The 1,089,212-nt window shown below is 43.4% G+C and overlaps 3 protein-coding genes, 1 non-coding gene and 4 pseudogenes across 6 annotated transcripts; 6 read left to right on the forward strand and 2 right to left on the reverse strand.

Annotated features, from left to right (window-relative positions):
* Positions 1–1,637: 1,637 nt before the first annotated feature.
* LOC126213107 (serine/threonine-protein phosphatase 6 regulatory ankyrin repeat subunit A-like) lies at positions 1,638–50,327 on the forward strand. 3 transcript variants are annotated; one of them, XM_049940709.1, is made up of 9 exons: positions 1,639–1,737; positions 6,283–6,454; positions 6,569–6,616; positions 14,557–15,133; positions 17,224–17,376; positions 18,784–18,861; positions 23,216–23,356; positions 34,345–34,494; positions 49,554–50,327. In XM_049940709.1, the coding sequence occupies exons 2-9, from the start codon at positions 6,367–6,369 to the stop codon at positions 50,230–50,232; spliced, it is 1,914 nt and encodes a 637-aa protein (XP_049796666.1). In that variant the 5' UTR covers positions 1,639–1,737; positions 6,283–6,366; the 3' UTR covers positions 50,233–50,327. The 3 variants fall into 3 exon arrangements, with proteins under 3 accessions (XP_049796668.1, XP_049796666.1, XP_049796667.1); XM_049940710.1 differs by having other exon boundaries at positions 14,560–15,133; XM_049940711.1 differs by lacking the exons at positions 17,224–17,376; positions 18,784–18,861; positions 23,216–23,356 and having other exon boundaries at positions 1,638–1,737.
* Positions 50,328–102,051: 51,724 nt separating this feature from the next.
* Positions 102,052–819,517, forward strand: LOC126213052 (probable cationic amino acid transporter). The gene is made up of 16 exons (XM_049940623.1): positions 102,052–102,144; positions 346,200–346,402; positions 443,202–443,355; positions 610,339–610,569; positions 644,202–644,410; positions 662,912–663,083; positions 682,347–682,530; positions 716,195–716,319; positions 729,075–729,223; positions 744,239–744,358; positions 744,392–744,453; positions 749,431–749,436; positions 781,530–781,758; positions 798,776–799,014; positions 808,799–808,926; positions 818,410–819,517. Exons 2-16 carry the CDS (start codon positions 346,205–346,207, stop codon positions 818,697–818,699), a joined length of 2,496 nt encoding a protein of 831 aa, XP_049796580.1. The 5' UTR covers positions 102,052–102,144; positions 346,200–346,204; the 3' UTR covers positions 818,700–819,517.
* LOC126214081 (5S ribosomal RNA) lies at positions 110,130–110,246 on the forward strand (annotated as a pseudogene).
* Positions 134,050–134,167, forward strand: LOC126213981 (5S ribosomal RNA; annotated as a pseudogene).
* LOC126214038 (5S ribosomal RNA) lies at positions 190,683–190,800 on the forward strand (annotated as a pseudogene).
* Positions 702,883–703,000, reverse strand: LOC126214037 (5S ribosomal RNA; annotated as a pseudogene).
* Positions 819,518–852,112: 32,595 nt separating the features above from the next.
* LOC126212751 (vitellogenin receptor-like) lies at positions 852,113–1,027,331 on the reverse strand. The gene is made up of 36 exons (XM_049940159.1): positions 1,027,249–1,027,331; positions 1,017,438–1,017,554; positions 993,118–993,248; positions 989,949–990,086; positions 987,511–987,616; positions 981,465–981,614; positions 981,275–981,388; positions 979,173–979,298; positions 973,527–973,742; positions 969,633–969,804; positions 965,470–965,668; positions 961,281–961,475; positions 957,226–957,346; positions 956,048–956,194; positions 949,424–949,540; positions 949,206–949,350; positions 944,000–944,193; positions 935,604–935,756; positions 928,858–929,037; positions 919,058–919,166; positions 912,563–912,744; positions 912,274–912,378; positions 910,319–910,432; positions 908,625–908,835; positions 907,264–907,442; positions 905,678–905,800; positions 901,784–902,026; positions 901,300–901,455; positions 897,089–897,240; positions 896,682–896,773; positions 894,667–894,904; positions 892,879–893,056; positions 885,980–886,098; positions 885,384–885,601; positions 882,815–882,945; positions 852,113–852,417 (listed from the first exon to the last, which is right to left on the reverse strand). Exons 1-36 carry the CDS (start codon positions 1,027,319–1,027,321, stop codon positions 852,113–852,115), a joined length of 5,649 nt encoding a protein of 1,882 aa, XP_049796116.1. The 5' UTR covers positions 1,027,322–1,027,331.
* A 20,077-nt stretch (positions 1,027,332–1,047,408) lies between these two features.
* Trnaf-aaa (transfer RNA phenylalanine (anticodon AAA)) lies at positions 1,047,409–1,047,483 on the forward strand. Its single transcript has one exon. It is a non-coding gene; the product is annotated as a tRNA-Phe (tRNA).
* Positions 1,047,484–1,089,212: the final 41,729 nt, after the last annotated feature.

A 1,089,212-nucleotide genomic window follows, 5' to 3' on the forward strand; every position in this document is an offset into this window, starting at 1 on the left:
AAAATGTCCTCCGTTAGCAGGGATACATGCATCCACCTTCCGTCGCATGTAATCCCTGATGCGCTGATGCAGCCCTGGAGAATGGAGTATTGTATCACAGCCGTCCACAATACGAGCACGAAGAGTCTCTACATTTGGTACCGGGGTTGCGTAGACAAGAGCTTTCAAATGCCCCCATAAATGAAAGTCAAGAGGGTTGAGGTCAGGAGAGCGTGGAGGCCACGGAATTGGTCCCCCTCTACCAATCCGTCGGTCACCGAATCTGTTGTTGAGAAGCGTACGAACACTTGGACTGAAATGTGCAGGAGCTCCATCGTGCACGAACCACATGTTGTGTCGTACTTGTAAAGGCACATGTTCTAGCAGCACAGGTAGAGTATCCCGTATGAAATCATGGCGGTGAATCGAGGAAGTACAGTACATACTGACGAAACTAAAATGAGCTCTAACATGGAAATTAAGCGTTTCCGGGCATATGTCCACATAACATCTTTTCTTTATTTGTGTCTGAGGAATGTTTCCTGAAAGTTTGGCCGTACCTTTTTGTAACACCCTGTATATAAACTTTCATAATGTCACATATGACAACTTCGCGAGAGGTCCAACTTAAAATGAACGCGATTCATAAGAAAAAGGTTTTTTAACACATGAAGATGACAGCAAAGTCTGTCGAAACCCGTTGTTTTAAATAGAGAAATATTTGTGCGATCTTTGTTTTTAGCAAGTATAACAGATCCCTCCCTCTGTCTTCTCAAAACGAGAAAATTCGATCAGACCCCAATTTCTGGAATCCATGCTCATTTTTATACAGGAGATTATTTGCTCTCAAGAACAGACCTAATAGGTGAGCATAGAACACGTGCCATAATTCCACAACAGACAGACGTCGGCAATGTGGGGATGTAATTTTGTGCATCTGTCCTATGGCACTTCGTGGAAATGGAAATGATTCAAACGGCTCGGAGCACTATGGGTCTTAACATCTGAGGTCATCAGACTGAAGCGCCTAGAACCGCTCGACCACACCGGCCGGCGGAAATGGGAATGACCTACGCTTTTTTCTTTTCACTACGCACTGTTCGTTTCTGTAGCGACCAATGATAAACTGCTGTAGTAGGGGAGCAAGTTCTTTTGCGTAATGTCTGATTTCGTCCGCACGCCCTCCTACTACTAAGCGTTTGTACCTATTCGGTTTATCGATCGCTTATCCCAGTAGCTAGCATTTCAGCGTTCGTACGATGCTAGAAAAGAGGGACCATGTCACTATCTTCCGCCGTGAAACTCTTGCGAAAAACGAATTCAATATTTCGGCCTGTTCTGTCATTTCCCACTATAGACGTGGTGTGGTCACTGAGTGGTTTCATACAAAATTTCGATACACTTACTTATTATATGTAAGAACAAAATATTCTTAGGACTTTTGGTCAGATCGTTTGGACAAACTTTACCTTGAAAGTTAGTGAACGCCACAGAAGTCACGTGTCTTTGGCGTTTGTTACTGTCAGACATCGCGTAGCAAGACTTCGGACGTCAGACGCGCTCACGCGTTATCACTGCAGGAAAGGGGCAGGGGAATGTGGAGTGGGGTATGGAGTAGAGGGAAATCGGAGAACAGAGTGGGTGGGAGGTGGCAGCCCTGCCCAGCCGTGCACAGCCCAAGTATAAAAGGAGCGACTCGCGGCCGCCGACCGCCATAGAGCAGGCTGCTACGGCGCGGAACGGAGTAACACGTGTCTGGTAAGTCTCTACGTGTTTTCTCCATCACCGTGCCGTGTGCTGAACGTAACTCTTTCTGGAATTTGACACTATCCAGTTCTCTGTCCTTTTTTTTCTGACTTTCTGACTGGTTGGATGCGACCCGCCACCAATTCCCCACCTGTGCCAATCTCTTCATCTCAGAACAGCACATGCAACCTACGCCTTCCATTATTTTCTGGGTGTACTCCAATCTCTTTTCTCTACAGTTTTTGCCCTCTACAGCTCCCTCTAGTGCTATGGAAGACATTGAATTCATTCCCTGATGTTTTAACGGATATCCTATCATCTGGTACCTTCTCCTTGTCAGTGTTTTCCACATATTCCTTTCCTGTCCGACTGTGCGCACAAAGTCCTAATTCCCTGCCTTATCAGCCCATCTAATTTTCAACATTTGTCTGGCGCACCACCTCTCAAATGCTTCAATTCCCTTCTGTTCTGGTTTTCCCACAGTCCACGTTTCACTACCACACAATGCTGCGCTCCAAACGTACACTCTCACCGGTGCTAGTCTGCTTTTGATGTCCTCTTTGCTCCATCTGCCATTGGTTATTTTGCCGCCTAGCTAGTAGAACCCCTTAACTACATCTACTTCGTGAGCATCAATCCTGATGTTAGGCCCCTCACTATTCTCATTTCTATTACTTCTCATTAATTTCCTCTTTCTTCTATTTACTCGCAATCCATATTCTGCACTCATTAGACTGTTCATCCGATTCAGCAAATTATGTAATTCTTCTACACTTTCAATCAGGATAGCAATGTCATCAGCAAATCGTATCATTGATATCGTTTCACCTTGAATTTTAATTCCACTCCTGACCTTTCCTTTTCTTTTCTTCTTCAATGTGCAGATTGAACAGTAGGAGCGAAAGACTACAGTCCTGTCTTACACTCTTTTTAATCCAAGCACTTCGTTCTTGGTCGTACTCTCTTAACCTATCCTCCCTCATAACTTTCTTGGCTCTTGTACATATTGTATATTACCCGCCTCTCCCTATAGCTTACCACTATTTCTTTCATGATTTCGAACATCTTGTACCATTTCATATTGTCGAACGCTTTTTCCATGTCGACATATCTTATGAACGTTTCTTGCTTTTTCTTTAGTCTTGCTTCCATTATCAACCGGACCGTCAGAATTGCCTCCCTGGTGCCCTTACGTTTCCTTAAAGCCAAACTGATCGTCACCTAACACATCCTCGATTTTCTTTTCCATTCCTGTCAGCAACGAAGATGCATGAACTATTAAGGTGATTACGCGATAGTTCTCGCAGTTGTCGGCTCTTGCAGTCTTCGAAACTGTGTGGATGATATTTTTCTGAAAGTTGGATGGTATGTCGCCAGACTCATACATTTTACACACCAACGTGAATAGATATTTTGCTTTCACTTCCCGCTATTATTTTAGAAATTATGATAGAATTTGGTCCATCCCTTGTGCCTTATTTGATTTTAAGTCCTCGAAAGCTCTCTTAAATTGTGATTCTAATACTCGATCCCCTATCTCTTCTAAATCGACTACTGTTTCTTCTTCTATCACATCAGTTAAATGTTCCCCCTCATAAAGGCCTTTTGTGTACTCTTTCTACACATTCGCTCTCTCCTCTGAATTTAACAGGGAATTCACGTTGCACTGTTAATGTTACCACCATTGCCTTTAATTTCACCAAACATTGGTTTGACTTCCTATATGCTGAATCAGTCCTTCCAACAATAATTTCTTTTTCGATTTCTACACATTTTTCATGCTGCCATTTCGTCTTAGCTTCCTTGCACTTCCTATATATCTCATTCCTCAGCGACTTGTATTTCTGTATTGCCGAAATTCCCTCAACGTTTTTGGACTTCCTACTTTCATCGATGAATTCAAGTATTTCTTATGTTACCCATGGTGTAACCGCGGGTGTAAACTTCTCAGTGTTACTCATTCTTAAAAGAGTTGGTTATGAAAACGAGGAAAACTAAAGAAAGCACCAAGTCATTTTCTTTTTTACTCAACTGTTTTCACGACTTGTAGCGCGACAGCTCTTCTGTGTCTTCCTGTATCGGTTCGCGTCAGTTACGTGCATTAGCAGACGACTCCTAACCAACTAAAGGCGCTACTAGCAGTTCCTATTACTCTTACATGGTGCATGACCATGCATCAAGTTCCTCTATGAATGTTACTTTTGTTGGCAGTTTGTTGGATCTAATGAAATCTGTGTGACGTCTGGTGTACTTGGCGAAGTGTCCAAGACGTTTGTACGTCGGTATTACGTGTGTAATGAATCCAGTAGTTGCCATTTTGCACATCATCTCGACGATATTATTGAGTGCACTGTTTCTTATACACTGAAGCGCCAAAGTAACTGGTATATCTATGCGTGATCCAATACAGAGATACATAAAAAGGCAGAAAACTGCGCTGCAGTCGGCAACGCCAACGTAAGACAACAAGTGTCTGGTGCATTTGTAGATCGGTTACTGCTGCTATAATGGCAGGTTATCAAGATTTAAGTGGGTCTGAACGTGGTGTTATAGTCGGCGTACGAGCGATGGGACACAGCAACTCCGATGTGGCGATGAAGTTGGGATTTTCTTGTGCGACCATTTCAAGACTGTACCGCGAGTAGCAGGAATCTGGTAAAACAAGAATCTACGACATCGCTGCTGCCGGAAGAAGATCCTGCAAGAACGGGACCAACGACGACTGAAGAGAATCGTTCAGTGTGACAGAAGTGCAACCCTTCCGCAAACTGCTGCAGATTTCTATGCTGGGCCATCAACAAGTGTGATCATGCGAACCATTCAACGAAACATCATCGTTAGGGACTTTCAGAGCCGAAGACCCACTCGTGTACCCTTGATGACTGCACGACACAAAGCTTTATACCTTGCCTGGGCCCGTCAACACCGATATTGGACTGTTGATGGCTGGAAACATGTTGCCTGGTCGGACGAGTCTCGTTTCATATTATATCGAGAGGATGGACGTATGCGGGTATGGAGACAACCTCATGAATCCATGGACCCTGCATCTCAGCAGGGGACTGTCCAAGCTGGTGGAGGCTCTGTAATGGTGTGGGGCGTGTGCAGTTGGAGTGATGTGGGACCCCTGATACGTCCAGATACGACTCTGACAGGTGACACATACGTAAGCATCCTGTCTGATCACCTGCATCCATTGATGTCCATTGCGGATCCCGACGAACTTGGGCAGTTCCAGCAGGACAATGTCACACCCCAAACGTCCAAAATAGCTACAGAACGGCTCCAGGAACACTCTTCTCAGTTTGAACAGTTTCGCTAGCCAACAAACTCCCCGACATAAACATTATTCAGCATATCTGGGATGGCTTGAAACGTGCTGTTCAGACGAGATTTCCATCCCCTCACACTCTTACGGATTTATGGACAGCCCTGCTGGATTCATGGTGTCAGTTCCCTTCAGCACAACTTCAGACATTAGTCGAGTTCTTGCCACGTCGTGTTGCGGCACATCTGCGTGCTCGCTGGGGAACTACACGATTTTAGGCAGGTGTAACAGTTTCTTTGGCTCTTCGGTGTATATGACGTTGAAGAAAGTCACAATGTTGACCACATAATTTTTATTCGGAAATATTATGAATGCGCATTTACATAATGAATACACCGATGATTAAATATCATCAAACTTCAAATATTCATGATGTATTATTAGGAACAGAAGCGCGTAATTCGTGCTATTTTAACATTACGTGTAACCTTGACAGATTCAGAGTAATGGCACATTTACACCGTCATACTGTTCTAAAATCTGCTGCAGTATTTAGAACACGTAAAATGACTGAGATGTGACTTCTGTAGTATTTACTGACTTCCTTAGCATTCATTTAATATCTGGTTTTCCACAATAGCTCAAAGCAGTTCTTAGTCATTACTTTCTACTACCTATCATAATTTTCACAATCATAAAAATTCGTAGCTTTTACAATAACTATCGCAAAATCGTGGCCTATGTTCCTTTGAACTCGTCTCACCGAGGTCAGCTTCTAAGAGTCTTAGGTTCATCACAGCGGGTGACTAGGAGCTTGCAACAGCCATATTCGACATAGCGCTCTGTAGCCGACGTTATATTACCAATACAATAGTTCTCCCCACGACCTCGCTGGGAAGCTCCCCCTGGCCTGTCCTTACACGCCTGAGGCTCATTTAGCCACCTGATGCCTCTGCTGCAGGCAACACACACCCCCACCCCTCTCTCCACCTGTGTGAAACATTGGCACACCATGTACTATACTGCAGCTTCATTAAAGAAACTGAAGTTGATACCGATACCTGTGCAACTGATATAGGTGTGACAAAAGACTATAAATCATTTACAGAGCGCTTTCCGACAGTTAATCAGATGTAAACAGAAATATAATGCGCTGACCGAAGTGACATCTGTCTCTTACAATGACGTAATCCAAGTTACATTAAAACATTAATTTACAGTAATTAATATTCTATACAGCTTGCAAAGGAAAATCAATTTTGTAACTCTATTTGTTCATAAAATTACAGGTTGTGCAACAGTGTGCAAATCTGTTGTAAATATTTCGTGGGAAAAGTTCTGCACTCTTGGTCCGACATCTTAGTCCTTGCGTCATGTTCTGCGGCAGCATTAGTTGGTTCATCTGCATTTTTGTGGCCGTAGTCATAACTGTAAATTGCAGTGACTCAGATTCCATTGCAGGTAAATTTTCTTTTTCTGTTGGTGTAAGTCTAGATAACGAATAACAATTTCATAGTCAGTAATAAAATATATTTTCGGTTTTTCCATTGAGATTTGTATGAATTTCTTTTACAGGACCCGATCTGGAAGTCAATGTTTTACGCTTAAGATCTGAAAACCCAGGTAAATATTCTTTTGCATAATTTCTAAGGACATTTCAAGGTATAATAGCTTCATTTGGTGCTGACCTATCTCGTTGTGGTTCTCTACTTCCGTGATTTAATAACTGCCTCGAAAAATCTGTTACCTGCTGTAATGTCAGTTGTAATCAACACGTGTACTTTATACGATTTTATTACTTGTATCATCTTCATCCCAAATTTCAGCGTATATCAACGTGAAGCAACGTAAATTTTGGAGATTTTTCGCTATTTACGAGTGCTAAATCTAAAAAATTTTTTTAGTAAATGGACTTTGGTTGATCGCTTAGTGAAGCACATGTTATCGCAAATTATAGCTGTTTTTGAGTCTGTTAGCTACTGTAACTTCAAAAGACGTTTAACAAAAATTAATATATTTTTATCCCTGATTTTTCTGCTGTGTTAATAGATACTAGTTCTCAACTGTAATTAGTTATACCTTTAGCTTAACTGGTCCAAAAATTAAAAGACAATCCGCTAGCTCATTTTAGTGACATTTGTTCGCTATTCTATAAAAAGTTGCAGCGACCACAACGCAGCTCCACAGTGAATGCTGATGAGTTAGCTGACATTCGTTCATAGCTGGAATTCACCCTGACTGTGGTCAAACAATTAGAAACTGTCCAAATAGGTGTGTTTGGAGGGCTCTCCACAGTCGTGTACCAGAGACAGCAAGCATACGCCTCGTGTGTATTCTGTCTCCTCTACAGGATGTACAGTTTTCATCATTACTGATACACTTGACACTGAGTAAGTAGACGCCATTAAAAGGAGAGAGAGTGTTCAGAGAGAGCTCATGGTGTTTTACCCATACCTCTAACCAAGTGACTCACTTCACATGTTTGGAAACATGCTGCGTCCCCTGTGAGGACTAGCCAAACGCAAAAATGCTAGAGGTCTATAAATCGTCGGCAATTCCAATGAATGGCGAATGATGGTAGCCCTTAGAGAAATTGCAACAAGGGTTGGGGAGCAACACGAGTTTCACTCATTTTGCACACCAGATGTCCTCATTTGACATGTTGTAGAGGCTATTCCGGCAGCTACTGAGGGAACAGGATGCACCTGCTGCAGATTGTGGCACACATTGGAACAAAGATGCCTGTCGTTGCTGCTCCGAGATCGTGCTTGGATCATTCCAGCATCTGGCAGAGTAGATAGAGAACACAAGCCTTGTTCATGGAGTTCTGACGAAGCTCACAATCTGCAGCAGTGCCTGAAGAACTGATAGTGCCTCCTGGTTCTGACTCTAGAGGAAGCCAGTTCTATGAAACGCTTGGCTGCAGTTTCCAGGACTTGCACTATTGGCTTGAGAACTGTAAGGTCCCCTAAAATGGCCAGGTGTACATTAGAAGCTGCTACCCAGGTAGCTGACTATGTGTGGAGTGGAGTACCTGTATGATGTTAAGTCTTTCTGATTTTCTCGATAAGAAACCCCACCGTAACTGCTCGTACTGTCTTTTCTACTACCTCATGCTCCAGGGGAAAGATTCACTTGGCGCTGACATTACAGATTGTACACGGTTTGCGGGGTTACGGCAACACGTTCCCATTTCCACTGAGTGGTCAAAACGCACTCCCGACGCATTAACTCTGCTCGTACTGTTTCTCCGCGAGATGCAGAAGGTCTCAGACTTCCGTTCAGGTTCGACTTAGACTGGGACCATAACATAGACGAATCTGCAGGGATGGCAGGGCAGAGATTGAGGAGCAGCTACAAGATTCAAAGGGACTGTTTAAAAACAGTGCTGGAGTTTTTGCTGTATGGGATCCTTAGCAGATAGATTCGAAAAAGGTGACTCGTTTCGAGATATGAGTAGCTCGTCACATAGATACTCTGGAACACTAGTTTTTCGTGCTTTATCAAAAAGCCTTCACCTAAGATTTTGGCCCTTATATACTTTAATATTATAGTATCTCCCTGTAACTTTACCAGTTTTATTTATCATGGGTTCGAGATGTTGTTCACTTTCACTACACCTATATCTAGCTGTTCTCTCACATGTTTAGGTGTCTTCTCTTTGTATGGAGTAAAAGTAGCTGCTGACACGCCACTTTCTTCTTCGATTCCTTTGCGAATATAAGTTTTTACCTGTGTACAATGCCGACCAGTAAGTGCTATCTCGTTTTTATAATGCTTTCAAAGCTATCAAGTTTATTCCTACTTTCATATTATCACACACCTACTATATATCTGCAAATGCTATGTACATTCTTAAATTTCTTTCGTACAGCTCTCTAAAGTGATTTTAAATTTTATTTTGGAACCAAATTGATTTTCTGAGAATGTGGCGCCAACTGTTCGAGGACGAAGGAGTTGGATGGTGAAGTTTTTCGGTAATTTTCGCTTTTTAAGACATTCTTAATTTTACGGATGGGCATTATAAGGCTTCTCTCAAAATCAGCTGGCAGTTTTCCGTGTTCATGTACGCTACAGTTAAGAGCATATAACAGGACTTTGATATCCATTCCAGCCACATAGAGAAGTTAGGACAGAATATTGTCGATTCCTAGGGTACCTAGTTGCTCATGTTTTTTTGGAGCTACTACAAATTCTGATTTTAAAATGAATATAACGAAGTCTTGGGCTGGTAGACAGAAGGACATTGCATATATGTAGAACGTAATTTAACCTCTCATTTGAAGTATCCCCTTATCATCTAAACAGGATTTTCTAGACACAGGTTATGAACAGGAACTGGTAACTTTTTGAACGAAAATTAGATCTTGCAATTTTCAAATTATTAATGTCATCTGAAACGCTGTTTTGGCGTACATCAGCTCAAAATAAATTCAGGAAGTAAAGGTACACTATGTGATCAAAAGTATCCCGACACCTGGCTGAAAATGACTTACAAGTTCGTACCGCCCTCCACCGGTAATGTTGGAATTCAATGTTGTGGCGTTGGCCCACCCTTTGCCGTGATGACAGCTTCTTCTCTCGCAGGCATACGTTCAATCAGGTGCTGTAAGATTTCTTGAGGAATGGCAGCCCATTCTTCACGAAGTTCTGCACTGTGCAGAGGTATCTACAATGTGCGGTAAGACCTTGCACAAAGACGGCGTTCCAAAACATTCCGAAAGTGTTCTACGAGGTGTGGCTAGAAAAAAACCGGACTAGTACTGGTGAAACAATAAAACGAATGCAATAAGGCTGAAATTCGCGTGGCCTGTCACGTGACTCTCGCTCCGCCTACTGCTCGAGTTTCATCTGCCTCCTGCACTCAGTCTGCCCGTGGCGTCTGTTTTAAGTAGTTGACGTTTTGTCTGTGCGTCGGAAAATGTTGAGTGTACCGAAAGAACAGCGTGTTAACATCAAATTTTGTTTCAAACTAGGAAAATCTGCAAGTGAAACGTTTGTAATGTTACAACAAGTGTACGGCGATGATTGTTTATCGCGAACACAAGTGTTTGAGTGGTTTGAAACGATTTAAAGATGGCCGCGAAGACACCAGTGATGACACTCGCACTGGCAGACCATTGTCAGCAAAAACTGATGCAAACATTGAAAAATCGGTAAACTTGTTCGACAAGATCGCCGTTTAACAATCAGAGCAGTGTCTGAGTTAACAGGAGTTGACAAGGAAAGTGTTAGGCAGATTGTTCATGAAAGTTTCAACATGAACAAGATTTGAGACTGTTGAAGCAGTAAAAGAAAAAGCGACGGAAGTAATGTATGGACTTACCGAAAATGATCTGCAGCATTGCTATGAACAGTGGAAAATTCGTATGGAGCGGTGTAGACACCGAGGAGGAGAGTACATTGAAGGAGATAACATGAAATTGTAAATAATTGTAAATAAATGTTTTTTTCTAGCATCAGTCCGGTTTTTTTCTAGCCGCACCTCGTATAGGGTTCAGGACAGGACTCTGTGCAAGCCAGTCCATTACAGGGATGTTATTGTCGTGTAACCTTTTGCCATAGGCCGTGCATTATGAACAGGTGCTTGATCGTGTTGAAAGATGCAATTGCAATCCCCGAATTGCTCTTCAACAGTGGGAAGCAAGAAGTTGCTTAAAACATCTGTGTAGACCTGTGGTGTGATAGTGACACGCAAAACAACAATGGGTGTAAGTCCCTTCCATGAAAAACACGACCACACCATAACACCAACGCCTCCTAATTTTACTGTTGACACTACACACGCTGGCAGATGATGTCCACTGGGGATTCGCCATACACACACCCCGCCATCGGATCGCCTCATTGTGTACCGTGATTCGTCACTCCACACAACGTTCTTCCACTGTTCAATCGTCCAATGTTTACGCTCCTCACACCAAGCGAGGCGTCGTTTGGCATTTACCGGCGTAATGTGTGGCTTATGAGCAGCTGCTCGACCACGAAATCCAAGTTTTCTCACCTCTTGCCGAACTGTCATAGTACTTGCAGTGGATCCTGATGCAGTTTGGAATTCCTGTGTTATTGGCTGGATAGATGTCTGCCTATTACACATTATGAGCCTTTTCAACTGTCGGCGATCTCTGTCAGTCAACAGACGAGATCAGCCTGTACGCAATCAAAAAAAAATGGTTCAAATGGCTCTGAGCACTATGGGACTCAACATCTTAGGTCATAAGTCCCCTGGAACTTAGAACTACTTAAACCTAACTAACCTAAGGACATCACACACACCCATGCCCGAGGCAGGATTCGAACCTGCGACCGTAGCAGTCCCGCGGTTCCGGACTGCAGCGCCAGAACCACACGGCCACCGCGGCCGGCTGTACGCAATCGTTCTGTACGTGTCCTTTCACGTTTCCGCTTCACTATCACATCAGAAACAGTGGACCTAGGGATGTTTAAGAGTGTGGAAATCTCACGTACAGACGTAAGACACAAGTGACACCCAATATATTCAATAACCTTACCACGTTCAAAGTCCGTGAGTTCTGCGGAGCGCCCCATTCTGTTCTCTCACGATGTCTAATGACTATTGAGGTCGCTGATATGGAGTGCCTGGCAGTAGGTGGTGGCACAATGCACATAATATGAAAAACGTATGTGTATGCGGGTGTCCGTATACTTTTGATCACATTTTGTAGTATTGGCATGTGTAAGAAGTGCTGAAAACTGGTTGCAGTCTGATTATGCTGCTACCCCAAGTTAATGGTTCCTAGAAACGCACCCGACACACTATTAGCCCGTCGTTGATCCTGTGTAACTGGCAACAAAGAGGAGTATCAGTCAGGAGCAGAGCAATACAGTTTCCTGCAGTACAATATTGTTGTTTCTTTGAATAAATGGAAATATCAGGATGATAACTCGTTGAATAAAGAACTGCCACTTTGTGAATGATCTCCTAGGCAAATAACTGTAGAAGGAAATTACGGATATGAGATTTGCACCCCATCTGTGGCTTGTTTTGCAGACGAAATGTGCTGAAACCAATAGAAAATTGTTTAAGTGGTTTAATTAAAGACTAGATTACCACTCGTTGCTTCTCTCAGGCAGACTGGATGGTATGCACAGATATTTCTTTCTTTAATCGAATTTTTATATTGTTCACAAATTTCTACACGTTCTAAACATTTCACGCAAATTAAGGCCACTGAAGCGTGGTCTTTTCTGAACATACTTCTGCCAAAAAGATTATTCTGGTAGCTGAAGTCCAAGTTTTTTTTGTTAATCATGCGTTTTACGTTCTTGTGGTGATATTGACATATAAACTTTCATTGTGTAATACATATTTATTTATATCTAATAGAGAATTGAAATACCATTTTCATAGACTTAACTCCACAGTTTTTAATGAAATATTTTCTTGAAATTTTCCATCCGCCATTTCACCCCCTGAGGGGTTCAGTTTCCAAACAAAGTTAAACACGTAATGTATATATTTCTGACATAGAAGGCAAATACAAATTTCCGTATATTTAGCTTTTAATGTGTTTTCGTAATGAAATAATTCCATTAAACTTTTCATCATGTGTCTCACTCCCCTAGACGTTGAACTTCCAGAAACACTGAAACACTTTTTTTTTTAAGTCAAATACCAATTTCCACAGATGTATTTTTTTTATGTTTCATTAGTTCTTCAACATAATTTATTTTCAAATAAACTTTCACCCACTGTTTTAGCCCCTTAGTGGCTCAATTTCCAAAAATTCTCAAAGTATTATTTATTTCTGACTGAAAAACCACATACCAATTTTCGTAGTTCTAGCTTCAAAATTGCCACAACCCTTTAATGCCAAGTATCGCGAATTCGCGTCATATCAGTGCTCTACTAATAAACGGAAGGTTAACTGTTATTTAATATCACTGCCGCTAGACGCTGATTCTTCATGAACCTGAGTGTTTCGGGTACATCTAAACCACCACAGTTTTTGTTTATTACATTTCATTCAGAAATTTATTCAGGCATTAAGCAGTTGCCAGTGACCTATTTTCAAAAAACGCTTTATCCCCCATTTCACCGCCTCAGGGGTGAAATTTCGAAAAATGCCTTCTTAAACGACACCTACAATTTAAGATCAACATGCTCTCCAAATTTCAACTTTCTATCCTTAGCGGATTGGGCTGGGCGATGATGGGTCAGTGAGTGATTCAGTCATTTTCCTTCATACACTGAAGAGCCAAAGAAAGCCTACCACCGTGTAGGGCCCGAGCAAGCACGCAGAAGTGTCGCAGCATGAAGTGTCATGGACTCGACTAATGGTTGAAGTAGTGCTGGAGCGAACTGACACCATGAATCCTGAAGGGCTGTCCATAAATCCCTAAGAGTACGAGCGAGTGCGATCTCTTATGAACAGCACGTTACAGGGCATCCCAGATACGCTCAATAATGTTCATGTATGGGAAGTTTGGTGGCCAGCAGAAGTGTTTAAACTCAGAAGAGTGTTTGCAGAGCCACTCTGTAGCAATTGTGGACATGTGAGGTGTCGCATTGTCCTGCTGGAATTTCGCTAGTCCGTCGGAATGCACAATGGACATTAATGGATGCAGGTGATGTGACAGTATGTTTACATACATGTCACCTGTCAGAGTCGTACCTAGACATATCAGGGGTCAGATATCACTCCAACTGCACACACCCCACACGACTAGAGAGCCTCCACCAGCTTGAACAGTCCGCTGCTAACATGCAGGGTCCATAGATTCATGAGGTTGTCTCCATACCGGCACACGTCCATCTGCTTGATACAGTTTGAAACGAGACTCGACCGACCAGGCAACATGTTTCCAGTCATCAACAGTAGAATGTTAAGGTTGGCGGGCCCAGGCGAGGTATAAAGCTTTGTTTCGAGCAGTCATCGAGGGTACACGTGTGGGCTTTCGGCTCCTAAAGCCCACATCGATGATGTTTCGTTGAATGGTTCATACGCAGACACTTCTTCATGGCCCAGCATCGAAATCTGTAGCAATTTACTGAAGGGTTGGACTTCCGTTACGTTGAATGATCTCATGAGTTGTCGTTGGTTCTGTTATTGCAGGATCTTCTTCCAGCCGCAGTGTTGTCAGAGATTTGGTGTTTATACCGGATTTCTGATACTCATGGCACACTCCCGAAATAGCCGTACCGGAAAATCCCCACTTCATCGCTACCTCGGATATGCTGTGTCCCATGGCTCGTGAGCCGACTATAGCACCACTTTCAAACGCACTTGGTAAACGGTCTAACAACTGTGGCGGACACTTGTTGTCTTAGGCGGGCGTTGCCGACCGCACTGTTGTATTCTGCCTGTTTACGTATCTCTGCATTTGAATATACGTGCCTATACCTGCTTCTTTCGCTCTTGAATGTACATTGAGATTTGCAGCTGTTTACCTATTTCATTATTTCGAAAGCATATTGTTGCGACCCACATGAAATGTAAAATATTCGCAATAGTTACTTGATGCAAATCTGCATAGGGCTCAAGTAAGTAAGCAGAGTGTTCTATGGGGCACAAGGTTCTTAGTGACACTGTGTGTTTCAGGAGAGTCCACAGTGGAACCAGAAACGGAGGCTAAGGAGACCCCAGCTGTCGATCTGAGCGCCCTGTTGGACGCCGGGGAGGGCGCCGTCGTGACCCTGGTGGCCGGCGACACACGTCTTGCAGCGCACAGGGCCGTCCTGGCTTCCAGGAGCCCTGTCTTCGAAGCCATGTTCCGGCAGGATCCGCTGGAGGCCAGCAGCGGTCAGGTCGCAGTACAGGACGTGGAGGGCCCAGTGCTGCGCCAGCTGCTGGCCTACCTGTATACACTCCAGGCCCCCCGGCTGCCCGGCATGTCTGCACAGCTGCTGGCCGCCGCTGATAAGTACGGCGTGTCGGCCCTGAAGGCGGAGTGCGAGCTGCAGCTGGCCGCACAGCTGTCCGTCGAGACAGCGGCTGCCACGGCTGCTCTCGCGGTCAGGCACTCTTCTGACAGCCTCAAGCAGGCGGCCATTAAATTCATAAGGGCTCACTTGGTGCAGGTGATTTTCACACGGGGCTGGGCTGATGCAGTGCGCTCCCAGCCTCAAGACATGGCTGATGTGTATCGCCTGCTCTTGGAGACGCCAATGGAAACCAGGTAAGCATAGGCCACTCTTCTGTGCTGTCCACTTCCATATGTGTGTGTGTGTGTGTGTGTGTGTGTGTGTGTGTGTGTGTGTGTGTGTAAATTTACCGGCATTGTTTGCCACTGTTTCCTTAGACGTGTCTGTCGTGTATCATCAATGGCCATCTATTGTGTGTCCCATTAGGCTAGTGTTCACTAGTTCATGCAAGTAGCCTTGTTGTCTCTGCTGCTGCTGACAGTGAGGTACCTATAAATGGCGACATGCTATAAATTGGGAACATAAAGATGAGAAGCATGTGTGTCACGTATTATTTGTAACGGGAACTCTTTACGACGCTGCACTAAGGTTCAAGAAGGCCAGAAACGTATTATAATTTCCCGACTATCGCGTTACTGTGCTGTGAATACTCACTTGTAGAAAAGTTAGTTGTAACAAAGCAGACAGTTGAAGTAATCGCTATTCCCACATCAGTACTACAGTTTCTTTTTCACTTTCTAGATACATGTGTGCAATATGTCTGCAAATTACATAGCATCGTTAGTTTATTCCTCCAAGCAATACGTGGACATTAGGAATAACTTTTCAGAAGTAAATTAGGCTCCAAGAAGATGTGTGTTGTTCTCAGTTGGAGCATGTGTGGAATACATCTATTATAGCAGGTGACGTGAGCACATATACACCAGGTTGCAGCTGCTTGCTCCTCGCAGATCCTGTGAACACCCCACAAGGCAAAAAAGAACTAGCCCTCACAACAACAAGGCAGCCTCAGTCAGCTGCACATGACGCAGGGCCTTTCATCCCCAAAATGTGCACTGTACTTTGGAACACTCCAGTCTATAGCATGCACAGGAGAGAACATTACCCGTCAAGATGCTGTACTTGCTTCTTGGAGGAGCAGGTCAAATCTCTGCCCACCCATCTTGCTTGAAAATCTCTACAGCGTTACTCATTTCTGTCCAGTCTACTCTGCAGTGGTTCCATCTACTGAGACCTTCGCTATCCCACCTATTGCTGTTACTAATGCATCTCTAACAACGACAATACTGATGGGACGGGGACCTATCGATACAACTGTCCTTTGTTGCATACTGTATCACAATACAAGTATTCCCTACAAGTGTAGTGCCTAATAATTCCCACATATCTCCTTTGTCTTTCTTATATGCTTAAATATTTATGCAGTAATGGATACACTGGAATTCCTGCCTGATCTACTTCTCATTTATTTCTATCTCTCTCTCTCTCTCTCTTTCTATATACATATATAAAGATTAAAAAAAAAGTTGTAATTCCAGTTTGTTTGTTCAGTGGAAGAAATCCAACGATACCACACAAAACCTGTCACCCTACCCTATGTGTGTATGGTGGAAAGCAACTTAGAAAGCTTCAGTGGGAACCCTCGCTTTTTATTTTTACGATTCAACAGCTAAATCTACAAACATTTTGTCTGAAGCATTTTTTTTCCTTCTGCCAAAGATGGAACTGTGATCCCCACCTCCATGCTGTGAGATTACAGGAGGCAATATTTCATAACTTCTAATTGGGAACCCAATTCGCATCATTGTATTCCTTCAACATATAGAAAAGGGGGTTACTCGACATGACACTGTGGTCATGTAGCGAACTATGACATATCACAACAGGCAGTATACTGTGACCAGATCTTAAATATCATTTGGACATCGAACAGATATTGGCTCTAAGCATTACAACACTTACACAGTGTTTATTGCCCTCACACCTACCTATCATTTGGTGCACGCTAGTGCAAGTGGACGATGAATGTTCGATGATTTATGGAGCATGTAGGAGTCTGCTGTTGCCTTGTATGCCCGTTTAGATGCCTCTCACATGTGCCTCTTTCTGTAAAAACTGTTGCTCGGTATGGTAATATACCAGTATGGGGAGCTCGGCAGAGGTGGTGGATACGGTGAGTAGATCGGTGGTAAGTTATGCATCTTACTGGAGCTACTACCATTGTTGGCAATGTGTTGACCACTGTTATTTGTGTGCTGTCAATTTCCCGTCAGTACTGTCTGCAGGAAACTGCCCTCTGGCCCCCATGTGAAGACACTCTCCTGAGTAGTATCTCTTTGTGCAGCGCGCCAGCTGTTGGAGACAGTGACAGCGGGGCCACTCCCACCCCCGCCACTCAGCCACACAGCGACCACGGCGGGACCCCTGCCACAGCCGCACCACCCACCACTCAACGCCCAGCTGCTCCACCTGATGGCAATACTCTCTCTCTTCTGCGGTGAGTTCTGTCACTACAGATGCACATCTTCTACGTCCACAGTGTTGCTTATGGTGCCACTAACCAAACGCTGTGGAAAAAAAATTGAATTTGGCAGTATTGCATTTTTATGTTTTAAATGAAGCAGAGCTTTTGACTGTTAACAGCAAACTTATTGTTTCAGTTGATTTCTACAACCCTCATAGCATACATGTACTGAATTGCACTAAGTTTCAAGAGTGGATGTCATTCCATTGATGCTCCACATACTTTTCTCGATTCACCGTGTATGCAGGCTGCCCCTAAACATTTTACAATTGAGTGAATGTTTTCTGTGTTTAATTTTAAAAGAATATTATCTCCTTATTTGTTTTATATTATGCAAGATTTGTAAAACAATTGGGCTTTCAAAAGACATTGATAATCTGCTACCTACACACCTCACCGTTGGGTACTAAAGTACCAATGGAAGGTACGGTATAACTTGCCAGTAGCCAAAGAGGTCTTGATCCAGAACATATTGAGGAACAATGTGTTGACATATGTGGAAGCTCATTAAAATTAATTGTGAGGATTTAAATCTCTTAGTGCACAGTGGTACAGCTTTGTATAATGTGATACATAACTTGAGTATATAGTTTTTTGAAAGGCAAGTAACACATGGCGAGGCAGAAATGACGCCTTGTCTGGTGCCAGTCAGCTGTGTGCAAGTCAAGTGACACTCTTTCAGTAGCGCCTGTGGTGCAAGGACATAGATGTTCCTTTACTTTTGTGTCACGTCATCCACTTCTCCTAGCAGTGTCAACCACACAGACATACTTGTCTTCGTGATGCGATGCACAGTACATGCAACTTTTAACACAGTTAGCATCCTTGTCCCAGAGCAGATCTGGCCCCAGCGCCCATGATTTCTCACGCTACATGGCCTATGCTGACCATTTTCTAGGCCATCATTATTATCAGAAAGTGAAACGACTCATGCTGACGACTTGTCACAACATAATATCTCTGGTTTAATTCAACATTTCCTGTTCTATTTTCCCATATCTTCTTATTCTGGATTCATTTTGGTGTCTCTAGTAGACAACAGCTTCGAATAACACAGAGAGCTATCTAGCATCCATATTTACCACTGTGCCTCCTACAGCATGGTCCCTAACGCCTGAACTACATTTAATGGCTATTGCCATTAGCTTGGCCGTAGCCCCCTATTAGGAGCTAACATACATCCACAAGCGACAACATAAGCAAGCCCCTACAAATTAGGAACACTGACTGGATATGCCAGCTGCTATTAAAGCAGGCTAGAGCAGGGAAACCGACAAGCTCACACACTGATGCGCAAACAAATCGCCAACTCTACCCTATACTCTGAATACGATATGTGACATATTGGACACCAAACGATGATGAACCTAACTGTTACAGATATGCTGACGCTCACCGAGAAGCCAACACTGGCACCCCACTGCAGACGCCGAGTAACACCACTGCACAACGTCAAAGGTATGCACCTGTATGATACCCACTACTAACAAAGTCTACCCTTGCGTGAGCTATACAGGCAGCAAAAAAACGGCTACTGCTCTTACAACCCGCCCCAACTATCGCAGAAGTGTTTCGCCTTGGCTCTTGCCTAGGGACCTTTTTCCCACTGCCCTTCAAACCGCTACTCTCCTGTCAACTTTAGACCCAATCCCTCTCCTCGTGGTCTCGCGGTAGTGTTCTCCTTTCCCTACCATGGGGTCCCGGGTTCAATTCCCGGAGGGGTCAGGGATTTTCACCTGCCTCGAGATGACTGGGTGTTATTGTGTTGTCTTCATCATCATCATCATCATTCATCCCCATTACAGTCAGAGGAAGGCAATGGCAAACTACCTCCGCTAGGACCTTGCCTAGTACAGTGGTGTGGGTCTCCTGCATCGTCCCCCACGCTCTGTGAAGGAGAATGGGACTACTTCATCATCATCATCATCATCATCATCATCATCACCATCTCTCTAGACGAGCGCATTAATCATAACAGACATACACAAGCATCGCAGTACCCACATCCTGCGAGGCCTTACTTAGTGAAAAGTGACCAATATGCAGAGATGGCTGTAGACCATTTGTGCTGGCTATCATGCCAGTGTGACTGTGGAGGGGCTTCACCCTATTTCCGATTTTAATTTCTGTAACGTGGTTGTCGATATGTATTCAGAGTGATGTCCAATATTTGCCACATAACTTCAGCATAACTGTTCACTCCTGTATGTACTTCGGAGTCTTTCGTTTTCTATACGAAGTGTTGATTGATGTACTAAGCTCCTAGTATTGGGTTCTCATGAAGACTGAATACTGATTAGGTCAATGGTAATTAATTCATCTTAGTGGACCCACTACTCTCGTTGTTACTGTGTATTATATGATTTGTGTATGGACAATCCATCAGAAGTAATAATCTGCGCTCTGACCTCCACGTGAAAACACTTTGCCAGTCAGTCTCTCTGCATGGCAGTCAAGCCACTAGAGACAGTGGGGACACCCTGACCACTCCACTGTTTCTGGGCTCCTGCCTCAGCTGCGCCGTCCACGGCTCTCCACCCCCATGCCACACCTTGTAAGTTCTTTGTGCACATTTTCCACATTCACATTATTACTTATTGGGGCATCCAGCAAGTCTTATGGACCAAAAATGGAATATCACTTTAATGGATTTTTCAATAAAGCTGAGGTTAAGACTGTTAACAGCAAACTTGCTTGCAAATTGAATCTTTCACTTTCAGATGGAGTGTACACTCATATAAATCGTCCCAGCAGGTGTAAATGGTGTCTGGAACAGGACTCAAACCAAGGACCTTATCCTTTTGGAGGCAACCGCTCTACCAACTGATGATCCCCAGCATAATTTTCGATGGGCATCATTGTTTTACTTCCACTAGTACATCTGATAACTTCCAAACTACACAGAAGTTTTCCTGCGACAGTTGGTAGAATCGTTCTCCTGGTAGATAGGTTATTGTGGAGAAGTGGCTTAGCCACAGCCCATGAGAGTGTTTCCTTTCTTCCGGCAACGCTGGTCCTGCAAATTTCGCAGCAGAACTTTTGAGATGTTTGGAAAGTAGGGTAGTGAAGGATGTAAAGCTATGAGGGCGGATCCTAAGTCGCGCTCAGGTAGAGCACATGTGCTGTTGGTAGAGCACATGAATAGGAAAGGCTATAGTCCCAGTTTACAGTTCCGATTGTAATCTTACCCTCCCTCATTAAATTTTCCACTCTCTTCATTAGTTTCAAAAGCTTCGAGAGGCGTAAGATATACATAAAAAAAATCTTTTTTACTTATTTCATTTCCTCATTGTTGGCTGCAGTCACGTCTAGGAGTTGATTCTTGAGGCTGTAAGTTTTTTAACTTAGTGGGTTCCAGTTGATAACTGATGAAGTAATTTCTCTTTCTATGACCTTTTCTTTGCTTTTCCCATTGTTCTATGTCACACTGTCTTTACAATTTCCACTTCCATAAAAACAATAATTACATTGCTAGTGCAAAAATTAAAACATGTCTGATTCCATCAGAGGCATGCCCACTATTCCTTACATTCTGCGGTACTAACTATAATCCAAAGAGTTTACAAAACAAAAGAGTATACAAACTTTCTTGACAAAAGAAGAAGCTTCATCAAGTTATATCATCTTTCATAAGTGAGTCAGAGATAAATTTAATAATTAGCATTATATTGTGCAATTAATAATATGAATTTTACATATGCGAGATATTTCGTAATTTCAAATATTTCTAAAAGAAGAGTAATTTTAACTGTACATATATATCGTTTGTAATAAATTAATTTCTTTTTTATACATTTTAGCCTGAAATATAATGCATCATAGACAAAAAAATTAAATTCATTTAGTAGAACAGCTGAAATAATGTTCATGTATACAAGAATCGAAAGTACACTTGGTATCAACAATTTCTATTAAAAAAGGGCAACGTTAGAGGAGGATGTCCCATTACACAATCCCGAACAGTTTTGATCCACCCCAGCAAACTTGTTGTTTCAGTCGATCTCTACCTCCTTCACATTAATAGGTTGATTTACGTTCATTTTGGCGGCTGAATGTCATACCTTCAATTCTCCATATATCTTTCTCGATTCACCACATGTCCATACTACCTTTAAAGATTTCATAGCTGGATAATTTCTTTTATGTTTACGTTTCGAAGAATAATATCACCTCAGTTCTTTTAGATTATGAAAAATTTCGAAACCGATCTTGCTTTCAAGAGACAGTGACCATCTGCTGCCTACACACTTTTCCTTGGGGTACTAAGACAGCAATATAAAAAAAAATTTTACAGCAGGCACCTCTTTTACTTGACAATGGCGGTGGAAGTATTGTGGAGAACTCATTGAAATTAAAAATTTGACACCTCCAGTACCCGATTAAAATTAATTGTTGGTTGTTATGTACCTAATTATTTTGTATTGAAGGATACATAAAGTGGTTCTCAGTTGTGTTGTAAGTCAAGTAATGAGCAGCGGAATGGCGTCACTCGGTTTGGTACAAGAACTGAGACGTACTTTCAAGAAGATCCCACAGCACACGGATATAGATGCCCTTCCTTTCTGTGTCACGTCATCTGCTTCTCCTACTGGCAAAAACCACACAACAGCCACTCTGTTTGTCCCGTGTCGAAAGCGCAGCAGCATATCCAGGGTGCGTGATGTTTGAAACTGTCGCCATGCTGGTCCCAGAACAGTACAGGCAGTTGGCACTTGTGTATTCTAACGGTACGTATGTTTCAATTGGCGCGAGTCCCTGTGGATGTCATGGCACACTCCTGTCGGTTACGGTTTTTAGTGTCACAAATAGCCCCAGGAGCCAATGGCCTTGCCGCAGTGGCAACACCAGTTCTCAACAGATCACCGAAATTAAGCGCTGTCGGGCTGGGCTAGCACTTGTATGGGTGACCATCCAGTCTGCCGAGTGCTATTGGCAAGTGGGGTACACTCAGCCCTTGTGAGGCAAACTGAGGAGCTACTTGATTGAGTAGCGGCTCCGGTCTTGGAAACCGTCATACGATCAGCAGAGTGGTGTGCTGACCACATGCCACTCCATATCCCCATCCAGTGACCCCAATGGGCTGAGGATGACACGGCGGCCGGTCCGAACCGTTGGGTCTTCATGGCCTGTTTGGGAGGGGTTTAGTTTAGTTTTTGATAGCCCCAGGAAGTAACATCACACATGTTAACGTCATCTCACATCATATCACTGGTTTCATTTATCGTTTTTAATTGTATTTTCCATATTTTTGTATGTTCGATTTATTTTCATGCCTTCTTTCTGCAGACAGTTGGAATGGAATAACTCAAAGAGCTCTTTAGCCTCCCCATTTACTGTTCTCTATATCCTACAGACCAGTGGCTGATGCCCAGGCACAGTAATTGAACTATATGTAGTACATAAAGTGTTGTTGCCTTTGAAATTTATGAGTGATTGTTGTTATGTATTCTAAATCTGGCAAGCAGTCATTGTCATATCAGTCCAGCATAACTGTCGACTCTTGTATGTACCTTTCATCTCTGCTTTATTTCGGTGCACGCGGTTGATTCAGATGCCAGGCTATTGCTGTAGGGAACTCTGGAGAAGCATAGTGTAAACTGATTAGAGCAATGGTAAGTCATCTATCTTAGCTGAACCACTGTTTTTGTCGGCAATGTGTATCCCATTATTTGTGTGTGTGTGTGTGTGTGTGTGTGTGTGTGTGTGTGTGCGCACGCGCATACACACACAATTCCTCAGCACTACTGTCTGTGGTAAGCTGTCCTCCAGCCTCCAGGTGAAATATTTTCCTAACCATTGCCTCTCTGTGCAGACCGCCAGCAACTGCAGACAGCAGGACCACCCCGGCTACTGAGCTGCACAGCAACCGCGGCTGGACTTCGGTCACAGCTGCACCACCCACGACTCTGCACTCCACACTCTGGCCTGATGGCAGCACCGCCTCTACTCTGCAGTGAGTTCCATCACTACATGTGCTCTTTTTCCACATCCATAGTACAGCGCCCTAAATTAGAAAAGCAAATATAGTTTTATTGTACACACATCAAAAAAAGTTTTGCATCAGCTCGGTTCCGAGACTTCCAGAATATGTGCAGTCAATTAGAATATAGATCAACATAGGCACCATTTCCGCCCTTTTTATTGCTCATGAAAACCACACATTGCATGTTGTACCACCATACAGCGAGACCTTCAGAGATGGTGGTCCAGACTGCTGTCCACACCAATACCTCTAATACCCAGTAGCACGTCCTCTTGCATTGATGCATGCCTGTACTTGTCGTGGCATACTATCCAAAAGTTCATCAACACACTGATCATCAACATTGTCCGTCTCCTCACCAGCGATTCGGCGTAGATCCATCAGAGTGGTTAGTGGGTCACGTCGTCCATAAATAGCCCTTTTCAGTATATCCCAGGTATGCTCGATAGGGTTCACATCTCGAGAACATGCTGGTCCCTCTAGTTGAGTGATGTCATTGTCCTGAAGGAAGCCATTCACAGGATGTGCAAGATGGCGGCGCGAGTTGTCGTCCACAAAGACGAATGCCTCGCCAATACACTGTCAATGTGGTTGCACTATTGGTCGAAGGATGGCATTCACGTATCGTACAGCCACTACGGGGCCATCCATGAGCACCGGCGGCATAAGTCGGCCCCACATAATGCCACCCCAAAACAGAAGGGAACCTCCGCCTTGCTGCACTCGCTGGACAGTGCGTCTAACACGTTCAGCATGACCGGGTTGCCTCCAAACACTTCTCCATTGGTTGTTTGGTTGAAGGCATATGCAGCACTCATCGATGAAGAGAACGTAATGCCAATCCTGAGCAGTCCATTCGGCACGTTGTTGGGCCCATCTGTACCTCGCTGCATTGTGTCATGGTTGCAAGGATGGACCTCGCCATGGAGCTTATGTGCACAGTTTGAGTCGTAACAAGATGTTCTGTAGCTGCACGAAAAGCATTATTCAACATGGTGGCGCTATTGTCAGGGTTCTTCCGAGCCATAAGCCGTAAGTAGCGGTCATCCACTGCAGTAGTAGCCCTTGGCCACCCTGAGTGAGGCATATCATCGACACTTCATGTCTCTCTGTATCTCCTCCATGTCCGAACAACATCGTTTCGGTTCTCTCTGAGATACCTGGACACTTCCATTCTTGAGAGCCCTTCCTGGCACAAAGTAATAATAGAGACGCGATCGAACCGCGCTATTGTTTTTCTAGGTGTGGTTGAACTACAGACAACACAAGCCGTGTACCTCCTACCTGGTGGAATGACTGGAACTGATGGGCTGCCGGCCGAAGTGGCCGTGCGGTTAAAGGCGCTGCAGTCTGGAACCGCAAGACCACTACGGTCGCAGGTTCGAATCCTGCCTCGGGCATGGATGTTTGTGATGTCCTTAGGTTAGTTAGGTTTAACTAGTTCTAAGTTCTAGGGGACTAATGACCTCAGCAGTTGAGTCCCATAGTGCTCAGAGCCATTTTGAACTGATGGGCTGTCGGATCCCCTCCATCTAATAGGCGCTGCTCATGCATTGTTGTTTACATCTTTGGGCGGGTTCAGTGACATCTCTGAACAGTCAAAGGGACTGTGCCTGTGATACAATATCCACAGTCAACGTCTATCTTCAGGAGTTCTGGGCACTGGGGTGGTGCAACACTTTTTTTTGTGTGTGTATTTGGTAATATCCTCATAACATACCTTGTTATTCACCAGCAGAGCTCCCCTTGTCTGCATCTGAAGTCTCGCACTTATTCGTACACCCACTAGCTTGCTCCTGCCTAACCATAAGCTTGTAGCTGCAGTTAGAGCTTCAGCCTCATGTACTTATCTCTACGCTGCACTGCAAGACAATAATGGCAGTGGTTGCAACAGGAAATGTCGAGATGTACTACTCAAGAAGACGAGAACAATGAGAGCATACACCACACTTCGAAGATGCCTGCAGAGTGTGACTACAGTGTTGTGTGCAGCCATTATCCTCTGTAGATCTGACAAATGCTTCCACGTTCTGTGGAGCCGAATATCTTGAACATCAGTCAATGTCAGTTGTTAATGTTAGAACTCTAACCAAAGATGTACTGTCTTTGACAAAGTACGAAAGGAGAACACTGAAGTTACACCTTTGAGGTAAAATATTTAACTAACACATCTCACTCGCTCCACCAAAATCGTCCAAAGTTCCATTTAAGTACCATGCCACTTAATTGTGTGTTTTAAGTGAATCTAAGTTCACGAATCTCTTGTCGAGCCTTGCTCAATAGTCTGGGTTTTCTAACATTGGCCTCTCAATATACAAACACTTTGCTGTCGATTCTTGTTGACAATATCACCTTATTCCCAAGAATTAGCAGTTTTCACTCAGTTAATACAAGGCAGAAATCCGATCTCCATTTGGGTCGCAATTCCTTAACTCTTTTGCAGAAAGATGTATAGTATACTGCTGCATCCATTTTCAATGAGCTACCCCAAGAATTCGAAAATCTTAGAAATAATCCACAAGCTTTCAAATCCAAACTGAAGTTTTTTCTCATGCGTCACTCCTTCTATTCTGTCGATAAGTCCTTGAAAAATTAAGCTGATCCCTGTGTTATATTGTTGATTGCATTTACATGAACTTATGAGTTGTCTTTTTTTGGGTTCATAAACACTTTATTTTGTCTGCTATCACTTTTATGTTGTACTTTCATGTACTGACATGTTCCTTGACCTTTGAGACTGGCTCCTTAACTTGGTTCTACGAAACTAGATGTGTAAAATAAAAAAATTAAAGAAGTTTCTCCTGGTCACAGTGTTAAACAGAATACACTCACTCCTTTGGATTAAACACTGAACTAAGACACTTTCCTGCATTTATTTTAATTGTGAAACTTGAGGGATTAGCTCAGTCAAAGTTCGATCAAATCACTGCACTATTTGGAACCAGTCCAAACAGAAATTAGTTCTCACTTCACTATTCAGTTCAAAACACACAACTGGAGGACACTTTTCAATGAATTACTTTAGTTTAAAATTTAAGTTGTGAGCACAACACATACTGAAAACTCTTTATCTTTTTGAAGTTGGTAGAAATTCCATTATACACACTGCATCAATTCAGAGTAAACACTACTTGATAATTAACACTATCTTAAGGGTTTTTCCCATTCAGTTGTCGCCAGTTTGAGATCGTCAGGAGAGTGAACCCTTTGTCTGATTTTATGTATTCAATAGCAAGTGAAAGTTTATCTATAGTCACAGTCTACGTTCAGAACTGTCAGAGCTTGGATTTATCATTGTCATATTTCTGTGAACTACACGATTTTGAAATTTTTAGGGTGTGTCGAGACGAAGTTCGATTTGTGTACCAGACTTCTTTGACACTGACTGTGATTTCATTAGCAAGAGAAAAATTACCAGCAGTCACTACTGTACAACTTCAGAAACATGTCAGCTTCCATTTCATACTGTGTTGCCAATTAACACGAATCAAAAATATCTAATTTCTGTTGAAAGAATGGTCGATCTGATTACATCACATATTCAGTGTTTCGAGATACGATTTAATCACTACTGAAACTTCTGGGCACCTCACTGCCACTCAAAAATATACTGTAAAACTTAGTAAACTATGGCGAATGCCCGGTGAACATCATCTGCCAGCGTGTGTAGTGCCAACAGTAAAATTCGGAGGCGGTGGTGTTATGGTGTGGTCGTGTTTTTCATCGAGGGGGCTTGCAACCTTTGTTGTTTTGCGTGGCACTATCCCACCACAGACCTACATTGATGTTTTAAGCAAATTTTTGCTTCCCTCTGTTGAAGAGCAATTCGGTGATGGCAACTGCATCTATCAACACGATCGAGCACATGTGAATAACGCACGGCCTGTGGCGGGGTGGTTACACGACAATAACATCCCTATAGTGGAATGGCCTGCACAGAGTCCTGACCTGAATCCTATAAAACACCTTTGGGATGTTTTGGAACCTCTTCTCAGTGCAGCACTCCGTGAAGAATTGGCTGTCATTCCCCAAGAAACCTTCCAGCACTGGATTGAACGTATGCCTGCGAGAGTGGAAGCTGCCATCAAGGTTAAGGGTGGACCATCACTGTATTGAATTCCAGCATTACCGATGGAGGGTTCCTCGAGCTTGTAAATCATTTTCAGCCTGTTGTCCGAATGATATTGATCACATAGTGTACATGACGAATAAGGCGCGACGTGGAGGACTTCAGAACACGAGGAAGAACTAAATGCAGTTCGTAGAAACTCTACATCCCACAGCTTTTTGATATTACAGTATGTTTATGCGCATTAAACAACTCTATGCAAATGCACAGCTACATCTGCCGCCATATTCTAGTGCGACTTTTACTTTTAAAAGTATACTATCTATTAATTTCTTATACGTTAAGCACCACTTGTAATCCAAGTCAAGATTTGGAGAGATCATGTTTATCCACTACATGTCCAGTTTCTCGTGGAGAAAAATACTTGCCGCACGTAGCGGCCGCGCGGTTTGAGGCGCTAAGTCACAGAATGCATGGCCTCTCCCTCCAGAGGTTCGAGTCCTTCCCCGGGCATGGATGTGTGTATTGTTCTTAGCATAAGTTAGCTTAAGTTGTGTATAAGTCTAGGGACAGATGATATCAGCAGTTTGGTCCGTTAGGAATTCAGAAACATTTGAATATTTGAAAAATACTTACAGCGGGCACCTATTTCTTGACAACAGCCGAATAGCACTTACTCAGGAACACGTGGAAGCTGAACTACTTCAGACTGATAACAATGGCTCTGAGCACTATGCGACTTAACTTCTGAGGTCATCAGTCGCCTAGAACTTAGAACTAATTAAACCTAACTAACCTAAGGACATCACACACATCCATGCCCGAGGCAGGATTCGAACCTGTGACTGTAGCGGTCGCTCGGCTCCAGACTGTAGCCCCTAGAACCGCACGGCCACTCCGGCCAGCTCAGACAGATAACAGCTCATTAAAATTAAGCATTAGATGTTACATATCTACTTCAATTACACAAAAATCATTTCTAATATTGTAGGATATACACTATGTGATCGAAAGTATCCAGACACATGGCTGAACATGACTTACAATTTCGTGGCGTCCTCCATCGGTAATGCTGGAATTCTGTATGGTGTTGGCCCACCCTTAGCCTTGATGACAGCTTCCACTCTCGCATGCATACCTTCAATCAGGTGCTGGATTGTTTCTTGGGGAATGGCAGCCCATTCTTCACGGAGTGCTGCACTGAGGAGAGGTATCAACATCGGTCGGTGAGGCCTGGCATGAAGTCGGCGTTCCAAAACATCCCAAAGGTGTGCTATAGGATTCAGGTCAGGACCATGTGCAGGCCAGTCCATTACAATGATGTTATTGTCGAGTAACCACTCCGCCACAGGCTGTGCACTATGAACAGTTGCTCGATCATGTTGAAAGATGCTATCGCCAACCCCAAATTGCTCTTCAAGAGTGGGAAGCAATAAGGTGCTTAAAGCATCAATGTAGGCCTGTGCTGTGATAGTGCCATGCAAAACAACAATGGGTGAAAGTCCCCCTCGATGAAAAACACGACCACACCAACACAACCACCTCCGAATTTTACTGTTGGCACTACACACGCTTGCAGATGACGTTCACCCGGCATTAGCCATACCCACATTCTTCCATCGGATCACCACATTGTGTACCATGATTATTCACTCCACACAACGTTTTTCCACTGTTCTATCGCCCAGTGTTTACGCTCCTTACACCAAGCGAGGCGTCGTTTGGCATTTACTGGCGTGATGTGATGAGCAGCCGCTCGACCATGAAATCCAAGTTTCCTCACCACCTACCTAACTGTCATAGTACTTGCAGTGGACCCTGATGCAGTTTGGAATATCTGTGTGATGGTCTGGATAGATGTCTGCCTACTACACATTAAGACCATCTTCAAGAGTCAGCAGTCGATCAGTCAGCAGACGAGGTCGGCCTCTACGTTTTTGAGGTGTATGTATCTCTTCACGTTTCCACTTCACTACCACATGGGAAACAGTGGACCTAGGGATGCTTAGGAGTGTGGATGTATGATACAAGTACAGATGTATGATACAAGTGACACCCAATCACCTGACCATGTACGAAGTCCGTGAGTTCCGCAGAGCACCGTATTCTGCTCTCTCACGATGTCTAATGACAGCTGAGGTCGCTGATATGCAGTACCTGGCACTAGGTGGCAGCACAATACAGCTAATATGAAAAAAAGTATGATTTGGCGGGTGTCCGGATACTTTTGATCACATAGTGTATATACTGGGTCTCAGTTTGAAAACCGAGTAGCTAGCGGTGAGATGGAAATGACGTCTTGGCTGACATCAGTCTGGTCGACATAGGAGTGATGGCGCGTTTTCAAGCAGCTTCTGTTGCACACAGACGAAGAGGTCACTTCTTTTTTCTGTTGTGGGATCCGTCCCACCCAGCAGCACCACTTACATAAGCGCCAGCCTCTTTGTTGTACAGCCACTGTAGCACGTTATTCCTGGCACATGTGCCGTTTCATGTTTTCCCCATCCAGTTGGAAGACAGAACTGGCACCATTACACATGTTTTCTCACTGAATACAGATGTCAATGAACATTTTTTGGGCCATCAGTAGCGGTAGAAGGTGAGGTCACACATTCTGGCAACCTCTCAAAACATCGAATCAGTGGTACCACGCTGAGGTGACGAAAGTCTTGGGATATTTCCTAATACCACGTCAGAGCTCTTTTTGCCCAGCGTAGTGTACCAACTCGACGTGGCACCGAGTCAACAAGTCGTTAGAAGTCCCCTGCTGAAACATTGAGTCATGCTGCCTGTAGCTATCCATAACTGCGAAAGTGTTGAGGATTCAGGATATTGTGCACAAAGCGACATCTCGATTATGTGCAGTAAATTTTCGATAGGATTCATGTCAGCTGATTGGGTTCACCAAATAAAATGCTCGAACTGTCCAGAATGGTCTTCAAACCAATTGTGAACTGGTGACATGACGTTGTTTGGGAACATGAAATGCTTGAATGGTTACAAATGGTCGCAAGTAGCTGAACATAACTACTGCCAGTCAATTGTAGGTTCAGGTTGGACCAGACGACCCAGTCCATTCCATGTAGGCACATCCCAAAGCATTTTGGAGCCACCACCAGCTTGCACAGTGTCTTGCAGACAATCTGGGTCCATAGTTTCGTGGGGACCGCGCCACACTCGAACCCTACCATCACAACTCACTAACTGAAATCTGGACTCATCTGAACAGACCACAGTTTTCCATGTTTCTAGAGCCCAACCGATACGGTCACAAGCCCACGAGAGATACTGTAGGCAATGTCGTGTTGTTATTAAAGGCACTCGAGTTGGACATCTGCTGCCACAGCCCATTACCGCAAAATTTCATCACTCTACAAACGAATACATTCCTCGTGTGTACCCCATTATATGACACAGTATTTCTTGTCCATTAGCACTGACAACTCTACGCAAACACTATCGCTCTCATTCGTCAAGTGAAACACGTCGACCACTGCATTGTCTGCGATGAGCGGTAATGTCCGAATTGTGGTATTCTTGGCACACTCTTGACGCTGTCGATCTCACAATATTAAATTCCCCAACAGTATCCATAACGGAGTGTCCCATGCAACTAGCTCAAACTACCTCTCCATGTTCGAAGTCTGTTATTTCCAGTCGCGCACTCATAATCACATCAGAAACCTTTCCACATGTCCTACCCGAGTACAAGCGACAGCTCTGCCAGTGAACTACCCATCTGTACGTTGTGTGCGTGATACTGCCGCCGTCCGTACCTACACATGGCGCTATGCCAAGACTTATCTCAGTGTACATTATTCTTTCCTATGTTTACTTCCTATTCCTTTCTAGGTGAAATTTATTTTGCGCTAGGCACCAGATGCAGTGTTGTTTGATTTCAGTAAGGCATTTGACCCCGTCCCACATTGCCATTTAATGAAAAAAATACAGGCTAATGGAGTATCGGAGCAGACCTGTGATTGGATTCAAGACTTTCTTGCAGATAGAACTCAACACGTCGCTCCTAACGGAACTGAATCAACAAATGTAAAGCTGATATCTGGAGTGTCACAGGGAAATGTGATAGGACCGATGCTGTTTACAGTATATGTAAATGATCTAGTAGAAAGTGTCCGATGCTCTTTAAGGCTATTCACAGATGAAACAGTTGTTTATATCAAAGTAGCAACGCCAGACGATACTAAGAAGTTGCAGAACGACCTGTAGAGAATTGATGAAAGGTGCAGGTTCTGGCAGTTGACCCTGAACGTAAATATATGTAACATATTGCTCATACATAGGAAGAGAAATCCACTACTGTACAGCTACACTATTGATTACAAACAGCTGGAGACAGTGTCTGCCGTAAAACATCTACGTGTAACTATCCAGAGCGACCTTAAGTTGAATGATCATATAGAGAAGATAGTGGAAAAATCAGACACCAGACTCAGATTCATCGGAAGAATCTTAGGGAAATGAAACTCGTCCGCGAAAGAAATGGCTTACAAGGCGCTTGTTAGCCTGATTCTTGAGTATTGTTCATCTATATGGGATCCCTATCTGATAGGACTAATAGTAGAGACAGAAGATCCAACGAAGAGCGGCGCATTTCGTCACGGGGTAGTTTAGCTGACTACAGAGTGTTACAGAGATGCTAAACAATCTCCACTGGCAGACGTTACAAGAGAGGCGTCGTGCATCATGGAGAGATTTACTATTGAAATTTAGGGACAGCACATTTCAGGAGGAGTCTGACAACATATTACTTCCTCCCACATACATCTCGCGTATTGACCATGAGGAGAAAATTCGATAAATTATAGCCAATACAGAGGCTTACAGATAATCATTCTTCCCACGCACTATTCGCAAGTGGAACAGGGTTGGAGGGATCAGAGAGTGGTACCGAAAGTACCCTCCGCCACGCACCATTAGGTGGCTTGCTGAGTATGATGTAGATGTATACACAGAGTAACACAAAGAGATTTTTAGCACCTCTGTGTCCCATCTGTTCCTCTTTCAAACTGACTCCAGAAATGTGAGCTACAAACACTGATAATTGCAGCCGCACGCCATATGCGACAATAAAGCAATGAGGCTGATGTGAAGAAAAAAAAAAAAGTTGCTTACCATTTTAGTCAAGTTTAGTGTTGTCTCCTTCAAAGCAGTTCCTATCTGTTTGCACACACTTTTTCCAACATTTCTGCCACTGATGGTAACATTTCTTGAACTCATCTTCTGTAATATCCTCCAAAAACCTCGCCACACCTTTTTGGACATCTTGTGCTGTTCGAAAATGGTGTCCCTTGACTGCTGTTTTGACTCTTGGAAATAGAGAAAAGTCGCATGGAGCGATATCTGGTGAATAAGGTGGCTGTGGTAGGACTGAAATTTGTTTTGAGGCTAAAAATTTCTGTACTGACAGAGCAGTCTCGGATGGCACATTATTGTGATGCAGAAACCAATTATCTGCAATATTGGCACTGACACGAAGAACTCTTTTACAAAGTCTTTCTAAAATTTCTTTGTAGTAATATCGTTTAACTGTTTGTCCAGGAGGCACCCACTCTTTATGATCAATTCCCTTCCAATCAAAGAAGCACACAAGCATGCATTTTGCTTTTGACTTTGACATGCGAGCTTTTCTAGGTCTGTGTGATCCCTTTGAGCACCATTGCGAACTTTGGCGTTTTGTCACTGTATCGTACCGAAAAAACCCAAGTTTCATCACGATAACAAATCTGGACTGATTTCCGTTTCCTCTAACAGATCGACTGCCACATTTTTCCGTGTTTCTTGCTGTTGTGATGTGAAATTGGGTCACATGGCTCTGAGCACTATGGGACTTAACTTCTGAGGCCATCAGTCCCCTAGAACTTAGAACTACTTAAACCTAACTAACCTAAGGACATCACACACATCCATGCCCGAGGCAGGATTCGAACCTGCGACCGGAGCGGTCGCGCGGTTCCAAACTGTAGCGCCTAGAACCGCTCGGTCACTTAGGCCGGCCGGCGTTGTGAGATTTTTGGGACCATTTTTGCACAAATCTTTCTCATACCAAGATCTTCAGTTATTATTCGACGAACCGTTTCTCGATTGATATTCAGTCCTTCTGCAATATTTTCATTTTCATGGATAATCTTCGATCACATCGTACGAGTTCACGCACCCTGGCCAAGTTGACATCCGTCCGTGAGGTTGATGGTCGTCCACTGCGGTCTTCATCTTCAACATTCGTTCTGCTTCATCAAACATTTTATACCAACGAACAACTTGAGCTCTTGACATAACCTCCTCTCCAAAAGCCTTCTGAAGCCTACCGTAAGTTGTCGTCGCGTTTTCACCCAGTTTAACACAAAAAGAAGTGGCATACCGTTGCGTAATATTATGCGGTTCCATTTCCGTGACGAGAAACTCAAACACGTGTAAAATTTTTACAACAAATCACGACTGAGCAGCTGCATCGATGTGCCACTTGGAATAGAAGCAGCTTATAGACCAAGGTCAAAGATATTGGGCCTACGCAAGACTGCAGAGTTGCCACATCTTGCAAGTAAAATCAATCTCATTACTTTATTGTCGCACCTCGTATGTTAAAAGGGTATTGCCGTTTCAATTTCTGTGTGATTTTCGTTGTTATGTATTCAAACTAAACTGTCCAATCCCTCCAGCATAACTATTGAAACTTGTATGTACCTTCCAGCTGTGCTTTATTATGTACAAACTGTTGTTTGGTCTGCTAAGCTACTTGTATGAGGGGCTCAGGAGACCGAAATTGTTAAATGTGGTCAACAGTAAGTCATTTGTCTAAGCATGCACATTACTGTTGTTGACTATGTGTGTTCATGTGAATGCACTTTTTCACGTAGCTTCTCCCACACAGCACACCAGCCACTACAGACAGCTCAGTCGCCCCCACCACTCAGCTGCAGAGCAACCATGGTGACCACAGGCGGACTTCCGCCTCAGCTACCACGCCCACAGCTGCCAGCCCGACTCCCTCAACCGATAGCGCCGCCATCACTCTGCTGAGGTGAGTTTTGTCACGACATGTGCCCTTTCTTCACATTCATAGTACAACTCATGTGGGTTTTGAACCAAGTGTTATGCCCAGGAAGACAGATGTCTTATTGTATTTTTTTAATGATATATACGCTGAAGAAACAAAGAAACTGGTACACCTGCCCAATATTATGTGGAGTACCCGCGAGCACGCATAAGTGCCACAACACGATGTGGCCTGGACTTGACTATGTCTGAAGTAGTGCTGGAAGGAACTGACATCATGAATCGCGCAGGGCTGTCCATAAATCCGTAAGAGTATGAGGGGGTGGAGATCTCTTCTGAACAGCATGTTGCCAGGCATCCCAAATATGCTCAATTATATTCATGCCTGGGGATTTTGGTGGCCAGTGGAAGTGTTTAAATTATACTGAGTGTTCCTGGAGCCACTCTGTCGCAAGTCTGGACATGTCGGGTGTCACATTGTCCTCCTGTAATTTCCCAAGTCCATCGGATGCACAGTGGGTGTGAATGGATGCAGATGATCAGAAGTACATGTCACCTGTCGGAGCTGTATCTAGATGTATCAGCGGTCCCACGTCAATCCAACAGGACATGCCCCACACCATTACAGAGCCTCCACCAGCTTGAACAATCCCCTGCTGACATGCAGGGTCCATGGAGTCATAAGGTTGTCTCCATACCCTCACAAGTCCATCCACCTGATACAATTTTAAACAAGACTCATCTGATGAGGTAACACATTTACAGACATCATAAGTCCAATGTCAGTGTTGACGGGCCCAGGCGATGCGTAAAGCTTTGTCTTGCAGTCATCAAGGTTACAGGAGTGGGTCTTAGGCTCCAAAAGCCCATATCAATGATGTTTCATTGAATGGTTCGCACATTGACATTTGTTGATGGCCCACCATTTAAATCTGCAGAAATATGCGGAACGGTTGCACATCTGTCAAGTTGAACGATTCTCTTCAGTCGTTGTTGGTCCCATTCTTGCAGGATCTTTATCTAGCCCCAGAGATGTCGGAGATTTGACGTTTTACCAGTTTCCTGATATTCACATTACACTCGTGAAATGGTCGTACAGGAAAATCCCCACTTCATCGCTACCTCAGAGATGCTATGTCCCATCGCTTGTGCGCCGACTATAACACCACCTTCAAACCCTCTTAAATCTTGATAACCTGCCATTGCAGTAGCAGTAACAGATGTAACAAGTGCGCCAGACACTTGTTGCCCTACATAGGCATTGGCGACCGCAGCGCCATATTCTGCCTGCTTACATAATTCTGTATGTGAATACAAATACCCACACCAGTTTCTTTGGCGCTTCAGTGAAGTTACCAGGAAAATTTATTCCCTTCACAAAATTTGACATTCAAATAGGTGTGTGAATTACATTCAGATCAGAATGGGTATGATTTAATAAACGCTGATACATAGGAAATATGCTATAATCCGTACTCATGTGGGTCCGCTGCATCGTATATCCCATATAAGGACGTTGAATGTTATGCTATGAGACCAAGATGTTGCTGTGTTCGATTATATAGTTTAGTAAAATAGGCCAGTTTTGATGTGGCTGCCATCTTCAAGTCATGTGTGGAAAGTAAATAATTTGGTAGCATATTTCAAATTTTTCAGTATACAATACATCTTATTATTGAATTTTGATTTGCTATGTACTTCAGGTGGCCTTGATATCTGCATGACATCAATTTATCACTCGCTGTTCCACAACTATGGAAGTTTGCTCCTTCGATATTGATGGAGCTGTAGTGTGCGTTTAACTTTTCCTGGAGCAGTATATAACTGTTCCAGCAAAAGTTTAACAGCTACAGTAGCTCCATCAACATCAAACAAGCAAGCTTATACAGTAGCATGACAGAAACTGCGACATCAACCTCTTATAGTTATCAAGACCACCTGATGTACATATCCAATCATAATTCTATAATATGTTGTATTATCCATTCCAAAATTTGAAATTTTTAATCAAACTCCAAATGACATACTTGCCACAGATAACCTGAAGATGGCACTCACACCAAAAGAAGTCCATTGAAGACCATATTAATAAACAATATAATCGAACACAGCAACGTCTTGATCTCACAGCATTCTGTATGTGTGTGTGTGTGTGCGCGCGGGTGTATTGGTTTGTTGGACACCATTTCTGGTTTGAGTAATAACAGATAACTGGAAGTAGAGGGACAGAACGATTGATTCATGTTAGGAACGTTTACTTTTCTTATAAATGCATTTAAAAATCGAAGACACTCCAAAAATTAATATAATTCAACACACAATAGACTCTGAAATCATTTGTTAACAAAAGTTACCCATAAATTTAGAAAAAACTACATTAAATACATCTATATTAAACAATAGAATTGCAGCCGTCACATTCCTCAATACATGCAAATGTTAAGTAAGAAAATATTGTGACTATTAAGTATGAACTGGTTTTTCATGAAAAGCTGCTAGCTGACAGAAAGAAAATTCACACGAAGTCCTCCCTGAAATGACTTGTCGACTTCTGTGTAATCACATGTCAGAGGAACAGTTTTCCTGTACTAGTGTCACCCACTCTGTATGTCCATTCAATGAGACCATTAGCAACACTACATAAAAAGAAGAGAATTTAATTAGGGTGCATTAAAATCAGTTCTTCTAGAAAACAGCATTGAACAAAAGAAATCTTCCAAATAGGCATATACAGGGTGTACATAAAGTCCAGGAACACTTTCAATTATTTATTGCATAAGAACCAAACATCGTACAGAAATCACATACATGTCGTTTTGAAGAGAAACCGTGAAAGTTTTTTTTCATGTCTACCGCCACAGCGTTGTTTGGTAATTTGCCGATAGTCAGCGCTACTCACAACCATGGCGAGCGCAGGTGCAGAGCGAGCTTTCTGTGTGTCGGAGTTTAACAAAACCAAGTGTGCTACAGCTGTTAAATGGATGTTTAGAACCAAGTACGGTAAGATAGCCACCAACAAGGAAGGCCATTACCACTGGCACAACAACTTCATTACCATGGGTTGCTTGTGCCCAGCAAAGAGAAGCGGACATCACAGTGTGGGTGAAGTGAATGTGGAGCACGTAAGAGAGACATTCATAAGGGGTCCAGAGAAATCAGTGCGTCGTGCATTGCATGAACTCGAAATGGCACCAGTGACAGTGTGGGAAGTCCTACGACAGAAGCTGTCTATGAAACTGTTCAAATTGTAACTAGTGCAGAAGCTCAATGACGACGACAAAGACAAGCAGTTTGAGTTTTGTTAGCAGTTGCTACAATTGAATGAGGATGGGGATGGCATTGTTGATCGCTTAATCTTTAGTTACGAAGCCACTTTACACACTAATGGGAAACTGAACAGGCATAATTGTCGAATCGGGGGGTACAAAGCATCCACGCAATGCATTGGATTTGAGCCTGATTCCCCAAAGGTAAATGTTTTTTATGCCTTGCCATGTCAAAAATTGTACAGGCCATTCTTCTTCGCCAAGAGCGCTATCACTGGATATTCCTACTTGGACCTGTTGCAGCAATGGCTGATGCCTCAAATGCAATCGTACTCTCCGTTCATGTTTCAGTAGGATGGGGCTCCACCCCATTTTTATCATGAGTTTGGGGGTACCTGAACACACAGCAGCTGCATCAATGGATCGGCGTGCCACAGAAGGTGACTGCTGTTTCATGAAATCGCCTCCCTGATCACCAGATCTCACTCCCTGTGACTTTTTTCTGTGGGGACACATTAAAGATCTGGTGTATGTACCGCCTCTACTACGTGATGTAGCAGAGCTACAGGAGGAATACAGGAAGTGATTTCCATGCTGGGACAGGTATGGCAAGAATTCGATTACCGTATTGACATCTGCCAGGTCACTCATGGTTCACATATCGAATGTTTGTGCAAAATTTTGAGAGTTTGTCTTCAAAATACAATATGTATGACATGTGTACAATGTTTAGTTAATGTGCAATAAATAATTGAAATAAAGCATCATCTTTTCCCTAGTATCGGTGTGTTTCCACTGAGTCAAATTCTTCCATACAACATCAGTCTTTCTTCTTGGTTCTTGCTTCTCCTGCCAATAATAACACTCTGATACATATTTGCTTTAGTGCTTGCAGACCAACACAGTGCCATAAAATGCCACTTGTAACAAACTCACGTTAATGGCTTGCAGGGACAATGTTAAAAGGTAGACAGTTCCACAGTAATCCACAAGGGTACTTCGTTGGAATCACTGTAAGTGGTTTACTATGACACAATGACTAATACCAGTCTCCAACATCAGAAACACTTAGCACGCTCTGTGGTATTGAAAATCCCCTTGGACATATTCACAGCTTAGGTACATAACCTGCAGTGCATGTTACAACCCAGTGCTGTCAAACGTGGACAGTCTAAGTTCATCCATGGCCCCATGGTAACTGACCTTGAACGCACCATCTCACAACCCTTGTTGCCTCAATGAACACCTCACGTGCCACCTCACGTGCGCCAATGAGACTCCTGCCAGCAAAATGCCATGTCCTCTGTCAGTGTGGGACACTACCCGATGCCCACCATAGATGAAGTGGTGAACCATGAGTGGCACGAGTGCCGACGTGTCACAGACTCCCCCTCCCCCCCAGTAAAATTCAGCTGGGTCTGAAAATTCTCCTTCCTTAACTCTTGGTATCTGTCTTAATCGGAGAGAGATGGACCCTTAGCTCCTGACCAGTGTGCAGTTCTTGTAGCAGCACTGTTATAACTTCGTCCAAACAGGCGTTGGAAGGCCCAATGGTACCGACCAGCCGCCGTGTCATCCTCAGCCCACAAGCGTCACTGGATATGGATGGGCATGTGGTCAGCACACTGCTCTCCTGGCTGTATGTCAGTTTATGAGACCGGAGCCGATACTTCTCAATCGAGTAGCTCCTCAGTTTGCCTCACAAGGACTGAGTGCACCTCGCTTGCTAACAGTGCTTGACAGACCAGATGGTTACCCATCCAAGTGCTAGCCCAGCCTGACAGTGCTTAACTTTGGTGATCTGGCTGGAACTGGTGGTACCACTCCAGCAAGACCGTTGGCAGCAATGTTATAAGGGTAAGATAATCCTAGAGTAAGAATGGTCCCCTATATCAGGCCAACAAATTGTTAGTAATACTATCAGCTGACTTATATTCCCTTGAAAATTCTTAACGTGGACCTCGTCTCCAACTTGTTAAGAATTGCGTTCCTTATTTAAGTGTATTGCCTGGATGTTCTTCCTGGTTGTTCTCTACTGATTCACAACTTGCTGTGGAGTCTTTCCTTTAGGCAACAGGTCCTCTAATGCCCACAAATTGCACAGTGGAGTTGCCACCTCATACCCAACAGGCACCTAGGCCAGTGTTGACTTATGTGTTTCACAGAATTCTGTATTGAGTGCCATAGCCCCAATTATCACAGTGAACGATCCCAGTTGCTCTGGCCCTTGTGATGACACACAATCAATGTAGATCTAACATTATGATTGAGGCATTCAGCAAAAGAAGGGTTTGGGGTAATGTGAAATTGTGGAAATATGTTTTTACCCCATCCCTAAAGAGAACTACACAAACGCCTCAACCGATAGACTGGCCAGGATGGGGGCAATGACTTCATTTACTGGATTGGAACCGGTCCTGACAATCATTGATGATATGGTCAAACTAGAACTATGTAACTGGCTTAGGAAGCAGCACGTAGAATATTGGACCAAGATCCATAAACAAAAATATGGTAAGGTAATGACGCCCAAGCCATGTTTTAAAAGAAGCTCTGTAGTCCTGGGATTGAACAGGAAAGAGATCAAACTCATGACAGGACTTACGACCGCCCATGTGAATTTCAAAAAACACCTACACACAATGGGTATAATGGAAGAAGATCCTAAGTGTAGGATTTTCGATGAGGGTGAAGAAATTGCATCACATCGAATTTTCGAATACATGGCATTGGAGAGTAAAAGATACAAAATCTTCGGGAAAACTAGACCTGAAGAAATTATGTCTAACAAAAAACGTAAAGGGACTCCTTGCACTATTTAAGGGCAATAGTTGGCTTTACTAGTGTACAGAGAGCGATACCACACAAGAAACTAGGTTTTGATGCAGGTAGTGACGGGTTAGACCAAAGTTATTTTGGCCTCCCTGTCAAAATCAAATCAAAATGCCTCAGCCTTGCATTATCGGTGACCATTGACTGTGGCGGCCCGAAAGTCCTAAAAATACTGGACTAAATTCTGGGTAACTGCTCAGGTCGTCGCACCTCTGATTGACATCAATCACATAAATCTAGTACACGCATCAGTACACACGAAAGTGTATCTATTCCCCTTCTTAGACCTTGGTAACGGGCCAGCAAAATCGATATACGTTTGGTGGGAAGCTTTCTTTGTGGGTTTAGATGCGAATTTACCAACCCTGGTATCCTGAGCTGGCTTGGTCATAGCACATACCTGGCAGCTGGCTACCCTCCCATCCACTTTCGGTCACAAGGACTGTCAGATGTTTTCCTGCTTCTTGTAGACACCTAAATGCCCTCCTACCGGGAATTCGTGAAAATATTTGAACAAAGACACCTAAATCTTTCGCTCTTGTCCCCATCATGGATGGCTAAATTACTTTCCAAATTCACACCCACGTCTTCATCATTTTTCTTATACCATTCTTTAATCGCCACAATATAATCCTGTATTTCCTTCACCTGTTGTGCGTCAACACTGACCAAGACGTTCAGGCTATCAATATAATGATCCAAGTGGACCTATACTGACACTCTGCTACTATCCTGAATCATTTCTATGATTTCTACCAATGTGTCACAAATGGCAGCAGGGGCAAATTTATCTCATTAGGTGTGATAACTTTATGTACCACCTGCCTATGGCTGTGCTGACATACTTGTTGAATCAACTCCTGGACCATACCCCATGACTCCAGCCCATGTCTCTCCAATTTGTTAACAAGCTCACCTCGCCTCTGACAAGCCGGACCCTTGACAACACCAGACATTGTGGAAAATACAAATTAATTAAAATCCACAACTAAACTTTAAGAATGCACTACTTACCAAAAATGTAATAGGAGGCTGGAAGTCAAGAGCAGGACAACTCATTTAGTGTTAGCGGATCTTTACCTTTCACATACATGTAGTTAAGAAAAACAGAGACAATCCAAAAATTAGTAAAAATTCAACTCACAATAGTCTCTGAAATCATTCATTAACAAAAGTTACCCATAATTTTAGAAGAAACACCAGTAAACTCATCTGCACTAAACAACAGACTTGCAGACATCAGGCTCTAAAACAATACGCAAATGTAAATTAATAAAATATTCCAATTATTAAGTATAAACTGGAATTTCATGAAAAATCGCCAGCTGGCAATAAGAAAATTTACTCAAAGCCCTCCCTGGTGACTTCTGAATAACGAAACTTGCTAACAATACAAAATGTGACAGAAGAAAAACTCCTCTATACTAGTGTCACCCACTTTGTATGTCTGTTCAATCAGACCATTAACAGCAATACATAAAAGACAGAATAGCATTTAATTATGGTGCATTAAAATCAGTTCTTCTAGAGAAACAGTATGAACAAAAGAAATCTTGCAATTAGGCATGTAGAACGAAAAACAGTATACAACCAACATTAATGAAGTAAAGCAATCTGTCTTCCCTTCCATCAGTGTTTTGTTGCCGAGTCAAATACTTCCTTATGACTTCAGGCTTTCCTCTTGGTTCTTGCTTGTCCCGCCAATAATAACACTGTTACACATCAGCTTTTGTGCTTGCGGAACAACACAGTGCAATAAAATGCCACCTGTAACAATTTTGAGTTAAGAACTTGCAGGGAGAATGTTGAAAGGTAGTCAATTCCACAAAAATCCACAAGGCCAGTTCCTTGGAAGCACGATAAGCCAATCTCCGATATCAGGAACACTTAGCATTCTCAGTGGAATTCTCTATCACCTTGGACATAATCACAACTTCAGCACATAATCCACAATATGTGTTCCAACATAGTTACTGTCAGACATGACCCTGGTTCGAATGTACATATAAAACCCTCATATGGTATAGGCTGACAAAAAAGTTTACTCACTGTGACAGATAATCATGGAAGACACAACACTTATTCTGAAATTATGTCAAGAATAGGAGCCTGAGAGGTATTTGCCACATTTGATGCATAAAAGTAATGTGAATCATGTGACGCATGAAGATGTGCATATTAACAACGAGCCACAAGACGGTGCCACTGAAGAATAAGCAGACAGATCAAAGTGGAGATCACTTTCTAAAAAAGATGGCAACCTGTCAATGTTAGATGACACAGCAACATGTATATCCATAAATGCAGTGAGTAACGTTCAATGGAGTGTGACCAGGAAATGGCTTAAATTGTGTAGCACATACTAAAATATAAAGTGGTAGAACCTCTACAGAGAAAGGAACATTACATAAAATAAAAACCAGTAGAGGAATAGAATCAGAAATATGACATGGGAAGGAAAGAACTTTTTAAGGTACATCAATATAGAGTGCAAAAAAATGTTGCCGCAGACAACCACAGCAGTTTATCAACAACTGAAAAACGTGATAAATGTACAAGCAGAGGAAGAAGTAAAAGTGTTAGAGCAGAAAATAAAACAAAGTAGGACAATATGTGACATACAAAGCTACAAATTTGTCAGTAAAGACAACAAGACAACTGTTTAGAAATAGCACATAGGTATATAAATACGAAAAACGACGTACAATGTAAAGAAAATGAAGATTTCCTTCTTTGATATGCAGTTGCCTGATGTGGGGACGTATAAAAGAACTTACATAAAAAAAAATCAGTGCCTAACTAAGGCTAAGTACAATTAATGGTGTTGGAAAAAGAACTCCCTAGTTTTAAATATAAATTTAATGGGGTAATCAATGAAAAATTACATCAATAAGTAGATATCATGCAAGAGAATTCCATAAAGTTTTATTTAATGTTAGCAGGCTTCAACGTGGGATACATTTGTTGCTCTACCCGCGTCAAGATGATATTCCACTTCTCGCCACGTATTGACCAACATTTCAGGTGTAACTCCCATCCGCCTTGACGATTCTTTCCAGTAAGTGATTGATGTCCCTGATCTTTTCACTGTACACAACATTTGTTATGTTGCTCCAAAAGAAAAGGTCCAGTGGGGTTAAGTCCGGGCTTCGTGGTACCGAAGGCTTTGGGCCAGCCCTACCTATGCTATCCACCTTCCTGGATAGCGAGCACCAAGAGCCGCACACACACGGTTACTGTAATGAGGTGGGGCGCCATCTTCTTGGAAAAACACAAGCCCCTTTTCCGCCTCAGTATAGTCCATTTGGGAAAGACGTGCTCTGTCAACATGTCACAGTGAACGCCTGGACTGAACTGAGGGAACAGAGGGGAAAATAGCAGTGGTGCCATCTTAAGATTAAACAGACCTGCCAACTGCAGGGGAGCCAAACTTGGAGAGTTGATGAATCAAACAGCACAAACTGGTGTATGTCTTTGTACAGATTCTAGGACACATTTAAACTAGGAAATTCTTTTTCAAACACACTGTACTTTAAACATAAACTGTACACGGTCATAAGTAAAATTACAAACTCTGAAAAACTGTCTTTTAGAACGTAGAATAATATACAATTTTTTTACAGGAAGTAGAAACCAACAAAAACTAAATACTTGGTGATGACACAGTACATAATGTAAGCGACAAGAATGGGAAAACAATTCCATTTGGTGATGGAGTAAACTGCAAAACATCAGCATTACTTAAAAATAGAAAAGATGCAGTGGCATGGCCAAAGGACCTGTTGTTAGTGCATATTTTTTTGCGCCTGCGCTCTCATTAGGGGAACATTTTAACTGTGTGTTCATAAAGTTGTGTAGAAGCCAAATTTTAATTTTATGAAAGAGGTAAATGCTTCAGACAGCCACAATACTGCACCTCATTATACTTACACAACAGTCCATGACAAGAATAAATTCTGATGAGACCTTAATATGAAATGCAACATGTTGCAGTTATGGACCCGCGACCCGCTAAAGACAGTATGTAAGCAGAAAAGAGACGAGTGGGAAGATCTAGAAACGGTATGGGCCTCAAATGAGGAAATCTAATGATCTAACAGACTCTGACTAAGGGCAAATTGTGACGGCCTGGCGTCGGGGAAAAGGGCTCAACAGTTGATGTGCAACTGTTGTAAGCAGGCAATGAATGTCGTTGCCAGACGGTGAAAACAAGAGTAGGGGACGAGAATTTGTACCTATATTTCATGTCAGAGAACATGGATATCGGAGCCTTATCCATTCTGTAAATCAGCATAGGCGGCAGTTTGTGGCACATCTGACGATGGAGCTCAGTGCTGGTGTAGGCACAGCGATTTGAAGCACATTTTCGAGTACTCATTGATCGAACACAGGACTCTGTAACACACCACCCCTGAGAGTTCCCCATTGACCCAATGACGTCGTCAGCTACAACTTGAGTGAGCACAAGATCGAGATATTTATTTATTTATTTCATTAACAGTACAGATCAACCCACTGCCTTGAAATGTAAGGTAGGTCGGATGTTTATAAATGGAACAGCAAACACTTCTCATTATTACAATGTTATTGGTATACAGTTGTTAATGCTTTTTTAAATAATACAAAGAACATAATATATAAAAATCTCTCTAAGGCTACAGCGAATTGAGTGCTTAACAATTGTTAAAATGGTTCTATATAATTTGTCTCTGCCTAGTTGATGAGAATATAATTCGTACAATGCAAATGTAAAAAAAAAAGTTATACAATGAGTGTTGGGAAAATAATTTGCAATATGTAGAGGGAAGTGATGTACTCTATCTGGATGTGTAATAAAGCCTATGTAGCATGTTGGTTGGTAATGCCCCGTTTCTACCTATTTCTGGTGAAAAGGTCTCGGGAGAACCTCGAGCTATTCTCATCTGAAATGGTTTGTGCTTATGTATGTTTACTGTGTTTGTGTGTGTGGTTATATTACTGGAAGTGTTCCAAGTCAGGACACTACATAACAATGAGCAGCTGTTTGTTTACAAAATTGTTAAGGCTTTCGTGGCCACTTGTTGACAAACTGCCTATTGGCTTCTGTCTCGGGTTCTTCGGCCGACGTTCATCTAATGATTTTTCTGACGTTTCGCCAGCACGAGTGGCTGGCATTGTCAAAGCTTCACCCTCCATTGTCGGTGGTGAACTGGAGCCGAGCTCGCGGCCGCAGACTATATGTCCCTGGCGCGCCAACGTCCGAGGGCTTCTCCGCGGTCATTTCCGGTGCGGTTCTCCTCTTGCTACCTGCGACGGTCGTTCGCTGCAGTACGGGAAGCCAGGATCCGTTGACCTTAAGGCTTTCCTCTTTCTTGTTGAAACTGTTCGCGTGTTTTTGTATTTCTACAGCTCCTCTGAACAAGCGCGTGTGATAGTGCTTCTCTACAGCCAGAACTTCCGTGTCGGCGAATTTTATTACGTGGTCGGTCTCATTCAGTGCGTGCTCTGCCACGGCCGATTTCTCCACCTGCCCCAACCTGCAATGACGCTTATGCTCTTTGATCCTGGTGTTAATGGATCGTCCAGTCATTCCGACATAAACTTTTCCGCATGTGCAAGGTATACGGTATATTGTTTGCCCCATTGTTGGAAGTTACGGTATATTCTATGTGATACCTTAGATACATACACCTGGTATTATATACATTAAATACTGTCTAGGGATTTGATACGTGGAACACATGAATTTTAGCTTTACATGATAAATACACTTATGTTTGTAAATTTGTTAATAGAAATAGAATGTAGCTCATAGCTACTTCATTGCATTATTCCTTAAATAACTTAAAACATTACATTTTTTATCTGTGCTTTACACAGAAAATCGAGATAGGACTGTGTTTCTATCATCGAGATAGAAACACAGATATGTATCAATGTGAAGGTACTGCCTTCATAGATGAATGACGTTTCTTGTTGCTTCGTGTCCATGGCCATGTCTGGATACACCATCATCCAGGTGAGTGGCTGCACACTTGTGCCACAGATGCAGGACTCTGGGAGAAGTATTATACTGTGAGTGGCATTCTTGTGGGTTTGCTTGGGTCCTGTAAACCCTAATCAGAGGTATCAAGGCAGCTGTGAACTATGTGAACATTACCGCACACCAGCTGCATGCTTGAATTCTTTTTGTGTCTCTTGATAGTGATCGCATCTTCCAGGAGGATAATTGTCCCTGTCACTACGACTGATGCATGCTGCAGTGATTTCAGGAAAATGGGAGTGATATTCTGTCCACCAGTTTCGGATAACTGTTAGTTTCACATGGGCATAATCATGGTATACAGATTTGTTGAGCACGATACTGAACTCACATTGATTAATTGTCCACTGAATTCCGGTAACTGCCAGTCATAGGGCCAGAATCATGGTATACAGATTTGATGAGCATGATAAGAAACTTATGTCGATGACTTGGCCACGAAATTCGGCTGATCTGAGCACAATATAACACTCCCAGGACATTACCAGGTGGCATCTCCACTCCTCTAGACCATCATCCCGTAATTTATGGGAATTGCGTAACGTGTGCATGGACATAAATGTGATTATCAAATTAGGAACTACCCACTGCTACAAAAAAGAAATCAAGGCAGAAGTGTGTTTCACCCCTCCTACACAAGTGTTTTGAGGGTGATATGGTGACACACATGTGACACAACAAACAAAGGGTAGATTAAGAAAACCACAGAATGTCATTACATGGGTCTTCATGGCATGTGCCTAAAGTGATGTAACACAAAAAGCAACTTTGAGATGATTAACTGGAAAGAGTTTGTAATAATAAATTTAACACATCTAATATTTACAAGTTAGTGTGAGTGGGATAGAATTACACAAATATAACACTTCTAATGTTTACAAGTTATTGTGTCTGGCATAGAATTATATAAATATAGCACATCTAATATTTACAAGTTAGTGTGTGTTGGATAGAATTACACTCAATATAAACCATAGGGTACGCATATTACACAGAGAATAAAAAGGAAATCGGGATCCACAAAAGAACAGTTAATGAGCAAGGACAGAATGCAACGCAAGACCAAGGATGAAATTAGTGAACATGCTTTAGGCGATCTACCACCCTATATGTGAATACTTATACCAAACAAGAAATTGGCGAGATAAATCGTCTTCAAAGACACAGCGGCCAGCATTGATAGTATACCTTTGCATTTATTGAATAGCTATTGATGGCAGTTAGCACAGAGTTTACCTGCACACATAATTAACTTTTGGCCAAACTAGTATTTCCTAGAGATCTTATTGACAATCTTGCAGTGTTCATGACAAAATACTAAACCAGATCATCACTGTACGACTGTAGATTGATAATATTTGCTGATTACAACTTCTGGCATGACTAGTGAATGTGAGATTAAAACTGCTTCTGAAAACGAATTAGTACCATAAAAACTCAGTATCACCATAGTTAGCAGCAAGACAGATTTATTGGCAGAATATACAGACATATTTCATATCTCGCCTCAATTCTTAAATCACAGTCTACAACATTACAATAGATAAGGCATCCAGAATTAGTTGTACAGCTATATTACAACACCATTATCGATAACATGCATGATTCCCCAGGGATGTGTGTTGTCAGTAAGATTAAACGCAGTTGAACAATACATTAAAAGGAATCCAGGTTTCCAAAGTGGGGAACACTCTCTAGACACCGGCAAAGACCCACTGTCTCCACCAAGGCCACTCCCAGGAAAGAACTGTGGGGGTGGAAACCACTTCCAGACTGTTAACCACTGTACAGTAGTGCAGTAATCATGTTTAATGTCTCACCATTAGATAGGAAAGATCAAGACACATTTGACACAGTTTTCAGAAAACTAAGATTCATTTTTGTATATGCACTGTACAATTTTCAGTTGAAACAGCCACATTAGTACCTCCATATCCACATAACGTTTACAGAAGAAGATAGTAAGTACCTGATCGATGGATGGATATTGGAATTATCAGCTGTAATATGCCACTTGGCAGACAAACAGAATGAATTTGTTCTTAATTATAATTACTCCACAAAGAATTCGTTATTTCTAGCTGCTGGGCATTTGCAACATGAATCGTCTTCTATCAGTATCGAGGTACTATCCATTAAGCTCTTTGTAGGGAGTCTGTCACTTGCAAATAACGTGGTGTGTTGACTACAGGATATTCAGGGAACCAAGATTTAGTTGGAGCAGTATTTCCTATGGCAATCGAGACAGTTGCATGACACATTAATTTACTCTCATATGTGTGAGTGTGTATTGGTTATACATGCAAGGATGTTTATCGCTGCCAGTGTGCATGTAGTAATCATCATATTTGTGTGTGTAGCCCAGGAAATCTAGTTACCATCATTGCTGCTTCTGAAATGTTTCCAGCAAATGGTTTCCTGTTAGACATACTAATTCTCTGTTTGATTAGGCTGTCAGTAAAGTTGCAAGTATGTGGACTGATGTTCTTATGCCATGACAGTAAAGTTACTTTAAATATCTGGAGATGTGATTTGTTCTGTGTGTCCTATGTATAAGTGTGGGAAGGGATTGCTGCATTCGAAAGATCAGTATCAGCTGCATGAAGCAACTCTTTCATTGCAGAGCAATTAAGGCTTAACAAAAACATCCTGAGGTCAAAGCGGCTCACTGTCAGGATTCAGTGTGACAGTGTAACAAGTGAACATCCTGAAAGATAGAATGTAGCAATTCAAATTGGACAGTGGACGAACACATTGAGAGGATGGTACCATTGCAAATTTATACCTTCTCATACAGAGACTTTCGCATTGTTTTTCATTGGAGAGAACTGTGGATTATAGACTGATCAGTTGTCAATACATAGATGTGTGTTTAGAAGTGCCCTTAGTGTTGCTTCTGTGATAGTGTTCTTCATCAAGTTGTGTGTTTCCTGAAGAGTTTAAGAATTTCTTTCTTTTGTGCAGGAGTATTTCTGGAGAGGAGAAGGGCCGGAGGCTGATACACGCAGCTAAGGAAGGGGCAGTGGAGGAGCTGCAGGCCCTGCTTAAGGCTGGAGCAGACGTGGAGGCGATGGATGGGAACATGGAGACCGCCTTGCACTGGGCAGCGAAGCAGGGCCACGTGGAGGTAGCGAGGCGTCTGTTGGAGGCCGGGGCAGAAGTGGAAGCCAGGAACGATAGGAAGAGCACGCCGCTGCAAATGGCTGCAGAGAGAGGCCACGCAGCTATGGTGCAGTTACTCATAGCGTCTAATGCCTACGTCAATGCCAAGAATCAGTTTGAGAGTACAGCAATGCACTACGCGGCAGAGCATGGCCATGCAGAAATTGTGAATACATTGCTGGAGGCAAGGGCAGAAGTGGATGCCAGGAATGAGAAGCAGAGCACAGCTCTGCACATTTCTGCATGGAAAGGCCACACAGCTGTGGTGCGGCTGCTGTTGGCGTCTAAAGCCGACCCCAATGCCGTGAATAAATTTGGGATGACGCCGCTGCACTATGCGGCCCAGCAGGGCCACAGTGAGGTGGCGACATTGCTGCTCAAGGCAGGGGCTAACAGGGAGGCCAGAGATAATGATGGGAACACATCACTAGACCTCGCAAGGCTGAAGAAACTCCAGAAGTTGATAGATATGCTAAGATGAAGCTAGAAGTCCGTCAGATATGTCTAGACCAAAACCAGATGAGTTTCATCAAGTGAATTTTGGTTCTTTTTAAAACAAAGAATACAAAAAGATAATCTGACAGTTGTTCTTTGTACACAAATTAATATAGTGCTTACATCTAATCTACTAGCACCACAACAAAAACAATAATGAGAGATACCTACTAGCTAATGTAAACACCAGGAAGCACGCTTCCTTTCGTGAAAATTCGGAAAAATCGAAACATGCCCCAGCTACTGATAAAGACCAGTTCTCTATATCTGAGTACTGAAAGATACTTGATAGGAACATGTCTGGTGCATTGAGAAACTACTGTGAATTTGCAAGAAATGTGTTCTCAATTGCAAATATGACGAGACTACAGCTGTGACCTCCATTTCTCACCCCGTATTCATCTCCTGCATTCACACAGTCGCTGTGATTGCTGCACAGAAGAAGACTCATTATTATAGTCATGACCTTTGACTAGACATGAAAACAGTATTTACAGTGCCAGTATTTAATGATCTACTATGCAGTGTTATCTGATTTAGCCTGTTCCAGGGCAACGATAGTGTGGGCCACCAAAGAGGATGCCATATTTTGATTACATGGGGATCTGAGACTAAGGGCTAGCCCTTTATTTAGAAAACACATTTGCTCGTGATTAAAAATGATTCTAGTTTGGTTCCAAACCGTATGGTAAAAGTTAAAATTACATTCAGGAGCTACTTCTGAAGCAGAGTCAAACCTGACACCTAATCTCTCCAGCTTCCTGACATTAGAACTAATAATATTATCCTTCAGACAATCAATGAGATACATAATATGTGCATATGCATCGCCGAAAGTAAAATGGGTCAGTTCATTAGAAAATTTAAGGTGCATTACATAGGCTTTCCTATTTAGGACATTTTTTAAATATAAATGTCTAATTTCTTTAATTATAGCAGTTTTCATGAGCTGCTGAATGTAACATAGTGAGCTACCAGTAATTCTATGGAACAGTCTTCTGATAGAATTGGGGATCACGTTATATGCTAGACACATTTTATTAAAATTAATGGTGGCTGATGTCAGACAGAGTCTCTTGCGTTAATTCAGAAATCAGTAATACGTTCCAATTGCCCTATGTGGCATTTTACTACAAACAATCCTGCTGGAAGAACATTCGCAACTAAGAATTATATGTTGAAAATACCACTTCAGTTGTAAATTTCTTTCAGACTGTTATAAGCCCATATTCTGGTGTTGTACTGGAAATATCACAAGATGGGAGACAATTTTCACACGCTGCAACACGCATGGAAAAAAAAAATTCTAAAAACTTCTAAAAAACATTTAGAAACTGTCAGTCACTGCTGTGAAACCTATGTCAATGCGAAAGTGATATCAGACAGAACTATGGACGACTGTCTAGGTAGGCAAATATACAAATAATATCATGACACTTACGCTGTGCTGTGGCCCCAAGTGCCGAGGTGGACATGTACTATGCACGGTGTGCTACCTGTGAGCGCAGAACAGGGAGTAGTGGATGTGAACGAGGAGGCAAATTGGTACATCAGAGTGGCAAAAGTGCTGCCATCTATTGACAGAGAGACAAACGTGGGGCCACTAGCCTGGGCGTTCACAATTTGAATTTAGTGGTTTACATTTATAATGAAGAAAAAACAAAAAATACATAAAAAGTACACAAAATAAGTTATCCTTCTCTTAATATTGAATGAAGTTAGATTATAGCTTTTTGATATGCAGCACATGAACCCTTCCTCTGAAACACTAACCTGTACACAGCAAAGACACAATTTCCAGGTAATGTAGACAGTTTTTATTCACTTACTTCACAGAATTTAAAGCTAAATGTGAATCATTTATGCATTCCATGAAGGAATCTGTAATTGTTGTCAGTTTGATGCCCCAGTGTATTATAAATAGTTCAAGCTGAATCTAGAGTGACAGGGTGTAATAGTCTTAATAACAATATGAGAGGATAGACTGCTACTCACTGAACAGAGGAGGCACTGAGTTGCTGAACAGAACACTTCACAGTACATTTCAAAGTAAGCACAGCTCACAGACAAAATCCTTCACAAGATTTATAAAAACACACACATTTCTGTAAATATCTATCAATGGACCGAAGCCTGAGCCCCATTTTATCTACAACAGAGCATACGTGATCACTTCATTTCATATTTCTAAAAACTGTTATAACCAGGTACTTATACTAGTAACTAATTCCTATTGTGTCTCATTGTATGGAAGTCACAGCATACTACATCACCACAGAAACTCTGGAATTTGCCATGTTGAAATGGCTTGAGTGCCTTAAAGATGTAGATAGCCATATGGTAGTTGCACCCACAATGGAGGGGTATCTGTGGAAAGGCCAAAATAACATGTTGTTCATGAAAATGGGAGGCAGTATTTTCAGCAGCTGCAGGGGAAACAGTATGGGTGATTGACTGAGCTTTGTAACATTAGCCAGTATGGCTCCAGTGAGCTATTCTGTATGAATAAATGATGATGCATCCTCTTGGGTAAAATATTCCAGAGGTAAAATAGTCCCTCATTTGGATCGTCACGATGGGACAACTCATAATATTTAGTTTACGAATCATGAAGATTGTATATGTGGAAGAGATCTGGGGTCACTGAAAGATTTCAGAGAGATTATACAATGGTAATGTAGATCACAAAACCATATTCAAATTCTAACATATTTCTGGGGGCACATGTGAGCGACGAGGTCATTACAGACAGAGCACATCCTCACATATGCAAAATGACAGTGAAGGACATCAGCCACGTTGTTTTCAAATGAACGAACATGTCATTTGCCTTCAGCAAATTAGTAAAGCATTTATATTTGATGGTGAACTAAAGTTGCAAATATTGAAATTTACTCCAGGAATTGCACTTAACTTTAGTAGCTATAGCTGTACTACCTCACACACCATATTAAAATTTGTTGCCAAACCGGGACTCTAACACGGATTACCCACGTATCATGAGCAGTTAAATTTCAACTTAGGCTATCTGAGCACATTCCCCAGACAGATCCAAATGTCAGTTTTCAGAATCAAGACAACAGACAACGTGAAGTCATAGACTATCGTCGTCATTTTTGACACACAGCAACCTCAGCCTGATATATAAATAGTGAACTACAGTTTCCCATGCTGAAATTTATACTTGTAAATCAACTTAGACGTAATAGATATAAACGTACTAAGACTACACATGAAAATTTGTGCCAGACAGACAATAAGTGGAAAATCCATGCTAAAGTCGTGATCTGGCACAAATTTTCATATGTCGCTTTAGGTAGCATCTGTGTCTATTACACTTTAATTTCAGCAATAAATTTGGTAAAAGCATGGAACTCCTAAACCTGTGCTGCTGCATGGGAACTTAAAAATCACCATAATCCCTAATGTAAGCATAGTGAACTAACCAATGAAGCATCTCACTCAGTGGGTGATATCCACTATGAATAGGCCTACATTCTTACGATGTATCAGTAGCTGCTTGTGCACGACAGATAAAAATGTGATCACGAGCAGCTGTGAATGTAGCTGAATACCCAGTGTTTTTTCTTCTCCAATTCAGTGGCATTCTTGTAAGTGTTGTTATATTACATTTACCTTGAATAGGTTCAAATAGCTTATAACACACTATTGTTGGCGCAAAGACTGGTTTGAAGTAGCTCTCCACAACAGTCTATACTGTGAAAGACCCATCATCATCGCTTAACTACTGCAACTTACATCCATTTTGAACCTTGGTCTTCCTCTACAATTTGCATCTTCCCTCAGTTACCAAATTGACAATTCCTTGATGCCTCAGAACATGTACTGTCATCTGATCCCCTCTTTTAGTCAAGTCATGCTATAGATTTCTTTTCTGCTCAATTTAATTCAGTCTCATCTGACGTATGAACTTAATCTTCGGCATTCTCTTATAGCACAACTCTTCAAAAACTCCTGTTCCTTTCATGTCTGAACTGCTTATCATCCATATTTCTTTTCTGCGCGAGGTTTCACTACAGACAAATCCCTGATGAAAAAAATTCCTAAAATTTATATTTACATTTATTATTTCTCTTTTTCAGAAAACTATCCTTGCTATTAGCAGTCTAGATTTTACACCCTCTCCATTTCAACCATTGACAGTTACTGCTCAAATAGCAAAACCAGATACTAATTTTAGTATCTTAGTTCTTAATGTCATTCCCTCAGCACCTTCTTATTTAATTCCAACCACCTACGATCCATTACCCTCCTCTTTCTTTTGCTAGTGTTCATCTTCTAGCCTCTTTTCAAGACACTATCCATGGCATTCAACTGTTCATCCAAGCCTATTGCTGTCTCTGACAGAATTACTACATCCTCGACAGACTTTACAGTTTTTATTTATTCTCCATGAACTTCATCTCCTGTTACAGATTTCTCTTTGGTTTCCTCTACACACTGAATAACATTGGGGATAGGCTACAATCTGTTCCACTCCCTTTTCAATTACTGCTTTTCTTGCATATCCTTCAACTCTTACAACTGCAACTTGGATACTGTACAATATGTGAATAATTTTAGCTCTCTGCATCTCATTCCTGCTTTCTTCAGAATTTCAGAGAGTGTACTCTAGTCTAAACTGTCAAAACCTTTTTCTAAATCTACAAAGATTATAAACATAGGTTTGCTCTTAAGGTGTGTTTAAGATATGCAGTAGGGTTAGTATTGCCTTATGTATTCCAACAATTCTCCAGAGTGCAAACACAGATCTTCTCCAAGGTCACTCAGTACCACTTTTTCCATTCTTCCACAAACAGAGTCAATATTTTGCAACCATGAAGGTATTTTTGCTTGTCTCCTATTTCTTGCAAACCAGGTGGCCTAGTTTTGTCAAAGCTGGCTCCACCGAGGCTCTCAATAATTCTGAAGGAATGTAGTCCACTGTAGGGGACTCATTTTAACTTTGATCTCTCTGTGCTCTGTCAAATTCATCAGGTAGTGTAAAACAGTTAAAAATCTGAATGGAATAACAATAGTATGAACTGGATATTATTGTGCTATTAAAGTCCTTCATGAGTCATGAAGGAAAGTGAGTGAGGACATGCGCGCGTGCCCAAACACACACACACACACAAAACTGTGATGAGTAGCACTCACATCTATAGTGAGTAGTTGGGGGTACAGAAGGGCTGCCTATGATCTCTTAATAACCTCTGGTTCTTTCAAATGTTGTAGGTACCCTCTCCTTAATTTCCCACCTTTCAGTATTTTTTCCTTCAGTTTAATCTGAAGTTTATAACCAATAAATAATGGTCAGAGACCACATCAGCAACTGGAAATTTCTTACAGTTTAAATTCTGGTTTGTAAATATCTCTCTAACTATTTTATAAGCAATCTGGGACATACCAGTGTCTCCTGGTGTCCACCACACACACAACTCTCTCTCATGAATCTTAAACCAAGTACCTGAAATGATGGAATTACGCTATATGCATAATTCTACCAGGTGGTTTCTCTTTCTTTCTTTTCCCCCAGTCCATATTCATCATATTCTCTTCCTTCTCCTACTATTGAAATGCAATCCCTTGCCCTACACAATCAGATTTTCATTTGCCTCAACTCTCTTAAGAATTTCTTTTGTATCATTATAGATTGCTTCAACCTCTTCATTGTAATAATGCATTCACTATCTTGTTCATAATAGCTTATACACATTCTAATTTTGTTATTTATTATTAGACCCCTCCTGCACTACCACTACTTCATTATATATTTACAATCATAAACCTACGTGTCCAGAAGTCTTTTTTTCTGCCATTGCACTTCACTAATTCTCAATATGTAATTTTAGTCCGTGTTTCCCTTTGCACAATCCCTAACCTACCTAAGGGATCTAACATTTCACACTTGGAACCATAGAACACCAGATTTGCTTTTCCTGATGATGACCTCCTCCCGAGTTAACTCCCACCCAGGGATCCGAATGGGGGATTCTCTTACCTCTGGAATACTTTACCTGAAAGGATGCCATTATCATTAAGACAACAGTAGAGCTACATGCGATGTTTCCAGTACCAAGATAGAAAGGCCACATTGACTAATGCAACAAAATTACTGATACTAATAACCATAGTAACTTAATCTTCCTGGCCAGTGGCCTCCTGGCATTTTCCTGTAGAAACCCATCTAACTTGCTGATTATCCTCCAATTCAGGCAAAGGTGATGGTTAGTGTATCCCCATGTTGTCTTATTACATGTTTTGCAATATTATGAGAGAAGAGTCAACTTTCTTTATGTAGTTTAAATTTAACTGACTTCTTAACATAGCCAACTGCAATTTTTATTTATGCTAGTACTTAGCAAAGAAAGGAAGGTTAAAGGTGGGAGGAACACATGGAACAGTCGTATAAAGGAAACAAACTTAAAATATTATAATGGAAAATAAAGGGGTAGATGAGATGGATAAAATGAAACAGAGGAAGCAATACTGCATGAAAACTTGATGGAACACTCAAAGATGTAAGCTGAAATACGTTCTTTAGAATTATTAAGCTCTTTGTGAAAAACGGTCAGGACAAAATTGTTCCATCTGGTGCTCAAGATATGTGATGCTGTTGAAATACCACCAGCCTTCAAGAACAACAAAATAAAAGTACCAAAGAAGGCAGTAGTGACATGAGAATACAACACAATCATTATTTTAACAAGTCAGGGTTGTAAAATACTAATCCAAATTGTCTAGAAAGTGTCACTAACCCACTAAAAGCCAATCTGGGAGAAGGCTACTTTGGGATTTAGATAACTACAGGGACCCAGCAAGCAATACTGACTACAATTTAGTTTAAAACATAGTTTGAAGAATGACAAAACCACATTCATAGCACTTTTAGATTTAGAAAAAGCTTTTGACAATGTTGACTAGAACACACTCTTAGAAATTCTGAAGGTAGCAGAGATTAAAGAAAGGGAGCAAAAGGCTATTTACAACAGACTGTAGTTATAAGAGTCAAAGGACGTCAAGGGGAAGCAGTTGTTGAGAAGGGAATGAGACAAGGCTGCAGACCATCCCCCATGTTGTTCAATGTGGACATTCATCAAACAGTGAAAGAGGCAAAGGAAAATTTTGAACAGGACATATGATACAAAAATTCAAACTAAACACCATCAATACACCAGTCCCCATTAGCAGAAGAAATCAAATGTGTTTCTCACCTTTTCTCAGTAACATATCGATTCACAAAGTTGTATGAACAATACAATATCAAAATAAGCTTTCAGTCAAACATTAAAATTCAAAAAACAATAGTTTCACAACAACTTTTTGCTGCTCTGGAATATATAAACTAACATGTGACAACTTCTCCTGCTAGTACACAGAACAAACAGCATGAAAATTTAAGATTTGATACAAAAGAGCACACTGACTCACTACATTTAAAACATGTAAATAAATTCAGTTTTGCCACCCATATAGTGTAAACTAGCTATCCCACTGGACATATAAAAAAAAGCAACCTCCGTTACCTTACACAGTGTAGAGGAGGGGATGAAGATGGACCCTCTGCAACAGTTAGAGCCTTCTTAAATAAATTTTATTTCAGAATTTTAAAGAACCTGTGACCTTGAAAAACTAAGCAGTTACTCTGAAACTAAATACCTAGCTGCACTCTCCCTCTCTCTCTCTCTCTCTCTCTCTCTCTCTCTCTCTGAGTTGTTTGTGTGGGCACACATGCCACGTACACATGCATACATGCGTGAAGGGGCAGGGGGCAAAAAACTGTGTAGGTAGACAGAGACGTAAGTTCATGTGGATGTCGGTTGCGGTAGTTACACAGATTAAGAGGCTATCACAGGATAAACTAGTATGAACTGCATCAAAACAGTCTTTGGAAAGCAGCACTGAAACAAACAAACTGGAATGCTGTACCAACAAAAACATTATCTTGCATGATTTGCTCAAAATTCATGAACAGTTATAGGTGTCCTTTCCTTTCATTTTCTATGGTTATGAAAAGATTGTCAGAATTCAAATATGACTATTCTTGAAGATAATCCAGATGAATAATGTCAAGTAACAGCAACCACAAACAGTGTGCCATGTGGTATTGGATGATCCGCAATTAAATGCCTGATGGGATAGGAATATCATAATACAGATGAGTATGTTATACATCAATAATTAGTTTTTAGAAAGCATTCTTCTATCAGGTGTCACAGTTGGTCAATGCTGAGCAAAACCAAGTGATAAAAAAGTTATCAAACAGTGTTTACCAAGATGCAAAATGGGTTACATAATAATTTATTACATCATGATCACCTGAAACTACAGTGTATACATTTTTAGTTTTAGCAGCTTATTGCCATATTCACATGTTATCAATACATTAATGGCTTCATCATGATAAACAACAATTCCAGTTATGCACTTTGAACATGAAGTTTTATAAAATTCCAGTAAATTTAATTATGTTGGTGCTGTGTGACTTCCATTTGGCAATATGTAAATTCCTAGCAAACTGGATTCTGGTTATTAATTACCTTACATGGGATAAAACAATAACTGGAAAACATCACACATGTGTTCTCCATGAATTCATTGAAACAAAGGTTACTACACAGCAGATGGATTGTGAAAGAAAATACTTTATTTTCCATGCAAGCAATGCATTTACCCATTAAGGTGCCGTTGCAGTAGGAAAAGTGAAGGGTCTGAATTGCAGACTATACAAACATCCAGCAATTAACTTGAATTGGCATCCTGTTATTTTCATTTTTTCCAACATCAGAAGACATTTGTTGCCAGAAAATGTGTACTGTACATGGTAGCCAAATATTAGTATTTTACAGACCTTCCTGAATCTCACTTCAAGGATGGATCAATGTCACTGGAAGTATGCTGACCAAAGTGAAATCATTTAATACAAGACTATATCAAATATAGCTGCCTTTTAAAAGAAATAATTCACCTTGAGGCAAAGACACTTACACATTGTCATCAAATATTTCATACCACATGTATAAAAGATGTGAGAAAGAAAACTGCCTAATTAGGCAGAACAGCTGTCACAGACATTTCACCACTCTAAAGCACATTTTCAAAAAATGATCAAAAGTCATGCATTAAAATCAAATGTACTTGTGGCAGAAATGCATCAGAATATTGTCTATGATTGCGTGAAGTTTGTGGCAAGAATGCATTACCATACAGGATGGCTACACGATGGGTCAAGGAATTTCATGTGGGTCAGAATGAGACTGCAGATTTTCGCCTCACAGTCTGGCTTCTCAAGATGAGACTGACATCACAAACAGTCTTGTTTCCATACAGTTTTGATGGACTGTTAGAGAATATTTCCAACAAGGTTGATTTCAGTCGCCAGTACGTCTGGCACCTATTGAAGAAATGTATTAAAATGAGGAATATTGCATGCCATTGGGTTAACATTGACTCACCAGTGTACAGAAGTTGCACCAGTATGAACTGGCTGGCAACCATCTGGACAGATATTGCATTTCTACAGTGTACTTTCACCATTGATCTGATGTGAACAAGAGCCTACAAGCCTGAATTAAAGCATCAATCGAGCAAAGGGATCACCCTGATTCGCTATGTCCACAGAAATTTTGACAGACGCGAAGTTGGGAGAAGTTTATCCAGATTTTAGCATACAACTATGAAGGTATTATTCTTATGGGTGTTGTGACTGTTACGGCCAATTACTAGAGCATTTTCTGTATCCAGCTATGTGGTGCAAACATCCATTTTTACTGTCAGATCATTACACTGTTGCATGCCATGATAACCCATGTTTCCACATTGCAAACAATAGCGAGATCTTATTGCAACAGTGGCATTGGGATGTCTTTGAGCACCTTTTGTACTTATCAGATATGTGTCATTGCTATTTCAACCTGTTTCCAAAGTTGAAGGAACCCCTTCAAGATCACCAATTTCCTGGTGTGGCACCTGTACTCTAGAGAGTAGAGTCCTCTGTTGCTATCACCAACAGAGAACTCATTGCCAGTGGTCCCCAACAGCTTCCCGGCAGTGGCAAAAGGTAATAGACTTTGTGGGTGACTACACTGACGAAACATAATGCAATTGTACTTGTTACTTCATTAAATATTGTATTCTATCAATGTTGCCAATACTTTATTTACAGCCATTGTATGTACACAAACACTTGTGCACTTAGAAATCACATGAAGAGAATACTCTCACTTAGTATTAAAAAGTTTGGGAGAATGGAAATTCCTGGATAGAATAATATGTGAAATGAAGGACAGACAAACACACACAGATCTGAAGCTGACTGGTGTGTGGTGCATAGAGACACTCCACAGAAAAAAGTATTTACAGTAGCATTTGAGCTCTTGCTCTTTCTCTAGCACACACTGCCACACACAACCATGCAGACATCAGTGGCCATTATAAGACTCATTCTTCTGTGCGTCTCTATGCACCACATATGAGTGGGTGCCTTTTCTTCATTTGACATAACAATTTGAAAGAAACATATGGCCCAAATGTGAAAAATTGTCAAGAGGAGCCCCAAATAACAAACCAAAAAATTAAAATACAAGTTCTCTCTCCATTAGATCTACACTTCGAAATAATGGCATGAATAAACAGAACCAGTCATTGCATAGTTGAGACATTGCATGACATAATGAAAAATGCAAAATGGTACCTCCGAATAAGAACTTTTTCAGAGTACACAGATATAAACATAGCTACATTGTACTGGCAATGTGGCACAACCCTGATGATTAGGTGACTTGGTTGGAGCAGGAAAGATAAACAAAAGAAGGTCAAAGGAAGCACCAAGGAGTGGATGAGGAAAGTTCAGTATAAGTCAGAGGTAAGAACATGGCACCAGAGGAAGCAGGTACAGTTAGAAATTACTGACACAAAGTGATGATAGTGACAAACAATCAAGTAGCAGAGTAGAACAGAGAGACTGCAAAGTGTACACTGTGGATTAAAATTCACAGACTCAAAGGGTCACAAAGCAACCTAAACCAAAGGAGGGAGAGAGCAGCAATACAGATCATAATGTTGACATCTTTTTCTTCAGTTGTTTGTTACTCTCCTAACCCTCACTCCACTCTTTATCTAACCATTCCCTTAAGCACCTCCCTTGTTCATCTCACTCACCTCACTTAATAGTGCCCCTTTCATCTTACTGTCAAGAGAAAACAGCTGCCAGCATGTGTGTCTGCTCTGAAGAACAAGGCAAGTTTTTAAGCTGAGTTTCCACTTCCCAATTCTTATTAACATTTGTGTGTACCACTCAACTTACTCTCCCCCTCTCAATTATAAATTTAGCGACATCTTTACTCATTCCAGTTTCTATTCTATCCATGACTTCCCAGATTTGTGTGTCCAATGAAGGTAATGAAAAATTCATAGTAAAAGAGAAAAGGGTGCGTGCACATTTAATGAAGGCAGACTAAACCAATCTGCAATGGAATCAGATATCTTTATAACGTGATTAATGAAATACTCTGAAGTATATGATATTATAAGGCAAGGATGAAAATATGGAATGGGAAGCAAAGAACAAAGGCCTGTAAAGTTACTGGCAGATAATACCTGCATGGAAATTATTAGAATATCATACATCTGGATATTGTTTAACATCTCAGTGATTAAGATGGTAATATGAATGGGAAGCATGTATTTTACTGAAAGGCAGACTTTTCGAATCACTTATGTGACAGACACTGAAGTGTTTCACAAAAGAAAACATAAGAATAAATTTATATTAGATCCATGATGGATGAGTGGTCATGAGCATATTACATTTGGAAGTTACAATGTAGGGTCAAGTATTAAGGATGCAAAAGCACTATTTTTCAATGAGTGCTTTCGCACTGAGAATGGTTTAGTCGACACTTCAACTTTCAAAAGTAAGAATGAATGTTTGACACAGTGTACATCTCAGTACATTTGTATCATCTATGTTGCCATAGTTGTGAGCAAGTTTCAGTTCAGTTTTTCTAATACAAAATGCAAATTTTGGTAATTTTTGGTTGTGGAAAGCAAATAAATTGAAATAAGTATTTAGCACATCACTGCACTCATTTTTCAATCATATTTCCCTTGTCTCTAAAAAAAACCTTATTTGCTATGTATTCGAACTTTTGATTTGGGAATCATCATCATAAATATCAATAACCAGAAATGGATCAATATTTCAATTAAGAAAAAACCTTACATTTTGTGTGTTATGAGTCAGCTTTGGATCAAAGATTTCATAAATGTGCTATCAGTTTAAAGTTTCTGCTATGCAGGAATTTCCTCTAACTTTATTTTTGTTGTTTTCTCTGCAAGTCACTCATATGGCTCTTTTGCCATAGATTAAAGCTAAGAGAATTGAAACAGAGTGAGTCAATCTTGCTGCAGACCACATGACAAATAATAGGCAATACTCACCACTCTAGAGAGGACAGCTACTCCTTTTACTGTGTGCGTGCTGTTGATTAGTGGGAAATGAAAAAGCAACACAGATACAGTTACTTGTGTCGTGATTCGAAAACAAATAGTTGTTTCGTTCCTAGAACTCACATTATTTCGGCATCATATTTTTTTTCATAGAGTACAACAAATACAAAGGACTACATCCCTTGAAACTTTTCTAAAAGAAATTGATTCAAATGTGATTTTAACAGCTCAGTAAATAGTCTGAGGCTGATCAGTTTGAAGTAACAAAGATTCGGGTTAAACATCCCATCAACATTGAGATCATTAGAGAAGGAACACAAGCTCGGATTGCTTTGAGGATGGGAAAGGAAATTGGCATATCCTTTTAAGGGCAGCATCCCAGCACTTGCCTGGAGTGATTTAGGAGAATTTGTCGAGATCCAATGACTGTTAGCAGAATATGGAATTGGTGGGTTCAGGAGGGTAATACGGAACGCCGTGCTGAATCCCAACGGTCACGTATCACTAGCAGTCGAGATGACAGGCATCTTATCCGCACGGCTGTAACGGATCGTGCAGCCACGTCTGGATCCCTGAGTCAACAGATTGGGACGTTTGCAAGACAACAACCATATGCACGAACAGTTCGACGACGTTTGCAGCAGCACGGACTATCAGCTCGGAGACGATGGGTGCGGTTACCCTTGACGCTGCATCACAGACAGGAGCACCTACGATTGTGTCCTCAACGACGAACCTGGGTACACGAATGGCGAAACGTCATTTGTTTCGGATGAATCCAGGTTCTGTTTACAGCATTATGATGGTCACATCCGTGTTTGGCGTCATCGCGGTGAACGGACATTGGAAGCGTGTATTCGTCGTCACCAGACTGGCGTATCACCCGGCGTGATGGTATGGGGTGCCATTGGTTACACGTCTCGGTCACCTCTTGTTCGCATTGACGGCACGTTGAACAGTGGACGTTACATTTCAGATGCGTTACGACCCGTGGCTCTACCCTTCATTCGATCCCTGCGAAACCCTATATTTCTGCAGGATAATCCACGACCGCATGTTGGGAGGTCCTGTGCGGGCCTTTCTGGATACAGAAAATGTTCGACTGCTGCCCTGGCCAGCACATTCTCCAGATCTCTCACCAACTGAAAACGTCTGGTTATTGGTGGCCGAGCAACTGGCTCGTCACAATGCGCCAGTCACTACTCTTGATGAACTGTGGTATCGTGTTGAAGCTGCATGGGCAGCTGTACCTGTACTCGCCATCCAAACTCTGTTTGACTCAATGCCCAGGCGTATCAAGGCCGTTATTACAGCCAGAGGTGGTTGTTCTGGGTACTGATTTCTCAGGATCTATGCACCCAAACTGAGTGAAAATGTAATCACATGTCAGTTCTAGTATAATATATTTGTCCAATGAATAGCCGTTTATCATCTGCATTTCTTCTTGGTGTAGCAATTTTAATGGCCAGTAGTGTACTTGTGTGTGACAGTGTTATCGGCACCTAACAGAGTCAGAAATGGGTCTCGTTGTGTCTCCATTGCAGATTTGTGGTGCATTTGGATGTTACAGTGGCCAAATGTTAGAGCACATGGGAACGGGAGGGCAGGAATACTCATCGTGAAGGTTCTGGTCGAACACGTCTGATCACCACAAAGGAGGATCGCTGTTATGCGCAGCGAACACATTTTATAACCGCTTAAAATCTGCGCTTGCCATCGGGGAACAAGTAGTGGAATCGCTGTAACATTCTACATCATCCAACACCACTGGTCGAAGGCTAGCAGCAGCTGGTGTAAGGAATTACACCACAACACAAATGGGCGCCTTTGGAGTGGTGCTCAGAACATGGAGCTCGGGATTGCTGATGACTGTCATCACATTAAGTCGAGTAATGAGTTGTGGTTCTCCGTTGTCCTAGATTAACATCATCTATATCTATGACAGCAACCTGGGAGGAGGTTCCATTGTGCCTATGTTTTGGAAAGGCACAGCGGTGTTACTGCTGGTATCATGGTATGCAGAGCCGTCAGGCGTTGCTTCATGTCACAGCAGGTAGTGACTGAAAGAACTCTGATGGCTCAGTAGTAGACTATACGATCAAAAGTATCCGAACACCTCCCAAAACATATGTTTTTCATATTAGGTGCATTGTGCTGCCACCTACTGCCAGGTACTCCATATCGACGATCTCAGTAGTCATTAGACATCGTGAGAGAGCAGAATGGGACGCTCCATGGAACTCACAGACTTCGAACGTGGTCAGGTGTTTGGGTGTCACGTGTGTCATACGTCTGTACGCCAGATTTCCACACCTAAACATCCCTAGGTCCACCGTTTCCAATGTGATAGTGAAGTGGAAGAGTGAAAGGACATGTACAACACAAAAGCGTATAGGCGGACCTCGTCTGGTGACTGACAGAGACTGCCGACAGTTGAAGAGGATCGAAATGTGTAACAGGCAGACATCTATCCTGACCATCACACAGGAATTCCAAACTTCATCAGGATCCACGTTTTCGAGTGGCTGCTCATAAGCCACATATCACGTGGGTAAATACCAAATGACATCTCGTTTGGTGTAAGGAGCATAATCATTGGACGATTGAACACTGGAAAAACATTATGTGGAGTGTCGAATCACGATACACAATAGGGGGATCTGATGGGGGGTGTCCGTATGGTGAATGTCCAGTGAACATCATCTGCCAGCGTGTGTAGTGCTGACAATAAAATTGGGAGGGGGTGATGTTATGGTGTGGTCGTGTTTTTCAGGGAGGGGGCTACCACCCCTTGTTGTTTTGCGTGGCACTATCACAGCACCTTCTTGCTTCCCACAGTTGAAGAGCAATTCGGGGATGGCAATTGCATCTTTCAACACGATCGAGCACCTGCTCATAATGCACGGCCTGTGGCAGATTGGTTACACGAGAGTAACATCCCTGTAATGGACCCTGAATCCTACAGAACACCTTTGGGATGTTTTGGAACGCCGACTTCGTGCCAGGCCTCAGCGACTGACATCAGTACCTTTCCTCTGTGCAGCACTCAGTGAAGAATGGGCTGCCATTCCCTAAGAAACCTTCCAGCACCTGAATGAACGTATGCCTGCGAGAATGGAAGCTGTCATCAAGGCTAAGGGTGTGCCAACACCATACTGAATTCCAGCATTACCGATGCAGCGCGCCAGGAACTTGTAAGTCATTTTCAGCCAGGTGTCTGGATACTTTTAACCGCGTGGTGTATGTCATCTAACACCACTGGTCGGAGACTAGCAGCAGGTGGAGTAAGGAATTACCGTTCTTTGTATAGGGTGCCCTTAGCACCACAACACAAGTAGGTGCCTTTGGAATGAAGTTGTGAACATGAACCATAGACTGCTGATCAATGTGGTCACATTATGTCGAGTAATGAATTGTGGTTCTCCACTGACCCAGATTACAGTCATCCACGTCTACGACAGCGCCCTGGGAGGAGGTTTCATGGTACATATGTTCTGGAGAGACATGGCTGTGTTACTGCTGGTATCATGGTGTGTAGAGCCATCAGGCATTACTTCATGTAACAGCAGGTAGTGACTGATGGCTCAATGGTATATCACAGACATTCAGCACCTTTATGTGTTACCTTTCATGTGACGGTATCATGGTGCCATTTCTTAACAGAACAATGCTCGTACAGCCACAGCATGTGTCTCTGTGATCTGTGTACGTGATGTTGAGATACTGTCATGGGCAGCAATATCTCCAGATCTGTCCTGAGTGGGACATGTGTGGGACTAGCCCAGACATCAACTGTGTCTTAGGCCCCTGAAATCCAGAATGTGAAGGGCCAATCACAAAACTTGTGGGCCACCTTGTCTAGGGACAGAAAACAATAGCCTGCTGAGATACTTCCCGACGAATCAACAGACGGATCTGGCCAGATGGAGTACAATCTCAAACTGTTAAGTGGGCTCATACTGCAAAATTCGTCGCAAATTTGATTAGAATTTGTATTCAGTGAAAAAGCTTCACATACTCTCTCAACGTGTTACGTTTCAATTCGTTTTCTCGTTCTCTTCTGGTTGGTTCCATTTTTTTCATAACAGGAAGTGTGTATTGGAAGACTGTGCTACGAAGATCTCGAACGTAGTGCTCCGCTAGTGGCTCAACGCTTTAGGAATGTAACGAATGCTGTTCAAGTCACTGGTTTTGTTAAACAAAAGTGATTTTCTTGTGAACTCATTTCCACCATACACCATCACACTAAGTGCTTATGCCATATAAAAGTGATGGAGGTATTACGCTTAACATTTCTCCTCCTCACAGCATCCATACATGAATACAAGGTGCGACGATAAAGTAATGAGACTGATGTGAAAGAAAAATGTTGCTTACCGTTTTAGTCTAGTTTAGCGTTGTCTCCTTCTGATTGTGCACACTTTTTCCAGCGCTTCTGCCATTGATGGTAGCATTTCTGGAAGTCATCTTCTGTAATATCCTCCAAGACTCTCGTCACAGCTTTTTGGACATCTTGTGTTGTTTGAAAATGGCATCCCTTGACCACCGTTTTGACTCTTGGAAATATAAAAAAGTCGCACAGAGCGATATCTGGTGAATAAGGTGGCTGTGGTAGTACTGAAATTTGTTTTGAGGATAAAAACTGCTGTATGGCAGAACTGTATGGGATGGCGCATTATCGTGATGCAGAATCCAATTATCAGCAATGTTGGCACGGGGATGAAGAACTCTTTTACGAGGTCTTTCTAAAATTTCTTTGTAGTAATATTGGTTAACTGTTTGTCCAGGAGGCACCCACTCTTTATGAACAATTCCCTTGGAATCAAGAACCACACAAGCATTCATTTCACTTTTGACTTTGACATGCGAGCTTTTTTTTGGTCTGGGTGATCCCTTTGGGCACCATTGCGTACTTTGGCGTTTTGTCTCTGGATCGTACTGAAGAAACCAACTTTCATCACCAGTACTAAAACACGGCTCAACAATTCTGGATTGATTGCCGTTTGCTCTAACAGATCGGCTGCCACATTTTTCCCTGTTTCTCGCTGTTGTGGTGTGAGATTTTTGGGGACCATTTTTGCACAAATCTTTCTCATACCAAGGTGTTCAGATATTACTAGACAAACCGTTTCTCGATTGATGTTCAGTTCTTCTGCAATAATTTTCGTCCGTCAGGTTGATGGTCGTCCACTGCGGTCTTCATCTTCAACATTCGTTCCGCCTTCACTAAACATTTTATGCCAACGAAAAACTTGAGCTCTTGACATAACCTCCTCTCCAAAAGCCTTCTGAAGCTTACCATAATGCAAGAAGAAATGCCATACCATTGCGCTATATTATGCGGTTCCATTTGCGTGACGAGAGAGACAAACACGTGTTAACTTATTACAGCACAGCTCACGACTGAGCAGTTGCAGCCGCGCGGGATTAGCCGAGCGGTCTTCGGCGCTACAGTCATGGGCTGTGCGGCTGGTCCCAACGGAGTTCCGAGTCCTCCCTCGGGCATGTGTGTGTGTTTGTCCTTAGGATAATTTAGGTGAAGTAGTGTGTAAGCTTACGGACTGATGACCTTAGCAGTTAAGTCCCATAAGATTTCACACACATTTGAACATATTTTTGAGCAGTTGCATCGATGTGCCACTTGGACTGGAAGCAGCTTATAGACCAAGGTCAAAGATATTGTACCTACGCAAGCCTGCAGGGTTGCCACATCTTGCAAAGAAAATCAGTCTCATTACTTTGTCACACCTCGTATGTCCATTGTGACATATACACAGAACAGAGAAAGTAAGCACTGAAATGTCGACATGGTGCAATCCTTGTATCCAGTTTTTCGACGCTCCTCTCTCTGCCACTTTCTCATGTGAAGCTACAACAACGGTCGCTGTGCTGACAGAATGGTGTCGTCTGAAGAGTGGGGTGCGAAAGCAAGGTTGCCACCCCACACCGAAACGACAGAGGAGTATAGTCGCTGCATGCCACACCAAAAAATGAGAGAAGCTGGTGTAGCCAAGATCCTAGAGTTTCTCCACGCCACCACTGTTGAATCCTGTCCAGTTGTCGAATATGGAGCGTCTAGGAAACCTGCTTCCTCGGATTGCTAGACAACATTTTAAACAAATCGTATGAGTTTTGTTATTAAAGGAAGAAATACAATGCAGAACTTTGTGTTAAACAGATGTGTCGTAAGGAAAGGGCGACATACAAAATAAGAAATATCATCAGTATAACAGTTCCAAGTCTGAACGACATAGAATGCACAAGCAAAGTATTGAGCTTTGACACTGTTACACCACTGGCCATTAAAACTGCTACACCAAGATGAAATGCAGATGATAAACGGGTATTCATTGGACAAATATATTATACTAGAACTGACATGTGATTACATTTTCACGTAGTTTGGGTGCGTAGATCCTGAGAAATCAGTGCCCAGAACAACCACCTCTGGCCGTAATGACGGCCGCGATACGCCTGGGCATTGAGTCAAACAGAGCTCGGATGGCGTGTACAGGTACAGCTGCCCGCGCAGCTTCAACACGATACCACAGATCATCAAGAATAGTGACTGTCGTATTGTGATGAGCCAGTTGCTCCGCCACCATTGACCAGACGTTTTCAGATGGTGACAGATCTGGAGAATGTGCTGGTCAGGGCAGCAGTCGAACATTTTCTGTATGCAGAAAGGCCCGTACAGGACCTGAAACATGCGGTCGTGCATTATCCTGCTGAAATGTAGGGTTACGCAGGGTTCGAATGAAGGGTAGAGCCACAGGTTGTAACACATCTGAAATGTAACGTCCACTGTTCAAAGTGCCGTCAATGCGAACAAGAGGTGACCGAGAAGTGTAACCAATGGCAGCCCACGCCATCACGCCAGGTGATACGCCAGTATGGCGATGACGAATACACGCTTCGAATGTGCGTTCACCGCGATGTCGCCAAACACGGGTGCGAACATCACGATGCTGTAAACAGAACCAGGGTTCATCCGAAAAAATGACGTTTTGCCATTCTTGCACCCAGGTTCGTCGTCGAGTACACCATCGCAGGCGCTCCTATCTGCGATGCAGCGTCGAGGGTAACCGCAGCCACGGTCTCCGAGCTGATAGTCCGTGCTGCTGCAGACGTCGTCGAACTGTTCGTGCAGATGGTTGTTGTCTCACAAACGTCCCCATCTGTTGACTCAGGGATCGAGACCTGGCTGCACGATCCGTTACAGCCGTGCGGATAAGATGCCTGTCATCTCGACTGCTAGTGATACGAGGCCGTTGGGATCCAGCACGGCGTTCCGTATTACCCTCCTGAACCCACCGATTCCATATTCTGCTAACAGTCATTGGATCTCGACCAACGCTAGCAGCAATGTCGCGATACGATAAACCGCAATCGCGATTGGCTACAATCCGACCTTTATGAAAGTCGGAAACGTGATGGTACGCATTCCTCCTCCTTACACGAGGCATCACAACAACGTTTCACCAGGCAACGCCGGTCAACTGCTGTTTGTGTATGAGAAATCGGTTGGATACTTTCCTCATGTCAGCACGTTGTAGGTGTCGCCACCGGCGCCAACCTTGTGTGGATGCTCTGAAAAGCTAATCATTTGCTTATCACAGCATCTTCTTCCTGTTGGTATTTTTCGCGTCTGTAGCACATCATGTTCGTGGTGTAGCAATTTTAATGGCCAGTAGTGTATTTAGATCGCTGGTCTTGAGGCGTCTTGTAGAACTGGGTCCTTCCCGACTGGCACACTGGTGCTTGACTTTACGCTGTAAAAACCACTGGGGCCCATCTGCTTACATCTAAGTAGAGGTATGCTCGGCTCAATTTAACCACTTATCAAGATGACAGCACTGTCTTAGAGAGGCTATAATATCAGGGAGAACATTAATGTGAATATTATGTAAGGTACAAAATTGCTAAGGATTTTGTTGGCCACTTGTTGACAAATTGCATGCTGGCTTCTGTCTCAGATTCTATGGCCGACGTTCGTTGGATGATTTTTCTGACGTTTCATCAGCACGTGTGGCTGGCACTGTCAAAGCTTCACCTCTACTGTTGGTGGTGGGCTGAAGTCGAGCTAGCGGCTGAAGTGATACCTGCACAAATGGTCAAATCACCACCCGAGCTGGAAAAGAAGCCTGATTAATACACTCACAATGCGAGCAAGTTGAGTATGTGAGCCGCGCTGGCCGGTGTGGCCGAGCAGTTCTAGGCGCTTCAGTCTGGAACCGCGCGACTGCTACGGTCGCAGGTTCCAATCCTGCCTCGGGCACGGATGTGTGTGACGTCCTTAGGTTAGTTAGGTTTAGGTAGTTCTAAGTTCTAGGGGAGTGATGACCTCAGCTGTTAAGTCTCATAGTGCTCAGAGCCATTTGAACAATTTTTTATGTGAGCCGCAGCACCTCAGATGCAACACCTGTAAAGGGTTCTGAGGAGCAATGGTGTAATGTTGATGCATTAATTTGTTCTGAAAGCGGTGCTGATCTTCAAGATAATAAAAGCGGGTTAAAAGCTGTGAGCTATCTGGGGAAGTTATCCTTGCATTACTGAGCAACTGTTTCACCAGGTATCCAGTGTAGCTTACCACATTGCCAACCAGACTAACATTAATTATAAACTTTTAATATTCATCTTAAGACAACCGGTGATATATATACATAAAAAGAGAATTTAAATAAAAATAAATAAATCAGTTTATATTTGGACATTTATTTTAACTTTGATCATTGTTCCATTAAAATTTCTGCATATTAAACTTGATTTATAACTAAACTGGTGCCTTATTTACGATTGTGAAAATGTGAGTTGGTAAACTTATGGAACACATCAAATATACAGCCAAGATTGGGAGACTCCATACAACACTGCATTCATAAAATAACACACGAAGAACGTTGAAACATATGCAAGAGGAAATTAACCACAACCAACCGATTCAATTCTCACCCAAAGAAGTTACGTTCGCAGCGTAATCCTGTTCGTCGTGCAATTACCACACACTGGTATACTAAATTCATACTAACTCTCTGTGAAATCTTCCCGAAAAGAATAGCTGAGGGCTACTTTGATGATTACACCACATGCTTCACGTGGTCAACTTGGTTTACACAAAGAGTGTAACTCCACAATAATTTTGATAATTAAAATAAATTAGATCGAAAAGCAATTTACAAAAGAAAAACCTCGAACGGGTTACTAACGTCTTACTATTAACCTGATGGGTCAAACAATTGTATAAGCACGTGGTACTGGTCTCACAAAGTACACCCCACGTGGGTTGAACATAAAGAAAAGTTGCTGTATTGAAAAATATTGTCAAGACGAGACGTTATAATCTCACGCACATTCGCATTTAAGATAGATGATCTTAGTTAGAGTTACGGATCCTCAACACGTGGTTCCACTTTACTCACAAAGTAGTGACAAAGCAACTACTGGAAGATATTCTGAACTTCACACTCGAATTACACTGCGTTGCAATTTATGATACATTAGATATTTTAGATCTAAACCTGAAATAAAGGTGATTAAATTTTCAGTTAGGCTGAACTTAAGAAATCCATTGTCCTACGGACTTAGTAGAGACGCCCTTAGCCGGAGATCTTACCACTTCAGACGCTCGCTGCGGACAGACTGACCTGGGCTCCTACCGAGCGTGCTTAACAGATATAAACGGAAGTGGCCAGAGAGGAAGCTTCCTATACCAACATGACAAGGGATGGACAGGACCATACTAAGAATAGAAACCTCTCTGCTTTTAGAAAGCGTAGCTACCTGTTCCGACGTTGGTCCTACTGTTCTCTAGCAGACAGGTTTGTCTGCTACCATCAAGCATGCGACTAGGAATACATTTGCTCATTCATCCTTTCACACAGAAGGGAAGGGGGATGACAGTATCTTATCATATACAGTATATAAAAGAAAGCGGATGTAGGTTCCGTATGAGACTGTGTGACATGAATTACATATAAACTGTGTTTTAAATTGTAGTAGTGTGACAGATTGTTCTTGTTTAAGTGTAAAAGTAACATGTTCCACTGCTGAGTCTCCTCCGAGATGGAGTCAGAAACACCACAGTAAATTCAGAAATGGAATGTATGCCGTAAATGACAACAGATTTAAGAAATTAACATGAAATGAATCAAACAGAGACCTTTCAATGGGTACACCGCCAATTGTATAAGAAGTATAACAGAGTCGAACATTTGGCGATGTGACATGGTGGAAAAAGAAATGTTGGGTATGGTCCTTCTGCCACACATTCCCAGAGTGACGGACAGAATCGACCATGTGTTGAGGAAACACGGAGTAAAGACTCTTTATAAACTGCGAAGGACACCAAACAGAGTCTGAGCTCAGAGAACGAGAAGAGGGACCCACTCGTAGTGGCGGGAATATGCCGCATACCATGCGTATGCGGAAAAGCTTATGTTGGAATGACTGGACGATTAGTCAACGCCAGGATAACAACATGGTTGTTTGCAGGTTGGGGCAGGTTGAGAAATCGGCCGTGGCAAAGCACGTGCCTGACATATACCTTGTGGTTGTAGAGAAGAGCTATCATACCCGCTTGTTCAGAGAAGCTGTAGAAATACACAAATATGAAAACAGCTTCAACGAGAAAGAACAACGCCTCAAGGTGAATGGATCCTGAATTCCTATTGCTGCAGCAAACGACTGTTGCACGTAGCAAGTGACGCTGGAAAAGCACTTGGACGTTGGCGCGCCAGATGATTTAATCTGTGACCGGGAGCTCGATTCCACCACCAGCAATGGACGGTGAAGCTTTGACATTGCCAGCCACTAGTGCTACCAAAATGTCAGAAAAATCGTCGACCAAGGAGCCCGACGCAGAAGCCAACAGGCAGTTTGTCATTTTGTCAGCCATCCGTCAAGTGAAGGGTCTTGTAAATTTGTCTGTATCATGTGATACTTTAATACTCTAAGACCATCGTAAATATTCACAACATTGAAACTTCCTGGCGGATTAAAACTGTGTACCGGGCCGAGACTCGAACTCGGTAAAGGTCCCGAGTTCGAGTCTCGCCCCGGCACACAGTTTTAATCTGCCAGGAAGTTTCATATCAGCGCACACTCCGCTGCAGAGTGAAAAATCTCATTCTGGATTCACAACATTCCTTAGATTATACAAAGTCAAGTAAATCTTCATATCCATATTCTAATAAAGTGAACTAATATCTTATGTCTTACACACACACACATCAAAAAATGTTTTGCATCACCTCGGTTCAGAGAGTTCCGGAACTTGCACAGAAAATTGGAATACAGATCAACATAAACATCATTCCACCCTTTTTTATTCCTCATGAAAACCACACATTGCATATTGTACCACCATGCAGTGACGCCTTCACAGGTGGTAGCCTAGGTTGCTGTACACACCGGTACCTCTAATATCCAGTAGCACGTCATCTTGCATTGATGCATGCCTGTCTTCGTCGTGGCATACTATCCACAAGTTCATCAAGGCACTGTTGGTCCAGATTGTCCCACGCCTCAACGGCGATTCAGCGTAGATCCCTCACAGTGGTTGGAGGGTCACGTCGTAAATAATAAACCCATTTTCAACCTATCCCAGGCATTTTCGGTAGGGTTTGTAATACTAAAATGTAGACTTTCACGGCTGGAAATATCGTGTCCATTATAATTATCCGGGCTGTTATGCCGTGGACGGTTGATGAATTCTGTGTCAATTCCCAACGTTTCGTCTCCGACTACGGGAGACATCTTCAAGGGGGTCCGTAGCTCGACGGAAGGTCCAACACATCCAGTAGCGAGAGCCAGTGGGTGTGTTGGACCTTCCGTCGAGCTACGGACCCCCTTGAAGATGTCTCCCGCAGTCGGAGACGAAACGTTGGGAATTGACACAGAATTCATCAACCGACCACGGCATAACAGCCCGGATAATTATAATGGACAGGGTTTGTAATATTATTGGGATTTCCGTAGTATGAAAGCTGTGAGTACCCTTGGAAATACATTCACCTAGCTGTGTATTAAATGGGCAACTTATGAGATGAGACCTATTCTTTGAAAGACATTTGTTTTATATAATTTACGCAACTGTAAAGATGCGCACCTAGCGCGGACGCTAATACATCGATTGCACAGTCAAAGAAACATTTTCACAGAAACTGAACTGAGCGTACTGCTTCGATCTAAATAAAAGATGACAGTAAAAACCTTCGTAGATCTTCAGATTTCATCGTACTTCTGCTTGTAATGTGAAAGCGTAAAGAAGGTCGTCTTTAAGCCATATAAGTGAGCGGCCTTGCCAGCGTGCAGACAAAATTATTAATTAATAAAATTCGATTAATTTATGTTCGATACTGTAAACCGGCAAGTTATTGTTATGAAGGTGTTGAACGGTGCAAGAATTGTCTCGAAGGAAGGAGAAACGTAGTGATTGTAATTTGTGACAAAAACGTGAACCAAGAAGCTAGCACAGGACAGGCTGAAATCTGATCGCACCATACAGTCAGAAAATTACTTATGTAAGTTATACTGTTTATAAATAAGCCCTAATTGCTTATGAGAATTATTTGAATATATTTAGTGTTTACCAGATTTCTTATTCTATTCTTTTCCTTTATTTTTTTTCCCTCCGTGTCATATTATTTTTATAAATGTCAAACTGCCTTTACTACAGCAGAGAATACTGCGGCATCCTGGTCGTAGAGAGAAGGCCGTTCCCTGTTTTTCTATACAATTCACAGTGGCCCCATTTATTAACGGCAACGGCCTTGCCGCAGTGGCTACACAGGTTCCCGTGAGATCACCGAAGTTAAGCGCTGTCGGGCGTGGCCAGCACTTGGATGGGTGACCATCCAGCCGCCATGCGCTGTTGCTATTTTTCGGGGTGCACTCAGCCTCGCGATGCCAATTGAGGAGCTACTCGACCGAATAGTAGCGGCTTCGGTCACGAATGCCACCATAACAACCGGGAGAGCGGTGTGCTGACCACACGCCCCTCCTAACCGCATCCTCCACTGAGGATGACACGGCGGTCGGATGGTCCCGGTAGGCCGCTCGTGGCCTGAAGACGGAATGCTCTCTCTCCATTTGTTAATGATTTCATTTGCAAATGCAATTTTTTTATTGTTCATTGTTACAAGTCCCTTAGGTAATTACAAAATTCATACTGATTTCGTAAAGAAATCCGGGTTGTTCTTTTACGAATAACAGAAGCCTTTGCGTAATCAAAGACTAGCCTCCTTCTGACAACGATCAGGAGCCGACCAGACGGCGCAACTCTTCGGCCTCTTTCATGTTTCCCGTGGCAAAGCCATGCCAAACTGGGAACACGACATTCTAGTATGAAACACAACTACATAATTACTAAAATGTAAACTTTCACGGCCGGAAATATCATGTCCATTATAATTATCCGGGCTGTTATGCCGTGGTCGGTTGATGAATTCTGAGGTGATTGCCAACGTTTCGTCTCCGACTGCGGGAGACATCTTCAAGGGGGTCCGTAGCTTGATGGGAGGTCCAACACACACACTGGCTCGCCTGTATTAACGTGCCACAGCAATGCCTTTGCGACGTGGTTACCGTCGTCGCTGGAGCCGCAGCGTTCCTGTTTATCGTTCTTTGAAGGCGGTAGACATTGATCTTGCTGGTCAGTTCAATAAACAACAACTAATTGGAGGTCCAAATGTATTTCGTGGACTGAAATTGAACTTCACATGTGATGTACAAGCCGTGTTTGGAGGGAGTAAATGGCTCACACTTGCAGTTGTGTGGGGCAATCATTGTGACTATGGTGGCCTTGAAGCATTTCCAGATGCAAATATTCTTACGTGGAAGACATGGAGTATAGCAGAGACAACAGGACTTCTGGCTAAACAGCCATATGGTACACTGGTTCCTAGTATGCCATTTGTCTTGAGTACTAGAAGGAAGAAGAAACTGAATGCAGATGAATACCTGTTTATATGGGCTAAAGTTGGTAATGGAAACTGTAAAATAAAGATTAACGGTGAGCCAGTAGTGAGCCAGTAGCGAGCCAGTGTGTGTGTTGGACCTTCCATCAAGCTACGGACCCCCTTGAAGATGTCTCCCGCAGTCGGAGACGAAACGTTGGGAATCACCTCAGAATTCATCAACCGACCACGGCATAACAGCCCGGATAATTATAATGGACATAACTACATAATTATCAGATTACAACTGAAAAACAATTCAAATACATTTAATGTATTTTTTGATTTTGTTTTATCGTACTAGAGCAGGGGCGGGCAAACGTTGCACGCGGCTCATGAGCGCACAGCGCTGCACGTGTGCTGCTCGCGTGCAGTCGTCGAATGGGGCAGCGGCGACAGCCGACAGCCGGCAGGTTGCGGCAGTGTAGTGCCAGGCTAAGCTGCGGACGTTGATGCGAAGCGACCACTATGTAGTGAACGTTGTATTTCGAGAAACGGAGAAGTGGAGATTTGCTATCTTTTAAAAAGTAATGGGAGAATCATTTTTTCTTTGTGCAAAAACGTGAAAATTCGAAATGTTTAATATGTGGCAGTATTCTCACTGCTCAATGGAAGTTTAGTATTGAAGGCCATTATAATAAATTTCACAAGGACGAGTACAATTTATTGTCGGATTCTGAGCAGATGGGGAATTGACCGAGCTTAAGAAGAGCGATCTGACGATACCAGATGAATCTGTCGTAGTTGGCCGGCCGGTGTGGCCGAGCGGTTCTAGGCACTACAGTCTGGAACCGCGCGACCGCTACGGTCGCAGGTTCGAATCCTGCCTCGGGCACGGATGTGTGTGATGTCCTTAGGTTAGTTAGGTTTAAGTAGTTCTAAGTTCTAGGGGACTGATGGCCACAGCAATTAAGTCCATAGTGCTCAGAGCCATTTGAATTTGTCGTAGTTGTTGTTGTCACGAGAGATCTGCGACTTTCTCTCGTCATGTCTCTCATCTAACTGATTGAAAATTTTATGGAGCACTGTTTTCAAGTTTTCAGGACGACAACAATAATAGCCCAGCGGTATGTGCAAGTTATAAGACTGCGCTTAATATAGCGAGAGCTGGAAAACCATTTGCTGAATTAATAAGTCTCGGTTAAGAGCAAACATCAGTGATGAAAATATACGTAACTGTTTGCGCTTGTCTGTACGCAGAAATTTTGTTCCAGATATTAAACGTATTGTAAATTCCACCTGTGATAATTAAATAAAACGTATCGTAGGTACTCTTTCAAACCATGATTTCTTTCAAGCACTCCTACTAACCTTATTCATTCACTCAATAAAGCAAGCTAGGAAACAAAGCGCATTACAGAGGAAGGAGCGGACAGAAGGTATGGTGGGGATGGGAGATAAGCGAGTGGCCAGCTTGCCCCTGTGTGCACGCAGAACACCTGTTAACTGCACGCGTGCAAGTGCACCGCACACGTGCAGGATTCCTGCCCGCCCCTGTACTAGAGGTTCATGTCTGGAGAACATGCTGCCCACTCTAGTCGAGCGATGTCGTTATCCCGAAGGAAATCATTCACAAGATGTGCACGATGGGGCCGCGAATTGTCGTCCACGGAGACGAATGTGTCGCCAATATGCTGCAGATATGGTTGCACTATCGATCGGAGGATGGTATTCACGTACATTTCAGCCACTACGGCGCCTTCCATGACCACCAGCGGCGTACGTCGGTCGCACATAATGCCACCCAAAACAGCAGGGAACCTCCACCTTGCTGCACTCGGTGGACAGTGTGTCTAAGGCGTTCAGCCTGACTGCGTTGCCTCCAAACACGTCTCCATCGATTGTCTGGTTGAAGGCATACACGACACTCATCGGTGAAGAGAACGTTATGCCAATTCTGAGCGGTCCATTCTGCATGTTGTTGGGCCCATCTGTACCGCGCTGCATGGTGTCGTGGTTGCAAAGATGGACGTCGGGAGTGAAGTTTGAGTCGTGACACGACGTCCTGTGGCTGGACGAAAAGCGTTATTCAAGATGGTGGCGTTGCTGTCTGGGTTCCTCCGAGCCATAATCCGTAGGCAGCAGTCATCCACTGCAGTAGTAGCCCTCGGGCAGCCTGAGCGAGGCATGTCATCGACAGTTCCTGTCTCTCTGTATCTCCTCCATGTCCGAACAACATCGCTTTGGTTCACTCCGACACATCTCGACACTTCCCTTGTTGAGAGCCCTTTCTGGCACGAAGTAACAGTGCGGACGCGATCGAACGAACCGCGGTATTGAGGTTGAATGACAGACAACACGGGCTGTGTACCTCCTTCCTGGTGGAATGACTGGAACTGTGGGCTGTCGGACCCCCTCCGTCTAACAGGCGCTGCTCATGTATGTTTGTTTACACCTTTGGGCGGGTTGAGTGACATCTCTGAGCACTCTGTGTCTGTGATACAACATCCACAGTCAACGTCTATCTTCAGCATTTCTGGGAACTGGGGTGATGCAAAGCTTTTCTGGATGCGTGTACTTCCAGTAGGGGATGAATATGTCTGTCCCTTCAGGTACTGGTCACGTGGGGCTGCTGAGATTCTGCATGGGGTTGAGCACAGCCTTGATTCCATTTTTGCATTACAGTCGTTGGATTTTGACCAATGGTAGCAGCAGATATTGTTGAACGAAAAAAAGCACATTTTCTACAGACCACGATCTTACTGCTATGCAGTTCTGACATGTGATGGCAGTCATTTCTCGTTTGAGGAATAACAAGTTCTTCTCACAAACGAACAACATTTAGTGCCGATTTCTGAATGAGGAAGCGCCCAATAACGTTTCACTGCGTGCAGAAACTAGATGACATTGCTCCTACCTACAATGTTTTGTTGCTCCGGATCGCTAATCATTGGCAATTCGAATCATGTTGTAGACTTCAGGCTGATTTCACGTTCTATGCCCGTCATCTTCATGGTATTGCAATTACAGTGGGCAGCATTGCACATGCAGGTAAAGAACTTGAGCGGGTTGAGAAATAACCCTCAAGGGACTCCAATGACCAAAGTTTTAAGAAAGTGAGCTAGTTAGCACAACAGACTCAGAGATGGAAGTACAGAAATAGCTGTAATCATTCTAAATTTAACTCTTTGGAGATATTCTAAAGCACTGAATGATAACCTGCAGTCACCGTCTGGATTACAGACTAAAATATCAGTTATCTCACAGCAACGTAGCTGTTGGTAAGGTCAGCTACAGAGATGCGTTTCGAGGCAACCAACCGGCCGGTGTGGCCGTGCGGTTCTAGGCGCTTCAGTCTGGAACCGCGTGACCACTACAGTCGCAGGTTCAAATCCTGCCTCGGGCATGGATGTGTGTGATGTCCTTAGGTTAGTTAGTTTTAAGTAGTTCTAAGTCCTAGGGGACTGATGACCATAGATGTTAAGTCCCATAGTTCTCAGAGCCATTTGAACCATTTTTGAGGCAACCAGGCATCATGACATCATATGAAAAGCATCTTACTCATGCACTGACAGAGCCTTCAATGCAATTTTCGAAGCAATTGCTTCTCATTTTTGATTGTTTTTACCTCATAACTGAGAATTTCATTCTCATTTGTCGTTTTCCTGATCTACACCCCTACTCTTTCCTGGTTAGTAAAGGAATTTATGAGTATGTCAGCTCTGGTAACTCAGTCAGAAAACACTCTACTACTATTCGGAGCATCTACGGTTCAGTCCCATATGGGTGACACAATTTTTATCTTTTCATTTGCTGTTCCATACACCTCTGGCAATGATTTAGTAACACAGAAAATATCAAGATGTACTGGTGCATGGCGTCCAATGGATCACTCAGTTCTAAGCTTAGGTTACTACGAGGTGCATTCCAGTTCTAAGGCCTCCGATTTTTTTCTAATTAACTACTCACCCGAAATCGATGAAACTGGCGTTACTTCTCGACGTAATCGCCCTGCAGACGTACACATTTTTCACAACGCTGACGCTGTGATTCCATGGCAGCGGCGAAGGCTTCTTTAGGAGTCTGTTTTGACCAATGGAAAATCGCTGAGGCAATAGCAGCACGGCTGGTGAATGTGCGGCCACGGAGAGTGTCTTTCATTGTTGGAAAAAGCCAAAAGTCACTAGGAGCCAGGTCAGGTGAGTAGGGAGCATGAGGAATCACTTCAAAGTTGTTATCACGAAGAAACTGTTGCGTAACGTTAGCTCGATGTGCGGGTGCATTGTCTCGGTGAAACAGCACACGCGCAGCCCTTCCCGGATGTTTTTGTTGCAGTGCAGGAAGGAATTTGTTCTTCAAAACATCTTCGTAGGATGCACCTGTTACTGTAGTGCCCTTTGGAACGCAATGGGTAAGGATTACGCCCTCGCTGTCCCAGAACATGGACACCATCATTTTTTCAGCACTGGCAGTTACCCGAAATTTTTTTGGTGGTGGTGAATCTGTGTGCTTCCATTGAGCTGACTGGCGCTTTGTTTCTGGATTGAAAAATGGCATCCACATCTCATCCATTGTCACAACCGACGAAATGGAAGTCCCATTCGTGCTGTCGTTGCGCGTCAACATTGCTCGGCAACGTGCCACACGGGCAACCATGTGGTCATCCGTCAGCATTCGTGGCACCCACCTGGATGACACTTTTCGCATTTTCAGGTCGTCGTGCAGGATTGTGTGCACAGAACCCACAGAAATGCCAACTCTGGAGGCGATCTGTTCAACAGTCATTCGGCGATCCCCCAAAACAATTCTCTCCTTTTTCTCGATCGTGTTGTCAGATCGGCTTGTGCGAGCCCGAGGTTGTTTCGGTTTGTTGTCACACGAAGTTCTGCCTTCATTAAACTGTCGCACCCACGAACACACTTTCGACACATCCATAACTCCATCACCAAATGTCTCCTTCAACTGTCGATGAATTTCAATTGGTTTCACACCACGCAAATTCAGAAAACGAATGATTGCACGCTGTTCAAGTAAGGAAAACGTCGCCATTTTAAGTATTTAAAACAGTTCTCATTCTCGCCGCTGGCGGTAAAATTCCATCCGCCGTGCGGTGCTGCCATCTCTGGGATGTATTGACAATGAACGCGGCCTCATTTTAAAACAATGCGCATGTTTCTATCTCTTTCCAGTCCGGAGAAAAAAAATCGGAGGCCTTAGAACTTGAATGCACCTCATACTTCTTGTTAGTCCTATTTGGTATGGAGCCAACATGCTTGGCAAATATTCGATGCTGAGATGTATGAGTGTTCTGTAAGCAGTCTCTTCTTCAGACTCTCTTTAATTGCTCTTGGCACATACCACTTTATAAAGCTGAAATACTTTCTTTTTCAGTTGTAATCTTCCTTTTTTTTCAAGGTTGCACTGCCTGGTCCCAATACCTAGGTCTGCACAGTAATCCCACGTCACTGGCACTGTTATGGAGTGTTTATCAAATCCAATTTGCACCCATAAACTGGGTCACCAGTTATTTCATAGTCATAAATATTCCAGAATTCGAATCGAGAATAGCTGCAACATGAGTAACGTAGAAGTAAATATCCTCGCAGTAATGAAGCAACTCAAATCACATAATAAAAGCAAGTCTTCTGGTCCAGACTGTATACCAATTAGGTTCCTTTCGGAGTATGCTGATGCATTAGCCACATACTTAACAATCATATACAACCGTTCGCTCCAAGAAAGATCCGTACCCAAACACTGGAAAGTGGTGCAGGTCACACCAATATTCAAGAAAGGTAGTAGGAGTAATCCACTAAATTACAGGCCCATATCGTTAACGTCGATATGCAGCAAGATTTTAGAACATATATTGTGTTAGAACATTATGAATTACCTCGAAGAAAACGGTCTATTAAAACACAGTCAGCATGGGTTTAGAAAACATCGTTCCTGTGAAACACAACTAGCTCTTTATTGACATGAAGTGTTGAGTGTTATTGACAAGGGATTTCACATCGATTCCCTGTTTCTTGACTTCCGCAAGGCTTTTGACACTGTACCACACAAGCGGCTCGTAGTGAAACTGCGTGCTTATGGAATATCGTGTCAGTTATGTGACTGGATTTGTGATATCCTGTCAGTGAGGTCACAGTTCATAGTAATAGACGGAAAGTCGTCGAGTAAAACAAAAGAGATTTCTGGCGTTCCCCAACGTAGTGTTATAGGCGCTTTGCTGTTCCTTATCTATATAAACGATTTTGGAGACAATCTGAGCAGCCGTCTTCGGTTGTTTGCAGATGATGCTGTCGTTTATCGACTAATAAAGTCATCAGAAGATCAAAACAAACAGCGAAACGATTTAGAAAAGATGTCTGAATGGTGCGAAAAGTGTGAGGTCAGCCACATGAGTGCTAAAAGGAACTCGTTAAACTTCGGTTACACGATAAATCGGTCTAATGTAAAAGCCGTAAATTCAACTAAATACCTAGGTATTACAATTACGAACAACTTATACTGGGAAGGACACATAGAAAATGTTGGGGGGAAGGCTAACCAAAGTCTGCGTTTTATTGGCAGGACACTTAGAAAATGTAACAGACCTACTAAGGAGACTGCCTACACTACGCTTGTCCGTCCTCTTTTAGAATACTGCTGCGCGGTGTGGGATCCTTACCAGATAAGACTGGCGGAGTACATCGAAAAAGTTCAAAGAAATGGAGCACGTTTTGTATTATCGCAAATATGGGAGAGAGTGTCACAGAAATGATACAGGATTTGGGCTAGACGTCATTAAAAGAAAGGCGTTTTTAGTTGCGACGGAATCTTCTCACGAAATTCCCATCACCAACTTTCTGCTCCGAATGCGAAAATATTTTGTTGACACCGACGTACAAAGGGTGGAACGATCACCAAGATAAAATAAGGGAAATCAGAGCTCGTACGGAAAGATATAGGTGTTCATTCTTTCCGCGCGCTGTACGAGATTGGAATAACAGAGAATTGTGAAGGTGGGTCGATGAACCCTCTGCCAGGCACTTGAACGTGATCTGCAGAGTATCCATGTAAATGTAGATGTAGATTCTCATTATCATTCACTGAGAGAAACATGTCGCTTCAAATAAAATGCATCGTGGATGTATGTCAAATGACGCTCTTATGGTTTCGAAAAGTTCCATGAATCCATTTAATTTATGTGAAACAGACGTTCAGTATTTGCGAAACTCCGCTACAAAACATATAGGGCTATTCTAAATGATGAACCCATTCTCAACACTTCGTATTTATTCAAGTACAAGTCCAAAATGAACAAGCTTTATAGCAATGAAAAGAGGAAGTTTCAAAGTGTTTTTTTCATAATGTTTGATGTGAATTTCATAAATTTAATAATTTGTAATTAATTAGTTTTTAATAATTATTTAATAATCAGAAATGTGATAAAGTGTTATAAACGCTAAATGTGGCCACCTTTGGCTGGACAGGAAATATAGACGCGGCAGCCAAACTCGTCCCACACATGTGAAAACGTATGTGCCGTTACTGACCGCACGGCAGCAATGAGCCGGCTCCAGAGATCGTTCAGAGTGGTTGGTAGAGGCGGCACGTAAACAGCTTCCTCCACATAACCCCATAAGAAACAGTCGCAAGGTGTGAGGTCAGGAGATCTCGGTGGCCAGAAGTGCAGAGCCAGGTCCTCAAATCCCCCGCAATCAATCCAGCACTGAGGAAGCCTCATACAACACGGTGCCAATGGGGTAGAGCTCCATCCTGTTGGAAAATCTGGGAATGTTCCATAACTGGAGGGAACAGCCATTGTTCCAACATGCCCAGGTACGTGATTCCCGTTACAGTTCTTTCCGCTAAGAAAAATTGTCCGTAAAAATTCTGCACGGGATACAGCACAGAAATGCTGATCTTTGGTGAGTCTCTCTCGTGTTGCAATGTTGAATGTGGATTTTTCCAAACCCCATATGGCACCTTTGTGTCTGTTGACACTCTTCCACTAAGGTGAAACGCCACTTCGTCGCTAAAAATCACACACTGTAGAAATGCGTCATCCTCCATCTTTGCTAGCACATAATCATGAAATTTGAGACTCTTTGTCATTGGGGTTGTCAGTCTGCACAAGTTGTAATCGGTAGGGCTTGTACAGCAAACGCAGTCCCAGAACTTTCCATACAGTTGGTTGGGATATTCCAAGTTCTCGACTGGCTCCATTGATATACTTACAAGGCCCATTTGACAAGTCCATGCAAAAATAAAAACTACTTACGTGTTTGAGGTAAACCTTTTTTATTTTTCGACATAGTCTCCTTTTAGATTTACACAGTTCGTCCAACGCTGTTCTAATTTGTTGTTCCCTTCCGAATAATAGTAATTGTCCAAGTCTGCAAAATAGCTACTAGTTGCTGCAATTACCTCCTCATTTGAATAAAATCTTTGTCCCACCAGCCATTTCTTCAAATTGGGGAACAAATAGTAGCCCGAGGGAGCCAAGTCTGGAGAATAGGGGGGGGGGGGGGGGATTGAAACGAGTTGGAATCCTATTCCCATTAATTTTGCCACCACAACTGCTGAGGTGTGTACTGGTGCATTGTTGTGATGGAAAAGGACATTTTTGCGGTCCAATCATTGGCGTTTTACTTGCAGCTCGGTTTTCAAACGGTCCAATAACGATGAATAATATGCACCTGTAATAGTTTCTCCCCCTTTTCCAGATAGTCGATGAGGATTATCCCTTGCGTATCCCAAAAGACAGTCGCCATAACCTTTCTGACCGAATGAATGGTCTTCGCCTTTTTGGTGCAGATTCTCCCTTGGTAACCCATTACTTAGATTGTTGTTTGGTCTCAGGAGTATAGTAATGTATCCGTGTTTCATCCACAGTGATGAAACGACAGCCGGCCAGGGTGGCCGAGCGCTTCTAGGCGCTGCAGTCTGGAACCGCGTGACCGCTACGGTCGCAGGTTCGAATCCTGCCTCGGGCATGGATGTGTGTGATGTCCTTAGGTTAGTTAGGTTTAAGTAGTTCTAAGTTCTAGGAGACTGATGACCTTAGAAGTTAAGTCCCATAGTGCTCAGAGCCATTTGAACCATTTTGAAACGACACTTAAAGTCCTGCGGATTCTTCCTGAACAGCTGCAAACCATCCTTGCAACACTTCACACGATTCCGTTTTCGGTCAAGCGTGACAAACGCGGAACCCATCTTGCGGATAGCTTTCTCATGTTTATGAAGAATGTTATGTACCCGTTCAATAAATAGTTTCGACAAGAAGAGAATAGAAGCTTTCGAAATGTGGTGCTACGGAAGAATTCTGAAGATTAGATGGGTAGATCACATAACTAATGAGGTATTGAATAGGATTGGAGAGAAGAGAAGTTTGTGGCACATCTTCACAAGAAGAAGGGACCGGTTGGTAGGACATGTTCTGAGGCATCAAGGGATCACAAATTTAGCATTTGAGGGCAGCGTGGAGGGTAAAAATCGTAGAGGGAGACCAAGAGATGAATACACCAAGCAGATTCAGAAGGATGTAGGCTGCAGTAGGTACTGGGAGATGAAGAAGCTTGCACAGGATAGAACAGCATGGAGAGCTGCATCAAACCAGTCTCAGGACTGAAAACAACAACAACAACATGTACCCATTCATTCGAGATGCCCACAGCAGTAGCAATCTCACGCACCTTAACTCTTCTGTCATCCATCACCATATCACAGATTTTATCAATGATTTCTGGAGTCGTAACCTCCACGAGGCATCCAGAACATTCAGCATCATTTGTGCCCATATGGCCACTCTGAAAATTTTGAAACCACTTATAATCCGTTCTCATCGATGGCGCAGAGTCACCGTAATGTTTGTCAAGCTTCTCTTTAGTCTCCTGAGGCGTATTGCCTTTCACAAAGTAATGTTTAATCACCACACAAAATTCTTTTTCCTTCATTTTTTGACAATCGCTCGACTTCCTTGATTCACACGAATGCCAAACACAAAGAAATAGACCAATATGGCTGAAACTTGGTGTCGTTCTTTCCAAAGGTGCTACTAACTAAACATGACCTCGATACCCTCCGGTGGTGCCATCTCTCGGACTTTGCATGGACTTTTCAAACGCCCCTCGTACAGTGACTGCGCACAAAACTTTCTTAAATCCATCGGACATTATCCTCTGAGACATGTGGTCGGCCTTTGCTTTTTCCTTTGCACACGCTCCCAGTCTGTTTAAACTGCTTAAACCAATGGTCAATGTTTTTGCGAGTCGGTGGTTGGATGCCGAATTTTGCACGAAATGCCCACTGCACTGCGTTTTGCGACTCACCTTTCGCGAACTCAAGAACGCAGAGAACCTAGTGTTGCACAGTCGCCGTCTCGTTCACAACTGTCAGTGGAACAGAATGACGGCCCTTTTGCCGCGTGAACTCTACCGGTCGCATCTGAAACAGTCACCGCCGGCCCGCCGAAGGCCAACAAAGACTTTGGAACCTCCTCTTTCCATTGGTCCGCAGCTCGTGGACTTCTCGCTTCCCACGCACGGGGTCCCGGGTTCGATCCCGGTGGGGTCAGGAATTTTTCCTGCCTCGTGATGACTATGTGTTTTTGTGTCGTCTTCATCATCATCATTCATCCCCATTACGGTCGGAGGAAGGCAATGGCAAACCACCTCCATTAGGACCTTGCCTAGTACAGTGGTGCGGGTCTCCCGCACAGTCCCCTACACTCGTCGGAGTATGGGACCTCATTATTATCATCATCTTTCCATTGGTATAAAGCTCTGGAGTACAGAATTGTATGGTAGTGAAACATGGACTGTGGGAAAACCGGAACAGAAGAGAATCGAAGCATTTGAGATGTGGTGCTATAGACGAATGTTGAAAATTAGGTGGACTGATAAGGTAAGGAATGAGGAGGTTCTACGCAGAATCGGAGAGGAAAGGAATATGTGGAAAACACTGATAAGGAGAAGGGACAGGATGATAGGACATCTGCTAAGACATGAGGGAATGACTTCCATGGTACTAGAGGGAGCTGTAGAGGGCAAAAACTGTAGAGGAATACAGAGATTGGAATACGTCAAGCAAATAATTGAGGACGTAGGTTGCAAGTGCTACTCTCAGATGAAGAGGTTAGCACAGGAAAGGAATTCGTGGCGGGCCACATCAAACCAGTCAGTAGACTGATGAACAAAAAAAATAAAGCTCGTTCATTTTGGTAGTGTGCTTGAATACATACGAATTTTTGAAATGGGTCCATCATTTAGAATAACTGAATATTTTGAAAATTATTGCTACTGACTACGAGGGGGTACAGTTCCATGAGCAAACTACATGTCCAGTCACAAGAATGTGTCTTGAAAAAAGCCTGAATAACCACATTTTGCAGTGCAGACGTGCAGGAAGAGTGCGGTTCTGGAAGTTAGTGACTGGGATGAGGAGTCATGCTGACTCAAGTGTCATGTCCAGCTGCAATAGCTTTCATGGCTGAGTGTGGTGTGCGTACTGTAGGACCTTCGCTACACACACCATCAGATTATTTGACTTGTCGCTCTAACGAAGTAGGCGAGTGTCAGCAATATGTCTCGTGGTCTTATCGTGGTGTGTTTATCTTCTGCCGTTAGGTCAGACGATAGAAATGCCACTTGCACACTTAGAGTAGCAGATTGACGGTGACCAACTTTAAACAGAACTTGATTAATTTTCACACACATTTATTAAAATAATAACAAGCATAAAATTACTCAACTTGATTCTGGATGCTATTTACAACTGACAATCTGAAGTTCCTTTGGTCTTGGTACATTAATCTTATTCTCACATATCTCTGATCCTTGAAAAGTGTCTATACATTTATCTTCATGGCTATGTACAGGAATATGATAATCTTCTTAGGCGCAGACTGAAACTTGACTATAGACTGGTACAGACTAATGTAGACTGGTACAGACAGGTGCAGATAAATGCAGACTAATGCAGACTGGCTAATCGGAGGTCTGTACACTCGTTATAATACCTCATGCATTCAGGTATCACTGTGCGAGTGTGATCCACGTGGAGAATAGGTTCTACGTTAGCAGCAATCTCATTGGCTGAGTTATAAATTAATACGCAGATCGGCGGAAGCAGAATTTGGTCCGTCTCTAAGGCAGCGCCATCTCGTAGTGCAGAGACGGACGAGCGCTGCACCTGCGCTGTTGTGCTTAGCGGGGCGCGCTCTAGTGGGAAAGTTGTGTACGCGCTGACAACTATGTACACAACACTGAGGATTGATGGTGTGAACAGTCTGATCGAGACATCACACAGATTCTCAGGGGAGTATGGTACATTCACCCTGCTGTCCTTTGAACCCCACATGTACACTGTGAGAGGTGTGACACATTGCATTGTCCTGCTGGAAGATGCAATTGTAGGATGCCATCATGCTGAGGAAAAAAAACTGCATGTGGGAAGAGGTACGGTCCTGAGGATACATGCACTCTTGTGTTAATCCACTGTGCCAGAGTGACAGGATCATCCAAGTAATGTCCCAGACGTTAATGCTCCCTCCTCAGGCCTGGATGCATCCAACGATAGGTGCAGAGCTTCACATATCAATGGCCATCCATCCGATGGAGCATAAAACGTGAGAATCTGGAAAAGTCACCTGTCACCACCCAATGGACATCCTGTTGCAGTATTAATATGCAAATTCCACCCATCATACCCGATGAACAGTAGTCAGCACGGGTAAATGGAACAGGTGTCTATTGCACAAGTCCAAATACGACATGGGTTTGCTGAATGGTCTTTGAGGAGACATTGTTGGTGGCCACTTAGTTCATTTTGGTGCCCAGTTTCTCAACAGCTGTATGTCTGTTCGTCTGTACACATTTCTGCAGCGTCATTCACCTCTGTCATCTATCTACTTATATGGATCGGGTATCCACATAAGTATATAGTTCTGGCAATACCGCCCATGCCCTTCTTCTTCTGTGCGGATGCACACATATTCCCCGAACTCTTACGGGACTTAGAAAGCATGTCTTCCACGAGTAATGAGTGTGTTGGGTAGGGACACTACGAATGTAGTGTGTGGACATATAAGGTGAGAATGTGGGTCTCGCGGAAGGTGTGTGGGAGATAATCCCTGCAGTTGCACTATCCTCTGTGTCCTCGGTGGCTCAGACGGATAGTGCGTAAGCCATGTAAGCAGACGATCCCCGGTTTCGAGTATCGGTCGAGGCACACATTTTCACCTGTCCCCGTTGATATATATCACTGCCCATCAGCAGCTGAAGGTATTAATATATAATTCTAATTTCTGTCATCTATGGCTGGTAGTGCCACTTTTCCATGTAAGGTATACTTTAGCCATAGTGGCATGTGAACAGTTAACTAACTTAGCCATTTTGGAAATGCTTCCACCCTTGGCCCGAACCCCAAAGATCATGGCCATTCAGAGATCAGACCGCACTGTTTCCGCATTATGGCAACTGCGCTGTTTCCTGCATCTGCTTGACATGTTTTGTACACCCTTCACTGGCATCTGCGAGTGGTTATCGCATGCTGACGTTGAACATAGGCAGTGGTCACGTTCATGTGACTGGACTTTCTACAAAAACTGCACAGACATGTATCTGGTTGTCCTGATCTACGAAGCTGTGTTTCTCACCCTACACAGAATGTAAGGCACTCACAGCACCCCATACTTTGGCTGCTGCAAGCCATAGTTGAGTCAGCATAAGCAGATCCCTGACACCTCGCAGCAATGTTGCCACATTTCAACTGTGAAGAACATATGGCTAGAAGCAAAAACAATACTCGTCTATGGAGCAGCGACTACACTACTGGCCATTAAAATTGCTACATCACGAGGATGAGGTGCTACAGACGCGAAATTTAACCGAGAGGAAGATGATCCAATGACTGTTAGCAGAATATGGAATCGGTGGTTTCAGGAGGGTAATACGGAACGCTGTGCTGGATCCCAACGGCCTCGTATCACTAGCAGTCGAGATGACAGGCATCTTATCCGCACGGCTGTAACGGATCGTGCAGCCACGTCTCGATCCCTAACAGATAGGGACGTTTGCAAGACAACAGCCATCTCCACGAACAGTTCGACGATGTTTGCAGCAGCACGGACTAACAACTTGGAGACCGTGGCTGTGGTTACCCTTGAAGCTGCATCACAGACAGGAGCACCTGCGATGGTGTACTCGACGACGAACCTGGGTGCACGAATGGCAAAACGTAATTTTTTCAGATGAATCCAGGTTCTGTTTACAGCATCACGATGGTCGCATCCGTGTTTGGCGACATCGCGGTGAATGCACATTGGAAGCATGTATTCGTCATCGCCATACTGGCGTATCTCCCAAAGTGATGATATGGGGTGCCATTGCTTACATGTCTCGGTCACCTCTTGTTCGCATTGACGGCACTTTGAACAGTGGACGTTACATTTCACATGTGTTACGACCTGTGGCTCTACCCTTCATTCGATCCCTCTGAAACCCTACATGTTGTTGTTGTTGTTGTTGTTGTAGTCTTCAGTCCTGAGACTGGTTTGATGCAGCTCCCCATACTACTCTATCCTGTGGAAGCTTCTTCATCTCCCAGTACCTACTGCAGCCTACATCCTTCTGAATCTGCTTAGTGTATTCACCTCTTGGTCTCCCTATACGATCACCCCCCCCCCCCCCCGCGCTACCATCCAATACTAAATTGGTGATCCCTCGATGTCTCAGAACATGTCCTACCAACCGATCCTTTCTTCTAGTCAAGTTGTGCCACAAACTCCTCTTCTCCCCAATTCTATTCAATAACTCCTCATTAATTATGTAATCTACCCATCTAATCTTCAGCATTCTTCAGTAGCACCACATTTCGAAAGCTTCTATTCTCTTCTCGGCTAAACTATTTATCGTTCACGTTTCACTTCCATACATGGCTACACTCCATACAAATACTTTCAGAAACGTCTTCCTGACATTTAAATCTATACTCGATGTTAACATATTTTTCTTCTTCAGAAATGCTTTCCTTGGCATTGCCAGTCTACATTTTATATCCTCTCTACTTCGACCATCGTCAGTTATTTTGCTCCCCAAGTAGCAAAACTCCTTTACTACTTTAAGTGTCTCATTTCCTAATCTAATTCCCTCAGCATCAACTGATTTAATTCGGCTACTTTCCATTATCCTCGTTTTGCTTTTGTTGATGTTCAGCTTATACCCCCTTTCAAGACACTGTCCATTCCGTTCAACTGTTCTACCAAGTCCTTTGCTGTCTCTGATAGAATTACAATGTCATCGGCGAACCTCAATGTTTTTATTTCTTCTCCATGAATTTTAATACCTATTCCAAACTTTTCTTTTGTTTCCTTTATTGCTTGCTCAAAATACAGATTGAATAACATCGGGTATAGGCTCCAACCATGTCTCACTCCCTTCCCAATCACTGCTTCCCTTTCATACCCCTCGACTCTTATAACTGCCGTTTCTGTACAAATTGTAAATAGGCTTTCGCTCCCTATATTTTAACCCTGCCACCTTCAGAATTTGAAAGAGAGTATTCCAATCAACATTGTCAAAAGCTTTCTCTAAGTCTACAAATGCTAGAAACTTAGGTTTGCCTTTCCTTAACCTTTCTTCTAAGATACGTCAAAGGGTCAGTATTGCCTCATGTGTTCCAACATTTCTACGGAATCCAAACTGATCCTCCCTGAGGTCGGCTTCCATCAGTTTTTCCATTCTTCTGTAAAGAATTCGCGTTAGTATTTTGCCTACATATCAGCAGGATAAGGCACAACCGCATGTTGCAGGTCAATTACAGGCCTTTCTGGATATAGAAAATGTTCGACTGCTGCCCTGGCCAGCACATTCTCCAGATCTCTCACCAACTGAAAACGTCTGTTCTGTGGTGGCCGAGCAACTGGCTCGTCACAATACGCCAGTCACTACTCTTGATGAACTGTGGTATCGTGTTGAAGCTGCATGGGCAGCTGTACCTGAACACGCCATCGGAGGTCTGTTTGACTCAATGCCCAGGCGTATCGATGCCGTTATTACGGCCAGAGGTGGTTGTTCTGGGTACTGATTTCTCAGGATCTATGCACCCAAATTGCGTAAAAATGTGCTCACGTGTCAGTTGTAGTGAAATATATTTGTCAAATGAATACCATTTATCATCTGCATTTCTTCTTGGTGTAGCAAATTTAATGGCCAGTAGAGTAGAATGAGGCATTCCCTTTGAGACATATATGAAGTGTGACAATGGAGTAATGAGACTGATTTTCTTTTTAAAGTGTGGAAACCCTGCAGGCTTGCGTAGGCACAATATTTTTGACCTTGGTCTATAGGCTGATTCTAGCCCAAGCAGCACATTGATGCAACTGCTCAGTTGTGAGCTGTGCTGTAATAACTTAACACGTGTTTGTGTCTCTTGTCATGGAAATGGAACCACATAATATTGCGCAATGGTCTGCCATTTATTTTTGCGTCAAATTGGGTAAAAAAGCGACGACAACATATGGTAAGCAAACAGAAGGCTTTTGGAGAGGAGGTTATGTCAAGAGCTTAAGTTTTTCGTTCGTATAAAATGTTTAGTGAAGGCAGAACGAATGTTAAAGATGAAGACCGCACTGGACGACCATCAACCTGACGGACGAAAATTATTGCAGAAGAACTGAACATCAATCGAGAAACGGTTTGTCTAATAATATCTGAACACCTTGGTATGAGAAAGATTTGTGCTAAAATGGTCCCCAAAAATCTCACACCACAACAGCGAGAAACACGGAAAAATGTCGCAGCCGATCTGTTAGAGCAAACGGAAATCAATCCAGAATTGTTGAGCTGTGCTATCACTGGTGATGAAAGTTGGTCTTTTCAGTACGATCCAGAGACACAACGCCAAAGTTTGCAATGGTGCTCAAAGGGATCACCCAGACCAAAAAAAGCTCACATGTCAAAGTCAAAAGTGAAATGCATGCTTGTGTGCTTCTTCAATTCCAAGGGAATTGTTCATACAGGGTGTTTCAAAAATGACCGGTATATTGGAAACAGCAATAAAAACTAAACGAGCAGCGATAGAAATACACCGTTTGTTGCAATATGCTTGGGACAACAGTACATTTTCAGGCGGACAAACTTTCGAAATTACAGTAGTTACAATTTTCAACAACAGATGGCGCTGCAAGTGATGTGAAAGATATAGAAGACAACGCAGTCTGTGGGTGCGCCATTCTGTACGTCGTCTTTCTGCTGTAAGCGTGTGCTGTTCACAACGTGCAAGTGTGCTGTAGACAACATGGTTTATTCCTTAGAACAGAGGATTTTTCTTGTGTTGGAATTCCACCGCCTAGAACACAGTGTTGTTGCAACAAGACGAAGTTTTCAACGGAGGTTTGATGTAACCAAAGGACCGAAAAGCGATACAATAAAGGATCTGTTTGAAAAATTTCAACGGACTCGGAACGTGACGGATGAACGTGCTGGAAAGGTAGGGCGACCGTGTACGGCAACCACAGAGGGCAACGCGCAGCTAGTGCAGCAGGTGATCCGACAGCGGCCTCGGGTTTCCGTTCGCCGTGTTGCAGCTGCGGTCCAAATGACGCCAACGTCCACGTATCGTCTCATGCGCCAGAGTTTACACCTCTATCCATACAAAATTCAAACGTGGCAACCCCTCAGCGCCGCTACCATTGCTGCACGAGAGACATTCGCTAACGATATAGTGCACAGGATTGATGACGGCGATATGCATGTGGGCAGCATTTGGTTTACTGACGAAGCTTATTTTTACCTGGACGGCTTCGTCAATAAACAGAACTGGCGCATATGGGGAACCGAAAAGCCCCATGTTGCAGTCCCATCGGCCCTGCATCCTCAAAAAGTACTGGTCTGGGCCGCCATTTCGTCCAAAGGAATCATTGGCCCATTTTTCAGATCCGAAACGATTACTGCATCACGCTATCTGGACATTCTTCGTGAATTTGTGGCGGTACAAACTGCCTTAGACGACACTGCGAACACCTCGTGGTTTATGCAAGATGGCGCCCGGCCACATCGCACGGCCGACGTCTTTAATTTCCTGAATGAATATTTCGATGATCGTGTGATTGCTTTGGGCTATCCGAAACATACAGGAGGCGGCGTGGATTGGCCTCCCTATTCGCCAGACATGAACCCCTGTGACTTCTTTCTGTGGGGACACTTGAAAGACCAGGTGTACCGCCAGAATCCAGAAACAATTGAACAGCTGAAGCAGTACATCTCATCTGCATGTGAAGCCATTCCGCCAGACACGTTGTCAAAGGTTTCGGGTAATTTCATTCAGAGACTACGCCATATTATTGCTACGCATGGTGGATATGTGGAAAATATCGTACTATAGAGTTTCCCAGACCGCAGCGCCATCTGTTGTTGAAAATTGTAACTACTGTAATTTCGAAAGTTTGTCTGCCTGAAAATGTACTGTTGTCCCAAGCATATTGCAACAAACGGTGTATTTCTATCGCTGCTCGTTTAGTTTTTATTGGCGTTTCAAATATACCGGTCATTTTTGAAACACCCTGTAAATAGTGGGTGCCTCCTGAACAAAGAGTTAAACGATATTACTACAAAGAAATTTTAGAAAGACTTTGTAAAAGAGTTCTTCTTGTCCATGCGAACATTGCCGGTAATTGGATTCTGCATCACAATAATGCGCCAGCCCATACTGCTCTGTTAGTACAGCAATTTTTAACCTCAAAACAAATTTCAGTACTACCGCATCCACCTTATTTACCAGATATCACTCCGTACGACCTTTTTCTATTTGAAAGAGTCGAAACGGGGGTCAAGGGACACTATTTTCAAGCAACACAAGATGCTCAAAAAACTGTGACGAGTGTCTTGGAGGGTATTACAGAAGATGAGTTCCAGAAATGTTACCATCAATACCAGAATCGCTGGAAAAAGTGTGTGCAATCAGAAGGGAACTACTTTCAAGGAGACAACACTAAACTTGACTAAAATGGCAAGCAACATTTTTTTCACATCAGTTTCATTACTTTATAGTCGCACCTCGTACAAAATCGCGTTACGTGGTTGGTTGAGGCAAATGCGCAAAGTAGCTGCGCCAAGCCCCCTGCAACTATCAGGAACCTGTTTTGCAGACTGTGCTATATTTATAATGGCACCAAAATAGCTGTAATTCTTATAATTTTGACATGATACAGATATTGAAGCACTTTCAACTATGCGCTTTGGTTACTACAGACTGACATGCCATGCCAGAGCGAAATTGCTGTCTGACACGGCCGTCTCAGAAATCTTGGGACAGAAATGGCTGTTATCCTTCTGAATTTAATATTGTGCTGATATCCATAGACTTCGAATAAAAACTTCCAGTCACCGTCCGTCACGTGGGCGAAAATGTCAGCTACGCCACAGTAACATCACAGTCTAACATAACAGTCCCGACACTTCGCTTCGATTTTGTTGCCTACAGCGCCAGCAGCGCCCCAAGCGGCCGGTAGGTTGAACTGTGAGTTCGGCGCGATCGTGAAAGCGAGTAGTGATTGTTTATTTTGATTTATACAATGGTTTTTACCATCGGGAGCGTTTGTAGCGCAATAAATTGCAGCAACAACAGGAAGAAGATACCACAGCTGTCTTTTTTTTAGGTTTCCTAAGGATCCTGGGAGATACATACCATCATGTTACTAAACTGTATCGTCGGGATTCACTTGCAAACTATATGTGTATAAATGATGAATGTTTTGTTTTAGGAGCAGAAAATGGCTAGTTAATAGCAGACGAGAAGAGCTTATGAACAAAGACCCAGTTTACCTGTATAATAATATTAGGTTTTGTTCGCTACATTTCGAACAAAACCAGTTCATGAACGCAGACAATAACGAACTCGTTTGGAATGCAGTACCCAGATTGTTTGACATTCCAAATAAGACCCCTCAACTGACAATGAAGAAGAAACTGCCACAAAGATTCGACACTCAATCTAAAGCTGTAAAACAGTCCTATGACACAGAAGCAGCCAGTTCAACTCTCCATGTATTAGTGCCAGATTCGTGTGAATCGTCAACACAGACCTGCTTTGACGATGAAGTGGTTAGATTAAGTGCAGCTGTTCGTGTCTTACAAAAGCGTGTGAAGTGTCAGAATGTGCAGAAGCGCAACTATTACGGGACAAGGAAAGTGCCTACAGACAGATTGTTTGAAAATTATTCAAATATGTGGTTTTTCGTGAAATGTAACGTAATCAGCTCATTATAATGTTTTCAGCATATGTCTCCCACTACTTGTGGCAACAGGCAGCAATGGCAAACACAGTAGGCCTACAGAACGATAAACGAGCTGTCGATCGCTTTTGCATCTAGAGGTACGTTTCTGTGCTTCTTACGTGTGAATCTGTGTGTTTATATTCTTTTGATATCAACGTGGTAAGCTGCAATTCTGTCCAATGTCACAAGTGTTTCTTCACGAATTTGTTGCGTAGCTTGCCACTCTATTCATGGTTTTTGTCCATACTTGCGCATATTTTAGAATCATTTTTGGAAACGTAGATGCCTTCTGATACTACACAAACTCTTGGGGGCAAGAAAATAACTCGAATAATTCGGAAATTACGTAGGAAATGGATGCAAACAAGGGCATACCCAGGATCTGAACTTGGGGGGGGGGGGGGGGGCAGGTCATACTAGTCTCAGGCAACAAGGACTCGAGACAACATACAGCACTTCTTATTAAATAAAACAGTAAACCAGTGAAAAACTACTTTTAATAAACATTTTAAATACAAGAATGCACTTGCATAATCCGAGAAAACATGCAGCATTTCTTATTAAATAAAACAGTAAACTAGTGAAAAACTGCGAATATCTTCTAGGGGGTGAGGGGAGGCACCTGCCCCCCCCCCCCTGCCCCTCGCTGGGTACGCCCATGGATGCAAACAAACATTATGCTTACGACGCATCCGACGTTCACCTTACCTGCCACTTGGAGCGCTAGTGTCGCTCCATCTGTCAAACGGCAACAACTTTTACGGCCATGGAGGTAAGAATAAGGGGAGATGGCGCTACGTATCCCAGCCGTACTACGTTTTGAAGCCATGGGGGCGTGGCTCGCTGCCATGACACTCTGACCAAAACATTGCCAGTGTGCTATAACGCTGCGTGTATTACGGTCGCTAATTGCACCATATACGCATGTAACGTCATCAGATTGGTTGTTTCAAAGTTTTTGTTTAAAATAAAATCTCGTAAAGGCGAAATTCCGCGTTTCTTCTGATTAAAAATAGTTTTTAATGTAATATTACGAATAGCTAGCCTTCAATGTAAACGATACAATTTTGTTAATTCAGTAATAAACGTGTATCACAAACTAAATAATAGAAACTGAAAACTAAGTTAGCTATACCCTCCCTCCAAAGCCCCATAAATACATCTTGTTTGTAATACGTACTGGGACATTTCAGTTACGTTACGCTACTGGGAAACACTGTTCATTACCACCAATATTTACTTAAATACGGTACACAGAATGGCAAATCTACACAGTGTCCTGTTTAGGCCTATACTTTACGCCAGTTAATGTAGTGTTAGCTTTTAATTTGGTACATGATGAAGACAAAGTGAGTTACTCAACACTTCGATTATCGACGATACGTACGTATTATACTGAAACGTGAACTTGAAAACTCAGAATTTAATTCTTTGAATTAACATACCTTTTGAAAATGTTTTGGGTGTGTAGGGAAAACTGATGGTACAGCATTTTCTCGGAGCCTTACTGTTGAAAGGGAAGTTCGGTCTATGTCCTCTTCTCGGAAATGCTGAGAACATATAGTACTCCATTTAGACGCACGCCAATTCTTCCTCCTCACGGCATTCTCCCACAGAGCTTTCCGAGTTTTATGTTTAGGAAATCTAAAATCATACAGGAGAAAAACACGCTATAGTACAAGTACCGATGTAGCACACGTTCATTCACAATGAAGTTGTAAAATCACACTTAACGAGACAACTTACACATGAAATGTTACTCCTTTCGATTTCGCATCACAATCAGAACGATTCGTACACCCGAACACCACACAAGTCACCATAATAGCGCAAAATCCTTCAAAAAGCGAGCGACAAGCGTATGCACACAAGCTTACAGCAGCAATGTTTTGGTCGGATTGAGATGGCTACCCTCGGCTTCACATAGCTTCACAGCTGTGACGTCACGGCGTCTCCCTCTATTCTTACCTCCATGTTTACGGCAGTGAGTGCATAGAGTAAATATCTCTGGAGTGAGCATTCACATGCGCAGAACAGATTTTGTGTTGTCAACATACATTGCCGGCCTGGTCACGTGTTCTCGGGACGTCGTGTGTTTGTCCGTATAGCGCCCTGTATATTTCGAATGTCACTACATCCCCAGTACAGACGGATTCTTTTCGTACGTGTCGTGGATTATTTATATATGTTGCGCGGACATTTTAACAGTATCCATTTAATACCGGGAATAAACCAGCTATGTAACTTTTAAGGGCAAGTGATATTGCATTCTGCTTCTTTGCGATAGGTGTCACGGTTCAGATGCACTCGATTTTTGGTAGTTTTCGGTATGATACGGCACTTTATAGTATTACAGAGCCTGACGTACATTTTTGCAGTGATAGTCTTGCAAAACGACTTGACAATACGCTAGTACTTTTGCAAGTGTCCGAAAAACACCGAATTTGCCACACATTAGAGATTATATCACTGCTAATTCGTCCTTTTTTCTGCTGTTTCTGCGTATTTATTTTCTTGTTTTTGCGACCTAAAGCACAATTTTTCTTACTGTTGACACTTTGAAGTGTTTATTTAACGCTTTTTACGTACTAAATAAATTTATTAAATAAATAGTAGACTGAGTAAGAATGGGGAAAAAAGGCGATCGGTGAATAAATGTACTGTAAAGCAAATACAGTTGGTCATGTAACAGTCATCCCATATAACACCATTAAGGGAAGTGGAAAGTGACACAAATGAAAGAGTTTGGGGACATGTTTACTAATATTTTACGCTTCTTAATCAAATGGTGAAGAAAATAAATTGATGGCAAAATACACCAAAGAAGATGAATGTGTGCTTTGATTAGCTACACTATTGTGTTTTTTATTTGATTTGTGCAGAAAATGTATTTACGCTGAATGCAGAAATTGGTAGTAGGTGCTGTGGAAAATTCAAAACAGTTGGTATAGCATCTACCTTCAGCCGCACACGTCCAAATTTTTCTCTTTCTAAACATTCCCCTTCAAAGTGTTTTGAACATACTTTGGAATATTTTGTGGGGACAAAATTACTCCTCCTTATTTTCTGGAGCCACATCTTTACTCGTTGTTCATCCTTCGGAAAACTAAAACATAAATCACACATAATCATTCTCTGTGTCCTAGACACACTTAACATGGTCTCCTACTGTAACTTTACAGTAAACAAAAAGGTTTGGCCACACATATTATACGAAGAATTTATCTGTCTCCTGCCTTTCAAATCTATATACATAATCGACAGGTCACTGATAAATGGATGGAGGATAGTATTTGCTGAAACAACTAACCATTCCCTTTCCTGTTCCACTAGCAAATTTAAGAGAGGAAGCGATTGTTTGTAAGCTTTTGTACGAGCCGTAATATCTATTATATAGTCATAAAATCGTAGAAAAATAGCTCTACAGAATCAAGTCTTAATTATAAGGCGTCTAGAAATTTTTAAACATAGTACCTATGAAAAGTTACTGTCCCTCCTTTCACATATTTTCTTTGCATCTGTAGCAACAACAGTAATTCACCATCGCTATTACACTATCAACAAACGATGGAAACACAACAAAAACTCTTGATATTACAAACTTCAAACTCTGCGAGAAGCACACACGCACAGCGAAGTCCCGAAAACATGTGACAATCCTGGTTTAATGTTGACAACATGCGCAGAACGCAATGCTCACTCCAGAGATATTTACTCTATGAGGGAGTGTCGCGACTGTTGTGTTAGACTGTGGCTTCGATTTATGGTCGAAGGACTGTGGTAACATTACAGTTTGGCACGGCCATCCAGTGGAGGATGCTAAGTTCACCGGACTTGGATACGATGTGACGTCATTATGACGTATACACGCTACATCGAAAACGATAGAAACCGTATATCGACTATTCGACTTTTGTGAACTTTCGAGAGGTTGTGACAGGGTAGCGCTGTGCTCTGCGCCATTCGTTTGTGAACAGTAGACTCCAAAGCTGAACTGAGTATATGATGACCAAACACATTGGTTCTCCGAGTAAGAGACCTTTACTGGTGCCATCTTCTGCAAGCTGCATCCAGCAAAAGTAACGAGACTTCTGCATAGTTTAAGGTATCCGCTCATGTTGTGATGCAATTCGTATTTTGCATAATCTTGTCTTAGCAAATTATACTGCTGACATAAACCAAATTGACATGGCCAGGTACATGCTAAAACTATTGTGGTTGTATACATGACATAATATACAGTACGTCTGATTTATCATACCACCATGGAATGCTTTGACACTGCATTCAATCATTTCATACGTCAATCAGTACTAGACACTAACCTTCGGTTAAGATTACATTGAGAAATCCACTTCCCCTCGTATTTCATCTCCGGTCGACGATTTTTCTTCAACAATGCCTCATATTTTTTTCTTTTTAAGTTCGAAATTCAATCATTCTACACACCAGTCATTACTGGACACTAAGGTACCTTTCTCTGCGGTCCGAGTGTAAAATTACTTGGAATTATGGTTGATAAAAGACTACTATCTTGGGATGGACATATAAATTACTTAGCTAACGAACTTGCACGAGTTCTCTATCAGCAATATAAATTAAGACAAAAAAGTCAGCAAGAGTATGCTGCTACAATCTAATATGTACTGACAAGACCAATTGTATGAAACCACACTAAAATGTTGATAATAAATAAATATTATTTTCGGCGTAAGCATTCAATACAACAATCACACAGTCTAATCTGGTCGGGACATAAGAAGACTTCACTTTTTTTACGAAACGTGTTGTCCGTGGTGTTTTCAAGGCCACGGTCAGGAATATTTCTATTAATATCCAGCTCTTTTACTTTTATTTTGGAGAAACACATATACGCCGCCACACTCAGCTGTTTTCAGAATCGCACGTGTCAAAACAAACAACTAGCTGGTTTAGAATCTCGAACGTTCGTAAAAGTCGATAGGGGTATTAATCGACTAAAGCGTATATACGTCATAATGTCGTCACATCAAATCCAGATTGGGTGAACTTAGCATCCTCCCCATCTAGTTCATGCAGCGGGCGCGGAGATGGCGGCAGCGGCGCAGTGAGGTTCCGCTGGCGGCCGGCAGGCGGCAGTGGCGTCGGCGTTGCGGCAAACTGCAGCGGCGCCGCCGACGAGTTCGGCGCTCGGCGCTCAGTGCTTGCCCGAACGTGCCCGAGTGCGGATGGGCAGAGCGGTCGCCGCGAACCAGACTCGCGGCATCGCACTATTCCCGCAATAGTACCGGCGCTCGCCTCCCACCAGGTAAGGCACGGCTCGACGCAAGCTGACCACGCACTTTTCCTCTTCGGTCAGACAGACGTCGCTATGAAAAATAAAGGCGAGGGAAAGAAAATTATTTGTTCATTTTCAGATTCTCGCACTTATCTGAGTGTAATCCGCCTAGACACACTGCGGTGTGTGGCGGTGGGTACATGCGAGTACGAGTCTGCGCAAGCCCGAATTTCTCTATTTTTTTCGCCAAGACCGTTGCGCGAGATATCATCATCATCTTTTTAAAGTTCACTGGTGAAGAAAGGCTACCTCTACGCCACTCTTACACGTACCAACACACCACCAATCGGGTTGTCTCCGTCTCTTCTCATCAATTCCTCGCTTCTCCTATCTACTCGTCGCGGCCATCTCTATTGCTACATCTACATGTACATTGGACTCTGAGGTGCGTGGCAGAGGATACTTTCCATTATACTAGTTATTTGGGCTTCCTGGAGTTCCATCCACAAAAATAATTACTAAACGCCTCTTTGTAGGCTGTTGTTCCCCTTAATTTTCTTCGCGATCCGTACTCGTACAATAGCAATAGGTAGGTGACCGATATTCCCAGATTGCTATATTCATCACTGAAAAAACTGAGGCTTGAAACTTTCTAAGAACGCTTTCGCCGTTTAGTTTGCGTTTATCTCGAAGCATTCCTGAGTTTAGTTCTTTCGACATCTCTCACACGGGTCAAAAAAAAACCTTTTTAATATTCGTGCTGCCGTTCTCTGTACACGTTCAGTATCCCTAGTCCTATTCGGTGTAGGTCGCACAATGCATCTTCTAAGCAATTTCCTTTGCACTCTCTTCATTTCCCCAGTATTTTACCAAAGGGCTGATGTCTGCTATGAGCCTTACCTGCCACTGAGCCTATGTGATACATGCAAATTCTTACATACAGGTATTTGTATGAATTGACCGGTTGCAAATTTAAAGCGAGCTGCGAGTCTTTGCTCTATTTTGAGATCTTCTCAATATTCGGCTGAATATCAGATCAAGCTTTTTGCGTGCATTACTTAATTTATACATAACCGCAGCATCTGCGAAAAGTTTGAGGCTGCCATTAATATTGTCTAGTAGGTCATTAATATACAACACCAAGAGCGAAGCACTTCCTTGGGGAAAACCAGAAGTTACTGTCCTTCCAGGGTAATTTGCTGCGTCGTCCCTACCAAAAAATTCTCAATCCAGTCACAAATTTCACCTGATACCGCAAACGACCGTATGCTACTGATTTCAACGCTATTCAGGTCTAGAAATACTGGGTATACCTGGCTGCCTTGAGCCAAAGCTTCCAGCATATCCTGTGAGCGCGAGTTGGATATCCGCATGATAGATGTTTTCGGGATCGATACTGGGTGGCAATGAGGAGGTCATTCTACTCGAGATACCTTCTTAAGATCATAGGACCTCTGATGCAGTCTTCTTCCCTGATACCATTCTCTGTTCTCTTGTCTCCCCTACAGCGTCCTAACACGCATCTTTCAAATTCCCACACTCAGTAACCCTTACTTCGGTGCCGGATTACACTGCAGGGCATATTAACTGCAGCCTATGGTCCACCACTAAAAAAACATTTAAAATTTAAAACCAAGTCTGTTTTAGTACCGTTGTACGGGCCTCCCTACAATCGTGAAAGGCATGAGTGTAATTATTTTATACGGTGCTATTTGGATGAATGTTTCAGTAGACATGTGATATGAAGTTGAGTCAACATTCCCTCGCGTACTTGCAGCAAATATCGGGTGGCACTTCATTTGGAAAAATCACAAAGACTTTTCCACAGCTGCACCCTCATGACTGCTCAGCAATTAAATGCTTGGCACAGGTTTCATAGAACCAGTTTCAGACTATTTCCCGACCGTTCAACTGCAGAATACCATGTAGGAATGAAGATGGTATCAGTTCTTTTGGACGGGAGGCGTACCAGAGATAAGTCCTTGCAGCAGCACTATCCTCTGTGTCCTCGGTGGCTCAGATGGATTCTATAGTAAAAAAACTGAGTAAAGGAATCAACGATCAACTTGAACGGGTGTCATGTGACGTTCTCCCAGACCAAACGAAACGACCAACACCGAAAAAAGAAAATAATAAATAAAAAAGAAAGATGGATAGAGCGTCTGCCATGCAAGCAGGAGATCCCGGGTTCGAGTCCCGGTCGGGGCACACATTTTTAACTGTCCCCTTTGACTTATATCAACGCCTGTATGCAACTAGGAGTATTCATCTCATTGTAATAACACGTAAGTCTTTCCGTGCGAGCTTTGATTTCTGATCATTATTACGATGGTAGTTTCCCCGCACGCAGATGAGAGTCAATAAAATATTTTTCGCACTCGGCTTACAAACATGGTCATTGAAATTTCGTGAAAGTATCTCGCAGCAAAGAAAATCGTCTTCATTCTACTGACTGCCACCCAAACTCTCTTCTCATATCCACCACACTCTCTCTCGTATTTCGCGGTGTTACAGAACGATCTGTCGTTCTTTGAACGTTTTCAATGCCCTCCGTCAATCCAATCTGGTAAAGATACCACAAAACACAGCAGTACTCCAGGATAGGACGGACAAGCGTAGTACAGGCAATTCAGTAGATTTACTACACATTTTGCCAATAAAAAGCGGGCTCTGGTTCGCCTTACCGAAACGTTTTTCCTTGTGATGGTTACGAAATGGTTGAAATGGCTCTGAGCACTATGGGACTTAACATCTGAGGTCATCAGTCCCCTAGAACTTAGAACTACTTAAACCTGATTAACCTAAGGACATCACACACATCCATGCTCGAGGCAAGATTAGAACCTGCGACCGTAGCGGTCGCGCGGTTCCAGACTGAAGCGCCTAGAACCGCTCGACCACAACGGCCGGCGTGATGGTTACAATTTAAATTGTTTGCAACTGTACTCGCTAGGTTTATAATTTACCTTCAAGCTTAAAATTTGTTTAGTTTATCATGCAACCGAAATTTAACGCATTTTGCAATTGATTCTGATCTTCAGACGAGTTTACTAGATATTATTTGCAAACATTCTAAAAGTACTGGTCACATTGTCTCCTAAATCGTTTTATAGATTAGGAAGAGCAGACGGCCTATAACACTTCCTTGGGGAACGTCAGATATCGCTTCTGTTTTGCTCGATGACTTCCCGTCAGTTACTACGAACTGTGACCTCTCTGACAGGAAATCACGAATCCAATCGTACAACTGAGGCGATACTTCGTCAGCACGCAACTTTATTAGAAGTCGTTTGTGAGGAGCCAGTGTCAAAAGGCTTCTGGAAATCTAAAAATAAGGAATCAATTTGTCGATAGCACTCATTTAGCTCCAGTCCTCCAGTGAACAAGGAGCACGTGAGTTCCACAAGAATTATATCCCGTGAATCCACGTTGGCTGTGTAGGTCGTTTTCTTCAAGGTATTTCATAATGTTCCAACACAGTATATGTTTCAAATCCTGTTGCAAGTCACCTTCATTGAACTGGGCTACTTACATTTCTTTTAACAGAATTTTTAATATAATTTTTGCAACTTGAAGTGAACTCAGTTTTGATGATGAATGAACTACCGTTATGAGAGATGAGGCATCTCCATATTTTAGAAGTATTTATTGCAACAATCTCAGTTGCAGCTTGTTCCAAATGATAACTGGTTCCTATCAATTATCATCTTCAGATCTGATTAATCACGAGTTGTGAAAAGCCAATTTTTTTTATGAAGGATCACACTCATAAATCATCAAATAAGAGGACTAGCATTATAACACTATAGCTGCAAATCTGCCGTAGTGATTTTACTGCTTATGACTGTGTTCTTTTCAGATAATAAAAATTAGTTTTCGCAATTATTGCCTTATCAGATTCGAAGATTGTCATTAAGTGAACGAAACCATCTCTCATTTGTGATAATTTGGAACTGAGACAGTTGCAATAAACATTTTTAAATTCACATTTTCTGAAAGCTGATTTCTTCCATGAATGACATGACTCACAAACGTTTTTATTTCTTGTCGCCAAACGTGGGCTCTTCAACTCTAGGACGCTTGCAAAAACCAATTTCAGATTATTCGTTAATGAGATATGGTCGGAAAGTAACTTAGATTGAATGTAGTTAAAATTAGCCTTTTTTGCTGCATTCCTATTGTTACTTTACATGTGTACAACAAACATGTTTGCTTATAGTTGCAGTATATAATTTTAAAATTGAAATATTTTTGCATTGACATGAAACTCAACTTTGACACTGCATTGGTAAAAGTATCCGCAACTCTATCAATTCTATTTTTTATTGTTCCGTCTCACTTGCACAGCTATTTCGGGTCAAAGGTGACTAGATTCCAACTTTTCCGGTTCTTATCGAACCACTACCTAAGTTAAAAATATCATGTTAAAAGTCAAAATGTAAAATTCACATATTAAAATATACATGCAAAAAAGTACATCAATAGTCGAAACGTACAGAAACATACGCTTATTAAACTAGATAAATAGTTTTCTGGCACTCTGTATGTTCAACATAGCAATAGTTCATTATAATGGTTATAAGACACCTGGCCTCTTGTGTAATGATTAATAATAACATTCGTACATCTGTTCATACCTGTAAAGCTTTGAACATTCTGTACCTTAATGTTTGAAGCTGAGCGGTTATAAATAGATGAACAAATGTTATTATTAATCATTTCAGAAAAGGCCAGGCGTCTTATAAGCATTCTAATGAACTACTGTGATTTTGAATATAGAGAGTGCCAGAAAACTATTTTACATTTCAACTATTGCTGTACTTTTAACGGTGATAGAAAACTGTTCATTTTAACACAGATAATGGTTCGATAATGAATGGAAGATTTCGAAACTAGTCTCCATTAAGCCACATTAGTCAGTGCAACTGCGACAGAAAAATAGGGATATAATCATATTTATACTATTTTTTAAAAAAATAATCTGTCGATCCTGAGTAGGCTTCTGCTTCAGTTTCTGGATAGTTTTCGAGATGAAAAAATCCTTCCTCAGTGCTCGTAATTAATATACGCCGATAGCAAACTTTCGTTTACAGGTATGTCACAAGCATCGTTTTGTATGTCGGCTTTAGCGTACCAGAAGCATTCCGCGCCATCAATAACACTTCTGTTTATACGTAGATAAGTGGTTGAAGCCGAAAGTCACTTCATGACCAAATAAATACAATTTTGGAGAACATTAAAAAGTGTTTCCTCTTTGATATCATCAAGCTGAGCCAGACACCGACGGAAAATTCGGTTAATTATTAACTATTGCATTACTTTCTCTCATTGTAAGCGACTTTTAGCGTTATCTTAAATTTCAATTAAGACTTATCCTCTGTTCCGTTTCTCATTATAGGGATGTGAAAAGTTAATGTCGAACTTCTAAAAATAGCTTCGGTAAATTAGAATCTCCTCGCCGGCCACTTGTATCATTTCTCAATTTTCCGTTGCCCTGATCAAGTACCGCGGAAATTTTGGATGCTCGAGCACTAATGAACTCCAACAAAACCGAATATCGTTTACTAAAGATGTCCATAAGTCTAAAGCTCGTCGTGTTTTAAATAAAAAGCCTTAGGTTGTGGCTGGTAAAGCATTTTCGCCAACATTACCGTATAACGGAAGGTGTAGCACAGATGCGTTTATTCCACGGAATACTAACGTCGGTAGTACCAAAGTCTTGCTTCTCCAGGGCTGCTGGAACACATTCGCTTGAAAGCGAGTAAATAGTTTTAGTAAAACATATTGATCGTAGACGAGCTGCTAAAACCGCATTGCTTCTCTGAATGAAATCCGTTAATCATTAGGAAACGTCACATTCTGCTACATGCACTTCTACATCCAGCTTATTTATTTAATTGATTAACATCGAATTACTTCTTTACTTACCCTGAGGTGCCCAAAATGGGACAGCCATATGTACATACACAGACGGCGGTAGTATGCGAAGACAAGTTACATTACTGGCCATTAAAATTGCTACACCAAGAAGAAATGCAGATGACAGACAGGTGGGTATTCATTGGACAAATACACTGTACTAGAACTGACATGTGATTACATTTTCACGCAATTTGGGTGCATAGATCCTGAGAAATTAGTATCCAGAACAACCACCTCTGGCCTTAATAACGGCCTCGATACGACTGGAGATTGAGTCAAAATGAGCTTGGATGGCGTGTACAGGTACAGCTGCCCATGCAGCTTCAACAGGATACCACAGTTCATCAAGAGTAGTGACTGGCGTATTGTGACGAGCCAGTTGCTCGGCCACCATTGACCAGAGGTTTTCAGTTTGTGAGAGATCTGGAGAATGTACTGGCCAGGGGAACAGTCGAACATTTTCTGTATCCAGAAAGGCCCGTACAGGACCTGCAACATGCGGTCGTGCAGTATCCTGCTGAAATGTAGGGTTTCGCAGGGATCGAATGAAGGGTAGACCCACGGGTCGTAACACATCTGAAATGCAACGTCCACTGTACAAAGTGCCGTCAATGCGAGCAAGAGGTGACCGAGACGTGTAACAAATGACATCCCATACCATCACGCCAGTATGCCGATGACGAATACACGCTTGCAATGTGCGTTCACCGCGATGACGCCAAACAGGGATGCGACCATCATGATGCTGTAAACAGAACCTGTATTCATCTGAAAAAATGACGTTTTGCCATTCGTGCACCCAGGTTCGTCGTCGAGTACACCATCACAGGCGCTCCTGTCTGTGATGCAGCGTGATGGGTAACCGCAGCCACGGTCTCCGAGCTGATAGTCCGCGCTGTTGGAAACGTCGTCGAACTGTTCGGGCAGATGGTTGCTGTCTTTCAAACGTCCCCATCTCAGGGTTCGAGACGTGGCTGCACGATCAGTTACAGCCATGCGGATAAGATGCCTGTCATCTAGACTGCTAGTGATACGAGGCCCTTGGGATCCAGCACGGCGTTCCGTATTACCCTCCTGAACCCACCGATTCCATATTCTGCTAACAGTCATTGGATCTCGACCAACGCGAGCAGCAATGTCGCGATACCATAAACCGCAATCGCCATAGGCTACAATCCGACCTTTATCAAAATCGGAAACGTGATGGTACGCATTTCTCCTCCTTACACGAGGCACCACAACAACGTTTCACCAGGCAATGCCGGTCAACTGCTGTTTGTGTATGAGAAATCGGTTGGAAACTTTCCTCACGTCAGCACGTTGTAGGTGTCGCCACCGGCGCCAACCTCGTGTGAATGCTCTGAGAAGCTGATCGTTTGCATATCACAGCATCTTCTTCCTGTCGGTTAAATCTCGCGTCTGTAGCACGCCATCTTCGTGGTGTAGCAGTTTTAATGGCCAGTAGTGTAGCCGGCCGCGGTGGTCTCGCGGTTCTAGGCGCGCAGTCCGGAACTGTGGGACTGCTACGGTCGCAGGTTCGAATCCTGCCTCGGGCATGGATGTGTGTGATGTCCTTAGGTTAGTTAGGTTTAAGTAGTTCTAAGTTCTAGGGGACTGATAACCACAGCAGTTGAGTCCCATAGTGCTCAGAGCCATTTGAACCAGCCAGTAGTGTAAAAAAGGGCAGTGCATGGTGGAGCTGTCATTTGTAGGAGAAGGTTTCCGATTTGACTAACGCACTTTGAACGCGGAATGGTAAATGGAGCTAGGGGAATGTGATATTACATTTCGGGAGTCGTCAGGGATTTCAGTATTCATGGATTCACAGTCTCAGGAGTGTGCCGGGAATACCAAACTTCAGGCATTACCTCTCACCATGGACAACGCAGTGGCCGATAGCGTTCACTTAACGACCGAGAGCAGTCTAACTGCACAAATCAATGTGGGACGTGCGACGCACGTTCGGACAGTGATGCCAAATCTGGCGTTACTAGGCTGTGGCAGCAGACGACAAACGCGCGTGCCTCTGCTAACAGCACAACATCGACTCTCCTGGGCTCGTGACCATATCGATTGGATCCTGAAGACTGGCAGGCAACAGCCTTGCCGCAGTGGATACACCGGTTCCCGTGAGATCACCGAAGTTAAGCGCTGTCGGGCGTGGCCGGCACTTGGATGGGTGACCATACAGCCGCCATGCGCTGTTGCCATTTTTCGGGGTGCACTCAGCCTCGTGATGCCAATTGAGGAGCTACTCGACCGAATAGCAGCGGCTCCGGTCAATAATACCATCATTACGACCGGGAGAGCTGTGTGCTGACCACACGCCCCTCCTATCCGCATCCTCCTCGGAGGATGACACGGCGGTCGGATGGTCCTGGTAGGCCACTCGTGGCCTGAATACGGAGTGCTGAGTGCTGAAGACTGGCAAACCTTGATCTGGCCTTATGAGTCCCGATCTCAGTTGGTAAGAGCTGAAGGTAGGGTTCGAGTATGGCGCAAAATATAATAATTCCAATCCCAAAGAAAGCAGGTGCTGACAGATGTGAAAATTACCGAACTATCAGATTAATAAGTCACAGCTGCAAAATACTAACGCGAATTCTTTACAGACGAATGGAAAATCTGGTAGAATTGGACCTCGGGGAAGATCAGTTTGGATTCCGTAGAAATGTTGGAACACGTGAGGCAATACTGACCCTACGACTTATCTTAGAAGCTAGATTAAGGAAAGGCAAACCCACATATCTAGCATTTGTAGACTTAGAGAAAGCTTTTTACAATGTTGACTGGAATACTTTCTTTCAAATTCTAAAGGTGGCAGGGGTAAAATACAGGGAGCGAAAGGCTATTTACAATTTGTATAGAAACCAGATGGCAGTTATAAGAGTCGAGGGACATGAAAGGGAAGCAGTTGTTGGGAAGGGAGTGAGACAGGGTTGTAGCCTCTCCCCAATGTTATTCAATCTGTATATTGAGCAGGCAGTAAAGGAAACAAAAGAAAAGTTCGGAGTAGGTACTAAAATCCGTGGAGAAGAAATAAAAACTTTGAGGTTCGCCGATGACATTGTAATTCTGCCAGAGACAGCAAAATACTTGGAAGAGCAGTTGAACGGAATGGACAGTGTCTTGAAAGGAGGGTATATAATAAACATCAACAAAAGCAAAACGAGGATAATGGAATGTAGTCGAATTAAGTCGGGTGATGCTGAGGGAATTAGATTACGAAATGAGACACTTAAAGTAGTAAATGAGTTTTGCTATTTGGGGAGCAAAATAACTGATGATGGTCGAAGCAGAGAGGATATAAAATGAAGACTGGCAATGGCGAGTAAAACGTTTCTGAAGAAGAGGAATTTGTTAACATCGAGTATAGATTTAAGTGTCAGGAAGTCGTTTATGAAAGTATTTGTATGGAGTTTAGCCATGTATGGATGTGAAACATGGGCGATAAATAGTTTGGACAGGAAGAGAATAGAAGATTTCGAAATGTGGTGCTACAGAAGAATGCTGAAGATTAGATGGGCAGATCACGTACCTAATGAGGAGGTATTGAATAGAATAGAGGAGAAGAGGAGTTTGTGGCACAATTTGACAAGAAGAAGGGACCGGTTGGTACAGCATGTTCTGAGGCATCAAGGGATGACAAATTTAGCATTGGAGGGCAGCGTGGAGGGTAAAAATCGTATAGGGAGACCAAGAGATGAATACATTAAGCAGATTCGGAAGGATGTAGGCTGCAGTAGGTACTGGGAGATGAAGAAGCTTGCACAGGATAGAGTAGCATGGAGAGCTGCATCAAATCAGTCTCAGGATTGAAGACCACAACAGCGACAAGATGGCGCAGGTCCCACAAAGCCACCAACCCACATTGTCTACAAGGCACTGTGCAAGCTGGTGGTGTCGCCATGATAATGCGGGCTGTGTTTACATGGAATGGTGAAGGTCCTTTCGTGCATGCGAACCGATCACTGATTGGGAATAGTTAAGTTCGCCTACTTGGATACCATCTACAGTCCTTCATGGAGTTAATGTTCCCAGATACACTACTGGCCATTGAATTTTCTATACCACGAATATGGCGTGCTACAGACGCGAAATTTAACCGACGGGAAGAAGATGCAGTGATATGCAAATGATTAGCTTTTCAGAGCATTCACACAAGGCTGGCGCCGGTGGCGACACCTACAACGTGCTGACATGAGGAAAGTTTCCAACCGATTTCTCACACACAAACAGCAGTTGACAGGCATTGCCTGGTGAAACGTTGTTCTGATGCCGCGTGTAAGGAGGAGAAATGCGTACCATCACGTTTGCGACTTTGATAAAGGTCGGATTGTAGCCTATCGGGATTGTTATCGTATCACGACATTGCTGCTCGCGTTGGTCGAGATCCAATGACTGTTAGCAGAATATCGAATCGGTGGGTTCAGGAGGGTAACACGTAACGCCGTGCTGGATCCCAAGGGCCTCGTATCACTAGCAGTCGAGATGACAGGCATCTTATCCGCATGGCTGTAATGGATCGTGCAGCAATGTCTCGATCCCTGAGTCAACAGATGGTGGCGTTTGCAAGGCAACAACCATCTGCACGAACAGTTGGATGACGTTTGCAGCAGCACGGACTATCAGCTCGGGGACCATGGCTGCGGTTACCCTTGACGGTGCATCACAGACAGGAGCGCCTGAGATGGTGTACTCGACGACGAACCTGGGTGAACGAATGGCAAAACGTCATTTTTTCAGATGAATCCAGGTTCTGTTTACAGCATCATGATGGTCGCATCCCTGTTTGGCGTCATCGCGGTGAACGCACATTGGATGCGTGTATTGGTCATCGCCATACTGGCGTGATGGTATGGGGTGCCATTGGTTACACGTCTCGGTCACCTCTTGTTCGCATTGACGGCACTTTGAACAGTGGACGTTACATTTCAGATGTGTTACGACCAGTGGCTCTACCCTTCATTCGATCCCTCCGAAACCCTACATTTCAGCAGGATAATGCACGACGGCATGTTGCAGGTCCTGTACGGGCCTTTCTGGATATAGAAAATGTTCGACTGCTGCCCTGGCCAGTACATTCTCCAGATCTCTCAGCAACTGAAAACGTCTGGTCGATGGTGGCCGAGCAACTGGCTCGTCACAATACTCTTGATGAACTGTGGTATCGTGTTGAAGCTGCACGGGCAGCTGTAGCTGTACACGCCATCCAAGCTCTGTTTGACTCAATGTCCAGGCGTATCGAGGCCGTTATTACGGCCAGAGGTGGTTGTTCTGTGTACTGATTTCTCAGGATCTATGCACCCAAATTGCGTGAAAATGTAATCACATGTCAGTTCTAGTATAATATATTTGTCCAATGAATACACGTTTATCATCTGCATTTCTTCTTGGTGTAGCAATTTTAATGGCCAGTAGTGTATATCACCGGACCTCAATTGTTCGTGACTGGTTTGAAGAATGTACTGGACAATTCGAGCGAATGAGATGTGCACCCCGATCACGCGATATGGAACCAATCGGGCGTCTATGGGACGTAATAGAGAGGTCAGTTCGCGCACAAAATCCTGCACCGGCAACACTACCGCGATTGTGGACGGCTATAGACCCAACATAGCTCAATATTTCTGCGCTGGACTCCAGCAGCCTGCTGAGTCCATGCCACGCCGAGTTGTTGCACTATGCTGGGCAAAAGTAGTCCCAACACGATATTAGGACGTATCCCATGACTTTTGTCACCTCAGTCTATTTCTCTTCTAACGTACTTGGTGATTGTTTTATTTCATGTCTTGCACATTACCTAAAGTAACGTTACTTATATTTAGTTTTGAGTACCTTGTCTCTCTCCTTTCTCGTGAAACATGATTCTTACGGCACTGTTCCTGTTTTGCGAACACGTCCCTTGCCGGAGACAGACTGCAAATAATTTTACAAGCACCTGTCGTGTTACTCTATTTCGAGCTTTAACTAATACGAGGGGCGTTTGAAAAGTCCGTGCAAAAAACTTCGGGTTGTGCCCTCCGCCACACACCGTTGGGTGGCTTGCGGAGTATAAATGTAGATGTAGAATTAAGGTAAATGATGACATTTTCAGCAACGTCTCTAAAACCATATTCATCATGCGGCAGTTTGGACAACATCTCCGAACAAGACTAGCTTCAAAAGTTTCAAGGACCCCTAGTGGAGACACGGTACACATGTGGCATTTTTTTTCGTAAAGAAGTGTACCTGATAATTTCTTTTAAACAGTTTGAAACATTGTGTATGAAGTTTTTTTGTTTTGTACGCGTATTTGACAACGCAGTGAGGAATGGCTACTGCCGTTATTTTAGGTGGTATTCAAACCTACCAGAAAAATAGAAGAAGTACTTCGTTCTGTTAAAGGCCACCATTATCATCTAGCTGTGTGTAAAAAATTCCGTGTACTTGTGGCAAGTTGTATATTGGTACTACGAAAAGAAGTGTGAATACTAGGGTAAAGGAGCATAAAAGTCTTTGCCGACTGGGAAAAATAGATAAATCGGCCGTTGCGGAACATGCACTTCAGTCAGGTCACCATGTAGTTAAGTTTTTTGAAACTACAGTTTTAAGTGCAACCACGAACTATTATCCACGACTGTATTGGGAGGCTATTGAAATTTATAAACATGAAGATAATTTTAATAGAAAAGAAGAGGCCTTGAAATTAAGCGAGATATGGGCAGTGGCGTTACAGAATCGATAAGTGATTTTTATCTATGACGGACTATTATCGATGGTTACATTTTATCTTTGACTAGTTTTCTCTCTGCTACTATGTGCAAGCTAGACCACGCCCACTTTCCTCGGTATTTAGGCCGCTTTCCGACGCCCGACTCGGCAGGACTCAGCAGGACCAGCCATACCTCTGAGGATGTCCAACGTAGTATTGGACGAAACATTACGAACAGAAGAATTCCATGGACCACGGCCATATAACCCGGAAGAATTATCAACAACAGTACCATCCGGTCGTGAAAGCCTTCATTGTATGATTGGTGTCAAACAAAGCCAAAAAACTTTAGTAAAACTTGTTGCTATTTTGGAGAAATGGATCTCTAGCGTTCTCGAAACGCGCAAGTGAATTACCAGATAGCTAATCATCCTGTTGTATACAAAGAAGGTGGCCGAGTGTTAGAAAATATAGTTAGTTTAGCGAATGACATCTCTCTTGAAATCTGGAGCTACCCTACATACACATAACAAGGAGAAAGAAACCGCTAGTGTCTGATTACGAGAATAACGACGAACATCTTGGGCATGTGATATTTTATAAGTATTTAGCTGTAATCCTAAGACCTGAAATCAGTATTAGGGTCGATCAGTGGAAGGCTTACAAGGGGACTTTACAGAGTTACACTCTCTGATTTTCTTCATACTGACTTGGCTTTAAGGTCACCTACTTGACACGAATTTTCTGAAGGAGTACGATACGATTACCAAAATAACTCGAAAAAATCGCGTTTGAAAATTAGAGCAATTCCAAGCGCTACCAAGAAGTCAACATACGTAATGTCTTAAGGAATTCGTCGGTAGCTCACCGTGTTTCTAACTCGGAAGAAGTACAAACAAAATTAAGTTTTTGATAGACTTGTTAGAAAATAAGCACTTTAGCAAAGCTACAAAGATGTGTCAAAGATCGGAAAGTATAATCCACATTAATTTTAGAAATTTATTTATACTTTTCGTGGTGCTGTTGTGTCATACTGTGAGTGATACCAGTTTTTATTTCTACTTCCGTTCTTCCTTGTTACTGAATGTATCCTCAGTCACTCCATAATTTAAGTGATGTATATAACGTGAATAATCTTACCAAAAGTTTGTCTGAGTTTTTGTGTTTTCTCTGAAAATTGAGTTTTTAATATACCTTACCGCTCTTATAATTATATGAAAAAATATTAAAACGTAAATAAATACCAAAAAATTATTATAAAAAAGGCGTGTAGCTTAATGCAATTGAAATCGTAAAATTGATTATTTGAATCTCTCTGCTGGGAATTATTTTTTTTTTTACTCTTTTTGAATTCCATTATTATTAACAAGTCGGGTTGGGGTTGGGTTGTTTGGGGAAGGAGACGAGACAGCGAGGTCATCGGTCTCATCGGATTAGGGAAGGATGGGGAAGGAAGTCGGCCGTGCCCTTTCAGAGGAACCATCCTGGCATTTGCCTGGAGTGATTTAGGGAAATCACGGAAAACCTAAATCAGGATGGCCGGACGCGGGATTGAACCGTCGTCCTCCCGAATGCGAGTCCAGTGTCGAACCACTGCGCCATCTCGCTCGGTTATTAACAAGTGAAAATGTTAATTAACAAATACTGAATCATAATTTTAATAAAAAGTAGTATTTTTATGTTTGATTACATGTAGTATAAAATAAATTAAAATTTCCTACATTAATGTGAAATTCTTTTTTTAATGTAAAAAATTAAGTTACATGAATAATATTGTTTAAGCATTAGAAATGACATAGTATTTGATTTTGTGGTTGATATTTTGCACCACTGTGAGTACTCATGCTAAAAATGAAAAAGGAGTGATTTTTTATTTACTTATTCATTTATTTCCCACATCCAGCATTTAAAATAACAACAATGGTGCTATAGCATTAATACACATACACAGTGGTTAATTACATACAAGGGATCAGTTAGAGGGGAAGTTCAGTAAGATGCATAAAGAAAATAATAACAATAAAATTATAGGCATTAACTTGTACAACAATAATTTATGCACATTAATTAATGTATTAAAATTTTTGGTTCCATATTTCTTGATTAACATTTCCATTTCATAATAAATGCGGAATTTAAATAAAGTGGGAAAATATGTTAGTAGTGAGATTTTGTGATTTCAATCGTATTATGCTACACGCTGAGCTACAGACGAATTCGCTCAGTACATCACAAACTTATACAACTTAACAGCGTTCGGGAAAGTTATAATTCTCAAATGCGGTTTATTCGAGGTATTTTGATAATTGCCTCGTACTGCTTTAGGAAACTAATGTGAAATCCTCTAAGTAGTGACAAAATTCGGAAGATTGGCTTGTTAGATTTGTTGGGAAAGTGTGTTGCATGTGTAGAGAAAACCGCACGAAAGACAATGGTGCGACCAATTCTACAGTACTGCTCCCGTGGTCGGAGTCCTTAGTATCGAGTAGGCCGATAGAGTAGACATGGGAAGAATCCAGAGACGTACTGCCAGAATCATATACCAAAGTGCACCAGAGATGCTTGCGGAACTTCGGTGACTTGGAAGAGAGACTACGTAGTTCTTTCGAAATACGAGGTGTGGCTAGAAAAAAACCGGACTAGTACTGGTGAAACAATAAAACGAATGCAATAAGGCTGAAAGTCGCGTGGCCTGTCACGTGACTCTCGCTCCGCCTACTGCTCGAGTTTCATCTGCCTCCTGCACTCAGTCTGCCCGTGGCGTCTGTTTTAAGTAGTTGACGTTTTGTCTGTGCGTCGGAAAATGTTGAGTGTACAGAAAGAACAGCGTGTTAACATCAAATTTTGTTTCAAACTAGGAAAATCTGCAAGTGAAACGTTTGTAATGTTACAACAAGTTCAAAATGGTTCAAATGGCTCTGAGCACTATGGGACTCAACTGCTGTGGTCATAAGTCCCCTAGAACTGAGAACTACTTAAACCTAACTAACCTAAGGACAGCACACAACACCCAGCCATCACCAGGCAGAGAAAATCCCTGACCCCGCCGGGAATCGAACCCGGGAACCCGGGCGTGGGAAGCGAGAACGCTACCGCACGACCACGAGATGCGGGCTGTTACAACAAGTGTACGGCGATGATTGTTTATCGCGAACACAAGTGTTTGAGTGGTTTAAACGATTTAAAGATGGCCGCGAAGACACCAGTGATGGCACTCGCACTGGCAGACCATTGTCAGCAAAAACTGATGCAAACATTGAAAAAATCTGTAAACTTGTTCGACAAGATCGCCGTTTAACAATCAGAGCAGTGTCTGAGTTAACAGGAGTTGACAAGGAACAAGTTTACCGATTTTTTCAATGTTTGCATCAGTTTTTGCTGACAATAGTCTGCCAGTGCGAGTGTCATCACTGGTGTCTTCGCGGCCATCTTTAAATCGTTTAAACCACTCAAACACTTGTGTTCGCGATAAACAATCATCGCCGTACACTTGTTGTAACATTACAAACGTTTCACTTGCAGATTTTCCTAGTTTGAAACAAAATTTGATGTTAACACGCTGTTCTTTCTGTACACTCGACATTTTCCGACGCACAGACAAAACGTCAACTACTTAAAACAAACGCCACGGGCAGACTGAGTGCAGGAGGCAGATGAAACTCGAGCAGTAGGCGGAGCGAGAGTCACGTGACAGGCCACGCGACTTTCAGCCTTATTGCATTCGTTTTATTGTTTCACCAGTACTAGTCCGGTTTTTTTCTAGCCACACCTCGTACTGTTGGTTAGATTTAGAGAACCGTCATTTGAAGAAAGATTCGCAATACCTGTGCTGCGATCGTGGCGTAACCCTGCGCAGGGGTAATAGGAATAAGGGAAATAGAGGTTACGATATGTACAGAAGCATGTAGACATTCATTATAGCTTCACTCAGTTCGCTGACTGAATAAGATATAAAGGCTGTCATGTTGTGTAGTTGATAATGATGGCAGCTGAATAAATGAATTAAAATTTGTGCTACGACCGGGACTCGAACCCAGGTCTTCGTGTTTACTATGCAGGAAAGCTGACCGCTGTATCAACGCAGCACTATGGTCAACAGTGCTGCACGGATTACTCAAGTCCAATGCCCTCTCCAACGCAAACTCCAAATCCATTTTTCCCCCTAAATCGTCACTACTGCTGGGGCTCTCCAGCACTGGAATAGCACCCCAGAGTTGGACGTAATGGGGAAGTCCTGTAACTCAGGTGACCTTATAGATCTTATAATTAAATTTTGCTCGAGACACTTAAATCTCGTCTTTATCTACGATAATGCTGGAAGCTGAATAATAGTACAGGTGGTTGCAGAGTACGTAATCTACACTCCTGCTCATAAATTAAGGATAATTGCAGAATGTGGTGCCACACAACGTGGCACTACACAAAACTGGCGCTAATAGCATAGGCACATAGGGAACACACACATCTGCAAGTCCGCCGTATTGTTGATAAATTGAGAAAACCGTCCCGAAACGCATGTGCAAAAAAACGCCACTGTTCCCTGCGCATGTACCCCGACATCAATATGGGATATGGTCACCAAACACACAGGCCGCACAACAGGTTGGCATACTCTGGATCAGGCGGTCGGGCAGCTGCTGGGGTTTCAGAAAATATCGTTCCTGTGAACAACAACTAGCTCTTTATACACACGAAGTAATAAGTGCTATCAACAGGGGATGTCAAATTGATTCCATATTTTTAGATTTCCAGAAGGCGTTCGACACCGTTCCTCACAAGCGTCTTCTAACCAAACTGCGTGCCTGCGGAGTATCGCCTCGGTTGTGCGATTCATTGACAGAACACATAGAAGGTGCAACAGGTCTACTAAAGAGACTGCTTACACAACGCTTGTCCGCCCTGTTCTGGAGTATTGGTGTGCGGTGTGGCATCCGCATCAGGTGGGACTGACGGATGACATCGAAGAAGTACAAACAAGGGCAGCTCGTTTTGTATTATCGCGAAATAGGGGAGATAGTGTCATAGACATGATATCTGAATTGGAGTGGCAATCATTAAAAAACGAAGGCGTTTTTCGTTGCGACGGGATCTTCTCATGAAATTTCAATCACCAGTTTTCTCCTGCGATTGCGAAAACATTCTGTTGGCGCACACCTACGTAAGGAGAAATGATCATCACGATAAAATAAGAGAAATTAGGGCCCGCACAGAAAAAATTAAGTGCTCGTTTCTCCCGCGTGCCGTTCGAGAGTGGAACGGTAGAGAGACAGCCTGAAGGTGGTTCATTGAACCCTCTGCCAGGCACTGTATTGTGAACAGCAGAGTAATCACGTAGATGTACCTTATTTGATCGTAAGTTCTCCAAAGCTCTCTTAATTCCTCCCTATGTAAAACTTTCATTTACTCCGTTACCCTTGTGTCCTGTAGGCGTGTATAACACGGAGGAGGAGGAGGAGATTAGTGTTTAACGTCCCGTCGACAACGAGGTCATTAGAGACGGAGCGCTAGCTCGGGTGAGGGAAGGTTGTTGTTGTTGTGGTCTTCAGTCCTGAGACTGGTTTGATGCAGCTCTCTATGCTACTCTATCCTGTGCAAGCTTCTTCATCTCCCAGTACCTACTGCAACCTACATCCTCCTGAATCTGCTTAGTGTATTCATCTCTTGGTCTCTTCTCTACGATTTTTACCCTCCACGCTGCCCTCCAATGCTAAATTTGTGATCCCTTGATGCCTCAAAACATGTCCTACCAACCGATCCCTTCTTCTAGTCAAGTTGTGCCACAAACTTCTCTTCTCCCCAATCCTATTCAATACCTCCTCATTAGTTACGTGATCTACCCATCTAATCTTCAGCATTCTTCTGTAGCACCACATTTCTAAAGCTTCTATTCTCTTCTTGTCCAAACTGGTTATCGTCCATGTTTCACTTCCATACATGGCTACACTCCATACAAATACTTTCAGAAACGACTTCCTGACACTTAAATCTATACTCGATGTTAACAAATTTCTCTTCTTCAGAAACGATTTCCTTGCCATTGCCAGTCTACATTTTATATCCTCTCTACCTCGACCATCATCAGTTATTTTACTCCCTAAATAGCAAAACTCCTTTACTACTTTAAGTGTCTCATTTCCTAATCTAATCCCCTCAGCATCACCCGATTTAATTTGACTACATTCCATTATCCTCGTTTTGCTTTTGTTGATGTTCATCTTATATCCTCCTTTCAAGACACTGTCCATTCCATTCAACTGCTCTTCCAAGTCCTTTGCTGTCTCTGACAGAATTACAATGTCATCGGCGAACCTCAAAATTTTTACTTCTTCTCCATGAATTTTAATACCTACTCCGAATTTTTCTTTTGTTTCCTTTACTGCTTGCTCAATATACAGATTGAATAACATCGGGGAGAGAAGGATGGGGAAGGAAATCGGCCGTGCCCTTTCAAAGGAACCATCCCGGCATTTGCCTGAAGCGATTTAGGGAAATCACGGAAAACCTAAATCAGGATGGCCGGAGACGGGATTGAACCGTCGTCCTCCCGAATGCGAGTCCAGTGTGCTAACCACTGCGCCACCTCGCTCGGTTGTATAACACGAGTTTGCCGGACGGCCTGTATCGGCGAACATCCTGCGACAGCGGCGAACGCCAGATACCAAGTTTGGTTCCATCCTCTCCCTCCCACGCCACCTTGAGACGGGGGCGATATCGACCGCGTCTGGTCATCCGCGAGGTCGGACAGAGGGCAGAGGTCAACAACCCCTCTGCACTCTGCACCTAAGCGGATCGTCCACCAGTCTACAGGTATTTCGCTCCTACTAGGTCAGTGGTTCCCAACTTGCGGGTAATTACCCCCTGAGGGGTAAAATGAAATTTTCTTAGGGGTAAAAACCAAACGACTCTGTTTCAGTCACGAAACTAAATTATTTTCAAAAGATCATTACTATAACGTGTACAACTTTACTTCAGCCGTTTTTTCCCCAACATTTGAGGCTTTAATGAAACAAACTGGTTACACATGTATCGTTGAAAGTATTCTCCACCGCCGGCCACTACTTTCTCCCATCTTTCGGGCAGTGTACCAGTCCCGCGTGGAAAAAGTTGTTCATCTTCTGAAGCGATCCACGAATCGATCAAATTTGTGGCTTCTTCATGAGATCGGAAGTGTTGGTCAGCCAGGCAATGCGGCATTGCTCGCGTATCATGTCATTTCTGGAAACCCAGAATCTACTCTGTAGGAATCAACATGGATTCCGGAAACAGCGGTCGTGAGAGACCCAACTCGCTTTATTTGTTCACGAGGCCCAGAAAATATTAGATACAGGCTCCCAGGTAGATGCTATTTTCCTTGACTTCCGGGAGGCGTTCGATACAGTTCCGCACTGTCGCCTGATAAACAGAGTAAGAGCCTACGGAATATCAGACCAGCTGTGTGGTTGGATTGAAGAGTTTTTAGCAAACAGAACACAGCATGCTGTTCTCAATAGAGAGACGTCTATAGGCGTCAAAGTAACCTCTGGCGTGCTACAGGGGAGTGTTATGGGACCATTGCTTTTCACAATATATATATATATATATATAAATGACCTAGTAGATAGTGTCGGAAGTTCCCTGCGGCTTTTCGCGGATGATGCTGTAGTATACAGAGAAGTTGCAGCATTAGAAAATTGTAGCGAAATGCAGGAAGATCTGCAGCGGATAGGCACTTGGTGCAGGGAGTGGCAACTGTCCCTTAACATAGACAAATGTAATGTGTTGCGAATACATAGAAAGAAGGATCCTTTATTGTATGCTTATATGATAGCGGAACAAACACTGGTAGCAGTTACTTCTGTAAAATATCTGGGAGTATGCGTGCGGAACGATTTGAAGTGGAATGATCGTATAAAATTAATTGTTGGTAAGGCGGGTACCAGGTTGAGTTTCATTGGGAGAGTGCTTAGAAAATGTAGTCCATCAACAAAGGAGGTGGCTTACAAAACACTCGTTCGACCTATACTTGGGTATTGCTCATCAGTGTGGGATCCGTACCAGATCGAGTTGACGGAGGAGATAGAGAAGATCCAAAGAAGAGCGGCGCGTTTCGTCACAGGGTTATTTGGTAACCGTGATAGCGTTACGGAGATGTTTAGCAAACTCGAGTGGCAGACTCTGCAAGAGAGGCTCTCTGCATCGCGGTGTAGCTTGCTGTCCAGGTTTCGAGAGGGTGCATTTCCGGATGAGGTATCGAATATATTGCTTCCCCCTACTTATACCTCCCGAGGAGATCAGGAATGTAAAATTAGAGAGATTTGAGCGCGACGGAGGCTTTCCGGCAGTCGTTCTTCCCGCGAACCATACGCGAGTGCAACAGGAAAGGGAGGTAATGACTGTGGCACGTAAAGTGCCCTCCGCCACACACCGTTGGGTGGCTTGCGGAGTATAAATGTAGATGTAGAACAGGTGATAGTCAGAGAGAGTAAAGTATGGAGAATACGGCGGGTGGGGTAGGACTTCCCGTTTTAACGTTTCCAAGTACGTTTTGACCTCTTTTACAACGTGGGGTCGAGCGTTGTCGTGCTGGAAAATCACTTTATCGTGCTCCTCGCTGTATTGTGGCCGTTTGTCTTTTAATGCTCAGCTCAAACGCATTAACTGCGTTCGATAACGAGCACCTGTGATTGGTTCACTCGGTTTTAACACCTCATAGTGCGCGATGCCGAGCTGGTCCCACCAAATGCAGAGCGTGATCTCGGAGCCGTGAATATTCGGTTTGGCCGTCGACGCGGAAGCATGGCCATAATTTTTTACATTTAGGGTTATCGTAATGAACCCATTTTTCGTCCCCGGTCACCATGCGATGCAGAAATCCCTCCCGTTTTTGCCTCTGAAGCAACTGTTCACAAACACACAAACGCCGTTCAACGTCTCTCGGTTTCAGCTCGCACGGGGCCCAAGTTCCTTCTTTCTGAATCGTGCCCATAGCCTTGAGACGTTTTGAAATGGCTTGCTGTGTCACTCCCACTAATCGTGCCAATTCATCTTGAGTTTGACGCGAGTCTTCACTCAGCAATGTCTCCAATTCTGCATCTTCGAAAACATTCTCTCTTCCACCACTGTGCCGGTCTAAGACATTAAAATCACCGTTCTTGAAGCGTTGAAACCATTCACGACACGTTCCTTCAGTAACAGCGTCCTTACCGTACGTACTTGAGAGCATTCGATGAGACTCAGCCGCTGTTTTCTTCATACTGAAACAAAACCGTAACACCTCCTGCTAATTAGGCTCGTAAACTGACATTTTCGATCGAGAACAACTTTATGATGCAGTCAGAAATCGACTAATGTTTGAATGAGGTTATGTTGAGCGAGGTCCAAGCTAACTGCCTGACGTCTGCGATCTGTTTCTTTCGACCTCTGCTTACCGTTGTCGCCACCTATCGGCAAACGGTGGAAGCAAAGTTGTACACCTTATATTCTCACAATTTTGTACGACTCTAATATTGTTTACGTAAGTTGTCAGTAATTACTTTTTCTCAGTTTGTAGCATTACCACTACAATCATATTCTTTGTCTCGTATATCGCCGATGATAAAAGTGAGACATATACGCAGCAAATGATAAGTATCTCAAGAAAATGTCTTCTGAAAGTTGTAGGTAGTACCTGCATCAGTCAAGAAATTGCTTCATTACTCGCTTCGAAACTGATAAATGAATTAAATGACAGCATGACACAGCAGTAACTACATCAGGGCTACTATAGTGCTGTGTACAGTTTTATTATTATTATTGTTAGGGTGGTTAGACACAAAACATTGACAGCCTGAAGTCGTCCATTTTCTGCCCGTTGAGAAGTATGAAGTTCAGTGATCAAGTGATTTACGAACGGTAAGTACAGAGTACATATCTCAACTTTTAAATGGGGTTGCAGCGTGCAGGTCAAGTAAGTGCCGCAATGGAGAGGAGTAATGCACGGGAAGCATGGTTTGAATGTCCGAACCCTCACTGTGGGTAGTTAGCTTTCTTAATGTAATAATTCCGCTTCCAAACAAAGCGGGTACTGGCAGGTGCGAGTATGCGAGTATCAACAAACTATCAGTTTATTAAGTCACGATTGCAAAGTACTGTTACGAATTATTTAGCAAAAAATGGAAAAACTGGTAAAAGCCGATCTCGTGGGCGATCATATTGGATTCAGCAGAAATGTAGGAACACGCGAGCCAATAGTGGCTCTATTACTTATCTTACAAGGGAACCTCCCCATCGCACCCCCTCAGATTTAGTTACAAGTTGGCACAGTGGATAGGCCTTGAAAAACTGAACACAGATCAATCGAGAAAACAGGAAGAAGTTGTGTGGAACTATGAAAAAAAATAAGCAAAGTATACAAACTGAGTACTCCATGAGAAAGATAGGCAACATCAAGGAGAATGTGTGCTGAGAAGCGCCGTGGTCCCGTGGTTAGCGGGGGCAGCTGCGGAACGAGAGGTCCTTGGTTCAAGTCTTCCCTCGAGCGGAAAGTTTACTTTCTTTATTTTTGCAAAGTTATGATCTGTCCGTTCGTTCATTGACGTCTCTGTTCACTGTAATAACTTTAGTGTCTGTGTTTTGCGACCGCACCGCAAAACCGTGCGATTAGTAGACGAAAGGACGTGCCTCTCCAACGGGAACCGAAAACATTTGATCGCAAGGTCATAGGTCAACCGATTCCTCCACAGGAAAACACGTCTGATATATTCTATACGACACTGGTGACGGCAAGTGAGTCACATGACAGGAATATGTTGTCGACCTACCTAACTTGCACACTTGGCGAATGGGTAAAAAGATTCTTCTACCTTGCCCGACTTAGGTTTTCTTGTGGATGTGATAATCACTCCCAAAAAAGTGATGAAAACATAAGAGTTTGCCCCATAAACTGCAACAAATGAATGCAACAGTTTCACAGTCGCACAGTTTTCCCTGTGCTCTGTCAAAACATATGTTTTTAACGTTCTCAATTTTTTCCGTGTGTAGACCGTCAAATCCCGCATATGTCCAAGCAAATCTGAACATTTCCTGGAATTTTGGAGAGCGAAGTTGATTATATAAAAAATTAAACTTTTCACTCGAGGGAAGACTTGAACCAAGGACCTCTCGTTCCACAACTGCTTACGCTAACCACGGGACCAAGGCTCTCGTGAACTGACGCAGTCCTAGATGTTGCATATCTTACACACGGACTGCTCAGTTTGTATATTTTGCTTATTTTTTTTCACAGTTCCACACAACTTCTTCCTGTTTTCTCGATTGATCTGTGTTCAGTTTTTCAAGCCCTATCCACTGTGCCAACTTATAACTAAATCTGACGGGGATGCGATGGGGAGGTTCCCTTGTGAGCACTATGGGACTTAATGTCTAAGGTCATCAGTCCCCTAGAACTTAAAACTACTTAAACCTAAATAATCTAAGAACATCACACACATCCATGCCCGAGGCAGGATTCGAACCTGCGACCGTAGCGGCCGCGCGGTTCCAGACTGAAGCGCCTAGAACCGCTCGGCCACAGAGGCCGGTTTAGCTTTCTTATGTGAGAAGGAGTTGTGGGTAGCAGTTGCGAGGCACCACGAATTTCTTAGTCATTCATTCTAACACACACACACACACACACAAACACAAAATAAATATCATTCATCTTTCATCATTTTAAAAATAACAGTGCTCCGAAAAAAGTCTTTCATATACGGTTTAGCTAGGTGACAAAGTTGGTATGGCAGGTGACCGGGGGGGGGGGGGGGGGGGGGGATGCGAGGGTACTAGTTGACTTCTGATTGCACTGAGGGGTAATGGTCTACGTAAAGGTGGTATCGATCGATCTAGAAAAAAAGTGGTTTAGTGAATACAATACTTATTTGTTTAGACAAAAAATGGCTCTGAGCACTATGCGACTTTACTTCTAAGGTCATCAGTCGCCTAGAACTTAGAACTAATTAAACCTAACTAACCTAAGGACATCACACACATCCATGCCCGAGGCAGGATTTGAACCTGCGACCGCAGCGGTCGCTCGGTTCCAGACTGCAGCGCCCAGAAACGCACGGCCACTTCGGCCGGCATTTGTTTAGACATTCAAAGATCATTTTACCATATGACTAACTATACCCGGCGAACTTCGTTCCGCCTCTGAAAATCTTTATATGTTATAGCTGACGCGGCAAACGTTGTTTTGCCGTATAAGAATAATGTATACGTGTAACACAATAGCCGTTGTTCGCGGGAGGTCATGGTACGAACAATAATAATGGCCGAGGGAGAAAAGGCTTAGGGGGAAGTCCGGCAGTATAGGCCACTATTAGTTCTAGCGTTTCTACGGTAGATCGAGCGGATTTAACAATTGCAGCCGATACACGGCTCGCCCATGAGCACACAAACATAGCGGCAATTTCGTGTCAAAATGTGTTCGCCAGCGTTAAAGCCAAGCGCACACGCATCGATTTTTATCGTACGTAAAAATATTGTACGATTAAATTCTTTTAGAAGAACAAAGGAGAGCATAGGAACTTCTTTGTTCCACTAAAAGAATTTGATCGTACGATGTATTTCCGTACGATAAAAATCGGTGCTTGTGCGCTAGGCCCAAATGTCGTTTTGGCGAATGACGCGTGCTACCTAGTTAAACTTCTCGGTCTAGTTACGTCTATTCAAAGAGGGATATTCGAATCGTTGCTTATGGTACGTTCTCTTCAATTACCCAACTGTATCGAAATAGTGAAAGACTATCACCGGTAGACACCTGGCGGGGATAACTGATCAAGTGATAATTGATCAGTTATCGACTGGGGTTGAAAATTATTAAATTACTAAAATCGATATTAAAAAATAGGGGTTGGTGGTAGAAGGGTGAAAATTTAGGATTGCGTGTATTTTGTAATGCCATAAAAAAATGAGAATAAAAAGTTCTGTCCAAAAAATAAGAAAACAATTTTTGGGTTGACCACCCTTATCACTTAGGGGTATTAAAAATAGATTACGACCGATTCTCAGACGTACCGAATATACATGTAAAATTTCATCAGAAACGATCGAGCCGTTTCGGAGGAGTATGGCAACTAACACCGTGACACGAGAATTTTATATACAGGGTGTTTCAAAAATGACCGGTATATTTGAAACGGCAATAAAAACTAAACGAGCAGCGATAGAAATACACCGTTTGTTGCAATATGCTTGGGACAACAGTACATTTTCAGGCAGACAAACTTTCGAAATTACAGTAGTTACAATTTTCAACAACAGATGGCGCTGCGGTCTGGGAAACTCTATAGTACGATATTTTCCACATATCCACCATGCGTAGCAATAATATGGCGTAGTCTCTGAATGAAATTACCCGAAACCTTTGACAACGTGTCTGGCGGAATGGCTTCACATGCAGATGAGATGTACTGCTTCAGCTGTTCAATTGTTTCTGGATTCTGGCGGTACACCTGGACTTTCAAGTGTCCCCACAGAAAGAAGTCACAGGGGTTCATGTCTGGCGAATAGGGAGGCCAATCCACGCCGCCTCCTGTATGTTTCGGATAGCCCAAAGCAATCACACGATCATCGAAATATTCATTCAGGAAATTAAAGACGTCGGCCGTGCGATGTGGCCGGGCACCATCTTGCATAAACCACGAGGTGTTCGCAGTGTCGTCTAAGGCGGTTTGTACCGCCACAAATTCACGAAGAATGTCCAGATAGCGTGATGCAGTAATCGTTTCGGATTTGAAAAATGGGCCAATGATTCCTTTGGAAGAAATGGCGGCCCAGACCAGTACCTTTTGAGGATGCAGGGACGATGGGACTGCAACATGGGGCTTTTCGGTTCCCCATATGCGCCAGTTCTGTTTATTGACGAAGCCGTCCAGGTAAAAATAAGCTTCGTCAGTAAACCAAATGCTGCCCACATGCATATCGCCGTCATCAATCCTGTGCACTATATCGTTAGCGAATGTCTCTCGTGCAGCAACGGTAGCGGCGCTGAGGGGTTGCCGCGTTTGAATTTTGTACGGATAGAGGTGTAAACTCTGGCGCATGAGACGATACGTGGACGTTGGCGTCATTTGGACCGCAGCTGCAACACGGCGAACGGAAACCCGAGGCCGCTGTCGGATCACCTGCTGCACTAGCTGCGCGTTGCCCTCTGTGGTTGCCGTACGCGGTCGCCCTACCTTTCCGGCACGTTCATCCGTCACGTTCCCAGTCCGTTGAAATTTTTCAAACAGATCCTTTATTGTATCGCTTTTCGGTCCTTCGGTTACATTAAACCTCCGTTGAAAACTTCGTCTTGTTGCAACAACACTGTGTTCTAGGCGGTGGAATTCCAACACCAGAAAAATCCTCTGTTCTAAGGAATAAACCGTGTTGTCTACAGCACACTTGCACGTTGTGAACAGCACACGCTTACAGCAGAAAGACGACGTACAGAATGGCGCACCCACAGACTGCGTTGTCTTCTATATCTTTCACATCACTTGCAGCGCCATCTGTTGTTGAAAATTGTAACTACTGTAATTTCGAAAGTTTGTCCGCCTGAAAATGTACTGTTGTCCCAAGCATATTGCAACAAACGGTGTATTTCTATCGCTGCTCGTTTAGTTTTTATTGCCGTTTCAAATATACCGGTCATTTTTGAAACACCCTGTATAAGGACGTGTCTGGAAACCAATAACTGTCGAAAATCCGTAGTTCACAGCGAACATTTCATTTACAGGCGAGACACAATTGACATAAGGTGGCACAGTAAATTACCACAACACGAACGCCTGGAGTTACGAAAATGTTCGCGCTATCTTGGAGGTGAGTTAGGGCCATACTCTTTATCATGAGTGTTTATCATACAGATTACCAGGTGGTGCGTGCCACCGATGAATTACCAGCATAATTAAAGATGTGTTACATGATGCTCAGTTTGGCTTTAGAAAAGGTAAAGGCACCAAAGAGGCATTTCTCATGTTGTGGTTGATAATGGAAGTAAAACTAAAGAAATATAAAGACGCACTCATAGGCTTTGTCGACCTCGAAACAGCGTTCGACAATGTAAAATAGTGCAAGGTGTTCGAAATTGTGGGAAAAATAGGTGAAAGCTATAGGGAGAGATGGGTAACAAGAGTAAAGAGGGTATAATAAGAGTGGACGATCAAGAATGAAGTGCTCCGATTAAAAAGGGTGTAAGACAGGGATATAGTTTTCCGCTCCTACTGCTCAATTTCTACATCGAAGAAGCAACGTGCGAAATAAAAGTAAGGTTCAAGAGTGAAATCAAAACTCAAGGTGTTCGGATATCAGTGACACGATTCGCAGATGAGATTGATATCCTGAGTGAAAGTGGAGAAGAACTACATGATCAGCTGAATAGAATGAACGGTCTAATGAGTACAGAATATGGATTGAGAGTAAATCGAAGAAAGACGACAGTAATGAGAAGTAGCAGAAATGAGAACAACGAGAAACTTAATATCAGGTTTGATGGTCACAAAGTAGATGAAGTTAAGCAATTCTACTACACTCCTGGAAATTGAAATAAGAACACCGTGAATTCATTGTCCCAGGAAGGGGAAACTTTATTGACGCATTCCTGGGGTCAGATACATCACATGATCACACTGACAGAACCACAGGCACATAGACACAGGCAACAGAGCATGCACAATGTCGGCACTAGTACAGTGTATATCCACCTTTCGCAGCTATGGAGGCTGCTATTCTCCCACGGAGACGATCGTAGAGTTGCTGGATGTAGTCCTGTGGAACGGCTTGCCATGCCATTTCCACCTGGCGCCTCAGTTGGACCAGCGTTCGTGCTGGACGTGCAGACCGCGTGAGACGACGCTTCATCCAGTCCCAAACATGCTCAATGGGGGACAGATCCGGAGATCTTGCTGGCCAGGGTAGTTGACTTACACCTTCTAGAGCACGTTGGGTGGCACGGGATACATGCGGACGTGCATTGTCCTGTTGGAACAGCAAGTTCCCTTGCCGGTCTAGGAATGGTAGAACGATGGGTTCGATGACGGTTTGGATGTACCGTGCACTATTCAGTGTCCCCTCGACGATCACCAGTGGTGTACGGCCAGTGTAGGAGATCGCTCCCCACACCATGATGCCGGGTGTTGGCCCTGTGTGCCTCGGTCGTATGCAGTCCTGATTGTGGCGCTCACCTGCACGGCGCCAAACACGCATACGACCATCATTGGCACCAAGGCAGAAGCGACTCTCATCGCTGAAGACGACACGTCTCCATTCGTCCCTCCATTCACGCCTGTCGCGACACCACTGGAGGCGGGCTGCACGATGTTGGGGCGTGAGCGGAAGACGGCCTAACGGTGTGCGGGACCGTAGCCCAGCTTCACGGAGACGGTTGCGAATGGTCCTCGCCGATACCCCAGGAGCAACAGTGTCCCTAATTTGCTGGGAAGTGGCGGTGCGGTCCCCTACGGCACTGCGTAGGATCCTACGGTCTTGGCGTGCATCCGTGCGTCGCTGCGGTCCGGTCCCAGGTCGACGGGCACGTGCACCTTCCGCCGACCACTGGCGACAACATCGATGTACTGTGGAGACCTCACGCCCCACGTGTTGAGCAATTCGGCGGTACGTCGACCCGGCCTCCCGCATGCCCACTATACGCCCTCGCTCAAAGTCCGTCAACTGCACATACGGTTCACGTCCACGCTGTCGCGGCATGCTACCAGTGTTAAAGACTGCGATGGAGCTCCGTATGCCACGGCAAACTGGCTGACACTGACGGCGGCGGTGCACAAATGCTGCGCAGCTAGCGCCATTCGACGGCCAACACCGCGGTTCCTGGTGTGTCCGCTGTGCCGTGCGTGTGATCATTGCTTGTACAGCCCTCTCGCAGTGTCCGGAGCAAGTATGGTGGGTCTGACACACCGGTGTCAATGTGTTCTTTTTTCCATTTCCAGGAGTGTAGCTAGGCAGCAAAATAACCAATGGTAGACGGAGCAAAACGACATCAAAAGCAGACTAGCACTGGCAAAAAGGGCATTCCTGGCCAGGAGAAGTCTACTAGTATCAAACATAGGCCTCGATTTGAGGAAGAAACTTCTGAGAATGTTCGTTTGGAGCACAGCATTGTATGGGAGTTGTAATTGTACTTGAATTACGTAACCATTACGGCACCTCAACTCAACCTCTCGATACGAGCAATATTCTACTGTGTTTCTGTAAAGTAATTAAAATATTTCAGATTTGATTTCATTAATGTAGAGATACTTTGATACATCGATATGTTTATGTTGCAATGATATTATTCTTATGTGTATTCTTTCTTTTGTCACTATGATCTTTGTCGTACTTGTAACTCTGATTTTTGGGCGCGCAAGCGATTATTAGTTAGTTAGAGAGTCGGACCTTGAAAAAGTCAAGTCTTGGACGTCATGTTGGAAAGACGCATAACATAGTCAGCTTATAAAATGTGAACTTTAACAGTGAGGAAGATGTTTTCAAGTATGTTCTGTATTGTGAGGTGATGTTTTGTGTGTTACGCGATATTGCAACAAAAGTAATAAAAAAGAAGTGTAATTTAAATTCGGAGTGCTGATTACTTTTTTACATCACCATTGTCCTGCAAAAGTGTAATCTTCAAGAATGGTTTGTGAAGTGCATCTACAAAACTTTTGAATATCGCAGAATAAAACCTAGGCCTCTTTGCATCCGAGCTTGGAATCATCACCACCTAAGGGATTGTCGTAGATTGAGCCATGATTTTACAACGAGACCAGCGTGGGAAACACGAAAAGATGAGTGCCTAGTTTATTCATTATTACATGAAATGACTTTATTAACTGTGCTCTAATGACACCTGCCACTTAATAACTTTGTTGTTGCCCGAAAATGCAGTATTTAGCAGCGTGAGCAACACCATAATCATTATTAAATTTTGACCTTTTTGTGGTAGGGTTGTTAGAGAGTGCAACATGAACTGTGGGAAAACCGCAAAAAAAGAGATTCGAAGCATTTGAGATGTGGTGCTACAGATGAATGCTGAAAATTATGTGGGCTGATAAGGTAGGGAATGAGGAGGTTCTGCACAGAATCGGAAAAAAATGGTTCAAATGGCTCTGACAAGGGAACCTCCCCATCGCACCCCCTTCACATTTAGTTATGAGTTGGCACAGTGGATAGGCCTTGTAAAACTGAACACAGATCAATTGAGAAAACAGGAAGAAGTTGTGTGGAACTGTGAAAAAATAAGCAAAATATACAAACTGAGTAGTCCATGGGCCACATAGGCAACATCATGGACAATGTGAACTCAGGAGCGCCGTGGTCTCGTGGTAGCGTGAGCAGCTGCAGAAGGAGAGGTCCTTGGTTCAAGTCTTCACTCTAGTGAGAATTTTACTTTCTTTATTTTTGCATAGTTATTATCTGTTCACTGTAATAAGTTTAGAGTCTGTGTTTTGCGACCGCATCGCAAAAACCGTGCGATTAGTAGACGAAAGGACGTGCCTCTCCAATGGGAACCGAAAACATTTGATCGCAAGGTCATAGGTCAACCGATTCCTCCACAGGAAAACAGTCTGATATATTCTATACGACACTGGTAACGGCATGTGCGTCACATGACAGGAATATGTTGTCGACCCACCTAACTTGTACACTTGGCGAATGAGTAAAAAGATTCTTCTACCTTGCCCGACTTAGGTTTTCTTGTGGATGTGATAATCACTCCCAAAAAAGTGATGAAAACATAAGAGTTTGTCACATAAACTGAAAATGAAAAAATTAAATTTTTCACTCAATGGAAGATTTGAACCAAGGACCTCTCGTTCCGCAGCTGCTCACGTTACCACGAGACCACGGCGCCCCTGTGTTCCTAGTGTCCTTGATGTTGCCTATCTTCCCATGAACTACTCAGTTTGTATATTTTGCTTATTTTTTCACAGTTCCACACAACTTCTTCCTGTTTTCTCAATTGATCTGTGTTCAGTTTTTCGAGGCCTATCCACTGTGCCAACTTATAACTAAATCTGAGGGGGGTGCGATGGGGAGGTACCCTTGTGAGCACTATGGGACTAAACATACGAGGTCATCAGTCCCCTAGACTTAGAACTACTTAAACCTAACTAACCTAATGACATCACACACATCCATGCCCGAGGCAGGATTCGAACCTGTGACCGTAGCTGCAGCTCGGTTCCGGACTGAAGCGCCTAGAACCGCTAGACCACCGCGGCCGGCCAGAATCGGAAAAGAAAGGAGTATGCGGAAAACTCTGACAAGGAGAACGGACAGAATGATAGGACATCTGTTAAGCCATCAGGGAATGACTTTCCTGGTACTAGAAGTAGCTGTAGGCCAACAGCCTTGCCGCAGTGGTAACACCGGTTCCCGTCAGATCACCGAAGTTAAGCGCTGTCGGGCTGGGCTAGCACTTGGGTGGGTGACCATCTGGTCTGTCCAGCGCTGTTGGCAAGTAGGGTGCACTCAGCCCCTGTGAAGCAAACTGAGGAGCTACTTGACTGAGAAGTAGCGGCTCCGGTCTAGGAAACTGACACACGGCCGGGAGAGCGGTGTGCTGACCACATGCCCCTCCATATCGGTATTCAGTGACGCCTGTGGGCTCAGAATAACACGGCGGCCGGTCTGTACCATTGGCCTTCATGGCCTGTTCGGGAGGAGTTTAGAGTTTAGTTTTAGAGGGAGCTGTAGAGGGCAGAATCAGTAGCGGAAGACAGAGATTGGAATGTTGTTGTTGTTGTTGTGGTCTTCAGTCCTGAGACTGGTTTGATGCAGCTCTCCATGCTACTCTATCCTGTGCAAGCTTCTTCATCTCCCAGTACCCACTGCAACCTACATCCTTCTGAATCTGCTTGGTGTATTCATCTCTTGGTCTCCCTCTACGATTTTTACCCTCCATGCTGCCCTCCAATACTAAATTGGTGATCCCTTGATGCCTCAGAACATGTCCTACCAACCGATCCCTTCTTCTGGTCAAGTTGTGCCACAAACTTCTCTTCTCCCCAATCCTATTCAATACTTCCTCATTAGTTATGTGATCTACCCATCTAATCTTCAGCATTCTTCTGTAGCACCACATTTCGAAAGCTTCTATTCTCTTCTTGTCCAAACTAGTTATCGTCCATGTTTCACTTCCATACATGGCTACACCCCATACAAATACTTTCAGAAACGACTTCCTGACACTTAAATCTATACTCGATGTTAACAAATTTCTCTTCTTCAGAAACGCTTTCCTTGCCATTGCCAGTCTACATTTTATATCCTCTCTACTTCGACCATCATCAGTTACTTTGCTCCCCAAATAGCAAAACTCCTTTACTACTTTAAGTGTCTCATTTCCTAATCTAATTCCTTCAGCATCACCCGACTTAATTCGACTACATTCCATTATCCTCGTTTTGCTTTTGTTGATGTCCATCTTATATCGTCCTTTCAAGACGCTATCCATTCCATTCAACTGCTCTTCCAAGTCCTTCGCTGTCTCTGACAGAATTACAATGTCATCGGCGAACCTCAAAGTTTTTACTTCTTCTCCATGGACTTTAATACCTACTCCGAATTTTTCTTTTGTTTCCTTTACTGCTTGCTCAATATACAGATTGAATAGCATCGGGGAGAGGCTACAACCCTGTCTTACTCCCTTCCCAACAACTGCTTCCCCTTCGTGTCCCTCGACTCTTGTAACTGCCATCTGGTTTCTGTACAAATTGTAAATAGCCTTTCGCTCCCTGTATTTTACCCCTGCCACCTTTAGAATTTGAAAGAGAGTATTCCAGTCAACAAGATTGGAATACATCCGTCAAATAATGGGGGATGTAGATTGCAGGTGATACTTTTGGATGAAAAGGTCGGCATGGGAGAGGGATTCGTGGTGGGTCACGTCAAAACAGTCAGAAGACTGATGACTCAACAAGACAATGACTGTGGTTTTCCCACCATGGGAAACCACCTTATTTTCTACTGGTTGATCAGCAGTCCATCACTGTAACGTTACGTGGCTGTAGGATAGGTCGAGGAGCGCCACGTTCACTGGATCCCTTGGAATTCTGGCTCTGGAGGCATTTAGGAGACATTAAAAAGACTGTTGTTTGCCGAACCCATGGATAATGCGCAGGTCTTACCGGATCGTGTGACCAAAGCATGTGACATAATCTGAACGGATATAGGTATATCTGAAGGTGTGCATAATTCGTTGAGAAAGGCAGAAGGATGTGTGGCAACCACACGCGGCGCTGCCTACTGTGTCTACTACTTCATGACACATAGATGGGAATCGGAGGATGGATTAGTCCACATCTCGACAGGCGTTGGTTTCAGGACATGTAGGTATAGGAACATTCTTTTTCTCTAGTTTTGATCAATCCTGTTTTCTGTGACTCTTTTTTTTAATGTTCTCGAACAAAAGTGGAATGAAATGCTACCAGTATTATCTTCTGAACCATCTCCACAGCCTCGTGGTCCAGTGGCCAGCATTGCTGCCCGTGGATCACCAGGTCCCAGGTTCGAATCCTGGCCGTGTTGGGGATTTTCTCCGCCTGGTGTCTGGCCATTTGTGTTGTCCTCATCATTCCTTCATTATCATCATCATCGTCAATATCGTTCGTGACAGTGGCTAGACTGGGTTGAGTAAAAATTGGACTGCGTAAAAACTGGGACGTTTTTACGGGCGCTGATGACCCCACAGTTGAGCGCCCCACAAACCAAACATCATCATCTTCTGTACTATTACATAAAGACAAGTCGTTGCTTAATGTTATTACAAAAAAGATCTCGAAACGGTTTTGACCGATTTACTTCAAATTATTACCCAATACTCTAGTGAACTATCGTATAGCCTATGTAACATTTAAAGGAGAAACTTTGTTTCCAAAAATCTCGAAAAGTTCCTCGGATTAATTAAGATTTTTAGAAAACATCCTAACGAACATCTGGACTTTTTCCAGAGCTTCTACCATTGATGGTAACATTTCTGGAACTCGTCTTCTGTAATATCCTCCAAGACCCTCGTCACAGCTTCTTGTACATCTTGTGTTGTTTGAAAACGGCATCCCTTGACCGCCGTTTTGACTCTTGGAAATAGGAAAATGTCGCACAGAGCGATATCTGGTGAATAAGGTGGCTGTGGAAGTACTGAAATTTGTTTGGATTGTTAAAAATGGCTGTACTGACGGGTCAGTATCGGATGGCGCATTATCATGATGCAGAATCCAATTATCAGCAATGTTGGCGCTGACACGAAGAACTCTTTTACGAAGTATTTCTAAAATCTCTTTCTAGTAATATTGGTTAACTGTTTGTCCAGGAGGCACCCACTATTTATGAACAATTCCCTTGGAATCAAAGAAGCACACAAGCATGCATTTCACTTTTGACTTTGACATGTGAGCTTTTTTTGGTCTGGGTGATCCCTTTGAGCAACATTGCGAACTTTGGCGTTTTGTCTCTGTATCGTGCTGAAAAAACCAACTTTCATCACCAGTGGTAACACAGGTCAATAATTCTGGTTTGATTTCCCCTTTGCTCTAACAGATCGGCTGCCACATTTTTCCGTGTTTCTCGCTGTTGTGGAGTGAGATTTTTGGGGATCATTTTTACACAAATCTTTCTCATACCAAGATCTTCAGTTATTATTAGACGAACCGTTTCTCGATTCATGTTCAGTTCTTCTGCAATCATTTTCACGGATAATCTTCTATCAGACCATACGAGTTCACATATCCTGGCCAAGTTGACATCCGTCCATGAGGTTCATGGTCGTCCACTGCGGTCTTCATCTTCAACATTCTTTCTGCCTTCACTAAACATTTTATGCCAACAAAAAGCTTGAGCTCTGGACAAAACCTCCTCTCCATAAGCCTTCTCAAGCTTACCTTAAGTTGTCATCATGTTTGCACCCAATTTAACACAAAAAGAAATGGCTTACCGTTGTGCAATATTATGCAGTTCCATTTCCATGACGAGAGAGACACAAACACGTGTCAACTTATTACAGCACAACTCACAAATGAGCAGTTGCATCGATGTGCTGCTTGGACTAGAAGCAGCTCATAGACCAAGGTCAAAGATATTGTGCCTACACAAGTCTGCAGGGTTGCCACATCTCGCAAAGAAAATGTGTTTCTTTCTTTCTTTCTTTCTTTTGCTACAGCCTTTATCCCGCATTGTGTGCAGGGTCGGCAGGGTTAAGGACGCATTTGGCACGGTGAATTTTAAGGGGTGGCCGGATGCCCTTCCTGCCACCACCCCATACCTATCGGGATGGAATTAGTGTAAATCGTGAAATAGTGTGAATGTGTTGCAAATGTCTGCGAGTCGTGTAACTGAGGTGCGTAAAAGCCACATCCAGGCTGGCCAGAACACCGGAAGTCGTTGTTAATCCGCCGGGCGGATTTGATCCGGGGCCGGCGCATCTACCCGAGCCCGGGAAGCAGCGCGTTAGCACTCTCGGCTACCCTGGCAGGTTTCGCAAAGAAAATCAGTCTCATTATTTTATTGTCACACCTCGTATATTTCTAATATACACTCCTGGAAATTGAAATAAGAACACCGTGAATTCATTGTCCCAGGAAGGGGAAACTTTATTGGCACATTCCTGGGGTCAGATACATCACATGATTACACTGACAGAACCACAGGCACATAGACACAGGCAACAGAGCATGCACAATGTCGGCACTAGTACAGTGTATATCCACCTTTCGCAGCAATGCAGGCTGCTATTCTCCCATGGAGACGATTGTAGAGATGCTGGATGTAGTCCTGTGGAACGGCTTGCCATGCCATTTCCACCTGGCGCCTCAGTTGGACCAGCGTTCGTGCTGGACGTGCAGACTGCGTGAGACGACGCTTCATCCAGTCCCAAACATGCTCAATGGGGGACAGATCCGGAGATCTTGCTGGCCAGGGTAGTTGACTTACACCTTCTAGAGCACGTTGGGTGGCACGGGATACATGCGGACGTGCATTGTCCTGTTGGAACAGCAAGTTCCCTTGCCGGTCTAGGAATGGTAGAACGATGGGTTCGATGACGGTTTGGATGTACCGTGCACTATTCAGTGTCCCCTCGACGATCACCAGTGGTGTACGGCCAGTGTAGGAGATCGCTCCCCACACCATGATGCCGGGTGTTGGCCCTGTGTGCCTCGGTCGTATGCAGTCCTGATTGTGGCGCTCACCTGCACGGCGCCAAACACGCATACGACCATCATTGGCACCAAGGCAGAAGCGACTCTCATCGCTGAAGACGACACGTCTCCATTCGTCCCTCCATTCACGCCTGTCGCGACACCACTGGAGGCGGGCTGCACGATGTTGGGGCGTGAGCGGAAGACGGCCTAACGGTGTGCGGGACCGTACCCCAGCTTCATGGAGACGGTTGCGAATGGTCCTCGCCGATACCCCAGGAGCAACCGTGTCCCTAATTTGCTGGGAAGTGGCGGTGCGGTCCCCTACGGCACTGCATAGGATCCTACGGTCTTGGCGTGCATCCCGTGCGTCGCTGCGGTCCGGTCCCAGGTCGACGGGCACGTGCACCTTCCGCCGACCACTGGCGACAACATCGATGTACTGTGGAGACCTCACGCCCCACGTGTTGAGCAATTCGGCGGTACGTCCACCCGGCCTCCCGCATGCCCACTATACGCCCTCGCTCAAAGTCCGTCAACTGCACATACGGTTCACGTCCACGCTGTCGCGGCATGCTACCAGTGTTAGACTGCGATGGAGCTCCGTATGCCACGGCAAACTGGCTGACACTGACGGCGGCGGTGCACAAATGCTGCGCAGCTAGCGCCATTCGACGGCCAACACCGCGGTTCCTGGTGTGTCCGCTGTGCCGTGCGTGTGATCATTGCTTGTACAGCCCTCTCGCAGTGTCCGGAGCAAGTATGGTGGGTCTGACACACCGGTGTCAATGTGTTCTGTTTTCCATTTCCAGGAGTGTATATTATAAACAAATATATATGTGATATACCTAAAATTTCGAAAAGTTATTGACAGATTTACTTTAAATTTTCGTACCATACTGGAATGAACAATTTTAGGACCATAAGCGATAATGTTTCTCAAACAACAATGCACAGATTTTCTGTTAAAACCGCATGTGAGAAACAAAATGCTGGGGTGTGCTGTGATAATGTGTGGTTTCAGTGTCCTTGTAGTCATAGTCACTCCCATGAACAAGCAGAAACGCTGCAACACGACGTGGCATGGACTCGACTAATGCCTGTAGTTGGGCTGGAGGGAATTGACACCTTGAATCCTGCAGGGCTGTCCATAAATCTGTAAGAGTACAAGGGGATGGAGATCTCTTCTGAAGCACCTTGCAAGACATTCCAGATATCCTCAAGTGGAAGTGTTTGAACTCAGAAGAGTGTTCCTGGAGTCACTCTGTAGCAATTCTGGACATGTGGGGTGTCACATTGACCTGCTGGAATTGACAAAGTCTGTCGGAATGCACAATGAACGTGAATGGATGCAGGTGATCAGGCAGGAGGCTTAGGTATATGTCACCCATCAGAGTCATATCTAGATATATGTTATATCAGATGATATATGATATATGTCATATCAGGGGTCCCATATCACTCCGACCTCACAAGGCCCACACCATTACAGAGCCTCCACAAGCTTGAACAGTCTCCTGCTCACATACAGTGTCCATGGATTCATGAGGTTATCTCCAGACCTGTACACATCCACCTGCTCGATACAATATGAAACAAGACTCGTATGACCAGGCAACATGTTCCCAGTCATGAACAGTCCATTGTCGGGGTTGACGTTCCAAGGTGAGGGGAAAAGCTTTGTGTTGTGTAGCCATCAAGGGCACAAGAGTGGGCCTTCGGCTCCAAAAGCCATATCAATGATCTATTGTTGAATGGTTCACACACTGTCCCTTGTTGATGGTCCAGCATTGAAATCTGCAGCCGTCTGTGGAAGGGTAGCACTTCTGTCACTTTGAACAATTCTCTTCAGTCATCGTTGATTCCATTCTTGCAGCATCTTTTTCCGGCCCCAGCGATGTCGGAGATATGATGTTTTACTGGATTGCTGATATTCACGTTACAAAAAGCAATGGCTCTGAGCACTATGGGACTTAACATATGAGGTCATCAGTCCCCTAGAACTTAAAACTACTTAAACCTAACTAACCTAAGGACGTCACACACATCCATGCCCGACGCAGGATTCGAACCTGCGACCGTAGCGGTCGCGCGGTTCCAGACTGAAGCGCCTAGAACCGCTCGGCCACCAATTCGCGGTACTCTCGTGTAATGATCATACAGGAAAATTCCTTCATCACTACATCACAGATCCTGTATCCATCAGTCGTGCACTGATTGTAATACCACGTTCAAACTCACTTCAATTTTGATAACTTGCCATTGCAGTAGCAGTAACCGGTCTAACAACTGCGCCAGACACTTCTTGTCTTATACAGGGTGTTACAAAAAGGTACGGCCAAACTTTCAGGAAACATTCCTCACACACAAATAAAGAAAAGATGTTACGTGGACATGTGTCCGGAAACGCTTAATTTCCATGTTAGAGCTCATTTTAGTTTCGTCAGTATGTACTGTACTTCCTAGATTCACCGTTGGCCCAATTGAAGGAAGGTAATGTTGACTTCGGTGCTTGTGTTGACACGCGACTCATTGCTCTACAGTACTAGCATCAAGCACATCAGTACGTAGCATCAACAGGTTAGTTTTCATCACGAACGTGGTTTTGCAGTCAGTGCAATGTTTACAAATGCGGAGTTGGCAGATGCCCATTTTATGTATGGATTAGCACGGGGCAATAGCCGTGGCGCGGTACGTTTGTATCGAGACAGATTTCCAGAACGAAGGTGTCCCGACAGGAAGACGTTCGAAGCAATTGATCGGCCTCTTAGGGAGCACGGAACATTCCAGCCTACGACTCGCGACTGGGGAAGACCTAGAACGACGAGGACACCTGCAATGGACGAGGCAATTCTTCGTGCAGTTGACGATAACCCTAATGTCAGCGTCAGAGAAGTTGCTGCTGTACAAGGTAACGTTGACCACGTCACTGTATGGAGAGTGCTACGGGAGAACCAGTTGTTTCCGTACCGTGTACAGCGTGTGCAGGCGCTATCAGCAGCTGATTGGCCTCCACGGGTACACTTCTGCGAATGGTTCATCCAACAATGTGTCAATCCTCATTTCAGTGTAAATATTCTCTTTACAGATGAGGGTTCATTCCAACGTGATCCAATTGTAAATTTTCACAATTAACATGTGTGGGCTGACGAGAATCCTCACGCAATTGTGCAATCACGTCATCAACTCAGATTTTCTGTGAACGTTTGGGCAGGCATTGTTGTCTCGATTGGGCCCCATGTTCTTCCACCTACGCTCAATGGAGCACGTTATCATGATTTCATACGGGATACTCTACCTGTGCTGTTAGAACATGTGCCTTACAAGTACGACACAACATGCACATGCACGATGGAGCTCCTGCACATTTCAGTCGAAGTGTTCGTACGCATCTCAACAACAGATTCGGTGACCGACGGATTGGTAGAGGCGGACCAATTCCGTGGCCTCCACCCTCTCCTGACCTCAACCCTCTTGACTTTCATTTATGGGGGCATTTGAAAGCTCTTGTCTACGCAACCCCGGTACCAAATGTAGAGACTCTTCGTGCTCGTATTGTGGACGGCTGTGATACAATACGCCATTCTGCAGGGCTGCATCAGCGCATCAGGGATTCCGTGCAACGGAGGGTGGATGCATGTATCCTCGCTACCGGAGGACATTTTGAACATTTCCTGTAACAAAGTGTTTGAGGTCACGCTGGTACGTTCTGTTGCTGTGTGTTTCCATTCCATGATTAATGTGATTTGAAGAGAAGTAATAAAATGAGCCCTAACATGGAAAGTAAGCGTTTCCGGGCACATGTCCACATAACATATTTTATTTCTTTGTGTGTGAGGAATGTTTCCTGAAAGTTTGGTCGTACCTTTTTGTAACACCCTATATAGACAATTGCCCACCACAGCATCATATTTTGCCTGTTTACATATCTCTCTATTTAAATACGCATGCCTATACCAGTTTCTTTGGTGGTTCAGTGTATTATAAGATCTGTCCTTACGAGCATGAGATATTATGACATACAAATCAAGCGCCTCAGGAAAGGCGATTAAATGTGGAACAGTTCACATAAAAAAATAATTTGGACTGGAGGAAGATTGAACACATTTTAAATGGAATTATTACCACTCTAAAATAATGACAGCAATTTTTATATACATTTTAATCGTTCTCAAAAATACACACAACTTTTGAGTATGTGACACCAAATTATTAATATTTTTCAGCTTCAGATCTTCTCAGAATTAATTTAATCTCTCTTACTGAATTAAAGTAGATCAATTTACTTGTGCTGTTCGGTAAAGAGGCGACTGTAGATCATTTGCCGCCCTTCTCTCCTGGCGGACTTGAGATATATAAATAAACACACTTCATCTTTGTCTGTGCAAGAGAAAACCTTAGAAGGTAGGTAGAGATGTACGTTTGACCTTTACCTGGACATTACATAATCTATGACAGAGGTTCTTGTTGAATTACTACTTAATAATTTATTGAAAACTTATGAAAACATTCCTCACAAGTTTTTAATAAAATATTAAGTAGCAGATCAATGAGAACTCACGATATAATTTCTATAAAAGTAATCTACTTCTCATCTACATCTACATCCATACTCCGCAAGCCACATGACGGTGTGTGGCGGAGGGTACCTTGAGTACCTTTATCGGTTCTCCCTTCTATTCCAGTCTCGTATTGTTCGTGGAAAGAAGGATTGTCGGTATGCCTCTGTGTGGGATCTAATCTCTCTGATTTTATCCTCATGGTCTCTTCGCGAGATGTACGTAGGAGGGAGCAATATACTGCTGGACTCTTCGGTGAAGGTATGTTCTCGAAACTTTAACAAAAGCCCGTACCGAGCTACTGAGCGTCTCTCTTACAGAGTCTTCCACTGGAGTTTATCTATCATCTCCGTAACGCTTTGGCGATTACTAAATGATCCTGTAACGAAGCGCGCTGCTCTCCGTTGGATCTTCTCTATCTCTTCTATCAACCCTATCTGGTACGGATCCCACACTCCTGAGCAGTATTCAAGCAGTGGGCGAACAAGCGTACTGTAACCTACTTCCTTTGTTTTCGGATTGCATTTCCTTAGGATTCTTCCAATGAATCTCAGTCTGGCATCTGCTTTACCAACGATCAACTTTATATGATCATTCCATTTTAAATCACTCCTAATGCGTACTCCCAGATAATTTATGGAATTAACTGCTTCCAGTTGCTGACCTGCTATTTTGGAGCTAAATTATAAGGGATCTATCTGTCTATGTATTCGCAGCACATTATACTTGTCTACATTGCCATTCCTTGCACCATGTGTCAATTCGCTGCAGATCCTCCTGCATTTCAGTACAATTTTCCATTTTACAACCTCTCGATATACCACAGCATCATCTGCAAAAAGCCTCAGTGAACTTCCGATGTCATCCACAAGGTCATTTATGTATAATGTGAATAACAACGGTCCTACGACACTTCTACGGCACACCTGAAATCACTCTTACTTCGGAAGACTTCTCTCCATTGAGAATGACATGCTGCGTTCTGTTATCTAGGAACTCTTCAATCCAATCACACAATTTGTCATAGTCCATATGCTCTTACTTTGTTCATTAAACGACTGTGGGGAACTGTATCGAACGCCTTGCGGAAGTCAAGAAACACGGCATCTACCTGTGAACCCGTGTCTATGGCCCTCTGAGTCTCGTGGACGAATAGCGCGAGCTGGGTTTCACACGACCGTCTTTTTCGAAACCCATGCTGATTCCTACAGAGTAGATTTCTAGTCACCAGGAAAGTCATTATACTCGAACATAATACCGGATTATTACAAATGATTGAAGCGATTTCACAGTTCTACAATAACTTTATTATTTGAGATATTTTCACAATGCTTTGCACACACATACAAAAACTCAAAAAGTTTTTTTAGGCATTCACAAATTTTCGATATGTGCCCCTTTAGTGATTCGGCAGACATCAAGCCGATAATCAAGTTCCTCCCACACTCGGCGCAGCATGTCCCCATCAATGAGTTCGAAAGCATCGTTGATGTGAGCTCGCAGTTCTGGTACGTTTCTTGGTAGAGGAGGTTTAAACACTGAATCTTTCACATAACCCCACAGAAAGAAATCGCATGGGGTTAAGTCGGGAGAGCGTGGAGGCCATGACACGAATTGCTGATCATGATCTCCACCACGACCGATCCATCGGTTTTCCAATCTCCTGTTTAAGAAATGCCGAACATCGCGATGGAAGTGCGGTGGAGCACCATCCTGTTGAAAGATGAAGTCGGCGCTATCGGTCTCCAGTTGTGGCGTGAGCCAATTTTCCAGCATGTCCAGATGCACGTGTCCTGTAACGTTTCTTTCGCAGAAGAAAAAGGGGCCGTAAACTTTAAACCGTGAGATTGCACAAAACACGTTAACTTTTGATGAATTGCGAATTTGCTGCACGAATGCGTGAGGATTCTCTACCGCCCAGATTCGCACATTGTGTCTGTTCACTTCACCATTAAGAAAAAATGTTGCTTCATCACTGAAAACAAGTTTCGCACTGAACGCATCCTCTTCCATGAGCTGTTGCAACCGCGCCGAAAATTCAAAGCGTTTGACTTTGTCATCGGGTGTCAGGGCTTGTAGCAATTGTAAACGGTAAGGCTTCTGCTTTAGCCTTTTCCGTAAGATTTTCCAAACTGTCGGCTGTGGTACGTTTAGCTCCCTGCTTGCTTTATTCGTCGACTTCCGCGGGCTACGCGTGAAACTTCCCCTCACGCGTTCAACCGTTTATTCGCTCACTGCAGGCCGACCCGTTGATTTCCCCTTACAGAGGCATCCAGAAGCTTTAAACTGCGCATACCATCGCCGAATGGAGTTAGCAGTTGGTGGATCTTTGTTGAACTTCGTCCTGAAGTGTCGTTGCACTGTTATGACTGACTGATGTGAGTGCATTTCAAGCACGACATACGCTTTCTCGGCCCCTGTCGCCATTTTGTCTCACTGCGCTCTCGAGCGCTCTGGCAGCAGAAACCTGAAGTGTGGCTTCAGCCGAACAAAACTTTATGAGTTTTTCTACGTATCTGTAGTGTGTCGTGACCATATGTCAATGAATGGAGCTACAGTGAATTTATGAAATCGCTTCAATCATTTGTAATAGCCCTGTACGTGTTCCAAAATTCTACAACTGATCGACGTTAGAGATATAGGTCTATAGTTCTGCACATCTGTTCGACGACCCTTTTTGAAAACGGGGATGACCTGTGCCCTTTTCCAATCCTTTGGAACGCTACGCTCTTCTAGAGACCTACGGTACACCGCTGCAAGAAGGGGGGCAAGTTCCTTCGCGTACTCTGTGTAAAATCGAACTGGTATCCCATCAGGTCCAGCGGCATTTCCTCTTTTGAGCTATTTTAATTGTTTCTCTATCCCTCTCCCTCTGTCGTCTATTTCGATATCTACCATTTTGTCATCTGTGCGACAATCTAGAGAAGGAATTACAGTGCAGTCTTCCTCTGTGAAACAGTTTTGGAAAAAGACATTTAGTATTTCGGCCTTTAGTCTGTCATCCTCTGTTTCAGTACCATTTTGGTCACAGAGTGTCTGGACATTTTGTTTTGATCCACCTACCGCTTTGACATAAGACCAAAATTTCTTAGGATATTCTGCCAAGTCAGTACATAGAACTTTACATTCGAATTCATTGAACGCCTCTCGCATAGCCCTCCTCACACTACATTTCGCTTCGCGTAATTTTTGTTTGTATGCAAGGCGTTGGCTATGTTTATGTTTGCTGTGAAGTTCCCTTTGCTTCTGCAGCAGTTTTCTAACTCGGTTGATGTACCACGGTGGCTCTTTTCTATCTGTTACGATCTTGCTTGGCACATACTCATCTAACGCATATTGTACGATGGTTTTGAACTTTGTCCACTGATCCTCAACACTGTCTGTACTTGAGACAAAACTTTTCTGTTGAGCCGTGAGGTACTCTGTAATCTGCTTTTTGTCACTTTTGCTAAACAGAAAAATCTTCCTACCTTTTTTAATATTTCTATTTACGGCTGAACTCATCGATGCCGTAACCGCTTTATGATCGCTGATTCCCTGTTCTGCGTTAACTGTTTCAAATACACTCCTGGAAATCGAAAAAAGAACACATTGACACCGGTGTGTCAGACCCATCATACTTGCTCCGGACACTGCGAGAGGGCTGTACAAGCAATGATCACACGCACGGCACAGCGGACACACCAGGAACCGCGGTGTTGGCCGTCGAATGGCGCTAGCTGCGCAGCATTTGTGCACCGCCGCCGTCAGTGTCAGCCAGTTTGCCGTGGCATACGGAGCTCCATCGCAGTCTTTAACACTGGTAGCATGCCGCGACAGCGTGGACGTGAACCGTATGTGCAGTTGACGGACTTTGAGCGAGGGCGTATAGTGGGCATGCGGGAGGCCGGGTCGACGTACCGCCGAATTGCTCAACACGTGGGGCGTGAGGTCTCCACAGTACATCGATGTTGTCGCCAGTGGTCGGCGGAAGGTGCACGTGCCCGTCGACCTGGGACCGGACCGCAGCGACGCACGGATGCACGCCAAGACCGTAGGATCCTACGCAGTGCCGTAGGGGACCGCACCGCCACTTCCCAGCAAATTAGGGACACTGTTGCTCCTGGGGTATCGGCGAGGACCATTCGCAACCGTCTCCATGAAGCTGGGCTACGGTCCCGCACACCGTTAGGCCGTCTTCCGCTCACGCCCCAACATCGTGCAGCCCGCCTCCAGTGGTGTCGCGACAGGCGTGAATGGAGGGACGAATGGAGACGTGTCGTCTTCAGCGATGAGAGTCGCTTCTGCCTTGGTGCCAATGATGGTCGTATGCGTGTTTGGCGCCGTGCAGGTGAGCGCCACAATCAGGACTGCATACGACCGAGGCACACAGGGCCAACACCCGGCATCATGGTGTGGGGAGCGATCTCCTACACTGGCCGTACACCACTGGTGATCGTCGAGGGGACACTGAATAGTGCACGGTACATCCAAACCGTCATCGAACCCATCGTTCTACCATTCCTAGACCGGCAAGGGAACTTGCTGTTCCAACAGGACAATGCACGTCCGCATGTATCCCGTGCCACCCAACGTGCTCTAGAAGGTGTAAGTCAACTACCCTGGCCAGCAAGATCTCCGGATCTCTCCCCCATTGAGCATGTTTGGGACTGGATGAAGCGTCGTCTCACGGGATCTGCACGTCCAGCACGAACGCTGGTCCAACTGAGGCGCCAGGTGGAAATGGCATGGCAAGCCGTTCCACAGGACTACATCCAGCATCTCTACGATCGTCTCCATGGGAGAATAGCAGCCTGCATTGCTGCGAAAGGTGGATATACACTGTACTAGTGCCGACATTGTGCATGCTCTGTTGCCTGTGTCTATGTGCCTTTGGTTCTGTCAGTGTGATCATGTGATGTATCTGACCCCAGGAATGTGTCAATAAAGTTTCCCCTTCCTGAGACAATGAATTCACGGTGTTCTTATTTCAATTTCCAGGAGTGTAGTTCGGGTCTGTTTGTCACCAGAAGGTCTAATATGTTATCGCCACGAGTCGGTTCTCTGTTTAACTGCTCAAGGTAGTTTTCAGATAAAGCACTCAAAAAAGTTTCACTGGATTCTCTGTCCCTGCCACCCGTTATGAAAGTTTGAGTATCCCAGTCTATATCCGGCAAATTAAAATCTCCACCCAGAACTATAACATGGTGGGGAAATCTACTCGAAATATTTTCCAAATTATCCTTCAGGTGCTCAGCCACAACAGCTGCTGAGCCAGGAGGCCTATAGAGACATCCAATTACCATGTCTGAGCCTGCTTTAACCATGACCTTCACCCAAATTATTTCACATTTCGAATCTCCGTCAATTTCCTTCGATACTATTGCACTTCCTATCGCTATAAACACGCCTCCCCCTTCACTGTCCAGCCTGTCTCTGCGGTATACATTCCAATCTGAGTTTAGGATTTCATTATGGCAGTATAAAAAAATATTGAAAAAAATAAGACCAATGACATTAGAACTGATCAGATGAAATAAATTTGTTGTATCAGTAGACCAATAGATGCTTATGGGAGTTGAGAGAATCATTGAATTGGCAAAACAGGCATTTGTGATGAAGAAAAGCATATTAACATGTAAAAATACGAATGTAGATATTTGAAAAGCCTTTGGAAAATCATTTGTGTGAACTACACTGTTCTATCGAAGTAAAAGTTGGACTGTGGATAAATTGGAAAGGAATATATTTGTAGCTACTGAAATACTGATATTCACGAAAATTACAAGAACGATCTCGACGAAAGTAAAAACTAACCTCGGAAATAAAGGAAGAAGATTATTGGGAAAATACAGTTATACCTAATCAGATACAACACTTTCATCGTTAATACACTACTGGCCATTAAAATTGCTACAGACGCGAAATTTAACCGACAGGAAGAAGATGCTGTGATATGCAAATGATTAGCTTTTGAGAACATTCACACAAGGTTGGCGCCGGTGGCGTCACCTACAACGTACTGACATGAGGAAAGTTTCCAATAGATTTCTCATACACAAAGAGCAGTTGACCGGCATTGCCTGCTGAAACGTTGTTGTGGTGCCTCGTGTAAGGAGGACAAATGCGTACCATCACGTATCCGACTTCGATAAAGGTCGGATTGTAGCCTATCGCGATTGCGGTTTATCGTATCGGTACATTGCTGCTCGCGTTGGTCGAGATCCAATGACTGTTAGCAGAATATGGAATCGGTGGGTTCAGGAGGGTAATACGGAACGCCGTGCTGGATCCCAACGGTCTCGTATCACTAGCAGTCGAGATGACAGGCATCTTATCCGCATGGCTGTAACGGATCGTGCAGCCACGTCTCGATCCCTGAGATGGGGACGTTTGCAAGACAACAACCATCTGCACGAACAGTTCGACGACGTTTGCAGCAGTACGGACTATCAGCTCAGAGACCGTGGCTGCGGTTACCCTCGACGCTGCATCACAGACAGGAGCACCTGCGATGGTGTACTCGACGACGAACCTGGGTGTACGAATGGCAAAACGTCATTTTATCGGATGAATCCAGGTTCTGTTTACAGCATCATGATGGTCGCATCTGTGATTGGCGACATCGCGGTGAACGCACATTGGAAGCGTGTATTCGTCATTGCCATACTGGCGTACCACCTGGCGTGATGGTATGGGGTGCCATTGGTTACACTCAGTCACCTCTTGTTCACATTGACGGCACTTTGAACAGTGGACGATACATTTCAGATGTGTTACGACCCGTGGTTCCACCCTTCATTCGATCCCTGCGAAACCCTACATTTCAGCAGGATAATGCACAACCGCATGTTGCAGGTCCTGTACGGGCCATTCTGGATACAGAAAATGTTCGACTGCTACCCTGGCCAGCACATTCTCCAGATCTCTCACCAATTGAAAACGTCTGGTCAATGGTGGCCGAGCAACTGGCTCAACACAATACGCCAGTCACTACTCTTGATGAACTGTGGTATCTTGTTGAAGCTGCATGGGCAGCTGTACCAATACACGCCATCCAAGCTCTATTTGACTCAATGCCCAGGTGTATCAAGGCCGATATTACGGCCAGAGGTAGTTTTTCTGGGTTGAGTTCTCAGGATCTATGCACCCAAATTGCGTGAAAGTGTAATCACATGTCAGTCGTAGTGTAATATATTTGTCCAATGAATACCCGTTTATCATCTGCATTTCTTCTTGGTGTAGCAATTTTAGTGGCCAGTAGTGTATTATTGAAAGGAAAATGCTAGGAAGGAGAGAAGATTGATGACCTAGGAAATATTTGGAGGACAACAATAAGAGATAGGATGTGGCAGCTAGATGGAAATGGAACGAACTTCCAGTTACAGAAGGGAGTGGTTGAACTGAGAAAGCATTAGCCTATAGATTATATATAACTTCTGTCCACTACAAATGGATACGCAACATATTATGGTATTAGGATGCAGTTGTAGGGTCTGTACCAGCAGACGCTGAATTACAGTTGCAGTGGATCGGTTGTGTTTGGGTACTCCTGTTTACACGCGGAACAAGAAACCTCAAACGCAGCACACCAGAAGTCACAACAGGGCCGGTCGCACTTCGTTTGTGTGGAAAACTCATTGTACCGGAATCGCCTTTGTCCGTCTGCTTTCTGTGCGCCTCACAATGGCCACCGTCGGGGTCCGGGGAGTCTACCAGGAGAAGAGAGAGACAGAGAAAGAGGGAGAGAGAGAAAGGTTGGCGGGGAAGGTAAGGGAGGACGACTGAGAGAAGGAGAGGAAAAAATAAATAAAAAGGATTGAAAAGCGAAAGATTTCCCTTTGTCGCGATTCGCAACTGTTGCGTGTGCGAGCATCGATCCAGTGCCGGCGGCAGAAAGCAAAACAAATGACAGACTGGCGACGCGCTAAAGGAACAACGGCGCATCGCGCGCGCAACGAACAAATGAAATGCGCATCGGCCGCTCTGTATCTCCCTGGCAGCTAGGCGCCGCAGATGTTTTTTTCTTTTTTATGTGTCTTTTTTTTTTGGAAGCAGGAAGCTGTTTTTTATTTTCGCCTACAATTCTGCTCAGCAGTTGAGGCAAATTTGATTTTAAGGGGAGAATTGGCGCGTTTATTAGCCCACTGATCAATCTGGCACACGTTTTATTAATGAAAGTCTATTAATTCTCTGTTTCCTTTTTTTCATTTCTGTTGCTGACCAAATATACCGAGGACTGAACTGCATTTTGGATGTACTGCTTCTCCATAGTACCACACAGCCTCAAACGTTTTTGTTTCATTGCTATTTGCCTGTCCACTTCCTTCATATTATACTCTATTTTCTGAATCACAGTGCGTCAGCACTTTTTACTCAGCTTAGCTGCTAGTTCAATTAATTTCCAGAGATGCTTCTTTTCGGCAGGTTTCCCAAAAGTATCAATTATTATAGGTCCTCTTCTCTTTCTTTGTTTGTTTTCTACCTCATCACTCAAATATTTCGAGGTGTGACGTACATTTTGAATACATAGGTCAACAAAATCGGTGTTCTGAGTCAAATGAAACCTCTGACAGGTTTCTGTTTTGTTAGATTATATTTACCCTGAACTTGTTTGATAATCTTTTCTATTTTTTAAATCAAATTACATTAATTTTTTATCCCTACCCAACGACTACCTTAATGTGCACAGGAGCTAAATTTCTATAGATTTTCTACAAGAATGCATCATATGTCCCTTACCCTTCTTTTATTTCCTTGAGAGGTATGAGCTACATTCTGAACAGATAGTTTCTCGATAGCAGGAATCTGCTTGAACTAAAAGGTTGAGAACTTTTTGTTTCATCACCGTTTGCCTATCAACTTCTTCAATTTTTTTATATATTTTTAACCATATTGTGTCAATATTTTCATCCTTGTACTATTTCTACTTCAATTAATCTTCAGAAGAACAAACCTAGTGTAAATACTACCACTGAAATCGATCTTAGGTTTTCACATCTTCTTATATTTCTTTTCTTCCTTGCCAATAAAATGATGTGAGGTTGAGCTACATTTTGAACACAGTGCCTCTCAATAACTATGGTCTGTATCGAACAAAACTTCTAAAATTTTTTCTTATTTCATTGCTTTTTTAGCTCAACCTCTTCAGTATCGTTAAGTATTTTTTAACCATAGTGCAGTAATATTTTCAACTCTATACTTGTTAAATTAATTTGCAGAGGACCTACATTTCAATAGGAGTTCCAAAATGATCGATCATAAGTCTTCTCCTCTTCTTGTATTCGTTTCTTTCTTCTACATCAGCTATCAAATACTGCAGTAAATTACTTTCAACATAATCATACAAATATTTTTTCCAAAAATCTACATTTATCTCTATTAGGAGCATATAGAAGGAATATCAACAGCATTTCTTCAAATTTTTTAAATAAGAAGACTCAGTTAATATCTACTTTACTTGCCGTTTCATTACAAATTATCGAAAAGCGAAACAAAAAATTATCAAATTATGGAAATAAATTATTACTAATTTAAAATGGACCAAATTAATATAAACAGAAAAAATTGCAAAGTAGTTATGAAATTATTTCGAACATTTTGGACAGACGAAGAGATCAGTATCTTCCTTGGGAAATCCCACAGTCTCAAAATTTCCACTTTGAGTTCACAGCGAATAGCACAGTAATAGCTTTCAGTGTTTATTGACGAAGTTTTCATGAAAGCCGCCTTATTTTTGACTTGGTTACTGCCCTCAAGTTTCTTTATGATATGAACAAAAATTCGTTCAATATGTCACTGCCTGTGACTGTTGATGGTAGGTTTCACAATCACAGCAGCTCCCCTTTACTTTTTCGATGTTTGGAGCACTTCTGTGAAGGAAGTGTTATTGGACGAATTTTCTCTCCGCTACCAGTGAATCTAGATCATCAGAATTATCTGGCAATCCAAAAATCTAAAGTATTGTTTCTCAAAAAGTTGTTAAAATATCCAGTTCAAGGTACTACATCCAGGTGTGGCCATATTAACAATGTATTCGATTTCTTTAGAAAGCCTTAAAAGCAGAAGTATTGCTTGGAATAAATTAAAACCTCACAATTAGGCTCAGCGTGTAAAACTGTATGGGCAGCAACTAGGCAACCAAAATAATTGGTTTATGTAGCATTACATTAGAACTTACTAGAGATAAATAACAAGTGAGTTTCACGAACGAGTTAAGGATTACAAAATAGTTATTGGGTGGTCTTACTCGGAATGGAAATGTTGAAAATGTCTAGATGTTAGTCATGAGGGCCACATCAGTGTCACCTATAATTTTCCAAGCAAATTATGTCCCACGGAACCACTTGTCCATATCACAACCCTGGTCACATTTTCAAGGATCTCTGCACAATTAATTTGCAGATGGGCTACATTTCACTAGATGCTCCGGAAGTCTAGATCACAGTTCCTCGTCTCTTGTTATATTTGTTTCCATTCTTCCTCGACAACAAAGAAATGCGAGCTCTGGGCTAAATTTTGAAGAAACTGGTTCTCGATAAGAGCATTATGTCTCAACTGCCACCTCTGAAAACTGTATTTTTTGTTTGGTTTCTACACTCCTGGAAATTGAAATAAGAACACCGTGAATTCATTGTCCCAGGAAGGGGAAACTTTATTGACACATTCCTGGGGTCAGATACATCACATGATCACACTGACAGAACCACAGGCACATAGACACAGGCAACAGAGCATGCACAATGTCGGCACTAGTACAGTGTATATCCACCTTTCGCAGCAATGCAGGCTGCTATTCTCCCATGGAGACGATCGTAGAGATGCTGGATGTAGTCCTGTGGAACGGCTTGCCATGCCATTTCCACCTGGCGCCTCAGTTGGACCAGCGTTCGTGCTGGACGTGCAGACCGCGTGGGACGACGCTTCATCCAGTCCCAAACATGCTCAATGGGGGACAGATCCGGAGATCTTGCTGGCCAGGGTAGTTGACTTACACCTTCTAGAGCACGTTGGGTGGCACGGGATACATGCGGACGTGCATTGTCCTGTTGGAACAGCAAGTTCCCTTGCCGGTCTAGGAATGGTAGAACGATGGGTTCGATGACGGTTTGGATGTACCGTGCACTATTCAGTGTCCCCTCGACGATCACCAGTGGTGTACGGCCAGTGTAGGAGATCGCTCCCCACACCATGATGTCGGGTGTTGGCCCTGTGTGCCTCGGTCGTATACAGTCCTGATTGTGGCGCTCACCTGCACGGCGTCAAACACGCATACGACCATCATTGGCACCAAGGCAGAAGCGACTCTCATCGCTGAAGACGACACGTCTCCATTCGTCCCTCCATTCACGCCTGTCGCGACGCCACTGGAGGCGGGCTGCACGATGTTGGGGCGTGAGCGGAAGACGGCCTAACGGTGTGCGGGACCGTAGCCCAGCTTCATGGAGACGGTTGCGAATGGTCCTCGCCGATACCCCAGGAGCAACAGTGTCCCTAATTTGCTGGGAAGTGGCGGTGCGGTCCCCTACGGCACTGCGTAGGATCCTACAGTCTTGGCGTGCATCCGTGCGTCGCTGCGGTCCGGCCCAGGTCGACGGGCACGTGCACCTTCCGCCGACCACTGGCGACAACATCGATGTACTGTGGAGACCTCACGCCCCACGTGTTGAGCAATTCGGCGGTACGTCCACCCGGCCTCCCGCATGCCCACTATACGCCCTCGCTCAAAGTCCGTCAACTGCACATACGGTTCACGTCCACGCTGTCGCGGCATGCTACCAGTGTTAAAGACTGCGATGGAGCTCCGTATGCCACGGCAAACTGGCTGACACTGACGGCGGCGGTGCACAAATGCTGCGCAGCTAGCGCCATTCGACGGCCAACACCGCGGTTCCTGGTGTGTCCGCTGTGCCGTGCGTGTGATCATTGCTTGTACAGCCCTCTCGCAGTGTCCGGAGCAAGTATGGTGGGTCTGACACACCGGTGTCAATGTGTTCTTTTTTCCATTTCCAGGAGTGTATTTGCCTCTCAGCTTCTACGATATTATTTCTATTTTTGATTTTTGTAATAATATTGTCCTAATATTTGCATTTCCATACATCTCGTTTGTTCAGCAGCTGTTGCACTGTTATTTATAACAACATTTTCTCTCATAACGCATTTGTTTCCTTTTTGTTTCATTAGTTCAATACTGTTAGGTCAAGGATGCTTTTCAAAAGTATTCTCGCTAACAGCGCCGAACCAAGGACATTTGGAAAGGAAATTAAAGTTCAAGGAGAAGAAATAATAACGTTGACCTTTGGCAATTACCTTACAATTCTGCATCCGACAAAAATATTTAGAAATACCGTTGAATGTAGTGGATAGCGTTTGAAACCAAGTTATGAGATGAATATTAAAAAAAAGTGAAACAAAGGTAACGTCCGCTGTTCAAAGTGCCGTCAATGCGATCAAGAGGTGACCGAGACGTGTAACCAGTGGCACCCCATACCATCACACTGGGTGATACGCCAGTATGGCGATGATGAATACACGCTTTCAGTGTGCGTTGACTGCGATGTCGCCAAACACGGATGCGACCATCATGATGCTCTAAACAGAACCTGGATTCATCCGAAAAAATGACGTTTTGCCATTCGTGCACCCAGGTTCGTCGTCGAGTACACCATCGCAGGCGCTCCTGTCTGTGATGCAGCGTCAAGGGTAACCGCAGCCATGGTCTCCGAGCTGATAGACCGTGCTGCTGGAAACGCCGTCGAACTGTTCGTGCAGATGGTTGTTGTCTTGCAAACGTCCCCATCTGTTGACTCACTGATCGAGACATGGCTGCACGATCCTTTACAGCCATGAGGATAAGATGCCTGTCATCTCGACTGCTAGTGATACAAGGCCGTTGGGATCCAGCACGGCGTTCTGTATTACCCTCCTGAACCCACCGATTCCATATTCTGCTAACAGTCGTTGGATCTCGACCAACGCGAGCAGCAATGTCGCCATACGATAAACTGCAATCGCGCTCGGCTACAATCCGACCTTTACAAAGTCGGAAACGTGATGGTACGCATTTCTCCTCCTTACAGAGGCATCACAGCAACATTTCACTAGGCAACGCCGGTCAACTGCAGTTTGTCTATGAGAAATCGGTTGGAAACTTTCCTCATGTCAGCACGTTGTACGTGTCACCACCGGCGCCAACCTTGTGTGAATGCTCTGAAAAGCTAATCATTTGCATATCTCCTGTTGGTTAAAGTTCGCGTCATCTGCGTGGTGTAGCAATTCTAATGGCCAGTAGTGTATAATTGAAAGTGTTCGCAGACTTTATGTACACTAGATAACGGACTCGTCAGCCTGGACAGGCGCAAGTAATGAGTGAATGGGCAAATATCCATTAGGAACACTACGAATGTAAGTTGTGGACAGTTGGGAATGTGGGTCTCACGGGAAGCGTGCAAGGGATGTCCCTGCAGTTGCACTATCCTCTGTGCCCTCCGTGGCTCAGATGGATACAGCGCCTGCCATGTAAGCAGGAGATCCCCGGTTCGAGTCCCGCTCGGGGCACACATTTTCAGCTGTTCACATTGGTGTATATCAACAACACCTGTCGGCATCTAAGAGTTTCGAATTAATTATCATTTCATATGGAAAATCTTTGGACGACAACAGCAGTGTCATCCACAAATAGCATTAACCGCTCCTGTATTGACCGACCAAGTGCAGCAGGCATGGAATTCTATCCCCCAAACTGACATCCGACACCTGTACAATACAGTGCATGCACGTCTGTTTGCTTGCATTGTAGTGTAACGACGTAAGTTTTTTTATAAACGATTTTCTTTTGACATATGGCCATGTGTAGACTTCGTCACCTACGTCAGTTACAACCCACTTCAAAATTATTTATATTCTTTTTAAATTGTCTCAGAATGGTTCTTGAACGAAACTTTTAAAACATCATTTGAGTCGTATGCGCAGAATTACGTCACTCGGGACAATTGGTTTGCGTAAACTTTTTCAATTTTAGATGTCGTTTGTTTCTCCTCAGAAATTACACTCCTGGAAATTGAAATAAGAACACCGTGAATTCATTGTCCCAGGAAGGGGAAACTTTATTGACACATTCCTGGGGTCAGATACATCACATGATCACACTGACAGAACCACAGGCACATAGACACAGGCAACAGAGCATGCACAATGTCGGCACTAGTACAGTGTATATCCACCTTTCGCAGCAATTCAGGCTGCTATTCTCCCATGGAGACGATCGTAGAGATGCTGGATGTAGTCCTGTGGAACGGCTTGCCATGCCATTTCCACCTGGCGCCTCACTTGGACCAGCGTTCGTGCTGGACGTGCAGACCGCGTGAGACGACGCTTCATCCAGTCCCAAACATGCTCAATGGGGGACAGATCCGGAGATCTTGCTGGCCAGGGTAGTTGACTTACACCTTCTAGAGCACGTTGGGTGGCACGGGATACATGCGGACGTGCATTGTCCTGTTGGAACAGCAAGTTCCCTTGCCGGTCTAGGAATGGTAGAACGATGGGTTCGATGACGGTTTGGATGTACCGTGCACTATTCAGTGTCCCCTCGACGATCACCAGTGGTGTACGGCCAGTGTAGGAGATCGCTCCCCACACCATGATGCCGGGTGTTGGCCCTGTGTGCCTCGGTCGTATGCAGTCCTGATTGTGGCGCTCACCTGCACGGCGCCAAACACGCATACGACCATCATTGGCACCAAGGCAGAAGCGACTCTCATCGCTGAAGACGACACGTCTCCATTCGTCCCTCCATTCACGCCTGTCGCGACACCACTGGAGGCGGGCTGCACGATGTTGGGGCGTGAGCGGAAGACGGCCTAACGGTGTGCGGGACCGTAGCCCAGCTTCATGGAGACGGTTGCGAATGGTCCTCGCCGATACCCCAGGAGCAACAGTGTCCCTAATTTGCTGGGAAGTGGCGGTGCGGTCCCCTACGGCACTGCGTAGGATCCTACGGTCTTGGCGTGCATCCGTGCGTCGCTGCGGTCCGGTCCCAGGTCGACGGGCACGTGCACCTTCCGCCGACCACTGGCGACAACATCGATGTACTGTGGAGACCTCCCGCCCCACGTGTTGAGCAATTCGGCGGTACGTCCACCCGGCCTCCCGCATGCCCACTATACGCCCTCGCTCAAAGTCCGTCAACTGCACATACGGTTCACGTCCACGCTGTCGCGGCATGCTACCAGTGTTAAAGACTGCGATGGAGCTCCGTATGCCCCGGCAAACTGGCTGACACTGACGGCGGCGGTGCACAAATGCTGCGCAGCTAGCGCCATTCGACGGCCAACACCGCGGTTCCTGGTGTGTCCGCTGTGCCGTGCGTGTGATCATTGCTTGTATAGCCCTCTCGCAGTGTCCGGAGCAAGTATGGTGGGTCTGACACACCGGTGTCAATGTGTTCTTTTTTCCATTTCCAGGAGTGTATATTGATACACGTTATCTGATTTAATCGATATTAGAACCACATTGAATAAACTTTTGAGATTCAAAGTCGCGATGAACGCTGTCAAAATTCAATAAAATGTATTATTAATTCATTCACATAATTCTTCATAAATAAATCCTCGGAACACGTATTTCAACTTTTGTAGCATCCACTAGTTTATTATCTTCCTACATACAGACGTGAACCTGAGCCTTGACAAGATAGGACTAACATTTTCAATAAGATTAAACTCTCTATGCCGTCATTGTTGTACAAAACATTACAAATTATTCATTTTCAATTTTTAGAAGCACGACGCAACAAATCGGTTTCAGATTGTTCTGCTGCTCTTTGGCTGTCGGCCCGCGACGTATAGTCGCCAGCGATTTTCTCTCTGGTCCCGGCAGCGAAGATGCTGTCTCCGTTCGTTGCGCCGCCCTCTCCGTACATGAAACATAAAAAATAAATACAAAAACTTTAGACAATTCACAACCATTACATATATTACAAAAAATGCATAAACAAAACTAAATTAAACTTATATTCACCTGCAAACTGGGCTGACACTGGTGGATGGGTGACGCTTCAATTTCGCGTCCCACTACAGCATTCAACATTCTGGTGGTTACACCTGTTATTAATGTACCAGCATTTCGCACTTGCAGTGGCTTATCTAGCTCTTACATTAACCTATAATCTTGCAGTGTTAATCACTTACTCATGTTACTTAGAGGAATGTATTCTCAAAATTTCAATACTCTCCAATAATTATTTTTTCGTAATGCCATTTTTCCCCTATAAGTGTATGTTATTAACAAATGGCTCTGAGCGCTATGCGACTTAATTTCCGAGGTCATCAGTCCCCTAGAACTTAGAACTACTTGAACATAACTAACCTAAGGACATCACACACATCCATGCCCGAGGCAGGATTCGAACCTGCGACCGTAGCGGTCGCGCGGTTCCGGACTGAAGCGCCTAGACCCGCTCGGCCACCGCGGCCGGCTATGTTGTTAACAGCAGTCGACCTAAAACACTTCTCCAGGGTAAACATGACCTTACTATCTATTTCTTCCCATTGAGAATGACAAGTTGTATTCTGTTTGCTAGGAAATCAGAGAGCTGACCTCATATTCCTCGCTCCTTTCCCTTGTTTCTAAGAGGATATTCTAGACAGTTCTTTTCTCAGTGTATCTATACGGTTCTGCCCTCATTTAAAGTAAACAAGTTGTGCTCTAGAATGAGATTGAGCGCCATCTTCTGTCCTTCTTCATCAGAAACCGTGGACGTCGCCAAACTACGACACTTTCTTCCACCAGAGCCTTCCCTCCTGCTTTTTGTTCAGCTTTCCCTCGCCCTAATTGAATCTCGGAGACAATAACTTCTCTTTGTGCGCCGCAGCAAGCTGAGTTTGCGTAAAAACGAACTCGAAGCCGTTGTTCGTAACTTTCCGCCGCCACAAGCAAATAGACTCAAGTTCTCCGTAATTTGCTATCTCTGCCTTTAGTTATTTCAGCCCCGCGGCTTTCTTCCATTTGCATGCGGGGGGCGAATACTTTCTCACAGGAGTCTATCTAGGCTTAGGGGTGGCGGTTGTCGTTGAAACAACCCGTTTACGAATATACGAGGTGTGGCTAGAAAAAAACCGGACTAGTACTGGTGAAACAATAACACGAATGCAATAAGGCTGAAAGTCGCGTGGCCTGTCACGTGACTCTCGCTCCGCCTACTGCTCGAGTTTCATCTGCCTCCTGCACCCAGTCTGCCCGTGGCGTCTGTTTTAAGTAGTTGACGTTTTGTCTGTGCGTCGGAAAATGTCGAGTGTACAGAAAGAACAGCGTGTTAACATCAAATTTTGTTTCAAACTAGGAAAATCTGCAAGTGAAACGTTTGTAATGTTACAACAAGTGTACGGCGATGATTGTTTATCGCGAACACAAGTCTTTGAGTGGTTTAAACGATTTAAAGATGGCCGCGAAGAAACCAGTGATGACACTCGCACTGGCAGACCATTGTCAGCAAAAACTGATGCAAACATTGAACAAATCGGTAAACTTGTTCGACACTTTCCTTGTCAACTCCTGTTAACTCAGACACTGCTCTGATTGTTAAACGGCGATCTTGTCGAACAAGTTTACCGATTTTTTCAATGTTTGCATCAGTTTTTGCTGACAATGGTCTGCCAGTGCGAGTGTCATCACTGGTTTCTTCGCGGCCATCTTTAAATCGTTTAAACCACTCAAACACTTGTGTTCGCGATAAACAATCATCGCCGTACACTTGTTGTAACATTACAAACGTTTCACTTGCAGATTTTCCTAGTTTGAAACAAAATTTGATGTTAACACGCTGTTCTTTCTGTACACTCGACATTTTCCGACGCACAGACAAAACGTCAACTACTTAAAACAGACGCCACGGGCAGACTGAGTGCAGGAGGCAGATGAAACTCGAGCAGTAGGCGGAGCGAGAGTCACGTGACAGGCCACGCGACTTTCAGCCTTATTGCATTCGTTTTATTGTTTCACCAGTACTAGTCCGGTTTTTTTCTAGCCACACCTCGTACAACCATACATATAAGGCTCACCGGCCATTTGACCATCTTTTTCCGTACGGATGGACAAACAGTGCCCGAAGTATTACGGGAACCGGCAAAAAGCAGCGAGTAATCAGTATAATAGGCGGGGGCATTATAAATATGGTGCGGGACAATACGTTGGGAATGTGGGTCCCACGGTAATTTTCACACCTGTCAACACCTGCATTCTTTGGGATTGCAATTATTATATTCTTCTTGAAGTCTGAGGGAATTTGACCTGTCTCATACATCTTGCTCACCAGATGGTAGAGTTTTGTCAGGACTGGCTCTCCCAAGGCTGTCAGTAGTTCTAATCGAATGTTGTCTACTACCGTGGACCTTGTTTCGAATTAGGTCTTTCAGTGCTCTGTCGCACTCTCCACGCAGGTGTTTTTATTTGTCACGATAGCACTAGAAAAAGTCGCAGTTTGGGGGCGGCCTTCATCTTGCTGAAACGTAAGCGCAGGATGGTTTGCCACGAACGGCAATATAACGGGGCCTAGAATATCGTCGACGTACTGCTGTGCTGTAAGGGTGTCGTGGATGACAACCAAAGGGGTCCTGCTATCAAAACAATTGGAGCCCAATGTCACCACACCTGAATGTCAGGCCGATGGTGGGCGACAATCACGTTTGTTCCCCACCGCTGTCCGGGCCGTCTCAACACGCGTCACCGCTGGCGCTCAGATCTCATCCCCGAAGACAATTCGACTCCAGCCGATGAGACTCTAGGGCGCATGTGACCGACACTACTGCAATCGGATTGGTGTACAGAGGTCAATGGTAACTGGCGAAAGGGACGCCGTGAGCACAGCCCCAATTCTGTGGCCCCTGACTGTACAGTTCAGTAATGTGTCAGTTTTGCTATACAGGGTGTTACAGAAAGGTACTGCCAAACCTTCAGGAAACATTCCTCACACACAAAGAAAGAAAATATGTTATGTGGACATGTGTCCGGAAACGCTTACTTTCCATGTTAGAGCTCATTTTATTACTTCTCTTTGAAGCACATTAATCATGGAATGGAAACACACAGCAACAGAACGTACCAGCGTGACTTCAAACACTTTGTTACAGGAAATGTTCAAAATGTTCTCCGTTAGCGAGGATACGTGCATCCACCCTGCGTCGCAAGAAATCCCTGATGCGCTGATGCAGCCCTGGAGAATGGCGTATTGTATCACAGCCGTCCACAATACGAGCACGAAGAGTCTCTACATTTGGTGCCGGGGTTGCGTAGACGAGAGCTTTCAAATGCCCCCATAAATGGAAGTCAAGAGGGTTGAGGTCAGGAGAGCGTGGAGGCCACGGAATTGGTCCGCCTCTACCAATCCATCGGTCACCGAATCTGTTGTCGAGAAGCGTACGAACACTTCGACTGAAATGTGCAGGAGCTCCATCGTGCACGAACCACATGTTGTGTCGTACTTGTAAAGGCACACGTTCTAGCAGCACAGGTAGAGTATCCCGTATGAAATCGTGATAACGTGCTCCATTGAGCGTAGGTGGAAGAACGTGAGGCCCAATCGAGACATCACCAACAATGCCGGCCCAAACGTTCACAGAAAATCTGAGTTGATGACGTGATTGCACAATTGCGTGCGGATACTCGTCAGCCCACACATGTTGATTGTGAAAATTTACAATTTTATCACGTTGGAATGAAGCCTCATCCGTAAAGAGAACATTTGCACTGAAATGAGGATTGACACATTGTCGGATGAACCATTCGCAGTAATGTACCCGTGGAGGCCAATCAGCTGCTGATAGTGCCTGCACACGCTGTGCACGGTACGGAAACAACTGGTTCTCCCGTAGCACTCTCCATACAGTGACGTGGTCAACGTTACCTTGTACAGCAGCAACTTCTCTGACGCTGACATTAGGGTTATCGTCAACTGCACGAAGAATTGCCTCGTCCATTGCAGGTGTCCTCGTCGTTCTAGGTCTTCCCCAGTCTCGAGTCATAGGCTGGAATGTACTGTGGTCCCTAAGACGCCGATCAATTGCATCGAACGTCTTCCTGTCGGGACACCTTCGTTCTGGAAATCTGTCTCGATACAAACGTACCGTGCCACGGCTATTGCCCCGTGCTAATCCGTACATCAAATGGGCATCTGCCATCTCCGCATTTGTAAACATTGCACTGACTGCAAAACCACGTTCGTGATGAACACTAACCTGTTGATGCTACGTACTGATGTGCTTGATGCCTAGTACTGTAGAGCAATGAGTCGCATGTCAACACAAGCACCGAAGTCAACATTACCTTCCTTCAATTGGGCCAACTGGCGGTGAATCGAGGAAGTACAGTACATACTGACGAAACTAAAACGAGCTCTAACATGGAAATTAAGCGTTTCCGGACACATGTTCCCATAACATCTTGTCTTTATTTGTGTGTGAGGAATGTTTCCTGAAAGTTTGGCCGTACCTTTTTGTAACACCCTGTATAAGACTAGAAGTGTCTGGCGCAATTGTTAGACCGGTTACTTTTTGTAACACCCTGTACACACTGAAGAGCCAAAGAAACTGGTATACACACCTAATGTCATGTAGGGTCCCGGCGGGCACGCGATACGACGTGTGCTGGACTCGACTAATGTCTGAGGTAGCGCTGGAGGGGACTGACACCATGAATCCTGCAGGGCTGTCCTTAATTCCATAAGAGTACGAGGGGTGGAGATCTCTTGAGAACAGCACGTTCCAAGGCATCCCAGATATGCTCCATAATGTTCACGTCTGGGCAGTTTGGTGGCGAGTGGAAGTATTTAAACTCAGAGCAGCGCCGCAAAACCTTGTACATGGCTGCACGTTCAGAGACCGTGAATAGTTACAAATGAAAGAGAAACAGCCCTCGGTGAGTATTTTTAACGAATTAACCGGGTATCGACACTGCTAGGAGTGTCTTCCTCAGAATTTAAATCAAAGAATGCTTTATATTCTATAACATGGTCACAGAATTATGACTAAATTTTTTTTTCTTTATTGTTATTTTTAAACCTGTTTACAGGCAGGCCTGCAGCAGCATACTACGCCGCTCTTTGGCCGCAGAGAAACACAAAAGATACAAATGGAGACAATTAGAGAAAAAAATATGGTGGACATATAAACGGAGACAAACACTTTTTAAAATACATGGAGCCGTTCACGGGCGTAGGGTCCAAGATAAAATTTGTTCAGACATTTGGACACAGACATAGACGAAAATTGTCACACGTGAACGTAGGTGCACAAAACGAATAACACTGAATCACTTAAGCACAAAACGACGGCACACACAGAACACGAGGCGTTGATCTCCGGCGCGCGAATGTTCACTAACCGTGTACGAGTCCGGGGACCTAAGAGAGGAGGGGGGGGGGGGGTGGGAGAGAGAGGGGAGAGCAGATGCCATGGGCAGGGGAGATAGGGGGAAGGGAGGAATAGGGAGGGGAAGCCCGGGGGAAGAGGGGTGGAGGGAGGGGACGGGGGAAAAAGAAAGAGAAGGGAGGGAGGGTGCCTAAAGGAAAGGACACAGAAAGTGGGGGAGGAGGATCAAAGTTGATAGGAGGGGTAGATGGAGGGGATGAGGACATCATCAGGGAGGGGGAGCTGGCGGAAGCCACCTTGGGAGAAGGTAAGGAGGGTGGAGAGATGGAGACTGGATGGGACGTGGGAATACAGGCGCGGCAGCGGGCGGGGGTGGGAGAGGACGGGTGAGAAAAGCGGGTGAGGAGGATCGAGTTTACGGGAGGTGTACAGGATCCGTATCCTTTCGAGGAAAAGGAGGAGGTGGGGGAAGGGGATGAGATCGTACAGGATCCGCGTGGGGGAGGGGAGACGGATGCGATAGGCGAGGCGGAGAGCACGGCGTTCGAGGATTTGGATGGATTTGTAAAAAGTAGGGGGGGCGGAGATCCAGGCTGGATGGGCGTAACAAAGGATAGGGCGGATGAGGGATTTATAGGTGTGGAGCATGGTGGAGGGGTCCAGACCCCACGTACGGACGGAAAGGAGCTCGAGGAGACGGAGTCGGGAGTGTGCCTCGGCTCGGATTGTCTGGAGATGGGGAGTCCAGGAGAGGCGACGGTCGAGGGTGACGCCAAGGTACTTAAGGGTGGGAGTGAGGGCGATAGGGCGGCCGTAGATGGTGAGATAGAAATCAAGGAGGCGGAAGGAAGGGGTTGTTTTGCCTACAATGATCGCCTGGGTTTTGGAGGGATTGACCTTGAGCAAACACTGGTTGCACCATGACTAAAAACGTATGATAGAGTATAAGTACGGAATTATCGTGAAAGACTGGCAGTACTTATATGTCATTTATAAAATAATAAATATGCCAAAAAAGCATTAGTCACTGTGATGGCGAGCCACTAAGGGCTGCTCGTTACTTGCGTGGTGCAGGTTGTAAACGGACTGAGGTGCCCGCGTTAACAAATGCGGCCAGGTGAACACGGCACAGCAACGAGTGCGCCATCTGGTAGCTGTAGACACAATTAGGCTACTCCACATTGAAATACAGGCAGAAATGATTATAAATAAACGGTATTTGGTACATAATGGAGAGCAATGTTTGTCTGATAGTAGCATACGACTTAACATTTTGTCTACATCAAAGCTTATAACAGTAAGGTAAAACATGTAAACATCATTATGAAACTGTAGATAGGACTGAATGACAACTTGTAGAAAGCAATATTGACGTGAAATGCGGGCAAGAAACATTTGACAACTGAAAAACATAGGACTACCTTAGGAGGAAAAGAACATTTCGGCAATCTGCACAAGGAGACACGAAGTCAGATATCGAGTAACGGCTATATAGCGTTGAAAATTTTTTGTTACGTAGCTGTTGCTGTTCGTTATGGATGAGGCTATCCTTTCGAGCAAGATGTTTGAAAATCTCTAATTCTTCTAGAATATCTAGTCTACGCCCTTTCTTTTCTGTGTGCAAAATGTTGCTATCGAATGACCTGTAATTAGAAGATGGTCGGCAAAACACGAATTTTGGGGGCTTGTGCCATTTTTTCTTAGCAATTGTTCTTTATATCTGGTAGTGAAGGCACATCCAGTTTGTCCTATGTAGTACGAGGAGCAAGTATCGGAAACAATTTTGTAGACACCAGTATTTTCTAAAGGGGGGCACATAGAATGTAAATTATGAGTGAAGTTTTTTTTTTCAAATTGTTATTAGTAGAAAAAGCAATGTTGCAGTCGTATTTCTTTCGAATAATGCGTTGGATCTGATAAGAGGGCCTATCTCTTATTACATGCAACGTCTGCAGTCATCAACGGTCCAATGTCGGTGTTGACGGGCCCGGGCGACGCGTAAAGCTTTGTGTCGTGCAGTCATCAAGGCTATACGAGTGGGCCTTCAGCTCCGAAAACCCAAATCGATGGTGTTTCGTTGAATGGTTGGCACGCTGACACTTGCTGATAGCCCAGCACTGAAATCTGCAGCAATCTGCCGAAGGGTTGCACTTCTGTCACGTTGAACGATTCTCTTCAGTCGTCCTTGGTCCCGTTCTTGCTGTATCTTTTTCCGGTCGCAGCGATGTCGGAGATTTGATGTTTTACCGGATTCCTGGTATTCAAGGTATACTCGTGAAATGGTCGTACGCGAAAATTCCCACTTCAACGCTACCTCGGAGGTGCTGTCTCCCATCCCTCGTGCCTTGACCATGTTCAGACTTACTTAAATTTTGATAACCTGTCATTTTAGCAGCAGTAACCGACGTAAGAACTGCGCCAGACGCTTGTTGTCCGAAAACTGGTTTGATGCATCTCTCCACGCTCGTCTCTCCAGTGCAAGCCAGTTCATCTCTACCTAGCCACAGCAACCCACATCCGTTTCAACCTGTTTTCATCCAATCAAGCCAAGGTCTCCCCCACAATTTTTACCCCCTCCCCCCCCCCACACTTCCCTACATTACCAAACCGATATGTGCTTCACGTATCACGATGTGTCTTACTAACCTATCCCTTCTTTTAGTCGAGTTGTGCCATAATTTCCTTTTCCTGCCAATTCGATTGAGTATGTCCTCATTCGTTATTCGATCTAGGTATCAGATCTTCAGCATTCTTCTGTAACATCCCATTTCAAAATCATCTATTCTCTTCTTGTCTGAAATGGTTATCGTCCACGTTTAACTCCCGGACAAGGCTACTCTCGAGAGAAATATCCTCAGAAAAAAATTTCCAAACATTTAAATTTATATCCCCCTTCTTGCAACGGTGTACCCTAGGTCTCTAGAAGAGCGTAGCGTTCCAAAAGATTGGAAAAGGGCACAGGTCATCCCCGTTTTCAAGAAGAGATGTGCAGAACTATAGACCTATATCTCTAACGTCGATCAGTTGTAGAATTTTGGAACACGTATTATGTTCGAGTATAATGACTTTTCTGGAGACTAGAAATCTACTCTGTAGGAATCAGCATGGGTTTCGAAAAAGACGGTCGTGTGAAACCCAGCTCCCGCTATTCGCCCACGAGACTCAGAGGGCCATAGACACGGGTTCCCAGGTAGATGCTGTGTTTCATGACTTCCGCAAGGAGTTCGATACAGTTCCCCACAGTCGTTTAATGAACAAAGTAAGAGCATATGGACTATGAGACCAATTGTGTGATTGGATTGAAGAGTTCCTAGATAACAGAACGCAGCATGTCTTCTCAATGGAGAGAACTCTTCTGAAGTAAGAGTGATTTCAGGTGTGCCGCAGGGGAGTGTCGTAGGACCGTTGCCATTCACAATATATATAAATGACCTTGTGGATAACATCGGAAGTTCACTGAGGCTTTTTGAGAATGATGCTGTAGTATATCGACAGGTTGTAACAATGAAAAATTGTGCTGAAATGCAGGAGGATCTGCAGCGAATTGACGCATGGTGCAGGGAATGGCAATTGAATCTCAATGTAGACAAGTATAATGTGCTGCGAATAGATAGAAAGAAAGATCCTTTGTCATTTAGCTACAATATAGCAGGTCAGCAACTGGAAGCAGTTCATTCCATAAATTATCTGGGAGTAGGCATTAGGAGTGATTTAAAATGGAATGATCATATAATGTTTATCGTCGGTAAAGCAGATGCGAGAGTGAGATTCAGTGGAAGAATCGTAAGTAAATGCAGTCCGAAAACAAAGGAAGTAGGTTGCAGTACACTTGTTAGCCCACTGCTCGAATACTGCTCAGCAGTGTGGGATCCGTACCAGATAGGGTTGATAGAAGAGATAGAGAAGATTCAACGGAGAGCAGCGCGCTTCTTTACAGGATCATTTAGTAATCGCGAAAGCGTTACGTAGATGAGAGATAAACTCCGGTGGAAGACTCTGCAGGAGAGACGCTCAGTAGCTCGGTACGGGCTTTTGTTAAAGTTTGGAGAAGATAGCTTCATCGAGGAGCCAAGCAGTATATTGCTCCCTCCTACGTATATCTCGCGAAGAGAACATGAGGATAGAATCAGAGAGATTAGAGCCCACACAGAGGCATACCGACAATCCTCCTTTCCACGAACAATACGAGACTGGAATAGAAGGGAGAACCGATAGAGGTACTCAAGTTACCCTCCGCCACACACCGTCAGGTGGCTTGCGGAGTATAGATGTCGATGTAGATGTAACTTAATAAAATTTCTCTTGCTTATAGCTGTTTTTCTCTGTGTTGTCGGTCTGAATCCGATATCCTCTCTGTTTCAACTATCATCACTTATTTTTCTGCCAAAATATGAAAATCCACCTACTACTATTAATATCTCATTTGCAACTCTATCCTGAGGTAGCAAAAGTCATGGGACACCTCCTAACATAGCGTCGGACCCCCTTTTGCCGGCACAGTGCAACAACTTGACGTGGCATGTATGAAAGAAGTCGTTGGACGTGCCCTGCAGAAATACTGAGCCATTGTGCTTCTATAGTCGTCAGTAACTGCGAAAGTGTCTCCAGTGCAGGATTTTCTGCACGAACTGGTCTCTGGGTTACGAGGGGCGTTTGAAAAGTCGGTGCAAAAATGAAAACTACTTATGTGTTGGGGGTAAACCTTTTCTATTTTTCGACATAGTCTCCTTTTAGACTTATACATTTCGTCCAACACCCTTCTAATTTGTTGATCCCTTTCGAATAGAAGGAGTTGTCCAAGTGTGCAAAATAGCTATTAGTTGCTGCAATCGCCTCCTCGTTTGAATAAAATCTTTGTCCCGTCAGCCATTTCTTCAAATTGAGGAACAAGTAGTCGTCCGAGGGAGCCACGTCTGGAGAATAGGGGGGGATGTGAAACGAGTTGGAATCCTATTTCCATTAATTTTGCGACCACAACTGCTGAGGTGTGCGCTGGTGCATTGTCATGATGGAAAAGAGCTTTTTTGCCGTCCAATCGCCGGCGTTTTCTTGCAGCTCGGTCCAATAATATATGCGCCTGTAATAGTTTTACCCTTTTACAGATAGTCGATGAGGATTATCCCTTGCGAATCCCAAAAGCCGCCATAAACTTTCCGGTCGAAGGAATGCTCTTCGCCTTTTTTGGTGCAGATTCTCCCTTGGTAACCCATTGTTTAGATTGTTGTTTGGTGTCAGGAGTATAGTAATGTATCCATGTTTCATCCATGGTTACGAAACGACGCTTAAAGTCCTGCCAATTCTTCCTCGACAGCTGCAAACCATCCTTGCAACACTTCACACGATTCCGTTTTTGGTCAAGCGTGAGCAATCCCTGAAGCCATCTTGCGGATAGCTCTCTCGTGTCCAAATGTTTATGCAATATATTATGTACGCGTTCATTCGAGATGCCTGCAGCACTAGCAATCTCACGCACCTTAACTCTTCTGTCATCCATCACCAAATCATGGAATTTATCAATGATTTCCGGAGTCGTAACCTCCACAGGGCGTCCAGAACGTTCAGCATCACTTGTGCCCATATGGCCACTCCGAAAATTTGAAACAACATATAAACTGTTCTAATCGAAGGTGCAGAGTCACCATAATGTATCTCGAGCTTCTCTTTAGTCTCCTGAGGCGTTTTGCCTTCCATAACGTTTAATCACCCCACGAAATTCTTCTTCCTCCATTTTTTGATAATCACTCGACTTCCTTGAATCACACGAATGCCAAACACAAATAAATAGACCAATATGGCTGAAACTTGGATTGCGTTCTTTCCAAAGATGCTACTGACTAAAGAGGACCTCGATACGCGCCGGTGGTGCCATCTTCCGGACTTTGCACGGACTTTTCAAACGCTCCTCGTGTGTGCCACAAATGTTCGACGGAATTCATGTCGAGCGACCTGGATGGCCAAATCGTTCGCTCGAACTGTCCAGAATGTTCTTCAAATGACTCGTGAACAGTTGTGTCCCCGTGACGGGGCGCACTGTCATCCACAAAAGAAAAAAAGAATGACGCTGCAGGCGATGTCGTGCTGTTAGAGACGGCACTCACGTCGGCCGCCTGCTACCATAGTCCAGTAATGCAAAATTTTCCTTCACCGTCCTAACAGATGTGTCCGTCCCACGTTGATTTCTGCGGTTATTTCACGCAGTGTTGCGAGTCTGATAGCACTGACAGCTCCATGCAAACGCCGCTGCACTCGGTCGTTAAGTGGAGGTTGTAAGCCACTGCCTTGTAAGTGGTGAGAGGTAATCTCAGAAATATTGTACTCGGCACGCTCTTGACACTGTGCGTCTCGGAAAATTGAATTTCCTAGCGATTTCCGGAATGGAATGTCCCATTAGTCTAGCCCCAATTACCATTTCCCTTACTGTTAATTCGTGTCGTGCGGCCACAATAACGTCGGAAAGCTTTTCACATGAGTCACCTGAGTGCAAGTGACAGCTCCGCCAAGGCACTGGTCTTTATACTGTGTGTACGCGATACTACACTACTGGCCATTAAAATTGCTAAACCACGAAGATGACGTGCTACAGACGCGAAACCGACAGGAAGAAGATGCTGTGATATGCAAATGATTAGCTTTTCAGAGCATTCACACAAGGTTGGCGCCGGTGGCGACACCTACACCGCGCTGACATGGGGAACGTTTCCAACCGATTTCTCATACACAGACAGCAGTTGACTGGCGTTGCCTGGTGAAACGTTGTTGTGATGCCTCGTGTAAGGAGGAGAAATGCGTACCGTCACGTTTCCGACTTTGATAAAGGTCGGATTGTAGCCTATCGCGATTGCGGTTTATCGTATCGCGACATTGCTGCTCGCGTTGGTCGAGATCCAATGACTGTCAGCAGAATATGCAATCGGTGGGTTCAGGAGGGTAATACATAACGCCGTGCTGGATCCCAACGGCCTCGTATCACTAGCAGTCGAGATGACAGGCATTTTATCTGCATGGTTCTAACGGATCGTGCAGCCACGTCTCGATCCCTAAGTCGACAGATGGGGACGTTCGCAAGACGACAACCATCTGCACGAACAGTTCGACGACGTTTGCAGCAGCACGGGCTATCTGCTCGGAGACCGTGGCTGCGGTTACCTTTGACGCTGCATCACAGACAGGAGCGCCTGTGTCGGTGTACTCGACGACGAACCTGGGTGCACGAATGGAAAAACGTCATTTTTTCGGATGAATTCAGGTTATGTTTACAACATCATGATGGTCACATCCGTGTTTGGCGACATCGCGGTGAACGCACATTGGAAGCGTGTATTCGTCATCGCCACACTGGCGTATCACCCGGCGTGATGGTATGGGGTGCCATTGGTTACACGTCTCGGTCACCTCTTGTTGGCATTGTCGGCGCTCTGAACAGTGAATGTTACATTTCAGATGTGTTACGATCCGTGGCTCTACCCTTCATTCGATCCCTGCGAAACCCTACATTTCAGCAGAATAATGCACGACCGCATGTGTAGGTCCTGTATGGGCCTTTCTGGATATAGAAAATGTTCGACTGCTGCCCTGGCCAGCACATTCTCCAGATCCCTCACCAATTGAAAACGTCTGGTCAATGGTGGCCGAGCAACTGGCTCGTCACAATACGCCAGTCACTACTCTTGATGAACTGTGGTGTCGTGTTGAAGCTGCATGGGCAGCCGTACCTCTACACGCCATCCAAGCTCTGTTTGACTCAGTGTCTAGGCGTATCGAGGCCGTTATTACGGCCAGAGGTGGTTGTTCTGGGTACTGATTTCTCAGGATCTTGCGTGAAAATGTAATCAAATCTCAGTTTTAGTATAATACATTTGTCCAATGAATACCCGTTTATCATCTGCATTTCTTCTTGCTGTAGCAATTTTAATGGCTAGTAGTGTACTACCATCTGTATATGTGCGCATCGCCGACTCATGACTTTTGTCATCTCAGTATAATTCAATCACTACGTCAGATTTAATACCGCTGATATATATTACTGTTGTTTTTCTTTTCTCCACATTCATCTTATAACCTCATTTGAAGGCACTACCCATTCCCTTCAACTGTTCGCCCACGTTCTTTGCTGTACCAAACACTTTTTTTTTTAATTTCTGTACCCTCAACTTTAACTTCTTTCTCCAATTTCTTCTTGAATTGCTTTACTGTGCCTCAACTCAGTTTTTGGTCTCACTCCCTTCTCAACTACTGCTTCTCAGTACTACTGCTTGTTTGACAAGCCTGACGACTGTACTTTGGTTTCTTTTCAGTTTAAAAATAACTTTTCGCTTCCTGGATTTTATGTCTGCTACATCTACAACTCCAGTCAACCTTGTGAAAGTTCTATTGTAAATCTAAAATAGTATGAATGTGAAACTTCCTGGCAGATTAAAATTGTGTGCCGGACCGAGACCCGAACTCGGGACCTTGGCCTTTTGCGGGTAAGTGCTCGACCATCTGACCTACCGAAGCACGACTCACGCCCCGTCCTCAAAGCTTTACTTCCGCCAGTACCTCGTCTCCTACCTTCCAAACTTAACAGAAGCTCTCCTGCGAACCTTTCAGAACTAGGACTCCTGAAAGAAAGGATATTGCGGAGATATGGCTTAGCCACAGCCTGGGGGATGTTTCCAGAATGATATATCCACTCTGCAGCGGAGTGTGCGCTGATACGAAACTTCCTGGCAGATTAAAACTGTGTGTCGGACCGAGACTCGAACTCCGTAAAGTTTGGAAGCTAAGAGACGAGGTACTGGCGGAAGCAAAGATGTGAGGATGGGGCGTGAGTCGTACTTGGGTAGCTCAGATGTCAGAACACTTGCCCGCGAAAGGCAAAGGTCCCGAGTTCGAATCACGGTCCGGCACACAGTTTTAATCTGCCAGGAAGTTTCGTATCAGTGCACACTCCGCTGCAGAGAGAAAATCTCATTCTGGAAGCGAGAATGTGATTTCGCTTTTCTTAAGTCTAGCGTACATCACGGACTTAGCATAGCCTTGTATATTCCTACATTTTTCTTCTGCTTTCCCCAAGATCAGCAGATAGCTTCCTTTGTAAATATTAATAGAATAAAAAATATTTATTACACGACCGGTTTCGAAGCCTAAAGCTCGATGTTCAGGTGCCACTAAATAAGTAATCTAATATGGACGTGTGGCAGCTGGGCCGGTCGGTCGGGAGGAATAACATCTACTCTAAAAAACGCATAGGAGAGTAGAACCAACAACTGGAGCGCCCACCTTGACAGCCGATAGGGAAGGTTTCCATTCAAACCCTTGTTGAATATAGAACAGATAACAGTTCATATATTGTACACTCGTCATTATTATAATTGTAAATTATATACACGAGTATTCCTTGTCAATGAGCATATCTACACTGAAGGAAAAACAATAGCATCAGCAAAAAGTAATTAATGCAGAGTAATGAAATTTAGGAAATAAATTTGTCGAAGTGATTAACACTGCAAGATCACAGGTTAACGTAACCGCAAGATAAGCCATTGAAAATGTGAAATGCTGGTCCTTTAATAACTCATGTAGCCGCCAAAATGTTGAATGCAAACATGCAAACGTATCTGCATTGTATCGTATTGGTACCAGACGTCAGTTTGTGGGATGGAGTTCCATGCTTGTTGCATTTGGTTGGTCAATGCAGCGACGGTTAATGCTGTTTGTGGATGACGCTGGACTTATCGAATGATAATGTTCGGTGTATGCCCGATTGGAGACAGATTTGATGATCGAGCAGGCCGAGGCATCATATCGACTCTCTTCTGACCATTTTGGGTTACAACAGCGGTATGTGGGCGACCGTTATCCTGTTGGAAATCACTCCATGGAATGCTGTTCACGAATGGCAGCGCTAGAGGTCGAATCACCAGACTGGCATACAGAATTGTAGTCAGGGTGCGTGGGATAACCACAAGAGCGCTCCTGCTGTCATCCGAAAAGACACCCCAGACCAGTAACTGCACTTATTTTTAAATGCGTTATGCAATATGGAACACGGTAACAAAATCCTTGCTGAGTGTTTCGATAGTCATTTTTCCCGTAACTCTGTATTACGAGGGCTGTCCAGAAAGTAAGTTACAATTGATCGCGAAATGAAAATCACAGTGAAAATCAGAAACGTTTCATTTGTAACAGTCAGCTACACCTTTCAGCTACTTCTCTACGTAGTCGCCGTTCTGACTCAGACATTCGTCGTAGCGTTGTACCAACTTTCCAATACCCTCACCATAGAAGGCAGCCGCCAGTGCTTTCCGCCAACTCTCTACGCTGGCCTAAAGCCCGTTGTCTGTGCCAAAATGTTGTCTTCATAGCCAGCGGTTCGTTTGAGCAGAGATGAAACTCAGTGGGAGACAATTACGGGCTGTACTGTGGGTAACCAAACATTTCCAATTGAAACGATGCAGGAACACCTTCATTGCCCCTGCAGAATGAGGCTGACAATTGTCTTGAGGAAGAAACCGCACGACAGTTATGTAATGTTGGTTGCATAGCCTCAGGGGAAAATTCTCACCAGGCCCTCGTACTCGACGGGAGACACTATTTTCTATAACATCTTTACGCGCTCACTAAGAGCTCAGGAATGAAAAGAGCGACATAATTCTACCTAGAGTCATGCTAGAGACACTGCCCAACACATCTTTGCAAAGCTTTATCGGATTTTCATAGTCGTTTCCGTTTCGCGACCGACCGTAACTTACTTTCTGGACAGCCCTCGTACAACAGCCTTAGTTTGGTTTCCTATTCCTTGCTACAAATATGTTCACACATTCGGCAACAACCAATTCTTCAATGCGAACTCAAAACTCCGTGTTACCTCCATGTCAAAAATTATACTATAGTAGCTGATCGGGCCGGCCGCTGTGCCCGAGCGGTTCTAGGCGCTACAGTCTGGAACCACGCGACCGGTACGGTCGCAGGTTCGAATCCTGCCTCGGGCATGGATGTGTGTGATGTCCTTAGGTTAGTTAGGTTAAAGTAGTTCTAAGTTCTAGGGGACTGATGACCTCAGAAGTTACGTCCCATAGTGCTCAGAGCCATTTTAACCATTTTTGGTTCTAGGCGCTTCAGTCCGGAACCGCGTGACCGCTACGGTCGCAGGTTCGAATCCTGCCTCGGGCATGGATGTGTGTGATGTCCTTAAGTTAGTTAGGTGTAAGTAGTTCTAAGTTCTAGGGGAGTGATGATCTCAGAAGTTAAGTCCCATAGTGCTCAGAGCCATTATTTGGAGCAGCACTGGCTCACACCCTTTAACCCCGAAGTGACCCCGTGTTACCTCCATGTCAAAAATTAAACTGTAGTAGCTGATCGGGCCGGCCGCTGAGCCCGAGCGGTTCTACGCGTCCTACTTATCCCGCCACCCCTCAGGTAAGCGAACAGCCTTACTTAGCTCACGGTCGAATCCAACAACGTCAATTAAAATTAAATACTATGGCAAAATACTGTCTTAAGAAGATCTTAAGGTTAGTTGACATTTCCTGATTCGGCTGTTAACAGCTAGAAGCGTATTATTATAAAGCATGACTGAAAACCGCGGGCCGCACGAGTACTTGATTGGCGCCGTACGCAGCTTCTGTCGGAAATTTGGTGACGACAGCTCCAAGGCTGCGTAAGACTTCCCATCTCGGCGTGCCCCTAATCGTCGCCACGCTGCAGCCACACTCGCGCCCCAGCTGCGCGGGTTGCCGGCGCGCCAGGCGGCCACTGCGGGGTCGCCGCTGCCGCTATTGATCGGCGCGTCACGGCCGGGCCCGCCGCCTACGTCACTGTCCTACGTCACCGCGCCGCCGCGTGACGTCAGCGCGCTAGCCCCGGCCGGCGGGGTCACGTGACGCGGGCTGCATCGACCGCTCCGGCCCGGGGGCTTCCCCGCGAGTTAGCGGCTGTGAGCCAACTGCGGGGAGCACGGGGGCAGGCGACCCCGTAATAACTGGATAAGATGGGCCGTTGGGGGGGGGGGGGGGCAGTAGAGCTTATATAGTGGTGACCGCTCTAATTTTAGGGCGCGCTTGTCACACGTCTAGTCAGCCGACTGGAAGAACAGGCGACTAATTTTGAGTATGTACAGAAGTCAGAAGACTGAACGGGATATTTATGATAGGACGAAAAAAATCAGCGTGGGAGAGAGACAGGGGTGCCCTCTTTCCACCTAACCTGCTTAATTTTTCCGTCAAGTAGCAATAAAAAGACGACTGGAATCAACATTAATGGTATGCATACTCACTGCATCAGATCTGCCGATGACATTGCAATAGTGGCTAACTCAGAGGAGGAACTTGCTACGAGGAGCCTTCACTAAATAAATCAATACATTTTTTTCTGAAAGCTGGTTGGTTTTATTAAATGTTCAAATGTGTGTGAAATCTTATGGGACTTAACTACTAAGGTCATCAGTCCCCAAGCTTACACACTACTTAACCAAAATTATCCGAAGGACGAACACACGCACTCATGCCCGAGGGAGGACTCGAACTTCCGCCGGGATCAGCCGCACAGTGTCGGTTTTATTCAGCGTCCCGATACACCATATTATTCCCCATTCTTTTGGCTAGAAAACTCTGTTTTTCAACATACTTACCGTTCAGTGCGACTGCTCTAGGCCACCTTACTGGGAGGGACCGTATGCCCACATGGTATCATTCTACTGGTAGACGTCGGAACTGGCGTCTTGCTACATCAACAACATACCCGTCATCGACGTCCGCTTCCCGCAAAGTATATACCAAAGAGATGGAAGTCTGAAGGCAGCCGGGCGATGTGCCCGAGCGTTTCTACGAGGTGCATTCAAGTTCTAAGGCCTCCGATTTTTTTTCTAATTAACTACTCACCCGAAATTGATGAAACTGGCGTTACTTCTCGACGTAATCGCCCTGCAGACGTACACATTTTTCACAACGCTGACGGCATGATTTCATGGCAGCGGCGAAGGCTTGTTTAGGAGTCTGTTTTGACCACTGGAAAATCGCTGAGGCAATAGCAGCACGGCTGGTGAATGTGCGGCCACGGAGAGTGTCTTTCGTTTGTTGGAAAAAGCCAAAAGTACTAGGAGCCAGGTCAGGTGAGCAGGGAGCATGAGGAATCACTTCAAAGTTGTTATCACGAAGAAAGTGTTGCGTAACGTTAGCTCGATGTGCGGGTGCGTTGTCTCGGTGAAACAGCACACGCGCATCCCTTCCCGGAAGTTTTTGTTGCAATGCAGGAAGGACTTTGTTCTTCAAAACATTTTCGTAGGATGCACCTGTTACCGTAGTGCCCTTTGGAACGCAATGGGTAAGGATTACGCCCTCGCCGTCCCAGAACACGGACACCATCATTTTTTCAGCACTGGCGGTTACCCGAAATTTTTTTGGTGGCAGTGAATCTGTGTGCGTCCATTGAGCTGACTGGCGCTTTGTTTCTGGATTGAAAAATGGCATCCACGTCTCATCCATTGTCACAAGCGACGAAAAGAAAGTCCCATTTGTGCTGTAGTTGCGCGTCAACATTGCTCGGCAACGTGCCACACGTGCAGCTGTGTGGTCGTCGGTCAGCATTCGTGGCACCCACCTGGATGACACTTTTTGCATTTTCAGGTCGTCATGCTGGATTGTGTGCACAGAACCCACAGAAATGCCAACTCTGGAGGCGATCTGTTCAACAGTCATTCGGCGATCCCCCAAAACAATTCTCTCCACTTTCTCGGTGGTGTCATCAGACCGGCTCGTGCGAGCCCGAGGTTGTTTCGGTTTGTTGTTACACGATGTTCTGCCTTCATTAAACTGTCGCACCCACGAACGCACTTTCGACACATCCATAACTCCGTCACCACATGTCTCCTTCAACTGTCGATGAATTTCAATTGGTTTCACACCACGCAAATTCAGAAAACGAATGATTGCACGCTGTTCAAGTAAGGAAAACGTCGCCATTTTTATTTAAAACAGTTCTCATTCTCGCCGCTGGCGGTAAAATTCCATCTGCTGTACGGTGCTGCCATCTCTGGGATGTATTGACAATGAACGCGGCCTCATTTTAAAACAATGCGCATGTTTCTGTCTCTTTCCAGTCCGGAGAAAAAAAATCGGAGGCCTTAGAACTTGAATGCACCTCGTATGCGTTTCAGTCTGGAACCGCGCGACCGCCACGGTCGCAGGTTCGAATCCTGCCTCGGGCATGGATGTGTGTGATGTCATTAAGGTTACTTAGGTTTAAGTAGTTCTACGTTCTAGGGGACTGATGACCTCAGATGGTAAGTCCCATACGGCTCAGAGCCATTTGAACCATTTGAAGTTGGAAGGTGTGAGATCCGGGCTGTAGGGGGGATGAGGGAGAAGAGTCCAACGAAGTTTTGTGAGGCCTTGCGTTACCACGGAGAGAGACAACTTCTGGCGACGAACACGATGAATTTTTTTCTTCAGTTCCCTTAGGGTAGCACAATACACTTCAGAGGTAATGGTTGCACCATGAGGGAGGTGCACTTCAGAGTTCCAGAAGATCGTCATGATAACTTTATTGCCCGAGGGTGCGGCTTTGAACTTTTCCTTCCGAGCAGAAGTGCTGCGGCTCCACTCCTTGGACTGCCGTTTTGTTTCTGGTTCGAAGTGATGAACCCATGTTCCATCGCCTGCGACAATGTTCGAAAAAAAATTGTCACGATCGGCCTCGTAACGCGAAAGAAACTCCGCACAAATGGTCCATTGTTGCTCTTTATGCTCTTCTGTTAAGCGGTTAGGAACCCATCCTGCACACATCTTTGGGTACCCCTACTGGTGGAGGAGTGTGTCAGCACTGCCAGCAGACACGTCTACATCTACATCCATACTCCGCAAGCCACCTGACGGTGTGTGGCGGAGAGTACTTTGAGTATCTCTATCGGTTCTCCCTTCTATTCCAGTCTCGTATTGTTCGTGGAAAGAAGGATTGTCGGTATGCCTCTGTGTGGGCTCCAATCTCTCTGATTTTATCCTCACGGTCTCTTCGCGAGATATACGTAGGAGGGAGCAATATACTGCTTGACTCCTCTGTGAAGGTATGTTCTCGAAACTTCAACAAAAGCCCGTACCGAGCTACTGAGTGTCTCTCCTGCAGAGTCTTTCACTGGAGTTTATCTACCATCTCCGTAACGCTTTCGCGATTACTAAATGATCCTGTAACGAAGCGCGCTGCTCTCCGTTGGATCTTTTCTATCTCTTCTATCAACCCTATCTGGTACGGATCCCACACTGGTGAGCAATATTGGAGCAGTGGGCGAACAAGCGTACTGCAACCAACTTCCATTGTTTTCGGATAGCATAGGATTCTTCCAATTAATCTCAGTCTGGCATCTGCTTTACCGACGATCAACTTTATATCATCATTCCATCTTAGCCAGCTGGAGTGGCCGTGCGGTTCTAGGCGCTACAGTCTGGAGCCGAGCGACCGCTTCGGTCGCAGGTTTGGATCCCGCCCCGGGCATGGATGTGTGTGATGTCCTTAGGTTAGTTAGGTTTAATTAGTTCTAAGTTCTAGGCGGCTGATGACCTCAGACGTTAGGTCGCATACTGCTCAGAGCCATTCCATTTTGAATCACTCCTAATGCCTACTCCCAGATAATTTACGGAATTAACTGCTCCCAGTTGTTGATCTGCTATAGTATAGCTAAATGATAACGGATCTTTCTCTCTGTGTATTCGCAGCACATTACACTTGTCTACATTGAGATTCAATTGCCATTCCATGCACCGTGCGTCAATTCGTTGCACATCCTCCTGCATCTCGATATACTACAGCATCATCCGCAAAAAGCCTCAGTGAACTTCCGATGTTATCCACAAGGTCATTTATGCATGTTGTGAATAGCAACGGTCCTACGACACTCCCCTGCGGCACACCTGAAATCACTCTTACTTCGGAAAACTTCTCTCCATTGAGAATGACATGCTGCGTTCTGTTATGTAGGAACTCTTCAATCCAATCACACAATTGGTATGATAGTCCATACGCTCTTACTTTGTTCATTAAACGACTGTGGAGAACTGTATCGAACGCCTTGCGGAAGTCAAGAAACACGGCATCTACCTGGGAACCCGTGTCTATGGCCCTCTGAGTCTCGTGGACGAATAGCGCGAGCTGGGTTTCACACGATTGTCTATTTCGAAACCCATGCTGATTCCTACAGAGTAGATTTCTAGTCTCCAGAAAAGTCATTATACTCGAACATATTACGCGCTCCAAAATTCTACAACTGATCGACGTTCGAGATATAGGTCTATAGTTCTGCACATCTCTTCTTGAAAACGGGGATGACCTGTGCCCTTTTCCAATCTTTTGGAACGCTACGCTCTTCTAGAGACCTACGGCACACAAGTGCAAGAAGGGGGGCAAGTTCCTTGGCGTACTCTGAGTAAAATCGAACTGGTATCCCATCAGGTCCTACAGCCTTTCCTATTTTGAGTGATTTTAATTGTTTTTCTATCCCTCTCTCCAGTTGAGCAGTGAGGTGTTGGACTGTGATCACGGATAACAACGAATGAGAGTGTCCGCACGTTCCAACACAGTAGGAGTCATAGCAGTGTGCGGCCGAACGCCATGCGGGATATCGTGCAAGTTTGAGCGACCTTGTTGCGATGAAGGCAGACGCCTCGCCCAGCGACTCGCCGTGCTTTTGTTCACTGACACATTCTGCAAGCGCCTGTGATTATCTGCGATCCTCTGGTTTTCTGCCAAAATGACAGCTCTCTGCCTGGAATGCACCTCCGTTGGAGCCATTTCGGTGGGTCGTATCTACCGAAAGTTCATGCAACTATCGGAGTTGGTTGGTTGATTTAGGGGCGAGGTCCACGGTCCCATCGGATTAGCAAAGGATGGGGAAATAAGTTGGCCGTGCCCATTCAAAGGAACCATCCCGGCATTTGCCTGAAGCTATTTATGGTATCAAGGAAACCATATGGGGAGGTTCACTATCTTTGGCCCGAAAAAAAGCATGTCTTTGATAATTTTTTTCTTGGGATGTGTTACAGATAGCAATGGCAAATTTGGTCAAATTGTTTATTGATATTTCCTGTACAAACTGAAATGTTTTCGACCGGTAATGTGGAGGAGCAAAGGCGGAAGTGCCGTCGGAACGAAACAAAATTTCGATGTAGAGCCCCACGCGGGGTATGTCACAGGTCAGCCGGCTCGTCTGAGATAAAAAGTGAGCTGACGTTAGCGGAGTGTGTAAGATTCTTTAGGAGTTGTACCTCGCTTAAGTTATTTGGACCATAGGAAACAAAATAGTTTTTTTTTTCATCGATTTTTAGACTTCGTTGGCCAAGTAAAAATATTTATAGTTGACGGCTAGGAATAAAAATGGTACAACTCCTAGACAATTTAGTTAACTCCGTCGGAAACAAAGAATCATGCCAATCGGTTCAGTAGATTCGAAGTTACCATACCGCGCGATAAAAAAAAGTCATTTCGAGAAAAACGCGTTTGATGTTTTGACCACATATAAATGCAATATTATGCAACGTACGTTCAACCTGCTATTCCGGGTCCATAAACTAGTCCTCCCTCTTCCTCATAGTGGGCGTTCTGCTCGATCTGGGCCATCCTGCGCTGCTCCAGAGCCGCTCGTACGGCCGGTGACAAGCGGTTTTCGGCCGCTCGAATCCGGCGGTCGTCCGAATGCTCGGCGAACTGCGTCGAATAGAGTCCCGGGGTGACGTCCATCGTTGTCACGGTCTTCAGAATTGCTGAATCTTCTTTGTTGAAGCTGGTCTCTCAAGTCGCAATCTGCAGAGTCTTAGCTCCAGAATGCAAATGCTTGGGGGCTACCTTCTAAACACACGCGTTCAAACTTTCATTTGAATTTTGTGTGTTTCCTCCCAAGCACCGGTACTATAACTCGTCCTTCGAAAGAAAAAAAAATTATACGCGAAAAAGGCCGATTTCATGCAAGTGCATTTTTTTGTTCAACCGCGAATAACAAACATTTCCGTTCCGTGTTCGGAAAAACCGTTTCAGGAGTGAATTCTAAACACTTTTATGGGTCCAAAAATTCAAATTAAAAAAATCGATGTTTGAACCAAAAGATAGTAAACCTCCCCTTAAATCAGGATGGGGCTGAAGTAGGAATATTCCACGATGTCCCACAGCAAATTCCGCATTTTTTCAACAGAAATTAGCCGAGGGAAAAAAATTGTTGCAGTACTTATTGAACACCCCTCGTAAAATGCTTACTGTCCTAAATGGATAGATACTACTTACTTTACGCGAGCTGGCCCAGAGGACTGCACACAACTATAGGTTTCCCCTGGCACTGGATTTTATTTCCTGTTTTGTGTCGCCATGTGGCGTAGCACCACACGCAACTCCTATAGAAGTCTTGACGATATCAAGGAGCTTCATACAGGTAGTGACGAGTCACACCTCCTTCACAAAAGATATTCAGGCAAGACAGCTATTTGCTAGTAATTATGGTTCCGGCAGAGAGCTGTCGCTATTGTACAGGCAATGAGATGATAAGCAGACAAAATCATGTATTTGTCCTATATCATTTTACCTGTTTTGAATATTATGTCTTCTGTTAATTACTGTTACTTTTATGTATTTAATTAAGAGAGTCAAAAGTCCTTGGACACCTTCATAAGTTGGAAGATTAAAGGGAAAATTGAAATCTGATGATGGCAACATACGTTTGATGTGGGGCCGCAACTTTGGAGTGAATGTCATTTATGGCCGCCATCTTGAAATCCGCCATTTTGAATTCAAGTTTTTTTTTTTTTTTTTTATGCGAAGCGGGGTGTATGACACATCGAATAACACTCGCCTGAGCTCTGGAATTTAGTGGTGTAATATGTTTTTCTCTATCCTGTACAGTTTAGAGGTTATTAATGTTCAAATTTGGGAAATTACCTTCATACCCATTTTAGATCACTTGGAACAAGGAGAGAGATGAGTCAGTAACGAGGTAACTTTGAACGTTAATAACTTCTAAACTGTACAAGATAGACAAAGACGAATTACAGCACTCTATTCCAGAGCTCAAGCGAGTGTTATTTGATGTGTCATACACCTCCGTTCCCATTTAAAAAAAAAATGAGTTGATGTTAAAAAATATATCGGCTCAACCACTTCTTTATAGTGTAAAACACTAAGATTTACCCGTTTCGGAAGTCAAGCTTCCATCATCAGAATAATAAAAAGTAAAAGAACCTGTTAAACCTCTCTAAAATGGAACATGCACCAGGCACAATAAAATTCATAATAAAATTAAAACATCGTGGCTACTTTCCTTGTTGCAGCCGTGTCTTCCAAGGTACAACAACAATGGAAGTAGCCACGATGTTTTAATTTTATTATCAATTTTATTGTGCCTGGTACATGTTCCATTTTAGCGAGTTTTAACAGGTTCTTTTACTTTTTATTATCCTGATGGAGGAAGCCTGACTTCCGAAGCGCGTCAATCTTAGTGTTTTACACTATAATCAAGTGGTTGAGCCGATATATTTTTTAACATTGACATTCACAACCACGACCTCTCATCCAGAATGGGAAAAATCAAAAAATGACTTGAATACAAAATAGTGGATTTCAAGATGGCGGCCCTGAATGGTATTCACTCCAAAAGTTGCGGCCTCACGTCAAACCTATGTTCCCATCATCACATTTCAATTCTCCCTTCAATCTTTCAACTCATGAAGGTGTCCCAGGACTTTTGACTCGCTCTGTATTTTTTTCTTATCTACGATAGTGATCGAAGCTGACGAAATGAATTAAAATTTTTAATGCGGCCTGTACTCGAACTTGGGTCTTCTCCCTTGTCAGGCAGAAATGCTAACTGTTACACCACCATTGCCTAGCAAGCGAGAAGACCCGGGTTCGAGTACCGGCCACATCACAAATTTTAATTCATTTCGTCAACTTCGGTCATTATCGTAGATAATAATTTGGAAATTTTCTATGGGACAAACTCTGAGATCATCGGTCCCTAGGCTTACACACTACTTAATCTAACATAAACTAACTTACTGCGACAACACACACACCCATGCCCGAGGCAGGACTCGAACCTCTGATAGGGGGGGGGGGGGGGGGGGGGAGCCGCGCCGAAACTGGCAAGGCGCCCCAGACCGCGCGCCTACAACGCGCCTTTAGCAGAGTGCATGAATGTGTAAATGAGAACGAATACGATACGTGAATACTGTATATTAAATGAGTATACAGGGTGTTACAAAAAGGTACGGCCAAACGTTCAGGAAACATTCCTCACACACAAATAAAGAAAAGATGTTACGTGGACATGTGTCCGGAAACGCTTAATTTCCATGTTAGAGCTCATTTTAGTTTCGTCAGTATGTACTGTACTTCCTCGATTCACCGCCAGTTGGCCCAACTGAAGGAAGGTAATGTTGACTTCGGTGATTGTGTTGACATGCGACTCATTGCTCTACAGTACTAGCATCGAGCACATCAGTACGTAGCATCAACAGGTTAGTGTTCATCACGAACGTGGTTTTGCAGTCAGTGCAATGTTTACAAATGCGGAGTTGGCAGATGCCCATTTGATGTACGGATTAGCACGGGGCAATAGCCGTGGCGCGGTACGTTTGTATCGAGACAGATTTCCAGAACCAAGGTGTCCCGACAGGAAGACGTTCGAAGCAATTGATCGGCGTCTTAGGGAGCACGGAACATTCCAGCCTACGACTCGCGACTGGGGAAGACCTAGAACGACGAGGACACCTGCAATGGACGAGGCAATTCTTCGTGCAGTTGACGATAACCCTAATGTCAGCGTCAGAGAAGTTGCTGCTGTACGAGGTAACGTTGACCACGTCACTGTATGGAGAGTGCTACGGGAGAACCAGTTGTTTCCGTACCGTGTACAGCGTGTGCAGGCACTATCAGCAGCTGATTGGCCTCCACGGGTACACTTCTGCGAATGGTTCACCCGACAATGTGTCAATCCTCATTTCAGCGCAAATGTTCTCTTTACGGACGAGGCTTCATTCCGACGTGATCAAATTGTAAATTTTCACAATCAACACGTGTGGGCTGACGAGAATCCGCACGCAACTGTGCAATCACGTCATCAACACAGATTTTCTGTGAACGTTTGGGCAGGCATTGTTGGTGATGTCTCGATTGGGCCCCATGTTCTTCCACCTACGCTCAATGGAGCACGTTATCATGATTTCATACGGGATACTCTACCTGTGCTGCTAGAACATGTGCCTTTACAAGTACGACACAACATGTGGTTCATGCACGATGGAGCTCCTGCACATTTCAGTCGAAGTGTTCGTACGCATCTCAACAACAGATTCGGTGACCGACGGATTGGTAGAGGCGGACCAATTCCGTGGCCTCCACGCTCTCCTGACCTCAACCCTCTCGACTTTCATTTATGGGGGCATTTGAAAGCTCACGTCTACGCAACCCCGGTACCAAATGTAGAGACTCTTCGTGCTCGTATTGTGGACGGCTGTGATACAATACGCCATTCTCCAGGGCTGCATCAGCGCATCAGGGATTCCGTGCGACGGAGGGTGGATGCATGTATCCTCGCTAACGGAGGACATTTTGAACATTTCCGCTAACAAAGGGTTTCAAGTCACGCTGGTACGTTCTGTTGCTGTGTGTTTCCATTCCATGATTAATGTGATTTGAAGAGAAGTAATAAATGAGCTCTAACATGGAAAGTAAGCGTTTCCAGACACGTGTCCACAGAAAATATTTTCTTTCTTTGTGTGTGAGGAATGTTTCCTGAAAGTTTGGCCGTACCTTTTTGTAGCACCCTGTATAGTACCTTGAGAATTGTATCTGGCCAAGGCGAGTGAGTGGGAAGTATAAAGTGTAATTCACCACTTTGTGGTACTGGAGAAACGGCAAATAATATTCAGAAAGTTTAGTTATGTAAAGAAGGGATAATTTTCTTATTCATGGGTTTTCTGAAATTATTTATAAATTAATCTGAAGAGATACTATGCTGTAATTGGTTAAAAGGGGTCGCTGGACAATGAAGATTAGATCTGCTAGAAGAGAGAGCATTTGCGCGCAATTTGCGGGCTAAGAGAATGGCTTTGTGGACTGTAGAAGAGATCTAAAGCTCAGCTATCAACATGATCGTATTCATGGGGGTCTGTAGTAATGCCTTAATTTTTGCGAAATTATGGTCTTGAATTGATCGTCGAATGTCGGAAAGTGTTTACGTGCAAAGGATAAAGACAGAGGTACGAATTCCAGATCTTTTTGTGTGAACTGTGCACTTTTGGTTCAGATGGTTCAAATGGCTCTGAGCACTATGGGACTTAACAGCTGAGGTCATCAGTCCCCTAGAACTTAGAACTACTTAAACCTAACTAACCTAAGGACAGCACACACATCCGTGCCCAGGGCAGGATTCGAACCTGCGACCGTAGCAGCCGCGTGGTTCCGGACTGAAGCGCCTACAACCGCTCGGTCACCGAGGCCAGCTGTGTACTTTTGGACCAGTAACATCGTCGTGGCGTATTGTGGAGACTGGGGCCGAGAACTGATAGTTCAAAGTAACGGACTTGTGTAATACTGAGTGAGTATTCTTTGTCACTGACAACACATTTGTTAATTATTGCGGTGACAGGTTAAAGGTGGGCACCACAAGCTGGGTTAGTCAGAGTGATTGTGACTGTATGTGAATATAAAAAGTGTAACTTAAGATTAGATTCGGGTTTGGCAGGAAATACCGGGTGATCAAAAAGTATAAATTCGAAAACTGAATAAATCACGGAATAATGTAGATAGAGATGTACAAATTGACATACATGCTTGGAATGACGTGGGGTTTTATTAGAACCAAAAAATTACAAACGTTCAAAAAATGTCCGACAGATGGCGCTTCATCTGATCAGAATAGAAATAATTAGCATAACAAAGTAAGACAAAGCAAAGATGATGTTCTTTACAGGAAATGCTCAATATGTCCACCTTCATTCCTCTACAATAGCTGTAGTCAAGGAATAATGTTGTGAACAGCACTGTAAAGCATGTCCGAAGTTATGGTGAGGCATTGGCGTCGAATGTTGTCTTTCAGCATCCCTAGAGATGTCGGTCGATCACGATACACTTGCGACTTCAGGTAACCCCAAAGCCAATAATCGCACGGGCTGAGGTCTGGGGACCTGGGAGGCCAAGCGTGACGAAAGTGGCGGCTGAGCACACGATCATCACCAAACGACACGCGCAAGAGATCTTTCACGCGTCTAGCAATACTTTGGTTTTTTTTTTTGGTTCTAATAAAACCCCATGTCATTCCAAGCATGTGTGTCAATTTCTACCTCTCTATCTACATTATTCCGTGGTTTACTAAGTTTTCAAATTTATACTGACTTTTTGATCACCCGGTATATCAGAATTTTCGTGCTACGACTTACTCTCATTGAACAGCTAGTAAAAACCTGGAAGTGGAGAACATTTGCTATGCACTTTAGATACGTTTCGTACAGCTGGTTCTGCTACAGCTTGTCTAGTCGAGAAACATTATTGGGTTTCTAACGGGGCAGGCGTGAGTGCTACAGGAGAAGAAAACTTCACCGAAAGGTGGGTGGGACGTTTTCTGGAGACGCCGCTGCAGCCGTATCCGATCACTCTCTGTGCCGATCTGCAGCAAGTCTTCACAGATTCCACCTCTCCAACTATTCTTCAGTCTGGTTAGTGGTCTTCTATCACAGAGAGTAAACTCCATGGATTTAAAAGGGTGTCGGTGTATCAGAGCGACTTGTGCTGCCCGTACTAGCCGTAAGGCATCATCTGGCCTACAATATTTGGTCTGTTGCAGAGCTCACCCAGCTGACAATTACGTCGAATCCTACGTTTTTACACCGGATTTGCATCCGAGAGCACGGCGTTTCAATCCCGCGTCCACCCATCCTCATTTAGCTTTTCCATGATTTCCCTAAATCGCCCCAGGAAAATGCCGGGATGGTTCCTTCGAAAGGGCGCGGCCGACTTCCTTCCTCCATCATTCCCTAATCCAATGAGACCGATGACTTCGCTGTTTGGTCTTCTCTCTCCAAACAACCCAACCCTACGTTTATATCGCCTCTCTCTGTCTCTTTCTATTTTTTTTTTTTTATACAGAGTGGTCCATTGATCGTGACTGGACCAAATATCTCACGAAATAAGCGAGGAACGAAAAAACTACAAAGAACGAAACTTGTCTAGCTTGAAGGGGGAAACCAGATGGCGCTATGGTTGGCCCGCTAGATGGCGCTGCCATAGGTCAAACGGATATCAACTCCGTTTTTTTAAAATAGGAACCCAATTTTTATTACATATTCGTGTAGTACGTAAATAAATATGAATGTTTTAGTTGGACCACTTTTTTCGCTTTCTGATAGATAGCGCTGTAATAGTCACAAATGTATGGCTCACAATTTTGGACAAACAGTTGCTAACAAGTAGGTTCTTTAAATTACAGAACGTAGGTACGTTTGAACATTTTATTTCGGTTGTTCCAATGTGATACATGTACCTTTGTGAGAAGGCATGATGTTACTGCGTGATTACCTGTAAATACCACATTAATGCAATAAATGCTCAAAATTTTGACCGTCAACCTCAACGCATTTGGCAATACGTGTAACGACATTCCTCTCAACAGCGAGTAGTTCGCCTTCCGTAATGTTGGAACGTGCATTGACAATGCGCTGACGCATGTTGTCAGGCGTTGTCGGTGGATCACGTCAGCAAATATCCTTCAACTTTCCCCACAGAAAGAAATCCGGGGATGTCAGATCCGGTGAACGTGCGGGCCACGGTATGGTGCTTCGACGACCAATCCACCTGTCATGAAATATGCTATTCAGTACCGCTTCAACCGCACGCGAGCTACGTGCCGGACATCCATCATGTTGGAAGTACATCACCATTCTGACATGCAGTGAAACATCTTGTAGTAACATCGGAACAACTTTTCGTAGGAAATCTGCATACATTGCTCCATTTAGATTGCCATCGAAGAAATGGGAGCCAATTATCCTTCCTCCCATAATGCCGCACCATACGTTAACCCGCCTAGGTCGCTGATGTTCCACTTGTCGCAGCCATCGTGGATTTTCCGTTGCCCAATAGTGCATATTATGCCGGTTTACGTTACCGCTGTTGGTGAATGACGCTTCGTCGCTAAATAGAACTCGTGCAAAAAATCTGTCATCGCCCCGTAATTCCTCTTGTGCCCAGTGGCAGAACTGTACACGACGTTCAAAGTCGTCGCCATGCAATTCCTGGTGCATAGAAATATGGTACGGGTGCAATCGATGTTGATGCAGCATTCTCAACACCGACGTTTTTAAGATACCCGATTCTCGCGTAATTTGTCTGCCACTGATGTGCGGATTAGCCACGACAGCAGCTAAAACACCTACTTGGGCATCATCATTTGTTCCAGGTCGTGGTTGACGTTTCACATCTGGCTGAACACTTCCTGTTTCCTTAAATAACGTAACTATCCGGCGAACGGTCCGGACACTTGGATGATGTCGTCCAGGATACCGAGCAGCATACATAGCACACGCCCATTGGGCATTTTGATCACAATAGCCAGACATCAACACGATATCGACCTTTTCCGCAATTGGTAAACGGTCCATTTTAACACGGGTAATGTATCACGAAGCAAATAGCGTCCGCACTGGCGGAATGTTACGTGATACCACGTACTTATACGTTTGTGACTATTACAGCGCCATCCATCACAAAGCGAAAATAGTGGTCCAACTAAAACATTTATATTTCTTTACGTACTACGCGCATATGTAATAAGAAATGGGGGTTCCTATTTTTAAAAAAACGCAGTTGAATCCGTTTGACCTATGGCAGCGCCATGTAGCGGGCCAACCATAGCGCCATCTGGTTTTCCCCTTCAAACTAGACGAGTTTCGTTCTTTGTAGTTTTTTCGTTTGATATATATATATATCAGTTTGTTACGCCAACGGTCTCGCCGCAGTGGTAATACCGGTTTCCGTCAGATCACCGAAGTTAAGCGCTGTCGGGCTGGGTTAGCACTTGGATGGGTGACCATCCGGTCTGCCGAGCGCTGTTGGCAAGCGGGGTGCACTCAGCCCTTGTGAGTCAAACTGAGGAGCTAGTCGATTGAGAAGCAGCGGCTCCGGTCTCGTAAACTAAAATACGGCCGGGAGACGGGTGTGCTGACCACATGACCCTCCATTTTTTTATCCAGTGACGCCTATGGGCTGAGGATGACACGGCGGCCGGTCGGTGCTAATGCGCCTTCATGGCCTGTTCGGACGGAGTCCTTTTTCTCGGTTTGTTACGTTTGTAATCGTCGCTGTCAGTATATGTAAGTCGTGACGTCGCGTATATTTCGCACGTCCAAAATAGAAGGTAAAATATACACTAACAACCATCAATATTGCTACGCAGGCAAACAATTCTGAGTAAAAGTACTAGGTTGGGTTGTGACAATTTACTTATATTGTCAACCCAGACGGCTAGCTCAAAAATACGCGTGGTTTGTTCAATAGTCTAGTAGTTATTGCCCAATAAATACGAGGGGGGACCCAAAAGAAACCGGATTGTTGTCATAAAAAATTTATTGATGAACCTTTTACAAAATTACTTCAGTCACCTTCAAAATACTCTCCATTACATGGGATGCACTTGTCAAGTCTCTTTTCCCACTGTTGGAAGCATGTCTGGAACTCTTCAAGTTTGATATTGTCCAGTGCCCTTTGCGAAGCTGTTTTTACCGCCTCCACGTCGTCATAACGCTCCCCTTTTAGCGTTTTTTTCATTCGTGGAAACAGGAAAAAGTCGCACGGGGCTAGGTCCGGCGAATACGGAGCTTTGGGAACGACAGACCACCTCTGAGAGGCCAAACAGTGGGTCACACGTAAGGCCGTGTGTGCTGGAGCGTTGTCGTGATGCAGAAACCAGCCACCTGATCGCCAAAGTTCCGGGCGTTTCCTCCTCACATCCTCTCGCAGACGCCTTAAAACATCCAAGTAAAAGTGCCGGTTAACAGTCTGGCCAGGGGGTACGAATTCCCGATGCACAATTCCACGAACATCAAAAAAGACAATGATCATCGCCTTCACATTTGACCTCACTCGCCCTACTTTTTTTGGTCTGGGAGAGTTGGGAGTCCTCCACTGGCTTGACGCTTGCTCGGTTTCTGGATCATACCCGTAACACCAACTCTCATCCCCTGTAATGACTTTGTTCAAGAAGTTTGGATCACGTGCAATCTCTGTTTTCAAGTCCTGACACAAATTCATACAGATGTTTTTCTGCTCCTGTGTCAGAAGGCGCGGAACAAATATAGCAGCAACACGTCTCGTGTGCAAATCCTCACTCAAAATCCGCTGGCACGAGCTCCAACTGATTCCTGTCTCTGCTGAAATTTGGTCGATCGTTTGGCGACGATCCTCGTTGATATTTTGGCGGACGTTTCCAATGTTCTCCTCATTTCGCGATGTTGAAGTGCGTCCAGAACGAGCTCGGCCATCAACACACATCTCACCACGTTTAAAGCGCCCAAACCACTGGAAAACCTGTGTGCGGCTCATAGCGTCCTCCTGGAAAGCTTCCTGAAGCATTTGGTGTGTCTCCGTTGCAGTTTTTTTAAGCGGGAAACAAAATTTCACACACACTCTTTGTTCTTTTAAAGTTGCCACAACGACGTCGCAGAGGTAACCCGCCAATAGTCAGAGAAACACAATACCACACTTGCACGTACAGCTCTACACTGACGCCGTCTGCACAGCTGTCTCATGAAGGTCTATACTAACACCATCTAGCGTGAGAACCCTGCACTACGTCTACGAGTGGCAGCGTCCTCGGAGTCCGGTTTCTTTGGGTCCCCCCTCGTAAATATTGTTGCAGAGACGCATTTAGCTGCGCTGTTATTCTCAATGTTACGTAAATTCTTTGCTAAACACTGGCGTTTTATAGTATTAATTATGATTTGAATAATATTTGCGCCAGTGAAAACAAGATTGGTACCAGTCAGCGATTTACTCATCAGCAAGACTGAGCCTCGTAATATTATTATTATTATTATCTTTGCGTTCGTCGTGCATATTCAATTTGAAACTTTTCTGCAAAAAGTATTTTCCTTTCCTGATAGCAAAAACATCTAGAATATTTTTCTTGTTGTCCTGTGGGTGAAACCGGAAAATCACGTGATTAATTGTATTTAACGTAATGGCTGAGAACGCGCCATTGTGACAAAAGAATGGCAGATGGCCAATGATAAAACTTGAATTCCAGCGATAATTATTTCTACCGAATCATACTCACATGACGGGAGAGGTAAGAAATGAGATTACAAGGACAAATACTTTTAATAGATATATTCTGAATGAAACTTATGTACAAGTAACAAGAACGTGCGTTCAGGAGCAGCCTCGAACATAAGGGTCTAGTAGGTTCCAGAGCTGGCACCAGAGAGATCATTTTATTCGCCCAAATCTTTAACACACAATTATACAGAAATTCCATGACGTGATATACTCATAGTCTTTATTATTCTTAGTATTTTTTACACAGAAATATATTTATTATTAAATATTTTTATGTTCAAAACCCGTAAAGGTGGAAAGTTTTTCTCGTTCAAAAATAATATTCCATCACTGATAGCACACTTACACACATAAACAGACACAGTTTTGTTCGTAATTGACAGTTCACTTGTGGTTATCCTAACACTTTACAACGGTTTTTAGAAGGATTTCCTTGGTACACATTATCCAGGGATCTATCTTTTACCGTACGATACATCTTACTTAACACTTTTCGGCCCCAAAACGAAGTCTTTTTTTCGTCGCTCCGAGTTTCGCAACCATAATATCCTTCTGGCTTGGATCAGTGTTTTGCACGGTTGTCGTTTAAAACTCCTTGAGAGACTGCTTGATTTAAAACGCTGAATCACTCTGAAGCACGATCGGTTTGCGGTTTCGATCCCAACTTTGATCTTCGCGTCAGGCTATCCTTCCTCAGCAAAGAACGCAGCACGTCATTCTCAATGGAGAGAAGTCTTCCGAAGTAAGAGTGATTTCAGGTGTACCGCAGGGGAGTGTCGTAGGACCGTTGCTATTCACGATATACATAAATGACCTTGTGGATGACATCGGAAGTTCACTGAGGCTTTTTGCAGATGATGCTGTGGTACATCGAGAGGTTGCAACAATGAAAAATTAAATTGAAATGCAGGAGGATCTGCAGCGAATTGACGCATGGTGCAGGGAATGGCAATTGAATCTCAATAGACAAGTGTAATGTGCTGCGAATACATACAAAGAAAGATCCTTTATCATTTAGCTACAATATAGCAGGTCAGCAACTGGAAACAGTTAATTCCATAAATTGTCTGGGAATAGGCATTAGGAGTGATTTAAAATGGAATGACCATATAAAATTAAATGTCAGTAAAGCAGATGCCAGACTGAGATTCATTGGAAGAATGGTAAGGAAATGCATTCCGAAAACAAAGGAAGTAGGTTACAGTACACTTGTTCGCCCACTGCTCGAATACTGCTCACCGGTGTGGGATCCGTACCAGATAGGGTTGACAGAAGAGATAGAGAAGATCCAACGGAGAGCAGCGCGCTTCGTTACAGGATCATTTAGTAATCGCGAAAGCGTTACGGAGATGATAGATAAACTCCAGTGGAAGACTCTGCAGGAGAGACGCTCAGTAGCTCGGTACGGGCTTTTGTTGAAGTTTCGAGAACATATCTTCACCGAGGAGTCAAGCAGTATATTGCTCCCTCCTACGTATATCTCGCCAAGAGACCATGAGGATAAAATCAGAGAGATTAGAGCCCACACAGAAGCATACCGACAACCCTTCTTTCCGCGAACAATACGAGACTGGAATAGAAGGGAGAACCGATAGAGGTACTCAAGGTACCCTCCGCCACACACCGTCAGGTGGCTAGCGGAGTATGGATGTAGATGTAGACCACATCCAGATATTGTAAATGCCGTGTGACTAGGGCCCCCCGTCGGGTAGACCGTTCGCCGAGTGCAAGTCTTTCGATTTGACGCCTCTTCCACGACATGCGCGTCGATGAGGATGAAATGATGATGATTAGGACAACACAACATCCAGTCCCTGAGCGGAGAAAATCTCCGACCCAGCCGGGAATCGGACCCGGGCCCTTAGGATTGACATTCTGTCGCGCTGACCACTCACCTACCCGGGGCTGTCATCGAGATATTTAACCCTGTGAGCGCATAGTAGGATCGGGTTCCGTCTCCCAATGGCTGAAGTGGGTCCCTCGAACAGGTGCGAGACCCGCTCATCACCGGATACCCAGTCTGACTGCCGCCTTCAAGTTGTCGCTTGTGGGCATTAGTTTTTCCTTACTGCTGGAAAACGGGGCCACGTCGTCGACGAATGTGAGGTCAGTCAAGAGGTATTGTTGTTGTGGTCTTCAGTCCAGAGACTGGTTTGGTGCAGCTCTCCATGCTACTCTATCCTGTGCAGGCTTCTTCATCTCCCAGTACCTACTGCAACCTACATCCTTCTGAATCATCTCTTGGTCTACCTCTACGATTTTTACCCTCCACGCTGCCCTCCAATACTAATTTGGTGATCCCTTGATGCCTCAGAACATGTCCCACCAACCGATCCCTTATTCTGGTCACGTTGTGCCACAAACCTCTCTTCTCCCCAATCCTATTCAATACCTCCTCATTAGTTATGTGATCTACCCATCTGATCTTCAGCATTCTTCTGTAGCACCACATTTCGAAAGCGTCTATTCTCTTCTTGTCTAAACTATTTATCGTCCACGTTTCACTTCCATACATGGCTACACTCCATACAAATACTTTTAGAAACGGCTTCCTAACACTTAAATCGATACTCGAAGTTAGCAAATTTCTCTTCTTCAGAGACTTTCCTTGCCATTGCCAGTCTACATTTTATATCCCCTCTACTTCGACCATCATCAGTTAGTTTGCTCCCCAAATAGCAAGATTCCTTTACTACTTTAAGCCTCTCATTTCTTCCCCGAACTTAAGTCCTTGTGACTTTGATTTGATTCTGAAGATGGAGGAACCACTTCGTGGCATTCGCTTCAGAACTGTTACAGAAATTCGACAGGCAGTAGACCGCTCCATTCGCACCATCAACAGAAAAGGCTCTGCTAACGGTATACTACGCGTTTCACATCGCTGGCAACGGGTTATACACAACGCTGGTGACTACTTTCATGGAAAGTAACAGGTGCAAAAATGTAACTCTTTTGTATCGGTTGTGAATAAATAGTTGCCACTATGTAAGTTCCAACCCTCGTGTATAGCCTTTTCCGTAACCTTTCAGGAAATACACTCCTGGAAATGAAAAAAAGAACACATTGACACCGGTGTGTCAGACCCACCATACTTGCTCCGGACACTGCGAGAGGGCTGTACAAGCAATGATCACACGCACGGCACAGCGGACACACCAGGAACCGCGGTGTTGGCCGTCGAATGGCGCTAGCTGCGCAGCATTTGTGCACCGCCGCCGTCAGTGTCAGCCAGTTTGCCGTGGCATACGGAGCTCCATCGCAGTCTTTAACACTGGTAGCATGCCGCGACAGCGTGGACGTGAACCGTATGTGCCGTTGACGGACTTTGAGCGAGGGCGTATAGTGGGCATGCGGGAGGCCGGGTGGACGTACCGCCGAATTGCTCAACACGTGGGGCGTGAGGTCTCCACAGTACATCGATGTTGTCGCCAGTGGTCGGCGGAAGGTGCACGTCCCTGTCGACCTGGGACCGGACCGCAGCGACGCACGGATGCATGCCAAGACCGTAGGATCCTACGCAGTGCCGTAGGGGACCGCACTGCCACTTCCCAGCAAATTAGGGACACTGTTGCTCCTGGGGTATCGGCGAGGACCATTCGCAACCGTCTCCATGAAGCTGGGCTACGGTCCCGCACACCGTTAGGCCGTCTTCCGCTCACGCCCCAACATCGTGCAGCCCGCCTCCAGTGGTGTCGCGACAGGCGTGAATGGAGGGACGAATGGAGACGTGTCGTCTTCAGCGATGAGAGTCGCTTCTGCCTTGGTGCCAATGATGGTCGTATGCGTGTTTGGCGCCGTGCAGGTGAGCGCCACAATCAGGACTGCATACGACCGAGGCACACAGGGCCAACACCCGGCATCACGGTGTGGGGAGCGATCTCCTACACTGGCCGTACACCACTGGTGATCGTCGAGGGGACACTGAATAGTGCACGGTACATCCAAACCGTCATCGAACCCATCGTTCTACCATTCCTAGACCGGCAAGGGAACTTGCTGTTCCAACAGGACAATGCACGTCCGCATGTATCCCGTGCCACCCAACGTGCTCTAGAAGGTGCAAGTCAACTACCCTGGCCAGCAAGATCTCCGGATCTGTCCCCCATTGAGCATGTTTGGGACTGGATGAAGCGTCGTCTCACGCGGTCTGCACGTCCAGCACGAACGCTGGTCCAACTGAGGCGCCAGGTGGAAATGGCATGGCAAGCCGTTCCACAGGACTACATCCAGCATCTCTACGATCGTCTCCATGGGAGAATAGCAGCCTGCATTGCTACGAAAGGTGGCACTGTACTAGTGCCGACATTGTGCATGCTCTGTTGCCTGTGTCTATGTGCCTGTGGTTCTGTCGGTGTGATCATGTGATGTATCTGACCCCTGAATGTGTCAATAAAGTTTCCCCTTCCTGGGACAATGAATTCACGGTGTTCTTATTTCAATTTCCAGGAGTGTATACAGGTCCTAACGTGCCAAGCCGACGAAATTTGGATCCCTTCCTTACTAATCTCTGTAACCAGTAATTTACAGAGCCTGATCAATTATGCGGCGGTACTCCCAAAAGTAAGGTCTCCTATTTTTTATAAGTACATACACCTGTTTATTTCTACAATGGTTTACATCAGTTTACAGCTTGAACATTTAGCTATTTGTCGACGTAATCACCATTTCTGTCGATGCATTTTTATAGACGCAGTGGCAGTTTTTGTATGCCCGTGTCATACCAGCTCTCCGCCATGGTGTTCAGAAAGTAATGAATCTCTTCTGTCACCTCGTCGTCGGAGCTGAATCGCTTTCCGGCCAAATGTTGTTTTAACCTAGGGAACAGGTGACAGTCACTGGGCGCCAAGTCAGGACTATAGGGTGGGTGGGTGTTTATGTTCCACTGAAACTGTTGCAGGAGGGCAACGGTTTGCCGAGCGATGTGTGGGTGAGCGTTGTTATGGCAAGTGTGTACACCCTTGCTCAACATTCCTCTTCTCCGGTTCTGAATTGCCTTTTGAGTTTTTTCAGAGTCTCACATTGTCAGCGTCAAATGTGGTCCCAGCCATTCAGCTCCGACGACGGTGTGAAACAAGCGGTTCATAACTTTCTGAACAGCATGGTGGCGAGATGGTATGACATGGGCATACAAAAATTGCCACGGCGTCCACAGAAATGCATCGACAGAAATGGTGATTATGTCGAAAAATAGATAAATCTTCAAGCTGTAAGCTATTGTAGAAATGAACAGGTCTATGTACTTATAAAGAAATAGGAGACCTTACTTTTGGGATTACCCTCGTATATTAGTACGAAATGCTTCTTATCATTTTAATCCCGACGGTTACGCGAGAAAACTACGGCACGCACCCGAACTGAGCACGCAATTTTTATTCGCTCTTTCTTTCTTTTACCATAGCGAAATTTACTGGTTACCTCATTTACATATTAGTTTGCTAGAACATTTCTAACGCAGATCTGACGACCGTGAGGCTCATGAATGACCATTACTTATGCGTGGCTGCCATTTCGCAGCGTGCATTTCGCACAATCATTTAACCTAAGTGTTCCTGTTTTATTTTATTGTTTTGTGTTGATTCTGGCCTTTGGCCTCCGGTTTTACACTGATTTTTTAACGTGTTTTAAGTGGTTGGCTTTTCCTTTTTTATTTCTATGGTCGGCCAACCACCGTCACACTCTGTGTGATTTTAGTTCGTTTTGTCTGGTCTTTGTCTCAGTTTCTCTTGTTCTGTGTCGTCTGTGCTCTATTCTGTTAATCGTTTTTATTCTCTGTGGGTGTTTTTAGTACTTGGACAAAGGGACCGATGACCGTAGCAGTCTGGTCCCTTTAATCCCACAAACCAACCAACCAACCATTTCCCACACGCCGTCGGTGCTTAATGATGCCATAACGCTTCAGAGAATGGACATAAATCACCGTAATTCAGTTGCTCGGCTGTGCGACCTACTCCGTGCCGAATGACTACGGTGTGTAAAAAAGAAGAAAAGGAATGAAAGCTCCACGTGCCGAAACCGCACGGCCAATCACAGAAATTATAGTTTCCAGCTCCAGCAGCCCCACTCTGCCCCCAAACTCCCCCCACTTTTTTGACGGACGCCCCAGAGTCACGCGATAGAATCATTGCTTACCTCCCCCCCCCCCCCCACCCCCCACCCTACCAGCTGGAGTTATTTCCGTTGCGGCTATGTTGCGCTGCGACCTAACTTCCACGTTGCGCCCCCCCCCCCCCCCCCCCCCCACCTTTCCGACTTGTAATAACAGCCGATCTGCCGCCTTGTAAAGTCAGCGATGGTTCGTTTACAGATAAAGTCGTACCAGTCTCGCATTCCCACACAGTTAAAAAAGATTTTATATACAGCGTGGTCCATTGATAGTGATCGGGCCAAATATCACACGAAGTAAGCATCAAACGAAAAAACTGCAAAGAACGAAACTCGTCTGGCTTGAAGGGGGAAACCAGATGGCGCCATGGTTGGCCCGCTAGATGGCGCTGCCATAGGTCAAACGGATATCAACTGCGTTTTTTTCAAATACCGACCCCAAATTTTTATTACATATTCGTGTACTACGCAAAGAAATATGAATGTTTTACTTGGACCACTTTTTTCACTTTGTGATAGATGCCGCTGTAATAGTCACAAACGTATAAGTACGTGGTATCACGTAACATTCCGCCAGTGCGGACGGTATTTGCTTCGCGATACATTACCCGTGTTAAAATGGACCGTTTACCAATTGCGGAAACGGTCGATATCGTGTTAATGTATGGCTATTGTGATCAAAATGCCCAACGGGAGTGTGCTATGTGTGCTGCTCAGTATCCTGGACGACATCATCCGAGTGTCCGTACTGTTCGCCAGATAGTTATGTTATTTAACGAAACAGGAAGTGTTCAGCCAGATGTGAAACGTCAACCACGACCTGCAACAAATGATGATGCCCAAGTAGGTGTTTTTGCTGCTGTCGCGGCTAATCCGCACATCAGTAGCAGACAAACTGCGCGAGAATCGGGAATCTCAAAAACGTCGGTGTTGAGAATACTACATCAACATCGATTCCACTCGTACTATATTTCTATGCACCAGGAATTGCATGGCGACGATTTTGAACGTCGTGTACAGTTCTGCCACTGGGCACAAGAGAAATTACGGGACGATGACAGATTTCTTGGACACGTTCTATTTAGCGACGAAGCGTCATTCACCAACAGCGGTAACGTAAACCGGCATAATATGCACTATTGGGCAGCGGAAAATCCACGATGGTTGCGACAAGTGGAACATCCTTAGCAGGTTATGTATTGTGCGGCATTATGGGAGGAAGGATAATTGGCCCCCATTTTATCGATGGTAATCTAAATGGTGCAATGTATGCTGATTTCCTACGTTATGTTCTACCGATGTTACTACAAGATGTTTCACTGCATGACAGAATGGCCATGTACTTCCAACATGATGGATGTCCGGCACATAGCTCGAGCGCGTTTGAAGTGGTACTGAATAGCATATTTCATGACAGGTGGATTGGTCGTCGAAGCACCATACCGTGGCCCGCACGTTCGCCGGATCTGACGTCCGCGGATTTCTTTCTGTGGGGAAAGTTGAAGGATATTTGTTATCGTGATCCACCGACAACGCCTGACATTATGCGTCAGCGCATTGTCAATGCATGTGCGAACATTACGGAAGGCGAACTACTCGCTGTTGAGAGGAATGTCGTTACACGTCTTGCGAAAAGCATTGAGACTGGCGGACACCATTTTGAGCATTTATTGCATTAATGTGGTATTTACAGGTAATCACGGTGTAACAGCATGCGTTCTGTGAAATGATAAGTTCGCAAAGGTACATGTATCTCATTGGAACAACCGAAATAAAATGTTCAAAAGTGCCTACTTTCCGTATTTTAATTTAAAAAACCTACCTGTTTGCAACTGTTCGTCTAAAATTGTTAGTCATATGTTTGTGACTATTACAGCGCCATCTATCACAAAGGGGAAAAAGTGGTCCAACTGAAACATTCATACTTCTTTACGTACTGCACGAATATGTAATAAAAAATGGGGGTTCGTATTTTAAAAAAACACAGTTGATATCCGTTTGACCTATGGCAGCGCCATCTAGCGGGCCAACCATACGGCCATCTGGTTTCCCCCTTCAAGCTAGACAAGTTTCGTTCTTTCTAGTTTTTTCGTTTGACGCTTATTTCGTGAGATATTTGGCGCGTTCACGATCAATCGACCACCGTGTATAATTGTTATTTACATATTTCTTATCTTGTAAATATTTTTCATCAGTTTATTAGTTTGATTTATTTATATTTTGGCCTGGTTGATTTTCTATTGACATATTTCAACATTGCAAGCCTAACACAGTGTAGGAGAATTGCTGCCATTCATCACAGCTCCCATTCGTCTCCGAATGTATAAACACAGGCCCTGTATGATTTCCAAAGCAAGCCTGTAACGTTATTCCTACAAAATGGCGGCAGTTTCACCTAACAATGATGAACGTCGTTTATGCACCCATCTGTTCAACGTAGACCACAAAGGCCCAATACTATTGTAACCTGGAGACTCTGCTGGCCGGGAGAGAAGCGAAAACTCATCTTCGTGCTCAGAAAACGAGTCGTGGATGACGCGAGCCTTGTGAACAGGGGGCGCTGCCATCTTGAAACGCAGCATCACCCCTGGAGAACAAACACTGTACCGTGGGCTGGAACTGACTAGCCAAAACTGACAAATAATCCATGACAGTAATGCGACGCAGCAGGGTAACCATGTTGTTGTTGTTGTTGTTGTTGTGGTCTTCAGTCCTGAGACTGGTTTGATGCAGCTCTCCATGCCACTCTATCCTGTGCAAGCTCTGGTATGATCTTTTTTTTTTTTTAGTAATTTAATTGAAAGCTTTGTTGCTTTGGTAAAAATAAAATTGGTTCTTTTTGTCGTGACAGAATAAATTACTATTATTCACACCAGATTTGTTGGAGAACAGCAGCAACATGTGTAACTGATCCAGCTTTAAGAAATTCTATTACCTTTTAGCGGAAAATTCGTGCGGTACTCTCCGACGTTAGAAAAGTCGTGGTGTTCCGTTCAGAGCAGGAGGCTGCTGTCTTTTCTCATTCGCGATATCGAAAATTACTAAAAAAAATGAACAGAAATTTTTTTCGGAGGAAGATCGCGCGGAGGAAACAGACGGAAGTTACATGAAAGAAACCTAAGGGACCAACTAATTGGATTTGTACGAACATATAAACGGAACTGAAAGAACTTGGAATAAATACTATAACGATGTCGTCACGACAGCCTCCTGTTCCGACAGAACACACGCTGGATCATAAGCTGCATAAATCTTTTAAACAGGAAAGATTATCACAAGTATAATTAATGAAAATAAGGTTGAGAGATTTTCTTTGAAATTAAATAAACTTCAAGGCTTCAAGTATTATATTATGAAACGGAAACTTGCATTAACATGGCCACCCATTGTGGCGGTGGAGCGAATTTTCATGATATACATTCTCGCTTGTTTGTGGCTACATATATTTTTTAATCACTTAAACTCTTAAAGTTACAATAAAATGATTATATCAGTATGGAGCACAGTACTTTTGCGTCCGACTCGCAACACATTCACAGAACAGCTAGAGAGCGGCGCGGCTCCCTGCAGAAGTAAAAATTGGCAATTGTTATTTTTAAACATAGGTGCATCGTTTTTTTTTTACTGATCGATAGCAGCGTATAACAGTTTATAGCTATCGTGATATTCTGCGCTTTTCAGGAGCGCGGCAAAGATATCTGGTTACAACATTCATTGGTATATGTTAAAAGTTCGCACATACTGACGCGAATACAGAAAAAAAAACTTTTACATGTTAAAAATCGCAGTGATAAAGGCTGTAATGTCACAAAGCTGCTTCATCTCCCAGTACCTACTGCAGCCTACATCCTTCTGAATCTGCTTAGTGTATTCATCTCTTGGTCTCCATCTACGATTTTTACCTTCCACGCTGGCCTCCAGTACCAAATTGGTGATCCCTTGATGCCTCAGAACATGTCCTACCAACCGATCCCTTCTTCTGGTCAAGTTGTGCCACAAACTCCTCTTCTCCCCATTTCTATTCAATACCTCCTCATTAGTTATCTGATCTACCCATCTAATCTTCAGCATTATTCTGTAGCACCACATTTCTAAAGCTTCTATTCTCTTCTTGTCTAAACTATTTATCGTCCACGTTTCACTTCCATACATGGCTACACTCCATACAAATTCTTTCAGAAATGACTTCCTTACACTTAAATCTATACTCGATGTTAACAAATTTCTCTTCTTCAGAATCGCTTTCCTTGCCATTGCCAGTCTACATTTTATATCCTCTCTACTTCGACCATCATCACTTATTTTGCTCCCCAAATAGAAAAACTCCTTTACTACTTTAAGTGTCTCATTTCCTAATCTAATTCCCTCAGCATCACCCGACTTAATTCGACTACATTCCATTATCCTCGTTTTGGTTTTGTTGATGTTCATCTTATACCCTCCTTTCAATATACTGTCCATTCCGTTCATCTGCTCTTTCAAGTCCTATGCTGTCTCTGACAGAATTACAATGCCACCTGCAATCTTCCAAGTTTTTATTCCTAACCATAGAACTTGTGAAATACCGAAATCATCATCTAAGCTCCTCCATGTTTCACTCTTGGCACGTAAAATCGGCCAGAATTTGGAAATAGTACGAAACAACTCGCTTACAGCCAAATGAGTTGCTTGTGTTGCTCCATTGTCCAGGTTTTGTTGATTCAGCACTAAATTTTGTATGACGGCCGTTTGCATCATTATAAGTGGTTTTGGAATTCCAGCCCCCCCCCACCCCCCTTCGTATTGTTTTGTTGCTAAAAGTGTTCCCGAGCGCGATATTCAGTTCTGCACTGACTTGCAACTGTCCTCTAACTTTTCCCCACAATCCTCTCCAATGACCGTCCGCCACAATCACTCAACACACAGTTTCGTCTTTGTTGTCACTTACTGCATGATTTATTCCCACTTCCCCTGTATGTGGTATAAATATGGTGCATCTTGAAACACTACGACTACCTTGGTTACAGAAGCACTCACTATACGAGCGCCAACAATTTTGCAACGTTCGAATTCATTTAGCTCCGACATACCACATTCACGACTACAATGTTCTGAACACGACTGATCCTTGCAACGTATTGAGGACGGTACTCACAAGCGGAAGGCCAACGGATTCGACTCAGATTTGGCAGGTCGCTTGTGTACAACCTAAAACGAAGGAATCTAAGTTATTTTGGGTCAACACCCCCGCGTTTCTGAGAAAATCACCCCTGAAGGTTGTGAAGAGCAATCGACTGAAAATTGGAGGGATCGATAGATAATTGTAAATAGAGCATTTTTCACCATCGGGTATGGGGTCCGCAAACGCAAACTTTTCCAGCTCAGCGTGTTCGGTCACAGGATTGGCTGCCCTCTGTAATAAAAAAACTGAGTTTATGGATCAAACAACGAACTGAAACGGGCGTCTTGCGACGTCCGCATTGAGCAGATGAACGAAAACGAACAAAATTAGATTAAAAAGAAAAGAGAGGGTTAGCTGCCCTCTCTAATAAAAAACTAACGGCTCAACACTGAACTTGAACGGGTGTCATGGGACATCCGCACCGAACAAGTGGATTGAACAAAACAAGAACAATAAAAAAAAGAAAAAAATAGCGCAACGGCCAAGGTAACTGGCAGGGTCTCGAAGAACCCGGATTCGAATCTCGAAAGACACAACAAACAATAACTAGTTGGTTCAAAAATGGTTCAAATGGCTCTGAGCACTATGGGACTCAACATCTTAGATCATAAGTCCCCTAGAACTTAGAACTACTTAAACGTAACTAACCTAAGGATACCACACACACCCATGCCCGAGGCAGGATTTGAACCTGCGATCGTAGCAGTCCCACGGTTCGCGGACTGCAGCGCCAGAACCGCACGGCCACCGCGGCCGGCAATAACTAGTTACTACAGCATAAACAGACGAGCTAATTACTACAAACTACATACAGTACTCGTCATATGTTACTTGCGGAAGGGCACTGTATTCATTCACAAAACGTATTTCATTCGGTGCATTAACGATAGAAAAATCCTCACATGTATCCGCGAGGTTCGCGGCAGCCTAATGACGGAAAACAACTCTTTCCGATTGACTTCTACAGGGTGTTACAAAAAGGTACGGCCAAACTTTCAGGAAACATTCCTCACACACAAATAAAGAAAAGATGTTATGTGGACATGTGTCCGGAAACGCTTAATTTCCATATTAGAGCTCATTTTAGTTTCGTCCACCTACGCTCAATGGAGCACGTTATCATGATTTCATACGGGATACTCTACCTGTGCTGCTAGAACATGTGCCTTTACAAGTACGACACAACATGTGGTTAATGCACGATGAAGCTTCTGCACATTTCATTCGAAGTGTTCGTACGCTTCTCAACAACAAATTCGGTGACCGACGGATTGGTAGAAGCGGACCAATTCCGTGGCCTCCACGCTCTCCTGACCTCAGCCCTCTTGACTTTCATTTATGGGGGCATTTGAAAGCTCTTGTCTACGCAACCCCGGTACCAAATGTAGAGACTCTTCGTGCTCGTATTGTGGACGGCACTGATACAATACGCCATTCTCCAGGGCTGCATCAGAGCATCAGGGATTCCTTGCGACGGAGGGTGGATGCACGTATCCTCGCTAACGGAGGACATTTTGAACATTTCCTGTAACAAAGTGAAGTTACGCTGGTACGTTCTGTTGCTGTGTGTTTCCATTCCACGATTAATGTGATTTGAAGAGAAGTAATAAAATGAGCTCTAACATGGAAAGTAAGCGTTTCCGGACACATGTCCACATAACATATTTTCTTTCTTCGTGTGTGAGGAATGTTTCCTGAAAGTTTGGCCGTACCTTTTTGTATCACCCTGTATATTCATTACTCAACCAGTTGTCCGTAGTACTGTCTCGTACCACTTGCACATTGTCATAGGTTTCATAGCACCTACCCCGTCCGGCGGTTTCGAAATGTTTTTTAAAAGTTTTTGGAAAAATTTGTTTTTTGTTTTTATGTGTGTTGCGGCGAGTGTAAATTGTCTCCCGGTTTTTCCTATTTCCAGTACTACACCTGAGGATGGGCGTATAACAGTACGAAACCGGTCGTGTGAAAATAAAGTAATTTATAGCTGAATTGGAATTTTCAACCTCTGCTGTCATGCTCAGTTGCGGATCTTCTGCCTACAGGATTGTTTGTGCTCTATGTTGTCTTGGCCTGCTCAGTCTGAAGATCTCTCTCCAATGGACAGAACTCCAGGGTCATACACAACCAGCATTAACCGCCCCTGTATTGACCGACGAAGTGCAACAGGTATGAAACTCCATCACACAAACACACAACCAGCTCCTGTACAATGCTAAGCAAGCACGTGTGCGTGCTTGCATTCATCATTCTGCCGGTTACACCGTTTTTTTACACTCATAATGGCTTATCTCAAGGTCCGATTAACCCGCGATCTTGCAGTGATAATCACTAAAATTTATACTGAAGCGCCGAAGAAAGCGGTATAGGCATGCGTATTCAAATACAGAGATAGGTAAACAGGCTGAATACCGCGCTGCGGTCGGCAACTCCTATATAAGACAACAAGTGTCTGGCGCAGTTGTTAGATCGGTTACTGCTGCTACAATGGTAGATTATCAAGTTTTAAGAGTTTGAACGTGGTGTTATAGTCGGTGCACGAGTGATGGGACACAGCACCTCTGAGGTGGACATGAAGTGGGGATTTTCCGGTACGACCATTTCACTAGTGTACCGTAGAAATGTTGGAACACGTGAGGCAATACTGACCTTACGACTTGTCTTAGAAGAAAGATTAAGGAAAGGCAAACCTACGTTTCTAGCATTTGTGGACTTAGAGAAAGCTTTTGACAATGTTGACTGGAATACTCTCTTTCAAATTCTAAAGGTGGCAGGGGTAAAATACAGGGAGCGAAAGGTTATTTACAATTTGTACAGAAACCAGATGGCAGTTATAAGAGTCGAGGGAAACGAAAGGGAAGCAGTGGTTGGGAAGGGAGTAAGACAGGGTTGTAGCCTCTCCCCGATGTTATTCAATCTGTATATTGAGCAAGCACTAAAGGAAACAAAAGAAAAATTCGGAGTAGGTATTAAAATTCATGGAGAAGAAGTAAAAACTTTGAGGTTCGCCGATGACATTGTAATTCTGTCAGAGACAGCTAAGGACTTGGAAGAGCAGTTGAACGGAATGGACAGTGTCTTGAAAGGAGGATATAAGATGAACATCAACAAAAGTAAAACGAGGATAATGGACTGTAGTCGAATTAAATCGGGTGATGCTGAGGGGATTAGATTAGGAAATGAGTTTTGCTATTTAGGGAGTAAAATAACTGATGATGGTCGAAGTAGAGAGGATATAAAATGTAGACTGGCAATGGCAAGGAAAGCGTTTCTGAAGAAGAGAAATTTGTTAACATCGAGTATAGATTTAAGTGTCAGGAAGTCATTTCTGGAAGTATTTGTATGGAGTGTAGTGAAACATGGACGGTAAATAGTTTGGACAAGAAGAGAATAGAAGCTTTCGAAATGTGGTGCTACAGAAGAATGCTGAAGATTAGATGGGTAGATCACATAACTAATGAGGAGGTACTGAATAGGATTGGGGAGAAGAGGAGTTTGTGGCACAACTTGACCAGAAGAAGGGATCGGTTGGTAGGACATGTTCTGAGGCATCAAGGGATCACCAATTTAGTATTGGAGGGCAGCGTGGAGGGTAAAAATCGTAGGGGGAGACCAAGAGATGAATACACTAAGCAGATTCAGAAGGATGTAGGTTGCAGTAAGTACAGGGAGATGAAGAAGCTTGCACAGGATAGAGTAGCATGGAGAGCTGCATCAAACCAGTCTCAGGACTGAAGACCACAACAACAACAAACACCGTGAAAATCAGAAACCCGGTAAAAGATCGAATCTCGGACATCGCTATGGCCGAAAAAACATCCTGCAAGAACCGGGCCAACGACGACTGAGTAGAATCGTTCAGTGCGAAAGAAGTTCAGCCCTTCCGAAAATCGCTACAGATTTCAGTGGCGGGCCATTAACAAATCTCAGTGTGCGAACCGTTCAACGAAACATCGTCGATATGGACTTTCGAGACCGAAGGCCCACTCGTGTACTCTTGATGACTGCACGAGACACAGCTTTACACCTCGCCTGGGCCCGTCAACACCGATATTGGACTCTTGCCTCGTCGGATGGGTCTCATTATAACTTGTATCTAGATATGGGACCCTAACTCGTCTAGATACGACTGCGACACGTTACCCGTCGGAAGCACCCTCTCTGATCCATTCATGTCCATCCTACATTCCGACGGGTAATTCCATCAGAACAAAGCGACACCCCACACGTCCAGAAAATTTAAACACTGCCGGTGGCCGCCAGACTGCCCAGACATGAAGGTTACTGAGCAGATCTTGGATGCCACGAAACGTGCTGTTCAGAAGAGATCTCCACCCTCTACATCTACATCTACATCCATACTCCGCAAGCCACCTGACGGTGTGTGGCGGAGGGTACCTTGAGTACCTGTATCGGTTCTCCCTTCTATTCCAGTCTCGTATTGTTCGTGGAAAGAAGGATTGTCGGTATGCCTCTGTGTGGGCTCTAACCTCTCTGATTTTATCCTCATGGTCTCTTCGCGAGATATACGTAGGAGGGAGCAATATACTGCTTGACTCCTCGGTGAAGGTATGTTCTCGACACTTCAACAAAAGCCCGTACCGAGCTACTGAGCGTCTCTCTTGCAGAGTATTCCACTGGAGTTTATCTATCATCTCCGTAACGCTTTCGCGATTACTAAACGATCCTGTAACGAAGCGCGCTGTTCTCTGTTGGATCTTCTCTATCTCTTCTATCAACCCTATCTGGTACGGATCCCGCACTGCTGAGCAGTATTCGAGCAGTGGGCGAACAAGCGTACTGTAACCTACTTCCTTTGTTTTCGGATTGCATTTCCTTAGGATTCTTGCAACGAATCTCAGTCTGGCATCTGCCTTACCGACTATTAATTTTATACGGTCATTCCATTTTAAATCACTCCTAATGCCTACACCCAGCCGGCCGCGGTGGTCTAGCGGTTCTGGCGCTGCAGTCCGGAACCGCGAAACTGCTACGGTCGCAGGTTCGAATCCTGCCTCGGGCATGGGTGTGTGTGATGTCCTTGGGTTAGTTAGGTTTAAGTAGTTCTAAGTTCTAGGGGACTTATGACCTAAGATGTTAAGTCCCATAGTGCTCAGAGCCATTTGAACCATTTCTTTTTTTTTTAAGCCTATACCCAGATAATTTATGGAATTAACTGCTTCCAGTTGCTGACCTTCTATATTGTAGCTAAATGATAAAGGATCTTTCTTTCTGTGTATTAGCAGCACATTACACTTGTCTACATTGAGATTCAATTGCCATTCCCTGCACCATGCGTCAATTCGCTGCAGATCCTCCTGCATTTCAGTACAATTTTCCATTGTTACAACCTCTCGATACACCATAGCATCATCTGCAAAGAGCCTCAGTGAACTTCCGATGTTATCCACAAGGTCATTTATACATACTGTGAATAGCAACGGTCCTACGACACTCCCCTGCGGCACACCTGAAATCACTCTTACTTCGGATGACTTCTCTCCATTGAGAATGACATGCTGCGTTCTGTTATCTAGGAACTCTCCAATCCAATCACACAATTGGTCTGACAGTCCATATGCTCTAACTTTGTTCATTAAAACGACTGTGGGGAACTGTATCAAACGCCTTGCGGAAGTCAAGAAACACGGCATCTACCTGGGAACCCGTGTCTATGGCCCTCTGAGTCTCGTGGACGAATAGCGCCAGCTTGGTTTCACCCTACCGTCTTTTTCGAAACCCATGCTGATTCCTACAGAGTAGATTTCTAGTCTCCAGAAAAGTCATTATACTCGAACGTAATACGTGTTCCAAAATTCTACAACTGATCGACGTTAGAGATATAGGTCTATACTTCTGCACATCTGTTCGACGTCCCTTCTTGAAAACGGGGATGACCTGTGCCCTTTTCCAATCCTTTGGAACGCTACACTCTGCTAGAGACCTACGGTACACCGCTGCAATAAGGGGGGCAAGTTCCTTCGCGTACTCTGTGTAAAATCGAACTGGTATCCCATCAGGTCCAGCGGCCTTTCCTCTTTTGAGCGAATTTAATTGTTTCTCTATCCCTCTATCGTCTATTTCGATATCTACCATTTTGTCACCTGTGCGACAATCTAGAGAAGGAACTACAGTGCAGTCTTCCTCTGTGAAACAGCTTTGGAAAAAGATATTCAGTGTTTCAGCCTTTAGTGTGTCTTCCTCTGTTTCAGTACCATTTTGGTCACAGAGAGCCTGGACATTTTGTTTTGATCTACCGACCGCTTTGACATAAGACCAAAATTTCTTAGGATTTTCTGCCAAGGCAGTGCATATAACTCAGTGTGCGATTTGCAGGGGGGGATGGAGGGGATTCCCCCCCCCCCCCCTCTGCATCAGACCATCCCTTCCTCTGGTTTTAGTTTATGCATCCCAACCTGGGATGTTTATTTCCCACGCACTGGAGTAAAACTTTACATATAATTTAAATTTGTGGAACCGAACACCGAAAGTTTTTAATAAGTCTTACTATTAATACTATTAATATGTTTCAGTTTTCTATCATCAGAATAAGTACAGCTTTTCACAAATGTACCTTTACTTTTTGGATTCCCCTCGTATCACTCCAAGTTTAAACGCAGCCAAAACCTCTCAGACAAACAGAAGCTAAGCGATGTCAAAGTTAGCGTAAGGAGGGCTATGCGAGAAGCGTTCAGTGAATTCGAAAGTAAAATTCTATGTACAGACTTGACAGAAAATCCTAGGAAGTTCTGGTCTTACGTTAAATCAGTAAGTGGCTCGAAACAGCATATCCAGACACTCCGGGATGATGATGGCATTGAAACAGAGGATCACACGCGTAAAGCTGAAATACCAAACACCTTTTTCCAAAGCTGTTTCACAGAGGAAGACCGCACTGCAGTTCCTTCTCTAAATCCTCGCACAAACGAAAAAATGGCTGACATCGAAATAAGTGTCCAAGGAATAGAAAAGCAACTGGAATCGCTCAACAGAGGAAAGTCCACTGGACCTGACGGGATACCAATTCGATTCTACACAGAGTACGCGAAAGAACTTGCCACCCTTCTAACAGCCGTGTACCGCAAGTCTCTAGAGGAACGGAGGGTTCCAAATAATTGGAAAAGAGCACAGGTAGTCCCAGTCTTCAAGAAGGGTCGTCGAGCAGATGCGCAAAACTATAGACCTATATCTCTGACGTCGATCTGTTGTAGAATTTTAGAACATGTTTTTTGCTCGAGTATCATGTCGTTTTTGGAAACCGAGAATCTACTATGTAGGAATCAACATGGATTCCGGAAACAGCGATCGTGTGAGACCCAACTCGCGTTATTTGTTCATGAGACCCAGAAAATATTAGATACAGGCTCCCAGGTAGATGCTATTTTTCTTGACTTCCGGAAGGCGTTCGATACAGTTCCGCACTGTCGCCTGATAAACAAAGTAAGAGCCTACGGAATATCAGACCAGCTGTGTGGCTGGATTGAAGAGTTTTTAGCAAACAGAACACAGCATGTTGTTATCAATGGAGAGACGTCTACAGACGTTATGGTAACCTCTGGCGTGCCACAGGGGAGTGTTATGGGACCATTGCTTTTCACAATATATATAAATGACCTAGTAGATAGTGTCGGAAGTTCCATGCGGCTTTTCGCGGATGATGCTGTAGTATACAGAGAAGTTGCAGCATTAGAAAATTGTAGCGAAATGCAGGAAGATCTGCAGCGGATAGGCACTTGGTGCAGGGAGTGGCAACTGTCCCTTAACATAGACAAATGTAATGTATTGCGAATACATAGAAAGAAGGATCCTTTATTGTATGATTATATGATAGCGGAACAAACACTGGTAGCAGTTACTTCTGTAAAATATCTGGGAGTAAGCGTGCGGAACGATTTGAAGTGGAATGATCATATAAAATTAATTGTTGGTAAGGCGGGTACCAGGTTGAGATTCATTGGGAGAGTCCTTAGAAAATGTAGTCCATCAACAAAGGAGGTGGCTTACAAAACACTCGTTCGACCTATACTTGAGTATTGCTCATCAGTGTGGGATCCGTACCATATCGGGTTGACAGAGGAGATAGAGAAGATCCAAAGAAGAGCGGTGCGTTTCGTCACAGGGTTATTTGGTAACCGTGATAGCGTTACGGAGATGTTTAATAAACTCAAGTGGCAGACTCTGCAAGAGAGGCGCTCTGCATCGCGGTGTAGCTTGCTCGCCAGGTTTCGAGAGGGTGCGTTTCTGGATGAGGTATCGAGTATATTGCTTCCCCCTACTTATACCTCCCGAGGAGATCACGAATGTAAAATTAGAGAGATTAGAGCGCGCACGGAGGCTTTTAGACAGTCGTTCTTCCCGCGAACCATACGCGACTGGAACAGGAAAGGGAGGTAATGACAGTGGCACGTAAGGTGCCCTCCGCCACACACCGTTGGGTGGCTTGCGGAGTATGAATGTAGATGTAGATGTAGATGTAGATGTAGATGTAGATGTATACCTGTATGTAGATGATTTTGTAAATAAGCTTTACCTGTAATGTACTTTTAAAGATGTAACAAGGGATGGCTTTTCTGATAGTGCATACGGGTGAATAGTGAGTTTCGGCATTAACATCTATTTATAAATAGCTGTTTAACCATGCGTAACGCCACGGTCCAAGCTAGTAACATATATAATTCTACTAACACCCTAAGACATCCCCCCCCCCCCCCCCCACTGGTAAAAGCACTAATCGCACCCTGATATAACTTTCCTTTCGAAATCGTTGAACGCCTCTCGCATAGCCCTCCTCACACTACATTTCGCTTCAGGTAGTTTTTGTCTGTCTGCAAGGCTTTGGCTATGTTTATCTTTGCTGTGAAGTTCCCTTTGCTTCAGCAGCAGTTTTCTAACTCGGTTGTTGTACCACGGTGGCTCTTTTCCATCTCTTACGATCTTGCTTGGCACATACTCATCTAACGCATATTGTACGATGGTTTTGAACTTTGTCCACTGATCCTCAACACTATCTGTTCTTAAAACAAAACTTTTGTGTTGAGCCGTCAGATACTCTGAAATCTGCTTTTTGTCACTTTTGCTAAACAGAAAAATCTTCCTACCTTTTTTAATATTTCTATTTAAGGCTGAAATCATGGATGCAGTAACCGCTTTATGATCGCTGATTCCCTGTTCTGCGTTAACTGTTTCAAATAGTTCGGGTCTGCTAGTCGCTAGAAGGTCTAATATGTTATCGCCACGAGTCGATTCTCTGTTTAACTGCTCAAGGTAGTTTTCAGCTAAAGCACTTCAAAAAATTTCACTGGATTCTTTGTCCCTGCCACCCGTTATAAACGTTTGAGTCTCACCGTCTATATCCGGCAAATTAAAATCTCCACCCAGAACTATAACACGGTGGGGAAATCTACTTGAAATATTTTCCAAATTATCCTTCAGGTGCTCAGCCACAACAGCTGCTGAGCCAGGGGGCCTATAGAGACATCCAATTACCATGTCTGAGCCTGCTTTAACCGTGACCTTCACCCATATTATTTCACATTTCGGATCTCCGTCAATTTCCTTCGATACTATTGCACTTTCTGTCGCTATAAACACGCCTCCCCCTTCACTGTCCAGCCTGTCTCTGCGGTATACATTCCAATCTGAGTTTAGGATTTCATTACTGTTTACGTCTGGTTTCAGCCAACTTTCCGTCCCTAGTACTATGTGGACATTGTGACCGTTTATTAATGAGAGCAGTTCTGGGACCTTTTTATAGACGCTCCTGCAGTTTACTATTACCACATTAATATTGTCATTCCGTGTTGCATTTTGCCTACTCCTACCTTGCCGCGTCTCAGGAGGCGTCTTGTCGGGCCTATGGAGGGAAGCCTCTAACCTAAAATACCCACATGTGCACTCCACACGTACTCCGCTACCCTTGTAGCCGCTTCCTGCGTGTAGTGCACGCCTGACCTATTCAAGGGGACCGTACATTTCTCCACCCCCTCGTACTCTTACGGATTTATGGACAGCCCTTCAGGATTCATGGTGTCAGTTCCCTCCAGCACTACTTCAGACGTTGGTCGAGTCCAGGCCACGAAGTGTTGCGGCACTTCTGCGTGCTCGCAGGAGCCCTATACAATATTAGGCAGGTGGACCAGTTTCTTTGGCTCTTCAATGTACACTCCTGGAAATGGAAAAAAGAACGCATTGACACCGGTGTGTCAGACCCACCATACTTGCTCCGGACACTGCGAGAGGGCTGTACAAGCAATGATCACACGCACGGCACAGCGGACACACCAGGAACCGCGGTGTTGGCCGTCGAATGGCGCTAGCTGCGCAGCATTTGTGCACCGCCGCCGTCAGTGTCAGCCAGTTTGCCGTGGCATACGGAGCTCCATCGCAGTCTTTAACACTGGTAGCATGCCGCGACAGCGTGGACGTGAACCGTATGTGCAGTTGACGGACTTTGAGCGAGGGCGTATAGTGGGCATGCGGGAGGCAGGGTGGACGTACCGCCGAATTGCTCAACACGTGGGGCGTGAGGTCTCCACAGTACATCGATGTTGTCGCCAGTGGTCGGCGGAAGGTGCACGTGCCCGTCGACCTGGGACCGGACCGCAGCGACGCACGGATGCACGCCAAGACCGTAGGATCCTACGCAGTGCCGTAGGGGACCGCACCGCCACTTCCCAGCAAATTAGGGACACTGTTGCTCCTGGGGTATCGGCGAGGACCATTCGCAACCGTCTCCATGAAGCTGGGCTACGGTCCCGCACACCGTTGGGCGTCTTCCGCTCACGCCCCAACATCGTGCAGCCCGCCTCCAGTGGTGTCGCGACAGGCGTGAATGGAGGGACGAATGGAGACGTGTCGTCTTCAGCGATGAGAGTCGCTTCTGTCTTGGTGCCAATGATGGTCGTATGCGTGTTTGGCGCCGTGCAGGTGAGCGCCACAATCAGGACTGCATACGACCGAGGCACACAGGGCCAACACCCGGCATCATGGTGTGGGGAGCGATCTCCTACACTGGCCGTACACCACTGGTGATCGTCGAGGGGACACTGAATAGTGCACGGTACATCCAAACCGTCATCGAACCCATCGTTCTACCATTCCTAGACCGGCAAGGGAACTTGCTGTTCCAACAGGACAATGCACGTCCGCATGTATCCCGTGCCACCCAACGTGCTCTAGAAGGTGTAAGTCAACTACCCTGGCCAGCAAGATCTCCGGATCTGTCCCCCATTGAGCATGTTTGGGACTGGATGAAGCGTCGTCTCACGCGGTCTGCACGTCCAGCACGAACGCTGGTCCAACTGAGGCGCCAGGTGGAAATGGCATGGCAAGCCGTTCCACAGGACTACATCCAGCATCTCTACGATCGTCTCCATGGGAGAATAGCAGCCTGCATTGCTGCGAAAGGTGGATATACACTGTACTAGTGCCGACATTGTGCATGCTCTGTTGCCTGTGTCTATGTGCCTGTGGTTCTGTCAGTGTGATCATGTGATGTATCTGACCCCAGGAATGTGTCAATAAAGTTTCCCCTTCCTGGGACAATGAATTCACGGTGTTCTTATTTCAATCTCCAGGAGTGTATTACGTACACAAAGTCCATTACTGTCCATTAATTACCAGGTGTGGCTAGGAAAAAACCGTACTAGTACTGGTGAAACAATAAAACGAATGCAATAAGGCTGAAAGTCGCGTGGCCTGTCACGTGACTCTCGCTCCGCCTACTGCTCGAGTTTCATCTGCCTCCTGCACCCAGTCTGCCCGTGGCGTCTGTTTTAAGTAGTTGACGTTTTGTCTGTGCGTCGGAAAATGTCGAGTGTACAGGAAGAACAGCGTGTTAACATCAAATTTTGTTTCAAACTAGGAAAATCTGCAAGTGAAACGTTTGTAATGTTACAACAAGTGTACGGCGATGATTGTTTATCGCGAACACAAGTGTTTGAGTGGTTTAAACGATTTAAAGATGGCCGCGAAGACACCAGTGATGACACTCGCACTGGCACACCATTGTCAGCAAAAACTGATGCAAACATTGAAAAAATCGGTAAACTTGTTCGACAAGATCGCCGTTTAACAATCAGAGCAGTGTCTGAGTTAACAGGAGTTGACAAGGAAAGTGTTAGGCAGATTCTTCATGAAAGTTTCAACATGAACAAAGTGTGTTCAAAAATGGTTCCAAAGTGTCTCACAATTGAACAGAAGGAACGCCGAAGAATGATTTGTTCTGACATCCTGGAAAACACTGAAAGTGATCCCACCTTCTTACAAAATGTTATTACTTGCGATGAATCGTGGTTTTTTACTTACGATCCCGAAACTAAACGCCAATCGATGCATTGGAAAACTCCTGGTTCTCCACGACAAAAAAAAGCACGAATGTCAAAATCGAAATTCGAGGCAATGATGATTGTTTTTATGTGACATCAAAGGGATTGTGCACATTGATTAGGTACCAGAGGGACAAACAGTGAATCATCATTACTACATTAGCGTCCTGGCTACCCTACGTGAGCGAGTACGGAGAAAACGGAACGATTTGTGGAGAAAAAAGTCACGGATCCTTCACCAAGACAATGCCCCAGCTCACAGTGCGTTGTCAGTGAAGACGTTTTTGGCAAAACACAACATTCCCATCTTAGATCATCCACCCTACTCACCTGATTTGGCCCCCTGTGACTTTTTTCTTTTCCCTAAAGTCAAGTCAGCTTTGAAAGGAACTAGATTTGAGACTGTTGAAGCAGTAAAAGAAAAAGCGACGGAAGTAATGTATGGACTTACCGAAAATGAGCTGCAGCATTGCTATGAACAGTGGAAAATTCGTATGGAGCGGTGTAGAGACCGAGGAGGAGAGTACATTGAAGGAGATAACATGAAATTGTAAATAATTGTAAATAAATGTTTTTTTCCAGCATCAGTCCGGTTTTTTTCTAGCCGCACCTCGTATGTTTCCTGGCAGTGACACACCATGGGAAGTTACTTTGGTCCTGAAGTTTTGCACACCAGTGTATTCGGACCGACATGATGTATAAAGAGAAATGTCCGTCTGAGGGTGAGTCGCGAGATGTATGAGGGGCGTTCGAAAAGTCGGTGCAAAAATAAAAACTACTTACGTGTTTGGGGTAAACCTTTTTTACTTTTCGACATAGTCTCATTTTAGACTTAGCCACTCCGTCCAACGCAGTTAAATTTGTTGATGCCTTCCGAATAATAGGAATTGTCCAAGTCTGCAAAATAGCTATTAGTTGCTGCAATCACCTCCTCGTTTGAATAAAATCTTTGTCCCGCCAGCCATTTCTTCAAATTGAGGAACAAATAGTAGTCCAAGCGAGCCACGTCTGGAGAATAGGGGGGATGTGAAACGAGTTGGAATCCTATTTCCAGTAATTTTGCGACCACAACTGCTGAGGCGTGTGCTGGTGCATTGTCGTGATGGACAAGCACTTTTTTGCGGTCCAATCGCCTGCGTTTTTCTTGAGGTCCCACCTGTAATATTTTTACCCTTTTCCAGATAGTCGATGAGGAGTATCCCTTGCAAATCCCAAAAGACAGTCGCCACAACCTTTCCGGCCGAAGGAATGGTCTTCGCCTTTTTTGGTGCCTATTCTACCTTGGTAACCCATTGTTTAGATTTTTGTTTGGTGTCAGGAGTGTAGTAATGTATCCATGTTTCATCCACGGTGACGAAACGACGCTTAAAGTCCTGCGGATTCTTCCTGAACAGCTGCAAACGATCCTTGCAACACTTCGCGCGATTCCGTATTTCGTCAAGCGTGAGCAATCGCGGAACCCATCTTATGGATAGCTTTCTCATGTCCAAATGTTTATGCAAAACATTATGTACCCGTTCATTCGAGATGCCCACAGCACCAGAAATCTCACGCACCTTAACTCTTCTGTCATCCATCACCAAATCATGCAATTGATCAATGATTTCTGAAGTCGTAACCTCCACAAGGCATCCAGATCGTTCAGCATCACTTGTGGACATATGGCCACTCGGAAAAATTTGAAATCGCTTATAAGGTGTTCTGATCGAAGGTACAGAGTGACCGTAATGAATATGAAGCTTCTCTTTGGTCTCCTGAGGCGTTTCGCCTTTCATAAAGAAATGTTTAATCACCGCACGAAATTCTTTTTCGTCCATTTTTTTTTTTTTTTTTTTTTGACCACAACTGCTGAGGTGTATGCTGGTGCATTGACATGATGGAAAAGGACTTTTTTGCGGTCGAATCGCCAGCGTTTTTCTTGCGGTCCCAACTGTAATATTTTTACCCTTTTTCAGATAGTCGATGAGGATTATCCCTTGCAAATCAGCATAGACAGTCGCCATAACCTTCATTTTCACGAATGCCAAACACAAAGAAACAGACAAATATGGCTGGAACTTGGTGTGCGTTCGTTCCAAAGATGCTGCTAACTGAACATGACCTCGATACGCGCCGGTGGAGTCACCTCTCTGACTTTGCACGAACTTTTCAAAAGCCCCTCGTAAGTGGCGCAGTCGGCGTTGCCCCGCTCTGGGCGCGACCAGCAGCTACTGCCAATAAGGAGCGCCGCTTGCGCACGCGCCGGATAACAGAATGGGAGCAGCAGGCAGTCGGGCGACGCGGCAGACAAAGGGCGAACGAGAAAAAGGGGATCAGAGAGCGTAAAAGGGGCCAGAGGCAGGAAGAAATACGCGACGGAGATCGCTTCCGCGGGATGTTGCAGGGTGGCCATTGATTGGCCGGGCTGCGCGCCTACACGTCACTCCCTCACCCCCACCCCTCCCTTTGCACGGATGTCCCAAGGGCGCGCGCACACACACACACACACACACACACACACACACACACACACACACAGGCGGCAGCCAAAGGTCACGGGGCCGGCCGGACTGCACAGCGCCAGCTATGACGTCACGGTCCTGCGACGGTGGAGCCGCCTGCCGGTCGAGCGGAGAAAACCGGTGGAGCGGGAGGGGTAGGGGAAGGTGGGCGCGAGCAGGGGAGCGGAAAAAATAAATAGCTGAAGGTCGCGCGCTGCCGCCCCCGCAGCCGCGGGTCATTCTTCCGCCGCCGACGCGAAAGTAAACAGGGCGGCGGCGGGGGAGCCGGTGTGCCGAGCTGGAGCTGCGTGGGAGGCGTTTGTTTTATTTATCGCCAGTCGAGCGGATACCGAGCCGGCCGGAGTGGCCGAGCGGTTCTAGGCACTACAGTCTGGAACCGCGCGACTGCTACGGTCGAAAGTTCGAATCCTGCCTCGGGCATGCATGTGTGTGATGTCCTTAGGTTAGGTTTAGTTAGGTTTAAGTAGTTCTAACAAGGGAACCTCCCCATCGCACCCCCCTCAGATTTTGTTATAAGTTGGCACAGTGGATAGGCCTTGAAAAACTGAACGCAGATCAATCGAGAAAACAGGAAGAAGTTGTGTGGAACTATGAAAAAAATAAGCAAAATATACAAACTGAGTAGTCCATGCGCAATATAGGCAACATCAAGGATAACGTGAGTTCAGGAGCGCTGTGGTCCCGTGGTTAGCGTGAGCAGCTGCCGAACGAGAGGTCCTTGGTTCAAGTCTTCCCTCGAGCGGAAAGTTTACTTACTTTATTTTTGCAAAGTTATGATCTGTCCGTTCGTTCATTGATGTCTCTGTTCACTGTAATACGTTTAGTGTCTGTGTGTTGCGACCGCACCGCAAAACCGTGCGATTAGTAGACGTAAGGACGTGCCTCTCCAATGGGAACCGAAAATATTTGATCGCAAGGTCATAGGTCAACCGATTCCTCCACAGGAAAACAGTCTGATATATTCTATACGACACTGGTGACGGCATGTGCGTCACATGACAGGAATATGTTGTCGACCCACCTAACTTGCACACTTGGCGAATGGGTAAAAAGATTCTTCTACCTTGCCCGATTTAGTTTTTCTTGTGGATGTGATAATCAGTTCCAAAAAAGTGATGAAAACATAAGAGTGTGTCACATAAACTGCAACATATGAATGCAACAGTTTCGCAGTCGCACAGTTTTCTCTGTGCCTTGTCAAAACATATGTTTTTAACGTTTTCAAATTTTTCCCTGTGTAGACCGTCAAATCCTGCATATTTCCAAACAAATCTGAAGATGTCCTAGAATTTCGGAGAGCGAAGTTGATTATGTGTGAGTGCCTGAACTTTAATAATCGTCTGAAAATAAAAAATTAAACTTTGTACACGAGGGAAGACTTGAACCATGGACCTCTCGTTCTGCAGCTGCTCACGCTAACCACGGGACCACGACGCTCCTGTGCTCACATCTCCCTTAATGTTGCTATGTTGCCCATGGACTACTAAGTTTGTATATTTTGCTTATTTTTTCATAGTTCCACACAACTTCTTCCTGTTTTCTCGATTGATCTGTGTTCAGTTTTTCAAGGCCTATCCACTGTGCCAACTTATAACTAAATCTGAGGGGGGTGCGATGGGGAGGTTCCCTTGTGAGTTCTAGGGGACTAATGACCACAGATCTTAAGTCCCATAGTGCTCAGAGCCTTCGAGCGGATACCGCCGTTGTACAGCGCGAGGCTCTTGCTCCGAGCATGCCAATGTACCGGAGGGAGAGGATGAAATACAGAAACCAAACGACGAAAAAAACGACTTATACACAATATTGCAACAAGTAAGCCCTCGGTCACAAAAACTGGTTTCGACGCTACTATGAGCGTCGTCTTCAGAATTAGACTAACTGTTCTAAAACATATTAGGTATATAGTACATTAATAAAATTAAAGTTTGTACTGACTGTAAAAGATGCAGTACTTACAAGTCAGATATTAAAAAAGATCTGAGCCGGAAAGGCGACGTCATGAACAGTTGTGAGATGGCGAGCCGCTAAGGGCTGCTCGTACCGTGGACAAGGCTTGCAACAAGACTGAGGTGCCCACTTTAGAAAGTGTGGGCAAGTAAACATGGTGTTGCTACGAGCGCCATCTAGTAGCCGCAGAAACCACTAGGCTACTGTACATTTAAAATTAGACACATAAAATTGTGATGTTGCTGATTCATGCATAACGTAAGCATTAATAATAACAGGATGAAGTACACATTTATCTGCTTTAAATAGAGATACATTTTGTAACGTGTAAAACGTTAGTTATGACATACAAGAAAACAGCAAAGATGTGACAGGAAAACAACATATCGGTAAACTGCATGAGGAAATCTGAATCAAAGATCAAGCAATGCCTTTGTACAGTCAAAAAAGTTTTTATTTCGCAGCTGCAGCTGTTCGTTGAGAATGAGGCCATCATGACGAGTGAGATGTTTGAAAATCTCCAATTCCTCTAAGACATCTAACCTACGCACCTCAGTCCTGTTGCAACCCTTGTCCACAGTACGAGCAGCCCTTAGCGGCGCGCCATCTCACAACTGTTCATGGCGTCGCCTTTCCGGCTCAGATCCTTTTTAAAATTTGACTTGTAAGTACTGCATCTTTTCCAGTCAGTACAAACTTTAATTTTATTAATGTACTATATACCTAATGTTTTAGTACAGTTAGTCTAATTCTGAAGACGACGCTCATAGTAGCGTCGAAACCAGGTCAATTTTGACTTAATATTTGTGACCGAGATCTTATTTGTTACAATATGATTCTGACACGGTCACTGAACCTTAGCAGCTATGTTCAAAGTTTTACTTATACACAAATTTATAATGTTTAGAGGATTGGTTAAAAACAGTCATGGTTGCAATTTCAAATGGTTCAAATGGCTCTGAGCACTATGCGACTTAACTTCTGAGGTCATCAGTCGCCTAGAACTTAGAACTAATTAAACCTAACTAACCTAAGGACATCACACACATCCATGCTCGAGGCAGAATTCGAACCTGCGACCGTAGCGATCGCTCTGTTCCAGGCTGTAACGCCTAGAACCGCACGGCCACTCCGGCCGGCTGTTGCAATTTCAGTTTTTTATTTTTCAACGACGCGTTTCGCCTTATTTAGGCATCTTCGGGTTATCTACATTTCTATGGTGATCAAGAAGTCAGTATAAATTTGAAAACTTAATAAACCACGGAATAATGTAGATAGAGAGGTGAAAATTGACAGACATGCTTGGAATGACATGGGGTTTTATTAGATCTGTAATGAGAGAGAGAATCTGATGCGCCAGCAGTCGCAGCATGTTGACGTTACCTGAGAAGGCGCTTTTAGTGAAGCTGTGTTATCAGAATGGGGAATGTGCTAGTTCAGCGTTACGATCCTATCGCCATAGGAAGGGGATTCGAACGGGTGAAGGTCCGTTGACAAATGCAGCTGTGGCGAGAATGATTTCGAAGTTCGAAGCCACGGGTTGTTTAGACGATAGACCCCGTAGTGGCCGACCGAGCACAAGGCGTAATGCTGCTGAGACAGTTCAGGGAGAAATGGAGACTGTAGCGGGTTCGTCTGTGCTCGGGGAAGTCAGCGCTCGTGCAGTCGCACGTCGCACCGGCATTCCGTACACTACTGTTTGGTTGGCACTGAGGCGTACCCTCCGATACTATCCGTACAAAAGCCATCGGCATCATGAACTGTTACCTGGCGATTTAGTGAAGCGGAGGGCATTTGCGGTGTGGGCGTTTCAAAAGATGGCGGAAAATGACGATTGTTTGAGTTACGTGTTGTGGACCGACGAAGCTCATTTCACGCTCCGAGGGTCTGTCAACGCCCACAACTTCAGAACTTTGACTACCGAAAATCCTAGAACTGTCGTGCACGACGAGAAAGTCACGGTATGAGTTGGATTTACCACATCTACCGTTATCGGGCCTTTTTTCTTCGAGGAAATGCGTGATTCTGGTTTTGTAACCGCTACCGTGACGGGTGAGAGGTAAGCCGGCCGATATGTTACAGAATCGCATCATCCCCAGCCTGGCTGATAAACACCTGCTGGAACGTACGATGTTTATGCAGGATGGCGCTCCACCCCATATTGCTAGACGCGTGGAAGATCTCTTGCGCGTGTCGTTCGGTGACGATCGTGTGCTCAGCCGCCACTTTCGTCACGCTTGGCCTCCCAGGACCCCAGACCTCAGTCCGTGCGATTATTGGCTTTGGGGTTACCTGAAGTCGCAAGTGTATCGTGATCGACCGACATCTCTAGGGACGCTGAAAGACAACATCCGACGCCAATGCCTCACCCTAACTCCGGACATGCTTTACAGTGCTGTTCACAACATTATTCCTCGACTACAGCTACTGTTGAGGAATGATGGTGGACATATTGAGCATTTCCCGTAAAGAACATCACCTTTGCCTTGTCTTACTTTGTTACGCTAATTATTGCTGTTCTGATCAAATGAAGCGCCATCTGTCGGACATTTTTCTAACTTTTGTATTATTTTGGTTCTAATAAAACTCCATGTCATTCCAAGCATGTGTGTCAATTTGTACCTCTCTATCTACATTTCTCCGTGATTTATTCAGTTTTCAAATTTAGACTGACTTTTTGATCACCCGGTACATCTATTTAAGAATCGCGATCGCGTTGTGCAGACTTGGATAACCTATAAGCATGTATAAACAGATCACCTATTGAAAGAGCAAATACCTTAATTTGGTATTTCGTAGAACGATCCTTTAGGCAGTGTAGCCAAAGGGCACCGTCAAATACTATATCAGGCCAACATCGCCTTCGTTAAACTCAGTAAAAACTAGAAATATTAAATTGTAAGATCATTACCTTTTCGCCGGCCGAAATGGCCGTGCGGTTCTAGGCGCTGCAGTCTGGAACCGCGAGACCGCTACGGTCGCACGTTCGAATCCTGCCTCGGGCATGGATGTGTGTGATGTCCTTAGGTTAGTTAGGTTTAACTAGTTCTAAGTTCTAGGGGACTAATGACCTCAGAAGTTGAGTCCCATAGTGCTCAGAGCCATTTGAACCACCCATTACCTTTTCTAGATGGACGCGAGGGGCACCAAGATCTGCATAACACGTTCCCGTTCACAGGAGCGAGTAACAGAGTAAGATGGGGCTCAGGTAGTAAAGCATAATGCGCGCCAGCGTCATGTGGCAGTACTGAAGCCTAATGCAGAATCACCTCAATAGGTGGCGCTGCGACGCAGCAGTGATAAGAATCAAATATCGTAAACTGGATATACATACCCACTAAAACTTTATAAATGTAATGCACATAAAACATTGATAAGATGGAATTAGCATGGGCAACACCTGTGCATAACGTATCCTAAAATTTTGACGAAGTAAAATATAAATGAAGGCGGTGTAGGGAAGCAGCCTACTCACGCTGTAGTAAATTCACATCAGTCTTTCCATTGTGTGCCAGCCAGTCCGCTGTAACTAGCTCTGACGTCATAAATGTTGCACAATACTTTAAAAATCAAGTAAAGAACCTAAAACATTTCTAGCAGGTCAGGAGTAATACTAAATTAATATGTGTTGAATATCAGTTCGATAACCTTAGCCATTTTCGAAATTTGGACGTTTTTCTGTAAAAATCATTGGCGCAACAGAAAAGAGCTAGAAAGTTAAAATTTTATATTTAGATTCATCTTTCATAATAATTTAATCAAAACAGTACTTTGGGTTTCACAAATTAAAATTTTAGTGGAAATTCATGATTTTCTGGTTTTCATCTCAAGGAAGCAAGATAGATTAAGTAGGCTAATAAATAAGGCTAGGATGTTTATATTTAAGTAGAATGGAGATCCGCTATCACCATAAGGATGTGAGAAGTTTCATTTGAATACCTATAAAACTATAGCGATAGCGCATCTCCAAAGGGCCAGTTCAGAGCTCGGCTACTGCGTGCAGTGTAATTAAATTAATTCTCTCGCCCAAAATATTTAACTTAGCCACGTCAAAATTTTATTATCAATACTTGCCTGTGTGTTGAATGCACATTTAAATTGTGAGCTTCATCGGCCATCAGCAAGAGAAGCTATGATTTATTAGGTAACTTAAAGTGGTGCATTACTAGCCCAGCGGCTAGTCGGGAGAGCCGGTTTGATCAGGTGTTCCCTTAGCCGTCCGCACCGCGGCTTTATATATAAGAACGCTGCGCGAGGAAGCAAGGCCCCAGTTCTCTCCAGACGCTGAATAACACGCCATCTGTGTCGGGAGTCGCGTCGCGTCGGTATCGTTGCTATAAACAGCCTCGGATGCCGTATTAAGTTACTCGAGATACCATGAAATCCTTTTCGAGTAAAGTATTAATTCTGGGATGATTTTCATTATCTAGCTTCAGTTTGCGTATTGTCGTATTTTCACGTGCCGCCGCGGGACAGACATTCTACCAATTATTTAGCGTGGCGTTTGATGAACCTTATCATCAAATTATGGCGAGCATTCATTTAAATATTTAATTTGGACAGTATAGTGGCATCAGCGCATTAGACTCTGAACTGCTCTGTTAGATTGTGTGGATTCTTTTGTTTTCATCTGTGACTTTCAGAATAGAGAACGTTTTTTTTTCACAACCGTTTTTGATTATAAATTCCGGACAATCTCCTAATTCCTCAGAGCTCTAAGCTGTAACTATAAGTGTATTCTCAGATGAAGTGGGCACTTGGAATCCTAATTACAGACTTCACGTTTTGCTAATCACTTTCTGGTAGCCAATATTGTAGTTAGAGAGCCAGTGTTGAGAACGGCGAAAGACAGCATAAATAACATTCTAAATAATAGGAAATGCAGTGTTTCAACATTCAAAACATTTATGCAACAGTAAATCATAAATTCCACCCGCCGCCCCACATATGGTGCATCGGCCGGGAAGTGTTTCTACATTCTACAAACTTTTATACAACAGTAAAATTATTCCACCCGCCGCCCCACAACGGTAAATTTAAAATGAGAAAACCAGGTGTATAATACAACACACAGATGCAGTACATAAACAGATTTTTCGTATCATATACCACTAGAACGAGAACATTAAAAACACAGGACTGTAATTTCAGATACAGAGGCCGCCCGTATAACACTCAATACTGCGTCATTCGGAGCTGGAACTTATAGCAAGTAAACTTTTTTTCTAAAAAACAAGTAAAATTTGATTTGATCCATTATAAATGGTTTCTGAAAGCCTGCGACTGTAGATACAATAGGTTTGTTTATAAATAAATAAATCTTCTGCTACCAGTCACGATTTTTCTTTATTTTACTATTCGCACGACGCGTTTCGAGAAATAATTCTCATTTTCAAGTGCGTTTTTTTTTATGTGTGTTAAGCCATTTCTTTTGATGTTGTCAGTGTGTGTGAGTCTGCTTCATTTTGTTGACTTTTACTGTAATACATAAGAAACGCGATTTTTAGTTGGGTATCAATTCTTTCTGTGAGGTTAGTGGCTAAAGTTTGAGAACAATTTGTACTTACAGTTTTCTAATGGTCCATTTGTGTAGAGTCTCACACACACTTAACATCACACACAACTTGTACACTTTACACATCGAAAATATCTTGTATAAACAAAACAGTTACAGAGATCTTCTTACAGGTAGTTCACAGAGATAACATTATAGGTCTTACACAGATTATGATATGCTTTTGTACAGAGGTTATTTATCTTAACAGTTTGATTTTTACAATTGTGCTTTTTTATATGTTTTACTATTTTTATTTAAGTATATTATCGAAACATCTGAAGAAATACTTAAATAAAAATAGTAAAACATATAAATAAGCACAATTGTGAAAATCAAACTGTTAAGATAAATAACCTCTGTACAAAAGCATATCATAATCTGTGTAAGACCTATAATGTTATCTCTGTGAACTACCTGTAAGAAGATCTCTGTAACTGTTTTGTTTATATAAGATATTTTCGATGTGTAAAGTGTACAAGTTGTGTGTGATGTTAAGTGTGTGTGAGACTCTACACAAATGGACCATTAGAAAACTGTAAGTACAAATTGTTCTCAAACTTTAGCCACTAACCTCACAGAAAGAATTGATACCCAACTAAAAATCGCGTTTCTTATGTATTACAGTAAAAGTCAACAAAATGAAGCAGACTCACACACACTGACAACATCAAAAGAAATGGCTTAACACACATAAAAAAAACGCACTTGAAAATGAGAATTATTTCTCGAAACGCGTCGTGCGAATAGTAAAATAAAGAAAAATCGTGACTGGTAGCAGAAGATTTATTTATTTATAAACAAACAAGTAAAATTATTAGGCTTAAAAAATACACACCAACGTGGAAGACGGACGTTATGTGGGTAAACTCCCCCCCCCCTTTTTTTTATAGCTACATTGAAATGTGTAAAATGCGTCACCATTTAAAGCGACAAACTCGCAAGTATCCTATTTGACTAAAAAACCTAATGGCTTGGCTAAGAAGACGACATAAGATCAGACAGGAACAGGGCTCATATTTAGGCAGAATTACGAGAGCTCCAGGATTACATTAATAACACCGATTTCATAACTGCTAAAAAGGCCTGATTGGCGCCTAATATTTGGCCCTTAACCAATACTGTTAAGAACTGGTTTGCTGTATGCCACATATGGATTGGAAGAATGTTTTAGAGCAGGGGCGGGCAAACGTTGCACGCGGCTCGTGAGCGCACAGCGCTGCACGTGTGCTGCTCGCGAGCAGGCGTCGAATGGGGCACTGGCGACAGCCGGCAGGTTGCGGTAGTGTAGTACAAGGCTAAGCCGCGGGCGTTGATGCGAAGCGACCACTACGCAGCGAACGTTGTATTTCAAGAACCGGAAAATGCAGAGTGAAACAACGAAACGGAGAAGTGGAGATTTGCTACCTTTTAAAAAGTAATGAGAGAATCGTTTTTTCTTTGTGCAAAAACGTGAAAATTCGAAATGTTTAATATGTGGCAGTATTCTCGCTGGTCAGCAAAAGTATAGTATTCAAGGCCATTATAAAAAATTTCACAAGGACGAGTACAATTTATTGTCGGATTCTGAGCGGATGGGGAAATTGAGCTTAACAACAGCGATTTGCTGATTCTAGATGAATCTGTCGTAGTTGCTGTGGTGACGAGAGATCTACGACTTCCTTTCGTCATGTCTCTCATCTAACTGATTTAACATTTTATGGAGCACTGTTTTCAGTTTTTCACGACGATTACAATAATAGCCCAGCGGTACGTGCAAGTTATAAGATTGCGCTTAATATAGCGAGAGCTGGAAAACCATTTCCTGAATTAGTAAGTGTCGGTTAAGAGCAAACGTCAGCGATGAAAATTTAAGTAACTGTTTGCGTTTGTCTGTATGTAGAAATTTTGTTCCACTCCACCTGTGATAATTAAAACGTGTTGTTGTGGTCTTCAGTCCTGAGACTGGTTTGATGCAGCTCTCCATGCTACTCTATCCTGTGCAAGCTTCTTCATCTCCCAGTACCTACTGCAGCCTACATCCTTCTGAATCTGCTTAGTGTATTCATCTCTTGGTCTCCCTCTAAGATTTTTACCCTCCACGCTGCCCTCCAATGCTAAATTTGTGATCCCTTGATGCCTCAAAACATGTCCTACCAACCGATCCCTTCTTTTAGTCAAGTTGTGCCACAAACTTCTCTTCTCCCCAATCCTATTCAATACCTCCTCATTAGTTACGTGATCTACCCACCTTATCTTCAGCATTCTTCTGTAGCACCACATTTCGAAAGCTTCTATTCTCTTCTTGTCCAAACTAGTTATCGTCCATGTCTCACTTCCATACATGGCTACACTCCATACAAATACTTTCAGAAACGACTTCCTGACACCTAAATCTATACTCGATGTTAACAAATTTCTCTTCTTGAGAAACGCTTTCCTTGCCATTGCCAGTCTACATTTTATATCCTCTCTACTTCGACCATCATCGGTTATTTTACTCCCTAAATAGCAAAACTCCTTTACTACTTTAAGTGTCTCATTTCCTAATCTAATTCCCTCAGCATCACCCGACTTAATTTGACTACATTCCATTATCCTCGTTTTGCTTTTGTTGATGTTCATCTTATATCCTCCTTTCAAGACATTGTCCATTCCGTTCAACTGCTCTTCCAAGTCCTTTGCTGTCTCTGACAGAATTACAATGTCATCGGCGAACCTCAAAGTTTTTACTTCTTCTCCATGAATTTTAATACCTACTCCGAACTTTTCTTTTGTTTCCTTTACTGCTTGCTCAATGTACAGATTGAATAACATCGGGGAGAGGCTACAACCCTGTCTCACTCCTTTCCCAACCACTGCTTCCCTTTCATGCCCCTCGACTCTTATAACTGCCATCTGGTTTCTGTACAAATTGTAAATAGCCTTTCGCTCCCTGTATTTTACCCCTGCCACCTTCAGAATTTGAAAGAGAGTATTCCAGTCAACATTGTCAAAAGCTTTCTCTAAGTCTACAAATGCTAGAAACGTAGGTTTGCCTTTTCTTAATCTTTCTTCCAAGATAAGTCGTAAGGTTAGTATTGCCTCACGTGTTCCAACATTTCTACGGAATCCAAACTGATCTTCCCCGAGGTCGGCTTCTACCAGTTTTTCCATTCGTCTGTAAAGAATTCGCGTAAGTATTTTGCAGCTGTGACTTACTAAACTGATAGTTCGGTAATTTTCACATCTGTCAACACCTGCTTTCTTTGGGATTGGAATTATTATATTCTTCTTGAAGTCTGAGGGTATTTCACCTGTCTCATACATCGTGCTCACTAGATGGTAGAGTTTTGTCATGACTGGCTCTCCCGAGGCCATCAGTAGTTCTAGTGGAATGTTGTCTACTCCCGGGGCCTAGTTTCGACTCAGGTCTTTCAGTGCTCTGTCAAACTCTTCACGCAGTATCTTATCTCCCATTTCGTCTTCATCTACATCCTCTTCCATTTCCATAATATTGTCCTCGAGTACATCTCCCTTGTATAAACCCTCTATATACTCCTTCCACCTTTCTGCCTTCCCTTCTTTGCTTAGAACTGGGTTTCCATCTGAGCTCTTGATATTCATACAAGTGGTTCTCTTCTCTCCAAAGGTCTCTTTAATTTTCCTGTAGGCAGTATCTATCTTACCCCTAGTGAGACAAGCCTCTACATCCTTACATTTGTCCTCTAGCCATCCCTGCTTAGCCATTTTGCACTTCCTGTCGATCTCATTTTTGAGACGTTTGTATTCCTTTTTGCCTGCTTCATTTACTGCATTTTTATATTTTCTCCTTTCATCAATTAAATTCAATATTTCTTCTGTTACCCAAGGATTTCTATTAGCCCTCGTCTTTTTACCTACTTGATCGTCTGCTGCCTTCACCACTTCATCCCTCAGAGCTACCCATTCTTCTTCTACTGTATTTCTTTCCCCCATTCCTGTCAATTGTCCCCTTATGCTCTCCCTGAAACTCTCTACAACCTCTGGTTCTTTCAGTTTATCCAGGTCCCATCTCCTTAAATTCCCACCTTTTTGCAGTTTCTTCAGTTTCAATCTGCAGTTCATAACCAATAGATTGTGGTCAGAATCCACATCTGCCCCAGGAAATGTCTTACAATTTAAAACCTGGTTCCTAAATCTCTGTCTTACCATTATATAATCTATCTGAAACCTGTCAGTATCTCCTGGCTTCTTCCATGTATACAGCCTCCTTTCATGATTCTTGAACCAAGTGTTAGCTATGATTAAGTTATGCTCTGTGCAAAATTCTACAAGGCGGCTTCCTCTTTCATTCCTTCCCCCCAATCCATATTCACCTACTATGTTTCCTTCTCTCCCTTTTCCTACTGACGAATTCCAGTCACCCATGACTATTAAATTTTCGTCTCCCTTCACTACCTGAATAATTTCTTTTATCTCGTCATACATTTCATCTATTTCTTCATCATCTGCAGAGCTAGTTGGCATATAAACTTGTACTACTGTAGTAGGCATGGGCTTTGTGTCTATCTTGGCCACAATAATGCGTTCACTATGCTGTTTGTAGTAGCTAACCCGCACTCCTATTTTTTTATTCATTATTAAACCTACTCCTGCATTACCCCTATTTGATTTTGTATTTATAACCCTGTAATCACCTGACCAAAAGTCTTGTTCCTCCTGCCACCGAACTTCACTAATTCCCACTATATCTAACTTTAACCTATCCATTTCCCTTTTCAAATTTTCTAACCTACCTGCCCGATTAAGTGATCTGACATTCCACGCTCCGATCCGTAGAACGCCAGTTTTCTTTCTCCTGATAACGACGTCCTCTTGAGTAGTCCCCTCCCGGAGATCCGAATGGGGGACTATTTTACCTCCGGAATATTTTACCCAAGAGGACGCCATTATCATTTAATCATACAGTAGAGCTGCATGTCCTCGGGAAAAATTACGGCTGTAGTTTCCCCTGGCTTTCAGCCGTTCGCAGTACCAGCACAGCAAGGCCGTTTTGGTTATTGTTACAAGGCCAGATCAGTCAATCATCCAGACTGTTGCCCCTGCAACTACTGAAAAGGCTGCTGCCCCTCTTCAGGAACCACATGTTTGTCTGGCCTCTCAACAGATACCCCTCCGTTGTGGTTGTACCTACGGTACGGCCATCTGTATCGCTGAGGCACGCAAGCCTCCCCACCAACGGCAAGGTCCATGGTTCATGGGGGGCAAAATTAAAACGTATCGTAGGTAATAGGTACTCTTTCAAACCATGATATCTTTCAAGCACTCTTACTAATCTTATCCTTCATTCAATAAAGCTACTAGCTACGAAACAAAAAGCATTGCTTAGGAAGGAGCGGACAGAAGGTATGGTGGGGATGGGAGATAAGCGGGTGGCCAGCTTGCCCCTGTGTGCACGCAGAACACCTGTTAACTGCACGCCTGCAAGTGCACCGCACACGTGCAGGATTCCTGCCCGCCCCTGTTTTAGAGGATTTAAAGACTTTTAGGATTCCGAGCCTCAGTCGGTAAAAATGGAACCCTCAGTCACGTCCCGTCCCGCCAAAACATTCTGCAATGCATTTCAAATGGCAGCACCCAAACTGGCTATTCCGTCAGGTCACGTTCCAAGATGCTAGTCCAAGCGGGTGTAAAATGAATGTGCGCAACGCAAAATAATCAACGCTAAAATGAAGATTTAGCCCTGTCTGACCACCCCCTGAAGCAGATCTTACGATCTTTTAATTCCATATAGCCGGCCGTGGTGGCCGAGCGTTTCTAGGCGCTACAGTCTGGAACCGCGCGACCGCTACGGTCGCAGGTTCGAATCCTGCCTCGGGCATGGATGTGTGTGATGTCCTTAGGTTAGTTCGGTTTAAGTGGTTCTAAGTTGTAGGGGACTGATGACCTCAGATGATAAGTCCCATAGTGCTCAGAGCCATTTTTTAATTCCATAAATTACAATCTAAACATAAATGAATGATCTAGACAACTAATACTACACTACTGGCCATTAAAATTGCTACACGACAAAGATTACGTGCTACAGATGCGAAATTTAACCGACAGGAAGAAGATGCTGTGATACACAAATGATTACCTTTTCAGAGCATTCACACTAGGTTGGCGCCGGTGGCGAACCTAAAACGTGCTGACATGAGGAAAGTTTACAAACGATTTCTCATACACAAACAGCAGTTGATCGGCGTTGCCTGGTGAAACGTTGTTGTGATGCCTCGTGTAAGGAAGAGAAATGCGTACCATCGTGTTTCCGACTTTGATAAAGGTCGGATTGTAGCCTATCGCGATTGCGGTTTATCGTATCGCAACATTGCTGCTCGCGTTGGTCGAGATCCAATGACTGTTAGCAGAATGTGCAATCGGTGGGTTCAGGAGGGTAATACGGAACGCCGTGCTGGATCCCAATGGCCTCGTATCACTAGCAGTCGAGATGACAGCCATCTTATCCGCACGGCTGTAACGGATCGTGAAGCCACGTTCTCGATCCCTGAGTCAACAGATGGGGACGTTTGCAAGACAACAACCATCTGCACGAACAGTTCGACGACGTTTGCAGCAGCATGGACTATCAGCTCGGAGACCACGGCTGCGGTTACCCTTGACGCTGTATCACAGACAGGAGCGCCTGCGATGGTGTACTCGACAACGTACCTGGGTGCATGAATCGCAAAACGTCATTTTTATGGATGAATCCAGGTTCTGTTTACAGCATCGTGATGGTCGCATCCGTGTTTAGCGACATCGCGGTGAACCACATTGGAAACGTGTATTCGTCATCGCCATACTGGCGTATCACCCTGCGTGATGGTATTGGATGCCGCCATTGGTTACATGTCTCTGTCACCTCTTGTTCGCATTGACGGCACTTTGAACAGTGGACGTTACATTTCAGATGTGTTACGACCCGTGGCTCTACCCTTCATTCGATCCCTGCGAAACCCTACATTTCAGCGGGATAATGCACGACCGCATGTGCAGGTCCTGTACGGGCCGTTATGGATGCAGAAAATGTTCGACTGCTGCCCTGGCCAGCACATTCTCCAGACCTCTCACCAATTGAAAACGTCTGGTCAATGGTGGCCGAGCAACGGGCTCCTCACAATACGCCAGTCACTACTCTTGATGAACTGTGGTATCGTGTTGAAGCTGCATGGGCAGCTGTACCTGTACACGCCATCAAAGCTCTGTTTGACTCAATGCCCAGCCGTATGAAGGCCGTTATTACGGCCAGAGGTGGTTGTTGTGGGTACTGATTTCTCAGGATCTATGCACCCAAATTGCGTGAAAATGTAATCGCATGTCAGTTGTAGTGTAATATATTTGTCCAATGAATATCCGTTTATCATCTGCATTTCTTCTTGGCCAGTACTGTACTAAATGATAAAGCTTGTTCCTTGTTATACCTTTAATGCAGATTAAAAAAACAGCCTTTCTGACAAATGTTTATACACTCCTGGAAATTGAAATACGAACACCATGAATTCATTGTCCCAGGAAGGGGAAACTTTATTGACACATTCCTGGGGTCAGATACATCACATGATCACACTGACAGAACCACAGGCAACAGAGCATGCACAATGTCGGCACTAGTACAGTGTATATCGACCTTTCGCAGCAATGCAGGCTGCTATTCTCCCATGGAGACGATCGTAGAGATGCTGGATGTAGTCCTGTGGAACGGCTTGCCATGCCATTTCCACCTGGCGCCTCAGTTGGACCAGCGTTCGTGCTGGACGTGCAGACCGCGTGAGACGACGCTTCATCCAGTCCCAAACATGCTCAATGGGGGACAGATCCGGAGATCTTGCTGGCCAGGGTAGTTGACTTACACCTTCTAGAGCACGTTGGGTGGCACGGGATACATGCGGACGTGCATTGTCCTGTTGGAACAGCAAGTTCCCTTGGCCGGCCGAATTGGCCGTGCGGTTAAAGGCGCTGCAGTCTGGAACCGCAAGACCGCTACGGTCGCAGGTTCGAATCCTGCCTCGGGCATGGATGTTTGTGATGTCCTTAGGTTAGTTAGGTTTAACTAGTTCTAAGTTCTAGGGGACTAATGACTTCAGCAGTTGAGTCCCATAGTGCTCAGAGCCATTTGAACCATTTTGAGCCAAGTTCCCTTGCCGGTCTAGGAATGGTAGAACGATGGGTTCGATGACGGTTTGGATGTACCGTGCACTATTCAGTGTCCCCTCGACGATCACCAGTGGTGTACGGCCAGTGTAGGAGATCGCTCCCCACACCATGATGCCGGGTGTTGGCCCTGTGTGCCTCGGTCGTATGCAGTCCTGATTGTGGCGCTCACCTGCACGGCGCCAAACACGCATACGACCATCATTGGCACCGAGGCAGAAGCGACTCTCATCGCTGAAGACGACACGTCTCCATTCGTCCCTCCATTCACGCCTGTCGCGACACCACTGGAGGCGGGCTGCACGATGTTGGGGCGTGAGCGGAAGACGGCCTAACGGTGTGCGGGACCGTAGCCCAGCTTCGTGGAGACGGTTGCGAATGGTCCTCGCCGATACCCCAGGAGCAACAGTGTCCCTAATTTGCTGGGAAGTGGCGGTGCGGTCCCCTACGGCACTGCGTAGGATCCTACGGTCTCGGCGTGCATCCGTGCGTCGCTGCGGTCCGGTCCCAGGTCGACGGGCACGTGCACCTTCCGCCGACCACTGGCGACAACATCGATGTACTGTGGAGACCTCACGCCCCACGTGTTGAGCAATTCGTCGGTACGTCCACCCGGCCTCCCGCATGCCCACTATACGCCCTCGCTCAAAGTCCGTCAACTGCACATACGGTTCACGTCCACGCTGTCGCGGCATGCTACCAGTGTTAAAGACTGCGATGGAGCTCCGTATGCCACGGCAAACTGGCTGACACTGACGGCGGCGGTGCACAAATGCTGCGCAGCTAGCGCCATTCGACGGCCAACACCGCGGTTCCTGGTGTGTCCGCTGTGCCGTGCGTGTGATCATTGCTTGTACAGCCCTCTCGCAGTGCCCGGAGCAAGTATGGTGGGTCTGACACACCGGTGTCAATGTGTTCTTTTTTCCATTTCCAGGAGTGTATTTCCTTAGTAAAATTATTATTCAACTGCCTAACTCTGCTCCCTTTTTATAGCCACGCGATATAACATAAATAACGCGAAATGACTGACGTTATCTACGTACCAAATACTAGAAGCACTACTAGCAAACATGATCTACGGTGGGGTGGACCCTCAGTGGAAATAAACTACGTGATCACAGCTGTTTAGCTTTTATAGCCCTAATAAGCCGAAGCAATTTACGATATCACCGTATGTACTGCGTCGAAGCGATGGTTCTCGTACTCGTCTGCGACGATGGAAGAACTCCAGCCACAAAATAAAACTCTTTCAAAGACTAGGACGGCAGAAGGCGGTCCTCTGACTACTTTAATACTGTCTTCTCCTCTCTGTGTTCTACAGACGAGAAACGCGAACTCCCAGCCACAAGGACGGAGTTCAGATAACGTCTCAACTAACAAGGGAACCTCCCCATCGCACCCCCCTCAGATTTAGTTATACGTTGGCACAGTGGATAGGCCTTGAAAAACTTAACACAGATCAATTGAGAAAACAGGAAGAAGTTGTGTGGAACTGTGAAAAAATAAGCAAAATATACAAACTGAGTAGTTCACCGGAAGATAGGCAACATCAAGGACAGTGGGGCCGAAGGAACGCCGTGGTCTCGTGGTAACGTGAGCAGCTGCGGAACGAAAGGTCCTTGGTTCAAATCTTCCATCAAGTGAAAAGTTTAATTTTTTATTTTGAGTTTATGTGACAAATTGTGCGACTGTGAAACTATTGCATTCATTTGTTGCAGTTCATGTGACAAACTCTTATGTTTTCATCACTTTTTTGGGAGTGATTATCACATCCACAAGAAAACCTAAATCGGGCAAGGTAGAAGAATCTTTTTACCCATTCGCCAAGTGTACAAGTTAGGTGGGTCGACAACATATTCCTGTCACGTGACGCACATGCCGTCACCAGTGTCGTATAGAATATATCAGATGTGTTTTCCTGTGGAGGAATCGGTTGCCCTATGACCTTGCGATCAAATGTTTTCGGTTCCCATTTGAGAGGCACGTCCTTTCGTCTACTAATCGCACGGCTTTGCGATGCGGTCGCAACACACAGACACTAAACGTATTACAGTGAACAGAGACATCAATGAACGAACGGACAGATCATAACTTTGCAAAAATAAAGTAAGTAATCTTTCCGCTCGAGGGAAGACTTGAACCAAGGACCTCTCGTTCGGCGGCTGCTCACGCTAACCACGGGACCACGGCGCTCCTGAACTCACAATGTCCATGATGTTCCCTCTGTCGCCCATGGTCTACTCAGTTTGTATATTTTGCTTATTTTTTCACAGTTCCACACAACTTCTTCCTGTTTTCTCAATTGATCTGTGTTCAGTTTATCTCGGCCTATCCACTGTGCCAACTTATAACTAAATCTGAGGGGGGGGGGGGGTGCGATGGGGAGGTTCCCTTGTAAGTATAGGCAGAGGGAGTGCTCTCAATTACTGACCGCTGCGGACTCAACAACGACTTCCAACCCGGAGGCGAAGTCCAGAATCGTATAGGTTCGAAACAGTACAGTGCCTAACTCTTCTAACTGTAAACATGCGTGTGAATCGAGGGAGTCGACTGGTTGTCTAAAAAATGGACGAAAAAGAATTTTGTGTGGTGATTAAACACTACTAGCCCGCATCTCGTGGTCGTGCGGTAGCGTTCTCGCTTGCCACGCCCGGGTTCCCGGGTTCGATTCCCGGCGGGGTCAGGGATTTTCTCTGCCTCGTGATGGCTGGGTGTTGTGTGCTGTCCTTAGATTAATTAGGTTTAGGTAGTTCTAAGTTCTAGGGGACTTACGACCACAGCAGTTGAGTCCCATAGTGCTCAGAGCAATTTGAACCATTTTTTGAAACACTACTTTAGGAAAGGCGAAACGCCTCAGGAGACTAAAGAGAAGCTTGATAAACATTACGGTGACTCTGCGCCATCGATGAGAACGGTTTATAAGTGGTTTCAAAATTTCCGGAGTGGCCATATAGGCACAAGTGGTGCTGAGCGTTCTGGACGCCCTGTGGAGGTTACGACTCCAGAAATCATTGATAAAATCCGTGATATGGTAATGGACGACAGAAGAGTTAAGGTGTGTGACATTGCTAGTGCTGTGGGCATCTCGAATGAACGGGTACATAATTCTCTAGTGTGGATAGCTGCATCAGCTCAGTCTTATCAGTGAAGAGCACAATAACAACAACTAATTCTTTTTCCAAATTTTCCTTGGGTTCCCTTACTGCTTGTTGAACGCATAGGTTGCATAATATCGAGAATTGGCAAATACCCCACTTCACTCCTCCTACATCTACATCTACATTTATACTCCGCAAGCCACCCAACGGTGTGTGGCGGAGGGCACTTTACGTGCCACTGTCATTACCTCCCTTTCCTGTTCCAGTCGCGTATGGTTCGCGGGAAGAACGACTGTCTGAAAGCCTCCGTGCGCGCTCTAATCTCTCTAATTTTACATTCCTGATCTTCTCGGGAGGTATAAGTAGGGGGAAGCAATATATTCGATACCTCATCCAGAAACGCACCCTCTCGAAACCTGGCGAGCAAACTACACCGCGATGCAGAGCGCCTCTCTTCCAGAGCCTGCCACTTGAGTTTGCTAAACATCTCCGTAACGCTATCACGCTTACCAAATAAGCCTGTGACGAAACGCGCCGCTCTTCTTTAGATCTTCTCTATCTCCTCCGTCAACCCGATCTGGTACGGATCCCACACTGATGAGCAATACTCAAGTATAGGTCGAACGAGTGTTTTGTAAGCCACCTCCTTTGTTGCTGGACTACATTTTCTAAGCACTCTCCCAATGAATCTCAACCTGGTACCCGCCTTACCAACAATTAATTTTATATGATCATTCCACTTCAAATCGTTCCGCACGCATACTCCCAGATATTTTACAGAAGTAACTGCTACCAGTGTTTGTTCCGCTATCATATAATCATACAATAAAGGATCCTTCTTTCTATGTATTCGCAATACATTACATTTGTCTATGTTAAGGGACAGTTGCCACTCCCTGCACCAAGTGCCTATCCGCTGCTGATCCTCCTGCACTTCGCTACAATTTTCTAATGCTGCAACTTCTCTGTATACTACAGCATCATCCGCGAAAAGCCGCATGCAACTTCCGACACTATCTACAAGGTCATTTATATATATTGTGAAAAGCTATGGTCCCATAACACTCCCCTGTGGCACGCCAGAGGTTACTTTACCGTCTGTAGACGTCTCTCCATTGATAACAACATGCTGTGTTCTGTTTGCTAAAAACTCTTCAATCCAACCACACAGCTGGTCTGATATTCCGTAGGCTCTTACTTTGTTTATCAGGCGACAGTGCGGAACTTTATCGAACGCCTTCCGGAAGTCAAGGAAAATAGCATCTACCTGGGAGCCTGTATCTAATATTTTCTGGGTCTCATGAACAAATAACGCGAGTTGGGTCTCACACGATCGCTGTTTCCGGAATCCATGTTGATTCCTACGTAGTAGATTCTGGGTTTCCAAAAACGACATGATACTCGAGCAAAAAACATGTTCTAAAATTCTACAACAGATCGACGTCAGAGATATAGGTCTATAGTTTTGCGCATCTGCTCGACGACCCTTCTTGAAGACTGGGACTACCTGTGCTCTTTTCCAATCATTTGGAACCCTCCGTTCCTCTAGAGACTTGCGGTACACAGCTGTTAGAAGGGGGGCAAGTTCTTTCGCGTACTCTGTGTAGAATCGAATTGGTATCCTGTCAGGTCCAGTGGACTTTTCTCTGTTGTGATTCCAGTTGCTTTTCTATTCCTTGGACACTTATTTCGATGTCAGCCATTTTTTCGTTTGTGCGAGGATTTAGAGAAGGAACTGCAGTGCGGTCTTATTCTGTGAAACAGCTTTGGAAAAAGGTGTTTAGTATTTCAGCTTTACGCGTGTCATCCTCTGTTTCAATGCCATCATCATCCCGGAGTGTCTGGATATGCTGTTTCGAGCCACTTACTGATTTAACGTAAGACCAGAACTTCCTAGGATTTTCTGTCAAGTCGGTAGATAGAATTTTACTTTCGAATTCACTGAACGCTTCTCGCTTAGCCCTCCTTACGCTAACTTTGACATCGTTTAGCTTCTGTTTGTCTGAGAGGTTTTGGCTGCGTTTAAACTTGCAGTGAAGTTCTCTTTGCTTTCGCAGTAGTTTCCTAACTTTGTTGTTGAACCAGGGTGGGTTTTTCCCGTCCATCACAGTTTTACTCGGCACGTACCTGTCTAAAACGCATTTTACGATTGCCTTGAACTTTTTCCATAAACACTCAACATTGTCAGTGTCGGAACAGAAATTTTCGTTTTGATCTGTTAGGTAGTCTGAAATCTGCCTTCTATTACTCTTGCTGAACAGATAAACCTTCCTCCCTTTTTCTATATTCCTATAACTTCCATATTCAGGGATGCTGCAACGGCCTTATGATCACTGATTCCCTGTTCTGCACTTACAGAGTCGAAAAGTTCGGGTCTGTTTGTTATCAGTAGGTCCAAGATGTTATCTCCACGAGTCGGTTCTCTGTTTAATTGCTCGAGGTAATTTTCGGATAGTGCACTCAGTATAATGTCACTCGATGCTCTGTCCCTACCACCCGTCCTAAACATCTGAGTGTCCCAGTCTATATCTGGTAAATTGAAATCTCCACCTAAGACTATAACATGCTGAGGAAATTTATGTGAAATGTATTCCAAATTTTCTCTCAGTTGTTCTGCCACTAACGCTGCTGAGTCGGGAGGTCGGTAAAAGGAGCCAATTATTAACCCAGCTCGGTTGTTGAGTGTAACCTCCACCCATAATAATTCACAGGAACTATCCACATCTACTTCACTACAGGATAAACTACTACTAACAGCGACGAACACTCCACCACCGGTTGCATGCAATCTATCCTTCCTAAACATCGTCTGTACCTTTGTAAAAATTTCGGCAGAATTTTTCTCAGCTACCGCTTCCTTTTCGTGCCGTGTGTTATACTTCCAACTGGAATAGCAAAGAAAATAAAATAACTACCAAGTTCAATAAAATTAGCGAGTCTTCTGTGAAATGGGAGTTCTTCCGACTGGTAAATGAATAGCACACAAAGTGCAGATAACACACTTCCTCGATTAAACGAGACCGATTGCAATCGACTGCTGACGGACCGCTTTGAATCCGCGGAACAATAAGGTACGGGTTTCGCCGCAGGGGCGCACCTTTGTGCCTCTCGCGCACAGAACTGTGGGTGTTATTGATTGGAGCGCTCTGGCCAATCAGGGAGCGGGTGTCATCCGGCGTCTATTGTCCGCGCGCCTTTATTTCCGACTGCCGCGATGCGCGCCTACCGTGATTGGTATCACTACAATTTCGCCCTTTGTTTAAGTTACACATACGGTGGCGATGAATCCGCGTTATTACGTAGCAATTTCATTTTTCCTGTTACAAGCATACCCCCAACTTTTACTGATATTACCAAATACCACGCACTTACAGTTTTGACGGGAGCAAGAGCAGATAAATGCAAGCACTATACAGCTCTACAAATTTATTCTCTGCAATCATTTTTTAATAATTTTAGGTGATCCTAATTTTTTTTAATCCGAAGTTCAGAAATGTTGAGGGTATCTTCCTATCATGTAAGGTTTTTTCGCAAAGTGATGATGAAGACAGGGATTCCCGAAACTTCTTCACAAAAGAAGCGAGGTAAATTCTCTAAAATCCCCTACTAGAAAAACTGCCATCATGACTAACTTAGAAGAGATAGCGAATCAGCTTAAGTCACTTAATATAGGCTAAGTCTTCGAACAATCATTTTAATAAGCCACGGCTGTAAAATACCAACACGAATTCTTTACAGACGAGTGGAAAAACTGGTAGAATCCGACCTCGGGGAAGATCAGTTTGGATTCCGTAGAAATGTTGGAACACGTGAGGCAATACTGAAACTACGACTTTTCTTACAAAATAGATTAAAAGGAATGGCAAACCTACATATCTAGCATTTGTAGACTTAGAGAAAGTTTCTGACAATGTTGACTGGAATACTCTCTTTCAAATTCTAAAGGTGGCAGGGGTAAAATACAGGGAGCGAAAGGCTATTTACAATTTGTACAGAAACCAGATGGCAGTTATAAGAGTCGAGGGGCATGAAATGGAAGCAGTGGTTGGGAAGAGAGTGAGACACGGTTGTAGCCTATCCTAGAAATTCAATCTGTATATCGAGCAAGCAGTAAATGAAACAAAATAAAAATTCGGAGTAGGAATTAAAATCCATGGAGAAGAAATAAAAACTTTGAGGTTCGCCGATGACATTGTAATTCTGTCAGAGACCGCAAAGGACCTGGAAGAACAGCTGCCGGCCGCGATGGTCTAGCAGTTCTAGGCGCTCAGTCCGGAACCACGCGACTGCTACGGTCGCAGGTTCGAATCCTGCCTCGGGCATGGATGTGTGTGATGTCCTTAGGTTAGTTAGGTTTAACTAGTTCTAAGTTCTAGGGGACTAATGACCTCAGAAGTTGAGTCCCATAGTGCTCAGAGCCATTTGAACCATTTTTTTTTAAGAACAGCTGAACGGAACGGACAGTGTCTTGAAAGGAGGATATAAGATGAACATCAACAAAAGCAAAACGAGGATAATGGAATGCAGTCGAATTAAATCTGGTGATGCTGCGGGAATTAGATTAGCAAATGAGACGCTTAAAGTAGTAAATGATTTTTGCTTTTTGGGGAGCAAAATAACTGATGATGGTCGAAGTAGAGAGGATATAAAATGTAGACTGGCAATGGCAAGGAAAGCGTTTCTGAAGAAGAGAAATTTCTTAACATCGAGTATAGATTTAAGTGTCAGGAAGTCGTTTCTGAAAGTATTTCTGTGGAGTATCGCTATGTATGGAAGTGAAACATGGACGGTAAATAGTTTAGACAAGAAGAAAATAGAAGCTTTCGAAATGTGGTGCCACAGAAGAATGATGAAGATTAGATGGGTAGATCACGTAACTAATGAGGAGGTACTGAATAGAATTGGGGAGAAGAGGAGTTTGTGGCACAACTTGACCAGAAGAAGGGATCGCTTGGTAGGACATGTTCTGAGGCATCAAGGGATCACCAATTTAGTATTGGAGGGAGACCAAGAGATGAATACACAAGCAGATTCAGAAGGATGTAGGTTGCAGTAGATACTGGGAGATGAAGAAGCTTGCACAGGATAGAGTAGCATGGAGAGCTGCATCAAACCAGTCTCAGGACTGAAGACCACAACAACAACAAAGTCCTCGGTCCAGATTCTTTACTAGTCAGGTTTCTATCGGAGTATGGTGATAACAATAGATCAATGCTTAGCAATGATGTACAACTGCTCAGTCTTCGGAAGATGGGTACCTAAAGACTGGAAAGTTGCACAAGTCACAACAATAGCCAAGAAAGGAAATACGAGGTGCGGCTAGAAAAAAACCGGACTGATGCTGGAAAAAACATTTATTTACAATTATTTACAATTTCATGTTATCTCTTTCAATGTACTCTCCTCCTCGGTCTCTACACCGCTCCATACGAATTTTCCACTGTTCATAGCAATGCTGCAGATCATTTTCGGCAAGTCCATACATTACTTCCGTCGCTTTTTCTTTTACTGCTTCAACAGTCTCAAATCTAGTTCCTTTCAAAGCTGACTTGACTTTAGGGAAAAGAAAAAAGTCAGAGGGGGCCAAATCAGGTGAGTAGGGTGGATGATCTAAGATGGGAATGTTGTGTTTTGCCAAAAACGTCTTCACTGACAACGCTCTGTGAGCTGGGGCATTGTCTCGGTGAAGGATCCGTGACTTTTTTCTCCACAAATCGTTCCGTTTTCTCCGTACTCGCTCACGTAGGGTAGCCAGGACGCTAATGTAGTAATGCTTATTCACTGTTTGTCCCTCTGGTACCTAATCAATGTGCACAATCCCTTTGATGTCAAATGAAAACAATCATCATTGCCTCGAATTTCGATTTTGACATTCGTGCTTTTTTTTGTCGTGGAGAACCAGGAGTTTTCCAATGCATCGATTGGCGTTTAGTTTCGGGATCGTAAGTAAAAAACCACGATTCATCGCAAGTAATAACATTTTGTAAGAAGGTGGGATCACTTTCAATGTTTTCCAGGATGTCAGAACAAATCATTCTTCGGCGTTCCTTCTGTTCAATTGTGAGACACTTTGGAACCATTTTTGAACACACGTTGTTCGTGTTGAAACTTTCATGAAGAATCTGCTAACACTTTCCTTGTCAACTCCTGTTAACTCAGACACTGCTCTGATTGTTAAACGGCGATCTTGTCGAACAAGTTTACCGATTTTTTCAATGTTTGCATCAGTTTTTGCTGACAATGGTCTGCCAGTGCGAGTGTCATCACTGGTGTCTTCGCGGCCATCTTTAAATCGTTTAAACCACTCAAACACTTGTGTTCGCGATAAACAATCATCGCCGTACACTTGTTGTAACATTACAAACGTTTCACTTGCAGATTTTCCTAGTTTGAAACAAAATTTGATGTTAACACGCTGTTCTTTCTGTACACTCAACATTTTCCGACGCACAGACAAAACGTCAACTACTTAAAACAGACGCCACGGGCAGACTGAGTGCAGGAGGCAGATGAAACTCGAGCAGTAGGCGGAGCGAGAGTCACGTGACAGGCCACGCGACTTTCAGCCTTATTGCATTCAAACTGCCTATTGGCTTCTGTCTCGGGTTCTTCGGCCGACGTTCATCTAATGATTTTTCTGACGTTTCGCCAGCACGAGTGGCTGGCATTGTCAAAGCTTCACCCTCCATTGCCGGTGGTGACTGGAGCCGAGCTCGCGGGCGCAGGCTATATGTACCTGGCGCGCCAACGTCCGAGGGCTTCTCCGCGGTCATTTCCGGTGCGGTTCTCCTCTTGCTACCTGCGACGGTCGTTCGCTGCAGTACGGGAAGCCAGGATCCGTTTACCTTAAGGCTTTCCTCTTTCTTGTTCAAACTGTTCGCGTGTTTTTGTATTTCTACAGCTTCTCTAAACAAGCGCGTGTGATAGTGCTTCTCTACAGCCAGAACTTCCGTGTCGGCGAATTTTATTACGTGGTCGGTCACATTCAGTGCGTGCTCTGCCACGGCCGATTCCTCCACCTGCCCCAACCTGCAATGACGCTTATGCTCTTTGATCCTGGTGTTAATGGATCGTCCAGTCATTCCGACATAAACTTTTCCGCATGTGCTGGTCACAAGCGACGGCGAAAACCTGGGACACAGCGTGTATCGAAAACCGACACACACGAACCGATACCTGCACAAACTGTCAAACCACCACCCGAGCCAGAAAAGAGGCATGATTAGTACGCTTGTAACGAGAGCAGGACGAATATGTGAGCCTCAACACCTCAAACGAGAAATGCAACACCTGGAAACTGTCCTGAGGAGCAATGGTTACTCCACAAATTATATTAGAAGTGTAACAGAGCCCAAACCTCGGCGAAGTAGAACCGGAAAAAGAAATGTCGGGTACGGCCTTTCTGCCATACATTCCCAGAGTGACGGACAGAATCGGTCGTATATTGCGCAAACATGGCGTAAAGACGATTTTCAAACCGACAAGGAAGATCAAAGAGTGTCTCAGATCGGCGAAGGAGAAAAGAGACCCACTTGCAATGTCGGGAATATACCGCATACCATGCACATGCGGAAAAGTTTATGTCGGAATGACTGGACGATCCATTAACACCAGGATCAAAGAGCACAAGCGACATTGCAGGTTGGGGCAGGTGGAGAAATCGGTCGTGGCAGAGCACGCACTGAATGTGACCGACCACGTAATAAAATTCGCCGACACGGAAGTTCTGGCTGTAGAGAAGCACTATCACACGCGCTTGTTCAGAGAAGCTGTAGAAATACAAAAACACGCGAACAGTTTGAACAAGAAAGAGGAAAGCCTTAAGGTAAACGGATCCTGGCTTCCCGTACTGCAGCGAACGACCGTCGCAGGTAGCAAGAGGAGAACCGCACCGGAAATGACCGCGGAGAAGCCCTCGGACGTTGGCGCGCCAGGTACATATAGCCTGCGCCCGCGAGCTCGGCTCCAGTTCACCACCGGCAATGGAGGGTGAAGCTTTGACAATGCCAGCCACTCGTGCTGGCGAAACGTCAGAAAAATCATTAGATCAACGTCGGCCGAAGAACCCGAGACAGAAGCCAATAGGCAGTTTGTCAACAAGTGGCCACGAAAGCCTCAACAATTTCTTATTGCATTCGTTTTATTGTTTCACCAGTACTAGTCCGGTTTTTTTCTAGCCACACCTCGTAGGAGTAATCCAAAGAATTGCAGACCATAGTCACTAACGTCGATTTGCAGTAGGATTTTGCAGCACATACTACACTGAAACATTATGAATTACCTCGAAGAAAACGATATATTGACAAATAGTCACCACGGATTCAGAAAATATCGTTCTTGTAAAACGCAAGTAGCCCTTCAGTCTCATGAAGCAAGGAGTGCTATCGACATGGGATGTCAAAGTGATTCCATATTTCTAGATTTCCAGAAGGCTTTTGACACCGTTCCTCACATGCGTCTCTTAATTAAATTGCTTGTGTGTGGACTATCGTCCCAGTTGTGCGACTGGATACCTGTTTTCCTCTCAGAAAGTTCACAGTTCATAGTAACTGATGGAAAATCGTTTATTTGAACAGAAGTAATATTCGGTGTTATAAGTCCTCTGTTGTTCCTGATCTATGTAAACGACATAGGGGAGAATCTGAGGAGCCCTCTTCGGTCGTTTACAGATGATGCTCCCATTTGCTGTCTTGTAAAGTCATCAGATGATCAAACCCAATTGTATAATGATTTTGAGGCGATATGAGTATGATGCGAAAGCCCACACGGCTAGCCGCGCGGTCTAACACGCTGCTTCCCGGCGGATTAGTGTTGAGGTCCGTCGTGCCAGCCAGCCTGTGGATGGTTTTTAGGCGGTTTTCCATCTGCCTCGGCGAACGCGGGCTGGTTCCCCTTATTCCGCCTCGGTTACACTATGTCGGCGACTGCTGCGCAAACACTGTCTCCACATACGTGTGCACCATAATTACTCTACCACGCAATCATTTGGAGTTACACTCGTCTGGTATGAGCCGTTCCCGGAGAAGGGGGGGTTGGCGCGAACCGCACAATAACCCCTGGGTTCGGTGTGGGGCGGCGGTGGCGTAGGTGGACTGCTGTGGCCTGTTGTGGGGTTGTGAACCACTGAGGAGTACGGCGGGACGAAGCTTCTCCGTCGTTTCTAGGTCCCCAGTCCAATACACAGTACACAATACACAATGATGCGAAGAGTAGCAATTGATTGTGAATAATGAAAATGGCTCTGAGCACTGTGGGACTTAACTTCTGAGGTCATCAGTCCCCTAAAACTCAGAACGACTTAAAGCTAACTAACCTAAGGACATTACACACATCCGTGCCCAGACTGTAGCGCCTAGAACCGCTCGGCCACTCCGGCCGGCAAATAATGAAAAATTTGAAGTCATCCACACGATTACTAAAAGGAATCCGTTAAATTTGTATTACACGATATATCACTCAGAACTAAAGGCTGTAGAATCAGCTAAATACACTCCTGGAAATTGAAATAAGAACACCGTGAATTCATTGTCCCAGGAAGGGGAAACTTTATTGACACATTCCTGGGGTCAGATACATCACATGATCACACTGACAGAACCACAGGCACATAGACACAGGCAACAGAGCATGCACAATGTCGGCACTAGTACAGTGTATATCCACCTTTCGCAGCAATGCAGGCTGCTATTCTCCCATGGAGACGATCGTAGAGATGCTGGATGTAGTCCTGTGGAACGGCTTGCCATGCCATTTCCACCTGGCGCCTCAGTTGGACCAGCGTTCGTGCTGGACGTGCAGACCGCGTGAGACGACGCTTCATCCAGTCCCAAACATGCTCAATGCGGGACAGATCCGGAGATCTTGCTGGCCAGGGTAGTTGACTTACACCTTCTAGAGCACGTTGGGTGGCACGGGATACATGCGGACGTGCATTGTCCTGTTGGAACAGCAAGTTCCCTTGCCGGTCTAGGAATGGTAGAACGATTGGTTCGATGACGGTTTGGATGTACCGTGCACTATTCAGTGTCCCCTCGACGATCACCAGTGGTGTACGGCCAGTGTAGGAGATCGCTCCCCACACCATGATGCCGGCTGTTGGCCCTGTGTGCCTCGGTCGTATGCAGTCCTGATTGTGGCGCTCACCTGCACGGCGCCAAACACGCATACGACCATCATTGGCACCGAGGCAGAAGCGACTCTCATCGCTGAAGACGACACGTCTCCATTCGTCCCTCCATTCACGCCTGTCGCGACACCACTGGAGGCGGGCTGCACGATGTTGGGGCGTGAGCGGAAGACGGCCTAACGGTGTGCGGGACCGTAGCCTAGCTTCATGGAGACGGTTGCGAATGGTCCTCGCCGATACCCCAGGAGCAACAGTGTCCCTAATTTGCTGGGAAGCGGCGGTGCGGTCTCCTACGGCACTGCGTAGGATCCTACGGTCTTGGCGTGCATCCGTGCGTCGCTGCGGTCCGGTCCCAGGTCGACGGGCACGTGCACCTTCCGCCGACCACTGGCGACAACATCGATGTACTGTGGAGACCTCCCGCCCCACGTGTTGAGCAATTCGGCGGTACGTCCACCCGGCCTCCGGCATGCCCACTATACGCCCTCGCTCAAAGTCCGTCAACTGCACATACGGTTCACGTCCACGCTGTCGCGGCATGCTACCAGTGTTAAAGACTGCGATGGAGCTCCGTATGCCACGGCAAACTGGCTGACACTGACGGCGGCGGTGCACAAATGCTGCGCAGCTAGCGCCATTCGACGGCCAACACCGCGGTTCCTGGTGTGTCCGCTGTGCCGTGCGTGTGATCATTGCTTGTACAGCCCTCTCGCAGTGTCCGGAGCAAGTATGGTGGGTCTGACACACCGGTGTTAATGTGTTCTTTTTTCCATTTCCAGGAGTGTATTTAGCGATTACGGTGACGAATAACTTAAGCTGGAACGATCACACAGATAATACTGTGCGGAAAACAAAGCAAGAGACTACGATTTACAGGCAGAAAACTGAGGAAATGCAACGGTCTGCTACAGAGACTGCTTACACAACGATTGTCCGCCATATTCTGGAGTATTGCAGTGTAGTGTGGGATCCGCATCAGATGGGACTGACGTAGGACATTGAAAATGTTCACAGAAGGGAAGCACGTTTTGTATCGTCGGGAAATAAGGGAGAGGGTGCCATATGCGTGATACGTGAATCGGAGTGGCAAACATTAAAAAGAAGACGTTTTCTGTTGCAGCAGGATCTTCACATGAAGTTTCAATCAACAACTTTCTTTTTGCGACTGCGAAAGTATTCTGTTGGCGCCCGTCTACATAGGGAGAAATGATCATCGTGATAAAATAAGAGAAATCAGGTCTCGCACGGAAATAAGTGTCCGCTATTCCCCCGCGCCTTTCGAGAGTGGAGCGTCAGAGAAATAACTTGGAGCTGGTTGGATGAACCCTCTGCCAGGTACTTACGGTTTTTGGAACCATGTTGTCAGGTGTGGGCTCTGTATGTTGGGGAGCAGACCGTCAGCGTCGATTCTGTTGTACTTTTGCAGCTGTGACTTATTAAACTGATAGTTCGGTAATTTTCACATCTGTCAACACCTGCTTTCTTTGGGATTGGAATTATTATATTCTTCTTGAAGTCTTAGGGTATTTCGCCTGTCTCATACATCTTGCTCACCAGATGGTAGAGTTTTGTCAGGACTGGCTTTCTCACGGCTGTCAGTAGTTCTAGTGGAATGTTGTCTACTCCCGGGGCCTTGTTTCGACTTAGGTCTTTCAGTGCTCTATCAAATTCTTCACGCAGTATCATATCTCCTCTTTCATCTTCATCTACATCCTCTTCCCTTTCTATAACATTGCCCTCAAGTACATCGCCCTTGTATAGTCCCTCTATATACTCCTTCCACCTTTCTCCTTTGCCTCCTTTGCTTAGAACTGGGTTTCCATCTGAGCTTTTGATATTCATACAAGTGGTTCTCTTTTCTCTGAAGGTCTCTTTAATTTTCCTGTAGGCAGTATCTATGTTACTCCTAGTGAGATAAGCCTCTACATCCTTACATTTGTCCTCTAGCCGTGCCTGCTTAGCCATTTTGCACTTCCTGTCGATCTCATTTTTGACACGTTTGTATTCCTTTTTGCCTGCTTCATTTACTGCATTTTTATATTTTCTCCTTTCATCAATGAAATTCAATATTTCTTCTGTTACCCAGGGGTTTCTACTAGCCCTCGTCTTTTTACCTACCTGATCCTCTGCTGCCTTCACTACTTCATCCCTCAAAGCTACCCATTCTTCTTCTACTGTATTTCTTTCCCCATTCCTGTCAATTGTTCCCTTATGGTCTCCCTGAAACTCCTTACAACCCCTGGTTTAGTCAGTTTATCCACGTCCCATCTCCTTAAATTCCCACCTTTTTGCAGTTTCTTCAGTTTCAATCTGCAGTTCATAACCAATATATTGTGGTCAGAATCCACATCTGCCCCTGGAAATGTCTTACAATTTAAAACCTGGTTCCTAAATCTCTGTCTTACCATTATATAATCCATCTGAAACCTTTTAGTATCTCCAGGGTTCTTCCATATATACAACCTTCTTTCATGATTCATGAACCAAGTGTTAGCTATGATTAAGTTGTGCTCTGTGCAAAATTCTACAAGGCGGCTTCCTCTTTCATTTCTTCCCCCCAATCCATATTCAGCTACTACGTTTCCTTCTCTCCTTTTTCCTACTGCCGAATTCCAGTCACCCATGACTATTAACTTTTCGTCTCCCTTCACAATCTGAATAATTTCTTTTATTTCATCATACATTTCTTCAATTTCTTCGTCATCTGCAGAGCTAGTTGGCATATAAACTTGTACTACTGTAGTAGGCGTGGGCTTCGTATCTACCTTGGCCACAATAATGCGTTCACTATGCTGTTTGTAGTAGCTTACCCGCATTCATATTTTCCTATTCATTATTAAACCTACTCCTGCATTACCCCTATTTGATTTTGTGTTTATAACTCTGTAGCCACCTGACCAGAAGTCTTGTTCCTCCTTCCACCGAACTTCACTAATTCCCACTATATATATGTGATTTATTTTTTGTTATTATTGAGTGATTTAATTCATCTGCGTGCAAAGAGATGGCGACAGATCGATCATTATATTAATAAGCTTGAAATGTGGCTGCGTCCAAACAGGTGACGACAGGTTTATAAGATTTATAGTTGTGATAGCATAGGTACTTTCTTGCAGTCGCAGTTCTTGCATAGGGATGATTTTATTATGGAGTGCAGTCTTTTTACTGGCTTTCCTCGGAATAATTTGCTTTACGCTCCCCCATACGGGTACAAGCCACTGGGAAAAAGAGGGAAAACCAGGTCAGAGCTATAAGACTGTACTCTTCTCAAACATTTAAAGACATGATTGTATACAGGGTCAATTTCTGTTCATTGATGATATTTTACAAAAAATTAGAATTTCCATTGACGTTTTTTTTACAAAGATCAGAATGTTCATTAGTGGTATTACAAAAAACAACAGGTACTGCAGCGAGAGCCAGGCCGCGGCGCGTGAATCACGAAGGTAATATTGAACTCGGTCGCTCGCTCAGCTCAGCAGACAAAATGCGTTTCTAGAGCTGTTAAACTCGCAGCTGGGCGTGTCAGTACTAACGAGAATTACATCTTCCAATGGAATCTGATATTATGAAGTGTTACTGATTAACAGTACTACAGCGAAATTCAGTTTCAGATCAATACCTGATATAAATCGTATAACGGCTTGTTTATAGCATTTAGTCTCTTCTGCTTAACAGTACTCATTACATGCTGGAAGTGGTGCCTTATGCAACTGATAATCATTTTAACATGATTTTGTTTTATTGTACGCCGGTACAGCCGTAACAAATTACACTACTGGCCATTAAAATTGCTTCACCATGAAGCTACAGACATGAAATGTAACCGACAGGAAGAAGATGCTGTTATATGCAAACGATTAGCTTCTCAGAGCATTCTTACAAGGTTGGCGCCGGTTGCGACACCTACAACGTGCTGAAATCAGGAAAGCTTCCAACCGATTTCTCATACACAAACAGCAGTTGACCGGCGTTGCCTGGTGAAACGTTGTTGTGATGCCTCGTGTAAGGAGGAGAAATGCGTACCATCACGTTTCCGACTTTGATAAAGGTCGGATCGTAGCCTATCGCGATAGCGGTTTATCGTATCGCGACATTGCTGCTCGCGTTGGTCGAGATCCAATGACTGTTAGCAGAATATGGAATCGGTGGGTTCAGGAGGGTAATACGGAACGCCGTGCTGGAAACCCAACGGCCTCGTATTACTAGCAGTCGAGATGACAGGCATCTTATCCGCATGGCTGTAACGGATCGTGCAGCCACGTCTCGATCCCCGAGTCAACAGATGGGGACGTTTGGAAGACTACAACAATCTGCACGGACAGTTCGACGACGTTTGCAGCAGCACGGACTGTCAGCTCGGAGACCACGGCAGCGGTTACCTTTGACGCTGCATCACAGACAGGGGCGCCTGCGATGGTGTACTCGACGACGAACCTGGGTGCACGAGTGGCAAAACGTCATTTTTTCGGTTGTATCCACGTTCTGTTTACAGCATCATAATGGACGCATCCGTGTTTGGCGACATCGCGATGAACGCACATTGGAAGCGTGTATTCGTCATCGCCATACTGGCGTATCACCCGGCGTGATGGTATGGGGTGCCATTGCTTACACGTCTCGGTCACCTCTTGTTCGCATTGACGCCACTCTGAACAGTGGACGTTACATTTCGATGTGTTACGACCTGTGGCTCTACCCTTCATTTGATCCCTGCGAAACCATACATTTCAGCAGGATAATGCACGACCGCATGTTGCATGTTGCCTTCCTGGATACAGAAAATGTTCGACTGCTGCCCTGGCCAGCACATTCTCCAGATCTCTCACCAATTGAAAACGTCTGGTCAATGGTGGCCGAGCAACTGGCTCGTCACAATACGCCAGTCACTACTCTCGATGAACTGTGGTACTGCGTTGAAGTTGCACGGGCAGCTGTACCTGTACACGCCATCCGAGCTCTGTTTGACTCAATGCCCAGGTGTATCGAGGCCGTTATTACGGTCAGAGGTGGTTGTTCTGGGTAGCGATTTCTCAGGATCTATGCACCCAAATTGGCGTGAAAATGTAATCACATGTCGGTTGTAGTATAATACATTTGTCCAATGAATACCCGTTTATCATCTGCATTTCTTCTTGGTGTAGCAATTTTAATGTCTAGTAGTGTATAAGTAGGGGCATGGACTTCCCATCATTACAGTGAGATTCCATAATAGCGGATCCCCGTAGAAGATTCAGTTTTCGTTTGTACAGACACGCCTGATTACGAGTTAACAGGTGAAGAAACGTATTTGTCTGCTGATTTGAGCGAGCGAGGGAGCGTAGGACTATCTTCGTGACGTAGGCGCCGCGGCCTGCAGGCTGTGACGTCACCGAGGCGAGCGATCAGCTGATGGGCGACAGCGACGGACTGCACACAACCGCATCGTCTTCTGCCCTCCGTGTAGGTGTTCTCCGCCACCGCTCCACAGCTAAATTTCATGAAATTCAAGAACAACAGCAATATCAGTTCGTTATAAGCAAATCGATGTTTCGGCATAAAAGTTTTATGGGCATGGTACTGCGTCATAATGTAGCTGGAGAAAAACCAACGTTTCGGCCGCAGTTGCAGTGGCCTTCTTCTGGGTCTAATGGTGCGTTCTAGCTACGCAGTATCCTTTATATTTTGTTGCTACTGTTCACTGTGCATGCCATTACGTAATGTAGTGTTCTGGGAAGAAAAATTAAATGATCTGCTGAACGGAATGAAGAGTCTAATGAGTACACAGTATGGTTTGAGAGTAAATCGGAGAAAGACGAAGGTAATGAGAAGTAGTAGAAATGAGAACAGCAAGAAACTTAACATCAGGATTGATGGTCACGAAGTCAATGAAGTTAAGGAATTCTGCTACCTAGGCAGTAAAATAACCAATGACGGACGGAGCAAGGAGGACATCAAAAGCAGACTCGCTATGGCAAAAAAGGCATTTCTGGCCAAGAGAAGTCTACTAATATCAAATACCGGCCTTAATTTGAGGAAGAAATTTCTGAGGATGTACGTCTGGAGTACTGCATTGTATGGTAGTGAAACATGGACTGTGGGAAAACCGGAACGGAAGAGAATTGAAGCATTTGAGATGTGGTGCTATAGACGAATGTTGAAAATTAGGTGGACTGATAAGATAAGGAATGAGGAGATGCTATGCAGAATCGGAGAGGAAAGGAATATGTGGAAAACAGTGATAACGAGAAGGGACAGGATGATAGGACATCTGCTAAGACATGAGGGAATGGCTTCGATGGTACTAGAGGGAGCTGTAGAGGGCAAAAACTGTAGAGGAAGACAGAGACTGGAATACGTCAAGCAAATAATTGAGGACTTAGGTTGCAATTGCTACTCTGAGATGAAGAGGTTAGCTCAGGAAAGGAATTCGTGGCGGGCCGCATCAAACCAGTCAGAAGACTGATGACAAAAAAGAAAACAAAAGTGTTCTGTGACCTTAGTAAGGCATTTGACTGCATCCCACATAAGGCCCTGCTTAGAGAGCTAAACACATATGGTGTTGTGGGGATCTGTCCTGCAAACTCTTGAATCCTACCTGAGAAACAGACGACAGATTGTTTCCGTGCAAGGAGCTGATTCGGGTGAGAAGAAGCTACAGCATGGTGTGCCACAGGGATCGGTAATAGGGCCCCTGCTGTTCCTTATCTTCGTAAATGACATAGGCTCCAATGGGCACACCTTGGAGTTTGCGGATGATACAACCTTGTTCTCAAAAGGAGAGAATGTCGAACAGGCAATCCAACAAGCAGAAGTCTTGTTCAATGAAAAATGGTTCAAATGGCTCTGAGCACTATGGGACTTAACATCTGAGGTCGTCAGTCCCCTAGAACTTAGAACTACTTAAACCTAACTAACCTACGGACATCACACACATCCATGCCCGAGGCAGGATTCGAACCAGCGACCGTAGCGGTCGCGCGGTTCCAGACTGTAGCGCCTAGAACCACTCGGCCTTGTTCAATGAAGCTAAAGGCCTGGTTTATCATGAACAAAATGAAAATTAATGAAGAAAAAACTCAGAGGATGATATGCAGCCACAGCAGTACTGGAGCACTGGGTGACGCATCAATGTTAAACTTCTGGGCTTTCTCACTGATACCAAATTAACGTGGTAGCAGGACACCAAACGTATGTTCCAAACTTTCACGGGTCCTGTACCTCTTGAGGAAACTGAAAAGTATAGTACCAGTACAGTACCTTCTACCTGTGTACTATGCAATGTTCCACAGCCACATCAGTTATGGGCTGTTGTTTTGGGGCCATTCTGCAGGCTGCAAGAGTGTGCTTTCACTGCAAAAGAAAGCAATGAATATCATTGCTTCAAACAAAAAAAACAGACAACTGTAAACCAATTTTCATCACGTTAGGAGTTCTGACCGTATACAGCCAGTATATACTGAACTGCCTCTTCCACATAAAGTTGCTGTTTCATCCATACGCTACATACAAATACTTCCAGAAACGACTTCCTGACACTTAAATCTATACTCGCTGTTAACAAATATCTCTTCTTCAGAAACGCTTTCCCTTCCATTGCCAGTCTACATTTTATATCCTCTCTACTTCGACCATCATCAGTTATTTTGCTACCCAAATAGCAAAACTCCTTTACTACTTTAAGTGTCTCATTTCCTAATCTAATTCCCTCAGCATCACCCGACTTAATTCGACTACATTCCATTGTCCTCGTTTTGCTTTTGTTGATGTTCATCTTATATCCTCCTTTCAAGACACTGTCCATTCCGTTCAACTGCTCTTCCAGGTCCTTTGCTGTCTCTGACAGAATTACAATGTCATCGGCGAACCTTAAAGTTTTTATTTCTTCTCCATGGATTTTAATTCCTACTCCGAATTTTTCTTTTGTTTCCTTTACTGCTTGCTCAATATACAGATTGAACAACATCGGGGAGAGGCTTCAACCCTGTCTCACTCCCTTCCCAACCACTGCCTCCCTTTCATGCCCCTCGACTTTTATAACTGCCATCTGGTTTCCGTACAAATTGTAAATAGCCTTTCGCTCCCTGTATTTTACCCCTGCCACCTTCAGAATTTGAAAGAGAGTATTCCAGTCAACATTGTCAAAAGCTTTCTCTAAGTCTACAAATGCTAGAAACGTAGGTTTGCCTTTTCTTAATCTAGCTTCTAAAATAAGTCGTAGGGTCAGTATTGCCTCACGTGTTCCCATATTTATACGGAATCCAAACTGATCTTCCCCTAGGTCGGCTTCTACCAGAAGAGTGTGGCGCGGCGAAATTCAAAGTCCCGCTACAGGGTGTATTTTAACTTGTAAATTCTTCCAGTGCCATTCCTGCGCATTATAAACGAGGTTATAAAGACTTGTGACTGTTTCTGTGTGATTAGTGTCCTATGTTCTGTTGGAAACGTCTCAGGAAAATAATCGGACGTTATTCTTTGTCCTGTCTGGTTTTAACCAAAAGATTTATTAATTTCGTAAATGTCATTCAAACCATTTTTTAAAAACAATAATGGTGATGTGTATGTTTGTCAAGAGCAGTTATGGAGGAAATAAATGCTGCAGTGTTTCACGGCTGTGAAACGTCCTTCATGCTGTGCTATTTCTCCTTCCACCCCTAAAACGTTTCAGCAAAACTATTCAGTGAATAGAACCCAAAAACATCTTGGACCGATCTAGCAAGAACAAAGTAATTTTGATGCGCTCTGGAAGTCCAGTGAACATTGGTGCTTGTTTCACGTATATTGTCTGAGTTCTGAAACTTAAGTGTCAAATATACTATGGTTCCTCTTTATCCAAGCAAATTATTCTTTTAGGATAGGTTTTTCATGTTTTAGCTTTGGGTGCTTTTTCTCACATAGAAGTACAGGCTGTCCAAAAAGTCTTTCCCTGATTACATAAATTGATAACTCAGGCTAGAAGTAAGATACAAATATGAAACTGGTTTCTAATTGTTTACAAACTATCAAAGTTTTTTTCACACATCAGTAAACTTCCACATGAGCACTCTCGGTAGCACGTAGCACACCTAGGTGATACTCAATTTCCGTCCGCACATTAGCCAACATCACTGGAGGGATCGATTCAACGGCTGTGGTTATCCGTTGCCGCAGGGTTTCAAGGTCTGGTGCACGTGTTCGGCAGACCTCGTCCTTGACATAACCCCACAAAAAGAAGTCTAACGGGGTCATGTCAGGAGAGCGTGGAGGCCAAACCGTTGGCCCATCACGACCAATCCATCGCCCAGGAAAGGTCATATCGAGATAGGCACGTACGTCCCAACCCCAATGAGGCGGTGCACCGTCTTGCTGAAACAAGACATCAGGGTGATACTGAGGCAGCTGAGGAACAGCATACAGTTGCAACATGTCCAGATACACTGCATATGTGACGGTAGCCTCAGTGAAGAAGAATGTCCCGATAATTCGATCGTGCAATAGCGCGCGCCAAACATTCAGCTTTGGACTGCCTCTGGTGCACTCCATGACCTCGCCAGGGGGTTGTGAACCCCAAATGCGCAAATTATGGCGATTCACTACTCCACTGACAAAAAAGGTCGCTTCGTCGGAAAAGGCAATTCGTCTGAGATAACCATCATCGTCCTCCATACGTGATACCATTTCGACCGCAAAGTCATATCGACGTGTACTGTCATTGGGCAACAAGGCCTGAACGATTTGCACTTTGTATGCACGAAACAATAAATGTTTGTGTAAAATGTCATGGAGAGAGCTTTTTGGCATCTGTAATTCACGTGAGGCCCTCCCCACCGATTTCTTCGGACTTCGCAGAAAAGACTGCCTTATGGCTTCCACCCTGTCTGCTGAGGTTCTCGGTCGACCAGACCTCGGAAGGTCAGCAACCGATCCTGTGTTCTTGAACCTCTCATACCAGGCTTTAATGCTCTTGACATCAGGTGGATTCCTTCCAAATGTTGTCTGGAAGTGTGTCTGCACTGTAGTCGGTGATCGTGTCTCATGGTACCACAGGACGCACTGTGCCTTCTCCTGATTGGTTAACATGGCTTCTTGGGCACTGCACCTCATCCACTACTTACGTACTGCGAACCTAAAACAGAAAAAAAAACTTTGATAGTTGTAAACAATTCGACACAAGTTTCATATTTGAAGCCAGCCAGTGTGGCCGAGCGGTTCTAGGCGCTCCAGTCCGGAATCGCGCTGCTGCTACGGTCGCAGGTTCGAATCTTGCCTCGGGCATGGATGCGTGTGATGTCCTTAGGTTAGTTAGGTTTAAGTAGTTCTAAGTTCTAGGGACTGATGACCTCAGATGTTAAGTCCCATAGTGCTCAGAGCCATTTGAACCATTTTTTTCATATTTGTATCTTACTTCTAGCCTGAGTTATCAATTTATGTGCAGGGAAAGACTTTTCGAACACCGTGTATGTTTCTTCATAGGCTATTCATCTGAATACTGAGTTCTCGTATTTAAACAATTCGGTGCTAAATGGTCTTCTCTTATGTTTGTTGTGGAAGTACCTGGCACAGCTGAGGCCAATTGTGCAGGTTTTTTTTTGTAAAGTGTCTTTTAACTACCTGGCAAAATTTAAGACCTAGCAAGATATTAATTTAACGTTCACTCCAAGTGCAGCCGAACGTGGTAAACCACGTGGGTCAACTGAAACGATGCCCAGGCGCCGAACAAAGACCGGGAAAACCGGGGGTGAGTGGGTGGGACTTGTTGTTGTTGTTGTTGTGGTCTTCAGTCCAGAGACAGGTTTGATCCAACTCTCTATGCTACTCTATCCTGTGCAAGCACCTTCATTTCCCAGTACCTACTGCAACCTACATACTTCTGAATCTGCTTAGTGTATTCATCTCTTGGTCTCCCTCTTCGATTTTTACCCTCCACGCTGCCCTCCAATACTAAATTGGTGATCCCTTTATGCCTCAGAACATGTCCTACCAACCGATCCCTTCTTCTAGTCAAGTTGTGCCACAAACTCCTCTTCTCCTCAATCCTATTCAATGCCACCTCATTAGTTATATGATCTACCCATCTAATCTTCAGCATTCTTCTGTAGCACCACATTTCTAAAGCTTCTATTCGCTTCTTGTCCAAACTAGTTATCGTCCATGTTTCACTTCCATACATGGCTACGCTCCATACAAATACTTTCAGAAACGACTTCCTGACACTTAAATCAATACTCGATGTTAACAAATTTCTCTTCTTCAGAAACGCTTTCCTTGCCTTTGCCAGTCTACATTTTATATCCTCTCTACTTCGACCACCATCCGTTATTTTGCTCCCCAAATAGCAAAACTCCTTTACTAATTTAAGTGTCTCATTTCCTAATATAATTCCCTCAGCATCACACGACTTAATTCGACTACATTCCATTATCCTCGTTTTGCTTTTGTTGATGATCATCTTATATTCTCCTTTCAAGACACTGTCCATTCCGTTCAACTGCTCTTCTAAGTAATTTGCTGTCTCTGACAGAATTACAATGTCATCGGTGAACCTCAAAGTTTTTTTATCTTCTCCATGGATTTTAATACCTACACCGAATTTTTCTTGTGTTTCCTTCACTGCTTGCTCAATATACAGATTGAATAAGATCGGGGAGAGGCTACAACCCTGTCTCACTCCCTTCCCAACCATTGCTTCCCTTTCATGTCCCTTGACACTTATAACTGCCATTTGGTTTCTGTACAAATTGTAAATAGCCTTTCGCTCCCTGTATTTTACCACTGCTACCTTCAGAATTTGAAAGAGAGTATTCCAGTCAACATTGTCAAAAGCTTTCTTTAAGTCTACAAATGCTAGATATGTAATTTGCCTTTCCGTAATCTATTTTCTAAGATAAGTCGCAGTGTCAGTATAGCCTCACGTGTTCCAACATTTCTACGGAATCCAAACTGATCTTCCCTGAGGTCGAATTCTACCAGTTTTTCCATTCGTCTGTAAAGAATTCGCGTTAGTATTTTGCTGCCGTGACTTATTAAACTGATAGCTCGGTAATTTTCACATCTGTCAACACCTGCTTACTTTGGCATTGGAATTATTATATTCTTCTTGAAGTCTGAGGGTATTTCGTCTGTCTCATACATTTTGCTCACCAGATGGTAGAGTTTTGTCAGGACTGGCTCTCCCAAGGCTGTCAGTAGTTCTAATGGAATGTTGTCTACTCCCGGGGCCATGTTTCGACTTAGATCTTTCAGTGCTTTGTCAAACTCTTCACACAGTATAATATCTCCCATTTCATCTTCATCTACATCCTCTTCCCTCTCTAGAACATTGCTCTCAAGTACATCGCCCCTGTATAGACCCTCTATATACTCCTTCCACCTTTCTGCTCTCCCTTCTTTGCTTAGAACTGGGTTTCCATCTGAGCTCTTGATATTCATGCAAGGGGTTCTATTTTCTGCAAAGGTCTCTTTAATTTTTCTGTAGGCAGTATCTATCTTACTCCTAGTGAGATAAGCCTCTACATCCTTACATTTGGCCTCTAACCATGCCTGCTTAGCCATTTTGCGCTTCCTGTCGATCTCATTTTTGAGATGTTTGTATTCCTTTTTGCCTGCTTCATTTACTGCATTTTTATATTTTCTCCTTTCATCAATTAAATTCAATATTTCTTCTGTTACCCAGGGGTTTCTACTAGCCCTCGTCTTTTTACCTATTTGATCCTCTGCTACCTTCACTACTTCATCCCTCAAAGCTACCTATTCTTCTTGTACTGTATTTCTCTCCCCCATTCTTGTCAGTCGTTCCCTTATGCTCTCCCTGAAACTCTGTACAACCTCTGGTTTAGTCAGTTTATCCAGGTCTCATCTACTTAAATTCCCACCTTTTTGCAGTTTCTTCAGTTTTAATCTAAAGTTCATAACCAATAGATTGTGGTCAGAGTCCACATCTGCCCGTGGAAATGTCTTAAAATTTAAAACCTGGCTTCTAAAGCTCTGTCTTACCATTGTATAATCTATCCGATACCTTCTAGAAGAAGAGAAATTTGTTAACATCGAGTATAGACTTAAGTGTCAGGAAGTCGTTTCTGAAAGTATTTGTATGGAGTGTAGCCGTGTATGGAAGTGAAACATGGACGATAAATAGTTTAGACAAGGAGAGAATAGAAGCTTTCGAAATGTGGTGCTACAGAAGAATGCTGAAGATTAGATGGGTAGATCACATAACTAATGGGGAGGTATTGAATAGAATTGGGGAGAAGAGGAGTTTTTGGCACAACTTGAACAGAAGAAGGGATCGGTTGGTAGGACATGTTCTGAGGCATCAAGGGATCACCAATTTAGTACTGGAGGGCAGCGTGGAGGGTAAAAATCGTAGAGGGAGACCAAGAGATGAATACACTCAGCAGATTCAGAAGGATGTAGGCTGCAGTAGGTACTGGTAGATGAAGAAGGTTGCACAGGATAGAGTAGCATGGAGAGCTGCATCAAACCAGTCTCTGGACTGAAGACCACAACAACAACAACAACAACAACCTTTGAGTATCTCCAGGGTTCTTCCATGTATACAACCTTCTTTCATGATTCTTGAACGAAGAGTTAGCTATGATTAATTTATGCTCTGTGCAAAATTCTACCAGACAGCTTCCTCTTTCATTTCTTACCCCCAATCCATATTCACCTACTATGTTTGCTTGTCTCCCTCTTCCTACTCTCGCATTCCAGTCACCCATGACTATTAAATTTTCGTCTCCCTTCACTATCTGAATAATTTCTTTTATCTTATCATACATTTATTCAATTTCTTCATCTGCAGAGCTAGTTGGCATATAGACTTGTACTACTGTCGTGTCTATCTTGGCGACAATAATGCGTTCACTATGCTGTTTGTAGTAACTTATCTGCACTCCTATTTTTTTTATTCATTATTAAACCTACTCCTGCATTACCCCTATTTGATTTTGTATTTATAACCCTGTGATAGATATACTGTATGGTTAAACACCACGTGGGCCAACTGAAACGATTCCCAGGCGCCGAAAACCGGGGGGGGGGGGGTGGAGGGGGGGGGACTTGTTTCGGGTGATATCCTAGCGCTAACGATTCCTCCTAGTTTGGGCTGTACGCCACAGGTCGGCCGCGTCGTGGCACTGCAGCTGCGTGGTGTGTGGAGACACCTGGCCCTCAGCCCTGCCCCTTCGCACAGTGGTGCCCTCGGCGCGCTTACTCAGGGCGCCCTACAGGCGAGAGGGGCAAGTGGGGTCAAGCTGCTTAAAAGTGGCTGCCTGCTGCCTGCGTGGAGCACGGCCCGGGGCGTCCCCTCCCCCACCACCGGCGCCTGCCGCCGCCGCGGGGCTTCCCCGGATAAACGGCTTCCACTGGCTGCCCTGACGGGCCACGCAGTCTGGCCAACACACCCACCCACTCCCTCTCTCTCTCTCTCTCTAATTCTATTACAGCACCACGTGGCTCGACAAGTGGACTCACACACAGACACACACACACACATACCCTTTTACCACGTTTAGCTGGAGCTCCCGAATCCGGTTTTTGTAAACCGATTTCCCAATGCCACTTCTCGTTGGCCACGTAAACACTCCACTGATTTTGGAAATGAGATTCTGGCTGCAGATGGACTAAACCATTAACTACGGGCGATTGATTACATCAGCGTATAATCCCCGATACTTTAAACCTAGCAGTACCAAAGGGTGTATACTTTTAGCCCGCCTATTTGAAAGAAAAAAATTCACGTATTTTTTCAGTTAATTCTTTTAGAAGATTGTATGTTTCAAATCATTTGAGTAGTATTAGTAGATGTGACTTTCACAACGAATGTCATGTACAATATTTTCAGGTTCTGAACACATTTTACATATCAGTGGCCGGCCGGTGTGGCCGTGCGGTTCTAGGCGCTTCAATCTGCAACCACGTGACCGCTACTGTCGCAGGTTCGAATCCTGCCTCGGGCATGGATGTGTGTGATGTCCTTAGGTTAGTTAGGTTTAATTAGTTGTAACTTCTAGGCGACTGATGACCTCTGAAGTCGCATAGTGCTCAGAGCCATTTGAACCATTTTTGAACATATCAGTGTCTCTTTAACAGTATGTTACTAATAAACTATTAACGAAATAAACAATTAACGAAATATGTATTTTTAATGATCCTGAGATAATCCCCTCCTCCATGACCGAAGCTAAACTGATGTTAACTAGAACAGAGTCATCTACATATTTTAAAAGTAAGCTACCGAAGTGTGTACATCTACATCTACATCCGTACTCCGCAATCCACCTGGCAGTGTGTGGCGGTACCTTGAGTACCTCTATCGGTTCTCCCTTCTATTCCAGTCTCATATTGTTCGTGGAAAGAAAGGTTGTCGGTATACTGGAAAGAAGGATTGTCGGTATGCCTCTGTGTGGGCTCTGATCTCTCTGATTTTATCCTGACGGTCTCTTCGCGAGATACGTAGGAGGGAGCAATATACTGCGTGACTCCTCTGTGAAGGCATGTTCTCGAAACTTCAACAAAAGCCCGTACCGAGCTACTGAGCGTCTCCCTTGCAGAGTCTTCCACTGGAGTTTATCTATCCGTAACGCTTTCGCGATTACTAAATGATCCTGTAACGGAGTGCGCTGCTCTCTGTTGGATCTTCTCTATCTCTTCTATCGACCCTATCTGGTACTGATCCCACACTGCTGAGCAGTATTCAAGCAGTGGGCGAACAAGCGTGGCGTGCTGTCACCTACTTCCTTTTTTATCGGACTGCATTTCCCTAGGATTTTTCCAATGAATCTCAGTCTGGCATCTCCTTTACCGACGATTAATTTTATATTGTCATTCCATTTTAAATCACTCCTAATGCCTCCTTCTAGATATACCGAGCGAGGTGGCGCAGTGGTTAGACACTGGACTCGCATTCGGGAGGACGACGGTTCAATCCCGTCTCCGGCCATCGTGATTTAGGTTTTCCGTGATTCCCCTAAATCGTTTCAGGCAAATGGTTCCTTGAAAGGGCACGGCCGATTTCCTTCCCAATCCTTCCCTAACCCGAGCTTGCGCTCCGTCTCTAATGACCTCGTTGTCGACGGGACGTTAAACACTAACCACCACCACCACCTCCTCCCAGATAAATGGAATTAACTGTTTCCATTTGCTGACCTGCTATATTGTAACTAAATGATAAATGTATTCGCAGCACATTACACTTGTCTACATTGAGATTCAATTACCATTCCCTGCACCATGCGTCAGTTCTTTGCACATCCTCCTGCATTTCAGTACAATTTTCCATTGGCACAACCTCTCGATATACTACAGCATCATCCGCAAAAAGCCTCAGTGAACTTCCGAAGTCATCCACAAAGTAATTTCTGTATATTGTGAATAGCAACGGTCCTACGACACTCCCCTGCGGCACACCTGAAATCACTCTTACTTCGGAAGACTTCTCTCCATTGAGAATGACATGCTGCGTTCTTTTATCTAGGAACCCTTCAGTCCAATCACGCAATTGGTCTGATAGTCCATACGCTCTTACTTTGTTCATTAAACGACAGTGGGGAACTGTATCAAACGACATCTCGTAACAATATTGAGAAATACGCTGAAGCGCCCAAGAAACTGGTATAGGCATGCGTATTCAAACGGAGAGATATGTAAACAGGCAGAATGCGGTGCTATGTCCAGCAACGACTGTATAAGACAACAAGAAGTGTGTGGCGCACTCGTTTGATCGGTTACTGCTGCTACAATGGCAGATTGAAACGTCCCCTTAGAGAAATTATACATGACAGTGCTTAAACTGACACACAATATTTTTAGCGCAACGCCATCTGACTTTCAAAAATTCCCTACAAAAGAATGGCCCTGACTAACATTAACCTATACGTTTCACAAATCACTTACCTCAGAAAAATCTTCGTTACTCGAACTACTGCAATACAGCGAGCGCCACTACTGCCAGCTAAATAAGAGATTCAAACTACTGAAGGCACTAACAACTGATAGGCATAGATAGCAAATGAAAGATTTTAATAGAGAACAAACAATGTATTTACCTTAATAATGTTGAAAACTCATAATATACATAGCAGTTCATGACACCCAGTTTTAAAACTTTCACAACTCCGCCATCTCTCTCCCCATATCCACCACTGCTGGCGGCTCACCTCCAACTAGTGATGGGGAGCTCGTGAATGAGTCGTTTAAATGAACGCTTCACTCCAGTGAAGTGTGAACTAACCACTCAATTTTAATGAACTGGCACTTCAAACTCTCCACAGATAGTACACTCCACACTTTTTTTCTAGTTCGTTCACTCACTCTCTTCCCCTCTCCCTCTCCCAATACATTGGCGCTACGTCACTCATTCTCCCTTCACTTCAATCCTCCCTGTACTGCCTGTCGACGAATCGCACGGTGAAATACACTTAGAACAACAGTTGCACTTTGCTTTCACATAACCTAAATCGGCGAAGAAACCCCAAATTTCACTACTTTTACGCGATCGCGTGTTGGTAGCCATTGTATAAGCGTGAACAGACACAAAAACTGCTTTCGAATAAAATAAAGAGGGATTGTACCTGAAATCGTACCAATGACTACAGGTGACAGTTTACGTTTTGAATTTAGAGGGTTATTATTCTCAATAAAAATAAAATCCCGGAAAACTTCTGAATAATTACTTAACGTAGGTATATAGACTTTGTGACAGTGGTAAACATACTCATTCTATTTTGGATTAAATTTTAAAAGGAACATAAACTTGGACTGCATTTCGTTTGTAGCCCAAGTTTTCAGTCCATAAATACAACAAATAAGGTTTCACTTGGCAGATGAAGACTTTTTGGCGCTTCATGAGAAAATGTCGAGCAAAATTAAACGTAATACCTTCTTTATATGTGACAGGCTTCTCTGTTTATCTTTCCTTTGTCCCCTTCGACCATCCTGTATTTAACTCAGACGCTGTAAGACGCAAAACGTTGCGTGCACGTTACTGCATAGTTCGGCCATCTGTTGGTAAAAATATGAAGTATTACGAAGCTTTATTGTACGAGCGAGGCGAAGCGAGCAACTTCGCCAGGCTTCCGTACTTCATGAATGAACTACTTCATTTGAACGCTTCACGGCAAAGAGTGAAATGAATGAAGTACTTCACGGGAATGAACGAGTTCGACTCATCTCTACCTCCAACTGCGCAACGCTACGCGCTGTTCACATCCAGCTGCCGCTGCCCAACACTACAATGGCAGACAACAATGCAAACTAGCCACAGACTGCACACAGCACAGCCAGTGATTTTCATACAGAGCGCTACGTAACATTGCCAATAAGAAAACATAAACACTTACAAGATTATCAACATTTTAGTGAGTTTGAACGTGGTGCTATAGTCGCCGCACGAGCGATGGGACACAGCGTCTCCGAGGTAGCGATGAATGGGGATTCTCCAGTGCGACCATTTCAGGAGTGTACCGTGAATGTCAGGAATCCTGCAAAACATCAAATCTCCGGCATCGCTGCGACCGGAAAAAGACCCTGCAAGAACGGGACCACCGACGATTGAAGAGAGTCGTTCAACGTGACAGAAGTGCAACCCTTCCGTAAATTCCTGCAGAATTCAGTGCTGGGCCATCAAGTCTCAGCGTGCCAACCATTTAATGACACATCATCGATATGGGCTTTTGGAGCCGAAGGCCCACTCGTGTACCCTTGATGAGTGCACGACACAAAGCTTTACACCTCGCCTGGACCCGACAACATCGGAATTGGAACTTTTGTTGACTGGAAACACGCTTCCTGGTCCAACTAGTCTCGTACAAATTGTACGAAAAAAACATGCCCAATTTAAAAGAACGCAAAATCCCCAAGATCTTACAGAAGTTCGAAATATGGCACGTACTTCAATGCGGGATGCTTTTAATAATTTCCACAACGAAATTCGGTCTCCAAATCTGTCAGAAAACCCAAAGAGATTCTGGTCATACATAAAGCACACCAGTGGCAAGACGCAATCAGTACCTTCACTGCGCGATAACAACGGTGAAGTCACTGAAGACAGTAGGCGAAGTAAATATTCCTGAATTCCAATCAAGAACAACTGCCAAGACGAGAAACATACACTCCTGGAAATGGAAAAAAGAACACATTGACACCGGTGTGTCAGACCCACCATACTTGCTCCGGACACTGCGAGAGGGCTGTACAAGCAATGATCACACGGACGGCACAGGGGACACACCAGGAACCGCGGTGTTGGCCGTCGAATGGCGCTAGCTGCGCAGCATTTGTGCATCGCCGCCGTCAGTGTCAGCCAGTTTGCCGTGGCATACGGAGCTCCATCGCAGTCTTTAACACTGGTAGCATGCCGCGACAGCGTGGACGTGAACCGTATGTGCAGTTGACGGACTTTGAGCGAGGGCGTATAGTGGGCATGCGGGAGGCCGGGTGGACGTACCGCTGAATTGCTCAACACGTGGGGCGTGAGGTCTCCACAGTACATCGATGTTGTCGCCAGTGGTCGGCGGAAGGTGCACGTGCCCGTCGACCTGGGACCGGACCGCAGCGACGCACGGATGCACGCCAAGACCGTAGGATCCTACGCAGTGCCGTAGGGGACCGCACCGCCACTTCCCAGCAAATTAGGGACACTGTTGCTCCTGGGGTATCGGCGAGGACCATTCGCAATCGTCTCCATGAAGCTGGGCTACGGTCCCGCACACCGTTAGGCCGTCTTCCGCTCACGCCCCAACATCGTGCAGCCCGCCTCCAGTGGTGTCGCGACAGGCGTGAATGGAGGGACGAATGGAGACGTGTCGTCTTCAGCGATGAGAGTCGCTTCTGCCTGGGTGCCAATGATGGTCGTATGCGTGTTTGGCGCCGTGCAGGTGAGCGCCACAATCAGGACTGCATACGACCGAGGCACACAGGGCCAACACCCGGCATCATGGTGTGGGGAGCGATCTCCTACACTGGCCGTACACCACTGGTGATCGTCGAGGGGACACTGAATAGTGCACGGTACATCCAAACCGTCATCGAACCCATCGTTCTACCATTCCTAGACCGGCAAGGGAACTTGCTGTTCCAACAGGACAATGCACGTCCGCATGTATCCCGTGCCACCCAACGTGCTCTAGAAGGTGTAAGTCAACTACCCTGGCCAGCAAGATCTCCGGATCTGTCCCCCATTGAGCATGTTTGGGACTGGATGAAGCGTCGTCTCACGCGGTCTGCACGTCCAGCACGAACGCTGGTCCAACTGAGGCGCCAGGTGGAAATGGCATGGCAAGCCGTTCCACAGGACTACATCCAGCATCTCTACGATCGTCTCCATGGGAGAATAGCAGCCTGCATTGCTGCGAAAGGTGGATATACACTGTACTATTGCCGACATTGTGCATGCTCTGTTGCCTGTGTCTATGTGCCTGTGGTTCTGTCAGTGTGATCATGTGATGTATCTGACCCCAGGAATGTGTCAAAGTTTCCCCTCCCTGGGACAATGAATTCACGGTGTTCTTATTTCAATTTCCAGGAGTGTATATAGCAGTTCATGACAAGTTTCAAAACTCCGCCATCTCTCTCCCCACATCCACCACTGCTGGCGGCTCACCTCCAACTGCGCAACGCTACGCGCTGTTCACAGCCAGCTGCCTAACACTACAATGGCGAGTATTACAACAATGCAACAGCACAGCCAGTGATTTTCATAGAGACCGCTACGTAACGTTGCCAATAAGAAAACATAAACAGCCTACTTACACGACCATTTCACGAGTGTACCGTGAATGTCAGGAATCCTGCAAAACATCAAATCTCCGACATCGTTGCGGCCGGAAAAAGACCCTGCAAGAACGGGACCACCGACGATTGAAGAGAGTCGTTCAACGTGACAGAAGTGCAACCCTTCCGTAAATTGCTGCAGAATTCAGTGCTAGGCCATCAAGTCTCAGCGTGCCAACCATTTAATGACACATCATCGATATGGGCTTTTGGAGCCGAAGGCCCACTCGTGTACCCTTGATGATTGCACGACACAAAGCTTTACACCTCGCCTGGGCCCGACAACATCCGAATTGGAACTTTTGATGACTGGAAACACGCTTCCTGGTCCAACTAGTCTCGTACAAATTGTACGAAAAAAACATGACAAATTTAAAAGAACTCAAAATCCCCAAGATCTTACAGAAGTTCGAAATATGGCACGTACTTCAATGCGAGATGCTTTTAATAATTTCCACAACGAAATTCGGTCTCCAAATCTGTCAGAAAACCCAAAGAGATTCTGGTCATACATAAAGCACACCAGTGGCAAGACGCAATCAGTACCTTCACTGCGCGATAATAACGGTGAAATCACTGAGGACAGCGCCACTAAAGCAGAGTTATTAAACACGGTTTTCCGAAACTCCTTCACCAAAGAAGGCGAAGTAAATATTCCTGAATTCCAATCAAGAACAACTGCCAAGATGAGAAACATAGAAGTGGATATCCTCGGAGTAACGAAGCAGCTTAAATCACTTAATAAAGGCAAGGCCTCCGGTCCAGATTGTATACCAGTCAGGTTCCTCTCAGAGTATGCTGATAAAATGGCTCCATATTTAGCAATTATATACAACCACTCGCTCACAGAAAGATCCGTACCTAAAGACTGGAAAATTGCTCAAGTCACACCAATACCCGGAAAGGGAACTGGGAGTAATCCGCTGAATTACAGGCCTACAACACTAACGTCGATTTGCGGTACCGGTAGTGTTTTGGAACATATACTGTATTCGAACATTATGAAGTACCTCGAAGAAAACGATTTATTGACACATAGCACGGTTTCAGAAAATATCGTTCTTGTGAAACACAACTAGCTTTTTACACTCTTGAAGTAATAAGTGCTATCGACAGGGGATGTCAAATTGATTACATATTTCTAGATTTCCAGAAGGCTTTCGACACCGTTCCTCACATGCGTCTTCTAACCAAACTGCGTGCCCACGGAGTATCGCCTCAGTTGTGCGACTGGATTCGTGATTTCCTCCCAGAGAGGTCACAGCTCGTAGTAATGGACGGAGAGTCATCGAGTAAAACAGAAGTAATATCCGGCGTTCCCCAAGGAAGTGTTATAGGCCCTCTATTGTTCCTGATCTATATTAACGACATAGGAGACAATCTGAGTAGCCTTCTTAGACTGTTTGCAGATGATGCTGTCATTTACCGTTTTGTTGAGCCATCATATGACGAAAACGAATTGCAAAATGATTTAGATAAGATATCTGTACAATGCGAAAAGTGGCAATTGACCCTGAATAAGGAAAATCACGACAAAATAACAGAAATCAGGGGTCGCACAGAAAAATTTAAGTGCTCGTTTTTCCCGAGTGCCGTTCGAGAGTGGAACGGTAGAGAGAGACAGCTTGAAGGTGGTTCATTGAACCCTCTGCCAGGCACTTTATTGTGAATAGCATAAGTAGTAAAAGAAATCAGCTATATTTCGATTGCGCGATAAGTCACACAAATCTGAAGGCTCTAAATTCAACTAAATACTTAGAGATTACAATTACAAATAACCTAAATTGGAATGATCACATAGATAATGTTGTGGATAGAGACTGCGATTCATTGGCAGAACACTTAGAAGATGCAACAGGTCTACTAAAAAGACTGCTTACACCACGCTTGTCCGCCCTATTCTGGAGTATTGCTGTGCGGTATGGGATGCGCATCAGGTGGGACTGACGGATGACATCGAAAAAGGTCAAAAAGGGGCGGCCCGTTTTGTATCATCGCGAAATAGGTGAGATAGTGTCACAGACATGATACGTGAATTGTAGTGGTAATCATTGAAACAAAGGGGTTTTTCGTTGCGACAGGATCTTCTCATGAAATTTCAATCACCAGTTTTCTCCTCCGATTGTGAAAACATTCTGTTAGCACCTACCTACACAGGGAGAAATGATCATCACGACAAAATACCAGAAATCAGGGCTCGCACAGAAAAATTTAAGTGCTCGTCTTTCCCGAGTGCCGTTCGAGAGTGGAACGGTAGAGAGACAGCTTGAAGGTGGTTCATTGAACCCTCTGCCAGGCACTTTATTGTGAATAGCAGAGTAATCACGTGGATGTAGATGTAGATGTATCGAGCGGATGGACGTGTACAGGTGTGGAGACAACCTCATGAATCCATGGACCCTGTATGTCAACAGGAGACAGTTCAAGGTGGTGGTCGCTCTGCAATGGTGTTGGGCGTGTGCAGTTGGAGTGATATGGGACCCCTGATACATCTAGATATGACTCTGACAGGTGACACGTATGTAAGCATCCTGTCTGATCACCTGCACCCATTCGTGTCCATTTTGCAATTCGACGGATTTGGACAATTCCAGCAGGACAATGCGACACCCCACACGTCGAGAGTTACTACAGAGTGGCCCCAGAAACATTTTTATGAGCTTAAACACTTCCAGGGTCACCAAACTCCCCAGACATGAACATTATTGAGCATATCTGGGATGCCTTGCAACGTGCTGTTCAGAACATATCTCCACCCCGTCGTACTCTTGCGGTTTAATAGACAGGCCTGCAGGATTCGTGGTTTCAATGCGCCCCAGCCCTACCTCAGACGTCAGTCGACTCCATGCCACGTCGTGTTGCGCCATTTCTGGGTGTTCACGGGGCCCCTACACAATGTTAGGCAGGTGTACCAATTTCTTTGCCTCTGAGAGAAAATACTATCTCGGTGCGAGCATTACCTCGTGATATACTCATAACATAACCTACCAGCTTATGCAAGTTTTCAAAATTGACGTTATTTCATTTCAAAGTTTTTAAAACTTTTATACATTTCTGGTTAACGCTACCCTCTAAAGAGACAGCACATTTAATTGCATCATTAGAACTAGTAAATTCCTCATATAATCCAGCTTCACAACTTTATGGTTCAAATGGCTCTGAGCACTATGGGACTTAACATCTGAGGTCATCAGTCCCCTAGAACTTAGAACTACTTAAACTTAACTAACCCAAGGACATGACACACGTCCATGCCCGAGGCAGGAGTCGAAACTGCGACCGTAGCAGCAGCGCGGTTCCGGACTGAAGCGCCTAGAACTGCTCGGTCACAGCGGCACGTTTTATATACCCTCCACTGTTAGTATTGCCACCTGCGACTGGTTATTGCACGTTGCCGTCGAACATAGGCACTGGCCACATTAATGTGACTGAACTTTGGAAAATATAGAAATGTGAAGATGAATCATTTGTAATATCTCTCTGTATTTCGTAACAAAACGCAAGGTTTCACTTGTCACCTAACGTGTTATTGTGGCATTATGATTTCCATTTATTTCGTTGTCCTCTTGTTTGAACACATACACGCAAAGTAAATATCCTGAATGTGAAACTGAACATCCTGGATGTGAAACTGGTACTCCACCCATCAAATAAACGCAGAACGACACAAATGAATGGCATTCAGCCATACAGCAATTTAATACGTTCATTTTAGTCCTTGTGTCGATGGCTATTTTCGTTTCAAATTCTTCGTAATTGAATATAATTTTTTTGCATATGCATTGTTAAGCTGTGCTGTATAATTTGATGTCCCTAATAGTGCACGATTAGAGCTAACAAGGGAACCTCCCCATCGCACCCCCCTCAGATTGGCACAGTGGATAGCTGCGGAACGAGAGGTCCTTGGTTCAAGTCTTCCCTCGAGCGAAAAGTTTACTTTCTTTATTTTTGCAAAGTTATGGTCTGTCCGTTCGTTCATTGACGTCTCTGTTCTCTGTAATAAGTTTTGTGTCTGTGTTTTGCGACCGCACCGCAAAACCGTGCGATTAGTAGACGAAAGGACGTGCCTCTCCAATGGGAACCGAAAACATTTGATCCAGTAAAACACGTCTGATATATTCTATACGACACTGGTGACGGCATGTGCGTCACATGACAGGAATATGTTGTCGATCCACCTAACTTGCACACTTGGCGAATGGGTAAAAAGATTCTTCTACCTTGCCCGATTTAGGTTGTGGTATGTGGATGTGACAATCACTCCCAAAGAAGTGATGAAAATCTAAGAGTTTGTCACATAAACTGCAACAAATGAATGCAACAGTTTCACAGTCGCACAGTTTTCTCTGTGGTCTGTCAAAACATATGTTTTTAACTTTTTCAAAATTTTCCGTGTGTAGACCGTCAAATACTGTATATGTCCAAGCATATCTGAACATGTCCTGGAATTTTGGAGAGCGAAGTTGATTATGTGTGGGTGCCTGAACTCTGATAATTGTCTGAAAATAAAAAATTAAACTTTTCACTAGAGGGAAGACTTGAACCAGGGACCTCTCTTTCCGCAGCTGCTCACGCTAACCACGGGACCACGGCGCTCCTGTGCTCTCATTATCCTTGATATTGCCTATCTTGCACATGGACTACTCAGTTTGTATCTTTTGCTTATTTTTTCATAGTTCCACACAACTTCTTCCTGTTTTCTCGATTGATCTGTGTTCAGTTTTTCAAGGCCTATCCACTGTGCCAACTTATAACTAAATCTGAGGGGGGTGCGATGGGGAGGTTGCCTTGTAAGAATTAAAAATGATGTGATGCCGAGGATGTTCAGTGGAATGGACATTTTTTATTTATTTATTTATTTATTGTTCCGTGGGACCAAATTAAGAAGTCTCCATGGTCATGGAACGAGTCAATACATGAAATTATAACACGATAGTGGAAACAGATGAAACGAAATATAAGAAACGTATTCAGGTGACAATTCACAAGTTTAAATAAAGAAAATCAACAATGTAACACTGGAATTTGCTGAATTTTTCAGCTCTTCCACGATCTCCTCGACAGAATAGAAGGAGTGAGCCATGAGGAAACTCTTCAGTTTAGACTTAAAAGTGTTTTGGGCTACTGCTAAGATTTTTGAGTTCTTGTGGTAGTTTATTGAAAATGGATGCAACAGAATAGTGCACTCCTTTCTGCACAAGAGTCGAGGAAGTGCATTCCACATGCAGATTTGATTTCTGCCTAGTATTAACTGAGTGAAAGCTGCTAACTCTTGGGAATAAGCTAAAAATTGCTAACAACAAATGACATTAAAGAAAATATATACTGTGAGGGCAATGTCAGAATTCCCAGACTATTGAATAAGGATCGACAAGAGGTTCTCGAACTTACACCACATATAGCTTGAACAGCCCGTTTTTGAGCCAAAAATACCTTTTTTGAATCAGAAGAATTACCCCAAAAAATAATACCATATCACATAAGCGTATTAAACGACTTGACTTAGACGCATAGGAGGGCAAGTTATGGGAAAGGGACAAACAGTAATACCAATCCAACAGCCTTGTTGATGGCAGCTTTACATAACTTTTATCGATGGTCTGCAATGAAAACCTTTCAACTCCATTTTGCTACATTTTAGAGGAGAAGCAAAAACCGTTTCCTAAAAATAATATAAAGTGAGACAGATAAAGGTGCTACATGTATAACTACACAGTAGAAGTCTAGTTATTGTCATACACTCCTGGAAATTGAAATAAGAACACCGTGAATTCATTGTCCCAGGAAGGGGAAACTTTATTGACACATTCCTGGGGTCAGATACATCACATGATCACACTGACAGAACCACAGGCACATAGACACAGGCAACAGAGCATGCACAATGTCGGCACTAGTACAGTGTATATCCACCTTTCGCAGCAATGCAGGCTGCTATTCTCCCATGGAGACGATCGTAGAGATGCTGGATGTAGTCCTGTGGAACGGCTTGCCATGCCATTTCCACCTGGCGCCTCAGTTGGACCAGCGTTCGTGCTGGACGTGCAGACCGCGTGAGACGACACTTCATCCAGTCCCAAACATGCTCAATGCGGGACAGATCCGGAGATCTTGCTGGCCAGGGTAGTTGACTTACACCTTCTAGAGCACGTTGGGTGGCACGGGATACATGCGGACGTGCATTGTCCTGTTGGAACAGCAAGTTCCCTTGCCGGTCTAGGAATGGTAGAACGATGGGTTCGATGACGGTTTGGATGTACCGTGCACTATTCAGTGTCCCCTCGACGATCACCAGTGGTGTACGGCCAGTGTAGGAGATCGCTCCCCACACCATGATGCCGGGTGTTGGCCCTGTGTGCCTCGATCGTATGCAGTCCTGATTGTGGCGCTCACCTGCACGGCGCCAAACACGCATACGACCATCATTGGCACCAAGGCAGAAGCGACTCTCATCGCTGAAGACGACACGTCTCCATTCGTCCCTCCATTCACACCTGTCGCGACACCACTGGAGGCGGGCTGCACGATGTTGGGGCGTGAGCGGAAGACAGCCTAACGGTGTGCGGGACCGTAGCCCAGCTTCACGGAGACGGTTGCGAATGGTCCTCGCCGATACCCCAGGAGCAACAGTGTCCCTAATTTGCTGGGAAGTGGCGGTGCGGTCCCCTACGGCACTGCGTAGGATCCGTAGGTCTTGGCGTGCATCCGTGCGTCGCTGCGGTCCGGTCCCAGGTCGACGGGCACGTGTACCTTCCGCCGACCACTGGCGACAACATCGATGTACTGTGGAGACCTCACGCCCCACGTGTTGAGCAATTCGGCGGTACGTCCACCCGGCCTCCCGCATGCCCACTATACGCCCTCGCTCAAAGTCCGTCAACTGCACATACGGTTCACGTCAACGCTGTCGCGGCATGCTACCAGTGTTAAAGACTGCGATGGAGCTCCGTATGCCACGGCAAACTGGCTGACACTGACGGCGGCGGTGCACAAATGCTGCGCAGCTAGTGCCATTCGACGGCCAACACCGCGGTTCCTGGTGTGTCCGCTGTGCCGTGCGTGTGATCATTGCTTGTACAGCCCTCTGGCAGTGTCCGGAGCAAGTATGGTGGGTCTGACACACCGGTGTCAATGTGTTCTTTTTTCCATTTCCAGGAGTGTATTAGAGCAGTCCTTGCACTTTCAAATCTCCCTTTCATAAAGGAGTTACTGCTTACTGGAATTACGAGGCCAGGTGGAGCTGCTAGGTTTTCATTTCCACAGTCGTTATGTGAGTCCTTAGCTGCGAAAGTGAAATCACCTGCTTTGATTCCCGAATAAATATGAATTACCTAAATCGTAAACGTGGTTGAGTTTTCAAACTGAGAACGCTATACTGACACGAGAAAACACTGAGCTTTCATTTACAGAACGATTTTTGCCGTCGAAATTGAAGCGGAAAAACGAAATTTTGCACAACTCCTACAGTACGTCATTTATCCGCGCGGTGCGGAATAATCAAGCCAGCGTGTGGCTTTCTACGCAGCATTATTCACGTAAAAAGAAAAGAGAGAGAGAGCGGCAGAGAAGGGAAAAAAAAGAGAGAAGCGGGAAGGAAGCAAAGAGTACAGCACGAAAACAGAGGGGTTGAATGGGGCAGTCCGTACGCTGCCTGCGGTAAATGACGAACCACCTGTGTAGCGGGGCGCGTGCAGCACGCTACACACACACACACACACACACACACACACTGGTGAAGTCGCGCATGTGCAGTGGGGGCGTTACGTAACGCACCTTAATGATCCGCCACGCGGCCAGATTACATTCGCGCGCGTGGTTGCAAACTCGTTAAGGAAGCGGAGGGCAGTCAGAGAGAGAAAGGGGGAGGTTGAAGTAGGGCAGGAGAAAGAGCTGAGAGGGGAGAGGCGGGGAAAGGCACGGCAGGGATGGATTTTTAAAACTCTTATTCGTATTTCGCGCAGACACCGCCCGGGCGTCACGGAGAAGTAGCGAAATATCAACCGCCAGCTAAGGAGCAACAGAGGACAGAGAGCAGGAATCAAGCTGGAGAGATACAACTACATCTACATGACTACTCTGCAATTCACATTTAAGCGCTTGGCAGAGGGTTCATCGAACCACAATCATACTATCTCTCTACCGTTCCACTCCCGAACAGCGCGCGGGAAAAACGAACACCTAAACCCTTCTGTTCGAGCTCTGATTTCTCTTATTTTATTTTGATGATCATTCCTACCTACGTAGGTTGGGCTCAACAAAATATTTTCGCATTCGGAAGAGAAAGTTGGTGAGTGAAATTTCGTAAATAGATCTCGCCACGACGAAAAACGTCTTTGCTTAAATGACTTCCATCCCAACTCGCGTATCATATCTGCCTCACTCTCTCCCCTATTACGTGATAATACAAAACGAGCTGCCCTTTTTTGCACCCTTTCGATGTCCTCCGTCAATCGCACCTGCTAAGGATCCCACACCGCGCAGCAATATTCTAACAGAGGACGAACGAGTGTAGTGTAATCTGTCTCTTTAGTGGACTTGTTGCATCTTCCAAGTGTCCTGCCAATGAAACGCAACCTTTGGCTCGCCTTCTTCACAATATTATTTATGTGTTCTTTCCAACTTAAGTTGTTCGTAATTTTAACACCCAGGTACTTAGTTGAGTTGACAGCTTTGAGAATTGTACTATTTATCGAGTAATCGAATTCCGACGGATTTCTTTTGGAACTCGTGTGGATCACCTCACACTTTTCGTTATTTAGCGTCAACTGCCACATGCCACGCCAAACAGCAATCTTTTCTAAATCGCTTTGCAACTGATACTGGTCTTCGGATGACCTTACTAAACGGTAAATTACAGCATCATCTGCGAACAACCTAAGAGAACTGCTCAGATTGTCACCCAGGTCATTTATGTAGATCAGGAACAGCAGAGGTCCCAGGACGCTTCCCTGGGGAACACCTGATATCGCTTCAGTTTTACTCGATGATTTACCGTTTATTACTACGAACTGCGACCTTCCTGACAGGAAATCACGAATCCAGTCGCACAAATGAGACGATACCCCATAGGCCCGCAGCTCGATTAGAAGTCGCTTGTGAGGAACGGTGTCAAAAGCTTCCCGGAAATCTAGAAATACGGAATCAACTTGAGCTCCCCTGTGGATAGCGGCCATTACTTCTTGCGAATAAAGAGCTAGCTGCGTTGCGCAAGAACGATGTTTTCTGAAACCGTGCTGATTACGTATCAATAGATCGTTCCGTTCGAGGTGATTCATAATGTTTGAATACAGTATATGCTCCAAAACCCTACTGCAAACCGACGTCAGTGATACAGGTCTGTAGTCCGATGGATTACTCATACTACCCTTCTTAAACACTGGTGCGACCTGCACAATTTTCCAACCTGTAGGTACAGATCTGTCGGTGAGCGAGCGGTTGTATATGGTTGCTAAGTAGGGAGCTATTGTATCAGCGTAACCTGAAAGGAACCTAATCGGTATACAATCTGGACCTGAAGACTTGCCCGTATCAAGCGATTTGAGTTGCTTCGCAACCCCTAACGTATCTACTTCTAAGAAACTCATGCTAGCAGCTTTTCGTGTTTCAAATTCTGAAATATTCCATTCGTCTTCCCTGGTGAAGGAATTTCGGAAAACTGCGTTCAATAACTCCGCTTTAGCGGCACAGTCGTCGGTAACAGTATCTCGTCAGAAGTATCCGGACATCCACACGTTCTAGTGATTCTCAATACAAAAAATAGATATTATTGAGTAGTTGTTGTTGTTGTTGTCTTCAGTCCTGAGACTGGTTTGATGCAGCTCTCCATGCTACCTTATCCTGTGCAAGTTTCTTCATCTCCCAGTACCTACTGCAACCTACATCCTTTTGAATATGCTTAGTGTATTCATCTCTTGGTCTCCCTCTGTGATTTTTACCCTCCACACTGCTTCCCAATGCTAAAATTGTGATTCATTGATGCCTCAGAACATGTCCTACCAACCGATCCCTTCTTCTATTCAAGTTGTGTAACAGACTCCTCTTCTCCCCAATCCTATGCAATACCTCCTCATTAGTTATGTGATCTACCCATCTAATCTTCAGCATTCTTCTGTAGCACCACATTTCGAAAGCTTCTATTCTCTTCTGGTCCAAACTATTTATCGTCCATGTCTCACTTCCATATATGGCTACACTCCATACAAATACTTTCAGAAACGACTTCCTGACACTTAAATCTATACTCGATGTTAACAAATTTCTCTTCTTCAGAAACGCTTTCCTTGCCATTGCCAGTCTACATTTTATATCCTCTCTACTTCGACCATCATCAGTTATTTTGCTCCCCAAATAGCAAAACTCCTTTACTACTTTAAGTGTCTCATTTCCCAATCTAATTCCGTCAGCATCACCCGACTTAATTCGACTACATTCCATTATCCTCGTTTTGCTTTTGTTGATGTTCATCTTATATCCTCCTTTCAAGACACTATCCATTCCGTTCAACTGCTCTTCCAAGTCCTTTGCTGTCTCTGACAGAGTTAGAATGTCATCGGCGAACCTCAAAGTTTTTATTTCTTCTCCATGGATTTTAATACCTACACCGAATTTTTCTTTTGTTTCCTTTACTGCTTGCTCAATATACAGATTGAATAACATCGGGGATAGGCTACAACCCTGTCTCACTTCCTTCCCAACCACTGCTCCCCTTTGATGTCCCTCGACTCTTATAACTGCCATCTGGATTCTGTACAAATTGTAAATAGTCTTTCGCTCCCTGTATTTTACCCCTGCCACCTTTAGAATTTGGAAGAGAGTATTCCAGTCAACATTGTCAAAAGCTTTCTCTAAGTCTACAAATGCTAGAAACGTAGGTTTGCCTTTCCTTAATCTTTCTTCTAAGATAAGTCGTAAGGTCAGTATTGCCTCACGTGTTCCAGTATTTCTACGGAATCCAAACTGATCTTCCCCGATGTCGGCTTCTTAATTAATTAAAATGGAGTGTTAATAGATTTTATCTCTGCTAGTAAACATGACTCGACTTTTTAGAAAGCATTGAATTATTGGTAAGTACTGGTTGAGAACACTACATGTACGTTTCTTTCTTAGTGGGAGCCAATATTATTGAAATGATAAAACATGGCACTCAAAAATTTTACTCCCTTTTCTAATTAAGCTGAACTCTGCCTTCGTCCATCGTCATTACACCAGACCGGCGTGTCCGTTTGTAGGCGACATTATTTGGAGGTCAAAGACCGGTGTCCGCGTAATAACATTGCTCGGATTTTGAAAGGAAAATATCGGTAAAAACGATCTCAGGGCTGTATGAATTATAACCTGGTGGATTAAACGCCGAATTAACACTAACAGTTTTCATCGTACATCCATATTTAAATTGGATGATGGTGGGAAATCTGCTGGTATAATTTTTATTAGAAATGAAACTCTTCCAGCTGTACTTAAGATTTCATATTTATTTGGTTACTAGTTTCGACGTTGCGTCAACGCCATCTTCAGGCCCTATATAACACACCATGCATAAAACTATGTGAGACATCAGTAGTCTGTGAGCTATTGTACAAAATAAATATATTATAAACATATTATACGTATAAAGGATGAATTCATTAAAAGTAATTACATTTCGTTCATTGTCACTAAGATGCAATTTACCTTGACATTAGCGATTTATATGGTACAAAAAATTACAAAGGAGGTTATATATGCACAGTTATTTCCTTTATAGACCAATACCAGACATTTGAATAAACATGGGGGTATATGTAAGTCTAGGTGACAAACCGTTACTCGTAGAGATAATAATATAGGCATGAAACAGTACTAAAATTGTATTAAAAGCGAATAATAATATCCTAAGCCCCTCTTTGTGCGCACGGTTTAACTAACAGGAAGGAAAATATGCATTTGCCAATCAGACATATGTAAGGTATAATGCCAATGTTTATAAATAGTGAAAGGTGAGAAAGGTGGAAAGGATTTACGTTTGTGTAACACTCTATCGTCATCAGTATAAAGTAAAAAAGTGAAATAGGTTATAGAAACAACATCATTCATAACGATGCGAAACACAAGTGAGGAGGAACTGGAAGAATGGTATGGAACCCAGTTAATATATTAAAAGGTAGTCAATGGTGTAAAATAAATACTTATGAGCCAATTCATTAATCTACTCATTCCAACAAGAGAAATGTAAGGTAACGTGCCGCCAAAATGTACCATTTCAATGTCGGTGCCTCATTTAAGGCCGTAACCCAGGTCTAAAATAATCTAATAGGCCTGCATTAGTAAAACAACGATCAAGTACATAACAGTGCTATAAATGGAAGTACGGTTCTAGGCGCTACAGTCTGGAACCGCGCGACCGCTACGGTCGCAGGTTCGAATCCTGCCTCGGGCATGGATGTGTGTCATGTCCTTAGGTTAGTTAGGTTTAAGTAGTTCTAAGTTCTAGGGGACTGATGACCTTAGAAGTTAAGTCCCATAGTGCTCAGCGCCATTTGAACCATTTTGAACAAATGGAAGTAAACAGGGTGTTGTCAGTCAAAACACTTCGTCACATATGTAAAATACTTGTAGTTCCTCTAACCCCTAACTAATTACTAAAGAAGAGTACACAGTAAGGTATACAAAGTATAACTCTCGTATTGTTATACGAAATCTAGTAAACAACAATCATTGAAACGCCTAATCACCCACTTACTTGGACGACTAAACTCTAGCATTTATATCATCACTACACTATAAATACTCACTCATTTCCCCTATCCTTATAAACCTGTTCGTGTATAAAACAACTGGTTTAAATATATTGACTATCCCCTCATTTACGAGAACGTTCTTGAGAGTAGAGGGTAAAACTATAGTGAATAAAGGCCCATCAATACTTTTCGGCCCTGGTCACCAAAAAATGCGCCAGTACTTCTCTTCGATGCAGTCCGAAACTGGACTCAAAAAAAGGCATAATAAAATCACTTCACTTACAACATAGGTAGCAAGGAAAGGGATTTTGAAGTGAAACACGGATACTTAACGTGTAATGAACATAATTATTCAACAAAAGCGTACAAGCTAAGACAGTGACACACAACTTACCTCGGTAGAAGACTACAAAAGAGAGAGAGAGAGAGAGAGAGAGAGAGAGAGAGAGAGAGAGAGAGAAACAAGTCGCATGTCCCTTTTTTTATGTCGTTAAGGCGGCCCCACACGAACTGCATGCTTGACAAAGACGCTTACGCACGCCTGCTTGCCCAAGCGTGGTTGAGAGTGTGTATGATAAATCTGCGCAAGCATCAGGACTTTGGAAGCAGCTTGTTGCTTGATCGAATTTCGATTATGCGTGCTTGTGCAAGCGTTCAAGCGTGTGTATGCTTGAGCGTGTGTACCAAGAACAGGGAGGCTTGTGCAAGCGCAGTTGTCAATGATCTGGCTTAATGCAATTTTCATTTGGTTCTTTTAAATTACAGTCTTTACGAAGATTATATTGTACTGTAGGTCAAGTCAAAGAACATACTATTTACATCGAAAAAGAGATAAGAAGATCAACAGTATGTAAGATAGTTTCTATAGCATGTCTACGCCGAATGGTTAACATGGGAACAATGTTTTCGTTTCTTTTACCACTCTTTATTCCACATATCACATTTCATCTTTTGTTTTTTTTTTTTCTTTTTGTAACACGAGCAAAAAGGTTGCCAAAGCCAGCGCATCGTCGTCTGAGCTCGACATCTTCTGGTAAACAAGCTAATGCTTGTACAAGCATGCCTGAACCATGTGTAGGCACCTGGAATTAGTGAATGCTTGCTTGCTCAAGGACACATGCGCAAGCGTGCTTGTCAAGAATGCAGTTACGTGTTCTGCCCATAGAGTAAATATCTCTGGAGTGAGCATTCACATGCGCAGAACAGATTTTGTGTTGTCAACATACATTGCCGGCCTGGTCACGTGATCTCGGGACGTCGTGCGTGTGTCCGTATAGCGCCCTGTATATTTAGAATGTCACTACATTCCTAGTACAGACGGATTCTTTTCGTACGTGTCATGGATTATTTATATATGTTGCGCAGACATTTTAACAATATCGATTTGATACCGGGAATAAACCAGCTACGTAACTTTTAAGGGCAAGTCATATTGCATTCTGCTTCTTTACGTTAGGTGTCACAGTTCAGATGCACTCGATTTTTGGTAGTTTTCGGTATGATACGGCACTTTATAGTATTACAGAGCCTGACACACATTTTTGCAGTGACAGTCTTGAAAAACGACTTGATAGTACGCTATTACTTTTGTAAGTGTCCGAAAAACACCGAATTTGCCACACATTAGCGATTATATCACTGCTAATTTGTCCTTTTTTCTGCTATTTCTGCGTATTTATTTCCTCGTTTCTGCGACCTAAAGCACAATTTTTCTTACTGGTGACACTTTGAATTGTTTATTTAACGCATTTTACGTACTTGCTCCCAGTTTATCAAATAAATAGTAGAGTAAGAAGGGGGAAAAAGGGCGATCGGAGAATAAATGTACTGTAAAGCAAATACAGTTGGTCATGTAACAGTCAACCCATATAACACCATTAAGGGAAGTGGAACGTTACACAAATGAAAGAGTTTGGGGACATGTTCACTAATATTTTACGCTTCTTAATCAAATGGTGAAGAAAATAATTTGAAGGCAAAATACACCAAAGAAGATGAATGTGTACTTCGATTAGCTACACTATTGTGTTTTTTATTTGATTTGTGCAGAAAATGTATTTAAGCAGAATGCAGAAATTGGTAGTAGGTGCTGTGGAAAATTAAAAATAGTTGGTATAGCATCTACCTTCAGCCGCACACGTCCAAATTTTTCTCTTTCTAAACATTCCCCTTCAAAGTGTTTTCAACATACTTTGGAATATTTTGTGGGGACAAAATTACTCCTCCTTATTTTCTGGAGCCACGTCTTTACTCAATGTTCATCCTTCGGGAAACTAAAATATAAGTCACACATATTCTCCATGTCCTTGACACACTTAACATGGTCTCCTACTGTAACTTTATAATAAACAAAAAGGTTTGGACACACATGTTATACGAAGACAATTACAGACTCCCACTCCATTGAATTTATTTGTCTCCCGTCTTTCAAATCTATATACATAATCGACAAGTCACTGATAAATGCATGGAGGATAGTATTTGCTGAAACAACTAACCATTCCCTTTCCTGTTCCACTAGCAAATTTACGAGAGGAAGCGATTGTTTGTAAGCTTTTGCACGAGCCATAATATCTATTATATAGTCATAAAAACGCAGGAAAATAGGTCTACAGAATCAAGCCTTAATTATAATGCGTCTCGAAATTTTTAAACATAGTACCCATGATAAGTTACTATCCCTCCTTTCGCATATTTTTCTTTGCATCCGTAGCAGCAACAGTTATTCACCATCGCTATTACACTATCAACAAACGGTGAAAACACAACAAAAATTTTAGATATTATAAACTTCAAACTCTGAGGAAAACACACACGCACAGCGAAGTCCCGAAAACACGTGACAATCCTGGTTTAATGTTGGCAACATGCGCAGAACGCAATGCTCACTCCAGAGATATTTACTCTATGGTTCTGCCGCCTTTAGACAAACGAATGTACCGATGACATTTTGTTTCACAGAGTTTTCTTTACACATTTTAACTCACAGATGCTTCTTTACAAAATAATTCATGAATAGTTGATAACACATCATTTCATTAGCACACCGTTTCTTTCAATTAATACACAGGTTTATTGACATATGTAAAATTATTTACACTGTTTTCAGGCGTTAATTAAAACTGGAGCTGCTTTTTTAAACGTTTAGAAAATAACATTTCAACGTAATGCGAAATTGACCGCTAGATGTCACGAGAGACGCATGAAACGCATAAAGAGTATTGTCACACTCTTAAGCCCGGTCCACACGCAACGATATGTCTGCGCAGACATTGGCACAGACGTCTGTACATGCAAAAGATCGCTGCAAATGTGGTGTGTTCACACGACACAAACCCCAATCTACTACTCGGCCGCCATCTGTCGGTGTAGAAAAGAAATATCAGTGGCAAGCGACTACGCTCCCCGTAAACGTCAAAAACTTAATTCAGTTATTTTGAAATACAGAAATGGAGGAAGTCTGTGTTCGCAACTTGTGTTGCAAAAATCATCCAGACCAACCGTAGGAAACAGAGAAAGCGGTCAAAGTGGTTTAGACAGTGGCTGCTAAAGCGAAAGCAGTTTTCTCACGTACATTTACTGCGAGAGTTACAGGGCGAACCTGTTTCGTTTTACATTCGCTCGTGTTCCATTTCCTGGCACATTGACACGCCAATTTCATCTTCAAAAATACTCCAGCTTGGTCTTGGCGTTTCTTGATCACTAAGAAAGCCAACCAGATCAAAATACCCTAACGTTGGCTGGTATACTTGATCGACTCTTACACCAGATCTAGATTTCTGAACTTTGGATAACTCTTTTCGGTAAACAGTTCGCTGACAGACTTAATTTACTTTACTTGCCTTCATGAACTCATCCTTCAGGACACCATAAATAGCTTCACATGTGTTGGGTATTATTTTACGCAACGCTTGTTTCGATATTGCAGTCGAAAATTCCAAATACTTGTAGCTCCTTCCTGTTGCTAGGAATGTTAATGTTACGCCAGCCGTTTATAAGGAGAAATTGCCCTTCTCATACAAGTATTTTTTCTCATAATATGAGGGGTTACAAGCTTTAAGAGATAATTATAAGTTTCGACATCCATCTGCGAATAATTTCGCCAGTTCGCAACGAAATTTTTTTTTTTTTTATTACCGTTTCTCTGTTTGCCGAGGCGTCAACTGACCGCAGTTTTTCAATTAGAGGATGGTATGCTGCTGTCTTTGTCTCGGGTCACTATTTTCTTTACTTTTAATCTTCCACAAACATGGGTGGTTTCTATATATTTCAATGAATTCACTTACAAACTCTCGAGAACACTGACATCAGTCATTTTAATTCCCTGTGCGCACAAATACAAACACTAGACTGAGCAAACAGCTGTTTCGCGCCAGATTTGCGGCAACCTTCTGTCCACACGCTCCAACTTGTCTGCGCAGATGTGGTTTGAACCCACAGATTTGAGAGGTTTCGCTCAAACCTCCGACTCCAACTTCCAGGTTTGCACACACCTCAGGTCGGTGCAAATCTTCTGTCCACACCCAACGATCTGTCTGCGTAGATGTGATGTGCGCAGACATTTGCGCAGACAGATCGTTGCGTGTGGACGGGCCTTTAGTACATACAGTCACTACACTGCTGGTGATTTTTAGGGCTCCCTATTATAAAATTATACCTTGTCGTGTTGGAAGTCAGATCTGGAAGCTGGAGAAGATTGAATGACAGTCCCTAACCGTCCTTTCCACCAACCTGTCGTCTTCTAAAGTCGCGTTCCCATCGCAGAAGACAGCTCGTCGGTCGTGGGATCTTCTTCGGTGGAGGCTGCTATGGCCGGACGCGGTGGCTCACAGAAGGACCACACTTTGCTAAAAATTCTTGCAATAAACCAAAGTCGACCTGTCGTCTTCGCTAACGCCGTTCTTACGTGCTCGTTCCGTTTCACGTAGTTTCGCACGTTATGTGGGTAAAACAGCCTTCTGCTAATGCTGTATTTGAAAATTACGGATTTTTTTCCCTATTTATCTGCATTAGCTGACATTTTTCTACATTTAGAGCTAGCTGCAACTCATCCCAATAACTAGGACTGTTAATATTTTTAAAAATATCGGGTCCCATACATCGATGTCAAGAAGTATTATATCCATTATAATTATCCGGGCTGTTATGCCGTGGTCGGTTGATGAATTCTGAGGTGATTCCCAACGTTTCGTCTCCGACTGCGGGAGACATCTTCAAGGGGGTCCGTAGCTTGATGGTCCAACACACACACTGGCTCGCTACTGACTGCCGCTAAATTCCGTGTCCGCGCGCCCCCGCGCCGCGGCGTGACGTCACGTGTTTTGAAAACGTCAGTGCAATAGGCCGCTGTCCGTCGCCGTCGATCGCCGTTGCCATCACCCAGTAGTGGACGAGTGGTACACATCTTCTTTAACACCGGCATCCATATACCGTTTAATTTGACGCCCTCCTCCTTTCGGTTGAAATTACACTCCTGGAAATTGAAATAAGAACACCGTGAATTCATTGTCCCAGGAAGGGGAAACTTTATTGACACATTCCTGGGGTCAGATACATCACATGATCACACTGACAGAACCACAGGCACATAGACACAGGCAACAGAGCATGCACAATGTCGGCACTAGTACAGTGTATATCCACCTTTCGCAGCAATGCAGGCTGCTATTCTCCCATGGAGACGATCGTAGAGATGCTGGATGTAGTCCTGTGGAACGGCTTGCCATGCCATTTCCACCTGGCGCCTCAGCTGGACCAGCGTTCGTGCTGGACGTGCAGACCGCGTGAGACGACGCTTCATCCAGTCCCAAACATGCTCAATGGGGGACAGATCCGGAGATCTTGCTGGCCAGGGTAGTTGACTTACACCTTCTAGAGCACGTTGGGTGGCACGGGATACATGCGGACGTGCATTGTCCTGTTGGAACAGCAAGTTCCCTTGCCGGTCTAGGAATGGTAGAACGATGGGTTCGATGACGGTTTGGATGTACCGTGCACTATTCAGTGTCCCCTCGACGATCACCAGTGGTGTACGGCCAGTGTAGGAGATCGCTCCCCACACCGTGATGCCGGGTGTTGGCCCTGTGTGCCTCGGTCGTATGCAGTCCTGATTGTGGCGCTCACCTGCACGGCGGCAAACACGCATACGACCATCATTGGCACCAAGGCAGAAGCGACTCTCATTGCTGAAGACGACACGTCTCCATTCGTCCCTCCATTCACGCCTGTCGCGACACCACTGGAGGCAGGCTGCACGATGTTGGGGCGTGAGCGGAAGACGGCCTAACGGTGTGCGGGACCGTAGCCCAGCTTCATGGAGACGGTTGCGAATGGTCCTCGCCGATATCCCAGGAGCAACAGTGTCCCTAATTTGCTGGGAAGTGGCGGTGCGGTCCCCTACGGCACTGCGTAGGATCCTACGGTCTTGGCGTGCATCCGTGCGTCGCTGCGGTCCGGTCCCAGGTCGACGGGCACGTGCACCTTCCACCGACCACTGGCGACAACATCGATGTACTGTGGAGACCTCACGCCCCACGTGTTGAGCAATTCGGCGGTACGTCCACCCGGCCTCCCTCATGCCCACTATACGCCCTCGCTCAAAGTCCGTCAACTGCACATACGGTTCACGTCCACGCTGTCGCGGCATGCTACCAGTGTTAAAGACTGCGATGGAGCTCCGTATGCCACGGCAAACTGGCTGACACTGACGGCGGCGGTGCACAAATGCTGCGCAGCTAGCGCCATTCGACGGCCAACACCGCGGTTCCTGGTGTGTCCGCTGTGCCGTGCGTGTGATCATTGCTTGTACAGCCCTCTCGCAGTGTCCGGAGCAAGTATGGTGGGTCTGACACACCGGTGTCAATGTGTTCTTTTTTCCATTTCCAGGAGTGTATTTAGCGACTTCGATTGCCTCCCTGTAGAGCCTTTCGTAGAATCCGCTCGTGGCCGCTAGTACTTGCGTCTCCTCGAAACGAATATTGTGGTTCCCTGGCTGGAAAGCATGCTCCGCAACAGCTGATCGTTCCGTTTCTGCTCTTCTACAATTTCCCTTGTGCTCTTCCAAACGTTTAGAAACAGTTCTTTTGGTGGTACCCACATAAACATCACCACAGCTGCATGGGATCCTATACACTCCAGATTTTTCCAATGGTTTGCGAGCGTCCTTGGCAGACCTAAGGTATTCCTGTATCTTCCTGGTGGGATTGTAAATTACGGTAATATTCCGCTTCGTCAAGATCCTCCCTATTCTTTCCGTTACATTTTTAACAAACGGCAGGAAAACCTTAGATTTTGCAGTAGCCTGTACGTCAGTATGGGGGCGCGCGGACACGGAATTTAGCGGCAGTCAGTAGCGAGCCAGTGTGTGTGTTGGACCATCAAGCTACGGACCCCCTTGAAGATGTCTCCCGCAGTCGGAGACGAAACGTTGGGAATCACCTCAGAATTCATCAACCGACCACGGCATAACAGCCCGGATAATTATAATGTACATGATATTTCCGGCCGTGAAAGTTTACATTTTAGTATAAGAAGTATTATAGCCGGCCGTCGAAACACCGAAAAATATCGATATATCGACTTACTGGCCTATAAAAATATTGGCTGCACATTGTAAATATACTGCCAGTTTTAGAGCTGTATGTTTTGATTATTGATTTATTATTACATATTCCGTACATCAACAAGCTAGAAGCCTGTCTATCTTCCTTAGAGCAAGAACTGAAAGGAGAGGGACGCTCGTTCCTGCTTGGCGATAATCGCTTTGATAAAAACGGTAACTCCATGTAAGTGGCGCAATGAAAAGCGTCCGATGGCTCCACTGTTCTGTTTAGTCACGTATCGGATTTGTCCGGAGCACTTCTCGTCAACTTGACTGTTTTTCATTTCTGCAAATGCCAGCTAACAAGCAATTGTAGTGTGAAAACATTGTGTTGGTGAAGCTAAACGTTGCCGTTTCTGTTGGTAGCACCGAGCGCCGACTACGTTATGATTCACCCTCAAACGTCTCCGCCCACTTCAAAGACCAATCTTCTCATTTACATTTTTCTACGATAACATTGGAAGCTGAAGAATTGAATTAAAATTTGTACTGCGGCCGGGACTCGAACCCAGGTCTTTTTGCTTTTTTTTTAGGCACATTTGCTGACCATTACACCACTACAGCAGTATGACAACAGAGCTGCGCGAACTACCCAAGTCAAATACCGTCCCCAACACAAACTCTAATTCACATCTCCCCTTATATTGTCACTATTACCAGTGCTCTCCGACATAAGCATAGCACCCCCAGTATTGGACGTAATGGAGAAGTGCTGCATTACATGTGATCGTATAGATCTTAAATTAAATTTTCCCTAAGACATTTAAGTCTCTAATTTCTCTACGATAACGTTGGAAGCTGAAGAAGTGAATTAAAATTTGTGCTGCGGCCTGGACTCGAACCCGGGTCTTAGATTTTTGTTCATCATTGTCAGCAACTATTTTTAAAGAATGCCGGCGTGAAGAAATAGCACGCTATTTGCGATAAAAATTGTTTTTTAACGCAACGGGTGTGCTGCTTCTTCACATCGAATATCTTGTTATTTCTGTGGTGTCACCGCCAGACACCACACTTGCTAGGTGGTAGCCTTTAAATCGGCCGCGGTCCGTTAGTATACGTCGGACCCGCGTGTCGCCACTATCAGTGATTGCAGACCGAGCGCCGCCACACGGCAGGTCTAGAGAGACTTCCTAGCACTCGCCCCAGTTGTACAGCCGACTTTGCTAGCGATGGTTGACTGACAAAATACGCTCTCAGTTGCCGAGACGATAGTTAGCATAGCCTTCAGCTACGTCATTTGATACGACCTAGCAAGGCGCCAGTACCAGTTGCTATTGATGCTGAATAATGTACCGTCAAGAGCGACGCTCATCATTTATGGATTAAAGTTAAGTATTCCACCAGCTACGTCCGTTTTTCTAAAGTCTAAATTCCTTGTCCTGTTCCAGACCTCACGCCAGCCTGCGTGAGCTAAAACGCGTGCCTTTCGGCTTCCTCTCATACCCGGTGTTGGCTTCAAATGGCTCTGAGCACTATGGGACTTAACATTTATGGTCATCAGTTCCCTAGAACTTAGAACTACTTAAACCTAACTAACCTAAGGACATCACACAACACCCAGCCATCACGAGGCAGAGAAAATCCCTGACCCCGCCGGGAATCGAAGCCGGGAACCCGGGCGTGGGAAGCGAGAACGCTACCGCACGACCACGAGATGCGGGCCCCGGTGTTGACTCTCCTGCCAACCCACAATTTCATTCACACCATTGCAATCGGACTTGTTCTTCGTGCCATCTTTACTTGTTTCACACAGTCAAAGAGAAAGACTGGACTTGATGAAAGCTCAAAAAGTAGTAAGGCTCCTTCACTCACTGCTCTACTGCAATTTCAAAACAACAATTTCAATTATTTACCGACCGTTGTGAAAGAAACAAAATATGAAATAAAAATATCGGCACTCGATCTTGCCATTTCGATACCTATACGTCGGTGAAGATTATATAGCCGATATACATCGACATTATCAGGAAACGATAGATTGCACGAAATATCGATACTTCCGCGACAGCGCTAGCAACAACTAGAAATTTTGTCTGTCACCTCGTCTCCTCGTACACTCACTCAACTTCGACACCTTCCCGTGCACCACACCATTATCAGCAAACAGCCACAGATTGCCGCTCGCCCTGTCCATGAGATCATTTCTGACACAATAATAACGGCTCCGTCACACTTCCCTGGGCTTTCCCTGATCGTCTTTGATCAACACTCGCCGTCGAGAAAAACGTACTAAGTTCTAGTACCTAGAAGTCTTCAAGCCACTCACGTACCTGGGATCGTATTCCATACGTACGTTCTTTAACAGCCTACAGTGGGGAAGAGTGTTGTGTGCTTTCTAGCTGTCTAACAAGGGGAGGCCGCCAATTGTGAAATTCAGATTCGATTCATACTGCGCATAATAAAAGCTCATGGCCAGAGGTGTAATGTGGCAAATCACCGAGATGCACTTGTCAGGCGTTGTCGAGAAAATCGACAGTTAAAAGAAACCGTTGCGGTGAAATACTCTCTACGATAAATAACTCTCTACAGCGTCGTGGTGCAGCGGAAAGCGCTAGGGTTCGTAATTCGAAGGTCGCCGGATCGAATCTCGCGCCATGCAACCTTTTTTTTTAGTATTTGTTTTTTTGTAATTCAAATATATATATATAATTCCTGGCAATCAGTTGCAACAATTATGCATATAATAAGTTGTTGAAAGTCGTTTGTCGTGGAGAAACTGGCGACTTCGAACATCATTATGTTTTCCGTAAACAAAGTTGTATTTCACAAATGTTATTAATTGTCTTCATAATGTTAACCGCGTATAGTTAACGGAAGTCGTAGAAACGATGTTCCGAAACGAATACGTATAGCGTAAGTCAAACGTTCGAATTAGAATAGAGACCCCACGAACACAAATTTGCTGTGGCAGGTATCAAATATGAACTCTGTTACTCGCTCGTTACACTTGAAGAACAGACGTTGAATGGGCCGAAACGAGCCGCCGCATAACAGCGTAGTTGCCTGCTAACTTCGAAAGAAGGTAGATGCGGTCCCTAGCGCAACTTATAACATCGTCGAGAATCAGTGCGGACGGGAGAGCTTTGGTACACCCTGTTAAACAAACGGAAAAATGGAGGCGGTACAATTGGAGAGCGATCCGCCTTCAACAACATGCATAAGCAATTCATTAATAGTATATATATATATATATATATATATATATATATTAGAATTACAAAAAGCTAATTATAAAAAAAATTGCATTGCGCGAGATTCGATACGGCGACCTTTGGATTGAAAACCCGAGCGCTTACCGCTGCGCCACGACGCTGGAGAAAATTATCAATCGTAGAGAGTATTTCACCGCAACGGTTTCTTTTAACTGTCGATTTTCTCGACAACAGCTGAGAAGTGCATCTTGGTGCTTTGCCACACTACACCTCTGGCCATGAGTTTTTATTATGCGCAGTATAAATCGAATCTGAATTTCACAATTGGCGGCCTCCCCCTGTAAGATATACAACGATGCATAATCGCTTGATCAGAAGTGGCACTTATAACTGCCACCTATGAGTACTGTCGGTAATCGAGCGAGGTGCCGCAGGCGTTAACACACTGGCCTCGCATTCGTAGGGAGGACGGTTCAAACCTGCGACCGACCACCCTGATTTAGTTTCTCCGTGAGTTCCCTAAATCGCTTCAGGCAAATTCTGGGCTGCCTCCTTTGAAAGGCACGGCCGACTTCCTTCGCCATTCTTCCCTAACCCTATGGGACCGCTGACCTTGCTGTCTGGTCCCCAAATTAACCAACCAAGCATGGGTCGTCGGAAAGAGCACGGAGTCTCAGATGTTGCCCCAAAAGCGATAGAGCAGGGTTGTCCAACCAGCGGCCTGTGGGCCGCATGCGGCGCAAAGCGGTATTATTATGGCCCAAGAACCGAGCATCCATTGCACGGCCGGCCGGAGTGGCCGAGCGGTTCTAGGCGCTACAGTCTGGAACCGCGCGACTGCTACGGTCGCAGGTTCGAATCCTGCCTCGGGCATGGATGTGTGTGATGTCCTTAGGTTAGTTAGGTTTAAGTAGTTCTAAGTTCTAGGGGACTGATGACCTCAGAAATTAAGTCCCATAGTGCTCAGAGACATTTGAATCATCCATTGCACGATTGGAAAAAAGAAAAAACCATAGAATTCCGATTACATAAAGTTATAATAAATTCGAACACAATCCTAAGACGGGATGGAACATGTAACCATGCTCGTCTATCTGATACCACGCATTTGAAAATCGATTTCAGGATTTTCGAAAAAATAAACAATTTTTGTATTTATGCGACACCTTTTGCAACCAGTACAGCTACACGGCTGGAAGACTTTTAGCTGGAATGCAGAGCAGCAGTCCGTCATCCAACTAAAAGAAAAATTTGGTCACGTATCTTTTATCGACTTTCAAAAATCATACCTGCTCAGCGACAAACATCATATGTCACGTTTCTTTGAAAACACGTATATTTGTGGATAATTATTTTCAAGAGTATAGCATGCAAAGAGTACAAATGAAACCAAAATCTCAGATGAACAGCCTCAGAATGCCCTGACCGAAGTGGTTGCATATATATATATATATATATATATATATATATATATATATATATATATATATATATATATATATATATGAGAACAGTTTAGAAACATCATACAGAAACACACACTTAAACAAGAACTCACGGAGAAGAGAGCGGGAGTAAGATGGTCGGAAGAACGCAAGAGAGAACACAGTGAACGTATGAAGAGAATTTGGAAGAAAGAAGAAGGAATCATGACAGTACTCAAGTTCAATCGCTCTCTCAAAAGGGAATAATCGAAAATAATTTTAAATTAAAGTGATTAAAGTAATATCGGTGGATGGAGTCGAAGCTGGGATTAGGGAAGGATGGGGAAGGAAATCGGCCGTGCCCTTTCAAAGGAACCATCGCGGCATTTGCCTGGAGTGATTTAGGGAAATCACGGAAAGCCTAAATCTGGATGGCCGGACGCGGGTTTGAATCGTCGCCCTCCAGAATGCAAGTCCAGTGTGCTAACCACAGCGCCATCTCTCTCTCTCTCTCTCTCTCTCTCTCTCTCTATATATATATATATATATATATATATATATATATACTACTGGCCATTAAAATTGCTACACCAAGAAGAAATGCAGATGATAAACGAGTATTCATTGGACAAATATATTATACTAGACCTGACATGTGATTACATTTTCACGCAATTTGGGTGCATAGATCATGAGAAATCAGTACCCAGAACAACCACCTCTGGCTGTAATAACGGCCTTCATACGGCTGGGCATTAACTCAGAGCTTGGATGGCGTGTACAGGTACAGCTCTCCATGCAGCTTCAACACGATACCACGTATTGTGACGAGCCAGTTGCTCGGCCACCATTGACCAGACGTTTTGCACTGGTGAGAGATCTGGAGAACGTGCTGGCCAGGGTATCAGTCGAACATTTTCTGTATCCAGAAAGACCGGTACAGGACTTGCAACATGCGGTCGTGTATTATCCTGCTGAAATGTAGGGTTTCGCAGGGATCGAATGAGGGGTAGAGCCACGGGTCGTAACACATCTGAAACGTAACGTTCACTGTTCAGAGTACCGTCAATGCGAACAAGAGGTGACCGAGACGTGTAACCAATGGCTCCCCATACCATCACGCCGTGTGATACGCCAGTATGGCGATGACGAATAGACGCTTCCAATGTGCGTTCACGGCGATGTCGCCAAACACGGATGCGACCATCGTAATGCTGTAAACAGAACCTGGATTCATCCGAAAAAATGACATTTTGCCATTCGTGCACCCAGGCACTCCTGTCTGTGATGCAGCGTCAAGGGTAACCGCAGCCACGGTCTCCGAGCCGATAGTCCATGCTGTTGCAAACGTCGTCGAACTGTTCGTGCAGATGGTTTTTGTCTTGCAAACGTCCCCATCTGTTAGGGATCGAGACGTGGCTGCACGATCCGTTACAGCCATGCGGATAAGATGCCTGTCATCTCGACTGCTAGTGATACGAGGCCGTTGGGATCCAGCACGGCGTTCCGTATTACCTTCTTGAACCCACCGATTCCATATTCTGCTAACAGTCATTGGATCTCGACGAACGCGAGCAGAAATGTCGCGATACCATAAACTGCTATCGCGATAGGCTACAATCCGACCTTTATCAAATTCGGAAACGTGATGGTAAGCATTTCTCCTCCTTACACGAGGCATCACAACAACGTTTCACCAGGCAACGCCGGTCAACTGCTGTTTGTATATGAGAAATCGGTTGGAAACTTTCGTCATGTCAGCACGTTGTAGGTGTCGCCACTGGCGCCAACCTTGTGTGAATGCTCTGAAAAGCTAACCATTTGCATGCAATAGCATCTTCTTCCTGTCCGTTAAATTCCGCGTCTGTAGCGCGTCATCTTCGTGGTGTAGCAATTTTAATGGCCAGTAGTTCTTCCATTGTGGTCCAGTTAAGCTGAAACGTTGGACACCGCAGTTGTGGAGGTTATCAGCGATCAACATGCTCTGTGGTGCGAAATCCTCCAGAGCAATGCAGTAGACTCAGGGGCCATTAATTCGCGCCCACGCCGGCTCTGCCCGCTGCTGCGGTAAGCAGCTATTTGTATGCTGGCGGTCGGCTGTGGGCTGTAGGCCAATCGATTTGTCCCCGGCAGTGGTGGGGGGTGGGTACGTGCCTGGCGCGGGTGGGGGGGCGGGTGGCTGGCGGTGGGGGGTGTGATGTCATCTGATGTGATGTGATGGGCACCGAGCTAATATCCGGCTAATCGGCGCCGAATTACCGCAGCCAGAATAACAGCCGCCAATTTCGCGCCTGGCCTCCCTCTCGCCGCTAATGTGTCAGCCGTGTCGCCCTCCGGGGGTTCCCCCAGCTACGGGGATCGGCCCCCTCCCAGCATCTCTGCCCAGACCGGCAGCGCCGCCCGAATACAGCGGCGGCTTCCAAAATTACGCCACTCAGACCAGGTGGTTATGGAGAACAGGCCACCACGAGTGAGCAGATAAGGTTTCGTGGAGAGATGGCTCAAATGGCTCTGAGCACTATGGGACTTAACAGGTGGAGTCATCAGTCCCCTAGAGTTAGAACTACTTAAACCTAACTAACCTAAGGACATCTCACACATCCATGCCCCAGGCAGGATTCGAACCTGTGACCATAGCAGCAGCGTGGTCCCGTACTGAAGTGCCTAGAGCTGGCCGGGGTGGCCGAGCGGTTCTAGGCGCTACAGTCTGGAACCGCGCGACCGCTACGGTCGCAGGTTCGAATCCTGCCTCGGGCATGGATGTGTGTGATGTCGTTAGGTTAGTTAGGTTTAAGTAGTTCTAACTGTAGGGGACTGATGACCTCAGAAGTTAAGTCCCATAGTGCTCATAGCCATTTGAGCCATCTGAAGCGCCTGGAACCGCTCTGACACAGTGGCCGGCGGAGAGATTCGATACCCATAGCTTCAAGTCAAGGAAATGGATGTTAGTGTTTAACGTGCCGTCGATGTACCTTCAACAATTCAAGGAATGCCGAAAAAAAAAGAAGGAAACGAGCAGATGCGCAAAACTGTAAGCCTATATTTCCGACATCGATTTGTTGTAGAATTTTAGAACATGCTTTTTGCTCGCGTATCATGTCGTTTGTGGAAACCCAGAATCTACTCTGTAGGAATCAACACGGATTCCGGAAACAGCGATCGTGTGAGACCCAACTCGCTTTATTTGTTCACGAGACCCAGAAAATATTAGATACAGGCTCCCAGGTAGATGCCATTTTCCTCGACTTCCGGAAAGCGTTCGATACGGTTCCGCACGGTCGCCTGATAAACAAAGTAAGAGCCCACGGAATATCAGACCAGCTGTGTGGCTGGATTGAAGAGTTTTTAGCAAACAGAACACAGCATGTTGTTCTCAATGGAGAGACGTATATAGACGTTAAAGTAACCTCTGGCGTGCCACAGGGGAGTGTTATGGGACCATTGCTTTTCACAATATATATAAATGTCCTAGTAGATAGTGTCGGAAGTTCCGTGCGACTTTTCGCCGATGATGCTGTAGTATACAGAGAAGTTGCAGCATTAGAAAATTGCAGCGAAATGCAGGAAGATCTGCAGCGGATAGGCACTTGGTGCAGGGAGTGGCAACTGACCCTTAACATAGACAAATGTAATTTATTGCGAATACGTAGAAAGAAGGATCCTTTATTGTACGATTATATGATAGCAGAACAAACACTGGTAGAAGCTACTTCTGTAAAATATCTGAGAACATACGGAACGATTTGAAGTGGAATGATCATATAAAATTAATTGTTGGCAAGGCGGGTGCCAGGTTGAAGTTCATTGGGAGAGTCCTTAGAAAATGAAGTCCATCAACAAAGGAGGTGGCTTACAAAACACTCGTTCGACCTATACTTGAGTATTGCTCATCAGTGTGGGATCCGTACCAGGTTGGGTTGACGGAGGAGGTAGAAAAGATCCAAAGAAGAGCGGCGCGTTTCGTCACAGGGTTATTTGGTAAGATGTTTAATAAACTCAAGTGGCAGACTCTGCAAGAGAGGCGCTCTGCATCGCGGTGTAGCTTGCTGTCCAGGTTTCGAGAGGGTGCGTTTCTGGATGAGGTATCGAATATATTGCTTCCCCCTACTTATACCTCCCGAGGAGATCAGGAATGTAAAATTAGAGAGATTCGAGCGCGCACGAAGGCTTTCCGGCAGTCGTTCTTCCCGTGAACCCTACGCGACTGGAACAGGAAAGGGAGATAATGACAGTGGCACGATAAGTGCCCTCCGGCACACACCGTTCGGTGGCTCGCGAAATGTAGATGTAGATGTAGAATAACGTTGCTGTGGGCAGCGCTTGTTGTAGTATGCATTTCTGCCGCTAGTCGTGTACAGCGCAACGCATTGCCAGTTCAGTGACGCCTGTGTTGTCGACCTGGCTTGTTCCGTTCATCTGCTGTGACTGTTTTTGCTAGCGCTGTTCTGTTCCTGTTCCTTTTTTTATGATGCCGAGTTTAGGTGGACAACGTGCAGCTGTCAAATTTTGCTCTCCAGTTGGCAAAAATGCTGCTGAAACTGTTTTACTGTCGAAAACAGATTACCAAGATGACACTATGGGAAAAACTCATGTATACGAGCGGTTCGCTCGATTTAAAAATGGCGACCTGTCGTTTGATGACAAACCTCGTTTTCTGACGTCCATCAGCTGCCCGATTCGACGAAAATACTGAAAAAATTCGTGGGCTTGTGGTGACAGACTGTCAAGAGACAACGGTGCAGACTCTGGCTGTTGACCCTGAACGTAAATAAATGTAATATATTGCGCATACATAGCAAGAAGAGATCCACTACTGTAAAGCTGCGCTATTGATGACAAACCACTGGTAGCAGTTGTTGTGGTCTTCAGTCCTGAGGCTGGTTTGATGCAGCTCTCCACGCTACTCTATCCTGTGCAAGCTTCTTCATCTCCCAGTACCTACTGCAACCTACATCCTTCTGAATCTGTTTAGTGTATTCATCTCTCGGTCTCCCTCTACGATTTTTACCCTCCACGCTGCCCTCCAATACTAAATTGGTGATCCCCTGATGTCTCAGAACATGTCCTACCAACCGATCCCTTATTCTAGTCAAGTTGTGCCACAAACGTCTCTTCTCCCCAATCCTATTCGTTACCTCCTCATTAGTTACGTAATCTACCCACCTAATCTTCAACATTCTTCTGTAGCACCACATTTCGAAAGCTTCTATTCTCTTCTTGTCCAAACTATTTATCGTCCATGTTTCACTTCCATACATGGCTATGCTACATACAAATACTTTCAGAAACGACATCCTGACACTTAAATCTATACTCGATGTTAACAAATTTCTCTTCTTCAGGAACGCTTTCCTTGCCACTGCCAGAATACATTTGATATCCTCTCTACTTCGACCATCATCAGTTATTTTGCTCCCCAAATAGGAAAACTCATTTACTACTTTAAGTGTCTCATTCCCTAATCTAATTCCCTCAGTATCACCCGACTTAATTCGACTACATTCCATTATCCTCGATTTGCTTTTGTTGATGTTCATCTTATATCCTCCTTTCAAGACACTATCCATTCCGTTCAACTGCTCGTGTAAGTCCTTTGCTGTCTCTGACAGAATTACAATGTCATCGGCGAACCTCAAAGTTTTTATTTCTTCTCCATGGATTTTAATACCTACTCCGAATTTTTCTTTTGTTTCCTTCACTGCTTGCTCAATATACAGATTGAATAACACCGGGGAGAGGCTGCAACCCTGTCTCACTCCCTTCCCAACTGCTTCCCTTTCATGCCGCTCGACTCTTATAACTGCCTTCTGCTTTCTGTAAAAATTGTAAATAGACTTCCGCTCCTTGTATTTTACCCCTGCCACCTTCAGAATTTGAAAGAGAGTATTCCAGTCTGGTAGCAGTATCTACCGTAAAATATCCAGGGGTAACTATCCAGAGCGACCTTAACTGGAATGACCACATAAAACAGTGGGCAAAATCAGACGCCAGACTCAGATTCATTGTTCGACCGATTCTTGAGTACGGTTCATCTATCTGGGATCCCTACCAGGTACGACTGATAGAGAGAATCCAGCGAAAAGAGCGGCGCGTTTCGTGACGGAGTCGTTTAGTCGGCGCTAGAGCGTTCCGGAGATGCTCCACAAACTCCAAACACGCGAGGAGTTGTGCATCACGGAGAGATTTACTACTGAAGTTTCGAGAGAGCATATCACTTCCTCCCACATACGTCTCGCGCAATCATCACGAGGAGATAATTCGAGAAATTAGAATCAATATTGTCCCAGAAGAAGCTGAGTAGCAGCATGGTGTAGTGGTTATGATGCTAAACTTGTTGCATGGAGGCCCGTGAGTTCAAAACTCACCTGGACTGTACAATTTTAATGTCTATATTCGTTTCGAGTACATTCTAGAAGTATCCACAAATGTCAAGAATCATTGTACTGAAATGTTCTGTAGCTGTATATACAGGGTGGTCCATCGATCGTGACCGGGCCAAATATCTCACGCAATAAGCGACAAACTAAAAAACTAAAAAGAACGAAACTCGTCTAGCTTGAAGGGGGAAAACAGATGGCGCTATGGTTGGCCCGCTACATGGCGCTGCCATAGGTCAAACGGATATCAACTGCGTTTTTTAAAAATAGGAATCCCCATCTTTTTATTACATATTCGTGTAGTACGTAACGAAGTATGAATGTTTTAGTTGGACCACTTTGTTCGCTTTCTGGTAGATGGCGCTGTAATAGTCACAAACATATGGCTCACAATTTTAGACGAACAGATGCTAACAGGTAGGTTTTTCAAATTAAAATACAGATCGTAGGTACGTTTGAACATTTTATTTCGGTTGTCCCAGTGTGATACAAGTACCTTTGTGAACTTATCATTTCTGTGAACGCATGTTGTTACAGCGTGATTACCTGTAAATACCACATTAATGCAATAAATGCTCAAAATGGTGTCCGTCAACCTCAATGCATTTGGCAATACGTGTAACGACATTCCTCTCAACAGCGAATAGTTCACCTTCCGTAATGTTCGCACATGCATTGACAATGCGCTGACGCATGTTGTCAGGCGTTGTCGGTGGATCACGATAACAAATATCTTTCAACTTTCCCCACAGAAAGAGATCCGAGGACGTCAAATCCGGTGAACGTGCTTCGACGACCAATCCACCTGTCATAAAATTTGCTATTCAACACCGCTTCAACCGCACGCGAGCTATGTGCCGGACATCCATCATGTTGGAAGTACATCGCCATTCTGTCATGCAGTGAAACGTCTTGTAGTAACATCGGTAGAACATAACGTAGGAAATCAGCATACATTGCACCATTTATATTGCCATCGATAAAATAGGGGCCAGTTATCCTTCCTCCCATAATGCCGCACCATACATTAACCCGACAAGGTCGCTGATGTTCCACTTGTCGCAGCCATCGTGGATTTTCCGTTGCCCAATAGTGCATATTATGCCGGTTTACGTTACCGCTGTTGGTGAATGACGCTTCGTCGCTAAATAGAACGCGTGCAAAAAATCTGTCATCGTCCCGTAATTTCTCTTGTGCCCAGTGGCAGAACTGTACACGACGTTCAAAGTCGTCGCCATGCAATTCCTGGTGCAGAACACTAACGGCCTCAATGCAGAAAATTCCGCTGGTGCACTCGAATTGTAGTCAACCAAAATAGTTAGTAGCACCGCATGGCGGCTACATTTCAGCAGTAGAAACACTCGGTGTAGTTCACAGGATAACCTCCCCCAACAGTGGACCACCGAAACGAACCACCACAGCATGGATGGACGTGGCTTGGGTAGTTGAAACCACTACTCAACTGGGTCGGTCAGCCACGAAGCTGGTAGCGATCGGACACATCCACACACGCTCCGACACTGCGCAGGGACCGCCAATGGACCCAGCCGACTGCACCACGCGTAGACCACTTCCCTGGTCCGCAGCAACCGACCGACTCACTACCAGTACACCGACAACATTTAAAACAAGTTGCCAGTGGAAATGAGACGAACTGCACACACAGTTCAACAGACACTTCGGCGAAGACTTGAACGACACTCAGCAGTAACTAAACACACACGAAGGCAAGTTGGGAGTCGATGCACACACTCACACGCACAGCCGGGTCATGAACGATCGGCGAGCCAAAACGCGTCGTCCGGTTGGACGAGCGACCGTCGATCCAACAAGACCGTGGCCCGGCTCAAGTGATGCGTGGCGGCAATGGTCGGGCGAGCCATGTCGACGCAGACCGCACTGCTGCTCCAACCCGACTCCACCGGTGCCGCACTGCAACTCCCCGAATGCCAGGTCCGGACTGCGCTCCGGACACGTTCCAACCGACTGGCATCTCGAACTCGCGACCCGAACTACTGTACTTACGACAGACAACGACTGGGAAGTCATAGCAGTCGAGCAAAGATACTACGAGTGGAGGGGGGGGGGATATATTGATACGCACTGCTAATGCCACTCACGGGCTGGCAAAGCAGCAACTCACAAGGGAACCTCCCCATAGCAGCCCCCTCAGATTTAGTTATAAGTTGGCACAGTGGATAGGCCTTGATAAACCGAACACAGATCAATTGAGAAAACAGGAAGAAGTTGTGTGGAACTGTGAAAAAATAAGCAAAATATACAAACTGAGTAGTCCATGGGCCACATAGGCAACATCATGGACAATGTGCGCTCAGGAGCGCCGTGGTCTCGTGGTAGCGTGAGCAGCTGCACAACGAAAGGTCCTTGGTTCAAGTCTTCACTCCAGTGAGAATTTTACTTTCTTTATTTTTACATCGTTATTATCTGTCCGTTCCTTCATTGACGTCTCTGTTCACTGTAATAAGTTTAGTGTCTGTGTCTTGCGACCGCATCGCAAAACCGTGCGATTAGTAGACGAAAGACGTGCCTCTCCAATGGGAACCGAAAACATTTGATCGCAAGGTCATAGGACAACCGATTCCTCCACAGGAAAACACATCTGATATATTCTATACGACACTGGTAACGGCATGTGCGTCACATGAGAGGAATATGTTGTCGACCCACCTAACTTGTACACTTGGCGAATGGGTAAAAAGATTCTTCTACCTTGCCCGATTTAGGTTTTCTTGTGGATGTGATAATCACTCCCAAAAAAGTGATGAAAACACAATAGTTTGTCACATAAACTGAAAATAAAAAAATTAAACTTTTCACTCGATGGAGAATTTGAACCAAGGACCTCTCGTTCCGCAGCTGCTCACGTTACCACGAGACCACGGCGCTCCTGTGTTCTTAGAGTCCTTGATGTTGCCTATCTTCCCATGAACTACTCAGTTTGTATATTTTGCTTATTTTTTCACAGTTCGACACAACTTCTTCCTGTTTTCTCAAGTGATCTGTGTTCAGTTTTTCAAGGCCTATCCACTGTGCCAACTTATAACTAAATCTGAGGGGGGTGCGATGGGGAGGTTCCCTTGTCAGTGGTAGTAGTAATTTAAATTAACGTAGTGAGATGGAAGTACATTAAAAACAGGGTGTAAAATACATGATGGCGGGAACATGAGCCACGCGCGTCTCAAGGTCTACGAAATTTATACTGTCATCTGCTTGGTGTTCAACCACTGGAGGTACTCTATTTTATTTATTTTATGTTTACCATTAGATATAGGTTTAATTTTTTATCAGAAGAAACCCAAAACCATGTTCTGAAATAGTGTCTTGTTACTCCACTGGACAGTGCCACAAGTTCCTCCAAAAACATCGTAACACAACACACACACACACAAATGTCATTTTAACTAATGTAAAGCCACCCGATGATGGAGGTTTAAACCTTTGAAACGCGTTGTAGAGATAAATAAAACGGTGACTGGTAACAGTAAACTTACAGAATGAGATTTTCACTCTGCAGCGGAGTGTGCGCTGGTATGAAACTTCCTGGCAGATTAAAACTGTGTGCCGGACCGAGACTCGAACTTGGGACCTTTGCCATTCGCGGGCAAGTGCTCTACCAACTGAGCTACCCGAGCACGACTCACGCCCCGTCCTCACAGCTCTACTTCTGCCAGTACCTCGTCTCCTACCTTCCAAACTTTACAGAAGCTCTCCTGCGAAACCTTGCAGAACTAGCACTCCTGAAAGAAAGGATATTGCGGAGACATGGCTTAGCCACAGCCTGGGGGATGTTCCCAGAATCAGATTTTCACTCTGCAGCGGAGTGTGCGCTGGTATGAAACTTCCTGGCAGATTAAAACTGTGTGCCGGACCGAGACTCGAACTCGGGACCTTTGCCATTCGCGGGCAAGTGCTCTACCAACTGAGCTACCCGAGCACGACTCACGCCCCGTCCTCACAGCTTTACTTCTGCCAGTATTCTGCCAGAATTCTGGAAACATCCCCCAGGCTGTGGCTAAGCCATGTCTCCACAATATCCTTTCTTTCAGGAGTGCTAGTTCTGCAGGTTCGCAGGAGAGCTTCTGTAAAGTTTGGAAGGTAGGAGACGAGGTACTGGCGGAAGTAGAGCTGTAAGGACGGGGCGTGAGTCGTGCCTGGGTAGCTCAGTTGGTAGAGCACTTGCCCGCGAATGGCAAAGGTCCCGAGTTCGAGTCTCGGTCCGGCACACAGTTTTAATCTGCCAGGAAGTTTCAACAGTAAACGTGTTGTCTCATTGGCCCTTCACACTTCAGTGGTCTGAGGGCTAACGACGTCGGCCGTTGCGTCCCTTCAGAGCACGGAACCACCTGCACCGACTCCCACCACAAACATGTGTGGTTTATAGGAACCCGTTCATCTCCTCTGCAGATGTACGGAGAACCCATTAATCACAGCCCGTAGCTCCCTCGACGCCTGTCGGTATATTGCGATCGGGCGCGACGGCGCTCGGGCATATTTCACGGCTAATGAAAGGAAAAGTGTGACGTTCGCCCGGCAGGTCTGTGGGAAGTGTGATTTAGTGCCGCGCTGACGTCACGCGCCGCCGCCTGTTGACGTATTCGCCACGTCCGCACCGGCGACATATGGCGCGTGTTTGTTGTAATGGCGATGCGCCGTTTCACACCAGCAGCCGCTTCAAGCGCTAATGAGCGTCAGTGTTCGCCGCACGAAAGAAATAGCATCGCTAACTACTATCAGTCATCCACAGATAGTACAAATCCATCTCACTGTGTTTTTAAGCAGCTCACTGCAGCGAAGCAACTCGATGGAAATTCGAATGCCGCAAAATGGGAAAAAAATAAGATAATATCGAATTTCTTGCTTAAAATGGTGGAAAACTTGTTGTTTTTTTTGGTGGTCTTCAGTCCTAGGCTGGTTTGATGCAGCTCTTCATGCTACTCTATCCTGTGCAAGCTGCTTCATCTCCCAGTACCTACTGCAACGTACATCCTTCTGAATCTGCTTAGCGTATTCATCTCTTGGTCTCCGTCTACGATTTTTACCCTCCACGCTGCCCTCCGATACTAAATTGGTGATCCCTCGATGTCTCAGAACGTGTCCTACCAACCGATCCCTTCTTCTAGTCAAGTTGTGCCACAAACTTCTCTTCTCCCCAATTCTGTTCAATACCTCCTCATTAGTTATGTGATCTACCCATCTAATCTTTAGCATTCTTCTGTAGCACCACATTTCGAAAGCTTCTATTCTCTTCATGTCCAAACTGGTTATCGTCCATGTTTCACTTCCATACATGGCTACACTCCATACAAATACTTTCAGAAACGACTTCCTGACACTTAAATCTATACTCGATGTTAACAACTTTCTCTTCTTCAGAAATGCTTTCCTTGCCATTGCCAGTCTACATTTTATATCCTCTCTACTTCGACCATCATCAGTTATTTTACTCCCTAAATAGCAATACTCCTTTACTACTTTGTCTCACTTCCTAATCTAATTCCCTCAGCATCACCCGATTTAATTTGACTACATTCCATTATCGTCGTTTTGCTTTTGTTGATGTTCATCTTATATCCTCCTTTCAAGACACTGTCCATTCCGTTCAATTGCTCTTCCAAGCCCTTTGCTGTCTCTGAGAGAATTACAATGTCATCGGCGAACCTCAAAGTTTTTACTTCTTCTCCATGAATTTTAATACCTACTCCGAATTTTTCTTTTGTTTCCTTTACTGCTTGCTCAATATACAGATTGAATAACATCGGGGAGAGGCTACAACCCTCTCTCACTCCTTTCCCAACCACTGCTTCCCTTTCATGCCCCTCGACTCTTATAACTGCCATCTGGTTTCTGTACAAATTGTAAATAGCCTTTCGCTCCCTGTATTTGACCCCTGCCACCTTCAGAATTTGAAAGAGAGTATTCCAGTTAACGTTGTCAAAAGCCTTCTCTAAGTCTACAAATGCTAGAAACGTAGGTTTGCCTTTTCTTAATCTTTCTTCTAAGATAAGTCGTAAGGTTAGTATTGCCTCACGTGTTCCAACATTTGTACGGAATCCAAACTGATCTTCCCCGAGGTCCGCTTCTACCAGTTTTGCCATTCGTCTGTAAAGAATTCGCGTTAGTATTTTGCAGCTGTGACTTATTAAACTGATAGTTCGGTAATTTTCACATCTGTCAACACCTGCTTTGTTTGGGATTTGAATTATTATATTCTTCTTGAAGTCTGTGGGTATTTCGCCTGTCTCATTTTCGAAGATCTTGAAAAAACATTGAATGCGGACCTTGAAGCGCTGAACACCTACTACCTTAAGTGGCATTTGCATCCCAACCCCAATAAAACGACCAGTACCATAATGTACCTTAATAACAGAGCTTCAAGCAGGAAACTACAGCTTTCCCTGAATGACCGGCATATCAGACATGAAGATAAGCCCAAATATCTGGGAGTAAAAGTAGACCGCACACTAACGTTTAGCTCCCATCTGGAAGACACCAAACAGAAATTAAAATCTCCAAATGCCATTATGTCTAAACTGGCCGGAACATCATGGGGGTGCGGAGCTAATACACTAAGGACGTCTGCATTATTATTTATAATTTAGATTATGATTTCTATTCTTAAAACAAAACTACACATTGATCTTGTCAAAAGCCGAGAAGCGATTCTTCTTAGTGTTGTAGCTCCCTGGGTCACTCTGGGATCCTCTCTGGGGTTCTCTGGGATTCTCTACTCTGGCATCTTCTCTCTGTTTATTTTATTATGGTCTTTTGGATTCTCAGTCTACTATTTCTTCATCTCACTATTATTTTCTATCCTTGGGTGTATTCAGTGTACTCTCTTTACTGGATTTTAGTTTAGTTTATATTATTTCTCCAAAAAAGTCTTATCAGTTCGTTCTATCTCGTGAGATTTTTTTTTTTAAAGACCGAAACAATGATTCGCATACTCAATCATCTTTATCTTGTATGGGTTGCGGGGGTACCGAACCCTGGGGAGGTGGGTGGGTGTTCCTGCATGGCTGTTTTCGCTCACGCTTGAAAGGCGGGTGACCTTGAACGAGTTTCGCCTGGCTGCCGCCAGAGCTGGCTGAATATTGTTCACCAGTCTGGGCGAAAAGTGCGCATGTAAATAAAGTAGACAGCCAATTGAAAGAGACGATGAGAATTATCTCAGGCACACTTAGGGCTACCCCCTGTGACTGGCTCCCAGTCCTTGCCAACATAGAACCCCCTGATACAAGGCGCTCCATTGCGACCTCAAGAATATATAGGAAGATCGTACACAATCCAGAACTCCCTATACACCAAGACTTATCACCCATCAACAGGCTAAAATCTAGGTCCCCCTTTTGGAAGATTGGCAGGGAATTACAGGATTTCGACCCAAAGCTAGCCTGGGGGGAATCGTGGCGCAAAGGGACACATAAGAACCAAAAGCTTATCGATGACCCCTGCAAGAAGATAAATGGTTTTGATCTCCCTCGGAAGCTCTGGGTTGCCTTAAATCGCCTTAGAACAAGCGTGGGAAGATGCAAACATCTAATGAATAAGTGGGGACTTGCGGAGAGTCCCGTGTGTGAATGTGGTGAAATCCAGACAATGGACCACCTACTGGTGTGCGAAGTGGTAGGATATAGTGGTGAACTGAAGGACATACATTACCTGCCTGACCTAGCCATAGATTGACTCAAAACTATAACAAGCATTGTGTAGTGTTGTAATTTCCTGGTGGATTGTAATGACACTGCAATATTTGCCTTGTATATGCCGAACGAATAAATAAAATGAATGACGCAAATTGATAAAAAAATAAGATAATATCGAATGTCTTGCTTAAAATGGTGGAAAATTTGTTAGCAAATTCTAATTAGAAATATTTTAATTTCATTTTTCAAAATTTTATGTTCGCTGATGAACGTTACCCAACTTGTGAAATGTTCCTATTCAAAAACTTTCGCATTTTCGAAAACATTAGAACACCCCACCCGTCACTTATCTGGTTTTGTCGTGTCTTCACCCCAGGTAATTGACTAACAGATCAACAGAGAGTGCAAAACTGCCACAATGTCAGATAACGCAAAGAAAGTAATAAGGTCCTGTGACTCCTGATTGAACTGCGTCCGGCCGGAGTGGCCGTGCGTTTCTAGACGCTACAGTCTCGAACCGCGTGACCGCTACGGTCGCAGGTTCGAATCCTGCCTCGGGCATGGATGTGTGTGATGTCCTTAGGTTAGTTAGGTTTAAGTAGTTCTAAGTTCTAGGGGACTGATGACCACAGCAGTTGAGTCCCATAGTGCTCAGAACCATTTGAACCATTGAACTGTGGTGGCAGTGTTGACATTAATTAATTCAGTATTGATCTCTTTTAATTAAAAATGGGTGCACATTGATGTTATATTCAGCTATTGAACACCAGATGCAAATTTTGAACATAATATTAATTAAGAAAGTGACTTGGGATTTCAACTACTTGATTGAAAACAGATGCAGTCGATTAGCACAGATTTATTTTAACTCACGACCTTCAATCATCACATTACATGACTCTCCTATCAGGCAGTGGTAATAAATTGCGTTTACGTGGAGTAAAGCGCGATAAATCAAAATTAATTCCTATCGACTGACCCAGGCGAAATGCGAAGTGCGAGAAGAATCCCCCAATACACGGCCCATGAAACACTCATGGAAACTTTGCCGACATGATCCAACAAATTAACCAGTGGCCTAATTCAAGCTGGAGGGGGTGCGTTATCACCGAATTCAGCGTGGCGGAGCGGTGTCGTTGTGCAAAGATCGGCCGGCCTCGTGGTGCTGCAAGGCTGCGCTCGTCTATTCACTCCTAGCTATCTTGCTCAGTACATAGCTGAACCAAAACTTCCTATCTCCAAGCTCAATCGTTCCGTTTGCTAAGTCCTAAACTGCAGAGATGCTCAATCTCTCTCAGGAAAGCTGAGTAAAGAACCCCACGTCCGCACACTAGGGAAGCTGGGAACGGAAGACTTTTACGGAGATTTCTGCCAGTCCACTCTTCGCCTCGGTTTCCGCTTCAGCAAAATCACTTACGTCAATTGCAGCACAAGTCGCGTTAATTATGCGTCGCTTCCCAGCGCCGACCAATGCCTACTCTGGGAAGTGAACAAATTCCCACAAAATTTCCCTTCCTCTCAACTTCTGCTATTTAGCTCCTCCCAGGCCACCCATCAAGGTTAGCGCCTGCACAAACACCAATTTTTCCGGAATTCTGACTCCCAGGAGAGTACTTCAAATTCCTCGGTACTACGTTCCCGTCGGAGGGCGGCGTATTTCATTCTGTCGCTCTTCACCTGATTTACTTCAGACTCTGCAGACTGTGAATTAGGCGTGAAGTTGCTGTTGTCACGAACACGCATATTTTGGGCTCTGTTGACCGCTCCACCGTAGCTTTGCACGGCTTTCTCGCATGTTTCACTGAAAACGGGATGACGGACATTTATCAACAGGTGTACAAGTTCTCCGTCTGCTTCCCGGTACACGAGCATGGGGTCAACCACCCACTCACTGTCACTCATCTTGAGGCAGCTGGAGGACGCGCCCCATTACCGCTTTCTCGGAGCTTGAGCCGCCCTAAACCGCCTATTGTCGCTTCCCTTCGCTGCTCCCCCGCCGGCCACGGTCAATTCTCAATACTTCCCTGGGATAAACTAGCCTCCATTAAATCGACGCGTATCTACAAAATTTTCATGTCGCGTGAATTACTTTAAAACCATCACCCGACATTAATTATTCCAATACGTCCATACTATACCCTCTACAAGATGCATCGTCCCTTGTCAGTCATTTTTGTTCAGCCCTACTGTTCACTCAACGTGAGTTCGGTGATCTTTAATGACTTCATGTAAGGGGCATAGTTCTTGCCATCTTACAACATTACATAAGAGGTGTAACAATAAAGTAATGAGACTGATTTTCTTTGCAAGATGTGGCAACCCTGCAGGCTTGCATAGGCACAATGTCTTTGACCTCGGTCTATAAGCTGCTTCTAGTAAAATCGATGCAACTGCTCAGTCGTGAGTTGTGCTGTAATAAGTTAACACGTGTTTGTGTCTCTCATCATGGAAATGAAACCACATAACATTGCGCAACTGTATGGCATTTCTTTTTCAGTTAAATTGGGTGAAAACACGACGACAACTTACGGTAAGATTCAGAACGCTTTTGGAGAGGAGTATATGTCAAGAGCTCAAGTTTTTCGTTGACATAAAATGTTTAGTGAAGGCGGAACGAATGTTTAAGATGAAGACCGCAGTGGACGACCATCAATCTCACGGACGGATGTCAGCTTGGCCAGGGTGGATGAACTCGTACGATCTGATCGAACATTATCTGTGAAAATGATTGCAGAAGAACTGAACATAAACTGAGAAACGGTTCGTCTAGCTGAAGATCTTGGTGTGAGAAAGATTTGTGCAAAAATGGTCCCTAAGTATCTCATACCACAACAGCGAGAAACAGGGAAAAATGTGGCAGCCGATCTGTTAGAGCAAACGGGAATCAATCCAGAATTGTTGAGCCGTGTTATCACTGGTGATGAAAGTTGTTTTTTTTTCAGTACGATCCAGAGACAGAACGCCAAAGTTCGCAATGGTGCTCAAAGGGATCACCCAGACCAGAAAAAGCTCGCATGTCAAAGTCAAAAGTGAAATGCATGCTTGTGTGCTTCTTTGATTCCAAGGGAATTGTTCATAAAAAGTGGGTGCCTCCTGGACAAACAGTTAACCGATATTACTACAAAGAAATTTGAGAAAGACTTCGTAAAAGAGTTCATCATGCCCGTGCCAACATTGCTGGTAATTGGATTCTGCATCACGATAATGCGCCATCCCATACTGCTCTGCCAGTACAGCAATTTTTAACCTCAAAACAAATTTGAGTACTACCACAACCACCTTATTCACCAGATATCGCTCCGTGCGACTTTTTTTCTATTTCCAAGAGTCAAAACGGCGGTCAAGGGACACCATTTTCAAACAACACGAGGTGTCCAAAAAGCTGTGACGAGGGTCTTGGAGAATATTACGGAAGATGAGTTCCAGATATGTTACCATCAATGGCAGAAGCGCTGGAAAAAGTGTGTGCAATCAGAAGGGAACTACTTTGAAGGAGACAACACTAAATTTGACTAAAACGGTAAACAAAATTTTTTTTCACTTCAGTCTCATTACTTTATTGTCGCACCTCGTATACAGGGGATAGGTAAAATAATGTGAACACCTGTACTTACTTGGGAATTGTTTATTGCACTGCTGGCCATTAAAATTGCTACACCACGAAGATGACGTGCTACAGACGCGAAATTTAACCGACAGGAAGAAGATGCTGTGATATGCAAATGCTTGGCTTTTTTCAGAGCATTCACAAAGGTTGGTGCCGGTGGCGACACCTGCAACGTGCTGACATGAGGAAAGTTTCCAACCGATGTCTCATACTCAAACAGCAGTTGACCGGCGTTGCCTGGTGAAACGTTGTTGCGATGCCTCGCGTAAGGAGGAGAAATGCGTACCATCACGTTTCCGACTTTGATAAAGGTCGGATTGTAGCCTATCGCAATTGCGGTTTATCGTATCGCGACATTGCTGCTCGCGTTGGTCGAGATCCAATGACTGTCAGCAGAATATGGAATCGGTGGGTTCAGGAGGGTAATACGGAACGCCGTGCTGGATCCCAACGGCCTCGTATCACTAGCAGTCGAGATGACAGGCATCTTATCCGCACGGCTGTAACGGATCGTGCAGCCACGTCTCGATCCCTGAGTCAACAGATGGGGACGTTTACAAGACAACAAGCATCTGCACGAGTAGTTCGACGACGTTTGCAGCAGCACGGACTGTCAGCTCGGAGACCGTGGCTGCGGTTACCCTTGACGCTGTATGACAGACAGGAGCGCCTGCGATGTTGTACTCGATGACGAACCTGGGTGCACGAATGGCAAAACGTCATTTTTTCGGATGAATCCAGGTTGTGTTTACAGGATCACGAAGGTCGCATCCGTGTTTGGCGACATCGCGGTGAACGCACATTGGAAGCGAGTATTCGTCATCGCCATACTGGCATATCACCCGGTGTGATGGTATGGGGTGCCATTGGTTACACGTCTCGGTCACCTCTTGTTCGCATTGACGGCACTTTGAACAGTGGGCGTTACATTTCAGATGTGTTACGACCCGTGGCTTTACCCTTCATTCGATCCCTGCGAAACCCTACATTTCAGCAGGATAATGCGCGACCGCATGTTGCAGGTCCTGTACGGGCCTTTGTGGATACAGAAAATGTTCGACTACTGTCCTGGCCAGCACATTCTGCAGATCTCTGACCAACTGAAAACATCTGGTCAATGGTGGCCGAGCAACTGGCTCGACACAATACGCCAGTCACTACTCTTGATGAACTGTGGTATCGTGTTGAAGCTGCATGGGCATCTGTACCTCTACACGCCATCCGATCTCTGTTTGACTCAATGCCCAGGGGTATCAAGGCCGTTATTACGGCCAGAGGTGGTTGTTGTGGGTGCTGATTTCTCAGGATCTGTGCACCCAAATTGCGTGAAAATGTAATCGCATGTCAGTTCTAGTATAATATATTTGTCCAATGAATACACGTTTATCATCTGCATTTCTTCTTGGTGTAGCAATTTTAATGGCCAGTAGTGTAATAACGGGTTGGACTCCCATTTGCCCATTATACAGCTCCGACTGTTCTTGGAATACTGGCATATAATGATTGTATAGTCTCCAGTGGAATGTTAAGCTACTCTTCGATCAGAACCTCTTACATCTCCTGTAGCGACGAGGGAGGCGGAAATCTGCTCCGGAGTCTGCGCTCCAATACCGCCCACAAGGGTTCGATAATGTTCAAGTCCGGGGACTGTTCAGGCCAGGGAAGACGCTACAGTTAAGTTGCATGCTCCTCATACCACGATTGTACTGTCCTGGCTGTGTGAATGGGTGCATTGTCGTCCTGAAATACGGCATCACTGTTGGGGAACAACATTGGAATCATTGGGATCACCTGATAACCTAAAATGTTCACATAATCACCATGATATGGCTGCCCATCACAGTTTCACCTCCATGTTTAACCGTTAGAATCAAGCAATATCAGGATTGTTGTCTTATTTGGCGTTCTCCAAACGTAAACCCGGCCCAGTGTTGGGAATAACGAAAACGTTGACTCGTTGGACCATATAACGCGTTTCCACTGATCAGCCGTCCAAGATTTATGCTCCTGGCACCTTGTTTTACCCTTCTTTGCGTTGGTTGTCGTCAGTAATGGTTTCGGTACAGCAGCTCGTCCACTGATTTTCGCTTTATGGAGTTCTCGGTGGACAGTGTCGATAGATACGGGATGTCGAAGATGGCTGTTGAGCTCTGCAGTCACTTTAGCCGCCGTAGTTTTATGTTGTTTTGACACAATTCGTGTCAACGTACGACGATCTACATCTACATCTACATCCATACTCCGCAAGCCACCTGACGGTGTGTGGCGGAGGGTACCTTGAGTACCTCTATGGGTTCTCCCTCCTATTCCAGTCTCGTATTGTTCGTGGAAAGAAGGATTGTCGGTATGCCTCTGTGTGGGATCTAATCTCTCTGACTTTATCCTCATGGTCTCTTCGCGAGATGTACGTCGGAGGGGGCAATATACTGCTTGACTCCTCGGTGAAGGCATGTTCACGAACCTTCAACAAAATCCCGTACCGAGCTACTGAGCGTCTCTCCTGCAGAGTCTTCCACTGGAGTTTATCTATCGTCTCCGTAACGCTTTCGCAATTACTAAATGATCTGTAACGAAGCGCGCTGCTCTCCGTTGGATGTTCTCTCTCTCTTCTATCAACCCTATCGGGTACTGATCCCACACTGCTGAGCAGTATTCAAGCAGCGGGCGAACAAGTGTATTGTAACCTACTTCCTTTGTTTTCGGATTGCATTTCCTTAGGATTCTTCCAATGAATCTCAGTCTGGCATCTGCTTTACCGACGATCAACTTTATATGATCATTTCATTTTAAATCACTCCTAATGCGTACTCCCAGATAATTTATGGAATTAACTGCTTCCAGTTGCTGACCTGATATATTGTAGCTAAATGATAAGGGATCTTTCTTTCTATGTATCCGCAGCAGATTACACTTGTCTATATTGAGATTCAATTGACATTCCCTGCACCATGCGTCAATTCGCTGCAGATCCTCCTGCATTTCAGCACAATTTTCCATTGTTACAACCTCTCGATATACCACAGCATCATGCGCAAAAAGCCTCAGTGAACTTCCGATGTCATCCACAAGGTCATTTATGTATATTGTGAATAGCAACGGTCCTACGACACTCCCCTGCGGCACACCTGAAATCACTCTTACTTCGGAAGACTTCTCTCCATTGAGAATGACATGCTGCGTTCTGCTATCTAGGAACTCTTCAGTCCAATCACAAAATTGGTCTGACAGTCCATATGCTCTTACGTTGTTCATTAAACGGCTGTGGGGAACTGTATCTGTACCTAAAGACTGGGACGTTGCCCTCCTCATACGATTTCTCAAAAAAATAAACAGGATTGATCGTCTGAATTACAGACCCACAGCACTGACGTCGATTTGCGATTTGGGGAGGGGGGGGGGGTGGGGGTTGGAACGTACAGGGTGTTCGGAAATGTCCATTACAAACTTCTATGACTTGTAAAGGGGAGTGAGTACATAATATTTTGAAAAGGAGCCCATGCCAGGATACATACAGTTCCCGATCTACGACTGTTTCAGACACTTCTGCTTGAGGAATTGAATTAGGCGTGATGCAGTACATTTATTAAGTAAAACTTCGAAAGGAAACATACTGTAACAACCATTTGTCATTTAAGCACCTTTTTGAACACTGAAGCGTCAAAGAAACCGAAAAGGCAAGCGTATTGAAATACAGAGATATGTAAAGAGGCAGAATACGACGGTGCGGCCGGCAATGCCTGTATAAAAGCAGTGTCTGGCGCAGTTGTGAGATCGGTTACTGCTGCTACAGTGGCACGTTATCAAGATTTAAGTGGGTTTCAACGTGGTGTCATAGTCGGCGCACGAGTCATGGGACACAGCATCTCCGAGGTAGCAATGAAGTGGGGATTTTCCCGTACGAAAATTTCACGAGTTTACCGTGAATATCAGGAATCCTGCAAAACATCAAATCTTCGACATCGCTGCGGCCGGAGAAATATCCTGCAAAAACAGGACCAGCGACGGCTGAAGAGAATCGTTCAACGTAGCAGTGCAACCCTTCCGTAAATTGCTGCTGATTTCAATGCTGGAACATCAAGTGTCCGCGTGCGAGCCATTCAACGAAACATCATCGATATGGGCGTTCGGAGCCGAAGGTCCACTAATGTACTCTGTAATGGTTGGGACGTGTTCAGTTGGGGTGATATGGGACTCCTGATACGTTTAGATACGACAGTGCCACTAAAGCAGAGTTATTAAACACGGTTTTCCGAAACTCCTTCACCAAAGAAGACGAAGTAAATATCCCCGAATTCCAATCAAGAACAACTGCCAAGATGAGAAACATAGAAGTAGATATCCTCGGAGTAACGAAGCAGCTTAAATCACTTAATAAAGGCAAGGCCTCCGGTCCAGATTGTATACCAGTCAGGTTCCTCTCAGAGTGTGCTGATAAAATAGCTCCAATTTAGCAATTATATACAACCACTCTCTCACACAAAAAAAGATCCGTACCTAAAGACTGGAAAATTGCTCAAGTCACACCAATACCCAAAAAAAGGGAAGTAGGCGTAATCCGCTGAATTACAGGCCCAGATCACTAAAGTCAATTTGCAGTAGTGTTTTGGAACATATACTGTATTTGAACATTATGAAGTACCTCGATGAAAACGATTTATTGACACATAGTCAGCACGGTTTCAGAAAATATCGTTCTTGTGAAACACAACTAGCTCTTTATACTCTTGAAGTAATAAGTGCTATCGACAGGGGATGTCAAATTGATTCCGTATTTTTAGATTTGCAGAAGGCATTCGACACCGTTCCTCACAAGCGTCTTCTAATCAAACTGCGTGCCTACGGAGTATCGCCTCAGTTGTGCGACTGGATTCGTGATTTCCTCTCAGAGAGGTCACAGCTCGTAGTAATGGACGGAAAAGTCATGGAGTAAAACAGAAGTAATATCCGGCGTTCCCCAAGGAAGTGTTATAGGTCATCTATTGTTCCTGATCTATATTAACGACATAGGAGACAATCTGAGTAGCTGTCTTAGACTGTTTGCAGATGATGCTGTCATTTACCGTTTTGTTGAGCCATCATATGACGAAAACGAATTGCAAAATGATTTAGATAAGATATCTGTACAATGCGAAAAGTGGCAATTGACCCTGAATAAGGAAAAGTGTGAAGTCATTCACATAAGTGGTAAAAGAAATCGGCTATATTTCGATTGCGCGATAAGTCACCCAAATCTGAAGGCTGTAAATTCAACTAAATACTTAGGGATTACAATTACAAATAACCTAAATTGGAACGATCACATAGATAATGTTGTGGGTAGATCAAACCAAAGACTGCGCTTCATTGGCACAACACTTAGAAGGTGCAACAGGTCTACCAAAGAGACTGCTTACACCACGCTTGTCCGCCCTATTCTGGAGTCTTGCTGTGCGGTGTGGGATCCGCATCAGGTGGGACTGACGGATGACATCGAAAAAGTACAAAGAAGGGCGGCTTGTTTTGTACACTCCTGAAAATGGAAAAAAGAACACATTGACACCGGTGTGTCAGACCCACCATACTTGCTCCGGACACTGCGAGAGGGCTGTACAAGCAATGATCACACGCACGGCACAGCGGACACACCAGGAACCGCGGTGTTGGCCGTCGAATGGCGCTAGCTGCGCAGCATTTGTGCACCGCCGCCGTCAGTGTCAGCCAGTTTGCCGTGGCATACGGAGCTCCATCGCAGTCTTTAACACTGGTAGCATGCCGCGACAGCGTGGACGTGAACCGTATGTGCAGTTGACAGACTTTGAGCGAGGGCGTATAGTGGGCATGCGGGAGGCCGGGTGGACATACCGCCGAATTGCTCAACACGTGGGGCGTGAGGTCTCCACAGTACATCGATGTTGTCGCCAGTGGTCGGCGGAAGGTGCACGTGCCCGTCGACCTGGGACCGGACCGCAGCGACGCACGGATGCACGCCAAGACCGTAGGATCCTACGCAGTGCCGTAGGGGACCGCACCGCCACTTCCCAGCAAATTAGGGACACTGTTGCTCCTGGGGTATCGGCGAGGACCATTCGCAACCGTCTCCATGAAGCTGGGCTACGGTCCCGCACACCGTTAGGCCGTCTTCCGCTCACGCCCCATCGTGCAGCCCGCCTCCAGTGGTGTCGCGACAGGCGTGAATGGAGGGACGAATGGAGACGTGTCGTCTTCAGCGATGAGAGTCGCTTCTGCCTTGGTGCCAATGATGGTCGTATGCGTGTTTGGCGGCGTGCAGGTGAGCGCCACAATCAGGACTGCATACGACCGAGGCACACAGGGCCAACACCCGGCATCATGGTGTGGGGAACGATCTCCTACACTGGCCGTACACCACTGGTGATCGTCGAGGGGACACTGAATAGTGCACGGTACATCCAAACCGTCATCGAACCCATCGTTCTACCATTTCTAGACCGGCAAGGGAACTTGCTGTTCCAACAGGACAATGCACGTCCACATGTATCCCGTGCCACCCAACGTGCTCTAGAAGGTGTAAGTCAACTACCCTGGCCAGCAAGATCTCCGGATCTGTCCCCCATTGAGCATGTTTGGGACTGGATGAAGCGTCGTCTCACGCGGTCTGCACGTCCAGCACGAACGTTGGTCCAACTGAGGCGCCAGGTGGAAATGGCATGGCAAGCCGTTCCACAGGACTACATCCAGCATCTCTACGATCGTCTCCATGGGAGAATAGCAGCCTGCATTGCTGCGAAAGGTGGATATACACTGTACTAGTGCCGACATTGTGCATGCTCTGTTGCCTGTGTCTATGTGCCTGTGGTTCTGTCAGTGTGATCATGTGATGTATCTGACCCCAGGAATGTGCCAATAAAGTTTCCCCTTCCTGGGACAATGAATTCACGGTGTTCTTATTTCAATTTCCAGGAGTGTATTATCGTGAGGTAGGGGAGATAGTGCCACAGACATGATATGTGAATTGGAGTGGCAATCATTAAAACAAAGGCGTTTTCCGTTGCAACTGGAACTTCTCATGAAATTTCAATCACCAGAATTCTCCTCCGATTGCGAAAACATTCTGTTGGCACCCACCTACATAGGTAGAAATGATCATCACGATAAAATAAGAGAAATCAGGGCTCGCACGGAAAAATTTAAGTGCTCGTTTTTCCCGAGTGCCGTTCGAGAGTGGAACGGTGGAGAGATAGCTTGAAGGTGGTTCATTGAAGCCTCTGACAGGCAGTTTATTGTTAATAGCAGAGTAATCACGTAGATATAGAATCACGTAGTAGACTCTGACAAATGACACGTTCGTAAGCATCCTGTCTGATCACCCGCATCCATTCATGTCCATTTTGCATTCCGACGGACTTGGGCAGTTCCAGCAGGACAATGCGACACCCCACACGTCCAGAATTGCTATAGAGTGGCTCCAAGAGCACTCTTCTGAGTTTAAACACTTCCGCTGGCCACCAAACTCCCCAGACATGAACATTATTGAGCATGTCTGGGATGCCTTCCAACGTGCTATTCAGAAGAGATCTCCACGCTGTCGTATTATTACGGATTTACGGACAGCCGTGCAGGATTCAAGGTGTCAGTTCCCTCCAGCACAACTTCAGACATTAGTCGAGTCCATGCCACGTCGTGTTGCGGCACTTCTGCGTACTCGCTGGGACCCTGCACTATATTAGGGAGGTTCAAATGGCTCTGAGCACTATGGGACTTAACATCTTAGGTCATCAATCACATAGAACTTAGCACTACTTAAACCTAACTATCTTAAGGACAGCACACACATCCATGTCCGAGGCAGGATTCGAACCTGCGACCGTAGCGGTCGCGCGGGTCCAGATTGAAGCGCCTAGAACCGCTCGGCCACACCGGCCGGCATTAGGGAGGTGTACCAGGTTTTTTGGCTCTTCAGTGTAATTTCTCATCATATGCGTCATAAATAATTCATCACAATTCGGAAAGAACAATGAGGTCCATACGTAGAACGCTGGAGAGAAAAAGACCTTCGTCGCCCTTTATTACAGCTGCCACTGGTTCAGAAAAGAGTTCAACAGACAGCAACAAAGATTTTATCTTTTATTCAATCGTATAAAGTCGGTGAAAGAGAGCGAAGCATATGTAGTTGCTTGCGTATGACTAGAAATTACATGTTCGTTAATGTTAACAGTAACTGATGTTTATACAGGGTGAGTCACCTAACGTTACCGCTGGATATATTTCGTAAACCACATCAAATACTGACGAATCGATTCCACAGACCGAACGTGAGGAGAGGAGCTAGTGTAATTGGTTAATACAAACCATAAAAAAATGCACGGAAGTATGTTTTTTAACACAAACCTACGTTTTTTTAAATGGAACCCCGTTAGTTTTGTTAGCACATCTGAACATATAAACAAATACGTAATCAGTGCCGTTTGTTGCATTGTAAAATGTTTATTACATCCGGAGATATTGTAACCTAAAGTTGACGCTTGAGTACCACTCCTCCGCTGTTCGATCGTGTGTATCGGAGAGCACCGAATTACGTAGGGATCCAAAGTGAACGGTGATGGACCTTAGGTACAGAAGAGACTGGAACAGCACATTACGTCCACATGCTAACACCTTTTTATTGGTCTTTTTCACTGACGCACGAGTACATTACCATGAGGGGTGAGGTACACGCACACACGTGGTTTCCGTTTTCAATTACGGAGTGAAATAGAGTGTGTCCCGACATGTCAGGCTAATAGATGTTCAATGTGGTGGCCATCATTTGCTGCACACAATTGCAATCTCTGGCGTAATGAATGTCGTACACGCCGCAGTACATCTGGTGTAATGTCGCCGCAGGCTGCCACAATACGTTGTTTCATATCCTCTGGGGTTGTAGACACATCACGGTACACATTCTCCTGTAACGTATCCCACAGAAAGAAGTCCAGAGGTGTAAGATCAGGAGAACGGGCTGGCCAATTTATGCGTCCTCCACGTCCTATGAAACGCCCGTCGAACGTGTACCTCACCCCTCATGGTAATGTACATGTGCGTCAGTGAAAAGGACCAATAAAAAGGTGTTAGCGTGTGGACGTAATGTGCTGTTCCAGTCTCTTCTGTACCTAAGGTCCATCACCGTTCGCTTTGGATCCCTACGTAATTCGGTGCTCTTCGATACACACGATCGAACAGTGGAGGAGTGGTACTCAAGCGTCAACTTTAGGTTACAATATCTCCGGATGTAACTAACATTTTACAATGCAACAAACGGCACTGATTACGTATTTGTTACATGTTCAGCTGTGCTAACAAAACTAACGGGGTTCCATTTAAAAAAAAAAAACGTAGGTTTGTGTTAAAAAACATACTTCCGTGCATTTTTTTTTTACGGTTTGTATTAAGCAATAACACTAGCCCCTCTCCTCACGTTCGGTCTGTGGAATCGATTCGTCATTATTTGATGTGGTTTACGAAATATATCCAGCGGTAACGTTAGGTGACTCACCCTGTATACACTGGAAACTTACTTGTTCGTCATTATTTGGATAAAAGAATCGTTTGAATGATTTGTGGGACGCTCACTCACTAACCGGTTGAGTACGGCTTCAGCCAGTACTCAACACATGCGGTGCGATACATGGGAATGAGGGATGTGTCGTTTGTAGGCAGCCTCGGCTAAGCTAATGCCGAGTTCTCCAGCCAGTTGGCTGATGGTATCTCTCCAAACTGGGGAACACGCGACGTGTGTGCTTTCAAACAGCGAAGCGGAATACATTAATGGCGTGTTCGCTGTCTCATCAGAGCAAAGTGGGGAACCTTTTAATGGAATTAACGGCTACTCGTCGATAAAACTTTATCATTCCGTCTCCTTCAACTGGAGGTCAGTAGGACGTTCTAGTCGGCTGCGTATAAAGTGTTCACCTCGCCTGCTTACCCTAGTCAACAAAATACGCACTTAAGTTATATTGGAGGAGGTAAGTGGATGGACTGAAAATTTTCCAGATAACATGACTCGGTGCATAGTTAATAACAGGGAAGAAGTGGGAGGAAAACAGACTGGCTCGACTGAAGTTCGTCAATAATTGTAGAGGTATGCTCATGATATTCTTCTACACTAACGGAAGAAATTGCAGCACCAAGAAAGAGTATTCACACATACACTATGTGGTCAAAAGTATCCGGACACCTGCCTGAAAATGACTTATAATTTGTCCGCAGCTCGTGGTCGTGCGGTAGCGTTCTCGCTTCCCGCGCTCGGGTTCCCGGGTTCGATTCCTGGCGGGGTCAGGGATTTTCTCTGCCTCGTGATGACTGGGTGTGATTTCCTTAGGTTAGTTAGATTTAAGTAGTTCTAAGGTCTAGGGGACTGATGACCATAGATGTCAACTCCCATAGTGCTCAGAGCCATTTGAACCATTTGAACTTTTAATTTGGTGCCGACCCCCATCGGTAATGCTGGAATTCAATATGGTGTTGGCGCATCCTTAGCCTTAATGACAGCTAGCACTCTCGCAGGCGTACATTCAATCAGGTACGAGAAGGTTTCTTCGGAAATGGCAGCCCATTCTTCACGGAGTGCTGCACTGAGGAGAGGTTTCGATGTCGGTCGGCGAGGCCTGGCACGAAGACCGCGTTCCAAAACATCCCAAAGGTTTTCTATAGCATTCAGGTCAGGACTCTGTGCAGGTCAGTCCAGTACGGCGATGTTATTGTCGTGTAACCACTCCGCCACAGGCCGTGCATTATGAACAGGTGCCCGATCGTGTTGAAAAGTGCCGTCGCCATCCCCGAATTGCTCTTCAACAGTGGGATGCGAGAAGGTGCTTAAAACATCAATGTAGGCCTGTGCTGTGATAGTGCCACGCGAAACAACAAGGGGTGCAAGCTCCCTACATGAAAAATACACGCCTGGAAATTGAAATAAGAACACCGTGAATTCATTGTCCCAGGAAGGGGAAACTTTATTGACACATTCCTGGGGTCAGATACATCACATGATCACACTGACAGAACCACAGGCACATAGACACAGGCAACAGAGCATGCACAATGTCGGCACTAGTACAGTGTATATCCACCTTTCGCAGCAATGCAGGCTGCTATTCTCCCATGAAGACGATCGTAGAGATGCTGGATGTAGTCCTGTGGAACGGCTTGCCATGCCATTTCCACCTGGCGCCTCAGTTGGACCAGCGTTCGTGCTGGACGTGCAGACCGCGTGAGACGACGCTTCATCCAGTCCCAAACATGCTCAATGGGGGACAGATCCGGAGATCTTGCTGGCCAGGGTAGTTGACTTACACCTTCTAGAGCACGTTGGGTGGCACGGGATACATGCGGACGTGCATTGTCCTGTTGGAACAGCAAGTTCCCTTGCCGGTCTAGGAATGGTAGAACGATGGGTTCGATGACGGTTTGGATGTACCGTGCACTATTCAGTGTCCCCTCGACGATCACCAGTGGTGTACGGCCAGTGTAGGAGATCGCTCCCCACACCATGATGCTGGGTGTTGGCCCCGTGTGCCTCGGTCGTATGCAGTCCTGATTGTGGCGCTCACCTGCACGGCGCCAAACACGCATACGACCATCATTGGCACCAAGGCAGAAGCGACTCTCATCGCTGAAGACGACACGTCTCCATTCGTCCCTCCATTCACGCCTGTCGCGACACCACTGGAGGCGGGCTGCACGATGTTGGGGCGTGAGCGGAAGACGGCCTAACGGTGTGCGGGACCGTAGCCCAGCTTCATGGAGACGGTTGCGAATGGTCCTCGCCGATACCCCAGGAGCAACAGTGTCCCTAATTTGCTGGGAAGTGGCGGTGCGGTCCCCTACGGCACTGCGTAGGATCCTACGGTCTTGGCGTGCATCCGTGCGTCGCTGCGGTCCGGTCCCAGGTCGACGGGCACGTGCACCTTCCGCCGACCACTGCTGACAACATCGATGTACTGTGGAGACCTCACGCCCCACGTGTTGAGCAATTCGGCGGTACGTCCACCCGGCCTCCCGCATGCCCACTATACGCCCTCGCTCAAAGTCCGTCAACTGCACATACGGTTCACGTCCACGCTGTCGCGGCATGCTACCAGTGTTAAAGACTGCGATGGAGCTCCGTATGCCACGGCAAACTGGCTGACACTGACGGCGGCGGTGCACAAATGCTGCGCAGCTAGCGCCATTCGACGGCCAACACCGCGGTTCCTGGTGTGTCCGCTGTGCCGTGCGTGTGATCATTGCTTGTACAGCCCTCTCGCAGTGTCCGGAGCAAGTATGGTGGGTCTGACACACCGGTGTCAATGTGTTCTTTTTTCCATTTCCAGGAGTGTATGACCACAACTTAACACCACAGCCTCCGAATTTTACTGTTGGCACTATACATGTGGGCAGATGACGTTCACCGGGAATTCGCCATACCCACACTCTGCCATCGGGTCGCCACATTGTGTACCGTGATCGTCACTCCACACAACGTTTTACCACTGTTAAATTGTCCAATGTTTACACTCCTTACACCAAGCGAGGCGTCGTTTGGCATTTACTGGCGTGATGTGATGAGCAGCCGCTCGACCATGAAATCCAAGTTTTCTCACCTCCCGCCTAACTGTCATAGTACTTGCAGTGGATCCTGTTGCAAGTTTGGAATTCCTGTGTGATGGTCTAGATAGATGTGTGCCTATTACACATTCTCAAAAATGAGATCGACAGGAACTGCAAATCTACATGATTACTCTGCAATTCACATTTAAGTGCTCGGCAGAGGGTCCATCGAACCACAATCATACTATCTCTCTACCATTCCACTCCCGAACAGCACGCGGGAAAAACGAACACATAAACCTTTCTGTTCGAGCTCTCATTTCTCTTATTTTATTTTGATGATCATTCCTACCTACGTAGGTTGGGCTCAACAAAATATTTTCGCATTCGGAAGAGAAAGTTGGTGACTGAAATTTCGTAAATAGATCTCGCCGTGACGAAAAACGTCTTTGCCTTAATGACTTCCATCCCAACTCGCGTATCATATCTGCCACACTCTCTCCCCTATTACGTGATAATACAAAACGAGCTGCCCTTTTTTGCACCCTTTCGATGTCCTCCATCAATCCCACCTGGTAAGGATCCCACACCGCGCAGCAATATTCTAACAGAGGACGAACGAGTGTAGTGTAAGCTGTCTCTTTAGTGGACTTGTTGCATCTTCCAAGTGTCCTGCCAATGAAACGCAACCTTTGGCTCGCCTTCCCCACAATATTATGTGGTCTTTCCGACTGAAGTTGTTCGTAATTTTAACACCCAGGTACTTAGTTGAATTGACAGCCTTGAGAATTGTACTATTTATCGAGTAATCGAATTCCAACGGATTTCTTTTGGAACTCGTGTGGATCACCTCACACTTTTCGTTATTTAGCGTCAACTGCCACCTGCCACACCATACAGCAATCTTTTCTAAATCGATTTGCAACTGATACCGGTCTTTGGACGACCTTACTAGACGGTAAATTACAGCATCATCTGCGAACAACCTAAGAAAACTGCTCAGATTGTCATCCAGGTATAAATTAGATCAGGAACAGCAGAGGTCCCAGGACGCTTCCCTGGGGAACACCTGATATCACTTCAGTTTTACTGGATGATTTGCCGTCTATTACTACGAACTGCGACCTTCCTGACAGGAAATCACGAATCCAGTTGCACAACTGAGACGATACCCCATAGGCCCGCAGCTTGATTAGAAGTCGCTTGTGAGGAACGGTGTCAAAAGCTTTCCGGAAATCTAGAAATACGGAATCAACTTGAGATCTCCTGTCGATAGCGGCCATTACTTCGTGCGTTGCACAAGAACGATGTTTTCTGAAACCATGCTGATTACGTATCAATAGATGGTTCCCTTCGAGGTGATTCGTAATGTTTGAATACAGTATATGCTCCAAAACCCTACTGCAAACCGACGTCAATGATATAGGTCTGTAGTTCGATGGATTACTCCTACTACCCTTCTTAAACACTGGTGCGACCTGCGCAATTTTCCAATCTGTAGGTACAGATCTATCGGTGAGCGAGCGGTTGTATATGATTGCTAAGTAAGTAGGGAGCTATTGTATCAGCGTAATCTGAATGGAACCTAATCGGTATACAATCTGTACCTGAAGACTTGCCCATATCAAGCGATTTGAGTTGCTTCGCAACCCCTAAGGAACCTACTTCTACTTCTGTACAGAAGAAGATGGTCAGATGGCCGGTGAGCCTTATATGTATAGTTGTATATTCGTAAACGGGTTGTTTCAACGACAACCGCCACCCCTAAGCCTTGATAGTGTGAGAAAGTATTCCCCCACCCCCGTGCAATAGCCCCAGTCGCAAATGCAAGGAAGCCGCGGGGTTGAAATAACTAAGGCAGACTTAGAAATAGCAAGTTACGGAGAACTTGGGTCTATTTGCTTGTGGCGGCGGAAAGTTAAGAACAACGGCTTCGAGTTCGTTTTTACGCAAACTCGGCTTGCTGCGGCGCACAAAGAGGAGTTATTGTCTCCGAGATTCAATTAGGGCGAGGGAAAGCTGAAGAAAAAGCAGGAGGGAAGGCTCTGGTGGAAGAAAGTGTCGTAGTTTAGCGTCGTCCTCGGTTTCTGATGAAGAGGGAGAGAAGATGGCGCTCAATCTCATTCTAGAGCACAGCTTGTTCACTTTAAATGAGGGCAGAACCGTATAGATACAGTAAGAAAAGAACTGTCTAGAATATCCTCTTAGAAACAAGGGAAAGGAGCGAGGAATATGAGGTCAGCTTTCTGATTTCCAAGCAAACAGAATACAACTTGTCATTCTCAATGGGAAGAAATACTCAGATAGTAAGGTCATGTTTACCCTGGAGAAGTGTTTTAGGTCCATTGCTGTTAACAACATACACTTATGGCGGAAAAAATGGCATTACGAAAAAATAATTAATGGAAAATTTTCGAGAATACATTTGTCTATCAAGGAGACGGCACGACCTTGAGGTCGGCGATTTGTCCGAAATTTTGTGTGGTGAAAGATGACCCCTAATACCTCACGTGGTTAAAATATTAGGACGCACTACTCGGAAAATCCCGGGAAAAATCGGTCCAAAGTTTCTTAGGTGCCGTATGAGTATAAAATGGTAGTCCATTGCCCAGCCGCTGTCTGGCCTAGCTGGTTAGGGCTCGGACTCCTACGCCAGAGTTCTCGGGTTCGATTCCTCCTCTGGCACTTCCCCCCCCCCCCCCCTTCTGTTTCATTTTATTTTGTTATTCCACCAATTATTCAAAAAGTTTCTCGATCCTACATTATTTTTAAAACATTGTTTATCTCAAGAACGTTAAGTTTTTCATTCAGTGAAAAATATGCGTGCTCGTTGGTCTATTTCGTTTCATGGGGTTTCAAGGTTTAAACCTGGGTTTTGTAAGGGTCCCCTTGGGATTATAACGATCATTTGCGCATAGGACTGTGCACGAGCCGTGAGAAGTAAAGGGCAGTTTGTTTTTCGATTTCGTCGTGAACAGACATGCCTGTTTCAAATTTCAACGTGTTATTCCGATCCGAGGTTAAACATGTCGATTTAAGAAGTTGCTGGCTCATCTGGAATAGGGGAAGAAATTCCTGAAGAATCCATTCATAGTGATCTATCAAAATTACGATTGAAGGACGCAGTGGTGTATTATGAAAAGCTGTTGACGGAAAATAATTTAATTGCATCGACATCTTCGGAAGAAATCTCTCGCGATGCTATGTTATTGGCCGGAGAACTTTATAATAATACACTGGAACTTTTGGGTGAAAAAACATTCGTAACTGAAGAGGAATTAATTCACGCTCATGAGGATTGCAAAGAATGTGAGGAGAACGACGAACAGTTCGAAGTGCCACAAAGTGATTCGTCTCCAGACGAATATAAACCGTCACCGAAAAGATTTAAAAGTGACATGATTCCCATTGCCTACAAAGTCAAAGTCGTGAATATTTTGAAAGCGCACCCCACATGGTCCTTGGCGACATTGCAAAAAGAAGGATGCCGCAATTGAAGAGAAAAGAATATCTTTCACAATGGGAGAAACATATTAAAAGTGGTGGTACGCGAATGGACAAATTTGAGGCGATAGATTCGTGGACCTATGACTGTTTTGTGGAAGCAAAACAGCAATATCAGCAAGTCACGACAAGAAATTTACAGCAATGGGCATTGGCTGCAGCTGCACAATTCGTCCATTTCAAATTCAAGGCGTCTGATCGATGGGTACGGCATTTAAACAGAAGCACAGAATCTCACAACGCAAGATCACGAAACTTGTTTCGAAAAAAAGAAGCGGCGTCTATGGACGACATCCAGGCGTCTGCGGAGACCTTTCGTCGCAGACGTGCCGTTTAATCCCTCATTACCGTGAGGAGTATGTGATAAATACTGACCAAACAGGTAAATACACGTTTTCTGCGTACAAAATGTTTTTACCGATGTAAAATATATCAATTCAAATTTAATTATAGAAAAAGATATTTACATACACATTCGAATATTGTTTAATATAAAAAATACTTTTGTTTCAGGATGCCAATATCAATCTGTATTCAACAGGACTCTCAGAGAAAAAGGGAGTAAAACAGTTTTCGTGAAAAAGTCGGATTTGAATAAAGTGACGCATTCGTACACCACACAATATTCAATAACATTATCCGAAAAACTGCTCCCACATGTCTTCATATGCTTACAAGAAGCGACCGGTCATTTCGGACCTCGTATTCAAAAATTAATAGATGGCTATGCCAATACTTATACGAACGTCATCGTAACATCATCGAAGTCCTAAAAATTAACAACAGTTTTATATATGGATTTTCTCCGGAAATGTTTAAAATCTTACGTCACGGAAAATAAATATTTATTTCTCATTGACTCTTTGGGAGGTCAAACGAATCCGGAGATATATGATGCAAATTTTCAAGATGACGAAAATATGCCAACTTGGTCTCTAAAAGTCATACCTCCAAAATGCACTTCTTTGGCGCAATCTTGTGATGTTTACTTTTACAGGCAAGTAAAAAATTTCATAAAGCGCTTGCAAAATTGCAGCGCATTGTTACAGGAGAATCGTGAATTAATTCCCGGGAAGATTGTATAAAAATTCATTCTATAATTCACCATCAATTATCGTCACCAATATTCCGAGACATCATTTAATATGCCTGGTTTGCCTCAAAATTGTCAGAAGCTCGAAACATTTTCGTAAATGTTAATGGGGCATGTTTTTGTACAGATTTATTGCAAACGCCCTGTGATTGTAAGAAATCCGCTTTTATATGTTGCGCAAGATGTCGGAATAATTATTGGTTTGTTTGTTTTTACGATAATTACCACTGCGGTTCTTGTTTATATTTATTATATGTATAAAAACTGAATATTTCCCAGTCGACTTTGTTATTCTGATTAAACAGGCAATGTTTCTCCTTGTATACTTTACAATGAAAAATGGAAAGCCCACCACCACGAATTGTGTTGTTGGACAAAAAGAAAATAATTTTTATTCAGTAATGTAACTGATTTGTTAAAGATAATGTAGGTTTGGGAAACTTTCTGAATAATTATTGGAATAACCAAAGTAAATGAAACAGAAGAAAAAAAAAAGTGCTAGAGGAGGAATCGAACCTGAGCCTAAACACCGAGGCAAGACGGTGGCTCGGCAGTGTACTAACATTTTATGCTCATAAGCAGGCGCGGCTGGTAATTAAAGGCTCTGAGGCGGAGCCGCCCCAAAATATATGTTAAAGTAAATTTCGCAAGAACGTATTACATAATTTAAATTATCAGGACGAATTTCGCATAATTCCCATTCCGATTAAAATAACGACGGTCAACGTTTTTGGAACTGTTTGTATCGATAGATGTTTTCCGAACGGTTAGTAGTGTTTAGGCTGCGCCTTGGAACGTCCGTAAGCTGCATGTAGTAGCGGTTTGGGGGCGTGGCTTCTACATAGTACTGCTCTTTATGGGCGACCCGAAGGCTCAGAGCTTGCAGCCTAAGGCCGCTTTCACACTATACGGTTTTGACCGTACGGCAAAAAGCCGTACGAGTTTTAGCCGTGCCTGTGTTGCTTTCACATTACACGGCTTTTTGACGTGACCAGTTGTTGGTGTCTATTCAGTTTGCTTAATGTGTGTATCAAGATGAACCGTAAACGAGTTGTTGCTTTGTGGTTGCTTCATCGTCGCCGCAAAAGAAAAGGTCGTCTTTTGTGGGTACACCCCATTAACCAGAGAAGAGACGAAGTGGGTTTATTTTATACACTCTTTGAAGATTTGAGGAACGACGGAAATAAATTCTTTAACTATTTCCGAATGTCTATTACCTCGTTTGACGAATTACATAGAAAACTAAAGGATGTGTTACAACGACAAAACACACAATTCCGCAATTGCATCCAACCTGTTCAAATGCTGGCTATCACGTTAAGGTAATTTAATACATAAAAACTAGTTCTGTTTATTTACTTATTTATTTGTGTTTTACATTTTTATTACGCTCAGATTATGAAGTAGAAAAGTCAATATCAATATCAGCAGTTGAAACCAAAGAGTTTGTAGCAGGACTGACTGTACTGTCACTTTGTGGCGACAGGCTCTCTGCAAAAACGTTGTAGAACTGCGTTGTTGATGGTGGGCCTTCATGGCTACTTGTGGAAGGCGAAGGGTATGGTGGTGGCACTTTATTAATTCGTTGATAAGAACTGCGACCTTGAGAAGTCTGTAATGGTTGTTCGAGAAAAGTAGTTGGGTTTGGTGCAGCTGGAGGAGGACGAATCTGATGCGTATGGTAAGAGGATATTGGAGCAGCATTTTCCATAGGTGAATAAGAATAAGCTTGAAATCTATTATTATAGGGCATGGGAGGTGTGTAATGGGTAAATGGAGGAGGTTGAGCTGTCAATATATTTCTCCTTTCATATATATTTTCTATAACTTTGAGGACTCCCATCTGAAACTGAAGATAATCCTGTTCATCAAATTTTTCCAGATGAGGCTTCAGACTAAGTAAAAATGACATTTTGCTGCAAGGTTTGTCTTCTTCCAGAGCTCGTAATATTTTCATTTCGATTGCATCAGGTTTTCTATGTTTTCTGTTTGTATGGCACTCGCTTTTGGATGTTTGTTGTGTGGGTGCTGTATCAAATGGCCCAGAAACATTCTCAGTATTTTCGACGGAGCCCTGCGTTTCTATATCTTCTTCCAGTCTGGCGGTGCGTTCCGATTGAAAACTGTCCTCCGTCTCTCGAGCATCATACAGCTTTTTTAGAAACTGCAGCTGATCAGAATATACATACTTTTTCATTTTCTTTGCTGCTGAGCCACTTTTTTTCGCAGCTTGAATTTTTATGTTTGACTTCACAAAGGAGTCTCGTAGATTGGTCCACCTCCGTATTACTTCTATACCTACATCAAAAGAAAACAAAACTGTATGAAAACATTTTAATTTTGTATAGAAAAAAGCAAAACTGTAACAAAAAATGTCCACTGCAAACTAAATGTCACTGATTTTTTTTCGTTTTGTTCAGGTATCTGGCAAGCGGTTGTTCCTTCACTGACTTACATTTCCAGTACAGAATTGGGATTTCTACAGCAAGTAAAGTGGTTAATGATGTATGCACAGCAATTTGGTCATCACTGCGGGAAGAATGTATACAAAGACCGACCAAAGAGGTATGGGAATCAATAGCGGCTGGATTTGAACGTACTGCTAATTTCCCCCACTGCTTAGGAGCGGTGGATGGAAAACATATCCGTCTTACTGCCCCATTTAATAGCGGATCAATGTACTTCAATTACAAAGAATACTTTTCTGTGGTTCTGATGGCTGTAGCGGATTCCAACTACAGGTTCATTTATGTCGACGTAGGAAGTTATGGCAAAGACTGTGACTCTTCAGTGTTCAGACGGTCCAGTTTATGGAAGTCAATAGAAAGTAATTCCCTGGAATTTCCAGACGTCCAATGTCTGCCTGGTACGGAAGGTCCAAAAGTACCCTACTTCTTCGTGGGAGACGCAGCATTTGGCCTACACACGCATTTGCTCCGGCCTTTTGGGGGAACAAACTTGACAGTTGAGAAACGTGTATTTAATTACCGTTTGTGCAGAGCAAGGAGGTATGTGGAATGTGCTTTTGGCATCCTCACCAATAAGTGGCGGTTGTTTCACCGACCTTTAAATGTTCATCCAGATTTTGCAGTAAAAATGGTTAAAGCTTGCATTGTTTTACACAATTTTGTACGTCAGAGAGATGGATTTATAATTGAAGACACCACATCCTTCACTGGTTTGGAAGACTTAGCCCAAGATGCCAACATAAGAGGAGGACTGACAGCCAACGCCATAAGGAACACTCTTTGTAAATATTTTATGACAAATGCTGGAAGCGTGTCATGGCAGATGTCAAAGATATAAATTAACAAGCCTTTTCCTTTTTGTAGATTGTTTGTGAAAGCCTGCGACTGTATAGTAAATAGTTTTCTTTATAAATAAATTACTGCTACCACTCACGTTTTTAATCGTTTTGTTTATATTTTGTACGACGCGTTTCGGGAAATAATTCCGATCTTCAAGTGCGTTTTTTTCTCTAAGTTTTCATTATGTGTAGTGTTTTTTTATTTGTGAGGTCTTGTGCGTGTTTCTCTTATAAATTACAGTAAAGAAAACAGAATGCAAGACCTGACACATAAAAAGACACCACACATGATGAAAACTTAGAGAAAAACGCACTTAAGGATGGGAATTATTTCCCGAAACGCGTCGTGCAAAATATAAACAAAACAAAAAAAACGTGACTGGTAGCAGTAATTTACTTATAAACAAACGATTTACTTTTAGAATAAAATTTATAACGTTAAATAAAAACTGTTTAAAACGTATTAAATGTAATATTAATATATTAAATAAATACTTACCAAACGCATTTTTATCTTTGTCTTCCATCTCATCAAAATCTTGCTTCAGTGCTACGCAAACTTCCCGCCAAGCATTCTTTGTAGCAATACGATCTCTATACGCATCTAGAGTTTTGTCCCACAGAACAGGTCTTACTTCCACCAAGGTTATCAAAAGTTCAGTATCAATTTCATCCATTCTTCTACACTTTTCAGTAAACAAGAATAAACACAAATGAATAAAACGACACTACAACGAACTAGTCGACGCCGTACGGCTCAAAACCGTCCAGTGTGAAAGCATGCACTTAGTCACGTAGGCCACTGTTGTCGAACTTGCCGTACGGCGACCGTCTGTTGTAGTGGCAAGACACGGCTGCAGCACGGCACGGCAGCGGCATTTTGCCGTCGCCGTATAATGTGAAAGGCGCCATACATTTCTTCACACCTACAGCCGTACGGCTTTTTGCCGTACGGTCAAAACCGTATAGTGTGAAAGCGGCGTAAGGGTGTCATACCAACCACCACACGTTTTTTACGTTCCACTATCTATGTAATAAAGGAATGTAGAGTGGCCGAAACTTTGCTATCCAATCTCTGTCTCTGCACATCTCTACTACGCTTCGATGTGTCATTAATCTACGTTTAGTATTATTGTTTTGATAATGTTTTACATAGTTGTTTTGTTTCTGCCTTTGGCTATTTTATCCACGTTTAGAATAAGTTTGCAAATATCCCGCCAGAGTGCACTAGACTACAGTAACATACCAGTACTGCCATCTAGCGAGAGTTTCGTAAGTGATTAGAGGACAAAGCGCGCGAAATTTGTCCCATTACTTTACTTTCCTTGCTTGCTGATGCTGACTGCTTTTGTTGATATCGTGTGATATTAGCAAGTTTCTTTTTCGGAGTGTATTTTGCAAGATTTTAGTGAGTTTTACTTGCACAAGACCTGTGACGTCACCAAAACATCACAGTATTGTCATGCGAACTCGTAAACTTCGAGCTTTGGAGGTAAACCACAATAAACGCCTTAGGTTTAGAACTGAAAACACTTAAAATATTAAGCAGCCGCAAAGTTAACATTCATAGCATTAAAGATCTCTCCGAAACGCGTCTTTTCATATGATTTGCTGCAAAGTGTCAGAAAATGAAATGATGACGTTTAGAAACACTAACCAAAGATTTTAACTCGAAGTTAGCTTCTAATGATATTTAATACCTGATTATAGAAGACACAGTACGTAAAATTATGGGTAGAGAGTGATATGCCCACCCCCCTCCCCCTGAATCCTTAGTTGTTTATGTCAGACTAATCTGTAGCGTAACCCTAGGTCTATGTTGGCTCCGATCGATAAATACCGCAGCCTTCCCCAGTATAGAATCCACGAGCCGCGCCTGCTCATAAGGCATCTAAGAAACTTTGGATCGATTTTTCCCCGGATTTTCCGGGTAGTGCGTCCTAATATTTTAACCACGTGAGGTGTTAGGGGTCCTCTTTCACCACACAAAATTTCGGACAAATCCCCGACCCCACGGTCGTGCAGTCTCCTTGTTAGTTAAAATCTGTAGTTGTCAAAGTTAAAATCTGTACCTGTCAAAATTAAAATACACAATAAAATTATCATCTTTGTGCGATCGAAAACAAAGGGCGGGTACCTTCCGCCACGCACCGTACGGTTTCTTGGAGAGTAAGGATGTAGATGCAGATGTAGATGTAGATCTTTTGCTAAGTTCTTGTATGCTTCGCGCATCGATCTTCTAACATACGCAAGAGTCTCTGCTAAGTTTTGCCTGTCGTCATTAGCGCCTTCTCTTTTGAACCGCGAGTGCAACAGTCTTTGCTTTGTTAGCAGAAAGTTAGTTTAAGTTACTTTAAGTAGTGTTCTAACATTCTGCGTGGTGTCTGTTTGTTCTAAGTCGTATCTCCCTACCACTTTCGCGCAACGACGCTCTGAGCGTGTTTTTTAGGGAATTGACTAGTTTGAACCTGGGACCTGTTGCTGATAAGGAGACGCCAGACCACACATGACATGTAGAGTTCAGTGAGACTAGCGATGATATAACCAAACACTTAATGATTTCAGCGTCAGCTCCACTGCACTCCCTGTAAAAGAATCTTAATACTAACTAAATTTTGTGGAAGGGGTTCAAGGCTTTCCTATTTTTAGTTAGCTGGTAAAATAACGTCGAAAAAGCAGTTAAGTTTACCATTGGAAATTTTATTCTACTCACAAAACATTGTTTATAAATTGCACTATTGATAAAAGGAAATATTTTAATATAGGATGATAAAAACCAACTGCATTCAACAAAAATGTGAACGAATATTCCCTGAGTGGGTTTCCAAGTTCTACAATGGATCGAAGGATGACCTATGCCATATCACATCAATAATCTAGGTTTAAATTAAGTTTCACAAAAGAGAAAACTATCAAAATGGTCTACAGTGACCCTCAATTATCTTTAATTACTTATCTAACTTGCCGTAAATTACAGTGGCTGATGTGGCTTCTCAATAACTATATAACAGAAAAATCACCGCGTTTCAGATTTTTACTTCAAGTGGCAAATGTGAACACCATGAGCTCTAATTGACGATCGACACTAGTATTACGTAAAGGCGGTGTAACAGATGAGACTTCTGCAGTTCTGAGTGAAGCGTTATGAGCTGTTATGCGGCATCGCGTGCGTTCATTACCTTGTCGGTGTTCGTCAGGAGGCGGCGGCCGGCGCAGCTCCGTCCAGCTCGCCCTCTCAGAAGCAACTCTCAAGCAACTCTCTCCTAACTTCTCCGTACTACAATTTACCGAAGTTGGTTTAAAAAAAACTATCTGGCTGTGTTTTCATCTGACCAATCAGGGTCTCAATGTTAACCTTAAGCTCCGCCTACAAAAATTCTGTCTATCCAATGAGAAACGTTATACTTTTCGTGGTGGGGCAATGTTTTTAACATTTGCAACGTAACAGAGATGCGTATAGTCTCACGCTAAAACCTGCAGCTGGTGTGGCCCTTTTAGTGTTATCTTAAGATCTATACTGTTCTTCTGGAGGGCTCTATCTTTTAACATGGGCTGGGCGTGGTCTTGGCGGTCGGCCGGCGATGTGGGTGTCCGTCCTTTTCGTAGGCCCTTCCAGCTTAACACGACTCTGCTCTCGGCTTCTGTTCTCGTTTCTCCCCTCGGAACTGCGTCTGTTTAACGGTGGGAAGGTATGACATGCATACTGCAAAGGATCTTTTTTAAATAGTCCGCGTGTAGACTGTCCCATTCTTCTTTGACTCGACGCTTCAGAGTTTCCTTGTTGGACGACGCTGATGTTTTTCTTATACGTCGCTCCAGTTCTCCCCACACATTTTCAGTGAGGTTGAGATCTGGTGATTGGGGTGGCGGTTGTAGGACTTTGGGGCAATTGTACAACAAATATTCCTGCACAATGTGAGCCTTATGTTTCGGGTCATTGTCCTGGTAAAACTTGAACGTGTTTGATATCCCCATGGTTTCAGAAGTTTTCCGCAAATTGTTCTCTAATAAGTTGAAACAGACATGTTTGTCCTTAATACTGTCGATGAACACCTATTCGCCCGGTCCAAATATTGATATACAGCCCCAGACACGAACGCTGCCACGTCCTTACTATACAGTCGGTTTGATATTTGCGACTGTAAATTCTTCGCTCTACTTCCGCCAAACCATGCTTTGTCCTTCCGACCCAAAAACGTTAAATTTGTAAGTAGGCTGTTTAGGTTTTTATGTTGGTAACGCCACGTAGCGCTCTGTATGAAAATCACTGGCTGTGCTGTGTGAAGTCTGTGGCTGATTTGCATTGTTGGAATATTTGCTATTGTATTGTTGGTCAGTTGGCTGTTAACAGCGCGTAGCGTTGCGCAGTTGGAGGTGAACCGCCAGCAGTGGTAGATGTGGGGAGAGAATGGCGGAGTTTTGAAATTTGTACGACTGGATGTCATGAACTGATATTATATTATGACCTTTGAACACTATTAAGGTAAATACATTGTTTGTTCTCTATCAAAATCTTTCATTTGCTAACTATGCCTATCAGTAGTTAGTGCCTTCAGTAGTCTGAATCTTTTATTTGGCTGGCAGTATTGGCGCTCGCTGTATTGCAGTAGTTCGACTAACGAAGATTTTTGTGAGGTAAGTGATTCATGAAAGGTATAGGTTATTATTAGTCAGGGCCATTCTTTTCTAGAGATTATTGAAAGTCAGATTGCGTTGCGCCAAAAATATTGTGTGACGGTTTAGTGTTGATCAGAAAAAGTAAAGAGAGAAATGTCTGAGTACGTTTAGTTCCCCTCAGCTGTTTGAAGATCAAATAATGCCGGCCGCGGTGGCCGAGCGGTTCTAGGCACTTCAGTCCGGAACCGTGCGACTGCTACGGTCGCAGGTTCGAATCCTGCCTCGGGCATGGATGTGTGTGATGTCCTTAGGTTAGTTAGGTTTAAGTAGTTCTAAGTTCTAGGGGACTGATCTCAGATGTTAAGTCCCATAGTGCTCAGATCCATTCGAACCAAGATCAAATAATGTAAGAGGTTTATCAGAAACGTAATTCATTGATTTTTCTAAAGGGACGTTTCGAATTTACTTTCGTCGGCAAAAATGACGTCGTTCCACCGTCTCCATCCTTCGTAATAAACTCCCTGGCAAAGTACAATCTCTTCTTTCGATTCTGTTCATTCACACGCGGTATCTTCCTGGCCACTCTTCCATAGTAGCCACTTTCATTCAGTGTTCTGCGAATCGTTTCAGGATGTACGTTCTTGCCAGTCTCGTTTTGCAGCTCACGTGCTAATCTGGGTGGACTGAGTGTAGGATCCTTTTTTATTTTCCGTATTAGCCGCCTCTTGTCACGTGCATGCAGCTTCGGCAGCTGGCCCTTTTGCGGTATAGAGTCGGTACGGTCCTCACTTTCGAATCGTCTGACGATGTCTGCCACAGAACTGTTACGTATGTTGACCGCGGCAGCAGTTTTTCCATATGGTTCACCTTTAGCGTTGTGAAAAATCACAACCTGTCATGCAAGGACTATTCAGAAAGTAGGGAACGTTTCCGTCTGACGCCGCTAGGCGCGCGCCGATCGCGAATACAGGGTGTTACAGAAAGGTACGGCCAAACTTTCAGGAAACGTTCCTCACACACAAAGAAACAAAAGATGTTATGTGGACATGTGTCCGGAAACGCTTACTTTCCGTGTTAGAGCTCATTTTAGTTTCGTCAGTATGTACTATACTTCCTCCATTCACCACCAGTTGGCCCAATTGAAGGAAGGTAATGTTGACTTCGGTGCTTGTGTTGACATGCGACTCATTGCTCTACAGTACTAGCATCAAGCACATCAGTACGTAGCATCAACAGGTTAGTGTTCATCACGAACGTGGTTTTGCAGTCAGTGCAATGTTTACAAATGCGGAGTTGGCAGATGCCCATTTGATCTACGGATTAGCACGGGGCAATAGCCGTGGCGCGGTGCGTTTGTATCGAGACAGATTTCCAGAACGAAGGTGTCCCGACAGGAAGACGTTCGAAGCAATTGATCGGCGTTTTAGGCAGCACGGAACATTCCAGCGTATGACTCGCGACTGGGGAAGACCTAGAACGACGAGGACACCTGCAATGGACGAGGCAATTCTTCGTGCAGTTGACGATAACCCTAATGTCAGCGTCAGAGAAGTTGCTGCTGTACAAGGTAACGTTGACCACGTCACTGTATGGAGAGTGCTACGGGAGAACCAGTTGTTTCCGTACCGTGTACAGCGTGTGCAGGCACTATCAGCAGGTGATTGGGCTCCACGGGTACACTTCTGCGAATGGTTCATCCGACAATGTGTCAATCCTCGTTTCAGTGCAAATGTTCTCTTTACGGATGACACTTCATTCCGACGTGATCAAATTGTAAATTTTCACAATCGACATATATGGGCTGACGAGAATCCGCACGCAATTGTGTCATCGACACAGGTTTTCTGTGAACGTTTGGGCAGGCATTGTTGGTGATGTCTCGATTGGGCCTCATGTTATTCCACCTACGCTCAATGGAGCACGTTATCACGATTTCATACGGGATACTCTACCTGTGCTGCTAGAACATGTGCCTTTACAAGTAGGACACAACATGTGGTTCATGCACGATGGAGCTCCTGCACATTTCAGCCGAAGTGTTCGTACGCTTCTCAACAACAGATTCGGTGACCGACGGATTGGTAGAGGCGGACCAATTCCGTGGCCTCCACGCTCTCCTGACCTCAACCCTCTCGACTTTCATTTATGGGGGCATTTGAAAGCTCTTGTCTACGCAACCCCGGTACCGAATGTAGAGACTGTTCGTGCTCGTATTGTGGACGGCTGTGATACAATACGCCATTCTCTAGGGCTGCATCAGAGAATTCCATGCGACGGAGGGTAGATGCACGTATCCACGCTAACGGAGGACATTTTGAACATTTCCTGTAACAAAGTGTTTCAAGTCACGCTGGTACGTTCTGTAGCTGTGTGTTTCCATTCCATGGTTAATGTGATTTGAAGAGAAGTAATAAAATGAGCTCTAACAGTAAAGTAAGCATTTCCGGACACATGTCCACATAACATATTTTCTTCCTTTGTGTGTGAGGAATGTTTCCTGAAAGTTTGGCCGTACCTTTTGTAACACCCTGTATATACAGCCGTCGGCCCGTGTGACGTTGGTGGATCACTTGCACGTTAGCAAGAGCGGCGGGAGGACAGGTCACGGGTCGCGGTGCTGCAGCCTCTGCCTACGCCGCCCCCGCTTTTGCTGGTCCAATCGATTAGCCGCCCCCGCAATTGAAGGCGCGAGGCTGTCCCAGGCCGTAGGCGCGCCGACACGTGGCGGCGGTGAGTGGCGGAGGGTGTGCGCGGCGCGGCCCGGCGCTCTATAATTGTGGACGGCCGCAGCGGCACCGCGTGACGTCACCGCAGCTTATTCCGGCCCGGCGGCCGGGGCGGCGTTGCGGGGGCGGAAATACCGTCTGCCGGCCACCACGAAAGCGGGGGAAGGTGGCGTGGGGGGCGTAGTGTGTAGGAGGGGATGTTTGAAGCGTGGGGGGAAGGAAAGCAGAGCGTGGGGCGATCAATACAACGGCGGCGGCAGCTGCAGCAGCGTCTACCGAAGGCGCGGTTGGGGGGGGGGGGGGAAGGAGGGGAGAGTGGGGAGGATAGGACTCTGGGGACGGAGCTGGGGTGGCAGACAGAGCAGTCAAATTGGGCCGGCACTGTGGACGTGACAGGCAATCGCAGAACCCCCGGCGCTGTTGTCCACTTGCCGGCGCGCTCTTGTTCCGGCGGTCAACTGCAGCCTCACTTCTGACTGCGAGACCAGTCCTCGCGTCCCAGTTCCGACCGTGCCGCTGAGAACTCTCTGCAGGTCGAACACATTTTCTCCGCCATAGGCTAAGCCACCAGCCGTACATACACTACTGGCCATTAAAATCGCTACACCACGAAGATGACGTGCTGCGGACGCGAAATTTAACCGACAGGAAGAAGATGCTGTGATATGCAAACGACTAGCTATTCAGAGCATTCACACGAGGTTGGCGCCGATGGCGACACCTACAACGTGCTGACATGAGGAAAGTTTCCAACCGGTTTCTCATACACAAACAGCAGTTGGTCGGCGTTGCCTGGTGAATCGTTGTTGTCATGCCTCGTGTAAGGAGGAGAAATGCATACCATCACGTTTCCGACTTTGATAAAGGTCCGATTGTAGCCTATCGCAATTGCGGTTTATCGTATCGCGACATTGCTGCTCGCTTTGGTCGAGATCCAATGACTGTTAGCAGAATATGGAATCGGTCGGTTCAGGAAGGTAATACGGAACGCTGTGCTGGATCCCAACGGCCTCCTGACATTGCTGCTCGCTTTGGTCGAGATTCAATGACTGTTAGCAGAATATGGAATCGGTGGGTTCAGGAAGTTAATACGGAACGCTGTGCTGGATCCCAACGGCCTCGTATCACTAGCAGTCGAGATGACAGGCATCTTATCCGCATGGCTGTAAGGGATTGTGCAGCCACTTCTCGACCCTTGAGTCAACAGAATGGGACGTTTGCAAGACAACAACCATCTGCAAGAACACCTCGACGACGTTTGCAGCAGCACAGACTATCGGCTCGGAGACCGTGGCTGCGGTTACCCATGACGCTGCATCACAGACAGGAGCGCCTGCGATGGTGTTCTCGACGACGAACCTGGGTGCACGAATGGCAAAACGTCATTTTTTCGGATGAATCCAGGTTCTGTTTACAGCATCGCGATGGTCGCATCCGTGTTTGGCGACATCGCGGTGAACGCACATTGGAAGCGTGTATTCGTCATCGCCATACTGGCATATCACCTGGCGTGATGGTATGGGGTGCCAACTGGTTACACGTCTCGGTCACCTCTTGTTCGCATTGGTGGCACTTTGAACAGTGGACGTTTCATTTCAGATGTGTTACGACCCGTGGCTCTACCCTTCATTCGGTACCTGCGAAACCCTACATTTCAACAGGATAATGCACGACCTCATCTTTCAGGTTCTCTACGGGCCTTTCTGGATACAGAAAATGTTCGACTGCTGCCCTGGCCAGCACATTCTCCAGATCTCTCACCAATTCAAAACGTCTGGTCAATGGTGACCGAGCAACTGTCTCGTCACAATACGCCAGTCACTACTCTTGATGGACTGTGGTATCGTGTTGAAGCTGCATGGGCAGCTGTACCTGTACACGCCATCCAAGCTCTGACTCAATGCCCAGGCGTATCGAGGCCGTCATTACGGCCAGAGGTGGTTGTTCTGGGTACTGATTTCTCAGGATCTATGCACTCAAATTGCGTGAAAATGTAATCACATGTCAGTTCTAGTATAATAGATTTGTCCAATGAATACCCGTTTATCATCTGCATTTATTCTTGGTTTAGCAATTTTAATGGCCAGTAGTGTATAACATTGCCTTTCTCCCTGCATATATGAGGCGTGTTTTTTAAGTACGCACCGTTTTGAAATTAAAAAAAGACGTCCTAAGATATCTCAATAATTTTATTTTTGCATGAAAGGCTGTACCTTAATCTACTTTTCTACATAACTTCCGCCAATATTCATGCACTTGTCATAATGTTGTGCCAGTTTTTGAATACCCTCCTCATACAAGTCTGCCTCCTGACTTGTTAACCACTGCATCACCACTGTTTTGACTTCGTCATCGTCTCGAAGACGCTGACCGCCCAGGTCTTTCTTCAAGATGGTAGTCACTGGGCGCAAGATCGGGGCTGTACGGAGGATTACCTAGAGTTTCCAATCGAAAAGATGTGATGAGATCTTTGGTCTGATTCGCCACATGCGGACGGGCATTGTCTTGCAGCCATACGATGCCCTTGCTCAACTTCCACGGGCTGTTGCTTTGATTCTGGTGTGACGTAGGCCACCCATGTTTCATCACGTGTAACAATTTCGCTTAAGAAGTCATCACCGCCGTTGTGGTACCGCTCAGTGAAAGTCAATGCATCGCCTAAACGTTTGGTTTTGTGCGCATCCGTCAACATTTTCGGTTCCCAACACTACGAGAAACATTAGGAAAGTCATCCCGCAAGGAGGAAATCGTAAAGCGTCTGTTTTCTCTCACCTTCTTGTCCATTTCCTGCACCAAACTTTAATTAACGCCCGAAGGACGTCCACTCCGTTGTTCGTCGTGCACATTTGTGCGGCCATCTTTAAATTCTCTCACCCACTTTCTTACCATTCCATCACTCATAATGTTTTCTATTTAAACTGTACAGATCTCATGATGAATATCGACCGCATTTAGGCCTTTAGCACTAAGAAATATTAGAACAGCCCCTACTTCACAGTCGGTGGGGCTCACCATTATCGGAGGCATCTTAAACACTCGCCGGCCGTAGTGGCCGTGCGGTTAAAGGCGCTGCAGTCTGGAACCGCAAGACCGCTACGGTCGCAGGTTCGAATCCTGCCTCGGGCATGGATGTTTGTGATGTCCTTAGGTTAGTTAGGTTTAACTTGTTCTAAGTTCTAGGGGACTAATGACCTCAGCAGTTGAGTCCCATAGTGCTCAGAGCCATTTGAACCATTTGAACCACTCGGTACACAACGTAAACAAGGAAGAATCAGACTGTAATGGCGTCAGTGCGTAGATTAAGGTACAGGCTTTCATGTAAAAATTAAATTATTGAGATATTTTAGCACGTCTTTTTTTTTTTATTTCAAACCGGTACTTACTTAAAAAACACGCCTAGTACGAGGATGCTTTGATGCGTCTGGTAAATTTCCACAAGCGAATCGAACATTTTTGTTGTGTCTTTGTGTTGTTTATTCTACATCTACATAGCTACCATGCAAACCACCGTACGGTGCTTGGCGGAGGGTACCCTGTATTACTATTATTTCCTTCCCTGCTCCACTCTCAAATAGAGCGATGGAAAAACGACTAATTATATGCCTCGGAAAGAGCCCCAATTTCTCGTATCTTACCTTCGTCATCCCTATGCGCGATGTACGTTCGCCCCAGTAGCATTGTTTGGCAGTCAGCTTCTAATGCCGGCACTCTAAATTTTCCCTACAGTTTTCCCGAAAAGAACATCGTCTTGCCTCCAGGGATTCCCCATTTGAGTTCCCGAAGCATCTAAATGGCACTTACGTGTTGTTCGAATCTACCAGTTAACAATCTAGCAGACCGCCTCTGAATAGCTACGATGTCTTCCTTCAATCCGACCTGATGCGGATCACAAACACTCAAGCGGTAGTCAAGAATAGGTCTCACCAACCTTCTATATGCGGTCTCCTTTACAGGTGAACCACTCTTTCCCAAAATTCTCCCAGAAAACCGAAGATAATCATTCACCTTTCCTACCACAGTTCTCAAATGCCCGTTGCATTTCATATCGCTTTCGAACGTTACGCCCAGATACTGAAATGATTTGACTGTGTCAAGTAGATGGTTCAAATGGCTCTGAGTACTATGGGACTTAACATCTGAGGTCATCAGTCCCCTAGAACAGAACTACTTTAACCTAACTAACCTAAGGACAGCACACACATCCATGTTCGAGGCAGGATTCGAACCTGTCACCAGAGCAGTGGTGCGTTTCCAGACTGAAACGCCTAGAACCGCTCGGCCACAGCGGCCGGCTGTGCCAAGTAGGGCTCTAGTAATCCTGTATCTGAACATTACATGTTTGTTCTTCCTACTCACCCGCATTAACTTACATTTTTCCAGATTTAGGGGTAGCTGCCATTCATCACACCAACTGCAAATTTTCTCTAATTCGCCTTGTATCTTCCTAAAGTCACTCAACTTCGACATCTTACGATACGCCACAGCTTCATCAGCAAACAACCACAGATTGCTGCCCACATTGTCCGCCAAATCCTTTGGTATACAGAAAACAACAGCAGTGCTATCACACTTCCCTGGGGCACGCCTGACGATACCTTTGTCTCTGATAAACACTCGCTGTCAAGGACAACATACTGGGTTCTATTGTTTAAGAACTCTTGGATCCACTCACGTATGTGGGAACTTATTCCATATGCTCGTACCTTCCTTAACAGGCTGCAATGGGGCACCGTCTCAAACGCCTTCTGGAAATCTATAAATATTGCATCTGCCTGTTGCCCTTCATCCATAGTTCGCAGTATATCATGTGATGAAACGTCAAGCTGAATTTCGCTGAAGGAATGCTTTCTAAAAACATTCTGGTTCTTGGACATAAACTTCTCAGTGTCAAGAAAATTTACTATATTCGAACTGAGAATATGTTCAAGGGTCCTGCAGCAAACCAGTTAGGGATATTGGTCTGTAATTTTGAAGGTCTGTTCTTTTACCCTTCGTATGTACTGGAGTCACCTGCACTTTTTTTCAGTCACTAGGGACTCTGGGCCGGATGAGATATTCACGATAAACGTAGCCTATACAATGGCCCAACGCCATAGAGAACTCATTGTAAAACCGAATTGGGATTCCATCTGGACCTGCTGATTTATTTGCTTTCGAATCTTTCATTGGTTTCTCTACGCCAAAGATGCTTATTTCCATTCCGTCCAATTGGGAGTCTGACCGATGACTCTCCTGCGTGAACGATTTCTTGAACGTGAAATTTAAAACTTCGGCTTTCGTTTTGCTATCTTCAACTGCCACACCAGACTGGTCAACAAGGGACTGAATGGAAGCCGTAGACCTGCTTAGCGAACTTACTTACATAGGACCAGAATTTTCTCGGGCTTTCTGCCAGATTTCTTCCTACGGTGTCCTGGTGATCGTTGCTGTATGATTCGTGCATAGATCTTTTTACAGACGCACGGATCTCTACTAACCTCTGCTTGTCGTTATTTGTGCGTTCTCTTATGAACCGAGTGCGCAACTGCCTCTGCTTCCTAAGCATCTTCCATATTTGGTTATTAAACCGTGGTGGGTCGTTTCCATCCTTTATCCACTTGCTGTCCGCCCCAGCAGCTGAGTGGTCAGTGTGACGGAATGTCATGCCAACTGGCCCGGGTTCGATTCCCGGCTAGGTCTGAGATTTTCTCTCCTCAGGGACTGGGAGTTGTGTTGTTCTAACCATCATCATCTCATCCTCATTGACACGCAAGTCGCCAAAGTGACATCAACTCAAAAGACTTGCACCAGGCGAAGAGTCTACCAAACGGGAGGCCCTAACCACACGACATTTCATATTCAATTGCTAGGCACATAACTCCACAGATCACAATTAACAATCTGCTTAAACTTTTAGTTCCTCTGCGTCCATAATACTGGATCTAAGTGATGTCAGTTGAGTCTCTGAGATGCTAACAACTGCTTATCTGCACTATCTAGCAGAAACCTTGGTAACCATGCTACATTATGTTATTTTTACCGGGGACGTAGAAACGGCGGAGAGGCTCCATCCCTGCTGCAGCCGCAGTGGTCCACAACTCCACGATGGCTACCGCAGTCCACTTCACCCCTCCACCGCCCCACAGCGAACCTAGGGTTATTGTGCGGCTTGGCCCCCGGTGGACCCCCCCGGGGAACGTCTCACACCAGACGAGTGTAACCCCAATGTTTCCGCGGTAGCGTACGTGGAGAACGTGTTTGCACACCAATCGCCAAAATAGTGTAGCTGAGGCGGTATAAGGAGAACCAGCCTGCATTCGCCGAAGCAGACGGAAAACCGCCTAAAAACCATCCACAGTGGCCGGCTCACTGGACGCCACAAGTCCGCCGGGCAGATTCGTGCCGGGGACCAGGTGCTCCTTCCCACCCGGAAAGCCGTGCGTGCGTTGGACCGCACGGCCAACTGGGCGGGCTTTCACAACCATAGTTGCTATAATGACATCATGATTGCTAATCCTCATTTCTATAAGGTCATTGTCACTAAGCTCCATCCTATTTGTACCTACAAGGTCTAAGATGCGTGTGGGCTGCAGAGCTAGCTGCTCAAAATATTTTTCAGAATGTTTTTTCAAAAGATTTTCGCGTGAGTGTCTGTTTATACCTTCAGCAATGAATCCACAGGCATCACAGTCTGTACTCAGTAGGTTAAAGTCGCCTCCAACTAGTGTTGCATCATATGGGTATTTACGTGCCATTGACTGTAGAATTACTTCGAATTTGCAGAATGATTGCACTTCTGTCACTTTGAACGATTCTCTTCAATCGTTGTTGGTCCCGTTCTTGCAGGATCTTTTTCTGGCTGCAGCGATGTCGGAGATTTGATGTTTAACGGATTCCTCATGTTCATGGTACACTCGTGAAATGGTCGTACAGGAAAAGCCCCACACCATCGCTACCTCGGAGATGCTGTCTCCCATTGCTCATGCGCAACTATAGCTCCACAATCAAACTCACATAAATTGTAGCAGCAGTAACAGATCTAACAACTGCACCAGACAGTTGTTGTCTTATACGGGTGTTTCCGACCACAGTGCCGTATTCTGCCTGTTTACATATCCTTGGATTACAATACGCATGCCCATACCAGTTTCTTTGTCGCATCAGTGTAAGTGTGCAGTGCATGTGTGGATACTGAACGTGTTTGCGTTGTGTGTGCAGGCACGATGAAGCTGAACCTGGGCGCACTGGGCAACGTGGACCGCGCAGAGCTGAAGCGTGACGGGCTGACGCTGTTCAGCAGGCTCATCCGCACCAAGAATGTGGAGTCGATGCAGGGCGACGCGGCGCCGGCCACCAAGGGCGCCCCCGCCGTCGTCACCACCCGCTCCGACGACCACCCCGAGAAGAAGCTCAAGCTCAAGGTAGGCTGGCTGCCGCTTCTCACCTGTATGCACGAAAGTTACTAACAAAGGGGGCCACGACAGCTTATCACCTGTATGCACAGCCAAAATCTAACAAGGGGAACCCACGACAACTTATCACCTGTATGCACAGCACTTTTCTAACAGGGGGAACCCACGACGTTGAGGTCACTTATTTGCTTCTAACGTAATACAAACCTTTAGCAGGCCATTAAAACAACAAAATGTCCTAATAAGGTGCACTACGCTGGCAGCTCCGAGAAAATCACAAGAGAAGTTGCACACGGCATTATGTCACTCGTGTATCTGTTGAAAAATCTAGCTGTAAGGATTCGTTGTGGCCATGTGGCTGGATGGAAAATCAGTACTAAGCAAAGAAGGAAACCAGAAAGGTAGAAGGAGTATACGGAGAGTCTATACAAGGGAGATGTGTTTGAGGCTGATACTATGGAAATGAAAGAGAATATACAGGGTGGTCCATTGATCATGACCGGGCCAAATATCTCACGAAATAAGCGTCTAACGAAAAAACTACAAAGAACGAAACTTGTCTAGCTTGAAGGGGGGGGGGGGGGACCAGATAGCGCTATGGTTGGCCCGCTAGATGGCGCTGCCATAGGTCAAACGGATATTAACTGTGTTTTTTAAAATAGGAACCCACATTTTTTATTACATATTCGTGTAGTACGTAAAGAAATATGAATGTTTTAGTTGGACCACTTTTTTCGCTTTGTGATAGACGGCGCTGTAATAGTCACAAACGTATAAGTATGTGGTATCACGTAACTTTCCGCCAGTGCGGACGGTATTTGCTTCGTGATACATTACCCGTGTTAAAATGGACCATTTACCAATTGCGGAAATGGTCTATAACGTGTTGGTGTATGCCTATTGTGATCAAAATATCCTGCTCGGTATCCTGGACGACATCATCCAAGTGTCCGGACCGTTCGCCGGATAGTTACGTTATTTAAGGAAACAGGATGTGTTCAGCCACATGTGAAACGTCAACCACGACCTGCAACAAATGATGATGTCCAAGCAGGTGTTTTAGCTGCTGTCGCGGCTAATCCGCACATCAGTAGCAGACAAACTGCGTCAAAATCGGGAATCTCAAAAAACGTCGATGTTGAGAATGCTACATCAACAACGATTGCACCCACACAGTATTTCTATGCACCAGGAATTGCATGGCGACGACTTTGAACGTCGTGTACAGTTCTGCCACTGGGCACAAGAGAAATTACTGGACGATTACAGATTTTATGCACGCGTTCTATTTAGCGACGAAGCGTCATTCACCAACAGCGGCAACATAAACCGGCATAATATGCACAATTGGGCAACGGAAAATCCACGATGGCTGCGACAAGTCGAACACCAGCGACCTTGGCGGGTTAATGTATGGTGCGGCATTACGAAAGGCGAACTACTCGCTGTTGAGAGGAATGTCGTTACACGTATTGCCAAATTCATTGAGGTTGACGGACATCAATTTGAGCATTTATTGCATTAATGTGGTATTTACAGTTAATCACGCTGTAACAGCATGCGTTCTCAGAAATGATAAGTTCACAAAGCTACATGTATCACATTGGAACAACAGAAATAAAGTGTTCAAACATACCTACGTTCTGTATTTTAATTAAAAAAAATATACCTATTACCAACTGTTCGCCTAAATTTGTGAGCCATATGTTTGTGACTATTACAGCGCCATCTATCACATAGCGTAAAAAGTGGTCTTACTAAAACATTCATAATTCTATACGTACTACACGAATATGTAATAAAAATGGGGGTTCCTATTTAAAAAAACGCAGTTGATATCCGTTTGACCTATGGCAGCGCCATCTAGCGGGCCAACCATAGCGCCATCTGGTTCCCCTCTTCAAACTAGACAAGTTTCGTTCTTTGTAGTTTTTCAGTTAGACGCTTATTTCGTGAGATATTTGGCCCAGTTACGATTAATGGACCACGCTGTGGGTAAAGATGGTAAGGGAGATATGATACTGTGTGAAGAATTTCACAAAGCACTGAAAGACTGAAGTCGAAACACGGCCCCAGGAGTAGACAACATTCCGTTAGAACTATTCATAGCTTTTGGAGAGCCAGGCATGACAAAACTCTTCCATCTGGTGAGCAAAATGTATGAGACAGGTGAAATACCCTCCGACTTCAAGGAGAATATAATAATTCCAGGTCGCCCGGTGTGACCGAGGGGTTGTAGGCGCTTCAGTCTGGAACCGCGCGACCGCTACGGTCGCAGGTTCGAATCCTGCCTCGGTCATGGATGTGTGTGATATCCTTAGGTTGGTTCGGTTTAAGTAGTTCTAAGTTCTAGGGGACTGATGACCTCAGATGTTAAGTCCCATAGTGCTCAGAGCCATTTTTAATAATTCCAATTCCAAAGAAAGCAGGTGTTAACATTTGTGAAAAATAACGGACTGTCAGTTTAAGAAGCCATGGCTGCAAAATACTAACACGAATTCTATACAGAAGATTGGAAAAACTGGTAGAAGCTGAACTCGGGGAAGATGTTTGGGTTCAGGAGAAATGTAGCAGCACTAGAGGCAATTCTGATCCTACGACTTCTCGTAGAAGATAGAAAGTCAAACCTACGTTTATACCATTTGTAGGCCTAGAGAAAGCTCTTGACAATGCTCATTGGAATAGTCTCTTTCAAATTCTAAAGAGGGCAAGGGTAAAATGCAGGGAGCGAAAGGGTATTTATAAATTGTACAGAAACCAGACGGCAATTATAAAAGTCGTGGGGCACGAAAGGCAGCAGAGGTTGAGAAGGAAGTGAGACAGGCTGTGGCCAACCCCAATATTATTCGATCTGTATACTTAGCAAGCACTAAAGGGAACAAAAGAAAAATTTGAAGTGTGAATTTAAGTCCAGAGAGAAGTAATAAAAACTTTGAAGTTTGCCTATGAGACTCTTATTGTGTCAGAGACTGGAAAGATCTTGGAAGAGCAGTTGAATGGATGGACAGTGTCTTGATTAGATTTTAGATTAGATTAATACTAGTTCCATGGATCATGAATACGATATTTCGTAATGATGTGGAACGAGTCGAATTTTCCAATACATGACATAATTAGGTTAATTTAACAACATACTTAAGTTAATATAACAACTTTATTTTTTTGTGTTTTTTGTTTTTCTTTATTTTTTATTTTTTTAATATTTTTTTCTTTTTTTTCTTAATTTATATCTAAAAATTCCTCTATGGAGTAGAAGGAGTTGTCATTCAGAAATTCTTTTAATTTCTTCTTAAATACTTGTTGGTTATCTGTCAGACTTTTGATACTATTTGGTAAGTGACCAAAGACTTTAGTGCCAGTATAATTCACCCCTTTCTGTGCCAAAGTTAGATTTAATCTTGAATAGTGAAGATCATCCTTTCTCCTAGTATTGTAGTTATGCACACTGCTATTACTTTTGAATTGGGTTTGGTTGTTAATAACAAATTTCATAAGAGAGTATATATACTGAGAAGCTACTGTGAATATCCCTAGATCCTTAAATAAATGTCTGCAGGATGATCTTGGGTGGACTCCAGCTATTATTCTGATTACACGCTTTTGTGCAATAAATACTTTATTCCTCAGTGATGAATTACCCCAAAATATGATGCCATATGAAAGCAATGAGTGAAAATAGGCGTAGTAAGCTAATTTACTAAGATGTTTATCACCAAAATTTGCAATGACCCTTATTGCATAAGTAGCTGAACTCAAACGTTTCAGCAGATCATCAATGTGTTTCTTCCAATTTAATCTCTCATCAATGGACACACCTAAAAATTTGGAATATTCTACCTTAGCTATATGCTTCTGATTAAGGTCTATATTTATTAATGGCGTCATACCATTCACTGTACGGAACTGTATGTACTGTGTCTTATCAAAATTCAGTGAGAGTCCGTTTACAAGGAACCACTTAGTAATTTTCTGAAAGACAGTATTGACAATTTCATCAGTTAATTCTTGTTTGTCAGGTGTGATTACTATACTTGTATCATCAGCAAAGAGAACTAACTTTGCCTCTTCATGAATATAGAATGGCAAGTCATTAATATATAATAAGAACAACAAAGGACCCAAGACTGACCCTTGTGGAACCCCATTCTTGATAGTTCCCCAGTTTGAGGAATGTGCTGATCTTTGCATGTTACGAGAACTACTTATTTCAACTTTCTGCACTCTTCCAGTTAGGTACGAATTAAACCATTTGTGCACTGTCCCACTCATGCCACAATACTTGAGCTTGTCTAGCAGAATTTCATGATTTACACAATCAAAAGCCTTTGAGAGATCACAAAAAATCCCAATGGGTGGTGTTCGGTTATTCAGATCATTCAAAATTTTACTGGTGAAAGCATATATGGCATTTTCTGTTGAAAAACCTTTCTGAAAACCAAACTGACATTTTGTTAGTACTTCATTTTTACAGATATGTGAAGCTACTCTTGAATACATTACTTTCTCAAAAATTTTGGATAAAGCTGTTAGAAGGGAGATTGGACGGTAATTGTTGACATCAGATCTATCCCCCTTTTTATGCAAAGGTATAACAATAGCATATTTCAGTCTATCAGGGAAAATGCCCTGTTCCAGAGAGCTATTACACAGGTGGCTGAGAATCTTACTTATCTGTTGAGAACAAGCTTTTAGTATTTTGCTGGAAATGCCATCAATTCCATGTGAGTTTTTGCTTTTAAGCAAGTTTATTATTTTCCTAATTTCAAAGGGAGAAGTGGGTGAGATTTCAATTGTATCAAATTGCATAGGTATGGCCTCTTCCATTAACAGCCTAGCATCTTCTAATGAACACCTGGATCCTACTATATCCACAACATTTAGAAAATGATTATTAAAAATATTTTCAACTTCTGACTTTTTGTTCGTAAAGTTTTCATTCAATTTGATGGTAATACTGTCTTCCTCTGCTCTTGGTTGACCTGTTTCTCTTTTAATAATATTCCAAATTGTTTTAATTTTATTATCAGAGTTGCTGATTTCAGACATGATACACATACTCCTGGATTTTTTAATAACTTTTCTTAATATAACACAGTAGTTTTTATAATTTTTGATAGTTTCTGGGTCACTACTCTTTCTTGCTGTCAGATACATTTCCCTTTTGCGGTTACAAGATATTTTTATACCCTTAGTAAGCCATGGTTTCTTACAAGGTTTCTTACGAGTATATTTAACTATTTTCTTGGGGAAGCAGTTTTCAAATGCATTTACAAAAATGTCATGAAATAAATTATATTTTAAATTGGCATCAGGTTCACGGTACACCTCATCCCAGTCTAACTGCTGTAGGCTTTCCCTGAAATTTGCAATTGTTAAATCGTTGACTGAACGTACCACTTTGGAGGACTGTTTAGTATTGCTGAATGGAGCTATGTCATATATTGTAACTAGCTGTGCACCATGATCAGAAAGACCATTCTCAACAGGCTGAGCATTTATCTGGTTAAACTTATCTTGGTCTATAAAGAAGTTATCTATCAGTGAGCTGCTATCCTTTACCACCCGAGTAGGAAAATCAATAACGGGTGTCAAATTGAAAGAACCGAGTAATACTTCAAGGTCATTTTTCCTATTACCCTCTTTCAGAGAATCTACATTGAAGTCCCCACAAATAATAATTTGCTTCCCCCTGTCTGACAGATAGCACAACAAGGAGTCCAAATTTTTCAGAAATAGATGAAAATTTCCTGATGGGGACCTATATACAGTTACAATTATAAATGTGCCTTTATTTAATTTAAGCTCACAGGCACATGCTTCTATATGTTTCTCTACACAAAACTTTTTTGTTTCTATACTTTTTGCACAATGATAACTTTTGACATATATGGCAACTCCTCCTTTCTCCATATTTTCTCTCATTACATGTGCAGAGAGCTTATATCCACTTACATTTACCTTATCCATATCAGTAACAATGTGATGCTCAGACAGGCATAGTATATCTATTTCATTCTCAGCTTCTAAATCTTCTAAACAAACCAGAAGCTCATCTACTTTATTCTTTAAACTCCCAATATTTTGATGAAATATACTTACATTATTTTTAATTATACCTTTATGAGAACCTTTCCTTATTCTAACATTTGCAGTACTCTCCTGTCTGAGTTTCTCATTGTGCTTAGGCCTAGTTCCTATACCAGTGGTCACACGGTGTTCAGAGAGGCAGATTATGTCAACTGGGTTGGGTGACTTTAATTCATCAATGCAATTACCTAGGACTGAGCTACAACTTGGTGGAAATAAAATTTCTGGTGATTGGTGAAAATTTATAATTGATAGCTGTGATTGGTGATCCAATGTGCTAGAATTGTGCTGTTTAATTTCTTTCCTAAACTGAAGATTTGTTTCAATCCTGACCTCTCGTAGAACTTGACATCTTTCTGTCTTACCTATCCTAAAAAAGGTGCTGCTCCAACACCTGTAACCACTGGTATTTTACCATTCATGGCAGTGCCTCCCCCCCTTAAATTTCCTGCTATTACCCCAGCCAGTTTCCCCTTCCCTTTCCTGTTGAGATGTAGGCCGTGCCTGGTATAGTCCCACCTACTGAGATAATCAACAGGAACCACACCAATATGAGCCCCCGCACCCGACCCAAGCAGCCGTTCCAACTCCAAATTAACTCTCCCAACAGAAGAGTCCAAATGAGGCCGGTCATGACGTCTCAGGACAGATACAAATTCAACATTGGTGTGTCTCGATGCCGACGCAATCTTTACCAGGTCACACTCTATACTGTACCCAGGATCTCTGTCAATGCTGTTCCCTGGCCCTCCCACAATAACCACGGTGTCTTCCCTGGTAAATCCTTTACAGAGTGAACCTAAATCCTCTGTCACCTGATCCAGACTAGCACTTGGTTTGAAAAAATTTGTGACCTGGTATTCTGGTCCTAATTCCTCCTGCAGAAGTTGGCCTACACCTCTGGCATGAGAACTGCCTAACAACAAAACTTTCTTCCTTTTCGATAACTTTCCTACATTCTTTTTCAATTTCCTATTGAAAGTTTGTTGTGTCCTGTCTACACCTACCTCTGCTTGAGGCTCATCAGTTTCTAACTGAAGCAACAGGTCAAACTTATTTTTGACATTCACCACAAAACTGTCAGACTTAGTTCTAGGCCTGTTCCTTCTGCTACCTGTTGCCACTTCCCACCTCTCTTTGCCCTTCTCCCTCCTTAACCTGTCCAGATCTTCCCTAGCCTGATCTAGCTCAGCCTGAAGGGCAGCAATTTTCCCCTCCTGTTCCACTATCTTCCTATCTCTGCTGCAAATCCTACATAACCACTGATGAGCCTGATCCACTTTCCCAACACCCACGCCACTGCAGTCCCCCCAGTGAAAAAAACTACTACATCCATCACACCAAACCCCGGAACTAACAATTCTACGGCAAGTCAGGCACTTCTCACTCATGGCAAAAATAATACTTTAGCTAGAATAAATCAATTAAATTACCGAAAATCAAAAAAGACGTTACAAGAATTAAGCCTATTCACAAATGTATATAAGCAAGTTTCTGATTTAAAATTCCGCTGTTTTTCTGAGATCTGTATTAAAACAATGAAGGTATACGCTATTTATTATATATTTCACTCGATGGAATGAAAAAAAGGACAATTAAACGAGATACTTTAACTTTGATTCTCCAAAAACGTTACGAGAATTAGGCCTATAAACAAATGTATATAGGCAAGTTTCTGATATAAAGTTACGCTGTTTTTCTGAAATCTGTATTAAAACAATGAAGTTATACGCTATTTGCGGTAGTTTACTTATTTGTTACCGAGAAACTAGTTAAATTACCGTGAAACAAGAAACAAACACGTTTACAAAATTTAAGCCTAAGCGCGACTTCGCGAAGTTACGATCTTTTTGTGTTTTCTGAAAAAATACGCAAAGAAAAGTGAAACCTTTAATGGCAAGACTAAACGATACACTAATGCACGTATTTAATTTGTTGTCGGCGTTAAAATAAATTATATTACTGTCTAAATCACTTATCTTTCTGGAAATGGTTTCTGGCGTCACTTACTCGGCGGCCTTGGATATAAGGTGAACATGAACAAAAGCAAAACGAGGAGAATCGAATGCAATCCAATGAAATCAGCTGATGCTGAGGGAATTAGATTAGGAAGCGAGACACTTAAAGTAGTAAATGAGTTTTGCTATTTGAGGAGCAAAATAACTGATGACAGTAGACTGCCAATGGCAAGAAAAGCGTTTCTGAAGAAGAGTAATTTGTTAACACTGAGGATTGATTTAAGTATTTGGATGGATTGTAGCCATGTATGGAAGTCAAAGATGGACGATAAACAGTTTAGACAACAAGAGGATAGAGGCTCGTGAAATGTGGTGCTACAGACAAATGCTGAAGATTAGATGGGTAGATCAGATAAATCGATTGTGTTCAGCCACCTCCACATTTGGAGAGCGTTTGTTCTGTTTTCTTTATGTCTGTGTATATGTATGTGTCACAGACGGCTCCCAGGACCCAGTCCCCTCTGCTGGTGGACCAAACTTCGAAGATAGAATACGTGTCCAGACGCAACGCGTGGTTGGTCCACCTGTGAACCCTGTCACAGATGTGATGTGTGGTGGATCCGCCTCCAAACATCAGTCCAGATATATAGTGCACAGCAGGTCCACACTCGAATGCTAACTCGGATGTGGTATATTATTAATCTGCATCCCAACACCACTTTGTAGACTGTGAGTGGCGGATCCACCTTCAAACCCTATCCCATGTGTTGCATATTGTAGATCCGCATCCCTACATCACTCCAGATATAACATGTGGCGGATCCACATTTGGACGCTAACTCGGGTCTACTACGGATCCTGGTAGCCATCTGCGACACATGCATATACACAGACGTACAGAAAACAGAGCAAACGCTCTCCAAATGTGGAGGTGACTGGACACAATCGATTACAGTGATATACTACACCTCCCGATCTATGCATTTGGGCTAGATGTTGGCAGATGCGCTACATTTACAAGCAATTTTAGAACACAGAACGAGAGTAAATGATGACTAACTGAAACCCTCAGCTGCCGACAGGTGTTGTTGATATACCTCGCTGTGGACAGCTGAAAATGTATGCCCCGACCGGGACTCGAACCCGGGATCTCCTGCTTACATGCCAGGACAGTCGGGAAGCGTGCAAGGGATAAGTCCCTGCAGTCGCGCTATTCATCTGTGTCCTCGGTGGCCCAGATGGATAGAGCGTCTGCCATGTAAGCAGGAGGTTCCGGGTTCGAGTCCCGGTCGGAGCACACATTTTCAGCTGTCCACATCGAGGTATATCAACAACACCTGTCGGCAGCTGAGGGTTTCAGTTAGTCATCACTTATTCCAGGGAAAAGCTGCACGGTCATAAAGAGTATCTTTTCTTTCAAGTACAGTTACTGTCTTCATATATATAGTTAAATGCTACCCAGCCATTGACCTTAGTCTGTGCGAATGCGCACAGGTTGCCCAAACTCTTACGGGAATCGCCAAAGCGTGCGCGAGTAATGAGTGGATGGGCAAATGTCTATAAGGTTGGTTGGTTGGTTTGGGGAAGGAGACCAGACAGCGAGTTCATCGGTCTCATCGGGTTAGGGAAGGATGGGGAAGGAAGTCGGCCGTGCCCTTTCAAAGAAACCATCCCGGCATTTGCCTGGAGCGATTTAGGGAAATCACGGAAAACCTAAATCAGGATGGCCGGACGCGGGATTGAACCGTCGTCCTCCCGAATGCGAGTCCAGTGTCTAACCACTGCGCCACCTCGCTCGGTGCAAATGTCTATAAGGTACTTTAGATATGTAGAATTGTGGACAGTCGGGAATGAGAGTCTCAGGGGAAGCGTGCAAGGGATAAGTCCCTGCAGTTGCGCTATTCATCTGTGTCCTCGGTGGCCCAGATGGATAGAGCGTCTGCCATGTAAGCAGGAGGTTCCGGGTTCAAGTCCCGGTCGGAGCACACATTTTCAGCTGTCCACATCGAGGTATATCAACAACACCTGTCGGCAGCTGAGGGTTTCAGTTAGTCATCACTTATTGCAGGGAAAAGCTGCACGGTCATAAAGAGTATCTGTTCTTTCAAGAACAGTTACTGTCTTCATATAAACAGTACGAGAGGTTATGTCATGATTGCGTGGATAGAACTGACATAGGAAAATCGATAGAATTGCGCAAAATAACGGATGAATAGCTATAAATTGACCGATATACACCGAAATGTGGGGAACTTGAGGAAGTACTTGTGTATCTTCTGGTTCGCGCAGAACAATTTGTACGTGGGGGGCGAGTATGCGGCAGCAAGAGGAATCCGAGAAAACGTCGACATGGAAGCGAAGGGAATTAGGGAAGCAGTCAATTTTTTCTTCTGCGAGGCAGCTTTATACTGTATGTCTGTTGAGGTGTCAGTGATACACGCGAGTTGACTACTATATTTGACAACCATCCGCCTCTAACCTTACATGCATCTGTGTTAAAGGGTAACGGAGAGTGGATGGGGTGATCGATTGACATGGAGCTCTAACGAAGTACGATTTGATGGTTGACTGATGATACATTCTAGAGATGTGTGAAGTTGCCGCAAGTCAATTTTTCCACTGTTCTGTCAGCATGCATCAGTCACGTGACATAGTATGCGCTCGACTCGTATACAGCCACGTGTTCTGTATGTGGTTTAAAGCACTGTCTACTTGCGATCGTTAACAGTAAACCTGTCAGTCATCAGAAGAATTCCGTCTCAAGTGTGATGAAACGTGGCACATTCCTATAAACGAACTACAGGGTGTTTCAAAAATGACCGGTATATTTGTAACGGCAATAAAAACTAAACGAGCAGCGATAGAAATACACCGTTTGTTGCAATATGCTTGGGACAACAGTACATTTTCAGGCGGACAAACTTTCGAAATTACAGTAGTTACAATTTTCAACAACAGATGGCGCTGCGGTCTGGGAAACTCTATAGTACGATATTTTCCACATATCCACCATGCGTAGCAATAATATGGCGTAGTCTCTGAATGACATTACCCGAAACCTTTGACAACGTGTCTGGCGGAATGGCCTCACATACAGATGAGATGTACTGCTTCAGCTGTTCAATTGTTTCTGGATTCTGGCAGTACACCTGGTCTTTCAAGTGTCCCCACAGAAAGAAGTCACAGGGGTTCATGTCTGGCGAATAGGGAGGCCAATCCACGCCGCCTCCTGTATGTTTCGGATAGCCCAAAGCCATCACACGGTCATCGAAATATTCATTCAGGAAATTAAAGACGTCGGCCGTGCGATGTGGCCGGGCACCATCTTGCATAAACCACGAGGTGTTCGCAGTGTCGTCTAAGGCAGTTTGTACCGCCACAAATTCACGAAGAATGTCCAGATAGCGTGATGCAGTAATCGTTTCGGATCTGAAAAATGGGCCAATGATTCATTTGGAAGAAATGGCGGCCCAGACCAGTACTTTTTGAGGATGCAGGGACGATGGGACTGCAACATGGGGCTTTTCGGTTCACCATATGCGCCAGTTCTGTTTATTGACGAAGCCGTCCAGGTAAAAATAAGCTTCGTCAGTAAACCAAATGCTGCCCACATGCATATCGCCGTCATCAATCCTGTGCACTATATCGTTAGCGAATGTCTCTCGTGCAGCAATGGTAGTGGCGCTGAGGGGTTGCCGCGTTTGAATTTTGTACGGATAGAGGTGTACACTCTGGCGCATGAGACGATACGTGGACGTTGGCGTCATTTGGACCGCAGCTGCAACACGGCGAACGGAAACCCGAGGCCGCTGTCGGATCACCTGCTGCACTAGCTGCGCGTTGCCCTCTGTGGTTGCCGTACGCGGTCGCCCTACCTTTCCGGCACGTTCATCCGTCACGTTCCCAGTCCGTTGAAATTTTTCAAACAGATCCTTTATTGTATCGCTTTTCGGTCCTTTGGTTACATTAAACCTCCGTTGAAAACTTCGTCTTGTTGCAACAACACTGTGTTCTAGGCGGTGGAATTCCAGCACCAGAAAAATCCTCTGTTCTAAGGAATAAACCATGTTGTCTACAGCACACTTGCACGTTGTGAACAGCACACTCTTACAGCAGAAAGACGACGTACAGAATGGCGCACCCACAGACTGCGTTGTCTTCTATATCCTTCACATCACTTGCAGCGCCATCTTTTGTTGAAAATTGTAACTACTGTAATTTCGAAAGTTTGTCCGCCTGAAAATGTACTGTTGTCCCAAGCATATTGCAACAAACGGTGTATTTCTATCGCTGCTCGTTTAGTTTTTATTGCCGTTTCAAATATACCGGTCATTTTTGAAACACCCTGTTTGATTCATGTGATGTACTCCATCCCCCTGTCGCATCTTGGGTGTAAAATCAAGACTTCAGCTTCATCACTAAGTTAGCGGTAGGCGCTTGCAAGGCACTGCAATCCCCGTGTATACATTTGCCTGACAGACGTTCTGTTTACAGAGTTAGTGACGGAGTGACTTGTAATTTTCACATGTTGGACGCTACTGCTATGCGTTTATCTGTTTCCTTGTAAGAGGTATTCGCTGTTACTAGCGATCACTTCATATAGGGCTGGTGCAGGCATAGTATAATTTCCGAACCGTGATCAGATATGAACAGTGGGTGCTATACATCTCCGGAAAGCTATATTGTACTCATATCACATAGAGCCAATGTTTTAAGGAAGTAGTTTCCTCGTTTTACGGTTCGATAACATAGTATATCATAGAGAAACTGGGAAGAAGAATGTATGTCATCCGCTTGAAATATACACTACTGGCCATTAAAATTGCTATACCACGAAGATGACGTGCTAAAGACGCGAAATTTAACCGACAGGAAGAAGATGCTGTGATGTGCAAATGATTAGCTTTTCAGAGCATTCACACAAGGTTGGCGCCGGTGGCGACACCTTCAACGTGCTGACATGAGGAAAGTTTGCAACCGATTTCTCATACACAAACAGGAGTTGACCGGCGTTGCCTGGTGAAACGTTGTTGTTATGCCTCGTGTATGGAGGAGAAATACGTACCATCACGTTTCCGACTTCGATAAAGGTATTCATTGTAGCCTATCGGGATTGCAGTTTATCGTATCGCGACATTTCTGCTCGCGTTGGTCGAGATCCAATCACTGTTAGCAGAATATGGAATCGGTGGGTTCAGGAGGGTAATACGGAACGCCGTGCTGGATCCCAACGGCCTCGTATCACTAGCAGGCGAGATGACAGGCATCTTATTCGCATGGCTGTAACGGATCGTGCAGCCACGTCTCGATCCCTGAGTCGACAGATGGGGACGTTTGCAAGACAACAACCATCTGCACGAACAGTTCGACGACGTTTGCAGCAGCATGGACTATCAGCTCGGAGACGACGGCTGCGGTTACCCTTGACGCTGAATCACAGACAGGAGCGCCTGCGATGATGTACTCAACAATGAAGCTGGGTGCACGAATGGCAAAACGTCATTTTTTCGGATGAATCCAGGTTATGTTTACAGCATCATGATGGTCGCATCCGTGCTTGGCGACATCGCGGTGTATGCACACTGGAAGTGTGTATTCGTCATCGCCATACTGGCCTATCACCCGGCGTGATGGTATGGGGTGCCATTGGTTAAACGTCTCGGTCACCTCTTGTTCGCATTGACGGTACTCTGAACTGTGGACGCTACATTTCAGATGTGTTACGATCCGTGGCTCTACCCTTCATTCGAACCCTGCGATACCCTACGTTTCAGCAGGATAATGCACGACCGCATGCTGCAGGTCCTGTACGGGCCTTTCTGGATACAGAAAATGTTCGACTGCTGCCCTGGCCAGCACATTCTCCAAATCACTCACCAATTGAAAACGCCTGGTCGATGGTGGCCGAGCAACTGGCTCGTCACAATACGCCAGTCAATACTCTTGATGAACTGTGGTATCGTGTTGAAGCTGCATGGGGAGCTGTACCTGTACACGCCATCCAAGCTCTGTCTGACTCAATGCCCAGGCGAATCAAGGCCGTTATTACGGCCAGAGGTGGTTGTTCTGGGTACTGATTTCTCAGGATCTATGCAACCAAACTGCGTCAAAATGTAATCACATTGCACTTCTAGTATAATATATTTGTCCAATGAATACCCGTTTATCATCTGCATTTCTTCTTGGTGTAGCAATTTTAATGGCCAGTAGTGTATTTCTTACATTGGAATATTAACTTCGCTAAATTCCACACGACTGATAGGTTGAAAATACAGGCGATCTAGCATTACAGCCCGTTTTAAGTGCGGAACGTGGTAGCCTTAGGAGTGCGTGTGTCCATGTTCCCCCTTAGCTATACCTTCCAGGTACCGATCCTAGACTCTAGACATTGCTTCAGAGTTGATAGCTTCGTTTATTTACGTAATAATGCGTCGAACTCCATCCGTCTGGAGCCCCATCACGCATAAAAATCATTCGTTTCTTGTTCTTCTTAACCATCTGCTATTACATCAGGACACTTTGAAATCTGTTACTATACATCGATAAGGAGTGCTAACCTCCTCGACATGGGGGCATCTCGAGAAATCTTGCGCACTTGGATGGGTGAGGACTCGGAAAGTTCCCTTCCTTCAAGAGAGGTGGAGTGTAGCGATCTACTTCTGGTCGGTTGCAGATTAATTCCCTAACTGTGCTGCAGGGCTGGTTGGTCAATGACAGTGTGATGAGGGTCTTTCACTCTCTAATTTCACCCTAAGACACGAGAATGCTCTGTGACTCTCATACGCAGAGAGATCGTAAATTAAGCACTATGCTCGAGGCGTTAGAAATATGTAGAGCTCTGTCTGATATGCTTTGATTGTGTGTGTGTTCGAGAATTAACACTGAATGTACGTACTGTGCAGTCATCTATCCACGTTCGCAATGATATCTACATCTACATCCATACTCCGCAAGCCACCTGACGGTGTGTGGCAGAGGGTACCTTGAGTACCTGTACCGGTTCTCCCTTCTATTCCAGTCTCTTATTGTTCGTGGAAAGAAGGATTGTCGGTATGCCTCTGTGTGGGCTCTAATCTCTCTGACCTTATCCTCGTGGTCTCTTCGCGAGATATACGTAGGAGGGAGCAATATACTGCTTGACTCTTCGGTGAAGGTTGTTGTTGTTGTTGTGGTCTTCAGTCCTGAGACTGGTTTGATGCAGCTCTCCATATGTGAAGGTATGTTCTCGAAACTTCAACAAAAGCCCGTGCCGAGCTACTGAGCGTCTCTGCTGCACAGTATTCCACTGGAGTTTATCTATCATCTCCGTTACGCTTTCGCGATTACTAAATGATCCTGCAACGAAGCTCGCTGCTCTCCGTTGGATCTTCTCTATCTCTTCTATCAACCCTATCTGGTTGCAGCTGTACCTGTACACGCCATCCGAGCTCTGTTTGACTCAATGGCCAGGCGTATCGAGGCCGTTATTACGGCCAGAGGTGGATGTTCTGTGTACTGATTTCTCAGGATCTATGCACCCAAATTGCGTGAAAATGTAATAACATGTCAGTTCTAGTACTGTATAATACATTTGTCCAATGATTACCCGTTTATCATCTGCATTTCTGCTTGGTGTAGCAATTTTAATGGCCAGTAGTGTACCTCCAGGATATGAAGACGGTCGTCATACAGGGAAAACCTCAATAAACCGCTTATGCGGAGTTGGACTTTCACTCAGTTTAATATAGACTATTGTACCACATCTGATTTTAAACTGTTTGAGTGTCCTTCGCGTCGTGTACAATTTCTGCTCCTGTTCAGCGTTCCTACGATGCCAGGTGTTGCACCACACTGAAACCCACCTCTCCTCGCCGCTGTGTACGAAGTCGTACAGAACAGAGTCAGTGGTATAACAGTGAATATTGCTACAAGATGTGTCGCGAGTAGAGTTAGCAGTAAGGAAATATTATACTGCTGTTAACAATTACCCAAGTTCTTCTTAAAATTATAACCCTGCGAAATAAAAGACTGAGTGAACGGGTCAGCGAAGAACCTGAACTGGTGTCATGGTACATCCGCCCCGAACAAATACAAAGAACAATATAGAACAAAATGACACAAAAAAAGTGGCTACCGTCTCCACGTTGCCAAACGGTTGTAGAAGAGAGAACGGTTCGAGTCCCGCGAATACTTACGTTTTAATCTATATTTTTTTCATCACTCGTCACAGTGTTTAATTTATATGATATTTGATAGCTAAAACAGTGAAAAAAGGTGGTAATTTAAGGAGATGGGACCTGGATAACCTGACTAAAGCAAAGGTTGTACAGAGTTTCAGGGAGAGCATAAGGGAACAATTGACAAGGAGGGGGGAAAGAAATACAGTAGAAGAAGAATGGGTAGCTTTGAGGGATGAAGTAGTGAAGGCAGCAGAGGATTAAGTAGGTGAAAAGACGAGGGCTGGTAGAAATCCTTGGGTAACAGAAGAAATATTGAATTTAATTGATGAAAGGTGAAAATATAAAAATGCAGTAAATGAAGCAGGCAAAAACGAATACAAACGTCTCAAAAATGAGATCAACAGGAAGTGCAAAATGGCTAAGCAGGGATGGCTAGAGGACAAATGTAAGGATGTAGAGGATCATCTCACTAGGGGTAAGATAGGTACTGCCTACAGGAAAATTAAAGAGACCTTTGGAGAAAAGAGAACCACTTGTATGAATATCAAGGGCTCAGATGGAAACCCAGTTCTAAGGAAAGAAGGAAAGCAGAAAGGTGGAAGGAGTATATAGAGGGTCTATACAAGGGCGATGTACTTGAGGACAATATTATTTAAATGGAAGAGGATGTAGATGAAGATGAAATGGGAGATATGATACTGCGTGAAGAGTTTGACAGAGCACTGAAAGACCTGAGTCGAAACAAGGCCCCGGGAGTAGACAACATTCCATTAGAACTACTGACAGCCTTGGGAGAGCCAGTCATGACAAAACTCTACCATCTGGTGAGCAAGATGTATGAGACAGGCGAAATACCCTCAGACTTCAAGACGAATATAATAACTCCAATCCCAAAGAAAGCAGGTGTTGACAGATGTGAAAATTAACGAACTATCAGATTAATAAGTTACGGCTGCAAAATACTAAGGTGAATTATTTACAGACGAATGGAAAAACTAGTAGAAGCCGACATCGGGGAAGATCAGTTTGGATTCCGTAGAAATGTTGGAACACGTGAGGCAATACTGACCCTACGACTTATCTTAGAAGCTACATTAAGAAAATGCAAACCTACGTTTCTAGCATTTGTAGACTTAGAGAAAGCTTTTGACAATATTGACTGGAATACTCTAGTTCAAATTCTGAAGGTGGCAGGGGTAAAATACAGGGAGCGAAAAGCTATTTACAATTTGTACAGAAACCAGATGGCAGTTATAAGAGTCGAGGGACATGAAAGGGAAGCAGTGGTTGGGAAGGGAGTGAGACAAGGTTGTAGCCTCTCCCCCATGCTCTTCATCTGTATATTGAGCAAGCAGTAAAGGAAACAACAGAAAAGTTCGGAGTAGGTATTAAAATCCATGGAGACGAAATAAAAACTTTTAGGTTTGCCGATGACATTGTAATTCTGTCAGAGACAGCAAAGGACCTGGAAGAGCAGTTGAACGGAATGGACAGTGTCTTGAAAGGAGGGTATAAGATGAACATCAACAAAATCAAAACGAGGATAATGGAATGTGTTCGAATTAAGTCGGGTGATGCTGGAGGAATTAGTTTAGGAAATGAGACAAAGTAGTAAAGGAGTTTTGTTATTTGGGGAGCAAAATAACTGATGATGGTCGAAGTAGAGAGGATATAAAATGTAGATTGGCAATGGCAGGGAAATCGTTTCTGAAGAAGAGAAATTTGTTAACATCGAGTATAGATTTAAGTGTCACGAAGTCGTTTCTGAAAGTATTTGTATGGAGTGTGGCCATGTATGGAAGTGAAACATGGACGATAAATAGTTTGGACAAGAAGAGAATAGAAGCTTTCTAAATGTGGTGCTACAGAAGAATGCTTAAGATTAGATGGGTAGATCACATAATTAATGAGGAAGTACTGAATAGGATTGGGGAGAAGAGGACGTTGTGGCACAACTTGACAAGAAGAAGGGATCGGTTTGTAGGACATGTTCTGAGGCATCGACGGATCGCCAGTTTAGAATTGGAGGGCAGCGTGGGGGTAAAAATCGTAGAGGGAGATCAAGAGATGAATACACTAAGCAGATTCAGAAGGATGTAGGTTGCAGTAGGTACTGGGAGATGAAGAGCTTGCACAGGATAGAGTTGCATGGAGGGCTGCATCAAACCAGTCTCAGGACTGAAGACCACAACAACAACAACAGCGAAAAAAATACAGGTACATTTTCATGAAGTTGTAGTGAATTTAATATGATATTTGATTGGTTCAAATGGCTCTGAGCACTATGGGACTTAACATCTGTGGTCATCAGTCCCCTAGAACGTAGAACTACTTAAACCTGACTAACCTAAGGTCAGCACACACATCCATGCCCGAGGCAGGATTCGAACCTGCGACCGTAGCGGTCACGCGGTTCCAGACTGAAGCGCCTAGAACCGCATGGCCACAACGGCCGGCTTACTAGTTTTATATTAAAAAACTAGAAACCAGCCTCGATTGCGAAAAAAAGCACCTAGTGTTAACCTAGGTTTCGGCTAGATAACTACACCTTCTTCAGAACAATAACACCCACAAGTGCCTAAGAAGACCTTTGTCAATGATTAAAAGAACACCATAGCTGTACGTTTAGGCACTTGTGGGTTTTATTGTTCTGAAGAAGGTGTAGTTATCTACGCCGAAACCTAGGTTAACACTAGGTGCTTTTTTTCGCAATCGAGGCGGGTTTCTAGTTTTTTAATATATTAACCAACGATTGCTGACGCACTGCGATGTTGAAGGTTCTTTACTAGTTTTAATTAAGTTTTTAAGGACGAGGGACTGGTTTGGAAAGGCCAAGTCAAACCTCGATAAATAATGACGCGAATGGCGTTATTCACCATCAGTAATACAGTAAGTCCCAGTGTGCCAGACCACAAGAGGAACGTGGAATTACTCGTCGGATGTGCTCTCGACATCACACGTTGCGTTATGGTAGTTGTCAGGCAGACACAGAAAACATAAATGGAAACTTCATACAAATACTTCATACACATACTTCATACTAACACACGTGGTTTTTTCATTACACAGGGTATATCAAAAAGAATAATCCGATTCAGCGTGTCTATATTTCTGACACTAATAAACATGTACAATGAATTTTGGTTTTTGATGAACGGGAAACTTAAAAAATTTTTTTCATACCTTTTCATAGGTGTTCAGCATGCCCCCTTGATATGCACGGCATACTTGTATGTCAATGTGGAGATCAAAGAAATTGCCAGAAGGATGGAAGAATGCAATTTTAGTACCAATACACAAGAAGGGGGACAAGAGAGATGCAAACAACTACAGAGGAATATCGCTACTAGACGTCGGACACATCTACATCTACATCCATACTCCGCAAGCCAACTGACGGTGTGTGGCGGAGGGTACCCTGAGTACTTCTATCGGTTCTCCCTTCTATTCCAGTCTCGTATTGTTCGTGGAAAGAAGGATTGTCGGCATGCCTCTGTGTGGGCTCTAATCTCTCTGATTTTATCCTCATGGTCTCTTCGCGAGATATACGTAGGAGGGAGCAATATGCTGCTTGACTCCTCGGTAAAGGTATGTTCTCGAAACTTCAACAAAAGCCCGTAGCGAGCTACTGAGCTTCTCTCCTGCAGAGTCTTCCACTGGAGTTTATCATCTCCGTAACGCTTTCGCGATTACTAAATGATCCTGTAACGAAGCGCGCTGCTCTCCGTTGGATCTTGTCTATCTCTTCTATCAACCCTATCTGGTACGGATCCCACACCGGTGAGCAGTATCCGAGCAGTGGGCGCACAAGCGTACTGTAACCTACTTCCTTTGTTTTCGGATTGCATTTCCTTAGGAGTCTTCCAGTGAGTCTCAGTCTAGCATCTGCTTTACCGACGATCAACTTTATATGATCATTCCATTTTAAATCACTCCTAATGCGTACTCCCAGGTAATTTATGGAATTAACTGCTTCCAGTTGCTGACCTGCTATATTGCAGCTAAATGATAAGGGATCTATCTTTCTATGTATTCGCAGCACATTACACTTGTCTAAATTGAGATTGAATTGCCATTCCCTGCACCATGCGTCAATTCGTTGCAGATCCTCTTGCATTTCAGTACAATTTTCCATTGTTACAACCTCTGTATACACTACAGCATCATCTGCAAAAAGCCTCAGTGAACTTCCGATGTCATCCACAAGGTCATTTATGTATATTGTGAATAGCAACGGTCTTATGACACTCCCCTGCGGCACACCTGAAATCACTCTCCATTGAGAATCACATGCTGCGTTCTGTTATCTAGGAACTCTTCAATCCAATCACACAATTGGTCTGATAGTCCATATGCTCTTACTTTGTTCATTAAACGACTGTGGGGAACTGTATCGAACGCCTTGCGGAAGTCAAGAAACACGGCATCTACCTGGGAACCCGTGTCTATGGCCCTCTGAGTCTCGTGGACGAATAGCGCGAGCTGGGTTTCACACGACCGTCTTTTTCGAAACCCATGCTGATTCCTACAGAGTAGATTTCTAGTCTCCAGAAAAGTCAGTATTCTCGAACATAATACGTGTTCCAAAATTCTACAACTGATCGACGTTAGAAATACGGGTGTATAGTTCTGCACAAGGTGCTGTCAAAACTATTGCTCAAGAGAGTAGAAGAACAGGTAGAAAGTACAGTTGGCGACTACCAAGCGGGATTCAGGAAGGGAAGAGGTTGTGTAGAACAGATATTTATCCTGAAGTAACTGATAGAACATAGGGCCTTAAAAAACAAAAAGACAGTAATAACCTTCGTGGACTTCCATCGACAGACAGACTCTTGCTAGGATCCTGAAGAACAGAGGACTTGATGCAACTACACAAGAACTCATAAAAGAAATTCTGACAAAGCAAGGGTGAGAATCAGAGGAGCACTGTCAGAAGAATTTGAGATCAAGACTGGTGTTAAACAGGGAGATGGATCGTCACCATTGTTGTTCAATATAGCACTGGGCGAAGTGATCAGGCAGTGGATAGCAATAAACGAGGAAATAGGAATACCAAAGACCCATGTGGGGGACAAAAAGGGCAACAGGGCTCAAGTGGACTGCCTAGCCTTTGTAGATGACATAACAATAGTAAGTGAGACGGAAGAAGACGCAAAGACACAACTCGACAACTTAACTAAGGTAGCCAGAAAGGTGGGACTGAGGATCGCCTATAACAAGACAAAGACATTAAACACCACTGCAGGCTGGGAAACACCGGAAGGCACTGTGCAAATGGTGGACAAATTTAAATAACTGGGAGAATTTATAACAGGAAGGAACAGGAGCAAGGAGGGAATAACAGAGAGGATAAAGAAGATGAGGTCAGCCTTCTGCATGACGAGAGAGGTATACAATAAAAAGAATATATCCACAGAGGCAAAGATAAGCCACTACAAGGCAACGGTGAGGAATGCAGTATTATATGCTGCTGAGACGATGACACTAGGAAGAAATGGGGCAGGGCAACTAGAGAAAGAAGAGAGGAAAATACTGAGAAAAATACTAGGAGCCAAAAGAGGTGGATGCGAAGACCTAGGGAAGAATTGTACCGGAACATGAGAACAATATCCGGGGAAATCAGACTCAAAAGGGCAAGGTTTGCTGGGCATGTAGTTAGGATGAGTATGGACAGAAAGACGAAGAGATTGTGGGAAGCAACAGGGAGGACAAGGGGAAAGACAGGAACCAAGTGGATTGTTGAACTTCGGAAGGGCTGGTTGGAATTGGGGATCAAGGTCGAAGGAAAGGAAAATTGGAGGAACAAATATACACCGACAAATATGCCGGAGAAGAATATAGGAAAAGATTAGAATGTCACCAGTGGAGCCGCCAGGAGAAACGGAAACTGAAGATCTCGGAAGAAGAGCGGGAGAGGAGAAGAGAGAGAATGAAGAGGAAAATGCAGTCCACGAAGGGGCTACACGTGGTCCTACAGAGGCCGTAACGCAAGAAGGAGAAGAAGAAGATGTCAATGTGGTATACACTACAGCGAGAATGTCTTGAGTTACATATTCCACAACTGTTGCTATGCCATGTCTCAGTTCGTTCATTGTTGTTCGTAACGGAGGCACATAAACAAGAAATAATCACATACAGTCAGATCCGGTGACGCCGGAGGCCAGTAGTGTAAGGCTGAATCATTTGGTCCAGTGCGAACGATCCGTCGTTCAGTAATCCTCTGATTTAAAAATTGTTGCACTTCCAGATGCCAATGTGGCGCTGCTCCAACCTGTTGGTAAATGAGGTCGTTCGAATCAGTCTCCAGCTGTAGGAAAAGAAAGTTCCCAAGCGTATCGAGATATGTACTTCCCGTAACAGTGTTGTCGGCAAAGAAAAATTGACCGTACACCTTTTCCAATGAAACTGCACAAAACACATTAAATTTCGGAGAGTCCCTCTCATGTTGCACAACCTCATGTGGTTGTTCCGTACCCCATATTCTCACATTACGACGGTTGTCCTTTCCATTTAAATGGAATGCTGCCTCGTCACCAAGCACTAAGTGTGGAAGAATACTGCCATCGTTCATCGTTTGTCAAGAACGAAATTACAGAACTCCATACGTTGCTGTTTGTCTCAAAGCTTGCACTCCGTCTTCAGGCCACAAGTGGCCCGTCGGGACCATCCGACCGCCGTGTCATCCTGAACTGAGGATGCGGATACGGGGGCTGTGTGGTCAGCACACCGCTCTCCCGGTCGTTATGAAGGTCTTCTTTGACCGGAGCCGCTACTGTTCGGTCGAGTAGCTCCTCAGTTGGCATCAAGAGGCTGAGTGCACCCCGAAAAATGGCAACAGCTCATGGCGGCCTGGATGGTCACCCATCCAAGTGCCGGCCACGCCCGACAGCGCTTAACTTCGGCGATCCGACGGAAACCGGTGTATCCGCTGCGGCAGGCCGTTGCCTTCATGAAGAGCTTGCAGCAGCTGAACTCTGTACAGTTTCATATGTAAACATCGACGCAACACACGCCAGATGGACATCGTGGGCATGTTGAGCTGTCGAACTGCACGGCGAACGGATTTCTGCGGACTCCTTGTGAAACTGTGGCGGATGCGTTCGACGTGTGTGCCAGACATTCGGGTACGGCCCGGCGATTTGCCTTTACACAAACAACCTGTTTCTCGGAATTGTTCCATGCCATCATCTGATGCTCTGATCTGAAGGAGGATCCACACCATACCTAGTACGAAAGTCACGCTGAACAGTTATTACTGACGCGCACTGCGCAAAACGTAGAACATAAAACGCTTTCTGTTGTCCCGCCACCATTCTTACGAAAAGTGAAGTGGGTGCACACTGCTGCTACCTAGCGGGAACCATGTAAAACTCGAGAGTTTGTTCTTTCCAACAGTATGTTGTTCACATACATATCTCAAATAACATAACAGTTATGGTTTTTTAAAAGTTGAATGATTCTTTTTGATACACCCTGTATTACCTCTCAAATGTCATATAAATTAAATAGTATGACCAGTGGCCAAAAAATAGATTAATACTCAAGTTTGAGTGCGAGTCTAACCATTGCCTAATACACGTTCGTCTTGCAAAGTTCGAACAATAGTTACTTGACCGCCATCAACTCTAACGTCTCGCGGCTACGTACAGATACCGGGTGATCAAAAAGTCAGTATAAATTTGAAAACTTAATAAACCATGGTATAATGTAGATAGAGAGGTGAAAATTGACACACATGCTTGGAATGACATGGGGCTTTATTAGAACAAAAAAAAAGTTCACAAAATGTTCGACAGATGGCGCTGGACAGCAAAACGTCAGTGACTGCGCATGAAAATCGTGTATAAAAGGAGCTGTAATGAGAGAGAGAATCCCCCTCCAAAACCCAGGCAATCATCATAGACCGCACCACTCGCTCCTTTCGCCTCCATGATTTCTACCTCACCCTTCACGGTCGTCCCATCCCGCTCATCCCCACCCTGAGATACCTCGGCCTCACCCTCGACCGACACCTCACCTGGTCCCCTCATCTCCAGACCGTCTAGCAGAAAGCCAATTCCCGCCTCCGCCTTCTGAAACTCCTGTCTGGCCGGACATGGGGATTGCATCCTTCTACCATCCTCCACACCTACAAATCCCTCATCCGTCCTATCCTCTGTTATGCCAGCGTTGCCTGGATCTCCGCCCCCACCCGCTTTTACAAGGCCCTCCAAATCCTCGAATGCCGTGCACTCCGCCTTGCCTTCCGAATCCACCTTGCTTCCCCCACACGGCTCCTGTATGAACTGATCCCCTTCCCCCGCCTCCTCCTGTTCCTCCAACATCTCCGCATCCTTTACATTGTCCGCAGGCTTGATCCCCACCCCCCACCATCTGGTTTCCTCCTTCCTCTCCACCCCCCGCCCGTTTCCGCGCCTCTTTCGCTGTAGCCCTACCTCTCTCCACCTCCACACCCTCCATCTCCTTCATCAGGGCAATTTCCAGCGCCTCCCCCTCCCGGATGACGAACTTCGCCGTGACATCTACCCTTCCTTCCAACTATAACCCGGCCTTGTTCCCACCCCCCCTCCCCATGGCCCCCTTTTCCCTCTTCTCCCAGAGTGGATTTTCCTCCTCCCCCCCCCCCCCCCGAGACCCTGCACCCCATCCTTGCCTCTTTCTTTCCCACATCCCTCCCTACCTGCCCCTCTTCAGTGTGCTCCCTGCCCATCTCCCACCTCGCTTCCCCTCCCTCCCTTCTTCTGGTCTCCCTCATCTCCTTGCGCCTGGCAGATCCTCCATTTTGATCATCGTCAGTGTGCCACATCAGTGTTGTGTTTAGTGCCGTTTCTCCTGTGCGTCAAGAGGTGTGATTTTAATTGTGTACTGCCTTGAGGTTCGCCGTCAGTGTTTGTTATGTGCTACGCCATCCGTTGATACCTTTTATGCTCCAGTCATACTGTGCCTTGTGTTCTTTTAATTGTCACAGTGTGTGGCTTTTTGTGTGTGCTACTTTTAAACAGTTTCTTATCTACATTTTACAGTCACCCCGTTTTTTATCTATTGCCTTCCATGATGTTCCCCCCTTTTTTATATCTATGTTCACCATATTCTCTCCTTTGTTATTTTTAAATGTCTTCTATTGTTTGTTCTATGTCTTTCGGCTGAAGAGCAGCGCATATGCTGCTGCCAGCCCGCCCCGATGGGGAATTGAAATACGAGGGGCGTTCAGAAAGTAAGCTCTGATCGGTCGCGAAATGGAAACGACTATGAAAATCCGATAAAGCTTTGCACAGATGTGTTGGGTAGTGTCTCTAGTATAACCCCAGTTAGCATCACGTCGCTCTTCTCATTTCTGAGCTCGCAGTGAGTGCGTAAAGATGTCTAGAAAATAGTGTCTGCCGCCAAGTACGAGGGCCTGGTGAGAAATTTCGCCTGAAGCTATGCAGCTAACATTACATAACTGTCGTGCTGTTTCTTCTTCAAGACAATTCTCAGCCGCATTCTGCAGGGGCAATGAAGATGCTCCTGCATCGTTTTCAAATGGAAATGTGAGATTACCAACAATACAGTCCGCAATTGTCTCCCCCTGAGTTTCATCTCTGGTCACATGAACCGCTGTCTTTGAAGACAACATTTTGACACAGACAACGAGGTGTAGGCCAGCGTGGAGAATTGGCGGAAAGCACTGGCGGCTGCCTTCTATGATGAGGCTATTGAAAAGTTGGTACAACGCTATGACAAAAGTCTAAGTCAGAACGGCGACTACGTAGAGAAGTAGCTGAAAGGTGTAGCTAATTGTTACAAGTAAAACATTTCTGATGTTCACTGTGGTTTCAATTTGGCAATCAATCGGAGCTTACTTTCTGAACAGGCCTCGTACAATAAAGAAAGGAAAAAAAAAAAAGAGAGAGAATCAGATGCGCCAGCAGTCGCAGCATGTTGACGTTACCTGAAAAGCCGCTTTTAGTGAAGCTGTATTGTCAGAATGGGGAATGTGCTAGTTCAGCGGTGTGATCCTATCGCCATAGGAAGGGAATTCGAACGGGTAAAGGTCCGTTGACAAATGGAGCTGTCGCGAGAATGATTTCGAAGTTCGAAGCCACGGGTTGTTTAGACGACAGACCCCGTAGTGGCCGACCGAGCACAAGGCGTAATGCAGCTGAGACAGTACAGGAAGAAATGGAGACTGTAGCGGGTTCGTCTGTGCGGGGAATTCAGCGCTTGTGCAGTCGCACGTCGCACCGGCATTCCATACACTATTGTTTGGTTGGCACTGAGGCGTACCCTCCGATGCTATCCGTACAAAATCCATCGGCATCGTGAACTGTTACCTGGCGATTTAGTGAAGCGGAGGGCATTTGCGGTGTGGGCGTTTCAAAAGATGGCGGAAGATGACGATTGGTGGAGTAACGTGTTGTGGACCAACGAAGCTCATTTCACGCTCCGAGGGTCTGTCAACGCCCACAACTTCAGAATTTTGACTACCGAAAATCCCAGAACTGTCGTGGAAACTCCATTCCACGACGAGAAAGTCACGGTATGGGTTGGATTTACCACATCTACCGTTATCGGGCCTTTTTTCTTCGAGGAAATGCGTGATTCTGGTTTTGTAACTGCTACCATGACGGGTGAGAGGTAAGCCGGCCGATATGTTACAGAATCGCATCATCCCCAGTCTGGCAGATAAACACCTGCTGGAACGTACCATGTTTATGCAGGATGGCGCTCCACCCCATATTGCTAGACGCGTGAAAGATCTCTTGCGCGCGTCGTTTGGTGATGATCGTGTGCTCAGCCGCAGTTTCGTCACGCTTGCCCTCCCAGGTCCCCAGACCTCAGTCTGTGCGACTATTGCCTTTGGGGTTACCTGAAGCCGCAAGTGTATCGTGATCGACCGACATCTCTAGGGATGCTGAAAGACAACATCCGACGCCAATGCCTCACCCTAACTCCGGACATGCTTTACAGTGCTGTTCACAACATTATTCCTCGACTACAGCTGTTGTTGAGGAATGATGGTGGACATATTGAGCATTTCCTGTAAAGAACATCATCTTTGCTTTTTCTTACTTTGTTATGCTAATCATTGCTATTCTGATCAGATGAAGCGCCATCTGTCGACATTTTTTGAACTTTTGTATTTTTTTGGTTCTAATAAAACCCCATGTCATTCCGAGCATGTGTGTCAATTTGTACCTCTCTATCTAGATTATTCTGTGATTTATTCAGTTTTCAAATTTATACTGACTTCTTGATCACCTGGTACATAACACACATAAGCATGCGCGTAAAACTTCTCTTGCGATTTTCTCGGAATTGCCACAGTAGTGCATCTTACTACTTGCACACTATGTTGTTTTTATAGTCTACTAAAGGTGTACAAAGTATGAAGTGTATCTGTGATCCAAATGTCATTCCCTCCCCCAGTTAGTAATACAACTTGTGCTCCTAGTAACGCCACAAAACGGCAACAAAACACAGACTAAAGACTATGAATACACTGCAGGAAAGAGCACAACGGCTAGAGCGTGTCAGCAATGTTTCATGTCGCCACGAAGCGTACAGGCGTCGTAATTTGTAAATGTTGCGCACGGTGGATGTGGTGGTGTGAAATCTCCGTTAGGGATGTAATTGCCGGCCGAGATTCAACTCCACGCAGAGCTAATTGAAGAGATGTAGCAGGCGGTGCGCCGGTGATTCATCCGACTGGCGAGCCGGCTTCGTAGCATCGGCTAGTGGAGATAAATTCGGCTCCTAAATATTTAATGCGGAAGTAAAATTTATCGCTCCGCACTCTACGTGCTCCGCCTACAGCCAGGGCGGGAGAGCCATGGAAACACGGCAATGCGCCTCTTCAGCCCGCTACGAGATTAACTGCTGAATGGATCTGCTGCCTCGTGGGTGTTCTCACTGCACGAGCACACACACACTCTCTCATACATACACCCACACACAAAAAAAAAAAACACACACACACACACACAATACACTGTTCCGTAAAATGTAAGAACAAAAGGAACTTGCACATAATGTGTCATTGTTAAGCTACGTACACTACTGGCCATTAAAATTGCTGCACCAAGAAGAAATGCAGATGATAAACGGGTATTCATTGCACAAACATATTACACTAGAACTGACACGTTATTACATTTTCACGCGATTTGGGTGCATAGATCCTGAGAAATCAGTACCCAGAACAACCACCTCTGGCCTTAATAACGGCCTCGATACGCTTGGGCACTGAGTCAAACAGAGCTTGGATGGCGTCTATAGGTACAGCTGCCCATGCAGCTTCAACACGATACCACAGTTCATCAAGAGTAGTGACTGGCGTATTGTGACGAGCCAGTTGCTCGGCCACCATTGACCAGACGTTTTCAGTTGGTGAGAGATCTGGAGAATGTGCTGGCTAGGGCAGCAATCAAACATTTTTTGTATCCAGTAAGGCCCGTACATGACCTGGAACATGCGGTCGTGCATTATCCTGCCGAAATGTAGGGTTTCGCAGGGATCGAATGAAGGATAGAGCCACGGATCGTAACGTCCACTGTTGAAAGTGCTGTCAGTGCGAACAAGATGTGACCGAGACGTGTAACCAATGACTCCCCATACCGTCACGCCGGGTGATACGCCAGTATGGTGATGACGCATAGACGCTTCCATTGTGCGTTCTCCGCGATGTCGCCAAACACGGATGCGACTATCACGATGCTGTAAACAGAACCTGGATTCATCCGAATAAATGACTTTTGCCATTCGTGCACCCAGGTTCGTCGTGGAGTACACCATCGCAGGCGCTCCTGTCTGTCATGCAGCGTCAAGGGCAACCGCAGCCACGGTCTCCGAGCTGATAGTCCGTGCTGCTGCAAACGTCGTCGAACTGTTCGTGCAGATGGTTGTTGTCTTGCAAACGTCCCCATCTGTTGACTCAGGGATCGAGACGTGGCTGCACGATCCGTTACAACTGTGCGGATAAGACGCCTGTCATCTCGACTGCTAGTGATACGAGGCCGTCGGGATCTAGCACGGCGTTCCGTATTACCCTCCTGAACCCACCGATTCCATATTCTGCTAATAGTCATCGGATCTCGACCAACGCGAGCAGCAATGTCGCGATGCGATAAACGGCAATCGCGATAGGCTACAGTCATATTTATCACTCAGAAACGTTCAAATGGTTCAAATGGCTCTGAGCACTATGGGACTTAACTACTGTGGTCATCAGTCCCCTAAAACTTAGAACTACTTAAACCTAACTAACCTAAGGACATCACACAACACCCAGTCATCACGAGGCAGAGAAAATCCCTGACCTCGCCGGGAATCGATCCCGGGAACCCGGGCGTGGGAAGCGAGAACGCTACCGCAGGACCACGAGCTGCGGACTTCGCGTCTGTAGCATGTCATCTTAGTGGTGTAGCAATTTTAATGTCCAGTAGTGTATGAGTAGCTCAACGAAACTCGGACCATACATAGAAAGTAAGCCGTTCGGTCTAAAGCACGGCTTTCTGTATGGGAAGGGGCACCTGGTCCGCTGCAAGAATCCGCCTGGCGGATTTGTGTCGAGGTGCGGCGAGCCGGCCAGTCTGTGGGCGGTTTTTAGGTGGTTTTCCATCTACCTCGGCGAATGCGGGCTGGTTCCCCTTATTCCGCCTCAGCTACACTATGTCGGCGATTGCTGCGCAAACAAGTTCGCCACGTTCGCGTACACCACCATTACTCCACCACGCAAACATAGGGGTTACACTCGTCTGGTGTGAGACGTTCCACTGGGGGCGGAACTGCACAATAATTCTGAAACAGGTCGTTGAGCACATGCGCAAAACTATAGACCTATATCTCTGACGTCGATCTGTTGTAGAATTTTAGAACATGTTTTTTGCTCGAGTATCATGTCGCTTTTGGAAACCCAGAATCTACTCTGTAGGAATCAACATGGATTCCGGAAACATCGATCGTGTGAGACCCAACTCCCTTTATTTCTTCACGAGACCCAGAAAATATTAGATACAGGCTCCCAGGCAGATGCTATTTTCCTTGACTTCCGGAAGGCGTTCGATACAGTTCCGCACTGTCGCCTGATGAACAAAGTAAGAGCCTACGGAATATCAGACTAGCTGTGTGGCTGGATTGAAGAGTTTTTAGCAAACAGAACACAGCATGTTGTTCTTAATGGTGAGACGTCTACAGACGTTAAAGTAACCTCTGGCGTGCCACAGGGGAGTGTTATGGGACCATTGCTTTTCACAATATATATATAAATGACCCAGTAGATAGTGTCGGAAGTTCCATGCGGCTTTTCGCGGATGATGCTGTAGTATACGGAGAAGTTGCAGCATTAGAAAATTGTAGCGAAATGCAGGAAGATCTGCAGCGGATAGGCACTTGGTGCAGGTAGTGGCAGCTGACCCTTAACGTAGACAAATGTAATGTATTGCAAATACATAGAAAGAAGGATCCTTTATTGTATGATTATATGATAGCGCAACAAACACTGGTAACAGTTACTTCTGTAAAATATCTGGGAGTATGCGTGCGGAACGATTTGAAGTGGAATGATCATATAAAATTAATTGTTGGTAAGGCGGGTGCCAGGTTGAGATTCATTGGGAGAGTCCTTAGAAAATGTAGTGCATCGACAAATGAGGTGGCTTTCAAAACACTCGTTCGACCTAGAGTATTGCTCATCAGTGTGGGATCCGTACCATATCGGGTTGACGGAGGAGATAGAGAAGATCCAAAGAAGAGCGGTGCGTTTCGTCACAGGGTTATTTAGTAACCGTGATAGCGTTACGGAGATGTTTAATAAACTCAAGTGGCAGACTCTGCAAGAGAGGCGCTCTGCATCGCGGTGTAGCTTGCTCGCCAGGTTTCGAGAGGGTGCGTTTCTGGATGAGGTATCGAATATATTGCTTCCCCCTACTTATACCTCCAGAGGAGATCACGAATGTAAAATTAGAGAGATTAGAGCGCGCACGGAGGCTTTCCGGCAGTCGTTCTTCCCGCGAACCATACGCGACTGGAACAGGAAAGGGGGGTAATGACAGTGGCACGTAAAGTGCCCTCCGCCACACACCGTTGGGTGGCTTGCGTAGTATAAATGTAGATGTAGATGTAGATGTAACAGAACATCTCCAACCGTTTTCACAGCCGCAGATTTTCTGACTCCAGACGCAGTGCCATATCCTAAAACGAAAATAAATGCTGCTAACTGGCTAAAAGGGCACACGCTGCACTGTATCTTGAAGGCAGAAAATAAAAGCGAAGAAGATTACTGCGTGTATCTAACGACTCAGCACCATCCACACAAGCGAACAAAAGGCTACCAAAAAAATGACGCATGCTTCCTAAATATTATCATGGAATAAAATCATACAGAGAACAATAATGGATTACAAGTGGTTCGGAATTCAGAGATGTTAGCCTTGCACGACTACAGATAACTGGAACCGGAATGTCTTCGATCATTTCACGAGACACTACAGAAAAGGAATTAAGTCCGTGGCAAGACGCACCGGACTACATCCTCATGAAGAAATTAGACATCAAATTTTATGTATTTTATTTTTTCAATCATCTTATGCCATAAGCAGAGAAGTTTTGAGTTCTAAAAAACGTTTTTCAAGGCGATACAATGTTTTATGTTTTCCTTATGCAGATGAGAGAAATGGCTCTGAGCACTATACGACTTAACTGCTGAGGTCATCAGTCCCCCAGAACTTAGAACTACTTAAACCTAACTAACCTAAGGACATCATACACATCGCCGAGGCAGGATTCGAACCTGCGTCCGTAGCGGTAGCGCGGTTCCAGACTGTAGCGCCTAGAACCGCTCGGCCACTCCGGCCGGCGCAGATCAGAGACTTCACGTTCAGTTTATTTTAATATACTTGTCATTCTATTATCGAGAGGAAGATTCACTTCCTTCAATTAATACTAAGAAGAAATATTTATTCTCGTTTATGTTAGCAAAGGTTATTAAGGCATCCGGCTTACAGAAAAAATAGGAAGCCGACAAAAGAAAAATAAATAAAAAATTTAAAAAAATATAAGAAGAGGTGGCTGAGCACTCGAATGAGGATATGGTTTCAAAAACATAAAAAACTACATAAAATAAAAAAGTAAAAAAGTTGGTAGAAGGGTGGACTCTTAATAATAATAATAATAATAATAATAATAATAATAATATTAACGACAAAAGCATAGAAGCTAGCCGAAGAAGGCAAAACAAAGTGAGCATTTGGAAGGGCTGTGAGGGGACAAGGGAGGCCCAAAGAAAAAATTAAAAAAAAAGTGGTGAGCGCGACAGAATACCAATCCTAAGGGCCCAGGTTCGATTCCCGGCTGGGTCGCGGATTTTCTCCGCTCGGGGACTGGATGTTGTGTTGTCCTAATCATCATCATTTTGGCCGGCACGGTAGCTTAGCGTGTTCGGTCAGACGGTTAGCTGCCGACTGTAATAAAAAAAAAAAAAAAACTGAGTGAATGGATCAATAATGAACTTCAACTGGCAGCTGGGGACGTCCGCCACGAACAAATACAACAAACTGCAACGAACAAAATGAGATGACAAAAAAAAAAAAAAGAGATAGCTGAGTGGTCAGCGTGACGGATTGCCGTCCTACGGGCCCCGGTTCGATTCCCGGCTGGGTCGCGGATTTTCTCCGCTCAGGGACTGGGTGTTCTGTTGTCTTCATCTTCATTTCATCCCCATCCGGCGCGCAGGTCGCCCACAGTGGCGTCGAATCTAATAAGAGCTGCACCGTAAGGGGCCTCCCGGCCAATGACGCCAAACGCTCATTTCCATTTCACGAGCCTACCACGAAGCTTGAAGCTTGAATACTTGTTAAGCTTGGACCGCTCACTGTTTTTCTTTTGCTTTTTTTTTTCACAATTCTGTACACCTTCTTCCTGTTCTCATGCTTGATCTATGTTCAGTTTTTGACCAGCTATCCGTTGGACCCTATTACCACAAAGTCTGAGTGACGGGGGGGGGGGGGGGGGGGGGTTGGTTTCGATGGGGGGTTTCCCTTGTGAGCACCCAGAGCCCCCCCTAAACCGCTACCTGCTCGCGCGGCCTCCTCAAACATATTTGTAACGATAGAAACGAGAGCGTTTCAGTAAGCATGGGTCGGAAAATGAGGCGTTTGTGATAGAACGGAACTGTGTGGTTATGTGGTGCTAATGAGTGTACAATGGCGTACTGCCCAAGTTAATGTGGACGTATTTGAAACCTAGTCCCCGCGTAATTGGGCTCAAATTCCAGCGATGTCCTACCTTAACAAGAAATACAACACCTCTTTAGTCCGACACATGTTACAATTTGCTGCTCGTTTGCAGGCTCATGTTTGCTGGAGCGTTTTGTGTTTCCTTTTATCGTCGTACACTTCCACCCGTGTCAGCTTTTGACATTAATTACTAACACTAGAGGGACTGAAACCGCCAGTTGCACTGGTACTCTGTTTTACTAGACTTATTCCTTACAAAGGCTTTATTCTACAGTTCCCATTTTCTATGATTTTTAATACATACAGGTCTATTACAAATGATTGAAGCGATTTCATAAATTCACTGTAGCTCCATTCATTGACATATGGTCACGACACACTACAGATACGTAGAAAAACTCATAAAGTTTTGTTCGGCTGAAGCCGCACTTCAGGTTTCTGCCGCCAGAGCGCTCGAGAGCGCAGTGAGACAAAATGGCGACAGGAGCCGAGAAAGCGTATGTCGTGCTTGAAACGCACTCACATCAGTCAGTCATAACAGTGCAACGACACTTCAGGACGAAGTTCAACAAAGATCCACCAACTGATAACTCCATTCGGCGATGGTATGCGCAGTTTAAAGCTTCTGGATGCCTCTGTAAGGGGAAATCGACGGGTCGGGCTGCAGTGAGCTAAGAAACGGTTGAACGCGTGCGGGCAAGTTTCACGCGTAGCCCGCGGTAGTCGACGAATAAAGCGAGCAGGGAGCTAAACGTACCACAGCCGACGGTTTGAAAAATCTTACGGAAAAGGCTAAAGCAGAAGCCTTACCGTTTACAATTGCTACAAGTCCTGACACCCGATGGCAAAGTCAAACGCTTTGAATTTTCGGCGCGGTTGCAATAGCTCGTGGAAGAGGATGCGTTCAGTGCGAAACTTGTTTTCAGTGATGAAGCAATTTTTTTTTTAATGGTGAAGTGAACAGATACAATGTGCGAATCTGGGCGGTAGAGAATCCTCACGCATTCGTGCAGCAAATTCGCAATCCACCAAAAGTTAACGTGTTTTGTGCAATCTCACGGTTTAAAGTTTACGGCCCCTTTTTCTTCTGCGAAAAAAACGTTACAGGACACGTGTATCTGGACATGCTGGAAAATTGGCTCGTGCCACAACTGGAGACCGACAGCGCCGACTTCATCTTTCAACAGGATGGTGCTCCACCGCACTTCCATCACGATGTTCGGCATTTCTTAAACAGGAAATTGGAAAACCGATGGATCGGTCGTGGTGGAGATCACGATCAGCAATTCGTGTCATGGCCCCCACCCCCTCCCGACTTAACCACGTACGATTTCTTTCTGTGGGGTTATGTGAAAGATTCAGTGTTTAAACCGCCTCTACCGAGAAACGTGCCAGAACTGGGAGCTCGCATCAACGATGCTTTCGAACTCATTGATGGGGACATGCTGCGCCGAGTGTGGGAGGAACTCGATTATCGGCTTGATGTCTGCCGAATCACTAAAGGGGCACATATCGAACATTTGTGAATGCTTAAAAAAACTTTTTGAGTTTTTGTATGTGTGTGCAAAGCATCGTGAAAATATCTCAAATAATAAAGTTATTGTAGAGCTGTGAAATAGCTTCAATCATTTGTAATAACCCTGTATTTGTCAGGTTCTCGTCTGCAAGAAATTATGCTTTTAGGGCCTTTCTGAAAAGTGTCACTCAAAGCTCCCCATGATCGCCATCGGTTATTTTGACATGTACTGACGTGTAAACAAATTCACAGAAATGTTGCGGTTTATACGATTTGATGAAAAGGACACACGTTTCCAAAGACTAAGGATAGATCGGCTTGCATGTGCTACCCCTGTATGGAAACCTCTGGTTTCCAGTTCGTTTTAGTGTTATGCCCGATGTGAAAATATCAATTTGCATGAGCGGTTTTGTTTGCATACAAGTGTAGATGTTCCTTCACTCGATATATGAGTAATGAACCAGACAAATTTTGAACAAAGTGTTGGCTTGCACTCGTTACATATTCTAGGTATCTGGTGAATGGTTATCCTAACTTAGGCAAAGATGAACAGCGCCCCGAAGATGTTCCTCTTCCAGTGCATGTTGTAACACGTGCCGCACAGCCATTTGTTTTAAATGGTTCAGATGGCTCTGAGCACTATGGGACTTAACATCTGAGGTCATCAGTCCCCTAGAACTTAGAACTACTTAAACCTAACTAACCTAAGGACGTCACACACATCCATGCCCCAGGCAGGATTCGAACCTGCGACCGTAGCGGTCGCGCGCTTCCATTGGTGCATCGAATTCGTGTCAATTGTGTAAATACATTGCTGGAAAAAAATTAGTACATCCATTTAGAGGCTTCCAATTCAGTGAAGATTTATTGTTGTAACAGTCCATAAGGAGTACATGAAACGATTACATTTAAAGACTAGTATCACATGCGGTTCAGAGGTACCTGGTATTGATCCTTGCTGAAACACCTCCACGGGCGGCAATGTAGGTGCCGACTCTGGCATTCAGCTGATTGTACAGATGGCGAATACTGTCCTGGGATGCGTTATGCCACGCCTGGTCGACCTGTTCATGTAGTTCTGTAAGAGTTGTCGATTAATGAGTCGCATCATATCCCAGACGTGCTCCATTGGCTATAAGTCCAGAGATCATGCTGGCCAGAGAAGCTGCTGCATCTCTTCCAGAGCACATTGAATGTCACGTGATGTGTGTGGATTAGAGATGGGCAAAACTGTTCTTTTCAGAGATTGGATCAGAACTGTTCACTCCCTGAAATGAACTAGGTCTTTTTCATGACTCACCACTCATTCACAATAGAAAATTTTAACTTGGTTTATTCCAGTACTATACCTGTATTTTGATCTTATTTGATCCTATTTTGAAGTAACACAGATAATGAGTAAGAATTTTGTATTGTTTATTGAAATTTCCACGATATGACAAAGCTTTTGACTATCGATTTATTTTGCACGATCGTGGTTTTTTGGGTGATTGGAAAATGTTGTAACTTGAGATTTACATTAACAATGTATTTGGCTATAATGTATTAAAATTTCATTAACCTCGTACAAATACATCCCAAGCCATATATTTTTAAAGTGAACGTTTCCTTCTGAAGACGCCCAAAATCGCAAAATCCGTACTACAATTAGAAAAAAAATATAAGTGCTGCATATAGCCTTATGCAGAATAAAACAAGGAAAAAATTGGTGTATCACATTTTGCGATACGTTTATTGGTTCGCTCGTAATTAAAGTGTAAATTCGAGTGTCCATAATAAAAAATCCTATAGTAAGAGGAGTCGTCAGGAACCTCATCTGATCAGTTTAAACAAATAAAAATAAAATAAAAACAAATGATGTATACATAACATAATTATGTAATATACACATCGGTATTAGTACGAAGAACAATATCCAGTACAGACGAACTCCGATGCAGAGGCGCTGAGTCAAGCTGGTCGAGCCGCGAGCTGTATTGCTGCGTGAGCTAAGACCGCAGAGACCAGAGTGACACCTGAGTTGTTTTGCTCAACGCTCTGGCTAGAGTCGAGAACGGTGGGGTGAGCGTTGAGTGGGCGAGTTCCGAGGGTGGGGGGAGCGGTGAGCAGCCACCAGTCACCCGCTCCGAGACAAATCGTCCGCTCTCTTGCGAGCAGGTTGTTGCAAGTAGTTCTTATGTTCTCCGCTAGGAGGCTCTCTGTCCTGTTGCTCGCATCAACTGCCCAGAGGGCAGGACGTGCGACTGAAACGATCGCCGGCGGAGTGCGATGCTAAGTTAAGGTGCGCCAGACACTGCACGCGGCAGACGAAGCACAGAGACGGCACGGCATATGTGAAACACAAAATCCAATGGGGCACTGCACAATGCAGGCAGCCAAGGCAGAAGCAGGGCAGAGGCCGGCGCTGGCTGTGTTGTGTGGCGTGCAGTGTGCTCTGACCAGCAGAGGCCCCGCTGATATGCTCCGACTCTCTCTCTCTCTCTCTCTCTCTGCTGTGGGAAACGTTTGGAGCTACCGTTCTTTTTTTCTGAATCACCGATTGTTCACTCCTTTGAAAGATTCAACTCTATGAATCAGTTCAGGAGCGGATCCCACATCTCTAGTGTGGATGAGCAACACATCACCTTCCTGTGGCAAAAGAACAGGTCTTACAACATATGGCACGCACCGAGCGCTGGCTGGTGTCCCTCCCAGAAACATCGAAGCTGAGTGAGAGTTGTGGCTCATCGTTCCCCAGACCATAAGGCCTCATGTGGGGCCAGTGTGTCTCGGACGATTTCACTCTACAAGACAGCTCTGACACACCTGCCAGGTTAGCCGAGATCACCAATGCGTTGCTTGCTGGACTCGGGTAGGCTGCGGATCGAATCTGCCTGGAGGATTAACGACGTCGGTCGGTGTGCTGGCCAGCCGGGATGTGGTTTTTAGGCGATTTTCCACATCCCACTAGGTGAATACCGGGCTGGTCCCGACGTTGCGCCTCACAGACATCTGAGCACATTCACAGCTTTCCACGGATCACACTAGTGGCAGACAGTTGCGGTACACTGATTCCATCCTGGGGGATACAAGGTGGCCGCAGGAAGGGCATTTGGCCACCCCCCCTTTTTTTTTTTTTTTGGTCATCAGTCTACTGACTGGTTTGATGCGGCCCGCCACGAATTCCTTTCCTGTGCTAACCTCTTCATCTCAGAGTAGCACTTGCAACCTACGTCCTCAATTATTTGCTTGACGTATTCCAATCTCTGTCTTCCTATACAGTTTTTGCCCTCTACAGCTCCCTCTAGTGCCATGGAAGTCATTCCCTCATGTCTTAGCAGATGTCCTATCATCCTGTCCTCCTTATCAGTGTTTTCCACATATTCCTTTCCTCTCCGATTCTGCGTAGAACCTCCTCATTCCTTACCTTATCAGTCCACCTAATTTTCACCATTCGTCTATAGCACCACATCTCAAATGCTTCGATTCTCTTCTGTTCCGGTTTTCCCACAGTCCATGTTTCACTACCATACAATGCTGTACTCCAGACGTACATCCTCAGTAATTTCTTCCTCAAATTAAGGCCGGTATTTGATATTAGTAGACTTCTCTTGGCCAGAAATGCCTTTTTTGCCATAGCGAGTCTGCTTTTGATGTCCTCCTTGTTCCGTCCGTCATTGGTTATTTTACTGCCTAGGTAGCAGAATTCCTTAACTTCATTGACTTCGTGACCATCAATCCTGATGTTAAGTTTCTCGCTGTTCTCATTTCTACTACTTCTCATTACCTTCGTCTTTCTCCGATTTACTCTCAAACCATACTGTGTACTCATTAGACTGTTCATTCCGTTCAGCAGATCATTTAATTCTTCTTCACTTTCACTCAGGATAGCAATGTCATCAGCGAATCGTATCATTGATATCCTTTCACCTTGTATTTTAATTCCACTCCTGAACCTTTCTTTTATTTCCATCATTGCTTCCTCGATGTACAGATTGAAGAGTAGGGGCGAAAGGCTACAGCCTTGTCTTAGACCCTTCTTAATACGAGCACTTCGTTCTTGATCGTCCACTCTTATTATTCCCTGTTGGTCGTTGTACACATTGTATATGACCCGTCTCTCCCTATAGCTTACCCCTACTTTTTTCAGAATCTCGAACAGCTTGCAACATTTTATATTGTCGAACGCTTTTTCCAGGTCGACAAATCCTATGAAAGTGTCCTGATTTTTCTTTGGCCTTGATTCCATTATTAGCCGTAACGTCAGAATTGCTTCTCTCGTCCCTTTCCTTTTCCTAAAGCCAAACTGATCGTCACCTAGCACATTTTCAATTTTCTTTTCCATTCTTCTGTATATTATTCTTGTAAGCAGCTTCGATGCGTGAGCTGTTAAGCTGATTGTGCGATAATTCTCGCACTTGTCAGCTCTTGCCGTCTTCGGAATTATGTGGATGATGCTTTTCCGAAAGTCAGATGGTATGTCGCCAGACTCATATATTCTACACACCAACGTGAATAGTCGTTTTGTTGCCACTTCCCCCAATGATTTTAGAAATTCTGATGGAATTTTATCTATCCCTTGTGCCTTATTTGACCGTAAGTCCTCCAAAGCTCTTTTAAATTCCGATTCTAATACTGGATCCCCTATCTCTTCTAAATCGACTCCTGTTTCTTCTTCTATCACATCAGACAAATCTTCACCCTCATAGAGGCTTTCACCGAGCGAGGTGGCGCAGTGGTTAGCACACTGGACTCGCATTCGGGAGGACGACGGTTCAATCCCGTCTCCGGTCTTCCTGATTTAGGTTTTCCGTGATTTCCCTAAATCGTTTCAGGCAAATGCCGCGATGGCTCCTTTCAAAGGACACGGCCGCTTTCCTTCCCAATCCTTCCCTAACCCGAGCTTGCGCTCCGTCTCTAATGACCTCGTTGTCGACGGGACGTTAAACACTAACCACCACCACTAGAGGCTTTCAATGTATTCTTTCCACCTATCTGCTCTCTCCTCTACATTTAACAGTGGAATTCCCGTTGCACTCTTAATGTTACCACCGTTGCTTTTAATGTCACCAAAGGTTGTTTTGTCTTTCCTGTATGCTGAGTCTGTCCTTCCGACAATCATATCTTTTTCGATGTCTTCACATTTTTCCTGAAGCCATTTCGTCTCAGCTTCCCTGCACTTCCTATTTATTTCACTCCTCAGCGACTTGTATTTCTGTATTCCTGATTTTTCCGGAACATGTTTGTACTTCCTCCTTTCATCAATCAACTGAAGTATTTCTTCTGTTACCCATGGTTTCTTCGCAGCTACCTTCTTTGTACCTATGTTCAGCTTCCCTGCACTTCCTATTTACTTCACTCCTCAGCGACTTGTATTTCTGTATTCCTGATTTTTCCGGAACATGTTTGTACTTCCTCCTTTCATCAATCAACTGAAGTATTTCTTCTGTTACCCATGGTTTCTTCGCAGCTACCTTCTTTGTACCTATGTTTTCCTTCCCAACTTCTGTGATGGCCCTTAAAACTGAGCATTGCCAAATCCGATTAACCATGTCGACCCTGCGTCCCACGGGAAAAAGGCACAAGCGACAGAATAGACAGCTCTCACCAGGTCTAGATCATACATGAAAACAAACAACACTTTCATGCAGGCAGGATCTCCTTTCATCGCTGAAGACCGCAGTGTGCCATTCCAAGCGATTCTGTGACGGCACGAGTCAATCCGTGTACATCGATGCTGTGGCGTAAGTGGAAGGCGGGATAGAGGTGTCTGTGGCCATAGTCCCACAGTAATAACCGGTCCGTAACAGTTAGTGTTGACACGCCTGGGCTCGCAGATTATATGTTCGCATTGATGACAAGAATTCAAGAACACGGTCTGTCCTTGAAGGACTTCCACAAGGATCGGTCATATCTCCACTGCTGTTTAATTTATATATTAACGACCTCCCGACGGTGCCACATGTTACTGCCAGTTTCTATGCCGACGACACAGCAGAATGGACCACCTCGTCACACGGATGCAGCGCCAACTAGATTTAGTGGACCACTGGACCCACATGAACAAAATAACGGTCAATGCAGAAAAAACCAAAGTTATTGTCTTCACACGTCGGAGACCCATCGTCAATGACCGCCCGCGGATATCAGACCAGCCACTCCCCTGGGCAACAACTGTAAAATACCTGGGAGTGCATCTGGACGCCAAACTGTTGTATAGTCATCACATTATGGAGAAGAAGACGTCTGGCCTCAAAATGCTGGGAGCTCTGCTCCCCTTTCTGAAGAGCTCATACCTCAGCCAACGCACGAAACTCCAGTTGTACCATGCCACAGTCGAACCATCTATTTTGTATGGATCGACCTCTTGGGGTACTACGTGTGCCACTAACTACAAGAAGTTACAGGTTGTACAAAGCAGATGCCTACGATGGATCACAGGAGCCCAATGGTGGATCCGAAATCATGACATTCATCGAGCCTTAAGCGAATCTTACCTCTCAGACAAGGTCAAGGAGAAGGCACGAACCTTATTTCGGAAGTTGGACATGATACGTGACAGTACACCACAACTCACCACAGTAGGTGCGGTAGAACCCTTGCGCAACCACAAATATAAAGTACCGAAGGCGATAGTATTTGAGCCTCCGTAAATGATATCCCTACGGAATTCTCCGTAATTTAAGGACATATCGTCTTTTAGCACTTCTACACACATGTTTTCAAACACACACCAAAAGCAGCGGGTTAAAGGACCCTTCTGTGTGCCCAAACTAAAGCTGAAAGAAGAATAAATAAATAAAGAGAAAATTTTTACCCCTTCCATTCCCTACAGAAGTAAAAATCAACGAAGTTGATCAGACTTCAGCACCACCACCAAAAAAAAAAAAAAAATCTGGGCTCACAACCCTCTTACCTGGCCGAGCGGTTCTAGGCGCTTCAGTCCGGAACTGCGCGACTGCTACAGTCTGGAGAGCGATGAGCTACAACTCAGCTTTGATGTTTCTGGGAGGGACACCAGCCGGCGCTCGGTACGTGCCACATGTTGTCAGACCTGTTCTTTTGCCATCATTGCCACAGGAAGGTGGTGTGTTGCTCATCCACACACATCACGTGACATTCAATGTGCTCTGGAAGAGATGCAGCAGCTTCTCTGGCCAGCATGATCTCTGGACTTGTAGCCAATGGAGCACGTCTGGGATATGATTGGACATTAATCAACAACTCTTACAGAACCACATGAACAGCTCGACCAGGCGTGGCATAACGTATCCCAGTACAGTATTCGCCATCTGTACTATCAACCGAATGCCAGAGTCGGCACCTGCATTGACGCCCTTGGAGATGTTTCAGCAAGGATCAATACCAGGTACCTCTGAACCGCATGTGATGAAAAAATGGAAATGAATTCCCATGCTTCTTTACAGAGCGTAGGGGAACGATGCGGGAGACCCGCACCGCCTTACTAGGCAAGGTCCTAATGGAAGTGGTTTGTCGTTGCCTTCCTCCGACCGTAATGGGGATGAATGATGATGATGATGAAGACGACACAACACCACCCAGTCATCTCGAGGCAGGAAAAATCCCTGACCCCGCCGGGAATCGAACCCGGGACCCGGTGCTCGGGAAGCGAGAACGCTACCGCGAGACCACGAGAGGATCAATACCTGGTGCCTCTGAACCGCTTGTGATACTAGTCTTTAAATGTAATCGTTTCATGTACTCCTTTTGGACTGCTACAACAATAAATCTTCACTGAATTGGAAACCTCTAAATGGGTGTACTAATTTTTTTCCAGCAATGTATTTACACAACTGACACGAAAGTGAGCCTATGGAAACCATGAATTCGATGCACCAATGGAAGCGCGCGACCGCTACGGTCGCAGGTTCGAATCCTGCCTCGGGCATGGATGTGTCTGACGTCCTTAGGTTAGTTAGGTTTAAGTAGTTCTCAGTTCTAGGGGACAGATAACCTCAGATGTTAAGTCCCATAGTGCTCAGAGCCACTTGAACCATTTTGAACCTCGTATCTGTGCTGTACGATCTGCCACCACTGGCTTACAATGCGGCGATTGCTGGCGGGCGTCTGTGCTGGGTGGACGACCAGGTGTGAGAATGTACACGTGAACACTGATGCCAGCGTCGTTGCACGCCTGACGCAGTACGTCCAACCTGAGTGGCAATTCTCGAAAAGGACCATCCGACCAATCAGACAGCCAGAATTTGCTTCCTTTCAAACTCGCTCAGTTGCTTCCCCGTGGCAGGGTTGGCTGCTTGCTTCACACGTTTGCTCCACACTGGTCCTTCTGGCTCTGAGTATTCCCTGTTGAAGGGCAGACACAGATGGCACTCTGGTTGCTATGCCACTGCACTGTTGGTGGACGACGCTGAAACCATCATCAGGACATCTACTATTCCCCACATGGTATACGAGGTGCGGCTAGAAAAAAACCGGACTGATGCTGGAAAAAACATTTATTTACAATTATTTACAATTTCATGTTATCTCCTTCAATGTACTCTCCTCCTCGGTCTCTACACCGCTCCATACGGATTTTCCACTGTTCATAGCAATGCTGCAGATCATTTTCGGTAAGTCCATACATTACTTCCGTCGCTTTTTCTTTTACTGCTTCAACAGTCTCAAATCTAGTTCCTTTCAAAGATCACTTGAATTTAGGGAAAAGAAAAAAGTCACAGGGGGCCAAATCAGGTGAGTAGGGTGGATGATCTAAGATGGGAATGTTGTGTTTTGCCAAAAACGTCTTCACTGACAACGCACTGTGAGCTGGGGCATTGTCTCGGTGAAGGATCCGTGACTTTTTTCTCGACAAATCGTTCCGTTTTCTCCGTACTCGCTCACGTAGGGTAGCCAGGACGCTAATGTAGTAATGCTGATTCACTGTTTGTCCCTCTGGTACCCAATCAATGTGCACAATCCCTTTGATGTCAAAAAAAAAACAATCATCATTGCCTTGAATTTCGATTTTGACATTCGTGCTTTTCTTTGTCGTGGAGAACCAGGAGTTTTCCAATGCATCGATTGGCGTTTAGTAAGAAGGTGGGATCACTTTCAATGTTTTCCAGGATGTCAGAACAAATCATTCTTCGGCGTTCCTTCTGTTCAATTGTGAGACACTTTGGAACCATTTTTGAACACACTTTGTTCATGTTGAAACTTTCATGAAGAATCTGCCTAACACTTTCCTTGTCAACTCCTGTTAACTCAGACACTGCTCTGATTGTTAAACGGCGATCTTGTCGAACAAGTTTACCGATTTTTTCAATGTTTGCATCAGTTTTTGCTGACAATGGTCTGCCAGTGCGAGTGTCATCACTGGTGTCTTCGCGGCCATCTTTAAATCGTTTAAACCACTCAAACACTTGTGTTCGCGATAAACAATCATCGCCGTACACTTGTTGTAACATTACAAACGTTTCACTTGCAGATTTTCCTAGTTTGAAACAAAATTTGATGTTAACACGCTGTTCTTTCTGTACACTCGACATTTTCCGACGCACAGACAAAACGTCAACTACTTAAAACAGACGCCACGGGCAGACTGAGTGCAGGAGGCAGATGAAACTCGAGCAGTAGGCGGAGCGAGAGTCACGTGACAGGCCACGCGACTTTCAGCCTTATTGCATGCGTTTTATTGTTTCACCAGTACTAGTCCGGTTTTTTTCTAGCCACACCTCGTATTCCCTATTGAAGGGTAGACACAGATGGCACTCCGGTTGCTGTGCCACTACACTGTTGGTGGACGACGCTGAAACCATCATCAGAACATCTACTATTCCCCAGATGGTATACACCGTCACTGGATTAATTTTTTTTGATCCTGCGGTGTATTAAGGGGCTCCGGAACGCCCTATACTTGCAATGTTAAAATAACGCTTATAAATTGCATCTTTCCTCGCAAAGTATTTGAGGTAGCAAGTTGAACTTTTTACAGATTATTTATTGGAATATGGGCTACAACTTAACACAGGGATTTTACAAAATTTTAGTTCAGTTATTAAAGATGACTTTTTTCAATTGTTATGAAAATTCACAACTTTTTTTTGCAATTTTTTATTTATATATTGAAAAATATACAGTTTTTTGGAAAAAGGCTGTGTTAAATTATGCAGAAGGTACTGTGTAACATTTACTGAAAGTTTGAAACAAATATGTTTGGAAGATCCTTAGAAAACATGTAATTAGTATGAGAAAATAAAAGTTTTGGGAATCGAGCGACAAAGATTGGATTAACTTTTTAGTGCATTCCAGGTCCATAGGATGGATTATCTTCACCCTCTGCAAACTCCTCCTCCAGCTTCCTCTTGTTCCTCCTCCTGTTTACTCTTGCTTGTATTTCTAGACTCTTTACAGCCCTGTCTGCAGCCCGAAGGCGTTCCTTGTCTAAAGCAAGCATCGCTCGTACCATGTTAGAGCCTATCTTCATTCCCATATTTCTAAATACCTTTGGCTTTCCAACATTTCTCCTTTTCTTAAAAGCCTTCAGAGGATTTCTAATAACTTTACTTTTACTCATTATTATACTTCAACAAAACAGAGACTCAAGAAACAGAATTAATTACGAATATTTTCGAGATAACGACAGAGTAAATAAACATGAAACAATCGACAATCACACCAGCGATATATATTGAACCATCACAGGTTAGCCACAACACATACTTTATCTCACATCGCTAAAATGTACCTGATGAACACGGACGTTAATAATAACACCATTTGACAGCAGTTTAACAGCGCCACAGTGGGTCACGCCCATGTAGAACACATTTCAAAAAAAATTTAAAAATAGTTGTAGTCTTCGGAATTGAATAAATTATATATCTATTAAAAGGTAATAGTCTGCAGATTCAGAAAACGCAAAAAAGTAAAAATTGAACTTTTCATGATTTTGAGCCTTTCCGGAGCCCCGTAAGTGGCTCAGTTTTATTTTCCTCATAGTCCAGATGGAGCAACGGAATGAAAGAAGAGACTAGAGAAAAACAGCAAAGTGTAATCTCTCGCCCTTGCCTCCTTTCACCTGGTCGAGACAGGGGCTGGGCAAGCCTGACGTGAGAAGAGATCTGCTTTAATTAGGAAACTTGGAAATGAACGGTTGAAAGTTGGTAACTGCTCGGAAAACTCTGGGCGTAATGTATTCGCACCTTCCCACCTACACCCCCAACTTCAGTAATTACACGGTCTGTCACTTACCGTGACGCACCGCCTCAATATTCATAAGCAGCAGCTACTGCAATCGCCTCTACCCTATATTTAGCTCTCAACTGGACCCCTGGCTTGATGTATAGCGCGGATACTGCACTCTGCAACACTGTTTCGAAACCCCGTTATTATTTCCCATTTCGACGTGTTGTTGTGGTCTTCAGTCCTGAGACTGGTTTCATGCAGCTCTCCATGCTACTCTATCCTGTGCAAGCTTCTTCATCTCCCAGTACCTACTGCAACCTACATCCTTCTGAATCTGCTTGGTGTATTCATCTCTTGGTCTCCCTCTACGATTTTTACCCTCCACGCTGCCCTCCAATGCTAAATTTGTGAGCCCGCATCTCGTGGTCGTGCGGTAGCGTTCTCGCTTCCCACGGCCGGGTTCCCGGGTTCGATTCCCGGCGGGGTCAGGGATTTTCTCTGCCTCGTGATGGCTGGGTGTTGTGTGCTGTCCTTAGGTTAGTTAGGTTTAAGTAGTTCAAGTTCTAGGGGACCGATGACCATAGATGTTAAGTCCCATAGTGCTCAGAGCTAAATTTGTGATCCCTCAATGCCTCAGAACATGTCCTACCAACCGATCCCTTCTTCTCGTCAAGTTGTGCCACAAACTCCTCTTCTCCCCAATTCTATTCACTACCTCCTCATTAGTTATGTGATCTACCCATCTAATCTTCAGCATTCTTCTGTAGCACCACATTTCGAAAGCTTCTATTCTCCTCCCGTCCGAACTATTTATCGTCCATGTTTCACTTCCATACATGGCTACATTCCATACAAATACTTTCAGAAACTACTTCCTCACACTTAAATCTATACTCGATGTTAACAAATTTCTCTTCTTCAGAAACGCTTTCCTTGCCATTGCCAGTCTACATTTTATATCCTCTCTACTTCGACCATCATCAGTTATTTTGCTCCCCAAATAGCAAAACTCCTTTACTACTTTAAGTGTCTCTGTCTCATTTCCTAATCTAATTCCCTCAGCATCACCCGATTTAATTTGACTACATTCCATTATCCTCGTTTCGCTTTTGTTGATGTTCATCTTATATCCACCTTTCAAGACACTGTCCATTCCGTTCAACAGCTCTTCCAAGTCCGTTGCTGTCTCTGACAGAATTACAATGTCATCGGCGAACCTCAAAGTTTTTACTTCTTCTCCATGAATTTTAATACCTACTCCGAATTTTTCTTTTGTTTCCTTTACTGCTTGCTCAATATACAGACTGAATAACATCGGGCAGAGGCTACAACCCTGTCTCACTCCTTTCCCAACCACTGCTTCCCTTTCATGCCCCTCGACTCTTATAACTGCCATCTGGTTTCTGTACAAATTGTAAATAGCCTTTCGTTTCGTGTATTTTACCGCTGCCACCTTCTGAATTTGAAAGAGAGTATTCCAGTCAACATTGTCAAAAGCTTTCTCTAAGTCTACAAATGCTAGAAACGTAGGTTTGCCTTTTCTTAATCTTTCTTCTAAGATAAGTCGTAAGGTTAGTATTGCCTCACGTGTTCCAACATTTCTACGGAATCCAAACTGATCTTCCCCGAGGTCCTCTTCTACCAGTTTTTCCATTCGTCTGTAAAGAATTCGCATTAGTATTTTGCAGCTGTGACTTAGTAAACTGATAGTTCGGTAATTTTCACATCTGTCAACAGCTGCTACCAATTTGAAATTTGGCTCAGACGTGTCTCGAAGCTTCTTCTCTAATCGTCCAAACGCATGGTTCCCTGTGACATCAGGCTCGCGTTCGGTGACACTTCAAACAGCGAGGTGTCGACATATGCGATGAAAACGCCACAGCTCATGAGAAGCAAAAATGAAATAAGAAAATTCTATATAGAGGCGAATGCGGCATGGAAGCCTTTTGGTAGTAAAACAAGCTTAATAAAAGATGAGACAGGGAATATAATAAGTGAAGGGAAGGGAATATGCGAAAAATGGCGCAGGTATTTTGATAGTCTCCTCAACCCTAGAATAACTGTACCAGAGAACCCAAGAGACAGGAATGGGGAAGAGGACCCAGACAACAACACTACCCCACCATACATAGAAGAAGTGAAAACTGCCGTGAAGAAATTGAAAAACAACAAGGTGGCAGGGTCAGATGGTATTCCAGCAAAACTGTTTAAGCAAGGAGGCAGAGAGCTGGAACGAAGCCTTCTGAAAATGGTCACCAGAATATGGGGAGAGGAGAAAATGCCCCAACAATGGAAAGAGGGTATCATATGTCCCATATACAGGGTGTTACAAAAAGGTATGGCCAAACTTTCAGGTCCGCAGCTCGTGGTCGTGCGGTAGCGTTCTCGCTTCCCGCGCCCGGGTTCCCGGGTTCGATTCCCGGCGGGGTTAGGGATTTTCTCTGCCTCGTGATGACTGGGTGTTGTGTGCTGTCCTTAGGTTAGGTTTAAGTAGTTCTAAGTTCTAGGGGACTGATGACCGCAGATGTTAAGTCCCATAGTGCTCAGAGCCATTTTTGAACCAAACTTTCAGGAAACATTCCTCACACACAAATAAAGAAAAGGTGTTACGTGGACACGTGTCCGGAAACGCTTAATTTCCATGTTAGAGCTCATTTTAGTTTCGTTGGTATGTACTGTACTTCCTCGATTCACCGCCATGATTTCATACGGGTATTCTACCTGTGCTGCTAGAACATGTGCCTTTACAAGTACGACACAACATATGGTGCCAATATGATGCACGATGGAGCTCCTGCACATTTCAGTAGAAGTGTTCGTACGCTTCTCAACAACAGATTCGGTGGCCAATGGATTGGTAGAAGCGGACCAATTCCGTGGCCTCCACGCTCTCCTGACCTCAACCCTCTTGACTTTCATTTATGGGGGCATTTGAAAGCTCTCGTCTACGCAACCGCGGTACCAAATGCAGAGACTCTTCGTGCTCGTATTGTGGACGGCTGTGATACAATACGCCATTCTCCAGGGCTGCATCAGCGCATCAGGGATTCCGTGCGACGGAGGGTTGATGCACGTATCCTCGCTAACGGAGGACGTTTTGAACATTTCCTGTAACAAAGTGTTTGAAGTCACGCTGGTACGTTCTGTTGCTGTGCGTTTCCATTCCATGATTAATGTGATTTGAAGAGAAGTAATAAAATGAGCTCTAACATGGAAAGTAAGCGTTTCCGGACACATGTCCACATAACATATTTGCTTTCTTTGTGTGTGAGGAATGTTTCCTGAAAGTTTGGTCGTACCTTTTAGTAACACCCTGTATAAGAAAGGAGATAAATGGTGACAATTACAGAGGGATCACACTACTTAATTTGCGATATAAAATACTCTCTAATATACTATTCGACAGAATACTTCCAATCATACAGAGGGAGACGGGGCGGTACCAATGCGGATTCCTTCCTGAGAAGTCAACCATAGATCAAATATTCACCTTAAGACAAATCCTGGGTAAGAAAAACGGAGTTGGTTCGCATCACCACTTTATAGATTTCAAAGCAGCTTATGATAGCATAAATAGAGAGCAGTTATATGAAGCTCTAGATGAACTGGGAATCTCTAGAAAGTTGGTAAGGCTGGTGAGAATGACAATGAGCGAAACACAAGGTAGTGTAAGAATAGGAGGAATGATGTCCAATACATTGAGTATTAAAATTGGAGTGCGACAAGGGGATGCATTGGCATGCCTTCTCTTTAATGCCGCCCTGGAGAAGGTGATGAGAAACGCAAACATTCTGAATAGGGGAACGGTCTTCTATAAATCGGTGCAGATACTGGCATATGCAGATGACATAGATACAATAGCAAGAACCCAAAAAGCAACGGAAGAGACATTTACAGCTCTTGGACAGGCCAGTAGGAACATGGGGTTAATTATTAATGAACAAAAAACAAAATATATGGCAGCTGGAAAATCACATAGAGAAAATATGCCAAATGCAATAACAATGGGCAATTATACATTTGAGAGAGTTGAACATTTCAAGTATCTGGGCTCGACAGTTACCTCCTCTGAAATCAAGCAGAGATTAATACTGGGCAACAGAGCCTATTTTGCCCTAACAAGACTTCTATCCTCAAGGCTCCTGACGTGTGCCACGAAATTGTTGTTGTTGTTGTTGTGGTCTTCAGTCATAAGACTGGTTTGATGCAGCTCTCCATGCTACTCTATCCTGTGCAGGCTTCTTCATCTCCCAGTACCTACTGCAACCTACATCCTTCTGAATCTGCTTAGTGTATTCATCTCTCGGTCTTCCTCTACGATTTTTACCCTCCACGATGTCCTCCAGTACCAAATTGGTGATCCCTTGATGCCTCAGAACATGTGCTACCAACCGATTCCTTCTTCTAGTCAAGTTGTGCCACAAACTTCTCTTCTCCCCAATCCTATTCAGTACCTACTCATTATTTATGTGATCTACCTATCTAATCTTCAGCATTCTTCTGTTGCACCACATTTTAAAAGCTTCTATTCTCTTCTTGTCCAAACTATTTATCGTCCATGTTTCACTTCCATACATGGCTACCCTCCATACAAATACTTCCAGAAAAGGCTTCCTAAGACTTAAATCTGTACACGATGTTAACAAATTTCTCTTCCTCAAGAACTCTTTCCTTGCCATTGCCAGTCTACATTTGATATCCTCTCTACTTCGACCATCATCAGTTATTTTGCTCCCCAAATAGCAAAACTCCTTTACTACTTTAAGTGTCTCATTTCCTAATCTAATTCCCTCAGCATCACCCGATTTAATTGGACTACAGTCCATTACCCCCGTTTTGCTTTTGTTGATGTTCATCTTATACCCTCCTTTCAAGACACTGTCCATTCCGTTTAACTGCTCTTCCAAGTCCTTTGCTGTCTCTGACAGAATTACAATGTCATCGGCGAACCTTAAAGTTTTTATTTCTTCTCCATGGATTTTAATACCTACTCCAAATTTTTCTTTTGTTTCCTTCACTGCTTGCTCAGTATACAGATTGAATAACATCGGAGAGAGGCTACAACCCTGTCTCACTCCCTTCCCACGAAATTAACTATGCATAAATCACTCGTACGACCAGTGCATACATATGCCTCTGAAGCCTGGACGTAAACAGCTAAAGATATTGAAACACTGGATGCATTTGAAAGAAAGGTACTTAGACGAATTAGCGGCCCAATCTGTGGAAGAGGAAGATGGAGGAGGAGATACAACCACGAGTTGTATACCATATACAAAGTCCAACCCATCAGAAGGGTAGTGAAATCGTCCAGACTGAGGTGGTCGGGACATGTGGCTCGTATGAGTGATACAGAAGTACCAAAAAGAATGTTACAAGGAAAGCCAGATGGGAAGTTGGAGTAATCGAAGATCTTAGGAACTCGGGCTATAGAAACTGGAGAGAGAGATGGAAGGAAATTGTAGAAGAGGCGACGGCTCATCATGAGCTGTAGAGCCAAGAAAGAAGAAGAAACTCAGAAGCTCACGTAAGGTGCGTTAAGCGGAGCCGGAGGTGCCTATGCCGCCCATGTTAAAATCACTAAGTTTGAGGAATATTTATGAATGAACTACCAAATAGAAAATTCGAATTTTTTTTTACATATAGAGTGGTTTAGTATTGCAGTTATGACAGAGGGATTTTGGAGTATCTTTTCTAGTTTCCTTCCAATTATTTTTTTTATTAATGACCCAATTTTTTTTACAAATAATTGCTTTATAATTAAACTGAAATGAAACTACCGAACATATTGTCAAATGGCTGTGTTACAATGTAATTTTGACCACTAGGAGTGCTGTATAAAAATTTCATCTGTCTAGCTTGAGTGGATTTTGAGAAAATGTTCCTTATATTCGAAAAATTCCAATTTACGAGAAATGGCTATCAAAGTTTCTCAATACATTCCTGCACTATAGGATGGATTATCAGGGTCTTCTTCTTCATCCTCCAAAAGCTTCCTCTTCTGTCTTCTTTTCTGGCCTGTTGTTCCATCATACTTCATATGCCTTTCTCTTCTTTCTGCTCCTCTTATCCTTTCTCTGTCAATATTTCTTAGTGCTCGTCCAGTGTTCAGCCCAGCTGTAAATCCTAATGCCTTCAGAACTTGACACTTCACACTGTTCCCTTGGTTGTAGGTTGCTATTGCATCATAAATGCCAAAGTGCAGTGTTTTTATGCTTACAAACACCCTTTTAGGAATCACTTTCCAAATGAAATTGTTTACGCTCTCATTAGGATTCTGCGTCTTTCCGTGTAGACATTTGTGTAAAAATTCTGGCTGTGCTAAGTCATGAAAAATTGGTTTTATTGTTCCCTCCTGATTCTTGTACATACTGCATATTACCCGCTTTACACAAGAAGTATAATACTACCAACAACAGGCGCAACACTGAATTCGAAACGGTAAACAGCAAATAGACGATGTCCCGCGCTCTTATTCATTGTAGTATCGCAAATTGGTATTAGTGTTAATTTTCTTTTCCCTACGTTCTTCCTCTTCTTATATACACGGTTACTAAAACGTGGCATCGTAACCAGAACAAAAGTGTACAACAATATTAAATGGAGCAAGATGTTCGAAATTCTGAGGAAAATAGGAGTAAGCTCTAAGGAAATACGGGTAATATTTGTCACAGAAAACAATGTAGCCAACCCTTGCACACTCGCTGTATGCGTAACATAAGGCGCTGCATGCGTAACAGGCCGAGAAAATCCCAAGCAGTTCGCCAGGAAGACACGAGAGGGTGTTAGATGCATTCAGCGGCCGCCCAATTCCTCTGCAGGCGTGGGGGAAAATGGTAATAACTCCACTTCTAGGGCGAGTAGAACAATAATTCAAAGTTTACATTAAAGAGGAATGTTCCAATTAATTTTCGATAACAAAAAAAAAATCGTAATTTTTTGGATTTGGCCACCTCCGGCTCCCCTTAATGAGGTCAGATTGGCACCGAATTTCACCACAAATCTGCCCAACGACGCGGTGGGCGTGTCGCAGGACGCCATCCGGCTCGGATCTCCGCCCCCCCCTACCTTTTATAAGTCCCTCTAAATCCTTGAACGTCATGCTCTCCGCCTCGCCTATCGCATCCGTCTCCCCTCCCCCACGCGGATCCTGTACAATCTCATCCCCTTCTCCCACCTCCTCCTTTTCCTTGAAAGGATGCGGATCCTGTACACCTCCCGCAAACTCCATCCTCTCCCACCCCCGCCCGCTGCCGCGCCTGTATTCGCACGTCCCACCCGGTCTCCATTTCTCCACCCTCCTTACCCTCTCGCAAGGTGGCTTCCGCCAGCTCCCCCTCCCTGATGATGTCCTCCTCCCCTCCATCTAACCCTCCTATCAACTTTGACCCTGCCCCACCCCCCACTTCCGGTGTCCTTTCCTTTAGGCACCCTCCCTCCCTTCTCTTCTCTTCCCTTCCCTTCTCTTTCCTTTTCCGCCGTCCCCTCCCTCCACCCCTCTTCCCACGGGCTTCCCCTCCCCCTTCCTCCTTCCCCCTTTCTCCCCTGCCCCTGGCGTCTCTGCTCTCCCCTCTCGCTCTCCCACTCCCCTTCCTCCACCTCCTCTCTTGGCAGGTCCCCGGACTCGCACACGCATAGTGAACATTCGCGCGCCGGAGATCATCGACATCAGTATCTCGTGTCTGTGCTTCGTTTTGTGTTTCGTGCAGTTACGACTCCACTGTTCACATGTGCCATCGCCGTTCTCCGTGTTTTGTGCGCCGTGTCCACAAGTGTTAGTGTTTTTATCGTCCGACGTGAACGGCTTCATGTTTATTGTTTTTTGTATCTCCATTTTTTGCCCGCCGTTTTTTTGTATTGTCTGTATCACCTCTGTCATGTTATTGTTCCACTTAAGGCTGAAGAGCAGCGTAATGTGCTGCTGCCAGCCCGCCTGTATAGGTGATTAAAATTACAATAAAGGAAAAAAAAGAAATGTCGCAGGACGGAAGTTAGTCGCAAACACTCTTTCCCACAGCTGACACCTTCTTTTGACACTTCTGCGATGTAGGTCAGAACCGCGGCACTCGGCGTTGGAATCAAGCGGTTTTCTTGTGTGTGACTCACGAATGAATTTCAGGCACAGCGCCGCCCAGATTGGACACAAAAAGGCCTTAAGGTGTGGCATAAAGGGCGTCGACGACACCGCCCCTTTCCCTGACTTCTTGTTTCCCACACATTTTACAGGCGAAAGTGGCAGTTCACAGTGCAGTGAGCAGCAGGAAGAGGTTCTCGGCAATCTTTGACGCTACTGACACCTCGCAAAAACTTCAACACTTTGAAACGTCTCTGTGAAGTCGTTTCATAAGGCTCTTGTCGAATTCCGTACAACGTATTCACTTTATTACCAGAAGATAACCACTTGTATGAATATCAAGAGCTCAGATGGCAACCCAGTTCTAAGCAAAGAAGGGAAGGCAGAAAGGTGGAAGGAGTATATAGAGGGTTTATGCAAGGGCGATGTACTTGAGGACAATATTATGGAAATGGAAGAGGATGTAGATGAAGATGAAATGGGAGATAAGATACTGCGTGAAGAGTTTGACAGAGCACTGAAAGACCTGAGTCGAAACAAGGCCCCGGGAGCAGACAACATTCCATTAGAACTACTGATGGCCTTGGGAGAGCCAGTCATGACAAAACTCTACCATCTGGTGAGCAAGATGTATGAGACAGGCGATATACCCACAGACTTCAAGAAGAATATAATAATTCCAATCCCAAAGAAAGCAGGTGTTGACAGATGTGAAAATTACCGAACTATCAGTTTAATAAGTCACAGCTGCAAAATACTAACGCGAATTCTTTACAGACGAATGGAAAAACTGGTAGAAGCGGACCTCGGGGAAGATCAGTTTGGATTCCGTAGAAATGTTGGAACACGTGAGGCAATACTAACCTTACGACTTATCTTAGAAGAAAGATTAAGAAAAGGCAAACGTACGTTTCTAGCATTTGTAGACTTAGAGAAAGCTTTTGACAACGTTAACTGGAATACTCTCTTTCAAATTCTGAAGGTGGCAGGGGTAAAATACAGGGAGCGAAAGGCTATTTACAATTTGTACAGAAACCAGATGGCAGTTATAAGAGTCGAGGGGCATGAAAGGGAAGCAGTAGTTGGGAAAGGAGTGAGACAGGGTTGTAGCCTCTCCCCGATGTTATTCAATCTGTATATTGAGCAAGCAGTAAAGGAAACAAAAGAAAAATTCGGAGTAGGTATTAAAATTCATGGAGAAGAAGTAAAAACTTTGAGGTTCGCCGATGACATTGTAATTCTGTCAGAGACAGCAAAGGACTTGGAAGAGCAGTTGAACGGAATGGACAGTGTCTTGAAAGGAGGATATAAGATGAACACCAACAAAAGCAAAACGAGGATAATGGAATGTAGTCAAATTAAATCGGGTGATGCTGAGGGGATTAGATTAGGAAATGAGACACTTAAAATAGTAAAGGAGTGTTGCTATTTAGGGAGCAAAATAACTGATGATGGTCGAAGTAGAGAGGATATAAAATGTAGACTGGCAATGGCAAGGAAATCGTTTCTGAAGAAGAGAAATTTGTTAACATCGAGTATAGATTTAAGTATCAGGAACTCGTTTCTGAAAGTATTTGTATGGAGTGTAGCCATGTATGGAAGTGAAACATGGACGATAACCAGTTTGGACAAGAAGAGAATAGAAGCTTTCGAAATGTGGTGCTACAGAAGAATGCTGAAGATAAGGTGGGTAGATCACGTAACTAATGAGGAGGTATTGAATAGGATTGGGGAGAAGAGAAGTTTGTGGCACAACTTGACTAGAAGAAGGGATCGGTTGGTAGGACATGTTTTGAGGCATCAAGGGATCACAAATTTAGCATTGGAGGGTAGCGTGGAGGGTAAAAATAGTAGAGGGAGACCAAGATGAATACACTAAGCAGATTCAGAAGGATGTAGGTTGCAGTAGGTACTGGGAGATGAAGAAGCTTGCACAGGATAGAGTAGCATGGAGAGCTGCATCAAACCAGTCTCAGGACTGAAGACCACAACAACAACAACCCCATTTTAGCTCAATTCATGAGCTCTTCCAGGAAGACTGAGCACTCAAATAAGGCCTATTGAATGTTATATACGTGTGTTTTAATGTGGTGTTTCGGTTTTGCTGGGACCATTGGGGTTGGGTTGTTTGGGGGAAGAGACCAAACTGCGAGGTCATCGGTCTCATTGGATTAGGGAAGGATGGGGAAGGAAGTCGGCCGTGCCCTTTCAAAGGAACCATCCCGGCATTTGCCTGGAGCGATTTAGGGAAATCACGAAAAACCTAAATCAGGATCGCCGGACGCGGGATTGAACCGTCGTCCTCCCGAATGCGAGTACAGTGGGCTGGGAGCAGACGATGTTGGTTCTCGTTCGGAGGAGAGCACAGGATGACCAACCTAGGTTTCCAATACCTGAACAGAGAGGTTTACCCATCTTAGTCGAGGGATGTTTTTGTGTGTGAGGTTGGTAACGGAGGGCAAACCCTCTGGTAGCTGCCGCTGCACGGGGAGCTAGGTAATCTGGAACAGAAAGGAGCACTCTTCGGTGAACGCTTGGTGAGTACGGATCGTAGCTCTTAACGGGGGTTTCAGGTGATAGGAAGCAGGTTGAGTTAGGACTTAGTTATGTTTAACTGTTGAAATACTTAAGAACTTCAGCTTAACTGAAGCGTATGAAGCGAGTTATTTTTCCGAATATGTCATAATTATATTGCTTTAAATAGGCGAATTTTGGGTGTTTGATTTAAAAGTGTGGAAGTTACTTTGTTCATTTTGAACAACGATGAAGTAGAATTTCAAACGGCAAATCTGATTAGGAAAAGGTGGTTAGGATCACTTCGAGCGTACGTGAGTGTAATACTGTGTCAAAGCGAGTAGGATTTTAATGATTTTTAATCTTATATTTTGTGGAAGTTGCTTTTGTCTTTGTGTGTCGAAATTGTGCCACGTGTTTGGTAATCAATGACCTTTCTGGTCCACCATGGCACCGCAATAGACTTTATTTTAACATATTTTGATTAAAGTTCAGTCTTGATCACGTTATGTCTGTTTTAATGAGTAACCGGTTTCGGTTTTTTCTATAAAACCATCATCAGACCCAAGGGAGCCAATGGGTCTGATGATGGTTTTATAGAAAAAAACCGAAACCGGTTACTCATTAAAACAGACATAACGTGATCAAGACTGAACTTTAATCAAAATATAACAATTAATTGATCACTGTATTCCAAAAATGTTTATTTTAACAGTTTGCTTGCTTAATGAGCTATAATTTCTGCAGGAATATCTGTTCTCTCGTGCGCTTTCTACAAAGCAGCTCAACAGTTTGATTCGGAATGCACCAAGTGCTCTACTTCGGCCGTTTGCAAGCAGCAGACGCAGTTAGTATGTTAAATAGCTATCGCACAACCTCGTGCATTGCTTAAACCTCTGTTCAGAAAAGTGCATGCGCAGAATCGTAATGCGAATCTCACTCAGATATTTTTATGATATGAATGCAAAGGAGATGATAGTATCGTTGTCACTCACACCCGTTTCTGTGTTTCTTCTTGCTGTAGTTAAATTGTGCTGTCTTACAAAAAAATGGTTCAAATGGCTCTGAGCACTCTGGGACTTAACATCTGTGGTCATCAGTCCCCTAGAACTTAGAACTACTTTAACCTAACTAACCTAAGGACAGCACACACATCCATGCCCGAGGCAGGATTCGAACCTGCGACCGTAGCGGTCGCGCAGTTCCAGACTGTAGCGCCTAGAACCGCTCGGCCACCCCGGCCGGCTTCCCGCTACATATTTCTAGGAACCCATGTCCGAGAACGTCACACAACGAGACTACACAGCGTCAAAGTTATAGGCGCGGGCGTCTGCAAAGGTACGTATACATCGGATGATTCCGTGATGATGTCACAGACTTTCTAGGATGATGGAGAACGACAAATGTATTAATTTGAAGTAAGGATCCCTGTACCTGAAACGAACGAGTCGAAAGTTACAAACGAAAATCGTTCCGATACCTCTGACAGTTCAATACACGTACCGGTTCTTGTTTAGCGGAGAGTGTAGGGCTGGTAACTTTCAGTGGTGGTAGTGTGGATAAAAACGAGAAAAAATGTCCAATAAACGTGCGCTCTAAAGTACGTACCTTAACAGTTATGTACACTTGCTCGGTAGAGGAGATGTGTTTCACATTAGCGAAGATGAACGAATGGTCAAAACAGATACGCAATTTACAGCGCACGTTTATTGGACATTTTTTCTCGTTTTTATCCACACTACCACCACTGAAAGTTACCAGCCCTACTCTCTTCCCAACATAAGAACCGGTACCTGTATTCAACTGTCAGAGGTATCAGAAAGGTTTTCGTTTATAACTTTCGACTCTTTCGTTTCCGGTACAGGGATCCTTAGTTCAAATTAATACATTTATCGTTCTCCATCATCCTACAAAATCACGGAATCACCCCGTGTATACGTACCTTTGCACACGCCCGCGCCTACAACTTTGATGCTCTGTAGTCTCCTTGAGTGACGATGTACTCACTCCCCTCTACAAGTCTTAGAAGTCTGTAACGGGGATTTCCGACCACCCTGTACAGCTGTAAAATTGGCAGTATACTTACAATGTGCAGCCGATATTCCTTTTGGCCGGTACGTCGATATTACGTCCGTATATATGTCGATAACTCTGATTTGTCGGAGGCAAGTAATAAATATCATAAATGTCGATATATCGAATTTCACATATTTTTAAAAATATCGACAGTCCTAGTTCACAGTGCAGTGAGCGAGAGGCAGACGTTCTCGACAATCTTTCACGCTGCTGACTTCTCTCGAAAGCTTCAACCCTTCCCTAATAACATTGTGGGCCAGCAGCTCCTCTGCACGTAATCGCACCCCTTTAATGTATAGTGCGGCCGCAATTTTTGCTCTGGTGTAGAGTGTGGATCCACTAGGAACAATCCAAAAGCATTCGACGTAATTTTAACGCGATGCGCAGCGGGAGAAAGTGCTTACGCTTTTTCAGCCCTTCTCTTTCGCGCCGTCCTTTGGCATGATCACGGGCTCGGGAGAGGGCAGGGGGGGGGGGGGGGTACGACATTGACACATGCGTGAATGAATCGGCAGAGGGTCCCTCTACATCTACATCTACATACACTACTGGCCTTTAAAATTGCTACACCACGAAGATGACGCGCTGCAGACGCGAAATTTAACGAACAGCAAGAAGATGCTGTGATATGCAAATGATTAGCTTTTCAGAGCATTCACACAAGGTTGGCGCCGGTGGCGACACCTACAACGTGCTGACATGAGGAAAGTTTCCAACCAATTTCTCACACACAAACAGCGGTTGACCGGCGTTGCCTGGTGAAACGTTGTTGTGATGCCTCGTGTAAGGAGGAGAAATGCGTACCATCACGTTTCCGACTTTGATAAAGGTCGGATTGTAGCCTATCGCGATTGCGGTTTATCGTATCGCGACATTGCTGCTCACGTTGGTCGAGATCCAATGACTGTTAGCAGAATATGGAATCGGTGGGTTCAGGAGGATAATACGGAACGCCGTGCTGGATCGCAACGGCCTAGCAGTCGAGATGACAGGCATCTCATCCGCATGGCTGTAACGGATCGTGCAGCCACGTCTCGATCCCTGAGTCAACAGATGGGGACGTTTGCAAAACAACAACCAGCTGCACGAACAGTTCGACGACGTTCGCAGCAGCATGGACTATCAGTTCGGAGACCATGGCTGCGGTTATCCTTGACGCTGCATCACAGACACGGGCGCCTGCGATGGTGTACTCAACGACGAACCTGGGTGCACGAATGGCAAATCGTCATTTTTTCGGATGAATCCAGGTTCTGTTTACAGCATCATGATGGTCGCATCCGTGTTTGGCGACACCGCAGTGAACGCACGTTGGAAGCGTGTATTCGTCATCGCCATACTGGCGTATCACCTGGTGTAGATGGTATGGGGTGCCATTGGTTACACGTCTCGGTCACCTCTTGTTAGCATTGACGGCACTTTGAACAGTGGACGTTACATTGCAGATCTGTTACGACCCGTGACTCTGCCCTTCATTCGATCCCTGCGAAACCCTACACTTCAGCAGGATAATGCACGACCGCATGATGCAAGTCCTGTACGGGTCTTTATGGATACAGAAAATGTTCGACTGCTGCCCTGGCCAGCACATTCTCCAGATCTCTCACCAACTGAAAACGTCTAGTCAATGGTGGCCGAGCAACTGGCTCGTCACAATACGCCAGTCACTACTCTCGATGAACTGTGGTATCGTGTTGAAGCTGCATGGGCAGCTGTACCTGTACACGCCATCCGAGCTCTGTTTGACTCAAGGCCCAGGCGTATCAAGGCCGTTATTACGGCCAGAGGTGGTTGTTCTGGTACTGATTTCTCATGATCTATGCACCCAAATTGCGTGAAAATGTAATCACATGTCACTTCTAGTATAATATATGTGTCCAATGAATGCCCGTTTATCATCTGCATTTCTTCTTGGTGTAGCAATTTTAATGACCAGTAGTGTAGATAGTCCTCAAGTCACCGTACAGTGTACAGTGTGTAGCGGAGGGTACTCCGTACCACTGCTTGCCACTTCCTTTCCTGTTCCAATCGCAAAGAGAGCGAGGGAAAAACGACGGCTTATACGCCTCAGTATGAGCCCTTATTTCTCCTACCTTTATCTTCGTGCTCCTTACGCCCAGTGTATATTGGCAGCAGTAGAACCTTTTGGCAGTCATCTTCAGATGCCGGTTCTCCAAATTTTCTCAATGCTCTTTGACGAAAACAACGTCTACATCTACATCTACATCTACACAAGCCACCTGACGGTGTGTGGCGGAGAGTACCTTGAGTACCTCTATCGGTTCTTCCTTGTTCGTGGAAAGAAAGATTGTCGGTATGCCTCCGTGTGGGCTCTAATCTCTCTGATTTTATCCTCATGGTCTCCTCGCGAGATATGCGTAAGGGGAGGGGGGGGGGGGGGGGCAATATACTGCTTGACTCCTCGGTGAAGGTATGTTCTCTAAACTTCAACAAAAACCCGTACCGAGCTACTGAGAGGGAACTGACACCACGAATTCTGCAGAGCTGTCCATAAATCCGTAAGAGTACGAGGGGGCGGAGATCTCTCCCGAATAGGGCGTTGCAAGGCATCCCAGATATGCTCGTCTGGGGAGTTTGGTGGCCAGCGGAAGTGTTTAAACCTAGAACAGTGTTCCTGGAGCCACTCTGTAGTAATTCTGGACGTGTGGGGTGTCACATTGTCTTCCTGAAATCGCGAAAGTCCGTCGTAATGCACAATGAACATGAATGAATGCAGGTGATCAGACAGGAATCTTACGTACGTGTCACCTGTCACACGAGCGAGGTGGCGCAGTGGTTAGCACACTGGACTCGCATTCGGGAGGACGACGGTTCAATCCCGTCTCCAACCATCCTGATTGAGGTTTTCCGCGATTTCGCTAAATCGTTTCAGGCAAATGCCGGGATGGCTCCTTTCAAAGGACACGGCCGATTTCCTTCCCAATCCTTCCCTAACCCGAGCTTGCGCTCCGTCTCTAATGCCCTCGTTGTCGACGGGACGTTAAACACTAACCACCACCACCACCACCTGTCACAGTCGTATCTAGGCGTATCAGGGTCCCATATCATTCCAACTGCACACGCCCCATACCGTTACAGAGACTCCACCAACTGACGTGCAGGTTCCCTTGATTCGTGAGGTTGTCTCCATACCCGTACACATCCATCCGGTCGATACAATTTTAATCGAGACTCGCCCGACCAGACAACATGTTTCGAGTGATCAACAGTCCAATGTCGATGTTGACGGGCCCAGGTGAGGCGTAAAGTTTTGTGATGTGTAGTCGTCAAGTGTGGGCCATCGAAATCCATTATCGATGATGAAGCTTCCTGGCAGATTAAAACTGTGTGCCGGACCGAGACTCGAACTTACGACCTTTTTCCTTTCGCGTGCAAGTGCTCTACATACTGAGCTACCCAGGTACGACTCACGACCCGTCCTAATAGCTTCAATTCTGTCAGTACCTCGCCTCCTACCTTCCATAATTCACAGAAGCTCTTCTGTGAACCATGCAGAACTAGCACTCCTGGAAGAAAGAATACTGCAGAGACACGTCTTAGCCACAGCCTGGGGGATGTTTCCAGAGCACTTGCCCGCGAAAGGCAAAGTTGCAAAGTTCGAGTCTCCGTCTGACACACACAGTTTCAATCTGCCAGGAAGTTCCATATCAGTGCACACTCCGCTTCAGAGTGAAATTCTGGAAATGTATCGATGATATTTCCTTGTACGGTTCGCACGCTGTCACTTGTTGATGGCCCAGCATTGAAAAATGGTTCAAATGGCTCTGAGCACTATGGGACTTAACATCTATGGTCATCAGTCCCCTAGAACTTAGAACTACTTAAACCTAACTAACCTATGGACATCACACAACACCCAGTCATCACGAGGCAGAGAAAATCCCTGACCCCGCCTGGAATCGAACCCGGGAACCCGGGCGCCCAGCATTGATGGTTCAAATGGCTCTGAGCACTATGGGACTCAACTGCGGAGGTCATTAGTCCCCTAGAACTTAGAACTAGTTAAACCTAACTAACCTAAGGACATCACTAACATCCATGCCCGAGGCAGGATTCGAACCTGCGACCGTAGCGGTCTTGCGGTTCCAGACTGCAGCGCCTTTAACCCAGCATTGAAATCTGCAGCATTGTGTGTGTGAAATCTTATGGGACTTAACTGCTACGGTCGTCAGTCCCTAGGCTTACACACTACTTAACCTAAATTATCCTAAGGACAAACACACACACCCATGCCCGAGGGAGGACTCGAACCTCCGCCGGGACCAGCCGCACAGTCCATGACTGCAGCGCCCCAGACCGCTCGGCTCTGCAGCATTATGCGGGAGTGTTGCACTCCTGCCACGTTGAACGAATCCCTTCAGTTGTCACTGGCCCCTTTCTTGCAGGGTCTTTTTCCGGCCGCAGCGACGTCGGAGATCTGATGTTTTACAGGATTCCTGATATTTACGGTACACTCGTGAAATGTAAATGCCGTGTGGCTAGGGCTTCCCGTCGGGTAGACCGTTTGCCTGGTGCAAGTCCTTCGAGTTGACGCCACTTCGGCGACTTGCACGTCGATGAGGATGAAATGATGATGATAAAGACAAAACTACACCCAGTCCCTGAGCGGAGAAAATCTCCGACCTAGACGAGAATCGAACCCTGGCTGTTAGGTGTGACATTCCGTCGCGCTAACCACTTTTTTAAATTTATTTCTTATTTTTTTCTTTCTTAACCACTTTTTTATTTTTTATCTTTCTTTATTTTTGTATTTCTTATTTTTTGTGTTTTTTGTTTCTATTTTTTCTTTTTTGTTTTTTACGCCACTTTTTCTTTTCTTTTCCTTTTTTTAAAAAAAATCTTTAGAAAGCCCCTTAGAAAATTGGAACTAAAAAGAAAACCTTAGTACCACCGCCACTTTTCATCCTATAACAAAAAAATCTGGTCCACTTCAGGCGTTGCGTCCTGACTGAACCTACCCCAGAGAGCTGCCTATATACCAGGGGAAATATGGGAAATCAAGGTTAGGGCTATCGTTACAAACAAAACAAAATCTTCCTTTTTCTGAATTTTATTTTTATTGTTCCTATTTATTTATTTATTTATTTTTTGTATGGTTTTGTTGTGTAATTGATCAGAGGCCTTCTGCGGCCCGCTGGTAATATCTTGAGTCACGTCTTCTCCAAATTGATGTGTTCCGCTCAATTGTTCAGAAATGTTCAATGGTTCAAACAGGAAACCTTCTTCTCTCTTGGCTTAACACATGCCAGCTGCGAGGCGGGTCGTGGAAAGCACTCCCAAGGAAGTTCGAGAAAAATTGTCTGTATTTAGGGTGACGGACAACGACATAATGACGGTCATTCGGGTATGTCCAAAAATCGAGTACAGAGTCTACAGTTTGTCCAAATAGGTAGTGAATGGCATGTCCGCGAATCCAATTCACAGCACTGGTCTTTGTCCGAGGAAAATAGTCACGTTCCGGAAATAATATTGAAAGGGGAGTAATCCGATCCGGAATGTCCCGCGTTAGAAAAGCCACAATGCGACGAATCAAGTGCTTGCACTTAGCTACCAGAAGACTCGTCCAATGGTCGTGCGGGAAAATCCGCACTTCATCGCTACCTCGGAGATGCTATATCCCATCGCTCTTGCGCCGACTATAAAACCACGTTCAAACCCACCTAAATCTTGATAGCCTGCCATTGTAGCAGCAGTAACCGATCTAACAACTGCGGCAGGCACTTCTAGTCTTATACAGCCATTTCCGACCGCGGCGCCGTATTCTGCCTGTTTACATATATCTGTATTTGAATGTTGTTGTTGTTGTTCTGGTCTTCAGTCCTGAGACTGGTTTGATGCAGCTCTCCATGCTACTCTATCCTGTGCAAGCTGCTTCATCTCCCAATACCTACTGCAGCCTACATCCTTCTGAATCTGCTTAGTGTATTCATCTCTTGGTCTCCCTCTACGATTTTTACCCTCCACGCTGCCCTCCAATGCTAAATTGGTGATCCCTTGATGCCTCAGAATATGCCCTACCAACCGATCCCTTCTTCCTGTCAAGTTGTGCCACAAACTCCTCTTCTCCCCAATTCTATTCAATACCTCCTCATTAGTTACGTGATCTACCCATCTAATCTTCAGCATTCTTCTGCAGCACCACATTTCGAAAGCTTGTATTCTCTTCTTGTCTAAACTATTTATCGTCCATGTTTCTTCCATATATGGCTACACTCCATACAAATACTTTCAGAAACGGCTTCCTGACATTTAAATCTATACTCGAAGTTAACAAATTTTTCTTCTTCAGAAACGCTTTCCTTGCCATTGCCAGTCTACATTTTATATCCTCTCTACTTCCACCATCATCAGTTATTTTGCTCCCCAAATAGCAAAACTCCTTTACTATTTTAAGTGTTACATTTCCTAATCTAATTCCCTCAGCATCACCAGACTTAATTCGACTACATTCCATTATCCTCGTTTTGCTTTTGTTGATGTTCATCTTATATCCTCCTTTCAAGACACCGTCCATTCCGTTCAACTGCTCTTCCAAGTCTTTTGCTGTCTCTGACAGAATTACGTCATCGGCGAACCTCAAAGTTTTTATTTCTTCTCAATGAATTTTAATACCTACTCTAAGTTTCTCTTTTGTTTCCCTTATTGCTTGCTCAATATATAGATAGAATAACATCGGGGAGAGGCTACAACACTGTCTCACTCCCTTCCCAACCCCTGCTTCCCTTTCATGTCCCTCGACTCTTATGACTGCGAACTGGTTTCTGTACAAATTGTAAATAGCCTTTCGCTCCCTGTATTTTACCCCTGCCACCTTCACAATTTGAAAGAGAGTATTCCAGTCAACATTGTCAAAAGCTTTCTCTAAGTCTACAAATGCTAGAAACGTAGGTTTGCCTTTTCTTAATATTTCTTCTAAGATAAGTCGTAAGGTCAGTATTGCCTCACGTGTTCCAACATTTCTGCGGAATCCAAACTGATCTTCCCCGAGGTCGGCTTCTTTCCCCGAGGTCGGCTTCTACCAGTTTTTCCACTCGTCTGTAAATAATTCGCGTTAGTATTTTGCTTGTCGTTGGGGATGAAATGATGACGATAAAGACAAAACAACACCCAGTCCCTGAGCGGAGAAAACCTCCTACCTAGCAGGGAATCGAACCCTGGCCGTTATTTCGTCACGCTGACCACTTTTTTTTTGTTTTGTTTTTACTAATAGTCTCCATTTTGTTCGCTTTCTTTCATTGCATCTGCTTGGGGCGGACGTCGCAAGACATCCGTTTTAGTTCGTCGTTGATCCATTAACTCAGTTTTTTTTATTACAAAGGGCAGCTAACCCTCTGACCGAACACACTAAGATACCATGCCGCCTGTCGACTCAGCTACCAGGGAACTCGTCCAATGGTCGTGCGGGAAAATCCGCACTTCATCGCTACCTCGGAGATGCTATAGCCCATCGCTCTTGCGCCGACTATAAAACCACGTTCAAACCCACCTAAATCTTGATAGCCTGCCATTGTAGCAGCAGTAACCGATCTAACAACTGCGGCAGGCACTTGTTGTCTTATACAGCCATTTCCGACCGCGGCGCCGTATTCTGCCTGTTTACATATGTCTGTATTTGAATACGCATGCCTGTATCAGTCTTTTTGGCCCTTCAATGTACAAGCGTTAAAGCTCGCGACAGACCGAGGAGAAACCAATTGGGGCAACATCTACGAGACGCGAGGTAAGCAAGTTGGCTACAATTCAGTTAAGCTGGGTTTACACTAGCAAGTCGCTTGCAGAAGTTATTGCTGCAAGTTATTGCTAGCCGCTTGCAGCTGTGTTTACACAGCAGCGCAAGAATTAAGCAAGAATCTTCTGCATGTCCTTTGGCAAGAAATTTGCGTCAACAACTTGCTGATACTGTTTACATATGCTTTCAGTACCATTACGAGTGTCAGCCGAAGTGTAAAATGACAAGTAGGCGGGTGAGATATGCTGCAGCTCTTGTAATTGTAATGCAAAACGTGAAAAAGAAAAACAGAAGTATTTGTGTTAGAGAGTAGATAATGAGAAGATCGCAAAATGGTGTCTATAATTACCTTTTGCAAGAACTTAGTATCGAGAGCATGAATCCTTTTGAAAACTTTTGCAGAATGTCCTCAAACGATGTGGAGTATTTGTTGATGTTCATAGCGCCCGTCATATCAAAACGAGGCACAATCTTCGGTACTGCTATTTCAGCAAAGGAACGTTTGCTAGTCAGTCTATGATTTATAGCTACCGGTGAGCTACGAATGAAATAGGCATTTCATTTATTTATGTGAAACATACAACCAAAAAAAGTTTGAATTTTGAAATCTTTTCTTTGTAGGAGACTCATAATGTACTTGTTTCATATTCCCGTCAGCACAATTTCTCTGATCGCACCCGATGTATGTAGAGCCATTTTTAACGTCTTGAAAATTGAAAATTATTTGAAGGTATGTGAAAACACAACAATGAAATTAATTTTTTATTGAAATAAACTGCATTTTACAGAATGATATGCTTATAAAAATGTTTTTTTTTTTCTAATGCTCGTAAAATGGAAAGTGACAAGCTAAGTAATTAGAACATGTAATAATTACACATCGTCTTTTTCTAGACTCCTAAAACAACAAGCGAGTGGATGCAGGTGGCAAAGGGGTTGTGTCTTCAAGTTCTGCTACTTTCTATGTACTTCTTTTATAGATGTGTCGAATATCGACGAGATTTCATTGAATGCGCTCATCTTCTTCACTCTATCCATAAGGTCTCGGTTATGCACGTTCCGTATTTCGGGGTAGCTCTCCACGGCTTCAATAAAATGTTCTGTATCCTGCTTCATCCATTCCCGTTTCTCCTCCACTTCTGAAATTTGGTTGCATATAATTCGTAAGATGTGATTCTTGAGTTTCTCCCGGCGTATTTGATAATCAAAATATCCACGGGTGTACTGCCGGTCTACAGTGTCCAACGGGCACAATATTTCGGCGATCATACATGTCGCCATCATCAGGTGAACTGACGGACTGAGCTCCTGTGAACGTGCCGGCACGGAGATCCGTACACTACGGCTGCTCAGGTGGAACTGGGTTCGGTCGCGGCGGCGGCGGATTTAAATACCCTCCGCCCGCGGCGCGCTCACTCCGCCGTCCGCGCCCCGCGCCACGGTCGCGCGGTGGAACAGATTGCGACGGCGTCTGAGATGACGTTGGTCTGATGGCTCCGTCCGCCGTGGTCGTCACAACTATACATTTGCTCCATTTACTCTTGATTAACCCAATCGCTGGTTCCCAAGCCTTGCTAAGATTATAGCCACAGTCACGATTTATGAGGTCGTCATTGGTGCGAATTTCGATGGCCTCTCTAACAACGCTGTCCCAGGCGGACGGAGCCATCACACCAACGTCATCTCAGACGCCGTCGCAATCTGTTCCACCGCGCGACCGTGGCGCGGGGCGCGGACGGCGGAGTGAGCGCGCCGCGGGCGGAGGGTATTTAAATCCGCCGCCGCCGCGACCGAACCCAGTTCCACCTGAGCAGCCATAGTGTTCGGATCTCCGTGCCGGCACGTTCACAGGAGCTCAGTCCGTCAGTTCACCTGATGATGGCGACATGTATGATCGCCGAAATATTGTGCCCGTTGGACACTGTAGACCGGCAGTACACCCGTGGATATTTTGATTAATTCGTAAGATGGTTGCGTAAAATTAAGTCACCACATTAAGTAAAATGTTAAATATGAGCGTTATACACGACATACTTACTATAACTTGCGCTTGCTACTTGCAGGAAATAGAAATAAATCCTAAAAGCTGCAAGTTACTTGCAGATACTTCTCGCGTGGTGTTCACACTGGAAGCGGAAAACGTGCTGCAAGTCACTTCCGCAATAAATTGCCACGGTCGCAAGTCGACTTGGCTACATGTTTACACTCGCAAATCGCGCGGCAAGTTCCTCCGCGCAAGTAAATTGCTGCAATAACTTGCTAGTGTAAACCGAGCATTACGAGTGGTAGGGGGCGGATGCACTAGACTTTCACACGTAGGATCACTGTGCGCCCCCGCGTGCGTGTTGTATCAGACGGTATTTCGAATACGCGTTCCCCTGTCCGCTGTAACAGTGTTACAATACGACACAAAAATCCGTTATAATATTTTCTGTTTCATTTCACAGTCCATAGTGAGCACTAAACAGTTTACAATCGAAAAAAGGTATCTGCACGGGGTGCACACGGCATACCCTTCAGCACGACAAAGTTTTAAGGGGCTCCGGAACGCCCTATACTTGCAATGTTAAAATAACGCTTATAAATTAATCTTTCCTCACAAAGTATTTGAGGTAGGAAGTTGAACTTTTTACAGATTATTTATTGGAATATGGGCTACAACTTAACACAGGGATTTTACAAAATTTTAGTTCAGTTATTAAAGATGATTTTTTTTCAATTGTAATGAAAATTCACAACATTTTTTTGCAATTTTTTATTTATATATTCAAAAATATACAGTTTTTTGGAAAAAGGCTGTGTTAAATTATGCAGAAGGTACTGTGTAACATTTACTGAAAGTTTGAAACAAATATGTTTGGAAGATCCTTAGAAAACATGTAATTAGTATGAGAAAATAAAAGTTTTGGGAATCGAGCGACAAAGATTGGATTAACTTTTTAGTGCATTCCAGGTCCATAGGATGGATTATCTTCACCCTCTGCAAACTCCTCCTCCAGCTTCCTCTTGTTCCTCCTCCTGTTTACTCTTGCTTGTGTTTCTAGACTCTTTACAGCCCTGTGTGCGGCCCGAAGGCGTTCCTTGTCTAAAGCAAGCATCGCTCGTTGTTGTGTTCGTAGATTTTGCTACCATTTTCTTCAGTTGCAGTTACTGCAACACTGTTCCAAAAGGTGGTCATGTATGAACACTTATCACATTTCAGTTGTATTTCACTAGCAAGTCCTACGTGCTTTATTATGGAGAGTTCCAGACCAACTTCACTACAATGAATACGTCTTACACAGTTTGAAAAAATTCCTTTGAGAACCGACATATCAAATATTTCATTCACATCCGATTCGCCCATAAAACATTCATAGTTTTCACTCATTGAACCAAGCTTCTTCTGTGCAGTATTTTCTTTCCCACTTTGACTGCTATGGGCAGGTGTACTTGAGAGGTTAGGTTCACTCACTTGGTTATCGTCTTTATTGTTTACCGTAATAACACATACCTTTGGCTTTCCAACATTTCTCCTTTTCTTAAAAGCCTTCAGAGGATTTCTAATAACTTTACTTTTACTCATTATTATACTTCAACAAAACAGAGACTCAAGAAACAGAATTAATTACGAATATTTTCGAGATAACGACAGAGTAAATAAACATGAAACAATCGACAATCACACCAGCGATATATATTGAACCGTCACAGGTTAGCCACAACACATACTTTATCTCACATCACTAAAATGTACCTGATGAACACGGACGTTAATAACAACACCATTTGACAGCAGTTTAACAGCGCCACAGTGGGTCACGCCCATGTAGAACACATTTCAAAAAAAATTTAAAAATAGTTGTAGTCTTCGGAATTGAGTAAATTATATATCTATTAAAAGGTAATAGTCTGCAGATTCAGAAAACGCAAAAAAGTAAAAATTGAACTTTTCATGATTTTGAGCCTTTCCGGAGCCCCTTAAGCGTAATGAGTCAAACTGCACTTCCCGCTAATGGCCGACATGACACGTAGAGTCACGACGGAATCATAACTGTAGCGCTGCTCGAACACATATTCTTCATCGGCCACGAGAATACACTGCATAGCAGTATAAGCGCGTCACGACAGTTGTGACGGTACGTCACATAAACGGACATTTGGAGAAAAGGAAAAAAACAGTTTTTGCTAATATCACGTGTGAGTTATAAATTATTTCAAGACTGTGTACGTGTGCGCTATGTATAAGAAAGATTAATAATGTTAAATAATACCACCAAAAATCACAAACAGCGATGTGATAAAAAAAGAACCTTCTTTTTATCTGTGTAATGGAAATGAACACGACCAGAGACTATTGCTTCATTGAAAATGCTCCTGATTTTGTTTCGTCGAGAGCAGGGACGGGCAAACGTTGCACGCGGCTCATGACGCACAGCGCTGCACGTGTGCTGCTCGCGAGCAGGCGTCGAATGGGGCAGTGGGGCAGTGGCGACAGCCGACAGCCGGCAGGTTGCGGCAGTGTAGCGCCAGGCTAACAAGGGGAGGCCGCCAATTGTGAAATTCAGATTCGATTCATACTGCGCATAATAAAAGTTCATGACCAGACGTGTGATGTGGCAAAGCACCAAGATGCACTTCTCAGCCGTTGTCGAGAAAATCGACAGTTAAAAGAAACCGTTGCGGTGAAATACTCTGTACGATTAATAGTGTTCTACAGCGTCGTGGCGCAGCGGTAAGCGCTCGGGTTCGTAATCCGAAGGTCGCCGGATCGAATCTCCCACCACGCAACTTTTTTTTTAGTATTTGTTTTTTGTAATTCAAATGTGTGTATATACATACACACACACACACACACACACACACACACACACACACACACACACATATATATATATATATATATATATATATATATATATATATATATATATATATAATTCCCGGCAATCAGTTGCAACAATTATGCATATAAGAAGTTGTTGAAAGTCGTTTGTCGTGGAAAAACTGGCGACTTCGAACATCATTATGTTTTCCGCAAACAAAGTTGTATTTCACAAATGTTATTAATTGTCTTCATAATGTTAACCTCGTATAGTTAACGGAAGACTTAGAAACGATATTCCGAAACGAATACGTATAGCGTAAGTCAAACGTTCGAATTAGAACAGAGACCCCACGAACACAAATTCGCTGTGGCAGGTATGAAATATAAACTCCGTTACTCGCTCGTTACACTTGAAGGACAGACGTTGAATGGGCCGAAACGAGCCGCCGCATAACAGCGTAGTTGCCTGCTAACTTCGAAAGAAGGTAGATGCGGTCCCTAGAGCAACTTATAACATCGTCGAGAATCAGTGCGGACGGGAGAGCTTTGGTACACCCTGTTAAACAAACGGAAAAATGGAGGCGGTACAATTGGAGAGCGATCCGCCTTCACCAACATGCATAAACAATTCATTAATAGTTTATATATATATATATTATTATTATTATTAGCGAATGTCCCCATGGGAGAACGATAAGCAGGTGATTAACATTTCTTAATGTTCTTCTTATTTTCCCAGTATTTCTTCATTGCCTCCCCAAAGGCCTTCTTCCTTTCTTCGGTCCACTTTGGTCGGAAAGGTTTAGATTCCGTCTCTGGAGTAAACTTCCACTTGTCGATTTTTCTTCTGAATGTATCCCGGTCCGATGTGTTTGTTATGTCAATTTTTGCCTTTTTCAAATCCTTCTTAACTTCAGTTACCCAGGGTATTGTTGCCTTAAGTGATGTCATATAGTCCAATAGACGTTTAGTTAACCTGTTTCCAGGTAATCTGTCTATATGTCCATAAAACTTCATCCGCCTCTTCCTGATATCTGCCTCGATGTTTGATATTTTTTCGGTTGTCTCGGTAGTCTGCAGCCTGTATCCATCTTGTGTGTATCGTGGTCCTAGGATTTTTCTAATAATTTTTCTCTCTACTTTCTTAATTTCGTGTAAATCTAATTTTCTATTCAGGGAGAGTGTTTCACTTGCATATGTGACTGTTGGTTTGATGACTGTGTTGTAGTGTCTGATTTTAGTGCCTTTTGATAGACATTTCTTGTTATATATATTTTGAATAAGTCCGAATGCTTTCTTGATTTTCTGTAATCGGTTTTTTTGTGCTATTTTCTCAAGTCCTGTTGGTTCAATAACTTCACCGAGATACTTAAAGTGCTTGACTCTAGTTATTTCACCATACTTTGTTTTTAGTTTCGAAATATCTAATTTTGAGCAGATGAATTCTGTCTTCTCAAAGGAGATTTGCAGGCCAACCTTCTCAGCACATTCTTTAAGTGTCTCAATTTGTTTTACTGCTGTTTCTTCACTGTCAGTTATAATTGCCAAGTCATCTGCAAACGCTAAATAAGGGATGTTCAATTTTCCTTTACCTCTTCCTAGTTCAATTGGCTTCCACAAGCTTTGTTTCCTTAGTGTTACTTCCCACTCTTTCATAACTTTGTCCAAAACTATATTGAATAATAGTGGTGAGATCCCATCTCCTTGTCTTACTCCTGTTTTAATTGAGAATGGTTCCGAAATTTCCCCTCTGAATTTAATTTTTGATTTGGTTTCTGTTAGTGTTTGTTCAATTAGTTTTCGGGTTTTAGTGTCTAGGCCTCGTTCTTCGAGAATGTGACATAGAGACTGTCTGTCTATGGAATCGTATGCCTTTTTGAAATCAACGAATGTGCAGATTATTGGTTTTGACCTGATTGCTTTAATCTTTAAAATAGTTTTAAGGTTGAATATCTGTTCCGGGCATGATCTATTAGGACGAAAGCCTGCTTGGTAATCTGAAATTGTATGTTCTAGTTGTTCTTGTGCCCTCTTTAGGAGACATGCAGATAGAATTTTGTAGGTAACTGGTAAAAGTGAAATGCCTCTATAGTTGTTTACGTCTGATCTCTCTCCCTTTTTGTGCAATGGGTGAATTAGTGCACACTTCCACTCCTCTGGGATATTTTCTGTCTGCCAAATTTCTTGGATGATGCTAGTGATCTCTTTTAACGAATTTGGACCAAGGTTTTTCAGTAGTTCAGCTACAATTCCATCTTCTCCCGATGATTTATTATTTTTGAGTTTTCTAATGTGACTATAAATTTCTTCTTGAGATGGTGGTAGTGAAGTCTCATTCGTGTGTTCTGGTTGTAATCTGGGGAATCTTGTACTTGGTTGTGGGCAATTTAGGAGTTGTGAGAAATATTTAGCTAGTTCTTGGCAATTTTCTTTGTTAGTTAGTGCCAATTTTCCATTCTGTTTCCGGAAGCAGAGATTTTGTGGAGTGTATCCTTTGATTTGATTTGCGAATATTTTATAAAAATCTTGAGTGTTGTGGTTCTTAAAGTTTTCTTCAATTGTGTTTAGCTGTTCATTAAGGTATTTTCTTTTAGTTTGTCTAAGTATTTTAGCTGTTTGTTTTCTCACTTTGAAAAATGTTTGTTGTGTGGTTTCTGATTTGTCACAATTGTAATTTAAAAAGGCTTGTTGTCTCTCTTCTAATGCGTTATCACAATTCGAATTCCACCATGGATGCTTGGATATTTTCTTTAACGGAATCAAATCTCTTGCTTTCTGTATAATTTTCGTTCGGAAATCTTTCCAGTTGTTTGTTGGTTGTTTATCCCATGCTTCTGTAATTTCTGATTCCTTGATATTTTTCAAGTCAAATATATATATATATATATATATATATATATATATATATATATATATATATATATATATATATATTACAAAAAACTAATAATAAAAAAAATTGCATGGCGCGAGATTCGATCCGGCGACCTTCGGATTACGAACCCAAGCGCGTACCGCTGCGCCACGACGCTGTAGAAAACTATTAATCGCAGAGAGTATTTCACCACAATGGTTTCTTTTAACTGTCGATTTTCTCGACAACGGCTGAGAAGTGCATCTTGGCGCTTTGCCACATTACACCTCTGGCCATGAGCTTTTATTATGCGCAGTATGAATCGAAGCTGAATTTCTCAATTGGCGGCCTCCCCTTGTAAGCTGCGGACGTTGATGCGAAGCGAGCACTATGTAGTGAACGTTGTATTTCAAGAAACGGAGAAGTGGAGATTTGCTATCTTTTAAAAAGTAATGGGAGAATCATTTTTTCTTTGTGCAAAAACGTGAAAATTCAAAATGTTTAATATGTGGCAGCATTCTCGCTGGTCAACGGAAGTTTAGTATTGAAGGCCATTATAATAAATTTCACAAGGACGAGTACAATGTATTGTCGGATTCTGAGCGGGTGGGGAATTGACTGAGCATAAAAAGAGCGATCTGACGATACCAGATGAATCTGTCGTAGTTGGCCGGCCGGCCGGAGTGGCCGAGCGGTTCTAGGCACAACAGTCTGGAACCGCGCGACCGCTATGGTCGCAGGTTCGAATCCTGCCTCGGGCATGGATGTGTGTGATGTCCTTAGGTTAGTTAGGTTTAAGTAGTTCTAAGTTCTAGGGGACTGATGACCACAGCAGTTAAGTCCCATAGTGCTCAGAGCCATTTGAATTTGTCGTAGTTGCTGTTGTCACGAGAGATCTGCGACTTTCTCTCGTCATGTCTCTCATCTAACTGATTGAAAATTTTATGGAGCACTGTTTTCAAGTTTTCAGGACGACAACAATAATAGCCCAGCGGTATGTCCAAGTTATAAGACTGCGCTTAATATAGCGAGAGCTGGAAAACCATCTGCTGAATTAATAAGTCTCGGTTAAGAGCAAACATCCGTGATGAAAATTTACGTAACTGTTTGTGTTTGTCTGTACGCAGAAATTTTGTTCCAGATATTAAACGTATTTTAAACTCCACCTGTGATAATTAAATAAAACGTATCGTAGGTACTCTTTCAAACCATGATTTCTTTCAAGCACTCCTACTAACCTTACTCATTCACTCAATGAAGCAAGCTAGGAAACAAAGCGCATTGCACAGGAAGGAGCGGACAGAAGGTAAGGGGGGGATGGGAGATAAGCGGGTGGCCAGCTTGCCCCTGTGTGCATGCAGAACACCTGTTAACTGGACGCGTGCAAGTGCACCGCACACATGCAGGATTCCTGCCCGCCCCTGGTCTAGAGGGAGACCGCCATTGTAACGCTGGATAATAATTAATGTAAGTTATTCTGTATTTTTGCAAAATATTATAGAAAGTGTGTATTATTGACTTAGTTGTCACCTCTCATGATCGCAACCATCAATTCTCATTAACCAAGTTTTACAGAACTTCGTAGTGCAGGGAGCTCATCTCCCCTAGCAGGATTTAGTCGGCCATTACGCTGACTGTATTATTTAATTAAAATTTCATGTCATGATATTAAATGTAAATACGAGAGACTTTTCAACTTTGATCTTTCATTAATTTCAAAGTTAAAAAGAGTGGTGATAGATTTCATTTACCAAAATTCACAGCACTGAATGAGTTCAGTATGTTTCATTTTGGCCGCCTAACGGCAGATGAAACATGGAAGAACCCTGGAGATACTAAAAGGGTTCAGATAGATTATATAATGGTAAGACAGAGATTTAGGAACCAGGTTTTAAATTGTAAAACATTTTCAGGGGCAGATGTGGACTCTGACCACAGTCTATTGGTTATGAACTGTAGATTAAAACTGAAGAAACTACAAAAAGGTGGGAATTTACGGAGATGGGACCTGGATAAACTGACTAAACCAGAGGTGGTACAGAGTATCAGGGAGAGCATAAGGGAACAATTGACAGGACTGGGGGAAAGAAGTACAGTAGAAGAAGAATGGGTAGCTTTGAGGGATGAAATAGTGAAGGCAGCAGAGGATCAAGTAGGTGAAAAGACGAGGACTAGTAGAAATCCTTGGGTAACAGAAGAAATATTGAATTTAATTGATGAAAGGAGAAAATATAAAAATGCAGTAAATGAAGCAGGCAAAAAGGAATACAAACGTCTCAAAAATGAGATCGACAGGAAAATAGCTAAGCAGGCATGGCTAGAGGACAAATGTAAGGATGTAGAGGTTTATCTCACTAGGGGTAAGAAAGATACTGCCTACAGGAAATTAAAGAGACCTTCAGGGAAAAGAGAACCACTTGTATGAATATCAAGAGCTCAAATGGAAACCCAGTTCTAAGCAAAGAAGGGAAAGCAGAGAGGTGGAAGGAGTATATAGAGGGTCTATACAGGGGTGATGTTCATGAGGACAATATTATGGAAATGGAAGAGGAAGTAGATGAAGATAAAATGGGAGATACGATACTGCGTGAGGAGTTTGACAGGGCACTGAAAGACCTGAGTCGAAACAAGGCCCCGGGAGTAGACAACATTCCATTGGAACTACTGACAGCCTTGGGAGAGCCAGTCCTGACAAAACTCTACCATCTGGTGAGCAAGATGTATGAGACAGGCGAAATTCCCTAAGACTTCAAGAAAAACATAATAATTCCAATCCCAAAGAAAGCAGGTGTTCACAGACGTGTAAATTACCGAACTATCAGTTTAATAAGTCACAGCTGCAAAATACTAACGCGAATTGTTTACAGACGAATGGAAAAACTCGTAGAAGCCGACCTCGGGGAAGATCAGTTTGGATTCTGTAGAAATGTTGGAACACGTGAGGCAATACTGACCCTACGACTTATCTTAGAAGAAAGAGTAAGGAAAGGCAAACCTACGTTTCTAGCATTTGTAGACTTAGAGAAAGCTTTTGACAATGTTGACTGGAATACTCTCTTTCAAATTCAGAAGGTGGCAGGGGTAAAATACAGGAAGCGAAAGGCTATTTACAATTTGTACAGAAACCAGATGGCTGTTATAAGACATCACTGTTTGTGATTTTTGGTGGTATTATTTAACTTTTTTAATCTTTCTTATACATTGCGCTCATTACACAGTCTTGAAATAATTGATAATTCACACGTGACATAAGCAAAAACTTTTTGTTTCCCTTTTCTAAATGTCCAATCATGTGACGTACCATCACACAGTCACCTCCACACTCCATTTTCTCCTCGCTCCACACTCTTTTTTGATGCCTTCCTCTGTCGACCTATCGACCTGTCGATATGGTTCTACACCGCTCTCGCTTCACAAACGCACCTTCGAAGATTCTAATTACATCGATTTATAGTGTTATAGGAAACTACAATTTCGTACTACTCTGTCCATTGAAAATGAATTCAAGTAACTCGTTAAAAAATAAGAAAGCATACAGAATCAGAATAAACGAAAATGGCAATCATGTTAATAACTGCTACATCACGTAAGCAGAAACATAACTACAACTTACCAAGAACTGTACTTAACAAAACTTATTCTGAAAATTCTGAAAATAAACAGGAAATAAGTAAAAATAAAACATAGGAAAAACAAAAAAATCTACGTCCTTCTGCAGTGTCCACAGACATACATTACTAGACCGGCAAACATGCGTCTTTTACTGAAGCCTGATGTTTGGTGAGGTGAGATGGCGGCGTAAGCAAGTTTATATACTGTACTATCAAGATTTTCTGAAAGCAAATTACGTTGTAACCTTTATAAGGTGGTCTAGTAACGTTCTGCAGTTGAGCAAATACTTGTGTACTAGTTGAATCATACATTGCAGAATCGTGTTATGAGAAGATCATCAAGTTGCATATACACTCCTGGAAATTGAAATAAGAACACCGTGAATTCATTGTCCCAGGAAGGGGAAACTTTATTGACACATTCCTGGGGTCAGATACATCACATGATCACACTGACAGAACCACAGGCACATAGACACAGGCAACAGAGCATGCACAATGTCGGCACTAGTACAGTGTATATCCACCTTTCGCAGCAATGCAGGCTGCTATTCTCCCATGGAGACGATCGTAGAGATGCTGGATGTAGTCCTGTGGAACGGCTTGCCATGCCATTTCCACCTGGCGCCTCAGTTGGACCAGCGTTCGTGCTGGACGTGCAGACCGCGTGAGACGACGCTTCATCCAGTCCCAAACATGCTCAATGGGGGACAGATCCGGAGATCTTACTGGCCAGGGTAGTTGACTTACACCTTCTAGAGCACGTTGGGTGGCACGGGATACATGCGGACGTGCATTGTCCTGTTGGAACAGCAAGTTCCCTTGCCGGTCTAGGAATGGTAGAACGATGGGTTCGATGACGGTTTGGATGTACCGTGCACTATTCAGTGTCCCCTCGACGATCACCAGTGGTGTACGGCCAGTGTGGGAGATCGCTCCCCACACAATGATGCCGGGTGTTGGCCCTGTGTGCCTCGGTCGTATGCAGTCCTGATTGTGGCGCTCACCTGCACGGCGCCAAACACGCATACGACCATCATTGGCACCCAGGCAGAAGCGACTCTCATCGCTGAAGACGACACGTCTCCATTCGTCCCTCCATTCACGCCTGTCGCGACACCACTGGAGGCGGGCTGCACGATGTTGGGGCGTGAGCGGAAGACGGCCTAACGGTGTGCGGGACCGTAGCCCAGCTTCATGGAGACGGTTGCGAATGGTCCTCGCCGATATCCCAGGAGCAACAGTGTCCCTAATTTGCTGGGAAGTGGCGGTGCGGTCCCCTACGGCACTGCGTAGGATCCTACGGTCTCGGCGTGCATCCGTGCGTCGCTGCGGTCCGGTCCCAGGTCGACGGGCACGTGCACCTTCCGCCGACCACTGGCGACAACATCGATGTACTGTGGAGACCTCACGCCCCACGTGTTGAGCAATTCGGCGGTACGTCCATCCGGCCTCCCGCATGCCCACTATACGCCCTCGCTCAAAGTCCGTCAACTGCACATACGGTTCACGTCCACGCTGTCGCGGCATGCTACCGGTGTTAAAGACTGCGATGGAGCTCCGTATGCCACGGCAAACTGGCTGACACTGACGGCGGCGGTGCACAAATGCTGCGCAGCTAGCGCCATTCGACGGCCAACACCGCGGTTCCTGGTGTGTCCGCTGTGCCGTGCGTGTGATCATTGCTTGTACAGCCCTCTCGCAGTGTCCGGAGCAAGTATGGTGGGTCTGACACACCGGTGTCAATGTGTTCTTTTTTCCATTTCCAGGAGTGTACATACGTTTAAAGCAGACGGCAGTTTTCGTAAGAACACTCAAATGACTAAAGGCACTTGTTCCCGACGATAAATAGCACGTTTTACTTATAGGAGCACTTTCGTAAGGAGCATATATTAGAAGAAAAGCGAAACTTGATCAAAACTGGTTAAAGGCATATCATTAAGCTACGTCTGTTAGTACTAGATTGTAACCCCCTAAAATGTACATAAACTATTTAATCATTGCGAGTATTTCAGATAAGACTAACTGTAATGTAATTGTTTAGGATTACACACAGCAAAAAAGCAAAACTACGTAACATGTTTCCAGTAATTCTTGCATTGTGACATGTTCCTTTCCTTGTATCTTGCGTCTGCTGTACGAGAAATTACAATGAAACACGACGCATCTAATAACCATTTTGTCAAAACGCTAAAGGTGACGTAGCTATATCAGTTCTTCCTCATTTTCTACGACTGTTTTATCAATAAATATACAGATTTTTACACGTCCTTTGGGCTCGTCGCCATATTGCTGTACTCAAGTGGCTTCAGTAACGCCGGTGTTACTCTGTGCACTATTGCCAGTCTATTAATGTAGTCTGGTAGTGTCATATTGTCACAGATATGATAAAAACCCAAGAGAGAGTATCTCTTTCAAAGAGCAGTTATTTTTCTCTAACCCACGTTATACCCTTCAGATCAATAAATATGTTGTGCTACACACTTTCTAAAGTAGTCTGTGTTCTTCCTCATGGTTGAAGCTGTCTCCATATCAGATTTCATCGAAGTCGGTTCAGCTATTTAGTAGTCAAAACGTAATAGACAGAGTTTCTTTCCCGTTTTTAGTTGTTGTTGTTGTTGTGGTCTTCAGTCCTGAGACTGGTTTGATGCAGCTCTCCATGCTACTCTATCCTGTGCAAGCCTCTTCATCTCCCAGTACCTAATGCAACCGACATCCTTCTGAATCTGTTTAGTGTATTCGTCTCTTGGTCTCCCTCTACGATTTTTACCCTCCACGCTGCCCTCCAGTACTAAATTGGTGATCCCTTGATGTCTCAGAACATGTCCTACCAACCGATCCCTTCTTCCAGTCAAGTTGTGCCACAAACTCCTCTTCTCCCCAATTCTTTTCAATACCTCCTCATTAGTTATGTGATCTACCTATCTAATCTTCAGCATTCTTCTGTAGCACAACATTTCGAAAGCTTCTATGCTCTTCTTGTCCAAACTATTTATCGTCCATGTTTCACTTCCATACATGGCTACACTCCATACAAATACTTTCAGAAACGACTTCCTGACACTTAAATCTATACTCGATGTTAACAAATTTCTCTTCTTCAGAAACGATTACCTTGCCATTGCCAGTCTACATTTTATATCCTCTCTACTTCGACCATCATCAGTTATTTTGCTCCCCAAATAGCAAAACAACTTTACTATCTCCTTTACTGTCTCATATCCTAATCTAATTCCATCAGCATCACCCGAGTTAATTCGACTACATTCCATTATCCTCGTTTTGCTTTTGTTGATGTTCATCTTATATCCTCCCTTCAAGACGCTATCCATTCCATTCAACTGCTCTTCCAAGTCCTTTGTAGTCTCTGACAGAATTACAATGTCATCGGCGAATCTCAAAGTTTTTACTTCTTCTCCATGGATTTTAATACCTACTCCGAACTTTTCTTTCGTTTCCTTTACTGCTTGCTCAGTATACAGATTGAATAGCATCGGGGAGAGGCTACAACCCTGTCTCACTCCCTTCCCAACCACTGCTACCCTTTTATACCCCTCGACTCTTATAACTGCCATCTGCTTTCTGTACAAATTGTAGATAGCCTTTCGCTCCCTGTATTTTACGCCTGCCACCTTTAGAATTTGAAAGAGAGCATTCCAGTCAACATTGTCAAAAGCTTTCCTTAAGTCTACAAATGCTAGAAACGTAGATTTGCCTTTCCTTAATCTTTCTTCTAAGATAAGTCGTAAGGTCAGTATTGCCTCACGTGTTCCAACATTTCTACGGAATCCAAACTGATCTTCCCCGAGGTCAGCTTCTACCAGCTTTTCCATTCGTCTGTAAAGAATTCGCGTTAGTATTTTGCAGCTGTGGCTTATTAAACTGATTGTTCGGTAATTCTCACATCTGTCAACACCTCCTTTCTTTGGGATTGGAATTATTATATTCTTCTTGAAGTCTTAGGGTATTTCGCCTGTCTCATACATCTTGCTCACCAGATGGTAGATTTTTGTCAGGACTGGCTCTCCCAAGGCTGTCAGTAGTTCTAATGGAATGTTGTCTACTCCCGGGGCCTTCTTTCGACTCAGGTCTTTCAGTGCTCTGTCAAACTCTTCACGCAGTATCATATCTCCTATTTCATCTTCATCTACATCCTCTTCCATTTCCATAATATTTTCCTCAAGAACATCGCCCCTGTATAGACCCTCTATATACTCCTTCTACCTTTCTGCTTTCCCTTCTTTGCTTAAAACTGGGTTTCCATCTGAGCTCTTGACATTCATACAAGTGGTTCTCTTTTCTCCAAAGGTCTCATTAATTTTCCTGTAGGCAGTATCTATCTTGCCCCTAGTGAGATAAGCCTCTACATCCTTACATTTGTCCTCTAGCCATGCCTGCTTAGCCATTTTGCACTTCCTGTCGATCTCATTTTTGAGACGTTTGTTTTCCTTTTTGCCTACTTCACTTGCTGCATTGCATCTTTTTTAGTATTAGTATGGATTACGCGTCTTTCCGTAAGCTGACATCTATTATCCCGAAATTTTTAAACTCTTGCACAATTATACTTTACTTATGGTTTTTTCTTGGCACACTAATTCAATGAACGTGTCTTGGTTCTCTTCAGTCTTGCTTACATCAAGCGCCTGTTCAGAACTGCCTTTCTGACGCCTTTATCTCTCCTACAACGACATTGATAGTCATCTAACTGATCCTCATTCAACTTTTCCATTCTTCTTTATAGTTTTTTGCGCTTATCTAGCCTCATTATCTTCGGGGTTGTGCGAATGATATTTCTCCGAAAGTATTTTTCCAAAACTCTCATGGTATATCTCCAGTCTCTTAGATTCTACAGGTCATTTTGAATAGATGATAATTAATTGAAACCCTCAGCTGCCGGCAGGTGTTGTTGATATACCTCGATGGGGACAGCTGAAAATGTGTGCCCCGACCGGCACTCGAACCCAGGATCTCCTGCTTACATGGCAGACGCTCTGTCGATCTGAGCCACCAAGGACACAGATGAATAGCGCGACTGCAGGGACGTATCCCTTGCACGTTTCCCGTGAGACCCACATTTCCAAATGTCCACAATCTACATACATAATGTTCCTAATAGATATTTCCCCATCCACTCATTACTCGCGCACACTAAGGTGACGATACCCGTAAGAGTTTAGGGAACCTGTGCTCATTCGCACAGCCAAAGGTCAATGGCTGGCTCTGAGCACTATGGGACTTAACTGCTGAAGTCATCAGTCCCCGAGCGGCGGTCTAATATAGGCGTGTCCGACCGCAACGCCGTATTGTGGCAGTTTACACATTTCTGTGTTTGAATATGGATGCCTATACCAGTTTCCTTGTCGCTTCAGTGTATGAACTGACTTTGCACTCGGATGTGTCCTGGCGATTCTTCACTAAGACATGTTCACTAAATACGAAACAAAAACCAAATAACAAATTCTAGCTCAAAACAATCCTCACCAAATGGAACGAGTGGCCATACTGAAACCTAAGCATGTCTTGGTACAGTTGTCGAAAAATCGGCGGCAAGACCAATCGGTAACATCTCTCAGAAGCTTACAGAGTAACAACTTCGGATAGAGAACCAAAAATGACGTCACTACCGAGGATAAGCAACAGCACTGATCGGTACGAACGATGCAGAATAGCAACCACGGCCGACCCACATTCGCACGTAGCGCAGTGTGTGTCCATCCTCGGTCCTTAGAGATTCCCACAGGTGGTCGAACGTGATTGTTCATCTGTGCTGAAGATGGATTCATTGCCCATCGAAGCGAATCAGTTATATGAATGTTTGTACTGTTCTTGGGTGCCCAGCCGGGTGCAGTCGTTTTCAAACCACGATATTTCGACAGCGTTCCTTGCCGTCATCTTCAGGTGATACCTGCAGACTGCCTCTGCTGAATCTCCTCCCCTTTATACTCTGATCGCTCCCCACCCCTTCCCCCGCATCCTGCCGCACGGGGGGGGGGAGGGGTGGGGAGCGATCAGAGTATAAAGGGGAGGAGATTCAGCAGAGACAGTCTGCAAGTATCACCTGAAGATGACGGCAAGGAACGCTGTCGAAATATCGTGGTTCGAAAACGACTGCACCTGGCTGGAGACCCAAGGACAGTACAAACAGTTAATTGGCCGGGAAAGCTAAGATCACACAGTTATATGAATATCTGATCGTCTACACGTGCCGTTGAACTCTCGGCAGCCGCAGCTGGCTCAGCCCCATTGGACGGGCGTCAAATGCGGCAGGCGGGCAGGCGGGGTTTCCCCCGTCGCTGCTGCTGCTGGCGCGCCGGCCGCCGACTCGCACACGGTCGGTTAAGCCCCACGCTTGCCCCGCTGACTCTGCAGCGCCCGTCAGCCGCGCTGCTCAGGCGTAACGGTGCGACCCTAATAGCGGCGCCGCTTCCCGCCGGCAAACTCCGTTTCCAGTCATTTCCGGCGCCAATCGATCGGCAGGCGTCGTCGCCAGAGTGTCGGTTTCCATTAGGCTGGCGTGCGCTGCTGAAACTCACACCTCTTCCCGGAGGCGAAGCGCGACCAAACGCGTTCTCACTATCCTACATCTACATTCAGATAACGTACGGGAATGCAGCAGGTTGACATCGTCGACAACCGCCTGTGACACGAGCACACCATGCCATATCCCAGGCAAAACTGCTGCAAGTAGGCGCTGTGCGAGGGAATTCGGAGCCTCAGTTTTCAGAGATAGCAGGCCGGTTTTGCGGAGTTATTCTAGGCGGTTCAGTCTAGAAACGCGCGACCGCTACGGACGCAGGTTCGAATCCTGCCTCCGGCATGCATGTGTGTGATGTTCAAATGGTTCAAATGGCTCTGAGCACTATGGGCCTCAGCTTCTGAGGTCATCAGTCCCCAAGTACTTATAACTACTTAAACGTTACTAACCTAAGGACAGATGGATGGTTCAGATGGCTCTGAGCACTATTTGACTTAACATCTATGGTCATCAGTCCCCTAGAACTTAGAACTACTTAAACCTAACTAACCTAAGGACAGCACACAACACCCAGCCATCACGAGGCAGAGAAAATCCCTGACCCCGCCGGGAATCGAACCCGGGAACCCGGGCGTGGGAAGCGAGAACGCTACCGCACGACCACGAGATGCGGGCTAACCTAAGGACATCACACACATCCATGTCCGAGGCAGCATTCGAAACTGCGACCGTAGCAGTATGCGGTTCCAGACTCTATCGTCTAGAACCGCTCGGCCACACCAGCCGGCGCATGTGTCTGATGTCCTTAGGTTAGTTAGGTGTAAGTAGTTCTAAGTTCTACAGGACTGATGACATCTGATGTTAAGTCCCATAGTGCTCAGACCCATTTGAATCTTTTTTTTTTCAGACATACTCCGGTAAGACAACAGTCATACACACACTGTAAACACTAGCACCATCACGAACCAAAGATGACCGACGTTAGAAGTTATCGATAGTGAAATTAACAATCAACAGATGAGGTACCCTACTGGCCATTAAAATTGCTTCACCACGAAGATGACATGCTACAGACGTGAAATTTAAGCGACAGGAAGTAGATGCTGTGATATGCAATTGATTAACTTTTCAGAGGATTCACACAAGGTTGGCGCCGGTGGCGACACCTACAACGTGCTGACATGCGGAAAATTTCCAACCGATCTCTCATACACAAACAGCAGTTGACCGGCGTTGCCTGGTGAAACGTTGTTGTGATGCCTCGTGTAAGGAGGAGAAATGCGTACCATCACGTTTCCGACTTTGATAAAGGTCGGATTGTAGCGTATCGTGATTGCGGTTTATCGTATCGCGACATTGCTGCTAGCGTTGGTTCGAGATCCAATGACTGTTAGCAGAATATGGAATCGGTGGGTTCAGGAGGGTAATATGGAACGCCGTGCTGGATCCCAACGCCCTCGTATCACTAGCAGTCGAGATGACAGGCATCTTATCCGCACGGCTGTAACGCATAGTGCAGCCACGTCTCGATCCCTGAGTCAACAGATGGGGACGTTTGCAACACAAGCATCTGCACGAATAGTTCGACGACGTTTGCAGCACCATGGTCTATCAGCTCGGAGACAATGGCTGCGGTTACCCTTGATGCTACATCACAGACAGGAGTGCCTGCGATGGTATACTCGACGACGAACCTGAGTGCACGAATGGCAAAACGTCATTTTTTCGGATGAATCGAGGTTCTGTTTACAGCATCATCATGGTCGCATCCATGTTTGGCGACATCGCGGCGAACGCACACTGGAAGCGTGTATTCGTCATCGCCTTACTGGCGTATCACCCGGAGTGATGGTATGGGGTGCCACTGGTTACACGTCTCGGTCACCAATGTTCACAATGACGGCACTTTGAACAGTGGACGTTACATTTCAGATGTGTTACGACCCGTGACTCTACCCTTCATTCAATCCCTGCGAAACCCTACATTTCAGCAGGATAATGGACGACCGCATGTTGCAGGTCCTGTACGGGCCTTTCTGGATACAGAAAATGTTCGACTGCTGCCCTGGCCAGCACATTCTCCAAATCTCTCACCAATTGAAAACGCCTGGTCAATGGTGGCCGAGCAACTGGCTCGTCACAATACGCCAGTCACTACTCTCGATGAACTGTGGTATCGTGTTGAGGCTGCACGGGCAGCTGTACCTGTACACGCCATCCGAGCTCTGTTTGACTCAATGTCCAGGCGTATCAAGGCCGTTATTACGGCCAGAGATGGTTGTTCTGGGTACTGATTTCTCAGGATCTATGCACCCAAATTACGTAAAAATGTAATCACATGTCAGTTGTAGTATAATATATTTGTCCAATGAATACCCGTTTATCATCTGCATTTCTTCTTGGTGTAGCAATTTTAATGGCCAGTAGTATAGAATTAACTCAGTGGCTCTGTTCCTTGAGAATGGAGACAGCAGGTTCCATGTAGATTTTAAACAAAAACCAAGACAATGAAATTTTCACTCTGCAGCGGAGTGTACGATCATATGAAACTTCCTGGCACATTAAAACTGTGTGTCTCACCGAGACTCGAACCCGGGTCTTTCCTTTCGCAAGCGTCTACCATCTTTCCTGCTTTTTAGGCAGTTGCGTTAACCACTTTTTTTTATTTTTTTAAGGAAGGTAGGAGAAAAAGAAACCTTTAATATTCACAAAACCATAGTAGTCGTTATACGTTGTATCTGTCCTGGAAGGAACCTCGCTACCGTTCTACCGTGCAGCATGAAATAACAACAAAGTGGTGCCTCCCCTGGAACCAAAAAAAGAAAGTATTTATAGATATTAAAACAAAATTCGAAGAAACATTACATTGCTAACTTTGCGTGTATTAATTCTTCCTGGGTCGCATACTCGCGTAGTTTCCCTTAGCTCTTCACACCTATTACGGAGAGGCTCTTCTCTCTCAGGAGAGTGCCGAATGTGGCTGGATTATTCTGACATGTTTCTTAAAACTTGCGTTGTAATATCTCCTTATTTTCCCAGTATAAAACTTCTGTCACTCTCCACAATTTAGCATATTTACAGAGCTTTGCACTGCTTGACAAAAGAAGCACCAAGACGGGAAGCAGGGAAAGAAATGGAACTTAATGGATGGATGGGCATGTGATGTTATTTCATTTATTATAAAGTCGAATGAGATTTACGAAGAACTTGGGCTGTATGAACTCATTTACCAGTATGACGTTGCACCCCATCCAGCCTGCGCTGATTATGTTGGGAAGGGTGTCTTAAAGTCCCTGTTTGCTATCCCGAGCTGGTCGTTGATGTCCTGCATCCTGGCACTGGGATAGAGACGACATCCCAGCTGGCTCTACGCGTGTTTTATGGAGGATTGATCTGTGGATCTTGGTTGTCAATAGGGTACCTCTACATCATGGGGAGAAGTCATACAGACACGTTATGTTTGTATCAGCATTATCCTGTTGAAAAATGACAGCATGATGATGATGATGTTTGGTTTGTGGGGCGCTCAACTGCGCGGTCATCAGCACCTGTACAGTCCAATCTAGCCAAAGCAACGAATGACGATGATGATGAAGATGAAATGATGAGAACAATACAAACACCCAGTCCCCGGGCAGAGAAAATCCCCAACTCGGCCAGAATCGAACCCGTACCCCGTCGCATGAGAGATAAAATGTGAGGATGGAGTGAAACGTAGTGTTCAGCAGTCACTTTTCAGCCATGATTAGGAGTGATATCCTATGATACCCACGCCACACACTGTGGCAAATCATGGGAAAGCGATATGCACGAAGTGTTGAGTGCTCTCGACAAGGGGTTTCAGATCGATTCCGTATTTTTGGATTTCCAGAGGGCTTTTGACATTGTACCACACAAGCGGCTCGTAGTGAAATTCCGTGCTTATGGGATATCGTCTCAGTTATGTGGTTCAAATGGCTCTGAGCACTATGGGACTTAACATCTGAGGTCATCAGTCCCCTAGAACTTAGAACTACTCAAACCTAACTATCCTAAGGACACCACACACATCCATGGCCGAGGCAGGATTCGAACCTGCGACCGTAGCGGTAGCGCGGTCCCAGACTGAAGCGCCTAGAACCGCTCGGCCTCGGTTATGTGACTGGATTCTGTAACACCTCCGTTTTTATCCCGACCTGATCTGATCGAATAGCAGCCCAATATTTATTATTAACATGACCGTGAACCTAACGGGGCTGGTAATTGGAATTGACTGCTACGGAAGTTGTTACTTTCCAATTGATCCTGTTCAATACTATAATACTGAATGTCTGGTAATAAGAAACACCAACATAGTTTTACTAATTACGAACTTATATTCTTCTCAAAACACAAAAAGGAGACAGCCACTGCCTTCGTCATACATATCTAATTACGGCTAATCTCAGCACAGGCTTTCTTCATTTTCCATTATCGTCAGCCGCTAATCCATCACTGCATCCAACACTGCAATCCAAGGTTAGGCCGGCGCGGCAGACGCGAAACTAAATATCGGCACTAGTAACGTAACTGATCACTTTTCACTTTTACAAAGATACTTCATCACTTTCCCGGTATTCATTTATTATTTAGGGGTCCAACCACTGCGATGGTGACACCCTTCTCGGTTAGAAACCCAGTATTCCAAAAATGGCCTCCACGCACACCATTCCCTCCAACCACTCTGGCGCATCTCGACACTCGCTCTCGCAACACGTCACAATCGATTGTTCGCCCTATCGACTTGTGCCGAGTGCAAAGTTATAGTAAGGGCCTACGGACCCCTTACAATTCGTGATTTCCTGTCAGAGAGGTCACAGTTCATAGTGACTGACGGAAAGTCATCGAGTAAAATAGAAGTGACTTCTGGCGTTCCCCAAGGAACCTTTGCTTTTCCTCATCTACATAGACGATTTGGGAGACAATCTGAGCAGCCGTCTTCGGTTGTTTGCAGATGAATGGTTCAAATGGCTCTGAGCACTATGCGACTTAACTTCTAAGGTCATCAGTCGCCTAGAACTTAGAACTAATTAAACCTAACTAACCTAAGGACATCACACACATCCATGCCCGAGGCAGGATTCGAACCTGCGACCGCAGCGGTCGCGCGGTTCCAGACTGTAGCGCCTTTAACCGCTTGGCCACCACCGCCGGCTGCAGATGAAGCTGTCGTTTATCGACTAATAAAGTCATCAAAGGATCAAAACAAACTGTAAAACGATTTAGAAAAAATATCTGAATGGTGCGAAAAGTGGCAGTTCACCCTAAATAACGAAAAGTGTGAAGTCATCCACATGAGTGCTAAAAGGAACTCGTTAAACTTCGGTTACTCGATAAATCAGTCAAATCTAAAGCCCGTTAATTGAACTAAACACCTAGCAATTACAATTACGACCAACTTAAATTAGAAAGAAGACACAGAAAATGTTGTGAGGACGGCTAACCAAATCCTGTGCTTTATTGGCAGGACACTTGGAAAATGTGACAGACCTACTAAGGAGACTGCCTACACTACGCTTGTCCGTCCTCTTTTAGAATACTGCTGCGCGGTGTGGGATCCTTACCAGATACGACTGACGGAGTACATCGAAAAAGTTCAAATAAGGGCAGCACGTTTTGTATTATCGCGAAATAGGGGAGAGAGTGTCACTGAAATGATAAAGGACTTGGCCTGGACATCATTACAAGAAGGCGTTTTTTGTTGCGGTGGAATCTTCTCACGAAATTTTAATCTACATCTCTACGATATTTCGTCGGTCCTGTCCTCCTGTAAATATCAATACTATGCCGACGACCTCCAGCTCTACCTAAGCGTCAGACCTGAAGATGTAAACACTGCAACCGCTCAGATGAATGATGATCTGTCTTCAGTAGTGACATGGGCGAAAAACCTGGGGCTTAAACTAAATGCAAAAAAGACGCAAGTAATCTTAATAGCCCATCAGAAATTAATAAGTTCAGATTTCCGCGAACGGCTACCTCCTATTCTGCTCGACGGTACTCCGATACCATATCAGAAAACAGTGAAGAACTTGGGTGTAACTTTGGATGAGCATCTCAACTGGGCGGAGAATACAGTCGCAGTGTGCCGAAAGACGTCTGCTTGTCTCTGTGCTCTCAAAAAGTTTCGGAACATATTTCCACAGGACTTGAAACGCCAGCTCGTGCAAGCACTCGTTCTACCGAACCTCCACTATTGTGATGTGATTCGACAAGGCACGAGTAGTGAAAACAAAAGACGGCTAGAGCTAACCACGAATGCCTGTGTGCGTTACACCTGCAACATTCCCCGATACGATCATGTTAGTGCTTCATACTCCCAGCTAGGGTGGCTGCGGCCGGACAAATTGCGCGACTACCACACTCTATGTCTACTCCACCGACTCCTCGAGGCGCAAACACCCCAGTACCTTGCTTCAGAGATTAAAAACCTGTCATGCCATCATAATCGAAACACGAGGTCACTCTTATTTGGTATCCTAACTGTGCCCACTCACAAAACAAAAACTTTTGCAAACTCCTTCTCAGTTGCCGCTGTCCGCCTCTGGAACAAACTGCCCCTTACCTTGCGCAAAATTCAATCTCCTGCTGCTTTTAAGAAGAAGTTGAAGCATTTCCTACTATCATCCTCATAAAGTTCTCCACAAAATTAATGTACAAGGCCAATCCCCTCATCTGTCAAATAGCAAAGCTATCTTGCTCCTGAGATGCCTTCCTCTTCATCTATCTCTATTAGCCACGCAATCTTCTTTTCCTTTATATTTCCTTAATTATGTTTCATCATGTCTCTCTATTCTTCTCCTCCCTTCATCATGAGTCTCCCTCATACTCCCTGCTGCTAGCACTCCTATCTAAAATCTGCCTCTTCAATAATGTCTAATTATAACAGTACTTATAATCTACGAATATAAACTTTATATGTATGTATCTTTCCAGGTGTGCCTTTCTAATTGTTTATTTCACTTTTTGTACTAGATGTAGTTTAACATGCCTACTAAAACATATGAATGTAAAATAAGTAGAATGCCTGGTTAGATGTAGGAGAGGGCCTAATGGCCCTAATCTTGCCAGGTTAAATAAATAAATAAATAAATAAATAAATACAGCTACATCCATACTCCGCAAGCCACCTGACGGTGTGTGACGGAGGGTACCTTGAGTACCTCTACCGGTTCTCCCTTCTATTCCAGTCTCGTAATGTTCGTGGAAATAAGGATTGTCGGTATGCTTCTGCGTGGGCTCTAATCTCTCTGATTTTATCCTCACGGTCTCTTCGCGAGATATACGTAGGAGGGAGCTATATACTGTTTGACTGTTCGGTGAAGGTATGTTCTCGAAACTTTAACAAAATCCCGTACCGAGCTACTGAGTGTCTCTCCTGCAGAGTCTTTCACTGGAGTTTATCTATCATCTCCGTAACGCTTTCGCGATTACTAAATGATCCTGTAACGAAGTGCGCTGCTCTCCGTTGGATCTTCTCTATCTCTTCTATCAACCCTATCTGGTACGGATCCCACACCAGTGAGCAGTATCCGAGCAGTGGGCGAACAAGTGTATTGTAACCTACTTCCTTTGTTTTCGGATTGCATTTCCTTAGGGTTATTCGTACGAATCTCAGTCTGGCGTCTGCTTTACCGACGATCAACTTTATATGAGCATTCCATTTTAAATCACTCCTAATGCATACTCCCAGATAATTTATGGCATTAACTGCTTCCAGTTGCTGACCTGCTATATTGTAGCTATATGATAAAGGATCTATCTTTCTATGTATCCACAGAGCATTACACTTGTCTACATGTGAGATTCAATTGCCATTCCCTGCTATATGCGTCAATTCATTGGAGATCCTCCTGCATTTCAGTACAATTTTCCCTTGTTACAACCTCCCGATACACCACAGCATCATCCGCAAAAAGCCTCAGTGAACTTCCGATGTCATCCACAAGGTCATTTATGTATATTGTGAATAGCAACGGTCCTACGACACTCCCCTGCGGCACACCTGCGTTCTGTTATCTAGGCGACGAAGACAGGAATTTACACGCCTATGACGCAACTGCTTGTCCACTGAGCGGCCTTTTTGACGAATCACATTTTATGCCCCATCAGATACACTCCTGGAAATGGAAAAAAGAACACATTGACACCGGTGTGTCAGACCCACCATACTTGCTCCGGACACTGCGAGAGGGCTGTACAAGCAATGATCACACGCACGGCACAGCGGACACACCAGGAACCGCGGTGTTGGCCGTCGAATGGCGCTAGCTGCGCAGCATTTGTGCACCGCCGCCGTCAGTGTCAGCCAGTTTGCCGTGGCATACGGAGCTCCATCGCAGTCTTTAACACTGGTAGCATGCCGCGACAGCGTGGACGTGAACCGTATGTGCAGTTGACGGACTTTGAGCGAGGGCGTATAGTGGGCATGCGGGAGGCCGGGTGGACGTACCGCCGAATTGCTCAACACGTGGGGCGTGAGGTCTCCACAGTACATCGATGTTGTCGCCAGTGGTCGGCGGAAGGTGCACGTGCCCGTCGACCTGGGACCGGACCGCAGCGACGCACGGATGCACGCCAAGACCGTAGGATCCTACGCAGTGCCGTAGGGGACCGCACCGCCACTTCCCAGCAAATTAGGGACACTGTTGCTCCTGGGGTATCGGCGAGGACCATTCGCAACCGTCTCCACGAAGCTGGGCTACGGTCCCGCACACCGTTAGGCCGTCTTCCGCTCACGCCCCAACATCGTGCAGCCCGCCTCCAGTGGTGTCGCGACAGGCGTGAATGGAGGGACGAATGGAGACGTGTCGTCTTCAGCGATGAGAGTCGCTTCTGCCTCGGTGCCAATGATGGTCGTATGCGTGTTTGGCGCCGTGCAGGTGAGCGCCACAATCAGGACTGCATACGACCGAGGCACACAGGGCCAACACCCGGCATCATGGTGTGGGGAGCGATCGCCTACACTGGCCGTACACCACTGGTGATCGTCGAGGGGACACTGAATAGTGCACGGTACATCCAAACCGTCATCGAACCCATCGTTCTACCATTTCTAGACCGGCAAGGGAACTTGCTGTTCCAACAGGACAATGCACGTCCGCATGTATCCCGTGCCACCCAACGTGCTCTAGAAGGTGTAAGTCAACTACCCTGGCCAGCAAGATCTCCGGATCTGTCCCCCATTGAGCATGTTTGGGACTGGATGAAGCGTCGTCTCACGCGGTCTGCATGTCCAGCACGAACGCTGGTCCAACTGAGGCGCCAGGTGGAAATGGCATGGCAAGCCGTTCCACAGGACTACATCCAGCATCTCTACGATCGTCTCCATGGGAGAATAGCAGCCTGCATTGCTGCGAAAGGTGGATATACACTGTACTAGTGCCGACATTGTGCATGCTCTGTTGCCTGTGTCTATGTGCCTGTGGTTCTGTCAGTGTGATCATGTGATGTATCTGACCCCAGGAATGTGTCAATAAAGTTTCCCCTTCCTGGGACAATGAATTCACGGTGTTCTTATTTCAATTTCCAGGAGTGTAGATGGCGTGTACTCCAGGACTCATTTGAAAGCGTAGAACGAGTGAACGTTTTCGCCTGGGGAGTGATTCAAAATGGTTCAAGTGGCTCTGAGCACTATGGGACTTAACATCTGAGGTCATCAGTCCCCTAGAACTTAGAACTACTTAAACCTAACTAACGCAAGGACATCACACACATCCATGCCCGAAGCAGGATTCGAACCTGCGACCGCAGCGGTCGCGCGGTTCCAGACTGTAGCGCCTAGAACCGCTCGGCCACTCCGGCCGGCGTCTACATTTGCATAGTCAGTTCGGAATAGAGATTGTCTCTTAGGAATGCTTCTAGTGACACTTTATCCGCTTTTTTAAATAAGATTATTTTGCGTTTGTTTCTGGTGCATTTGGAAGAAGAAACGGTATTGAGCCTAGCTACAACGACCTCGTGATCACTAATCCCTGTATGTCATGATGCTCTCTCAGATGTTTAGGACGGGTGGTAGGGACAGAGCATCGATGACATTATACTGAGTGCACTATCCGAAAATTACCTCGAGCAATTAAACAGAGAACCGACTCGTCGAAATAACATCCTTGACCTACTGATAACAAACAGACCCGAGCTCTTCGACTCTGTAAGTGCAGAACAGGGAATCAGTGATCATAAGGCCATTGCAGCATCCCTGAATATGGAAGTTAATAGGAATATAAAAAAAGGGAGGAAGGTTTATCTGTTTAGCAAGAGTAATAGAAGGCAAATTTCAGACTAACTAACAGATCAAAACGAAAATTTCTGTTCCGACACTGACAATGTTGAGTGTTCATGGAAAAAGTTAAAGGCAATCGTAAAATGCGTTTTAGACAGGTACGTGCCGAGTAAAACTGTGAGGGACGGGAAAAACCCACCGTGGTTCAACAACAAAGTTAGGAAACTACTGCGAAAGCAAAGAGAGCTTCACTGCAAGTTTAAACGCAGCCAAAACCTCTCAGACAAACAGAAGCTAAACGATGTCAAAGTTAGCGTAAGGAGGGCTATGCGTGAAGCGTTCAGTGAATTTGAAAGTAAAATTCTATGTACCGACTTGACAGAAAATCCTAGGAAGTTCTGGTCTTATGTTAAATCAGTAAGTGGCTCGAAACAGCATATCCAGACACTCCGGGATGATGATGGCATTGAAACAGAGGATGACACGCGTAGAGCTGAAATACTAAACACCTTTTTCCAAAGCTGTTTCACAGAGGAAGACCGCACTGCAGTTCCTTCTCTAAATCCTCGCACAAACGAAAAAATGGCTGACATCGAAATAAGTGTCCAAGGAATAGAAAAGCAACTGGAATCACTCAACAGAGGAAAGTCCACTGGACCTGACGGGATAGCAATTAGATTCTACACAGAGTACGCGAAAGAGCCTGCTCCCCTTCTAACAGCCGTGTACCGCAAGTCTCTAGAGAAGCGGAAGGTTCCAAATAATTGGAAAAGAGCACAGGTAGTCCCAGTCTTCAAGAAGGGTCGTCGAGCAGATGCGCAAAACTATAGACCTATATCTCTGACATCGATCTGTTGTAGAGTTTTGGAACATGTTTTTTGCTCGAGTATCATGTCGTTTTTGGAAACCCAGAATCTACTCTGTAGGAATCAACACGGATTCCGGAAACAGAGATCGTGTGAGACCAAACTCGATTTATTTGTTCATAAGACCCATAAAATATTAGATACAGGCTCCCAGGCAGATGCTATTTTCCATGACTTCCGGAAGGCGTTCGTTACAGTTCCGCACTGTCGCCTGATAAACAAAGTAAGAGCCTACGGAATATCAGACCAGCTGTGTGGTTGGATTGAAGAATTTTTAGCAAACAGAACACAACATGTTGTTGTCGATGGAGAGACGTCTACAGACGTTAAAGTAACCTCTGGGATGCCACAGGGGAGTGTTATGGACCATTACTTTTCACAATACATAGATAGAGCCGGAAGTTCCATGCGGATTTCCGCGGATGATGCTGTAGTATACAGAGAAGTTGCAGCATTAGAAAATTGCAGCAAAATGCAGGAAGATCTGCAGCGGATAGGCACTTGGTGCAGGGAGTGGCAACTGACCCTTAACATAGACAAATGTAATGTATTGCGAATACATAGAAAGAAGGATCCTTTATTGTATGATTATATGATAGCGGAACAAACACTGGTAGCAGTTACTTCTGTAAAATATCTGGGAGTATGCGTGCGGAACGATTTGAAGTGGAATGATCATATAAAATTAATTGTTGGTAAGGCCGGTACCAGGTTGAGATTCATTGGGAGAGTCCTTAGAAAATGTAGTCCATCAACAAAGGAGGTGGCTTACAAAACATCGTTCGACCTATATTCGAGTACTGCTCATCAGTGTGGGATCCGTACCAGGTCGGGTTGACGGAGGAGATAGAGAAGATCCAAAGAAGAGCGGCGCGTTTCGTCACAGGGCTATTTGGTAAGCGTGATAGCGTTACGGAGATGTTTAACAAACTCGAGTGGCAGACTCTGCAAGAGAGGCGCTCTGCATCGCGGTGTAGCTTGCTGTCCAGGTTTCGAGAGGGTGCGTTTCTGGATGAGGTATCGAATATATTGCTTCCCCCTACTTATACCTCCCGAGGAGATCACGAATGTAAAATTAGAGAGATTAGAGCGCGCACGGAGGCTTTCAGGCATTCGTTCTTCCCGCGAATCATACGCGACTGGAACAGAAAAGGGAGGTAATGACAGTGGCACGTAAAGTGCCCTCCGCCACACACCGTTGGGTGGCTTGCGGGGTATAAATGTAGATGTAGATGCATTAGCTCTGGATTGTTTATGGCTAAGAGGTCAGATCACTTTATATGAACATTCCATTTTAAATCACTCCTAATGTCTACTCCCAGATAATTTATGGAATTAACTGCTTCCAGTTTACGAATAAGAAATTTTACAGCCTACAGTGGACTTCTTAAATAGTTTTTGCGAGCAGAAATTGCGTCACGCCTGTGAACAAACACGTGGAGAGACTAATGGCGCCGCCTGTCTGTGGCTGATTGCAGAAGTGCCTGACGACGCTGGACCTGACCTCGCTGGGAGTGGGGTCCTGCGTGGGCACCGGCATGTACCTGGTGGCTGGCATGGTCGCCAAGTCCGTGGCCGGGCCCGGGGTCATCTTCTCCTTCATCATAGCCGCCATCGCCTCCATCTTCTCTGGTGAGTACCATAGTCAGTGCCCGCGTCCCGTGTTTACCGATCTGGAGCTTCATAACTGGAGAGTGGAAAGCAGGTGTGTCCTCTTCAGTGTTAACAAAGAGGGAGTAAATTTGAATTTACACTGGTACACGGAGGTGGGAGGTGCCACAGGATACTGTTCTAGGTCTGTTGCTTCTTTTTTTTATTAAATCTGTTTCACAATTCCTATTACTGGTTTCTACGGGTTGTGAGGGGACTTACAAGGGAACCTCCCCATCGCACCCCCCTCAGATTTAGTTATAAGTTGGCACAGTGGATAGGCCTTGAAAAACTGAACACAGATCACTCGAGAAAACAGGAAGAAGTTGTGTAGAACTATGAAAAAAGTAAGCAAAATATACAAACTGAGTAGTCTATGCGTAAGATAGCAAACATCAAGGATAGTATGAGCTCAGGAGCGCCGTGGTTCTTCTCAGCAGCTGCGGAGCGAGAGGTCCTTGGTTCAAGTCTTCCCTCGAGTGAAAAGTTTACTTTGTTTATTTTCGCAGCGTTATGATCTGTCCGTTCGTTCATTGACGTCTCTGTTCACTGTAATAAGTTTAGTGTCTGTGTTCTGCGACCGCACCGCAAAACCGTGCGATTAGTAGACGAAAGGACGTGCCTCTCCAATGGGAACCGAAAACATTTGATCGCAAGGTCATAGGTCAACCAATTCCTCCACAGGGAAACACGTTTGATATATTCTATACGACACTGGTGACGGCATGTGCGTCACATGACAGGAATATGTTGTCGACCCACCTAACTTGTACACTCGGCGAATGGGTAAACAGATTCTTCTACCTTGCCCAATTTAGATTTTTTTGTGTATGTCATAATCACTCCCAAAAAAGTCATCAAAACATAAGAGTTTGTCACATAAACTGAAAATAAAAAATCAAACTCTTCACTCAAGGGAAGACTTGAACCAATGACATTTTGCTCCGCAACTACTCACGCTAACAACGGGACCACGCCGCTCCTAGGCTCATATTGTTCTTGATGTTGCTTATCTTGTACATGGATTACTCACTTTCTATATTTTGCTTATTTTTTCCATAGTTCCACACAACTTCTTCCTGTTTTCTCGATTGATCTGTGTTCAGTTTTTCAAGGCCTATTGACTGTGCCAACTTATAAGTAAATCTGAGGGGGGTGCGATGGGGAGGTCCCCTTGTTAGTCTGGAAATATTCGGTTTGGATGAGAAATGAGTTTCGAGATTGGACTGTAACCTCCCCCTGACCTATCGACCTTAATGACAGTGAAAAATGGGGGCGCTAAGCATGACAGCGCAGCCGCAGTGCTCGTCCATCTCCACACTACGAGATGGCGCTGCCTTAGAGACGGACCAAATTCTGCTTCTGCCGAACTGCCGATTAGTCTATAGTCAAGTTTCAGTCTGCGCCTAATAAGATTATCATATTCTTGTACATAGCCATGAGGAGAAATGTATAGACACTTCGTCAAGTATCAGAGGTATGTGAGAATAAGATTAACGTACCAAGACCAAAGGAACTTCAGATTGTCAATTGTAAATAGCATCCAGAATAAAGTTAAGTAATTTTATGATTGTTATTATTTTAATAAATGTGTGTGAAAATTAATCAAGTTCTGTTTAAAGTTGGTCACCGTCAATCTGCTACTCTAAGTGTGCAAGTGGCATTTCTATCGTCTGTCCTAACGGCAGAAGATAAACACGCCACGATAAGACCACGAGACATATTGCTGACACTCGTCTACTTCGTTAGAGCGACAAGTCAAATAATCTGATGGTGTGTGTACCGAAGGTCCTACAGTACGCACACCACATAAAGGAAATTTGGGAAAAGCAATCGTCACCGAAGTTAATTTGTCAGTAAAGAGGAAGGAAGGGTTACATCTAAATGAAAGGAAAAATGCAAATGAAATTGGAGGAAATTAATTTTGAAAAAGTGTAAAGTTAATAAAGAAAGTAAATGTGCGGTCATTACATTAACAATTAACTGGTGTTAATTAGATATTTGAGATTTGGGGAAAATTATGGTCGCCAGTCCTATGGACAACTACTATAACAACAGAAAAAGAAAGGTTAATGCACATATAATTAGCACCAAAGGCATGGCAACTGAAGGTTGACACTTATTGTGTGAAAACTCAATGTTTGTCAGAAGGAATAAATTTCGCTACGCTCTGACTTAATTTAGCAAAAGAATTAATAAAACCAGAAAGTTGAAAGTTAATTTAGTGACTCAAATTAATAGTGAACTTTGTTTCTGAAGCACTACGAAATAAAATAAAATACGGTTAGTCTTGGGCTACCTCAACAATCATCTGAAAAGCAACTTGAATCTACGCAATTTGGAAATAAGAGATTTAACTTTGAGCTTGAAGTAAATGATTTTGAACAATTAACAATGGTAAAATTTAGTACGTACCAAGCTGAGCTGCAGTAACAAGTAAGCTAAAATATGGTAACAAAACACACACTCATAATTTGTGCTTGTGTAATATAAATATAGTTCTGTTTCGTTGTTGTAGTCAGGTACGAATACTTTAACTGAACTTTGGAATTAAAGCAGCGAAATGGAATGATATTCCTTTAATGCTGGCGTTTGAATTTCAACGACACTCAACTTCATATCGGAAAAGGAGGGGACCCTGCTTGGTAGTGCAGTTGGGACAATGAGCAACAAAGGCTTGTGTAATATAAATATAGTTCTGTTTCGTTGTTGTAGTCAGGTACGAATACTTTAACTGAACTTTGGAATTAAAGCAGCGAAATGGAATGATATTCCTTTAATGCTGGCGTTTGAATTTCAACGACACTCAACTTCATATCGGAAAAGGAGGGGACCCTGCTTGGTAGTGCAGTTGGGACAATGAGCAACAAAGGTTCATGCTAAGTTGCTGAATTTTGATGATGGAAATGGAACAGTTTGAAAAGCTGAGGTCTGCCATACAGTTCTAAAACTTCACATGCTTTCAGTCTTCCTTGTTGGTTGACTGAAGTTTTGATGTTCAAATGTGTGTGAAATCTTACGGGACTTAACTGCTAAGGTCATCAGTCCCTAAGCTTACACAGCACTTAGTCTAAATTATTCTAAGGACAAAGACACACACCCACGCCTCAGGGAGGACTCGAACCTCCGCCGGGACCAGCTGCACAGTCCATGACTGCGGCGCCTAAGACCGCTCGGCTAATCCCGCGCGGCGAAGGTATGAAGTCGTCGATCGAGGACGTGGCGACAATCAGTTATTGTCGGCCGTCGCTGTTGCAGAAGCTGGATGTTGGCGCGCCTTCTTCTCGACACGGTCACCAGGCGAAACGGGCTCTTGATGTGCGCCAGCTAATGCTCCCCGTCCGCGACACCGTGTCACAAACTATCATAGCAAGTCGCGCGCAGTTACATGCTGCCAAACCCCGAAAGCGCGGCAACTCGCGGGGGCGTCACACAACACACCTGCTCCACCGCCCTACTCCAGCCAGACTCTGCTCTGCCCGTGCTCCAAGCGGCAGAGTTAATACTACCAAAGATCCCAAACACTTTGGTTCTCCACGCGACATATCAATAGAATCGTTCGATAACATAGTTTTCCCTAGGTAAGACCCAGCGTAAACATACAAATAATATTTACAAAACAAACCAATTACACATCGACATAAATGCATATATATATATATATATATATATATATATATATATATATATATATATATATATATATATAATTGGTGTTTTGCCCTTAAAGAGCGCATTTGGACTAAACTACATGGCCAGTTCCTTTTGCTGCCTTCCTTGCTGCCCAAACTTCCCTCATTCGCTCGCTGTGTTTCTGTTTCCGGTCCTCTGTCCATGCTTCTTGTCGGCTTTGTGTCTTCGACTTCATCTTGATTGCCTTTTTGGTTGCCCATATTTCTTTCATCTTATGGCTGTGATCTTGCTTGCGTTCTTCGGTCCATTTTATGCCTGTTCGTTTGTCGCATTGTATCTCATGTAGTTTACTTTTCTTAATGATGTTTCTGAACTTTATTCTGTCGTTTATTGTGTCTGCTGTTATGTTGAGCTGGTTCAGCTCGTTTTCTACCTCTGCCACCCATTTGTTGTTTCTAGTGGTTACCCAGTCAAAGATCTGTTTGGTCAGCCTGTGTGATGGCATTCTGTATAGGTGTCCATAGAATTGTAGTCTGCGTTTTCTAATCTTTTCTGTGATTGTCTCCGTATGTTTGTACAGTTCCTTTGTAGGTTTCTTGATCCATATTCCATTGTTGTTAGTTGCGCCAAATATTTTCCTAAGTATTTTCCGTTCTACTTTTTCTAATTGTCTGATACGTGTATGCCCTAGGATTAGTGTGGTCTCTGCTGCATATAGTGCCTCGGGGAGCACCACCGTGTCGTAATGGCGTAATTTGGCTTTTTGTGAGATAGACTTCTTGTTGTAATGATTCCACACTACTCTGTATGCCTTGTCCAGTTTAGTCTTTCTTTCTTCGTTTGAGTCTCTGTTATGTCCACTCATTTGTAGTGTTTCACCGAGGTATTTGAAGTTTGCCGTTTTGTAAATCGTGCCATACTTTGTGTTCAGAGATGAGAGTTTCTTTGTGCTCATAAACTGTGTCTTTTCGTAAGAGATCTGTAGTCCAGTTTTGGCAGCGATTTCGTGCAGTTTTTCAATAGCGTCTTTTGTTTCCTTTATACCTTTCGTGACAATCGCCAAATCGTCTGCAAAAGCCAGGCATTTAATCTGTAGGTTTCCTAAGGTTATCCCCTGTTGTGATGTTTCCCATTCTTTTATGACCTTATCTAACACCAGATTGAAAAGGAGAGGTGAGAGGCCATCGCCTTGTCGGACACCTGTGCGAATTTCAAAGGGCTCTGATAGTTCCCCACAGAACTTTACTTTGGAGGTCGTGTTGGTTAAAGTTTGCTCTATGATAGCCCGTGTTTTGTTGTCTACTTTGTATTCTGCTTGAATTTTGAAGAGAGTTTTCCGGTCGATAGAGTCGTACGCCTTTTTGAAGTCAACAAAGGTAATGATCAGGTTCTGTTTGTGTTGTAAAATCATTTTCAGGTTCCAAATTTGTTCCGCACAAGACCGCCCTTTACGGAAGCCTGCTTGGTATTCCCCAATCAAGTGGTCGGTTTGGCATTCTAGTCTGTTCAGTAAAGCTTTAGAGAGGATCTTGTATGTGACCGGTAATAGGGATATTCCTCTGTAATTGTTCGGGTTAGTCTTGTCACCTTTTTTGTGTAGTGGGTGTATCAGGGCAGTTTTCCAGTCGTCAGGAATTTTCATGGTCTTCCAGATGTCTTCCAAGATCCTGTGGATGTCTTTGGTGAGTTCTGGGTCTTGTAACTTCCAGATTTCCGCGATGATGCCATCTTCTCCTGGTGCTCTACGATTCTTGAGTGACTTTATTATTTCTTTAACTTCTTCTAGAGTTGGAGGTTCACTATCTGGATTGTATGTGCTCGTTTCTGTCATCATTTCTTCCATGGGGGGGTCCGTGTTGAGCAGTTTTTCAAAGTACTTTGCCAGAATGTCACAATTGTTTTTGGTATTGGTTTCTAGGGTTCCATCCGGTCTTCTGAAGCACAAGTTGGGTGGTTGATATCCAGTCATATTTTCTCTGAACGTTCTGTAGAAGTTTCTTGTATTGTTCTTCATGAAGTCCGATTCGATCTCTGTCAGTCGCCGTTTGTCGTACTGTCGTTTTTCACTGCGAATGATTTTGCTTGATTGCTTCTGTGTTTTCAAGAAGTTCATCCAATTCTCTTGGGATTTATGGCAACTAAATTTTTTCCATGCACTGATTCGTTGGTCAATAGCTTGGTCACATGTGTGGTTCCACCAACGGTGTTTCCGTGTTCGTGGTGCTTGTGCTAGTTTCATGGCCTCTCGGATTCTTCGTGAAAGTTGTGTCCAGTCTGTCGTTTTCTCCATTTTAATTTTGTGTAATATTTGTTTCTGGTTTAAAGTAACGTATTCTGGATCTGGTCTAACAATTTTGTTCTTCTGGAGCTTTTTCTTGGGCAAAAGACGAATCCTGATCTGTAGTAGGTGGTGGTCTGAGTCGAAGTAGCCTTTACGGGTGTCTATGTTCAAAATTTCTTTTTGTGAGTCTTTCTGCACTATTACGTGGTCGATTTGTAGTTCTTGCTTTCCGCTGGGGAATTTCCATGTGGTAAGTTTTCGTGTTGGTTTCTTGAATTTTGTTGACATAATGGCGAGGTCGTGGCTTTTGCAAAAGTCTATCAGATGTTTTCCGTTTTTGTTGGTGTCCTTGTGTGGAGTATGTTTTCCTGTGATATGTCTGTATATCTTTTCTTTTCCGAGTTTGGCGTTGAAGTCTCCCAGTATTATTTTGACTCTATGTGCAGGAATTTTTCTGATAGTTTCTTCCATTGTCGTCCAGAAGTCATCAATTTCGTCCGGATTTTTCCTGTTGTAATCATTAGTCGGTGCATGTGCGTTGATTATTGTGTAGGATTTATTGGCTGATTTCACTGTGATGGTGCTGATTCTTTCGTTTGGTGACGAAAAGTCGATTATGCTGTCCGTGATGGACCTGTGTACTGCAAATCCTGTGCCAAAAAGCCTTAGGTTTTTCAGTTGTCTCGATGGTTTTCCTTTGTATATTCTGAAATTCTCCGTGTTGAAATGGTCTTCGTCTGTGAATCGTGTTTCTTGCAGTGCACATATTTTGATTTGAAATTTTTCGAGAGTGTCTGTCAGTTGTTTCATCTTTCCTGTCTTCATCAGTGTGTTCACGTTGAGTGTGCCGATGTAGTGTTTGCGTTTGGTCTTGAGGGAGTTTGAGAAGCTCCGATTCTTCTCATGATGTCCGTGAGCCCCCGGAATCCGATGCTCACGACGATCCCAGTCTATTGACTGGGGCCCGGGGTAGTGAGATTTTTCTCGTTGTACCATCATGATGTTTAGTAGTTGGATGTATGGCATGCTGCCGACTACAACCTGACTTTCCAGATCAGGAGGTTGGTTGAGGCCGCCACTGACATGTGGAGCAGACGCCTTTTGTAGCCGCCCACTGTGGGAACAGACGCTACTAGTAGTTTTGGTCCGCCCCGAGTATTTCATTTCCTCGGTACCACCTATATCTAGGAGGCATTCCCCTATCCGCCACCTGGGGAGGCGCTCGGTTGCGGGTCTACTAACCGCCCCGAGATATATATATATATATATATATATATATATATATATATATATATATATATATATATATATGTAATACAATTACAATATAGGCCGGCCGGAGTGGCCGAGCGGTTAAAGGCGCTACAGTCTGGAACCGCACGACCGCTACGGTCGCAGGTTCGAATCCTGCCTCGGGCATGGATGTGTGTGATGTCCTTAGGTTAGTTAGGTTTAAGTAGTTCTAAGTTCTAGGGGACTTATGACCACAGCAGTTGAGTCCCATAGTGCTCAGAGCCATTTGAACCAATTACAATATATAAAGACGCAGAAATGTCATATCTTCAGGTAACAAAATAGGGAATAAAATTATAGAACAATAGATGGAAAGCCGGCCGAAGTGGCCGAGCGGTTCTAGGCGCTGCAGTCTGGAACCGCGCGACCGCTACGGTCGCAAGTTCGAATCCTGCCTCGGGCATGGATGTGTGTGATGTCCTTAGGTTGGTTAGGTTTAAGTAGTCCTGAGTTCTAGGGGACTGATGACCTCAGAAGTTAAGTCCCACAGTGCTTGGAGTCATTTTTTTGAATAGATGGAAATAGGAGGATGTGCATTTCCGGCGTTACAGGATCATTTTCAAATCTCCTATTTCACACTATGGGGGATAAGGCGCCTGTGTTTCAGGGAATATTCTGAAACACAACAAGCTGCAAATGTACGAAGGTCTAAACAACTCAGACCCTGAACAGTGACTCACTGGAGAGGTGTAGTTTGGTCCAGCGAGTCACCATCTCGCCTCTCCTCAAATGACGCAAGGTGTCGAGTGGAAGCGACTACCCAGTTATCAGTCTAACCGGCTTCGTGTGGAAGCTGTAGTTCAGATCAGAAGCTGCTCTGTGCCGTTTTGGGGATATTTTTAGTCCCATGATCCGGGCCCATTCGCTATGGTTACTGTGAACATTAACCTCGATGTTTATTTCAACATTCTGGGTGACGAAACATTGCCCTTCCTTCTACACCTCCATGCTGAGTGTGCCGCAGACGCTCTACCAAGACGATAACAGCCGTGATGACAGGGCTGCACAGATACGCTGTTGTTTTGTCGATCCTATCGCATCCCAACTGGCCTCCAAAACCATCCGATCTGAACCCTCTAGTCAATGTCTGGGACTATTTGGAACAGCGGGCAATCAGCATCAGTACCTGTATGTGACATAATCATCACTGAATCTCTTCAGGTCTGTACAACATCCCTGGACAAATTTGTGGACTCCAGTCCTCGCTGAATACAGTCCATTGTCGATTCTAGAGTCTTTCTTAGGCGGTGTTAGTGTGACATCTCCTATGGGTGATTTATTTCTTGCCCTCTCTGCTTTAACACTGACCTGCTACCGAACATTGAAAATCACTCAAAAAGCTTTCTGTTTTTCACACGATGCAAGTGTTATTGTGAATGGCGTGCAACATGATACATGCGAGGGGCTTTCAATATGTGATGCAACTCATATCTTTTTTCTCGACAAATTTCGGTTAAAAAATGCAAAATTTTGTTGTGGGGCATTGTGGATTACTTACCCTTCAGCCCCTATAGTTTCATGAAGTTCCAATAAGTAGCCACACTATATCTAGCCTTCAAAATGATATCTGTAACAGAAGTGCGTTCCAAGCACAGACCTGTCACTGATTTTCTTTTGCCAGAAAATACACCATCGCAAATATTTATAGGCGTTGAAGAATGTCTATGGAAACCATGCTGTGAACAAAAGCACGGTGAGTCATTGGGCGAGGGGTGTGTCATCAACGCAACAAGGTCGCGCAAACCTCCTGCGTGCCGGCTGGCCAGCAACACACAGCTGTGGCTCTTCAATGGTGGAACGTGCGGTCACTCTCATTCGAGTTGATTGACAGACCAGAGTCAAATTCTCTGCTGGTAGCACTCACACCCTCATCCACCAGCTGGGGTACTCACAACTGTGTCCCCACACAGACACGCACACAAACACACACACACACACACACACACACACACACACACACACACACAAACACACACACACTCTGAAGTACACTACCGCCCATTAGTACAACAAGAAGTAATGGCGATAATAAATGGGTGTTCATTGGACAAATATATTATACTAAAACTGACATGTGATTACATTTTCACGCAATTTGGGTGCATAGATCATGAGAAATCATTACCCAGAACAACCACCTCTGGCTGTAATAACAGCCTTGATACAGCTTGATACGTCTGAGCATTGAGAAACACAGCTTGGCTGGCGTGTACAGGTACAGCTCCCCATTCAGCTTCAACACGATACCAGAGTTCATCGAGAGTAGTGACTGGCGTATTGTGACGAGCCAGTTGCTCTGCCACCGTTGACCAGACGTTTTCAGTTGGTGAGAGATCTGGAGAATGTGCTGGCCAGGGCAGCAGTCGAACATTTTCTGTATCCAGAAAGGCCCGTACAGGACCTGCAACATGCGGTTGTGAATTATCCTGCTGAAATGTAGGGCTTTGCAGGGATCGAATGAAGGGTAGAGCCACGGGTCGTAACACATCTGAAATTTAACGTCCACTGTTCAAAGTGCCGTCAATGCGAACAAGAGGTGACAGAGACATGTAACGAAAGGCACGCCATACCATCACGCCTGGTGATACGTCAGTATGGCGATGACGAATACACGCTTCCAATGTGTGTTCACCGCGATGTCGCCAAACACGGATGCGACCATCACGATGCTGTAAACAGAACCTGGATTCATCCGAAAAAATGACGTTATGCCATTCGTGCACCCAGGTTCGTCGTCGAGTACACCATCGCAGGCGCTCCTGTCTGTGATGCAGCGTCAAGGGTAACCGCAGCCACGGTCTCCGAGCTGATAGCCCGTGCTGCTGCAAACGTCGTCGAACTGTTCGTGCAGCTGGTTGTTGTTTTGCAAACGTCCCCATCTGTTGACTCAGGGATCGAGACGTGGCTGCACGATCCGTTACAGCCATGCGGATAAGATGCCTGTCATCTCGACTGCTAGTGATACGAGGCCGTTGGGATCCAGCACGGCGTTCCGTATTACCCTCCTGAACCCACCGATTCCATATTCTGCTATCAGTCATCGGATCTCGACCAACGCGAGCAGCAATGTCGCGATACGATAAACCGCAATCGCGATAGGCTGCAATCCGACCTTTATCAAAGTCGGACACGTGATGGTACGCATTTCTCCTACTAACACGAGGCATCACAACAACGTTTCACCGGGCAACGCCGGTCAACTGTGTATGAGAAATCGGTTGGAAACTTTCCTCGTGTCAGCACGTTGTAGGTGTCGCCACCGGCGCCAACCTTGTGTGAATGCTCTGAAAAGCTAATCATTTGCATATCACAGCATCTACTTCCTTTCGGTTAAATTTCGTGTCTGTAGCACGTCATGTTCGTGGTGTAGCAGTTTTAATGGCCAGTAGTGTAATTTTAGGTCCATAGCTTTTTATGAGTGTGAGTATCAAAATACGTGATGTACAGGATGTTCCATTTACCTGATGGCGGCGCAGTAGGTGCCTGGCAGCGAGCGCTCCGTTGCTCGGCGACGAGACCCCATGTCGCCCATCTTCTGCTGCAGTACGACTGGACTAGATTTAAAATATAAGCAAATAAACTGTGTACTCACCCATGTCACTGCAAGGAGACGCTGGAACTACCTACTATTATTTTCCACGCATTTCTGACATCTGTTCAAGAAATTAATAATCGCACGATGTAATTCTCTGTGAGATACTGAATTAATCGATTCACGGATGTTGTTCTTGAGTTCGTCTATCGTGTGGGGATTTATTGTGTACACTTTGTCCTTCAGTGTACCCCACGTATAAAATCCGCACAGAGTTAAATCAGGACTTCTGGCGGGCCTGATATCGTTATTAATCACTCTTTCATCGAACACATCGTCAACTGCGTGCAAAGGAACACACGCTGTTTGAGCTGTTGCTGAATCCTGTTGACAAAAATGCTGAACCTCGAAACTTCCTGGCAGATTAAAACTGTGTGCTGGACCAAGACTCGAACTCGGGACGTTTGCCTTTTGCGGGCAAGTGCTCTACCATCTGAGCTACCCGAGCACAACTCACGATCCGTCCTCACAGCTCACAGTCTGGAAGGTGGGAGACGAGGTACTGGCAGAAGTAAAGCTGTGAGGACGGGGCGTGAGTCGTGCTTGGGTAGCTCAGGTGGTAGAGCACTTGCCCACAAAAGGCAAAGGTCCCGAGTTCGTGTCTCGGCTTGGCACACAGTTTTAATCTGCCAGGAAGTTTCATATCAGCGCACAATCCGCTGCAGAGTGAAAATCTCATTATGCTGAACCTTGTTCTCTTTCACTCAGTTCATTAAAAACCTGTCACAAAATATTTTGCACATATCTTTCACCTGTAACTGCGTCATTAAAAAATTTGGGTCTGTTACTCTGTCACCAGTAACTAGTAACGATTCATGTTAAATGCTACTTAAGTTTCCTCTGCCTGGTCCATTGATGAATTAATGGAAAAATTTCATGCTTCACAAAATTTATTCACGTCAATTGACATCCGAACTGCACACTCCTCATGTTAAGAAAACACGGACAGGCTTCACTGACCTCTTTGACTTAAAAAGTAACTTCAAAACTAACTGACTTGTCGCAGCATCGCTGCATCGCTTCATATACAATTTTAACAATAGCTTCCAAAATAGTGCATTATTAATTTTGTACCATTTTGATGTTACAATTAAAATTTACAAAATGTAAAGAAACTGATGATACAGCCGAATAAGTTATAAAATACAATATTCAATGACAATCTTTTATAGTAATATCTTTAATTTTCCATAAGAAAATTATTCTGAACTTTAATTAATGTCTCTCATATTATTTTAGTTACGGTACGTAATTAATTACAGTTTCGATTTGGTAGTACAGAGCTCGTGCTTTATCCGATTACATACATAAAATGCACAAATAAGGCCTCAAATTCAGGAAATTGAAAAAGTGTGAGATGTAAACAATTAAAGAGTTAATTAGAAATCTAATTACAAAGAATATTAATTACAGAGGAAGACATAGAAATAAATAACAAATGAAAATACATCGCTTGGTAATAACTTTTAAGCTGTTTCACAAGATACTCAGGTCTTCTGTTACTGGATTTTTAGATTACCATTTTGTTAATTAGAAGCATTGATTTTTCATGCTAACATCGCTGCAGTCTCTAGTTATTTATTGCTAAGGACTTATTACTTCAATTTCTTGATTAGTTACTTAATTTAGTGTATGTACATAATTTTATCAATGACAACAATCCACCAATAATTACGACAACGCACGTCTTTCTAGAACATTCCACATTCCTTTGCAATGAATATCAAGTCTTTTATCGAATAGGACAGAATGATACATATAAAGACACGCATACAAGGCCTTAGGAAGCACTGAATTGTCCGATAACTGTCCGGATGCATACAAAAAATGGTGGTATCGGACATTTCATATGAGTTCTGGGGGGGGGGGGGGGCTGTACCGTGATAAACTGCGCACCGCACTCCTATTTTCTGATCATGAAGGGGTTCCTCATGAAGCACAAGCTCCAATGTCGACAGTTTTATGAGTTAACATACCTGCGTAAACGGAACTGAGCCTCGTCTGAAAGCACTATGAGGTAAGGATCCATTTCATCGTCCTGCACTTGTTTTAAAACCCAGTGACAACGCCGGCCGAAGTGGCCGTGCGGTTAAAGGCGCTGCAGTCTGGAACCGCAAGACCGCTACAGTCGCAGGTTCGAATCCTGCCTCGGGCATGGATGTTTGTGATGTCCTTAGGTTAGTTAGGTTTAACTAGTTCTAAGTTCTAGGGGACTAATGACTTCAGCAGTTGAGTCCCATAGTGCTCAGAGCCATTTGAACCATTTTTGAACCCAGTGACAACACTTAACCCTGTGCACAGGATCACCAGGTCGAAGTTCCTGTACTACTGATACCTTATAGGGCATTAGACCAAGCAGTCTAGCACCTCTCTATACAGAGGTGCACGATATTTGTGTTTGCTTCAAAATATGTCTAAGACACTTTTTAGGGAATTATCCAGGTGGTGTGCAATGTCATCGAGACGAGCTTCAATGAGCACTGTACATCGTCGTTTACGCTTCTTGTCTTCAGAACACTTCCCCTTTTGCCATGCGGAGTGGCCGTGCGGTTTGAGGCGTAATGTCACGGACTTCACGGCCGCTCCCTCCAGACGTTCGAGTCCTCCCTCGGGCATGGATGTGTGTGTGTTGTTCTTAGCATCAGTTAGTTTAAGTAGTGTGTAAGTCTAGGGTACCCGTGGTCTAGGGGTAGCGTCTTCGATTCATAATGAAAACGTCTTCGGTTCCGGGTTCGATCCCCGCCACTGTCTAAATTTTGATAAATAATCAGCATTGGCGGCCGAAGACTTCCGGCATAAGAAGTCAGCCTCATTCTGCCAACGGCCTTGTCAAAGAGGGCGGAGGAGCGGATAGAGGTGGGAAATTGCCCCTAAAGGCGGAAGAATCAGCAATGATCAACGACATGAGGATGCAGAAGGCAATGGAAACCACTGCATTAAAGACACGTAACGTGTATCCACAGGACATGTGGCCTGTAATTGAAGAAGTGTCATGATGATCTCCCCATTGGCAAAAGATTCCGGAATAGTCCCCCATTCGGATCTCCGGGAAGGGACTGCCAAGGGGGAGGTTACCATGAGAAAAAGATTGAATAATCAACGAAAGGATAACGTTCTACGAGTCGGGGCGTGGAATGTCAGAAGCTTGAACGTGGTAGGGAAACTAGAAAATCTGAAAAGGGAAATGCAAAGGCTCAATCTAGATACAGTAGGGGTCAGTGAAGTGAAGTGGAAGGAAGACAAGGATTTCTGGTCAGATGAGTATCGGGTAATATCAACAGCAGCAGAAAATGGTATAACAGGTGTAGGATTCGTTATGAATAGGAAGGTAGGGCCGAGGGTGTGTTACTGTGAACAGTTCAGTGACCGGGTTGTTCTAATCAGAATCGACAGCAGACCAACACCGACAACGATAGTTCGGGTATACATGCCGACGTCGCAAGCTGAAGATGAACAGATAGAGAAAGTGTATGAGGATATTGAAAGGGTAATGCAGTATGTAAAGGGGGACGAAAATCGAATAGTCATGGGCGACTGGAATGCAGTTTTAGGGGAAGGAGTAGAAGAAAAGGTTACAGGTGAATATGGGCTTGGCAAAAAAGGCATTTCTGGCCAAGAGAAGTCTACTAATATCAAATACTGGCCTTAATTTGAGGAAGAAATTTCTGAGGATGTACGTCTGGAGTACAGCATTGTATGGTAGTGAAACATGGACTGTGGGAAAACCGGAACAGAAGAGAATCGAAGCATTTGAGTTGTGGTGCTATAGACGAATGTTGAAAATTAGGTGGACTGATCAGGTAAGGAATGAGGAGGTTCTACGCAGAATCGGAGAGGAAAGGAATATGTGGAAAACACCGATAAGGAGATGGGACAGGATGATAGGACATCTGCTAAGACATGAGGGAATGACTTCCATGGTACTAGAGTGAGCTGTAGAGGGCAAAAACTGTAGAGGAAGACAGAGATTGGAATACGTCAAGCAAATAATTGAGGACGTAGGTTGCAAGTGCTACTCTGAGATGAAGAGGTTAGCACAGGAAAGGAATTCGTGGCGGGCCGCATCAAACCAGTCAGTAGACTGATGGCCAAAAAAAAAAAAAAAGTCTAGAGATCGATGGCCTATGCAGTTTGGTCCCTTAGAAATTCACACAAATTTGAACATTTTTGAACACTTCCCGTTTCACGAAATTTACTTTGCGAACTGCATCACGACTCGGAACTCAAAGAGCTAACAACTTCTGTTCAAGCAATCTCTGAACAGCACGAGCAGACTCTGTATGCACACACGAATCGTAAATGAACACTTGTTGTGGAACTGAATAATTCACTGTTGCCATTGTTGAATTCGCAAACTTCAGCGTTATACTTGTGATGCCTGTTACACTGCTCCAATGACACTGGTGGCCAACAAGGAGCGTATGTCTGTATGGCCTTCAGGCTAAAACCCACAAAAGGCATGGTGGGGGGCTGGGGTGGGGTGGGGGGGGGGCTAGTGCCCTCCTGTGGGACCCATTCGACCGGCAGGTGCGGCTTCCGTGGCGGGCCTGCAATACCCGGGGCAGCCGGCCATCAGATAAATGGAACACCCTGTATATACGGCCATACTTTCTCATCGCATTCACTTTGAAGCTGCAAATTTTTACACACTCAAGGGACGGTAGGTCTTCGTCTGTCACGTAAATTTCAGCATGATATGTCTACCTACACCGAGAAAAAGGGTTTTTAACAGATGGACAGACACACATTCAGCCAGACAATCAAGTGATCCCGTAAGGGTTGTGTTTTTTCCAGATGAGTTATGGAACCCTACAAAAAGGAAGTTCTTCCTGTTCCCATCCATTCGTTCGAGGTGAACCGTGAATTCGCATACATTTTTTGGTGACTGCGCCTGTAATTTTTTTTCTGTTCTCATGTAGGCTTCCTTGTTGCATCTCTTTTTCTATTTTGGCGGATACCATTCTTGTAATTGTATCCCATGATTGTCCTAGTGTTTCTGCGCCATTCTCTTTTTTTATTTTTCATTTTATTTATTTATTTTGTTGTCCAGTTCTTCAGCGAGGTATTTGTTTACATTTAGGAATAGGGTTTCAGCTGCCTACCTCACTACTGGCCTTCAGAATCGTTGCGCAGTGATATAGCGTTTAGTATACCGTGAAGGGCACTTTTTGATATAGATCGTGGGCGAACTGTAATAAATTGACTTCAGGATAATTAAGTTCTCGCTTGTCCTTTTCGGCCGGCCGCGGTGGTCTCGCGGTTAAGGCGCTCAGTCCGGAACCGCGCGACTGCTACGGTCGCAGGTTCGAATCCTGCCTCGGGCATGGATGTGTGTGATGTCCTTAGGTTAGTTAGGTTTCAGTAGTTCTAAGTTCTAGGGGACTGATGACCACAGATGTTAAGTCCCATAGTGCTCAGAGCCATTTGAACCATGTGTTTGTCCTTTTCGTCTTAGGGTTCCGTACCTCAGTCGTTAAAACAGAACTCTTAAAGGATCACCTTTACTGTTCCTCTGCCTGACTGTGTGTCTGTCCGTTTGTTAACGCTGATTTTTCTGAGGAACGGGTAGACATAAAACAATAACATTTATGTGAGACACTACAGTCTATGGTCCCTTGGCGATGGAATAAACATTACCTTCTAATTCGATGTAATGAAAATGTATGACCATGTGTTATTGTTGCGGTTTTCAGTCCAGAGACTGGCTTGATGCAGCTCTCCATGCTACTCTATTCTGTGCAAGCTTCTTCATCTCCCAGTACCTACTGCAACCTACATCCTTCTGAATCTGCTTAGTGTATTCAACTCTTGGTCTCCCTCTACGAATTTTAAACTCCACACTTCCCTCCAATACTAAACTGGTGATCCCATGATGCCCCAGAACATGTCCTACCAACCGATCCCTTCTTCTAGTCAAGTTGTGCCACGAATTTCTCTTCTCTCCAATTCTGTTCAATACCTCCTCATTAGTTATGTGATCTACCCACCTAATCTTCAGCATTATTCTGTAGCACCACATTTCGAAAGCTTCTATTCTGTTCTTGTCTAAACTATTTATCGTCCACGTTTCACTTCCATACATGGCTACACTCCATACAAATACTTTCAGAAATGGCTTCCTGACACTTAAATCCATACTCGATGTTAACAAATTTCTCTTGTTCAGAAACGCTTTCCTTTCCATTGCCAGTCTACATTTTATATCCTCTCTACTTCGACCAGCATCAGTTATTTTGCTCCCCAAATAGCAAAACTCATTTACTACTTTAAGCGTCTCATTTCCTAATCTAATTCCCTCAGCATCACCTGATTCCATTCGACTACATTCCATTATCCTATAGTTTTGCTTTTGGTGTTGTTCATCTTGTATCCTCCTTTCAAGACACTGTCCAATCCGTTCAAATGCTCTTCCAGGTTCTTTGCTGTCTCTGACAAAATTACAATGTCGTTCGGCAAACCTCGAAGTTTTTATTTCTTATCCATGGATTTTAATTCCTACTCCGAATTTTTCCTTTGCTTCCTTTACTGTTTGCTCAATATACAGACTGAATAATATCGGGGATAGGCTACAACCCTGTCTCACTCCCTTCCCAACCACTGCTTCCCTTTCATGACCCTCGACTCTTATAACTGCCATCTGGTTTCTGTACAAATTGTAAATATCCTTTCACTCCCTGTATTTTACCCCTGCCACCTTCAGAATTTGAAAGAGAGTATTCCAGTCAACATTGTCAATAGCTTTCTCTAAGTCTACAAATGATAGATACGTAGCTTTACCTTCCCTTAACCTATCTACGATCATATATATATTCTGATATTAACACTCGTCAAAGCAAATGGTTCAAAAGGCTCTGAGCACTATGGGACTTAACATCTGAGGTCATCAGTCCCCTAGAACTTAGAACTACTTAAACTACTTAAACCATGCCCGAGGCAGGATTCGAACCTGCGACCGTAGCAGTCGCACAGTTCCGGATTGAACCGCTCGGCCACCGCGGCCGGCCTCTCGTCAAAGCCCGTAGAGTAATTCCCACGGAACTAGAATCGTAAAAAGTGACGAAAGGGAATGTTTCACAATAAAACCAAAAGAAATAAATTCGAAAATTGTGAATTTGTAATTACATGGCGAGAAAAATATTTTTTTTTCGTCATTTGCTATCCGACTGTTTGTGTGTCCGTCCGCCTGTTAAGACCTGTTTCTCTCAGGAATGGGAAGACGTATCAACTACGATGCCTTGGTGATGTAATAAATGGAAGCTTCCGAGTTACTGCTATAAAAAGGTATGGCCATTTATGTCACATATTTTTGTACTCGTAAACTCATTCAATACTTATAGCATACTTGTTGAACCAGAATCATGAAATTTGGTAAGAAGCAAGGTTTCACTTTAGAAGAAAAGAAAAAAATCTGAAAAACGTGAATTTGCAGTTATGCAAATACTCCTCTTTCTTCTTCCTGTCCGACTGCTTGTCTTTACGTCTATTAAGATCCATGTATTTCTCAGCAATGGAAGCACGTATTAAGTTGAAATTCATATCACCTACTTGGGTGTATGGTTCCTTCGTGGTGTAAAAACGTGAAAATGCTACGTCAATGTAATCAGAAGTTACTTCCATCCACGTCACATAATTTGATACTAGCAGATTTACTCATTACAACCCATAGGATACTTCCAATTGACCTAAAATCATGAAATTTGGCTTGAAGCGAGGTTTCGTAGTACAAGTAACGGAAGAAAAAATCAGAAATACGTTACTTTATCATTGTAATTAACGAAAAACCATTTCTTTCGTTGGTTTCATCCGAGTTAAAAATTAAAATATTCTCGAAAGTCTTGTGATTCCCAGGTCCGATATCTAGCAAGGAACAACGTCTGTAACAGGCAAAAATTGCTGAGATTCTCGGAACGAGTGAACTGTCTATAGATAATTAAGTTTGCACAGGACCGTCAGTGCGTCCATAGTTCAGAGTCTAGAGTTTTGTCTACGATGTTAGTCACTATGAGGGACGTTTCAAAAGTCGGTGCAAAAATGAAATCTACTTACGTGTTTGGAGTAAACCTTTTTTATTTTTCGCCATTGTCTCCTTTTAGACTTACACACTTCCTCCAACGCTGTTCTAATTTGTTGATCCCTTCCGAATAATAGGAATGGTCCAGGTGTGCATAATAGCTATTAGTTGCTCCAATCACCTCCTCGTTTGAATAAAATCTTTGTCCTGCCAGCTATTTCTTCAAATTGGGGAAGAAATAGTAGTCCGAGGGAGCCAAGTCTGGAGAACAGGGGGGATGTGAAACGAGTTGGAATCCTATTTCCATTTATTTTGCGACCACAACTGCTGAGGTGTGTGCTGGTGCGTTGTCGTGATGGAAAAGGACTTTTTTGCGGTCCAATCGCCGGCGTTTTTCTTGAAGCTCGGTTTTCAGACGGTCCAATAACGATGAATAATATGCACCTGTAACAGTTTTACCCTTTTCCAGATAGTCGATGAGGATTATCCCTTGCAGGTCCCAAAAGGCAGTCGCCATAACTTTTCCGGCTGAAGGAATTGGTCATCGCCTTTTTTGGTGCAGATTCTGCCTTGAGAAGCAATTGTTTAGATTGTTGTTTGGTCTCAGGAGTATAGTAATTTATCCATGTTTCATCCACAGTGACGAAACGACGCTTAAATTCCTGCGGACCTGAACAGCTGCAAACCATCCTTGCAATACTTCACGCAATTCCGTTTATGGTCAAGCATGAGCAGTCGTGGGACCCATCTTGCAAATAGCTTTCTCATGACCAAATGTTTATGCAAAATACGAGGGCGGTTCAGAAAGTAGCCTCCGATTGGTCACAGTGCGGGTTGTGGGGGGAGTAGCGACGCCATCTGTGCGTTCACGCACTCAACAGGTCAGTCGGCATCAAGCCGTGGTCGAGTGAACGTCGTACCTGCGCTAGTTTAGTTTTTGTGGCAGTTTGAAATGTGTGCTGCAATAGAAAACCCCGCCAAATGTGAAGTGCGTGCTGTCATAAGGTTTTTTACAGCCAAAGGATATTCTGCAGCAGCTATTCATCGTGAGCTTTGTGCCGTGTACGGACCGAGAGTTATGAGTGAAGGAGTTGTCCGTGAATGGGTACGTTTATTTAAAAGTGGACGAGAAAACGTTCGTGATGAAGAGAGGAGTGGTAGACCATCATTGGTGACTGACGAACTCGTTCAGACAGTTGATGCAAAAGTTCGTGAAAATCGACGTTTCTCAATGTCGGAGTTGTCTACTGGTTTTCCACAGATTTCTAAGACTCTCTTGTACGAGATAGTGACAGTAAGATTGGATTACCGTAAGTTCTGTGCACGATGGGTGCCCAAAATTCTTACCGACCACCACAAAACTCAAAGAATGGCCTCTGCATTAGACTTTCTGTCACGTTATGAGGACGAAGGAGAACCACCGTTAAACAGAATCGTGACCGGTGACGAAACCTGGATTAAGTACGTGAACCCTGAGACAAAAGAACAATCAAAGATGTGGGCACATTCAAATTCGCCTAGCAAACCAAGAAAAGCCTCGCAAGATTTTTCTGCCAGAAAACTGATGGCAACGGTGTTTTGGGATGCCAAAGGGGTGTTGTCGGTTGAATTCATGGAACGTGGTACGACCATTAATCAAGACGTGTACTGTGAAACAATAAAAAAGTTACGACGGGCTATACAGAACAAACGCCGTGGTACGCTGACTTCCGGTATCGTTTTTTTGCACGATAACGCCCGTCCTCACTCTGCTCGCAGAACAACGGCCCTTCTCGAATCCTTCAAGTGGGACGTTATCAACCGTCCACCTTACAGCCGAGACCTGGCGCCAAGTGATTATCACCTCTTCGTGCATTTGAAGAAATGGCTCGGGTCACAGCGGTTTGATGACGACGAAGAGCTCAAAGATGCGGTCACAGGCTGGCTCCAGGCACAAGCGGGTGATTTTTATGCAGAAGGAATTTCAAAGCTTGTGAAGAGATACGATAAGTGCCTCAATCGCTATGGAGACTATGTAGAAAAATAGTGCAAAGATGTAGTTGTAAGATGTATATATTAAAATATTTTTATTTAACTTGGTGTATTTTTTTAAATCAACCGGAGGTTACTTTCTGAACGGCCCTCGTATTATGTAGCCGTTCATTCGAGATGCCCACAGCACTAGCAATCTCACGCACCTTAACGATTCTGTCACCCATCACCATATCATGGATTTTATCAATGATTTCTTGAGTCGCAACCTCCACAGGGCGTCCAGAACGTTCAGCATCACTTGTGCCCATATGGCCACTCCGAAAATTTTGAAACCACTTGTAAACTGTTCTAATCGAGTCACCGTAACGTTTATCAAGCTTCTCTTTAGTCTTCTCCTGAGGCGTTTTGCCTTTCATAAAGTAATGTTTAATCGCCACACGAAATTCTTTTTGGTCCAGTTTTTGACAATCACTCGATTTCCTTGATTCACACGAATGCCAAACACAAATAAATAGACCAATATGGCTGAAACTTGGTGTGCGTTCTTTCCAAAGATGCTGCTGACTAAACATGACCTCGATACGCGCTGGTGGTGCCATCTCTCGGACTTTGCACGGACTTTTCAAACGCCCTCGTACTTCTGTTATTGGAACACATGCAGATGCGCATACATCTGCAGGCGTCCACTACAGCAATGGATGTGAAATTGCTGGTGTTGATGCTGAAGCTTACTGACATGCACAATATTTGCGTGCTTGTTGTGTAACGGCAGAACTCTGAATAGCCATTTCCGAGAATTAGTTACTGTCGTACAGGCGAGGAAACAATCGAAGTGTTTGCCTTGTCCCTCGTGACTGTGCAAATAGCTCCGCAGCGATGACGTATGCAGTGCAAATACGCATTCCGCGCAGCGGTAAATACGAGTATATTTCCCGCCATTCGGAGAGATTATTAACGCAGTTCGACTGAAGCCGCTTTTTAATCACCCCGAAATGTTTGCCCTCGACGGCGTTGCCGTCGGATATTGAACAACAATCGCCCGAGAACAATTTCCCACAGCACTCGAAAGCGGTGTCTTTGGCTCAGCACACGTATGTGAGATTGCGAACTGCAGTGCAGCTTAAATGTTGGGAGTTCGTACAAGAATGGTTGGCTCTTCTCCACACAGTAGAATAACAGTTGAAACTTTCTGGCAGATTAGAACTGTGTGCCGGACCGAGACTCGAACTCGGGACCTTTGCTTTCCGCGGGCAAGTGCTCTACCACCTGAGCTACCCAAGCACGACTCACGTCCCGTCCTCACAGCTTTACATCTGCCTGTACCTCGTCTCCTACGTTCCAAACTTTACAGAAGCTCTCCTGCGAACCTTGCAGAACTAGCACTGCTCAAAGAAAGCATATAGCGGAGACATGGATTAGCCACAGCCTGGGGGATGTTTCCAGAATTCTGGAGAATAACAGTTGCTTTTACAAAATTATTACTGAATGGAGGACTCTCACTGTCGATCTACAGCGGGTGACAAAAATATGGAAGCACCACACACACGTTGTTGTTGTTGTTGTTGTCTTCAGTCCTGAGACTGGTTTGATGCAGCTCTCCATGCTACTCTATCCTGTGCAAGCTTCTTCATCTCCCAGTACCTACTGCAACCTACATCCTTCTGAATCTGCTTAGTGTATTCATCTCTTGGTCTCCCCCTACGATTTTTACCCTCCACGCTGCCCTCCAATACTAAATTGGTGATCCCTTAATGCCTCAGAACATGTCCTACCAACCGATCCCTTCTTCTGGTCAAGTTGTGCCACAAACTCCTCTTCTCCCCAATCCTATTCAGTACCTCCTCATTCGTTATGTGATCTACCCATCTAATCTTCAGCATTCTTCTGTAGCACCACATTTCGAAAGCTTCTATTCTCTTCTTGTCCAAACTATTTATCGTCCGTGTTTCACTTCCATACATGGCTACACTCCATACAAATACTTTCAGAAAAGACTTCCTGATACTTAAATCGATACTAGATGTTAACAAATTTCTGTTCTTCAGAAACGATTTCCTTGCCATTGCCAGTCTACATTTTATATCCTCTCTACTTCGACCATCATCAGTTATTTTACTCCCCAAATAGCAAAACTCCTTTACTACTTTAAGAGTCTAATTTCCTCATCTAATACCCTCAACATCACCCGACTTAATTCGACTACATTCCATTATCCTCGTTTTGCTTTTGTTGATGTTCATCTTATATCCTCCCTTCAAGACACCATCCATTCCGTTCAAGTGCTCTTCCAAGTCCTTTGCTGTCTCTGACAGAATTACAATGTCATCGGCGAACCTCAAAGTTTTTATTTCTTCTCCATGGATTTTAATACCTACTCCGAATTTTTCTGTTGTTTCCTTTACTGCTTGCTCAATATACAGATTGAATAACATCGGGGAGAGGCTACAACCCTGTCTTACTCCCTTCCCAACCACTGCTTCCCTTTCATGTCCCTCGACTCTTATAACTGCCATCTGGTTTCTGTACAAATTGTAAATAGCCTTTCGCTCCCTGTATTTTACCCCTGCCACCTTTAGAATTTGAAGGAGAGTATTCCAATCAACATTGTCAAAAGCGTGCATAATACGGTGTAAAAACTCGTTGTCATTCAAAATCGCTTCCAGTCCTCTCGGAATCGACAAGTAACATGTTATGAATGGTTTTCAAGATAGTCTTATAGCTTTCTTCCTGAAAATTAGTGAATCCATTTGGTTTCATCTGAGCCGGCCGAAGTGGCCGTGCGGTTATAGGCGCTGCAGTCTGGAACCGCAAGACCGCTACGGTCGCAGGTTCGAATCCTGCCTCCGGCATGGATGTTTGTGATGTCCTTAGGTTAGTTAGGTTTAACTAGTTCTAAGTTCTAGGGGACTAATGACCTCAGCAGTTGAGTCCCATAGTGCTCAGAGCCATTTGAACCATTTTTTTTGGTTTCATCTGACAAGGGGAGACCCACTGCCGCGCGGAGTGGCCGGGCGGTTTAAGTCGCCATGTTACGGATTGCGCGGCCCCTCCCGTCGGAGGTTCTCCTTCGGGCTTGGGTGTGTGTGTTTTGTTCTTACAAGGGAACCTCCCCATCGCACCCTCCTCAGATTTAGTTATAAGTTGGCACAGTGGATAGGCCTTGAGAAAGTGAACACAGATCAATCGAGAAAACAGGAATAAGTTGTGTGGAACTATGAAAAAAATAAGGAAAATATACAAATTGAGTAGTCCATGTGCAAGATATGCAACATCAAGGAGAATGTGAGCTCACGAGCGCCGTGGTCCCGTGGTTAACGTGAGCAGCTGCGCAACGAGAGCTCCTAGGTTCAAGACTTCCCTCGGATGAAAATTTTACTTTCTTTATTTTCGCAACGTTATGATCTGTCCGTTCGTTCATTGACGTCTCTGTTCACTGTAGTGTCTGTGTTTTGAGACCGCACCGCAAAACCGTGCGATTAGTAGACGAAAGGACGTGCCTCTCCAATGGGAACCGAAAACATTTGATCGCAAGGTCATAGGTCAACCGATTCCTCCACAGGAAAACACGTCTGATATATTCTATACGACACTGGTGACGGCATGTGCGTCACATTTCAGGAATATGTTGTCGACCCACCTAACTTGTACACTTGGCGAATGGGTAAAAAGATTCTTCTACCCTGCCCGATTTAGGTTTTCTTGTTAATGTGATAATCACTCCCAAAAAAGTGATGAAAACATAAGAGTTTTTCACATAAACAGCAATAAATGAATGCAACAGTTTCACAGTCGCACAGTTTTCCCTGTGCTCTGTCAAAACATATGTTTTTTTACGTTTTCATACAACGTCCCCATACTACGGCGCAGTTACCTCGCATCGGACGGACGGACAGATATTAATTGTCTGAAAATAAAAAATTAAACTTTTCACTCGAGGGAAGACTTGAACCAAGGACCTGTCGTTCCGCAACTGCTCACGCTAACCACGGGACACCGGCGCTTCTCAGTTCATAATATCCTAGATGTTGTCTATGTAGCACATGGCCTACTCAGTTTGTATATTTTGCTTATTTTTTTCATAATTCCACACCACTTCTTCCTGTTTTCTCGATTGATCTGTGTTCAGTTTTTCAAGGCCTATCCACTGTGCTAACTTATAACTAAATCTGAGGGGGGTGCGATGGGGAGATTCCCTTGTTAGCATAAGTTAGTTTAACTAGTGTGTAAGTCTAGGGACCGATGACCTCAGCAGTCTGGTCCCTTAGGAATTCACGCACATTTGGGCTTTTTTTTTTAGGCCCTTTGTAGCAAAAAAAAAAAAAAAAGAGTGAATGGATGAACGATGAACTTGAACAATCGTCATGGGACGTCCGCCCCGAACAAATACAACGACCAATAACGAACAAAATGAGATTAAAAAGAAAAAAAAGTTGTTAGCGTTCGAGCCTCGTTGGACGAAAGTGTATAAGGCGACGGTTAGATTCGTGTTCAAACTTAACTTTTTAATATATATTTTTTTCATCACAGGTCATACTATTTAATTTATACGACACTTGAGAGATACTATAACTAACCCTTAAATGCATGATTTTTTACTTCAAGCTGTAAAAATTACCACGTTTAGTTTATAGTGCCTACATTACGTAAAAAAATTAAAATTTTTTTTAATGAAATTAACAAAGAATTATTGTTGACAATCGCAACAAACACAAAAACAGACCTAATTTCAAATCTATCGTAAAGACACTCGAATTAACGTTCTACACCATATCTACTTGCGGTTCCAAAATAAAAAAGTAATATTCCAACCCACAAATGGTTCAAATGGCTCTGAGCACTATGGGACTCAACATCATAGGTCATAAGTCCCCTAGAACTTAGAACTACTTAAACCTAACTAACCTAAGGACATCACACACACCCATGCCCGAGGCAGGATTCGAACCAGCGACCGTAGCAGCCTCGCGGTTACGGACTGCAGCGCCAGAACCGCACGGCCACCGCGGCCGGCTATATTCCAACCCAAAAATCAGTGCAGAAACACACAAAAAAAAGGTCTCTACTTTCTGCCAAAACACACGTGCGGCAGTACATGCACACAGCTGATTGTCGAACTGTTTCAGTTCATCCTGCCATTTACGATCGCTATGTTGAACTACTAGGAGCTTAGCAGCTGCAGTATAGTGTGTACACTTAGCTACATAACGAATTTGTTACAACATGTTGCTCAGTATAGGATACATCGAAGGAATGAAGTCTGTAGCTGGATCAGCTACACTATACATTAAAGGGTTAAAAACCACACGGCTGGTCCCGGCGGAGGATCGAGTCCTCCCTCGGGCATGGGTGTGTGTGTTTGTCCTTTACTGAATGAAATGTTCTCGGGTTTCCAACCGCGTCAATTGGTTAAAACTACACGAGCTTTCGGCCAAGCACTCCTTGTCCGTTGTCAAGTGATACGACTGCCAGTGGGCTGTTGGTGCGTCCTTATACACGCTAGCTGCCGTCTGTGACGTCACTGGTGCCCGTGACATTGCCATATATGGGCATGTTTTTGAGTCGGCGTTCGACGTGCCCTGTTCAACCGCGCGATCGCTTGAGCCCACGCAGTACTGAGCTGCAAGCCGCCGTCTCTATTCAGGGTGTTGGCGGTAATTTTTATTTTAATAGCTTCCTCTATTAAACTGTCCCAGAAGCCGTTAGTGCGAGTCACGACAGAGGTATCGTCAAATTTTATGTGGTGACCGTTTTATAACTCATGCTCAGCCAACGCAGATTTCTCTGGATAGCGTAGGCGATAATGCCTCTCATGTTCTTTCCTGCGTTCTTCCACACCGCGCACTGTTTGTCCGATGTACTTCTGGCCACACTCACGAGGTATTTCGCAGACTCCAGGTGTTCTGAGACCAACGGCGTCTTTAACTGGTCTCACAAGGGAACCTCCCCATCGTACCCCCCTCAGATTTAGTTATAAGTTGACACAGTGGATAGACCTTAAAAAACTGAACACAGATCAATCGAGAAAACAGGAAGAAGTTGTATGGAACTATGAAAAAAATTAGTAAAATATACAAACTGAGTAGTCCTTGCGAAGATAGGCAACATCAAGGACATTGAGAAGCGAGTTGCGCCGTGGTCCCGTGGTTAGCGAGAGCAGCTACGGAACGAGAGGTCCTAGGTTCAAGTCTTCCTTTGGGTGAAAATTTTAATTTTTTATTTTCAGTTTATGTGACAAACTCTTATGTGTTAATCACTATTTTGGGAGTGATTATCACATCTACAAGAAAACCTAAATCGGGCAAGGTAGAAAAATCTTTTTGCCCATTCGCCAAGTGTACAAGTTAGGTGGGTCGACAACATATTCCTGTCATGTGACGCACATGCCGTCACCAGTGTCGTATACAATATATCAGACGTTCATTAAATGAAACGTGTTTTCCCGTGGAGGAATCGGTTGACCTATGACCTTGCGATCAAATGTTTTCGGTTCCCATTAGAGGACGTACTTTCGTCTACTAATCGCACGGTTTTGCGGTACGGTCGCAAAACACAGACACTAAACTTATTGCGGTGAACAGAAACGTCAATGAACGAACGGACAGATCATAACTTTGCGAAAATAAAGAAAGTAAAATTTTCAGTCGAGGGAAGACTTGAACCAAGGACCTCTCGTTCAACAGCTACTCACGCTAACCACGGGACCACGACGCTGCTGAGCTCGCATTTTCCTTGTTGTTGCTTATCTGTCATATGGACTACTCAGTTTGTATGTTTTACTAATTTTTTTCACGGTTCCACACAACTTCTTCCTGTTTTCTCGATTGATCTGTGTTCAGTTTTTCAAGGCCTATCCACTGTGCCAACTTATAAATAAATCTGAGGGGGGTGCGATGGGGAGGTTCCCTTGTCAGTAATTGACGGATTTTCGTTGGAGGCCTGAAGATTGATTTGATCTTGTGTCTTTTCAACAGGCAGCTTATCTTGCCCGACACACAGCCACAGAATGGCAGCAAAGCAAGTTTCTTTTCCGTCGGTGGTCTTATTCTCATATTGCAAATGGTTCAAATGGCTCTGAGCACTATGCGACTTAAGTTCTGAGGTCGTCAGCCGCCTATAACTTAGAACTAATTAAACCTAAACTAACCTAAGGACAGCACACACATCCATGCCCGAGGCAGGATTCGAACCTGCGACCGTAGCGGTCGCTCGGTTCCAGACTGTAGCGCCTAGAACCGCACGGCCACTCCGGCCGGCTCTGATATTTCCCAGAAATCACTTCTTTCACTTGATGGGCACTGTAGCCGTTATACCTGAAAACCTTGCGTAGGATAGCCGGCCGAAGTGGCCGTGCGGTTAAAGGCGCTGCAGTCTGGAACCGCAAGACCGCTACGGTCGCAGGTTCGAATCCTGCCTCGGGCATGGATGTTTGTGATGTCCTTAGGTTAGTTAGGTTTAACTAGTTCTAAGTTCTCAAAATGGTTCAAATGGCTCTGAGCACTATGGGACTCAACTGCTGTGGTCATCAGTCCCCTAGAACTTAGAACTACTTAAACCTAACTAACCTAAGGACATCACACACATCCATGCCCGAGGCAGGATTCGAACCTGCGACCGTAGCAGTCGCACGGTTCCGGACTGCGCGCCTAGAACCGCGAGATCACCGCGGCCGGCTCTAAGTTCTAGGGGACTAATAACCTCAGCAGTTGAGTCCCATAGTGCTCAGAGCCATTTGAACCTTGCGTAGGTAGCGCAGTTCGTGGGGCAGGTTATCGTCGTCTGATATTACTCCTACACGATGCACCAATGCTTGTAATACTGTGCGCTTCTGTGCTGGATGATGATGGCTGGCGGCGTGCAGGTACAGCTCTGTGTGGGTGGGTTTTCTGTAGACGCTGTGGCCAAGGCACCCATTTCGTTTACGGTGGACAAGGACGTCGAGGAAATGCAATGCGTTACATTTTTCCACCTCCATGGTGAACTGGATATTACTGTTGATGCAGTTGAGGTGTTCCAAAAAGTCGTCTAGTTTCTAGCGTCCTTGTGGCCAAATGCCGAACTTGTCATCAACGTATCGAAAGCTGCATGGCATCCAGCGATCGCGCGGTTGAAGAGGGCACATCGAACACCGACTCAAAACATGCCCATATATGGCAATGTCACGGGCACCAGTGACGTCACAGCCGGCAGCTAGCGTATACAGGGTGTTACAAAAAGGTACGGCCAAACTTTCAGGACACATTCCTCACACACAAATAAAGAAAAGATGTTATGTGGACATGTGTCCGGAAACGCTTAATTTCCATGTTAGAGCTCATTTTAGTTTAGTCAGTATGTGCTGTACTTCCTCGATTCACCCCCAGTTGGCCCAATTGAAGGAAGGTAATGTTGACTTCGGTGCTTGTGTTGACATGCGACTCATTGCTCTACAGTACTAGCATCAAGCACATCAGTACGTAGCATCAACAGGTTAGTGTTCATCACGAACGTGGTTTTGCAGTCAATGGAATGTTTACAAATGCGGAGTTGGCAGATGCCCATTTGATGTACGGATTAGCACGGGGCAATAGCCGTGGCGCGGTACGTTTGTATCGAGACAGATTTCCAGAACGGAGGTGTCCCGACAGGAAGACGTTCGAAGCAATTGATCGGCGTCTTAGGGAGCACGGAACATTCCAGCGTACGACTCGCGACTGGGGAAGACCTAGAACGACGAGGACACCTGCAATGGACGAGGCAATTCTTCGTGCAGTTGACGATAACCCCTAATGTCAGCGTCAGGGAAGTTGCTTCTGTACAAGGTAACGTTGACCACGTCACTGTATGGAGAGTGCTACGGGAGAACCAGTTGTTTCCGTACCGTGTACAGCGTGTGCAGACACCATCAGCAGCTGATTGGCCTCCACGGGTACACTTCTGCGAATGGTTCATCCGACAATGTGTCAATCCTCATTTCAGTGCAAGTGTTCTCTTTACGGATGAGGCTTCATTCCGACGTGACCAAATTCTAAATTTTCACAATCGACACGTGTGGGCTGACGAGAATCCGCACGCAATTGTGCAATCACGTCATCATCACATATTTTCTGTGAACGTTTGGGCAGGCATTGTTGGTGATGTCTCGATTGGGCCCCATGTTCTTCCACCTACGCTCAATGGAGCACGTTATCACGATTTCATACGGGATACTCTACCTGTGCTGCTAGAACATGTCGCATTACAAGTACGACACAACATGTGGTTCATGCACGATGAAGCTCCTGCACATTTAAGTCGAAGTGTTCGTACGCTTCTCAACAACAGATTCTGTGACCGACGGATTGGCAGAGGCGGACCAATTCCGTGGCCTCCACGCTCTCCTGACCACAACCCTCTTGACTTTCATTTATGGGGGCATTTGAAAGCTCTCGTCTACGCAACCCCGGTACCTAATGTAGAGACTCTTCGTGCTCGTATTGTGGACGGCTGTGATACAATACGCCATTCTCCAGGGCCGCATCAGCGCATCGGGGATTCCGTGCGACGGAGGGTGGATGCACGTATCCTCGCTAACGGAGGACATTTTGAACATTTCCTGTAACAAAGTGTTTGAAGTCACGCTGGTACATTCTCTTGCTATGTGTTTCCATTCCATGATTAATGTGATTTGAAGAGAAGTAATAAAATGAGCTCTAACATGGAAAATAAGCGTTTCCGGACACATGTCCGCATAACATATTTTCTTTCTTTGTGTGTGAGGAATGTTTCCTGAAAGTTTGGCCGTACCTTTTTGTAACACCCTGTATAACGGCGCACCAACAGCCCACTGGCAGTCATAACACTTGACGATGGCCAAGGAGTGCTTGGCCGAACGCTGACGCGGTTGGAAACGCGAGAGCATTTTACTCAATGTTATCGCCCCGAGACTCTGCATCCATACATGTTTATAACTGTCGATGAGTAACTGAAGAACTGCATAGAGTTTTCCTGAAAATGTATGTCTGCCACGATTTGCGGAATCTCGTATACACGCAGTCTGGTACGGTACACGGAACTGCTTTGCATGTCGACGCTTCGAGCTGCAGACACAGCGGCAGGCTCCTTTGGCAGTCAACCTGCGTAGCGCCGGCCGTTGTGGCCGACCGGTTCTAGGCGCTTCAGTCTGGAACCGCGTGACCACTACGGTCGCAGGTTCGAATCCTGCCTGGGGCATGGATGTGTGTGATGTCCTTAGCTTAGTTAGGTTTAAGTAGTTCTAAGTCTACGGTAATGATGACTTCAGATGTCCCATAGTGCTCAAAACCATTTGAACCATTTAAGCCGCGAGGGAGTAGCCGAACGGCCTAATGCGCTGCTGTTATGGACTGTTCGGCTGATCCCGGCGGAGATTCGAGCCCTCCCTCGGGCATGGGTGTGTGTGTTTGTCCTTAGGGTAATTTAGGTTAAGTAGTGTGTCAGCTTAGGGACTGATGACCTTAGCAGTTAAGTCCCATAAGATTTCACACCCATTTTTGAACCATTTAACCTGCGTAGCAGTGGGACGTTGCTAATGTACCAAGAGCGAATAGTGTACGTAAAGATGTTTTTAACAGAACGAAATTTACACTTTTACTACAAAAATGAAGATCTGAGGGCGAATCGAACCTTCACCTCATATACGTTCGTCTTACGTAGCTCGAACGCTAACCATTAAACCACCACGAATTCCAAAATTCGGTACCTACGGACAGATACATCAATTATACACTACTGGCCACTAAAATTGCTACACCACGAAGATGACGCGCTACAGACGCGAAATTTAACCGACAGGAAGAAGATGCTCCTATATGCAAATGGTTAGCTTTTCAGGGCATTCACACAAGGTTCGCGCCGGTGGCGACACCTACAACGTGCTGACATGAGGAAAGTTTCCAAGTGATTTCTCATACACAAACAGCAGTTGACCGGCGTTGCCTGGTGAAACATTGTTGTGATGCCTCTTGTAAGGAAGAGAAATGCGTACCATCACGTTTCCGACTTTGATAAAGGTCGGATTGTAGCCTATCGCGATTGAGGTTTATCGTATCGCGACATTGCTGCTCGCGTTGGTCGAGATCCAATGACTGTTAGCAGAATATGGAATCGGTGGGTTCAGGAGGGTAATACGCAACGCTGTGCTGGATCCCAACGAACTCGTATCACTAGCAGTCGAGATGACAGGCATCTTATCCGCACGGCTGTAACGGATCGTGCAGCCACGTATCGATCCCTGAGTCAACAGATGGGGACGTTTCCAAGACAACAACCATCTGCACGACCAGTTCGACGACGTTAGCATCATCACAGACTATCAGCTCGGAGACCGTGGCTGCGGTTACCCTTGACGCTGCATCACAGAAAGGAGCGCCTGCGATGGTGTATACGACGACGAACCTGGGTGCAAGAATGGCAAAAAGTCTTTTTTTCGGATGAATCAAGGTTCTGTATACAGCAGCATGATGGTCGCATCCGCACATTGAAAGTGTGTATTCTTCATCGCCATACCGGCGTATCACCCGGCGTGATGGTATGGGGAGCCATTGGTTACACGTCTCGGTCACCTCTTGTTCACACTGACGGCACTTTGAACAGTGGACGTTACATTTCAGATGTGTTACGAACCGTGGCTCTACCCTTCATTCGATCCCTGCTAAACCCTACATTTCAGCAGGATAATGCACGACCGCATGTTGCAGGTCCTGTACGGGCCTTTCTGGATACAGAAAATGTTCGACTGCTGCCCTGGCCAACACATTCTCCAGATCTCTCACCAATTGAAAACGTCTGGTCAATGGTGGCCGAGCAACTGACTCGTTACAGTTCGCCAGTCACTACTCTCGATGAACTGTGGTATCGTGTTGAAGCTGCATGGGCAGCTGTACCTGTACACGCCATCCATGCTCTGTTTGACTCAATGCCCAGGCGTATCGAGGCCGTTATTACGGCCAGAGGTGGTTGTTCTGGGTGCTGATTTCCCAGGATCTATGCATCCAAATTGCGTGAAAATGTAATCACATGTCAGTTGTAGTATAGTATATTTGCCCAATGAATACCCGTTTATCATTTGCATTTCTTCTTGGTGTAGCATTTTTAATGGCCAGTAGTGTATAACAGACGGGTAAAGCTTCCTTTGCGATTTTCTCGGAATTGCCACAGTAGCACACCTTTCTACTTGCACATCATGTTGTTTCAATGGCCTACTAAAGGCGTAAAAAGTTTGAAATAAATCCTTGATCCTAATGTCGTGGCGTCCCCTTGTGAATAATATCCTAGCCAAATATGAAATGGACATACGTGGCCTAGTGAAAAATATGGAAACAGAAAAAATATAACATATTGCCATGCAGCAATACAGTGTAGGAGGGCCGTTGGCATTCGAAACAGCTTTCACAGCCGTCTTGGAATGGCAACATACAGGTCCTGAATGGCTCTCAAGGGTGGGTAGCGATCACGCACTCTGCTCTCCGAAGTAGATAACTTTTTTTTTTTTTTTTTTTTTTTTGTCATCAGTCTACTGACTGGTTTGATGCGGCCCGCCACGAATTCCTTTCCTGTGCTAACCTCTTCATCTCAGAGTAGCACTTGCAACCTACGTCCTCAATTATTTGCTTGACGTATTCCAATCTCTGTCTTCCTCTACAGTTTTTGCCCTCTACAGCTCCCTCTAGTACCATGGAAGTCATTCCCTCATGTCTTAGCAGATGTCCTATCATCCTGTCCCTTCTCCTTATCAGTGTTTTCCACATATTCCTTTCCTCTCCGATTCTGCGTAGAACCTCCTCATTCCTTACCTTATCAGTCCACCTAATTTTCAACATTCGTCTATAGCACCACATCTCAAATGCTTCGATTCTCTTCTGTTCCGGTTTTCCCACAGTCCATGTTTCACTACCATACAATGCTGTACTCCAGACGTACATCCTCAGAAATTTCTTCCTCAAATTAAGGCCGGTATTTGATATTAGTAGACTTCTCTTGGCCAGAAATGTCTTTTTTGCCATAGTGAGTCTGCTTTTGATGTCCTCCTTGCTCCGTCCGTCATTGGTTATTTTACTGCCTAGGTATCAGAATTCCTTAACTTCATTGACTTCGTGACCATCAATCCTGATGTTAAGTTTCTCGCTTTTCTCATTTCTATTACTTCTCATTACCTTCGTCTTTCTCCGATTTACTCTCAAACCATGCTGTGTACTCATTAGACTGTTCATTCCGTTCAGCAGATCATTTAATTCTTCTTCACTTTCACTCAGGATTGCAATGTCATCAGCGAATCGTATCAATGATATCCTTTCACCTTGTATTTTAATTCCACTCCTGAACCTTTCTTTTATTTCCATCATTGCTTCCTCGATGTACAGATTGAAGAGTAGGGGCGAAAGGCTACAGCCTTGTCTTACACCCTTCTTAATACGAGCACTTCGTTCTTGATCGTCCACTCTTATTATCCCCTCTTGGTTGTTGTACATATTGTACATGACCCGTCTCTCCATATAGCTTACCCCTACTTTTTTCAGAATCTCGAACAGCTTGCACCATTTTATATTGTCGAACGCTTTTTCCAGGTCGACAAATCCTATGAAAGTGTCTTGATTTTTCTTTAGCCTTGCTTCCATTATTAGCCGTAACGTCAGAATTGCCTCTCTCGTCCCTTTACTTTTCCTAAAGCCAAACTGATCGTCACCTAGCGCATTCTCAATTTTCTTTTCCATTCTTCTGTATATTATTCTTGTAAGCAGCTTCGATGCATGAGCTGTTAAGCTGCTTGTGCGATAATTCTCGCACTTGTCAGCTCTTGCCGTCTTCGGAATTGTGTGGATGATGCCTTTCCGAAAGTCAGATGGTATATCGCCAGACTCATATATTCTACACACCAACGTGAATAGTCGTTTTGTTGTCACTTCCCCCAATGATTTTAGAAATTCTGATGGAATGTTATCTATCCCTTCTGCCTTATTTGACCATAAGTCCGTGGCGTGCATCTCCGTTACATTCGGAAATTATTTCGAAAACATTTTTTGTTTTGTGAGTGATTATTTTCTATCAGGATTGATGCGACCCGCCATGAATTCCTCTCTTATGACAACCCCTTACCCCAGAATAGCCCTTGCTACCTACGTCCTCAATTATTTGCTAGATGTATTCCAATCTCTGTCTTCCTCTAGAATCAATGGCTCTGAGCACTATGGGACTTAACATCTGAGGTCATCAGTCCCCTAGAAATTAGAACTACTTATACCTAACTAACCTGACATCACACACATCCATGCCCGAGGCAGGATTCGAACTTGCGACCGTAGCCCTCCTCTAGAGTTTTTACCTCTACAGTTCCCTGTTGCACCAAAGAAGTCATTCCCTGTTGTCTTAACGGATGTTCCATCATCCTGTCGCACCAGTCAGCCAGTGTTTTCCACATATTCCTTTCCTCTCCGATCCTGCCCAGAACCTCCTCATACCCTATCCTATCACTCCACCTAATTCTCAACATTGGTCTGTAACACCCCATCTCTAATCGTTCGTATTTATTCTGTTTCGGTTTTCCCGCAGTCCATGTTCCACTACCATACGATGCTGTGCTCCAGACGTACATTCTCAGAAATTTCTTCTTCAAATTAATGCCTGTGTTTGATACTAGTAGACATCTCTTGGCCGGGAGCCAAGACACCATGCATTGATATAAATTTGCAATCATTGACTTAACTGAAAAAAAAATACATCGGTATTCACTCTGCTGCTGACTCCTGTACAACAACAAAAAATTTATAGCCCTCAAAAGTACCGATGGTACGCATCGTAGTAAGGGATCCCAGAGACATAGAAGCTAAATATACCTTCACAGCATCGAAAACTTCAAAAAAATGTTAATATTCTAAAAAAAGTGACAGTAGGTTTCTGACGTCTATAATACCAGTATTCAACGGAACGTCCGCTGCCCGTGGTCTGGCGGTAGCGTTCTCGCTTCCCGAGCACCCCCGTTCGATTCCCGGCGGGGGCAGGGATTTTTCCTGCCTCGAGATGACTGGGTGTTGTTGTGTCGTCTTCATCATCACCATTCATCCCCATTACGGTCGGAGGAAGGCAACGGCAAACCACCTCCACTAGGACCCCGCCTAGTAAAGCGGTGCGGGTCTCCTGCATCGTTCCCCTACGCTCTGTAAAGAAGCATGGGACTTCATTTCCATTTTTCCATTCAACAGAACTGAAGCGCAAAGAAAAACAAAAGAAAACGTGTTGTCAATGATACCATACCTGGATAAAAAAATTCAGATAATTTTATGATATTTGATATCTGAATTTGTTTCCAGTAGTATACTGCTACTAAGTCTGAAACTGCTTTTGGCATTTAGCTGATTTTTGGATGAAAGAGCATAGACGCTTAGCTGTGTCTGGTATTTCTGCGTTTAACCACCCGTACTGCTTATATGGCACGCAGTATCATTAACTAAATATAACAGTCTGCTTCCAATTGTCTTTCTGTTTACTGTACACTATGTTTAATTTTGAAATTGAAACTGAAACCTCTTGTGATATACCCTTTTCGGATGTTTGTTGTTGTGGCCTTCAGTCCAGAGACTGGTTTGATGCAGCTCTCCACGCTAATCTATTCTATGCAAGCTCCTTCATCTCCCAGTACCTACTGCAACCTACATCCTTCTGAATCTGCTTAGTGTATTCATCTCTTGGTCTCCCTCTACGATTTTTACCCTCCACGCTGCCCTCCAGTACTAAATTTGTGATCCCTTGATGCCTCAGAACATGTCCTACCAACCGGTCCCTTCTTCTAGTCAAGTTGTGCCACAAACTCCTCTTCTCCCCAATTCTATTCAATACCTCCTCATTAGTTATGTGATCTATCCATCTAATCTTCAGCATTCTTCTGTAGCACCACATTTCGAAAGCTTCTATTCTCTTCTTGTCCAAACTATTTATCGTCCATGTTTCACTTCCATACATGGCTACACTCCATGCAAATACTTTCAGAAACAAATTCCTTACGCTTAAATCTACATTAGATGTTAAGAAATTTCTCTTCTTCAGAAACGCTTTCCTTGCCATTGCCAGCCTTCATTTTACATCCTCTCTACTTCGACCATCATCAGTTATTTTGCTCCCCAAATAGCAAAACTTCTTTACTACTTTAAGTGTCTCATTTCCTAATCTAATTCCCTCAGCATCACCCGACTTAAGTCGACTTCATTCCATTATCCTCGTTTTGCTTTTGTTAATGTTTATCTTATATCCTCCTTCCAAGACACTGTCCATTCCGTTCAACTGTTTTTCCAAGCCCTTTGCCGTCTCTGACAGAATTACAATGTCATCGGCGAACCTCAAAGTTTTTATTTCTCCTCCATGGATTTTAATACCTACTCGGAACTTTTCTTTTGTTTCCTTTACTGCTTGCTCAATATACAGATTGAATAACATCGGGGACAGGCTACAACCCTGTCTCACTCCTTTCGCAACCACTGCTTCCCTTACATACCCCTTCACTCTTATAACTGCCATCTGGTTTCTGTACAAATTGTAAATAGCCTTTCGCTCCCTTTATTTTACCCCTGCCACCTTCAGAATTTGAAAGAGGGTGCTCGAGTCAACATTGTCAAAAGCTATTTCTAAGTCCACAAATGCTAGAAACGTAGGTTTGCCTTTCCTTAATCTTTCTTCTAAGATAAGTCGTAGGGTCAGTATTGCCTCACGTTTTCCAATACTTCTACGGAATCCAAACTGATCTTCCCCGAGGTCAACTTCTACCAGTTTTTGCATTGGTCTGTAAAGACTTCGTGTTAGTATTCAGCAGCCGTGACTTATTAAACTGATAGTTCGGTAATTTTCACATCTGTCAACACCTGCTTTCTTTGGGATTGGAATTATTACATTCTTCTTGAAGTCTGAAGGTATTTCGCCTGTCTCGTACATCTTGCTCACCAGATGGTAGAGTTTTGTCAGTACTGGCTCTCCCGAGGCCATCAGTAGTTCTAATTGAATGTTGTCTACTCCCGGGGCCTTGTTTCGACTTAGGTCTTTCAGTTCTCTGTCAAACTCTTCACGAAGTATCATATGTCCCATTTCATCTTCATCTACATCCTCTTCCATTTCCAGAATAATGTCCTGAAGTAGATCTTTTCGGTATAAGTTGTAAAGAACTTTTTGGCGCTTTAGTTTTTGGGTTACACTCTTCAATTGTGAACAACAGATGCCAATTGTGAGTGGGCAGTGTTAAGTCTTGGACGTGGAAGTGTAGGGTGTCAGCACTGTTGCGTCGGAGATTAAAATGAAGCAGGATTTTCTCCAGAATATTTTGAAGATGAGAAAAGTTTGCGCAAAGTTTTTCCGCCATACCTCGCCTCCCGAACAAAAGTAAACAGGAAGCGTGCACGCCTGCCGCGACTTAATTGAAATGCAAAACGCGGATGAGTCTTTTTTGGAAACAACCGTTACGAGTAGCGGGACTTGGTGTCATCAGTACGAAGCGACCACAAACGGACGGTGCAGAAACTCTCACGAAAGGTAAAAGCTTTGACAACATAACCGACTTAAAGTCAGTGCTAAAGAAGAACTTTTCTCACAGTCTCACGTGGTTTCATCAACGTTCTGTGTATTGTCCTCAAGTGGGGACTACTATGTAGAAAATCTGAAGCATTAAAACCACTACCTTAATTTTTTTTTGTTAACCCACTTTTTGGACGGACGCGGTATACTGCTTGAATCCGCCAACTTTTAGACGTCAGAATAGTAAACGACAGGCTAAAAATAAGAATATTTTCTTTACATTTTACATGCATCAATTTCGGCTTAGATTCCCTGCGCTTCGTACTGATTTCAGAAATAAGTCACCTATATCGCTGTATCTCTTTCTTTTTATGGACAATTTTTATGGTTGTCTTTATGATATTGTTCCTTGCGGAGAAGGGAAAGCCTAAAGGCGGAAGGAGTATGTAGAGATTCTATACTAGGTAAATGTACCTGAGGGCAGTATTAAACAAATGGAGGGGACGTAGATGAAGATGAGATGGGAGAATTTGACAGAGCACTGAAAGACCTAAGTCGAAACAAGGCCCCGGGAGTAGATAACATTCCATTAGAACTACTGATGGCCTTGAGACGGCCAGCCATGACAAAACCCTTCCATCAGGTGAACTAGATCTATGAGACAGGTGAAATAACCTCAGACTTCCGCAAGGAAATAATAATTCCAGTTCCAAACAAAGCAGGTGCTTGTCAGAATTACCGAACTGTCACTTTAATAAGTCATGGTTGCTAAATACTGACACGAATTCTGTACAGAAGAATGGAAAAACCGGTAGAAGCCCACCTCAGGGAAAAATGATTTGGTTTCCGGAGAAATGTAGGAAGACGCGAGGCAATACTGGCTCTATGACTTCTGTGAGAAGAGAGATTAAGGAAAGGCAAACTTACTGTTGTAGCATTTGTAGCTGTAGAGAAAAAATGGTCTAAATGGCTATAAGCACTATGGGACTTAACATCTGAGGTCATTAGTCCCCTAGAACTTAGAACTACTTAAACCTAACTAACCTAAGGACATCACACACATCCATGCCCGAGGCAGGATTCGAACCTGCGACCGTAGCAGTCGCACGGCTCCGGACTGCGCGCCTAGAACGGCGAGACCCCCGCGGCCGGCGTAGATATAAGTGTCAGGAAGTTTTTTCTGAAAGTATTTGTATAGAGTGTAACCATGTATTGAAGTGAAACATGGATGATAAACAGTTTACACAGAGAATAGAAGCTTTCGAAATGTGATGCTACAGAAGAATGTTGAAGATTAGATGAGAAGATCAAGTAACTAATGCGGAGGTACTAAAGAGAATTGGGGAACAAGAAATTTATGGCACATCTTGACCAAAAGCAGCGATCGGTTGTTGGGACGCATTCTGAGACGTCAAGTGATCACTTACTTACACTACTGGACATTAAAATTGCTACACCACGAAGTTGACGTGCTACAGACGCGAAATTTAACCGACAGGAAGAATATGCTGTGATATGCAAATGATTAGCTTTTCAGAGCATTCACACAAGGTTGGCGCCGGTGGCGACACCTACAACGTGCTGACATGAGGAAAGTTTCCAACCGATTTCTCATACAAAAACAGTAGTTGACCGGCGTTGCCTGGTGAAACGTTGTTGTGATGCTCAGTGGACGTCACATTTCAGATGTGTTACGATCCGTGCCTCTACAGGTCATTCGATCGCTGCGAAACCCTACATTACAGCAGGATAACGCACGACCGCATGTGTGCAGGTCCTGTACGCGTCTTTCTAGGTACAGAAAATGTTCGACTGCTGCCCTGGCCAACACATTCTCCAGATCTCTCACCAACTGAAAACGTCCGGTCAATGGTGGCCGAGCAACTGGCTCATCACAATACGCCATTCACTACTCGCGATGAACTGTGCTATCGTGTTGAAGCTGCATGGGCAGCTGTACCTGAACATGCCATCCAAGCTTTGTTTGACTCAATGCCCAGGCGTATCAAGGCCGTTATTACGGCCAGATGCGGTTGTTCAGGGTACTGATTTCTCAGGATCGATGCACCCAAACTGCGTGAAAATGTAATCACATGTCAGTTCTAGTATAATATATTTGTCCAACGAATACCCGTTTATCATCTGCATTTGTTCTTGGTGTACCAATTTTAATGGCCATTAGTGTATTTGTATGGAGTGTAACCATGTATTTAAGTGAAACATGGATGATAAACAGTTTAGACAGAGAATAGAATCTTTCGAAATGTGGTGCTACAGAAGAATATTGAAGATTAGATGAGAAGATCAGGTAACTAATGAGGAGGTAGTAAAGAGAATTGGGGAAAAAGAAATTTATGGCACATCTTGACCAAAAGAAGCGATCGGTTGATAGGACACAGTGAGACGTCAAGTGATCACCAATTTAGTACGGAAGGGAAGCGTGGGAGGTAAAAATCGTAGAGGACCAAGAAATGAATTCAGTAAGCAGATTCAGGAGGGTGTAGATTGCAGTAGTTACTCGGAGATGCAGAGGCTGGTATAGGGTAGAGCAGCATCGAGAGCTGCGTCAAGCCAGTCTTGGAATTAAAGACCACAAGAACAATGGCTCCTTTTACGACAGCAAGACCGGTTCTAATGGTACATGCCATGTGTATTACTCGGTGGACTTCCACACTTTGCTGACGCAAGTTGCAAACCTCTGCCGCTAGAGTGCTCTGCACTGTAGCGTACAACGTAGAGGTGTGTAACCTGTGTCGGTGTTCTACGAAACACTGAGAAAACGGAAAGCGTCCATTGTAACAGTTCGTTTGCACATGGAGCACCCTGCTGTTCAGCATGACAATGCAACACCAGACATTAGCGCTATATCTGCAGCAATCCCAAGCCTTGTGTCCATCGCTCGTCATCCAAGCAGACTCGACTTGGCCCCATCCAATTTTCGTCTGGTTCCGAAACTTAAGGAACACCTTCGAGGACTTCGCTTTGATAGTGATGAACCTGAGCTAGCAGAGATGAGGTTGTTGCTCGGTAAACAAATCCAGACATCCCACATTGACATTATTAACAAACAAGTCTCTCGTTGGGAAAAATGTGTTCTTCGTCAGGGTGACTGTGTTGAGAAGTACACATCTGCATCTACATCTACATGGTTAATCTGCATTTCATACTTAAGTGCCTGGCAGAGAGTTCATGGAACCATTTTCATACTACACCACTGGCCACTAAAATTGCTAGACCAAGAAGAAATGCAGATGACAAACGGGTATTCATTCGATAAATATATTATACTAGAACTGACATGTGATTACATTTTCACGCAATTTGGGTGCATAGATTCAGAGAAATCAGTACCGAGAACAACCACCTCTGGCCGTAATAACGGCCTTCATACGCCTGGGCATTGAGTCAAACAGAGCTTGGATGGTGTGTACAGGTACAGCTGCCCATGCAGCTTCAACACGATACCACAGTTCATCAAGAGTAGTGACTGGCGTATTGTGACGAACCAGTTGCTCGGCCACCATTGATTAGACGTTTTCAATTGGTGAGAGATCTGGAGAATGTGCTGGCCAGGGCAGCAGTCGAACATTTTCTGTATCCAGAAAGGCCCGTGCAGGCCCTGCAACGTGCGGTCGTGCATTATCCTGCTGAAATGTAGGGTTTCGCAGGGATCGAATGAAGGGTAGAGCCACGGGTCGTAACACATCTGAAATGTAATGTCCACTTTTCACAGTGCCGTCAATGCGAACAAGAGGTGACCGAGACGTGTAACCAATGCCACCCCATACCATCACGCCGGGTGATACGCCAATGTGGCGACGACGAATGCACGCTTCTAATGTGCGTTCACCGCGATGTCGCCAAACACGGATGCGACCATCGTGATGCTGTAAACAGAACCTGGATTCGTCCGAAAAAATGACGTTTTGCCATTCGTGCACCCAGGTTCGTCGCAGGCGCTCCTGTCTGTGATGCAGCGTCAAGGAAAACCGCAGCCACGGTCTCCGAGCTGATAGTCCATGCTGTCATCTCGACTGCTAGTGATACGAGGCCGTTGGGATCCAGCACGGCGTTCCGTATTACCCTCCTGAACCCATCGATTTCATATTCTGCTAACAGTCTTAGGATCTCGACCAACGCGAGCAGCAATGTCGCGATACGATAAACCGCTATCGCGATAGGCTACAATCCGACCTTTATCAAAGTCGGAAACGTGATGGTACGCATTTGTCCTCCTTACACGAGGCACCTCAACAACGTTTCACCAGTCAACGCCGGTCAAATGCTGTTTGTGTATGAGAAATCGGTTGGAAACTTTCCTCATGTCAGCACGTTGTAGGTGTCGCCACCGGCGCCATCCTTGAATGCTCTGAAAAGCTAATCATTTGCATATCACAGCATCTTCTTCCTGTGGGCTACATTTCGCGTCTGTAGCACGTCATCTTCGTGGCGTAGCAATTTTAATGGCCAGTAAGGTACTTCTCTACCATTCCCCTCTCGAATGGCGCATGGGAAAAACGATCATCTAAATCTTTCCGTTCGAGCTCTAATTTCTCTTATTTTATTGTGGTGATCATTTCCCCCTACGTAGGTGGGTGTCAAAATATTTTCGCATTCGGAAGAGAAAGTTGGTGATTGAAATTTCGTAAATAGATCTCACCGCAAAGAAAACCGCCTTTGTTTCAGTGACTGCCACCCCAACTCGCGTATCATATCAGTGACACTCTCACCCCTATTGCGAGATAACACGAAACGAGCTTCCTTTCTTTGGACATTTTCCGTGTCCTCCGTCAATCCTACCTGGTAAGGATCCCACACTGTGCAGCAATATTCCAGCAGAGGACGGACAAGTGTAATGTAGGCTGTCTCTTTAGTGGGTTTGTCGCATCTTCTAAGTGTTCTGCCAACAAAGCGCAGTCTTTGTTTCGCCTTCCCCACAACATTTTCTGTCTTTCCAATTTAAGTTGCTCGTAATTGTAATTCCTAGGTATTTAGTCGAATTGACAGCCCTTGTATTTGTGCGAATTATCGTAAACCCAAAATTTATCGGATTTCTTTTAGTACCCATGTGGATGATCTCGCACTTTTCTTTGTTTAGTGCCAATTGCCACTTTTCGCACCATACAGAAATTCTCTCTAGATCGTTTTGTAATTGGAATTGATCGTCTGATGATTTTACTACACGGTAAATTTCAGCGTCATTTGCAAACAGTCTTCATGGGGCTGCTCAGATTATCACCAAGATCATTTATGTTAATCAGGAACAGCAGAGGGCCTGTGACACTACCTTGCGGAACGACAGATATCACTTTTGTTCTACTCGATGATTTATCGTCTATCACTGCGAACTGTGACCTCTCTGAGAGGAAATCACGAATCCAGTCACACAACTGAGACGATACGTCATATGCACACAATTTGATTAACAGTTGCTTGTCAGGAACGATATCAAAAGCCTTCCGGAAATCTAGGAATATGGAATCGATCTAAGATCCCTTGTCGACAGTACTCATTACTTCATGGTAATAAACACCTAGCTTTGTTGCAGAAGAACTGTATTTGCAGAATCCGTGTTGGTTATGTATCAATAAGTCATTTTCTTGAACGTGCTTCATAATGTTCGAGTACAGTATATGCTCCATTATCCTGCTGCAAATTGAGGTCAGTGATATGGGTCTGTAATTCAATGGGTTACTCCTATTTCCTTTCTTGAATATTGGTGTGACCTGTGATACTTTCCGGTCTTTAGGAGCAGACCTTTCGTCAAGTGAGCGGTTGTATATGATTGCTAATAAAGGCGCTACTGTGTCTGCATACTCTGAAAGAAAACTGATTGGTATACCATCTCGACCGCAAGACTTGCCTTTCTGAAGTGATTTGTTTCGCAACACCTAAGATATCTACTTTTATGTCACTCATGCTAACACCTGTTCTGGTTTCGAATTCTGGAATATTTACTTCGTCTTCTTTCGTGAAGGAATTACGGAAAACTGTATTTAGTAACTCCACTTTAGTGGCACCATCATTGGTAACATTTCCATCGCTGTCGCGCAGTGACGGTATTAACTTTTTTTTTTTTTTTTTTTTTTTTTTTTTGCTACTGGTGTAGTTTACATACGACCAGAATCTCTTTGGGTTTTGTACCGTATTTTGAGACAATGTTTCATTGTGGAAAGTATTAAAAGCATCTCGCATTGACGCCCGCACTAAATTTCGAGCTTCCGTGAAACTTAGCCAGTCTTGGGGATTTTGCGTTCGTCTGAAATTGGCATGCTTTTTTCGGTGCTTCTGCAACAGTGTTCTGACGTGTTTTGTGTAGCCGGCCGCGGTGGTCTACCGGTTCTGGCGCTGCAGTCCGGAACCGCGGGACTGCTACGGTCGCAGGTTCGAATCCTGCCTCGGGCATGGGTGTGTGTGCTGTCCTTACGTTAGTTAGGTTTAAGTAGTTCTAAGTTCTAGGGGACTTATGACCTAAGATGTTGAGTCCCATAGTGCTCAGAGCCATTTGAACCATTTTTTTGTTTTGTGCACCATGGTGGATCATCCCCGTCTCTTATTAACTTATGCTGTATGAATTTGTCTATTGCTGTCGATACTGTAGCTTTGAATTTGAGCCATATCTGGTCTACACGTACATAATTAGCTTGGAAGGAATGGAGACTCTCTCTTAGGAAGGCATCAAGCGAATTTTTATGTGCTGTTTTAAATAGGTATATTTTGCGATTATTTTTAGTGGTTTTGGTTGATATGGTTTTGGGCCTCGCTACAATGACCTTGTGTTCACCATTCCCTGTATCAGTCATGACCCATAAAGACAAAAAAACATGGTCGGCGCACAACAAAGGAATATTACGAATGGGACGAAAATCGGCAGATCTGGTGTGCATGTACAGATAAACGAAGGATTACAGTTGCAGAAAAACTGAATAATCTGTTCAACAGAAAGAGTTCCACAAACTGAGCCAGTCAGTGACGCATTAGTCCATCAAATGTGTTCAAATGTGTGTGAAATCTCATGGGACTTAACTGCTAAGGTCATCAGTGCCTAAGCTTACACACTACTTAACCTAAATTATCCTAAGGACGAACACAGACACCCATGCCCGAGGGAGGACTAGGACCGCCGCCGGGATCAGCCGCTCAGTCCATGACTGCGGCGCCTGAGACCGCTCGGCTAATCCCGCGCGGCGTTGGTCCATCTGTGGCCCCTTTGCAAGCAGTTGCAGGGCTTTGCACTGATTGCTAGAGTCGTTGGAGGTCCACTTTGAGCGATATCGTGCCAAATTCTCTCGGTTGAGGAGAAATCCGCCGACGTTACTGACGAAGGTGGGGTTTAGCAAGCGCGACGACAAGCAGTGGAAACTTCCACAGTATGTTTGTCAGTAGACGTGAGTACACGTACAAAAGAAGAGCAGAAACGGCACGATCAGCTGTTGCGGAGCACGCTTTCCAGCCAGGGAACCACCATATTCGATTTGAGGAGACGCAAGTACAGGACTATTACAAATGATTGAAGCGATTTCATAAATTCACTGTAGCTCCATTCATTGTCATATCGTCACGACAAACTACAGATACGTAGAAAAACTCATAAAGTTTTGTTCGGCTGAAGCCGCACTTCAGGTTTCTGCCGCCAGAGCGCTCGAGAACGCAGTGAGACAAAATGGCGACAGGAGCCGAGAAAGCGTATGTCGTGCTTGAAATGCACTCACATCAGTCAGTCATAACAGTGCAACGACACTTCAGGACGAAGTTCAACAAAGATGCACCAAATGCTAACTCCAATCGGCGATGGTATGCGCAGTTTAAAGCTTCTGGATGCCTCTGTAAGGGGAAATCGACGGGTCGGCCTGCAGTGAGCGAATAAACCGTTGAACGCGTGCGGGCAAGTTTCAAGCGCAGCCCGCGGAAGTCGACGAATAAAGCAAGCAGGGAGCTAAACGTACCACAGCCGACGGTTTGGAAAATCTTACGGAAAAGGCTAAAGCAGAAGCCTTACAGTTTACAATTGCTACAAGCCCTGACACCCGATGACAAAGTCAAACGCTTTGAATTTTCGGCGCGGTTGCAACAGGTCGGGGAAGAGGATGCGTTCAGTGCAAAACTTGTTTTCAGTGATGAAGCAACATTTTTTCTTAATGGTGAAGTGAACAGACACAATGTGCGAATCTGGGCGGTAGAGAATCCTCACGCATTCGTGCAGCAAATTCGCAATTCACCAAAAGTTAACGTGTTTTGTGCAATCTCACGGTTTAAAGTTTACGGCCCCTTTTTCTTCTGCGAAAAAAACGTTACAGGACACGTGTATCTGGACATGCTGGAAAATTCCCTCATGCCACAACTGGAGACCGACAGCGCCGACTTCATCTTTCAACAGGATGGTGCTCCACCGCACTTCCATCACGATGTTCGGCATTTCTTAAACAGGAGATTGGAAAACCGATGGATCGGTCGTGGTGGAGATCATGATCAGCAATTCGTGTCATGGCCTCCACACTCTCCCGACTTAACCCCGTGCGATTTCTTTCTGTGGGGTTATGTGAAAGATTCAGTGTTTAAACCTCCTCTACCAAGAAACGTGCCACAACTGCGAGCTCGCATCAAAGATGCTTTCGAACTCATTGATGGGGACATGCTGCGCCGAGTGTGGGAGGAACTCGATTATCGGCTTTATGTCTGCCGAATCACTAAAGGGGCACATATCGAACATTTGTGAATGCCTAAAAAAACTTTTTGAGTTTTTGTATGTGTGTGCAAAGCATTGTGAAAATATCTCAAATAATAAAGTTATTGTAGAGCTGTGAAATCGCTTCAATCATTTGTAATAACCCTGTAATAGCGGCCACAAGCGGATATTACGAAAGGCTCTACAGGGAGGCAATAGAAATCGCCAAACACCCTAATAATTTCAATCGAAAGGAGGAGGGCGTGAAATTAAACGGTATACGGATGCCGGTTTTGAAGAAGACGTGTACCACCCGTCCACCACTGGGTGATGCAAACGGCGATCGACGGCAGCGGACAGCGGCCAATTGCACTGACGTTTTCAAAACACGTGACGTCACGCCGCGGCGCGGGAGCGCGCGGACACGAAATTCAGCGGCAGTAGAGATGGACAAACTGAAACACGTAACTGTTTCGAAACAAATGAAACAGTACAATGTAATGTTTCGATACGCTGTTTCGAAACGGTGAAACAGTTTGTGTTTTGTAATTTAATAAACCTGCGCATTTTCTTGAATGTCTACTGTATAAGTATGTCCATATAAACACAAATGAGGTCCGAGAACGCTAATCATATCGCAGAAAGTATGAAACTATCGCTTAGGCAATTTCGTATTTCCTGCAGCAAATGCGCTGCTTTCGTGTCGTGTGACTTTCATACTTTTCAATTGGCTGAGGACAGCCATAGATGAAGACAGAAGAACCACCACGAACGGAACAGGAGGTGGGAGCAAACTGCAGAAACTACGGATATGCTACTGGGATTCCCACATTCCGTTAGTATGGGTAATATACCCATCCTGCTAATTTCCATGCACACAAAGGGAATCATTGTGGATAATAGGCACAGTGACTATAGACTCACAAATAATGCCAAATAATTCGAATAAATAGCAAAATATAACAGAAAAAAGTTTATCTTTCAAGGTGTTTCGAACCGTTACTACAAATTCACCATGCTTCCCAGCCCTTCCCGTTCACCATTACACTATCAGTGATATGTCAAACAGATTGCTTGCAATTATACCTGCATCAAATTTATGTATATGTGTAATAACTGTCACTCTACGCCTTTTTTTATTCAAAATGTTGTAGGCTTACTTGCGTTTCTTAATATGATTACTGTACATGAACAGAGAAGCGTATGTTATAAAAAAGTGTTATTTAACTGAATTTTTTCACATATTTGTTATTTTGAATACGAATAGTATGCGTTGTTTTATTGTTTGGTTAGTGTTTATAAAGCAGATGTTACGCCATTTCGGAATAGGACAGTCAGCTAGAAACGAATCTTTATTTTCGGATATCTTAAGCTTCATACTATTGCTTGTCAAAAAGATTTCGACACTCTTGAAAGTGCTTCACGAAGTGGTATGTTGTGTTTCAGTACCTGTGCCGAGCCCGAATCTCGTCCGACACAGAGCGGAATGAAACATCACTGTTTCGATACAATTAGTCCGTTCCAGGCACAGGTGGATTGAAACAGCCTTGTTTTGAAACAACGATACAGTTTCCGTGTCTGGCTCGAGATCGAATCTCAAAATGGTTCAAATGGCTCTGAGCACTATGGGACTTAACATCTGTGGTCATCAGTCCCCTAGAACTTAGAACTAGTTAAACCTAACTAACCTAAGGACATCACACACATCCATGCCCGAGGCAGGATTCGAACCTGCGACCGTAGCGGTCGCTCGGTTCCACACTGAAGCGCCAGAACCGCACGGCCACACCGGCCGGCCGAGATCGAATCTGGTCCAGTTATCCGAGACGGGGGCGAAATGAAACACCACTGTTTGGAAACAGTGAACCACAGCCGTTCCGAAACACTGAAACAGTTCCACTTATCGATACACTATATCGAAACATAGAAACAGTGGCCAAGCCCAAGTGGCAGTCAGTAGCGAGGCAGTGGGTGTGTCGGATCTTTCATCGAGCTACAGACCCCCTTGAAGATGTCTCCCGCAGACGGGGACGAAACGTTCGGAATTGAAACAGAATTCATCAACCGACCACGGCATAACATCCCGGATAATTATAATGGTCAGTACACGTTCATCACATCTACCGATTTCCGTCCCATTCAGATAACTCCTTCTTTTTTTCTTTTTCCTTCCATTCTTCTTTCAAGGGAACCTCCCCATCGCACCCCCCTCAGATTTAGTTATAAGTTGGCACAGTGGATAGGCCTTGATAAACTGAACACAGATCAATCGAGAAAACAGGAAGAAGTTGTGTGGAACTGTGAAAAAATAAGTAAAATATACAAACTGAGTAGTCCATGCGAAAGATAGGCAACATCAAGGATAGCGTAAGCTTAGGAGCGCCGTGGTCCAGTGGTTAGCGTGAGCAGCTGCCGAACGAGAGGTTCTTGGTTCAAGCCTTCCGTCGAGTGAAAACTTTATTTTCTCAAAGTTATGATCTGTCCGTTCGTTCATTGACGTCTCTGTTCACTGTAATAAGTTTAGTGTGTGTGTTTTGCGACCGCACCGCAAAAGGACGTGCCTCTCCAATGGGAACCGAAAACATTTGATCGCAAGGTCAAAGGTCAACAGATTCCTCCACAGGAAAACACGTCTGATATATTCTATACGACACTGGTAACGGCATGTGCGTCACATGACAGGAATACGTTGTCGACCCACCTAACTTGTACACTTGGCGAATGGGTAAAAAGATTCTTCTACCTTGCCCGATTTAGGTTTTCTTGCGGATGTGATAATCACTCCCAAAAAAGTGATGAAAACATAAGAGTTTGTCACATAAACTGAAAATAAATGAATGCAACAGTTTCACAGTCGCACAGTTTTCCCTGTGCTCTGTCAAAACGTATGTTTTTTTTACGTTTTCATACAACGTCCCCATACTACGGCGCAGTTACCTAGCATCGGACGGACGGACAGATAATAATTGTCTGAAAATAAAAAATTAAACTTTTCACTCGAGGGAAGACATGAACCAAGGACCTTTCGTTCCGCAACTGCTCACGCTAACCACGGGACACCGGCGCTCCTCAGTTCATAATATCCTAGATGTTGTCTATGTAGCACATGGCTTACTCAGTTTGTATATTTTGCTTATTTTTTTCATAGTTCCACACAACTTGTTCCTGTTTTCTCGATTGATCTGTGTTCAGTTTTTCAAGGCCTATCCACTGTGCCAACTTATAACTAAATCTGAGGGTGGTGCGATGGGGAGGTTACCTTGTTAGAGTGTGTATTGATATGAAGAATAAAGATGTAGAATGTCAATAAAGTTTGCTTCATTTGAAAATCTTAAAGAGTTTTCAACATAAAAGATTCGGAGACATTAGTTTTCGGCACGCCCTCGCAAAGCTGTAAGCCCACTTGACTGCTCCGACTAAAACCGGCAGTGGGAAGCTCCACTAAAGCTACGTGCCGGCCTCGGGCTTGCCTTTTCGGGACGGATTTCGATACTCTGATCTCTCATCCCCTTAAAGCGCGTCTGCTCTCGGATTTCGGTATACCCTTTCCGCTCTGAAGTAATTAATTAATGAGGCAGTTGAGCGAGGTAGGGGAGTAATGAAAGGGCAGTTGCGGCTGTAACGGGGGGTGGGGGTGGAGCTGTATTTAGTTCTCCGAGCCACCGCCAGAGGTCTCTCCCTCACTGCTCTTTGATCATGCGCCTACGTCACTGGCCCCCACCCTTCCCCCCACTTCCCCTACTCCCTTGCGCAGACTCTGGACAGACAGCTGATTGCAGCGTTCATTAATCTTCTCCCTACTTCGCATTCACTGTAGTGCGTCAACCCTTTCACTCTAAGCTGTTGCCAGCGGCGTTTTCAAAAATAAACATCAGGTTCGCATCAAAGTGTGCGCCGATGAAGGGTCGCAGCCGAGGTCGCACGGAAAGAATTCAAAAAGTAATAGCGGGGCGTCAAACGCAAAATCTGCTCCGAAAGGATGTAATGTCTCTTGCAGCGGTCTCTCCGCGATATTTTCAGAAATTTTATAAATTATATAACTCAGTACGTATCTCGAAATATCTCTTCTTATCTTAGCGATTCCTAAACTTTAATATACGATGATTATCAATGCAAAGCAGTTTCAAGCCCTATTATTCCTTGGAGCGTCCATATACTCCATGGAATAGCTCCTCTGCTATCTATGTTTTCTCTTATGAAAAGAATGAGGCAATGCTTGCCGATTAGCCGTGAAAGAACGTAGATGTATATGTATGTATTGTTGAGCTAGTCGCCATCTTGATGAGATTCTGTATGAGGAGGAATTTAATACATGAACTAAACTAAAGTAAGTGTGTTCGCGTATTATTTAGCTGATTATTATTGACAGTGTCTATATTTAATAATTAACTTCAAGTTTAAAATTTGCTCCACACAAGATCTTCCCTTCCTAAAGCCTGCTTGGTATTCACCAATTTCTTGATCAAGTTGTTTCTCCAATATGTTTTGTAGGACCTTAGATAGAATTTTATACGTTACCGGAAGTAAAGATATCCCTCTGTAGTTATTTGCATCGGTTTTATCCCCTTTCTTGAAGATGGGGTGGATTAATGCAGTTTTCCATTCTTCCGGTATACGTTCCGTTCTCCAAATCTCATTGATTATTCCCAGTAGTTTTTCTTGAGACGATTAAGAGGAAAAGACATCTTTATCACGTTTGTTGACTTCAAGAAGGCGTACGACTCCGTTGACAGAACAACTTTGGTTAACATCCTTAGTGAGTTTGGAGCAGACAAGAAAACAGTCGCAATCGTCAAAGAAACACTTACGGATACCTATGCAAAAGTAGAGTTCCGTGGTGAGGTATCCAGACCATTCAAAATCAGAACAGGATTAAGACAAGGAGATGGGTTGTCACCTACCCTATTCAACTGTGTGTTAGAAAAAGTTATTAGAGAGTGGAGGAAGAAAACGACTGAAGAAGGAATACAAAAAATCAGATTAGGAAGAATAAAGGATGGATTAGAAGTAGATTGCCTCGCTTTTGCTGATGACTTAGCGATTCTGGCAGGAAGTTTGGAAGAAGCAGTCAAACAGATCAATATTCTGAATGAAACAGCAGAAAAAGCAGGACTGAAAATCTCCTTTGAAAAGACAGGGTACCTAACCAGTGTAAAAGAGGCACCGAACAATGTGATTACGAAGTATGGCCAGATAAAGAAGGTTTCTAATTTCAAATATTTAGGGGAAATCATCCAGCCCAATGCTTCAGATAAAGAAGGAAATAAAACAAGAACAAGAAAAATGGAAATGGCATTCCAGCTAACAAAGAATGTGTACAACAAGAAGTCAGTATCAATTAACGCAAAAATAAGGCACTACAACACTGTGATTAAGCCAGAGTGTCTGTATGCATCTGAATGTTTAGCAATGAACACCAACAAGGAAATGGAAGCTATAGCAAAAAAGGAGCGAAAAATCATTAGAAGAGTACTTGGGCCGAGGTTTGAGAATGGGACTTGGAAGCTTAGAAGTAATAGAGACGTGTATGACAAAATTGAGAAAGTGGGAGATACTATGAGGAAGAGAAGAGTAAGCTTTTACGCCCATTTGAAAAGAATGAATGATGAAAGGCTGACAAAGAAAATATTCATGTTTTTTGACAAGAACCCCAGAACCCAAATTACCTGGTTCAAAGAAGTCAAAGCAGACTTGGAGGAGATGGGTGTAGGAGAAGACGATATAACCAACAGAGACTTAATGAGAGACAAAATTCAACATTTTGAAGGATTTGAAGTGAAGAAGAGAAGAACTGGAGGAACAGTGTGGACAGAAGACCGAAGGGAGCAGCACAGAGAGAGGATGAAGACATACTGGCAGAATAGAAAAGGGGAGGAGCGCAATAGGAGAAATGTACATTGAAAAATAGTTGTTTAACGCGGTCCCTAGACGGCCAAAATCGGGGGAAAAAAATGGACAGTGTCTGCTTACTACGCTGTGTTGCACGGGATCAGTGGCGAACGCCTGACTTACACTGGACGAACCTGCCGTTTTGTACGCTCAAGATATCCAGTTTATTACTTCAAATAAATAGGCTAACACGGTCTTACCAGCAGATCTCCGGTCTTCCCCATGTGATCACCGAAAGTTAATAATTATTACAAATGTTTTCAGGAGATCGACTGACAATTTTCGTCGCACCGAGACTTCGAAATTGCTTCAATGCCTTATGGAATTTAAGTTAAGCTCAATTTAATCAGGATAGAACAGTATTGAACTGTGTGAATGTGATAAGCCTGCTTTGTGAATGAAAATTCCGTTAACATACGCATGTTTTTTACTATCCTGATCAGTGAAGCTAAATCAGGCCGGTGTGAGAGAGGTTTTCAAATTTTTTGAATGCCACAAAAAAATATTAAAAGGATCTTTCAACTTTTGTTTGCCGAGAATTCTTAACTTCGGTAGCCTCACTTTTACCCCCAGTGCAACCGTCTAACATGGCAATACGTGTTCTAAACAGACACGAAATTTGCAACACATTTCCCGATACTACAGTGATGCGCCGAAACATTATGAACTGTACAATGCGGGTTGGTTGCTTAATTTGGGGGAAGGGACCAAATAGCGAGGTCATCAGTCCCGTCACATTAGGGGAGGATGGGGAAGCTAGTCAACGGCGCCCTTCCAAAGGAACAAAATGTTCAAATGTGTGTGAAATCTTATGGGACTTAACTGCTAAGGTCATCAGTCCCTAAGCTTACACACTACTGAACCTAAATTATCCTAAGCACAAACACACACACCCATGCCCGAGGGAGGACTCGAACCTCCGCCGGGAGCAGCCGCACAGTCCATGACTGCAGCGCCTCAGACCGCTCGGCTAATCCCGCGCGGCTTTCTAAGGAACCGCCCCGGCATTTGCCTGAAGTGGATCAAAACAAAATGTCCAGACACTCTGTGACCAAAATGGTACTGAAACAGAGAATGACAAAGGTCGAATTACTAAATGTCTTTTTCCAAAGCTGTTTCACAGAGGAAGACTGCACTGTAGTTTCTTCTCTAGACTGTCGCACAGATGAAAAAATGGTAGATATCGAAATAGATGACAGAAGGATAAAAAACAATTAAAATCGCTCAAAAGAGGAAAGGCCGCTGGACCTGATGGGATACCAGTTCGGTTTTACACAGAGTACGCGAAGGAACTTGCCCCCCTTCTTGCAGCGGTGTACCGTAGGTCTCTAGAAGAGCGTAGCGTTCCATAGGATTGGAAAAGGGCACAGGTCATCCCCGTTTTCAAGAAGGGACGTCGAACAGATGTGCAGAACTATGGACCTATATCTCTAACGTCGATCAGTTGTAGAATTTTGGAACACGTATTATGTTCGAGTATAATGACTTTTTTGGAGACTAGAAATCTACTCTGTAGGAATCGGCATGGGTTTCGAAAGAGACGGCCGTGTGAAACCCAGCTCGCGCTATTCGTCCACGAGACTCAGAGGGCCATAGACACGGGTTCCCAGGTAGATGCCGTGTTTCTTGACTTCCGCAAGGTGTTCGATACAATTCCCTGCAGTCGTTTAATGAACAAAGTAAGAGCATATGGACTATCTGACCAATTGTGTGATTGGATTGAAGAGTTCATAGATAACAGAACGCAGCATGTCATTCTCAATGGAGAGAAGTCTTCCGAAGTAAGAGTGATTTCAGGTGTGCCGCAGGGGAGTGTCGTAGGACCGTTGCTATTCATAATATGTATAAATGACCTTGTGGATAACATCGGAAGTTCACTGAGGCTTTTTGCGGATGATGCTGTAGTATATCAAGAAGTTGTGACAATGGAAAATTGTACTGAAATGCAGGAGGATCGGCAACGAATTGACGCACGGTGTAGGGAATGGCAATTGAATCTCAATGTAGCCAGGTGTAATGTGCTGCGAATACACAGAAAGAAAGATCCCTTATCATTTAGCTACAAAATAGCAGGTCAGCAACTGGAAGCAGTTAATTCCATAAATTATCTGGGAGTACGCATTAGGAGTGATTTAAAATGGAATGATCATATAAAGTTGATCGTCGGTAAAGCAGATGCCAGACTGAGATTCATTGGAAGAATCCTAAAGAAATGCAATCCGAAAACAAAGGAAGTAGGTTACAGTACGCTTGTTCGCCCACTGCTCGAATACTGCTCAGCGGTGTGGTATCCGTACCAGATAGAGTTGATAGAACGGATAGAGAAGATCCAACGGAGAGCAGCGCGCTTCGTTACAGGATAATTTAGTAATCGCGAAAGCATTACGGAGATGATAGATAAACTCCAGTGGAAGACTCTGCAGGAGAGACGCTCAGTAGCTCGGTACGGGCTTTTGTTGAAGTTTCGAGAACATATCTTCACCGAGGCGTCAAGCAGTATATTGCTCCCTCCTACGTATGTCTCGCGAAGAGACCGTGAGGATAAAATCAGAGAGATTAGAGCCCACACAGAGGCGTACCGACATTGTTTCCACGAACAATACGACACTGGAAAAGAAGTGAGAACGGATAGAGGTACTCCGCTTGCAGAGTATGGATGTAGATGTAGAAGTGATTTAGGGAGTCACGGAAAACCTAAATCAGGATAGCCGGTTGCGGGTTTGAAACATCGTCCTCCCGAATGTGAGCCCAGTGTCCTAACCACTGCGCCGCCTTGATCGGCCACAATGTGGGTTACAGTGCTATGTGCAGTAGCCGTGGGATCACGACGTGGTAAGGGAAGTACTCTGAACAGGGCTTGGAAAGCGGAATGGTGCCGACCGACCGCCGTGTCATCTCATTGCTATCACTGGATCCCGATATGGAGGGGCATGTGGTCAGCACACCGCTCTCCAGGTTGTTATCTGTTTTCGTGACCAGAGCCGCTACTTCTCAGTCAAGAAGCTGCTCAGTTGGCCTCAAACGGGCTGTGCACCCCGATTGCCAACAGCACTCGGCAGACCCAGAGGGTCAACCCTTCAAGTGCTAGCCAAGCCCGACAACGCTTAACTTCGGTGATCTGACGGGAAATGGTGTTACTGCTATGTCAAGGCCGTTGACTGTCAAAATATGGGGTGAACTTAATTTTTAATTATTTATTCGTATGGCTAGGGCCGCGCGTCGGGCAGACCGTTCGCCGGGTGCCGGTCTTTCAATTTGACGCCACTTCGGCGACCTGCAGTCGACGAGGGTGAGAGGATGATGATGAGGACAGCACAACACCCAGTCCCTGTGTGGAGAAAATTCACCCACTCAGCCGGGAATCGAACCCGGGCCCAGAGGATGAACAATCCGTCACGCTGACCATTCAGCCACCGGGGGCTGACTGAACATAATTAAAGGGAAGCCACTCACAGAGGTTCATTGTGGGCTTTAATTATCGTATGGCACCGAAAGTTGGTTGATATGCTGATGTGTTGAAGCGGAGCTGATTTATGCTGGAAAAGAAATTAGTTCCAGTTTAGGCCATCAGGTGCAAATCTGGCGCTGTGAATGCAAGAAAGACTTATGTTTCCGTATATACAGAGTCGTCCATTGATAGTGACCGGGCCAAATATCTCACGAAATAAGCGTCAAACGAAAAAACTACACTCCTGGAAATGGAAAAAAGAACACATTGACACCGGTGTGTCAGACCCACCATACTTGCTCCGGACACTGCGAGAGGGCTGTACAAGCAATGATCACACGCACGGCACAGCGGACACACCAGGAACCGCGGTGTTGGCCGTCGAATGGCGCTAGCTGCGCAGCATTTGTGCACCGCCGCCGTCAGTCTCAGCCAGTTTGCCGTGGCATACGGAGCTCCATCGCAGTCTTTAACACCGGTAGCATGCCGCGACAGCGTGGACGTGAACCGTATGTGCAGTTGACGGACTTTGAGTGAGGGCGTATAGTGGGCATGCGGGAGGCCGGGTGGACGTACGGCCGAATTGCTCAACACGTGGGGCGTGAGGTCTCCACAGTACATCGATGTTGTCGCCAGTGGTCGGCGGAAGGTGCACGTGCCCGTCGACCTGGGACCGGACCGCAGCGACGCACGGATGCACGCCAAGACCGTAGGATCCTACGCAGTGCCGTAGGGGACCGCACCGCCACTTCCCACCAAATTAGGGACACTGTTGCTCCTGGGGTATCGGCGAGGACCATTCGCAACCGTCTCCATGAAGCTGGGCTACGGTCCCGCACACCGTTAGGCCGTCTTCCGCTCACGCCCCGACATCGTGCAGCCCGCCTCCAGTGGTGTCGCGACAGGCGTGAATGGAGGGACGAATGGAGACGTGTCGTCTTCAGCGATGAGAGTCGCTTCTGCCTTGGTGCCAATGATGGTCGTATGCGTGTTTGGCGCCGTGCAGGTGAGCGCCACAATCAGGACTGCATACGACCGAGGCACACAGGGCCAACACCCGGCATCATGGTGTGGGGAGCGATCTCCTACACTGGCCGTACACCACTGGTGATCGTCGAGGGGACACTGAATAGTGCACGGTACATCCAAACCGTCATCGAACCCATCGTTCTACCATTCCTAGACCGGCAAGGGAACTTGCTATTCCAACAGGACAATGCACGTCCGCATGTATCCCGTGCCACCCAACGTGCTCTAGAAGGTGTAAGTCAACTACCCTGGCCAGCAAGATCTCCGGATCTGTCCCCCATTGAGCATGTTTGGGACTGGATGAAGCGTCGTCTCACGCGGTCTGCACGTCCAGCACGAACGGTGGTCCAACTGAGGCGCCAGGTGGAAATGGCATGGCAAGCCGTTCCACAGGACTACATCCAGCATCTCTACGATCGTCTCCATGGGAGAATAGCAGCCTGCATTGCTGCGAAAGGTGGATATACACTGTACTAGTGCCGACATTGTGCATGCTCTGTTGGCTGTATGTGCCTGTGGTTCTGTCAGTGTGATCATGTGATGTATCTGACCCCAGGAATGTGTCAATAAAGTTTCCCCTTCCTTGGACAATGAATTCACGGTGTTCTTATTTCAATTTCCAGGAGTTTACAAAGAACGAAACTCGTCTAGCTTGAAGGGGAAAAGCAGATGGCGCCATGGTTGGCCCGCTAGATGGCGCTGCCGTAGGTCAGTCGGATATAAACTGCGTTTTTTCAAAAATAGGAACCCCCATTTTTACTACATATTCGTGTAGTACGTAAAGAAATATGAATGTTTTAGTTGGACCACTTTTTTCGCTTTGTGATAGATGGCGCTGTAATAGTCACAAACGTATAAGTACGTGGTATCACGTAACATTCTGCCAGTGCGGACGGTATTTGCTTCGTGATACATTACCCGTGTTAAAATGGACCGTTTACCAATTGCGGTAGAGGTCGATATCATGTTGATATATGGCTATTGTTATAAAACTGCCCAACGGGCGTGTGCTGTGTATGCTGCTCGGTATCCTGGACGACATCATCCAAGTGTTCGGACCGTTCGCCGGATAGTTACGTTATTTAAGGAAACAGGATGTGGTGCAAATGGTTCAAATGGCTCTGAGCACTATGGGACTCAACTGCTGAGGTCATTAGTCCCCTAGAACTTAGAACTACTTAAACCTAACTAACCTAAGGACATCACAAACATCCATGCCCGAGGCAGGATTCGAACCTGCGACCGTAGCGGCCTCGCGGTTCCAGCCTTTAACCGCACGGCCACTTCGGCCGGCGAAACAGGATGTGTTCAGCCATATGTGAAACGTCAAACACGACCTGCAACAAATGATGATGCCTAATTAGGTGTTTTAGCTGCTGTCGCGGCTAATCCGCACCACAGTAGCAGACAAATTGCGCGAGAATCGGGAATCTCAAAAACGTCGGTGTTGAAAATGCTACATCAACATCGATTGCACCCGTTCCATATTTCTATGCACCAGGAATTGCATGGCGACGACTTTGAATGTCGTGTGCAGTTCTGCCACCGGGCACAAGAGAAATTACGGGACGGTGACAGATTTTTTGCACGCGTTCTATTTAGCGACGAAGCGTCATTCACCAACAGGGCGCTAACCATAGTACCATCTGGTTTCTCCCTTTAAGCTAGAAGAGTTCGTTCTTTGTAGTTTTTCCGTTTGACTCTTATTTCGTAAGATATCTGGCCCGGTCACAATTAATGGACCACCCTGTATAATAGGTAAATATAATTAAATTCATATTCATAAAACTTCGGATTGGAAAAAGAGTGATATAAAAAAAACAAAAAATTTCGTAAGATGATTAAAATGATGTGACAAAGGAACAAAAGTAAAAAATTACATTTAGAGCAATTAATTGAATAAGAATAATGATCGATAAAGATTTAAACCTACCCCCATGAATCATAAAAGAAGGTTGTATACATGGAAGAATCCTGGAGATACTAGAAGGTATCAGATAGATTATACAATGGTAAGACAGAGATTTAGGAACCAGGTTAAAAATTGTAGGACATTTCCAGGGGCAGATATGGACTCTGACCACAATCTATTGGTTATGAACTGTAGATTAAAACTGATCAAACTGCAAAAAGGTGGGAATTTAAGGAGATGGGACCTGGATAAACTGAAAGAACCAGAGGTTGTACAGAGTTTCAGGGAGAGCATAAGGGAACAATTGACAGGAATGGGGGAAAGAAATACAGTAGAAGAAAAACGGGTACCACTGAGGGATGAAAAAGTGAAGGCAACAGAGCATCAAGTAGGTAAAATGACAAGAGCTAGTAGAAATCCTTGGGTTGTTGTTGTTGTGGTCTTCAGTCCAGAGACTGATTTGATGCAGCTCTACATGCTACTCTATCCTGTGCAAGCTTCTTCATCTACCAGTACCTACTGCAACCTACATCCTTCTGAATCTGCTTAGTGTATTCATCTCTTGGTCTCCCCCTACGATTTTTACCCTCCACGCTGCCCTCCAATACTAAATTGGTGATCTCTTGATGCCTCAGAACATGTCCTACCAACCGATCCCTTCTTCTGGTCAAGTTGTGCCACAAACTCCTCTTCTCCCCAATCCTATACAGTACCTCCTCATTAGTTATGTGATCTACCCATCTAATCTTCAGCATTCTTCTGTAGCACCACATTTCGAAAGCTTCTATTCTCGTCTTGTCCAAACTATTTACCGTCCATGTTTCCCTTCCATACATGGCTACACTCCATACAAATACTTTCAGAAATGACTTCCTGACACTTAAATCTATACTCGATGTTAACAAATTTCTCTTCTTCAGAAACGATTTCCTTGCCATTGCCAGTCTACATTTTATATCCTCTCTACTTCGACCATCATCAGTTATTTTGCTCCCCAAATAGCAAAACTCTTTTACTACTTTAAGTGTCTCATTTCCTAATCTAATACCCTCAACATCACCCGACTTAATTCGACTACATTCCATTATCCTCGTTTTGCTTTTGTTGATGTTCATCTTATATCCTCCCTTCAAGACACCATCCATTCCGTTCAACTGCTCTTCCAAGTCCTTTGCTGTCTCTGACAGAATTACAATGTCATCGGCGAACCTCAAAGTTTTTATTTCTTCTCCATGGATTTTAATACCTACTCCGAATTTTTCTTTTGTTTCCTTTACTGCTTGCTCAATATACAGATTGAATAACATCGGGGAGAGGCTACAACCCTGTCTTACTCCCTTCCCAACCACTGCTTCCCTTTCATGTCCCTCGACTCTTATAACTGCCATCTGGTTTCTGTACAAATTGTAAATAGCCTTTCGCTCCCTGTATTTTACCCCTGCCACCTTTAGAATTTGAAAGAGAGTATTCCAGTCAACATTGTCAAAAGCTTTCTCTAAGTCTACAAATGCTAGAAACGTAGGTTTGCCTTTCCTTAATCTTTCTTCTAAGATAAGTCGTAAGGTCAGTATTGCCTCACGTGTTCCAGTATTTCTACGGAATCCAAACTGATCTTCCCCGAGGTCGGCTTCTACTAGTTTTTCCATTCGTCTGTAAAGAATTCGTGTTAGTATTTTGCAGCTGTGGCTTATTAAACTGATTGTTCGGTAATTCTCACATCTGTCAACACCTGCTTTCTTTGGGATTGGAATTATTATATTCTTCTTGAAGTCTGTGGGTATTTCGCCTGTCTCATACATCTTGCTCACCAGATGGTAGAGTTTTGTCAGGACTGGCTCTCCCAAGGCCGTCAGTAGTTCCAATGGAATGTTGTCTACTCCGGGGGCCTTGTTTCGACTCAGGTCTTTCAGTGCTCTGTCAAACTCTTCACGCAGTATCGTATCTCCCATTTCATCTTCATCTACATCCTCTTCCATTTCCATAATATTGTCCTCAAGTACATCGCCCTTGTATAGACCCTCTATATACTCCTTCCACCTTTCTGCTTTCCCTTCTTTGCTTAGAACTGGGTTGCCATCTGAGCTCTTGATGTTCATACAAGTGGTTCTCTTATCTCCAAAGGTCTCTTTAATTTTCCTGTAGGCAGTATCTATCTTACCCCTAGTGAGATAAGCCTCTACATCCTTACATTTGTCCTCTAGCCATCCCTGCTTAGCCATTTTGCACTTCCTGTCGATCTCATTTTTGAGACGTTTGTATCCCTTTTTGCCTGCTTCATGTACTGCATTTTTATATTTTCTCCTTTCATCAATTAAATTCAATATTTATTCTGTTACCCAAGGATTTCTACTAGCCCTAGTCTTTTTACCTACTTGATCCTCTGCTGCCTTCACTACTTCATCCCTCAGAGCTACCAATTCTTCTTCTACTGTATTTCTTTCCCCCATTCCTGTCAATTGTTCCCTTATGCTCTCCCTGAAACTCTGTACAACCTCTGGTTTAGTCAGTTTATCCAGGTCCCATCTCCTTAAATTCCCACCTTTTTGCAGTTTCTTCAGTTTTAATCTACAGGTAATAACCAATAGATTGTGGTCAGAGTCCACATCTGCCCCTGGAAATGTCTTACAATTTAAAACCTGGTTCCTAAATCTCTGTCTTAGCATTATATAATCTATCTGATACCTTTTAGTATCTCCAGGGTTCTTCCATGTATACAACCTTCTATCATGATTCTTAAACCAAGTGTTAGCTATGATTAAGTTGTGCTCTGTGCAAAATTCTACCAGACGGCTTCCTCTTTCATTTCTTAGACCCAAACCATATTCACCTACTACGTTTCCTTCTCTCCCTTTTCCTACACTCGAATTCCAGTCACCCATGACTATTAAATTTTCGTCTCCCTTCACTATCTGAATAATTTCTTTTATTTCATCATACATTTCTTCAATTTCTTCGTCATCTGCAGAGCTAGTTGGCATATAAACTTGTACTACTGTAGTAGGTGTGGGCTTCGTATCTATCTTGGCCACAATAATGCGTTCACTAAGCTGTTTGTAGTAGCTTAGCCGCGTTCCTATTTTCCTATTCATTATTAAACCTACTCCTGCATTACCCCTATTTGACTTTGTGTTTATAACCCTGTAGTCACCTGACCAGAAGTCTTGTTCCTCCTGCCACCGAACTTCACTAATTCCCACTATATCTAACTTTAACCTATCCATTTCCCTTTTCAAATTTTCTAACCTACCTGCCCGATTAAGGGACCTGACATTCCACGCTCCGATCCGTAGAACGCCAGTTTTCTTTCTCCTGATAACGACATCCTCTTGAGTAGTCCCCGCCCGGAGATCCGAATGGGGGACTATTTTACCTCCGGAATATTTTACCCAAGAGGACGCCATCATCATTTAATCATACAGTAAAGCTGCATGCCCTCGGGAAAAATTACGGCCGTAGTTTCCCCTTGCTTTCAGCCGTTCGCAGTACCAGCACAGCAAGGCCGTTTTGGTTATTGTTACAAGGCCAGATCAGTCAATCATCCAGACTGTTGCCCTTGCAACTACTGAAAAGGTTGCTGCCCCTCTTCAGGAACCACACGTTTGTCTGGCCTCTCAACAGATACCCCTCCGTTGTGGTTGTACCTACGGTACGGCTATCTGTATCGCTGAGGCACGCAAGCCTCCCCACCAACGGCAAGGTCCATGGTTCATGGGGGAGGGGGGGGGGGGAATCCTTGGGTAACAGAAGAAATATTGAATTTAATTGATGAAAGGAGAAAATATAAAAATGCAGTAAATGAAGCAGGCAAAAAAAAAGAAATACAAACGTCTCAAAAATGATATCGACAGGAAGTGCAAAATTGGTAAGCAGGGATGGCTAGAGGACAAATGTAAGGACGTAGAAGCTTATCTCACTAGGGGTAAGATAGATACTGCCTACAGAAAAATTTAAAAGAGACCTTTGCAGGAAATAGAACCACTTGCATGAATATCAAGAGCTCAGATGGAAACCCAGTTCTAAGCAAAGAAGGGAAAGCAGAAAGGTGGAAGGAGTATATAGAGGGTCTATACAAGGGCGATGTTCTTGACGACAATATTATGGAAATGGAAGAGGATGTAGATGAAGATGAAATGGGAGATAAGATACTGCGTGAAGAGTTTGACAGAGCACTGAAAGACCTGAGTCGAAACAAGGCCCCGGGAGTAGACAACAGTCCATTGGAACTACTGATGGCCTTGGGAGAGCCAGTCCTGACAAAACTCTACCATCTGGTGAGCAAGATGTATGAGACAGGCGAAATACCCACAGACTTCAAGAAGAATATAATAATTCCCATCCCAAAGAAAGCAGGTGTTGACAGATGTGAAAATTACCGAACTATCAGTTTAATAAGTCACGACTGCAAAATACTAACGCGAATTCTTTACAGACGAATGGAAAAACTAGTAGAAGCCGACCTAAGGAAAGATCAGTTTGGATTCCGTAGAAATATTGGAACACGTGAGGCAATACTGACCCTACGACTTATCTTACAAGCTAGATTAAGGAAAAGCGAACCTACGTTTCTAGAATTTGTAGACTTAGAGAAAGCTTTTGACAATGTTGACTGGAATACTCTCTTTCAAATTCTAAAGGTGGCAGGGGTAAAATACAGGGAGCGAAAGGCTATTTACAATTTGTACAGAAACTAGATGGCAGTTATAAGAGTCGAGGGGCATGAAAGGGAAGCAGCGGTTGGGAAGGGAGTGAGACAGGGTTGTAGCCTCTCCCCGATGTTGTTCAATCTGTATATTGAGCAAGCAGTGAAGGAAACAAAAGAAAAATTCGGAGTAGGTATTCAAGTCCATGGAGAAGAAATAAAAACGTTGATGTTCGCCGATGACATTGTAATTCTGTCAGAGACAGCAAAGGACTTGGAAGAGCAGTTGAACGGAATGGACAGTGTCTTGAAAGGAGGGTATAAGATGAACATCAACAAAAGCAAAACGAGGATGATGGAATGTAGTCGAATTAAGTCGGGTGATGTTGAGGGAATTAGATTAGGAAATGAGACACTTAAAGTAGTAAAAGAGTTTTGCTATTTGGGGAGCAAAATAACTGATGATGATCGAAGTAGAGAGGATATAAAATGCAGACTGGCAATGGCGAGGAAAGCGTTTCTGAAGAAGAGAAAGTTGTTAACATCGAGTATAGATTTAAGTGTCAGGAAGTCTTTTCTGAAAGTATTTGTATGGAGTGTAGCCATGTATTGACGTGAAACACGGACAATAAATAGTTTGGACAAGAAGAGAATAGAAGCTTTCGAAATGTGGTGCTACAGAAGAATGCTTAAGATTAGATGAGTAGATCACATAACTAATGAGGAGATATTGAATAGAATTGGGGAGAAGAGGAGTTTGTGACACAACTTGACAAGAAGAAAGGACCGGTTGGTAAGACATGTTCTGAGGCATCAAGGGATCACAAGTTTAACAATATGGTTCAAATGGCTCTGAGCACTATGCGACTTAACTTCTGAGGTCATCAGTCGCCTAGAACTTAGAACTAATTCAATCCTAACTAACCTAGGGACATCACACACATGCATGCCCGAGGCAGGATTCGAACCTGCGACCGTAGCGGTCGCTCGGCTCCAGACTGTAGCGCCTAGAACCGCACGGCCACTCCTACCGGCTACACAAATTTAACATTGGATGGCAGCGTGGAGGGTAAAACTCGTAGTGGGAGACCAAGAGATGAATACACTAAGCAGATTCAGAAGGATGTAGGTTGCAGAAGGCACTGGGAGATGAAGCAGCTTGCACAGGATAGAGTAGCATGGAGAGCTGCATCAAACCAGTCTCAGGACTGAAGACAACAACAACAAGATTTAAAAATACAAAAATTTGTTGTGTACTGTCAGGATTCGAGCATCAACCTCCTGCTGTGACGCTGTAATGCTATCCATTACACGAGGCAAACAATTTCCAAAAGTCATCTTTTTTAACGCTGTTGAGTATCACACAAAATTCCTATCTCATTTCTTTTTTTCGGGAATTACTCGCAAACCAGGGCCCACCAAAGTCAATGGCTGCAGCGTGTGAGACCTGGGATCTTAACCTACATCACTGTACAGATGGTTTCCAAAAGTCGATCGCACCGCTAGGGACCTTTCCTTGCCGGCCGTTGTGGCCGAGCGGTTCTAGGCGCTTAAGTCTGGAACCGCGCGACCGCTACGGTCGCAGGTTCGAATCCTGCCTCGGACATGGATGTGTGTGACGTCCTTAGGTTAGTTAGGTTTAAGTAGTTCTAGGGGACTGATGAGCTCAGATGTTAAGTCCCATAGTGCTCAGAGCCATTTGAACCATTTTTTGACCTTACCTTTTCAGACGTCAACTCCGTTGCACTGGCAGTATCCATTTCGGCGACCAGTTACAATAGCTGTGGCCCAGTTTGTTTTGGGAGGGAGTACAAGGACTTTGCCGTATCCTTTGCAACCGAATCAGTGCATCCATCCGTACCAGAGGGGATGCAAAGAGTCACAGTTACAAGTGGCTACAACGTGCAGAGTACGAGCCCTCTCAGTCCGTGCGCTATCAGTTAGTTCCATCTTCCCCTTCCGGGCGGTTAAGACTGTTTTGTCAGGCAGCGTATGCGCGATAACAACGGTGAAGTCTGTTGTGTCTAGACCATACAGCCTAGACACAATGCTGTAGCCGATAGGGCACGCAATGCTAACGCAGACGGGCGTGAAGTCTGGAACATGAGACTTATAAATGAATAAGAAGAAAAGTACGTAGATGCTTGTTACTTAACTTTTAATTAGTCCTTGGAATACATCTCTCTTGAATATTAGTAAGCTATAGGCACGGATACAAATGGCGCCTTGCTAGGTGGTCGCCAGTTAACTTAGCAGAGGGCTATTCTACTGTCTATCTCTCGGCAAATGAGAGCAAGGCTTAGCACGTCCAATCGCTAGCTATGTTGTCCGTACAACTGGGGCGAGGTCTCCTCAGTCTCTCGAGACCTGCCTTGTGGTGGCGCTAGGTTTGCGATCCCACAGTGGCGACACGCGGGTCCGACATGTACTACAGGACCGCGTCCGATTTAAGTTACCACCTAGTAAGTGTGGTGTCTAGCAGTGACACCACAAAGTCACTGATGACAGTGCCACTAAAGCAGAGTTATTAAACACGATTTTGCGAAACTCCTTCAGCAAAGAAGACGAAGTAAATATTCCTGAATACCAATCAAGAACAACTGCCAAGATGAGAAACATAGAAGTAGATATCCTCGGTGTAACAAGGCAGCTCAAATCACTTAATAAAGGCAAGGCCTCCGGTCCAGATTGTATACCAGTCAGGTTCCTCTCAGAGTATGCTGATAAAATAGCTCCATATTTAGCAATTATACAGGGTGTTACAAAAAGGTACAACCAACCTTTCAGGAAACATTCCTCACACACAAATAAAGAAAAGATGTTATGTGGACACGTGTCCGGAAACGTTTAATTTCCATGTTAGAGCTCATTTTAGTTTCGTCAGTATGTACTGTACTTCCTCGATTCACCGCCAGTTGGCCCAATTGAAGGAAGATAATGCTGACTTCGGAGCTTGTGTTGACATGCGACTCATTGCTCTACTGTACTAGCATCAAGCACATCAGTACGTAGCATCAACAGGTTAGTGTTCATCACGAACGTGGTTTTGCAGTCAGTGCAATGTTTACAAATGCGGAGTTGGCAGATGCCCATTTGATGTACGGATTAGCACGGGGCAATAGCCGTGGCGCGGTAAGTTTGTATCGAGACAGATTTCCAGAACGAAGGTGTCCCGACAGGAAGACGTTCGAAGCAATTGATCGGCGTCTTGTGAAGCACGGAACAATCCAGCCTATGACTCGCGACTGTGGAAGACCTAGAACGACGAGGACACCTGCAATGGACGAGGCAATTCTTCGTGCAGTTGACGAAAACCATAATGTCAGCGTCAGAGAAGTTGCTGCTGTACAAGGTAACGTTGACCACGTCACTGTATGGAGAGTGCTACGGGAGAACCAGTTGTTTCCGTACCGTGTACAGCGTGTGCAGGCACTATCAGCAGCTGATTGGCCTCCACGGGTACACTTCTGCGAATGGTTCATCCGACAATGTGTCAATCCTCATTTCAGTGCAAATGTTCTCTTTGCGGATGAGTCTTCATTCCGACGTGATCAAATTGTAAATTTTCACAATCAACACATGTGGGCTGACGAGAATCCGCACGCAATTGTGCAATCACGTCATCGACACAGATTTTCTGTGAACGTTTGGGCATACATTGTTGGTGATGTCTCGATTGGGCCCCATGTTCTTCCACCTACGCTCAATGGAGCACGTTATCACGATTTCATACGGGATACTCTACCTGTGCTGCTAGAACATGTGCCTTTACAAGTACGACACAACATGTGGTTCATGCACGATGGAGCTCCTGCACATTTCAGTCGAAGTGTTCGTACGCTTCTCAACAACAGATTCGGTGACCGAGGGATTGGTAGAGGCGGACCAATTCCGTGGCCTCCACGCTCTCCTGACCTCAACCCTCTTGACTTTCATTTATGGGGGCATTTGAAAGCTCTTGTCCACGTAACCCCGGTACCAAATGTAGAGGCTCTTCGTGCTCGTATTGTGGACGGCTGTGATACAATACGCCATTCTCCAGGGCTGCATCAGCGCATCAGGGATTGCATGCGACGGAGGGTGGACGCGTGTATCCTCGCTAACGGAGGACATTTTGAACATTTCCTGTAAAAAAGTGTTTGAAGTCACGCAGGTACGTTCTGTTGCTGTCTGTCTCCAATCCATGATTAATGTGATTTGCAGAGAAGTAATAAAATGAGCTCTAACATGGAAAGTAAGCGTTTTCAGACACATGTCCACATAACATATTTTCTTTATTTGTGTGTGAGGAATGTTTCCTGAAAGTTTTGCCGTACCTTTTTGTAACACCCTGAGTACAACCACTCGCTCGCACAAAAAAAAAAAAAAAAGATCCGTACCTAAAGACTGGAAAATTGGTCAAGTCACACCAGTACCCAAAAAGGGAAGTAGCGGTAATCCGCTGAATTATGGGCCTATATCACTAACGTCGATTTGCAGTAGGGTTTTGTAACATATACTGTATTCTAACATTATGAAGTACCTCGAAGAAAACGATTTCTTGACACATAGTCAGCACGGATTCAGAAAATATTGTTCTTATGAAACACAACTAGCTCTTTAGACTCATGTAGTAATAAGTGCTATCGACAGGGGATGTCAAATTGATCCCGTATTTTTAGATTTCCAGAAGGCTTTCGACACCGTCCCTCACAAGCGTCTTCTAACCAAACTGCGTGCCTACGGAGTATCGCCTCAGTTGTCCGACTGGATTCGTGATTTCCTGTCAGAAAGGTCACAGTTCGTAGTAACAGACGGAAAGTCATCGAGTAAAACAGAAGTAATATCCGGCGTTCCCCAAGGAAGTGTTATAGGCCCTCTGATCTATATTAACGACATAGGAGACAATCTGAGTAGCCGTCTTAGATTGTTTGCAGATGATGCTGTCATTTACCGTCTTGTAAAGTCATCAGATGATCAAAACGACTTGTAAAATTATTTAGATATCTGTATGGTACGAAAAGTGGCAATTGACCCTGAATAAGGAAAAGTGTGAAGTGATTCACATGAGTACTAAAAGGAATGAGCAGAATTTCGATTATGCCATAACTCACACTAATCTGAAGGCTGTAAATTCAACTAAATACTTTGCGATTACAATTACAAATAACCTAAATTGGAACGATCACATTGATAATATTGTGGGTAGAGCAAAGCAAAGACTGCGATTCATTGGCAGAACACTTAGAAGGTGCAACAGGTCTACCAAAGAGACTGCTTACACCACGCTTGTCCGCCCTATTCTGGAGTTTAGCTGTGCGGTGTGGGATGCGCATCACGTGGGATTGACGGATGACATCGAAAAAGTTCAAAAAAGGGCGGCCCGTTTTGTATCATCGCGAAATAGGTGAGATAGTGTCACAGACATGATACGCGAATTGGAGTGGCAATCATTAAAACAAAGGCGTTTTTCGTTGCGACGGGATCTTCTCATGAAATTTCAATCACCAGATTTCTCCTCCGATTCCGAAAACATTCTGTTGGCACCCACCTAAATAGGGAGAAATGATCATCTCGATAAAATAAGAGAAATCAGGGGTCGCACAGAAAAATTTAAGTGCTCGTTTTTCTCGCGTGCCGTTCGAGAATGGAACGGTAGAGAGACAGCTTGAGGGTGGTTCATTGAACCCTATGCCAGCAGGCACTTTATTGTGAATAGCAGAGTAATCATGTAGATGTAGATGTAGATCTTCGGGACATGCAGATAAGTCACTACCTCAGGTCCAGGCCTGGATTTAAGGAGAGGGGGGTGGGGGAGGGGCAACCGATGTATCTGTCCCGTGCGGCAATTTCAGTGGGCGTGAAATGCATATTCTTGAAGAAAGAAACCTTGTTTCACAAAGCACTAGCATCCAGCACACATTGGTATATCGATTGTTCCTATGATTTTGAAACGCTCGCTGTTGGTTTCTGCACATTTTTGAACACATTCTAAGTTCATTTCCGAACAAATCATAAGTTGGCAGAATGAGATTTTCACTCTGCAGCGGAGTGTGCGCTCATATGAAACTTCCTGGGAGATTAAAACTGTGTGCCGGACCGAGACTCGAACTCGGGACCTTTGCCTTTCGCGGGCAAGTGCTCTACCGACTGAGCTACCCAAGCACGACTCACGCCCAGTCCTCACAGCTTTACTTCTGCCAGTATCTCGTCTCCTACCTTCCAAACTGGTAGAGCACTTGCCCGCGAAAGGCAAAGGTCCCGAGCTCGAGTCTCGGTCGGGCACACAGTTTTAATCAGCCAGGAAGTTTCATATCAGCGCACACTCCGCTGCAGAGTGAAAATCTCATTCTGGAAACATCCCCCAGGCTGTGGCTAAGCCATGTCTCCGCAACATCCTTTCTTTCAGGAGTGCTAGTTCTACAAGGTTCGCACGAGAGCTTCTGTAAAGTTTGCAAGGTAGGAGACGAGATACTGGCGGAAGTAAAGCTGTGAGGACGGGGTGTGAGTCGTGCTTGGGTAGCTCAGTTAGTAGAGCGCTTGCCCGCGAAAGGCAAAGGTCCCGAGTTCGAGTCTCGGTCCGGCACACAGTTTTAATCTGCCAGGAAGTTTCAAATCATAAGTTGATTTTTGAATGCGTGCATAGTGTACGTCGAGTCTCTGCCAAAGGAATCCTGGTGGCATGAAGAAATAAAAAAACTTTCCCGCTGGCAGAAGGGAAAGATGTTACACGAGCTGAGCCAAATAAATCCGAAAGGGTGAATGGCAATCGCTGAATCCATAGATTCAGAGTACCAGAGTGCAAATAATCGACTAACAGGAATAACAGGTAAGAAAGATTACATGTTATCATCTTGGTTTATGCAAGAAAATGAAATTTTTACAGAAATTTTTTGCCAGATCGCTACGCTACTAGTTGTACAGTCCCCGGTTAGCAGGTACTTTGAGTTCTGTCTCGGAATAGCGCGGAAAACGCGTTCTACGAACACGTAATAACGCCTAACTGGAGAATAAAGCCGGGATAACTGTACGTGTCATTCTCGCGGGTTAGGGAAGTTAATCAGAGAATAAGTATTGACAATGGCAGGAATAGGTACAGAATTTGTGATGACAAGATTGTTTGTAAAGAACTAAGAAGTAGGATAAATGGGGCATCACACAAATTATATAGAAGAATATAACGATTCCAGATTGATATCAAAATTTCATCCTACTACTACTTCTCGGTCAGATGCCCGAGAAACTGGAGCAAATGAGTAAAATGCGAAACTATTTCCTAACACAAGACTTTTTGCTTGTTGTAGGATTAATAGGCATTTGATATTGGTACTTCGTGAATTATGTTCTGTCTTGTTCTTTATGTAAATAAGGGACATAAAAATGACCATTTGTGTCAAAACAATCTCACTTCCTTGGCGTGTGTCACAATTGTTGCAATATTAGAAAGGCCTGTTTCGTTTTAACTAGCAGACAGTGACAAAATAGACGCAATCAAATCGGGAAACCGCACGGGTCTTAGATACTATTCGTATTAGCGGCAGTTCCAATATTTAGACAACGACATTTTTATTTCTCATGTAGCAGAACGTCTGACGAACTTTGATGACGTAATACATTCTTTCGCAGAAAGGAGAGCACGTCGTGTAAAGCTGTAGCATGATTAGAGGAAAAAATAATTGCTGGGACCTAAGGACTGAAGAAATGTGTACTGTCTTGCATGTCCCTTGTCTTTACTGGTTTTATTATTTAACTTTATGTCACACAAAAGAGATAGTTATTAGCTAAGAGTCAATAAAGAGTGCAAATCTTCTGAATAGTTCTTCTTCTCGCAGTCAGAAACAACCCCAACAACCCCGCCCAGTATTAACTGTGAGGTTTTTTTTTTTGTCATGTTTCTAGGAAGTCAATCCGGCCGACTTGTAGCAGAAGAAGCACCACAGGAAAAATTTCCAGCGTCCTGGCTTCCGTTACAAAATATACACGCTTGAATCCCAGTGACATTCGATAGTAGAATGCTGTGTCAAGAGGTGTGGCAGCGCACTTTGGCACACTTAACACCAAATAACGTGTCTTACACGCCTACTACAGTAGTACAAGTTTATATGCCAACTAGCTCTGCGGATGACGAAGAAATTGATGAAGTGTATAATGAGATAAAAGAAATTATTCAGTTAGTGAAGGAAGACGAAAATTTAATAGTGATTGGCGACTGGAATTCGGCAGTACGAAAAGGAAGAGAGGGAAACGTAGTAGGTGAATATGGATTGGGGCTAAGAAATGAAAGAGGAAGCCGCCTGGTAGAATTTTGCACAGAGCATAACTTAATCATAGCTAACACTTGGTTTAAGAATCATGATAGAAGGTTGTATACATGGAAGAACCCTGGAGATACTAGAAGGTTTCAGATAGATTATATAATGGTAAGACAGAGATTTAGGAACCAGATTTTAAATTGTAAGACATTTCCAGGGGTAGATGTGGTCTCTGACCACAATCTATTGGTTATGAACTGTAGATTAAAACTGAAGAAACTGCAAAAAGGTGGGAATTTAAGGAGATGGGACCTGGATAAACTGAAAGAACCACAGGTTGTACAGAGCTTCAGGGAGAGCATAAGGGAACAATTGACAGGAATGGGGGAAAGAAATACAGTAGAAGAAGAATGGGTAGCTTTGAGGGATGAAATAGTGAAGGCAGCAGAGGATCAAGTAGGTAAAAAGGCAAGGGCTAGTAGAACTCCTTGGGTAACAGAAGAGATATTGAATTTAATTGATGAAAGGAGAAAATACAAAAATGCAGTAAGTGAAGCAGGCAAAAAGGAATACAAACGTCTCAAAAATGAGTTCGACGGGAAGTGCGAAATGACGAAGCAGGCATGGCTAGAGGGCAAATGTAAGGATGTAGAGGCTTATCTCACGTGTGATAAGATAGATACTGCCTACGGGAAAATTAAAGAGACCTTTGGAGAAAAGAGAACCACTTGCATGAATGTCAAGAGCTCAGATGGAAACCCAGTTCTAAGCAAAGAAGACAAAACAGAAAGGTGGAAGGAGTATATAGAGGGTTTATACAAGGACGATGTTCTTCAGGACAATATTATGGAAATGGAAGTGGAGGTAGATGAAGATGAAATGTGAGATACGATACTGCGTGAAGAGTTTGACAGAGCACTGAAAGACCTGAGTCGAAACAAGGCCCCGGGAGTAGACAACATTCCATTAGAACTACTGACAGCCTTGGGAGAGCCAGTCCTAACAAAAATCTACCATCTGGTGAGCAAGATGTATGAGACAGGCGAAATTCCCTCAGACTTCAAGACGAATATAATAATTCTAATTCCAAAGAAAGCAGGTGTTGACAGATGTGAAAATTACCGAACTATCAGTTTAATAAGTCACTGCTGCAAAATACTAACACGGATCTTTACAGACGAATGGAAAAAGTGGTAGAAGCTGATCTCGGGGAAGATCAGTTTGGATTCCGTAGAAATGTTGGAACACGTGAGGCAATACTAACCCGACGACTTATCTTACAAGCTAGATTAAGGAAAAGCGAACCTACGTTTCTAGAATTTGTAGACTTAGAGAAAGCTTTTGACAATGTTGACTGGAATACTCTCTTTCAAATTCTAAAGGTGGCAGGGGTAAAATACAGGGAGCGAAAGGCTATTTACAATTTGTACAGAAACCAGATGGCAGTTATAAGAGTCGAGGGGCATGAAAGGGAAGCAGCGGTTGGGAAGGGAGTGAGACAGGGTTGTAACCTTTCCCCGATGTTGTTCAATCTGTATATTGGGCAAGCAGTGAAGGAAACAAAAGAAAAATTCGGAGTAGGTATTCAAGTCCATGGAGAAGAAATAAAAACGTTGATGTTCGCCGATGACATTGTAATTCTGTCAGAGGCAGCAAAGGACTTGGAAGAGCAGTTGAACGGAATGGACAGTGTCTTGAAAGGAGGGTATAAGATGAACATCAACAAAAGCAAAATGAGGATAATGGAATGTAGTCGAATTAAGTCGGGTGATGCTGAGGGAATTAGATTAGGAAATGAGACACTTAAAGTAGTAAAGGAGTTTTGCTATTTGGGGAGCAAAATAACTGATGATGGTCGAAGTAGAGAGGATATAAAATGTAGACTGGCAATGGCAAGGAAAGCATTTCTGAAGAAGAGAAATTTGTGAACAACGAGTATAGATTTAAGTGTCAGCAAGTCGTTTCTGAAAGTATTTGTATGAAGTGTAACCATGTATGGTAGTGAAACGTGGACGATAAATAGTTTGGAGAAGAAGAGAATAGAAGCTTTCGAAATGTGGTGCTACAGAAGAATGTTGAAGATTAGATAGGTAGATCACATAAGTAATGAGGAGGTATTGAATAGAATTGGGGAGAAGAGGAGTTTGTGGCACAACTTGACAAGAAGAAGGGATCGGTTAGTAGGACATGTTCTGAGGCATCAAGGGATCACAAATTTGTCATTGGAGGGCAGCATGGAGGGTAAAAATCGTAGAGGCAGACCAAGAGATGAATACACTAAGCAGATTCAGAAGGATGTAGGTTGCAGTAGGTACTGGGAGATGAAGAAGCTTGCACAGGGTAGAGTAGCATGGAGAGCTGCATCAAACCAGTCTCAGGACTGAAGACCACAACAACAACAACAACAACAAATAACATGTCTTACATTTCCTCGGAACATATGTTTTATATATGAAACTCTGGAGAAAGACGTGCGCTACTAAATGAACAATTTTTGAAAAATCTATTTTTTTTAAATTTTTGACGTCTTATCTCAAACGCTAGGGGTGACGGGGGGGGGGGGGGGGTAGGTCTGGGGGAGCCACTATCAAGTTTTTCCCCGGTTCGGAAGTATCGTAGAAACCGGGGCTGTTGACTTCCCACTGCACAGTTCCTTGTGCTAGGACGACGCACACTCGGTTCGCCGGCGCTGCTCGGGTCGCAGAGGAGGGTCGTAAATACTGCAGGCGGCCCGCTCGCAGCCAGCGTAAATAAGCGAAGCGCTCCCGCGCAGAAACAAAGGCGCTCTGCAGCGGTCAACAGCTTTTGTCGGAGCCGGACAAAGCACACTGCGGACCCGGCCCTATCAGGAAGCTAACGCGACCCGCGTGACGAGCTACGGCTGCGTCCTAAAGGGCTCAAAAGGCGGCGCGCGCGTCTCGTTTCTCATTGCCAGCACAGAAAGCGGTCGCGGGAGAGGCCATCTCGTGAAGATGCCGCTACTTGGGGTTAGCTTGGCGACTTATCTGGCAACAAATATGCAAGCACTCGCTTTTCGAGCTTTCAAGCCACTGCAGGCTCATCTTCAGATGGTGAGACGAGAACATTATGCTGCGGACGAAGTGTAGCTACAGGGTGTTTCAAAAATGACCGGTATATTTGAAACGGCAATAAAAACTAAACGAGCAGCGATAGAAATACACCGTTTGTTGCAATATGCTTGGGACAACAGAACATTTTCAGGCGGACAAACTTTCGAAATTACAGTAGTTACAATTTTCAACAACAGATGGCGCTGCGGTCTGGGAAACTCTATAGTACGATATTTTCCACATATCCACCATACGTAGCAATAATATGGCGTAGTCTCTGAATGAAATTACCCGAAACCTTTGACAACGTGTCTGGCGGAATGGCTTCACATGCAGATGAGATGTACTGCTTCAGCTGTTCAATTGTTTCTGGATTCTGGCGGTACACCTGGTCTTTCAAGTGTCCCCACAGAAAGACGTCACAGGGGTTCATGTCTCGCGAATAGGGAGGCCAATCCACGCCGCCTCCTGTATGTTTCGGATAGCCCAAAGCAATCACACGATCATCGAAATATTCATTCAGGAAATTAAAGACGTCGGCCGTGCGATGTGGCCGGGCACCATCTTGCATAAACCACGAGGTGTTCGCAGTGTCGTCTAAGGCAGTTTGTACCGCTACAAATTCACGAAGAATGTCCAGATAGCGTGATGCAGTAATCGTTTCGGATCTGAACAATGGGCCAATGATTCCTTTGGAAGAAATGGCGGCCCAGACCAGTACTTTATGAGGATGCAGGGACGATGGGACTGCAACATGCGGCTTTTCGGTTCCCCATATGCGCCAGTTCTGTTTATTGACGAAGCCGTCCAGGTAAAAATAAGCTTCGTCAGTAAACCAAATGCTGCCCACATGCATATCGCCGTCATCAATCCTGTGCACTATATCGTTAGCGAATGTCTCTCGTGCAGCAATGGTAGCGGCGCTGAGGGGTTGCCGCGTTTGAATTTTGTACGGATAGAGGTGTAAACTCTGGCGCATGAGACGATACGTGGACGTTGGCGTCATTTGGACCGCAGCTGCAACACGGCGAACGGAAACCCGAGGCCGCTGTCGGATCACCCGCTGCACTAGCTGCGCGTTGCCCTCTGTGGTTGCCGTACGCGGTCGCCCTATCTTTCCAGCACGTTCATCCGTCACGTTCCCAGTCCGTTGAAATTTTTCAAACAGATCCTTTATTGTATTGCTTTTTGGTCCTTTGGTTACATTAAACCTCCGTTGAAAACTTCGTCTTGTTGCAACAACACTGTGTTCTAGGCGGTGGAAGCCCGACACCAGAAAAATCCTCTGTTCTAAGGAATAAACCATGTTGTCTACAGCACACTTGCACGTTGTGAACAGCACACGCTTACAGCAGAAAGACGACGTACAGAATGGCGCACCCACAGACTGCGTTGTCTTCTATATCTTTCACATCACTTGCAGCGCCATCTGTTGTTGAAAATTGTAACTACTGTAATTTCGAAAGTTTGTCCGCCTGAAAATGTACTGTTGTCCCAAGCATATTGCAACAAACGGTGTATTTCTATCGCTGCTCGTTTAGTTTTTATTGCCGTTTCAAATATACCGGTCATTTTTGAAACACCCTGTAGATGCAGTGGTGGTGCTGGTGGCGGAAATGACGGAAATTCGGTAATCGGTGACGAAACGTTTACGAACCAGAAAGTTTTTTTATGTTTTAGGTACTTTCAGTGCTCTACCTTCTGGTATCCATATCAGATCTCTTCCTACAATGTACATTGTTAAGCTATATACACGGTATTTAGCTACTGTTGTGTATATAGTTCTGCGTAGTCAGCGCGTACACAACTTTCCCAGTAGAGCGCGCCCCGCTAAGCACAACAGCGCAGGCGCAGCGCTCGTCCGTCTCCGCACTACGAGATGGCGCTGCCTTAGAGACGGACCAAATTCTGCTTCCGCCGATCCGCGTATTAATATGTAACACAGCCAATGAGATTGCTGCTAATGTAGAAACTTTTCTCCTCGCGGATCACACTTGCGCAGTGATACCTGAACGCGCGAGGTATTATAACAAGTGTACAGACCTCCGACTAGTCAGTCTGCATTTGTCTGCACCAGTCTGTACCAGTCTGCGTTAGTGTCTACCAGTCTCTACGAGTTCTACATTTGTCTGTACCAGTCTATAGTCAAGTTTCAGTCTGCGCCTAATAAGATTATCATATTCCTGTACATAGCCATGAAGATACATGTATAGACACTTTCGTCAAGTATCAGAGATATATGTGAGAATAAGATTAACTTACCAATACCAAAGGCACTTCAGATTGTAAATAGCATCCAGAACCAAGTTAAGTAACTTTTATGCTTGTTATTATTTTAATAAATGTCTGTGAAAATTAAGCAAGTTCTGTTTAAAGTTGGTCACCATCAATCTGCTACTCTAAGCGTGCAAGTGGCATTTCTATCGTCTGACCTAACGGCAGAAGATAAACACGCCACGATAAGTCCACGAGACATATTGCTGACACTCGCCTACTTCGTTAGAGCGACAGGTCAAATAATGTGATGGTGTGTGTACCGAAGGTCTTACAGTACGCACACCACAGCTACACTTACTTTTGCACTCATTCACATAAAGTAAACACTGGCTGTTTTTACAAAGAATATGCATATGATAGATATTACACTCTACGACTTGTAGCGCAATGCCACATACATTTATTTTAAAAAAGCAGATGGAGTTTTTGTATTCTAATGAATAATTCGTCACGTGACTGTAGAAGTGATAAAGTGCGATGTGTTTTGTGCGAAGAACATTAATGTTTTTTAGAAGAATCTAGAGAACTAATGTTATCGAACCTTCCAAGATGCTACTCCAGAGGGGTGTAAAATGAATGTGCACAACGGAAAATAATGAACACTAAAATGATGGTTTGGCTCTGTCTGACTATCCCCCTGGAGCAAATCGTAGGATCTCTTAATGCTCTTCAACAACCTAAACATAAATGAATGATTAAGGTAGCTAATGCTACCAAATAATAAACAGTCTTTCTTATTAAACATTTATTGTAGATTAAAAAAACAACCCTTTGCTGCAAATGTCTATATTTCCTTATTAAAACTGCTGATCAGTTGCCCAACTGTGCTCCTTTTTATGGCCTCGCACTCGAATATAATTAACGCTAAATGACTGACATCATCTACGTACCAAACGCTAGAAGACACTACCTTCGAAGATGATCTATGGTGGTGTGGAACCTCAGTGGGAATAAACTAACGTGATCGCAGCTGTTTGGCTTTATAGCCCTAATAAGCCGAAGTAATTTGCCATACCACCGTCCGGTGCGTCGGAGTGATGGTTCTCGTACTCGTCTGCAACAATGGAAGAACTCCAGCCACAAAATAAAACTCTTTCAAACACTAGGACGGCAGAAGGCGGTCCTCTGACTACTGTACTCTAATACTGTCTTGTCCTCTCTGTGTTCTACAGACGAGAAACGCGAACTCCCAGTCACAGAGTTCGGATAACGTCTCAACGAAAGTTTTGGCAGAGGAAGTGCTCTCAATTACTGAACTCTGTGTACTCAACGACGACTTCCAACCCAGAGGTGAAGTCCAGAACCGTGTAGGTTCGCAACAGTACAGTTCCTAACTGTTTTAACTATAAACTCTCCTGAGAGCAAAGACAGCAAGACCGCCTGTATCAACAAAGCTGATACCGAGCGACCCTCACACACGGGCGCTCACAAGGGAACCTCCCCATCGCACCCCCCTCAGATTTAGTTATAAGTTGGCACAGGGATAGGCCTTGAAAAACTGAACACAGACCAATCGAGAAAACAGGAAGAAGTTGTGTGGAACTATGAAAAAAATAAGCAAAATATACAAACTGAGTAGTCCATGCGTAATATAGGCAACATCATAGGACAATATGAGCCGAGGAGCGCCGTGGTCCCGTGGTTAGAGTGAGCAGCTGCGGAACGAAAGGTCCTTGGTTCGAGTCATCCCTCGAGTGAAAATGCTACTTTCTTTATTGTCGCAAAGTTACGATCTGTTCGTTCATTCATTGACGTCTCTGTTCACTGTAATAAGTTTAGTGTCTGTGTTTTGCGACCGCACCGCAGAAGGACGTGCCTCTCCAATGGGAACCGAAAACATTTGATCGCAAGGTCATAGGTCAACCGATTCCTCCACAGGAAAACACGTCTGGTATATTCTATACGACACTGGTGACGGCATGTGCGTCACATGACAGGAATATGTTGTCGACCCATCTAGCTTGCACACTTGGCGAATGGGTAAAAAGATCCTTCTACCTTGTCCGATTTAGGTTTTCTTGTGGATGTGATAATCACTCCCAAAAAAGTGATGAAAACATAAGAGTTTGTCACATAAACTGCAACAAATGAATGCAACAGTTTCACAGTCGCACAGTTTTCCCTGTGCTCTGTCAAAACATGTCGTTTTTTACGTTTTCAAATGTTTCCGTGTGTAGACTGCCAAATCCTGCATATGTCCAAGCAAATCTGAACATGTCCTGGAATTTTGGAGAGCGAAGTTGATTATGTGTGAGTGCCTGAACTTTGATAATCGTCTGAAAATAAAAAATTAAACTTTTCACGGGAGAGAAGACTTGAACCAAGGACCTATCGTTCCGCAGCTGCTCACGCTAACCACGGGACCAAGGCGCTCGTAAGCTCAGACTTTCCTTGATGTTGCCTACCTTGCGCATGGACTAGTCAGTCTGTATATTTTGCTTATTTTTTTCATAGTTCCACACAACTGCTTCCTGTTTTCTCGATTGGTCTGTGTTCAGTTTTTCAAGGCCTATCCACTGTGCCAACTTATAACTAAACCTGAGGGGGGTGCGATGGGGAGGTTCCCTTGTCAGAACGGGAGACCTCGCCCCTCCACCGCTGGCCTCCCAGCAAGGCTCGGCTCCCCACCCTCGTAATTCCGAAAACGAATCATATTCCCGAAACCACGGAGTATTCTCCCCCTCTACACATTCTTCCGAACGCCGACCAACCATATTTCAGTCTTTTGTCGTCCAGCGCGGAAAGTTCGCGAGGAAAAACCTATACTCGTACAATGGTACGCTTCTGAGTAAAAATCCTTGGAAATAACCCAGCGTGCGTGATTTCTGAGGTGACGCTTCCTCGTTCGTCTCAGCTGCGTCCAGGATTTGCAGAGTCCCCGATTATCCTTCCAGTCCGGCTACAAAACCGGCCACCCGTGACTCTATTGTGTTCCAGCGCTCACAAGGGAACCTCCCCATCGCACCCCCCTCAGATTTAGTCATAAATTGGCCCAGTGGATAGGCCTTGAAAAACTGAACACAGATCAATCGAGAAAGCAGGAAGAAGTTGTGTGGAACTATGAAAAAAATAAGTAAAATATACAAACTGAGTAGTCCATGAGTAAGATAGGCAACATCAAGGACAGTGTGAACTCAGGAGCGCCGTGGTCCCGTGGTTAGCGTGAGCAACTGCAGAACGAGAGGTCCCTGGATCAAGTCTTCCATTGATTGAAAAATTAATTTTTTTATTTTCGCAAAGTTATGATCTGTCCGTTCGTTCATTGACGTCTCTGTTCACTGTAATAAGTTTAGTGTCTGTGTTTTGCGGTGCGCAAAACCGTGCGATTAGTAGACGAAAGGACGTGCCCCTGCAAAGGGAACCGAAAACATTTGATCGCAAGGTCATAGGTGAACCGATTCCTCCGCAGGAAAACACGTCTGATATATTCCACACGACACTCGTGACGGCATGTGCGTCACATGACAGGAATATGTTGTCGACCCACCTAACTTCTACACTTGGCGAATGGGTAAAAAGATTCTTCTACCTTGCCCGATCTAGGTTTTCTTGTCGATGTGATAATCACTCCCTAAAAAGTGATGGAAAACATAAGAATTTGTCACATAAACTGCAACAAATGAATGCAACAGTTTCAGAGTCGCACAGTTTTCCGTGTGCTCTGTCAAAACATATGTTTTTGACGTTTTCAAATTTTTCCGTGTGTAGACCGTCAAATCCTGCATATGTCGAAGCAAATCTGACCATGCCCTGGAATTTTGGAGAGCGAAGTTTATTACGTGTGAGTGCCTGAACTTTGATAATTGTCTGAAAATAAAAAATTAAAATTTTTACTCGAGGGAAGACTTGAACCAAGGAGCTCTCGTTCCGCAGCTGCTGACACTAACCACGGGACCACGGCGCTCCTGAGTTCACACTGTCCTTGATGTTGCCTATGTTGCACATGGACTACTCAGTTTGTATATTCTGCTTACTTTTTTTATAGTTTCACACAACTTCTTCCTGTTTTCTCGATTGATCTGTGTTCAGTTTTTCAAGGCCTATCCACTGTGCCAACTTATAACTAAATCTGAGGGGGGTGCGATGGGGAGGTTCCCTTGTCAGGTGTCCCAACGTCCATCTTCAGCTTCCTGTGTTTAAGCAGGACCAACACCTGTGCGGGCCTTCCACCCAGGGCTTTAGTTCCGCCTGCTGTTTCATCTCCATTGGCGGTCCAGCCTCTCCTCGTATAGGCAATAATTCATTACGCCGTTTTGATAATAAAGACACTCCATCACCTTTCATGCAAAAGCGTTAACAATTATTTATAAGGCGTACGTGACAATATCAGTCTCTTTAAATATTCACATATATGATGTACAACCTATCAAATGATACATAAGTGTGTTTGTAGATCACAGCAAAGTATGTGGATGAGTGCTTGTAACATGTGAAATTATAGCCACCTTACAACCTTCTTTATTTTATCCGGTTGGTCAAAGAAAAAAGACCACAGACATTCTTGTCTTTAATTCTTATGTGGATGATAGGCGCTGGATATAATTGCGTGTAAGTTTTGTAAAACTATTCAGAGTATAAATAATACTTCCATGTAATAACATTTACTTTTTGTACAGCAGGCAGCTCTCATATGAGTGAATCAATATTTTGTGTAAATTTGTTGTTTTAGCGTGTGCTCCAAAGGGGACCTCCATTTCTCTCGCAGCATAGGTCGGCCAATACGCCGGCAAAACAATTATTCGTATTAATTCACTTATTAAATGTAAATATAAATGCAGGAGAGCTCTCTGTTCTTCTCATTCAATATTCTAAAGCCAGTAAAATTAAAGCTTCAATCATTAATATTTATTTTGCATTGAGTCCGGTAAATTTTAGATTGGCCACTTAACGACAGATGACGAGAATCTCCTCAGCTTTCCTTGGTATTGAAAAATGAACATAGAAATTTATTACTTTTCATGAAAACAGAAATATCTCAGATATTAATTGTCGTTTTTAAGTTGGTACATAATGAAACCATTTGCCATCAGGCCCCCTGAGAACTTATTTTATTACAACATTCCGCCCAACATACACAGATTTCGAGTCGCGCGCTGTGTTTCAAAAATTGTTACGTACACAAAGCGGATGCGTAAATGCTTGTAGTGGTATTGAGTTTGCGTAACAGTCTCATGCTAGCCAAAATCAGAACCCAGTGCCAATGGTGAACATTTATCTTTAAATCAAGTTCCGCAACAGAAATAGGAAATTACAAACCGTATAAAAAAGTATTATTTTTTATTTATATCACCACATACTTCATGGTCTTTGGCAAGAGATACGTCGTATTATCTGTAACTTACAAAAAGTTTTTAATCATGTATGAGATATTCCACTGTATCTGTTTACCTTCTGTATAACTGTTAACCCATATTAAAATTTTGCTGCCAGTGTAGAGACACTCGTGAATCTAGCAACATTTACTGATGTAAAATCTGTACTAGTAATATTTGTACTATAATACAACGTATCTCTTACCGAAGACCTTCATGTAGTAAAGTGTCATATCTATCATATCAACAATCTTTGTAAAAACACCTAGTGTTTACTTTCTGTGAATCAGTGTAAAATCAAGTACAGCTAAGTACTGTGTATATTTGTGTACGTAGCTTAATAATTTACATTATAGGAAGAGATCTGATATGGTTCAAATGGCTCTGAGCACTATGCGACTTAACTTCTGAGGTCATCAGTCGCCTAGAACTTAAAACTAATTAAACCTAACTAATTAAACCTAACATCCATGCCCGAGGCAGGATTCGAACCTGCGACCGTAGCGTTCACGCAGTTCCAGACTGAAGCGCCTAGAACCTCACGGCCACACCAGCCGGCTGAAGAGATCTGATATGGACATCACAAGGCAGTGCACTAAGTACCTGAAACATAGGTCGAGCGGTTCTAGGCACTTCAGTCTGGAACCGAGCGACCGCTACGGTCGCCGGTTCGAATCGTGTCTCGGGCATGGATGTGTGTGATGTCCTTAGGTTGGTTAGGTGTAAGTAGTTCTAAGTTCTAGGGTACTGATGACCTCAGATGTTAAGTCCCATAGTGCTCAGAGCCATTTGAACCTAAAACATAAAAAAGATTTTGGATTCGTAAACGTTTCGTCGCCGATTACTAAATTTCCGTCATTTTCACCAGTAGTACCAGCACTGCATATAGCTAAACTTGGTCCACAATATAATGTTCTTGTAATAGAGTCATCTGATAACTAGTCTCCAGTGACTCGAAAACATGTTCATGGTTGAATAAATCGAAAAAAAGCGACTGATTGCATATTCATTACCAGATAAATCGCCAGTTTAAATCACAGTCGTAGTTCGTCATCCACAGTGGACATAAATTTGGGTTAGCTTGCTGATGACGAAGAGAAATACAAAGAGAGCTGGAAAAACATTAACCTACTACCAGATCACAGTCATCCATGCCGATTATAATGCTCTGCTGCAGATTTCTCGAGGCGTTCCGCTCTCCAGCTAAAACCATCCGTATCTCGCGTCCCCTACATGTTTTCCGTCACCTACCTGCCTTCTATTATGAGAAATAGACATAATGCTTTCTCCTTGGCAGTATTTTCCACATTTTTGTTTCTTTGTCGATTCTGCAGAGAACCTCCTCATTCCGTACCTTGTTAGTCCACCTACTTTTGAACATTCTTCTTTAGCACTACTTTTCAAACGCCCTGATCCTCTTCTGCTCCGGTCTTACAAGTGACCGTGATTTACTACCATAAAATGCTGAAACGCCTTGCGCTAGCAGGAGAGAGCGGATTAGGTTGTGGAAAGGGGCCAAAATCAGTTCCTGCCAGTTGCACTCAACATACAAACTTTATTTATCAACACACAACATTAAAACAAGGATGCAAAACACTCAAAATTTTAATCGACCTCCTTTGATTAACTTTAGATCGACTGAAGGCCACATTCAAAATCCAAGACACAAGGTTGAAACAAAATTGAAATACAAGGTTCTTCTGGAGGTTTCACCCAAGAATATTTTCTAAATTTTCAATCTAATCGGCTTAAGGCCTTAGCAATTTAATTTTAATGGAACTAGGCTGGAGGTCGCATATTAAGCAATAAGAGGAGTTTCAACCAAAAGGCAGAACGCCTTACCTTAAAACACTTCTTGCAGATTGGGGTGAAGACCCCATACAAAACATAACAATGTTTGCCTTCTACGTCTAGGTGATTACTCTTTCACAATAAAGTGCCTGGCAGAGGGTTCAAGGAACCACCTTCATGCTTCCAGAATGAGATTTTCACTCTGCAGCGGAGTGTGCGCTGATATGCAACTTCCTGGCAGATTAAAACTGTGTGCCGGACCGAGACTCGAACTCGGGACCTTTGCCTTTCACGGGCAAGTGCTCTACCAACTGACCTACCCAAGCATGACTCACGCCCCGTCCTCACAGCTTTACTTCTGCCAGTATCTCGTCTCCTACCTTCCAAACTTTACAGAAGCTGTCCTGCGTACCTGCAGAACTAAAGTGCGCGTCATTTATGTTGGCGGCCGAGTTTAGGTTCGTTCTGCGCATCTGACGTCACAAAACACAGTCGGCCAATGAACAGAGAACGACGTTGCCAGATCTCAACTGCAGTGCATAGCATGGACGAGTGTCTTCAGTATTAGAAACGTTCAGTCATAAATAAAGTAATAGAACAAAAGCAATGTCTTGATAGCAGACTTTCTTTTATAGAAAGTTAGGAAAAAGCGTTCTTTATACCAATTGCTTCATATTCTATTAATTAATTAAACCAAACAAGCAATAAGACTCCTAATTCAGGCGATAGGAAGGAAAGGTGTTTGTATCATTCTCACGAACCGCTGTTTCGCACTAAAGAAGAGTGGTAATTGTTTATTTCCTATTGTACTTCGATGAAGTGTGAGTAATTCATAGTCATACCAAAAGTGTTTGTTAGTATTTTGCGTCATGTGTTAGACTCCTCACTGTGTTCTGTAGGCGGACGACCTGTGTTAGCGTAATGGTTAAGGTGTTGGACTTCTATGTGAAAAGTTATGAGTTCAAACCTTGTGCAGAGCCTAATATTTTAATTATTTAAAAACAATATCGAAGTGCCTTACTTCATGAATTATATTCGTTTGAATGCAATTTTTTGATATTTCTAGTGCTTTGTCTCTTCATAAACCCTTTTGCTGCTGCAGACACGTGCTCCTCGCATTCCGCGCTGTGCGCAATTTTGTCATCACTGCACTGCTCGCCTGTGCAGACACACGGTGTTCCCACTGCTTTGACACACTTATCATTCGATTTCACAAAAACTATTTGGCCCAAAAATCTGATTTTTACACGTCTTCTTTACTGATACCTTCCCCCCATAAATGACTTAATTTTGTTTCGATGTTCAACGCAGTTATTATGCAGCATTAAATGTAGTAAATCATTGCACGAAATTTTGAAGAGTTTGCAGAGGTAGAAGTCCATAGCGTATACTTTCCGTATGGTCGATTTTAGTTGCAACAATGTTGAGAATGAAATGTGGACAAGATACCTAAATTTCATACAAAATTTACTGTATAACAATATCGCATTTAATTTAAGTACTACATAGGTGTCGTATGTAATATTGAGAAATATTCCGTCTTTCGCGACTGTAATAAAAGTTTTATTTACACCGGACGCGTTTGGCTTTATTTTAAAGCACTTCAATCAATGAAAGGTATGGCACATACACAATGGTACTGATGTTCTCTTTCTTGTTTTTGTTCCACAGTCGCAGTTTTACCAATGGTACTGAAATATATTCCTCTTCTGCAACTGTAATAAGGGACTCATTTAGACCAGACGCGTTTCTCTCTTTTGAAGCATCTTCAGTGGACAGTATTTTGTGTGTGCCACAGACAAAAATTATATTTGACATAGCTGACAGCACTTCACTGATAGATGGTATATTCAAGTCCTAATGTTTTTGTAAGTCCACAGTTCTGTAAATGTATTTTGTCTACTTCCTTTTGATTCATTGAAGTGCTTTAAAATAAAGCCAAACGTGCTCAGTGTAAATAAAACTTTTGTTACAGTCGCGAAAGACAGAATATTTCTCAATATTACATACGACACCTATGTGGTACTTAAATGAGATATTGTTATACAGTAAATTTTATATGAAATTTAGGTATCTTGTCCACATTTCATTCTCAACATTGTGGCAACTAAAATCGACCATACGGAAATATACGCTATGGACTTCTACCTCTGCAAACTCTTCAAAATTTCGTGCAATGGTTTACTACATTTAATGCTGCATAATAACTGCGTTGAACATCGAAACAAAATTAAGTCATTTATGGGGGGAAGGTATCAGTCAAGAAGACATGTAAAAATCTAATTTTTGGCCAAATAGTTTTTGTGGAATCGAATGATAAGTGTGTCAAAGCAGTGGGAACACAATGTGTCTGCACAGGCGAGCAGTGCAGTGATGACAAAATTGCGCACAGCGCGGAATGCAGGGAGCACGTCTCTGTAACAGCGAAAGGGTTAATGCGGCCGCGGTGGCTTTACTTCATAAACTGCGCGCTCCCCCCTAAACGTAAGCTTGCAAACTAGCTATCCTACGGCGCTGCTTCTATTGGTGCGTGCGTCGTGTGCAACTGGCAATGCAGCAATCTCCCGCGTCTGGGCGGGCATGCGCGAGCCGCCAAGATAAAAGAACTGAACTGTAGCATTCCCGAAAGAAAGGATATTGCAGAGACATGGCTTAGCCACAGCTTGGGGGATGTTTCCAGAATTCTGGCAGAAGTAAAGCTGTGAGAACGGGGCGTGAGTCGTGCTTGGGTAGCTCAGTTGGTAGAGCACTTGCTCGCGCAAGGCAAAGGTACCGAGTTCGAGTCTCGGTCCAGCACACAGTTTTAATCTGCCAGGAAGTTTCACCTTCATGCTGTCTCTCTACCATTCCACTCTCGAACGGCATGCCTTAAGGGCAAGAGAAGAACATTAATGTAAGAGATATTAAAACTCGGCTGAAGGTCACTCACCAACAAATAATTTAAGGGCTTAAGACCTGGAATTTTAATTTGAAGGGCAGAAGGCCGCTAGACAAACAATTAAACAAGTCATATTCTTGTGCTAGTGCCTTTCTCCCGCATTTCGCGCTGGGTCGGCATGGTTAAGGTCGGATTTGGCATGGTTAATTTTAAGGGGTGGCATGGAACTAGTGTACCCCAGCTGTGTGGGTTAAGATGGGCTGGACATGTAATATGACTCAAAGAGAAAGGTCCTGCAAGGAAATTCTGCTGCAGTGAATCTGGAGGACAACCGAGGCTGAGATGTAGCGATGAGGTTGGAGAAGAGACTACTTGAGTTGGTTGCTGTAACTGGAGGTTGCAGTGAGATCCAGAGAGGAATGGCGGAAAATAACCGAAGAGGCCAAGTCCCATGCCAGGATGTAGTTCCAGTGGGGAAAAGGAGAAGTGTATATAATGGGTCACAAGTTGTGCTGTGTGCTCGTGTGAGACAGCGTTATCAGCACCTGACAGTGTTTGAAAGGGGCCTCATAGTGAGTCTGCAAGTGGCTGACTGATCAAGTCATGCGATATCCAGATTTGAGGGACATTCACATGTGACAGAGCCCAACGTCGGACTCGATGGGAATCTGAAGACAGGCACACTCGCTTGGCTGGCCACGTCTGAACACCAGAAGGGTGGATCGCCAGATTGTGCACCAAGCACATCTGCAGCTGCCATCCAAGAGCAAGTAATGGTGAAACGTCCCCTTAGAAAAATTAATGAATTACTGTGCTGATAAACCTCTACATTATTTTATTTTCAAACAGCTGAGCAGAACTGAACATAGACATTTCGCTCTTTACCTATTCTCATCAACAGTAAACTGACACACAATATTTTTAGCGTAATGCAATCTGACTCTGAAAAATCCCTACAAAGAATGGCCCTGACTAACAATAACATATACCTTTCATGAATCACTTACCTCACAAAAATCTCTCGTTAGTCGAACTACTGCAATACAGCGAGCGTCAATACTGCCAGATAAATAAAAGATTCTAACTACTGAAGGCACTAACTACTGACAGGCATATAGTTAGCAAATGAAAGATTTTGATAGAGAACAAACAATGTATTTACCTTAATAATGTTCAAAAGTCATAATATATATATATCAGTTCATGACATCCAGTCTTAGAAATGTACTGTCTCTGATGGACACACGTCCAGATCATCCGCTCTCAAAACTCCGCCATCTCTCTCCCCACATCCACCACTGCTGGCGGCTCACCTCCAACTGCGCAACGCTACGCGCTGTTCACATCCAACTGCCCAACACTACAATGGCGAATATTCCAACAATGGCAACCAGCCACAGACTGCACACAGCACAGCCAGTGAATTTTCATACAGAGTACTATGTGGCGTTACGAACATAAAAACCTAAACAGCCTACTTACATAGCCCCCATGCTCCCCACAAAAAATTTTACAAATTGTTTTGCGCAGTGGCCAATACAGATTTGAAAAAATAGGCATACTAATGTATTTACCTTAATAGCGTTCAAAAGTCATTATATATATATATATATATATATATATATATATATATATATATATATATATATATAAGTTCATGACATCCTGTGTTACAAATTTACTCTTTCTGACGGACACACGTCCAGATCGTCCGCTCTCAAAACTCCGCCATCTCTCTCCCCACATCCACCACTGCTGGCGGCTCACCTCCAACTGCGCAAAGCTACGCGCTGTTCACATCCAACTGCCCAACACTACAATAGCGAATATTCCAACAATGCCAACCAACCACAGCCTTCACACAGCACAGTCCGTGATTTTCATATAGAGCGCAACGTGGCGTTACCAACATAAAAACCTAAACAGCCTACCTACAATAGACTCCCTGCAATATTCTGCGTAATCCTACACCGTTGGTCAGATGGCTAGCAGCAGCTAGTGTAGGCAGTTACCGTCCCATTTGTAGGTTGATCTTTACATCACAACACAAATCCCTGTGTATGGAACGTTGCTGTGGTGGGGAACCATGGAATGCTGATGGATCGTGTCACTTGAATCAGGGTTTCGCACTACGCCAGACGACCATCGTCGGCGAGTATGACGGAAGCTTTGGAAGAGGTCCCATTCTTCGAATGTCTTGTTGAGGTACAGTGTGTTACTCGCGGCTTTATGGTGTGGGGAGCCAATGGGTGTGACTTCAGGTCACGCCTGGTTGATGACCCAAGGAACTCTGACGTCACAGTGGTACGTCTTGGACATGCAGCATTCACATCTGTTACCTCTCGTGCAAAAAGAACTCGGTTTCATTTTTCAACAAGATAATGCTCGTCCACACACAGCACGTGTCTCTGTCAACTGCCTGCGTGATACCGACGTACTCCTGTGGCCAACTAGGTCCGCAGATCTGATAGAACAATGTTTGGGGTGAGCTCAGATGTCAACCCATCCCAGTGCTGATCCACAATGGACAGGGGACATCAGCTGGTTAATTGTCAATATCAATGAAACACTGTAACAGCCATTTAACTGAGATGTTACTTTATTGCCGGCCGCTGTGGCCGAGCGGTTCTAGGCGCTTCAGTCTGGAACCGCGCTGCTGCTATGGTCGCAGGTTCGAATCCTGCCTCGGGCATGGATGTGTGTGATGTCCTTAGGTGAGTTAGGTTTAAGTAGTTCTAAGTCTAGGGGCCTGATGACCTCAGATGTTAAGTCCCATAGTGCTCAGAGCCATTTGAACCATTTGTTACTTTATTTTATTTTGAAGGCTACCAGTTTCGGCATTCCATTTTCAGGTTCCATATACATCTCTCCAAATAAGCGATAATGTCGTATAGCGCCATAAGTCTTCGAATGAAGCACTAGTGAAACGATTGAATTCACGACATCCAAGGATTTATGGCACTATATGACATTTCGCTTATTTGGAGAGATGCATATGGGTCCTGAAGCTCGCATGGTGGAATGCCGAAACTGGTAGCTTTAGAAATAAAATAAAATAACACCTCAGTTACACAGTTGTAGGCCCAGCTTACCACAGAAGAGGATACAGCTGCTTTGTGTCATCCTACGCATCCGGGCCAAACAGACTGCAACGTCAATTTGATAACTGGAGTCGTACCACCAAACTGTCTGCATATATGGGTCGGTTCTTTAATCGCTGAAATAACGTCACAAACATCCGAAGCTGTAAAGTTTCACTTCGTATCCTCCTCTCTTTTTGGACGCTTCGCGTTTTTTTCTGAGGCAGCGTATACTGCATGTTGATCCATCGTTGCTCGCAGCGCATTTTCCGCGTCGTTTGCCGGGGGGACAGAAAATTTGATGTCTCGCCGCACCGCGGTGACGTATGACCGTCACGGGTCGTTGCCGAGATGGCACGACGCCCAAGACCCGGCGTCGGAAGATGCTGGCTCTACGGTGCACGACAGCTGCAGCCGCTGCGGTCGTTAAAGCTACCAGGCCGGCTGAAACCTGGTAGTTAAGGAAGGCAGGGTGGGTTACGATTGTGGACGGGGCCCGAATCAATTACTATTGGTTTGCTTTGCAGTTTCACTCACCATCATCATCATCATTTAAGGCTGATTATGCCTTTCAGCGTTCAGTCTGGAGCATAGTCCCCCTTATAAGATTCCTCCATGATCCCCTGTTGTTGTTGTTGTGGTCTTCAGTTCTGAGACTGGTTTGATGCAGCTCTCCATGCTACTCTATCCTGTGCAAGCTTCTTCATTTCCCAGTACCTACTGCAACGTACATCCTTCTGACTTTGCTTAGTGTATTCATCTCTTGGTCTCCCTCTACGATTTTTACCCTCCACGCTGCCCTCCAATACTAAACTGGTGATCCCTTGATGCCTCAGAATATGTCCTACCAACCGATCCCTTCTTCTAGTCAAGTTGTGCCACAAACTCCTCTTCTCCCGAAGTCTATTCAATACCTCCTCATTAGTTATGTGATCTACCGATCTAATCTTCAGCATTCTTCTGTAGCACCACATTTCGAAAGCTTGTATTCTCTTCTTGTCTAAACTATTTATCGTCCACGTTTCACTTCCATACATGGCTACACTCTATAGTAATACTTTCAGAAACGACTTCCTCGCACTTAAATCAATACTCTGTGTTAAATTTCTCTTCTTCAGAAATCCTTTCCTTGCCATTGCCAGTCTACATTTTATATCCTCTCTACTTCGACCATCATCAGTTATTTTGCTCCCCAAATAGCAAAACTCCTTTACTACTTTAAGTGTCTCATTTCCTAATCTAATACCCTCAACATCACCCGACTTAATTCGACTACATTCCATTATCCTCGTTTTGCTTTTGTTGATGTTCATCTTATATCCTCCCTTCAAGACACCATCGATTCCGTTCAACTGCTCTTCCAAGTCCTTTGCTGTCTCTGACAGAATTACAATGTCATCGGCGAACCTCAAAGTTTTTATTTCTTCTCCATGGATTTTAATACCTACTCCGAATTTTTCTTTTGTTTCCTTTACTGCTTGCTCAATATACAGATTGAATAACATCGGGGAGAGGCTACGACCCTGTCTCACTCCCTTCCCAAACGCTGCTTCCCTTTCATGCCCCTCGACTCTTATAACTGCCATCTGCTTTCTGTACAAATTGCAAATAGCCTTTCGCTCTCTCTATTTTACCCCAGCCATCTTCAGAATTTGAAAGAGAGTATTCCAGTGAATAATGTCAAACCCTTTCTCTAAGTCTACAAATGCTAGAAACGTAGGTTTGCCTTTCCTTAATCTATTTTCTAAGATAAGTCGTAGGGTCAGTATTGCCTCACGTTTTCCAATATTTCTACGGAATCCACTGATCTTCCCCGAGGTCGGCTTTTACTAGTTTTTCCATTCGTCTGTAAAGAATTCGCGTTAGTATTTTGCAGCCGTGACTTATTAAACTGATAGTTCGGTAATTTTCGCATCTGTCAACACCTGCTTTCTTTGGGATTGGACTTATTATATTCTTCTTGAAGTCTGAGGTATTTCGCCTATCTCATACATCTTCCTCACCAGATGGTAGAGTTTTGTCAGGACTGGCTCTCCCAAGGCCGTCAGTAGTTCCAATGGAATGTTGTCTACTCCTGGGGCCTTGTTTCGACTCAGGTCTTTCAGTGCTCTGTCGAACTCAGGTCTTTCAGTGCTCTGTCAAACTCTTCACGCAGTATCTTATCTCCCATTTCATCTTCATCTACATCCTCTTCCATTTCCATAGTATTGTCCTCAAGTACAGACCCTCTATAAACTCCTTCCACCTTTCTGCTTTCTAGTATGGAGTGGTAATAGTCGAGTTATTGCATTTCTGGGGTTCAAAATATAGTCTTGAGAGAAATGATGTTTTTGTTCCATATTATCTAGGTTCCTTGTCCTAACACTGTTTTTTTAATATTTTTTCATCTTTTACAATTTAAGCTATTGACCGGCCACAACTACAGCAGCCTGAAATGCGTACTTTGGTACCACCCAGACATCGTGGTGCCATAGCCAGGCAACGCGAATCGATAGCACATCCGCAACAACCAATGGGAGGTACTAGAGAAGACGACGCTCAATCTCTCACCACAGCAGCAGCCTCCCACCGAGGTCAATGTTGTTGTTGTTGTTGTTGTTGTTATTGTCTTCAGTCCTGAGACTGGTTTGATGCAGCTCTCCATGCTACTCTGTCCTGTGCAAGCTTCTTCATCTTCCAGTACTTACTGCAGCCTACATCCTTCTGAATCTGCTTAATGTATTCATCTCTTGGTATCCCTCTACGATTTTTACCCTCCACGCTGCCCTCCAATGCTAAATTTGTGATCCCTTGATGACACAGAACATGTCCTACCAACCGATCGCTTCTTCTAGTCAAGTTGTGCCACAAATTCCTCTTCCCCCCAATTCTATTCAATACCTCCTCATTAGTTATGTGATCTACCCATCTAATCTTCAGCATTCTTCTACGCCCATGAACCATGGACCTTGCCGTTGGTGGGGAGGCTTGCGTGCCTCAGCGATACAGATGGCCGTACCGTAGGTGCAACCACAACGGAGGGGTATCTGTTGAGAGGCCAGACAAACGTGTGGTTCCTGAAGAGGGGCAGCAGCCTTTTCAGTAGTTGCAGGGGCAACAGTCTGAATGATTGACTGATCTGGCCTTACAACACTAACCAAAACGGCCTTGCTGTGCTGGTACTGCGAACGGCTGAAAGCAAGGGGAAACTGCTGCCGCAATTTTTCCCGAGGGCATGCAGCTAATCAGGTCAATGTAGTTCCACTATTACTGAATTATTTTTGGCATAAACAACACTTATATGTGCAAGAAACTGCCAGGGTGCAGTCAGACGCAGACAATCTCGCAGATTTTCGGCACTCAGGTTCAAAAATGGTTCAAATGGCTCTGAGCACTATGGGACTTAGCATCTGTAATCCGTCCCCTAGAAGTTAGAACTACTTAAACCTAACTGACCTAAGGACATCGCACACATCCATGCCCGAGGCAGGATTCGAACCTGCGACCGTAGCGGCAGCGCGGTTCCGGACTGAAGCGCCTAGAACCGCTCGGTCACCCCGGCCGGCGCACTGAGGTTGCCACATAAACAAGACTTGGGTTCATAATCGGGAAAAGCTCTTCCTACACGTATCAAAATCTGTCATCACATTTGCAGCCTCATTATCGAGGAATGGAAACTCTTCCTAAGGGAAAAAATGTAGGCTTTCTGGACAATTTTAATACGAGGGTCGTCGACAAAGTAAGTTCCGTTTCTATTTCTATCCGCGGCAGCGGTGCGATCGCAGTTCCGAGCGTGCGTGGCAGTTACTCTGATTCACGGAGAAGACACGTACGCCATTTTCAGATCGCTGCTGCCGACGCGTGCTTTGTAGTGCTTCTTTACAATGCCAGCCGTCATTGAAAATGCCGCCGCGTGTGAAACCAGATCTGTGCTCCTCGGCTTGCAGACGACAATCGATGCAGTTCCGCGCTGGAGCCTAATGAACAAAATACGAGCGTACGGAAAATCGGACCACCTGTGCGGCTCAATTGAAGGGTTTCTAGCAAATAGAACACAGCATGAAACTTCCTGGCAGATTAAAACTGTGTGCCCGACCGAGACTCGAACTCGGGACCTTTGCCTTTCGCGGGCAAGTGCTCTACCACCGCAATATCCTTTCTTTCAGGAGTGCTAGTTCTGCAAGGTTCGCAGGAGAGCTTCTGTATAGTTTGGAAGGTAGGAGACGAGATACTGGCAGAAGTAAAGCTGTGAGTACCGGACGTGAGTCGTGCTTCGGTAGCTCAGTTGGTAGAGCACTTGCCCGCGAAAGGCAAAGGTCCCGAGTTCGAGTCTCGGTCGGGCACACAGTTTTAATCTGCTAGGAAGTTTCATATCAGCGCACACTCCGCTGCAGAGCGAAAATTTCATTCTAGAACACAGCATGTCATTCTGAACGGGCAGAAGTCTTCACACGTAAAAATGACTGCATGAATGTACAGGGTGTTTCAAAAATGACCGGTATATTTGAAACGGCAATAAAAACTAAACGAGCAGCGATAGAAATACACCGTTTGTTGCAATATGCTTGGGACAACAGTACATTTTCAGGCGGACAAACTTCCGAAATTACAGTAGTTACAATTTTCAACAACAGATGGCGCTGCAAGTCATGTGAAAGATATAGAAGACAACGCCGTCTGTGGGTGCGCCATTCTGTACGTCGTCTTTCTGCTGTAAGCGTGTGCTGTTCACGACGTGCAAGTGTGCTGTGGACAACATGGTTTATTCCTTAGAACAGAGGATTTTTCTGGTGTTGGAATTCCACCGCCTAGAACACAGTGTTGTTGCAACAAGACGAAATTTTCAACGGAGGTTTAATGTAACCAAAGGACCGAAAAGCGATACAATAAAGGATCTGTTTGACAAATTTCAACGGACTGGGAACGTGACGGATGAACGTGCTGGAAAGGTAGGGCGACCGCGTATGGCAACCACAGAGGGCAACGCACAGCTAGTGCAGCAGGTGATCCGAAAGCGGCCTCGGGTTTCCGTTCGCCGTGTTGCAGCTGCGGTCCAAATGACGCCAACGTCCACGTATCGTCTCGCGCGCCAGAGTTTACACCTCTATGCATACAAAATTCAAACGCGGCAACCCCTCAGCGCCGCTACCATTGCTGCACGAGAGACATTCGCTAACGATATAGTGCACAGGATTGATGACGGCGATATGCATGTGGGCAGCATTTGGTTTACTGACGAAGCTTATTTTTACCTCGACGGCTTCGTCAATAAACAGAACTGGCGCATATGGGGAACCGAAAAGCCCCATGTTGCAGTCCCATCGTCCCTGCATCCTCAAAAAGTACTGGTCTGGGCCGCCATTTCTTCCAAAGGAATCATTGGCCCATTTTTCAGATCCGAAACGATTACTGCATCACGCTATCTGGACATTCTTCGTGAATTTGTGGTGGTACAAACCTCCTTAGACGACACTGCGAACACCTCGTGGTTTATGCAAGATGGTGCCCGGCATCATCGCACGGCCGACATCTTTAATTTCCTAAATGAATATTTAGATGCTCGTGTGATTGCTTTGGGCTATCCGAAACATACACGAGGCGGCGTGGATTGGCCTCCCTATTCGCCAGACATGAACCCCTGTGACTTCTTTCTGTGGGGACACGTGAAAGACCAGGTGTACCGCCAGAATCCAGAAACAATTGAACAGCTGAAGCAGTACATCTCATCTGCATGTGAAGCCATTCCGCCAGACACGTTGTCAAAGGTTTCGGGTAATTTCATTCAGAGACTACGCCATATTATTGCTACGCATGGTGGATATGTGGAAAATATCGTACTATAGAGTTTCCCAGACCGCAGCGCCATCTGTTGTTGACAATTGTAACTACTGTAATTTCGAAAGTTTGTCTGCCTGAAAATGTTGTCCCAAGCATATTGCAACAAACGGTGTATTTCTATCGCTGCTCGTTTAGTTTGTATTGCCGTTTCAAATATACAGCTCATTTTTGAAACACCCTGTACCATGGGCGTGTTATAGGGACATTACCTCACAATATACGGGGTGTTCATTCAACAGAGGACACTGAAATATATCGAACACTACAGATCGGATCGAAAAAAGTTATCGTTCTAATTTGTCTCGGAGGAAGGGAACATCCAACGATACCTCAGTTGACCCGCCACCCAATACCGCAACCAGTGTGTGGGTGGTGGGGGCAACGTTTAAATCTTCATGGAAACCCCGTTTTTTTTTTTTAAATTTCAGATTACCATTCTACGGCACAGTGTGCATAGATTTTGTGTGACATTTTCTCGGTTTCGCCACAGATGACACTAACTGGAGGAACAGAACTGCGAACACTGTGGTAATTTACGACGTGCTACTCAATGGCCTTTAAGTATTCAGTGGCACGTGGAACCCCACGTCCATGTTACGGGGGCAGGACAGGCCAGTATTTCATAGTTTCTAATTGGAAACCCCACTCGCAAGGCTCTATTCCTGCGACGTATCGAACAGGTGTCTACTCAATGCGCCACTGTGGTCTCTGCTCGAAGCGAACGCTACTCTACTTTTCCAATTAGATTAAGTAAACGTAGTACGACCAACTTCAATACACTTAGCGATCCTCTTTTCAAATGACCGCACGCACGATAGATATCTGTGGGAATGTCAGCACTGGCGTTTCTGATGCGGTCGACCGTGTCTTCACGGCCTGTTGGTACTTGCTGGTACACCTTACCTTTCAAATATCCCCACGCGGCGACGTCAAATCCGGCGACCTAGCGGGCCAATTAATAGGGCCGTCTCTGCCGATCCACTGAACAGTGAACCGCGGTCTAATACCTCCGGTGCTTCAGTTGTGTAATGCTCTGATGTTTTTGGTGATCGCATAAATTCACAGGGACTTTGGCCTCCACGATCGCCTGACCTAACACCACCTGACTTTTTCTTCTGGGCTGCAGCGAAAGCAATTGTCTATAAAAACCGTCCAAAATGAATCGGTGAATTGAAAACTGCAATATCCACTTTCACTGCTTCTGTTACAGAAGAAATGTTGCAGCTTGTGTTTGAAAACATGATTTGTGTATTCAACAACATTTAATGTGAAAATTTGTAAGTAAAAATGAATATTCAATAAATTAATAACTTGTATTTCCCTGAGTTTCATTTCGGAACATTCACTGCGACATACGGCACGCGCGGCTAGCAGTCATATGGCACTGCGAAGAGACTTTTTGAACACCCCGTAGTAAGCGATAACGTTTTTTTCTTTTCTTCATTTTGTGGAGAGTGTCACAGACAAAAAGTTTAGGAAACGTTTCAAATCCTGTGGAAGGTCTTTCACAAGCCACTAAGTGGTCACATTCTCAAATACTGGATGACTATAATCCGGGTAATTTCCACGCCATGAGTTTTGGCTGGCTCTGAGCACTATGGGACTCAACTGCTGTGGTCATAAGTCCCCTAGAACTTAGAACTACTTAAACCTATCTAACCTAAGGACACCACACACATCCATGCCCGAGGCAGGATTCGAACCTGCGACCGTAGCGGTCACGCGGTTCCAGACTGTAGCGCCTAGAACCGCACGGCCACTCTGGCCGGCACGCCATGAGTTCCTCTGCCTCAAGAAGTATACACATTTTCTAATTGTAATACGTGACTTAGAACTGTGTTACAATCTTTAACATAGCACTAGCTTAGAGCCTGCTGCTACGCTCGCTGTCTGCGTAGATCTTTTTTCCTTACTCGAATTTTTATGTTGTTCACCGATTTGAACACCTTCTAAACTTTTCACGCTAATTAAACCCATTGTCTTTTCTGAATGTGCCTCTGACCAAAAAGCCGGAGTCAGAGGTTTTTGTCAATTATGTCGTTTGCGTTCTTGTGTGATTTTCCATAGAAACTTGCAGCCTAACACGTATTTCTTTATGTCTAACCTAGAAGTGAAATACCAATTTTCATAGATTTAGCTTTAAAAATTTTCAAATATAACTACATATATCCTTAAAAATTTTCATCCCCTGTTTTCACTCATGTGGGCGTTGGATTTCCAAAAACAGTGAAACATTTTTTTTTTCTAAGAGAGAAGCCAAATAGAAATTTTCATAGATTTAGCTTTGAAAATACTTTCACAACAAATAACTTCACTAAACTTTTCATGCCTTATTTTACTCCCTTAGGTGGTTAAAGTTTCAAAAACAATGAAACACTCTTGTTTTGTTTCTGGGTAGTCTGTATCCAATTTTCATAGATGTAGCTTTTAAAAATGCATGACCTCTTTAGAAAAGATTTATTTTCAAATAACACTTTCACCTACTACTTACCCTCTTTGTGACTGAATTCCCTAAAGTGCTGAAACACGTATTATTTTATTTCTGACTGAGAAACCAAATACCAATTTTCGTAGGTCTAGCTCCAATACTGTTTAACAGCGACACCTTTTCAAAGAGCCTTTCATCCCCTATTTCATCCCTTTAGGAGTACAATTTCGAACAATCCCTTCTTAAACGATGCTTACAGTATAAGATCAACACCCTCTCGAAATTCGAAGTTTCCCTCCTTAGCGGTATGGGCTGCACGATGATGAGTCAGTACAAGAGTATAGCCCTGTTTCATCCACTTAGGGGTTGAATTTCTAAAAACAGAGAAACAATAATTTTTTTTATTTGCTACCAAGAAGCTAAATTCAAATTTTCATAGATTTAGCTTTAAAAATGCTTCCATAATGAAATATTTTCGTAAAACGTTTTTTTCTTATATTACACCCCCTTAGGTGGAGAATTTCCAAAAACACTGAAACACGTATTTTCTTAAATTTCTAGCCGAGAAGTCAGAAACCAGTTTTCATGGATGTAACTACGAAAATACTTTGGTAGTTCTCGAATAATTATTTATTTAAAAAAAAATATCACCTACTATTTCATCCCTACCAACTCGGGATTAAAGTTCTAAAAATACTGAAACACGTATTTCTTTATTTATGACCGCGAATCAAAAGAGCAATTTTCATAGTTTCAGCTTGAAAATTGCTTTAATCGCGACATATTTTCAAGAACCTTTCATTCCTTATTTCACCCTGCTTAGAGATGGACTATCGAAAAATCCCTTCTCAAAACGACGCCTGCCGGCCGCTGTGGCCGAGCAGTTCCAAGCCCTTCAGTCTGGAATCGCGCGACCGCTACGGTCGCAGGTTCGAATCCTGCCTCGGGCATGGATGTGTGTGATGTCCTTAGGTTAGTTAGGTTTAAGTAGTTTTAAGTCTAGGGGACTGATGACCTCAGATGTTGAGTCCAATAGTGCTCAGGGCCATTTGAACCATTTGAAAACGACGCCTACTGTATAACATGAACACTCTCTGGAAATTTCAAGTTTCTGTCCTTAGTGGGTTGGCCTGCTCGATGACAAGTCAGCGAGTTAAGTCAGTCTGGACGCTGCTGGTTGGTTAGTTGAGTTGGGGGAGGGGACCAAACAGCGAGGTCTTCGGTCTCATCGGATTAGGGAAGGACGGGGAATGAGATCGGCCGTGTCGTTTCAAAGGAACCATCCCGGCATTTGCCTGAAGTGATTCAGGGAAATCCCGGAAAACCTAGATCAAAATGACCGGACGCGTGTTTGAACCGTCGTCCTCACGAATGCGAGTCCAGTGTGCTAACCACTGCATCACCTCGTTTTCGGGACACTACCTTTTACACACAGAGAAAATGCATATTAATGAGTAGTTACGTCACTATAGTTCAATTCTTTTATCTTGGCGGTTCGCGCATGCACGCCCAGACGCGGGAGATTGCTGCGTTGCCAGTTGTACGCGCCAAGAGAAACAGCGCCACAGTATAGTTCGCAACAAACTTACGTTTAGGGGGGAGCGCGCAGTTTATGAAGTAAAGCCACCACGGCCGCATTAACCCTTTCGCTGCTACAGAGACGTGCTCCCCGCATTCCGCGATGTGCGCGATTTTGTCATCATTGCACTGCTCGCCTGTGCAGACACATGGTGCTCCGACTGCTTTGATACACTTTATCATTCGATTTCACAAAAACTATTTGGCCCAAAAATTTGATTTTTACACATCTTCTTGACTGATACCTTCCCCCATACTTTACTTTACTTTTACTTTACACGTGGCTAAGGCCTTATCGACCATACACCTGCTCTACGAGCCTCTTCCAATTATTTCTATCCAGGGGAATTGTTGTCCAATCAGAGTTGATGCCCATCCTAGCTGCATCTTCCCGGATATTCTCCATCCACCTAATTCGAGGTCTTCCTCTACTTCTCTTTCCTTCTAATTTCTTAGTGGATGCTATTTTGGGTACTCTGTTCTCCGGCATCCTTGCTACATGACCAGCCCAGTTCAGTCTTCTCTTCTTTAACATTTCCACAATGGTACTATGTTTGTACAGCTCCCGTAGTTCTTCATTTTTCCTTATCCTCCACTCCATGACATTTTCATCGAAGATGGGTCCAAATATTTTTCTTAGTATTTTTCTTTCAAATATCAACAGTTTTTCTTCATCTTTTTTCCTGAATGTAATAGCTTCACATCCATATAATGCTACTGGTACAATAGTTGACTGATAAAAACGGATTTTGAATTCAGTACTAAGTGATCTCATCCTTAAAATATTGATACAGCTGTAAAAAGTTCTATTAGCTGCTGCTAGACGGGCGTCTATTTCTATTTCTGCTCTATTGTGTCTGCTAAAAAGACTCCCTAAGTACTTGAAGTGGTCAACTGCCTTGAAAGTGAGACCATTTACGGTCAGTGGTGTATTCTTTTGGAGTTTTTTACTTATGACTAGATATTCTGTCTTTTCTTCATTCACATGAAGTCCAGCTTTCTCAGCTACTTCCCCCATAAATGACTTAATTTTGTTTCGATGTTCAACGCAGTTATTGTGCAGCATTAGATGTAGTAAACCATTGCACCAAATTTTGAAGAGTTTGCAGAGGTAAAAGTCCATTGCGTATACTTTCGGTATGGTCGATTTTAGTTTGCACTAGAAATTTCAAAAAATTACATTCAAACGAATAAAATTCATGAAGTAAGACACTTCGATATTGTTTTTAAATAACGAAAATATTAAGCACCGATCAAGGACTGAACTCACGATATTTCGCTTAGCAGCCATAAACTTCAGCCATTACGCTAACACAGCTCGCAATTCAACGTACCTCCCGGAGGAGTTTAAAATACCACGCAAAATACCGACAAACACTGTTGGTATGATTATGAATTACTCACGTTTCGTCGAAGTACAATAGGAAATAGTCAATTACCGCTGTTATTTACTACGAAAAAGCAGTTAGTGAGAATGATACAAACATCTTTCCTTACTATTGCCTGAATTAGGAGGCTTATTGCTTATTTGGTTTAATTAATTAATAGAATATGAAGCAATTGGTATAAAGAATACTTTTTCCATCTTTCTATAAAAGGAACTCTGCTATCCAGGCATTGATTCTCTTCAATTACTCTATTTATGAGCGAACGTTTCTAAAACTGAAGACACTCGTCCGTGCTCGGCACTGCAGTCGAGCTCTGGCAACGTCGTTCTCTGTTCATTGGCTGACTGTGTTTTGTGACGTCAGATGCGCAGAACGAACCTAAACTCGGCCGCCATCATAAATGTCGCGCACTTTAGTATGAAATACTGAATGAATATTTGTGTTGCCCCTGTTAGCCGTTACGTAGGCAACCCTCTAAGTGGACCCGGATGCCATGAACCGGGTTGGGCTTGTAGTGATATAGATGTTTTCCTGACATCTTCTACTCTATTAATGAATGCTTTAGAACAAAAACCCTTCGCTTCTGGGCCAGTATGTCTACTGTGAATCTGCAGCTTTTCCCGACCTGAATCTGTCCGCTGTGGGCTCTGCGCCATGTTGGCAAACTTCCTGAGAAATCGCCCTGTCCTCCGTTTGCGCGAGAGAACACTCTATAGACGGCAGGAAGGGAGGGAGGGGGGGGGGGCAGCTCTACTTCCTGCGGACGTCCGCTCAAGGAAGCAAACGCGTTTTTCCTAGTTGTATGACAATTGCCACTGACATATGTCCGGTACCAGTATTATATTTATTATCTCTGTTGTTGCTTCATCAACTTCGTTCTACACAGGCGGGGAAGACTCGTCGGCGACCCAAAGTGGGAAGGGTAAAGGGTGGGAAGTCTTGCTATCTGCGTTTATACATCGCCTCTGTACCTACTAAGACTTGAAAAAATTGGACGCGGACTTGTGCTCTTAGGCTTCTGTACAAGAAGAATAATAATAATTATTACTATTATTATTTCGTGTGGCTCAGTGGCCGGGTGCAAGTCTATCTATTGGCCGGCACTTTGGCGACCTGTGTGTCCCTAACCTAACCTGGTTATCCAAATGGGGAAAGGAGGCCTGTAGTTTAACATGGAATCCGAAATAGTTTTCTTTCTGAGGACTCCTCACATCGTTGAGATGTGAATTCTTGAATGAAACGGAGACTGAAAAATCCGTGGCCCGATCGAGAATCAACCCCGTGACTTCTCGGTTTCCAGGTAAACGCTTTAACGCTGTTTTTTTTCCCCTATGTTAGGCCTAGGAAGACGTCACTCGTTACCCCTTCAGATTAATCATTGAATACTTCACTAGTGTTTCTTATTTCATACGGCATACAGCAATCTGACCGAACACGCTGAGATATCATCCCATTTACTCCTAGACCACCAAGCACGACACGTATGTACACTACTGGCCATTAAAATTGCTACACCAAGAAGAAATGCAGATGATAAACGGATATTCATTGGACAAATATATTATACTAGAACTGACATGTGATTACATATTTACGCAATTTGGGTGCATAGATCCTGAGAAACCAGTACCCAGAACAACCACCTCTGGCTGTAATAACGGCCTTGATACGCCTGGGCATTGAGTAAAACAGAGCTTGGATGGCGTGTACAGGTACAGCTGCCCATACAGCTTTACACGATAGCACAGTTCATCAAGAGTAGTGACTGGCGTATTGTGACGAGCCAGTTGCTCGGCCACCATTGACCAGACGTTTTCAGTTGGTGAGAGATCTGGAGAATGTGCTGGCTAGGGCAGCAGTCGAACATTTTCTGTATCCAGAAAGGCCGGTACAGGACCTGCAACATGCGGTCGTGCATTATCCTGCTGAAATGTATGGTTTCGCAGGGATCGAATGAAGGGTAGAGCCACGGGTCGTAACAAATCTGAAATGTAACGTCCACTGCTCAAAGTGCCGTCAATGCGAACAAGAGGTGACCGAGACGTGTAACCAATGGCAAAAAATGTTCAAATGTGTGTGAAATTTTATGGGACTTAACTGCTAAGGTCATCAGTGCCTAAGCTTACACACTACTTAACCTAAATTATCCTAAGGATAAACACACACACACACCCATGCCCGAGGGAGTACTCGAACCTCCGCCGGGACCAGCCGCACAGTCCATGACTGCAGCGCCTGAAACCTCTCGGGTAATCCCGCGGCGGCGTAACCAATGGCACCCCATACCATCACGCCGGGTGATACGCCAGTATGGCGATGACGAATACACGATTCCAATGTTCGTTCACCGCGATGTCGCCAAACACGGATGCGACCATCACGATGCTGTAAACAGAACCTGAATTCGTCCGAAAAAATGACGTTTTGCCATTAGTGCACGCAGGTTCGTCGTCGAGTACACCATCGCAGGCGCTCCTGTCTGTGATGCAGCGTCAAGGGTAACCGCAGCCACGGTCTCCGAGCTGATAGTCCGTGCTGCTGCAAGCGTCGTCGAACTGATCGTGCAGATGGTTGTTGTCTTGCAAACGTCCCCATCTGTTGACTCAGGGATCGAGACGTGGCTGCACGATCCGTTACAGCCGTGCGGATAAGATGCCTGTCATCTCGACTGCTAGTGATACGAGGCCGTTGGGATCCAGCACGGCGTTCCGTATTACCCTCCTGAACCCAGCGATTCCATATTCTGCTAACAGTCATTGGATCTCGACCAACGCGAGCAGCAATGTCGCGATACAATAAAACGCAATCACGATAGGCTACAATCCGACCTGTACCAAAGTTGGAAGCGTGATGGTACGCATTTCTCCTCCTTACAAGAGGCATCACAACAATGTTTCACCAGGCAACGCCGGTCAACTACTGTTTGTGTATGAGGAGAAATCGGTTGGAAACTTTCCTCATGTCAGCGCGTTGTAGGTTCAAATGGCTCTGAGCACTATGGGACTCAACTGCTGAGGTCATTAGTCCCCTAGAACTTAGAACTACTTAAACCTAACTAACCTAAGGACATCACACACATCCATGCCCGAGGCAGGATTCGAACCGGCGACCGTAGCGGTCTTGCGGTTCCAGACTGCAGCGCCTTCAACCGCACGGCGCGTTGTAGGTGTCGCCACCGGCGCCAACCTTGTGTGGATGCTCTGAAAAGGTAATCATTTGCATATCACAGCATCTTCTTCCCGCCGTTTAAATTTCGCGTCTGTTGCACGTCATCTTCGTGATGTATCAATTTTAATGGCCAGTAGTGTATTCCAATCTCGTACCGCGCGCGGAGAAAACGAACACCTATATCTTTCCGTGCGAGCTCTGATATCCCTTATTTTATTATGATGATCGTTTCTCCCTATGCAGGTCGGCGTCGACAAAATATTTTCGCATTTCGTGAGAAGATTCCGTCGCAACGAAAAACGCCTTTCTTCTAATGATGTGCACCCCAAATCCTGTATCATATCAGTGACACTCTATCCCCTCTTTGGCGGTAATACAAAACGTGCTACTCTTCTTTGAATTCTCTCGATGTACTGCGCTAATTCCATTTGGTAAGGACCCCACACCGCGCAGCAGTACTCTAAAAGAGGATAGACAAGTGTAATGTAGGCAGTCTCTTTAGTAGACATGTTACATTTTCTAAGTGTTCTGCCAAAAAAACGTAGTCTTTTGCTAGCCTTCTGCACATTTGCTATGTGTTCTCTCCAATTTAAGTTTTCCGTGATTCTTATTTCTAGGTATTTACTTGAATTTACGGCCTTTAGATTGGACTGATCTATCGTGTAACAGAAGTTTAACGGATTCCTTTTGGCACTCATGTAGATGAGCTCACACTTTTCATTATTTACGGTCTACTGCCAATTTTCGCACCATTCAGATATATTTTCCAAATCATATTGTAACAAATAAGCCCTCGGTCACAAATTTTAAGTCAAAATTGACCTGGTTTCTACGCTACTATGAGCGTCGTCTTCAGAATTAGACTAACTGTTCTAAAACATATTTGGTATATAGTGCATTAATAAAATTAAAGTTTGTACTGACTCGAAAAGATGCAGTACTTACAAGTCACATATTAAAAAAGATCTAAGCGGGAAAGGCGACGTCATGAACACTTGTTACATGGCGAGCCGCTAAGGGCTGCTCGTACTGTGGACAAGGGTTGCAACAAGACTGAGGTGCCCACTTTAGAAAGTGTGGGCGAGTACACGTGGTGTTGCTACGAGCGCCATCTAGTAGACGCAGAAACAACTAGGCTACTTATTGTACATTTAAAATTAGACACATAAAATTGTGATGAAGCTGATTCATGCATAACGTAAGCATTAATAATAACAGGATGAAGTACATATTTATCTGCTTTAAATAGAGATACATTTTGTAACGTAAAAAATGTTACTTATGACATACAAGAAAACATCAAAGATGTGACAGGAAAACAACATTTCGGTAAACTGCATGAGGAAGTCTGAATCAAAGATCAAGCAACGGCTTTATACAGTCGAAAAAGTTTTTATTTCGCAGCTGCAGCTGTTCGTTGAGAATGAGGCCATCATGACGAGTGAGATGTTTGAAAATCTCAAATTCCTCTAAGACATCTAACCTACGCCCCTTCTTTTCGGTATGCAGAATATTGTTATCGCCTATGGCTTTAGGCACGTGTCCAGTAATTAAGAGATGATCGGCAAAGGATGAATTTAGGGGACTGGTGCCGTTCTTTCTCAAAAGATGTTCTTTATATCTGACGGTGAAAGCACACCTAATATCTTTTAGAACAGTTAGTCTAATTCTGAAGACGACGCTCATAGTACCGTCGAAACCAGGTCAATTTTGACTTAATATTTGTGACCGAGGGCTTATTTGTTACAATATAATTCTGACACGGTCACTGAACCTTAGCAGCTATGTTCAAAGCTTTTCCAGATCGTTTTACAGTTTGTTTTCATCTTCTCATGAATTTACTAGACGATAAAAGATAGCATCATCTGCAAACAACGTAAGACGGCTGCTCAGATTGTCTTCTGAACCATTTATATACCGGTAGGTAAGGAACAGCAGAGGGCCTGTAGCACTACCTTGGCGAAAGCCAGAAATCACTTCTGTTTCACGCGATGATTTTCCGTCAATTACTACTCGCAAAACAACACGAAGGGTGTTCATAAGCGGGGATTTGCACGGCGAGCTGCAATTCCAAAATGCACAATGCAGACGCCCATAACAGGAAAACGTGCTGATACCATAAAACCTTGACTGGGGAGAAATGAAAAAAATATCCTTTGGTCCCAAAAGGGTAACAGGATGGGGTTTTCGTGTTGGTTTTGGCAGCCATATCGCGGTATTCCATGGGTCCCAGGGCTACCATGCATTGTCGCGTTACCGTCAAGGAGTATTCATGGAATTCTTCATTTGTGTGGCCGTAGGGTCCATAGTTGCTTAGTGAAGGAAACAAAAGAAAAATTCGGATTAGGTATTAAAATCCATGGAGAAGAAATAAAAACTTTGAGGTTTGCCGATGACATTGTTATTCTGTCAGAGACAGCAAAGGACTTGAAAGAGCAGTTGAACGGAATGGATAGTGTCTTGAAAGGAGAATATAAGATGAACACCAACAAAAGCAAACCGAGGATAGTGTAATGTAGTCGAATTAAGTCGGGTGATGCTGAGGGAATTAGATTAGGGAATGAGACACTTAAAGAAGTAAAGGGGTTTTGTTATTTGGGGAGCAAAATAACTGATGATGGTCGAAGTAGAGAGGATATAAAATGTAGACTGGCAATGGCAAAGAAAGCGTTCCTGAAGAAGAGATATTTGTTAAAAACGAGTGTAGATTTAAGTGTCAGGAAGTCGTTTCTGAAAGTATTTGTATGGAGCGTAGCCATGTATGGAAGTGAAACATGGACGATAACTAGTTTGGACAAGAAGCGAATAGAAGCTTTCGAAATGTGGTGCTACAGAAGAATGCTGAAGATTAGGTGGGTAGATCACATAACTAATGAGGAGGTACTGAACAGGACTGGGGAGAAGAGAACTTTGTGGCACAACTTGACCAGAAGAAGGGATCGGTTGGTAGGACATGTTCTGAGGCATCAGGGGATCACCAATTTAGTATTGCAGGGCAGCATGGAGGGTAAGAATCGTAGAGGGAGACCGAGAGATGAATTCACTAAACAGATTCAGTAGGACGTAGGTTACAGTAGGTACTGGGAGATGAAGAAGCTTGCACAGGATAGAGTAGCATGGAGAGCTGCATCAAACTAGTCTCAGGACTGAAGACCACAACAACAACAACAATACTTGAGAGTATTTTTGTTCTGTCGTTGCAACTACAAAACGCGATATAAAGAACACATCAGAAAATTTAAATACGGTACAAATTTTTCAAAATTTGTGGATAATCTAAAACAAGAACACCATAGACCAAGTAATATTGAAAACGATATGAATACGATAAAAATCAGTAAAGACAGACACCTCCTCCCTTTCCAAGAAAATTTCCACATACAAAAAGCATTAACACAAAATAAGCAGTTGCTCAATTAACAAATAAATATTGGTAACCAGACTCTGTATAGAATAATTGATGTAACTACATGAAAAAGAAAAGAGCCTTTTCCCTCCCATTCTCCCACGAACCCCTCCCCCCCCCTCCCCCCACTCACAGTTTCATTCCACTTCTCGTTCCTCACCTTCTCCTCTAACTCACATTCCATCACTCTGGTATATACTTTCCACCCACCATCGTTTCCTCCTCCCCTACACAAAAAGATTCCTCCATCGCTATTCGTTCTCTACTCTTACACAGTACATAAGTACACAGAAAGATAATTAAATAGAATTGCACACATACAATAATCTAATTAAGAAAATGTTGTAGGTTAAAGAAAAAGTAGTGGAAATGTTATGTTGGCACCACTAGAAAACGCAAACGACAACACATACTTGAAGTACAAAAACAAACAGAACAAAGTAGTCTGCATAAGTGTGCTGTGAAAAACACAAGAAACATATAGTGCTGCAGAACAGCTAAAAATTATACAAAAATTACCAGAGCCTAACGCAGAAAAACCACGTTATGCTAGCAGACGGCATTTCCGGATATAAGCGAGAAATCAACCAACAATCACTGTAAGTGGAAAGCAACTTATTCTTAACGAAGTAGCCGACCGATGTGGCCGAGCGGTTCTAGGCGCTTCAGTCTGGAACCGCGCGACCGCTACGGTCGCAGGTTCGAATCCTGCCTCGGGCATGGATGTGTGTGATGTCCTTAGGTTAGTTAGGTTTAAGTAGTTCTAAGTTCTAGGGGACTAATGACCTCAGATGTTAAGTACCATAGTGGTCGGAGCCACTTTTTTTTTTCTTAACGAACTGTTTTTCGATCTAAAAGCAAATGAAAAAGTAATGATTTCTGCCTGTATTTCAATGTGGAGTAGCCTAATTGTACCTACAGCTACTAGATGGCGCGCTCATTGCAGTGCCGTGTTCACTGGCCGCATTTGTTAACGCGGGCACCTCAGTCCGTTTCGCAACCTGTACCACGCAAGTAACAAGCAGCCCTTAGTGGCTCGCCATCTCAGTTTTCTTTATCTTTGTGACTAATCCTTTTTTGGCATATTTATTATTTTATAAATGACATATAAGTACTGCCAGTCTTTCACGATAATTCCGTACTTATACTCTATCATACATCTACATCTACATGATTTCTCTGCAATTAACATTTAAGTGCTTGCCAGACGGTTCATCGAACCACAATCATACTGTCTCTCTAACATTCCACTCCCGAACAGCGCGCGGGGAAAACGAACACCTAAACCTTTCTGTTCGAGCTCCGATTTCTCTTATTTTATTTTGATGATAATTCCTACCTATGTAGGTCGGGCTCAACAAAATATTTTCGCATTCGGAAGAGAAAGTTGGTGACTGAAATTTCGTAAATAGAACTCGCCGCGACAAAAAACGTCTTTGCTTTAATGACTTCCATCCCAACTCGCGTATCGTATCTGCCACACTCTCTCCCCTATTACGTGATAATACAAAACGAGCTGCCCTTTTTTGCACCCTTTCGATGTCCTCCGTCAATCCCACCTGGTAAGGATCCCACACCGCGCAGCAATATTCTCACAGAGGACGAACGAGTGTAGTGTAAGCTGTCTCTTTAGTGGACTTGTTGCATCTTCCAAGTGTCCTGCCAATGAAACGCAACCTTTGGCTCGCCTTCCCCACAATATTATCTATGTGGTCTTTCCAACTGAAGTTGTTCGTAATTTTAACACGCAGGTACTTAGTTGAATCGACAGCCTCGAGAATTGTACTATTTATCTAGTAATCGAATTCCAACGGATTTCTTTTGGAACTCGTGTGGATCACCTCACACTTTTCGTTATTTAGCGTCAACTGCCACCTGCCACGCCATACAGCAATCTTTTCTAAATCGCTTTGCAACTGATACTGGTCTTCGGATGACCTTACTAGACGGTAAATTACAGCATCATCTGCGAACAACCTAAGAGAACTGCTCAGATTGTCACCGAGGTCATTTATATAGATCAGGAACAGCAGAGGTCCCAGGACGCTTCCCTGGGGAACACCTGATATCACATCAGTTTTACTCGAGGATTTGCCGTCTGTTACTACGAACTGCGAACTTCCTGACAGGAAATCACGAATCCAGTCGCACAACTGAGACGATACCCCGTAGGCCCGCAGCTTGATTAGAAGTCGCTCGTGAGGAAAGCTTTCCGGAAATCTAGAAATACGGATACCCTGTCGATAGCGGCCATTACTTCGTGCGAATAAAGAGAACGATGTTTTCTGAAGCCGAGCTGATTACGTATCAATAGATCGTTCCCTTCGAGGTGATTCATAATGTTTGAATACAGTATATGCTCCAAAACCCTGCTGCAAACCGACGTCAATGATATAGGTCCGTAGTTCGATGGATTACTCCTACTTTCGTGTTTTTAGTTATAATTATGTGACCATATTATAGAATATAGAGCATTCTTTGGTTTAAATTCTGAGGAACACTCCTAGCACTGTCGCAACCAGGTTAATTTGTTAAAAATAGTGACTGGGGGCTGATTTCCGCCTCAGGATAGTTGACCACGGCAGCAGAGGCGCCGATGCGTTATTTCTGCGCCGTAGAAACGCGCCTAAAACAGAAGACGCGACGCCGGCCTTGTGCGAGGCCAGTTTGCCCACAGCCCCTCTGCTGAATGGGCCGGCCGCTGGCTCCGGAGTTTGCGCTCGCCGAGTGGCTTTTGACTGGCGCCGCCGCGCCGTGGAAGGAAGTCGGCCGCGATCGATGTCCGCCCCCGCATTCCCGGCTCCGGTTCCCTCCCCCTCCTCCCACAGCTCCTAAAGTTCCGACGCAGCCACCGCTGCTCCCCCGACCGCAACTCTCGTCCTTCGTCGCGCCCCACGCCAGCAGCCGACGCGTCTGAATTGCCGTCTCGGGTCACGACAAGACGGCGCCACCTTCCCCCCCACCCCAATACCACGCCCCTCCCCTCGCCTGCCTCCCCCACCTCTAGCCTCCTCCCCCCACTCCCCTCTCCTTTCACCAGCGCCGCTTCCCACCATCACGTCCGCAGCTTTCCGCCGCCACCTCAGCTCCGCATCCTTCCCTGCCCGTCCATTTCTTTGCTCCCCACCTCCAACTTCTTCCTCTACACCTCTCAATTCTTTCCTCCCTTCCACACACCCCGCACAACTACACCGCTTCGGCACTACATCTCAGACATTCCTTCCACTCTTTCTCTCACTGCCCGACCATCCTTCTCCAGATTATCCCAATTAGTGAGCGCAGCCCTTCCCTTTCTTTGCTCGCCACCACCACCAATTTCTTCCTCTACACCTCTCACTCAGTTCTCCCCTTCCTTCCTGCAGACTGCAGTACCGCACCGCTAAACCTCCTGCCCCGGACCTTCCTATCTCTCTCTCTCTGCTCCTCTCTCACTGCTGGCCCCCTTTTAATCCCTTCCCTGATTAGCCCAATTAGAGAGCGCACACAGCGCCACAGTGGCGCGCTTTGCCCCTGAATGGCCCAGCTGCTAATGAGGCACCCGTGGCGCCAGGTTACAGGACGCAGCCCGGAATAAATGAATATCCCCCGCACCACTCCTCCTTCAGCGGCCGCCCGCAGTACGTTTCACAGCACCCGGCTTCTACCACCTGCTCTGTTACATCTTGCGTCTCCACTGCTTTACAGTCTCTAAGAAACAATCACGTACATCCAAACACCGCTGGTAACCTGTCGCTACACTGGACGAGGCAGCTAACGTCGACAGTTAGGACGCACAGCTTCCTGGGAGATCAAAACAGTATGCCTTTCGCAGACAGGTGCTCTACCATCTGAGCTACCCAAGCACAACTGACGACCCATCCTCACAGCCTCAGTTCCGCCAGTTCGAGTCTCATTCCAGCACACAGTTTTGGCCTGTCAGGAAGTTTCATATCAGTGCAAATTCCACTGCAGAGTGAAAATTGCATTCAGGTTATACAACAGCATGAGACAGAGAGCTGTTGGCATACAGGACAATATGGACAATGTGACTTTGCACTCTCAGTCCTCTCGACTGGCAATTGTCGGCTTTATCTGGCTCACAAGCAATACAGTTTGTTCACGAAAATGGACGCATTAGCTCTGTTAAAACACACGTTTGTCACATGCTCATATGCCAGTTATGTGGTACTGTCTGTCACATACATAAATAAAAACATCAATATCTGTGAACATGTGATAAGACAAAAAAGAGATTCTGGTCATACATAAAGCGTACAAGTGGCAAGACGCAATCAATACCTCCACTGCGCGATAACAACAGTGAAGTCACTAATGACAGTACCACTAACGCACAGATATTAAACACGGTTTTCCGAAACTCCTTCACCAAAGAATACGAAGTAAATATTCCCAAATTCCAATCAAGAACAACTGCCAAGATGAGAAACATAGATGTAGACATCCTCGGTGTAACAATGCAGCTTAAATCACTTAACAAAGCCAAGGCCTCCGGTCGAGATTGTATACCAGTCAGGTTCCTCTCAGAGTATGCTGATAAAATAGCTCCATATTTAGCAATTATATACAACCACTCGCTCACAGAAAGATCCGTACCTAAGGACTGGAAAATTGCTCAAGTCACACCAACACCCAAAAATGGAAGTAGGAGTAATCCGCTGAATTACAGGCCTATATCACTAACGTCGATTTGCAGCAGTGTTTTGGAACATATACTGTATTCAAACATTATGAAGTACCTGGAAGAAAACAATTTATTGACATATAGTCAGCACAGATTCAGCAAATATCGTTTTTGAGAAACACAACTAGCCCTTTTATACGCATGAAGTAATAAGTGCTGTCGACAGGGGATGTCAAATTGATTTCATATTTTTACATTTTCCCGAAGGCTTTTGACACCGTTCCTCACAAGCGTCTTCTAACCAAACTGCGTGCCTACGGAGTACCACCTCAGTTGTGCGACTGGATTCGTGATTTCCTGTCAGAAAGGTCACAGTAATGGACCGAAAGTCATAGAGTAAAACGTAAGTAATTTCCGGCGTTCTCTAAGGAAGCGTTATAGGCCCTCTGTTGTTCCTGATCTATATTAACGACATAGGAGACAATCTGAGTAGCCGTCTTAGATTGTTTGCAGCTGATGCTATCATTTACCGTCTTGTAAAGTCATCAGATGATCAAAACGACTTCCAAAATGATTTAGATAAGATATCTGTATGGTGAGAAAAGTGACAATGGACCCTGAATAAGGAAACGTGTGAAGTTATTCACATGAGTACTAAAAGGAATCAGCTGAATTTCGATTACGCTGTAAGTCACACAAATCTGAAGGCTGTTAATTCAACTAAATACTTAGGGATTACAATTACAAATAACCTAAATTGGAACGATCACAAAGATAATATTGTGGGTAGAGCAAACCAAAGACTGCGATTCATTGGCAGAACACTTAGAAGGTGCAACAGGTCTACCAAAGAGACTGCTTACACCACGCTTGTCCGCCCTATTCTGGAGTACTGCTGTGAGGTGTGGGATCCGCATCAGGTGGGACTGACGGATGACATCGAAAGTACAAAGAAGGGCAGCTCGTTTTGCATTATCGTGAAATAGGGGAGATAGTGTCACAGACATGATACTTCAATTGGAGTGGCAATCATTAAAACAAAGACGTTTTACGTTGCGACGGGATCTTCTCATGAAATTTCAATCACCAGTTTTCTCCTCCGGTTGCGAAAACATTCTGTTGGCAGCTCCCTACATAGGGAGAAATGCTCATCACGATACAATAAGAGAAATCAGGGCTCGCACAGGAAAATTTATGTGCTCGTTTCTCCCACGTGGCGTTCGACAGTGGAACGGTAGAGAGGCGGCTTGAAGGTGGTTCATTGAACCCTCTGCCAGGCACTTTATTGTGAATAGCAGAGTAATGACGTAGATGTAGATGTAGAAAAGAAAGATACATGTTTAGTCAGCAGGGACATCAGCTAATAAAAGTTAACCAAATCGAACAAACTCTCGTGTGATGGAGAATGCTTCAGTCCGGAACCGCGCTGCAGTTACGGTCGCAGGTTCGAATCCTGCCTCGGGTATGGATGTGTGTGGTGTCCTTAGGTTAGTTAGGTTTAAGTAGTTCTATGTCTATGGGACTGATAACCTCAGATGTTAGGTCCCATAGTGATTAGAGTCGTTTGAACCATTTGATAGAGAATGTACTTATATTTAAATAACATCAAGCATGATAGAAATTATTTTTATTAATTCTGTAATAAAGTCCTGCACCCTTTTAGAAGACACAAAGGTGAGAAAAAAAATTATATACAGCAGGATTCGAACTCCCTGTCAACGTATTCCTTGCTGTATAACGTGGTGCCTCTACCCACTTTCAATTAAATATTATAAGCTTTTATCAGTATTAATCGCCGAAATGTTATTAATTTAAAATTAATTACAACAAATCCTAACAATGACGAAAAGTTTTCCAGGAACCTTCAATGTATTGTTGCCTAAAAAGCTGCTAACTCTCATAACACATGAGCTATACTGATATTATAAGTAAATACAATAATTATTTAACCACCAATACGACCTTCCCCGTCGTTTTATCACAACAAATCGTACCAGTAACGATAATTCCTCGGGATTTTCAACGTGCTGGTGCTTAGGAACCAGCATATACTCAACGGAATACGAGGTATAACACAAAACTCACTGAATATAGGCTTCTACTGGATGTTGCATTAACAATACGGCGTCTTGCTTTTGGCCAGCCTAAAGTTTTCTGCCTGTGACGTAGGGAGCGTTCTTGCTTGCTAATGGTTCTACTTTACATGAATGGCGCATCGTTCGAATATCGCACAACTTGTTTTGTGTTTCACATCAGGAAATTGCCCCTCAACGAGAAATAGCATGAAGTAACGACATCAAAAAATGGTTCACATGACTCTGAGCACTATGGGACATAACATCTGAGGTCATCAGTCCCCTAGAATTTAGAACTACTTAAACCTAACTAACCTAAGGACATCACACTAACGACATCAAACTCTATCCGTGTGCTGATCGCTTTAGCAAAAAGGCTGTCTCGAGCTGAGATTCTCGTTTCCTTTGATACAGAAGGACCGAATGTTACACTATTTGATCAAAAGTATCCGGACACCCCCCAAAAAATACGTTTTTCATATTAGGTGGATTTTGCTGCCACCTACTGCCAGGTACTCCATATCAGCGACCTCAGTAGTCATCAGAGATCGTGAGAGAGCAGAATGGGGTGCTCCACTTAACTCACGGACTTTGAACGTGGTCAGGTGATTGGGTGTCACTTGTGTCTTACGTCTGTACGCAAGATTTTCACGCTCCTAAACATCCGTAGGTCCACTGTTTCCGATGTGATAGTGAAGTGGATACGTGAAGGGACACGTACAGCACAAAAGCGTACAGGCCGACCTCGTCTGTTGACTGACAGAGACAGGGTCGTAATGTGTAATAGGGAGACATCTATCCAGACCATCACACAGGAATTCCAAACTGCATCAGAGTCCACTAAAGTACTATGCCAGTTAGGTGGGAGGTGAGAAAACTTGGATTTTATGGTCGAGCGGCTGCTCACAAGCCACACCTCACGCCGGTAAATGCCAAACGACGCCTCGCTTGGTGTAAGGAGTGTAAACATTGGACGACTGAACAGTGGAAAAACGTTTTGTGGAGTGACGAATCACGGTACACAATGTGGCCATCCGATGGCAGGGTGAGAGTATGGCGAATGCCCGGTGAACGTCATCTGCCAGCGTGTGTAGTGCGAACAGTAAAATTCGGAGTCGGTGGTGTTATGGTGTGGTCGTGTTTTTCGTTACGGGGGCTTGCACCCCTTGTTTTGTGTGGCACTACCACAGCACAGGCCCACATTGATGTTTTAAACACCTTCTTTCGCCGGCCGGAGTGGCCGTGCGGTTCTAGGCGCTACAGGCTGGAACCGAGCGACCGCTACGGTCGCAGGTTCGAATCCTGCCTCGGGCATGGATGTGTGTGATGTCCTTGGGTTAGTTAGGTTTAATCAGTTCTAAGTTCTAGGCGACTGATGACCTCAGAAGTTAAGTAGCATAGTACTCAGAGCCATTTGAACCACCTTCTTTCATAACAACAACAACAACATAGAGGCAGCAGGGCTCAGCGTTTCTGCAGGGGACGTCCAACGACTTGTTGTGTCCGTGTCACGTCGAATTGTTGGACTACGCTGGGCAAAAGGAGTGGTAATGAAAATGTTTTCCCTATCTGCAGTTCGGGGCTATAATACGCGCAAGAAACTCCCTCTTGTATTTTGTATTTGTCGGTATGTACGATAGGACTTCAAAAAGGTTGCACTCTATTATGGCAAGCAAGTAACCTTTATCGAATGCTGCACTTCACTTCAAAGTGACATAGATACACGACAATATTTTTCAAAATTGTCACCAAGTCTCTGTGAACAACGATGGGAAGTTCTAGCAATCTTTCATCTCCTTGTCAGTAGAAACTGGATCACGAAGGCATTCGAGAAACACTATATGAACGTCCTCGTGGTAGGAAAATCTCTCTCCCTCCAGATGTGATCCTTTGATTTCCTGTCTGTGTGATCTTGTTTAAATTGTTGTCTTCATTTAAATACGACTGGACGTGACACTGCATTCGGACCACATATCGCCAGGATTTCACGATGAGCCTGTGGGCAATTTAGAGGTTTTGCCCACATGATCTGTACGGTTCCACCTCACGAGGTGCGTTCAAAGAGTACCGCGAATGTTGTAATTTCGCCGATTGTATTAGTTCGACTCGTGAGATTTTTCAAAAAAATGTTCAAATGTGTATGAATTCTTACGGGACCAAACTGCAGAGTTGATCGGTCCCTAGACTTACACGCTACTTAAACTAACTTATGCTAAGAAGAACACACACACACACACCCGAGCCCGAGGCAGGACTCGAACCTCCGGCGGGAGGGGCGGCGCAATCCGTGTCATGGCGCCTTAAACCGCACGGCCACAACGCGCGGCTGCGAATTTTCGTTGTTGTGTTGGTGCACATGTCTGAAACGTGTCTGTGCACTGTTAGCTCTCCTGGATATTTAGTCTATCGTCAGTTGTCAAGAAGGTTACATGTCCGTTTGCTTACTAGAGGCGATTATTGATTTGTTTTCAAAATGGTTCGCAGGATTCGCATTAAATTTTGTTATAAAATGGAATAAAATGTAACGAAGATTAAGAAATGATGATCATTAACGAGTCTGCTATGAGAAGAACGGCGGTTTACGAGTAGTAAAAGTGTTTCCGTGATGGCGGTCAAAAAACTGACGATGATGGAAGTTGTGGACTCCTAAGTACATCAACAACTGACGGAAACGTGCAAAAAGTGAAAGAAATGATTATGAACGATTGCCGAATCACAATCAGAGAAGTTGATAATGATGTTGGCGTATCTACTGCCTGATGCCATGAAATCCTTTCGGATCGTTTGGTTATGAAACGTGTGACAGCAAAATTTGTCCGAAAGGTGTTGAATTTTCGAGCAAAAGCGGTGCCGAATGGAAGCTGCCGAGGAGTCGCTAAACGAAGTCAACAACGATGCAGAGGTATTGAAACGACGTGTCGTAACAGGTGACGAAACAGGAAGTCGAAATTAAGGGTTTCTGGATCGCCAAGACCGTAAAAAGCTCGGCAAGTGGGCTCGGATGTGAAGGTTCCGCTCACTGTTTTCTTCGATTTTAACGGAATTATACATCATTAATACTTCGCAATAACTCAAACGACAGTAAGGAATACTGCCTACAAGTTCAACGTCGTTTGACGGAAGCAATCCGGAAAAATTTCTGGAGTTGTGGCGAAAAACTATTCATGACCTTTGCAACACGATAGTGCGCCTCATCAAACTACAATGCTTGTTCGTGAGTTTTTCGCGAAAAACATTACTGCAGCCGGCCGCCGTGGTCGAGCGGTTCTAGGCGCTTCAGTCCGGAACCACGCTGCCGCTAAGTTCGCAGGTTCGAATCCTGCCTCGGGCATGGATGTGTATGATGTCCTTAGGTTAGTTAGGTTTAAGTAGTTCTAACAAGGGAACCTCCCCATCGCATCCCTCTCAGATTTAGTTATAAGTTGGCACAGTGGATAGGCCTTGAAAAACTGAACACACATCAATCGAGAAAACAGGAAGAAGTTGTTTGGAACTATGAAAAAAATAAGGAAAATATACAAACCGAGTAGTCCGTGTGCAAGATAGGCAACATCAAGGATGATGTGAGTTCAGGAGCGCCTTGGTTCTGTGGTTAGCGTGAGCAGCTGCGGAACCAGAGGTCCTTGGTTCAAGACTTCCCTCGAGTGTAGATTTTACTTTCTTTATTTTCGCAAAGTTATGATCTGTCGTTCGTTCATTGTCGTCTCTGTTCACTGTAATTAGTTTAGTGTCTGTGTTTAGCGACCGTACCGCAAAACCGTGCGATTAGTAGACGAAAGGACGTGCCTCTCCAATGGGAACCGAAAACATTTGATCGCAAGGTCATAGGTGAACCGATTCCTCCACAGGAAAACACGTCGACACTGGTGACGACATGTGCGTCACATGACAGGAATATGTTGTTGACCCACCTAACTTGTACACTTGGCGAATGGGTAAAAAGATCCTTCTACCTTGCCCGATTTAGGTTTTCTCGTGGATGTGATAATTACTCCCAAAAAAGTGATGAAAACATAAGAGCTTGTCACATAAACTGCAACAAATGAATGCAACAGTTTCACAGTCGCACAGTTTTCTCTGTGCTCTGTCAAAACATGTTTTTAACGTTTTCAAATTTTTCCGTGTGTAGACCGTCAAATCCTGCATATGTCCAAGCAAATCTGAACATGTCCTGGAATTTTGGAGAGCAAAATTGATTATGTGTCAGTGCTCGAACTTTGATAATTGTCTGAAAATAAAGAAAGTAAAGTTTTCACTCGAGGGAAGACTTGAAGCAAGGACCTCTCGTTCCGCAGCTGCTCACGCTAACCACGGGACCACGGTGCTCCTCAGCTCATATTAACCACGATGTTGCCTATCTTACGCATGGACTACTCAGTTTGTATATTGTGCTTATTTTTTTCATAGTTCCACACAACTTCTTCCTGTTTTCTCGATTGATGTGTGTTCAGTTTTTCAAGGCCTATCCACTGTGCCAACTTATAACTAAATCTGAAGGGGGTGCGATGGGGAGGTTTCCTTGTAAGTTCTAGGGGACTGATGATCTCAGATGTTAAGTCTCATAGTGCTTAGAGCCATTTGAACCATTTTGAACATTACTGTAACGATGCCCCAGCCTCCATATTCATCAGATATGGCCACGTGTGACTTTTTTTCTGTTTACAAAAATAAAGAGAACCTTTAAAGGACCGGCGTTTTAGAAGCTTAGGTGAGATTAAAAGAGCATCGCTGAAAGCGCTAACTGCCATCGGAAAGATCGAATTGCAGAAGTGTTTCGGGAATTGGAAGAAGCGCTGGCGTAAGTGTGTAATATCTAGTGGGGAATGCTTTGTAAGAGGACACAGTGTGTTGTCCTCCACGGCGAGTGTTCATGAGAGATAAAGCTATCGCCAGGATCGTCCCAGGGCAGTGTGGTGGGACCAGTGTTGTTCTCTGTATGCGTAAGTGATTTGGCGGCGAGGGTGGGCAGCAGTCTGCGGATGTCTGCTGATGATGCCGCGGTGTACGGTAAGGTGTCGAAGTTGAGTGACTGTAGGAAAAATATTCTACTTGATGTGATGAATGGCAGGCTGTAAGGTGTCAGGCAAATCCAACACCTTCCATGAAAACCCTGACATGATAGCAAATCCGACAGTATGTCACATAGCTCTGAATAGATCCTGACATTAAATTATCCAAATTAATACGATCAGTGAGCAAATGGAATACCACAAACACAAGAACGCCTAAATGCATGTCATACCTTCCCACCGTGAAACAGACGCAGTTCCGAGGGGAGAAATGAGAACAGAACCATGTTAAGCTGGAAGGCCCTACGATAAGGGACGGACACCCACGTCGCCAGCTAACCGCTAGGACCACCCCCACCCCCCCCCCCCCCCGCCCATGTTAAGGGGCTCCGGAACGCCCTATACTTGCAATGTTAAAATAACGCTTATAAATAACATCTTTCCTCACAAAGTATTTGAGGTAGGAAGTTAAACTTTTTACAGATTATTTATTGGAATATGGGCTACAACTTAACATAGAGATTTTACAAAATTTTAGTTATTAAAGATGATTTTTTTCAATTGTAATGAAAATTCACAACATTTTTTTTGCAATTTTTTTTATATATTCAAAAATATACAGTGTTTTGGAAAAAGGCTGTGTTAAATTATGCAGAAGGTACTGTGTAACATTTACTGAAAGTTTGAAACAAATATGTTTGGAAGATCCTTAGAAAACATGTAATTAGTATGAGAAAATAAAAGTTTTGGGAATCGAGCGACAAAGATTGGATTAACTTTTTAGTGCATTCCAGTCCATAGGATGGATTATCTTCATCCTCTGCAAACTCCTCCTCCAGCTTCCTCTTGTTCCTCCTCCTGTTTATTCTTGCTTGTATTTCTAGACTCTTTACAGCCCTGTCTGCAGCCCGAAGGCGTTCCTCGTCTAAAGCAAGCATCGCTCGTACCATGTTAGAACCTATCTTCATTCCCATATTTCTAAATACCTTTGGCTTCCCAACATTTCTCCATTTCTTAAAAGCCTTCAGAGGATTTCTAATAACTTTACTTTTACTCATTATTATACTTCAACAAAACAGAGACTCAAGAAACAGAATTAATTACGAATATTTTCGAGATAACGACAGAGTAAATAAACATGAAACAATCGACAATCACACCAGCGATATATATTTAACCATCACAGGTTAGCCACGACACATACTTTATCTCACATCATTAAAATGTACCTGATGAACACGGACGTTAATAATAACACCATTTGACAGCAGTTTAACAGCGCCACAGTGGGTCACGCCCATGTAGAACACATTTCAAAAAAAAATTTAAAAATAGTTGTAGTCTTCGGAATTGAATAAATTATATATCTATTAAAAGGTCTGCAGATTCAGAAAACGCAAGAAAGTAAAAATTGAACTTTTCATGATTTTGAGCCCCTTAAAAGCTAGAGCCCTCCAGAAGAACAGTATAGGTCTTACGATAACACTAAAAGGACCACCCCAGCCGCAAGTTTTAGCGTGAGACGTTTTCGCGTCTCTGTTACTTCAGGACCACCCCCCAGCCCATGTTAAAAGATAGAGCCCTCCAGAAGAACAGTATAGATCTTACGATAACACTAAAAGGACCACACCAGCATAACAGCGCATAAGGCTTCACTCAGAACTGCAGAAGTCTCATCTGTTACATCCCCTCTTTACGTAATACTAGTGTCGATCGTCAATTGAAGCTCATGGTATTCACATTTGCTACGTAAGTTAAAATCTGAAACGCGATGATTTTTCTGTTATATAGTTATTGAGAAGCCACATCAGCTACTGTAATTTACGACAAGTTAGATAAGAAATTAAAGATAATTGAGGGTCACTGTAGACCATTTTGATAGTTTTCTCTTTTGTGAAACTTAATTTAAACCTAGATTATAGATGTGATATGGCATAGGTCATCCTTCGATCCATTGTAGAACTTGGAAACCCATTCAGGGAATATTCGTTCACATTTTTGTTGAACACAGTTGGATTTTACCATCCTGTATTAAAACATTTCCTTTTATCAATACTGCAATTTATAAACAATGTTTTGTGAGTAGAATAAAATTTCCAATGGTAAACTTAACTGCTTTTTCGACGTTATTTTACCAGCTAACTAAAAACAGGAAAGCCTTGAACCCCTTCCACTAAATTTAGTTAGTATTAAGATTCTTTTACAGGGAGTGCAGTGTAGCTGACGCTGAAATCATTAAGTGTTTGGTTATATCATCGCTAGTCTCACTGAACTCTTCTGAATTCTACATGTCATGTGTGGTGTGACGTCTCCTTACCAGCAACAGGTCCCAGGTTCAAACTAGTCAACTGCCTAAAAAAACACGCTCAGAGCGTCGTTGCGCGAAAGTGGTAGGGAGACACGATATAGAACAACAGACACCACGCAGAATGTTAGAAGGTTTTCTAAATGTGGAAAAATGTAAGTTAATGTGGATGAGTGGGAAAAATTGAGCAGTGATGTTCGGATACAGTATTACTAGTGTCCTGCTTGACACAATAATTTGATCTTGGAACTCTTCCATTTGGTCCGTGTTTGCATAGAACAACAGTTGTTGTTGTTGTGGTCTTCAGTCCTGAGATTGGTTTGATGCAGCACTCCATGCTACTCTATCCTGTGCAAGCTTCTTCATCTCCCAGTACCTACTGCAACCTACATCCTTCTGAATCTGCTTAGTGTATTGATCTCTTGGTCTCCCTCTGCGATTTTTACACTCCACACTGCCGTCCAATGCTAAATTTGTGATCCCTTGATGCCTCAGAACATGTCCTAACAACCGATCCGTTCTTCTAGTCAAGTTGTGTCACAAACTTCTCTTCTCCCAAATTCTATTCAGTACCTCCTCATTAGTTACGTGATCTACCCACCTTGTCTTCAGCATTCTTCTGTAGCACCACATTTCGAAAGCTTCTATTCTTTTCTTGTCCAAACTGGTTGTCATCCATGTTTCACTTCCATCCATGGCTACACTCCATAGAAATACTTTCAGAAACGACTTCCTGACACTTAAATCTATACTCGATGTTAACAAATTTCTCTTCTTCAGAAACGCTTTCCTTGCCATTGCCAGTCTACATTTTATATCACCTCTACTTCGGCCATCATCAGTTATTTTGCTCCCCAAATAGCGAAGGTCCTTTACTCCTTTAAGTGTCTCATTTCCTAATCTAATTCCCTCAGCATCGCCCGACTTAATTCGACTACATTCCATTATCCTCGTTTTGCTTTTGTTGATGTTCATCTTATATCCTCCCTTCAAGACACTGTCCATTCCGTTCAACTGCTCTTCCAAGTCCTTTGCTGTCTCTGACAGAATTACAATGTCATCGGCGAACATCAACGTTTTTATTTCTTCTCCATGGACTTGAATACCTACTCCGAATTTTTCTTTTGTTTCCTTCACTGCTTGCTCAATATACATATTGAATAACATCGGGGAGAGGCTACAACCGTGTCTCACTCCCTTCCCAACCACTGCTTCCCTTTCGTGCCCCTCGACTCTTATAACTGCCACTTTCCAGTGTGTCAATGGAAAAACTATCGATGTATTGGCCTATAAAAACACCGATGCACACTGTAAATAAATTGTCGGTTTTAGAGCTGTGTGTTTAAGCACTGATTTACTATTAGAAATTCTGTACATCAACAAGCTAGCAGCCTGCTTATTCAGAGCAAGAATTGAAAGGAAAACGATGCATGGCGATGACCACTTTGCTAACAATGGCAACCCCCTGGAAGTGGGACAATAAAAGGTGTCCGACGGATCTGTCGTTCAGTTTTGTGACATATCGGATTTGTCCGGAACACTGCTGTCGACTTCCCTGTTCTTTTTTTTTCATTTTTGCTAACGCATGCGACCTAGCAGTTGTTACGTCAAAATTACGCGCTCAAGTTAAACATTGTAGCTTGTGTTGGTAGCACTGACAGCCGATTACGTCAGCATTCCCCTCAAACGTCTCCATCCACCGCAAAGACCAGTCCTGTCATTTACATCTTTGTTCATCAGTTTCAGCAACTGTTTTTGGAGAATGCCGATGTGAAGAAACAGAACACTAGTTGCGTTAAAAATGGTTTTCTAGCGTGACTTGTATACTATTTCTTCACGTAGGATATCTTGTTCTTCCATTCATACCGCCTCCCTCCTATGAAAATCAGACTTCTTCTTTTGTGCCTGCTTCACACAATCAAAGAAAAAGACTGGGAGTGATGAAAGCTCAAAATGCAGGAGGACTCCTTCATACAGTGAAAGTAAAACTACACTACTGGTCATTAAAATTGCTATACCACGAAGATGACGTGCTACAGACGCGAAATTTAGCCGACAGGAAGAAGATGCTGTGATATGCAAATGATTAGCTTTTCAGAGCATTCACACAAGGTTGGCGCCGGTGGCGACACCTACAACGTGCTCACATGAGGAAAGTTTCCAACCGATTTCTCATACACAAACAGCAGTTGACCGGAGTTGCCTGGTGTAACGTTGTTGTGATGCCTCGTGTAAGGAGGAGAAATGCGTACCACCACGTTTACGACTTTGATAAAGGTCGGATTGTAGCCCATGGCGATTGCGGCTTAATCGCGACATTGCTGCTCGCGTTTGTCGAGATCCAATGACTTAGCAGAATATGGAATCGGTGGGTTCAGGAGGGTAATACGGAACGCCGTGCTGGATCCCAACGGCCTCGTATCACTAGCAGTCGAGATGACAGGCTTCTTATCCGCACGGCTGTAACGGATCGTGCAGCCACGTCTCGATACTTGAGTCAACAGATGGGGACGTTTGCAAGACAACAACCATCTGTACGAACAGTTGGACGACGTTTGCAGCAGCACGGACTACCAGCTCGGAGACCGTGGCTGCAGTTACCCTTGACGCCGCATCACAGACAGGAGCGCCTGCGATGGTGTACTCGACGACAAACCTGGGTGCACGAATGGCAAAACGTCATATTTTTCGGATGAATCCAGCTTCTGTTTACAGCATCGTGATGGTCGCATCCGCGTTTGGCGACATCGCGGTGAACGCACATTGGAAGCGTGTATTCGTCATCGCCATACTGGCGTGATGGTATGGGGTGTCATTTGTTACATGTCTCGGTCACCTCTTGCTCGCATTGACGGCACTTTGAACAGTGGACGTTACATTTCAGATGTGTTACGACCCGTGGCTCTACCCTTCATTGGATCTCTGCGATACCCTACATTTGAACAGGATAATACACGACCGCATGTTGCAGGTCCTGTACAGGTCTTTCTGGATACAGAAAATGTTCGACAGCTGCCCTGGCCAGCGCATTCTCCAGATCTCTCACCAATTGAAAACGTCTGGTCAATGGTGGCTGAGCAACTGGCTCGTCACAATACACCAGAACTGTGGTATCGTGTTGAAGCTGCATGGGCAGCTGTGCCTGTACACGCCATCCGAGCTCTGTTTGACTCAATGCCCAGGCGTATCAAGGCCGTTATTACGGCCAGAGTTGGTTGTTGTGGGTACTGATTTCTCAGGATCTATGCACCCAAACTGCGTGAAAATGTAATCACATGTCAGTTCTAGTATAATATATTTGTCCAATGGATACCCGTTTATCATCTGCATTTCTTCTTGGCTCTGAGCACTATGGGACTTAACATCTATGGTCATCAGTCCTCTATAACTTAGAACTACTTAATCCTAACTAACCTAAGGACAGCACACTACACCCAGCCATCACGAGGCAGAGAAAATCCCTGACCCCGCCGGGAATCGAACCCAGGAACCCGGGCGTGGGAAGCGAGAACGCTACCGCACGACCACGAGATGCGGGCATTTCTTCTTGGTGTAGCAGTTTTAATGGCCAGTAGTGTATATTCTAGTACAATTTCAAATATTTACCGAAAACTGCGAAAAAATATAAAATAAAAATATCGGCACTCGATATTGCCATTTCGATACCAATACATTGACATATCGGGAAATCGAATACCTTCTTCATATGTCGGTGATTCTTGTTAATAATATCGATGTATCGATATATCAATTTTTTTTTCCACAGCCGTAATAACGACCCGTTCCAGCTTCGCACAGATAGCACTAAGAAGTAACACCTTGATCGCAGGTCTTACGTTCTGTATCTTGAGGCTGAAAATGAATTTTAGCGAGGTTGTGTTCTGAAATAATGTATCACATCTTTGGGATGCCACTCGCGTATTTTAATATAGCCACACGACAAGACTACATGATCTTAATACAACACCTTCTGATACAGCAAAGTACATGTCTACGAAAATGTATCTTTACACTATTTGTGGCACGTGTCTGTGCCTCACGACTACCGGAGTGAGCCGGCCGCGGTGGCCGAGCGGTTCTAGGCGCTACAGTCTGGCACCGCGCGACCGCTACGTTCGCAGGTTAGAAACCTGCCTCGAGCATGGATGTGTGTGATGTCCTTAGGTTAGTTAGGTTTAAGTAGTTCTAAGTTCTAGGCGACTGATGACCTCAGAAGTTAAGTCCCATAGTGCTCAGAGCCATTTGACTACCGGAGTGAATTTTTTAATACTGACAAGGGAACCTCCCCATCGCACCCCTTCAGACTTAGTTATAAGTTGGCACAGTGGATAGGTCTTGAAAAACTGAACACAGATCAATCGAGAAAACAGGAAGAAGTTGTGTGGAACTATGAAAAAATAAGCAAAATATACAAACTGAGTAGTCCATGCGCAAGAAAGGCAACATAATCGGTCAAGGTAGAAGAATCTTTTTACCCATTCGCCAAGTGTAGAAGTTAGGTGGGTCGACAACATATTCCTGTAATGTGACGCACATGCCGTCACCAGTGTCGTATAGAATATATCAGACGTGTTTTTCTGCGGAGGAATCGGTTGACCTGTGACCTTGCGATCAAATGTTTTCGGTTCCCGTTGGAGAGGCACGTCCTTTCGTCTACTAATCGCACGGTTTTGCGGTGCGGTCGCAAAACACAGACACTAAACTTAATACAGTGAACAGAGACGTCAATGAACGAACGGACAGATAATAACTTTGAGAAAATGAAGAAAGTAAAGTTTTCACTCGAGGGAAGACTTGATCCAAGGACCTCTCGTTCCGCAGCTGTTCACGCTAACCACTGGACCACGGCGCTCCTGAGCTCACATTCTCCTTGATCTTGCCTATCTTGCGCATGGACTACTCAGTTTGTATATTTTGCTTATTTTTTTCATAATTCCACACAACTTCTTCCTGTTTTCTCGATTGATCTGTGTTCAGTTTTTCAAGGCCTATCCACTGTGCCAACTTATAACTAAATCTGAGGGGGGTGCGATGGGGAGGTTCCCTTGTGAATACTGGCGAACACATCCTGCCACAGACAACATGACTGTACATCTCGACTGCCTAATCCAGGGTGACGAACAGCCTGTAACACCTCGCGCGCCATACCAGAAAAGGCGTGACCCGAACGCTTCCGAAGTGCTTCGTCTGCAATTTCGTCAGTCTTTCGTTTTTGATTTAAATTGTTTTTAATAATAAGACGGCCGGAGTGGCCGTGCGGTTCTAGGCGCTAGAGTCTGGAACCGAGCGACTGCTACGGTCGCAGGTTCGAATCCTGCCTCGGGCATGGATGTGTCTGATGTCCTTAGGTTAGTTAGGTTTAATTAGTTCTAAGTTCTAGGCGACTGATGACCTCAGAAGTTAAGTCGCATGGTGGTCAGAGCCATTTTCAACCATTTTTTAATAATTCTAAAATGACTGTCTGATAGTCAGCTGTTGAGAGATATTTATAGGAGGGCGGTTCAGAAAGTAACCTCCGATTGGTCACAGTGCGGGTTGTGGGGGGAGTAGCGACGCCATCTGTGCGTTCACGCACTCAACAGGTCAGTCGGCATCAAGCCGTGGTCGAGTGAACGTCGTACCTGCGCTGGTTTAGTTTTTGTGGCAGTTTGAAATGTGTGCTGCAATAGAAAACCCCGCCAAATGTGAAGTGCGTGCTGTCATAAGGTTTTTTACAGCCAAAGGATATTCTGCAGCAGCTATTCATCGTGAGCTTTGTGCCGTGTACGGACCGAGAGTTATGAGTGAAGGAGTTGCCCGTGAATGGGTACGTTTATTTAAAAGTGGACGAGAAAACGTTCACGATGAAGAGAGGAGTGGTAGACCATCATTGGTGACTGACGAACTCGTTCAGACAGTTGATGCAAAAGTTCGTGAAAATCGACGTTTCTCAATGTCGGAGTTGTCTATTGGTTTTCCACAGATTTCTAAGACTCTCTTGTACGAGATAGTGACAGCAAGATTGGGTTACCGTAAGTTCTGTGCACGATGGTTGCCCAAAATTCTTACCGACCACCACAAAACTCAAAGAATGGCCTCTGCATTAGACTTTCTGTCACGTTATGAGGACGAAGGAGAACCATTGTTAAACAGAATCGTGACCGGTGACGAAACCTGGATTAAGTACGTGAACCCTGAGACAAAAGAACAATCAAAGATGTGGGCACATTCAAATTCGCCTACCAAACCGAGAAAAGCCTCGCAAGATTTTTCTGCCAGAAAACTGATGGCAACGGTGTTTTGGGATGCCAAAGGGGTGTTGTTGGTTGAATTCGTGGAACGTGGTACGACCATTAATCGAGACGTGTACTGTGAAACAATAAAAAAGTTACGACGGGCTATACAGAACAAACGCCGTGGTATGCTGACTTCCGGTATCGTTTTTTTGCACGATAACGCCCGTCCTCACTCTGCTCGCAGAACAACGGCCCTTCTTGAGTCCTTCAAGTGGGACGTTATCAACCGTCCACCTTACAGCCCAGACCTGGCGCCAAGTGATTATCATCTCTTCATGCATTTGAAGAAATGGCTCGGGTCACGGCGGTTTGATGACGACGAAGAGCTCAAAGATGCGGTCACAGGCTGGCTCCAGGCACAAGCGGGTGATTTTTATGCAGAAGGAATTTCAAAGCTTGTGAAGAGATACGATAAGTGCCTCAATCGCTATAGAGACTATGTAGAAAAATAGTGCAAAGATGTAGTTGTAAGATGTATATATTAAAATATTTTTATTTAACTTGGTGTATTTTTTTAAATCAACCGGAGGTTACTTTCTGAACGGCCCTCGTATTAAAAAGTGAAGTCATTCCAGCGAGTAGTTTAGCTAATAATAATAACAACTATACTTGAACGTTTTGGCGCCCTTGCTCCGAACACAGTAGCCAATCACAGAGCAGTGGCATTATGCAGGCGGTCCTTCTCACGGGAATGTTACCGAATCTATACATCTGTCACACGTACCTCACACCACATTTCGTCATCCATATACTTCTTGCATCCCCACTGCTCTTGGAACAGCTTCTTGGGGTCTAATATGTTGACACTGAGTCACTAAGTGCACCAGGAGACAGCACGTGGGGGTTCACTACAGTATGTGGTGTGACTGCGGATGGATGTACAGTCGTGGACAAAACGAGCCAGACTCCTCGCCTTTTCGTTATGCTGATCTGTACAGCTTTAAAGTCTGGTACACAGCATAACAGGCAAGGCGACGAAGTGCTACCAACATACTATGCACAAGCATGAAACTGAAAAACTATCCGAACTTTGTCAGACTGTTTTCAATCATGTCCACGACTATACAGGTTGTTACAAAAAGGTACAGCCAAACTTTTAGTAAACATTCCTCACACACAAATAAAGAAAAGATGTTATGTGGACATGTCTCTGGAAACGCTTAATTTCCATATTAGAGCTCATTTTAGTTCCTTCCACCTACGCTCAATGGAGCACGTTATCATGATTTCATACGGGATACTCTAGCTGTGCTGCTAGAACATGTGCCTTTACAAGTACGACACAACATGTGGTTCGTGCACGATGGAGCTCCTGCACATTTCAGTGGAAGTGTTCGTACGCTTCTCAACAACAGATTCGGTGACCGACGGATTGGTAGAGGCGGACCAATCCCGTGGCCTCCACGCTCTCCCGACCTCAACCCTCTCGACTTTCATTTATGGGGGCATTTGAAAGCTCTTTCAACGCAACCCCGGTACCAAATGTAGAGACTCTTCGTGCTCGTATTGTGGACGGCTGTGATACAATACGCCATTCTCCAGGGCTGCATCAGCGCATCAGGAATTCCGTGCGACGGAGGGTGGATGCACGTATCCTCGCTAACGGAGGACATTTTGAACATTTCCTGTAACAAAGTGTGTGAAGTCACGTTGGTACGTTCTGTTGCTGTGTGTTTCCATTCCATGATTAATGTGATTTGAAGAGAAGCAATAAAATGAGCTCTAACATGGAAAGTAAGCGTTTCCGGACACATGTCCACATAACATATTTTGTTTCTTTGTGTGTGAGGAATGGTTCCTGAAAGTTTGGCCGTACCTTTTTGTAACACCCTGTATTAATGCTCTTTAGTGTGTTAAAACAACACGTAAATATAAGATATACATGAAACAAGAAACGCTAATTAGTATGAACTGCACTAATAAAAATGAATTTCAGCTTATCGAGATAACATAACTGTTGTAGTAAAACAAAGTACCCCAGATCGTTACGAATTAGCAAAATATTATGCGCATTCGGCCGCGAAACGGACTGTGTCAAATATGACCAGTCATAATGGATTACCGTTGCGTAAATTTTCTATACATAAAAAGTCTTATCTTTAAATTGCGTTCATATAGAAACTCACATTTTTACAGCACCAAGGGACCGTATACCTCAGGAAGTGCCACACATGTCCGCTTATTATGGTTCAAATGGCTCTGAGCACTATGGGACTTAACATCTGTGGTCATCAGTCCCCTAGAACTTAGAACTAGTTAAACCTAACTAACCTAAGGACGTCACACACATCCATGCCCGAGGCAGGATTCGAACCTGCGACCGCTTATTATGTCTACCTGTACTCGAGGTAAACGGGTTTTAAGGGTTGGGCAGACAGATAGACGGTCAAGAAAGTGAGACTGGTAGGGTTCCATTTTTACCGATTTAGGTGACTAAATCCTAAACAACGAAAATAGCTACGACTGTTACTGAAGATGAGGACCGCATAAATAATTCCCCCTACTCTTTATCCGAAGTGTTCTGGTTGCAGTCGATACATCAGCATATTAATCGTAGCTACCCTTTCGATCGAAATCAAGTTTACAGGAAAGCATATGAAATCCATTTGCCCATACACGTAGTAATTCAGATCCTAGTATTAATGCCAGCACGTTTTAGAAGTGCGAGTATTCCCATAGCTTAAGAAACACTTCGGCTAACGAACGTTTCCTGGTTGTGACGAGCCTAATGAAGAATTCGAAACATTGTAGAATACGTTTCGCAGCTATGTCGCCGTTTGTTTCCTCGGGTGGTGCAGAATTATCCTACTAAATTTACTCGCTAATAACCGTATTAGGTATTTGGGTAAACATCCCGAATGATTGTCCCATAAGCGGTGATATAAAGGTAGAAAATCCATGTTCTTGTGTCCAGAACGCTCCGTGCAACAGAAACTGCAGATCATTTCGCCATTTTCATTGCGAAATTGCCGTCTTATTCATGTGTGGGGTAATAATAGAGGGCTGTTTGCCTGGGTTGTCTGCTAGTGTAGTGAAAGGTGTTTGCTACTGCAAGGGAGGCCTGGTTTGTTTTCGGTTCTAATCTCGATGGAGGCAGATAGACTATCAATAAAGCAATTTTAAGAAATTCTCGCACCCCCATAATTACGTGTTGTGTTTAAGACACTAATCAGCATTAATATAGTCTTAGACATGATTGAAAACAGTCTGACAAAGTTGGGATAGTTTTTCCATTTCACGCCTGTGCATAGTATGTTGGCAGCACTTCGCCGCCTTGCGTGTTATGCTGTGTAGCAGACTTTAAAGCTGTGCGGATCAGCATGTAATGTCTCTTGCGGCGGTCTATCCGCGATATTTTCAGAAATTTTTATAAGTTATGTAACTCAGTACATATCTCGAAATATCTCTTCTTATCTTACAGATTCCTAAACTTTAATATACGATGATTATCAATGCAAAGCAGTTTCAAGCCCTATTATTCCTTGGAGCGTGCATTTACTCCATGGAATAGCTTCTCTGCTATCTATGTTTTCTCTTATGAAAAGAACGATTCAGAGCTTGCCGATTAGCCGTGAAAGAACGTAGATGTATATGTACGAGGTGCGGCTAGAAAAAAACCGGACTGATGCTGGAAAAAACATTTATTTACAATTATTTACAATTTCATGTGATCTCCTTCAATGTACTCTCCTCCTCGGTCTCTACACCGCTCCATACGAATTTTCCACTGTTCATAGCAATGCTCCAGATCATTTTCGGTAAGTCCATACATTACTTCCGTCGCTTTTTCTTTTACTCCTTCAACAGTCTCAAATCTAGTTCCTTTCAAAGCTGACTTGACTTTAGGGAAAAGAAAAAAGTCACAGGGGGCCAAATCAGGTGAGTAGGGTGGATGATCTAAGATGGGAATGTTGTGTTTTGCCAAAAACGTCTTCACTGACGACGCACTGTGAGCTGGGGCATTGTCTCGGTGAAGGATCCGTGACTTTTTTCTCCACAAATCGTTCCGTTTTCTCCGTACTCGCTCACGTAGGGTAGCCAGGACGCTAATGTAGTAATGCTGATTCACTGTTTGTCCCTCTGGTACCCAATCAATGTGCACAATCCCTTTGATGTCAAAAAAAAAACAATCATCATTGCCTTGAATTTCGATTTTGACATTCGTGCTTTTTTTTTGTCGTGGAGAACCAGGAGTTTTCCAATGCATCGATTGGCGTTTAGTTTCGGGATCGTAAGTAAAAAACCACGATTCATCGCAAGTAATAACATTTTGTAAGAAGGTGGGATCACTTTCAATGTTTTCCAGGATGTCAGAACAAATCATTCTTCGGCGTTCCTTCTGTTCAATTGTGAGACACTTTGGAACCATTTTTGAACACACTTTGTTCATGTTGAAACTTTCATGAAGAATCTGCCTAACACTTTCCTTGTCAACCCCTGTTAACTCAGACACTGCTCCGATTGTTAAACGGCGATCTTGTCGAACAGGTTTACCGATTTTTTCAATGTTTGCATCAGTTTTTGCTGATAATGGTCTGCCAGTGCGAGTGTCATCACTGGTGTCTTCGCGGCCATCTTTAAATCGTTTAAACCACTCAAACACTTGTGTTCGCGATAAACAATCATCGCCGTACACTTGTTGTAACATTACAAACGTTTCACTTGCAGATTTTCCTAGTTTGAAACAAAATTTGATGTTAACACGCTGTTCTTTCTGTACAGTCAACATTTTCCGACGCACAGACAAAACGTCAACTACTTAAAACAGACGCCACGGGCAGACTGAGTGCAGGAGGCAGATGAAACTCGAGCAGTAGGCGGAGCGAGAGTCACGTGACAGGCCACGCGACTTTCAGCCTTATTGCATTCGTTTTATTGTTTCACCAGTACTAGTCCGGTTTTTTTCTAGCCGCACCTCGTATGTATCGTTGAGCTAGTCGCCATCTTGATGAGATTCTGTATGAGAAGGAATTTAATACATGGACTAAACTAAAGTAAGTGTGTTCGCGTATTATTTAACTGATTATTATTGACAGTGTCTGCTTACTACGCTGTGTTGCACGGGAACAGTGGGGAACGTCTGATTTACACTGGACGAACCTGCCGTTTTGTACGCTCAAGATATCCAGTTTATTACTTGCAATAAATGGGCTAACATGGTCTTCCTTACCAGCAGATCTCCGGTCTTCCCCATGTGATCACCGAAAGTTAATAATTATTACAAATGTTTTCGGGAGATCGACTGACAATTTTCGTCGCGCCGAGATTTCGAAATTGCTTCACTGGCTTATGGAATTTAAGTGAAGCTCAATTTAATCAGGATAGAACAGTATCGAACTGTGTGAATGTGATAAGCCTGGTTTGTGAATGAAAATTCCCTTAACATACGCATGTTTTTTACTATCCTGATCAGTGAAGCTAAATCAGGCCGGTGTGAGAGAGGTTTTTCAATTTTTTGAATACCACAAAAAAAAATTAAAAGCATAGCGAAAAGGAGAGGGGTTCGCTCGTTTCGTCCACGGCTGTACCGTGGGTTGTTCTCGTCGCGCCGTGTTTATACAGCGACGCAGGCTACGTGCGCTGGGCGTTGCAGCGCAGACTTCCTGGGCAGCCTGTACCTGCCCCTCTGCGGAGCTCAAAGACTTCTGCCGTTCTCTCTTTTTGTTTCGCGACGGCTCGCCCGGCCAGACAGCTTTGCTGCCTTCCTTTACCTCGGAACTGTCGCCCGTCTGAAGCCGACCTGCACCAGGAAATCCTCTTACCTCACGGAAATTTTTCTTCCGCGTCGCGGCTGTGACCTGGCTTACGAAAAACATGGGTCGCCTGTTATCGTGAACGACCGCACAAATTTATCCCAGAGGGGACAAGATTTTAAAATTGCTATTTTTTCATGCCAACTTGTTCGGTGAGTTTGAAAACTTGTTCTGCCCTAACAGCTAATAGAGACATGTTGTTGTGGTCTTCAGTCCTGAGGTTTCATGCAGCTCTCCATGCCACTATCCTGTGCAAGCCTCTTCATCTCCCAGTACCTACTGCAACCTACATCCTTCTGAATCTGCTTAGTGTATTTATCTCTTGGTCTCCCTCTACGATTTTTACCCTCCACGCTGCCCACCAGTACTAAATTGGTGATCCCTTGATGCCTCAGAACATGTCCTACCAACCGGTCCCTTCTTCTAGTCAAGTTGTGCCACATACTCCTCTTCTCCCCCATCCTATTCAATACCTCCTCATTAGTTACGTAATCTACCCATCTAATCTTCAGCATTCTTCTGTAGCACCACATTTCGAAAGCTCCTATTCTCTTCTTGTCCAAACTATTTATCGTCCATGTTTCACTTCCATACATGGCTACACTCCATACAAATACTTTCAGAAACGACTTCCTGACACTTAAATCTATACTGGATGGAAACAAATTGCTCTTCTTCAGAAGCGCTCTCCTTGCCATTGCCAGTCTACATTTTATATCCTCTCTACTTCGACCATCATCAGTAATTTTGCTCCCCAAATAGCAAAACTCCTTTACTACTTTAAGTCTCTCATTTCCTAATCTAATTCCCTCAGCATCACCCGACTTAATTCAACTACATTCCATTATCCTTGTTTTGTTTTTGTTGATGTTCATCTTGTATCCTCATTTCAAGACACTGTCCATTCTGTTCAACTGCTCTTCCAAGTCCTTTGCTGTCTCTGACAGAATTACAGTGTCATCGGCGAACCTCAAAGTTTTTATTTCTTCTCCATGGATATTAATTTCTACTCCGAATTTTTCTTTTGTTTCCTTTACTGCTTGCTCAATATACAGGTTGAATAACATTGGGGACCGGCTACAAACCTGTCTCACTCCCTTCCCAACCACTGCCTCCGTTTCATGCCCCTCGACTCTTATAACTGCCATCTGGTTTCTGTACAAATTGTAAATAGCCTTTCGCTCCCTATATTTCACCCCTGCCACCTTCAGAATTTGAAAGAGAGTATTCCAGTCAACATTGTCAAAAGCTTTCTCTAAGTCTACAAATGCTAGAAACGTAGGTTTGTCTTTCCTTAATCTATTTTCTAAGATAAGTTGTAGGGTCAGTATTGCCTCACGTGTTCCAACATTTCTACAGAATCCAAACTGATCTTCCCCGAGGTCGGCTTCTACCAGTTTTTCCATTCGTCTGTAAAGAATTAGCGTTAGTATTTTACACCTATGACTTACTAAACTGATAGTTCGGTAATTTTCACATATGTCAACACCTGCCTTCTTTGGGATTGGAATTATTATATTCTTCTTGAAGTCTGAGTGTATTTCGCCTGTCTCATACATCTTGCTCACCAGATGGTAGAGTTCTGCCAGGGCTGGCTCTCTCAAGGCTGTCAGTAGTTCTAATGGAATGCTGTCTACTCCTGGGGCCTTGTTTCGACTTAGATCTTTCAGTGCTCTGTCAAACTCTTCACGCAGAGATGATGTACACAAATCTTATGACATGATGTACATAAATCTTATTTTATCTCTTTCGGTTGATAGTTACCTGTTTTGTACTTTAGATATACACACATCAAAAAAAGTGTTGCATCACCTCAGTTCCGAGAGTTCCGGACCTGTACAGAAAACTGGAAAAGCGAACAACATAAACATCATTTCCGCCCTTTTTATTGCTCATGCAAACCTCACATTTCATGTTGTACCACCATACAGCGAGACCTTCAGAGGTGGTGGTCCAGATTGCTGTACACACCGCTACTTCTAATACCCAGCAGCTCGTCCTCTTGCATTGATGCACCCCTGTATTCGTCGTGGCATACTATCCACAAGCTGATCGAGGCACTGTTGGTCCAGACTGTCCTCAATGGGGATTCGGCGTAGATCCCCCAGAGTGGTTGGTGGGTCACATCGTCCACGAACAGCCGTTTTCAGTCTATCCCAGGTATGCTCATTACGGTTCATGTCTTGAGAACATGCTCGCCATTCTAGTCGAGCGATGTCGTCTTCCTGAAACAAGTGATTCACAAGATGTACACGATGGGGGCGCGAACTGTCGTCCACGAAGACGAATGCCTCGCCGATATGCTGCCGATATGGTTGCTCTATCGGTTGGAGGAGCCCATTCACGTATCGTACAGCCGTTACGGCGCCTTCCGTGACCACCAGCGGCGTACGTCGGCCCCACATAGTGCCACCCCAGAACAACAGGGAACCTCCACCTTGCTGCACTCGCTGGACAGTGTGTCTAAGGCGTTGAGCCTGACCGGGTTGCCTCCAAACCCGTCTCTGACGATTGTCTGGTTGAAGGCATATGCGACACTGATCGGTAAAGAGAACGTGATGCCAAGCCTGAGCGGTCCATTCGGCATGTTGTTGGATCCATCTGTACCGCGCTGCACGGTGTCGTGGTTGCAAAGATGGACCTCGCCATGGACGTCGGAATTAAGATGCGCATCGTGCAGCCTATTGCGCACAGTTTGAGTCGTAACACGACGTCCTGTGGCTGCACGAAAAGCATTATTCGGTGGCGTTGCTGTCAGGGTTCCTGCGAGCCACAATCCGTAGGTAGCGGTCATCCACTGCAGTAGTAGCCCTCGGGCGGCTGAGCGAGGCATGTCATCGACAGTTCCTGTCTCTCTGTGTCTCCTCAATGTTTCGCTTTGGTTCACTCGGAGACGTCTTGACACTTCCCTTCTTGGTACAAAGTAACAATGCGGACGCGATCGAATCGCGGTATTGACCGTCTAGGCACGGTTGAACTACAGACAACACGAGCCGTGTACCTCCTTCCTGGTGGAATGACTGGAACTGATCGGCTGGCGGACCCCCTCCGTCTAATAGGCGCTGCTTATGCGTGGCTGTTTATATCTTTGGGCGGGTTTATTGATATCGCTGAACCATCAAAGGGATTGTGTCTGTGATACAGTATCCAAAGTCAACGTCTATCTTCAGGAGTTCTGGGAACCGGAGTGATGCAAAACTTTTTTATATGTGTAGCTTACTTTACATCTGTATCTACGTCTTGATCTGTGTAGATATTCCACAAGCCACCGTACGGTGCATAGCGGAGGGCACCTTGTAACCGCTACCAGTAACGCCCTTCCCTTTTTCACCCGCATATGAAGAAAGAAAACATCGTACAAGCCCTAATTTCTCTAATCTTTTCTTTCGCGGTCCTTAATGGGTCTTCGCACAATCGATATTTATTGCACTGACAGTTTGCTCAATATACTGAAGAAGCCTGCAGAGCTTAAAAAATATTGAGGCTCGCTCAGTATAATGAGTAAAACGTTGTACCGTTGGAGGGTAGTACTGCGGCATAAGCCAACGGGCATGCTACGTTGGAAATATCGGTGAGCAATGTTGGGCTAGTACTTGGATGGGTGACCGAGTGCAGCCCCGAATCCTCCAGAAACCAGGTAGGTAAGCAGGTAACAGGAACGAATCCTCCCAAACTGGCACACTGTATGATGTATTATAGACAATAATATAATTATCTCTGCCATGTTCCTTATCTCCTTCCCCTACTCAAATTGTTCAAAGTTGTGTGAAATCTTATGGGACTTAACTGCTAAGCTTACACACTACTTAACCTAAATCATCCTAAGGACAAACACACACACCCATCCCTACCCCTACTCCTCCCATGTTTTAAACAAAAAAGTATTGATTCACTTATGCAGGCTTTGCGCGTGATCTTGAGCGGGACTTAATTGCTGGCGCTGTGCCGGCTGATCTCAATAAGATAAAAGATAAAACTTGTAAACATACTCACAATATACCAGAAAAATGTTTACGTCTTCTACTGTAACTTCATAGGCTTTCCAATGCCTGCTTGGAGTATTCATAACGTTTAGAACTGCTACCTGCTTCAAACGGGAGGATTCGGTCCCATCGTTTTTCTGACCCTTGCGGGCTTGGGAGGATTCGCTACCATTTTTCTGACCGCGGGAGCATTCGGGGCTGCGGCCCGGTGACCGTCTGGCAAAAAGCAAAGCTGGTGCCGTCGGTTCTTAGGACGCGCAAGTCGCCCAAGTAGCGTCCAATTGAAAGACTGACACCAGGCTGTAGTACGACGAGACTTTCTTTCTTTTCTTTAAATGCTAAATAGATGATAGTTGGTGCTCACAAGGGGAAGTCCCCATCGCAGCCCTCTCACATTTAGTGCTACGAGGGCCCAGGGAACAGCCAGTCGAACACTGAACACAGATCAAGGCTCAAAAGAGGAAGAAGGTGAACTTTGAATTTACTTTCAAAACCTTTTCTTAAGAATTTACTAGCGATTCATCAAGAAGATTAACACATTTAATCACACTATGTGAGCGTGGAATTGGAAAATTGGAATAATAGTCCCCATTTATAAGAAAGGGGACAGAACAGCATGTGAAAACTATAGAGGTGTAACACTCCTAAGCACAGCTTATAAGATCTTCACAAGTATATTAAACGAAAGGATACGGAAGTGTGCAGAAAGCATACTAGGGGAATATCAGTGGCTTTCGACCAGGCAGATGAACAACTGATCAAATATTTGTGTAAGGCAAATGGTGGAAAAGTTATATGAATATGATATAGATCTGCATTTCTTATTCATCGATTTCAAACAAGCCTTTGACAGCATAAATCGGCAAGAACTATACAGAGTACTGAAAGAAGTTGGTATATGTGCTAAATTAGTAAGACTAATCAGAATGACAATGACAGAGACTAGAGCAAAAGTAAAGGTCCTTAGCAGAACAAGCGATAGCTTTGACTTTAATAAAGGTGTGAAGCAAGGGGATAGTCTCTCCACTGTCCTATTCACCATAGCCCTGCATAGTGCAGTAAATAAAATCAACAAAAGAGGCACCATATTTATGAAAACTAGCCAGACATTGCTATAGTAGGAAGAAATACCAATACACTCCTAGAAACATACCGGGCAATGGAAACAGAAGCCTTAAAAATTGGCCTCGTAGTAAATGAAAACAAAACAAAATATATGATAATGTCACAATCTGAGGCCAGAAGAACCCCTAAAAACCTAAACATCAATGGGAAATGCTTCAATGGAGTGTCCTCTTTTAACTACTTGGGAGCCCTAATAACAAATGATAACAGTATTGGAAAGGCTATAAGGGAAAGAATACAAGCAGGAAACAGAGCTTACTTTGCAAATATGCAGCTTTTCAAAAATAGCCTTGTTACAAGAAAAACTAAACTGCTAATATATAATTCCCTAGTCCGCCCAGTTATCACATACGGCTCAGAGGTATGGACGTTGACAGAACACGATAAAAATGCTCTAAGAACCATTGAGCGGAAAATACTACGTAAAAGGGAGGAAGAAGGCTGGAGAATACGCTACAATGCCGAATTACAAGAGTTAATACAAGGCAGGGACATAGTAAAATTTGTGAAATCACAGCGAATAAGATGGCTAGGACACTTGGAGAGAATGGCAGAGGATAGAATTCCAAAGAAAATGATGAAAGGTATGATCCATTCAGTTAGGCGAAAAGGAAGACCTAGAAGAAGATGGATCGATGAGGTAATAGTGGATATTAGCAATATGGGAGTCCGGGGGTGGAAAAGAGCAGCAAATAACCGAGAAGCGTGGAGGAAGGTTGTTGAAGAAGCCAAGGCTTACCAAGGGCTGTAGAGCTACTGAAGATGTGAGCGTGGAAGTAGTTACCAGTGGGTAACTGATGAAAACAAATTAAATTTCTTTCAACAAATCGAAATTTTATTCCCAAAAGCCCTTTTTTTTTCAAACAGATTTAAAATTATAATCAGAAAGCACCCTCAAAATATCAAGTTACAATTTTATTCAGAGGCAGAGACAACAAATATTGACAGTATGAGCTTTTGGGCTGAGAACCTTGCCGCTGCCTTTTAACACGGGCGTAGTCACGACCGCCCACAACAACCTCTGAAAGACTACACTGGTGGAAATCTGCAACACACCAGATTACTTTAAACTAAAAATTTTAATAACTCACATAAACTATGCACCACGTAGGAGGGATGGAAATGGTACAAAACACTCGCATTAAAAAAATTAACTTGCCACCGAAGGTGCAACTAGATTTAAAAAAAAAAAACTCTTACGGTGGAAGTGTGGCAACCTTATATACTAAAATGACTATTTAAATAAAAACGAGTGAAATGCAGTCTTACATAAAATTACACAAGGTTGGACAAAGATGCTCTACATTACACATATACGGCCTCTCAAGATGATAGGCAAGATAAAAACATATTTCAGGAATTCGGCCGTTACACTTCAAGCAATAAATTCGTCAACACCGAATCCGACAAACATGACAGAGGCAGCTATTAACGTACGGCAGACCGACAGACAGACAGACAGACAGACACTAACTGCCCAACAAATGCGGACGAGAGACAGACGAGCAAGCTGGGGACGAGAGATTAACCCAGTCTGACTCAGACTGACTCAGAGTCCGACTGAATCCCAGACTGGCCAACTCATAGCGCCCCTTAAATGCACGTGAACAGGCTACGTTTCTCTTTCCCACCAGAGGTGACAGTCACTGGATGCCAAGTCAGGACTATAGGGTGGGTGGGTGATTACGTTCCACTGAAACTGTTGCAGGACGGCAACGGTTTGCCGAGCGATGTGTGGGCGAGCGTTGTCATGGAGAATGTGTACGCCCTTGCTCAACATTCCTCTTCTCCGGTTCTGAAATGCCCGTTTGAGTTTTTCCAGCGTCTCTCAGTACCTGTCAGCGTTAATTGTAGTCCCAGCGTTTCAGCTCCGACGACGAGGTCAAAGAAGAGGGTCATAACTTTCTGAACAGCATGGCGGCAAGCTGGTATGACATGGCCATACAAAGACTGCCACAGCGTCGACAAAAATGCATCGACATGTAACGCTCCCCGGGAGTACTATTGGGGGTGGGGTTATTTAAACTGTTTGTCGTTTCTACCGTGCGCTCTATCCACACCACGTACCTGATAATCCCGCGGCCGTCGTACTGTTCTGCTCCACACTGAAGCTGGCTTGCCTGAAATTATCCATCGAAATACGCAAGCCGGTTTAGGGGAGCCACTCAACGTTAAGACACAACACTGTTCAACATCTGGTATGAACAACTATATTCTGTGGCGATTAAAGGAAAATCGCAGGTTGCACTGTTTACATTCTAATTCAGAACTGTTATCCCAATTAATGTATGATTAACAGTCCACAAAATATCATTTAGACGAGCGTACGCATATCCGACACGACGCGGGTGATTGTTGATGATGGTTCAAATGGCTCTGAGCACTACGGGACTTAACATCTGAGGTCATCAGTCCCCTAGAACTTAGAACTACTTAAACCTAACTAACCTAAGGACATCACACACATCCATGCCCGAGGCAGGATTCGAACCTGCGACCGTAGCGGTCGCGCGGTTCCAGACTGAAGCACCTAGAACAGCTCGGGCACTTCGGCCGGCGATTGTTGATGATGCGGAAGCCAAATGATCACAGGAAAGTTCTTACGCTCGTCACGCATACGAGGTGCGGCTAGAAAAAAACCGGACTAGTACTGGTGAAACAATGAAACGAATGCAATAAGGCTGAAAGTCGCGTGGCCTGTCACGTGACTCTCGCTCCGCCTACTGCTCGAGTTTCATCTGCCTCCTGCACTCAGTCTGCCCGTGGCGTCTGTTTTAAGTTGTTCACGTTTTGTCTGTGCGTCGGAAAATGTTGAGTGTACAGAAAGAACAGCGTGTTAACATCAAATTTTGTTTCAAACTAGGAAAATCTGCAAGTGAAACGTTTGTAATGTTACAACAAGTGTACGGCGATGATTGTTTATCGCGAACACAAGTGTTTGAGTGGTTTAAACGATTTAAAGATGGCCGCGAAGACACCAGTGATGACACTCGCACTGGCAGACCACTGTCAGCAAAAACTGATGCAAACATTGAAAAAATCGGTAAACTTGTTCGACAAGATCGCCGTTTAACAATCAGAGCAGTGTCTGAGTTAACAGGAGTTGACAAGGATTACCGATTTACCGATTTTTTCAATGTTTGCATCAGTTTTTGCTGACAATGGTCTGCCAGTGCGAGTGTCATCACTGGTGTCTTCGCGGCCATCTTTAAATCGTTTAAACCACTCAAACACTTGTGTTCGCGATAAACAATCATCGCCGTACACTTGTTGTAACATTACAAACGTTTCACTTGCAGATTTTCCTAGTTTGAAACAAAATTTGATGTTAACACGCTGTTCTTTCTGTACACTCAACATTTTCCGACGCACAGACAAAACGTCAACTACTTAAAACAGACGCCACGGGCAGACTGAGTGCAGGAGGCAGATGAAACTCGAGCAGTAGGCGGAGCGAGAGTCACGTGACAGGCCACGCGACTTTCAGCCTTATTGCATTCGTTTTATTGTTTCACCAGTACTAGTCCGGTTTTTTTCTAGCCACACCTCGTTCAGAGAGATATTTGGTACCAATCCTCCTTGACACTAGTAATGTTATATTCACACTGTTCGTACAGTTAATTTATTCAGTTCTCAGTTCTCACTCGTACGAGCGTGCGCGTATCCGTCGCGGCGCGGCTGATTGTTGATAATGCGTAAACGCGATGACCGAACGCACGACCTCATGCTCGCTACAAATCACTGGCACTTGATTGCACTCTTTCATGGTAACTAATTTCTACTGATTCACATCAGTTCATTCTTGGAGACCGAACACGGCGCGTATGATCGATGCTGTACGGTACATCTACACCTACATCTACACGACTACTCTGCAATTCACATTTAAGTGCTTGGCAGAGGGTTCGTCGAACCACAATCATACTATCTCTCTACCATTCCACTCCCGAAAAGCGCGCGGGAAAAACAAACACCTAAACCTTTCTGTTCGACCTCTGATTTCTCTTATATTATTTTGATGATCGTTCCTACCTATGTAGGTTGGGCTCAACAAAATATTTTCGCATTCGGAAGAGAAAGTTGGTGACTGAAATTTCGTAAATAGATCTCGCCGCGACGAAAACCGTCTTTGCTTTAATGGCTACCATCCCAACTCGCGTATCATATCTGCCACACTCTCTCCCCTATTACGTGATAAAAGGAGCTGCCCTTTCTTGCACCCTTTCGATGTCCTCCGTCAATCCCACCTGGTAAGGATCCCACACCGCGCAGCAATATTCTAACAGAGGACGAACGAGTGTAGTGTAAGCTGTCTCTTTAGTGGACTTGTTGCATCTTCCAAGTGTCCTGCCAATGAAACGCAACCTTTGGCTCGCCTTCCCCACAATATTATCTATGTGGTGTTTCCAACTGAAGCTGTTCGTAATTTTTACACCCAGGTACTTAGTTGAATTGAAAGCCTCGAGAATTGTACTATTTATCGAGTAATGGAATTCCAACGGATTTCTTTTGGAACTCGTGTGGATCACCTCACACTTTTCGTTATTTAGCGTCAACTGCCACCTGTCACACCATACAGCAATCTTTTCTAAATCGCTTTGCAACTGATACTGGTCTTCGGATGACCTTACTAGACGGTAAATTACAGCATCATCTGTGAACAACCTAAGAGAACTGCTCAGATTGTCACCCAGGTCATTTATATAGATCAGGAACAGCAGAGGTCCCAGGACGCTTCCCTGGGGAACACCTGATATCACATCAGTTTTACTCGATGATTTGCCGTCTGTTACTACGAACTGCGACCTTCCTGACAGGAAATCACGAATCCAGTCGCACAACTGAGACGATACCCCGTAGGCCCGCAGCTTGATTAGAAGTCGCTCATGAGGAAAGCTTTCCGGAAATCTAGAAATACGGAATCAACTTGAGATCCCCTGTCGATAGCGGCCATTACTTCGTGCGAATAAAGAGCTAGCTGTGTTGCACGAGAACGATGTTTTCTGAAGCCGTGCTGATTACTTATCAATAGATCGTTCCCTTCGAGGTACGACACGCAACGAGAGGGTACACAAATACTTTATCAGCAGCACTGCTCATTTTTAAATTACTTCTTGATGCATTTTCCTCTGAACCATTTGCATATTTTATCACTCCACTGTCATAGCACTTGTAGCAACACTTCAGCTTCCATACTAAGAATGCCTCTCACGTGCAGAGCTACACACTACACAACATAACAGTTCCGTATCTCGCGCTCGAATTTCTAGACGCGGCTGCCCGCAAAGATACTCCACAACTAAACCAGCGATATGACAGTACACTTACAGACAGAAATGGTGATTATGTCGAAAAACAGCTAAATGTTCAAGCTGTAAACTGATGTAAACCATTGTAGAAATAACCAGGTCTGTGTACTTACTAAAAAATAGGAGACCTTACTTTTGGGCTTACCCTCGTATAATGACAGATGACTGCGCACAACTACTCTATTAGCAGCCGAAAGGAAGTGGATTTTGAATGGGAACCGCAAACGTTTGGTGACAAGGCGGCAAGTCAACAGAATCCTCCACCGGAAGACACGTCTGGTGTGTCATACATGGCATTGGTGACAGTGCGTGTGTCGTATGATGGGAATGTCTTACCGACGCACCTAATTTGTGCGCCAGGTGAGTGCGTGAAATATGCCTCGTTGCCGATTTATGTGATCACTCCCAAGGAAATGAAAAGATAATAGTTTGTCACATAAGCTGCACCAACATAGTAACATACACTCATGCTCATAAATTAAGGGTAATTGCAGAATGTGGTGCCACACAACGTGTCACTACACAAAACTGGCGCTAATAGCATAGGCACATAGGGAACACTCACGACACAGACCTGTAGGTCCACGGTATTGGTGATAAGTTGAGAAAACAGTCCCGAAACACGTGTGCTACAAAACGCCCCTGTTTCCTGCGCATGTACCCCGACATCAGTATGGGATATGACCACCGTGCACACGTACACAGGCCGCACGACGGGTTGGCATACTCTGGATCAGGTGGTCGAGCAGCTGCTGGGGTATAGCCTCCCATTCTCGCACCAGTGCCTGTCGGAGCTCCTGAAGTGTCGTATGGGTTTGAAGGCGTGCAGCGATACGTCGACCGAGAGCATCCCAGACGTGCTCGATGGGGTTTAGGTCTGGAGAACAGGCAGGCCACTCCATTCGCCTGATATCTTCTGTTTCGAGGTACTCCTCCACGATGGCTGCTCGGTGGGGCCGTGCGTTATCATCCATCAGGAGGAAGGTGGGACCCACTGCACCCCTGAAAAGACGGACGTACTGGTACAAAATGACGTCTCGATACACCTCACCTGTTACAGTTCCTCTGTCAAAGACATGCAGGGGTGTACGTGCACCAATCATAATCCCACCCCACACCATCAAACCACGACCACCATACAGGTCCCTTTCAAGGACATTAATGGGTTGGTATCCGGTTCCTGGTTCACGCCAGATGAAAACCCGGCGAGAATCAGTGTTCAGACTGTACCTGGACTCGTCCGTGAACATAACGTGGGACCACTCTTCCAATGACCGTGTACTGTGTTCTTGACACCAGGCTTTACGGGCTCTCCTGTGACCAGGTGTGATTGGAAAGCACCATGTAGGTATCCGGGCGAATAAACCGTGTCTGTTCAGTCTTCGATAGACTTCTGGAGACAACTGTTCCAGTGGCTGCGGTAAGAACCCGAGCGAGGCTACCTGCAGTACTCCGTGATGGTGAGGTATCGGTCTTCTTGTGGTGTTGTACACTGTGGACGTTCCTTACTTTAGCGACTGGACACGTTTCCTGTCTGCTGGAATCGTTGCCATAACGTCGAGATCATACTTTGTGGCACACGGAGGGCCCGTGCTACGACCTGCTGTGTTTGACCAGCCTCCAGTCGCCCTAGCATTCTACCCCTCATAGCGTCATCAATATGTATTCTTTGAGCCATTTTCAACACACAGTCACCATTAGCACGTCTGAAAACTTCTGCACACTTACTCGCTACTCTGACATGCACCAACACACCTCAGCGTATGTGGACTGCTGCCAGCGCCACCGTGCGACGACCGCAGGTCAAATGCACCGCTCGGTCATACCCCGAGGTGATTTAAACCCGCAAACCGCCCACCAGAGTGTTGTTTACCATGTATCAGCATTATCAGCATTCTGGGGGATTATCCTTAATTTACTAGGATTGGTGTAATTTACACACGTTTATTTGTTGTTTTCATTTCTGTGAGATGACTATGTGGTAGCTCTCACTATTCACCTATTTACTTGGACGGTAATGTACTATTACGAAATGACTCGGTTTCTATAACCAGTGTGTAGTATGACAACTGTCAAGACTATAGAAAGAGAACAAACATTTAAATGACCGAACGGATATTTCATAATCGTGGAAAAAATAATTGGCACGAGGAAGTTCTGAACGCAGATCGTCCGCTTAGCAAAATGGTTCAAATGGCTCTGAGCACTATGGGACTTAACATCTGTGGTCATCAGTCCCCTAGAACTTAGAACTACTTAAACCTAACTAACCTAAGGACATCACACACATCCATGCCCGAGGTAGGATTCGAACCTGCGACCGTAGCAGTCGCGCGGTTCCGGACTGAGCGCGTAGAACCGCGAGACCACCGCGGCCGGCTCCGCTTAGCAGTCCAACACCCTGACCACTTAACGATGACGTCGTGGTTCTTCCCCTTTTTGAGTTTGGACCGATCACTGTTTCTATTTCGCTTTTTTTTTCACAGTTCATCACACGTTCTTCCTGTATTGATGCTTGATCTATGTTGAGTCTTTGACGGGCTTTCTTCTGGGTCATTCTACAAATAAATCTGAGGGGGATGCGAGGGGGAGTTTCCCTAGTAAGAGCTACAGAAATTCCCTGTGATGCGTTGCACACTTCTGCCCGAGCTTATAGCCCAGTCGACGATAACCAGAAAGGAGCAAATACGAAAAAAATTCGTGTTGTTCACTGGTAGGGGGGCAGTGTTATGAACAACATACCACAAATCCCCACCTATCGGGTGTGAGCGTTGGGGTAGCGGGTCTTTATACGCCAAAGGAACTACTATAGGCATGCGTGTTGAAATGCGGAGATATGTAAACAGGCAGAATACGGCGCTGCGGTCGGCAAAGCCTATATAAGACAACGGTCTGGCGCAGTTGTTAGATTTCTTACTGCTGCTACAATGACAGGTTATCATGATTTAAGTGAGTCTGAACGTGATGTTACAGGGATGAGACGGGACACAGCATCTCCGAGGTAGTGATAAAGTCGGGATTTTCCCGTACAACCATTTCACGAGTGTTGCGTGAATATCACGAATCCGGTAGAACATCAAATCTCCGACATCGCTGCGGCGGGAAAAAGATCCTGCAAGAACGGGACCAACGACGACTGAAGAGAGTCGATCAACGTGACAGAAGTCCAACCCTTCCCCACATAGCTGCAGATTTCAGTGCTGGGCCATCAACAAGTGTCAGCGTGCGAACCATTCAACGAAACATCATCGATATGGGGTTTCGGAGGTGAAGACCCATTCGTGTACCCTTGATGACTGCTCGACACAAAGCTTTACGTCTCGCCTGGGCCCGTCAACACCGACAGTCGACTGTTGATGACTGGAAACATGTTGCCTGGTCGGACGAGTGTCGTTTCAAATTGTATGGAGCAGATGTACGTTTACGATATGGAGACATCCTCATGATCCATGGACCGTTTCGCATTTTTGTATTAGTATTTTTTTTTTTTTTAGACAGATCTAGAAGATCCCTAACACATGTATTACTTAATAACCGCGTTGAAAGTCAGGCATTCTTACGTTGCACCCATACAACATCTCTGCACAGGAAAGCCAATTCCTGCACAGTAAACAACCAGCTCCAAACTGCCCTTTGTGGAAATGATTATTTTCAGGTAGTACGATCTACCAACAAGGTCACTTTACTAGAATACAAATGAAGTGCTCAGAGCCATAAGGGCAAAAAGCACGCCGTCTTAGACCCCACACTTAAATGAATCTCACAGAAACCAGTGAGACAGCTTTTTGTGAATGCTGAGATATACGTAAAGTGTGGGCCTACAGTACGGATAAACCTGACCCACCATAAGATCAACAAATGTCAGGAACAGGAATAAATTCTGCGGTCTCACAATCGGCAGTGATGTACTTTATGGTTTTCAGCGCCTCAAATGGATTACTGTACGGCAAAATGCAGAATATACTGCATCTCATTCAGAATTCCGTAAAATAGGTTTAACTGGCGTTCTACGGGTCGGAGCGTGGAATGTCAGATCCCTTAATCGGGCAGGTAGATTAGAAAATTAAAGGTCGCAGGGGTAAAATACAGGGAGCGAAAGGCTATTTACAATTTGTATAGAAATCAGATGGCAGTTATAAGAGTCGAGGGACATGGAAGGGAAGCAGTGGTTGGGAAGGGAGTGAGACAGGGTTGTAGCCTCTCTCCGATGCTATTCAATCTGTATATTGAGAAAGCAGTAAAGGAAACAAAAGAAAAGTTCGGAGTAGGGATTAAAATCCACGGAGAAGATATAAAAACTTGAGGTTCGCCGATGACATTGTAATTCTGTCAGAGACAGCAAAGGACTTGGAAGAGCGGTTGAACGGAATGGACAGTGTCTTGAAAGGAGGGTATAAGATGAACATCAACAAAAGCAAAACGAGGATAATGGAATGTAGTCGAATTAAGTCGGGTGATGCTGAGGGAATTAGATTAGGAAATGAGACACTTAAAGTAGTAAAGGAGTTTTGCTATTTGGGGAGCAAAATAACTGATGATGGTCGAAGTAGAGAGGATATAAAATGTAGACTGGCAATGGCAAGGATAGCGTTTCTGAAGAAGAGGAATTTGTTAACATCGAGTATAGATTTAAGTGTCAGGAGGTCGTTTCTGAAAGTATTTGTATGGAGTGTTGCCATGTATGGAAGTGAAACATGGACGGTAAATAGTTTGGACAAGAAGAGAATAGAAGCTTTCGAAATGTGGTGCTACAGAAGAATGCTGAAGATTAGATGGGTAGATCACATAACTAATGATGAGGTATTGAATAGAATTGCGGAGAAGAGGTGTTTGTGGCACAACTTGACTAGAAGAAGGGATCGGTTGGTAGGACATGTTCTGAGGCATGAAGGGATCACCAATTTAGTACTGTTGGGTAGTGTGGAGGGTAAAAATCGTAGAGGGAGACCAAGAGATGAATACACTAAGCAGATTTAGAAGGATGTAGGCTGCTGTAGGTACTGGGAGATGAAGAAGCTTGCACAGGATAGAGTAGCATGGAGAGCTGCATCAAACCAGTCTCAGGACTGAAGACCACAACAACAACAGGTTTTTGTATCAGTGTAACTATAACATATACTGACGTCCGATCTAATTTTACTATACTCTGAGTGAATTGGCGTATCTGTGGAGTGTGCTACCGTCTAGCGTGATTTGTGCCAAGCGAACGGAAATAAAAGTCCGCTGCAGTATGCTACCACCAGGTCTGACTGACGTCAACTTGTAGTCGAGTGCACACCGTGAACCATGCTCGTTGTTTATCAAATCTGTATGTGTTTTGCGCGTAAGGCAATTACGTCAGACCAGTTGCGCATGCGCAGAAGCTCCTTAAAACGTGCGCAACTGGAAGTGTGCTGATGCCAAATTTGACCAAGTCTAGAGGACCAATGTTGCACAGTGCAGTAGATTTAGTGCAGCGTATTTCGGATTACCGCATCCACATTAATTTTAACAGCATTGAAAGAAAAAAAGAACAATAAATCCGCAAGGTGTCAAAAGTTAGGCAGTTTATGTGGTCCAGTCCTGCTGCACAACAGCCGCCACTTATTACAACAGACCAGTGAAGACAATATGAGTCGTGTCTTTTCAAAGCATTCACCGTGAGCGGACGATATGGATGGGATTTGGTTAATGAAAAGGGGACATACAATTCAAGGTTTATTTCCCCAAAGCAATCAATTAATTGTAATAAATTACGCCGTGGCTTACAAATTACAGTGACACAAACAAATCAAGCTGCTTACAATATGAGGTAATAAACATATATACCACAGGTAAACAGAGAAACTTCAAAACTGTTTACAATTGATACATTAACAAATAATCGTTGTGGATTAAACTACATACTTTCACCTAATACAGTTAAATTTTTAAATGTGAAGCACAAATTTACAATTAAATTTTCAATTGAAGTTACTCCTTCCTACACCTTCTTCAAAAGAGTGATAAAGTTTTCAACAGGTATCTCAGTTAAAAATGCCCTAAAATCCTTAACACAACAACACGTACATGACTAAATATATGTACGGCAAGGCCCAACATCAACAGCGCAAAACACATCCAAACTCTCGCCAACATGGGCCGCTTGCCGTTACCTGCAATAACCCAAAGCTGTTCCTTACCTTTTTTTTTTTTACTATTACTGAATCGCCGTCTGACTGCTACATCCAACTGCGACATGAATATACTATACTCTGTTTTAGTATACTCTATTAGCTGCTGGTGGGCTTTCACAATAAGTGGCTGTATTTATTACCAAAGCTGACGTTATTCTTTATTAGCAAAGCTAACGTTATTCTTTAATTAATTTGACTGAAGTTACGTAATTAATAGTTAAACTTTTTCTTGACAACAGTAAAATTTTGCAAGGTTTTACGTTGATGGTGTTTAGGATGGATTATAATCAGTAATGCAATATTGCTGGCAAAAATTAATTATATTCTGAAAACGATTCTTAAAATACTTAGTGTTGGTAATGAAATGATTTTACAAACGTTCAAATGGGACTTACTTTTTACAATAATCTTACAACTAGCAATGCGCAAACATACCTTCGGTAGTCTTGAGTTTCTCAAAAAATTAATTCAATAATATTAGTTCCTCTTATTATAATACACTGCTGGCCACCGTAAATGCAACACCCTGAAGGAAGCATCCGAATCAAGTGAAATTTACACCATGGGTTTGCAGCGATGAGATATGCAACTGATTAGAATTTCAGCGCAGACGCACATCACGCGCGCCTGTGGCGCCACCTCATAGCGCCATTTAAGGCTTGGCGATTTCGACGAGTGTACGTTCGGCACGTGTGTTTACCTTGTGGTTGTTTTACAAGACGATCAGTTATGCGTCGTAGACAACAGCGAACATCTTTTGATCAAGTATCCGAGTTCGACAGAGGAAGGATAGTGGCTTACCGAGATTGTGGATTATCATACAGAGAAATCGCTAGTCGTGTTGGACGAAACCAAACAACTGTAATGCGGATATGTGACCGTTGGATGCAGGAGGGTACGACGGACCGACGTGGTCGATCGCATTCACCTCTGTGCACCACTGTACGTGCTGATAGGCAAATTGTGCGCATGGCAGTGACGGATCGCTCAGTGACATCCCGAACCGTAGCACAGCACATTGCGTCTGTAACGCATCATCCAGTGTCTGCGCGTACCATTCGACGCCGTTTACAGCAGAGTGGTCTGTCCGCAAGACGTCCATTGCTTCGTCTACCATTGACGCAGAACCACAGATGTCTCCGTCGCCAATGGTGTGATGACAGACGGATGTGGACGGCAGAATGGAATGACGTTGTCTTTACTGACGAGGCACGCTTCTGTCTGCAGCACCAAGATGGTCGGATTCGAGTATGGAGACACCGTGGAGAGAGGATGCTGGACAGCTGCATTATGCACCGCCACACTGGTCTTGCACCGGGTATTATGGTATGGGGCGGTATTGGATATTACTCTTGCACGCCTCTAGTACACATTGCCGGTACTTTAAATAGCCGGCGCTACATATCCGAGGTGCTGGAGCCAGTTGTCCTTCCTTACCTTCAGGGCTCGGCCGCAGCCATATTTCAACAGGATAATGCGCGACCACACGTGGCACGCATTGTCCAAAGGTTCTTCGGCAATAACCAGATTGAATTGCTTCCCTGGCCGGCTCGCTCTCCGGATTTTTCACCGATAGAAAACATGTGGTCCACGATTGCTCAACGAGTGACCCAGATTACATCCCCAGCTGCCACACCAGATGATCTTTGGCAACGTGTGGAAGCTGCTTGGGCTGCTTTACCCCAGGAACACATCCAACGTCTCTTTGACTCAATGCCGAGACGTGTGGCAGCGGTGATCTCCAACAATGGCGGCTACTCTGGCTACTGATTCTGGCAGGAACCACATGTCACAGACGTCTGTAAACGTAATCATTTGATACTTGGTCAACATGTTATCTACAAAATAAACCTTGTTGTGCTACCTCTTGTCTTTCTTGGTGTTGCATTTATGGTGGCCAGCAGTGTAGTTAGCTGGTGTCTCTGAACACCCGTTCATAATCTCTCGTAAATCACAGCTGGTGGCTGGCAGGCACACCGCTCCTCTCAACCTCTCGCTTCAGACCTGCTACCGACTCGCTTCACATCTCGCTTACTACTCACTTCCTACGAACTCTAAAGTACGGTCTCTCCTGCCAACAATGCTTTGTGGTGCAGACAATCCCTGCTACCATTACAAAATGTATCAATGCGCGATCTTTCCCGCTCTTTTCTTAAAATGTATCAATACGCGGTCTCTCCCGCCCTTTTTAAAATTATATCAATGTGCGGTCTCTCCTGCCAACAATACTTCGGTGCAGACATTCCCTGCTACCACAGTTATTTCCGAAATGAGAAATATTCATTATTCCTACTTAATCCTATTAATAAAATATAAACATCTTTCATAAATTGTGGTTTGACAATATACATGTCTTACAGTGGGTCAAATGGTTCAAATGGCTCTGAGCACTATGGGACTTAACGTCTGAGGTCATCAGTCCCCTAGACATAGAACTAATTAAAGCTAACTAACCTAAGAACATCACACACAACCATGCCCAAGGCAGGATTCGAACCTGCAGCCATAGCATCTTACAGTAGTCTTCCCTTGTTTAGGTTTACTCCAGACGTGTCACTACTGCCAATTTTGATTTTTAACAAACTTTCCATACTTAGTCTTATGTGAGTACTCCATTTTCCTTATAGTGTTTGTGACTTACCAAGTCATCTTCCATCTCGATGGCCATTTCCTTTCCGTGAAACGAACTTCTGACGCATCAGATCCTGCCCTTCACGACTGGGAGTGCTCCGCGACGATATATTCCCAGTTGCGGCGTCACAAAACTCGGCCCGGCTCTTCGTCCACGTCCGGCTTCACGTCCCGTGTGAAGACGCTCCGTCCTCAGCCAGCTGACTTCAAGGTCGGGACACACATGTCCAGACCGTGTCCGTGCAGAGCCACGTCCGAGTATCGGCCGTCACCCGGACAACGAAATACGTCATTAAAACAAATGTGGCGTAGCGGGCCCCACTTCACCGGGCCGTGCACGGGGGAAGTCAACGGGCCGGGCGGGATTCGCCGTGTTTAATGTTTCACGTGACGGACAAGGCGTGACGGTGGAGTTGTCTTGTGAGCTGTGCGACTGCGCAAGGCTGTTCTGTGTACAAAACACGCATGTGGAACGACTAATAGAAGAAGTTCGTAAGTTTCCTGTTCTTTACGATCAGGGAAGTGAAAACTGCAGGAATATCGAGTGCAAAGACAGGGTTTGGAAGACAATTGCAACAGATCTACAAGCCAAAGGTAAGATAAAAACTGTACAAGCTTTAATACCAGAAAGATATTTATTTACTTTTCATTTTACCAACAGATGTTTGGTTTATGTCATCGTTAAGGTACGTTTACACTGGGATACATGTATCGCGACATGTATGAGCGACATGTCAATTTGACATGTCGCGATACATCACCTCATACAAAAATTCACGGAACTTGTATGCGGACCCTCGAGCTCATACATGTCGCGTATACATTTTGTATATCGCTTTTTGGCCATATACGCGACATGTATGAGCGACATTTGAAGAACTCGCGCATGCGCAGTACTATCATTTCCTGTCGCCTTGTCGACTGCCGCTTATTTCGACGATTAGCGCATGCGTAGTACCAGGCTCTTTGGCGGCTGTTTGAGTTTTGAAGGTGCCGACTGTCGTTTCGACGTTAATGTATCTGCATTGAATATCAAAAAGTGCCATATGCAACATTATTCTTCATGTTTGCGAGGCCATTGTGCAAGTTTTATCCCAAGAAGTGAAGGTAAAAGTTTAATATATATCAGAGTGTGTAATACATTATATAATTTTTTCATGCATCTGGCACGTATATCAATGTTTTGCTGTTATTCCGGCGGCCTCGCGTGATAATGTTGACAACGGATGCCGACAATCGTGTGTGAGACGTTGGCATTAGCAATCGCGCGACAATGCAAATGTTTTGTCATGAAATCTTCGTTTTACGAGGAATCCCCAGTGGCTAAAAAACGGAGTGTTACTGCCAACTTATCCTCTGGTGGAATCGCTTCCCGAAAGTTTGTGTTGGTTTTGGACACAAGAGGAGCCACAAGTGATAACAAACCGCGGAAATCCTCCATACTCATCCTAACATAATTTCTAAAATATGCGCCATCCTCTAGCGTTAATTCGCGAGAAACTCTCTGTGCCACCATCTACGCTTCCTCCGCCTTTTCCTCCTATCATCTTCCAAAAGAGCAAGTGTATCAGCACATAAAAATGTGACAACTTCCAAATCGTCGTCGGAAGCTATCGCACAGTGATACATATCAATCAGTGTAAACGCACGCTCATACATGTATGAGGTTGATACTTGTCAACTCATACAAGTCGCGATACATGTCGCAAAGTCGCATATACATGTATCTCACACATGTGCCGATACAAATCGCAGTGTAAACGCACCTTTACATCGCCAAGGCGACATTTTCTTGCCATTCCACAGTCCCTTGTGGAGAATTCAGGAATTTTTTGAGTTGTTCTCGTTCAGTAAATGCAGCATTTGTTGATCTCTCACGAATTCGAGGTAGGTTTCGAAGATTTGATGATCTTCCGGATCCCTCAGCAGTTTCCTTTTGATCCATCCTATGTTCGGGCACCCTACAACCTTCCATTTTTCGAATAAAGTTGTACACAGTACACACGCAGCCGTCACAATCATTGTAAGGTTATTAGGATCTCCCTGAAGCATTCTTCTAAATATTCGAAACTTCTCTTGCAGTATACCGAATGCATGTTCAGATATTCTTCTTGCCCGACTCAAACGATAATTAAATATAGCCTTGTCATTTGTTAAGTTCCTGCCAGGATATGGTCGCATCAAGTATGTTTTGAGAGGGAAAGCTTCATCACCTACAATTACCATTGGAAGTTCAACATCAGTTCCGGGTAAAGTCTTACTCTTTGGGACGCTAAGCGTATTGTTTTCCAATGACTTTCCAAGGTTTGAATTTACTAGAATGCCTCCATCAGAATTCCGTCTGCTCCCACGTCTACTGCAATAAAATTATAGCATGGGTCAACCAGAGCAAAAAGCACAATGTAATATATTTGTTTGTAATTCCAATAGAGACTTCCTGAGTTGTTTGGAGCCTGTATTGTAACGTGCTTTCCATCTAAAGATCCAGTGAAGTTTGGAAACTCCCATTTTGTCCAAAAGTACAAGGAACAACAGAGACACGGACGTGCCCCGGTCATGTGTGGCCCCTGCAGGAACAGACTGGAGCATGGCCGTCACTCGTCCCACGCTCAGCCCTGACACGGCCCGGAAGTGTGTCCCGACTAGTGGCGGGCAGGAAGTCGCGTATCTGTTAGAAATGACAGTGATTGAGAAGTCACAGATATCACAATAACAACTTTACAAAATCTAACTGCGATTTCAGTCACAGTTAGCAGTCGCAAGTAGCACTTCCCATACAACGCCGTGAGCCATCTGTTGGCCGAATTCCGTACGGCTTTCTGCGATTTCAGTGACAAGTCGCGGCTTGAAGTCGCAAGTAGCAATTAAAAAGCGCAGTTAACAGTGCCATCTGTTGGCCAAAGTTCGTACTACGCTCATCTCTGCAACACGCTGTCGAGTGCAACTGCGATTTCCGTGACAAGTCGCAACTAAGAGTCGCTAGTAGCAACTAAAAAGTGCAATTAGCAGTGCCATCTGTTGAGCAAAGTTCATACTACGCTATTCGCTACCGAGTCAAATTGCGATTTCTGTGACAAATCGCAACTAAGAGTCGCAATTAGCAACTAAAAAGCGCAATTAGCAGTGCCATCTGTTGAGCAAAGTTCATACTACGCTTTTCGCTACCGAGTCAAATTGCGATTTCTGTGACAAATCGCAACTAAGAGTAGCAAGTAGCAACTAAAAAGCGCAGTTAGCAGTGCCATCTGTTGAGCAAAGTTCATACTACGCTATTCGCTACCGAGTCAAATTGCGATTTCTGTGACAAATCGCAACTAAGAGTCGCAAGTAGCAACTAAAAAGCGCAGTTAACATTCCTTTCCTAGTGCCATCTGTTGACGACGTACGTACTTCGTTATGAGAGCCTTGTGCCTCACGAGATCGATGTACTGTGTGTGCATATGAAGGGATTTCAATAGTGGTACAAATCCATTTTAGTTCATTTTGGCCGGCCGAGGTGGCTGTGCGGTTCTAGGCGCCTCAGTCCGGAACCGCAGGACTGCTACGGTCGCAGGTTCGGATCCTGCCTCGGGCATGGATGTGTGTGATGTCTGTAGGTTAGTTAGGTTTAAGTAGTTCTAAGTTCTAGGGGACTGATGACCTCAGCAGTTAAGTCCCATAGTGCTCAGAGCCATTTAGAGCCATTTGTTCATTTTGAGATACAGAGTCGTAAAGTTAAATGAGCGCTGAAAAATCTGCAGTTGAGGTATCAGAAATATTCAAGCAAATGGCTTCTTCCAGAATGAGATTTTCACTCTGCAGCGGAGTGTGTGCTGATATGAAACTTCCTGGCAGATTAAAACTCTGTGCCCGACCAAGACTCGAACTCGGGACCTTTGCCATGAAAAGCAAAGGTCCCGAGTTTGAGTCTCGGTCGGGCACACAGTTTTAATCTGCCAGGAAGTTTCATATGGCTTGAGGTAATGGACTTGTACCACTATTGAAATAAGCCCTTCATGTTACATGACGACATGCACATTCAGCATCAGTTATGGTTGGTCTGACACAGCTGTGACTCTGAATGTATTATATTAGCAAGAAGCAACATTGCCTTTTTCTCCTTAAAATATCAAGTAACGTAACAAATGTGTTTGATTCTGCTTCCAATATGACAGTTTTGGTTAATACTCCACATGCCTACAGGACTTTGGAATGTTAACACACCAGAACTCAGACATCTGTATAAGTGTAGTGAAATGAAAACAGTATTATTGAGTCATATGAATGCCTCACTTTTGTTCTGACACAGTTCAAGACTTGGGAGAAAAGTTTTACACCTGGTGTTCTACATGGGAAATCCACCACAAGAACTTTTTGCCAACACTACTACCACCTATATAAGTAAGCTTTTCCTGTGTTACTTTAAAGTACTGCACTTAAACTATTCCTGATTTAACTGGAAGATCTCTACTTCCCACTTTCATATCAACAGCCTCAAATGCATATTGTAGACTTTGGGATATGTTACAGGTCCGTGTCACGCCAAGATTATGGAGAATGGGGGGGGGGGGGGGCGATATGTCACTCTCCAACAAGTGTTTACCAGTAAATAAGTGGCGGAAAATTACGGGTATAGGACGGCTTAACATGTGGAAAATGAGATTTTCATTATTCACTCACTGTATTTAACATTTATTACTCCTTTAAAATCGCACAACAACTTCAATAAAACACAGTTTAATCACTCATCTGCACACTTATTTCACAATTATGTCACTTTTAAACTGCAAATCCTCTAAGAGCTGTCTTGAATCTTCACTAGTCTCTCCCAACAGCCTTGATGTGGATAGATACGTACAGCAACCAGTAGTCAGAGTTAGAACTGTGTCTGGAAAATCACAAGGATTATTAAAAAATTTTTGCTGTCACTAATTACAAGCAATATAATTGACAGAGTAGATTGCTAATATTTGCTGTAATGAAAGTCACTCAATGGGGTATATTTCACATTTGCAAGAACGATCTCACTCAAGTAATTAAGTCCATCGAAACACTTAGAAAATAACGTCTTGTCTGACGAAAACAGTCTAAAGATGCAGTGGCAATTTCTCCAGATCTGTTGACAATGATATTTTGGGTTATCACTTTACTGAGTGACTGAAATGTAGTTCTGGTACCTGTGAACATAACAATATGTTAGAATTCATTTTCTAAACACGAATTATTACGGTACTGTATGGCTACTCACAGATTAATTACACTATTAATATTTTCACAATTGTTTCTTTAATACAAAAATAAAGCCAACGGAAGAACAAACGTAAAACATACTTACCAATGACAGGTTTGTTGAGATGCAATTTTCTGTATGGACAGATGTAGCTTTTTCATACGGTGGTAAGTACCAGAAATAGCAGGAGTCACAGAAATCGCAGAAGTCGCAGAAGTAGCAGAAGTCGCAGAAATATGAGGTGCATTCAAGTTCTAAGGCGTCCGATTTTTTTTCCCCGGACTGGAAAGAGATAGAAACATGCGCATTGTTTTAAAATGAGGCCGTGTTCATTGTCAATCCGTCCCAGAAATGGCAGCGCCGTACGGCAGATGGAATTTTACCGCCAGCGGCGAGAATGAGAACTGTTTTAAATACTTAAAATGGCGACGTTTTCCTTACTTGAACAGCGTGCAATCATTCGTTTTCTGAATTTGCGTGGTGTGAAACCAATTGAAATTCATCGACAGCTGAAGGAGACATGTGGTGACGGAGTTATGGATGTGTCGAAAGTGTGTTCGTGGGTGCGACAGTTTAATGAAGGCAGAACATCGTGTGACAACAAACCGAAACAACCTGGGGCTCGCACAAGCCGGTCTGACGACACGATCGAGAAAGTGGAGAGAATTGTTTTGGGGGATCGCCGAATGACTGTCGAACAGATCGCCTCCAGAGTTGGCATTTCTGTGGGTTCTGTGCACACAATCCTGCACGACGACCTGAAAATGCGAAAAGTGTCATCCAGGTGGGTGCCACGAATGCTGACGGACGACCACACGGCTGCCCGTGTAGCATCTTGCCGAGCAATGTTGACGCCAACGACAGCACGAATAGGACTTTCTTTTCGTCGGTTGTGACAATGGATGAAATGTGGATGCCATTTTTCAATCCAGAAACAAAGCGCCAGTCAGCTCAATGGAAGCACACAGATTCACCGCCACCAAAAAAATTTCGGGTAACCTCCAGTGCTGAAAAAATGATGGTGTCCATGTTCTGGGACAGCGAGGGCGTAATCCTTACCCATTGCCTTCCAAAGGGCACTACGGTAACAGGTTCATCCTACCAAAATGTTTTGAAGAACAAATTACTTCCTGCACTGCGACAAAAACGTCCGGGAAGGGCTGCGCGTGTGCTGTTTCACCGAGACAACGCACCCGCACATCGAGCTAACGTTACGCAACAGTTTCTTCGTGATAACAACTTTGAAGTGATTCCTCATGATCCCTACTCACCTGACCTGGCTCCTAGTGACTTTTGGCTTTTTCCAACAACGAAAGACACTCTCCGTGGCCGCACATTCACCAGCCGTGCTGCTATTGCCTCAGCGATTTTCCAGTGCTCAAAACAGACTCCTAAAGAAGCCTTCGCCGCTGCCATGGAATCGTGGCGTCAGCGTTGTGAAAAATGTGTACGTCTGCAGGGCGATTACGTCGAGAAGTAACGCCATTTTCATCGATTTGGGTGAGTAGTCAAGTAGAAAAAAAATCGGAGGCCTTAGAACTTGAATGCACCTCGTAGCAGTGGCGGAGGGATACACGACCTAGGTTCCTTAACTGCGACTCTTAACTGCGACAAATCACAGTTAAGAATAACAGATACTGAAAAGTAGCATTCACAGAAATCACTGACATCGGAAAATCGCAGTTCAGCCCATCACTGGTCCCGACCTTCACTGTTCAGAGAAGCTGGCAACCGCGTGTGAGCCGCGCCGCTGCCAACTTCGCTGCGCCCCGCCAGGCACTTCCCCCAACTCGCGCCGTCCCTAGTGCGGCGACGTGCCACCAAGTTGCTAACGAATTTGCGTTGGCAGCCCTGTGGCGGCCCGCCTCGCGGCCTTCCTCACACGTGTCCCCGGCGTGGCTGCCCCAGGGAGTTCCGAACTCGCCACCGCTGGCGCCACAGTCGCCTCGCCTGGCAGCACCAGCCACAGCCGCATTTACTCAGACGCGTTGATTGCCAGTTGAGGCTCCACAGTCTTAATTATCCACTCGAAATATCAAAGCTACAACGACGATTCCTTTAACGGTCCAATTACATACAGGGTGTCCAGAAAAGGACTCCCTGATTTCAAAATTAAATTTCTCGAAAACAAAGATCGATAGAGGAATGCAGTAATCGGTATGTTTATTGCGAAAGCTGTAAGAAGTTTATACAGCAGTTTGAAATAATAGTTACAAAAGCTGCTAATAGATGGCGCTGTAATCGCCATACGCAATGCCTAGTATAAATAGTGATCCGAAGCCCAGAGCGATCAGTTCCACCATTGAAACGTGAAAGGAGGTTAGCGTACCGAAGGAACAGATTAAAACCATGTACTCCATTGGACAACGCGTTTTTCTGGTGCTAGAGTACCACAGGTTAGAAGAGAGTCCTACGGCAACAAGGCGAAGTTTTCGAGCACGATTTAGTGTTCCAAAAGGACCCGATGCAAAAACCATTCGTACGCTCTTCGCAAAATTTCAACGAACAGGCAGCGTAACTGATGATTTAGTGGGGCATGTTGGCCGCAAGCAAACCGCAGTTACGCCTGAAAATATCGCCACAGTTTCTGGAATTATTCAGCGAAATCCAATGTCATCCTTCCGTAGAATTGCATCTGAGACTGGTTTGAAGCGCTCCGGCACGCAGAAAATACTGAGAAAGAGCCTACACGTGTTTCCATTCAAAATTCAAACGCGCCAGGCCATACCCGTACGAGCTGTGCAACAAAGGGTTGCCTTTGCTAATCAGATGCTCACAATGATTGATAGTGAAGGAATTGATGTTGGCTGCATCTGGTTTACAGATGAAGCACACTTCCACCTGAATGGATATGTGAATAAGCGGAACTGGCGATTTTGGGGCTCCGAAAAGCCACATTGGTGTGAAGCACCCCTGTATTCTCCAAAAGTTAGTGTGTGGGCTGCAGTATGCAGCAGAGGCATTATTGGCCCTTTTTCCATTCGAGAAACGGTCACTGGTGCACGTTACGTTGCAATTTTGGAACAATTTGTCGCCACACAGCGAGCGTTAGAGGATCGACCAGGTACTGAACGGTTTATGCAAGATGGAGCCCGACCACATCGGACCAAACAAGTGTTTCGCTTTCTTGAGGAATACTTCGGGAATCATTGCTTTGGAATATCCCACATTTACTGGTGCAGGCATGGATTGGCCTCCATATTCGCCGATTTGACTCCCTGTTACTTTTTTTTGTGGGGCGCAGTGAAAGACACGGTCTACCCGAAGCATCCCGCCACGCTGGACGAGCTCGAATCGGCGATCTCTGTGGCATGTGAATCCATTTCGGTCGAGACACTACGAAATGTGATGGCGAATTTCATTCTTTGTTTGCGCCACCTGTGTAGTGCCAATGGTGAACATTTTGAAAACATTGTGATGTGATTGTTTGCAAAGATTGTTTTCATACGATTTTTTCACTTATGTATGCTGATATGAGCTGTACAGCGTACAGCGCCATCTGTTAGCAGCTTCTGTAACTATTATTTCAAACTGCTGTATAAACTTCTTACAGATTTCACAATAAACATACCGTTTACTGCACTCCTCTGTTGATCTTTGTTTTCGAGATATTTAATTTTGAAATCAGGGAGCCCTTTTCTGGACACCCGGTAGGACGTCGATTTGCAAACATGGCGTCAGTTCTCAGCGGGACTCATCAGCAGAGGCAGCATTTTCCTGAAGATGGCGACCAGTTATATCGCCGAAATATCGAGTCACGTTGATTTTAGGATCCGGCAGCAAACCCGAAGAGACTGTCTAGAAGTTAAACTACTTGCTGATATATTAAAAAACTAAAAACCCGCCTCGATTGCCAAAAAAGCACCTAGTGTTAACCCAGGTTTCGGCGTAGATAACTACACTTTCTTCAGAACAACAATAAAACCCACAAGTGCCTAAGAAGACCTTTGTCAATGATTAAAAGAACACGATAGCTATACACTTATAAACAAAGAGAAAAGGAAAACACAAACAGTACATAAGTACAAAGTCTAAATCACTACTTAACATAATGGTGTACGCTCCACCTCACACCGGCCTATGTTCCATGGGCCGTGACCCGCCATAAACTGCAGCTACAAACGGTCGCTCACTTACAAGCCTGACCCGCTATCTATGCACATGCGCAAGGCAAGGGAAGTTACTTGAATGCGCATGCGCATACGAATACGAGAATGTTTATTCATGGGTCGGGGCTAAATAGCCCATTTATATTCCCAACCGTGGATCAACGTATATCAAAACATGGAATGGATAGAATAAGTGACGAACTAAATAGGAGATGAAACCTAAAAATAACCGCACACAGTTGCTTAAGCTAGGAACCTATGACAATAGGAGGAACTCTTAAAAACTATAACTAAAGCCAGTAGTTAGCCTATGGGGGGGGGGGGGGGGGGGTGGCGCTGGGGACGTAATCTAAAGACGTCGTGGTAATAAAGACATAGCGATAAAACGTGAGGTGTTCAATGGGCTAAAATCACCTTCATCGTAAAAGGAAAATGAGGATAAAAGAAAGAAGACGAACAGCTTCCGAGCATAAGCAAGCGTGTGCGGCTATTTTTAGGTTTCATCTCCTATTTAGCTCGTAACTTATTCTATCCATTCCATTTTTTGATATACACTCCTGGAAATGGAAAAAAGAACACATTGACACCGGTGTGTCAGACCCACCATACTTGCTCCGGACACGGCGAGAGGGCTGTACAAGCAATGATCACACGCACGCACAGCGGACACACCAGGAACCGCGGTGTTGGCCGTCGAATGGCGCTAGCTGCGCAGCATTTGTGCACCGCCGCCGTCAGTGTCAGCCAGTTTGCCGTGGCATACGGAGCTCCATCGCAGTCTTTAACACTGGTAGCATGCCGCGACAGCGTGGACGTGAACCGTATGTGCAGTTGACGGACTTTGAGCGAGGGCGTATAGTGGGCATGCGGGAGGCCGGGTGGACGTACCGCCGAATTGCTCAACACGTGGGGCGTGAGGTCTCCACAGTACATCGATGTTGTCGCCAGTGGTCGGCGGAAGGTGCACGTGCCCGTCGACCTGGGACCGGACCGCAGCGACGCACGGATGCACGCCAAGACCGTAGGATCCTACGCAGTGCCGTAGGGGACCGCACCGCCACTTCCCAGCAAACTAGGGACACTGTTGCTCCTGGGGTATCGGCGAGGACCATTCGCAACCGTCTCCATGAAGCTGGGCTACGGTCCCGCACACCGTTAGCCCGTCTTCCGCTCACGCCCCAACATCGTGCAGCCCGCCTCCAGTGGTGTCGCGACAGGCGTGAATGGAGGGACGAATGGAGACGTGTCGTCTTCAGCGATGAGAGTCGCTTCTGCCTTGGTGCCAATGATGGTCGTATGCGTGTTTGGCGCCGTGCAGGTGAGCGCCACAATCAGGACTGCATACGACCGAGGCACACAGGGCCAACACCCGGCATCATGGTGTGGGGAGCGATCTCCTACACTGGCCGTACACCACTGGTGATCGTCGAGGGGACACTGAATAGTGCACGGTACATCCAAACCGTCATCGAACCCATCGTTCTACCATTCCTAGACCGGCAAGGGAACGTGCTGTTCCAACAGGACAATGCACGTCCGCATGTATCCCGTGCCACCCAACGTGCTCTAGAAGGTGTAAGTCAACTACCCTGGCCAGCAAGATCTCCGGATCTGTCCCCCACTGAGCATGTTTGGGACTGGATGAAGCGTCGTCTCACGCGGTCTGCACGTGCAGCACGAACGCTGGTCCAACTGAGGCGCCAGGTGGAAATGGCATGGCAAGCCGTTCCACAGGACTACATCCAGCATCTCTACGATCGTCTCCATGGGAGAATAGCAGCCTGCATTGCTGCGAAAGGTGGATATACACTGTACTAGTGCCGACATTGTGCATGCTCTGTTGCCTGTGTCTATGTGCCTGTGGTTCTGTCAGTGTGATCATGTGATGTATCTGACCCCAGGAATGTGTCAATAAAGTTTCCCCTTCCTGGGACAATGAATTCACGGTGTTCTTATTTCAATTTCCAGGAGTGTACGTTGATCCACAGTTGGGAATATATGGGCTATTTAGCCCCGACCCATGAATAAACATTCTCGTATTCGTATGCGCATGCGCATTCAAGTAACTTCCCTTGCCTTGCGCATGTGCATAGATAGCGGGTCAGGCTTGTAAGTGAGCGACCGTTTGTAGCTGCAGTTTATGGCGGGTCACGGCCCATGGAACATAGGCCGGTGTGAGGTGGAGCGTACACCATTATGTTAAGTAGTGATTTTGACTTTGTAATTATGTACTGTTTGTGTTTTCCTTTTCTTTTTTGTTTATAAATGTATAGCTATCGTGTTCTTTTAATCATTGACAAAGGTCTTCTTAGGCACTTGTGGGTTTTATTGTTGTTCTGAAGAAGGTGTAGTTATCTACTCCGAAACCTGGGTTAACACTAGATGCTTGTTTCGTAATCGAGGCGGGTTTTTAGTTTTTTAATATATTAACCAACGATTGCTGACACGCTGCAATGTTGAAGGTTCTTACTTGCTGATATACCGGGTGATCAAAAAGTCAGTATAAATTTGAAAACTGAATAAATCACGGAATAATGTAGATAGAGAGGTACAAATTGACAAACATGCTTGGAATGACATGGGGTTTTATTAGAACCAAAAAAATACAAACGTTCAAAAGATGTCTGACAGATGGCGCTTCATCTGATCAGAATAGCAATAATTAGCATAAGACAAAGCAAAGATGATGTTCTTTACAGGAAATGCTCAATATGTCCACCATCATTCCTCAACAATAGCTGTAGTCGAGGAATAATACTGTGAACAGCACTGTAAAGCATGTCCGGACTTAAGGTGAGGCATTGGCGTCGGATGTTGTCTTTCAGCATCCCTAGAGATGTCGGCCGATCACGGTACACTTGCGACTTCATGTAACCCCAAAGCCAATAATCGCACGGACTGAGGTCTGGGGACCTGGGAGGCCAAGCGTGACGAAAGTGGCGGCTGAGCACACGATCGTCACCACACAACGCGCGCTAGACATCTTACACGCATCTAGCAATACTTTGTTTTTTTTTTTTTTTGTTCTAATAAAACCCCATGTCGTTCCAAGCATGTGTGTCTATTGTTACCTCTCTATCTACATTAAGTATTCAAATTTATACTGATTTTTTGATCACCCAGTACTATAATTTTGATCTGAGATTACCGAACTCTGATTCTACACTATTTCCCCCTCTACAAATTCTATTCTTAATTTTAAATTATGCTTTCTATAGCTTTTATCACTGTAAACTGAACCGAGGTGTTACAAAGGGCACGGTTGACTTCCTTCCCCGGCCTTCCCTAATCTGACGAGACCGATGACCACGCTGTTTGGTCCTCTCCCCCAAATGAACCAACCAACCAGTGTTTATGTTTGGCCCCCTCCCCAGAATGCACCAGCCAACTGACCAGTGTTTATGTTTGCTCCTCTCCCCCAAATGGACCAACCAACCAGTGTTTATGTTTGGCCCCGCCCCGAAATGGACCAGCCAACCAACCAGTGTTTATGTTTGCTCCTCTGCCCCCAAATGGACCAACCAACCAGTGTTTATGTTTGGCCCCCTCCCCCAAATGGACCAGCCAACCGATCAGTATGTTTGCTCCTCTCCCCCAAATGAACCAACCAACCAGTGCTTATGTTTCGTCCCCTCCCCCAAATGGACCAGCCAAACGACCAGTGTTTATGTTTGCTCCTCTCCCCCAAATGGATCAACCAACCAGTGTTTATGTTTGGTCCCCTCCCCCAAATGGTCCAACCAACTGACCAGTGTTTATGTTTGCTCCTCTCCCCCAAATAGACCAACCAACCGACCAGTGTTTATGTTTGGTCCTCTCCCCCAAATGGACCAACCAACCAACCAGTGTTTATGTTTGCTCCTCTCTCCCAAATGGACCAACCAACCAGTGTTTATGTTTGGTCCTGTCTCCCAAATGGACCAACCAACCAGTGTTTATGTTTGGTCCCCTTCCCCAAATGGACCAACCAACCAGTGTTTATGTTTGGTCCCCTCCCCCAAATGGACCAACCAACCAGTGTTTATGTTTGGTCCCCTTCCCTAAATGGACCAACCAACCAGTGTTTATGTTTGGTCCCCTCCCCCAAATGGACCAGCCAACCGACCAGTATTTGTGTTTGCGTGTGCGCAGGCGCGTGCTACGCGGAGTTCGGCGTGCGGGTCCCGCACACGACGGGCTCGGCCTACATGTACTCGTACGTGACGGTGGGCGAGCTGGTGGCGTTCGTGATCGGCTGGAACATGGTGCTGGAGTACCTGATCGGCACTGCCGCCTGCGCCTGTGCGCTCTCCGCCTGCCTGGACGCCCTCGCAGGGGGCGCCGTGTCGCGGGGCGTCGCCTCCAGCGTCGGCACAATGTTCGGTGAGTCACTACCACAAGGCTCAGCTCCAGGACCAAAACTACCCGCCTTCATTTTCTGTGTTTCCTTTACAGCGGGAACCACAGCTCCAATGCTTTTTATTATTATTATTTATTTCATGGCCTTCATTGGACCACTCTAGCCAAAAATACAATTTGGCTCAACAATAACTTAATTTGATAATTAGGTAATATAATTACTAGAGTCTATTCTTATATGAAAGGTGTTTTGCTCTTCCGTCTGCCCAATATTTCTTCATTCTTTCAGATATTTTCTTTCTTCCTTCATATGAGACCACTCTTCCTGTACTCCTTTTATTGATTTTCATTTGTAGTGTGGTTTGCGGGTCTTGCAGTATTCTAGTTTTCTCTGTCTTGCTTTTTAGGTCATCTACTGTAATTTGGAGTTCTTTTATGTCTTCCTTAATTTCTGTGATCCATTTAATGTCGCTCGTGCTATTCCACAAATTTTGTATTATTTTTTTACTAATTCTGTTTTCTGGAGTCCTCATCAGATGTCCAAAGAATGAGGTGCGTTTCTTCCTGATCGTTCTCATGACTGGTTCTATATTCTTATATACTGTTTCATTTGATCCTGTTCTCCAATGTCCATTTCTTTTATACTCTTTATTTATACATGTGCTAATTATTCTTCTTTCTATTTTTAGTATTCTGTCAATTTCTGCCAAATTAGTTGTTTTGAAGATAGTTTCAGCTGCATTCGTTATTTCTGGTTGTGTAACTGTTTTGTAGTGTTTTAATTTTGCATCTATAGATAGGCTTTTTTTGTTATATGTACTTTTAGTAATGTAATTTGCGTAGTTCAGTTTTTTTTATTCTATTCTGCCATGATGGCTGCTCATTTAGATTGTATGTTATTATTTCGCCTAAATATTCAAATTTATCAACAGTTTTGATTTCCTGCTCTCCTATTGCAATTTTGTTTGCAAGTGGCAGATCAGATAGCATAATTTCCGTTTTTTTCAAATGATATTCTAAGGCCTACTTCCTCTGCTATTTCTTATAGTGATTTCACTTGTTGCCTGGCTTCTTGAACGGTGTTGGCTAGGAGAGCAAAATCATCAGCGAATCCCAAGCAGTTTAAGCTAATATCATCTTTTGCACTTCCAATTCCTGTCATCTTTGGATTGTCCTTCTGTCATTCTCTCATTATGTATTCCAGTGCACAGTGGAACAGTAATGATGAAAGGCAGTCACATTGTCTTAAGTTTGTTTTTATGAGGGATGGTTCCGAAATTTCTCCTCTAAACTTAACTTTTGATTTGGTGTTGGTAAGAGTGAGTTGTATTATGTTAATTAGTTTTGGATGGAGTCCTAGATATCTTAAAATTTTTAATACTGGAGGTCTGTGGAGACAGTCATCTGCCTTCTTACAATCTACAAATGTTATTGCCAGAGGTTTGTTCCGTTTCTTGTAGTATGCCATAACCAATTTTAAACTGATTATCTGCTCTGCACAGCTTCTCCATGGTCTGAAACCTCCCTGATATTCCCCTAACTCCTGTTCTAATTGCTCCTTGATTCTTTCATATAGGATCTTGGATAGAATTTTGCATGTGCAATCTAGGAGAGAGATTCCTCTGTAGTTGTCTGGGTTGCTCTTATCTCCCTTTTTGTGTAGTGGTTTTTATTACACTACCGGCCATTAAAATTGCTACACCAAGAAGAAATGCGGATGATAAAAGGGTATTCATTGGACAAATATATTATACTGGAACTGACATGTGATTACATTTTCACGCAATTTGGGTGCATAGATCCTCAGAAATCAGTATCCACAACAACCACCTCTGGCCGTAATAACGGCCTCGATACACCTGGGCGTTGACTCAAACAGAGTTTGGATGGCGCGTACAGGTACAGCTGCCCATGCACCTTCAACACAATACCACAGTCCATCAAGAGTAGTGACTGGCGTATTGTGATGAGCCAGTTGCTCAGCCACCGTTGGCCAGACGTTTTCAATTGGTGAGAGATCTGGAGAATGTGCTGGCCAGGGCAGCAGTCGAACATTTCTGTATCCAGAAAGGCCCGTACAGGACCTGCAACATGCAGTCGTGCATTATCCTGCTGCAATGTAGGGTTTCGCAGGGATCGAATGGAGGGTAGACCCACGGGTCGTAACACATCTGAAATGTAACGTCCACTGTTCAAAGTGCCGTCAATGCGAACAAGAGGTGACCCAGACGTATAACCAATGGCACCCCATACCATGACGCCAGATGATACGCCAGTGTGGCGATGAGGAATACACGCTTACAATATGCGTTCACCGCGATGTCGCCAAACACGGATGCGACCAACACGATGCTGTAAACAGAACCTGGATTCATCCGGAAAAAAAAAAAAAAAACGTTTTGCCATTCGTGCACCCAGGTTCGTCGTCGAGTACACCATCGCAGGCGCTCCTGCCTGTGATGCAGCGTCTCCGAGCTGATAGTCCGTGCTGCTGCAAACGTCGTCGAACTGTTCGTGCAGATGGTTGTTGTCTTGGAAACGTCCCCATCTGTTGACTCAGGGATCGAGACGTGGCTGCACGATCCGTTACAGCCATGCGGATAAGATGCCTGTCATCTCGACCGCTAGTGATATGAGGCCGTTGGGATCCAGCACGACGTTCCGTATTACCCTCCTGAACCCACCGATTCCATATTCTGCTAACAGTCATTGGATCTCGACCAACGCGAGCAGCAATGTCGCGATACGATAAACCGCAATCGCGATAGGCTACAATCCGACCTTTATCAAAGTCGGAAACGTGATGGTACGCATTTCTCCTCCTTACACGAGGCATCACAATAACGTTTCACCAGGCAACGCCGGTCAACCGCTGTTTGTGTGTGAGAAATCGGTTGGAAACTTTCCTCATGTCAGCACGTTTTAGGTGTCGCCACCGGCGCCAGCCTTGTGTGAATGCTCTGAAAAGCCGATCATTTGCATATCACAGCATCTTTTTCCTGTCGGTTAAATTTCGCGTCTATAGCACGTCATCTTCGTGGTGTAGCAATTTTAATAGCCAGTAGTGTACTATTATTATTATTATGAATTCTAAATGCCGAGACTATTTTAAAGGGGGGAGGGGGGGGGGGTAGGATATCAAATACTTTAAAAAAATTCGACCCTGATATCGAGAAAATGTGGTTCGTGCAGGACAGAGGTAAAAAAATTCGACCCTGATATCGAGAAAATGTGGTTCGTGCAGGACAGAGGTCGACGCCATCGAAGCAGGAGAGTGATGTTCTGGAGGAGCACTTTGGGACAGCATTCTGGCTCTGGGGTACCCAGAGGGCACTCGCATGGGCCTCGATTGGCCGCCATATTCTCCGGATCTGAACACGTGCGACTTCTTTTTGTGGGGCTACATTAAAGACAAGGTGTACAGCAACCATTGCTGAGCTGGAAACAGCCATTCAGGAGGTCATCTACAGCGTCGATGTTCCGACACATCAGCGGGTTATGCAGAGTTTCGCTATTTATCTGCGCCACATCATCTCCAACGACGGCAGGTATTTCGAACATGCGGTAACATAAATCCGAATATGTGTGGTGGCGTTTACATGTTGAATAAAGTGTGTGCACCCCGTAGTTTGTAACGAATTTACAGTTTTTTCCCTATAGTTCAATAACTGTCACGCTGTACTTATATCTACATCTCCATCTACATTTGTACTCCGCAAGCCACCCAACGGTGTGTGGCGGAGGGCACTTTACGTGCCACAGTCATTACCTCCCTTTCCTGTTCCAGTCGCGTACGGTTCGCGGGAAGAACGACTGCCGGAAAGCCTCCGTGCGCGCTCGAATCTCTCTAATTTTACATTCGTGATCTCCTTGGGAGGTATAAGTAGGGAGAAGCACGCTCTCGAAACCTGGCGAGCAAGCTACACCGCGATGCAGAGCGCCTCTCTTGCAGAGTCTGCCACTCGAGTTTGCTAAACATCTCCGTAACTCTATCACGATTACCAAATAACCCTGTGACGAAACGCGCCGCTCTTCTTTGGATCTTCTCTATCTCCTCCGTCAACCCGGCCTGGTACGGAACCCACACTGATGAGCAATACTCAAGTATTGGTCGAACGAGTGTGTTGTAAGCAACCTCCTTTGTTGATGAACTACATTTTCTAAGGACTCCCCCAATGAATCTCAACCTCGCACCCGCCTTACCAACAATTTTATATGATCATTGCACTTCAAATCGTTCCGTACGCATACTCCCAGATATTTTACAGAAGTAACTGCTACCAGTGTTTGTTCCGCTATCATATAATCGTACAATAAAGGATCCTTCTTTCTATGTATTCGCAATACATTACATTTGACCCTTAACATAGACAAATGTAATGTATTGCGAATACATAGAAAGAAGGATCCTTTATTGTACGATTATATGATAGCGGAACAAACACTGGTAGCAGTTACTTCTGTAAAATACCTGGGAGTATGCGTACGGAACGATTTGAAGTGGAATGATCATATAAAATTAATTGTTGGTAAGGCGGGTACCAGGTTGAGATTCATTGGGAGAGTCCTTAGAAAATGTAGTCCATCAACAAAGGAGGTGGCTTACAAAACACTCGTTTGACCTATACTCGAGTATTGCTCATGAGTGTGGGATCCGTATGAGATCGGGTTGACAGAGGACATAGAGAAGATCCAAAGAAGAGCGGCGCGTTTCGTCACAGGGCTGCAACTTGCAGTTGTTATGGTGAATCAAGTGGCAGAGCATGTTCGATGCCAAAAATTGAAGTGTACATCAATACGCCCTCGCTTTCCCTCTTTGCTTTGTGCAACAACTTCTGGTTTTCTTACAAGGTAGCAGAATTACTGCACTTCGTCTGCTACGCGGTTCCCACTTTTTACGTTAAGTTCGGTGCCAACCTTTCCCGCTACTCCTCATTACTTCCCACTTCCATTGCTTTATACTCACGAGGAGAACACGGTAAGTGCCACACGCAGAGATATCCAGGAAACCACTCAGTGGAAGAGAGCAAGCGAATACGTGTCTTGGCCTGTCCGTACATACGAGGGGCGGTTGACAAGTCCGTGGAGAGTCCGACAGATGGCACCACCGGCGCGTATCGAGGTCATGTTTAGTTAGCAGCATCTTTGGAAAGAACGCACACCAAGTTTCAGCCATATTGGTCTATTTCTTTGTGTATGGCATTCGTGTGAATCACGGAAGTCAAGTGGTTGTCAAAAAATGGACGAAAAAGAATTTCGTGTGGTGATTAAACATTACTTTGTGACAGGCAATACGCCTCAAGAGACTAAATAGAAGCCTGATAAACTTTACGGTGGCTCTGCACCTTCGATTTGGGCAGTTTATAAGTGGTTTCAAAATTATCGGTGTGGCCATATGGGCACAAGCGATGCTGAACGTTCTGGACGCCCTGTGGAGGTTACGACTCCAGAAATCACTGATGAAATCCGTGATATGGTGATGGATGACAGAAGAGTTAAGGTGGGTGAGACTGCTAGTGCTGTGGGCATCTCGAATGAACGGGTACATAAAATTTTACATAAAAATTTGGACACGCGAAAGCTATCCGCAAGATGGGTTCAGCGATTGCTCACGCTTGACCAAAAACGGAATCGTGTGACGTGTTGCAAGGATGGTTTGCAGCTGTTCAGGAAGAGTACGCAGGACTTTAAGAGTCGTTTCGTCACCGTGGATGAAACATGGATACATTACTGTACTCCTGAGACCAAACAACAATCTAAACAATGGGTTACCAAGGTAGAATAGGCACCAGAAAAGGCGAAGACCATTCCTTCGGCCGGAAAAGTTTTGGCGACTGTCTTTTGGGATTCGCAAGGGATAATGCTTATCGACTATCTGGAAAAGGGTAAAACTGTTACAGGTGCATATTATTCATCGTTATTGGACGGTTTGAAAACCGAACTGCAAGAAAAATGGTGGCGATTGCACCGCAAAAAAGTCCTTTTCCATCACGACAATGCACCAGCACACACCTCACCAGTTGTGGTCGCAAAATTAATGGAAATAGGATTCCAACTCGTTTCACATCCCCCCTATTCTCCAGACTTGGCTCCCTCGGACTACTATTTGTTCCCCAATTTGAAGAAATGGCTGGCAGGACAAAGATTTTGTTCAGACGAGGAGGTGATTGCAGCAACTAATGGCTATTTTGCGGACTTGGACAATTCCTATTACTCGGAAGGGATCAACAAATTAGAACAGCGTTGGACGAAGTGTATAAGTCTAAAAGGAGAATATGTTGAAAAATAAAAAAGGTTTACCCCAAACACGTAAGTAGGTAGTTTTTATTTTTGCACCGACTTCTCAAACGCCCCTCGTAGTCAACATTTCTGAGAAATCGACTTTCAAAATTTTAGGCGTACTGGACTTGCCTTTTAGGGCGCCATAGACTCAGCACAGCTGGTGGCACAGAGCCTAATATCGCGGCGTCTCGCTTTTTCATGCCGTATCCGAATCCCTATCTTTTTATTTATTTTATATTATTTTTGTCGTTTATCAACCCCTGTCCGCAGTAGCGAAACGAATGTTAACGAGCGAGGTGGCGCAGTGGTCAGCGCATTCGATTCACATTCGGGAGGACGACGGTTCAAAGCCGCGTCCGGGCATCCTGATTTAGGTTTTCCGTGATTTCCCTAAATCGCCCCAGGCAAATGCCGGGATGGTTCCTTTGAAAGGTCACGGCCGACTTCCTTCCCCATCCTTCGCTAATCCGAGCTTGTGCTCTGTCTCTAAAGACGTCGTTGTCGACGGGACGTTAAACGCTAATCTCATCCTCCCCCTCTTTCACGAATGTTTATTATCAAGTTAGGCGAAACGAGTGTGTTATCTCAATTCCAAAATTATGACTCGGTTTCACAATAAGTGTGATACATTTTTTGTATAACATATACAAGCGTTGTGGTACTTTAAGTTCTTCCAATCTTTTTAAATTCTCATGTTCTGGTATTACACTCCTGTAGAAATTCTTCCTTCTTTTACTGTCGTGTTTATCGTTCAGGAATATTTCGTTACTTCTCTTGTATGGTACTGATCGTAAACAGTTTCGAATAATTTTTCCATTCATTCATTGTTTTCTTTCTTTCCTTTAATTTACTCACCGAATGTACCATTAGTTGGCGAAAGGAGGACAACGATATTTCGACATGCAGTGGAAAACATTCGTGTACTACTCTTCTACGGACATGGGCGGATGAGTAAAAAACAAAAATAAAAGTAATATTACCGTTTCGAACACAGGGCGCAAAACTGCGAATCTGCGACGTTAGCCAGCGTTCTTGCGCTCCATTTGAACCCTTTACTCCCTAAAAGGCACAAAAAGTACTTCGAAAACTTTGACCATCATTTTCTCGGAAACGGTCGAGTTGTTGTTGTTGTGATTTTCAGTTCTGAGACTGGTTTGATGCAGCTCCCCATGCTACTGTATCCTGTGCAAGCTTCTTCATCTCCCAGTACCTACTGCAACTTACATCCGTCTGAATCTGCTTAGTGTATTCATCTCTTGGTCTCCCTCTATGATTTTTACCCTCCACGCTGCCCTCCAGTACTAAACTGGTGATCCCTTGAAGCCTCAGAACATGTCCTACCAACCGATCCCTTCTTCTAGTCAAGTTGTGCCACAAACTTCTCTTCTCCTCAATTCTGTTCGATACCTAAAGTAGGTAAAAAAACGAGGGCTAGTAGAAATCCTTGGGTAACAGAAGAAATATTGAATTTAATTGATGAAAGGAGAAAATATAAAAACGCAGTAAATGAAGCAGGCAAAAAGGAATACAAACGTCTCAAAAATGAGATCGACAGGAAGTGCAAAATGGCTAAGCAGGGATTGCTAGAGCACAAATGTAAGGATGTAGAGGCTTATATCACTAGGGATAAGATAGATACTGCCTACAGGAAAATTAAAGAGACCTTTGGAGATAAGAGAACCACTTGTATGAACATCAAGAGCTCAGATGGAAACCCAGTTCTAAGCAAAGAAGGGAAAGCAGAAAGGTGGAAGGAGTATATAGAGGGTCTATACAAGGGCGATGTACTTGAGGACAATATTATGGAAATGGAAGAGGATGTAGATGAAGATGAAATGAGAGATACGATACTGCGTGAAGAGTTTGACAGAGCACTGAAAGACCTGAGTCAAAACAAGGCCCCCGGAGTAGACAACATTCCATTGGAACTATTGACGTCCTTGGGAGAGCCAGTCCTAACAAAACTCTACCATCTGGTGAGCACGATGTATGAGACAGGCGAAATACCCTCAGACTTCAAGAAGAATATAATAATTCCAATCCCAAAGAAAGTAGGTGTTGACAGATGTGAAAATTACCGAACTATCAGTTTAATAAGTCACAGCTGCAAAATACTAACGCGAATTCTTTACAGACGAATGGAAAAACTGGTAGAAGCCGACCTCGGCGAAGATCAGTTTGGATTCCGCAGAAATGTTGGAACACGTGAGGCAATACTGACCCTACGACTTATCTTAGCAAATAGATTAAGAAAAGGCAAACCTACATTTCTAGCATTTGTGGACTTAGAGATAGCTTTTGACAATGTTGACTGGAATACTCTCTTTCAAATTCTAAAGGTGGCAGGGGTAAAATACAGGGAGCGAAAGGCTATTTACAATTTGTACAGAAACCAGATGGCAGTTATAAGAGTCGAGGGGCATGAAAGGGAAGCAGTAGTTGGGAAAGGAGTGAGACAGGGTTGTAGCCTCTCCCCGATGTTATTCAATCTGTACATTGAGCAAGCAGTAAAGGAAACAAAAGAAAAATTCGGAGTAGGTATTAAAGTCCATGGAGAAGAAATAAAAACTTTGAGGTTCGCCGATGACCTTCTAATTCTGTCAGAGACAGCAAAGGACTTGGAAGAGCAGTTGAACGGAATGGATAGTGTCTTGAAAGGAGGATATAAGATGAACACCAACAAAAGCAAAACGAGGATAATGGAATGTAGTCCAATTACGTCGGGTGATGCTGAGGGAATTAGATCAGGAAATGAGACACTTAAAGTAGTAAAGGAGTTTTGCTATTTGGGGAGCAAAGTAACTGATGATGGTCGAAGTAGAGAGGATATAAAATGTAGACTGGCAATGGCAAGGAAAGCGTTTCTGAAGAAGAGAAATTTGTTAACATCGAGTATAGATTTAAGTGTCAGGAAGTCGTTTCTGAAAGTATTTGTATGGAGTGTAGCCATGTATGGAAGTGAAACGTGGACAATAAATAGTTTAGACAAGAAGAGAATAGAAGCTTTCGAGATATGGTGCTACAGGAGGTGTTGAATAGAATTGGAGAGAAGAGAAGTTTGTGGGACAATTTGACTAGAAGAAGGGATAGGTTGGTAGGACATGTTCTGGGACATCAAGGGATCACCAATTTAGTACTGGGAGATGAAGAAGCTTGCACAGGATAGAGTAGCATGGAGAGCTGCATGAAACCAGTCTCAGGACTGAAGACGACAATAATAACAACCTCCTCATTATTTATGTGGTCTACCCATCCAATCTTCAGCATTCTTCTGTAGCACCACATTTCGGGAGCTTCTATTCGCTTCTTGTCCAAACTATTTGTCGTCCATGTTTCACCACTATACATGGCTGCACTCCAAATGACTTCCTGACATTTAAATCCATACTCGATGTTAACAAATTGCACTTCTTCAGGAACGCTTTCCTTGCCATTGCCAGTCTACATTTTATATCCTCTCTACTTCGACCATCATCAGTTATTTTGCTCCCCAAATAGCAAAACTCATCTACTACTTTAAATGTCTCATTTGGTAAGCTAATTAACTCAACATCACCTGATTTAATGTCTGCCTCCATAGCTGAGCAACTCAAAAGACTTGCACCAGGGGACAGTTCTACGCGACGGGAGGCCCTAGCCACACGACATTTCATTTCACCTGATTTAAGGCGACTAAATTCCATTATCCTTCTTTTATTATGTTCACGTTAATCTTATATCCTTCTTTCAAGTTACTGTCCATTCCGTTCAACTGTTCTTCCGACTCCTTTATTGTCTTTAACAGTATTACAATGTCATTGGCAAACCTCAAAAGTTTTATTTGTTTTGCCTGTACTTTAATTCCTACTCCAAATTTTTCTTTGATTTCCTTTACTTCTTGTTCAATGTACAGATTGAGGATAGGTTACAACCCTGTCTACAGCTACATCTACATACACACTCCACAAACCACCGTACGGTGCGTGGCGGAGTATACCCTCTACCACTACTAGCCATTTCCCTTCCTGTTCCACTCGCAAATAAAGCGAGAGAAAGACGACTTTCTATATGCCTTCGTATCAGCTCTAATTTCTCGTAGCTTATCTTCGACGTCCTTACAAGGAGGCCGGACGCAGTAGCCGAGTGGTTCTAGACGCTTCAGTCCGCAACCGCGCGACTGCTACGGTCGCAGGTTCGAATCCTGCCTGAGGCATGGATGTCTGTGATGACCTTAGGTTAGTTAGGTTTAAGTAGCTCTAGGGGACTGATGACCTCAGATGTTAAGTCCCATAGTGCTCAGGGCCATTTGAACCACTTGAACCTTACACTACTGGCCATTAAAATTGCTACATCACGAAGAGGACGTGCTACAGACGCGAAATTTAACCGACAGGAAGAAGATGCTGTGATAAGCAAATGATTAGCTTTTCAGAGCATTCACACAAGGTTGGCGCCGGTGGCGACACCTACAACGTGATGTCATGAGGAAAGTTTCCAACCGATTTCTCATACACAAACAGCAGTTGACCGGCGTTGCCTGGTGAAACGTTGTTGTGATGCCTCGTGTAAGGAGGAGAAATGCGTACCATAACGTTTCCGACTTTGATAAACGTCGGATTGTAGCCTATCGCGAGTGCGGTTTATCGTGTCGCGACATTGCTGCTCGCGTTGGTCGAGATCCGATGACTGTTAGCAGAATATGGAATCGGTGGGTTCAGGAGGGTAATACGGAACGCCGTGCTGGATCCCAACGGCCTCATATCACTAGCAGTCGAGATGACAGGCATCTTTTGCGCATGGCTGTAACAGATCGTACAGCCACGTCTGGATCCCTTAGTCAACAGATGGGAACGTTTGAGAGACAACAACCATCTGCACGAACAGTTCGACGACGTTTCCAGCAGCACGGACTATCAGCTCGGAGACCGTGGCTGCGGTTACTTTTGACGCTGCATTACAGACAGGAGCGCCTGCGATGGTGTACTCGACGACGAACCTGGGTGCACGAATGGCAAAACTTCATTTTTCGGATGAATCCAGGTTCTGCTTACAGCATCACGATGGTCGCTTCCGTGTTTGGCGACATCGCGGTGAACGCACATTGGAAGCGTGTATTCGTCATCGCCATACTGGCGTATCACCCGGCGTGATGGTATGGTGTGCCTTTGGTTACACGTCTCGGTCACCTCTTGTTCGCATTGACGGCTCTTTGTATAGTGGACGTTACATTTCAGATGTGTTACAACCCGTGACTCTACCCTTCATTCGATCCCTGTGAAATCCTACATTTCAGCAGGATAATGGACGACCGCATGTTGCCGGTCTTTCTGGATACAGAAAATGTTCGACTGCTGCCCTGGCCAGCACATTCTCCAGATCTCTCACCAACTGAAAACGTCTGGTCAATGGTGGCCGAGCAACTGACTCGTCACAATATGCCAGTCACTACTCTCGATGAACTGTGGTATCGTGTTGAAGCTGCATGGGCAGCTGTACCTGTACACGCCGTCCAAGCTCTGGTTGACTCAATGCCCACGGGTAGCAACGCCGTTATTACGGACAGAGGTGGTTGTTTTTGGTACTGATTTCTGAGGATCCATGCACCCAAATTGCGTGAAAATGTAATCACATGCCAGTTCTAGTATAATAGATTTGTCCAATGTATACCCGTTTATCATCTGCATTTTCTGCTTGGTGTAGCAATTTTAATGGCCAGTAGTGTATTTTGGCGGCAGTAGAATTTTTCGGCAGTCAGCTTCAAACGGCGGTTCTATAAATTTTCTCAGTAGTGTTTCTCGACAAGAACGTCGCCTTTCCTCCAGGGATTCCTGAAGCATCTCCGTAGCTCTTACGTGTTGTTCGAACCTACCGGTAACAGATCTAGCTGTCTGCTTCTTGACATAAAAGTTTTCTGGGTTTGGTACCGCCTCATAACGTAAAAACTACAGCTGCTGGAGAAAAACCAACGTTTCGGCCACGATTGCAGCGATTAGACCCTGAAGAAGGCCGCTGCAATCGTGGCCGAAACGTTCGTTTTTCTCCAGCAGCTGTAGTTTTTACGTTATGAGGCGGTACCAAACCCAGAAAACTTTTATGTCGACTGCGTCTGGCCACGGAAGCCTACGCAATTATATGTGTGCCTCTTAATCGCTTTGATGTATTCCTTTTGTGCGACCTGGTGCGTAACCCAAACACTTGATCAGTACTCAAGAACAGGTCGCACCAGCGTCCTATATGCAGTCACCTTTACAGGTGAAAAGCTCTTTCTTAAAATTCTCCCAATAAACCGAAGTCCATTCGCTTTCCCTACCACCTTTCTCACATGAACGTTCCACCACATATCGCTTTGCAACGCTACGCCCAGATATTTAAACGACGTGACGGGACACTGGTGATACTGTATCCGAACATTACAGGTCTGTTCTTCCTATTCATCTGCATTAACTTCCATTTTCCACATTTAGGGCTAGCTGCCACTCATCACACCAACTGGAAGCTTTGTCTTAGTCGTATCTTCCTACAGTCACTCAACTTTGACACCTTACCGTACACCACAGCATCGTCAGCAAACGTCCGCAGACTGTTGCCCACTCTCTCCACCAGATCATTTACGTATACAGGGTGTTACAAAAAGGTACGGCCAAACTTTCAGGAAACATTCCTCACACGCAAAGAAAGAAAATATGTTATGTGGACATGTGTCCGGAAACGCTTAATTTCCATGTTAGATCTCATTTTATTACTTCTCTTTGAATCACATTAATCATGGAATGGAAACACACAGCAACAGAACGTACCAGCGTGACTTCAAACACTTTGTTACAGGAAATGTTCAAAATGTCCTCCGTTAGCGAGGATACGTGCATCCACCCTCCGTCGCACGGAATCCCTGATGCGCTGATGCAGCCCTGGAGAATGGCGTATTGTATCACAGCCGTCCACAATACGAGCACGAAGAGCCTCTACATTTGATACCGGGGTTGCGTAGACGAGAGCATTCAAATGCCCCCATAAATGAAAGTCAAGAGGGTTGAGGTCAGGAGAGCGTGGAGGCCATGGAATTGGTCCGCCTCTACCAATCATCGGTCACCGAATCTGTTGTTGAGAAGCGTACGAACACTTCGACTGAAATGTGCAGGAGCTCCATCGTGCATGAACCACATGTTGTGTCGTACGTGTAAAGGCACATGTTCTAGCAGCACAGGTAGAGTATCCCGTATGAAATCATGATAACGTGCTCCATTGAGCGTAGGTGGAAGAACGTGGGGCCCAATCGAGACATCACCAACAATGCCTGCCCAAACGTTCACAGAAAATCTGTGTTGATGACGTGATTGCACAATTGCGTGCGGATTCTCGTCAGCCCACACGTGTTGATTGTGAAAGTTTACAATTTGATCACGTCGGAATGAAGCCTCATCCGTAAAGAGAACACTTGCACTGAAATGAGGATTGACACATTGTCGGATGAACCATTCGCAGAAGTGTACCCGTGGAGGCCAATCAGCTGCTGATGGTGCCTGCACACGCTGTACATGGTACGGAAACAACTGGTTCTCCCGTAGCACTCTCCATACAGTGACGTGGTCAACGTTACCTTGTACAGCAGCAACTTCTCTGACGCTGACATTAGGGTTATCGTCAACTGCACGAAGAATTGCCTCGTCCATTGCAGGTGTCCTCGTCGTTCTAGGTCTTCCCCAGTCGCGAGTCATAGGCTGGAATGTTCCGTGCTGCCTAAAACGCCTGTCAATTGCTTCGAACGTCTTCCTGTCGGGACACCTTCATTCTGGAAATCTGTGTCGATACAAACGTACCGCGCCACGGCTATTGCCCCGTGCTAATCCGTATATCAAATGGGCATCTGCCAACTCCGCATTTGTAAACATTGCACTGACTGCAAAACCACGTTCGTGATGAACACTAACCTGTTGATGCTACGTACTGATGTGCTCGATGCTAGTACTGTAAAGCAATGAGTCGCATGTCAACACAAGCACCGAAGTCAACATTACCTTCCTTCAATTGGGCCAACTGGCGGTGAATCGAGGAAGTACAGTACATACTGACGAAACTAAAATGAGCTCTAACATGGAAAGTAAGCGTTTCCGGACACATGTCCACATAACATCTTTTCTTTCTTTGTGTGTGAGGAAAGTTTGGCCGTACCTTTTTGTAACACCCTGTATACATAAGAACATCGGTCTCATCACACTTCCCTGGGGAACTCCTGACGATACCCTCGTCTCTGATGAACACTCGCCGTCGAGGACAACTTGCTGGGTTCTATTACTTAGGGAGTCTCTGAACCACTAGTATATCTGTTAACTTATCCCATATGCTCGTATCTTCCTTAATGGGACCACACCTGCCTATCTACACTCCTGGAAATGGAAAAAAGAACACATTGACACCGGTGTGTCAGACCCACCATACTTGCTCCGGACACTGCGAGAGGGCTGTACAAGCAATGATCACACGCACGGCACAGCGGACACACCAGGAACCGCGGTGTTGGCCGTCGAATGGCGCTAGCTGCGCAGCATTTGTGCACCGCCGCCGTCAGTGTCAGCCAGTTTGCCGTGGCATACGGAGCTCCATCGCAGTCTTTAACACTGGTAGCATGCCGCGACAGCGTGGACGTGAACCGTATGTGCAGTTGACGGACTTTGAGCGAGGGCGTATAGTGGGCATGCGGGAGGCCGGGTGGACGTACCGCCGAATTGCTCAACACGTGGGGCGTGAGGTCTCCACAGTACATCGATGTTGTCGCCAATGGTCGGCGGAAGGTGCACGTGCCCGTCGACCTGGGACCGGACCGCAGCGACGCACGGATGCACGCCAAGACCGTAGGATCCTACGCAGTGCCGCAGGGGACCGCACCGCCACTTCCCAGCAAATTAGGGACACTGTTGCTCCTGGGGTATCGGCGAGGACCATTCGCAACCGTCTCCATGAAGCTGGGCTACGGTCCCGCACACCGTTAGGCCGTCTTCCGCTCACGCCCCAGCATCGTGCAGCCCGCCTCCAGTGGTGTCGCGACAGGCGTGAATGGAGGGACGAATGGAGACGTGTCGTCTTCAGCGATGAGAGTCGCTTCTGCCTTGGTGCCAATGATGGTCGTATGCGTGTTTGGCGCCGTGCAGGTGAGCGCCACAATCAGGACTGCATACGACCGAGGCACACAGGGCCAACACCCGGCACCATGGTGTGGGGAGCGATCTCCTACACTGGCCGTACACCACTGGTGATCGTCGAGGGGACACTGAATAGTGCACGGTACATCCAAACCGTCATCGAACCCATCGTTCTACCATTCCTAGACCGGCAAGGGAACTTGCTGTTCCAACAGGACAATGCACGTCCGCATGTATCCTGTGCCATCCAACGTGCTCTAGAAGGTGTAAGTCAACTACCCTGGCCAGCAAGATCTCCGGATCTATCCCCCATTGAGCATGTTTGGGACTGGATGAAGCGTCGTCTCACGCGGTCTGCACGTCCAGCACGAACGCTGGTCCAACTGAGGCGCCAGGTGGAAATGGCATGGCAAGCCGTTCCACAGGACTACATCCAGCATCTCTACGATCGTCTCCATGGGAGAATAGCAGCCTGCATTGCTGCGAAAGGTGGATATACACTGTACTAGTGCCGACATTGTGCATGCTCTGTTGCCTGTGTCTATGTGCCTGTGGTTCTGTCAGTGTGATCATGTGATGTATCTGACCCCAGGAATGTGTCAATAAAGTTTCCCCTTCCTGGGACAATGAATTCACGGTGTTCTTATTTCAATTTCCAGGAGTGTAATTTAGGCAAGTATTAAACCCATTACTGAAAAAACTATTTGATGCAGGACCTTAATATTTTTACTATATGTTACATGATGCTAATACTCAACTGTACTAAAATCTACTTCATCCATTTTATAGTTTGTAAGAAATACCTTTTTTTAATTAACAAGAAATATTAATTTTTTCTGCAGAAATAATTTTTTTGTGAACTTCCTAATGGGGGAATATTAATGAATGTAGTACCAGAGGTGGCTTTTAATGTTATGCAGAGTCTCTGAAAATTTCATTCATTTATCTATGATAGTTTCTGCTATAATAGGGCGTATGTACTGAAAATTTTAATTTGCGGCAAATTGACTTTACAGAAAAAACTTTTGAAATTTGTTATTTAGAGTTAATTAAAACAGTCCTGCTGTATATGATGGCCCTTCTTTGCTAGCAGGTCTTCCAGCTTCTTTTTCACCTTCCTGGATGTTTGTCTTGCTTTCTTGGCCATATTAGATGGAGACCTGTATGCATCGGCTATTCTCATTTTATCGCAGTGTTGCAGCCCAGTGATCATATTTTGACCAGGATTAATTCCTAGCTTTTTCAGTACCCAACACTTACCAATATTACCACAATTGAATGTAATAACAGCATGAACTCCTATTTTCATTGTCTGCGTGCCAAAAAATACAGTTTTAGGAAGGCAGTTCCAAATTATGCTGTCGAAACATTCATTTGGGTTCTGTGTTTGCCCATGCAGACAATTCCTTAGAAGGTCAGGATGAGCCAAGTCTCTGAAAATAGGTTTAATTGCTGTAATAACAGCACCAGGAAGAGAATGCTGGTGAGAATAAGATCCTTCAGTAGCCTGAGCCCTATTGTATTTGCACCACGAACTTTCACCTGACGGACACAATCCATGACATGGCTTATCGTGAGTAGAGGAGTTATGGAAGAATATCGCCCAAACATCTCTCTTCACTGCCTCCAGATTTTCTTTATTTCTCCTAATTTTCTATAAGAACTAATCGTAATCACACTTGAACAAAACTAACCGCGTGTTTGAAAGCGTGTTGTTTACAAACAGCAGAAAGAAAAGAACACCGACCGTTGCATTTCAAGGATAGGCAACACACTCGGGAGTAAAAAAAAATCCCTAACGTGCAGTGTTGGGGATATAAAGATCTAAAATGTATGCAGAAAAGTGGCTGACCGAAAATTGACTCGGCACATAAACACACATGGTAGGAAAATGGTCTTTAAATGCTCGAAAATTTTTTTTTCAGGAAAATCCATTTCAGAGTAATAAAACCTTAATCTATCCTGCAATTGGGCACCATGTCAAATGCTTCCCGGAAATCTAGAAATGTGGAATCTCTCTCACTCCATTCTCAACCATTGCTTTCCTTCCTGCGTCTCGACTCTTATTACGGTCGTCTGGTTTCTATACAAGTTGAAAATAACATTTCGCTCCCTGTTTTTTAGCCGTGCTACCTTCAGAATTTCAGAGAGAGTACGACAATCAACATTGTCTAAAGCAGGGATCCCCAAAGTGGTCGATATCGACGAGGTCTAAAAATCGACCCCTATTAAATTAACACAAGTTCTTATTTAAAACTTTCAAGATAGGCCCCCTTATTCATAATAGTCTGCTAACTTAAAGCATTGCTAATTCTCACTCTGTCTTCTTCTATTGACCTAAGTCAGAATGAAAAATAACACTCTGTAGCAGCTGTTTTAAGTTAGCGGACCATTATGAATAAGGGCGTTGATCTTAAAAGTAGGTAATTTGGCCATGGGGGTCTGAGGTAACAGTTCATTTTGGAAAAGGGGTCACTTGTCCAAAATAGTTTGGGGATCCCTGGTCTAAAGCTTTCCCTAAATCTGCAAACGCTATGAACGTAGGTTTGCTTTTCCTTAACCCGTCTTCGGAGATAAGACGTACGGTCAGTATTGTCTCACGTGTTCGTCCATTTCTACGGAATCCAAACTGATCTTCCCCGAGGTCGGCTTCTACCAGTTTTTTCCATTCTTCTGTAAAGGATTAGTATTTTACAACCGTGACTTATTACAGTGAAAGTTCGGTACCTGCTTTCTTTGGAATTGGAAATATTAAATTCTTTTTGGTGTCTGGTGGTATTTCGCCTGTCTCATACATCCTGCACGCGAGATGGAAGAATTATGTCATAGGCTATCAGTAATTCTGCCTGTCGAGTGCCTACAGGTAAGTCGAGGAACGTGGTAGCTTACTTTGATTCCTCTTCCAGTCAGCGAAGTTTCTGGGAAATCGGGTATTGGCATTTCCCGTGTTCTCGCCAGTCTCACAAGACTGTTCATTCCTGTAATGGCAGTGTTACTTATAATCCGTGTTGATTGCAAAATATTTATTCACATGACCGGTTTCGGTTCCTCTAGAACCACCTTCAGATCTGAAATGACGATTGTTTTGGTTAGCAGGAGAGCCAACACCGTGTTACTAGAGGAGGCCGAAAGGCACGCGTTTTAGCTCACGCAGGCTGGCGTGAGGTCTGGAACAGGACAAGGAAATTAGAATTTAGAAAAACGGACGTAGCTGGTGGAATACTTAACTATAATAAATTAATGGTGAACGTCGGCCTGAACGGTACATGAATCAATATCAATAGTAACTGATAATGGCGCCTTGCTAGGTCGTAGCAAATGACGTAGCTGAAGGCTATGCTAAACTATCGTCTCGGCAACTGAGGGCGTATTTTGTCAGTGAACCATCGCTAGCAAAGTCGCTTGTACAACTGGGGCGAGTGCTAGGGAGTCTCTCTAGACCTGCCGTGTGGCGGCGCTCGGTCTGCAATCACTGATAGTGGCGACACGCGGGTCCGACGTATACTAACGGACCGCGGCCGATTTAAAGGCTACCACCCAGCAAGTGTGGTGTCTGGCGGTGACACCACAACAATGATACTAATTAAGTATTCCACAAATGGAAGCCTATTTCGTCTTATCTGATCAGCATAAAATGTACCAGAACGTACCTGATATTTCGGCTTACAGGAGTAACACGTCCACATTCGGCAACCATCACATTAAATTGGTTGGCAGAATGCACGTCATTTATATTAATTATAAAACTATTGCCGACAGGTGGCGTCCGGTAGATTTGTTACATTACATATGGACATATTGTATTAAGTAGGTTTTTCTAACAAGGGAACCTCCCCATCGCACCCCCCTCAGATTTAGTTATAACTTGGCACAGTGGATAGGCCTTGATAAACTGAACACAGATCAATTGAGAAAACAGGAAGAAGTTGTGTGGAACTGTGAAAAAATAAGCAAAATATACAAACTGAGTAGTCCATGGGCCACATAGGCAACATCAAGGAGAACGTGAGCTCAGGAGCGCCCTGGTCCCGTGGTAGCGTGGGCAGCTGCTGAAAGAGAGGTCCTTGGTTCAAGTCTTCCCACGAGTGAAAGTTTTACTTTCTTTATTTTTGCATAGTTATTATCTCTCCGTTCGTTCATTGACGTCTCTGTTCACTGTAATAAGTTTAGTGTCTATGTTTTGCGACTGCATCTCAAAGCCGTGCGATTAGTAGACGAAAGGACGTGTCTCTCCAATCGGAACCGAAAACATTTGGTCGCAAGGTCATAGGTCAACCGATTCCTCCACAGGAAAACACATCTGATATATTCTATACGACACTGGTGAGGGCATGTGCGTCACACGACAGGAATATGTTGTCGACCCAACTAACTTGTACACTTGGCGAATGGGTAAAAAGATTCTTCTACCTTGCCCGATTTAGGTTTTCTTGTGGATGTGATAATCACTCCCAAAAAAGTGATGAAAACATAAGAGTTTGTCACGTAAACTGAAAATAAAAAATTAAAGTTTTCACTCGATGGAAGATTTGAACCAAGGACCTTTCGTTCCGCAGCTGCTCACGTTACCACGAGACCACGGCGCTCCTGCGGTCCCAGTGTCCTTGATGTTCCCTATGTTCCCATGAACTACTCAGTTTCTATATTTTGCTTATTTTTTCACAGTTCCACACAGCTTCTTCCTGTTTTCTCGATTAATCTGTGTTCAGTTTTTCAAGGCCTATCCACTGTGCCAAGTTATAACTAAATCTGAGGGGGGTGCGATGGGGAGGTTCCCTTGTAAGTTGCTTTAATCTGTAAAAATACTTAGTTAAGATCTATAGTTGTCAAGGTGAAATCTGTACTTGTCAAAATTAAAATACACAATATAATTATCGTTTTTGTACGAACGCAAACAAAGGGCGATTTCTATATCCTTGGCTCTGGTGTAGACTTTCTTTTCCTCCATGGTCAGCTTCCGTGGTTCCCGCTATTTCGATGTTGTGCCGATCCGTTCAGTCGTCTGACGTACACCGCCGTGGGTAAGACAGCCGTGCAGGAGTGCCCGTCAACGACGCCAGGCGCTGCACGCATCTTCCAGCTTATTCACAGTCCACCATCTCTCATACAATACGCATCAGTGACCATTTCAGTAAGTCGTCATAAACACTAAAATAGGCGTTGTGATTGAACTCGCTTTGCTCGTTGAGGATTAAATCCGGATCTTTATTTTTGTGGGTGTATACAGGGTGTTACCAAAACGTCGGCCAAACTTTCAGGAAATATTCCTCACACACAAATAAAGAAAATATATTATGTGGACATGTGTCCGGAAACGCTTAATTTCCGTGTAAGAGCTCATTTTAGTTTCGTTAGTATGTACTTCCTCGATTCACCGCCAGTTGGCCCAATTGAAGGAAGGTAATGGTGACTTCGGTGCTTGTGTTGACGTGCGACTCATTGCTCTACAGTACTACAGGCACTATCAGCAGTTGATTGGCCTCCACGGGTACACTTCTGCGAATGGTTCATCCGACAATGTGTCAATCCTCATTTCAGTGCAACTGTTATCTTTACGGATGAGGCTTCATTCCAACGTGATCAAATTGTAAATTTTCACAATCGACATGTGTGGGCTGACGAGAATCCGCACGCAATTGTGCAATCACGTCACCAACACAGATTTTCTGTGAACGTTTGGGCAGGCATTGTTGGTGATGTCTCGTTTGGGCCCCACGTTCTTCCACCTACGCTCAATGGAGCACGTTATCATGATTTCATACAGGATACTCTACCTGTGCTGCTAGAACATGTGCCTTTACAAGTACGACACAACATGTGGTTCATGCACGATGGAGCTCCTGCACATTTCAGTCGAAGTGTTCGTACGCTTCTCAACAACAGATTCGGTGACCGATGGATTGGTAGAGGCGGACCAATTCCGTGGCCTCCACGCTCTCCTGACCTCAACCCTCTCGACTTTTATTTATGGGGGCATTTGAATGCTCTCGTCTACGCAACCCCGGTACCAAATGTAGAGCCTCTTCGTGCTCGTATTGTGGACGGCTGTGATACAATACGCCATTCTCCAGGGCTGCATCAGCGATTCCGTGCGACGGAGGGTGGATGCATGTATCCTCGCTAACGGAGGACATTTTGAACATTTCCTGTAACAAAGTGTTTGAAGTCACGCTGGTACATTCTGTTGCTGTGTGTTTCCATTCCATGATTAATATGATTTGAAGAGAAGCAATAAAATGAGGTCTGACATGAAAAGTAATCGTTTCCGGACACATGTCCACATAACTCATTTTCTTTCTTTGTGTGTGAGGAATGTTTCCTGAAAGTTTGGCCGTGCCTTTTTGTAACACCCTGTATTTCAACTTCTTCTAAAATGTCAAGAAACCGTCCCTTATGAGCTCTATGTAAGATGTCTAAGTTTTGTTCAATGTTCGTGACTGAGTGCACCGAAATAGCGGGAACCACGGTAGCTGACCACGGAGGAAAACAAGTCTACACCAGCGCCGTGGATATAGAAATCGCCCTATGTTTTCTATCGTACAAAAACGATAATTATATTGTGTATCTTAATTTTGACAAGTACAGATTTTAACCTTGACAACTATAGATCTTAACCAAGTATTTTTAGAGATAAAAGCAAATTAGAAAAACCTACTTAATACAGTGTGTGCGTATGTAATGTAACAAATGTACCAGACGCCACCTGTCGGCAATAGTTTCATAATTAATATAAATGACGCGCATTGTGCCAACCAATTTAATGTGAAGGTTGCTGAGTGTGGACGGGTTACTCCTGTAACCGACATTGCAGGTACGTTCTGGTACATTTCATGTTGAACAGATAAGACGAAATAGGCTTCCATTTGTGAAATAGAAAATTAGTATCATTGTCCTTTCAGATCTGAAGATGATTCTAGAGGAACCGAAACCAGTCATTTGAATAAATATTTTGCAATCAATGACGGATTATAAGTAACATTGCACCAAAAAGTGATTGCGGTATCCCTGCAGACATTATGTCTGTTTTTGCAAAAATCCTATAATTATTCCTCGCTTTCACAGAGGATAGGGCTGTGGCCAGCGAATCACGCCATTAATATCCTTTCACCCTGATTGTTGAATAAAACGTTCTCGGTTTTCCAGTCGCCTCAATTCGAATAAAATCCTCGAGCTTTCGATGGCCATCCCCGCCATCGTCGTCAGGAGTTCACTGACTGCCCGGGCTATTTTTTTTTCTTTATTGTATTTCAATTCCCCATCGGGGCGGGCTCGCAGCTGCATATGCGCTGCTCTGCAGCCGAAAGACATAGAACAAAGAATAGAAGACATTTAAAAATAACAAAGGAGAGAATATGGTGAACATAGATATAGAAAATGGGGGAACATCATGGGAGGCAATAGACAAAAAACGGGGTGACTGTAAAATGGAGATAAAAAACTGTTTAAAAGTAGCACACACAAAAAGCCACACACTGCGACAATTAAAAGAACACAAGGCACAGTATGACTGGAGCATAAAAGGTATCGACGGATGGCGTAGCACATAACAAACACTGACGGCGAACCTCAAGGCAGTACACAATTAAACTCACACCTCTTGATGCACAGGAGAAACAGCACTAAACACAACATTGATGTGGCACACTGACGATGATCAAAACAGAGGATCTGCCAGGTGCAAGGAGGTGAGGGAGACTGGAAGAAGGGAGGAAGAGATGGAGATGAGCGGGCAGCGTGCTGAAGAGGGCCAGGTAGGGAGGGATGTGGGAAGGAAAGAGGCAAGTATGGGGTGCAGGGTCTCAGGGGAGGGGGGGATCGAGGAAAATCCGCTCTGGGAGAAGGTGGGAAGAGGAAAAAGGGGGGCCCTGGGGAGGGGGGGGGGAACAAGGCCAGGTTATAGTTGGAAGGAAGGGTAGATGTCACGGCGAAGTTCGTCATCTGGGAGGGGGAGGCGTTGGAAATTGCCCTGATGAAGGAGATGGAGGGTGTGGAGGCGGAGAGAGGGATACAGCGATAGAGGCGCGGCAACGGGCGGGGGGTGGAGAGGAAGGAGGAAACCAGAGGGTGGGGGGGATCAAGCCTGCGAACAATGTAAAGGGCGCGGAGATGTTGGAGGAACAGGAGGAGGTGGGGGAAGGGGATCAGTTCATACAGGAGCCGTGTGGGGGATGGAAGGCGGATACGGAAGGCAAGGCGGAGTGCATGGCGTTCAAGGATTTGGAGGGCCTTGTAAAAGCAGGTGGGGGCGGAGATCCAGGCTACGCTGGCATAACAGAGGATAGGACGGATGAGGGATTTGTAGGTGTGGAGGATGGTAGAAGGAAGCAATCTCCATGTCCGGCCAGACAGGAGTTTCAGAAGGCGGAGGGCTTTCTGCTGGACGGTCTGGAGATGAGGGGTCCAGGTGAGGTGTCGGTCAAGGGTGAGGCCAAGGTATTTCAGGGTGGGGGTGAGCTGGATGGGACGACCATAAAGGGTGAGGTAGAAATCATGGCTAAAGGAGCGAGTGGTGCGGCCTATGATGATTGCCTGGGTTTTGGAGGGGTTGAGACGGAGGAACCACTGGTTACGCCAAGTGGTGAACTGGTTAAGGTGGGTTTGGAGGGTACGTTGAGACTGTTGAAGGGTAGGATAGAGAGCCAGGAAGGCAGTGTCATCAACATACTGGAGAAGGTGGACTGGTGGGAGTGGCTTGGGCATATCAGCTGTATACAAGAGATAAAGGAGAGGGGAGAGGACAGAACCCTGTGGAACACCAGCCGTGGGATAAAAGATACGGGAGTTGGTGTTGTGGAGGGTGACATAGGAAGGACGGTGCAAGAGGAAGGAAGCGACCAGACGGACAAAACTGATAGGCAGGGCATAGGTTTGACGTTTAAAGAGGAGACCGGGATGCCATACACGGTCATAGGCATTGTGGAGGTCAAGGGAAACATAAATGGCAGAGCGACGGGAGTTGAGCTGGAGAAGGAGGGCCGGAAGCCACACTGGGTAAGGGGGAGGAGGTGGTGTTGAGCAAGGTGCTGATGGATACGGCGGGAGAGGATGGATTCAAAGACCTTACTGAAGACGGAGGTGAGGCAGATGGGGCGATAGGAAGAGGCGGCAGAAGGGGGTTTGTTGGGTTTGAGGAATAAGAGGATGTGGGAGGTCTTCCACAGGTCAGGGTAGAAGCCAGTAGAGAGGATGACATTATAGAGATGGCCGAGGACACTCAGGAAGGAATAGGGGCTTTCTCGAAGGTGACGGTAGGTGACACAGTCGTGACCAGGGGCCGTGTTGCATTTGGACCGGAGGATAAGTTTGATGTCTTGTGCTGTGATGGGAATGTTTATGTCGTAGGGGGGCAACTGCCCCAAGTTCTGGAGGCTAGGAGCAAGTGGAGTGACCGAGGTATCGGCACATTCCATGATGGTGGGGAAAAGAGAATAATCAAAGTGGGGATCATCGGGGATAGAGAAGACCTCGGAAAGGTGGGAAGCGAAGTGGTTGGCCTTACTGAGATTGTCAGGAAGGGGGTGATCGTTATGGAGGAGGGGTAGTGGGGAGCGGAAAGGGAGCCAGTAAGGCGATGGAAGGCGGACCAGTACTTGCAGGAGTTGATAGGGAGGGTGGCGTTGAGTCGTGTGCAGGTCTGGCGCCAGTCTCGGCGTTTTGCTGCTGTAATAAGGTTCCGCATGTGTCGCTGTATTTGCCGGTGGCGTTGGAGTGTATCCCTGTCACGAGTGCACAGGAAGGAGCGATAGAGGTGGCGGGATTCACGGAGGAGGAGGACAGCCCGCAGAGGGAGAGTGGGACGGTGTGGGTGGATGGTTTTAGTAGGAACATGGGCCTCCACGGCGTCAGTAATTATCTTCTGAAGGAAGGATGAGGCATGGATGATGGCGTCAGGATGGCGATAGGTAAGAGGGTGGCTTTCGACCTGGGTGGAGATGGAGTCCCGGTAGGCATCCCAGTTGGCACAGTGATAGTCATAGACGACCTTGGGAGGGGGTGCAGGTTGCAGAGCCGGAGGGGGGCGGTGAGCAGACGTTATGGTGAGAAGGACAGGGAGGTGATTGCTACCTGTGGGGTCAAGGATGGCGACAGCGATATGCCCAAGGAGGTTGGCGGAGGCAATGACAACATCAGGGGTGGTGTCACTTTCGGGTTGGGTGTGCTGGGGAAGGGGAACAAGGTCACCTTGGATTGTGGAGAGGAACTGATGCCACCGCCGAAGGGCAGCAGGAGTGCGGCTAAGGATGTTGAGGTCAGCAGCAATCACATAGATGGAGAAGGTGTGGTCAATGTGTGAGATGAAGTCATAAGGAAGAGGAGCAGGGGAGCGGACATAGATGGTGGCACAGGTAATGGTGAGTGAGGGGAAGAAGACGCTAAGGATAAGGTGTTCAGTGGGGTCATTGAGGAGGGGTTGTGGCCGGATGGGGATATGCTTAAGGTGGCCAATCGCGACTGCACCCTGCGCACGAGGACTACGAGCGTCAGTGCGGTGGAGGATATAGGGAGAGGTGCGGATAGAATGGTGGGGCTGGAGAAAGGTTTCGTTCAAGAGGAAGGTGTCGACCTGGTGGTGGGAGAGGGTGTGCATGAGGAGGTATTTGTTGGAGCGGAAGGAGCGAATGTTCTGGAAGAGGATGCGATGTTCCGCGCCATGGCGGGAAGGAGGGGGGGAAAGAGAGGGAAGGGAAGAGACTTAAACTAGGGTGTCGAGGTGGGTGAAGGTGAAGTGGGCTTGGTTGTGGGAGTAAGTGGCGAAGGTGTTCAGGTGGAAAACGGAGCGAGCGGCAAGGGAGATTTGTTGGAAGGTGTGGGGACACTGAAAAGGGTGAATGTTTTGGAGTACAACGGTAAGGAACCGGATGATGTCCTCGGCCGTGGGGGGTGGACGGAGGGAATTGTTGGGATGGACAGGGGGATCGACAGGACGAACTGGGTCTGTAAGCTCAGTGGTGGCTGGAGGGGGTTTAGCTTTACACTTGTGGGAGTAGGTGGGATGGGGGCCATTGTAGGTATTACAGGAAGGAGGAGCAGCGAGGTTGGGGCAGTTCTTAAGAAAGTGGGAGGCCTTGCAATGGGGACAGGTGGGGGGGTTTCTGCAGTTGGGAGTCAGGTGGTCATTGTACATCAGGCACTGCTGTCAACGGTAGGATTGGGGAGGGGATTTGGAGGATTCAACAGTGTGGCAACGGTGGTATATGAGGGCACCCTGGGTGAGGAGATGGTCAATGGATGGGGCGGACTCAGAGAATACCCGCATGAGGTAGGATTGGGAGTTGACAGGACAAAGGTGTGGAGTGTGGGGGCAGAGGTATGGGTGGCAGGAGGAGGGGTGGTGTCCATGGTGATGGCAGGGGGAGGGGGAGGTGGTGTTGAATTTTTGTGGGAAGTGGCGGGAGCAGAGTCGGTAAGGACGCGCTTTTGGGGTTTTTTGGAGATTGGAGGCTGGGAGGAGGGGAGAGGGACGGGGAGGAGAGGGAGGTGGCGGGTGGCTGGTCCCTGTGGCGTAGTGGAGGCGCTGGGAGAAGCAGCCGGTTCAGTGGTGACGACGGTGGCTCGGCGCGACGTGATTCGTGCGGGAGATGCAGAGGACGAGGCGACAGGGTGGGTGAGAGAGGGCGGCAGCAGAGGCGGCAACAGAGGCGTACGTGAGGGCGGGGGTAGTAGTGGGAGCTGTTGAGGGTGTGGAGGCTGGAGGAAGGGTGGGTATACAGCAGGGGAGGAGATAGGGGGATGGGTAAGTGGGTGAAGGGGAGGGGAGGTGTAAGAGGGAGGCCAGGGGCGGCACTCCAGGAAGTGACTGTGGGAGAGGGGGAGGTGTAGATGACAGTGGAGGTGGGAGTACTCATTACAGACGAACGGCGACGGACAGACGGACGGGCAGCAGGCGGCGGCGTCGGCGGCGATGGTCGGCAACGAACAGACGGACGGACAGCAGGCAGCAGCGGCGGGGGCGGCGGCGGCAGCGGTTACGGCAACGGCGACGGACAGCGAGCAGGCAGGCGGACGGACGGACGGACGGACGGACGGACGAACAGCTACAGCAGCAAGCGGCGGGCGGGCGGGCAGACAGGCAGACAGACAGACAGACAGACAGACACAATCTTCGAAGACGGAGATTCCACCCTGAGAGTAGCCCAGGCTTTGCAATCTGACGCTTTCGAAGGAGGGGATCCAACCCTCTAGATGCCGGGGCTGTTTTTTTTTTTTTCCTTTATTGTAATTTTAATCACCTATACAGGCGGGCTGGCAGCAGCATAGTACGCTGTTCTTCAGCCTTAAGTGGAACAATAACATGACATAGAGGCGATACAAACAATACAAAAAACGGCGGGCAAAAAATGGAGATACAAAAAAACAATAAACAAGAAGCCGTTCACGTTGGACGATAAAAACACTAAAACTTGTTGACACGGCGCACAAAACACGGAGAAAGGCGACAGCACATGTGAACAGTTGAGTTGTAACTGCATGAAACACAAAACGAAGCACACACACTAGACACTGATGGCGATGATCTCCGGCGCGCGAATGTTCACTATGCGTGTGCGAGTCCGGGGACCTGCCAAGAGAGGAGGAGGAGGAAGGGGAGTGGGAGAGGGGAGAGCAGAGATGCCACAGGCAGAGGAGAAAAGGGGGGAGGGAGGAAGGGGGAGGGGAAGCCCGGGGGAAGAGGGGTGGAGGGAGGTGACGGGGAAAAAGGAAAGAGAAGGGAATGGGAAGGGAAGGGAAGGGAGGGAGGGTGCCTAAAGGAAAGGACACAGGAAGTGGGGGGGGCAGGGTCAAAGTTGATAGGAGGGGTAGATGGAGGGGAGGAGGACATCATCAGGGAGGGGGAGCTGGCGGAAGCCACCTTGGGAGAGGGTAAGGAGGGTGGAGAGATGGAGACCAGGTGGGACGTGGGCATACAGGCGCGGCAGCGGGCGGGGGTGGGAGAGGATCGGGGAGACGAGCGGGTGAGGAGGGTCGAGTTTACGGGAGGTGTACAGGATCCGTATCCTTTCAAGGAAAAGCAGGAGGTGGGGGAAGGGGATGAGATCATACAGGATCCGCGTGGGGGAGGGGAGACGGATGCGATAGGCGAGGCGGAGAGCATGGCGTTCAAGGATTTGGAGGGATTTATAAAAGGGAGGGGGGGCGGATATCCAAGCCGGATGGGCATAACAAAGGATAGGGCGGATGAGGGATTTATAGGTGTGGAGGATGGTGGAGGGGTCCAGACCCCACGTACGGCCAGAGAGGAGCTTGAGGAGATTGAGTCGGGACCGGGGCTGTTACGGTCTCTCGCTTATATAGGCACGATGACAACATCAGCAGCCAATCAGATCGACCCAATGTGGCGCGCGCGTGTAAGCCGATCTGGGCATCTAGCGGAGCTGTTGCCCGTGGCAGCAACGGTGACGTCACGTGTCGCCAGGGACAGGCGCCACGTTTGAAACTGCCGCTCCCTCGTCGCGCATCTGTCTCTGCTTTCTTTCGATGTCCAACGCCCGCCACCATGATCTGCTGAGTGTGCATCCCCGGTCTCTGATGAAATTGTTGTTGTTTAAACGAATCCGCTTCCTTTATAACGGAGTAGCAATGTGTAGACGTATGAGCCAACACTTTCGTGTTTTCGAACTATTTTTATGTCCGTTTTCTAGGCAATTCTCCGCTATGGCCGCCGGCCGGGGTGGCCGAGCGGTTCTAGGCGCTATAGTCTGGAACCGCGCTACCGCTACGGTCGCAGGTTCGAATCCTGCCTCGGGTATGGATGTTTGTGATGTCCTTAGGTTAGTTAGGTTTAAGTAGTTCTAAGTTGTAGGAGACTGATGGCCGCAGAAATTAAGTCCCATAGTGCTCAGAGCCATTTGAACCATTTTGAACCGCTATGGCCGACTTGTCAAGCTCACTTTGTTTTATATGGCGCTTGTGCTCAGTACAACGCTCCGCAACGGTGCGAATTGTTTATCCGATATACGTGCTGCCACATTCACAGGGTACACCACACACACCGGACACTCGAAGAGCAATGTCGTCATTAACAGGACGCAACATATATCGTATCTTGGGGGCGGGCCGTAACACTGGTCTTAGCCCATGTTTCTGCAGCAGACGTCCTAACTCACTGCTAGTTGTTCCTCATTATGGGAGGAAAATAGTCCGTTTAGCCTCTTCTATTGATTCACCAGGTGTCTTTCGTCGGCGGCCCTTTAAAGCGTTTGCGATGTCTCTTTTGCTGTATCCATTTTCCCCGAAAACACGTTTTAAGTTCTGCAATTCAGACTGTAGGTGGTCGTCGTCAGAGATAATCTTAGCTCTATGAACCAACGTGTTCAGGACAGCTTTCTTGTGTACAGGGTGGTGGAAACTATTGGCGTTCAACGGACATAAAATACAGTTCGGAAATACGAAAGAGTTGGCTCATGCGTCTACATATTGGGACTCCGTTATAAAGGAAGCGGCCGAGATTCGTTTAAACAACAACGATTTCAATAGAGGCCATGGATGCACACTCAGCAGGGCATGGGGGCGGGTGCTGGACATCGAAGAAAGCAGAGACAGATGCGCGACGCGGGAGCGGCAGTTTCAAACGTGCCACCTGACGTCACCGGTGCTGCCACGGGCAACAGCTCCGCTAGATGCCCGGGTCGACTTAAACGCGCGCGCCACATTGGGTCGATGTGATAGGCTGCTGATGATGTCATCGTGCCAATGCAAGCGAGAAACCGTAACAGCCCCGGCACGTCATGGACCGAACAAATACCTCTGTTCCTCCCCTTGCTCCTAGCTTCCAGTACTTGGGCCACACCCCACCATCTGCACTTAACACTCCCATCACTACACAGGACATCAGCTTCACACTCCGCACTAAACGCAACACTGCTCCCGGCCACGACTGCATTACCTACCGACACCTCAAACACTGCCCTCCCTCCTTCCTTTCCGTCCTTGCCACCCTCTACAATGTCATCCTTGCCACTGGCTTCTATCCCGACCTGTGGAAAACCTTCCGTATCCTGATGTTCTCCAACCCAACAAGCCTCCATTGACGCCTCTTCCTATCGTCCTATCTGTCTCACGTTGCTGTTCAGCAAGCTCTCGGAATCCATCCTTTCACGGTGCATCCATCACCACCTCCGCCAAAACCACCTCCTCCCCAACACCCATAGTGGCTTTCGACCTTCTTTCTCTGCCGATGACCCACTCCTCCGCCTCACTCATCTCCTCTCCCTCCAGCTTAACTCCCGTCGCTCTGCCATTTTTGTCTCCCTCGACCTCGGAAAGGCCTACGACCGTGTCTGGCATCCCGGTCTCCTGTTTAAACTCCAAACCTACGCCCTTCCTGTCAGCTACATCCGTCTGATGGCTTCCTTCCTCTCCCGCCGCCCCTCCTATGTTACCATCCATAATGCCAATTCCCGCACCTTCTACCCCTCTGCAGGTGTGCCCAACCACCCTCCCCCCCCCCAACTATTCCACCTCTTGCAATATGCCGATGACACCTCATTCAGCCGGCCGCGGTGGTCTAGCGGTTCTAGGCGCTCAGTCAGGAACCGCACGACTGCTACGGTCGCAGCTTCGAATCCTGCCTCGGGCATGGATGTGTGTGATGTCCTTAGGTTAGTTAGGTTTAAGTAGTTCTACGTTCTAGGGGACTTATGACCACAGATGTTGAGTCCCATAGTGCTCAGAGCCATTTAAACCATTTGAACCATTGAACACCTCATTCATCGCCCTCGCTCCTACCCTCCAACGGTCCCAATGCCTTCTCCAGAATCACCTTGACCTTTTTGCCACTTGGTGTAACCGGTGGTTCCTGAAAACCAATTCTTCCGAGACCCAGGCAATCATCGTAGGTCGTACCACTCGCTCCTTCCGACTCCTGGATTTCTCCCTTACTGTCTGTGCCCGTCCTGTCCACCTCACCCCCACCCTCACCTACCTTGGCCTCACCATTGACCGTCACCTCACCTAGATCCCTCATCTCTGCTCCATGCAATCCAAAGCCCAGAACCGCCTCCGTCTCCTCAAACTCCTCTCTGGCTGGACATGGGGGTTGCACCCCTCTACCATCCTCCATACCTATAAATCCTTAATCCGTCCCATCTGTTATGCCAGTCCCACCTGGATATCTGCCCCCCCCCAAATTCAATAAGTCCCTCCAGATCCTTGAGCGTCATGCAATCCGCCTCGCCTTCCGTATATGCCTCCCGTCCCCCACGCGGATCCTCTACGACCTCATTCCTTTCCCCCGTCTGCTCCTATTCCTCGAACATATCCGCATACTCTACACCTCCCGCCGCCTTCATCCTCCTCACCCCCTGGTTGCTCCTCTCCCATCCCCACCACTGCCACATCTTCACTGTTGTGTCCCCCGTACCCTCCATCTTACACCCTTCATCTCCTTTCCCAAGGTGGCTTCCATCAACTCCCCCTCCTGAATGATGCCCTCTCTCTCTCCATTTATCCCTCCCATCAACTTTGATTCTCACTCCCCCTCCTTTCCTCTCCTTTTCCCAGGCTCGCTCTCCCCCCCTTCCATCCTCTTTTTTTTCTCCCATCTACCGTCTCTCTGCCCCCCTTGTCTCCCCCGAGGCCCATTTGCATTTCCCTCCTCTGCCTTTTCCCATTTCCTCTCGTGTCTGCCCTGCCCCTCACCCCCTTATGAGTTCTCTCCCTCCTTTGGTTCCCCACCCCTTTCGTTCTTTCCTCTCCTCCCTCCTTGTCTTCCCCCTCATCCAGTGCCGACATTTTCGTGCAGTGTTTTACAGTGTCTTCCGTGTTGTATGTCTTTTGGGAAGTGTTGCCAATGGCCGTCATACTGTCGCTGGGTGTGATTTTTTTATCTCTTGTGAGCAGAACCCAGACTGTCGCCATGTTTTTTTAATTGTGTGTCTACTGTGTTACTTGTCTGCTTCGTGTGTATTTTATTAACATTGCCAACCCCTTTTCCTTTATGTTTGAACTTTCCACAATTTTCCGCCGTTTTACAATTTAAGTCACCGTTTTATCGCGTGTTTTTCTTGTTTCTTTTCTTCTTACGTTTTTAAAAAGTCTTTAGGCTGTAGAGCAGCGTAATAAGCTGCTGACAGCCTGCCCCCTCCAGGGGGGAATCGAAATACAATAAAGGAAAAAGAAAAACAGCCCTGGCAGTCAGTCAACTCCTGACGACGATGGCGGAGATGGCCGTCGATAGCTCGAGGATTTTATTCGAATTGACGCGGCTGGAAAACCGAGAACGTGTTATTCAAGTATGCTGTTGCGAAAGACTCCGAGGAGACATCCTGATTAATGACACACCGGAATCTTCCTTTTGTTTCCTCGATTGCTTCTTTGGTGCAGAGGTTGGACAGTAGCAAAGAAAGACTACAGTCTCCAGAATGATATTTTTACTCTGCAGCGGAGTGTGCGCTGACATGAAACTTCCTGGTAGGTTAAAACTGTGTGCCGGACCGAGACTCGAACTCGGGACCTTTGCCTATCGCGGGAAAGTGCTCTACCAACTGAGCTACCCAAGCACGACTCACGCCCCGTCCTCACAGCCTCACTTCTGCCAGTACCTCATCTCCTACCTTCCAAACTTAACAGAAGCTCTCCTGCAAACCTTGCAGCACTAGCACTCCTGAAAGAAAGGATATTGCGGAGACATGGCTTAGCCACAGCCTGGGGGATGTTTCCAGAATGAGATTTTCACTCAGCAGCGGAGTGTGCGCTGATATGAAACTTCCTGGCAGATTAAAACTGTGTGCCGGACCGAGACTCGAACTCGGGAGGTTGTACCTTTCGCGGGCAAGTGCTCTACCATCCTTTCTCTCATAAGTGCTAGTTCTGCAAAGTTCGCAGGAGAGCTTCCGTAAAGTTTGGAAGGTAGGAGGCGAGATACTGGCAGAAGTAAAGCTGTGAGGACGGGGCGAGTCGTGCTTGGGTAGCTCAGTTGGTAGAGCACTTTCCCGCGGAAGACAAAGGTCCCGAGTTCGAGTCTCGGTCCGGCACACGATCTTAATCTGCCAGGAAGTTTCATTCTTTCACCCTGATTGTTAATGACACGTATGAGTTGTTCTTTTGTTTCCTTGACTGCTTCTGCAATGTGTAGGTGGAACAGCAGCAGAGAAAGAGTACAGTGCCTTACCAGTGGTTTTGCTCATGAGAAGCAGTGTGCTAGTTTGGAGTTGACGCGGGGTCCGTATTTTAGCAGTACGGCGCACAATAGGGAGGGGCCTCAGCGACAGGGTAGTGTTGTGTAGAGCGCCGCTGATGCCGACGTGGACGGCGCCGCAGGTCGGCCGCCGGACTTCCTGGCGTGCCTCATCACGCTGCTGATGACGCTGGTGATGGCGGCCGGCGTCAAGAAGTCGCTCATCTTCAACAACGTGCTCAACGCCATCAACCTCGCCGTCTGGGTGTTCATCATGTCGGCCGGCCTCTTCTACGTCGACGGCCGCAACTGGTCCGAGTCCAAGGGATTCCTGCCCTTCGGCTGGTCCGGGGTGAGTCCGCTCAGCTCTCTCGTGCGCAGCACATGTGTGCCTTTACTTTTGTAGACGTAGCTGCAAAGTCAACCCGTTTTTAGCTCTCTAATACACTTTACCGTAAAATTCAACTATCTGGTAATAAGTATAAGTTAGCGCAAAATAGGTGTTTGCCTACTGTGACGTACTGTGCAGTAATACACTCTTGAAACCTCCTGGCAGATTAAAACTGTGTGCCGGACCGAGACTCGAACTCGCGATGTTAGCCTTTCGCACGTAAGTGCTCTGCCGACTGAGCTACCCAAACACCACTCAGTACCTCCCTTCACAACATTATTTCTGCCAGTACTGTACAGGGTGGTCCATTGATTGGGACCGGACCAAATATCTCACGAAATAAGCGTCAAACGGAAAAACTACACAGAACGAAACTTGTCTAGTTTTAAGGGGGACACCAGATGGCGCTATAGTTGGCCAGCTAGATGGCGCTACCATAGGTCAAACGGATATCAACTGCGTTTTTTTAAAATAGGAACCCCCATTTTTATTACATATTCGTGTAGTACGTTAATAAATATGAATGTTTGAGTTGGACCACTTTTTCCGCTTTGTGATAGATGGTGCTGTAATAGTCACAAACATATGGCTCACAATTTTAGACGAACAGTTGGTAACAGGTAGGGTTTTTTAAAATTAAAATACAGAACGTAGGTACTTTTGAACATTTTATTTCGAAACTACAATGAAATGAACACCCTTAGCTGCTTACAGGCGTTGACATACGTCAACGGGGACAGATGAAAATGTGTGCCCCGACCGGGACTCGAACCTGGGATCTCCTGCTTACATGGCAGACGCTCTATCTATCTCAGCCACCGAGGACACAGAGGATAGTGCGAATGCAGGGATTTATCTCTGGCACACCTCCCGGGTTCAAGTCCCGGTCGGGGCACACATTTTCATCTGTCCCCGTTGACGTATGTCAACACCTGTAAGCAGCTAAGGGTGTTAATTTCATTGTAATTTCGAAATAACATGTTCAAACGTACCTACGTTCTGTATTTTAATTGGCCGGCCGGAGTGGCCGAGCGGTTCTAGGCGCTACAGTCTGGAGCCGCGCGACCGCGACGGTCGCAGGTTCGAATCCTGCCTCAGGCATGGATGTGTGTGATGTCCTTAGGTTAGTTAGGTTTAAGTAGTTCTAAGTTCTAGGGGACTGACGACCTCAGCTGTTAAGTCCCATAGTGCTCAGAGCCATTTTTTTGTATTTTAATTTTAAAAAAACCTACCTGTTACCAACTGTTCGTCTAAAATTGTGAGCCATATGTTTGTGACTATTACAGCGCCATCTATCACAAGGCAAAAAAAGTGGCCCAACTAAAACATTCATATTTCTTTACGTACTACACGGATATGTAATAAGAAATGGGGGTCCCTATTCCAAAAAACGCAGTAGATATACGTTTGGCCTACGGCAGCGCCATCTAGCGGGCCGACCATAGCGCCATCTGGTTTCCCCCCTCAAGCTAGACGAGTTTCGTTCTTTTTAGTTTTTTCGTTTGACGCTTATTTCGTGAGATATTTAGCCTAGTCGGGGATCAATGGACCAGGCTGTATATAGGTCCAGTCGCATTTATTTGACCACCAGTCGGAAGCCCCAGTAACCACCTTTTGCAGTAGCGGACCACAGTAAGGCGTCAAGGAAGAGAGTCGCTGGGGTTCTGGAAGGTACCGACACGTACGTGGAGCCATGCCGACCCCAGAGCTGTGAACAGCTGTGGTAGGTTTCTCAGTTGAGGATCCATGCGAACAGCCCTGCTGAGGCGGTCCCACAGATTATCGAATGTCTTTCAATCCGGAGAGTCCGGTGGTCTAGGGAGTACGGGAATCTCATCCTGGTGCCATTTGAACCACACAAGTACACTCCGAACTGTGTGACACGTTCCATTGTGTTGCTGGTGACTGCCATCATGCTAAAGAAAAAGTAACTGCATGCGAGGGTGGACACTGTCCCCAGGGATAGATTCATATTTGTGTTGATACATTGCGTTTTCGAGAATGACGAGATCACCCATGGTATGCCACGAAGACATTCCCCAGATGCCGTCCGCGGTGGCCGAGCGGTGTTAGGCCCTTCAGTCCGGATCTGCGTGTCCACGAGACTCAGAAGGCCATAGACACGGTTTCCCAAGTAGATGCCGTGTTTCTTGACTTTCGGAAGGCGTTCGATACAGTTCCCCACAGTCGTTTAATGAACAAAGTAACAGCATATGGACTATCAGACCAATTGTGTGATTGGATTGAAGAGTTCATAGATAGCAGAACGCAGCATGTCATTCTCAATGGAGAGAAGTCTTCCGAAGTAAGAATGATTTCAGGTGTGCCGCAGGGGAGTGTCATAGGCCCGTTGCTATTCACAATATACATAAATGACCTTGTGGATGACATCGGAAGTTCACTGAGGCTTTTTGCGGATGATGCTGTGGTATATCGAGAGGTTGTAACAATGGAAAATTGTACTGAAATGCAGGAGGGTCTGCAACGAATTGACGCGAGGTGCAGGGAATGACAATTGAATCTCAATGTAGACAAGTGTCATGTGTTGCGAATACAAAAAAAGAAAGATCCCATATCATTTAGCTACAGTATAGCAGGTCAGCAACTGGAAGCAGTTAATTCCATAAATTATCTGGGAGTAGGCATTAGGAGTGATTTAAAATGGAATAACTATATAAAATTAATCGTCGGTAAAGCAAATGCCAGACTGAGAGTCATTGGAAGACTCTTAGAGAAATGCAGTCCGAAAACAAAGGAAGTAGGTGACAGTACGCTTGTTCGCCCACTGTTTGAATACTGCTCACCGGTGTGGAATCCGTACCAGACAGGCTTGATAGAAGAGATAGACAAGATCCAACGGAGAGCAGTGCGCTTCGTTACAGGATCATTTAGTAATCGCGAAAGCGTTACCGAGATGATAGATAAACTCCAATGGAGGACTCTGCAAGAGAGACGCTCAGTAGCTCGGTACGGGCTTTTGTTGAAGTTTTGAGAACATACCTTCACCGAGGAGTCAAGCAGTATATTGCTCCCTCCTACGTATATCTCGCGAAGAGACCGTGAGGATAAAATAAGAAAGATTAGAGCCCACACAGAGGCATACCGGCAATCTTTCTTTCCACGAACAACACGAGACTGGAATAGTAGGGAGAACCGATAGAGGTACTCAAGGTACCCTCCGCCACACACCGTCAGGTGGCTTGCGGAGTATAGATGTAGATATAGATGTAGATGTAGTACCTTATATCATACTCATACCTTCGAAACTTCACAGAAGCTCTCCTGCCACTCTTGCAAGACAAGCACTTTTGCAAGAATGGATATTGCAGAGGCATGGCTTAGCCACAGCCTGGGGGATGTTTTCAGAATGAAATTTTCACCCCGCAGCGGAGTGTGCGCTGTTATGAAATTTCCTGGCAGATTAAAACTGTGTACCGGGACCTTTGCCTTTCGCGGGCATGTGCTCTACCAACTGAGCTACTCAAACACGACTCACGACCCATGCTTACAGCTTTACTTCCGCCAGATTCTTCTTATGTTGCGCTAGATTCTTGTTATGTTAACTGAATCTTCCCTCGGGTCTTGGCAGGACAACATTATAATAAATGAAAAGCGCAAGCTAGCTTTTGTTCTACATTATTAATTAATTGTGTTATTAGTTCTGTTTACTAATAGAAACTGTTATGTGGGCATGCTATTCCTATTTTGTGCTAAAGGTCTTCCTGTCTACTCCATTGTTATTTATGTACTGTTCAATTATTACTTTTTCATTGCATTACCACCACACTGTCAAAGATGTTATTTACCGTATGTTTCTACTTCAGTCTAGACGTGTTACTTCTCTTCCATTGTTGTTTGCAAACATTGTAACTTCTTTGGTGATAATACTCAGTAAATGTCTGAAGATGGCCTTGTAAACCGAAAACCGGTTAACAAGAAAAGTAATATTGTAGAACAAAAGCAAACTGGTGCTTTTCATTTATTAATCTACATTGGATTTGTCAGACAGGAAGTGTGCGGAAAGCAAATCAAAGACAGCGATTTATTTGCAGTGAACTTAATATATGAGATTGCGTACGCTACGCTTGTCCGTCCTTTTCTGGAGTATTGCTGTACGGTGTGGGATCTACATCAGATGGGACTGACGGAGGACACCGAAAAAGTCCAAAGAAGGGCAGCGCGTTCTGTATTAGCGCGAAATAGGGGAGAAAGTGCCACGGACGAACTGGAGTGGCAATCATTGAGACAAAGGCGCTTTTCGTTGCGGGGAAAACTTTTCACGAAGTTTCAATAGTCATCTTTCTAATCTGAATGTGAAAATATTTAATTGTCACCATCGTACATAGGAGGAAATAATAATCGTAATAAAGTAAGATAAATGAGAGCCCGTGTAGAAAGATTTAGCGTTTATTTTTCGCAAGTCTTGGTGGTGGTGGTGGTTAGTGTTTAACGTCCCGTCGACAACGAGGTCATTAGAGACGGAGCGCAAGCTCGGTCTAGGGAAGGATTGGGAAGGAAATCGGCCGTGCCCTTTCAAAGGAACCATCCCGGCATTTGCCTGAAACGATTTAGGAAAATCACGGAAAACCTAAATCAGGATGGCTGGAGACGGGATTGAACCGTCGTCCTCCCGAATGCGAGTCCAGTGTGCTAACCACTGCGCCACCTCGCTCGGTCGCAAGTCTTGTCAGAGGGTGGAACGGTAGAGAATTTTTGTACGTTCATCCTGATAGGTTTGAGGGACTTCGACTTTTCACTTATGTAATACGACGGTGGTTTGAAAAGACCTCGGAACGGAATATAAAGAAATTACTTACACCACTGAAACTTTTTTTATTTTGCAATTTCCTTGCAGATTAATGCACTTGGTCGAACGATGCTCCAGTGCCTTGATCCCACCTCGAAAATGAGTTTCCTCCAGGCCTGCTAAATAGTTGTCAACTCCGGCTATCAATTCTTCGTTTGAAGTGAATCTTCGTCCACCAAGAAAAATTTTCAGATTCGGGAAGAGATGGAAGTCTGACGGAGCTATATCAGGTAAATAAGGCGGGTATGGCAACAATTCATATCTTAGATCGTCTAATTTTGCGATGGCGACGGCACACGTGTGCGGGCGCGCATTGTCTTGATGGAAGATGACTTTTTTCCTTGCTAAACCTGGCCTTTTTCCGCATATATTTGTTGCAATTTGTGCAGGAGGTTAGCATAGTATTCTCCAGTAAATGCTTCACCAGTGGGGAGATTAAGGGGCTCCGGAACGCCCTATACTTGCAATGTTAAAATAACGCTTATAAATTACATCTTTCCTCACAAAGTATTTGAGGTAGGAAGTTGAACTTTTTACAGATTATTTATTGGAATATGGGCTACAACTTAACACAGGGATTTTACAAAATTTTAGTTCAGTTATTAAAGATGATTTTTTTTCAATTGTAATGAAAATTCACAACATTTTTTTGCAATTTTTTATTTATATATTCAAAAATATACAGTTTTTTGGAAAAAGGCTGTGTTAAATTATGCAGAAGGTACTGTGTAACATTTACTGAAAGTTTGAAACAAATATGTTTGGAAGATCCTTAGAAAACATGTAATTAGTATGAGAAAATCAAAGTTTTGGGAATCGAACGACAAAGATTGGATTAACTTTTTAGTGCATTCCAGGTCCATAGGATGGATTATCTTCATCCTCTGCAAACTCCTCCTCCAGCTTCCTCTTGTTCCTCCTCCTGTTTACTCTTGCTTGTATTTCTAGACTCTTTACAGCCCTGTCTGCAGCCCGAAGGCGTTCCTTGTCTAAAGCAAGCATCGCTCGTTGTTGTGTTCGTAGATTTTGCTACCATTTTCTTCAGTTACAGTTACTGCAACACTGTTCCAAAAGGTGGTCATGTATGAACACTTATCACATTTCAGTTGTATTTCACTAGCAAGTCCTACGTGCTTTATTATGGAGAGTTCCAGACCAACTTCACTACAATGAATACATCTTACACAGTTTGAAAAAATTCCTTTGAGAACCGACATATCAAATATTTCATTCACATCCGATTCGCCCATAAAACATTCATAGTTTTCACTCATTGAACCAAGCTTCTTCTGTGAAGTATTTTCTTTCCCACTTTGACTGCTATGGGCAGGTGTACTTGAGAGGTTAGGTTCACTCACTTGGTTATCGTCTTTATTGTTTACAGTAATAACACATACCTTTGGCTATCCAACATTTCTCCTTTTCTTAAAAGCCTTCACAGGATTTCTAATAACTTTACTTTTACTCATTATTATACTTCAACAAAACAGAGACTCAAGAAACAGAATTAATTACGAATATTTTCGAGATAACGACAGAGTAAATAAACATGAAACAATCGACAATCACACCAGCGATATATATTGAACCATCACAGGTTAGCCACAACACATACTTTATCTCACATCACTAAAATGTACCTGATGAACACGGACGTTAATAATAACACCATTTGACAGCAGTTTAACAGCGCCACAGTGGGTCACGCCCATGTACAACACATTTCAAAAAAAATTTAAAAATAGCTGTAGTCTTCGGAATTGAATAAATTATATATCTATTAAAAGGTAATAGTCTGCAGATTCAGAAAACGCAAAAAAGTAAAAATAGATTTTTTCATGATTTTGAGCCTCTGCGGAGCCCCTTAATCTACAAACTGAAACTGGTAGCCATATAATAAACATCGTGATGACGCTGTAGATGTTCCATTTCATTACGGTAGTGAATTAGTTTGAAGATGATTCGAAACACCCTCTGCATGTCACTTAAGTGTGAATTGCAGAGTAGTCATGTAAATTTAGATGAAGATCTTTCGTGTCTGGCTTTGGAGCACTACTCAACGGATGAGAATTCACAGTCTTCCGTATTGGCAGTTGTTTTATAATACCCTCCGCTCATCCATATAATACTGAAATTACGGCGTGTGTAATCAAGTCTTTTGCTAACTGCAAAAATTAGTTTCTATGGAAGTGCACTAGCGGGTGTCCTGGAAGTAGGGACAGATATTGAAGTGCTATAGAACATATGAGATTTACTGAGAATTTCTTCAGACACATTAAGTAACTTCTCCCGTTTATAGGCCTACATGAAAAATTATGTCCTCTACATGGTCACCCAAGGCTGCGCGGTAAACGAATAATGCATTCCTTGAAGTACTCGATGGCGCGTCCAGAAACATCTCTTGGGATGCCGTTAACAACCCTATTAATTTCATCCTTCAATTGCCGTATTGTTGGTGATTTCTTCACGAAAACTTTCGATTTCACAAATCCCCTTAAAAAACAGTCAGAAAGCATAAGATCGCGTATCAGGCAGGCCATTCCTGGTTGCCACACGAAGAGATAACTGAAGAAACTTTTCATTCGGCGGAGCAATCGTTTCACGGGACGTGCGACATGTCGCACCAATTTCTTGAAACCAAAAATCGTCATTTTCGTCAATAAGAGGGAAAAACCGATCAGAAAACACGTTTCGGTAACGGTCGCCGTTCACAGTGACGTCAGCTCCCTCATCGTTTTCAAAAAAGTACGAACCGACCACGCCTCCCAACCAGAACCCACAAAAAACGGTCGTGCATTGTGGATACATCTCATCTTTCACAGTCGCTCGCGCGTTTTCGGTACCCCAAATTCTGAAGTTCTGGTTATTGACGTACCCACCGAGGCGGAAGTGCTCCTCACCTGAGAAAATTATTCTTTTTGTGAAGTTCTCGTTATCCGCTTGTCGAGCCTAGGTCGACTGACAGATCGATGTCTCTTTCTATTATCGGCAGGCTTCAACCCTTGTGTAAGTTGAATCTTGTACGCACGTATTTTCAAGTGTTCTGAAAGGATTTCATGCAGTGAACTTGGTGATAAATTCAATTGTTTAACTGGTTGTTGTTGTTGTTGTTGTTGTTGTTGTTGTGGTCTTCAGTCCTGAGACTGGTTTGATGCAGCTCTCCATGCTACTCTATCCTGTGCAAGCTTCTTCATCTCCCAGTACCTACTGCAACCTACATCCTTCTGAATCTGCTTAGTGTATTCATCTCTTGGTCTCCCTCTACAATTTTTACCCTCCACGCTGCCCTCCAATGCTAAATTTGTGATCCCTTGATGCCTCAAAACATGTCCTACCAACCGATCCTTTCTTCTAGTCAAGTTGTGCCACAAACTTCCCTTCTCCTCAATCCTATGCAATACCTCCTCATTAGTTACGTGATCTACCTACCTTATCTTCAGCATTCTTCTGTAGCACCACATTTCGAAAGCTTCTATTCTTGTCCAAACTGGTTATCGTCCATGTTTCACTTCCATACATGGCTATACTCCATACAAATACTTTCAGAAACGACTTCCTGACACTTAAATCTATACTCGATGTTAACAAATTTCTCTTCTTCAGAAACGATTTCCTTGCCATTGCCAGTCTACATTTTATATCCTCTCTACTTCGACCATCATCAGTTATTTTACTCCCTAAATAGCAAAACTCCTTTACTACTTTAAGTGTCTCATTTCCTAATCTAATCCCCTCAGCATCACCCGATTTAATTTGACTGCATTCCATTATCCTTGTTTTGCTTTTGTTGATGTTCATCTTATATCCTCCTTTCAAGACACTGTCCATTCCGTTCAACTGCTCTTCCAAGTCCTTTGCTGTCTCTGACAGAATTGCAATGTCATCGGCGAACCTCAAAGTTTTTATTTCTTCTCCATGGATTTTAATACCTACTCCGAATTTTTCTTTTGTTTCCTTTACTGCTTGCTCAATATACAGATTGAACAACATCGGGGAGAGGCTAGAACCCTGTCTTACTCCCTTCCCAACCACTGCTTCCCTTTCATGTCCCTCGACTCTTATAACTGCCATCTGATTTCTGTACAAATTGTAAATAGCCTTTCGCTCCCTGTATTTTACCCCTGCCACCTTCAGAATTTGAAAGAGAGTATTCCAGTTAACGTTGTCAAAAGCTTTCTCTATGTCTACAAATGCTAGAAACGTAGATTTGCCTTTTCTTAATCTTTCTTCTAAGATAAGTCGTAAGGCCTCCCCCCATGAACCATGGACCTTGCCGTTGGTGGGGAGGCTTGCGTGCCTCAGCGATACAGATGGCCGTACCGTAGGTGCAACCACAACGGAGGGGTATCTGTTGAGAGGCCAGACAAACATGTGGTTCCTGAAGAGGGGCAGCAGCCTTTTCAGTAGTTGCAGGGGCAACAGTCTGGATGATTGACTGATCTGGCCTTGTAACATTAACCAAAACGGCCTTGCTGTGCTGGTACTGCGAACGGCTGAAAGCAAGGGGAAACTACAGCCGTAATTTTTCCCGAGGACATGCAGCTCTACTGTATGATTAAATGATGATGGCGTCTCTTGGGTAAAATATTCCGGAGGTAAAATAGTCCCCCATTCGGATCTCCGGGCGGGGACTACTCAAGAGGACGTTGTTATCAGGAGAAAGAAAACTGGCGTTCTACGGATCGGAGCGTGGAATGTCAGATCACTTAATCGGGCAGGTAGGTTAGAAAATTTAAAAAGGGAGATGGATAGGTTAAAGTTAGATATAGTGGGAATTAGTGAAGTTCGGTGGCAGGAGGAACAAGACTTTTGGTCAGGTGATTACAGGGTTATAAATACAAAATCAAATAGGGGTAATGCAGGAGTAGGTTTAATAATGAATAAAAAAATAGGAGTGCGGGTTAGCTACTACAAACAGCATAGTGAACGCATTATTGTGGCCAAGATATACACAAAGCCCATGCCTACAACAGTAGTACAAGTTTATATGCCAACTAGCTCTGCAGATGATGAAGAAATTGATGAAATGTATGACGAAATAAAAGAAATTATTCAGGGAGACGAAAATTTAATAGTCTTGGGTGACTGGAATTCGAGTGTAGGAAAAGGGAGAGAAGGAAACATAGTAGGTGAATATGGACTGGGGGGAAGGAATGAAAGAGGAAGCCGCCTTGTAGAATTTTGCACAGAGCATAACTTAATCATAGCTAACACTTGGTTCAAGAATCATGAAAGGAGGCTGTATACGTGGAAGAAGCCTGGAGATACTGACAGGTTTCAGATAGATTATATAATGGTAAGACAGAGATTTAGGAACCAGGTTTTAAATTGTAAGACATTTCCTGGGGCAGATGTGGATTCTGACCACAATCTATTGGTTATGAACTGCAGATTGAAACTGAAGAAACTGCAAAAAGGTGGGAATTTAAGGAGATGCGACCTGGATAAACTGAAAGAACCAGAGGTTGTAGAGAGTCTCAGGGAGAGCATAAGGGAACAATTGACAGGAATGGGGGAAAGAAATACAGTAGAAGAAGCATGGGTAGCTCTGAGAGATGAAGTGGTGAAGGCAGCAGACGATCAAGTAGGTAAAAAGACGAGGGCTTATAGAAATCCTTGGGTAACAGAAGAAATATTGAATTTAATCGATGAAAGGAGAAAATATAAAAATGCAGTAAATGAAGCAGGCAAAAAGGAATACAAACGTCTCAAAAATGAAATCGACAGGAAGTGCAAAATGGCTAAGCAGGGATGGCTAGAGGACAAATGTAAGGATGTAGAGGCTTGTCTCACTAGGGGTAAGATAGATACTGCCTACAGGAAAATTAAAGAGACCTTTGGAGAGAAGAGAACCACTTGTATGAATATCAAGAGCTCAGATGGCAACCCAGTTCTAAGCAAAGAAGGGAAAGCAGAAAGGTGGAAGGAGTATATAGAGGGTTTATACAAGGGCGATGTACTTGAGGACAATATTATGGAAATGGAAGAGGATGTAGATGAAGACGAAATGGGAGATAAGATACTGCTTGAAGAGTTTGACAGAGCACTGAAAGACCTGAGTCGAAACAAGGCCCCGGGAGTAGACAACATTCCATTAGAACTACTGACGGCCTCGGGAGAGCCAGTCATGACAAAACTCTACCATCTGGTGAGCACGATGTATGAGACAGGCGAAATACCCTCAGACTTCAAGAAGAATATAATAATTCCAATCCCAAAGAAAGCAGGTGTTGACAGATGTGAAAATTACCGAACTATCAGTTTAATAAGTCACAGCTGCAAAATACTAACGCGAATTCTTTACAGACGAATGGAAAAACTGGTAGAAGCCGACCTCGGGGAAGATCAGTTTGGATTCCGTAGAAATGTTGGAACACGTGAGGCAATACTGACCTTACAACTTATCTTGGAAGAAAGATTAAGAAAAGGCAAACCTACGTTTCTAGCATTTGTAGACTTAGAGAAAGCTTTTGACAATGTTGACTGGAATACTCTCTTTAAAATTCTGAAGGTGGCAGGGGTAAAATACAGGGAGCGAAAGGCTATTTACAATTTGTACAGAAACCAGATGGCAGTTATAAGAGTCGAGGGGCATGAAAGGGAAGCAGTGGTTGGGAAAGGAGTGAGACAGGGTTGTAGCCTCTCCCCAATGTTATTCAATCTGTATATTGAGCAAGCAGTAAAGGAAACAAAAGAAAAATTCGGGGTAGGTATTAAAATTCATGGAGAAGAAGTAAAAACTTTGAGGTTCGCCGATGACATTGTAATCCTGTCAGAGACAGCAAAGGACTTGGAAGAGCAGTTGAACGGAATGGACAGTGTCTTGAAAGGAGGATATAAGATGAACATCAACAAAAGCAAAACGAGGATAATGGAATGTAGTCAAATAAAGTCGGGTGATGCTGAGGGAATTAGATTAGGAAATGAGACACTTAAAGTAGTAAAGGAGTTTTGCTATTTAGGGAGTAAAATAACCGATGATGGTCGAAGTAGAGAGGATATAAAATGTAGACTGGCAATGGCAAGGAAATCGTTTCTGAAGAAGAGAAATTTGTTAACATCGAATATAGATTTAGGTGTCAGGAAGTCGTTTCTGAAAGTATTTGTATGGAGTGTAGCCATGTATGGAAGTGAGACATGGACGATAACTAGTTTGGACAAGAAGAGAATAGAAGCTTTCGAAATGTGGTGCTACAGAAGAATGCTGAAGATAAGGTGGGTAGATCACGTAACTAATGAGGAGGTATTGAATAGGATTGGGGAGAAGAGAAGGTTGTGGCACAACTTGACTAGAAGAAGGGATCGGTTGGTAGGACATGTTTTGAGGCATCAAGGGATCACAAATTTAGCATTGGAGGGCAGCGTAGAGGGTAAAAATCGTAGAGGGAGACCAAGAGATCAATACACTAAGCAGATTCAGAAGGATGTAGGTTGCAGTAGGTACTGGGAGATGAAGAAGCTTGCACAGGATAGAGTAGCATGGAGAGCTGCATCAAACCAGTCTCAGGACTGAAGACCACAACAACAACAACAAGTCGTAAGGTCAGTATTGCCTCACGTGTTCCAACATTTCTACGGAATCCAAACTGATATTCCCCCAGGTCCGCTTCTACCAGTTTTTCAATTCGTCTGTAAATAATTCGCGTTAGTATTTTGCAGCAGTGACTTATTAAACTGATAGTTCGGTAATTTTCACAACTGGTTGGCGAATCGATTTTCTGGGGCTTGCGGCCACGCACGACAGCAATGTTTTCTCGTGTTCGAACACGACGCTGTCGTCCTATTTTCTTAACGTTTGAAACAGAACCCTTGGTCTCAAACTTCCGGAACAACTTTGGAACTGATGCTAAAACCAACACACACACCCGAGCCCGAGGGAGGACCCGAACCTCTGGCTGGAGGGGCCGTACAATCCGTTACATGGTGCCCCAAACCGCGTGGCCACTCCGGGCGGCATTCGAGCGAATTTGAATATTCGTGGTGTCGTTGTTGTGTGGTCACGGTGTTGGACTGCGACGGGGAAGATGCGTGTTCATATCTACATCTATATGGCTACTCTGCAAATAACACCTAAGTGCCTGGCAGAGGATTCATGGAACCACCTTCCCAATAACTCCCTGTTATTCCAATCTCGAGCAGCAGCGGAAAAAACGAATACGTATATCTTTCCCTGCAAGCTCTGATTTCCATTATCTTGTCATGATGATAGTTTCTCTCTATGTACGTCGGAGTCAACAAAATACAGGGTGATTCAAAAAGAATACTACAACTTTAGGAATTTAAAACTCTGCAACGACAAAAGGCAGAGCTAAGCACTATCTGTCGGCGAATTAAGGGAGCTATAAAGTTTCATTTAGTTGTACATTTGTTCGCTTGAGGCGCTGTTGACTAGGCGTCAGCGTCAGTTGATGCTAAGATGGCGACCGCTCAACAGAAAGCTTTTTGTGTTATTGAGTACGGCAGAAGTGAATCGACGACAGTTGTTCAGCATGGGGCACTGAGAATCCGCGGGAAACAACTCAGAATGAACGTGACTCGCCTAAGGTGAACGTTTTCTGTGCCATTTCAGCCAATAAAGTTTTTGGTCCCTTTTTCTTCGAAGGTGCTACTGTAACTGGACTACAGTATCTGGAGATGTTAGAGAATTGGCTGTTCCCTCAGCTCGAACAAGAAGCACAACAATTCATATTTCAGCAGGATGGAGGGCCACCACATTGGCACTTATCTGTCCGTAACTACCTGAACGTCAACTACCCGAGGCGATGGATCGGCCGCCAGGCAGCCCGTGACAGAGCACTTCATCACTGGCCTCCAAGAAGCCCTGATCTTACCCCCTGCGATTTTTTCTTATGGGGGTATGTTAAGGATATGGTGTTTCGGCCACCTCTCCCAGCCACCATTGATGATTTGAAACGAGAAATAACAGCAGCTATCCAAACTGTTACGCCTGATATGCTACAGAGAGTGTGGAACGAGTTGGAGTATCGGGTTGATATTGCTCGAGTGTCTGGAGGGGGCCATATTGAACATCTCTGAACTTGTTTTTAGTGAAAAAAAACCTTTTTAAATACTCTTTGTAATGATGTATAACAGAAGGTTATATTATGTTTCTTTCATTAAATACACATTTTTAAAGTTGTGGTATTCTTTTTGAATCACCCTGTATTTTCCCGTTCGTAGGAGAAAGGTGGTGATTGAAATTTTGTAAGAAGATTCCCCCGCAACGAAAAACGCCTTTGTTTCCGTGATGTCCACCCCAAATCCTGTATCATGTCAGTGACAGTCTCTCCCCCACTTCGCGATAATACAAAACGTGCTGCTCTTCTTTGAACTTTCTCGATGCACTCCATTAATCGTATCCCGTAAGGATCCCAGACCGTGCACCGGTGTTCTAAAAGCGGACGCACAAGCGTAGGGTAGGCAGTCTCTTTAGCAGATATACTGCATCTCCTAAGTGTTGTGCAAATAACACGCAGTCTTTGGTTTACCTTCCCCACAACATTTTCCATGTGTTCTTTCCAATTTAAGTTGTTCGCACTTGCACTTCATAGGTATTTAGTCAAAGGTACGGCCTTTAGATTTGACAGATGTATCGTGTAACCGAAGATTGCCGGATTAATTTTAGCACTCATGTGGATGAGCTCAGTTTTCATTACGAGGTGCATTCAAGTTCTAAGGTCTCCGATTTTTTTTCTAATTAACTACTCACCCGAAATCGATGAAACTGGCGTTACTTCTCGACGTAAATGCCCTGCAGACGTACACATTTTTCACAACGCTGACGCCATGGTTCCATGGCAGCGGCGAAGGCTTCTTTAGGAGTCTGTTTTGACCACTGGAAAATCGCTGAGGCAATAGCAGCACGGCTGGTGAATGTGCGGCCACGGAGAGTGTCTTTCATTGTTGGAAAAAACCAAAAGTCACTAGGAGCCAGGTCAGGTGAGTAGGGAGCACGAGGAATCACTTCAAAGTTGTTATCACGAAGAAACTGTTGCGTAACGTTAGCTCGATGTGCGGGTGCGTTGTCTCGGTGAAACAGCACACGCGCAGCCCTTCCCGGACGTTTTTGTTGCAGTGCAGGAAGGAATTTGTTCTTCAAAACATTGTCGTAGGATGCACCTGTTACCGCAGTGTCCTTTGGAACGCAATGGGTAAGGATTACGCCCTCGCTGTCCCAGAACATGGACACCATCATTTTTTCAGCGCTGGCGATTACCCAAAATTTTTTTGATGGCGGTGAATCTGTGTGTTTCCATTGAGCTGACTGGCGCTTTGTTTCTGGATTGAAAAATGGCATCCACGTCTCATCCATTGTCACAACCGACGAAAAGAAAGTCCCATTCGTGCTGTCGTTGCGCGTCAACATTGCTTGGCAACATGCCACACGGGCAGCCCTGTGGTCGTCCGTCAGCATTCGTGGCACGCAGCTGGATGACACTTTTCGCATTTTCAGGTCATCATGCAGGATTGTGTGCACAGAACCCACAGAAATGCCAACTCTGGAGGTGATCTGTTCAACAGTCATTCGGCGATCCCCCAAAACAATTCTCTCCACTTTCTCGATCATGTCGTCAGATCGGCTTGTGCGAGCCCAAGGTTGTTTCGGTTTGTTGTCACACGATCTTCTGCCTCCATTAAACTGTCGCATCCACGAACGCACTTTTGACACATCCATAACTCCATCACCACATGTCTCTTCAACTGTCGATGAATTTCAATTGGTTTCACAGCACGCAAATTCAGAAAACGAATGATTGCACGCTGTTCAAGTAAGGAAAACGTCGCCATTTTAAGTATTTAAAACAGTTCTCATTCTCGCCGCTGGCGGTAAAATTCCATCTGCCGTACGGTGCTGCCATCTCTGGGACGTATCGACAATGAACGCGGCCTCATTTTAAAACAATGTGCATGTTTCTATCTCTTTCCAGTCAGGAGAAAAAAAATCGGAGGCCTTAGAACTTGAATGCACCTCGTATTTAGGGTCAACTGCCAATTTTCGCACCATACAGATATCTTTTCTAAACCGTTTTGCAATTTTTTTGTGATCTTCTGATAACTTTACTAGACTACAAGCACAGCATCATCTGACGGCTACTCAGATTGTCTCCTAAATCGTTTATATAGATAAGGAACAGCACAGAAATCACTCCATCACTTACGTCGATTACTACGAACTGTGACCTCTTTGTTCATATTTCCCTCATCCCCCATTTTTTTCACAAAATTATTAACTGTCCGTGCGGTCATTGACGTGCCTATTCGCTGTATTCAAATTTGTACCTGTGTCGCGGTCTAACATCCGTCCGCAACAGCAAGGTGTAAGGAATTCCAAACGTACGTACCTCCTATTTGTTCTACCTCCTATTTGTTCTACATCGAGTATAGATTTAACTGTCAGGAAGTCGTTTCTGAAAGTATTTGTATGGAGTGTAGCCACGTATGGAAGTGAAACATGGACGATAACTAGTTTGGACAAGAAGAGAATAGAAGCTTTCGAAATGTGGTGCTACAGAAGAATGCTGAAGATTAGATGGGTAGATCACATAACTAATGAGGAGGCGTTGAATAGGATTGGGGAGAAGAGAAGTTTGTGGCACAACTTGACTAGAAGAAGGGATCGGTTGGTAGGACATGTCCTGAGGCATCAAGGGATCACCAATTTAGTATTGGAGGGCAGCGTGGAGGGTAAAAATCGTAGAGGGAGACCAAGAGATGAATACACTAAGCAGATTCAGAAGGATGTAGGTTGCAGTAGGTACTGGGAGATGAAGAAGCTTGCACAGGATAGAGTAGCATGGAGAGCTGCATCAAACCAGTCTCAGGACTGAAGACCACAACAACAACAACAACAACAGAGTATCACACGTCATGACTCTTACGTTCCCATTTGGAAGTTCTAACTCTCGAATTTTGTTGTAAGATGGTTCGCACGCGTTTATTTAGTGTTTTCATTTCTTTGAGAGGTCTCACTATTCACCACATTTACTTGTGACGGTAATATATTCTTACCACGTGACCGATGTTCTGGAACCAGTGTATAGTACAACTGCCGAGACTGCAGAAGGAGAACAGACTCGTCAATGGCCAGACGGAAAGTTATTAACTTTGTAAAAAAAAAAAAAATAAATAAATAAATAAAAAGCGCGAGGGAGATTTGAACACAGATATCGGCTTCCGCAGTCAAACACCGTGGCCACACCATCACGACGCCGTCGTTACTTACCTGCAGTGATTTTTGAAGCGTTTCACAGATTTTATGGTTCAAACCCGCGTCCAACCATCCTGATCGAGGTTTCCTTTGATTTCCCTAAATCGCTCCGATTAAATGCCGGGATGGTTCCTTCCCCAGCCTTCCCTAATCTGACGGGACTGATGACATCGCTATTTGGTCCCCTCCCCCGAATCAACCAGCCGATCAACCGACCGTAGGTTTTAGTTGTCTGATTTTCTCGGCCGGCCGGAGTGGCCGACCGGTTCTAGGCGCTACAGTGTGGAACCTGCCTCGGGCATGGATGTGTGTGATGTCCTTAGGTTAGTTAGGTTTAAGTGGTTCTAAGTTGTAGGGGACTGGTGAAACAAGAAGTTAAGTCCCATAGTGCTCACAAGGTAACATCCCCATCGCACCCCCCTCAGATTTAGTTATAAGTTGGCACAGTGGATAGGCCTTGAAAAACTGAACACAGATCAATCGAGAAAACAGGAAGAAGTTGTGTGGAACTATGAAAAAATAAGCAAAATATACAAACTGAGCAGTCCGTGTGTAAGATATGCAACATCTAGGACGGCGTGAGTTCACAAGAGCCTTGGTCCCGTGGTTAGCGTAAGCAGTTGTGGAACGAGAGGTATTGAGTTCAAATCTTCCCTCGACCGAAAATTTTAACTTTTTATTTTCAGTTTATGTGAAAAACTCTTATGTTTTCAACACTTTTTTTGGAGTGATTATTACATCCACAAGAAAACCTAAATCGGGCAAGGTAGAAGAATCTTTTCACCCATTCGCCAAGTGTACTAGTTAGGTGGGTCGACAACATATTCCTGTCATGTGACGCACATGCTGTCACCAGTGTCGTATACAAAATATCAGACGTGTTTTCCTGTGGAGGAATCGGGTGACCTATGACCTTGCGATCAAATGTTTTCGGTTCCCATTGGAGAGGCCCGTCCTTTCGTCAACTAATCACACGGTTTTGCGGTGCGGTCGCAAAACACAGACACTAAACTTATTACAGTGAACAGAGACGTCAATGAACGAACGGACAGATCACAACTTTGCGAAAATAAAGAAAGCAAAATTTTCAGTCGAGGGCAGATTTGAACCAAGGACCTCTCGTTCCACAGCTGTTCACGCTAACCACGGGACCACGGCGCTCCTCGCCTCACATTGCCCTTAATGTTGCCTATCTTACGCATGGACGACCCAGTTTGTATATTTTGCTTATTTTTTCATAGTTCCACACAACTTCTTCCTGTTTTCTCGATTGATCTGTGTTCAGTTTTTCAAGGCCTATCCACTGTGCCAACTTATAACTAAATCTGAGGGGGGTGCGATGGGAATGTTCCCTTGTCAGAGCCATTTGAACCATTTTGGCTTTGTGGAAGCAGCTGGCTGGTGAGACCGCCGACTGCCCGCTGACGCGCCACGTGTTGTGCCGCAGGTGCTGACGGGGGCGGCGACCTGCTTTTACGCCTTCATCGGCTTCGACATCATCGCGACGACCGGCGAGGAGGCGACCAACCCGCGCCGCTCCATCCCGCTGGCCATCGTCGCGTCGCTCATCGTCATCCTGATCGCCTACGTCACCTCCTCCATGATGCTGACGCTCATCGGTGAGTCGCGCCTTCCCTGGACAGCCGCTCCCTCCAATTGCTGCGCTCCGTGCGTCACTCGCTGCGACACCCCGTGCTCGAACGGCTCCATCTCCGACTCAGAACACGAGATTTCGAAGCTGTTCAAACTGTAATAACTAACAATACCCACTCTCACATTTCCCTCCAGACTACAGTCATTCTTCGAGCACATCCGTACAGTGTGTTAACTGTAAGACGGCAGAGTTGTGAGGGGAGTGCGGGGAGAGGAGGATGCAAGCGTTGGCTGGCGTTGTGGGAGGGGGGGGGGGAGACGTTGGGGGGGGACAAAGCACACCTACCAGTTGCAGTGCTGCCACTACAAATTACACTTAATGCATACACGAAAGTAGACGAAAGGCTTGGAAGTAAAACTCGCTTTAAATGTTGTTCGTAAACGAAACTGAAATCGTCATGTACATTAAAATCTATATATACACTACTGGACATTAAAATTGCTACACCACGAAGATGACGTGCCACAGACGCGAAATTTGACCGACAGGAAGAACATGCTGTGACATGTAAATGATTATCTTTTCAGAGCATTCACACAAGGTTGGCGCCGATGGCGACACCTAAAGCGTGCTGACATGGGGAAAGTTTCCAACCGATTTCTCATACACAAACAGCAGTTGACCGGCGTTGCCCGGTGAAACGTTGTTGTGATGCCTCGTGTAAGGAGGCGAAATGCGTACCATCACGTTTCCGACTTTGATAAAGGTCGGATTGTAGCCTATCGCGATTGCGGTTTTCGTATCGCGACATTGCTGCTCGCGTTGGTCGACATCCAATGAGTGTTAGCAGAATATGGAATCGGTGGGTTCAGGAGGGTAATACGGAACGCCGTGCTGGATCCCAACGGCCTCGTATCACTAGCAGTCGAGATGACAGCCATCTTATCCGCATGGCTGTAACGGATCGTGCAGCCACGTCTCGATCCCTGAGTCAACAGATGGGGACGTTTGCAAGACAACAACCATCTGCACGAACAGTTCGACGACGTTTGCAGCAGCATAGAGTATCAGCTCGGAGACCGTGGCTGCGGTTACTCTTGACGCTGCATCACAGACAGGAGCGCCTGCGATAGTGTACTCAACGACGAACCCGGTTGCACGAATGGCAAAACGTCATTTTTTTTCGGATGAATCCAGGTTCTGTTTACAGCATCATAATCGTCGCATCCGTGTTTGGCGACATCGCGGTGAACGCACATTGGAAGTGTGTATTCTGTATCCAGAAAGGCCCGTACAGGACCTGCAACGTGCGGTCGTGCATTATCCTGCTGAAATGTAGGGTTTCGCAGGGATCGAATGAGGGGTAGAGCCACGGGTCGTAACACATCTGAAATGTAACGCCCACTGTTCAAAGTATCGTCAATGCGAACAAGAGGTGACGGAGACGTGTGACCAATGGCACCCCATACCATCACACCAACTGCACCCGCTTCTCCTGTGACGGGCCTGTTACGGACCCGTTTGCGTGCTACGACCATACCTGTTGCATACAGTTGGCGGTAGATGTTTTGCAATGTGCGGCACGTTGGATGCTCTCTGTCCAGGTACCGTTCTGCATACACCCTGCAGGCTTCAGCTGCATTTCGTCGACACTGGCCATAGATGAGTATCATCTCCGCCTTTTCAGAGTTCGAATACACCGTGGTCACATTTCCTACAACACTACACTATCACAGACGTCTGGTAACACGGTGTACTACAGTTGGTCTGCGTGCGGAGACGAATGCAGAATAACAATAGCAGCAAGCGCTACATGCGGACACTGCGACAGCTAGACCAAACCACAACAGTGCACTACAGCCACACTCGTAAACACGGTCGTCATCGTAAACATGTCCCTGCAGATGCTGCTCGCCGACCGTGGCCCGTGTTTGTTAGAACACGCAACTGAACGTCGGAGGTTTCAAGCGTCAACTTTAGGTTACAATATCTCCGGATGTAATTAACATTTTACAGTGCAACAAACGGCACTGATTACGTATTTGTTTATATGTTCAGATGTGCTAACAAAACTAACGGGGTTCCATTTAAAAAAACGTAGGTTTGTGTTAAAAAACATACTTCCGTGCATTTTTTTATGGTTTGTATTAACCAATTACACTAGCCCCTCTCCTCACGTTCGGTCTGTGGAATCGATTCGTCAGTATTTGATGTGGTTTACGAAATATATCCAGCGGTAATGTTAGGTGACTCACCCTGTATTTTAGAGGAAACACTCTCCTAGTAAATTTGTTTGCCTTTGATTTATCGTGATCTGTTACTGATTTTTAGTGAAGTTAGTTTTTAGCAGCTGGGGAGGATGAAATTAAGTCGGAACTCATCAAATACGGTGGAATGTCAGGTCTTAAATGGCTACACAGGATAATTGAAATGGCGTGGGAGTCGGGACAGGTTCCATCAGACTGGACGAAAGCAGTAATCACACCAATCTTTAAACATGGAAACAGAAAAGATTGTAACAACTACAGAGGTATCTCTTTAATCAGCGTTGTGGGTAAAATCTTCTCAGGTATTGTTGAAAGGAAAGTGCGAGTATTAGTTGAGGACCAATTGGATGAAAATCAGTGTAGGTTTAGGCCTCTTAGAGGTTGTCAGGACCAGATCTTTAGCTTACGGCAAGTAATGGAGAAGTGTTATGAGTGGAACACGGAATTGTATCTATGCTTTATAGATCTAGAAAAGGCATATGGCCGGGTTCCTAGGAGGAATTTATTGTCTGTTCTACGAGATTATGGAATAGGAGGCAAACTTTTGCAAGCAATTAAAGATCTTTACATGGATAGGCAGCAGTTAGAGTTGACGGTAAAATGAGTTCATGGTTCAGAGTAGTTTCAGGGGTAAGACAAGGCTGCAACCTGTCTCCACTGTTGTTCATATTATTTATGGATCATATGTTGAAAACAATAGACTGGCTGGGTGAGATTAAGATATGTGAACACAAAATAAGCAGTCTCGCGTATGCGGATGACTTAGTTGTGATGGCAGATTCGATTGCAAGTTTGCAAAGTAATATTTAAGAGCTAGATCAGAAATGTAAGGACTATGGTATGAAGATTAGCATCTCCAAAACGAAAGTAATGTCAGTGGGAAAGAAATATAAACGGATTGAGTGCCAAATAGGAGGAACAAAGTTAGAACAGGTGGACGGTTTCAAGTACTTAGGATGCATATTCTCACAGGATGGCAACATAGTGAAAGAACTGGAAGCGAGGTGTAGCAAAGCTAATGCAGTGAGCGCTCAGCTACGATCTACTCTCTTCTGCAAGAAGGAAGTCAGTACCGAGACTAAGTTATCTGTGCACCGTTCAATCTTTCGACCAACTTGGTTGTATGGGAGCGAAAGCTGGGTGGATTCAGGTTACCTTATCAACAAGCTTGGGGTTACGGATATGAAAGTAGCTAGGATGATTGCAGGTACTAGTAGTTGGGAACAATGGCAGGAGGGTGTCCACAATGAGGAAATCAAAGAAAAACTGGGAATGAACTCTATAGAGGTAGCAGTCAGGGCGAACAGGCTTAGATGGTGGGGTCATGTTACACGCATGGGAGAAGCAAGGTTACCCAAGAGACTCATGGGTTCAGCAGTAGAGGGTAGGAGGAGTCGGGGCAGACCAAGGAGAAGGTACCTGGATTCGGTTAAGAATTATTTTGAAGTAATAGGCTTAACATCAGAAGAGGCACCAATGTTAGCACTGAATAGGGGATCATGGAGGAATTTTATAAGGGGGACTATGCTCCAGACTGAACGCTGAAAGGCATAATCAGTCTTAAATGATGATGATGATGATGATGTTAGTTTTTACGTTTAGCTTTCAAAAAAAAAATACAAAAGAGATATAATAAGCAAAATAATGAATTTCGTAGCTTGCCAATTACGTATTATATCTGGTTTTATCGAGCGCTAGGCTCCCTACAAACTACTGTAAATGCAATAGCGTAATATTAATCAGCTCCAGTTTACTGGTCTGAAATTAATACTACTACAGAAAATAGACAAGTTTTAATAAAATTATTTCATTGGATTCCTTCAATTAATCTCACTGAATATTTTTACGTAATTTCTTCCGCTGCGGCTATCAGACATTGTGCTGTGAAAAAATATTTTTAAATGTACCGCGTAATGGCGGCTAATTGTTAACAGTCAGAGATCACTGTTATGCGCTCCGCAGCAGCTGGAAACATGCTAAATAATTTTCATCAAATATTCTTTTCATAAGATAAATGTGGCTTAGGTTCTTGAAATAACACACGGTGATCACCTTATACTAATATATTCTTACTAGGACACAGTTTAGACCATTAAATATTTGCAATTGCGTTACGACAGAAACAAATGCTAGCGCAGCACAATAGCTTGCGTACCTTATTCCAGCTAACACCAGAACGAACAGAACAAAACAGACTAGACAGAAGAATGAGCACTGAATTGTGTTTTTATATTCTCACAAAGATAATAATACTTCTTTTAATTACTTACACATTATAATCTCATATAATAAAAATAATGTCTTTTCTGCATCTATCGATCTATATTGTATATTTTTGCAGTTAGTGTTATTACCCTTCACAGATAAATCGATTTTTGCAGTTCATTTTCAGTCACATACAGTCATTTTTATTCACGTTTCCCCTCGAAAATGGGGAATATTGCAAAAGGGACACTTCATACTCCAGTATTGTGAAGCTGTCAAATATACTGGTCAACCATCTCAGCCTCCAATATTCTGAGCGGTCCCTCCAGTTTTACCCAAATCATGTCACTCCCTCTTCTAACCAATAGTACTGGGTGGTTACAATTGAACTTTGCCAAACTTGGCAGCATTAATGTCCAGAGCAGGTTACAGTACACTTGTTCGCCCACTGCTCGAATACTGCTCACCAGTGTGGGATCCGTACCAGATAGGGTTGATAGAAGAGATAGAGAAGACCCAACGGAGAGCAGCGCGCTTCGTTACAGGATCATTTAGTAATCGCGAAAGCGTTACGGAGATGATAGATAAACTCCAGTGGAAGACTCTGCAGGAGAGACGCTCAGTAGCTCGGTACGGGCTTTGTTGAAGTTTTGAGAACATACCTTCACCGAAGAGTCAAGCAGTATATTGCTCCCTCCTACGTATATCTCGCGAACAGACCATGAGGATAAAATCAGAGAGATTAGAGCCCACACAGAGGCATACCGACAATCTTTCTTCCCACGAACATTACGAGACTGGAACAGAAGGGAGAACCGATAGAGGTACTAAAAGTACCCTCCGCCACACACCATCAGGTGGCTTGCGGAGTATGGATGTAGATGTAGATGTAGATGGGGTGCATGATTTCCATGCGTTACAGCGCCACCGTCCAGTTCTATCAGTGGCGGCCGGATGCTGCAATCAGTCATCCCGATTCACAGTCTCACACACCCGACCAGTTGCAGTGCACATGTTGACGTGTCAAAATCAGCTTGGACAAAAGGAGCAGCGCATTATTGGTGAAGCTCTCTTATCAGAATAACAGTGATGTTGCAGCTGCACATCGAGAATATCGCCGCCTGAAAGGATTACGGAAGGGTCGTCTTTCTCCACCTGCTGTGTGGAGCGTGATGATGAAGTCTGAATCAACTGGAGAACTGGGCGTCGCTCCGGGAAGAGGCCGACGAGCTGTTGCATCACAGGTGGTTGATGGAATGGCTGTCGCTACGGCAGACAACGCTACGCCTAATTGCCGATCGTCGGGCAGTGCGCGGGCAGTGTCACGACAGTTGAACATCCCGTCATCCACTGTACGAAAGGCGCATCGAACCATTCTAAAATGGTATCTGTACAAGACTCATACTAAATGCCTTTTTCAAAAGCTGTTTCACAGAGGCAGACTGCACTGTAGTTCCTTCTCTACATTGTCGCACAGATCACAAAATGGTAGATATCGAAATAGACGACAGAGGGATAGAGAAACAAAATCGCTCAAAAGAGGAAAGGCCGCTGGACCTGATGGGATACCAGTTCGATTTTACACAGAGTACACGAAGGAACTTGCCCCCCTTCTTGCAGCGGTGTACCGTAGGTCTGTAGAAGAGCGTAGCGTTCCAAAGGCTTGGAAAAGGGCACAGGTCATACCCGTTCTCAAGAAGGGACGTCGAACAGATGTGCAGAACTATAGACCTATATCTCTAACGTCGATCAGTTGTAGAATATTGGAACACGTATTATGTTCGAGGATAATGACTTTTCTGGAGACTAGAAATCTACTCTGTAGCAGACATTATCGGTTTCGAAAAAGACGATCGTGTGAAACCCAGCTCGTGCTATTCGTCCACGTGACTCAGGGGGCCATAGACACGGGTTCAGAGGTAGATGCCGTGTTTCTTGACTTCCGCAACGTGTTTGATACAATCCCCCGCAGTCGTTTAATGAACAAATTAAGAGAGTATGGACTATCAGACCAATTGTGTGATTGGATTGAAGAGTTCCAAGATAACAGAACGCAGCATGTCATTCTCAATGGAGAGAAGTCTTCCGAAGTAAGAGTGATTTCAGGTGTGCCGCAGGGGAGTGTCATAGGACCGTTGCTATTCACAATATACATAAATGACCTGGTGGATAACATCGGAAGTTCACAGGCTTTTTGCGGATGATGCTGTAGTAAGTCGAGAGGTTCTAACAATGGAAAATTTATTGAAATGCAGGAGGATCTGCAACGCATTGACGCATGGTGCAGGGAATGGCAATTGAATCTTAATGTAGACAAGTGTAATGTGCTGCGAATACATAGAAAGAAAGATCCTTTATCATTTAGCTACAATATAGGACGGCAGCAACTGGTAGCAGTTAATTCCATAAATTATGTGGGAGTTGGCATTAGGAGTGATTTAAAATCGAATGACCATATAAAATTAATCGGCGTTAAAGCAGATGCCAGACTGAGGTTCATTGGAAGAATCCTAAGGAAATGCAGTCCGAAAACAAAGGAAGTAGGTTACAGTACACTTGTTCGCCCACTGCTCGAATACTGCTCAGCAGTGTGGGATCCGTACCAGATAGGGTTGATAGAAGAGGTAGAGAAGATCCAACGGAGAGCAGCGCGCTTCGTTACAGGATCATTTAGTAATCGCGAAAGCGTTACGGAGATGATGGATAAACTCCAGTGGAAGACTCTGCAGGAGAGACGCTCAGTAGCTCGGTACGGGCTTTTGTTGAAATTTCGAGAACATACCTTCACCGAGGAGTCAAGCAGTGTATTGCTCCCTGCTACGTATATGTCGCGAAGAGACCATGAGGATAAAATCAGAGACATTAGAGTCTACGCAGAGGCATACCGACAATCTTTCTTTCCACGAACAATACGAGACTGGAACAGAAGGGAGAACCGAGAGAGGTACTCAAAGTACCCTCCGCCACAGACCATCAGGTGGCTTGCGGAGTATGGATGTAGATATAGATGTAGATTGGGTGCATAATTTCCATGTGTTACAGCGCCACCGTCCTGTTCTAACAATGGCGACCGGATGCTTAAAAAGCAGATATCGTGATTCACATTCTCGGAAAGCAGACCACTCGCAGAACACATGTTGACGTGTCAGCATGAGCTTGGACAAAAGGTGCAGAGGATTACTGGTGAGACTCCGTTATCAAACCAACAGTAATTCTGTAGCAGCATTTCGAGAATATCGCCTGCTGAAAGGATTACAGAAGGGCCCTCTTTCTCCACTTGCTGTGCGGAGTATGATGGAGAAGTTCAAATCAAATGGAGAACTGGAGACCCTCTGGGAACAAGTCGTCGAGCGGTTACACCACAGATGATTGATAAAATTGCTGTCGCTATGGCAGACAACGTTGCTCGCAATTCCCGATCGTCAGGCAGTGCGCGTGCTGTGTCACGACAGTTGAACATCCCGTTGTCCTTTGTACGAAAGGAGCTTCGAACCATTCTAAAATGGTATCTGTACAAGACCCATATCGTACAGCACCACACAGTGATGTATTGACTTCTTTCTCCACTTTCTTGCAAGGACTGGACCATCCTATGGACAGACGAAGCTCATTTTCTTTTGACAGGTGAGGTGAATACATAGAATAACTGAGTGTGGAAATCTTTATCTCCAGTCACCCTGCGTGACGTTCCTCTGCATGCTGAATGCGTCACCGTATGGTGTTCCTTCACGACTGCATTTTTCATTGGTCCATTATTTATTGAACAGGTTGGCGCTCGTGGACCAAAGACGCGCAGTGTGACAGGCCAGCTTTACTGCGATATGCTTCGTCAGCACGTCATACCCGCCCTAAAGGAGAGAGACGCATTGAACTCAACAGCTTTCATGCAATATGGTCCCCCCCACATACACACGAAATATCAGCCGATCGTTTCCAAATGCTTGGCCGGACGATCACCTGATCTCACTCCCTGTGATATCTGGTTGTTGGGCTACCTAAGCACAGGCTTTACATTCACACATGTGCTGATCTGAAGCGCAGCATATCAAGAGAGGTAGCAATCACACCTGTGGATATGCTTCGTTCTCCTGTGCAGAACGCAATCCTGCGCTTTCCGACTCTTGTGGATACTGATGGGCGCAATATTGAGCCACTTTTGTAGTAGTAATGGTACCGGTATGTAATGGTATGATGTACCGTAGGAGCACATTAGAAGTATTTCAATTGAACTGATTTCTCCAGTATATCTGTTTCCCATGTACTTGACATTAAAGCTACCAAGTTTGGTTCTCGTATGGTAATTACACTACTGGCCATTAAAATTGCTACACCACGAAGTTGACGTGCTACAGACGCGAAATTTAACGGACAGAAAGATGATGCTGTGATATGCAAATGATTAGCTTTTCAGACCGTTCACACAAGGTTGGCGCCTGTGGCGACACCTACAACGTGCTGACATGAAGAAAGATTCCAACCGATTTCTCATACAAAAAACTGCAGTTGACCGGCGTTGCCTGGTGAAACGTTGTTGTGATGCCTCGTGTAAGGAGGAGGAATGCGTACCATCACGTTTCGACTTTGATAAAGGTCGGATTGTAGCCTATCGCGATTGCGGTTTATCGTATCGCGACATTGCTGCTCGCATTGGTCGAGATCCAGTGACTGTTAGCAGAATATGGAATCGGTGGGTTGAGGAGGGTAATACGGAACGCCGTGCTGGATCCCAACGGCCTCGTGTCACTAGCAGTTGAGATGACAGGCATCTTATCCGCACGGCTGTAACGTATCGTGCAGCCACATCTCAATCCCTGAGTCAACAGATGCAGACGTTTGCAACCATCTGCACGAACAACCATCTGCACGAACAGTTCGACGACGTTTGCAGCAGCACGGACTATCAGCTCGGAGACCGTGGCTGCGGTTACCCTTCATGCTGTATCACAGACGGGAGATCCTGCGATGGTGTACGAACCTGGGTGCACGAATGGCAAAACGTCATCCTGGTTCTGTTTACAGCATCACGAGTGGTCGCATCCGTGTTTGGCGACATCGCGGTGAACGCACATTGGAAACGTGTATTCGTCATCGCCATACTGGCGTACCATCTGGCGTGATAGTATGGGGTGCCATTCGTTACACGTCTCGGTCAGCTATTGTTCGCATTGACGGCACATTCAACAGTGGACGTTACATTTCAGATGTGTTACGAACCGTGGCTCTACCCTTGGGCATTCGATCCCTGCGAAATCCTACATTTCAGCAGGATATTGCACGACCGCATGTTGCACGTCCTGTACAGACCTTTCTGGATACAGAAAATGTTCGACTGCTGCCCTGGCCAGCACATTCTCTAGATCTCTCACCAACTGAAAACGTCTGGTCAATGGTGGCCGAGCAACTGGCTCGTCACAGTACGCCAGTCACTACTCTCGATGAACTGTGGTATCGTGTTGAAGCTGTTTGGGCAGCTGTACCTGTACACGCCATACAAGCTCTGTTTGACTCAATGCCCAGGCGTACCGAGGCCGTTATTACGGCCAGAGGTGGTTGTTCTGGGTACTGATTTCTCAAGATCTATGCACCCAAATTGCGTGAAAATCTAATCACATATCAGTTCTAGTGTAATATACACTCCAGGAAATTGAAATAAGAACACCGTGAATTCATTGTCCCAGGAAGGGGAAACTTTATTGACACATTCCTGGGGTCAGATACATCACATGATCACACTGACAGAACCACAGGCACATAGACACAGGCAACAGAGCATGCACAATGTCGGCACTCGTACAGTGTATATCCACCTTTCGCAGCAATGCAGGCTGCTATTCTCCCATGGAGACGATCGTAGAGATGCTGGATGTAGTCCTGTGGAACGGCTTGCCATGCCATTTCCACCTGGCGCCTGAGTTGGACCAGCGTTCGTGCTGGACGTGCAGACCGCGTGAGACGACGCTTCATCCAGTCCCAAACATGCTCAATGGGGGACAGATCCGGAGATCTTGCTGGCCAGGGTAGTTGACTTACACCTTCTAGAGCACGTTGGGTGGCACGGGATACATGCGGACGTGCATTGTCCTGTTGGAACAGCAAGTTCCCTTGCCGGTCTAGGAATGGTAGAACGATGGGTTCGATGACGGTTTGGATGTACCGTGCACTATTCAGTGTCCCCTCGACGATCACCAGTGGTGTACGGCCAGTGTAGGAGATCGCTCCCCACACCATGATGCCGGGTGTTGGCCCTGTGTGCCTCGGTCGTATGCAGTCCTGATTGTGGCGCTCACCTGCACGGCGCCAAACACGCATACGACCATCATTGGCACCGAGGCAGAAGCGACTCTCATCGCTGAAGACGACACGTCTCCATTCGTCCCTCCATTCACGCCTGTCGCGACACCACTGGAGGCGGGCTGCACGATGTTGGGGCGTGAGCGGAAGACGGCCTAACGGTGTGCGGGACCGTAGCCCAGCTTCATGGAGACGGTTGCGAATGGTCCTCGCCGATACCCCAGGAGCAACAGTGTCCCTAATTTGCTGGGAATTGGCGGTGCGGTCCCCTACGGCACTGCGTAGGATCCTACGGTCTCGGCGTGCATCCGTGCGTCGTTGCGGTCCGGTCCCAGGTCGACGGGCACGTGCACCTTCCGCCGACCACTGGCGACAACATCGATGTACTGTGGAGACCTCTCGCCCCACGTGTTGAGCAATTCGGCGGTACGTCCACCCGGCCTCCCGCATGCCCACTATACGCCCTCGCTCAAAGTCCGTCAGCTGCACATACGGTTCACGTCCACGCTGTCGCGGCATGCTACCAGTGTTAAAGACTGCGATGGAGCTCCGTATGCCACGGCAAACTGGCTGACACTGACGGCGGCGGTGCACAAATGCTGCGCAGCTAGCGCCATTCGACGGCCAACACCGCGGTTCCTGGTGTGTCCGCTGTGCCGTGCGTGTGATCATTGCTTGTACAGCCCTCTCGCAGTGTCCGGAGCAAGTATGGTGGGTCTGACACACCGGTGTCAATGTGTTCTTTTTTCCATTTCCAGGAGTGTATTTGTTCATTTCTTCTTGGTGTAGCAATTTAAATGGCCAGCAGTGTAGTTTCCGTGTTATAACGTGTTAAACAGGGAAAGTTTAATTATAACCATCCAGTACCTCTTTATCAATCCTGTAAAACCCAGGCAATAAATAGAGAAAAAAATCAGCTCAACTTCCTATCTGTGAGACGTGTACATGAGCGACAACAACCATATGATTCTCCAAAACTAGAACACTGAAGTACTTACTTACTACTGGAAAGGAAAGCAGTGTAATAGAATTACTAACTGGCTTAACACGTTTCTTAATGCCAAGGTTGTCATACATACCTTCGAGGTCTTCATCCATCTCACCACCATGTTGTATGTATCATTACACCTTTTAAATTTCCCAGTCCAACCGTGTTCTCCCTTATCATTTACTCCAGCTTACTAACCATGTCTGCCCACCCTCCCGCACCCATATCAATTACCATGTGAGAAATTTCACAAACTTCCACAAACATTTGGAAAGCCTTTACCAGGTATTCCCAACCTCCCCACCATCTCCTCCCATCCTCTGGAGCCCTGGCCTGCTGCCTCACCCTCTAGCTTATTCATACCCTCCAAGTCCTTCTGCACGCTAGTTTCACCAGCCTTCTCCACTGCCACAATTACATCATTCCATTTAAGATGGAGGATCCAACCCACCCATTTTCCAAATCAATCCTACTCACTTCCTACCACCTGCATCCAGTTTCTTGACCCTTCCCAATACTCATTCCTCGCATTTTGTTATAGCACTTCCTCCGCATTTCATCTTTGGGTGCCGGTCGTTGTGGCCGACCGGTTCTAGGTGCTTCAGTTTGGAACCGCACTGCTGCTACTGTCGCAGGTTCGAATCCTGCCTTGGGCACGGATGTGTGTGATGTCCTTAGGTTAGTTAGGTTTAAGTAGTTGTAAATTCGAGGGGACTGATGACCTCAGATGTTAAGTCCCATAGTGCTTAGAGTCATTTGAACCATGTTTGGGTGACCACTGATCTGACTGGTTTCATGTGGGCTGCGACCACTTCCTCTTCTATGCCAACCTCTTCATCTCAGACATGCACATGCACCCAATGTCCTCAGTGATTTGCTGGATCTGTTCCAATCTGTATCATCACCTACAGTTTTTACCCTCTAAATCTTCCTCTAGTATCATGTAAGTTGTTCCCTAATGTCTTTAACACACGCCCTATCATTCTGTCCCTTCTTCTTGTCAGGGTTGTCCACATATTTGCACCCTTGGCAATTATCCAGAGAACCTCATCTTGCTTATCTTATCAGTCAGCCTAATTTTCAGCATCCTTCTATAGCACCACATGTCAAATGCTTCGATCCTCCTCTGTTCTGGTTGCTCCAGAGTCTATGTTTCACTAACGTAGAATGTTGTGCTTCAGACATACATTCTCAGAAATGTCTTCCTCAAATTAACGCCAATGTTTGATACTGGTAGACTTCTGTTGGCAGGAATTCTCTCGTTTCGTGTAACAAACTGCTTTTCATGTCCTCGTTGCTTCGTCCGCCTTGCGTTATTTTGCTTCCTGGCCAACGAAATTCTACTCAGTCAGCCCACTCTTGGTGCTGATATCATCACTGATGTGCTTTCTGCTACGTTTCATGACTTGTGTCTTTCTTTGTATTATTCTCTGTTTATACTCTACGAGTATGGTGTTGTTAATTTCGAGCACTATGTCTTGTAATTCTTCCATACTTCCACTGATGGTAGGAATCACTGATCCTATAGTTGATATTTTTTCGTCCTGAACATAATCCCACTCCTGAAGCTATGTTTTATTTCCATCGGCCGCGGTGGTCTAGCGGTTCTAGGAGCGCAGTCCGTAACCGCGCGACTGCTACGGTCGCAGGTTCGAATCCTGCCTCGGGCATGGATGTGTGTGATGTCCTTAGGTTAGTTAGGTTTAAGTAGTTCTAAGTTCTAGAGGACTGATGACCACAGATGTTAAGTTTCATAGTGCTCAGAACCATTTGGACCATTGTTTCCATCATTGCTTCTTCGATGTACAGATTCAACGGTAGTTGAGAAAGGCTGATTCATCGTTTTACACCCTTTTTAATACGATGACTTCATCCGTGGTCATTATTTCTTATTTTTCTGTCTTTGCTTTTATTCCAAGAAAAATGGTTTGTAAGTGTAGTGGCATGAGTAGGACTAGAAACTAATTTCTTCATTAATGTTCATTGTAATTATGTCTGAGGGTCACCTGTCAAATGAATGATTCCACATCATTTCGATAAAAGACTCTTTGAAATGATTTATGGCACATGCAGCTAACAAAGGAACTGCATCTTTCCGTACAGTTCTTATTTTTCTGAGGGTCCTTCATGCACCCAATTGCCTCTCTAGCAAACGTTACTGAGCACATAAAGCGCCATCACATTTATAGTTTCAAATCCATACATATCCTTATCTCATCGACCTCCAAATAATTATTCTTGTCAACATATAACGGGTGTCAAATGAAAATGGTACAGACGGAAAAAAGTAAGTAAACTGTTTATTATATCGAAAGTAACTGCCAAATTGTTGAAAATACCTTAAAAGTTGCTCGATTACCTTAGAAATAATAAAGAGTTTAGTTACATTTTTTTCCATCTGTCTCGTTTTCAATTCACTGCTCCTTAAAGGGTGTTTCACGATTCATGGCCGGCCGGTGTGGCCGTGCGGTTAAAAGCGCTTCAGTCTGGAACCGCGTGACCGCTACGGTCGCAGGTTCGAATCCTGCCTCGGGCATGGATGTGTGTGATGTCCTTAGGTTAGTTAGGTTTAATTAGTTCTAAGTTCTAGGCGACTAATGACCTCAGAAGTTAAGTCGCATAGTGCTCAGAGCCATTTTGAACGATTCATGTTACATACTTCTAGAGATTGTAGAGGGGGCTTAGTGTATCAAGTTTTACATAGAAAGCCATGTCCGGAAACGTCACCCAACTATGCTACAGAGCGTGAAAATTATAGGCGACGGCCAGTGTAAATGTATGTAGACACAAATGATTTCGTGATGATGGTACAACCAGTCTAGGCTCATGGAGAAGGATAAATGTATCAGTTTGAGGTAAGGGTCCCTGTATCGGAAACGAACGAGTCGGAACTTACAAGCGAAAACCGTTCCGATACGTCTGAAAGTGGAATACGTGTGTTGGCACTGTTATTGCTGAAATTGTAGGGTAGGCAACTTTCAGAGAGGGTGGTACAGACCACAACAAGAACAACTGTCGAGTAAACACAGGATCTAAGATGCCTACTTTAAGAGCTGTGAGCATTTGTTCAATAGGGGAGATGGGTTTCACAGTAGCGATGACGAACAAGCGCTCGCATCTCCTCAGGTATGCATTTTAGAGCCCATATTTTGTTCTTTTTCTCCATATTATCATCATCTCTGAAAGTTGCCTAGCCACAACCTTAGCAACAACAGTACAGGTATATGTATTCCACTGTCAGAGGTATCAAAGCGGTTTTCGATTATAACTCTCAACAAGTTCGTTTGCGTTACAGGGACCCTGGCCTCAAACTGATGCATTTATCCTTCTCCATCAGCACGAAAAGTTTGTAACATCATCATGGAATCAGCCTATATATACATACATTTACAGGCAACGGCGCCTATAACATTGATGCTCTGTAGCGCCGTTGGGTGACGTTTCGGAACATGGTTTCATATGTTAAATTTGATCTACTAACAAGGGAACCTCCCCATCGCACCCCCCTCAGATTTAGTTATACGTTGGCACAGTGGATAGGCCTTGAAAAACGGAACGCAGATCAATAGAGAAAACAGGAAGAAGTTGTGTGGAACTATGAAAAAATAAGCAAAATATACAAACTGAGTAGTCCATGCGTAAGATAGGCAACATCAAGGATAATGTGAGCTGAAGAGCGCCGTGGTCCCGTGGTTAGCGTGAGCAGCTGCGGAACGATAGGTCCTTGGTTCAAGTGTTCCCTCGCGTGAAAAGTTTACTTTCTTTATTTTCGCAGTGTTATGATCTGTCCGTTCGTTCATTGACGTCTCTGTTCACTGTAATAAGTTTAGTGTCTGTGTTTTGCGACCGCACCGCAAAACCGTGCGATTAGTAGACGAAAGGACGTGCCTCTCCAATGGGAACCGAAAACATTTGATCGCAAGGTCATAGGTCAACCGATTCCTGCACAGGAGAACACGTCTGATATATTCTATACGACACTGGTGACGGCATGTGCGTCACATGACAGGAATATGTTGTCGACTCACCTAGCTTGTACACTCGGCGAATGGGTAAAAAGATTCTTCTACCTTGCCCAATTTAGGTTTCCGTGCGCTGTAGTCGACTGACGTCGTGTGTTTCGATGTTTGTTTACGTGTAGCGTCCCCATACTACGGCGCACCTCGCATCGGACGGACGAACGGATGGATAATAAATGCCTGAAAAAAAAATTAAACTTTTCACTCGAGGGAAGACTTGAACCAAGGACCTCTCGTTCCGCAGCTGCTCACGCTAACCACGGGACGACGGCGCTCCTGAACTCACACTGTCCTTGATGTTGCCTATGTTTTGCATGGACTACTCAGTTTGTATATTTTGCTTAGTCTTTTCATAGCTCCACACTTCTTCCTCCTTTCTCGATTGATCTGTGTTCAGTTTTTCAAGGCCAATCCACTGTGCCAACTTATAACTAAATCTGAGGGGGGTGCGATGGGGAGGTTGCCTTGTAAATCCTCTCTACAAGCTCCAGAAGTGTGTAACATGAATTGTGAAACAGACGGTGTGATCAAAATACAGAGTGTATCAAAAAGAATCATCCGATTTGGCATGTCCACATTTCTGAAACTAAGAACATATACAACGAATTTTGTTTTTTGATGAACGGGGAACTGAAAAATCTTTTTCTCATACCTTTTGATAGGTGTTCAATATGCCCCCCTTTAGATGCACCGGATACGTCAATGCGGTATTCAAGTTGTTCCCACACTGCAGCGAGCACGTCTTGCGTTACAGCTTCCACAGCTGTTGTTATGCGATGTCTCAGTGCATTCATTGTTGTTGATAACAAAGGCACGTGAACAGTCTTTTATAAACCGCCACAAGAAGTAATTACATACAGTCAGGTCCGGTGACCTTGGAGGGCAGTAACGTAAGGCTGAATCATTTGGTCCAGTGCGTCCGATCCGTCGTTCAGTAATCCTCTGATTTAAAAATCCCCCCCCCCCCTCCATTCTAGATGCCAGTATGGCGGTGCCCCATCCTGTTAGTAAATGAAGTCGTTCGTCTCCAACTGAGGGAAAAGAAAGTTCTCAAGCATATCGAGACATGTGCTTGCTGTAACTAACAATGTTCCCAGCAAAGAAAAATGGATCGTACAACTATTCGCGTGAAACTTCACAAAACACATTAGATTTTGGAGTGTCCCTCCCATGTCGTACAACTTAATGTGCTTATTGCGTACCCCATATTCTCACATTATGACGGTTCACTTTTCCATTTAAATGGAATGCTGCCTTGTCATTAAGCATTAAGCGTGGAAGAAAACTTTCATCCTCCACCTTGCCAAGGACGAAATTACAGAACTCCACGCGCTGTTGTTCGTCATCTTCACAAAGAGCTTGCAGCAGCTGAATTTTGTACAGTTTCGTTTATAAACGTTGACGCAACACACACCAGACGGACATGGGGAGGTATGTTGAGCTGTCGAGCTGCACGGCGAACGCACTTCTGGGGAATCCCCGTGAAACTATGGCGGATGCGTTCTACGTTTGTGTCAGACACTCGGGGAGGCCCGGCGATCTGCCTTTAAACAACCTGTTTCTGGGAACTGTTCCATGCCATCCTCTAATACTCTGTGCTGTAGGAGGACCGACACCGTACCTAATACGAAAGTCACGCTGAACAGTAGAACACAAAGCGCTTTCTGTTCTCCTGACACCATTTTTAGTAGAACTGAAGTGTGCATACACTGCTGCTACCTACCGGAGTAACTCGAGAGTTCGCTGTTTCCGACAGTGAGTTGTTCAAGAACACATCTAAAATAACATTATACACTCTTGCTCATAAATTAAGAATAATTGCAAAATGTGGTGCCACACAACGTTGCACTACACAAAACTGGCGCAAATAGCATAGGCACATAGGGAACACACACGACACAGATCTGTAAGCCCACGGTATTGGTGATAATTTGAGAAAACCGTCTCAAAACACGTGTGCTACAAAACGCCACTGTTTCCTGCGCATGTACCCCCACGTCAGTATGGGATATGACCACCATGCACACGTACACAGGGTTGCCATACTCTGGATGAGGTGGTCGAGCAGCTGCTAAGGTATAGCCTCCCATTCTTGCACCAGTGCCTGTCGGAGTTCCCGAAGTGTCGTAGGGGTTTGAAGACGTGCAGCGATACGTCGACCGAGAGCATCCCAGACTTGGTCGATGGGGTTTAGGTCTGGAGAACAGGCAGGCCACTCCATTCGCCTGATACCTTCTGTTTCACGGTACTCCTCCACGATGGCAGCTCGGTGGGACCGTGCGTTATCATCCATCAGGAGGAAGGTGGGACCCACTGCACCCCTGAAAAGTCAGACATACTGGTGCAAAATGACGTCCCGATACACCTGCCCTGTTACAGTTCCTCTGCCAAAGACGTGCAGGGGTGTACGTGCACCAATCATAATCCCACCCAACACCATCAAACCACGACCTCCATACAGGTCCCTTTCAAGGACATTAAGAGGTTGGTATCTGGTTGCTGGTTCACGCCAGATGAAAACCCGGCGAGATTCTCTGTTCAGACTATATTCGTACGTGAACCTGGGACCACTGTACCAATGACCATGTACTGTGTTCTTGACACCAGGCTTTACGGGCTCTCCTGTGACCAGGGGTCAGTGGAACGCACCTTGCAGGTCTTCGGGCAATGAAACCATGTCTGTTCAGTGGTCTGTAGGCTGTGTGTCTGGAGACAACTGTTCCAGTGGCTGCGGTAAGGTCCCGAGCGAGGCTACCTGCAGTACTCCGTGGCCGTCTGCGGTCACTGATGGTGAGATATCGGTCTTCTTGTGGTGTTGCACACTGCGGACGTCCCGTACTGTAGCGCCTGGACACGTTTCCTGTCTGCTGGAATCGTTACCATAATCTCGAGATCACACTCTGTGGCACACGGAGGGCCCGTGCTACGACCTGCTGTGTTTGACCAGCCTCCAGTCGCCCTAGTATTCTGCCCCTCATAACGTCATCAATATGTGTTCTTTGAGCCATTTTCAACACACAGTCACCATTAGCACGTCTGCACACTCGCTCCTCTGACATGCACCAACACACCTCTGCATATATGGACTGCTGCCAGCGCCACCGTGCGACGACCGCAGGTCAAATGCACCGCACGGTCATACCCCGAGGTGATTTAAACCTGCAAACCGTCCACCAGAGCGTTGTTTCACCATGTATCAGCATTATCCATAATTTATGAGCATGAGTGTAGTTACGATTTTTCAAAATCGGATCACCCTGTTTGATGCACCCTGTATTTTGTTCAAATGCTGAAGACTGCCAACATTGCAGCTATACTGAGAATTCAATCCACAAGAATAAGCAACTCTATTTTTTTTTTTTTTTTTTTTTTTTTTAGAGAGAGTTCCTTTTCCACCGCTGGTGTGTGCATTGTGCAGACGGCCCCTGTTTTCCTGTGTTGTGTACCGGCGCGAGCCGCCCAGTTTTCCAGCCCCCTTGGAGCGCGTGCTGAGCACGGCCTGTGTGGTGTGCCCGCAGTGCCGTACAACAAGGTGGACGCCGACTCGGCGCTGGTCGAGATGTTCGGCCAGGTGGGCGCCTACAAGTGCAAGTGCATCGTGGCCGTGGGCGCGCTCGCCGGACTCACCGTCTCCATGTTCGGCTCCATGTTCCCCATGCCGCGCATCGTCTACGCCATGGCCCAGGACGGACTCATCTTCCGGTGCGTATCCCACTGAAACCTGAAACGCTTGTAATGTTGATGCTTTATGTAGTTCTGAAAGCGCTGCTGATATTCAACAATAAAAGCGGTTTAAAAGCTGTGAGCTATCTGGGGAAGTTAACCTTGCATCACTACAAGGGAACCTCCCCATCGCACCCCACTCAGATTTAGTTATAAGTTTGCACAGTGGATAGGCCTTGAAAAACTGAACACAGATCAACTGAGAAAACAGGAAGAAGTTGTGTGGAACGATGACAAAAAATAAGCAAAATATACAAACTGAGTAGTTCATGGGAAGATAGGACACTGTGAACGCAGGAGCGCCGTGGTCCCGTGGTAACGTGAGCAGCTGCGGAACGAGAGGGGTCCTTGGTTCAAATCTTCCATCGCGTGAAAAGTGTAATCTTTTATTTTCAGTTTATGTGACAAACTCTTATGTTTTCATCACTTTTTTGGGACCGATTATCACATCCACAAGAAAACCTAAATCGGGCAAGGTAGAAGAATCTTTTTACACACTCGCCAAGTGTACAAGTTAGGTGGGTCGACAACATATTCCTGTCATGTGACGCACATGCCGTCACCAGTGTCGTATACAATATATCAGACGTGTTTTCCTGTGGAGGAATCGGTTGACCTATGACCTTGCGATCAAATGTTTTCTATTCCCATTGGAGAGGCACGTCCTTTCGTCTACTAATCGCACGGTTCTGCGATGCGGTCGCAAAACACAGACACTAAACTTATTACAGTGAACAGAGATGTCAATGAACGAACGAACAGATAATAACTATGCAAAAATAAAGAAAGTAAACTTTTCACTCGAGGGACGACTTGAACCAAGGACCTCTCGTTCTGCAGCTGCTCACGCTACCACGGGACCACGGCGCTTCTGAGCTCATATTATCCGTGATGTTGCCTATCTTGCCCATGGACTACTCAGTTTGTATATTTTGCTTATTTTTTCACAGTTCCACACAACTTCTTCCTGTTTTCTCAGTTGATCTGTGTTCAGTTTTTCAAGGCCTATCCACTGTGCCAACTTATAACTAAATCTGAGGGGGGTGCGATGGGGAGGTTCCCTTGTGAGCAACTGTTTCACCAGGTACCCAGTCTAGTTTACCAAATTGCCAACCAGACTAACATTAATTATAATCTTTTAATAGTCATCTTACGACAACCGGCGATATATATATATATATATATATATATATATATATATATATATATATATATATATATATATATAGAATTTAAATAAAAAGAAATAAATCAGTTTATATTTGGACATTTATTGTAACATTGATCATTGTTCAGTTAAATTTTCAGCATATTAAACTTGATCCACAACTAAACTGGTGCCTTATTTAGGATTGTAAAAATGTGAGTTTGTAATTTTACGGAACACATCAAATATGGAGTCAAGTTTGGGAGACTGCATACAACACCGCATTCATAAAATAACACACGAAGAACGTTGAAACATATGCCAGAGGAAATTAACCACAACCAACCGATTCAATTTTCACCCAAAGAAGTTACCTTCGTAGCGCAATCCTGTCCGTCATGAAATTACCACACACTGGTATACTAAATTCATACTAACTCTCTGTGAAATCTTCCCGAAAAGAATAGCTGAGGGCTGCTCTGATGATTACACCACATGCTACTCGTGGTCAACTTGGTTTACACAAAGAGTGTAACTCCACAATAATTTTGATACTTAAAATAAATTATATCGAAACGCAATTTACAAAAGAAAAACCTCGAACTGGTTACTATCATCTTACTATTAACCTGATGGGTCAAACAATTGTATAAGCACGTGGTACTGGTCTCACAAAGTACACCCCACGTGGGCTGAACATAAAGAAAAGTTGCTATATTGAAAAATATTGTCAAGACGAGACGTTATAATCACACAAGCATTTGCATTTAAGATTGATTTTAGTTAGAGTTACTGATCAACACGTGGTTCCACTTTACTCACAAAGTAGTGACAAAGCAACTACTGGAAGATATTCTGAACTTCACACTCGAATTACACTGCGTTGCAATTTAAGATAACATTAGATATTTTAGAGATAAACCTGAAATAAAGGTGATTAAATTTTCAGTTAGGCTGAACTTAAGAAATCCATTGTCCTACGGACTTCGCAGAGACGCACTTAGCCGGGGATCTTACCACTTCAGACACTCGCCTCAGACAGACTGCCTGGGCCCCTACCGGGGGTACTTCACAGATACAAACGGAAGCGACCAGAGACGCACCTTTCTGTACCAACATGACAAGGGACAGACAGGACCATACTAAAAATAGAAACCTCTCTGCTTTTAGAAATCGTAGCTACCTGTTCCGACTTTGGTCCTACTGTTCTCTAGCAGACAGGTTTGTCTGATACCATCAAGCATGCAACCAGAAATGCATTTGCTCATTCATCCTTTCACACAGAAGGAAAGGGGGATGACAGTATCTTATCATATACAGTATATAAAAGAAAGCGGATGTAGGTTCCGTATGAAACTGTGTGACATGAATTAGATATAAACTGTGTTTTAAAGTGTAGTAGTGTGACAGATCGTTCTTGTTTATGTGTAAAAGTAACACGTTCCACTACTCAGTCTCCTCCCAGATAGTCAGAAACGCCACAGTAAATTTAGAAGAGGAATTTATGCCGTAAATGACAACAGATTTAAGAAATTAAACATGAAAGGAATCCAACAGAGACCTTTCACGGTGAATGTCAAACGTCACCAATATGCATATACAGGGTCGTCCATTCATCGTGACCGGGCCAAATATCTCACGAAATAAGCGTCAAACGAAAGAACTACAAAGAACGAAACTCGTCTAACTTGAAGGGGGAAACCAGATGGCGCTATGGTTGGCCTGCTAGATGCCGCTGCCATACGTCAAACGGATATCAACTGTGTATTTTAAAATAGGATCCCCCTTTTAATTGCATATTAGTGTACTACGTAAAGAAATATGAATGTTTTAGTTGGAACACTTTTTTCGTTTTGTGATAGATGGCGCTGTAATAGGCACGAACATATGGCTCACAACTTTATACGAACAGTTGGTAACAGGTTGTTGTCGTTGTTGTTGTTGTTGTGGTCTTCAGTCCTGAGACTGGTTTGATGCAGCTCTCCATGCTAATCTATCCTGTGCAAGCTTCTTCATCTCCCAATATTTACTGCAGCCTACACCCTTCTGAATCTGCTTAGTGTATTCATCTCTTGGTCTCCCTCTACGATTTTTACCCTCCACGCTGCCCTCTAATGCTAAATTTGTGATCCCTTGATGCCTCAGGACATGTCCTACCAACCGCTCCCTTTTTCTAGTCAAGTTGTGCCACAAACTTCTCTTCTCCCCAATCCTATTCAATACCTCCTCATTAGTTACGTGATGTACCCACCTAATCTTCAACATTCTTCTGTAGCACCACATTTCAAAAGCTTCTATTCTCTTCTTGTCCAAACTATTTATTGTCCATGTTTCACTTCCATACATGGCTACACTCCATACAAATACTTTCAGAAACGAATTCCTGACACTTAAATCTATACTCGATGTTAACAAATTTCTCTTCTTCAGAAACGCTTTCCTTGCCGTTACCAGTCTACATTTTATATCTTCTCTACTTTTTATTTTGCTCCCCAAATAGCAAAAAAATGGTTCAAATGGCTCTGAGCACTATGGGACTTAACATCTATGGTCATCAGTCCCCTAGAACTTAGAACTACTTAAACCTAACTAACCTAAGGACATCACACAACACCCAGCCATCACGAGGCAGAGAAAATCCCTGACCCCGCCGGGAATCGAACCCGGGAACCCGGGCGTGGGAAGCGAGAACGCTACCGCACGACCACGAGACAAATAGCAAAACTCCTTTACTACTTTAAGTGCCTCATTTCCTAATCTAATTCCCTCAGCATCACCCGACTTAATTCGACTACATTCCATTATCCTTTTTTTGCTTTTGTTGATGTTCATCTTATATCCTCCTGTCAAGACACTATCCATTCCGTTCAACTGCTCTTCCAAGTCCTTTGCTGTCTCTGACAGAATTACAATGTCATCGGCGAACCTCAATGTTTTTATTTCTTCTCCATGGATTTTAATACCTACTCCGAATTTTTCTTTTGTTTCCTTTACTGCTTGCTCAATATACAGATTGAATAACATCGTGGAGAGGCTACAACCCTGACTCACTCCCTTCCCAACCAATGCTTCCCTTTCATGCCCCTCAACTCTTATAACTGCCATCTGGTTTCTGTATAAATTGTAAATAGCCTTTCGCTCCCTGTATTTTACCCCTGCCACCTTTAGAATTTGAGAGTATTCCAGTCAACATTGTCAAAAGCTTTCTTTGAGTCTACAAATGCTAGAAACGTAGGTTTGCCTTTCCTTAATCTTCCTTCTAAGATAAGTCGTAAGGTCAGTATTGCCTCACGTGTTCCAACATTTCTACGGAATCCAAACTGATCTTCCACGAGGTCGTCTTCTACCAGCTTTTCCATTCGTCTGTAAATAATTCGCGTTAGTATTTTGCAGCTGTGACTTATTAAACTGATTGTTCGGTAATTTTCACATCTGTCAGTAACTGCTTTGTTTGGGATTGGAATTATTATATTCTTTTTGAAGTCTGAGGGTATTTCACCTGTCTCATACACCTTGCTCACTAGATGGTAGAGTTTTGTCATAACTGGCTCTCCCAAGGCCGTCAGTAGTTCTAATGGAATGTTGTCTACTACCGGGGCCTTGTTTAGACTCAGGTCTTTCAGTGCTCTGTCAAACTCTTCACGCAGTATCGTATCTCCCATTTCATCTTCATCTACATCCTCTTCCGTTTCCATAATATTGTCCTCAAGTACATCGCCCTTGTATAAACCCTCTATATACTCCTTCCACCTTTCTGCTTTCCCCTCTTTGCTTAGAACTGGGTTTCCATCTGAGCTCTTGATATTCATACAAGTGGTTCTCTTTTCTCCAAAGGTCTCTTTCATTTTCCTGTAGGCTGTGTCTATCTTGCCCCTAGTGAGATAAGCCTCTACATTCTTACATTTGTCCTCTAGCCATGCCTGCTTAGCCATTTTGCACTTCCTGTCGATCTCATTTTTGAGACGCCTGTATTCCTTTTTGCCTGCTTCATTTACTGCATTTTTACATTTTCTCCTTTCATCAATTAAATTCAATATTTCTTCTGTTACCCAAGGATTTCTATTAGCCCTCGTCTTTTTACCTACTTGATCCTCTGCTGCATTCACTACTTCATCCCTCAGAGCTACCCAATCGTCGTCTACTGTATTTCTTTCCCCTATTCCTGTCAATTGTTCCATTATGCTCTCCCTGAAACTCTGTACAACTTCTGGTTTAGTCAGTTTATCCAGGTCCCATCTCCTTAAATTCCCACCTTTTTGCAATTTCTTCAGTTTTAATCTACAGTTCATAACCAATAGATTGTGGTCAGAGTCCACATCTGCCCCCGGAAATGTCCTACAATTTAAAACCTGGTTCCTAAATCTCTGTCTTACCATTATATAATCTATCTGATACTTTTTAGTATCTCCAGGATTCTTCTATGTATACAACCCCCCCCCACCCACCCCCCCAATGAACCATGGACCTTGCCGTTGGTGGGGAGGCTTGCGTGCCTCAACGATACAGATAGCCGTACCGTAGGTGCAACCGCAACGGAGGGGTATCTGTTGAGAGGCCAGACAAACGTGTGGTTCCTGAAGAGGGGGAGCAGCCTTTTCAGTAGTTGCAGGGACAACAGTCTGTATGATTGACTGATCTGGCCCCGCAACACTAACCAAAACGACCTTGCTGTGCTGGTACTGCAAACGGCTGAAAGCAAGGGGAAACTACAGCCGTAATTTTTCCGGAGGGCATGCAGCTTTACTGTATGGTAAAATGATGATGGCGTCCCCTTGGGTAAAATATTCCAGACGTAAAATAGTCCCCCATTCGGATCTCCGGGCGGGGACTACTCAAGAGTACGTCGTTATCAGGAGAAAGAAAACTGGCGTTCTACAGTTCGGAGTGTGGAATGTCAGACCTCTTAATCGGGTAGGTAGGTTAGAAAATTTAAAAAGGTTAAAGTTAGATATAGTAGGAATTATTGAAGTTCGGTGGCAGGAGGAACAAGACTTCTGGTCAGGTGAATACAGGTTTATAAATACAAAATCAAATAGGGGTAATGCAGGAGTAGGTTTAATAATGAAAAAATAGGAGTGTGGGTAAGCTACTACCAACAGCATAGTGAACGCATTATAGTGGCCAAGATAGACACGAAGCCCATGCCTACTACAGTAGTACAAGTTTATATGCCAACTAGCTCTGCAGATGACGAAGAAATTGAAGAAATGTATGATGAGATAAAAGAAATTATTCAGGTAGTGAAGGGAGACGAAAATTTAATAGTCATGGGTGACTGGAATTCGACAGAAGGAAAAGGGAGAGAAGAAAACATAGTAGGTGAATATGGATTGGGGCTAAGAAATGAAAGAGGAAGCTGTCTGGTAGAATTTTGCACAGAGCATAACTTAATCATAGCTAACACTTGGTTCAAGAATCATAAAAGAAGGTAACAGGTAGGTTTTTTAAATTAAAATGCAGAACGTAGGTACGTTTGAACATTTTATTTCGGTTGTTCCAATGTGATACATGTACCTGTGTGAACTTATCATTTGTGAGAACGCATGCTGTTACAGCATGATTACCTGTAAATACCACATCAATGCAATAAATGGTCAAATGATGTCCGTCAACCTCAATCGATTTGGCAATGTTGACTGAAATACTCTCTTTCAAATTCTGAAGGTGGCAGGGGCAAAATACAGGGCGCGAAAGGCTATTTACAATTTGTACAGGAACCAGATGGCAGTTATAAGAGTCGAGAGGTACGAAAGGGAGGCAGTAGTTGGGAAGGGAGTGAAACAGGGTTGCAGCCTCTCCCCGATGTTATTCAATCTGTATATTGAGCAAGCAGTAAAGGAAACAAAAGAAAAATTCAGAGTAGGTATTAACGTCCATGGAGAAGAAATAAAAACGTTGAGGTTCGCCGCTGACCTTGTAATTCTGTTAGAGACAGCAAAGGACTTGGAAGAGCAGTTGAATGGAATGGACAGTGTCTTGAAAGGAGGGTATAAGATGAACATCAACAAAAGCAAAACGAGGATAATGGAATGTAGTCAAATTAAGTCGGGTGATGCTGAGGGAATTAGATTAGGAAATGAGACACTTAAAGTAGTAAAGGAGTTTTGCTATTTGGAGTGCAAAATAACTGATTAAGGTCGAAGTAGAGAAGATATAAAATGTAGACTGGCAATGGCAAGGAAGTGAAACATGGTCGATAAATAGTTTAGACAAGAAGATAATAGAAGCTTTCGAAATGTGGAGCTACAGAAGAATGCTGAAGAATAGATGGGTAGGTCACATAACTAATGAGGAGGTATTGAATAGAATTGGGGAGAACAGGACTTTGTGGCACAACTTGAGTAGAAGAAGGGATCGATTGGTAGCACATTGTCTGAGGCATCAAGGGATCACTAATTTAGTACTGGAGGTGGAGGGTAAAAATCGTAGAGGGAGACCAAGAGATGAATACACTAAGCAGATTCAGAAGGATGTAGGCTGCAGTAGGTCCTGGGAGATGAAGAAGCTTGCACAGGATAGAGTAGCATGGAGAGCTGCATCAAACCAGTCTCAGGTCTGAAGACCACAACAACAACAACCATTGTGGCTACTACAACTGCATGGATTACTCTAGTCTAGTGCCCTCCCTAACAACTGGACTCAACCCTGGGGTACAGGCAGGATTTCTCCATTATGAAGAGGTTGCAAATTCCGCCAACCTGTTGAAAACAAAGGTTTATTGGCCCTTGACCTAGATCTCGATTTTTATAAAAATATCTTTTTCGGAAGTAGTGGGCCCTGTTACATAACATGATGGTGCATTAGGCTCCTTTAGGAATGATCAGTTTCCTGAGCGATTAAAGTACCCAGTAGTAAAGGCACTTTATAAAAAGGGAGAAAGGGATACTGTAGACAATTTTAGACCTATTTCTATGCCATCAGTGTTTGCAAAAGTTATTGAAAAGGCTGTGTATGTAAGGATAATTGATCATTTAAACCACACGATTTGCTGTCAAATGTACAGTTCGGCTTTAGAAGTCGTTTAACAACTGAAAATGCCGTATTCTCATTTCTCTGTGAGGTACTGGATGGGCTAAACAAAAGGTTTCGAACGCTTGGCATATTTTTTGATTTAACTAAGGCATTTGAATGTGTTGATCACAAAATATTGCTCCTGAAGTTGGACCATTACGGAATACAGGGAGTAGCTGACAAGTCGTTCACCTCTTACTTTAGCAACAGACAGCAAAAGGTCATTATTCACAGTGTCGATAACGGCTGTGATGTGGGGTCTGAGTGGGGTACTGTCAAGTGGGGGGTGCCCCAGGGATCAGCTCCTATACCTTATTTACATAAACGATGTGCCCTCTAGTATTACGAGTAACTCTAAAATATTTCTGTTTGCTGATGACACTCGGTAGTAAAGGATGTTGTGTGCAACATTGGCTCGGTTTGAAATAGTGAAGTACATGACCTAAGTGCATGGCTTGCAGAAAATAAACTAACGCTAAATCACAGTAAGACTCAGTTTTTACAGTTTCTAACACACAATTCAAGAAAACCTCACGTTTTAATTTCACAGAACGGGCATATGATTAGCGAAACTGAACAGTTCAAATTTCTAGGTGTTCAGATAGATAGTAAGCTATCAGAAGTGAGTGATCGTTCGACACGAAAATTAGTCTACTTTGCTTATTTTCGTTCGCTAATGTCATATGGTATTATATTTTGTGGTAACTCTTCCCATTCTAAAAGGATATTTTTGGCTCAGAAACGGGCGATTGGGGCAATAAGTGGTGTGAGTTCACGAACCTCTTGTCGACCTCTGTTCACGAGTCTGGGTATTTTGACATTGGCTTCTCAATATGTATACTCCTTATTGTCGTTTCTTGTTACCAATATTAGTTTATTCCCAAGAATAAGCAGCTTTCACTCGGTTAATACTCGGCAGAATTCAAACCTGCATTTTGCAAAAAGGTGTGCAGTATACGGCTGCATTCATTTTTAATAAGCTACCACAAGAACTCAAAAATCTTAGCAGTAATCCACGCGCTTTCGAGTCGAAACTGAAGAGTTTCCGTATGGGTCGCTCCTTCTATTCTGTCGAGTAATTGCAGTATTAATGTGTTTTATCTGAAAGTTAAGCAAAATGTGGACCGAGTTTCTTAAGGAAATTACAAATATTGTATTCTATCAGAATGAAAAACTTTCTGAAAGTGGAAATTAAATGGAAAATCTCTAAGTGCCATAGTTCAGTACTCAGCAAAAAGGTAGTTAAAGTTCATTCTGCTTTTATAAAACTGTATATGTCCTCCATTTGTCACGTATTGCATCATTTCAAATATTTCTTCTTTTCTTCACAGTTGTGGCTTGTAACATCCAGTGCAGGTAGTTTTATTTCCTTGATGCCATGTACTTGTACTTTTTTCTCAAAACAGTGGTATCTTCCGGCGGACCTGCTGGTCGAAACTACATGAGGCTTACGTTTTTCTACCATAGGCACTGTATTTTGCATCTGCTGTGTTTATATCACAATCTGCTGCTTTCTTGAAACCTGAGAAATCAGAGGCCTTCATGTTACTGCCGTTAAATGGCTTTATTTGCTTCATTGCTGAATCACGTCCTTTATATCTTGAGGAACAATACATTAGGTAACTGAAGAATAACAGTCTGCCCTGTTATGGAGTAGGTCAGTAATAAGTGACGAGACTTACCTCTTGCACTGGATGAGATTCTACAGGAATACATTTAGCACATGAATTTATGTATTTATTCCCTTTACTTTTCAGCGTTTTCCTCCTTGCTGCCACAGTATCTCCTTTTGTAATTTATCATTTCTTTCCACTCAGACTGTTAAAACCATCTGCTGCCTCCGCCACTTTATTATACTAAGGAGTAAGTGTGCGGAACATAGAGCCTTTCATTTGTTAACAGCAGTGGCTGTTAAACACACATCATCTGTTGATTGCATTTTCTACTACATTTTCATTCGCCGCAGTTTGAGCGTTTTATACTTTACTGGGCTTGTTATGTAGATCCCATTTCACACAAAACCTAAAAATTCCTCATATGGTACTTAGAGCGTTATTTATTTCAATTCAGCTAACGAATTTTTTTATTATTATTTTTAACTTCTTATACTCGAGCATAACCTCTACAGTCAAGTCCACATATTAAAAGTTCAGATGAGCTACATTTGTTTTAACTGGGTTGGGTTGATGCTAGTTAAGAATGAGCGACCCTTTGAAAAATTTTTTGAAGGCGCAGTGAATTTTTTGTGGACGGTATCATATATGATACCTAGGGACTGAAGCAGACAATTATACACACAGCTAAGCAATTTCATGTTGCTTTATTACAAAAAAGCAGTCATAACCATTACACGTATTGTTCATATTTTCTGTAGATTCGAAGATAGGTCAACTACAAATCTGATGTCAACAATAGATATGTTTTTGGATGGAGTCCGCCTTTAGCAACACTCAGTTATGTTTTTTATCCGATACATGTTTCACTGCAGTTGCAGCATCTTCAGTGGGCTTTTATTTTATGGCCATAAAATTCAATGCAATCAGTGGAACTGCAATGAAACATGTTTGGGTTAAAAAACAAAATAGCGTTTTGCTAAAGGCGGACCTCATCCAATAACATATGTATTGTTAAAGCAAACGCGGGAAAAAAAGAGCTTCAACCCAAAGACGATTATTTATAACAACACTTTCAATAATTATAAACAAAAAGATTCAAAATATTTCACTAAAAGATTTCCTTGTAATCTATTTGCTGCAATACAGTAATACTTTTAATAACACATTTTTCTCCTCTATCCCTCTAGAACTCATTTCTTTCTTGAATTTGAGCAAGAGGCACGGTTTTTCCTTCTGATATACTTTCTTCACTTTGATCTCTTTGCATCATCAGTTTCATCAAACTCTGTGTCAGACTCGTCTGGATTAAGTGTGTGCACCAGTTCAACGATCTATTCATCTGTCAGTTCTGGGAATCAAGTACACTACTGGCCATTAAAATTGCTACACCAAGAAGAAATGCAGATGATAAACGGGTATTCATTGGACAAATATATTATACGAGAACCGACATGTGATTACATTTCCACGCAATTTGGGTGCACAGATCCTGAGAAATCAGTACCCAGAACAACCACCTCTGGCCGTAATAACGGCCTCGATACGCCTGGGCATTGAATCAAACAGAGCTTGGATGGCGTGTACAGGTACAGCTGCCCATGCAGCTTCAACACGATACCACAGTTCATCGAGAGTAGTGACTGGCGTATTGTAACGAGCCAGTTGCTCGGCCACCACTGACCAGATGTTTTCAATTGTTGATAGATCTGCAGAATGTGCTGGCAAGGGCAGCAGTCTAACATTTTCTGTATCCAGAAAGGCCCGTACAGTACCTGCAACATGCGGCCGTGCATTATCCTGCTGAAATGTAGAGTTTGGTTCAAATGGCTCTGAGGACTATGGGACTTAACATCTGTCGTCATCAGTCCCCTAGAACTTAGAACTACTTAAACCTAACTAACCTAAGGACATCACACACATCCATGCCCGAGGCAGGATTCGAACCTGCGACCGTAGCAGTCGCGCGGTTCCGACCTGAGCGCCTAGAACCGCGAGACCACCGCGGCAGGCAATGTAGGGTTTCGCAGGGATCGAATGCAGGGTAGAGCCACGGGTCGTAACAAATCTGAAATGTAACGTCCACTGTTCAAAGTGCCATCAATGCGAACAAGAGGTGACCGAGACGTGTAACCAATGGCACCCCATACCATCACGCCGGGTGTTATGCCACTATGTCAATGACGAATACACGCTTCCAATGTGCGTTCACCGCGATGTCGCCAAACACGGACGCGACCATCGTGATGCTGTAAACAGAACCTGGACTCATCCAAAAAAAAAGGACGTTTTGCCATTCGTGCACCCAGGTTCGTCGTCGAGTACACCATCGCAGGCGCTCCTGTCTGCGATGCAGCGTCAAGGATAACGGCAGCCACGGTCTCCGAGCTGATAGTCCGTGCAGCTGCAAACGTCGTCGAACTGTACGTGCAGATGGTTGTTGTCTTGCAAACGTCCCCATCTGTTGACTCAGGGATCGAGACGTGGCTGCACGATCCGTTACAGCCGTGCGGATAAGATGCCTGTCATCTCGACTGCTAGTGATACGAGGCCGTTGGGATCCAGCACGGCGTTCCGTATTACCCTCCTGAACCCACCGATTCCATATTCTGCCAACAGTCATTGGATCTCGATCAACGCGAGCAGCAATGTCGCGATACGATAAACCGCAATCGCGATAGGCTACAATCCGACCTTTATCAAAGTCGGAAACGTGATGGTACGCATTTCTCCTCCTTACACGAGGCATCACAACAACGTTATCACCAGGCAACGCCGATCACCTGCTGTTTGTGTATGAGAAGTCGGTTGGAAACTTTCCTCATGTTAGCACGTTGTAGGTGTCGCCATCGGTGACAACCTTGTGTGAATGCTCTGAAAAGGTAATAATTTGCATATCATAGCATCTTCTTTCTTCCTGTCGGTTAAATTTCGCGTCTGTAACACGTCATCTTCGTGGTGTAGCAATTTTAATGGCCAATAGTGTAGAATATAATCACACTTCAGCTGACGTACACGAAGTCTCCTAGGGGTCATATGTGATACCCAAAAGTTTGAAGCTTATAAATTCGTTATAACGTTAAGCTATAGTTCGCTATTAAGTGAGGGATACCTCTATAGTTGTAATACGACAGTAAGGCATGTGAAAACACATATAATTAGAAAAAGATGTGTCTTTACCCGTACTTTGGCAAGACATGCTGCGCAGTTGCGGAATCAGAAATTGCCAGTCGGTGCCTTCAACTCATCGTACTCGGCAGAAGGACGAAGAGGTGAGCTATCTCAAGCATGATGTCTGCTGTACACGATACTACAGGGCAGGAATAGTGGATCTGCGTTAAACGGCTGAAAAAATAAAACTTGGAGGTATCTTATACTGAAGAGCCAAAGAAACTGGTCCACCTGCCTAATATTGTATAGGGCCCCTGTGAGGATGCAGAAGTGTCGCAATACGACGTGGGACGAACTCGACTAATGTCTGAAGTAGTGCTGGAGGGAACTGACACCATGAACCCTGCACGGCTGTCCATTAATCCGTAAGAGTACGAGGGGGTGGAGATCTCTTCTGAACAGCACGTTGCAAGGCATCCCATATATGTTCAATAGTGATCATTCCTGGGGAGTTTGGTGGCCAGCGGAAATGTTTAAACTCAGAAGAGTGTTATTGGAGCCACTCTGTAGCAATTCTGGACGTGTGGGATGTCGCGTTGTCCTGTTGGAATTGCCGAAGTCCGTCGGGATGTACAATGGACATGAATTGAGGCAAGTGATCAGATAAGATGCTTACGTACGTGTCAGCCGTCAGAGTAGTATCTAGACGTATCAGGGTTCCTATAGCACTCAAACTGCACACCGAGCGAGGTGGCGCAGTGGTTAGCACACTGGACTCGCATTCGGGAGGACGACGGTTCAATCCCGTCTCCGGCCATCCTGATTTAGGTTTTCCGTGATTTCCCTACATCGTTTCAGGCAAATGCCGGGATGGTTCCTTTGAAAGGGCACGGCCGATTCCCTTCCCAATCCTTCCCTAACCCGAGCTTGCGCTCCGTCTCTAATGACCTCGTTGTCGACGGGACGTTAAACACTAACCACCACCACCACCACCACCCAAACTGCACACGCAGCACACCATTATGGAACCTTCACCAGCTTGAACAGTCCCCTGCTGACATGCAGGATCCATGGATTCATGAGATTGTCTCTATAGCCGTACAAGTCCATCCGCTCGATTCAATTTGAAGCGGGACTCTTCCGACCAGGCAACATGTTGCTATTCGTCAACAGTTCAATGTGTCGTGCACTCATTAAGGGTACACGATTGGGCCTACGGCTTCGATAGCCCAAGTCGATGATGTTTCGTTATATGGTTTGCACGCTGACACTTGTTGATGGTACAGCATTTAAATCTGCAGCAATTTGCGGAAGGGTTGCACTTCTGTCACGTCGAACCATTCTCTTCAGTTGTAGTTGGTCCCATTCTTGCAGGATCTTTTTCCGGCCGCAGTGATGTCGGAGATTTGATGTTTTACCGGATTCCTGATATTGACGGTACAGTCGTGAAATGGTAGTACGGGAAAATCTCCACTTGTCGGAGATGCTGTATCCCATCGCTTGAGCGCCGACTACAACACCAGGTTCAAACTCATTTAAATCTTGATAACCTGCTATTGTAGAAGCAGTAACCGATCTGACAGCTGCGCCAGACCCTGTAACCTCCCCACACGAAATTATTAAATAAATTAAATATGAATAATGAATGTGATTCTAATTTAGTGTAACCTCAGAACAAAATTGGTTCCCATTTATAACTGTTGTTGTTGTTGTTGGGTTTGAGGGAAGAGACCAAACTGCGAGGTCATCGGTCTCGTCGGATCAGGGAAGGACGGGGAAGGAAGTCGGCCGTGCCCTTTCAGAGGAACCATCCCGGCATTTACCTGGAGCGATTTAGGGAAATCACGGAAAACCTAAATCAGGATGGCCGGACGCGGGATTGAACCGTCGTCCTCCCGAATGCGAGTCCAGTGTGCTAACCACTGCGCCACCTCGCTCGGTCCCATTTATAATCTCCGTACAGAAATGCGTTCACATTTAATGTACCCACAAAATTCTTTTCTCAATTAATGTAAGCTCGAAACAGAAAAATTCCTAAGCCTCGTAATAATAAAAAAAATAAATTCAGTAACCTGGTAAATTTTTGGACGACAGCAGTGCTGCGTCGTGGCCCTGTAAGATCATTCTGAATAAAAAAAGCAAAAATTCTTACCTCAATAAAAACGGCGAATATATCTGCTCTTACCGAAAAATTTATCGGCACAGGTCTGTGCAATGCTGGCCTATACATTTTTGATTTATGAAAGGAAGCAAACTGATTTTCCTTTTGCAACAATCGGAGTGATCATGGATTGGAGAAATTAGTGAATTCTTTAAATTGAAATGAATGCTTGTAAAAAAAATTACTTTATATTATAAGAATTATTATTAGGACATTTTTTTAAAACATTTGGATGACACTTCAGATACATTACTAGATATGCGCGAGGCTGCTTTTTACCTTATACAATAATACTCAGGCTCCGGATTCCCGACCAGAGCAGACTGCAGACAAGCACAGACTAGCGACTAGCAACAACTAACTGCTACAGCTACACAGTTCGTACTCAGTCAACACTGCTCTCTGGTCAGAGATTCTCTTATACCTTGCATATCGCACGCCTCTTACAACCCATGTTGCCTTATATAGGCGTTCCCGACCGCACCAGCGTATTCTGCCTGTGTACATATCCATGCATGCCTACACCATTTTCTTTGGCGCTTCAGTGTATATGATACATCAGGAGTGAAAGTGATAAAGCACCCTCCCCCTTCTTTTGATAATTCACGTTATGGAAAAGTGTGTAGGTATTGTGAGGGTGAACCAATAACCTGGCAGACGAAGAGACATTAAGCCCTAACCTCCAGGTGGCTTACAAAACACTCGTTCAACCTATACTCGAGTATCAGTGTGGGATCCGTACCAGGTCGGGTTGACAGAGGAGATAGAGAAGATCCAAAGAAGAGCGGCGCATTTCGTCACAGGGTTATTTGGTAATCGTGATAGCGTTACGGAGATGTTTACCAAACTCGAGTGGCAGACGGCAGACTCTGCAAGAGAGGCGCTCTGCATCGCGGTGTAGCTTGCTATCCACGTTTCGAGAGGGTGCGTTTCTGGATGAGGTATTGAATATATTGCTACCTCCTGAGGAGATCGCGAATGTAAAATTAGAGTGATGACTGGGTGTTGTGTGATGTCTAGGTTAGTTAGGTTTAAGTAGTTCTAAGTTCTAGGGGACTGATACCATAGATGTTAAGTCCCATAGTGCTCAGACCTATTTTTTTTTTTTTTTTTTTTTTTTTTTTTTTTTTTTTTAGAATTAGAGAGATTCGATCTTCGATCGCGCATGGAGGCTTTCTGGCAGTTGTTCTTCCCGCGAACCCTACGCGATTGGAACAGGAAAGGGAGGTAATGACAGTGGCACATAAAGTGCTCTCCGCCACACACCGTTGGGTAGCTTGCGGAGTATAAATGTAGATGTAGATGTAGAACCTTTTATCTTTTTCGAAGGGCCCCTGAGCTACCAGAGTCTGTGTAGCTGCTAAAGTGTGCGTCATTTATGATGGCGGCCGAGTTTAGGTTCGTTCTGCGCATCTGACGTCACAAAACACAGTCAGCCAATGAACAGAGAACGACGTTGCCAGAGCTCGACTGCAGTGCAGAGCACGGACGAGTGTCTTCAGTTTTAGAAACGTTCAGTCATAAATAAAGTGATTGAACAAAAGCAATGTCTTGATAGCAGACTTTCTATAAAAGAAAGTTTGGAAAAAGCATTCTTTATACCAATTGCTTCATATTCTATTAATTAATTAAACCAAACAAGCAATAAGACTCCTAATTCAGGCGATAGCAAGGAAAGGTGTTTGTATCATTCTCACTAACCACTTTTTCGCAATAAATAACAGCCGTAATTGTTTATTTCCTATTGTACTTCGACGAAACGTAATTCATAGTCATGCCAATAATGTTTGACGGTATTTTGCGTGATATTTTAAAGTCCTCTGTGAGGTCTATTGAAAGATGAGCTGCGTTAGCGTAATGGTTAAAGTGATTGGATTGGCTGCTGAGTGAAAGGTTCTGAGTTCAAACCTTGTTCAGTGCTTAGTATTTTGTTTATTTAAAAACAATATCAAAGTGTCTTACTTCATGAATTTTATTCGTTTGAAAGTATTTTTTTTTAAATTTCTAGTGGCAACTAAAATCGACCATACGGAAAGTATACGCCGTGGACTTTTTATCTCTGCAAACTCTTCAAAATTTCGTGCAATGGTTTACTACATCTAATGCTGCACAATAACTGCGTTGAACATCGAAACAAAATTATGGGGGGAAGGTATCAGTCAAGAAGATGTGTAAAAATCAAATTTTTGGGCCAAATAGTTTTTGTGAAATCGAATGATAAAGTGTGTCAAAGCAGTCGAAACACCGTGTGTCTGCACAGGCGAGCAGTGCAGTGATGACAAAATGCGGGGAGCACGTCTCTGTAGCAGCGAAAGGCTTAATGCGGCCGTGGTGGCTTTACTTAATGAACTGCGCGCTCCCCCCTAAACGTAAGTTTGCGAATTATACTATGCTATGGCGCATGCAACTGGCAACGCAGCAATCTCCCGCGTCTGGGCATGATAGAGTAAATATTTCTGGAGTGAGCATTGCGTTCTGCGCATGTTGTCAACATTAAACCAGGATTGTCACGTGTTTTCGGAACTTCGCTGTGCGTGTGTGCTTTCTGCAGAGTTTGAAGTTTATAATATCAGAGTTTTTGTTGTGTTTCGCCGTTTGTTGATAGTGTAATAGCGATGGTGAATTACTGTTGTTGCTACGGATGCAAAGAAAAATATGTGAAAGGAGGGATAGTAACTTTTCACGGGTACATAACATGTAGCTCTAATTATAGTTATCATTTTAGTAAGAGACACTGTATATGTTTAAAAATTTCGAGACGGATTATAATTAAGGCTTGATTCTGTAGACCTATTTTTCTACGATTTTATGACTATATAATAGATGTTACGGCTCGTACAAAAGCTTACAATCGTTTCCTCTCGTAAATTTGCTAGTGGAACAGGAAAAATGGTTCAAATGGCTCTGAGCACTATGGGGCTCAACTGCTGTGGTCATAAGTCCCCTAGAACTTAGAACTACTTAAACCTAACTAACCTAAGGACATCACACACATCCATGCCCGAGGCAGGATTCGAACCTGCGACCGTAGCAGTCGTGCGGTTCAAGACTGAAGCGCCTTTAACCGCTTTTTTTTTTAATCTCATTTTGTTCGTTATAGTTCGTTGCAATTGTTCGTGGCGGACGTCTCCTGACGCCCATTGAAGTTCGTTATTGATCCATTCACTCAGTTTCTTTATTACGGAGGGCAGCTAACCCTCTGACCGAACACGCTGAGCTACCGTGCCGGCAAAAATCTCATTTTGTTCTATATTGTTCGTTGAAACCGCTCGGCCACTGCGGCCGGCGTGGAACAGGAAAGGGAATGGCTAGTTGTTTCAGCACTTCAGTGACTTGACGATTATGTTTATAGATTACTCAGTCTATTATTTATTTAATATACTGGGAGCAAGTACGTAAAATGCGTTAAATAAATACTTTATTGTGTCACCAGTAAGAAAAATTGTGCTTTAGGTCGCAAAAACGAGAAAATAAATACGCAGAAATAGCAGAAAAAAAGGACGAATTATCAGGGATATAATCGCTGATATGCGGCAAATTCGGTGTTTTCCGGACACTTGCAAAAGTACTAGCGTACTGTCAAGTCGTTTTGCAAGACTATCACTGCAAAAATGTACATCTGAACTGTGACACCTATCTAAAGAAGCAGGATGTAATATCACTTGCCCTTAAAAGTTACGTGGCTGGTTTATTCCCGGTATCAAATGGATACTATTAAAATGTCTGCGCAACATATATAAATAATCCAAGACACGTACGAAAAGAATCCGTCTGTACTAGGGATGTAGAGACATTCTAAATATACAGGGCGCTATACGGACAAACACACGACGTCCCGAGAACACGTGACCAGGCCGGCAATGTATGTTGACAACACAAAATCTGTTTTGCGCATGTGAATACTCACTCCAGAGATATTTACTCTATGGCGGGCGTGCGCGAACCGCCAAGATAAAAGAATTGAACTATAGGAACATTAGCATGTGAAGGGGGGGGGGGGGGGGGCACTTTGTGAATGAACGACCCCGCAGCACACACGTGGTTTGACAGCTGGCGTGGGCGACTTGGGTCGTGTGAGTTACTGCTGGTGGGCCAGAGCTGTGTACTGCTGGACGGAGACCGGCCTTGGGGAGGCCATAATTCGGCGCTATCTGGCTCCGCGACACGCCACGACCCAGCCAGCGGTGCACGCTGTTTGGCTTACTGCCCGCCCGCACGACACCCACCCCCGCATAAAGGACGGCTGCCACAGGGACAGAGCGCCGTACACACCTTCCAGCTCGCGCTGCCACCCTCTCATTCCCTATGTGCCCAGCAACACTGTGCTCAACCAGCTATAACTTTCCTCATATGCAAAAACCTCGGGCATGCCACAAGGCAATGCTCTAGGACCTTTTCACAACACGTACTCGGTTTTCCGAAACTAAAACTAAACAAAACTCCGTCAGAACAGGCCATGAAGACCCAACGGTACCGACCGGCCGCCGCGTCATCCTCAGTCCACAGACGTCACTCGATGCGGATATGGAGGGGCATGTAGTCAGCACACCGCTCTCCCGACTGTAGGTCAATTTCCGAGACCGGAGCCGCTACTTCTCAATCAAGTAGCTCCTCAGAATGAGATATTCACTCTGCAGCAGAGTGTGCGCTGATATGAAACTTCCTGGCAGATTAAAACTGTGTGCCGGACCTAGACTCGAACTCGGGACCTTTGCCTTTTGCGGGCAAGTGCTCTACTGACTGAGCTACCCAAGCACGACTCACGCCCCGTCCTCACAGCTTTACTTCTGCCTGTACCTCGTCTCCTACATTCCAAACTTTACAGAAGCTCTCCTGTGACCCTTGCAGAACTAGCACTCCTGGAAGAAAGGATATTGCGGAGACATGGCTTAGCCACAGCCTGGCTAGTCCCGGTCCGGCACACAGTTTTAATCTACCAGGAAGTTTCATATCAGCGCACACTCCGCTGCAGAGTGAAAATCTCATTCTAGAAACATGCCCCAGGCTGTGGCTAAGCCATGTCTCCGCAATATCCTTTCTTCCAGGAGTGCTAGTTCTGCAAGGTTCGCACGAGAGCTTCTGTTAAGTTCGGAAGGTAAGAGACGAGGTACTGGCAGAAGTAAAGTTGTGTGGACGGAGCGTGAGTCGGGTAGCTCAGTCGGTAGAGCACTTGCCCGCCAAAGGCAAAGGTCTCGAGTTCGAGTACCGGTCCGGCATATAGTTTTAATCTGCCAGGAAGTTTCAAGTAGCTCCTCAGTTTGCCTCACAAGGGCTGAGTGCACCCGACTTGCCAACAGCGCTGGACATACCAGATGGTCACCCATCCGAGTGCTGGCCGAGCCCGACAGTGCTTAACTTTGGTGATCTGACAGGAACTGGTGTTACCACTGTGGCAAGGCCGTTGGCACTTTCCGACATTATTCATTCGAATTTATATGGGTGGAAGAGGGGATCAAAACAGATATACACTGACGGAAAAAAAATCTCAACGTAAAGAAGTCGTGTGACAGAAACGAAAGTTATGTGTGTTTCTATTTGTTGTATCCGGATCCCGTTCCAGCTATTACTGGATCTGTGTTGTTGCTGTGGCAATGTTAGTTTCAGAGAGTGGCCAGATGTCTTTGCTGTCACCGCCCCATACTCCCCGGGACGGTAATAGTGTACCCCCAGCTGTCAGCGTCTAGTGTGAACTGTGAAAAAGTCTGCGAGTTGGGTAGCTAAGGCGGGACGTGGGAGCCAGGCCGGTATTCACCTAGTGGGATGTGGAAAACCGCCTAAAATCCACATCCAGGCTGGCTGGCTCACCGGTCCTCCATTGTTAATCTGCCGGGCGGATTCGATCCGGGGCCGGCGCGCCTACCTGAGTCCAGGAAGCAGCGCATTAGCGCTCACCGCTAACCTGGCTGGCTATGCGTGTTTCTACATCTGAAATATGATACCTATTCAAATTTTCGCGCCAGTCGCATCAGAATGGCGTTAGTATTGGCACTGTGGGGATGCAAATCAGGTTTGTCTCAAAGACACGCAGTAACCGTCGTCAGCGTAGTTAGCATTGAGAATGGCGGTTGAGAGTTGATGTTAGTCGAGAATGCCTTTAAGGCACGAAAGACTTCGAACAAGGTCGTCTGATAGGGCTACGAGAAACTGGATGGTTCTTCTGTTATACTACAAAGAGTCTTGGCAGGAATGTAACCACTGTACCTGATTGCTGGGAGTGGTGGTCACGAGAATATACACTCGCAAGAAGGCAAGGCTCAGCGTGGCCATGTAGTACTGCAGAGATGCATGTGTCTCTGGCGCATTGTATTGCATCTGCAGCAGCAATTTGAACCACACTTGGGACCACAGTGACACAGCGAACTGTTGCAAATGGGGGTACGTAAAGGACAGCTCCGAGCCAGACGCCCTGTACCGTGCATTCTGCTGAACAGGCCATGAAGGCCCAACGGTACCGACCGGCCGCCGTGTCATCCTCAGCCCACAGGCGTCACTGGATGCGGATATGGAGGGGCACGTGGTCAGCACACCGCTCTCCCAGCCGTTGTCAGTTTTGCTGACCGGAGCCACTACTTCTCATTCGAGTAGCTCCTCAGTTCGCCTCACAAGGGCTGAGTACACCCCGCTTGCCAACAACGCTCGGCAGACCGGATGGTCACCCATCCGAGTGCGAGCCCAGCCCGAGAGCGCTTAACTTCCGTGATCTGACGGAAAACGGTGTTACCACTGTGGCAAGGCCGTTGGCACTTTCCGACACTATTCGCTCGAATTAATATGGGTGGAAGAGAACATCAAAATAGATATACACTGACGGAAAAAAAAATCGCAACACAAAGAAGTCGTGTGTGTTCCTTGTTGTATCCGGATCCCACACCAGCTATTGCCAGGTCTGGTTTGTTACCATGGATTCTGGCATTGTTAGTTTTTGAAGGTGGCCGGATGTCCTTCCTGTCGCCACCCCGTACCACCTGGGACGGAAATAGTGTACCCCATCTGTTCAAAAATATATCGGGCTTGCAGCCGGTCGTCGTAAACTTCATTGCACGATATTTCGGCTGGACAACTGCCAGCCATCTTCAGGTGAGCCGAACGAGGACTGACGAAGACATTTTTTTTTCTTTATTGTTATTTAACACCTTACATAGAGGTGGGCTGGCAGCAGCACACTACGCTGCTCTTCAGCCACAAGTGTTACAAAGAAAATACAATGGAGGCACAGAGTATACAGAACAAAATGGGGGACAAAAAGCAGTAGACACAGAAACAAATGACACGTAGCCGTTTACACGCGAAGACACCTAAAGAAACTGTTGGCACTGCACATGGACACTGATGATGGAGACGACACGTGTACGATGGAACGTGGGCGGCGAAGAACATTGAGGCACAAACACGAGGGCACACACACTAAAACGATGGCGACGATCTCCGGTGCGCGAACGTCCACTGAAACGTCTGCGAGTCCGGGGACTCTTCGCGAGATATACATAGGAGGGAACAATATATTGCTTGACTCCTCGGTGAAGGTATGTTCTCGAAACTTCAACAAAAGCCCGTACCGAGCTACTGAGCGTCTCTCTTGTAGAGTCTGCCACTGGAGTTTATCTATCATCTCCGTAACGCTTTCGCGATTACCAAATGATCCTGTAACGGAGCGCGCTACTCTCCGTTAGATCTTTATCTCTTCTATCAACCCTATCTGGTACGGATCCCACACTGCTGAGCAGTATTCAAGCAGCGGGCGAACAAGTGTGCTGTAATCTACTTCCTTTGTTTTCGGGCCACATTTCCTTAGGATTCTCCCAATGAATCTGAATCTGACGAAAGAATGATTTTGAAGTAATAGGTTTAACATCAGAAGAGGCACCAATGTTAGCACTGAATAGGGGATCATGGAGGAATTTCGTGAGGGGGGCTATGCTCCAGACTGAACGATGAAAGGCATAATCAGTCTTAAATGATGATGATGACGATGATGATGATTCCATTTTAAATCACTTCTAATGCCTACTGCCAGATAATTTATGGACTTAACTGCTTCCAGTCGCTGACCTGCTATATTGTAGCTAAATGATATGGGATCTTTCTTTCTATGTATTGGCAGCACGTTACACTTCTCTACATTGAGATTCAATTGCCATTCCCTGCACCGTGCGTCTATTCGTTGCAGATCCTCCTGCATTTCAGTACTATTTTCCATTGTTACAACCTCTCGATATACTACAGCATCATCTGCAAAGGGCCTCAGTGAACTTCCGATGTTATCCACAAGGTCATTTACATATATTGTGAATAGCAACGGTCCTACGACACTCCCCACCGGTACACGTGAAACCACTCTTACTTCAGAAGACTTCTCTCCATTGACAATGACATGCTGCGTTCTGTTATCTAGGAACTCTTCAATCCAATCGCACAATTGGTCTGATAGTCCATATGCTCTTACTTTGTTCATTAAAACGACTGTGGGGAACTGTATCGAACGCCTTGCGGAAGTCAAGAAACACGGCATCTACCTGGGAACCCGTGTCTATGGCCCTCTGAGTCTCCTGCACGAATAGCGCGAGCTGGGTTTCACACGACCGCATTTTTCGAAACCCATGCTGATTCCTACAGAGTAGATTTCTAGTCTCCAGAAAAGTCATTAAACTCGAACATAATAAGTGTTCCAAAATTGAACAACTGATCGACTTTAGAGATATACGTCTATAGTTCTGCACATCTGTTCGACGTTCCTTCTTAAAAAAAGGGGGATAACCTGTGCCCTTTTCCAATCCTTTGGAACGCTACGCTCTTCTAGAGACCTACGGTACACCGCTGCAAGAATGGGGGCAAGTTCCTTCGCGTACTCTGTGTAAAACCGAACTGAGATCCCATCAGGTGCAGCGGCCTTTCCTCTTTTGAGCGATTTTCATTGTTTTTTCTATCCCTCTCGTGGTAATCCCTTGCGCTCCGACTGCAAATTTGTATGTCAATCTGGCGATTCGACCTGTTGTGCTCCCACTCGTGAACAGCACAGCAGGGCGTGTTTTCCAACAGGATAATCCTCATCCACATATCGCTGTTGTAACTTTACAGAATGTCGACGTGTTGCCTAGGGCTGCTTGATCACCAGAACTATCTCCACTCGAACACATATGGAACATCATCAGATGACAAATCCAGCATCATTCGCAAACAGCATTAACCGCCGCTATATTCACTGACCAAGTTGAACAGGCATGAAACTCTATTGCACAAACTGACATCCAACACCTCCATGCTTCAAGTCAACATTCTGGGGGTTACACCATTTAGTAGTACACCAGCATTTCACATCCGTAATGGTTTATCTCGTGCCTACATTAACCTCTGATCTTGCAATCTTCATCAGTCAAATATGTTACGTCGGCAAATGTACACTACTGGCCATTAAAACTGCTACACCACGAAGATGACGTGCTAAAGACGCAAAATTTAACCGACAGAAATGAGATGCTGTTATATGCAAATTATTAGCTTTTCAGAGCAGTCACACAAGGTTGGCGCCGGTGCCGACACCTACAACGAGCTGACGTGAGGAAAGTTTCCTACCGATTTCTCATACACAAACAGCAGTTGACCGGCGTTGCCTGGTGAAACGTTGTTGTGATGCCTCGTGTAAGGAGGAGAAATGCGTACCACCACGTTTCCGACTTTGACAAAGGTCGGATTGTAGCCTATCGCGATTGCGGTTTATCGTATCGCGACATTGCTGCTCGCGTCGGTCGAGATCCAGTGACTGTTAGCAGAATATGGAATCGATGGGTTCAGGAGGGTAATACGGAACGCCGTGCTGGATCCCAACGGCCTCGTATCACTAGCAGTCGAGATGACAGGCATCTTATCCGCACAGCTGTAACGGATCGTGCAGCCACGTCTGATCCCTGAGCCAACAGGTGGGGACGTTTGCAAGACAACAACCATCTGCACGAACAGTTCGACGACGTTTGCAGCAGCAAGGGCTATCAGCTCGGAGACCGTGGCTGCGGTTAACCTTGACGCTGCATCACAGACTGGAACGCCTGCGATGGTGTACTCGACGACGAACCTGGGTGCACGAATGGCAAAACGTCATTTTTTCGGATGAATCCAGGTTCTCTTTACAGCATCACGATGGTCGCATCCGTGTTTGGCGACATCGCGGTGAACGCACATTGGAAGCGTGCATTCGTCATCGCCATACTGCCGTATCACCCGGCGTGATGGTATGTGGTGCCATTCGTTACACGTCTCGGTCACCTCTTGTTCGCATTGACGACACTTTGAACAGTGGACGTTACATCTCAGATGTGTTACGACCCGTGGCTCTACCCTTCATTCGATCCCTGCGACACCCTACATTTCAGCAGGATAATGCACGACCGCATGTTGCAGGTCCTGTACGGGCCTTTCTGGATACAGAAATTGTTCGAATGCTGCCCTGGCCAGCACATTCCCCAGATCTCTCAGCAATTGAAAACGTCTGGTCAATGGTGGCCGAGCAACTGGCTCGTCACAATACGCCAGTCAGTACTCTTAATGAACTGTGGTATCGTGTTGAAGCTGCATGGTCAGTTGTACCTGTACACGCCATCCGAGCTCTGTTTGAGTCAATGCCGAGGCGAATCAAAGCCGTTATTACGGCCAGAGGTGGTTGTTCTGGGTACTGATTTCTCAAGATCTATGCACCCAAATTGCGTGAAAATGTAATCACGTGCCAGTTCTAGTACAATATATTTGTCCAATGAATACCCGTTTATCATCTGCATTTCTTCTTGGTGTAGAAGTTTTAATGGCCAGTAGTGTCTATATATATCGGTAGCAGGTGCCATGCATCCTGCATTTTCAGTGCTACACATTCTTTGCAATTGAAGGTAACATGACTGCTGGAGTGTACGAATACAATTGTCCAACCCATAGTCAGTGGTTTTGCAGAGACTGTAGGGGAAGGGTTCACTCTGCAGGATGATAACATCCAACCTCATCGTGCTCACATTGTGTGTCGGTGTTTGACAAGACATGATATCTGAAGAACAGGCTGGGCAGCATGCTCACTGGATATGAAGTGCATAGGGCATGCACCAGAAGAGCGATGTCTAGTCATCGGCATCTTCCAATAACGATTGGAGCTCTCAGGAATGCTCGCATTGAACACTAGGACAATATGTCTCTTGAGGCCAGAGTTGGTACTGACCATGCCACATCACATTCAAGAGTGCCTCAGGATTTGTGGAGGACCTACACGTTACTCAACAGTGCACTGAACACAGCATTTCATGTTTTTCAGTTTGTGGGACTTGTAAATTTTTTGTTTTTTGAAATAATGGTTCTCTGTCATTTCATAACCGGTTCAAGGAGAATGCACTGTAGTTTTCTTTAGCGTAATATTCTCTGTTATCAAAAAATTCAATAGAAGACATCTCTGTCATTTAAAGATAGAAGAGCCAATTATATACTTGTTGCTGTTGTGGTCTTCAATCTAGAGACTGGTTTGATACAGCTCTCCATGCTACTCTATACTGTGCAAGCTTCTTCATCTCGCAGTACCTACTGCAGCCTACATCATTCTGAATATGCTTAGTGTATTCATCTCTTGGTCTCCCTCTACGATTTTTACCCTCCACGCTTCCTTCCAATACTAAATTGGTGATCCCTTGATGCCTCACAACATGTCCTACTAATCGATCCGTTCTTCTAGTCAACTTGTGCCACAAACTTCTCCCCAATCCTATTCAACACCTCATTAGTTATGTGATCTACCCATCTAATCTTCAGTATTCTTCTGTAGCACCACATTTCGAAAGCTTCTATTCTCTACTTGTCTAAACTATTTACCGTCCATGTTTCACTTCCACACATGGCTACACTCCATACAAATACTTTCTGAAAAGACTTCCTGACACTTATCTCTATACTCGATGTTAACAAATTTCTCTTCTTCAGAAACGCTTTCCTTGCCATTGCCAGTCTACATTGTATATCCTCTCTATTTCGACCATCATCAGTTATTTTGCTCCCCAAGTAACAAAACTCATTTACTACTTCAAGTGTCCCATTTCCTAATCTAATTCCGTCAGCATCACACGATTTATTTCGAATACATTCCATTATCCTCGTTTTGCTTTTGTTGATGTTCATCTTATTTCCTCCTTTCAAGACACTACCCATTCCGTTCAACTGCTCTTCCAAGTCCTTTGCTGTCTCTGACAGAATTACAATGTCAACGGCGAACCTCAAAGGTTTTATTTCTCCTCCATGGATTTTAATTCCTACTCCGAATTTTTCTTTTGTTTCCTTTACTACTTGCTCAATATACAGATTGAGTAACATCGGGGAGAGGCTACAACCCCGTCTCACTCCCTTCCCGACCACTGCTTCCCTTTCATGCCCCTCAACTCTTATAACTGCCATCTGGTTTCTATACAAATTGTAAATAGCCTTTCGCTCCCTGTATTTTACCCCTGCCACCTTCAGAATTTGAAAGTGAGTATCCAGTCAACATTGTCTAAGTCTACAAATGCTAGAAACATAGGTTTGCCTTTCCTTAATCTATTTTCTAAGATAAGCCGTAGGGTCAGTATTGCCTCACGTGTTCCAACATTTCTACGGAATCCAAACTGATCTTCCCCGATGTCGGCTTCTACCAGTTTTTCCATTCGTCTGTAAAGAATTCATGTTAGTATTTTGGAGCCGTGGCTTATTAAATTAATAGTTTGGTAATTTTCACATCTGTCATCGCCTACTTTCTTTGGAATTGGAATTAATGCTTAACTTTTTTTAATGCGTCTGTGTGTATGGAGAGCAGGGGGGACTTGTTTGATGAGTGTACATATGTCCAGTGTCGTTTACGTGACCACCAGTAAAAAGCCTGAATAACCACTTTTGCAGTAGCGGACCGCTGCAGGACGTGCAGGAAGAGGGGCAATGGGGTTCTGGAAGGTTCTCAGAGGATGTGGATTCATGGCGACTCCAGTGTCGTGGCAAGTTCCCCTACGTTTCTCGTTTGAGGGTCTATGCCGCGAACAGCCCTGCTGAGGTATTCCCACAGATACTCGGATGTGTTTAAATCTGGGGAGTCTGGTGGTCAAGGGAGGATGGCAAACTCATCCTGGAGTTGTTTGAACCACACACGCAGACACATTCAGAAAAAAGGTTCAAATGGCTCTGAGCACTATGCGACTTAACTTCTGAGGTCATCAGTCACCTAGAACTTAGAACTAATTAAACCTAACTGACCTAAGGACATCACACATATCCATGACCAAGGCAGGATTCGAACCTGCGACCGTAGCGATCGCTCGGCTCCAGACTGCAGACACATTCCATTGTGTTGCTGGTGATTGCCACCATGCCGAAGAAGAACTAACCGCATGCAAGAAGTAGTTTATCTTGTAGCGAAATTGAAGTAGGTACTTCAGTAAAGGACATAGAAGAGCAGTTGAACGGAATGGACAGTGTCTTGAAAGGAGGATATAAGATGAACATCAACAAAAGCAAAACGAGGATAATGGAATGTAGTCGAATTAAGTCGGGCGATGCTGAAGGAATTAGATTAGGAAATGAGACACTTACAGTAGTAAAGGAGTTTTGCTATTTGGGGAGCAAAATAACTGATGATGGTCGAAGTAGAGAGGATATAAAATGTAGACTGGCAATGGCAAGGAAAGCGTTTCTGGAGATGAAAAATTTGTTAACATCGAGTATAGATTTAAGTGTCAGGGAGTCTTTTCTGAATGAATTTGTATGGAGTGTAGCCTTGTATGGAAGTGAAACATGGACGATAACTAGTTTGGACAAGAAGAGAATAGAAGCTTTCGAAATATGGTGCTACAGAAGAATGCTGAAGATTAGAGGGGTAGATCATATAACTAATGAGGAGGTATCGAATAGAATTGGGGAGAAGTTTGTGGCACATCTTGACTAGAAGAAGGGATCGGTTGGTAGGACATGTTCTGAGACTTCAGGGGATCACCAATTTAGTATTGGAGGGCAGCGTGGAGGGTAAAAATCGTAGAGGGAGACCGAGAGATGAATACACTAAGCAGATTCAGAAGGATGTAGGTTGCAGTAGGTACTGGGAGATGAAGAAGCTTGCACAGGATAGAGTAGCATGGCGAGCTGCATCAAACCAGTCTCTGGACTCAAGACCACAACAACAACAACACTTCCTGTGAGTTAGTATGGGCAGAGGTCATTGTTGGCAACCTGATTAAATTAATAATTGGATCCTTTCACCGACCTCCTAATTCAGATGATACAGTTGCTGAAAGGTTCAAAGAAAACTTGAGTTTGATTTCAAACACGTGCCCGACTCATAGTTGGTGGTGACTTCAATTTACTCTCAATATGTTGTCGAAAATACATGTTTAATTCCGGAGGTACACATAAAATATCATCCGAAATTGTGCTAAATGCATTCTTTGAAAATTATTTCGAGCAGTTAGTTCATGAGCCCACGCGAATAGTAAGCGGTCGTGAAAACACACTTGACCTCTTACCAACAAATAATCCTGAGTTAATAACGAACATCAAAACCGATTCAGGGATTAGTGAACACAGAGTTGTCGTAGCGAGACTGAATATTATAATCCCCAAATCTTCTGAAAATAAGCGAGAAACATACCTATTCAAAAAAGCACATAAAAATACAGTTGACGGCTTCCTAAGAGACAATCTCTATTCATTCCAAATTAATAATACAAGTATAGACCAGATGTGGCTTAAATTCAAAGAAATAGTATCGGCAGCAATTGAGAGATTTATACCAAATAAATTAACAAACGACGGAGCTGATCGTCCTTGGTACACAAAACGGGTTACAACAGTGTTGCAGAAACAACGAAACAAACTTGCCAAGTTTAAAGAGACGCAAAATCCACAAGATTGGCGATCTTTTACAGAAGCTCAAAGTTTAACGCGGATTTCAATGCGAGATGCCTATAACAGTTTCCATAACGAAACTTTGCCCCGAAAGCTGGCAGAAAACCCAAAGAGATTCTGGTCGTATGTGAACTACACTCCTGGAAATTGAAATAAGAACACCGTGAATTCATTGTCCCAGGAAGGGGAAACTTTATTGACACATTCCTGGGGTCAGATACATCACATGATCACACTGACAGAACCACAGGCACATACAGGCAACAGAGCATGCACAATGTCGGCACTAGTACAGTGTATATCCACCTTTCGCAGCAATGCAGGCTGCTATTCTCCCATGCAGACGATCGTAGAGATGCTGGATGTAGTCCTGTGGAACGGCTTGCCATGCCATTTCCACCTGGCGCCTCAGTTGGACCAGCGTTCGTGCTGGACGTGCAGACCGCGTGAGGCGACGCTTCATCCAGTCCCAAACATGCTCAATGGGGGACAGATCCGGAGATCTTGCTGGCCAGGGTAGTTGACTTACACCTTCTAGAGCACGTCGGGTGGCACGGGATACATGCGGACGTGCATTGTCCTGTTGGAACAGCAAGTTCCCTTGCCGGTCTAGGAATGGTAGAACGATGGGTTCGATGACGGTTTGGATGTACCGTGCACTATTCAGTGTCCCCTCGACGATCACCAGTGGTGTACGGCCAGTGTAGGAGATCGCTCCCCACACCATGATGCCGGGTGTTGGCCCTGTGTGCCTCGGTCGTATGCAGTCCTGATTGTGGCGCTCACCTGCACGGCGCCAAACACGCATACGACCATCATTGGCACCAAGGCAGAAGCGACTCTCATCGCTGAAGACGACACGTCTCCATTCGTCCCTCCATTCACGCCTGTCGCGACACCACTGGAGGCGGGCTGCACGATGTTGGGGCGTGAGCGGAAGACGGCCTAACGGTGTGCGGGACCGTAGCCCAGCTTCGTGGAGACGGTTGCGAATGGTCCTCGCCGATACCCCAGGAGCAACAGTGTCCCTAATTTGCTGGGAAGTGGCGGTGCGGTCCCCTACGGCACTGCGTAGGATCCTACGGTCTTGGCGTGCATCCGTGCGTCGCTGCGGTCCGGTCCCAGGTCGACGGGCACGTGCACCTTCCGCCGACCACTGGCGACAACATCGATGTACTGTGGAGACCTCACGCCCCACGTGTTGAGCAATTCGGCGGTACGTCCACCCGGCCTCCCGCATGCCCACTATACGCCCTCGCTCAAAGTCCGTCAACTGCACATACGGTTCACGTCCACGCTGTCGCGGCATGCTACCAGTGTTAAAGACTGCGATGGAGCTCCGTATGCCACGGCAAACTGGCTGACACTGACGGCGGCGGTGCACAAATGCTGCGCAGCTAGCGCCATTCGACGGCCAACACCGCGGTTCCTGGTGTGTCCGCTGTGCCGTGCGTCTGATCATTGCTTGTACAGCCCTCTCGCAGTGTCCGGAGCAAGTATGGTGGGTCTGACACACCGGTGTCAATGTGTTCTTTTTTCTATTTCCAGGAGTGTATATTAGCGGCAAGAAACAATCAGTGCCTTCTCTGCGCGATAGCAATGGAGATACTATCGAAGACAGTGCTGCCAAAGCAGAGTTACTAAACACAGACTTCCGAAATTCCTTCACCAAAGAAGACGAAGTAAATATTCCACAATACCAATCAAAAACAGCTGCCAACATGAGAAACGTAGAAGTAAATATCCTCGGAGTAGTGAAGCAACTTAAATCACTTAATAAAAACAAGTCTTCTGATCCAGACTGTATACCAATTAGGTTCCTTTCGGAGTATGCTGGTGCATTAGCTCCATACTTAACGATCATATACAACCGCTCGCTCGACAAAAGATCCGTACCCAAAGACTGGAGAGTTGCACAGGTCACACCAATATTCAAGAAAGGTAGTAGGAGTAATCCACTAAATTACAGCCCCATATTGTTAACGCCGATATGCAGCAGGATTTTAGGACATATATTGTGTTCGAACATTATGAATCACCTAGAAGAAAACTGTCTATTGATACACAGTCAACATGGGTTTTGAAAACATCGTTCCTGTGAAACACAACGAGCTCTTTTTTGATATGAAGTGTTCAATACTATTGACAAGGGATTTCAGATCGATTCTGTATTTCCGGAAGGCTTTTGACACTGTATCACACAAGCGGCTCGTAGTGAAATTGCGTGCTTGTGGAATATCGTCTCAGTTATGTGACTGGATGTGTGGTTTCCTGTCAGAGAGGTCACAGATCGTAGTAATTGACGGAAAGTCATCAAGTAAAACAGAAGTGATTTCTGGTGTTCCCCAAGGTAGTTTTATAGGCCCTTTGCTGTTCCTTATTTATATAAACGATTTGGGAGACAATCTGAGCAGCCGTCTTCGGTTGTTTGCAGATGACGCTGTCGTTTATCGACTAATAATGTCATCAGATGATCAAAACAAACTGCAAAACGCTTTAGAAAAGATATCTGAATGGTGCGAAAATTGGCAGTTGACCCTAAATAACGAAAAGTGTGAGGTCACCCACGTGAGTGCTAAAAGGAAGTCGTTAAACTTCGGTTACACGATAAATCAGTCTAATATAAAGACCGTAAATTCGACTAAATATCTGGATATTACGATTACGAACAACTTAAATTGGAAGGAAAACATAGAAAACGTTGTGGGGAAGGCTAACCAAAGGCTGCGTTTTATTGGCAGGACACTTAGAAAATGTGACAGTCCTACTAAGGAGACTGCCTACACTTCGTTTGTCTGTCCTCTTTTAGAATACTGTTGCATGGTGTGGGATCGTTACCAGATAGGACTGACGGAGTACATCGAAAAAGTTCAAAGAAGGGCAGCACGTTTTGTATCACTGTGAAATAGGGGAGAGAGTGTCACAGAAATGATACAGGATTTGGGCTGGAAATCATTAAAAGAAAGGGGTTTGTCGTTGCGACGGAATCTTCCAATCACCAATTTTCTCCTCCGAATGCGAAAATATTTTGTTGACTCCGACCTACATAAGGAGGAACAATCACCACAATAAAATAAGGGAAATCAGAGATATAGGTGTTCGTTCTTTCCGCGTGCTATACGAGATTGGAATAATACAGAATTGTGAAGGTGGTTCGATGAACCCTCTGCCAGGCACTTGAACGTGATTTGCAGAGTATCCATGTAGATGCAGACACGATCTCCGGGGATAGATGCATACTTGTGTTGATACATTGTGTTTTCGAGAATGACGAGATCACCCACGGAATGCTACGAAAACATTCCCACCGGCCGGGGTGGCCGAGCGGTTCTAGGCGCTACAGTCTGGAACCGCGCGACCACTACGGTCGCAGGTTCGAATGCTGCCTCGGGCATGGATGTGTGTGGTGTCCTTAGGTAAGTTAGGTTTAAGTAGTTCTAAGTTCTAGGGGACCGATGACCTCAGAAGTTTAGCCGCATAGTGCTCAGAGCCATTTGAACCATTTTTGAAAACATTCCCCACACGATAACACTCATTCGTTCTTTGCTTACAGACGTTTTCTGCTTTACACGCCAGCAGTCATCTATCCGGCAAAGCATAAAACGTGATTCGTGTTAAAAGGCCACTCAGCGGACGTCCAGAGCTGGATCTATGCCATACGCAGACCCTTAATTAACGACGAAAATTGTTTTGTAAATTAATGTGTGTTGTGGTTGTTTACAGGACACTGTCTCGCGTGTGGCAGGCCACGGGAACCCCAGCCATAGCAACCTTCAGCTCTGGGGTAGCTGCTGCGTTGGCAGCCCTGCTCATCCAGCTTGAGGTGCTGGTCGAGATGATGTCCATCGGTGAGTACTGACCCTGCCTGCAGTGCTTCAAACCTTAACAAATCGATAAGGCCGGTATCTATTATCGATGTAATACTGGTTCCTGTAATTCCTGACTGTCGCTGTTTTACATCAGTGACTGCCCTCACTCGGCTCTAGCAAAGACTCGTCTTCCGAAACTTTAATGTATTCAAGAGTAGCCTCCCATATTTGTAAAAATAAAGTACTAACAAAATGTCAGTTTGGTTTTCAGAAAGGCTTTGCAACAGAAAATGCTTTATACGCTTTCACTGATCAAATATTAAATGCTCTGAATAACCGGACATCACCCTTTGGTATTTTTGTGATCTCTCAAAGGCCTTTGGCTGTGTAAATCATGGAATTCTTTTAGATAAGCTAAATCATTATGGTTTGAGGGGGGCAGTGCACAGATGGTTTAATTCATACTTAACTGGAAAAATGCAGAAAGTTGATATAAGTGGTTCATGTAATGTTAAAACAACAGCTGATTCCTCAAATTGGGGGGCTATCAAGTACGGGGTCCCACAGGGTTCAATCTTAGATCCTTTACTGTTCTTGATATACATTAATGACTTACCATTCCACATTGATGAAGATGCAAAGTTAGTTTTTTTGCTGATGATACAAGTATAGTAACAACATCCAAAAACCAAGAACTAAGTGATGTAATTGTAAATGATGTTTTTCACATAATTATTAAGTGGTTCTCAGCAAACGGACTCTCTTTAAATTTTGATAAAACACAATATATACAGTTCCGTACAGTAAATGGCACAACTCCAGTAATAAATATAGACTTTGAACAGAAACCTGTAGCTAAGGTAGAATTTTCAAAATTCTTAGGTGTGTCCATTGATGAGAGGTTAAACTGGAAGCAACACATTGATGGTCTGCTGAAACGTCTGAGTTCAGCTACGAATGCTATTAGGGTTATTGCAAATTTTGGCGATAAGAATCTCAGTAAATTAGCTTACTATGACTACTTTCATTCACTGCTTTCGTATGGCATCATATTCTGGGGTAATTCATCGTTGAGTATAAAAGTATTCATTGCTCAAAAACGTGTAATCAGAATAACTGCTGGAGCCCACCCACGGTCATCTTGCAGACATCTATTTAAGGATCTAGGGATCCTCACAGTAACCTCACAGTATATATATTCACTTATGAAATTTGTTGTTAATAATCCAACCCAGTTCAAAAATAATATCAGTGTGCATAGCTATAACACCAGGAGAAAGGATGATCTTCACTAAGCAGGGTTAAATCTGACTTTGGCATAGAAAGGGGTAAATTATGCTGCCACAAAAGTCTTTGGTCACCTACCAAACAGCATCAAAAGCCTGACAGATAGCCAACTAACATTTAAAAATAAATTAAAAGAATTTCTAGATGACAACTCCTTCTATTCATTGGCTGAATTTTTAGATATAAATTAAGGGAAAAAAACTGAAACATTAGTGTCATGCAATATTTTGTGTAACGTAATATCTTGTACAGACATCTTTTATTAACCTGACACGTTCCACATCATTACGAAATGTCATATTCATGATCTATGGAACAAGTATTAATCTAATCTAATCAAGTACAGAGGAAATACTCGCTAATGCTACTTGTTACTGGCCGATATCGACTAGAGTATGAAGGGTTAGTAATCAATTACTAGGGTCATAATGCCTGTATGTTCAGATTCACCGATGAGCCAAAACACTATTGAACCGTGAATTTACTTTCAAAACTTTTTCTTAAGGATTTACTTTATTTACTAGCGATTCATCAAGAACATCAACATGTTTAATCACACTATGTGAGCGTGGAAGTAGTTGCGAGTGGGTAACTGATGAAAACAAATTAAATATCTTTCAACAAATGGAAATTTTATTCCTAAAAGCCCTTTTTTTTAAAACAGATTTAAAATTATAATCAGAAAGCACCCTCCAAATATCAAGCTACAATTTATTCAGAGGCAGAAAGAAACAAGTTTTGACTGTATGAGCTTTCGGGCTGAGAACCCTGCCGCTCCCTTTTGACACGGCCGTAGTCACGACCGCTCACAACAACCTCTGAATGACTACACTGGTGCAAATCTGCAACATACCAGATAACTTTCAACTAAGAGTTTTAACAATTTACACAAGCACACAAACTATGCACCCCCCATAGAAGGGATGGAAGTGGTACAAAACACTAACAATTAAAATATTGACCTTGCCACCGAAGGTGCAACTTGATTTTAACTTCTAAGAAAAGTCTTACAGTGAAAGGGTGGCAACTTTATATACTAAAATGACCATTTAAATAAAAACCCATGAAACGCAGTCTTACATAAAATATACAAACATGCTCTACATTACACATATACCGCCTCTCAAGATGGTAGGCAAGATAAAAACATATTTCAGGAACTCGGCCGTTACACTTCAAGCAATAAATTCGTTAACTTCGAATCCGACAAACATGACACAGGCAGCTATTAACGTACGGCAGACCGACAGACAGACAGACACTAACTGCCTACAAATGCGGACGAGAGACAGACGAGCAAGCTGGGGACGAGAGACTGACCAAGAAAACGGATTTAACATGTAAATGAAACAACATATCATCAATCAGTCAACTTCTGATAAACTGCGTTTTGTGGAGAAGACCTGGCGCAGCACCCCCAAATCGCTCTCCCGAACCGTCCGCTGCCAGCCACTTCAACGGACGCAGGAAGGCGCGCCGATCTCCCGTCTCACGGCGTCGCAGCTCGCACCGGCCAGACCGACGTCGTGGGTTGACTCCTGTTGCTCTCGTGTCGGCCGCGAAGCCACTACCCCTCGCTATACGGCGCGGCCCACTGGACTCACGTGGCGACCTCACATGCGCCGACGCTTAAGGCGGACAAGTCATCTCGTGTCTCAGTGCGCGACCGACCGACCGACCGATCCAACCGCCAATGCCCATTGCCTGAGCAGACTGGCGGCCTAACACATACTGGCACTCCGAACGACAGACAGACACTTGACTGCCCCACACTGACCCGGCTGACCGACTGACCAGACTCGCCGCCTAGCGAGTTTTTTTTTTTTTTCTTTATTGTGATTTCATTCCCCTGCCCCATATGGGCAGGGGAGGGCTGTCAGCAGCACAATCCGCCGCTCTTCAGCCGAGTGACATGACAATTAAAACAAGAATAAAATAATACATACATAAGCAGGTAAAAAAGGGGGAACATAAAACAGAGTAAGGGGGGAAAATGGAGGTAAAAATACACTGATATGTAGACGTTCATGGGGGACAGTTAAAAAAACAGACCAGAAAGTTAAAAAACACAGTTGGCGATTCGTAAAACACAGAGAAGTCACTGGATGCGCAGGCACAGGATATAAGTCGGCCACAGTATTAAAAACACTCCGAAACAATACACTTAAAACCCACTTGGAGCACACACGACGAAGAAGAAAACTACCAGGTGGGACCTGCCGAGGGAAAGGTCAGAGAGGATGGAGAAGGAGGGGAGAGCATGGGGCAGCTGGGGAAGCGGCGGGATGAAGAGAGGAGGGGCAACCGTGGGTTCACGAAGAGGCAGGAGACACGTGGGGCGGGAGAGGAAAAGGGAAGACAGGGCAGGAGGGAGTGGAGAGACACTGAAAGAAGGCACAAGAGATGGAGGGGGAGTAGGAGGGGAAATCCGCTCAGAAGGAGGGAGGGGAAGGAGAGGGAGCCCTGAGGAGGAGGCAGTAAGAGGGGGTTAGAGTTGGTAGGAAGGGTAGATGTCAGGGCGAAGCTCATCATCCGGGAGTGGTAGACGGTGGAAGTTGTGTTGGGAAAGGAGATGGAGGGTGTGGAGATGGAGAGAGGGAGGGACACAACGGTAAAGGCGCGGCAGCTGGTCGGGAGTGGAGAGGAAGGGAGACACCAGGGGGTGAGGGGGATCAAGGCGACGGACAATATATAGTGTGCGGATGTGTTCGAGGAAAAGGAGAAGGTGGGGGAAGGGGATGAGGTCATAGAGGATGCGCGTGGGGGACGGAAGGCGGATGCGGAAGGCGAGGCGGAGCGCATGGCGTTCGAGGATTTGGAGGGCGTTATAGAACCGGGGAGGGGCGGAAATCCAAGCGATGCTGGCATAACAAAGGATGGGGCGGACCGCCTAGCGAGCTCACAGCGCCCCTTAAATGCACCTCAACAGGCTCCCTTTCCCATTTCCCACCAGAGGGAGACACCAAAGCTGCGATTGCCACAGCGGCGCCACCGCCAGAAACGGAGAGCGACTGCTTCGCACTACGTGCTGCAGTGCACTCTTCAAAACAGCAAATTTTACCGTGGCTCAACTATGGCCAGTTTCCACGACAGCTTTGAATGCCACCTGGTAGCGTTGTAGGCATAAGAAGCGGTAAGGAACGCATGTAAGTGGAATACAGACGAACGGAGATAAATCGATCAACGACAGGGCTACAAATGAGGAAGTCTACTGACATGAGCGGTTTTGAGGAGGGGCAGATTGTTATGGACTGACGTCTGGGAATGAGGATTTTGGCGAAGCTGGTCGCTTGTTGTCGCACTGCTGACGTGAGCCTCTGTGGAAAGTGTCTGGAGGACAGTGGAGTAGGCGATGAGGTGTAGGCTGTCAAAGCCTCGTCACAGAACGTGCAGTGGGCTGGTTACACGGCGATCAGTGTGGGTCCTGACCGCGGCATAAAATGCTGCGGCAGGCAAAAGTGTTTCGCAGCTCACCATTCAGCGCACACTGTAGAACAGGAGGCTTCGCAGCAGACGATCCCTCCACGTTTCCTTGTTGACCCGATGACATCGTCAGTTATCAGAATGAGATTTCCACTCTGCAGCGGAGTGTGCACTGATATGAAACTTCTTGGCAGATTAAAACTGTGTGCCGGAACGAGACCCGAACTCGGGACCTTTGCCTACCCAAGCACGACTCACGCTCCGTCCTCACAGCTTTACTTCCGCCAGTATCTCGTCTCCCACCTTCCAAACTTCACAGAAACTCTCCTACGAACCTTGCAGAACTAGCACTCCTGAAAGAAAGGATATTGTGGAGACATGGCTTAGCCACAGCCTGGGGGATGTTTACAGAATGAGATTTTCACTCTGCAGCGGAGTGTGCGCCGATATGAAACTTCCTGGCAGATCAAAACTGTGAGGACGGGGCGTGAGTCGTGCTTGGGTAGCTCAGTTGGTAGAGCACTTGCCCGCAAAAGGCAAAGGTCCCGAGTTCGAGTCTCGTTCCGGCACACAGTTTTAATCTGCCAGGAAGTTGCATCGTCAGTTATGATTACAATCTCGCGAATGGTCGCCTAGACTGGACACCCTGACTGACCCAAATTTCCATCTTAGCCACAACACAACTGACATGTTGCCCCTGCCCATTACTCTCACTACCGTCACACTTCAGCAAGAGATCTGGCACAGAACCAAAGAAAATTCTGGTCATACGTAAAATTGCCAAGCAGGTCTAAGGCTTCCATTCAGTCCTTGTTGGCCAGTCTGGTGTGGCAGTTGAGGATAGCAAAACGAAAGCTGAATTTTAAAATTTCACTTTCAAGAAACCATTCACACTAGAGAATTTTACAAACATGGTACCATCGGACAGACACCCGTATGGACGACATACTAATAAGGATCCATGACGTACAGAAACAACTGAAGTGTAGTGGCAACTTCTGCCACCGAATGTATCAGGCTGAGGTCAGGAGAGCGTGGAGGCCAGGGAATTGGTCCGCCTCTACCAATCCGTCGGTCACCGAATCTGTTGTTGAGAAGCGTACGAACACTTCGACTGAAATGTGCAGGAGCTCCATCGTGCAAGAACCACATGTTGTGTCGTACTTGTAAAGGCACATGTTCTAGCAGCACAGGTAGAGTATCCCGTATGAAATCGTGATGACGTGCTCCATTGAGCGTAGGTGGAAGAACATGGGGCCCAATCGAGACATCGCCAACAATGCCTGCCCAAACGTTCACAGAAAATCTGTGTTGATGACGTGATTGCACAATTGCGTGCGGATCCTCGTCAGCCCACACATGTTGATTGTGAAAATTTACAATTTGATCACTTCGGCATGAAGCCTCATCCGTAAAGATAACATTTGCACTGAAATGAGGATTGATACATTGTCGGATGAACCATTCGCAGAAGTGTACCCGTGGAGGCCAATCAGCTGCTGATAGTGCCTGCACACGCTGTACACGGTACGGAAACAACTGGTTCTCCCGTAGCACTCTCCATACAGTGACGTGATCAACGTTACCTTGTACAGCAGCAACTTCTCTGACGCCGAAATTAGGGTTATCGTCAACTGCACCAAGAATTGCCTCGTCCATTGCAGGTGTCCTCGTCGTTCTAGGTCTTCCCCAGTCGCGAGTCGTAGGCTGGAATGTTCCGTGCTCCCTAAGACGCCGATCAATTGCTTCGAAAGTCTTCCTGTCGGGACACCTTCGTTCTGGAAATCTGTCTCGATACAAACGTACCGCGCCACGGCTATTGCCCCGTGCCAATCCGTACATCAAATGGGCATCTGCCAACTCCGCATTTGTAAACATTGCACTGACTGCAAAACCACGTTCGTGATGAACACTAACCTGTTGATGCTACTTACTGATGAGCTTGATGCTAGTACTGTTGCGTAATGAGTCGCATGTCAACACAAGCACCGAAGTCAACATTACCTTCCTTCAATTGGGCCAACTGGCGGTGAATCGAGGAAGTACAGTACATACTGACGAAACTAAAATGAGCTCTAACATGGAAATTAAGCGTTTCCGGACACATGTCCACATAACATCTTTTCTTTATTTGTGTGTGAGGAATGTTTCCTGAAAGTCTGGCCGTACCTTTTTGTAACACCTTGTATACACAGGGTGACAACTACATAAAATAAAAATGCATAGTTGGCCGCGGGGCATGATGAGAATTAGTATGCGCTGTACGGTTTGGCTTAGCGACGAAGCCCACTTTCATTTGAATGGGTTCGCCACTCAGCAAAATTGGCGCATTTGGGGAACGGAGAACTCGCATTTTACTAATCAATAAGTCTCCTCACCCTCGACTGGTGACTGCATGATGTGCAGTGTCCAGTCGCCGAATAATCGGTGCTACATTCCTTGATGGCAAGGTGATTAGTGAACGTTAAGTGAAGGTTTTGGAAGATCATTTCATCCACATCATCCAAAGTGTAACACTTGGTTCATGAATCATAAAAGAAGGTTGTATACCTGGAAGAATCCTGGAGATACTAAAAGGTATCAGATAGATTATATAATGGTAAGATAGAGATTTAGGAACCAGGTTTTAAATTGTAAGACTTTTCCAGGGGCAGATGTGGATTCTGACCACAATCTATTGGTTATGAACTGCAGATTGAAACTGAAGAAACTGCAAAAAGGTGGGAATTTAAGGAGTTGGGACCTGGATAAACTGAAAGAACCAGAGGTTGTAGAGAGTTTCAGGGAGAGCATAAGGGAACAATTGACAGGAATGGGGGAAAGAAATACAGTAGAAGAAGAATGGGTAGCTCTGAGGGATGAAGTAGTGAAGGCAGCAGACGATCAAGTAGGTAAAAAGACGAGGGCTAATAGAAATCATTGGGTAACAGAAGAAATATTGAATTTAATTGATGAAAGGAGAAAATATAAAAATGCAGTAAATGAAGCAGGCAAAAAGGAATACAAACGTCTAAAAAATGAGATCGACAGGAAGTGCAAAATGGCTAAGCAGGGATGGCTAGAGGACAAATGTAAGGATGTAGAGGCTTGTCTCACTAGGGGTAAGATAGATACTACCTACACGAAAATTAAAGAGACCTTTGCAGAAAATAGAACCACTTGTATGAATATCAAGAACTCAGATGGCAACCCAGCTCTAAGCAAAGAAGGGAAGGCAGAAAGGTGGAAGGAGTATATAGAGGGTTTATACAAGGGCGATGTACTTGAGGACAATATTATGGAAATGGAAGAGGATGTAGATGAAGACGAAATGGGAGATACGATACTGCGTGAAGAGTTTGACAGAGCACTGAAAGACCTGAGTCGAAACAAGGCCCCGGGAGTAGACAACATTCCATTAGAACTACTGATGGCCTTGGGAGAGCCAGTCATGACAAAACTCTACCATCTGGTGAGCAAGATGTATGAGACAGGCGAAATACCCTCAGACTTCAAGAAGAATATAATAATTCCAATCCCAAAGAAAGCAGGTGTTGACAGATGTGAAAATTACCGAACTATCAGTTTAATAAGTCACAGCTGCAAAATACTAACGCGAATTCTTTACAGACGAATGGAAAAACTGGTAGAAGTGAACCCCGGGGAATATCAGTTTGGATTCCGTAGAAATGTTGGAACACGTGAGGCAATACTGACCCAACGACTTATCTTAGAAAATAGATTAAGGAAAGGCAAACCTATGTTTCTAGCATTTGTAGACTTAGAGAAAGCTTTTGACAATGTTGACTGGAATACTCTCTTTCAAATTCAGAAGGTGGCAGGGGTAAAATACAGGGAGCGAAAGGCTATTTACAATTTGTACAGAAACCAGATGGCAGTTATAAGAGTCGAGGGGCATGGAAGCAGTGGTTGGGAAGGGAATGAGACAGGGTTGTAGCCTCTCCCCGATGTTACTCAATCTGTATATTGAGCAAGCAGTAAAGGAAACAAAAGGAAAATTTGGAGTAGAAATTAAAATCCTTGGAGAAGAAACAAATACTCTGCGGTTCGCCGATGACATTGTAATTCTGTCAGAGACAGCAAAGGACTTGGAAGAGCAGTTGAACCGAATGGACAGTGTCTTGAAAGGAGAATATAAGATGAACATCAACAAAAGCAAAACGAGGATAATGGAATGTAGTCGAATCAAGTCGGGTGATGCAGATGGAATAAGATTAGGAAATGAGACACTTAAAGTAGTAAAGGTGTTTTGCTATTTGGGGAGTAAAATAACTGATGATGGTCGAAGTAGGGAGGATATAAAATGTAGACTGGCAATGGCAAGGAAAGCGTTTCTGAAGAAGAGAAATTTGTTAACATCGAGTATAGATTTAAGTGCCAGGAAGTCGTTTCTGAAAGTATTTGTATGGAGCGTAGCCATGTATGGAAGTGAAACATGGACGATAACTTGTTTGCACAAGAGGAGAATAGAAGCTTTCGAAATGTGGTGCTACGGAAGAATGCTGATTAGATAGGTAGATCACATAACTAATGAGGAGGTATTGAATAGAATTGGGGAGAAGAGGAGTTTGTGGCACAACTTGACATGAAGAAGGGTCCGGTGTGTAGGACATGTTCTGAGGCATCAAGGGATCACAAATTTAGCATTGGAGGGCAGCGTGGAGGGTAAAAATCGTAGAGGGAGACCAAGAGATGAATACACTAAGCAGATTCAGAAGGATATTGGGTGCAGTAAGTACTGGGAGATGACGAAGCTTGCACAGGATAGAGTAGCAGGGAGAGCTGCATCAAACCAGTCTCAGGACAACATTAAATACGAGTTGTACAGCAATAACTCCAAAACCATAGCTGAGCTGTAATCACCGATTCAGGAGGTCATCGACAGCATCGATATTCCGACACTTCAGCGGGTCATGCAGAATTTCGCTATTTATTTGCGCCACATCATCTCCAACGATGTCAGGCATATCGAACATGTCATAACCTAAATCCGAATATCTGTAGTGATGTTTACATATTGAATTGTGCACGCCGTAGTTAGTATTTTTTTCCTATTTTTCATATAGTTCAATAATTATTACGCTGTACAATGGTTCTGTCAAAAATGTACGTAACTACATACACAACTTTTATTTACAAAACAGTTAGCCTACGTACAGGATTATTGTGATGACACATGCCATTTCCTCCATTTTTTTCGATGAGCTATCTCAGATATGAAACCTCCTGGCAGATTAAAACTGTGTGTCGCATCGAGACTCGAACGCGGGACCTTTGCTTTCGCGGGCAAATGCTCTACCATCTACCCAAGCACGACTCAGGCATTACCCTTTCTTTCAGGAGTGCTAGTTCTGCAATGTTCACAGGAGAGCTTCTGTAAAGTTTGGAAGGTAGGAGACGAGGTACTGGCAGAAGTAAAGCTGTGAGGACCGGGCGTGAGTCGTGCTTGGGTAGCTCAGTCGGTAGAGCACTTGCCCGCGAAAGCCAAACGTCCCGAGTTCGAGCCTCGGTCCGGCAGACAGTTTTAATCTGCCAGGAAGTTTCATATCAGCGCACACTCTGCTGCAGAGTGAAAATCTCATTCTGGTATCTCAGATATGCTTACTCTGTCTTTTAATTAAAGCCAGCACAAAGGAATAAATGCGCGAGTTCTAGCGTAACTTCTAATTATCTGTTCGTGTATATTGAGGAACAGCTCACCAAGTATTGCATGCAAGTTCGTAATGACGGCCCTTTCTCTAGACAAATTGTCTGCCATGAGGCTGAGCAAAAGTCACATCGAATTGGCTTACTGTCTCAAGCCATGTTTCTGAAGGCACAAGTAAACTTCCCTTAGGAATCACGCACAACCAGCTGACAGAGTTTTCTCGTGAAACAGATGTTAGCACTTCAGTAGGTGTGGCTAATGTTCTGTCGTACTGCCTGAACCGACGAGCTATATATCCGCCAAGGCACCGAAATCCCTCCACGGTACAGTGCAAACCCACGGATGCTGATGGTCTCTCAAAATTTTCTGCAGTCAGCTGTATACCCTCAATTTCTTTCTGCCCTTCAACCACTGACAGAACTTCAGACATATCGGAAAAGCAATTGAATACTGCTGCAGTCACAAATGTTCCTTTTTCATCAGGTTCAAAAAAAGAAGCATTACATAGAGGACCGCCGAAAGCAATGGCACTTAAAAATAATAGCCTTATTCTATTTTTCATATCTACTGCAGTTGGGTGGTCATAAAAATGTCCCAGGCTCCTTGCAGGAGAAAAAAGTCTTACAGACAGTCGTAATTAAGCCTGGCAGTAAGTACATACACTACGTGATCAAAACTGTCCGGACACCCCCAAAAACATACGTTTTTGGTATTAGGTGCATTGCGCTGCCACCTACTGCCTCCATATCACCGACCTCAGTAGTCATTAGACGTCGTGAGAGAGCAGAATGGGGCGCTCCGCGGAACTCAAGGACTTCGAACGTGGTCAGATGATTGGGTGTCACTTGCGTCATACGTCTGTACGCACACTCCTAAAGATTCCTAGGTCCGCTGTTTCCGATATGATAGTGAAGTGGAAACGTGAAGGGACACGTACAGCACAAAAGCGTACAGGCCGACCTCGTCTGTTGACTGACAGAGACCGCCGACAGTTGAAGAGGGTCGTAATGTGTAATAGGCAGACATCTATCCAGACCATCACACAGGAATTACAAACTGCATCAGGATCCACTGCAAGTACAATGATAGTTACGTGGGAGGTGAGAAAACTTGGATTTCATGGTAGAGCGGCTGCTCATAAGCCACACATCGTGCCAGTAAATGCCAAACGACGCCTCGCTTGGTGTAAGGAACTTAACCATTTGAAGACTGAGCATTGGAAAAACAATGTGTGGAGTGACGAATCACGGTACACAATGTGGCGATCTGATGGCAGGGTGTGGGTATGGCGAATGCCCGGTGAACGTCATCTGCCAGCGTGTGTAGTGCGAACAGTAAAATTCGGAGGTGGTGGTGTTATGGTGTGGTCGTGTTTTTCATGGAGGGGGCTTGAACCCCTTGTTGTTTTGCAGCACAGGCCTACATTGATGTTTTAAGCAGCCTTTTTCTTGCCACTGTTAAAGAGCAATTCGGGGATGGCGATTGCATCTTTCAACACGATCGAGCACCTGTTCAAAATGCACGTCCTGTGGCGGAGTGGTTAGACGACAATAATATCCCTGTAATGGATTGGCTTGCACACAGTCCTGACTTGAATCCCATAGAATACCCTTGGGATGTTTTGGAACGCCGACTTCGTGCCTGGCCTCACCGACCGACATCGATACCTCTCCTCAGTGCAGCACTCCGTGAAGAATGGGCTGTCTTTCCCCAAGAAACGTTCCAGCACCTGATTGAACGTATGCCTGCTAGAGTGGAAGCTGTCATCAAGGCTAAGGATGGGCCAACACCATATTTATTTCCAGCATTACTGATGAAGTGCGCCACAAACTTGTAAGTCATTTTCAGTCAGGCGTCCGGATACTTTTGATCACATAGTGTATTTGACATCGTATTCTCTTAAGTCACAAAATAGACCTACAAGTACCCAGACGCTGTGGCCGAGCGGTTCTAGGCGCTTCAGTCCGGAACCGAGCTGCTGCTACGGTCGCAGGTTCGAATCCTTCCTCTGGGCATGGATGTGTGTGATGTCCTTAGGTTAGTTAGCTTTAAGTAGTTCTAACCCTAGGGGACTAATGACCTCCGATGTTAAGTCCCATAGTGCTGAGAGCCATTTGAACCATTTGAAGACCTACAAGTGACAGAATACATTTCGTGAATCCATTCTGAACAGGTAACAAATGTCTTGATGATCCAATGTGCATGCTCTCGCAGCATATGTACACTGGAGAGCCAAAGAAAGTGGTACACCTGCCTAATACCGTGCAGGGCCCCCGCAGGCACGCAGAAGTGCCGCTACATGACGTGGTACGGCACTTGAGTACACATACCAACACCAGTTTCTTTGGCCCTTCAGTGTACGGCAGGTGGGACGGCTCGGACTGATGAACAGATTTGGCAGTGCTGCAAGTGCGAGATTTGCTGTGGTGTGTGGCAGGGACGCTGCTGGCGTACACGCTGGTGTCGACGTGTGTGCTCATCCTGCGCTACCAGCCGCACTCCACCAACCTGGTGGAGCTGCTGCCCCAGTCGCTGCGGACGCCCATCCGCGGCTCGCCCACCAAGGAGAACCTCAGCAACGGACAGGTGAGTCCGGCGCACACCTCGCTCAGTAACCACTCAGCATGTCAGCCCCACCGAGCGAGGTGGCGCAGTGGTAAGACACTGGACTCGCATTCGGGAGGACGACGGTTCAATCCCACGTCCGGCCATCCTGATTTAGGTTTTCCGTGATTTCCCTAAATCACTCCAGGCAAATGCCGGGATGGTTCCTCTGAAAGGGCATGGCCGACTTCCTTCCCCATCCTTCCCTAATCCGATGAGACCGATGACCACGCTGTCTGGTCTCCTTCCCCAAAACCAACCAACCAACCATGTCAGCCCGGTTGGCCGTGCGATCTAACGCACTACTTTCCGGGTGGGGAGGAGCGCCTGGTCCCCGGCACGAATCCGCCCGGCGGATTTGTGTCGAGGTCCGGTGAACCGGCCAGTCTGTGGATGGCTTTTAGGCGGTTTTCCATCTGCCTCGGCGAATGCGGGCTGGTTCCCCTTATTCCGCCTCAGCTACACTACGTCGGCGATTGCTGCGCGAACAAGTTCTCCAGGTACGCGTACACCACCATTACTCTATCGCGCAAACACGGGGGCTACACTCGTCTGGTGTGAGACGTTCCCTGCGGGGTCCACCGGGGGCCGAACCGCACAATAACCCTGGGTTCGGTGTGGGGCGGCGGAGGGGTGAAGTGGACTGCGGTAGACGTCGTGGCATTGTAGACCAGTGCGGCTGCGGCGGGGACGGAGCCTCTCCGGTTTACGTACAATACAACCACTCAGCTCTCGTCCCTACCAAAGTAAACACCGATCGATGTCTACATCTACATCTACATGGTTACTCCGCAATTCACACTTAAGTGCCTGGCAGAGGGTTCATCGAACCATTTTCATACTACTTCTCTTCCATTCCACTCTCGAATGGCGCGTGGGAAAAAGGAACACCTAAATCTTTCCGTTCGAGCTCCGATTTCTCTTATTTTATTATGATGATCATTTCTCCCTACGTAGGTGGGTGTCAACAAAATATTTTCGCATTCGGAAGAGAAAGTTGGTGATTGAAATTTCGTAAATAGATCTCGCCGCAAAGAAAACCGCTTTTGTTTCAGTGACTGCCATCCCAACTCGCGTATCGTATCAGTGACACTCTCACCCCTATTGCGCGATAACACGAAACGGGCTGCCCTTCTTTGCACTTTTTCCATGTCCTCCGTCAATACTACTTGGTAAGGATCCCACGCCGACCGTTGTGGTCGAGGGGTTCTAGGAACTTCAGTCCGGAACCGCGCTGCTGCTATGGTCTCAGGTTCGAATCCTGCCTCGGGCATTGATGTGTGTGATCTCCTTAGGTTAGTTAGGTGTATGTAGTCCTACGTGTAGGGGACTGATGACCTCAGATGTTGAGTCCCATAGTGCTCAGAGCCATTTTAACAATTTTTTGAAGGATCCCACACCGCGGAGCAATATTCCAGCAGAGGACGGACAAGTGTAATGTAGGCTGTCTCTTTAGTGGGTTTGTCGCAACTTCTAACTGTTCTGCCAACAAAGCGCAGTCTTTGTTTCGCCTTCAGCACAATATTATCAATGTGGTCTTTGCAATTTAAGTTGGTCGTAATTGTATTTCCCACGTATTTAGTCGAATTGACAGCCCTTAGATTTGTGCGATGTATCGTATACCGAAAATTTATCGCATTTCTTTTAGTACCCATGTGGATGACCTCGCACTTTTCTTTGTTTAGTGCCAATTGCCACTTTTCGCACCATACAGAAATTCTCTCTAGATCATTTTGTAATTGGAATTGATGGCGTGATCATTTTACTACACGGTAAATTACAGCATCATCTGCAAACAATCTAAGGGGGCTGCTCAGATTATCACCTAGATCATTTATATAAATCAGTAACAGCAGAGGGCCTATGACACTACCTAGAGGAACGCCAGATATCACTTCTGTTCTACTCGATGATTTACTGTCTGTCACTACGAACTGTGACCTCTCTGAGAGGAAATAGCGAATCCAGTCACACAACTGAGACGATACGCCATATGCACGCAATTTGGTCAATAGTCGCTTGTGAAGAACGGTATCAAAAGCCTTCTGGAAATCTAGGAAAATGGAATCGATCTGGGATCCCTTGTCGACAGCACTTCATGAGAATAAAGAGCTATGATATTTTCTGAATCCGTGTTTGTTATGTATCAATAAGTCATTTTCTTCAAGGTGACTGATAATGTTGGAGTACAGTGTCCAAAATCCTACTGCAAATTGAGGTCAGTGATATGGGTATGTAATTCAATGGGTTACTCCTGTTTCCTGTCTTGAATATTGGTGTGACCTGTGTGGCGCAGTGGTCAGCACACTGGACTCGCATTCGGGAGGACGACGGTCAAACCCCCCTCCGGCCACCCACATTTAGGTTCCCCGCGATTACCCTAAATCGCTGCAGGCAAATGCCGGGATGGTTCCTGTTAATTCGTGAGGCGATCTGCAGTCCGTCCACCGCGCAGTACCTCAGCGGTGGCTGGGTGAGTCCTCTGTGAGACTATCGCTTCTCTGGCAAAGCGTGATGCATTTGTAACAGCTCTAGCTGTTACGAAATGCTACTGCCCATCGGAGCTAGCGATAGCGGCGTTAAAATAACCTGTCCACACTCTTACGGAGTTTCTCCCAAATCTGGCCTTTTGCAGACCTAAACACCAAATGAATACTGTTGCTATTTGCCTGTACGATGTATGAAATCACGGCTGCACTACAGTCTGCTCCAAATTTTGGATCACGAAGACGCAGCCGACTGTACTTTATTCGCAGCCCCACCGTTACTTCCTCAAGGAGACGCCGTACGAATGGGAAAAACCCTTATGGGGTTTCTCCCAAATCTGGCCTTTTGCAGACCTAAACACCAAATGAATACTGTTGCTATTTGCCTGTACGATGTATGAAATCACGGCTGCACTACAGTCTGCTCCAAATTTTGGATCACGAAGACGCAGCCGACTGTACTTTATTCGCAGCCCCACCGTTACTTCCTCAAGGAGACGCCGTACGAATGGGAAAAACCCTTACGGGGTTTCTCCCAAATCTGGCCTTTTGCAGACCTAAACACCAAATGAATACTGTTGCTATTTGCCTGTACGATGTATGAAATCACGGCTGCACTACAGTCTGCTCCAAATTTTGGATCACGAAGACGCAGCCGACTGTACTTTATTCGCAGCCCCACCGTTACTTCCTCAAGGAGACGCCGTACGAATGGGAAAAACCCTTACGGGGTTTCTCCCAAATCTGGCCTTGGGAGTATATTAAAACGCGCTGATTAGAGCACACTTCCTTGCCAAACCCCTCTGTCCGTTATAAACCATTCTGATTTTTTGCCATCCATTATAACATAATGCAGGCATTTTTTGTACATGTTTCCGATTCTCAGTTGCATTCGTTTTGACAATTTCGATATATTCACAGCTTGCCATATCACTTCCCTTGTAACAATGCCATAAGCCTTTTATATATCTACGAAAGCAGCAACGATATCTTTCCCAAATTCTCATGTCTTTTCTAAACCCATCTGGCTGTAAATATGGAATCTGTTGTTATAGAGATCCAAAGAGATTCTGGTCGTACGTGAAGTATGTTAGCGGCAAGAAACAATCAATGCCTTCTCTGCGCGATGGCAATGGAGATACTACCGAAGACAGTGCTGCCAAAGCAGAGTTACTAAACACAGCCTTCCGAAATGCCTTCACAAAAAAAGACGAAGTAAATATTCCAGAACTCGAATCGAGAACAGCTGCCAACATGAGTAACGTAGAAGTAAATATCCTCGGAGTAGTGAAGCAACTTAAATCACTTAATAAAAGCAAGTCTTCTGGTCCAGGTTGTATACCAATTAGGTTCCTTTCGGAGTATGCTGATGCATTAGTTCCATACTTAACAATCATATACAACCGTTCGCTCATCGAAAGATCCGTACCCAAAGACTGGAAAGTTGCACAGGCCACACCAATATTGAAGAAAGGTAGTAGGAGTAATCCACTAAATTACAGGCCCATATCGTTAACGTCGATATGCAGCAGGATTTTAGAACATATATTGTGTTCGAACATTATGAATTACCTCGAAGAAATCGGTCCATTGACACACAGTCAACATGGGTTTAGAAAACATCGTTCCTGTGAAACACAACTAGCTCTTTATTCGCACGAAGTGTTGAGTGCTATTGACAAGGGATTTCAGGTCGATTCTGTATTTCTGGATTTCCAGAAGGCTGTTGACACAGTACCACAAAAGCGGGTCGTACTGAAATTGCGTGCTTATGGAATATCGACTCAGTTATGTGACTGGATTTGTGATTTCCTGTCAGAGAGGTCACAGATCGTAGTAACTGACGGAAAATCATCAACTAAAACAGAAGTGATTTCTGGAGTTCCCCAAGGTAGTGTTATAGGCCCTTTGCTGTTCCTTATATATATAAACGATTTTGAAGACAATCTGAGCAACCGTCTTCGGTTGTTTGCAGATGACGCTGTCGTTTATCGACTAATAAAGTCATCAGAAGATCAAAACAAACTGCAAAACGAATTAGAAAAGATATCTGAATGATGCGAAAAGTGGCAGTTGACCCTAAATAACGAAAAGTGTGAGGTCATCCACGTGAGTGCTAAAAGGAACCCGTTAAACTTCGGTTAGACGATAAATCATTCAAAACTAAAAACTGTAAATTCAACAAAATACTTCGGAATTACAATTACGAACAACTTAAAGTGGAAGGAACACATAGAAAATGTTGTGGGGAAGGCGAATCAAAGACTGCGTTTTATTGGCAGGACACTTAGAAAATGTAAAAGACCTACTAAGGAGACTGCCTACACTATGCTTGTCTGTCCTCTTTTAGAATACTGCTGCATGGTGTGGGATCCTTATCAGATAGGACTGACGGAGTACATCGAAAAAGTTCAAAGAAAGGCAGCACGTTTTGTATTATCGCGAATTATTGGAGAGAGAGTCACAGAAATGATACAGGATTCGGGCTGGATATCATTAAAAGGGAGGCGTTTTTCGTTGCGGTGGAATCTCCTCACGAAATTCCGATAACCAACTTTCTCCTCCGAATGCGAAAATATTTTGTTGACACAGACCTACATAGGGAGGAACGATAACCACGATACAATAAGGGAAATCAGAACTCGTATGTAAAGATATAGGTGTTCATTCTTTCCGCGCGCTATACGAGATTGGAATAATAGAGAATTGTGAAGGTGATTCGATGAACCCTCTGCTGGGCACTTGAACGTGATTTGCAGAGTATCGATGTAGATGTAGATAGAAGAAAGAAAAGAGATAGAAACGAAAAGTACATTGGATCTATTTATGCCAGGACAAAGTATGCCCTTACATTGGGTGACACATCACTGCAAACAAATAAACAAATTATTGGTATAAGATGTTCGCAGGCTTCCAGCTGCAACAAGTGGTTGAAATGCCACGAGCTTTCCACTTTGTACCCTGTGGCCATTGTCAAGTGCAATGACTGCTGCCGGGCTGCCGGTAGACCTTTATACACTACTGGCCATTAAAATTGCTACACCAAGAAGAAATGCAGATGATAAACGGGTATTCATTGGACAAATATATTACACTACGACTGACATGTGATTACACTTTCACGCAATTTGGGTGCATAGATCCTGAGAAATCAGTACCCAGAACAACCACCTCTGGCCGTAATAACGGCCTTGATACGCCTGGGCGTTGAGTCAAACAGAGCTTGGATGCCGTGTACAGGTACAGCTGCCCATGCAGCTTCAACACGATACCACAGTTCATCAAGAGTAGTGACTGCCGTATTGTGACGAGCCAGTTGCTCGGCCACCATTGACCAGACGTTTTCACTTGGTGAGAGATCTAGAGAATGTGCTGGCCAGGGCAGCAGTCGAACATTTTCTGTATCCAGAAAGGCCCGTACAGGACCTGCGACATGCGGTCGTGCATTATCCTGCTGAAATGTAGGGTTTCGCAGGGATCGAATGAAGGGTAGAGCTACGGGTCGTAACACATCTGAAATGTAACGTCCACTGTTCAAAGTGACGTCAATGCGAACAAGAGGTGACCGAGATGTGTAACCAATGGCTCCCCATACCATCACGCCGGGTGATACGCCAGTCTGGTGATGACAAATACACGCTTCCAATGTGCGTTCACCGCGATGTCGCCAAACACGGATGCGACCATCGTGATGCTGTAAACAGAACCTGGATTCATCCGAAAAAATGACGTTTTGCCATTCGTGCTCCCGGATTCGTCGTTGAGTACACCATCGCAGGCGCTCCTGTCTGTGATGCAGCGTCAAAGTAACCGCAGCCGTGGTCTCCGAGCTGATAGTCCATGCTGCTGCAAATGTCGTCGAACTGTTCGTGCAGATGGTTGTCGTCTTGCAAACGTCCCCATCTGTTGACTCAGGGATCGAGACGTGGCTGCACGATCCGTTACAGCCATGCGGATAAGATGCCTGTCATCTCGACTGCTAATGATACTAGGCCGTTGGGGTCCAGCACAGCGTTCCGTATTAACCTCCTGAACCCACCAATTCCATATTCTGCTAACAGTCATTGGATCCCGACCAACGCGAGCAGCAATGTCACGATACGATAAACCGCATTCGCGATAGGCTACAATTCGACCTTTATCAAAGTTAAAACGTGATGGTACGCATTTCTCCTCCTTACACGAGGCATCATAACAACGTTTCACCAGGCAACTGCTGTTTGTGTATGAGAAGTCGGTTGGGAACTTTCCTCATGTCAGCACGTTGTAGGTGTCGCCACCGGCGCCAACCTTTAGTGAATGCTCTGAAAAGCTAATCATTTGCATATCACAGCATCTTCTTCCTGTCGGTTAAATTTCGCATCTGTAGCACGTCATCTGCGTGGTGTAGAAATTTTAATGGCCAGTAGTGTATATTCTAGCTGCTGGCTGTGATGTCACGGCACTTACGCGGGGCCACGGAAACATACAGGCCCTCCCATGTGGGACACGGCACCTAACCCTAGAGGTCTCAACAGCCGTCTCAGACGAGGGGTGGATTACTATTACCAATGACCTTAATAACTTTTAACTGCACATTTAAATATGTGCAAGTTCTCAGTATCACGCAACAAAGCTACGACATTCAATGGGTACCTAAAACCTTTAGTGGGTATCTTTCCACAGCCATACTGATTTCCCCTGGGCACTGCACGGAACTGAATGTTCATCGTACAGGGTGTTACAAAAAGGTACGACCAAACTTTCAGGAAACATTCCTCACAGACAAATAAAAAAAAGATGTTATGTGGACATGTGTCCAGAAACGCTTAATTCCCATGTTAGAGCTCATTTTAGTTTCGTCACTATGTACTGTACTTCCTCGATTCACCGCCAGTTGGCCCAATTGAAGGAAGGTAATGTTGGCTTCGGTGCTTGTGTTGACATGCGACTCATTGCTCTACAGTACTAGCATCGAGCACATCAGTACGTAGCGTCAACAGGTTAGTGTTCATCACGAACGTGGTTTTGCAGTCAGTGCAATGTTTACAAATGCGGGGTTGGCAGATGCCCATTTGATGAACGGATTAGCACGGGGCAATAGCCGTGGCGCGGTACGTTTGTATCGAGACAGATTTCCAGAACGGAGGTGTCCCGACAGGAAGACGTTCGAAGCAATTGACCGGCGTCTTAGGGAGCACGGAACATTCCAGCATATGACTCGCGACTGGGGAAGACCTAGAACGACGAGGACACCTGCAATGGACGAGGCAATTCTTCGTGCAGTTGACGATAACCCTAATGTCAGCGTCAGAGAAGTTGCTGCTGTACAAGGTAACGTTGACCACGTCACTGTATGGAGAGTGCTACGGGAGAACCAGTTGTTTCCGTACCGTGTACAGCGTGTGCAGGCACTATCAGCAGCTGATTGGCCTCCACGGGTACACTTCTGCGAATGATTCATCCGACAATGTGTCAATCCTCATCTCAGTGCAAATGTTCTCTTTACGGATGAGGCTTCATTCCAACGTGATCAAATTGTAAATTTTCACAATCAACATGTGTGGGCTGACGAGAATCCGCACGCAATTGTGCAATCACGTCATCGACACAAATTTTCTGTCAACGTTTGGGCAGGCATTGTTGGTAATGTCTCGATTGGGCCCCACGTTCTTCCACCTACGCTCAAAGGAGCACGTTATCATGATTTCATACGGGATACTCTAGCTGTGCTGCTAGAACATGTGCCTTTACAAGTACGACACAACATGTGGTTCATGCACGATGGAGCTCCTGCACATTTCAGTCGAAGTGTTCGTACGCTTCTCAACAACAGGTTTGGTGACCGACGGATTGGTAGAGGCGGACCAATTCCGTGACCTCTCAACTCTCTTGACTTTCATTTATGGGGGCATTGGAAAGCTCTTGTCTACGCAACCCCGGTACCAAATGTAGAGACTCTTCGTGCTCGTATTGTGGACGGCTGTGATACAATACGCCATTCTCCAGGGCTGCATCAGGGATTGCATGCGACAGAGGGCGGATGCACGTATCCTCGCTAACGGAGGACATTTTGAACATTTCCTGTAACAAAGTGTTTGAAGTCACGCTGGTACTTTCTGTTGCTGTGTGTTCCCATTCCATGATTAATGTGATTTGAAGAGAAGTAATAAAATGGGCTGTAACATGGAAAGTAAGCGTTTCTGGACACATGTCCACATAACATATTTTCTTTCTTTGTTTCCTGAAAGTTTGGCCGCACCTTTTTGTAACACCCTGTATACGGTAGACAAGGCCACTAGTGTGATGTCTCCAGTTTGTTGCAGAGCCCTTATTTCTTGTGAGGCCCATTGTCACAGCACCCCTATGTATGTATGTTGACTCCATTTCTGATGCTTCCACATCAACCTCGTGATCGCATAATGCCACTCCGTGCTGAGTTGCAGGCCGCCATCTTTTCTGATGGTGTTGTTGGAGATTTTTAGGATTCTCGACTGCAACTGGTAAAGCGGAACCCTTATCAAATAACTTTGTTGTTTGGCTGTCTGTCTGTCAGATGATTTGTGGATTGCGGGTGCTCAACTGCGCGGTTATCAGTGCCTGTACAAATTGCCAACCTTTTCGCAGTCCATTCTTCCACTTGCACGAATGATTATGAAATGATGAGGACAACACAAACACCCAGTCATCTCGAGGCAGGTGAAAACCCCTGACCCCGCCGGGAATCGAACCCGGGAAGCGAGAATGCTACCGCAAGACCACAAGCTGTGGACTGTCTGTCTGGGAGTCAACCTGAGCACGTATGTGGCGATGCCGTGAGTACCAGTGACAGCACAGCCAGCAGTTAAAGTACGTAAGGCCATATCAGACAGAGGTGTACAAATTCCCCTTCCAGCCTGCCTGCCCGTATCACTGCCACAACCCTTAAACCAGCTCAACCTACCGGAGTGGAAACTACTTTACAGTGGTTAAAGCAGGCCAACTTGGGTTTCCACTAGCCACGAAAGGTTCAAGGGACTTGTTCGGCCTGCTGAATCACACAACAGGTTGTGCTGTCACTCCGGTGTTAGTAGAGATTAGCCATGTATTTGTGCAGGTAGTATCACTGTATGTAACTATAGGAGCAGCAAAATTAAGAAACCAAACTTAAAGGAGGTTGAGGAGAAATTAAGGATTTGGGAATATATACCATTCACGAAACATTGCCCAAGTCGAGCATGGGAAAAGTTGTTGCATTTTTATGAGACAGTTTCAAATAATTTGATAGTTGCCTTGCAATGCTTTGGGAACCTCGAGTATGTTACGAAATGTTTGTAAATTTGATCAGCAACTTCCTTAATCTATAAATATTTTGAGAGAGGACAAGGCTGTAATGGTTGACAAGTGTGTGAAAATGTTTGCTAATAACTTAAGGCTATTTACCAGTACATAGACTTTCTAAGTTTAGTGCAGGCATTGACTGAAAAAGGAAAAACAGTTCGCTCAGTAAAAACCACATTCTCGGGGAATGCAACATAATCTTAGTATGACAGAAAAGCTCCTTCTTTCAGATATGTACCTCTTACATTAGCATAATATGAAAAAATGAACTTCTTGTTTGATAAGATGTAATTGGGTAGTTTAGAATGAACTAATTTAGTAACTTCGAATCAATTCAGAAAACACATAGTGCACATTCTGGAAAAACTGGTTGAAATTGGTATACCTGGAATGATACGAGATGCAACAATAGAGTAATGAGACTGACTTTCTTTGCAAGATGTGGCAACCCTGCAGGCTTGTGTAGGCCCAATATCTTTGGTCTTGGTCTATAAGCTGCTTCTAGTCCAAGCGGCCCATCGATGCAGCTGCTCAGTCGTGAGTTAACACCTGTTTGTGTCTCTCGTCAAGGAAATGGAACCGCATAGTATTGCGAAGAGGTGTGCCATTTCTTTTTGCGTTACATTGAGTGAAAACGCGACGACAACTTACAGTAAGCTTCAGAAGGCTTTTGGAGAGGAGGTTATGTCAAGAGCTCAAGTTTTTCATTGGCATAAAATGTTTAGTGACAGCAGAACCAATGTTGAAGATGAAGACCGCGGTGGACGACCATCAACCTCACGCACTGATGTTAACTTGGCCAGGGTGCGTGAACTCGTTCTATTTGATCGAAGATTATCCGTGAAAATAATTGCAGAAGAACTGAACATCAATCGAGAAACGGTTTGTCTAATAATGACTGAAGATCTTGGTATGAGAAAGATTTGTGCAAAAATGATTCCCAAAAATCTCACTCCACAACAGTGAGAAACACGGAAAAATGTGGCGGCCGATCTGAAAGAGCAAACGGAAATCAAACCAGAATTGTTGAGCTGTGTTATCACTGGTGACGAAAGTTGGTTTTTTCAGTACGATCCAGAGACAGAACGCCAAAGTTCGCAATGGTGCTCAAAGGGATCACCCAGACCAAAAAAAGCTCGCATGTCAAAGTCAAAAAAGAAATGCATGCTTGTATGCTTCTTTGATTCCAAGGGAGTTGTTCATAAATAGTGGGTGCCTCCTGGACAAACAGTTAACCAATATTACTAGAAAGAGATTTTAGAAAGATTTCGTAAAAGAGTTCTTCGTGTCCGTGCCAACATTGCTGATAATTGGATTCTGCATCACAATAATGCGCCATCCCATACTGCTCTGTCAGTACAGCAATTTTTAACCTCAAAACGAATTTCAGTACTACCACAGCCACCTTATTCACCAGATATCGCACCGTGCGACTTTTTTCTATTTCCAAGAGTCAAAGTGGCGGTCAAGGGACACCATTTTCAAACGACACAAGATGTCCAAAAAGCTGTGACGAGGGTCTTGGAGGATATTAGGGAAGATGAGTTTCAGAAATGTTACCATCAAAAGTGTGTGCAATCAGAAGGGAACTACTTTGAAGGAGACAACACCAAACTTAACTAAAACAGTAAGCAACATTTTTTTCACATCACTCTCATTACTTTATTGTCGCACCTTGTATGTGGGTGGAACCCACGAAGGTTACAGAAATTAGAGTTCAAAAACCTTACTTTATTTGGTGTAGCAGTATAATAGTCATGTTCAGATTCTTAGGTGCAAAGGATCTCGACTTTCAAACTTGTTTTTGCTCACTGTAGGGAGCACGTGACCTGATGATAGCTAGTACTAGTCGAAAGTGAGTGAAGTTACAGAGAAATCAATTCAAATCGAAATAAATAAATAAGCCAGAAATATGAGGGTGGTTTGAAGAGTTCTCGGAATCACCGCGAGAGGTCAGCGCTAGCGCAGCGAGTTGCCCACGTGAAATTCATTGGACTGTTGCCTGTAAACACGTGCCACGTCAGTGGTCTTGGAAGACAGCTTTAGCCATGACGTGTCTCCGTTGTTGTTCCCACGTAGTGATTTGTGAAGATGGAAAAAAATCGAGATTCGAGCAGTAATTAAATACTTCGTAAAGAAAGGTATGAAAGCAAAGGACATTCGTGCCGATTTCCAGAGTACACTGGGGGACTCTGCTCCTTCATATTCAACTGCTGCTCACTGGACAAATGAATTTAAATTTGGTCTGGAGAGCTTAGATGATGGTCCGCGCAGTCGTCGGCCAAGATGTGTCACTACTCCAGAAATCATTGAAAGCTGAACAAAATGATCATGGAGGATCGCCGACTGAAAGTGCGTGAAATTGCTCATGCTTGCCAGATGTCATCTGAAAGGGTATATCACATTTTAACTAAAGAATTAGAAATGGAAAAATTATCTGCAAGGTGGGTACCGCGACTCTTGAAGCTGGATCAAAAACGTACGAGAACGGACATATCAGAAAAAATGTTTGGCCCGTTTTAGGAGAAACAAACAGGATTTGTTGCGCGAATTTGTGACCACAGACGAAACTTGCATGCACTACTATACCCCAGAGACAAAACAACAGTCAAAGCAGTGGAAACATGCTGATTCTCTGCCACCAAAGAAAGCAAAGACAATTCCTGTGGCTGGGAAGGTCATGGCATCAGTGGTCTGGGTGCGAACGGGTTCTGTTTGTAGATTATCTCCCCACTGGACTAACAATTACTGGAGAATACTATGCTAGCCTCCTGGACAAATTGCAACAAAAGATACGTGAAAAAAGGCCAGGTTTAGCAAGGAAGAAACTCAGCTTCCATCAAGACAATGGGCGCCCGCACACATGTGCCGTCGCCATGGCAAAATTACACGAACTAAGGTATGAATTGTTGCCACACCCGCCTGATTCATCTGATATGGCTCCGTCAGACTTCCATCTCCTCCCAAAACTGAAAATTTTTCTCGGTGGACGAAGACTCACTCCAAACAAAGAATTGATAGCTGGAGTTGACAACCATTTTGCAGGCCTGGAGGAAACTCATTTTCGAGATGGAATCAAGGCTCTGGAACATCGTTCAACCAAGAGCATTGATCTACATGGAGACTACATTGAAAAATAGAAAAAATTTCAGTGATGTAAGTGCTTTTTTCTATTCTGTTCGCAGAACTTTTCAAACCACCCTCGTACACCGAACAGGAAAAGAGGACAAACAAAATCCACCATTTTCTGGACTACAGTGACCCAAAATGAATATATATTACACTGAGCCTTGTTTTCTGATGCTTGGACTTAAAAAAGACTTTTCAACAACTTCCGGAAGCTATTCATAATATTAAAATGGGCGCAGACACTATAAACTGCTACATAGCATAGCACTGTGGGAAGATGAGCAGGAAAGCAAAAGTCCTATAGCCTGCTTGGTTTGGGCACAAACTGGCTTGGACGGGAATAAACCAACCTCTCCATTCTGCTGATAACGTGGGGCGCTGGCCTGCCTGGGTAACAGGCAATGATGGGGAGGTCAACAGCGCAATGTGTACACCTCTGGCACCAACAACACATCAGCAGCCATTCTTCTCGGTAATGCCCAAAGCGTACTTGATCGAAAGCATTTTAACCAGTTAAGGTTTGTGAGAGTCGGAGAACATCTTATTCAGTCCGCAGCTTTTGGTCCAATGGCTAGCGTTGGTACCATGGGGTCCCGGCTTCGATTCCCGGCCAGGTTGTGGATTTTCTCTGCCTGGGGACTGGGTGTTAGTTTGTCTTCATCATTTCATCATCATCATCATAATTTGTGACAATTGCTCGATTGGAATGTGAAAAAAAAATGGAATGTGTAAAAATTGGGACTTTGTATGGGTGCTGATGACTGTGCAGTTGAGCGCCTACATCTACATCCATACTCCGCAAGCCACCTCACGGTGTGTGGCGGAGGGTACCTTGAGTACCTCTATCGGTTCTCCCTTCTGTTCCAGTATCGTATTGTTCGTGGAAAGAAAGATTGTCGGTATGTCTCTGTGTGGGCTCTAGTCTCTCTGACTTTATCCTCATGGTCTCTTCGCGATATATACATAGGGGGGAGTAATGTACTGCTTTACTCCCCGGTGAAGGTATGTTCTCGAAACTTTAACAAAAGCCCATACCGAGTTACAGAGCGTCTCTCCTGCAGAGTCTTCCACTGGAGTTTATCTACCATCTCCGTAACGCTTTCGCGATTACTAAATGATCCTGTAACGAAGCGCGCTGCTCTCCGTTGGATCTTGTCTATCTCTTCTATGAACCTTATCTGGTACGGATCCCACACCGGTGAGCAGTATCTGAGCAATGGGCGAACAAGCGTACTGTAACCTACTTCCTTTGTTTTCGGATTGCATTTCCTTAGGATTCTTCCTATGAATCTCAGTCTGGCATCTGCTTTACCGACGATTAATTTTATATGGCCATTCCTTTTTAGATCACTCCTAATGCCTACTCCCAGATAATTTATGGAATTAACTGCTTCCAGTTGCTGACCTGCTATGTTGTAGCTAAATGATAAGGGATCTTTCTTTCTATGTATTCGCAGCACATTACACTTGTCTACATTGAGATTCAATTGCCATTCCCTGCACCATGCGTCAATTCGTTGCAGATCCTCCTGCATTTCAGTACAATTTTCCATTGTTACAACCTCTCGATATACTACAGCATCATCCGCAAAAAGCCTCAGTGAACTTCCAATGCCGGCCGAAGTGGCCGTGCGCTTCTAGACGCTGCAGTCTGGAACCGCGAGACCACTACGGTCCCAGGTTCGAATCTTGCCTGGGGCGTGGATGTGTGTGACGTCCTTAGGTTAGTTAGGTTTAACTAGTTCTAAGTTCTAGGGGACTAATGACCTCAGAAGTTGAGTCCCATAGTGCTCAGAGCCATTTGAACCATTTTGAACTTCCAATGTTATATATATATTGTGAATAGCAACTGTCCTACGACACTCCCCTACGGCACACCTGAAATCACTCTTACTTCAGAAGACTTCTCTCCATTCAGAATGACGTCGTCGTCATCATCATCATCATCATCATCATCTTATTCAATGTTACCGCCGCCAAACTCTGCATTCTTACAAAACAGAGTAACTGGCAACTGAAACTTTACAACTGGCGCCCCGTAGCGCTGGCTGTATGACGAGGCGAGTGTGCGTCTCTGTGGCAGGTGCTGTACGGAAACCAGCTGCAGCCGGACCAGCTGCGAGCGGCGCTGGGAGGCAGCGGCGGCGGCGGCGGCGGCGGCGCCACGACGCTGGGGGCGGGCGTGGGCGTGGTGGCGCCCGGCGTCGGCATGGGTGGCGTCGGCGTGGTGGGGCAGCCGCCCCTCTCGCACCACGGCGCCCACCACCAGCGCGTCATGGTGCGCCGCGTCACCCGCAGGTGGGCGACACTCGTACCGTGGAACCAGTTTCGCGACACACGCTTCGTGAAACCTATTTCGCGAAACTGGTTTCATGGAAACAATTTTGTGAAACTGGTTTCATGGAACCAATTTCGCGAAACCAGTTTCATGGAATCAATTTCGTGAAACTGGTTTCGTGTAGAGCTGTAGACACGGCGACACCAGCGTTCACTGCAGTTTCGTCGTTTCGCGAGTGCTGGAGTCGTCTCTGCAATGAATGTCTTGGCTGCTCCAAGAGTAGGGGCACAGATAATGCTTCTCTGCTTGAAATCACTGTGCATAAGAAAGACATGTTTCTGCTCTAGATTGGATTGCTCCGCGATCTTGATGAAACAGATTACTCTGGAAGATCTGAGACGTTATTTCAGCCATCTGAGAATGTCACTAGCGCCATTCACATTTCTTATTAACAGAGTTAATAATGTGCCTAGGAAGAAAGATACTGTAAAGCGAGAAGCATTGTCGCCATAAATGTAATGAGCGTGCGAGAACTATGGTAGGTAAGGCGAATGGCCGAATTCAGTTTCTTGGCAGAACTTTAGAGAAGCGTGATTCATTTGTAAAGGAGACCGGATGTTGGACACTGGTGAGACCTGTTCTTGAGTACTGCTCAAGTGCCTGGTGTGACCTCCCCTTCTCTCTTTGCTCCGTTTCTTTCGCTGATCTTTCCTCTTCTTTCTTCCTTCTTCGTACCGCGGCTATATCTCAGGGTTTTCAATGCAGAAATGTAGTGAGAAGGGGGCACATGTGCGTGGTGGTTCACGATATCGTAGTGCTGTGAGGGAGCGTCACTCGCGCCTCTGGTTTGAGAAGACTGACAACTGAAGTGCGAACATTTCTCGAAAGAAAAAAACAGGTATGTGCTCTCTTTTCTTTTAAAACTATAAATAGTAGCATAGCTAGTACTATCTATCGCTCTACTAAACTGAATGAGCACGACACTATTGATGAAGTTTCAACCTCGAAAGAAGTTTATTAATACCAGTTAGCAAAAATTATAAAAAAAAACAACTCATCGAATCCAGAAGTCACTGACAGTGAGAGCAATTAGTTTCTGATGTGTGTGTAGTGGTCATTAATACTTCAAAGATCGTTTCAATAATTCTATCACTGTCAGTTTGTGAGTTACTAAGTAACGTATCAACAAGCTGACTATGCAATGATTAATATTTGTCGTATCCCGACTGTAAATCGCTTCTCGCTTGCTTTAAGTATCAAGACGATTACTATGCCGCTCTTATACGTCTTTGATAGTTATTATCAAGCTGATGTCCGTAAATTGCGGTTAATGTTACTGAATCACACACGCGACGATAACGCCCGATATCCAGCCGCGTATCTTAACCCTTTGTTGCCTGACGGTACTTAAAAGTACCAGTAAGTTTTGACTCTCATTATTTTCTCGTGGTGCAGTTTCGTGACCTGAGAGCGTTTCGGTACGTAACAGTAACTCTGCTCTACTGTTTCATAGATGTTATTGTGCAATACATAGACCTCTCTGGCGGTCAGAGCTTGAAATTGTTTTTCGCACGCTGCTGTGAAAACAGAAGATTGTATGTGCTTGTTTCCATGGTGTTGCCTGAATTTGTGCGCAATTTATTGAAACTTCCGTTGAATTTTCCATTGTACGTACTTACCTTCTTTGTTTTTTTATAATAGTTTGAAGCATTACGTTACAAGTGAATGAGATGAAGTGGAAAATATAAGGCGGACTTATTAGTACCGTCAGGTTGTGCGAACACTTTATTGTAGCAGCAATGCGTTACCTCTCACTATTGTTCTGTCCACTTTTTCTCACACAGAAACCCGTAAATACATTTGCTTGTGGAACAATTAGAACAAACAGGAAATGTTTGCCAGGGAATTTACCTAAAGAAAAATGTCTAAATCAAATCACAGAGAGTCATCTTTAGACCTAACAGTATTTCAGTGGAAGGAAAGTAAAGTAGTGTATTTTGCGTCAAACTTCCATGGCACTGAACAGAGCGTAGTGACAAGAAAACTGGAAGATGGAACTAGTATGAATATAACATGTCCAGTTATTGTATGTGATTACAATAAAAACATGGGTGGTGTGGATCATGCAGACAGATTACGTTGAACTTATGGTCTTGACAAGCGATCAAAGAAATGGTGGCACCGTCTCTTCTGGGGAGCAATACAAATTGCTTTTGTCAATGCTTACGTCATTTTCAGTGATCTACATGGGGCACTGCCACTGCTGGAATTCAGGCGTGCTGTGGCACTAGGGCTAATGAATGAACAGCAAGTGCCAAAGCTCACAAAGAGAAACTCTGGTAAAGATGAAATAACTCTCCCAAAGAGAAGGAAGGATAGCTTTTCTGTTCCGAAGGATGTATGTCTTGGCAACCGAGGGAACCATTTTGTAGTGTTCAGTTGTAAAAGAGGACGATGCGAAATGTGTGCGAAAAATAAAATTCAGTCGAGACCACATTCTCAATGTAGTACATGTAAAGTGTATTTGTGCTGCAATGAGAAAAATAACTGTTTCCTACAATTTCATGAGGTATCACTAAATGTGTGATATGTATATACTGTCAAAAATGTGTAACTAAGTTACTATGTATTGTGAAGTTGCTCTAGAATAAATTTATGCGAAATTTAAAAAAAATTCAGAAATATCATATTTCTGTTAATTTTCTAATGTAAAAATATTTAATATTTATGTGGCATAAAGTACAAGTTATAAAAATTGGAGCATTTTTCTGCGCATGTTGTGATTCTGTCCATGGAGTCTGACGGTACTTCTGAGTACCAGGAGAGAAAAAAGTTGTGAAAAATAAAATAAAATTTTACAAAAAATCCTACCATCATTTGAGGCCACAATAGCATAAATTCTGCAAAGAAAATGTTAAAAAGTAAATTTTATCTTATGTCAGGAAACAAAGGGTTAAACTCTGCGCCGATATTTGACAATTCGCGCGCGATTTGTTTGCACCAAAGTCGGGCCGTGGTTCCCTAGAATAATCTTTAAATCAACTCCGGGTTGTAAATTAACAATTCTATGCCCATTCATGAAAGTTACAGCAGATCCGCACTCGACGACTATGTGATCGCGCACTCGAGCAATACAGAAGTTTTTGTTCTTAACAAAGAGAAAACGTATCATGCCCATAGAGTAGAAATATCTCTGGAGTGAGCATTCACATGCGCAGAACAGATTTTGTGTTGTCAACATACGTTGCCACGATGGTCACGTGATCTCGGGACGCCGTAGATTTGTCCGACATTTGTCCTATAAATTTTGAATGTTGTCATATCGCTAATAAAGACAGATTCCCTTCGTAAGTGCTGTGGATTTAGTATAGACGTTTGCAGGCACCATAGCAGTTTACGTCTGATATTTGAAATAAATTGGGCTCTTAGCTTTGAAGAGCAAAATGAACGAACATGACGTCACAGAAGCTTCACGTTAGCATGTCTTTACAATGTCTTTCGTGTCACATCTCGTCAAGTCGCTTAACACAGTACTGAACGGCGAAATTGGGGTTTTGAGTCACCATCCCTAATATGCATAAAATGTTATAGTATCAGAAGTGAGCAGCTAACAACGACAAAATTGGTCAATGGCCGAAGCAAACTTTATAACCTATGTTCTTGATCCATTATGTTTGCTAAATTACTGAGAAGTGAGACAACGTTTCAAAACATCGACAATTATTTGCTAGGGAATATATGTACATTCGTACACATCAAAGAAAGCTTCAAACGAATTAATGAAGCCTGTTAAACTTATCCATTATGTTTTTTCTTACGTAAATAATAACGTCATAAACAACTGTATTTTACTCCTTCATTAAAGCTGACTTTTTTGCTTCAAATGTCATACGATGGAATTTGCTTCGTCTACTTATGTTCTTATACATATCCATTGTGGGCGTCAGCGCCGTTGTGTTATCGTAAAACCTAAATAACTTTTCGCCTTCAGGTATACGACCTCGGTTGTGTAAGAAAGTGGAAAAAATATCCCAGTCGTCCTGGAACATCTCCAATGTGTCACTAAAACAAAGCGCTATTGTAAAATAAAGATTATGAAGATACAACAGTACAAAATCCACTATTATAAGGAGAATGAGCGCGGCGAAAATAGGTTAATTGAAGATGTTAATAGACTGGTACCGTCAAAATTTTCTTCCCGAGAAACCTTGACGTACCGATGATGTGACGTTCCGTTGACGACCTGTGCGAATGCCTCCATTCGAAAGGTATTGTAGAATGTTTTGGTGTTATGTGACGAGACGTGACGTTACCTGATGGCGGACGTGAATTGGTGTTAAACAATCGACGTCGTCCCTAGATCACGTGACAATTCCAGTTTAATGTTGACAACATGCGCAGGACGCAATGCTCACTCCAGAGATATTTTTACTCTATGATCATGCCTGATGCAACAAGGTGATTTGCTATGCCAAAACATATTTATATCTGTCTAATTAAAACTCATTATCTATTAAATGTTGAACATAATTAAATTCTTTACTGTGCAAATAATAAAATTTAGAAATGAATTACATGTAGGAAACAAACCTCAAGTTGATATGAGGTCTATGGTCACTGCTTATTTCGACTCCCCTACACTCACGTGACGCAAAGTAGATCTGACTATATTGGACCTACTCGTGTAATGCTACACTGGGATCTGCACCTGGTTGTATTAAAGAAAGACATCGAAGCAGTTCCGAGATGGGTTGCTAAATTTGTCACCCGTAATTTCGAGCATTACACTAGCTAGTGTTACAGAGATGGTTTGCAAACTCAAATGTGAGTCCCGGAAGGGAAGGCGACTTTTTTTTTTTTTTCGAGGAACACTACTGAAAAAAATTTATAGCATTTTAAGCTCACCGCAAAAAGATCCTACTGCCGCCTACATACATTTCGCGTGACGAGAGCAAAGATAAGATACAAGAAATCGGGATTGATACGTGGGCTTATAGATACTCGTTTTCCCGTCGCTCTGTCTGCGAGTGGAACAGGAAAAGGAACGACCAGGAGCAGGCGCGACTCGTGGTTTCTGTACCGGGGAAGGCTGCGGTATTTATCGATCGGAGCCAACATAGACGTCGGGTTACGCTACAGATTAGTCTGACATAAACAACTAAGGATTCAGGGGGAGGGGGGTGGGCGTATCACTCTCTACCTATAATTTTACGTACTCTATCTTCTATAATCAGGTATTAAATATCATTAGAAGCTAACTTCGAGTTAAAATCTTTGGTTAGTGTTATTATACGTCATCATTACATTTTCTGACACTTTGCAGCAAATCATATGAAAAGACGCGTTTCGGAGAGATCTTTAATGCGACGAATCTTAACTTTGCGGCTGCTTAATATTTTAGGTGTTTTCAGTTCTAAACTTAAGGCGTTTATTGTGCTTTACCTCCAAAGCTGGAAGTTTACGAGTTCGCATGACGATACTGTGATGTTTTGGTGACGTCACAGGTCTTGTGCAAGTAAAACTCACTAAAATCTTGCAAAATACACTCCGAAAAAGAAACTTACTAATATCACACGATATCAACAAAAGCAGTCAGCATCAGCAAGCAAGGAAAGTAAAATGGGACAAATTTCGCGCGCTTTGTCCTCTAACCACTTATGAAACTCTCGCTAGATGGTAGTACTGTTATGTTACTGTAGTCTAGTGCACTCTGGCGGGATATTTGCAAACTTATTGTAAATGTGGATAAAATAGCCAATGGCAGAAACAAAACAACTATGTAAAACATTATCAAAACAATAATACTAAACGTAGATTAATGACACATCGAAGCGTAGTAGAGATGTGCAGAGACAGAGATTGGATAGCGAAGTTTCGGCCACTCTACATTCCTTTATTACATAGATAGTGGAACGTGAAAAACGTGTGGTGGTTGGTATGACACCCTTAGGCTGCAAGCTCTGAGCCTTCGGGTCGCCCATAAAGAGCAGTACTATGTAGAAGCCACGCCCCCAAACCGCTACTACATGCAGCTTACGGACGTTCCAAGGCGCAGCCTAAACATTACTAACCGTTCGGAAAACATCTATCGATACAAGCAGTTCCAAAAACGTTCACCGTCGTTATTTTAATCGGAATGGGAAATATGCGAAATTCGTCCTGATAATTTAAATTATGTAATACGTTCTTGCGAAATTTACTTTAACATATATTTTGGGACGGCTCCGCCTCAGAGCCTTTAATTACCAGCCGCGCCTGACCAGGAGTGGTACAAGGCACCCTCCACCACGCACTGTACCGTGGTTTTCGGGGTATGGATGTAGATATTTTTTCGCAAGTAGGGATCCGTATTCATTTCTGCAGCAGACGTGTTGCGCAGCCGCTACCTCTCAGTCAAGTATGACGTCTGTTCAAAACATTCCGAAATTTTGTCCACAAATCTGTTCTGTGCTTACCTTTCACTTATTGTGCATGGTCTCCTTCGAAATACTCTTCATCACAACTGATACACTGCTGCCACCCGCGTTTCCATTCCCGGAAGCAGTCTTCGTGCGCCTCATTCTCGATCACGCGAAGCGCCGTCTGCGAACTTTCTTTTATCTCGTCTATCGTCGCAAATCTTCACCCTTTCAACGGGGTTTTCGCCTTTGGAAATTTAAAAAAAAGTGTCCGCAGGATCCATATCTGGAGAGTACGGAGGTTGAGGTAGCACAGTGATAGCGTTTCTTGTGCAATAGTCACGCACCTACAGGGATGAAAGTGTGGGTGCTGCGTTGCAGTGATGCAAGGCCCATGAATTGTTTCGCCACATTTCTGGCCGGTTCCTTCTCACATTTTGTAGCAACGTCGCAACACCTCCCGATAGTACCATCGACTAACAGCTTGTCCCTGTGGTACGAATTCAAGATGAACTAAAGTGCGCGACATTTATGTTGGCGGCCGAGTTTAGGTTCGTTCTGCGCATCTGACGTCAAAAAATACAGTCAGCCAATGAACAGAGAACGACGTTGCCAGATCTCGACTACAGAGCAGAGTACGGACGAGTGTCTTCAGTTTTAGAAACGTTCAGTCATAAATAAAGTAATAGAACAAAAGCAATGTCTTGATAGCAGACTTTGTTTTTTGAAAGTTTGGAAAAACCATTCTTTATACCAATTGCTTCATTTTCTATTAATTAATTAAACCAAACAAGCAATAAGACTCTTAATTCAGGCGATAGCAAGGAAAGGTGTTTGTATCAATTTCACGAACCGCTTTTTCGCAATAAAGAACGGCGGTAATTGTTTATTTCCTATTGTACTTCGACGAAGTGCGAGTAATTCATAGGCATACCAACAGTGTTTGTCAGAATTTTGCGTGTCCTGTTAGATTCCTCATGGAGAGGCATTGTAGGGTGAGCTGCGCTAGCGTAACAGTTAAGGTGTTGGATTAGTAAGCGATAGGTAAAGAGTTCAAACTTTGTGCAATACTAAATATTTTCTTTATTTAAAAACAATATCGAAGTGTCTTACTTCACGAATTTTATTCGTTTGAATGCAATTTTTTGAAATTTCTAGTGCTTTGTCTCTTCATTAACCCTTTCGCTGCTGCAGTCACGTGCTCCCCGCATTCTGCGCTGTGCGTGATTTTGTCATCACTGCACTGCTCGCCTGTGCAGGCACACGGTGTTCCCACTGCTTTGACACACTTAATCATTCGATTTCACAAAAACTATTTGGCTCAAAAATTAGATTTTTACACATCTTCTTGACTGATACCTTCCCCCCATAAATGACTTAATTTTGTTTCGATGTTCAACCCAGTTATTGTGCAGCATTAAATGTAGTAAACCATTGCACGAAATTTTGAAGAGTTTGCAGAGGTAAAAGTCCATAGCGTATACTTTCTGTATGGTCGATTTTAGTTGCCACAATGTTGAGAATGAAATGTGGACAAGGTACCTAAATTTCATATAAAATTTACTGTATAACAATATCTCATTTAATTTAAGTACCACATAGGTGTCGTATGTAATATTGAGAAATATTCCGTCTTTCGCGACCGTAATAAAAGTTTTATTTACACCGGGCGCGTTTGGCTTTTTTTTAAAGCACTTCAGTCAGAGGAACTGGGGGGAAGGTATCAGTCAAGAAGATGTGTAAAAATCTAATTTTTGGGCCAAATAGTTTTTGTGGAATCGAATGATAAGTGTGTCAAAGCAGTCGGAAACACCATGTGTCAGCACAGGCGAGCAGTGCAGTGACAAAATCGCGCACAGCGCGGAATGCGTGGAGCACGTCTCTGTAGCAGCGAAAGGGTTAATGCGGCCGTGGTGGCTTTACTTCATAAACTGCGCGCTCCCCCCTAAGCGTAAGCTTGCGAACTATGCTATACTATGGCGCTGCTTCTATTGGTGCGTGCGTCGTGTGCAACTGGCAACGCAGCAATCTCCCGCGTCTGGGCGGGCATGCGCGAGCCGCCAAGATAAAAAAATTCAGCTAATCCTTCAAAGTCAAAGATAATCATTAAGGCCCGTCCACAAGCAAGGACCTGTCTGCGCAAATGTCTGCGCACATCACATCTGCGCAGACAGATCGTTGCGTGTGGACAGAAGATTTGCACCGACCTGAGGTGTGTGCAAACCTGGAAGTTGGAGTTGGAGGTTTGAGCGAAACCTCTCAAATCTGTGGGTTCAAACCACATCGAATGATAAGTGTGTCAAAGCAGTCGGAAACACCATGTGTCAGCACAGGCGAGCAGTGCAGTGACAAAATCGCGCACAGCGCGGAATGCGTGGAGCACGTCTCTGTAGCAGCGAAAGGGTTAATGCGGCCGTGGTGGCTTTACTTCATAAACTGCGCGCTCCCCCCTAAGCGTAAGCTTGCGAACTATGCTATACTATGGCGCTGCTTCTATTGGCGCGTGCATCGTGTGCAACTGGCAACGCAGCAATCTCCCGCGTCTGGGCGGGCATGCGCGAGCCGCCAAGATAAAAAAATTCAGCTAATCCTTCAAAGTCAAAGATAATCATTAAGGCCCGTCCACAAGCAAGGACCTGTCTGCGCAAATGTCTGCGCACATCACATCTGCGCAGACAGATCGTTGCGTGTGGACAGAAGATTTGCACCGACCTGAGGTGTGTGCAAACCTGGAAGTTGGAGTTGGAGGTTTGAGCGAAACCTCTCAAATCTGTGGGTTCAAACCACATCGAATGATAAGTGTGTCAAAGCAGTCGGAAACACCATGTGTCAGCACAGGCGAGCAGTGCAGTGACAAAATCGCGCACAGCGCGGAATGCGTGGAGCACGTCTCTGTAGCAGCGAAAGGGTTAATGCGGCCGTGGTGGCTTTACTTCATAAACTGCGCGCTCCCCCCTAAGCGTAAGCTTGCGAACTATGCTATACTATGGCGCTGCTTCTATTGGCGCGTGCATCGTGTGCAACTGGCAACGCAGCAATCTCCCGCGTCTGGGCGGGCATGCGCGAGCCGCCAAGATAAAAAAATTCAGCTAATCCTTCAAAGTCAAAGATAATCATTAAGGCCCGTCCACAAGCAAGGACCTGTCTGCGCAAATGTCTGCGCACATCACATCTGCGCAGACAGATCGTTGCGTGTGGACAGAAGATTTGCACCGACCTGAGGTGTGTGCAAACCTGGAAGTTGGAGTTGGAGGTTTGAGCGAAACCTCTCAAATCTGTGGGTTCAAACCACATCGAATGATAAGTGTGTCAAAGCAGTCGGAAACACCATGTGTCAGCACAGGCGAGCAGTGCAGTGACAAAATCGCGCACAGCGCGGAATGCGTGGAGCACGTCTCTGTAGCAGCGAAAGGGTTAATGCGGCCGTGGTGGCTTTACTTCATAAACTGCGCGCTCCCCCCTAAGCGTAAGCTTGCGAACTATGCTATACTATGGCGCTGCTTCTATTGGCGCGTGCATCGTGTGCAACTGGCAACGCAGCAATCTCCCGCGTCTGGGCGGGCATGCGCGAGCCGCCAAGATAAAAAAATTCAGCTAATCCTTCAAAGTCAAAGATAATCATTAAGGCCCGTCCACAAGCAAGGACCTGTCTGCGCAAATGTCTGCGCACATCACATCTGCGCAGACAGATCGTTGCGTGTGGACAGAAGATTTGCACCGACCTGAGGTGTGTGCAAACCTGGAAGTTGGAGTTGGAGGTTTGAGCGAAACCTCTCAAATCTGTGGGTTCAAACCACATCGAATGATAAGTGTGTCAAAGCAGTCGGAAACACCATGTGTCAGCACAGGCGAGCAGTGCAGTGACAAAATCGCGCACAGCGCGGAATGCGTGGAGCACGTCTCTGTAGCAGCGAAAGGGTTAATGCGGCCGTGGTGGCTTTACTTCATAAACTACGCGCTCCCCCCTAAGCGTAAGCTTGCGAACTATGCTATACTATGGCGCTGCTTCTATTGGCGCGTGCGTCGTGTGCAACTGGCAACGCAGCAATCTCCCGCGTCTGGGCGGGCATGCGCGAGCCGCCAAGATAAAAAAATTCAGCTAATCCTTCAAAGTCAAAGATAATCATTAAGGCCCGTCCACAAGCAAGGACCTGTCTGCGCAAATGTCTGCGCACATCACATCTGCGCAGACAGATCGTTGCGTGTGGACAGAAGATTTGCACCGACCTGAGGTGTGTGCAAACCTGGAAGTTGGAGTTGGAGGTTTGAGCGAAACCTCTCAAATCTGTGGGTTCAAACCACATCGAATGATAAGTGTGTCAAAGCAGTCGGAAACACCATGTGTCAGCACAGGCGAGCAGTGCAGTGACAAAATCGCGCACAGCGCGGAATGCGTGGAGCACGTCTCTGTAGCAGCGAAAGGGTTAATGCGGCCGTGGTGGCTTTACTTCATAAACTGCGCGCTCCCCCCTAAGCGTAAGCTTGCGAACTATGCTATACTATGGCGCTGCTTCTATTGGCGCGTGCGTCGTGTGCAACTGGCAACGCAGCAATCTCCCGCGTCTGGGCGGGCATGCGCGAGCCGCCAAGATAAAAAAATTCAGCTAATCCTTCAAAGTCAAAGATAATCATTAAGGCCCGTCCACAAGCAAGGACCTGTCTGCGCAAATGTCTGCGCACATCACATCTGCGCAGACAGATCGTTGCGTGTGGACATAAGATTTGCACCGACCTGAGGTGTGTGCAAACCTGGAAGTTGGAGTTGGAGGTTTGAGCGAAACCTCTCAAATCTGTGGGTTCAAACCACATCGAATGATAAGTGTGTCAAAGCAGTCGGAAACACCATGTGTCAGCACAGGCGAGCAGTGCAGTGACAAAATCGCGCACAGCGCGGAATGCGTGGAGCACGTCTCTGTAGCAGCGAAAGGGTTAATGCGGCCGTGGTGGCTTTACTTCATAAACTGCGCGCTCCCCCCTAAGCGTAAGCTTGCGAACTATGCTATACTATGGCGCTGCTTCTATTGGCGCGTGCATCGTGTGCAACTGGCAACGCAGCAATCTCCCGCGTCTGGGCGGGCATGCGCGAGCCGCCAAGATAAAAAAATTCAGCTAATCCTTCAAAGTCAAAGATAATCATTAAGGCCCGTCCACAAGCAAGGACCTGTCTGCGCAAATGTCTGCGCACATCACATCTGCGCAGACAGATCGTTGCGTGTGGACAGAAGATTTGCACCGACCTGAGGTGTGTGCAAACCTGGAAGTTGGAGTTGGAGGTTTGAGCGAAACCTCTCAAATCTGTGGGTTCAAACCACATCGAATGATAAGTGTGTCAAAGCAGTCGGAAACACCATGTGTCAGCACAGGCGAGCAGTGCAGTGACAAAATCGCGCACAGCGCGGAATGCGTGGAGCACGTCTCTGTAGCAGCGAAAGGGTTAATGCGGCCGTGGTGGCTTTACTTCATAAACTGCGCGCTCCCCCCTAAGCGTAAGCTTGCGAACTATGCTATACTATGGCGCTGCTTCTATTGGCGCGTGCATCGTGTGCAACTGGCAACGCAGCAATCTCCCGCGTCTGGGCGGGCATGCGCGAGCCGCCAAGATAAAAAAATTCAGCTAATCCTTCAAAGTCAAAGATAATCATTAAGGCCCGTCCACAAGCAAGGACCTGTCTGCGCAAATGTCTGCGCACATCACATCTGCGCAGACAGATCGTTGCGTGTGGACATAAGATTTGCACCGACCTGAGGTGTGTGCAAACCTGGAAGTTGGAGTTGGAGGTTTGAGCGAAACCTCTCAAATCTGTGGGTTCAAACCACATCTGCGCAGACGAGTTGGAGCGTGTGGACATGAGATCGCCGCAAATCTGGCGCGAAACAGCTGTTTGCTCAGTCTAGTGTTTGTATTTGTGCGCACAGGGCATTAAAAATGGCTGATACTCGTCAGTGTTCTCGAGAGTTTGTTAGTGAATTCATTGAAATTTATAGAAACCACCCATGTGTGTGGAAGATTAAAGTAAAGAATATAGTGACCGAGACAAAAAGACAGCAGCATACAATGCTCTAATTGAAAAATTGCGGGTATTATTGCACTCAACTCTTGTTTCGATATTGCAGTTGAAAATTCCAAATCCTTGTAGCTCCTTCCTGTTGCTAGGAATCTTAATGTTACTGCCAGCCGTTCATGAGGAGAAATTGCCCTTCTCTATACAAGTATTTTTTCTCATAATATGAGGGGTTACAAGCTTTAAGAGATAATTATAAGTTTCGACATTTATCCGCAAATAATTTCGCCAGTCGTTAGGTTCGCCCTGCAACTCTCGCAGTAAATTTAGGTGAGAAAACTGCTTTCGCTTTAGCAGCCACTGTCTACACCATTTTTACCGCCTTCTCTGTTTCCTGTGGTTGGTCTGAATGTTTTTTTGCAACACAAGTTGCGAACACAGACCACAACAGAACTTCCTCCATTTCTATATTTCAAAATAACTGAATTAAATTTTTGACGTTTACGGGGAGCGTAGTCGCTTGCCACTGATATTTCTTTTCTACACCGACAGATGGCGGACGGGTGGTAGATTGGGGTTTGTGTCGTGTGAACACACCACATTTGCAGCGATCTTTTGCATGTACAGACATCTGCGCCGATGTCTGCGCAGACACATCGTTGCGTGTGGACCGGGCTTTAGCATGGCTTTGACATTTGACCTGACCTGATGTAACGAAACTTTTGTTACATGGAGAAGACAGAGAAATTTTGCTGCGCCGAAAATTTTCGACATCGAAAAGAGATTATTTGATTTTAACAAAAAACCTCAAAACTTTGTTGTTATTCTTGTGTCCCATAGACATCAAGATACGTCTGATCGAGGGGTGTTTCTTACTGATCACATTGGCCGTCACCACTCATTGAATTACTTTGAGCACTCCGTCTTCAGGCCACGAGTGGCCGACCGGGACCATCCGACCGCCGTGTCATCCTCAGTGGAGGATGCGGATAGGAGGGGCGTGTGGTCAGCACACCGCTCTCCTGGTCTTTATGGTGGTATTCTTGACCGAAATCGCTACTGTTCGGTCGAGTAGCTCCTCAATTGGCATCACGAGGCTGAGTGCACCCCGAAAAATGGCAACAGCCCATGGCGGCCTGGATGGTCACCCATCCAAGTGCCGACCACGCCCGACACCGCTTAACTTCGGTGATCTCACGGGAACTTTTTTTTAACGTATATAGACTTTTATTTACAAAATAACAATTTCGATTTACAAATACAGTTTACATTTTACTTGTAAAGACGAGACAATCCTTTCTTTGCTTTTATTTTTCTGTTACTGTACTGTCCAGGTAATTATTTCATTTCGTGTTTTTTTTAAATATTTTTCGAGAGTCTGTCAGTCAGAGTTTTTTAGTTGTTTCTTGCACCGTTTATTGTTGTAGTTTAGCAATTTAGCTTTTCTGAGTCTTTGTATGCTACATTTGTACGTATGGCAGAGTGAATTTGGAATAAGCATTGATTGTACGATCTAGTTATTTACAGAGAATAATTAGTATAAAAAAGTTATTTTATGGAATTTTACTTATTACTAGTTATGGTATTATTATTGTTGTTATTATTTTTGTAGATATTTTGAGTTCCGGTGTATCCATTGCGGCAAGGCCGTTGCCCGTAGAATTACTTTGAGACAAATGCAAATGTTTAGTGCTAGAACAGTTTCGAAAACATTACACTTTAGAAATTAGTTCTGCAGTGACACTTATATAGTGCAGTTGATTTCTTATACGTATCTTAGTTCGGTGTAACTCGGAGTAATCTGCTTCCTGCTGCTGCTTCTGCTGCTGCAGTAGTCGTTGCCTCGCTCCATTTCCTCTGCTAACTGGATCAAGTTACGTGAATTCAATGAAATGATCCAGGTACCAAGTCGTTTTATAGTGGTTTATTTATGACAAGCTGCACCATTTCATAACAGGCTACATAGTCACAATACTGTATTACAACAATTATATTATTGCACGGACGTGCGACACAGTGGTTGCGTCTCTAAACTGTCTCCAACTGTCCATTATTGAGTCTTGTGCTCCTCCTATTTATACGTTTTTTTAACAATCAAGTCTGCAAAACTACAGTGCAAATATATTAAATTAACAATTAAAAGTTTAACTATTCACAAAACCTTGCTTCTTTTATGCTGAAACTGGCGTATACGATAGCAAAGACTTTTACGTAGGATATACATCATATTATATAAAATACTGAAAAATAACAATGCTAACCTAAATTTTCTTAACTATGGCTTCATTTATAAATGCAAAATGTTGCGAACATATAGTGGACAAGCACGACCTACTACTAAACAAATGGAATACTAAATTTTATGAGATTTAATGTATAACGCGAAATCACTTATTATACAGGGTATTACAAAAAGGTGCGGCCAACTTTCAGGAAACATTCCTCACACACAAAGAAAGAATATATGTTATGTGGACATGTGTCCGGAAACGCTTACTTTCCATGTTAGAGCTCATTTTATTACCTCTCTTCAAATCACATTAATCATGGAATGGAAACACACACCAACAGAACATACCAGCGTGACTTCAAACACTTTGTTACAGGAAATGTTCAAAATGTCCTCCGTTAGCGAGGATACGTGCGTCCACCCTCCGTCGCACGGAATCCCTGATGCGCTGATGCAGCCCTGGAGAATGGCGTATTGTATCACAGCCGTCCACAATACGAGCACGAAGAGTCTCTACATTTGGTACCGGGGTTGCGTAGACAAGAGCTTTCAAATGCCCCCATAAATGAAAGCCAAGAGGGTTGAGGTCAGGAGAACGTGGAGGCCACGGAATTGGTCCGCCTCTACCAATCCGTCGGTCACCGAATCTGTTGCTGAAAAGCGTACGAACACTTCGACTGAAATGTGCAGGAGCTCCATCGTGCACAAACCACATGTTGTGTCGTACTTGTAAAGGCACATGTTCTAGCAGCACAGGTAGAGTATCCCGTATGAAATCGTGATAACGTGCTCCATTGGGCGTACGTGGAAGAACGTGGGGCCCAATCGAGACATTACCAACAATGCCTGCCAAAACGTTCACAGAAAATCTGTGTTGATGACGTGATTGCACAATTGCGTGCGCATTCTCGTCAGCCCACACATGTTGACTGTGAAAATTTACAATTTGATCACGTTGGAATGAAGCCTCATCCGTAAAGAGAACATTTGCACTGAAATGAGGATTGACACATTGTCGGATGAACCATTCGCAGAAGTGTACCCGTGGAGGCCAATCAGCTACTGATAGTGCCTGCACACGCTGTACACGGTACGGAAACAACTGGTTCTCCCGTAGCACTCTCCATACAGTGACGTGGTCAACGTTACCTTGTACAGCAGCAACTTCTCTGACGCCGACATTAGGTTTATCGTCAACTGCACGAAGAATTACCTCGTCCATTGCAGGTGTCCTCGTCGTTCTAGGTCTTCCCCAGTCGCGAGTCATAGGCTGGAATGTTCCGTGCTCCCTAAGACGCCGATCAATTGCTTCGAACGTCTTCCTTTCGGGACACCTTCGTTCTGGAAATCTGTGTCGATACAAACGTACCGCGCCACGGCTATTGCCCCGTGCTAATCCGTACATCAAATGGGCATCTGCCAACTCCGCATTTGTAAACATTGCATTGACTGCAAAACCACGTTCGTGATGAACACTAACCTGTTGATGCTACGTATTGATGTGCTTGATGATAGTACTGTAGAGCAATGAGTCGCATGTCAACACAAGCACCGAACTCGACATTACCTTCCTTCAATTGGGCCAAATGGCGGTGAATCGAGGAAGTACAGTACATACTGACGAAACTAAAATGAGCTCTAACATGGAAATTAAGCGTTTCTGGACACATGTCCACATAATATCTTTTCTTTATTTGTGTGTGAGGAATGTTTCCTGAATGTTTGGCCGTACCTTTTTGTAACACCCTGTATACCACAGGAATTACGGAACTTCGTAAACAGGACTGTAAAACAAAAGGATTGCTTTATTTCACTGACGAGCTATTTCTGGAGTCGGAGGACTTTCCCCGACCCTTTGTGAAGATTGAGCCTTGGTCTCAACATCATAACCGTAGATTCACGTCTCATCACGGGTTATGATTCTCTTACGGAACATATGGTTCTCATTTCAGCGATCCAAAAGCTCTTCACAGATTGCGAGGTGAAGGTCTTTCTGGTCCCGACTGATGAACCGTGGGGCGAACTTGTAGGCAACACGATGCATTCCAAGATGCTGTGTCAGGATTTCATGACATGATCCAAGTGAAATGTTGCATTCTTCTGGAATCTCTCGGACAGTCAGTCTTGGACTCGCCCGCACAATTTCCTTGACATTCCTGACATAAGCGTTGTCGTCCTGAACGGAGGTCAGCTTTAACTTCATCAGGTTACCCTCCATTCAGAGGCTGTTGCACGCAGCGACTGTTATTTTGACTTGTAAATAATAGATTTCAGCTATCAGTCGTCCTTTTGAATTTTTTATTGGCAAATCTAGGTTTCAGCTAGAAACTAGCCATTCTCAATGCACTATCATTTTTGATCAATGCATGTAATGCCTGTTGGTCGGGCTTCATCCACAGTTCATTGGGCCCTCAGCTGTGAGTTGATCCTTGTTGTTTTAAAGAGAAAACTGTGGATGAAGCCAGACCAAAAGGAAATTACATGCTTGACCAAAAATGATAGTGCATTGAGAATGGCTAGTTTCTAGCCGGAATCTAGATCTGCCAATAAAAATTCCAAAGGACGACTGATAGCTGAAATCTATTATTTACAAATCATCTTTAGCTTCTTTCTGGCCATTTTTAAACCGTGTGAACCATTCGTAACACCCAGTACGGCTTAAACACGCATCACCATAGGCTTCCCCCAACATTATGTGTAAAGTTGTTCAAATGGTTCAAATGGCTCTGAGCACTATGGGACTTAACTGCTGGAGTCATCAGACCCCTACAACTTAGAACTACTTAAACCTAACTAACCTAAGGACATCACTCACATCCATGCCCGAGGCAGGATTCGAACCTGCGAGCGTAGCGGTCGCGCGGTTCCAGACTGTAGCGACTAGAACCGCTCGTGTAAAGGTTTTCCTGAGTTTCACGCAAAATTTAATGCAGGCGCGTTGCACCTCAACTGTGCCGTCTCGAAATTGGCAAATTGTGCCACACAATATTCTGCTCCATACAGCAGTGAACAATAACAGACATACAACTATGGAACTTCCAGCAGTAGCACATTGAACAGGGGTGTGTCGTTGGATGCCAACCACATTTTGCCCCAAGACACCATTGGCGCGAAATTACGAATATTCCGGAATATTTTGAACAGACAACGTATGTAGGACTCACAATGGCTGAGAGCACACTGGTCCAGTCCTCTCGCCGAGGAAAAAAAAATCCATGACAGTACCGGGAATCGAACCAGGGTCCCCCAGCACAGTACTGAGCCACTTTGCCAACTCAGCTATGGAGGAGGCAGACTCTTTACTGTTACTGTTACATTAAACACGGGCGTGTGCAGGGATGCCAGCCACATTTCGCCCCAACACACCATTGGCGGGAAATTACGAATCTTCCGGAATATTTTGAACAGACCACGTATGTAGGTCTCACAATGGCTGAGAGCACTCTGGTCCAGTCCTCTCGCCGAGGAAAAATCCCTGGCAGTACCGGGAATCGAACCAGGGTCCCCCAGCACAGTACTGAGCCACTTTGCCAACTCAGCTATGGAGGAGGCAGACTCTTTACTGTTACTGTTACATTAAACACAGGCGTGTGCAGGGATGCCAACCACATTTCGCCCCAACACACCATTGGCGGGAAATTACGAATCTTTCGGAATATTTTGAACAGACCACGTATGTAGGTCTCACAATAGCTGAGAGCACTCTGGTCCAGTCCTCTCGCCGAGGAAAAATCCCTGGCAGTACCGGGAATCGAACCAGGGTCCCCCAGCACAGTACTGAGCCACTTTGCCAACTCAGCTATGGTGGCAGACTCTTTACTGTTACTGTTACATTAAACACGGGCGTGTGCAGGGATGCCAACCACATTTCGCCCCAACACACCATTGGCGGGAAATTACGAATCTTCCGGAATATTTTGAACAGACCACGTATGTAGGTCTCACAATAGCTGAGAGCACTCTGGTCCAGTCCTCTCGCCGAGGAAAAATCCCTGGCAGTACCGGGAATCGAACCAGGGTCCCCCAGCACAGTACTGAGCCACTTTGCCAACTCAGCTATGGAGGAGGCAGACTCTTTACTGTTACTGTTACATTAAACACGGGCGTGTGCAGGGATGCCAACCACATTTCGCCCCAACACACCATTGGCGGGAAATTACGAATCTTCCGGAATATTTTGAACAGACCACGTATGTAGGTCTCACAATAGCTGAGAGCACTCTGGTCCAGTCCTCTCGCCGAGGAAAAATCCCTGGCAGTACCGGGAATCGAACCAGGGTCCCCCAGCACAGTACTGAGCCCCTTTGCCAACTCAGCTATGGAGGAGGCAGACTCTTTACTGTTACTGTTACATTAAACAAGGGCGTGTGCAGGGATGCCAACCACATTTCGCCCCAACACACCATTGGCGGGAAATTACGAATCTTCCGGAATATTTTGAACAGACCACGTATGTAGGTCTCACAATAGCTGAGAGCACTCTGGTCCAGTCCTCTCGCCGAGGAAAAATCCCTGGCAGTACCGGGAATCGAACCAGGGTCCCCCAGCACAGTACTGAGCCACTTTGCCAACTCAGCTATGGAGGAGGCAGACTCTTTACTGTTACATTAAACAAGGGCGTGTGCAGGGATGCCAACCACATTTCGCCCCAACACACCATCGGCGGGAAATTACGAATCTTCCGGAATATTTTGAACAGACCACGTATGTAGGTCTCACAATAGCTGAGAGCACTCTGGTCCAGTCCTCTCGCCGAGGAAAAATCCCTGGCAGTACCGGGAATCGAACCAGGGTCCCACAGCACAGTACTGAGCCACTTTGCCAACTCAGCTATGGTGGCAGACTCTTTACTGTTACTGTTACATTAAACACGGGCGTGTGCAGGGATGCCAACCACATTTCGCCCCAACACACCATTGGCGGGAAATTACGAATCTTCCGGAATATTTTGAACAGACCACGTATGTAGGTCTCACAATAGCTGAGAGCACTCTGGTCCAGTCCTCTCGCCGAGGAAAAATCCCTGGCAGTACCGGGAATCGAACCAGGGTCCCCCAGCACAGTACTGAGCCCCTTTGCCAACTCAGCTATGGTGGCAGACTCTTTACTGTTACTGTTACATTAAACACGGGCGTGTGCAGGGATGCCAACCACATTTCGCCCCAACAACCCATTCGCGCGAAATTACGAATGCTCCGGAATATTTTGAACAGACCACACAGCACACTGGTCCAGTCCTCTCGCTGAGGAAAAATCCCTGGCAGTACCGGGAATCGAACCAGGGTCCCCCAGCACAGTACTGAGCCACTTTGCCAACTCAGCTATGGAGGAGGCAGACTCTTTACTGTTACTGTTACATTAAACAAGGGCGTGTGCAGGGATGCCAACCACATTTCGCCCCAACACACCATTGGCGGGAAATTACGAGTGTTCCGGAATATTTTGAACAGACCACGTATGTAGGTCTCACAATAGCTGAGAGCACTCTGGTCCAGTCCTCTCGCCCAGGAAAAATCCCTGGCAGTACCGGGAATCGAACCAGGGTCCCCCAGCACAGTACTGAGCCACTTTGCCAACTCAGCTATGGTGGCAGACTCTTTACTGTTACTGTTACATTAAACACGGGCGTGTGCAGGGATGCCAACCACATTTCGCCCCAACACACCATTGGCGGGAAATTACGAATCTTCCGGAATATTTTGAACAGACCACGTATGTAGGTCTCACAATAGCTGAGAGCACTCTGGTCCAGTCCTCTCGCCGAGGAAAAATCCCTGGCAGTACCGGGAATCGAACCAGGGTCCCCCAGCACAGTACTGAGCCACTTTGCCAACTCAGCTATGGAGGAGGCAGACTCTTTACTGTTACTGTTACATTAAACAAGGGCGTGTGCAGGGATGGCAACCACATTTCGCCCCAACACACCATTGGCGGGAAATTACGAATCTTTCGGAATATTTTGAACAGACCACGTATGTAGGTCTCACAATAGCTGAGAGCACTCTGGTCCAGTCCTCTCGCCGAGGAAAAATCCCTGGCAGTACCGGGAATCGAACCAGGGTCCCCCAGCACAGTACTGAGCCACTTTGCCAACTCAGCTATGGTGGCAGACTCTTTACTGTTACTGTTACATTGAACACGGGCGTGTGCAGGGATGCCAACCACATTTCGCCCCAACACACCATTGGCGGGAAATTACGAATCTTCCGGAATATTTTGAACAGACCACGTATGTAGGTCTCACAATAGCTGAGAGCACTCTGGTCCAGAACTCTCGCCGAGGAAAAATCCCTGGCAGTACCGGGAATCGAACCAGGGTCCCCCAGCACAGTACTGAGCCACTTTGCCAACTCAGCTATGGTGGCAGACTCTTTACTGTTACTGTTACATTAAACACGGGCGTGTGCAGGGATGCCAACCACATTTCGCCCCAACACACCATTGGCGGGAAATTACGAATCTTCCGGAATATTTTGAACAGACCACGTATGTAGGTCTCACAATAGCTGAGAGCACTCTGGTCCAGTCCTCTCGCCGAGGAAAAATCCCTGGCAGTACCGGGAATCGAACCAGGGTCCCCCAGCACAGTACTGAGCCCCTTTGCCAACTCAGCTATGGTGGCAGACTCTTTACTGTTACTGTTACATTAAACACGGGCGTGTGCAGGGATGCCAACCACATTTCGCCCCAACAACCCATTCGCGCGAAATTACGAATGCTCCGGAATATTTTGAACAGACCACACAGCACACTGGTCCAGTCCTCTCGCTGAGGAAAAATCCCTGGCAGTACCGGGAATCGAACCAGGGTCCCCCAGCACAGTACTGAGCCACTTTGACAACTCAGCTATGGAGGAGGCAGACTCTTTACTGTTACTGTTACATTAAACAAGGGCGTGTGCAGGGATGCCAACCACATTTCGCCCCAACACACCATTGGCGGGAAATTAAGAATCTTCCGGAATATTTTGAACAGACCACGTATGTAGGTCTCACAATAGCTGAGAGCACTCTGGTCCAGTCCTCTCGCCGAGGAAAAATCCCTGGCAGTACCGGGAATCGAACCAGGGTCCCCCAGCACAGTACTGAGCCACTTTGCCAACTCAGCTATGGAGGAGGCAGACTCTTTACTGTTACTGTTACATTAAACACGGGCGTGTGCAGGGATGCCAATCACATTTCGCCCCAACACACCATTGGCGGGAAATTACGAATCTTCCGGAATATTTTGAACAGACCACGTACGGAAGGTCTCACAATAGCTGAGAGCACTCTGGTCCAGTCCTCTCGCCGAGGAAAAATCCCTGGCAGTACCGGGAATCGAACCAGGGTCCCCCAGCACAGTACTGAGCCACTTTGCCAACTCAGCTATGGAGGAGGCAGACTCTTTACTGTTACTGTTACATTAAACACGGGCGTGTGCAGGGATGCCAACCACATTTCGCCCCAACAACCCATTCGCGCGAAATTACGAATGCTCCGGAATATTTTGAACAGACCACACAGCACACTGGTCCAGTCCTCTCGCTGAGGAAAAATCCCTGGCAGTACCGGGAATCGAACCAGGGTCCCCCAGCACAGTACTGAGCCACTTTGCCAACTCAGCTATGGAGGAGGCAGACTCTTTACTGTTACTGTTACATTAAACAAGGGCGTGTGCAGGGATGCCAACCACATTTCGCCCCAACACACCATTGGCGGGAAATTACGAATCTTCCGGAATATTTTGAACAGACCACGTATGTAGGTCTCACAATAGCTGAGAGCACTCTGGTCCAGTCCTCTCGCCGAGGAAAAATCCCTGGCAGTACCGGGAATCGAACCAGGGTCCCCCAGCACAGTACTGAGCCACTTTGCCAACTCAGCTATGGAGGAGGCAGACTCTTTACTGTTACTGTTACATTAAACAAGGGCGTGTGCAGGGATGCCAACCACATTTCGCCCCAACACACCATTGGCGGGAAATTACGAATCTTCCGGAATATTTTGAACAGACCACGTATGTAGGTCTCACAATAGCTGAGAGCACTCTGGTCCAGTCCTCTCGCCGAGGAAAAATCCCTGGCAGTACCGGGAATCGAACCAGGGTCCCCCAGCACAGTACTGAGCCACTTTGCCAACTCAGCTATGGAGGAGGCAGACTCTTTACTGTTACTGTTACATTAAACACGGGCGTGTGCAGGGATGCCAATCACATTTCGCCCCAACACACCATTGGCGGGAAATTACGAATCTTCCGGAATATTTTGAACAGACCACGTACGGAAGGTCTCACAATAGCTGAGAGCACTCTGGTCCAGTCCTCTCGCCGAGGAAAAATCCCTGGCAGTACCGGGAATCGAACCAGGGTCCCCCAGCACAGTACTGAGCCACTTTGCCAACTCAGCTATGGAGGAGGCAGACTCTTTACTGTTACTGTTACATTAAACACGGGCGTGTGCAGGGATGCCAACCACATTTCGCCCCAACAACCCATTCGCGCGAAATTACGAATGCTCCGGAATATTTTGAACAGACCACACAGCACACTGGTCCAGTCCTCTCGCTGAGGAAAAATCCCTGGCAGTACCGGGAATCGAACCAGGGTCCCCCAGCACAGTACTGAGCCACTTTGCCAACTCAGCTATGGAGGAGGCAGACTCTTTACTGTTACTGTTACATTAAACAAGGGCGTGTGCAGGGATGCCAACCACATTTCGCCCCAACACACCATTGGCGGGAAATTACGAATCTTCCGGAATATTTTGAACAGACCACGTATGTAGGTCTCACAATAGCTGAGAGCACTCTGGTCCAGTCCTCTCGCCGAGGAAAAATCCCTGGCAGTACCGGGAATCGAACCAGGGTCCCCCAGCACAGTACTGAGCCACTTTGCCAACTCAGCTATGGAGGAGGCAGACTCTTTACTGTTACTGTTACATTAAACACGGGCGTGTGCAGGGATGCCAATCATATTTCGCCCCAACACACCATTGGCGGGAAATTACGAATCTTCCGGAATATTTTGAACAGACCACGTACGGAAGGTCTCACAATAGCTGAGAGCACTCTGGTCCAGTCCTCTCGCCGAGGAAAAATCCCTGGCAGTACCGGGAATCGAACCAGGGTCCCCCAGCACAGTACTGAGCCCCTTTGCCAACTCAGCTATGGTGGCAGACTCTTTACTGTTACTGTTACATTAAACACGGGCGTGTGCAGGGATGCCAACCACATTTCGCCCCAACAACCCATTCGCGCGAAATTACGAATGCTCCGGAATATTTTGAACAGACCACACAGCACACTGGTCCAGTCCTCTCGCTGAGGAAAAATCCCTGGCAGTACCGGGAATCGAACCAGGGTCCCCCAGCACAGTACTGAGCCACTTTGCCAACTCAGCTATGGAGGAGGCAGACTCTTTACTGTTACTGTTACATTAAACAAGGGCGTGTGCAGGGATGCCAACCACATTTCGCCCCAACACACCATTGGCGGGAAATTACGAATCTTCCGGAATATTTTGAACAGACCACGTATGTAGGTCTCACAATAGCTGAGAGCACTCTGGTCCAGTCCTCTCGCCGAGGAAAAATCCCTGGCAGTACCGGGAATCGAACCAGGGTCCCCCAGCACAGTACTGAGCCACTTTGCCAACTCAGCTATGGAGGAGGCAGACTCTTTACTGTTACTGTTACATTAAACACGGGCGTGTGCAGGGATACCAATCACATTTCGCCCCAACACACCATTGGCGGGAAATTACGAATCTTCCGGAATATTTTGAACAGACCACGTACGGAAGGTCTCACAATAGCTGAGAGCACTCTGGTCCAGTCCTCTCGCCGAGGAAAAATCCCTGGCAGTACCGGGAATCGAAACAGGGTCCCCCAGCACAGTACTGAGCCACTTTGCCAACTCAGCTATGGAGGAGGCAGACTCTTTACTGTTACTGTTACATTAAACACGGGCGTGTGCAGGGATGCCAATCACATTTCGCCCCAACACACCATTGGCGGGAAATTACGAATCTTCCGGAATATTTTGAACAGACCACGTACGGAAGGTCTCACAATAGCTGAGAGCACTCTGGTCCAGTCCTCTCGCCGAGGAAAAATCCATGACAGTACCGGGAATCGAACCAGGGTCCCCCAGCACAGTACTGAGCCACTTTGACAACTCAGCTATGGAGGAGGCAGACTCTTTACTGTTACTGTTACATTAAACACGGGCGTGTGCAGGGATGCCAACCACATTTCGCCCCAACACACCATTGGCGGGAAATTACGAATCTTCCGGAATATTTTGAACAGACCACGTATGTAGGTCTCACAATAGCTGAGAGCACTCTGGTCCAGTCCTCTCGCCGAGGAAAAATCCCTGGCAGTACCGGGAATCGAACCAGGGTCCCCCAGCACAGTACTGAGCCACTTTGCCAACTCAGCTATGGTGGCAGACTCTTTACTGTTACTGTTACATTAAACACGGGCGTGTGCAGGGATGCCAACCACATTTCGCTCCAACACACCATTGGCGGGGAATTACGAATCTTCCGGAATATTTTGAACAGACCACGTATGTAGGTCTCACAATAGCTGAGCGCACTCTGGTCCAGTCCTCTCGCCGAGGAAAAATCCCTGGCAGTACCGGGAATCGAACCAGGGTCCCCCAGCACAGTACTGAGCCACTTTGCCAACTCAGCTATGGAGGAGGCAGACTCTTTACTGTTACTGTTACATTAAACAAGGGCGTGTGCAGGGATGCCAACCACATTTCGCCCCAACACACCATTGGCGGGAAATTACGAATCTTCCGGAATATTTTGAACAGACCACGTATGTAGGTCTCACAATAGCTGAGAGCACTCTGGTCCAGTCCTCTCGCCGAGGAAAAATCCATGACAGTACCGGGAATCGAACCAGGGTCCCCCAGCACAGTACTGAGCCACTTTGCCAACTCAGCTATGGAGGAGGCAGACTCTTTACTGTTACTGTTACATTAAACAAGGGCGTGTGCAGGGATGCCAACCACATTTCGCCCCAACACACCATTGGCGGGAAATTACGAATCTTCCGGAATATTTTGAACAGACCACGTATGTAGGTCTCACAATAGCTGAGAGCACTCTGGTCCAGTCCTCTCGCCGAGGAAAAATCCCTGGCAGTACCGGGAATCGAACCAGGGTCCCCCAGCACAGTACTGAACCACTTTGCCAAATCAGCTATGGAGCAGGCAGACTCTTTACTGTTACTGTTACATTAAACAAGGGCGTGTGCAGGGATGCCAACCACATTTCGCCCCAACACACCATTGGCGGGAAATTACGAATCTTCCGGAATATTTTGAACAGACCACGTATGTAGGTCTCACAATAGCTGAGAGCACTCTGGTCCAGTCCTCTCGCCGAGGAAAAATCCCTGGCAGTACCGGGAATCGAACCAGGGTCCCCCAGCACAGTACTGAGCCACTTTGCCAACTCAGCTATGGTGGCAGACTCTTTACTGTTACTGTTACATTAAACACGGGCGTGTGCAGGGATGCCAACCACATTTCGCCCCAACACACCATTGGCGGGAAATTACGAATCTTCCGGAATATTTTGAACAGACCACGTATGTAGGTCTCACAATAGCTGAGCGCACTCTGGTCCAGTCCTCTCGCCGAGGAAAAATCCCTGGCAGTACCGGGAATCGAACCAGGGTCCCCCAGCACAGTACTGAGCCACTTTGCCAACTCAGCTATGGAGGAGGCAGACTCTTTACTGTTACTGTTACATTAAACAAGGGCGTGTGCAGGGATGCCAACCACATTTCGCCCCAACACACCATTGGCGGGAAATTACGAATCTTCCGGAATATTTTGAACAGACCACGTATGTAGGTCTCACAATAGCTGAGAGCACTCTGGTCCAGTCCTCTCGCCGAGGAAAAATCCATGACAGTACCGGGAATCGAACCAGGGTCCCCCAGCACAGTACTGAGCCACTTTGCCAACTCAGCTATGGAGGAGGCAGACTCTTTACTGTTACTGTTACATTAAACAAGGGCGTGTGCAGGGATGCCAACCACATTTCGCCCCAACACACCATTGGCGGGAAATTACGAATCTTCCGGAATATTTTGAACAGACCACGTATGTAGGTCTCACAATAGCTGAGAGCACTCTGGTCCAGTCCTCTCGCCGAGGAAAAATCCCTGGCAGTACCGGGAATCGAACCAGGGTCCCCCAGCACAGTACTGAACCACTTTGCCAAATCAGCTATGGAGCAGGCAGACTCTTTACTGTTACTGTTACATTAAACAAGGGCGTGTGCAGGGATGCCAACCACATTTCGCCCCAACACACCATTGGCGGGAAATTACGAATCTTCCGGAATATTTTGAACAGACCACGTATGTAGGTCTCACAATAGCTGAGAGCACTCTGGTCCAGTCCTCTCGCCGAGGAAAAATCCCTGGCAGTACCGGGAATCGAACCAGGGTCCCCCAGCACAGTACTGAGCCACTTTGCCAACTCAGCTATGGAGGAGGCAGACTCTTTACTGTTACTGTTACATTAAACAAGGGCGTGTGCAGGGATGCCAACCACATTTCGCCCCAACACACCATTGGCGGGAAATTACGAATCTTCCGGAATATTTTGAACAGACCACGTATGTAGGTCTCACAATAGCTGAGAGCACTCTGGTCCAGTCCTCTCGCCGAGGAAAAATCCCTGGCAGTACCGGGAATCGAACCAGGGTCCCCCAGCACAGTACTGAGCCACTTTGCCAACTCAGCTATGGTGGCAGACTCTTTACTGTTACTGTTACATTAAACACGGGCGTGTGCAGGGATGCCAACCACATTTCGCCGCAACACACCATTGGCGGGAAATTACGAATGTTCCGGAATATTTTGAACAGACCACGTATGTAGGTCTCACAATGGCTGAGAGCACTCTGGTCCAGTCCTCTCGCCGAGGAAAAATATCCCTGGCAGTACCGGGAATCGAACCAGGGTCCCCCAGCACAGTACTGAGCCACTTTCGCAACTCAGCTATGGAGGAGGCAGACTCTTTACTGTTACTGTTACATTAAACACGGGCGTGTGCAGGGATGCCAACCTCATTTCGCCCCAACACACCATTGGCGGGAAATTACGAATGTTCCAGAATATTTTGAACAGACCACGTATGTAGGTCTCACAATGGCTGAGAGCACTCTGGTCCAGTCCTCTCGCCGAGGAAAAATATCCCTGGCAGTACCGGGAATCGAACCAGGGTCCCCCAGCACAGTACTGAGCCACTTTCCCAACTCAGCTATGGAGGAGGCAGACTCTTTACTGTTACTGTTACATTAAACACGGGCGTGTGCAGGGATGCCAACCACATTTCGCCCCAACACACCATTGGCGGGAAATTACGAGTGTTCCGGAATATTTTGAACAGACCACGTATGTAGGTCTCACAATAGCTGAGAGCACTCTGGTGGAATCCTCTCGCCGAGGAAAAATCCCTGGCAGTACCGGGAATCGAACCAGGGTCCCCCAGCACAGTACTGAGCCACTTTGCCAATTCAGCTATGGAGGAGTCAGACTCTTTACTGTTACTGTTACATTAAACACGGGCGTGTGCAGGGATGCCAATCACATTTCGCCCCAACACACGATTGGCGCGAAATTACGAATGTTCCGGAATATTTTGAACAGACCACGTATGTAGGTCTCACAATAGCTGAGAGCACTCTGGTCGAATCCTCTCGCCGAGGAAAAATCCCTGGCAGTACCGGGAATCGAACCAGGGTCCCCCAGCACAGTACTGAGCCACTTTGCCAACTCAGCTATGGTGGCAGACTCTTTACTGTTACTGTTACATTAAACACGGGCGTGTGCAGGGATGCCAATCACATTTCGCCCCAACACACCATTGGCGGAAAATTTCGAATGTTCCGGAATATTTTGAACAGACCACGTATGTAGGTCTCACAATGGCTGAGAGCACTCTGGTCGAATCCTCTCGCCGAGGAAAAATCCCTGGCAGTACCGGGAATCGAACCAGGGTCCCCCAGCACAGTACTGAGCCTCTTTGCCAACTCAGCTATGGTGGCAGACTCTTCACTGTTACTGTTACATTAAACACGGGTGTGTGCAGGGATGCCAAACACATTTCGCCCCAACAACCCATTCGCGCGAAATTACGAATCTTCCGGAATATTTTGAGCAGACCACATATGTGTGTCTCACAATGGCTGAGAGCACACTGGTCCAGTCCTCTCGCCGAGGAAAAATCCCTGGCAGTACCGGATTGAACCACGGTCCCCCAGCACAGTACTGACCCACTTTGCCAACTCAGCTATGGAGGGGGCAGACTCTTTACTGTTACTGTTACATTAAACACGGACGTGTGCAGGGATGCCAACCACATTTCGCCCCAACACACCATTGGCGGGAAATTACGAATGTTCCGGAATATTTTGAACAGACCACGTATGTAGGTCTCACAATGGCTGAGAGCACTCTGGTCGAATCCTATCGCCGAGGAAAAATCCCTGGCAGTATCGGGAATCGAACCAGGGTCCCCCAGCACAGTACTGAGCCTCTTTGCCAACTCAGCTATGGAGGAAACAGACTCTTTACTGTTACTGTTACATTAAACACGGGCGTGTGCAGGGATGCCAACCACATTTCGCCCCAACAAACCATTCGCGCGAAATTACGAATGTTCCGGAATATTTTGAACAGACCACGTATGTAGGTCTCACAATAGCTGAGAGCACTCTGGTCGAATCCTATCGCCGAGGAAAAATCCCTGGCAGTACCGGGAATCGAACCAGGGTCCCCCAGCACAGTACTGAGCCTCTTTGCCAACTCAGCTATGGTGGCAGACTCTTTACTGTTACTGTTACATTAAACACGGGCGTGTGCAGGGATGCCAACCACATTTCGCCCCAACACACCATTGGCGGGAAATTACGAATGTTCCGGAATATTTTGAACAGACCACGTATGTAGGTCTCACAATAGCTGAGAGCACTCTGGTCGAATCCTATCGCCGAGGAAAAATCCCTGGCAGTACCGGGAATCGAACCAGGGTCCCCCAGCACAGTACTGAGCCTCTTTGCCAACTCAGTTATGGAGGAAACAGACTCTTTACTGTTACTGTTACATTAAACACGGGCGTGTGCAGGGATGCCAACCACATTTCGCCCCAACAAACCATTCGCGCGAAATTACGAATGTTCCGGAATATTTTGAACAGACCACGTATGTAGGTCTCACAATAGCTGAGAGCACTCTGGTCGAATCCTATCGCCGAGGAAAAATCCCTGGCAGTACCGGGAATCGAACCAGGGTCCCCCAGCACAGTACTGAGCTTCTTTGCCAACTCAGCTATGGTGGCAGACTCTTTACTGTTACTGTTACATTAAACACGGGCGTGTGCAGGGATGCCAACCACATTTCGCCCCAACACACCATTGGCGCGAAATTACGAATTTTCCGGAATATTTTGAACAGACCACGTATGTAGGTCTCACAGTGGCTGAGAGTACTCTGGTCCAGTCCTCTCGTCGAGGAAAAATCCCTGGCACTACCGGGAATCGAACCAGGGTCCCCCAGCAGAGTACTGAGCCACTTTGCCAATTCAGCTATGGAGGAGTCAGACTCTTTACTGTTACTGTTACATTAAACACGGGCGTGTGCAGGGATGCCAACCACATTTCGCCCCAACACACGATTGGCGAGAAATTATGAATGTTCCGGAATATTTTGAACAGACCACGTATGTAGGTCTCACAATAGCTGAGAGCACTCTGGTCGAATCCTCTCGCCGAGGAAAAATCCCTGGCAGTACCGGGAATCGAACCAGGGTCCCCCAGCACAGTACTGAGCCTCTTTGCCAACTCAGCTATGGAGGAGGCAGACTCTTTACTGTTACTGTTACATTAAACACGGGCGTGTGCAGGGATGCCAACCACATTTCGCCCCAACACACCATTGGCGGGAAATTACGAGTGTTCCGGAATATTTTGAACAGACCACGTATGTAGGTCTCACAATGGCTGAGAGCACTCTGGTCCAATACTCTCGCCGAGGAAAAAAATCCCTGGCAGTACCGGGAATCGAACCACGGTCCCCCAGCACAGTACTGAGCCACTTTGCCAACTCAGCTATGGTGGCAGACTCTTTACTGTTACTGTTACAGTAAACACGGGCGTGTGCAGGGATGCCAACCACATTTCGCCCCAACACACCATTGGCGGGAAATTACGAGTGTTCCGGAATATTTTGAACAGACCACGTATGTAGGTCTCACAATAGCTGAGAGCACTCTGGTCCAATACTCTCGCCGAGGAAAAAAATCCCTGGCAGTACCGGGAATCGAACCAGGGTCCCCCAGCACAGTACTGAGCCACTTTGCCAACTCAGCTATGGTGGCAGACTCTTTACTGTTACTGTTACATTAAACACGGGCGTGTGCAGGGATGCCAACCACATTTCGCCCCAACAACCCATTCGCGCGAAATTACGAATGTTCCGGAATATTTTGAACAGACCACACAGCACACTGGTCCAGTCCTCTCGCTGAGGAAAAATCCCTGGCAGTACCGGGAATCGAACCAGGGTCCAACAGCACAGTACTGAGCCACTTTGCCAACTCAGCTATGGAGGAGGCAGACTCTTTACTGTTACTGTTACATTAAACAAGGGCGTGTGCAGGGATGCCAACCACATTTCGCCCCAACACACCATTGGCGGGAAATTACGAGTGTTCCGGAATATTTTGAACAGACCACGTATGTAGGTCTCACAATAGCTGAGAGCACTCTGGTCCAATACTCTCGCCGAGGAAAAAAATCCCTGGCAGTTCCGGGAATCGAACCAGGGTCCCCCAGCACAGTACTGAGCCACTTTGCCAACTCAGCTATGGTGGCAGACTCTTTACTGTTACTGTTACATTAAACACGGGCGTGTGCAGGGATGCCAACCACATTTCGCCCCAACAACCCATTCGCGCGAAATTACGAATGTTCCGGAATATTTTGAACAGACCACACAGCACACTGGTCCAGTCCTCTCGCTGAGGAAAAATCCCTGGCAGTACCGGGAATCGAACCAGGGTCCAACAGCACAGTACTGAGCCACTTTGCCAACTCAGCTATGGAGGAGGCAGACTCTTTACTGTTACTGTTACATTAAACAAGGGCGTGTGCAGGGATGCCAACCACATTTCGCCCCAACACACCATTGGCGGGAAATTACGAGTGTTCCGGAATATTTTGAACAGACCACGTATGTAGGTCTCACAATATCTGAGAGCACTCTGGTCCAATACTCTCGCCGAGGAAAAAAATCCCTGGCAGTACCGGGAATCGAACCAGGGTCCCCCAGCACAGTACTGAGCCACTTTGCCAACTCAGCTATGGTGGCAGACTCTTTATTGTTACTGTTACATTAAACACGGGCGTGTGCAGGGATGCCAACCACATTTCGCCCCAACAACCCATTCGCGCGAAATTACGAATGTTCCGGAATATTTTGAACAGACCACACAGCACACTGGTCCAGTCCTCTCGCTGAGGAAAAATCCCTGGCAGTACCGGGAATCGAACCAGGGTCCAACAGCACAGTACTGAGCCACTTTGCCAACTCAGCTATGGAGGAGGCAGACTCTTTACTGTTACTGTTACATTAAACAAGGGCGTGTGCAGGGATGCCAACCACATTTCGCCCCAACACACCATTGGCGGGAAATTACGAGTGTTCCGGAATATTTTGAACAGACCACGTATGTAGGTCTCACAATAGCTGAGAGCACTCTGGTCCAATACTCTCGCCGAGGAAAAAAATCCCTGGCAGTACCGGGAATCGAACCAGGGTCCCCCAGCACAGTACTGAGCCACTTTGCCAACTCAGCTATGGTGGCAGACTCTTTACTGTTACTGTTACATTAAACACGGGCGTGTGCAGGGATGCCAACCACATTTCGCCCCAACAACCCATTCGCGCGAAATTACGAATGTTCCGGAATATTTTGAACAGACCACACAGCACACTGGTCCAGTCCTCTCGCTGAGGAAAAATCCCTGGCAGTACCGGGAATCGAACCAGGGTCCAACAGCACAGTACTGAGCCACTTTGCCAACTCAGCTATGGAGGAGGCAGACTCTTTACTGTTACTGTTACATTAAACAAGGGCGTGTGCAGGGATGCCAACCACATTTCGCCCCAACACACCATTGGCGGGAAATTACGAGTGTTCCGGAATATTTTGAACAGACCACGTATGTAGGTCTCACAATAGCTGAGAGCACTCTGGTCCAATACTCTCGCCGAGGAAAAAAATCCCTGGCAGTACCGGGAATCGAACCAGGGTCCCCCAGCACAGTACTGAGCCACTTTGCCAACTCAGCTATGGTGGCAGACTCTTTACTGTTACTGTTACATTAAACACGGGCGTGTGCAGGGATGCCAACCACATTTCGCCCCAACAACCCATTCGCGCGAAATTACGAATGTTCCGGAATATTTTGAACAGACCACACAGCACACTGGTCCAGTCCTCTCGCTGAGGAAAAATCCCTGGCAGTACCGGGAATCGAACCAGGGTCCAACAGCACAGTACTGAGCCACTTTGCCAACTCAGCTATGGAGGAGGCAGACTCTTTACTGTTACTGTTACATTAAACAAGGGCGTGTGCAGGGATGCCAACCACATTTCGCCCCAACACACCATTGGCGGGAAATTACGAGTGTTCCGGAATATTTTGAACAGACCACGTATGTAGGTCTCACAATAGCTGAGAGCACTCTGGTCCAATACTCTCGCCGAGGAAAAAAATCCCTGGCAGTACCGGGAATCGAACCAGGGTCCCCCAGCACAGTACTGAGCCACTTTGCCAACTCAGCTATGGTGGCAGACTCTTTACTGTTACTGTTACATTAAACACGGGCGTGTGCAGGGATGCCAACCACATTTCGCCCCAACAACCCATTCGCGCGAAATTACGAATGTTCCGGAATATTTTGAACAGACCACACAGCACACTGGTCCAGTCCTCTCGCTGAGGAAAAATCCCTGGCAGTACCGGGAATCGAACCAGGGTCCCCCAGCACAGTACTGAGCCCCTTTGCCATCTCAGCTATGGAGGCAGACTCTTTACTGTTACTGTTACATTAAACACGGGAGTGTGCAGGGATGCCAACCACATTTCACCCCAGCACACCATTGGCGCGAAATTACGAATGTTCCGGAATATTTTGAACAGACCACGTATGTAGGTCTCACAATGGCTGAGAGCACGCTGGTCTAATCCTCCCGCCGAGGAAACATCACTGGCAGTATCGGGAATCGAACCCGGGTCCCCCCAGTACAGCACTCAGCCACGTTGCCAACTCAGCTACGCCCCGCGGGATTAGCTGAGCGGTCTGGGGCGCTGCAGTCATGGACTATGCGGCTGGTCCCGGCGGAGGTTCGAGACCTCCCTCGGGCATTGGTGTGTGTGTTTGTCCTTAGGATAATTTAGGTTACGCTCAAAATGGTTCAAATGGCTCAGAGCACTATGGGACGCAACTGCTGTGGTCATAAGTCCCCTAGAACTTAGAACTACTTAAACCTAACTAACGTAAGGACAGCACACACATCCATGCCCGAGGCAGGATTCGAACCTGCGACCGTAGCGTTAGGTTACGTAGTGTGTAATGATTGGATTGTTTGGGAGGAAGAGACCAAACAGCGAGGTCATCGGTCTCATCGGATTAAGGAAGGATGGGGAAGGAAGTCGGCCGTGCCCTTTCATAGGAACCATCCCGGCATTTGCCTGGAGTGATTTAGGGAAATCGCAAAAACCTAAATCGGGATGGGCGGACGCGGGATTGAACCGTCGTCCTCCCGAATGCGAGTCCAGTGTGCTAACCACTGCTCCACCTCGATCGGTGTAGTGTGTAAGATTAGGGACTGATGACCTTAGCAGTTAAGTCCCATAAGATTTCACACATTTTTGAACAAGTCAGCTATGGAGGCAGACTCTGTACTGTTACTGTTACATTAAACACGGGCGTGTACAGGGATGCCAACCACATTTCGCCCCAACACACCATTGGCGGGAAATTACGAATGTTCCGGTATATTTTGAACAGACCACGTATGTAGGTCTCACAATGGCTGAGAGCACTCTGGTCCAGTCCTCTCGCCGAGGAAAAAAATCCCTGGCAGTACCGGGAATCGAACCAGGGTCCACCAGCACAGTACTGACCAACTTTGCCAACTCTGCTATGGAGGCAGACTCTTTACTGTCACTGATACATTAAACACAGGCGTGTACAGGGATGCCAACCACATGTCGCACCAACACACCATTGGCGGGAAATTACGAATTTTCTGGAATATTTTGAACAGACCACGTATGTAGGTCTCACAATGGCTGAGAGCACTCTGGTCCAGTCCTCTCGCCGAGGAAAAGAATCCCTGGCAGTACCGGGAATCGAACCAGGGTCCCCCAGCACAGTACTGAGCCACTTTCCCAACTCAGCTATGGAGGCAGACTCTTTACTGTTACTGTTACATTAAACACGGGCGTGTACAGGGATGCCAACCACATTTCGGCCCAATACACCATTGGCGGGAAATTACGAATGTTCCGGAATATTTTGAACAGACCTCGTATGCTGGCCTCACCATGGCTGAGAGCACTGTAGTCCAGTCCTCTCGCCGAGGAAAAAAGTCCCTGGTAGTACCGGGAATCGAACCTGGGTCCCCCAGCACAGTACTGAGCCACGCTGCTAACGCAGCTAAGTTGACAAATGGTTCAAATGGCTCTGAGGACTATGGGACTTAACATCTGATGTCATCGGCCCCCTAGAAGTTAGAACTACTTACACCTAACTAACCTAAGGACATGACACACATACATACCCGCGGCAGGATTCGAACCTGCGACCGTAGCGGTCGCGCGGTTCCAGACTGAAGCGCCTAGAAGCGCTCGCCCACACCGGCCGGCCAGCTATGTAGACAGACCCTTCACTGTAGATTAGATTAGATTAATACTAGTTCCATGGATCATGAATACGATATTTCCTAATTATGTGGAACGAGTCGAATTTTCCAATACATGACATAATTACGTTAATTTAACAACATACTTAAGTTAATATAACAACTTTTTTATTTTTTGTTTTTTATTTTTTTATTTTTATTTTTTTTATTTTTTTATAACTTTTTTGTTTTTTTCTTAATTTATATCTAAAAATTCCTCTATGGAGTAGAAGGAGTTGTCATTCAGAAATTCTTTTCATTTCTTCTTAAATACTTGTTGGTTATCTGCCAGTCTTCTGATACTGTTTGGTAAGTGAATAAAGACTTTAGTGGCAGTATAATTCACCCCTTTCTGTCCCAAAGTTAGATTTAATCTTGAATAGTGAAGATCATCCTTTCTCCTAGTATTGTAGTTATGCACACTGCTATTACTTTTGAATTGGGTTTGGTTGTTAATAACAAATTTCATAAGAGAGTATGTATACTGAGAAGCTACTGTGAATATCCCTAGATCCTTAAATAAATGTCTACAGGATGATCTTGGGTGGACTCCAGCTATTATTCTGATTACACGCTTTTGTGCAATAAATACTTTATTCCTCAGTGATGAATTACCCCAAAATGTGATGCCATATGCGAGCAATGAGTGAAAATAGCCGTAGTAAGCTAATTTACTAAGATGTTTATCACCAAAATTTGCAATTACCCTTATTGCATAGCCGGCCGAAGTGGCCGTGCGGTTAAAGGCGCTGCAGTCTGGAACCGCAAGACCGCTACGGTCGCAGGTTCGAATCCTGCCTCGGGCATGGATGTTTGTGATGTCCTTAGGTTAGTTAGGTTTAACTAGTTCTAAGTTCTAGGGGACTAATGACCTCAGCAGTTGAGTCCCATAGTGCTCAGAGCCATTTGAACCTTATTGCATAAGTAGCTGAACTCAAACACTTCGGCAGACCAGCAATGTGTTTCTTCCAATTTAATCTCTGATCAATGGACACACCTAAAATTTTTGAATATTCTACCTTAGCTATATGCTTCTGATAAAGGTCTATATTTATTAATGGCGTCATACCATTCACTGTACGGAACTGTATGTACTGTGTCTTATCCAAATTCAGTGAGAGTCCGTTTACAAGGAACCACTTAGTAATTTTCTGAAAGACAGTATTGACAATTTCATCAGTTAGTTCTTGTTTGTCAGGTGTGATTACTATACTTGTATCATCAGCAAAGAGAACTAACTTTGCCTCTTCGTGAATATAGAATGGCAAGTCATTAATATATATTAAGAACAACAAAGGACCCAAGAGCGACCCTTGTGGAACCCCATTCTTGATAGTTCCCCAGTTTGAGGAATTTGCTGATCTTTGCATATTATGAGAACTGCTTATTTCAGTTGAACGGAGGGTTGAAGTACGAACGTGATTGCTTTGACTGTGGGTTGATGAGCGACGTGACGCGCCATCTTTGTGTGTTCTGCAGCTCCCCGGACAGCGACGACACGTACCCCGGCGAGGAGCCCGAGGAAGATTTGTCGATGCGGGACGATCAGTTCCTGGTGTCCGACCGCAGCGAGAACAAGTTCTACGGCTCGCTGCACGGCGCCGGCGGGGGCGGCGGGGGCGGCCTGGGGCTCGGACTCGGCGGCGGCTCCGGCTTGGGGGCGGGCGTCTCCGCCCCCGGCCTCGGCTACATCGGACGCCGCCTCCACGTAAGTCCACGCACTCGCTGACTGTTCGCTGGCATCTCGTGCGAAGGCCGTCTTAAAAGTTTTCACACCAACAGCGAAAGAAAAATAATGCCAAGTTTGTTCGCGTAGCCATCCTCCGCAAGCGCAGAAATACTTGTTTTGTGGATGAAACCGCCTTTTCTTGCTGCAACTTAATTTCTTTTTCCTAGACGCCTTTCGCCTTTTTCTTGCTCTAACAAGGGAACCTCCCCATCGCACCCCCCCCCCTCCCGCCCCCTCCCTCAGATTTAGTTATAAGTTGGCACAGTCGATAGGCCTTGAAAAACTGAACACAGATCAATCGAGAAAACAGCAAGAAGTTGTGTGGAACTATGAAAAAAATAAGCAAAATATACAAACTGAGTTGTCCACGCAGAAGATATGCAACACCAAGGAGAGCGTGAGCTCAAGAGCGCCGTGGTCCCGTGGTTAGCATGAGCAGCTGCAGAACGGGAGGTCCTTGGTTCAAGTCTTCCTTCGAGTGGGAAGTTTGATTTTTTATTTTCAGACAATTATCAAAGTTCAGGCACTCACACATAATCAACTTCGCTCTCCAAAATTCCAGGACATGTTCGCATTTTCTTGTTGCTGTTTATGTGACAAACTCTTATCTATTCGTCACTTTTTTTGGGAGTGATTATCACATCCACAAGAAAACCTAAATCGGGCAAGGTAGAAGAATCTTTTCACCCATTCACCAAGTGTACAAGTTAGGTGGGTCGACAACATATTCCTGTCATGTGACGCACATGCCGTCACCAGTGTCGTATATAATATATCAGACGTGTTTTCCTGTGGAGGAATCGGTTGACCTATGACCTTGCGATCAAATGTTTTCGGTTCCCATTGGAGAGGCACGTCCTTTCGTCTACTAATCGCACGGTTTTGCGGTGCGGTCGCAAAACACAGACACTAAACTTATTACAGTGAACAGAGACGTCAATGAACGAACGGACAGATCATAACTTTGCGACAATAAAGAAAGTAAACTTTTCACTCGAGGAAAGACTAGAACCAATGACCTCTCGTTCCGCAGCTGCTCACGCTAACCACGGGACCACGGCGCTCATGCGCTCACACTATCCTTGATGTTGCATATCTTGCACATGGACTACTCACATTGTATATTTTGCTTATTATTTCATAGTTCCACACAACTTCTTCCTGTTTTCTCGATCGATCTGTGTTCAGTTTTTCAAGGCCTGTCCACTGTGCCAGCTTATTACTAAATCTGAGGGGGGCGCGATGGGGAGGTTCCCTTGTAAGGTATGCCGGCCGCGGTGGTCTAGCGGTTCTGGCGCTGCAGTCCGGACCCGCGGGACTGCTACGGTCGCAGGTTCGAATCCTGCCTCGGGCATGGGTGTGTGTGATGTCCTTAGGTTAGTTAGGTTTAAGTAGTTCTAAGTTCTAGGGGACTTATGACCTGAGATGTTGAGTCCCATAGTGCTCAGAGCCATTTGAACCATTTTGAACCTTGTAAGGTATCTTCAGTGGGACCTATAACGATACACTTTTGTTACTTTTGGATTATCAAACAGTTCACTTCACGAAGCTTCTTGTCAGATTAAAACTGTGTGCCAGACCGAGACTCAAACTCGGGACCTTTGCGTTTCGCGGGCCGATTGAGCTACCTACGAACGACTCACGGGGCGCTAGAGCCGCCACGGTATCTCAGCGTGTTCGGTCAGAGGGTTAGCTGTCCTCTGTAATGAAAAAAACTGAGTTAATGGATCAACAACGAACTTAAAAGGGTGTCTTACGACGTCCGCACCGATAAGATACAGCGACCGAAAACGAACAAAATAAAAAATAAATAAACAAATAAATAAAAGGTCGGTAGAGCACTTGCCCACGAAAGGCAAAGGTCCTGTGTTCGACTCTCGGTCTGGCACAAATTTTTAATCTTCCAGGAAGTTTCATATCAGCGTACACTCCGCTGCAGAGTGAAAATCTCAATCCAGTTCACGTCATGTTACAGTTTCCCAGATGAGAGGAAACGCAGATCACAGCAAACTGTACTTAATTACATTAAGAAACGCAACGAAAACTGATAATCTAAAAATAATGTAATTAAGTAATTACTTACATATCAAGACAGTATCTGTTCTCGAAAGAACAGAATACTGTTGATGACCGTGCAGCTTTTCCCTGGAGTAAATGATTAACTGAAACCCTCAGCTGCCGACAGGTGTTGTTGATATACCTCGATGTGGACAGCTGAAAAAGTGTGCCCCAACCGGGACTCGAACCCGGAATCTCCTGCTCACATGGCAGACGCTCTATCCACTTGAGCCACCGAGGAACAGATGAATAGTGCGACTGCAGGGACTTATCCCTTGCACGCTTCCCGTGAGACTAGCATTTATTCCAGGCAAAAGCTGCACGATCATCTACAGTATCTGTTCTTTCGAGAACAGTTACTGTCTTCGTATATATAGTTAAAGGCTACCCAGCCATTGACCTTCGTCTGTGCGAATACGCACAAGTTGCCCAAACTCTTACGGGAATCGCCAAAGCGTGCGCGAGCAATGAGTGAATGGGCAAATGTCTATAAGGTACATTACACATGTAGAATTGTGGGCAGTTGGGAATGTGAGTCTCACGGGAAGCGTGCAAGGGATAAGTCCCTGCAGTCGCGCTATTCATCTGTTCCTCGGTGGTTCGGATGGATAGAGCGTCTGCCATGTAAGCAGGAGATCCCGGGTTCGAGTCCCGGTCGGGGCACACATTTTGAGCTGTCCACATCGAGGTATATCAACAACACCTGTCGGCAGCTGAGGGTTTCAGTTAGTCATCATTAATAACTTACAGTTTGCCATTTGAGACAGAACCCACATCACAGCAAACTGTAATTACTTAATTACATAAAAAAAACGCGATGTGAACTGTTTGATAATCTAAATATAACAAAACTGTATCGTTATAGATTCCACTGAAGATGCCTTAGAGCAAGAAAAAGGCGAAACGTGTGTGCGAAACATAAATTAAGTTGCAACAAGAAAAGGTGATTTTATTTATAAGAGTGAAGCTCGTTTTCCACGTTTTCTTGCAAATACATTTGTTTTTGGCCGAGATCGTCTTCACTAAACAGGATCTTTATTCTTATTGCCGGCCGAAGTGGCCGTGCGGTTAAAGGCGCTGCAGTCTGGAACCGCAAGACCGCTACGGTCGCAGGTTCGAATCCTGCCTCGGGCATGGATGTTTGTGATGTCATTAGGTTAGTTAGGTTTAACTAGTTCTAAGTTCTAGGGGACTAATGACCTCAGCAGTTGAGTCCCATAGTGCTCAGAGCCATTTGAACCATTTTATTCTTATTTTTGCTAGAGTTACTGCATCATGAGTACCTTTTTTTATTTTCATTCCATTGTTACCGCATGGTGTGGTTTTCCTGGTTGTCTGCGTTTTTCGTTACAGTTGTTTTTGTTTCACAATTTGTCAGTTTTTTAGTTTCGCCATTACTTTCACTGTGAAAAAGTGGGTTACAAATTTTAAAAATATGAACCATACATCAGCGGACGCAATGGGTTCAGAGGGATAAAGTCATATATTTTGCAAAATAGTGGTTCTGAAAACGATGTAGATACATATTTCCTATGTATTTATGACATGCTGCGAGCGTTAAACAGTGAAAAACTCCACAGTTTAACCTTTTACAATCAGAGTGAAAGGTTACAAATCGGCAGATTTTTCGCTGTTTAAACAGTGATGCTAAAAGATTACAAGGTGCAATTTGTCACTTTTTAACGCTCCTATTACCACTACGGTCAATATGACCCCGTAAGCACATAAGAAATACACATCTTCATTGCCTTCAGGACTATTATTTTCAAAATATATCTGAGTCAGTTATGTCCCCTGGTGTTTGGTTCGTTTCTTTTTTCATAACCCATTAAAAGCTATTCATGGTTTTTGCACTTAGTACCACTGGGGACAATATGATCTCAATTTAATTTCTTCCTTTGTTTCTTCAATGTAACATTCATGAAAATAAAATGATGACTGTTAATTTGAACATGTGTAATGTACGTTTTTATGTTAGTTCGTTAAAATACTGCCAATATGTGTAAATTTCTTGGAGTCTCTGTGTATCCCGTGTTAGTGAAATAAAAAAAACTGTGTAAGTAGAAGGATTAAACAGTGACAGTGAAAGACTGAAAAGTGCACATTTTCACATTTAACATAGTGGGACTACGGGAAAAATGACAAACTTCGAAACAAAAACGACTGTAACGAAAAACATAGACAACCACAAAAACCATAGCATGTGGTAACAAAAAAAGAAAGAAAAAAAGGAACACTTATCATACTTTAACTTCTGCGAACCATGTCTCAGTAAAAGAAAAAAAAATTGTTTGCTCAATATGAAAAAACAGTCATTTATTGTTTCTCAAAGTATTCTAGTTCAAAATTTGTACCAATTCTCGACACATCGTATCCTCTCAGATGTTGCTAGCTTAACAATGCGGTTTTGGAAGCATTCAGCAGTTTCACGAGGTGATGAAAGTACCTGTCCACACATCTTTTGTTTTACAAAAACAAGTCGTTAGGCAATAAATTAGGTCGATATGGGCAGTGAGACCTTACTTCGGTGTTACTGTATTTCATTTACCGCACAGCATATAGTAAAAGTCTTTGAATCACAAAACAAAATACACATTCACAAAGTTTACTAAACTGCCTCATATTAACGCTTCAGCACAGCTCTCCAAAGGTATATCGAAAAGAATCATCCGATTTTAAAAAGTCATAACTATTATGTTGTTTGTTGAAATATTAAGTGAACAATGTACTGTTGGAAAGAGAACACACTGTTTTACATGGGTCCCGCTAGGTAGCAGCAGTGTGCATGCACCCAATTCAATTCTACTCTAGTAAAAATGGTGTCGGGAGAAAGAAAGCGTTTTGTGTTCTACGTTTGGCGCAGTCCGGGTCAGTAATAACTGTTCAGCGTGACTTTCGTATTAGGTGTGGTGTGGATTCTCCGACAGCACAGAGCACTAGACAATGGCATGAACAGTTCCGAGAAACAGGTTATTTGTGTATAGGCAAATCGCCGGGTCGACCCGAGTCAGACGTGGAACGCATCCGCCGAGAACACTGTTACAGCAAGCACATATCTCGATATGCTCGAGAATTTTTTTTCCCACAGTTGTAAACCGATTCGAACGACTTCGCTTACCTACAGAATGGGGCACCGCCACATTGGCATCTTGAAGTGCGGGAATTTTTAAATCAAAGGGTTACTGAACGAAGGATCGGTCGCTCTGGACCAAATGATTCAGCCTTACATTATTGGCCTCCAAGGTCACCGGACCTGACTGTATGTGATTATTTCTTGTGGATGTGTTTATGTGCCTCCGTTACCAAAAACAATGAATGAACCGAACATCGCATAACAGCAGCTGTAACTAAAAGGCCCGTCCACACGCAACGATCTGTCTGCGCAAATGTCTGCGCACATCACATCTGCGCAGACAGATCGTTGCGTGTGGACAGAAGATTTGCACCAACCTGAGGTGTGTGCAAACCTGGAAGTTGGAGTTGGAGGTTTGAGCGAAACCTCTCAAATCTGTGGGTTCAAACCACATCTGCGCAGACAAGTTGGAGCGTGTGGACAGGAGATCGCCACAGATCTGGCGCGAAACAGCTGTTTGCTCTGTCTAGTGTTTGTATTCGTGCGCACAGGACATTAAAATGGCTGATACTCGTCAGTGTTCTCGAGAGTTTGTAAGTGAATTCATTGAAATATGTAGAAACCACCTATGTTTGTGGAAGATTAAAAGTAAAGAATATAGTGACCGAGACAAAAAGACAGCAGCATACAATGCTCTAACTAAAAATTGCGGGCAGTTGACGCCTCGGCAAACAGAGAAACGGTAATAAAAAAAAAATCGTTGCGAACTGGCGAAATTATTTGCGGATGGGTATCGAAACTTATAATTATCTCTTAAATCTTGTAACCCCTCATATTATGAGAAAAAATACTTGTATGAGAAGGGCAATTTCTCCTCATGAACGGCTGGCGGTAACATTAAGATTCCTAGAAACAGGAAGGAGCTACAAGGATTTGGAATTTTCAACTGCAATATCGAAACAACCGTTGAGTAAAATAATACCCAACACATGTGAAGCTATTTACGCTGTCCTGAAGGATGAGTTCATGAAGGCAAGTCAAGTAAATTAAGTCTGTCAGCGAACTGTTTACCGAAAAGAGTTATCCAAAGTTCAGAAATCTAGAAGATCTGGTGCAAGAGTAGATCAAGTATACCAGCCAACGTTATGGTATTTTGATCTACTTGGCTTTCCTAGTGATCAAGAAACGCCAAGACCAAGCAGGAGTACAATTGAAGATGAAATTGGAGTGTCAATGTGCCAGGAAATGGAACACGAGGTAATGTAAAACAAAACAGGTTCGCCCTGCAACTCTCGAAGTAAATGTACGTGAGAAAACTGCTTTCGCTTTAGCAGCCACTGTCGGCACCATTTTGACCGCTTTCTCTGTTTCCTGCGGTTGGTCTGAATGTTTTTTGCAACACAAGTTGCGAACACAGACCACAACAGAACTTCCTCCATTTCTATATTTCAAAATAACTTAATTAAATTTTTGACGTTTACGGGGAGCGTAGTCGCTTGCCACTGATATTTCTTTTCTACACCGACAGATGGCGGGCGAGTGGTAGATTGGGGTTTGTGTCGTGTGAACACACCACATTTGCAGCGATCTTTTGCATGTACAGACATCTGCGCCGATGTCTGCGCAGATAGATCGTTGCGTGTGGACCGGGCTTAACTGAAGACATGCTCACTGCACTGGAACCATTTGAATACCTAATTTACATATTCCGTGCATCGCAAGGGGGCCATATTGTACACCTGTGAAAAGGAACAGAAAAAACTTTTTCAGTTTCCTGTTCATCAAAAAACAAAATTTATTGCATATGTTTATTAGTTTCAGAGATATATACGTGCCAAATCGGATGGTTCTTTTTCATACACCCTGTATAATACAAATGGAAATAGTTACAGGCGACTATCAAGGTGGTTTATGTAGTTTACAATTTCCATTCATCGATGGCACTGAATTCATTTTCAGTAACAATCCTGGCTCTGACAAGACTATGATGTCTCGATCTCATTCATTTTCGTTCCACAAAGAATACATCACTTAATATAGGAAGGCCACGGTTATGAAAGACCTTTTGGTATTCGCATAATAGCGTGTTCTTCCGTCTAATATCGGGAGGTGCGATGTCAGATGAGATACGTAACCAGCGTATGGAAATAGATTGTGCTGACCAACTAATGAACCGCATGGATTCGTTAAGTTGCACACCTGTCATTTGCGCTTATGGATGATTAAGTCGGATAGACAATAGTACTCTACTGTTGAGTACACCAATCTTCTCGAAGTGTATTTATTTTATTTTGTTTGTTTTCGTGTTCCAGAGATCCTTGATGCGAGTTATCGCCGGGATGTAGAACTTGCCAGATTATTATTTTTATTTATTTATTGTCATCCCAATGATCACATTCGTGATATAGGATATGCCAGGGTACATTTTAACAACTATATAATATATTTAAAAAAAATTTTATCTTTGCTGAATTCATATGAATCTATCTTATGTTTAATACAACTAATAAGTGTTTTTATAACATAATTTCATATGTGCTTGACAGACATATTCACTGATGTAATTTCATTTGTCACACTAACTTAAACATATATTCTTATACAGTTGTGCAGAGATATTTACTTAACGTTTTAGTAACATTTGTCAAGCATGTGGTTCATTATATTCTAATACAGCTGAGCATAAAAATTCACTTACACTGTAATAACATTTGTCAAGCACGTGATTCTTTATAACAGTTTTAAATTTATCCTCATTTTCCAGCTCTTTGATATGTTTTGGTAGTGCATTAAAAAGCTTGATGCCTTGATTACATACATGTTTCTGACTTCGGGTCCTTGTTACAGCTTGTATGTGGAGACCTTTAGATTGCCATGTATTGTAATTATGGTAGTCTGTATTGGTTTTCATTTTGTCCTGGTTTCTTTTGATCACCAACAGACATTTCAGAATGTATAATGATGGAATTGTTAAAATTTTCAATGCTTTAAAAAGGGGCCTACAATGTGTTTGGGGTGGGCTCTGGGTCATTATCGGAATAGCGCGTTTTTGTAATTTGAAAATCTCATTTAGACGACAATTTGTTTTTCCCCAGAATACTATCCCATTGGATGCAATGGACTGAAAATAGCCAAAATATACTAATCTGGTACAGTCATTACTACAAACTCTTGAAATTGTTCTAAGTACAAAACATGCTGAATTTAGTTTTAGTGCTAAGCTCACCACATGGTCCTTCCAGTTAATCTTCCCATCAATGTGCACACCCAGGAATTTTGCACACTGTACTCTTTCAAGCTGTTTGCCCTCCATGGTGGGATTTAGGTTGTCATGTTCACTTATTTTTCCATATTGCACATAATTTAGTTTTTTTTCCAGTGTTAGCTTGTTAGCACTAAACCATTTTTGCATATCGTGTAGGACATGGTCCACAGTGCTTTGCAATGACTGCTTCATATCACTAACTATTAAACTAGTATCATCAGCAAATAAAGTGATTCTAGCTTTTCTCTCTGACACCTCAATTCATTAATGTAAATGAGGCACAGCAAGGGGCCTAATGCACTTCCTTGGGGTACACCTACTGTGACCTCCCTTGGATTTGATCTTAGTTTAATTTTTTGGTTAATATTTGGTGCTGTAATTTCAACCAACTGAATCCTCTTTTTTCAGATACGACTTCTAACCACTTTTTTACCGGTCCTCTGATACCTATAGCTTGAAGCTTTTCCAAAAGTATGCTGTGGTCAACAGTGTCAAAGGCTTTTGACAAATCTAGATTTATCCCAACTACACTTTTTCTCTCTTCCAATGTAGTGATTATTTCTTTTGTGTATTCCAGTACAGCTGTTTCGGTACTTCTCCCAGCTTGAAATCCATGCTGATTAGTGTTTATCAGATTGTGGATATTAAGATAATGTGTGACTCTATATTTCATTAGTATCTCTAAAACCTTGGAGAAAGTTGGGAGAAGTGAGACAGGTCTGTACTTTTTCATTTTAAGCTTATCACCCTTTTTCAACCGTGGAACGACTTTAGAAATTTTCAGTTTCTGTGGAAACGCAGTAATAATCATATCTAAATGGTCACGAGGCTTACAAACTAAATCATATATAAACAGATACATGGGATTCAAATGTTTAAACACACTGATTATAGTAGTAATAATGATTGCACAAATAAATTATAAGTCTAACATTCTAATACTTATAAAAAAGCATTCTGTCGTCGGTTGATATGTCAGTGCTACATAGTCTGTTCTTATAGGAATGCTTAAAATGAAACACATTGCGCTAATTGTTACACGCTGTCAAAAAGTCCCTGTAAAGAACAGAAAGAACTATTCAAAGATAAAGTTTCAGCTGTTATTTGAATTTAGACATATCCCCAGTGATTGATTTAACATGAAATGATTGTTTATTGTATACTTTTGTGCTTGAATTATGTACTCCTTGTGCCATGCTGAGATTTTTTTATATCTTTGTGAAGATCATATTTAGCCTAGTTCTTGTATCATGATCATTATATTCACTATTTGTTTTGTAAATTGTATGATTATTGTTCACAAAGTGCAATAGTGAAAAAATGTACTGAGATGGCTTGATGAGGATCCTGAGCTGTTTGAATAAGTTTGTGCAAGAGCATCTGGGATGCACTCTAGCTGTAATTCTAATGACTTTTCTGTGCAATGAAAACTTTGTTTGCTTGAGGCTGGCTACCCCAAAATATGATGCCTTATGTCATAAGTGAATAGGAATATCCTAGGTATGCAGCTTTAATTGTTTTGAAGTCATAACCAGATGAAATTAAGCGAATGGCAAATGCTGCTGATTTCAGTCTTTTACGTAGGTCGTTGATGTGAACTGGCCAGTTTAGATTGTTTTTTTATGAGTAGTCCCAGGAATTTGGAAGACACCCCGCAGTATTTCTTTGTCACCACATTTTACTTCAGTATTTTCCTGTTTTTTATTTGCTGTTTGAAACTGAGTGAATTGAGTTTTGTTCCCATTGAGTGACAAACCATTTGAAGGGAACCAGTCTAGAGCTTCTTTGAATAAAGTGGTTGCAGTGTTCTTGAGACTGCAGTTGGGTGTTTTGTCAATCATAAGGGTTGTGTTATCAGCAAACTGGGTGCAGTATGCTTTTTTGTGTTATACAGAATGGAAGCTCATTGATGAAGTTGAGGAAAAGAGCTAGACTGACAAAAAAACACCATACAGGAGTTGGGTTGGGAAGTAATTCGGCATCCACTTTGCTAACCTGATCGTGTGCCCTGAGATCTTCACCTTTTCTGCTCTGTATCGGACAATCTTCAAGGAACTTCTTTTCTGAAGAAAATGCTGTCTGGACATGGCTGGATGGTTTCTTTGCCACAAAGCCACATGGTTTCTCTAGTCCCGGAAACAAAAAGTCACCCCAGCATTGGCAGTGTAAATAGTGAAGGAGAATATATTATTGATGAGTGAAATCTTTATTATGTGTATCTGTTGTGTTCATTAAACTTGTGGAAAAACACAACCCTATACTTTTATTGGTCTCCGTTCATCTCGAAACAGCCAAAAGACTGTGATTGCTATTTTGTTCCATTGCCATTATTATGTCTGGATTTTGCATTTCCTCAGTTTTTTTTTTTTTTTTTTTTTTTTTTTTTTTTTTTTTTTTTTTTTTTGCTTACAACAGCTGGTGGGAGCCTAGTTTTGATGTGTAGTCAAATTGTGTGGAATTCATGGGGAATGGTTGTTTCTTGCAGATAAGTGCTTGCGTAAATTCAGATGTACTGTAGTCTTCCGTTTTCTGAAGGATGCCTCTGTCTACATCTACCGCTACATCCACAAGCCACCTGACGGTGTGTGGCGGAGGGCACCGTGAGTACCTCTTTCGGTTCTGCCTTCTATTCCAGTCTCGTATTGTTCATGGAAAGAAGTATTGTCGGTGTGCTTCTGTGTGGGCTCTAATCTCTCTGATTTTATCCTCACGGTCTCTTCGCGAGATATACGTAGGAGGGAGCGATATACTGCTCGACTCTTCGGTGAAGGTATGTTCTCAAAACTTTAACAAAAGCCCGTACCGAGCTACTGAGCGTCTCTCCTGCAGAGTCTTCCACTGCAGTTTATCTGTCATCTCCGTAACGCTTTCGCGATTACTAAATGATCCTGTAACGAAGCGCGCTGCTCTCCTTTGGATCTTCTCTATCTCTTCTATCAACCCTGTCTGGTACGGATCCCACACTGCTGAGCAGTATTCAAGCAGTGGGCGAACAAGCGTACTGTAACCTACTTCCTTTGTTTTCGGATTGCATTTCCTTAGGATTCTTCCAATGAATCTCAGTCTGGCATCTGCTTTACTGACGATCAGCTTTATATGATCATTCCATTTTAAATCACTCCTAATGCGTACTCCCAGATAATTTATGGAATTAACTGCTTCCAGTTGCTGACCTGTTATTTTGTAGCTAAATGATAAGGGATCTATCTTTCTATGTATTCGCAGCACATTACACTTGTCTACATTGAGATTCAATTGCCATTCCCTGCACCATGCGTCAATTCGCTGCAGATCCTTCTACATTTCAGTACAATTTTCCATTGTTACAACCTCTCGATCCACCACAGCATCATCCGCAAAAAGGCTCAGTGAACTTCTGATGTCATCCACAAGGTCATTTACGTATATTGTGAATATCAATATTCAGTATCAGTATTATTCACATGCCGAACCTCTTCTATCCTTTTTGTGCACAAAAAATTTTTAATGTTATTTTATTTTATGCACAACACATTACCATGCATAATACAATGGAGGAAAACTGCTAGCATTTGAAACTGCTTCAAGTCACATCAGAATGGACAAAAACAGGTCCTGTATGGTTTTCGAGGTAATCTTATACCACTCTTCCTGAAAATTAGTGGCAAATTCAGGTAACGATGATGGAAGTGGATGGTGATCACACACCCTTCTCTCCAAAGTAGCCAACAAAGACTTGGTAGTATTGAGATCTGGTGGCTGTGGTGGACTGGGAAGCGACAATTCATCCTCACACTCACAAAACCTGTCTTGGATGATGCAAAGGTTTTTCCATTAATGTTTGGGCAGGCATTGTGCATACTAACTTAGTAGGACCATACATTCTACCTAGTGACACATACATCATCTGCCTACAGGAGATCTTACCTGTACTTCTGGACAATGTTCCTCTAGCTGTCCGTAGACGAATATGGTTCCAGCGGGATGGAGCCCCAGCTCACTTCAGTTGAAATGTCAGGAATCACCTGGATGCTGCCTAGGGCCAGCAGTGGATAGGACGGGGCAGTCCAGTTCCCTGGCCACCACATTCTCCTGATTTAACCTCTGTGGACTTTTTCTTGTTGTGTCATATGAAAAGCTCGGTGTACAAGAGCCCTATCACACCTGAAGAATATCTCGTTGCCCACGTGTCTGTTGCTGCTGGACAGATTATCGACATGCCTGATGTCTTTTCTAATGTTCGCTGATAAATGTGCCGTTGCTGTGAATTGTGTATCTCTGTCAGTGGCCACTCTTCCAAGTGCCTCTTGTAAACTATTAATAAATTTCTGATGTCATTTGTCTTTACATGTCTTTTCAGTTTCCTCTGATTCATACTACCGCACACACATTCCTATATGAAATCTGCTTATCTATGTCCTCCCTACCAGCCTTTACATTTTTGTCATATATGAGGGTTGGAACTTAAATAGTGGCAACTATTTATTTTCAGCTCGTACAAAATAGACACGTGTTTCAAAGTTTTACTGCGCTTCAGAGTAGTCACCAGTATTGTGTATAACCCGTTGTCAGCGATGTGGAAGTCGTAGGACACTCTTAGCAGTGCCAGTTGTGTTGACAGTTAGAGTGGCGTGGTCTATTACCTGACGAATTTGTAGCAGCTCTGAATTGAATGCCGTGAAGTGTTTCCTTCAGTTTAGAAATCGAGTTGAACTCACGAGGGCTTAAGTCAAGGGAGTAGTGCAGTATAGCACTTAGTAGCCCTATCAGTCAAACAAATCAGTAACAGCTTGCACTGTAAGTGCTTGAGCATTGTCCTGTAAAATGATGGTCAGGTCCTGCAGAAAGTGTCATCACTTCTGTCTCTAAGCTGGTCGTAGGTTGTGTTCCAAAATTGAACAGCATAGAGACAGAGGTGATGACACTTTCCACAGGACCTGACCATCATTTTGCAGGACAAAGCTCAAGCACGTACAGTGCAAGCTGTTACTGATTTGTCTGACTGATGGGGCTGCTAAATGCTGTACCACCTACTGCCCTCCCCTGACTTAAAGCCCCGTGAGTTCAACTCGATTTCTGAAGGAAACACTTCACGGCATTTGCTTCAGAACACTACAAATTTGTCGGGCAATAGACCGCGCTGCTCGAACTGTCAACACAACTGGCACTGCTAAGAGTATCCTACGACTTCCACATCACTGGCAACGGATTATGCACAATGCTGGTTACTACTTTGAAGGTCAGTAAAACTTTGAAACACTTACCTGTTTTGTACGAGCTGTAAATAACTAGTTCCCACTGTTAAAGTTCCAACCCTCATAGTTCAGGACCACCCAGTGTATGTGGTGTCCAATAGAACAGACACCACATATATATATATATATATATATATATATATATATATATATATATATATATATATATATATATATATAACAGAGGGAAACATTCCACGTGGAAAAAATATATCTAAAAAGAAAGATGATGAGACTTACCAAACAAAAGCGCTGGCAGGTCGATAGACACACAAACAAACACAAATATACACACAAAATTCAAGCTTTCGCAACAAACTGTTGCCTCATCAGGAAAGAGGGAAGGAGAGGGAAAGACGAAAGGATGTGGGTTTTAAGGGAGAGGGTAAGGAGTCATTCCAATCCCGGGAGCGGAAAGACTTACCTTAGGGGGAAAAAAGGACAGGTATACACTCGCACACACACACATTTCCATCCACACATATGTGTGGATGGAAATGTGTGTGTGTGCGAGTGTATACCTGTCCTTTTTTCCCCCTAAGGTAAGTCTTTCCGCTCCCGGGATTGGAATGACTCCTTACCCTCTCCCTTAAAACCCACATCCTTTCGTCTTTCCCTCTCCTTCCCTCTTTCCTGATGAGGCAACAGTTTGTTGCGAAAGCTTGAATTTTGTGTGTATATTTGTGTTTGTTTGTGTGTCTATCGACCTGCCAGCGCTTTTGTTTGGTAAGTCTCATCATCTTTCTTTTTATATATATATATATATATATATATATATATATATATATAAAATTAAGGTGATGACGGCCAGTGATCACTTGATCACTTCAGTGCAGATGCATAGCAAGCTCAAACTCTTATGGGAAATGGCAAAATGCTACGAGTAGTGAGGATAATGAGCAAGGGGAGCTACATCAGTAGTGTGTGCATAAGTTGAGAATTTGGGTCTGACAGGATGTGTGCTGGGTAGTCCATGCAGTTGTGTTGACCACTGTGTCTGGATGGCATACAGCTTACTGCGTGTGCCCAGTAAGCAGGAGACTCGGGATCCAATCACAGTACACCATAAATTTTCGACTTTCCCCATTGATATAAATCAGTCGCCACTGCCAACTAATGTCTTTAATTTTTTCATTTGTTTTACTTAGACCATCTTGGACCTTAATTTAAATGGCCTCTTTAATCATGCAATGTGAGAATAAGGAAGATTGCCTAAGTATCTTTGTTTCATTGTAATTTATAGTAATACCATTGTCGGCCTTGGCTGACTTGGTGGTGTAATTCAGTGTGGCGTCTATGTCATGGTACCTATCTTGTATTACGTGTACGTTATCCAGACTGTATGCTATGCTGCACTGGTGGGGGATTTTCTAGACCTCTTTGTGAAGGGCTGGATCATGCTTTACTGACCTAGTAGTGTTAAGGTCTTAGGGGATGGGAGAAGTACACATTTGACAATTTGTTGATCCAATATTCTGCTGGCTTTTATGGAGGAATTACTCACAAATGGGATGCATGCAATTTATTTGTGCTCATCTTTCTCTTCGTGTTGTTGTCAAACAACAACCTGTCTGAACATACGCCTTACTTGCTTGTTACCTCTATCTGTTCCTTCATAGTGTTGTCTCCAGGTGTCTTAGCTCAGTTGAAACACTGTCTTGCTTGCAGATAGTTCATGCAATGTGAAGAGGTGTGCATAAGAGATCTTAATTCTGAGAGTTGTGGGATCTGAAGCTCTTTCATGTACGCTTGTTCACAGGGCGCGAACCCTCCGCAGTCGAGTCACCCTCCCATCTGACCTGAAGCTGTTGGAGACAACATTCCAAAGGAATGAGTACAGCAACAGGAGCAGAATAGTGGAGGGGGTAACAACCACCATATACAGGGTGTTACAAAAAGGTACGGCCAAACTTTCAGGAAACATTCCTCACGTACCAAGAAAGAAAATATGTTATGTGGACATGTGTCCCGAAACGCTTACTTTCCATGTTGGAGCTCATTTTATTACTTCTCTTCAAATCATATTAATCATGGAATGGAAACACACAGCAACAGAACGTACCAGCGTGACTTCACTTTGTTACAGGAAATGTTCAAAATGTCCTCCGTTAGCGAGGATACGTGCATCCACCCTCCGTCGCACAGAATCCCTGATGCGCTGATGCAGCCCTGGAGAATGGCGTATTGTATCACAGCCGTCCACAATACGAGCACAAAGAGTCTCTACATTTGGTACCGGGGTTGCGTAGACGAGAGCTTTCAAATGCCCCCATAAATGAAAGTCAAGAGGGTTGAGGTCAGGAGAGCGTGGAGGCCACGGAATTGGTCCGCCTCTACCAATCCGTCGGTCACCGAATCTGTTGTTGAGAAGCGTACGAACACTTCGACTGAAATGTGCAGGAGCTCCATCGTGCATGAACCACATGTTCTGTCGTACTTGTAAAGGCACACGTTCTAGCAGCACAGGTAGAGTATCCCGTATGAAATCATGATAACGTGCTCCATTGAGCGTAGGTGGAAGAACGTGAGGCCCAATCAAAACATCACGTACTGATGTGCTTGATGCTAGTACTGTAGAGCAATGAGTCGCATGTCAATACAAGCACCGAAGTCAACATTACCTTCCTTCAATTGGGCCAACTGGCGGTGAATCGAGGAAGTACAGTACATACTGACGAAACTAAAATGAGCTCTAACATGTAAATTAAGCGTTTCCGGTCACATGTCCACATAACATATTTTCTTTATTTGTGTGTGAGGAATGTTTCCTGAAAGTTTGGCCGTACCTTTTTGTAACACCCTGTATAGGATACCAATCGGAGCAGAGCAGCAGTCATTAGGAACCACAAGAATAGCAACAATTCTTTTTGGTGAAGTGTTGTGGAGAACTTACGATGTGAATCAGACGAACACTCAGGAATTCTAGAAGAACTATATTATTTATACTTTCTAACAGAAAAATTGCCAACAGCCCTGCCACAGGGGTAACACAGGTTCCCGTCCCGGTCACCGAAGTTAAGCGCTTTCCGGCCGGGCTAGCCCTCGGACGGGTGACCGTCCGGTATGCCGAGGGCTGTGGGCAAGCGGGGTGCACTCGGCCCTCGTGAGGCAAACTGAGGAGCTACTCGACCGAGAAGTAGCGGCTCCGGTCTCGGAAACTGACATACGGCCGGGAGAGCGGTGTGCTGACGGTGTGCCCCTCCGTATCCGAATCCGGTGGTGCCTACGGTCCGAGGACGACACGGCGGCCGTTCGGTACCGTCGGGCCTCCGTGGCCCGGTCGGGATGAGTTTAGTTTAGTTTTAACAGAAAAATTATTCGGTAGTATAAGAAGCCGGCGCTACACCGTCCACTCGTCCACGACAGGCGGCGACGTACCTGTGCCCGGCCATCTTCCCCTGGGTGGACACGGGCCCGGCCACCGAGGAGTCGGGCATGTTCGTGATGAAGATGGTGGGCGTGCTGTACGTGCTCATCCTGACCTTGGACATCACGGTGGCCGCCTCCGGGGGCAGCGGCGGCTCCTGGCTGGCCGCGGCCCTCTCCGTCACCGTGCTCGCCATCATCGGCGTGCTGCTCGCTATCTCGAGGAAGCCCCAGAACAGGTACTCTTTCCCGTCGCCAGCTCTACTCGGGACGCGGCACGGACTGAGTTCGGCAGTGGGTGAGTGCCAGATTCTGATTCCACATTCACCGAATAGATGTATTGGCACGACGTCTCCCCGCGGACTTCGGTCGGTGAATTTGACTGTGCAGCCCAGTGGCTCATTTTGGTAAATCTGACCCTTTGACGAGGACATTTCTGCAGACTGAACAGTAGTGCTGTGCTAGAGCACGACTCGAATTGCTTAGCCGAAAGTCGGTCTTCACTCGAGATTTTTATCTTTTGTCGGTACTACCTCCACAGCTGGTTTTGCTGTTGCAATTTACTTTTGTGATCGCATTTACAGTCAGTTTATTAGACATTTAATTCCTTACTTTTTTTCTGAGTGTTACAGTTTTGTTTGAAATGATTAATAGTAGGTAACTCTTATACCCTTTGTTGAAATATGTGGAGAGGTACCGACATGGTCATCTGCAACTCAATTCGTAAATCATTACAATCTCTAATATCCAAATAAATTCTTGCACGGAACTCAGTCAGGTAGTATTTTTAAATGACAGTTTTTCCGCATTTGGCTGTTACTTTTACTAAAAAATCACGTTATATGTAGATATGTCCATATAAGTAATATCAAAACTTCTATTGTGAATTTCTCCAATTACAACAGGAGTTAGTATGGGGGTAGTATTTATCTGTAGTTTCTTCTTCTTTCTTCATTTGGGTCATCTAAGGACCACACACCAATTTCAGTGCTTCCTTCTTTGTTCTTTCTTTTTCCTCCGGTATTCCTTCATATTTTCACTATATATCCTTTTTCTCTCCTCGGACCATTTTGACCCTGTCTTCTTCTCCCTCTTGCCTTGGAATCCTTCCATTTTTAACACTTTCCGCTTGAAACTCTCTGTTTCTGATGCATCTTTTTCACTTATGTTGTTTCTTTCCTAATCTTTTCTAACTTCTTGAATCCAGGCTATTGTTGGCTTGACCCAAAGCTATTTAGAAATCTGTTTGGTTAACCTGTCGCTGTTCATTCTGTATAAGTGTCCAAAAAATAGCAGTCACCTCTTTCATAGTGTTTCATTTATGTTTTCTATGTTGCGATAAACTTCTTCATTGCTTCTTAATTTCCATACCTCTGTATTTTTTTGGGGCCCAAGTATTTTTTGAATGATTTTTCTCTCTAGGACTTCAAGTTGTGTAATTTGTAGTTCAGTAATGGTGTGGCCGAGCGGTTCTAGGCGTTACGGTCTGGAACCGCGCGACCGCTACGGTCGCAGGTTCGAATCCTGCCTCGGGCGTGGATGTGTGTGATGTCCTTAGGTTAGTTATGTTTAAGTAGTTCTAAGTTCTAGGGGACTGCCCAGAAGCATTTGAACCATTTTGTAGTTCAGTAATAAACATTCACTTGCATAAAGGCATTCTGATTTTACTACTGCGTTGTAGTGCGGTATCTTCAAATTTTAGACAGACACCTTTTGTTGTAGACATTCCTAGTTATTCCACAAGCTCTCACCATTTTATGTACTCTTTCTTCTATAGTGAATTTTTCTAATCCATTTTCTTGGATTATTTCTCCCAGATATTTAAATTTGTTTACCCTCTTTATCTGGCCAATATCCATTGCTAGGGATTCCAAAGCATTTTTTATATTTGTCATAAATTTTGTTTTTTCTACAGATATTCTTAAACCTACTTTGTTGGCTGTTTCTTCTAAGAAATTGATTTGTATTCCAGCATTTGTTAGGTTTTCAGAAAGAATGGCAAAATCATCCACATTTATCTATATTTTATTTTACTTTACATGTCTTGTTCTATAGGACCAATTGGAGGAGCAACTCTTCAAGGTCATGGAACATACGAGCACATTAAATTACAACAAAAAAGTAACAAATAAAAGAAAATGTTTATGAACCCAAAAAAAGACAAGCCATCAGTTCATGTAGATGCAATCAACAATGTAACACAGGAATCGGCTTAACTCCTCCACAGAATAGAAGGTGTGACCCATGAGGGAACTCTTCAGTTTCGATTTGAAAGCACGTAGATTACTGCTAAGATCTTTGAATTCAAGTGGTAGCTTATTGAAAAAGGATGCAGCAGTATACTGCACACCTTTCTGCACAAGATTCAAGGAAATGTGATCCAAATACAGATTGTGTTTCTGCTTAGTATTAACTGTGTGAAAGTTGCTAATTTTTGGGAATAAACTGATACTGTTGAAAGAAATGACAGTAAAGAATATATATTGTGGGGCCAATGTCAGATTATCCAGACTAATGAACAGGGGTCAACAAGAGATTCGCGAACTTATTCCACTTGTTGCCTAAACCAAACATTTCTGAGCAAAAAATATCCTTTGAGAATGGGAAGAGATACCCCAAAATATAATACCATACATCATAAGCCAATGAAAATAAGCAAAGTAGACTACTTTTCACGTCAAACTATCACTTACTTCAGATACCGTTTGAGTAGTAAAAATGGCAGCCTTAAGTCTTTGAACAAGATCCTGAGTATGGGCTTTTGATGACAGTTTACTGTCTATCTGAATACCTAGAAATTTCAACTGCTCTGTTTCACTAATCATATGCCCATTCTGTGAAATTAAAATGTCAGGTTTTGTTGAATTGCGTGAAAGAAACTGCAAAAACTGAATCTTACTGTGATTTAGCCTTAGTTTATTTTCTACAAGCCATGAACTTACATCATGAACTGTTCTATTTGAAACAGTGCCAATGTTTCAAACAACATCCTTTACAACAAAACTAGTGTCATCGGCTGACAGAAATATTTTAGAATCACCTGTAATAATAGAAGGCATATCATTTATGCAAATAAGGAACAGGAGTGGCCCCAGTACTGACTCCGGGGACACCCCCCATTTGACCATGCCCTGCTCAGAACCCGTATCACAGCTATTCTCAACACTGTGGACAATGACCGTTTGCTGTCTGTTGTTAAAGTAAGAGGTGAACCAACTGTGAGCTACTCCCCGTATTCCACAATGGTCCAAACTTCGGAGCAACATTTTGTGATCAACACAATCAAACACCTTAGTTAAATCAAAAAAGATGCCTAGCATTCGAAACCTTTTGTTTAATCCATCCAGTATCTCAAGTCTGTGTTAATGAAATATTTGTAGTTTATTTTTCACTTGCACTAATGCTGCACGACTCAACTACATGACCTCCAACCAGCACTTGATACGAGGGTGAGTCAAATGAAAACCTTAAATATTTTTTTAAATATTATTTATTGTGCAGAAGTGGTACAAAGCTGTATCACTTTTCAACATAATCTCCCCCATGCTCAATGCAAGTCCTCCAGTGCTTACAAAGTGCATAAATTCCTTTAGAAAAAAAATTTATTTTAGTAGTCCGTGCAACCAATTATGCACTGCGTGGTGTACCTCTTCATCAGAACGGAACTTTTTTCTTCCCATTGTGTCTTTGAGTGGTCCAAACATTTGGAAATCACTTGGGGCTGGGTCTGGTGAGTATGGTGGATGAGGAAGACACTCAAAATGCAGGTCTGTGATTGTTGCAACTGTTGTACGGGCAGTGTGGGGCCCTGCATTGTCATGTTGCAAAAGGACACCTACTGACAGGAATCCACATCACTTTGATTTGATTGCAGGCCGCAGATGATTTTTTAGGAGAGCTGTGTACGATGCACTGGTCACAGTGGTCCCTCTAGGCACGTAATGCTCCAAAATGACACCTTTTTCGTCCCAAAAGAGAGTCAGCATAACCTTCCCTGCTGATGGTTCTGTTCGAAACTTCTTTGGTTTTGGTGATGAGGAATGGCACCATTCTTTGCTCGCTCTCTTCTTTTCCAGTTGGTGGAAGTGTACCCAAGCTTCGTCCCCAGTAACGATTCTTGCAAGGAAGCCGTCACCTTCTCGTTCAAAGTGCCGAAGTAGTTCTTCACGAGCATCGACATGTCGTTCTCTCATTTCAGGAGTCAGCTGCCGTGGCACCCATCTTGCAGACACTTTGTGAAACTGGAGCACATCGTGCACAATGTGGTGTGCTGACCCGTGACTAATCTGTAAACGTGCTGCAATGTCATTCAGTGTCACCTGGCAGTTTTCCTTCACTGTGGCTTCAACTGCTGCAATGTTCTGTGGAATCACAACTTGTTGTGCCTGACCTGGACAAGGAGCATCTTCCACTGAAGTCACACCATTTTCGAACTTGCTACTCCATTTGCAGACTTGCTGCTGTGACAAACATGGATCACCGTACTGAACCTTCATTCGTCTATGAATTTCAGTAGGTTTCACACCTTCACTATACAAAAACCGAATAACAGAATGCTGTTCTTCCGTGGTTGCAAGCCACAAGTGGGGCGGCCATCTTTATACTGATACTGCGACGGTATGTGTACATCTGCACTATGCTGCCACCTACAGTCCATTCTGCACACTGTTTGTAGCACACTTACCAACTTACAGGATAACGGCGCGAAATTTCGATTTGTCATTACAAAATTAAGGTTTTCATTTGACTCACCCTCGTACAATATGCCCCCCACACCATCTGAGAAACTCACTGGCAAAGGGTATGACCGCCCTACTCCCTCATCCAAAGAGGAACCAGTTACCGGCACTTAGACCCACAAACCAGCACTGAGGTACTTCTGCCATTGCATTTGTGTGGTGAATGTGGAACCAGAGTCTGATTTAGCCATACCTATCACATCACTAGTGCATGCCTGTGAAGCGATGCTGAAATTGGATGTAGTTGGGTCTATGGAGTTAGGAGAAATTTTTGCCAGCAGTATTTGACCAGCAAGTATTGGAGTGGTGTCCCTCATAACGAGACTTTGCAAGAAAGTCTTTTATTAAACTACCAATATCTGTATGTTGTGTCACAAGGCACACTGATGTGCCACTGTAGACTACAATCCATCCACTGGATGACCTTATGCACAGCGACCCCCTTGGTGCCGTTGGAGAACCAGATTTAAAGTTGTCCCTTCTTTCATCATCATACAACACAAACATGACACCAAACTATGCATACACTCATTTATATCATCAATAATTAACAAGTACACTAAAACATAACTCACACACCACATCCAAAGGTGCCACTGTGTGTGGAGGTGGAATATCCTTTCAGATTAGAAGTCTGCCAATCAAAACACGCCGTACGGCTTTCTTGCTATATTGACATAGTGCGTTACTTCACAACATGCACAAATTAATTGTACTTATTATAAAATTGTGTGAGAACGAGAAGTAGAGATAAATTTTACATACCTGCAAACACTCAAATCTAACTGAGTTTTTATTTTATGAATATAATAGAGGGAAAAATTCCACGTGGGAAAAATGTATCTAAAAACAAAGATGATGTAACTTTCCAAATGAAAGCGCTGGCATGTTGATAGACACACAAATATGCACACAAAACTCAAGCTTTCGTAACCAACGGTTGCTTCATCAGGAAAGAGGGAAGGAGAGGGAAAGACGAAAGGATGTGGGTTTTAAGGGAGAGGGTAAGGAGTCATTCCAATCCCGGGAGCGGAAAGACTTATCTTAGGGGGAAAAAAGGACAGGTATACACTCGCACACACGCACATATCCATCCGCACATACACAGACACAAGCAGACATTTGTAAAGGCAAAGAGTTTGGGTAGAGATGTCAGTCGAGGCGGAAGTACAGAGGCAAAGATGTTGTTGAATGACAGGTGAGGTATGAGCGGCGGCAACTTGAAATTAGTGGAGGTTGAGGCCTGGTGGGTAACGAGAAGAGAGGGTATATTGAAGAGCAAGTTCCCATCTCCGGAGTTCTGACAGGTTGGTGGTAGTGGGAAGTATCCAGATAACCCAGACGGTGTAACACTGTGCCAAGATGTGCTGGCCGTGCACCAAGGCATGTTTCGCCACAGGGTGATCCTCATTACCAACAAACACTGTCTGCCTGTGTCCATTCATGCGAATGGACAGTTTGTTGCTGGTCATTCCCACATAGAAAGCTTCACAGTGTAGGCAGGTCAGTTGGTAAATCACGTGGATGCTTTCACAGGTGGCTCTGCCTTTGATCGTGTACACCTTCCAGGTTACAGGACTGGAGTAGGTGGTGGTGGGAGGGTGCATGGGACAGATTTTACTCCGGGGGCGGTTACAAGGGTAGGAGCCAGAGGGTAGGGAAGGTGGTTTGGGGATTTCATAGGGATGAACCGAGAGGTTACGAAGGTTAGGTGGATGGCGGAAAGACACTCTTGGTGGAGTGGGGAGGATTTCATGAAGGATGAATCTCATTTCAGGGCAGGATTTGAGGAAGTTGTATCCCTGCTGGAGAGCCACATTCAGAGTCTGGTCCAGTCCCGGAAAGTATCCTGTCACAAGTGGGGCACTTTTGGGGTTCTTCTGTGGGAGGTTCTGGGTTCGAGGGGATGAGGAAGTGTCTCTGGTTATTTGCTTCTGTACCAGGTCGGGAGGGTAGTTGCGGGATGCGAAAGCTGTTTTCAGGTTGTTGGTGTAATGGTCCAGGGATTCAGGATTGGAGCAAATTCGTTTGCCACGAAGACCTAGGCTGTAGGGAAGGGACCGTTTGATGTGGAATGGGTGGCAGCTGTCATAATGGAGATACTGTTGCTTGTTGGTGGGTTTGATGTGGACGAATGTGTGAAGCTGGCCATTGGACATATGGAGGTCAATGTCAAGGAAAGTGGCGTGGGATTTGGAGTAGGACCAGGTGAATCTGATGGAACCACAGGAGTTGAGGTTGGAGAGGAAATTCTGGAGCTCTTCTTCACTGTGAGTCCAGATCATAAAGATGTCATCAATAAATCTGTACCAAACTTTGGGTTGGCAGGCCTGGGTAACCAAGAAGGCTTCCTCTAAGCTCCCCCTAAATAGGTTGGCGTACGAGGGGGCCATCCTCATACCCATGGCTGTTCCCATTAATTGTTGGTATGTCTGGCCTTCGAAAGTGAAGAAGTTGTGAGTCAGGTTGAAGCTGGCTAAGGTAATGAGGAAAGAGGAGTTTTTATTTTGGTATACAAACATTATTTTCTGATATTGATAGTCCATCAGCATAATTTGTTCACCAACTGAACTACTACAGACTACAGCCTGACAAACACTGACTTCTGTTTATAGACTCGTCTGTGCTGTGGCAAAGTTGGTGCCTACATAGTCTACATTACTGTTTGTTACAGATGAAGCATTTATAAATCATAGATTTTATAACTTCGGATGCAGTTAGACAATGTCGCAATTACAAGATAGTACATGATTTCTACAGTTACACTTTTAATGTCAAATTTGAAAGGTGCTCATTAATTTTTTTATATGTAAATTATGATTACATATGTCATCATGAATTAGCTTTTTCTTTTTAACTTAAAATTTTTTACATAATAATGTTGACATACCATAGTTTACAGATTTGTCTTGCAAATTACACCATAAACTTGCAATCCATTTGTAAACAACACAAAACTAAATATTTTCCCCTAACAGTTGTAATTTATGTAATTCGGTAAAAAAAACAGTTTTATAACAATGCTATGGTCTCTGGCATTTTTGTGGAAAACAATTTGCTAGCTTTAAAACCAATCCTCGAAGTTATGTTTGCTAAAGGTGATTAATCGAAACATATTATGAAATATGCACAATTGAAATAAACTGAAAACCTCATTTTGTTAAAGACTGGGCAATAAATGTAAATTAATAATAGATTGTGAGACTTTTTAGTTAACATACGAGTTGACCAGCACATTAAATACTACAGGAACTACATTTTTTTATCATTAGACTGTGAATGATCAATAAATCAATTGTATAAAAACCTTAGCAGAAGATGAATCTGTACCTAACTAAATTGAACTACTTTTCTACCAGATACAGTGCACTCTTGGAAGTTTTCAGATTCTTTGTCTCACGTGTGGATCCACAGCTGTGGTGTAATTTCTGAGTGCTAAAGCCATTTTACATCCACCAAAGGCTGTCAGAAAGTTTTATGCAGATGAACTGTATTACTGGCCACACACACTGAGATACTATTCTTGACATGTTACATTTTGTATTCATTTTTGTTTCTTTATCCGTTTGTGTATGTAGTCATTTTACTATGATTAACGACATAGTTCTAAATGTATATTTCAAATTGTTCTGCTGCTAAAGATAGCCAAACTATGTAAAATTGTCAAATGAAACTAAAGTTTACTGTTTACCAGTGACTGGTAACAGTAAAGTTGTAATTTCACTTAATATTACTGACAATCATGGTAGAGCACAAACTAAAATGTTTTCATTTAAAAGTACGAGGTGCATTCAAGTTCTAAGGCCTCCGATTTTTTTTCTAATTAACTACTCACCCGAAATCGATGAAACTGGCGTTACTTCTCGACATAATTGCCCTGCAGACGTACACATTTTTCAAAACGCTGACGCCATGATTCCATGGCAGCGGCAAAGGCTTCTTTAGGAGTCTGTTTTGACCACTGGAAAATCACTGAGGCAATAGCAGCACGGCTGGTGAATGTGCGGCCACGGAGAGTGTCTTTCATTGTTGGAAAAAGCCAAAAGTCACTAGGAGCCAGGTCAGGTGAGTAGGGAGCATGAGGAATCACTTCAAAGTTGTTATCACGAAGAAACTGTCGCGTAACGTTAGCTCGATGTGCGGGTGCATTGTCTCGGCGAAACAGCACACGCGCAGCCCTTCCCAGACGTTTTTGTTGCAGTGCAGGAAGGAATTTGTTCTTCAAAACATTTTCGTAGGATGCACCTGTTACCATAGTGCCCTTCGGAACGTAATGTGTAAGGATTACGCCCTCGCTGTCCCAGAACATGGACACCATCATTTTTTCAGCACTGGCGGTTACCCGAAATTTTTTTGGTGGCGGTGAATCTGTGTGCTTCCATTGAGCTGACTGGCGCGTTGTTTCTGGATTGAAAAATGGCATCCACATCTCATCCATTGTCACAACCGACGAAAAGAAAGTCCCATTCGTGCTGTCGTTGCGCGTCAACATTGCTCGGCAACATACCACATGGGCAGCGCGTGGTCGTCCGTCAGCATTCGTGGCACCCACCTGGATGACACTTTTCGCATTTTCAGGTCGTCATGCAGGGCTGTGTGCACAGTACCCACAGAAATGCCAACTCTGGAGGCGATCTGTTCAACAGTCATTCGGCGATCCCCCGAAACAATTCTCTCCACTTTCTCGATCATGTCGTCAGACCGTCTGGTGCGAGCCCGAGGTTGTTTCGGTTTGTTGTCACACGATGTTCTGCCTTCATTAAACTGTCGCACCCACAAACGCACTTTCGACACATCCATAACTCCATCACCACACGTCTCCTTCAACTGTCGATGAATTTCAGTTGGTTTCACACCACGCACATTCAGAAAACGAATGATTTCACGCTGTTCAAGTAAGGAAAACGTCGCCATTTTAAGTATTTAAAACAGTTCTCATTCTCGCCGCTGGCGGTAAAATTCCATCTGCCGTACGGTGCTGCCGTCTCTGGGACGTATTGACAATGAACGCGGCCTCATTTTAAAACAGTGCGCATGTTTCTATCTCTTTCCAGTCCGGAGAAAAAAAATCGTAGGCCTTAGAACTTGAATGAACCTCGTAAAACAGTACAAAGTGCTTAAAATTTTCTGTCTAATCATTGGTACTAAATGCTAATGTGATTGCTTGTTCTCAAAGACATAGGCCTAATATCTTTCTTTACACATTTTGGAATAGCAGTCGATGCAGGTCACAGTGGTGCACCACTGACCTACTAGTGTTACGTGTCTCGTTTATTGCCGACAGGAAGACGTTGCTCTTCATGACACCAGGCTTGCCGTTCGTGCCAGCAGTGGCTGTCACTGTCAACATCTACCTCATCTTCAAGCTCTCCATCCTCACACTGGTGCGCTTCACCGTCTGGATGGCCATCGGTGAGTGCATCGCACAACTGACCACTGCGATTATCCGGGGCCTTCTAGCGAGATGTCACGTATAACACTTTTGAATCACCAGTACCATTGATCAAAGGAAGTTGTCCTAACTTATTCAAGTAAAGGAAAGAGGGGGCCATATCATCTGCGTGGGGACAAATTACAGTGGGGCTCCCACAAGATTCGATCATTGGCCCACTATTGTTCTTGCTTTCTGTTACTGATATGCCACTTTATTTGAACCAGGAGGCAGAATTAATCCTGTCTGCATTGTTGTGAAGCTGAGCAAAGCTGCATCAACAAAGAAAATAACAATGTTTGTTAATGTTTGTAGCTGGTTTTGCACAAATGGGCTAGATTAATCTGTGGAGAAACATTGCTCATCCAGTTTTGTACATCAAAACCATCCCACCTCCTATCAACATACCATACCAACAAGAAATGATAAACAGGGTACAAAGTATTAATTCCGTAGGTGTACACATTGATGAAAATTTAAACTGGAAAAAAAAAAAATCAAATAGTAGGCCTGCTACTTTTCCATAAGAATAAATATCAACTTTGTGGATACGTAAGTCAGTAAGTTAACATATTTCACAAGTTTTCTTTTACTGATGTCGTATGGGATAATATTCTGTCAAAAAATATTTACTGCAGAAAAGAAAGTAATTAGAATTATGTGTGGAGTACATCTTGTAAGTAATTCCTTAACCACATTAGAATATAAACCACAGCCTCACAATGCTTCTACTCATTAAAAAAACTACTTGTCAACAATCCAGCTGAGTATGAGAGGAATGGAAATACTATATGCATTACTCTGTAATGAATCTAACTTTTGTACAGAAAGGGATGAAATATTCAACTATAAAACTTCTCCAGAATATTTGGAAGGTAGGAGACGAGGTACTGGCGGAATTAAAGCTGTGAGGACGGGGCGTGAGTCGTGCTTGGGTAGGTCAGTTGGTAGAGCACTTGCCCGCGAATGGCAAAGGTCCCGAGTTCGAGACTCGGTCTGGCACACAGTTTTAATCTGCCAGGAAGTTTCATAAAACTTCTTGACTATCTACCTATGGAAACAAATGTCTGAAAGATATCAGAAGTGTTTTCATATGTAGACTAAAGATGATTCTCCATAACAACTCCTTCTATGCCGTAGAGAAATCCTTGAATAGAAATGATTAGTCATTTTGTACAGAAACAAACCTGTAATTGGACAGGATGTCCCAAAATATTTTTGTTTTGTTTTGTTTTTTTGTATTCAATCTTTGTTCTTTCAATACATAATAGTAAGTATGATCCATGGAATACACACTAACTAACTGAAGTTTTAAAAAGCAACATGTGATCAGCCTTATCCAGAAGAGACAAGTTATGTGTCAATACGAAGTGATGGGAATCGTGACTGCAGTTGTCTCAGTTGGTTTGTTATGATGTGCTATTCTCTAGGCAATGTTATTAATCTAGTCCATTTTCTAGACCTTAATGTGTTAATATGTAACCATATAGGACTATGTAATATCCACCTTCATAGGAAAGGTTACTAATGTTCGTCAGTGTGACAAGGAAGGGAGCTAACTAATGTGATGTGGGTTTCAGATTCTTCATTTTGTTAGTCTGTAGCTGTTCCTACCAATGCCCATAAACAACGTTTCTTACCACTCACTCAACAGTGGTCAGCAGGACACTTACATGAGTAATTAGAAAATAGTCAATCTGCTTTGCACTCTCAGAAATCTCAGCTTCTGTGCTGAAGAACAACTATCCCTTCAAAAACGTCATGAAAAATGCAGCTAAAATGTGTGTTAGGGCAACTATAGATTTCCTTAGAATTAACAGCCTCTGACCCTATGACTTATCTTAGAAATTAGATTAAGGAAAGGCAAACCTACGTTTCTAGCATTTGTAGACTTAGAGAAAGCTTTCGACAATGTTGCCTGGAATACTCTCTTTCAAATTTTAAAGATGGCAGGGGTAAAATACAGGGAGCGAAAGGCTATTTACAATTTGTACAGAAACCAGATGGCAGTTATAAGAGTGGAGGGGCACGAAAAGGAAGCAGCGGTTGGAAAGGGAGTGAGACAGGGTTGTAGCCTCTCCCCAATGTTATTCAATCTGTACATTGAGCAAGCAGTATAGGAAACAAAAGAAAAATTCAGAGTAGGTATTAAAATCCATGGAGAAGAAATAAAAACTTTGAGGTTCGCCGATGACATTGTAATTCTGTCAGAGACAGCAAAGGACTTGGAAGAGCAGCTGAACAGAATGGACAGTGTCTTGAAAGGAGGATATAAGATGAACATCAACAAAAGCAAAACAAGGATAATGGAATGTAGTCGAATTAAGTCGGGTGATGTTGAGGGAATTAGATTAGGAAATGAGACACTTAAAGTAGTAAAGGAGTTTTGCTATTTGGGGAGCAAAATAACTGATGATGGTCGAAGTAGAGAGGATATAAAATGTAGACTGGCAATGGCAAGGAAAGCGTTTCTGAAGAAGAGAAATTTGTTTATAAGTTTATTTTATGCTTATGGCAGCAGATGGTCAATGTAGCTTGTAGTACATGACAGCATAAATGTTTCTGGAATATCTGAAATCTAAAGACATGGGCACTGATTTTACTTTTCCTTGCCAGTTCTAATTTATGGATCATAATTAAACTCATACTTATCAGCCAAGAGTTTCATATATTACTTTATAAATCACTAATTAAAATATTCATATGTGCTGTTACATATCATCCTAATATTGCTTACTGAATAGGAGTGATACTGTAGGGATGTCCACATTCTTATTGCTGACTTTCTACACCTGTGATTTATATAGTTTGGTAATTTGTTGTGCCCTCAGTATCTGTGAAGTGAATGACTGGAATTATTCCGTAAGCTGCATTAAGAAGTATCCTTTATTTATTGGTGGTAACTAGTTTCAGACATTACTTCTGTTTTCAAACTATCCTGTAAAAACAACACTGACTAGTTTCAGACATTACATCAGTTTTCAAGCCATCCTGTAAAAACAAAGTTACAGTAGATATTACAGTGATTATAAAAAGTGAGGCATGAATATAAGCAGCGATTCTTGTATGAAAAATTACATGAAAGGTTTCTTACCATCTTCAGAATATAAAAAAAAAATCCAGTCATATATACATGCTTGGAAATACCCATAACAGACAATCCTGATAGTTCAACATACAGTAAACAAACTACGCTGAACAGTGCAGAGAGACCTGATGCTCAAAGACACCGGCAGTTGCCAGGTAAAAACACCAGAGGCCTCTGGTTGCAGTGCACACAAGGGACCGGAATGTTTATTATCTAAAGAAATGTTCTTATATCATAAAGATAACATTACAAATTGCACAGTGACAAATAAAATAAATTAAACCACTGTTTAGTCTTAATCAACTCAAGCTCCATTAAGACCATAATGGACCATGTGTAAATGTTGTTGTTGTTGTGGTCTTCAGTCCAGAGACTGGTTTGATGCAGCTCTCCATGCTACTCTATCCTGTGCAAGCTTCTTCATCTCCCAGTACCTACTGCAGCCTACATCCTTCTGAATCTGCTTAGTGTATTCATCTCTTGGTCTCCCTCTACGATTTTTACCCTCCACACTGCCCTCCAATACTAAATTGGTGATCCCTTCATGCCTCAGAACATGTCCTACCAACCGATCCCTTCTTCTAGTCAAGTTGTGCCACAAAATTCTCTTCTCCCCAATACTATTCAGTACCTCCTCATTAGTTATATGATCTACCCATCTAATCTTCAGCATTCTTCTGTAGCACCACATTTCAAAAGCTTCTATTCTCTTCTTGTCCAAACTATTTATCATCCATGTTTCACTTCCATACATTGCTACACTCCATACAAATCCTTTCAGAAATGACTTCCTGACATTTAAATCTATACTCGATGTTAACAAATTTCTCTTCTTCAGAAACGCTTTCCTTGCCGTTGCCAGTCTACATTTTATATCCTCTCTACTTCGACCATCGTCAGTAATTTTGCTCCCCAGATAGCAAAACTCCTTTACTACTTTAAGTGTCTCATTTCCTACTCTAATTCCCTCAGCCTCACCGACTTAATTCGACCACATTCCATTATCCTTGTTTTGCTTTTGTTGATGTTCATATTATATCCTCCTTTCAAGACACTGTCCATTCCGTTCAACTGCTCTTCCAAGTCCTTTGCTGTCTCTGACAGAATTACAATGTCATCAGCGAACCTCAACGTTTTTATTTCTTCTCCATGGACTTTAATACCTACTCCGAACTTTTCTTTTGTTTCCTTTACTGCTTGCTCAATATACAGATTGAATAACATCGGGGAGACGCTACAACCCTGTCTCACTCCCTTCCCAACCGCTGCTTCCCTTTCGTGCCCCTCGACTCTTATAACTGCCATATGGTTTCTGTACAAATTGTAAATAGCCTTTCGCTCCCTGTATTTACCCATGCCACCTTTAGAATTTGAAAGAGAGTATTCCAGTCAACATTGTCAAAAGCTTTCTCTAAGTCTACAAATGCTAGAAATGTAGGTTTGCCTTTCCTTAATCTATTTTCTAAGATAAGTCGTAGGGACAGTATTGCCTCACGTGTTCCATTATTTCTGCAGAATCCAAACTGATCTTCACCGAGGTTGGTTTCTACCAGTGTTCCCATCTGTCTGTAAAGAATTCGCGTTAGTATTTTGCACCTGTGACTTATTAAACTGATAGTTCGGTAATTTTCACATCTGTCAACACCTGCTTTCTTTGGGATTGGAATTATTATATTCTTCTTGAAGTCTGAGGGTATTTCGCCTGTCTCATACATCTTGCTCACCAGATGGTAGAGTTTTGTCAGGACTGGCTCTCCCAAGGCCGTCAGTAGTTAATGGAATGTTGTCTACTCCCGGGGCCTTGTTTCGACTCAGGTCTTTCAGTGCTCCTGACATACAGACACAGATTTCTTCGTGTGCAAGGATCTAAAGATGTGCTCTCGCTTCAAGTTGGATACAGACTCTGTTAAACCACCATCGCAAACACCTTGTAAGGACCCTTGTCCAGGGTGTAATTCATTCAGTGACATACACTCAGTCGCTGTCACTTCCGGGCTTTTCTCGAAGAAATTGATTCTGAATTCTGTGACTTGTCTTAGTACACAACAAAAATAGAACACATTACCATGCTTAATACTGTTGGCACTCAAAATAGCTTGTAATCATTTCAAAATGGAGAAACAGGTCTGTATGGTTTTCAGGGGAATTGTATACAATTCTTCCTGCAAAAAAGTGGCAAGTTCAGGTAATGGGTAGCAGCCACGCACCTCTTTCTCCAAAGTAGAGCACAAAGTCTCAATAATAATGAAATCTGACGGCTGTCGTGGCCAGGGAAGATATGACAGTTCATCCTTGTGCTCATAAAACAAGTCGTGTACAATGCAACCTGTGTGAACAAGTAGTCCGTGTCCTCTTGGAACACGTCATCACCAATGGGAGACGAATGTTTTTTGCTCCATAGGATGGACATGATCAGCCAAAATGGTCACATACGTGGGGTGTTTGAAAAGTCCATGCAAAAATAAAAGCTACGTATGTGTTTGGGGTAAACCTTTTTTATTTTTCGACATAGTCTCCTTTTAGACACATACACTTCGTCCAACACTGTTCTAATTTGTTGATCCCTTCCAAATAATAAGAATAGTCTAAGTCTGCAAAATAGCTATTCGTTCCTGCAATCACCTCCTCGTTTGAATAAAATCTTTGTTGCGCCAGCCATTTCTTCAAATTGGGGAACAAATAGTAGTCCGAGGGAGCCAAGTCTGGAGAATAGGGGCACGTGAAACAAGTTGGAATCCTATTGCCATTAATTTTGCGACCACAACCGCTGAGGTGTGTGATGGAAAAGGACTTTTTGCGTTCCATTCGCCGCCGTTTTTCTTGCAGCTCGGTTTTAAAACTGTCCAATAATGATGAATAATATTCACCTGTAGTAGTTTTACCCTTTTCCAGATAGTCGATGAGGATTATCCCTTGCAAATCCCAAAAGACAGTCGCCATAACCTTTCCGGCCAAAGGGATGCTCTTCGCCTTTTTTGGTGCAGATTCTCCCTTGGTAACCCATTGTTACAGGTTGGTCTCAGGAGTATATTAATGTAGCCATGTTTCATCCACAGTGACGAAATGATTGTTAAAGTCCTGCGGATTCTTCCTGAATAGCTGCAAACCATCCTTGCAACACTTTACACGATTCCATTTTTGGCCAAACGCAAGCAATCGTGGAACCCATCTTGCGGATAGCTTTCTCATGTCCAAATGTTTATGCAAAATATTACGTACCCATTCATTCGGTATGGCTACTGCACTAGCAATCTCGTGCACCTTAACTCTTCTGTCATTCAAAACCATAACATGGATTTTATCAATGATTTCTGGAGTCGTAAACTCCACATGGCATCCAGAACGTTCAGCATCACGTGTGCCCGTATGGCCACTCTGAAAATTTTCAAACCACTTATAAACTGTTCTAATGGAAAGTGCGGAGTCACCATAATGTTTATTAAGCTTCTCTTTAGTCTCCTGAGGCGTATTGCCTTTCACAAAGTAATGTTTAATCACCACACGAAATTCTTTTTCGTTCATTTTTTGACAATCACTCGACTTCCTTGATTCACACGAATGCCAAACACAAATAAATAGACCAATGTGGCTAAAACTTGGTGTGCGTTCCTTCCAAAGGTGCTACTGACTAAACGTGACCTCGATACACTCCGGTGGTGCCATCCCTGACTCTGCACGGACTTTTCAAACGCCCCTCGTAATCCTTGGCAGTAACGACCTTGCAAAGTAGCCTTGTGGCCCACAGAATACGATACGGCTGCCCAAATCTTCATCAAACCTTGGCTATATTTCACTCTTCTGACATAAACTCGGACACGAGATGGAAACAGCGTCAAACAAGACTCGTCCGATCAAATGACTTTCTTCCATTGCTCCGTAGTCCAGGTTTCGTGGCTTTGGTGCCATGCTTTCCTGCCAGTCATTTGCAGCACTGATGAGTGCTTCTGGAATTCCAGCTCAGCGCACAGTTCCCATCTTATGGAGCTCCATCCATGTTGTTTTAGTGCTAAGAGTGTGACATTCAGTTGTGCAGTGACTTTGGCAACTGTCGTCCTCGTATTTTTCATCACAATCCTCTTCAATGACCCCGTCTGTCACGACCGCTCGACACAGACTTTCGTTCGTGTTGTGACGTAGCAGATAATGTTCTCCTGCTTTCCCTGTTTGTGTTACACAAATCTTCTATACGGTGCCTTTTGAAAGCTCAAACACAGAAGCACCCACTGTACGATCACCGACAATCTGCCCACATTCAAATTCACTTAGCTCCAATACCCCCCCCCCCCTCCTGTGATTTGTGGTCAAATACAACAGAACAATATGCAAGCTTGGCTTTCATCTGTATTTATGTTGAAGCATTGCAGTGTTTCCACATTTTTGTCCAACATTTGTAGATACAACTGATTCGTATGTCTCGTTTTCATATTTCTTCTGCTTGGTGCAATATAGCGACACAAGAAGGGATGTCAAACAGATGTGCAAAACTATAGACCTATGTCTCTAATGTTGATCAATTGTAGAATTTTGGAACACGTATTATGTTCGAGTATAATGACTTTTCTGGAGACTAGAAATCTACTCTGTAGGAATCAGCACGGAGTTTTGAAAAAGACGATCGTGTGAAACCCAGCTCGCACTATTCGTCTACGAGAGTCAGAGGCCCGTAGACACGGGTTCCCAGGCAGGTGCCGTGTTTCTCGACTTCCGCAAGGTGCTCGATACAGTTCCCCACAGTCATTTAATTAACAAAGTAAGAACATATGGACTATCAGACCAATTGTGTGATTGGACTGAAGAGTTCCTAGATAACAGAACGCAGCACGTCATTCTCAATGGAGAGAAGTCTTCCGAAGTAAGAGTGATTTCAGGTGTGCCGCAGGGGAGTGTCGTAGGACCGTTGCTATTCACAATATACATAAATGACCTTGTGGATAACACCAGAAGTTCACTGAGGCTTTTTGCGGATGATGCTGTGGTATATCGAGAGGTTGTAACAATGGAAAATTGTACTGAAATGCAGGAGGATCTGCAACAAATTGACGCACAGTGCAGGGGATGGCAATTGAATCTCGATGTTGGCAAGTGTAATGTGCTGCGAATACACAGAAAGATAGACCCCTTATCATTTAGCTACAATGCAGCAGGTCAGCAACTGGAAGCAGTTAATTCCATGAATAATCTGGGAGTAGGCATTAGGAGTGGTTTAAAATGGAATGACCATATAAAATTAATCGTCAGTAAAGCAGATGCCAGACTGAGATTCATTGGAAATCCTAAGGAAATGCAGTCCATAAACAAAGGAAGTAGGTTACTTTACAGTTGTTCGCCCACTTCTCGAATACTGGTCACCGGTGTGGGATGTGTACCAGATAGGGTTAATAAAAGAAAGAAAGATCCTTTATCATTTAGCTACAATATAGCAGGTCAGCAACTGGAAGCAGTTAATTCCATAAATTATCCGGGAGTATGCATTACGAGTGATTTAAAATGGAATGACCATATAAAACTAATCGTCGGTAAAGCAGATGCCAGACTGAGATTCATTGGAAGAATCCTAGGGAAATACAATCTGAAAATGAAGGAAGTAGGTTACAGTACACTTGTTCGTCCACTGCCGGCCCGAGTGGCCGTGCGGTTCTGGGCGCTACAGTCTGGAGCTGAGCGACCGCTACGGTCGCAGGTTCGAATCCTGCCTCGGGCATGGATGTGTGTGATGTCCTTAGGTTAGTTAGGTTTAATTAGTTCTAAGTTCTAGGCGACTGATGACCTAAGAAGTTAAGTCGCATACTGCTCAGAGCCATTTGAACCATTTTGTTCGCCCACTGCTCGAATACTGCTCAGCAGTGTGGGATCCGTACCAGATAGGGTCGATAGAAGAGATAGAGAAGATCCAACAGAGAGCAGTGCATTTCATTACAGGATCATTTAGTAATCGCGAAAGCGTTACGGAGATGACAGATAAACTCCAGTGGAAGACTCTGCAGGAGAGACGCTCAGTAGCTCGGTACGGGCTTTTGTCGAAGTTTCGAGAACATACTTTCACCGAGGAATCGAGCAGTATTTTGCTCGCTCCTATGTATATCTCACGAAGAGACCGTGAGGATAAAATGAGAGAGATTAGAGCCCAGACAGAGGCATACTGACAATCTTTCTTTCCACGAACAATACGAGACTGGAATAGAAGGGAGAACCGACAGAGGTACTCGAGGTACCCTCCGCCACACACCGTCAGGTGGCTTGCAGAGTATGGATGTAGATGTAGATATGAAATTTACTTTTATTTATGTATGTTTTGTGCTTGGCATTTTATATTGAAAAGTCCAAGCTCTTCATTCTTAATATGTACATTATGTTGACGTACCTAAAATTCCGACAGGCTTTGGTGTGTACTTCTACTACGGCATCAAACATAGCACACTGGAGGAGGAAGAACAACAGAGACTCCGTGAAGAACAAGAGGAGGAGGAGCAGCGCTCCGTGTCCGGCATCCAAGGGGGCATCGGCGGAGGCTCCGACACCGGGGGCGGCATCGAGATGTCCGTGTCGCCCGCCAGGCAGACGCCCCAGGTGCCGGTGCAGACCGCGGGCTCGGCACCCGTAGCGGCAACTGGCAGGGCCTCCGACCTGTTCGTTCCGCCGACCCATTTTCCGACGTGGGACGATTGAGGCGGTGGCCGTCGTGGAGGCAGGACCGTAGCAGCTGGGGTTCGGGGCCCTGCTGTGACGTGCCACGGACCGAGCGAGTGGTGAATGGCGAGTGAAGTGACCGGCAGCTGTGGCGGGCGAGACTGTGGGGGCGGTATGACCGGTGCCCGCGTTCCCGGTGCCTGCTCACGTATGGGGTCAGTGACGAGATGGACTGCGTGGAGTGTGGTGGCCGGGGAGTCTGCAGGCGTCAAACGGTGCACGGTACATCCCCGTCTTCGGTCTGCTGACAAACTGACCGAAGCAGCCCGGAAAACTGTCTCGTCATGTGAAGCAGTGATCGGCAGTGAATTTGACTGTCGAACGACTGAAAATTCGCCAGTTACTTAGCTGACATAGAGGCAATATGAACAGCTGTGATGCAGCACAGAGGATCCATTTTCAGGTGTCAGGGGATGGCTCTAGACTCCACTGTCCAGCTCCTTTCCTGAGGAACATCTCGGGTTGTTGTAACTGGAGTATTTCCTAGCATTTACTGCTCGATTTCAGTCATCAAACCTTGCTGTGATGTAAATGTTGAGACCTTACACTCATTCGTAATGAAAGCTACTGACATGCTTGTGCAACTGTGTTTTGTGTAGAGGTGTTCAGTTATGCCCTGATAATTGCAGCAATATTAATTTGCAGAACTTTTTGGCAATACAGTTAGAAGAAGTAACAGCACCAAAACTGTCCACACAAAACACCTCAGAGTGAGGGAATGTGACAGTGTTGATGGTGATCCGACCATCACATTTCCACAGCCTTTCTTGATGAGGTGACACTTCTCCCATTGTCTCTCACTGCCATCAACAATACAAAAACAACAATATATATATAAACAAACACAAACATACACACAAAATTCTAGCTTTCGCAACAAACGGTTGCTTCGTCAGGAAAGAGGGAAGGAGAGGGAAAGATGAAAGGAAGTGGGTTTTAAGGGAGAGGGTAAGGAGTCATCCAATCCCGGGAGCGGAAAGACTTACCTTAGGGGGAAAAAAGGACGGGTTACACTCGCGCACACACACACATATCCATCCGCATATACACAGACACAAGCAGACATTTGTAAAGGCAAGAGAATGAGTGGCCCAAACTCTTTGCCTTTACAAATGTCTGCTTGTGTCTGTGTATATGCGGATGGATATGTGTGTGTGTGCGAGTGTAACCCGTCCTTTTTTCCCCCTAAGGTAAGTCTTTCCGCTCCCGGGATTGGAATGACTCCTTACCCTCTCCCTTAAAACCCACATCCTTTCGTCTTTCCCTCTCCTTCCCTCTTTCCTGAGGAGGCAACAGTTTGTTGCGAAAGCTTGAATTTTGTGTGTATGTTTGTGTTTGTTTGTGTGTCTATCGACATTCCAGCGCTTTCGTTTGGTAAGTCACATCATCTTTGTTTTTAGATATATTTTTCCCACGTGGAATGTTTCCCCCTCTCTCTCTCTCTCTCTCTCTCTCTCTCTATATATATATATATATATATATATATATATATATATATATATATATATATATAACAGAGGGAAACATTCCATATGTCTGCTTGTGTCTGTATGTGTGGATGGATATGTGTGTGTGTGCGAGTGTATACCTGTCCTTTTTTCCCCCTAAGGTAAGTCTTTCCGCTCCCGGGATTGGAATGACTCCTTACCCTCTCCCTTAAAACCTACATCCTTTCGTCTTTCCCTCTCCTTCCCTCTTTCCTGATGAGGCAACAGTTTGTTGCGAAAGCTTGAATTTTGTGTGTATATTTGTGTTTGTTTGTGTGTCTATCGACCTGCCAGCGCTTTTGTTTGGTAAGTCTCATCATCTTTCTTTATATATATATATATATATATATATATATATATATATATATATATATATATATATATATATATATATATATATATATATATCTAAAAAGAAAGATGATGGGACTTACCAAACAAAAGCGCTGGCAGGTCGATAGACACACAAAAAAACACAAATATACACACAAAATTCTAGCTTTCGCAACCAACGGTTGCTTCGTCAGGAAAGAGGGTGGGAGAGGGAAAGATGAAAGGATGTGGGTTTTAAGGGAGAGGGTAAGGAGTCATTCCAATCCCGGGAGCGGAAAGACTTACCTTAGGGGGAAAAAAGGACAGGTATATTATATATTGTCACCAATTTCTCCTACACAAATATATGTTACACAACACTTGCACTTCACAATGAAGAAGTGCACAAATAAAGATAACCATCCACTTTACTCAACTAAACCCGCAGGCGTCACCTAATTCCACAGTGTAATGTGACAGTAACAGAGAATCAATACATACACGCATTAGCTGCTGAACTTGTAAGATGGCACGTAATTCCCACTACTTGGCCAGTTGTTCACAATGTCCTTCTTAGATCGTACGAACAATGAAATCCAATTACCGTTGCTGTTGTAGAGGAAACCCCGTCATGTTTCGGTGGTGCATAACAGTATGCAACTGTGCACTGACTGAGTACTGGTAATTCACTCCTACTCATCACACTTAGGCCGTATGTGTAGAATACCCATATACAAGCTGAAACTGTCAGAAGAAGGAAATAAAATACTGTTCATAGTACTTTACCTATGAAATACTGGTAAGCTGATGGGTGCAATAGTTCTTTTCAGAAACTGGCCCCTCATCTGCCAAGTCTGAATGGCTGACAATGAATGAAAGTTATCTTATATGCAGGAATGAGTGTAAGGTAACTGAAGATATCGAAGATACCGTGTACGTAGTTGTAATGTGCACAAAATGGTTAATGCAGAAACAAAACCAATTTTTCAGTTTTTCATATAAAAGTATTTGACACACGATACTGGGAAATCAAAGTAAAAAGTATATTTTGATAATGAAGCTAGTTTTGATTTATTTCAGCAGGAATCTGTAACATTTAATACATGTCGCTTTTTGAGACAGTAATGGATCCCTGTATCTTGCTGACGATTATGGCCTGGATTGGCACGCAAACGTCACTGACTGTGAAAAATTAGTATTGACAAGTACTGACGTATAGGTAGTGTTCATCTTGCTATCTTTACATCTGCATCACAGCTGTCCAAATCAAAGTAATACTGCATCTTGATCTATACCAGCACTGAATTTCATGTACCAGTAGAGCCCTCGTAGGTAATTCGCTGGCCCCATTCGGCAGTAGTACTGGCAAGTGCCAAGGCTTCCATCTTGTAGAGGATGAACAAAGTATACCAACAGAGCACAATGCAGCTTCAAGTTCCCACTTAGCCTTCCATCCTGGAATATAAAATGTGTGGGAAAGCTCACCCCATACTGAGCAGGCACAATATCCAATGCATTGATGAAACCTTGTTTCTTTGAGGACTATGTGAGAGAAGCGAGTATTTTTTCTTGTTTACTAGCTGTAAATCCTTAGTTAAGTTTCTAGTTTCTCCTAGAAGTAAACTTAAAAATGCATGTCTTCTTACTTTTTAACTATCTCTTGACGACTGGAAATGTGTCCTTTTTTTTAAGTGATGGAGAATCTTTTTCAGTCATGTTAGTCACATTATGAATCATTGGTTGCTGATTAGAGGAAGAAAGTGACTGGTCAGTGTTCATGACACACTGATGTAATTTTTTCTATTCTTTATCAGTGTCTTCTACAACAAAGATTCAACAAAGTGTGAATTCATTGACGATATATTTTTGGTATTAAACTATCTTGTGTGTTATGATAGCTTTAATTCAACTTAAATATTCTATATGTGTTGTCTTCTATTGAACCAGTGATTTTAATAAGTAAACAACACTTCCATTCAGAAACTTTTTGAAGATCTCGCTGCAAGAAAATTACAGATTACTAGTTGGTACAGAATACTAAAAAAGAATAAAAACAGAAAAAGAACATCTCATAAATTTATTGCTGTGAATTTTCCATATCATTGTTCTGTAGAGCAGACATGATAGTTTTTTTGAGAAGAGGTACTTCAAATGGAGAAATATTTTTTATTTATTTAGTCAAGTACTTGCCCTTTAGTTCCTAGTAGTTAAGTGAGTTTAAATCTCATTTGATTAGAAAAAATATTTATTGTAGTGTATTTTGCAAAAGACTGAGGCAAAAACATTGAAAAAAAGAGCTTCTGAAAGAAAAACTCTGATGTTTTGATGTAAATGGAGCTTGTAATTTAAATTTACCTTCCATAGAACGAAGGAAGCAAGAAACTATATTTTTTTGGAAAAATGGAATGTAGTAAACAAGTTTTCTTGCACTGACCAATTGTTCTGTTCCACAGTGTACTATATCATAGATGTCAAAGAGGAAAAAATATTCTGAGGTTTTTGGGTGATAGTTACAACGAAAATCAAAGCACCACTGAATTTATTTCGTAATTTATGTCAGTAGGTTTCCTTATATAGCAAGAGTGTCATTATTCAAAAACCTTAACTTACAAAGTCCATTTTTCCTAAAAAATACTTGAGGCACACGCCATGTTCCTTTTCTTTTGTTGAACACTTCTTTGCTGATCACACAAAATCCTTTGCAACATTGTACTGAAGCTTAAGTTGTACAAAGATAAGACTCTGCACTTTAAACCAAAATCAGAGGAGCACTTCATAATATAGATGAAACAAAAGTAGCTTCCTTTGCTAAGAAGAAAATCATTTTAAAAGGATGAAATTTAACAGGATTATTACCCTTTTGTAACAGCACTGCACAGTTCTCCCTATATTCTCTAGTTTAGATAGAAGTGATAAGAATGCAGTTGATTTGCATTTGCTTATTCTTCTTTTGCTTCACATCCACTACTCGTACCTCCTCTCACAACAATCCACATCCCCTCCCTTTGCCAAGCCCACACCCAGTCACCCTAAGAAATACTACCATCATTCCACTTGGAGAGTGAAATACAAATGATTTTTACAAAATTCTAAGTGTGTGATATGTAGAAATATTACCTGTATACATATGCATTAATGGAAAAGAAAATGCAATAACCATAAAAGTATTATTGTTAATGTTATAAATATTATTATTATTATCATCACTACCAAAACTATGAGATTCAGATCTATTGCAATAACAAAAACAGTATATAAAGAGTTTACTTCAGTTGTAAAAAAGAACTTACATTCATGTTATAGTATCGTAAAACTGTAATGCACGTTTTAAGGCAGGTATTTCGCAATGTTCTTTAAAACATTGAATTATTAAGCAAGATGAAGAAATGTTACACTATAAAACCCATCATAAATGTTGTGTAAATATTGTCCAATGGTGGGAATGCATCCTTGTCTTGTTTAACTGAGTATATGAGTAGTGAAGTAATCTGTGAAATTAAAGTTAGAAAATATGCCAACCAATGTTCAGTGCCTGTAATATTTTGAAACAAGAAGTAATATAACTGTAATATATTATTATTTATAGCAGTTATTGCATAAGAAAAGTCATGTACAAACTTGGAAACTGGACTTCCGTCAACAATGAATTCTTTTTTATACTTTCACAATTTAGTACATAAATTTACTGCATATTAGGGTGAAACAGATGGTCCATTCCTAGTATTGCTTGTATTTTTTGCTCTACAAATGCAACTTCAGTTAACGTACTAAGAGAAAGATATCTGTAGAGCAACTTACCAGCTGAAAAACCTGTCAATACAACAGGTTTATTTAGATTTTATGAATGGAATACTACAAACTGTACATGTAGTTTGAGTACATTTTGACAAATATCTTTTAAGTTCGTACTCTACAGGAACAAAAAGTAAGAAGATGCTTTATGATTTACAATAACAGTTAAAAATAACTCACTGTAAACAAATGCTAGAACACAAAAAGCAATTAAAAATGTAGTCCAGCAGGCTTTCCAAGTTTGACACAGCACAAAAAAATTGTTAAAATGACAGTACTTCTCTGACAGTACATAAACAATTTGTATACCTTTGCTTTGCTGTCAAGGAAGTGTGCATGTCACTTAAAAGTAAAACGTATGGCCTACATAATTTTAAAGAAAGAAAGAATTTTCTGATTTTCGGACTGTAGAATGGGTTAGAAAACTAATTGAAAAGTATGAGATCATAATAATCTTCTTGCCATTATTTTTCTTGGCTTTTGCATTCTATGTGTGTGTCAATGTATTTTCAAAAAAATGTACTGAAGCCCCTCGTGAGATGGACAGCAATCTGAGCTACTCAGACGGACAAGCCCACCGCACTGCTCCAGTGTGCAATTTGGATTACAAATTGCCATATCACACTGTGCAGCCTTCCTGTATTGTATTTCTTCCTGCATGAACGTAACTGTTCTCCTGTGTAATTTTAGCCTTCTGCAACTTGCTGTAACGTGTACTGACTGACGATTCCAAAGTTCTTCCTGTTACCCCTAGAAGCCTTCCTCTTAAAGTCAAGTAACGGAAAATAGCTTGCATAAGCACAGCATAAAGAGTTCACAGTCTGGAGGGTAAAAGTATCCTTTTTTTGATTGTTAGAGAGCTCTAGGCACTGATGGTAACCCATATAAAACATGGTGGCTAAGTTGCTGCCTGTCACCTTAAAATTGTTTTCTTAGTTATTATTAACAGTTATGATCAACTAGACATAATTGCTAAACTTTTCTATGATGTTCTGACCTGTGTGCGCACCCATTTATTTAAAGATACACAGATATTACTCCGACAAGAAATGTGGCTGTAGCGTATAGTCGAAAAATTTTGTATCGTGTTACTTGCTGTAGTTTTCATTTACTACTAAAATGGTTTATGCCCTTGGACCACAAATGACCTTGAGCAATTTGCTGATTAAGATGTGTATAATTACTATTTATTCAAAACCTTACTTTTGACGCTAAGCTAACTGATCTTGCTTTAAGGATTAGGTAAACACTCTGTACCATTTCTATTACTTGCAATTCCTCTTCTCAAATAATTAATGACTTCTGTGAGAGTTTGCTTCCCCTTAAGCAATAGTTTGCATGTACTATCACTTAAATCTGAGTTTATCTTTTTGAAGAGATCTGTCCCATTCCTAATACCAGACAGCTCTAAGAAGTTAATTGTGTATAGAGAGTAGTAATACAAGTATTAATAACCCTACAATATGATTGTTGTACAAAATATGAATAGCTCCTTCAAGAAAAAGACAGATGCAGGAGAATCATGGTATATGGCAGTGATATCAACACTAGTATTGATAAGAATTTGGAAAGCTGTCACATGTCACATTTACTGTATCTATGAACAAGGTGACCATTTGCTTAGGATTAACACAAAAATGCCACTCAAAAACCAAGTATGATTTGGTGTTACATGAGTCATAATAACAATTATTCCCAGTGCTGAAGTCATACCAGATATTGACACAAGGTTTATATTGCACTGCAAACATGTTCATAATTTTTTTGTTTACACTGTATATAGACTTGAAAATATGCAGTTCAAGATATGTGTGTTGCCTTTGTGGAATATTTTGTGTGTCTAGATAATGTTTTTGATGTGTGTGACAGATAATAATAGCTTCATTATCTCCAATGAGAGACATTTAATATCATAGCAATTTACAATCAGATCATGGAGGACAATTGTTAAATTTGGTTCACTGTTATCTTCCTCGATCTCTTAATATTTCTTCACTGCTATAATTCTAGTCTACGTATTACCTCTTCCGATGTTTAGTTTGGCATTATTCATACCCACAGTTTCATTAGGAGAGGAACAACTTTCGAAATGCAGTTAGCTCCCCAAAACATTTTGATTAGTAAGTAACAAATACAATGTTTATATTCCGCTGAAGTATATTACACTTTTGAGGAATCTTAGATTTTTTGCTTGAAGAGGAGTTTCCTTTTCTTCAGAGAGATTGTAATATGAGAAGGCCTATTCATTTACCCAAACGCTTCCCTTCAAGAGTTCATATTGGATCATGCCACTGAGCTTAACAGAAAGGAACCAAGATATTCAAATCTTATAGTAAGTGGCATTGGTACAAAATGGGTTACTTTGTACTACATTTATTTTGTTGTATGGGGCACTGAGATTCAAGTTTAAGTATGGTATGCTTAGGTGGGTTTATAAAACTATATGAAAATGGCCTCAGTTCTAGTCCCAATGATTGAACTGCAAATGGATTTCAACTTACAGAAGACATGCCTTGGTTCATGAAGTTTAGCACTTTGATACAAAAAACAATCTCATAAATGTTCTTGTTTCTAACTTTATATCTATAAGAAGTTAAACATATGTTATTTCAGTGTTTGTATTATCAATACAAATTTGTCTACTCAGTAATATTTAATAAAATAATGGACTGGTTGAGTCTATAAATAATAACTTGCCCTCGAATTTTGACAGTCAGTAGGAGAGATGAGTTCCTCCCTTCCTATAACAGCCCTAAAAACACTAATAGTAACATTTAATTTAACTAATTTATAACTATCCTTCCAGGACTACTTGACTTGCCTACAATGTTCACCACACTCTTTCTTTAGCCAATTTCTGTCAATATACTGCTAAATCGTTTTATACTTCACTAATCATAATTTTTTGTTGTTGATATTTTCACCTAACATGTGTACTCTGAAGTAGTTGTGCTAGAAATACGTGTATTAATAAATTATTGTGCTGTAATAGTCATTTGTCTAGAAAGCAAGTACACAGGATGAAGAATTCTATCGACAGATTTTGTTTGGAAGCATCTAATGATGAAATCTGTATCTGTTTTCAAACTGAATCTATCTAATGCATTGTGTTCTCAAAGAACAGATATTTTTGAATCTGTGTTAGTTGTATCTGTTCTCATATTTCTCCTTGGAAGGACAATAGACTGATGAGCTGATTCATGAACAGCCACAGAGACATGTACCTCATATACTAATGGTACATGGTCAGTGCATGATTAAATCATCCTATGGTGCACGCCCATTCTCTTTACAACATTGCTTTTTCTAAAGATTCTGAAATCATAGAAAAATGATGGGCTTATAGAACTGCAAACTGACTGGTCTTTTAGAAATATTTGTAAATGAATTACATGATTGAGCTGCTTCTGTAATGATGCCATCAGTACTTGATGTTATAAATTCGATGCAAGACGGACACAGATACTTTGTGTACCATTCGTGTTTAAAATCTCATGCATTATCTATCTTAGAATGACAAATTCATGTTTAAACAATGTGATAGGTAGAGAGATGCTAATGAATTCAGATCCAGCTTTGTCTCCCAGAACATATCCTTTGAAATGGAACATTGTAGCATTAACTTTCTAACTGCAAAATGAAGCAGAGTCCTCAATAAATTGAGAGGACTTTAATGGTTCACTTGTTGCAGCTCAAAACTTATTACACATAGTTTAGCATCCCACAGAAATTGCCCTTCATGAATCGCACATAATGGAAGTAAAAGGGCATTAGATGAAGACACATTTGTTTGGTTTCAAGCATCCTACATCATCAAATGAAATGTGTCTACAGAACAGAGAAGCATGATTGGACAAATTGTATTCCTGAGAGAGTCACTTTGTTTCAAATGAATAACAGCACACACATAACAACATGATCTATAGTAAGAGCATAAAAGCAGGCTGTACACACATGCTACTACTGTTTCAAAATACCTGCTACATAAATGTGTAGCTTTCTTCTTATCTAGGAACATAACAGCATAAAATGTTGAGCAATTGTTATTTCAGTTTTCCAGCTATCATATGACTGTGCATATTGAACAACACATTATGGCAAATTACTGTATTGCCATTTTCAGAGGATGTTAGAGGTAATGAAAATACAGATGCAAGCTCCACACACTTATAGAAATAATATAATGGATTCAAGGGCGTAAAAAGCAGAAAGTAAATTTTCAGTGTACTATGTGCAAAACAAAAAGCTATGAAGCTACGAAGCAACAGCTATTGTTACATTTTAAGGTATAATAAGTTGTAACAAGTTTCTCTGCCTTTTTTTTTTACAAATAATTCCATCCTCTTAATCTCTATATGCTGAATTTTCATCCTCTCTAACTTCCGCATAGAAAACATTCTAGTTTTAACTTTAAAATATTATTTGAAAATGGTTTTATGAATTTCAATGCTTGATTTTGACTTAGTTTTTTCCCTTTCAACTGAGGAGCAATGTAACACAATTTAAACTAGAAAAAGGTACATAAATTTCAGAAAATTGTAGTTTTGCAAGAATGACTGGTCCTATCACAGTTAGTTCTCACCAAGTATGTAAATACTTGTATTACAGTCAAATAACATTTTTAGTTCTTTGAAGGCTTTCAGAAAATGTTGCATAGAAGTTCCAAATACATGTGACTTTGATTATCATCACTTGAGCATGGCGAAAGGTTAATCTTGTGAACAAAACAAAGAAAGGAATGATTTTGATGTCAAAAGTATAATGTAGCCATATGTAATAATGTTAAATAGATTTGTTTCCATTGAAACATTACTTGTAATGATGCACTTTTAATGTCTGTGATAATAATTGTTTCATCCATGCTGTAAATAAACATAATTATACTGTTACTACCATGGTGCAGCACCATTGCTTTCTATTATTACCTTTTGTTGTACTTTAACGCATCATCTACTGATTAGACATCTAAAATTAAACTGAAAATGTTTAATAACATACACCGGTTAATTCCAGCCTATGGTTTTTTACAAATACTTTTAAATATTGACATGCAGTCTCACATTCTTATTATGTTGTGAAATATTAAATATATTTTTACTTCTTTGCCTCATTCAAGCAATACGACTGTGCAAATGCCATTTGTAAATTGCAGCACACTTCTCTTCTACTTGAGTCATTCTGTAGAAACAAGGACCATCTTTCATGGGGATTTGAGATGTGGTAGGAACATTTCTTCATAATTCATGGGCTAGTAAATGTGGCTGTCATAGTAATGTTCAGATCTTCACAAGTATTTCATATATACAAATTCGACAATGTAGGAAAAGGCAGATTGCTACTTACCCTAAAGAAGACATGTAAATTTGCTGACAGGCACAATTAAAAAGACACCTAACATAAAGCTTTTAGCCACAACCTTCATTAGTAAAAGACACACACACAAGCAAGCACACCTCACACACACATGACTGCCAACTTCATCCATATACAAATTCCTTTCTTTCAAAAGCTATTTCTTTTATTCTTTTCTTAAAAAGGATTGAATATATAATTTCAGTTCCATGTGCGCACCATGATTCATTTCTACATGTTCAAGTTTTTCAGCTGAAGATTTCATCAGGATGGAGAGGGTTAAGCAGTTGTCAACACTGGTGGTGCATTGAATAGTAAGGGGTCACATTTTACTAATTGTTGTCCTACCAAAATTTATGTAAAAAGAGTTATATATACCCAAATTACCAGCATCTTGTGTAATCTCCTCATTAACTTTGTTGACAAATAGCCCTTCTTTGAAGGGCATCATTTACTGTGGTTCCATAAAACGGCCCCAAATTTTATCTCTGTTAGCCTCTAACTGGATTGAATATAAACTACATAATTCTATACATGTCAGTGTAAGATTGGTCTTTGTCATTACTTAACCAAGAACCACTGTTTCCTTTTGCATCACATTTCATATTGCATGCCTCCATGTCTTAAAAATCAGTCCATAAAAAAAATGCCTTACTGGTAATCCACAGTGTTCTCCTAATGTTGTTTGATATAGTCTTTGTAAAGTGTTTTAATGTGTAGTCCGTCAATATTAAATATCACATGACATTGTGTTCTATAATATAATCCTTGTTGAAAAGACATTCTAATTGTTTGCACTTTTTGAAATTACTAAGATCAGTTGACACTTACAAAAACCATGAACATTGTTTCAGGTGGTTTTGTGTAACAAATAAACAGTCTCTTTGTTACATCAGGCACAGATTCAAATTATGATCTAATGTCTCTTGTCCAGGGAGACCAAATTCCTTATATGTATTGCTATATACATAGGTATAGCATTTTTGGATTCCTGCTGTAGTGGAACCACAATGTTTTACAAGAAAAGTATTGCCATACAAACACTCTACTAATAGCTTCAATAATATGAGAATTCTTACAAGCTTAAAAGCACATCACAGTTAGTGTCAATTTGAATTTGGAATGTGTAGGTAAAACATTAGTTGTTTCTTAAACATGCCTGCCCTTCCTACACATATAAAACTGAACTTAAATTTTTAATGGTGGTGAGGACAGCACACATAAGAAAAACACATAAATAGTAAACAGTAGATTGTTGGGACCACAGGTCTCTTCCTTGAGAAAAAGGAGACTTAACAAATATTCAGGAGGAAGGGAAACGTGATTAAGGTAGAATTATTCAAATGTCAAACAACAGAGGAATACTGCTAAAGGAAATGTGTGAGTAGGAGTGGGAAAATTGTGGGGGTAAATTGCATTACTAATATCAGATCATTAAGTTACTAGAGACTGAAGGCTCATAATCTTGGTTATATTCTTTGGCCTTAGTTTCTCATTGAAATGTTTTCCTCTATTGGTAAATTAGTGAATTAAATAAATCTCTTATAATATTGGTTGCAGTATCATTCCTCTTATCACCTACAGATTTTCAAGGAACATCTTAACTCTTCTCTACATCTAAATGTGACACAGCGTTCCATCAGTCCAAGTAACTGTATATTCTAATATATTCCTAGGCCAAGTACTCAAAATCTGTTTACATTAGAGCCACTTCTATCTATCTTTTACTTTCATATGTTACTATGATCCAGACTTGCCGTTTCCTCCCCAAAATTTTAATTTTAGACAATTTATTAACAACAGGGTGCAAATAATTAGAATTCTGCTTCAACAGTTCACCTCTGTTTTTTGAATGAGCCCAAACAGATATGTCCTTGATACAAATATGTCTTCCACTAAACTTTGTTGATATCCATTGTTTACTGATTCTCAGAAAAGCTTTAAATCACATTACAATAATGTTTCTGTAAACTACCACTCTTCAAAATTGGGAATGGCGGGTCTAAATATTTTACCATAACATAAAACTAAGCTGTTTTCTTTATAATTGTACCGTCAAAACAACATAACACTAAGTTATATTCATAGAATATCTATTACATATAGGCAGAACTTACATTCATAAATAAAATTAAACACAAAACTTTTCAACACAATGTAAACCATTCAAATGAAAGACTACTTTCAGTTTGCTGTTCATCGAAAGTTAAATGCTTATCATAGTTGCATAAAGATTGTTAAAAGTCAATACATATTGTGTCTCATTTAAAATTGTGTAATTTGAAACTGTTTCTAGTAGGCATATTCAGAGTATTCATGTGACATACAGGACACACATAACCTCTTAACAAAAAATCTCTGCAGTACATACAATAAATAAAAAAACAAAAGGACTGAGAGTTTGCAGTGTAAGATACAGTGCTTACACACATGGGCATATGGACTACATCATATTCATTTTCATATTTGTCTTCTCTTTTGATAAATTTTTGTTGTCTCATTTTAGCTTTCCAATTTCAGGGTTACAGTCATCAAATATTCTTCTTGAGACTGTCAAAATGTGTCACAAAATTGTCCTCTGCATAACTTATATGCAATGATCTAAACTATAGGGCTGATCAAATACGCTTTAACATTCTAAGGTATACTATATATTAGTGGTACTGTCTCTTATTTCTTAACTTTATTTGATTTTATGACTGATTTGTAAATTTATGTCAACAAACACTACAGACTAATGTTCTAACATAATGTGCATAATTACTACTGCATGCATGGAAATTACACCAGAAGCCACTTACCTTCAGTTAACCAGCTTATCAGCACTGATCAGATCCTAAGTAAAAATTATTTCGTCAAACAGTTATACAAATGGGGCCAGATAATTAACTGACACTGAATCTTTTAAAGGAAACTGAAACAAATAAAGTGTCAAGATCTCTGGTATCTCAGACGACTATCTCCTGCAACAGCAATCAATGTCATATGTCCGTGTCCATGTTTATGCTGTGCCCACTGAACTGTGCTTAAAAGTGAATGTTAGTTTCACAGGTACATCAACTCCTATTAGTCTACATTATATTGAGACAAAGAATTGACTGAAGCACAGAATGGCAGAACTGTTAAGAAGTTCTCAACTCCTCCCTCCCCTTGTGCATGAAACTAAGGGTAAGAGTATACAAATAAAGTTGTGTTCAGAAAAAACAGCACACCTTGAACGACTAGAGATAGGACATTCATATTCACAGGAAATGTGCATTAGTATATTCTGCAGAAATGGCTAGCGTTTCACTCACTTCGGTCCAGTATGTGTCCTGTTGTCTAGGCGCAGGGTCCTCCGTGGGCCCTGATAACTTGTTCCGTGTGTGATGACATTGGCATGTATAATGTGCAGTGCTGTTTTTCTGGGGGGATGCATACCCCTAAACTTTTTCGTGTACAAAGTATTTTTTGACAATGTTGAGAACTTGGAAGAGTGCCAAATATTTATTTCACGGACTTAAATTTTTTATTTCATTTTTTCATGTTGGTAATTGCAATGTGGAACGATACCAGTGCAGTTTTTGGTGGTAAAAACGATTTCATTGACTGTTCCAAGCATTTCGAAGCTGCGGCAACCGTTCTCGACAACCGAATTGCTGGCAGCCAGTTCGACAAGCGTGTAGTGCCCTCGCCCACCAATAGTGGGTGACGGTAGTGCTAAACGGATATGCGTACGCTCAAACACCGAGCTGTCGATAGATGTCTCTACGGTCCCGCTACCGTGATCCTTCGCGATTCATTGCTGTCTTTGTTTTGTTGTTCTTTATTTGTTTGCGCTTACTGTTCCGTTCTTGTCGGTCGTGCAAAGTTTTACAGTGTGTCCTGTCTTTCGTTGCAACTTGTAAGTTAAGTTGGACGTGAGAGATGAGCAGAAAACTAACAAACTGTGCTTCATTTGAGGTGATGTAAACTGAAGTGTTCGATACCACATTCACTTATAAGTAATTTTCGCTGCATTATATCCAATGTTGGAGTACCCTCAAACTTTTTTTTAGAAAAAAAGCACTGATAATATGGAAATGGTGTCCTATCATCCATGCTGCATTAATCTGGTCCCAAAGTTCACCTGTGATTGTCGGCAATAAGTCACAGGGCTGCGCCCATTGTTTCACCTATCCCACACATTTTAGATCGACGACAAGTCTGGTGATTTGGCAGACCAGGGAAAAAGGCTGACGTCCTGTGACACCGAGAAGGCATGTGTTCGTGTAGCAACATATGGCTGTGCAGAGTCTTGCTGAACAATGGCGTCTGGGATATTGTGCAGAAACGTTATAGCTGTGGGTCACAGGATGTCATTCACATAGGTGACAGGGACCTGGACATGCACCAACTGTGATTTGTGGTTGTACCTGATAACACCCCCACATGATGAAGTCCTCAATCTGGCACTGTATGTCTCGTGTGAATGCAGTCACCGTGATGCTGCTCCCCCTGCTGCGGCGAACCAAAATAAGGCCGTCATTTTCAAACAGACAGAACCTGCATTTGTCTGAAAACACTATCTGATTCCATTCCTTTCTCCAGTGACATCGTTCCATACATCATTGCTATCTAGTACATACCTGCTCATTTGTCAAAGGTAGATAGAGAAGCGGACGATGCACACGTAACCCGTGTCATAATAAATGGTGATAGACTGTCACCCCTGATAGTGTATGATGTGTTTCACTGTTCCACAGTTGTACCAGAGCCAAGGATGATGCAAATCTGTCCTGCAATGCCATCCGGATGAGGTGTCGATCTTATCAGGGGGTGGTCTATGTGGTGCCACCAGACCCCATCTCGTAGTGTTCTACGGCCTTCCGTGAACCATTCTGTTTACACCCGTTTCACTGGCAAAACACTTCATCCCTCATGAGCAGCAGTTTCCCAGATGGATGCATCATGTCCTGTCATTCCAATAATGCACCCTCTTTCACTGACTTGACGGTATAGTTCGCGCATATGTCTGTGAGGCATTCTGCACATCTGCTTAAGTCACACTCATCAATTCCCTTCAGTTTATGGTGACAGGAGCCACAGGACATTTTACTGGTAACTGGTGTTGTGTCACGATATCAATGTTGACCTCGAACCCACGAGCCGACATGGCTCAAATGCTAATCACTTCTGCAGAACATACTAATTTATGTGTCCTGTGAATATGAACACCCTATCTCTAGTCATTGAAGGTTTTCTGTGTGTTTTTCTGAACATAAGTGTATGTGGAAATTTGGGCTGAGGAAAGAGGAGAAGTAAGACGAGATAAAGTTAATATTTGACTATGAATGATACACCGAATTTGTTATTTTTATTGTTATGTAAATGTTCTGTTTGAAGTTGTAAAAACAATATGTTGCTTCAATAAAATTGTTTCAAAGTTTGACCACTTGTATATTTACAACTTTTATTGTTATATTTCCTATACACAAAGTCGAAAGTAACACAAAGTGGAAAAAAAAAAAAAAGTTTTATTATGATGTTGTTGTTGTTGTGGTCTTCAGTCCAGAGACTGGTTTGACGCTACTCTACCCTGTGCAAGCTTCATCTCCCAGTACCTACTACAACCTACGTCCTTCTGAATCTGCTTAGTGTATTCATCTCTCGGTGTCCCTCTACGATTTTTACCCTCCACGCTGTCCTCCAATACTAAATTGGTGATCCGTTGATGCCTCAGAACATGTCCTACCAACCGATCCCTTCTTCTTGTCAAGTTGTGCCACAGATTCCTCTTCTCCCTGATTCTATTCAGTACCTCCTCATTAGTTACGTGATCTACCCATCTAATCGTCAGCATTCTTCCGTAGCACCACATTTCGAAAGCTTCTATTCTCTTCTTGTCTAAACTATTTATTGTCCATGTTTCACTTCCATACATGCCTAAAGTCCATACAAATACTTTCAGAAACGACTTCCTGACACTTAAATCTATACTCGATGTTAACAAATTTCTCTTCTTCAAAAATGCTTTCCTTGCCATTGCCAGTCTACATTTTATATCCTCTCTACTTCGACCATCATCAGTTATTTTGCTCCCCAAATAGCAAAACTCCTTTACTACTTTAAGTGTCTCATTTCCTAATCTAATTCCCTCAGCATCACCCGACTTAATTCGACTACATTCCAGTATCCTCGTTTTGCTTTTGTTGATGTTCATGCCTTTCAAGACATTGTCCATTCCATTCAATTGCTCTTCCAGTTTTATTGTAGGTAAAGTAAATAACAGAAGAGATTATCAGGTTACAAAACTTTCAAAGTGTTTTTAAAATAATGTTGTGTTACTGAAACAATGATTGTCACTGCTAGTGTTTCTTGCAAACATTATTTGCTCATTTGCAAGACAACAGATTCATACAGTAAAAGGCTTTTTTTTCTACTTCTCAGGCAAAACATATGCTGTGACAGAATATATCAAAGATCAACACTCCATTATAACTCTAATGCAAATTTCCAGCTCAGCACATTTCATAACAGTATGAGTTCTGGTGGGAATCACATTATTGTACAATTTACCTCATTACTTGTCAGGTTTTTGTAAAATTTTAAGTAGTGAAGCAGTTTCCTTTCTAGTGTGAAGAAACTTAGGGAATTTTATTTTTTTACATATAGTTACTGGTATTCACTTTATATTCACTATACTAGTAAATCACACACACGCCCTGTGGCTCAGAACAGTTACAGAAAAATGTGATTTTAAGGGGTTTCTTTAAGTGCATAACCTCCTTCAAGGACTTTTAAGGGTTATGTCAACACAATTTAGTCAATTTTAACAGTATTTTTGCAAGCTGAATGTTCGCACAAGTGGATATAGTGTAATGTAATTTAATTTAATTTCTGTATATTCTTTGATAGCTTTTAATAAAGTGATGTCAAAACAAAAGAGAAATAACTCTAATAATGCTATGAACAGTGTAATGTAGTTTAATTTAGCCCAACGTGGATCAGCAAACTAGCTCAGTACTCACGATGGTTATGAGGTTATAAATAATTAAGTGTCTCTCTCTTGAATCATCACAGACATTCCTCAACATGTATCAAAAGTATAGTTAAAACTCATGTGCTGATGGCACCAGATAATATTTCATAGGTCAGTTCAATGTGACGTAATATAACCCGTAACTTCAGATCGTGGTTTCATCTCTAATACCAATATAAGACAACAAGTGTAATCTTTTGCAGATGAAATCTAGAACTAGAATCCTGTTAGCAGGCCTTTCTGCCTGGGATGTTATCTCGCAACCTTGAGAAAATCGGAAATGAAATATACTAAATAATTCGTAGCGGCCACATAGCTCGTGGAATTTGAAAGAAAATTTAGTGTCCTAACTGGAGGCATGTATCGAAGATGAGCTGCAAGAAAATTACTAATTATTTCCTAGTATGGCACCTAACAATGGTCAATGTTGTGTTAAGGCCATGTCTACCCAGGACAAGCATGGTTTAGGTTTACAAATCATTGTGTACCGTACACAAAATTAAAGTCATGAACAACTATATTTTAGTTTTGTTTACAACTTGCATTGACTGTTACAGCAAGATGAACCTCAGGCAATAATTCTTTCCTCTTCAAATCCATGAACAGAAGAAGAAATAAAATTTTTAATATGTTCAGTCACAGAATCTCTAATTCCATGGAATATATTGCAACACAATGCATTTGATTACTCTTTGGTGCACAGCACCAGCTATTCATACAGTAACTATCACCACATGGCACTTATAAATTTCAAATTCGTGACCAACCCAGGAGATACAGTACAATAGTTACACATTCCTGCTTTAATAATATTATAAAAATATGACAGCATCAAATAACATTTCAGTTTAATGGATACCTAATTAAGAACTAATACATCATGTCACAATATCAATAGTACCATCCATGAATGTGAGTCTACAATTAACTGTCCAAAGGAAATTTTCTTTTTACAATCCTTAACTTCTACAGAGTATAAAATATTCTGCTCTTTTAGTTGTCCACACACAATTTTCTAAGTGTATATTATTTTCTGGGAGAATCTCTTTATTTCTTAACACTGATCATATATGTTTTAATTTGCGTTTTATGGTAGGGTGTAATAGTTGACAACATGCCTTGTTTTATTATAACATGTAAGGTCTTGTTCTTCCTGGTACTGCAAAAACAAATTATGAGTGGTTATCACTCAGTTTCAGAGACTGGTTTTGTGGGGATATAAGCACATGTTACTTTTAATGGTTTTTGATGACTGCCTCATGTATTTTGAGTCAAAGCGGCAGGGAACAAAGACTTCAGTCCATCAGTTTAAAAATTACTTTGCTTCCTATGGTGAAAGACCAGCTACTCTAGGAAATATTTGCAAGTAGAGTATAGTGTAATGGGTATTAAACAGACAATGCTGAGAAGAAAGACAGTTTCCCTTTTATAGCCACATAATTTTGTTTGAGAAGAGTTGGTGGAGAAAGTGATTATTAAAGGTAAGTTCTGTCACCTTAATGGATCACTGTGAACTATCACAATTTCATAAGCTTAATTTATTCAGTTCTCATGAACCAGTTGGGTAAATAGTGCACTGGGATTATAGCTGCTTTATTCTCTTTTGAATGCATGCCTTATTATTAAGTCTCAATTCTGAAACAGAAAATAGCATTAAAAACAGATACTAATTTTAGTCCATAACACTTGATACTTTTGTGTAGGGTCATTTAAATCTTTAGAGCCATTTAGGAACATAAATACGAGGTTTGGAACTTAAATAGTGGCATCTATTTATTCACAACCAATACAAAAGAGTTACATGTTTGCACCTGTTACCGTCCAAAGTAGTCACCGGTATTGTGTAGAACCCATTGACAGCAAGGTGGAAGGCGTAGTATACTGTTAGAAGAGCCTGTTCTGTTGATGGTGTGAATGGAGTGGTTTAAAGTTATGGTGATTCTTGTGTACGACTGTGATGGTGTTATCCTAACGCATTACGTTCCTCCACGGCAGACCGTGAATGCACAGTATTACTGTTCGTTTTTGGAGCATCACCTGCGACCAGCTTTGCGAAAGAAGCAGTGACACTTTCCGTGCAACCCACCCATCATTTTGCACGGCAATGTGCGGGCGCATACAGCGCAAGCTGTGGCTGCTCTGTTCGGTCAATGGAACTGGGAAGTACTGTACCATCCACCATACTCCCCGGACTTAAGTCCTTGTGACTTTGATTTGATTCCAAAGATGAAGGAAACACTTTGTGACATTCGCTTCAGATCTGTTCGAAAGATTCGACAGGCAGTAGACCGCTTCATTCACACCACCAACAGAACAGCACTTTATTCTTGGTAATGAATGAAAGGCTCTGTGGCATCAGATGGCCTCACATGGGCCTACTCGAGTTGCATCATTGCTGTTCCCACTCATTGCTCTGTTTATGTTCCGGTGCTCCAATAATCGGATCTGGACACTATGTGAAACTGAAACAAAGAGCACTGGGTCACGATCGTGTTAAATGTCTCATTAGACCATCGGTGTGCTTGACACCTCACATCATTTAAAAAAAATGACTTTTCTGACCACACGACATGCATCTCACCATTTACTGGCCAGTTTATTTAGTTTGGTCCATCGAAGATGTGCAGCTTTATCTGCTGCTGTGAGAAATGACCTTTTTGTACAGTATTCAGCACCACGTGTTTACAATGTTCACTTGAGAACTGCTCAAGACATATCTGTATTCACTGGCAAGATGTTACACTTTCCTCTGGTCCCTGTGAGTTAGGATCTTTCTATGACTGCAGTTGTTACCCTGTACTACACGTGCAGATAAACGGTACTTTCCCTTGCTCCAAATAGTAACAGAAAGCAGACAACCAGCAAACTAAATCCTGACAGCTATTGGCATTTAATTAAGGTTAGTGACAATCAAGTTTTGTTTTATCTTTCTTTCACTAAGGTTGAATTTGAGCACAAATTGTTTACAGCATGTTTCCCTACCACGTTTCAACATATTTCTGTGAATTTTAATGTATGCTGTAATGTTTAACCCATCAAATACAGGTACAGCAGTGCTGTCACTCATGCTGAAAGTGGCTGTGTCAGGTTTTCAGCTTCCAGCAGTTAGCAGAACACAGATTAGGTTTCATTAACTGTTACGTCACAACAATTTACTATATGGCACACAGCTACAGTGTGTGTTGTGGAAGTATGTTCTACTGAGAGGTTTTACTATTTAACACAAACTGTAATAATCTGCAATCTACCCACCAGGTTAGCCGAGCGTGCTAATACGCTGCTTCCTGGACTCGAGTAGGCTCGCCGGTCCCGGATCGAATCCGCCCAGTGGATTAACGATGAGGGCCGGTGTGCCGGCCAGCCTGGATGTGGTTTTTAGGTGGTTTTCCACATCCCACTAGGTGAACACCAGGATGGTCCCCACCTCCCGCCTCAGTTACATACCCCGCAGACATTTGAAAAACGTTCATACTAATTCACGGTTTATACTAGACGCAGACAGGTGGGGTACACTCATTCCGTCCCAGGCGGTACAGGGTGATGACACGAAGGGCATCCGGCCACCCCTTAAAATTAACCGTGCCAAATCTGACCTTAACCATGCCGACCCTGCGCAAACTGTGGGACAAAGGCACTAGCAAAAGAAAAAGCAGAAGAAGAAGTAGTAATAATTCGTGATCAATTTTGAGACTTTCTGCACAAGTCAACATTTGCAATGTTCATTTCTCCTCGCCAGTAATTTGAGAGATAAAAACCTGTTACTAGTTAGTTAAAAAAAAAAGAGAGTAGGAGCAAACTGGTCACTTTCAGTGCATACACAGCCCAAATAGGTTATGGAGCAAAGATTTTATTTATAATGATTAATAAACTTATTCATAAACAGTGGTTTTTTCCTGACCATGTGAATGGATCTAAGAGTCAACTGTGATGTGTCTTTTTAGTGTTTGGAATAATATTCATTATACGGCTCAGATAATGACTCAAAACTAAATGTCCCAGAATCCATAGTGCTTAAACTACTGAAATAAAATATTAGACATTACCTTCACAGCAGGCGTATGTCATAGTTTTAATTATCATCTTAATAAAAAGTTCACAACTTTTTTTGTTTAATTTCAGCTACAGATGTACAAGTCCTTGTACACACTGAAATCTCCACATAATAGCACCATAGTGCACTGCTAATATAGACAAAACAGAATGGCACAGACCACTGATAAAGTGGAGTATCTTGTGCTAATATGTTTTCCGTATTTAAAGAGGTACAATGCTGCAACAAAATCTGCTCGAAGTTTAGGACAGTACACTGTCGTAAGATGCAATGATTGGATGGACAGAGATGTCCACTGTGATCAAATAAGTCTGATTGACTACGAATGAAGTGTCACACCATCTCTCTGAACTGGAAATTAGAAGAATTGGTGACTCGTCCACTGAGACCAGCACGTCATATCTAAAGTGAAAGCAGAGAAGTGAAAATGAGTCACAGATCAGTTTTCATCTCGCAAATCATAGGTCGCTGCATGTTGGGTTCTATAATTAACCCCCATTCGAGAAACCTATTGAACTGAGTCAGAAGGGAAAATAATGTCAACATGTCAGGCCAATTCAGATGCATCCTTTAAATCCCCAATCACCAAGTGTGAGTGTTAACAAGAACAAGACCTCAAATATGGCGAACCAACTTTTATCATTTGACAGGTTGCTCCTGTACAGCCAATGACAAAAAACTTAGATATTTTATATCAACCCTCTCCCCCACCCCCTTTCCTCCTCCAGTAGAACAACCCCTAAAATTCATTGTGCGCACCAACTCAAAATCAATGAGTTTGATAAATAATTGAGGAGTTTTCATTACTATATGAGTATATAGTATCTACAAACATACATTTTCCTAAAAATCAAGGAAAGAAACTTTTTGATTGTTACTTGTTGTTGTTGTTGTGGTCTTCAGTCCTGAGACTGGTTTGATGCAGCTCTCCATGCTACTCTATCCTGTGCAAGCTTCTTCATCTCCCAGTACCTACTGCAACCTACATCCTTCTGAATCTGCTGAGTGTATTCATCTCTTGGTCTCCCTCTATGACTTTTACCCTCCACGCTGCCCTCCAATGCTAAATTTGTGATCCCTTGATGCCTCAAAACATGTCCTACCAATCAATCCCTTCTTCTAGTCAAGTTGTGCCACAAACTTCTCTTCTCCCCAATCCTACTCAATACCTCCTCATTAGTTACGTGATCTACCCACCTTATCTTCAGCATTTTTCTGTAGCACCACATTTCGAAAGCTTCTATTCTCTTCTTGTCCACACTGGTTATCGTCCATGTCTCACTTCCATACATGGCTACACTCCATACAAATACTTTCAGAAACGACTTCCTGACACTTAAATCTATACTCGATGTTAACAAATTTCTCTTCTTCAGAAACGATTTCCTTGCCATTGCCAGTCTACATTTTATATCCTCTCTGCTTTGACCATCATCAGTTATCTTACTCCCTAAATAGCAAAACTCCTTTACTACTTTAAGTGTCTCATTTCCTAATCTAATCCCCTCAGCATCACCCGATTTAATTTGACTACATTCCATTGTCCTCGTTTTGCTTTTGTTGATGTTCATCTTATATCCTCCTTTCAAGACACTGTCCATTCCGTTCAACTGCTCTTCCAAGTCCTTTGCTGTCTCCAACAGAATTACAATGTCATCGGCGAACCTCAAAGTTTTTACTTCTTCTCCATGAATTTTAATACCTACTCCGAATTTTTCTTCTGTTTCCTTTACTGCTTGCTCAATATACAGATTGAATAACATCGGGGAAAGGCTACAACCCTGTCTCACTCCTTTCCCAACCACTGCTTCCCTTTCATGCCCCTCGACTCTTATAACTGCCATCGGGTTTCTGTACAAATTGTAAATAGCCTTTCGCTCCCTGTATTTTACCCCTGCCACCTTCAGTATTTGAAAGAGAGTATTCCAGTCAACATTGTCAAAAGCTTTCTCTAAGTCTACAAATGCTAGAAACGTAGGTTTGCCTTTTCTTAATCTTTCTTCTAAGATACGTCGTAAGGTTAGTATTGCCTCACGTGTTCCAATATTTCTGCGGAATCCAAACTGATCTTCCCCGAGGTTTGCTTCTACCAGTTTTTCCATTCGTCTGTAAAGAATTCGCGTTAGTATTTTGCAGCTGTGACATATTAAACTGATAGTTCGGTAATTTTCACATCTGTCAACACCTGCTTTCTTTGGGATTGGAATTGTTATATTCTTCTTGAAGTCTGTGGGTATTTCGCCTGTCTCATACATCTTTCTGACCAGATAGTAGAGTTTTGTCATGACTGACTCTCCCAAGGCCATCAGTAGTTCTAATGGAATGTTGTCTACTCCCGGGGCCTTGTTTCGACTCAGGTCTTTCAGTGCTCTGTCAAACTCTTCACGCATTATGTACTGATAAGTTTGACATTGAGACCATTCAGTGGGAAGGATGAGGGGAAAGAATTGTAGAAGGATGGGCTTACAGTGCAGAAAGGGACGTAGCACTGCAGGGGTCAGGCTCCCCTGCTGGCCAAGCACAAAGCCACAAGAGAGATTTGAGCCCCCAGGGGAGGTTGCACATTCCAACCCACCCTCCTCACTATCATGCAGTCAAATTGCTTACGTTGACATGGACAGTTAAAGGAGACAAAACTTCTACCACAGCTATTTACTGCAATGCATATTTAATTACATGTGGAGGAATGTGTGTAAAAGTTAACAACATTATTCCCACAAAAACAAGCCTAAGGACTAGTGCAAACCATTCTTCAGGCGTATCAAAAGTATCCGGACACCCCAAAAAACATAAGTGTTTCATATTAGGTGCATTTTGGTGCCATCTACTGCCGGGTACTCCATATCGGCAACCTCAGTAGTCATTAGACATCGTGAGAGAGCAGAATGCGGCACTCCACGGAAATCACTGACTTTGAACGTGGTCAGGTGATTGGCTGTCACTCGTGTCGTACGTCTGTTCCTTAGATTTCCACATTCCCAAACGTCCCAAGGTCCTTTGTTTCTGATGTGATAGTGAAGGGGAAACGTGAAGGGACACATAAAGCACAAAAACGCACAGGCCGACATCGTCTGCTGACTGACAGAGACCGCCGACAGTTGAAGAGGGTCGTAATGTGTAATTGGCAGACATCTATCCAGACCATCACACAGGAATTACAAACTGCATCAGGATCCTCTGCAAGTACTGTGACAGTTCGGCAGGAGGTGAGAAAACTTAGATTTCATAGTTGAGCGGCTGCTCGTAAGCCACACATCACGCCGGTAAATGCCAAACAACACCTCACTTGGTACAAGGAGTGTAAACATTGGACGACTGAACAGTGGAATAACGTTGTGTGGAGTGACAAATCACGGTACACAATGTGGTGATCTGATGGCAGGGTGTGGCATCTGCCAGCGAGTGTAGTGCCAACAGTAAAATTCAGAGGTGGTGGTGTTATGGTGTGGTCGTGTTTTTCATGGAGGGGTCTTGCACCCCTTGTTGTTTTGCGTGGCATTATCACAGCACAGGCCTACATTGATGTTTTGAGCACCTTGCTTCCCACTGTTGAAGAGCAATTTGGGGATGGTGAATGCATCTTTCCACATGATCAAGCAGCTGTTCGTAATGCTTGGCCTGTGGCATAGTGGTTACACGACAGTAACATCCCTGTAATGGACTGGCCTGCATAGAGTCCTGACCTGAATTGTATGGAACACCTTCGGGATGTTTTGGAAAGCCGACTTCGTGCCAGGCCTCACCGACCGACATTGATACCTCTCCTCAGTGCAACACTCCGTGAAGAATGGGCTGCCATTCCCCAAGAAACCTTCCAGCACCTGAATGAACATACACCTGCGAGATTGGAAGCTGTCATAAAGACTAAGGGTGGGTCGACACCGTACTGAATTCCATCATTACCGATGGAGGGCGCCACAAACTTGTAAGTCATTTTCAGCCAGGTGTCTGGATACTTTTGATCACATAGTGTATAAATCAATTATCTTAATCTTATCTTCATAGATAAACAGCAAGTCACAGCACAGTACATGGTAGTGGGTACTTTAAACCAGTAGTAGCTATTTGCTGCTCTATTTGCGTACTGAGCAAGGGAGAAATTCCTGAATCTATGCCCCTGTATTCTCCCTATCTTACTTCTTGTTCTGAAGGATCTTACACAAAAGTATATGATGATTGCAGCTTAACTGTCTCACAATCTTCCTCAAATACCTGTTGTCTAAATTTACCCATCTGGTTTTGCCAAGAAAATCTTGTCTTTCTTCAAAAGAACTCCTTTTAATTTCACCAATCATTGAAGAAAGTTCTCCTTTTAATTTCACTTATCTTCAATTACTGTACTGAGATGTTATGATCTACAGTACATGTACAAATTTATGTAACGTTTAAAAATACTGGATATCTACATCTGCTGAGATACCTATGTTAGTGTAGTGCAATTTACTAATTTCATAGCAAAAATAATACAAAGGATCGAAAAGCAATGCGCAATAATTTTATTACCAAAAAGTGTAGTAGGTAAAACAAAACAAAAAAATCACAAATGCACTTGCATCTTTTAACATTGTGGTACCGGTATCAATATGGCCTGTTCACGAGAAGTCCATTTGGCTGGAGTACAGCCATCTGCAGACTGCCGATTTCACTTCCACATCTGTCACAAGGCACTGGCTGGCCAGCCATTTCCTTTTGGGATCAAACAGATGAAAGTCCAAGCATGCAAGACCAACTATGGTGAATGCTGGAGCACCTCCACCCAAATTTGGCAATTTTATCACGAACGGGAGCAGCAACGTGAGGGCAAGCATTGTCATGTAGAAGTTAGAGATGACCGGCATTAATGTTGTGGCATATGTCACAAAGGGCATGATGCAACTTGACCAGAGTTTTAATATAGGATGCAGCATTTACAGTGGTTCCATGGTCAGCAAAGTCCACCATGCTTATCTCACAACACAGGCACTTGCCTAGCAGATTAAGTTACTCCATTTTTTTTTCATACAGGGAACCAGCACGTTTCCACTCCACAGAGGATTGTTTGGTATCGGGTGTGCAGTAGTACCCCCACAACTCACCACCAGTGTCTATATGTTCCAGAAAGTCACGCCCTTCTGTGACATAACATTCAAGTTCCTCATCATTTGTTGGCCCTTGTGGTTCTCTGTCAGATTCTTAGGCCCCCAGTGAGCACATTTTCAACGATCACGAACAATATCGCACACTGCACCGTACGAAATAAACTACAGCAATAAGGTTGGCAGTTGCACACACCACTCATTCGAAATTGCTGCCTCGACGGGTCCGAAATTCTGCAGGGTTGCAGCTGTTACGAGATGCCAGGAGTGTGGTGAATCACTAAGGGTCATGTGGCCCTCTTGGAAGAATGCACACTACCTGGAAACATTGCTGCAGTCCATACAGTCGTCCCCATACAAGTCACCCACGTACATGTGAGTTTCATTCTGTTTATGCTCTTTGGTCCACAGATATCGAACTACACTTTGCTACTTTTCACTTCACAAGTTGATGACAGTAACATGTGTACTGAGTTTGTTTTGTAGTTCAGGCTTCTCTTACTAGAGCTGCACATGGAAACAAAACATCCAATATAGCATAACTTCAAACTACATGGTCGTGGAATTTCAACATTCCAGCTGCAATACCAGGGATGAAAAAAATTATTGTGTGTTACTTTCTGATCCCCCCTAATAATAATAATAATAATAATAATAATTTGGAAGTCAAAAGTACTTTGCCCCCATTCACTGTTTAAAATTCATGCATATTTATAAAGGGCGTTCAAAAAGAAATGAGCCGGAGGCATAATTACAGAAACCAGTACCTGTATGTTAGAAACATTGACTCTGGCTATTGATACACTCATCCCACTTTGACACAAGGTGGTGAATGGCTGTCTCATAAAATTCCCAGGGCTGCAATGTAAACGAGTTCCCCACGTACAGCTGGACGTCGTCGTCCACGCGAGTGCAGGAAAGGTTATGCTGACGTTCTTCTTTGACCGAGATGGCCCTCTTCTGATTCACTTCCTGCAGCACAGGACAACAGTGAATGCCCAGCATTATTTGCAAGCCTCGACCACCCTTCGCCAAGCGGTCAAATCGAAACGACCGGGCAATCTCACCCGTGGGGTCATTCTGCTTCACGACAGTGCAAAGCCTTATACAGCCAACACAGTTGTGGCACTCCTGAAGAAATTCAAACGGGAGATTCTGAGCCACCCTCCATACAATCCGAACCTCTCTCCCTGTGATTATGTCATTTTTGGTCCTCTTATAAAGGCTCTGAGGGACAAACGATTCACCCCGGACGACGACGTCCAGCTGTGTGTGCGGAACTGGTCAACATCGCAGCCCCGTAAATATTATGAGACAGCCATTCACCACCTTGTGTCACAGGGGGACAAGTGTCTTAACAGCCAGGGTCAATAATTCTAACATTCAGGTACTGGTTTCTTTAATTATGCCTCCAGCTCATTTCTTTTTGAAAGCCCCTTATATTTGGAATTTGCACTTGTTGAGAAAATGACATATTAAGCCTATTGTACAAGAACAGTGTTGTACTGAACAAACTTTTGTTGTAATTCAGAACAGCTTTTACACAACTTGTATTAATAATATGGTTTCAAGTGTTCGGTCTAGTTGACTACATTTATCAGCACAGAATTTTGACAACCAATCCATTAGTTATCTCCAGGTGCTGAGAGATGGGGTGGTGTACTCACTGCCTCATACTGTGCAGATAAATGGAATCAACAATTTCTAAAGCCTAATAGTACAATATTAATCAAACCAAGAAAACCTGTGACATTACAAATGCTATCTCCTTACAACAGATATAAAGCAGTATTCTCCGTACTTTCAGCAACTAAAGTACAATAGAGTCATCTTGCTATGCTTTAACACAATGTGCCAATATAGTCAACTGAACCTACTGATACCCTATGATGGCTTCATCCCATGGCATGGTATGTGTGACGTACATACAGGAAGACGAGAGTACACACACACATATTTTTTGGACTATAGATTGGTATGACAAGACTAGTATGTGCAGAGCCTGACACTTTTGTTTGGTTTGAAGATGGGTGGTTGAGAGTTGGAGAAGTGATATTTAAGGCTTAAGCATTTATATTTATACTCCAGGAATCACTGAAGCACGACAGAGTAATTACTAGGCTGATATTTTTAATCCTTGAATCGAGACAAAACTATTATTTAGTATGATGACTAGTGAGCTATGTGTTTAATTTTCTTGTTGCTAGGGGTTTCCAGTTTTTTGCTTTGTTTTGGATAGGAGCTTGTTGATTATCTTAGCACTGGAGTATGGAACTCTACCACCAAAGTACACAATGTCAACTTGAAATTATTTTTGCACATTAACGTTTGTGCAAGTCACTTTTCAGCTTACACTTAATTTTATTGGTAGCAAGAAAAACAGTAAAGAAATAAATGTATTTCTAACTGAATGAGCATTTCATATTCCTTAAGAGAGATGATATAGTTTACACAATTTTCTGACTGCTGGCTTCTGCTGAATAAACACTACATACTTGAGATGCACCCCCCCAGAAGAAAATTCTGGAAGACAAGGAAGTGATACCATATAAACTAAGGAAATTCTTCTTTAGGCCAACACAATGGAATGATTCTAACCTCCAAGTTGAGCAAAACATGCTGAACCGAGCATCTTTATTAGTTTGCCTGTATGTTTACTCCAACTTTTCCAGTTGAATTAAGAATTTGGACTCTTTCTTTTAGCATATCTTCACTGGTATCTACATTAGGTGGTACATGGGTTTTTCTTGTTTAAAATTCAAAACTATGTTTGCACTGAATTTACTGGACAACTTGAACTTTCACTTCAACATTTATTTTACACATCTATTTGTTTCAAACTGCTAGTGGACATTTAAAATGGCTTTAACATTCAGAAATTAAAAATGGACAACTTTTTCATTTAACCAAACAGTATATTAAAAGATAAATAGGAAAAACAATCAAGAGGAGGTTAAGAAAGAAAATAACAGTTGCTGCAGGCAACACAATGTCTAATTTATCTTCAAACTACACAGTTATACATCTCACTTTGAGAACAAACTTTTAAAGGAACATCTCAAGCAGTAAGGTAAACATATTGTCTATCACATCTCAAATTGAATGTACTTTATTCTCAATAATGGAAAATTATCTCTGCACAATTCGAGAACTACTCGATATCTCTTACAAGAAATTGGGAATTTACTGTCTACCTAGACTGTTTTGTAAGACCAATATCCGTCTTTTAATTTGAATAATAGGAATAAAAATATAGTACCAGCCCCTGTACTGAATAGGCAGCTTATTACAGTTAAAAAAAAAAGTTCAGTGCAAATGGGTTACCATTTAATTTTGACAAGACTCACAGAACTTCATAAGCTACAAAAAGTAAGTTTCACAAACAAGGAAATAAAGCAGAAAGTTAAGCTTTTGAGACATCAAACAGATCACAGCCTCAGCTGAAGCATCCATTGCTCAAAATTACTGAAACACAGTGCTTCAGCTACGTTTGCAGCACTGCTATAGATGGCTTAAAGAGCTGGCGGCTCGTCAGTAAGACTCGTGCACTGAGGGTTCCGTACAGACTTAATTACGTATATAGACAGATTAGCCATTCTGGGAATCAATTATACTGATGTGATTCTTCAGTTTCTGCCAGCGTATTTATTGATCGAAGAGTAAACAGGTGTACTGCCGGTTCATAGTGTCTGACGGGCACAATATTTCAGAGATCAGACATGTCAGTGAGCTGCCTTATATCGCCTCCCTCCACGGGCCGTTCCCTCCGTGGTCTGCACCCGTGGGCACGTGTCGGCGGCCGCAGAGACGCACGGGTCGGCGTCTGTGGCAGCGTCGGTGTATTTTCTACGTCCGCCCACCTCTCCAGATCATTTTCGTTGCCGAGTGTCTTCTTAATTGTGCTCGGTACTGGTCCCCGTGCCTAGCTAAGATTACAACCGCAGTCTCGGTTGACGAGTTCACCTCCGGTGCAAATTTCGATGACCTCTTTGAAAACCCTGTCCCAGTATTGGAAGTCTGGGCCAAGATCCATCTCGTGTTTTTAGGACAAACAGTGCTCTGCAACCGATGACTTCTTAGGATACTTCAGTCGTGTATGCCTTCGATGTTCTCGGCAGTGAGCTTCGATGGTGCACACAGTCTGTCCAATATAAGTCTTACCGTACTGACAGGGAGTCTGGTATACGCCGGCCGTCCACAAGCCGAGATCACCTTTCTCACTTTCCAATAACGCTCGTGTTTTATCGGGTGGGCAAATGACAGTTTTAATGTGGTGTTTCTTTAATATGTCCGTGGGGGAGGGGATATAAGGTGGCTGGCCGCCCTCAGGAGCTCAGTTTGTCAGCGCACCTGATGATGGCGACACGTCTGCTCGCCAAACTATTGTGCCCGTTAGACACTAAGAACTGGCAGTACGCCCGTGGACTCTTTGGTCAACAAATACACCAGGAGAAACTGAACAATCACATTATACACTCCTGGAAATTGAAATAAGAACACCGTGAATTCATTGTCCCAGGAAGGGGAAACTTTATTGACACATTCCTGGGGTCAGATACATCACATGATCACACTGACAGAACCACAGGCACATAGACACAGGCAACAGAGCATGCACAATGTCAGCACTAGTACAGTGTATATCCACCTTTCGCAGCAATGCAGGCTGCTATTCTCCCATGGAGACGATCGTAGAGATGCTGGATGTAGTCCTGTGGAACGGCTTGCCATGCCATTTCCACCTGGCGCCTCAGTTGGACCAGCGTTCGTGCTGGACGTGCAGACCGCGTGAGACGACGCTTCATCCAGTCCCAAACATGCTCAATGGGGGACAGATCCGGAGATCTTGCTGGCCAGGGTAGTTGACTTACACCTTCTAGAGCACGTTGGGTGGCACGGGATACATGCGGACGTACATTGTCCTGTTGGAACAGCAAGTTCCCTTGTCGGTCTAGGAATGGTAGAACGATGGGTTCGATGACGGTTTGGATGTACCGTGCACTATTCAGTGTCCCCTCGACGATCACCAGTGGTGTACGGCCAGTGTAGGAGATCGCTCCCCACACCGTGATGCCGGGTGTTGGCCCCGTGTGCCTCGGTCGTATGCAGTCCTGATTGTGGCGCTCACCTGCACGGCACCAAACACGCATACGACCATCATTGGCACCAAGGCAGAAGCGACTCTCATCGCTGAAGACGACACGTCTCCATTCGTCCCTCCATTCACGCCTGTCGCGACACCACTGGAGGCGGGCTGCACGATGTTGGGGCGTGAGCGGAAGACGGCCTAACGGTGTGCGGGACCGTAGCCCAGCTTCATGGAGACGGTTGCGAATGGTCCTCGCCGATACCCCAGGAGCAACAGTGTCCCTAATTTGCTGGGAAGTGGCGGTGCGGTCCCCTACGGCACTGCGTAGGATCCTACGGTCTTGGCGTGCATCCGTGCGTCGCTGCGGTCCGGTCCCAGGTCGACGGGCACGTGCACCTTCCGCTGACCACTGGCGACAACACCGATGTACTGTGGAGACCTCACGCCCCACGTGTTGAGCAATTCGGCGGTACGTCCACCCGGCCTCCCGCATGCCCACTATACGCCCTCGCTCAAAGTCCGTCAACTGCACATACGGTTCACGTCCACGCTGTCGTGGCATGCTACCAGTGTTAAAGACTGCGATGGAGCTCCATATGCCACGGCAAACTGGCTAACACTGACGGCAACGGTGCACAAATGCTGCGCAGCTAGCGCCATTCGACGGCCAACACCGCGGTTCCTGGTGTGTCCGCTGTGCCGTGCGTGTGATCATTGCTTGTACAGCCCTCTCGCAGTGTCCGGAGCAAGTATGGTGGGTCTGACACACCGGTGTCAATGTGTTCTTTTTTCCATTTCCAGGAGTGTATATCTTTATGGGGAGGAGATGTATCGCAGCATGAAGAAATTTGACAAACTGTGCCACTGAAGATGCCATTTGCTACGTGCTCTTGCATTTCTGTGGAGATGACGTGCTGAGTAAATAGTGCCAAACTTCACGCATCACACATTCTGCAGCAGCCAAGGGAATTGAGAAATGGGCCAGTCTTGCATTGGTACATGAGAGGGTGCACCTTACCTGCTGTAGCCTTGAGTACAACTCCCAGGAACTATTTAAACCACATCTACAACTGGCCAATCATTTTAATTCCTTGTCCTGGGACTGGATTGGTGGTGTTTCCTAGGTGACAGCCAATTCTGCACACAGGAAGGCCACAGGGCGTCAGGTATCAAAATTCTCACGTCTCTGGCAAACCATCTCTGGCGGCCCCATGCAAGATGGTCATCAATCTCACTAACGTGGAGATGACTGATGGATTTCACTTGTAATGCAAAAATTACTGGAAGAAATCAATAGACACAAACAAGAATCTGCAGTACCAAGAACAGTACCACAAATATCAGTAACAACTCCATCACAACCACCACTAACAACAACAGCAGAAGCAGCAACAAGAACAAGGCAAAGATCAGTAGCACCAGAAGATTCAACACAAATAATAGAATCATCACCAGTACCAGCAACAAAGCCATCAGCAAAAACAGCAGATCCAGCATCTGCAGTACCACCAGCATCAGTAAAGGAAGCAAAGACAGCTACTATCCAAAGAATAATATGTGCAGCAGCACCAACAACAACAACAACAATTGTGGGATCATAACACTGCTTAAGGAGGAGCCAAAGACAACATACATCAACTCCACTTAATAAAGGTTTTTTATGGCTGCAAACCATGAAAAGGAAAAAATCTTGACAAGTCAGCCTGAAAACTTGCAGCTAAGTGACAAACATTAGGAAAAGAACAGCACATTACCAGGTAATGACAAAAACAAAACTACTTGCAAAATCTTCAGGATAATGTGTCAAAATACACAGTGTGTCAGGAGCAAAGTGTTCGGTTTGGAAGTAGCTTTAAATCATTTTGCTGATGTCTCATGTATTTGTTTATCTGAACACTGGTGCAAGAAAATGCATTATATCACAAACATAATCAAATTTAATTATCATCTCATTACTGCCACAGTGTATGCAGAAATGGTGGAGTACACATTTATATTAAAACAGGATTAAAGTTTAAAGCAAAAACAGAAGTGGACCATCTAAATATGGAGAAATATTTTGAATCATGTACCACAGAGATAAAAACAGAGGAGAAGAGTAAAAAACTAATTGTCATATCAAAATACACGCCACTAATGGGTGATAAAAACATGTTTTTCAAAAAGCTGGAGAAAGCATTGAGCACTTTATATAGTAATGAAGTGAAATTATTTTGATGTGGGAATTTTGATACTATCACATTGATTGAAAGTGAAGAAAAGAGACAGCTTCTGAATATCCTAAACAGCTTTCACATGAAGCCACTGTTTACAGACCTGAGCAGAATAACAGAGTTATCTTCTCTATTAGATAATATCTTCACAGACATGGAAAGTGGTGTCATAACGTATTTTTCACATGTATAAATACTTTTATACCCAATGAAGAAAGTGTAAGCGGAAATATAAAAGACACTTCTGCACAGAAAAAGTAAATTCTTTTATTCAGATGTTAGCAAAAGAATCCTGGGAAAATGTATTATCAAAATCAACAGCCGATGGCTCATACAACACTTTTCTAGTACTTTCATGCCCCTATTTGAGACATGTTTTCCAAAAGAGCTTACAAAAATCGGTGTCATGCCAAGGAACAACAGCCAGTGGATATCACCTGCTATGAGAGTATCTAGTCAAAATCTAAAACAGTCAAATCAAAAAAGACAACAAAGATAAACACTTGGCAGACTATGTTAAGATGTATAAGAACATTACACGAAGGTGACTAAAAAAGCTAAAACAATGCGCAATGACAAAGCAATTATAGGGTCAGCCAACATATCAAAAGCAATACATGTCACTCACATAGGGACTGTTTGGATAAGATTAGAATAATTACTGCATGCACAGAGGCATACAAACAATCATTCTTCTCATGATCCGTAGTGAATGGAACAGGGAGAAACGCTAATAACTGATATAATGGGATGTACCCTCTGCCATGCACCTCATGTTGGTTTGTAGAGTTATAGATGTAGATGCAGAATGTAGTAAAATAAGAAATAAACAAAAATGTTAAAAGTCAAGAAGATATTGTTGTAAAATATGGTCATGATGTGTTCCTCAGGAATCTTACCCTTACTTCATAAATGTTCCAGTCAACCTGAGCTTGGAGAGTATTAGCCTAGAAGTGTTGGTAATTATTCTAACAGCTTATTTTTGTAGTGTGAAGATAGTTTTTAGATTTGTCATATTATGGCCCCAGAATGTGACATGACATGATCCTAATGGGCTCTCAGTGGTCCTTAAAAGGTCATTTTTAGCAGCAGAGCCAACACCATGTAGTCTGAATGGTAACATCCTTGCTTTTCCATAAAAACATGTAATTTTCTTCACAAACTGAAACACACACGTGTGTGTCTATGTCTGTTGTTGACAAAGGCCTTAATGGCCATCTTCAAAAATAATGGAGATAGCCATGAAACATAGACTTACAATTTTCCATGAAAAATTCCATCTCTTGTCTGTAAACTAGCACAGGTTTCGCAAGGGCTGAGTACAGAATTAGCTATTCCCCATTTCACTGAAAATATCGTAAAGGGACTACACAGACACAACAAAACAATAAGAATAAATGTGGACATTTTGAAGGCTTTTGATAGTGTCCAAGATGATGTCTTGCTAGACAGATTAGAAGCTATTGGTAATTTATGTAAATGATATCAAAATTCCAGTCAGTGGTACTCATATAACCCTGTTTGTTGATGATACAAATGTTGTTGTAACTGATGTACCCAAGTGTTGCCAACATTTGCAACTAGAGTTTTGAAATATTTACAAAATTGGTTTGAAATGAACAAGTTAATTTTAAAAATTTCAAAAACTAATTACATACATTTCAGGAAAACAGAGTCACAAAGTGACCTGTACCTCAGAATACAAAATTACAAAGTTAAGGAAAGTACACGTCACAAAATTTTTAAGTTGTCTTGTAGATGAAAATTTAGATTCTATATTGCTAGAAAGTTAAGTTCTGCTTGCTTTGCACTAAGTGTAATTAGTAATGCATCTAGTAAACACTCTAGCAGAACTGTCTAATTTGCTTACAATCACACTGCTATTGCCTATGGCTTCACATCATCTGACAACCTGGTTTCCTGGCAGGCTGTTATAGCTGTATTAAGCCTGGGTACTTCGAGGTTGATAATGGCTGCGATTCAAGATGCACGAATTGTAGGAGCTGATGAAGAAAGCAAAATAGAACAACTTTGTGATAAAACTTATGGTTTTGGAAGTAATCGTGAGCCAGCAAAATCTTTAGAAAATCAGGAACAAGGAAATCAGTACACATGTGCGATGCTTCATCAAATGTGGATACCATAATGTGGAGCACCAGCAAACCTTTCTGTGAAAGTACATGATGTAATCACTGACATATTGTAAGGCTGTTTACTATGTTTGCAGCAGTACAATATTATGCATGTATAGTAAACTTCATCCATGAATCAAATGCAGTAAAATACACACCTGGAAATGGAAAAAAGAACACATTGACACCGGTGTGTCAGACCCACCATACTTGCTCCGGACACTGCGAGAGGGCTGTACAAGCAATGATCACACGCACGGCACAGCGGACACACCAGGAACCGCGGTGTTGGCCGTCGAATGGCGCTAGCTGCGCAGCATTTGTGCACTGCCGCCGTCAGTGTCAGCCAGTTTGCCATGGCATACAGAGCTCCATTGCAGTCTTTAACACTGGTAGCATGCCGCGACAGCGTGGACGTGAACCGTATGTGCAGTTGACGGACTTTGAGCGAGGGCGTATAGTGGGCATGCGGGAGGCCGGGTGGACGTACCGCCGAATTGCTCAACATGTGGGGCGTGAGGTCTCCACAGTACATTGATGTTGTCGCCAGTGGTCGGCGGAAGGTGCACGTGCCCGTCGACCTGGGACCGGACCGCAGCGACGCACGGATGCACGCCAAGACCGTAGGATCCTACGCAGTGCCGTAGGGGACCGCACCGCCACTTCCCAGCAAATTAGGGACACTGTTGCTCCTGGGGTATCGGCGAGGACCTTTCGCAACCGTCTCCATGAAGCTGGGCTACGGTCCCGCACACCGTTAGGCCGTCTTCCGCTCACGCCCCAACATCGTGCAGCCCGCCTCCAGTGGCGTCGCGACAGGCGTGAATGGAGGGACGAATGGAGACGTGTCGTCTTCAGCGATGAGAGTCGCTTCTGCCTTGGTGCCAATGATGGTCGTATGCGTGTTTGGCGCCGTGCAGGTGAGCGCCACAATCAGGACTGCATACGACCGAGGCACACAGGGCCAACACCAGGCACCATGGTGTGGGGAGCGATCTCCTACACTGGCCGTACACCACTGGTGATCGTCGAGGGGACACTGAATAGTGCACGGTACATCCAAACCGTCATCGAACCCATCGTTCTACCATTCCTAGACCGGAATGGGGACTTGCTGTTCCAACAGGACAATGCACGTCCGCATGTATCCCGTGCCACCCAACGTGCTCTAGAAGGTGTAAGTCAACTACCCTGGCCAGCAAGATCTCCGGATCTGTCCCCCATTGAGCATGTTTGGGACTGGATGAAGCGTCGTCTCACGCGGTCTGCACGTCCGGCACGAACGCTGGTCCAACTGAGGCGCCAGGTGGAAATGGCATGGCAAGCCGTTCCACAGGACTACATCTAGCATCTCTACGATCGTCTCCATGGGAGAATAGCAGCCTGCATTGCTGCGAAAGGTGGATATACACTGTACTAGTGCCGACATTGTGCATGCTCTGTTGCCTGTGTCTATGTGCCTGTGGTTCTGTCAGTGTGATCATGTGATGTATCTGACCCCAGGAATGTGTCAATAAAGTTTCCCCTTCCTGGGACAATGAATTCACGGTGTTCTTATTTCAATTTCCAGGAGTGTATTTCAGAAATTCAATTGAGAGGATTTTCTCCCCCTCCCTCCCCCCCTCTCACACTAATCAGCCTTCTAACTGGTTTGATGTGGCCCACCACAAATTCCTCTCCTGTACCCACCTCTTCGTCTTAAGAGCAACACTCACAATCTATTCCTCAATTATTTGCTGTATGTATTCCAGTCTCTGTTTTCCTCTATAGTTTTACCCTCTACAGCTCCCTCCAATATCTTGGAAATTATTCTATGCTGTCTTAACAGATGTCCTACCATCTTGTCACTTCTTCTTCTCTGTCTTTTCCATGTGTTCCTTTCCTTGCCAATTCTCTGGAAAATCTTCTCATACCTTACCTTATCAGTCCACTTAATTTTCAACATTCTTCTGTAGCAACACAACTCAAAGCTCAATTCTCTTCTGTTCCGGTTTTCCCACCATCCATGTTTCACTAACATACAACTGGGAAAATTACAGTTTTGTTAGTGGCGGGCATGATAAGACATCCTGTGAAACATTACTAAATGTCTTCTCTGGAAACTACCTGGAACGGATGGGAGCCTCACTCACGATGGAAATACATTGGTTCTAATGGAAAGAAATAGACATGACCTCTTTGAGGATGCCCACATCAAAATGGGTATTAGTGATCATCGTGCAGTTGTGGCAACAATGATTACCAAAAGTACAAAGAACACACACACACACACACACACACACACACACACACACACACACACACACACACACACACACACATATCCTACGTGGAATGTTTCCTTCTATTATAACTATATATATATATGTCTGCTTGTGTCTGTATATGTGTAGATGGATATGTGTGTGTGTGTGTGTGTGTGTGTGTGCGCGAGTGTATACCCGTCCTTTTTCCCCCCTAAGGTAAGTCTTTCTGCTCCCGGGATTGGAATGACTCCTTACCCTCTCTCTTAAAACCCACATCCTTTCGTCTTTCCCTCTCCTTCCCTCTTTCCTGATGAGGCAACAGTTTGTTGCGAAAGCTTGAATTTTGTGTGTATGTTTGGGTTTGTTTGTGTGTCTATCGACCTGCCAGAGCGCTGACACGTTGATAGACACACAAACAAACACAAACATACACACAAAATTCAAGCTTTCGCAACAAACTGTTGCCTCATCAGGAAAGAGGGAAGGAGAGGGAAAGACGAAAGGATGTGGGTTTTAAGGGAGAGGGTAAGGAGTCATTCCAATCCCGGGAGCGGATCTTGGCACAGTGCTACACCGTCCGGGTTATCTGGATACTTCCCACTAACACCAACCTATCCGAACTCTGGAGATGGGAACTTGCTCTTCAATATATCCTCTCTTCCCGTTATCCACCAGGCCTCAATCTCCGCTAATTTCAAGTTGCCGCCACTCATACCTCACCTGTCATTCAACATCTTTGCCTCTGCACTTCTGCCTCGACTGACATCTCTGCCCAAACTCTTTGTCTTTAAATATGTCTGCTTGTGTCTGTATATGTGTGGATGGATATGTGTGTGTGTGCGAGTGTATACCCGTCCTTTTTTCCCCCTAAGGTAAGTCTTTCCGCTCATGGGATTGGAATGACTCCTTACCCTCTCCCTTAAAACCCACATCCTTTCGTCTTTCCCTCTCCTTCCCTCTTTCCTGATGAGGCAACAGTTTGTTGCGAAAGCTTGAATTCTGTGTGTATGTTTGTGTTTGTTTGTGTGTCTGTCGACTTGCCAGCACTTTCATATGGTAAGCCACATCATCTTTGTTTTTAGATATATTTTTCCTACGTGGAATGTTTCCCTCTATTATAACTAACTATATATATATATATAGACAAAAAAAAACAGAAGTGTCATATCTCTGTGAAGGACTTGAAAGTTTCAGCACAGGGCAATAGCATGTAGAGGAACTGTGGCTCAAGTTTGAAAGAATAGTTGACTACACACTGGATAGATAAGTACCCAGTAGAACAGTTCACAATGGGAGGGAATCTTCAGGGTTACAGTCACTGTACAAAAACTTCTACAGAAACAAAAATTACTGCATAATAGGTGCAAAACAAAGCACAGAGCTATAGATGACCTTCAGTGACAACCATAGCAAAATAATGTCAAGATATCTTTCACAGAACCCAAAGATTCTGGAAATACGTAAAGGCTGTTAGTGGTACCAAAGTTAGTGACCATTCCCAAATGAATAAGACAGGAATGGAAATTGAGAGTAACAAGTAAAAGCTGAAATGCTTAACTCCATTTTCAAATGTTCCTTTACAAAGGAAAACACAGGAGAATTGCCCCAATTTAATCCTCATACCACTGAAAAGATGAATTATTGTCAGCAATAGTGGTGTTGAGAAACCGCGAAAATAATTAACATTGAACAACGCTCCAGGCCATGATGGAATCCCCATCAGATTCTATACTGAATTTGCAGCTGGCTGAGATAGACCTCTTCTAACTATAACCTATCGCAGATCCCTTGAATGTAAAACTGAGCCCAGTTCTTGGAAAAAGGAACAGGCCACACCAGTCAACATGAAAGGTAGTAGAAGTGATCCACAGAACTACCGTCCAATATCCTTGACATCAGATTGTTGTAGACTCTTAGAGCATATTCTGAACTCAAACATAAAGAGGTATCTTGAACAGAATGACCTCCTCAATGCCAACCAACATGGATTTCGGAAACATCAATCATGTGAAATCCAACTCTCACAAACACTGAAAGCTTTGGATCAAGGCAACCAGGTAGATGCAACATTACTTGATGTTTTAAAAGCATTTGATTCAGTATCATGGCTATGCTTATTGTCACAAGTACAGTCATAAGGGGTTGTTGTTGTTGTTGTTGTTGTTGTTGTGGTCTTCAGTCCTGAGACTGGTTTGATGCAGCTCTCCATGCTACTCTATCCTGTGCAAGCTTCATCTCCCAGTACGTACTGCAGTCTACATCCTTCTGAATATGCTTAGTGTATTCATCTCTTGGTCTCCCTTTACGATTTTTACCCTCCACGCTGCCCTCTAATACTAAATTGGTGATCCCTTGATGCCTCAGAACATGTCCTACCAATCGATCCCTTCTTCTACTCAAGTTGTGCCACAAACTCCCCTTCTCCCCAACCATATTCAATAATTCCTCATTAGTTACGTGATCTACCCATCTAATCTTCAGCATTCTTCCGTAGCACCACATTTCAAAAGCTTCTATTCTCTTCTTGTCCAAACTATTTATCATCCATGTTTCACTTCCATACATGGCTACACTCCGTACAAATACTTTCAGAAACGACTTCCTGACACTTAAATCTATACTCGATGTTAACAAATTTCTCTTCTTCAGAAACGATTTCCTTGCCATTGCCAGTCTACATTTTATATCCTCTCTACTTCGAACATCATCAGTTATTTTGCTCCCCAAATAGCAAAACTCCTTTACTACTTTAAGTCTCTCATTTCCTAATCTAATTCCCTCAGCATCACCCAACTAAATTCGACTACATTCCATTATCCTCGTTTTGCTTTTGTTGATGTTCATCTTATATCCTCCCTTCAAGACACTGTCCATTCCGTTCAACTGCTCTTCCAAGTCCTTTGCTGTCTCTGACAGAATTACAATGTCATTGGCGAACCTCAAAGTTTTTATTTCTTCTCCATGGACTTTAATACCTACTCCGAACTTTTCTTTTGTTTCCTTTACTGCTTGCTCAATATACAGATTGAATAACATCGGGGAGAGGCTACAACCCTGTCTCACTCCCTACCCAACCACTGCTTCCCTTTCATGTCCCTCGACTCTTATAACTGCCATCTGGATTCTGTACAAATTATAAATAGCCTTTCGCTCCCTGTATTTTACTCATGCCACCTTCAGAATTTGAAAGAGATTATTCCAGTTAACATTGTCAAAAGCTTTCTCCAAGTCTACAAATGCTAGAAATGTAGGTTTGCCTTTTCTTAATCTAGCTTCTAAGATAAGTCGTAGGGTCAGTATTGCCTCACATGTTCCCATATTTCTACAGAATCCAAAATGATCTTCCCTGAGGTCGGCTTCTACCAGTTTTTCCAATCGTCTGTAAAGAATTCGCGTTGGTATTTTGCAGCTGTGACGTATTAAACTGATAGTTGGGTAATTTTCACATCTGTCAACGCCTGCTTTCTTTGGGATTGGAATTATTATATTCCTCTTGAAGTCTGAGGGTGTTTCCCCTGTCTCATACATTTTGCTGACCAGATGGTAGAGTTTTGTCAGGACTGGCTCTCCCAAGGCAATCAGTAGTTCCAATGGAATGTTGTCTACTCCCGGGGCCTTGTTTCGCCTCAGGTCTTTCAGTGCTCTGTCAGTATCATATCTCCCATTTCATCTTCATATACATCCTCTTCCATTTCCATAATATTGTCCTCAAGTACATCGCCCTTGTATAGACCCTCTATATACTCCTTCCACCTTTCTGCTTTCCCTTCTTTGCTTAGAACTGGGTTTCCATCTGAGCTCTTGATATTCATACAAGTGGTTCTCTTTTCTCCAAAGGTCTCTCTAATTTTCCTGTAGGCAGTATCTATCTTACCCCTAGTGAGATAAGCCTCTACATCCTTACAATTGTCCTCTAGCCATCCCTGCTTAGCCATTTTGCACTTCCTGTCAAGATCATTTTTGAGATGTTTGTATTCCTTTTTGCCTGCTTCATTTACTGCATTTTTATATTTTCTCCTTTCATCAATTAAATTCAATATTTCTTCTGTTACCCAAGGATTTCTACTAGCCCTCGTCTTTTTACCTACTTGATCCTCTGCTGCCTCCACTATTTCATCCCTCAAAGCTACCCATTCTTCTTCTACTGTATTTCTTTACCCCAATCTTGTCAACTGTTCCCTTATGCTCTCCCTGAATCTCTGTACAACCTCTGGTTCTTTCAGTTTATCCAGGTCCCATATCCTTAAATTCCCACTTTTTTGCAGTTTCTTCAGTTTTGATATACAGTTCATAACCAATAGATTGTGGTCAGAGTCCACATCTGCCCCTGGAAATGTCTTACAATTTAAAACCTGGTTCCTAAATCTGTCTTACCATTATGTAATCTATCTGAAATCTGTCAGTATCTCCAGGCTTCTTCCATGTATACAATCTTCTTTTATGATTCTTGAACCAAGTGTTAGCTATGATTAAGTTGTGCTCTGTGCAAAATACCAGGCAGCTACCTCTTTCGTTTCTTCCCCCCCAATTCATATTCACCTACTACGTTTACTTCTCTCCCTTTTCCTACTGACGAATTCCAGTCACCCATGACTATTAAATTTTCATCTCCCTTCATTGAATAATTTCTTTTATTTCATCATACATTTCATCAATTTCTTCATCATCTGCAGAGCTAGTTGTCATATGAACTTTTACTACTGTAGTAGGTGTAGGCTTCATGTCTATCTTGGCCACAATAATGCGTTCATTAAGCTGTTTGTAGTAGCATACCCGCATTCCTATTTTTTTACTCATTATTAAAGCTATTCCTGCATTACCCCTATTTGATTTTGTATTTGTAACCCTGTATTCACCTGTCCAAAAGTCGTGTTCCCCCTGCCGCCGAACTTCACTAATTCCCACTGTATCTAACTTTAACCTATCCATTTCCCTTTTTAAATTTTCTAACCTACCTGCCCGATTAGGGGATCTGACATTCCACGCTCCGATCCGTAGAACGCCAGTTTTCTTTTTCCTGATAACGACATTCTCTTGAGTAGTCCCCGCCCAGAGATCTGAATGGGGGACTACTTTACCTCTGGAATATTTTACCCAAGATGATACTATCATCATTTAACCATACAGTGAAGCTGCATGTCCTCGGGAAAAATTACGGCCGTAGTTTCCCCTCGCTTTCAGCCGTTCGCGGTACCAAAACAGCAAGGCCGTTTTGGTTAGTGTTACAAGGCCAGATCAGTCAATCATCCAGACTGTTGCCCCTGCAACTACTGAAAAGGCTGCTGCCCCTCTTCAGGAACCACATGTTTGTCTGGCCTCTCAACAGATACCCCTCCGTTGTGGTTGCACCTACGGTACGGCTATCTGTGTCGCTGAGGCACGCAAGCCTCCCCACCAACGGCAAGGTCCACAGTTCATGGTTCATGGATGCTTATACTGTTATTCATTAGTTGCACAGATAGTTGGCACAAATGTACATCTCATTTTCACAGTATTTCGTTCATTATGAGTCACTGTTTTTGCCTACAGATGGAGCACGTTATCGGTATTCTGTGTAAGAGAAATGGCATGTCACATTTTATCTGATGAGGAAATTGCCAATTTGCAGAATTTTGGAGTTCCTATCAATGCTCTAGATAGTGAAGAAGGTTTGGGTGATACAAGTGTCTTTGAAGGTGACTGCAGTACAATGTGTCTCAGGCACGGAACTGTGAAATGGTGGTGGAAACTTTTTTTTTCATTTGCTCTTACTAGGAGTATTGAACGCATTTTGGTTACACAGTACATTTCAGACCAGGAAAATGAAAATAACTGATTTCATTACCGACCTTGCCAACAGCTTCAAATAACCAAAACGGATCTGTAGGCTCACTGACACAAGATAAATTTATTGCAACATTTACCACCTACACACAAAACATATGCCTCCCATGTATGTTATGTTTGTTCTTCAAACTCAAAGAAAGTGGGAAAGCATCTCACAAGAGGACACTATCCGTGCAAACAGTGCGGTATGACCTTGTGTATGGAACCCTGTTTTAAAATATTTCATGCAAAAATTATGTATAAATCCATTTAGAAAGTGCTATTGTATTCAAATAGAGTATTCAGCACTAATGATTATATATTTGTGAATTCATTTACTCTATTCATATGAATGTATGACTTTAATTTTTTTTAATTTTAGAAAACATTGTCGTGTATAATATCATTTGTGCACGTTACGAGTGGAGAGCCAAAAGTAACTGGAATTGGGCTGCGGTGGGGAGAGAGAGTGGGGAGAACCACTGTTCGACCAGGTATCCATCACGGTCATGCCACCTGAGTCAGTGTGCAAAGTTGTGTCACTGAATGCATCAGTTCACCCGCGAGTTTTTTTTTAGTAAAACAACTTTTTTCATTTCAGCAAAAATGTGATGGCAGATTGTCAAGAGCAACGCGCGGCTGTGAAATTTCTATTTGGATTTAAATCATTTTCTGTGTGGCTAGCAGTGTCATTACCATTGTGGGCGGGCATAGGGTTCAAGCGTCGTCCCCGACCATGACTGTGCTTATCCGAGGCTTCTTTAGTTCTGTCCTGAACCAACTAATCACACTAAAAGGGGGGTTAGCCCTATTAGTGGTTCTTTTCGTCGCCTTTTATGACTGGCAGAACATACCGGAGGCCTATTCTTTTCCCGGGCCTCCACGGGGATTATTATTATTATTATTATTTCTTTACTTTCTCAGACGTTAAGTCTGGTTAAGAATGGAAAGTGACGCGGACCTTGATCAAGCGTCACTTCCTATTAACTGTACGGTATGTGTTATATTGCATTTAGGAACTTTCGGGTAATTGAACATGTATCAATAATTACGGATTTCTGTAGTTGTATATATATGTTTGGATGTAGCTGTATTGCATTGATGTACTGGTGGATATTGTGTGGTATGACTCCTGTAGTTGATAGTATAATTGGTATGATGTCAACTTTATCCTGATGCCACATGTCTTTGACTTCCTCAGCCAGTTGGATGTATTTTTCAATTTTTTCTCCTGTTTTCTTTTGTATATTTGTTCTATTGGGTATGGATATTTCGATTAGTTGTGTTAATTTCTTCTTTTTATTGGTGAGTATGATGTCAGGTTTGTTATGTGGCGTTGTTTTATCTGTTATAATGGTTCTGTTCCAGTATAATTTGTATTCATCATTCTCCAGTACATTTTGTGGTGCATACTTGTATGTAGGAACTTGTTGTTTTAAAAGTTTATGTTGTAAGGCAAGCAGTTGATGTATTATTTTTGCTACATTGTCATGTCTTCTGGGGTATTCTGTATTTGCTAGTATTGTACATCCGCTTGTGATGTGATCTACTGTTTCTATTTGTTGTTTGCAAAGTCTGCATTTATCTGTTGTGGTATTGGGATCTTTAATAATATGCTTGCTGTAATATCTGGTGTTTATTGTTTGATCCTGTATTACAATCATGAATCCTTCCGTCTCACTGTATATATTGCCTTTTCTTAGCCATGTGTTGGATGCGTCTTGATCGATGTGTGGCTGTGTTAAATGATACAGGTGCTTGCCATGTAGTGTTTTCTTTTCCCAATTTATTTTCTTCGTGTCTGTTGATGTTATGTGATCTAAAGGGTTGTAGAAGTGGTTATGAAATTGCAGTGGTGTAGCCGATGTATTTATATGAGTGATTGCCTTGTGTATTTTGCTAGTTTCTGCTCGTTCTAGAAAGAATTTTCTTAAATTGTCTACCTGTCCATAATGTAGGTTTTTTATGTCGATAAATCCCCTTCCTCCTTCCTTCCTGCTTAATGTGAATCTTTCTGTTGCTGAATGTATGTGATGTATTTTATATTTGTGGCATTGTGATCGTGTCAGTGTATTGAGTTTTTTTTTTTTTTTTTTTTTTTTTTGTGGTTTTAGGGCGCAAAACTGCTATGGTCATTAGCGCCCGGTCCGTGACTGAGGAAATAATAAAAACCGAAAATGGAAAACAGCAAAAATGGGAACGAAACTCAAAGAATTGGAGACACTAAAAGCAGAAACAAGGCTTAAAAGTCCACTACAGAGAGGGCTTGATGGTCCCCCGATAAAACTTCAAATGACTGACGTCATTTCACTGTCACTAATAAACTGGAGAACGCGGTCGGCTGAGCGCGTGTCATCTGCTAAAATCAACGATAGATCAGGCGATAGCTGTAGACGGGAGCGTAACGGATTAAAATAGGGGCATTCAATTAAAAGGTGTCTTACCGTCCACAGCTGAGAGCAGTGGGGACAGAGTGGAGGAGGATCGCCGCTTAAAAGATGTCGATGGCTAAAAAGACAGTGCCCTATCCGGAGTCTAGCTAAAATTACCTCCTCCCGATGACGCGTTCGGGAGGAAGAGGTCCAAGCGCAAGGAAGGGCTTTCACTTCCCGCAATTTATTGCGGGGAAGTGTTGACCAATGCGCATGCCATAAATGAGCAACTTTGCGACATAAACCGCTCCGTAGATCGGTGAAGGGAAGCGACTGAATAGCTGGCCGACGAAGAGAAACTGCAGCCTTGGCTGCTATATCAGCCGCCTCATTCCCACAGATACCAGCGTGTCCCGGGAGCCAGAGGAACGCCACCGAGACGCCCCCCAGGTGGAGCAAGCGCAGACAGTCCTGAATCCGGTGGACCAGAGGGTGCACACGGTAAAGAGCTTGGAGACTGAGGAGAGAGCTGAGAGAATCTGAGCAGATTACGTACTGTATCCGCTGATGGCGGCGGATGTAGTGGACAGCCTGGAGAACAGCGAAAAGCTCCGCAGTATAAACCGAACACTGGTCGGGAAGCCGAAAGTGATTTGGGGCGTCGCCAACAATATAGGCACTCCCTACACCCAACGATGTTTTCGAGCCGTCGGTGTAAATAAAGGTGGCGTCCGTCATTTGTGCACATAGAGCAGCAAATGCCCGACGATAAACAAGTGAAGGTGTACCATCCTTGGGAAATTGACAAAGATCACGGAGCAGACAGATCCGGGGATGGAGCCAGGGCGGTGCTGTACCCCAAGTTGTCAAGAAGGTTTTAGGAAAGCGGAAGGAAAGAGAATGGAGCAGTTGACGGAAGCGGACTCCCGGGGGTAGTAGGGAGGAGGAGCGGCCTGCATACCCTACATCAAAGGAGGCGTCAAAAAAAGGTCATGAGCTGGATTAGCAGGCATGGAAGACAGATGGCTAGCATAACGACTCAGAAGGACTGCTCGCCGATTGGACAGCGGAGGTTCAGCAGTCTCAGCATAAAGGCTTTCCACAGGGCTAGTGTAAAAAGCTCCAGACGCTAAACGTAATCCACGGTGGTGGATAGAGTAGAGACGCCGAAGAATAGACGGCCGAGCAGAGGAGTAGACTATGCTTCCATAGTCCAATTTCGAGCGCACTAAGGCGCGATAGAGGCGGAGAAGGACCACTCGGTCCGCTCCCCAGGAGGTACCATTCAGGACACGGAGGGTGTTGAGCGTTCGCAGACAGCGAGCCGAAAGATAGGAAACGTGGGAGGACCAGCACAGTTTTCTGTCAAACATAAGACCCAAGAATTTAGTGACGTCTGAAAATGGAAGGTTGACAGGACCTAGATGTAAGGAGGGCGGAAGAAACTCCTTACGTCGCCAAAAATTAATACAAACGGTCTTACTGGGAGAAAAACGGAAGCCGGTTTCGAGGCTCCAAGAGTGGAGGCGATCGAGACATCCTTGAAGACGTCGTTCAAGAAGGCTGGTCCGTTGAGAGCTGTAGTAGATCGCAAAATCGTCCACAAAGAGGGAGCCCGAGACGTCAGGAAGGAGACAATCCATAATTGGATTTATAGCGATGGCAAACAGGACAACACTCAGCACGGAGCCCTGGGGTACCCCGTTTTCTTGAGAGAAAGTACAGGAGAGAGTAGTGTTCACCCGCACCCTAAATGTTCGCTCTGCCATAAATTCGCGAAGAAAAAGGGGCAGCCGGCCTCGAAAGCCCCAAGAGAACAGTGTGCGGAGGATGCCTGTCCTCCAACAGGTATCGTATGCTCTCTCCAGATCAAAAAATATTGCTACCGTTTGGCGTTTCCGGAGAAAATTGTTCATGATATAAGTGGAGAGAGCAACAAGATGGTCAACTGCAGAGCGATGCTTTCGGAATCCGCATTGGGCAGGTGTTAAAAGATCGCGTGATTCCAGCCACCAAGCTAAACGGTAATTCACCATACGCTCCAAAATCTTACAGACACTACTCGTAAGAGAAATGGGGCGATAGCTAGAGGGGAGATGTTTGTCCTTTCCAGGTTTCGGAATGGGAACGACGATAGCTTCCCGCCATCGTCTGGGAAAAGTACTGTCGGTCCAAATTCGATTATAAAGGCGAAGGAGGTAACGCAGACTATGGGTTGATAAATGCATCAACATTTGGACATGGATACCATCCGATCCTGGGGCGGAGGAGCGAGAAGAAGAAAGGGCATGTTGGAGTTCCCGCATGGAGAAAACAGCATTGTAGCTTTCGTGATTTTGAGAGGAGAAAGCAAGATGTCGCACTTCCGCTGCACGTTTCTTCGGGAGAAACGCTGGCGGGTAATTTGAAGAGCTCGAGACCTCAGCAAAGTGCTGACCCAATGAGTTAGAAATTGCGACGGGGTCCACTAAGGTATCATGCGCGACAGTGAGCCCAGAGACCGGGGAGAAACTAGGCGCGCCTGAGAACCGTCGAAGCCGACTCCAAACTTCCGAGGAGGGAGTGAAGGTGTTAAAGGAGCTAATAAAGAATTGCCAGCTTGCCTTCTTGCTATCGCGGATGACGCGACGGCATCGCGCACGGAGCTGCTTATAGCGGATACAGTTTGCCAAAGTAGGATGGTGACGGAAAATGCGAAGAGCACGTCGCCGCTCACGTATTGCGTCACGGCATGCCTCGTTCCACCAAGGAACTGGGGGGCGCCGGGGCAATTCGGAGGTGCGTGGTATTGAACGTTCCGCAGCTGTAAGAATAACGTCGGTAATATGTGTGACCTCATCGTTGACGCTGGGAAAGCGACGGTCATTGAATGTCGCTAGAGACGAAAAAAGTGTCCAATCGGCTTGGGCAAACTTCCAGCATCGCGGGCGCATATATGGCAGTTGAGGCTGCAGTCTAAGGACACATGGAAAGTGGTCACTCGAGTGTGTATCATCAAGGGCGAACCAGTCGAAGCGCTGAGCTAGCGGAACAGTACCGATCGCAAGGTCCAAATGAGATAAATTTGTCGTGGAGGCAGACAAAAACGTGGGGACCCCAGTGTTGAGGCAAACTAGATCCGCTTGGTGGAAGACGTCTAGCAATAGGGAGCCACGTGGACAAGGATGTGGAGATCCCCAAAGCGGGTGGTGGGCATTGAAGTCCCCAACCAGCAAATAGGGGGGTGGAAGCTGACCAAGAAGATGAAGGAGATCAGCTCGCGCCATTGGTGTGGACGATGGAATGTAGACAGTACAAAGAGAGAATGTGTATCCAGAAAGGGAAAGACGGACGGCGACAGCTTGGAAGGAACTGTCTATGGGGATTGGATGATAATGGAGAGTATCAGGGAGAAGTATCATGAGTCCCCCATGGGCTGGAGTGCCTTCCACAGAGGGGAGGTCATATCGGAAGGACTGAAATTGAGGGAGAACAAAGCGGTCATTAGGACGCAGCTTTGTTTCCTGAAGACAGAAGATGACCGGCGAGTAGGATCGTAAGAGGATCGACAATTCATCCCGATTTGCTCGAATGCCGCGGATATTCCAGTGGATAATGGACATAGGGTGAACAGAAAATGGAGGAATGTGACCAAGGGTGCTGTCAACTCAACGACAGCTCAGAGCTTGCGACCGACAGCATGGAATGGCATTCAGCCGAAGGCGGAAGATCCTGATCCATAGGTTGGTCAGGAGCAGCTCCTGCCACCAGCGATCGGCCGGTTGACCGGCCACCAGCAGTGCGCCCCGGCGACACAGAAGACGGCCGAGGACGATTTCCGCCAGGTGGCGCTGTGGATGGGACACGCCTTGGCGGAGAAGGAGAGGAACTGGGTTTCTTTGTAGCCTTCTTGGAAGTATGAGGTTTAGAGGAAGGAGGAACCGATGGTGGTGAAGTTGCCGTACGTAAAAACTCTTCACGAGTATGCTCTTTCTTCGAAGACTTGGTGTCGGACTTGTGGGCTCGAGATTTAGCAGGACCCGACGAAGGGGGAGCCAAAGAGTGGGCAGGCGAAAGTGGTGAAGTTGAACGGGCGATCTTTGCGCTGGCCGATCTGACGACCGTGGCACTAAAGGTGAAGTCGCAAGTCTGCATGGCCGCCTCCTTTGTTGGCCGAGGAGAAGCAAGGACAGTGCTGTATTTGCCTGTCTGAGGCACGGTGGGTTGTCGACTGGCGAATAATTTCCGAGCAGCAAAGGTCGACACCTTTTCCTTCACTCTTATTTCCTGGATGAGCTTTTCATCCTTAAAAACGGGGCAATCTCGAGAGGAAGCAGCGTGGTCACCCATACAGTTGATGCAGCGAGGGGATGGAGTTGGACAAGCACCCTCATGGGCATCCCTGCCACACGTAACACATTTGGCCGGATTAGAACAGGACTGGCTGGTGTGATTGAAGCGCTGGCACCGATAGCAACGCGTAGGGTTTGGGACGTAAGGATGAACGGAAATTATCTCATAGCCTGCTTTGATTTTCGATGGGAGTTGCACTTTGTCAAATGTCAAAAAGACAGTGCGGGTTGGAATGATCTTCGTGTCAACCCTTTTCATAACCCTATGAACTGCCGTTACGCCCTGGTCGGACAGGTAGTGCTGAATTTCTTCGTCAAACAGTCCATCGAGGGAGCGTGTATAAACTACTCCACGCGAGGAATTTAAGGTACGGTGCGGTTCCACCCGGACAGAGAAAGAGTGTAGTAGTGAGGTACGCAGCAATTTTTGTGCCTGGAGGGCACTGTGTTTCTAACAACAGGGTGCCATTCCGTAATCTGGAACAAGACTTTACGGGACCTGCAATTGCGTCGACACCTTTCTGAATAATGAAGGGGTTGACTGTGGAGAAGTCGTGACCTTCGTCAGACCGAGAAACAACAAGGAACTGTGGCAACGATGGAAGAACTGACTGTGGTTGAGACTCAGTGAACTTACGTTTGTGAGCAGACATAGTGGAAGGTGAGGAAACCATTGCGGAAGAATCCCCCATGATTACCGGCGTCTCCGATGGCGCGCTCCTGCCTTGTGGGGGCCCTCACTGAGGGCACACCCGCCTTAGGTGATTGTTCACACCTCAGGTCACACCTCCCGACAAACGGACGGAGGGACCAATCGGCACTTTCGGAAGGTATCAGCTCGGGTAATCACCCCTCCCTGGGCCTGGCCGTTACCAGGGGGTACGTACGTGTCCTACCTGTCTACCCGGGGCGGGGAATTACGCGTTACCCCGTCACCGGCTACGCAGGGAAGTGCGTGGGTCGGCCTTCAGACACGCACAGGGAGGAAGAAAGAGAAAGTGAAAGGAAATAAGAGGTCTCAAACGCCGCAGCGGAGAAAAGGGTAGAGAGAAGAGGTAAGGAAAAGAGAAGGACAAAGGAAGGACGAAGACTTACAAGTAAGGAAGGCGAAGAATGTGGTACATTTACAAGCGTCCGTCTCCGGACGTAGGCACAAACCATTCCCCCAGAGGGGGAGAAAAGGAAGGAAGGAGCCAGAGGTGAGGGGGGGGGGGGGGGCGAAGATGGGGGATGGGGAAGGATGCGGAAAGGGAAGGTATGCAGCCCGGAAAGGAAGGAAGGCCACATCAGCTCGGGGTCCCGTGCTCGCTACGCACGTATCCACAAAAGAGTTGCGGATCCCCTGGGGGGGGGGGGGGGGGGGGGTGAGTGTATTGAGTGCTTCTAGGTCTGTGCTTCTAGGTCTGTGTTACTCCATTTCACTACTCCAAATGAGTAGGTCAGTATTGGTATGGCATAAGTATTTATAGCTTTGGTCTTGTTTCTTGCTGTCAATTCTGTTTTCAGTATTTTTGTTAGTCTTTGTCTATATTTTTCTTTTAGTTCTTCTTTAATATTTGTATTATCTATTCCTATTTTTTGTCTGTATTCTAGATATTTATAGGCATCCGTTTTTTCCATCGCTTCTATGCAGTCGCTGTGGTTATCCAGTATGTAATCTTCTTGTTTAGTGTGTTTTCCCTAGACTATGCTATTTTTATTACATTTGTCTGTTCCAAAAGTCATATTGATATCATTGCTGAATACTTCTGTTATCTTTAGTAATTGGTTGAGTTGTTGATTTGTTGCTGCCAGCAGTTTTAGATCATCCATGTATAGCAAATGTGTGATTTTGTGTGGGTATGTTCCAGTAATATTATATCCATAATTTGTATTATTTAGCATGTTGGATAGTGGGTTCAGAGCAAGGCAGAACCAGAAAGGACTTAATGAGTCTCCTTGGTATATTCCACGCTTAATCTGTATTGGCTGTGATGTGATATTATTTGAATTTGTTTGGATATTAAGTGTGGTTTTCCAATTTTTCATTACTATGTTTAGGAACTGTATCAATTTAGGATCTACTTAGTATATTTCCAATATTTGTAGTAACCATGAGTGGGGTACACTATCAAAAGCTTTTTGGTAATCAATGTATGCGTAGTGTAGCGACCTTTGTTTAGTTTTAGCTTGATATGTCACCTCTGCATCTATTATCAGTTGCTCTTTACATCCTCGTGCACCTTTGCAACAGCCTTTTTGTTGTTCATTTATAATTTTGTTCTGTGTTGTATGTGTCATTAATTTCTGTTTAATGATTGAAGTTAATATTTTGTATATTGTTGGTAGGCATGTTATGGGGCGATATTTAGCTGGGTTCGCTGTGTCTGCTTGATCTTTAGGTTTCAGATAAGTTATTCCATGTGTAAGTGTATCAGGGAATGTGTATGGGTCTGCACTGTAACTGTTAAATAATGTAGTTAGATGTGAATGTGTTGAGGTGAACTTCTTTAACCAGAAATTTGCTATTTTATCATTTCCAGGGGCTTTCCAATTGTGAGTAGAATTAATTGCTCGGGTGACTTCATGTTGCAAAATTATCACTTCAGGCATTTGTGGTATCATCTTGTATGTATCTGTTTCTGCTTGTATCCACCGTGCATGCCTGTTATGTTGTACCGGGTTTGACCATATGCTGCTCCAGAAGTGTTCCATGTCTCTTATGTTTGGTGGATTGTCTATTTTTATGTGTGTGTTATCTATTGTTTGGTAAAATTTCTTTTGGTTTGTGTTGAATGTTTGGTTTTGTTTCCTTCTATTTTCACTTTTTTTGTATCTTCTAAGTCGTTTCGCCAAAGCTTTTAATTTTTGCTTCTTTTCATCTAATTGCTCTATTGCTTCTTGTTGTGAGATTTTACCTAACCTTTTTCGTTTTTTGTCTGATATTTCATTTCTTATAAATTGTGTTAACTGTCCGATGTCTTCTCAGTTTTTCTATTCTGATCTGTAGCCTGTGTTGCCATGCTGGTTTTGTGGGTTTCTTCTGTGTGTTGGTTGGTTCTGATATCTGCCTAGTGTGTATATTTAGTGTAGTGAGTGCTCCTACATAAACCAGTAGTTGTAACTCTTCCATAGTTGTGTATTCATTTATTTTGTTGTGTATGATTGTGTTGATAGTTTTTATTGTTGTTTCGACTTGTGGGCTATTTGGTGGTCTATGCAAGAATGGTCTAATGTCTGTATTTGTGTCTTTGTATTCTATATATGTCAACTGAAATTTTTCTTCTATATCTAACATGTGTGTCACTTCGTGTTCTATTTGTGCTTGTGCTGGTGGCTGTCTTAAAATTTCATTTTCCTCTGATTGTTTAATTGATGCGTGTTGTTCTTTGTTTGTTTGCTCTGGGATGTTTGAGTCCATTACTGTATTTTCTTCTTCTTCTAATTGCACGTTATTTTGTTCCAGTATTTGTTGTACTTGTTGTTTGATGTTTTCTAATTCTGACTGGGGTATCCTGTTATTTTTGATTATTACACGAATCTGATCAGCTAGACGTTGTTCTGTTAAAAATTTTAATTCTGGGTATCTGGTAATAAATGTTGTGTATACTTGTGATCTGTATCCAGTTGTGTTGGTTCCTAGGTAATAACAGAACATGAGGTGTCAATTAACTTCATCTGACCATCTCATCCTCTGTCTTTGTTTTCCTTCTAGGGTGGTTGCAGGACGTATATCCTGCAAAACACCTCTATTTGGATTTAAATCATTTTCCAGTTGGCTAGCAGTGTCATTACCATTGTGGGCGGGCATAGGGTTCAAGCGCCGTCCCCGACCATGACGGCGCTTGTCCGAGGCTTCTTTAGTTCTGTCCTGAACCAAGTAATCACACTAAAAGGGGGGTTAGCCCTATTAGTGGTTTGTTCTTTTCGTCGCCTTTTACGACTGGCAGAACATACCGGAGGCCTATTCTTTTCCCGGGCCTCCACGGGGTTTATTATTATTATTATCTTTACTTTCTCAGACGTTAAGTCTGGTGAGGAATGGAGTGACGCGGACCTTTATCAAGCGTCACTTCCTTTTTGCTGTACGGTACATGTTATATTGCATTTAGGAACTTTCGGGTAATTGAACATGTATCAATAATTACGGATTTCTGTAATTGTATATATATGTTTGGATGTAGCTGTATTGCATTGATGTATTGGTGGATATTGTGTGGTATGACTCCTGTAGTTGATAGTATAATTGGTATGATGTCAACTTTATCCTGATGCCACATGTCTGACTTCCTCAGCCAGTTGGATGTATTTTTCAATTTTTTCTCCTGTTTTCTTTTGTATATTTGTTGTATTGGGTATGGATATTTCGATTAATTGTGTTAATTTCTTCTTTTTATTGGTGAGTATGATGTCAGGTTTGTTATGTGGCGTTGTTTTATCTGTTATAATGGTTCTGTTCCAGTATAATTTGTATTCATCATTCTCCAGTACATTTTGTGGTGCATACTTGTATGTAGGAACGTGTTGTTTTATAAGTTTATGTTGTAAGGCAAGCTGTTGATGTATTATTTTTGCGACATTGTCATGTCTTCTGGGGTATTCTGTATTTGCTAGTATTGTACATCCGCTTGTGATGTGATCTACTGTTTCTATTTGTTGTTTACAAAGTCTGCATTTATCTGTTGTGGTATTAGGATCTTTAATAATATGCTTGCTGTAATACCTGGTGTTTATTGTTTGATCCTGTATTGCAATCATGAATCCTTCTGTCTCACTGTATATATTGCCTTTTCTTAGCCATGTGTTGGATGCGTCTTGATCGATGTGTGGCTGTGTTAGATGATACGGGTGCTTGCCATGAAGTGTTTTCTTTTTCCAATTTACTTTCTTCGTATCTGTTGATGTTATGTGGTCTAAAGGGTTGTAGAGGTGGTTATGAAATTGTAGTGGTGTAGCCGATGTATTTATATGAGTGATTGCTTTGTGTATTTTGCTAGTTTCTGCTCGTTCTATAAAGAATTTTCTTAAATTGTCTACCTGTCCATAATGTAGGTTTTTTATATCGATAAATCCCCTCCCTCCTTCCTTTCTGCTTAATGTGAATCTTTCTGTTGCTGAATGTATGTGATGTATTCTATATTTGTGGCATTGTGAGCGTGTAAGTGTATTGAGTGCTTCTAGGTCTGTGTTACTCCATTTCACTACTCCAAATGAGTAGGTCAATATTGGTATGGCATAAGTATTTATAGCTTTGGTCTTGTTTCTTGCTGTCAATTCTGTTTTCAGTATTTTTGTTAGTCTTTGTCTATATTTTTCTTTTAGTTCTTCTTTAATATTTGTATTATCTATTCCTATTTTTTGTCTGTATCCTAGATATTTATAGGCATCTGTTTTTTCCATCGCTTCTATGCAGTCGCTGTGGTTATCCAATATGTAATCTTCTTGTTTAGTGTGTTTTCCCTTGACTATGCTATTTTTCTTACATTTGTCTGTTCCAAAAGCCATACTTATATCATTGCTGAATACTTCTGTTATCTTTAGTAATTGGTTGAGTTGTTGATTTGTTGCTGCCAGTAGTTTTAGATCATCCATGTATAGCAAATGTGTGATTTTGTGTGGGTATGTTCCAGTAATATTGTATCCATAATTTGTATTATTTAGCATGTTGGATAGTGGGTTCAGAGCAAGGCAGAACCAGAAAGGACTTAATGAGTCTCCTTGGTATATTCCACGCTTAATCTGTATTGGCTGTGATGTGATATTATTTGAATTTATTTGGATATTAAGTGTGGTTTTCCAATTTTTCATTACTATGTTTAGGAACTGTATCAATTTAGGATCTATTTTGTATATTTCCAATATTTGTAGTAACCATGAGTGGGGTACACTATCAAAAGCTTTTTGGTAATCAATGTATGCGTAGTGTAGCGACCTTTGTTTAGTTTTAGCTTGATATGTCACCTCTGCATCTATTATCAGTTGCTCTTTACATCCTCGTGCTCCTTTGCAACAGCCTTTTTGTTGTTCATTTATAATTTTGTTCTGTGCTGTATGTGTCATTAATTTCTGTTTAATGATTGAAGTTAATATTTTGTATATTGTTGGTAGGCATGTTATGGGGCGATATTTAGCTGGGTTCGCTGTGTCTGCTTGATCTTTAGGTTTCAGATAAGTTATTCCATGTGTAAGTGTATCAGGGAATGTGTATGGGTCTGCAATGTAACTGTTAAATAATTTAGTTAGATGTGAATATGTTGAGGTGAACTTCTTTAACCAGAAATTTGCTATTTTATCATTTCCAGGGGCTTTCCAATTGTGAGTAGAATTAATTGCTTGGGTGACTTCATGTTGCAAAATTTTCACTTCAGGCATTTGTGGTATCATCTTGTATGTGTCTGTTTCTGTTTGTATCCACCGTGCATGCCTGTTATGTTGTACCGGGTTTGACCATATGTTGCTCCAGAAGTGTTCCATGTCTGTTATGTTTGGTGGATTGTTTATTTTAATGTGTGTGTTATCTATTGTCTGGTAAAATTTCTTTTGGTTTGTGTTGAATGTTTGGTTTTGTTTCCTTCTATTTTCACTTTTTTTGTATCTTCTGAGTCGTTTGGCTAATGCTTGTAATTTCTGCTTCTTTTCGTCTAATTGCTCTGTCGCTTCTTGTTGTGAGATTTTACCTAACCTTTTTCGTTTTTTTTCCGAGATTTCATTTCTTATAAATTGTGTTAGCTGTCCGATGTCTTTTCTCAGTTTTTCTATTCTGATCTGTAGCCTGTGTTGCCATGCTGGTTTTGTGGGTTTCTTCTGTGTGTTGGTTGGTTCTGATCTCTGTCTAGTGTGTATATTTAATGTAGTGAGTGCTCCTATATAAACCAGTAGTTGTAACTCTTCCATAGTTGTGTTTTCATTTATTTTGTTGTGTATGATTGTGTTGATAGTTTTTATTGTTGTTTCGACTTGTGGGTTATTTGGTGGTCTATGCAAGAATGGTCTAATGTCTGTATTTGTGTCTTTGTATTCTATATATGTCAACTGAAATTTTTCTTCTATATCTAACATGTGTGTCACTTCGTGTTCTATTTGTGCTTGTGCTGGTGGCTGTCTTAAAATTTCATTTTCCTCTGATTGTTTAATTGATGCGTGTTGTTCTTTGTTTGTTTGCTCTGGGATGTTTGAGTCCATTACTGTATTTTCTTCTTCTTCTAATTGCACATTATTTTGTTCCAGTATTTGTTGTACTTCTTGTTTGATGTTTTCTAATTCTGACTGGGGTATCCTGTTATTTTTGATTATTACACGGATCTGATCAGCTAGTCGTTCTGTTAAAAATTTTAATTCTGGGTATCTGGTAATAAATGTTGTGTATACTTGTGATCTGTATCCAGTTGTGTTGGTTCCTAGGTTTGTTGCTTGGTAATAACAGAACATGAGGTGTCGATTAACTTCATCTGACCATCTCATCCTCTGTCTTTGTTTTCCTTCTAGGGTGGTTGCAGGAAGCATATCCTGCAAAACACCTCTATTTGGATTTAAATCATTTTCCAGTTGGCTAGCAGTGTTGTTACCATTGTGGGCGGGCATAGGGTTCAAGCGTCGTCCCCGACCATGACGGCGCTTGTCCGAGGCTTCTTTAGTTCTATCCTGAACCAAGTAATCACACTAAAAGGGGGGTTAGCCCTATTAGTGGTTTGTTCTTTTCGTCGCCTTTTACGACTGGCAGAACATACCGGAGGCCTATTCTTCTCCCGGGCCTCCACGGGGATTATTATTATTATTTCTGTATTTTCACAGACGTTAAGTCTGGTTGAGAATGAAATGTGACGCGGACCTTGATCAAGCGTCACTTCCTATTAACTGTACGGTGTGTGTTATATTGCATTTAGGAACTTTCGGGTAATTGAACATGTATCAATAATTACGGATTTCTGTAGTTGTATATATGTGTTTGGATGTAGCTGTATTGCATTGATGTACTGGTGGATATTGTGTGGTATGACTCCTGTAGTTGATAGTATAATTGGTATGATGTCAACTTTATCCTGATGCCACATGTCTTTGACTTCCTCAGCCAGTTGGATGTATTTTTCAATTTTTTCTCCTGTTTTCTTTTGTATATTTGTTCTATTGGGTATGGATATTTCGATTAGTTGTGTCAATTTCTTCTTTTTATTGGTGAGTATGATGTCAGGTTTGTTATGTGGCGTTGTTTTATCTGTTATAATGGTTCTGTTCCAGTATAATTTGTATTCATCATTCTCCAGTACATTTTGTGGTGCATACTTGTATGTAGGGACTTGTTGTTTTAAGAGTTTATGTTGTAAGGCTAGCTGTTGATGTATTATTTTTGCGACATTGTCATGTCTTCTGGGGTATTCTGTATTTGCTAGTATTGTACATCCGCTTGTGATGTGATCTACTGTTTCTATTTGTTGTTTACAAAGTCTGCATTTATCTGTTGTGGTATTGGGATCTTTAATAATATGCTTGCTGTAATACCTGGTGTTTATTGTTTGATCCTGTATTGCAATCATGAATCCTTCTGTCTCACTGTATATATTGCCTTTTCTTAGCCATGTGTTGGATGCGTCTTGATCGATGTGTGGCTGTGTTAGATGATACGGGTGCTTGCCATGAAGTGTTTTCTTTTTCCAATTTACTTTCTTCGTATCTGTTGATGTTATGTGGTCTAAAGGGTTGTAGAGGTGGTTATGAAATTGTAGTGGTGTAGCCGATGTATTTATATGAGTGATTGCTTTGTGTATTTTGCTAGTTTCTGCTCGTTCTAGAAAGAATTTTCTTAAATTGTCTACCTGTCCATAATGTAGGTTTTTTATATCGATAAATCCCCATCCTCCTTCCTTTCTGCTTAATGTGAATCTTTCTGTTGCTGAATGCATGTGATGTATTCTATATTTGTGGCATTGTGATCGTGTAAGTGTATTGAGTGCTTCTAGGTCTGTGTTACTCCATTTCACTACTCCAAATGAGTAGGTCAATATTGGTATGGCATAAGTATTTATAGCTTTGGTCTTGTTTCTTGCTGTCAATTCTGTTTTCAGTATTTTTGTTAGTCTTTGTCTATATTTTTCTTTTAGTTCTTCTTTAATATTTGTATTATCTATTCCTATTTTTTGTCTGTATCCTAGATATTTATAGGCATCCGTTTTTTATTATTTTTATTATTATTATTATTATTATTATTATTATTAGCTTTCCCCATTCTTCAAGTACACATTTTTGGGTCCAAATGCATCTTATTAGTCTACAGTCACTGTAGTCCAACTGATCCAGCTGCCTTTTCATCTCCACAGTAATTTCATCTATCCCAGGTGCCTTTACTGTTTTCATTTTGTCAGAGCTAGTTCCACTTAACATCATCATATCCTCTTTTAGACCCCTGCCATACCTCTATTCCCTTTCCATTGCAGTCTTCACATTTAGTAATTTATCAAAGTACTCTTTCCATCTTTTCCTTATCTCCTCTGGTTGCTCAATAGCTCTTCGCTTTCCTCTTTAACTCGCTTTTGTAGGTTTTTCCTTCCTCATACTCTAATTCCATATATCATCCTCTTACCACTAGTAATATCTTTTTCCAACCCTCAGGTTAATTTTTCCCAGCTTTTCCTCTTTCTTCTGCTACCATTTTCTTACACTTTTACTATCCTGGTATTTTCTTTTACTTTCAGTTTCAGTTGTTCGATCTCTGTTCCATTAATGCCAGGCTTTCTTTTCTTTTACTGCCTCCTTCACCCTCTCATCCCACCACAGTGTGTGTCTCCTTTACTCTTCTGGACACACTGCCTCAGGTCTTCTCAGCAGAGCTTACAAACGCTTCTTTGAACTTACCCCATTCCTCTTCCACGTTGCCATACTCTGGTGTTAGAGCTTAAGTAACAAACTTTTGTTGTACCATGCCATCCTTTAGTTTTCACACTTATTTTCCTTTACGTCTTTCAGTTCATCGAATCTCATCTGTCACCACCACTCTCCATCAAAAGCATCTCCTTTGAGTGCAGTTACATATGTCAACTGTCTCCGATTTTTCTTTTCCACCAGAAAGTAATCTATGACCGTCTTCATCTGTCTATCACCCCGTCCATCTCATGTTTTGGCTATTCTTTTTATGGAACCACATGTTGCCTACAAACATCCCATTTCTTTCACAGAAATCAACCAGTTTCTCTACTTCATTTTTCCTCCCATATCCTTATGGGCCAATTATCTCTTCCTTCCCTAGGCTTTCTTTGCCTAACTGTGCATTCAGGTCACCCATTACCATTACTTCCACATCTGTAACTATACTCTAGTACCTCTAGAAAATCCTCTGTTTCAGCAAAAATTAAATTTATTACTTGAAAAAGTGCAGAATTGAGTTGTATAGGCCCTTAAACCAAAATGTGTGTCAGCTCTCTTCAACATGCAGCCATACTGCATTATTGTTTAAGTTAAAGATATTTTTGCAAATTTATGGTTTCCATGCCAATTGTACTATCAGATTCAGAATAATCAGATTAATGATTGAGTAATAAAGTTGCACTGAGTTAAGGCTGGCTCTTAAGTTCATATTTTTGTGTGTCCACTGTATGTACAGGGGATAGGCAAAATAATTTTAACAGTGGTAGTAATGGAATGGTCGTGTGGTCGACAATGCAGGTAAGGGACGTGTTGCATTGGACCGTGCATGTTCAGTACGGATTAGTCATCAGTGCAGGTTGTTTACGAGTAGTGCAGACTTCGTATTTGTGTTCAGAGGCTGAGAAAGTGCAATGAAAGACCTAACAGAGTTCCAAAGAAGGCAGATTGTGGAGGCCTGAATATTTCAAGAGCAACTAAACAGTCATGACAGCCTACACAAAACCTGGCAAGATGTCAGTGTAAATGTAATAATGGGCACAAATCAAAACTAAGTGACAGTGCAAATGTTTATATTCCTAGGCATGAAGTAGTTGATGCATTAATGTTAGTGTTTCTGCTGTAGCCCCTACTATATACCCCTTAGACATCCAGGAAAGGTAAGAAACAAGAAGTAAACAGTATGTAAGAAGGAAAGTGGAAGAAATTTAAACAAGTTTTACACAAGCAACATCTTCAAATCTTTGTGAAGTGTAATGTAGATGCACTTTGTGCAGAACCTGAAGATATTCATGTGCACGAAATGAGATTTGTTGTTTCAAAACCTAAATACTATTCTCAACAGCCACCTATACTGAGAAGGCAAAGTTACTACAGCTACTGACAACACTGGGTAGCTACTCTAAGTAGCAGACGAGTACATACCCTCTTCCTCACATTTTATTCAGAATTCTCGTAAAATACGGTATTTGGGCATGCCCAGATTCTTACTTTGGGCAACTGTTGCTCTGGAATATTACCTAGAATACAAAGACTGCAGTAAGCGAAGTCATAACTAGGCTGATGTTATCTTTACGAAAATGGTGAAAGAAAGGTAAAATATATATGACAAGATCAATAAGAGAAGAACATCTCAGTGGAAAAGAACAAACTGAATTTTAAAATTAGTCTCAAAATTCTCCTCATAACCAAAATGATCACAGCAGTACACTAATTAAGAAATTGATATTTTCAGCAACAGGTCATGGAAAAGTCCATGTGATGCAGGAGATGGTCTCAAAATCTTGCATCAAGATTTAATCCCCAGCATGAAGCTGTTGCTGTTAGAAGACACTACTGGATTTTTTAATAGACATGAAACTCTTAAATGAAAGTACAGTAAGGTAATTCCATTTAAAAAAGGAGTGGTCTGCTATGAAGCCTGTGGCAGGAATTCAAGTCTATGTTGCATCCTGGAGTGGCACATATTGCAAGAACAGTTTCCCACAAAATGTAGCCTGTTACTGCATGTGAAATGCAGAGACTACAGTAGACATTAGAAGATACATTTCCTGTGTATATGACACTGGTGTGTGGGACAAGTGTCCCATGAGCTGCAAGACAACCATCTTGTTCATGACGTCATGGTCCTGCTAATGATCCAAACAGCCATCAAACGTTCAGTGTGCAGCTCTCATTTTAAAGTACTGCTCTTGTTGGATCATCTTTGTGTGCAAGCTCAGCAATACAAGTTCACTGAGAAGCAGATAATTTTAATTCATGGGAAGTAAAACTATGACAAAACAAGTATGATTTGTGAATAATATAAAAATAAAAATGGGTATAAATATTTTTTATCTGTTATAAAATTCTATGAACAAAATTATGAAATGTTTTCCCATTCACTTATGTTGTGAAGTAATTATTTTGATTCAGAAATACCAATTTTTCATGACTTCTTAGACTTAACTGTCAACTTTAAATATTTAAAGTGTCCATGAATTTTGACTTTCAGAGGAGAGCTAAGTACTTAAAAAACTTTATATTTTGTACTACCAAGTATAGCCTACTCTGTGCATTCTTTAGATACAATGACAAACTAATGTGTCATGAAATTTTTAGAACATTTAGGATGGGGTTTTAGAAGAAAATTTCAAAGTAACCAAAAACTTCCAGAGTCTTCCATACAAGTATTTTGACAATTTATGAATTTCATGTAATAATGTTATAGCTGACAGTTACAAATTTTCATATTTTATTTTTCCAAAAATGGAAAGCTCAGATGTATTAATCATGTCTTAGTACTGGGAAGAAAGTATTTACTGAAAATAAATTCAGATCTTTATCCCTTTTGTTTATTGCAAACTTTTTATTTTGCTTTAGTTACAATATTTTCACAAATGCTCATTTACAGAGGTCTGTAGGGTTTTAACAAAGCAGAAAACCAAAACATTGAGAGATCATGTTAAACAAATGCACATTTTTCAACTAACTTTGAAATAGCAATATCACACATTCACTCTTGACCTGCACCATTTGAGATGAATTCTTCCTCTACTAGATTAACAAACTCTTGTTCAGCAGAACCAGAAGCTCTGGCACTTTTTGAAGATTTAGGCTGCCTGCTAGCAGTAAATCCAGATTTCTGGAAGCGTATCCTGAAAAAGAATTACAGTGATGTGTATCAACCAAAAATGGTTTCTTAACCAACTGACAATTTTTGAATGAAAAATTTACCTTTAAGTTAAGTTTAAAGTCATCTCAGTTCCAAACTGCTTTTATACATGTTTAGGATGAGGTCAACAGAAGAAATTTATATCCATACAAAATATAAAAGAAAGGCTCACTTAAGACATTTGTACCAGGCAGGATTCAGGAAAGGCAGGTCATGTGCCAACTACTTAAAATTAAAATTATCTTGCAACACACACACACACACACACACACATTTGACGTTTCTTAGTGATACAAGGGAGGCTTCAGGTTACACAAATTTGGTACAGATAAGCTAGGATTATTTATTAAAATAAGTACCATCAATGGTGAAGTGTGGTGTCCCAAAGAGTCAGTGCTGCAATCTTTACTGTTCAAGTCGTATCAGTGAACTGCCCACCACCAACCCCCACCCACCCACCACTCTTAATTCTTTAAGGAATTTGATGCCCATGTATAAATTAGCTTCAAATAGGATTAAAAGTGAGTTTATGTGTGAAATATTTTACATTAGGCACATAAAACCTTTATGGTTTATAACCAAGTCCTAATTACATTGCTTTTGTTAGTTTCACATTTACTCAAGAACTAGTGAAAAGTCAACATCAAAACTTGTAAACAAATTATGTAGTTCTGCAAGCACATTCAGGAGTATATATAGATACTGTCTGCAAAGTATGTTGTGAATGAAGTAATAAATCATGCGTGACGCTCAAGTTCTACTGTGTAAGGGTATCAAACAAGTTCTTTAAACATTAAAGAATTCCTTTGAGGTATAAATTATCTTTGTCTGCATCGTGTTTGTAAGTAAGAGATTTAAGTTTTTAGTTATTGAACCCAAAACTAAGTTTTAACATGTATCTGTGACCCTTTCCACCCTAGTGCCCACAATAGTGTGGGTCCAGTTTTAAATTTGCTGTACCTCAAATGCATCACTTTTCTGCATCCTCCACACTGCAATGACTGTGGGCTCCTGGCTTGGGTTTTGTAGCTGTTTTGTTTCATAATGTAACCACCAGAGGGCAGCAGATGGTTTTAGGCTTCAGCGAGAAGGAGCCGTGCGTCTCCGAGGTAAGCCGAATCTATTTCCCCCCCCCCCATTTCATTAATTTAAGGTAACATTTTAGACTGAGAAAATTTCACTTAATGTATGTATGGTGTCTAAACAAGTGCGTGAAGTGCCAGCTGGATTTATAATCCTTTATCATTAGAGTAGCACGATCTTGTGTCTCCGGCATTAATGATTCCAAGCTTTGACACTAACCTCAGTACAGTAGATATTTGGCCTAAACTCTACAAACGAATAGTACTCCTTTGGATTTTATATACAAAGGAAACATCCTTTTGTCTTTAAGGTTAACTGATTAAGAAGTATTTTGGAGGATTCCAATTTAAGTGTCTTCTCCAGCGACGGTAACCATTTTCAGCTAAGTCAATCATTGTGCAGCGTCTTGGATGACAGTGAATTCTGAAGCATGTGATTGATAAGATGGTACAACAAATTACCTGTTGCAACTATAAGCAGGACGCTTCTGTTCCACAATCAGAAGTTTGCATCCAAACCACATCATACTTCGAAAGACCTCAATTCAAACTAGTGTCAAATCATTCCCTGTCAGAACATGCCCAAACTAACTGCATAAATTCCATTTAGATTAAACCAATTTTGGACATTTATAAATTTGGCTGCTTACTTTTGTGATCATTTTATTTGTACGTGTAAGGAAGACGGGAAGTCCATAAACACCACTGCTGTGGAATTAAAGTTTTTGGCATGAACTTAGTAATGGGGTGTATCCTGATCCCATATTACTGGTATATTGGGCAAATCTTCTGTCCTATCACCTGTAAGGGAGTGCCTGTCTAGATAAGTTTCCCTCAATCAGACAAAACATTTATTTTGTCGATACTGAATTATCTCCAGAGGGAGCTCAAGTAAACAAGCTGTGTAAAGTGCAACTGGTCATTGATGCCGTTAGAAGTCAATGGCTGAAGTTGCCAAGGAATCAACTTTTAGTCCATATATCCTTTTTGGGTCATCTTACAGTGAAACAGTAAGTCAACAAGAAACTTAAGCCTGCTGGACTCGGGGATGACGACGGATTGAGATTTACGAAGGCGATAGCACTCCACTAAGACAAATACAGGTCTAGGTCCTGCTTTTGTATTAAGACAAACAAACCTTACCCACCCGTGTATTTTGCAACAAGTATATGCTTATATCACTACTATGCAATCAAAGACCTTGAAAGGTTACATAAAAGCACTTCAACAGCACAATTTGTATTGTTTGGACTGGGATAAATTTAAGCAGCACAGTTTTGCTACACACACACACACACACACACACACACACACAGCAAGCTCCCAACATTTTACATACCTGAAGTCCAAGTCCCTGAATGTGACCAGCTGCCTCTTGTATATGTAGTAAACAGCAGCTGCCAGGCACACCACCACCAACACGATCACAAGTGCTAACACCACAGAGGTGGTGTTCGTCCCCTCAGACACACTGCTCGGCTGGTCAGCAACTATAGCTGTTCTCAAACCATCCACAATTCCCGGGAGGACGAACCTTGGCTCCGAGACCTTCGCACCCTGCAAGCATTTGAAGTTCTCAGTGATGTCCCATTTCTGCTAATAAATTTAAGAGACGAGGCACCAGCAGGATGGTAAATATTTAGAAGCTAAATACTTGCAGTAGTGCCAGGCAACATCAAGAGCTGAAAGTAAATTGTTCCCGAGAACTGAAGGGAATCTGGTATACATCCTAGGGCAGACAACACACTAGAACCAGCAATGGTTGTGTTTTGCTTGTATCTAGTACTGCCAATATCAACCAGCCTACATAGTGGACTAGCAGGTCTGTCTCTTATTATTTCAGGACTGTAGTTATTACCAATGTGCTGTGAAACACATCAGTCCCAATTGCTCGACACTACTGTGTTTCGAGAGAGCCTGCTGCAGAAACCTTACCTCATTCTTGCAGCGGATGTTTTCACCTACGATCTGCCCGTCGGCACACAAGCACTTGGCCCCTCGAGGAGTTATTGCGCACATGTGGGAGCAGCGGTGATACTCACAGGGGTTTACACCTGCAAGTCACAATGGCAGTTAGCATTTCTATATTTGTATTGGCACATTACATATTTTAGATTTACAGAATGACTTATTAACTCCTAACTTCCCATCATGTTAATATGGACACAATTGTTGACTAGATTTGTTTTACTTTATTGTTGGCTTACAATTACTTTTAGTGTTTGTGGTCACATTGTTTTCAGGGAGGGTTTGAATTTTACGTACATTGTGTTAGCACTTCATTGTTACCATTTACACTAATTGTGACAGCCTGTATTTCAGGGAGTGCTTGACATCCGTAATGGAGCATGTTTATGTAAAGTAAGTAATGTTTCGTAAAGAACTTCATTCTGGCATGTGAAACTGTTTGCAGTATATCTAAATATGTTTAGAGAGATTTTTATTTGAGAAAAGTTGTTATCCATCAATTCACTCTCTGTTTATGAAGTGATTATTTCAGCCGTGTCCATATGGACACGTTGGGCAGTTGCAAGGTCAAAAATGATTTCGTTTCTTTTCTCTTTTCATGTCATAACAGATGTCTGGCAGAATCTTTACAGCCTGGTTTGACTGTGCAGGATGTTTTAGACATCCTGATTGAGGATTCGGGTGGTAGTGGTGATTAAGGAGGAATAGCAGATCATCTCAATCCTAGACAACTCTGGGCTGAAGCTGAAATAAGACAGACATATAGATTACAGGAACAGAAATAAGCAAAAAACCTGGGTCATGGTGCACTAATTTCAAACTAAGTCTTTTCCTGATCCATGCTTTGACACATATGCTGTTAAGTCTGCAATGGAAAGTTTCACATTATTCTTTGGCGACGATCTGATACAATTCCTAGTTGACGAGTCAAACAACTACACACTTTTCAAATCCTAATGTAACTTGTGAATGAAAGAGGTGTTTTCTGGGGATCCGCATTCTAAGTAGTTATAACTCTCCCCCTAATAAGAGGTTATACTGGGATTCCAATTTAGACACTAAACAATTTGTAAGCAATGCCATGAGGAGAAATGGTTTTGAATGAATTCTTAGATTTCTGCACTGTAAAGACAATAACAAATTTGATGAAAAGGACAAGATGTGGAAAATTAGATCCTTTATTGAAACAGTAAGAGACAAATGTAATAAGCTGTTTGATTCATTGTAAGACAGATGTTGCTGAGGAACAAATAAAATATTTTGGGACACACACTTTCGAGCAATTTATCAGGGGGAAACCGATACAATTTGGATATAAATCATGGTGTTTAGGCACAACTTCTGGATATCTGGTAAATTTTTCCTTTTATCAAGGAAGGTCACCCAATCCAAATACAGTATATTAAGCACAGTTTGTTAAGGCTACTGCCCCACTCGTTCAGGTGATTTCACACTGAATGTAAAGCTACTGCCATTCCACTTTCTTTGACAACCTATTTACAGACTTTTCTGTTCTGTCATACCCGAGAGAAAAGGGCTATGGAGCAACAGGCACCATCAGAGAAAACGATTCGCAAATCGTGCCCAATTTCCTCAAAGAAAGCACTAGTTAAAAAGGAAAGGGGGTATTTTGAATCTTCACTTTGCAAGGATGATGGTGTTATAATCACAAAATGGGTGGACAATTCAGTGATTACTGGAGCTTCTACTTGTGAAGGAGTTGAACCTGTATCATTTGTAAAGATATTCTGCAAAGGAGAAGACAGTTCAAGTACAAATTATCACAGCCTATAATACACACATGGGAGGAGTGGATAGGATGGATGAAACCAGTGCCATGTGCAGGATAAACATTCGAAACAAGAAGTGGTACTGGGCTTTACTTTCTTGGGTGACTGACTTCTGTACATAAAGCGTGGCAGCTGAAGAAAGGAACGGGAGCTAGGACTACCTAACCTGAATTCAGAAGAGAAATTGTACAAGTTTACCTAAAAAGATATATGAATCCCGTAAAAGGAGCAGGCAGGCCATCTGTCAGTCCCATGTGTGGATACAAATCACGTGTTCCAAGTGATATCAGATATGGTATAAAGCACTATATCAAGAAAACAGAAGATGTGTAGGTTTGTACTGCAAACAGAAATCAGCTGTTCACTCAATGTGGGAAATGAGATGTATGACTGTTTCTAGAATGCTTTGAAATGTACCATGGAAGTCAGTAAAACAAATGATTGTTAATTATTTTGTGTATGGTGTTATAAATTGGTTTGTAAGAATTTTTTTGTTCAAATTTTGCCTTACTTTTACTAATCTGATTAACAAAACATATCTTCAAATGTATTTCAATATCACAGAAAATATTTCAAATATGCATCTGAGTGTCTAGCGTGTCCATATGGACACGTTATGTTACAGACAAACTAAGAAAAGTCAAACAATAGCTTATATGCACTTAGATGCACAAGAAGTCAAAAAATTGAAAATAAATTTAAATATCCAATTTTTAAAAATTCGGGCAGTTCAGGGTTAAACTACACAAAATAAAATCTTTGTAACTTCTAAACAGTTTGTGCCAGACATTCAAACTGCACATTTGGCCGCAGGACACGATGGGAATTATTATGCACCCGTGCAAGTGTCATCAGCTATTTGCACGTGAAAAGGTCACGGTACGGCATGCCTTGTGTATAGCACTTTAAGGCCTACTATGGGAGCAATAACAGCCGAACTACAGCTCTAAGGAAGTTTGCAACAGTTCACATCGAAGACAACCGGTCCAGGTATGCTATCAAGAATTTGATTCACAAGTTAGAAAACAGGGAGTGTTCATGACAACAATGCCAGTCATCCGAAGAGAGGGTTAACATGCCTGTAAAGACCAAGAAGATGTGCTGTGTTAATCAGCCCCAGGAAATCGGACAAGCTTTACAACAGGTGGGAATCAGAAGACATTGCAAGAAATTATTGTTGAAGACCTGCATCTCTTCCCATACAAAATTCATATGCAGTAGTCATTAAGCCCCATGGTCTTGGAACAGCAGTTTTATTTCACTAACACTATTGTCCACTGAATTGACTAATAGGATTTCAATGTTAATATGGTTTAGTGATGAATCCCACCTTCATCTGCATGGATTTGGGTGTACTGAATCTGCATTTCATTATTGACAAGTTTCTTCATCCTGAATGGGTGTGGTGTGCAATGCCAAGTCACAGAATAGGTGCACTATTCCTTGATGGTACTGTGGCTACTGAAAGGTACATGAAGGTTTAGGACGATTTCGTCCCATTATCCAAAGTGACCCTGACTTCAACAAGATGTGGAGCACTTGGGGACACCATTCTGGCTTGGGGAAGGGGGTGGGGGACCAAGAGGCCATTGGCATGGGCCTTTATACTCTGTGGATCTAAACACACGTGACTTGTTTTGCAGGGCTATGCTAAAGACAGGTTTAACACTAAAACCATTGCTGAGCTGAATACAGCTATTCAGGAGGTCATCGACAGCATCGATGTTCTGACTTCAGTGGGTCATGCAGAATGACTGTCTTCACCACATCACCATCTATGTTGGTAGACCTAAATCCAAATATTTGTAGTGATGTTTACATGTTGAATGAAATGTGTGCACACACTATAGTTTGCACTTCACCTTTTTTCATATAGTTTGTCACCCTGTACTTTTTATGATATAGATCCAAGGATGGTGAACACATGAAACAAGAACACAACATTTACAAAATTATAGAAAGGCTATTGTTCCTTTTGTGTATCTTAAAATATGGAACATAAGGAGGAACAGCTGTATTTTATATCACCACTCAAATATTTCTGTTGTGGTCAAGATGCAATAATTAGTACTAACCTGGTCAAACAATGAAAACTGCTTCTAAAATTTGTATTTGCTCGAGTGTATCAGAAGACAGAACAACTACTTTCAAGAAGCCACTGCTGCCACTTATTAATGAGTTTCTGTCTAACCCTCCGAACAGACTGTCCATTTTTTCAGATGTGGTTGCAAGACTGCTGTTCAATACATGAGGTCAAACACCTTTCAGCCATCCAGTTTCCAAACTTATTTTATTTGGCTATCAATTTCAGTTAAATCACTGCAGTAAATTGCTGAAACCGGTAGCCAAAAAAGTTTGGAAACTAGAGAGCTGAAACATGTAATTTGACATCCTCTAAACAGTATTGGGTTAGAGGTAATAGTTCTCCAAGTCACACTTCGCATAAACACTGCAGTTACAGAATGTAACCAAGTCTTAAGTATTACAATAAACCAGGTGTCAGCAAGACTGTTTCTGAATCTTCAGTTCCTCCTAATATCTACCAGCAACCTGTTACAAACTCTTGCACTGGAATACACAGTATGGTCTATATCCCAGATACAGAAGCATGTTATATACGGAAATTCTGTGGCTGTAAATTTCACAGCCCATCTTAAATGGACACTTAGTACTGAAGATGTTTCTTCACCCATGACACTAATTCAGAAAACACATCCATGCAGTTCACATGCCAGTTACGAGCCCAATGGGTCGGCCCCCTGGTGCACTTTGGTGAACCACTAAAGAAACAGTATTACTTAAGTGCTCACAAATGATTGCTCGGCCTTTTCTGTAACCTGTATTACTGTTTTCCAGTCGATGTTCAGTGCTATGTGGAACCTGAACATTTTATCTTATGCGTTGCTCTGTATAGTACTAAGTTCTATAAGTGTGTTTTCTTGATGTATGGCTTTTTGCATTGGTGATACTAACCTGTGCAGGGCTTTGTTTCCTAGTTTTCACTTCACATTCATCAGTTGTGCCAACCTTCACTTTTTGCAAGATCTGGCCTGTATATTTGATAAGTGGCAGCTTCTCTCAACATGTCATGTCACTGACATAATGCACGTCATGATGCGTGTAGAAATTTTACTGTCTTCAGAAACCCCCAAATCAATTTTACAAAGGCAGGGCTGCAAAGTTACACGAGTTGAGGAATCAAATTTGTTACTAGTATCCATCATGACTCTCATACTCATCACAGGGTGCAGTGAAATTCATCTTACCCCCAGATAGTGAAGTACGTGAAAAAGCACTTTTATGTGAGAACCCAATACAGACGTGCTGAATATACCACTCTTTTGAAGTGTCACGGGCCACGTGACAGAGCCGTGGCAGCAGTACAACCTTCAACTCGGCAGCATGTGGGGCAGTATTGGTTATGGCCACAGCAGCCACAATCTGCCCCCTTTGCCTTTTACTACTTTGTACAATACGAGAGTGCTGCACGCATTAAGTGTTGGGCTGTCTGCGAGAAGTGTGTAAGGGAAGTCCACATTGCATTGGTGAAACTGTTTCAAACATGGACTCAGTAGTACTGACAAACTCTACACTGACTTTCTTCCTAACAAATTTTTTAGCTGCATTGAGTTGGGTGTTTATTAAACCACTAAAAATTGAAGTGCATGACTATGGCTTAGGTTCTATTGTAGCTAATCAGCTTCCATGACACCTGTGACATTAGGGAGTGTGTTTTGAGTAATAAGAATGAGTGAAAATTATACAAGATGTTACCTTAGCAAGCACTCTTGCTGCACACTTTTGTTAAAGTCAGTACTTTGACCTCAGATGCACTGAAGTGGAAGTACATTAACACTGACATCTTGGGTTGTCGGGTGTTCTGCTGGATATCAGCGTCATACTTGCACGATATTTCGGTCACTTCGCTCGTAACCTTCATCAGGTGCGACCTGAGACTGCTCCTCGAGTGGACCTGGTCCAGTATTTATGCCTATGGCCTTCCCCCTCCACCAACGGCTGCAGGCACTTCCTCTGTGGTCCGCACCCATTCCCTGCGACCTGGTGGAGCGTTGCTGCTCCGTTTTCCGTCCGCTGCGGTTCTAGGTGTTCCCTCTGCAGTCCGCGCCCACCAGTCCCACTTCTGGGTGTTCCATCTTCGGTCTGGTGCTCCTGCCAGGAGGACTGGTGGGCGCAGACTGCAGAGGGAACATCCAGAGCCGCAGTGGACGAAAAACAGAGCGGCAACGCTCCAACAGGTCGTGGTGAGCGGGCGCGGACCACAGGGGGAACGCTCGGTACCCCAGACCGTAGATGAAACCCCCAGGAGCGGGGTTGGTGGGCGCGGACTGCAGAGGGAACACCTAGAACCGCAGCGGACGGAAAACGGAGCAGCAACGCTCCACCAGGTCGCAGGGAATGGGCGCGGACTACAGAGGAAGTGCCTGCAGCCATTGGTGGAGGGGGAAGGCCATAGGCATAAATACTGGACCAGGTCCACTCGAGGAGCAGTCTCAGGTCGCACCTGATGAAGGTCACGAGCTACGTGACCGAAATATCGTGCCAGTACGACGCTGATATCTGGCAGAACACCCGACAACCCGTCATTAGATCGCCAGGAAAGCCTGAAGAGTTACATTAACACTGTCTGCTGGTGAATAGTGTGAAAGCCTTTTAAGTAAAATTTTGGGGTACCTGATATTTAGCTAATAAATGTAAACCAAACCTATTTGAGGATACAAAGCTTGCTTTGCAGTTCACTTTGCTAGATTTATCTGGCACAAGCACACAGTATTGCACAGAATCAAATAGCAAGTCAGGAATGAAAATACTTTCAAAATAATTGCTACTCACAGGATGCATATATCTCCAACTTTATTTTTCACTGTACCTGTCTATGACTACCTTCTCAATGAGGTGAGTAGCAACATAACCTTACCCCATTGTTAATAGCATTAAACAGTATTGTTTATACAGTAAACATTATGTCTGCAATTTGCATCACTAAGATACACCAACTCCTTCCATATCCCCAAGGTCCTGTCCCAGATATCTACGTGTACACACCATAGTACTCACCAGCTCTCTGGCGTGACTCTTGCATGACGGTCAGGTAGTCTCCGTCGTAGACGTTTATGTGGATGCTCCGACACCTCTGTCCCTTTGTGAACAGCTTGCATTGCATCAGAAAGCCCGAATGCTCTGGCAACCAGTACAGCTTGTCCTCAAACAGCACCAGTCTTTTGGGTCTCTTTACCTGTGAAATACAGAAGGGTCGAAAAAGTGGAGAATGCATATGCTTTAGTAATGGAATTAGGAAATTTAAGGTTTCACATAACTGATGTGTGTTGTAAGTACTTTAACAGTACCACCACGCAGGGATCAGGCCTTAAGCCTGTTCTGTGACTACTGTCTAATGCAGAACAAGAAAGCATCTATGACCAGGATATGTAATCAGCATGTTAATCCCTCCAGCCACTATCAGACGAATCAGTTATGTTACTGCTGCTGCAGCATTTTAACAGCTTATCTGGCCTGAAGGCTGAGTGACCTCATTGCAGACATCTGTACCTCAAAGGTACCAGGAGCTGAACACAGGTACTGTGTCCAAGGCAGCAGCTAGTCATGTGGCTACACAGGTTTTTGGGAATAGCACCTATGATGGTTATTGAATGAACACTGTTTCAGATTGTCATTTAAACAAAACTTCTCCGATCTCTCACCTGTCACGTAATGGCAACCGAGCGTAATTATACACAATCTACTAGGTTCAAATGGCTCTGAGCACTATGGGACTTAACATCTGAGGTCATCAGTCCCCTAGAAGTTAGAACTACTTAAACCTAACTAACCTAAGGACATCACACACAACACCCAGCCATCACGAGGCAGAGAAAATCCCTGACCCCGCCGGGAATCAAACCCGGGAACCCGGGCGTGGGAAGCGAGAACGCTACCACACGACCACGAGATGCGGGCACAATCTACTAGGACGAGCTCTTTGGCAACCAGCTAATCAGGCCCAATTCTGAGAATGTGGATATTTGATTTGAGCAATTAGTGTCAATTAAGGTTAATGGTAGTACCCAAGAAGCAAGAATTCTGTGCACGTGTCATTTGAATGATAACTGTGTAGCATGTCTTAATGCATAGTGCTTATATGCTGTGTTTTAAATTAGAGCTGAAGTGTCACTTTAGCTGGGATGGGCAACAGCACAAGCTCCGCCACATTAAACATTAATTGAATTCTCCCTTCAGCCGACACAATAAAGAAAGACAATGCTGACATCTCTTTACCAAGAAGAGTAAAAAGGTAGCTTTACATTCTCATAGCCCACAATAAAAGGTTTAGGGACACACACACACACACACACACACACACACACACACACACACACACACACACACACACACACACACACACACACAACCTGAACATTATCTTTGTGCTAGATATTTGCTGTTCCAGCAAAAAGAACATGTAAACAGTAAATTTTTGACAATTATTTCCCCACAAGCGAGTTGAAAGCAATGACGTAAAATACGGTGTACTTTAGGTGTATATTGTGAATACATTTTCAGTTTCCAACAAGCAACACAAGTTATGTAGTGGGCTTTGAAATGTACCATGTAAAAGAGTGCTAGTTAATGTTTTTCCTTTTTTACATAGATTCTAGAAGAAACTTTTAATGAATTGTCTGTTTTTGATTAACCATTTGGACTAGGTCACGTTAACCTGGGTAACGTGGAACTCTCGGTATAATACCACCGTGCTGTACCGTCCTGTTACTGCCAGTCCCCTATGTGCTTAACACTCTGCACTACTTTGAGAAGTGTCCAGTCTGGAGAAACATGTCGGAACCTCACCTCCGACGTGAACACGGCCGTCCTCTCTTCGCCATCGTACGTCGCCGACTCTACGACCTGGAAGGAGGCGTCCGCCCAGTAGACGGTGCGCCGAACTGTGTCCAAGGCTAGGCCACTCAGCGACCCCAGACCCGACTGCACCAGAACCGTCCTGCCGCCTCCGGCGAGGTCTGCCCTCTTGATGCTGCCGGCCTCTCCTTTTTCTACTAAAGTGCTCATTTCAGTCCAAAACAGATATCTGGAACAGTCAACACAGGAACATTGAGTACCTCTGTTGTGGCATCTGTAAGGGGGTTCACAATACCTTATCCAATGAAATATTTTTACCCTGCACTGGTAAACAGTAGGTAAAATTTACTGACATACCACTAGCACTAAGAATAAGAGTCCAAGTTCAAGTTTTGAGCCCACTGAGTCCAGGCAGAGACAGTTACGAGTCTTTACCTACTGAGGTAGTTTTTAGTGTCACGGGTTGACCCTCAGCTGAACATTACAGATTAGCGACAAATGGTGTTTAACATTTCTGACAAGTGTCTTATAAAGGCTTAGAGTGTGCAATATATATTTAACTCACATTTGCATCAACTGCACTGGCCACATGTTACAGTGAGAACTGTGTGTGCAACATGGTTTTAGCATGGGATGTAATACCAAGCATTCTGACATGACAAGATTATTTAGAAGGGTGACAAAATTAGTACCTGCCTAATATTGTGTCTAAACAAAGTAAAGGTGAGCAAGCGAGCGTGTTGGCTATACCAATCTTTGTTCTGTGTAAAAGCTGTTATTTTCTTTTGCCAGAGAAATGTGTAATATCAGAGAAATTGTCATTAATTCCGTGTGAAACTTTGAAAAAAATTGCTACTGAAAACTATCTTACTAAAAGAAGTGTATGCCAAAGACTATCCTTTACATGATTGAAGGGTTTCAAATGTGGCTGAGAAGACTCAGTATCCCCTTCATCAAAAAGCAGGTAATCCTATTTTATCTGACCATCAGTAAAGCATTCAATCAATTGCTGGAACTGTAGCAACTGACAGAATGCTTAGGGAAAATTATACATAACCAATTTACCAAGAGGAAATTATGTGCACAAAACTTGTGCCAAAAATTCATACCATCTAACAAAGAGGAGCTTGTTAAAATGTGTACCGACACTTAACATTGTGCAAAATGCTCCAAATTTCTTGGAAAGACTTAACAAGTGACTGATCTGTTTTTCCATTTTGATCCAGCAATGAAGTGCCAGTCTAAACTAAGATCAAAGAAAGCCCAAATCAGCAATCTACATTCAAAGCAATAACTTCGATATTTGTTGACTTTTATATTCACTGGTTCATGGTCAACTTCACGAGAGAAACTACCTGAATTTAAGATCAAGTCAAAGCGTCTGCATCACATCAATGAACAGGCTCTTACTGCAGTGTCTGTTAAATAGATTTGTTAATGGGAACCTCTTTCCCAACAAGATACTAACATCAAAAATATTAATCTCCTGAAAACCCTCAAAATCCTTCACTAAATCATACACTGAAATCAGAATGAAACAATGGAATATCCAGGATGAAATACCAACAATATTATGGAAAGGGTAGGATGCTACTACCCTATGGCAGATGCGCGCGTGTACACACACACACACACACACACACACACACACACACACACACTCTCTCTCTCTCTCTCTCTCTCTCTCTCTCTCTCTGGGTAAAGACTACTCCAATAAATGGGCAAAAAGCATTCTTGCACTTGGGTGGGTCTTGAGAGCATGTAATTAGGGTAAAAAAAATGATCTCACTGAAGATAGGACAGACCGTGGAGAATAAAGCATACTTTATAGAAGATGGTTAACACTGATATCCAACTATTCACCTGAAGTTAGCTACAGGAAAATGAACTTTTCCTAACAAATATGAATTCTTTGTTACCAGTGTGAAATTGGTAAACAATCTAATTTCTTGATTGTACAAAATTGTGAGGCCTGAGAGCACACTTACTGGTTCTCATATACTCACCCAGCAAGTGGATCGACTGCAATGTTGCCAATCCTACTGCCACTTATAGCTGGCACCACAACAGCACACAGCTTTTCTGTCAGGTGGCACACCTGTGGAAGAGAAAACCGTAGTCAGCAACCACTTCTATGTCGTTTCTGAAACTACTTGTCATCTGACTCATTTCACACAGTGCTGCAGTGGAGATCACTGCAACAGGAAGGAGTTAAATGAGCTGCTAGATATGCTACAGAATTACCCACACCCACTTCTCTACCTACGAACTGAAAATGAAGCAACGCTTCAATGCGACACTACGACAGCTCAATGGTGGGAGCTCAAATTTGAGAACTACTCTGAGGCAATTAATCAACTGAACAGCAGTTTTAACTACATTGGGTATCAGTTCCACACTCCCTTGCACCCACCTGTATGTCACTTTGCCCAGCTGGCACATCATTCACGTAGTAGATGTTCTTTGTGATCCAGTCTACTGCCACCTCTGTCGGGTTACCTACCCCCTCCACGTATGTCCTGTTGTGGGTCTTCAGTGACTGGCAGTAAATTGTTGCCGTTTCCCCTGCAAATTAAGGAGTTTTACTGCTCTTTAGCACTGTTTTAAATCTTTATGTGTATCAGTAGTGAAGTAATGTAAGCACATTGTGAGTAATCACAAATACTGGCTACAAAAATTTGCAACAGTAAATGTAATTTGTTGAAAATTAAGGACTCAGAAGAACTTTTGACAAAATTTATATGTTCTTAAGTTTTCACATCCTGAACTATTACTATATATGCAAATGCTTTTATCAACTAACTGGATACTTTATTGAAGTAAAGGATAGGTGCAAAAAATATGGGAAGAAATTAGTATTTCTTTATAATATCTACTTTATCAGTTCTTTAAAACATGACAATTTGATATAAGGAGGGGGCCATTTTTGTACAATCTCAACAACTACATGTGTAAAAGAGGAAAGGGAAAAATACTGCTCTACAAAGAATCAGTATTTTTTACAGCATTGAATGTTTCCGGAGTATAAACAGTCAGTGTGAATAAACCTAAGTTGTGAGGTTTAATACCAGCAGAGGGGGAAAAAAAAAAAAAAAAAAAAAAAAAAAAAAAAAAAAAAAAGGCAAGTTATACTCAGTCCTAAGAAATAGATAATCTTGACATTTAACCAATCAGCACATTATCAGAGAAATGGTTTTCTAATTACATGCAGGTGATTAAAGGTCAAAATGTAATCCCATTGTCATTTTTTATCTAAATAGTGGTTATTATAAGACTAACAATTTGAGAAAATTTTGTGTATAAAGCAGGTTGAATAGATTGGTGTTGAACGAAGAAATACTTGACAGTATCAGAATTTAGAAGTATTCCAGCTTTATTTCAGGCTATAGCATTGAAAACACTGCAAAAGACGAATCTGCTAGCAAGAAAATCAGTAATCTGGAACTCAACAGCCAGCACAGATAGTCAACTTTATGACATTTATAACCACAAAACAAACTCCATTTGTCTCAGTCCCACAACCAGGACAAATATTTACAACATTCCAGTTTTAATTTTTGGGCTCCAACCCTAGAAGATTTGCTTCTGTTTCACATTTTAATGTTGTCTAGGAAGTCCTGTTTTCAATAACCCAGATTACACACCGAATTTTATATTTCTAAACAGTCATATTGCTTGCAGGTTTTTCTACAACCTTGAGAAATCTGTCACTAATAAGTTTAAGATTTCAAGAGTTCCAACATGACAATGTGAGATCGAACTCAAAGGAGTTTTATCAGCAGAAATTGTGTTCAAGTGGTTAATTTTGATGTAGGATGCAAAAGAGTAGAGGAATGCTGGTGCCTTAGACAGGTTCACACAAAGTTAATCAGAACTTAAAATTAGCAGCAGCACCTCAGCTTCAAAGCCACATTACGCAAGACAATGCATACAAGTTGTTAATTGCATGTAATATGAACAGTAGTAATAGAGCATATTTCCTGTTAAAGACAGCCATTTGTGAAAATGGCTGACTACTAAGATGTGTGCCTCAAAACATTTTTCCATCACAAGCAGTCAAAAGTAAATATAAATTTTTGCTAGGTACTGAACACAGCATGAACAGCCAGTTCTGCACAGAAACCTATTGAGTGACACTGCTCACAAGGTGAAATTACAGTATTCCATGCTTTGTGGTGTGAGAATGGCAACCAGCCTGTCCAGCTACAGAAATTAAACTTACCAGAATAGCTGTGAATACAGATACAGTGTAAGGCAGACAGACATACACGAACTAGACATAAAAGTTCTAAAGTTTGAGTGTGCAATTCTTACCAAGTTGGCTTATTGGATGTGGTAGTAAGCTTTCAAATAAGAGTGACAATTTGTTGCAAAATGTGTAGCATTACATGTTTGACAAACATGTAATAAGTCTCCCAGCACAATTTCCACCATGTGGAGATTTAGTGATGAAACAGAGGCCATGATCCAAAAATAGTCGTGAAACCAATTAGTTTCTGCAGCAACTCACAGAACTTTAGTCAACAGAAGGGTATCTCAACTGTTTTTGCATTCTATTCACAAGTGGAAGATAAAGGGATACTGCTTCACTGCATAGCCTGTGCCCACACAGTGGTTGGTAACAAAGGTAGAATAAATAATATTGACAGCAATAATATTGACAGCAATAATATTGACAGCAATAATATTGACAGCAATAATATTGACAGCAATAATATTGACAGCAATAATATTGACAGCAATAATATTGACAGCAATAATATTGACAGCAATAATATTGACAGCAATAATATTGAGACATTACTGTGAGATGTGTTTTCTCATTTTTCAACTTTGAGATACGAAAGGGTTGCTCAGCTGTCTAATAAAGGCTTTTCTCCTGTTGGCAGACAATAGCTCTTTTGTTGCCAAGTATTAGCTGCGTGTTATGCATATATGTTGAGTGTGCAGGACTAGTTGGTGAGAGTTTACTGTGGTGCCCTGTTTCTGTAGTATGACCAGAAGACAGAGGGTGAAACCTGTCTCCAGCATACAACATTCATTCTTATAGTTCCCAACTGAAACACTATTATATAGAAGTTATAGTTTGGGAAGCAGTGAAACACCAGATTCTTCTCAAGGAGCAGTGTGGTAATACTAATTCTGCACTCTTACTGACATGCATTAAAAAGTCAAATGGAACAAGGGTCATGAATTATATTAATAAAGAAGCAGTTATAAATAAGCAAGCAGTAATATTAAATTTCTTGATTCCAGGGCACAGTGGGATATTTCATAATGAAAGACAGCAAGATGTACAATGAACTTGGGTGAAACTAAACAAGACTTCCTTACCAAGAAGTGGCAAGCTCAACAAAAAGCTACTGTTGCAGATGCAATAGAATTTAAACAAGACTAAAAGGAGTAGGTTATGGCCAGCTGCCACCTAAAGCAAGTTTCATTGTCTTACTGACAGATAGGAGCAGGATTTCTATGAATGATGAGATGTATGCACTTAAATCATTGCCAATTCCCAACCCAATGTTCCAGATAGGAACTGAAAGCACCACTGATCTATCCAGTAAAATCAGACTGGGGGTCTTGTTCTGTACCACGTATTTTATTGTATTGAACTGAGGACCTAGAAATGACCGGCTTCGTCTCTGGAGTCAGTGGTTCACAACCCCACCACAGGCTACAGCAAGCCCCCACCTCACTGCCACCCCACACCAAACACACAGTTATTGTTCAGTTCAGCCCCCAGTGGACCCCCAGGAATGTCTCACACCTGATGACTAACTCCAAATGTTTGTATGGTAGAGTAATTACGGTGTATGCATACGGGGAGTGTTTGCGCAGCAATCGCCAACATAGTTGAACTAAGGCTGAATAAGGGGAACCAGCCCACATTCATGGAGGCAGATGGAAAACCACCTTTAAAAACCATCCACAGGCTGGCTGGCAACCCGGACCCTAACACTAATCCGCCAGGCAGACTTGCCGGGGACCAGTACGCCTTCCCCAGAAAGCAGTACGTTAGACCACATGGCTAACTGGGTGGGCCCTTTTTGCAGAAGTTCCTCTTCCAACTGGTCACACTTGACCCAAAAGAGCCCTAGTATTTAATAAGCTGTTCAATCACTTCAATGTTTGTGGCCTAAGCTTCTAGTGCTACATATTAATCATTTGTACTCTTTGTCAACAGCAATTAAAGTACATAGTACAATGATAAAAAAATTCTAAGTAGCAAATGGCTGTATGGCCATAGCCAAATGCATGGGAAAAGTAATCAGCTGACTGACCACAAGTGCTTTCATGCTGTGAAACTTTGCAGGTCTAATGTGAACATGACACTGGCAAACGATCTGATGATCGAGTTTAAGCTAACACCTCTCCACCCATGCTGGGCAAATACTAGTAATGTCAGCAAGATTCAGACCAGCCCCTTCTGAGTCAATCATCACTTTCTTTGCTCTGAACATGTGAAATCAGTTAGCAAATTTTTAATTAAATCAGCTCTTATTGGAGGTGGTAGTCTACGTGTATGGTCGTCACACCAATGATTTGATGCTTCAAATTGCAGTTCTGTGTATCGACAACAAACTTCTATTTGAACGACTGGGAAACAGATCGGGAAAGACTCACGAGTGCTCCAGCAGACGGTGTACGCCCTGGCATCGACATCCAGACCCGTGACCCTCAGGAAGTGGTGCTTGTGCAATACATCCACACTGGTCAGAGACTGCGACACCTTCCTGATCTGGCCACGTCCCGTCACCAACACGTACTCCATGGCAGGCCCTGCAGCACACATACCATCAGCCAGCCTCATCTTTGGGAGAGGCCGCTGCACCATGCACAGAGATACTTTTCTGAGTAGTTCTAAATATTGCTGTGCATACCAGAAGTATGCCTGGCACACTTGGAAATTTTAGAATTGACTGTTCTAATAATTCTACTGGAAACAAATTTTAAGGCTGGAAATTACAATTTAATACCACAATGAAAAGTTATTTAACACATCTGATGCAAATCACCTCCAAATGTATTTAAATGTGGACCTGCGAGTTTTCTGCCTGAAAAATCATTAACTCCTAGACCTGTGACACGTAGGAATCAGCTAACACACCTGTCGCCTTGCAGGACGTCCTATCGATGCGGAGCACGAAGCCGCCGACACAGCTGCACGAGAAGCCACCCGGGCTGTTGACGCAGACCTGCGAGCAGATCGGGGGCCGCACCCGACACTCGTCCACGTCGTGGCAGCTCTTTCCGTCCTGCCCGAGCTCGTAGCCGGCCCCGCAGTAGCAGTGTGGGCCTGCCGGGGTCGCCCGACACTCCCCGTCGCAGGGGTGCCCCACGCACGCCTTGCCTGCAACGAATTCAACTTGACGAGTTGCCCCGAACAGACTCTTACGACCGTACAAAGGGCAATTGATCGACAGGGGCAGTACGAGTGAAGAGAGAAAATTACATCACAGTAAACTTCAAATAAGCTGACTGCAGTGTAATAAATTTAATGAAAGTTTAGAATGTGAGACCATGGGGGAATCGAGATAAAATTATCTCTGGCACCCACCTCCATTTTGTTTGAGTATGCCTCTATAGCTAACACACTGATGTTTCCTCCAATTCCCATACATTGCTACAGTAGGTTCTGTTACCAAAAATGTGGTAATAGATGGCACTTTTTAGAAGTGCTGATGCTGCCACACAAACAATATTAAGCAAATAGATGAAGTTTTATCAGCTAAGCACGTTTGCTACTGACTTAGTATTACCAATTTAGAGACAACTACATGCCAGGATCTTGCAAAATTAATCCACTATAGGAAGTAATTTAAGTAGATAAAGCAAACAATGAACCATAAGTTGTTCTAATCAATTTTTGGAACATTAAGAATACCCAAAAAACAGCAGCAGTAACTTACATATAACTTACCAAGCTCATTTAGCCGAGTACATAAAGGGCATATTCTAATATTTTAGATGTATACAGTTTAAATTATATTACAAGGAACAGTTCTCAGTAAACATAGATCCACAAGCTATTCATTTGCAGGATAACACATTGGATACCAGCCATCACTGATATGATTCAGTGTAAACACCATATGCTAGTCCAGTGTGGTCTATTTACATTTTTGAGACAAACAGAATAAATATGACAGTACAGTACCCAGTCAGAGTGTCATCCACAACAACTGTTTGCTGTGAGGGTGTTTGTGGTAATGTTGAACATTACAGAAGTGAGTATGTGGATATGCATTTCATGTATGCATATGATGCTGCACACATACTGCGAAGTTTACTGTACTTGAAGGCAGCCTGATAATGTTTACAAGGTCACAACATATGACAGCTTTGCACATGCTGCAGGAGTGGGTAGGTCTGCACAAACTACAGCTGTTCTCTAAGATGTGGTGCTGGAAACAGCCTAACACTTCAGGTGTCTCAAGGACACCTACCACACCAATTCCTGGAATTAGCTGCAGTGTTTTGAGAACACTGCATCTCAATGCGATGTACCTGTACTGTCTAAGTTCATCTTCGTCAGGCAGACTGCTCAGACTAACATTCTGCCAGTGGATGAAAATCAGTAGGAAATGCTATGTTTGACAACGTTTCAGTACTCACTCTGAATAATCACAGTTATGTCCAGAGTTATCTAGGCTCCAACCCAGAAGTTGTGCAAGAGTCTATATCATTGTTACCGTATTTACTCGAATCTAAGCCGCACTTTTTCCGGTTTTTGTAATCCCAAAAACCACCTGCGGCTTAGAATCGAGTGCAAAGCAAGCGGAAGTTCTGAAAAATGTTGGTAGGTGCCGCCACAACTAACTTCTGCCGTCGAATATATGTAGCGCTACACAGGCATGCTTTGAAGGCACAATGGTAAATACTGGCGCCAAAACCTCTACGTCAGTAAATAAATTAAAGAAAAGGTTGAAGACGAGCTTTTTTCCTCCGCCCCGAGTTTCGACCACTATATTTTCATACATTATCCAACGAAGTTAAATACAAATTCCGTATTGTTCATCTTCGAATGTACCAGAACTTCAATGTACTATGAAAATCCGACTGGCAAAACTGTTTGGAATGTTTGTCAATATGGCCAACTCCACGATCTGAATTTTTTCCTACCTGTGAGAAGAGATGGTTGCTAATAGGAACCTGATGAAATGTCAATCACATGCAGTATTCTCTTCACCATAAGAATAATAAGAATATAAACATTTTGCCATGTATTCTTTCGTGTTTGCTGCTATCTCATTTAAATCCTGTCTGCCAAATAAACTACGAAACTACAGATAGACAACAGCAAACGCGGAAGAATATATGTATTGTGTCATATTTATATTCGTATTATTCTTGTGCCTAATAGTAATACAGTCAGAAATGAAGCAAGGCAACTGACTAGATTTTTAAATCTAAGATGACTAATTTCTGTGCAGAATTTGATGTACTAAAGAAGCGGACGCAAAGATTTTCAAACGGAGAAACATTTTCGCCCAACTCTTGTTCAGAACATGTTCTATCATATGCAGTCTATTATTTGGTTCTTCTTGATCATTATCAAAGAAAGCAGCGGTGTAAGTAACAAATAGCAGTCTCTTGCCATTGTTTCACTAATGAGACGATTCCTAAGCGGCAGTAGCGTGCACAAAAGCAAGCCATGCCACGAGCGGCACAGGTCGTAAACACGCACTATCAGAATGCGACAAACAATGCATGACAGTACATTAATGCATTTTCAGCTTACAGTGACGTAAACACCTATAACAAAGAAAACAGCACTTATCAGATCAAAACAAAATAAACAATCGATTCAAACCAGACGAAGCACGTGAAAAAGGAAGGGTACCCGTATCAATATGGACGCAGCGCCTGATGCATAGCACTACCTGGTAAAGCTTAACTGCTAAGCTTACGACTCCAACCAAACTACTTTAGCTGTATCGTCATTCATTCGACTTAAATTGTGTATCATATTACAATGGACCAACTTTGTTTCGATTTGGAGGTGTGGCCTAAAACTTCTCTCTCCCCTTGAATTTCGAGTCTCAAATTTCAGGTGCGGCTTACATTCGGGAATTTTTTTTTCCTTTATTTCGAGTCTCATTTTTCAGGTGCGGCTTAGATTCGAGTAAATACGGTATTTCTCACTGAATGGGTGAGGTACTAGGCGATTTATCGGGCTGTACATGTTACCAAATAAACTGTTTATAATTACCTTCAGTTTCTGTGGCATCTTTCAGGATTGTTGAAGTTTTTTTGTTTCCTTACAGCAATGACAGAAAATCTGGTACATGCATTGAGTACAAGCAAAATTTGTTGCTATGGTGAGACGTTTGAGACAATGGATAAGGAGGACCTAGTGGGGCCTCCAAAATCACCAGATCTGAAAGGTAGTGTACACCATTCCAGTTAACACAGCTGAATTTAGGCACACTTCTCACTGTCAAGAATTTAAAATTCTCCAGGACGTTTTAAAGGATCGAAAACCCTGACTGGTACAGCCCCACAGCTCTGCACAAACATGACACTTTGGACACCATCTAACTATCGGTACAGTCACAGAACTTATGTTCTTTCAGAATACCTGCATTTGTACCAGAATAACAACGTTGTACAGCATCATTAACTTTTCCCAACTGGGATAACAATCACGTCAGTGGTGGCTGGTAACCCCAAGTTCATCATTACCTCTCAGACTATCTGAAGGCCTAAGTTCACTGAGACACTTTCTAACCTTGTTTACTTTCAATTGAATGTTTATGACAAAAATACAAACTATAGACTACAATTAACCCTTTCAAACTAACAAAATGAGAAAGTATTTAGGCAAATACTTTTACTGCCTCTCCTGCAGTTAACTGTATTAAATTCAGTTTTTTCAATGTGAATGAAATATATCCAACACTGAAGTTAGATATTGCACCATTTCTAAAAGTTTTCAGATTTGCTATCAACTCTGAAAACAAGACTACATTTTTTTATGTCAGTTACAAATACTACGCACCACATTTGCCACCTTCATCACTGCCGTCTTCACAGTCTCTGTTGCCATCACAAAGCTGTTCTAACTCTAGACATTTACCAGCATCACATTCAAATCCTTTGCACGCAGCTTTTTCTTCTTCCCCTGATGAAAAAATACAAATTTAAGTACACTTGGTGAAGGAAGAGAGCACAACTTATTTTCTAAGATGCTTAATTTCAGATGTTATCTACCACATTCGTCATTGGTGATTTAATGTAATTCACAGTGTCATCAATTAAGAAGCAGTAATTATTCCCAGCTTCCTGATCGGATAAAGTTTCAAATTCAGTTTTGAAGCCATTCCCCAATTTGTTCTCAGAGGAATTCATCTAAGACCAATACTCAGGAACTTAATTATACTTATTAGTAATAAAGTCTTCCAAAAAACAAAACCCAATGTACGACAGTTTATGTTTGTGCTTCAGGAAATCCAATTTTCGTCATCTATTTGATGAATAATCATAATTTTTGGCTCATTTTCTGGATGTTTACTGTGATGTGGACAAAACACTGTTTTACAATATGAAGACAGAAAATTTGTGTTCACACTTGTAACCAAGTTAACATTACATCTAAGTCCACGAACTTAAGAGGCCCAATACAAATACTGGCCTTCAGCTGCACCTACACACATACTCCACAAGCCAGCGTACAGTGCATGGCGGAGCATACCCTGTACCACTACTAGTGGTTTCTTTTGCTGTTCCACTCACGAACAGAGCAAGGGAAAAATTTATGCCTCCATACGAGCCTTAATTTCTTTTACCCTAGTGGTCCTTGCATGCAATGTATGTTGGCAGCATTAGGGTTATTCATCAGTCAGCTTCAAATGCTGGGTCTCTAAATTTTCTGAGTAGTGTTCACGGTAAAGCATGTTGCCTTCCATCCAGATAGTCCGAGTTCCTGAAGTGCCTGTCACATGTTGCAACCTAACAGTTTGAAATGTAGCAGCCCACCACTGAATTGCTTCACTGTCTTCCTTTAATACAATCTGGTACAGATCTCAAACACTATTAGTACACGAGAATAAGTCACACCGGTGCCTTATATGATTTCTTTTGCAGATGAGCCACACTCAAATTCTTCGAAGCAACTAAGGGGAACCATTCACTTTCCTACCACAGTCCTCATGGTTGTCCCATTTATCTTTTTTTCCAACATTACACCCAGATATTTAAACAATGTGACCATGCCAAGCAGGACACTAATGCTCTATCTGATCATTACAGATTTGTTTTTCTACCGATCATCAGCTTACATTTTTCCACATTTACAGCTAACCACCATTCATAACACATAAATTGTCTAATTTTAAGTCTTATCTCTCCCTCCCTCTGTCCCTTCCTCCATCCCCCCCCCCCAAAAAAAAAAAAAAAAAAAAAAAAAAAAAAAAATTCATTGAACTGTTTGAACATGAGCTTATCAAACATGTAAGTGGTTTTACTAAAACTCCCGATTTAAGTACATTACAAGTTTTTAGTGTCACGACCATTTAGATTTCCTAGCACCAGTCAATATGTAAGCCATTAGTCGAGGCAGACAGAAGCTATCCTGTAGAGACTCACCTGTATGCAGACTGATGCACCTACTGGGATCCTCATCTGAAGCATCCCCACAGTCGTCCCTCTGGTCACACAGCCAACTGGTCGAGATGCACTTTCCATTCTTACATTCAAACTCGTCTGCAGCACACGCACAGTCCCGCTCGTCTTCTGCCTTTGGACAGTCCGCCTTGCCATCACACCTACAGCAGAAGGAAACATTGTGAGAAATTAATTTAAATGCACTGAACCAATGAATGTGTGACAACATGAAATATCTCTACAGGTTTGCCTGCAGTGCTGAACCTCTTGACAATAGAAAACTTAAGGTGGACAAACTGATTTCTTGCTTGTTAGGAGCAGTCAAGCATGGAGTTGACACTACAGCCATTGCTCCTGTGAACTAGTGACACATTTACAATTATCTGTAATAATTATTCAAATTTTAGTCTGCCCAGGTAGCCAATTATTAGCACACCATTTCTAGGACCCAGAAATTCACACTGACCCCAGATAGAATCTACCAGGAAGATTAAATGCAAGGACCAGTGTGTTTGTCAGCCTGGATGTGGTTTTTAAGTGGTTTCTCGTGTCCAATTAGGTGAATACCAGGCTAGTACCCACATGCCCCTCAGTTACACAATTTGCGAACACTTTGAAAATGTTCTTGCAATTTCACACAGGAAATGCTAGGCACAGGTAAACTATGGTACAATCTATTTGTCACATGGAGTAAAGGGGATTGTGACAGGTAGAGCATCTGGCCACCTAATTTCTGTAATTTATCACTGTGCACACAATCACCTTTCAACAAATTTTGCCATTACGTGTGATGTGAAAACATCGGAATATACACTTAACTACTTTCTGAATACAAATGAAGTGATCATGTGCTTACTTTCAGCTTTATTATTCAAGGTACATTTTTGGAATATTTAAAGTTGGCTCACATCTTGTGTTCACATACCTATGTACACATACATTTCTGTACAGCTGTACAGATAAGTGTGATGGGTGGTAGACCTTGAAAAATTATGAAACCATTGTTATTCAGTTTTTCCATTTTCTGTGCTCTCATTAGTACGAGGATATTCACAGTACATCGGCATGCACTAGACGTTAATTGCCACACAATGTTGAGTCCAGACAGCATAAGACAATTCCCAGCAGCTCTTAGTGTTACCGGCTCTTAATTGGTAAGTGCTGATGGCAGCAGGCACAAACGGTAGCTGTCTACAGGTGTGACAACATTGCGGCATTCTGTAGAGATTTGCGAAATTGTGTTACATTATTGGTCGAGGTAGGACCGTGAAGCTAATGCCTGCGACTGTCCGGGATCAACTTATGCCAACTTAGTTAAGTTAATGGTGACATCCCTCACTCACCTCTGCCCCAGAGGAACACACAGCCCATGCCGAGACCAGCAACTGAACTCTGCCTCACTGCAGGTCACACTTCCGTTTCTCGCACCCGACTGCTGACAATCACTCTCGTCAGAGTCGTCGCCACAGTCATCTACCAGGTTACACACCAGCTGCTTGTCCAAGCAGTGTCCATTACTGCAGGAGAACTCTTCGGGACCACATGTAGCCGTCGCTGCAAATGCAAATAATTTAGTCACCGTCATATCGGGTTTAAATAGTATCTGTGGATAGCTTGGAATGTGTGAATTATACTGAGAGACTGACTTGAGCTTTTGTGGCACAAAAAATTAAAAGAATTTCTTTGAGTTAAGCATTTATGAAACTGATGAATTTTTAAGGGAGGCAAAGAATATGGTACGACTACACTTTGTGATCAGTTTTTATATGCTTCTATGTATGAAAAAGTGATTGGCTAAATTTACTATGCAATATCAATTTGTACCAGAAGTGTTTTGTTTTTGTGTGAAGGTACCGTAATTATTTGTGTAGTATTTATATTTTAATATTTTTCTTGTTATTTGTAATTATTTGTGTAACATTTATACTATGTAATCTTGACTTTTGTAATGCCTCAGATGATCTGAGGTCTCTACAACAAAAATCAATCACTCCATTATTTTGGGGGTCCCACACCCCTGCCACATCCTGTTGTATAAATCCTAATATTTCCCCAAGAAAACCACACACCATTTTAAGGTGGTTGCTGCCAGGTCACACCCACCTTCTTACGGAGACCCCGACCAAGTGAGGAAAAAACCCATAAAGTGACAACTATCAAAATCTCCACAATCCTCGGTTAACATTAAATGTTTTCAGCAACGTGCAAACCTGAGGAAATTGACAGGTTCTGTTAACATGGGGAAAGAGGTTCAATTACCTCATTGTCTGGAGCTGTACAAGAGATACACAATTTCAGTTTTCTGGGACTTACAGCAAATATCTAGAGATTTGGGCATTCAAAATACAGCCCGCTACTAAATCCGAAAGCAAGCATAGGAATTTCTGAATACAGCTCCACAGCAGTGAAGTAAAGGACACAAAATGCTACATTTTGGTTCCACTCCCAGACAGATCCCAGTAGCAACACTGGTGCCACTACATATGTGCTTTTACCTAGTTGGTGGCTCCATGCAAGAAACCAAAATCTCATCTGGAATCAACTCCCTTTCACACCCTTTACTTCTGGATAGTACATCCATAAGGAGATGGCTGCAGTGTGTATAGTGACAGATGCCTTTCACTCACAGCAACCACCTGAAGACGTCTAGCAGTTTTCACAAGTAAATAGTATGAAGTCACTAGAGCAATGTAGTCATCTTATCAGGAAAAGATATTCTGATTTTTTATTTCAGAATCAGACTTTGCACTTGCCCCACAGTAACAGATCACTTGAGAAAAGGAAGATAAACACTCCCTTTCATCCTCTAAGTGATTACAATGGCTGCAGGACAGGTAACTTACATGCTATTTGAAAAGCATAACAAGTAACATAATTGCAGCTTTACTAAGTTAGTGATTAGTCTTAACATATGCTTAGTAATCTAAGCAGGCACCGTGGGACATTTTTGGTAATTTTTTAAGTTTTTGTGGAATCTTTGAGAGCCTCCTCTCACAGCACGAATAAAGCTTTAACATAATATACTGTTTCTACTTACTGCAATTGTCGTGTTCATCTGTCGAGTCTGGGCAATTCACTTCCCCGTCACATTCCCACGTGCCCGGTATGCAGGCTCCGGAACGGCACCTGAACTCCGATTCTCCACATTTAACTGCAAAGTTGCAGATTACAATTTAAGCTTCTAGTACACAAATGCCGGATGAATGCAGGTGGAAATATTTGATGCCTATGCAATGCATGAACAGCTTTTATGGGAAAATTTGTTTTGCTGCTGCCCCCCCCTCAAAAAAGCCATAAATTGTTCTATAATGTCTATGGATCAATCTGATGTCAACCGTTTGTTGCGAAAGCAGAATTTTGTGTGTATCGACCTGCCAGCGCATATATATATATAACAGAGGGAAACATTCCACGTGGAAAAAATATATCTAAAAAGAAAGATGGACTTACCAAACAAAAGCGCTGGCAGGTCGATAGACACACAAACACAAATATACACACAAAATTCAAGCTTTCGCAACAAACTGTTGCCTCATCAGGAAAGAGGGAAGGAGAGGGAAAGATGAAAGGATGTGGGTTTTAAGGGAGAGGGTAAGGAGTCATTCCAATCCCGGGAGCGGAAAGACTTACCTTAGGGGGAAAAAAGGACAGGTATACACTCGCACACACACACATATCCATCCACACATACAGACACAAGCAGACATATTTGTTGTGTCTGTATGTGTGGATGGATATATGTGTGTGTGTGTGTGTGTGTGTGTGTGTGTGTGTGTGTGTGTGTGTGTGTGTGTGTGTGTGTGTGTGTGTGTATACCTGTCCTTTTTTTCCCCCTAAGGTAAGTCTTTCCGCTCCCGGGATTGGAATGACTCCTTACCCTCTCCCTTAAAACCCACATCCTTTCGTCTTTCCCTCTCCTTCCCTCTTTCCTGATGAGGCAACAGTTTGTTGCGAAAGCTTGAATTTTGTGTGTATATTTGTGTTTGTCTATCGACCTGCCAGCGCTTTTGTTTGGTAAGTCTCATCTTTCTTTTTATATATATATATATATATATATATATATATATATATATATATATATATATATATGTGTGTGTGTGTGTGTGTGTGTGTGTGTGTGTGTGTGTGTGTGTGTTTTTAGGTTTCACAGTTTACTGTAATTCCACCACAACTACATCACATGTTTATTGGTAAAGAAATTTTGGTAATGCAAGAGAAAAATTTCAGTGACTCATCTCCAACTTTTCTTGGGATGAAAATTACACTTGTCATTTTATAATTTGTAATATGTCAAATAACTAAAGTATACATGCCAAGTCTTTAATACACACTAAACGTTCAGCTTAGTCTTAAAGACATCAGTTACATACAAGCCAGTAACACTAACAACATAACTGGCCAGTTTCATTCTTCTATCTGGCCAATCTGCAAAGTATTAATGACAAATTTGTAAGTTATTAAATTATATTCATCTTAATCACTGTCTCAGTGTAAGTATTTCGATGCAGCTGATATAAAGGCGTTCAATATACATTCCAATTGACAACATCTCTAGTAGTAGTAATAAGCATCAAAACAATGTACACCAGTGAATTCTTTGTAAAGTGGAGCTGGCAAAGCTAGACATGTTGGAAAGGAGATATCTAACAAAAATCAAAGTCACAGTTTGGGCTTAAGATGGCTTCATTTTCCATCAAAGTCAACCAGAATGTGGAACGGTGATCTTATCGAGGTTAATGTAGATCTGAAGTTCCTTTGACACATACAGAGAACACAATATTAAACAATTAGGAAGGACAATCACAGCAAACTAATAAAGTCTGCAAATATTGGAAGATAGTAACTCCATGAAATCCCAAACACTGGAAGTACATTTATTCAGATAGGTATGTAAAAAAAATAGAAAAATACATACAAAATGTTACATTGTATCAGTTTCATAAATGTGTAAATGAGGGACATTTAAGACTAATGTGACTTCTATACCCTTACCTATGTCACAGTTTTCCTCATCAGAGCCATCATGACAGTCATCTGTTAGGTCACACCGTAAGCTCTGCGCGACACACCTTCCATTTCGACACTCAAAGTCTGTCTCTGCAATGAATTTTTGTTGAATTAATGTTACAAAAAGGACAGTTGCTACTCACCATATTGCAGATATAAAAATAATGAAAAACTGACAAAGTGGGCCTTCAGCCAACAAGGGCTTGAATAACCCAAGCACCCACACAAGCTCAACTATTCCTGCATCAGGGTGATCCGACACTCAGTTACTGACCTGTGTCACACATCCCAACTGCGCAGTCCCGCTCGTCTGACCCATCCGAGCACTGCACGATGCCATCACACTTCCCTTCCAGGGAAACACACTGCCCATTGCTGCAGGCAAACTCGTGCTCCCGGCACACCACACAGTTTTTCTCGTCCTCTCCACTTGGGCAGTCATTTACACCATTGCATCTGTTGCACAGAAAATCAAACTGCACAAAATGCTCTTGTTACTTATGAACAGCAAACCAAACTGCTGGAGTAGTGTTGCCACTGATCTATTTCACACAGGCATGCACAATGTTGACAATTTCCAGTCCAGAGACCTCTGTACTGAAATTAACATTTCTACATCATTTTAATGCGGTTCAGCCAAACACTTCACACCTAATTTTCTCTGTTCTTCCTGCAATAAGAGATGATTATTTTAATTTGTACAAAGTATATGAATAACTAGCATCCAAAACTGAACTATCAAATGAGAAAAAACAATACCCCAACGTAAGTGTTTTATGTTCAATAGTAGAAATAAAATTTTGTTTTTGTGTTATGTTAAGGTGCAAAGGTTGGATTGGCAGAGCCTCGAGAAACCTGTGGCCACGTCTCCCCTGTTGTCACTGCTTCCCTAATCAGACATTTAACAGTTCTAGATTGTCACTGAATTCATGCATTGATAGAAACTTAACAGAATGTAAAGTAAGTAATTACTTTGTCCAAATTTTTAGAACTGTATACATCCTAGAATGTGAGTGGGGAGAACATCACTTTAAAGATGAAGGCTACATAGTGTATCTTCAAAGGGTGTCTAGCCATGGAGACCCTGATCTCCAAATTTAATATGTAGTAGATTTGACAAATCCAACAAACCCTATGTTGTTAAAGGTGTAAAAATGTTATACTGAAGTCCTGTGACTGTTCAAAATGCTAATAGACACCATGGTAATCTAAATATATAGCACGTATAAATAGTGTACTTTATCTCATAGCAACCATTTCTACAACTAAAACGTGTTAAGGTTAGTGCACCACAACATGAGGTCTAAATATTTTTTTCAGGTACTGGGACACAGGATGTGTCTTACAGCAACAAGGCACCATTTTCAAACAACTTTATGTTTCAAAAGGAACCTGATGTGGAAACCTCAAGCTCTTTGCCAAATTCCAACATACAGACTATTTTTGTTGGCCACAAGAAAATTGTCTACTCTTTACAGTGTCGGTGACAAAATCTGTCCTAATAATTTCAGCAGAAACTTCTCCGAAGGGTTCCAGCATGCAGAATATACCGAGAGCCTATACATGTTTCCATTCAAAATCCAAACGAACAGGCCATACATATTTGTATGAGCTATGTTTCACAATGATGGTAAGAATTTGACGTTTCCTGTATCCATTTCATAGATTAAGCACACTTCCACCTAAATGGAGTCTTGATTAAATCAAACTGCCCATTTTGGGATGCCAAGATCACGACATTTGAAGTCTAACCATTGTATTCCCTCAGCATTACTGTCAGTGCTGTTGTATCTACCATTATTGCCCGTTTGTTTGATGTGAGAAACAATCTGTAACATACTGCAATTTTGGAATAAATTTTCATCACACAGCTAAAGTTGGAGGATCAACCAGGCACCAATTTGTTTGTGCAAGATGGAGGTCAGACCACATTGTATTGAACAGCTCTTTCACTTTGAGAAACAGTTCATGAAGAGTAACTTCACTGGATTATTACAAATATACCAGCAATGTGACTAGCCTCAATATTTGCCCACTCCAGCTGACAACTGTGGGGCACATGTTAATGTGTACTGGAACTTTCCCACCAAACTGGATGAGCTCAAATCAGGAATCTGTAGTATCTGAATTCCTTTCCATTTTGACACTGCTGTTTAATTACAGTGAAATTAAATTGGTCAAAGATTGCTTGTAAATAATTATGCATGCCAGAACTGCAAGCTGCAAAGTTTAGAACACCATGTGTTAGTTTTGAAACTATTTTCAAACTTTTTATAAAATTCTTAATGATTTTGCAATAAACATACCTTTTGTTACAGTATATCCATATAAGTGGAGACAATTTTAGAATCAGGGACTCAATGGACAACTTTGATATTTATACCTTAAACAAAACAGTGTTTTGCAGAGGGTACTTTCCACTGCCTACATTCTTTCCGTAGGACAAATGTGGGTGAAGACTGCACAAATCATTCTGTGCATAATTTCTCATGACTTCAATGACCTCACACACTGCTATGTCAAGGGAAATTGAAATTCCCACATTTTTCACTCAATACATTATTTTCTAACTACAGAAATCAGCTTGTGGGGCAGTAAGTCTGCTTAAAAGACTGCCTGGTAATGTTTCTCAGCACCTTTGTTATGAGGTCTCAGGATATAAAGAACAGTACTACCAGTCATAGTATTTACTTTTTCAATATCCTCAATTTTGTATGGTGTATATACACACATTTTAGAAATATGCTGACAGGTTGTGGAAGTGTTTTGTAAGTAGCCTACTTCAGGCTAGTATTTTATTTGTGTCAGGTGGACATGGCCCCTAGACTCAATATTGTGCAATAATACTGTGGAATATCACTGATTTTCTCCCTGGACTAACATTGCCAGTAACTTTGTGTAATAGTGTGGTTGGAATACTGACAGACACTGCTGCTGTTGTGATGATTTTTCTACTTCATTGCAGAAGAAAATGGATGAAAAATTGGGTCAAGGAGTATTGGGGAAAGTCCAAATCTTTAGATAGTTTGTGTTTAATGAGGACACAGTAACTGTCTGTCAAAAATACATTATTGAAGATGTTTGTGAATTTGCATAGGCATTTTCGTTGTTGGGACAAGCTACAGCTTTGTTAAGAACTTCTACCCGTCTCAAAAAAATTTTAAGTCTTGCCACAGTATGAACTCATTTTATTGCAAATTTGTTCAGACACAGGGTCTCCTGGTACCTACCATTATATACCAACATTTACAATTATTGAATATAATTAGAAGGAAACATTCCACATGGGCCAATAGTAAAATGTGGATGTGTTGTCCTTAAAGGAACTACATGGCTCAATCAAATTAGATTCAGAGACTGATTTAACAAGCACAAAATGATCATTTCAATCTCTTAACACATGATTATTGGGTAAATAAGTTACGAGACACTATTCAGATTGAAAACAAGATGGTGAAATTCAGGTGAGAAACTTATCTGAGAACTGGATATCTAATAAAATGAGTTGTAGTTTGTAGATATCATTAGTATCTTTAGTACAACAAAGGCCCATTGTGTACATTTAGTACCAACTGACCCTGCTAGGCCCCAGGACATTCTAATGCTGGAGTAAAAGACTCAGCTGTGACTGCAATTTTCACATGTGACTTGCAGCAAAGAAGATAATGTATTATGGTATTGTAAAATAGCCCACAACCATAAACTAACAGCCTTAAGACACCATGGTGGTAGCACCAACAGAGGTCTGGACTAATCTGAAGCTCTAGCAGAGATTTCCAGATCTGTGTGTAGCATCTCAAGTTGTTCCGAGCAAACGTTTTAGGATAACTTTCCGTATGTAAGTTCGAGGGCTGACAGTGGCCTACCTGGGAGAGAGACCTGCATCTGTCACAGCCTGCTGTGGGGAAGCTATTCAATGTCTTACTGAACATGTACATTCACCACCTAAAAGAACCTAAATAAAGAACCTAAATAAAGAACCTAAATAAAGAACCTAAATAAAGAACCTAAATAAAGAACCTAAATAAAGAACCTAAATAAAGAACCTAAATAAAGAACCTAAATAAAGAACCTAAATAAAGAACCTAAATAAAGAACCTAAATAAAGAACCTAAATAAAGAACCTAAATAAAGAACCTAAATAAAGAACCTAAATAAAGAACCTAAATAAAGAACCTAAATAAAGAACCTAAATAAAGAACCTAAATAAAGAACCTAAATAAAGAACCTAAATAAAGAACCTAAATAAAGAACCTAAATAAAGAACCTAAATAAAGAACCTAAATAAAGAACCTAAATAAAGAACCTAAATAAAGAACCTAAATAAAGAACCTAAATAAAGAACCTAAATAAAGAACCTAAATAAAGAACCTAAATAAAGAACCTAAATAAAGAACCTAAATAAAGAACCTAAATAAAGAACCTAAATAAAGAACCTAAATAAAGAACCTAAATAAAGAACCTAAATAAAGAACCTAAATAAAGAACCTAAATAAAGAACCTAAATAAAGAACCTAAATAAAGAACCTAAATAAAGAACCTAAATAAAGAACCTAAATAAAGAACCTAAATAAAGAACCTAAATAAAGAACCTAAATAAAGAACCTAAATAAAGAACCTAAATAAAGAACCTAAATAAAGAACCTAAATAAAGAACCTAAATAAAGAACCTAAATAAAGAACCTAAATAAAGAACCTAAATAAAGAACCTAAATAAAGAACCTAAATAAAGAACCTAAATAAAGAACCTAAATAAAGAACCTAAATAAAGAACCTAAATAAAGAACCTAAATAAAGAACCTAAATAAAGAACCTAAATAAAGAACCTAAATAAAGAACCTAAATAAAGAACCTAAATAAAGAACCTAAATAAAGAACCTAAATAAAGAACCTAAATAAAGAACCTAAATAAAGAACCTAAATAAAGAACCTAAATAAAGAACCTAAATAAAGAACCTAAATAAAGAACCTAAATAAAGAACCTAAATAAAGAACCTAAATAAAGAACCTAAATAAAGAACCTAAATAAAGAACCTAAATAAAGAACCTAAATAAAGAACCTAAATAAAGAACCTAAATAAAGAACCTAAATAAAGAACCTAAATAAAGAACCTAAATAAAGAACCTAAATAAAGAACCTAAATAAAGAACCTAAATAAAGAATAGTTGTTTTTGAGCAATTTTTCAAAATTTGTATTTTTTCAAAATTTGTATGCTGCACTTTTTTCTTAATAGGAAGGTGGTGTGAAAAAATTAGCTTTATAGCAGGCATATTTTCAGAGATAGAAGAAATTTAAAGTCACTAAAACAAAACTTAAGAAAGGAAATTCACCCAGGAAAATTTATGAAATACTAGTCTGAAGTATTAAGGTATAGAATTATTAAAATCAATATTTTATGGTGTGTTATGTGAGCTTGTGAGTAAAAGAGTGTACGTGGGGCATTCATCAAATTTCAGTATTTCATTATATTCAGTCTTAACGTGCAAGACTTACACAAGCCTGTCTTGGGAAAACGATTCTAGGGGATTTACCCACTTTGCTATTTTAACAGCAGCCATAAAGTCAGCTGGAGTAAAATCTGTATCTCAAGAATATTTCCAGAATTGTCTTGTTTTCATTTATTAAACATTACTGTAATATTAAGTCAAACTGATGCAAATGCTTTTGTGTATGATTGGTGCAGACCAGTTATGGTGCGAGTATGATCACAAGTGAGTATTCTGATTTGCAGTCAGTATGGTCAGCCAATCAGAATTGAGACTGTTCCCACTCATTACCTGATAGTTATACTGGGAGCGAGGCTGGAAGAAGGAAGTGTCTCTGGCTTAACGTGGAAGGTCATGTTACTAGTGCCAGTAAAAATGTGTACGATGAATTACTTAGTGTGAGTAATTGGTGAGCTAAGGTGACAGTTGTTGAGGACTACCTGGCAAAATTTCAGAGGTTTTGACTAAACGTGTTGGACATATTTACATGTGAAATATTGGTCTTCATAAAATCTGCGTGGCATGTTTCAGTATTCAACTGAGCATTTTTGGCGAGCAGTATTTAGAAACCCACAAGAAGGACCGAATGTAATAACTTTGAAATTAATGACTGACAACATTTAATTTCATTCGGGTTTGGACAGATTTCTGGCCACAGTGAATGTGAAATTTTGTGTGAATCATGAACTGGAAGGAAATAGCCAATAGTTTAAATGTGGACTGAATAGTACTTTTTCCTTTATTAAGGCCAAAATAAACGTGTGTAAATTTCAGACATTTTTCAGAAGCCAATCCATTTTCTAACTGCCCAATCAGAACTTTCTTTCATAACTAGAGTTGTGCGACCTCAATAATTGTAGATATTAGGTGACAGTTTTTATCCATGCTGCTTTTACTTCTTGTAAGAATCTAATTGTCAAGTGAAGGTATATCAAGCAGATGCCGTTCTGAGGCATGTGAATTTCAATTTGCAGCATGCACAGATAATGACGAATAAAACCAGAAATTAAACCCCGACCTGCCGCACGTGGACACTACCCCCACTTCTTTGATCAGTATTTAAGCTCAGCACTAAATATCTGCAGATGTCTTGTGCCTGGAATAAAGAAAAACTGACAAGGAGCTGAACAAGATTTGTCAAATAGCTGTAATCAAGGTTGCCAAGCTGTATAGTGTAAGCTCACAGGCAAGTTTTAAGATAATCAAAAATAGTTAGAAAATTAGTGCAGTGGTGCAGTGGAGCACCACAGTGAGCACAGCTGCCACTGCCAACAAACTGACCTGCGCGAGGTAGGTATGCAGCGCTTGTCACGCTCGCAGCGGAACTCGTCCGCCCTGCACCCTGCCGGCACGATGCACGTCAAGTTATCCTGCAGCAACAGCCACACACCTGCAACCCAAATCTGTATTCAGTTTCTTCACACAATCAAATATTTTACAAACTATTTTCAGAGTCAATGGAGGCCCAAGTCATAGCAAGGTGCCTGGAATAGTCAACATTCCCTAACAATTACCAACAATGTTCTACATAAGTTGATCCCAGACAGTTTCAGTGGGCTGGGCACAGCAGCTTACTGGGCCTACCTCAACCAACAATTGAACACTATTTTGTATAAAGTCACCTCTGTTTTCAAGCTGCATCAGTTGGAATAAAACTGAGCTTTCAATGGCTCTGCCCACCATTGTCAGGAGTAAAACTACTGACTGCTGGCGTCGGCACAATTTTCCACTTCTACATCTACAATTATGGCCACTGGTACCAATTAGAGACGTTTGGCACATGCGCAGAAGGGGAGTTGGGCAGCCCACAGCAGCTAGGGCCTGCTGTGGGGGGCCAGTGCCATGTTTGAAACTGCTGTTCCACCTCCTACATACGTCGAGCTTCCATCGTAGCTTCCTTTCCAGATCCAAAGCCCACCCCCATGCCCTACTAAGGGTGTACCCCTGGTATCCTAAAACTTGCTATTCACTCTAATCTTAGCTGCCACTTTTACAGAAAGAGGCAGCCGAGTATCCCAGTATGGCGACACTAGTCACAACATGCTCTCATTTTGTGTGTGTTTACCAGGCAATGCTCAGCATTGGCCAACTTTCTGAGCTCACTTTGTTTAATATGTCTTGTGCTCACAAGGGAACCTCCCCATTGCACCCCCCTCAGATTTAGTTACAATTTGGCACAGTGGTTAGGCCTTGAAAAACTGAACACAGATCAATCGAGGAAACAGGAAGAAGTTATGTGGAACTATGAAAAAATTTGTAAAATATACAAACTGAGTAGTCAATGCGAAGACAGGCAGCATCAAGGACACTGAGTCAAGGAGCGCGGTGGTCCCGTGGTTAGCAATAGCAGCTGAGGAACGAGAGGTCCTAGGTTCAAGTCTACCCGTGACTGAAAATTTTAATTTTTTATTTTCAGTTTATGTGAAAAACTTATGTTTTCATCACTTTTTTGGAAGTGTATCACATCCACAAGAAAACCTAAATCGGGCAAAGTAGAAGAATCTTTCCACCCATTCGCCAAGTGTACAAGTTAGGTGGGTCGACAACATATTCCTGTCGTGTGACGCACATGCCGTCACCAGTGTCGTACAGAATATATCAGATGTGTTTTCCTGTGGAGGAATCGGTTGACCAATGACCATGCGATCAAATGTTTTCCGTCCCCATTGGAGAGGCACGTCCTTTCGTCTACTAATCCCACGGTTTTGCGGTGCGGTCGCAAAACAGACACTAAACTTAATACAGTGAAGAGAGACGTCAATGAACGAACGTATCATAACTTTGCGAAAATAAAGAAAGTAAAATTTTCAGTCGAGCGAAGACTTGAACCAAGGTCCTCTAGTACCGCAGTCACTCTAACCACGGGCCCACGGCACTTCTGCTCTTACAGTCTCCTTGATGTTGCCTATGTTACGCACGGAACACTCAGTTTGTATATTTTACTAATTTTTTTCATAGTTCCACGCAACTTCCTGTTCTCTCGATTCATCTGTGTTCAGTTTTTCAAGGCCTATCCACTGTGCCAACGTACAACTAAATCTGAGGGGGATGCGATGGGGAGGTTCCCTTGTCAGTATAACAAACTGCAGCTATTGGAGCTGTCTAGCCGATTTAGATGCTGCCACACTTTCAAGGGCCACTACACACACCAGGCACACAAAAAGCTACATCACCTAATGGACTGCATTATATCTTTGGGGTGGGCCACAACACTGGTCTCAATCTGGGTGTCTGCAGTACATGTCCTAACTTGTTACTCATTGCTCCACAGTATGGCAGGAAAGCCATCAGCTCTGCTTCTGCTGATTTGCAAGGCATCTTTCTTCAATGACACCTGAAAATGTTTGCAATGTCTTCTGCTACAAGCATTGTCTCTGAACATTTGTCTCAAGTGCTGCAATTCGGCCTGTAGGTGGTCGTCAGAAATAACTGGCCGAGTATTAATGTGTTCAGAACAGCTTTCCTGTGTACAGGGTGGTGAAAACTATCAGTGTTCAAATACAGACCACTGTGCATTGGTTTCTTGTGCACCTAACAACCAAACCAGCGACCTGACTGCCACTCAACTAGAACGTACAAGAACCGTAGCTTGCCATTCTTCATCTATGGAATTTAATGTTGGGATGGACACCATGTGATCCACGAACTGCTGTAGTATATTTTCACCAGAAGGCCACATCAGGAAGGTTTCATCGACGTACCTTAGGAAGCGAGACAGAGGCAACAATGCAGAGTTGCGAGCCTGCTCCTCAAAGTACTCCATGAAAGAGGACAAGAGAGTCTTGAGCCCATTGCTGAGCCACCCGTCACTTCACAATATTCATCACAGAACAAGTGCTTTGTCATTAGAACATTAGGAAACGTCTTTACAATTCCAGGTGGAAACTGTTGGACCAAAAGATCCAGCATTTCACTTTTTTACAAGGGTGTCAATACAGGACAACGTTCAGACTACCATTATGTCATTTGGACCTATTTTCATTTTCTGGAGTGTTTCAGCAATTGTTAAGTTACACGATGTAGATAGTAATCAAAAGCTCGATAATTTTAATTTATCTGACTCGAGAAACTAGATTATTTTACTCAGACAGGCTGCTGCAAAATACTGTGGACAATTTTTTAAATCTTTATGGCAATACTTCAGTGTTGTCAGCTCTAGACTGCTACTGTTTCTGCCTGCACCCATTAGCACTTCAGTTTAATACTAGCAACAGCACTGCAAGTTGTGTAGGATCTACTTATACTGACTACCACAGCGAGCAGCAATTTTGACAGAACTATTCAATCCAATATTCAACAAATATTATGAATACCATTGGGCTTTAAGAATTTGATTATTCCAGTTCTGTAGAAGGCAAATGCTAGTAAGTATCATTGCTTAACTATCAGTTTAATGAGCAGGGAAGATCAGTTTGGGTTCCGGCAAACTACAGGAACACGAGGCAACTATTAACTGCCGTTTGGTGACGCCAGTCTTTTTACACGAAATAGCAGTCTACAGCCAGCAACACGACAGTGGTGTCTTTAGCATGGTATCTTGCAATGGCCAGCAACATTACTTTAGTATCTTTTCATTCTGTTGGCGTTTTGTTTAGGTAACGAGTTACACATGTCGAGAACTTTGTTTTGTAAGTACTTTTGCATTTTCATCATGGCAGACAAAAGATGACATTACAATGAATGTGCAGATGTGTCTGACATTCCAGACAATTTAGTCGATTAGGAAGACACTGGATATGAAAAAGTGAATGTGAAGCAGTATCGTGGGAAGATATTGCAATACGTCCAAGAAGAATTCGGCGAACACTATGGTTGCCAACTGATTCAGATGAATCAGACGAAGACAGTCCACAGTGGTCAGACTTGTTTACTGAGGACCAATAATAAATTTGAAGGATCCCGGGTCCAAATATATTTCCCAAAGAGTGTCAAGGATAGCATAGAATTATATACTAGGAATGATCTATTTGAATAGATCAGCAACAAAACTAACAAGTACTACAGTCAAAATTGCAGTAGAAAGAAACTTAATAAAATGCCAAATTTGTAAACATAGGACCCAAACTTAGAAAATGATTTGAGTTTGCTATCCTCATGTGAGCTGTAAAAAAGCAAGAATCAATGATTATTAGCCAACAAATCTGTTGATATACATGGATATTTTGCGAACGATGTCCCACAACCAATTTAAATATTTTTACATTTACCCGACAACAGTAAACTGGATAATGCTGACCAGCTTTTCCAACTACAATTCGTAATTGATTATTTTTCCAAAACATTTAAAAAACATTTAAGTCAGAACATTTGACGAAAGAATGAAATTGAACTGGCCATGCCACTGTATCTAAGTTTACAATCTGTCAGAAATTACGAAATATGGCTACCCATTTGGATGCTGTGTGATTCTAGTATGGGATACATTTCCTGATTTAAGATCTATTTTGGCACTGGACAGCCTTACCAGAAACACTGATGGACCTACTGACATTATGGAAAGTGGCATCACCTCTACATGGTTAATTATTATAACTGTAGAGCTTGCAGAGAAGTTACTTGAAAAGAAAATTAGAGTTTGTGGAATGATACGGGAAAATGGAGGATGTCCAGAAAAACTAAACTGCAGAAAAGTCCATGTGTTTGAAGCTTATCAACGGAATGGTGACAAGCAGCTAGCAACAAGCCAAGTGATCCGAATTGGTGCTGCTGGTGGCACACATATTCGGTCCATACATTGAACATATTGTAAAGGAAGCCATGGAGAAGACTGAAAAGAAGTCCAGAAAAGGAAAGGAAAAAAAAGTTTGAATGACATTCTGATTCTGTCAGACACCACAACTATGGAAGATATTAGCCATTACATTCAACTGCTCATTGAAGAGCCAAGATGAACCTCTACTAAGGAGGTTCAAGGCTAATGGAATTTTAGTCCTAATTGGTCCATGCCAAAGGAATTTTATTAGGAAGTGAAGTAGGCTAGTTTATTTGGGTAGCAAAGAACTGACAACAGCTGAAATGAGGTAAATACAAAATTAGATTAGCGATAGCAAGAACAGCATTTTGGAAAAATACAGGGTATTCAACAATATCTTTAGTATTACGTAGTCTTTCCAGACAGTCTTTGCCTGTAGTGTCAACTTTTAGGCAACTTTAATGCATACAGACTAGAGAATAGAAGCTTATTAAAATATGTGTTACAAAGGAATGCTCATATCAGCTAACTAATGAGGTACTATTGACATCCCCATACAGCCATCAACTACACATTTGTTAGGAAACAGGTGTCAATTTCTACATTAACACACAAGCAACTGTCTTAAGGCCAGCAAAGTTTTACCATGAGGTATTGCAATACTCAGACATATTTTAAGTCCATTTTATTTTACTGCAGTTTCATAATTCACACTATTTGTTTAAAACCTGGTGTTATCAATAAAAATTTACTATATCAAATTAAACCAGAAGGAGAACAGTTTGGATTACAAGTATATGCCAAGTCAAATTTTTGTCGATTTCCCAGTTAAACACTTTTTCCAAGTTAAAGTACACTCTACCCTGGATGAAAGAACATCTTTCTATATTAACCAACATACATTCCTTCTGATCTATGAAACTTTTCAATCCTGTATTTTACATGCTGGCACCAAACTACACTGCCCTTTAGGAAAAACTACTAAAAAACATTCTGGAATGATCAATGCATGGCAATGAACACTGCATGTTTTCATATTATAAAATTACATATACGAATTCCACCCAATACAGCACAGTAGCTTCCAAAGCAATTTTTTGAAGTATAAATAAAAATTATAAAAAATAGCAATAACTATAATTCATGTAAGAACCAAAAATGAATGAATAAATTTGAAGCTTCATCTTCTTAGCATCTGTATCTTTTTATAGAAAGGAAACATGAAAGAGCCAGTAAAATTAAATGGCATAAATGCAAGTCTTCTGCACCCAAAATATTTTTAAGCGACCGGTCCTCAATGTGTTAAGTTTAGAATGAGAGTCGCACACATGCCTCAATTCCTCTTGCATAAAAGGAAATTACTTTCGAAGTATTCCTTCTCAAATGTTCATTTACAATATTTTCCCACGGCCTATTAGAAATGTAAGCAGCTTTGATGTCGATCTCAAAGTCAGTCTTGTTACTGTGCTGGCATAAGCCGTCATCAGCACACCAGTCTGAAGATTAAGTGCAAAGATAGATTAGTAATTGCTGGATCAAGCACATCATAAGAGATATCAGAGACACCCACAAGCAACAAGCTAACACCCTCTGGACAGCAGGTATTTAAACCTGCCACTGCTGACTAGAGGGCCTTAATCATCCAGTTTGGCATGTGTCCGTTTACTCACAGAACAGGTTTAGTTTGTCACAGGCCACGACACTACAGTACAGTTACCAGATTAGTGGCTGTAGCAGGAATAGTTTACCTCAACCAGAATTTTACTTTACTGGCAGTGAGAAACAGGTTTTTATAGTAAGATTACGAAGATGTGATTTCCATCAGTCAACAAGATGACTACCATATTTACTCGAATCTAAGCCGCACTTTTTTTCCGGTTTTTGTAATCCAAAAAACCACCTGCAGCTTAGAATCGAGTGCAAAGCAAGCGGAAGATCTGAAAAATGTTGATAGGTGCCGCAACAACTAACTTCTGCCGTCTAATATATGTAGCGCTACACAGCGTGCTTTGTGGGCACGAAGATAAATACTGGCGCCAAAATAAATTTAAAAAAGGTAGAAGACGAGCTTTTTTTCTCCGCCCCGAGTTTCGACCACTGCATTTCCATACATTATCCAATGAAGTAAATACAAATTCAGTATTGTTCATCTTCGAATGTAGCAGCATTTCAATGTACTACGAAAATCCACTGGCAAGACTGTTTGGGATGTTTGTCAATATGGCCAACTCTACGTTCCGACTTTCTTCCTACCTGTGAGAAGAGATGGTTGCTAATAGGAACCTGATGAAATGTGAATCACATGCAGTATTCTCTTCACCATAAGAATAATATGAATATAAACATTTTGCCATGTATTCTTCCGTGTTTCCTGCTATCTCATTTAAATACTGTCTGCGTAATAAAGTACGAAACTAGAGTGAGACAACAGCAAACGCGGAAGAATATACGTATCGTGTCATGTTTATATTCGTATTATTCTTATGCCTAATAGTGATACAGTCAGAAATGAAGCACGGCAACTGACTAGATTTTAAATGTAAGATGACTAATTTCTGTGCAGAATTTGATGTACTAAAGAAGCGGCCGCAAAGATTTTCAAACGGAGGAAAATTTTCGCAAAACTCTCGTTCAGAACATGTTCTATCATATGCATTTGGTTCTTGTTGATCATTATCAAAGAAAGCAGCAGTGTAAGTAACAACAAATAGCAGTCTCTTGCCATTGTTTCGCTAATGAGACGATTCCTCTTTTTTTTTTTTAAGCGGCAGTAGCGCGCACAAAAGCAAGTCATGCCGCGAGCGGCGACAGGCCGTAAACACGCACTATCAAAATGCGAAAAACAATGCATTACACAGGACAGTAATGCATTTTCAGCCTAGAGTGACGTAAACACCTATAACAAAGAAAACGGCACTTATCAGATCAAAGCAAAATAAGCAATCGATTCAAACCAGACGAAGCACGTGAAAAAGGAAGGGTACCCGTATAAATCCGGACGGAGCGCCTGACGCATAGCAATGGCTACCTGGTAAAGCTTAACTGCTAAGCTTATGACTCGAACCAAACTACTGTAGCTGTATCGTCTTTCATTTGACCTAAATTGTGTTTCATATTACAATGGACCAACTTTGTTTCGATTTGGAGGTGCGGCCTAAAACTTTCCTCTCCCCTCGAATTTCGAGTCTCAAATTTCAGGTGCGGCTTAGATTCAAGTAAATACGGTATTACTGATGAGCTTGTACCACAAAACATTGACTATTCAAGTTAACTAAATGTTTCCAGATCTTTTAAATTAACAGCATTAATCCAGACGCACATTTGTGTTTTAGGAAGAGGACACCCGCCACCCATAACACCCTCCCCCTTGCTTCCTTCGGGTACCCAACTCTACAGTGGCGAACTAGGGTAATTCAGTGGCACTAAGATAATCAACTTGGCTGAAGATTTTGCTTCCTTCTCTTGTTTTAGTTTGCAGGAGGTGATTGTGTTCAAGTGTTTCTACCTGCTAATTTTTTGTTGTGCTCTTGCAAGTATTCCAGGAGGGGAGTTGCAGATGTAATCAAATCTCTTTCAGAGGCTTTGCTTACTTTTTGATGTAACATGAATTCCCCAGTGCTGCCAACCAGTATACCAATGGCAGTTTAAAGAAACAGGTGGAATGGATTGAATACCTGACAGCTCAAGCACATGGTCAAGTTCACCGTGTTCAAGGTACTGTAAGATTACAATATTTCCTTTCAATTGTGGGGTCCACAGTGTTCAGGTTAATACAGAAACTATTCCCAACTGCATCTCCCGACAAACTCAGGTATGATAAGTAATCACTGCATTAATTCAATACTGTGAGCAACAAGTCCAAGTAGCTGCAACCAGATAAAAGTTCTTTGACTTGCAGAAAAAGCCAGGACAGACACCACCAGTGGTACACAGAATTAATGGGCATTATTACGAAGATTAAATTTCAGTTTGGTTGTGGCAACTTTTACAGGGATTTAATGATTTGTGATGCAATAACATTCACTATCTCAGATAGTAGAATATGGGAACTGATTCTGAAGTACTTTGAGCCATAACTTCCTCAAGTATTGGCTATCTTAGAGCACTACGATTCAGGTGCCATAGCATGTTGTAAGTTTGACCAGGACCCGATTTGAAGGGTCTTTTCACCGTTTGCGACCGTCTGAAGCAGCCACAATGAGCACAAAATTATGTTGACAGCCATTTAGACATGGAAACAAACCTGTGAATTTATGGTAAGCAAATCATCTACGGCAAGACTTCACTAAAGGACAAGAATGCCCATCACATAACATGTTAAACTGTTTGGACCTGGCCTTTTCTGCACGTGTGTTTGCAACGGCACAAAAAAGCCCATTTTTCCAGCTCCCAGAAAAACAGGCTTTAGCATATGCAGTGAATGCTGTGTTTTCGAAACATGCAACTGGTTTGACCGGAGGCTCTCACTAAATGATCAGTTTGGCATCCATCAGGTTTGGTTCATTACAGGTTATGGCAATACACAGTGACCAGATTAGTGACTATAGTGGGACTAAATTATCTAGACCAGAATTGTGATTAACTGGCAGTGACAAACTGAAGTTTGTAATAGCAGAATTACAAAGATGGACATTACATCAGTCAATAGGACGACTTCCTGATAAGCTTTTACTACAGAACCATGAACTCTATTGAAGTTAAATATTTTCAGTTCATATGAATAATTTTTTTTAATTCATGTGTGTATTTGTGTTTAAAGGATACCAGCCACCCATAATGTCCTCTCCCTTGTGGCACAATACAGTTAAGTATTACATCATCTTCATTACAGAAACTGACATTTTGCTGTCAACAGATGCTTTTGTTTGCACTTTGTTTTCTGGTCTTAAATGGCAGATTTAATCTGCAAGAAAAGTTTAATTTTTGTGTTAGTCTTATGTTTTATTGCTACAGTATTCTTCTGCAGTAATGGGCTAAAGTAAAATGTTTTGGATGAAGTATTGGTTATTAATAAACAAAAATTTAAGTGGAAACTAAGTGAAAAATTCCAAGATTCTAAATAATTGCTGGATTTTCCTAGATTTGTCTGGGTGTATACACCCTGGATTAACATGCCACTCATTTCACTTTTTTACAGTTACACACACTTTGTATTTATATAGTTCTTGGGCAGTTTTAATCATGAAATTGTCATTTATATATAATTTTATCTGGAATGTTTGACAAATTATATGAAATTTGTTGCAATATTAGTAGCAATGAGAAACTACTCAACCTTAAAATTGTTTCTTTTTAACAAAGATTTTCTTCCTGCACCAGCTCCTGTGCACTATTCATAAAATGCACCCCTTAATCTTTCCAAGTTACTTCAACCTTGAGCAGGAGTCACAATCTGGGTCTGCTTCCTGAAGTCTCAGAAGCTGTTGTCCCACAAAGCTCACCTGCTTCTGTCCCCTCATCAGGCACAAGTGGCTGCAGCCACCATTCCCCCGATGGCACGGGTGGTTCGGCAGCAGCGCCACTCCCCTCACAGCAGTCAGCACTACGTGGTACGTGTCGTCCGCAGCCACTGCAAAATGATACTTCGTGTACCAAATGGTAAACTGATGTGAGGGCAAAACTGAGGAACACATGGCTGGCCACTATTTTCAGGATTTGAAATTCCAAGTTCCACAAATCCACACAATCAGAGAAGAAATTGCTAATGTTACAAGTTTCATGTGTTTTTATTGGCAATAGTTGCCATTTTCACTCCTTTTAAATAATGGTCAGCTACCCAGTTCTTTTACATGTAAACTTTGGTCTATATTAGCACACAATCTCACTACCACATTACAAAAAGTAGCACACACACAATAAATAAATAAATAAATAAATAAATAAATAAATATAAAAAGAAAGATGATGAGACTTACCAAACAAAAGCGCTGGCAGGTCGATAGACACACAAACACAAAATTCAATCTTTCACAACAAACTGTTGCCTCATCAGGAAAGAGGGAAGGAGAGGGAAAGACGAAAGGATGTGGGTTTTAGGGGAGAGGGTAAGGAGTCATTCCAATCCCGGGAGCGGAAAGACTTACCTTAGGGGGAAAAAAGGACGGGTATACACTCGCACACACATATCCATCCACACATATACAGACACAAGCAGACATCTCACAAGCAGACCTATTTAAATATGTGCGTGTGCGTGTGTGTCTATCGACCTGCCAGCACTTTCGTTCGGTAAGTCACATCTGTTTTTAAATATATTATATACACATACATATATATAATTACACAAATAATTTGCAGTTACCAATAAGGGTTGCCACCAGCTGTATAAAGGAATGACAAAATTTATGTTTTACTGGAACTCAAACCTGGATTTTCCACTTGTCACAAGTAGTCCAGCACAAGATTTGTCATTTCATTGGACAAGTGATGGCTGCCCATATTAACACATGTGAATACATTTGCTGTATTTCATAATGTCTGTCATTACTGCAGTGTCTGTTCCTTCAGACATGCAACCGTGTCTGAAAAAATATACTTCTGAACACAGGCACTGTATTATTGTAAATCTGTTTTGCTCTGAATCACTTAATATATTAAAATTTTAATTTTAACCATAAAACCAGATTCCATATAGGTGTGTAATCTACATATTACTGCAGTCATAAGCATTAATTTGAAAATAAAAGTTATTAACTGAAGTTTTAGACTGCTAGCATTTAATGTAAAATTACACAATACACAATTCTCATGACAAATTCATGCTAACATGTTAAGGCAACACCTACATCAAGACCAGACTCCCTGCTCACTAGGCAAGTCACCCAAATACTGCGTAAGCTGACCACAATCTCAAGTCAATCCCATGCTCCAAGAAATTCACTTTTATACATTTTTGCACAAAACCAGTGTTTTAATATTTACTCCATTTTGTCTGGACAAGAGAAGGGGTAGAGATGATCACAGTACAGTAAACAATAGCTGTCTTACACCCAACCAGTAAACAATATGGTTTATCTACATACCAGCTGCAGCTCTGAGCTGTAACACCTTAGTAACAAGTAAACCACTAGGAATTTGTGGCAACTTAAATGTTTCAAGGCACAGAAAAAAATCCAACCTCTAGACTTATTTCCTGGTGTCTCCAACACATGCATAGCACCAATCTATAAGATGAGAAAATTAAGCTTACTCTTTCCCACTGGGTGGGCTCAAATTGCACTGTAATGTTTGAGTAGACACTTCGAACAGTGTTATCAGGGGTTATTACAGTATTCTTAAGTATGGAGTGAAACATTTCTTCCAACCTAGAACTGAGCTAAATTAATTGTTACTTTTCAAAAGCAAATGAATGTGACATCTACTGCACAAGTGGGAGTACCATTTAAGTCAACCATGCAGTGTGGCTAACAGATCATTTGCCAAAACATTCTTCACGTGTGGGTAATTAAGACCTTAAAACCAACAGAGGCTATCTTTCTGAAGTGAGCTTCAATGTAAAGGAAATCAAGCCTACACGAAGCTACTTTAGGAGGTAGTTTTCATTTTACCAGGTTTCTATTAGATGAAACTGGTTTGCTGGGTACATGATAATTCAGAAGACACACTGGACAAGATAAAACAGGACATTACAATTCCTACTGTCATTTATACTATAGTATGTTTTATGAAGCATTTCAACCTTTTCACAGTTGATGTATACTTCCTAACCAAGATTTTACTTTGAAAACCCTAGATTCAAACAAACATGGAGCTGGTTGAATTTGTAGGACTTTAGTTCTAATTTTCAGAATTTGATGTTTATTTTTATTGGTGGAAATGTAATCATGAAAGATTTTTCAATCTTATATTTTGATATCGGTATACAGTATGTTAATCTGTGAAGTGTTAACACAGCTACAAATTTTATGATTACAGCTCAGTGCTGCTTTGAAACCCGGACGGGTGGGGGTGGGGTGGGGTGGGGGGGTGGGGGGACATGAAAATTATTTCTGTGTCATTTGGACAGCACAGTTTAATTATAATGGGCTCTAATTTGTTAAAGCAAACCATGGACCTGGCCACAGCTGGAACTGCAAAAACTAGGTTCAGCTACATGCCACTTGGCACAGCACAACCACACAGTGTCAGAACTTGTTCGATGAGGATCTGTGATAATACTGTTTATATTTATTGGTAAGGATGAAGTCACAACTGACAATGTCATTAAAACAAAGTAAGCAAAACAATTGAGCAAATATGTTTATGTAGCAATTTTGATTATTAATTGTGCTTCATTTTGTTGATAGGCCAAGCTGTCAACCAAGATTTTTAGGTTGCTGTTGTGTGCTCATTGACTCCAACCCAACTGAATTATTGTTTGGTTTCACTTATTTGTGACCGTTCTATTCCCATCCCCACTATACTTTTGTTTACGAGTTAGCACTGATTCTGTCAACTGCAAATTTAGCATATTTTAACTCTGGTGGATGTTATAGATAGAGGCACTCAAATTGACTGCCAGATCCCAAGCATTATTTAAATTGATCCAACTGTCTTTGTTTAATAGGTTTCCTGGCATCTTTATTTCAGTAAAAGAATTACACTGTACCAGAGTTCACACTGTGATACTGGTTTCATATTTCATTTCACAATTTTGAGGTAGTGCTCTGAGACAGTTTGTTCTGTTTTATTCATATCACTGAAGTCAGAGATGCAAAGAACATCAGTCTGACCCAGCTAAGAGATGCAACATTAATACGGAATATAATATACACCCAGATTTTGAAGACTTAGGACAAAAACTATCCTTTGTTATGTTGCTCTATGAGGAGAACACAAGTGTCATACCAAGATTTACCAGAATCTTCAATTGAAGACAAGCAAGCAGTTTCCCTGCAGATACTCTACCACTTCCAAATAAACAATTTGGAATGTTTGTGGAACTTTGTGCCTTTTAGTGTGTAAATAGTACAATTGAAGCAGTGGTACAGTGGCTATTCTTACAGCTTCACATTTTGTGCTCTGTTTGAAACCTGCCTTTATTTTTGTTGTTCATTTATCCACTATTCAGAGGAGTTTACAACAAGAATGTTTTCTTGTGTATATTTAAATAGTGTTCATATTTGTCTCTTTAATGAATTTAAGAAAGAATAAATCTTCGTGAAAATCCTTTTTACCTTTACCAAAAATGAACAACAAGTTCCAGTTTTTAGAAAAATCAACAAGTTCCAGTTTTTAGAAAAATCAACAAGTTCCAGTTTTTAGAAAAATAAACAAGTTCCAGTTTTTAGAAAAATAAACAAGTTCCAGTTTTTAGAAAAATCAACAAGTTCCAGTTTTTAGAAAAATCAACAAGTTCCAGTTTTTAGAAAAATCAACAAGTTCCAGTTTTTAGAAAAATCAACAACAAGTTCCAGTTTTTAGAAAAATGATTACAAATGGCTTGCAGTGAATTCATTGCTAACATGCGACATCTTCATCAACCTTTCCAAACTAATTCCTATGGAGAAGTGACACTGCCAAAACTGTCTTCTTGCAATGCTCATGGCATTCAAAACTTTCAAATTTTTGTATGATCAGTATCATTTAAGGGACTGTACCGAGTCTTGCTGAAGACTAGACATAAGGAATATTCTCATTTTGGTTCTTTTATTAAGAGACCAAAAGGCTTGTAACCCCCAGAAATACCTAACAGACATTGAACTGAGTCACTGCTGATGATACGTCTGTTCACTACATGGCCAGAGTGGCACGCCAAGTAGTCTTGCTGTTAAATATGTTGGAGGAATGCACTGTTACAAACAGGGTTTCAAATTGCAAGTCAACACTGGCTTGTTCTACCCTCCCACATCCACTGAATAGCATGCTGTAAATTACAACTGCATATTTTTATCACTGATTACAGCACCATCAGTCACAATTAAGACAAAATTTACATAAGTTTTGCTGTAGCATCTTAATTCGCAATAAACTGTGTAATAACTCTTGTACATGGGGAAAGAAAGGGAAAGTAAAGTAAAAACCTTGCTTCCATCCTGTGATTGAAAACAAGCCACACTAGTAGCCATTGTGTCACTATTTTGGCTGAGACTAAAGTGTGCTTAAAGACATCTAAATTATATCTATATTAGATACAAAGTGACTTCAGAAACTGTCGGGTATCTACAGATAATCCAATACACATTCACTTACTCTAACTTCTTACACTGAGTAGTTTGTGGGAAACTACATTAGAGCACTTTCCATATACTCCTTTTAAGTTTAAGGGAGTGAGAGACATTAGATGCCTCTAGATGCATTGGTTTCACGAGAGTCTTTCCAGATTTGGGTAAGCCTATGGCAGGTAGGTTATTTTTGGTTTTTATTCTGTCTATTTCCTTCCTCAGATATTCTGGCTTTTGACTATTCAGTAATTCAGTCTAGTTGGAATCTGGGTGACAAGTACACAACAGCTACACTTCCATCACTTTAAGGCTATGTCATCAAAATATTGATCACAAGAGGGGGACAACAACTTTGCCGAAAATCTAGGACTGTACTATTAAATCCCGCTGAGAAAGAGACAAGTTTCTATGATGTTTAGAAACAAAACTACAGTTTTTCGTAAATACAGGCTAGAGGATAGAGTGAAATAGCTTATACGGGATTTTATCTTTGAACATGCCAGGATAAATGAGTTATGCAAACAAGATGACACTTTGAAGAAACATCAAAATGCATGTAAAAATAATCTATTAAGGGAGCCATGCAGTAGGAAACTCAAATTTATTCAATATTTTACATTACACCCCAGTCATTCCTGAACTAGAAGATGAATGTATATTCTTTGACCACTGCTTTGCAAGTTTGTCAGGCTGATGCTTAGCAAGTAACAGTTTATCATTGAAGCACTGTTTTGCCCTTAGTGATTTTGAACAGGATAGTACTCATTTCGCAATATTTTATGTAAATTATTGTATGACATCACAATATAGACAATTGCATGAACTTTAAACAGGGCATTGCAAGTTTTAATCCAAGTACTTTCCATGCTTAATTTGTGAACTATTGACACTAACAGGCAACAATCAATAAGTCAGATGGTTAATTATAGTAATAGTTAGAAAAAATTGTACCAAGAATGGTATTTTTTATAAAATCATATGTACACATGGTCTTGCAAGAGGCCCATACCTCATGTTAAAGTAGCAGTTCCTGTTATTGTGTATCATGTCACAGACATCTGGAGAAAGTTGTGAAATGAGTTACCATCTGAAATACTCCATTTCATGAAGTAATCTTATTGTGATTATATTTTATTTACGCAGATTGTAAATGTGGCCAGAACAACTAAGTTTACCAGAAAACCTAAGTCACTGTCCAGATGCTCCAAGTTGCTATGTCTCAGATCTAGTGTAACTGCTGATGAATATGGACAGAACCATCCCCCTACCAACATCAATAGCATGTGTCAAAAGTATGTCACAAACCTATCAGTCAGTAAGGCCATCAAAAACATGCACACAACTGCAGTCTTGATCAACTGATGCCACACTAGTTTCCTGAGACTTGGTGCACACATGTCAATTTTCCTTTTTAATATATTGTTACACTCCATTCTGGATTTTCCTTTGTTAGGTATTATAAAATCTACCTATATCTGTTTAGCTAGCAAAAACATTTGCTAATAGCATATGTTAGAGTACTCAATCCCAACAACTTTCAATAACTGTGTGGGGGAATGCTTGCCTAGAAGTGTTTTCAGAATCCCTGAAAACTAGTATCAGGACTGCAGTAATGTTTCAATGATGGGCAAGACAGCAAGCTGAAAGTTTTTCAGAAATGTGGGCATAGAACCCGGGGTTAATGTCAAACGTGTCACTATCACCTGAGGGTGCAGGAATCTGAGGAAATCACTCCAAAATGACAAGAGGCCAGAATTCTGAAGGAGGCCTCCAAACAGATTTATGTATTCTCCAGTGTAACTGACAGCTCTTGACCTGGTCAGTTAACTTATCTAAGGTTTAACTGATGTTATCAAAAATTGTAAAAGATTTATCCCAAAAGTATTACTTTTTAGGTTTAAATCTAAATTTCTTTGAGAGTACTATGTCTATGATACTTTGGTTCAATTTATCTTGTCATGGCTGTACACTGTCCACCACATGGCATACTTACTAAGGTCAATTTTCTTCACTTTCGAAGCACCATCGAATTTGTTGGCCCAGTACAAGCTGCGCTGGCCATGGATAGTCCAGAACAGATCCTGACCCAGAGCAGTTACTGATGTTGGGGATCCTGACAGCTTCTTGAAGATGTGGTGGTCCATACCTGCAAATATGTTAACTTTACTACAATGTAGTTTACATGTGGAACTTCTGCCACCAAACACTGAATATTGCTTGTGGCAGAAATCAGACTGCTAGCAAACTTAATCTATACACTTTACAGCATTATCCGAGACAATGCAACTAAGATCAGAAGGCTTTATTCTACAAAAATATACAAAGTTAACACCTTTCAGAAACTAGGGATTATTACATTTAATGTAAGTGTTAATCCACTCATTTTCTAACATTTGTGCTTAACAATAATAGCAAATGCAGGATGAATCTATGAATCGTGCAATTCATAATTCACATGGAAATAGGCATCTGGTATTGTGGTTTGTGAATTCCTATTTGGGGCTCATAATGGAAACCAGTAAACACATGCAGATAAACCTTGCTAGTAGATATTTTAAGAGCAAGGTGGGATGATCTTATCCATTCTTGTAGCACTCTTGATGCCAATTTCATTTTTTCCTTTTCTGATCTTGTCAGTAACAAATAGTTACTTCATTAAAATTAGTCACAGGGTAGTTTTCGAACTACTGAATGCTACATTTATAAGCAATTACTCTTTACTATAGATGCACACCACGGAAACTTTTCAATGTTAGATTTTGTTTTTAGATTCTTCTAGTCTACTGAAAAGCACCCATTTTCTCATTGTCAGTAATTACTTTTCCCCAAAAATAGTCTAATTTTCATCTAGGGTGTTCAAATCCTTAAATACAATTGTTTCCAAAATTCAGTAAAATAGTTTTGGGGCCTTCATTTTTCGTCTTTATTAGAAGTTTACTTTTACTCTACTGTGTAAGTTAAAAGTACTTTCTCCCAACTTTTTGATGGGTCCTGAGAATCATGCACACTATTCTCCTGTAAAATAGTACTTTTTGCCATTTCTTAGTTATACCATTTAACTGCAAACTTCTGTACATACTGTATTTCTGTACACTAAGTTGCTACCAGTACCTTACATTAACAGCTAATATGTATTACACAAGCATTTTACAAATTTATAGTTTTTGTAATACAGGTATCTAAACAAGCATCAAGCACAAAGCATAAGTCATCACACAGTCATCAATGTACAAATCTGCAAGTGGGATCTAGCAGTAAACTTTTTCATAATCTATGTTTCTTCACATAACTGGTTAGGGTCCCAGAGTGAAATTTTAAACCTTCAGACTTCAGAGTGTGAAGCTGGTAAGCTTACAATGCCCATGTGTTTAATCTCTCAGGCTATGTTAAATGCTGCAGAGTATTTTAGACAATCTAACCATATGGTTAAAGCCCTGATGAATGGAAGTGAATTTGTGATAACCCACTGTATGGTGAAAAAACTTCCGAAGTAGCTAAATACTTTTCAAGACGAACAATAAGACCTACACAATGTGAAAGTTAGCAATATTACAACATTAAGCAGAAATTTTCTCCAATATCCAAGTTTTTCAGAAATTGCCTTAATAGGTCCTCTTTGTTTAATTTGAGGAAATACTGGAACTGAGATGTATATATTCCTCTTACCTGTAACGTTTAACAAAGACCAGCTTTGACTTTTTTAGTATGTGAACAGAAGATAGCATTCTGTGTAATGTCAACTGCATTTAAATATAAGCTGAAGTCTCAGCCAAGTTGTTATACCGAAGTCCACTGTTCCTTTTTAAAGTTATTCTTAAAATCAGCTTGTGTTTAATGTATTTAAAAAAACTGCCTGCAATTGTGGCTTTAACCTGTTAGTGGCCACTACACTTTGCATGCTTGCTGAAGTCAGTGACTTCTGGAAAACAGCTACAGAAATTAGACCTATACGAGATGTAAGTTTGCAGTCTTAAGAAAGCACAAGACTATTTCTGTTGATTAACACTGTAGGTGATAAGTAACTATAAAACCTGCATCTATGATAGTGCTGTGAATGTTAATAAATGTATTTTATCATCAAAGATTAACTGCACAGTGTAAATACATTGAACTAAGTATGTTCATAACATTGAAGTGTCCATGGTTATGAAGATCTACTTCTATTTCTGCTGTTTAAGAATTAAGTTGCTTAGCTGCTCTGATGCACTAAATATTTGATGTACACATTTTCTTTTATAATATATGGTAAAAAGTTAAGTGCTCCTGTTATTATTCAAGGTCTCTCCCTCCCTGTGGAAATATTTAAATGACAATTTAAAGTTAATTCTGTAGAAGATTGCCCATCTGTTTGTTTAATATCACAAGCAGCTACTGCTCAATATTTAAGCAAGCCAGTTTGCTATCAATGAAATTACTTTGAGTACAAATCCTTACACTGTGGTTACATCACCTCTTTGTAACAATTACTTTAACAGGCAATAACAGTAATAGTTTCATGCTACTCCCACTTAACTTTGAGCTAACTGCAAGTTTTGATAACTTAAAGCATTACAAGCAAAACTGGACCCACTTTTACTAATATTCATGCCCACAAAGCAATTTTTATCATCAGCTTACGTGTAAGCTGTATGAGCATGCAGAATATATGTGGAACAGTGTATTTAATATTCTTTACTTTCCCTAATTCCTTGTTATCTGGAGTCTGAACACATCTCACTATCCCTTTTTTGGGAACAACAGTCCATACATAGTTTATGCCAAAATATGGGAGGAAAACAAGCTGGTGTTATCAGTAAGGAAAAATGTGCAGAATGTAGAAATGAGTAAATCATAGGGAGTGTGTGTCTCAAGACCGGTGTATTAAGTCAGCCCAACCTGTGGCAGTAAACATGCTCAGTTAACATCAATGAAGGTTAATGAACTTAGGAATTCCAAAGCCTGTTTAATTGCACATAGTCAAAGAAAAAATGTAGAGAATCTCTTAGCTGAACAGAAGAAAGACTAAGTATCAGGAAAGTTCCAAACAGCATATTTTTGACAAAATCTAAACCATGTTTGGACTTCAACCACCCTGTGGATTTGCAAAATCAAAATAGTCTCAACATGCGCAAAGCACAGATGGCTCAACAGTTTACTATGCATAAACTGCATTACAGAAACTGAGGAAGCAACAGTTCATATTATGAAGTCTCAATATGAGACATTATGTCTAATTCACTGAACTTCACAAACACACAAATACAATAGACACTGAACTTTTACAATTTTTCTTAAAGTATGGTTTTTCTTCACGTTCTGTGAATGGCATGTAATTATGGTGTTAGTGTGATGTTAGGTTCAAATTTTAGTGTTTTGTAACTATTTCTGAAGGTGGCAGGGGTAAAATACAGGGAGTGAAAGGCTATTTACAATTTGTACAGAAACCAGATGGCAGTTATAAGAGTCAAGGGGCATGAAAGGGAAGCAGTGGTTGGGAAGGGAGTGAGACAGGGTTGTAGTCTCTCCCCGATGTTATTCCATCTGTATATTCAGCAAGCAATAAAGGAAACAAAAGAAAAATTCGGAGTAGGTATTAAAATCCATGGAGAAGAAATAAAAACTGAGGTTTGCAGATGACATTGTAATTCTATCAGAGACAGCAAAGGACTTTGAAGAGCAGCTGAACGGAATGGACAGTGTCTTGAAAGGAGGATGATAATAATAATAAAAAAAAAAAAAAAAAAAAAAAAAAAAAAAAAAAAAGATAATTGAATGTAGTCTAAGTCAGGGGATGCCGAGGGAATTAGATTAGGAAATGAGAAAGTAGTAAAGGCATTGTTATTTGGGGAGCTGAAGAGAAATTTGTTAACATCGGGTATAGATTTAAGTGTCAGGAAGTCATTTCTGAAAGTATTTGTATGGAGTGTAGCCATGTACAGGAGTGAAACATGGACAATAAGTAATTTAGACAAGAAGAGAATAGAAACTTTCAAAATGTGGTGCTACAGATTAGGTTTACGCTGAAGATTAGATGCGTAGATCACATAACTAATGGGGTATTGAATAGAATTGGGGAGAAGAGGAGCTTGTGGCACAACTTTACTAGAACGGATCGGTTGGTAGGACATAATCTGAGGCATCAACGGATCACCAATTTAGTATTGGAGGGCAGCGTGGAGGGTAAAAATCGTAGAGGGAGACCAAGAGATCAATGCACTAAGCAGATTCAGAAGGATGTAGGTTGCAGTAGGTACTGGGAGATGAAGCTTGCACAGGATAGAGTAGCACGGAGAGCTGCATCAAACCAGTCTCAGGACTGAAGATCAAAACATAACTATTTAAGCACAAGTACAAGTACAAATTAGTTAAATTAACTGATGACTGATGCAATTTAAGTTCCTTGTGACAAGTTTTTAGACATACTGTATGCAATGAACCACTGATTGCCAAACAACATTACCTGACAGCTGTTGCACAGGAGTTACGTGCAGAGTGTAAGAAGATGGACAGAGTATTGCGTTAGGTGGCCTGAAGCTTTACAGCAGTGCAAGCTGTATGGCAGTCTTACCAAGGTTTGAACACTGATTTTAACAGGTGTTCAAACGAGACTAGTAAAAATTAAGTGTCAGGAAAGAGTTAAACAGCTTGCAGGAAACACTACCAAGCCCCAAGTTTGTGTGCAACAATGTACAGATTTCTAGTGTTTTTCGAGATTAGTATGTTCTCAGTACCTCAAAGGACATTGCTGTCCTTTGCCAGAGGGCAATTATGAGGTCAATAAGAGCCACTGAACAGTTTAAGGAAATGCCAGGTACTTTAAGGAAGCAGGGAAAGCTATTTCAGAACTGCATTTCAAACATTTCACTGGTTTCTAGAAGAGAATGAAGCAAACCGAGTTCCCAAATTAATAGGAAACCTTTCTGTTGGAGCCTTAGTGACAATGAGGCAAAAGCTAACTTCAAATGACAATTTGAAATGACAAATTCAAATCCTTCATGAAAGATGCCAATATTTTGTACATTAGTAAATTGCCCTGTGACATTGAGGCCACTGCTGTAAGGCAAGAAAATTAGGAACATTACGAATGTTTAAGAATTTTCCAAATTTAACTGAAAGTTTGACATGTAAAGAGAACATTCCTGAAAACCTGAAACCAGTTTGTGGTTACACACACTCCCTGGAGTACACCAAAGAAAGAGCCTTCCACACAATTTGTAGTTATGACAACATTGATTAATTCATTTTTTGGACTACTTAAAGATAATCAATGCTATATGCACATCAGTGAGTGGTACTTGACAGGATCTTTCACCACTGATATGAATACAGCACTGCAGATAAGGTGCTAAACTAACAGTAATAAGTGGGGCAAGTCTGAGCACAGCAGGAAGCACACATTCTGGCAGTTTTCTGTGAAGAAAGGGTCAAAGTCTTAGTATTAGCAAGCTTATGCTTGCTGAATATAAGTCTGAGACATCTGAAGACAGCTGAACAACAGTCTCATTCTAATACTATTTGTTCTTTACCATAGTTTCCACCTGTTGTCACATGGAAAGTACACTCAACCCTTCTGAGCTAGAGCACCACCTGACTTACATGTCATCAATTTAAGCATATCTGGATTCCATGTCCCCTCCTGGCCTTTTACAGATGTGCAAATAGCTCTTTCACAGCTATACCCACACTGAAGTCTAGGAGAAGCATTTTTAGCTTCATTGTACTGTAGATTATTTTACTGTTTCAGTTATGAAACAGACATTTACACTAAACCAATACAGTCACTCTTTAGGAGTCAGTGAGTTGTGTGTGAGTGCAGAAGTACCAACAAAGGGAAAAATGGAGAAAGGCTTAAAGTGACTGCTTTGGCAGGATCACTGAAGTACCCCATTCCATTTGGATAAACCTGCTTTTGTTTCAGGCAGCGTAACAGCTGATGTGGACATGGGAGAGGAAACATGATACTAGTGCTGAACCAACCAACCAAGCAGTTGCAAAGGAAATCTAGTTGAAATTGTCAGCTGAGCAAGTACCGAGGCAAACAATGCAAGTGACAATATTTGAAAAGCTAAGGATACTGAAACATGTGAATTACCCGAGAGCAGGAAGTCTCAGCCTGCAATGCTTTGTTGGCATAATTTCCTAATTCCATGCTTTGCTGAACAGAATTATTTTCTGAGAAGTATGTGACTTATTGCAGTTTACACAAGAAAAATGACTTCTGGCCCAAGGACAACCATTATGTGCAGTAGTCAGGAAAGTACTCTTCACATCATACAGACCAGGATGTCACCATACTTTGACTTTTGAAGTCAACCTTAATGGAATTTTTATTCAAATATGCTGGAAACACTGTTGACAGCTCTAACCAAACACAAGGGAACAATGAGTGTTACAACAGCATACTTCAGTATTCAGGTACAAGAGTTCCCACATGGAACAATTTTGAGGCCAGTGGATTGACTCCAGCCACATTAAAATGGGCACCATAAGCCTGGACCCTGCCATATCAAACACCTCATGGGGAACAATGAAGTTCTACACAGCCCAACATTTGTGCACTACTAACAATCACATGAAAGTTTACAAATTTCAGAGCATAACATTCTCTGAGAACATAAGGATGACAGAAATGCACAGTTATTTAAGGCACAATTGTGCACATACAGATCCACTGGGTCTACAGCATTTTTATCAAACCGTTGCAGTATACAGTATACTGCCGACTTAATGATACACAGGTTTATGAAACAATCTAAATATGCAGAACTATCGGTACATAGTACAACTGCTACTGCAAACAAATTAACTTATGAAATTAAAATGCTTGCAGCCATCTGTTTTACATGTTATTTATACGACTAGTTATGTTCCAATAACTGATCTTCAGGCCCCATGACTAAATTGGGAGGAATTAAATGCTGTGTGCAGTCACAACAGGAGCCGATATTAAATAACCCATGTGTTTTACATTACAATCCCTTTGTTCAGAGGCCAACTGTTAAGACAACATTCAAACCAGAATGTCAGCCGTTTGATGAATGAGGGGTAGTGTTGTGTAAACCAGAGATCTTTGGATACAAATTAGGACTGTACACAGGACTTTACTCTTCCCTGTTTGGAATGGTCAAAGGGCCTAAAGATGGTATTCTGGAACATTAGAGCTGGTTGCCTGAACACCTGCAGCTATATCTGCTTTCATTTTCATTTCATATTTAACAGCTGAAATTGTTTTAGCAATCTATTACACATGAGCATATAAAAAATACATCCAGTTTAATCACATTTCAACTTTCAATATTAGCAGCATTGTGGCACTTAAAACACTAAAATCTTTAACAAATTTTTATAGCAACAATGAATCATTTGGTTTGGAGAACTGCACTAATTGTGACGTCTGCACATTCTGCAGTGTCATTGTCAATTTTTACAAGCCCACTCTTTCAGATATATGGTGTAAACTTTTTTTGGGACACAGAATGGTATAAACACTACTTTCCTTTTAACTTATAATTGGGTCTGTCTCATGTGACTACTTATGAATACTTTGAAAACATTCTACAGTATTCTCAAATATGTGGGGGACCCATACCAAACAGCACTAGCAGGATATTGTCACAATACTGGGGAGCAGCACGAACAGCTACAGGTTTACTTTTATTACCTAAGAGAACCTCAAAGCTGCTGAAAAACTGGAAGAGCCCTGAGAAATTAACTATCCCACAAAACTAAGAAATTTTAAGAATAACCACTGACGAATTTAAAATATATCACAGTCCTCTATATTTCTTCAGTGATGACAAAACAGTTATTACAACATGTACAGATATGCTTAAGTAATCATCCATTGAACCACTGCATGAAATGCTACAGGAAGTAGCCAAAGTTGTACAATGGGACATACTTTCTACCCTGCACTTAACAGCAGTTTGCTGACTATGGATGTAATCGTGACAAGTCCAGCCACAGGAAACTGGCTATAAATTAAAACCTTGTAGCCTCACTGCACAATATTTACAGTGAAAATATGCTCGGCTTTACACCTGTAGAATAAGGAGAGGAAAGTCTTGGCTGTGATGAAATTACTGTTTATTTATTAATGAATCATGTCTTGCATAATTCAAGGCATCTTCAGATTGGTTAATGTTGATAAGCAAGTTGAATGTATCTAAAATACTAGTTAATTTCCTTCATGTAGGTGGTTTTATTGATGTCTAACATTTATTGGCAAATCTGAAGGTGTCTATGTGAAACAAATCACTGATGAGGAAAACCAGTAATTTCAACATTGCAGCCAAGACTTCTACATACTGGTTTCTGTATCTGAATGCCATAGATTGGAAAAGTTTTACACTTTTAGAATAGTTTTGTAAAAACTTTATGCACCTAAATTAATAGTTTAGCTATTATTACCATCAGAGGCAAGACTTCCTATGGTGTTCGTCCCTGAATCTGCCACAAAGACTCTGTCCAGGATGCTGTCATACCAGAGAGAGACATAGGGCCCCGACACTTCCTCCAGCACATGGACACGCTGTCCAGAACCGTCCATCAGGATCTTGTCCACGTGCACATGTGAGGATGAGCCAAATGCCACAAACATGTACCTGCACCACAACACCAGTCACAGTTCATGTTACTCAAGTCAGTTTCATTTTTACAATATGTACAGCATTCTTATTAAGTCTAGTATTCTTTACAGTAAATTTAAAACCGACCAATCATTTAAGGCAGTCTGCTGCCAAATCTAATTTGGCTTGTACAATATTTCAAAATACATCAAAACAGACCACAGGATAAGAGTGGTGGTGGTGGTGGTGGTTAGTGTTTAACGTCCCGTCGACAACGAGGTCATTAGAGACGGAGCGCAAGCTCGGGTTAGGGAAGGAAATCTGCCGTGCCCTTTCAAAGGAACCATCCTGGCATTGGCCTGAAACGATTTAGGGAAATCATGGAAAACCTAAATCAAGATGGCTGGAGACGGGATTGAACCGTCCTCCCGAATGCGAGACCAGTGTGCTAACCACTGCGCCACCTCACTCGGTACAGGATAAGAATATAAGGCTGAAGTACTAATGAAGTGGCTCAAGACATTGTGTGTGCCAACTTAGTACAACAAAAAAATGTTAAAACAGGAAACACCGAACAACAAATACCCTGTTCTCTTTCCCATTTTGAAGTGGATCAAACAACTTCCCATGGAATTCCAATATGCATAAGATAGGCACTGGAAGAATTTTAATTAAGCTCATGACCTAATAGTTTGCTTCATGAAATACTAACCAAATTATTACCTATTAATAGGAAGGAAAACATGATCCATGCTACAGATTTATGAGCATCTGCATTCTACAAAGTACAGGATGGAAATTATCAGGGATATGTCATTTCTATGTGTGGATGCAGTCACATAAGCTTTAACCCAATACCCAATTGGGGTTAAGTTTAGTATCATGTTGAATCTACAACCACATGTTCATGAAACATGAAGTTTCTTACAACATTTACTGCCAAACCCAATGACCGTGCAAAGATGGTTCCTGATGCTACATGTGTACAGCCTTCAGCACTTTGTATTTTTCTTTTACACACAGTGTAGATCAGTTACACTTAACATTTAACAGTTACGACTTTTCTACAAGGGCTGAGCCATTCTTTCATGCTGCTTCTGTGACAGTGACTGTACCATGAATTCAAAAGAGTGTGTTTGTATGTATAATGCTCATAGGTGGCAGCACACGTAACAGTAGCTTGATAGCAATTTTTATTTTGTAGACACTTTGCATTTCACACACACTAAACAATGGAGGTGATGGAAGAGGAGTAATCTGGCACAATAAAATTGTGTGTGAACTGTACAGCCACCAAAACAGTTGCCACAAGCTTACAGTGAAGATTAACTATTTTGTGGAACAGTTTTTAGATATTTCGAAGACTTTAAGGCCAACTTGTCTGTGTTAATGTAGGATCGTGTTTTGGCTTCTGCTGTGACTGAAGTTATCACCAGGGTGCTGCAACTGTAATGATTAGCAAGTAATATGTAACCTCACTGCAGTGTTACAAATTTCATACAGTAGTGTCTTCACAATTATGCAGGATCCATATCCTTAGGACCTGCATTTTACCTGCTGGGTGTCATCTTCCAGACAAAAGGCTGTGCCATTAGAGACAGGCCACGATGTGCTCCATATCATTGCTGATGGAGGGTTCATGTGTCTGGAATCCCTTATCACCAGTGACAAGTCATGGCTTTTATGCATCATTACAGTCCTGAAGGGAGATGAGCCAGCACAGTGAAAGTTCATTTTCCAACACAAAGATAGGTGGAAGTTGTTCCATCTGTAAGGAAAGTGATGCCATTTTTTGACTCTCGTGGAATGCTTTACCGGCAAGCAATTCCTCTACTGTTACTGCAGCATACTGTATATCAGTATTGGCTAAACTGATTAAGCACACTGCAAGGAAAGACCAGAAGTTTCTCTGACTGGGTGGCAATATGTGGTCTCACCTCAAAGTGAGACTCAATATTACCTGTTTACTGCAGACATCTAGCCCCATCTTGCAGCCTGTGGTTTCTTTTCAATTCCTATCACTAAAGGCAAAAATTTGGAACATTTTATTTGCCAATCAAGCAGTGCTCAAGCAAAGGTAAGATTCTCAAGAAACTGACAAATGGCAGAGAGAGAGAGAGAGAGAGAGAGAGAGAGAGAGAGAGAGAGAGAGAGAGAGAGAGAAATCACTGGCAGAGGTGCTCTAAGAGAGAAAGAGAGAGAGAAAGAGAGAGAAAGAGATCACTGGCAGAGGTGCTCTAAGAACTGCATTTCATTAGGTAGGATGTACTTTGAAAACATGGAAGGGCATTTGTGCATAATTAGTGCTCGTACGACATGATACACAGTGTACTGCTAACTTACGTAGCATATTTTTAGTCAGATGAGGACTGAACACAGGATTTTACAGATGTTACATTAATCAAGCAGAAGTAATCTGGTTATTTGAACAAGAACTGCCAGATGACAGCAGAACATCTCTACATCTATAGCTGTGTGTTAGCTTTTATTTTCATGTATTTAGCATGATCAAACATGGTCATTTTAGTGTGTTACACACTAAGACCCATGTATCACTACACCATAGGTGGGTAAACTGGCATAGTAAAGCCACCACGACAGTATTTAAAATTATTGCAGAAACCCCACATGTAAGAATACAGTACAGACTATGACACACACACACACACACACACACACACACACACACAGCTGTGGAACACAAAGCTATTGAGGCTTTGTCTTTGTCAAGCATATAAATTCAAATGGGCATCTATAGCTTATTAGTATGTTAGGCTACAATAGCACTAATGCTGTCACAAGGACTTAAAATTATTAATTTTAATGCTACAACTGTCCTTTTGCAAAATGCAATGTCCTGGCAATAATACAAATCCTGTTGACTCATACCTCTGAAGCAAGTAGTAATTAAAAGAATGCAAGTCAAGAATGTAACACCCTCAGCATTACTGAAGTAATGCTCCATTACTGAAGTAATGCTCCATTACTGAAGTAATGCTCCATTACTGAAGTAATGCTCCATTACTGAAGTAATGCTCCATTACTGAAGTAATGCTCCATTACTGAAGTAATGCTCCATTACTGAAGTAATGCAGCATTACTGAAGTAATGCAGCATTACTGAAGTAATGCAGCATTACTGAAGTAATGCAGCATTACTGAAGTAATGCAGCATTACTGAAGTAATGCAGCATTACTGAAGTAATGCTCCATTACTGAAGTAATGCAGCATTACTGAAGTAATGCTCCATTACTGAAGTAATGCTCCATTACTGAAGTAATGCTCCATTACTGAAGTAATGCTCCATTACTGAAGTAATGCTCCATTACTGAAGTAATGCTCCATTACTGAAGTAATGCTCCATTACTGAAGTAATGCTCCATTACTGAAGTAATGCTCCATTACTGAAGTAATGCTCCATTACTGAAGTAATGCTCCATTACTGAAGTAATGCTCCATTACTGAAGTAATGCTCCATTACTGAAGTAATGCTCCATTACTGAAGTAATGCTCCATTACTGAAGTAATGCTCCATTACTGAAGTAATGCTCCATTACTGAAGTAATGCTCCATTACTGAAGTAATGCTCCATTACTGAAGTAATGCTCCATTACTGAAGTAATGCTCCATTACTGAAGTAATGCTCCATTACTGAAGTAATGCTCCATTACTGAAGTAATGCTCCATTACTGAAGTAATGCTCCATTACTGAAGTAATGCTCCATTACTGAAGTAATGCTCCATTACTGAAGTAATGCTCCATTACTGAAGTAATGCTCCATTACTGAAGTAATGCTCCATTACTGAAGTAATGCTCCATTACTGAAGTAATGCTCCATTACTGAAGTAATGCTCCATTACTGAAGTAATGCAGCATTACTGAAGTAATGCTCCATTACTGAAGTAATGCTCCATTACTGAAGTAATGCTCCATTACTGAAGTAATGCAGCATTACTGAAGTAATGCAGCATTACTGAAGTAATGCAGCATTACTGAAGTAATGCAGCATTACTGAAGTAATGCAGCATTACTGAAGTAATGCAGCATTACTGAAGTAATGCAGCATTACTGAAGTAATGCAGCATTACTGAAGTAATGCAGCATTACTGAAGTAATGCAGCATTACTGAAGTAATGCAGCATTACTGAAGTAATGCAGCATTATTTGGAGGAAAACTACTGCAAGTGAGCTGCATTTAAGATACAAATTACATGGAGATAACACTTTAGAAAGTATGTAGTGTAAACTGGAAAGTTTATGATGTCACATACTCCTTGACAGAGCATAGGGGGACAATGCAGGAGACCCGCACTGCTGTACTAGCCAAGTTCCTAACAAAGGTCGTTTGCCATTGCTTTCTTCTGACCATACTGGGGATGAATGATGACAACACCCAGTCATCAAGGCAGGTAAGTGAAAATCCCTGACCCCACTGGGAATTTAACCCAGGACCCCGTGCTCAGGGAGCAAGAATGCTATTGCAAGACCACGAGCTGCAGATTGGAAAGTTCACACCAGGCTGAATAAATGTTAGCTTTGAAGAGTATTTGGGACCTATAGATTACAAGGTTCTGTAGTAACCTGGAGTAAGACTTGTCATTAAAACTGATCTCTGGAACAATTCTAAAAATATGAACTGGTAGAACACTGAAAATGTCACAACACACCTCTGGAACTGAGAACATACTTGTATGCTCTATAAACTAGAGTAAATTAAAGTATTCTCGTTTTATGATTGAATTCCAACTTAATAGGACCTACAAAGTGGCGAAATGAATGGTGAGATCTTGCTATTGCCAGATAACTGAACAAAAATTCACTTAATGTCAGTATAAAGCTATTAAATTCTTTGACCAGAAACTGTCTCCAAGGAGAATCTGAACTGTTCATAGCCAAATACACGAAAAACACCTTCGAAGTGAAGATTCGTACTGGCCAACAATTCATACTTAGTCAAATTTATGTTTACAAGCAGGCAAAGCAAACTGCTCTGTGGACAGCTCTTTATAATGAGACTATGCCTTACAGCCCCACAGCTGATACATACCCCTGATCTGGGACGACAGCTACACTCAGCGGCGGTTCGGCCCCCGTGCTTCTCAATAACACGGCCACTGTTTTGGTGTTCATGCTCATAGCATTCACTGTTGCAAGCTCAGCATCACTCCAGTACACATTGTTACCATACGCATCTGCAAAGGTTGCTTATTAGACCTAAGTACCACTTAGTTACAACACCACAATGCAACAGTCCACCCCACTCACCGTATGACAGGCTCATGATCTTCCCAATTCCTTTCTCGAGGAGTGGTCTAATTACATTAGTAGACATCGCCATTGAGAACAATTTCTTCTCTTCACTCTCACTCAGTATCAGCATGTCTAGAAGCAGTAATATTGAAGTTAAGTTTGGTGCATTCACTTCCAATACTTTTGTTACAGTTTAACAGGAAATGTTCTGATATTTCTTGCAACAAATTCAATAAGGAACCTATCTACTCAATTTTGGCACCTGCTTAATTGAATTTAAGTAGGGTCCACACTAGGTTAACGTAATAAGCTAGACAATGCAAAATAGGCCTGAGAGTTAACAGAACACACTAACAATGAGCATCTACACTTTCAAAACTAATTTTTTTTAACTTTAGTCTATACCTGTGCATTTGTGGTACAAAATTTTAATAACTACTTGTAAGCACAAAGGAAGGCAACAACCACTGAATGTAAAATCTAATTATCAATCACAACTACTAATCACATCTGAGGGATTAAAACTTGCAGCATGAATCTTGACTGACCACAGAAAATACTAAGGCTGCTCTCAGTTATTTGTGGAACAGTATAGTAAACTGTCACCACATGACAAAATGTTAGTATGGAAATGTTGCTCTTTGCAGAATCAGAAAAGATACTGACGTCTTAAGTGTTGCATTCATTCCATGTAAAAATCTCATGAAAATCCTTACTTCTACAATATCTAAGGCGTTAAGAGAAAAATTTGTCGAAATTTGTGAACTACTTCAAAATGCCAATCTTATATGGCAAGGTTATTTTCACATACCTCCTTCCAATCAAATTTTTCAGTATTATTGAATTAATCATTTCCTGACAGTTGCCTTTTCAGCAATCCTTACATTTTTTACACTTAGATGCCAATACGTACTCCATAATGGTATATGGTTAACAAGGGACTTAGGGAGGTCCTCATCAATTCACAACCAGAGTATTATAGTTTAAGAATACAGAATTATTTTGTAATTTATGGCTAGAATGCCTGTACCAATGACATTTAAAATAACAGTTATCAAAAGCAGTACCACATAGGATTTGTTAAAATAAGTTATCTAACTAATTCTATTCTTCATTTTGCTTGTGTTTATGTTTTACATGCTTCAGGGACATTATGCAGCACCACAAGACTGTTGACATCATTGCAAGTGTCCAATTGTCTGTTGCCATGGAGTTCATCTTGTGTGAAGTTCCATGTTATTGGGCTTCCCATGATTAAAGACCTGTGATGCTAGACACTGAAGCAGCAAGAGATGTTAGCCATACTCCTATTACGTGACTCATTCGTTTTGAGAAGGCTATGTTAACTCTTGCTATTCAATTAATACATCAAAAAAGTTTTGCATCACCCAGTTCCCAGAACTCAGAAAGAAACATTGACTGCATATTGTACCATAAAGACAGTCCCTCTGTTCAGATATGTCACTAAACCCACTTGATGTAAACAACCATTCATGACCAGTGCCTATTAGATGGAGGGGTCGAGCAGCCAATCAGTTCCAGTCATTGCACCAGGAAGGAGGTACATGGTTCGTATTGTCTGTAGTTCAACTGTGCCTACACAGTTGATACTGTGGTTCGATCAGCTCTGCATTGTTACTCTGTGCTAGGAAGGGCTCTCAACAAGGGAAGTGTCCAGACGTCTCCGAGTGAACCAAACCCATGTTGCTCTGACATGGAGATACAGAGAGGCAGGAACTGGAGACATGCCTCACTCAGGCCGCTCGAGAGCTACTACTGCAGTGGGTGAATGCCACCTACAGACTATGGCTCTGAGGAACCCTGACACCACCATGTTTAATAATGCTTTTTGTGCAACCACGGGCCATCTTTACTATGAACAGTATGCAACAGGCTGTATGATGCGCAACTTCACTCCCGACATCCATCGCGAGGTCCATCTCTGCAACCACAACACCATGCAGCACAGTACATGGGCCCAACAACATCCCACATGGACTGCTCAGGATTGGCATCCCATTCTCTTCACCTATGAATGTCACATATGCCCTCAACCGCTCGAGTGTATACCCATCCTTTTTTCCCCCCAAGGTAAGTCTTTCTGCTCCCAGGATTGGAATTACTCCTTACCCTCTCCCTTGAAACCCACATCCTTTCGTCTTTCCCTCTCCTTCCCTCTTTCCTGATGAGGCAACAGTTTGTTGCGAAAGCTTGAATTTGTGTGTGTGTGTGTGTGTGTGTGTGTGTGTGTGTGTGTGTGTGTGTGTGTGTGTGTGTGTGGACCTGCCAGCACTTTCGTTTGGTGAGACATCTTTGTTTTTAGATATATTTTTCCCACGTGGAATGTTTCCCTCTATTATATTAGTTGATAATGAGAAATACATTGCTCCACACTTTCTAATATCAACTTTCAAGAGGTTTCAATCCCATGGTCAAGGCAGCTAATTGGAACTTTTGAGAGGCAGAAGTTATTCACATACAACTTTTACACTCTAGAATTGACAGTTTAGTTTTCTGATCCAATGCCCAGGACTAGAGGGTTCCCAGAAGGTATCAGACAAAATTCCCAGATACCCAAAGGAATTGGAAACAATATTAGCTATTACTCAAAGTAATCAAAATTTGGACTAGAGGACAGCATTCTGTCCTAAGACAATCTCCATTGATAAATACTGCTTACACAAAGCAACTGCTGAGATGACAAGCAGCAGGGTTTTCTGTTTTTAGTGTAGCTGCTTTTTACTTTGTATGCATACAGATGAAGTTATCTGGAAAATCTTCATAGTTACTCCTGAAGATGTGAACAACATTTCTAATTGGTTAATGTTTCATTGGCAGCCTATAGTGGCCACTTGTGATTGAAGTATGAGATTTGTTCTATAAACCCCACTATGAAGTAGCACCTTGAAGGTGGATTAATTTGAGTGAGTGTGTTCATCCGGAATTTCAGTATCAGGATCTTATGTAGGCGATAGGAAGTTGATGTACTTGTCCTCACTAATTTGTAAACTAAAGTTATAGTCCATAAATCTACAATCTTCATTCAACATTCATTGAAGTCTGAACTGGAATACATTGCTATTACATCTTGAGTTACTTCAGTTAAGAGCAACTCTAGGTTTGACTAATTACCAGCATTAGACAAATTTGCTATCTACAGAAACTTCGAGTTAGAAAATGAAGTATGTTTAATTCACTTTGCAATTCTGAAGTTTGAATTGTCTCTGAAACAAGTTATAAGATGGACATCAACCGAAGTTAAACTAGCATAACTGCTTAATTGAATTGGGTGATTCTGAAGGAATCTGTAAATGAGACAACAGTGAGATTTTTCTATTTAGGGAGCAAAATCACCCTTTAGTAGAAGATACATCATGCAGGCTCACAATAGAGATTTTAATTTCTCAATGGTAATCCAAACAAATTTAAGTGTTTGGAAATCTTTTTTGGAAATGTTTGTTTAGTGCTGTGTAGTACATAAAGAAATTAAAGGATGAGAATGGGAGCTTTCAAAGGGTGTTGTAGAGCATCTAACAATGGGAAGCCACAGTGTTCAGTATACCTTACTAAAAGATTGCCCTGTTAAATCTGTATCGTGTAGTGAATCTGACCTGAAGCGATTTCAATGAAATTTCAAGAGAAGTTTTCTGCCTCAGTGATGCACTAGTCCTTGCCACTGAGCACAAGCTCTAATCTTAATTATTAATCATTGGACAGTCCTGCCCCTGTTTTTTTTAACACTAGTCATTTCATATACACTAAACTGTAAAGGTTATATGTTTAAGACATGAATTTGCATGGAATTTTATTAAATGTTCGATGTTATTCAGCTGTTTGCTTTTTATTATTAAAAGCAATCAAATGTGACATTGCTGCAGTCAAGCGTTAAACTCTTATTCAACTGACAAATGAAAAATTCTTTCAGGAAGATGCCACTAAAATAAATTTTATTGTGCATCACTAATTTTTGGTACTGATTTACAAAAATTGTAAAATGCACGAACTTTAACATTTGAAGGTAAACTTTTCAAAATTTCAAGAAGCTTTTTTCCCTTATAAACTTCAAGGATTACCTGAGCATTTGGGAAAATTATGTTCATTCAATACCTGCCATTATGTTTTTCATGTGTAAACATGTGTCAAAAGCAAATATTTTTCCATTACTGTCATATTGTAGCATATTGCAAGACTATTATTGAATAGTTATTTGTACCTTCATTGATGGTTGACCGGTTTTCCAAGCCATTCCATCTTTGAAATATCTGCAGATTGCATTCAGGTGCAAAGCAGTTTCTTACCCTGATTGCAGGTGCAATATTAGTGAAGTCACAACACAAATTCATTTTCAGAAACACTATGGGTTTGGTTGTGTATAGTTAACATTTGTTGTGATAAAAATGAAATGAGCAACATGGAAATTCAGTAGTATGTTCATGCAGACACATGTCGTCGTACTATCTTTTGAAAGTCGAATGTATGAAACAATTTAACTAGTGTTGAAAAACTACGAGCAGAACTTGATTCTATAATCTACTGATTGCAGAGCCTTAATTCGAAGCACACAACCACTGCCTGCTCACACTCACCAGGCACTGGCACATCACTGACACACAAAAACTTCTCTTGCAATTTTTAAAACTTTTGCACACAGTAGGTCTTAATGCTTTCATATTATGCTGCCCTAAAGGAATAAAGAGTACAATATTCCAAGAAAATATGCTCTGAATGTTACAGCTCCCTTGTAAGAAGGCCACTTAACAGACCTTCCCTCATATTCATACTTACAGGATTTGACAAAGCATGTCTACATCAGTTTCGTAACAGTGTGACACCACCCAAATACAGTAAAAATCTACTTTAAGTCTTTAGAGTGCTGTTAGGTATAAAAAATTTCATTTTAGTTAAATTTGTCACATTTACCGTATTTACTCGAATCTAAGCCACACTTTTTTCCAGTTTTTGTAATCCAAAAAACCATCTGCAGCTTAGAATCGAGTGCAAAGCAAGCGGAAGTTCTGAAAAATGTTGGTAGGTGTCACTACAACTAATTTCTATTGTCTAATATATGTAGTGCTACACAGGCATGCTTTGTAGGCACAAAGATAAATACTGGCACCAAAACCTCTGCGTCAGTAAATAAATTAAAAAAGGTGGAAGACTAGCTTTTTTTTCTCTGCCCCGAGTTTAGACCACTGCACTTTCATACATTATCCAACGAAGTAAATACAAATTCCGTATTGTTCATCTTCGAATGTAGCAGCATTTCAATGTACTACGAAAATCCACTGGCAAGACTGTTTGGGATATTTGTCAATATGGTCAACTCTATGTTCTGAATTTTTCCTACCTGTGAGAAGAGATGGTTGCTAATAGGAACTTTTATGAATTGTTAATCACATGCAGTATTCTCTTCACCATAAAAATAATATGAATAAACATTTTGCCATGTATTCTTTTGCGTTTGCTGCTATCTCATTAAAATCCTGTCTGCCTAATAAACTACGAAACTAGAGTGAGACAACAGCAAATGCTGAAGAACATACGTATCGTGTCATGTTCATATTATTATTCTTATACCTAATAGTGATACAGTCAGAAATGAAGCACGGCAACTGACTAGATTTTTAAATCTAAGATGACTAATTTCTGTGCAGAATTTGATGTACTGAAGAAGCGGCCGCAAAGATTTTCAAACAGAAAAATTTTAGCTAAACTCTCGTTCAGAACATCTATCACACGCAGTCTATTATTTGGTTCTTGTTGATCATTATCAAAGAAAGCAGCAGCGTAAGTAACAACAAATAGTCTCTTGCCATTGTTTTGCTAATGAGACGATTCCTCTTTTCTTTTAATTTTAAGCGGCAGTAGTGCGCACAAAAGCAAGCCATGCTGCGAGCAGCAACAGGCCGTAAACACGCACTATCAGAATGTGACAATGAATGAAACAGTACAGTAATGCATTTTCAGCTTCGAGTGACGTGAACACTTATAACAAAGAAAACAGCACTTATCAGATCAAAGCAAAATAAACAATCACTTCAAACCAGACTGAGCACTTTAAAAAGGAAGGGTACCCGTATAAATACAGACGGAGCGCCCGACACATAGCAATGGCTACCTGGTAACGCTTAACTGCTAAGCTTGCGACTAACGAAACTACTGTCGCTGTATTGTCATTCGACTTAAATTGGGTCGAATATTACAATGGACCAACTGTTTCGATATGGAGGTGTGGCCTAAAACTTCTCTCTCCCCTCGAATTTAAAGTCGCAAATTTCAGGTGCGGCTTAGATTCGGGAAATTTTTTCCTTTATTTCGAGTCATTTTTCCAGGTGCGGCTTAGATTCGAGTAAATACGGTAATGCCATCATACTGCTTTAGGATCTTGATACCCCACACACTATCTTTTAATATCATTATGTATGAAGAGAATCTAACGATGGAATCCGTAAGGCTCCCTTTTAACATTAGATAAGAGCACGATGCTCTGAATCAAAGGAATAGCTGCAGTAAACCGGTTCCAGGATGACCAGCTGTAGTGGCCGAGCAGGCCTAGAGTCTTAAAGCAAACACAGAGCAGCATCAAGTGCTGATGGACATGTGCCGACACCATCCAGGCCCACCACAGAGACTAGTTACCATCCACAGAGCTGTAGACGACTGCATCAACATGGCGGACACTCTTGGCCAACATGACGGACTGGGTCTGCCGGCCCAGCAGCCGGTGCTCCACCTGGATTATGTGGCTCCCAGCCACTGCCATCACCACTTCCTTCTTCAGCACAGCTGAAACAGTTACAAGTAGTTGTAAGCACTGGGTGGGACACAGTGGCTTGTTCATACTGCAGCACTCCTATGTATAGATGAAGGTAATTCCTCAACTGACTGCCCAGCCCATAGCACTAAAGACAAATTTTAAATTTGTGGAGTGCATCTTTTACTGTAGATGTCTATGAAGGGATGTTCTGAAATTCCACCCCAAAGGTGGTGGGACAGGAGTAAAACTTTTCAAAACATTACTTTTGAGGTAGTTTAAGAGGACCTACAAAAATTTGTATTTGGTTCCTGTCAGAAATTAAACATGTCTCAGCATTTTTCAAAATTTAACACTTGTGAGAAACAGTGGTTGAAATTATTTAACTAGTGAAAAATTTAAAAAGTATATTTAAATATATGTGTAAGGAAACATTTCACTTCCATCAGAAATGTTATTTTTTGGAACTTCAACCCATGAGTTACACAGAGGATGAAAATTAAAGAAAATAATATCTAAAGGATAGTTGCTACCCCCCCCCCCCCCCATATAGCAGATATTCTTGGTCACAGATAGGCACAACAAAAAGACTGCCTTTCTTTTGTCCCTGCTTACAACTTGACCTCTGTGCTATATGGAGAGTAGTGTCTTTCATAATGTTACATTCCATCTTCAATTTTCTACTTTAAGAAAACAGTTTTACTGAAAAAATTTTTAAAGTTAAATCTATGAGAATTGTTATTTCACTTCTCAGATATAAAGCAACATGTTGGGGATGAAAGTTTCTACAGAAATATCTCTACAAGAACAGAAAATGCACTATTAACAAGAGTTTTGACTCCAGCTACTACAATTGCTAGATCAGAAGTACACTGAGAAAAAACTGTTTCTATGACATTCAGTGTGAAAAGTTACAACTTGACAAGATAAAACCAAATTTTTGCAGACCAGTGTGCACGAGTGAAGCACCACACACACTGAGGTAATTTAAAGCTGTCAGTAATATCACTGCAATTTAAAATCACAGGTGTAACACGAGTTTCCTTTTAACTTTACATCTCACCTCTGCAGGAATGCTGATCAAAACCAAGTTCCTTGTCCACAGGGCAGGCACATGTGTACGAGGAGTTAGGGGCCAGCATACAAATATCACTGCAGCCAGCATCTTTGCAGGGATTCTCCATCTGGAAACAAGTTCCCAGTTACAGGGCACACTTCACAATATGTTTCAGCAGTACTCTGATTAGGTTACATTTGCTAAATTGCAGTAATTACCTAAGGTAATTAACATTTTCAGTAAGGTAAAGGTCTGAGAAAGTTCACAATGATAAACGTGTGTCAGGAGACCATCCCTTGCTTCATATTTTTATAAATTTAACTTCTCGCTGCAATGTAATTTTTTCCTTTGCAGACACATTCCACTTTTGCATTTAAGCCACTGTATTATTTTTATGGGGGGCTATCTTAAAACCCACTTGCAAAAAGGTGAATATCACTAGTGTGAATGCATGCATACTCCCAGCACGCTTTCGACACATTTAGGTGCCATTTGCAACCCTTTCATCTATGCACAAAGTTTTTACAAGTTTACAATGTCTATGGAAACATAAGTCACCCATTGACTGGAATACCATATGCAATTTAATGGAGCACTTGGCAGCTGTGGAAATTTACCTTAGCTAACCACCTCCGATTTGTCAATATTTCATTTATGATGTGAACAAAAATTAAAAGGAGCAACAATTCAATTGTCAACAGAATTTCCACAGGTTTCAAGGTCAGTTTTGTACAACATTTCTGAGGAACTGAATTACAGAAACTTTGTTCTGGGGTGTTTTGAGACTCGTGGTCAGGGAACAGACAGACTGTACTGTACTTCAGAGCTTTTAATTTTTTACAATATCAGGAATGATAAGCACTTTTTGGACCTCAGTGTTACATGAGGCGACAATCCAAGCAACAGGCAATGAAATGGTGGTGCACATTGTTGCCAACCAGAAAAAGCCATACAATTTCAGCAGAAAGTGAAAAGAAACCTGTCACTGGAGATGTATGTATGTGTAGCAAATTTGGTAATTAGAGGAACAAATTGATCAGGTAGATTTAAGTGGAAGGTCATTGAGTTAAAAAGTGTAACCAAGAGAATCACGGGCAGATAAGTTATGTGCCTGACAAAGGGTTGAGAAAGATGGTCTGATTGACTACAGGTAGATCACAAGCATCAACATTTCTCCTCCACATCTTTTGTAAATGTGGAGAGAACTAGGAGGGCCTTCATCCAGCAATATATAAAGTGCCCAATACCAGATAAAGTTGGTCTGGAACTCTGACTGCATTTATGAGGAAATTTGAAAAACCTGTTTTGGGCAAATCTCCATTAACTTGTGCAATGTCTAACTACAATAGCTGCAACCAAGTTATATATTGTAAAGGTACAACAGGTGTAATTTCTTATGGTCGAACTCTACAAAATTTAAGGAACAGTTTTGTCCTCATAGCTGATATTAACATTAGCTTTGTGAATTCACAAGTCTTGTTTTGAGTTTAATATCTGAATTAAATAATCTGACTTTTCCATAAAATATGGTAGCTCTAGGCTTCTGTCTAAGTGTGACCTTGTGGGATCAGATGTCCCACTTCCCCCATTCGACTGACAACGTGTTTACATATTTAGGTAGGTAGCAGCAGCCCACTTTTGAGATGTGTTTTATGGTCAGCCCAGATCAGAGTTAACAATCCTGTTCTACAAGGGAGGCAAACTGTAAACAGGCAGTTCTACTTGCTGGGTGGAGCCTTTTGCTCTTTGGTGTTATGGATGAATGGCAGGGAGAGAAGTATCTCCACACTATCAAATGCTTGCCAGAGGGCAAATGTTTATATTTCTGCAAATTGTTTGTAAAGACTCCTGTAGACACATTCCGACTGGAGTACATGCACATGTACGTCTATCATTTAGACTTTTACATTATAGGCAATACATGGGGTTCAAAGTATGTGTTATTCAAGTGGGTAACATATTTCAGCAACTTTAGACAAAAAGTCCACCAGAAACAGCTTTTTTTTTTAATTATGGTTTTAGGGCACGAAACTGCAACAGTCATAAGCACCCATTCTGTGGCTTAGTAAGGGGTACAAACCCCATTTTAAACCAGAAGCAATGGGATCTAAACTAAGGAGGGAAACAAAAAACGAAATCAGAATTGCTATTGAAGTGGGGGTTGTTTTCACTGAAAAATAGCTTCAAATGACCGATCTCGCTGACAAACTTGAGGATGCTATCGGCTGAGTGCGCGTCATCTGCTGATAGGGAAGATAGCTCAGTTTACAGCTGGAAACAAGCATGTAGGAGATTAAGTAAAAGGTGTCATCATCCATGGTTGATAGTGGGGGGAGAGGATATTTACTTAAATGATGTCTAGTGCTAGAAAGACAGTGCCCTATCTGGAGGGGAGGTAAAATTACCTCCCGACAACGAGGCCAGGAGGAAGGGGCCAAAGCACATTGAAGAGATTTTATGTCTCTTCATTTATTATTGGATGTGTAGACCAATGTGTGTGCCATAAAAGAGCCACACAATGACAAAATGCTCTGTAGATTGGCGAAGGGCACCATGTGAACAGTGGGCTGAGGAAGAGAGACTGCAGCCTTTGCCACTTCATCGGATGCCTCGTTTATGCCGATACCAACATGCCCTGAGAGCCAGAGGAATGCCAGAGAGAACCCTCAAGTGGAGCATGTGGAGGCAGTCCTGAATCCGGTGAACCAGAGGGTCGACAAGATAAAGAACTTTGAGGTTCAGAAGAGAAGTGAGGAAATCCGAGCACGAAATGTTGTAGCCGCTTATGTCGATGGGTGTACTGGACAGCCTGGAGAACAGCTTAAAGCTCTGCAGTAAAAACTTAACACTAGTCAGGAAGCTGAAATCTAATAGGGGTGTCACGAATATAGGCACTCCGAACACTAAATGTTGTCTGAGCTGTCAGTGTAAATAACTGTGGCATCCTCCATTTGTGTGCATAGAGAAGCAAAAGCTTGACACTAAATTATGGGGGGGGGGGGGGGGGGGTCCTATCCTTGCAAAGCTGGCAAAGGTCACAGAAGGCCAGTCCCGTGATGGTGAAGCCAAGTTGGTGTTGTTGTATCTCTTTGTCAAGAAAGTCTTAGGGAATGGGAAGGAAAGTGAATGTAGCAGCTGACTGAAGCAGACTCCCAGTGGTAGTAAAGAGGAAGGGTGGTCTGCATACCCTAAAACCAAGGAGGCATTGGGGGAAAAAGTGGTCAGATGAGCATGCATGGAAGACATTACTAGTATAGCTTAAGGATAGCTTGACAATTTGGATGTTCATCAGTCTCTGTGTAAAAAGCTCTCCAAGGGGCTGGTGTAAAAAGCTCCAGAGGCTAAACAACCCATGGTGGTGGTGGTGGTGGTGGTGGTGGTGAGTTTAGGCACCGAAGAATAGACGTTCATGCAGAGGAGTAAAATATGCTTCCGTGGTTGCACTGCGAGCGCACTAGGGTACGATATAGGTAGACGAGGACCACTGTCCACTCCCCAGGGGGTACCACCCAGAACACAGGGTTAAGGGCCTAGATGTAGGCAAGGCACATTAAACTCCCTACGATGCCAAAAATTTACAGTTATACTGGGATAAAATCTGAAGGCACTTTCAATGTTCTACAAGTGGAGGCAATCGAGACATCCTTTAAGACGTCATTCAAGAAGGCTGGTCTGTTGAGAGCTGTAGTAGATTGTCGATTTTACAAAGAGGGAGCTCCGAAGCATTGGGAAGGAGATAATCCATAACTGGATTTATGGCAATAGCAAACAGTACAACTCAGCGCACGGAGCCCTGGGGAACCCAGTTTTCTTAGGAAAAACTGGGTTTCACCCACACCTCAAATGTGTGCTTTGTCCATGAATGAAACTTGGAAAGAGTTAATCGACATTTAAAGAGCATTGTTAGTGTGACTTTCAGCAGAAGAAATGCAGTGATCAACAAATCTTTCAAATACTTTAATTCTTGAGCTACAAATTATACAGATTGCCTAATAAATTTTTACCAGTCACACAAACAAGATAAGTAGAATGAAAGGTTTAAGCCTCTACCAGATACTTACCGAGGGATGGAGGGCAGGGTGGTAAACTTTTATTCCGTAAATGTGGCTTTTGAGTGACCGCAACATGACTTTGTAGTTCTTTCCTGTAAACTTGTGACACGAGGCAATCTGCTGGTCTTCCCAGTCCGACCAGTACAGGGTGTTCTCAAAGACTGCGATCGAGAATGGGTGCTTCACAGCCGTTTCCAGAATTACCTGCAAGGCAAAACTCTTAAATCCAGCAGTACACAGTTCTCATAAGCCACAGCTTAAACAATAGTCTCGTGCTTGTTATCATGAGGGAAACATGATAAAGTGTTTTTAACTTACATCTTAACAGATATGTATTCCACATGTTGGACATATGGTCCCTCAAATAACAGTTTTCACACATTTCAGAGTCCTGCTTGGTAAAATGTTTCTTTACACCAGCAAAACTTCACCTAGTCAAATACCCATTTCAGTTTGACATTTTTTGTCTATACTCAGCTATGATTTTTTGGTATATTTGCACAGCATATGGTCATATGTGACAGGCGTGTAAGAACCACCACCTCTTTACAACCAATTGCACCATCTGAGCATACCAACCAGTTATTTTAAGAGTTTGATAGCTTACTACCATGTTATCTGGTACCAGTTGCAGAACAGTGGCAACAAGAATTTTACTTTCAATTTTAATCTAATTATTGACCACATTGTAAAAATTTAAAATGCCATCAAACTCCTCATTATGGTGTATAATTTTATGTTAAAGAAACATGCTACAGTTAAACTCTGGCAGCAGTTTAATTGCCTGTGCAAAAATACCTGGCCTTTTTCATTCAGTATTGACTTCAAAGAGCTTACACACAATTTCAAAATTTCTCATTGACACCATTTTGCAGTCCATAGAAAATTTAAGGTATCTGTCTTACGAGAGATGATACATTTTTAATATCACAAATGATGCGAATTATTTACACAAATCAAGCATCTTGAAATTTTAGTATTAGCAAAAGTTTTGTAAAATAACCTTTCCACATTACACTTTGAGCACCTAGGATGTATGACAAATGATGCTACTTTATTTTACTCAACTCTACAACTTTACAGTATTTAGATTCTGGATTAGAATTTGAGACCAATTTAAAACACACAAAAGATGTACAGGAGAGGTATCACTGAAGCCTTGCCATCAGCTAGAAGGATGTGTTTAGAATGCAGTGAGCTTACAAGATGTGACTTAATAGTGGCATTAGATTTATAACGAGAATTTGTTTATATACCCAAATCTTAGTTATGTTTTATCATTTGATCAAGCTGGCATTTATTAATGCTTTTAAAATTGTGTTTGTATAAATACAATCTTTCAAGGTATTGCTAATGGGAGTAAGTTACTTATGAACAATTTTTGCAGTTGAATACTTCTTAAATGACAACCTTTCATATTTGTTATCTGAGAAACCCATTAATTTTATATAGACTGCACAGCCATTATCTACATACTTTGAATTTATGGGCCTGGAGTGTTCACCAAGACATTTGCAATGCTGGCAACTTCAGAGGCTTCAGTGACAAAGCCATTACTAAAAATGTTAAGCAAGTTTAACCTCAACATAAAATCCTGAGTACTCATGCAGCTTAAGAACAGACCTTTGAAAAATAGAACTGTATACATCTCTCGGCACTGATAGTCAAGTATTTGGCTGGTAGGGAGCATCTGGTCTACATTTGTAGCATGGTTGTTCACATGTCTTTGCTGTGTGCAGCTTTGAATACTCAAAACGTGCCATTTTACTCTTGTAAGTAATTCTTTCAGAAAAGGATGGCTATAGTGATCCCAAGTTTGAATTTAGTGGCCCAGAAAGTGAAGAATTATGTTATTTTATTGGATACTGAAAAATAATCAGTTGAAATGTTCTTGTCACTGGTGCAAGAAACTTATTCACGGTGCTCTAACCAGTTCAAAGATTTATGTTCAGAAGAAATTTTGAAATACAGGCTTTATAGCTACACACAAAAATAACTGTCTCATGGTATTTTAATCAAAGTCCCATACAGAAGTATGACGTTTGTGGACAAAGTTCTGGAATTTTTTGAACAAATTTTTTCCACACTTTACTGACTGCATGGTCTCGTGAAATACTCTTCCACAACTTATACACCACTCCCAACATAGCTTCCACTTCCACAAGCAGTCTTGGTACACCTCTTCCTAGATTGCGCAAAGTACCAGCTGCAAATTTTTAATGCATCTATTGTTGCAAATCATCATCCTTTTGACACTTTTCAACTTTGGAAATGAAAGAAGTCTGCTGTGGCCCCACCTGGAGAGTATGGAGGATAAGGCAGCACAGTGATTTCGTTTTGTGCAGTAGTTGTGCACCAACAGGGATGAATATGAGTGTAGTATTGTGATACAAGAGCCACAAATTGTCTCCACATTTGACGTCATTACCTCATTTTCTTGCAGGCATCCGAACATGTCCTGATAGTACCATTGATTAACAGGTCATCCTGTGGCACAAATTCATGATTAACTAACCCTTTAAAGGGAACAATCAGCATGGCAGACATCTGACCTGACAAGCTTTTTTGTTCTCTAAGAATCTTCCATAACTCAGCATGAAATCAGAACATCAGCCTCAACCTTAACACCATAGATTCACATCTAATCGGCAGTTTGTAGCAATTCGAGAATTTCCGCAGAAATTCTAGAACCACTTACCCTTCTATTGTCTAACATATTTTAAAAATGTGAGAGTACATACATACTGCACAACATGTATGTGCGTGCAGGTGGGAAAGGAGTCACGAGCACAAGGTAGATGCGACTAAACAGCATCGACAAGTGTTTGCTGCTCGCACCACAAAAGCTGTATTGGAAAAACTAGAAGTGATTATGTAGTATTCTTTGTGGTTTTAATGACTATTGTTAAAGAAAAATTAACAATTGATTATAGACTTAATTTATGTATTGGACTCTAGAGGTAAGATGGGTTCATACATTATGTGGCTGCTAAATCAACTTTATTGCAGATCTATTTTATTGAGTAACGCGAGACAAATTGGTTGACTTTTAAACATTTGAATATTGATGTGAGAAATGGTGAATGTTATTTATTGAAGTTGAAATATACCAGGACTGAACTAAAAGTATTCAAGTACTAAATTATTTGAAAATTAGAGGGTCTTATAAATTCCTGTTAACCAGCAGTGTTCTTTGGAGAAGGTTTTGGTGATCGACTGAGCTGGCAATCCAGAGAAGATCTGGCTGTGCAGATCAATTGAGTCAACCGATGTGAGAGAGGTGAATTTTGCAATCCAACTTCACATCATTTATTGTCCACATTATAAGTTATGATTCTCTTAACAAACACCTTTCTCATTTGTTTGAGCCAAAATCTCTTCACACCTGCAATGGGAAGGTTTTTCTCATCTTCTGAGCCATGGGATGAGCTTTGTGGCAACATCGCATTCCAAGATTCTGTGTTAAGATTTCATGACACAATGCAACAGAAATATTACGTTCTTCTGAAATCTGACACTTGTTACTTCTCTGCCTTCTCAAAATTTGCGAACTGTGACAATATTCTACTCAATGTGGCACTGAACAATAACAGACATACAACAATGAAACTTCTGGCACTTCCACAGTAAACAGGTGTGCATGGGAATACAAACTGCATTTTGCTCCAAATTACGATTGTTTGGAATTTTTTTTTTAATAGACCTTATACACTACATTTTGTTAGTGATGCTCAAAATTTACAACTAATTTTGAACTTAAAAATCTGCTTTTAAGTGTCTCTGCACAATGTTATATTCATTGATAAGTACTCTTTGGAATAATTTGGAAAACATAAGGCATTATTTGTCTGTGCCCAACCAACAGTGTAAGAGACATCAGCCCACTAAAGATCAGAGTCCCATCTATGTGTGTTACGGATCTTAGAATGGGACAGTTTATTTTACTTAGCATTAAAGCACACCACTTGTCCAATTTTAATCCTCTATTTCCACTGAAGTATAGTGTGCTTTTGAATGTGTGGTCTGTACATCATAAATTCAACAACTGGTTTAAATCTCTAGCCAAGAAACAAATTGGGTGCTTCCTCACAGTTCATGACCTACCTCTGCTTATTTATCTCGCCTGATAAGTACTTTACGAAGAGCTCTGCGGAAGTCTTCCCAGAGCTGTTTCTTTCAAATTCGTTTTCCTACATACCCTGCGATCGCTGCCATCCAAGTTGACAGATTCTATTGACTGCAGCTTGGCATCAACCCAGTACAAGCGCTCGTTGCCAATGTCTATGGTTATTCCGTTGGGCCAGTGCACACCAACCACGAAGGGCCGTGGTGAGGATCCATCCATGCCAGCTGTCGCAATTTTCGGGTTCTTGCCCCAGTCAGACCAGTACATGGACCTGCACAATGTGACCATTAGCTTACAGGAAAATAAAGATCATGTTCTGAAAGAGAATGGCTTACAACAAATACATAGCAAGCTTTTAATCACTTTCTAGCAAAAACTAAGAAAACCAGCTCAGTTCAAAATATAAAGCATTACAGTATATGCTACACTATGCCATACACATCAGATCAAGAATCACTCCAGCCTCTTCCAGTGGGATTACTACAGTCACCTCCCCTAAAAGCACAAATCCCACAGAATGATTAAAATTGCGAGCTAAATATTAAAGGCATGTTTTGTTACAGCTACACATCCTTAATTTGTCCCAATCACAAGGTGTCTCTCCAGACATTGTTGGAACACCTCAATGACTTGTGAACTAATGTTTTATGATAATTTAATTTATTTAAGAATGTGCAAGCACATCAACTACATTCTGAACCAGCCACAGTTTGTACTCCAGAAGGACATCACTGAATATGGGATTTAAAATTCTGTTTACAGCATTTTAGATGATTGACAATGTTGTTGTCTTCAGTCCTGAGACCAGTTTGATGCAGCTCTCCATGCTCCTCTATTCTGTGCAAGCTCCATCTCCCAGTACCTACTGCAACCTACATCCTTCTGAATTTGCTTAGTGTATTCATCTCTGTCTCCCTCTGCAATTCTTACCCTCCATGCTGCCCTCTAATGCTGAATTTGTGATCCCTTGATGCCTCAAAACATGTCCTACCAACCGATCCCTTCTCGTCAAGTTGTGCAACAAACTTTTCTTCTCCCCAATTCTATTCAATACCTCATTAGTTACGTGATCTACCCACCTAATCTTCAACATTCCTCTGTAGCACCACATTTCGAAAGCTATTCTCTTCTTGTCTAAGCTATTGTCCATGTTTCACTTCCATACATGGCTACACTCCATACAAATACTTTCAGAAATGACTCCCTGACAAATCTATACTTCATATTAACGAATTTCTCTTCAGAAACACTTTCCTTGCCATTGCCACTCTACATTTTATATCTTCTACTTCAACCATCAGTTATTTTGCTCCCCAAATAGCAAAACTCTTACTACTTTAAGTGTCATTTCCTAATCTAATTCCCTCAGCATCGCCTGACTTAACTCTACCACATTCCATTATCCTCATTTTGCTTTTGTTGATGTTCATCTTATATCCTCCTTTCAAGATACTATCCATTCCATTCAACTGCCCTTCGAAGTTCTTCGCTGTCTGACAGAATTACAATGTCATCGGCGAACCTCAAAGTTTTTATTTCTTCTCCCTGGATTTTAATACCTACTCCAAATTTTTCTTTTGTTTCCTTTACTGCTTGCTCAATATACAGATTGAATAACATCGGGGAGAGGCTACAACCCTGTCTCACTCCCCAACCACTGCTTCACTTTCATGTTCCTCAACTCTTGTAAGTGCTATCTGGTTTCTGTACAAATTATAAATAACCTCTCTCTTCCCCTGTACTTTACCCCTGCCACCTTTAGAATTTGAAAGTATTCCAGTCAACATTGTCAAAAGCGTTCTCCAAGTTCACAAATGCTAGTAGTTCGGTAATTTTCAAATCTGTCAACACCTGCTTTCTTCGAGATTGGAATTATTATATTCTTCTTGAAGTCTGAGGGTATTTCGCCTGTCTCATACATCTTGCTCACCAGACGGCAGAGTTTTGTCAGGACTGGCTCTCCTAAGGCAGTCAGTAGTTAATGGAATGCTGTATACTCCCGGGGCCTTGCGTCAAAATAGAGACGATATAAAATGCAGCTCGTGAACAGAATGAAAAATGCTTTATCAACTTCCAGGAAAGCTTAACACATTGTTAAACTCTCCCAAATGTATTTATCTGGTGTAATAATATATGGGAGGAAAACACTGTTAAGCAGTTCAGACTTAACGAGAGCAGAAACAGTGGTGCTGGAAAGTGAATCTACTCATCTACTGTTTAATTTTTCTTGTGTTTTGATGTTCATTATTGATTGATATTTGTACTTTTCAATTATCAGGAACTTTAAAGGTTTACATGCTGGATAAGCCGATTTATCCATTGACACATTTTCATGTCTAAAATAGGTGCAAATAGGAGTGTGCGTCTTAGGGGCAGTGAGGGAAATGCAACTACATTTTTTGGACACGAGGCATCAATGATGCTGCCGTCTTTAAAAAGTCACATTTAAGCACAAAATTATCCGTCTCTGGATAGTGGTAAATAAAGGAGTACCTTTTAAGATCATATCAGTTTTAATTGTTTTTGAAACAGCTTAAATACAATATTGAATAGAAACTTTAGTGCCAAGGATTATCTGAAATTTTTCAGAGTAATTCATTATTTGTAATTAGCTACACTGAAATATTTTGCTATTCGTGTGGAAATTCATTTTCAATCATCACCTGTAAATTGACTAAATGTCCTGAGTCTATAGCCGTTTCAGGTAAGTTGCCACTATTTGCAGACTACCAAAAATTTCATTAAAGCTTGAACTGTTGGAGTTCATTACTTTTATTAAAATTTCAGCACAAACTAAGATGGCAGAGCACAGTCTCTAAGAAAGAGCTAAGCTGAGGTTTTTTACTTGGCAGGTCTAAAAATGGTCACCCAAAAAGGCAATGCAATTTGGAAGTGCTATGCACATTAGATGCTTTATGGCTGATTACTGCATTGATATCTTGAGGTAATTACAAGATAATATTTTTTTGTGGTATTCAAAAAATTAAAAACCTCACACCGGCCTGATTTAGCTCCACTGATCAGGATAGTAAAAACATGCATATGTTAAGTGAATTTTCATTCACAAAGCAGGCTTATCACATTCACAGTTCAATACTGTTCTATCCTGATTAAATTGAGCTTAACTTAAATTCCATAAGGCAGTGAAGCAATTTCGAGGTCTCTGTGCGACGAAAATTGTCAGTCGATCTCCTGAAAACATTTGTACTAATTAACTTTCGGTGATCACATGGGGAAGACCAGAGATCTGCTGGTAAGACCGTGTTAGCCTATTTATTTGAAGTAACTGGATGTCTTGAGCATACAAAACGGCAGGTTCATCCAGTGTAAATCAGACGTTCCACTGATCCCGTGCAACACTGTAGTAAGCGGACACTGTCAATAAGTTAAATAATACATGAACACACTAGTTTAGTTCATGTATTAAATTTCTTCTCATACAGAATCTCATCAAGATGGCAACTAGCTCAACAATACATACATATACATCCTTTCACAGCTAATCGGCAAGATCCTTCGTTCTTTTCATAAGAGAAAACAGAAGCTATTCCATGGAGTAAATCGACTCTCCAAGGAATAATAGGGCTTGAAACTACTTTGCATTGATAAATCATCATATATTAAAGTTTAGGAATCGGTAAGATAAGAGATATTTCAAGATATGTACACAAGTTATATAATTGATAAAATTTCTGAAAATATTGCGGAGAGACCGCTGCAAGAGACATTACAACAAGTACCATCGCACTGTTTGCACATTATTTATGGCAACAATCGAGTAGTCTAACACCCATTCATTATTCTAAGGACTACAGTTTATGAAACAAGTACTATAGAATATGGCTCAGGGTTACATGGATATATCTGTTAACCACCACAGACAAATAATTGGGGAATAAATTTATGACAAACTGACTGAAGTGATTACATGGATTGACACATACTGAGGCATCAGAGTAATTTGGTATTGGAAAGAAGTGTAGGGGTAATAGACCAAGGGTTTATTACAGTGGAGTATTTTCAAATGGATGAACGGTGTATGGAGATGATGCATGCACATCACAGGCTGCATGCAAAGCTGCATCAAACCACTGAACAGTAGTTATTTCCTGCCCTTCAGGACAGGCAGTTGAAGAGGGTACTATTCCTTATTAGAAAGCTTAAGTGTTGAACATCTAATAGTATCCTCACTTGCCACACCCTACCAGTGGTGCAGGGTGCATTTTGAACCTTACCCATTCTGTGTCAGGAGAGCTATTCCCCTGGGCTTCCGGACATCCTCATTCACAAGCACAGTGCATTCTGTCCCAGTTTTTGTGCAGACTCCAATGTAGCTCTCTTCACCATCAGTGAAGTAGATGTTGCCTGTTATGAGGTCCAATGCCAGGTCTTCTGGTAGACTCAAACCTGCACATTTTGAACCATGTCAATTTACGCTTCTCAGAGAAGTGTGCTAACTCTACAATCCACATTAAACTAATTTACAGAAAATCATGACCCAAATACAAACATCAGAGCAAAAAGACATTTCCCCTCTAATCTCTGCTCAAGGCAAAAAGGCAACAAATTAAAAATTTTTGAAGTGACATAACCCCAAACCTTTGGCTCTGGGCCTACACCCAATGATCCACGAAGTCTCACAGCATATATTTAACCAAAAATTTCTTCCTTTTCAAACTGTATACAAAAAATGGAATCAAAATGTTCTTCCTTGTTCCGTAGGCACGTATTATAGAAGAAATAGTTTCCTTGAAAATTTCAACACAGGAACACTGATACCGAGTTTTGTATTCAGTACTATTTCACAAATGTAAAAGTCTAAATTCAATATTTAGATTTCTTGTAAGCAACAATTTTTAATAGTTGTGAAGGAAACACACAATGTCAGGGATGTTTCATTATATAAGTATATTTTAGTTTGAACAGAAAGGATATTTGGCAGAGCAAGAAATACAGAGTCTGCAATGAACATTGAACTATTAAAGATTAGGTATTCAAAATTCCCATCACAAACTGAGAACTTTTAGAGGGGAGTGAGTACATATTTTGAATAGGAAGCCATGTCTGGAAAATTACCGTTTCCTTTTCTAAAGGGTTTCAGTTCAGATGAATAACAGTTCCACTTCTGCAGGAGTATGTTAATTAGGCACAATTCAGTATGAAATGATAGACACCCTAGCTGCAAGCAGGCATTGATACACTTCATTGGGGACATGTTGAAAATGTCTGCCCCGACCGGGACTCTGACCCGGGATCTCCTGCTTACATAGCAGACGCTCTATCCATCCGAGCCACCGCGGGCACAGAGGATAGTGCGTCTGCAGGGACTTATCCCTTGCACGCTCCCCGTGAGATCCACATTCCCAACATGTCCACAATTCAGTATAGTTAGACAATTGAACAGGAAACTTTAACAGTACTTATGCATTACAACAGTGGGTCAGTGTGGTGACCACTCTAATCTTAGACATTGCACCTTTGAAGCATGTTGTATACTCCATTCCACTGATTTCTTCAGTTTCTAGTGCAACAGCCATAACCAGTACAATCAGATTTTTCCTCCCTGGTTTTTACCAGCTTGTGGTTAGTCAATAGCTGTAAAGTGAAGACTGAACCCACAAAACGAAGTAAGCATGTCCTTAAGAAAATCCTACCATAACACACATGGTCAAGCAATTTATTTTTGACAGTACTGGCAACAGCCTACAAAATTACAGTACATGCAGAGTGAAATCTCTGCCAGCAATTCATATTAACAAGAAAATCTAAATCTAAGATGCTGTAGATAAACTGAAATCAAGCAATGTTGGAGGGCTTATCAAACTATAGACTAATTACTACTATAGAGTTATTTGGGCAGTGGGTATGGCCAGAGAAGAGAAAGTGCAGACTGGCAATAGCTGCCAAAATTTGACATTTTTGGTAAAACCAAAAATTTGAGTTAGGAAGTGTTACCTGAAGGAATTAATTTTGAGTAATATTTTATGGTACTGAAACACTGAGTACAGAGAAGAATAGAACACTTTAAATACAGTGCTAGAGAAGAATGCTGAAGATCAGAAGGTTATATCTGATAACTTGACAAGTATTTAATGAGTAATGGTAAAGGCAGTGAAGCATGTGATCAGTCTTCAGACAACATTCCAATGCACACCATAGTGACTGCAAGGATTATAACAGCACTTAGAAATTGTAAGAAAGTTGAAGCATGCAACAAAGCCACCTAAACAAGGAAATGAGTAATGTATGTTTATGTATAAAAATTGAAAAGCAAATTGTACCAGGTTTTTAGTTTTGGTCAAAATATCATTAAACAATGTCCCACCAAATTAAATGGAAAGACTATGTTCTTTAATGGAGGTGGTTAAAGTGTCAGTATTTAACTGAATTGGTTATTGCCCTAACTTTAGGCACTATACTATGTAACCATATTAATGGTAACAGTGAGGTTTTCAGTATGCAAACATTTCATGTTTGTGAGAGGTTGATTCCTGATCAAGGGTATGTTAAAAGCACATCACTCATACTCCATTAAGACACAAACTCAGTATCCAGATGTCAATTTATGCCGCTTCACACATTTTGGGTCAGTTTCCTACAATGAGTGGACAAAATACAAAATTTTCTTCCTGAACTCTGCAAAAGTTATATATAATCAAATCTTTGTTGTGTAAATCTTACTTTGAAAGAAAATTTGAACTGTCATGCTCATAGTGGGAGACAACATTGTTTTCACAATTCATGTACACCATAGTGCTTGTTGCCTATGTGTAAAAAGCTAAATAAGAACAATGCACTTTCTCCAGATACCCATTATGCTTTGTGTTTTGGCTACACTAAGTTACTTTTCAGCTAATTATAGATGTAAATGTAAGTATAAAGCAAACTAACTACACCTGCACAAAACACTTAGCTCTAGTAGTAAAGTTGTGATAGAAGTACTGTTGTACAAGAAACAAAATGGCAGCAGTTATATCAGTCCTTTTTGTGTCAGAAATTAGTCTATTTTCTTAACACTATAGCAGAAGGACACATGGCATATTTTGAGGCACTGCTGCATCAAATTCTTAACTGAAACTTCCTCTGAATAAATAGGTCATAAATAACACCAACCATATTTGTATTTATCAAATTTTACTTATGTTCCCATTTCAGAAAATATTTACTGATCAGTCTAGCTTATGTTTGATGCCAATGTTTCCCTGGAACAAAGGAATGTAATCTGGAAACAGTGTTTGAAGAAATATTACCATATTGAAAACAGGGAAGGAAGTTACAGGAAAAGAGGTAAGGAAAGATTGATTAGATAGAACTATACCACACAGTCTTATAGGGAAAATAGGTAATGGATTAACTCCCCATCTGAACAGTTACCGATTTGAAATTTTTCCCCCTATTCATTATACTTTAATTTTTTACTTCAGTTTCTACACCTACATACATATTCTACAAGCTGCTATACAGTGCATGGCCTAGGATAACCTGAACCAATACAAGCCATTTCATTTCCTGTTTCACTCAAACAGTAAAGGGGGAATTGACTGAAAATACCTCACAATGAGCCCTAATTTCCTTACACAGACAATGTTGGGACAGTAGAATCATTCTGCAGTTAGCAACTTTCATCTGTGGAGGATCCAAGCACTCTAGCAGACTCAAGGATGGGTCATGTGAGAATCCTATATGCAGCCATAGATTAATCATACCTTCCTAAAATTTTCCAATTATGTGGGTTTCCAACACCTGTGGTTGTTTGGTTCTTTGACTGCACATCAAAGTTGTTGACACTATGATAAGGGTTTATCGGCACCCCCAAGACCTTTCCAGGTCCTTAATTTTTTCTGTTCACTGGGTCACAACACGAATTTTAAGTAATTTTAGACCAATGCAGTAATGTAACCAACAAGGAAGACCTGCAGATTGTTTTACTTTACTACACCCTCTGAATTTCATGCACTTTGGCATGTTCACATTAACAATTTTGCCTCATGTCCTGAATGGCCCCTGATCTAGGATCTGCAGGGAGAATCAGTTCCCTCTAGCATTTTTCCAAAATCCTCTGCATGACAGGATCTCAAACTAACATGTAAAGGATGAAACTAGCAGGCTGATCTGTCTGTCATACTTGCCTGAAGACACGAGCACATCGGTAATGGAGCCATCGTGGTTGCTCCGGACAATGGCCTCTTCTCCATTGCGGACACTCGTCCAGTAGACGTACAATCCGTCATAAGCCACTCCCGCCACATGCTGCTGCCCGTCTGCCACCAACCTGTACACCTCATTCCGCATGAAGTAGACCCGAACTTCAGTCTTTGTTGAAAAGAGCAAGACAGCTTCTCCTTCTGCACATAATAGCAAGAAATAATACCGTTATTTCTTAAAATATAATATTGTCTACAAAGCATACCAGTGTTATTTAAAATAATCTGCATTTTAGATCTTATTCAAAATGCTGTAATTAATACATACATACATACATACATACATAACAAAGATGATGTCTTACCGAACGAAAGCGCTGGCAGGTCGATAGGCACACACACACACACACAAATTCAAGCTTTCTCAACAAACTGTTGCCTCATCAGGAAAGAGGGAAGGAGAGGGAAAGACAAAAGGATGTGGGTTTTAAGGGAGAGGGTAAGGAGTCATTCCAATCCCGGGAGCAGAAAGACTTAGGGGGAAAAAGGACGGACACACACACACACACACACACACACACACACACACACACACACACACACACACAGACATTTAAAGACAAAGAGTTCTTTGTCTTTAAATATGTCTGCTTGTGAGATGTCTGCTCGTGTCTGTATATGTGTGGATGGACACACTAGTGTATACCCGTCTTTTTCCCCCTAAGGTAAGTCTTTCCACTCCCGGGATTGGAATGACTCCTTACCCTCTCCCTTAAAACCCACATCCTCTCGTCTTTCCCTCTCCTTCCCTCTTTCCTGATGAGGCAACAGTTTGTTGCGAAAGCTTGAATTTTGTGTGTATGTTTGTGTGTCTATCGACCTGCCAGCACTTTCGTTCGGTAAGTCACATCTTTGTTTTTAGATATATTTTTCCCACTTGGAATGTTTCCCACACACACATCAATTATCTGCACACACTTTTCCTCGGGTTAAGGGGGGGAGAAAGTGTGGAAGAAACTATAGTAAGACTTGTTGCTTCACTTACAATGCATCCTATTATGTGAGTACTACAGTGTTGCGGCCTCAATCCGGCATGTCAAGAGCACACTAAAAGTGAAGAGAATATTTGAAACTGCTGCAGGAAGAAAGTACAATTTGCAGAGAGAGAGAGAGAGAGAGAGAGAGAGAGAGAGAGAGAGAGAGAGAGAGAGAGAGAGAGAGAGAGTTGTGGCTGCATTGTTGTTAGTGGACTCTGCACTAGCACTGGCTTTAGCCAAAGAACTAGGCGTCATTGCTTTCAAAACCAGTGAGGGATGGTTATGAAGATTTTTCAATTGAAATTGATGATAGAAGTTACAGAAACAATTTGTGCCACACCCAGTACTTTATCCTGGGTCTTTCTTACCAAGCAGATGTGCCAACGATCTAGTCACTGTAGCAGTTTGGTTAACAGCTGTTCCTACTACCCTATTCCAATGCCATCTAGAAAACAAACTTGTATTCACACCTCCAGCCTATTTTGCTATTCTGAAAGGACCAATGAAGGTATGAAGTTAAGTTCACAGTAGTGAGGGCATTCACCTAAGGTAATCTGCACCTGTTTTAGCCATAATGCTGCTGTGATGTAATGGTTACACATCAGCACAAGCAGGAGACAGGGTTCAAGTCCCAGCTGTGGCAGAAATTTTAATTCCTTTTAGCTATCATTGTCAAAGAAATTTGACATCTGTGTAACAAATTCTATTGGATCAATGAAAGATTACATTTCTGGATAAAACTACTGTTAATGGCTTTCAGATCATTACAAGTGAAAGTGGGGAATTTTCAGCACCACACGATGAATTTGCACTGAACATTCATCAACCTGGTAACATGGATCAAATGCCAGTCTATTCTGATATGCCATTCTACAATGCTGAACTCAAAATTGGAATCCAGTATACTGTTATTAACTGTTGGCAATGAGAAGCAAAGATGTTAGTGTTTTTCCTGTAAAGCTTCCATGGACTGTACTGAGGAAGTCCTATGTAAGTTATGGAAAGTGAAAACTTATTATCCCTGGAGGTCTAACATCTGTCCTACAACCACTACACAAAGGAGTCAGTTATCCAAAGCTGCACTTTAACAGCAATATGCATAATGGATGGCTGATGAAAACACCAAGTTCACACTGAGTGAAAAATGAAACAGCCAGATTTATCCCAGATATGTGAGTGGGTGAAATATACATGATACTCCATACTCCACAAGCAGATGTGGAAAAGAATCCTTAAAATTTATCACATTAACTAGATGGAACTGAGAACTACACTAATCACTATTCATAATCACTAGTGATGATTAGAATCTTGTTAGATTAATTTTCTGGAAATAAAGCCAACTTCTTTCCTGTCTCAATCAGGTTGTAGATTTTGTGACCCATTATATACGCTAATTTCATGTAGTACTGGTCCATGTAAGCTGCACTTTTCCCCAAAATTTGTCCACAATGAGTGTTTTTGCATAGCAAACTGTTTCTCATATCTTGGAATGCAGTAACAATTCCAACAGTACCTGGAAATTGTACATGTAAAGATAGAATTTGACATTTCATTTTTGATGCTAACTTAGTTATGACAGGGCAGGTACAGCTTTTCTGTAACTGGATGGTTAAATTTTGTGTTACCCAGTGGGTGGTGAGATATGAAGAAAATTAATGAACCTTTAAATTCAGCAGTTATGCCAACATCAAACTAGGTTATTTGTTACATGAAGATTACATCGAACACAAGCCAACAGAACAGTTTTGGCCAATCTAATGTGCTAGGTATTGATATCACTGAGCTGTAAACAGCTATTTCATCATGGAAACTAAAAAATAAGGAGAAAGCTTGCAAAGATCTTTTCCACTTCAAACTACAATCATTTTGTTTGCATAAGGTAAGAGGTGAGATTCTTGTTTCTTGAGAAACAAACTGTCTGGACATACCACAGAAGTATTGGTTGGCAGCTTAAGATTTTGCCTAACTGTTTAAGTACCTGAATCTTTGGGGCTGCCATGATATTTTAGTAACAAACTGTTCACTTAATCCAAATTCAACAGTGTCACCATATAAACCAGACTTGGGATACTGAATAAGCAGTCTCTTGGGAGATTTTGAGCAATACCACAGTGGACTATTAAGGAATATGTACCTTATTAAAGTTGTACAGAAAAATCTGATTAGTGTGATGTTACGACAGCAAAGAATGCTATCCCTTATAAGGATGCATATAACAATTCTCACAGGTAACATATGTGGTCAGTGACCTACTTTCTCATATCTTTTACACCAGTAACTGACTGGCAACTGATGCACTGCCCAGAATGATGCTTGGGTAAGTACAATTACTTTGAATACCTGCAGGCTTGAAGTCCTATGTCAAAGTTACTGCAGTGATGTTTAACATATCTTGAAAATTTATCAAGCATTCACGGTATCTCACAAGGTTAAAAACCATCAGCCAGCCTTATGTACAAAATGTCTAAATACTTCCTTTCCTGCATAAACCATGAACTTAAAGGTTCTATTGAGTGCAGATGGAGGCATTTTTGTGCAGCTGTTTATTTTCCTCCATGCTGGTATAAGATTAGCTGTATGTAAATGTCCAGTGACAGGGTGTCACATGTCTTCATCTGATTTGAATCCAATTAAGTTTTAAAACTTACAAGCAATACTGCAAGTTTTGCCAAAAGACTGCCAACATCCAAGTAAGAACCAACATTAAGTTGGAATATGGTTCTAATGACAATGCCGTGAGCAACTCTTGGATAAATATGTAGTACAACTGCCTCAAAGATGGCCAAAAATCACAAGGCTGAACCACACTATGGCAGATACTCAAGCTGAAATCAATGGCACTGATCAAGTGTGAGCTATGGCCACAAAGTTCGTTATATGATTTTGCAAGATTTTGTGACGACAGGAGCTAGCATAGGATTTTCACATTCAATTCCTACCAACTGCGAAAACTTGTTATCTTCAAAATAATGTGATTAAATGATGAAGCTAGATGTTTTACAAGAGTTATAAAACAGCAAATTTTGTTTTATACAGTGACATGGTACTTCTGTTTCAGTTGTGATAGGAATGAATTTGTCAGAAGGGTAGGTCAAACTGGTAATCTGATTTACTCTGAGTAGCTACACTTCAATTATAACCAATCAGTAAGTTACACATCAGGTCCAGTGTGGCCTGTAATCATATAGCAACAAAATGATAGCTATTCTAATGTGGAACCAGTTTTCATTCGAAAAAGTTCCACTAGCCGGGGTGGCCGAGAGGTTCTAGGCGCTACAGTCTGACTGCTACGGTTGCAGGTTCGAATCCTGCCTCGGGCATGGATGTCTTATGTCCTTAGGTTAGTTAGGCTCAAGTAGTTCTAAGTCTAGGGGACTGATGACCTCAGAAGTCAAGTCCCGTAGTGCTTTGAACCATTTTTTTGGAAGAGTTCCAATTTTGACGACCAGGTGTGGCATTGTACAGCATCCTGACCTCTCTGGCACTCCTACAGAACAAATTGTGCAAGTGGCAGTTCTCAATGACTTTCAGCTTACATTGCATTCCTAAACCACTAAATATGGAAACCTTTCTGATTTTTCTTGCATTCGCAGTGCCAGATTTGCACCTGCTGGCCAAAAATTTAATGTTTTCAGCAAAAATCTATTTCACATTAACATTAAAATACCCATCCATTTCACTGCCATAAGAAAACTGCAGCTCACACTGGGCCACAGTAGCTGCAATTTGATTATAAACACCAAATATATGCAAAGTCTTTTCTAAAATTTGATCTTAAAGATTTTAATGATGGCCACTTGATGGCTAAGCTTTGGATCTGGCAACTTTTAGACAACCCTTTTGTTTCAGTAAACAATCAGTGATGTTAAGGCTGTTATACCATCAATGGCTAAAGGTGTTTAAAATGTATATGAAAATATTTTTGCTTAGCAAGCATGGTATCTAGGATTAGATTACAACAACAGACATCAAAATTGCATTTTTTGAGACAATGATGTGGAGGGGAAATTCCTAAGTATTTTACAACACATTTCATTCACTTGCCTGCAAAAGGCAGATGTCTGAAATTTATCTCTCAGTTCCACACACAATCTGTTAAGAAGTTTCAACACCCTTGTCTGAATAACAGGACATTAGCTGGAAGACTAGCACTAAAAGGAACGGAAGTGATGAAGACAAGTACAGAAATCTAGCAGTGATTGCAGAATGAGAAACAGTTTGAGGTAGAGGATCAGAAGTGGAAACAAAGAGCGCAGAATGAATTTCAAAGGCAAGCATTTAAGGTGTGTGTGTGTGTGTGTGTGTGTGTGTGTGTGTGTGTGTGTGTGTGTGTGTGTGTGTGTGTGTGTGTGTGTGTTGGGGAATCAGCTTTTTATAAGGTCTGAAATCATGGACAGTGTGGAGTGCATAGTGTTTTCAAATGTGGCTATGAAGAAAATTTCTTTACGTGAGTAGACAATTATGAACAATATACTTTCAGCAATGAGGACATCAGTATACAGAGTGAGGGAAAACTTCAGGTGGGGTCAAGGAATTGCTCACAGCCAAATCTCACTGAAGAAATCAATGTGTACTTTATGGAAGCACTTACCATTGACAGTGCAAGTGTGGTTATCACTTTGCAAGGTGTAGCCCCGGTCACAGAAACACTCGTAGCTGCCGTGTGTATTTCTGCACTTGTGGGAGCATATGCCATGTATCTTGCACTCGTCAATGTCTGGAAAATTTCAGTGACAATACAAACATCTGCATCATTTTGATAATATATACAAAGAGATGTTTTATGATCTGTTTTTCCTCTGCAGAAGCTTCACAAAAATTGTTTCACAATCAAAATTCTTCTGTTACTTTGGCCTCTAAGGCTACTAAAGTCATTCTGTTAAGTTACAAACTATGTTTTGAAGACATGTTTCCACTGGTGATCCTAGGGATTATGTCTATTGTAAATCCATTTAAATCCTTAGCATTCCATCTCCCCAAACTTTAAACAAGGGAGAGGGTGGATGAACTAATTACCATTTTATGGACGATAAATTCACGGTTATCTAACACTACGACAATAGAGGGTAATGTCTAGTTTTGGATTACTTATCTTTGCCAGTAATATGTAGGTTACCATTTTTTTTAGCTTAATACCAGACTGTTACATTCTGGTCATTACATCTGCCTCACTCCTAACACTTACCAATGAATGGCAATTAACTGAAAATATTCTTACAGGAGGTGAATAAATTAAATATTACCAATAAGGGATGATTTTACAGTAATTAAGATTTGTCAGCTAAATATGACTAATGGAAGTCAAACGTGCATGCCCATAGGTTGAACAAAGGGATAAGTTGTTAGCCATTACCATGGAGGCACTGTCCCAGAATTTGCCTGACTCTTGGAAAACCATCAGGATGACTAAATAGGGTGAGCCATCCTTTGAAATCCGAGGCAATTTTCTTAATTTTATTTTTGTTTGCTTTTGAGATTATAGAATTTGGGAAGTAATGAACAATTTATGATTTTCCAATCATTTCTAAAATTGCACCAACATTATACACATAAACCTCTTACTTTGAAGGCTTCACAAGTCTGCTACCACAGACATTTTAAGAGGGGGTAGGGTGTCAAATGGGGCGACTGAGCAGGAGAGACACGACAGGAATTTTCAATTTCCACTGTCTATACTTTTAAAAATAAATTCATAAAACTTTCAGAATGACCAGAAAGGATTCAAGATTTACCCTTATAGTGGTGGACGTTCAAAAATATAAAATTTATTTTTTACATGTGTACTGCACCTTTTGTTCACTTACCATTGGCTGCATTTGTTATAGGTACAACTTTCTTCATAATTAAGGGAGATTTGATGAATTTTGCACAACATACAAACCACACTTACAGGTGTATGAAACTAGAATTTTCCAAATCTATTAAGAACTGTGGTAAAAATTGAGATAATTAACTATAAAATGAGTTTTTTCTAAGCATGAAGTTTAAAATTTAACAGCACATTCGTTTTTTCATAAATTAAATAATTTCTAGAGTTTCATACACCTGTAAGTATGGTTTGTATGCTGTGCAAAATTCATCAAAGAATCTGTAATGAAGAAATGTGTACCTACAGCAACAAACACAGCCAACAGAAGTGAAAAATGATGAAATCCACTGCTATGATTGTGAATCCTGAATCCTTCCTGGTAATGCTGGCTAAGTTTTATGAATTTATTCGTGAAAGTATAGACGGTGGAAATCCATGTCCTGTGGCATCTCTCCTGATCCAAGACTACCTGTTTGACGTTGTACCCCCCTTAAGCTACGTAAGTCTTCTGCACTTGTGAAGAACTGGGTTTTGAGTTTCACTTAGAATGAGCTAAAATATTTTCATCTATGTGAATTTATGATTGGAAAAATTAAGTGATTTTTTCAATTTAGTAAAATGGAAAATTGGGATTTTTCTACTTTTTGCCTTAAGGATACCACATACTTCTGTTTTTCATTAGTCCTTTCAAACATCTTTTTAAATCAAAACCTGAAGCAGAAGTCAAAACCAGCAAGTATATTCCTTGAAAAATCAAACCTTAAAATAGCTATGACTAACAAAAGTAACATGTAGTGACAAGACAATATTCCAAGTATAAAAATACTGCTAACACACAAGTTTGACAAGTTAAAACTTAATAGGGGAAACCAATTACACATTACCTGAGCAGTACTTTTCATTTACCAGGTTGAAACCCATCGGACAGACACAGACAGGTCCACTGGGTGTTGGCTGGCACCTGAAGCTGCAGCCCTGGTTGGGGCACAATGCTTTACCTGAAACATTTTATACTGCTGCTGAACTGTTAAATGAGGAGAGAACAGAAAATTTAACCACTACGTATCAGCTTACTTTTCTGGCACATGGGACCTTCATCCGAACCATCCAAGCAGTGCGGGGTTCCGTCACAGACTTCGGCAACTTCTACACATTTCAACTTGTCGTGACAACTGAACAAGTTCTTGTCCAATGTGCAGCCCTCAGTAGCATCTTTTGGCTTACCTGGAGATTAACATTTGTCAGTTTTATGCGATGTCATGTCACCACAGAAAATAAATCTGCACAGTAACTACTAACCAAACAGTAATATTAGCAACATGTCGAAGTATGAGCCACCTATCATTGCAACTGGACTGGTTGCATGTGAGATCAGTCCGTGACATTTCATGAGGAATGTACTGGCAAGTCTTGCCTCCTGGTCCGAGTATAGACTTAGCAGCCGTTATGTTCACAGCTATTTGTATCATGACCAACTGAGCCACTTTGTCCTCAAAATGTGAGCAATTTTAAGGTTTTCATATTTTTGTAATTCTGCTAAAATGTGTTTCATGTTTAAGGATTTTTGGAAACATTCAAAACTCAACTGGAATGAGGAATATTCCAGTTTCGAGAGATTTTTGGAGGACTCCCAGAAAGGTACAACACTGGCTCACTGAATTTTTCCTGTTTCAACTCTCAGCAATATGCTCATGGGGGAAACCACTCACTTGATAGACTTCTTGCAAATGAGATGCAGCATTCAACATTTGAGAAACTTTGAGATGAAACATAGCAAAACAAGCAGGAAAAAACAGGCTGCTGCTGCTGCTGCTGCTACATTGTAACACTTGTTGAAGTTAATGTTAGACTTTTCCATACAAAAGCCAATTATGTGCAGAACAAAGACTGCACCTCACTTTGAGGTGAGTACACTGCTATAGTAACATTTGTAATCAGAACTTAAAAGTAAGCCATTTTACTTCATGTGTACTGCTGTTTAAAATCAATGACATTTCAGTAACATTTTAAATAACCATATGGCTACTTTTCAAGGCCTAGACTGTTTCTAAGTGTGTTTCAAAGTTAAGTTTGTTGGGAGCTTTCCTTTTAAAAGGATCAATAAGGAATTTAAATGCAGTCTCATAAAAAAGGAAAATTTGAAACAAATTACAATGATGCAAAATTCTTAATCAGGACTTGCTTCTAGGTGGTGAAATTTTAAGTATTAGGAATTAACATGTGTAGTGACAAACTATCTCAGCTTTCAGAACTTTTTTCCTCCCTCAGGGAGGAAAGGGTGACTGGCTGGGAAAGGTGAGGAGCAGGGAGGGGGGGGGGGGGAGGAGACAGTTTATCACTCTCCAGTAATAGGGAACACCTACAGCAATGAACCTTTACTTTTCACACAGGGGGGGAAAAAAAAAAACAGCTGAATTCCAAAAACTCAGCAATATTTCTCACTTCTCAATGTGTGCCCTCAGAGCCTGGAATTTAGACCACTAGCTAGCCATTTTCTCTGCCCTAATTCTGAAACTGGTCCACACTAAAAAAATTTTAACTTTTTAAAAACTTCATATTGCTGTTTTAAGTTTTGCAGTAGTTCACTTTTCCTCTCCAAAACTAATATTTTAATAAAAGACTTCAGGAGAGGATTCAAGTGAAGCCTGTGCTCACCATGTACCAGCATGAAGGAATTATCCAGAGCTTTCTTACATGTGAGCACTGGTGGAGATCTTTTCAGTGTTACAGGATTTAGGTTAGCATCTCACTTTTGTAGGTCAGAAATGGAGAAAGGAGTTGCCACATTCATCAGGCACAGCTATACATTTAAGAACAGACATTCATAAATTTTGCCTAGAACAGCATATGGAAGCATGTGCAACAGAAGTAGAATTTCACAAAAATCCCTCATAATATTAAGTGTATATCTAGCACCTGCAGGTAACTCATCTGTAAACCACCTTGAAGCTGTACTGGCCCATTTAACAACCAGAAACAAATAGTGGCTGCTGGTGACCTCTATGTAGATTTCCTTGAAGGCTCCCAATAAGAACTTGTGTTAGTAACACAATCATTCAACTTAATTTCCACTAAAGCTCCTCACTAGGCTAGCCAATTGCTCACAGTCATTGCTAATATCTTTATAGATAAAGTCCAATGAACAAAATTATAATAGAAAACCAGTAGTCAATGGCCTCTCATACCATGACTTGCAGTTCCTTGTGTTAAATATTAATACTAAACAGGATATAAAATGTTAAATCTGAGCTTAAGAGTGTAATCAATAAGCCAAAAATTGATTTTAGGACAGACATTCATTGGAGTGATGTTTATAGTGCTCATGGTATGAATGAAAAAATAGGACACTATTAGCAAAAGTGCTTACTTTATTGTAACACTGTTCCCAAAACTAACCAAGGTTACAGCAAAGTCCACAAACAAGCCATGGATTACTTACGGAATAAAGGTATCTTGTAAAACAATGTCAATCCAAAACAGTTTGGATGATGCTACAGCACATTAGAAGAAATACTGCAAAATATTAAAGACTAATACGGACATCAAAGCAAATATATTACAAGGAAAAGACAGTCACATCAGATAAAATAGACATATGGGATATATTGAAGAAGACTGGTAGAACCAGACAAAGGATGAATAGCATTAAGAGTAAATGATGCATTGGTAACATGTGTATTGTGTTGCAGAACTTTTTAACAAAAATTTTATAACTTACTGAAAAGATTGGGTTGTTAGGTTCTGTAGATGTTGCTATGGAACACCTCAGACTAAACATTTCAAGTAACTTTCATAATATGAATTTGATTCTCAGTACCCCAGCAGAAGTAATGTCCATCATAAAATTTTTAAAAACAAAAAGATCTAGTGGGTATGATGAAATATCATCAAAGTTCAGTAAAGAATGCGATTCCGAGTTGAGTAACAGTAAGCTATGTGTACCAGTTATCAGCAGAACATTTCCTGAATGGTTGAAATATGCTGAAGTTAAGCCATTGTAAGAAGAAAGATGCTATTTCATTATCAAATTTGTTGAATTTCACTTTTGCCAGCATTCAGAAAAAATTTAGGAAAGTATGTACAATTGGCTTTATAACCACCTTATCACAAATAACATACTGTCAAAGTCACAGTTCAGATTTCTAAATGGTTCCGATATTGAGAAGGCAATCTACATCTAGTGAAATATATGTAATTCATTACACAAAAAATTGCAGGCAACTGGTATATTTTTTTTATCTGTCAAAGGCATTTGACTAAATCAATATCCTTTTGATTAAATTACAATATTATGGTGCAATAGGAAATGCCACAAAATGGTTCAAATCTTATTTCTGGCAGGAAACAAAGGGTGTTATTAGGAAATAAATGTGTTAAGCTATCAGGCATCATTCAACCTAGAGCTAATTACATGTGGGATCCTACAAGGTTTCATCTTACAGCCCTTACTTTTTCTTATGTATATTACCTTTCATAATTAACATTATGAGATGCCAATTTTGTTGTGTTTGCCAATGATAAACATTGCAATAAATAGCAAAATGAGTAGTTTTAGAAAGACTGGTTGAAACGTAATTGTGGGTATTAATTACTGGTTCCTAGCCAATTGTCACTGAACTTTGAAAAAACACACTACATGCAGTTCAGAACTTAAAGAGATGTCCCACAAGTATATGCTTAACATATGATGACAAGCAGATAGAAGTGGCCACAAATTCTTGGGATTACAGCTTGATAAATTCAATTGAGAGGAGCACACCACAGAACTGCTGAAGTTTAACAAATATATTTGTAGTGATAATTGTGTCAGACATAGGTGATATAAAAATGAAAAAGCTGGCATACTATGCTTATTTTCATTCCATAATGGAATATGGAATTGTTTTTTGGGGTAATCATTAAGCCAAGCTGAAGTTTTCAGGGCACAAAAACTCATTAAGAGTTTTTGTGTGAACTCGAGAACATCCTGCAGATGTCTGTTTAGGGAACTAATGATACTAACTACTGCTTCCCAATATATTTATTCCTTAATGAAGTGTCATTAAAAATATATCACTTTTTGTAACTGACAGCTCAATTCATGGAATTTATACTAGAAACAAGAACAATCTTAACAATTTGAAGTCACTCTTGTACAAAAAGTGTCAATTATTCAGGAACACATTTCCAATAATGTGTCAGCAGCCATAAAAAGCCTAACTAATAAAATTCAGTTTAAGAGAAGCCTAAAAGATTTATTGGTAGCAAACTCTTACTCCATTGATAAATTTCTCAGTAGAACCAACTGATCTGATTTTGTGTGTGCACCATTTCAGTGCAGTAATGTATTCATTGTATATAAGTATTGTAGTGCTATTATATGTTTACTACCTTATAAATAAATGTAATTTTAAATTCAGTGCATTAATGCAATCTTAGTAAATGAGTGAAACAATTCTTTCATGTAATTTTCATTAAAAATATTCCACTTGTGATCTGTGGAAGGTACATTAGCTTATTTATTTCAGTTATAAAAATTTGTATTATTGTTTTTCTGACATGTTTTACATCCTGGAGGACCTCACTAGGAATAAACTCGAATTAAAGTAAATCTAATCCGATCTATGTTACAAGGAAGTAGTTTGCCTATTTCAAAACGATCACACCACATTGGAAGGGTACAAATGTCTACAATATCAAGAAACGAAGCAGACAAGCTATTACCATGAATTCAATTTGTTGAAAGTATTAATTGCTATAGCTCATTCTCAGACCAGAGCATTGTGCAGATAGCATAGAATGCTAAGTAGCAGGGAAAGTCCACATACCTGTCAGTCAACTGGGAGGGATTGAGAAGTGTTAAATACATACAAGTAATTTAACTTTTTTTTTTAAACACTATTAATGAAGACTACACATCACTGAGCTCTTTAATTGCTGGTTCTTTGTTATTGAAAGGATCAATAACTGGAAGTATGTACATATAAATTAACCACACACACACACACACACACACACACACACACACACACACACACACACACACACACACACACACAAAATGATTGAAATTGCCAGCAACTGAAAGGAATGACTAAGGTCATACACACTTATGTCAGAACAGAACAGGGAAGAAAAATGAAGTTAATGACCACATTACACCCAATTGTCAGAAGAGAAGACAGCTAAAACCAGGGACTGAGGAAGATCAATGAAATACACAATAGTGAAACTGAAGTCCTGAACTAAAGATTAAATTTTCCCTCATCCTACTGCTGTAACAAAAAAAACAGCCCACATGTCATTTGCTGAAACAGCTTATAACACATGACAAACAAATTAGAAAGTGGTTAAAAAGGGAATTCCTTTAGGAAATGGCAAACTAGCAATTTGGGAAGGTAGCAGTTGAGACAATCACCCTTCCCAGGCCTGACATGTAATGGGGGAGGGGGGGGAGGGGGTGTACAGGTGGGCTGTCAACCTAGGGCTGTTAATTCTCCATTACTTAGTCATCTGTATCATGTCATACATGGGCTGTACTTCAGGACACGGAGGAAGAGGAAGCTCAAATGCCAAAGCAGAAGGATAGAAGGGGAACAGAAAGAAAAATGAAAAACAGCGGAGATATTTGTTTGAACTACTGAAAATGCTGACCACATTTCAATGAACATTCCAGTCATGTTCTGCAAGGGAGCGAAAAAAAATAGGAAGGTGATAGATATGAGCACAGAAGGGAAATGATGCTGCGAAGGCTGAGGTTCCGTGGTAGCCAAGCACAAACCCACCGTAGAGCAGCAAGCCCCAGGGGTGCGGCACAAATTTATATGTTCCATCCTTATGGTCCTATGGTTTTTTTTATTTTATAGACTAGACAACCTTTGCCAATTTAAAGTTTTATAGTGTGAAAAAATAGTCTAAACAGAAAATACTAAATGCTATGTATTATTTTACACCATATGCTGACAAATTATTCAACAAGAATAAACTATGTGCAAGTTGACGCTGAATACATGGCCACAATATTTCTGTATCTAAGGGTCTTTAAGCAGATAGCATTCTAAGGAGAGCAAGTTCTGATTTTTTCTATGTATCAATTGTTTTTAACATGAAGGTGTTCAATAAATTGAAATTCAGAACTCACAGTTTACTTCATCACTGTTGTCCCCACAGTCATTGTTGCCATCACACTCCCAAGCCTTTGGAATGCAGTGGTGGTTGGAGCACAAGAAGTCTTTGCCACAATCCAACTGTAAACCAAATGAGAAAACAATTGGCAAACTTAGCAGGTGCATCATATTTTCAGATCATTGTCAGGCAAATACAAAGTCAACTTATTTGTCTATGAATCTTTCAGTTTGCAAACAAGGACAATACGAAGTACTTTGAACAATTCTGGCCAAGATGCTCCTCCCTTATTTTTACTTCCTACTGTGATTAACTCTGTACGAATTTTAAGAACACATGTGCCATCGCTTCCTCTTTACATTTTCCTCTCCATCTCCTTTCACTTTTTACAGGTTAGTGTAAAGAGCCCTTTGACTATTGCAACTTACTCCCCTCCCCCCCCCTCCCCCCTCAACGATTAAGAAAATCTTTCTGAACCTAGCTAGCATTTTTATCTGCAGCACCAGACTTGCCTCCTGAAGTTGTGCACTGGGTTCTTATGCTAAAATTCATGGAGGCGGGTTCAGCCAATTACTTCCATGTGTATTATCTACAGTTTAATTATCTGTTCATTTCTTTATAACATCTATACATGAAAAATGCGAGAATAGCTTGAGATAGTGGCTGTGCTAATGTCGTAACGAGAAAGACATACCACTAAGAAAATGCAGTGGGAAGCTGGAGTTAGGTGCTGGGGGGTTATGAGCAAGAATTTAAATATTTTAAAAGGCATGTGCTGTGCCTGAAGTAATTGCCTGTATACATGGTTTCTCACTTTAGAACTTAAAAATTAAGTCATTACTATGGGTATATAGAATAAACAATTTTTGTCTTCAGTACAGAAATGAGTAAATTTTGAAGAGACTAAGCAAAGTTAAGAAGGGATAAGCAAAGTGTTGTGCTTCTGTAAAGTCCTGTTTTTACTTTTATACTTCTCACTGAAAGTGTTGGCTGGAATGAACAGTAATGAGTACAATATGGACTGAGAAACATTAAAGTAATGAAGGAGCAGCAGGAAAGAAACTAGCAAGAAACTTGCCAAAACTGGTGAAGTGGAGAAATTCTGCCTCCTTGAAAACAGAATAATCTACAGTGGACAAAGCAACACTCACAGAATACTTGGCCAAATTTCTACTTGCATTTAACACTGGCCTTAATTTGAGGAAGAAATCTGTACATTTGGAACAACATTCTACAGAAGGAAACCCCCCCGGCTGTTGGAAAACTAAAGGACAATCTAAGTGCGAGATATCGTGCTATAGACTATCACTGAAAATTGACTTATCTGAAAAGACAAGTTGCCAAAGCACTGATGTGGAAAATACTGATAAGGGACAAGATCATCAACTATGTTAACTGGGGAATAATTTCCATGGTATTTTAGAGAGCTACAGAAGGTGAGATGCAGGGGAAGATGGACAAATATCCAAATGACAGTTCAATTCTAATATTTCAGACAAGAAATATTACGTTTCATCAAATCGGAAGAAATTTAAGAATTAGTAATGTAGCTTTATATAAACAAGATGACAAACCTGGCATTGCCCAGCTATTCATTTTGTCAGTTTCCTGTAATAAACAATGAACTAGTTTAATATCCCAGAAAGTAAATTTGCAAGGCAGCTGCACCCAGAGTACAATGTGATTTTGTTCATCTATCAATGCTGCTTGATAGCTCTACAGACAGCAATTTTTATTTCAGTCGAAAGCTGTAAGTGTCGCCAGGTGGCAGATTTCCTAGATTCAACTACTGTGGAACTTGTTTAGCAGTAAAGAATAAAGATCTTAAAACTTCCTGCACACTGCTGTCACATCTTTATGATATGTACGTGGTTCTTACCTCCAACAGCAAGTTGTCCACAGTAAGGGATATGCGTATCCAGTTTCATTGGTATCTGTAGCAATTTAAACTGACTTGTATCAGAGGGACTGAAATTTCTACAATGTTATTTAAGCACTAAAATTTAATAAATCAATAGAATTTACATAAAAGTTGGTAGCATGCAAGTGCATCTACCACACTGTGTAAACAGTTTTTCCTGGCACCAGTGCTTTATAACACTTATTAACAAAGTGCTAATTGATGTTTTTTGCAGATGCTTCTGTCTTACTGCTATTTATGTAACATACATAAATAGTCCCCGAGTGCTAGTCTTAAGTTACAGAAGAACTGAAGGAGCATGTTAGGTATTGGTGTAAGTAAATCTGTGAGGCCAAGTCACGAGTTGCTCGGCTAGCTCAGTCAAAGGCAAAGGTCCCAAGTGAGTCCTGGTCTGCCACACTATCTGCTAAGTAGTTTAAACTTAAGACTTACTAAGCAGCAATTCCGAATACACTTAAGATTTGTGGGCAGAGGGAACCGAGATATCTTTATTAATGCCCTAGACTATTAATATATTTAAAAATATATCTTACCTTTTTAGAGCAGCCCAAAACTTCATCATTGCCATTCTGGCAGTCCTTGAGGCCATCACACACCCAGTTGTCTGGAATGCAGGTGCCATCCCCACATGCAAAATCTTCACCACTGCAGACCTTTTCCACATCAGATACCTGCATGTGAAAGGTTATCTACTAAATTCTGTAAACTATATTTGAATGCATCAAAGTGTAGAATTATGGATCACAACCCTTTCCTAAAATTTCAGTGGCAAGTTAGTCTTTCTCAAAAAGAGAGCATGTAATAATTACTTCAATATATCTTTTACTGTAACTCACTTGCCTTTCTAAATATACGAGGGCCGTTCAGAAAGTAACCTCTGGTTGATTTAAAAAAATACACCAAGTTAAATAAAAATATTTTAATATATACATCTTACAACTACATCTTTGCACTATTTTTCTACATAGTCTCCATAGCGATTGAGGCACTTATCGTATCTCTTCACAAGCTTTGAAATTCCTTCCGCATAAAAATCACCCACTTGTGCCTGGAGCCAGCCTGTGACCGCATCTTTGAGCTCTTCGTCGTCATCAAACCGCTGTGACCCGAGCCATTTCTTCAAATGCATGAAGAGGTGATAATCACTTGGCGCCAGGTCTGGGCTGTAAGGTGGATGGTTGATAACGTCCCACTTGAAGGACTCTAGAAGGGCCGTTCTGCAAGCAGAGAGGACGGGCGTTATCGTGCAAAAAAATGATACCGGAAGTCAGCATACCATGGCGTTTGTTCCGTATAGCCCGTCTTAACTTTTTTATTGTTTCACAGTACACGTCTTTATTAATGGTCGTACCACGTTCCATGAATTCAACCGACAACACCCCTTTGGCATCCCAAAACACCGCTGCCATCAGTTTTCTGGCAGAAAAATCTTGCGAGGCTTTTCTCGGTTTGGTAGGCGAATTTGAATGTGCCCACATCTTTGATTGTTCTTTTGTCTCAGGGTTCACGTACTTAATCCAGGTTTCGTCACCGGTCACGATTCTGTTTAACAGTGGTTCTCCTTCGTCCTCATAACGTGACAAAGTCTAATGCAGAGGCCATTCTTTGAGTTTTGTGGTGGTCGGTAAGAATTTTGGGCACCCATCGTGCACAGAACTTACAGTAACCCAATCTTGCTGTCACTATCTCGTACAAGAGTGTCTTAGAAATCTGTGGAAAACCAGTAGACAACTCCGACATTGAGAAATGTCGATTTTCACGAACTTTTGCATCAACTGTCTGAACGAGTTCGTCAGTCACCAATGATGGTCTACCACTCCTCTCATCACGAACGTTTTCTCGTCCACTTTTAAATAAACGTACCCATTCACGGACAACTCCTTCACTCATAACTCTCAGTCCGTACACGGCACAAAGCTCACGATGAATAGCTGCTGCAGAATATCCTTTGGCTGTAAAAAACCTTATGACAGCACGCACTTCACATTTGCCGGGGTTTTCTATTGCAGCACACATTTCAAACTGCCACAAAAACTAAACTAGCGCAGGTACGACGTTCACTCGACCACGGCTTGATGCCGACTGACCTGTTGAGTGCGTGAACGCACAGGTGGTGTCGCTACTCCCCCACAACCCATGCTGTGACCAATCTGAGGTTACTTTCTGAACCGCCCTCGTAGATCAGATCATACTTTGAGTTAACATTAAAGCAAATGTGGGGTGACAAAGCCTTAGAGTAACATCCACAAAATTGCTGGGGATTCATGTGGATGAAAAATTTTAATGACCACGTAATAAAACTTTCACAGAAACTTAATTCAGCCTGTTTTGCCCTCAGAATTATTGCAAATGTTTGTACCTCAGAGTGCCAGAATGGCATATTTCCGCTATTTTCAATCTCTTGCCACATACAGAATAATATTTTGGGGTTCCACAACAGGGCGCCTAAAACATTTGTCGCAGAAGAGGGCCATCTGAATAATAACTCAGTCTTCCACAGACACTGCAAACCCATATTAAAAAAACTGAGAATACTTACTATACCATTATTATACATATACAAATGTGTATTGTATGTCAGGACCAACATTGCAGATTTTCAGACAAATGCCGACTTTCGTAATTACAATACCTGTAATAGCGCAGCACTCCATACTCAGCAAACAAAAAGAACAAATACACAAAGGCATGTGAGCCATATCGGTGCAAAACTGTACAATGCACTGCTAGTTAACATCAGACAGTTAGAAGATGACAAATTTAAAACACAATTTAAAAATTTCTAGTAGAACAATGTTTTTATTCTGTAAGTGACTATGTAGGTCAAATTCTTTCCGATATTTATAAAGGCAAATGGAAAATAATCTGTACCTATTCATTATCTAATCACTCATTAAATTTGCATACTTAAAGGACAGCTGTTGTGTGATGGAAATATATACTTAAGCAGTGTTGTGTATACAAGGACTTGTCGTTTATGGAGGACAAAACTAAAGCATTTAGAGAAACAGACTATGCATTTAAAATAACAAGCAGGGATGTATATAGGCTATATTAATTTCATTGTATTATTATTAACTTCATTGTATCATTTTGTTTTGTACTTTTTTACATATATATTGTTTGTGTCCCATTTCTTTGAAATGGCTTACATGTTCCTTTGACAACATCCATACAATATTTGTCAACAGACGGATAAATAAAATGTTCACTGTGTTTATATTAACAATGAAATCTAAGTTAAAAAATTTTCAAATGTCTTCATATAAGTAAAAACTTTATAACCATGAAACTGCTTTCAAACTGTGAGCCTACAGCTTAAATAATTTGTGGGGTGAAAAATCTGAGCACAAGGTATTAAAATTTGAAGCAGCAAAATAAAAATCCCAGAACACATTACTGTCTGCTAAGAGTTATGGCAATAGCCTCAAGTTATCTTTGATACTGACAAGGTAAATGTCAGTCAACTGAAGAGGAAAAAATTAACATTTCTTATAGGAACAGTGTCAGGGCAAGTCACTTCCCTATGCCAAATTTCTACCAATTCAGAACCAATAAACAAAGTGATCAAGTAAACTTGGCCTTCTTATCACCCACTGGCTTCCAAGATATGACTACAAAACTACAAATCTGTATGCTTCAGACTTTTAGAGTAAGTCATTGAGAAGTTCATTAAGTTAGCTTATCTGATAAAGGATTTACCTTAGATGCAGTACAGTCCTTTTCATCTGACCAGTCTCCACAATCATTGTTCCCATCACACTTGAATTTGGTCTGTATGCATCTACCATCTTCACACTTCCAGTATAATGGAGCCTCACAGTTTATGTCATCTGGAAAGTAAATATATCTAGTATTAGAAAGTCAAAAATTCACTGACCAGCTCATCCCTAACATGAAAGAATGGTTTGGACCTGGTATATTGTATGCACACACACCGTACTATATTTTATACTTCCAGTACATAAATCAGTTTTCCAAATCTGAAATTTTTTTCTGATAGTGGCAAGAAAAATCAGAATTTAAAACTACTGACATCATGAAACAAATTTAAATTATTGCAAAGAGCTTGGTTTAAGATTGTGGGCTTCATTAAATAAAGTGTAATATTATTAAACTTTTCTCAGAGTTTAACCACTCAAATTTCAAATGTGAGAAAGGGCTCATTAAAAAAAAAAAAAAAAAAAAAAAAAAAAAAAAAAAAAAAAAAAAAAAAAAAATTTACAGTACGAAAGATTTAGTGAAATTAAAATCTGTGTTTGGTTCAAAAACTAAGCCGAGTTATTGTGCTTATTACACACTAAACTAGCTCAAGGCATCTATTCTGAAAGCTAGCAATTCCTCTTCTGTGCCTGCTGACATATGCTTCTGGGTTATTCCACGTCAAAGGGACCAATATTGAAGTGTGTCCCCTTTCTACCACCAAGTCTAATGAAATTTGGTGTCAAGTTTCTATACCAAATTTCAGTCTAGTTTCTTCAATGGCTAAATTTTTTTAGTTGCTTTTAAAGAGGGGCTACTCATCTTTACATCATGTACAAAGGTGCAAATTTTTTAGGCTTTGAAATTTCTAGCAAACATTGGTTACTTCCTTTAATATACATTGACAACTTATGCTGAATCACACCATGACAAAAATTAGGGATTTAGCCACATCTAATTAGAGATACAGGCCTCAAGTGTCATAAAAAATTCATCGCATTTGTCAGAGCCAAGATTTAACTGACAACTGTCTGTTCCTATGAATGAATCTAACGGAAACCTCAGGGGTTGTTCTTACCTGTGATTTCTATGTACAAATGAAATTCAATTGAACACTTTATGCCTAGATGGAAATGAGCGTTTGGCACCAGTGGCCGGGAGGCCCCTTATGGAGCAGGTCCGGCCGTCTAGATGAGAAGATATGTATCTATAAAGTTGGCCAAGTTTTTCTATGAGTAAATTTTGGGTTATTGGGGAGAACAGAAAGGAGGGGGGGGGGGGGGGGTGAGGCATGGGAAATCTCAACTGTCTTGTTCAATCCTTTGTAGCCACAAATGGGAAGAGCATGCTTTAAGCTTTCAAAGCAATATTATTTAATTTCTGCATCTTGCATTTTGACGATTAAAAATGCCTGTCAAAAGTAGGCAAAATGGATAGTCAAGAAAAACCAAAATTAATATGCATATTTTGATTTAAAAATTAAAACTAATTATAATGTCTTAATAGTTGAAGATTTGCCTGTGGCTCAGGAAATTTAACTTTGCTAATAAAAAAGTGTATATTATTTTACACTGTAAAATATAAGTAGTCAGAAAATGCTCTTAGGATTATAAGTCTAGGACAGGGCTTAACTGGCCGGTTTTGAGCGCGAGTACTCGCGTCTGCTCAGGCACGCGCTCGCGAGCAGGTGCAAGGTCGTGGAGTAGGGAGGGTGGGGAGGGGAGGGGAGGGAGGGGAAATGCGCGCGCACGTTTGAATAGGGCCGCAGCATGCCTATTTAAATCGCGCCGACTGTGTAACGTTTAAAGTACTACGATCAGCTCTAACAGTCACTTCGCTGGTTAAGAATCATGTCAAGTCGCCGTTGTGTAACCCCAACCATGCTTTCGCAGTTCCAACCCCCATTGGGAAGAACTGTATCCGTTTACAGAAAAAGATGGTGTTGCAAAATGTTTAGTATGTCACAAAATGCTGAATTCTTTTAGGATATTTAATTTGCAGCAACATATGTCGTACCACGCAAAAGACCACGGAAGTGGAAAATGTGATGGGCCAGATCGTGCACAGGAAGTTATTAAACTTAAAAGGAAGCAAATTCCAGTGTTACATTGTTGATTCTCTTCATTTAAACTTACGACTTGTCACCTGAATGTTTTTTATATTTCATTTTATCTGTTTCTAATATCGTGTTATAATTTCATGTATTGACTCGTTCCATGACCATGGAAACTTCTTAATTTGGTCCCACGGAACAAAAAATAAAGTGTTGAAAATATAAGATTGTCGTGGAATTCTTTAGTTTCAGTGTCTACAGACGGTGCACCTGCGATTACAGAAGAAAAAAAATCCGGTTTCGTTGTGCTGTTGAAGGAGAAAATGCAAAAACTTACCGTGACGAATGAAATAAGGGGCGTTTACTGTGTGATCCACCAGGAAAACTTTTGTGCAAAGAGTATCACTCTAAAAAATGTGATGAGTGTTGTTCGTATAACTAATTATATAAGGAAGCATGGGCTACAACACAGACAATTTAAAAGCTTTCTTGAGGTTGTAGAAAGCCAGTATGGTAGCCTGCCTTATTACAGCGAGGTCCGCTGGCTTAGTCGTGGCGAATTATTAAATCGAATTTTTGCTATTAGATGAGATAAATATGTTCAGGGAAATAAATAACACGAGTGTTCCTGAATTGAAAGAGCCTTCATGGAACTGTGAGCTCGTGTTAGCAGATTTAACTAGCCATCTGTATGCTTTGAACTTTTCACTACAAAGTAAAAATCTGCTAATTACTCATTTCATAGATCGAATACGAGCTTTTAAAATGAAATTGACACTTTGGGTGAGTCAGCTGGAAACAGGAAATCTAGCTCATTTTTCTAAATTATCATCCATGCAAGATGTTCACAAAGACTGAACGTTATTCACATAGTTTAGTTGCCCTTGAGGAAGAATCTGATCAACACTTTCAAGATCTGACAGCACTAACAGTGATTATCTGTTCTCTCCATATTCAGCGAATATTGAAGAGATTCGTCCTGAGCTGCAACTAGAAATTATTGACCTGCAGTGTGACAATACAGAGACAAATTTCAGAACAAGAAAAACATTTTGGAATTCTACAGACACTTCATTCAGGATAGATTTCCTCGTTTGCACAAACTGGCGGCTACAATAATATCAATGTTCGGTTCCACGTATGTTTGTGAACAACTGTTCTCTGCAATGAAATTTAACAAGATGCGCCTGAGAAACGCATTGTCTGATCGAAATTTAAACTGCACGCTGCGCCTACAATGCACAACAATTACTCCGAACAGAGTCGCAATTGTAAAGGGCAAAAAGTACAAGATAACCAAGAATCCCACACTTCAGTGACACCTTTTATTGTGTAACAGTTCACAAATTAATATGAATGTAGAGGCATACACTAAGCTAATAAAATTATGTGGCGTATGTACATTCTCCTTTGTTTCATTTGTCGCAGTAGTAATTCGTGAGTGATATCCCTGCAGGTGGCCGCAGATTTACATTGACTGGCGGCAGCTGTTGTGTACCCCACGTGACTCTCCCTACTCTCCGCTCTGGTCCGGTAGTGGGGGTAGCGTGCTCGCGCCTTGCTGCTTACAGCTTGCTCCGCGAGCACTATGTTGTGAAGCCCTGGTCTAGGAGATCATAATGGAATGCTCTGTATAAGAACATTTTAATCCAATGCACGGTGGTGCATATATGCATTGCCTCAGTTTCCATCGACATTGTGAAGTAGAGAGCTTTTTAAGGCTCTATCCTTGCAGTATTGCTGCATCACCAATTTCACCTTTTGCTTTCATTGGCAATTTTCCCAATGAGTCTTCCGCTTGGTGTTTACATTGTATAATGTTAGTGCTGAGTACTGAGTGAACACTCAGTAATGATTGTTGTAGCTGAAGGTAAGCACAAACAATGTTTTTATCGGTTAAATTGAATATTTTGTATACAAAACAAGACAATCTGTTACTTATAATTTACAATAACAGATTTTAAGTGAATATTTCACATGCATCACCATGTGTAACAGTATCTTAGATTGTGCTTTGAACCAAAATATTCATGAGCTTTCAAAACAGTCCATGCTAGTCTCCAGAGGCAATTATATAACCTAATATTGACTCCATATGATTTGTTCATATTGTGATGATAGTATTCCAGGCACAAAGTTTGTGCCAACAAAAAGTTTAAAAAATTCAGGCTGATAAAAGGTTTGCCAGGGGGACAATTTCTGAAACAAGAAAAAAATCATTAAGCCAATTAGTTGATCAGCTGATAGTAAACAATTGCTTCCCAAGATGCTACAGCATTCATAGTTAATGCCTTCAAAACAGATTAAATTCTAGCAATCTCACTTTAAAGTATACAGTGAGGACAGTTGGTTGCACTGTTGTGCATGAAAATTTTTGTGGGTCGGAAATGTGTGTGAAGTTTCACAAGAACAAAAAGGTGTCATTTTTATGCACCCACATGGTTCTGCTCATTGTTACCACTGGCCACCTGCTAAAGACATTCCTAGCAGTATCTTCACGACTGGAAGCACCATTGACATTGGGAAGACAAAACAGTTGCCTGCAATCCGCCCTTGACAAAAATTGTGAAACTAAGCAAAACTGGAACTGAGCTTAGTATTGTTTTTGCAAATTTGCTGAGTTGTGTATTAATGTTTGAAACTGATTATATACTTAAATGAAAAACTAATTATGGGACTTGGTGAGGAGAATATTTCACTTTTCAATCTTCTGTAACTGCTACCATAACTTTTAAAACTTTCTTACTCTTCGAAATTATGCAAGTTGCAGAAAATAAACAACATAGCTTTGAAAGCTTAAAGCATGCTCTTTCCAGCTATGGCAAGGAAAAGATTTAACACGACAGTTGAGATGTCTTCAGTCCAGAGACTGGTTTGATGCAGCTCTCCATGCTACTCTATCCTGTGCAGGAGTCATCTCCCAGTACCTACTGCAACCTACATCCTGAATGCTTCATGTATTCGCCTCTGTCTACTAGTTTTACCCTCCACACTGCCCTTTAAAACCAAATTGTTGATCCCTTCATGCCTCAGAACATGTCCTACCAACTAATCATTTAGTCAAGTTGTCACAAATTTCTCTTTTCCCCAATTCTATTCAATACCTCATTAGCTCCGGTCTACCCATTGACTCCAGCATTCTTCTGTAGCACCACGTTTCAAAACCCATTCTCTTGTCTAAACTATTGTCAATTTTTCACTTCCATACATGGCTACACTACATACAAATACTTTCAGAAACAACTTCCTGACATTTCAATCTATACTCTATGTTAACAAATTTCTCTTATTCAGAAACACTTTCCTTGCCATTGCCAGTCTACATTTTATATCTTATCTACTACCATTATTAATTATTTTTCTCCCCACACAGCAAAACTTACTACTTTAGGAGTCATTTTCTAATCTACTTCCCTTCGCATCACCTGATTTAATTCGACTACATTCCATTATCCTTTTGCTTTTGTTGATGTTCACCTTATATTCTCCTTTCAATACACTGTCCATTCTGTTCAGCTGCCCTTCCAGGTCCTTTGCTGTCTGACAATTACAATGTCATCAGCAAACCTCAAACCTTTTATATCCTCTCTATGGACTAATTCCTACTCTAAATTTTTCTTTTGTTTCCTTTACTGCTTGTTCAATATACAGATTGAATAACATTGGGGATATGCTACAACCTTGTCTCACTCCCTTCCCAACCACTGCTTCTCTTTCACGCCCCTCGACTCTTAACTGCCATCTGCTTTCTGTACAAATTGTAAATAGCTTTTGCTCCCTGTGTTTTACCCCTGCTACCTTCAGAATTTGAATGAGTATTCCAGTCAACATTGTCAAAAGCTTTCTCTAAGTCTTAGAAATACCAGAAACGTAATCTGTAAAGAATTCACATTAGTACTTTGCAGCTGTGACTTATTATCTGATAGTTCGGTAATTTTCACATCTGTCAACACCTGCTTTGTGATTGGAATTATATTCTTCTTGAAGTCTGAGGGTATTTCGCCTGTCTCATACATCTTGCTCACCAGATGGTAGAGTTTTGCCAGGACTGGCTCTCCCAATGTTGTCAGTAGTTCTAATGGAAAGTTGTCTACTCCCGGAGCCTTGTTTCGACTCAGGTCTTTCAGTGCTCTGTCAAACTCTTCACGCAGTATCATATCTTCCATTTCATCTTCATCTGCATCCTCTTCCATTTCCAAAATATTATCCTGAAGTACATCACCCTTGTACGGACCCTCTCTATACTCCTTCCACTTTTCTGCTTAGAACTGTTTCCATCTAAGCTCTATATTCATGCAAGTGGCTCATTTCTCCAAAGGTCTCCAGTTTTCCTGTAGGCAGTATCTATCTTACCCCTAGTGAGAAGCCTCTACATCCTTACATTTGTCCTCTAGCCATCCCTGCTTAGCCATTTTGCACTTCCTGTCGATCTCATTTTTGAGATGTTTGTATTCCTTTTTGCCTGCTTCATTTACTGCATTTTTATATTTTCTCCTTTCATCAATTAAATTCAGTATTTCTTTTGTTACTCTAGAATTTCTACTCGCCCTCTTCTTTACCTACTTGATCCTCTGCTGCCTTCACTACTTCATCCCTCAGAGGTACCCATTCTTCAACTGTACTTCCTTCCCCCATTCCTGTCAATTGTTCCATTGTGCTCTCCCTGAAACACTGTACAACCTCTGGTTCTTTCAGTTTATCCAGGTCCCATCTGCTTAAATTCCCACCTTTTTGCAGTTTCTTCAGTTTTAGTCTACAGTTCATAACCAATAGATTGTAGTCAGAGTCCACATCTGCCCCTGGAAATGTCTTACAATTTAAAACCTGGTTCCTAAATCTGTTTTACTATCATATAATCTGAAACCTGTCAGTATCTCCAGGATTCTTCCATGTATACAACCTTTTATGATTCTTGAACCAAGTGTTAGCTATGATATGTTTTTGCATATTGAATACTAATTTTGTCTTTTGCACTTTGAAGTATTCGTCACACGACAGGTGATGTTGGGGACCAGCAGCCAATTATATGGTGACCATCACTGATCACACCTCCACGGAATGTCAGAGCAAAGATTCTGTGAATCTAAACTGAAAATGAAGAGAATGCAAAGCTTGGATGTACTCGTTTTAGGCAGTCCCTTTATCTGATAATCTCACGATCTATCATGATATGAAAGTGAGAATGAAGAAATTTGTCAGAACTTTCATCTACTGAAATAGGTAGATTTCAAACCTGTGTGGTTTACTACTGCATGATGATCAGCGTGACAGTGCAGTACAGTAACACTGCACTAATTTACGATTTCAACCCTGCAATTTTACAGTTTCTGTTAAGAGGTAGAAATACAATCTGCACAAAGCAGTCACTAATTTTTTATGACTTCCTTCAGATTTTTGCAAGAGGTGATAATTCTTATGTTCCTTGTTGCAAGTATACACCTTTCCAGTAGATATGCAAGGTTTAATCTTAAGACACTGCTGTCATAGCCTTGAGTTCAATGTATACTTAACAAGGTAAATAATCCATGAAAAGGATACTAAGTCTGACTTTTAGACACTTTCAAGAAGGTTAACCTGCTGTCACAAACCCAACTTGTTACTTCAGCTTCAGTGGTGTTGCTGTCACCTCAGTAAGTATACTGGTTTGTGTACTTCATTTAGTATTCACTGATCAGCTTATCTGTAGTCTCACAAGAAATAGTGAGGTCAGTGCAAGACCTTAGGATGACAATCTGAACAGTAGCTTTTCTGATCCATGTAATTCAAACAGCATTCCAATAATACCAGGAGTTATATTTTTGTAGCTTCTTAGGTGTTATAAACACAATCCTAACTGGCTCTAGCCTTAACAGTGAAATAGTCAAATTTGATGAAATATTTTAGATATATTAGCATATTTTATATTTTGAACTGGTGTGGTCAAAATTCTTAATGTTTAGAATTAACTACACAGACATTGTCAAGCATATCACAAGAAATATTTGATATTAACTTCCAAATCAACTGAAGTTGATGTACACCATTTCTTACCTAGATGTAGCAACCAACAGTTCCCAGAAGGGGCCTATTCCTGTTAATTCTGTGCAGAACTGAACATACATAATCTGTACATTTAACTGCAGTTTATATTTGAAGCAGTGGCTAGCTATGAAGTACAATTATGAAATCCATAACTTGACAAAGTGCACCAAACACATTTGCAGTTAGCATTCATGGAACTGTAAAATTAAACCTGATATGTAGTTTATCTAAAGTACACTATCATGCCTAATCTGTTTTCCATTACACATTTGCTGTATATTACAAGTTTTATTGGATGGCGGTTTGTTTTCAAAAATCTCTATATGCTTAACTGTGAGTGGCAAATTTTATGGTACATGCAGATTATCTTGCTGCTTTCATACCAAAATATAATTGGCATATTTTACTGAATTAACAGCTCATTTGAGTATCATTCTTCCCGAATTGTTGGTAACATTCTTGTTTTCAAAGGTGGGTGAGAAAGTTTTCAGTCCATGGCAACAATTTTTCTGATGTACTGGGAAAATATAGAAGAAACCCTACAGGAGCTATAATTTTGAAGTTCCTGAAATGATACACCACAATATTCTCCTTTAATTTCGTTGTATTGTGTCAAATGACTAGAATATTTCTTACCCACCATAAAAGTAAGGCTTGTAGACAAAACAATCTGTCACCTGAGGGTAGATGAAGGTTCTGTTAACACTTCCGATTCCTATTGATTTTGTTGCCGTGCATGTCTATCAATACACTAACTTCCTAGCGTAGTTAATTAACTGCAGTTTCAACATACACGTATGCGTTTGTTATGCCAAGTGGCGAGAGGCACTTAAGGAATAGACACGAATTCTCATAAATGCAGTTTTCATTGACAATTTTATAATAGCCATATGGAGATGCTAAGACTGTCTTACTCATCCACACCGTATTGTAGCCCAACGTGTTTGCTTTTTGCTTTAATGCCTTCTGTAAGGCTATTTTTCCCTGCTTCAATGCTCAAGGTGACACCACAGTCTGACACGAGCTCCCGTGTTTCTACAGGAGACGAAAACTGACGTAAAGTTTTCGAACTTCAACCTGCCACTCAGTACATTGTTAATTTGCTATCTTCACAGGAAAGTGTCGTTACCTGTATCTAACCGACATGTTCATAGTGACATTTTCGAAATGTCAACAAAGAAAGTTTGCCACAACTAGAAAACTCAGCTATTATACTTTTTAGTAGTAATTAACAACACTAGCCGACCAATCACAACAGACTAACATCTAACCAAGGTTCATCTAACGGGGCATTTAGACACATGTAATGCCAACTTACGAAGTTCATTCCGCATGTACTTTTCGCTACTGCACCAGATTAAATGTTAACCTGTTACGTCAGCAGAGCCGCGAAGTTAGTTGTGTGTGGTGAATAGTCGGGTCTTATTTTCGTTTTAGAAGAGGAAAAGCGAGTTGTTAGCATTAGTTGCAACATAGGTGCTTTGTTGGTGTTGCATATTTTAGCAATTTTGATCGAGAAACTCACGCTGCAGTGTTCTTCGGCACTGATTATACATATATATTTTCGTTTGTGTGCGACAGCATGTGTAAGATGTGTGCCGATTGTAGATTTGCATATATTTCTGTTCGCGTCACTTCTGGGTATTATTTCACTGATTATATCAATACCAGTTTTTATTGTGATGTACTGAGAAATTTCGAACATCGGCGAGTGTAATGATGAATGTACTGTTACCGTCCATTATAGACAATTGTGCTCTTAAAATTTTGGAACCAGTTGGCGTATCTTCGTTCGAAACAATAGTTCGCTATCTTCATTGTACAATTACGTGAGAAATAGGTTGAGCGTCTTCAGACGCCAAAGTATATTTTCATAACTTACCGATACGAATGTTTTCGATACGTAATTATTTCGTAGGAAATAAGCTTTTGTAATACAGATTTCAGCCAACGAACACATCCTCCCTGAATTTCATTGTGTATAAACGCAAACATGCGTTTCTTAGAATTTTTCGGAAGCCATCATTGTATTTTGCGTAATCTACGAGCACTTCGTAGCAAATCTGCGTTTCTAATGTAGTTACTGTAGCCGATTTCTAACATTGTGTTACTTTCAATTTCCCGTAATTTCCAAGACTGTCGAAGTCGTGGGTCCAAACGATACATATCGAATGTGCGATCTTAATTCGATCATGGGACTCTGGTAGCGGGCATCGCAACTGTTCTTACGAAGTTTTACACACTTCGCACCACCAGTCTACATAGTCCTTTCTTCGTCAGGTAGTACTCTATTTGCGAGAAAAAAGTCTTTTCTATGTTGGATAAATATGGAATTAAATTTTCCCATGTGAGAATCCGCTGAAGAAACGTCAAGAACACTAGACATCCCACTCACTAACGACAAATCTTCTGCGATTCCCTAGTAACTCACAAATAATTCGCCGAGGTATTTAGAGCAACTAAGGGAAGAACGGAAAACAGATACAAATGACGATCATAAATTATTGATCACTACGCCCGCCATCAGAATCACCTGATCGCATTACGATCACATGTTCAATATGTATCGTTTGCCAGCCATTTTTGGAAATTATCCAATTTTCCCATAAAGAGGATTAAGTATATTATCTGCAACTATCGTAAATTAATGGTTTTAGAGTTTCCTGAGAACTGAAAAATAAAACTTCGGAAACTAATAACTTTTGCTCCAAGTTTTTTGCCTTAATAGAAATCTGTATATGCTTACTGTACAAAGTTAGCTTTTAGTTCAGCACATTAAAATATAATCAGCCACTTAATCTAATGTCATTTGCCACTGCCTCTTAATACATTGCACCGGCCGAAATGCAGCTCCACTGTGTCTGCTATTCTCAAACACGGGAAGAGTTGGTTGACATTCGTAAGCAGCTGGTAATTGTCAGATTGGCAGCTGCCGCAAAACTATCCCAAGAGCTCCCGAGAGCCGTGTACTTCTGATACCTGTACCAGAGGTGCCTCAAGTGTATCCTCTGTGTCCTGTCTACTGCGAGAAGTAGAGGCAGTGTCACTACCCATTCATTTCAATGGGAGTGGCATGTCAATGCTAAATCAAGTGTGGACAGAGAACTCAGAGTGTTGTCTTTCACAAAAACAATGATCCTGTGGGACTTCACTTGTGGGAAACCCGTTTTGTCTGGTCTAAGGATGTGGAAAACACGCTATGGTCCATTATTCATCGGGTACCTGGTAGCAAGGGAGTTTACATGACGCCAGGTGCACTCAGTGTGCATGCCTGCACCATCTACATCTACATTTATACTCCGCAAGCCACCCAACGGTGTGTGGCGGAGGGCACTTTACGTGCCACTGTCATTACCTCCCTTTTCTGTTTCAGTCGCGTATGGTTCGCGGGAAGAACGACTGTCTTAAAGCCTCCGTGGGCGCTCGAATCTCTACTTTTACATTCGTGATCTCCTCGGGAGGTATAAGTAGTGGGAAGCAATATATTCGATACCTCATCCAGAAACGCACCCTCTCGAAATCTGGACAGCAAGCTACACCGCGATGCAGAGCGCCTCTCTTGCAGAGTGCCACTCGAGTTTGCCAAACATCTCCGTAACGCTATCACGGTTACCAAATAACCCTGTGACGAAACGCGCCGCTCTTCTTTGGATTTTCTCTATCTCCGTCAACCCGATCTGGTATGGATCCCACACTGATGAGCAATATTCAAGTATAGGCCGAACGAGTGTTTTGTAAGCCACCTCCTTTGTTGGACTACATTTTCTAAGGACTCTCCCAATGAATCTCGACCTGGTACCCGCCTTACCAACAATTAATTTTATACGATGATTCCACTTCAAATCGTTCCGCACGCATACTCCCAGATATTTTACAGAAGTAACTACTACCAGTTTTTGTTCCGCTATCATAATCATACAATAAAGGATCCTTCTTTCTATGTATTCGCAATACTTTACATTTGTCTATGTTAAGGGTCAGTTGTCACTCCCTGCACCAAGTGCCTATCCGCTGCAGATCATCTTGCATTTCGCCACAATTTTCTAATGCTGCAACTTCTCTGTATACTACAGCATCATCCGCGAAAAGCCGCACGGAACTTCCGACACTATCTACTAGGTCATTTATATATATTGTGAAAAGCAATGGTCCCATAACACTCCCCTGTGGCACGCCAGAGGTTACTTTAACGTCTGTAGACGTCTCTCCATTGATAACAACATGCTGTGTTCTGTTTGCTAAAAACTCTTCAATCCAGCCACACAGCTGGTCTGATATTCCGTAGGCTCTTTGTTTATCAGGCGACAGTGCGGAACTGTATCGAACGCCTTCCGGAAGTCAAGGAAAATAGCATCTACCTGGGAGCCTGTATCTAATATTTTCTGGGTGTCATGAACAAATAAAACGAGTTGGGTCTCACACCCTCGCTGTTTCCGGAATCCATCTACAGAGTAGATTCTGGATTTCCAGAAACGACATGATACGCGAGCAAAAAACATGTAAAATTCTACAACAGATCGACATCAGATATATAGGTCTATAGTTTTGCGCGTCTGCTCGACGACCCTTCTTGAAGACTGGGACTACCTGTGCTCTTTTCCAATCATTTGGAACCTTCCGTTCCTCTAGAGACTTGCGGTACACGGCTGTTAGAAGGGGACAAGTTCTTTCGCGTACTCTGTAGAATCGAACTGGTATCCTGTCAGGTCCAGTCTAGCAATAGCTGAGTGAATAAGGTGCAACCAGCTGCAAATTGTTGTGCACATTGTTCAAATGATGCTTGCTGTCGGGGATCTGAGGCCACACTTTGAGCGATTGGCTGAAGGTTGAGAAGACCAGCCATGTGCATGGAGCTTCCGTGAAGTTCACAACTTTCAGCATTGTCCCCAGAACTGTGGCCCTTTGGTGCCGAATTGAGTGAAAGGACTGAACCAGATATTTCTAAGGTTCTGTGATAAGCTAGGCTGTGACTTCTTGGACTTGTGTCTTAGAATTGTCAACTTTAGGGTGACCCTAAATGGGTCATGTTTGCATTACACATGAGTCTGCTACACAGGTAGCTATGTGTGGCGAGCTCACTTTTTAATCAGGTGATTAATACAGACAACGATCGCTGTAGGAAATCCAGGAGTATCAGTGTACGATCGAAGAAATGCCTCCCACTCTTGTGAGTACTAGTGATTAACTAACAATCAAGTACCAGAGTTTGAAGTACTCTGGAAAACCAGTGAGGTTACAAAAACCTGGTTGAAACATGAAGTTTTTAACAGTGACATTTGTGGAAAATGTATCTGAAGGATATGCAAACACGGAATAGATTTGTATGTGTTGCAGTAAACAGGAAACTCAAATTCAGATTTGAAATGAAGCTGCTTGGGACACTGGGCAAAACTAGCAGGGGGGGGGCGCACAAAATGCTAACTGGATCCTGTCTTCCACCAGACCTGATATAACCAAAATCTTCAGAGCACCTCATTTCTCTAGTAAGTAAGTTTCCTACTCCAACAGTAATCATTGGTGGACATTAATCCTCCAACAATTGGGGAAACTACAATTTTTAGTGGTAAGCGTGATAAGAACTTGTGAAAGTTTATCAAACACCTCTGAAAACTACTCAAATATCAGAGATTAAGTGGAATGATCATAGGTTCAGTTGTGGGTAAAGCAAGTGATAAACTAGTCTATTGGTAGAATACTGGGGAAATGCAATCTGTCTGCCAAGGGGATTGCTTGAAAATGACTTATGCAACCAGTTCTACAATACCATTTAAGTGTGTGGGACTGACGTACAGAAGAGAGCAGTTTGAAGGGTCACAAGCTTTTTAAGCTATGTGAGAGTGCCAGATACTGAAGTAACTGAAAGACACAGACACGAACTATGGTGACAAAACAAAAACTAATACCTGGTATAATGTGTCATACCCTCTGCCATGCACCTCAATGATTTGCGTGGAGTACACATTTAGACGACTTAAGTGGCTCTAAACTGTTCCATACCCTTAAAAATATGTTTAGTAACTTATAAAACTTTATTGAAAGAGGTATGTGATTACACTGCTTTTCCTTTCCTCGAGTGCCTGGGGCAGCATTAAAGCGTAAACCTCATTTGAGGGGGAAGTTAGGGGTCGCACCACATCTCATTAAGGGGCGGGGAGGGGTCCAAATTTTAAAGAATCCCCTTCATGCAGTTAATTTACGTCCCTTAAGTTTTTTTGGGATTTGGCGGGAGGGGAGAGAGAGAGAGAGAGAGAGAGAGAGAGAGAGAGAGAGAGAGAGAGAGAGAAAACAGCTGTTATCGATAAAGTGTTCTCTCCCTCCACCAACATACTGTTAAATTCTCGAACCTGACTAGTGTCAGGTGTTGTACCTTTCCAATGCAATTTGTTTACATTTATTACTATATTGCTTTGATCTGATACCCACAAATCAAAATTATAGCATATAGTACCATCCTACTATTAGATACTTTCAGCGTTTCGCTAAGCAATATGGCAATTTCATTTGGCTCAACAGCCTGGAGGTCTCAAACTCTTGAACTTTTTTGTCCCTTACCTATTCCAGTTATTCTACTGGGGAAAGGCGGCCATCAATGGGATCCCAACCACGTGTCATTCGTGCAGTTAAGGTCATAGGCAGGATGAAAGATTTTTCTTGTTCAATTGGGATTTGACCCCACAATGTTTCCTGTCACGCACTTTGACACTAGACCAGCAATATTGTTTTGAGTACCAGTCAGCTCATTTGTTATGCGAGCAAGTCAGAGGCCTGTTTTCTTCCAATCGTTTCTGAAATTAATCTTGTTAGATTATCTCTTAATCAAGGTCCTCTTTGCCAGCTTTATCTAGACCGAAGCATCACAGACTCGATATTATTGATCAGTGGGTCATGTCGACAGAATGCACCATGTTCAACATATGAAACTAAAGTCACATCCACATGAGACCCTTTGTGTGGTCAACTTCACTCAAAAATGTTCAACAGGACAACAGCACATGCTCATTTGTTCGTATGTAATTTCCTGGAAATACACTGACGTGCCAAAGAAACTTGTATAGGCATGCGTATTCAAACATACGTAAAATGCTAAATACGGCGCTGCAGTCGGCAACGCCCATCTAAGACAGTAAATGTCTTGCAGTTGCTAGATCGGTTACTGCTGCTCCAATGGCAGGTTTCTAAGGTCTGCACACTCGAGTGATGGGACACAGCATCTCCGAAGTAGAGATGAAATGGGGATTTCCCTCTACGTCCATTTCACGAGTATACCATGAATATCAGGAATCGTGTAAAACCTGAAATCAGACATTGCTGTGGCTCGAAAAATATCCTGCAAGAACAGGACCTAAGACCACTGAAGAGAATCTTTCAGCGTGACAAGTGCAACCCTTCTGCAAATTGCTGCAGATTTCAATGGGGGGGGGGGGGGCGGGGGGAGGGCATCAAGTGCCAGCATATGAACCACTCAACGAAATATCGATATAGGCTTTCGGAGCCAAACGCCCACTCATGTACCTTTGGCTACTGCGTGACTAAGCTGTACACCTTGCCCAGGCCCGTCAGCACCAACATTGGACTTTATGACTGAAAACATGTTGCCTGGCTGGACGAGTCGTTTGAAACTGTTTCAAGTGGATGGATGTGTATGGGTATGGAGACAACCTCATGAACCCATGGACCCTGCATGTCAGTAGGGGACTTCAGACTGGTGGAGTGTCATGGTATGTGGTGTGTGCAGTTTGATATGGGACCCCTGAGATATGACAGCTGAGTCATACACAACCACCCTGTGTTATCACGTGCATCCATTCATGTCGATTTGTGCATTCTGAAGTACTTTGGCAATTCCAGCAGGACATTGTGATATCCCACATGTCACATATTGCTACAGAGTAGCTCCAGGAATAGTTTAAATACTTCCGTTTGCTGCCGAACTCCCTCAGACGAACATTATTGCACATATTTGGTATGTGTTGCAACGGGTCTTATGGATTTATGGACAGTCCTGCAAGATTCACGGTATCAAATGCCTGCAGCACTACTTCAGACATTAGTCTAGTCCACTCCGCGTCGTTTCAAGACTGCGAGCTCGCGGGGGAGCTACACGATATTAGGTAGGTGTACCACTTTTGACTCTTCAGTGTAGGTCATGCGTATAGTGCATTGCTACCTGTTTTCAGTGGCAATTTTTTTTTTTGGGTTTAAGGGCGCTCAACTGCTGAGGTCATTAGCGCCCAGTCACTGTTGTGAGAGCACATGGAATCTGGTAAAACTCAAGTGGATGGGGGGACACCAGACGGACCTGACAAAGATGCAGATAAATTAAGTAAAAAGGTTAAATGTCTTTGGACAAGCCAGTTAAAGTTATAAAACGCAGAATACGAGCAGCTGCTCGAGCGTCATCAGCTAAAACATCCGGTAAAGTAGATGGCAGGGACAGGACAACACGAAATTGACTAAAACGGGGACACGACAATAAAAAATGGCGCACTGTTAATGCCTGACCACAAGAGCACTGCGGAGCTGGGTCACCGGAGAGCAGGTAGCGGTGGCTAAACCGGCAACGCCCAATCCGCAACCTGGTCAGAAGGACCTCCTCTCGCCGAGATGGTCGGGAGGATGTTCAAGCAGTTGGGAGCGGTTTTACTGCCCGAAGCTTGTTTCCTTGGAGGGATGACCAAGCATCCCACCACAACGACACAAGCCTCTTACATACATCCCCACAAACGTCAGATGACGGGACACAATGGGAGGCTGGCCGAGGCAGGAGGACTGCAGCCTTGGCTGCAGCATCTGCAGCCTCATTCCCAGGCACTCCTACATGTCCGGGAACCCACAGAAAGCTGACAGAACCACAATTATCAGCGAAAGAATGGAGGGACTGCTGTATCCGTTGAATCAAGGGATGGACCAGATAGGGAGCTCCAAGGCTCTGAAGAGCACTGAGTGAGTCAGAGCAGAGTACATACGATGAATGGCGGTGGCGGCGGGCATACTGAACGGCCTGATGGAGAGCAAAAAGCTCGGCCGTAAAGCTGGAACATTGATCGAGGAGCCGGTATTTAAAGGTGGCGGTCCCGACTACAAAGGCACAGCCGACACCATCGTCAGTTTTGGAGCCATCGGTGTAAATAAAGGTGTGACCGGCAAGTCTAGCACGAAGTTCGACAAACCGTGAGCAATACACTGCAGCCGGAGTACCCTCCTTCGGGAGTGAGCTGAGGTCGAGATAAATATGAACCGGAGCCTGGAGCCAAGGTGGTGTCAGGCTCTCACCCTCTCTGAAGGTGGTAGGGAGGGCAAAATCCAATTGTCGAAGCAGGCGACGGAAGCGGACTCCGGGGGGCAGCAGGGCAGACACATACAACCTGTACTGACTGTCTAGAGAATCGGCGAAGGACTTTTAAGAGGGGTGGTCGGGCATAGACAACAGCTGGCAGGCATACCGACAAAGCAGTACGTCGCACCGGTAGGTCAATGGTAACTCTGCAGCTTCAGCATAAAGACTCTCGACAGGACTAGTGTAGAAGGCTCCTGTCGCAAGACGTATCCCCGATGGTGGATGGAGTTGAGCCGGCGTAAGAGGGATGGCCGAGCGGACGAGTAGACGAAGCTCCCATAATCCAGCTTCGATCGGACTATGGACTGATACAAGCGAAGCAGGACAGTGCGGTCCGCTCCCCAAGATGAACCGCTAAGAACTCTGAGGACATTAAGGGAACGTGTACAACGGGCCGCCAAATAAGAGACATGTGGAGACCAACACAGTTTCCTGTCCAACGTGGGCCCTAGAAACTTAGTTGTGTCCACGAATGGGAGAACAACGGGACCGAGATGTAAGGATGGCGGAAGGAACGCTTTATATCGCCAAAAGTTGATACAAACCGTCTTCTCTTCAGAGAACTGGAAGCCATTTGCCATGCTCCATGAGTAGAGGCTGTCTAGACAACGCTGAAGGCAGCGCTCCAGGAGGCACGTTCTCTGGGCACTGCAGTAGATCGCGAAGTCATCGACAAAGAGAGAGCCTGAGACATTAGGTGGAATGCAATCCATAATTGGATTGATCGTGATGGCAAAAAGGGCTACGCTCAAGACTGAGCCCTGAGGCACTCCGTTCTCCTGGAGGAAGACGTCTGACAATACGGAACCCACACGTACCCTAAACTTTCGATCCGTTAAAAAGGATTCAATAAAAAGGTGCAGGCGACCGCGTAGGCCCCACCTGTGCATAGTGCGGAGGATACCTCCTCTCCAACAGGTATCATAAGCCTTCTCCAAATCGAAGAACACAGCTACCATTTGGCACTTCCGCAAAATGTTGTTCATGATGAATGTCGACAAGGTCATAAGGTGGTCAACAGCGGAGCGGCGTCGATGAAAGCCGCATTGAACATTAGTAAGTAGCCGTCGAGATTCAAGAATCCAGACTAACCGAGCATTAACCATGCGCTCCATCACCTTACAGACACAGCTTGTAAGAGAAATGGGGCGGTAACTAGAAGGAAGGTGTCTATCCTTCCCGGGTTTGGGTATAGGAACAACGGCGTCACGCCAACGCATGGGGACTTTACTTTCGGTCCAGACGCGATTGTAGGTACGAAGAAGGAAGCTTTTGCCCGCCAGAGAAAGGTTTGCCAGCATCTGAACGTGAATGGCATCTGGCCCCGGAGCAGAGGACCGGGACAGTGCAAGTGCACGTTCGAGTTCCCGCATAGTAAAGGGGCATTATAAGTTTCCAGATTCAGCGAGTGGAAGGAAGGTCGCCGAGCCTCTTCTGCCTCTTTCCTGTGAAGGAAGGCAGGATGGTAATGGGCGGAGCTTGAAACCTCCGCGAAAAAGCTGCCAAAGGCGTTGGAGACAGCCACAGGATCAACAAGGACCTCATTACCTGAGGTCAGGCCATGTACCGAGGAGTGGGCCTTAATGCCCGACAGCCGGCGCAGGCTACCCGAAACGACGGAAGAGGGAGTAAAACTGTTAAAGGAGCTGGTGAAAGAGGCCCAACAAGCTTTTTTGCTGTCTGATGACTCTACGGCATTGCGCTCGGAGTCGTTTGTATTCAATACAATTCGCCAACGTAGGATGGCGGCGAAAGGTGCGTAAAGCACGTCGCCGAGCACGGATAGCGTCCCTACAAGCCTCGTTCCACCAGGGGACGGAAACGCGACGTGAAGAAGAAGAAGAAGTAGTACGAGGAATGGAACGTTCGGCAGCATTGATAACAGCCTTGAGGTATTCGACCTGACTGTCACAACTGGGAAAATCGTGGTCCGGAAAGGTCGCCAGGGAGGAGTAAAGTCCCAGTCAGCTTTCAGTATGTTCCAGCTCGAAGGACGTGGGGTTGGGGTGTGGTGCAGGAGACGAACGACACAGGGGAAGTGGTCGCTCAAATAGGTGTCAGAAAGGACATACCACTCGAACCGACAGGCAAGAGTGGTAGAACAGATCGAGAGGTCCAAGTGGGAATAGGTATGAGTAGATTCTGAGAGGAAAGTCGGGGCGCCAGTATTGAGGCAGACAAGATTGAGATGGTTGAAGACATCCGCCAAGAGTGAGCGTCTTTGACAGGATGCAGGAGAGCCCCAAAGGGGATGATGGGCATTGAAGTCGCCAAACAATAAAAACGGCGGGGGAAGCTGAACGATCAGGTGCATCATGTCAGCCCGACTAACAGCAGATGATGGTGGAGTGTAGATGGTACAAACTGAAAAAGTAAAAGCAGAAAGAGTAATGCGGACAGCTATTGCTTGGAGTGGGGTGGTCAATGGGATGGGATGGTAATAGACATTGTCCCGAATGAGCAACATGACCCCCCATGAGCTGGGACACCGTCCACAGGGGTGAGGTCACACCGCTCCGAGGTATAGTGGGTAAAGGCAATACAGTCAGTCGGGTGCAACTTGGTTTCCTTGAGACCAAGGACAAGTGGACAGTGCAGGCGGAGGAGCAGTTGTAATTCCTCCCGATTAGATCGAATACCTCTTATGTTCCAATGAAACAACGCCATCGCTAGTCAAGAAGTTGGGGGAACGAGACGGGGAAGAGCTGGTCACCTCGACGCCCGCGGAGGGCCAGGTTGCGAGGGAACAACGCTACAACCGACGGGAGGCGGATCCGGTTCCATCGACTTCACCAGCTGCGGCCGCTGTCCCTGGTTGTGTAGGAGGGGCAGCATCGTTTGCCGACGAAAGGCCAGCTGAGGACGGCCGGGGAAACTGAGGACGGCCGGGAGCAGCGACTCACGGATGGAGCGTCAGACGAAACGCGCCGGGGTGGAGAGGGGGATAGAGACTTCTTGGAAGGCCGAGGCGGCACAGGGATGGTGGGCTGGACCCGAAGAAGGTCCTCACGCGTGGGGTCCGTTTTGGAACGCCGGACCTCGGAAGCTGGGGTCCGGAACGTTTCCCCGATGGACGCCTGAGAAGAGGATTGCTTCTCAGGGGGCGTGGGGGCAGGAGGAGGAAGGGTGGCCCCTGGGGCAGAGGGGGTGGGGGCCACGGGGGGGAGGAGGATTTGGAAGGGAGGGATTTGGGAGGCGGAGTCAGAGCCCCTGATGGGCGGAGGAGGCGGAGGGGGGACAGAATAGGGGGGAGGATACCGCGGAAGGAGTGGACACAACTGAGGCAAACGAAGTGGTCAATGGCACGGGATGGAGGCGGTCATACTTCTTCCTGGCCTCAGAATAAGAGAGCCGATCCAAAGTTTTGATTTCTTGTATCTTCTCCTTCTGATATGCAGGGCAGTCAGAGGATCTAGGCGAGTGGACGCCAGGACAATTAATGCACCGAGGTGGTGGGGTGCATGTATGTTCCTCACGAAGAGGACGTCCACAATCGCCACAAAGGGGCTCAGCCTCACACCGTGACGACATGTGCCCAAAGTGCAAACACCTAAAACAGCGCATAGGAGGCGGGACGTAAGGTCGCACGTCACACCGGTAGCACATCACCTTTACCTTCTCCGGGAGAACGTCCCCTCGAAGGCGAGGATAAAGGCCCCGGTGTCGATGCGACGGTCTTTGGGCCGCGCTGGACTCGCCGGACGAAATGCACGCCTCGGCGCTGCAGGTTGGCCCTGAGCTCATCAGATTGTAGCAGGAGGTCACGATGAAAAATAACCCCCTGCGTTCTATTTAGTGCCAGATGTGGGACAATGGATACTGGGATGTCCCCTAGTCGGTCGCACGCCTGGAGCGCCGCCGACTGTGGCGGAGGTGGTCTTGATAAGAACGGACCCTGAACGCATCTTGCTGAGAGCCTCTATTTCCCTGAAGATGTCCTCAATGTGCTGAACAAAGAACATGGGCTTGGAGGTGGCGAATGTCTCCCCATCGGTTCGAGAACAGACCAAATAGCGGGGGAAGTACTTCGCCCCAAGCCGGCGGGCCTGTCCCTCCTCCCATGGAGTGGCCAAGGGGGAAAGGGCAGGAGAACCAGAACTAGAACTAGAAACGGTACCTTTTCTTTTGAAAGACTCTGCCGCAGAGCGATCTGATACGTGTTGACGTTTCATCTGCGAAACGTCCGCCCTGATACCACCCACTCCGACCAGGGGCTCTCCCCACGGGCGCCACCCAGCCGCAGCAAGGGCCACCTGGGAGGATGACCATTGCCGGGAGTCCTGATGCCCCAAGGAGACGGGCATCTACTCCTTGGCCGACGTGGGGAGGGTGCAGCTCAGGTATCGGCAGTACGATCCCTGTGTTGTCAGGGGGCTACAACCTAGAGGGTACATGACGACCCCACCACAATGGGCTGGCTACCGTGCTGGATTTCTGGTGCCATGGAAAGTCCATCATGATCGCTGGTGCAGATGGAGATGCACTATGGGCGTAACTTGGACAACCCATCAGGCGTTGAGGCCCAATTTGAGGAATAGTGGGTATGGTTACAACGCCGGTGCAATGCTGAGTGCCAAGATCTTAGTGCTCTTAGGACCAGTGGTACACCACGTAAGGTGTCTTTCCCCAAAAGGCTCGTACTTCTGTAGAATTTGGAAAATGGAGGTCAAGCCCCAAGGGGGACCATCACATGGAAGGCCGAAACGGTTTAAACTCCTTTTAGTCGCCTCTTACGACAGGCAGGAATACCTCGGCCCTATTCTTACCCCGGACCCGCAGGGGGGGGGGGGGTGGCAATGTGAACTGCGTAGCTAACGACAGACAGCTGAGGCCCATGTGTTGAGGTTATGTTGTGAAGCTATGTGCATACCACCAAAGGAAGCATTCTTAAAGTTATGGAAGCTTTACAGGCAAATCGCATGGAATGTTACTTCTAAGGATTTGAATAGAAATTTAAGCTTTAATACCGTAATCCGCCGCCCCTGCGTGTAACCGGCTCCTGAAAATACTCAGGCGTAGGTGGACGAACATGTTTATGCACTGGGTGTATGTGGTGCGTGGTTTGTTCTGGTCTTATTGCGCAGTTTGATTGGCCCATTCTTTGAAGGTACCGAAACTGTCTCCAGGCCGCTTTTGGGGAAGCTTTAAAGAAGTTTATCAACAGAAACCAGCTACATTTAACGAGATACAAGGAATTATCGAGACCTCTGCAGCTATCACGCTGGCAACACTAACAGTCATAGTTCGGCAACAGTTAAGCAGCATCGACGTCGTTCGGCTGCAAATGTGTCACTTTGAACCCGACATGGCCTTACCCCTTTTATCGAGCACTCCGGGGAAAATTTCAATATTGCACATTTTACAACATTGACCTTGTAGGGCCGCTTGGGAATTCTGATTTCATGCTGCTGCCTGTGTGCTTTTTTTACCTGGTTGCAATGTTGGCCGTGAGATCAACATCACATCCACGTTGGCAGGCCCTCTTGAGTTACTGACAAGGGAACCTCCCCATCGCACCCCCCTCAGATTTAGCTGTAAGTTGGAACAGTGGATAGGCCTTGAAAACTGAACACAGATTAATCGATAAAACAAGAAGTAGTGTGGAACTATGAAAAAAAGTAGCAAAATATACGAACTGAGTAGTCCACGTGCAACATATGCAACTACAAGGGTTATGTGCAGTCAGGAGCGCCGTGGTCCTGTGGTTAGCGTGAGTAGCTGCGGAAAGAGAGGTCTATGGTTCAAGTCTTCCCCGAGTGAAAAATTTACGTTCATTTTCGCAAACTTATGATCTGACCGTTCGTTCATTGACTTCTCTGTTCACTGTAATGAGTTTAGTGTCTGTGTTTTGCGACCGCACCGCAAAACCGTGCGATTAGTAGACGAAAGGACGTGCCTCTCCAATGGAAACCGAAAACATGTGATCGCAAGGTCATAGGTCAACCGATTCCTCCACAGGATAATACGTCTGATATATTCTATACGAGAGTGGTGACGGCATGTGCGTCACATGACAGGAATATGTTGTCGACCCACCTAACTTTTACACTTGGCGAATGGGTAAAAAGATTCTTCTACCTTGCCCGATTTAGGTTTTCTTGTGGATGTGATTATCACTTCCAAAAAAGTGATCGCATCGGACGGACAGATAATTGTCTGAAAACAAAAATTAAAATTTGGAGTCGAGGGAAGACTTGAACCAAGGACCTCTAACTCCATAGCCGGCCACGCTAACCACAGGACCACGGCGCTCCTGACTCCATATTACGCTAGAAGTTGCATATGTTACACGTGGACTACTCAGTTCGTATATTTTGCTAATTTTTTTCATAGTTCTACACAACTTCTTCCTCTTTTCTCGATTGACCTGTGTTCAGTTTTTCAAGGTCTATCCACTGTGCCAACTTAACTAAATCTGAGGGGGGGGGGGGGGGGGTGCGATGGGGCGGTTCGCTTGTGAGAAGTATCTCATATTGAACGTGGCTTAATTTCTAGAATTCCTTGCTAGTTTCTAGACACTAGTTTTCATGGTACTTTATTCTCCTGAAGTTAAAAGTGAAATTTCACCGTTCGTATTTCGGTCCATGAAAATAGATGCTTCTACTATAATTCCTATCAGATAGCCTACGATATTCGACTACACCACATAGGGAAAGTTTCTTAAGGCCATTTTGCCCGTCAGACCTTGTCTAATATTGTGACGAAAGTAATATAAGACAAACTTCAGTTTACCTGACCTGAAAATCTTTGATATTCTAGTAACTTCAAATCTAATTTTCGCCCTTAGCACAAATTCCAGTGAATACGTAGCTTGCAGCAAAATATTAAAAGCAACAGAGACGCAGTTAATCAGGTTATAATTCAGCATAGGGAAATTTACCAATATGAAAATTTTGTAGCTGTACTTACCACAGTGCAGCTCGTCAGCTCCATCTGGGCAATCTTTCTTACGGTCGCAGTGTTTTGCTTCCCGTATGCAGGCGCCGTTACTGCACTCGAAGAATCCAGACGGACATTTTGCACACACTGGAAGACAAAAAAGCCAAAATCACATTCTGAGAGCTGTTTGCAGTTATTCCGTTTGAAATTTGGTTTGCTTGCGAAGCACATACTGTTTTTCATATTATATGAACTTCGTGATAATATGCTCACGATATAGCTTTATATTATTTTTCCAGCTGTGCGCCTGTCAATGTTAAGGAGGCATAATATTTGAGAACAGCGAAATCTTAATATGAGCTATTTTTAACACGTATTTATAAGGTTGCTTTGTTCGGTATAAATTTTGTTCAAAATGGTTCAAATGGCTCTGAGCACTATGGGACTCAACTGCTGAGGTCATTAGTCCCCTAGAACTTAGAACTAGTTAAACCTAACTAACCTAAGGACATCACAAACATCCATGCCCGAGGCAGGATTCGAACCTGCGACCGTAGCGGTCTTGCGGTTCCAGACTGCAGCGCCTTTAACCGCACGGCCACTTCGGCCGGCATAAATTTTGTTATTTCAATCTCAATTACCTATGAAGTATGAACTAAAAGACTTAACTCCACGTTGTTCAGAACTGCATGGCGATGTATTACAACTGTGTGGCGTAGTGTATTTTTTGTACCGCAACCATTTCCCGTTTCCAAGTTCCTGTCGCTAATGTCTCGCGACAATGGGATTGCTGCTATTTAGAACAATATTTTTTTTTGAATGTGACAAGTACATTTTTTATCCCATGTGCATTCTTAACCTCTTATAGTCCTGAAAATTTGTGCTTGTGAATTTTTAGTAAAATTTCAAACTGGAAACGTGGGGAGTTTGCGATAGATAGGATTGTACGGAATAGCTGTGTTAGAAGCTAGTCTGATATTTATCTGCTTTTAAATTTTTCTTTTACGTTTCGTTTTAAATTTTGCTAGTGTTGTTATAGCTATTAAAATTATCAAGCACAGGTGTGTATGGGAGCAAGGAATCTAAGGCTAGAAGCCTTTTTCTCCCGTTTAGTCCATTTTAAAAACGTGTTATATTTAAATAAGTAATTTTGCAGTCTGGTGACGTTGGAATAGGCAGACAGGATTAGTCAAATTTTAATAAAAGGTGATATTTATTGAAATTTTCTGGACTGTCAGATCAACACATCTAAGCTACAATTGTTTTCGCTGTTCAATTAGCGATCTTTAACATTCTTCAGTAATCCTGAAGGTTCATTTAGTACTGTATTACAAGAGACAAGATTCCGCAACAGAAGCTGGATGCTGTTTTGGACAAAAGGCAATGAGATACGCCTTTGGGAGTGTAACAGCTCAGAGACAGTGCCAGCAAATAAGCTATATCAACACCTGCATCTGTAGTTTGTAAAAAGTCTGAAGGTACATGTGGAGTGAACTATTCTGCACCGTTTTCCGTGACTGGCGCTATTTAAGGAACTACAGCACAATCTAACTACACTACAGTTCCGTTAAATATCCATTGACCGTGAGCAGCAGTTTAGTTGAAGGAAGAAAAGGTAAATAAGGGCTTCACATGAAATACTAAGAGCAAGGTGTGAGCAGCAGGGTGTTAGCACAGTACGGAAACTGGCACAGGACAGACGGAGACAGAACAGCTGCCGTCGTACGGATCTTCGCCACTCAATTTAATTCCACGAACAGTTGCGTTGAAATGAGGGATTGATACAAATGAAAAATGAACACGTCACTCAACGTTTATTACGTTTTTCTTTGTGAGCTTTTATACAAAAACTGCGTAATTAAATCATGAGATTCTGTTCTCACGCGCCATTTTCACTGCAGAAAATTTCACTCGTACGTTGAACGGGATATTTATTGTCCCTTATTTGCGGGAACAAAATCCATTCTGCGAGACGTGTCTATGGAACGGCTATTTTCCGATGTTAAAAATATGACCCGGATTATTCTACACTCCTGGAAATTGAAATAAGAACACCGTGGATTCATTGTCCCAGGAAGGGGAAACTTTATTGACACATTCCTGGGGTCAGATACATCACATGATCACACTGACAGAACCACAGGCACATACACACAGGCAACAGAGCATGCACAATGTCGGCACTAGTACAGTGTATATCCACCTTTCGCAGCAATGCAGGCTGCTATTCTCCCATAGAGACGACCGTAGAGATGCTGGATGTAGTCCTGTGGAACGGCTTGCCATGCCATTTCCACCTGGCGCCTCAGTTGGACCAGCGTTCGTGCTGGACGTGCAGACCGCGTGAGACGACGCTTCATCCAGTCCCAAACATGCTCAATGGGGGACAGATCCGGAGATCTTGCTGGCCAGGGTAGTTGCCTTACACATTCTAGAGCACGTTGGGTGGCACGGGATACATGCGGACATGCATTGTCCTGTTGGAACAGCAAGTTCCCTTGCCGGTCTAGGAATGGTAGAACGATGGGTTCGATGACGGTTTGGATGTACCGTGCACTATTCAGTGTCCCCTCGACGATCACCAGTGGTGTACGGCCAGTGTAGGAGATCGCTCCCCACACCATGATGCCGGGTGTTGGCCCTGTGTGCCTCGGTCGTATGTAGTCCTGATTGTGGCGCCAAACACGCATACGACCATCATTGGCACCAAGGCAGAAGCGACTCATCGCTGAAGACGACACGTCTCCATTCCTCCCTCCATTCACGCCTGTCGCGACACCACTGGAGGCGGGCTGCACGGTGTTTGGGCGTGAGCGGAAGACGGCCTAACGGTGTGCGGGACCGTAGCCCAGCTTCATGGAGACGGTTGCGAATGGTCCTCGCCGATACCCCAGGAGCAACAGTGTCCCTAATTTGCTGGGAAGTGGCGGTGCGGTCCCCTACGGCACTGCGTAGGATCCTACGGTCTTGGCGTGCATCCGTGCGTCGCTGCGGTCCGGTCCCAGGTCGACGGGCACGTGCACCTTCCGCCGAACCACTGGCGACAACATCGATGTACTGTTGAGACCTCACGCCCCACGTGTTGAGCAATTTGGCGGTACGTCCACCCGGCCTCCCGCATGCCCACTATACGCCCTCGCTCAAAGTCCGTCAACTGCACATACGGTTCACGTCCACGCTGTCGCGGCATGCTACCAGTGTTAAAGACTGCGATGGAGCTCTGTATGCCACGGCAAACTGGCTGACACTGACGGCGGCGGTGCACAAATGCCGCGCAGCTAGCGCCATTCGACGGCCAACACCGCGGTTCCTGGTGTGTCCGCTGTGCCGTGCGTGTGATCATTGCTTGTACAGCCCTCTCGCATTGTCCGGAGCAAGTATGGTGGGTCTGACACACCGGTGTCAATGTGTTCTTTTTTCCATTTCCAGGAGTGTATTTGATTACCACATTCAAATAGCATTTATGGTCAATATTCTCAACATATGAGGTTTGTAATTAACGCTTAAAATCATATCAAGATCTGGTCACGTGATAAACTTCGTTGATGCGCTGGTGACGTCACCAGTAAGCCAAAGCTATTGGTGTGCTAACGTGAAGAAGCTATGAGGTTGTTACGTACTTTTCGTACGAACAGTAACTTTTCAGTGTTGGAAAAACAGTTACAACTAAAGTAACAATAGAAAGGAATTTTGATAACGCTGATAGTGGAAGCTTTGCGAAAGTTGCGTATTTATTTTCTCGTTTTTGCGACCTGAAGCACAATTTCTTACTGGTGGCACTTTGAGGTATTTATTTAACGCATTTTAAGTACTTGCTCCCAGTTCATTAAATAGTAGACGGAGTAATCTATATACATAATTGACAAGTCACTGATAAATGCAGGGAGGATAGTATTTACTGAAACAACTAACCTTTCCCTTTCCCTTTCCTATTCCACTAGCAAATTACGAGAGGAAGCGATTGTTTGTAAGCTTTTGTACGAGCCGTAATATCTATCATATAGTCATAAAATCGTAGAATAGGTCTACAGAATGAAGTCTTAATTATAATGAGTCTCGAAATGTTTAAACGTATTCAGTGTCTCTTACTAAAATGAAAATTAGAGCTATATGGAATGTACCCATGAGAAGTTACTATCCCTCCTTTCACATTTTTCTTTCCATCCGTAGCAACAACGTAATTCACCATCGCTAATACATTATCAACAAACGGTTAGACAAAAATTCTTTGTTTTATAAACTTCAAACGCTGCAGAAAGCACACAGGCACAGCGAAGTCCCGAGATCACGTGACAATCCTGGTTTAATGTTGACAACATGCGCAGAACACAATGCTGACTCCAGAGTTATTTACTCTTTGGGAACAAGCCACTTTTTGGGAAGCATTGCTAGTTGTGAAGATATCAGCACACGCCGCAGTACGAGACGTAGGACAATGAGGTTATTCTGAGAGATCTAAACTGTACAACATTCAGGCGATACAAACTTAAGGACTGATGGTTATGAGTAAACTATTGTTAGCGGCTGAAGCAGACTTCATATTTCTGAAATATTATAAAACCGCGAAAGTTTAAGCAAGTTTAGCTTGACAACAGAAAGATACATTGCTTCTAATGAAGTAAAAAGTGTGGTCGCGTTAAGTAGAACGCGTCTTTCTGAACGTTGTGTGTTGACAGCGATTGCAAATGTTAGCGCATGTAAACAGCAAAGAGAATAATATTCTGTTTCTGATCGTTGCGTAAGTTTTTTTTTAACTTATTTGGTTTTCATATGGGAGGGCTGTTTTACAAATACTGTAAGTTTACATGTTCTTCCAGGTGAGATTCGAACCACCTATCTATGGACATCTTACAATATTCGACGATACGGAGCTACCGAATAATTTAAGTATGCTTTGGTAAAACTTTTCACCAAAAGTTTAATTTCGTTGAATGACGCCGTTTTAACAGTGGGAGAGCATCCCTCTGAGGTAAGTCAATGTTTATCTCAGTGCAATATTTGTAATTAAGCTAGTGAACTGCGTCGAGTTGGCAGCTTGCCAGCATAGGGCAACATTTTACCCATTTATTCTCTAGAGCACGCAGAAACAGTTTTTATAGATTTGTACGGTATGTAATTACACACCATAGTTAATAGTTCTGAAATGTACATTCCAAAACAAGACATTGTTATTTAGCACCGACAGAAAGAGAAGCGAACTAGTGAATGTCTCATCACATTACTCGAATGGACCGTTTTAGCGGTCTTTTCAAGTATTTGAAGTTTCCGTTTTTATAAAATACGGAAAATCAAGCGGGACAAAAGCGTGTCAGCTTAACTTGACAATCATTTGAGACAATTTTCAGGAAACAGCCACATACCCTGTTCCAAGGTGTTTTTTCTTGTACTGACCTTTTGTCTTTGTCTTCTGCCACACTGCAGGTTAATTTATAATTGTTTGGGACGAATCTCAAATTCGCTGCTGAATATTCAGAACAGATCAAAATCACGAATTCCCCAGATCTGTTATTCAAACTTCCTCGATACTAAAATATCAGAACATTTATAGGGTTAAAATCTTACGCGGACGATAATTTGGGAAAAGTCAGTTTAGTTTTTTTCTGCCAACTGCCATTTTGGTTACATATGGTTTTGTATAGAAAAGATTCCTCTCACAGCGGATTTAGGTGTGAAGACATTGCCAGTGTTACGTAATGCCGACTCGCCACGGCATCAATACTTATCCATATTTCACATTTGGCGCTGCTCAAGTAATCAGAAGATTAAACGTCATGTAAACATTACACCGTATGTTCTTCCGCGTTTGTTGGAACCTCATTGGATTTCGTTTCACGTAGAGTGGAGGACAAGCTGTCTAGTTTAATGAAGTACTCGAATGAGGATACGTTTTATGCTGCGTGTTACGCATACAAAGAATTAGCGGTAATATAGGGCAACAGCTTCACCGTCGCGTTTGACAGCACTGGCCAGGCAAGTGATCCAACTAACCTGCAGTTATGTCAGCAGATGCACTAAAGACGTCAAAGGAAACGGATAGAACAATATAGTTCCGAACGTTCTTTAAATCTTAAACAGAAGGAAATATATGGTAAAAACTGGCGATACGCTTCTTAGGAAAGCGGCCGGGAAACATGCCTTCGACCTTAGCTAATATAGTATTGTAATTAAAAACAGATGAAAATTCCTGGCTAAAATGGTTAATTTTTCTGCACGAGCTACGTGTGGCGTAAAAGCTCACTGCTGTTGCCACTGAGGGTACTACAGTCAGTTGTCTGGTAATGTCTGAGCTCTTTTCCATCTCCAGCTCCAAGGAATACATTTCAATACATGCTACGTTGATAACGAGACGAACGGCAACAGAATCCCAAGCCACAAACTTATGACGTTTGCTGTACTGCATTTCGCTACCATTCGGCAGTGACATGTCAAACCTTCGTGCATTTGACAGCTTTAAAGTCATTTCTAACGAAAAATTCCTTAACTCGGCTCCAGATCAGTTGTGTTTGGTTTACGTTGCAGTGTTAAAATGAGAACTGCATATTTCGAATTTGTACCGTATGCTCGACAGCATGAAAATTTTTGCGTGTTTACCACTTATCACTGGCTTGTGAGATCAGATCTGTCTCATAATAATGAACATATTCAGATTTGGTTTTTCATTTTTCCTCCACAGAATTTAATGTCTTTACCTCAATTTTTAAGCTTGCGTATTTGCAATGAAAACTAGAGTTTTGCGTGCTATATTAAACTAGAAGACGTGCGTGCGTTTTTCTTGAAAAATGATTTAGTATTAGTCAACATATTTGACGAATTTCATATTTAAATGATTTACGTATTTAAACCCAACAAAAACGTAGGCCACAACGAGGTCCGAACAGTCTCACAACAGCTCACTTAATATACGGAGCTAAAGATTATGCTAAGTTTCTGGTGTACCATCCCTTATTTTTATTACATATTGTTTCTCGAAAAACTTTGACTTATGTCATCTTGTGGAAAAGAATAACTTGTTTTTCGCCATTAACGATGTTCCGCGCGCTTGTTTCACTACGCATCGGTCATCCATTCTCACCGTACGTGTGAACAACCGGAGAACGAGTAGCGTTCACAGACTGGCTACAAGATGTTTCAAAAAGATAAGTATACGTACCTAAGAAACGTTGATGGCTGTTTATATAGCCGAGTAAGTTTCATTTGCAGTGATCAATGATCTCTAGTACATAAGCTAGACCTACTTTCAAGAGCGGAAAAGCAGTGTACGAGAGCCATGGTTGCAACCAATCATCGCGTTTATGTTTACATCAGGTTTAGTCTGATTACCGTTTTGGGGGACCGAACGGTGCGCGCGCGCAGTTCCCGCTCCCCAATGTGTCGTAGCTGTGCTCACGAGCATTAACAGGCGCGAGTGCTCACGCTCAGTATCTGCGATTTGTTGAGCCCCGATCTAAATTATCTTCCTTGAATTATACATGGCAGTTACTTCAGCTTTGTGCATGTGCGCGCAACCGTTTTGGGGCGCTACCGCACAGAGAAAAAATTCCTTTCGTTTAACGAATTTCGGTCCAACTTGCGGAAGTTGCTGGCAGACAGCGAAAGGTGTTATCCGATTTACAAGGGCTAGGCAAACTTCGAACGAGTTCCAGATTTACCGATACGCCGCAGCGTTCGATAGAACAGAACTTTTTTGAAGAATCACGTTACATTTCACTCGTGCGACGCAAGTGCAAGCGGTCCACAGGGAACTTAACTAGCCACAAAAATTAGCCATAATTTTGCTTAAGATTTAAATTTGGCAATTTCGTAACACTGGAGGATTTTTTGTGGGGTTTAAGGGCGCTCAACTACTGAGGTCATTAGCGCCCAGTCACAGTTGTTAGAGCACATGGAATCTAGTAAAACTCAAGGGGAGGGGGGGACACCAGAAAGTCCTGACAAAGATGCAGATAAAATAAGTCAAAAGTTAGATGTCTGGACAAGCCAGTCAAAGTTATAAAACTTAACACGAGCAGCTGCTCGAGCGTCATCAGCTAAAATATCCGGTAGATGGCAGGGACAGGACAACACGAGATTGACTAACATGGCGCACTGTTAATGCCTGACCACAAGGGCACTGCGGGGCTGGGTCACCGGAGAGCAGGTAGCGGTGGCTAAACCGGCAATGCCCAATCCGCAACCTGGTCAGAAGGACCTCCTCTCGCCGAGATGGTCGGGAGGAGGTTGTCCAAGCAGTTGGGAGCGGTTTTACTGCCCGGAGCTTGTTTCCTTGGAGGGATGAAGCATTCCACCGCAACGACACAAGCCTCTTACAAACAACCCCACGAACGTCAGATGACGGGACACAATGGGAGGCTGGCTGAGGCAGGACTGCCGCCTTGGCTGCAGCATCTGCAGCCTCATTCCCAGACATCCATGCTGATTTTGGTATCAAGGTATCAAACATGAAAATGCCCTCCAGAATACGTCGCTTGACTGAACCCAGTGCAATATTTTCTTTGTTTATGAGAAAAATGTTTTATGAAGTAGGTTGCAAATAAGCATATATTATAATAACACTTAAAAACCTAAGGTTTTAATCAGTTTAAAAACCAAACTGCAAAATTCAGATGAATCAATAAAGAAAATTATTAAAGAATCAAATGCCGAATTAAACATACCGTAAGAGTAATTTTACCGCGAGAGTGTTGCGAACGAATGTTCCAGAACTTGACAATGATTGCAATCTTATTAGCTGCCACTGTTAAGCATGATTTGCACCTTAGAAGCCATTTCAGCCCATATTTCATAGTTTATTATTAAAATCCGCAGTGCATCATTAACGCCAAGACTTAATACCAACGAAAGTCGCTAGATGGCAGGCCGATCCAAAGTTCTTAACCCCATATTTCCCGAACTAGGACGTAAACTGTTCTAACAGCGTGTCTTGTTCAGACAGCCGTAAGATTTACTGCACTACCACGTACTTTCCAGTGATTAACGTGTTTTAAATGATAGATTAAAGCGTTTCAATAAAGCTGATCTCTGGTACTGCATCCCATTCAGCTGTTACGGAATAGGAAAGAATTGAAGTGCCCTTCGCTTCTTTTGTCTTCTCGCTTGCGGAAGCAGGAATCTAGACATCTTGTTTCCAGCAAAAAGTGAACAATTTCTAACAGCACTGTTCCGAGCACAAATAGTGAACTTTGAACTGAAGATCAACTGTTTCAGCTTCAGACAGTTGTTAAAGTCTACCCGTTGTAAGGGCCTCATCTGCCTTTGTTCAGTTACTGAATGAGGTCACATTGTGGGACGGTAACTCTTATAAACTTCCTAGACTAACATATTGGCGGTAAGTTAATTTTGTCCCATGTCTTAATTTCTTTACAAAGATGCTAAAGTAATTTTAGCATTTACTTTTTACATTTCTCAAGCATTATTAAACTACAGTCTTTCTGCATATGAATACAATTTAATAGGTAACTAGTATAAAATGCCGATTTGCCCCTAAATTTTAATATAAAATTTAGAAATACTAATACTGCCCTTGCCAACAGAATTTGCAGCAAAAATAATTATTAGGACTGATGTAACAAACTATGGCAACTTCAAAAACATTACCGAGTATTGATCCAAATACTGAAGACGTGTGGTTTGTTGTATTTCGTTTATCTGATTCACAGCTGGCAGCTTCATCGTATTAGACAGTCTATTCGCGCAAATATGAAAGCATGTTTAAAATTATCTACGATGTTCAGGAGCAGAACATTTTGTCTCTGGGGTAACAGTTACTCTCAGCTACATAATTTCACGATTTTCGAACTTTGAAATTAAATCTATTTGAAAGTTGACATATTACTTTCCTTACCTTCTGCAACACCCACTAGTAGAAGTAGAAAAGTTGCTACTAATTTCATGCTCCCTCCTGGACCACAACTCATTGCACCTGTTTGAATGGTACTGGATACCTGTTGAAAAATATAGATATGGTATAAAATACATAATAGCTAGAAAAGCTTTTCTGGAAATAGGAACCACATTAATATCGTATTAAACTGAAGTTGTATGAAGACAAAATTAAATACTGCAACCAGCCATTTTTTTTTTAATATTAATTATGCCATAAATGTTTTCGAACCTTTTTAGGTCCATCTTTAGATGGTTTTCTGGAACTTGCATGCTAGGAATGGTGATTTAACTTCCAGAAAACCATTTGAAGATGAACCTGGAAAGATTCAAAAACCTGTTCTTGGCATCTATTCAAAAAGTTACTGATTGCAGTTTTATTTACATTCAGTCAGTTTTTAAAAAATCTGTAATAGATAAGCTTAATCTTTCATAGAAGTATTGAGTAGCTTGGTACCAAGGTTAAAGACTGCAGACAAGCAAATACATTTTGAAATGGTGTGTTACAGAAGAACGCTGAAGATTAGATGACTTGTGTAATGGGGAAATTGGGAGAAAAGACTAGTGTCATATGGAAATGATTACCTTTTAATTATACAAAGTTGAAAGCAATATTTAAACATTCACGTCAAGCTTCTTTTACACCTCTACATAATCACCTACATGTAAACATTGTATCTGGTCGCGAACTTCAGAATTTCTGTGTTCAACTCTTATCGCCAGTTCATTTAGGAGTGTGGTCACTGCTTTCAGATAAAACCGGTCGCTCATGTCCACCATGCAGCTCATTTCTCTTCAAGATCGACTTGCTTCCTTAACATCCGACAAGGGGAGGCCATGACGTTGGGATCACAGATTTACTTCTAACTTTGTATACCTTCAGTAGGCCATTAAACAATGTGCAAGTAGGAATTACTTTGGCAATTCCGAGAAAATCGTAATAAAGGTTCTACGCATTTCTTACGTAACTGATGTATTTATGCGTAGGTGGCAGACGAAGTTAATTTGATGGTTAGCGTTCGATCTCCGTTAAGTCTAATATGTATGAGGCGACGGTTCGACTGCCGCACGAACTTTATTTTTCCATCTATATTTTTTTCATCGCTGGTCATGTTTAATTTCACATTTAAGTGAAAACTAGAAAAACATCATTTGCATAATGTTTTAGCAAACTGTTAGACTAATTTTATTATTAGAACATTTGTAACTATCTGTAAGTAAACGAATCATTTTTCTTGAAAATCTATGCCTATCGTGATTTCCAAAATCATACATGCAATCTCGTAATGTACCCAGAATTACTTTGCACCTTGACGATCCAATCTACGGACACGGAGGAAGGTCCATTTGGCATTTCACCAGACGTTCCTAACGTAGCAAGAAGCAATAGGGTAGGTGCATTCGTCTTACTAAGCTCGAACTATGACCGCTTTACCACCATGAACTGACGTCCAGCACTGATACATCAGTTACATACTAGACGCGTAAAATTTTTCAGAATTGTCAAAGTAGTGAACTTTACTATTTTCACATTATGTCTTAATTGCCTACTAAAGGTACATAGTTCTAACAAGGGAACCTCCCCATCGCACCCCCCTCAGATATAGTTAAAAGTTGGCACAGTGGATAGGCCTTGAAAAACTGAACGCAGATCAATCGACAAAACAGGAAGAAGTTGTGTGGAACTATGAAAAAATAAGCAAAATATACTAACTGAGTAGTCCATGCAAAGATAGGGAACACCAAGAATAACCTCAGCTCAGGAGCGCCGTGGTCCAGTGGTTAGCGTGAGCAACTGCGGAACGAGAGGTCCTTGGTTCAAGTCTCTCCTCCAGCGAAAACTTTATTTTGGCAAAGTTATGATCTGTCCATTCGTTCATTAACGTCTCTGTTCACTGTAATAAGTTTAGTGTGTTTTGCGACCGCACCGCAAAACCGTGCGATTAGTAGACGAAAGGACGTGCCTCTCCAATGGGAACCGAAAACATTTGATCGCAATGTCATAGGTCAACCTACTCCTCCACAGGAAAACACGTCTGATACATTCTATACGACACTGGTGACGGCATGTGCGTTACATGACAGGAATATGTTGTCGACCCACCTAACTTTTACACTTGGCGAAGGGATAAAAAGATTCTTCTACCTTGCCCGATTTAGGTTTTCTTGTGGATGTGATAATTACTTCAAAAATTCAACAGTTTCGCAGTCGCTCACTTTCCCCTGTGCTCTGTCAAAACATATGTTTCAAATTTTTCCGTGTGTAGACCGTCAAATCCTGCCTATGTCCAAGCAAATCTGAACATGTCCTGGAATTTTGGAGAGCGAAGTTGATTATGTGTGAGTGCCTCAACTTTGACAATTGTCTGAAAATAAAAAATTAAACTTTTCGCTCGAAGGGGGACTTGAACCTAGGACCTCTCGTTCCGCAGCTGCTCACGCTAACCACGGGACCACGGCGCTCCCGAGTTCAAGCTATCCTTGATGTTGCTTATGCTGCACATGGACTACTCGGTTTGTATATTTTGCTTATTTTTTCATAGTTCCATACAACTTCCTGTTTTGTCGATTGATCTGTGTTCAGTTTTTCAAGGCCTATCCACTGTGCCAACTTATAACTAAATCAGAGGGGTGCGATGGGGAGGTTCCCTTGTAAGTAAATCCGTGATCCCAACGTCGTGGGTTGCCTTGTAAGTGTATCACACACAAATCGAGACAATTCGAAAAAGGCGCTCAACAAAGGTAACGTCAACCATGTTTTGGTATCGCTATCGTTAATATTCTTTTGGTGGATTTTATACCAAAACGCACTACGATCAATGAATCGCCGAGAGGAATCTACAGCGAGCCTTCCAAACTAGGATGCGAGGAAGGCTCTGAGGAATTTTGCTTCACTCCAGTGCCTGCACACGTACTGCTACAACAAATTACTGGCTGGATTAGTTATGATGCGGAAATTTTTGATCATCCCTCCTACAGTCCAGGACTCAGCGATTTCCACCTTTCCCCTAAACAGAAAGATCTTCCGGGCGGTAAGAGTTTTGGAAGCGACGAGTGAGAAGTCAGTGACCACCTGGCATATTGAACTGGCTGTAGTAGAATACAACGTGGAAATTCTTAAGCTCTTTATCACATGTTTAATTATGTATAAAGGGAAGGAAGCTTCATGTAACTATCCCAAAAGAAGTTTTCATTCTGAAGAAGTCATTTCTAGATGACACTTGCAATTTTGACAACTTCACTAAAATGCTAGGTGGATAGAGCAGCCTGAAGTCGAATGATTGATACTGGATGATGCCTAGAGCAGGCTGAACTTCAGAATTAATACAAGTTCAAATGGTTCAAATGGCTCTGAGCACTATGGGACGTAATATCCGAGGTCATCAGTCCCTAGAACTGAACTAACGTAAGGACATTACATCCATGCCCGAGGCAGGATTCGAACCTGCGACTGTAGCGATCGCGCGGTTCCAGACTGAAGCGCCTAGAACCGCTCGGCCACTTCGGCCGGCTTAATATAAGTGATGGGCTAAAAGCTGGTTCTGTGACTCAGGCATACCGTATCAACAAAACTACACTCCTGGAAATTGAAATAAGAACACTGAATTCATTGTCCCAGGAAGGGGAAACTTTATTGACACATTCCTGGGGTCAGATACATCACATGATCACACTGACAGAACCACAGGCACATAGACACAGGCAACAGAGCATGCACAATGTCGGCACTAGTACAGTGTATATCCACCTTTCGCAGCAATGCAGGCTGCTATTCTCCCATGGAGACGATCGTAGAGATGCTGGATGTAGTCCTGTGGAACGGCTTGCCATGCCATTTCCACCTGGCGCCTCAGTTGGACCAGCGTTCGTGCTGGACGTGCAGACCGCGTGAGACGACGCTTCATCCAGTCCCAAACATGCTCAATGGGGGACAGATCCGGAGATCTTGCTGGCCAGGGTAGTTGACTTACACCTTCTAGAGCACGTTGGGTGGCACGGGATACATGCGGACGTGCATTGTCCTGTTGGAACAGCAAGTTCCCTTGCCGGTCTAGGAATGGTAGAACGATGGGATCGATGACGGTTTGGATGTACCGTGCACTATTCAGTGTCCCCTCGACGATCACCAGTGGTGTACGGCCAGTGTAGGAGATCGCTCCCCACACCATGATGCCGGGTGTTGGCCCTATGTGCCTCGGTCGTATGCAGTCCTGATTGTGGCGCTCACCTGCACGGCGCCAAACACGCATACGACCATCATTGGCACTAAGGCAGAAGCGACTCATCGCTGAAGACGACACGTCTCCATTCGTCCCTCCATTCACGCCTGTCGCGACACCACTGGAGGCGGGCTGCACGATGTTGGGGCGTGAGCGGAAGACGGCCTAACGGTGTGCGGGACCGTAGCCCAGCTTCATGGAGACGGTTGCGAATGGTCCTCGCCGATACCCCAGGAGCAACAGTGTCCCTAATTTGCTGGGAAGTGGCGGTGCGGTCCCCTACGGCACTGCGTAGGATCCTACGGTCTTGGCGTGCATCCGTGCGTCGCTGCGGTCCGGTCCCAGGTCGACGGGCACGTGCACCTTCCGCCGACCACTGGCGACAACATCGAAGTACTGTGGAGACCTCACGCCCCACATGTTGAGCAATTCGGCGGTACGTCCACCCGGCCTCCCGCATGCCCACTATACGCCCTCGCTCAAAGTCCGTCAACTGCACATACGGTTCACGTCCACGCTGTCGCGGCATGCTACCAGTGTTAAAGACTGCGATGGAGCTCCGTATGCCACGGCATACTGGCTGACACTGACGGCGGCGGTGCACAAATGCTGCGCAGCTAGCGCCATTCGACGGCCAACACCGCGGTTCCTGGTGTGTCCGCTGTGCCGTGCGTGTGATCATTGCTTGTACAGCCCTCTCGCAGTGTCCGGAGCAAGTATGGTGGGTCTGACACACCGGTGTCAATGTGTTCTTTTTTCCATTTCCAGGAGTGTATTTTCTGACATTTCGGATGGCGCCTCCTAGGTGGTCAATATTACACAATTTTCCCGAAAGCGCAATAAGATTGAATGTCTACAATAGGGAGTACTTGAGCTTGGCAATAGTATTGAGAATTGCGCTGCCCGGAAATATGCGGAAAATTTAAAAAGCAAGACAGCATTATTACAGGACATAGTTCTACAAACCCGTGACATACCGACTCAATATTTTACAATATTTCGCAAATTTATGGCGCTGTCTCGGGGGTAACTTCAATAATATTGCACGATTTAATTTTCCGGTGTTATTACCTCTGAAGGGGCTGCTTTAGCTAGCTCAGCTTGTTAGCAGGGCTAAGAACACGTACAGCGTTACTAGCTTGAAATGTGACAAAATAGAGGCTCTAAAGTACTTTTATTTTAATCACTTTGAAAAAGCTAATTTCAAACAGTTTCGGAAACTGTCTTAGCACACTGACGTGTTCAGTCACTGTGACGCACTGAATACTTACTTTGATCGTGTATTCTACACTTTACCGGATCTAGCTTTCGGCTTTTTAATGGACTCGTTAATGGTTAAAATCTTACGTTAAAGGCTTTTATCAGTAAGCTACGAACCATGTCCCTAGATCAGTAACTGACGGCGCACGTATTACACAGACGATACGTCATCTAGTATTTGAGAGCACTTACTTGCTTCCCAAGTTTAGTTTTCAAACCTTTACTAAACTTTCTTACACCATCAAAATAAAAGGGAAAGTATCTACATTTTCGTTGTCCATGGGGTTAGATTTCAGCAGCAGGCACGAAGTTTTAATTTACTGAACTTTACTAACTTCTCACAACTTTTCAGACTATTCACATACCACTGAGTGTACCTGCATATTTTTTTCCATTCTACGACGCAGTTCAGGTAATATTTTGATGTGTGAAAACTAGCTTGGAAACTGAGCACAAATTACTTTCACTATAACTACGCAGTACGATGAGCTGTTTGCTTTTCCCAACTTTAAAAATAATTGCAAACCTTTTTGTCCTTTTGCCTATGGGCTAATCCGAAACTAATAAAATAATTCCAGATTGCGTATTCAGCTCCTTAAGGCAACACATATTTAATTTCTAAATTAATCAGACGTTTGAAACTGCTTTCTACACGGGTGTGATTTCTTAGAGAATCTAGAGAAATCAGCTAATAATGTCGTCTGATTCCCATAGCTGTTAGGCGATATTACGATGGTTGCAGTGATTGCTGCACGAATGTAATATTTACCTAACAGGTTTTCCGAAAGCGTTCGCTGAACACTTCTTACAGTTTCGATTTGTTACCATCTACAATCAACAAATGAAGTTACGAAGTTTCAGGCACATTATCTACTGAACAGTTTTACTTCATAGGCATATTGAATTAACTAAAGGTCGAAGCATTTTGCTATCTTTAATTGTTTAAAATTCGTAAGTGTTGAGTGGGCACTGACAACGACAATCGCGCCGAGGTAACCTGAGACCGCAAATTATTTTCAGATTAGTATATCTGAAAAATTCACAGCTTTAACGAAGTACTCTTCCCTCTTTCGGCCTGTGAGCTGCACTAGATTTGTTTTACTCCGCTACAAAATGCTCCGCACCGTTGTTTAGTTAGTGAAGCTTGCGGAGTACATTTTATTGCCTTATAGTGTCGTGCAGGGGTTTGTCTTAAAAATAACTTGCAGCACAAACAGGCGAAGACATTGCTGTTCTAACAGATTTGCGAGAAGTCACTGGAAACAATTACAGTACAATACAATACAGTAAAGGAGTTTTTCTATTTGGGGAGCAAAATAACTAATGATGGTCGGATATAAAATGTAGACTGGCAATGGCAAGGAAAGTTTCTGAAGAGAAATTTGTTAACATCGAGTATAGATTTAAGTGTCAGGAAGTCGTTTCTGAAAGTATTTGTATGGAGTGCTGCCATGTATGGAATGAAACATGGACAATAGTTTAGACGAAATAGTTTTCGAAATGTGGTGCTAAAGAAGGATGCTGAAGATTAGATGGGCAGATCACAAAACTAATCCTGTATTAAATAGAATTGGGGAGAGGAGAAATTTGTGGCACAACTTTACTAGAAGAAGGGATTGGTTGGTAGGGCATATTCTGAGGCATCAACGGATCACCAAATTTAGTATTGGAGGTCAGCACGGAGGGTAAAAATCATAGATGGAGACCAAGAGATGAAGCTTGCATAGGACGGAGTAGCTTGGAGAGCTGCATCAAACCAGTCTCAGGACTGCAAACAACAACGTAAGGGTACAGTTCATGGCGACCTAATGTTGAATGATCACAACTGTAGGAAAAGTTGTGTACCAGTCCGAGATTCATTCTTATCCCTTCAATCTAGATAATTTAAGTATGATTAAGAACATTCATTTCCAAAAATGCTAGCGGCTGCCAGTTTTAGCGCTTTCCCTTAGACGGAAGTATAATAGATTAGAAACAGGGCACATAACTCGACCCAGAACCCTATGCAAGTAAGCGAGGTCTAGATGCATATTACTTGGAAATACGGAAGCGTCCGATCCCGCCCGTCTGTTTTACGTCTTATTGCGTGCGCAAAAGACTGCTTTAGCTGAATTTTACAGTACACAAAAATCTTAAGTAATTCCTGTATTTAAGTTATTCCACGATCCTTAAAACGCTCCTGCAACACTACACAATCTATTTACTACTCGCGTCTGCTGAAAAGCGGAATTTGCAACCTGTAACCGCGTAAGTAACGAGCAGCCCTTAGTGGCTCCATCAATTTTTTTTATTGTTAATATCTTTGTGACTAATGCCCTTTTGGCATATTTATTACTTTATAAATGACCTAAGTACTGCCAGTCTTTATCGATGATTCTGTACTTAACTCTGTATCATACTTTAGTCAATTCTGGGACTATGTTATAGACCATTCATTGATTTAAATTCTGAGGAAGACACTCCTAGCAGCGTTGAACGCCGGTTAATTCGTTAAAAATAGTGACCGAGTTAACTATTCACGGTCTCAAAGTGCAGCCATGTACCAAAAAAAAAAATTACAGTTTCTCAAGTTGCAAAGCCCCAGAAAATAATACGAGACAACGAAGCTACACCATGCAAACGAAGCCAACCACTTCTTACGGTCAACCGAAAGAATTGAGCGCAAAATATGCTTGCCTGAGCGTCTATTCTATTTGTTACGCTATATTTTACAGCTTGATAGCCAAGGATTTCAATATTAACGTGGAATCTACTTCCGGCGCTCGACCAGTTTTGATCATTCCAAATCCGTATTTTCAAAAAGGGAAAGGAAGTTAGTGGTTTGTGGCAATTTTTATTTCCGATCTAGATTTCAGCTATTTATTAGTTATCCACTGTGCGTTTAAGCAGATTCAAGCTTTTGACAACAGGTGTTACAGTCTTTCAGTAACATGTTGCCACAAGCATTACGAGTGTGTGCGCGCGTAGAGGATAGCTATTTATAGCTGAAATTTCTTTCCATTTTTTAAATATACCAGAGCTGAAGCGCTGAAATGTTCTGGTGGGACCAAACATGGTACTCAACTTCTTTCGACCATAAGCTTACAATATATTCGTCAGCTTAACTTACTTCCACGTCCGTTTTCCATTACTATTTCAGAGTAGTCTATGGAGGAAAATTTCTAAAAAAAATTGTTACTCAAGAACAAATCTGCTCGTACTGAAACAATTTATGTACAAAACTGTCGTCGTAAACGTTCACCTCTATGCGCAACCAGATAGGAGGGCGAAATAAAGTTACGTTTGATCCAATAGACTAGATAACCTGTTGACAAAATGCTTTGACGTCGAAGAATAACACTGAAGCTGCAGATCCGTATGAGGAAATATGCGTAATACAGGTATCAGACTTTAGCCGCAATACTATAACTGACTAACTAGAGAAATATTACATTAATCAACGTCTGAAAGGTGGTAACACGAGCGTTAAGCAGTGTAGCTAGTTTAAACTTTCCTGGAGAAGCAACCCGCCACACGTTGCGAGCCCGTACCCCGCGGTGCTCTAGCGACAACTGGAAAGCTTCTAGCTTTGTGTGCTACGGTTGTTGCCCATTGTCTTGTTGACACAGCCGTACTTCTGATAGAGCTGCAGGAGGAATGTGTCTTGTGTGTCTACACGTATTACAGGGATAGCGAGTCACGTAAACCAATGTATCGTGACCCATGGCCTCTAATATGCGGTCCATGTTGCCAATTGGTATATAAAAAGCGATGTCCCGACTCGTCGGCCAACCCAAACCGCTAAGGATAGGAACAATAAATTTGGAGAAGATGCGTCGTTTAAGAACGGATTTTTCGAAATTCCAACCTTACAGAGTTGGATAGGAGGATGAAGGATTTTCTGAAAAATTTAGCTATTAAGGCAATTTTGAAGCTAGGCCTGCGAAAATTGGTATTTGGTTTATCAGGCAATTTAAGAACCACGCGTTTCAGGATTTTTTGGAAATTCAGCCACTACGGGGTAAACTAGTTTTCTGAAAAAAAAACTAGTAAGATATTAATAAAAGGTTTTTAAGGCTGCATCTACGACCATTGGTATTGGACTTTTCGGTTATAAATAAATACGTGTTTCCGTGTTTCTGAAAATTAAACCACCAACGGGGGCACCAGTAGTACATTTGGAAAAGACGATGCTTATACGGCCTTAATTAGGGGAAAAGCTTAAGTGTTGTTATCTGAATATAATTTGATTAAATAAAAAACCTCTAGGCCACATTGTCTACGCGATTCAAGCAGCGGGTGCTAAGCTAGATATTCAATAAAGGCGTGTTTTTATGGAAATTTTTACTCTCACTGGTTTATTTACGTACCTTTACCCGCTGCATTTATATTCGCGATAAATAAGTGAACATTTTAATTCTAAGAAATCAGCATATCATCGTCAAGTACAGACAATCCTTAGGTTTTTACGCCACAAACTTGCGTTTAACAACTTGCCGTTGCTTGACCATCTGCTAAAAGGCAAACATTTTCCAGAAATCTTGCGTGATTTACTTCCACTACACAATTTACTTTATGCCGCGAAAGTTCATTTTAGTTCGGCTTATGAAAGTTACATAGCCGAGCCCCTTCCATTTTTCGTAGTTTACGTACTATAAATGTGTATAATACGCATCAACGCATTTGCTAGTTTAGGTTTCCTAAATTTGCTATATAGTTTTGGCGTTATATGGCAAAAGTGCGTGAAATTTGGTACCAGTACAAGGCTACGCTACAGGTTCAACTATTAGCGCAACTCAGCATTCAGATTCATTACCTTTACTCAAATTATCACATTCAAACCCAACAGACTGACTAATAATATTCATGGTCACCAAGCCCAGTTTATTTTGAATACTGTCACTACTACACACTTGCCAACGCACTTTGAGAACGCCAATAAGTGGGACAAATTTTAGTTCAAGTGTTTTTGCAGAAAAAGATTAGCGAGTAATCTTTTTGAACAATCACTTCTGTAGTTTTGGTCCTATACAAGGAGTCGCGACTTAGTAGGAATAAGACAAGGCATCAGACGAGTTAGTCTTAACTGGTACAGCTCACAGGGAAGTACAAATGCTGGAGAAAGCACCATGCTAATATTTGGGAGAAATACAACATTTCGAAACTTTCGTATCGTTTGCTACAGCCAAAAATATACTTAAAGGCAGTTTCATTTAGCGCACTTTCTGCCAAAAATCATTGTAACATTGTCAACTGATTGCCGTTGTCATTTTCAATTTTTTGGTACTTTTAACTCAAGTGTATACTGTCACCCTTTGCGGATGCGTACAGTACAAATGCACACCCGTCATTTTTTAATACGGAACAGCCGTCTTACAAGGGAACCTCCCCATCGCACCCCCCTCAGATTTAGTTATAAGTTGGCACAGTGGATAGGTCTTGAAAAACCGAACACAGATCAATTCAGAAAACAGGAAGAAGTTGCGTGGAACTGTGAAAAAATTAGCAAAATATACAAAATTAGTTCATGGGAAGATAGGCAACATCAAGGATAAACTGAGCTCAGGAGCGCCGTGGTCTCGTGGTAACTTGAGCAGTTGCGGAGCGAAAGGTTCTTGGTTCAAATTTTACATCGAGTAAAAACTTTAATTTTTTATTTTCAGTTTATGTGACAAACACTTATGTTTTCATCACTTTTTGGGAGTGATTATCACAACAAGAAAACCTAAATCGGGCAAGGTAGAAGAATCTTTTTATCCCTTCGCCAAGTGTAAAAGTTAGGTGGGTCGACAACATATTCCTGTCATGTGACGCACATGCCGTCACCAGTGTCGTATAGAATATATCAGACGTGTTTTCCTGTTGAGGAATCTGTTGACCTATGACCTTGCGATCAAATGTTTTCGGTTCCGATTGGAGAGGCACGTCCTTTCGTCTACTAATCGCACGGTTTTGCGATGCGGTCGCAAAATACAGACACTTATTACAGTGAACAGAGACGTCAATGAACGAACGGACAGATAATGACTATGCAAAAATAAAGCAAGTAAAATTTTCACTCGTAGGAAGACTTGAACCAAGGACCTCTCTTTCTGCAGCTGCTCACGCTACCACGAGACTACGGCACTGCTGAGCTCACGTCCTCTTTGATGTTTCCTATGTGTCCCATGGACTACTCAGTTTGTATATTTTGCTTATTTTTTCACAGTTCCACACAACTTCTTCCTGTTTTCTCGATTGATCTGTGTTCAGTTTATCAAGGCCTATCCACTGCGCCAAGTTATAACTAAATCTGAGGGGGGTGCAATGGGGAGGTTCCCTTGTTAGTAAATACAGGCGAGAACCAAGTTCTGTATTCAACAACAAAATGAAAACGTCGCCGCAGCCGTAGTAACTACACGTGTTAAATTAACGCGTTAATGCACCGAAGTGACAGCTATACATTTTTTGTACATTCACAGGTGTGGAATTTAAAAGTTTAGGAGCACGCCCTTAAATGGTAACAACTGAAGTTAGCTGATCGGGGTATAAATGCTTTTATCCTACATAGGGTAAAAAAAGCTTTTTCAAATTTAACGTTCCCCTGAAACCCGTCGCGCAAATTTAGACACCCAGTATCCTACAATTCGGCTCGCATTACCGTATTTTGTGTACGAAGCCTGAGAAGTTATCAGGACGCGTACAGAGGCATATAGGTTCATTTTTCCATCGCTCAATACACGAAAGGGAGAAAATTTAATACTGGTACCATGTATCCTCCGCCACGCACTATAATAGCTTCCGGAGTACATACGTTAATACAGGACCAGTTTGGAACAACAAGAAATACGGTATTAAGAAAAACGGAGGCTAAGGTAACGTCTGTTGAAAGTAAGCAAGTGCCTGAATTATGGGGTTTAGAGAACGGTACAATATTGCTGCTAACAGTTACTACGGCAAAGTATACCTTTACGGGCGCTTCTGCTGTACTGTAATTAAGCTATAGTTCGCACGGTGTGTAACAGTTATAAGCCTCACGTTCCTTTTGAAGTAACATCTCAAAAGGAAAAGTAAATGCTTTGCCCACCCACATGAACGGGATGTTACTCGATACGGTAAACAATGTACTTGAGTCAAGTCGAATAAGACCACGTACTTTTTACACGGACTTCTGAATTTGCTTTTTGCCTACATTGTTTCGGAAGACATTCTCAGCAACAGTTTGTACATTATACCGATTCTGTTAATGCAGTCAGTTTTGCCAGAATTGGGGATGAAGGCCAAGGCCGTTTAATATTTACAAGCTTTCATGATAACATTCCGAGTTTTTCCCCCTCCAAACGAGTCTCCGCATTGAAACCTCGGGTCTTCGGAGTCCTATCCATGAAATTTCAAACAGGAGCGAAGGCTTTCAATAGTGTAGTTTCTTAGCTATCTGACGAGACCTCGCAGACACACTGAACAAAAATATTGTTCGGTACCGTAATTACGGATTCTCTACTGAAAACACAGTTAACGTCACCCTAGCAGTCTAGAGCACAGACTGACTGCACATGACCCACAGCAGTGTTAGCAGACTATGAAGACCTGCGTACCGCCGTACCCATACTTTCGCGGACTAACAGATGTGGATTGCACTGACCTTGTAGCTTCTGCGTGGTTAGGGGAAGGTCGGGAGACTGTTTACCCGGCTACAGTGAACTTCACTACCCACGTCAGAAGCAACTCGAAATTGCATCGAGTTCACAAATTCAACCCCAGAAGGTACAACTGAAACTAAATGCTTATTTCCGCTTCAAAATTTGTTAGTGCAACATCTGCCGATAGTTTTGCTTACTTTAAATTCACAGAACAAGTAGTACTTCATTAAGAGAAACTATATAAAAAAAAAAAAAAAAAAGCTACACTGAACACGAAATTTATAGAAGGTTGCCGACAAGTAGGCACAGAAGAGCATTCGCAGCTATATTAATTCTCTCCCCGTCAGTAACCACACAGAGCTATATCAGTACTAAGATCTATAAATCTTCGAAGACTTAACTCTTCGACGAAGCTACCACGAATATTAAAACAAGTAACCCACCGCAGTTTCACACGGGTAGCCTGAACTATTTTCACCTGGAGAACTTTACTAATGTTGCGGGAACAAAGGAGATAAGAAAACCTTTATTATATTAGCCAAAACTAAACCCCTTACACTCGTTAGAACGTATATGAGATTAAACTTTAATATGGATACACAAATTTCTACATCAGCTTAATAGCTCGTAACTCCCGTACAATATATGATAGATACCTTTCGAAACTGAGAGGAAGTAACAAATATTATGTAAACTCACTACAGACTACCGGCTACTGCTTGCGCGATCATTTATAAGCCGCGTCCTGGTCCAGCCTCAGTGTTTGCTCGCCAGAGGCCGGCTCAGGACGGCTGCCAACTACTAAAACCGAAAATTACCTCATCGTCGCTTATGTGCAACACATTCAATAAAATAATTTTCAAGTGTGTAATATTTGATAAATATTACGGAATATTGGCTGTTAATATTAGACCATTTTAAATGGTAGCAAAAGATTGAATTATTTACTTTTTTATCACCTCAGAAAATATGAGAATTGCAATTCAGATTGTAAACTTGTTAGTATTTTTCTGTAATATCTATACAACCAATAAAAGGAATACGTATAAAATGTGTGTTTCTTTTGATGAAAGGTACTATAAAGAAAGCTGTAATATTCCACAACCACAGACGTGGAGTGTTGAAGTAATTTGTATAGCCACTAGCCAGTGATCTCGTTTATTGAGCTCACGGAGGCTAGTTTTAACTTCATTGACAACAATGTAAATGTCATCATTGTGTTTACACTGTTTCATGACGTTTACTAAGAATATTATGAAATGAAATGTCGAAACGAGCACCTTCATAAGGTACAAGTTGATGTTTGCACAGCGAGTTCATCTGCTGGTTTGATCATCACATGTTTTTTTTTTTTTTTTTTTTTTTCGTACGCTGGTATGTTAATAATTTATTTATTTATGAAACATGTATTTAACATGCATGAGCAATGTTATAATAATTACATTTAGATCATTGATACACAATATAAATAGATTACATTCTGTTAAGTAAAATATCATTTAAGTATATTTAACATAGCATTCCTGAGGTCAAATCATGTCAGCACCATACTGTATGGGCACTTCAATATAAGCCATTTTTTTAACACGTTTTTAAAAATTCTACCAGAAAGCTGTTTCAGGTTGTTTGGCAGAGAATTATAAAATATTGCTCCCTTAATGAATCGGGTATTTGTTGTTAGATTTAATCGTCTGCTCACCATATGAAAGTCTGATTTTTGTCTTGTATTGTAATCATGGATTTCCATATTCCTGTTTGACACTTTTTTGTCGTTTTTCACTAATAACATTGATTGGAACATATATACTGCATAGATAGTCATAATATTAAACTTAATAAACAGGTTTTTACATGAAGTTCTGGGTCTTACTTTTGCCATAGTTCTTATTACTCTTTTCTGCAATACAATACAATACAATAAATAATCATATGTCTTTTTTTTCATAGTAGCATAAGAGTTACATATGGTAAGTAATGATTTTTCTAAAGGGATCATATAATAATACTGGGCCGCATTGTTAGCAGTCTTAATAGATTCCTGTCATGTAATATAGGCGACCTGGGGTGTAGTGAAAATACCGATACTGCATTTCGTCTTTGAACAGTAGCATCATTGAGTTTGTAACAGACCGATCAGATTAATATTAATAAGAAACCGTCACGGCCGTATTGATAACACAATTATTGTCACAACTGATTTGTTAATCTGATATGTTGTCAACAGTCTTCGTAAGAAATCCCCATATGGATTTGTGCCAGTATTAAAGACAAATTTTGGAACATGGGGATCATATAAACACTGAGCCAACCGTCTGATAGAAGCACGTGAATATTGAGTACAAGCAACATGGCATGATGTATAAATTAAACTGTATCAGTACATCTCTGGTTGTTCCATAACAGACCACCTGTGAAGCTCAAGATGATCAATATTAGACGTAGTATTTAACCCATCAATACCACCTATCACTGAAATGGCAGACACAATCTGCTCATTGAAGTATAATACCAATATATATAAAATACGCATCACTTGTATTATGACATAACATGTGTTGGTTGTGCCAGTGTATACCACACGTGTCACTTCTCAATGTAACATGGCACTTAGGTTATGCTACTGATCAGTATGCCGTCACAAGCAAATTTCAAAACAGAACTAAAAAGCAAAATAAATATTATCAGTTCTGTGATATAGCTTTGTGAACATTTTTCATGTAAAATACTACAATATAATGTAATGGGTTAAAGACAAAATCCAATATCGGTAGGTTCAGCCCATTGAGCTGTTGATGTGTATGAGGAAGGTCCCAAAGAAGTAGCTTTGCGAAGGATTCTTGTTGCAATATTTACTAAGACATTGTGATTTACAGTCTGCCGAAGAGTTTGCTTGTACACATTTTCATGCTTTAATTTTGATGTGGACAGAGTGAAACTAATTATTACAAGAACAAAGTATAGAATGACATGTGGATATAAGGTGTATTATTTCAAATGCTGCATGCATGATTATGATTTTCAAATTATTTTCTGTTCAGCTCTACATTACTAAGAACAGGATTAATAACTTTTTGTGTAAGGTATTACGAAAATAAATCTCCAGGCATCGACCTTGTTGAAGACTACAGACTCCATTCAAGCTGTTTTCCTTAAGATGTCAAATTGAGACTGACTGTATTAAATGGTTTCTATTTTTGGCCTGTTCTGACTCTTCATGACTAGAGTTGTAAATCAATTCTTGTTATTGGACTCTTGGTATTTTTCAGCCACTGTTAAATGTACTTCACACAAGAGTTCATCTGCTTAAGTGGCTAATTGAAAATATCTCCCTGAAGTTGTATTTCCTAGTGGCATTTGAAAATTGGTATGACTGTCTTTATCTGATTCTTTGTCTTTCATTAATAGGCAGCAATGAGACTCTTTGGGTTAAAAAGAGGAAACAAATGAGGCACTTAATGTGCAGACTTCATGATAAGTTGTGTGTTTATGTTTCTTACTATTATCTTGTTATTTTTTGTGTGCTGGGGAAATTACAAATGAGAAATGATTCCTGGGACATTCCATGGTGAGTCATGTTACATTTTGAAATCAGTGTTTTATTATGTTGACTTGTTATCAATACATATTTTCTTTTGTAAATCATCATTATAAATTGTTATTCAGGCGAAGATTTTGAAGTGTTATTTAAGCAGGGAAGAGCATTCAAATTAAAGAACAAGAATGCAATTTATGTTGTGACTCATGTTACAATTTGGGACATTGTATTCCTAATGTGCATTTTAGGTCAAAAGTGTCCTCAAACTATTAGGAGCACAGATCTGTTTTTTTATCACAGAAAATGCAAATTAGGTTGTCATTCAAATAATCTTTTCAGGCAAATGCCGGGATGGTTCCTTTGAAAGGGCACGGCCGATTTCCTTCCCCATCCTTCCCTAACCCGAGCTTGTGCTCCGTCTTTAATGACCTTGTTGTCGACGATACGTTAAAAAAAACCCTAACCTCATTCAAATGACAGAGTGACAGATTTCTAAAAATATTTATACCGTGTGAAATACTGTAATATATTGAAAAAGGCGCGTGACTCAATGTTACGTGACTCATGTTACTTGCTACTTCTTGTTGCAAAAACTTTTTTCCTGCAAGCAGAAAAATGAAAATATGACATTATGTGCCAAATAAGGTAAACTTAACAATAACATTTCACTTTTCAAACTCTTTGAAAAATTATAAGAGCGTGACATCTGGGAAAATGAACTGTACATTCAGTTAAGTCAGAGAACTGAAAATATCCTCTTGCATTGACATCAAGTGGATTAATTTTCTTTATAATTTCATCACATTGTACAGATCATTTCCAATAGTGACCGGCACACTCCATTGCAATGATTAAGTAAGGATTTCCAAAAACTGCACATACTTCTCCGGCATTGAATTTACTGTCATATCCTACTTTGTACCAGTCTCCTTTGTACCAGTCTCCAATTTTCATACTTTCTATAGTTTCTTCAGAATAACGATCTGCAGCAGCAAAATTATTTGGAGACAGCAGATATGTTTGTAGTACTACTTTCTTGTGGTGAAAGCAGTGAATGCTTTTTTATATTTGGTACTGATGGTGCTGAAGAAAATATTTGAGACAAATCAAGTTTCACATTGATTCCTTGATTTTCATCAATAAACACAAGAAAAACCTGCATAGTTGTGGTACTTGCAGCTACTTGAGTCAAAGTGGATGCATCACCTACTACGAATTTTTGCTTTTTTACTGCATTCCCTACTAGCAATTCCGCAACTGCACCAATTTCTTCTACGGCTTTTTTACCATGGGATGTAGCAAATGAGTTCCAATAGATTCCCACATTATGAAATGATTGAAATTGAGGAACAGCAGCAGTAATATATTTGTTTTTGAATTGTGAGGTAAGTCCATCTGATCCATCTGACCAGATTGAAACTACCTTCACATTTTCAGGTATACCTGACAGTACCTTGCTAATGTAAGCAATTACCGGATTCGAGCCATGGCTTTATCCAAAGCACCAAGTGACTTATATGGTGACAAACTTTTTTTATTAGGCTGCCAGTCTTGCATCTTATGTTTTCTAACTCTATTCCTATTTTTAGCTCTTCTAACAACAGTCCTTGCTTATGTTGACTCAAGTGTAGAAACTTTTTGTTTCTGCTTCTGCTGTCCTTTTCCAGCGTCTTCCAGGTGTTTCTTCCTGAATTCTTCATATTTTCCTTCACTCTTTAATTTTTCCCTCCTCCTACTCTGTCTTTCTGCTGCTGCTAAGGGAATCCTCCTCTTCTAATCTTAAAATAATACAACTGTGACTCAGATTATATTGGTTGAAATTGGGAAATTTTTTAGTAGTGATATTAGTTACATATCACGCTAAGAAGTAAAAGTTATCTCTAATATCTCTCTTGGCATAAAAGCTTAGTTACATGAAAGTGACTCATGTTACATGAAAGTTCATGCTGTTGTATTATATTGTTTATATAATTTACCTACTTCAGTTTTATACTCTTTACGCAATATGTTAGGGTATGAAACAGTAATATAAATAATGATATGCTAATTCTTACCTGCCTATTGGTTGAAATGAAGGTCCAAAATCTCCAATAACTCACACTCTCATCACATGAAAAACATATGGCATTATAAAAATGGCTACAAATCATGGAGGGAAAGCAGTTATGGGCCACAGAGAATTGCTGCCATACAGTAAAATGCCCAGCCTTTTCAAAAAATATTTATAAAAGTACCAAATTTTAAACTTTTAAATATTGTGTACCCTACTTTACGCGGACTATCCATCCTCATGTTTTCTTCCCACCACTCATCACAGGAGCTATTAGCAGTAGCATCATGAGACAGAAAAGCCACGGACACTGTAAGTGCTATTTTAGAGAAATGTTTAGGTACTACTACATGATATTATTTCGTTAAAAAAATAGTGGTAAGAAACAGAAAGACAACTTACCATGGATTCTGAATACTTGATACCTCATTTGTTTCCTCTTTTTTAACCCAAAGAGTTTGCTTGCTCTCTATCAATGCTGTTATAAATCCCTGAAAGGCTAAGAATCAGCAGTATAAGTAAAGCTGAAAGTAAAGGAGATAAAAGTAGTGATTTGTTACATTGTGTGCGTAGTATGCAAAAGGAATGGCATTTCTCTGTTGAAATTAGATGTTTGGTAGTGATAAAAGTAATTATCGCTGCATTTGTTAAGAGAGAGATTTATAGTGATCACTGGTCAGTGGTGTTTACACCAGCAGTTGCCTTTGAATATGTAAACAGTAGAGCGGATAGCAGTATATTTTGATTCCAGCCAGAGGTCATTAGCTGTGTTAATTAATAGTTGACAATACTGTACACATGCCATCAGGCACATGCCAAAAATGAATTTCTGTGTTGGCAGCACAGATGTTAAGCAGAGGTTGCACATTGGACATTGAGAAATTTTAGCAAATCTTGTTCTATTGACTTATAACACTTGTGATAGGGTATGTCAGGGTCTTCATATTACTCTGTTCCTCTGGTGGTGCTATTCCCACACATGCATTAATCTCACAGAGACTCATGTTGTTCAGTTTCAAACAAGCAGTAATGACCTGTGACCACCAGAAGTGGACATTAATGGTCATACACTAAAGAAACATTCTGTGTAAAATTTCGTGGGTATGCTAGATTGTAAAGTACCACCCATTTGTTTTGACACATGACGTAATTGTGCTGTACCATTATGCGTTGTGCGATGTTGTTGAGCTATGGAGTCCAGAATGAGATTTTCACTCTGCAGCGGAGTGTGCGCTGATATGAAAGTTCCTGGCAGATTAAAACTGTGTGCCCGACCGAGACTCGAACTCGGGACCTTTGCCTTTCGCGGGCAAGTGCTGTGGCTAAGCCATGTCTCCGCAATATCCTTTCTTTCAGGAGTGCTAGTTCTGCAAGGTTTGCAGGAGAGCTTCTGTAAAGTTTGGAAGGTAGGAGACCAGGTACTGGCAGAAGTAAAGCCGTGAGTACCGGGCGTGAGTCGTGCTTCGGTAGCTCAGTTGGTAGAGCACTTGCCCGAAAAAGGCAAAGGTCCCGAGTTCGAGTCTCGGTCGGGCACACCGTTTTAATCTGCCAGGAAGTTTCATTCGAGCTATGGAGTGTTTGTTTTAGAGTGGAAGTGAAATGTTGGTGTAGAGGGCTTGATGTATCACAAGGTGGCTTGCATGGCAATTTGTTGTTGGGTATGTTATTATATCATTTAGTGTGCTATAGTTGGCATGATGTGGAGTGTACAAAATTACATGGTGTCACACTGGAATATATTGCCCAGGATGTTTTCATATAAAACAGAATATGTCATAAAATCTAAACTCTACTCTATGTAACCATTGAATAAGTGGATCAGTGGTCTTAAATTAAATCAAGGGAGAAAATAGATGGATCAGTGTTTTATTAATATATGAAACGTGTGGCTCTGTTGTTAAATATTGATTCAGCTACCTTCTCCCATGATTTAATTAAAAACATTGATTCTCCTACTTTCTCCCCCGATTTAATTAAAAAAAGTACATCCACCTACCTTTTAATTCAAAAACATTGATCGAATAAAGACGTTTTTTTGTTTTTTTGTGTATTCCACTGTCTTGTCCTAGCCAAAGTGTCATTTGTTATTTTCACTTCCCATAATTCAGTGTATACAGTTACCAAGTGCAGCATGCAATAGAAAAGCTGTTGACACCGTAAGTGCACTTTTACTGTAGAGTTGAGCTATACAGGTGAACTAGTGATTGGGATACTGGCCTTTGTAGTTGTGTGAAAAGGAGGGGGGGGGGGGGTACTGGTATCCTCGTCTATGGTTGAGCTATATAGGTTGATGGGGGATACCATGATCTTATGATGTGTTTTAACAGGTTTTATTTTTTGCCAGTATCAAGTGTTTTATTTTTTATTTCATGTGGTATTTGTATGTTTGCTGCGATCAATGTTTTGGTCATCATGTTGGATACATTCAAAATAGGGGTTTTCGGCACCGTGATGACATGATTGTTCAAAGTAGATGGGTGGTATCCCAATCCCCAGTAACCTCAATTCTTTGCGGTCCAGTTGAACAAGAAGTTAAAATGGAATCAACCTGTAGATAAGCTAATCAAAAAGCTCAATGCAGCATGTCTGTCATTGTGTTGATCTAAAGACAAAAGTGTTGGCTTATTTTGTATATTTTGTTTGTGCACTTATAGTGTTTTGCGCTGTTTGCCAGTGCTGATAACTCGTGAACGATCGGAACTGAATATAACGAATCGAGAGTAGTCTGTTGATAGCTAGTCACGGTGCTCGTTCACAATTTGGTATGGTCCATAAATGATAGCATGAATTATGTTCTGCTTGATTAGAATTTAACCACATTGTTAGAATTTTTGGCAAAACTGGAAATAAGACATACAAATAGACTGTCACAAGTCTGACCATACATCTTGGGTACACTGTACATCAATCTATTACAGCAGTCATATTTTTTATTTGGAGATTTATTGCCTTCACAAACTCCAGTCATAATTATATAATTCCAACCTAACTTAAGCCTCTGAATTCACTACAGATCAGTATGTCAGCACATTTGTTTTTTCCTGTTACTAAATAAATACAAAAATTAGTAATTAACATTAAAATTCGTAATAAGTATATCAGTAAAATTTATTCTGGCACACTCTATATTGAAAACAAATGTAATCAGTTTATATCTTCTGCCAAAATAAATGATTAGATTCAGTGATTCTCACTGGTTACTACACAGTCAATCAGGGTAACTTTGTACCAGTTTTTGCCATTTTTTGGAAATACTGGACACAAGATAAATTGCACATTGCAACAGGAATTGCAACATTTTACACCTATAGTCACTGAGTGTTTGGAAAAGTGAATGTGAATATTAACTATGCCCTATTAGAGAAAAATTTCAATTTTAATGTACAAATTTACATTGCCATTTGTGACAACTTTTGACGAGTCCTAAAAAACAAAGAATTTTCCTATATTTAATGCTCTGGGTAAAATTAGATCATGTCAGAAGAAAACAGTGTTACTAAGGAGTAAAAACAAGCAATGTTAATTCAGTACTGCAGGTTTACTATGAAATATCACGATATTAGAATAGACCTGTCGTTGTTAGACTTTTAATCACTGCTGCCAGAAGCTCTCTCCACACCTAATGCAATGAAAGGATAATTACAAGCCTAAGAGTGTGTAGGAAGTGTGAAAGACTACTGAAATACAAACTAGAAGTCACAAAGATAATAAAACTGTTTCATTTTAATACAAGTTAATACAAGGAGGCAGAGCAGCAGCTATTCAAAACAAAATTGCTATGTGGTACTAAGATACTGTGACTGGTAAAAAGTTTCCCTGATTGACCATATAACTCTCAACTGATTGGCTATGGCTGTCATCAAGAAACTGCCAGCATCGACATGCAGTGCAAGAGCCATGGACACTGTAAGTGCACTTTAGCCCGTATTTTCACTGTCTGTTGTTTTATGGACATATCTTCTGTGACAGTGCGCCTGAAGTAAATTAGGTGTTGAATCATCAGAAGCAAGAAGTAAAAATATTCTGTAAAGTTGATAACCGAACATCTCACAAAAGTCTAAAATTAAAAAAATGGAAAATCCAGATTGGAATATCAACAATATTGTGCCGCATTATGTGGCGGAACAGTCACGCAAGCAACACTGAACCGTTTGCATGCAACTTGGTTTCATATTTAGGAAATTTGTAAATCTGAAGATTTGTACAACTCATTATGAACAGAAATGTTACATTGTTACTGACTGCTGGTACAAGGGAATACACACACAAAAAAAAATTAAAACAATTAAGCATATTTGCAACTGCATTACAGCAACAATATTGTGCACAGTACTTTGCTGCCTGTAAAATTCTTACAACCATTAAACTTGCATACAGAAAGAGACAAAACAAAAGCATTAATACCACTTTTATAGCTTCATTATGGAAACATGGAAAGACTTCCCAAGGAAAACTTTGTAAATCATTGACAGTTTTAATGGAGAAGAATTTGTCTTTTAACTAAAAATTAGATTGCAAAATTGATAAATTCTACCTACAAATAAACAGGTACACTTTTAAATGAAACAGCAAATGGCCATGAAAACACCTAAGAAACAGTTGTGAGATTTGTAGTGTCCCGAAAAGTTTGGAAATCTTCTCCAGTAATTCTTTCAACCCCACAATGAATTTTTCAAAATTTGCATTTTCTTTAACAGCAGGGAGTTTATAGAAATTGGTGTTATTCATTGTCAGAAGCCATCCCTTCCATAAAGCAATTTGCTTTTCAAGTGTTTCTACTATCTCCATCAAATCAGAAATAAGTTGCTTCTCATTTTTCATTGTCTTACTGAGGGTGTTCATGCATGCAGACAAATCCACTAAAAATGTGACATATGCAATCCAGTTCAGATGTTGAGAGACTGCTTACTGCGTTTGTTTTTTCTTCAGAAATTCAGCAATAGCAGAAAAACCATTCTAGGTATGCCTGTAAATCTAACATATGTACTTTGCTGTAATATTAGGTTCGTGTACAAGTTTGTAGCAATTTTGTTTCACATGTTGGCATTCTGATTGCTATGGGTTTATTTATCGGCTGTCAGTTTTTATTTGTAGTTCACTGTTGCTATTTGAGTTCACATATTTTCATTTTGTAATGTGGAGATAGTGAGTTCAGCTCTGGTCATTAGAAAATGTAGTGCCAAGTGGAGAAATCGGAACATTCTTGACATTCTTCTGTCTGAGATTGACAGAGAGGTGACAACAACGGAGGCAGCCAGAAATACGAGGCATTTTTTAAAAGTAAGTAACGTTTTGAAATTAAAAAAAGACGTGCTAAGATATTTCAATAATTTTATTTTTACATGAAAGGCTGTATCGTAGTCTACTTTTCTACATAATTTCCATCAATATTGAGGCACTTGTCATAACGTTATACCAGTTTTTGAATACCCTCCTCACAGAAGTCTGCCGCCTGACTTGTTAACCACTGCATCACCGCTGTTTTGACTTAGCCATCGTCTGGAAGACGCTGACCGCCCAGGTGTTTCTTCAAGTGCAGGAACAGATGGTAGTCACTGGGCACAAGATCAGGGCTGTATGGACGATGATCTAAGAGTTTCCCATCGAAAAGATGTGATGAGATCAATGGTCTGATTCGCCACATGCAGACGGACATTGTCGTGCAGCAAAATGATGTCCTTGCTCAACTTCCATGGACTGTTGCTTTGATTCTGGTGTGACGTAGGCCACCCACATTTCATCGCCTGTAACAATTTGGCTTAAGAAATCATCACCGTCATTGTGGTACCACTCAAGGAAAGTCAATGCACTGTCTAAACGTTTGGTTTTGTGCACATCCGTCAACATTTTCGGTACCCAACGTGTGCACAAAGCCATACAAAACACTACGAGAAACATTAGCAAAGTCATCCCGCAATGAGGAAATCGTAAAGCGTCTGTTTTCCCTCACCTTCTTGTCCACTTCCTGCACCAAACTTTCATTGACGACCAAAGGATGCCCACTTCGTTGTTCATCATGCACATTTGCGTGGCCATCTTTAAATCCTCTCACCCACTTTCTTACCATTCCATCACTCATAATGTTTTCTCCGTAAACTGCACAGATCTGCCGATGAATATCGATCGCTTTTAGGACTTTAGCACTAAGAAATCTTATAACGGCCCGTACTTCACAGTCGGCGGGACTCATGATTATCGGAGGCATCTTAAACACTCAGTACACAATGTGAACAAGGAAGAATCAGACTGTAATGGCATCAGTGCGTAGATTAAGGTACAGGCTTTCATGTAAAAATAAAATTATTGAGATATCTTAGCACGTCTTTTTTTTTTAAATTTCAAAACGGTACTTACTTAAAAAAACACGCCTTGTATTTGCATCGTGTTTGTGAGGGATAGTATCATTGGACAGAGCACAGAAAGAAAATGGTTTTCTCATTGTAAGCAGGATCATTTTGACATTAGTGACTCTCCATGTTCAGGAAGACTTTTGCAATTTGATGAAGTTTGTTTAAATGCATTAATCCACAATGATTGACATTAGTGTACTCAATAACCGGCGAATGTGATGAACTGTGATCACTCCACCGTCATGTGACATTTGCATGCAGTGTAGTAGATTCAGGAATTGTGTGTAGGGGTGCTGTGTGCTCTAACCCAACATCACAAAAATCAGCAGGTAGCCGTATGTACATCTCTTGCTCATCATAAATTGGCTTGTCAACAACAACAACAACCACGACCACCACCACCACCACCACCACCATTCCTATCCTGTATTGCTATTGGTGACGAAAAATGGTCTCTCTATGCAAACATAAGGGAAAGAAAGGAATGGTTGACCCCAAGCAAAGCGGCAACTCCTCATACAAAGACCTGTGGGCATCCACAGAGGACAATGTTACGCATCTGGTGGAACCGGGACAGTGTGATGTACTACGAACTGCTTCCCCAAGGTATAAACATCACTGCTGACCTTTATTGTCAACAACTCAGATGTCTTGCAGAGACAACCCTAGAACAATGACCAGAAAGACTCCATAAAGTGATGCTACTCCACAGTAATGCCTGCCCTCATTCTGCTAGACTGACAAAGAACAATATACAAGAGTTGCCTTGGGAAGTCATTCCACCCCACCACATTCACCTGGTCTTACACCCTCAGATTTTCACCTTTTCTGTTCTCTATTAAATGACCTTCAAGGAACTTCCTTTCTGGAGGAAAGTGCGATCTGAATGTGGCTCGATGAGTTCTTCGCCTCAAAACAACACAATTTCCACAGTTGCGGAATCAATAAGTTACTCCTGCGTTGGTAGACTGTTGTAAATAGCGAAGGAGAATATATGATGAATGACTAAAGTCTGTATTGTGTTTATTAAACTTATGGGGAAAATGCTATGAATTTATGCACCAACACAGTATATGTCTTCTCGATACTCTTAGCTGAATTACATCAATAACTCTTAAAACTAGTGGTGTAGTAAATCAAGTGACTTCAGAAATTTTAAAATTTATACCACCTATTCATCATATCTTCCATCCCTGCAACTTTAGCACAAATTGCTTCTTCATTTACAAATTAATAAATCTTGCACAAATTTTCTGTCAATCATTGTAATTTTTTGCTCCTCCATTGCCAACTAAACCTTTGAATTCTTTGTGCATGGTGCTGTAAAGCAGTTCTAGAACAAGTTTGTGGTGCCTGGTGATTATGCGACTGTAGAATACACACTGAGAGTTCTTGTCCTTCCCTTTGAAAAATAATTGTATTCCTATGCATGTTTATAGGTTGCTAGGCCATGTCTTTCTGAGAGTATGTCCCTGTCTCTTTTTGAGTGTATATCCCATTGCAACATCCACTGGACCTTTGAACTTCTTTTCTACCGTGAGAAAATATCTAGAGAAAACAGTTGCCCCACCGTGAACAAATTAGTCGTGCTGACTGAAATGTGTGGCACCAAATGGTGGAAGAAATAGTATCACATCTGCTGTTGAATGAAAAGCCTCACCGTACCGATTTGTTCTTAGAATCACAGAGCATAGCTGAAATGGACATGACAGAGCCAAACGCCGCACTGAGTCATTCTGAAAATGGACGAGTGCAGCCGAAGTGGACCTAACAAATAGTGCTGAGACACACTGAGCTGCAGAGTGCACATGCGTAGCACATTGTGCCCTCCTGAAGTGTCTCACACGGTGGCTGAATCTGATGTAGAATTGGCCTTTTAGTCCAGGATTTTGAGTGATGTTATGTACTCAAGTGGGCAAATATTCGACAAACATCTGTCTAAGATAAAGCAAGAAGTTGAGACTCTAACCAGCTGAAATGAAAACTAAAAACTTCCTCACGAACTACTCTCTCTACAAATCGGCTGCATGTCTGGATCGAGGGATTAACATTTTTATTATTTTTTTTCTCTCCCTCTACATTGTAAGTAGCAGTGCTTGTTATAGCTCTGCATGAGAATACTTGCCTTGCGTCATGTAATGCGCACTGTAACTTGTCACCCTTTTATTGAATAGCAACGAAAATGACGATTACGTTCCACCTTTATCTAACATGACTCTGTTGTTGTTCATAAATTTGAGTCAGTATTACTGGTGGGTGTAAAAATGTTGTAGCTATTTAATAACTTTGTGGGAAGTTGTATATAATTTACTGTTTAGTGACACACATCAACTTGAAAATATGATGAAAATTGTAGGACACTGAGAAGACAGAAGTGCGAGATGCTAACAAATTTTCCAAGTATCTTGCGATTAGTGATTCACCTACTTTTAAGTCCATTTTAAAATGGTCATTCGTGTTGATCTGTGTAGTGTCGTTTATTGTTGCAGTACTGTAATTTCACTGATTTCTTGTATATTTTTGTGTATTATAAGGTATATGGAAATCATATATGCTTAAATGTAGCCTTAGCACTCATTACAGGTTGAATTATTTATTACTGCAGGTCCACATTTACACAGACAGCATGGAAGTGGAACAGTTACAGGAGGTTCAGTGTGAACTGCACTTCCAGACCTCCAAAATGGCCCTCGACACGGTAGTGGCTGGTGTTCCTACTGTGGGGCTTCCTGGAGGCTGACAGTTTCTGCCAGCATGCAATGATTGGAGCTCATGCACTGACTGACCCGACTGCATGGTATGTGTTACCAAATACAATAATGTCATACATCCAAAAATGGGACTTCAAATTCCTGAAAATGATTGTGGTTTAAATAAATATACACACAACTGAAACAGATCCCTCTAAATTAATTATGAGCATCAAGGGGTGACTGTATGGAATTAAGGCTAGGCTAATTTGTATTGCTTATGCAAGTATAAAGTGACTAAACTTGTTAGTTAAATTGATAAAGGGCTCATAACTGTTCATTGTAAAATGACTCTTGATGAATGAATGAATGAATGAATGAATAGGTACTGTTATCATATGACAGTACTGTTTAGAAAGTTGTTGTTGTTGTTGTTGTTGTTGTTGTCTTCAGTCCTGAGACTGGTTTGATGCAGCTCTCCATGCTACCCTATCCTGTGCAAGTTTCTTCATCTCCCAGTACGTACTGCAACCTACATCCTTCTGAATCTGCTTAGTGTATTCATCTCTTGGTCTCCCTCTACGATTTTTACCCTCCACGCTGCCCTCCAATGGTAAATTTGTGATCCCTTGATGCCTCAGAACATGTCCTACCAACCGGTCCCTTCTTCTTGTCAAGTTGTGCCACAAACTCCTCTTCTCCCCAATTCTATTCAATACCTCCTCATTAGTTATGTGATCTACCCATCTAATCTTCAGCATTCTTCTGTAGCACCACATTTCGAAAGCTTCTATTCTCTTCTTGTCCAAACTATTTATTGTCCATGTTTCACTTCCATACATGGCTACACTCCATACAAATACTTTCAGAAACGACATCCTGACACTTAAATCTATACTCAATGTTAACAAATTTCTCTTCTTCAGAAACGCTTCCCTTGCCATTGCCAGTCTACATTTAATATCCTCTCTACTTCGACCATCATCAGTTATTTTGCTCTGCAAATACCAAAACTCCTTTACTACTTTAAGTCTCTCATTTCCTAATCTAATTCCCTCAGCACCTCCCGACATAATTCGAGTACATTTCATTATCCTCGTTTTGCTTTTGTTGATGTTCATCTTATACCCTCCTTTCAAGACACTGTCCATTCCGTTCAACTGCTCTTCCAAGTACTTTGCTGTCTCTGACAGAATTACAATGTCATCGGCGAACCTCAACATTTTTATTTCTTCTCCATGGACTTTAATACCTACTCTGAATTTTTCTTTTGTTTCCTTTACTACTTGCTCAATATACAGATTGAGTAACATCGGGAACAGGCTACAACCCTGTCTCACTCCCTTCCCAACTGCTGCTTCCCTTTCATGCCCCTCGACTCTTATAACTGCCATCTGGTTCCTGTACAAATTGTAAATAGCCTTTCGCTCCCTGTATTTTACCCCTGCCACCTTTAGAATTTGAAATGTTCAGAATGTAGTCAATTGTATAGTCAATACAACTGTGATATTTGTCAATTCATATTGGCATTCAAGTTTTTCCAGGGGTGACAAACTAACAGTAACATCGAATACCACTGGAGGAAAATGCAGAAAGGCAGGAAAAATACAGCATTTGCCACCTTGTACTATATGGACTTGATAATGTGAAGTAATTTTAGTGTATATTTCTACAAGGGGCTTTCCGAAAGTAATACCTCTTAGTTTTATTCGTGGAAACTACAGGTACATAAATCACAATAAAACAGTCAAATAGAGAAATGTTTCGGCTAAAGACTGTCATTTTTCCACATAGTCACCACCATTCGTTATGCACTCCTGTCAACGATGAGCCAGAGCCAGCCCGCCACGCTTGTAAAATTCGGAACCAGCTGAGGCTAACCACTTCATTAGTTGACAGCAGCATCAGAGTCTTGAAAATGTTCACCACTTAGTCCATCTTTCAGAGGCCCAAAGAGATGGAAGTCTGAAGGTGCTAAATTGGGACTGTACGGTGGATGTGGTAAGACAGTCCAACCGAATTTTGCACCGAGTTGCGTGGTCACAAAACTGGTTTGGGGCGTGGCATTATCATGTTGGTCTTCTTCACTGGCCTTACCCTGGAAATTCGGGCTTTCGGCTTATCAGTGTCATCTTTTAACGTGCTGAATTGACAGTTTCTCCAGGCTCCAGCACATCCAAAAGAACCACATCCCAGCTGTCCCAGAAGATTGTGCACATCACTTTGCCTGCAGACGACTTGAATTTCTTCTTTGACTGAGAATTTGCATGTCACCATTCTGTGGACTGTCTTTTGGATTCCAGCTTGTAGTGGTGACACCACATCTCATTTCCGGTGACTGTGCTATTCAGAAAATTGTCATCTTCAGCTTCATATTGGTCCAGCAGGTCCTGACAAATTTCCATTCGTTGAGTTTTTTGTTCTTCTGCAAGCACTCACAGGACCCATCTCGCACAGACTTTTTGGTAACCGAAACACTGTTTTCGATGCACTACAGCTGGCATTGCACACAATTCTCTGGTCATTATCCGCTGATCAGCAAGGATGAGTTGGCAGAAATGCTCTTCATTGCAAGGGATGACAGATGTGCATGGTTGACCGGGCCGTGGCTTGTCGTGCACACCCTTTTCACTACCTCAAAAATGCTGTACCCATTGTCTCACATTATTATTATTATTATAACGATTGTCCCCCTTTAGGAGAGCGATTGAACTTGAATTCATAATTTCATCTTCGGATGTTTTTCTTCTTTGCTTCCCAAAACCTCCTCATCCTCTCAGAATGCTCCTTCTTCCATTCCTCTGCCCATTTTTTACCAGGCTGACGCAATGTTCTTTCCCCAAACTTCACACTTGTGATTTTATGCCGGCACTCGGTGCAATCTAAGAGATTTTTTTATGTTGATCTGCTGTAGATCCCTCTGGACTTCTTTCAGCCATTCTGTGCCACATTTACTCCTTGTTATAATATTGAATAATTTCTTTGCTGTTCTGGAGTCTTCCATCCTGTAGATGTGTGTATAAAATTTGGCTCGGCGCTTTCTGATTTCATCTGTTACTATGTTGATCTTTCTATAGAGTTCGTTTTGTGGTCTCTTCATCCAAATGCCATTTTTGTTGATTGGACCGTAAATCTTCCTGAGAATTTTTCTTTCCTGCTTTTCTATTTCCCTAATTTTTGAATGACCATCAATCACCATTGTTTCAGCTGCATAGATTGCTTCTGGAAGAATCACTATTGTATAGTGCCTTAATTTTGCGTCTGTCGAAATGCACTTCTTGTTGTAATGCGTCCATGTTAACTTGTAGGCCTTCTGGAGATTGGTGATTCTTTGTTCATTGGCAATTCGGTTTAATCCTGAGGACTGTATAGTTTCACCGACGTATTTAAAATGTCAGACTTGTGCAATTTTACCATATTTTGTTATTAAACGGGATTTATTTTCTGGCGGCTGCCTTTCCATATATTGGGTTTTTTCGTAAGATATCTGTAGTCCTGTTTTTTGTGAAATTTCATTTAGTTTTTCCACTGCGTGAATCGCTTCTGTTCTGTTATTGGTGATAATTGCAATATCATCAGCAAAAGCAAGGCACTTGACTTTAATTCGGTTCTCTTTCTTGATACCAATTTGGATACCCTTTACGTGAGGTTCCCATTCCCTGATTATCTTTTCTAGAACAATATTGAAAAGGATTGGGGATAGTCCGTCCCCCTGTCGGGCTCCAGATTTGATTTCGAAGGATTCTGATACTTACTTCACTTTGGCCGTTGTTCCTGTAAGTGTCTGTTCTGTGATTTTTTGTGTCTTTTGGTCGATCCCAAATTCTTCCATGTTTTTAAACAGGGTTCCACGGTCCACTGAATCATATGCTTTCCTGAAGTCGATGAATGTAACTGCTGTGTTTCTGCATTTCCTCATTTGTAACATTGTCTTTAAGCACCAGATCTGTTCCGCACATGAGCGTCCTTTTCTGAATCCGGCCTGGTATTCACCAATTAGTGTATCTGCTTGGGATTCTATCCTGTGTAAAAGCGCTTTGGAAAGGAATTTGTAAGCGACTTGGAGCAGGAAAATTCCTCTGTAATTGTTCATGTCTGTCTTGTCGCCCTTTTTGTGTAGCGGGTGAATTAGAGCGCATTTCCAGTCCTCTGGTATCTGCTCCGTTATCCATATGTCTGACACTATATGGTGTAATTTCTGCATAAGTATAGGATCATTTAGTTTCCAGAACTCATCAATGATCCCATCTTCTCCTGGTGCTTTGTTATTTTTCAACTGCTTGTCTACCGTATTTACTCGAATCTAAGCCGCACCTGAAAAATGAGACTCGAAATCAAGGAAAAAGAAAATTTCCGTAATCTAAGCCGCACCTGAAATTTGAGACTCGAAATTCAAGGGGAGAGAAAAGTTTTTGGCCGCACCTCCAAATCGAAACAAAGTTGGTCCATTGTAATATGAGACACAATTTAGGTCGAATGAATGACGATACAGCTACAGCAGTTTGGTTAGAGTTGTAAGCTTAGCAGTTAAGCTTTACCAGGTAGCCATTGCTATGCGTCAAGCGCTCCATCCGTATTTATTCGGGTACCCTTCCTTTTTCACATGCTTCGTCTGGTTTGAATTGATTGATTATTTTTCTTTGATCCGATAAGTGCCGTTCTCTTTGTTATAGATGTTTATGTCACTCTATGCTGAAAATGCATTACTGTACTGTGTCATGCATTGTTTGTCGCATTCTGATAATGAGTGTTTATGGCCTGTTGCCTCTTGCTGCATGATAATGATCAACAAGAACCAAATAATAGACTGCGTATGTTAGAAGATGTTCTGAACGAGAGTTTAGCGAAAAATTTTCTCCGTTTGAAAATCTTTGCAGACGCCTCTTTAGTTCATTACATTCTGCACAGAAATTAGAGTCATCTTAGATTTAAAAATCTAGTCAATTGCTGTGCTTCATTTCTGACTGTATCACTATTAGGCATAAGAATAATACGAATATAAACATGACATGATATGTATATTCTTCCGCGTTTGCTGTTGTCTCACTCTAGTTTCGTAGTTTATTAGGCAGACAGGATTTAAATGAGATAGCAGCAAACACGAAAGAATACATGGCGAAATGTTTATATTCATATTATACTTATGATGAAGAGAATACTGCATGTGATTCACAATTCATAAAAGTTCGTATTAGCAACCATCTCTTCTCACAGGCAGGAAAAAATTCAGAACGTTGAGTTGGCCATATTGATAAACATCCCAAACAGTCTTGCTAGTCGAATTTTCTTAGTACATTGAAATGCTGCGACATTCGAAGATGAACAATACGGTATTTGTATTTACTTCGTTGGATAATGTATGGAAATGCAGTGGTCGAAACTCGAGGCGGAGAAAAGAAGCTCGTCTTCCACCTTTTTGTTCTAATTTTGTTTACTGACGCAGAGGTTTTGGTGCCAGTATTTATCTTTGTGCCTGCAAAGCACTACATATAGTCGGCAGCAGAAGTTGGTTGTGGCGGCACCTACCAACATTTTTCAGAACTTACGCTTACTTTGCACTCGATTCTAAGCCACAGGTGGTTTTTTGGATTACGAAAACAGGAAAAAAAGTGCGGCTTAGATTCGAGTAAATACGGTATCTCCATAATTTCTTCAAGATCCGGGGCATGTGAGCCTGGGTGTGTGAATACTGGAGAAGAGAAGACAAGATTTTCTTGGGGTGGTTCACAGTAGAGGAGGGAACTGAAATATTGGGCTAAGATTTTGCAGTTATTTTTATTGTTGGTTTCCAAAGAGCCATCTGGTTTCTTGAAGCACAAGTTAGGCACTTGGTATCCCTGTAAGTTTTCTCTGAAAGTCTTATAAAAATTTCTTGTATTATTTTTTATGAAATGCTGCTCATATCTATTGTATTATCTCCACACCTTTAGCAAGTTTCGATGGATTTCAGGCGGTGAAATTTCTTCAGCAGTGAGGTATTCAATCACACACCACTGTTTTATACCCATGACCATATCGGACTCTATTTTGGAACACTCCTCTGCTGGCACCAACTACCACAGAACAACAGAACCACCTGCAAATGAAAGAGGAAGGTTCAAGCATTAGCACTACTCCAACGCCATTTGACGTGGACATCCAAAAAAAAAAAAACAAGAAGAAGAAGAAGAAGTCATTACTTCTGGAACAACCTTCATAGAATTACTTTTTTATATATATGAACATAAAATAAGAATTCCATGACTTTCATCACTTATCCAAGTGACTGTCTTGATATACACACATCAAAAATTTTTTTGCATCACCTCAATTCCGAGAGTTCCGGAACCTGTACAGAAAATTGGAATAGAGATCAATGTAAACATCATTTCTGCCCTTTTTATTGCTCGTGAAAAGCACAGATTGCGTGTTGTACCACCTTACAGCGAGACCTTCACAGGTGGTGGTCCAGATTGCTGTACACACCGGTAACTCTTAATACCTAGTAGCACATCCTCTTGCATTGATGTGTGCCTGTGTTTGTCGTGGCATATTATCCACAAGTGCATCGAGGCACTGTCAGTCCATATTGTCCCACTCCTCAACGGCAATTCGGTGTAGATTCCTCAGAGTGATTGGCGGGTCACATTATCCATAAACAGTCCTTTTCAATCCATCCCAGGCATGTTCGATAGGACTCATGTCTGAAGAACGTGCTGGTCTCTCTAGTCGAGCGATGTCGTTATCCTGAAGGAAGTCATTCACAAGATGTGCATGATGGGGGCGCGAATTGACGTCCATGAAGACGAATGCCTCGCCAATATGTTGCCAATACGGTTGCACTATGAGGATGGCATTCACGTATCCCACAGTCATTACGGCACCTTCCATGACCGCCAGTGGCGTATGTTGGCCCCACATAATGCCTCCCCAAAACGGCAGGGAACCTCCACCTTGCTGCACTCGCTGGACTGTGTGTCTAAGGCATTCAGACTGACTGGGTTGCTTCCAAACACGTCTCCGACAATTGTCCAGTTGAAGGCATATGTGACACTCATCGGTGAAGAGAATGTGACGCCAGTCCCGAGCAGTCCATTCGGCATATTGTTGGGCCCATCTGAAACCGCACTGCACGGTGTCGTGGTTGCAAAGGTGGACCTCGCCACAGACGTCGGGAGTGAAGTTGCACATCGTGCAGCCTATTGCTCACAGTTTGAGCTGTAACACGACGCCCTGTGGCTGCACGAAAAGCTTTGTTCAACATGGTGGCATTGCTGTCATTGTTCCTCCAAGTCGTAATCCGTAGGTAGTGGTCATCCACTGCAGTAGTAGCCCTCGGGCAGCCTGAGCGAGACATATCGTCGAGTTCTGGTCTCTCTGTATCTCCTCCATGTCCAAATAACATTGCTTTGGTTCATTCTGAGATGCCCGGACACTACCCTTGTTGAGAGCCCTTCCTGGCACAAAGTAACAATGCAGACACGACCGAACCGCGGTATTGACCGTCTAGGCAGGGTTGAACTACAGACAACACGAGCTGTGTACCTCCTTCCTCGTGGAATGACTGGAACCGATCGGCTGTCAAACCCCCTCTGTCTAATAGGCGCTGCTCCTGCACGGTCGTTTACATCTTTGGGCGGGTTTAGTGACATCTCTGAGAGCAGTCAAAGAGAGTGTCTGTGATACAATGTCCACAGTCGACGTCTATCTTGAGGAGTTCTGGGAACCGGAGTGATGCAAAACTTTTTTTGATGTGTGTATGTACACTGTCTGTTTAAAAGTTTTTGGACATCTCTGTGTAATGCGGGATTGGCCACTAGATGTCACGAGAGGTCGATCCGCCAGTGTAAAAGGAGGCAGGGAGTCGGGTGTTGTCAGTAGAGAAGCCAGAATAGGTCAGTTACGGGATCTCAGTGACTGCAAACATTGACTAGTCACGGATGTCACGTGAGTAACAGGTCCGTCACGGACACGTATTTCAGCAATTCTGAAGGTGACGAAGTCAACTGTAAGTGATGTGATTAGTATGTGTCAGTGTGAAGGGGCAGCCACAGCTAAATCGAGACCAAGCAGATCTCAAATACTGCCAGACAGGGGCCATCAAGCATTGCAGAGGGTGGTTGTAAAACGATGGCCAAGGGCGAGTAGGACTCTTGTGCCGAGGGTTCTGTACAGACTTAATTATGTATATGTGTTCGGGAATTCCAGGACCGTATCAGAATCTCTGCAGTGGTTTCTCAGACTAGCGTGGACATACAAATGAGGCGAGCAGCAGACTTCAGTTCATACAGGATGTCCCAAAATAATGTGGGGGAGCTGGAAAATAAGTTTCCCCTGTTGACTGTGGTCAGAGTTGTGTGTGTGGGGGGGGGGGGGGGGGGAATTGAGACATTAAAGATAAGACATTTCTCTATTTTCCTTCATAATTTCCAAGTACATTGAGACATCAGTCATACCGATTTATAAGCTTCAAAAAGCCTTCCAGGAAAAAATCAAGATACGGAAGAAGCATTGAACAGCTTGCTTGACGTCAGCATTCCTGCCAAAGTGCCTTCCGCTGAGAGTCTTCTTCAGAGCAGGAAACAGACAGAAGTCACTTGGTGCGAGATCCAGACTGTAAGGCAGATGGTGTAGGCGCTCCCAACCGAGAGTTGCAATACGGTTTTGCGTTGCTGTCACTGTGTATGGTCTCGCATTGTCATCTGACAGCAGAACGCCAGATCTGAGAAGACCAGGCCGCTTTTTCCGAATCGCCTCTTTCAATTTCGAGAGTGTGGCACAGTACGGCGCAACATTGGTGGTTGCATCCTCCAGAAGGTCCAGCAGCAAACCTCCGCGTCCCAGAAAACGGTGATCAGCACTTTACCTGCAGAGTACTTTTGAACTTCTTTTGGGCAGGTGATGATGGATGTTTCCACCCGTGGATGCGGCCTTCGATTTGGGCGTGTAATGGTGGACCCACGTTTCATCCCCCATCACAATCTGAAATGGGTCATTGCCAGGTCCATGGTAACACACAAGCTGTTCCAGGCTGAACACTATGCATCGTTCCGTGTGTGTCGGGGTCAGTTGGCGGGGCACCCGTCGTGCTGACACCTTCCTGTATCGAAGAATTTTGTGGATGATCTTGTGAGCTCGCTCGTGTCCAATTCCGAGTCGCTACTCCATCGATGGTGATACGCTGGTTTGCTTTAATCGTGTCGTTCACCTTCCGGACATTTACATCTCTAGTGGCCGTGCGGGTCTGTCCGGGTCTCGTTATGTCCTGCACTTGCTGATGTCTGTCACTGAATTGCTGGCGCCATCTCCGCACCGTTTGCCTTGACACCACACCTGACCCATACACCTCAACAAGGCAGTTATGAATTTCTGTGCTCGATACTCCACATTCCCGTTCATAGCGGATAACAGCTCTCAATTCCGCCTTTGACCACGACTCCATAGCTCCGGGAAAAGACTGAGCGGCTGGCCTCCACTTTGCGCAGGCACTGCAACAGCGCCCTCTGCTCGATTGCGGTCGACCTCTACCCAATGGTGTATCGGTGTCTTGCACGTGCGCATTCACCTGCCGTGTCGTCTTTCGCCCATATTGCACAACTCTGCCCACAGTTGACAGGAAAACTTATTTTCCAACTCCCCCTCATATGCACTCTTTGAAACAGAATCTCTCTTTAATTAAAATCTTCTGTTTCAGGATTGTCAGCAAACATAGCACTATCGTTCGAACAACGGAAATGGGTGCTTAAGTATTACTGAAAAACAGAGAATGTGAGTGTGGTACACAGACTTTAGAGAGTTGAATTTGGAACACCACCACCGACAAGAGTACCAATTACAAGAATCAGAGGAGATAAGTTTGAAGTTGAAGGAATGGTGCACAACATGAAGGAACATAGCGGATGAAAGAGAAGTTCATCAGACAGTGAGAGTGTTGATGCAGTAATCCAGGCATACACACGATCCCCAAAGAAATCTGTGAGGCAATGCTCTCGTGAGACTGGAATCTGCAGAAGCAGTGTTCATAGCATTTTGCAGTCTCAGAACTTTAAGCCTTACATTCCAAGACTTCTCCATGCTCTAAAGAGGACAAATTTTGTGAGTGGTTCATTAACAGATGTGAAGAACAGCAACGTTTCCAAGATCAAATTCTTTGGTCAGATAAAGCGACATTTAAATTTGATGGAACGACTAACCGCCATAATTACGTGTACTGGGCCGGGGAAAATCCATACGTAACTGAGCAAAGGCATGTTAATGTGCCAGGAGTAAGAGTCCGGTGTGGTCTGTCTTCTAGAGGGTTAATCTGACCGTACTTCTTTGACAACACTGCCACGGGCAACTCCGACTTGGAAATGCTAACTCTTGGTCTTAGCATTGCGTCGGAAGTGAAGATTATTACTTTCAACAGGATGGGGCGCCACCTCACTATCAGCTGCATGTTAGGGCATTTCTCAATCATACATTTCCTGCCAGATGGATAGGATGAAGAGGGAGTGTGGAATAACCAGCTTGATCTCCAGATCCAACTCTTCTAGACTTCTTTCTGTGGTGTACTCTCAAGAACACAGTTTACGCTGCAGGACCACACACATTGGATGATCTTAGAGAGCGAATTGAGCAAGCCTGTGATGCTATTCCATTGGAAGCAATAAAGTTGGCACGTCGCTCAGTCGTAAGTCATCGTCGTCGGTGTATTGCGATGGACAGACACCAGTTGAACATTTACCACTTAAGTCAGACTGTGAGGCACCTAAGACCACTAAAATTGTATTTCTAACCCCTTTCACTAAAGAAATGTTCAGTTTCGAAGAGTGTATACATTATTTTGGGACACCGTGTATATGTAGAGAGAGGAAATTTAACAAAATATTTTTCATTTCGTCATCAACAGTCTGTCTTCCGTAGTTGAAAGACAGCAACCCATCACACAATCGTCGTAACAGTATCTCCATTTTTCACAGTCTCCTGCATCTCGGTGTAGCTGGCCCCATGTTTGGTGTGTCTTCTCATTTATCTAGTCTGTCCATCATCTTGGTGATCTCTGCAATCTTTTCCCTTTGACTTTGTCTTTGATGATCATGTTATCCTCGTGTCATCGAACTATGTGCAGGATTTACTGGAAACAAATAATGGACAACCTCTTCTCCACTCTGAGTTCTTGAAGGGTCTATTTGTTGGTTTGTTTGTCCATCCGTCATATTCTCAGCAACCTCCTGTCTGTCCACATCTCAAAAGCATCGATTCTTTTGTGGTCCCCTCAGTTATTGTCTTCCATATTTCAGTGCAATAAAGGAAAACAGGAAACAGCAGAGATTTCAGCACTCTCTGTTTAGTATGTCGGGCAGTTTTGATGCAGCTTCCTTATCCAGAACAATTGTACATCGAACTTTCTGTGTAGACCCACCCTCTTTCTGAACCACTGAGTCCAAGTGGCCGAACCACTGAGCTCAAGTGGACAAAGTGATAACTTCTTCGCTGCACAGGATTAGCCGAGCGGTCTCAGACGCTGCAGTCGTGCGGCTGGTCCCGGCGAAGGTTTGAGTCCTCCATCGGGCATGGGTGTGTCTGTTTGTCCTTAGGATAATTTAGGTTAAGTAGTGTGTAAGCTTAGGGACTGACGACCTTAGCAGTTAAGTCCCATAAGATTTCACACACATTTGATTTTGATAACTTCTTCATAGAATGATAGTACACCAGTAGCTGGTAATGACTCACCTCCGTCAATTATCAAGATCTTGGTCTTTGTCTTATTAATTGGCAATCCAAGTTCCTCGCTTTATCTCTTACTTCTGTCCAGCAGTTCCTTCACTTCCTCTTGTGATTCTGTGCACCGTGTGGTGTCATCAACAAATCTTAAATTATCGATTCTTTGTCCTCTGGTTCTGATTCCACTAGTAGAGACATGAAGACCTTTTCTCACAACATACTCTCCATAAATGTTAAATAGAACTGGCAATATAATGCACCCTGCCTAATTCTTTTACGTGATTCAAAAGGACTTGAAGTACCTAGAATGAGATTTTCACTCTGCAGCAGTGTGTGCACTGATATGAAACTTCCTGGCAGATTAAAACTGTGTGCCAGACTGAGACTCGAACTCAGGACCTTTGCCTTTCGCAGGCAAGTGCTCTACCATCTGAGCTACACAAGGATGACTCACGACCTGTCCTCACACCTTTAATTCCACCAGTACCTCATCCTCACACCTTTAGTTCAACGAGTACCTCGTCTCATACCTTCCAAACTTCACAGTGAGTCATGCTTTGGTAGCTCAGATGGTAGAGCGCTTGCCCGCAACAGGCAAAGGTCCCGAGTTTGAGTCTCGGTCCGGCACACAGTTTTAATGTGCCAAGAAGTTTCATATCAGGGCACACTTTGTTGCAGAGTTAAAATCTCATTCTGGAAACATCCCCCAGGCTGTGGCTAAACCACGTCTCTGCAAAATCCTTTCTTCCAGGAGTGTTAGTTCTGCTAGATTCGCAGTAGAGCTTCTGTGAAGTTTGGAAGGTAAAAGATGAGGTACTGGTGGAATTGAAGCTGTGAGGACAGGTCGTGAGTCGTGCTTGAGAAGCTCAGATGGTAGAGCAGTTGCCTGCGGAAGGCAAAGGTCCCGAGTTCAAGTCTCGGTCCAGCACAGAGTTTTAATCTGCCAGGAAGTTTCGGACTTGAAGTAGTTTTATCTAGTCTGATTATTGCCTTACTATGAGAGTAGAGATTTCTTATAAGGGTCATAAGATGATGAGAAACGGCCATTTCTGCTAGTATGCTCCACAGTTCTTTCCATTGAGCACATTCAAAAGCCTTGCTATAGTCCAAGAAACAGAGAACTAAAGGGGTCTGCTATCTGAGATTGAGAATCTTCTCTCTTGTTCATTTATTATGCACAAACGCAGCTTGCTCTGGTGGCATGTCTGTATCTAAGTAGCTTTTCAACCATTCATGGATGACATTTAGAAGACTCTTGCTGGCATGTGAAATTAACGAAATGGTTCTGAAGTTCTAACAGTGCTGCACATTTCCATTCTTATGGAATGAAATCATTACCGGTATGGTCTTGTGGTCTAGCCATGACACATTATTCCGTATGCTCTTACATACTCATGCTCATAAATAAAGGATAATGCTGATACATGGTGAAACAACGCTCCGGTGGGTGGTTTGCGGGTTTAATCACCTCAGGGTACGACCGTGCGGTGCATTTGACCTGCGGTCATCGCACGGTGGCGCTGGCAGCAGTCCACATACGCAGAGGTGTATTGGTGCATGTCAGAGTATGGTGCAGCGAGTAAGTGTGCAGATGTGCTAATGGTGACTGTGCGTTGAAAATGGCTCAAAGAACACATACTGATGACGTTATGAGGGGTAGAATACCAGGGCGACTAGAGGCTGGTCAAACACAGCAGGTCGCAGCACGGGCCCTCCGTGTGCCACAAAGTGTGATCTCGAGATTATGGCAGCAATTCCAGCAGACAGGAAACGTGTCCAGGCGCTACAGTACGGGACGTCCGCAGTGTACAACACCAAAGAAGACCGATATCTCACCACCAGTGCCCGCAGACGGCCACGGAGTACTGCAGGTAGACTCGCTCGGGACCTTACCGCAGCCTCTGGAACAGTTGTCTCCAGACACACAGTCTACAGACGACTGAACGGACACTGTTTATTCGCCCGGAGACCTGCAAGGTGCATTCCACTGACCCCTGGTCACAGGAGAGCCCGTAAAGCCTGGTGTCAAGAACACAGTACACGGTCATTGGAACAGTGGTCCCACTTTATGTTTACGGACGAGTCCAGGTACTGTCTGAACAGAGATTCTCAGCGGGTTTTCATCTGGCGTGAGCCAGGAACCACATACCAACCTCTTAATGTCCTTGAAACGGACCTGTATGGAGGTTGTGGTTTGATGGTGTTGGGTGGGATTATGATTGGTGCACGTACACCCCTGCATGTCTTTGACAGGAGAACTGTAACAGGTGAGGTGTATCGGGACGTCATTTTGCACCAGTGTGTCCGCCTTTTCAGGGGTGCAGTGGGTCCCACCTTCCTCCTGACGGATGATAACGCACGGCCCCACAGAGCTGCCATCTTGGAGGAGTACCTTGAAACAGAAGATACCAGGCGAATGGAGTGGCCTGCCTGTTCTCCAGACCTAAACCCCACGGAGCACGTCTGGGATGCTCTTCGGTCGACGTATCGCTGCACGTCTTCGAACCCCTACGACACTTCAGGAGCTCCGACAGGCACTGGTGCAAGAATGGGAGGCTATACCCCAGCAGCTGCTCGACCACCTGATCCAGAGTATGCCAACCCGTCGTGCGGCCTGTGTACGTGTGCACGGTGATCATATCCCATACTGATGTCGGGCTACATGTGCAGGAAACAGGGGCGTTTTGTAGCACATGCGTTTCGGGACGGTTTTCTCAACTTATCACCAATACCGTGGACTTACAGATGTGTGTCGTGTGTGTTCCCTATGCGCCTATGCTATTAGCGCCAGTTTAGTGTAGTGCCACATTGTGTGGCACCACATTCTGCAATTACCCTTAATTTATGGGCATGAGTGTATTTGATGCATGATTTCCAAACCAAAATCTCCAGATGCTGTGATTATTTCAGCAGAAATAAGGTCAGGCTCAAGTGCTTTATTATTTTTCAATTTAGCTTTAGTTTTTCAGACTTGTGCTTCTAAGATTTTAGGTTCCTTCTCTACTGGAATGTTTCCACAACAAAGTTTTCCATTTTTATCCGTGTATAACTTGTTGCGTTATGCTCTCCACCTCTCAGCAGCTAGTTCTATGTCGGTTAGAGGTGTGCCGTCTTCATCTTCTACCACCTGTGTTCCCAGTTTGAGGGATCTTGTTTAGTTTTTTTAACTTCATTGAACAATCACTTGGTATCACTGCAATCCCAGAATTTCTCAATTCTTTCACGTGTTTCATTGATGTAATCATTTTTGTCTCTTTGGAAGCTTCTCTGTATTAACACCAATAACTTGTACTGCTGACTTGCCTGTAATCCTCTCATCTTCAGTACTTTCCTGCTCTCGGTGATTTCTAAGGTTTCGTCAGTAAGCCTGTTATTTTTATTTATCACTTTTTTGCTATCCTTGACTGCTTCCTCAGTTGTTTTAATTAATGTCTCCTTCAGCAAATCCCATTTCTCTACAGATCAGTCAAAAGCGTTTCTTAGACTGAATTCCTAAAAATTTCAATTTCAACCTTTTGCTCTATTCTTCTTGCTTTTGGAGGGGGTCCCTTTACATTTTGACAGTTTCATTCTCAGTTAAAGACATAGAAGTTGACGGTCAGAACCACAGTCAGCACTCCTTGTGGATGGTATTGGAAGCAGGTGGTATTATAACAAACTTAATTTCCTGACAGAACTTAATCAGTCTATTTACACAATAATTTCCTTTGGCTAAACCATTACTTGATGAATTCAACTTCCCTACCCTAGCATTAAAATCTCCTTGCAGTGTGGTAACTTCCTTTTTGAGTAATGACTCTCGGCAGTCGGAAAGAGATTCATAAAATTCATGTAACTCTTTATCATTTGCTGTTGAAGTTGGTGCATATGCCTGTATTACCTTTAGCCTGCAATATTTAGTGTATAATTTCACTAGTATTATTCTAACAATGGAAAATCTAGGATGGAATGTAACAGTATTATGAAAAGGATAGAATAATACTAGTATTATTGTGTCACTGACATGCTTGTTTTCAGTCACTGAGGCATTCTCGCTCTTGTGCACTAACAAGGCAACCCCATTCATGGATTCATATATTGTGTTGCCATTAGGTGTTTTGAAGTGCCCACTGCCTTTCCAGTCTTTGCTAATCCTAATATCCCAATTTTAGTTCACTGATATTCCCTTTCCACTGTCTGTAATTTTCAAATTTGTACTTTCCAAGCTGCAGTTCTCTTTATATTACTTTGCATTTTCATAATTTTGCCAACAGCTGTCCCCTGAGAGATCCAACTGGGGGACTGTTTATATCTCCAGATTGTTTAACAGCAGTCTAATCTTTCTACTCTCAGTTGGAAATATAAATGAACATGTAAAGAAGTATGAAGTAGTGGTTAGGAACAGCGGTAAGTTCATGGTTCATCCAGTTTCTCATAAGTTGCACATACAGCAAAGCCATGTTTTTTCATTCCCGCATTTTACATTTTCTCACATTTTACGTTAATTCTCGTTGGTCCCAACAAAAGTCATATTCTCGTAATACAATGCTTTCTTCTCATTAATGACTCCGAGTTACGTTAATTCCCACATTTTCTCACGTTTTACGTTAATTCTCGTTGGTCCCAACAAAAGTCATATTCTCGTAATACAATGCTTTCTTCTCATTAATGATTCCGAGTTACATTAATTCCCACATTTCAAGTTGTGTTTGACATTATCAAAACCTTTAACATCAGTTATTTTGCTGCCCAAATGCCAAAACTCATCCACTACTTTAAGTGTCTCATTTCGTAATCTAATTGCCTCAGTGTCATCTGATTTAATTCGACTACATTCCATTATCCTTGTATTCCTTTTATTGGTGTTCATCTTATATCCACCTTTCAAGACACTTTCCATTCCATTCAGCTTCTCTTGCAAGTCCTTTGCTGTAACTGACAGAATTACATTGGCAAATGTCATCCATCCTTGAACTTTAGTTCCTTCTCCAAACTTTTCTTTGGCATCCTTTACTGCTTGCTCAGTTCGCAGATTGAATAACATTGGGGATAGGCTACAACCCTGTCTCACTCCCTTCTCAACCACTGCTTCCCTTCCTTGCCCCTTGATCTTACAACTGCCTTTCTATACAAGTTGTAAACAGCAGTTTACGGCTGTTTTTTCCCTTGCTTTCATCCGTTCACAGTACAAGCACAGCAAGGCCGTTTTAGTCGATGTTACGAGGCCAGATCAGTCAGTCATCCCGACTGTTGCCCCTGCAACTAATGAAAAGGCTTCTTCCACTACATGTTTGTCTGGTCCCTCAGCAGATACCCCTCCATTGTTGTTGCACCTACGGTACAGTTATCTGTATCGCTGAGGAACACAAGCCACCGCACCGATGGCAAGTCCACGGTTCATGGCGGTGGGGGTGATAGCTGTGCTATTTACTTGTAGATTACTTCATATATGTATGAACTCTTCTTCACCAGAAGAGATGTTTCACTGTAGTGAAGATGAACAAGAGCTCATAGCTACACTCCTGGAAATGGAAAAAAGAACACATTGACACCGGTGTGTCAGACCCACCATACTTGCTCCGGACACTGCGAGAGGGCTGTACAAGCAATGATCACACGCACGGCACAGCGGACACACCAGGAACCGCGGTGTTGGCCGTCGAATGGCGCTAGCTGCGCAGCATTTGTGCACCGCCGCCGTCAGTGTCAGCCAGTTTGCCGTGGCATACGGAGCTCCATCGCAGTCTTTAACACTGGTAGCATGCCGCGACAGCGTGGACGTGAACCGTATGTGCAGTTGACGGACTTTGAGCGAGGGCGTATAGTGGGCATGCGGGAGGCCGGGTGGACGTACCGCCGAATTGCTCAACACGTGGGGCGTGAGGTCTCCACAGTACATCGATGTTGTCGCCAGTGGTCGGCGGAAGGTGCACGTGCCCGTCGACCTGGGACCGGACCGCAGCGACGCATGGATGCACGCCAAGACCGTAGGATCCTACGCAGTGCCGTAGGGGACCGCACCGCCACTTCCCAGCAAATTAGGGACACTGTTGCTCCTGGGGTATCAGCGAGGACCATTCGCAACCGTCTCCATGAAGCTGGGCTACGGTCCCGCACACCGTTAGGCCGTCTTCCGCTCACGCCCCAACATCGTGCAGCCCGCCTCCAGTGGTGTCGCGACAGGCGTGAATGGAGGGACGAATGGAGACGTGTCGTCTTCAGCGATGAGAGTCGCTTCTGCCTTGGTGCCAATGATGGTCGTATGCGTGTTTGGCGCCGTGCAGGTGAGCGCCACAATCAGGACTGCATACGACCGAGGCACACAGGGCCAACACCCGGCATCATGGTGTGGGGAGCGATCTCCTACACTGGCCGTACACCACTGGTGATCGTCGAGGGGACACTGAATAGTGCACGGTACATCCAAACCGTCATCGAACCCATCGTTCTACCATTCCTAGACCGGCAAGGGAACTTGCTGTTCCAACAGGACAATGCACGTCCGCATGTATCCCGTGCCACCCAACGTGCTCTAGAAGGTGTAAGTCAACTACCCTGGCCAGCAAGATCTCCGGATCTGTCCCCCATTGAGCATGTTTGGGACTGGATGAAGCGTCGTCTCACGCGGTCTGCACGTCCAGCACGAACGCTGGTCCAACTGAGGCGCCAGGTGGAAATGGCATGGCAAGCCGTTCCACAGGACTACATCCAGCATCTCTACGATCGTCTCCATGGGAGAACAGCAGCCTGCATTGCTGCGAAAGGTGGATATACACTGTACTAGTGCCGACATTGTGCATGCTCTGTTGCCTGTGTCTATGTGCCTGTGGTTCTGTCAGTGTGATCATGTGATGTATCTGACCCCAGGAATGTGTCAATAAAGTTTCCCCTTCCTGGGACAATGAATTCACGGTGTTCTTATTTCAATTTCCAGGAGTGTATTTAGCTATTCATTTTAGAGCCCATGTTTATGAGGTTCGCCGATGACATTGTAATTCTGTCAGAGACGGCAAAGGACTTGGAAGAGCAGTTGAACGGAATGGACAGTGTCTTGAAGGGAGGATATAGGATGAACATCAACAAAAGCAAAACGAGGATAATGGAATGTAGTCAAATTAAGTCGGGTGATGCTGAGGGGATTAGATTAGGAAATGAGACACTTAAAGTAGTAAAGGAGTTTTGCTATTTAGGGAGTAAAATAACTGATGATGGTTGAAATAGAGAGGATGTAAAGTGTAGACTGGCAATGGCAAGGAAATCGTTTCTGAAGAAGAGAAATTTGTTAACTTCGAGTATAGATTTAAGTGTCAGGAAGTCGTTTCTGAAAGTATTTGTATGGAGTGTAGCGATGTATGGAAGTGAAACATGGACGATAACTAGTTTGGACAAGAAGAGAATAGAAGCTTTCGAAATGTGGTGCTACAGAAGAATGCTGAAGATAAGGTGGGTAGATCACGTAACTAATGAGGAGGTATTGAATAGGATTGGGGAGAAAAGAAGCTTGTGGCACAACTTGACTAGAAGAAGGGATCGGTTGGTAGGACATGTTCTGAGGCATCAAGGGATCACCAATTTAGTATTGGAGGGCAGCGTGGAGGGTAAAAATCGTAGAGGGAGACCAAGAGATGAATACACTAAGCAGATTCAGAAGGATGTAGGTTGCAGTAGGTACTGGGAGATGAAGAAGCTTGCACAGGATAGAGTAGCATGGAGAGCTGCATCAAACCAGTCTCAGGACTGAAGACCACTACCACAACAACATTTTGCTATGAATTATTGTTTCCGTTATATTCCAGAATATTGACCATGTCTTGTAGGACAGAGTATGTTTCAGCCACTAGTAACATAACTGACCCTCCATGAACCATGGACCTTGCCGTTGGTGGGGAGGCTTGCGTGCCTCAGCGATACAGATGGCCGTACCGTAGGTGCAACCACAACGGAGGGGTATCTGTTGAGAGGCCAGACAAACATGGGGTTCCGGAAGAGGGGCAGCAGCCTTTTCAGTAGTTGCAGGGGCAACAGTCTGCATGATTGACTGATCTGGCCTTGTAACATTAACCAAAACGGCCTTGCTGTGCTGGTACTGCGAACGGCTGAAAGCAAGGGGAAACTACAGCCGTAATTTTTCCCGAGGGCATGCAGCTTTACTGTGTGATTAAATGATGATGGCGTCCTCTTGGGTAAAATATTCCGGAGGTAAAATAGTCCCCCATTCAGATCTCCGGGCGGGGACTACTCAAGAGGACGTCGTTATCAGGAGAAAGAAAACTGGTGTTCTACGGATCGGAGCGTGGAATGTCAGATCCCTTAATCGGGCAGGTAGGTTAGAAAATTTAAAAAGGGAAATGGATAGGTTAAAGTTAGATATAGTGGGAATTAGTGAAGTTCGGTGGCAGGAGGAACAAGACATTTGGTCAGGTGAATACAGGGTTATAAATACAAAATCAAATAGGGGTAATGCAGGAGTAGGTTTAATAATGAATAAAAAAATAGGAGTGCAGGTTAGCTACTACAAACAGCATAGTGAACGCATTATTGTGGCCAAGATAGACACAAAGCCCATGCCTACTACAGTAGTACAAGTTTATATGCCAACTAGCTGTGCAGATGATGAAGAAATAGATTAAATGTATGGCGAGATAAAAGAAATTATTCAGGTAGTGAAGGGAGACGAAAATTTAATAGTCATGGGTGACTGGAATTCGTCGGTAGGAAAAGGGAGAGAAGGAAACATAGTAGGTGAATATGGATTGGGGGGAAGAAATGAAAGAGGAAGCCGCCTTGTAGAATTTTGCACAGAGCATGACTTAATCATAGCTAACACTTGGTTCAAGAATCATAAAAGAAGGTTGTATACCTGGAAGAATCCTGGAGATACTAAAAGGTATCAGATAGATGTATAATGGTAAGACAGAGATTTAGGAACCAGGTTTTAAATTGTAAGACATTTCCAGGGGCAGATGTGGACTCTGACCACAATCTATTGGTTATGAACTGCAGATTGAAACTGAAGAAATTGCAAAAAGGTGGGAATTTAAGGAGATGGGACCTGGATAAACTGAAAGAACCAGAGGTTGTAGAGAGTTTCAGGGAGAGCATAAGGGAACAATTGACAGGAATGGGGGAAAGAAATACAGTAGAAGAAGAATGGGTAGCTATGAGGGATGAAGTAGTGAAGGCAGCAGAGGATCAAGTAGGTAAAAAGACGAGGGCTAATAGAAATCCTTGGGTAACAGAAGAAATATTGAATTTAATTGATGAAAGGAGAAAATATAAAAATGCAGTAAATGAAGCAGGCAAAAGGGAATACAAACGTCTTGAAAATGAGATTGACAGGAAGTGCAAAATGGCTAAGCAGGGATGGCTAGAGGACAAATGTAAGGATGTAGAGGCTTGTCTCACTAGGGGTAAGATAGATACTGCCTACAGGAAAATTAAAGAGACCTTTGGAGAAAAGAGAACCACTTGTATGAATATCAAGAGCTCAGATGGCAACCCAGTTCTAAGCAAAGAAGGGAAAGCAGAAAGGTGGAAGGAGTATATAGAGGGTTTATACAAGGGCGTTGTACTCGAGGACAATATTATGGAAATGTAAGAGGGTGTAGATGAAGATGAAATGGGAGATACGATACTGCGTGAAGAGTTTGACAGAGCACTGAAAGACCTGAGTCGAAACAAGGCCCCGGGAGTAGACAACTTTCCGTTAGAACTACTGATGGCCTTGGGAGAGCCAGTCATGACAAAACTCTACCATCTGGTGAGCAAGATGTATGAGACAGGCGAAATACCCACAGACTTCAAGAAGAATATAATAATTCCAATACCAAAGAAAGCAGGTGTTGACAGATGTGAAAATTACCGAACTATCAGTTTAATAAGTCACAGCTGCAAAATACTAACGCAAATTCTTTACAGACAAATGGAAAAACTGGTAGAAGCGGACCTCAGGAAAGATCAGTTTGGATTCCGTAGAAATGTTGGAACAAGTGAGGCAATACTAACCTTACGACTTATCTTAGAAGAAAGATTAAGAAAAGGCAAACCTACGTTTCTAGCATTTGTAGACTTAGAGAAAGCTTTTGACAACGTTAACTGGAATACTCTCTTTCAAATTCGGAAGGTGGCAGGGGTAAAATACAGGGAGCGAAAGGCTATTTACAATTTGTACAGAAACCAGATGGCAGTTATAAGAGTCGAGGGGCATGAAAGGGAAGCAGTGGTTGGGAAAGGAGTGAGACAGGGTTGTAGCCTCTCCCCAATGTTATTCAATCTGTATATTGAGCAAGCAGTAAAGGAAACAAAAGAAAAATTCGGAGTAGGTATTAAAATTCATGGAGAAGAAATAAAAACTTTGAGGTTCGCCGATGACATTGTAATTCTGTCAGAGACAGCAAAGGACTTGGAAGAGCAGTTGAACGGAATGGACAGTGTCTTGAAAGGAGGATATAAGATGAACATAAAAAAAAAAAAAGCAAAACGAGGATAATGGAATGTAGTCAAATTAAATCGGGTGATGCTGAGGAATTAGATTAGGAAATGAGACACTTAAAGTAGTAAAGGAGTTTTGCTATTTAGGGAGTAAAATAACTGATGATGGTCGAAGTAGAGAGGACATAAAATGTAGACTGGCAATGGCAAGGAAATCGTTTCTGAAGAAGAGAAATTTGTTAACTTCGAGTATAGATTTAAGTGTCAGGAAGTCGTTTCTGAAAGTATTTGTATGGAGTGTAGCCATGTATGGAAGTGAGACATGGACGATAACCAGTTTGGTCAAGAAGAGAATAGAAGCTTTCGAAATGTGGTGCTACAGAAGAATGCTGAAGATAAGGTAGGTAGATCACGTAACTAATGAGGAGGTATTGAATAGGATTGGGGAGAAGAGAAGTTTGTGGCACAACTTGACTAGAAGAAGGGATCGGTTGGTAGGACATGTTTTGAGGCATCAAGGGATCACAAATTTAGCATTGGAGGGCAGCGTGGAGGGTAAAAATCGTAGAGGGAGACCAAGAGATGAATACACTAAGCAGATTCAGAAGGATGTAGGTTGCAGTAGGTACTGGGAGATGAAGAAGCTTGCACAGAATAGAGTAGCATGGAGAGCTGCATCAAACCAGTCTCAGGACTGAAGACCACAACAACAACAACAACAACATTGAAATAGTTTATCACAAAAAGTGAACTGTGCTTGTTTCATTATTAAATCTCAAAGAACGCTATTGTAACTTGGTCCTTCGTTGAGGATCTTATCATGTCTGTATTATTGCAGTCTAAACATATTATAATTGTACAGTTTATTGGCAGATGTTGCAGGGCCACATGGAATATGGGCTTCATAATCCCCCCCCCTATATATGTGTCTCTCCAAAATTGTTAATTTCTACAATAGATAAAAACCTTTGTATGGAATTTGCTTGAGTGTCCTAAAGTGGTCATTCGCATAGTCTTTTCTCAAATTTTGTGTGTGGCAGAATATATGGACTAAACTACAGAGATGGCAGTACAGTCAGTTATATTTCTTGCTTACTTCAAAGTATTTTTGATAATCCAAGGTAAGCAACTAACTTAATGAAGCTAAGTTAACCTCCCCTAAAAGCAATGTGTACAAACCCAACCATAGCATACAGTACGTTAAAAAAAAAAGTACAAAATTCCCTCCTACAAACGCATAAGAATGAATATTACTATCACCCAGTATAAAACCCTCACCCAATTTTGACATTTACTAGATTAAATATACAAAATCCATTATAAAATGTGATAGCTTATATGCTATAAAATCTTCATTTGTAATTTTGTTCTTGGGAGATGCCATCATTTATTCTGATATTAATCTTAAACTACACTTATTAGGGGAATGACATCATTAAATTATAGCATGCCTCTCATGGCAGAAGGTCTAGAGAATGTTCCTTTGCCTTAAGCATTTTAAGTAGTATTAGCACTACCATTTCTGGTGGACACTCATATTTCAGCACATTCCAACCAGAAACTGGCCAATCTATGTGGCAAAAAAAAAAAGAACTGTTTCTTTTCAAGTGTGAAAAGGATACAAAGGTCATAGTAATTAACATCAAATAGGTACTTCCCTGAAGCAAGAAGGGAAGGTTTCTTCCTCCCACTGCGGACTGTAATATTACGTGTATGTAGGCGAGGTAGTCAACAGCCTTGAATTGATACAAGGTAAGGTGAATTTGTTTGCGAAACTTTGTGGCCCCAGCGGCAAGAGTGCATCGTGGCCAGGCAGCTGCCGCAGCCTCTCCAGGTGAGCCAGGTGCGCCAGCAAGGGGCCGGATGTTGGTTAATCCCAGTATGGGCACAGCTTAGGAGGGCAGACAACTCTGAGAAATAGCGGAGTGTCAGACAATCTTAAAGATGGCTAATAGTAAATCACAGTTACATATTAAAGTGCATCTGAATACATCTGCTAACTAAAAAAAGCACATCCAATGACACAGAAATATTTAGATATCCCTAAAACTACAGAAGTTAATATTTCACAGTGAATAAACATTTTCACAACAAATCTCTGAATTAAGAACATTTAAATGCTTCATGCAATTTCAACATGGGGTGTCTCAGATGATAGTAATGCACTATAGCTACCATCGCTGAAAGCTGTGTATCTGTATCTGTTTTACTTCTTGCTTTATTACTTTTTATTTTTATTTTTTTTTTTATCCCCTCATTATGCAAATGTCTGTCAGAACATCATATCCTTACACAGCAAATGAATACTGCATACCTCACATTTTGTCATACTTGTATTTATTTAATGAACAATTTACTATTTTGCCAGTAACTTTACTAAATATTAACTACAACTGGTAATTTCTAATTTAGAAGTAGTCAGTTGCATGTGTTAGCAGACACCAAAACTGAAAAGAGAACCAAAGACACTTCTGCCATGAAGGCATAAATAATTGTTTAAAACATATATAATGACCATCTGTGGTCATACATCATTAGCGCACTTGCGCAAGAATGCTGGCTCATTTATTTACGGACAAACGTTCATTTGTATTTATTGTGAATGTTCTGAGTATGGCCAAATGTTTACAACATTTCTTCATGTAAATATTGTTGTAATATACCATATTTACTCGAATCCAAGCCGCACCCGAAAAATGAGACTCAAAATCAAGGAAAAAAAAATTTCCCGAATGTAAGCCGCACCTGAAATTTGAGACTCGAAATTCAAGGGGAGAGAAAAGTTTTAGGCCGCACCTCCAAATCGAAACAAAGTTGGTCCATTTTAATATGAGACACAATTTAGGTCGAATGAATGACGATACAGCTACAGTAGTTTGGTTCGAGTCGTAAGCTTAGCAGTTACGCTTTACCAGGTAGCCATTGCTATGCGTCAGGCGCTCCGTCCATATTTATATGGGTACCTTTCCTTTTTCACGTGCTTCATCTGGTTTGAATTGATTGCTTATTTTTCTTTGATCTCATAAGTGCCGTTCTCTTTGTTATAGGTGTTTACGTCACTCTATGCTGAAAATGTATTACTGTACTGTGTCATGCATTGTTTGCCGTATTCTGATAATGAGTGTTTACGGCCTGTCGCCACTCACAGCATGGCTTGCTTTTGTGCGCCTACCGCCGCTTACAATGGAAAAAAAGAAAAGAAAAGAAAAGAGAGAGAGAGGAATTGTCTCATTGGCGAAACAATGGCAAGAGACTGCTATTTGTTGTTACTTACACTGCTGCTTTCTTTGATAATGATCAACAAGAACCTAATAGGCTGTGTATGATTGAAGATGTTCTGAACGAGAGTTTAGCGAAAATTTTTCTCCATTTGAAAATCTTTGCAGACGCCTCTTTAGTACATTACATTCTGCACAGAAATAAGAGTCATCTTAGATTTAAAAATCTAGTCAATTCCCGTGCTTCATTTCTGAATGTATCACTATTAGGCATAAGAATAATACGAATATAAACATGACATGATATGTATATCCTTCCGCGTTTGCTGTTGTCTCACTATAGTTTCATAGTTTATTAGGCAGACAGGATTTAAATGAGATAGCAGCAAACACGAAACAATACATGGCAAAATGTTTATATTTGTATTATTCTTATGGTGAAGAGAATACTGCATGTGATTCACAACTCATAAAAGTTCCTATTAGCAACCATCTCCTCTCACAGATAGGAAAAAATTCAGAACGTAGAGTTGGCCATATTGACAAACATCCTAAACATTCTTGCCAGTCGGGTTTTCGTAGTACATTGAAATGCTGCTACATTCGAAGATGAACAATATGGAATTTGTATTTACTTCGTTGGATAATGTGTGAAAATGCAGTGGTCGAAACTCGGCGCGGAGAAAAAAAGCTTGTCTTCCATCTTTTTTTTATTTTTTTTAATTTTTTTTATTTTTTTTATTTACTGACGCAGAGGTTTTGGCGCCAGTATTTCTCTTTGTGCCTACAAAGCGTGCCTGTGTAGCGCTACATGTATTCGATGGCAGAAGTTAGTTGTGGCGGCACCTACCATTTTTCAGCACTTCCACTTACTTTGCACTCGATTCTAAGCCGCAGCCGGTTTTTTGGATTGAAAAACTGGAAAAAAAGTGCGGCCTAGATTCGAGTAAATACGGTATTAGTTTAGTGGAGGAAGTGGTCAAGTTGAATTAAATCATGTGTGTAGAGCTTAAGAATGATGTATGTTTGGTGGGGACTGCCTTGAGCCAATGAAAAAGCGGACAGTAGTGGAACATTATGGGAGTCAAATGGAGACTGGGACTTCTGAGTGAAGAGCTCGAGGGAGAGAGCGCTGGAGGAAGGCAGACCTGCTTGTGGTAATGTGTGTGGTTCATTTGAATAGGTGATTGATTCTGGGCAGTGAACAGCCACTAGCATACTTGAACTTCTGAAGTGACTTTATATTTCTAGAGGTCTGAATGTGCTCCAGAGTAGGGTTTTTAACTTTTTCTGCTTGTATTATGGAACTGAGGATAGACAGAGTATGGGTTGTCATTCTTTGTATGGTGAGTGTTAATTTGTAAATCGTGATGTTGAACTCTGAACTGTTTTGAGCCGGTGAATATTTCGTGTATCGTGATCACAAAATTGACTTAGTTTTCACATATGAGGTGTGACAATAAAGTAATGAGACTGATGGGGAAAAAATGTTGCTTACTGTTTTAGTCAAGTTTAGTGTTGTCTCCTGCGAAGTAGTTCCCTTCTTATTCCACACACTTTTTCCAGCACTTTTACCATTGATGGTAACATTTCTGGAACTCATCTTCTGTAATCTTCTCAAAGACCCTCATCACAGCTTTTTGGACATTTTGTTTTGTTCGAAAATGGTGTACCTTGACTGCCGTTTTGACTCTTGGAAATAGAAAAAAATCACACTGAGCGATATCTGGTGAATAAGGTGGCTCTGGTACTACTGAAATTTGTTTTGAGGTTAAAAGCTGTTGTACTGACAGAGCAGTATGGGATGGCACATTATCGTGATGCAGAATCCAATTATCAGCAATGTCGGCACGGACACAAAGAACTCTTTTACGAAGTCTTTCTAAAATTTCTTTGTAGTAATATTGGTTAACTGTTTGTCCAGGAGACACCCACTCTTTATGAACAATTCCCTTGGAATCAAAGAAGCACATTTGGGTTTTTCACTTTTGACTTTGACATGCAAGCTTTTTTTTTGGTCTGGGTGATCCCTTTGAGCACCATTGGGAACTTCCCCAGTGATAACACGGCTCAACATTCCTGGATTGATTTCCATTTGCTCTAACAGATCGGCTGCCACATTTTTCCGTGTTTCTCGCTGTTGTGGTGTGAGATTTTTGGGGACCATTTTTGCACCAATCTTTCTCATACCAAGATCTTCAGTTATTATTAGACAAACCGTTTCGCAGTTGATGTTCAGTTCTTCTGCAATCATTTTCACGGATAATCTTCGATCAGAACGTACGAGTTCGTGCACCCTGGCCAAGTTGACATCCTTCCGTGAATAAGAACCTTCAACATCGCAGCGCGTCAGCAATCGTTGGTTATGGCGGGTCATGGCCCATCGAACATAGGATAGTGTGAGGTGAAGCATACACAATTAAGTTAAGTAGCGGTTTTGACTTTGTACATATGTACTGTTTGTGTTTTCCTTTTCTTTTTCGTTTATAAATGTACAGCTATGGTGTTCTTTTAATCATTGACAAAGGTCTTCTTAGGCACTTGTGGGTTTTATTGTTGTTCTCAAGAAGGTGTACTTATCTACACCGAAACCTGGGTTAACACATAACACTAGGTGCTTTTTTCGCAATCAAGGTGGGTTTTTAGTTTTTTAATATCCTTCCGTGAGGTTGATGGTCGTCCACTGTAGTCTTCATCTTCGACGTTCGTTCTGCCTTCACTAAACATTTTATGCCAACGAAAAACTTGAGCTCTTTACATAACCTCCTCTCCAAAAGCCTTCTGAAGCTGACCGTAAGTTGTTGTCGCGTTTTAACCCAATTTAACACAAAGAGAAATGGCATACCGTTGCGCAATATTATGTGGTTCCATTTCCGTGACGAGAGACACAAACACGTGTTAACTTATTACAGCACAACTCATGACTGAGCAGTTGCATCGATGTGCCGCTTGGACTAGAAGCAGCTTATAGACCAAGGTCAAAGATACTGTGCCTACGCAAGCCTGCAGGGTTGCCACATCTTGCAAAGAAAATCAGTCTTATTACTTTATTGTCGCACCTCGTATCTTCGATGACTATTTGGTTGGGAGGGGGGAGGGGGGGGGGGGCGGTTACGACCATTCTCATGGTGGTCTCAAGCTAACTTTCCTACATTTTATAAGGGTATTTCAGTTGAATACCATAGGACCATTTCCACTTATTTGAGATGTCCTTTCTCGAATAAACATTATTCGACATAATTGTCGTCTACATCAATTACAGATGTTAGAATAGAACCCTAATGATTAAATTATTTATTTTACTTTGATTTTTATTTTGTGTATTTTATTAACTTGCAATTCTAGTCAAAGCATAGACTATTTGACTGCAGGATCACATCTACAGGTTATTATTAGCAGCGGAGCACGAAACCAGATGTGTGCGGCTCGACCCTATGACTACAGCGAGCTATTTTTTTAACAGAGCCACGCATAGCCCAAGTAACGAAAATACAAGTAACCACCAGTAAGGACACAACTGGGTTGCTCCTTTGGGATGCTGTTTGGAAGAGCAACTACTCTTAGCAGTAACTGAGAGGTACCATTGCAGGACAAAAGGGTCCTAATATCGCAGTAAATATTGGTAGACTCAGCATTTGTTAAACTACATTAATCTGTACCACATAGGCGCTCACCCCTTGAAGGGTGAAAGAAAATGGTTATTTGACCTCAATATCAATGTTACAATTCCTCTTCATATTATTCGGTCCATCGTAACACACCCAATAGTTGCCGTCCCCTAGCTAGGGCACAAAAGATCCTTACCGCCACCAGTAACATGTATAATTACAAATATCATTTCACAATACATAAAAAAATACTTCCACTTCATTTATGAAAAGTTACTCTTACCGCTATGATAATTTAAACACTTAACCTTGTAGCAGTCCCCTACAGTTAATTAACACAGACAACAAAGACCACAAAATTAAACCACGTTAAAGTTCTTAAAAATTAATGTTTACTGTTAAGTGAAGTGGGTTACAAATATTAAATGTGTGTACCATGTCTGAGTACATTGTGCCATATTAAGAGTTAAGCTGTTTCACAGAGTGGAGGAGATGAGGATGGACGGTAGAAGTGGTAGGGAAGGAAGGTCGAAAAGATGATTCCCCAATCCATATACCCCACTACATCACAAGAAGCAAATACACAAAGTTATATCGACCCTCCGCAGTGTGCCATATGGATCGCTGGTGACACAGTGGACAGACATGCCCAGGGTGTGTTTACTTTCCACAAAGTGCATTAACACTAAATGGAATACAGACACGAGTTACTAATAATACTAACATCAGAAATGCATATGGAGAGATTCTGTATAAATCTCTGCGTACTGCTCTACACTACTAGAAGGGAAATGGATTCTTGTTATCCTGTATGGCAGCTGCAGCTTTCTTAAGGGGAAAACTACTTCCACCACGAGCAGTGCATGGTTTTCATTTTGCTGACAGACTACACATCTCCTGCATGTCCCGTCCAGTTCTTTTATGTGAGAGCACAAAGTAACTTCACTCAACTTGTGTTTATAAAGTGGAGTTATTTTCTGTTTATTAAATGAGTATGCAGTTGTTAAGTATGGTTTTATGTAAAATACATTCCTATAAACAAAGGCTGAGAAATATGTAATCTGTAAGTGTGATGTTGTCAATGACCTTTGTAGAGTTGATGGGAAAGGAACTGGATCGGTAAATGTTGAACCTCGCTGCTGTCTATTGCTGACGGCATATTGTAAATGGATGTAGTTGTGTTATAGTCACTTATTGGTGAATAAATGAATGGCCAGAAAGTTACTGCACTTTTCTCATAATTAATTATGTTATTGGTAGGCTGCATAAACCTCTTACGTTCAGGAATTGCCGGAACTTGTAGAGTGAGCTGCACTGAGTTGAGACACCATCAGTGGCTGTGTCAAGGTGGATAACCGGTTCCCATTAGATCACCGAAGTCCAGCACCGTCGGGCATGGGCGATAATTGGATGGGAGACTGTCTGGGAATGGCCATGTGATGTTGAAAATTTTGCCTTTGTCTTTACACCAGAAAGGACAGGAGGCATTGTGACATGAAATGTTGTTAATTCATAATAACATACTTCTTTTTCTCAAGCCGATGAAAGATGTCCATGCAAAAATATTTAGGTACCAGGTGGTTATAATTTAAGTGTAGCGACTCACAGAGGTCCAATCTGGTCTGTAATTATCGTATGACAGTGAAACTAGGTAGATATTCTAATGCATTAATGCAGAACTGATTTATGCCACGAAAAAAATTAGTCCCATTTATGGCCATCAGGTGCAAATCAGGCGCTGTGGATGCAAGAAAGAAGTATAGAAATGTTTCCATATGTATTTGATTAGGAACTGGACAGGAGAAAAAAAAAAGGTCAAGCAAGTGAGAAAGACATAATGTTGCATTTATTATTAACCGCTGCCTACACAATTTGTCCAATATGAGCACCAGAGATGTCAACGAGATGCTGTACAGTGCCAGATTTGCACCTGGTAGCCAAAATTAGAACAAATTTTTTTCAGTGTCAATCTTTTCCTCATTAACGCATTAGTGTATCTTCCAAGCTTCACTGTCATACAATAATTACAGTCTATACTGGATCACAATATAGAAGGTCTCTACGAGGGCGATGTATTTGAGGAAAATATTATGGAAATGGAAGAGGATGTAGATGAAGATGAAATGGGAGACATGATACTGCGTGAAGAGTTTGACAGAGCTCTGAAAGACCTGAGTTGAAACAAGGCCCCGGGAGTAGACAACATTCCATTAGAACTACTGACAACCTTGGGAGAGCCAGGCCTGACAAAACCCTACCATCTGGTGAGCAAGATGTATGAGACAGGCGAAATACCCTCAGACTTCAAGAAGAATATAATTATTCCAATCCCAAAGAAAGCAGGTGTTGACAGATGTGAAAATTACCGAACTATCAGTTTAATAAGTCACGGCTGCAAAATACTAACGTGAATTCTTTACAGACGAATGGAAAAACTGGTAGAGGCCAACCTTTTGGAAGATCAGTTTGGATTCCGCAGAAATTGTGGAACACGTGAGGCAATACTTAACCTACGACTTATCTTAGAAGATAGATTAAGGAAAGGCAAACCTATGTTTCTAACATTTGTAGACTTAGAGAAAACTTTTGACAATGTTGACTGGAATTCTCTTTTTCAAATTCTGAAGGTGGCAGGGGTAAAATACAGGGAGTCAAAGGCTATTTGCAATTTGTACAGAAACCAGATGGCAGTTATTAGAGTCAAGGGACATGAAAGGAAAGCAGTGGTTGGGAAGGGAGTGAGACAGGGTTGTAGCCTCTCCCCGATGCTATTCAATCTGTATATTGAGCAAGCAGTAAAGGAAACAAAAGAAAAATATGGAGTAGGTATTAAAATCCATGGAGAAGAAATAAAAACTTTGAGGTTCGCCGATGACATTGTAATTCTGTCAGAGACAGCAAAGGACTTGGAAGAGCAGTTGAACGGAGTGGACAGTGTCTTGAAAGGAAGATACAAGATGAACATCAACAAAAGCAAAAAGAGGATAATGGAATGTAGTCGAATTAAGTCAGGGTATGCTGAGGGAATTAGATTAGGAAATGAGACACTAGGCTGCGGTAGGTAGTGGGAGATGAAGAAGCTTGCACAGGATAGAGTAGCATGGAGAGCTGCATCAGACCAGTCTCAGGACTGAAGACAACTACAATGGATCACAGTGAGTTAGTACGTAGAGGGCTTTCGACTGTGCATGTGCTGGTTTGGTGGCTGTACAGAGTAGGGGTGAGATGGTGATTGCGTGTTTCCACCTGCTGTGAAGGGGTTGCTTACACTTTGGTGTCATGGCTTGGCAGTGTTTAGGAGGGCAGAGAACAAGAGGCACTGCCAACAGTAAAAATGCCCATGAAACACCTGATAGAGGCTTAAGAGAAATGTCATTCTATTCTGTTCGGAGGTTCTATTTTATCCTGTTCTAAGGGACTGTTGGGAGATGTTGCTAAAGTAATTAAAATATTTAAGAAGAAATAATTTTCATTTGGTGAAAACCAAAGGAATTTGAATTGTTGCATAGAACTGAATAAAAGCAAATAGCTGGCCACAACAACAAGGTCAATGGGAAGATATATTCACATGCTTGACTGAAAACCTGTGGCACACGAGTGAAGAAGTGGTAAGCAGACGAAAGGGAAAAATTCCGAGTGGTGACTTCGAGGCTACAAGTGCTGCAGCGAACTCGAGTGCATCTATGTGGCAGCCAACCAACCCAATGGCAGCACTGCTTCATGGCAACCAGTCAGCAGTCGAAGCAAATAGCCGCACAGTGGTCTGTCGTCACATTCCTTCACCAGTGCACGATGCATCGGCAGTGCAGTGCAACTTCCTGTACTCCCCAGCTGTGACTCCCCCCCCCCTCGCCTTTTTTATTTATTTATTTATTTATTTATTTTTTTTTTTTTTTTTGCCAAAACCACATAACAATAATTTACCGCTGTTGAGTTGGCATGTTGTTGTCTTTATTGTATGTCCGTCACAATCCACAAAATGGAAGAATTATTAGCTGTTGCGAAGGCTTAAGCAAAAAAGCTAAAGCAATTGGACAACTTGTCTAATAGCATTAAAGCCCCTAGAGAAAGGTAATCACAAAAGTAGGCCTGCAACGGAAAAAAAGAAAGATTTAGACCAGAAAGAGGTCCAAGAACCGTTCAAAGAGGTAGGTGTGAAAATAAAACATAGAGGAACTATCCACTTGGGAGTTCAAAAACATAAACAAAAATGCAATGTACCTCACATTACAATTCACAGAAATGGAAAACAGACATTTACTTATTTCAAAGTTATTTACATAATAATTATACTTACTTGAGGCAAAGAGAGACAGTGGATCCACTTTCATATACACTCCTGGAAATTGAAATAAGAACACCGTGAATTCATTGTCCCAGGAAGGGGAAACTTTATTGACACATTCCTGGGGTCAGATACATCACATGATCACACTGACAGAACCACAGGCACATAGACACAGGCAACAGAGCATGCACAATGTCGGCACTAGTACAGTGTATATCCACCTTTCGCAGCAATGCAGGCTGCTATTCTCCCATGGAGACGATCGTAGAGATGCTGGATGTAGTCCTGTGGAACGGCTTACCATGCAATTTCCACCTGGCGCCTCAGTTGGACCAGCGTTCGTGCCGGACGTGCAGACCGCGTGAGACGCCGCTTCATCCAGTCCCAAACATGCTCAATGGGGGACAGATCCGGAGATCTTGCTGGCCAGGGTAGTTGACTTACACCTTCTAGAGCACGTTGGGTGGCACGGGATACATGCGGACGTGCATTGTCCTGTTGGAACAGCAAGTTCCCTTGCCGGTCTAGGAATGGTAGAACGATGGGTTCGATGACGGTTTGGATGTACCGTGCACTATTCAGTGTCCCCTCGACGATCACCAGTGGTGTACGGCCAGTGTAGGAGATCGCTCCCCACACCATGATGCCGGGTGTTGGCCCTGTGTGCCTCGGTCGTACGCAGTCCTGATTGTGGCGCTCACCTGCACGGCGCCAAACACGCATACGACCATCATTGGCACCATGGAAGAAGCGACTCTCATCGCTGAAGACGACACGTCTCCATTCGTCCCTCCATTCACGCCTGTCGCGACACCACTGGAGGCGGGCTGCACGATGTTGGGGCGTGAGCGGAAGACGGCCTAACGGTGTGCGGGACCGTAGCCCAGCTTCACGGAGACGGTTGCGAATGGTCCTCGCCGATACCCCAGGAGCAACAGTGTCCCTAATTTGCTGGGAAGTGGCGGTGCGGTCCCCTACGGCACTGCGTAGGATCCTACGGTCTTGGCGTGCATC

Source organism: Schistocerca nitens, chromosome 11 (genome assembly GCF_023898315.1).
Source record: "Schistocerca nitens isolate TAMUIC-IGC-003100 chromosome 11, iqSchNite1.1, whole genome shotgun sequence".
NCBI classification, from domain to species: Eukaryota; Metazoa; Arthropoda; class Insecta; order Orthoptera; family Acrididae; genus Schistocerca; species Schistocerca nitens.

Excerpts from the sequence above, each read along its gene's own strand:
- LOC126213107 (XM_049940709.1), top strand. The coding sequence starts at position 6,367 with ATGTTCTGCGGCAGCATTAGTTGGTTCATCTGCATTTTTGTGGCCGTA. Across the intron at positions 6,617-14,556 it reads CTTAAGATCTGAAAACCCAG|GAGAGTCCACAGTGGAACCA; the intron begins GTAAATATTCTT and ends TGTGTGTTTCAG. Across the intron at positions 18,862-23,215 it reads ACCACTGCACAACGTCAAAG|ACCGCCAGCAACTGCAGACA; the intron begins GTATGCACCTGT and ends CTCTCTGTGCAG.
- LOC126213052 (XM_049940623.1), top strand. The coding sequence starts at position 346,205 with ATGAAGCTGAACCTGGGCGCACTGGGCAACGTGGACCGCGCAGAGCTG. Across the intron at positions 644,411-662,911 it reads TGCCCTTCGGCTGGTCCGGG|GTGCTGACGGGGGCGGCGAC; the intron begins GTGAGTCCGCTC and ends GTTGTGCCGCAG. Across the intron at positions 729,224-744,238 it reads AGAACCTCAGCAACGGACAG|GTGCTGTACGGAAACCAGCT; the intron begins GTGAGTCCGGCG and ends TCTCTGTGGCAG.
- LOC126212751 (XM_049940159.1), bottom strand. The coding sequence starts at position 1,027,321 with ATGAGTTGTGGTCCAGGAGGGAGCATGAAATTAGTAGCAACTTTTCTA. Across the intron at positions 990,087-993,117 it reads AGGACTGTACTGCATCTAAG|GTATCTGATGTGGAAAAGGT; the intron begins GTAAATCCTTTA and ends TTTCACATGCAG. Across the intron at positions 981,389-981,464 it reads AGGTCCCATGTGCCAGAAAA|GTAAAGCATTGTGCCCCAAC; the intron begins GTAAGCTGATAC and ends AAAATGTTTCAG.